The sequence below is a fragment of the Siphateles boraxobius genome, unplaced genomic scaffold, assembly GCF_051911475.1.
Source record: "Siphateles boraxobius isolate OS27281-9 unplaced genomic scaffold, OSU_SipBor_1 119, whole genome shotgun sequence".
In the NCBI taxonomy this organism is placed as follows: Eukaryota; Metazoa; Chordata; class Actinopteri; order Cypriniformes; family Leuciscidae; genus Siphateles; species Siphateles boraxobius.
Window position 1 is genome coordinate 3,807,832 of NW_027508721.1, and position 1,084,669 is coordinate 4,892,500.

Here is a 1,084,669-nt window from a genome sequence, read left to right on the forward strand (position 1 = left end):
CGGAGAGACAAATCTGTGGCTTTGCGCAACTCTGAAATATCTTCAGGAGTTGGCCCCTCCCCCTCGTCCAAATCTTTCAGGAGATCGGCCTGGTATGCCTGCAAGATAGCCATAGAGTGCAGACATGAACCAGCCCGACCTGCCGCCATGTAAGCCCTGCCTATTAAAGCAGATGTATCTCTGCAGGACTTACTAGGCAGCGCAGGGGTTTTAAGGGAAGATGCCGACTCAGGAGATAGATAACCGGCTAGAGCTTCTTCGACTTTAGGCATCTTCCCATAACCCATATCCCGTGCCCCCACAACATTGCTATAATCGACAACAGATGGACGGGAGACACGGGACGAATGCGGTTTATCCCACGATCTCGAGATCTCTTTGTGGAGATCGGGGAAAAACGGCAAACCCTGGCGCTGAGGCTGTGACCTGTGCCGCAGGAAACGCTCGTCTAACTTGCTTACGACTTGCGTTCCCTGCTCATCTTGTGGCCAGCTGATGTTAAGTCTGGCCACGGCACGAGTCACAACCTCCACCAGCTCCTCATAAGCTTGGCCGTGAACTGGCGCGCTCGACTCACGGTCATCCTCGATGCTGATCACCTCTGCCTCCTCGGAAGCAGAGAGCTCAAGCACCGGGACCTGGTCGTGGGCAGAAGAAGCCGCAGCGCGGGCTTCTGCACCACTCACAGGGGCTTCGGGATCTTCAGATGAAGAATGAGAAAGTGCCGCAGCAGTCTCATTCTCATCTGCAAGATCCCGCTGCGAACCCCATGATCTGAGTCGCCGCGCCGCCTCAACAGACGCGGGACCAGAACCGTGGGGAACGCGAGCCTGACCGAGCTTATCAAAGCACGCCAGCCGGGAGCGCAGCACCCTCATGGGTAGTGCTTCACAGTGTACGCAGGCAGCTCCCTCGAGAGCTGCCTGGGCGTGCTGCGCTCCCAAACAGTTCACACACAAAACATGCGTGTCCCCATCCGTAATAAAACGAGGACAGGGGTGCACACACATTCTGAACTGCTGGCTGGCCATAATATATATAGGGATAGACAAACAACACCAAATAAGACAGACAGTCGTAACATAGAGCGCTTGCTGAAGAGTGAAAAGCTAGTGTGTGTGTGTGCCGGCGTCGCTTTTATGCATCCGGTTATGCCGTCACATGTTACGTCATGACGCAACACCAATCAGGATTGGAATAGTTTCATTCATACTTCAGAGGCGCACGCTAAGGGAGCGTCCCCAAAGAGTCGATTCTCGACGCAGTGTTGCGTTCCCTCGAAAGGGAACTGGAGACCAGTATCTCTGTTGTGTCTGGAATATAAGATTGTTTCGAAGTGTTTAGCAAATAGACTCAAGCACTGTCTAGATTTGTTGATCAAAAATGATCAAACATATTGCATTCCTAAGAGATCTATTATAGATAGTATTTTCCTAGTAAGAGATATAATTGATTTCAAACAGAAAAATAAGAATGATTTAGGAGTGTTGTCATTGGATCAAGAAAAAGCGTTTGATCATGTTGATTATGAATATCTATTTAAAGTGTTAAAAGGTTATGGATTTGGTGATGTTTTTATTTCATATATTAAATTGTTGTATTCTAATGTTTTTGTGATGCTAAAAGTAGGGGGTGGTTTAAGTGCTCCAATACCAGTGACAATAGGCATAAGGCAAGGCTGTCCAATTTTTGGACAACTATATAGTCTAATTATTGAAACTTTATTATGTCGGTTGAGGAGGAATTTAAATGGAACTTTAATCCCTCATGTTAATGGTCATTCTAAGGTGGTTTTATCAGCCTATGCAGATGACATTACAGTTTTTATTACAGAAAAAGAAGATATTGAAATTTTAACAAAAAATATTGAATTATATCAAAAAGCCTCCTCTGCTAAGGTCAATTGGACAAAAAGTGAAGGTTTTATGATTGGTAATTTGGAAAAAATTCCACAACTTCCAGGAGGGTTGCAATGGAGAAAAGATGGACTAAAGATTTTAGGAGTTTTTTTAGGAAATTAACAATTTCAAAAAAAGAACTGGGAGGGTTTTATAGAAAAGGTGTCTGCCCGATTGTCGAAGTGGCGATGGCTATTACCACAGTTGTCATATCGAGGAAGGAGTTCTGGTAGTAAACAATCTGGCTGCTTCTATTCTGTAGCATAGGACTATGGTCATGGAGCCACCAGAGGAGTTGATCTCCAATATACAAAGGACAATAGTGAACTTTTTCTGGGATGGACAACATTGGTTGCGTGCTGCAGTATTATACCTACCAGCACAAGAAGGCGGGCAAGGACTGGTGGATTTGAGAAACAGAATCCGTGCTTTCAGGATACAAGCTGCACAGAGATTTCTGTATGATGAAGATGTGCTTTGGGGAAAAACTGCAAGAGCGATCATGAGGAGAGTTGGTGGCTTTGGACTTGATAAACAACTATTTTTAATGAAGCTTGAAGAGATGAACTTGTCTGAGCTCACTGTTTTTTATAAAGCTATGTTGTAAACATGGAAAACTGTTATAAGAACTGACTAACTAACTTTGGGCACCGGAGGAACCACTTTTTTTTAAATCCATTGATTCAAACTAGAATACTGTCTTCTGTGACTATACGACAATGTTTATTAAGGAATGGAATTGTAAAGCTGGATCATTTATTGAATTACAAAGGATGGAAATCGATTGATGAACTTCAAGAAGCAACGGGTTTGAGATCTTCACGTATGGTGTCAAAACTAAAGGAAGAAATTTACAACGCATTACCAAGTGGATACAGGACATTTATTGCACAAAGACATGCGAATATCCAGGACATGGGGAATAATGTGCAATTTCCAGAACTGGTAATTTCTCCAGCAATAAAGGAGAACGAAGAAGAAGTGGTGGACGCCATTTTATCCTTTGGGAATCCACAGTTTTGTTCTTTTAAAAGCACGTCAAAGAAGGAAATGTACAATATTACAGTAAAGGCAATCCACCAGGACTCTTTGAGAAAACAGAAGGCTTCAAAGTGGCCAGATTTGTCTCCTGATACGAGACAGGTGGAGAGCCCTATATAAGCCTCCTGTAGAGAAGCGGTCCGGCGATCTGCAGTGGAGGATTATTTATGGGGCGATAGCAACAGACGTACATGTGGCACACCTGAATACAGTGGTAAAGGGGGAATGTCGATTCTGTGGGGAAAAAGAGGATTTGGAGCATTTGTTTTTAAAGTGTGAGAGATTAAAAGGTGTTTTTAAACTGCTTGGGAGCTGGTTTAGGAAATTTGATGAGAAGTTTTCGGATAGGTTGTTTATTGGAGGAATCAAATATTTTCAAAGGAATACATTTTCAAAACGGAAAAAATATGTGTTTATTAAATTACCTGATTGGAACGGCTAAACTGGCAGTGTGGAAAACAAGAAAAAATAAAGGTTTACAATTGGCAACTATAGATCCTGAAGAAATTTGCAAGCGACTTGTAGCAGGGAAGCTTAAGATTGAATTTGCATATTATAGGTTGACAAATAATTTATTTGGTTTTTGTGATATATGGTGTTTTGATGAAGTGTTATGTATGTTACATGAGGATCAGTTTGTTTTAAAATTTTTAAAAAATTAAAGGAGGCTTTATAATAATAAGAGTACAAATGTATTTATAGTAGTGGTGATATTGTTCATAATTATGGAGTAAAAATGTATAAATAAAGGGATTGTTAAACCTCTCTCTCTCTCTCTCTCTCTCTCTCTCTCTCTGTTGCATGCCGGGAGCGAGTGAACGGAGTTTGGCGTGGGTGAGAGGTGTTGTTGAGTGTTTTTTCCTTAATATATATATTTTTTTCTCTTCCTCTCTTTCTTGAATTTAGTTTTATTAAGTGGTAGGATTATTTTGGCTGACTTCGGTCAGCGAGTGGGGAAAATGGGGACTAATGCGGGTGATTTCTCGCAACTGACTATCAGACATGGTTGCAAATGTATGCCTGATGCGTCTGTGTCAGTAGAGGATTGCCTGGTGGCCGTGAGTGCTGTAGTCGGCGGCGTAAACATCAGGTCTGCCTCTCGCATGAATAAGGCGATAGTCATTTTTTTGAGTCAAAGCCAAATGGTTAATGATTTAATAGAGAGCGGATTAACAATAAACGAAATGTTTGTGCCCGTTTTGCCTCGGTCGAGCCCATCAAAAAAGATCGTTTTGTCAAACGTACCTCCATTTGTCAAAAACGAGAAGCTAGAGGAAGTACTACTCCGATATGGTAAATTAGTGAGTCCCATTAAGATGATCACGCTGGGATGCAAAAATCCCCAACTTAAGCATGTAATGTCTTTTCAGCGCCAGGTTTTTATGATTTTGAATTCAAAGAGCGATCCTTTGAACTTGTCGGCGAAACTAACTGTCGAAGGGAGGATTACACTATTTTTATAAGTTCTGAGTCCATGAAGTGCTTCATTTGTGGCGAATTCGGACACGTTCGACAGACTTGCCCGAATCGTAATAGAAATGGCGTTAATGAAGTTTTGGCTGATAATATGGTTGATGCTGGTGGGCGCGAGGTTCTGACGTTGCGGACGCTGCACCGTTACTACTTCCACAAGCCGTCGCGGAGTCAGCACCGAGTGGCTCGCTCGAGGATAGTTGGGAAAGTTTCCTGTCGGCTAATTCCAGCAATAGTGCCGTGGAGATAGGTCAGGTTGCCCAGGTAGCTGATGTCATACCCATTGTCACACAGCCAGAGTTGAGTTCGGATCAGGCACATGTAAAAGATGCACATGAGCCCGAATCACTCGAGGATGAACAACAAATACAACCCGAAGTAACATTAAGTGATATTAAAATAAGTACTGATGAATCGATTGATCAGAGTCAAGGAGATAATGTTTCACAAGAAGTGGATTTCGATAAGGATGACGAGGAACTATATGATGGGAATGACATGATGGACTTGGAAAATATTTCTGAAGGTAGGACTAAACTTTACTCATTACAGCAGATAAATACCTTCCTTGACCATACAAAGGGGCTTCGCAAGCCCAGTATCGAGTCGCATTTTCCAGATTTGAAACTTTTCCTGATGTCTTGTACTGTAGCTATGCGGAAGGCAACCTTTGATGAGCTCGATAGACCAAAACGGTACCGCCTTAAGGAGATCCTTTGTAATGTAAGAAGTATACTGAATTTACCAGGCAAAAAGTGATATGGCTAGCATGCAATTTTTGGGGTATTTTTCTTTTTTTCTCTTTATGGCATCCATGAGAATTGGCACTTTAAATATTAATGGGTGTCGAGATGCTGTTAAAAGGTTTAGTCTTTTTGACTATATTATGATAAAGAGGACTAGTATAGTTTTTCTTCAGGAAACTCATACAGATCCAAATAATCAAGTACAATGGCAGAGTGAATGGAAGGGGCAGGCTATATTAAGTCATGGTTCTAGTGTTAGCGCAGGGGTTGCAATTCTCCTTGGGCCAGAGTATAAGGAGCATCCTGTGAGTGTTTTTGAATTGGTTCCTGGTCGAATGTTGCGTGTTGATATAAAGGTTCATGGACTCAATTTTTCGCTATTTAATGTGTACGCTCCAAAATTTGGTTCAGAGCAAATTTTCTTCTTTAAAAAATTGAAAACTGCGTTAAGTGATGTTTTGCAGGATAGAATGGTTGTTCTGGGTGGGGATTTTAATTGTACTATAAATCATACCTTAGAGAGGAACCATGAAGAACCACATAAGCAGTCGTCAGAAGAACTTAAAACTGTGTTAACTTATCATTGTCTTGTAGATGTTTGGAGAGAAGCTTTCCCTCAGACCAAACAATATACCTGGTTGAAAGTAAACTCTAATATGATATCTGGAGCCAGACTTGATAGAATCTATGTACAGAAAAGTGTTAGGGGTAGTTTTTTTAAGAGTTGTATTATGCCCACTGCTTTATCGGATCACCAGTACATGTCTGTTGAAGTTTCTACTGCACAGAGCACTTTTAAGCACTCACTTTGGAAGTTTAATAGTACACTTTTGCAAGATCACAACTTTGTGCACTCTTTCACCTTTTTTTGGGAGACGTGGAGAGAGAGTAAAATGCTATATAAGTCCCTAAGTCAATGGTGGGATATTGGCAAAACACAAATTAAACATTTTTGTCAGAACTATATTGCCTATAATAAAAGCATTCTGGAAAGTACATTGAAACAGCTTGAACAAGACATCCTTTACACTGATGATAAAGCGGATGGTGTGGACACTGCTGAAATCCTCGAACGGAATACATTTCTCTTACGGAATCTTTTAGAAGAAAGGGCCCAAGAGACACTTGTACGAGCAAGGTTTACCACCTTTAACAATATGGACGCTTCGACATCATCCTTTTTTAGTCTGGAGAAGAAGACTGTAAATAGGAAGATTTTATGTCATTTGAAACTTCCAGGGGGAGGAAAAGTGACTGATGATCGTGTAATCATGTCACATGCTTTATCTTTTTATGAAGAGCTTTACAAGGCTGAACCCTGTGATGAAATGGCTGACATTCTTCTTCAAGATTTACCTCAACTTACGGAAGAGGAGAAATCTAGACTTGATCTACCTTTGACTTTTGCTGAACTGACTGTAGCTGTTCAGGAACTCTCTTCTGGCAAAATTCCAGGATTGGATGGGTTGAATGCTGAATTTTACAAACAGTTTTGGTCGGTGATCGGAAAGGACCTGTTTTCTGTCTTCTTGGAGTGTCTGGAAAGAGGCACATTACCTGTGAGCCTTCGGAGGGCCGTGATTACTTTACTACCCAAGAAGGGTGATCTTGGAGACATTAAAAATTGGCGCCCTGTGTCATTGCTCGGAGTTGACTACAAAATATTTTCCAAAGCTTTGACTAATAGACTCAAACTTTGTATATCTGCAGTGATTCATGTAGATCAAGCTTATTGTATTCCGAATCGATCTATTTTTGATAATCTTTTTTGGGTTCGGGACTTGATTTCCTTTGCTAAAGTGCATAAACTTGATGTAGGTTTGGTTTCTTTGGACCAAGAGAAAGCCTTTGATCGAGTTGATCATGGCTTTCTTTTTAAATGTTTTAATGCCTTTGGTTTTGGTTCATCATTTATTTCTTATGTTAAGCTCCTGTACACGGATGTATATAGCATACTAAAAGTAAATGGCACCCTTTTAAGACCATTTTTAGTTGGCAGAGGTATACGACAAGGGTGTGGCCTCTCAGGTATTTTATATGCTATTGTTATTGAACCACTCTTGGCAGTTCTGAGACGTCAATTAAGTGGGATTTCTACAGTGTGTCCTTATAGTACAGATTTGGTAACGGCTAGATTAAGTGCATATGCTGATGACGTTACAGTGGTAATAAGGTCAGATGAGGATGTTAAGCATTTGGTATCATCTCTGGATGTATATCAAAGAGCATCTTCCTCAAGAATAAATTGGCAAAAGAGTGTATCCTTTTTGCTGGGCAAATGGGAGAACGGAGGCCCGCCAGTACTTCCTCAGCTCTGCTCTTGGAGCTTGGAAGGGTTCAAAGTGCTTGGGGTTTTTATGGGGCTAGATCAATTTATGGAGAATAATTGGGAAGGTATATTTGATAAAGTGTCTGGCCGTCTACAAAGGTGGAGGTGGATTCTCCCTAATTTGTCATATAGGGGTAGAGTACTTATAATTAATAACTTAGCTGCATCTATGTTGTGGCATCGTTTAAATGTACTTGATCCACCAAAATTTCTTTTGCAACGTTTGCAGAAAATTTTTGTAGATTTTTTTTGGGATGGTCACCATTGGCTTCCCCCTACAGTTCTTTATTTGCCAGTTACTGAAGGAGGTCAAGGGTTAATTGATGTGACCGCTAAAGTTAAAGCTATGAGGTTAAAAGTTGCTCAGACTTTGCTTTATTCTAAAGGTCATACAACATCATGGGTGTCATTTGGCCTGGCTTTGCTCAGAACTTTTGGCGGCTTTTCCCTTGATAAACAATTGTTTTTGATGTCTTCGTATAGTAGAAACGTTATAGGCCTATCTGATGTAAGATTCTATGCGTCAGTTTTAAATTCCTGGACTGTTTTAAAGGAATTTGGACGCGAAAATGACCATTTTGGCCTGAATGAGCCACTGTTTTATAACCCCTTTCTTGGTGGCAATGTTTGCATGTCTAATATCATTGCTAAAACATTTATAGATAAGGGTTTGACCACAGTTGCACATCTGATTGATATTGCTTCCAGAAAATGGAGACCAGCAGCCGAAATTTGTGAACAGGTGGGATTCAGGTCTGTGAGGATGGTGCAACTTTTCATAAACAGTCTGAAAGCTGATTTTCCCTCCCAATTCCTCCATTTTGTAAATTGTTTCCTGTCTGGTGATTCGATGCAATGTTCTTTCCCTAAGTTACTTGTGTCTCCAAGGGTTTGTACAGAGGATGACCAAGAGGGGAAGTTATAGAAATTTAAGGGGCTGCAGGAGCTTGATTTTCAAGCTGTTGGAAAAAGAGAGTTTTATCAGATATGTGTAAAGACTGACTATTTTGGGAATATTAATCAGAGATGTGATACAAAATGGAGAGAGTATCTTATGGACTCTGATGATCTTGCTCACTCTTGGAGACTGTTGTATAAAGGTCCCCTTCCAAAACGATATGGGGATTTACAGTGGAGAATATTGCACTGTGTATTACCTACAAATAGTTCCCTTTCGAGGGAACTCGCGATGCGTCACTTGACGCTTTGGGAACGCCCCCAGCGTGCATGCGTCTGAGCATCAATGTCAACTAGTCCAATGGAAAGAATGAGCGTCACGGGCGGGTGACGTCATGACCAGGAAGGGATAAAGGCTCACCCGGTGAAACGCGGCATTAGCTTCTGTGTCTCAGCAAGTGATCTGTGTCATTTTGTCTCTGTCTATTTACTGTTGTCTGTTGCGGAAAAGGATGGAAACTAAACAAGTGTACAAACAGTGTGCTTCTCCCTGCCCGCGTTATTTAACGGGTGGGGACACACACGAGCTTTGTGTCGTTTGTTTGGGAGTGGAGCATGCGGTCTCAGCCTTCGAGGGGGCTGAGTGCCAGCATTGTGAGATGTTACCGCTTCGCATGCTCCGCTCTCGCCTGTCACTCTTTGATAAAGTGAGTGGGCAGGCTCGCGATCCACAGGGATCAGGACCCGCGTCTGCTGAGGCGGCGCGGAGAATGCATTCCTGGGGATCGCAAAAGGATCTTTCGGAGGGGTTGGAGACGGGTCCGAGGGCTCTTTCTCCTTCCTTACCCGAGAGATCCAGTGCTCTCTCCCCGGTGTCGGAAGCACGCTCTGCGGTTTCTTTCGCCCGGGGAGAGAGCCCTCCATTACTTTGTTGCTCTTCCTCCGAGGAGGTTGATGTGATGAGTGTGGAGAGTGTAAGCACACACATGGGGGAAAGAGATTCACAATTTATTTCCCCAGCACATGATGAGCTGGTGGATGTTATGTCGCGGGCTGTAGAGAAATTAAATATTGAATGGCCATCTGAGAATAAGGGCGCTCGTCCCAAAAGCAAATTAGATGAGCGCTTTTTATCTTCCACCACATTATCTCCACCACGAGGGCTTCCATTTTTTCCCGATTTGCACAATGAGATTTCTAAATCGTGGAATAAACCATACTCATCACGTCTTTTCAGCCCTCATGTTAACACTTATTCGAGAATAAGAGGGCTGAAAGAGTATGGTTATGAGGCGATGCCCCAGGCGGAAGAGAATTTAGCCAGTTATCTTTCCCCTGGTCCCGCATCGTCTCTGAAAGCCTCGGCTTTGCCCACTAGACCGCTTAAAGCCACTTCGGTGTTAGTGGGCAAAGCTTATACGGCAGCAGGTCAAGCTGGAGCATGTCTGCATACTATGGCAGTGCTCCAGGCTTATCAAGCTGACCTGCTGGGGGATCTGGATAGTAGTGAGGGAGTCAGTCATGACGATATTCGTGAACTTCGTCGGGCTACCGATCTTTCTCTCAGGGCTACTAAGGAGACCGCCAGAGCAATTGGGCGGTCTATGGCAGCCTTGGTAGCTACTGAGAGACATTTATGGTTAAATCTGTCTGAAATTAAAGATAAGATCGAGCTTTTTTATTAGATGCTCCGCTTGAACCTTCTGGTCTCTTCGGCGACGCAGTCCACGCGGTCGTCGAGAGATTTCAGGAGTCAAGAAAACAAGCGGACGTTTTTAAAAAGTTTATCCCTCGCCGGGTCCAGCCCCCTGGGGCTGCTGGGCGTGAGCAGCCCCAGCCGTCGAGCTCATCATATCGTGTGCATCAGAAAGAGAGTGTTGTATCTCGTGCACCTCCACGTAGAGACTGGAGACAGACGCAACCCTCTCAACCGAAGTCTTCTAAGTCGAAGCCGGATCTGAGGACCGTTCTTCAGGCGAAGAAGACTTCGGTTAAAAAAAAAAAGGTCCTGATGTTCATGCATCAGGCCTGTGAGGACAGCCCCGACCGAAGTGGAGCGGTGTACACCTCATTTTACGGTGCCCGTTCCATTTCAGGGTCCTCACGAGACTGTTCTGCCAACCCTGCCACCCTCGGTGCTTCAGGGCGCAGCGGTCTCCAGCGAGTCGCTGATGCTATGCTGCGGCACAGCATCGGTTTCGCGCCCTCTGAGGGGGGCCTTAGAGCGGCCAGTTCAGGTAGTTCCTGCCATTATGTTTCAGGCTCCGGAATTGGCTGTCTCGATAACACCAGAGACCAGCCTCGAGAGGCTGGTTCCCTTAGTAAATTTTCTGGCAGCGTGGAAGCTTCTGCCGAATATTTCTCATTGGGTCCTGCAGATTGTAGAGAAAGGATACAGAATCCAGTTTGGTTCTCGTCCTCCTCGTTACAACGGGGTGCTGCCCACAGTGGTGCATCCCGAGCAGGCTCTGGTAATGGAGCAAGAGGTAAAGGCCCTGTTAGCAAAGGAAGCTATAGAACAGGTGTACTCACCCGACAGAGAGTCGGGTTTTTACAGCCGTTATTTCATTGTTCCAAAAAAGGATGGGGGGTTGCGTCCCATTTTAGATCTTCGTCTGTTGAATCGTTCAGTACAGAGACTCAAGTTCAAGATGCTGACACTCAAACAGATCGCGACTCAAATCAGATCCGAGGACTGGTTTGTCACGATAGATCTGAAGGACGCCTACTTCCATATCTCCATCCTCCCTCAGCACAGGAAGTTCCTAAGGTTTTCTTTCGGGGGCAAAGAATACCAATATCGGGTTCTTCCTTTCGGTCTAGCTTTATCACCCCGCACGTTCACGAAATGCGTGGATGCAGCTCTAGCCCCTCTCAGGCTTCAGGGCATACGTATTCTGAACTACATCGACGACTGGCTGATTCTGGCGGAATCAGAGCAGTCGGCGGTTCGGCACCGAGGTGTCGTTCTCGCTCATATGCAGATGTTGGGGTTGAGGCTCAACGCCAAGAAGAGTGTTCTTTCTCCAGTACAGAGAACCACTTTCCTTGGTGTGGTATGGGATTCAGTGACGATGCGGGCCACTCTATCGCCCGTTCGTGTAGCTGCTATCCTGACAGCCACCAAAGAGCTAAAGCTAGGCCAGTCACGCACTGTGAAACAGTTCGAGAGACTGTTGGGTCTCTTGGCGGCAGCGTCCAACGTGATTCCTTTTTGCCTGCTGTACATGAGACCTTTACAGTGGTGGCTAAGGACCAGAGGGTTCTCCCCGAGGGGAAACCCACTTCGTATGATCAAGGTCACGCGGCGGTGCCTTCGTGCCTTAATTATATGGAGGAAACATTGGTTCTTAACCCAGGGTCCGGTATTGGGAGCTCTTTGCCATCGTGTTACGATCTCGACAGATGCTTCCCTCACCGGCTGGGGAGCGGTAATGGAAGGCCGCTCGGTTCAGGGTCTGTGGAAAAGTCATCATCTTTCGTGGCACATCAATTGCCTGGAGATGATGGCTGTCTTCAATGCGTTGAGACAGTTTCTCCCAGACCTGAGGGGCCATCATGTGCTTGTACGAACAGACAACACATCAGTGGTCTCTTATCTGAACCGTCAGGGGGGTCTGCGGTCGCGTCCGCTCTGCAAACTGGCGCACCAGATCCTCCTGTGGTCTCTGGGGAAGGTACTCTCTCTGAGGGCAGTGTATATTCCTGGGGACCAGAATGTGGGGGCAGACATCCTGTCGAGGCAGGAGCTGAGGCCAGGGGACTGGAGACTCCACCCCGAGGCGGTGGAGAAAATTTGGGAGTTTTACGGCCAAGCAGAGGTGGATCTGTTTGCGTCTCAGCACACGACGCACTGTCCACTTTGGTTCTCCCTTACTCACCCAGCCCCCCTGGGGCTGGATGCTATGGTGCAGACGTGGCCGAGGCTACGTCTGTACGCATTTCCCCCTGTTGCTCTGCTCCCAGGAGTTCTGGAACGAGTCCGCCAGTACGGAATAAGCCTACTGCTTGTAGCACCACGCTGGCCGAGTCGGATCTGGTTTGCGGACCTGATCCATCTCTTAGACGGTCCTCCCTTGGAGATCCCGATCAGGAGAGACCTTCTGTCTCAGGCCGGGGGCACAATATTTCACCCTCGACCAGAGATTTGGAACCTGTGGGTTTGGCCTCTGAGGGGGCCCAACTCATAGAGAGTGGTCTCTCAGCTGAGGCTACTGAGACCATCCTAAGCTCCAGAGCTCCAGCTACTAGGAAACTATATGCGCTGAAATGGAAAGTTTTTTCTGCATGGTGTCACCGACATCAGTGGGATCCGGTTAACTGTTCTGTGAACACAGTACTCGAGTTCTTGCAGGAGCGTTTTACGTCAGGTTTATGTCCTTCCACACTTAAGGTTTACGTGGCGGCCATTGCGGCTTACCACGCCCTGGTTGGGGGTACATCGTTGGGTCGAGACCCCCTGATTACACGTTTCCTTCGTGGCACATTGAGGCTTTCTGTCCTCCTCCTTTTACATCTGCGGACCAGGAAAGGCTGAACCTCTTGTGTCCAGTGCGAGCACTGGATACTTATGTTCAACGGACATCTTCTATGAGGAAGTCCGACCAGTTATTTATTTGCTTTGGATCACCTAAGAAGGGTCTTCCTGCTTCTAGACAGACGGTTAGCAAGTGGATAGTCGAGGCTATTTCACTTGCATACGAGTACTCTGACCATCCGTGTCCCTTGGTGGTCAGAGCTCACTCAACGAGGGGTATGGCGGCCTCTAAAGCCTTGTTATTTGGGGTTTCCCTCCAAGACGTTTGTGATGCGGCAGGCTGGTCCTCACCGCTCACATTCGTCAGGTTTTACAGTTTGGACCTGGATGCTGCCCCAGGTTCTCAGGTGCTTAGTGCTTAGTTCCAACAGACTGACACTCAGGTACTTGGAATTCTGGCGTTTTGGGTATTCTCGTTCCCAAAGCGTCAAGTGACGCATCGCGAGTTCCCTCGAAAGGGAACGTCTCAGGTTACTACTGTAACCATAGTTCCCTGAGAAAGGGAACGAGACGATGCGTCACCCTGCCTTACTTCCTGCTTCCCTGTGATCGGCTTGCTTCGACTTTTTGAAGCTAATGCCGCGTTTCACCGGGTGAGCCTTTATCCCTTCCTGGTCATGACGTCACCCGCCCGTGACGCTCATTCTTTCCATTGGACTAGTTGACATTGATGCTCAGACGCATGCACGCTGGGGGCGTTCCCAAAGCGTCAAGTGACGCATCGTCTCGTTCCCTTTCTCAGGGAACTATGGTTACAGTAGTAACCTGAGACGTTTTGTTTCTAAGTTTAATATGGCTGTTTTATCATTCTGCAATTTTTGCACTAAACCAGAGACTGTGTTCCATGTCTTTGTTGAATGTCCTAGGCTAGTATCACTGTTTACCTTATTGGAAAGAATACTTGGAAGCCTAGGTTTTTGTTTTAACAAGACATTCTTTATTTATGGATGCAAGTATTCAAAAACACATAGAGAACATAGTGTACCTTGGCAAATTTTGCAGTTGGGCAAGCTAAACTAGCCATTTGGAAGACTTGCAGAATGGCTGCTGAGGGGAGAAATATGAGCGTGCTGAAAATGTTTACTGCCTTGGTTGAATCCAGAATCAGACTGGAACATAAATTTTATCAAATCACAAAAAACGTATTTGAATTTGAGTCTAAATGGTGTGTGAATGGTGCTTTATTGTCAATATGTGAAGATGAAACTATAGTGTTTAATTGGTGATGTTTAATGGTCATTTTAAATTGTATTTTCTTATTTTCTTTTATTTTTCTTTATTTTTTTTCTTTGTATGTGCAGATTGTAGCAGTACGTCTACAGGGGTGAAATACATTGTATTTTAGTGTTTTAGTACATGTTTTAATAAAGAGTTGTAAAGTCAAAGTCTCTCTCTCTCTCTCTCTCTCTCTCTCTCTCTCTCTCTCTCTCTCTCTCTCTCTCTCTCTCTCTCGTCTCTCTCTATACTAATCCTTTATGAACCCTGGTCTGTACCAGCCACTCTCTCCTCATTGAGTGAGTGAGGGGTAATTACTGTTAGATAAATGCCTGTGACCTGTTTTAATTAGATGCCCAGGGGAGTTCCGGAGTCCAGTCAGTCACTGCGGCTAAAATGACCAGACAAATAGGACACATGTACCGCTAAACTTTTAACACCACAGTATCAAAACAGACCTTTTCTACTGCTTCGTTGTTGTCATGTCGGAATTGTATTTATTGTGTTTATGGGATGAGCAAATGAACCGCAATACAAATGCCCTCCTCACAATTTGAGGCCGGACATTCCAAGTTGAGGCATTTAAAGATAGCATTTAAGATGCACAAGAAGACACAATTAAGATGTTATTGTGAATGTTAACTTGAATAAAATTAAAAAAAACATGTATACTGTTATTCAGCAAGGATACATTAAATTCATCAGAATTGATAGTAAAGACATTTAAAATGTTAAAAACATTTATTTTACAAATAATAACTTTTCTTCTGATCTTTTAATTATCAAAGAATCCTGAAGGTTTCCACAGAATTATTTAGCATCACAACGTTCAACATTGATAAAAAAATTATAATAATAATAAAAATGCACCAAAACAGTATATTAGATGATTTCTGAAGGATCATGTGACACTAATGGCTGCTGAAAATGCAGCTTTGCCATCACAGGAATAAAGTAAATTAATAAATGCATATAATTTATCAGTTAGGTCTTGTCCGGGGTTTTTTTTTTTTACACGTGATGTTTCGTTTTTTTTTTGTAATCTAAACAAAAAATGAAATTTAAATTTAAAACCCTTATTCAAACCACTTTTGTAGTTGGTTTGAAATCCAATTAAAATTATTTCAGAATTCAGTGTGCAACAAATCAATTATTGTTACAAGAAGACTTTATTGAAACTTTACATACTGTATGCTACTTATTCCCATGTGCAACAAAAAGGAACAGAAGGCAGGGGTCTCGCAATATACATTTGGCTTGCAAAGTTAACAGCTTTTAACATGGTGTTTTAAATGCATGTTTAAATGCATTGTTTAAAATGCAACTGTCATGGCACGGCATATTGAACAGCAATAAAAAAGAACATACTGTGTACAGTTTGCCATGTACAGATTGATAGCAGGAAAAAAAGTCTCAAAATACATGTTTTACTGGAAAACAAGTCTAAAATACTGATTAAGAAAATGTTTTTGCAGCATACAGAACAAGCTGTGTCACTAACAGTGCTGTCAAATCTCTGAAAGTAAAGGGCTTTTAGTGTTACCCACTGCAACATTTTCTATGATTTGGGCCCTAGAAGAATCAGCATTACTGGTGTAGCGTTTCTGCTTTTATTAACATAGCTGTATGCTGTTGTAAGCTTGTTAGTGAGAGGCAGTCGTGGCTAACTGCTGTGTTTTGACAGATTTAGCATCAGTTTTATGAGCATGTGAATAAATGTCAGTATGTTGCTGCAACTATAAATAATTATATTATTGAGTGTAAATGTGAAGATTTCAACAGTTCTAAATTGCATTTTGTAAAAAAGTTATGCTGTTGAGTAAGTTTTTAAAATCGAGATGCTGACATTTACGGCAGTGCAGGAGAGAGAAAAATACAAAAAGAGTCAAAGTAAGAGAGACTGCAGTATAATGTTCCTGTTGTTTTATTTAGAAGCTTCACTAATGGGTTTTAATGATTAGCAGTCAAGAGTAATGCTTTTATAGCCTCATTAACATGTCAGTTAGGCTAGCAATAGCTAACTGCTTTCCTGAGGCTGGTCACTTCATGAATCAAACTTAGTTCACATCGAGGGAGAGAATAATTTCCCCTCACTAACACATTTCACAGAAGTTCAAAATTTCAGTGCTTTATAAAAGATAATGCCAAACTTTTCAAATGTTTTCATTTTTTGAGAATTTCTTTTAATGTGGCTCTTTTTCTTCATTTTGATATCAGGACAGTTCCTGGCATTTTTTTGACAAAAAACAACAACAAAAGAATTTGACTTTAATTCAATTAAATGTACACGTATTTGTATAGTGCTGTTCACAATACACATCATTTCAAAGAAAATGCATAGAAAAAGTCCACATTACATTTTAGAGTGATCTGTTATCAGAGGTAACTTTCTAAGTTATGTATTTCAGAAATGTACATATACAAATTACAGTTAGCTAAAAATGTATTAATGTAAACAATGTTCTAATTTGTGGCAGAAACAATGAGCTCATTGAATTAATGAATACTTGTTTGTTAACAAATGATTGACAAAAAATTGTAGAATTGGATTTTATAAGTCATTGTTTGTATTCCAGTTTTTCTCAATTGCTTAAACACATTTCATGAAATTATGCCTTCTTTTCTTGAAACTATAAACACAAATCCATAACTTCTCAACGATTTCCCCAAACTTCCTATTTTCAGGTCACAATAAATCTCTCCACTCAAAACCATTCAATCTTGCAGAAAAAAACAAACTTTGCCCTCAAAAACACACACAAGTACACACTTGTAAGATAAATTCAAAACAATACTACAAAAAATGGTCATACTCAAGTTATGTTGCTTGTGGTTCTCCACCTCAAAAACCTTTTCACATAATGAACACAACAAAAGACACAACAAATGTATACATTTGCCATTTTTTTATTCCTTAATGTACTGTACAGTACAATAAACCAAAACGACAACAAAAAAATACTCTGCCCCAGCATCCCGTCTTTGGTCTGCACAGGCCAGAGAATCTTGTCAGCATCACAGGCTATTGGCCCTATATTGGTCCTCTTGCATGCCTGATCCACCCCTGGCATGCATCAACTGAAATATCTAGGCAGATATTCTTCTTCCATTTAATCGTCTCTGTGTCCTACAAAAATAGAAGTACTGATTATCGTAGCACATCCTTTTTTACAAAATGGAAGCATTCAGTAACTCTGTATGTGAGGCAATTTGATGCATTTCTTTTATTACAGTAGTATAATGAAACCGCTATAGTACATGTATGTGTTGTAACAGCACAGAGTGCTACGGTAGAGAGCAGTCTGAAATGCACCTATCTGTTTTCCTCCCTGAAGGTTCTTATGATCGAGGCGGCGGTGAATCGACTCAAGTTTTGCTTTACTTGTTGCCCAGCCTCCCTCATAGTCATACCATGGACAAGGACATGGTCAACTAGAGTGGCACGAATTTCATTTGAGACTGATTGTCTCCTTGCCCTTGCCCTTCCTCTTCCTCTTCCTTCACCTCTCCCTCCACTCTCTACTACTCTTCCTCCTCCTCCTCGCTGGTGTCCTCGACCTCTTCTATCATGTCTCTCTGGATCCATTGTTCCAAAACTATCTATTGAAGGTTCTGATTGGTGTATCAATTTTGACTCTTAGTGTTTCCACTTGGGTAATTGTGTGCTAACTGAGCTGAAGCTGTGCTGACTTGAGTGAACAATATTGAATGCTTTATAAATGACAACATGGTGTGTAGGCAATGAGAAATTAAGGACTTTGTGTGCAGAGTTTTGCAGTGACAGTTCAACAAATCTGACTCATGTGTCAAAACGGGAATAGTGTTTAAAATTTAGGGAAATGGTGTTATTGTTTTGAAATTTTAGTTCAAAAGCCTGGTTATAGTGTTTAAGCAATCAAGAAAAACGTCTCGGTTACATATGGTAACCCTCGTTCCCTGAGGGAGGGAACGGAGACGTAGGTCATGACTGACCAATAGGAATCTCGCTAGAGAGGCCAATCTACTTCGAGTGAAACTAAAACAAGCCAATACACATTGGCGTGCAATCATTTGTATCAGCTGCGCGCCCTCGTTAGCGCGGGTATAAACGAGCAGCTGGTGCGATTGCACACTAGCTTTTTGCTGAGGAGCCAAGCCTGAGAAAGCTGGCCGCCCCAGCGGGCGGCAGCGGATGTGGCGACGGGACCTACGTCTCCGTTCCCTCCCTCAGGGAACGAGGGTTACCATATGTAACCGAGACGTTCCCTATCGGTCAGTCACTACAACGTAGGTCATGACTGACCAATAGGAATCCCTACCAAAGCGCCACAGCCGCTGCACCCCATCCAGCGCCCCCGTGCAAGCCTCTACACCTTCTTGCCTGGAAGGACGATAGGCGGAGGCTTACACAGAGTGAGTCTGACACTGTTGTTCCGTAATAACCCATACAGTGAGATATTGGATAACACTGGGAAAGCGTGCCCTTTCTGATTAGGGAGGAACGCTGCGGAAGCCACTTCTTCAAAGAGTTATGTGGAAATGCATATGGACTAGCCGAAGGCTGTACTGCATATGAAATAAAGGGTGACTTAGCCCAAGGGAAAGACACGGGCTTCCGATAGGAGCAGCCGTGGAATATACACATATGGGATCCCCGTAGGGTCACACAAATGGAACCCAGCCCAGATCCGGTTCTCAAGGATTCAGCGGATAAGGGCCTGGCGCCGGACGCTCCGCCAAGTCCGGGCCGAGGGGTTTTGGAGGACTCAACAGGTTTTACTCTGGAGCAATAAGGGTGCACAGTAGGGTGCAGCAAGCCGACAGAGCCAGACCTCTCAGTGCTTCTACCCGTCTAGGGTGAGAACACGGGAGGACACCGGCTCTACACGTAGGCTATAGTATCTAGCGAACGTGTTAGGTGTCGCCCAGCCCGCAGCTCTACAGATATCTGTTAGCGAGGAGCCACGTGCCAGCGCCCAGGAGGATGCAACGCCTCTCGTGGAGTGTGCATGCAACCTGAGCGGGCAGGGCACGCCTTGTGCTTGGTAAGCCAAGGCGATGGCATCCACTATCCAGTGGGCCATCCTCTGCTTGGAGACAGCCTTTCCCTTCTGCTGGCCTCCGTAACAGACAAAGAGCTGGTCTGAGGTCCTGACGCTTTGAGTTCTGTCCACGTACATACGCAGAGCGCGAACGGGACAGAGCAAAGCCAGGGCTGGGTCTGCCTCCTCCAAAGGCAGCGCTTGCAGGTTCACTACCTGGTCTTTGAAGGGAGTGGTAGGAACCTTCGGCACATAGCCAGGCCGGGGTCTTAGTACCACGTGGCTGTCACCCGGCCCGAACTCTAGGCACGATTCGTCGACCGAAAAAGCGTGCAGGTCTCCTACCCTCTTGACAGAGGCCAGTGCAACCAGCAGCAAAGTCTTCATGGAAAGAAGCTTTAAGTCTACTGACTGCAGAGGCTCAAAGGGAACATCCTGAAGTGCTCGAAGCACCAGGGAAAGATCCCAAGAGGGTATGGAGGGGGGTCGAGGAGGATTTAATCGTCTCGCCCCCCTACGTTTCGACGAACAGGTTCCACTTCAGGGCGTAAACACGTCTCGTGGACGGCGCCCGTGCTGAAGTGATGGTGTTAAGTACCTCAGGGGGTAAGTCACCTAAACCCTCCGCGTCCCGTCCAGGGACCAGACATGGAGTTTCCAGAGGTCTGGACGCGGGTGCCATAGGGTGCCCCGTCTCTGAGTCAGAAGGTCCTTCCTCAGAGGAATGGGCCAGGGAGGGACTGTCACAAGGAGCATGAGTTCTGGGAACCAAGTCCGGGTGGGCCAATAGGGAGCCACCAGAAGGACCTGCTCCTCGTCCTCCCTGACTTTGCACAGTGTCTGCGCAAGTAGGCTCACTGGGGGAAACGCATATTTGCGAAGGCCCCGGGGCCAGCTGTGTGCCAGTGCGTCCGTGCCGAGTGTTCCCTCGGTCAGGGAGTAAAACAGCTGGCAGTGGGAGGTCTCTGAGGAGGCAAACAGGTCTACCTGAGCCTCCCCGAACTCTCTCCAGATCAGCTGAACCGCCTGGGGGTGGAGTCGCCATTCTCCCGGGAGCACAGCTCGTGATAGCTCGTCGGCCACACGGTTGAGCAAGCCGGGGACATACATGGCTCGAAGCGACCTCAGATGCTTCTGACTCCAGAGGAGGAGATGGCGGGCGAGTTGTGACATGCGACGGGAGCGTAGACCACCTTGTCGGTTGATGTACGCAACGGTCGCAGTGTTGTCCGTACGGACCAGCACGTCCCTGCCCTGTAGCCGTCTTTTCAAGCGGGTCAGGGCGAGATGTACTGCTAGCAACTCGAGGCAGTTGATGTGCCAATGCAGTTGAGGGTCCGTCCACACCCCTGACACTGCATGCCCGTTGTACGTGGCACCCCAGCCGGTGGCAGAGGCATCTGTGAATACCACAGCGTGCCTGGACACCTGTTCCAAGGGGACTCCTGCCCGCAGGAACGAGGGGTCTGACCACGGGCTGAAGGTCTGGCGGCACGCCGGTGTGATTGCCACCCGGTGAGTGCCATGATGCCACGCCCATCTCGGGACTCGGCCGTGAAGCCAGTGCTGAAGCGGTCTCATATGTAGCAGGCCGAGCGGGGTTACCGCTGATGCTGCTGCCATATGCCCCAGGAGCCTCTGAAAGAGTTTCAGTGGGACCGCTGTCCTGCCCTTGAACGTGTTCAAGCAGTTCAGCACCGACTGAGCACGCTGCTCTGTGAGGCGCGCTGTCTGGGCGACCGAATCCAACTCCATACCGAGAAAAGAGATCCTCTGCACAGGGGAGAGTTTGCTCTTTTCCCAGTTGACCTGAAGACCCAACTGGCTGAGGTGCCTGAGCACTAGGTCCCTGTGTTCGCATAGCTGATCTCGAGAGTGTGCTAGTATGAGCCAGTCGTCGAGATAGTTGAGGATGCGAACGCCCTGTTCTCTCATGGGAACAAGGGCCCCCTCCGTGACTTTCGTGAAGACACGGGGGGACAGGGACAGCCCGAAGGGTAGGACTTTGTACTGATATGCTCGACCCTCGAACGCAAAGCGCAGAAATGGCCTGTGTCGAGGAAGAATCGAGACATGAAAGTACGCGTCCTTCAGGTCGATCGCTGCAAACCAATCTTGGGGACGGATGCATTCGAAAATGCGTCTCTGCGTGAGCATTTTGAACGGTAGCTTGTGGAGGCTCCGATTCAAAACTCGCAGATCCAAGATCGGTCGTAACCCACCCCCTTTCTTGGGTACAATGAAGTAGGGACTGTAGTGCCCTGACCTCATATCGGCTGGAGGGACCGGCTCTATCGCATCCTTCGCCAGTAGGACTGCGATCTCCGCACGCAAGACATGGGCATCGGCTGCTCTCACTGTAGTGGAGTGGATGGCCCGAAACTTGGGGGGACGCCGGGCGAACTGAATCGCATAGCCGAGCCTGATGGTTCGAATGAGCCAGCGAGACGGCCTGGGGAGCGCTAACCAGGCTCGCAGAGACCGTACAAGCGGGACCAAAGGGACCGAAGGCGTACCCGGAGTGGGGCAGCGAGGTGGAACACAGGGACGCAGCTCGGGAGGCTCTCTCTGGGAGGCGGCCCGTAGCGGGGTCTGAGTGTGCTGTGCAGCACTTACCTGGTTCCACGGGGCAGGAGGTGCGGGAGGCGGCTCGATGGCGTTCTCGGACCGTACGCAGCTGCCGGCTGGCGATAGAGGAGGCGGATGAGAGTGGTGAGGATTCTGACCCCCCACTACTCTCCGGGCCCTCTTCGGACCCAGAGATGATAGAAACTGCTCTTTTATTGAAAATTTGGGTACCGCTGGTTTTAAGGCCAGCGGCGGAACATAAACAAAACGGAACAAAGGATTTTCCACCCGGCCCTCTTCCGGGGGAGGGAGCGATGCAGTCATCGTCTCCTGGAGAGCAGTCCCTTCCACCTCTGGGTCGCCCGTCCTAGGGCCGCTTACCCTTGGCTTTACCGCCCCTCTTGGCGGGGGCCTGGACGGGCGGGGCGCCCTGCCTGCGACTGGCTCCACGGTGCCGCTTGGATGGAGGCTGCTGCTGCGGCGCGGGAGCAGGGGCAGACGCAGGCGGACGCCCACGGCGACGAGCAGACCGAGGAGCCGCGGGCGGTGGGGTGGAGGCAGCAGCTGACCGCCGCGGCAGGATATGTTTAATGGCCTCAGTCTGCTTCTGTACAGCCGAGAACTGCTGGGCGAAGTTCTCGACCGCGTCGCCGAAGAGGCCGGTCTGGGACACGGGGGAGTTAAGGAACCTGATCTTGTCGGTCTCCCGCATGTCAGCCAGACACAGCCAGAGGTGGCGTTCCTGGACCACTAGTGTGGACATCGCACGACCCACTGACCGCGCAGTGACCTTCGTCGCACGGAGCGCGAGGTCAGTTGCGGCACGAAGTTCTTGGAGAACTTGTGGATCATGACCACCCTCGTGCAGGTCCTTCAGTGCCTTGGCCTGATGAACCTGCAACAACGCCATAGCGTGCATGGCAGAGGCAGCTTCCCCACAGGCCTTGTAAGCCTTGCCGGTCAGGTCCGACGAGTACTTACAGGCCCGGGAAGGAAGACACGGTTCTCCACGCCAAGTGGAGTTAGGGCACAGTTGCATAGCAACGGCCCGTTCCACTGGCGGGATACGCGCGTATCCCTTAGCTGCCCCGCCATCAAGGGTGGTGAGGGAGGAGGAGCCACCGAGACGGTTTCGGGCAGTAAAAGGTGCCGTCCACGTCCCTGTGAGCTCCTCATGCACTTCCGGGAAGAAAGGCACTGGGGTGGGTTGCTGAGAACCAGCGCGCGCCACCCCGAGATACCAATCGTCCAACCTCGAGGGCTCGGGACACGGTGGAGGGTTCCACACGAGCCCGATCCTGTTGGCGGCCCGGGAAAGCATGGCCATCATCTCCGGGTCCGACTCGGGCACCGCTGACACACCTGAAGGAGGCAGCGGCTCCGAGCCGTCGTCCGCAGAGAGGTCTGACCCACCCTCCGATGCAGCGATCGACATCTGGTCGTCGCAGGGAGCGCCGAACGAAACGACCGGTACACATCTCGAGGACGGTCCAGAACGTTCCGTTGGCAGCTCAACTGGTTGCGGAGCATGAGAGGAGTGAGGGTTCCTAGGGGATTGGTTCCCCGAAGGAAGCGCGCTCACTGTAATCCTCAGGTCACCCGTGTCACTGCCCGAAGCAACCCGCGAAGGGGGGTTGGAACGAGGTGCAGGCACGGGGACTCCGCCCCTTTGCAGGAACGTGAGTCTCGACCTCAGCTCCGAGATGGTCATCTTCCCACAATGGGTACATGACTCATCCACGAACGCTGCCTGTGCGTGTTCGAGGCCCAGACACACGAGGCAGCGATCGTGACCATCCCGCGACCCCAGGTAACGACCGCATCCAGAAACACACAGATAGAACGTCATCTTGAAAAAGACGCGAACTATCTGTGTGAGCTCTTTTAGGGACTACTCTCACTGGTGCTGAAGCACGCAGGGGAACAGCCACAGCGATCACAGACGGGAATGTGCACCCGTCTGTGCGCTGGATCTCTCTCGCTGGAGGTCTTACCAGCTGTTACAACAGCTTTTGAGCGCTTGCCAGGCGCACCTTACCAGCTGTTATAACAGCTTTTAAGCGCTCTGAAGCGCACCTCACCAGCTGTTAAAACAGCTCTTTTTCTTTGCTCAGTTTTTAAAATAAAAAAAAAGAAAGAGAGAGAAAGAGAAACTGCTCGCGCTGCCGTGCTGTCACGCCCGCACCGGGAAGGAGAGGTCCAGAAAGGCTCGTAGTAGTTGGTTTCAACTGAAAGCAGAGACATCGAAGTGTTTGGCTCCGAAGCAAAAAGCTAGTGTGCAATCGCACCAGCTGCTCGTTTATACCCGCGCTAACGAGGGCGCGCAGCTGATACAAATGATTGCACGCCAATGTGTATTGGCTTGTTTTAGTTTCACTCGAAGTAGATTGGCCTCTCTAGCGAGATTCCTATTGGTCAGTCATGACCTACGTTGTAGTGACTGACCGATAGGGAACTTTAATTGCCCCCCCCCCCCCCCCCCTTTTTGTATTTTTGCTTCAACCGCTTGTGCGTCCAACCCTCACCCTAGTAAACACATCATCAGAGAAGAGAGGAGCTGTTGCACGAGGGAGGGGAAGTTATTTTGATTAAAGATTATGAGGACACATTAATGGAAAAGATTATGTGCACTGATAAATCATTTATAATAAATAGTTTAATAATCGATTTTGATTTCATGGTGACTTTAAGCTAATTAAAATTATTATAGACTAACTTCAATCCTAAAAAGACAAGAAAAGTTTGTCCCTTTATGAAGCGGTTTATCTCATAGGGACCACAAGGTCCATACAGTATAATATTTTTTATGGTTTTGCTGTCTTTTTGGAGGTGAGAGGACACACAATGATTTACCACAATGTGCCCTGCACAGAGAAAATCGATTAAAACAGACTGTCACTGGTGGCAGACACATTTAAAAAGTCTAAAGGTCTAAAGGTTAAAGTGACAATTAAGTAGTGGATGTTTCACTGCCACTCCCCTTTAAGATGGAAAGATGTTTGGGTCATTGCATAAGAGGAATCGCACATGCACATGCTCACCCGACTTCAAACAAATATTACCGTCTCGTCATACACCAAAGCACATACAAGCAGCAGGCCTTACACAGTAGGGTACATACTATCACACACCCCCATGCGTATAGAAACTTGGCAACCCTGGCATTCAGCGAAGCCCATTACAGTCATTAGTTTGCTGTTTGTCTCTGTGCATTACACACAACAGTGACGTGCCATTTATTGAATGGCTTTTGCTGCTGGGTGAAAAAAGAGCACCAGGGAAAGAAAGCCATTACAAACAAGCGCGTGATTTATGAAATCAATCTCCTGCGCAGTCAGTGCCCCTCATTGTGTATGCGTGCTGCGAGATAGACACAAACTACACACCTTATGCAAAAGAAAAATACCCTTCGAGTTAAACAACGACATAGAGAAAGGGAAAAGACCCGCACGTAATCAGCTCCTGAAATTAAACATCAAAAATACCAAAATTATTGTGTGTGGCAAAGCGATTTGTCTGCAATTAGGTGAATTGCACATCAGTCAGAGTGCAGAGAAGGGGAACAGAACGTTAATGGAATGGCAGAGGCCATTAAGACATTTTAAAATACAGCCCGACCCAACGTTTAAAAAAACATGCCGAATTAATAAGCAGGTTGGCGTTAACAAGAGCCGCGGTAATTTGTCCCCTGCGACTTAACTTGCTAGTGAGCCATATTGAGGGTTTTTAAAGAGATTGTTGTTTTTGTTTATTGTCTCTACAGAGGCATTTATTGAGGGGAGAGGGAAATAGAGAGAGCGGGAAAGGAAAGACAATGAAACGCATTGAGAAAAGTGTGATCAAAGTGCCAAATTGAAAGACGCCGAGTGATTGAAGGTGGATAAATAGATGCATGACAAAGTCCTTTTAGGATCCCATAGAGGTGTGATGCTAGCATGTGACATAACATTTAGAAACAGAGAAGTAACGTGCAACAATCCCACTCTCTTTCAGGAGTTGATAACATTGTGCGTGTGTGTGTGTGTGTGTGTGTGTGTGTGTGTGTGTGTGTGTGTGTGTGTGTGTGTGTGTGTGTGTGTGTGTGTGTGTGTGTGTGTGTGTGTGTGTGTGTGTGTGTGTGTGTGTGTGTGTGTGTGTGTGTGTGTGTGTGTGTGTGTGTGTGTGAGCGAGAGGAGGGCCGGCCCTTTGCTTTGGCCTACAGCTCTTATTGGCGCTGTAATTTAGTGTGACGGACCTCAGCTCGGATGATAAAGTGTGACACGCAAAGTGTGTGCGCACGCGTGTGTGTGCTCTGGATTGCCGACGTTGCATAATTGCGCAGCACTGTGGATAATGAATTAGGCAGTGCTGTGAATGATATGTGCAGTATATTATAGAGATGGACTCAAATGTCTCCATCTATCTAGAACGTCTCAACTCTCTGGCAAACTGCCTTTCTCACCTTTTTCAACCTCTCTTTTCTCTCTCCTCTTTTCTTGTTTCCTCAAAAAACCCTAGAAAAGTTAGTTTAAATGTCAGTATGAAATGTCCCTTGGGTTCCATTAATTTATTGTCATGAAAGAATACCACTGCCATTACTCTTATATTTATAGCCAAAGCTCTCCTCACACACATCACAGGTTTGTTGGACTTATTATCACATCTCTGAACTTTTGAAAGTTAATTTGACATGCCCTTTAATGTCCTCTGCTCTGGTAGATTGCTGTACCTTTACATCCTTTCCCCATGTTTCTGTGTTGTATTTTTGCCAAGTCTCTACTCCTCTTCATTTCCTGCAGTGTTGTTCGAGTATCTTCCATGTTGTTCCAGAAGAGAGTGGGCGGCACTCAAGAAGATGACAGAAAGTTAACTGTGCCAGGCTTTAGTATGCTTTAAAGCATGTCATGTTTGATATGTTGCTGTAATTAACATAATACAGCTGAAATTGTGATGAATAAAACTTGTAAGTCTGTTGTTGTTTTTTTGTTGTTTTTTAAGAAATTCATACAGTTAGGATGTATTAAATTAATGTGACAGTGACAATACAAATTTTACGCAGCTACAAAAAAAAAACCTGCAGGTATTTTAAATTCCTCCTGTAGTCAATAATCGGATCCCTTAAAGTAAGTACAATATATTGCCAAAAGTTTTGGGACGTCTGCCTTTACATCCACATGAACTTTAATGGTATGCCATTCTTAATCCATAGGGTCTAATATGGAGTTGGCCCACCCTTTGCAGCTATAACAGCTTCGACTCTTCTGGGAAGGCTTTCCACAAGGTTTAGGGAGTGTGTTTATGGGAATTTTTGACCATTTCTTCTAGAAGCACATTTGTGAGGTCAGGCACTGATGTTGGACGAGAAGGCCTGGCTCGCAGTCTCCGCTCTAATTAATCCCAAAGGTGTTCTATCGGGTTAAGGTCAGGACGCTCATCCATGTCTTTATGGACCTTGCTTTGTGCACTGGTGCGCAGTCATGTTGGGCCATCCCCAAACTGTTAAGCATTAAGATTTCCTTTCACTGGAACTAAGGGGCCAAGCCCAAACCCTAAAAAACAACCCCACACCATAATCTCCCCTCCACCAAACTTTACACTTGGCACAATGCAGTCAGGCAAATACATTTCTCCTGGCAACCGCCAAAACCAGAATCGTACATCAGATTGCCAGACAGAGAAGCGTGATTCTTCACTCCAAAGATCATGTCTCCACTGCTAGAGTCCAGTGGCTGCATGTAAGGCTTGGATTCAGCTGCTCGGCCATGGAAACCCATTCCATGAAGCTCTCTACGCACTGTTCTTGAGCTAATCTGAAGGCCACACGAAGTTTGGAGGTCTGTAGCTATTGACTCTGCAGAAAGTTGGCGACTTCTGCGCACTGTGCATGCACTGACCCTGCTCTGTGATTTTACGTGGCCTACCACTTCGTTGCTGAGTTGCTGTTGTTCCCAATTGCTTCCACTTTGTTATAAAACCACTAACAGTTGACTGTGGAATATTTAGTATTGGTTGACAGGCACAGGTGGCAACCTATCACGGTATGACGCTTGAATTCACTGAGCTCCTGAGAACGACCCATTCTTTCACAAATGTTCATAGAAGCAGTCTGCATGCCTAGGTGCTTGATTTTATACAACTGTAGCCATGGAAGTGATTGGAACACCTGAATTCAATTATTTGGAGGGGTGTCCCAATACTTTTGCCAATATAGTATAAGTCAATTTTATATTGTAACGCACATTTAAAGGGGCATTCGGCAACTATTTAAACTTAATAAAAACGTTTAGAAATCATTTGGATGGTTTAATAACCTGTTCTGGTCAGAATGGTGACTTTCCCGGCTCCCCCCAACGTTCCCAGGCAGAAAACCAACCTTGCAACATGGGGACTGACGTCCCGGTAAGTTGGAAATAGGAAGTCTTGTGAGAAGCGAGAATGAGCGAGAAACAAACTGCTTTACGGCAATTCAACAAACTCAATGTGTATGATGTATTACCCACCTCGTTAGACATAGCTCAACACGATAAAGTTGGCCGGCTCCAATAATAACAATTGCACATGAGCAGCGGTAGAAAGGGGGAGGAGGGGGAGTTTTTTTATGACATTGTTGTGAAATATATGCCTCACAGCTGTAGGGGAAGCTCGTTGAGAAACATGCGACAACAAAAGTGAAAATCAGCGAAGAAATAGCTAGAGTTGCCGAATGCCCCTTTAAATTCAGCTTACACTAACCAAAGTGCTGTACAAAACAATCATAAAATACAATAAAATAAAAAGATAACAGTTACTAATACATAAATGAATAATCAGGAAAGGCTAAAGAGTAAAGATGTGTCTTAAAGGGTTAGTTCACCCAAAAATGAAAATTATGTCATTAATGACTCACCCTCATGTCGTTCCAAGCCCGTAAGACCTCCGTTCATCTTCGGAACACAGTTTAAGATATTTTAGATTCAGTCCGAGAGCTTTTTGTCCCTCCATTGAAAATCTATGTATGGTATACTGTCCTTGTCCAGAAAGGCAATAAAGACATCTTCAAAGTAGTCCACGTGACCTCAGGGGGTTAGTTAGAATTTTTTGAAGCATCGAAAATACATTTTGGTCCAAAAATAACAAAAACTATGACTTTATTCAGCATTGTATTGTCTTCCGGTTCTGTTGGGGATCTGCGTTCACGAGTCCGGAGGTCTTACGGGCTTGGAACGACATGAGGGTGAGTCATTAATGACATAATTTTCATTTTTGGGTGAACTAACCCTTTAAGTCTAGATTTAAAAACAGAAATAGAAGGAGCACTCTTAATGTCAGGTGGCAACTGATTCCATAACCGTGGAGCAGCAACTGCAAAGGCTCTGTCACCTTTCGATTTAAGACATGACCATGGGACATGTTGGAGAGCTTTATTGGCAGACCTGATGGACTTAGGAGCTTTAAGAGCTTAAAAACAATCAAGTCAAGTCAAGTCACCTTTATTTATATAGCGCTTTTTACAATACAGATTGTATCAAAGCAGCTTCACAGTGATAACATGAAAATAATATAACAGAGTTTGTTTCTAAAAGAAAATTGAGTCAACGTCCACCTTAAGTAAGGCAGATCAATAATATTATTGAATATTAAATGTCCCCAACTAGGCAAGCCAAAAGCCAAGGCAACAGTGGCAAGGAACCAAAACTCCATCAGGTGACAGAATGAAGAAAAAAACCTTGGGAGAAACCAGACTCAGTCGGAGGGCCAGTTCTCCTCTGGCCAACGAAGGAACAGTGCATGATTTATGATTCGGGCAGCATTACAAGTCAGATTGGATCGGAACATTTAGAATATTTATCCATTTCCATCTTTTGGAAGTCGATCACGCCGGTGTTGAGACGAGTTGTTGAGGATCAGTGCCGTCCACCATAGAGGGTCCATATCGCCGGTGTTGAGTCGTCTCTTCACAGGCTTTGTGATTGGCGTATCTGAAGTCTCTGTGAAAAGCTGGATACAAACTGGAGCTGACGAACGCCGTTTTTCTCGGGACTCGCGTCCCGAGATAACAGCAGAAAAGCAAAAAGGGAAAATAATTAGCGTAGCTGCTGTTCATAATGATTTCCATAACACGGGCGTAAATGATAAAAAACATGAAGACAGTGATTCTTGCGTCCCAGAGTCACCCCCCTCCGTCCCCCACTCAACTCAGCCCTGCTTACTGACCTCTACATCCCTCCAGCTGCTGAGACCCAACCACAATCTCTCCGCAACCCAACCATACGCGCCGACCCGTTTGACTAAGGCTGTCGAGCCCCACTGTCGTCGTTAATGCAGGTTCAGTGGCAACGGTTCCGTATGGCATACCAACTACCGCAAAACACAATATCTACCCAACCACCCGTCATTCACGCAATATACACAGGAACGTAATGACTGTAAATACTATGCAATTTATACAAATAACCTACAGACTCTTCAAGTTTTATAATATTAAATGCATTTGATCTGATTCAGCAGTGGTATAAAAGGTAAGCATTATGTAAATGCTTGGCTAAAGAGATGCGTCTTTAATCTAGTTTTAAACTGGGACAGCGAGTCAGAGCTTCGAACAATTTCAGGAAGGCTATTCCAGAGTTTTGGAGCTAAATGTGAGAACGCCCTTCCTCCTTTAGTGGACTTAGATATCCTAGGAATGACCAGAAGCCTCGAATTTAGTGATCTTAAAGAACGTGATGGATTGTAGGGCGATAGAAGGTCCATTAAATACACAGGAGCTAAACCATTTAGGGCTTTATAGGTCAGTAATAGTACTTTGTAATTGATACGGAACTTGATAAGTAACCAGTGTAGAGATGATAAAATTGGTGTTATATGATCATATTTTCTTGACCTAGTAAGAACTCTAGCAGCTGCATTTTGCACTAACTGTAGCTTGTTTATTGAGGATGCAGGACAGCCAGCTAATATAGCATTACAATAATCTAGTCTCGAGGTCATGAATGCATGAACTAACTTTTCTGCATCAGAAACAGATAGCATGTTACGTAGCTTTGTAATGTTTCTAAGGTGGAAAAAGGCTGTTCTTGTAACATATGAAATATGATTTTCGAAAGACAAGTTGCGGTCTAGTATAACACCCAGGTCTTTTACTGTAGTGGATAAAGTAACTGGACATCCTTCTATATTAAAGTTGTATTGTAAGTGAGTTTGTGGGTAGTTTTTTGGACCAATAAGTAATACCTCCGTTTTATCTGAATTTAGTAGCAGGAAATTACGCGTCATCCAGCATTTTATATCTTTGAGACACTCTGTCAAATTTGATAAGTTAGTGTTTTCATCTGGCCGTGATGAAATATATAATTGAGTGTCATCAGCATAACAGTGGAAATTAATTGCATGTTTTCTTATAATATTACCAAGTGGGAGCATATATATTGAGAATAGCAGAGGGCCTAACACCGATCCTTGCGGCACTCCATAGTCTACTGACGTTATCTTTGATTTTTCCCCATTTAAACAGACAAAATGATAACGGTCTGATAAGTACGATCTAAACCAGCTTAATGCCTGTCCCTGAACACCAGTGTAGTTTTGTAGACGATCCAGGAGTATTTTATGATCGATAGTGTCGAACGCAGCGCTTAGATCGAGTAGAACTAGTATTGAGATACAGCCTTGGTCAGAAGCTAAAAGTAAATAATTTGTAATTTTAACTAGCGCAGTTTCTGTGCTATGATGCGGTCTGAATCCTGACTGGAATTTTTCATATATCTCATTTTCTTGCAAGAAAGAGCACAATTGAGCGGACACAATTTTTTCTAGTATTTTAGACATAAATGGAAGATTTGAAATGGGTCTGTAATTTGCTAAGTTATTTGGGTCTAATTGCGGTTTCTTAATGAGAGGTTTTATTACTGCCAGCTTGAATATTCTTGGAACATGACCTAAAAATAAAGACGAGTTAATAATATTGAGAAGAGGCTCTTCCACTACAGATAACACTTCTTTCAGTAGTTTAGTGGGTATTGGATCTAATAAACATGTTGTTGGTTTCGATGCAATGATAAGTTTATTTAGCTCTTCCTGTCCTATAGTTGTAAAGCGGTGTAGTTGTTCCAGAGGGGCGATAATTGAGGCTGAATCATAAGACACCATAAAAGAGTGTACATTTACAATTGTGTTACGGATGCTTTCTATTTTCTCATTAAAGTAGTTCATAAAATCATTACTACTATACTGTAACGGAATATTTTGCTCTGGTGATGTCTGTATATTTGTTAGTCTAGCCACGGTGTTAAATAAAAACCTAGGATTATTTTGGTTATTTTCTATTAGTTTGTGGAGATGCTCAGCCCTGGCTGCTTTTAGAGCCTTTTTATAACGTGACATACTGTCTTTCCACGCGAATCTAAAGACCTCTAAATTAGTTTGTTTCCATTTACGCTCTAAGTTACGAGTTTCTCTCTTGATAACATGCGTAGCACTGTTGTACCAAGGTGCTTTAGTTTTCTCTCTAACCTTTTTTAATCTAATTGGTGCAACAATATCTAATGTACTAGAGAAAATGATGCTCAAACTGCTAGTCATTTCCTCTAGTTCATCTGTTTGTTTGGGTTCACTGAGCAGCTGAGATAGATCAGGTAAGCTATTTAAGAATCTATCTATAGTGGTTGGAACGATTGTTCTGCCTGGTCGATAACGTGGCGCAACATGACAAATTTCAGCAGTACGTATTATACAAGTTACCATGTGATGATCAGTGAGATCGTCACTTTGCGGTATAATATCTATATCAGTTGGATTGGTTCCATATGATATAATTAAGTCTAGTGTATGATTTAGACGATGAGTGGGACCACTGACGTTTTGCTTGACCCCAAAAGAGTTTAATAAATCTGTAAACGCAGTCCCTAACGCATCATTTGTGTTATCTATGTGTATGTTAAAATCTCCAACAATTATTGCTTTATCGGTATTGACCAATAGATCTGAGAGAAACTCTGCAAACTCTTTTAGGAAATCAGCATAGGGCCCTGGAGGTCTATATACAGTAGCCAAGGCTAGAGATAATAGGGATTTCTTTCTTACATCTAAGAGCGTAATATTTAGTACAAGTACTTAAAATGAATTAAACCTGTGACCTGTTTCCTGAATAACATTAAGAATATCTCTATAGATTGTTGCAACACCGCCGCCACGACCGATCAGACGGGGCTCATGCTTATAACAGTATCCTGGTGGAGTGGACTCATTTAGACCGAAATAATCATTTGGTTTAAGCCAGGTTTCAGTAAGGCAAAGTACATCGAAGCTATTATCTGTGACCATTTCATTTACAATAACCGCCTTAGGTGTGAGCGATCTAATGTTTAGAAGACCTAGTTTTAGAAATTGTTTTTGTTCACTGATATTTAGATTTTCAGGTTTAATTACAATAAGATTTTCCCTAGATCCTACAGTAGATTTATTATATGGCCTCACTAAACGAGGAATAGACACAGTTTCTATATAATGTTCTACACTACTTATTTCAATTAATTTGGCACAGCAAAGACTGTGATTTGGACTTTGATTTTCTAGTCATATGGTGTGTAACGTCTTGGAGATGTTGTCCGACAGAACAGCCGCTCCGATTCTGCTGGGGTGCAGGCCATCAGCACGGTAGAGCCTAGGTCGCTCCCAGAACAGATTCCAATTATTTACAAAGAGCAGTTTCTGTTCATTACACCATGACATTAACCATTCATTTAGTGCAAATAATCTACTGAACCTTTCCTGTCCTTGTCGGTACGTGGGAAGCGGTCCAGACACGATGATCGTTGCCTCAGGCGCTGTGCTGCGTACCGTCTCGATCAGGCTCTTGTAGTCCTTCTTCAGAACCTCCGTCTGCCGCAGCCTGATGTCATTCACTCCCGTATGCAGCACAACCGCTCCGACGCGCTCGTCACCGTTCAGGATCTCGGGAACCTGTGCGGCGACATCAAGAACACGAGCACCAGGAAAGCAGTGAGTGCGCACCGTACCCTTACCTGAGGTAGCGCGGACATGACGGACCATGGAACTGCCGATGATCACGGCGTCGTCGCGTTCCGACTCGCGAAGGGGGGAGAAGCGGTTCCGGGTGGAGATCTCGAAGACCGGGAGGGGCGGTGAGGTTCTTGCTCTGGTCCTGGCTCGTGTCTTTCGCTGTGGAATCACCCAGGGTCCATGGTGTTGTGTCGGTGCCGGAGTGAATGATGCCAGAGATGATCGCGTCCTCCTGGGCAGAGAAACGCACGGAGTAGACGAAGTCGGAGTCAAAAAGTTACTAACCACTGACTTATGAGCATCGGCGCGTGACGTTTCAAGCGCTGATCGCCGATCCCGCAGCTCGGCTTGTTTCTCCAGCAGACCACGGATCTGTTTCTCCACCGATTCCAGCTCCAATCGTACCGAAATCAGCTCGAATGTGTCCTCACCTGCACTCAGAGGTAACGTTAGACACACATCCGATATGTTCGCCATTATAACAGATGAACAGTAAATTAGTAGTGATACTATCAATATCACTACTAATTTAGGAGTGAAATGCTGGATATAACCTGTATCCTTTCAGTGAAACGGGTGTAAAATAAGACGGTCGGTAGGCGCGAGGCCACGCGTGAAATGCTAGCGGACTAAAGGCTAGTAGCCGAGATTCGCAAAGTTGGATCTAAGTAGCGATATCAAAGTAATCCGATTGTTTTTTATAAGGAATAGTAGCGAGGATAAGTTCCCATGATATAAAAAAAGAAAGTGCTTGTTTATAAATTAGTTGAAAAGAAGAAAAGCAAGGATTAATGAATCAATTCGACGGAGCTCCAAACACAAACACAAACCGCACGCGCATGCGCATTCATTTTCAATCAGCAACATTTTTAATTTAATTCTAAAAAAGACAGGAAGCCAGTGAAGGGAAGCTTAAATTGGAGTGATATCACTTTTTTTGCACTAGTTTTTTTGCATTAGTCTAGCTGCTGTGTCCTGAACCATTGGTAAACATGCCAATAAAGATTAAGGAAGAATGTGGCGAGGGGGGCTTGGTTTCGCAAAGTCTGTAGCGAGAGAGGAATCAGCGAGCTGTGCGGTGAGTAAGTAGGTCAAGTGGAGATGATGAACACCAGTGTCTGATTGCAGTGATTGGCATGGAGACCGCATATAAGCTGCTAAGAATGAGATAGCGGGGAAAGAGAAGGACTTGGGACTTGCACGCGACCCGCAGTGAACGCTGACATCGGAAGGAGTATTTGTTCAAGTGGAAAGAGTATTGCATCAAGTGGAAAGAGTATTGCTAAAATGGAAAGAGTGGTGGTCTGACTGAACTGTGAGAGCTGGAGACACACAGCGTGAGCTGGTACAGCGGGAAGAGTGTTTTGTTATCTGTTGCTGTAGTTACAAACTAGGACACAAGGCGCGACCCCCCTGCAAGGCGCGACCTCGCGCCGTATCACATCAATGGGGTGGGGGGTTGGGGGCGGCCAGGGCGGAGTAGGCGGCCAGGGAGGAGCAGGCTGTGCAGGGACCCAGGGCAGAGCTGGCTGTGCAGGTGGCCAGGGTGGAGCAGGTTGTGCAGGCTGCCAAGGGGGAGCTGGCTGTGCAGGTGGCCATGGTGGAGAAGACCCTTCAGCGGGCCATGGCGGAGAGGACCCTTTGGGCGACCGTGGCGGAGAGGACCCTTCGGGCAGCCATGGTAGAGAGAACCTTTTGGGCGACCATGGCAGAGAGGACCCTTCGGGCAACCATGGCGGAGAGAACCCTTTGGGCGGCCATGGCGGAGAGGACCCTTCGGGCAGCCATGGCAGAGAGGACCCTTTGGGCAGCCAAGGCGGAGATGATTTTTCAGGCGGTCGTGGGCCTTTGGGTGGCCACGGCGAGGACATATAGCCCCACCCAAAAAATTTTCTTGGGGGGAGTGACAGACTTAGGGACAGGCTCTGGAACAGGCTCTGGGACCGGGACAGGCTCAGGTACAGACTTAGGGACAGGCTCAAAGACAGGCTCAGGCTCGGGGATAGAAGGTTCAGGCTCGGGAAATATCATGTTACCAGTCACTGGCTCGGCGGGCATGACTTGAACAGTCTCTGGCTCAGCAGGCATGAAGTGAACAGTCTCTTGGGTTACGACCAATCTTAGACCTGCGCGTATTGAACCGGGCCCTACACACGCTCCCTTCTTGACGCAAAAACCCATTATCATATGCGACCGCAGTCAAGATTGGTTTGACAGGTAAGAGTGGCGACTCCATCCCCGAACAGTCCATCTGATATGGGACCACTTCAGACTCGTTCAAGTAGACCTGTTCGCGACTTAAGAGTCTACCCAGTGCCAGTTGTATTACTCTCTGCCCGAGGGGACCGTCAGCACAGACGCACTGGGACACAGTTGGCCATGGGCCACGATCAGATCCTTCCCCCGAGGATCTGCTTTCTCAGGGACGTGGATAGGGCACCCAGAGGGTTTAAGTGACCTACCCCCAGCGATAGTTCACACTATCACTTCAGCCAGAGCTTCCTCTACTAGGCAAGCCTACGGTTTGAAGTGAAACCTCTGTTGGTTGATTGGTGTTATTGATTGGACCCCCGTAGATGCCCCATCAATGTCTAGCTTTCTTTCCTGCAAGATGGGTTGGAGTGAAGGCTGTCTCCCTCCACCATGAAACTGTATACAACGAAGCATGCCTGGAATTCGGGCCAGCCGACTCTCATGTCTTCCTGAGACTCCGGCCTCGATTCGTTGCCCTGCCTCCACTCACTCACACCAGCTCACAGATCCACTAGCTGACATGATTGGTTACAATCATTTTTAACTACCTTTTTGAGACTGTCTTTGGTTCATTGCAGTTTTAAGGAGAAACTACTCAGCAATGATATTGACTTATGAATTCGCACATGGTTTGTCTTAAATCATATTAAAACACCAAATAGACATAATATTAAAGGTGCCATAGAATGCACTGATACAATATTTTAAATTGTTCTCTGATATCTACATAGGTATGGTATAGGTATGTTGCTTAGGTAAGGGCAAAAATTCTCCAGATACGGGTTTACATGTCCATTTACAACCCTAGGATTTGTCCCTAGAATGAAATGGGATGTTATTACCTTAAGTGGTGGAGAAGGTCACGTTAGCTAGAATGAGCTAGTAAGCTATCTGTAAGCAACCAAACTAACTTAGTTAGCTCCTATGTGTTGTTGATGAAATAAAGGCAAAATCATAATACTACCCAACAAAAGGGATTGACATAGATGTATCTACAGCTGTATTTTGTAGATTTATATGACGGATTTTATATTATTTAAATCCGATCGCTCAAACCACATCAGAAGGTGGTCTGGGTCGCATTCCAGACGAAACTGGACAAGTGTTAATGCATCTGGTTGTTGAAAACACATATATAAATTTTACTCCTCCCAACAATGCTAAAGAATAAACGTATGAGAGCGTGTTATAGGCTATATGTCATGTTATAGCCAGATATGACATCACTACTGCAACACGTACAACATCGCCGCAGATGAGTTGCTGAGCATATATTTATCAAGCGAACGTGCAAACTATTGCAAATCAAAGTGAAAGTAAGTCGCAGATGCACAACATACAATCATCTTCATTAAAAGTAAAGACACTAAATGATCTTACCAGTGCTGTTGCCGCTCTCTCCTATTGCGGTCTTTGATTTTTAAATTAGCTGATGATCAATAAAATGCAGCTCATATCTGTTGCTTTCAGTGACGTGAACTCCATTAAATCTGCATATAGCACAGGAATTGAAGATCGGATTTATATCCATTTTGGGAAAACACATTTATGTGACCAGGGGTAAATTGAATTTGTTTTGCCATAAGAAACTTTTTATTTAAACAGAAATGGCTTCAACAGTCAAGAAGTGGATGAAATCACTAACGTTACTTGCCGCCCCCTTCTTCAGTATCAAAAGCTGAGCGAAGTCTACTCGATATTGTCCCAGGTTAGAAAAACTGTCAGTGGTGAAATGGGCAGAGCAAACTAACAACTTTGAATTAAAAATGGGGCGGTATCCTGTTATAGATAAACATCAACCATGCCTGTTGACAGTTCTGTTCTGTGGGAAGGGTATGAAAAGTGCTCACATCCCCTGCACAGCCTGAAACATACCATTTATATCCATGATCTGCCATTTTCACTACTTGCTTCCTCACAATACCCGCAGAACGTCAGATAATTCGGCTGTGCAAGTCCAAGTTAATACTGCCTGGCCTAGAACATGGGCTGGTATATGTAAATTTGAGGCTCACTAATTTCATCGATACTGAATTAAAAAAATACAAGCCAAATAATTAGGCCTAAATGTAAAATAACACTATAGTGTTCACTGTAAAAATTAAATATAGATTAATCTTTGTTAAAGCTGTGTTTTGTTGTTTGATTAACATTAATGTCTTAGCAGCAGGTATAGGTTACTGTCATTTTAAGACCAAATGCATGACATAACCGACTGTGATTACAAGAATACTTCCAAGATTGGTATTTTAACATAATTGTGTGTATGTCCATTCAAGTGCACAGAGATGCAAAAGAGAAATCAATTGTGCACACCAAACTAATCTGTATGCGCGTCCTTCGTGTGTGTGTGAATGTGAGTTCCGAATTGATGGTGAAACACAATTAATCTGCAAAACACATGCATGCCGAACCATGGGGCCTGGTCCATACGGATCATGGATGAACTACAATTCGTTTAACCCCTATAGAGCGGAATATTGAGAGTGAAACCTGAGTGCTGAACACTGAGGGGCGGCATATATTTCCAGCTCATATTTTTCGTCCAATAAACGGAAATGCCATTTTCGGCCGATAATTTCCAGTGGCTGAAAATAATAATAAATGTTCTTGACCGCCATTTCTGAATGATTAGGCTATTTGACACCGAAGACTGATTGAAGATCGGATTTATATCCATTTTGGGAAAACACATTTATTTGACCAGGTGTAAATGGAAATGTTTTGATAAATCAGATAGCTATATGACCAGTAAAAACTAATGAACAGGCCATAAGAAACTTTTGATTTAAAGGAGCTGCATGTAAGAAATCTATTTAAATTAATCATAAAATGGCCCTGATATGTCACTAGACATTAAGAAATCATGTTCATTTCCAATACTTATATCACTGACAACAGTAGTCTGGCCAGGATATTGTCATTTAAAAAGTGAAGTTGCAGCCCTCAACTGATGTTGTTGTCATTTTGTGTTTTGGTCTGATGCGTCACCCTCCACCTATCTACCAATCACGAAGTCAGTAGTAATCAACAGGAACATCCAAGGCACTCTCTTTAGAAAAGTTAAAAAGCCTTTATTTCAATGGCTTGGTCATAATCAACACTATTAAATCACCCCAACGCGTTTCGGCATACAAGCCTTCGTCCGGGAGTCACTAAGTCAGTAGTGTTGCGGCATCCGGGTTGCCAGCTCTGCTAGTTACCACAGCTGCAGCTACAAACATGTCGGAATCGGATAAAACAAAAAGTCTAACGTTCCGAATCAGATAAACTCATAAACTCGTTATGAATCCGAAATACTTCGTTACAAAGTCCGAAATAAAACAAGGATCTGTATAGGAGATGCCTTTGAAAGATGGAGACGGCTGAAAACGGAGAAGAATTTCTGGACAGGTAAGATTCATCTATGTTTGGCTGACTTGTACTTGATGTAAATGGACATTTCAAATATTCATGACAGTCGAACAAAGTTATGCATGTTCGTGCAGTAACGTTACGTTAGCTAATATGGAGGAGGTGGGTCATCGAATTGGAAGCACTATAGGCGCAATTCCACGGTAAAATAACTTTTTCTAACGTCCATAACACCAATGAAAAGCACATTGTAGCCTATGATGTGAATAATGTGTCCCACTTGTAACGTTTTGTAGCCTACTTGTTTATCATGCAAGTTCTACAGCCAAAAATAATAGAATGACATGTAATCTTTCACATCACATATTTTAGCGTTATGGACGTGTACTGCAGGGTAAGTTAAAAAATACAGCTGGTCGCTTTCATTTATAGTGTCAGCTAAATTAATAGCTGCATCTTTGATATCGATTACACACAGCGAGGCTTGTGCTTGTACTTACGTTAATGACAGATACCTACCGTTAGTATACTAACAGCTACTGTTCTAGCAATGTACTGTCACATACGAGCGTATATCTTTACTATTATATTTGGCTAATCGCCATTAGTAAATTTTTGCGATATACTTTGCAATTACTTTGCAAAACATCTCTCATTTGAAGCATAAACATAATTAACAGAAAAAAAACTTAGCCTACTGTGTAGGACTCGTCACTTCCCATTGGAAGCTTCTGTTCAGCCTACGTTCCTGCTGTATCCTGCAGCCTATCTGGCAACCTCGAGTCAGGGAGGAGGGGAAGGGGATACACCGCTCTACAGTAATTTGAAGGTGATTGCAGTACCAGTTTTGGCCACAATCCTACATACTGCTCCTTTAAACAGAAATGGCTTCAACAGTCAAGAAGTGGATGAAATCACTAACGTTACTTGGATGAAATCACTAACATTACTAGGGGTGGTGACGGCGCAGTGGATAAGACACATGCCTTTGGTGTGAGAGACCCGGGTTCGAATCCACTGTGAGACACCAATGTGTCCCTGAGCAAGACACTTAACCCCTAGTTGCTCCAGAGGCGTGCGACCTCTGACATATATAGCAATTGTAAGTCGCTTTGGATAAAAGCATCAGCTAAATGTCAGAATCAGAATCAATTTTATTGCCAAGTAGTGTTGTGCACATACAAGGAATTTGCTTTGGTAATAAGGTGTTACAGAGGCTGCTATATTCAGCGCCAACTTGAGAAAAAATACAGCATGACATGAGGAGAGGTGAGGAGAAAAAAAAGGCAACCCCAAGACTATGCTCCTGTAAGGAGTACAGTCTGGGAACAGGAAAAAACACCTCAGCAACATTAGCACATAAACAGTACACTCTACAAAGAAGACATTGCAACATGGTTGGGAGTGGGGGATGGAGGTAGTCCAGCCCAGGCAAGCAGCACCCGGTCCTGCAGCCATTATGGCGCTGGTCACAGACCCGCCTGTCAGACTGGGGGTACGAAGCGGCGAAGGCGTGGGATGGGGTGTGGGGCAGGTGCATATCTGTGTATGTGTAAGTTCATGTGTGTTTAGGCCTGGAGAGAGTTGCTAAGCCGGCACCATATACTCCATATGGGGGGTTTTATATACCTAAGGTTTTATCTGCTAAAATACTGAATCTGTGCACATCTTTCTCATTTTATTATTGAAGCTTGAATTTTGTTGTCATACTTTATTGTATAGAATATTTATTTCTGTGGTCAGATTGATTAGCTTTCAGATTGGGTGTGAAGTCACTGTATGTTTTGTATTCATTATGAATATAAAGTATGAGCACTCATGTTCCCTTTCAAGGGAACTCGTGTTGCGCCGATTGACGCTAAGGGAACGCTTTGCGTGATGATGTATTGAAGCACATGTAAAATCAGTACAATGGTGTGACGGGACGTCAGAGGTGGGTGACGTCATGAAAAGGAAACTATATAAGCCTGTTCAAACCTAGCCACGCCAGCTTCTGTGTCTTCACAAGCGCTATATGTGAAACTGTCTGTTATATTTGGTATTGTTTGTTCAATATATATATATTTTTCAGTATGGCGAGCAAGCAGCAGTTCAGAGTGTGTGTGCACCGCTGCCCGCGTTATTTAACAGGTGGACACACACACGCTCTTTGTGTTGTTTGTTTGGGAGAGTAGCATGCATGGTCAGCGCTCGAGGGGGCTGACTGTGAGCACTGTGAAGTGCTTCCATTGCGTACGCTCCGATCCCGCCTGGCGTTCTTTAGCGAGGACGCCCAAGCTCGCTTTCCTAAAGGCTCAGGTCCCATTGCTGCTGAGGCACAGTGAAGGCTTCAGACTTGGGGCTCACAAATGGATCTGTCAGCGGGGTTAGAGACGGGCTCTGCCTTATCTCTGCCCTCACCTGACAGATCTAGTCCACTGTATCAGGGTCCAGAAGCACGCGCTGCAGTTTCTTCCGCCCAGATAAAGGCACCAACACTACAGCAATCCAGTTCTGAGGAACTGGATGTTGTAAGTATTGCTATTGTTGTAAGTATTCGCCACCTCAGTCTCACGCGTATGAGGAGCTTTTGAGGTTGTCACGAGAGCGGTCGAGAATTTAAATATAGATTGGCCGGCAGATAAGCAGGACGTTCGTTCGAAAAGTAAGCTCGGCGAATGCTTCCTGCCCTCTCGCGCACAACCTCAACACTGGGATCTTCCGTTTTTCGCTCTTTCCCTCTTCGGCGACGCCGTTAATTCTGTCATCGAGAGGTTTCAGGAGTCAACCAAACAGGCGGCGGCATTCCAAAATCTCCTCCCCCACAGAAAAACTGGGGACACGGAAAGCCCGCTCAGCAGCAGCCTTCTAGGGGTAAGACGGATCTGAGGACCATCATTATGTCCATTATGGCTGCGAAGAAAAGGTCCTGACGTCCGAAGGGGCAGGCCATCGAGGGCAGTTTCTCCCCGAAGCAGAGCGTAACACCTCATTATTTGTTGCCCGTCTTTCTTCTGAGCCCTCTGGGGCTAACGCTGCCACCCTGTGTGTTACAGGGTGCAGCGGTCTCTGGCGAGCACATATCTTAGGTTGCACCCGGAAACGTAGTGGCCCTGGGATGCCCGTCCCCTCTGAGGAGGGTCCTAGAGCAGTCAGGTCAGTCGTTCCCTGCCGGTTCGCCATTACAGGGCGACGGGCTGATTGCTCAACAACAACTAAATCCAGAAACCAGTCACGAGAGGCTGGTACCTCTAGTAGAATTCCACAGCGTGGAAGCTACTGCCAAATATTTCTCGTTGGGTCCTGCAGACCATCGAAAGGGGCTATCAAATACAGTTTGGGTCTCGCCCGCCCAGGTGTATGGGGGTCCTACCCAGGTTCTGGTAATGGAACAAGAAGTAAAAAACCTGTTGGACAAAGGGCCCTTAGAATATGTACCTCCCTCCAGCAGGGACACCGGGTTTTACAGCCGGTACTTCATCGTTCCGAAGAAGGATGGGGGGTTGCGTCCCATTTTGGATCTAAGAGTTCTGAACGAGTCAGTCATGCAACTACAATACAAAATGTTAACTTTGAGACAAATCGTGCCACAGATCAGATCCGAGGACTGGTTTGTCACGATAGATCTCAAGGACGCATACTTCCATATTTCCATCCTTCCATTTCACAGGAAGTTCCTGAGGTTTGCTTGCGTTCTTCCATTCAGCCTAGCACTATCACCCCGCACTTTCACGAAATGCGTAGATGCAGCTCTGGCGCCACTGCGCATGCAGGGTATTCGCATCTTGAACAACATCGACGGTTGGTTGATTTTAGCTCAGTCGCATCAGTTGGCGGTTGAGCATCGAGATGTCGTCCTCGCCCACATGAAAGAGCTGGTGTTATGGCTAAGCGCCAAGAGGAGTGTGCTATCTCCACTACAGAGGACCACTTTTCTAGGGGTAGCAGCATTTGTGGATAGTTCATGTTCTCATTGCGAGAACATGACTATCGCGGGGTTGAGATCGAGACTCACCTTCATGTGTGAAGGCTTGTTGCTAATCCTATCCGTGTTGCCTTGGCTTATCTAGTCGTTTTCATTAAAATACTCTTGCTAGGCTTATGCGATCATATTGGCAATGTGCGTTACTTACAGTATTTACTGTCATTGGCGACTGCTCGCGTTGCAAATGCTTGCTCTTAGCACTATGCAGCACAGATTCAAGCAGCTTATGGTGATAGTTAGGAAATTATCAGATAAATGTAAATGTAAATGTAAATAATCGATGGTGCAAACGAATAATTTCTGCTGTGGCACAGCTGTAACGCAATACATAGTAAACAGTCACTATTTATTTGAGTTATTTCAGCGTTGATTCTGTGGGATATTGGACATGCTCGGTCTATCTAGTTTTTGGAAACACGACATTCTTAAAGCTATAGTGTATTATATATCTGATTTTTTTAAGGCCATCTAACTATATGTTATTGAAACACTGCTCGTTCTAAGGCTATCTAGTGGCTATTGTAAACTGCTTGCTCTAAAAGCTGTAAGTTGTTATTCGGAAACATGGTTTTACTTTTGTACATTGGTTATTTAGCCGAGTCGTTATTTGGAACATGGCTGTGTTTTAGGCTTATATCTGGTGTAGTGTCACATGCTGTGCTAAGCTTATCAGGTGTCAGCAATATGCTGTCGTTTCAGCAACATTGATCTCAGTACTGTACTGATGGTTGCTAGTGCAAATGTTATAGAATATATGTTGGTTACTTACACTCAGAGAAACTGGAACTGGACAGTGGATATACATCCGCAAGCATCTGATTAATTTTGATATTTCAATTTTCACTTTTTCATTTCAGGAAGCATGTCATTCATGGCAATATGCCTGTTTACTGCTTAAGCATTTCGGGTATTGACAACATGCTTGTTGCTATGGCTCATGCGGGTATTGGCAACATACTCATTTAGGTCATCCAGGTAAGGGCAACATACTGTTGCTTAAGGCTTCCATACTGTTGGTAACATGCTGTTGCTCAAGCTTTTCAGGTATTGGCAACATGCTTGTTGCCTTGGCTCACTCAGGTAATTGCAAAAGCATCCGTAATTACGCTGTCAGTTGGGTTTGGGGGTTATTGACATATGGTTTTGTTTTGGGGGTTATTGCTGCTCTCCCTGCTATTATCCATGCTAGGCTGCATGGATGCGCAGGGAGTTCTCGCCCAGAACGGAACCATACCGCCAATCCAAAATGTATGCTAATTGTCAATCGTATTTGACGATAGTGGTCCTGACTGAACTAGCCTATATGTCGAACCGCTGCTTCCCGTGGGCTCCCTTTACATGAAGCCAGTTTCACTTTTAGCCCGGTTCGAAGTGTCGGCTTGCTGCGCCATTCCCTTCCTATGGACTGGATACGTGCACAATTCTTGCTCCAGTAGAGTTACCCTTATCGGCCGAACCCTGTCGAGTTCCTCCATACCCTTTGGCAACAGATGTGGCAGAAAGTCCGAAGTCAGGCCTATCACTCGTATGCACTGGTGGAACCTGTATTAGGCTGGGTCCATATGTTGTGATCCCTATGGCGATTCCATATGTGTATTCTTCCATGGTACGGCTCCCTGCTGCGAACCCGTTTCTTCCCTTGGCAGAGCCTGCTCTGCCGTCACTGTCCGCTTGAGTATTCCCCTTGTCATAGGCTGGAGCCACCCCAGTGACATTCCATATGTTGTACTGCCCGGTCATTCGCCCAGTCCATATCTGTATTCTCCATGTTACCTCCCTTCGGGAAGGATGTGGCTTCCGCAGCATATCCCTTTTCAACAAAAGAGAACGCTTTCCCAGTGAACTTGTGGAACAGCAGTGACTTCCCTGGCCTAAGCCCTGTCCCTTCTCCACCTCAAATAATGCGGCGGGGATCAGAAGGCTTTTGTCTAGGCACTGGAAGGTGGCAACACTAGTGGTGTTTTAATTGGGATCCCAATCAGTCGACTATGTCAAACGTGAGCAACTAAAACGGAAGGTCTCGTTACGTATGCAACCCTCGTTCCCTGAAAGAGGGAACTGAGAAGTAGGCCTGTTGCCACTATTGCTGGACGACCGCTGACTCCGAGTTACGCTCGGCTCCTCAGCGAAAAACAACTGCCCACGCCGCGGGGGCAGAGTGTGTGATGCATTTCACGAACGCCAATGTGCATTGGCTTGTTTTAACAGTACTCAAAGATGACAGGCTCCCTAAGCGTGATCCCAATCAGTCGACACGTCGACTACGTCTCCGTTCCCTCCTTCAGAGAACGAGGGTTACATACGTAACCTAGATGTTTTATATATTTAGTTTTATTCTGTTTTCTACGTTAACAGAAGCGCTTTCAGTGCGTGATGTGATGTTGTGTGAATCCATGTTCTACACTATCCTGCAATTTTCGCTGGTTTCAAAACACACAGCAAGCTGCATATTACCCGCTATTCATTTTCACTGAAATGTACAGTAGGCCTAATTGTTTTAAAGTTGGAGACATATACAGTATATCCTCGGAAAAACTAACAGCAGGGCATTGCCGTTGTGACTTACCTATGATGACTTGATCGCTGGGCGCGGGCATTTCACTCACGTTGGATAGGCTATGTGTCAATATCACATTTTCACAGCCTGTACTATTTGAATTCGTGATTGGTTGGTTGCCAAATTAAAATATTTAACAGAACGATAAAATAACGTTATTAATGTAATGTTTATATTTGGCATTTTATATAGCAATATTTTAAGTTGGGCCTGTAATCATTTGTTTTTGGAAATTGTTTTATATTTCATTCATATTTTATACTTCTACATTCTTGAAGTTCTACATTCATGCCCAGAAGTTCTAAATAAAGTGTGTGACTTGTGACTTCTCAAACAAGAAAAAATGTAGGGCATGACTTGATTTTGTCCATCGGGAATTGATTAGTTGGCTGTGGTTTGCTATTGCTGTGATCTCATGTGAGTAACAGGTTGACCCGCCCTCGCACCAGTAAACACGTCATCAGAGAAGAGATGTTGTTGCAAGAGGAAGTGGGGGAAAAAAAGTAAAAAAAAAAATCACAATGTGCACAGATATATAATTTTTAATCAATACGGCAATGTTCCATTTAAAAAATAGGAATTGTCCATTTTGATTTCATGGCGACTTTAAGACTGTATTAGCTCAGCCCTTTCAGCCATTGGCTGCTGGCCTGAAAGTGCTGGTACTGCTGGCCTGCAGATTGATACTTAAGAAAAATTCATCTTTGCCATCACGGGAATACATTACATTTTTAGATATTACTTCTTTTATTTATAATTTATTTTAAAAAATTACATTATTTTCTTTAGTTCATCCACAATTAAGCTGCATTAAAGGCAACGGGTTAATATGTGACCAGCATTCATATATATTATATATTATTTAAAATAAAAATAAGGTATTAATGGTGTAACAGTCTCTTAGTAAAACAATACAAGAGCTGCTGGAGTAAAGAATGATTTATTCTGCATTTAAACAGTACAATATAAAAGAAAATATTTTGCTTGTAATATGTGGATATCACATATGAATGCAGAATGCTCAGCCTGAAGCCAAGATCCAGCTGTATTTTTTTAACATTTTGCTCAATATGATGTGCTTATAAAATTTTCATGCAATGTTTTTTAAAGTCAATTTTATAAGCTCTGAGGATATTTTTAAAATAGCCAGATAGCTACATTGCAGCATCAAGTGCAGCAGGCTGGAATCGAATTCAGACATACTATCTTTTTCTTTTCTTTTCTTTTTTTTTTTTTTTTTTTTTTGCTGTGAGGAGAGAGTAGTGCAAAACTGCAAAATCAGCTCCAAGTCACACCAAGTAAAGAGTAAATTGAGCTTACTGGTTTACTGAAAATGAAACTCAAGCCTTCCTCTGGCTCTGTGTGGGATTCGGCCTTTAGTTTGATTCGAGGTCCACCATTTGCTTCTTCTTTTGGTCTTTTTTGGCATTTTCAAAACTGTTGACAATATAAATAACTTGACAACAGATATTGGGTTAAACACACCAATCTTTTATGGGAAGTATCCCTTGTAGAATTTATCTTTTTGTTAAGTGTTTTGATAGAGTTTGAGTACTGCATCATTCCTGCTATCCAATACATTTACAGTACAGTACAGTCCCCATCATATCTTCTTAATATACTTGGGGAAAATAACTGCAATGGCTAACGTAAGCTCTTTATTTCCATCCTGTTAGACATCATTTTCTTGTAATTGTGTAAATAATCAAGTTAATTCATAACATTTAAGAGTCTAAACTTTACCAGTCTGGTCTGGTGCAATTTTATAGAAATCATTATATAAATTACAACACAAACATTTTTAAATGTTAGACATTTCGACGATTTTTAATTTGATTATTTCTTGCAAAAGTGGAACAGATTCCCCACATTTGATATCTGTAACATACATTCTGTCCCACAATCCTTACAACGGAAGGTTTGACCTAAACCTGCTGTCGGACACTTTTAAAGGAGGTGGCTATGAGATTTTAACCATCATGCCAAGTGGTGGGTGGCTATGTTGTGATTGGTTTCTAAATGGAAGTTGTTTCAAGGCCAATTAAGCAGCTACTGAAATTAATCTCTTTACAGCAGTTATAAATTAAAGTCCATCACTCCTGGCCAAACACTGCTGCAGAGAATGAGGAAAAACTGGTGAAAATGAGGACAGTCTGGAGGACAGTGGAAATAAAGGCAAACTTAATATAAGGGTGGGCTAGATGAAAGGAGAAACAGAAAAGCCAAACTGAAAAGATGGAGAAAGTGTATGCGAAATTAGAGAAGAAATGCGTGAGTGTGACTCATTCATTATATTTTTAGGACAACATTTTTAACTCTTGATTTCTTAAATTTAAGGTTGGCGATGCCCTTATATATGCAGTGCTTAGCATAATTGAACACACCCATGTTAAAGTCGACTAAAAAGAGGAATAAAAAATCATCTTTTGGAAATTGATCTTAATACCTTAATTTAAATAACGAGGAAAAATCAAACCTTTAAGGACACCAATTTTCTTTGTGAATGATTAATGTATCGTAAATAAATAAATGTTCTTCCTTAAAATACAGGGTGCATAAGTCAGGACACCCCTATGTTAAAGGTCCCATATTATGCAAAATTCACTTTTGCATGCTGTTTGGACATAAATGTGTGTTGGCACTGTGTGTACATGACCACCCAATAGTGATAAAAATCCACTCACTCCTTTTGTATTAATCCCCATAAATCATCAGCAGTGTCTCCCAACGACCTGTTTTCAGAATGCTGTTTTAGTGACGTCACTAATTACAGGCCCCACCCACGAGTGTTGACAGACACTGATAGAGCTGCCAGCGCATTTAATTAATCATATCTCACTGAATACCGAACTGATTTTCACGCGGCTTTTTTTTTTTGCTGCAAAGGTCATACACGTAGCTACGATACAGGACACATTGAATATTTTGTTCACAAAACACAAACAATAGTACGGTAATGTTAAATGTTAAATCTTACTTGTGAAAAGTAATCCCCGAGTGATGGTCCGCCGATTTGAGCAGGAATATGCTGCACAGTGCTCTGGCATCTACTGCTGCTATGCAACGCAAATAGGAGTATGACCGGTTTAAGATGGCGGCCGCATTTCTTGCGCCACAGCGGCCAATAGGGCATCTAGTCTCTATATGATATCTATGGTTGTAGGTGTTGTGTGGCTGGATGTATTAATCCCAAGCGTGCCCCACATGCCCTGAAAAGTGAAGCCAAAGCATCTCGATCGCCCCCCGGTGACTGGTCCTAGTATAGCTCATAAACCCCGCCTCCCCGTGTTATTCAATGGGACGTGAGACCAACTAAACGTCTCGGGTTTTGACTATAACCCTTGTTCCCTGAGAGGGAACGAGACACTGCGCCGAGAATCGACTCTTTGGGGACGCTCCCTTAGTGTGCGCCTCTGAAGTATGAATGAAACTATTCCAATCCTGATTAGTGTTGCGTCATGACGTAACATGTGACGGCATAACCGGATGCATAAAAGCGACGCCGGCACACACACACACTAGCCTAGCGATGAAGCAAGACGCTCAAAGGCCTCGAGGGGCGTGGCAGGACGACGCAGTGTCTCGTTCCCTTCTCAGGGAACAAGGGTTATAGTCATAACCCGAGACGTTCCCTTTCGAGGGAACTCAACACTGCGTCGAGAATCGACTCTTTGGGGAACGAATGCCCACTAGGCCACGCACCGAAGACAGGCCTGCCCAGGAGTGAAACTGATTCAGGCACTCAGCAGGACGAGAGCACACGTGCGCCAGGCGTACTGGGGAGGTGCAGACTATAGAACCTAATAAAAGTGTGTGGGGTAGCCCAACCGGCTGCCTCACAGATCTCCTGGAGGGGAACTCCCGAGAGGAGGGCCCTAGAGGACGCCATGCCTCTAGTAGAATGAGCCCTTATGGCCAGAGGTGAAGGCAAATTGCGCACCTCATAAGCCAAGGCAATAGCCTGCACAATCCAATTACTAATGGTTTGCTTGGATGCCGGGAGCCCTCTCCTAGGTGACCCGAAACACACTAACAGTTGGTCCGACCTCCTCCAAGAAGAGGACCTCTCGAGATAAATACTCAAAGCTCTGACGGGGCAGAGCAAATGAAGCTTCTTCTGCCGACACATGAGGTGGAGGATGGAAAGCCTGAAGGGTCGTAGACCTAGCCGTATTAGCAGGCACTTTAGGCACATAGCCCGGTCTCGGGTGCAAAAAGGCCTTAACCTTGCCAGGGGCAAACTCCAAGCAAGCTGGTGTCACTGCCAGGGCTTGGAGATCTCCCACCCTCTTAAGAGAGGTGATGGCTAGGAGAAAGACCAATTTGTAGGTAAGATCTTTAGGCGAAGCCGACTGAAGAGGTTCGAAGGGGGCCAGGGATAACCCTTCCAGAACCACTGCCAGGTCCCAGGCAGGAACCCTGGACCTGGTTGTCGGTCTCATCCTCCAAGTACCACTGAGAAAACGAATGACCAGCTGGTGCCTCCCCAGAGGCCCATCACTTAATGGCGCATGGAAAGCCCTAATGGCAGCCACGTACACCTTAAGCGTGGAAGGGGAGAGACCCGCAGAGAAACGATCTTGAAGAAACTCCAGAACTGAAGCCACCGGGCAGTTAACTGGGTCTAAATTATGTTCTCTACACCAAGTAACGAAAACATTCCACTTGAGGCCATATAATCTCCTAGTAGACAGAGCCCTAGAGCTAAGTATGGTTTCAACCACCCCGGCTGATAGACCAGCGTTTAGGTACTGAACCCCCTCAGAGGCCAGGCCCACAGTTTCCACAGCTCTGGTTGAGGGTGGAAGATTGTGCCCTCCACCTGAGACAATAGATCCCTCCTCAGAGGAATCTGCCATGGCTGAGCTATCAGGAGCGAAATTATATTTGAAAACCATACCCGGGTCGGCCACATTGGGGCAACCAGAAGTAGACTGATGCCCTCCTGACGGACCCTCTCCAGGACTGCCGGAAGCAGAGCGATCGGGGGAAATGCGTACAGGCGAAGCCTCGGCCAGGCCTGTACCATGGCATCCAACCCCAGTGGGGCTGGATGTGAGAGGGAGAACCAAAGTGGGCAGTGGGACGTCTCTCGAGACGCGAATAAATCCACTTCCATGGGCCCAAACCTCTCCCATATCAACTTCACCACATCTGGATGAAGTCTCCATTCCCTGGGCCTCATCCCCTGCCTCGACAGGATGTCTGCTCCCTGATTCTGAACCCCCGGAATATACATAGCTCTGATAGACAGTATTTTCCCTTGGGACCAGAGAATAACCTGATGCGCCAGTCTGCACAGAGGGCGCGATCTGAGTCCCCCTTGTCAGTTTAGATAAGCTACCACTGATGTATTGTCCGATCGTACTAGGACATGGTAACCCTTGATGTCTGGAAGGAAGCTCCTCAGAGCCCTGAACACAGCCAACATCTCTAGACAATTTATGTGCCAAGAATGATGATGGTCCTGCCACAGACCCCTGGCAAAGCGGCCGTCCATGACCGCGCCCCAGCCAGTGAGGGAGGCGTCTGTCGAAACGGTTTTCCGCCGACATGACGCTCCTAACACTGGACCTTGGGACAGGAACCAAGGTTTCTTCCATATTATTAGAGAACGAAGGCATCTGCGCGTTACTCTGATCATACGAAATGGATTCCCCTTGGGGGAAAACCCCTTTGGCTTTCTGCCACCACTGAAGGGGCCTCATGTGTAGAAGGCCCAAAGGTATAATGTTGGATGCCGCTGCCATGAGGCCCAGCAGTCTTTGGAATTGCTTTACAGTAGTGGCCTGGCCTAGCTTTAACTTGGACACCATCGCCAGAATGGACTCGATACGCGCCAGAGACAAGCGTGCCTGCATCGTAGTCGAGTTCCACACAACGCCTAGAAACGTTGTGGACTGAGACGGTTCTAACACACTCTTCTTGGTGTTGAGTCTCAACCCCAATTTTTGAATGTGGCCAAGGATGACATCTCGATGCCGAACTGCCATTTCTCGAGACTGGGCCAGAATGAGCCAGTCGTCGATATAATTCAGTATGCGGATGCCCTGAAGTCTCAGTGGAGCAAGTGCTGCATCCATACATTTGGTGAATGTGCGGGGAGAGAGTGCTAGGCCGAACGGAAGAACCCGATATTGGTAAGCTTCGCCCCCGAAAGCGAACCTCAGGAACCTCCTGTGACATGGAAGGATGGATACGTGAAAATAGGCGTCTTTTAGATCTATCGTGACAAACCAGTCCTCGGATCTGATTTGACTCACGATGACAGGAATAGTGAGCATTTTGAACCTGAGCTTCATCAGAGACAGGTTCAAAACCCTGAGATCTAGAATTGGCCTCAACCCCCCATCCTTCTTTGGAACTATAAAGTACCGGCTGTAAAATCCGGACTCCCTGTCTGAATGAGGAACACGTTCTATGGCCTCCTTTAGCAGCAGAGATTGCACTTCTTGTTCCATCACCTGAGCCTGCTCTGGAACCACTGTAGTCTGCACCACCCCAGAAAATTTGGGGGGGCGGTGCCCGAACTGCAGTCTGTACCCTGACTTTATTATATGCGGGACCCATGCAGATATGTTGGGAAGATGATACCATGCCTCTACAAAATCTACTAAGGGAACCAGCCTCTCGAGACTGGCCTCTGGTGTTTTTCGAGCACCCTTCTCGACCCCCTGAAGCGGAAGACCGGCAGGGTGTAGTCGATACGGTTTTCGTGACCAAAACTGATGCTCGTTTTTTATTTTTCGAGAAAAACGACCCACAGTGCGTTCGCTGGAATATGATGCGGCCCGAAGCGTCACCGACGGCGGGCAACTCACATCGTTTCCCAGAGGGCTCCGCTGTGAGAACAACCTCGGTTGTTCTACAACGGAGGGGACAGCCCTCAGAGGTCCCACCACTCTGGCTAGGACCTCTTTCCTGAAGCCCTCCTAGCCTGAAGGACATCCCTTAAATCGCCCTTCTGGCTGGGGGGCTTCTGCTGGGAGCGTTTCCTCCGTTGCCAAGCTCCCGGAGGAGGGGCTCTAGAGGAAACGCTCTCCCTTTGCTCTGCCCGGTGTGAGGAGCTGGTTGATGGCTGGGGCTGATGTTCTTGCCCCACCCTACTCGATTTGGACTTCGATTTTCGGGGGAGGAACTGCTGGAACGCCGCAGATTGCTTCTTCGCCTCCTGAAACCTGTCGACGACCGATGTAACGGCTTCGCCGAACAGGCCAGAAGGCGAAAGCGGCGCATCCAGCAGCACAGATTTATCTTTCTCCTTTAGACCAGATAAATTGAGCCACAGATGCCTCTCCTCGGCCACCATAGCTGCCATAGAGCGGCCAATAGCGCGGGCCGTCTCTTTAGTGGCCCGGAGAGACAAATCTGTGGCTTTGCGCAACTCTGAAATATCTTCAGGAGTTGGCCCCTCCCCCTCGTCCAAATCTTTCAGGAGATCGGCCTGGTATGCCTGCAAGATAGCCATAGAGTGCAGACATGAACCAGCCCGACCTGCCGCCATGTAAGCCCTGCCTATTAAAGCAGATGTATCTCTGCAGGACTTACTAGGCAGCGCAGGGGTTTTAAGGGAAGATGCCGACTCAGGAGATAGATAACCGGCTAGAGCTTCTTCGACTTTAGGTATCTTCCCATAACCCATATCCCGTGCCCCCACAACATTGCTATAATCGACAACAGATGGACGGGAGACACGGGATGAATGCGGTTTATCCCACGATCTCGAGATCTCTTTGTGGAGATCGGGGAAAAACGGCAAACCCCGGCGCTGAGGCTGTGACCTGTGCCGCAGGAAACGCTCGTCTTACTTGCTTACGACTCGCGTTCCCTGCTCATCTTGTGGCCAGCTGATGTTAAGTCTGGCCACGGCACGAGTCACAACCTCCACCAGCTCCTCATAAGTTTGGCCGTGAACTGGCGCGCTCGACTCACGGTCATCCTCGATGCTGATCACCTCTGCCTCCTCGGAAGCAGAGAGCTCAAGCACCGGGACCTGGTCGTGGGCAGAAGAAGCCGCAGCGCGGGCTTCTGCACCACTCACAGGGGCTTCGGGATCTTCAGATGAAGAATGAGAAAGTGCCGCAGCAGTCTCATTCTCATCTGCAAGATCCCGCTGCGAACCCCACGATCTGAGTCGCCGCGCCGCCTCAACAGACGCGGGACCAGAACCGCGGGGAGCGCGAGACTGACCGAGCTTATCAAAGCACGCCAGCCGGGAGCGCAGCACCCTCATGGGTAGTGCTTCACAGTGTACGCAGGCAGCTCCCTCGAGAGCTGCCTGGGCGTGCTGCGCTCCCAAACAGTTCACACACAAAACATGCGTGTCCCCATCCGTAATAAAACGAGGACAGGGGTGCACACACATTCTGAACTACTGGCTGGCCATAATATATATAGGGATAGACAAACAACACCAAATAAGACAGACAGTCGTAACATAGAGCGCTTGCTGAAGAGCGAAAAGCTAGTGTGTGTGTGTGCCGGCGTCGCTTTTATGCATCCGGTTATGCCGTCACATGTTACGTCATGACGCAACACCAATCAGGATTGGAATAGTTTCATTCATACTTCAGAGGCGCACGCTAAGGGAGCGTCCCCAAAGAGTCGATTCTCGACGCAGTGTTGAGTTCCCTCGAAAGGGAACAATTAAATTACACTTTACATATCTTTTTTCCAAAGATAGTTTCTGTCATTTACTGTAGTTCTCATCACGTTAGTTATTTGATGCTATAAAAACGGTGCTGTGGCATACATGATTGACAGCACTGATTGACAGGTTCTCTGAGCAAAGTAGTCACTGAAGAAACAACTGACTTTTTTTCGGAATCTTTGGAGGACTGAGGAGATTGGAGCTTTAAATTTAATATCTAAATTTCTATAATTAATTATTTCACACCGACATAATGGTGTTAACCTTTCCTGCTTCTGTCTCCTAACCGTGGTTGGGAGACACAGGGGAGATTCGTCTTCTCCAGGGCCGGTTGTTCTGCTCCCGGGGTTAACTCCCTAAACTGCACGCTGTTTGGTGTGATGGTAGCATATATAAAAGGACAAAGAGGCCGTCTTGTAGAAGAGTTTAGGTGCATTATTTGACTGACTGCACTGAAATATACTGCACATAGCTAGCTACCTGCACGGATCACCGTATCACTCTCACACAAACTCATCCGCTGCTTCGCGGGGAACAACAAAGGAAGGCGCGAGCGTGCGCCTTCGACATGCGCACTCGCTCACTCTCGTTCACACACACACTGAGCTGTCCTGAACTGAACACATTAGAGACACATCTCACAACACTACCCCCACCATGGACTGGCAATTAACACTAATTCCATTCCATCTAAATATACTGAGCACACATTCTCTATATCCGTAGACCTAAAATGTGAAGAGATAGCTGTGTTCCAAATAGTATGTAAATCCAAACAGTTAGGTTATACCGATTTAACAAGTGTCTAAACAGTGTTAAAAGTTCTAAAGCTCATTCAACAGTGAACACAGGAGTGAAAAATAACAATTAACAGTAATGTAATAGTCTCTAATAAACATAAGAGTACATCACCCTTTAACTCCTATTCTTCAGTGACCAGAGGTAATACTGTCTGACTAATCTGGTAATAATCAGAACATACATTGGATCCAATAAAGTGCAAGTAGGTAAAAGCATTGAAAAAAAACTCCTCAGCCCCTTTTTTTTTTTTTTTACCGTGAACAGAAAAGTGCTTTTTGTAGAAAAAGTATAGAACAAACCAAACTGGAGTCTCTAGTGCAAATATGAACTGTCATAGGTGTCTCACTCGGTGACCCAGTCTCCTTACCGGGCCGGTCCTCGGCGCTCTCCAGGGCCGGTTGTTCTGCTCCCGGGGTTAACTCCCTAAACTGCACGCTGTTTGGTGTGATGGTAGCATATATAAAAGGACAAAGAGGCCGTCTTGAAGAAGAGTTTAGGTGCATTATTTGACTGACTGCACTGACATATACTGCACATAGCTAGCTACCTGCACGGATCACCGTATCACTCTCACACACACTCATCCGCTGCTTCGCGGGGAACAACAAAGGAAGGCGCGAGCGTGCGCCTTCGACATGCGCACTCGCTCACTCTCGTTCACACACACACTGAGCTGTCCTGAACTGAACACATTAGAGACACATCTCACAACACTACCCCCACCATGGACTGGCAATTAACACTAATTCCATTCCATCTAAATATACTGAGCACACATTCTCTATATCCGTAGACCTAAAATGTGAAGAGATAGCTGTGTCCCAAATAGTATGTAAATCCAAACAGTTAGGTTATACCGATTTAACAAGTGTCTAAACAGTGTTAAAAGTTCTAAAGCTCATTCAACAGTGAACACAGGAGTGAAAAATAACAATTAACAGTAATCTAATAGTCTCTAATAAACATAAGAGTACATCACCCTTTAACTCCTATTCTTCAGTGACCAGAGGTAATACTGTCTGACTAATCTGGTAATAATCAGAACATACATTGGATCCAATAAAGTGCAAGGAGGTAAAAGCATTGAAAAAAAACTCCTCAGCCCCTTTTTTTTTTTTTACCGTGAACAGAAAAGTGCTTTTTGTAGAAAAAGTATAGAACAAACCAAACTAGAGTCTCTAGTGCAAATATGAACTGTCATAGGTGACTCACTCGGTGACCCAGTCTCCTTACCGGGCCGGTCCTCGGCGCTGACGTTGGTGGTCGAGGGTCTCGCGGAGACTGATGGTGTGGCTCTCCTACCGCACCCCCACCATGGTCAAGTATCACATGGGTAGGAGTGGATAGAAGAGGCCCGACAATGTGAGAAGTAGTAGCAGGCAGAGTAGACGGCCCGGAGTCGCTGGAGCCATCACTCGAAGCGGTAGAGTAGAGGCTGTGCAGGCCGAGATCCTCACAGTCTGCTGGGTGCCCGTCAACAGCTGGTGGCAATATCTCAGAAGGCGTCCAGCTCTGGGATTGGTCTAGGACCCAGGTGTTGTATAGGGGCTCACGGCTGCGGTAGCATTTGAGTTGATCATGATGGACGACTTTGACCTTAGCTCTGGGGCCCTTTTGGATCCGATAGACTAGGTCGTCTAAATGTCCCATAACAAAGTAAGGTCCTTCGTAGGAGGGGAGGAACTTTTTGACTTTGTTTCTGACATGGCGTGTTCCTTTGATGAGATACCACACCACATCACCGACTTAGTACTGTGTGTGGCAAGCGTTTTTGTCGTATTGTTATTTTGCACGCGTGACTGACTCACTGAGGGCTTCTCGTGTGATATTATGAGCCAGTTCCAACCGCTCACGCATTTGTTGCACATACTCGGGGGCTGAGGTTGCATGGTCAGAATCCGGGGGCAAACCAGCCACAAGATCCACTGGCTCACTTATTTCACGGCCGAACATCATGAAGTTGGGGGTGAAACCAGTAGCGCTGTGCTTGGTCGCTCTGTAGGCCATAACTGCATACGGGATCATCAGGTCCCAATCCCAGTTCTGCAGTAGAGGCCAGGATCTTTTGTAGTGTTAAGTTAAAACGTTCAACTTGGCCGTTGGACTGCGGTCTGAATGGTGTAGTGTGGGTTTTGTCGATGCCCATTCAGTTGCAACAACATTTGCCACTGTCACAGCCTTTCCGTCAGGGATTGTGAAAGCTTCAGTCCATTTTGTGAAATACTCCTGTATTATTTTGAGGATAGAATTGTGTATCGTCTAAACAGTAAAAGCGGCGGACCAGTACTCCATCTCTGAAGTACAGTCTTCTCCATTGACTCAAGTACGTTTTAGTGGCTGGGCTGCATGGGGAGACTGTGACCCACGGGGGCCGCTCACTGCTGACTACTAACCAAGCTCTGATTGGTGCAATGTCTGTATCAGCAGCCTGAGCCTGACGGAACTCCTCCATAGTCCAGCCAGGAAACAGTCTGGTCTCGTTAGCGTTTGTCACATAAATAATCTCTGTTTGTTTTAAAGTGTCTGTGTTTGTAACACTAATAGCGCTTACCGCCACCGGACTCAGCAATAGGGAGCTAGTGTCAGAGTCCAAATCACACTGAATGGCTTGGTGACTTATGGTTCTGGGCTGCAAGGAAGGGTCCTGCAGATTACAAGGACAGGACTGGCTGCAGGGACTGCGGGAGAGACTGTCAGCATTGGTGTGCAAACGCCCTGGGCGATGGATAATTTCGAACTCGTACTCCGCTAGCTTCTCAAGCCACCGGGCTAACTGACCTTCCAGCTCTTTCATTCGCGTGAGCCAGCGCAGGCTGCTGTGATCAGTCCGTACCTTGAAAGGCCTCCCAAGTAGATACTGCCGAAAATGCGATGTGAAATTGACAATGGCCAGCAACTCCCGTCTCGTAGCACAATAGTTCTGTTCATCTTTGGCTAGTTTGCGGCTGCCGTATGCCAACACACGTTCTGTGCCACCCTGCATTTGCGACAGGACCGCACTGATACCGGTGTCGCTAGCATCGGTGTCCAGAATCATTTCGCCATGGTCCAGTGGATAGCCTAAGACAGGGGCTGTGGTAAGGCGGTGCTTGAGCGTGTCGCAGGCGGTTTGGTGTTCAGCGTGCCACTGGAAGTGTGCGTTCTTCTTAGTCAGGTTATGTAATGGTTCGGCAATGGAGGCAACGTCTTTCACAAACCTGCGATAGTAGGAAGCGAGGCCAATGAAACGTCTGACCTCTTAGACTGATGTGGGAGTGGGCCAGGCTTGGACTTTGCTGACCTTATTGGGGTCAGTGGCCACACCGTGCTCAGACACGACATGACCTAGATAGGTAACTTGGCGGCGGAACAGGCAGCATTTGGCTGGTTTTAGTTTAAGATTTGCCGGTTTAAGTCTCTGGAACACTTTGCTCAGTCGTTGCAGCATCTCAGGCACATCCTTGGCCAGCACAATGATGTCGTCCAGGTAGACGAGACAGGTCTCCCACTGCATGCCGGCAAGGAAGCGGGTCATAAGACGTTGGAACGTCGTCGGCGCATTACATTACCCGAACGGCATAACGTTCCATTCAAACAGTCCATTACGGGTGCAAAAGGCAGCTGCACGGCATGCTCTTGGTGTTAGCTCAACTTGCCAGTAACCCGCAGAAAGATCCAAAGTGCTGAACCATTTGGCGGTGGCGAGAGTGTCCAGCCTGGTCTCCACAATGGATGACTGAAGCGGTGGTCTCACGTCTTGGTGAATGGCGTTGTAGTGGTGAAGGGGCAGCACGCTCCTTCGCGCTCCACTGTCCAGGACTGCACATACGTCCAGCTCAGATATGCGCATGTGGATGTTCATTTCACGATTCTGGCTTTTAAGGTTGAACACAGTGGTCAGCTGGCTTTCTTTGGTGGCGTTTGAGCGGAAAGTCTCTGTATTCCTTTGAGGAGACGAGCACTGACTCTGTTTGTGACCCCAACCATTACAGTTATAGCAGCGAATGTCACCCCTTTTAAAGTTCCGGCGCGGCTTTAACGTTTTTGCAGATGTGCGTGGGACAAAATGATTGGGTGATGGATTAACTGCAGAGGTAGTGGTAATCACAGTCTCATGTTTGTCTTTTTCTCTGACAACAGCGGCCCGGGGCCTGCGTTCAGAGAGGTTGCGTGCCCCTGGCTGCATGATGCTAGTGACATAGGAAGCAGCTCTCTTGGTAGTGTCATGACGGTGGGCTATCTCATAAGCCTTAGCTAGAGTAGCTGGACGGTTTTCTAACAGTCTCTGAACTAGCTCTGCATCACCCAGGCCGTGAGTGAAAACTTCAACCGCTATAGCGTCTTGCTCAGTCTCTGACCAGTCACCATAAGCTATAGATACTTTTCCATAAATGTCATCCCTGAACACATGAAGCGCCTCACCTGGTTTACTTACTCTTTGCCTCAGCTCTATTGCCACAGCTGCTGCATGATCTGAAGAAGGTCCATAAGCAGTTTCGAGTTCCCCCAGCAGGCGGCCGTAGTCCCATTTGGATGAACGAGGGTTTCTGTGGACGATGGCGCCTGCAGCTCCGGTGAGGCAGAATTTCAGCTGAATGGCCATTGTTTTGACTGACCAGTTATTTGCCTCTGCGCAACTCTCAAACCTGTGTAGAAACTCTCTCCATGGTGGGCTGCCGTCATACTGGCCGGGACGTAGAGTGGGGACTCTCTCTTTGGGGTTATAGTCCTCATCACTGTCCGACAGAGGAGGCTGACGCGACGTAGAGCGGCTCTTACGTGTTGGAGATGAGAGCAATGGAAAATGTCCATGTTTTACAGTCATATCTGGATTAATAGAAGAATAGGGCATGGGAAACGTACTGGCTTCAGGTTTGGGTATAGCTAGTGTGCTATGTACAAAATTTCCCGTGTGTGCATTGGCAAGGGAATTGGTGACTTCATGGTGCCCTTTAAATGGCATGTCCGGCGCATGATATGTAAAATGTGACTGTCAGGTCTCCCCTCGGAGCCGTGGCTCTGTCTGTTGCTTCTGCAGAAAGGATTTGTGGACGAAAAACGGTCGAGGCTGTCGAACGGCGCGGGCAGATCTTCTCCATTAGCAAGTGCATTAGTACAGCCTTCATCACACAGGAATGGGTTATAATGGTCGCATTCTCTCTCAGCCTTGCGTTCGTAAGCTTTCACCGTAACGTTACCTTGACTGTTGTCCTCAACCTTGGTTAGCGACATGAACGGGTTTGAGTAGTTGGTTTCTTGTCCGTACACATCGGAGGGATGGCGAGCAACCACCATGTTGTAACGTTATTAGGTTAGCCCCGCCGCTATTACAGTTGTACTACAGTCACTCAAATTTACTTTTTATTGTCCTTCAATTTTTGATGCTCACCAGTGTTTTAACAACGAAATGTCCCTTCGTGGTCGCCAGTGTTAACCTTTCCTGCTTCTGTCTCCTAACCGTGGTTGGGAGATACAGGGGAGATTCGTCTTCTCCAGGGCCGGTTGTTCTCCTCCCGGGGTTAACTGCCTAAACTTCACGCTGTTTGGTGTGATGGTAGCATATATAAAAGGACAAAGAGGTCGTCTTGCAGAAGAGTTTAGGTGCTTTATTTGACTGACTGCACTGAAATATACTGCACATAGCTAGCTCCCTGCACAGATCACCGTATCACTCTCACACACACTCATCCGCTGCTTCGCGGGGAATAACAAAGGGAGTTCTTCGACATGCGCACTCGCTCACTCTCGTTCACACACACACTGAGCTGTCCTGAACTGAACACATTAGAGACACATCTCAGAACAATGGTTTGTTCTGCAGCAAGTCAAGTCAAGTCAAGTCAAGTCATCCTCATTTATATAGCGCTTTTAACAATGTAGATTGTTTCAAAGCAGTTTTACAGAGATAAACATATAATTTAAGGCAGGGGTTCCCAAACTTTTCCATTCCAGGACCCACCTAGACAAGAATAATCTATCTCAAGACCCACCAAAATGATTTTTAAAAAGCATGAATGTGGGGTGGGGTGGAAGGCGTTAGATCTCTTCAGAGCAGTTTTCTCCTTGTCATAGTATGAAAGACATACAAGTTTAATTGCAATACAAACTTATGGTACATTATCAAAATAATGTAGAATTAAAATAGCAGCCTAATTGCTGTTGAAATAAAGTGAAGAATACCGAGTAGTTCTTGTCTGCTGCCTCAACTAATTTACCCAGACACGAAGAAATTAAAGATTAAGTAATTTTAATCTTAACCAAAGTTTTGATATAACAACAAATAATTTTATTTTCTAAATTATTTTATTTGACAGTAGGCCCATGACCTAGAATTTCAATACTAATATTTCTGCTACAAGTGTTGTTAAACTCATCACGTTGTTCAGCGCAGAAAACACTTTCGTTCTCGTGTGTGTACATGTGAAATACGTTTTACATAAAAATTTTCCTTGTGTTGGTAGGTACAGCGCTGTGTTTAACAGACGACAGATTAAGGGCCTGTTCACATATCGCGTATTCAAATGTAGGCGCGCGGTATGCGCGCTCATAATGGAAGATCGCGGTGCCTCGCGCTCGTTTTTTTCCAAGCGCGTCCGCGCCGCATCGAGATAAAAACATCTCAACTTTTCAGAATGCCGAAAGCGTTTTCCTTGCTGTAACGGAGAGCGCAGCTGATGGTTGCGCTTAGCAACGACAGACGCCTCCGGAGCGCAACCGCCCTAGCGCTTTGGAAAAAGGAGAACGCCGCGCGTAAATTTCGCTGCAGCCAATAGTGACTGCGCGACCCACCTCTTCCCAATCTGCGACCCACAAATGGGTCTCGACCCACAGTTTGAAAACCCCTGATTTAAGGTAACAGAGATTGGTTTGGTTTTATAGTGGTTCTTGAAAAATGTTTTTTCCAGCTAAAGTTAGTTTTGATTGATTCACTTCAGTCTAAATGATCATTTGTTATTAAATTAGGGGCCGCTAAGACGACACCGTTCTCTCTAAACAGACTTTAAACGTGAGCCTGTGATAGACGCTGATGGCGTTCACATGCGCATTAAGAATTGATTCTATAGTTATGTGCGTTTGAATATATGTGTGCAGGTTTGTAATTCCTTACAAACCATGCCTAAACAAACTATTTGTCTTGTCTATAAATTTTGATGCAGAATTTTATCTTATCACTTTGGGTAGGTACGCGAACCGAAAAATTCCACAACGCTTTATCTGTAGAGTGGTATAGGGACCCTCCATAGGGAGAGGCTAGTTGTCACTTCAGCACTGCATTGTCATCAGGTCCAGGCGAAAGTCCTTCATCAGATCTGGAAACGGCCTGGATCCAGCAGGCTGCGGGAAAACCTCGGGATAAACAAAGACACTAAAATTAGCGTAGATTCCATTCTTCTTATGATGTAACGAGTACATCAGGATTTAAAGGAAGTGTTCCCAGTTCCGACTGACCTAATCTAAGCAGCCTATTATTGAATTATAGAAGTCTATAGAGTGTTATGTGAATGCTAGGTCAAAGAGATGTGTTTTTAGTCTAGCTTTGAACTGACAGACTGTGTCTGCTTCCCGGACAATGTTAGGAAGATTGTTCCAAAGTTTTGGTGCTAAATAGGAAAAGGATCTACCGCCAGCAGTCGATTTAGATATTCTAGGTATTATCAACTGGCCAGAACTTTGAGATCGCAATAGACGTGAAGGACTATAATGCGTTAAGAGCTCGCTCAAGTACTGGGGAGCTAAACCATTTAGTGCTTTGTAAGTAATCAGCAATATTTTAAAATGTATACGATGTTTAATAGGGAGCCAATGCAGTGTTGACAGAACCGGGCTAATATGGTTGTACTTCCTGGTTCTGGTAAGAACTCTAGCGGCTGCGTTTTGAAATAGCTGTAGTTTGTTTATTAAGCGTGCAGGGCAACCACCCAGTAGAGCATTACAATAATCTAGCCTTGATGTCATGAACACATGAACTAGTTGCAGAGGCAGCAGAGGCGCGTGCTTACGCTTGATTCAGTGAGAGTGAGGGCGGGACCAGAGCGGGACGTTGATTTCGCGGCTTTACTTCCTGCTCACTAATGCACATGTCTGGTCCCGAAATCGCAACTGCGCAGACTCAAGTCCCAAGATGTCAGCGCCATATCGGGAAAATGGCGGCTTCACTTCTCGCCAATGGAAGAGAACGAAGGGGCGTCGTCCATCTTTTTTTACAGTCTATGATTAATCCACATAGCTCTCTCTATTTACTCCCGAAATCTGAGGCAGCCACTGAAGACGAGGTGGAATTATTTTGTTTTTAAAGAAAATGCTCCCTCAACTCTACCGAAATTCGTTTATGTAGGCTACTTGCAGACTTCTTATATCTTACTGTTTACTCAGCTCTTACGGTGAGTTTCTGAAGTAAAACTGACACTGCGGTTTCATCTTTTGTGTTATGTACAATAAACTTTATGTAAACTCTTTGTAAACTCTTTGTAAACTCATCAGTTTGAACATCATTCGGGCCTGGTCCTATACAGCAGACTTGTAGGCTATTAAAAGTGGATACATGCAGATGACAAATATGTTATGACCGTAATTAAACTACTAAACTATACCTGTTCCATCTCTATACAGCACTCTGACTCTGTAGGCATTATTGTCCGACTCCGGGTCGAAATGAACACCATTACTGAGAGTTTCTGATATTATTATCATCATTCTGTGAGATGAAATTGTACTGAGACTGAGCGCAAGCTCTTGAAGCTCCGCCTCCTCTGCCGTGCTCATTTGGATTTAAAGGCCACACACTAAAACAGCGCATTTTTCTGAGCACCAAAAAATTAAAATTTTAATATGCTGTAAAAAATGATATGTTGGGTATTTTGAGCTAAAACTTCACATACACACTCTGGGGACATCAGAGACTTATTTTACATCTTGTGAAAAGGGGCATAATAGGGGACCTTTAAATTATAATAATGGTGTTAATAGGTATTAATAACGGTGTTATTAATTCTAGGTATTCTTATTTTTAAAGGCCAGTTGTTTCATGGATCCAGGATACTATGCTTCCTGATACAGTTCCCTTGGCCTTTGGAATTAAAAGAGCCCCATATCATCACATTCCCTTCACCATACCTAGAGATTGGCATGGAGTACTTTCCATAAGATCATCTCTCAATGCAAATCAAACCAGCTATTAGGCTAACTGAAATAAAACTGTGTGTGTGTGTGTGTGTGTGTGTGTGTGTTTGTTTGTTTGTTTCCCGGTGCTTCACTACTGAATTTTTCCACTTAAAATTAGTGTGGTGTGTAACATTAGTTCCCTTTCGTTGTCACTCCGAGTTATGTCGGATGACGACGAATGGGGTTTCGCTTAGAAAGCCTATCAACTTCGAGTATTACAAAACGAGCCAATGGCAAAAAATGCCATGGGTCTGCGGAATTTGCATGGCGTAAGTCCGCCCCACCTCGTGGGTATAAAAGGAGGAAGCCGGCAACATGCAGATATGTTTTCGCTTCGGAGACAAGTGTATTCTTCACAAGCCATCTCTGAATTGTCAGCTTCACAAACGAGTACCTCGAGTGTTGGTGTGACGGCGATCTACGGCGAGAGCGTGCTTCCTGCTGATCTGTTGCAGTGGTCTGCCAGTCGGTGCGTTTCTCCCCGGGTGCTTCAACACTTGAGTTTTCTCTCACTAAAAGAGCTTACACGTGGCACGTCTTTTTAAAGATGTCTCGCCCGTGTACTTCTGGTTGCGGCAGATTGGTATATTCTCTCTGTGGGAACATGACCATCGCGTCATTACGGTCGAGACTCCGTGAACTCGCAAGAGTGAGAGTCCCCTCATCCACCCCCCGTCCTGCGGCTGGTGGCCAGGGTGACCTGAGGGTAACGGTCTGGAACAAGGCGCCGACTATGTGTCCGCGACCCCAGCCCCCCTCTTCAATGACGGTGCCCGCTAGTGAACTGCTGATTCCCGCGGGTCTACCCTCTGGTGGCCCGCGTGTTTCAATTGAAGCTACAGAGGAAGATGCCATGTCTGTTGCAGCATCACTAGGTGGGTTTGAGTCTTCTGGAAGTGAGGGCTCGCCACAGCTGCCACCTTCCGGTGTGCATACGGCTGTGCTCGAGTCTGATCCGGAGATGACGGCCATGCTTTCCCGGGCAGCCGCGAGCATCGGACTTGAGTGGAGGCCTCCAACCTGTCCCGAGCGCTCGCGGCTGGACGATTGGTTTTTGGGTAAGGCCGCCGACCCTTGTCCTCGGCAAACCCCAATACCTATCTTCCCGGATGTGCATGATGAGATCTCGAAGTCCTGGAAGACCCCCCTGTCTTCTCGGGACCGCTCGCTGATCTCATCCGCCTTTCCTCCCCTCGATGAGGCAGCTGCCCGTGGGTACACTGGGCTTCCCCCGGTTGAACGCTCTGTTGCCATGCAACTATGTCCTCAGAGTCCTTCTTCTCGGGGCGAGCATAAGCACCCATCCAAAGCCTGTAGATTTTCGTCAACCCTGGTGGCGAAGTCTTACAGTGCGGCGGGACAGGCAGCTACCAGGCCCAGATGCTCAGAGACATGCACGAGGGTAGGACAAACCCAGGGCTCTTTGATGAGCTGCGCGCCGCGACCGACCTTGCTCTCCGGGCGACTAAGGTTACCGCGCGCTCCCTGGGTTTGGTGATGTCCACAGCTGTGGTCCAGGAGAGACATCTGTGGCTGAACCTGGCTGACATGCGGGACGCCGAGCGGACCCGTCTGCTTAACGCCCCCTTGTCCCAGGCCGGCCTCTTCGGCGGTGCAGTTGAAGACTTTGCCCAACAGTTTTCAACTGCCCAGAAACAGACCTCGACCTGTTTCCCGCTGAGGGCGCCCTCCTGCGGCTCCCGCCCCTCCCGCCAGGACCACGCAGCAGCCTCCACCCAGGGCCGGTCGCGGAGGAAGCCGTAAGAAGGCGCCACAGCCCTCTCCTGCCCCGCCCCCCGCTAAACGCCGGGTCAAGCGGCGCTCCTGAGACGGGCTGCTCAGGGATGATGGTTGTTTCTAAGGAGGTGGTAACAGGACCACTCCTTCCCCCGGTGGAGGGCCGGGGAAGAATCTTTTGTTCTCCACTCCCCGCTGCTCACCCACGGGTGGGCAGCACCCTAATGTGGTTAAAAACAGAAACAATCCCCTCTTCCCTGAGCTCACAGAGTTCTCGGGCGACACAGAGCGCCACCCACAAGCCGTGCTCTCCTCGCCCCCCTCTGTCCCTGAGGCGGTTGACACGGCGTGCCGTCCACGGACCTCTTCGCCCCTGTCCCCCTCTGTCGCCTGGTCCTCCCCTGGCCCCCTCTGCCATGGTGCGGTTGCTAACTGTTCCCCCTCACCGGGCCGCTATGCCGTCCACGTCTGGGCCAGTTACTCCGCTTCGCTGCCCCTCCGGGGGGACGCCTGTGGTTCGCATGATCCCGCTGGTTCAGTTCCTGGGAGCCTGGCTAGAGCTTCCCCGTCTGTCCCGCTGGATCGCGCGGACCATCAGGCTTGGCTATGCGATTCAGTTCGCACGGTCTCCTCCCCGCTTAAGGGGAGTCCGCTCCACTGGTCGGTGGCAATACCCCTATCATGAGAGCAGAGATTGCCACCCTGCTGGCGAAGGGTGCAATCGAGACTGTCCGTCCAGCCGAGATGAGGTCCAGCTTCTACAGCCCCTACTTCATTGTCCCCAAGAAAACCGGTGGGTTACGGCCAATCCTGGACTTGCGCGTGCTGAACCGCTCCCTTCACAGGATGTCGTTCAAGATGCTCACCGCCAAACGCGTTTTCGAATACATACGGCCCCAGGATTGGTTTGCAGCGATCGACCTGAAGGACGCCTACTTTCATGTCTCCATTCTTCCTCGACACAGACCGTTCCTCCGGTTTGCTTTCGAGGGGCAGGCATACCAGTACCCGGTTCTCCCTTTCGGGGTAGCCCTGTCTCCTCGCATCTTCACGAAGGTCATTTCAGAGGCTCATGGGGCATATGGTATCTGCAGCCGCGGTCACGCCGCTCGGATTGCTTCATATGAGACCGCTTCAGCTTTGGCTTCGCGACCGAGTCCCGAGTTGGGCATGGCAACACGGCACGCTCCGAGTACCAGTTACTCTGACCTGCCGTTAGTTCTTCACCCCGTGGTCGAACCTCAGTTTTCTCAGGCCAGGTGCCCCCTGAAACGAGCTTCTCGGCATGTTGTTGTCTCAACAGATGCCTCCACCACGGGCTGGGGCGCCATGTGCAATGGACATGCTGCTGCGGGCTCCTGGACAGGACCCCAGCTGCTATGGCATGTCAATTGCCTCGAGTTGTTGGCAGTACGCCTTGCCCTGCACCGCTTCCGGGCGTTGCTCAGGGGTCAACACGTACTAGTCTGTTCAGACAATACCGCCACTGTAGCGTACATCAACCGTCAAGGTGGTCTACTCTCCTGCCGTATGTCACAACTCGCTCGCCACCTCCTCATATGGAGTCAGAAGCATCTGAGGTCGCTTCGAGCCATCTTCATTCCCGGAGCGCTGAACTGTGCAGCCGACGAGCTCTCACGGCTTCAGCCACTCCCTGGAGAATGGCGACTCCATCCCCAGTCGGTTCAGCTGATTTGGGACCAGTTCGGGGACGCACAGATAGATCTGTTTGCCTCTCACGACTCGACCCATTGCGCCCAATTTTATTCCCTGACCGACGGCACGCTCGGCACGGATGCTCTGGCGCACAGCTGGCCGCAGGGCCGCAAGTATGCGTTTCCCCCAGTGAGACTTCTTGCGCAGACCTTGCACAGGGTCAGGGAGGACGAGGAGCAGGTCATTCTCGTTACCCCTTACTGGCCCAACCGGACCTGGTTCCCCGAACTAGTACTCCTCGCGACAGCACCTCCCTGGCCGATCCCTCTGAGGAAGAACCTTCTTTCTCAGGGACGGGGCACCCTATGGCACCCTCGTCCCGATCTCTGGAACCTCCACGAGTGGCTCCTGGATGGGACAAGGCAGGTTTGAGTACCCTACCACCAGCGGTGGTGGCTACCATCACTTCCGCTAGGGCGTCGTCCACGAGACACGTCTATGCGTTGAAGTGGAACCTCTTCGTCAGCTGGTGCTCTTCTCACCGAGAAGACCCCCGGAGATGCTCGATCAGCGTTGTGCTTTCCTTCCTTCAACAGGGGTTGGAGCGAAAGCTGTCTCTCTCCACCCTGAAGGTCTATATTGCCGCCATTGCCGCACACCATGACCTCATCGAAGTTAAGTCGGTGGGGAAGCACGACCTGGTCATCAGGTTCCTGATAGGAGCGAGGAGACTAAATCTGCCTCGCCCTCCTCTCGTTCCCTCTTGGGACCTCTCAGTGGTTCTAACTGCCCTGAAGAGTGCTCCATTTGAGCCGCTGCAATCAGTCGAGCTTAAATTCCTGTCTATGAAGACAGCGCTCCTGGTTGCACTGGCCTCCATCAAGAGGGTAGGGGACCTGCACGCATTCTCCGTTGACGAAGCATGCCTGGAATTCGCGCCGGCTTACTCTCACGTGATCCTGAGACCCTGGCCTGGATACGTGCCTAAGGTTCCTACCACTCCCTTCCGGGACCAGGTGGTGAACCTGCAAGCGCTGCCCCTGGAGGAGGCAGACCCAGCCTTGGCACTGCTCTGTCCAGTACGCGCTCTCCGCGCCAATGTAGACAGAACGCAGTGTTCCAGGACCTCAGACCAGCTCTTTGTCTGTTATGGTGGGAAGCTGAAGGGAAAGGCTCTCTCCAAGCAAAGGTTGTCTCACTGGATAGTGGACGCCATTGCTTTTGCATACCAGCATACCCTTGGTGTGACTGCCCACTCCACCCGGAGTGTGGCGTCCTCTTGGGCTCTAGCGCATGGCGCCTCGCTAACAGACATCTGCAGAGCTGCACGCTGGGCGACACCTAACACATTCGCCAGATTCTATAATCTCTGAGTGGAGCCTATGTCCTCTCATGTACTCGCCTCAACCAGCTAGTATCGGACCCGCTCAGGTGTCTTCGCTTGCTCGCCATTCCACTCCACGGACTGGATAAGTGTGATATTCTCCTCAGGTGAGCTTCCCCGAAAGCCCTGAGCTCCTCCAGCACTCCTGACGTCGGCGCCAGTGTCTATTGCCTGCGCGTCGGCTAGGTGCCTCCCGTGTGCATGGTCCCTCCTCTGAGCGACCCCCACATGTGTATTTCCACTGTAAGCCTCTCTGAGCATGTGTCTTTCCCTCGGCAAGCCACCTTGCCACCCCTGGGGTTGAAATATTCCACCTGCGGCTGTGTATTCCACCCCAGTGTTTTCCATATGCTTCCTTCGGGTCATATGTGTATTCTCTAAGTCCCCCCCCCCCCTTCGGGTTGGCATTAATTGCATACTTTCCCTAAGCTTGGGATATGCTTCCCAGTGTTCCTTGGTATTCCTGTGATAAATGGAGTCCTTCGTCCAGTCTAGAGAGGGATCTCGACGTAACTCGGAGTGACAACAAAAGGGAACGTCTATGGTTACGTATGTAACCCTCGTTCCCTGAGTAGGGAACGGAGACGTTACGTCTGCTTGCCACTTTCCGCTGTACCGCGGGGATCGCCCTAGCTCAGTCTTGGCTCCTCAGCGAAGAAACATATCTGCATGTTGCCGGCTTCCTCCTTTTATACCCACGAGGTGGGGCGGAGTTACGCCATGCAAATTCCGCAGACCCATGGCATTTCTTTGCCATTGGCTCGTTTTGTAATACTCGAAGTTGATAGGCTTTCTAAGCGAAACCCCATTCGTCGTCATCCGACGTAACGTCTCCGTTCCCTACTCAGGGAACAAGGGTTACATACGTAACCATAGACGTTTTGTGTGTTTCTGCTTTATTATAACGGCAAGTGCTATGGGAAAGTTTTGGCCTCTGAGGAAAATAAAAACTCTGCAGGGATCCTAGTGAGAGCTGTGTGTGTGTGCATCTATCAGGAGAGTGTGAAGGAGACTATTGTCTGTTAATTTTCAGTGGAGTGAATCTAATCTATGTGGCTGATTTTCTTTAAGATCCAGACACACTCCCGCAGTCACACAGCATGAGACAGGAGTCTAAACAATGCACATATGCTAATGTATGATAGTTAGTCAAAAACGTGTGGATGTCTTCCTGTGCATGAGTTTCACATGTATGTATGTGAGTGTGAGTGCAGCCCATTTTTCCTGAAAGGCTTTGCAAGCCTCTGAGCTGAATGCTAACTGCCTTGCCTGGGGCACAACAGGCTACTACAACCTACACACACAGACACACACTTGCAAGGTTAAGCACTGGTGAAGCTCTAGAGTCCCAGTTTCATATATTTTGCAAAAGAGGTTAGCTTCGGAGAAACTGTGTGTGTGCTTTCGTGTGTTGGAAAGAGATTTGTATCTGAGATTGAAACTGTTCACTTTGTATGCATTTGTTTAAATAGCATGTAAGGAACTCAGCTTTTTTGGAAATATTATAATATTATAATAACTTGTTATTATTAATTATGAATATTTGGGTAAGTTAATTGGATTAAATTGATGTGGCTGAATTAATATTAGAATCAATTAATCAGTTCATCCAACGAACTCTTTTGATTATTAATTTATTCTAAGAAAAGGGTATCTTCCATGGCCACAGAAGAATAATTATTTCTTAGCATGTACAGCACTTTGAACAAGTAGCAAAAAACGGGATCGTAAAAGTGACTTTGTATTGCAAACAAAACAGAACCAAATACATATTATGTACAAGTTTTATTAACTAAATATAGATATTTATATGAATATAAATAAACTAAACAACATACACACATGAATACATAAATAGGTGAGTGATAGAACGAAACCGAAAATGGAACTATTGAGAAGTTCCCTTTAACTATATGAGAAGAACATCAGCATTTCATTTTCAAAGCATCAAATCAAAAGTATACTTGCATTACCTGGGTAGCGTACACTATTATCAAAGTTGTTGAAAACTGAAGTTGTTGATGATTCTGCGAGTGTCAGATGTTGAAGTCTCAATCATTTTCTTCTTTGTTGGATGAAGAAGATATGATGAACTTGCATGGTGGGTTAGAGTCGTTGTTACAAACTCCTGAGATTGTCCTTGGTTCTTTGTGAGAGAGTGTCCTCTCTCTTCCATGAGGCCGGATCTGGTTGGGATCCAGGCCTGCTGGGAGGCCTCTGGGCCCCCATGGAGGGGGGAGGGGGTTCCCCCGTATCACCTGAAACAATGTTTGCGGCAGAATGAAAACTACCAAGAGAGAGCGGTCACTGTTGCTTGCCTCTGATATAGCCTGAGAAAGAACCAACCCCTAAGGTTTGAATGGACCAATGAGTAAGATGACATGTCCGTGAGGGGAACCGGCTCTTAGTTGATTTATGGTCTTTGTCCCCAGCTTGCTTAGACTGTTCATTTAAGCTCAAATAGACATAACAACTTCACATTGCATTCTAAGAGAAGGTGATGTACATTGGAAGTGTGTGTCATTAAATGAGGATTAATTAGGTAGGAAGCATGATACAGGTGAGGTTATATTGACCGTTGGGTGGTTGTGCAACCACATAAACCCCAATCAAACATACCATGTTGTTATAAATAATAGTACACAAGACAGTAAATAAGCACAGTTTCTGTGAGGCATGTTCCTTCATAGATCAGAGTAATGCCGCAAAGTTTATTTAATTAAAGATTGTCTCTCTCTCTTAAGCATGTGGCGCATGTGGCCACATTCCTTTGAGGTCGTAAAAGTCTGTTATCAGTCTTAAAGTGTTCTGTAACCGGACACCCGGCTGACAAAGTAACTTCATTTGTGAGGTTAGTTTTGGGGGAGAGTTTCATAGACCTTTATATTCATTAAATATAATGAATATGAATAATTAGTGTGTGTCTGATTGGTCCAGACCCTACAAGCAATAATGGATTATTTTATATTATTGTACTCAATTTTATTATTATGCTAAATTTAAATTACTTAGGTATTTCTTTCATTTTGTGAAGCCACATTGCGCAAACACATTTGAAACCAAACCCATTTGATTGCGACAAACCAAGTTTGATTAAGTGCAAATAAGTCTTCAGAGCTACAGAAGAGGACAAGATTTTTTTCAAATGCCTCTGAGGATTTGGAATATTATATAAGTCCTTTTCCATCTTTAATTTGAGATGAAGTAAAGGGGGAAAAAATATTTTTTTAGAATATAATGGACAAGTCATAAAGACTTGTTTTTTAAATGCATCATTTTGGGAAGTTCAAATTGTTTTAGTTGATCAGGACGTGAGAGAACGGCGCGAGGCCGGTGGCGTGAGTGTTAATGAATGACACCTGTGAGACGCACCGGTCTCGCATCTCTCACTGAGGAGCGGAAGCATTAAAGGAGGAGTGACGACACTGAAGATCGAGAGAGGAACAGGCCTGATTTTATGTTGTGTTTTGTTTCTGTTTTGTGTAGCCAGCAGTCATCCGCAAGGGGCTGCTGGCGGATCCTTTTGGGCTGAGAGCTCCACGACAAACTTGGACTTGACAGAGCTTCACGACTTGACAAAGAGATGCCGCTCTGGCATGTACTTTATCAGACAGGTGAGCAAATGTACATAAAACGAATCAATGTTATATTAATAGCTCAACATGATGAAATGTTAGAATATGATCAATGTTATTCTAATGTTGATCTAGCTTACTGCTAGTCTCATATAGCCAACAAACTAACACATAGAATAACATTATAACTTTCAACACACTGAAGTGCAGTTTAGTTTGATAGTGTAGACCAAGTGAAACAGCGCTGCATAACCTCACCAGTTTAATTCGTAAAATAAACTGACCTGTGTGAGTAGTAATTCAGCACTTGCGGGTAGTTTGGTAGAATGAAATGTCCTTATTCCTTTATATCCGCGGGACTCGCGTGTGGCGCTGATCTCTGACTCTCATTAGCAATCGCAACCTGATTCATACCACAGTCATGTTAAAAAACATTAATGTTTTCGCTCATCCATTAACATAATTAGATCCATCGGCATGACGGCAAGTTTCATGATTCCGCTTATCACTGCGTCATCAATCGACGCCTTTATTATTGTAAGAAGTTAGCGACCCCTAGCAGCGAAAAATATTACATATTGAATCTTTAAAAAGGCTTATAAATCATCAAAAACAAATATTATTTAAATCTAGTGTTTTGCACATGTTTCTGTGATTTAGGGGTAGGGGTTGGATTAGCCCATATGGAATATCATTAACCTGATATAAAATTACATCAGTGGAAGTCTTTGCAATGTCTATGCAATTTCACTAATAAAGTTTAAAAAAAAAGTGTGTAAATATATGTTCAATTTAATGCTTAATGCTAAAAACGTGTGTGTGTAAATGTATGTTCAACTTAATGCTACATGAGATTTTGTGTGATAAATACTTTTTTATAATTTATTATAATATTTTCGATAATTTTATAATTAACCAGATTTTACCCCCTTAAATAGAGTCAGTGTTTCTAGCTGCTTTTTATTATAAGCATGTATGCTAACTACTTATTTTAATTAACTGTATGCATTTTTTTTCTTTAAATCACGAGTTGCTTGTATCTTTGGAAGCTATTCAATGTAGCCTCCCCACACTTTCATTTCACTTTTTCAAGTTTTCATTTTAGGAAAAAAATTCAGCCTGGACATTTTGCTAAATTTCTCCTTTAAAAAGAGAATCACATGAGTTTGGAGCAACATAAGGGCAAGTAAATTATGGCCGAATTTTCATAAAGTACAAAAGTCAAGAGAGAAAGTGAAAGAGGGAGAGGTGGTGAAGAAGGGATGATCAAGATTTAAAAGAAAAAGTTATGTATTGTGTGTGTCGAACAGGTCGTGTGTGTCGGCAGTTATACGCCTACGTCCTCCTCATAAACATGGAGGAGGGGAGAGAGGGATGTGGTTCACCACAACAGCAACCGAGTTGACGATCTACCTTAACGCACAGAAATACTCACATGCATGCGTACACATACACACACACACACACCATGTTAAACTCCCACGCAGCTCCACATAACCCACAGACCCACGTGCTTTCTTCAACATGTTTACAGTTTAAGCCACAAGAACACTTGTGACTGACACACACTTTAACCATACGCTTATAACACAATAGCCCCAGACACACACACACACGTTTTAACACGTCTCCCACACATGCGTTTAAATTCTCAGCCCAGATTCTGTCATTTCTTTTACATGATATAATTACATTCTGCTCTCTTAATGGAATGCATTATAAAAAGATACAACTCATCAAATTGTCAGTCATGCCTGATTATTTTTCTCAGTACAATATGAGGTGAATATTATGTCCTCTGTCTCAGATAATGAATTAATGCTATAATAATAAGTGACTCTTTAAAAGTCATAATTACAATGAAGTGCATGACAGTTTTAGAGCTTTGGTGCTGTTTATATATTAAATATATTATTAGCATCATTGTGAGTGATTATTGCTGTTAGTAAAAAGCTGTATTTATGAAAGGTTGTTATTTGGGAAATGAAGCCCTTTGGTACAGCACTGGTGACAACACAACAGTCTCATGAGAACAGTGTTAATGTCATCGATGTAATTACTGATGAAAATGTTTGTTGACAAATGTGTGTTTAGATTTCATCAGTGATAACAAAGATGAGATCAAAAATGTACACTACCTTTCAAATGTGTGAGGTCAGTAAGTTTTTTAAAAAATACTTCTTTCTGTTCATCAAATAATCCTGAAAAACGAGCAGTTTTCACAAAAAGAAATTGTTTTCATCATAGATAATAAAAATAATTGTTTCTGAGCATCAAATCAGCATATTATAATGATTGATATCTGAAGGATCATGAGACTCTAAAAACTGGAATTCAACTTTGCCATCACAGGAATAAATTACATTTTAATGTATTTAAAAAGGATATCATTTATTTAAAATTGTATTAATATTTCACTATACTACGCTTTTACTCTATTTTGATCAAATAAATTTAGCCTTGGTAAGAATAAAAGTCTGCTTTCAAAAACATTAAAAAGTGTTTCTGAACCCAAACTTTTGAATGCTAGTATGTGTTTGATAATAAATGTACATTTTAAAATATAATAATATTTAGTTACAGTTTGACCCTCATCTTGCACTTTATTATCAACTGCTTTTTTTGTAGACTTAATAAAAATGGAATTTCAGTCAGGATTCAACGGACTAAAATGAATGAATATGACATGATGCAACTTTTGACTGTTTAAAGGATATTTTCATCAAAGATCTAACTGAGTAAAAATGTAAAAATTATCAGTGCATGAGACACTTTAACAAACTTACCATTAAACAATGGTGCTCTTATAAGCTTGAGAAACTAATAAATCACAGGTCGATTCCGATTTTACTGCTTTAGGTCTGTGAGATGAAACGTTTACTTTATGCTGAGAAAACATTTCGCTGTCATGGGTGCTTAATAAATCAGTTATCAGATCCCAAATATGCGATTACTGCCTGAGCCCTCCGTGTCATCATATTCATATTACTGCACTCAGCAAAAGAGCAGTTGCCAAAAGTAAAGTGGTTTGGCCAGTGTGATGGAAAGAGAGAGACAAGGAGGGAGGTGGAAGGGAGAAAAAAAGAAGTAAAACAGGAGATACAATGTGAGGTGGGAGAGACGGTTAGGAGGGAGGAAGGGAGAAAGAGAGATGCCTGTATTGGCAGTGAAAAACGTGTCCAGAATGATCATATCTCAGTGACAGGGAAGCTACTCAGCAGAAGGGGGAGTGTGTAAATGATCTGCCCCTGGACACATACACATGCACACACACACACACTGACCTTGCTCAGTCATGGGGAAAAAATGACGAAGAAAAAAACTTGAGTTACAGTGTGAAATTAAAGGCGATCTACTGCACCTCTCAGTTATAAATCACCATGTAATTACTAGAGTCGATCGATCCCTATCTCTCTCTGCTTCCTCTCTATGTCTCTCTTACCCTCGTTCCTTTTGTCATTCTCTCATTTTTGCCTCCCTTTGTCTCATCTCTTTCATTTAACCTTTTACAGTCGACCCATCTCTCTCTGTCTGGATGTATCTATCAGTGGGGCAGAAGTGAAGAGGTGGGTGTAGGCTGAGGGAAGATGAGCACTTCTCTTCCTCGAGTGATGTAGCTTTGCTTTGGTTGTCGAATAACGAATAAGGCCCTGAAGTTGCCAGGGGAAACCACTCTGTTATTATCAATAGCCTCGGCCACATCCTTTAACATTGTTACTATGACTCTATCAGAAATAATGCAGTAAATATAAACTCAACACTTCAAACTCAAAAGAATCACTGTGATTTTTATTAAATCTCATATAAATGCTGCACAATTAAAGGTTGTCACGGTCGGTTGCAGTAATGATGAGATAGCCGCGATCTAATCGCAGACAGTAACAGCTTATTTAACTCTAAACTCAGAAACCAAAACACGAAAAAGCAAACAGGAACAGAACAACCAATAACGTAATGAGAACGGACCAAGAACTGAAAGAAATACAAAGCTTAAATACACATGGAAAACCGTTCAACAAAATAGAGAACAGGTGCAAAACATAAACGATGAACAGCATGGAAACAAACTGAAACACAGGAAACCCGTATCAAATCCAGACTGAAAAAATTTACTGTAAAATTTACAGTAACTTACTGGCAGTTTTGGTTGCCAGCCAGACTGTAAATATAAGAGTACTGTAAATTATTTAATTACAATTAATAAACAATTAATAAATTGTTAATAAAAAACAGAATACTGCGGTTATTAAATTACAGTGGAAGTAGTATGTTTAGAATAAATATGTAACTGAAATTACATGTCCTTAATACATTTTACAGTGAATTAGAGCATTTCCTGTGAAATTCAGGTTGTATCACATACCGGAATAATATTTCCATTTGTCAATTTAATGTCATATGAACAATAAAACTCTAAATAACTACCTGATTATTTTCATAATATAACCAAATGTATTTATTTTACAATAATAGCACACTTAACACTAATATGCACATGTTTTCAAAAGATGCTCACTGGTCAAATAAATGACAGCGGAGATTTCACAATAAATCTTAAGTATGCTAAAGCTTTGCAAACACTTCCAATACAAAATAATACTATTATTAACAAAATAATAATACAAAAAAAGAACTTTTGCAACCTGTAACTTTCTGGACTGGGGAAGATAAGCAAAAAGTACAAACTAGGAATCTCTCTAAATAGACTTTAATGAGGAACACAGGAGTAACACATTTACATTAGACAATAGCCGACAAAGCACTAAACTGACCATGGAGTACTATATGTACAGGGTATGTACAGATAACAAGGAACTAATTAGAAACAGATGTTGATAATTAACCGTATAAACAAACAAGGATGTAAACAGAAACGTACTCGGTTACCTAATATAACCTCGGTTCCCTTTCGTTGTCACTCCGAGTTACGTTGGATGACGACGAATGGGGTTTCGCTTAGAAACGGAATTTGCATAGCGTATCTCCGCCCCACCTCGTGGGTATAAAAGGAGGACGCCGGCAACATGCAGATATGTTTTCGCTTCGGAGCCAAGTTAATTCTTCACTCCACAAGCCATCTCTGAACTGTCAGCTTCTTACATACGAGCGAGATTCTCTGGTGTTGGTGTGACGGCGATCTCCCGGTGAGTGCGCGCTTCCTGCTTATCTGTGCAGTGGTTTGCCAGTGAGTGTGTTTCTTCCCGGGCGCTTCAACAATTTCAGAGTTTCTTTTCTCTCACAAAAGAGCTTGCACGCGGCACGTCTTTTTAAAGACGGCTCGCCCGTGCATTTCTGGTGGCGGTTGACTCATTTCCAATTTTGATGGGCACATTCTCTGCTCTGCGTGCTTGGGCTTGATCACGCTAGAGCAGCGTTTGTGGATGACTCACGTTCTCCCCGTGGGATTACGGTCGATACTCAATGATCTCGTTTGAAAGAGAGTCCCCTCATCCACACCCCGATCTAACACTCTCCACGTGATGTGCTACTTCGGCTGGTGGCCAGGGTGACCTGAGGGTGTTGGTGTGGAACAAGGCGCCGACTATCCGTCCGTGCCCCACGCCCCCCTCTTCATTGACGCAACCCGTGAACGATCACGTGACGCCCCGGGGGCCAGTGAAGATTTGACAGTGCTGCCACTTTTGGGTGTGCATATGGCAATTGTCAAGTCAGATCCTGAGATGATGGCCATGCTTTCCCGGAACCCTCCACCCTGTCCTGAGCGCTCGCTGCTGTACGATTGGTTTTGGGGTGGCCGCTGACTCTCGTCGCCGTCTAAACCCAATACCTTTCTTCCCGGATGTGCATCAGGAGATCTCGAAATCCTCGAAGACCCCCATGTCTTCCAGCGATCCCTCGTCGATCTCCTCCGCCCTTCCTTCCCATGGCCGCTGCTCATGGGTATACTGGGGTCCCCCGGTTGAACGCTCTGTTGTGATACTAAAATAACTGTGTCCTCAGAATGCTTCTTCTCGGCGCGATCCTAAAAACCCGTCCGAAGCCTGTAGTTTTTCGTCTACACTTGCGGCGAAATCCTATAGCGCTCAGGACAGGCAGCCGCCTCACTGCATGCCATGGCCATTCTGCTGGTCTTCCTGGCCCAGGTGTTCATGGACATGCAGGAGGGCAGGACTGACCAAGGGCTCTACATTGAGCTGCGCGCCGCCACTGACCTTGCTCCCCGAGCGACAAAAGTGGCCGCACGCTCCCTGGGTCAGGTGATGTACACCATCCAAGCCTGTGGCTTAACCTGTCCGATGTGCAGGATGTTCGGCGGTCCCGTCCGCCCGACACCCTCATATCCCAGGTCATCCCTTCGGCGGTGAGGTTCAGGGCTGAACAACAGTTCTCAACCACCCATGAGCAGACTGAGGCATATTCTGCCCCGACGGCCCCGCCGTCCGCTCAGATCCCTCAGTCTGCCCACCACCGAAGGCGCCCTCCCGCGGCTTCCACCCCACACGTTCACCCGGGCTGGCTCTGGAGGCCGCAGGGGGACGCCACAGCCCTCTCCTGCCCCGCCCCCGCTAAACGCTGGGCCAAACGTCGCCTTTGAGACGGGCTGCTCAGGGATGATGGTCACTTCTCAGGAGATGGTAGCAGGACCACTCCTTCCCCCGGTGGAGGGCCGGGGGAGAATCCTTTGTTTTCCTCTCCCTGCTGCTCACCCCCGGGTGGGCAGCACCCTAATGTGGTTAAAGCAAGAAGTGACATGTTCTTACGGCCGCCCACGAGCCGTGCACCCCTCGTCCTCCTCTGTACCAGAGCCGGTTGACAGTGTGCGCCACCGTGCCGCTCTCATCCGCCTCTGTCGCCAGCCCCTTGGCAGAGCAGAGCCCCGTGGAACGTTCATCCTTCCCTGGTCTCCTCTGTCAGGGCGCGGTTAATGACTGTGCCCCCACACCGGGCCGCTATGCCGTCCAAGTCTGGGCCAGTCATTCCGCCTTGCTGCACCACCGATGGGAACTCTGTGGTTCGTATGACCCCGCTGGTACAGTTCTTGGGAGCCTGGCTAGAGCTTCCCAAACTGTGCCGCTGGGTCGCGCAGACGATCAGGCTCAGCTACGCGATTCAGTTCGCACGGTCTCCTCCCCGCTTCAGGGTAGTCCGCTCCACTATGGTCATTGGCAATGCCCCTATCATGAGAGCGGAGGTTGCTACCCTCCTGGTGAAGGGTGCGATCGAGACTGTCGCTCCAGCCGAAATGAGGTCCGGCTTCTACAGCTCTTACTTCATTGTCCCGAAGAAAACCGGTGGGTTACGGCCAATCCTGGACCTGCGTGTTCTGAATAGCTCCCTTCACAGGCTGCCGTTGAAGATGCTTACGGCCAAACGCATTTTCGAATGTGTGCGGCCCCAGGATTGGTTTGCAGCAATCGACCTGAAGGACGCCTACTTCCATGTCTCCATTCTCCCTCGACACAGACCGTTCCTACGGTTCGCTTTCGAGGGGCAGGCACACCAGTATGCAGTTCTCCCTTTCGGGCTAGCCCTGTCTCCTCGCGTCTTCACGAAGGTCGTCGAGGCAGCCCTTGTTCCCCTTCGGGAACACGGGGTTCGCATCCTGAAATATATCGACGACTGGCTGATCCTAGCTCACTCTCGAGACCAGGTTTGCGAACACAGGGACCTAGTGCTCCGGCACCTAGCTCGTCTGGGCCTTCGGGTCAACTGGGAAAAGAGCAAACTTTGCCCCGTGCAGAGGATCTCTTGTCTCGGTATGAATATCGACTCGGTCGGCATTTCCGCGCAGCTTACGAGCGAGCGCGCGCAGTCACTGCTGACTTGCCTGAGACAGTTCGAGGGCAAGAGTGCGGTTCCACTGAAACTTTTTCAGAGGCTCCTGGGGCATATGGCATCTGCGGCCGAGTATCAGTTACTCCGACCTGCCGTCAGACCTTCACCCCGTGGTCGAACCTCAGTTTTCTACTGGCCGGAGTTCCCCTGGAAACGAGCTTCGCGGCATGTTGTTGTAACGACAGATGCCTCCTCCACGGACTGGGGTGCCATGTGCAATGGACGTGCTGCCGCGGGCTCCTGGACAGGACCCCAACGCCTCTGGCATGTCAATTGCCTCGAGTTGCTGGCTGTACGTCTTGCTTTGCACCGCTTCCGGGCCGTGCTTAAGAACCAACACGTACTACTCCGTTCAGACAATACCGCCACTGTAGCGTACATCAACCATCAAGGTGGTCTACGCTCCCGCCGTATGTCGTATCTCGCCCGCCACCTCCTCATATGGAGTCAGAAGCATCTGAGGTCGCTTCCTGCCATTTATATCCCCGGAGCCCTGAACTGTGCAGCCGACGAGCTCTCACGGCTTCAGCCCCTCCCGGGAGATTGGCGACTCCATCCCCAGTCGGTCCAGCTGATTTGGGACCAGTTCGGGGACGCAGAGATAGATCTGTTTGCCTCTCACGACTCGACCCATTGCGCCCTGTTTTATTCCCTAACCGAGGGCACGCTCGGCACGGATGCAATGGCGCACAGCTGGCCACGGGGCCGCAAATATGCGTTTCCCCCATTGAGCCTTCTTGCGCAGACCCTGCGCAGGGTCAGGGAGGACGAGGAGCAGGTCATTCTGGTCGCGCCGTACTGGCCCGCCCGGACCTGGTTCTCCGAACTCATACTCCTCGTGACAGCACCTCCTTGGCCGATTCCCCTGAGGAAGGACCTCCTTTCTCAGGGACGGGGCACCCTATGGCACCCTCTTCCCGATCTTTGGAACCTCCACGTGTGGCTCCTGGACGGGACGAGGCAGGTTTGAGTACCCTACTGCCAGCGGTGGCGGCTACCATCACTTCCGCTAGAGCGTCGTCCACTAGACACGTCTATGCGTTGAAGTGGAACCTCTTCGTCAACTGGTGCTCTTCTCACCGAGAAGACCCCCGGAGATGTTCGATTAGTGTCGTGCTTTTCTTCCTTCAAGATGGGTTGGAGCGAAGGCTGTCTCCTTCCTCCCTGAAAGTCTATTTTGCCGCTATTGCCGCACACCATACCCTGGTCAAAGGTAAGTCTGTTGGGAAGCACGACCTGATCGTCAGGTTCCTGAGAGGAGCGAGGAGACTGAATCCTCCTCGCCCTCCTCTTATTCCCTCTTGGGACCTCTCAGTAGTTCTAACTGCCCTGCAGAGTGCGCCCTTTGAGCCTTTGCAATCAGTGGAGCTTAAGTTCCAGTCTATAAGACAGCGCTCCTGGTTGCATTGGCCTCCATCAAGAGGGTAGGGGACCTGCACGCATTCTCCGTTGACGAAGCGTGCCTGGAATTCGGACCGGCTTACTCTCATGTGATCCTGAGACCCCGGCTCGGATATGTGCCCAAGGTTCCTACCACTCCCTTCCGGGACCAGGTGGTGATCCTGCAAGCGCTGCCCCTGGAGGAGGCAGACCCAGCCTTGGCACTGCTCTGTCCAGTAGGCGCTCTCCGCGCCTATGTAGACAGGACGCAGTGTTTCTTATTGTTCATTTGTTATAAGACCAGCTCTTTGTCTGTTATGGTGGGAAGCTGAAGGGAAAGGCTCTCTCCAAGTAAAGGCTGTCTCACTGGTTAGTGGACGCCATTGCTTTGGCATACCAGCAGCAAGGTCGACCGTGCCCCCTTGGTGTGACTGCCCACTCCACCCGGAGTGTGGCGTCCTCTTGGGCTCTAGTGCATGGCGCCTGCTGGCTGGGCGACACCTAACACATTCGCCAGATTCTACAATCTCCGACTGGAGCCAGTGTCCTCTCATGTACTCGCTTCAACCAGCTAGTACTGGACCCGCTCAGGTGTCTTCGCTTGCGCGCCATTCCACTCCACGGATTGGACACGTGCGATATTCTCCTCAGGTGAGCTTCTCCAAAAGCCCTGAGTTCCTCCAGCACTCCTGACGTCGGCGCCAGTGTATATTGCCTGAGCGTCGGCTAGGTGCCTCCCATGTGCATGGTCCCTCCTCTGAGCGACCCCCACATGTGTATTCCACTGTAAGCCTCTCTGAGCATGTGTCTTTCCCTTGGCAAGCCACCTTGCCACCCCTGGGGTTGAAATATTCCACCTGCGGCTGGACAACCCAGTGTTCTCCACATGCATCCCTCTGGGTCATATGTGTATTCTCTATATACACATATGTACCCAACCCCCCCCCCCCCCCTCCTCTGGGTTGGCAATAATTGCATATTTCCTCTAAGCTATGGGATATGCTCCCCAGTGTACCTTGGTATTCCTGTGCTAAATAGGAGTCCTTCGTCCATGCCAGTCTCACGACAAGGATCTCAGATTTACGTAGGACACTGGAAGACAGCCGAGAAGGTGCTGTGATTAGACTGGTAACCCCATTCGTCGTCATCCGACGTAACTCGGAGTGACAACGAAAGGGAACGTCTCGGTTATGTATGTAACCCTCGTTCCCTGAGTAGGGAACGGAGACATTACGTCTGCCTGCCACTTTCCGCTGTACAGCGGGGATCGCCTGAGCTCAGTCTTGGCTCCTCAGCGAAGAAACATATCTGCATGTTGCCGGCGTCCTCCTTTTATACCCACGAGGTGGGGCGGAGATACGCTATGCAAATTCCGCAGACCCATGGCATTTTTTTGCCATTGGCTCGTTTTGTAATAGTCGAAGTTGATAGGCTTTCTAAGCGAAACCCCATTCGTCGTCATCCGACGTAACGTCTCCGTTCCCTACTCAGGGAACGAGGGTTACATACGTAACCGAGAAGTTCTCTCTAGAAGAGGGAACAAGTATTGCGTAAGTTGCTTACGCTACGGGTAAAGTCATCTTTTCTCGAGATATGAAGCCAAAAAATTATCCTTAATTTTGTATTTATTGTCAACGCAGTGCAGCAGCTAGCAGACCTAGAGCAGGCTGTCTAGCGTGCTCATTGGCTGCCCTGCGGCTACTGCAGCAGCCTACCACTGAGCCTCGCGTGGCTTCGCGCCCTCTACGCGTCACAGCCCGCCAGAATGGGTGTGGCTTAGCGTATAAAAGAGAGGCTCGGAGGCTGCTACCCTGGTTTTCATCGACTGAAGCGAAAATCGCTCGTGGCGCAACGACGGCAGGTTACGCAATACTCGTTCCCTCTTCTATAGAGAACCGAGGTTACATTAGGTAACCAAGTACGTTCTCTTACGAGAGGTTCTCTCGTATTGCGTAAGTTGCTTACGCTACGGGAACCCCTTGTCAACGCCGTGCGCACCAAGCATCCACTTCATGAGTCCCAGGGAATCCCGGGGAACACAGATAAGCGGAAAACAGGCGGCCAGCAACGCGGGCCGGCACATGTCCATAAGCACCCATAGGGAATACAGACCGTGCGTTCCCGGTCTATATAAAGTAGAGTTCTCAATGGGCCGGGTTCGGGTCAAAAATATAAGCAAATGACTTAACGGGCTTAATCTTTTCCGCTCAGTGAAAAAAAATTTTTTATTAATCATCGTTGCTGTTCACCGTAAAGAAAGTCTGGCTGTTGCGTGCAGCGTGCATCGCGGGGGCAGACCTGACGCCGCTGCATGCATGCCTTTAGCCTGGAGAAGAAGATGGAGTTGGTGAAAAGTAAACTTGCCGCAGGTGAATTGACCGTCGCTACTACAGGAGTGGGAAAATCAGAGGTCTGGAAAGTGTTTGGAGTGGTGCTGGATTCTGATGGAAATTCTACAGGTTATGTGCAATTCTCAAAATGCAAGGTGCTTATGAAATATGACAGCAAAAAAACAGGGTTGTCCAGAAGATTTTCATTTGAGGCATATTTAGTATATAGCCTATTTATATATTTAAAGTTTGTTTCAGTTGTTTGTATTGTTTGTAGGCTATTGTTAAAAGACGTGAACATTAAAGGTTGATTTGAATTCCCGTCTGCTGGTCATGATAATACGTGTATGAGAAAAAAAGAAAAAAAAAAGAAAACCGGCGTCGGGCCGCGGGCAGATAATTCATGTTGATGTGTCGGGTTACATCGGGTCCTGGCTTTAAAAGCCACGGGCCGGGTCGGGTCGGGTTGTAATTTTCAGGCCCGTTGAGAACTCTAATATAAAACATATTAACCCATATAGTGCAGCTCAACCAGGAGAGCTAAAGTCACGTGAGAGTAGTCTGCGCACTATCAGATCTGGGCCGAACATACACCCCACTCATACTGACAGAAGTCTAGCCTGCAAGGCGGGAACTTGCAGGTTATAAAACCTAACAAAGGTGGACGGGGAAGCCCAGCCTGCCGCCTCACAAATGTCATGAATGGATATCCCGCTGGACCAGGCCCACGACGAGGCCACGCCTCTAGTGGAATGAGCCCTGACACCCAAAGGACATTGCAGACCTTTAGACGCATAAGCAGTTGCTATAGCGTCCACTATCCATCTGGTCGGACTCTGTTTCGAGGCAGCGAGACCCTTGGTGCGCCCACCAAACGAAACAAAGAGCTGCTCCGAGTGCCCGAAAGGGGCGGAGCGCGTAATGTAAACACTCAGCGCCCTGACAGGGCAGAGGAGATTAACATCGCTCTCACTATCGGATGCTGGCAGAGCCGATAGAGAAATGACCTGCGCTCTGAAGGGAGTGCCAATCACCTTAGGGACATAGCCATGTCTTGGCTTGAGGATGACTTTAGAGTCATTTGTTCCAAACACAAGACACGCAGCGCCAACGGAAAGCGCGAGTAAATCCCCCACACGTTTGACTGATGACAGAGCTGTCAGAAAAACGGTTTTGAGCGAGAGGTACTTTAGATCCAGCGATTCAAAGGGGTATGCTTTTAAGGCCTCTAGGACCAAAGAAAGATCCCACATAGGAACCGACGGGGGTCGCGGGGGATATATCCTCCTGGCTCCTCTAAGGAAGCGGATGACAAGCTCATTCCTTCCTATTGACTGGCTGCGCGTCGACTCAGCGAATGCTGCAGCGGCCGCCACATGTACTTTAAGCTTGGAGGGGGACCTGCTCTTATCCAACAGCTCTTGAAGGAAGCCAAGCAACCACGAGGCACCACACGTTCGTGGGTCCAGATTTCTGTCGGCATACCATTTGGAGAACACAGACCATTTAGACGCGTAGAGCCGTCTCGTAGAGGGAGCTCTAAACTGCGTGATCGTGTTCATAAACCCTTCTGGTAGGACAACGGGTATCCGTTGATTAACCATAGTTGCAGAGACCAGCGCTCTGAATGGGGATGCCAGATTGAGCCGCGGGCTTGAGAGAGGAGATCTCTCCTCACCAGAATCGGCCAAGGGGCTGTGTGTGACAGCCGCGTCAGCTCCGGGAACCAGATTTGGTTCTCCCATCGCGGGGCTATAAGGAGCACCGAGTGGCGCGTTTCCCTGATTCTCTTGATTACTGTGGCAATAGTGAGACCGGAGGGAAAGCATAAAGTGGGCGGCTGGGCCAGATTTGGGCCAGCGCGTCCTTGTTCTTTAAAAAGAACATCGGCCAGTGAAAGTTGTCTTTTGGCGCAAAAAGGTCGACTTCTGCTTTGCCGAAAAGGCGCCATAGCAACTGGACTGTCTGGGAGAGCAGGGACCATTCCCCTGGGGGAATGATGTCCCTGGACAGTCTGTCCGGGCCGTCGTTCAGGTGACCTGGCACATGTGCAGCTCTCAGCGAGCGCAGTAAGTGCTGAGACCATACGAGGAGGCGTTCTGTCAGATCGCAGAGATTCCTGGATCTGACACCGCCCTGACGGTTCACTTAGGACACCACAGACAATTTGTCCGAGCGGACTAGAATGTGGTGGTCTCGTATGAATGGGAGGATGCGCTTCAGCGTGTTCTCGACCGCTATCATCTCGAGACAGTTTATATGAAGGCGTTTCTCTCGGTCTGACCACAGGCCAAAGACCAGTCTACCGTCGAAGAGGGCGCCCCAACCTAAGTTGGAGGCGTCCATCGAGATGACCTTTCAGTATGAGACAGCTCCCATTGTCACCCAGGCTCCCATCGTCACCCAGGCTTTCCAGATGACTGAGGAGTACTGTTCTGTGAGATAAGAGTTCTATCTCTGACTGTGCCATAATCAGCCAATCGTCCAAATAGTTCAGAATCCCCATGCCCTGATTTCTCAAGGGGGCAAGAGCCGCGTCCATACACTTCGTAAATGTATGGAGTGCTAAAGACAGGCCTAACGGGGGGACGGTGTATTGATATACCTGACCGTCGAAGGCGAATCTCAAGAATGGCCTGTGACGGGGTTATCTGAATCTGAAAGTAGGCATCTTTCAGATCGAGAGAGGTAAACCAGTCCCACGGGCTAAATGCGCGAAAATTTGTCTGGTCGCGGGCATTTTGAACGGTCTTCTCATGATAAGCTTTGTTCAAATATCTCAGATATAAAATAGGTCTGAGAGCTCCGTCCTTCTTGGGTACGAGAAAATAACGGCTGTAAAAGCCTGACTCGCTCAGAGGAGGTACCGGTTCTATGGCACAGAAGTTTCGCTATTTCTGCGCGGAGTAGATGTGCTACTTCCACTTTCACTTTCGTTGCGGTCAGTGCTATAAAGCGCGGGGTATGGACTCCAGAATGGACTCCGGGTTCCGACCACCGCACTTCTTGGGCTCGGGAAAATGAACCGGAGGTGTGGGCGCGGCGCGCTTGCCCTTGGTGCTTGAATACAGCGGCTCGCTGACACTGATGGCTGGCTGTTTCACGTGTGACGTCCCGATTGTTTTGAAGGGGAACGTTTTGTGATAACTTTGGATGCGAGAGCAGCACCGGGGGCGAATTGTTTATTAGTAAGCGTGAGCGGACACTCAACTTACATTCATAGCTAGGGGCAGAATGGACTCCGGGTTCCGACCACCGCACTTCTTGGGCTCGGGAAAATGAACCGGAGGTGTGGGCGCGGCGCGCTTGCCCTTGGTGCTTGAATACAGCGGCTCGCTGACAGCGATGGCTGGCTGTTTCATATATGACGTCCCGATTGCTTCGAATGGGGAACGTTTCGTGATAACTTTGTGATGCGCGAGCAGCGCCGGGCGTTTATTAGTATGCTTGAGCGCTCGTGAGCGGGCACGTAACTTACATTCGTAACCTGACCGATATGAGGCGGTTTTGGCCATGTGACAGAGCGGGCAGAGAGTAGGCGTGGGCACAGAGTTGTGGGCACAGTTCCTACATCTAACACTCAAGCGGGATTAGGCAGCTTTATGAGAGTGGGCTCTGTGAGTGTGAGAGACACGGGGGTTATCGTGCTTGCGCGTAGGGGTGAACACTGAGATGTGGGCACATTTTCTACACTTAGGGCACTAACGGCGTGAGCCGTATAACTAGACATTATACTCTTGAGATTTGTCTGGGTCGCCGTAGAAACGGCGGTTGTGTGCAGGCGAGCGGGTTGCATTACATGAGTCCGGTCGCGGCGGGACTCAACCATCTTTTCCTCCTTGCGGCCGCTAGGAGGACTTTGCGTGCTCGGTTTTCAGCGGATCTTAGGTCGAGGTCCCCACGGGGGAGGCGGCCTGTGATGGCTGGATGAGCGCGATCTAGGGCGGCCGCCCTGTCGTCACTGCGAAGACGGAGGCTGAGCTGGACGCTGGCTTGTGCTTCGCGCAGGAGGCTGATCACGTGAGCAGCCTGCAGCTGAGCTGGAGCGTCGCACCTCAAATCCGTGATGGCAGCTGGATCGGGCCTTTCTCGTCCCCTTCTCGGCGGCGCCATCCACTTGGGAGAGCGTCGAGGAGAGATGTGAGTGGAGTCTCGCAGAGAATGGTGCATTCCACGATTTAAAAAGCTCCATGTGGAGCTCCGGCAGAAAATGCCAGGATAGAGCAGCTGTCACCTGCGGCATCTCCTTCCGCCTCATACCCTGAAGTGACGGCAGTGACGGCAGTGCCAGGCAGAGAGCACAGATCAGGTGGCGGTCTCCGGCGCTGAGCGGGGTTCGGGACGAGCCACAGGAAGTGCGAGGCATTTTTATAAAAACGCCTCGCACTCTTTTAGGAGAATCTGAGTGTCATGGCGGTGAACACGCACAGCAAACCAAAAGAGCAAAAGGATACTAGTCGCCGGATAGTGTAGCAGGCACGGAAGGGTGAAGGCGGCGAAGACGACCCGCTTCCTCAGACGCTTTCCTCTTCTTGCTGGTCGCTGGTTTCAAACGACGGCGGCTTCTCTCAGCATCCAGCGATGCGTAGAGCTTCGCTGAAGAGATGAAAATCAGGGTAGCAGCCTCTGAGCCTCTCTTTTATACGCTAAGCCACACCCATTCTGGCGGGCTGTGACGCGTAGAGGGCGCGAAGTCACGCGAGGCTCAGTGGTAGGCTGCTGCAGCAGCCGCAGGGCAGCCAATGAGCACGCTAGACAGCCTGCTCTAGGTCTGCCAGCTGCTGCACTGCGTTGACAATAAATACAAAATTAAGGATAATTTTTTGGCTTCATATCTCGAGAAAAGATTACTTTACCCGTAGCGTAAGCAACTTAGGCAATACGAGAGAACCTCTCGTAAGAGAACCAAGGAAACCTGGACCAAACATAACAGAAACAGGAACTAAAGGAAATGGAACAAAAATCTAAATATAAGTCCATAATCATGACACAACCACTGATAGTAATGCATTCCATTCCCATACAGTGATACAATTTTATACATGGAGTTAAAGGCTGCATACCTACAGTGTGAATCAAGCATAGTGTCAGTTCTGGCAGGTCACGTAAGTCAAGTTCACATCAGCTGATCAACGTCTACCGAATACTACGCCTATCACTGTACATAGTGCTTATACACTATAAGCTCCTTCAGTATTATCAGCTCAGGAATCATGCAGTCGGGAATTTAGCGAGAGGAATTCGTTTCCCACAAGGATTTCTGAAAAGACATTGTAAACAGTCACCATTCAGTTAAGTCAGTTCAGCGTTGATTCTGTCGGGTATCAGACACATTTGGTCTATAGTTCTTGGAAACACAGCATTCTTAAAGCTATAGTGTATTGTAAATATGCTTGCTCTAAAGGGTATCTGTTGTTGTTGAAACATGCTTGTGCTTAAGGCTATCTGGTTGCTATTGGAAACATGCTTAGATTTTTTTTAAAGGGGGGCATGGCCCTTTAAAAAAAGTTTGAGAACCACTGCTCTAGAAGGTGGTAGTTGGTATTGGAAACATGGTTGTTTTAAAGTTATTTAGCCCAATCGTTATTTGGAACATGGCTGTGTTTTAGGCCTATATCTGGTGTCATTGTCACATGCTTATCCAGGTATCAGCAAAATGCTTGTCGTTGTTTCAGCAACATTGCTATCAGTACTGTACTGGTTGCTAATAATAATAAAAACAATTTGTTACATTTATAAAATGCTTTTCTGGGCAATCAAAGCGATTTACATATGGAAGAGGGAATCTCCTCAATCAACACCAATGTGCAGCATCCACCATTTGCAATGCAATGCAAATGTTATCGAATGCTCATTACTTAGGCTTCTAGTATTATTGAGCATACTGTACTAAGCTACATGCTGTGGTAATCAAAGCGTTGTTTTAGCCTAATCTGAGTGCATAGAATAAAGAATTAGCTTTTTTTTTCAATCCGATTATTGCACATGGTGTGTTAAAGTTTGCACATGCTTGTGGGTTACGCTTATCTAGATTATTGGTAACATACTGTGCAAATACACATTAGGTATGTTCAACACAGAGGTCTGTCATTCAACACAAAACAAAATCGTAACGTGATGATCCCGTGAGTGAGTGTGGAATCATGGGAGTCGTCATCTTCACCTCTTCAACAGAATTCAGTACGACGGCAGCAGAAATCATGTTCATGAATGAGGAAGCACACTGTACTTCATTTGCTTAGCTGCACACTGCATATGACTCCCCGACCGGACTACACTAGTTTGAATTGTATCAGTTTTGTTGCTGCTAGGGGTGTAAGCTTCCCCCAATAGATCCCATACACTGTGAAATTGGCTATAGCAACATGCTTGTTGCAATTTTTCCTTGCTTGCTCCAGCTTGGGGTGATGCTTACCCCATTATATTAGATCTATAGTGCCACTAACCTATATATATGCCACTAACATCAGGACGTATTAACCATTCTATCAGCATCAGTCGTGTTGGGGGTAGTTTGTAAAAGACATCCAGAATTTGCTGTCAGTTTGTGTTGGTGGATATTGGCATGTGGTTTTGTTTTGTTTTGGGAGGTTATTGATGCTCTCCTTGCTCTTATCCATGCTAGGAGAATGGATACACATGGAGTTCTTTCCCAAAACAGAACCATACCGCCAATCCTAACTGTTTGCTAATTGTCAATCGTATTTTCTATATTTGACTCTCAGCTGATCCACGTCTACCTATAGGAATACAACGCCTATCAATAAGCCCCTTCAGTATTATCAGCAGCTATCGTGTTTCTAAGGAGCTAATTACCCTCCTCCATCCCCAGCTCCTGCTCTCGTCAGTCAGGATTTGGCATTCTGACTACCACTGAATCAGACTAAAATTCTCTAATTATGTTGTACATTAAAATGAATTAATGATATCTGCAATTCATTTATCTTGGTTCTGTTCTGTTTACCCTAGGGTGGGTTATTGCTGCTCTCCCTGCTCTTATCCATGCTAGGCTGCATGGATGCGCAGGGAGTTCTTGCCCAGAACAGAACCATAATGCCAATCATAACTGTATGCTAATTGTCAATCGTAGTTGACGATAGTGGTCCTGACAGATCTGAACGGAACTAATCTTGAACTTGAAACAAACATAAAAGAAATGTTCATAACTTTAAATTGTCAATACATTATATAGGAATACATTCCATTACATTCTTGATCATTGAACATGAACTTTAAATATTGGTCAGAGCTGTTGTCTACCTTGTTGTAATCCTTTTCTTTTTTTTCTTTTTTTTAAACAGCAAGCCATTCGATTGCTCCTGTCTGCCTCGCTGCCTGCTGTGCTGTGAGTTTTGTCTGCTTCGAGGCTGTAAACTCCATCTAAGCCTTGTATTAGCTTCGTATTTCTTTCTGTTTTGAACCATCATTTCTAATTGCAGAATACTTAACATTTACTAGCTTCCGTTCTTCTTAGCACGACACACTAGTAACTCGTTAGTAACTCGCTAGTCTGTTAATGTGCCACCCGTGCGCTCGGTTTATTTATTTATATTTTTCTCTCGTGCGCCCGCACCTCTGAGGCCCAGGTGAATAAGAATCAGACAACAAACACCGTGAGTAATGTCTTGTCCTGTTATGGTCACCTGCACTTCATGCCACATGTTTAGTATAGCCTTCCCCGCCGGCAATATAGGATAGATGTGATAAATGCAAGGACACAGTCAGGCTGATGGAGAAGATTTCAGAACTAGAGACACGGATCCAAACTTTAACTGAAGATAGTAAGTGTGCAAGAGCTTTAGATACTATTTTGGATGCATGTAACCCATGTTAAAATATGACATAAATAAGAATAAATAGTTAAAAAAGCTGCATAATTAAGTTTGAAAGTTATGTGATTCATTTAATGTAAGTTAATTCATCAGAGTTAATTAAAAATGTTAATACAACAATTTAATGTTTAATATTAAAAGTATGTTGACAGAAAATGCATGTCACTGCCCCTTTAAGGGACTAGTGACGCTAGATGCAGCACCTCAGTGACGCTGCAGCAGAAATCTGAGGGAGAGAGCAAAGGAGAAATCGGAGGGAACGAGCTGTGTTTAAATAACAGAGAAAGGGGTGAAAAGTTGATTTTGCAGTTGAAAAACATAACTTACCTGGTCGGGAACTGACAGGGATTTTATGAGAACTAAGCCACACCGGTTTTGGTCAGGTTTTTTACTTGGTTTGAAGCTTGGTCAGAGCATATATTGGTCTGCAGTGTGCGGGCGCGCACGTGCGCAGACGGGATTCAAGATGGCGAGCCAGACCCAGATTTTCAACTCATCCTTTCCATCGCGTCAGAGAGGAAATCTCCTGCGTATGGTGACTTGCTGCCAGAGTGGTAGGAGTATCAGGAATTGGTTTTGAACTGAACTGGAAATTGATTGAACTATTATTTTTGGACTGATTTCAACTGAATCTCTCCATTAAACTGAATCTCTTCATTGAACTGAACAATTCACATTTGGCCTTGAACTTGAATTTAAAGTGTTATATTTTTATTTTCATATTGAGTTCATATGTTTGAATGTGATTTGAAATGTTGGGGTCCAATTTGATTGGTTGTGCAAGTTGAAGGTATTTTCTTACCTGTAAAAGAAATGAAAAGAGTTAACTCAGGGAGATAAATAGGAATCCTAAAATAGGTGCAACCTAGGAAAAGACGGGTCTAACTTAGATTAGTTAACTAAAATGAATTAGGTGAACTAAAGAACCAAAAGAGAGTGACATATCTTTTCATTTATTATACTTATCTCAATATTAAGAACCTGCAGGGAATATTTTTGTCTTGATTTGTTTCTTGAACTGTATTCTATGTGTGTTTTGCATTCAGTAAATTGCCGGCCTTTTATATTTAAAGCAACGGTCTTTGGTGTAATTATTTTTGCTCCCCACCCCTTAGAACCTAGAACTGGTCCAGTGGCGCAATAAGTGGTGTGACACCGGTGCTACAACTTGGCGAGCCAGCCAGGAGTGGCTTAAAGCATTTAAAACTAGAAACCAGAGACCGTATAGTATTGTTATCAGGGATTTATTATGGACGTTATTTAAGCGAGTAGTGTGAAAATACCTAACTCAGTCATAGTTAGTGGAATAGCCGGTACAGAAACTGACGAAGAACTGTATGACTTCCTGAAACAATATGGCTCCATTCAAAGGGTAATCCCAGTAGATTTCATTGAGCCAGCGTCAGACAAACAGGTTGTAGCAGAGTATGTGTATGGTACAGCTATACATTCTCTCTTACCTTCATTGCCACACAGACTCAACAGTAAGACTCAGACTGATGTCACTTATCACATTAGAACCTTAGCCAGTGTCTACACACCTGTAGCTAGTAAAACAGCTACACAGACTTACCTTTCAGAGTTAAAGGACATTGCAAGACTGACTGGCAAAGACTTTGCAGCTGTCCTCAGAGAAGAGCTCTCCGTCATCAGTGAGAAAGTCGATCTAGATCAATCAGAAACTCAAGATGAGGATTTGGAACAGAACTCACCTGATACCCCAGAGCAACATGACCCTGAAAATGCTGCACATGTAAGCCCCCTGCCCAGTACGGCCCCGGAGCAGCATGTTCAACATCATTGGTCTCCATCACCATCTAAAGAAAAGACACAGCCTGCTCTGAAACTTTCTGACGTTTAACCCACCTGACATCCAAAAAGTAATAGTCGAGCACATAGTGAGAAATGAAGATTCTGCTCTGCAGGTGCACACTTCTTTGAGACTCAGACCCTTCTCTGGGCGTTCCCCCAGATCCAACAATGAAGTGGATTATGAGACATGGCGTTCCAATGTGGAACTTCTCCTTAAAGACACAACACAGTCTGATCTTTACAAGTCACGAAAGCTTCTTGAAAGTCTCTTATCGCCTGCTATCGATATTGTGAAGCACATGACACCTGAATCTCCCCTTAATGTGTACTTGGAGATCTTGGACTCCGCTTTCGGCACTGTCAAGGACGGAGATGATCTTTTCACAAAGTATCTCAACACAATGCAGGATAACGGTGAGAAATCCTCAGTTTATCTACAAAGGCTGCAGGTGATGCTGAACACCACCCTCAGGAGGGGAGGCGTAACCGCAAGGGAACTTGACCGGCATCTTCTCAGACAGTTTGTCAGAGGTTGCTGTGACAACATCTTGATAGCTGAACTCCAGCTGGAACAAAAGAAACAGAACCCACCTACTTTTGCTAAACTTCTCCTGTTACTCCGCATAGCAGAAGATAAGCGTACTTCCAAAGCATCCCGCATGAAACGGCACTTCAATGTTTCAAAGCCAAGAGTGTCTTCTTATTATCAAGGTATTTATTTGCAGAGTGAAGAAGACTGCAACCTATCTCAAGCAGCTCTTGAGCACAGGTCCGAAACCAAGACCTAAAGAAACAAATAGCTGATTTACAGTCCCAGCTCACACGTATCACACAGAAAGACAGTAGAAAGGCTAAATCAGCTGCCAGACCAGTAGTTCCCCAAACAGCTATCACTCCAACATCTCAAAGGCTGCACCACAGCCGAGATGTAAACAACAACACAAGCAATAGACCAAAGCCCTGGTATTGCTTTAGATGTGGAGAGGACGGACACATTAAGCCTCAGTGTGAGAGTGAGCCAAACCCGTCTCTTGTAGCTGAGAAGAGGAAGCAACTAAAAGAAAAGCAGTTAACATGGGACATTGAAAATGGCGCTACAAAGCCTGATCATTTAAACTAGACCCAGTTCCGGTTGTGGGACAAACGGGTACTGGAACAGAGACAAAGTGTCCCAAAAATAAGCTGCACAGAGCCCGTGTGTACTCTCATACACAAACACAGACAGTGACCCTGCCAAAAGCGCTGATTGGAGCCAAGTGCACTGCACAAGTGACCATAGGTAACAAAGACTGCAGGTGCTTGTTGGATTCAGGCTCTCAAGTAACAACGATCCCCAACACTTTCTATTTAGAGAACCTGTCTCACTTACCTATGAATTGCTTGAAAAACAGACCAAAGTCCTTGAAGGATCAGTGAGCCGCAGGTCAACTGATGTTGGAAAGTGGGTGATGGTAGCGCCACCAATGTCTTCTTCCATGCCAGGTTGCATCCTGGTGACAGATAGCTTGGTAAGCCTACCACCGAAACTACCCCGCTGCATACCAGTCATGCTCAAGAATGAGTCACATCATGACATCACCCTATCTCCAAAGGCTGTAATAGCAGAGATACATGCTGTCAAGAGTGTTCAATCGGTTAAGACCCCTGACTCAGACCTTCCCATAAAACCTGACCGAAAATTAAGTCTCAACTTTGACTTCACTGACTCTCCTGTACCCAATGAGTGGAAAGAGAGGATAACCGAGAAATTAAGTTCCATGCCGGAGGTGTTTGCACTGCACGAGCTTGATTTTGGACGCACTGACAAAATAAAACACCACATAACCCTCAGTGATGAGACAACATTCAAACATAGACCAAGACCTATACATCCCCAGGATATAGAGGCTGTGCGTAACCATCTCCAGCAACTCCTTGATGCAGAAGTCATCCGTGAATCGGAGTCGCCTTCTCCTCGCCGCTTGTCGTTGTCAGGAAGAAGAATGGCGATGTCAGACTCTGCATAGACTACAGAAAATTGAACACCCAAACAGTAAAGGATTCATATGCCTTACCTAATCTTGAGGAGTCATTCTCGGCATTGACGGGGTCCAGGTGGTTCTCAGTGCTCGATCTTAAATCAGGCTTCTATCAAATAAAGATGGAGGACGCAGACAAACACAAAACCGCGTTCGTCTGTCCACTAGGATTCTTCGAGTTCAACAGGATGCCGCAGGGGATAACTAACGCCCCTAGCACGTTCCAGAGGCTAATGGAGCGCTATATGGGAGAGTTGAACTTGAAGCAAGCCCTAGTTTTTCTTGATGACCTCATTATCTTCTCCTCGACACTAGAGGAACACGAGGAAAGGTTGGTACGCGTGCTCAACCAATTGAAAGAGTTTGGCTTGAAACTGTCGCCAGGGAAGTGCAAGTTCTTCCAAACCTCTGTAAAATACCTCAGCCACATCATGTCTGAAAATGGCATAGAAACTGATCCAGACAAGGTAGCAGCATTAAAAACCTGGCCAAAACCAAATAACCTGAAAGAGCTAAGGACCTTCCTGGGTTTCTGCGGTTATTACCGCCGGTTCGTAAAAAACTACTCAAAGATTGTGAAGCCACTCAACAAGCTCACTGCTGGCTATCCACGGCTGAGAAAGCACACTAAAACCACAGTGAACCCTGAGAAATACTACAACCCAAAGGACCTCTTTGATGACAGATGGACGACTGCTTGCCAGGTAGCGTTCGACACCATAATCGAGAAACTTGCAACAGCACCCATCCTCGGATTCGCTGACCCCAAGCTTCCCTACATTTTGCACACAGACGCGAGCACCTTGGGACTTGGTGCTGCCCTGTACCAGGAGCAACAAGGACGGAAGTGAGTTGTTGCCTATGCGAGTCGAGGTCTGTCGAAATGCGAGTCCAGGTATCCTGCGCACAAATTAGAATGCCTTGCCCTTAAATGGGCAGTGACAGAGAAATTCCAGGACTATCTATACGGGAACACGTTCCTTGCTGTCACCGATAGCAATCCATTAACATACATTCTTACCTCTGCTAAGCTCGATGCCACGAGCTACAGATGGCTAGCCGCTCTGTCGACATTTGATTTCCAGCTACAATACAGAGCCGGTAAGCAAAATCAAGACGCAGACGGGCTGTCCCGGCGTCCCCACGGCAGATTACCTGATGATACATCATCACAAAAAGAGTAGGAGAGGATACAGCAATTCACAAAAAGACACTTGTCAGAGGCCGATTATCCACACCTGGATGAAAGCACCATCATAGCTATCTGTGAGAAGCATTTGGTTCACCAGGTGATCAACAACCACTCTGGAGAAACACCACCCAGCAACACCTTGGTTGTGTCACTTGCCCATCATCCAAAGGCTCTCCCACAAAGCTTTGAAGAAGAGGATCAGCATGGTGGCTTACCTGTGATTCCCTCATTAGCACCAGCTGAATTAAGAGACAAGCAAAATGCTGATCCTTGCATCCGTGAAGTACTCAGGCAAATGGAGTTCGAAGAAAAACCTCCACCATCCTTGAGGAAGGAACTTCCTGAGCTTGGTCTCTTATTAAGAGAGTGGAACAAACTTACGGTCTTAAATGGTGTCTTGTATCGCAAGCGGCAAGAGGGTGCTCAGACTCGCTACCATCTTGTACTCCCTGAAGCCCTGAGATCCTTAGTCCTCAAGAGCCTCCATGACGACATGGGGCACATGGGTGCAGAGCGCACCCTAGATCTCGTCCGGAAGCGTTTCTATTGGCCCAAAATGTCAGCCGAGGTGGAAAACAAGGTCAAAACCTGCAACCGCTGCATACGACGTAAGACTATGCCCGAGAAAGCCGCTCCACTCATCAATATCATCGCTACAAGGCCGCTAGAACTTGTATGCATGGATTTCCTTAGTGTGGAGCCGGACTCCAGTAAGACCAAGGACATTCTGGTCATTACCGACCATTTACGAAGTATGTAGTAGCCGTCCCCACCCCGAATTAGAAAGCCAAGACAGTGGCCAAGAGTCTGTGGGACCACTTTTCCATTATGGCATCCCTGAAAAACTCCACAGTGACCAAGGTCCTGACTTTGAGTCCCGAACAATAAAAGAACTGTGTGAGCTCATTGGCACTCGAAAGATAAGAACCACCCCTTACCATCCGAGAGTTAGGAACCCTGTAGAACGCTTCAACAGGACCCTGCTCAACATGTTGGGAACCCTCGAGAATCAGAAAAAGTGTCACTGGCGGGATCACGTCAAACCATTAGTACACGCTTATAATTGTACTAAAAACGAGACAACTGGTTTTACCCCTTACGAGTTAATGTTCGGGCGTCAGCCAAGATTGCCAGTTGACCTAGCCTTTGGCATACCAGTCAATCACCAGCCAGGCTCACACTCGCAATATGTTCGCAACCTGAAATCCCAACTCGAAGACAGTTACAAAGTAGCAACTGAGAACGCTAAAAGGACAGCCAGTCCTAACAAAGCGATGTTTGACAAGCATGTTGTTGACTCCACCTTGAAGGAAGGCGACACAGTCTTGGTTCGAAACGTCCGCCTTAGAGGCAAGCACAAGTTGGCCAATAAGTGGGAGTCCGATGTGTATGTTGTCCAGAGACAGTCTGGAGATATCCCGGTGTATGTTGTGAGGCCTGAGACAAGAGATGGTCCTCAGAGAACTCTAAATTCGTGACCTCCTGCTGCCATGCGGTTTCCTTCCTGTGACCTCAATCGAGAGTGAAACTAACCAGTCAAAGGCAGTGAGACGAACAAGAACTCGACAACATCCTAAAGATGACAGTTCGGAAGGAGCTGATGGAGATGAATTCCAATCTGACTCTGAGGAATATCACTATGATGGACAGAGAAACCTAAGAGTAATAATAATAGGGTTTGACCCGACTCCCGAACCCATAGAACACTTACCAGAAAGGATTGAACCGGAACCCTCCAAAGAGTTGGCTGCTGTTAAGCAATATCCTTCAGACGTAGCCAAAGCTTTCCCTGAGGATGTTCCAGTAGAGACTTGTGACCTGAACTTACCTGATCCTGCAGACAATGACTTATCTGACCCTGAAGAGAGCAGCTCATCCGCTGGACAGGAAACTGGAAACCTACCTGAGGAAGACCTGGATAATGCCCATCCTTCTACTCAACCTGCTCAGGAGGGCAAAGAAAACACAAGTGTTATGCATCAAACTGACATCCAGACAGAAGGTGACTGTTCTAGAAGACCTATAAGAGACAGAAAAGTGACTAAAAGACTGACTTACCCTGAGCTAGGGAACCCGTTGGTTACAATAGTTACCAATAGTTAATAGTTTACAAAAAAAGAGCCTAGCTTTCCAGAAACCCCTGGAGTTATGACAGTATAGATTCAGAATGCACAGGGACGTGCATTAGGTAAAGAGGGGAGGATGTAACCCATGTTAAAATATGACATTTAAGAATAAATAGTTTAAAAAGCTGCATAATTAAGTTTGAAAGTTAAGTGATTCATTTAATGTAAGTTAAATCATCAGAGTTAATTAAAAATGTTAATACAACAATTTAATGTTTAATATTAAAAGTATGTTGACAGAAAATGCAGGTCACTGCCCCTTTAAGGGACTAGACGCAGCACCTCAGTGACGCTGCAGCAGAAACCTGAGGGAGAGAGCATTGGAGAAATCGGAGGGAACGAACTGTGTTTAAAAAACAGAGAAAAGGGTGAAAAGTTGATTTTGCAGTTGAAAAACATAACTTACCTGGTTGGGAACTGACAGGGATTTAATGAGAACTAAGCCACACCGGTTTTGGTCAGGTTTTTTGCTTGGTTTGAATCTTGGTCGGAGCGAAGATTGGTCTGCAGTGTGCGGGCACGCACGTGCGCAGACGGGATCCAAATGGCGAGCCAGATGCAGATTTTCAACTCATCCTTTCCATCGCGTCAGTGAGGAAATCTCCTGCGTATGGTGACTTGCTGCCAGAGTGGTAGGAGTATCAGGAATTGGTTTTGAACTGAACTAGAAATTGATTGAACTATTATTTTTGGACTGATTTCAACTGAATCTCTTCATTGAACTGAACAATTGAACTCACATTTGGCCTTGAACTTGAATTTAAAGTGTTATATTTTTATTTTCATATTGAGTTCATATGTTTAAATGTGATTTGAAATGTTGTGGTCCACTTTGATTGGTTGTGCAAGTTGAAGGTATTTTCTTACCTGTAAAAGAAAGGAAAAGAGTTAACTCAGGGAGATAAATAGGAATCCTAAAATAGGTGCAACCTAGGAAAAGACTGGTCTAACTTAGATTAGTTAACTAAAATGAATTAGGTGAACTAAAGAACAAAAAGAGAGTGACATATCTTTTCATTTATTATACTTATCTCAATATTAAGAACCTGCAGGGAATATTTTTTTGTTTTGTTTTGTTTCTTGAACTGTATTCTATGTGTGTTTTGCATTCAGTAAATTGCTGGCCTTTTATATTTAAAGCAACGGTCTCTGGTGTAACTAGTTTTGCTCCCCACTCATTAGAACCTAGAACTGGTCCAGTGGCGCAATAAGTGGTGTGACACCTGTGCTACATGCGCCTAGCATAGTGAACCCTTTACATGATTCGGTTCCGGCTGAATTATTGCCTGTGCAGCAAGGCAAATGGGTGACAGTGAGAGATCGCTCTAGTCGCGGATCAAAAAACCACTCTTATGTTCCGATTACCATAACAAATCGATTTGCCCCACTCAGTGAAACACCGACTGAGAATTCTGTTGATTGTGCCCTGGTAATTGGCGATTCTATTACATGGAACGTGAAAATAGAGACACCAGCCAGGATAGTCACATGTTTGCCGGGAGCCAGAGCGCCTGACATCAAAGCAAATTTAAAAGTGCTGGCTAATGCTAATCGTAAATTCTCTAAGATTATTATTCACGTCGGCACTAATGATGTTCGACTCCGCCAGACGGAGATCACCAAAATTAACATTAAAGAGGTGTTTGAAATCGCAAGTACGATGTCAGACACTGTAATTTGCTCTGGCCCCCTTCCTGTTTGAAGGAGTGATGAGATAGTTAGTAGATTGTGTTCACTCAATGGCTGGCTGTCTAAGTGGCGTCCGCAAAATAATATAGAATTCGTAGAAAATTGGAAAAGTTTTTGGGGCAAACCTAATCTGTTGAAAAGAGATTGTAAGCATCCCTCCTGGGATGGTGCTGCTCTTCTCTCTAGTAATTTGCCTCATAGTCTTAGAGATAAAACATGACAATCTGGGGCTCAGGTCAGGAAGCAGACAGACTGGCTAAACCGACCGTCTGCTAGCGGCCTCGCGTCACCAAGGTCAGAAAAAATCCCATCACATAGAGGCTCTTTCACCTAGATATCATCATTTAGAGACTGTGTCTGTTCGCCGAATTTGGAAATACAAAAAACTTCCAAACCTATCCAAGGTTAACAATTTAATTGATGTTCAACAAATAAAAAACAGATATAATACAGATGAGCAAACGATAAAGCTTGGGTTGCTGAATATTCGATCCCTTACTTCAAAAGCACTCATAGTTAATCATATGATTTCAGATTATAACCTAGATGTGCTGTGTTTGACAGAAACCTGGCTAAAACCAAACGATTATATTACTTTAAATGAGTCCACCCCGCAAGATTACTGTTATAAACATGAACCACGTCCGAAAGGCAAAGGGGGAAGTGTTACTGTAATTTATAGTAATATTTTCAAAACCACTAAGAAATCTAGTTTTAAATATACTTCTTTTGAAGTGTTGGTGCTTAATGTAAAAATATATAGTGTAAACGATAAATCACATTTGAGAATTCTGCTGTCTACTGTATACAGGCCACCAGGGCACCATAAAGACTTTATCAAAGAATTTGCTGACTTTCTATCAGAATTAGTATTGGCTGCAGATAAAGTACTAATTGTTGCTGATTTTAATATACATGTAGATAATGAAAAGATGCATTGGGATTGGCATTTAAAGACATTGTAAACTCAATTGGAGTTAGACAACACGTGTCAGGACCTACTCATTGTCGTAATCATACTCTAGATCTAATATTATCACATGGAATAGATGTTGATGCCGTTGAAATACTGCAGCAGAGCGACGACATCTCAGATCATTATCTAGTCTCATGTAAATTACATTTAGCCAAGGCTGCAAAGTCGACTCCGTGTTATAAATATGTTAGACCTATCACTTCTGCCACAAAAGATTGCTTTATCAATAATCTGCCTGATCAGTTTGATCATCTCAGCAGCCCGGATAGCTTAGAAGAACTTGATATTGCAACTGAAACTTTTAACTCTCTCTTTTCCAGCACTTTAGACACAGTTGCTCCACTGTGCTTAAAGAAGATTAAAACAAATAGTCCAATGCGTGGTACAACGAGCACAGCCGGGCCCTTAAGAGAGCAGCCAGAAAAATGGAGTGCAACGGGAAGAAAACAAAACTAGAGGTCTTTCGGATTGCATGGAAGGAGAGCTCGATTGCTTACAGAGAGGCTTTAAAAGCTGCTAGATCTGCTTATTTTTCAACCCTATTAGAAGAAATTAAACATAATCCTAGGTATTTATTTGAAAAGGTGACTAAACTAACGAAAAAAAAAAGCTTCAAGCCCAGAAGTTTCCAAGAAACACAGCAGTAATGACTTTATGAACTTCTTCACTTATAAGATCGATAATATCAGGCACAAAATTATAACTATGCAACCGTCTACTACAGTATCGCATCAGGGAGTGCTTTGTAGTCTCCCTGAGGAAAAATTAGATTCATTTGTTGCTATAGGAAAAGAAGAATTTTGCAAAATCGTTAACTCATCTAAATCGACAACTTGTATGTTAGACCCTATACCGACTAAACAATTGAAAGAGATGCTTCCAGAGGTCATAGTTCATCTTCTCAATATCATTAATTCGTCTTTGTCTCTAGGATACGTACCAAAACCCTTTAAGCTGGCTATGATTAAACCACTTGTTAAAAAAACGCAACTTGATCCTACAGAATTAGTCAATTACAGGCCGATCTCGAATCTGCCTTTTCTGTCAAAGATAATAGAAAGGCAGTATCCTCACAACTGTGCTCCTTTTTTGAAGGAAATGATATCTGTGAGGATTTTCAGTCCGGATTTAGACCGTACCATAGTACTGAGACTGCTCTCATTAAAGTCACAAATGATTTGCTCTTATCATCCGATCGTGGTTGTATCTCTCTATTAGTGTTACTTGATCTAAGTGCTGCATTTGACACCATTGACCACAACATTCTATTAAATAGACTAGAAAACTATGTTGGTATTAGTGGAATTGCACTAGCATGGTTTAAATCATACTTATCTGACCGTTATCCGTTTTTAGCAGTAAATGAAGAGATGTCTTATAGATCAAAAGTTCAGTATGGCGTACCACAAGGCTCAGTACTAGGACTGCTGCTGTTCACTCTGTGCATGCTACCGTTAGGAGATATCATTAGGAAGCATGGAATTAGTTCCCTTTCGTTGTCACTCCGAGTTACGTCGGATGACGACGAATGGGGTTTCGCTTAGAAAGCCTATCAACTTCGAGTATTACAAAACGAGCCAATGGCAAAGAAATGCCATGGGTCTGCGGAATTTGCATGACGTAACTCCGCCCCACCTCGTGGGTATAAAAGGAGGACGCCGGCAACAGGCAGATATGTTTTCGCTTCGGAGCCAAGTGTAATTCTTCACTCCTTAAGCTATCTCTGATTGTCAGCTTCTTACGAGACGAGCAACTCTCCAGTGTATGTGTGACGGCGATCTCCCGGCGAGTGCACACTTCCTGCTTATCTGAGCGTGGTTTGCCAGCGAGTGTGTTCTCCGCGGTCGCTTCGGCACTGAGTTTCTCTCACAAAAAGAGCTTGCACGCGGCACGTCTTTTTAAAGATGCCTCGCCCGTGCACTTCTGGTTGCGGTCGGCTGGTGTCTGACTCTGATGGGCACGAGCGCTGCTTGGTGTATCTGGGCTTTAATCACGCTAGAGCAGCGCTCGTGGATGAGTCATGTTCTTTCTGTGGGAACATGACCATCACAACACTTAGATCGAGACTCAATGATCTCGCAAGAGTGAGAGTCCCCTCATCCACACCCCGATCTAGCGCCTCCTCGAGAGGCTCTACTTCGGCTGGTGGCCTGGGTGATCTGAGGGTGACTGTGTGGGACAAAGCGCCGACTATTCGTCCGTGCCCCGAAGCACCTTCTCCAGTGTTGCAACCCGCGAGCGTTCAGGGGATCCCCGCGGGACCATCCTTTGAGGTCTCACGGGTGTCCTTTGGCGCTCCAGAGGAAGATGCGATGTCAATCGCAGCATCACAAGGCGGGTCTGATTCGTCTGGAAGTGACGACTCGTCAGAGCTGCCAACCTCGGGTGTGGATACGGCTGTGGCTCAGTCCGATCCAGAGATGACGGCCATGCTTTCCCGGGCGGCCGCGAGCATTGGTTTTGAGTGGAACCCTCCACCCTGTCCTGAGCGCTCGCGGCTGAACGATTGGTTTTTGGGTGCAGCTGCGGCTCCCCGTCCTCAGCCTGCCCCAATACCTTTCTTCCCGGACGTGCATGATGAAATCTCGAAGTCCTGGAAGACTCCCATGTCTTCCCGCGACCGCTCGTTGGTTCCATCCGCCTTTCCTCCCCTCGATGGGGCAGCCGCCCGTGGGTACACTTGGCTCCCCCCGGTTGAGCGCTCTGTTGCGATGCAGCTGTGTCCTCAGAGTGCTTCTTCTCGCGGCGAGCCTAAGCACCCATCCAAAGCCTGTAGGTTCTCGTCTACCCTAGTGGCGAAGTCCTACAGAGCGGCGGGACAGGCGGCTGCCTCTTTGCATGCCATGGCCACTCTGCAGGTCTATCAGGCCCAGATGCTAAGGGACATGCACGAGGGTAGGACGGACGCAGGGCTCTTCGATGAGCTGCGCGCCACCACCGACCTCGCCCTCCGGGCGACGAAGGTGACCGCACGCTCCCTGGGTCTGGTGATGTCCACAGCTGTGGTCCAGGAGAGACACTTATGGCTGAACCTGGCTGACATGCGGGATGCTGAGCGTTCTCGCCTGCTCGACTCCCCCATGTCCCAGGCCGGCCTATTCGGCGGTGCGGTGGAGGACTTCGCCCAACAGTTCTCCACCACCCAGAAACAGAATGAGGCCATCAAGCACATTCTGCCCCGATGGCCCGCTGCTGCCTCCACCCAGCCGACCGGGCAGACCCCTCAGTCTGTTCGCCGCCGAGGGCGCCCTCCTGCGGCTCCCGCCCCTCCCGCCAGGCCCAAGCAGCAGCCTCCACCCAGGCCCGGTCGCAGAGGAAGCCGTAAGAAGGCGCCCCAGCCCTCTCCAGCCCCGCCCCCCGCTAAACACCGGGCCAAGAGGCGCTCCTGAGACGGGCTGCTCAGGGACGTTGAAGGTTACTTCTCAGGAGATGGTAGCAGGACCACTCCTTCCCCCGGTGGAGGGCCGGGGGAGAATCTTTTGTTCTCCACTCCCCGCTGCTCACCCACGGGTGGGAAGCACCCTAATGTGGTTAAAGAAAGAAGTAACATTTCCATCCCTGAGCACACAGAGTTCTCGGACGACACGGTGCGCCGCCCCCCAGCCGTGCACCCCTCGTCCCCCTCTGTCCCAGAGCCGGTTGACAGTGCGCGCCGTCCCCGGACCGTGCCGCTCTCTTCCGCCTCTGTCGCCAGCCCCCTGGCAGAGCAGACCCCCGTGGAACGTTCTTCCTTCCCTGGTCTCCTCTATCAGGGCGCGGTTAATGACTGTGCCCCCACACCGGGCCGCTATGCCGTCCACGTCCGGGCCAGTCATTCCGCCCTGCTGCACCATCGGTGGGAAGTCTGTGGTCGGTATGACCCCCCTGGTTCAGTTCTTGGGAGCCTGGCTAGAGCTTCCCCTCCTGTCCCGCTGGGTCGCACGGACGATCAGGCTCGGCTACACGATTCAGTTCGCGCGGTCTCCTCCCCGCTTCAGGGGAGTCCGCTCCACTTTGGTCGGTGGCAACGCCCCTATCATGAGAGCAGAGATCGCCACCCTGCTGGCGAAGGGTGCGATCGAGACCGTCCCTCCGGCTGAGATGAGGACCGGCTTCTACAGCCCGTACTTCATTGTCCCCAAGAAAACCGGTGGGTTACGGCCAATCCTGGACCTGCGCGTGCTGAACCGTTCCCTTCACAGGCTGCCGTTCAAGATGCTCACTGCCAAACGCATTTTCGAATGTGTGCGGCCCCAGGATTGGTTTGCAGCAATCGACCTGAAGGACGCCTACTTTCATGTCTCCATTCTCCCTCGACACAGACCGTTCCTTCGGTTTGCCTTCGAGGGGCAGGCATACCAGTACGCGGTTCTCCCTTTCGGGCTAGCCCTGTCTCCTCGCGTCTTCACGAAGGTCGTCGAGGCAGCCCTTGTTCCCCTTCGGGAACACGGGGTTCGCATCCTGAACTACATCGACGACTGGCTGATCCTAGCTCACTCTCGAGACCAGGTATGCGAACACAGGGACCTAGTGCTCCGGCACCTAGCTCGTCTGGGCCTTCGGGTCAACTGGGAAAAGAGCAAACTTTGCCCCGTGCAGAGGATCTATTGTCTCGGTATGGATATTGACTCGGTCGCCATGTCCGCGCAGCTTATGAGCGCGCACTGCTGACTTGCCTGAGACAGTTCGAGGGCAAGAGTACGGTTCCACTGAAACTCTTTCAGAGGCTCCTGGGGCATATGGCATCTGCACCCGCGGCAACGCCGCTCGAATTGCTTCATATGAGACCGCTTCAGCTTTGGCTTCGCGACCGAGTCCCAAGATGGGCATGGCAACACGGCACCTTCCGAGTAACAGTTACTCCGTCCTGCCGTCAGACCTTCACCCCGTGGTCGGACCTCAGTTTTCTACGGGCCGGAGTGCCCCTGGAATGAGTTGCGGCACGTTGTTGTAACGACAGATGCCTCCTCCACGGGCTGGGGTGCCATGTGCAATGGACGTGCTGCCGGACGTCCCCGCCACATATCTACTGGATAAGTAACACTTGCCTGTCTCCCGTCCGAAAACCAAAGACAATGTTCTCCGTGAGTCTTCCGGGTCCTCTGACTGCTACCCTAACTAATCTTAAACTAAATAACATGAAAACCCATCACCAGTTACCACCAGCTCTAAATAAAATCATAAACTGAAAACAGCAAACGTGGATTCCTCGTCAGAAACGTGCTTGTAAAAACACGATCATGAAGCCAACACCAGAAAACTCCATAAAGAGGCATAACGGGCCGAGCACACGAGACCGCTTGGAGCTGCGCTCCGTCTGCCACCCGAAGCGGCTCGGAAGTGGGAGTGACAGCGAGCAGATGTCAGCCAAGGCATCTTTAAAGTAGTTGCCCCCACCCACAATCAGCAATCAGCGGGACATCATGGGACCTATAGAGGAAACAGAACACAACCTCATAAAGCAACACAAACACAGTTCCCATTAGGCTAGACAACATAACAGATACCAATCTCTCATTTGAAAGTACGTGTCTAGTATCTGTAAAAGCGCATTTTTCCATCTTAAAAATATATCTAAATTACGCATATGCTCTCATTGACAAATGCGGAGCAATTAGTTAATGCGTTCATGACCTCTAGGCTAGATTATTGTTAATGCTCTCCTGGGTTGTTGCCCTGCACGCTTAATAACAAACTACAGCTAGTTCAAAACGCAGCCGCTAGAGTTCTTACCAGAACCAGGAAGTATGACCATATAAGCCCGGTTCTGTCAACACTGCATTGACTCCATATTAAACATCGTATACATTTTAAAATATTGCTGATTACTTACAAAGCACTAAATGGTTTAGCTCCGCAGTACTTGAGTGAGCTCTTAACCCACGTCAATTCTCATGCACGAGTAGTCCTTCACGTCTATTGCGATCTCAAAATTCTCGCCAGTTGATAATACCTAAAATCAACTGCTGGCGGTAGATCCTTTTTCCTACTTGCCACCAAAACTTTGGAACAATCTTCCTAACATGGTCCGGGAAGCAGACACAGACTGTCAGTTTAAATCTAGACTAAAAACACATCTCCTTGGCTTAGCATACACATAACACATTATAGATTGCTATAATTCAATGTTAGGCTGCATAGTTTAGATCAGCCGGAACCGGGAACACTTCCCATAAATCCTGATGTACTTTGTACATCATAAGAAGGATGGCGTCTACACTAATATTAGTCTCTCTGTTTATCCCGAGGTTTACCGCAAACCTAGGAATCCAGGCCATATCCAGATCACTATACAAGCTATAAAGCTTTATATTTCAGGTTGGTCTAGCTAATTTGCCTTTGCAGAGTGAGCAAATGCTGAGTGCGAGTTTCATGATGTTATCAAACAGCAAGAACTATCGTGAAGACTTAGCGATGAATTTGCTGTTTGGCAATTGGCTCTTTTTATTTGAAACTTCCTTTACTTTACATATTGGTGGTTACAATTTCTCTCATTTATAATACATATAGAATTCATTTGTAGCACAAGTGGCTTATCTTTGTGACCACTCTCCTTCCGCTCCACAACACGATATACATGCTTTGACATGGTACAGTATGCCATCAACCCACTCAGATACTCCTGGACACTTGAAACGCTGAATGTCAAGATTAACAAATGAAGTAATGTTGTGAATGGATGTTTCTGTTACACAATGACACCAACATTTACCAGTTACAAAAATGGTGCTTAAAACCAAGAATGTAAAACTGTGTGTGTGTGTGTGTGTGTGTGTGTGTGTGTGTGTGTGTGTGTGTGTGTGTGTGTGTGTGTGTGTGTGTGTGTGTGTGTGTGTGTGTGTGTGTGTGTGCGTGCGTGTGCGTGTGTGCGTGCGTGTGCGTGTGTGTGTGTGTGTGTGTGGCTCCTTACACCACTACAAACGAAACAACTGAAAAGTAATTAGGTGGATCTGAATCTTTTTGCTTTTAAAAAACATGACGCAATATTGAAATGTCTCACTAAAATCATTGATGAACACTTTTGTAATCAGAAGTTAAAAATTAGTTACAGTGAAAATCTGAGGAAGGACCATCACATGGACACGACGACAACGCATCCCTCAAGTGCCAGCCTCATCAACACTGTGAAGGCCTCATGGACACCTCAACAAACTCATCTCCATACCGGCGTGATGACTCCGACCCCTAACCAAATGAACTGGATAATTATTGTGAAAGTTCTGATCCAATGGGACTTCTGACCTATTATGCCGCCTAAAACATAATCATACACTGTTCGTTTGTTGGCCAAAGGAGGACTGGCCCCCTGACTGAGCCTGGGTTGTTCTCCCAAGGTTTTTTTCTCCATTCTGTCAACTGATGGAGTTTTGGTTCCTTGCCACTGTCACCTTTTTTTCGCCTTGATTCGCCATTGGCTTTTGGCTTGCTTAGTTGGGGACATTTAACATTTAATTTTTAATTTAACAATACTATTACAACTTTACTTTCCTGCTATCTCTGTGAAGCTGCTTTGAAACAATTTGTATTGTAAAAAGCGCTATATAAATAAAGGTGACTTGACTTGACTTTAAAGTCCATCAGCTGTCAAAACAGAGAGCATATGTCGGTTTATACTTTGCATTCTTTTCTCGTCTTCGATCCAGTTTCTGGAATAATGCCAAAAATTCCTCTGAATAAACACACACAACATGCAGATTTCAAAAAACAGCATACTCAACAAATATATAGTCCGAAATAGCTAAAGTGACATTTAAATCACTGATTTTAATGACCAATTGTAATCAGATTTAACCTCAGTAGACCACACAGACATAAATTTGAAGCAGTTGAATGATCTCCTTACAATATTGCTTTTGGAGAGAATTGTATTTTGCTGTTAACTTGGCATAAAAAGAAAAAAAATATATAAATCAAACATAAAGAAATCAGCTAAATAAAAATGTTCCACAACAATTCTAATCCTAATAAAAAATCTGCATTCTCAAAAATTCATAAAGTGTTAGTTCTCCCCAAAATGAAAATTGTCATTATTGTCAAAAAAGTATTGTGGGTTTGGAACGACATGAGGGTGAGTCAAGGGCATAGTTTTGGTTTGAACATTGGGGTGGTTGAAGTGTGAACCGTTTACTTGGGTCCCAGGGCATGCACCCTCATGAGATTTGTTTGTATGTTGTTTTTTTGCAAAATGGACTTCATTCACACATGCAAAGTTGGTTGGTAACATAACTGCAATAAAGTAATAGCATAGTTAAAAATTACTTGTTTACATAGGATATGTGATGTATTTTGTATTATTTAAGCACCAACAACATTATCAGTTTGGCAGAATTTTCTAAATCAAAGTGCCATGGTAGGTCAAACTAATTTTACTTAAAATTGTTCTTTAACTGAAAACTTTAATTTCCTGTCATCTCTCAGAATAGCTGAAAGACAGGTTAGGTTCCCTTTCGTTGTCACTCCGAGTTACGTCGGATGACGACGAATGGGGTTTCGCTTAGAAAGCCTATCAACTTCGAGTATTACAAAACGAGCCAATGGCAAAGAAATGCCATGGGTCTGCGGAATTTGCATGGCGTAACTCCGCCCCACCTCGTGGGTATAAAAGGAGGAAGCCGGCAGCAAGCAGATATGTTTTCGCTTCGGAGCCAAGTGTATTCTTCTCTCCACAAGCCATCTCTGAATTGTCAGCTTTACAAACGAGTACCTCGAGTGTTGGTGTGACGGCGATCTACGGCGAGAGCGTGCTTCCTGCTGATCTGTTGCAGTGGTCTGCCAGTCGGTGCGTTTCTCCCCGGGTGCTTCAACACTTGAGTTTTCTCTCACTAAAAGAGCTTACACGTGGCACGTCTTTTTAAAGATGTCTCGCCCGTGTACTTCTGGTTGCGGCAGATTGGTATCGGACTCTGATGGGCACGAGCGTTGCATAGTATGTTTGGGCATTGATCATGCTAGAGCAGCGCTCGTGGATGACTCATGTTCTCTCTGTGGGAACATGACCATCGCGTCATTACGGTCGAGACTCCGTGAACTCGCAAGAGTGAGAGTCCCCTCATCCACCCCCCGTCCTGCGGCTGGTGGCCAGGGTGACCTGAGGGTTACGGTCTGGAACAAGGCGCCGACTATGTGTCCGCGACCCCAGCCCCCCTCTTCAATGACGGTGCCCGCTAGTGAACTGCTGATTCCCGCGGATCTACCCATCTGGTGGCCCGCGTGTTTCAGTTGAAGCTACAGAGGAAGATGCCATGTCTGTTGCAGCATCACTAGGTGGGTTTGACTCTTCTGGATGTGAGGGCTCGTCACAGCTGCCACCTTCCGGTGTGCATACGGCTGTGCTCGAGTCTGATCCGGAGATGACGGCCATGCTTTCCCGGGCAGCCACGAGCATCGGACTTGAGTGGAGGCCTCCACCCTGTCCTGAGCGCTCGCGGCTGGACGATTGGTTTTTGGGTAAGGCTGCCGACCCTCGTCCTCGGCAAACCCCAATACCTTTCTTCCCGGATGTGCATGATGAGATCTCGAAGTCCTGGAAGACCCCCCTGTCTTCTCGGGGCCGCTCGCTGGTCTCATCCGCCTTTCCTCCCCTCGATGAGGCAGCTGCCCGTGGGTACACTGGGCTTCCCCCGGTTGAACGCTCTGTTGCCATGCAACTATGTCCTCAGAGTGCTTCTTCTCGGGGCGAGCCTAAGCACCCATCCAAAGCCTGTAGATTTTCGTCGACCCTGGTGGCGAAGTCTTACAGAGCGGCGGGACAGGCGGCTGCTTCACTGCATGCTATGGCCACTCTGCAGGTCTACCAGGCCCAGATGCTCAGAGACATGCACGAGGGTAGGACAAACCCAGGGCTCTTTGATGAGCTGCGCGCCGCGACCGACCTTGCTCTCCGGGCGACGAAGGTTACCGCGTGCTCCCTGGGTTTGGTGATGTCCAGAGCTGTGGTCCAGGAGCGACATCTGTGGCTGAACCTGGCTGACATACGGGACGCTGAGCGGACCCGTCTGCTTAACGCCCCCTTGTCCCAGGCCGGCCTCTTCGGCGGTGCAGTTGAAGACTTTGCCCAACAGTTTTCAACTGCCCAGAAACAGACCGAGGCCATCAGACATATTCTGCCCCGCCGGCCCGCTGCTGCCTCCACCTTGCCGGCCGGGCAGACGCCTCGACCTGTTTCCCGCCGAGGGCGCCCTCCTGCGGCTCCCGCCCCTCCCGCCCGGACCACGCAGCAGCCTCCACCCAGGGCCGGTCGCGGAGGAAGCCGTAAGAAGGCGGCACAGCCCTCTCCTGCCCCGCCCCCCGCTAAACGCCGGGCCAAGCGGCGCTCCTAAGACGGGCTGCTCAGGGATGATGGTTGTTTCTCAGGAGGTGGTAGCAGGACCACTCCTTCCCCCGGTGGAGGGCCGGGGGAGAATCTTTTGTTATCCACTCCCCGCTGCTCACCCACGGGTGGGCAGCACCCTAATGTGGTTAAAGTCAGAAACAATCCCCTCTTCCCTGAGCTCACAGATTTCTCGGGCGACACAGACCGCCGCCCACAAGCCGTGCTCTCCTCGCCCCCCTCTGTCCCAGAGGCGGTTGACACGGCGTGCCGTCCACGGACCGCTTCGCCCCTATCCCCCTCTGTCGCCGGACCCCTGGCAAAGCAGGCCCCCGCGGGACGACCAGCCTGGTCCTCCCCTGGCCCCCTCTGCCAGGGCGCGGTTGCTAACTGTGCCCCCTCTCCGGGCCGCTATGCCGTCCACATCTGGGCCAGTTACTCCGCTTCACTGCCCCTCCGGGGGGACGCCTGTGACTCGCATGATCCCGTTGGTTCAGTTCCTGGGAGCCTGGCTAGAGCTTCCCCGTCTGTCCCACTGGATCGTGCATAGCGTCAGGCTCGGCTATGCGATTCATTTCGCACGGTCTCCTCCCCGCTTCAGGGGAGTCCACTCCACTTTGGTCGGTGGCAATGCCCCTATCATGAGAGCAGAGATTGCCACCCTGCTGGCGAAGGGTGCAATCGAGACTGTCCCTCCAGCCGAGATGAGGTCCGGCTTCTACAGCCCCTACTTCATTGTCCCCAAGAAAACCGGTGGGTTACGGCCAATCCTGGACTTGCACGTGCTGAACCGCTCCCTTCACAGGATGCCGTTCAAGATGCTCACCGCCAAACGCGTTTTCGAATGCATACGGCCCCAGGATTGGTTTGCAGCGATCGACCTGAAGGACGCCTACTTTCATGTCTCCATTCTTCCTCAACACAGACCGTTCCTCCGGTTTGCTTTCGAGGGGCAGGCATACCAGTACGCGGTTCTCCCTTTCGGGCTAGCCCTGTCTCCTCGCATCTTCACGAAGGTCGTCGAGGCGGCCCTTGTTCCCCTTCGAGAACAAGGGGTTCGCATCCTGAGTTATATCGACGACTGGCTGATCCTAGCTCACTCTCGAGATCAGGTTTGCGAACACAGGGACCGAGTGCTTCGGCACCTAGCCCGTCTGGGCCTTCGGGTCAACTGGGAGAAGAGCAAACTTTGCCCCGTGCAGAGGATCTCTTTTCTCGGTATGGACATCGACTCGGTCGCCATGTCCGCGCAGCTTACGAGCGAGCGCGCGCAGTCACTGCTGACTTGCCTAAGACAATTCGAGGGCAAGAGTGCGGTTCCACTGAAACTTTTTCAGAGGCTCCTGGGGCATATGGCATCTGCAGCCGCGGTCACGCCGCTCGGATTGCTTCATATGAGACCGCTTCAGCTTTGGCTTCGCGACCGAGTCCCGAGGTGGGCATGGCAACACGGCACGTTCCGAGTACCAGTTACTCCGTCCTGCCGTCAGTTCTTCACCCCGTGGGCGAACCTCGGTTTTCTCAGGGCCGGTGTCCCCCTGGCACGAGCTTCCCGGCATGTTGTTGTCTCAACAGATGCCTCCACCACGGGCTGGGGCGCCATGTGCAATGGACATGCTGCTGCGGGCTCCTGGACAGGACCCCAGCGGCTGTGGCAAGTCAATTGCCTCGAGTTGTTGGCAGTACGCCTTGCCCTGCACCGCTTCCGGGCGTTGCTCAGGGGTCAACACGTACTAGTCCGTTCAGACAATACCGCCACTGTAGCGTACATCAACCATCAAGGTGGTCTACGCTCCCGCCGTATGTCACAACTCGCTCGCCACCTCCTCCTATGGAGTCAGAAGCATCTGAGGTCGCTTCGAGCCATCTTCATTCCCGGAGCGCTGAACTGTGCAGCCGACGAGCTCTCACGGCTTCAGCCCCTCCCTGGAGAATGGCGACTCCATCCCCAGTCGGTTCAGCTGATTTGGGACCAGTTCGGGGACGCGCAGATAGATCTGTTTGCCTCTCACGACTCGACCCATTGCGCCCAGTTCTATTCCCTGACCGAGGGCACGCTCGGCACGGATGCTCTGGCGCACAGCTGGCCGCAGGGCCGCAAGTATGAGTTTCCCCCAGTGAGCCTTCTTGCGCACACTTTGCGCAAGATCAGGGAGGACGAGGAGCAGGTCATTCTGGTTGCCCCTTATTGGCCCAACCGGACCTGGTTCCCCGAACTAGTACTCCTCGCGACAGCACCTCCCTGGCCGATCCCTCTGAGGAAGAACCTTCTTTCTCAGAGACGGGGCACCCTATGGCACCCTCGTCCCGATCTTTGGAACCTCCACGTGTGGCTCCTGGATGGGACGAGGCAGGTTTGAGTACCCTACCACCAGCGGTGGTGGCTACCATCACTTCCGCTAGAGCGTCGTCCACGAGACACGTCTATGTGTTGAAGTGGAACCTCTTCGTCAACTGGTGCTCTTCTCACCGAGAAGACCCCCGGAGATGCTCGATCAGTGTTGTGCTTTCCTTCCTTCAACAGGGGCTGGAGCGAAGGCTGTCTCCCTCCACCCTGAAGGTCTATGTTGCCGCCATTGCCGCACATCATGACCTCATCGAAGGTAAGTCGGTGGGGAAGCACGACCTGGTCATCAGGTTCCTGAGAGGAGCGAGGAGACTAAATCCTCCTCGTCCTCCTCTCGTTCCCTCTTGGGACCTCTCAGTGGTTCTAACTGCCCTGAAGAGTGCTCCCTTTGAGCCCCTGCAATCAGTCGAGCTTAAGTTCCTGTCTATGAAGACAGCGCTCCTAGTTGCACTGGCCTCCATCAAGAGGGTTGGGGACCTGCACGCATTCTCCGTTGACGAAGCGTGCCTGGAATTTGGGCCGGCTTCCTCTCACGTGATCCTGAGACCCCGGCCTGGATACGTGCCCAAGATTCCTACCACTCCCTTTCGGGACCAGGTGGTGAACCTGCAAGCGCTGCCCTCGGAGGAGGCAGACCCAGCCTTGGCACTGCTCTGTCCAGTACGCGCTCTCCGCGCCTATGTAGACAGAACGCAGTGTTTCAGGACCTCAGACTAGCTCTTTGTCTGTTATGGTGGGAAGCTGAAGGGAAAGGCTCTCTCCAAGCAGGTTGTCTCACTGGATAGTGGACACCATTGCTTTGGCTTACCAGCAGCAAGGTCGACCGTCCCCCCTTGGTGTGACTGCCCACTCCACCCGGAGTGTGGCGTCCTCTTGGGCTCTAGCGCATGGCGCCTCGCTAACAGACATCTGCAGAGCTGCAGGCTGGGCGACACCTAACACATTCGCCAGATTCTATAATCTCCGAGTGGAGCCTGTGTCCTCTCATGTACTCGCTTCAACCAGCTAGTACCGGACCCGCTCAGGTGTCTTCGCTTGCTCGCCATTCCACTCCACGGACTGGATACGTGCGATATTTTCCTCAGGTGAGCTTCTCCGAAAGCCCTGAGCTCCTCCAGCACTCCTGACGTCGGCGCCAATGTCTATTGCCTGCGCGTTGGCTAGGTGCCTCCCGTGTGCATGGTCCCTCCTCTGAGCGACCCCCACATGTGTATTTCCACTGTAAGCCTCTCTGAGCGTGTGTCTTTCCCTTGGCAAGCCACCTTGCCACCCCTGGGGTTGAAATATTCCACCTGCGGCTGGACACCCCAGTGTTTTCCATATGCTTCCTTCGGGTCATATGTGTATTCTCTAAGTCCCCCCCCTCCGGGCTGGCATTAATTGCATACTTCCCCTAAGCTTGGGATATGCTTCCCAGTGTACCTTGGTATTCCTGTGATAAATGGAGTCCTTTGTCCAGGCTGACAGGGATCTCGATTTACGCAGGGCACTGGAAGACAGCTGAGAAGGTGGCGTGATTAGACTGGTAACCCCATTCGTCGTCATCCAACGTAACTCGGAGTGACAAAGAAAGGGAACGTCTACGGTTACGTATGTAACCCTCGTTCCCTGAGTAGGGAACGGAGACGTTACGTCTGCCTGCCACTTTCCGCTGTACCGCGGGGATCGCCTGAGCTCAGTCTTGGCTCCTCAGCGAAGAAACATATCTGCTTGCTGCCGGCTTCCTCCTTTTATACCCACGAGGTGGGGCAGAGTTACGCCATGCAAATTCCGCAGACCCATGGCATTTCTTTGCCATTGGCTCGTTTTGTAATACTCGAAGTTGATAGGCTTTCTAAGCGAAACCCCATTCGTTGTCATCCGACGTAACGTCTCCGTTCCCTACTCAGGGAACGAGGGTTACATACGTAACCGTAGACGTTTTTCCTAATATCCATTATTAGCAGAACACATTTTATACATGGGATAAACAATTGTTTAGTCAGTAATTCAAGAAGGTCCATATTTAGACTAAAGTACTCTTGATTCTAGCTTTTAATTGGCCTTATGTAACAGTAACATAGTTCATGTAATGGTTTAACTATACCATTTGTTACAATAAGGATATGATTACAGGCAAGACCATTGATGGCTCCTCATTACCATGCTTAGACCAACTTTTTTCTTTCCTATAAGCATTTGTTATGAAACATTGTTTTTGAAGCTAACATTTTTAAATGATTTCTTACAAATTATAAATTAAAAATGTATTGCTTTAGTGTTATGAACTTATTCTAGAGAAGCACTATATACTATCCTGTACAGGAAGACTGGCATATTTTCTTTCATGTTTTTATTATTTTAATAGCAAAATATAATAACAGTAATTTAAAACTATCCAAAAAAAATCTTATTGTAATATGTACAATATATTATTTCCCCATACAATGAAAGTCAATATAAAAGTCACATTGGTTTGGAATCAAAATAAATAATTTATGACATTTTTTTTTATTTTGGGGTGATTATTATGTAATTATGATTACAAGGCAGATTATTGGTTGATAAAGACTTGTATTCACTTGGCTCATTGCACATATGATCTCAAAACAATTTTACCATAGTGCGTAAACTGATACACATAAGTTAATATGGTAGCCTGTGTTATTTTCAAATGCAATAGAAAATTTACCTCTTTGCATCACTCAAATAGAGACCAATATAATAAAATGTTGCCAGATTTAGGTTCTGGCAGAAAATGATTCTAATAAAATTAAAATCGCCACTCATTGGACATTTTTACTTTGAAAGTGTCACTAAACATGAAAGACGCAATGTAAGATCTTTGAATAAATGTCACCACAGACATCATTTTTCAATGAAAGAAAATTTAAAAAATCTTAAAAAATCTCTTGCCAAACTTGCATTTAAACTCAGCAAAAACATCTAACCTGCAAAGAACACTATAAAGCTGTATATTTCAGGTTGGTCTAGCTAATTTGCCTTTGCAGAGTGAGCAAATGCTGAGTGTGAGTTTCATGATGTTATCAAACAGCAAGAACTATCGCGAAGACTTAGCGATGAATTTGCTGTTTGGCAATTGGCTCTTTTTATTTGAAACTTCCTTTACTTTACATATTGGTGGTTACAATTTCTCTCATTTATAATACATATAGAATTCATTTGTAGCACAAGTGGCTTATCTTAGTTTGCGACCACTCTCCTTCCGCTCCACAACACGATATACATGCTTTGACATGGTACAGTATGCCATCAACCCACTCAGATACTCCTGGACACTTGAAACGCTGAATGTCAAGATTAACAAATGAAGTAATGTTGTGAATACAATGACACAATGACACCAACATTTACCAGTTACAAAAATGGTGCTTAAAACCAAGAATGTAAAACTGTGTGTGTGTGTGTGTGTGTGTGTGTGTGTGTGTGTGTGTGTGTGTGTGTGTGTGTGTGTGTGTGTGTGTGTGTGTGTGTGTGTGTGTGTGTGTGTGCATGTGCATGCGTGCTTGCGTGCGTGCGTGTGTGCGTGTGTGTGGCTCCTTACACCACTACAAACGAAACAACTGAAAAGTAATTAGGTGGATCTGAATCTTTCTGCTTTTAAAAAACATGACGCAATATTGAAATGTCTCACTAAAATCATTGATGAACACTTTTGTAATCAGAAGTTAAAAATGAGTTACAGTGAAATTTTCTTTACACAAAAGGTTATTACAGGTGACACTAATGTGCTTAGTTCATTCTTTTCCGTTACTTGGAGGAAATGCGCAATTTTGGTTACTTTGATTCAGTTAGACTGAAACTGATCAATAAAGAAAGTCATTTCAGGAGTCATTTCAGAAACTGTGTGTGTGTGTGTGTGTGTGTGTGTGTGTGTGTGTGTGTGTGTGTGTGTGTGTGTGTGTGTGTGTGTGTGTGTGTGTGCGTGTGCGTGTGCGTGCGCGTGTGCGTGCGCGTGCGCGTGCGCGTGCGCGTGCGCGTGCGTGTGCGTGTGTGTGTGTGTGTTTGTATTTGCTTTGGCCTGAAGGCAGGTTTATAAAATAAGATGTACTATGTGATGGATTACGAGTACTCTATAAGCAGGCTGCACAGCTTTTGACGACTGATTATTGAAGTATTGCCATATTTAGTATAATTTGGAGATGGATGCATGCATACATTATTAAGGATATAAAGTATCTTCCTTTGAAGATAAATTGTGACTTCCTGTCTGACTAACTCAGGCAGAAATGGAAAGTATAAACATGTTTGCTGTCAAAACTGAAATGGAAATGCACTTTGTCTTGAATGGTCGAAACTAGTTTTTCAAAAATGTTTTCAAAAACGTATATTCAAGTAGTCTTGAAGTGAACACTTTCATTTCTACTCCGCTAGATTCTGTTTGAATAAAATATTTCAGCCCTTTTTCTATTGGTGCAAAAACATGCAGCTCACAGCATCTTTACATCTCTAAATCCTATTTTAACCTCCCACTAAGCTTATACATTATGAAGTTTTAATACAACCTTCGCTTCCAATTAAACTGATCTGAAGTATAGAAAGCCTTACAGACTAGTTAAAAATAGCTATTCAATTCAGACATGCTACACACAGTACATAATCCTATGCGTTTCATTTGCATTGGTTTGACGTTCTCAGTGATGGGTAATGCTGGGGAAACCACGGTCTATTAGTCTCAGGCATAACCAGTTCAAACTTTGCATCATTAACCTTAATATTTAAAGATGTCTTGAATTGCCCCTATTATGCTTAATATTTTAAAGTTTCCTAATGTTGTTTTGGAGTCTCCTACAACAGGTTTACATGCATCAAAGGTCAAAAAACTGTTTAATTTCCTCATAATATACATTTGCATATCACCACAATTTCAATGATTCTCAAACGACTCGTCAGATGAATCAATCTCTCTAAATCTCTACCACTCACCTCAAGCTTATAGTGGCCAGCGATTCTAACAAGGTCATTACGTGTAACAGTTAACAACAACTCTTGCGAAGGTGCGAGAAAAAACGCATCTAAATCAAACATTATGAATGACACAATATTCCCTAAACGGACAAAAGAAATCAAGAAAATAAATAAATAAATGCACACACACACACACACAAAAAAAATATCACCGAAAATATACGGTACAAAGAGACCAAAAGGCGATCACAACATGCTGATGCGCACACACAGCGCGCAACGCGACCACCACGAAAAAAAGATTTTCACGAAGGGAAAAATCAGACTTAATAAATGCCAAATATGGTCCAAAACCCGGCTAGACGAGCCCCCATTTATATGTTACGTGCCCACCACATGGTTGGAAATGGGACATCATAGCATATAAAGACCACAAAGATTCAGTGACGATGCATAAATTATTTATTAATTAATCACTTAAATAGTGGACCGGAGCCTGGTGGTAAAAAAAATAATAATGATGTTATCAAACAGCAAGAACTAACGGGGAAGATTTAGCGATGAATTTGCTGTTTGGCAATTGGCTCTTTTTATTTGAAACTTCCTTTACTTTACATATTGGTGGTTACAATTTCTCTCATTTATAATACATATAGAATTCATTTGTAGCACAAGTGGCTTATCTTTGTGACCACTCTCCTTCCGCTCCACAACACGATGAACATGCTTTGACATGGTACAGTATGCCATCAACCCACTCAGATACTCCTGGACACTTGAAACGCTGAATGTCAAGATTAACAAATGAAGTAATGTTGTGAATGGATGTTTCTGTTACACAATGACACCAACATTTACCAGTTACAAAAATGGTGCTTAAAACCAAGAATGTAAAACTGTGTGTGTGTGTTTGTGTGTGTGTGTGTGTGTGTGTGTGTGTGTGTGTGTGTGTGTGTGTGTGTGTGTGTGTGTGTGTGTGTGTGTGTGTGTGTGTGTGTGTGTGTGTGTGTGTGTGTGTGTGTGTGGCTCCTTACACCACTACAAACGAAACAACTGAAAAGTAATTAGGTGGATCTGAATCTTTCTGCTTTTAAAAAACATGACGCAATATTGAAATGTCTCACTAAAATCATTGATGAACACTTTTGTAATCAGAAGTTAAAAATGAGTTACAGTGAAATTTTCTTTACACAAAAGGTTATTACAGGTGACACTAATGTGCTTAGTTCATTCTTTTCCGTTACTTGGAGGAAATGCGCAATTTTGGTTACTTTGATTCAGTTAGACTGAAACTGATCAATAAAGAAAGTGATTTCAGGAGTCATTTAGACATTGATCAACTGAAACTGTGTGTGTGTGTGTGTGTGAGTGTGTGAGTGTGAGTGTGAGTGTGAGTGTGAGTGTGTGAGTGTGAGTGTGAGTGTGAGTGTGTGTGTGTGTGTGTGTGTGTGTGTGTGTGTGTGTGTGTGTGTGTGTGTGTGTGTGTGTATTTGCTTTGGCCTGAAGGCAGGTTTATAAAATAAGATGTACTATGTGATGGATTACGAGTACTCTATAAGCAAGCTGCACAGCTTTTGACGACTGATTATTGAAGTATTGCCATATTTAGTATAATTTGGAGATGGATGCATGCATACATTATTAAGGATATAAAGTATCTTCCTTTGAAGATAAATTATGACTTCCTGTCTGACTAACTCAGGCAGAAATGGAAAGTATAAACATGTTTGCTGTCAAAACTGAAATGGAAATGCACTTTGTCTTGAATGGTCGAAACTAGTTTTTCAAAAATGTTTTCAAAAACGTATATTCAAGTAGTCTTGAAGTGAACACTTTCATTTCTACTCCACTAGATTCTGTTTGAATAAAATATTTCAGCCCTTTTTCTATTGGTGCAAAAACATGCAGCTCACAGCATCTTTACATCTCTAAATCCTATTTTAACCTCACACTAAGCTTATACATCATGAAGTTTTAATACAACCTTCGCTTCCAATTAAACTGATCTGATGTATAGAAAGCCTTACAGACTAGTTAAAAATAGCTATTCAATTCAGACATGCTAAACACAGTACATAATCCTATGCGTTTCATTTGCATTGGTTTGACGTTTCTCAGTGATGGGTAATGCTGGGGAAACCACGGTCTATTAGTCTCAGGCATAGCCAGTTCAAACTTTGCATCCTTAACCTTAATATTTAAAGATGTCTTGAATTGCCCCAATTATGCTTAATATTTTAAAGTTTCCTAATGTTGTTTTGGAGTGTCCTACAACAGGTTTACATGCATCAAAGGTCAAAAAACTGTTTAATTTCCTCATAATATACATTTGCATATCACCACAATTTCAATGATTCTCAAATGACTCGTCAGATGAATCAATCTCTCTAAATCCCTCCTTTCCGCGAGCTACTCTGCTCTGATTGGGCAGACAGCTCAGTCTGTTGTGATTGGTTTACTGCGTACAGCACACGTGTCAAAAACAAAAACGCCCATTGTCATGTCAGCTCTGCTTGTCCTGAGGCTTCCTACATCGCAAAACTAAACACAGTAGCGAACTATGATGTTGATTTTACGATATCAATCCTAGCACGAGTCCGTTTCTCAGTGATACACTACTCAGTTTGAGGTACATTATGAGATGTTGTAACTGTAATTCCTCAACATCAGCATTAACAAGTGCATGACCATCAACAAACCGATTATTTTACTAATTTATTTACTGAGTATTTTTCTAATATATTGCGGTGAACACATGGCAACTGTATCAATAACAATGCATGTATGCAATGTATACATTAGCCAAGCTCTAGCATGAATGACTGATGTAACATAAACGTTGGTAAAACAAATCTTGCTCCATGCTTAATCTTTCCTCAAAGTATAGTGAGAACGGCAGACAATCTGCATTAATTGGCAGAGTTTAAGGTAATGGTGCCCCACAACTGATTAGCAGAAGTATTTCAGTATGACAGTAATAATGTGAGTTTACCACTTAGCAGGAGACCAACACAATATAAAACTCAAAACTAAGTATTTTGTACACCATCTTTCAAGAGCAAGCGGTTTGTGAATCCTACAATGAACTCCGAGATTTGAAAAAAAAGTCAGAAGTAAAATAGAGGGGACACAGCACAAGTTTAGGATTATACTGCTGTGGAATCGTGGTAAAAGTGAATTTTAACCACTGATTCTTCACATGCTCACCCTAGGGCAGTGTAAAAAAAACTGGCTTTACCTTCACATTGTAGAGCACAGCGTCTTCTCGACATGATGATATCCAGCATCCACAGGAATCAGCTGCAGTGTTTGAGGTTCAAGTTCCCTATGAGTCGGTCACTCTCGTTGTACGCTGTGACCGACGAATAGGAATCTTGCTAGAGAGCCCAATCTACTTAGATTGAAACTAAATGAGCCAATGCACATTGGCGTGCAATCATTTGCACCGGCTGTTCAGCATTGCAGCACGGGTATATAATGAGCAGCAGGTGCGATTGCACTTCAGCTTTTTGCTTCAGAGCCAAGCGTTTCAATGCTGTTTAATCTACTGAGTGATCAAACAACGAGTAAGCTCTTCAGGAGGATCTCTCCTGTCTGGTGCTGTCGATACAGCACGGTAGCGGGATCGACTTTCTTTCACTCTCTTTTGTTTTTGTTTTTGTGTTACTGAGCAAAACAAAATGGCTGTTTTCACAGCTGGTAATGATGCGCCAAGGGCGCTGAATAGCCGTTCTTACGGCTGGTAAGACCGCTGGAAGAGACACAACGCACGACCGGTTGCACATTTCCTGTCTGTGTCAACTGCGACCTTTCCCCTGCGTGCTTCAGTACCAAGGAGAGCATTCCCCTGAAAGAGCTTGAAAGATGACATTCCACCCGTGTGTTTCTGGATGCGGTCGTTTCCTGTCCTCACTGACAGCCGTGATTACTGTCTCGCATGCCTGGGGGCCTGTGAGACTGTGTTTGTGGGTGGTTCATATTTTCGCACGGGAACATGACAACATCGGCACGCCGGTTGACTCTTCTTTCTCCGGAAAGCTTAAGTCCCCTCTGTTGTTGTCCAGCTGCTGCTTGTGTCTAAAAGCACAGCTGCAGGTCTGCTCGACACTCTGGGAGATCATGGAGATCAACAAGAGCTTCCGCTAGGCAAAACCCGACGGGTCTCTCGCTCCTAAGTGTGTCGTGTGCCGTCGAGCTGCTGGGCTGCAGCGTGGGTTGTCACGGCAACCCAGCACTCGCTCGGTGCTCTAGATGCGCGGTCCCTTTGTCTATTCTCCGTTGTAGCGCCCTCCCTGGTGGCCAACCAAGTAAAATAGCTTGGGTGATCTGAGAGCTGAGGGCTTCTCCTTTGGGGAACCAACCCCCTAGGTCCCCTCCCTCTCTAGCGCATCATAAGCTGTGCAGCTTCTGGAAGAGATTGCTCGTCCTTAAAAAAAAAATGGGGGAACCTAGTGTTTCATTCAGGGCTCCAGCTGAGGACAGATGTCGATTGCTGCATCAGAGAGAGGAACTGTTTTGTTCTGGAATGAGGATGATGCTGAGTTCCCACTCTAATACTGTGTGTGCTTATGCTGAATCAGATTCAGAGCTGACAGACATGCTTTCCTGGGACTTTCTACATAAAAGATTTTGGCGACACTGTTGAGAACTGGCCCAGCAGTTCTCTGCTGTCAGCAGCAGACTGAAGAGCCTCCCCCGACGTACCACCAGAGTACCTTGTGGGCCGCTCCTCAGTCTACTCATCGCCAAGGGTGTCCCCAGCAAAAAACAACCAAAAATAACTCCGGCACAGCCCGCTCTACTGTGTCCGCTGCAGGAGGATGTCACCACCCATCTCAGGCGCTGCTTAAGTTGTTGGTGAAACAATCACCCCTGAGATGGGTGACCCAGAGATGGGTGGAGCTGGTCTCTCCCGGTGGAGGGCCTGGAAACTAATTTTTTTAGTCAAAATTATGTTCCACCACTGGAGTCACAGTAGTGTCCAAATTCTCTCTCTCTCTCTCTCTCTCTCTCTCAAAAAAAAGAGCAGTTCCTCTAACCCTGGGTCTGAAGAGGGCCCGGAGGGTAGTGGGAGGAGAGAATCCTCACCACTATCATCCACCTCTTCTATCGCCAGCGGGCAGCAGTGTGCGCTTCGAAAATGCAACCAAGCCGCCTCCTGCACCTCTTTCCCCGTGGACTAGGTAAGTGTTGCACAGCACACTCAGACCCCACTACGGGTCGCCTCCCAGAGAGGGCCTCCCGAGCCACGTCCCTGTGTTCCACCTCGCTGCCCCACTCCGGGTACGCCTACGGTCCCTTTGGTCCCGCTTGTACGGTCTCTGCAAGCCCTGGTTAGCGCTCCCCAGTCCGTCTCGCTGGCTCATTCGGACCATCAGGCTCAGCTATGCGATTTAGTTCGCCCGGCGTCCCCCCAAGTTTCGGTCCATCCACTACACTACAGTGAGAGCAGTCAATACCCATGTCTTGCACACGGAGATCACAGTCCTACTGGCGAAGGACGCGATATAGCCGGTCCCTACAGCTGATATGAGGTCAGGGTACTACAATCCCTACTTCATTGTACCCAAGACAGGCGGTGGGTTACGACCGATCTTGGACCTGCGAGTTTTGAATCAGAGTCTCCACAAACTACAGTTCAAAATGCTCACGCAGAAACGCATTTTCAAACGCATCCGTCCCCGAGATTGGTTTACAGAAATCAACCTGAAAGACACGTACTTTCATGTCTCGATTCTTCCTCGACACAGGCCGTCTCTACGCTTTGCGTTCGAGGGTCGAGCATATCAGTAAAAAATCCTGCCGTTCGGACTGTCCCTGTCTCCCCGTTTCTTCACAAAAGTCACAGAGGGGGCCCTTGTTCCCATGAGAGAACAGGGCGTTCGCATCCTCAACTATCTCGACGACTGGCACATACTAGCACACTCTCGAGATCAGTTATGAGAACACAGGAACCTTGTGCTCAGGCACCTCAGCCAGTTGGGTCTTCAGGTCAACTGGGAAAAGAGCAAACTCTCCCCCGTAGCAGAGGATCTATTTTCTCAGTATGGAGTTGGATTCAGTCGCAAAGACACCACGCCTCACAGAGGAACACGCTCAGTCGGTGCTGAACTGCTTGAACACGTTCAAAAGCAGGACAGCGGTCCCACTGAAATTCTTTCAGAGGCTCCTGGGGCATATGGCAGCGGCAGCAGCGGTAACCCCGCTCGGACTGCTCCATATGAGACTGATTCAGCACTTGATTCACGGCCGAGTCCCGAGATGGGCGTGGCATAACGGCACTTAACGGGTGGCAATCACACCAGCTTGCCACCAGACCTTCAGCCCGTGGTCAGACCCCTCATTCCTGCGGTCAGGAGTCCCCTTGGAACAGGTGTCCAGGCATGCTGTGGTATTCACAGATGCCTCCGCCACCGGCTGGGGTGCCATGTACAACGGGCATGCAGTGTCGGGTGTGGACGGACCCCCAACTGCATTGGCACATCAACTGCCTCGAGTTGCCAGCAGTACACCTCGCTCTGAGCTGCTTGAAAAGGCCGCTACAAGGCAGGGATGTGCTGGTCCGTATGGAGAACATTGCGACCATTGCGTACATAAACAGACAAGGTGGTCTTCACTCCTGTCGCATGTCGCAACGCGCCCGCCATCTCCTGCTCTGGAGTCAGAAGCATCTGAGGTCGCTTCGAGCCATGTATGTCCCCAGTGTGCTCAACCATGTGGCCGACGAGCTATCATGAGCTGTGCTCCCGGGAGAATGGCGACTCCACCCCCTGGTGGTTCAGCTGAAATACCTGGAGGCTCAGGTAGAACTGTTTACCTCCTCAGAGACCTTCCACTGCCAGCTGTTTTACTCCCTGACCGAGGAAACACTCGGCATGGGCGCACTGGCACACAGCTGGCCCCGGGGCCTCCGCAAATATGCGTTTCCCCAAGTGAGCCTATTTGCACAGACCCTGTGCAAAGTCAGGGAGGACGAGGAGCAGGTCCTTCTGGTGGCTCCCCTATTGGCCCACCCAGACTTGGTTCCCAGAACTCATGATCCTTGTGACAGTCCATCCCTGGCCCATTCCTCTGAGGAAAGATCTTCTGACTCAGAGATGGGGCACCCTATGGCACCCACGTCCAGACCTCTGGAAACTCCATGTCTGGTCCCTGGACGGGACGTGGAGGTTCTAGGTGAATTACCCCCAGAGGTACTTAACACCATCACTTCTGCACGGGTGCTGTCCACGAGACGTGTGTACGCCTTGAAGTGGAACCGGTTTGTCGAATGGTGTTCTTCTCGCCAAGAAGATCCCCGAAGATGTCCGATAGGGTCCGTGCTTTCCTGCTTGCAGGAAGGGTTGGAGCGAAGACTTTCTCCCTCCACCCTCAAAAGTACATGCTGCCGCTATTTCAGCATATCACGACCACATAGATGGCAAAACAGTAGGAAGGCACACCCTAGTCGTCAGGTTCCTTATTAAGGGGGCGAGACGATATAATCTTCCTCGACCCCCCTCCATACCCTCTTGGGACCTTTCCCTGGTGCTTCGAGCACTTCAGGATGCTCCCTTTGAGCCCGTGCAATCAGCAATCCAAGCAACGAGAGGTCCGGCTCTGGAGAAGGAGTAGAGTCTTGCACAGAGTGCTGGATGGGGTGGAGCAGTTGTGGCACTTTGGTAGGGATTTTCCTATTCGTCGGTCACGGCGTACGTAGAGAGTGACCGACTGATAGGGAACGGTCTCAGTTACATATGGTAACCCTTGTTCCTTGAAGGAGGGAACGGAGACATACGGCCCGTCGCCACATCTGCTGCTGCTGCCCGCCGGGGCGGCCAGCTTTTCAGGCTTGGCTCCTCAGCAAAAAACTGAAATGCAATCGCACCTGCTGCTCATTATTTACCCGTTCTGCGAGGCTGAACAGCTGATGCAAATGATTGCACGCCGATGTGCATTGGCTCGTTTAGTTTCACTCGAAGTAGATTGGGCTCTCTAGTGAGATTCCTATTCGTCGGTCACAACGTAAGTATCTGTTCCCTCCTTCAGGGAACTAAGGTTACCATATGTAACCGTTTGTACATATGTACATTTTCCCTCGTGTCTGCACGCGCAATATGCTAATATTTCATCTTGAAGTCACAGCGAAACGGCTTATGACTCGTTTGAAAAACGATTCATTTCATTGACTCAGAGTTGACTCTTACTTTTGAAAGACAATAACTTTATATACAGTGCACTTTCAGATTTAAAACTTTGCAGGATGTTTTCATTCACTTCAGAGCTATGTTACACACTACATGAAAGGTAATTTTAAAAAATCCATAATAGAGGCCCTTTAAGTGTATTAGCAATGAAACGTAAAACTGCTGTGGAAAATTTCTGCTGCCCCAAAGAGAACTAAAAACATATTGACTGTTTCCTATAACATGCTTCCTTAACACCAATGCACCTGTTGGATGGATAAATCTATCTCTTAGCATTCTCAATGGCAGTTAATGGTGGATGATGGCAATGGCAGAAATAAATGAACAAGCATGTTTACAAAAATGAAAACATGAAAATTAATTAAAAAATTAATTACACATGAAATGACATAAAAAAGTTGATTTAAAGTCGAATGGCCAGTAAACCACCAAATGTTGCTTCCCATGCAAAAGCACACATCATATAATTTTATTTGTTACATTTTCTTTGAGAATCTTAACCTCAATTTAGGTGTCACTGTATGGAATTATATTTGTTTAAAAAAATGAATGTAACTTTTGGGTCATTCTTCAATTGGGGTGGCAAATGAGAGGCAGAAATTGTAAAAATGCTTGTTTGTTTTCTTTTAATAAAATGTATTGCTATGCATTTAAAATTAGTTTAATATTCTATATCAATTAAAATTGAAGCTTAATAACATTTAGATTTTTAAATAATTTGAATCAAACACTAGTGAAACAACCACTTATGTCTATGGTGTTACCAATATTTTAAGTAACATTTTGATTAATTCTAAATAAACAGGCATATGCAACTTTAGGTAATAATTAATAAATAAATAAATTACTTTAAGGACTCAGTTTCATTGATAATTTAAATATAATTTTTTGAAATAAATGTTTAATTGTTCATCTTCCCCTATTTTTACCATAGAAAAGTTTTTTTTTTTTTTTAAATTGTATATACATAAAAAAGGCAGGAAAATGGTCTGTGCTACATTCATAGTCTTTCTTCTAAAATATTAAAACCATTTTACAGTCTAAAAACATTAAATTATAAGATTAAATGGCTCTGAAGGAAAGAAATGTCGGATACGTTTTGAAGTAACACCACAGACGTAATATAACACCACAGACATATTGCATAAAAGGTTTAACAATTAAAAGTTTATTGAGCAAAATAATGAAATTAATCATGAGTAGGATTACAAGTAATTATATGATTACGGATGTCCTGTGTGTTGTATTAAAAATACAACATTATTGGTATATTGTCTGTGGAGTTACTATAGAGTCTGTGGTGTTACCAGGAAAGACAGTAACACCACAGACAGTAACACCACAGACAAATTAGCCTAAATCCAGACTTTTCTAAAATGGAGGCTGCCATCATGATGATTTCAAGATCAGAGGACATTCTAGAAATATTAATAAGTATGCATTTATCAAATTTTTTATTAAAATATGTAAAATCTGCAAGTTATCAACATAACACCACAGACACTAACAAAGTGCGACACATGAAATTGTCAGGAATTTAGCTAACTTTAAGAAAATGAATAAGAAAGAATGTACTCACCATGCACCCCTCAGATCAACCAGCACCTGCAATGACCTTTACACACAGGAAGTAGTCCAAACAGATTTCCCCCTTTTCTTAAAGGGGCGACATCCATTGATGTAACACCACAGACATGAATTTGGGGAACACTACTTTTTTCGTGAATATTGCAAAATATGTATTTTTTAAAACAATTTAATAAAATTGTACATGTTAAATAAAAACTATATTTATAATATAACCATTTTTTTTTTGTTAAAAATGTTATATTGTTGTAATTAAATTCCATGATATCTCTCTGAGATAGGGTGGGAACATACATATTTTGTTATAAATGCAATCTCTCAAACTCAATTAAATATGTATTTTAAAACTAAAAATTATTTATTAATAATGCACAAATTGTGTTTATCCTACAGAATACAAAAATGAAAACATTTTATAATTTATTGGTATTTAAAGTTCATTTCAACTGTTGTAAAGTAGAGGGACACCACTTGCCACCACAAATGAAGAATGACCCTTTTATCGTATTGCATACAAATGACCGCGAGAGCTTTCCAATATGCGCGTCACTGAGTGACGTCTGTACTTCCAGGTCAGACAGCACCTGTCCATCAAAAGCCACTATCCAATCAGAGTACTGTAGATCACTGTTAAGCCCACCCCCACTAGGTTAGTCCCAAAACAGCAAACGAAAAACTGCGAAGCATAAGTGAAATCTGTGGCAATCATAGACTGTAAAAAAAGATGGACGACGCCCCTTCCCTCTCTTCCATTGACGAGAAGTGAAGCCGCCATTGTCCTGATATGGCGCTGACATCTTGGGACTTGAGTCTGCGCAGTTGCCATTTCGGGGACCAAACATGCACAGTAGTGAACAGGAAGTAAAGCCGCGAAATCAACATCCCGCCCTCACTCTCGCTGGATCAATCACAAGCACACGCCTCTGCTGCAGAACAACCCATTATGTATGTGTGAAATAATTAATTATAGAAATTTAGATATTAAAGCTCCAATCTCATCAGTCCTCCAAAGATCCCGAAAAAAAGTCTGTTGTTGCTTCAGTGACTACTTCGCTCAGAGAATCTGTCAATCACAGCTGTCAATCATGACGCCACAGCGCCGTTTTTAAAGCATGCAATAACTAACTAAAAACAAACTTATTTTAAAAACAAACACTTGAAATTACATCGGTGTGATAAAAACTACAGTAAATGACAGAAACTATCTTTGGAAAAAAGATACGTGAAGTGTAATTTAATTGTTTAGTTGGTCTCACTTCCCATTGTATGAGCTATACTAGGAAACGCTTTGGCTTCACTTTTCAAGTCTTGTGCGGCACGCTTGGTGGCAATGCATTCAGAATCCACGATTTGCGAAAACGAAGCTTTGAAAAATATTAACAAAGAATAAAGCATATTTGAAGAGTCTGTTACATTTGTGTGACTGAGTTCATTTTTTTTTCTTTTTCATTGTGTTTTTCTTCTTTTATAATGGCATATTTTTGATAGTTTCTGAAAAAGTTGTTTTTTTAAAACAAATATAATTCCATATCACTGGTTGTACAAATGTTTTGAAAGTGGAAAGCATTTCACTTTCAGGAAATGTGTTTGAATGGTTTACTCGTCTTTGTACATCAAGCTGGGATAACAAAATATTTTAACTTCAGAAAGATTTCTTCTTCTTTTTTTAACCCCCCCCTTTTAAAATTTCCACCAACAAAAAAAGACTATCTGGGTTTTTTAAAAGCTAGGTTAATCTACATCTATTAAAGAACCATTTAAAGTGCTTGTCAAGGATGCCTGAAGAACACTCAAAAACGTTAAGAGAACGTTTCACAGATAAGCCTGGCTGATTTGCTGATGGAAAATGATGTGTGTCTGCTGACAGGCAGCTTGAAGTATAGTTGTTGGCTGTCATAGTGGTGCTATCTCTTCACCAATCAAAGCGCAGGTAGGGGATGACAAGGAATTTATCTCAGTGTTATAGAGCTCTATATCTCATGGCCTCAATTACAGCATAGAGTGTTAAGCCTTCTTTCAGAGTAGCGTGTATGTATGTGCGTTTTTTTGATGGTGTAAAAGAGGAAGAAAGACATGAATCAACAGCAATACCCTGACAGCAAGCAGGGGGTTTTGAAGCCTTGATAGCAAGATCACACAGTGGCGACGTGCTTGAGTAAGTGTGTCAGTGAAACAGAGACTGGAAAAGAAAGCTACAATATACTTGTCATAAAACGTGAGACTAAAATTTGACACTTTCAAATTATTGTTTGTATGCATAAAAATGAAGCATCATATTATCTGCATCATTTCATATGGAGGTCATCAGTGTCACGGATTGGCCAGGTTCTTCCACCACGATCACCCAACGATCACAGTCAGTCTGCTTCATAAGCACACACCACACACCTCTCATTGTCCGGGCTCGTTCATACGAAGCGGACTTATAGTGCTTCTCTCTACGAGTATCACTAACCTATCTACCCTGTGTTTACTTACCAGTTCTCTGTGCCGATCCCAGTCTGTCCAGATCATCTCTGCCGTGGTGTACGAGCCGTAAGCCTTTCAGTCCAGTCAAGGGGTGCGTGAGTGTGTGCCGTCAGCCTGTTAGCCTCTTCTCCACTCAGGATAACTCCATCCGACGTTCCTGCAAAGGAAATATCCATTATCCATCCACGGACCTCACTCAAGTATTATCCATATCTGAACTCTGTTACTCACCCATTTCTGCACGTTGAAGTATCCTGAAACTCTGCTGTTTGAATTAAACATTATCATCACTACCTACCTTGTTGTCCGTCTGCTTCCGTAACAATCAGGATGGGGAATTTTTCTTTTAAATTTTTTTTTTAATTTTTTAATTTGTTTATTTGTCTCGAACAATCAACAACACAAAATTTTAAAACCACAAAATACAACACAATTAATCAAGATTTAACAACAAAAACATCAAAAAATAAAATAAAAATATTAGCTTATTTAATCCTGCCCCTTATTTCAGAAAATAATATTAATACAATTTAAATAAATATGCAATTACCGCATATACTCTCTCAGGTCTTATAATAACTTACAACAATATACAACAATACTTTTAAATTACAATCCCATTCCTAAGTATAGGTCTATTCATTTCTGTATTGGTCCAATAATGATTTCTTTAATCTATTTTTGAATTGAATGATATTATGACTCTGTTTCATATTATCGTTCAGTCCATTCCATAAGGTGATCCCAAAACACGAAACACACATACTTTTAACAGTAGTTCGCACAATAGGTTGTTTGAACACACAATGTCCTCTTAAATCATATCCCCCGTCTCTTTCATGAAACATCACACGTATATTACAAGGTAAGTTATTTTCTTTAACTTAAAACATAAATTGCGCAGTTTTGAATGCAACAATGTCCATAAATTTCAACAGATGTGAACTGAAAACAGATGATTGGTATGCTCATAATACCCGGTGTGGTTTATTATCCTAATTGCTCTTTTTTGCAATGTGCAAATTTTTTGTAAATTGCTTTTATAGGTATTTCCCCAAACTTCCACGCAATACAAAATATGTGGTAAAATAAGTGTGCAGTATAGAGTATTTAATGTATGTCGGTTCAAGATATATCTGGTTTTGCTCAGTATACCAATACTCATGGCCATCTTCATGCACAGATGTTTTATATATGGCTTCCAGCAGAGTTTATGGTCAAGTACAACACCCAGAAAGGTATTTTCACAGACTCTTTCAATTGATTCATTATCAATTACTATTTTAACATCTATATTATAGTACGGATTCCAAATATCATGAATTTAGTTTTATTCAAATTACACATTAGTAATTAGTTTTATTAAATAAACTTATTTGTATCAAACCAGAATTTTTATTTATTCATTTCATTAGTGACCATTTCCACCATCTGCTGTAAGTTATTGCCACATCCAAAAATATTTGTATCATCTGTGAAAATAGTAAACTTCAGATCATTTGATAATTTACACATGTCATTTAAATATAGGATAAATGATTTTGGGCCTAAAACTGACCCCTGTGGAACACCACAGGAGTTACTAAGGCTCACTGACCGGTGATTGCTCATTTGAACAAACTGACTCCTGTTTTCAATTTAGGTTTTTATCCAATTGAAAGTCACATCTCTTATGCGATACCTTTTTAATTTTTTTAACATAATTTTGTGATCAACAGTATCAAAAGCTTTTTTCAGGTCAATGAAAATCCCCATTGCGAAGTTTTTATTTTCAATACAATTTGTTAATCTTTCAACTATGTCAATAAGTGCCATAGACGTTGATCTGCCACTTCTGAATCCATACTGGCTATCCATTAATATAATATTTCTATTAATGAAAATATCTAGCCTTTTGACAAATAGTTTTTCAAGTATTTCTAAGAATTGAGAAAGCAGAGATATTGGTCTAGTTATTAAAGACATGTGAGTCACGGGATTTGTACAATGGAATGACTTTTGTTATTTTCATCCTGTCAGGAAATACTCCTGTTTTAAATGATAAATTATATATATATATATATATATATATATATATATATATATATATATATATATATATGAAAGTGGATCAACTATCCCATATATTACTTTTTTTACTAGAGACATATTGTCACGGTTCACCGTCTATCTTTTGCTCTACATTCCTCAGAATCCTCTTTGACGCACCTGCAATCACTCTCCCCTGAATTATCACCTGCACCTGTTTACAATCAACAGCCTCATCAGCCAGCTCATAAAGACACTCACAACAGCCTCAGTCTTGGTCAAGCATCCAACAGGAATAGACCATAACCCATTGCCTCCCGAAGTCTTTGAATGATCCTGAAACCACCAAGTAAAGTATACTCACCTGTGAAATACTAACCTCTGTGTCCTTGTCCCGCTGTTCCCAGAAGTCCTGCCTGATTCCATGTTTCCCGTGATCCGATGTTCATCAGAGTGTCTGGTATTCCCGCTGAGGTCTACTTGTCCGTGGTTGCATCTGAAAGAGAAAAAGACAAGTATTAATGAACTGTGATTGCTTGAATTCAACTAACCTAAGGAGGATCTGCTCACCTGGAACCTGCCCTGCACGTAGCGATCATCTCCGAATCTTCACCTGAACTTTGCTTACTCACCTCTGCACTTGATTCACTGTAAATAAACTCACATTTGAATTCACTTACCTCTGTCTCTGTGCCAGTATCCTGACACATATCAATGTCATCACAATCTTTAGAAGTTTTATTACATTTATTTACAATCTCTATAATTTCCCCGCTCTCTACGGTTCCCAAAAAAAGTGAATATGGGTTATTTTCCACATGGTCCATCACAAAGTAATTCATCCCTGTGAAATGTATGTCTTTGTAGGCCCACATTAACAAAGTAATTGTTGAATCTGTCAACCACTTTGTTCATGTTTGTCCACGTCTTGTCATTACTAGTGAAGTTTTCCGGATAATAAAATTATTTTGACCTTTTGTAATAACATTATTTATTGTATTCCATGTTTATTTAACATTATCTTTGTTGTTTTTCTAATAATCTAATAATCCTTCTTACATGCCCTCATTATGGTAATTTATTTTTATGTTTCTTATATTTTAACTCAGAATCTTTTGTTCTATATTTTATGGAATTCCTATAAAGGGTGTTCTTTTTTTTTACAGGCATTTAGAATTCCTTTGGACATTCAGGGTGTTTCTGAATATTTCCTTTTATTACAATATTGTTTTATTTGGACAGTTTTTATTATATAAAGTTGAAAATATGTCTATAAATAATATGCCTTATTAATGTCAGCTTCATTCTTTACTTCATTCCAATTATACTTTATTAACTCATTTCTAAATGCAGAAATAGTTTGTTCTTATTCTCTGTAATTTTATATCATTGCACTCCTTTTTTTTCACTAAAATTACAGTCAGAGTCACAAAGATTGGTAGGTGGTCACTTATGTCATTAATTAATATTCCACTTAAAGAGTTGATTTCCATATTGTCTGTAAAAATATTATCAATCAGAGTGGCACCATTACTTGTTTTCTATATACAAAACTTACTATGACATTATTCGTTTTATATATATATATATATATATATATATATATATATATAAATTCAATTGAAATACACTCCATTATATCATCAATAACCACTGTCATATTTTCGACTACCTTATAAATTAGACCTTATAAATTAGACCCAACCCCTAGGAATTTGATCTATGCAGTTTCAGACTTATCAAGCTGCTCAATGCTTCAGATACACATAACTTTATCCTGCTCTGGTGAGCCATTCATTTTAACGAACATCTTGCAATTGAAGGACCAGGTTGCTTGACTCTTCTATTTTGTGTTGCTTTCCAGTAACAAAAAAACATCTAAACATCCTTGAAACCAGATAAATTTACCTGAGAAACAATTTAATAATAAGTCTTGTTTATATTCAATATATCCTGCTAGTAAATATTTATGTTTCTTACCCCACTGGAAAATAGTTTTAAGAATAAACTAAATTTTATTAGAAAAAAGAAAATATTTGCCCATGAGGTCAGAAAAATAAACTTATTTGAAGATACACTCTCTGAAAACATTATTTTCTTATACACATTTTGTTCTTCTTATAAGCAAGGCATTTTGGGCCACCTCAGAATAGGGCCCGGTGAGTAGAGGACCTTAGTGAGCACCCTCCTGTCAGGGTTCTGCCATGACAGCCTTGTCTGTGTTGTCTTTGTTTCATGTCTATATGTTTGTTTTGTGTGTCAGCACATGACACACAAAACAATGACATTAGCCGCATTTCCACCAGTGCGAGCCAGGGCTTTAAACAGGCTGTGCCGGGCTAAAAGCCCCAGGCCTGTAGCACCAGGCCCAAAATCTCCTGCGTTTCCACTGTCGGGACGGAAGCTCTGCAGCACTTCACTAAAACACGCCCGTAACACGCCTCTCTGGAACAACGTCACACTATCCCATCTGTTCACGAACAAATGGAAGTTTAATCAGAAAACGAATCACTGGAAACGTGAACGCAAAACAAACATGATAAAAGCGACAGTTTGCTGGCATTTAATTTGTGTCAAAATTGCACATTAGTCACACAGAAATTTTCTGTTTTACCGTTAGGTCTATTTCACAAAAGAAAGAGGACACACTTACTTATTCAGTCGAGGCTGTTTCTGTTTATTTGGTAGTTACATGACATATTTACATCACATTTAGAAAGAATGATAATTTCTACAAAAATATCACAAAAAATACGACCTTAAATAGGAGCTTTAGCATTCTCTCCCAGTAGGCTAGTTATATTTTCAGTCAGAGAAACAGAGGAAGCTCCCCAAAAAAATTTCTTTATTTTATGGTAGTCCGGTATAAAGAGACGAGACGTAGGCTACTGACAGATAAAATAAAAACATGAATGTGAGCCATTATGATTTGTCTGATTTCTTCAGGCGTTCATATTGCTATGTAATGGTTAGTGTGCATAGTCTTTTGCATCGGGTATAAATATTTCTACCTTATACGGTGATCAAAATTCACATCGGATCAGAAACAGAAGCCATTCAAACATGAAAGTGAGTTTTGAGGTAAATTATTTTAAAAGTCTTTAATGCTGACAGAATCATCCGGCGCTGCCGTATCCAGACTCAGGTAAACCCCGCCTCTGTTCATAACCACTCCTCTAGCTCGAGCTGGCCCTCGTTGGACCAAGGTATTCGGCGGGCCACAAAATCCTGGCCGTTGGCCCAGAGGAAGCCCTGACGAGCCCCGATCAAGCCCCAGAAGTGACAGTGGAAATGAGACTGTCCCTGGCACGCACTAGCATGCCCACTTTTGGCCCGACAGTGGAAACGCGGCTACTGACAGTGTCGGCTCCAGCTCCTGAGGAAGTTCCAGTGTTAGCTCCAGCCCATGAGTCTGTCCCAGAGCCCGCCACTTCAGAGGAAACTGTCCAGAGTAAAGTCCAGTGTCTGTCCTTGAAGCCCCGGAGGGTGCCTCAGCAGCCCCTGAGGACACCCTAGAGTCTAGTCCAGTATATATCCTTCCAGCCATGGAGGACGTTTCTGAGCCAATGTCGAGGACCCTTCATGAATCTCCGGAATCCATTCCCCTGTCACACACCCTTCCTACCAGGTCGGTCATGGCCCCAGAGTTCATCCCCAATCAAAAGTTCATCACTAAGACTGTTTCTGACACCAAGGTTCTGCCATGACAGCCTTGTCTGTGTTGTCTTTGTTTCATTTCTCTACGTTTGTTTTGTGTTTCACCACATGGCTTTGTCTTTGTTTGTGTTTGCCATGTCCTACTCTTGTTACGTCTCCTTGTTTCCTGTTACCACGCCCACTTTTTTAGTCCTTGTCTAGTCCTCGTTTGCTTGATTGTTTTCACCTGATCCTCATGTGCTGTTCCCTTTATATTGTGCCTCTTTCCTTCATGTCTTTGCTGGTTTTTTATGTGCAATCTTTGTGTGCGTGTTATCGCTCAGCTTGTCAGTCAGTGCTACTGTTGGTTCTAGCTTTGTATTTATTTTCGTTTGTGTTTTTTTTTAGTCTTTTCTTTGTTCCTGATTGTTAGTCTAGTCAAATCCTAGTCTTTATTTCGCTCTAGTTCTTCCAAGCTTTATTTTTGGTTTACCTCTTGTTTTTGCTTTTAATCTGGTGACGTGCCACAGAACTAATTTAAATATTATGCAGGAAATCCGATCGGTGATACAGAGGCTACTTAATGTGAACAAATGTAAACGCGCCATGTCCTGATTGGCTAATGATTTGATCTGCTTGATTGGATCACAGTGATCGCATGTTAATGCCAAGTGTAAACGCAGCGGGTCTCCCTTATCTGAATCCTGGCACCTCCCCCCATATAGGAAAATGCACCCCTCCCTAACTTTAATTGGCAGGCTAGCTTATAATGAAAAATTACAGAGACATTTCCCTGTTGAAAAATCAGCTGATCGCAGCATGAATTTCCATTCTAGTTTCTTTTTTAGTTCAGTGTCCGGTGTATGTTATGCTGTGTTACTTTGTTCTCTTTGATTTACCTGTGGATAATATGAAACCCTATATTTGAGCTCTGAACCTTCGTCTTCATGCACGTTAGACAACACTAATTGTAACAGCTAAAGTCTTTTTAGAGTATTATTCAATTGTAATTATAATGATGATCTTTGTGCACTGGTGTGACTGTCCAAATTAATATCCATTCATTTTAAATAATTTTATTAAAATGAATGTGTAATTTTATATATACATTTTGGCACTGTTTTGGACCAACTATGTAAATTTGCTTTGTGATTTTTGAGACTCTACATATGTTTGTACTTCTAAATAATTTTGCCACACCGTAGGACAATTTAAAATACTGTATTACTGAATGCAAAACATTTTTTTTTAAATACAAAATAAATGTTTTTGAAAAAAGGTAATGTCCATGTCATTTGTCAACTATATGCATGTGTATTGCATTTATATTCTGTATATTCATTTAGCACACTGGAAAAAAATTATTATAAACTAAAAATGCTAACATTATTCAACCTAAGTAAATTCATTTAGATTAATTTAAATTCATAAAATGAATGGGTTAAATCATGCAGTTAAATATATCTTTAAGACAGCAATTGCAGATCTATGCTTTTTACAGTATATATGATTGTTTGTCCAGATACTGCAATTTATAATGAGACAGAACTTAACATGCAAAAATTGCACTAAAGAAAAATTTAGCTTGAGAGGTTCACAAAACATTACATTTACATATTTTTTTAAGTTTAGAGATTAGTAGGAAATGTATTAAATGTGTTGATGTTTGAGGGGGGAAGTTCATAATTACCTTTACTTTTCTTTATGTGGGGGATGGTTTTGTTACTAAGATAAAGTGTTGGTCCTATTGGGTTTAAATCTAAACGGTTGACTTGAGTGCAACACAATGAATCCATAGACAACTGAGGAGCCTCAATTAGAATAACAAATACGAGCTGGGCTTCCCCTGTCACACACACAACACACACTCATTATACAATTACCCCCCCCCCCCCCCACACACACACACACACACACCCACACACACCCACACACACACAGACACACACACATTCTCAAACACAAAGTCTCTATCACTTATAATTTCCACACATATTCCCATCATTCTCTCACAAACATACACCACCTCTCTCTTTTTTACTTTCTTCTGGCTCTACAGGGCAGAAAACAATAGGTAGTAAATAATCAAATTAAACGCATGTTTTAGCAGAGAACTGCTGGAAGCTTTCAGCCCCATTAGCTCCAGAAAGGAAGGAGGGAGAGAGGAGAATGGGGAGGAATGGACAGGGAGGGAAACAGGAATGGAGAGGAATGGACGGAGAGCAAGAGGAAGGAGAGCTGAATGCTTGCCAGACCATCACATTTGGCCCAAATGAGGCATACACTAATGCTGCATCTAAGATGTGTGTGTGTGTGTGTGTGTGTGTGTGTGAGAGAGAGAGAGAGAGAGAGAGAGAGAGAAAGAGAGAGAGAGAGAGAGAGAGAGAGAGAGAGAGAGATTCTTTGGCTCCTGTCTGTATCAACTCATCAGACTTGCAGCAGGCCACCCAACAGAAGCTCTCATCCTGCTTTAAATAGCTGTTTAACTTTGAGCGTGTGTACGTTTGCATGCAGAGAGTGTTGGTTTGTTAATCAAATCACACTCACAGTGTTTTAAATGGTTGAGTGCATGTACTCATGTTTGAACGTGTCTCTGAAGAGCTCTTATGTTGTTTATGAGTACACAACCGTTTTCACTTCGTTATATTGTCCATTGTAAAATGACCTAATCATCAGCCAAATCTGCACCTCCCTTCATCCTGTGTCACATCAATATTTTTCATGCCAATTGTAGAATTCTGCAGAACAGTTTAGTTCACACTGCCTTAAGCATTTCTGCAGAGTTCAGCACTTTCCTGTTTCATTTTGAGTTAAACCCTCAAACCGTTTTGATTTACGAAAAGCAGAACAGAAAATCCCACTCATGGAGACCAGACTGGGCATTGGAATTAAATGAGAAGTATGATGTTATGGATTAAGTATCTACAACTGGGGATTTTCTTTTTCTTTTCTTCTACTTCTTCACCACTCTGGAATGAATCCACCCAGGGTCAACTATGCTATTTTCTACACATTTTCCATAATTTTATTTATGTTAAAAACCAGCAGCTGCAACAAGCATTACAGGATGCCATTTTTTTGTCATTAAATTAATGTTAATAAATCAACATCTTTGAGACATTAAAATATGTTGCTGCATTGAAAATAATAATGTAGGTTGTACAATAGAATATGATGCTTGAAATGAATCAAAATTGGCCTCTTCTGAAATGGCAGTTAATAATAAAATGACAAATCGCAATGTTACAAACACAAAATATTATCAGCCCTATACTGTAATACTGATTACAAAATTAGATTTTAAATGAAAAATCCTAACAGATGTGATTGTTCATGCAGGGAATTCTGAGAATGCCCACTTCTCCATATTATAAGTAAAAATACATTTTAGTGTCAAAAACCTAATTTTAACCATATTTTAGGTCATTTTTAACAATATTTAGAGTGCTTTTTACAATATTTTTTTTTTTTAAATTTACATGTATTGTCTTTTAAAGTATAGGCTACAATATAATTTTACATTATATGGTAAGGTAAATTAGTTAATCAGTTAGCAGGTTTTTACTGTATACCATTGTTAAAATTACTATTTTTACAAACACTGAGTAGGCCTACGCATATTTGTATAAAGTATGAGTATTATTTTGCAGAGCTGCTTGTATATTAATTTAAACATATGCCTACTACTATATTGTTATAAATATTATTAAGTGAATAAAATAATTAGTAATTAGAGATACTGTGATTAAAAAAGTATTAATCTAGTCACATCCATGTATTCGTATGTAGCTACTTGCCATACCATTACGTTTAATACGTTACGTACCGTAATATAAATTGCCAATCACTCTGATAATCTCTCTCTCTTTCACTCGCTCGCTCGCTCGCTCGCTCACTCACTGTGTTGGTGAGCTAAAGCGCAGAGAGCGGCAGCGACTCTATCCAGTCATTGCTGACAGTGGAGGGGAGTCCTGTGTCTCAGCGCTCTTCTCGGGATATTCTCTTCAGTTCGTCTTTTGAGCGCTTTTCCTGTCTCCAGACCTGTCTACCCATTCCCCCCGTCCCACCCCTTTAATCCGTGTCGCAGTGAGAGAAAGGGAGAAATGGGAAGAGGGCGCGGAGAGAATAGCGAGCCGGTCCCCGCATCATTCCAGATGGCTGCCTCTGAATCAGTTGATGAGATTGGGCGCTCGGGTTCAGAGCTGTAAGGAGCTGGTGTTCCGGAGAGAGGCGGCTCTGCTGTGACAGCTTCCCGCTCAGCTGTGCTTCAGGTTCGGCTCAAGGTAAGAAAGCTCGTCGTCGGAGATGGCGAAAGTGCGGCTAGTTTTGAGATACGTTTAGTAGCCTATTGTAACTTTGTGGTTGTTGGGGTGCTGCACGTCTTTGTGTGTGTGTAAGATTTAGAGATATGCTGTGCTGGAATGTCACATTATCGGACAGGAGATGCTGTGCGTTTAATTTCGCTCGCGTTGTATTTAACGGCTTTTATAGTCTTTTATTTTAATACACTTTCTCTTGAGCAAAATCAGTTCTTAAAGCGCGATTGACAACGGCCTCCGGTTTAGTTTGAAAAACAACCGTTAATGTGCAAAAACAATTGCACAATGTGCATGTTTGTCTCCATTGTAGCCTATATCCATATCGTCTTGGGCTAATTGAAAAGTATTTGAAAACATTTTCTAAAAGAATGTTCTAGCGTACAGAACATCGTAAACATTACAACTATCTTAGTGTTCTTTTTAGAATCCTTGCATGTGTTGAGGTTGCATTTACTTGTAGTTAGGCTACTTTATGTTTGTTTGTTTGTTTCTGAATATTCTACTTTCATTTTCTCTTTTTGTTTTAGACTTTTCCTCAGGTTATGTTTGACATAGCCTACATGTTTTAATCTTAAACAGAAACTGTAGTTTATTTAGTGTTTTTACCAAAATGTATTAATGTAGTCTTGTTAAACATAACAGGACTAAGCAAATATATGAATTATGTATTCATATTTATTATTAGTAGTATTAATGCAATTAATGTAGCGAAAAAATCTTATCTCTGGCGATGCTTCCCTTTTTAAAGAATGCGCCGCCTCGCGGGGAAACATGCACACGTGCGAGCGCAGTGTTTTTTATAAGAAGGTGACGATATTTACTGAAGCATACCCTCATAATACAAACCTGTTGACGTTAGATTTAAAACAAAAAAATGATTTGACCGATTTATGACCCTTTAAAATTGTGAGTAGCCTACCAATTTAAATGTCCACACAACTACTGTAAAGGTATTAGCAAGTATTAGCTAAATCTGCACACACAGTGCCGCAGACTACACTAAACTTGATGATTATGAAGTTTTCAGTAAACATGATAGAATAGTAAAATATTAAAATAGACGGAGACTGGAAAAATAAGCACATGTTTTCATATTGAATGTCTTGTAAATGCAATTTCTACTCCTTAAATAAACCTGTGCTCTTATGATGCACAACTAGGAACTCTTTTTTGGTAATCTAAGTTTTTCTCGCCTTATAAAATTCATCCTCCGACTTTCTTGAATTCCCCTGTGATGTTCCAGCGCAAAGTTTCAATCTATTATTTCAATCTTGTGTAATTCATGTTCCTTTAATTACGTATTCCGATATTACACCAATCATGACATGCACATAATCTCACACACACATAAACAGAGAGTGAACAAGTGCACTTGTTGGATGTACTGCATTTGCAGAGTGAGAAAATATCAAGCCGCCATCCCTTTTTCTGCAGTAGCAACATTTTGAAGACAAAATGTGGTCATGTACCTGATGTACATGGAGTATATGGGCGACACAGTCGATTCCTATTGGACAAATGATGAATTTCTCCCTTAGAGCCATCCTTAGGCTCCTACTGGCTCAGCCTCCAACTTCCTATTTATATACAGCCAATCACACACTCCTCCCGGGAAGTGTTGGCCACAGCTTGTGAAGTGTTGATTGAAAACAACCTGGAGGCTGACGGCTGAATTGCCCCTCAAGAGCATCCATACACCCCCCTGATGAACACTTCTGTGAGAGGAACACACACCTCAGAGATGCTTAAAGTTGTACTAAAACATGAATTTGCTTGTCATTTGTCATCTGTATTCTCTCCAGGTTTGTTGGGGGTCAGGAGAAATCTCAGGACATGGAGGGCTGCTAGTTGGGTGAAGGATTCATTTTGGTAACAGCTGGTGTCTTGGCTGAACATTGTGCCACATTATCAACCAAAAGCGGCCTGTCTTGGAAGCGAATTTGCCAGTTTTGTGAGATGGTCACATGACTGCAGCATGATCATCAAAAAAGCCGATTTGCAGCTTTAGCGTGCATCAGTGATCAATCAGAGACTCCCACCCACGCACACTCCCACACATGTGCGCCGTTTGCCATGAATCTGGCCACCAAGCTGCGGAGGAATCTGAGGAGGCTGGTCATCCTCCTTGCCACCTTCTGTATGGTCAGTGTTTTAGTTTCCGCCTATTACCTTTACACAGGCTCCACCCAAGAACTGGATCTCGCGGACCGTGCCATAGGTCCAGACTGTGCTGACCTCAGGGCCCTCCCTTTCCGACAGTCAGAGCCTCGGACGCCAAAACCAATCGATCCGTCACGTAAGGATCCGGTAGTGCTGGTATTTGTGGAAAGTCAGTATTCTCAACTAGGACAGGACATCATCGCCATTCTAGAATCCAACCAATTCCGTTACCATGCCGAAATTGCACCAGGGAAGGGTGATATCCCACCTTTAACACACAAAGGCCGTGGACGCTATGCACTAGTAATCTACGAGAACCATCTCAAGTATGTCGGAATGGATGCATGGAACCGCGACCTGCTGGATAAATACTGTGCCGAATATAGCGTTGGCATCATTGCATTTCACCGTGCAAGTGAAAACTCCCAGCCTGCACAGCAGCTGAGGGGTTTCCCTCTGACATTGCGAACACATGTTGCACTTCGGGACTGTTGCGTAAACCCACGCTCACCTCTGCTCTACGTAACACGAGCAGAAGTGGATCGAGGGCATTTACCTGGAGAAGACTGGACTGTGTTCCAGTTCAATCACTCCACGTATGAACCAGTCCTATTGGCTAAAGCTCGGCCCAGTGAGAGTGGGGCGGCCCAGGAGATCCCAGGTCCCCAGGGTCTCCATGCTACCGTCGTGCAGGACTTGGGTCTGTACGATGGGGTGCAGCGTGTGCTATTTGGACATGGGCTGAGCTACTGGTTACACAGACTCATACTGGTGGATGCCATCGCTTATCTCACAGGCAGGAAGCTGTCACGATCTCTGGAACGCTACATCCTGGTTGACATAGATGACATTTTTGTGGGGAAGAAAGGGACGAGAATGAATGTCAATGACGTGAAGGTAAGAGTATGTGTGTGGTGTGCTAATTTGAGTAAATTAAAAAAAAAAATTACAATAAATGATAAGATATATTTATAAAATGATTATTTGGCATTTAGATGGTGCCATGATAGGATGCATCACCAGAGACATTCTACATTTTACATACACATCTTCCACAAGATTATTTCCAACCTGTTCCAATTAATCACAAAAGACAGAACGAAGACTAGAATCTGAGCTCTAATTAGCTGTATGGGATTTTTAAATGCAGCATTTGGTGAAAATGGTGAAAAAAACATTTAGTAAATCAGACAAGAACACCTGTGACTAAATATAAACAAAATACACTAAATATCGAAGTCTATTTGGTTGATTTTTAGACGCAGGTGTTCACATCTGATATACTAAAAGTGAATGTTTTTGTGAGGACAAGAAGGGGATGTTGTGTGTGTGTGTCACTGAATTGGAGTGGGTGTTTGAGTTGGCCTCAGTCAGTATAAAGAGGCTATTTAGAGGGACAAGAGCAGTAAAATGGTGTTCATTCTCTCTTTCACATACTCATTCATAATCTCGTTCCCACGTTTGGCCCCTCTCTGAGATTGAAGAGCCGCTCACACTCCATTGTGAGATGACTTCATGACTTCCAGAGCTTTCAGTTTCAAGTGCATGCACATGAGTGTATATAAATTAATGTGGACATTATGCAATGATTAGAGATGGATACAATAGTAGAGAGTCAAATGTTTAAAGGAACAGTTCACCTATGAACATTTTGTCATTTATTTATTTTGTTCCAAAACATGCTGTTATTTTTTTGTGGAACTCAATGTTGAGTTTTTTGAAGGATCATTACGCAGCTCTTGCCAAATTTCATAATAAATTGTCAAAGCACAGAAAACACCATAGAAGTAGTCCATACAATTTGTGTGCTAAATTACAAGTCTTCTGAAGCTATTTGTTTTTGTGAAGAACAGTCTAAAATGAAATGAAATGAATGAAAATTCGATCATCATTTACTCACCCTCATGTATACTCATTTCTTCCTTCTGTAGAAATGAAAGGAGATAATTTAATGAATATCCAGTTGGGTGAATTCAGTACAGTTGCGGTACCATCTGACTCACTTTAATGCTTAACAAAGCACTTAAAGAGTGTCAACAAAAAAAGTAACTGCAGCTTGCTGATTGTTTTGCAAAAGGTTTTAGTGAAAAACAACCAGTAACATTACATGCAAAATTGTGTCGGTCGCGATTGATCTGCTGTGCGCCATGCAACACAAATCTCCTGTCCAGTAGGTAGGCCTAGTGGAAATGCAACATCATTCTTCTTCTTATGCTGTTTTAATGGTGGTTGTCAAATCAATGGCTGTGTCTGAAATCGCCCCCTATACTCTTAAATAGGGCACTATTTATGGGGACAGCCATTTGTAGTGGTGTCCGAAACCAAAGTGGACATTATCAAATGCACTCATTTAGTCCCACAATGCACTGCAATAATGAGTGTACACCCGATGAGAATACCTATGATGCACTGTGAAAGTCATGCGACAAATGTATTTTCATGACAACTGGAGCTGTCAGTTTGCTACGTTTCAAATGATGATGAGCACATACAATGCAAAATTGGATGAATGCACTCACTTGTTTTCATTCACTCATTCAAGTGAACTATATTAGTGGAGCAATGTAGGGAATAGTGAATGAGGGTATAGGGGGCAATTTTGAACACAGCAAATGCAAAAAGGTTAATTTCCGCCACCTACTGGCCAAAGTGTAAATTGCTTTATGGTACCCAGCAGAGCAATGGAGGCCTTCATGATTATTGTTAAAATGTTCCGTTGTGCTTTTTTAAATGTGAAATTACTACTTTTAAGGTGATAATACACGGGGCAAGTTTTTTGAGCAATGTTGCCGGGCAATCTTCCTTGGGCACTTTCCCATTGAGAATGGGCAACAAATTTATATCTGGATACTTTAGATCAGTTGTGGACCCTGTGTCTCACCTGGTTGCCCATTGACGGCAACAATTGCCCAGCAGCATTGCTCAAAAAAATTTTTTACCGATGACTACGAAGTGTTGTACAATGGAAAGAGTTGCTTGAAATTTCTATTTTCACAGAAAACAGCATCAAGGTTTAGAACAAATTTTCTATTCCTGTCTACAGACTTGCATGATAAAAACTAGGTAGGCTACTATTGGTAATAAGGCTACTAATTAGGTATAATCATATTTTTGTGGAGTTTCCATAAATATTTGTTAAGAGGGATTATAAATGAGGAACCTAACATTTACATGTCTTTGTCAGAAATCTAAGACTGACTGGCTTCAATTATTTTAAAATACTGAACCCCTTGGACACAGGAAGTGATGACACATTCTTTATGGTTGCTCCTCCTGGGTAATTTCCTTGTTAGCTGTCACTTGGTTTCAAACAAACTCTATAAACAGTGTGGTACCATTACCTAGCGTGGGTACACATTTAATTTCCGAATCTAATGTTCTGTGAGAAAGGTTACTGGCTAAGCACGTGACACCTCCCCAGATGTTGCTAGCTAAGAATTTGCACTGTCAAATTCTTCCCGATTGGTCTGAGCTAATTTAGACCTGGCAAATGAGCCAGTGGTAAGATGGAGATTCTGGAGGGGGTGCTCAGGGAGAGAATTAGTGCTAGTCGCTCTGGAGCGCGGCTGGAAATGTCAGCGGAAAATTCCCGAAGGATTCTGTGGAAAAACAAGGCATGCAGTGATGGGGGAGAGAAGTGGGAAGGCTTTGATCCACCAGCCATTGTTTTTAGCCAGTGTTACTGCTGGTTATAGAGAAGAATCTGCCTGTTTATTGCAGGCTATCAGAATCCAGAACAGGTGCATGTGTTTGTGCGTGTGTGAGAAAAGGCCAATACTAAGCCAGTGGAATGAAATGGCAGATAACAGCTAATCAATGGAAAACCCATGGTGCTCAACTGGTGGGACACAACTGTGTTCTGATATGGTCAGAATTGAAAAAAAAAACGATGCCAAATGGCTAAAATAAAATGCAACTAATCATATAGTCACACATTGTGCTATATATATATATATATATATATATATATATATATATTTGCTGTGTATTGAAAGTAGCCTGGGATGTCTTTATTCTCAAAAAGCAGGTAAAAAAAAATATATATTTTTAAAATACATCCCAGTCTTGGTTAAATATGTTCGCCTAAATTTAATATAAGCATGTTTTTTTGGAAATAATTTGATCATTATCCTAAAGCAAAAACAGTTGAGATCCACTGGTTTGTAAAATTTCACCAAAATTCTTGTTCTCCATTAGATTACTCAAACAATCATACAACAGATACTTTTTGACTCTTGTCATAAATAGGCTCATGTCATGTATTTGTTGAGAGTGTAAAGATGAGAAAGAGAGAAACCCTGTGTGCTCTAGATGTAGGTGTTGTAGATTAGAATGTCACTCTTAGTGACTGGTTGCCATATCTCCCATCAGCCCATGGGACAGGCTGAAAAAACAGGGGACACCAGTGATAAATGACTTGATGCACACTTGCACACACTCACAAACACAAATGGGATTTACCATCACTTTACTGTGTGTGTGTGTGTGTGTGTGTGTGTGTGTGTGTGTGTGTGTGTGTGTGTGTGTGTGTGTGTGTGGATTCCCCAAGCAGAGATTCTGCTGAAATTGCAGTTAAAGTGACCTTGTGTTGGTGGTTGTGGTTGTGTAACAGGGCATTTAGGCACAGATGTGTGTATGTGGAACTTTGCATTTATATGGTGGTGTGTAAGGCAATTGTGTAAATGACAGCATGTGTTGAACTGAACTCACCTAGCTTAAACTGCAGTATTGAAGTATTTATGATATTTTATTATGTACACTTGGGTAATATATTGCAGTAATATTTGCCTTCTGGCATGTCATTTTTAATATATGAATATTTTTAATATATTTATTAAATAAACTAATCATATTCACTACCATTCAAAAGTTTGGGGTCAGTAAGATTTTTAATGGTTTTGAAAGAAGTCCTTTATGCTCACAAAGGCTGCATTTATTTAATCAAATTAGAGTAAAAACATTTTGTAATATATTTACTTTATATTACTTTAAGTCTTCATTTTAAAATAATTGTTTTCTATTTTAATGTATTTTTGAAATGTAATTAATTCCAGTGATGGCAAAGTTATATTTTCATTAGCCATTACAGCAGTTTTCAGTGTCACACAATGCTTCATAAATCATTCTAATATACTGAATATACGAATTGTCTATTTTGATTTCATGGTGACTTTAAAGGTGCAAAACGCAAGTCTCTGAGTTTTTGCAGAACTACGCCCCCTCTGGCGACAAGCGAAACTGCAACCGAAGTTGTGCACGCTCATGGACCACACGCACGCATGCACGAGCACTTCATAACTGCATCTGCCGCACAGATCTTTGGTGTACAGCCAAAATGTCTTCAGTGGTAATAAAGTTATAAATCTGCAAGTCATTTCACATATATGGAAGGAAAGACATTTGAGTAAATTACTATTTTTAAGGAAAAATACAATATAGCCAATGCAACGGCGTTCTTCCTTGTTGGTCAATGACATGAACACCTTAGCATGTTAGCAATGGACACAAGGCTAACGTTACCGGTAGGCCATACACAAAAACATAGTTAGCATCTTTTATTGGATATGTTTTATGTTTCATTCTTCCGAACACAATTCCTAGTTTATGAAACTGTTCACTAACAATGGTAGTAAAACCAATTCTGATTGTACATGTATCTAGCTTACGCTAAAGCATTACACATTTTACGCATCGTCATTTGTGGTCATACATAAATTGGCCGTATCAAACATTAGAGACTGGGCTATATCTTACCGTTGTATCAAGAAAAAAGCCAACTGAGGATCCCGTTTGAGACCAAGAGCAGACCGCAGATCTCTCCATTTGTTGAATGCCTTCCCGAGGTTGACTCTCGTCTTACTCCGACGCCTGTCTGACTCCAATTTGGACCTTTTGGTGGCACTAGACAAAAAATTTCTTTTCTTTACTTTACGTGGAGTTTGTGTTGGGGTTTGGAACGGACTACAAGCCGGTCTCTTTGAATCCATCTTCTACCTTTGACGCACGAGTTGTCTTCGCTGATGCGGAGAATGGCGGCGCCGGCGAATACACAAACCTGCGAGACATAGCCTGGTGAGCGTGAATGCGCGTGACGTCACGCCCAGTCTCAAATTCGAACCCGAATCCCTCTTATTTATTTTACTGTACAGGATTATAGAGGCAATTGCAGTGATCAGAGAAGGGCTCATTCAGCCCATCAGGCAATTGTTTATGCGTGTATGGGTTAGAAAACGTGTATTTTTAACATGAATTGTTGCGCAATGCACCTTTAAAAAAAAGTTTAGTTATATTCTTTTTACTGTTTACTTCACTGTGGTTTAGGTCACTGCGTAGCATTTTTAATGTGTTAAAAAGTTATAGGAAAATGTGTATATAAATATATATTGCCGTTAATATGCTTATGGAAATGGATTGTGGAAAACCATGGAATGGCTTAATTATTTTTAACTGGATTTTGATTGCATTTGACATCTTGCATGAATTATTTTGAATCTTATTGGATACATAAGCTGTTTGGTCGAAATGATGGTTTCTCTGAAACAAATCACTATTTTGCCATTTCAAAGCAAATGCATAAATATTGAGAGATGTAGCTGTTAGCTATATCTCGTGGCCCTAGTACACTTACAGCAGGTCATCGTGTATGTCTGTGTGGTGAGTGAGTGTGTATGGTGAGAATGATTCTTGGCTTTGGAGCAGCATATAGATGAGGATTAAAGACAAAGCTGACACTTCTTCAGCTTCACTTCAACATGTACTGTTAAACACAATCACAGTGAATAATCACAATATCAAAGCTATACCTGCACACATTCAGCCAGAGACAGAAAGCAGAATCAAAGTGACTCCTGAAGCCTCCCACTCTCTCTCTCTCTCTCTCTCTCTCTCTCTCTCTCTCTCTCTCTCTCTCTCTCTCTCTCTCTCTCTCTCTCTCTCTCTCTCACACACACACACACACACACACACACACACACACACACACACACACACAGATATGGGTTAGAAAACAGGGGAAATGAGAAAGAAGAACAGTACTTAGCCATTAATTTCCGTTCCAGATACAGTACATCTTAAGAGAGGTAAAGTGATTTAAAGAGACCTGATAAACATAAATACATAATTGTGTCAAGAAGGTCAACAAGCAGAAAGATGGACAAAATAGAACAAAGATATTGAAAGAATTCAGACTTTGACATTATTTTATTTTTTTACAAGATCTCTTGAGGCCCACGGGACTTGTGTAGAAATGTATACAGAATAATTTCTTGTGAATTCTCATTTATTCTTCGTTATGGTGTGAATACCAGAGCAGTTTAAAGTTAAATTTGACATCCAAAATTCGGCCCTCAAGCGCTAATTGTATCAACCAGTTCCTTGTTAACATTACTTTTCTTCCCTGAGGACTGATAAACTACGTTGTGAGCCTTTACCCCCGGAAGTTGTCAGATTAGAGTTTGCCAGATTGAGCAAGTGGTTTCCAGTTTTGTGAGCAATACGCATCAGACTGTGGGTGGTTCATGCTGTTTGCTATTAAAATAGCTTAAATGTGGAACTAACTGTTTTTTTGTTATAATTTTGCTAAATATTAAATTGCATTCGTTCAGTGACACATTGTAAAATTTGGATACATTTTGATACCTTCATATTTGATATTATCAGTATGTAACTGAACAATGTACAGTATTATATTACTGTAGCTATGACTAGCCAATGACAAGGTTGAAGGTGAAGGAAGCAAGAATAATACTTTATTTTGCCTTTTTTTTTCTCTTTATTTTTGACTTTTCATTTTGAGTACACACATCACACATCACCCTTGCAGTCTGCGCTCCAACATTTGGCACAGTTGAACTTCGGTTTGAGTACCATCTTTTTGTACAATACCATCCTCCTCTCTTTCATATCAAATCTAAGTAAATCTAAAAAATAAAAAAAGAGTGCCACACCAACTTGGACAGCCACCTGCTCCTTAGACTGCATTTCTGGCAAGTCCCAAGTTCAGTGCCAATTTCGTATGTATTTTGGTAGGTAAACAGACTCTGCTTATCGGGAAAAGCTCCAGGTCCGAGATTTTGTAATTTGTGGACCTTGTCAGTGCTTGATTGTGTGTGCTCTGCTATGCTAGCAAGATGACAGATTTAAAGAATGCTGTATAATGTGATTGTGAACAGTGCAATAATTTTGGTAGTTTAAAAGTCACGTGAACCTGACACTTTTAGAGCAGATTGAAAGACGGAAGCATCAGTCTGATGTTAAATCTGAGATTCACAAGGTCAAATACAGACCAACCAGAGAAAAACTCATACACCAAACCTATTTTCAGAAAGTATTGATCCAATGATATTTCTGCTCTGAGTAAGATGGAGCTGGTGTGTGTGTGTGTGTGTGTGTGTGTGTGTGTGTGTGTGTGTGTGTGTGTGTGTGTGTGTGTGTGTGTGTGTGTGTGTGTGTGTGTGTGTGTGTGTGTGTGTGTGTGTGTGTGTGTGTGTGTGTGTGTGTCTGTGTGTGTGTGTGTGTGTGTGTGTGTTTCCGTTAAAAGGCTACGTAGGTTGCTAAGCAGCTGTCTTCATTTTCAGCCACACACTCACATCAACAACACACTCACATGTGTGTCCTCTCGCTCTTGACACATTATGAGCTTTATTGGGGAAGCTACATGCCAAGCTACAAGCTACGTATCATTTAAAGTTACCCTTAAGAAATAGTTAATAAAAATAGTTAATAAATAATGAAATGTATTTAACTACATTGAAAGACATGGTAACATTGTATGTTAAATTATATAATTACTGGATATGATTCAGTACTAAGGATAAAAAAGGATATCCATTTGGGCATCAACCTTAGATTATTAATATGCATAAAATTACACTAGACTAATAAAACTAAAAAACAGCATAATTTAAATAAATGAGTTTAATCATAGTGATGAACTGCAGTACCATAACTAAATTAATTATTTTATTTCGCTAAAGAAAATATGTAAATTGTAATTGAATCTGAATCTGAATCTGAAAGCAACTGACTTAATAAAATTATTCATACTCACTATTTGTGTGATTAATATTCTAATTTTAGGGGTGGGGGGTTACATCTCTTTTTTTTTACTTTTGCTATTTCCAAGACTAAAAATCGTTCTAAATATTCGATGAAACATTATCTAAGTTAGCCGGCTGACATATTTAAATCAGCATAATTTGTAATAACGATGTGAATTCATGGCAAAAATCATTTTTAAAAGTTTGCAAGGCATTTGCGCCTATACGTGGACTGAAAACAGAGTTCCAGGACCTCAGAACAGCTCTATGTCTGTTATGGAGGCCAGCAGAAAGAAAAGGTTGTCTCCAAGCAGAGATTGGCCCACTGGATAGTGGACACCATAGTCTTTGCATATCAGGCCCAAGACCAGCCGTGCCCCCTTGGGGTGAGGGCTCACTCCACTCGTGTTGCCTCCTCCTGGCCGTTGGCACACAGCGCCTCGCTAGCAGACATTTGTAGAGCTGCAGGCTGGGTGACACCTAAAATGTTTGAGAGGTTTTACAATCTCTGTGTAGAGCGAGTAGCCTCCTAAGACAGGATACGTGTAGGGCAGAGTTCGTGATGCAAATCTTGCACGCCAATGTCCATTGGCTCGTTTAGTTTACACTCGAAGGCGTATGTATATGAACACAGCTCTGGCCCAATAGAGTAGGTTATTGTTTCGTTAAATAAAGTTGTGCTATTTTGATAAGATGCCTGTGTAAATATACAACAGAACGCCGTGTTGCTGAGAAAGGAGTGTTGCTGTGACAACAATATGTTTGGCATTTGTGTGGGATTATTTCTTTTGCTAACCTTATTTTTCTTTTCACCTTTATTTTTGTCTTCTTCGCCCCCCCCCCCCCCCCCTTCTGCTGTTTGTTTATAAATAAAAATTTACAAGCTTTAGCAGTCGCCCTTGTTTTTTTTGTTTTTTCTGCATCTGTATCATAATTCATGCCCATTCTAATCCAGATCTTACCCAAAAAAATAGCTTGGAAGTGCTTTGTACATTTTGGGCAGATGTGTTAAAGTCTTGTCTCGATGCCCCGAGTCAGCAAGTTCACACGAAAACAAACACAAAGTGCATAGCTGTCATTTCCTGCTTCCCAGTTCAGATGGAGTTTTTTTGGTTGCAGCCATACATCTCCGTTTCTCAAAGTTTCTTTGCAAAGTTTGAAGTTTGTTTGAAAATTTGCACACCTACATCTGTGAACACGACATAATAGTAACAGCATCAGAAGAATCATGTCCATACAAACGGAGTATAGGCATGTGCCTCCTCAAATGTCTGAGCCAAGTGGATTTTGAATGCAACTTCCAAAGGAAAATAATATTTTATTTCTCTTTGCACACAAAAAAAAACTTACAACCAGAATAATTACACTTAATGACTTATCTCGTGTTTGGCATCAAGTGAGCTAATTTTGTCAATGGTGCTCCTTGAAACAAAGTGCATGCCATCCCTAAAATGTGCTTTTGCTGTGATTAGTAAATGTAAACTAAAAATGAATAATAAATAAATTACTGTTCAAACTGCTTATAAAAGAAATCGGCACGTAATATTTTACGGCCATGCGTTTTTATACCTCGGATACCAGATATTGAATAAAAAATCCAAAAAAAATCACAGCTTACAAGAATATTCAGCTTTCTGAGCCTCCATACGCCCCCTTGAGGCAAACCACTTCTGGTCCCAGGAACCATTGCAATGTCACACAGAACCCTACATAATTTAGATGGTTTCTTCTTCCCGTTGTATTCTTCTGCCTCTCAGGACATCAGTAAGATTTAACATGTTTTGTATATGAGCATATCAAATAAAGTGTTTCCAAGAATACAAAATGCACACACATAAAAAACTAAATGACAGACTTAACAGTTTTTTTTCTTTTCTTCAGTAATCTGAAGGGTTCACTGAGGTAGATTAATGGGCATGTATATGCGCATGGTCTTTTTTTCTTATGGCCTCAGGAATAAGCAATGATTTCATGTCCAATAAATATTACATGTGGAGCCTTTCTCTGTTCCCCTGGTGCACGTACACACATGTACACATATGCACACAGTCTGCCTTTGAAAAGCAGATTTAATCCACACATGAACTGAGGTAAACCAGATAGATAGATAGATAGATAGATAGATAGATAGATAGATAGATAGATGGTTTGTTAGTAGGTTTAGTATTTAAGAAACATGTTGCTAACAAAACTCTAGAAATGGCTTTCTCTTTCTTTCTCTGTCCCTCTCTCTCTGTCATTCTCTGGGGGCATGTTCATCTTCTTGCCTGCCCAGATGTCTTCAGCTATTTGTCAGCATTTCAACAGGTCCCCTCCTACTCCCCTCCACCACTCTCACTCTTTTCTCCCTCTTTCCCTCTCTCTCTATCTCTCCCAAGTGAGGAATCGATCAGTGCTCTCAGGTCATTAACATGCATCTCTGTCACTCTATCTTCTCCCTGATCGGGCCTCAATGTCAGCAGAGAGTCGCTAGAAGAAAGGAGTGAAATCAGAAAAACATTCAGATGAAACTGTGAAGGATAAGAAGAGGTAATGTAAGAACCCAAAAGAAGACAGTGAGTTTGAAGGGAGAAAGAAATAAAGAATGAGTGATAAACATACACTCGTCTTGTCATGGATGTGTGTTTTTATCCCTCGCCAGAGGGTCGTCTGCATCTGTGTATGTAATGAAATGAAGCACAGCTGTGGTTGCAATCCTTAAATATAATTTGCTCTCTCTGCAGTCTAATAAATCTGATTAACTCTGCTTATCAGTCCCTTTTTCCCCCTCACTGTTCTTTTATGAGGATCTAAACACCATGAACTTGGTGATACAGTACTGTTTTTTGGGGGAGAACGTTTGGAATTCTAACCTTCTGTTGCACAGTAACCCTCTGTTGATGAGTGTCAATCACATTTTCTTTACTTTGTAAACACATTATGCATAAGAGAATAATAATAGGCTCAATATAATTAACGTTTTAAAATGTTTAATGTTCTAAATTAAATGTGTTATGAGGCATTGTTTAAAAATCTTTGTTGCCTCGATGCAACATTGTGTTACAGTGTAATGGATATTAATCTAATGAAGAACGCTATGATTGTTAATCAGATGTTTTAAAATATCTACCTTTATAGTTACTTAACATTTAATAAAATAAAGGCCATTTTCATTTGGTTTCTGTCATGAAGCAGACAGGTTTTTTTATATTCATCATTGGCAAAGTCTTTGATAAATTTCTTTCCATTGTCACAGTGTTGCCTGCAGGAGAAGGAGCCGCTAAATATTACATTTAAAAAAAAATTATAATAAACTATCTAACTTTATATAAATGGGTAAATGGGCAAAAAAAATGTAACTTTTATTTAAACATTGCCTGCAGTTAAAGGCAATTCTGTAAAAAAGTCTTATGAATCTGTTTATACTGCACACCTGTACTGAGCAAGTGAATTATGCATCTCTCCATTACGTCTTAAGGGCACTGATTAAATTTCTGTTGAGGAAAAGTCAGTAGAATGCACTTTCCTTGAAGAAACCCTATCTTTCTACACTCTGATTACTTTGTCTGATTACTAGCTCGCTGGATCGGAGCGTATATGTGGTTACTTATTAGGCTGAAGTTGATTAATGAATTCAAATGAGTGATTCTATCACTTCAGTTCATCCTAGGCATTTTAGGTCAACCAAAGACAATAAGTTGATGATCTTAATTGTGTGCGATGCGATCTCTATTTGAAGATGGCAAAGACAGTTTGTAAGAGTGGCAATGAATCTTGTGTGTATGTGTGTGTTTTCTGGAATCTTCTAGTGCCACAAGTATCCAAGCACAGCATCTGGATTAGTACAGGCCACAGAACTGATGCCAATCCTAATCTTGGCAGAAATACCCATGGCTGATGTTGGCACCACAAGTTCTCAACCCTTGTGCGCTTTGTGTATGCTAGAAAATTGCCAAGAAAAATTATGCAGAAATATATATATATATATATATATATATATATATATATCATTCATAAAATAATTAGATTTAATAAAGCTTATCCAGTGTTGTGGAATAACAACAAATAAATATGTTAACCTGCCATTTATTGAAGCAGTATATATTTTTAAATGAATAATGCTAAAAACATAAAATCAAATGTTACATAAATATTAATTTACAAATATGAACTATTTGTTTTAATTCCTGTCTTTGGGGGTTGGTCTTGTGCTTCTGAAAGTTTGGTTTGTACATAACATTTGTGGTTAAATAAATAAAAAGTCATATTAAAAGCTAATGTTTTAATAAATACGCTGCCTCAATAAATGATAATGTTAGCCTATTTTAAAATCTTGTTTTAATTTATTCAGCAATACTCTTGATAGGCTTCAGTGTGGCAAATGCAACTTTCACATTTCAAATTAAGGTTTATTGTCTAGATTTGTTCCATGACAATTACGATCAATTCACATTTATATATTAGTTCAGGCAATATCAATAGTATGACTCATGATTGGGGTGGATGAAATTATATTGTATTGTTATAATGTAATATAAATTAATTATATTAAATTCAAACGAGATTCACATTTCACACCTTTTGCAAAACTTGTGATAAATGTAAACATTTTGCAGTGTGTCAGGTAGGACAGATTCCCAGATTGACATTGTTTGTTTGTCCTGGAACAACCTTCTTACCAACCTTCCAAGGCCAAACTTAGGCCAAACTTCATCAACACCCTGACCATAACCAACTACCTCTGGAGTGAGAGTCAAATGTCTGTTTGATAAAATGCTAAAAATTTACCCTCAAACCTAAAACCAAGAGTCAACAAGAATATCCTACTGGGTTAAAGCACATAGAGGATTTGGTCATAGTAAATTACAATAAAGCACAGATTCTTAAAAATAAACTGTTTTAGACTTTTATGACAGCGTACAATGAATCGACAAGCTGATGTGAAGCATCAGAACTATGATGCCATTATGAAGCTGCTTCTTTGGCTTATTAATGCATTAATGATTCATATGCACTCTTTTGAAGTGTGCTCAGTAAACGTAAGGAATCGATTTAAGACAGAGCTGTTTAAAACCTAACTTCTAAATAATTAATTTCGCTCAGTTTGTTGCATTTTAATCAAGAGGACCCTGGCAGTGGTGGGTAGTGCAGACTATAGAAATGAGCTGAGGAAGTTTCAGTGCAACTTTTCCGACATGTTTGTGAGATATCTTGATATTTTAGATTTGCGTTTTGGAAGACTTGTGCGATTTGTGCGTGTACCTGCTTGTGCGCATGTCACGGCTTGCTGAAAGAACGGGAAACTTTGTGTCTGTAAAAATATCCTAGAATAGCTCTGTCTCTCTCTCTCTCTCTTCCTTCTGTCATCCATTTCAGGTTCACTCTCTCCTCTCATCCTGTCATTCCCCACCCATCTCTCCAGCACTCTGGTTTGATGTTGTTATTTTATGATGTCAGATTCCCAAAATCCCAGATTCCCACATCAATATTAAATGTGTTGTCTCTCATTCTTTTATTTGCACTCTTCTCTCTCGCTCCTACAACCGTATTCGTCCCATCTATCTTTCGCTGTTGTCTCATATGTATTCTTTATATAAAGAGGAGAGAAGGGTAAGATGAGGTGAAGTTTGTTTGTCTCCTATACAAGGAAAACGTCTCGGTTACGTATGTAACCCTAGTTCCCTGATAGGGAACGAGACGCTGCGTCAAACGCTGCGGGAACGCCCCTGCGTTGTGCGTCATGAAGCACGTATGGAATCAGCCCAATGGAGAGATGAAACGTCATAGGCGGGTGACGTCATCGACCAGGAAACTATAAAGCACCCCAAAAACACAAGCGCATTAGCTTCTGATAGGCTTGAAGGAAGCGCTAACGGGAGTGCCGGGAGTATGGCGGAGCGACGCAGCGTCTCGTTCCCTATCAGGGAACTAGGGTTACATACGTAACCGAGACGTTCCCTTTCAAGGGAACTTCGAGCTGCGTCAAACGCTGCGGGAACGCGAATACCCACGTCGCCATAGGACCAAATGACCGTCATGTGAGACTAGCGCACAGAGGACGAGAGCACCTGTGCCCCAGGGGTAGAGCTTAAGTCTAGGTCATAGAACTTAATAAAAGTATGCGGTGAAGACCATCCAGCCGCATCACAAACATCACTCAGGGAAACCCCCGACAAAAGAGCTTTAGAAGCAGCCATACTCCTGGTAGAGTGAGCTCGGACAACCAAAGGTGAAGGCTGGCCAGCCGACTCATAAGCAAGTGAGATAGCCTCAACCACCCACTTGCTCATTCTCTGTTTAGACGCCGGACACCCTTTCCTGGGTGGCCCGAAACATACAAAAAGTTGTTCTGATTTCCTCCACAGGGCAGCTCTGTGGACATAAGCGTCTAATGCCCTAACAGGGCAGAGTGAATTAAGTTTCTCCTGGTCCGATGACATAAATGGAGGAGGACAGAAAGCCTGCAGAACCGTAGGTCTAACAATATTAGTAGGAACCTTAGGAACGTAACCTGGTCTAGGATGCAGAAAAGCTTTAACCATGCCAGGTGCAAATTCCAGGCACGAGGGTGAAACCGACAGAGCCTGCAAATCTCCGATTCTTTTTAGTGAAGAGATAGCAAGCAAAAAGATAGTCTTAAAAGTGAGAAACTTCTCGGGAACTTCTTCGATAGGTTCAAAAGGAGCTAGTATAAGACCTTCTAATACAATGGCCAGATCCCAAGTCGGCACCCTCGTACGAACTGCTGGCCTCAGCCTCAAAGTGCCACGGAGGAAACGAGTTATAAGCGGGTGTCTCCCAAGAGAAACTCCACTGAAAGGGACGTGGTAAGCAGCTAGTGCCGCCACATACACCTTTAGTGTGGAGGGGGATAACCCTGTGGAGAAGCGCTCCTGCAGGAATTCCAGCACTGCACCCACTGGGCAGTTAACTGGGTCCTGCAGGTGTTCTCCACACCAAGAAGTGAAAAGTTTCCACTTCAAGGCATAAAGCTTCCTCGTGGATGGAGCTCTGGAGTTAAGAATGGTCTCAACAACCTCGGTTGAGAGACCGGAGTCTATGAGCTGGGCCCCCTCAGAGGCCAAGCCCACAGTTTCCACAATTCTGGGCGGGGGTGAAGTATCGTGCCCCCCGCCTGGGAGAGTAGATCCCTCCTGACCGGGAGCTCCAAAGGAGAACCGTCCAGGAGAGAAATCAGGTCCGCAAACCATACTCGGGCCGGCCAGAACGGGGCTACTAGTAGTAGACTGACCCCGTCCCGGCGGACCCTCTCCAGAACTCCTGGTAACAGAGCAATCGGGGGAAAGGCGTACAGACGTGACCTCGGCCACGGCTGCACCATAGCATCCAACCCCAGGGGGGCTGGAAGAGTGATGGAGAACCACCGATGACAATGAGTGGTCTCCTTGGAAGCGAATAGGTCCACCTCGGCGCGACCGAAACTCAACCAAAGGAGCTCCACCACCTCGGGGTGGAGTCTCCATTCCCCTGGCCTCGGCCCCTGCCTCGACAGGGAGTCTGCTACCACATTCAAATACCCAGGGAGATACATTGCTCTCAGAGATAGTAGCTTCCCTTGGGACCACAGGAGGATCTGACGGGCCAACTTGTAAAGCCGGCGAGACCGCAGGCCCCCCTGATGATTTATATAAGAGACCACCGACGTGTTGTCTGATTGAACTAACACATGATGGCCTCTCAGGTCTGTTAGGAAGTGTTTCAGAGCCTGAAACACAGCCAACATCTCTAGACAATTTATGTGCCACGAAAGATGATGATCCTGCCACAGACCTTGGGCTGGGCGACCACTCATGACCGCCCCCCACCCTGTGAGGGAAGCATCCGTCGTTAGCGTTATGCGACGACAAAGAGCCCCCAGCACAGGACCTTTGGATAGGAACCAAGTTTCTCTCTACATGACCAGAGCACGAAGGCAGCGCCGCGTGACTTTGAACGTGCGGAGCGGATTTCCCCTCGGGGAGAATCCCTTGGTCCTGAGCCACCACTGTAGCGGTCTCATGTACAACAGGCCGCAAGGTATAACGTTGGACGCTGCTGCCATCAGACCCAACAGTCTCTGAAACTGCTTGACAGTGAGTAGCTGGCCTAGCTTCACTTGTTTCACAGCTGAGAGAATCGAAGCGATGCGGGTCGGAGAGAGTCGCGCCCGCATCGATACCGAATCCCAAACGACACCCAGAAAAGTGGTCTTCTGGGAAGGAGATAATACACTTTTCTTTGCGTTCAGCCTCAACCCCAACTTTCTGATATGAGCGAGGACGACATCTCGATGCCGAACCGCCATCTGCTCGGTCTGAGCTAAAATCAACCAATCGTCGATGTAATTGAGAATACGAATGCCCTGAAGCCTCAGAGGCACTAGTGCTGCATCCATGCATTTCGTGAAAGTGCGGGGAGATAAAGCTAGGCCAAAAGGAAGAACCCTGTACTGGTACGCCTCGCCCCCGAAGGCGAACCTCAGGAACTTCCTGTGTTGTGGAAGGATGGACACATGGAAATATGCGTCCTTCAGATCTATCGTGACAAACCAGTCCTCGGACCTGATTTGAGACACGATCTGCTTGATAGTGAGCATCTTGAATTTTAGCTTCCCTACCGAGCGATTCAATATGCGCAGGTCTAAAATTGGACGCAACCCCCCATCCTTCTTTGGAACGATGAAATATCGGCTGTAATAACCTGACTCCAAACTGGGAGGAGGAACCCGTTCTATAGCCTCTTTTTGAAGGAGCGTTTTCACCTCTTGTTCCAATACCAGAGCCTGCTCGGGGCCCACCACTGTGTGCAGAACCCCTCTGAATTTTGGTGGACGACACCTGAACTGGATAGCATAACCCTTTTCTACTGTCTGCAGGACCCAATGAGATATTTTTGGAAGGCTTTTCCACTCTGCCAGAAATTCTACTAAGGGTACCAGCCTCTCGAGACTGGCCTCTGGTGTAACTTGAGCAGCAGACGCAGCGCCCTGTAACGGCGCACCGGCAGGGAACAACTGGTCTGACCGCTCTGAGACCCTCCTCAGAGGGAGCGAGCGTCCCTCGGGAAAGCGCTCGCTGGGATCGTCTGTGCCCCGGCATAAAGGCGGGGATGGCAGAACGAGCCCCTGAGGGCACCGAGGAGGAATGGGCACCGTAAAAAGAGGTGAACACCTTTCCGCCTCGGTGGGGACCACCCTCAGCATCCTGAACGGCTTGGCGTCAGGACTTCTTCTTAGCCGAAGCCTTCTTAGCCAATATAACTGTCCTCAGATCAGTTCTACTGGGAGAAGGCTTCGGCTGAGAGTGTCGCGGCTGAGCCCACTGTCCAGCAGGGGGAGCACGAGACGCGACACTCTGCCTCTGCTGCGCTCTATGTGATGAGCTCGAAGACGGCCGGGGCTGCTCCCGCCCAGCAGCCCCAGGGACATGAACTTTAAGGGGAAGAAACTTTTTAAAAGCTGCAGTTTGTTTCTTTTCTTCTTGGAATTTATCGATAACTGAATTCACAGCATCACCAAACAACCCCATGGGAGAAAGAGGAGCATCTAAAAGAAAAGCTTTTTCTCTCTCTTTAATATTAGTCTGATTTAACCACAAATGTCTTTCTGCGGCCACCAGAGCTGCCATAGAACGACCCATTAATTTGGCCGATTCTCTGGTGGCACGCAGGGATAAATCAGCAGCCTGACGCAGTTCGCGAACTACGTCAGTACTGACCTCCTCACTCTCACTCATGTCCATTAGCAGATCAGCCTGGTATGCCTGCAAGATTGACATAGTATGCAGACATGACGCAGCCTGACCTGCTGCCGAATATGCTTTACCCACCAAAGCCGAAGTGTTTCTTAAAGGGTTGGTGGGTAATGCCGGTGCCTTAAAAGATGATGCTGCTTCGGGGGAGAGATGGCTCGCAAGCGTCTCTTCCACACGAGGCAAAGCACCATAACCATGAGCCTTGGCTCCCATAATATTAGCGTATGTTGAAGTCTGGGGACTAAACCCTCTATATGACACCGGTTTTCTCCATGATTTCGACACCTCGGTGTGGAGATCATGGAAAAACGGCAGGCACCGGCGTGGAGGCTGCACACGTGACGGCAAAAATCTCTCATCCAACTTTGATTTAGAAACAGACTCCTGTCTAGTCACTGGCCATTCAATATTAAGTTTTTCAACAGCTCTTGTTAACACCTCCATAAGCTCATCACTCTCAGGAGTGTGGGGTGGCGAATCCTCCACATCTCCCTCAACACTAACAACATCAAGTTCCTCAGAACTGGATAGCTGCAGCATTGGTGCCTCAGCCCGAGCGGAAGAAACCGCAGCGCGTGCTTCCGAACCCGGGACTGAGGCACTGGATCTCACAGGTGAAGGGAGAGATAAGGCAGAGCCCGTCTCAAACCCCGCTGTGAGATCCATCTGCGATCCCCACGATAAGCGCCGCCGCTCTGCCTCGGCAGAAGCGGGACCCGAACCGCGGGGAGCGCGCACCGAACCGCTCTCCTCAAAGAGCGATCGGCGGGAGCGGAGCGTCCTTAACGGCAAACGCTCGCAATGCTCACAGTCTGCTCCCTCGAGAGCAAACTGGGCATGCTGAACTCCCAAACAAACAACACAAAGATCATGTGTATCCCCGCTCGTTAAATAACGCGAGCAGGGAGGAACACACTTTCTAAACTGCTGTTCGTCCGCCATAATCTCTCAATATATATATATATATAGGGATAAATTGTTTGTGTGGTGCAGGGTATGTAAGACAGACAATATCACACAGGGACAGATTCACATGTAGCGCGACTGAAAGCACAGAAGCTAATGCGCTTGTGTTTTTGGGGTGCTTTATAGTTTCCTGGTCGATGACGTCACCCGCCTATGACGTTTCATCTCTCCATTGGGCTGATTCCATACGTGCTTCATGACGCACAACGCAGGGGCGTTCCCGCAGCGTTTGACGCAGCTCGAAGTTCCCTTGAAAGGGAACTTAGAGAGAGGAAAAGTATAGAGCTACTTTTTCCAGGCAACTGTATAATTGGATCAACAAATTAAAGCCACAAACTAATGTTTTCTTTGTTTGTTTTGAATGTGATTCACTGACTGTTGTGTTGTGGTGCATTCAAATCCTCCTGAAGTTCATAATAGTTACGAGTTGGAAAGTCGTGTTTACGACGTCAGGTACTTTCAAGTCACTTTCGTTGGAGCAAGATGGCGGAATATTTCTTAATTAAATACACAAAGATACAGAAAGGTTTCTCTTCTAAAATGAAGAACAAAGAATGTGCTTCAGATGTTTTTTGCTTTTTTATGTTTTTAATTGATTTATGAAGCCCCTGCTACATACGTAAGTATTCCGCCAGATTTCTTACTGACACGACCCCAAGATCAGGGCTTAAAGAAACTCCAGAGCTTCCCACTCGTATTTACAACATTGTGGTGGCGTTCATATGTGTTAAACTCGTAAATATACGATCTTTCCGACTTGACTTAAATTCACCATTGCTCATGGTCAGTATAGGTAAGATAAACTTAGGATGAACAGATCACATAATAAAATTCCACATAAATTATTTCTTATCTTTTATTTCTTAGCTGTAATCTATTTATTAATTACAATATAATAATTGTCATAATTTCCTATGTGCTTTCTTTTATTTTATTTACATTGTTATACCTTTATATTATTATAAAATAAACCACTCAGAGTTTGACACTGAGCATTTTTGTAACTTAAAGGATTAATTCACAGAAAATTTGAACTAAACTGCTTGATTTATATGGATTAGTTTTACAATGTCTTTATGAACCTTTTGAAGCGTCAAATTGGTAGTTGCGTCAATGGAGGGACAGAAATCTCTTTGATTCATTTAAAATATCTTCATTTGTGTTTCGAAGATGACTGAAAGTCTTACAGTTTGGCACGACATGAGGGTGAGTGATGACAAGTTTCATATACTCATAATTTATGATGAAAACATAATCAACCACATAAAATACCACTGCAAATGCCAAAAGTCAAAAATCTTTTAAATTCCAAACATTATAAAAAGAATTGTTTCAATAAAATCATAACTTGACTAAAATCTTTGCCAGAATAAAAGAAACACTCCTTTATGCAGTTCTAATAATTACAAATGTCATTAACAGAGCCATTATTGCAATGAAATGGTTTTAATTAAAATATATTGCTGGAACCAATCAAAAGTCATTAAATGTAAAATTTGAAATTACTTTGGCCAGTGTAAAAAAAACAACCTTTTTACCTTTTTTTCCTGCATGCTGAGCCATAAGCCATCAAACTCATAACATACTCCACTCATTATTCAGAAAGGCATCTCATCAAAAGCCTCAGTTTTAGTAATATCACATTACGACATGAACATTGAATTAGATGACAGTTGCTTGTGAGGCCAGATCATTTTAAATTAATGAGCGCTCGATCAAAATGCCACTTTATTGGGTTAAAATGCAAAACGCACATAGAGTGGTGCACCCTCACGTGGGGGAGCTGATTCGATTACCAAGATGCGAGTACCTGAGCAGATTTTTTTGCAGTTGTTTAGTTGAATGTAAATAGAATTAATTACCGAAATGTCATCAGGGATAACTTCCACACTCTCACTGGAGGATAATATCAAATATATTACACCTGTCTCCTGGGCCCTTCTGTGTGTGTCTGCCGTTGTGCCGGAGTGTGTGTCAGCATATCTTCCTGAGCTCTGTGAGTAATGACTTGATGACACCGTCTAAGTCAGCCAACACGCCCCTTCCTGCCTTCTGCAATATTACCATATATCCTACAAAACAGTGACACACACGCTCACACTCGCTGTCAGTTGTCAGACAGATATTGATTGTATTTGCATGGTGTCTTAGGCTAGAAATATATGAGACTGTTTTATTGGAACTGCTGCAATGAGGCACCTGCCAAACCCAAATGCCATTACTCATCCTTGAAAGATCGATCACATCCTTAGACGCATATACACAGACCACGCACACATATACCACTTCATAATGTTAATGCAAAATAGTTCAATATTGTGATGTGTATTATTGTTGATTGACATATGGACAAATCTAATGTTTGACATTTTTACTTTTTCAGGCTCTTCTGGAAACCCAGAACACGTTGAGGTCTTATGTCTCCAACTTCACCTTTAACCTGGGATTTTCTGGGAAATTCTTCCATACAGGTAACTGTGTAGCCTATGTGCGTAGGTGTTAAAACATAAAGACGAAAAACTAATTTAACATGCATGATTAGTTCTTTAATATTCTGATTGGCATGGTAACAGAACTCTGCCATAGCAACATTGAAGTTCCCTTTCAAGGGAACTCGAGCTGCGTTGAGACGCGGTGGGAACGCTCTGCGTGATTGCGTCGTGAAGCACGTGTATAATCAGTCCAATGGAAGAGCGAGACGTCATAGTCGGGTGACGTCATCGACCAGGAAACTATAAAACAACCCTGAAATCAGACCGCGACAGCTTCTGTGCCTTCAGCAAGCGATCTGTGTATTCTGTCCTTGTCATATTTATTGTTGTCTGTCAAGTTTCAATATATATATATATATATAATGGCAAAAGAGAGCAAGCAGCTTTGTGTTGTTCCCTGCCCACGTTATATCACGGGTGGGGACACACACATCAGCTTTTTGTTACTATTTGGAACTGGAGCATGCCACAGTCAGTTCTGAGGGGGCTGACTGTGAGCATTGCGAGAAGCTGTCCGTGAGGACGCTCCGCTCCCGCCGGGCGTTCTTCGAGGAGGACGGTTCGGTTCGCGCTCCCCGCGCGGGTCCCGCTATTGCCGATGCATGGCGGCAACTCGCATTTTGGGGTTCGCAAACGGATCTGACAGGGAGGAATTGGTATCGTTAGTGTTTTGTTTAGAAAAAGAGAACAAAACAAATAAAGATATTAAGAAAAAGGCAGATGTTTGAGTTTTCAATAAATGAATAAATTAGTCAGCTCATAACTTTAAAAGGAGGTTTATCTAGTGCTGTTGCTAGTTAAATATTTTCTGGCCAGCTGAAAATTATGAGAGTGAAAATAAAAAGAGTTTATTAGATGAAATATATCTAAAAACAGAAAAACTGTATCTCAGCCTCCTCGTCGGGGACTGCCGTTTTTTCCCTATCTCCACACCACACTGTGGGGTCGAGATCGTGGAATAAGCCGGTTTCTATTTTATGTGTTTATTGCCCAAACGTCTAACTATAGTAATGCTATGGGTATTAAGTATCATGGTATGACAGTGCCTCGGGTTAAAGAGACGCATGCTAGCTTTCTCTCTCCCGAGTCGGCGTCATCATTTTTAACCCCGACGTTACCCACCAGCCATCAAAATAAATAAAGAAAAATTTTATTAGGCAGCGCTGGTGGGTAAATTATAAAGACATGGATGAATGTGAGGTTGTCTGGGCGGAGCAGTCTCGGTCTACTAGGCTCCTCGCAGCACAGAGTGCAAAACGAGCATCGCCATTTGGGCTCCTCCACAATCGAGGGGAACTTGGGTGGCGGTAGCAGTCTAGCCAGTTAGAGATATGCAAGATCTGAGGACTATTTTATCTCTAAAAAAGCGTGGACAAATAGGAAGCCCTGACGCCGAGGCTATCAGGCTTCTAAAGGGTGGTCCCCTCCAGGGTAGGGATGGTTTTAAGAAATCGTTTCTCCTCTGAGTTATTTAGAGGTAGGCAAGATCTGAGGTCTGTCGTCATCTCTAATAAAGCTTAGACAGGAAGTCCTGTCGTAAAAAAAAAAAAAAAAAAAAAAAAAAAAACGAGGCTATCAGGCTTCTGAGGGCTCCTCCGGGGCAGGGACGGTTTTGAGAAATCGTTTCTCCTCGGTGCCATATGGGGTGCGACTCTCTGAGGAGGGTCGCAGCGCTGCCAGTTCGGTTGTTCCCTGCCGGTTCGCCGTTCAGGGCACCGAGGTGTCATCGTCCCCATACGATCCTCCGAGGATGGTTGTAGAACGGTCAGTTCGGTTGTTCCCTGCCGGTTCGCCGCTTCAGGGCACCGTAGTGACTGTTCAACCAAATCCAGAGGCCAGTCTTGAGAGACTGGTTCCCCTAGTAGAATTTCTGGCAGCGTGGAAACTACTGCCACATATTTCTCCGTGGGTCCTGCACACTATAGAAAAGGGTTCAGAATTCGGTTCTTGTTCGCCCAGATTTCTTGGGGTCCTCCCCACTGTGGTGGACCCCGAGCAGGCTTTGGTTATGGAGCAGGAAGTACTGACACTTCTGCAAAAGGAGCTGTAGAAGGGGTTCCTCCTCCCGGCAGACAGTCAGGGTTTTACTGCCATTACTTCATTGTTCCAAAAGAGAATGAGGGGTTGCGTCCTACTCTAGACCTGCGTCAATTAAACAGCAGGTTTCAGAATCTTAAGTTCAAAGTATGCTTACGCTAAATATTATTGTGTCACAGAGTCAGTCCGAGGACTGGTTTGTCACAATAGACTTAAAGGACGCTTACTTATCTATCCATCCTCATCACAGGAGGTTCCTGAGGTTTGCTTTCAGGGGCGAAGCATACCAGTATCAGGTTCTTCCATTCGGCCTAGGTAATCACCCCGCACCTTTTACAATATGCGTGGATGCAGCTCTGGCTCCTCTGAGATTCCAGGGTATTCGCGTATTAAATTATATCGACGATTGGTTGATTTTAGTTCAGTCCTAGCTTTTGGCAGTTCAACATCGAGATGTCGTTCTGTCCCACATAAGGAGGTTGGGGTTGCGGCTCAACACCAAAAAGAGTGTTCTCCTCCCAGCTCAGAAGACCACTTTTCTAGGTGTATTATGGGATTCGACAACAATGCAAGCACGTCTGTCTCCTGCACGTATTTCTGTGATTCTCACAGCCGTAAAGAATGTAAAACTAGTTCAGTCACTCACTGCAAAACAGTCTCTGAGACTGTTGGGGCTCATGGTAGTTGCGTCCAACGTAGTTACTTTTGGCCTTCTGTACATGAGACCCCTGCAGTGGTGACTCGGGACCAAGGGGGTTTTCTCCGAGGGGAAATCCGTTTTCGCATGATCAAGGACACGCGGCTATGCCTTCGTGCCTCGGTCATGTGGTAGAAACCTTGATTCCTCGCCCAGGGCCCAGTGCTGGGGGCTTCTTGTCGACGCGTCACGCTTTCGACGGATGCTTCCCTTACAGGATGGGGGGCGGTCATGAGTGGCCGCTTGGTGAAAGGTCTTTGGTTGGGGCTCATGGCAGTTGCGTCCAACGTAGTTACTTTTGGCCTTCTGTACATGAGACCCCTTCAGTGGTGGCTCAGGACCAAGGGGTTTTCTCCGAGGGGAAATCCGTTTTCGCATGATCAAGGTCACGCGGCTATGCCTTCGTGCCTGGGTCATGTTGAAGAACCTTGGTTCTTCGCCCAGGCCCAGTGTTGGGGGCTTCTTGTTGACGCATAATGCTATCGACGGATGCTTCCCTCACAAGTCGAGGGCAATCATGAGTGGTTGCTCGGCGAAGGGTCCGGACAACACACTGATGGTCTCGTATATCAGAGCAGATATCCTGTTGAGGCAGGGGCTATGGCTCTGGGAATGGTGACTTCACCCCTAGGTGGTGGAGCTTCTTAGGGAGAACTTCGGTCAAACTACAACTCAACCTTTCGCATCGTTTGTACAATGCATTGCCCTTGTGGTTCTCCCTCACGCATCCAGCTCCGCTTGGACTGGATGTGATGTAATAGGTGTGGTTGCCGCTACACCTATATGCTTTTCCCAAAATCTTTGCTCCTTGGAGCTCTGGAGTTGTGGATACTGTGGGCTCGGCCTCTGACGGGGCCCAGCTCATAGATTCAGGTTTCTCGACCGAGGTCGTGGAGACCTTACTCCAGTCTAGAGCTCCCTCCACGAGAAGACTAAATGCTGTTCTCTGCCTGGTGCAGAGAACGCATTCTGAATCTTGTTTCTGCCCTGTTGGTACAGTACTTGATTTCTGTAAGGAATGTTTCTTTGCTGGGTTATCTCTAAGGAGAGATCTTTAATTTCGTCTTCTCCGTGGTACATGAGGCCAGGCCTTCTGTCCTCCACCTTTAATACCCCAGATCAGGAAAATCTTAAATCTGTCATGCCCTGTCCGGGCTTTAGATGCGTATGTCCACAGAGCTGCTCAGTGGCGTTTATCAGAACAATTATTTGTCTGCTTCGGGTAACCTAAGATAGGTTGCCCTGCATCTAAACAGATAATGAGCAAGTGGGTAGTTGAGGCTATCTCACTTGCTTATGAAGCGGCCGGACAGCGTTCACCTGTGGCTGTTCAGGCCCATTCTTCAAGGAGTCTGGCTGCCTCTAGGCTTTAATTTCGGGTGTTTCCCTTCAGGATATTTGTAATGCGGCAGGCTGGTCCTCACCACATACATTTGTCAGATTTTATGACCTACACCTCTTCACTCCTGGGGCTAGGTTGTTTGCTTCTAGTGTGCGCAAGGACTTTACATAGAACGGGCATTTGTCATTATGGCGTAGTGGGTATGGGGTTCCCACCGCGTCTCAACGCAGCTCGAGTTCCCTTGAAAGGGAAAGCCTCAGGTTACGTATGTAACCCTGGTTCCCTGATAGGGAACGAGACGCTGCGTTTATCTGCCATACTTCCTGCATGCCCTGATCGACTTGCTTCAGGCCTTTCAGAAGCTGTCGCCGTCTGATTTCAGGGTTGCTTTATAGTTTCCTGGTCGATGACATCACCCGCCTATGGCGTCTTGCTCTTCCATTGGACTGATTATACACGCGCTTCACGACGCAATCACGCAGAGCGTTCCCACCGCGTCTCAACGCAGCGTCTCGTTCCCTATCAGGGAACCAGGGTTCCCTTTCAGTCGATAACGTCACACGTAGTCGACGGTCGACTGAATGGGGATCTCGCTAGAGAGCCTATCCTCTTCGAGTACTATTGAACGAGCCAATGTAATTGGCGTGCGTGATTCGCATCACACACTCCGCCCCCTCGGCGTGGGTATAAATACGGAAGTGGATGCACGCACTAGTTGCCTTTCGCTTCGGAGCCGATCGTTTGATGTCTCTGAGAGTGCTGTTGTCTACAACGAACGAGTGTGTTGGTGTTCTTCAGGAAGACTCTCCCAGCGGTTTCACTCGGGGCTCCCCTGGAGGACAGGACATCGATTGCATCATCGGAGGGTGAGCTGACTTCTAGAGATGATGACTCGGCTGCATTGTCTCCCTCCGGGAGTTTAATGTTGCCCAAGCCGGATCCAGAATTATCAGCTATGCTGAAACGGGCCACCGAGGCTGCCGGGCTCGAGTGGAACCTCCACCGTGTCCCGTTCAGTCTCGGTTGGAATCTGGAGTTTGGTGTCTTGGGGCGGGCCGCTCTGGTTCTCAGCTCGCCGCCCCAGTGCCTTTCTTTCCCGAAATGCATGGAGAGCTTATCAGGTGGTGAACAGCATCTTTCTCTGCCAGAAACTGCCTGAATAGCTTTCCCCCTCATTACCCTTGATTAGGAACGGTGAAGGGTTGCGAAGGGTCCCTCCATTGGAGCGGTCTGTCGACACAGGTGCACCTGTGTCCGGCGGCCGCTGCCTTTTGGGGGGATCCTCGTCTCCCCCCTAAGGCCTGTGAGTTTCGTCCGTTCCAACGGGCAGAGCTTACAAAGCCTGTGGGCAAGCCGTTTCCTCTTGAATGCCATGTCGTTGCTGCAGGCTAGGGCACCCATGGCATGGACGAGGGTAATCCAGACCGTGCGCTCATAGGTGAATACCGCACTGCATCCGACCTCACCCTCTGGGGCACGAGTGTCGTAGCGCGCGTGATTGTCTGGCGATGTCCAATGTGGTGGTCCAGTAGCGGCTTTGTTGGCTCAGCCTGGTCGGTATGGCGGATGCGGACAAGGTTCGGTTCCTGGTCTCCCCAATTTCCCAGGTTGGCCTGGTCGGCGACGCAGTGGAGAACTGCATCCAACAGTTCTCTGCCGCTCAAGCGCAGACGGAGGTCATCCGGCACATCTTGCCCCCGATGGCCAGCTGCTGCCTCCATCCGCCGCCGGTGGCAGCTCCTCCGCCTGCTCGTCGCCGTGGGCGTTCCCCGGCCGCCGCTCCCGCTGGGCCTCCGCAGCAGCCTCCACCCAGGCCTCAGCATGGAGCCGGCCGCAGTAGAGACGCCCAGCCCAGGAATGGATGAGATGCTCTTGGAGTGGCACGATCACTCCCTCCCCCCGGGTGAGGGCCGGGTGGAGCCTTTTGTTTGTGTGTGTGTCTGTTCCGCCGCTGGCTCCCTAAAAAAAAAAAATATAAATAAATAAAAGGAGCAAGCGGTACCCACACTTCAAAGAGAGAGCAATTTCATCTGTTCCTGGGTCCCAAGAGGGCCAGCCTGGCGGGTGTGACCCTGTATAGCCTTACACCCCTCAGCTCCCCCTTGGTCGGCAGCAGGCAGCTTGGTGCGTTCGAGGACCCGGTCATCCACCTTGTCACGCGCCCCCTGCCGCTAGTGGAGACAGGTAAGTGTTGCACAGCACACTAACACCACTCTATCTACTTTGCTGCCCCATCTCAGACTCGGCTACCCCTAATCGGATACTTGATTATCAAGTCAGTGATAATCATCACATTAGGTGTAGCAGACGTGCTCCTGAAAATTCAGTGATATTCATCACACCGAGTGTTGAGCAGTGCTCCTGACTTGTGTGTGCTTATCTTATCCTGCTGGCGAAGGATTTGATATAGCCGCTCCACCAGCCGGTACGAAGGCCAGTTGTAAACTCGTTCTTCGTGCTACTAGGTGGTGGGTCGTGACCATCTTGGCCCAAGATTGGTCTGCAGCTCCGACCTGAAAGACATGTGCTTCAGATATCTACCTTCCGCACCGCAGGCCATCCTGTGTGTTGCGTGTAAGGGTGGAGTATCAGTACAGTGTCCTTCCCCTTGAGTGCTCCAGAGCCCGTTGGGTCTTCAGGTCAACTGGAAGAGAGTAATCTCGCCCACGGACTGAGTATCTCTTTTTCAGTTTTGGAGATGGACTCGGTCTAACACGTCTCTCCAATGAGAATGTGTTCAGCTGGTGTTTGAAGTGAGAAAGGGTCCCACTGAAAGAACTTTCAGAGGCTCCTGGGGTATATGGTAGTTGCAGCCTTTGGCTTGCTCCATATGTGACCGCTTCAGCGCTAGCTTCATGATCGAGTCCCTTGGTGACCGTGGCAGAGCAGCTCACCCTGTGTGACTATAGTTCATCCCGGTCTGCTGTCAAACCCTCTTCAATAAAGGGGCCATGTACAAAAGGCGTGTTTTAACGGGGGCCTGGGCGACCCTCGACTACACGAGTTGTTAGACATTGCGACCGTTGCGCAAGCTTCCCTTGCATGTCACAACTCACCCATCACCTCCTCCTTGGAGTCAGAAGCTTCTGAGGACGCTTTGTTCCACTCCTTCCGCTCTACTCAATCGTGCCGCCATCGAGCCTCACGACAGTTATAGCCAGGGCAAGTGGAGACTCCATCCCATGGGTCCAGCTGAGTCATGACCATTCCGGGGCCGCTCAGTTGCCCCTCCGGTTTCGTCTTCCTGCCAGTGTTTGTATAAACCGAGCGGACTACCCTTGGACAAACACTGGCTCTCAGCTGCCCCAGGGGCCCGCAGAAATGCGTTTAACCCCATTGAGCCTTCTAAAAGCGACTGCGACTCATGGTCGCCTTACGCCTGCTCAAGTCAGTGAATTCATCACACTTCATGTCGAGCAGAAATGCTCCTGAAACTCAGTGAAGTTCATCGCACTCAGGTGTTGAGCAGCAATTCTCCTGTAGCTCAGTGAGTTCATCACTCTCAGGTGTTGAGCAGAAATGCTCCTGTAGCTCAGTGAATTCATCACACGCAGTGCTGAGCAGAAATGCTCCTGTTGCTCAGTGAAGTTCTTCGCACTCAAGTGTTGAGCAGAAATGCTCCTGAAGCTCAGTGAGTTTATCACACTCAGGTGTTGAGCAGGAATGCTCCTGAAGCTCAGTGAACTTATCACACTCAAGTGCTGAGCAGAAAATGCTCCTGAAGCCCAGTGATCTTTACATGTTGTGTTGAGCATTGCTCCTGTCTTTTTTCGCCCGTCGCTTGCACCTACGTGCCAAGTCAGGAGAGGAACAGGTCTTCATAGTTGCCCCTTATTGGCCCAACTAGACCTGGTTCCCATCGACAGCCTTCCTGACTTCCCCTGAAAACTCTTTCAGGGACGGGGCACGATTGGCACACGCGTTCTTCCCCCGGAGATTCCGGGCGGTCTTACATCTGAACGCGGAGGTTCAGGTGCTATCACAGGCATGTGATAGTTACCATCACTTCTGCGAGCACCCCCTAGAAATGTGTAGCGTGCTTACGCCTTTAGAAGTGGAACCTAGTGGTTGAGTGCTTCTTCTCTCCAGAGGAGATCCTGAAAGCTTTTCGATCACTTCAGTGCTCTCTTTCCTGCAAAATGGGTTGGAGTAGGCTGTTTTCCTTCACCCTCAAAATGATGTTGCCTCGGTGTTTAAACGACACTCATCGTGTTGCAGAAGTGTGCAGAAGCACGTTCTGATCGTCAGGTTCCTGAGGAGCAAGGTCTTGTAAATCCTTGCGTCCCTCTTTATCCTCTTGGGCCTTGTCCCTGGTGCGACTGCACTGCAGAGTCCGCCCCTGAGCCACTGCAGGCAGTGAGTTAAAAATTCTGTTATATCAGTTCTCCTGCTCGCGTGGTCTCTACTAGAGGGTAGGGACTTGCTCGCTTTCGGTCAACGTATTGTGCCTGGAGTCTGGGCCGGCTAACTCTCACAAGCTGAGACCCCGGCTCGGATTCTGCCCTAGGTTCCTACCTCTCCCGTAATAGGAGCAGGTGGTGAGCCTGCAAGCGCTGCCCTGGAGGAGGCAGATCTAGCCCTGGCTTCTCTGTCCGTTCGCTTGGACGTGTACAGAACGCAAGCCATAGACCTCAGACCAGATCTACAAATATCTGTTGGAATTCAGCAGAGAGGGAAGGCTTTTTCCATGCAAAGTCGCACTAGTGCTTGCCTTCATTTCGGTAAAAGTCCGAGATGCAACATGTCCACTTAGGTGTTGAGCTCCTCTATGATGAGTGTAAAGTGCTCCGCCTGGGCGTTGACGATATGCTTTGCTAAAACAGATTCTAGAGTTGGGGGTTGGACGACACCTAGTTGAACCGCTGCTTACCGTGGGCTCCCTTCTCATGAAGCCAGTTTCACCGTGAGCCCGGTTCAAGTGTCGGCTTGCTGCGCCATTCCCCTCCTATGGACTGGATACGTGCGCCTTTTGTACTCCAGTTGAGTTCCCTTAAAATTGAACCCTGTTGAGTTCCTCCACACCCCTCCGACGTCGGACGTGCGTAACGTCTGGTGTTAGGCCTACCACTCGTAAGCAGTGTGGAACCTGTGTTAGGCTAGGTCCATATGTCGCGGTCCCTACGGCGACCCCATATGTGTATTCTTCCACGATACAGCTCCCTGCGGTGAGCCCGTGTCTTCCCTCGGCAGAGTCTCTCTGCCGTCACTGTCCGGTGTGTCTCCCCCCGTCTTAGGCTGGAGCCACCCCAGTGACATTCCATATGTTAGACTGCCCGGTTTCCGCTCAGTTCATATGTGTATTTTCCACGTTACCTCCCTCTGGGTTGGATATGGCTTCCGCAGCGTCCCTTCCTTCCAATGTACGGGGAACACTTTCCCAGTGGTCCTGTAGGAACAGCAGTGACTTCCTTGGCCTAAGCCCTGTCCTTCCCCGCCTTAAATTTGCGGGGGCATCAGGAGGCTTTGGTTTAGGCACTGGAAGGTGGCAGCGTTAGTGGCGTTTTCAAAGGTTATCCCCATTCAGTCGGCCGTCGACTACGTCTGACGTTATCGACTGAAAGGGATAGTCCTGGTTGCGTATGCAGCGGTAGTGGAAAGGGGACGTAGTCCCCTTTCCACTACCGCTGGACCACCGCTGACCCCGGGTTACTCTCGGCTCCTCAGCGAAAAGCAACTAGTGCGTGCATCCACTTCCGTATTTATACCCGCGCCGCGGGGGCGGAGTGTGTGATGCGAATCACGCACGCCAATTACATTGGCTCGTTCAATAGTACTCGAAGAGGATAGGCTCTCTAGCGAGATCACCCATCAGTCGACCGTCGACTACGTCCTCCGTTCCCTCCTTCAGGGAACGGTGGGTTGCATATGCAACCAGGACGTTACATACGTAACCTGAGACGTTTCTCTAGTTCATCATGTTGGAGATTATGTTCAATTTGTGAACTGTGTATGTATGTTTGTGTGGATAACTGAATAATTAAAGTCTTTATTTTTGTTGCTGAATATCTTTGCAAATTGTAGCTTATTCTGGCCAAGACCCTCCCACTTTTTTGTAAATATGTCTATTAAGTCTTTCTTTTTTTAGGTTTAGTTTTCAGTTTTAATTTATTTAGTATTATTTAGTACTGTGTGTATAAATGTGTGTGTGTGTGTGTGTGTGTGTGTGTATATGGTTAATGAGGACACAAATGTGTATAATGACATAGGTATTACTTCCTGTGTCCAAAAGAAATACCCAATATGCTAATGAGCTAATGTTTGTTTGTGTAGGTACGCAGGAGGAAGATGATGGAGATGATCTGTTGTTGAAATATGTTGATGAGTTCTGGTGGTTTCCTCATATGTGGAGTCATATGCAGCCTCATCTCTTCCATAATGAATCCTCTCTGATGGAACAAATGATCCTGAACAAAGACTTTGCTTTGGTGAGAAAAACTACACTTTTTACTTGCCCTTACACAATCACTGAACAAAACCATCATCCAGGTATTATCATATCCAGTGAAAAATACTCATTCACCTAAGGAACCATTAGCCCGACAGCGACTCATGTGTCATTTACTGAGAGAAAATGAACACTAATTATGCATGTTTTACAGGTGCTTTGAGACTTCAGTTGTTCCTCAAATAGAGAAGTACCTCTCATGGTTTTGACAGAATCATTGAAACCTACAAATAAACGGGGAAGGGTGTGAGCGTGTATGTGCTCTTACTTAGTTATCTCTCAGTAACACTCCTGCATTTATTTGCCCCCCTTTTTCTGTGAAGCAGCACTCTCATGCCACACTCAAAGACACTTTTCCAGCAGAATGTAATACTCTGACACATATATTTACCCTTCATGTATTACAGAGTGACACACATACTGTAAATGGATGCAAGCAACTCATTCCATCTCCCATCTCATGATCCCGTCTACTATTCTGCTCTTTATCTTTCCCTGTATGACTTTCCCTGTCTATAAAACGGGCCAGATATATGTCCTAAAATGTATATATATATATATATATATATATATATATGTATATATATAAATGAGAAATGCCCTATAAGACATGACAGAAACATTAAGATTTCTAAGTGAATTTCAAAGAAAAAGAATCTAGCTGTAAGCTGGCACACTAAGGGGTGATCATTGGCATTCCTCATTATCACACAGCCTGTTTTATTTAGTTATGAGCTGTTTGGAAGCCAAACACTGCAGCTGAACCGTCAGAGAGGATATCTTCATGATCCAGCGAACAAGTAAACTGTCGTGCAAGTGAACTATCCATCCATTGTGCTGTGCAGTGCCACTCATGCATGTTTGATGCAATTTGGTCAGTTTTTTTGTTTGATTTTTGCTCTCAGAAGTACGCTTTGTATGTTACTGCAAGAAATGTTTTAAAACATGTATATTCACTATATGCTTAAAAGTATTGGGAAAATCCTCTTAATTATTTAATTCAGGTTTTCAATCAGAACCAATGCCACAGGTGTCACAGCCATACAATCTGCATTTGTAAACATTTGTGAAAAAAATGGGTCATTCTGAAGAGCTCAGTGAATTCAAGCATGGTACTGTGATAGGATGCCACCTTTGCAGTTCGTGAAATTTCATCCATGCTAGATAATCCGTGGTCAACTGTAAGTGGTATTATTGGAAAGTGGAAGCATTTAGGAACAAATTGGGGTCCTCGAGTGCTGAGGCGCATGGTGTGTAATAGCAGAGACTATTTATATAGAGACATGCCACTTCCTCGATCCTCAATACAACTATACAGTATACGGAAAACCTGTAACGCCAAAGATGGCGGTTGTATGCACATGTCCCGCCCCTCCCCCTGGAAAGCCAATCGTCTGCTTTTAACAGTCAAGCCGGGAAACATTTAAGCCTATCGTCTGGTTCCACTGACGCATGCGCACAGTTGAGGTTTGTGACAGCAGAAAATACGTTACTGTTTGAAAAGGCGGCAGATTTGATATGCAGTGTATGTGTGAGTTGTTTAAATATCAGACTTACCAAGTCTCCCGGAAGTTCCCGGAGTCTCCCCCATATTGATAGCGGCTCCCTGATGCCCACAAATTAGTTAAAATCTCCCGGAATCTAGAGCGAACGAGCAAGAGCTCGCACATACTGTGCTTCAAACCGTGTAGCGCGTGCACGACAGAGAGGGAGAGAACCCTTGCGTATGCGCAGTAAAAGCATAACTTGTGGGGGAAAAGGCGTTTTAAACCTTATTTTGGGGCAAAGTCATCAAACTTTTTCAGCGATTTTTATCATATTTTACTGCTGTTTTTATACATGCAGTTTTTATGTCCCGGTGACCAGTGAAAGTGCAGTTCTGACACTCTGCCCATTCATTTAGATAGGAGCCTGGTCTTGTTAGTCCGAAATAGCTGCCCGGAGGCGTTGCCAAGATGGCGGCCGAGTGGCATGACTTGCCTAAAACGACTTTGGTAATAGTTGCCAACACTGACAACGCTGAGCTGAAGAGTTCCAAACTTCCACTGGTATTAATATCAGCACAAAAATTGTCAGGCAGGAGCTTCATGGAATGGATTTCCATAGTTGAGCAGCTTCATGCAAGCCTCACATCACCAAATACAATGCCAAGCATCGAATGGGTTGTGGAAAGCACGCCGCCACTGGACTCTGGAGCAGTGAAAACGTGTTCTTGGCAAAAACTTGATTGAAGAATCACACTTCTCCGTTTGACAGTCTGATGGATGAATCTGAGTTTGGCGGATGCCAGGAGAACATTCATACATAACTGCATTGTGCCAACTGTAAAGTTTGGTGGAGAAGGGATAATGGTAAGGGCCTGTTCATTTTTGACAATGCTATGCTTCCAACTTTGTGGGAACAGTTTTCAGTGCCCCAGGGCACAAAGCAAGGCCCATAAAGACATGGCTGGAAGAGTTTGGTGTGGAAGAACTTGACTGGCCCACACAGAGCCCTGACCTTGACCCCTTTTGGATAAACCGAAACGGAAATTGCTAGCCAGGACTTCTCATCCAACATTAGTGCCTGATCCTACAAATGCTCTACTGCAGGGGTGTATAACTCAGTTCCTGGAGGGCCACAACCCTGCAGAGTTTAGCTTCAACCCTAATTAAACACACCTGATTCAGCTAATCAAGGTCTTCAGGATTACTAGAAACTTCCAGGCAGGTGTTTCTGGAGCTGGTTGGAGATAAACTCAGCAGGACAGTGGCCCTCCAGGAACTGAGTTTGACACCCCTGCTCTACTGGATGATTGGGGCACAAAATTCCCACAGAAACACTCCAAAATCTTGTGGAAAGCCTTCCCAGAAGAGTGGAAGCTGTTCTTGCTGAAATAGGGGGACCAACACCATATTAATGTCTATGTATTTAGAATGCAATACACTGTTGGTGTAATAGTCAGGTGTTCCAATACTTTCGTCCTTATAGTGTATATAAATGCCCAGCAAGGTATTGTAGATTGTTGTGTGCTCACTAGCTGTTAGGTGTCATCTGTACTGTTAGGCTGTATGTTAAAATCACTGTCATTTGGCAGTTTGAATATTAGAAAAACAGCCATGTGATGTGAACAGTGGAATGAATGATAAACAACAGAGCGTAAAGTGCCCCTGCTGGAAGTCACAAACAAGCACAGATTCTGTCTGAAAGCATAACCGCCAGCTAAATTATAATTTGAGTCATGCGCCACGGCTTGAGCAGTTTAGCTAATAGTTTTTTATGCAAATGCAGTCAGTAATGTTTTAACTAAGCTCTTTTGAAAACAATAGTCTGGTTTATCTATATTATTAATTGTTTGCTTTAGATCTGAGGCAATAATCTTTCACATTCTCCTGAAAGTTCTTCTACAATGCCGAATTACAGCTTTAGTGATTCGAAGGTGAACCAGATAAAAAAAAAAGATTGACGTATTTAAAAAAGTCTCTGGTGCTATTATGCATCTTTTTATATCAAAGTATTTAATTAAACAATGCTCGTCATCACTTTTTTGTTGTATTTAGTGTAGGTATTCTCATAATTTTTAATTGCAACGACATCTCTTCTCTTCTCTGATGATGTGTTTACTGGCACGGGGGTGGGACGTCCTGTCAATCACATGAGATCAGAGCAATAGCAAACCATAACCATCCAACGATCCAATCAATTCCTGATGGACAAAATCAAGTCCCACACTACAATTATTCTTGTTCATGAAGCCATTTCACTCACATATATATGTCACAATATGGAAGAAAAGACTTTCACATCTTCTGGTTCATGCCGACTTAAACGTGGTTCATTTATTCAAAAAGCATGATCGTTTTTGTCGCAGACCCTGATTTTCAATTTTAAAATAGGAAAATGCCTCAAAAATAATAATCAGTAAAATAATGATAATTCGTTTAAAAATTAACAGGAAACAGAGAAATACTGTTGTGATTGAAGGATTTATTTACTTCATCAGTATAGCTCATAGGATGCTACACTTAAAGCAGCTTCACCAACACTAGTTTTTGTGTTTCTATGTGTTTATGGTTCAGGTTTTGCCTACATTCTGAGGACCAATATTCCTAAAAGGATAATAAAACCTAAAATCAACTACATTATCGGGAGCAGCCAACAGTCCCTGCAAGGAAAAAAAGCTCAATAAATATACTAAATAATGCCTTAATTAAGATTTAAATATGCAGAAATTATGATGGTTTTGGCATAGAAAATATCATTAATAGATGCCAATGGAAATTCTCCAACATGATAGAAATATAAACATGTATTTGTGTGTGTTTTTTTACAATGTAATGGAAGTTTAGTGACAGATTATTTCTTTTGTATTGTGGCGCGCATTAGAGTGAAACAAACTATTGAAGAAAAGATGTAGGGTGGGGTCTTGGGGTCAATTCATTGGTGGTTGATGAAATGTAACATACAAATGAAACCATTACAAATTGATAAAATTTATTTAAATGAGTTTCCTTAATACAGTTTTAGAGCTGACATTAGGATCTGCTCAAAATCTGTTGCAATCAACAAATAGCAAACTTCAAAACTTTCTCATGAAAAATCTCCTACATGAGTGACCAAGGTCAAGCAGTTAGCATGCACTTGACTCTGGGCACTGAGTTAAACAGACTTGTGTCTGTCAGCTCATAGGGCAGAGACTGTGAGAGTCAAGCTGACAGAGAATTTCAATGGGCCACGAGCAGAAGTTTGATAATCTAGAGAAGACAGCTTTGATTTGTCTTTGTTGGTTTGGGGGCTTGATTAAAATCAGAGCTGTGCAGCTAAGCTAACAGATGAGTGTACATGAGAGGATGGAGGTTGTGGGTGGTTTTCTCTGTGTGTGTGTGTGTGTGTGTGTGTGTGTGTGTGTGTGTGTGTGTGTGTGTGTGTGTGTGTGTGTGTGTGTGTGTGTGTGTGTGTGTGTGTGTGTGTGTGTGTGTGTGTGTGTGTGTGTGTGTGTGTGTGTGTGCGTGTGTGTGTGTGTGTGTGTGTGTGTGAAAATCTCTTGAGGGAAATTCTATGGATTGCTGGATCCTCATGATGTGGAAGTTAAATCTGAAATTTCACCTCAAAATATAGTTATCGACTCATCTGTTCTTTAGATGTCTATTATCTCACCTATCTGATTTTAATTAGTAAGCCTAGAGAAATTTAAAAATGAAAATGGATTTTTCATAAAAATCATAAAGTCTTGAATCAATAGCTCGGAGGTAGCTCTGTCTAACTCTGAAGATAAGTGTGAATATGTGTGTTAAGGAGAGCGCCAGCTATATAAATGTGTGTGCGTCTGTTTCTAAAAAAAGGGATTTTTGGTTATTTTGTCTTCTCAAACACTCAACATGATTTCCATTACACGAGAGTAGATGTTAAAACTTCATGCTGATTTGTACTCGGCTTTCGCCAAGATAATCACCAACTAAGACGTAGCTTTACAGTAACCTATGCTTCTCCATCCATTTACGCTTCTTTCCATCTGGTGAGGTGAATCTTCTGTCTGGTGTTAATACAGTGTATTGCACGTCAGCACACACAATGGCTGCAACCACAGTGTGGTCCCCCATAACAACCCTCTGGATTGAGCGGAGTAGGGAACATCTCTAGGGTCTTCAAGTGGGCACCTTCCGTCCTCAGTGTTTCGTCGACTAGCCCACGACACCTCAAGAGGGCTCGACAGTGACTCTGGCGTCCCAGAGTCACCCCCCTCCGTCCCCCACTCAACTCAGCCCAGCTTACTGACCTCTACTTCCCTCTTGCTGCTGAGACCTAACCACAATCTCACAATCTCTCCGCAACCCAACCATACGCGCCAACCCGTTTGACTAAGGCTGTCGAGCCCCACTGGTGCGTTAATATGCAGTTTCAGTGGCAACGGTTCCGTATGGCATACCACCTACCACAAAACACAATATCTGCCCAACCACCCGTCATTCACGCAATATACACAGGAACGTAATGACTGTAAATACTATACAACCTATACAAATAAACCAACAGTTGCTGCTGAGACCTAACCACAATCTCACCGCAATCCAACCATACGCACCAACCCGTTTGACTAAGGCTGTCGAGCCCCACTGGTGCGTTAATATGCAGTTTCAGTGGCAACGTTTCCGTATGGCATACCACCTACAACAAAAACACAATATCTGCCCAACCACCCCTCATTCACGCAATATATACAGGAACGTAATGACTGTAAATACTATACAACCTATACAAATAAACCAACAGTTGCTGCTGAGACCTAACCACAATCTCACAATCTCTCCGCAACCCAACCATACGCGCCAACCCGTTTGACTAAGGCTGTTGAGCCCCACTGGTGCGTTAATATGCAGTTTCAGTGGCAACGGTTCCGTATGGCATACCACCTACCGCAAAACACAATATCTGCCCAACCACCCGTCATTTACGCAATATACACAGGAACGTAATGACTGTAAATACTATACAACCTATACAAATAAACCAACAGACCTTTCAAGTTTTCAAGAATTCTACGAAACCGTAGCATGGCGGCCTGTACACAGCCAGCTAGAATCTTTCCGTCTCAACCACAGCCAGTTGCTGCTCCTTTCTGCTGCTTCAGATAAGTTCTTTACTGTACGACGCAACTCTTGGCCACTGAATCCGACGTCTCTGAGGAACCGGGTTGTAGAGTGTGCCACAAAACCACGACAACCCACTTCCACTGGATAAACCTGGACTCTCCATCCTCGCTGTTCTGCTTCAGTGGCCAGATGAGCATACCGCAGTTTCTTCCTCTCATATGCCTCATCTACCGCATCCTCCCATGGCACTGTTAACTCTATCAGTTGAACAATGCGTGCTGATCCAGACCACAAAACAATATCTGGTCGTAGGTTAGTGGTGGCAATCTCAGGTGGAAAAATAAGCCATTGATCAAGATCAACCAGCATCTTCCAGTCCCTAGCAGCTTCCAGTTGTCCTGGGCGAGAATTGGTGTTAGCACCTTTTCTTGGTGGTTGCTCGCCTGGGCGGAGGAATATTGTCGTCTGCGTGTAATGTTTTGCTAGAACAGGCGGCAATTTATTGGTCATACTACGCTTGCCTTCCAATGCTAAAGCCAAACATCGCAATACTTGGTCATGGCGCCAAGTAAACCGACCCTGGCTAAGAGCCACCTTACATCCTGTCAAAATGTGCCTTAATGTGGCAGGTGATGAACACAAAGGACAAGATGGATCCTCTCCTACCCAGAGGTTTAGGTTCTGCGGTGATGGGAGAACATCATATGTTGACCTAATAAGGAAACTGATCCTACTCTCTTCCATTGACCAAAGGTCTTGCCAGCCCATTTTGCGTTGTTCCACACTCTCCCATCTCATCCACTCTCCCTGCTTGGCCTGGGAAATGGCCTTTATACATCTCATCCTCTCCTCCTGCTTTCGCACCTCGTTGACTACCAGCTTCCTCCTTTGGGCTGGGCCTGCCTTGTGCCATTTAGGAGGAGCTAAACTGAGCCCAAAACCCCCTCTTCCATGCTGTACCTGTCCCACGATATCCCCAATTTGAAGGTCAGCCTTTGCCTCTACTACAGATTTCTTTGCTGACCACTTTCTACCAGTTTTTACCACAGGGGCTGTCTCCCTTACACATTTGTCACGTGACTCTGCTAAAGTCGTTTCCAGTCTGACCTTGGCACACTTAAACTCCTCGGTTAAAGCAGAGACTGGCAGCTGCAATACTCCTTTACTATAAAGTCCCACTCTGCTGAGGCAGCGTGGAACTCCCAACCATTTCCTGATGTATGAACTTATTAACGCTTCCAGCTTATCCACTGTTGTCAAAGAAACCTCATACACAGTCAGTGGCCACAGCAACCTTGGCAGTAGACCAAACTGAAAGCACCAGAGTTTCAGTTTGCCTGGTAGAGCACAGCTGTTTATGCTCTTCAACCCTTCCACTGCTTGTCGTCTAACTTCTCCCACTCGAACTGTGTCCTTTAGATCCCCATCGTACCATCTCCCTAGACTCTTCACTGGCTTCTGAGAAACTGTTGGTATTGCCTCACCATTAATGAAGAATGTTTTATCTACTACCTTGCCTTTAATTATGGAGATGCTCCTTGATTTAGAGGGCTTAAATTGCATTCGTGCCCATTCAATATTATCTGTTAACTTCCCCAATAACCGATTAGTGCAGGCTACCGTTGTAGTCATGGTTGTCATGTCATCCATGTATGCTCTGATTGGTGGTAGTCGCATCCCAGAAGCCAAGCGCTCTCCTCCTACTACCCATTTTGATGCCCTAATGATTACTTCCATTGCCATGGTAAAAGCCAGTGGAGAAATGGTGCATCCTGCCATTATTCCAACCTCTAAGCATTGCCATGTAGTGCTGAATTCTGGAGTTGAGAAACTAAATTGCAAATCTCCAAAATAGGCTTTCACTAAATTTGTTATCGACATCGGTACCCTGAAAAAATCAAATGATGCCCAAAGAAGCTCATGTGGCACTGAACCATATGCATTAGCCAAATCCAGGAATGTCACGTGGAGCTCCTTCCTCTCCTTTTTAGCTGATTGAATTCGTTGCCAGATAACACTGATGTGTTCTAAGCATCCTGAGAATCCTGGAATGCCCGACAGATAATAATACTTATATATCGCAATGTGTTCTAACCAGACGTGACATGCAACAGTCTTTTTCATCAATCTAAATAATTTTTGTCATAACCTGCAGCAATAGATATTACATATTAGAATCATTTCTGAAGGATCATGTGATACTGAAGACTGGAGTTATGTCTACACTTGTGTATACACTTTAGTAATACACTTCTAAGTAGGCTACATCTGTACTCTGTTACTTGTGACCATCCCTGTGTATGTGTGTTTATGAAAGATTGTATTATGTTTGAGTATGCGCTTGACATCCAAATATAAAGTATTTATTGGTGTGTATTTCTCATTACAGGAGCATGGTATTCCAGTAGATCTGGGATATGCCGTGGCCCCTCATCATTCTGGTGTTTATCCAGTCCATATTCAGCTGTATGAGGCTTGGAAGAAAGCATGGGGGATACGAGTGACCAGTACTGAGGAATACCCACACCTCAAGCCTGCACGTCACCGCAAGGGATTCAGTCATAACAACATCATGGTACGGTTCATCACATAGAGGACACTTTTTTACACCACACACAGAAATCTTTCAAAGCGTACGACAAATAATTGATGTAGCATAAAATGCATTTTTCCTGGGATCAAAATCTCAGGAAACAATATATCACACACTTGAAAGTTTATATAAGAGAATATTAATATTAGAAAATGTAATAGTTTATTATTTAATATTCTATTTTCACATCCACAGGCAGTCATATAAGATCATATACCCTATTTCTCAATGTCTGAATAAACTGTAGTGTTATCATATTTTGTTCTACTGTAGCTTACCAAAATAACTCAGGTAGTGCCGTGAAAAATGCAGTAAAACTTCCCTGCTAGAGACTGCCAAAATACAAGCAACAGCTAGCATAGGAAATCAATGAAGCACACACACACTCCAAAAGAATTAATGATGACACACTGGGACTCAGATGAAATACCCCATAGTGCATTCACCACAGTCAAATCTATTAGTGGTACACACACACAGATTTTGACTAGATGTCCCTAACTGCAGCAATGAATCAATTTTTTAAATAGTTTTTTGCTGTCTCTGTCCCTCATTTCTGGTCCAAGGCTTTCTGGTTATCTGAAGATTCCTCCTAAAAGTGTCATGTTTCAATGTGTTTATGTTCTATTTTGTGATCTGGTTTCCCCCTGTCTTTGTGATTTTGGTTTAGTCCTGTTAGTTTTTCCCGCTCCTCGTTTGTGTTCAGTTTCTTCACCTGTGTTCAGTTAATTATCCCATTAGTCCCAGTTCTTTTAAGCCTTGTGTTTTCCCTTAGTGTTTGTTGGTTGTCGTCCTTGTATGGTTGTCTCTCTGAATTCCTGGAGTTTGTTATTTTGTTCCTGAAGTTTATTTTGTAAATAAATCAACTACTCTGAAGTTCCTGCATCCTCGTCTTCAGGTACTTGCACACAACCTGACAGAACGACCAACCGTACCGACAGAAGGCTTGACCATACCGACGGAAGAATTCACCACACAAGATCCAGCAGTATGTTCGCCAGTGTCTCTTCCCCAACCACCGAGCGGGAGAGAGGACATCCATTTGCGGAGACCCGGTTGGCCATATTTCGTGGCACCCGTGGAGGCCGCAGTAGAGGAGGTGGTCGAGAAGAAGCCCGACACCACTCTACATTCTGGCCTCTTTTCAACCCTGGGTTGGTAATGTCCAGCCAGGGCTCCATCCACCACCGTTTCCGTCTAGCCCAGAGCCCTCGCCGCTGGTCTCGTTAGACCTAGAACTTCCACCGCTGATCCCAACCAGCCCAGAGTTTCCTTCGCCACTGGTTCCGTCCAGCACCAAGCCCTCTTCGCCGCTGGTTCCGTCCAGCACCAAGCCCTCTTCGCCGCTGGTTCCGTCCAGCACGAAGCCCTCTTCGCCGCTGGTTCCGTCCAGCACCAAGCCCTCATCGTCGCTGGTCCCGTCCAGTTCCGAGTCCCATGATGTGCTGGTCCGGTCCAGTTCCGAGTCCCATGATGTGCTGGTCCGGTCCAGTTCCGAGTCCCATGATGTGCTGGTCCGGTCCAGTTCCGAGTCCCATGATGTGCTGGTCCGGTCCAGTTCCGAGTCCCATGATGAGCTGGCCCCGTCCAGTTCCGAGTCCCATGATGAGCTGGCCCCGTCCAGTTCCGAGTCCCATGATGAGCTGGCCCCGTCCAGTTCCGAGTCCCATGATGAGCTGGCCCCGTCCAGTTCCGAGTCCCATGATGAGCTGGCCCCGTCCAGTTCCGAGTCCCATGATGAGCTGGCCCCGTCCAGTTCCGAGTCCCATGATGAGCTGGCCCCGTCCAGTTCCGAGTCCCATGATGAGCTGGCCCCGTCCAGTTCCGAGTCCCATGATGAGCTGGCCCCGTCCAGTTCCGAGTCCCATGATGAGCTGGCCCCGTCCAGTTCCGAGTCCCATGATGAGCTGGCCCCGTCCAGTTCCGAGTCCCATGATGAGCTGGCCCCGTCCAGTTCCGAGTCCCATGATGAGCTGGCCCCGAGCTGGCCCCGTCCAGTTCCGAGTCCCATGATGAGCTGGCCCCGTCCAGTTCCGAGTCCCATGATGAGCTGGCCCCGTCCAGTTCCGAGTCCCATGATGAGCTGGCCCCGTCCAGTTCCGAGTCCCATGATGAGCTGGCCCCGTCCAGTTCCGAGTCCCATGATGAGCTGGCCCCGTCCAGTTCCGAGTCCCATGATGAGCTGGCCCCGTCCAGTTCCGAGTCCCATGATGAGCTGGCCCCGTCCAGTTCCGAGTCCCATGATGAGCTGGCCCCGTCCAGTTCCGAGTCCCATGATGAGCTGGCCCCGTCCAGTTCCGAGTCCCATGATGAGCTGGCCCCGTCCAGTTCCGAGTCCCATGATGTGCTGGCCCCGTCCAGTTCCGAGTTCCATGATGTGCTGTTCCACTCATTCCAAGGAATGAGTCCTGCGCCAGAGCCCGCTGATCCTGCGCCAGAGCCCGCTGATCCTGCGCCAGAGCCCGCTGATCCTGCGCCAGAGCCCGCTGATCCTGCGCCAGAGCCCGACAGCTCCGCCCTGCACGCCTGAGGGTCCGACAGCTCCACCGTGGCCACGCCCACAGCCTGCTCCGCCCTGGCCACGCCCACAGCCTGCTCCGCCGTGGCCTCTTCCACAGCCTGTTCCACCCCGGTTCCCTGAGCTACCAGCTCCGCCCTGGAGGCTTCCTGTTCCTGTACCACCACGCCCTCGTCAGCCTCCAGGGCGCCCACCCTCCCACCCCTTTGGGTATTATGCGGCACGAGGAGGCGTCTTCGGGGAGGGGGGAGGTACTGTCATGTTTCAATGTGTTTAAGTTCTATTTTGTGATCTGGTTTCCCCCTGTCTTTGTGATTTTGGTTTAGTCCTGTTAGTTTTTCCCGCTCCTCGTTTGTGTTCAGTTTCTTCACCTGTGTTCAGTTAATTATCCCATTAGTCCCAGTTCTTTTAAGCCTTGTGTTTTCCCTTAGTGTTTGTTGGTCGTCATCCTTGTATGGTTGTGTCTATGAATTCCTGGAGTTTGTTATTTTGTTCCTGAAGTTTATTTTGTAAATAAATCAACTACTTTGAAGTTCCTGCATCCTCGTCTTCAGCTACCTGCACACAACCTGACAAAAAGCACAGTTCACCCTAAAATAAAAGTTTTGTCATAATTTACCACCTGCACGTGGGCTGATACCCGACAGGTGAACCGCTAATATTCAGTGTAACGTGGTATAAAGTTGTGCACCATTGAGCATTATAGCCAATCACTCTGAATTGAAGTGATTGACAGCTTCAGTGATTATATAGGGATCATTCTTTGCTCGCTTTCTGTATATAGTCCATTCATATAGTCCAATACGTTTTATTTTTCATGCTGCTAAGAGGACCAACAGCAACGTTTTTAAGAGAGACAACTGCATTCTAATGCGGCTGCGGTTTGGGTTACAGTCTTTGTCAAACGGGTTGGGTATGGAATTAAATTAGCGTTACTGTCGGATAACGGGTCGGTTGTTCTGTTAAGTAATGTAGGAACAGATGCAGGTTTACCAAACAGGACCCGTGCAGGATTCTGCCCTCGTGTAATGTCCTAAACCTTTCTTCTGTGGAACACAAATGGAGATGTTGACATTATGCCTAAAATCTCCTTTTGTGTTCCACAGAAGAAAGAAAGTCTTACATATACATTTGGAACAAGGAATGAGGTACAGTACATGATAAAATACAGAAGTAAAATTTTGCATATATAATGATAGATAATAGATTATATATTACAAATTCTCTTGAATTCATTTTATTTGTCTTACCTAACTGGAAAATCTGGATTTTTTTAGGTCAAAGCATAAACTTTATTAAATTTAGTTAGATTAATGCTTGAAATTAGAAAAAGCTATTTGCCAATGGGGTAAAAAACAAAACAAAAAAAACTTGTAATTGTTTTTGCAATTTTAACCTGTTTAGATATTTTAATTAGGGGAAAAATACTGATTGCAATATCTTTTATAACTCTTATGAAGCAGCAAAAATAAATGCACCCGTTATTTGATTCTTATGAACACTTGGGATTTTTTTATTATTATTTCAGAACAAATTGAGAAATTAGAGTACTCTCTTTTGTTATAACACCAGCCCACTACAACATGTTCTATTCTTTGTTCTTTCTAGTGAATTGGAGATTTGTCACTTTCTCTCATTCACAATACAAAAGAACAAGCGTTGGCAGGCCTAACTCAAATCAGTGTTGTTTCACGTGTAATTTAGCTGTCATCATCTTTAGCTTTTTAAGAGTGTTTTGAATCTAGCCAAAGGCAGATATTTTAGAGCAGGTGTTAGTGAGCACAAATCCCTAGCTTTTTTATTTAGTAGATGCACCGAAACAGGTTTTGGGTCAGTTGTTCGGACACCTGCGGCCTAATTAATGGCCTCCTCTGTGTGAGCACGACAGGTCTCAGATCAGAGATCCAGAGCACTGAATCATGATGAGTGTGGATACATGGAGCTTAAACATGAGCTATGAAGCATCTCAGACTGTTACAGGCTCCGCAATACAGCAAGCCGTCAAATTGCCATGGAACTATTTGCTCCTTTCACAAACCACCACAATAATATACTGACAGGGCAAGTTACATTCAATGAGAAGAAAGAGCAGGGGAGGTGGGTAGCAGAAAAGTGAACGGGAAAGACAGAGCACATGAATAGAGTCTCATAAATTCCCCAGGCATTCTGGTGGGACAGGCAGTTTAGTGTGTTTGCACTGGAATTGAATTTTAGGAGATGGAGTAGATTAAAATATTAAATCAAGGCCACATGCGTGCAATACAATTGTGCTGCGCCCCTCAAGTGTGTGTGTGTAGTTTCAGCTACGGCACACCTTTAGTTGAGCACGCATGCCACACAATACTCTGCAATAAAACACAGAGAGAGATGTTAAAGCGGGAAAAGCAATTAAGTTTAAGTTAGATAGAAAGATTGGACAGAGTCCCAAGGATCTGTTCCAGCTCAATCAAGCGGTCCGAAAACAAGCATATGGGTGATGAAAGCTCTTATCAGTGCATTAGAGACCAGTGTGTTTGTGGGTGTGTTAATGTAATAGATTTAGCTGTTTTAGCAGTTTGCTGGAGGAGTCTAGATGCCTCTCTGATATTTACACACTGTTACAGTGTTGAGAAATGGAGTCTGTTGCTCCTTGCAAACTCTCAACCTGTCTGTTTGCCACACACAGAGCAAGGATGTTGGACATAGAGTACATTATACACTTCAAAAGATTGCTGTCTGTAAGATTTTAAAAATATATATGTTTTTGAAAGTGTCCTATGTAATACTGTGAAATATTGTTAATATTTAAGATAAACTTTGTTCTATTTTCATATATATTAAATATGCAGTATATTTTATGTACATTAAATGTAATTTACTCCTGATGGAAAAGCTGAATTTTCTGTAGCAATTACTAGCAATTACCGGTGTTTAGTGTCAGATGATCCCTCAGAAATCATTCTAGAATGTTGAGTTGTTGCTCAAGAAACATTTCTTATTATTATTATGTTGAAAACAGTTGAGGCATAATATTTTTTGGAAACCATGTTGCATTTTTAAGGATTCTTTGATGAATGTAATCTTCAAAAGTACAGCATTTATTTGAAATAGGAATCTTTCATAACATTATAAAAGCCTTTACTGTCACTTACGATCAATTGAATGCATCCTTGCTGAATAACTTTTTAAAAAAATATTACTTACCCCATACTAAACGTTAGTGTATACTAACTGAAAGTTTTTCTCTTGTTTATGCTTTGAGTATGAATTTTGACTCAGATATTAGATTTCCCATCAAATTGCTTAAACAAAAAAGAAATAAAATAGAATCAAGTGTCGGCATAATAATAATAATATAAAGCTATAAAATAATGACTATAGTTGGCGTACCTCAGATAATTTGTTCTTGGAAGAATCTAAAGACAAATAGTTAAGAAAAAAATCAATAATCTCATTGCTTTGAGGAAAAAGCTGAGATATTAAAGCAATAGTTGAATAAAAAGAAAATATATATATTTTTGTTGTCATTATTTAGTCACTCTCATGTTGTTCCAAACCATGTTATTTTCTTACTTAATTAAAATTTTTTTGAAGAATGTATTGGTCTCTTAATTACAATGAATGGCAACTAAAGCTTTCAAGACATACAACAGTGAATGACGACCTGAATTTCTCAATCAAAGCTATTTTATACATTCAGAACACTTCGAATATTAGGCACAACGAATCTCGTAGACTATATTTTTTGATACTTTGGTATCCTTATATTGAAACCTGAATGTCTCGGTCCACATTTTTTGTAATTACATGGAAGCTATTATTTTGTCAAAATACAAACATATAATATGTTTTACTGTAGTTGGAGAAGTACACTACAGAAAAAGAGACAGAGCTTTTCTTATGTTGTCAAGAAGTAATTTTGTCACATTGAGTCACAGTATATTTCTTCTTCTCTTTTCATCTTGTCTGTCTTTGCCTGTTTGGCACATATTTTATTGAAACATTCAGCTTTTTCCCACTGAGAAATTATTCTGTTTTCTTTGACTGATTCAGACAGGAAGTGAATGGATGAATATACTGTATATGATGATACTGTCTCCATGCAACACCTGAATACAGATACACTGACATGAGACCTAATAAAAAGTTATGTGTAAAACTGAGACTGGGAGTATTACATGATAAACGTCACAGAGGTTTATAAATTTACCATAAGAATATTATTTTTTTTCTAATACAAAGCAGGGTTTGAACTGTTTTGGCAACAAATCTTTGTAGTCTAAAACTCTGTCTGTGTGTGTGTGTGTGTGTGTGTGTGTGTGTGTGTGTGTGTGTGTGTGTGTGTGTGTGTGTGTGTGTGTGTGTGTGTGTGTGTGTGTGTGTGTGTGTGTGTGTGTGTGTGTGTGTGTGTGTGTGTGTGTGTGTGTGTGTGTGTGTGTGTGTGTGTGTGTGTGTGTGTGAGCAGGTGCTGCCCCGTCAGACATGCGGCTTATTCACACACACCATCTTCTATAAAGAATATCCGGGAGGCCCTAAAGAACTGGACAAAAGCATACGAGGAGGAGAGCTGTTTCTGACTGTCCTGCTCAACCCTGTAAGTGTAAAACACACAGGCACACACATACTGCTATTCCCTGTTGTCTCTGCTCATTTCATCCTATCAGCCTGCTGTATTGTTTTTCTCTGTCTTATTCTGTCCTCATGCCCCCCTCCTCTCTCTCGCTGGGTTTCCATGTTAGTGTTGCTTATAGATTTGTTCTCCCAGCATGAATCACTGTTCTTATGTTGAAACTCTGACCTGCTTAAATCAGCAGCGAAATGAAAAACAAGAGTGTGTATACTGTTGTGTACTATGTGTGCTGTGTGTTTATACATTAAATCAGTGCTTTTCAACTAGTGGGTTGCAACCCAAAATTGAGTCACAGGTCTGTCCTGATAGGGTCACAGACCGCAGGAACAAAATAATGTATCTAACCATATGGCAATACATAGTTTGGGTAGCAAAAAGGAGTTATTACATTTTAAAAGAAAATGCTTCCCATGGCAAAGGTCGTGCATGCAATTTTGGCTTATGTACTATGAACAGATTTGTTGTTGTGTTGAGTCTATTGTTGTTATTGTTAACCAAAATTATAACTTAAACTATTACACATAATTTTCAGTAATTGAAATTAAAATGAATTATAATAAAACAATTAAATGGAAAAAACTTTTTAAAAAACAAAAAAGTTATAAAAATAACACTGAAAAAAATACAGCTAAATAGAAAAAAGCTAATACAATTTTGAAAAAAGCACATACCAAAATGACTAAAATTAAACTATAATTCAAATTAAAGCTGAAAATATAAAAATGAAATTAAAAATATTAATAAATACTATAATAGTATATGCATACTACTAAAATAACACCTAGTTGAGTCGCCACTGGATGCCTAAAACCCTGAAGAACAGCTGTGGAGTATTAATGGATATTGTAGAGTAACTGATGGATGAATACTGTATTTTGAATGGGCTAACATCCTGTGCTGCCTTTATGTGTATGAAAGGTATGAAAATGTAATGTTTAAAAAGTCATACTCTGGATGTTTGTGTTTGTGAAGAAATCAACTAAGTGAATCTTCTCCTTTGGCTAAAGGCAATTTATAAGGGGTTGACTCATTGCCATGATACTGCACTGACCTGAAAAACAAGCTGAATGTAATCAGAAATTGTGTATTCTCATGTTCACAAAGATCTTGGTCATCTGCTTATACCAGCAATAATAAACAACCCACAGACACAAATAGAGAGAGGGTGGGTGAAATGAACATAAGGAGATATGGAGGTGTGAAAATGTAGTATATTGTATTCACTCTGTGTGGAAAAAGATTGTTCACTTCACACTTACCTTGCCAAAGCCTACAATGTGTGATAGTGTGTTAGTACTGTGGTAATGTGTTAGTTTGTGTGGTTTTCTGAATAAAAGAGAATCCATGGAGAAAGAGATACTGAGAATAATTTATCTTTTTGGTAGTATGGATCAGTGCACTATATTTATTTGTTTATTGAATTTATATTTTAAATTCAGCATCATAAGCCAGTTACTATCAAATTTTTGCTATCAAACTTTTTTGTCTAATTATTTTCTATTAGTGATTTTTTTTCTTCCAATTTGATTTAACATTGAAAAATATAGTCTTCACTTTTAATTATACAATCATTTTTATGAATATAATTTAAAATATATATATATATTTATTTTATATATTATATTGTATTATGTTTGTATTATTTTATTTTAATGGTGAATGTGGATTATTTTGTGAATGAGAAACAACTTAATTTTTAGAATGAGAGGCTTGTTGAATATCACAGGCCTGTTGCATGAAGCTCTGAGTTTATGAGTAAGTTTAGTGTTGACAAAAAAATACAAACGTTTGGTATGAATGTTCTCTGTCAAATCAGGGTTTGATCCAGAGTTTGCATTTAACTCTATAAATCTTAGTATATCAATGCATGTGATGCATCAACTGAACTTAAATAATAAGTTTTATATATTACAGTTTTTCTCAATCGATTTGACACATTTCTCCAAATGAATGTAGTTGCTCTCAAAACAATTAACACAGCTCTAAACACTCTTATGTTGGCCCAACAGCACTGCATTTTATTCTAGTAATGCATTCATTAAATAGTAAAATCAAAACTACAAGTGTGTTCTTTGTTTATTTGATGACAAATTCAGCTGTAGATAACAAATACATGAATGAAAATACATGTTCCTCTTCAGTCGGTCAGTTGACGCCACATCGAGACAAATAGGAATCTCGCTAGAGAGGCCAATCTACTTTGAGTGAAACTAAACAAGCCAATGCACATTGCCGTGCAATCATTTGCATCAGCTGCGCAGCCTCACAGTGCGGGTGTATATCGAGTGCGATTGCACTTCAGCTTTTTGCTTTGGAGCCAAGCACTTCGATGCCTCTACTGAATTTGCACGAGGGTGCATCTGATTACATTTGCACAAGTGTGATCACGATCCACAAGTTCTCCAGGAACTTCGTACGGCAACGGACCTTGCGCTTCACTACGAAGGTCACCGCGAGGTCAGTGGGTCGCGCAATGTCCACACTAGTGGTCCAGGAACGCCATCTCTGGCTGTGTCTGGCCGACATGCAGGAGACCGACAAGCTCCAGTTCCTTAACCGCCCCGTGTCCCAGACCGGCCTCCTCAGTCTGATCGTTGCTGGGGGCGTCCTCCTGCATCTGCCCCTGCTCCCGCGCCGCAGCAGCAGCCTCCACCTAAACAGCGTCGTGGAGCCAGTCGGAGGCAGGCCGCCCTACCCGTCCAGGCCCCCGCCAAGAGGGGCGGCAAAGCCAGAGGCAAGCGGCCCTAGGACAGGCGATCCAGAGATGGAAGGGACTGCTCTCCAGGAGACGATGACTGCATCACTACCTCCCCTGGAAGCACACTCAGACCCAGCTACAGCTCCCAGAGAGAGCCTCCCGAGCCGCGTCCCTGTGTTCCACCTCTCTGCCCCACTCCGGGTACGCCCACGGTCCCTTTGGTCCCGCTTGTACGGTCTCTGCTAGCCTGGTCTCTGCGAGCCTGGTACTGGTCCGCTCCCCAGTCCGTCTCGCTGGCTCATTTGGACCATCAGGCTCGGCTATGCGATTCAGTTTGCCCGGCGTCCCCCCAAGTTTCGGGCCATCCACTCCACTACAGTGAGAGCAGCCGATGCCCTTGTCTTGCGCGCGGAGATCGTAGTCCTACTGGCGAAAGACGCGATAGAGCCGTTCCCTCCAGCCAACATGATCTTGGATCTCCGAGTTTTGAACCGGAGTCTCCACAAACTACCGTTCAAAATGCTGAAGCAGAGACGCATATTTGAATGCATCTGTCCCCGAAAATGGTTTGCAGCGGTCGACCTGTAGGACGTGTACTTTCATGTCTAGATTCTTCCTCGACACATGCCAATTCTGCGCCTTGCGTTCGAGGGTCGAGCATGTCAGTACAAAGTCCTACCCTTCGGGCTGTCCCTGTGCCCCCGTCTCTTCACGAAAGTCACGGAGGGGGCCCTTGTTCCCATGAGAAAACAGGGCGTTCGCATCCTCAACTATCTCGACGACTGGCTCATACTAGCAAACTCTCGAGATCAGCTATGCAAACACAGGGACCTTGTGCTCAATCACCTCAGCCAGTTGGGTCTTCAGGTCGACTGGGAAAAGAGCAAACTCTCCCTTGTGCAGGGGATCTCTTTTCTCGGTATGGAGTTGGATTCGGTCGCACAGACAGCGCGCCTCACAGAGCAGCGCTCTCAGTCTGTGCTGAACTGCTTGAACACGCTCAAAGGCAGGACAGCGGCCCCACTGAAATTCTTTCAGAGGCTCCTGGGGCATATGGCAGCTGCAGCAGCGGTAACCTAGGCCTGCTGCATATGAGACCGCTTCAGTACTGGCTTCACGGCCAAGTCCCGAGATGGGCGTGGCATCACGGCAGTCACCGGGTAGCAATCACACCGGCGTGCCGCCAGACCTTCAGCCCATGGTCAGATCCCTCGTTCCTGCGGGCAGGAGTCCCCTTGGAACAGGTGTCCAGGCATGCTGTGGTATTCACAGATGCAACGTACAACGGGCATGCAGTGTCGGGTGTGGACGGACCCCAAACTGCATTGGCACATCCATAGCCTCGAGTTAGTAGCAGTACATCTCGCTCTGAGCTGTTTGAAAAAGCCACTACAGGGCAGGGATGTGCTGGTCCGTACGGACAACATTACGACTGTAGCGTATATCAACCGACAAGGTGGTCTATGCTCCCGTCGCATGTCACAACTCGCCCGCCATCTGCTCTGGAGTCAGAAGCATCTGAGGTCGCTTCGAACCATATATGTCCCCGGTGTGCTCAACCGTGTGGCCGACGAGCTATCACGAGCTGCATCGGAGGTTGGGTCAGACATCTCCGCGGACGACGGCTCGGAGCCGCTGCCTCCTTCGGTTGTGACAGCGGTGCCCGAGTCGGACCCAGAGATGATGGCCATGCTTTCCCAGGCCGCCAACAGGATCGGGCTCGAGTGGAACCCGCCTACTGGTCCCGAGCCCTCGAGGCTGGATGATTGGTATCTCGGGGTGGTGCGCGCTGGTTCTCAGTAACCCACCCCAGGGCCTTTCTTCCCGGAGGTGCATGAGGAGCTCACGGGGACGTGGACAGCACCTTTCACTGCCAGAAACCATCTCGGTGGCTCCTCCTCCCTCACCACCCTTGATGGCGGGGCAGCTAAGGGATACATGTGTATCCCGCCGTGTGTCCGACAAGCTATCACAAGCTGTGCTTCCGGGAGAATGGCGACTCCGATCTGGAGAGAGCTCGGGGAGGCTCAGGTAGAACTGTTTGCCTCCTCAGAGACCTCCCACTGCCAGCTGTTTTAGTCCCTGACCGAGGGAACACTTGGCATGGGTCAGAGGCTTGCACAGGGAGCTGGATGGGGTGCAGCAGCTATGGCCCTTTGGTAGGGATTCCTATTCGTCGGTCTCGACGTGGCGTCGACTGACCGACTGAAGAGGAACGTCTCGGTTACATATGGTAACCCTCGTTCCTGTCAAGGGGATACGAGGATACAAAAGCAGGTTGAGGTGATGTTTGTAAAATAATACAAAATAAAGACAAACTACAACTAAAACAAACCCGAGGGGGAAAACAAGAAAGGCTTCAAGCAAAAAACACAGGACTATAGACACAGAGAGGCTAAATAGGGGAACAAACAAAGGAGGATAACGAGCAGGACAGGTGGGACAAATTAACCAATAATCTGATAACAAGATGGGCGGGGTTAGACAATAGACAGGAGAGCACATGGCACAAGAAATAACAAGACAGTCATGTGCTCACAACAGACCAGAATAACACAAACACATGACAACGTGACAGTTCCTTGACGGAGGGAACGAAGATGCCACGTCCCATTTTCACATCTGCTGCTGCCCGCCAAGGCAGCCAGCTTATCAGGCTTGGCTCCTCAGCAAAAAACTGAAGTGCAATCGCACCTGCTGCTCGTTATATACATGTGCTGCGAGGCTGCGAAGCTGATGCAAATGATTGCACGCCAATGCGCATTGGCTTGTTGACCTTCAGGGAACGAGGGTTACCACATGTAACCGAAACGTTTTTCGTGTTCTTTAATCGCATTCTTCAAAGCTCTTTAATGACTAATTTAGGTTTATAAAGATGAATTTTAACCCCCCAAAAATAAAATAAAAATAAAAAGTAAATAAATAAATGTACTGCAATCATTGAATCAGAAGAATTTCATCAACATCATAGCATAACTTTTCACGAGTCGTGAGGGGGAAAAGCAGTGAATGCTGGATCCATCCTTGTGCCTCAACTTCTCCACAGACCTCTTCCATTGGTACAAGAAGACTTACTTGGTGGTAGGGGGTTGCGATCATATAATTTCCATCTTCAAGAGGAGAATAATGCTGGAAGGAACACCATCCTGAAATGTGGGTGATGCTCAAACCACTCTTGCAGCAGTGCTGAATCGTGAAATTGGAAATTGTCCCAAACAACTACAGAATTTCGCTCAATTTGCTCCTGATCACCCTGCGGAAAGTGGATTTCATTGAGGGAGTTTAAAAAATATAGAAGCCTTTCTGTGTTGTGCAGCCCCAAGACAGCGCTGTGTGCCACAACACAATTGGATTGCACCACTTGTTGTGCAGGGACATTGACTGTGGCACAATGTTAATATTCGGTTGAACTCTTTATCCAGCTCCCCTGAAGGAAAGACTATAATTTATGGCATGGTCAATTATGGGGGCTATGATTTAATTTGAAATCTGTCTGTACCCTATCCTTCTATCTTTCCTTCCTCCTCTTACACCTTGCTCTTCCCTTCCCCTCTGTCCATGTCTTCTTATATATTCTTCTCTTGCTCTTTGCACTAATACCATTGCCTTCCACTCTACCATCTCTTCTCCCTCTACCTGTCACGGTGTGGGTTTTGTCTTGTCTGTCACGTGATTCCCTGTTCGTCATGTGATCCTGCCATGTGTTTTGTCATTTTGTTAATTGTTTGCTCATTGTCCACAGGTGTTCCTTGTCTTGTTTATTAGTCTCCCCAGGTGTCTCGGATTAACCACGCACCCTTGTTATCTTGTTTAGCTTGTCTGCTTGTGTATTTATACCTCTGTGTTTCAGTATGTGTTTCAGTCTGTGGTTTGTCTGTCGTTGTAGTTGTTTGCTGTTTCTTGTTCCTGTCCTGAGTTCCATGTTCTGAGTTCCATGTACTGTTGTTCGCCCTGGATTACCTGTTAGTTTCATTAAAGTAGTGCAAGCCCATTGGGGAGTACATCTTAGACTTCATTGAACTGGCACATTTGTCATCTTTTGATGAGGTGTGCCTGATAAAAATTTCCCGGGGAGGGTTATCCGAACCGCTCAACTCCCTTATGCCACTCCATCACCCAAGTTGGAGTCTTGAAAAATATATTGTCCAGGCTCTTTTGCTGGCCGGTTCACCTCTTTCTGTGGGTTTAGCAGAGGAGGAGCACCACAAGCCCATAGTATCTCTTCAGTCTGATCTTCACGTCATGCCTGATTCACCTGATGTTCACGTCACGTCTGCCGATCCAGAGACTGTTCACGTCACGTCTGCCGGTCCATAGACTGTTCACGTCACGTCTGCCGATCCAGAGACTGTTCACGTCACGTCTGCCGTTCCAGAGACTGTTCACGTCACGTCTGCCGATCCAGAGACTGTTCACGTCACGTCTGCCGATCCAGAGACTGTTCACTTCACGTCTGCCGATCCAGAGACTGTTCATGTCACGTCTGCCGATCCAGAGACTGTTTACGTCACGTTTGCCGAGCCAGTGTCTTCAGACAAGATGGCCGCCACCGAGTGAGTGTCTCCGGACAAGATGGCCAGGGCCGAGCCAGTGTCTCTCGGACAAGATGCCATTCTGGTGTCTGTTCCTGAACCGGTGTCTGTTCCTGAGCCGGTGTCTGTTCCTGAGCCGGTGTCTGTTCTAGCCCTTAACCCCATAGTTGCTCCCAAGAAAAGTTTGAGAGGAGGCAGTAGGTCCTCTGATGAGACCATGGAGGCCACGCCACCAGGGCCACCTGAACTGTCTTCTCCACCCTGGTCGGCTGCACAGCCTCTGCTCCACCCTGGTCGCCTGCACAGCGTGCTCCACCCTGGTTGCCTGCTCCGCCCACGACCCAGGTCCGCCATTGCAATGCCCTGGTCCCGTTCCCCTGCACAGACTTCCCTCCTCCAAAATCACCTCCGCTTCACCACCCTCCTGAACTATTGTGGGTTTTTTTGTTTTGTACTAAGGGGCATCGGGAGCCACCCATAGAGGGGGGGCTATGTCACGGTGTGGGTTTTGTCTTGTCTGTCACGTGATTCCCTGTTCGTCATGTGATCATGCCATGTGTCTTGTCATTTAATTGTTTGCTCATTGTCCACAGGTGTTCCTTGTCTTGTTTATTAGTCTCCCCAGGTGTCTCGGATTAACCACGCACCCTTGTTATCTTGTTTAGATTGTCTGCTTGTGCATTTATACCCCTGTGTTTCAGTTGTGGTTTGTCGGTCGTTGTAGTTGTTTGCTGTTCCTTGTTCCTGTCCTGAGTTCCATGTTCTGAGTTCCATGTACTGTTGTTCGCCCTGGATTACCTGTTAGTTTCATTAAAGTAGTGCTTGCAATTGGATTTTCTCTCCGCTTCATTCCTGCCTCATCGTTACACTACCCCTCTTTTTACATGCTTGGCTCTACTTGCTTCACCTTAAATCCTCAACTCTTCTTGCTCCATCTCCTCTTCCTATACCATCTATTCCTTTCCCCTCTTCTCTTTCTACCTCTTCCACTGTTCATCTCCCTCTCAATATTACCCCTCCTCTATCCTCTCCAAAATCTCTCTCTTACATTTCTTCCTTTTCCCATTCTTTCTTTTTATTGTCATTTTTCTTTTCCCCTTTTATAGTTTTTGAAATTACATAGCTGTGTAAACAATTAGAAAATTAGCATTTCCTGTGTTGTGTTTATTACTAACTCAGCAGATTTTTATTTGGAGCTAATTGAGAACATTCCAAGTGCAACTGAGAATTTAACAAATAGCAGAGTTTTGTTTGTTGTGTTTGTAAAAATGGTGCACAAATGATTTTTGTAAAACCAATTAAAAGAGCTCCAATTGTTGTAATAAATACACTTACCGGCCACTTGGGCACACCGGTTTAACTGCTCGTTAACGCATCTATCTAATCAGCCAATCACATGGCAGCAACTCAGTGTATTCAAGTATGTAGTCATGGTAAAGAGTAAAGACCATCTGCTGAAGTTCAAAGTAAACCTCAGAATGGGGAAGAAAGGTGCTTTAAGTGACTTTGAACATGGCATGGTTGTTGGTGCCTGACAGGCTGGTCTGAGGAACTGATGGATCAAAATCTTGAGAAATTAATTAAAATGAACAATTATATGTTAATTTATATGATATTATAATTATATATAGTTGTAATCCACTTAATATAGATATATGATAAATAACTAGCAGCAACTGTCTGTGCTAAATGTTTAGTGTGGTAATTATTGAATGCGTTTAGTTTGCTTACTAATGTTTTGAGACTGGAATGCAGGTAATATGAGGAGGTGGTTGTGTGGTCATGACTTTAATGTCTGGATTCCATGTCTAGTAAATTAAACATGAGTCTTTCATCTCCAAGCAACACTTCCTGTCCAATCAGAACATCACACTGAATGAAAGAAGATAAAGCATATCTTAGATATCTTTGTATATCTTGTTTGAATATTCTTCTACAATAACCATCCAAACTACTATTGTGCTTAAAAAGTGCTGTGAGAGTTCTGTAGATGCACATTACTAGTAACATGGTCACACTTCTGACTTTCTACATTAAACTCAAACCCATCACATACATACATTAATCTGACCGTAGGCTTTTTGATTTATTCATCACAGCCACACTCTTTTGTGTTAAAATGAATCACTGTTAACATGAAGACACAGCACTACTTATTAATGACATGCATCACTCTTCTCTTCTCTTCGTTTAGTAGCATCGATTAAACATTTTATGGCAGTGATAAAAGTATTACATTGAAAAAAAAACATTGGTATAACATTGATTGAAAAAAGAAAAAATTATTCCGCCATGCCTTGTGCCTTCTTTGTCTCCTTGTCCAGAGGGCTTTAATGGAAACTCATTTATCTGCCCATTCATTATTGAGGTCCTCTCTGAAATGAGGTGTGTGTGTGTGTGTGTGTGTGTGTGTGTGTGTGTGTGTGTGTGTGTGTGTGTGTGTGTGTGTGTGTGTGTGTGTGTGTGTGTGTGTGTGTTGTGTGTGTGTGTGCGCACGCACGTGTGTGTGTGTATGTGTGCGTGCGTGCGTGCGTGCATCCGTGCTTGCATGTGTGTGAGGTTAATAGAGCATAACGTAAGGGGAGAACACTCCATTTTACCCTCGTTCATGCCCATTATTACCATCATCATCTATTGTAATACAATTGCACTGTAAAATAAAATTAAAGTATTTCACATTAACTATAGATTAGTAAAATTACAGTACTTATTTCTGTCTTAATTTCTTGACTTGCAAAAGTTGAAGATTTCATTTTGGTAGAAAACTGCAGGGAGACCTTTAAGCTTCTGTGGCAGCAGGTTTACAAACACTTCTCATCATAAATCTAGTAAAATGCTGCAATCATCTGTCCACAAAAATGTTGGAATTTATGTTAATGTTCAAATAAAGCGCAGCTGGCGTACGTTGCATTGCTCTGAACTTAGCTGCTCCGAGACACTGAAAACGTCTCGGTTACGTATGTAACCCTCGTTCCCTGAGTACAGGGAACGGAGACGTGTCGTCGGGGGAGTTCCCTGACGAATTGGGATCACGCTAGGGAGACCAATTGCCTTCGAGTGAATTAAAACGAGCCAATGAAAATTGGCATGCAAGATTTGCATTCCGCGACCCGCCTACCAGCGCGGGTATAAAAGGCGGAAGTAAACATTGCGCAATGCTTTTCGCTGAGGAGCCGAACAGTGTCCAGTCCTCCGCGAAGGTACAGCGACATGGCGAAGGGACGACACGTCTCCGTTCCCTGTACTCAGGGAACGAGGGTTACATACGTAACCGAGACGTTCCCTTTCGTCCTGGGAACTCCGACGTGTCGTCGGGGGAGTTCCCTGACGAATTGGGATCCCTAATAAAGCGCCATGGTGCTGGCCCCTTCCAGCGCCCGGCTAAGCTACCCTGCAGCAGTTTCTTGAAATAAGTTGCGGGAGCTAGCACGGGAACCACACTGCTGTTCCGCAAGACCCGCACAGTGGACATTGGATAACACTGGGAAAGCGTTCCCCAAGAGAGGGGGAAAGCTGCGGAAGGCCCAGCCTGACTGACCAGGAATACACATATGTACTAGCCCAATGGGGTAGTGAAACATATGGCAGTCCCTGAGGTGGTCCCAATCCAAGGGAAATGGGAGCGCACTCAACAGGGATGACGAACGAGTCCGTCAAGGGGAAGACACGGCTAAACTGCACGTGGCATGATGGTTCACAGTAGAGATCACTGGAGCACCCGGTCTACTAACAACTCCTCCCTAGAGGTAGCAGACCTGGCGCCGGGCGGTCCGCCACGCCCAGCACCGGAGGGGTGAAGGAGGAACTCACGAGGCTCACCAACGTAGGGCGCCATACGGAGCAAGAAAGCACGTATCCGCTGTTCGAGGCGGAGTGGCGTAGCAAGCCGACACAACTTATTCCCTCGACCCACTGGCCGTAGCCAGAACTCGGGAGGAAACAGGTTCCACACGAAGGCTATAGAACCTAGCGAACGTGTTCGGTGTCGCCCAGCCCGCAGCTCTACAGATGTCTGTCAGCGAGGCGCCTTGAGCCAAAGCCCAGGAAGCGGCAGCACCTCTAGAGGAGTGAGCGCGCAACCTGGGAGGACAAGGCTCACCCAGAGACTCATATGCTCGGGTGATAGCATCCACTAACCAGTGGGCTAACTTCTGCTTGGAGACGGCCTTCCCCTTCTGCCGGCCTCCGTAACAGACAAAGAGCTGATCTGAGGTTCTGAAGCTTTGCGTTCTGTCAATATAAACCCGCAGGGCGCGGACAGGACAGAGAAAAGCTAGGGCTGGGTCTGCCTCCTCCTGGGGCAGCGCTTGCAGGTTCACTACCTGGTCCACGAAGGGAGTGGTAGGAACCTTGGGCACATATCCGAGCCGGGGTCTCAACACAACGTGAGAAAGGCCTGGCCCGAACTCTAGGCACGATTCGTCGACCGAAAAAGCCTGCAGATCCCCGACCCTCTTGAAAGAGGCCAATGCCAACAGGAGCGCTGTCTTAATGGACAGGATATTAAGCTCTACCGTCAGCAAAGGCTCAAAGGGAGGACTTTGAAGAGCTCTAAGTACCAGAGCAAGGTCCCAAGAGGGTACCGAGTGCAAAACACGAGGTGGATTTAACCTCCTGGCACCCTTAAGGAATCTGATGACCAGGTCGTGCTTCCCCAAGGACTTACCTTCCAGTGCATTGTGATGCGCGGCTATTGCGGCGACATACACTTTGAGGGTGGAGGGAGACAGCCTTCGCTCCAACCCATCTTGCAGGAAGGAAAGCACGACTCCGATCGGGCAAGTTCGGGGGTCCTCCTGACGGGAGAAACACCAATCGACGAACAGGTTCCACTTCAACGCATAGAGGCGCCTCGTAGAGGGGGCTCTAGCGGAAGTGATGGTGTCTACCACTGCCTGTGGCAGACCACCTAGAACCTCCGCGTCCCGTCCAGGGACCAGACATGGAGTTTCCAGAGGTCTGGACGCGGGTGCCATAGAGTGCCCCGTCTCTGAGAAAGAAGGTCCTTCCTCAGAGGAATCGGCCAAGGAGGGGCTGTCGCGAGGAGCATGAATTCGGTGAACCAAGTCCTGGTGGGCCAATACGGCGCCACGAGAAGGACCTGCTGCTCGTCCTCCCTGACCTTGCACAGAGTCTGTGCAAGAAGGCTCACTGGGGGAAACGCATACTTGCGCAGGTCCCGGGGCCAGCTGTGAGCCAGGGCGTCCGTGCCGAGGGTCCCCTCGGACAGGGAATAAAACCACTGGCAATGGGTCGTGTCCGGAGAGGCAAACAGGTCTACCTGTGCGACTCCGAAGACACTCCAAATCAGCTGGACCGACTGGGGATGGAGTCGCCATTCTCCTGGCAGGGGAGGCAGCCGTGAGAGCTCGTCTGCCACACGGTTGAGCTCCCCTGGAATGTGAATGGCACGAAGCGACCTCAGATGCTTCTGACTCCATAGGAGGAGGTGGGAGGCGAGTCGCGACATACGACAGGAGCGTAGACCACCTTGATGGTTGATGTACGCAACGGTCGCAGTGCTGTCCGTACGGACCAGTACGTGCTTGTGTCTGAGAACCCCTTTGAGGCGACGCAAGGCTAAGCGTACTGCTTGCAACTCTAGGCAGTTGATATGCCAATGCAGTTGAGGCCCCGTCCACAGACCTGAAACTGCATGCCCGTTGTACGTGGCCCCCCATCCGGTGGCAGAGGCATCTGTGAAAACCACAGCATGCCTGGAAACCTGGACTAAGGGCACTCCGGCCCGTAGAAACGCAGGATCCGACCACGGGGAGAAGGTTTGGCGACAGTGCGGGGTCACTTTGACCCGGAACGTGCCGCTGTGCCACGCCCACCTCGGGACTCGATCGTGAAGCCAGCGCTGAAGCGGTCTCATATGTCCCCAGGAGCCTCTGAAATTGTTTCAGTGGAACCGCTGTCCTGCCTCGAAAAGACCTGAGGCAGGTGAGCACTGACTGGACGCGTTCCTCCGTGAGGCGCGCAGTCCGGGCGACCGAGACCAGCTCCATACCGAGATAAGAGATCCTCTGCACGGGGGAGAGTTTGCTCTTGTCCCAGTTGACCTGAAGCCCCAACCGGCTGAGGTGCCGAAGCACCATGTCCCTGTGATCGCACAACACATCTCGCGAGTGAGCTAAAATGAGCCAGTCGTCGAGGTAGTTGAGGATGCGAACGCCTTGTTCTGTCATGGGAACAAAGGCCGCCTCCGCGACTTTCGTGAAGACGCGGGGTGACAGGGCCAGCCCGAAGGGTAGGACTTTGTACTGATACGCCCGACCCTCGAAAGCAAACCGAAGAAACGGTCTGTGTCGAAGGAGAATCGAGACGTGAAAGTACGCGTCCTTCAGGTCGATCGCTGCAAACCAATCCTGGGGACGGATGCATTCGAAAATGCGCTTCTGCGTGAGCCTCTTGAACGGGAGTTTGTGCGGGGCCCGATTCAAGACCCGCAGGTCCAGGATTGGCCGTAACCCACCGCCTTTCTTGGGTACAATGAAGTAGGGGCTGTAAAACCCGGACCTCATCTCGGCAGGAGGGACCGGCTCGATCGCGTCCTTCGCCAGCAGGACATCGATCTCTTTCCGCAAGACAGGGGCGTCCACCGACCGCACACGGGTAAAGTGGACGCCCCTGAACTTGGGAGGCCGGCGTGCAAACTGAATTGCATAGCCGAACCGGATGGTGCGGATGAGCCATCGGGACGGACCCGGAAGCGCTTCTAGCCAGGCTTCCAGATACCGTCCCAATGAACCCACCCGAACCACCGGCGTACCCGCGGAGGGGCAGCGAGGTGGAAGACAGGGACCCGGCTCTGGTGGCGTTGTAGCGACCGAGAGCGGGGGTCTGGGTGCGCCTGACACCAACCTGCTTCCACCGAGGGGCAGACGGCAGAGAAGGCTCGTGGGCGTTCTGCTGCGGACTGCCCGGTGGCGAGGGGAGGGGGAGAGACGAGGAACGAGGCCCTGACTCCTCGTATGCTGGTCTCTGCGCCTCCGGGCCCAGCTGCAGACCGGAGCGACGCAGCTGAGGCTGCGTCACTGCTATCTGCAAGCTGGGGAGAGGGGAACGGGAGTGGTGCAGCTCGGGGGCGGCACGCACTGCCATTCTGACCCTCTCGGACGGAGGAAACTGGTCTTATTATACTGCCAGTCTCGACCGTGAGGGGAAACGAGGGACGAGGCCCGGGGGCATCGAGTCCTGGTTTCCCCTCACCCAGCGAGAGACGAGAGTGACAAGGCCGTAGCCCTCACTGCCATCTGAGCGCTGGGGCCCGTGAACGACTCAGAGGAAGTGGACTGCTCAAACTTTGGGTACCGCTGATTACTGGATAACCAGCGGCGGAACAGAAACTAAATTCTCCACCCGGCCCTCCCCCGGGGGAAGGAGTGGTGATGACACGCACTCCCAAAGAGCAGATCGTCACAACTCTGGGTCGCTCCTCTCAGGGTTGCTTCCCTTCCCTTGGGAAAAACAAACTCCGAGCGGGCTGGTTTTGAGGTGCTTCTGGACCACCAGTGTGGACATCGTCTAACCGAGGGCCAGCGCTGTGACTAATCACGGTCAGTCACTAAGCACAGCTCAACCCCGAGTTAGAACTACGCACGTGCAGTGGTAGTGAGAGAGGAAAAACTTCTGCAGATTTAGGCATGTTTGGCTTGCCATATTGGCACCAAAACGCTTCCATACTGCCAAAATTCTTCACACACATCCAGGCGCTTTAGAACAGCCCAGGAAAGTGTGGCTGTTAAGTCTGAATCTTCAGCATGAGAACACGACATTATAGTAGGAACTCAGCATCATTTTCAGAGTATAACAGCCCTCTCTCCGATGTAGCGATCGACATCTGTCCTCCCTGGGGCCCCGAATGAAATGCTTGGTCCCTCATGAGAAGGACCAGAATCCCATCCGAAAGCCTCGACGGCACACGGCACGCTGAGCGGCTCAAGCCTTTACGAGAAAGGGGAGACGAGCAGCACGCCGACGTGGTCATGCACTCCTGAGAGAACATGAACCACCCACGAACGCAGTCTCAACACACTGATTAGGAATGTGAAATAGTGATCGTGGCCGTCAACCAGGCATGCAAGATAGTGAACGTGGCCATCGCTTCGATGACACACGGCACGCTGGGCGCTCAAGCCTTCAGGCAAGGCGAACAACGTGCCGACGTGGTCATGCTCTCATAAGAAAGCATAAACCACCCACGAACACAGTCTCAGCATGTTTGCGATGCGCTAGAGGAGTGAGTGGTTCGTGCTCACTGAAACCCTCAGATCACCAATGTTATTCGCCAAAGTAGCCCTCCTCTGGTGCACCAGAAGAGAAACTAGATCGGGAAATAAGCAAAGGGACTCACCTCATAGAGGCACGCGAGTCTTGATCTTGACCACGCATCTTGAGCGCCGAATGACGCGCGCTGGGTTGCCGTGACAACCCGCGCTGTCAGCCGGCGCTCGACGGCACACGGCACGCTGAGCGGCTCAAGCCTTTACGAGAAAGGGGAGACGAACAACGTGCCGACGTGGTCATGCACCCCTGAGAGAACATGAACCACCCACGAACGTAGTCTCACACACGGATTAGGCATGTGAAACAATGAACGTGGCCGTCAAATAAGGACAGGGAACGATCGCATCCAGAAACACACGAGTGAAACGTCATCCTGAAAAGGACGCGATCTTCACTCGTGTTGCTCTTTCAGGAAGAAAGTACTCTCTCTATCGTGCTGAAGCACACAGGGACCCAACGCGGCAACACAGCGGGGAAACTGCAAGCCCGCTGTGCGCACTCAACCGTTTACCAGCTGTGAAAACAGCTTTTGAATTGACAGCATATAGACGCAGCCGGCAGACAGGAACCGCGCGGTCGCTGAAACGCCATCTCACCAACACAGAGAGATCCCCTCCCGAAACAGCAGACTCGTAGCAGTAAGAAAAATACAATCTTAAAGCTCACTCACTCAGAGAGGACACAATCGGTCGGCTCCGAAGCTAAAAGCATTGCGCAATGCTGGTAGGCGGGTCGCGGAATGCAAATCTTGCATGCCAATTTTCATTGGCTCGTTTTAATTCACTCGAAGGCAATTGGTCTCCCTAGCGTGATCCCAATTCGTCAGGGAACTCCCCCGACGACACGTCGGAGTTCCCAGGACGAAAGGGAACACCAGATTATGAGCTGCACGCATGTAAATATTGTATCATGAGCTTCTCACGTGTAAATGGAAACAGTGCCTTGCTTCACTCTTACCCCTTTTCCACCAAAAAAGAACTGGTTCGGAACTGGTGCTGGTTCAAAGTTAGTTCGGAGTTGGTTCAACTTGCGAACCTTCTCAGAACCGGTTTGTTTTCCCACTGACTAGAGCGCCCAGCGAACGACGTCGTTACGTCACTGTGTACGTCGCCATACAGAAATGCTAGCAAGTACATTATTTTGGGATTATCTCTAACTTGTGTACCATGAAGGCTTTAAAAACAATTGAAATAAGTAAGTCTTTTAATCTTTTCCTTTGATATGTAATCATTTCTGATTAGTTATGTACCTCTGTCTTGTGTCTTTTTTTCTTTCCATTTATTTGTTCTATATTTTGACTGTTTTCTTCTTTGCTTACATAATGTTTTCAATAAAAAAATAAAATTAAAAAAAAGCTAGAAACGCTTGCGCCAACTTCAAGCAAAATAATTACAATGGTGGACTACATCGTGTTTCTGCAAATGTTTCTCCTGGCTTTGCGGTCATAAAATATGTTTAGGACACATCTAAACCCGCCTCCAGCCCCGCCGTAAGCATGACACGGTGGTAAAAGAACGGTTCTCTGGTTCTAGTCCAGCAAAGAGTTGGTGCCGCTTTGGAACCAGTTTTCCTGGCCCAGAACCGGTTCTTTGGCTGTCGAAACACAAAGAACTGGTTCGCGAGTAGGCACCGGCTCCGAACCGGCTCTCAAAATGCTTTGGTGGAAAAGGGGTATCTGAAAGACGCAGCACAACAGACTATATACTTATTAAATCGCTCCGTTTGGATAAGCCCAATAAGACACATCATAATTTTGATTTTAGTTAGATTTATAGATGCTTTATGAAATCGAAGGCGATAGACATTGTGATCTTTGCGACTTCAGTGATCTTTTATGTTATTACGAGAAAGGTAAAAATATATTATTCTACTGTAGGTAATTAATTGGAAACACTGTGGTCTTTATAAACTTGCATAAAAATAATTCTTAAAAAAATGTATTTTTCTTTTTCACAGAAAAAATAATATTGGAGACTAAAACAACATGAGGGCGATGAATTAAAAAATGTTGGTGAGCTATTCCTTTAAGAGCAACACAGCAAATTCAGCTGACATCATTATGTATGTTGATGTCAACTTTCAATTATCCTGATAATGGATGATTCTTAAAGAACTTGTAACACTGAGAGAGAGAGAGAGAGAGAGAGAGAGAGAGAGAGAGAGAGAGAGAGAGAGAGAGAGAGAGAGAGAGAGAGAGAGAGACTACAGGTATAAGCGGAATTAAACGGTTTGTACAAGAAAAGGAAGGATGTCCAATCAGAAAAAATGAGAGAGGGAGTATATGTTTGTTTGTGTCTGAGTGAAAGAGAGACTGTTTAAAGGACAGAAAGAGAGAGAGGAATGATCCTTGAGGCTGAAATTTACTAGCTGGACTCTTAAATGAGCTGATGGTGTGTGTGTGTCTGATTTTGAGACTTATTAAGCTATGCTAGCTTAGAGAAAGTTAGAGTATGATACAAACACCAACATGGTTGTCCAGCACCACTGTTTTTGAATATATATTAAAAGTAGGCTATCATTCAATACATTTAGCAGTGAAAAATCAGCTGTAGGTTAGACATCAGAATATACAAACATGTAAATTCTCCCATTCTTGCATTCCTGAATTGTTAAACCTTTTTTGGGGGAAATACAAAATCATGCATTTTGTGGAGTTACACTGGACTGAAGCTTTCAAAAATAAAAAAGAGTACAAGTCTTTTGGGATAGCTTTCAGAGGGGAAGTGAATGTCAGATCTTAAAAAAAGAAGGGGAAAATAACAGGTTGATCCCCTAGTGAATTTAAAAAAAAAAGTATTTGAAATACATTGATTTTATGCTAAGTATGCTACAATTACATATTAATGTACTTAATATAAATACCCTGCAATTGTACTTTTGATATACTAAATTGGTATACTTGGATACTTTAATTAAGAACATTATACTAAATTATAACATTTCATTTAATGCACTTTAGTTATCCAGAAACAGAGGTCACACTAAAGCTATGCTGAAGTATACTGTATATGTTTGTGCTAAAATGAAACTATTGCAGGTATACTGTGTGTGTGTGTGTGTGTGTGTGTGTGTGTGTGTGTGTGTGTGTGTGTGTGTGTGTGTGTGTGTGTGTGTGTGTGTGTGTGTGTGTGTGTGTGTGTGTGTGTGTGTGTGTGTGTGTGTGTGGCCAGGCCGAGTCATTACACGTATACATGAGATAATCATGTTGCGCCAATCTGAACAAGTAGGTCAATATTAATACTACATAGAACAGGAAAAAGAGATCAAGTTGGATTTTGCAGGTGTACTGTATAGAATAGAATAGAACAGTAGAATAGACATTTATGTTGATAATACTAAAAGTATAATAAACTGGTTTATTATGGTGAGCTGGACTAGAATACACAATTAACAGTATAAAATTTTAGTTTTCTAATAAAATTGATTGTTGCTTATTGGGAAATTAAGAATAGTTTAACTTTACCTGCTCTTACAGTATGTTTGGGATTGTGTGTGTTTGTTAGTTTGAGTTTCCTAGGTCCTGTGCTCAAGCTTTGGTCCAACCTAGCCTGGTTACTGAGAAGTTCTGTGATGCACCGTTAAACTTTATCTTTTACAATCTCCAAAATGTGTCTCAGATAGCAAAATTGTGGACATAATTGTATAGTGTGAAACTGGCTTTTATTGAAAAATAACCTAAAATAAAAACCTAATTATCCTTGTACCAAAGTATGTATTATCCTTTGAAATAAAAGGATCAGTATTATAATAATTATATAATATTGATATTATATTAATTATTGAATAATTTAATTCACTGTGATTTAATTAAACACAAAAAATACTAATTAAATGTAATAAATTGTTTGTTAAATTGTTTATTACATACTGTTGTTTCCATTTTTATATTTTGCCACTTATTAATTTTTAGAGTTTAGAAGTTATTTAATATTTGCTATATTTAGATATTTAAATATATTATAATTATTATATTCCATGATTATTTATGTATTGTATTCACTGTTTTTCTGTTCAAATTCAATGGAAATGTAATTTTGTTGCTACTGACCGTTATGCAAGGCAAAATAAGTTTGAAACATCAAATACAACAAGATGAAATGAAATTGGAAGACTGTTTGTTGGTTTATAAAGGTAAACATCATGTTACATGACTACACATTATAGAGAGCTACGTCTTGCTTTAAGAATGAATGATGCAACCAAATATGTTCACACTAACTGTACTTACAAACAAACTACTATTTATTGTACGCTACAATACAATAAACGCTAGCTGCCAAGGTGCAAAAGTTAAGGGTGTGTGTGTGTGTGCGTGCGTGCGTTTGTGTGTGTGTGTGTGTGTGTGTGTGTGTGTTTGCTGGTTAAATTTTCATGTCTTTTCCAGGCTAGTGATTTATAATTCTGTCAGGTCCTGAACCTCTTCCAGAAGGAACATCTGTTTGGAACCCTTTAGATCCTCTTGCTGTGTGTGTGTGTGTGTGTGTGTGTGTGTGTGTGTGTGTGTGTGTGTGTGTGTGTGTGTGTGTGTGTGTGTGTGTGTGTGTGTGTGTGTGTGTGTGTGTGTGTGTGTGTGTGTGTGTGTGTGTTCAATAGGTAGTCCAAATTTAGCTGTTAAAATGGTAGCTTGTGCTGGCATTCTCAAGTGTGTGTTGGACAAGTAGGATAGATGCTTTTGGTTTTTCACTCACTTGCTCTCTTTTCCTCTTTTTTCTTGCTCTCTTTCTTTGCCCTGGCTGTTAGCGCTAGGTAAAATGATTCATACGACCTATGGCTGTGTGTGTGTAGGCGTTGTCGCTTTCTGGTGTCTATTTTACAAAGTCTATGTGTGTGTTTGTTATTGATTGCTGAAAGCGCAGCATAAATCATATCTTGATCAGTCTGTTTGTGGTACAGCAGAACTCGTTCAGTGGTCAGATTGATGTTGTACATATGGGAAAAGCCTGTGTTCTTATGTGTGTAGAGCAAAGGCGAACATTCACCACAATCCCACCAAAATACTTTATAATACTTGACATCTTTTTAATATCACGGGTCCCATTCGTTTTCCCGTGAGGGTTAAATTGAATTCAGCGGCTGCGAGTGTGTACATGAGAGTTTGTGTTACACCAGTCCGGCATAAAGCATGCCAGTGTGACAGAAGCTGCTAAACTTGTCTCATTATCCCATAAATATTCCCCGCCTTGCTCACGGTCACTTAGCATCCCATCCATCAATCAAAGCCTTCTGCCATTGCTGTGCGGCTACCACATCCACTGCAACCTTCTGAGGGAGCCGCACTTAGACCCTGATACAGAGTCCATTACACGCTCCAACCAGATCCTGGCTGATTATAAAACACTTTCAGCTTACAGGAGACAGCCAGTTCTAATGGATCACAGTCTTCTCTTTTACCTTCAATTTAATAAACATATATATATATATATATATATATATATATATATATATATATATATATAGCAGATCTCATTTCATGTGTTATGTGGAAAATGAATTGATGTCGGTGCTAAAGTTCTGCTAAAACTTGTGGATGCTTTGTTGGCTATAAAGTTTGTGCTGCTTCTGCTGTCTTTTGTTGTTTTGCTGGTTCATGTACTATGTGTTTATTAGAGATTGACTGTTATTATTTTTTATAATTGAAATGAACAACTGATTTTTTTAATTACTTTGTAATGTGTGAAAGAGTAGAAATAAAACAATCAAAGGTAAAAACAATGTCCATTATAAATATTTGTATTATTATTTTATTTATATACAGTATATAATAATAGTATTGTTTACATTATTGTATGTTTACAACTTTTCATTTATGCATATTACAATTTACAATAACTATTGTCTATTTTAAAATATTTTTAAAATATAATTTATTCTTGTGATAAAAAATCTTAAGCACCATTACTCCAGTCTTCGGTGTCACATGATCCTTCAGAAATCATGATATGCTGATTTGCTGCTCAAGAAACATTTCTTATTATTAGCAATGTTGATCATATTTCCATGTTTCCACAAATTTTACTTTTTTGTAATATTTGATGAATATTTAGAACCTTAAAAAAACGTATTTATTTGAAATACTTTAAATGCCTTTACTGTCAATTTTGATTAATTTAAGTGTTCTTGCTGAGTAAAAGTGTAAAGTATTAAAAATTTCACTGACACCAAACCTTTGAGTGGTAGTGTATATTTATTAGTAGTAGTTGTAGTAGTGTTTTATTTTTTTAATCCCATTACATTTATGTAGCGTTGTACACTATTGTTTCCAGTGTTAAATTCACAGTGTTTAATGGCATTCATTGTTTGGTACTATTACTTTACTTACTTTAAATGGGATAATCCAACATAATGGTGCGTTCACACCTGACGCGAATAGAGTGTCTAGCGCGAGTGATTTCAATGTTAAGTCAATGCAAAGACGCGTTATGCGCGTAAAAAAATCCTGCGGCGCGAAAGAGTCTTGAGCGCGGCGCGGTAGACGCGAATTTGCCCCATTCACGCGAAATGCACGGTACGCGCGAATTGAGCATTTGGCGCGGCACGTGCGAATGATTTATTTAGTGCTTTTTGTGCATTCACGCGTTTGACGCGAATTCGCGTCTGCCGCCCGAGTTGAAAAATCTGAACTTCTGCGTTAAATTCGCGCCGCGTTAACCAATCAGGAGGCAGCTTGCTGCTGTCACGTGGTGAAGTAAATGTTTTATCACATGAAAAACTTGATTTTAATATATGAGACATTAATTTTGTATGGTATTTATTCCATATCTAATCTAGATTATATGAAACATTATTATTATTCTAATGTAAAGAGAACCAACATAGCCTAGTGCAAGAACATAGTTCGTGTGTGGACAGTGTTGTGTGAGGGAAAAAAATCACAGGACAGTTTAATCACTTTTGTAGTAGCCTAGGCTGGCTCCATTGATCATCAAAACAGAAATAAATTAAATTAGGTGGGTGAGGGTGATCCTTGCGGGGATCAACAGGTCAACAGGTCCCATGCGGGACAACAGGTCATCAAACTAGGCGCGGGACAGGCGGAAGTACCGCTGAAAGCGGCCGTCATCCAGGTTCTGGTTGCTGTTCTGCTCTCCAGAGCAAATACAGAGCGGTGACTCTCTCGATGAATGCTCGATCAACATTAGCCGTCTTGTAAAAAGATGGCCGCCAACAGATTTCGCTCTTGACGCGCGAATGGATTCAAAGTGTACACGCGTATAACTAGACGCGGCAGGCGCGAATTTGACGCTCAATTCGTGTCTGGTGTGAACGCGCAGTAAAAGGACTGATTACGTATTAGTAGCTGTAAAAAAATATCAATCAAGTTGATTATCAGTATATGTAATTTTATGTGATTTTATTGTAGAAGTGAAGGATGCCTTGTTTCAGGGCCGTCATTGAGGAGGGGCAACTGGGAATGTTGTCCCGAACCCTGTGATGAGGGGTGCCCCTAAAAGGGCCTCTATCTCATTGCACCTGGGTGAGTAGGGGAACCACCCATAAAAACTTTGCCCTGGGTCGGGTGTATTTTAGCGACGGCCCTGCCTGGCATTACTGGGAGTGTGTGTTTTAAACTAGGCCACATATTCCCTCTCCTCTCCTCTTGCAACGCAACCTACTAAACCAGTCAAGCATAGAGACCCAATAAAACTTCTCCTCTCTTCCTTTTTCTCTTGTCTTTCCCCCCTGACTCCTCTCATCTTTTCTCTACTCTCAGCAGACCCTGGTTAATTGTATTGATCCTAATCTCCACAGACACTGTCCGCGAATGACCTTACTCTAGTGGATTACATCAGAATTACAGCTCCACTCCACATGAAGTGGACGCATCCGCTGGGCTTACCTCATATGAAAGACCGCTGATCAGCCTGCAGTAATTGAATGTGCCCCAGGGGTGCCATGAACCACCCCATAAAGGGGCTGACGCAGGAAATCAGCAGACCTTAGTGAAGTTTATAGGGTTGCTAGGCGACATTTTGCCTTTATCAAACAAAGTCAGCAAACCAAATGATCAGCATCACCTCAACGTCTGCTGGGCTGTTTATAACACATATTTGACAAATAAAATCATGCACTAATGTTACTAAAATGGACAAATGTGGGTTGGTTTGTATTTAAATGGTTTTCTCTCTCCTCTAATGTTGTTATGAGAAAAGGAGTTAGTATAATGGAGGAGCAAAGGTTTAAGACCTGAACATCAATATAGACAATACTGCAACCTACAGGAAACACTGGGATATTACAACTAAGGTCATCACATTCACATTTGTCACTATAGCTGAAATTAGCTTAAATGTTATAGTAGCAAAGGCTGCTGTTTACTAATGAAAATTTTAAGTATTTACTTATGATGGATGACTGAAAAGTTTCTCTCTTTGTTCCTCTCTGTAGATCAGTATATTTATGACTCATCTCTCCAACTATGGGAATGACCGCTTGGGATTATATACATTCAACAATTTGGCTAACTTCCTGAAATGCTGGACCAACCTGAGGCTGCACACACTTCCTCCCCTGCAGCTCGCACACAAGTACTTCACACTCTTCCCGGAGCAGGGGCACCCGCTATGGCAGGTCAGTCATAAAAAGACACAAACTGTTTTTTACTATATTAAAATATTTGAATTTACTTTTACTTTTAGTTACGATTAACACTTCATGAATTTGCCTAGTTTAATGAGAACTGGTTATAAATGATATTTGAATGTTAGATCAGAATATTAGAAGGATTTCTAAAGGATCATGTGAAACTGAAGACTGCAGAAAATTCAGCTTTGCCATCAATTAATTTTTTTTAAAATAAATTTAGAATAAATTGCATTTTCAATTGTAGGAATATTTCAAAATATTACTGTTTGTACTACATGTTTGTGTTTTTTGTTTTTGTTTAAATAAATGCAGCCTGGTTGAGCATAAGAGACTTATTTCAAAAACATTTAAAAATTTTATTTTATTTGTACATTTTTATTATTATTTTTAATTTTTTAGACCAGTTAACAATTTTTTTAGACTTCTTAAATACAGTATCTTTTACCTTACATAAAATGTCCTCAAGAAGTTACCACAGGGAAAAGCAGTCCTTTGCAAACTGACAAAACTGGTAAAAGCCTACTCTCTGCGGCCTGTTGGCTATGTAACTATCGCTGTACATCAAGCACTCCAAGTTTCAAGTCCACACTGACCAATGACAAGCCACCAGAAAACGAACAGTTGCACTTTACAACTTCTCACAGGGACAACGCTTGGATTTATGGGGGTTTTGCACAATTTTAGTATCTTTTTCTCAAGCACTTTTTCTGTGGTTGTTCAAATTTTGTTTTATATTTAAAAGATGCTGCATATAGGTGTGCAAAGCCTTGACTAGAACTACAAAAAAGATTTCAAGTGAATTTCATATGGTCCTTTTCTCGACATAAATTGCTTATTAAATTGCTGCAGTAACAATTACAGTACAGACATACTGTAGGTTTTTAGAATATCTATTAATATCATCATATGATAACTGAAGATGATCTCAAAGATGATCCATATTCTGTACAGGCATCGAGCTACAGACAATGACCTGTCCTCTTTCTCCGTGCTTCTGTTAACAGATAATATATTGATTTGATTGGACTTTATGCCAGATCCCATTTATGATGTTGTTTTTTTTTAGAACCCATGTGATGATAGACGCCATAAGGACATCTGGTCTAAAGAGAAGACCTGCGACAGGCTGCCCAAGTTCATGGTGGTCGGACCTCAGAAAACAGGTAATTCTGTACTTCTGTTACGAGAGCGTGTTTCTTCCGTCTTTTCTTTTGCAGGGCTTCAAAGCCGTGTGTGTGCACGTATCTCCTCGCTTCGCTGTTCCCCTTGATCCTGCTTCATATCTCACCTTGTACTGCTAGAAACGATGAAAGTGCAACCACGGGCGTTGAGCTCTAGAGGAGAACAACATAGATACATCCCCAGAGGGCTGAGGGTAGAACAAGGGAAAGACAGAGCGCTGTTTTGGGGCTGTAAGATTTTGATTGGTGTCAAGACACTGTCTTGTTAAACACTTCTCCTCTCTGCACTCATCTTCTTTCCTGCTGTATCACAAACTCGCAACACACTCTCAGAAAAAAAATCCATAAGGTAAATGGGGTATTGATCCCATGTCTCTTAGTTTCTTGGTCTGTGGGCTGAATCTCCTGGCCCGAAATGTTTCTCTTCAGCGCTATCAGCTGCACATATAATTTCATCATTAGCAGGGGAAGGGCATGTTGATTTACTTCCCCTCTTTTTTCTGTTCTCTTCTGCCCTCCTTTCTCCCTTCATCTCTTTCTCTCTCACCAGGTACGACAGCGCTCTACCTCTTCCTGATCATGCATCCCTTCATCTCCAGCAACTTCCCCAGTGTGAAAACATTCGAGGAAGTTCAGTTTTTCAACACTAACAACTATCACAAAGGCATCGACTGGTGGGTGTGAAACATGTACTTGTGCTCCAGACACTTCTGTGCATGGGTTTCACTTTATTAAATGTGTTTTTGGCTGAGTATGCAATGGTTATGATGTTACAAAATGGTGAAGACGTAGCTCATAAATATTATTGAGATAATACACAAATAATTTAACATGATTTAATTTTACATTTAATAATTTAACATTTTGATAAATATACATAATCTAGCAATTGTGAGTTAGAAAGTCTGAATTGCGAGATATAAACTTGCAATTGCGATAACTAAAGTCAGAGTTGCTAGATGTAAACTCGCATTTGCGAGTTTATAGCTCACAATTATGACTTTATGGCGGAACCAAGCTGCTCCTAACATGCAGAAAATAAAACAGAAAATTACATCATAAAATGGACCCTCTTTAGGGAAAGTCTTTTAGAATATCTCTTAAGATGATTTGACCTATTTATTACAGGGCAAAGCAAAGTTTAAAAAATGTTTAATTTACTTCAAAAAAATATTGAAAAACCTTTTGGAAATGATATATAAGATGATATGCGGGGGGTGGGGGGGGCAACTTATTAATTCGTGGCCATAGTAATAACCAATTAGTACAACATATCTAGAACAAATTAATAAGTTGTGGGAACAAATTCTTAATTAGTGGCTCCGTACATATCTATTCAATGTGTTAGGGATATATCTTCTTACTAGATTTATAGATATTAATAACTAAAAGACTTTTCCATTTTCTTTATCTAGGAAACTCTTATTTGTCATTGGCCCTGATATATTCTCGCCTCAAGCTATTTCAAAAAGTGGAGGGGAGAAAATCTGATATGGCCAAATGTCCCACCGTAAATGAAGCCTGTGTTTATGTGTCCATTTGTCTTTGTATGAGTATTCTCTAACTCAATACTCCTCTCTTCTTAAAGGTACATGGAGTTCTTTCCCATACCCTCTAATGTCAGCACAGATTTCCTGTTTGAGAAAAGTGCAAATTACTTTCCTTCTGAGGAGACGCCCAAACGAGCCGCTGCTCTCCTGCCTAAAGCCAAGATCCTTACTCTGCTGATCAACCCTTCAGATAGGGCATACAGCTGGTACCAGGTGCGACACTGACCAATAACACAGCAAAGACTAGTAGAATTGCCCAATCAGAGTCGTCTGGGTGGATTAAAGAGCCTGCTTGTGCAGTAAAAGAAAATCAATGCCATTGATCATGTTTACATGCACAAGAATTTGATTATGTACACTACCGTACAAAAGTTTTAGCTTTGTGTTTTTAAAGAAAAGAAACGTGAAATCAAACGTGATTGTAAAGACATTTATAATGGTAGAGAAGATTTTATTTTAAATACATGTTGTTCTTTCTATTCATCATAGAATCCCAAAACATTTATCACAGTTTCCACAAACATATTAAGCAACTGTTTTCAACATTGATGAAAATAATAATAAATGTTTTCTTGAGCATCACATCAGCATATTAGAAGGATTGATCATATGACACTGAAGACTGGAGTAATGATGCTTAAAAAATTCAGCTTTGCCATCATTTGAAAATATATTAATAGAAAATAGTAATTTTAAATTGTAATGATATTTCACAATATTACTATTTTTACTGTTTTGATCAGATAATTGCTGCCTTGGTGGGCATAAGAGACTTTCAAAAACATTTAAAAATCTTACCGACCCTAATATTATCAATAGTAGACAGACTTTTGGGGAATATCCAGAGTAATGGAGCAGTCATTTATGTCTGCGCACGTCAACGCTGCTTTGGGAACGCCCCCAGTGTGAATGTGTCTGAAGCATCTATCTCAACTAGTCCAATGGAAAGAATGATCGTCACGGGCGGGTGACATCATGACCAGGAAGAGATAAAAGCACATCCGGTACAACTGCCATTAGCTTCCTAAATTGCCGAAGCAGGTCGATCACAGGGATGCAGGAAGTATGGCAGGGCGACTCATCGTCTCGTTCCCTTTCTCAGGGAACTATGGTTATAGTCTTAACCTGAGACGTTCCCTTTCGAGGGAACTCATGGTGCGTCAACGACGCTTTGGGAACGAGAATATCCAAATTGCCAGACTTTCAAATGCCTGAGTGTTAGCCTGTTGTCATACTACACTAAGCACTAAGCACCTGAGACCCAGGGGCAGTGTCCAGGTTATAAAACCTGACGAATGTGAGCGGTGAGGACCAGCCTGCTGCATCACAAACGTCTTGGAGAGAAACTCCAGATAACAAAGCTTTAGAAGCCGCCACCAAAGGGCATGGCTGGTCAGAGGACTCATAAGCAAGAGAAATAGCCTCGACTATCTACTTGCTCACCGTCTGCTTAGAGGCAGGAAGACCTTTCTTGGGTGATCCAAAGCAGACCAATAATTGGTCAGATTTTCTCAACAGAGAAGTGCGATGAACATAAGTGTCCAGTGCTCCCACTGGGCACAAGAGGTTCAGATTTTCCTGGTCCAATGAAGTAAACGGGGTAGGACAGAAAGCCTTCAGCACAATAGGCCTTGGAATAATGGTAGGCACCTTAGGAACATATCCATGTTTAGGGTATAAAAATGCCTTGACCATCTTGAATGGGAATTCAAGCCAGGAGGGAGAAACCAAAAGGGCCTGAAGGTCTCCGACTCTTTAAAGGGACAAAATAGCTAGCAGAAAAACAGTCTTCAATGTGAGGAATTTCTCTGAGACTGAATCTAAGGGCTAGAAGGGAGCCCCAGATAGGCCTTCTAGAACTATTGCCAGGTCCCAAGCCGGCACCCTAGTGCGAGTTGAAGGCCTCAGCCTCAAGGTGATCAGGGGGTCTTGAACCAGAGATTGTACGACCCACCGGGGCATGGAAAGCCGCAATGGCCGCCAAGTATACCTTAAGCGTTGATGGACATAGACCTGATGTAAAACGCTCTTGCAGAAACTCGAGTACTGTGTTGACTGAAAAGTTAACCGGATCCCACTGGCGGTGGTGACACCAAGAAGTGAAAACTCTCCATTTTAGTGAATAAAATTTCCTCGTAGCGAGAGCTCTGGAGCTCAACAACCTCGGTTGAGAGACCGCTCTCTGTGAGTTGGGCCCCCTCAGAGGCCAAACCCACAGTTTCCAAATCTCTTGCCGGGGTGAAATATTGTGCCCCCTGCCTGAGACAGAAGGTCTCTCCTGATCGGGATCTCCAAGGGAGGGCTGTCGAGGAGATGAATGAGATCCGCAAACCAAATTCGGCTCGGCCAGCATGGTGCTACTAGCAGTAGGCTTATTCCGTCCTGGCGTATTCTCTCCAGAACTCCTGGGAGCAGAGCAATAGGGGGAAATGCGTACCAGCAGTAGCCTCGACCACGTCTGAACCATAGCATCCAGCCCCCAGGGGGCTGGTGGAGTGAGGGAGAACCAGAGTGGACAGTGCATCATGTGCTGAGACGCAAACAGATCCACTTCTGCCTGGCCATAAAACTCCCATATTTGCTCCATTGCCCTGGGGTGGAGTCTCCAGTCCGCTGGTCTCAGCCCCTGCCTCGACAGGGTGTCTGCTCCTATACTTTGGCCCCCTGGAATATACATTGCCCTCAGAGAGAGTTTTTTTCCCAGGGACCACAGGAGGATCTGGTGCGCCAGTTTGCAAAGCCGACGTGAACGCAGAGCCCCCTGACGATTTAAATAAGAGAGCACCTATGTGTTGTCTGTCTGGACAAGCACATGATGGCCCCTCAGGTCTGGGAGAAAATCTCTCAACGCATTGAAAACAGCCATCATCTTCAGGTAATTTATGTGCCAAGAGAGATGATGACTCCTCCAGAGCTCCTCCAGACCCTGAGCTGAGCGGCCTTCCATTACCGCTCCCCAGCCGGTGAGGGAAGCATCTGTCGAGATCGCAACTCGATGGCAAAGAGCTCCCAACACCAGACCCTGGGACAAGTATGGAAGTAAAATAATGCCAAATGTTTTTGAAACAAAAAGCCTGTTGAATTGTACTACTTGAAAAAAATATGCATTGCATTAACCCTGCTTGTATTTTAATGCATTGTATTTTTAGGGCTTGCATTTTTATGGGCTGAAATTTAGCATGGTTGAATATTTAAGCTTGTGAATATTTAAATTCAAAACATTTCAAACACATTTTCATTAGTAAAATTTAAATAATCCATATTCACCTTTCATATTTCACTTCCAAAATATTCAACCTGATTAAAAATACAACCTATAATATTCAACAGGCGGTTTTCAGTCCATTTTATTTCGCTTTGCAAATTCGCTTCCACAAATTCAGTGGTTCAAATTCGATAGTAAATTCAACGTTGACATCCAGGAACTGCAGGAAAAGCAGTAGATTACCGGTCATTATCTCCATCTGCTGTTAGTCAACCTCACCAGTAGGGGGTGCAAGCGCGTGTTGTTGATGAGGACCAGAGCAACAGTTGGGGCAAGCCATTCATTCATAAAAACTCATTTACAACAATGTAAGTGTATCTGTTATTATTGTTTTATGGGAAATTCAGTGTCTTCACGATTACTTTTCCTGTGTAGCCTACATGCATCTCTACCGTGAACGAGATTATAATGTTATTCCCCCGATGCGGATGTATAGGCCTACAGATCCAATGTTACATTTGAGTTTGACATATCTATTGGTTGTTTAGTAGCCTCAACCTTATATTGTGGCGATTGTGCTGCATGCAGTATAGTAGGGTTTCCCTCAATACATCAGGATTCCCCTTCTGGACATATAAAACGCTTAACGTAGCTTAATGGACTAATACAGTGATATAAAAGACCAAACTCGCAGGCAAGCAGAAGGACTCAGAATAAGGACTCAGAATATGAACTTAACGTGCAAAGTTTAAAGCTGAGCGTTTCTCAGTGATACTGGCATAAATTGGCATGACATTGGACATTCGCACATTTAGGGACCGTCTCTAAAGTTACATACGACATTGGTATACACGTTTCTAACTTCAATAGCATTTGGAGAGAACGACTTGCAGTCATAAAACCAACTATAAAGTGTTCATGTAGGTGATGTCAGGCATAATGCACAATTTATTCAAATAAATTGAAGTTAGAAACGTTTAGGCCTATCAATGTTACTTTAGAGACAGTCCCTAAATGTGCAAATGTCAAGCCAATTTTACATTTAGTCATTATCCAAAGCGACTTAAGTTACAATTAAACTAACAATATAGGACAACAATATGAAAGTGCTATGACCTTTCCCAGATTAATCATGTATGTAGTAGTATTAACATGTATGGAGGCATACTTCCCAATAAGGTGCGAGTTTGGTCTTTTATATCACTGTATTAGTCCATTAAGCTACGTTAAGCGTTTTGTCCTGATGGAAGGGGAATTCTTGAGTATGATGAGGTATTGAGGGAAACTGATTATAATCCAGTTCATGGTAGAAAAAGTTGATAACATGTAAGGCTACACAGGGAAAGTAACAATGAAGTTAATGAATGAAACATAAAAACAGCTTTTGTGCCTTTATCATCTTTTCCGCATATATACTGACCCAGATAATCATCACAAAAAACTTAAAGGAGCTGTATGTAAGAAATGTATTTAAATTAATCATAAAATGGCCCTGATATGTCACTAGACATTAAGAAATCATGTTCATTTCAAATACTTATATCACTGACAACAGTAGTCCGGCCAGGATATTGTCATTTAAAAAGTGAAGTTGCAGCCCTCAACTGATGTTGATGTTGTCATGTTGTGTTTTGGTCTGATGCGTCACCCTCCACCTATCTACCAATCACGAAGTCAGTAGTGTTGCGGCATCCGGGTTGCCAGCTCTGCTCTAGTAACCACAGCTGCAGCTACAAACGTGTCGGAATCGGATAAAAAAAAAAGTCTAACGTTGCGAATCAGATAAACTGATAAACTCATAAACTCGTTATGAATCCGAAATACTTCGTGACAAAGTCCGAAATAAAACAAGGATCTGTATAGGAGATGCCTTTGAAAGATGGAGACGGCTGAAAACGGAGAAGAATTTATGGACAGGTAAGATTCATCTATGTTTGGCTGACTTGTACTTGATATAAATGGACATTTCAAATATTCATGACAGTCGAACAAAGTTATGCATGTTAGTGCAAAGTAACATTACGTTAGCTCATATGGAGGAGGTGGATCATCGAATTGGAAGCACTATAGGCGCAATTCCACGGTAAAATAACTTTTTATAACGTCCATAACACCAATGAAAAGCACATTGTAGCCTATGATGTGAATAATGTGTCCCACTTGGAACGTTTTGTAGCCTACTTGTTTATCATGCAAGTTCTACAGCCAAAAATAATAGAATGACATGTAATCTTTCATATCACCTATTTAAGCGTTATGGACGTGTACTGCAGAGTAAGTTAAAAAATACAGCTGGTCGCTTTCACTTATAGTGTCAGCTAAATGAATAGCTGTATCTTTGATATCGATTACACACAGTGACCGAGGCTTGTGCTTGTACTTACGTTAATGACAGATACCTACCGTTAGTTTAATAACAGCTACTGTTCTAACAATGTACTGTCACATACGAGCGTACATCTTTACTATTATATTTGGCTAATCGCCATTAGTAAATTTTTGCGATATATAATTACTTTGCAAAACATCTCTCATTTGAAGCATAAACATAATTAACAGAAAAAAAAACTTAGCCTACTGTGTAGGACTCGTCACTTGCCATTGGAAGCTTCTGTAGCAGCCTACGTTCCTGCTGTATCCTGCAGCCTATCTGGCAACCTCGAGTCAGGGAGGAGGGAGAGGGGATACACCGCTCTACAGTAATTTGAAAGTGATTGCAGTACCAGTTTTGGCCACAATCCTATATACTGCTCCTTTAATGCATGCTCAATTGTTGTAAATTAGTTTTTATGAATGAATGGCTTGCTCTAACTGTTGCTCTGGTCTTCGTCAACAACACACGCTTGCACCCCCTGCTGGTGGGGTCGACTAAGCAAAATAAAATGCACCGAAAACCGCCTGTTGAATATTATAGGTTGTATTTTTAATCAGTTTGAATATTTTGGAAGTGAAATATGAAAGGTGAATATGAATTATTGAAATTTTAATAATTAAAATGTGTTTGAAATGTTTTGAATTTAAATATTCACAGCTTAAATATTCAACCATGCTAAATTTCTGCCCATAAAAATGCAAACCCTAAAAATACAATGCATTAAATACAAGCAGGGTTAATGAAATGCATGAGTAGTACAATTCAACAGGCTTTTTGTTTCAAAAACATTTGGCATTATTTTACTTCCATAGACAAGAACCAGTGTTTCCTCCATATAACCAAGGCGCGGAGACATCGCCGCGTGATCTTGATCATACGGAGTGGGTTTCCCCTCGGGGAGAACCCTCTGGTCCTAAGCCACTACTTCAAAGGTCTCATGTACAGCAGGCCAAAGGGTATCACATTGGACGCTGCTGCCATGAGGCCTAACAGTCTCTCGAACTGTTTCACAGTGCGTGACTGGCCTAGCTTTAGCTCTTTTGTGGCTGTAAGGATAGCACTTACACGAGCGGGCGATAGAACGGCTCGTATCGTGACTGAATCCCAGACCACACCTAGAAAAGTGGTCCTCTGTACTGGAGAAAGCACACTTTTCTTGGCATTGAGCCTCAACCGCTAACTGTTCTGATTCCGCTAGAATCAGCCAGTTGTCTATGTAGTTCAGAGTGCATATGCCCTACAGCCTGAGCGGGGCCAGAGCTGCATCTACGCACTTAGTGAAAGTGCGGGGTGATAAAGCTAGACCAAAAGGAAGTACCTGAACTGACTGTTTTTGAACCCCCTCAGAGGGCGCGAGTCTGATGCAATGTCGAGTTGATACTGTGCCAGAAGCTCGCCGGAGACTGCTGCGCCCCGAAGCACCAAGGGTGACGGGGTTGGTAGAACGGTCCCGTGAGGACACCGAGATGGAACTAGCACCGTATTCTGAGGTGTACACCGCTCTACCCTGGTTGGGGCTGCCCTCACAGGTCTGACGCCAGCGGCGTCAGGACATTTTCTTTTAGGCCGAAGCCTTCTTAGCCTCCTGGAATCTATCGGCGACAGCATTTACTGCGTCGCCGAAGAGACCAGAAGGATTGATCGGAGCATCAAGGAGAAAGGCTCTGTTCTTGTTCTTGATTTCAGCGAGATTCAACCAGAGGTGTCTCTCAGTGGCTACAAGGGCTGCCATAGACCACCCAATTGCTCTGGCGGTCTCCTTAGTAGCCCTGAGAGACAGATCTGTGGCCCGACGAAGTTCGCGAACCTCATCGGGCCCCACTCCCTCACTCCTGTCTAAATCCCCCGCCAAGTCAGCTTGATAAGCCTGAAGCACTGCCATCGTATGAAGGCAGGCTCCAGCTTGACCTGCTGTTGTATATGCTTTGCCCACTAAGTTAGATTTTGTCTTTAGTGGCTTAGTGGGCAAAGCCGAGGCCTTCAGAGACGATACTGGACCGGGCGAAAGATAACTTGCGAGTGTCTGTTCAGCCCGGGGCATCGACTCACAACCATACTTTTTCAACCCCTTTATTCCCAAATAAACATGAACTTGGGGGCTGAATAATCGAGAAGAGTATGGCTTATTCCACGATTTGGACAGCTCACTGAGCAGATCGGGGGGAAAAGGAAGGCCCCATGGTGGAGGTGAAATACTGGATGTAAGGAAGTGGTCGTCTAATTTGCTTTTGGGACGAGTGCCCCTTTTCTCGACTGGCCAATTAATATGTAATTTACCAACAGCTCGAGTGATCACCTCCACCAGCTCCTCATATGCTGGGGAAAGAGGTGGTGAATCTCCTTCCCCCAAGTATGTGCTTTCACTGCCAATGCTCAGCACATCTTCTTCCTCGGAGCTAGAGCACTGAAGCATTGGGCTCCCTCTACCTGGGCGGAAGAACCCGCAGAGCGGGCTTCCGACACCGGAGGGAGAGCGCTGGATCTTCCAGATAAGGAAGGAAATAAGGCCCTCGGACCCGGCTCCAACCCCTCTGAAAGATCCTTTTGCGATCCCCAGGAATGCATTCTCCGTGTTGCCTTGGCAACAGTGGGTCCTGCACCCTGAGGATCACGAGCCTAGCCACTTTCCTCGAAAAGTGACAGGCGGGAGCGGAGCATGCGAAGTGGAAGCTTCTCACAATGCTGGCAATCAGCCCCCACGAAGGCTAATACCGCATGCTCCACCCCCAAACAAATTACACAAAGCTTGTGTGTGTCCCCACCCGTTAAATAACCCGGGCAAGGAGAAGCACAGAGCTTGTAAATTTGTTTCGCCATATTTCCTATATATATATATATATATATATATATATATATATATATATATATATATACTGACAACAGTAAATAACAGAGACAGTGACACAGATCGCTTGCTGAGGCAACAGAAGCTAGGGGTGTCCCCGACTAAGGATTTTCATAGTCGAATCAGAATCGTCAAGTCTTCCCTATAGTCGACTAATAGTCGAATCGTGTGTGTGGGGTTAGGGAGGGGCCGGGCTTTAACATTTTAAAGCCTGGATGTACAGAACATCACACAAAGATATAGAAAAAATGTAGAAAAACAATTCGGATCAATTCAACTAAGAAATTACATAAATAACTGCAGAAAGGCCACACTGCAGACAGGATTTGCATTACACATGCAAATCAAATTAAATCGGCTAAATTGCCTAGAGGGCGCAATATCTATGCACCGAAAAATAATCAACAATTAATTTACAGGATTAAATTAGAACAGAATATACCTTTCTAAAAAAAAAAAAACAATGAAACAAGTCTGAATCAAGTCACAAGATGCAGAACAAATGTGTGCAAAGTGCCTAAATTGCAGGGGAACATATATTCAAAACACAAGCCACAGATAGTTAAATTAGATTACCCTGAGTGGTCAATAAATAAAATAAAAAATAAAGATATTATTAAAATATCGAAAGTATAGCCAGAATGGTCAACTTTGTCTTTTTAACTGCATAAACAACAATAAACGCTGAACTCGAGTGACAGTTTATCTAAACATGTTCACAGCATCCAAAAATCAAATTAGAACCGGCTGAAATGTTTTGAAATCACTTGTACCCTACCTGATCGAGAGAGAAAAAAATCTAGTCTTTCACTCTGCTGTGTCTCTGTGTCCATTTGAGTCTTTTCAAATTGTGTGCGCGGATAAAATACATTCTAAAACGCTTAACATGAAAAACGTTTAACGGCTTAATGTCCTAAGACAGTTATATTAAAAGATCAAATTCTATACACACCTTATTAATAAAGCATACTGTATAGCCTACAGAAAAGCAGATGAGCCCAGTAGCCTATATGAACGCAACGCGTTTAATTAAACGCTAATTTTCCTCCCATTGAAAACCGTTATTATAAAGAAAACCAACTTGTTAACGTTGGCCTGCAGAAGTGCGATCATGGTTTTCCTGATGCTAAATTCAGTCTGGGAAAATATCCTTTCTGATGGTGTGCATCCACTCTTTAGATTTTCTTATCCCAGACATTTTTAAAGATTTAAATCCCTGTCGCCAAAACGCTCCTCATCGGTCACGTATCGAAAGTGAAACTTAAATCTGTCACGGGGTGTTTGGATGTATTCATGCACGTTAAACATATTTATTTAAAGCTTCTTCCTTTGCACATTTGTATTTACAGCATTATCATAATAGGCTCCTATATTAACGTATTGACAGAAAACCAGTAGTTCTATGTGAAATCAAACATTCAGCACCCTTATGCGAAGATTCGACTGTGAGATTGGTAGTCGAATCAGGCTCCTCCTATCGATGCATCGAATCTTCGACTGTTCGGGGTCACCCCTAACAGAAGCTAATGCTGGTTGCACCCGATGTGCTTTCATCTCTTCCTGGTCATGACGTCACCCGCCCGTGACGATCATTCTTTCCATTGGACTAGTTGACACAGATGCTTCAGACGCATTCCCAAAGCGTCGTTGACGCATCGCGAGTTCCCTCGCAAGGGAACATTCTGCTTTACAACATCAGCAGCTGTGAAAAGTCAAGCTGTCAAACAAATACATCAGAATACATAAAACATTAATGTGATAGGTAAAGGAATAGGTAAATGAGAATGAGAATGAAAATACTGTAAAGAATTACTAAAATGCAGATTAATAAATGCATCAAAATAAAACCCATTTATTATTCCATAAAGGAATTACATAAAACATGTCTTATCTTACAGATCATATCCATCTTATTTTAAATATACTATTGTCATGTCATATTCATAGTAATATTCAAAAATATTAACGTAAATCGGAAAGTCATGTGCATGTAAACTTTAGGAGAACAAGATTTTTCCAATACAAACGTAACTTGAGTTGTAAAAAAAAAAAAAAAAAATACAAAAATCATCCATCCATTAAGTTGAGAAAAGGTGTTAAGCTTAACAAATACCTGTGCGGGTCCTTATGACATCTCCAGACCTATTGAGGTTTGATATTTTCTTATACTTTAATACACCCTTTTAGTGAAAAGTAGTATATATACAGTATAAATCAATGAAATCACTCAGGGTTTGTGTATCCGTGCTTGGTGGATGTACATAGGAACCAATCATACACATGTTCATGTGTGATATTGTGGAGAGATTGAATATGTGTGAGTGAGAACACCACCGGGTGTAAACTCGAGTTAGAGATTGTGTGAGGTAGAAATGTCATGAACAGCATGCACAGGAGGGCACAGCTTGAAGCTGCTATACTGCACACCACAAGCACATGAAAAGAAAAGCATTGCAAGCTCATATCCTGTATTAAAGAAACATTAATTCAGAGTAAATACCATTTAAGCCCTGCACATTATCTCGCTTATTACATGGGTACTTAACAAATAAATATTATTGAGTTCTTTGTATCAATGGATTATCTTAGTTGCAGATCATCTTCAGATGAGGAAAAAATAGACCATTAGCCATATAATTGGCCTAACAACAAGACAGAACACAATATTACAATTATTCAAAAGTATTTGACCAATTTGCAATTGACCAATCAGAATCAGAATAAATACTGATATTTAAGTAATTGTGTAGTTGGTTTTGGTTTTTAAAGTAGTTTTAATCTCACTGGCAGCATCAGAGGGCTCATGAAGACCCAGCAGCATTGCAGCTCAGTTTCTATGAGGTCATTTCAGCAGACCAGCTCGCTCCACCTGAGCTGCGCTCTCTCCAAAACCGCTGTCTCGTACCTGGACTCTACGCCACACACCTGGAGAGATGGCTCACATACTACCCTCCAAACCAGGTAAAACACATCTGTCAGTGGTCGACTCTGGACCAACCCTTGCTGAGTTCAGGACTTTTATTGGACATTTTTCTGAATCCTCTACTTCTGTCTGTCTCTCTCTATCTCTTCCTGTAGCTAATGATTATTGATGGACAGCAACTGAGGAATGACCCAGCTAAAGTGATGGACGAGCTTCAGAAATTTCTGGGTGTCACTCCTTATTACAACTACTCCCAGGCACTCACGTAAGGCTCACACACATAAACACACACCATATGTTTTATTTCAAGTGGGGACATCCCAGTGATTTTTTAATTTGCATAATTATAATTACTATATACTAACTTTAATCCCAAACCTGAACTTTTCTAATCGTAATCTTTTATTTTTATATTTAAAGGAAGTCTTTTATGCTTTCCAAAACTACATTTATTTGCTATATACAGTAAAAAACAATAAAATTGTAAATAATATTAGAATTTAAATGAACTTTTCTACTTTAATTTATTTATATTAAAATAATTTATTCCTGTGATGGTAAAGCTGAATTTTAAGCAGCAATTACACATGATCCTTCAGAAATCATGCAAATCTGCTGATTTGATGCTCAAGAAACTTATTATTTTCAATGTATATATATTTAAAAAAAAATACTGACCCCAAACTTTTGAATGGCAGTGGACAAAATCAAAATCTCAAACTGTATATTGTTGTGAGTCACCAGTCTGAGATAGATCCATTTGCAGCGAAGGTTTATTAGAAAACAATCAGAAATAAACAGAGGTAAACCAGAGCAAACACAGTGAACAGGCAGGGCTAAATCGTAGTCAGATACCAGGCAGTGGATCGGGGCAGGCAGATAACAGGCAAGGTCGGAACTCCAGGCAGAGGGTCGAGGCTGGCAGAAAACAGGCAGAAGACAGGGGCAAAAATAGGTCAGTAATCAGTCAGGCTATCCGGGGTTTATAATGCTCAGAAATGTTCACAAACGAAAAACAAAACTTCGCACTGAGAGCCGTTCGAGGTGCGGTTAAATAGTCTGGGTGATAGACTGCAGCTGGGCGAGGTGATGAGAGTCATTAGGAGTTGCAGCTGAGTGTGATTAGAGGGCTTCTGGGGAATGTAGTGCAACGGAGAAAATTAGAACTCGGGTGAAAGCGGTCTTGGTTGGCTAACAAGGGAGGTTGCAGAATCTGGGATCGTAACAGAGCCCCCTCCCTGCGAGCGACTCCCGGCGCGAGGAGCCCGATGGCGTCGAGGTCTTCCACGAGGTCGAGGGGCCGGTTTGGTGGGATGGGCCAGGTGGAAGTCCGTGATCAGATTGGGATCCAGGATGTCCGAAGCCTCAACCCATGAGCGTTCCTCAGGACCATAACCCTCCCAATGCACGAGGTACTGCAAGGACCTGCCCCGACGTCTGGAGTCCACGAGTTCTTGAACCTGATAGACCTCCTCGCCTTCCACTAGAATGGGCTGAGGAGTCTGGTCATGGGAACTTCCCTCCTCGCCCTCGTTAGGACCATCGGCAGGCTTGAGAAGTGAGACATGGAAGGTTGAGGCGATACGGTACTGTCTGGGCAGATCTAGACGGTAGGAGACAGGAGTGATCTGCTGAGTGATTCTGAATGGGCCTACGAATCTAGGGCTGAGCTTCTTGCTGGGGAGCCGAAGACGTAAGTCTCGGGTTGACAGCCAGACCCACTGGCCCGGTTGATACTCTGGCCCTGGCCGACGACGGCGGTTAGCCTGAACTCTCTGACGGTGGACCGCTCGTTGAAGGTGGGTGTGGGCCTGGTTCCAGGTCTCCTCGCTGCGCTGAAGCCAGTCGTTCACAGCGGGGACATCAGTGGGTTCGCCTGACCATGGGAAGAGAGGTGGCTGGAAGCCTAGGACGCACTGAAAGGGAGTCAGACCGGTGGAGTGCTTTCGAATGGAGTTCTGGGCGTACTCGGCCCAGAACAGGTAACGACTCCAATCTTCCTGGCGCTGGTGGCAGTAGGAGCGCAGAAAACGGATCACTTCCTGATTCAGGCGTTCAGCCTGACCGTTGGATTGCGGGTGATATCCTGAAGTGAGGCTGACATTAACCTGAAGGGTCCTGAAGAAGGCAGACCAAACCTGTGAGGTGAACTGGGGTCCTCGGTCGGAAACAATATCTTCAGGTAAGCCATAAAACCGGAATACCTGGTTGCAGAGGTGTTCGGCGGTCTGCAGAGCTGTGGGAAGCTTAGCGAGTGGAATTAGACGACAGGCCTTGGAGAAACGGTCAATGACGGTGAGGATGGTGGTGTGCCCCTCAGAAACTGGAAGATCAGTAATGAAGTCGATGGCTATGTGTGACCATGGACGTTGCGGAACAGGAAGTGGGTGGAGGAGGCCGGCAGGTAGTTGGCGCGAAGACTTCTGGGTGTTGCAGACCCGGCAGTGTTGGACGTGGGCTGTGGCCTCAGCGGCTAGGGAGGGCCACCAGTATCGGTTTTGGAGAAGCTGGATGGTGGCCGTGATTCCTGGATGTCCTGAACTTGGATGGGCGTGAACAAGTTCCAAGACTTGGTTCCGAAAAGTCTCGGGGACAAAGACACGATCAGGTGGACAGCCTGGTGGGACATCTGTGTGGGAGTTGACCTGTTCAATCTCTGTGTTGATGTCCCACTGAATGGGGGAGACAACGAGGTGGGGCGCCAACACAGTCGTGGGGTCTTGAGGCGTGAGTTCATGATCGTCCTGACGTGACAGGGCGTCGGCCTTTGCATTTTTGGAGCCTGGGCGGTAAGTGACGGTGAACTGAAACCGGGTAAAGAAGAGTGCCCAACGGGCCTGCCTGGGGTTTAGCCTCTTCGCAGTACGCAGATACTCCAGGTTCTTATGGTCGGTGAGTACTACGAAGGGATGGAGGGCGCCCTCGAGCCAGTGCCTCCACTCCTCGAAAGCGGCCTTCATAGCAAGGAGCTCCCAGTCACCCAGATCATAATTCTTCTCAGCGGTATTCAGTTTACGGGAGTAGAAAGCGCAGGGATACAGCTTGGGGGGCGAACCTTGACGTTGGGAGAGGATGGCCCCCAGGGCGGTGTTAGAGGCGTCCACCTCCACTACGAATGGTAGCCCGGGGTCAGGATGGTGCAGGATAGGCGCAGTGGTGAAACGTTGCTTGAGTAAGTTGAAGGCCTGGGTGGCCGAGTCGTTCCACGGGAGACGATGGGTTCCCTTCTTGACAAGGGAGGTGAGAGGGTTAGCCACAGCACTGAAATTCCTTATGAACCGTCGATAAAAGTTAGCAAACCCAAGGAAGCGCTGCAGCTCCTTCAGGGTCGTGGGGCGGGGCCAGTCACGGACCGCTTTGACCTTACTCTCATCCATAGCAACCCCATCTGGGCTGATGATATACCCCAAGAACGAAATGGAGGTTTGGTGGAACTCACACTTCTCCAGCTTGGCGTATAGGTGGTGTTGGAGGAGTCTTTGGAGCACGGCCCGAACGTGCTGAACATGGTCCGAGAGGGTGTCGGAGTAAATCAGGATGTCGTCGATGTACACTATGACAGTACGGTGGAGCATGTCTCTGAAGATGTTATTGATGAAAGATTGGAAAACGGAAGGACTGTTCGCCAGGCCAAACGGCATAACCAGATATTCGTAGTGCCCCGTGTTGGTGGAGAAGGCCGTCTTCCACTCGTCCCCCTCCCTGATGCGGATAAGGTTGTAGGCGCAGCGCAGGTCAAGCTTGGTGAAGTACTTTGCGGTACGAAGGAGTTCCAGGGCGGCAGGTACCAGAGGGAGCGGATAGCGGAACTTCACAGTGATATCATTCAGGGCCCGGTAATCGATACAGGGTCGGAGGCCTCCGTCCTTCTTCTGAACAAAGAAGAAGCCAGCAGATGCCGGAGAGGTGGAAGGGCGAATGAAACCTTTAGCAAGCTCCTCCTCAATATACTTCTTCATTGCTTCGGACTCTGGTTGGGAGAGAGGGAAGATACGGCCCTTGGGTGGTACCGAACCGGGTAAAAGATTGATGGCACAATCGCCGTCGCGGTGAGGAGGGAGCAGAGAGGCGCCAGCTTTGCTAAAGGCCTCCGCCAGATCATGGTATTCAAAGGGAAGACCGCTCAGTTTTGCCCCCTCCGCGGGCACGGCGATGACCTGGATGGTGGACGGAGTAACAGGAGTAAGGCACTTGGAGTGACAGGACGCATCCCAGCGGGTGATCTGGTTTGTTCTCCAGTGAATCTGGGGATTATGCTTGCGGAGCCAGGGCAGGCCGAGGATTACTGGAGTGCGTGGACCGTGGAAAATGTAGAATTGAATAGCTTCGGTGTGAAGGGCGCCTGTCTGGAGCTGGAGTTCCTGGGTGTGGTGTGTGATACGTCCGGTGCCTAATGGCCTTCCGTCGATGGCTTCGACTGCAAGGGGAGAAGAGCACTGGGTTAGAGGAATGTGGTGCAAACGGGCAAAGTCAGTTGAAAGAAAGTTGCCAGCGGCGCCAGAGTCCACCAGAGCTCTGGCAGGTATCCGCTTGCCGTCTGTCGTTATGACCACAGGCACGAACACAGACATGGTGAGGTTTGAGGTCTCTAGGCCTGAACTCACCGGGCGTGAGGCGGTCGGACGGGGTCTAGATGGGCAGGAGTTGCGCAGATGGCCAGCCTCGCCGCAGTACAGGCACAGATGGAGCCGGAACCGACGCTCTCTTTCCTCTGTAGACAAATGGTAGGCATTAACCTGCATGGGTTCCGGTTCGTCGGGGCGAGCGGGAGTCGAGGCCCGGGTGGTCTGAACGGTTCGAGCAGCGGGGACGGCGCGATGACCAGCACGGCGAGCTCTCATGAGATTGTCAATCTGGATGGTTAGGTTGATAAACTGGTCGAGGTCCCTGCCCTCGTCACGGCAGGCTAACTCAGATTGAAGATCGTGGTTCAGACCTCGGCGGAAAATAGTCTTGAGTGTGTCATCACTCCAGGCGGTCTGTGCGGCCAGGGTACGTAGCGCGAGAGCATACTCAGCAGCAGTAGATTTTCCCTGCGTGAGCTCCAGCAAGCGCTCACCAGCACTCTTTCCCTCCCTGGAATGCTCAAAGACCTCCCTGAAGCGTTGAAGAAACACAGAGAAAGAAGGAAAAGCTGAACCATCGGGTCTCCAAACTGCAGTTATCCACTCCAAGGCCTTTCCCGTCAGCAAAGAACACACGAATGCAATCTTCCCCGTGTCTGTCGAGTACAGGGCCGGTTGTTGTTCGATAAACAATGAGCACTGAAGAATAAAGCCCCTGCACTTATCGGGATCCCCGTCGAACTTCTCCGGGAGTGCGAGACGTGCAGTAGCAGTGGGCGGGGCTGGTGCAGGGTTGACAACGGCAGCAACGGCTTGTGGGGACGGTTGTTCAGCTGATGAGGCTTGGAGTCCGCGCACAGCCTTGACTAATTCATCCATCAGTGAGGTGAGATGACTCAGCTGGTGATGGTGAGCTGCAATCTGATCCGCTTGGGCTGAGTAGGCAGCTGACAAGGTTGACATCGCTGCTGGATCTGGTTGTGGCGAAGTTTTCTGTTGTGAGTCACCAGTCTGAGATAGATCCATTTGCAGCGAAGGTTTATTAGAAAACAATCAGAAATAAACAGAGGTAAACCAGAGCAAACACAGTGAACAGGCAGGGCTAAATCGTAGTCAGATACCAGGCAGTGGATCGGGGCAGGCAGATAACAGGCAAGGTCGGAACTCCAGGCAGAGGGTCGAGGCTGGCAGAAAACAGGCAGAAGACAGGGGCAAAAATAGGTCAGTAATCAGTCAGGCTATCCGGGGTTTATAATGCTCAGAAATGTTCACAAACGAAAAACAAAACTTCGCACTGAGAGCCGTTCGAGGTGCGGTTAAATAGTCTGGGTGATAGACTGCAGCTGGGCGAGGTGATGAGAGTCATTAGGAGTTGCAGCTGAGTGTGATTAGAGGGCTTCTGGGGAATGTAGTGCAACGGAGAAAATTAGAACTCGGGTGAAAGCGGTCTTGGTTGGCTAACAAGGGAGGTTGCAGAATCTGGGATCGTAACATATATAATGCACAGGAAATGCAAATGTGAAAATGTTAATCTCTAATAATTTAAGGATAAACTAAATTTCCCCACACTTTATGGATGTAATCTTAAATGTGTAAAGATATTTTAGCAACTGGCCTGCAGACCTCCACTGGTGGAAATCACACATTGATTTCAATCAATGACAATGGTTCACTCATTGTTAATATTACGCTTGTTGAATTTGTTGAACACTAAGCATTAATGAAACGGTAATAATGTCCAATTGAATAAATTAATTTGCATTGTTGTTGTTTTTTGATTGTTAAGTACAAAACCTATTGAATAAATTGCGATCATTACAAATAAACTATTACTTTATGCAGCTGTGTGATGTAGGTCCAGACAATGTAGTTTGTTTTATTATCTCTCTGGGAACATTTGGTCCCCACTTGGATATGCAAACGAGACCATACACATACTTACTGTACGCACACAGATGGACACAGGCTCATCCAGAGATACGATACAGGAGTAAGCCTGCCATCCATGCTGTCCCTAGTCCCATGTGTTTGAGAATCAGCTGATAAAATGAGTTGACAGATCCGTGTTCTCAGCAGTTGATGCCTGTATAATCTATACAGAGTCTGAATGAGATTAATTGTGATAATTTGGCTGTATTAGCACCGCATGAGAGGAAGAGGATTAACTTCATCTGGCCTCTCCAATTAAAAACAGCTCATTAGGCATCTGACACTTTCTCTGTGTTAAATTGCTCTTAAAGTGTCATGTACATTCTCACAATTCTGAAAACATAATAGGAGTAAGTGAGGAGAGGAGGGAATGGTGTGTATGGCACAATGCAACAATTTGTAAAAGTGTTATTCATTGTCAAACAATCCTTCTAAATGACTGAAAAAGCACTTGTCAGAGGATGAGACCACACCTTCTCATGAATAATATTTCATAATTCAAGCCAGATCCAACTCTTGCTGTGAACACACACTACAAGCCGTGGATACACTCATTTACTGTGGCACCTCAGTTGTTTTGTGCCAGTACTGAGAATCAAACCCGTGACCTTTGGGTTACAAGTCTGGCTCTTTAACCATTAGGCCACGACTGCCCTATATTTAAATGATTTATAAAATCTATAAAACAGAGGGAAATGAAGGCAAATATACTGTATATATATACTGTGTATATACTGTGTGTATATATATATATATAATTTTTTTTTTTTTTTTGTGAAATACATGGTTATAAAAAAGGTAGAACATGCAGGTAGAACAAAATAAATCTTTAAAAAAAGAAATACCTGACCAGTGAGAAATGTTTGTGGCAGATACATTTTCTTTCTCCACCCACCATTAGCAAGTGAGGTAAAATGTTAATTTTGAACCATGTGAATAAATCATATTGTATTTCAACATGTTTAATGAAATTCCATTAACTCATCTCAACTTTGGAAGAGAAAAATATGTCAGAAGTCCCTAAATAAAAAGCCTTTCCTTTTAAGTAATGATTACCATAATTGTCTTGAAGAATATTTGTTAGTGTGTCCTGAACCAATAAGATGAAAGAAAGAATGAAAAAAAGAAAGAAAAATAGTCGCTGCTTGTGATTACACATTGTGATCAATTGTATTATCAATACCATTGCTATATAAGAGGCCGAAAGATTAAACTATTACCTGAGTCATGTGTAGACCTTTTCATTCTCTCTCTCTCTCTCTCTCTCTCTCTCTCTCTCTCTCTCTCTCTCTCTCTCTCTCTCTCTCGTGTGTGTGTGTGTGTGTGTGTGTGTGTGTGTGTGTGTGTGTGTGTGTGTGTGTGTGTGTGTGTGTGTGTGTGTGTGTGTGTGTGTGTGTGTGTGTGTGTGTGTGTGTGTTAAATGCTCTGTGAATCTCTGCATGTGTTCTCTACCACAGACAGCTCCATCAATCTTTGGCTTTTATTAATAACCTCCCTGTGTTTGAGTCTCTCTCACTTCATCTCTCCACACATCTCCTTTCATTCTCTCTCTCATCATGCCTGCTCTACTTTTTCTTGTTTTCTGTCACTTTCATTTACTATCACTTCTTTCTGTGGCTTTGCTATCTCATTTCATATTTTGTTTCAGTCTCTGTCTTTCAACAATCACCCTCTGCTTTCCATTCGTCTCATATGTCATATATCACCCCCTCTGCCTCTCTGTTGCTTTCATCTCTTTTATGGGTGTTTTTTGGTTACTTTTGGCCTTGAATTTTTAAATAAACTCTCTTAAAACATACTCACATTTTCACACTCACTGGTTTAATTTGTCCACTAAGAATGTCCAACAGTTAATGTACAAGCATTACAGACCTAATGAATCTCCACCACATCTCATGATATGTATTGTGTTTCATAACATTCTTTGATGGAAATTAATATTTTAAACTTTTTTTGGGGGGGGGGGGGTGTAAAAGTGAAAATTTTATTTATCATAAATACACACAATTAAATAACATTTGCACAGTTTTGCATATCAAAATGCATGGGAAACAAACAATGGGTCTCATTCTCTAATAATTGTGTGGATTATTACGTAGTTGTACACACAGGAGAACTTCTCACGAAAAATATCTGCATAATTCACAACACGCGTTTAACCAAATGATTATTTTTTTTCTTAATCTCGTTCTAATGTTAGTGAATTTATAGTTGGCTATTTTAAATTAGCGACACATGGTTAGTTATTTGCATAAAACACGCCCAAACCATCTCCATATAAGGGTTTTGCAGACGCGCTATCGCCAGATCCTTGAGAGAGCAATGCCAGTTGTGTCATTCTAAAACCTGTTCAAACACCATAAACACCTTTATTCATACATTTTTTATAAAATAATAATATAATATAATTATAGTTGTGTTAAGATGAAATAGGACTTCTTAACACGATTATAAGGCAACACAGAGAAAGTGCTATTTTGTGCATATCATATCAGTTGTTCCTAAATTTTTTCACACATTTAGAATAAATTTTAGTACGCACATTTTTGGTGCATCATGATTTGTTCTTGAAAAACATTCATTTGCAGATTTCACGCACAAATTTGTGCATACACACATGCTTAGTGAATGAGACCCCAATGTTCCCAATACTTTGTTTATGTAATGATTAATGTGTAAAAATATTTTAGCCACTGGCCTGCAGTCCTCCACTGCTGATTGTTAATTCCATCACACAAAGAATCCAAATGATGTTTGTCTGGTTATTTTTAAATAAATTATCCATAAAGAATCTACATTTACTGAATAATGCATACTCTCCCAAATCAGCTCTGATTGCATAATTTGACAAAATTACAGATGATTTTATGTAGGTATTTAAATACCATGCTTTTAACTTGCTAAAAAATAGAGCATGGTAAAAAGTTTCATAAAGTGAAAAAAATCTCTTAGTTTTAAAATACATTAATCCCTGGGGATATAAAAGTGCCCAAAGTTGGGAGAAAAAGACTTATATTTTCTTTATTCTCTTTGTATTTTCTGGGACTGAAACTAAACAAAGAATATCTGAGCACATTTCTGAGCAACAAAAAAGGAAAATGAGTAAGTGAGATCAAAAAAAGAGAGAGAGAAAGACAGGCGAAGAGTGAGAGAGTGAAACAAAAATACATTGCGCCAAGTGTAATATGCAGTTCATGTTTTAAAGTAACACTCTGCTTACTGCTTTGCCAAAGAACCAATACACACACATATTTTATATCGCATTTTGCTGAGAGCTGTTAGAGATTGCTGATGTGTTTCTGAATGCTTATTAAACCAGACCATGTCGGTTACAGCAGACATGTGTCAGTCAGACCGCTGTTTGTGTGTGAGGGGACACACATTCTGGAGTTTTCCAGATTTGCTCCATTGCTGAGTGTTAGAAAGAAATAACACCAATATGCACTGTATATATTTCAATGAATATGCAAATTAAAAATATGTTTTTTTGAGGAAAGAAGTCTCTAAGATTGTAAAGAGTTCTCTAACTGTTGACAGGTTTGATCCTCAGAAGGGCTTTTGGTGTCAGCTGTTGGAAGGAGGCAGGACTAAGTGTTTGGGGAAGAGCAAAGGCCGCAAGTACCCACCCATGGACTCTGAGGTACCACCTAACAACAGTAAACTCTGAGCAAAATGGAGCCTTTAATTTTTTATGATTAGAGCTGCATTATAGAGGCATGCTATCGTTGAGTAATATGGGTCATAGAGAGAGAGAGAGAGAGAGAGAGAGAGAGAGAGAGAGAGAAGAACTCTCTCTGACCTCCATTCAATTTTGCAATAGCTAACATGTCTGAAGCGCATGTACTAAATAACTGAAACCAACAGAACAATTTTCACTCTCACACACACACACACACACACACACACACACACACACACACACACACACACACACACACACACAGAGTTACAAAACGTCTATGGTTAGACGCTGCGTGACAACGCTTTGGGAACGCCCCTGCGTGAGTGTGTCATGAAGCACGTATGAAATCAGTCCAATGGCGAGACGGAACGTCATAGGCGGGTGACGTCATCGACCAGGAAACTATATAAGCACCCCAAAACACAAGCGCGTCAGCTTCTGATAAGACTGAAGCAAGTGCTCACAGGCATGCTGGGAGTATGGCATAGACACGCAGCGTCTCGTTCCCTTCAGGGAACTAGGGTTACATACGTAACCAGAGACGTTCTCTATCAGGGAACTCGAGCTGCGTGACAACGCTTTGGGAATGCTAATACCAACGTCGCCATACGAGCAAGTGTCCGTCGTGTGAAGTCAGAGCGCACATTCGGACGAAAGCACCTGCGCCCCTGGAGTGGAGCTGAAGTCGAGATGATAAAACTTCACGAATGTGTGCGGTGAGGACCAGCCTGCCACATCACAAACATCCTGGATTGATACTCCTGACAGGATAGCCTTAGAGGCAGCCATACTCCTGGTTGAATGAGCCCGGACAGCCAAAGGAGAAGGCTGACCGGCAGACTCATAGGCAAGTGAGATGGCCTCGACCACCCACTTGCTCAACCTCTGCTTAGATACTGGACAGCCCTTCCAAAGCAAACGAATAGCTGTTCACTCTTTCTCCACAGGGCAGCTCTGTGGACGTACGCATCTAGGGCCCTAACAGGGCAAAGCAGATTAGTTTCTCTTGGTCCGACGTCAGAAATGGAGGAGGACAGAAAGCCTGCAGTACAATAGGCCTGACCACATTGGTTGGTACTTTGGGAACGTATCCCGGCCTAGGGAGGAGGAAAGCCTTCACCATGCCTGGTGCAAATTCCAAGCACGAGGGAGAGACCGACAGAGCTTAGATATTTCCTATTATTTTTAATGAAGATATAGCCAGAAGAAAGATAGTTTTAAGAGTGAGGAATTTCTCCGAAACTTCTTCAATGGGCTCGAACGGTGCTAGAGAGAGACCTTCTAGAACAACCGCCAGGTCCCAGGTCGGCACCCTCGTGCGAACTGCTGGCCTCAGCCTCAGAATGCCACGAAGGAAACGGGTTACAAGTGGGTGTCTCCCGAGAGAAGCACCACTCAAAGGGACGTGGTAAGCAGATAAGGCCGCCACATACACCTTCAGTGTGGAGTGGGATAACCCTGTGGAGAAACGCACCTGAAGGAATTCCAGCACTGCACCCACCGGGCAGTTAACTGGGTCCAGCTGGTGTTCTCCACACCAAGAGGTGAACATTTTCCACCTCAAGGCATATAATTTCCTAGTGGCCGGAGCTCTGGAGTGGAGGATGGTCTCCACGACCTCAGTCGAGAGACCAGATTCTATGAGATGAGAGTATGAGCTTGGCCTCTGAGGGGGCCCAGCCCACAACCTCCATAGATCTGGGCGGGGGTGAAGTATCGACCCGCTCGCCTGAGAGAGAAGGTCCCTCCTCATCGGAATCTCCAGAGGAGAGCTGTCGAGGAGAGAAATTAGGTCCGCAAACCAAACTCGGGCCGGCCAGTAGGGGGCTTCCAACAGAAGACTGACCCTGTCCCAGCGAACCCTCTCCAGAACTCCTGGGAGCAGAGCAATCGGGGGAAATGCGTACAGGCGTGACCTCGGCCACTCCTGTACCATCGCGTCCAACCCCAGAGGGGCTGGAGGACTTAGGGAAAACCACAGTTGGCAGTGTGATGTTTCCCTGGATGCAAATAGGTCTACCTCGGCACGACCGAAATGTTTCCATAGGAGCTCCACCACCTCGGGGTGGAGTCTCCTCTCCCCGGGCCTCAGCCCCTGCCTCGACAGGATGTCTGCCCCCTGATTCAAATACCCCGGGATATAAATCGCCCTCAGTGAGAGAAGCTTCCCCTGGGACCATAGAAGGATCTGGCGAGCCAGCTTGTATAACGGGCGCGAACCCAGACCCCCCTGATGGTTTATATAAGAGACCACCGATGTGTTGTCTGACCGGACAAGAACATGGTGACCTCTCAGGTCTGGGAGGAAGTGTTTCAGAGCCTGAAACACCGCCATCATTTCTAGACAATTTATGTGCCAATGAAGATGATGGTACTGCCACATACCCTGGGCCAAGCGACCACTCATGATCGCCCCCCAGCCTGTGAGAGAGGCGTCCGTCGTTAGTGTTACACGACGACACGGAGCCCCCAACACAGGACCTAGGAACCAAGGTTCTTTCCACATAGCCAGAGCACGGAGACACCGTCGCGTGACCCTGATCTTGCGGAGTGGGTTTCCCCTCGGTCCTGAGCCACCACTGCAGTGGTCTCATGTACAGCAGGCCGCAAGGTATAACGTTGGACGCTGCTGCCATCAGACCCAGAATCCTCTGATATTCTTTTACAGTGAGTGACTGGCCTAAATTTGCCTGTTTGACGGCTAAGAGAATCAAAGCTATACGAGCAGGAGACAGACGTGCCTGCATCGTCGTCGAATCTCAAACCACGCCCAGAAAAGTGGTCCTCTGTACTGGAGAAAATGTTGAGCCTCAACCCCAACTTTTTGATATGGGCGAGAACGACATCTCGATGCCGAATCGCCTGATGCTCCGATTGAGCCAGAATCAACCAATCGTCGATATAGTTTAAAATGCGGATGCCCTGGAGTCGCAGCGGAGCCAGAGCTGCATCCATACATTTCGTGAAAGTTCGGGGAGACAGTGCTAGGCCGAACGGAAGAACCCGATACTGGTACGCTTCGCCCCCGAAAGCGAACCTCAGGAACTTCCTGTGTTGTGGAAGGATGGAAATGTGGAAGTACGCGTCCTTTAGATCTATCGTGACTAACCAGTCCTCGGACCTGATCTGTGACACAATCTGCTTGAGAGTAAGCATTTTGAATTTGAGCTTCCCTACTGAGCGATTTAACAGGCACAGATCTAAAATTGGACGCAACCCCCCATCCTTCTTTGGAACGATGAAATATCGGCTTTAATAACCCAACTCTCTGCTGGGAGGAAGAACTCGTTCTATAGCCTCCTTCAGCAGGAGAGTTTTCACCTCCTGTTCCATAACCAGAGCCTGCTCGGGGCCCACCACTGTGGGCAGAACCCCTCTGAAGCGAAGCGGGCGTGATCTGAACTGAATCGCATACCCCTTCTCGATAGTCTGCAGGACCCAATGAGATACATTTGGAAGGCTTTTCCACTCTGCCAAAAATTCTACTAAGGGTACCAGTCTCTCGAGACTGGCCTCAGGAATATTTTGAGTGGCAGACACAGTGACCTGTAACGGCGCACCGGCAGGGAACAACTGGTCTGACCACTCTAAACCGCTGCTCAGAGCGGGCGAGCGTCCCTCGGAAAAGCGCTCGCTGGGACCGTCTACGCCCCGGCACGCAGGGGGGGTTTGCAGAACGGGCCCCTGAGGGCACCGAGAGAGAACGGGCGCTGTGTACTGCAGCGAACACCTTTCTCTCTTGGTGGGGACCACCCTCAGTACCCTGACGTTTCTGGCGTCAGGGCTTCTTCTTCGACGAAGCCTTCCTGGCGACAATAACCGTCCTCAGATCGGCCTTGCCCCTGAAAGACCCCTGCACGAGACGCAACACTCCTTTTCTGTTGCGCCCGGTCTGAGGAGCTATTCGACGGACATGAACACGGAGGGGGAGAAATTTCTGGAGCGCCGCCGCCTGCTTTTTCTCTTCCTGAAACCTCTCGATGACCGAATTCACTGAGTCACCGAAGAGGCCAGCAGTTGAAAGCGGGGCGTCCAGGAGAAAAGATTTTTCTTTTTCTTTCATGTTGGATAAATTCAACCATAAGTGTCTCTCCGTTGCCACCATGGCTGCCATAGAACGGCCCACTGATTTGGCCGTCTCCTTGGTGGCACGGAGAGATAGATCTGCTGCCTGACGTAATTCTCGTATTATGTCAGCACTAATTTCATCCCCCTCACTCATATCTTTTAATAGGTCTGCTTGATATGTTTGTAATATCGACATAGTATGTAAGCACGCTGCCGCTTGACCTGCCGCCGAGTAAGCTTTGCCCACCAAAGCCGAGGTATTTCTTAATGGCTTTGTGGGCAATGTCTTAAATGACGATGCCGTATCTGGAGATAGATGGCTCGCTAGCGTTTCTTCAGCCTTAGGCATCGCCCCATAACCATAATTCTTAGCCCCAGAAATATTTGAATAAACAGATGTTTGCTGGCTAAATATTCTGGATGACACTGGTCTTTTCCATGACCTCGACACCTCGGTGTGGAGGTCAGGAAAGAATGGAAGACACCGGCGTGGAGGTGCAGCACGATAATTTTTCTACAGCACGAGTGAGCACCTCCATAAGCTCCTCACTAGCAGGAGACTGAAGTGACGAGTCCCCAGTCTGTGCTGTATCAATACTTTCAACATCCAGATCCTCAGAACTGGATAATTGAATTGATGGTGCCTCAGCCTGGGGGGAAGAAACCGCAGCGCGTGCTTCCACACCCGGATCTGAGGCACTGGATCTACCAGGTAAAGGCTGAGATAAGGCAGAGCCCGTCTCAATCCCCCTGATAGATCCATTTGCGATCCCCACGATTGAAGCCTCCGCTGTGCCTCGGCAGCAGCAGTACCCGAACCGCGGGGAGCGCACACCGAACGACTCTCCTCGAAGAGGGCTCGGCGGGAGCGGAGCGTTTTCATTGACATACGCTCACAATGCTCGCAACCAGCTCCCTCGAGAGCTGACTGGGTATGCTGCACTCCCATACAAACAACACACAGATCGTGAGTGTCCCCACCAGTGATATAACGTGGGCAGGGATGAACACACTTTCTGAACTGCTGTTCGCTCGCCATATTATATATATATATATATGTATCATCTCTTTATAGTTTTTTTATATGTGAAAAACTCCAGCCTAGCAATTTCTAAGGACAGACAAAAACACTTTGAGACACAGACTGATATATTCACACACAGAGCGCTTGCTGAAGACTCAGAAGCTGACGCAATTGTGTTTTGGGGTGCTTATATAGTTTCCTGGTCGATGACGTCACCCGCCTATGACGTTCCGTCTCGCCATTGGACTGATTTCATACGTGCTTCGTGACGCACTCACGCAGAGGCGTTCCCAAAGCGTTGTCACGCAGCTCGAGTTCCCTGATAGGGAACTTACATTCACCCACCTCATCTCATTCCAAACCTGTACAACTTTCTGTCTTCTGCAGAACACAAAAGGAGATATTTTGAAGAATGTTTCGACTGTTTTTTTCCCTTACAGTGAAAGTCAGTAGAGTCCAAAACAACACTGGACTCCATTGACTTTAATTGTATGGACAAAACTTCTCAAAACATCTTTCTTTGTGTTTCACAGAAGTACAAAAGTCAAAGGTTTGGAATGAGGAGTAAATAACGACTATTTTAATTTTGTGATCTCTTTAAGAACATATTGTACATATTATTAGGGGTGTAACTGTACATAACAATTAAGTTACGGTATGTACTTTGGTTTTGAAGTCATGGTTCGGTACGTTTCTGTACAGCAGTGGGGGAAACAAAACAAAATTCTGCTTTTTCTTTTTTATTAAACTGGTTTACTGAACAGATATTTGAAGCAAAATAATGTATATTTTAGTCAGAATGACTCCATTCTGTCTGTTTGATGCATATGTGGCAATCCTTTGGAAATGTTGCTGCAGGGAAAACTCTTGAGTTTCAAATTAAAGCTACTGTATGTAACTTATGGGCTTCTTTTGGTTAAAAAATTAAACTGAATCTGTCTTGCGGAAGAACATTGTACTGGTTCTCCTCTGCATAGATGGTGCAGTTTGTTGCACCAATTTACACATGGAAATGGGGCCATGCCCCGATCTTGGGACGGCCCTGTTGGAAACATTAATGTTTTTAAATAAATGAAGTAACAAAAGTTTACATTATGTTAAGTTAAGTATTATGAACTCACACTACTGTTAGAAAGATTAAGCGTAGTGTCAGTTCTGGCAGGTCACGTTAGTCAAGCTCGCATCAGCTGACTCTCAGCTGATCCACGTCTACCTATAGGAATACGACGCCTATCACTGTATACATACAGTATATAAGCTCCTTCAGTATTATCAACAGCTATCGTGTTTCTCAGGAGCAAATTACCCTTGTCCATCCCCAGCTCCTCGTCCCGTCAGTCAGGATTGGACTCTTGATTCCCCTTTAATCAGAATAAATTCTCGTATTATGTAGTACTTTAAAATCTTGAATTAATTATATCTGAAATACATTCATGTTGGTTCTGTTCTGTTTACCTTAAGGGGGGTTATTGCTGCTCTCCCTGCTCTTATCCATGCTTGGCTGCATGGATGCACAGGGAGTTCTTACCCAGAACAGAACCATACCCCCAATCATAACTGTATGCAGTTGCTAATCATATTTGACGATAGTGGTCCTGACAAAACTACATTGCTATCTATCAATGCAATAAAACATCATATCAAATTTTATATATTATATCATATATTATATTTATCATATAAAATATATAATAAAATGTTGATTAAGAAAAAAGGCCAGAAATTTTAAGTGAGTATTGTTGAATAGGGTGGTCTTCAATTGTGTACCAGTGGCAGCCAAATATTTGGACTTGCCGAATTTATTTGTGCATGGAAACTCATGTAAATGGGACTGAGTAAGCAGGTGGTTCATCAAGTGTGGATAAATCAGCCGGTAGGTTGCTTTTCTGAAGGATGGGCACGGGTTGAGAGGAGTTGCTGGTGGACGGGAGATAAGACGTTGTGTGGGTAATCATTCGACGTTTTTGTACTGTCGACATCATCAAGTGTAGTTTCAGGCTCTATTCTTGTTTTTGTTTTTTTAATAAACTAGTAGCGAAAGTAAACTCATCTTCCTCTCCCCACAACAATCTGTGATTGGCTAAAAGAGTACTACTAGCCCATTGATTGGTTAAAACAATTTTCTGCACTAAAATAATTATTTATTTCTGAAATTTGATATTCAACAAAAAAATATAGCCTAAATTCATGTTTTTGAGCGATTATTATTGTCATGTAGCTTATGTGTGATTTTTTTTTTCTCCTTTTCTCACAAAAATACTTTGTGTCTTATTTGATTGGGTGGACCAGCCATCAGTCTGAGTAGGCGGAGCAACCTTACTTTTTTTATGAATATTACATGGCACACACAAGCGAAAAACATATATGTGCAATTTACCGGTAATTTGGAAAAGGTCCTGTTCACACATGATCTTTAAACGGTCATTTAGCAGTAATTTAACAGTAAAGATTGTGTGTGAAAGGTGCTATAGTGTATGATGCCAAACCATAAGACCCGTACTGAAAATGTGAAAAATGAAAATGTGTTTCACACCTATATTCTAAACCAAGTCTGTAGCTGCTCTGCTCACTAAAAAATTGTTTTCTGTTCACTCTTGTCTTTTCTTTTTTTTAGTCACGAGCGTTTCTCTCCAGATTCTACAGGGATCAGAACATTGAATTATCTAAGCTGCTGCACAGACTGGGTCAGCCGCTACCAGCCTGGCTCCGAGAGGAACTACAGAAGGTCAGGTAGCCCTAACCAAACCACCGCTCCTCAAGGTTCAACCCTCAAATGAAACCAGATACTTGAACAGTACTCAATGCCACCAACCTGAAATCTTGCAAAGCAAAGGTCAAAAATTCAACTCACCAATCATTGGTGCCTCTGGAAATCCAAACAAAGCAGTATGATGTGTCCATGGCAACATGACATTTTTGTTGCAAAAGGTCAGATTTTGTCAGTGAGATACGGTGATGTAACTGTGACCCTTGAACTTCAGATGCAGCCAAACAGAGACTGCATAAAGACTGTGTAACTGAAAACCTCCACAGACTTTCTCTTATATTTACTGTCCCCAAGGTATGTCTTTAGATTTTATACATCATCAAGAAATTTAGAACTGCACAACCACTGTTCATATCCTCACTCTTGCAAATATATCAGTCAATCAATCTATCATGCAATCAAAGAGAAGATGCAAAATGTTAAGAGTCAATATGGAAAATAAAGAGCACAGACAAGTTTGCTGCGTCAGCTTTAAACTGGTCAATGGAGTGATGTCATTGTGATGTCAATGTCTCAGTCCATGTCACAGTTACTGTTGTTATAAACAATGGCCTGAAGAGCGGATATCATTTCAGTCTTGTGTGTGTGTGTGTGTGTGTGTGTGTGTGTGTGTGTGTGTGTGTGTGTGTGTGTGTGTGTGTGTGTGTGTGTGTGTGTGTGAGGGTAAGTGTGTACGTGCATGTGTGTCTAGGCATATGTCTGTAGCCAGGTAGCCTTAGCCCTGCCCACTGGACTGCAACTGGTTGGCTGATGAATTTGAAGTGTGACTTTTATTTTTAAAAACAATTTGCCTCAATATGGAGAGAAAGTGCTTTGAGAAATATGTAAATAACTATATATATATATATTCAATAAACACTGGAGAGATTAATGTTTCCGTAAAACAGTCCTTGCAAAGTTCTGTCTCTATTTGTGCATGTTATACCTGGAAAACATAAATGAAATATATATATATATTAGATATTATTTATCTATTATTTTAGATATATTTTTATATATTACTTGACTGTGTCTACATGTCATCACATGGTTAGGAATACTCTTAATCATAAAGGTGCTCTTTCAAATAAACATTCTCTAGGGGCAAACAATTGTCTGAGACATCTTAGGCAATTCATTTTTGTTTGTTGTTATGTCTCTAATGACAAAACCTTTCGTGCTAGGCTATAGTTATCTTGTTTTTAATAAGATACCTCCCTCTAGTGGTCACATAAATAATGAGACCATCACAATCACTTTTAGGCCTGGTAAATCCAGACAACCAACGGATTAGGTAGGTCATGGCATTTATAACTGAGGTTACGGTTAAGATCTGATGTTGTGTAAAAAAAATCATTCTTAATGTCATATCAAAGTCTTCTTACTGTATTTTACTCGGGCAGACATACAGTAGCTGTTGCTACATTAGCATCTGTGTCCCTAAACTGGATCATCTACTCTCCGATCACATTATCGAAACGATTATACTAACCATGTTGAATGATATGGAAATTTATAGGCTATTTATATCATCTTTTTTACTCCGAGTCAGATACGTATAGCTACATTTAAAATAAAATGTAGCCTATCGGATTTTTTTTTTTTTAAATCTTTTGAATATTCACTTCGTGAATTAATCTTTTTTATCAATTCAGTCTCTTTAAATCTGTTATTTTTTTGTTAAGAATCCTTTCAATCTGTCAAACTGTTTCGCAAAAACGTCTGAACGATTCATTTCGTGAATCTAAATCTTAATCTCACCGAACAACTGGAGACGCAAAACGCGAACCCAACGGTCAAACGTAGGCTACCCGCCATGACGACCACTCCGGTTGCCTACTTCCGGTTCGTACTGTATTAGCAGTGAGAGAATGAGTTCAGGCTGTGCTGTTGTTGGTTGTTTTAACAATTCAAAGATGATGAAATTTTTTTTTAGAAACTGGGTGCTTTGAGCATAAGATAAAAAGGAGAGAATGCCCATGTCCCGTTCGTATCAGCTACATTCAATGCCAGAGAGGAGACGTGTTTGGTTAGCTGCGCTAAATCTGAAGCATCCAACGAAAAAGGTGTATGTATGTTCACACCATTTTGTTGACAAACGCCTAATGCATTACCAGTAGAGATGGGCATTTCAAGCAAAAATAATATTCGAAGATCGCGTTGGTAGGCTATTATTCAATTATTATTCGAAAATCGCACCCCTCCATCACATGCACGCACACATGCATGTAGGCTACACACCAGAGCATGTGAGCAAAGCTGAGCGTTGTGACGCTTAAATAGAAGTAGGAAAAAAAACTAAAACATACGTTTTATATTTAAGTTTCACAATATAATGTTTTTTATTTATTTCATCTATGCTGATTATATGTAAAGGGAACCGCATGAGATGAGTCAGATAGGATCATAATATGCCCAATATATCGGAAAACATATGGAATGGCTAAGACATGATTTTGACCACTTATTAAGTTTTGTTTTGTAGAAAGCCTTTCTTTAAAGTGAATTTCGTTTAGTATAAATTATATCTTCATTTTAATCAATGATTAATCAACAAATTGCCTGGAATAATAAATAAGAAGCAAATATAGTAGATATACAGGACACGGAGGCGCCGGCACGTGAACTGGAGCGCGTCCCAATCAACGAAAATCAGCTTACAAGTCACTTGCCTCACATACCTGAGAAGTATATCTATAGAAAGCTTGAAATGTATACGTTTAAACAAAATAATTAAAAACGTACAGAAATGGGCTGCATGCTCTCTGCTTATGTATGGGTTAATTTGTATGAAGTGTGCATTTCTCTCTAGGCTCGTTCACTACTGCGAAGATGGCGAGTCAGACTCAGCATCATCAAATTTATCTTTGTAGTCCACACTTACAGAAAGCACTAGTTTTTTAATAAACAATTCAAATGTTTCATGCATAATCATTACTTTTGCCGATTTTTTTTTTTTTTTTGTGGCAGGCTTATGCGTGCGTTGAGATGCATAATACTGAAACGCTCATTATGGTTTAGCATTCTCTCCCATATAGTGGGCCTAGCCTATACATAACTTCCAACCCAACTTCAGTCGTGCACGGGCAGGGGCAGCCCTGCTTATTTCACATATTTTCTAACTAGCACATCAGGCGTTCTGAGCGAGCGGCGCTTAATCTTCATAAAGCTTCCAACCGGAAAAGGACAACCGGCTTCCGGTTCAAACCCGCTATGAATCATGGGTAAATTCGCTAACCAGGAAAAAGGTGGATAGGGGCCCGCCCATATACTTTAGTTTAGATTAGTACTGGGCGGACTTAGCATTAGGGACCCCCAGGGGACCTCGTGAAGCTGGAAGTAGGGCACCGCCTGCAAAGCTGGTGGGTGGGCAGCAGGGGGTGCCCTAGATCCTAACCATTTTTCCCGTTTCCAAAAATAGACTCACTTTACATCACCTACACCAGGGGTCTCCAACCCTGCTCCTACAGATCTACAGTCCTTTATCGTAGCTCTCCAGGAGCAGGGTTGGAGAGCCCTGACCTACACTCTTCGCACTTTACATTATTATACATGTCACATACAACAAAGTAACCTTGGTATTACCAAGGTGTTTTGTAGGCTACATGAAACAGAGTACCATGCAAATATCATAATACACGAATTCCAGTATCATTATGTCCCATGGTATTACCCTATATGATGCAATGCACTATAGCCTAGTACTACCACAGTATTTTTTGTGAGGGGTATTAAACAATCTCCATCATATAGTTGCAGCTTATGTTTATATTAGTGTATTTCTTTGTTGTTGTGTCAGAGGTAGTGAAACCCCTATAGACATTGTCATATATTAAATGATTATTAATATAGTCAAGAACTGATTTTGCCTAATGAGAAGTTTAACTGGCTATTAGGCTACTACGAGTTTATATAGGCCTAGTGGTATGACACTACTACTTCAGAAAGGGAAAAGGTCTCAATTACATTTGTTATTCCTGATTGGTTATTGAATAATACTGTGAATTACTGGAGATATTATGTAGGCTACGTATGCTTGGAAGATCAGGCTATACGTTTATGACATTATAAAACTGTGGAATATAGGCTCTACATAAAACGTTGTAAGACAGGCTGCGTTTCATTTAGAGAATTCCAATTTGGCCACAGGATAGCGCTGTAACACTGCTCTCAATGTCAATCACTGAACCAGAGCTCTCTCTCTCTCTCTCTCTCATTGAGTTGTCTGGATTGTCACATGCCGGAACAATGTCACTGGATAAAGAGTCATAGAGAAACAACTCTCCCTCCTGCCTATTACTGCAGAAGTCTCATACGTATCAAAATTACATTTACTTACTGTATTTGTACTTCTGGCAGGACTCTTGAATTTAATTTTCATTCAGTGAATCCATATGAATGAATACTAACAAATAATCTACATTTCTGAAAATTCATTTCAGAATTTCCCATCATACAGTAAACTTGTCTCCATAGAGATTAGTTTAAAGGAAGAGTGTATTAGAAATGCAGTGTCAACACGCGCGCGCGCGCACACACACACACACACACACTCACACAGGGATCCTGTAGGTACATTGTAACTCATGTAAACAAAGGGCTTTCTGAATAGACTTTCCTAACACTGCACTGTCAGGTCTGTACACACTGATTTAGACCACTGTGTGAACAAAAACACTGAAAGCTGGACTTGCTAAAAGTGTAGGTTGACTGTGTATTTAGAAAACCGAAAGCCAACGATTGTTAGAAACGTCCTCAAATACAAGATATGGATGTGTGTTCACACAAACACACACAGAACTGTATGTTGGCAGTGGCACACAATTTTTTTTTTCCATACTTGTCCTAAAATCTCAGTCAAACCATTTTAGATTTCCCTCAAACTAAATTTTCCAGTTTAAGAAGCTGACAGTTCTTTGACAGTAAGATACTATATTCCATCAAGTATTCCAACAACAAATGTTTAATGCTCCAAACTGAGGTTGTCAGACAAATGTATATCTAAAGTTTTTTTTTAAGATTTTAAGTTGACACATGACTTGATATACTATTTTTAGGCAAGAATAAGCACCATGCCACAAGTTCCAAAATATTTTAACACATATAATGGATATACTAAGCACTACTGTGTTATTGACCCTGTGTGAACAATTAACACTTTTTACAGTTATCATAGCATAGTTAATTATCACAATATTACAATATGACTGACTCATGTATAAGAAAAACATGAAATTTACAAAAGTCTAAACTGCAACATCATATTTTGTGCAAAATAACAGAGCGTGTGGTTGATCAGAGGTTTTCTCTTTTTTTAACAATAACAACAACAATAATGGATTGCGTTAAAAAAGTGGCGTAGTCTGTAGCAAGACTACTTTCATAAATCATGCTCATTGAAGTCACAGAAAATGAATGCTAACATGAATTGCTCCTCATCACAACACTAAAACAAGGAGGTATAAACAGCTTTGCATTGCACATAATTCCCATAGCCCACAGATCTCTGGCTTCTGGAAGTGAGTGTGGCACTGCAAAAATATTAGGCAAATGATGATGTCCTCATTGTGAAATATGTCAAGCCTCAGTCCAATTATCATGAACATCTGATCTATAACACATGAAGTCATGTGGAGGATTATGATGTCATCTAATGTGCTGATTAGGTGATGTGGTCGGTTACTTAGCAATGTCATGGTAACCGTATCCCAGGAGTTTAGAATTACCATACATTTCTTGGCAGGAAATCCATAATCTTCTCATTTCAGCATTAAAGCTTGATGTGATTTCAAGCCATTGGAACGTTCTTCAGTCCACAATGTATCAAATTGGAACATTACTTGTCCCATTTTACATGTTCAAATAGTATCTGTTTCTCAATGGCATAGAGAATACAGTCACATAGATACAGTTTAATTTCTCAATAATTTCATACTCACAATTGTGGTCCCTTCAACCTAGAAGTGCTTTCATTTTTTTTTAAAAAGAAGAAAAAAAAGACCTGAAATTATGTTAATTTAAGACCACCAAATGCATCGCTATCTAGACAGGCCTTAAAACTTCTGCAAATACAGATTTTTTTTTTTAAATCTGTTTTTCTTAAAAATATCTATCCATCCTTAAAACAAGATACATTTAGTGTTAATTAACAAATTTAAAAAGTTTTTGTCTTGTTTTAACCCTTAAAACGCATACCTTGGGTCTTTAGCGAGCCTGGACGTCACTCACTACCCTCCCCCTCATTAATTTTTTCCAGTTAGACATCAACCTTCTTGGTATTCCCCAATCAATTCATTATAAACAATATAACAAGAAAAAATACAATGATAAAAAAGTGTCTGTTTTCTTGTACATTTTTTGTAAAAAGTTTATAGGTTCGCTAGCGACCCGAGGAATGTAGTACTAGTGAAAGTATTTTTTTCTGAGCAACAATCAATTCTGATGACTCTGTAAGTGCAATTCACCTTTATTCATCAAGGTGGCAATGTCTGACACAATAATGGTGTGAGCGATCAAAATATTGATTTTGAAGACGTTAATGAGCACTGTAGTTTTGAGGATATGGTTGAGATGGCGAATAAGAGACAGATGTTGAATGTATTGGGGAAATTAGCTCTTACGATGACAGCGATGATGGTAAAAAGCATCTGCTCAAATTAAACCCTTCCAAGATCCAAAAGGTAATGAAATAGGCTATATTTTATTCTTTTGTAATTGCTATTAAAATGTCAAGAGTTTTATACCATTGCAGCAAGTAGAGATCCATCCATGTGAGATATAGATCAGGGTCACTAAAGCCCCGAATATGTAATAATGATTGGCGAAACATTCACGCATTTAAGGGTTAAACAAACCTCACAAACTTTAAGATTTAAGCCTAAAGTACAAAAAAAATAGCAATGTTGTAAGAAAACAATTCAGGATGTATTCTCTGAAAACAAGTCTTAATCTAATATTTTTTTAATATTAAAAATAAAAATGTATAGATAAATTGTTTCTCTAGATTCATTCGGGATGTTTAGATATTTTTACTGGAAAGCAAAAATACTAATTAAGAAAATGGTTGTTTTTGTTTTTTGCAGGGTAATTTCAGAGCAAAGTTCAAGTTTTGTTATGACTATACTGACGCCAGGCACTACATAATTGACATTTAAGACTTATTTGGAATACTGGACTTAATTTCAGCTAGTTATCTTCAACAAGTTATAAAATAGTTTTCGACTATTATCTAAAAATGTGCTTAATTTTTCTGCCCTCATAGTCAGAACGTCTGTTATTAGTTGATTGAAATTTCCATTGGGTCCTACTGGCCAATGACCTTCTTAATCCAGGGCATGAAGGCGGAGACTTTGGTGTAGACGCCAGGTGTGTCTTGCAGCCGACAGGCGTGACCCCATGATGTGACCCCATACACAACCCAACTTCCACTCGGCCTCTCACACACCAACGGTCCTCCGCTATCTCCACGACAACTGTCCACGCGGCGGTCGTCTTGAGAGGAGCCGGCACACAGCATGCGATTGGTGAACTGGTCCGAATAGCGCTGCTCACACTGACGCTTGCTCAGAACAGAAATCGAGGCCTGCTGAAGAGTTTTTGAATAAGCACGGCCTGAAAAAAGAAAAGAGGGGTTATCCAACAGGTCAGAAAGTCCTCCATTCTTTAAACTTGAAATCTGGAAGTGATCAGACTTAACTATTCACGTATGCAATGGAGTTTGAAGTCATTTTTCTGATCACACACTTCATTCATCCCACTTTAGAATTCTGTTAAGTCCAGTTACTGAGAGAAGACAATGAAGCCCCTCATTACAATGAAGCCCCACCATCAGCATGTCACATGATCATCTGTAGATGCTTGACACTGACATTATAATTACACACTGTAGTTCCTTGATGACTTCCTCATGTTCTGTGTCAGCCTCTGATTACAGCTCTGTCATGTCTGTCTTTTTTGATGAGACTAGACAGCTGGAAAGGTGTGGCCAGAAAAGAAATGCACTTAATTGTATTGAATGTGCACTTAAATAAAAGGCCACTTTTAAGTGTAGTTCACCCCAAAATGAAAATTATCCCATAATTTACTCACCCTTAAGCCATCCTAGACGTATATGATTTTCTTTTTTCAGACAAACACAATCAGAGTAATGAAAAAAAATATCCTGGCTCTTCCAAGCTTTATAATGGGAGTGAATGGTAACTTGGATTTTGAAGCCCAAAGAAGCGCATCCATCTATCATTAAAGTAATCCATTCGGCTCCAGGGGGTCAATGAAGGCCTTCTGAAGCAAAGTGGTGCATTTTTAAAAGAAAAATATCCATATTTATAACTTTATCAGAATCAGAAAGAGCTTTATTGCCAAGTGTGCTTGCACACACAAGGAATTTGTTTTGGTGCTGAGGCTTCCAGTAGACTATACAAATACAACAAGAAACATGAAACATAATACTACAAATTATAAGAATAAAAATATAAATATATGAGAATAAAAGTATCACAGTTGGGTTTAGTCAGAATAGACATTTCCAGATTTACAGATTATGAACATATTTACAGTGTTTTGAATAATAAATAAATCTAAATTATAAGTATAAGTATCACCTGAGTTGTAGGATATTGCACTAAATAATGGGAGTATTGCACTTAAAGGCATATGCCTTGGGAGGTGTGTTAACTGTTCAGAAGGGAAAGAAACTGTGGGAAGAAACTGTTCCTGTGCCGAGATGTTCTTGTGGCCAGTGATCTAAGTCTCCGTCTTGACGGTAACAGTTCAAACAGGTGGTGTCCAGGGTGAGTGGAGTCTGTGATGATTTTACCTGCTCTCTTCCTCACTCTGGAAGAGTACAGGTCCTGGAGGTATGGCAGGGGGGCACCAATGATCCTCTCCGCAGTCCGGACTGTCCGTTGTAGTCTCCTGATGTCTGATTTGGTAGCTGAACCAAACCAGACAGTGGTGGATGTGCATAAGACAGACTCAATGACGGCTGAGTAGAACTGAATCAGCAGCTCCTGTGGCAAGTTGAACTTCCTCAGCTGGCGAAGGAAGTACAGTCTCTGCTGGGCTTTTTTTACAATGGAGTCAATGTGATTGTCCCACTTCAGATCCTGAGAGATGGTAGTGCCCAGGAACCTGAATGACTCCACTGCTTCCACAGTGCTGTTCATGATGGTGAGTGTGGGGAGTGCTGAGCTGTTCCTCCTGAAGTCCACGATCATCTCCACTGTTTTGAGCGTGTTCAGCTCAAGGTTGTTGTAACTGCACCAGACAGCCAGCTGTTCAACCTCCAGTCTGTAAGCAGTTTTTTTTCTCGTTTAAGACTTCTAATTCATGACCGGTGTTTTGTTTTGCTCTCTGCGCTTTCGAGTTTGTCAATTCGTCATGCGTCGGGTCAGAGGTCACTCTTCGGCCGGAACTCCGAAAGCCAATAAAATATGGATATTTTTCTTACAAAAACGCATCGATTTTCTTCAGAAGGCCTTCATTAATCCTCTGGAGCTGGATTAATTACTTTTATGATGGATGGATGCGCTTGTTTGGGCTTCAAAATCCATTCACCAGTCACTCCCATTATAAAGCTTGGAAGAGCAAGGATATTTTTTAATTTAATTGTGTTTGGCAGTAATTTAATTGCCAACTAATTCCATTTAATATAAATTTAAACTATAATACACTTTACTTTAACTGCAATTATCATGCAATTAAGTGCTCAAAAACATTAAATTGCGTTCAAACCTACTGTACAGTAAATAAATTATTTTAAAGTATATAATGTCCATAGTAAAAGTATGCAAAAGAGGACATATTTTTAACAAGAGTATAGCCTATTTACTATTTATTATTTATTATTGTGTAGGTATCTGCAACTGATTCTATTTGCTAATATTTTTGTTATCTCTGTCTCACTCGACATCTGTTTGGAGAAATTTACAAATGACATTTCACAGCCACATAATCCCACAGAACACTAATGCAGACTGATTTTGTGATTATGAACATGTTAAAATGGCACTCACGTCATGTGCTCATTCATAAACCAGTGCTTACAAATACCCTCACGCAAATATGCAACCTTGTTTTCAAATACCACCAAGGATACAAATATTTACTAAATGTTTGAGATGGATGATGCCTGATTGTTGCCGAAAAACAGATGTTATACTGATAAAACAATCTACATGTTCAGCAAACAGAAAATCAGAAACACAAAAACAATTTTATCATGTATTAGCAAATTCCTACAAATGTCGATAAATGTTTAATTGTTTAAAAATTCCACGCTTGTTGTATTGTTCAAGTTCAAGTGAAACAAGCTGTTCCCTTTCAAGGGAACTCAAGCTGCGTTTGAGACGCGATGGGAACGCTCTGCGTGATTACGTCGTGAAGCACGTGTAAAATCAGTCCAATGGAAGCCCACTACGACATAGGTGACGTTATAGACCAGGAAACTATAAAGCAGCCCTGAAATCAGACCGCGACAGCTTCTGTACCTTCAGCAAGCGCTCTCTGTATATCTGTCCTTGTCTATTTATTGTTGTCTGTCAAGCCCAATATATCTATCATTATTATGGCGTGCAAGCAAGATTATAGACGGTGTATTGTTCCCTGCCCTCGTTATATACGGGTGGGGACACACACATCAGCTTTGTGTTGTTTGTTTGGGAGTGGAGCATGCTCAGTCAGTCCTCGAGGGGGCTGATTGCGAGCATTGTATGAGTCTATCTATGAAGACGCTCCGCTCTCGCCGATCGTTCTTTGAGGAGGACGGTACGGTTCGCGCTCCCCGCGCGGGTCCCGCTGTTGCCTAGACACGGCGGTGACTCGCATTTTGGGGTTCGAAAACGGATCTGACAGCGTGGGTTGGGACGGGCCCCGCCCTATCTCTGCTTTCACCTGCAGATCCAGTCTGCTGCGATTTCCAGTTCTGAGGAATTGGTATCGTTAGTGTTTTGTTAAGAAAAAGTGAACAAAACAAATAAAAATATTAAGAAAAAGGCAGATGTTTGATTTTTCAATAAATAGGCAGCTCATAACTCTGTTGAATAAAGAAGAGCTTTTAAAAGGAGGTTTTTCTAATGCTGTTGCTAGTTAAATATTTACTGGACAGCTGAACATTATGAGAGTGAAAATAAAAAGAGTTTATTAGATGAAATATATCTAAAAAAAAAAAAAAAAGAACAGGAAAACGTCTACGGTTACGTATGTAACCCTCGTTCCCTGAGTAGGGAACGGAGACGTTACGTCGGATGACGACGAATGGGGTTTCGCTTAGAAAGCCTATCAACTTCGAGTATTACAAAACGAGCCAATGGCAAAGAAATGCCATGGGTCTGCGGAATTTGCATGGCGTAACTCCGCCCCACCTCGTGGGTATAAAAGGAGGAAGCCGGCAGCAAGCAGATATGTTTCTTCGCTGAGGAGCCAAGACTGAGCTCAGGCGATCCCCGCGGTACAGCGGAAAGTGGCAGGCAGACGTAACGTCTCCGTTCCCTACTCAGGGAACGAGGGTTACATACGTAACCGTAGACGTTCCCTTTCGTTGTCACTCCGAGTTACGTCGGATGACGACGAATGGGGTTACCAGTCTAATCACGCCACCTTCTCAGCTGTCTTCCAGTGCCCTGCGTAAATCGAGATCCCTGTCAGCCTGGACAAAGGACTCCATATAACACAGGAATACCAAGGTACACTGGGAAGCATATCCCAAGCTTAGGGGAAGTATGCAATTAATGCCAGCCCGGAGGGGGGGGACTTAGAGAATACACATATGACCCGAAGGAAGCATATGGAAAACACTGGGGTGTCCAGCCGCAGGTGGAATATTTCAACCCCAGGGGTGGCAAGGTGGCTTGCCAAGGGAAAGACACACGCTCAGAGAGGCTTACAGTGGAAATACACATGTGGGGGTCGCTCAGAGGAGGGACCATGCACACGGGAGGCACCTAGCCGACGCACAGGCAATAGACACTGGCGCCGACGTCAGGAGTGCTGGAGGAGCTCAGGGCTTTCGGAGAAGCTCACCTGAGGAAAATATCGCACGTATCCAGTCCGTGGAGTGGAATGGCGAGCAAGCGAAGACACCTGAGCGGGTCCGGTACTAGCTGGTTGAAGCGAGTACACGAGAGGACACAGGCTCCACTCGGAGATTATAGAATCTGGCGAATGTGTTAGGTGTCGCCCAGCCTGCAGCTCTGCAGATGTCTGTTAGCGAGGCGCCATGCGCTAGAGCCCAAGAGGACGCCACACTCCGGGTGGAGTGGGCAGTCACACCAAGGGGGCACGGTCGACCTTGCTGCTGGTAAGCCAAAGCAATGGTGTCCACTATCCAGTGAGACAACCTTTGCTTGGAGAGAGCCTTTCCCTTCAGCTTCCCACCATAACAGACAAAGAGCTGGTCTGAGGTCCTGAAACACTGCGTTCTGTCTACATAGGCGCGGAGAGCGCGTACTGGACAGAGCAGTGCCAAGGCTGGGTCTGCCTCCTCCGAGGGCAGCGCTTGCAGGTTCACCACCTGGTCCCGAAAGGGAGTGGTAGGAACCTTGGGCACATATCCAGGCCGGGGTCTCAGGATCACGTGAGAGTAAGCCGGCCCAAATTCCATGCACGCTTCGTCAACGGAGAACCGCATACTGGTATGCCTGCCCCTCGAAAGCAAACCGGAGGAACGGTCTGTGTCGAGGAAGAATGGAGACATGAAAGTAGGCGTCCTTCAGGTCGATCGCTGCAAACCAATCCTGGGGCCGTATGCATTCGAAAACGCGTTTGGCGGTGAGGCATCTTGAACGGCATCCGGTGAAGGGAGCGGTTCAGCACGCGCAAGTCCAGGATTGGCCGTAACCCACCGGTTTTCTTGGGGACAATGAAGTAGGGGCTGTAGAAGCCGGACCTCATCTCGGCTGGAGGGACAGTCTCGATTGCACCCTTCGCCAGCAGGGTGGCAATCTCTGCTCTCATGATAGGGGCATTGCCACCGACCAAAGTGGAGCGGACTCCCCTGAAGCGGGGAGGAGACCGTGCGAACTGAATCGCATAGCCGAGCCTGACGGTACGCGCGATCCAGTGGGACAGACGGGGAAGCTCTAGCCAGGCTCCCAGGAACTGAACCAACGGGATCATGCGAGCCACAGGCGTCCCCCCGGAGGGGCAGCGAAGCGGAGTAACTGGCCCAGATGTGGACGGCATAGCGGCCCGGAGAGGGGGCACAGTTAGCAACCGCGCCCTGGCAGAGGGGGCCAGGGGAGGACCAGGCTGGTCGTCCCGCGGGGGCCTGCTCTGCCAGGGGTCTGGCGACAGAGGGGGACAGGGGCAAAGCGGTCCGTGGACGGCACGCCGTGTCAACCGCCTCTGGGACAGAGGGGGGCGAGGAGAGCACGGCTTGTGGGCGGCGCTCTGTGTCGCCCGAGAACTCTGTGAGCTCAGGGAAGAGGGGATTGTTTCTGACTTTAACCACATTAGGGTGCTGCCCACCCGTGGGTGAGCAGCGGGGAGTGGAGAACAAAAGATTCTCCCCCGGCCCTCCACCGGGGGAAGGAGTGGTCCTGCTACCACCTCCTGTGAAACAATCATCATCCCTGAGCAGCCCGTCTCAGGAGCGCCGCTTGGCCCGGCGTTTAGCGGGGGGCGGGGCAGGTGAGGGCTGTGGCGCCTTCTTACGGCTTCCTCCGCGACCGGCCCTGGGTGGAGGCTGCTGCGTGGTCCGGGCGGGAGGGGCGGGAGCCGCAGGAGGGCGCCCTCGGCGGGAAACAGGTCGAGGCGTCTGCCCGGCCGGCAAGGTGGAGGCAGCAGCGGGCCGGCGGGGCAGAATGTGTCTGATGGCCTCGGTCTGTTTCTGGGCAGTTGAAAACTGTTGGGCAAAGTCTTCAACTGCACCGCCGAAGAGGCCGGCCTGGGACAAGGGGGCGTTAAGCAGACGGGTCCGCTCAGCGTCCCGCATGTCAGCCAGGTTCAGCCACAGATGTCGCTCCTGGACCACAGCTGTGGACATCACCAAACCCAGGGAGCGCGCGGTAACCTTCGTCGCCCGGAGAGCAAGGTCGGTCGCGGCGCGCAGCTCATCAAAGAGCCCTGGGTTTGTCCTACCCTCGTGCATGTCTCTGAGCATCTGGGCCTGGTAGACCTGCAGAGTGGCCATAGCATGCAGTGAAGCAGCCGCCTGTCCCGCCGCTCTGTAAGACTTCGCCACCAGGGTCGACGAAAATCTACAGGCTTTGGATGGGTGCTTAGGCTCGCCCCGAGAAGAAGCACTCTGAGGACATAGTTGCATGGCAACAGAGCGTTCAACCGGGGGAAGCCCAGTGTACCCACCGGCAGCTGCCTCATCGAGGGGAGGAAAGGCGGATGAGACCAGCGAGCGGTCCCGAGAAGACAGGGGGGTCTTCCAGGACTTCGAGATCTCATCATGCACATCCGGGAAGAAAGGTATTGGGGTTTGCCGAGGACGAGGGTCGGCGGCCTTACCCAAAAACCAATCGTCCAGCCGCGAGCGCTCAGGACAGGGTGGAGGCCTCCACTCAAGTCCGATGCTCGCGGCTGCCCGGGAAAGCATGGCCGTCATCTCCAGATCAGACTCGAGCACAGCCGTATGCACACCGGAAGGTGGCAGCTGTGACGAGCCCTCACTTCCAGAAGAGTCAAACCCGCCTAGTGATGCTGCAACAGACATGGCATCTTCCTCTGTAGCTTCAACTGAAGCACGCGGGCCACCAGAGGGTAGACCCGCGGGAATCAGCAGTTCACTAGCGGGCACCGTCATTGAAGAGGGGGGCTGGGGTCGCGGACACATAGTCGGCGCCTTGTTCCAGACCGTAACCCTCAGATCACCCTGGCCACCAGCCGCAGGACGGGGGGTGGATGAGGGGACTCGCACTCTTGCGAGTTCACCGAGTCTCGACCGTAATGACGCGATGGTCATGTTCCCACAGAGAGAACATGAGTCATCCACGAGCGCTGCTCTAGCATGATCAATGCCCAAACATACTATGCAACGCTCGTGCCCATCAGAGTCCGATACCAATCTGCCGCAACCAGAAGTACACGGGCGAGACATCTTTAAAAAGACGTGCCACGTGTAAGCTCTTTTAGTGAGAGAAAACTCAAGTGTTGAAGCACCCGGGGAGAAACGCACCGACTGGCAGACCACTGCAACAGATCAGCAGGAAGCACGCTCTCGCCGTAGATCGCCGTCACACCAACACTCGAGGTACTCGTTTGTAAAGCTGACAATTCAGAGATGGCTTGTGGAGAGAAGAATACACTTGGCTCCGAAGCGAAAACATATCTGCTTGCTGCCGGCTTCCTCCTTTTATACCCACGAGGTGGGGCGGAGTTACGCCATGCAAATTCCGCAGACCCATGGCATTTCTTTGCCATTGGCTCGTTTTGTAATACTCGAAGTTGATAGGCTTTCTAAGCGAAACCCCATTCGTCGTCATCCGACGTAACTCGGAGTGACAACGAAAGGGAACTCTGTATCTCAGCCTCCTCGTCGGGGACTACTGGTTTTTCCCTATCTCCACACTGAGGTGTCGAGATCGTGGAATAAACCGGTTTCTATTTTATGTGTTTAATACCCAAACGTCTAACTAGAGTAATGTTATGGGTATTAAGTATCATGGTATGACAGTGCCTTGGATTATAGAGACACTTGCGAGCTTTCTCTCTCCTGAGTCGGCGTCATCATTTTTAACCCCGACGTTACCCACCAGCCATATTTAATAATAAATAAATTTTATTAGGCAGTACTGGTGGGTAAAGTATTTAAGGACATAGATGAATGTGAGGATGTCAGCATTTATATGTATACGTTTTTCTAATATAAAAATAAAGAAAAAGAAAGATAAAAATGTATGTTCTTCTGGACGCTCCGCTTTCAAGAAAACTAAACCTTTCAGCGGCGTTCCAGAGGTTTCTTCCTCACCAATCTATGTTCCTGAAACTGGCATAGAGTGCAAAGAAGAAGACCTGATGCCGAGGCTATGAGGCTTCTAAGGGTGGTCCCCTCCGGGGTAGGGACGGTTTTGAGAAATCGTTTCTCCTCGGCGCCCTCTGGGGTGCGACTCTCTGAGGAGGGTCGCAGCGCTGCCAGTTCGGTTGTTCCCTGCCGGTTCGCCGTTCAGGGCACCGAGGTGTGAGCGTCCCCATACGATCCTCCGAGGAGGGTCGTAGAGCAGTCAGTTCGGTCTCCCTGCCGGTACGCCGTTTCAGGGTGCCGAGGTGCCTGCTTTTTCCTAGGATCCTCCGAGGAGGGTCGTAGGAACTAAGCTAGTTAGAGGTAGGCAAGATCTGAGGAATGTCGTCATCTCTAATAAAGCTTAGACAAGAAGTCCTGTCGAATGAAAAAAAAAAAAGAAAAAGAGGGACGGTTTTGAGAAATCGTTTCTCCTAACGGCGCCCTCTGGGGTGCGACTCTCTGAGGAGCGCTGCCAGTTCGGTTGTTCCCTGCCGGTTCGCCGCTTCAGGGCGCCGAGGTGTCAGCGTCCCCGTGCAATCCTCTGAGGAGGGTTGTAGAATGGTCAGTTCGGTTGTTCCCTGCCGGTTCGCCGCTTCAGGGCACCGAAATGATAGTTCAATCAAATCCAGAGGCCAGTCTCGAGAGACTGGTTCCCTTATCGGAATTTCTGGCAGCGTGGAAACTTCTGCCAAATATTTCTCTATGGGTCCTGCACATAATAGAAAAGGGTTACAGAATTCAGCTCGGTTCTCGTCCGCCCAGATTTCAGGGGGTCCTCCCTACGGTAGTGGACTCACAGCAGGCTCTGGTTATGGAGCATGAAGTACTGACACTTCTTCAAAAAGGAGCTATAGAAAGGGTTTCTCCTCCCAGCAGAGAGTCGGGGTTTACAGCCGTAACTTCATTGTTCCAAAGAAGGATGGAGGGTTGCGTCCTATTCTAGATCTGCGCCATTTAAACAGCAGAGTTCAGAAACTCAAGTTCAGGTTGTATCACAGATTCAGTCCAAGGACTGGTTTGTCACAATAGACTTACGCGTACTTCCAAGTATCCATCCATCCTCATCACAGGAAGTTCCTGAGGTTCGCTTTAAAAACGGGGGCCAAGCATACCAGTATCGGGTTCTTCCATTTGGCCTAGGTTTATCACCCCGCACCTTTACAAAATGCGTGGATGCAGCCCTGGCTCCTTTGAGACTCCAGGGCATTCGCGTATTATATTATATCGACGATTGGTTGATCCTAGCTCAATTTGAGCATATGGCAGTTCGGCATCGAGATGTCGTTCTGTCTCATTTAAAGATGTTGGGGTTGCCACTCAACGCCAAGAAGAGTGTGATCCTCCCAGCTCAGAGGACCACTTTTCTAGGTGTATTATGGGTTTATCTAGGCCAGTCACTCACTGTGAAACAGTTTCAGACTGTGGGTCTCATGGCAGCTGTGTCCAACGTAATTACTTTTGGCCTTCTGTACATGAGACCCCTGCAGTGGTGGCTCAGGACCAAGGGGTTTTCTCCGAGGGGAAATCCGTTTTCGCATGATCAAGGTCACGCGGCTATGCCTACGTGCCTCGGTCATGTGGAAGAACCTTGGTTCCTTGCCCAGGCCCAGTGTTGGGGGTTTCTTGTCGACGCATAATGCTATCGACGGATGCTTCCCTCACAAGTCGGGAGTGATCATGAGTGGTCGCTCGACGGAGGGTCCGGACAACACACTGACGATCTCGTATATCAGAGCAGATATCCTGTTGAGGCAGGGGCTGAGGCCCGGGGAATGGAGACTTCACCCCGAGGTGGTGGAGCTCCTATGGGAGATCTTTGGTCAAGCTCGGGTCGATCTTTTCACATCATACGATACAACCCATTGTCCGCTATGGTTTTCCCTCACATATCCAGCTCCTCTCGGACTGGACGCTATGGTGCAGGTGTGACCGAGGCTGCACCTGTACACATTCCCCCCGATATCAATGCTCCCGGGAGTTCTGCTGGGGTGCGACTCTCTGAGGAGGGTCGCAGCGCTGCCAGTTCGGTTGTTCCCTGCCGGTTCGACGCTTCAGGGCGCCGAGGTGTCAGCGTCCCCGTGCAATCCTCTGAGGAGGGTTGTAGAACGGTCAGTTCGGTTGTTCCCTGCCGGTTCGCCGCTTCAGGGCACCGAAATGATAGTTCAATCAAATCCAGAGGCCAGTCTCGAGAGACTGGTTCCCTTATCGGAATTTCTGGCAGCGTGGAAACTTCTGCCAAATATTTCTCTATGGGTCCTGCACATAATAGAAAAGGGTTAAACGGAGTTGTGGAAACGGTGGGCCTGGCCTCTGAGGGGGCCCAGCTCATAGAATCCGGTCTCTCGACTGAGGTCGTTGAGACCGTCCTTCAATCCAGAGCTCCTTCCATGAGAAAACTATGTACATTGAAATGGAAACTGTTCTCTACATGGCGTGGAGAACGTTTTTTAATCTTGTTAACTGCCCGGTTGGTACAGTTCTCGATTTCCTACAAGACCGTTTCTCTGCTGGATTATCTCCCTCCACCTTAAAGGTGTACGTAGCGGCTATATCTGCTTATCACCCCTCTCGGGGCTTCTTCTATTGGGAGAGATCCTCTTATTATTTGTTTTCTCCGTGGTACATTGAGGCTCAGGCCTGCACTGCAATCTAGAGCACCGGCTTGGGATTTGGTCATTGTACTTGAGGGTCTGGCCTTGGCTCCCTTCAAGCTCATCTAGGAGGTTTTAGAAAAATTCCTCACTCTAAAGACTATATTTCTCCTTGCTATTTCATCTATCAAGAGAATTGGTGATTTACATGCTCTGTCGGTTGCTCCTTCATGTCTGGAATTTGCACCTGGTATGGTGAAAGCATTCCTCTACCCTAGACCGGGTTATATTCCTAGGTCCCACTAAATGTTGGGGGCCCAATAGTGCGGCAGGCCTTTTATCCTCCACCCTTCAATACCCCAGATCAGGAACAGCTTAACCTGTTATGTCCAGTCCGGGCTTTAGATGCCTACGTTCACAGAGCTGCTCTGTGGCGTAAATCTGAGCAATTATTTGTTTGTTTTGGGTCACTCAAGAGAGGATGCCCTGCATCTAAACAGGTGATGAGTAAATGGATAGTCGAGGCTATTTCATTGGCTTATGAAGCGGCTGGACAGCCTTCACCTATGGCTGTGCGGGCCCATTCTACTCGGAGTATGGCGGCCTCTATGGCCTTTATTTCCGGGAGTTTCCCTTCTTGACGTGTGTAATGCGGCAGGATGGTCCTCTCCGCATACATTTGTCAGGTTTTATGACCTTGACCTCTCCACTCCTGGGGCGAGGTTGCTTGCTTCTTAGTGTGCGCAGGACTTCACACAGAACGGGCATTTGTCACTATGGCGTAGTCGGTATGGGGTTCCCATCGCGTCTCAAACGCAGCTCGAGTTCCCTTGAAAGGGAACGTCTCAGGCTACGTATGTAACCCTGGTTCCCTGATAGGGAACGAGACGCTGCGTTTGCCTGCCATACTTCCTGCATGCCCTGATCGACTTGCTTCAGGTTTTTCAGAAGCTGTCGCGGTCTGATTTTAGGGCTGCTTTATAGTTTCCTGGTCTATAACGTCACCTATGTCGTAGTGGGCTTCCATTGGACTGATTTTACACGTGCTTCACGACGTAATCACGCAGAGCATTCCCATCGCGTCTCAAACGCAGCGTGTCGTTCCCTATCAGGGAACCAGGGTTACATACGTAACCTGAGACGTTTTCCATTCAAATCAGTGAACTTTTCACACCAAACAACTTTATAACATATGTTAGTTATCCTTTAAGTAGACATTCTACTGTAAAACGAATAATTCAGAATCTAAATTCTGAACAGATGAGCCACGAACAAGAACACACCTATGGCCTTAAAGGAATAGTTCACCCGAAATTGAAAATTCTGTGTTTAAGACCCCCATTGACTTTCATTGTACGGACAGTAACAGTTGAAAAATGTTTCAAAATATATTTTGTATGCTGCACATTAAAGAAGAAAACACGAGTTCGGAACGGCATGTAAATAATGACACAATAAATGCATTTACATTTTTTGGGTGAATTATTCCTTAAAGTAAGTTTATGGAAAAAGGAGTGCGCTTTCATTGAATGTGCACATGTAGTGTACTTCAAACTTTAGTATATAGTAGTAACTATATATATATATAGTTTTTGTACTACTCTGATTTACTCTTTTTTACTCGTTTTTCCTCATTTGTACATCCGTTGAATAAAGCATCTGTTAAATTCACCATTTTACTTAAAACTTTTACTTGTATTCTGTCCAGGAGTTTGTACATGCCTGTCAGTTGGTGAGAATTACACCGTGAGAGAGTGATCGTTTCACACGGAACAAAGACTGAATATCTTTAGTTTTTAAGGAAATATGTAGGGAGAGTGTGTAAATGCATAAATGTGTGTGTGTGTGTGTGTGTGTGTGTGTGTGTGTGTGTGTGTGTGTGTGTGTGTGTGTGTGTGTGTGTGTGTGTGTGTGTGTGTGTGTGTGTGTGTGTGTGTGTGTGTGTGTGTTTTATGGAATCTCCGACCTGTGTCTCCCCAGCCTGTGATGTAGCAGTTGCCAATTTCCTTTGGCACTTTTTCCCTCCGCACTGGCAGGCACGCGGGCAACACGAAACGGTTCAGCATGATGCACTCGCCTGTGACACCCCTATGAGCTCTGTGGCCAGACACACGCACCAGTGCCAGGTCATAGTCATTACTGTCAGCATGGTAGCGCGGGTGAAGGACGATCTTCTCCACGGCGTATTCTTCCTCGTACTCTTCAGGAACCAGAGAGTGATAATCACCCACACGAACTTTATACAGCCCAGTGCTGTTACCATATCTAAGAAAGAACACACAGAAGACCCGTAACTTAGATATTGGTCAGACATCACTAATCAGCCAATAACCATGACCACTTGGTGATTAACAGAACTGAATCTATGCACAATATTTTGGTGAAAATATATATTTGTGATCGGTGAAAACACACTGGTAATCGGCTGATATTAGAGACTTTTTAATTAAGGTTACATACACTACCATTCAATGTTTATTTTACAAAAGATTTCTATTTCAAATATATATGTTGTTCTTTTCCATTTTTCCATTTTCTCTTTATCAAAGAATCCTGAACAAAAAAAAAGTGTATCATAGTTTCCACAAAAAATATTAAGCAGTACTCTTTTCAACATTGACAATAATAAGAAATATTTCTTGAGCCCCAGATCAGCACCTTAGTACAATTTCTGAAGGATCATGTGACATTGAAAATTCAGCTGTGTCATCACAGGAATAAATTACATTTTAAAATATATTAAATAAGAAAAGTGTTATTTTAAATTGTAATAATAATTGTTTCTGTTTATTGTATTATTTATCCAAACAAAATCCAGCCTCAGTGAGCATAACTTATGCTCAACAAGGCTGCATTTAAAAAAATCTGGAAAAATGATTTGTGCATGCTCATTCTCCATTTTTATATTTAGAATACCTTTGGCATCATCTAATGATCACTTAAAGTTAATCTTTAAAAACACTAAAAACTTAACAACACTCCTAAATCTACTTTTTAAATCTTAAAAATTATTTTTCATTTTTCATGATGTACATTATACAATTGTAATGCCTAAATGCACTTAAAATTATGGATATTGGGTTTAAGTGTTTTATTTTTAATTTATTTAGGTAATTTTATTTAGTATAGGCCATTAACATTGGCTATACTATCATAACTTCAGGCAAAAATTTAGTAATAAAATGACTAAAAAAGAGACAGAGAGGGTATACAGACAGGACACATTCAGCAAGACTGGACAACACAACTGAACAGAACACAGTGAATCATCAAACAAGTATACGGGACAGCACAGGAGCGTAATACACTATCACAGGATGATTTGTGACTTCTCTATGTGCCACTCAAATGGGTCCTCAAATGACAAATCCGGTTCCGCTCCTGCAGGAACTTCATGTCAACCGATCTTATGGTCCCAAAGCCAAACCATGTGCACTCACAAACACACACTTGCAAAACCACAGTCACGGTCGGTTGGTGAAAACAGATACATACAGGAAGTTTTCTTTTTCCATAAACCCAACACCATGACATCACACTCAAAAAGGTATTTGCATGAAACAGAAAGTGTCCTGTGCTTGCCAGTCTTTAATATACTGTAAGGTTAGTTGTTTTGTTTTTTGTTTTTTAAATATATAATAATTACATATATAAAACAAAATAAGAAAAGTGTGAGATTAATTACAATTATTGTATTCTATTGGCAGCCACAGTTGCATTTTTCTCCTCAGGTTTATATATATAACATAAGGGTGGGTAGAAAAAACATACAATGCCTATTACTTTTATAGTACATAAATATTTCCTTATAATGTATAGGGAATAAACAGAATCAAGATCTGTTGTTTGCACCGCAGTGACTCTGTGTGTGTGTGCGCGTGTGTATGTGTGTGTTTGTGTGTGTGTGTGTGTGTGTGTGTGTGTGTGTGTGTGTGTGTGCCCTCCTGTCTGCTTGTTAGTGATTTAAACCATTGGTGTGTAACGGAAATATATATGTGGTGCCAGAGAGAGAGACAGCAGTGTCCCGTTACACGGTCAGGTCTTTTCTGGAAAAAGGATCTGCCCTGTCCGGAATGACACTCTTGGTCTGGTTGGATCAGCACCACATTCTCAAAGTCTCTTCATGAGAGACACTCTGGAAAGGGCATCTCTGAGCCTGACACTGTATATATTAAGCTTCTAATACTCACAATCAACATTAATCCTAACTGTAGTAATGATCTCAATTAGGTTATTATAAGGTTATTCTGTCTGAGACATGGCCAAGTGGGTAGTGCTCTGACATATTGCACTTGAACCCAACTTTGAATCTGGATAATTTCTCAGTAACAACCCCCACCATCTCTCCCTATAGTTTGTGGTCACATCTCCAGCGTCTTACCGTATTAAACCTATAAATGGTAGTCTATTCTAAAATTTATTTATATAAATGTTAGGGTGTGGGGGGGGGGGGGGGGGGTGATAAATTAAATCATTCTAATATGCTGATTTGCTGCTTAAGAAGCATCTCTGATTATTATCAATATTGAAAACAGACATGCTGTTGTGTTTAATGCTTCCTTGCTGAATACATTTTTAAAGTTTAATTGTAATTTGAATATTCTAGCCCTTGAAATTACAACTTGAACTTTTAATATAGTATGGTTAAACTATTATTTTTTCAAGGACTTTAAGTGAGTGTTAACTGAAAGGAAAAGTCACTATAAATGTAGAAACGGGAAATGGCTGTTCCCAAGCCCTGTATCCAGTCTTGTTCGTTGCAATTAAATATCCAATTTCAGCTGCTACCAAATTAAAAGATCTCTATAAATGGCCGATAACTGATAAAGTTCAGTACTCTATTAATTGGTAACTCACATTTGCTCACTAGTTTAAGACTCTGTTGCATGTATTTTCAGAAGCCGGAAGCTGGATCTGTTGACAGCTATCAAACTCTAAGGTTGTACATTATGGCAGTTCTGACATTAGGGCTTTAATACAGTACCACGTCGGTTGTAAACCCAGAGTTTAATTAAGGTTTGCTAACAACTGGGCACACAGCATTAAAATAGTTTAGAGCTAATGTGTGTGTGTGTGTGTGTGTGTGTGTGTGTGTGTGTGTGTGTGTGTGTGTGTGTGTGTGTGTGTGTGTGTGTGTGTGTGTGTGTGTGTGTGTGTGTGTGTGTGTGTGTGTGTGTGTGTGTGTGTGTGTGTGTGTGTGTGTGTGTGTGTGTGTGTGTGTGTGTGTGTGTGTGTGTGTGTGTGTGCATGCTATTTTTGCACAAATGTCATGTTACCCTCTGTAAACTCGGAAGTGAGAGACTAACTTAAGTCCAATCGAGCTTAATGATCTCAAATGATTTAAAACAACTGTTATGCTGTTCTGCATGCTATTAATTGCATTCTTGAAAAAGTGTGTGTACATGTCTGAGAAAAAAGAGGGAGGGGGCTGCAAAGGTATCTAGATTTATAGCTCTGTGTAGGACAGCGTGTAACTAAAGGAAACTTTAGCAGTAGTCTGATGTCATGGATCATATTCTGAGGACTCAGTGCTTGGACTAGTTGATAAAAAACAGATTCAATCTTACTTAAACCACTCACACGGCCAACGTATTTCTACTGAGACCCTTTTTTAAAAAATGTAACCCTAAATGGTTCAGGAAACTGCCACTAACGTACATTCTTCACAGTAATGTGGAAATGCAGCACAGTCTCAGACCTGTACTGAAGACAGATCATTTACTAGACCGATCCTTATGGGAAGCAGAAAGTGTTTGTGTGGACATGTTTTTTATCGCTTTTCCTCTGGAATACTATTATTATTCTTCCTTAATGTGAACAGCTAAAATGTTTTATCCCTTTGGTGAAAATTCATCAAATGTAGCATGAAGGGTCTGTTGCTAATTGCAGTGTCATTTTAAGATAGATAGGATGTATCATTGCTTAGTAACAAGCCATTGAGTTAGCAATATTCAAAACAACAGCCCTGCTACCCCGTTTGGGCTAGAGAAATTCTTATTTCAAATGAGAGTAACTATCTTTATGAGGAACAAATTGCCTTAAAGGCTCAGTTTTGCAAAGATTTGTATTTTTAAGTATTGCTTTATTTTAAATTATTACTTTAGGAATTAATTTTACATTTGATGTTTTTTGCAGTGTGAGGTCTTTACTGAATGGTGAATATTTTGATTTGGTTGCTCTGTCTTTGTTATTGTTACGATGTGGTTTTGTGCCTTGTCTTGTTCTATGGTTCCCTGTCTTGTCTATTTCCCACGCCCCCTTGTTTAGCTCGTTTGTCCCTGATTATTTAAGCCCTGTGTTTCAGTCTTGTCTTTGTGAGTTCTTGTCTATTGTTTAACGTGATGTTGGTTGTTCCTGTTCCCGAGCCCTGTATCCAGTCTTGCTTGTTGTAAAGTTTGTAGTTTGTTAATTAAAGCGTGTGCTGCAGTTGGATCCTGCCTCATCTTTACTTCAACCGCATCGCGTTACAGAAGCACTCACCAGATCGTGATCCAGCAGCCATGCCTTTCTGGAGTCCAGTGGACGTCCAGATTCTCCGTCTTCGCCAGGAGAATCGCGCCATCGAGGATTATGTCACAGAATTCCTCGAGCTGGCGCATCTCGCGCAAATGAGCACACAGTGCTTGAAGATCTTCTTCCGCGGGGGATTATCGGAACCTCTCGGGTCTCAGATGCCCGAACGTGATCCGCACGGGTCTTTAGAGTGGTATATCGACTTGGCCCTGTTGTGGAGCGGCTCTTCGTTTACCATGGGCGTGGAGGACAAGTTGCGAGAGCCTGCGCTTCACGTCAGCACGGTCTCGCCCGCGCCCGCGCTTCACTTCAGCTCTGCCGAGACCACGCTCCACAAGCCCGCGCTTCATGTCTGCTCAGCCGAACCCGCACTTCACTTCAGCTCTGCCGAGACCACGCTCCACAAGCCCGCGCTTCACGTCTGCTCAGCCGAATCAAGTCCCGAGTCAAGTGCCGAGTCAAGTGAATCAAGTGCCAAGTCAAGTGCCGAGTCAAGTGCCGAATTAAGTGAGACAAGTGCGTCCAGTGCTGAATCAAACCAAGTGAGTGAATCTAACCAAGTTAGGGTATCTAGCCCAGTGACTCGCCGTCGCAGGAAGAGGAGAAGGAAGACTCGTTCGGCTTGCCAGGCTTCGGTGAGCGTAACCAGACTCCTCGCCCTGCCGGCCCCGCCTCTGTGCCTCGCCTTACCTATGTCCTTCAAGCTCTGGGAGGTCACTCTTGAACCCAGTTACAGCCCGGAGGTTCCTCCCGTGGATTTCCCCAAGTATTTTTTGGGAGGGGGGGCAGTAGGTACCCTGAGAGGGCCATGGAGGCAGCGCTGACATGGACCTTGTCGGTGCTATCTTCACCTGAGCCTCCTATGCCCTCGTCCCCTGCCAAGTGTGCTCCGCCCTGGTCCCCTGCCGAGTGTGCTCCGCCCTGGTCTCCTGCCAAGTGTGCTCCGCCCTGGTCTCCTGCCAAGTGTGCTCCGCCCTGGTCCCCTGCCAAGCAGGCTCCGCCCTGGCCGCCGTCACGTCCTGCTTCGCCCTGTCCGCCGGCATGCCCTCCTCCGCCCTGGTCACCCATGCTCCACGGCCCAGGCTCGCCTTGCCCGTGTCCTGGTCCCGGTTCCCAGTGTGGGCCTGGCCCCCCGTTCCTCCAGGACCGCCCTCCTGAACTTTTTTGCTTGTTTTGATGGGCGTCGGGAGCCGCCCATAGGGAGGGGGCTATGTTACGATGTGGTTTTGTGCCCTGTCTTGATCTATGGTTCCCTGTCTTGTCTATTTGTTATCCCAGGTGTTTCTGATTTCCCACGCCCCCTTGTTTAGCTCGTTTGTCCCTGATTATTTTAAGCCCTGTGTTTCAGTCTTGTCTTTGTGAGTTCTTGTCTATTGTTTAACGTGATGTTGGTTGTTCCTGTTCCCGAGCCCTGTATCCAGTCTTGCTTGTTGTAAAGTTTGTAGTTTGTTAAAGCGTGTGCTGCAGTTGGATCCTGCCTCATCTTTACTTCAACCGCATCGCGATACAGTTATGTAATTTGAATTATTGGAACTATTTAACTATGTTTGTTTTGCAGCTAGAATGATTAAGAGTGTTTATTTGCAAGTCAATACATAATTGGGCACAGGTTACAGAGGAAGTGTGGGAACGAATATTGTTTAAAATAGACAATTAGAAATGTGTTTTGTTTGTATTCCAGCTATTTGTGTTATCTAGCTGTGTGAGTCACAGTGGAAAATTGGAAACAAAAGAAAGAAGTGTGTCTACATGTTGTGTGTGTGGGTGGACTTTATTTATGCCTTGCAGATGTGATACAGAATGAAGATATACCTGCCCATATGTATGTGTGTAAGTACCTCTTAAAGCAGTGAGCAGAGGTGAGGATCCAGCAGCTGTTTATCAAAGTGGCTCCACATACCAACCTTCCATCTGCCTGAGACCCCCGCATACGCACAGCTGCCTGCCACGGCCAGCCCCCACTACACCACACACACACAAACACTATAAATTTCCATTTTAACCGCTCTAGACATTCATCTTCTCATTTCGACCACATTAACAATTATTTTCAAATGTGTCATTTGTTATGTCAAAGATGGGGACAGTTTGACCCTCTCTGCTTACCGTATAGAGTTTTCCCCTCCTATTATTCTCTTCTGACGGGTATGAGAGGGTCTTAGACCACACATGGAGCCTACTGCCTCTGTAATGTAAAGCAATCACATGTTTCTATAAAGCATGTATGGTTGAATCTCATGAAACCTGCTAGGAACATCTGCCTTGGTTCTATTTTACAGCAAATAAGAATACATAAAAATATATATTTTGAATATGGAAAATGAAGCCAAGGAATCTTCTTCTCATTACTGTACTGTTTATATAATATTGATAATTTAGGTATTAAATGATTTATATAAATAACATAAACAGTATTATTTACATCATGTTAGTGTTTATTGGTCTGCCACTATGCTTATTTAAAGAAAAATGGGTAACACTTTAGTTTAGGGTTCAATTCTCATTATTAACTAGTTGCTTATTAGCATACATATTACTACCCAATACCTAAATTTTACAACTACCTTACTAACTATTAATAAGCAGAAATTAGGAGTTTGAGACAAAAGTCATAGTTAATAGATAGTTAATCGTGAGAATTGGACCCTAATCTAATGTGTGACCAAAAAATGTATTAGAGTATTTTTTACTATACATATAAGATTATATTGAAAAGTACCACTGAAAATACCACAGCAGCCATTATGGTTATGAGATGCACAATATAAATTGTGTAGCTTCAGGGTTTAATAGAGAAAGCACTGCAGGCCGGGTAAACTAGCAAGTTATTAGATTGATAAGAATAATAAAGCATAAATGAAGTCTCAGTGCCAGTGATATTGAGATGGCGAGCCAAACCACATCCTTTAGAGCAGACATAACACACACTCCACTCCAGCCCAAACTAGAGATCTGATCTGATAGGTTTCATCTTTCACTCTTGCTTATTAATGTATTAAGTATTTTTACAGGTGTGAGGATCTCTAAATCTATCCTTCAAAACCACTCTCCAGGACACCACATTTACCTGTGCTTCAAAATGTACATTTTCCCTGAATTGTAAAGACCACCAATTACAATGAAGTCAGATACTTTTGTAAAGTCCAAGAATGTCTGTTTATTCAATTGCAGTTCATTCAATGTGCCTAAATGAAATCCTAACATGAAAATTCTGCCATACTTTACTACAGTTCCTGTCTTTCCCAAAACATGCAATAATAATTTGTTTTTTTTGTTTTGTTTTTTTTTTACCAGTAAGAACACGAAAGGAGATGTTAGGGCGAATGTTCACACTGCTCTTTTTAATTCAGTTAAAGTAAACACTACTTTTCTTGTACTATTAGGGATTTATGTCATTTTTGAATCTTGAAACTTTTATTGTATAGAAAAGAGTTGCTTCAACATTCTGGTAAAATACTCCTATAATGTTCCATGAAAGAGAGAAATTCATACATGTTTGGGAAATATTTCTTTAAACCTTGCCAGTATCACATACAGTACGTGAATGCTGTAGCTATGAGAGGATCAAGAAGAATGTCCCACCTTTGACCCCAGTAGAATCCTTCTGTAACCCATAGTCACAAATTACGCCGGCATCTTCGCTATGGCGACAGTTGTGTGTCCCAAACTGCTGTTTGATACAGTCAGTCAGAGAATGTTCCCCACCCGTACATTTTACGTTGTCAATGTGAATAGGCCCCTCGCCTTCACCAAAATACGCCATTACACGAGCTTTAGCCAACCCACTGCAAAAGAATGACAGTAAAAGATACATTTTGTTACTTTTTTCAAAACTGTTGTTATTGTTAAGTACACTAAATCTAAAACTTTTAAAAAATGTTCATTAAAATTGCTCAGAGTCATTAATTGAAATAAAGCTGAAATAAAATATAAATATTATTTAAATAAATTAAACTTTTAAAATTAGAAATGTTTCAACAAAACAAAACCACATAACAAAACGACTATATCCTAAACTAAAATTAAAATAAAAACATAAAATATTAAAATAAATGTTAATTAAAAATATTATTAAATACTATAATAGTACATAAATAATACTAAGATACCACTGCTGTTGTGTAAAAGCTTGAGATGTGTGCTGATTGATCAGAATCCTTTAGCAAGGGTCAGTTCCCTTGCTCAATCTGAAGTGTGAATGTTACCTACTACAAGTATAGTCAAACACTGAACAATGAAAGACCTGTGTGGGTTTCAAATGTATTCACTTAAGAGAAACATATAGTATACTGTAACACACATACACAGGCAAGCACCGAATATCAATCTTAACACAAGAGAGAAGCGTCGCCAACTCCAGCTGAGAGAACTGAGCTCATTAGACATGAGCATCAGTTACAATGTAATAACTTGACCTCTGAACTCCTCAACCCCCCCCCCCCCCCCCCCCCCCCCCCCCCCTTAGGAGGTGAGCATGAGGGAAGGTGTTGATCACATTAGTGTGTGTAAATCTGACAGTCTTCTAAGTTTTGTAATCGGAGCTAAACAATAACACATATGCATGATTCATAACTGAACTTATAAAATCTTATTATCACTTCCAAACAAGAAAAACAAACCATTGATGAAATGGACCAGAACCTATTGCTAAATAAATCTATTGTGAAATTAATTTTCTATTGGGATAGACATTTTTCTCTCTGTTCTTCTGAGCACATTTGACTATGTGCGTTTCATTTGGCAACATTACAACACAAGGTTTTAGAGTCTTTATCTTAATGCTTTAGCAATATGTCATAAAAATAGTGATTAGAATAGTCAGGTTATAATTAAAACACATTTTACTAGATAATAATGTGTCAAAACATGCAAGCAACATGCTAAAACATGTTAGTGACATGTTTTAAACAAAAATCTAACAAATCTAACAAACATTCTAAATCATGCTAATAACACCAAGTAACATGCTAACAATGCCTAACATCAGCCTAACCATCAGTGCCTAGATGGTCTGATGTGATTTCTTAGTGATCTTGTGGTCTAATTGGGTCTGTAAAGGTTTATTGGAGACTGAACTGGTTTAATAAGGTTAATAATAACAGTCAATGTAGCATGGCTCTTGTAGTCAAAAAAGACCGTTGGATCCAAATGCAGCATGTAACTAACAACTGTTTGTGATATACAGCGTATCAGTTGCACAAAGCACATGAAGGCATGCTGCTCCTGGATCACATACGAACTGCAACAATCACCGCATACACGCTGCAAACGGAATATGAGTGAAACAGTCGTTAAACACAGGAAGTGAACAGAAACAATAGGAACTCACTTTAAACTAAGAGTCACTAAAACACAAGACAGAATCATGACAAATAGGTCTAATATGGTTTTCCTTTCATCATTTGAATTTTTATCATGACTATAAAACCTTCACACTTAAAATTTCTCAAAGTTTACCATCAAACCTGACTTATCTAGTTTGAGTTTACTGCTTTAGTTTGTGTATTTGAGTGTGGGTGCAACAAAATCCACATTAGTAGCATTTAGATTTGCTTACACATTGTCTATGTCATGATTAAATTATTATACATTTATTTTACCATGTCATCTCTGAATGACATGAAATTACTGAACATACAAGGCTGTTCAGATGACCCTAACATGTTGATTTCACCTGTAACCTAGCTGTCTGCACACCACCTCTGCATCACAATCCGTCCATCCGTCATCACAAACCGTCCCCCACTGGCCACCCACCAGGATCTCGACACGCCCCTCTCTCTCATTCTCTCCACCCACCAGTCTCACAGGTAGACCTGACAGATAAAACAAAATATATGAATGCATACATGCTGTATTTCGCTTTGATCCACAGGTTGTAGTATAGTGGTTAAGCATCTAGACGGATCTGATTGGCTGTAGGTTCAAGCTAGCAGTTGACTGCTAATATACATATACTTTATATGTTAATGAAGTTTAAAGTGATTGTTCACCCAAAAATTACAATGTAGGGTCACTTACTTTCATGTCTTTGCAAATCTGGATGCATTCACATAGGAATATATTTTGAATAATGTTGGTAAATAAACAGTTCCCTTTCGTTGTCACTCCGAGTTACGTCGGATGACGACAAATTGGGTTTCGCTTAGAAAGCCTATCAACTTCGAGTATTACAAAACGAGCCAATGGCAAAGAAATATCATGGGTCTGTGGAATTTGCATAGCGTAACACCGCCCTACCTCGTGAGTATAAAAGGAGGACGCTGGCAACATGAAGATATGCTTTCGCTTCGGAGCCAAGTTTAATTCTTCACTCCTTTAGCCTCTGATTTCGTCAGCTTCTTACGAGACGAGCAAACTCTCCAGTGTTGGTGTGACGGCGATCTCCCGGCGAGTGCACACTTCCTGCTTATCTGTGCGTGGTTTGCCAGTGGTTTGGCGCGGGCGCTTCAGCACTCGAGTTTTTCTCTCACAAAAGAGCTTGCACCCGGCACGTCTTTTTAAAGATGCCTCGCCCGTGCACTTCTAGTTGCGGTCGACTTGTGTCTAACTCTGATGGGCACGAGCGCTGTCTAATGTGTTTGGGCATTGATCACGCTAGAGCAGCGCTTGTGGATGACTCATGTTCTCTCTGTGGAAACATGACCATCGCAACACTACGATCGAGACTCAATGACCTCGCAAAAGTGAGAGCCCCCTAATCCACACCCCGATCTAGCACCTCCACAAGAGGCTCTATTTCGGCTGGTGGCCAGGGTGATCTGAGGGTGACTGTGTGGAACAAAGCGCCGAATATCTGTCCGTGCCCCATAGCACCTTCTTCAGTGTTGCAACCCGCAAGTGTTCAGGGGATTGCCGCGGGACCATCTTCGGGTGCCCCGTGGGTTTCCTTTGGCGCTCCAGAGGAAGACGCAATGTCAATCGCAGCATCACAAGGCGGGTCTGATTCGCCTGGAAGTGACGACTCGTCACAGCTGCCACCTTCGGGTGTGAATACGGCTGTGTCTCAGTCTGATCCAGAGATGACGGCCATGCTTTCCCGGGCGGCCGCGAGCATCGGTTTAGAGTGGACCCCTCCGCCCTGTCCCGAGCGCTCGCGGCTGGACGATTAGTTTTGGGTGCAGCTGCTGGTTCCCGTCCGCAGCCTGCCCCAATATCTTTCTTCCCGGACTTGCAAGTTGAAGTCTCGAAGACCTGGAAGACTCCCATGTCTTCACGCAACCGCACGTTGATTTCATCCGCCTTTCCTCCCCTCGATGCCACAGCTGCCCATGGGTACACTGGGCTCCCCCCGGTTGAACACTCTGTTGCAATGCAACTGTGTCAACAGAGTGCTTCTTCTCGTGGCGAGCCTAAGCCCCCATCCAAAGCCTGTAGGTTTTTGTCTACGTTAGTGGCGGAGTCCTACAGAGCGGCGGGACAGGCAGCTGCTTCTCTGCATGCCATGGCCACTCTGCAGGTCTACCAGGCCCAGATGCTAAGGGGCACGAGGGTAGGACAGACCCAGGGCTCTTCGATGAGCTGCACGCCGCCACCGACCTCGCTCTCCGGGCGACGAAGGTGACCGCACGCTCCCTCGATCTGGTGATGTCCACAGCCGTTGTCCAGGAGAGACATCTATGGCTGAACCTGGCAGACATGCGGGATGCTGAGCGGTCCCGGCTGCTCGACACCCCCCATGTCCCAGGCCGGCCTATTTGGCGGTGCAGTCGAGGATTTCGCCCAACAGTTCTCGACCGCCCAGAAAAAGACTGAGGCAATCAAGCATATTCTGCCCCGACGGCCTGCTACTGCCTCCACCCAGCCGACCGGGCAGAGTACTCAGTCTGTTCGCCGCCGAGGGCGCCCTCCTACGGCTCCCGCCCCTCCCGCCCGGCCCAAGCAGCAGCCTCCACCTGGGCCCGATCGCGGAGGAAGCCATAAGAAGGCGCCCAAGCCCTCTCCAGCCCCGCCCCCCGGGCCAAGCGGGCCGCTCCTGAGACGGGCTGCTCAGGGATGTTGAGTGTTACTTCTCAGGAGATGGTAGCAGGACCACTCCTTCCCCCGGTGGAGGGCCGGGGGAGAATCTTTTGTTCTCCACTCCCCGCTGCTCGCCCCCGGATGGGCCAATCCTGGACCTGCGCGTTCTGAACTGCTCCCTTCACAGACTTTCGTTCAAGATGCTCACCGCCAAACGCATTTTCAAATGTGTGCGGCCCCAGGATTGGTTTGCAGCGATCGACCTGAATGACGCCTACTTCCATGTCTCCATTCTCCCTTGACACAGACCGTTCCTACGGTTTGCTTTGAAACTTTTTCTGAAACTTTTTTAGAGGCTCCTGGGGCATATGGCATCTGCAACCGCGGCAACGCTGATCGGATTGCTTCATATGAGACCGCTTCAGCTTTGGCTTCACGACCGAGTCCCGAGGTGGGCATGGCAACACGGCACCCTCCGATTACCAGCTTCCCGGCATGTTGTTGTAACAACAGATGCCTCTACCATGGGCTGGGGCGCCATGTGCAATGGACGTGCTGCCGCGGGCTCCTAGACAGGACCCCAGCACCTATGGCATGTCAATTGCCTCGAGTTGCTGGCTGTACATCTTGCTCTGTGCCGCTTCCGGGCCGTGCTCAAGGGTCAACGCGTACTAGTCTGATCAGACAATACCGTCACTGTAGCGTAAATCAACCGTCAAGGGGGTCTACGCTCCCGCCGTATGTCGCAACCCGCCCGCCACCTCCTCATATGCAGTCAGAAGCATCTGATGTCGCTTAATGCCATTTATATCCCTGAGCCCTGAACTGTGCAGCCGATGAGCTCTCACGGCTTCAGCCCCTCCCCTAGGAGATTGGCGACTCCATCCTCAGTCGTTCACAGATAGATCTGTTTGCCTTTTACGACTCGAGCCATTGATGCACTGGCGTAAAGCTGGCCGCGGGGCCGCAAATATGCGTTTCCCCCAGTGAGCCTTGTTGCGCAGACCCTGCACAAGGTCAGGGAGGACGAGGAGCAGGTCATTCTGGCCGCGCCGTACTGGCCCACCGGACCTGGTTCTCCGAACTTGTACTCCTCGCGACAGCACCTCCTTGGACGATTCCCCTGAGGAAAGACCTCCTTTCTCAGGGACGGGGCACCCTATGGCACCCTCGTCCCGATCTTTGGAACCTCCACGTGTGGCTCCTGGACGGGATTAGGTAGGTTTGAGTACCCTACCACAAGCGGTGGTGACTACCATCACTTCTGCTAGAGCGTCTTCCACAAGACACGTCTATGAGTTGAAGTGGAACCTCTTCGTCAACTGGTGCTCTTCTCACCGAGAAGACCCCCGGAGATGTTCGATCAGTGTCGTGCTTTCCTTCCTTCAAGAAGGGTTGGAGCAAAGGCTGCTTCCCTCCACCCTGAAAGTTAAGTTGCCGCTATTGCCGCACACCATGTACCAATTGAAGGTAAGACTGTGGGGAAGCACGACATGATCGTCAGGTTCCTGAGAGGATACGAGGAGATACTTGGGACCTCTCAGTGGTTTTAACTGCCCTGCAGAGCGCTCCTTTTGAGCCTTTGCAATCAGTGGAGCTTAAGTTCCTGTCAATGAAGACAGCGCTCCTGGTTGCATTGGCCTCCATCAAGAGGGTAGGGGACCTGCACGCATTCTCCGTTGACGAAGCGTGCCTGGAATTCGGGCCGGCCTACTCTCACGTTATCCTGAGACCCTGGCTTGGATATGTGCCCAAGGTTCCCACCACTCCCTTCCGGGACCAGGTGGTGAGCCTGCAAGCGCTGCCCCTGGAGAAGGCAGACCCAGCCTTGGCACTGCTCTGTCCAGTACGCGCTCTCTGCGCCTATGTAGAGCTAAAGGAAAAGGCTCTCTCCAAGCAAAGTTTGTCTCACTGTATAGTGGACGCCATTGTTTTGGCTTACCAGCAGCAAGGTCGACTGTGCCCCCTTGGTGTGACTGCCCACTCCACCCGGAGTGTGGCATCCTCTTGGGCTCTAGTGCATGGCGGCTTGCTAACAGACATCTGCAGAGCTGCAGGCTGGGTGACACCGAACACATTCGCCAGATTCTACAATCTCCGAGTGGAGCCAATGTCCTCTCATGCACTCGCTTCAACCAGCTAGTACTGGACCCGCTCAGGTGTCTTCGCTTGCTCGCCATTCCACTCCACGGACTGGATACGTGCGATATTCTCCTCAGGTGAGCTTCTCCGAAAGCCCTGAGTTCCTCCAGCACTCCTGACGTCGGCACCAGTGTCTATTGCCTGCACGTAGGCTAGGTGCCTCGCGTGTGCATGGTCCCTCCTCTGAGTGACCCCCACATGTGTATTTCCACTGTAAGCCTCTCTGAGAATGTGTCTTTCCCTTGGCAAGCCACCTTGCCACCCCTGGGCTTGAAATATTCCACCTGCGGCTGGACACCCCAGTGTTCTCCATATGCATCCCTCCGGGTCATATGTGTATTCTCTAAGCCCCCCCCCCCCCCCCCCCCCCCAACCCTCTGGGTTGGCAATAATTGCATAATTCCTTTAAGCTATGGGATATGCTCCCTAGTGTACCTTGGTATTCCTGTGCTAAATAGGAGTCCTTCGTCCGTGCCAGTATCACGACAGGGATCTAAGATTTACGCAGGACACTGAAAGACAGCCGAGAAGGTGGCGTGATTAGTCTGGTAACCCCATTCATCGTCATCCGACGTAACTCAGAGTGACAACGAAAGGGAACGTCTCGGTTACGTATGTAACCCTCGTTCCCTGAGTAGGGAATGGAGAAGTTACGTCTGCCTGCCACTTTCCGCTGTACCGCGGGGATCGCATGAGCTCAGTCTTGGCTCCCCAGCGAAGAAACATAGCTGCATGTTGCCAGCGTCCTCCTTTTATACCCACGAGGTAGGGCTGTGTTACGCTATGCAAATTCCGCAGACCCATGGCATTTTTTTGCCATTGGCTCGTTTTGTAATACTCGAAGTTGATAGGCTTTCTAAGTGAAACCCCATTCGTCGTCATCCGACATAACGTCTCCGTTCCCTACTCAGGTAATGAGGGTTACATACGTAACCGAGACGTTTTGGTTATTGACTTCCAATGTATGGACAAAAAAATTGACATTTGTTGGACTTTCAGACATGACTTTCTTCTGTGGAACACAAAAGATGAGAGGAAGAATAGAGGAAATGAGGGAGGCTATGGAAAGACATCTTATGTCCACATATATGAGTGTGTGTGTGTGTGTCACAGAAAGAGACATAAAAAAAAACTGGTGTTGAAGGGAGTTTTAGATTTCCATTCCTGGAACATCTGCTTCCACTTACACATTACACAAATGCAGACACAAACGCAATCAATCATCAGCTACTGGCCCATCAGCAATATCAGCGGCACTCTCCGTTCAAGAAAAAGAAAAAAATACTTACTAACCATACATTCATACACATTTGCACCCAAAATTAATATGAATTTAAAAGCAAATTTGTTTGTAAAGCTATAATTTCTGACTCAAAAGTCTGATTGGACAATTACGCATACTTATGACTGCTCAATAGCTGAATTCCATATTAATGTGCCAATTTGCTTTATTGTGTGACAACCATACACAGCCTACAGGCTTGGATTATTTTGGATTTAGTGTTTGATTATTATTTTTATCACTTGAGTCACTTTACAATAACTTGCAAGTTCTTATGGTTTGTCGCTCTACTACATATTCTATGTCTGTGTAACATTCTATACATTACAAGAACATACTGTCATGTTTCAATGTGTTTAAGTTCTGTTTTGTGATCTGGTTTCCCCCTGTCTTTGTGATTTTGGTTTAGTCCTGTTAGTTTTTCCCGCTCCTCGTTTCTGTTCAGTTTCTTCACCTGTGTTCAGTTAATTAATGTGCCATATTAATGTACCAATTTGCTTTATTGTGTGACAACCATACACAGCCTACAGGCTTGGATTATTTTGGATTTAGTGTTTGATTATTATTTTTATCACTTGAGTCACTTTATAATAACTTGCAAGTTCTTATGGTTTGTCGCTCTACTACATATTCTATGTCTGTGTAACATTCTATACATTACAAGAACATACTGTCATGTTTCAATGTGTTTAAGTTCTGTTTTGTGATCTGGTTTCCCCCTGTCTTTGTGATTTTGGTTTAGTCCTGTTAGTTTTTCCCGCTCCTCGTTTGTGTTCAGTTTCTTCACCTGTGTTCAGTTAATTAGCCCATTAGTCCCAGTTCTTTTAAGCCTTGTGTTTTCCCTTAGTGTTTGTTTGTCGTTGTCCTTGTATGGTTGTGTTTTCTGAAGTCCTGGAGTTTTGTTCTTTTGTTCCTGTATGTTGCAGAAAGTTAAGTTTGTAAATAAATCAAACTATACTGCTATTCTCGTGTCCTCGTCTTCGGCAACCTGCACACATCCTGACACATACAGCTTTATGAACATCTGCATTACTAATCATTCCTAAAACATGAAGTTCATTTCACACAGTCATGTTTCATTTGTCAGCCGCTATTCAAGTACCATTTTTTATTAAATCAAATGTACTTCATAAAGCCTTCAGCACCAGCAGCATGCATACACATACAATAACAAACGATAATGATCCCAGCTAAAACTGTTTTTTCAGATGGTCTCTACTTTTCATCAGCTCTGTCAAAACTAAAAAAAAAAAATTTTAAAACCACAAAGGCACACTCAAGGGGTTTTATTTATTTGGACACATACAAATACCGTGTTTAATCTGAGTGCATGTCGAGAGTGAGAACTTGAGTGTTCGTATATATTGGTCACCTTTAATCAGTATAGAAGGTTTTCTGGTGTGTGAGTAAGACAGATAGAAACATAGATGTAGAGTAATAATGTTAAAATGAATCACAATAGCAGCAAAACCGACATCACTGTGCTGATATGGGGGGTAAATCTGTTGCTTTCTGCAGAATGCACTTAAGAATGTGTTAAACGGAGCTGAGAGTATTACTATTGAGATTAATGACTTAACCCTCTGGGGTCCTTCATTTCAGGGTCACACTCAGGGTCTTCGGGACCAAATGGTCCGGAAGGGTTTGATTCATATTTATTAAAAGAAAATCATATTTTTATTTTTTTTACTTGTTTTTTATAATATTTTTTCTTTTCTTTTTTGGTGTTTTGAGATAATTTAAGATTTATAATTAATATTTATGCAATAAATATGACCCATTTTCCCCCCATTGAATATAATAGAAAATAAAAAAATAAAAAAATATTTTTTTACATTTTTTTTAAAGCTTTATTTCATTTTAGAGTCAAGCCTAGACCTCATAAAAGCAGTTTTTGAAATTAGATGGATGCCATCTGGTGGACAAACTGAGCATTTTAAAAATGCAAAACCCATATGTAATCTGAATTTATTCGTTTGTTTATCTATAAAAGTGTGTTTGTGTGTGTGTGTGTGTGTGTGTGTGTGTGTGTGTGTGTGTGTGTGTGTGTGTGTGTGTGTGTGTGTGTGTGTGTGTGTGTGTGTGTGTGTGTGTGTGTGTGTGTGTGTGTGTGTGTGTGTGTGTGTGTGTGTGTGTGTGTGTGTGTGTGTGTGGATGTGTCTGTTTTGCACTCTTGATGTTTTATAGATTCACCCCTTCACTGTTGTGTGCTTTTTTTCTGGATCGTGGCTGATTTGTAGATTGTACGCACAAAAAAACTCTGTATTGTCACATTTTTGCCAATTTCCCATTCATTTCCTATGGCGGGACCATTTGGTCCCGAAGGCCCTGAGTGTGACCATTTTTTTTACAACCACTTAGACTATTCAAATCCTGTCCCCAATTTTTTGGGGTGTTCATATACCAAGTACCAACAAAGTCACCAAATTTCGGACCATTCCGATGAAGCTATGATTTAAAAAAAAAAATTATTTAAATTCTTCGGGACCATTTGGTCCGATTAAAAAAGACGGGTGTTCCGGTTCTCTGGAAATCTGCAGAAATGCTGTCTTGTGAGCACAGATTCCATGTGTACCCTTATGGATTCCATGTGGCTCAAAGGCAAATGGGAACTAAATTTAAGTTCATTCAGAGAGAAAGAGACATTATTCAAGCCCTGAGAGTTTCCCAGTCAGTCTCACCACATTTTCATAGAGCCATCAACTTGACTGAGGAAGCCGTGTGTGTGTGTGTGTGTGTGTGTGTGTTTGTGTGTGTGTGTGTGTGTGTGTGTGTGTGTGTGTGTGTGTGTGTGTGTGTGTGTGTGTGTGTGTGTGTGTGTGTGTGTGTGTGTGTGTGTGTGTGTGTGTGTATGATGTAAGATGAATTCATGAAAAAAATGAGTAAGCAATGCTTAGGGTACTAGTACTACAAAAAAGTTAATCTTTCAAAAACTCTTTTACTTTTATTTTAATTATCTTTGTGTTGGTCTATAGTAATTCAAATTAACGCAAACACAAAAGAAGTATATCGCATGCGCCCTTTTAGAAGCACGTGTCTGAAGCGTCTGAAGCACGTGTCAACTAGTTCAATGACGAGACAGAATGACAAGGGCGGGTGACGTCACAACCAGGAAAGCATAAAAGCACATCCGGAATAACCGGCGTTATCTTCTGTGCCTCAGCAAGCACTCTGTGTTCATACTGTTTGTCTTATTTATTTTTGTCTGTCCCGAAATAGTACAACTCAATATATATAAAAGAATGGTGAGCAAACAAACATTTCAATCGAGTGCTTCTCCCTGCCCTCGTTTCATTATGGCTGGGCACTAGATGCGTGTCATTTGTTTGGGAGCGGAGCATGCTCTGTCAGCCTTCGAGGGGCCTGACTGTGAGCATTGTGAGAGGCTGCCGCTTCACACGCTCCACTCTCGCCTGTCACTCTGTCACTTTGAGAAGAGTCTTCAGGTTCGCATTCCCTGCGGTTCTGGCACCGAAGATGAGATTGTGGGGTTCGCAAATGGATTTCTCGGAGGGGTTTGAGACGGGCCATGCCCTTTCTCAGCCTTTACCCGGGGGATCCAGTGCTCTCTCTCCGGGATCGGAAGCCCATGTTGCGGCTTCTCCCGCCCAGGGGGAGACCCCGGCTCTTCAGCTGTCCAGTTCTGTGGAAGTGGATGTGCTGAGCATCGAGACAGGGATAGAGGATTCACCATCTCTTTTCCCTGCATACGAGGAGCTGGTGTAGGTAGTTTCTCGCACTGTGTCTGACTTAAACATTGATTGGCCAGCTGAGAAACAGGGCGCTCGACCTAAACCAAATTGGACGAGTGCTTTCTAACTCCAAACAAAATACCTCCACCATGGGGCCTTCGGTTTTTTCCCGACCTCCACAAAGAAATATCGAGGTTGTGGAATAAATCATACTCTGCACGCTTCTTTAGTCCTCAAGTACATGTCTACTCTGATATCAAGGGGTTAAAAGAGTATGGTTACAGGGTGATGCCGAAGGTGGAACAGACGCTTGCAAACCACCTGTCCCCTAGTTCGGCATCGTCCCTGAAGGCCACGACGCAACCCACTAAGCCTCTAAAAACAACATCTGCGCAACTTGGGTAAAGCGTACAAGGTAGCAGGCCAGGCTGGTACATGTCTGCAAACCATGTCTATACTAGTGGCATACCAGGCTTACCTGTTGAGGCAACTGGACGATAGTGAGGGGGTAGGAGCTGACGCGGTTCGAGAACCCTGATCTGGTGACCCTCTTTGACGGCTCTTCCCTGGAGATCTGGTCAGGAGGGACCAGTGATCCTTCACCCCCGTCCAGAGATATGGAACCTGTGGGTTTGCCCTCCAGTTACCTGCCCAATTGATTCAGTGCTAGAGTTCCTGTAAGTTGTTTTTCTGCAGGGCTATCCCCGTCCACACTAAAGGTGTACGTGGTGGTCATAGCTGCTTACCACGTAACTTTGGGTGGTGTATCTGTGGGGAGAAACGCTTTGATAAAACATTTCCTTCATGGCACTTCGAGGCTGAAGCCTGTAATACATACCAGTGCTCAAGCTTGGGACCTGGCTGTTGTACTAGAAGGCTTATCTGCGGCTCCCTTCGAGCCCTTTGATGCGGTTCCAGAAAAGTTTCTGACCTTAAAAACAGTGTTCATTTTAGCCATCTCTTTACTACAGAGAGTAGGATATCTACTCCTTGAGTTTGCACCATCGATGGTCAAGGCATTCCTTTTCCCTAAGACGGGCTATTTTCCAAAGGTGCAATGTACCGTGGCCTATCGTTTTGCAGGCATTCTGTCCTCCTTTTAGAAATCATGTCCAGCAAAAGCTAAACCTTGTTTGTCCAGTTGGAGCGCTGGATACTTATGTCCACAGAGCTGCCCTGTGGAGGAAATCTGATCAGCTGTTTGTCTGCTTTGGATCACCTAAAAAGGGTTCAAACAGACAGTCAGCAAGTAGTTGAGGCTATTTCTCTTGCTTATGAAGCATCTGGTCAGCCGTCACCTTTGGCGGTCAAAGCTCATTCTACCACAAGTATAGTGGCCACCAAGGCCTTAATTTCGGGGGTTTCCATTCAAGACGTCTGTGATGCGGCGGGCTGGCCCTCTCCGCTCACTTTCGTAAAGTTTTACATATTGGACCTGGATGCTGCTCCAGGTCCACAGGTGCTTCTGTCGTAGTTGTGCTCTCACACGACAGGTACTTGTGAGCATGGCGTCTGGGCATTATCGTTCCTAGAGCGTCATCGACACAGTGCAAGTTCCCTTCTCAGGGAAGTATGGTTACAGTTGTAACCTGAGACGATTTGGCTTGTATGTACTGTAAAAAAAATGTATGTACTGTTTTTCTACACTTCCCAAATGATGAGACAACTTTTTTAAATTTGTCAATTCAAATACATTGGCCAAAATAAACAATAATTAACATTTAATTATTACAGGTTTGCGTAATATGCTGAGTTTGCATTTCACTGTTTTTATACATTTTGAGGAATACTGAAACCTGTTTTTGTGCAAGTGAGATGAATAAACACATGCTCCCACTATTGTAGTCTAGAACTACAATAACCATCATGTTTACAAAGCACACAACACCTCTGCACCTCACTCCAGATTTATCTCACCATGAGGACAGGAGAGGAGTCAGTCAATAAATGAGAAAGCAAAGTACCTTGCATTACTTACTTGAAAAAGTAATTTAGATATTTTGTTGTAAATTTAAAAGTAATGAGTTACTTAGTTACTAATTTACTAGTTACTTGAAAAATTCATCTGATTACGCAACTCACGTTACATGTAATGCGTTACCCCAACACTATATATATATGAATGCTGAAATGTGTTTAATAAGAATACAAAAAAACAGAGACTTCTTATACACAAAAAAAACACACTCATCTGAATTCCTTAGTGAGTAAGATGAATTAAACAGGAGATCTCATCTATAGTGAGTCTCTTAAAAGCATCAGCTGCTCTGCCCAAAGTCAATAAAGTTAAATCAGCCCGAGAGTCCAGGAAAAAGGACCGCAGCAGGCATTTACACAAACAATAGTATCTACTGTGTGTATGTGTGCGTGTGTGTGTGTGTAAGTGACGCACACCTCACCGTTTCCCAATTCCAGTGTTGTCACTCATTCTGTTATTCACACTCAGACTGGCCTGCTGCCCATAAAGATCTATTACACACACATTCTCTTTCTCTCTCTGCTGCATTTTACAAAAGGGCCCTGGGATAGAGGGGAAAAGTTGGAATCAAACTGAGATAGAAAAAAGCAGTAAAATAATGTGAACGTAACGTTACGTCTGGATATTTTATTCACAGTGATATTTTATTCATGTGAATGGTGAACTCTCTGCAAAATAAAAATTTAGTTACCCTGTGTTTTAAATGAATGTAAATTAAGGCAGGAAAAATGTGGTCTTGCAGTGTAAATGTAGACATTTGCAGTCACTATAGATCTGTCCCAATCTGTTATTTTGTAAATATTAATCAAACAACAAATTGACGAGACAAAGAGCTGTTGTGCTCCTAAAAAAATGTCAACTATTCAAATGTATTTATGTCCTTGTGATTAAAATTTCTTAAATCATTTCTTGAAAAAATGTTTTAATTAATTAAAATCCCCCAAAAATATTTTATTAAATACAATTGTTTTAATTTAATTTGTTTACTAAATTAACTTTAGTTATTTTTTTTAACCTAGAGTTATAATCATGAAAATGAAGTGAATTCTGACATCTGGAAGTGAAGGAGTGTTCCCTTTCAAGGGAACTCGAGCTGCGTCAAACGCTGTGGGAACGCCCCTGCGTTCTGTGTCATGAAGCACGTATGGAATCAGCCCAATGGAGAGATGGAACGTCATAGGCGGGTGACGTCATCGACCAGGAAACTATTAAGCACCCCATAAACACAAGCGCAACAGATTTTGTGCCTTCAGTCGCGCTATATGTGAATCTGTCCCTGTTTGAATATTGTCTGTCTTTACATACTCTGCACCACACAAACAATTTATATATATATATATATATATATTAAGAGAGATATGGCGAACGAACAGCAGTTTAGGAAGTGTGTCCCTCCCTGCTCGCGTTATTTTATGAGTGGGGATACACACGTTCTTTGTGTTGTTTGTTTGGGAGTGCAGCATGCCCAGTCAGCTCTCGAGGGAGCTGATTGTGAGCATTGCGAGCGTCTGCCATTAAGGACGCTCCGCTCCCGCCGGGTGCTCTTCTAGGAGAGCGGTTCGGTGCGCGCTCCCCGCGGTTCGGGTCCCGCTCTTGCCGAGGCAGAGCGACGACGCGTATCGTGGGGATCGCATATGGATCTCTCAGCGGGGTTAGAGAAAGGCTCTGCCTTATCTCTCCCTTCACCTGTGAGATCCAGTGCCTAAGTCCCGTGTTCGGAAGCACGCGCTGCGGTTTCTTCCGCTCGGGCTGAGGCATCAGTTATAAATGAGGGAGATGTGGAGGATTCGCCACCTTACACTCCCGAAAGTGATGAGCTAGTGGAGGTATTAACAAGAGCTGTAGAAAAACTCAGCATTGTATGGCCAGTGACAAGACAGGAGTCTATTTCTAAACCAAAATTAGATGAGAGATTTTTGCCGTCACGAGTGCAACCTCCACGCCAGTGCTTGCCGTTTTTTCCCGATCTCCACACTGAGGTGTCGAAATCGTGGAAAAAAACGGTGTCATATAGAGTGTTTAGTCCCCAGACTTCAACATATTCTAATATTGTGGGGGCAAAATCATATGGTTATTCGGCTATGCTCATCGTATAGGGCGCTGAAGCAGAGTGTCGCGTCTCCTGCTCCCCCTGCTGGACAGTGGGCTCAGCCGCGGCACTCTCAGCCGAAATCTCCCAGTAATAGAACTGATCTGAGGACAGTTATATTAGCTGCAGACAATAGAAAGGTATTATGCTATCCAATTCAGGTGTCGTCCACCAGAGGGGTTCTGCCTACAGTGGTGGGCCCCGAGCAGGCTCTGGTTATGGAACAAGAGGTGAAAGCACTCCTTCAAAAGGAGACTATAGAACAGGTCCCTCCTCCCAGTGTGGAGTCAGGCTATTACAGCCGATATTTCATCGTTCCAAAATAGGATGGGGGGTTGCGTCCAATTTTAGACCTGCGCCTATTGAATTGCTCGGTAGGGAAGCCAAAATTCAAGATGCTCACTATCAAGCAGATCGTGTCACAAATCAGATCCGAGGACTGGTCTGTCACGATAGATCTAAGGGACGCGTACTTCCACATTTCCATCCTTCCACAACACAGGAAGTTCCTGAGGTTCACCTTCGGGGGCGAGGTGTACCAGCACAGGGTTCCTCCGTTTGGCCTAGCTTTATCTCCAAGCACTTTCACGAAATGCATGGACGCAGCACTAGTGCCCCTGAGGCTTCAGGGTGTTCGTGTCCTCAATTACATCAACGATTGGTTGATTTAAGCTCAGACAGAGCAGATGGCGGGTCGACATTGAGATGTCATTCTCGTTCATATCAGGAAGTTGGGGTATAGGCTGAACGCAAAGAAAAGTGTATTATCTCCTCAGAAGACCACTTTTCTGGGTGTCGTTTGGGTTTCGGTTTCGATGCAGGCACGACTTGCTCCGACCCGCATCGTTTTGATTCTCTCAGCTGTGAAACAAGTAAAGCTAGGCCAGCTATTTACTGTAAAACAGTTTTAGAGACTGTCGGGTTTGATGGCAGCAGCGTCCGACGTTATACCTTGCGGCCTGTTGTACATGAGATCGCTACAGTGGTGGCCCAGGACCAAGGGATTCTCCTCGAGGGGAAATCCGCTCCGCACGGTCAAAGTCACGCGGCTCTGCCTTCGTGCTCTGGTCATGTGGAAAGAAACTTGGTTCCTATTAGGGGTGGTGAAAAAAATCGATTATTGATTAATCGCGAATATGTTATGGACGAGTATGAATCGATTATTAAATCTTCAAAAATCGATTTTTTATTTATTTTTAAAAAAAATTGCATTATTTTATTTTGTAAAAAAATGTATACCGGAAGTTGAACGTCACGAACGCGCCCAGTTCCAGTTAGCAAGCGCGTGTAACGCACTGTCTATGGTGTAACCAGCCAGAGCGAGTTAGAGCAGGTGTGTAAAAGCCTGTTTGAGCCTATTTACAATCGTATTTGATTGCAGAGCGCCGTAGCGCAAGCACTACCTCTCGCTCGTTCCTCTCTCTCTCTCGCGCGCGCTCTCTTACCCTCATATGAGGCGCCGTTTAGGGCTTATATCAAACTTGATTCACGCACACATATATGAAACACTTGCATACACATATATTAAGTAGTCAAACATACATGTATACTGCTGAATGCTCAAACAAATACATATGAAATGCACAACGACACACCTAAAGTCTTAATGATTAAATTGGACAATTTTCTTCTAGAAAGGTGTTCAGGTGGAGAGAAAACCTTTTCTTTACCTTGATATGTTTCGACTGCAACCTACAGTCTTCCTCCACCTGAACAACACCTTGTCTTTCTAGAAGAAAATTGTCCAATTTCTACAGTATGTTGGTTCTGATCTACTTCCTAAAGGAAATAAGCCTTTCATTTATTTGTTATTGTTTAGTTCAACTTGATGAGTCACAACACAATGTGATGTATTCATTTCTGTGTTCTACAGAACATAAGCTACATACAAATAATTCAGAAGTTATAACTACACGACACAGAAAGTGCTTTGAGTTGTTGTTACTCAATAAAAGAGTTAAGTAATTCAGCAGCTGACTTTTTTTAATACTGCAATCACTTTGTAGTGTATTTTCGTTTACTGTTGTGAAATGGAAAATCAGTAATCGCTAATCGAGAATCGTTAATAATCGAAAATTGACTGTAATCGAATCGGGATTAACCACCCCTAGTTCCTATTCAAAGGGCCTGTGTTGGGGGCTCTTTGTCGTCGTGTAACGCTAACGACGGATGCTTCCCTCACAGGGTGGGGGGCGGTCACGAGTGGTCGTCCAGCACAAGGGCTGTCGCAGGACCATCATCTATCACGGCTTATAAATTGTCTAGAGATGTTGGCGGTGTTCCAGGCTCTGAAACACTTCCTAGCAGACCTGAGAGGTCATCATGTGTTAGTTCAGTCAGACAACACGTCGGTGGTCTCTTATATAAATCATCAGGGGGGCCTGCGGTTTCGCCGGCTTTACAAGTTGGCCCGTCAGATCCTCCTGTGGTCCCAAGGGAGGTTACTATTTCTGAGAGCAATGTATCTTCCTGGGTATTTGAATGTGGTAGCAGACTCCCTGTCGAGACAGGGGCCGAGGCCGGGGGATTGGAGACTCCATCCCGAGGTGGTGGAGCTCCTTTGGTTGAGTTTCGGTCGCGCCGAGGTGGACCTATGCGCTTCCAAGGAGACCACGCATTGTCATCTGTGGTTTTCCATCAGCCATCCAGCCCCTCTGTTCGCCTTCCCCCGATTGCTCTGCTACCTGGAGTTCTGGAGAGGGTTTGCCGGGACGGGGTCAGCCTACTATTAATAGCCCCGTTCTGGCCGGCCCGAGTATGGTTTGCGGACCTGATTTCTCTCCTGGACGGCTCTCCCTTGGAGCTCCCGGTCAGGAGGGATCTACCCTCTCAGGCGGGCAGCATGATATTTCACCCCCGCCCAGTATTGTGGGCTTGGCCTCTGAGGGGGCCCAGCTCATGAACTCTGGTCTCTCAACAGAGGTTGTTGAAACTATTCTTCACTCCAGAGCTCCATCCACGAGGAAGCTTTATGCCTTGAAGTGGAAACTCTTCACCTCTTGGTGTGGAGAGCACCTGCAGGACCCAGTTAACTGCCCAGTGGGTGCAGTGCTGGAATTTCTGCAGGAGCGCTTCTCCACAGGGCTATCCCCCTCCACACTAAAGGTGTATGTGTCGGCACTGGCTGCTTACCACGTCCCTTTCAGTGGAGTTTCTCTTGGGAGACACCCGCTTATAACTCGTTTCCTTCGTGGCACACTGAGGCTGAGGCCAGCAGTTCGTACGAGGGTGCCGGCCTGGGATCTGGCCATCGTATTAGAAGGTCTTTCCCTAGCTCCTCTTGAACCTATCGAAGAAGTTCCTGAGAAGTTTCTCACGTTTAAGACTATCTTTCTTCTTGCTACCTCCTCACTAAAGAGAATCGGAGATTTGCAGGCTCTGTCGGTTTCACCCTCGTGCCTGGAATTTTCGCCTGGCATGGTTAAGGCTTTTCTGCATCCTAGACCAGGTTACGTTCCCAAGGTCCCTACTAATGTTGTTAGACCTACAGTTCTGCAGGCCTTTTGTCCTCCTCCATTTCTGTCGTCTGACCAGGAGAAACTTAATTTACTCTGCCCTGCTAGGGCGTTAGACGCCTATGTCCACAGAACTTCACTTTGGAGGAAGTCAGAACAACTATTTGTGTGCTTTGGGCCACCCAAGAAGGGGTGTCCCGCGTCTAAACAGAGAATGAGCAAGTGGGTGGTCGAGGCTATCTCACTTGCCTATGAGTCGGCTGGTCAGCCTTCACCTTTGGCTGTACGAGCCCACTCTATCAGGAGTATGGCGGCTTCTAAAGCCTTACTGTCAGGAGTTTCCCTCAGTGACGTTTGTGCTGCGGCTGGATGGTCTTCACCGCATACTTTCATTAAGTTCTACGACCTAGACTTAAGTTCTACCCCTGAGGCACAGGTGCTCTCGTCCTCTGTGCGCTAGTTCTCACATGGCGGTCACTTGGTCCAATGTCGACGTGGGTAGTAGCGTTCCCACAGCGTTTGACGCAGCTCGAGTCCCCTTGAAAGGGAACGTCTCGGTTACGTATGTAACCCTAGTTCCCTGATAGGGAACTAGACGCTGCGTCATTCCACCATACTCCCGGCATTCCCGCTAGCGCTTCCTTCAGGCCTATCAGAAGCTGTTGCGCTTGTGTTTATGGGGTGCTTTATAGTTTCCTGGTCGATGTCACCCGCCTATGACATTCCATCTCTCCATTGGGCTGATTCCATACGTGCTTCATGACGCACAACGCAGGGGCGTTCCCACAGCGTTTGAAGCAGCGTCTCGTTCCCTATCAGGGAACTAGGGTTACATACGTAACCGAGAGGTTTTCCATATGTATGTGTAATTGTGTCACTCTGGATCAGGTAAAATCATCAGCTCTTTATGAAGCTCAGCAGGAGTCAGACATGATAAGTCTAGTGGCAGCTGTACTTGTTAGACGTCTGACTTCATGTCCTCTGACCATTAGCAATACTCGTTCAATCTGTCTTGAGCTGCTAATACATTATGCTGAATCAAAGAGTTAAGATGTTAGAGAGACACTAAAGATCTTTCAGATCATAACTTTCTGTGTGGATTTTGCAGACATATACTGTATATTCAGTAGTGCGTGTAATGTAACATTCACTGTAAAAAGTAACACAGGGAACCTGTTATCACAACTTAAATGCATGGTTGCAAGCTAAACATTCTAATTTATTGATTTAGTTTACCCTTTTAAGTTGCAAACATTATACATTTATTGAGTTATGTTGACATAATGTTGATCATTACATTATCTTAACATTGTGTGTAATTAAAACTCAAATTTCTGCATTAATTGATTTTTTTTAAACGTAAGTTGTAGTTACTTAAGGAAATTGTCTTGATAACTGCAATTTGGGTAGTAGATTTATAGTTCCCAGCATGCTTTGCATAGGACTGGATAAGGAGAATAAATGTTGAGATTAAGGTTTTTTGGGGGTTTTTTTGTAAAGGGAAAGTCTTTAATGCTGTTATGTTTGACATTTAAAAGAGTTTCTGTAATATTGAAATTTTTGTGGTTACCATAGTGCTGATGAATAGACTGCATTAACTCTATAAGCATTGACTGTGTTAATGCCAGGAACAATTTACATTAAGCATGTGCTATAATGGCTGTGGATTTGAAATTAAATAGATTCAAAATTAATTGGTTCCAGGGCTACAACTCAAGTAGATGGAGCGACTTAATTTTTTTTTAATGTAACAAATTATTAAGTTCATTTAACACAATATAATTTGTTAGTTAAACATAATTTAATTTGTAGCTGTCATAACTCATGAAAAAAATTACTCAAACAACCTGTTGCAAACTGCGGCATTCATTTTTAATTTTGAGGCAAACACATAATTTTTTAGAGTGTTCTGCTGAAAGACAGATCGACTTCCTCAAGGGGGAATTCAGGAAAACGTCTTGGTTACGTATGGTAACCCTCGTTCCCCAAGGAGTGAACGGAGACATGAGTCAGAAGTGATTCTGATGAATGGGGATCGCTTGCGAGAGCCTATCTACTTCGAGTGTAACTAAACGAGCCAATGCACATTGGCATGCGATAATTGCACCAGCTGCTGTGCATCGCGAGCATATAATGAGCAGCAGGTGCATCGCGTCCTTGTTTTTCCGCTGAGGAGCTGGACCTGTGACTGTGGTCACAGCAACTGTGGCGAAGGGACTCACGTCTCTGTTCCCTCCTCAGGAAACGAGGGTTACCATACGTAACGGAGACGTTCCCCTTCGTCAGCTCACTATGACGTGAGTCAGAAGTGATTCTGACGAATGGGGATATCTACCAAAAGGCCACGGCTGCTGGCCCTTCCAGCGCTCAGCTTGAGCCTCCTGGCCTAACCGCAGTGTTGGGAAGAAAGTAGGAGGTCTAATCAGAGAAGGTCAGTCAGTACTGTTCCGCAAGACCCACTCAGTGTGACTTATTGGATAACGCTGGGAAAGCGTGCCCTTGGGGAAGGAAACGCTGCGGAAGCTACATTCTACCCCGGAGGGAGGCTCTACACGGAGGCTATAGAATCTAGCGAACGTGTTAGGTGTCGCCCAGCCCGCAGCTCTACATATATCTGTCAGCGAGGCGTCTTGAGCCAACGCCCAGGAGGAAGCAACACTTCTAGTTGAGTATGCTCGCAACCCGAACGAGCAAGGGCATGCCTTGGCTTACGAAGCATCCACTATCCAGTGGGCCATCCTCTGCTTGGAGACAGCCTTTCCCTTCTGCTGGCCTCCATAACAGATGAAGAGCTGATCTGAGGTCCTGAAGCTTTGCGTTCTGTCCACGTATAACCACAAAGAGCGGACGGGACAGAGAAAAGCTAGGGCTGGGTCTGCCTCCTCCGAAGACAGCGCTTGCAGGATCACAGGTCCCTGAAGGGAGTGATAGGAATCTTGGGCACGTATCCGAGCCGGGGTCTCAGGACAACGTGAGAGTTGGCCGGCCCGAATTCTAGGCATGATTCGTCGACCGAAAATGTATGCAGGTCCCCTACCCTCTTGATGGAAGCCAGAGCAGTCAGGAGCACTGTCATTAGTGACAGGATCTTTAACTCAGCTGACTGCAGTGGTTCAAGGGGAGGTCTCCAAGTGCGCTGAGCACCAGAGACTGGTCCCAAGAGGGTAAAGAGGGGGGGGGGGGGGGGGGGTAGGTGGATTTAGACCCCTCGCTCCCCTCAGGAACCTGATGATCAGGTCATTCTATCCCAATAACTTACCTTCAACTGCATCGTGATGTGCGGCGAAAGCGGCAACATACACTTTTAGGGTGGAGGGAGACAGCCTTCGCTCCAACCCATCTTGCAGGAAAGAAAGCACGACTCTGATCAGACATCTTCAGGGGTCTTCCCAGTTGGAAGAACACCATTCAAAGAACAGGTTTCACTTCATAGCACAGAGGAGCCTCATTGAGGGGGTGGACCTCCTCACTGAGAGGTCTGGACGCGGGTGCCATAGAGTGCCCCGTCTCTGAGAAAGTAGGTCCTTCCTCAGAGGAATGGGTCAAGGAGGTGCTGTCACGAGGAGCATGAGTTCTGAGAACTAGGTCCGGTTGGCTCAACTAACAAGACCTGCTCCTCGTCCTCCCTGACTTTGCAAAGTGTTTGTGCAAGAAGGCTCAATGGGGGAAACGCATACTTGCATAGGCCCCAAGGTCAGCTGTGTGCCAGTCCATCCGTGCCGAGGGTCCCCTCGGTCAGGGAATAAAACAACTGGCAATGGGTCGAGTCCGGAGAGGCAAACAGATCTATCTGAGCGGCTATGAAGAAGTCCCATATCAGCTGGACTGCCTGGGGATGGAGATGCCACTCTCCCGGAAACGTAGGCTGTCGTGAGAGCTCGTCGGCTGCACGATTGAGCACGCCAGGGATGTAAATGGCAGGAAGCGACCTCAGATGCTTCTGATCCCATAGGAGATGGCGGGTGAGTTGTGACATGCTGCTGGAGCGTATATAGACCACCTTGATGGTTGATGTAAGCAACGGTCGCAGTGCTGTCCGTACGGACCAGTACATGCCTGCCATGTAGCGGCCCTTTGAGGTGGCCCAGCGCAAGGTGTACTTTGAGCTACTCGAGGCAATTGATGCACCAATGCAGTTGAGGCCCCGTCCACAGACCTGAAACTGCATGCCCGTTGTACATGGCCCCCCAGCCGGTGGCAGTGGCATCCGTGAAGAGCACAGCATGCCTGGACACTTATTCTAGGGGAACACCTGCCTGTAGAAATTAAGGGTCTGACCACGGCCTGAAAGTTGGAGGCAGTGCGGGGCGACGTGCACCCGGTACTTGCCACTCTGCCACGCCCATCTTGGGACTCGGCTGTGAAGCCAGTGCTGAAGTGGTCTCATATGAAGCAATCCGAGCGCCATTACTGCGGCTGCAGATGCCATATGCCCCAGTAGCCTCTGAAAGAGTTTCAGTGGGACCACTTTCCTGCTCTTGATTGTACTCAAGCAGTTCAACACTGACCGAACTCGCTCCTCTGTGAGTCGGGCTGTCTGGTTGACCGAGTCCAACTCCATACCGAGATAAGAGATCCTCTGCACAGGGGAGAGTTTGCTCGTCCCAGTTGACCCGAAGCCTCAACAGGCTGAGGTGACGGAGCACCATGTCCCTGTGTTTGCAAAACTGATCCCGAGACTGAGCCAAAATCAGCCAGTCGTCGAGATAGTTGAGAATACGAACGCCACGTTCTCAGAGTGGAACAATGGCTGCCTCCGTGACCTTCGTAAAGACGGGGGCAACAGGGACTGTCCGAAGGGAAGGACTTTGTACTGATATGCCTATCCCTTGAACGCAAACCACAATAGCGGTCCGTGTCGAGGAAGAATCGAGACATGAAAGTACGCGTCCTTCAGGTCGATCGCTGCAAACCAATCTTGGGGACAGATGCATTCGAAAATGCGTTTCTGCGTAAACATCTTGAATGGGAGCTTGTGCAGGGCCCGATACAAGGTTCGTAGGTCCAAGATCGGCTGTAACCCACCGCCTTTCTTGGGTACAATGAAGTAGAGGCTGGGAGGGTGCTGAGCGAACTGAATCGCATAGCCGAGTCTGATGGTATGGATGAGTCAGCGAGACGGGCTGGGGGGACTAGCCAGGCTCCCAGACAGCGTGCAAGCAATACCAACGGGACCACGGACGTACCCGGGATGGAGCAGCGAGGTGGAACACAGGGACTCGACTCGGGAGGCACTGAGGCAGCTCAAAGTGGGGTCTGAGTGTGCTGTGCAACACTACCTGGTTCCAGGGTGGGGCAGAGGGTGCGTGGGAAGGCCTGGTAGCGTCCCCGAACCGCACACTGCTGCCCACTGGCGATAGAGGCGAACGGGAGTGGCAAGACATTTAAGTGTCGCTCACTGCCATCCACAGCCTCTTGAGACCCAGAGATAGAGAAGCTGCTCTTACTGAGAATATGGGTACCGCTGACAGAGACGCTAGCGGAGGAACAGAATTTGAATAAACAAAAGATTCTCCGTCCGGTCCTCCACCAGGGAAGAGCAGCTGACTCTGGGTCACCCGTCTGAGGGCTGCTGAGAACAGGTGGCGCAGTCTTCCTGCGAAAGCCTACCCTCACAGTAGAGCTGGCTGTGACAGTTTTTTTTTTTTTTTTTGCAGGGGTATGCCACCCTTGGCGACAAACAGACTGAAGGGTAGCCCACGAGTGACTATGGTAGCACATCGGGACAAGCTCTTGGTTACCTCAGCCTGCTTCTGAACTGTGAAGAACCGCTGGGCACATTCTCCAACAGTGTCGCCAAAATAGGCCACCTCATGAGATGGGAGCATCGAGAAAGCGAGCTTTGGTGATGTCTTGCACTTCTGCAAGGTTTAGCCCTGGAGCCCTTCTAGACCTAGAGCGTGGACATTGTCTGACCGAGGGCCAGTGCTGTGACTTAAACCACAGTCAGTCACTATGCACAGCTCAACCCCGACTCAGAACTACCCTCGTGCATTGCGTGTTTTGGCCTTCCACAGACTTGTAGGGTGGTCATCACATGCAGGGAAGTGGCGGTCTGCCATTAGCAAAGCCACCCCACCACAAGGGTAGTGAGAGAGTAAAAACTTTTTCTGCAGATTTTGGCATGTTTGGCTTGCCATATTGGCGTCAATATGCTTCCATACTGCCAAAGTTTTTCACACACATCCGGGCAGGCACGGAGGCGGGCCAAGGCGATTACGCGTCACACTGTACCCCCAGAGTAGCCCGAGAAAGTGTGGCTGTCAAGTCTGAATCTGATTCAGCTTGAGCACACATACCATTACAGTGGGAAGTCAGCATCATCTTCATTTCCAGAGTGTAACATCTGATCCTCCCCTGGAGCCCCAAATTAAATCCTTGGTCCCTCATGAGAAGGACCAGTAATCCCATCCGAAAGCTGCCAGGCATGCGAGACCGTGAACGTGGCCATCAACCTTGATGGCACACAGCACGCTGAGCACTCAAGCCCTCGTGAGAAAGGCAAGACGAACAACGTGCCGACGTAGTCATGCTCTCATGAGAGAGTATAAACCACCCACGAACACAGTCTCAGCATGTTTGCGATGCGCCCTTTTCTGGTGGCCACCAAAAGAGGAACTAGATCGGGGAATAGGCAAAGGGACTCCACCTAGTTTGAGACCACTTGAGTCTCGACCGCGCATCTAGAGCGCCGAACGACGCGCGCTGGGTTGCCGTGACAACCCGCGCTGTCAGCCGGCAGTTCGACGGCACATGGCACGCTGAGCGGCTCAAACACTTACGAGAAAGGGGAGATGAACAACGTGCAGACGTGATCATGTTCTCATGAGAGAACATGAACCACCCACGAACGCAGTCTCAACACGCTTAAAACACTCTCAGATAAGATTGCAGAAGCAGGAACAGCATTCACCGCCTGGCTCAGAAGCGAAAAACAAGGATGCGAGGCAATTATCGCATGCCAATGTGCATTGGCTCGTTTAGTTACACTCGAAGTAGATAGGCTCTCCCAAGCGACCCCCATTCATCAGAATTAGGGCTGCAAGAATAATCGAAATTTACATGAAATCGCACATAAACCGATTTGGCTTATCGCGATTATGAAATCGCAAATGCTGCGATAATTTTTTATGTGCAGCTTGTCATTGATGTACGGCTCTGTAAACGCTGCTCCATCTGATGTACGGCTCTGTAAACGCTGCTCCATCTGAAAGTACTATGAGTTTGAGACGCTTATATGGCATTTGAAAAAGCAACACGCGTCAAACATCTTTCCAAACATGAGAAGGATTTATGAGCCTCTTTTCTAACTAAAGACAACATTTAATAACATGCTTTTACTCCAAACTCACTTTATCACGACAGTTGAGCATCCTTCTGTGAGATGATGTGGCTTCTTACACAGAATAAGGCAGTTGTGTTTATAAGTCATGTTTAATCAAAGCGTTTCAATATTCTGTTTATTCAGCTACAGCGATAGGGATTTCCTGCAATGATGTGCGTTATTGTATTTCTGCAACAGCGTATTTGGTGTGTCTGCGTTAGAGCGACCTCTGGTGTTCAGATGGAGCAGCGTTTACTACCGATCAGGCCCACTACTCTGAAAAGCTGTGCATAAAATAATCGCAGCCTTTGCCAAATCGCATGTGGTTTCATTGCGATTAATCATGCAGCCCTAATCAGAATCACTTTTGACTCACGTCATAGTGAGCTGACAAAGGGGAACAAAGAGGAACTTAAATATACAAAGATAATGATTTCATGGGCAAACAGGTGTAACATTTTATATATATATATATATATATATATATATACACACACTTACCTAAAGGATTATTATCTAATCAACCAATCACATGGCAGTTGCTTCAATGCATTTAGGGGTGTGGTCCTGGTCAAGACTATCTCCTGAACTCCAAACTGAATGTCAGAAAGAGAAAGAAAGGTGATTTAAGCAATTTTGAGCGTGGCATGGTTGTTGGTGCCAGACGGGCCGGTCTGAGTATTTCACAATCTGCTCAGTTACTGGGATTTTCACGCACAACCATTTCTAGGGTTTACAAAGAATGGTGTGAAAACTAGTTGATGCTAGTGGTCAGAGGAGAATGGGCCGACTGATTCAAGCTGATAGAAGAGCAACTTTGACTGAAATAACCACTTGTTACAACCGAGGTATACAGCAAAGCATTTGTGAAGCCACAATACGCACAACCTTGAGGCGGATGGGCTACAACAGCAGAAGACCCCACCGGGTACCACTCATCTCCACTACAAATAGAAAAAAGAGGCTACAATTTCCAAGAGCTCACCAAAATTGGACAGTTGAAGACTGGAAAAATGCTGCCTGGTCTGATGAGTCTTGATTTCTGTTGAGACATTCAGATGGTAGAGTTCTGACTCTACCATCTGAATGTTTGGCGTAAACAGAATGAGAACATGGATCCATCATGCCTTGTTACCACTGTGCAGGCTGGTGGTGCTGGTGTAATGGTGGGGGGGATGTTTTCTTGGCACACTTTAGGCCCCTTAGTGCCAATTGGGCATTGTTTAAATGCCACAGCCTACCTGAGCATTGTTTCTGACCATGTCCATCCCTTTATGGCCACCATGTACCCATCCTCTGATAGCTACTTCCAGCAGGATAATTCACCATGTCACAAAGCTCGAATCATTTCAAAATTGGTTTCTTGAACATGAGTCACAGTCACCAGATCTCAACTCAATAGAGCATCTTTGGGATGTGGTGGAACGGGAGGACTGTAAACCCTAGAAATGGTTGTGCTGAAAATCCCAGTAACTGAGCAGATTGTGAAATACTCAGACCGGCCCGTCTGGCACCAACAACCATGCCACTCTCAAAATTAAATCACCTTTCTTTCCCATTCTGACATTCAGTTTGGAGTTCAGGAAATTTTCTTGACCTGGACCACACCCCTAAATGCATTGAAGCAACTGCCATGTGATTGGTTGATTAGATAATTGCATTAATGAGAAATTGAACAGGTGTTCCTAATAATCCTTTAGATGAGTGTGTATATATATATATATATATATATTATAATGTTATATCTGTATGTTAAATTGTATTAAAAATGATGATAACTATCGAAGCTTAGTTTAAATAACATTAATCTATCTGTACACTCCTAGTCAGAAGTTTGAAATAATAACAAATGTTTTTGAAAGAAGTGTCCTCTGTTCATCAAGGCTGCATATATTATATTTGATTTAACATACAGTAAAAACAGTAATATTGTGAAATATTACTACAATTTAAAATAACTGTTCTCTATTTTAATATATTTTAAAAATGTATTTTATTCCTGTAATGGCAATGCTGCATTTCAAGCAGCCATTACTCAAGTCTTCATTGTCACATGCTGATTTAGCCACTGAAATTAAAAAACTTCTGTCAGAGAAGACAAGAAACATAGTTGTTGTAACAAAGTTTGAATGACTAGAATACTAGAATGACTGACATTTCTGCAAGTTTAGGTTTCTGTATTCTGTAGGAGAATGTATAAGGTGGTGTTAAAGTGTGTGAGTATGTGAGTGTCAGAGCTCTTACTGGTGGGCACTCCATGTCTGGAGCGTTGGGAGTTGCACACAATGGCTACATCTTGGTTGTGAGTACAGTCGTGTTTGAGCCAACCCCTACGGGTGCAGTGTGAGACGCTGGGCTCTTTTCCTGTGCACCTGACATCATCCAGGATAATAGGACCTGCCGCCATCCCAAACCGCCCTGGTGACACACTCTCCCCTGACCTGCATCAACACAACAGCATTAACAAAGCTGTAAATGATAAACACACCAGTAATAAAATCAAATAACTTAATGTTGCATGTGTGTGTGCTACCTGAAGCCCAGCTGCCTGCAGACGACCTGCGTGTTAGTCTGTGTCCAGCCATCATCACACACGGTCCCCCACCGACCTCTGTAATGAACCTCCAGTCTCCCTTCATAACCCTTCAAACCACCCACCAGACGCACTGCACCATCTCAAAAAGAGAGAGAGGGACTCCTTTTACATCTGGTATTAACATCGACCTCAAGTAAACAAAAATTTAAAACAATCCTGGCAAAATATGTTTTAAAAAATAAGTTCAACATTAAGTTGTAAAGTGTATGCATTTGATTAACTAAATAGAACTGGCTCATAAGAGTCATTCATTCCAAAATTAGCTGGAGTACACTGTTAGCCGCGTATGGTTTGATTCACTGAAAAAAATCCATTTATAAGAGTTGCTCATTCACTAAACTAGTTCTGAAAAGAAGTGCACTTGTAATGTACTTCAAATCTTAAAAGTGTTTTTTTAAACTGTACTTGCAGATAATATAATATTAATTAAATATAGGTCCACTTATGTGTACTTATGTCACAGTCATGTTCTATTTAGTTTCATTGCCATGATCTGTTTGGTTTTCCCTGTCACTTGTTTTGCCTTCCCTGTCACTTGTTTTGCCTGTGATCTAATTTATTCATTAGTTGTCATGCTTTCTAATTACTTCTCACCTGTTTCCTGTTCCGTTAATGATGTTCCCCTGTGTATTTAAGCCCTCTGTTCCTTCTTTTCTTTGTCTCACGTTAAAGTTTTTACTACTTAAAGTAACTTTTTTTCTTAAATTTTATTGCACAGAAAAAAACAACAACAGACAAACATGAAAGAGAAAACATTGTCTGCCTTTTCTTCTTTTTACACTTTATTTTCCCCACATGTAACTGAATGATGGAAGAAAAAGAGAGGAAAAACAACAACAACAAAAAACACCAACAAAGAGTAACCACCCCCACCTCGTAGGATTAGCAAATATCAGCAGTATATATAAACAATAATACTAATAAAATGGAATATAATATTACATATAATAATTTAAAGCAAATGTTTAGTACCTGATCATAAATATGATATTGATATTAGATTGAATTGTTTTCAATGTATAATGGTAACCAAACAGTTGATGGGCCCCAATGACTTCCATAGTATGGGGAAGAAAATACTATAGAAGTCAATGGGGCCCATCAATTGTTTGGTTAAATCTTCTTTTGTGTTCAGCAGAAGCAAGAAAATCAACAAATTGAGGGTGAGTAAATGATGACAGAATTTTCATTTTTAGGTGAACAAGTCCTACAAAAGTGTCAAAAATCACTCTAAAGTGCAGCTAATTGCATTTAATATAAATTTAAACTATAATTTTTCAGCTACTCACAATTACCATTTAAGTGTTCAAAAACTTCTTGGTTACGTATGTAACCGTCCTTCCCTGAAGGAGGGAACGGAGACGTAGTCGTCATGTCGACTGATTGGGATCACGCCAGGGAGCCTGTCATCTTCGAGTACTGTTAAAACGAGCCAATGCACATTGGCGTGTGTGAAATGCATCACACACTCTGAATACACATATGGGATCGCCGTAAGGATCACAACATATGGACACAGACTAACACAGGTTCCACCAGTGCATACGAGTGACAGGCCTGGCTACGTAAGTTCCGCCACGTCCGTTGCCGAAGGGTATGGAGGACCTCGACAGGGTTCGGCTAATAAGGAGAACTAACTGGAGCAAGAATTGCGCCGTATCCCGTCCATAGGGGGGGAATGGCACAGCAAGCCGACACTTCGAACCGGGCTTACAGTGAAACTGTTTTCATGTGAAGGGAGCCCACGGGAACCAGCAGGATCGACACATAGGCTAGTTTTTCTCTAGCGAACGTGATAGGTGTCGCCCAGCCCCCAACTCTATTTGTCATCTGTTCAGCGAGGCACTCTGTGTCAACGCCTAGGAGGGAGCAATACGCTCACTTAGGAGGAGCTCACCACCCAGGTGGGCACGTGCATCTTGGGAAAACTTTCTTCTCCAAGATGAAGGCAACTAAATTTAGTGGGCCAACCCCTGCTTTGAAACACCCTTCCCTTCTGCTGGTCTCCGTAACAGTTAAGAGCTGATCTGAGGTCCAGGCTTTGCATTCTGACCACGTATAACCTCAATAGAGCGGACGGACAGAGAAAAGCCAGGGCTGGGTCTGGCTCAGCAGTCGCCATGTTGTCTTTTCAGACCAGTACATGCTCGCTGAGCAGCGGTGTCTCAAAGCAAGGTGAACTGCAAGCAACTCGATGCAATGGATGCCAATGCAGTCGGAGGGCCGCCCAGACCTCCGTTACTGTATGCCCTCTGTACATGGCCCCTCAGCCGGTATTGATGAACACTTGTTCTAGGAGCCACTGGCCAGGAGAAAACAAAAGGTCTGTTACGGACTGAGGGTTTGGCGGTAGGCCAGGGTGCTTTCACACATGCCGCTCTGCCACGGCCACCTCGGGATTCGTCTGTAAAGTCAAAGCTGAAGCGGTCTTCATATAGAGGAAGCTCAAGTGGCTGCGTCTACCAAATGCCCCAGGAGCCTCTGAAGAGTTTCAGTGGGACCCTTTCTCACTTCTATACAGCACTAACCATCCATATACTCTTTGTCAGAGATGCGGTGGACCAAATCCATCTCCAAACTAGAAAAGAGATCCTCAGCCCGTGGATGAGGATACTCTTTCCCAGTTGACCTGAGGACCCAACTGGCTATGAGCACTTGAAGGGTAGGACTTTGTACTGATACTTCACACCTTTTTAAACGCATGAACACAGGATGGCCGGTGGTGCGGAAGGATAGAGATCTGAAGTACATGTCTCTCAGGTCGAACGCTGCAGACCAACCTTGGGGACGGAGCATTTGTAAATGCATCTCTGTCTACACCTTGTACCAGCATAAAAAAAAGTAGTATCATCCGCAAACAAAATACATTTTAGTAACTTAGAAACATTTACTATATCATTCACATAAAGAAGAAAAAGTACTGGACCTAGTACCGATCCCTGGGCTACACCACAATTTATTGGACAATTTCTTGATTTTATGCGATTGATTTAAAAAAACTGCTCTCTGTCTTTTAAATAACTTTTGACCCACTGATGAGCTATACCTCTTATACCATATTTATATAATTTAATCAATAATATTTTGTGGTCTAAAGTGTCGAACGCTTTTTGCAAGTCCACGAAAATACTTACAGTAACATGTTTATTATCCATAGCATTGGTTATTTCTTCTACAAGTTCCAAAATTGCTGTTGCAGTTGAATGATTTAAACGAAATCCATATTGACTATTTGTTAACAATTCGTTTTTATCCAAAAAAAATTGTAATCTATTCACAAATAATTTTTCTAAGATTTTAGATAACTGTGGTAACAGAGATATGGGTCTATAATTCGAAACATCATTTTTATTTCCTTTTTTAAAAAGTGGAACCACTTTAGCTATCTTCATACTTTCTGGAAATTTCCCAGTAGTGAATGACAAGTTACAAATATACAAGTAAAAGGCTCAACAATAGCGTCTATAATTTGCTTAATCAGTGACATATTCATATCTATATAATCATTTGACTTTTTATTTGCTAATCCATACACAATTTCCAAAATTTCACTCGCTTGTACCCTCTCAAGAAAAATGCTGTTTACACTATGTGGAATAATACTACCATCAATATTTTCATCTGGGATGTATTGTACTAAATTTGAGCCTCTATTTGAAAAATAATTATTAAAGAGTTAGGAGGCAGCAGCAGGCCGCCGGGGCAGGATGTTCCGGATGGCCTCCGTCTGCTTCTGGGCAGCAGAGAACTGCTGTACAAAGTTCTCTACCACATCGCTGAATAGCTCAACCTTTGAAATGGGAGAATACAGGATCCGAACCTTGTCCGCTTCTCTCATGTCAGCCAGGTTGAGCCAGAGATGGCATTCCTGGACCACCAGGGTAGACATCGCCAGACCGATCGCGTGAGCTTCAACCTTAGTGCCCCGGATGGGGAGGGCGGTTGCAGTGTGGAGTTCACATGAGCTCACGGTCTGGGCTTCCCTCGTGCATGTTCATGAGTGCCTGGGCCTGATGGACCTGAAGCAACGCCATTGCATGCAGAGAGGAAGCGGTTTGCCCACAGGCTTTGTAAGCCTTGCCCATCAGAACGGACAAAATCTTACAGGCCTTAGAGGGGAGACGAGGATCCCCCTTCCACGAGGTAGCGGTCGCAGGACACAGTTGCATTTCAACAGACCGCTCCACTGGAGGGATAGCCTCGTAACCCTCCACCAAGGGTAGTGAGGGGGGAGGAGCTACTCAGGCGATTTCTGGCAGAGAAAGGTGCCGCCCATGCTCTTGTCAACTCCTCATGCACTTCAGGAAAGAAAGGTACCAGAGCGGCGGGCTGAGAACCAGACCGACCCACTCCGAGAAACCAATCATCCAACTGAGACTAGCTGTCATCTCTGGATACGGCTCGGGCAATGCTTGTCTTCCAGAGGGAGGCAGCGCAGCCGAGTCGTCATCTCCAGAGCCCAGCTCCCTTTCCGATGCTTAGATAGACATCCTGTCCTCTGGAGGGGCCCCAAATGAAACAGTTGGTCGGTCCACCACAGAGGAACCAGCACGCTCATCGGGGAACTCCACCGGCTGCAGTGTGAAAGAGGAGTGAGGGATTTACAGGCGGATTACCCGTCACTGTAATCCTCAGGTCACCCAGACTAGACGGCACTCCAGGCTTCTTCTGGGAAGGTAACCCAGAAGAAACACCAGAGCGGGGGGCCTGGGGATGGGGACTCCACCCTCGCGACCGAAGGCGAGTCTCGACCTCAACACCGAGACGGTCATATTCCCGCAATGGGAACATGACTAATCCACAAGAGCTGCCGCAGCGTGCTTTAAGCCCAGACTTAAGCCCAGACACGTGATACAACTCTCGTGACCGTCAGAGTGGGACAAAGCCCTACCGCACCCAGAAGCGCACGGATGGAATGGCATCTTGAAAAAGACTCAAACTCAGCCGTGTTGCCCTTCTAGAGGTGGGACCCGTCACCAGTGCCGGAGCACACAGGGAATGACCGCGGCAACACTAAATCAGCTAACTGAAATAGTGAAGCACTCACTTTTCCACCCTCAACAAGCCATCAGCACACATAAACACAGAAATCTGCTTGCTGTAAAAACAGCAGTTGAGAGGTTCAAAGCTCGCGATCACCGCTGCACTGCACTGTAGAACCACCAGCACCGGGAGAGTCTTTCCAGAAGAACACCGACACACTCGCTCGTTGTATAACTATAGCACTCTTCAGAGACATCAGAACGATCAGCTCCGAAGCGAAAGGCAACTAGTGCGTGCATCCACTTCCGTATTTATACCTGCAGGGGCGGAGTGTGTGATGCATTTCAAGCACACCAATGTGCATTGGCTCGTTTTAACAGCATTCGAAGATGACAGGCTCCCTGGCGTGATCCCAATCAGTCGACATGTTGACTACATCGAACGTGAGCGACTGAAAGGGAACATTACATTCAGTTCAGTTTTTTTTACGGTATTATTTGCATAATGAACACTATTTGTAAAAGTATGCTAAAGTATTCTTCTTTCTCACAAGTGTTGTGGTGCTGTAGTGCTGCTGAATAGTACTGCAGGAAACACTGTCAGTGGAACTAAATGTCACATGATTCCGTTATTGTGTGACAAATGGCCCTCAGTTCCCAAACCTATACATATACCGTGCAATTTAATAGAGCTGTAGTCTGTTTCTCACATAAGTTTTGTCCATACTTGTATATGTGTATGAGTATACCTGTAAGTGGCATACAAGAAACTCCAGCATCCTCTGTGTGGTCACAGTTGTGCTCCCCCCAGGCGTTTTTTGGACACTGTTCTATGGAAAGCTCATTTCCTGTGCAGCTCACCTCGTCCAACAATACACGTCCTGAGCCTGCACCAAAATATGCTCCCACCCAAGCCTTAGCGATGCCACTGTACACATACATCAAAAAATACAAAAAACACAACACTTCAGTGGAAAATTCAAATCACTGAAATTCATAACGACTCAAACAAAGTGAAACGATCACTGTGTAGATTAAGATTAAAGCTGGCATCCCACTAGGTAATTTTTCCCGCTGATATTCAGTTGATCATATACAGTACATAGTCATTGTGAAATCAGAAGAAGTTGTTTGTGCGTGCGGTGCGGCATGCATTATATTATGATTCAGATGAGCTTCTTCAAATGAGATTATTCTTGCACTGAAGAACTGATAAGCCATTGTGAAAAATAAGTGCATTCAATTCTATTGACTGCGCTTTTAGTGTACTTCAAATCTTAAAAGTATTTAAAAAAACTCTACTGCAGATAATATAGAATTAATGAAATAAAAAAACACGAATGTAATCTTAACACCCTTAAGTACACTTTTAAAACCACTCTAAAGCTCAGTGCTTTGCATTTATTATACATTTAAACTATAATGCATTTTCATTCAATTGACTGAAAACATGGCATTCAGTATATTAATTTAAGTATATTATTTACGTACTCTTAAAGTACTCTTTTTTTGAAGGGCCTGATTACATCTAATTCATTTTTTTCCTTAGCAAACACAAAAATAGTGTCCATTTCACAAACGCTGAATGTTAAACATGGTGATTGTGTAATCGAGTGTTTTTGGCGTTCTTGTACACTTAAATTACTAACAAATTTAGGAAGGTGGAGGGAGAATTGTCTGTTGTTTAATCAATGTGATTTTTTTTCTCACTAAAATTAAGCAGGAATATATATTACAGCCCTGAAGGATAAAACCACTCCATGATTTAGTCTATTGCAATTGTTTATGTTAGCATGGAATCTCTTTTTAATTTCACATTGATTTGCTGGAAAAATGGGCCACAGTTATACATAACAGGTAATGGGAGAGAAATGTCAGAGGCAGCCATTCAGTCTGTTACCCTCGGCCTCTTCCCTTCTAAATCGGTGAGGATGGCAGAGCTCCAACAAGGAGAGATTTCTGTAACAACAGACTGTTGATGCAACACTGACATTTAAAATCAAATTGTTTCAAGCAGACTTGTGGGTCACATAAGAGTGTGTTATGAGATTATATATTTTTTATTCTTTCTGTGATTAATCATTAGGCAATCAAGCACAAAGTTCAGCAGTCAATAATCACAGAAAGTTGAGAGGAAAATTAAGTGGAACTGTGGTCTCAGACATGTGCACGAACCCACGCATTTTATTCTACAGGAGTTTTTTCAGCTCAATAAAGAGCCATTCACATGAGTGATTATTATACAAACACACACACCTGCAAAGCTCACTTTTGGGCACCATTTGTTACATCCGTTGTTACAAAAGCTTGAAAAGCTTGAAACAATCAACCTGATTCACATCTTGATCTTTCCATTCCCTGTTTCTCTTCCTCTCTAATTCCTTTCCTCCCACAAAATCACCCTTTACGCCTCTTTGCCTTCTCGATCTGTCTTCCTCTGGCTCTCATCCTTTCATTATCTCCATTTTCTGTCCGTGTAACACACTCACTTTCTTACTGAGAACACTTTGGCTTTGTGTGTCAGGGACCTCCCAAGAAAATATTTCACATTTTTATGCAGAGAAGACACTCGACTCCTCTCTTTCTCTATGCCTATTTATCACTCCTTCCTCCTCTCGGTCTTCCTTCTATTTTCACACATCTCAGCTGAAAAGAACGCCCTGGTGTTCCTCTAAATAGACACTGTGTTCCCAAAAAAAACAGGTCATATGGTTATGCTCAGACAGGCTGATTTCTTTGGCATACATGTCTAGTTTTTTAAAGGTCTGTAAATTAATGAATTATTAATAATTAATTTATTTAGAACAATTAAATCTAAAAAATAAAATTAATAATAATAAATGTAAAGGAATACAAATATAAATATTTGTTAAGAATATTGTGATACAATTAATGAATTAATCAGCATATCAATAGTATTTCTTTTAAAACAAATCCAATCCAATTCACATAATAAATATGTGGTGTAAAATGTATTCAACTAATTCCAGTCAGATCAGATTTCAAGTATGTTTCATAATATGTGACAAAACATGAATGTAATATTATACACAAAGCGCAGTAGTGTCTAGAGATGTATCTGAATCCATTCATTCATTCATTCATTCTCATAAGTGGCATTCACTATGTACTGAATGACAACTAAGCATATGCATGAATGTTGTGTTGTCTGTTGCGCCTACTGATTTCAGTACCACAGCTGTATGATATGATTCTTTTCTTTTCTCTTATCTCTCAGCCAACCAATGTAGATATACCAGATATGTTCTACACCAGGGGTGCCCAATCCTGTTCCTGGAGATCTAGGCAGCGTCTGAAAGCTTAGGCAGCTGACTTTTTGCCTCACTGCCTTATCAGGCAATGACTTTGCAGGCAATGACTTTGCAGGCAGCGTTTGGCAACAAAGGTAACTGATTTCGAACAGACATCTGAGGCATCATAACAGTTCACTTCAATTCATACTTTGCAGTCACGTGACTACCATGGATACCTGGCGGGCAACAAACGCTGAAAAAACGGCAAATTTCCAATACTAGCCTACAATCAATTATATAGTGAGGCTATTTTGTTTCCATAGCACATTAACAAAACGTTTAATGACACTAATAACACTAAAAACAATACAATTACTAAATATTAATAATATCACTAATATGACGAAACGATCCCGAGCTCTATATAATTTTTAGTGATATTATTAATATTAAACTCTGCCATCTGTGAAAATAAAAAGCAGCTTCAAAAACTTGTTTAAAAAGAAATATTCTTCTAATTTTTTACTGTCATTAATGTAGGTACACAAGAGAAATATTAATCCAGTAAATTAAGATAGTCACTATACCGTTATATCCATCATCGTCTCTGAGAGAACGCGGCGTTAATGCAGCGATAGATGCTGAAAACTCAGTCCGTTTCTACTTTCACTTTAAGGGAATGAGCGCGTTTACATGCACGGTCTTAACCCGATTATGCTGAATAATAGTGCATCCAATCGTACAACAACTATCTGGCATGTCGTTTACACCTCAAAACACCAACTTTTGTATATTAAAACTGGCGACGTCCTGGCAAGATCCTTGATTAGTTTACTGGGTTTCCTTGCTAGAGAACGATGTTCTTGCCCGCCAGTCAGCACTTGTGACGTCACGTGCAAAGTATGAATAGTAATGTTTTTACTAGAAATGACATCAAACGTGGAAAAAGTTGCTCAAAAACGAACAATTACACAGAAACTGACCACCAACCTCAACGTTCAGAAGCCATCCTTAATTTTTTAGCTGTCACGGAATGGTACACACGGAGCATTTTTAAGCTTTTTCACGCAGCCCTAACTACCTGCAGAGTTCAGATCCAACCCTGATCCAACACACCTCTCAGTAGTTATCCTGAAGATCTTAACAAGCTGGTTTAGTTGCGTTTGATCAGGGCTGGAGCTGAACTTTGCAGGAAGGTAGATCTCCAGGGAAAGGATTGGGTACTATCTGACTGACTCTTACTATCTGAATGGACCTGATTTTACCTAATTGGATTTGTAACACAAAAGATCGGATTTTAAAACTAAAATCAAAACCGTGTGTGTGTGTATGTGGCCAGATAAACCCTACATTATGGGGACAAAATGTCCCCACAAAGATGGCAATATCCAAAATCCTTGTCCTCGTATAGATAATTTTGGTCCCCATGAGGAAAACAGCTTATAAATCATACTAAGTGATGTTTTTGGAAAATGTAAAAAAAAAAAGTAAAAATATGCAAAAAAGTTTTCTGTGATGAGTAGGTTTAGGTGTTGGGTTAGTGTAAGGTGATAGAATATACAGTTTGTACAGCATAAAAATCATTATGTCTACGGAAAGTCCCCATAAATCATAAAACACAACGTGTGTGGTGTGTGTGTCTTACCCCAATCCCAGCTGTCTGCAGACCACCTCAGCGTCATTATCGTCCCACTGGTCATCACACACTGTGCCCCACTGTCCTGCATGATGCACCTCTACTCTGCCCTCATACGCTGATGGACCACCAGAGAGACGTACCGGGACAAACACTGAAGGTATACATACACACACAAGCTTCAAGATATTTTCACTTTATTTGAGAGTATATTTGTGATTGCGTCTGTGTTTATGTATCTGTGAGCGCGTGCATACCCTCCACTGGTGTGCAAGAGACGGCAGCCGCCTGGCGGTTAACACACTCTCCCCCGTTCCATACGGTGCGATTGCACTGCAGTAAATCCTCTTCCTGTCCCTTACAGCCCACAGTCTGCCAGTGAACTACAGACACCACCAGACGTGACAGAGGACTCAGACGCGCACGTGCCCTGTAACTGAGACAAAGTGAGATTTTTTTCATTTTTGTCTAATTTATCTCACTTCAGTCATTTAATCCATTTATTTTTATGATATTTCAACTATTCATGAACCTTTGTCAACATTTGTAAATGATAAACAGTATACCACATGTTCTGAACCCTGGAAGAAACATTTCTTATGATCATCAATGTTGGAAACAATTGTACTGCTTGATATTTTTGTGGAAACGTCTCAGGTTACGTATGTAACCCTGGTTCCCTGAGAGGGAACGAGACGCTGCGTTGAGACGCGGTGGGAACGCTCTGCGTGATTGCATCGTGAAGCACGTGTATAATCAGTCCAATGGAAGAACGAGACGTCACCGGCGGTGACGTCATAGACCAGGAAGCTATAAAGCACACCAGAAATCAGACCGCGACAGCTTCTGAAAAGGCCTGAAGCAAGTCGATCAGGGCATGCAGGAAGTATGGCAGGAGAACGCAGCGTCTCGTTCCCTCTCAGGGAACCAGGGTTACATACGTAACCTGAGACGTTCCCTTTCAAGGGAACTCGAGCTGCGTTGAGACGCGGTGGGAACCCCATGTCCACTACGCCATAATGAGAAATGCCCGTTCTGTGTGGAGTCCTTGCGCACACTAAGAAACAAGCAGCCTAGCCCCGGGAGTGGAGAGGTCTAGGTCGTAGAATCTGACTAATGTATGCGGTGAGAACCAGCCTGCCGCATTACAAACGTCCTGCAGGGAAACCCCTGAAATTAAAGCCTTAGAGGCAGCCATACTCCTAGTAGAATGGGCGCGGACAGCCATAGGTGAGAGCTGTCCGGCCGCTTCATAAGCAAGTGCGATAGCCTCAACTACCCACTTGCTCATTACCTGTCTAGATGCAGGGCAACCTTTCTTGGTTGAACCGAAGCAGACAAATAACTGCTCTGATCTACGCCACAGGGCAGCTCTGTGAACGTAGGCATCCAAAGCCCTAACGGGACATAACAGATTGAGACCTTCCTGATCTGGGGTAACGAAAGGTGGAGGGCAAAAAGCCTGCAGCACAATAGGGCCCGCCACATTAGTGGGGACCTTAGGAATGTAACCCGGCCTAGGGTTTAAAAATGCTTTCACCATACCAGGTGCAAATTCCAAACATGAAGGAGCCACCGACAGGGCTTGCAGATCTCCAATTCTCTTGATAGAAGAAATAGCGAGAAGAAATAGAGTTTTTAGTGTAAGGAACTTCTCTGAAACCTCTTCAATAGGCTCGAAGGGAGCCAGGGCCAGACCCTCAAGTACAATGGCCAAATCCCAAGCCGGTGCTCTAGAGTGCAATGCAGGCCTAAGCCTCAGTGTACCACGGAGAAAACGAGTAATAAGAGGATCTCTCCCAAGAGAAGAAGCCCCCAAAGGGGAGCGATAAGCAGATATAGCCGCTACGTACACCTTTAAGGTGGAGGGAGATAATCCAGCAGAGAAACGGTCTTGAAGGAAATCGAGAACTGTACCAACCGGGCAGTTAGCAGGATTTAAAAAACGTTCTCCACACCATGTAGAGAACAATTTCCATTTCAATGAATATAGTTTTCTCGTGGAAGGAGCTCTGGATTGAAGGATGGTCTCAACGACCTCAGTCGAGAGACCGGATTCTAAGAGCTGGGCCCCCTCAGAGGCCAAGCCCACAGTTTCCACAACTCCGGGCGAGGGTGAAATATCGTGCCCCCTGCTTGAGATAACAAGTCCCCCCTGACAGGAATCTCCATGGGAGAGCCGTGCAGAAGGGACACTAGGTCCGAGAACCACACTCGGGTCGGCCAGTGCGGGGCTACTAATAATAGATGAGCCCCCTCCCGGCGAACCCTCTCCAGAACTCCCGGAAGCAATGATATCGGGGGGAATGCGTACAGGTGCAGCCTCGGCCACTCCTGTACCATAGCGTCCAGTCCGAGAGGAGCTGGATATGTGAGGGAGAACCAAAGCGGACAATGGGTTGTATCGTAAGATGCGAAAAGATCTATCTGAGCTTGACCATAGTTCTCCCATAGGAGCTCCACCACCTCGGGGTGAAGTCTCCACTCCCCGGGCCTCAGCCCCTGTCTTGACAGGATATCTGCTCCCACATTCAAATACCCTGGAATATAAACTGCCCTGAGTGACAGTAATTTTCCCTGGGCCCATAGGAGGATCTGATGAGCCAGTTTGCATAATAATAGGGACCTCAGACCCCCCTGATGGTTGATGTAAGAGACCACCGATGTGTTGTCTGTGCGGACGAGCACATGATGGCCTCTCAGGTCTGGCAGGAAGTATTTGAGAGCCTGAAAATGCCATCATCTCTAGTCGGTTTATATGCCACGAAAGCTGATGGTCCTGCCAGACACCTGTCGCCGAGCGGCCACTCATGACCGCCCCCCAGCCTGTGAGGGAAGCATCCGTCGATAGCGTTACGCGTCGACAAGAAGCCCCCAATACCGGGCCTTGGGCGAGGAACCAAGGTTTCTTCCACATGACCAAGGCACGTAGAGATAGCCGCGTGACCTTGATCGTGCGAAACGGATTTCCCCTCGGAGAAAACCCCTTGGTCCTGAGCCACCACTGCAGGGGTCTCATGTGCAGAAGGCCAAAAGTAACTACGTTGGACGCAGCTGCCATGAGACCGACCAGTCTCTGGAACTGTTTCACAGTGAGTGACTGGCCTAGTTTTACCATATTTACGGCTGTGAGAATCGCAGAAATACGAGCTGGAGACAATCGTGCTTGCATAGTTGTCGAATCCCACATCACCCCTAAAAAAGTGGTCCTCTGGGCTGGGAGGAGCACACTCTTCTTGGTGTTTAGCCGCAACCCCAACCTTTTTAAGTGAGACAGAACGACATCTCGATGCCGAACTGCCAACTGCTCGGAACGAGCCAGGATCAACCAGTCGTCGATATAGTTTAATACGCGAATGCCCTGGAGTCTCAGAGGAGCCAGCGCTGCATCCACGCATTTCGTAAAGGTGCGGGGTGATAAACCTAGGCCGAATGGAAGGACCCGATATTGGTATGCTGCGCCCCCGAAAGCAAACCTCAGGAACTTCCTGTGATGAGGATGAATGGATACATGAAAGTAAGCGTCCTTCAAGTCTATTGTGACAAACCAGTCCTCGGACTGAATCTGTGATACAATATGTTTGAGTGTATCCTTCTTGGGAACGATGAAGTAACGGCTGTAAAACCCTGACTCTCTGCTGGGAGGAGAAACCCTTTCTATAGCCCCTTTTTGCAGAAGCGTCAGTACTTCTAGTTCCATGACCCGAGCCTGCCTTGGGTCCACCACTGTGGGAAGGACCCCTTGAAATCTGGGCGTACGAGAACCGAACTGAATTCTGTAACCCTTTTCTATTATATGCAGGACCCACTGAGAAATATTTGGCAGTAGTTTCCACGCTGCCAGAAATTCTACTAAGGGGACCAGTCTCTCGAGACTGGCCTCGGGATTCGGTTGTACGGACATTTCGGTGCCCTGAAGCGGCGAACCGGCAGGGAACAACCGAACTGACCGTTCTACGATCCTCCTCGGAGAATCGTATGGGGACGCTGACACCTCGGTGCCCTGAAGCGGCGAACCGGCAGGGAACAACCGATGTGGCAGCGCTGCGACTCTCCTCAGAGAATCGCCCCCCAGAGGGTGCCGAGGATGAACGATTTCTCGAAATCGTCCCTCGGAGGGGACCACCCTCAGAAGCCTGACGCCTTGGGCGTCACGACTTCTTCTTAGCCCAAGCCTTCTTAGAGATGACAGTCCTCAGATCTTGCCTACCCCTAGCTGGCCTGGACTGCGACCGCCACCCAGATTCCCCAGATTGTGGAGGAGCCCGAGTGGCGACGCTCTGTTTTTGATGCACTCTGTGCTGTGAGGAGCTTGTACTCGGATGAGACTGCTCGGATTTAATAATCATTTTTCGCCCAGCAGTCTCGGGGATATTGAAACGTCGAGGAAGAAACCTCTGGAACGCAGCCGATTGTTTTTTCGTTTCTTGAAACCTATCGACGACACAGTTGATAGCGTCGCCGAACAAACTTGAAGGTGACAGTGGCGCGTCCAGAAGAACAGACCTATCTTTATCCTTTATATCAGACAGATTTACCAAAGATGCCGCTCTGTGGCCACCAGGGCTGCCATAGAACGGCCCACTGATTTAGCCGTCTCCTTGGTGGCCCGGAGAGACAGGTCTGTTGCGCGACGCAATTCTCGAATTGCGTCAGCGCTGACTTCCTCACGTTCATCGATATCCTTCAGCAGATCAGCCTGGTATGCCTGCAGTATAGACATAGTGTGCAGACATGACGCAGCCTGACCTGCTGCCGAATAAGCTTTACCCACCAGCGAAGATGTAGATTTTAATGGCTTGGTGGGTAACGTCGGGGTTTTTAATGATGACGATGACTCGGGAGAGAGATAGCTCGCGAGCGTCTCTTCAGCCCGAGGCACCTTAACATAACCATAATCAGATGCACCCAAAACATTACTGTAACAGGAAGTTTGTGGGTTAAATACTCTGAATGACGCCGGTTTATTCCACGATCTCGAAACCTCATTGTGGAGATCGGGAAAAAACGGGAGTCCCCGACGTGGAGGCTGTGTTTTAGATGGTAAAAATCTTTCATCTAATAAACTTTTTCTAGTAACACTCAAAGAATCATCGGCTGGCCATTCAATATTTAATCTAGCTACAGCACGAGATAAAACCTCCATAAGCTCCTCATCATTATCGGAGGCATGAGCTGGCGAAAACTCAACATCCCCCATATCAACACTGACGACATCCAGATCCTCAGAACTGGATAGCCGCAACAATGGTGCCCCAACCTGGGAAGGAGAAGCCGCAGCGCGGGCTCCTTCCTGGGCAGAGGCACCGGATCCAGCAGGTAAGGGTTGAGAAAGGGCTGGGCCCGTCTCAAGCCCCGCTACTAGATTCATATGCGAACCCCAAGATGAAAGCCTTCGCTGTGCCTCGGCAGCAGCGGGACCCGCACCCCGGGGAGCGCGAACCGAACCGTCCTCCTCAAAGAACGCCCGGCGAGAGCGGAGCGTCCTCACGGACAGCTTCTCGCAATGCTCACAGTCAGCTCCCTCGAGAACTGACTGGGCATGCTCCACTCCCAAACAAGCAACACAAAGCTGATGTGTGTCCCCACCCGTGATGAAACGAGGGCAAGGGACAACACAACGCTTGAATTCTTGTTTCGCCATAATATATATATATATATAGATAGATAATGTGCTTGTGACAGACAACAATAAATAGACAAGGACAGTATACAGAGAGCGCTTGCTGAAGGCAACAGAAGCTATCGCGGTCTGATTTCTGGTGTGCTTTATAGCTTCCTGGTCTATGACGTCACCGCCGGTGACGTCTCGTTCTTCCATTGGACTGATTATACACGTGCTTCACGACGCAATCACGCAGAGCGTTCCCACCGCGTCTCAACGCAGCTCGAGTTCCCTTGAAAGGGAACCATAATAATTTTTTCCGGATTTGTTGATGAATACAAAGTTCAAAAGAATAGCATTTATTTGAAATATAAATCTTTTGAAGCATTATATATGTCTTTACTGTCACTTTAGATAAATTTAATGCACCCTTGCTGAATAAAAGTTTTTTTTCCCCAAAGAAAGTCTTACTAAATCTAAACCTTTGACTGATAATGTATAACATTAGAATCTCTGTATGTTTTATGTATTTATATACTATTATATAAACATTGGCAATATACAAACAAGGGAAGTACAAGCAAAAGAATGGAGCACAGAGCTTTCAAGACAAATTTCTCAAATCTGAACTACTTTAAAACAACATCTTAAAACTTTGGTGCTGAAAAACTGTGACAATGAGTCAATGATAATGAAACTGGCACAATATTGAAATGTTTTTATTCTTAAGAATGTAATTTGCTACTTATAAGCTACTGCTATACAAAGCTTGAAAGCCCCTGTGGTAGACAGACAGATAGAAAACATAAATCAAAGTCAGTAAAGTCTATCTGTCTCTCTAGCTTTTAAATAATTCAAGTCTGTTCATCTATCAAAGCTGAGACACCCAATGAATTATTCACAAATTGCATATGGACTCTAAGCTCCCGAGGTCAAATGATGACGGTTCCATGCATATGTATGCATCTGTTTGTTTTTTAATGGTAAAATAATACTTTTTTCAGATTTATCACTGTCATTGTTGTGTCATGTGATCTACGAGACCCTGCGGTCACCTCTTCCTAAGCACACTCAGTAATGACCTCAGACGAATGCTCTCAGATAGACGTGTGTGACCGTGATAGACACAAACCACATGGGTATGTTCGAGATAGAGATTAGAACTCTCTAGGGAAATCAGTGATCTTTTAAAACACCCGCACACACATATTCACCGCCTGACAACTCACTAAGCATATGCTGTGTTTAAAGGTGAAAGATTGACCTTTGCCCCACTGGGGTCAGATACCAAAGGATTCCATGTACAACCATACAAAGGTGTTTGTGGTTAGGGAATAAACGAACGGGCAGCATATGATTGTCGGAACACAGCAACTATCCCTTTGACAGGAGAGTTGTGGCGGCATTGACAATGTGGCTTCAAAAACTAACTACAAACACATCTCTTACCGTCCACCATGGACAGACATAATATGCTGAATATTTCAGCAGTACATAGTATGTCTAGTTTGTGTTCATGTATCGGGAAAAATAAAATAACATTCTAAGTCTGTTCTTACTATCCATACTACCTACTCAATGCAACCTTTGTGAAACCATATGCATTATTCAAGTAACATTAGTAGAATGCAACATTGTTGCCACATGACCTCACCACATTGCATGTTTAAGTCAGAGAATTGCATCCAGGAAGTATCTGAGGGCCAGGGATGGTTATTTTGCATTTTTTATCAAATTGTTATAATAAAATTGCTTTTTGAAGCTTGTGCAGTAGAGAGAAAGTGAAACCATTTGGAATGACGTTAGAGTGAGTAATGATGAAATGTAAATTTTTGGTTGAACTATTGAAAGTCCAGTATCAAGTATCAAGTCAAGCACAATTATTTCTGCATTTTGGGCCAGATTTACTAAACAGGGTGGTAACACTTTATTTTAAGGTGACATAGTTACACGTTACTACATGTACTTACTAAAGTAATAATAGTAAATTATGCATAATTACAAGTAACTAACCCTAAACCAAACCTTACCGCAACTCTATTGTAAGTACATACTTATATACATACAGTACATACAGTGCTTATTTGAGTAAGTATAATGTAACTGTCACATTAAAATAAAGTGTAACCAAAAGGGCAAAAAAGCATGAGACCAAAACCCTTTGAAAGCGCCGATGGAAGTGGAAAGCTCTGTGGGTGATCTTCTAAATGTGCAAATTAAACAACACAGACACAGCCATGTCAAATGCAAAACGGGTTACAACATGAATTTTTTTCAGAATTAAATAATGCAGCAAATACCAGTAAATTCACAACCGCAAACCTTAGTAAATCACGTTGCCTGATTTATTTCAATACTATCCTCTCATAAATTATGTGTCCGAAAGGGAAACTAATTTTGCACCGCGTATATTTAGTAAATCCTGACAGTAGTTTTTTAATGCCAAGTTATTGCTCTGGCACACGCTGTTAGTAAATCTGGCCCTTAGACTCAGTAGACACTCAGTAGCCATTGCAACGTCAGGTGCAGCACAGTGTATGGAAATTGTGAGAAAATTAAGCACAAAATAAAATCTTGAGAAAGTCTTACACAACAAGACAAAGCAATTTTATTAAGATGCACCTTCACATTAAACACACTAAAGCTTCAAGAACTGTGGTGTAATAGATACTGAATGTTTAGTTTACTATAGTTAATAATATATATAATATAATATATACAAAACAATATAATCATTTTTGATCATCAACACATTAGAAATATGACAGTTAGAGTTTGCTATAATCCTTTAAGTCATTCATCATCACACTAGAAATGGATGTCAAGTCCAATGCATTGCAAGAGGGGGGTCGCCATTTAATACTGCATATTTTGATAAATACAGTAAGTCTTTCAGATATTGCAAACAGCCTACGTACTGCAAAAATAGTACAAGTGGTATGACAGTGTGTTTTACATACTGTGTGTGTACTGTACAGTTTATGCGTGTATGTGTTACCCCTGTCCCAGCTGTCGACACACCACAGCAGCATCTCGGTCATCCCAGTCATTACTGCAGATGGTTCCCCACACACCATTCAAATACACTTCTACTGTACCATCTAACTTGGATCTGCCTCCCTGCAGTCGCAAAGAGCCTGCAAATACACACAAAAAGTGAGTTAAACTTGAGTGTTGTTGTTGACCTTCACTGCTCAGGCAGGTGATGAAAGTCAAATGTTCTGCAAACAATTGGTTCCGCTGGTCTCCTTAATTCTGATAAATGTGCGCACTACAAATGTTCCCACAGTTACGCAGCACGAAAACATTAATCCATGACTTGCTATATGTGATGACAGAGGAAAGCTTTAACCTCCACATGAGTTTCACTTGTCAGTTCTATAATAAATGTGTGTGTTTGTGCATGTGATGCTGAAAATTACTCATAGCTATAAGGTACGTCATGAAAACAATGTAAGCTATTGAGTACAGCAGTACAAAAACGTCTATTATAAAACCACTGAGAGCAGATGAGTTTACCAATTCTTTACTATTAAAATCCATCCCTGCATTCTAACTGGACATAATATTCACAGATTTACAGTATATTAATTTATAGTTGAGAACTAAAAATTGCTCTATAAGCCACATGTACAGTCTGTAGGTATTTCTTTAAGTTTTGGATACGACTTAACTTGGTAATTCAGAGATACTGATGATAAAAATACAGTAAAATATTGCAAACAATGCAATAATTGGTATTTTTATTATATAATATAGATTATAAGTTGTATTAATTTAACAGATACTCCAAACTGAAAACACTACCTATAAAATGTAGATTTTAAACATAAAATAGATCAATAATGTAACTTACATGAAAAAATATTTTTAAGATTACTATTTTTATATTCACTTGCTACTGGAACAGGTGTGTGTGTGTGTGTGTGTGTGTGTGTGTGTGTGTGTGTGTGTGTGTGTGTGTGTGTGTGTGTGTGTGTGTGTGTGTGTGTGTGTGTGTGTGTGTGTGTGTGTGTGTGAGAGAGAGAGAGATAGAGAGAGAGAGAGAGAGAGAGAGAGAGAGAGAGAGAGAGAGAGAGAGAGACAGACAGAGAGCACCTTTATGCTTCTAGTATTTACAGTATGAGCCGCCCAGCTGTTGCATTCAGTTATAAATCACACAGTGCACAACCAAACATGATGGCAGCACATGTTCTTCAAACATTTCAGACAGAGCTTCAAAACTTTTATAGAATGTTTGGAAAATGTGAGGCGGCGGATGCATGCTGGAAATGTAAACTAATAGAATACCAAAATATTTAAATACACTCATCCGTTTCCCATTTCATACACTGATAAGTTGTCCACATTCAAATTGATTTTTAACTAATAATAATACTATTGGAAAGATTGTAAACAAATGTCACAAATAATAAATATGGGAAGATTATGGAGGAACTTAACCTAAAACTTTATACCTATGGTTCTCAAAATCATACAGTCACTGCTGGAAAAGGGTTCAAATCAGTTCAAATATGCAAAAGATGCAGGAAAACTGAATAATTTGCAGGACCTAAAGGATTATTCTGAAGAACATTAAGCAGTTTAACTGCTTTAGACAAACAAGGGACTCAAGAACAACCATCACAAAACTAAACTAAACTAACCAAAAAACATTCGACACAAAAGGTAACGACACACAGTAAGAATCAATATGTAAACTTTTGAACAGGTTCATTTTTATAAATTCAGCTATTTTTTGTCTTGTGGATATGTAAACATCTTTTATGTAAAAAATCTTATTCAGGACAGAACTAAATAAAACATGCATTTTTTTTATGATCCCTCTAATTTTGTAAAAAAAAATAATATATATATATATATATATATATATATATATACACATAATATATATATATATATATATATATATATATATATATATATATATATATATATATATATATTACAATACAGTTCGTTGTTCTTGGTAACACGTGGGACTAGTTGTCACAAGTGGAGTTTGCTTATATCACATCACACTCACAACATTGGGTCATGTTGTCACAAAAGGTCAACGTGTGTTCCATTAACATTTTTTCCCCAGGGAAAAGTGGAAATGTTTAGCTTTTTATAGCCAAGAATGTATCTTATTTAATTACTCAGAAATGTGCTTTTTTTTTTAAATACCTTAAAAGGTGTGGGGGGGGGGGGTGAACCTGTCTTGAAAGGTCTCCTATAGCCTACAGTACATTATCTACGTCTCGCTCTCGATACTATACTCTCACGTTTGTCACAAAAGTCAAACTTTAAAAAAGTGATTGCCAAATTAAACCTTACTGAATGATTTCCTAACAGCGCACTGACTCCAGATCTCGCGGTCAATGAGAGCGAACGACGCATGCAAGCCTGTGTCAGCATGTGAAACTCTGAGCAGCTCAAGACCTGAACGAGACACGCTCGTGCAAATTTACTAATTTCTATACAGCTTCTGTTGCAACAGAAATAACTTAAATTGCGAAATTTCTGTTAGAGATCGTTGTCTCAAAGTAAGACCCAAATGATCGAATGACCTCGTGCGCCGGATGAGAGTGGCTGCTTTATTCTCATTATATGTGCTACCTGAGGCGCGCATACCTTTCCCACGCGTGGATGCAGTAAAGTTTGGACATGTCTAAGCTTGCTTGCGTGGTGCGTTGCACTGTTTTGCATCTGAATTACTGAATATGCTTAACTATCAATCTTAAGTAAAGCAAAACATTTAAGAATGAACATTAAACTAATCGTTTAAGATTAAAAAGAAAGAATCTTAAAATAAATCTTGAACGACTCTGCGCGTGGAGGTCTTTTGTCTAGGAAAAAAAGTGTTTCACTCGACGCAAGTGTTTCACTTGACGCGCATTTTTCCATCGCATAAGTTAATATAAAATACTGCTCTTGCGAATTCATTTTGTTTATGTAACGTTCGCCTATATATACCTTGTTTGCAATCGCAGTACCCCCAGTCAATGCGTCCTCTGCTGTTTGGGAAGAAACACCAGGGCCGAATTCTCCCGTCCGGGTTCCGACAGAAACTGTGATCTCCAAGACCTTTCCCCGGATATCGCTCTTTAACACCGGGCACGTCGTTCCAGTTCATGCATTTCACGCCTGATTCGGTGGCGTCTATAGATCCCACGTAAAAGCCGGCTTTCCCTTTGCTTTGAATACAGTCGGTGAACGGAGACCCGTGACTGCGGGCGATGAGCAGCAGCGTGCCGAGGGTGAAGAGAAACCCACATCTCACATCCATCACGATCAACCTGTCTGCCACTGTCACCATAACCATAACAATAACACTTCCTCCTCCAGTCTATACGGAGACATGGTCCTTAAATTGTCTCATCTGGTCTTTTGACTGCTATCGGAGCATCAGAGTCAGACGCTGATCAATAAAAGAGAAACCGCGCGGGGAAGCCCGGAGCTTATAATGACTCATGCATATTGATGATTGCGTCACCAGACATTTGAAGTTTAAAAAAAATCAATAATAATGTCCTTCACTAAAGAGCGTGAATGTGCAGAAAAACAAAAATAGCGAGGCAAATGAATTCCACTACAAAATTGTCAGGACAGCACACATGCTTCTGGGAGATGAGATGGTCCACGATAAATGTACGCGCGCCGAACCGATCCTCCCAGAATCTGAACTCAAACGAGTCTGCCACGTCCAGTTAACTCATTATAAGTGTAGCCTATGGTCTGGTCTGCTCATCACTGTTGTTTTCTCCGAGGCTTCGGTGTGAAATATTCTGTTCAAGCATTCAGGCATGGTTGCAATGACCAACGGACAAGACAATTACGTTCATGTCTGCCCTCTTGTGTCAGCAAAATAGTCACTGCTCTGAAACAGACATATACATAGCCTACTACATATGTGTTCTGTTTTAATATATTTTCAAATGTAATTTAGATGGCGAAGGTGATTTTTAGCAGCCATAGGCCTACTCCAGTCTTCAGTGTCACATGTTGGTTCAGAAATCATTCTAATGCTGATTTGCTGCTCAAAAACATTATCAAGAAACCCGGTTTTGCTGCTTAATATTTTTGTGGAAACCATGACACATGCCATTTAAATTCTTGTGATAAGTAATAGAAGAAGAAAGAAATAAGTCAATTTATTTACAGCAAGGACCTATTAAATTGTTCAAAAGTGACAGTGGATACATGTATAGCCTAGTGTTACAAAAGATTTCTATTTTTCAAATAAATGCTGTTCGTTGATTTTATTCTTCTTCTTTGTGGTAAGCTCTTTTAGAGATTGAAGGTGTTTGTTTTCTAATGTTTTCCGGAAACAAGAGCACATTAAAATGTTCAGTGTGATTTAAAACATTCTATCACACCATTATACTTCTTTACATTTTTAAAATAATTTCTAGAGAATAATATTTTCAAAATCTAAGAGGAAAAGTAAATGTAGGATTAAAAAATTATTATTATTATTATTATTATTATTATTATTATTATTATTATTATTATTATTAGACCCATAAATAAGAAAGTAGTAAAATAAACAAAATCGAAGGACCAAATAAACATATTTCCCCTTACAAACATCCAAAAATGGCATAAAATATACCATTCTAAAACAACGTGATGGAAGCCTCTGTACAATAAATGCATCAATAAAACAAGTGAATTAAAATAAAGTTATTCTAGCTTCGCGCTACGATATGTGGAAGAAAAAAAATAATTTGATAAAAGTCATTAATAAATGTAAGAAATGGGGATTAAAAAAATTAAGGATAAATTATGATCGCAACATAATAATATTATTAAGCAGAAAATGTAATAAATCTTAATAAATCAATACGCAATGTTTTAACTTAAAAAGAAAGTATCAGCCGATTACTGACGTCACAGTATGCGTCTGATGATGTAAAATACTTGCGACTGCTTCTCACGTTGAGGTTTTCGATGAATTTTTTGCCTCACTTTTGTTTTAATCAAATAATTGTATGAGAAGTTTTTTCCCTGTAAAATATTATTGCCATGAACAGCCGGCTGCAAGAAATACGTGAAAGGCAGAAGCTAAGACGGCAGCTTCTTGCACAACAGGTGAACCTTTTAGCTTAACGTTATTCATAAAGGCAGTGTAAGCGAGTATTGGCAAACCAATGCTTTTAGACTTATGAATAAATATAGATAGCTTTGTTGATGTTAAGGATTTGTTTTGCAGCTCGGGGCAGAGAGTCCCGATAGCATCGGTGCTGTTCTCAATAGTAAGGATGAACAAAAGGAGATCGAAGAGACCAGAGAGACATGCAGGTACTGAAATATGTTTGTTTGATCGTTTTGATCAACTGTATTGATAGGGAAACATTTACACTAAGCACAAGTCAGATCCGTGACAATAAGGATGGGGTAATGATTGGTCTGTGTTATGTTTACTGTAGGGCATCATTTGACACATCAGTTCCTGGTGGAAAAAGAAAGTGTCTAAATGAGGGTGAAGATCCAGAGGAGGATGTGGAGGAGCAGAGGGTGAGTGAACACTGATCTGGAATCAGCTGTAATTTCTAAATTCTGTTTAGAGCAGGGCTGTAGGTAACTGATCCTGAATCTGCTGTATGGTGTTACAGGAAGATGTTGAGCCCCAGCAGCAGGAGGAGAGCGGCCCGTATGAAGAGGTGTACAAAGACTCCAGCACTTTCCTAAAGGTAGAGTTAAACACTATAATATATTATTAATTTACTTAACAATTACATGCTAGCACAAAGGGACTTTGTGCAAAATCTTACATTATGTTGGTAATCGATTTTGAAGTCTCTGTGAAATCAAAGTTGACAATTCCTATTTTCTTATGGTATACTAAAGGTTTGTTTTTGTTTTTTTACAATCGCTAGCACACATTTCGGTTACTTTTTCAAAACTCTTCATACAGTTCTCCTAACCAACTTCTAGCTTGGTACAGCAGTTCATTTCACATCCGAAATGCACTAAAACAACCAAAACACTCCATGCATGTCTCCAATCAAGCCATTCTTCCATAGCACAACACTACTAACAGGCAATGTGACACAATGATTTATTTTATAAAAATGTTTTACAAAACAAAACAGCTCTCTACCAGTGACGTGCGGTCTGGGTAGGCAAACTAGGCACTGCCTACCCTGCCAAAATTCAAAAATAAAAATGTTTATTAAATAATAAACTTGTATTTGTATTTTTACTGTTTATTCTTGTGATTTATATATGCAATATGGGTGTTATTCAAATTGTCTAGACGTTACGATGACAAATGTATCAGTTACGCATAATCAAATAACAAAATGGTAGAATAAGCAGTGCTTTTACGGTCCATTCATTGCAGACGACAAGCGAAAAACCCATGTTGCGCATGCGCACTTCGATCCTGTATTCTTTAACATGTACGGCAAAAAGCATATATGATATCCATGGCAAAAAGCACAACTCTGCTGTGCCTTTGGACGTAAATATGCTATGCCCGTACCCATCTACGTTACATATCAGACATGGACCAATTAAAATCGAGATATTACTGGACACATTTGCGTAGCTAACGTTATTACACCACAGCTAGCCTATGCCTAATCAAATTCAAAGTCAAAATGACAGCACCGGCCGTGATCACAGAGTTAAGAAATTTTTTCAAGCTCGATTTTAATTCAAAATCTGAGTTAATAGCAACAGGGAGGTCTACGCCAGCCTTAGATAGACTAGTGCAGCAACTGAAGGCGTAAAGACGAGTTTTACAAAGTTGTGATCGACGTCTTTACGAGGAAAGAGCTGGATGGATGAATGGATTTTATGTAGGCTACAAATAATCTACCGATTGGTGAGTCAAAAACTACTTTGGGCTTAATATTGAATTGATAAATGTGGTTGAATTAATGCAAGCCATTTGCCGTCATATTCAATTGAGCAGTGTGTGATTTTAATTTTGCTGACAGACATAATTGGCCGCTGTGCAAAAATTAAGGATTAAGAATGGTTGTATTGATGGTGGAGTGGACATTAACTACCGGTGTGTGCCTGTGCCGCGCTTGCGTGAGTGAGTGAGTGAGTGAGTGAGTGAGAGTGAGTGAGTGAGAGTGAGTGAGTGAGAGTGAGTGTGAGTGAGTGTGAGTGAGTGAGAGTGAGTGAGTGAGAGTGAGTGAGAGTGAGTGTGAGTGAGAGTGAGTGAGTGAGAGTGAGTGAGTGAGAGTGAGTGAGAGTGAGTGAGAGTGAGAGTGAGTGAGAGTGAGAGTGAGTGAGAGTGAGAGTGAGTGAGTGAGAGTGAGTGAGTGAGAGTGAGTGAGAGTGAGTGAGAGTGAGTGAGAGTGAGAGTGAGTGAGAGTGAGTGAGAGTGAGTGAGAGTGAGTGAGTGAGAGTGAGTGAGTGAGAGTGAGTGTGAGTGAGTGTGAGTGAGTGAGAGTGAGTGAGTGAGAGTGAGTGTGAGTGAGTGTGAGTGAGTGAGAGTGAGTGAGTGAGAGTGAGTGAGAGTGAGTGTGAGTGAGAGTGAGTGAGAGTGAGTGAGAGTGAGTGAGTGAGTGAGAGTGAGTGAGAGTGAGTGAGAGTGAGTGAGAGTGAGAGTGAGTGAGAGTGAGAGTGAGTGTGAGTGAGTGAGAGTGAGAGTGAGTGAGAGTGAGTGAGAGTGAGTGAGAGTGAGAGTGAGTGTGAGTGAGAGTGAGTGAGTGAGAGTGAGTGAGTGAGAGTGAGTGAGAGTGAGTGAGAGTGAGTGAGAGTGAGAGTGAGTGTGAGTGAGTGTGAGTGAGTGAGAGTGAGTGAGTGAGAGTGAGTGAGAGTGAGTGTGAGTGAGAGTGAGTGAGTGAGAGTGAGTGAGTGAGAGTGAGTGAGAGTGAGTGTGAGTGAGAGTGAGTGAGAGTGAGTGAGAGTGAGTGAGTGAGTGAGAGTGAGTGAGAGTGAGTGAGAGTGAGTGAGAGTGAGAGTGAGTGAGAGTGAGAGTGAGTGAGAGTGAGTGAGAGTGAGAGTGAGTGAGAGTGAGTGAGAGTGAGAGTGAGTGTGAGTGAGAGTGAGTGAGTGAGAGTGAGTGAGTGAGAGTGAGTGAGAGTGAGTGAGAGTGAGTGAGAGTGAGAGTGAGTGAGAGTGAGTGAGAGTGAGTGAGAGTGAGTGAGTGAGAGTGAGTGAGTGAGAGTGAGTGTGAGTGAGTGAGAGTGAGTGAGTGAGAGTGAGTGAGAGTGAGTGTGAGTGAGAGTGAGTGAGTGAGAGTGAGTGAGTGAGAGTGAGTGAGAGTGAGTGTGAGTGAGAGTGAGTGAGAGTGAGTGAGAGTGAGTGAGAGTGAGTGAGAGTGAGTGAGAGTGAGTGAGAGTGAGAGTGAGTGAGAGTGAGAGTGAGTGTGAGTGAGTGAGTGAGTGAGTGAGTGAGTGAGTGAGTACACGGTATACATTCTGATTTGTACATTTCTTGTTATGCTGCGTTTGTGCGTAACGTTTACTGTTATTACGTATTATTAGCCTAAACAATAAATCAGGTAATCTGGCTTTCATAACTCAGTGCCTAGCCTATTTAAGACATCACCGCACGTCACTGCTCTCTACTGTTTAGAATTCCCTGCATGGTTCATGGTTCATGTTTACATTAGAAAACAAATTTATTGCTAAATTAGTTATAGTCCCCCTTTGTATAGATAGATGGTTATGGAATTGAAAGACTAACTAGATGTTCAGTTACATAAATTGCTTTGATGGTAGATTTATAATATATTCTGTATGGTTTTACTGTAGAAAAGTAGCAAAATACTGTCTTTTCAGTTTTGTATTGTGTTCAGTTTTGAACTTAAGTTTAGCAGTTTTGAAACGAGTATGTAAATGTGCAAATTGGCCTGTATGCGAACAGAGTTTTGGCGGTGGTTGTGTCTGAGTGAGAAAATAATTTATGTAATTTGAGAGTGGTAGTCACTGAATTCATTTTGTGAATAAAGCAACGATAGGTGATCCAAAGATTTGACCACATAGACTATTGTTGGGCTTTGTTGAGTTTTGAAAAAGTGACTTCTGTTTCTTGCCAACTTCAACAATAATGAAGTCATTACAAGCTGTTTTTATTATAAAGATCAAGATATCATCACTTTCTGTTTTACAGGGCACTCAGAGCTTAAATCCCCACAATGATTACTGCCAGCACTTTGTGGACACAGGTCATAGACCTCAGAACTTTATCCGAGATGGAGGTAAATGGTCCGATCTCTTTCTATTTTTCTTTTTTCAAGCCCAGCTGTTAGATCTTGTTAACCTATGTTCTGTTGTGCTATAGGTTTGGCTGACAGGTTTGAGGAGTACCCCAAACAAAGAGAGCTCATCCGACTAAAAGATGAGCTCATCTCTGCCACCAACACCCCACCCATGTGAGAAAGCCTGCTGTCAGTCAATGCAAAATAGAGCAGATGTCTAATTGGCCTTTTTAAAAAATTTCACTTATATATTCTTATTGTATGTTTAAGGAAAATGGGGTCCAAAAGTTTGAGACTACATTGTAAATCTAAATCTAATTTTTTTTTTAAACATGGATTAAAAACAAATGATTTTCAATATGGAAAGCAAATAAATAAATAAATTAGAAGAATTTCACTAGGAGACTTTTGGATCCCATTGTATGTCTCATTTGTATGTATATACTATGAATATATGTATGTTTTTTGTGTCTCAGGTATCTGCAGGCAGATCCAGACACATTTGATCTGAGAGATTTGAAGTGCAAGTTTGATGTGATTCTGATAGAGCCTCCATTAGAGGAGTATTACAGAGAGTCGGGCATCATTGCCAACGAGCGCTTTTGGAACTGGGACGACGTGAGTTATTCCAAATGTCTCTCAAATTCTCTAAAAAATATATGTATGTATATTTATTCATTTATTTTATGTCTAATATAGATCATGAAGCTGGACATAGAGGAAATCTCATGTATTCGCTCTTTTGTATTCCTCTGGTGTGGCTCAGGAGAAGGCCTCGATCTCGGCCGAATGGTACAAATCTCACAATCACACACAGAGTGGCATATTTCTGTTTGTTGCACATAATCAGCTGCGTTAATCATGATCTTAAGCTTAACTCCAAATCTGATATATCTGCAATCTCAAGAAAAATCTTAATATGAGTTGTGTTGTGAAGTAATTCTCAGTAAATTTAACTGATTTAAATGCTGCATGATGATGTAAATTACATGCTTTACTACATGACAAATGTAACAAATATGCCCACAAACAAATATGCTGCATTACAGTCATTGTCTGAGTCTTGCTAACTATATTTTAACATATTTCTCTCTTCTCTCTCAGTGTCTGAGGAAATGGGGCTTCAGGCGATGTGAAGACATTTGTTGGATTAAGACCAACAAAAACAACCCTGGTAAGACCAAAACGCTGGACCCCAAAGCAGTGTTCCAGAGAACTAAGGTAAGAGCTGTGGCAAGCCACAACATTGTTGGCACTAACAATTGATTCCAGTTGGAAATGCTTTTATTTTTTCTTCTCTGATGTCACTCAGGAACACTGTCTGATGGGTATCAAAGGCACAGTTAGACGCAGCACAGATGGTGATTTCATTCATGCTAATGTGGATATAGACCTGATCATAACAGAGGAGCCAGAGATGGGCAATATTGAGAAGCCAGTGGAGATTTTCCACATCATTGAACATTTCTGCTTGGGCCGTCGACGGCTGCACCTGTTTGGCAGGGACAGCACCATCAGGCCAGGTTAGATATTAGCCTATGGTTCATCCATTAATTTTTTACTAAAAAATCTTACTGACTCCACATTTTTAAATGGTAGTGTATGTTTATTCTGATCTTTTTCCAGGATGGCTGACTTTGGGCCCTACCCTGACCAATAGCAACTTCAATGTGGAATCTTACTCCACCCACTTCAGTGAGCCCAACTCTTACTTGTCTGGTTGTACTGAAGAAATTGAGAGACTCCGCCCCAAATCCCCACCTCCTAAATCTATGGCAGAGAGAGGTGGGGGAGCACAACGAGGAGGACGGGGCGGTCCTTCCGGACGAGGGGATCGAGGTCGAGAGAGAAACCGACCAAACTTCCGTGGAGATCGAGGGGGATTCAGAGGCCGTGGCGGCCCACATCGTGGATTCCCACCCCGATAGTGCACGACATGCCAACTTTGAGACTGAAAACAGAAAATGTGATGTTTCTGATATTTTTGTACCTGACATTTGAAAAGGTATTGTTCCCCTTTGTATTGTTTTTTTAGTTTATTATGTAAGAGGTTAAGAGCGGGAATTAATTTTATTGTCATACTAACTCAATTCCTTCTGAATGTCTTCTGTTAAGTCACATTTGTAAGAATTGTATTCAACCTCAATAAAACAGTTTTTTAATGAAAAGTTTAAAGGGTTTAACATTCATTTTTGTTTGTTTTTACATTTACAAATTACTTGTATCATCTTATGTGTGTTTTGTGCATCTCATCTGATCATCAGAGAGCCTCTCCTGCCATGTGCAAACTTCCTGTGTGTCCTGTGGAGGGCAGCAAGGCTAAGTTTTATGATCTGTGTCAAAGAAGCTCATTGATTCTGTCAGTAGGAACATGTAGAATTACTGGTTTGCAGTAAACCCATTTTTTATGTTTTTACTTTACAGGTCGTTGGTTTGTGGTGGGGAACTGCTCATCATAAGAAACATAACATGGCAATATTTAGAATTGATTAAGGCTAGTTGTAGCTTCAGACTGCTTTGCATTCATTTATACTTGGTATTATGACTGTTAGGTTGCCACTATGGTGCATACTGGATGACAAGCTTGAAATTCGTCATGAAACAGAAGTTGAATTTTTATTTTTTTTTGTGATGTATATCCAAGTGAAATGGCTTACGAACAAGAAAAAATGTATGGTGAGACTTAATTTTGGCCATCAGGAATTGATTGCTTTACTTTGAGCACGATCTCTAAGTGGAAGGGTATGTCATTGTTTTATTAAAGATTACGAGGGCGCATGTATTAAATAAAAAAGATGTGCACAGATAAATCATTTATAAGAACTACTTTAATATTCCATTTAAAAAACAAGAATTTTAAAATTAGATTTCACTAAAAATGAGAAGATTCAAAATGTAAGGCAATATTCTTCTCAATGAACAAAATAAGAACATAAGTCTGAAACAGTGGTTCTCATCCAGGGGCCACACACCCAATAGGGGGCCTCAAGAAGATTAAAAATAAGACAAAACAAGCAATAATTTAGGGAAAAACGTATAAAAGTTATTTCATATTTTAATTCACCCCTTCCAAAATTTTTTTTCTTTGAAGAACCAGGGTTCCCACTAGATATATTTAAATTTATTTGTTTTATTTAAAGGTGTGGTTTATAACCTTTTAATTGTTAAAAAAAAGTCATGTAAATTAATAAAATCTAGCTATATCTTTATTATAATGAATATACATTTTTCTTGTTATGCCAAGCTCTACCCAATATTTTATTGGGTAGAAATTGAGTAAGTAAGAGTAAAAATCCTTTTCCTTATCCTGTAAATCACAAACAACTAAAAAAAAATCATGGGACCTTTGAATATTGTTGTGGACAATATAGGCCTTGACAAAAAGGTTGAAAAAACAATGAGTTTGAATCTTTATGAAATATCTTCACAAAGAGCTTAGATAGAGTCTCAATATAGAGACCTTTCAAATGTATTAATCTATTTAATAAATAAACCTTACCTTCACATACAGTGGCAGAATATGATTGTACTTTTATTTACAATTGATCAAATATATAATAACTAGTTATCTAAGCTTTAGCATTGGCTTCTGGCCTGATTTAGTTGCAACGTTACGTGAATGAATGAAACAGCATCTTTTAGGCCAGCGGAAATGTGGGTCAGGTGCATATTATCATGTAATTAGCACATGAAGAATACATACATTTGCATACATTTGCCACGTCTCGGTTACGTATGTAACTATCATTCCCTGAGTAGGGAACGGAGACGTTACGTTGAGTGACGATGAAATGGGGGTTTTGCTTAGAAGCCTATCACCTTCGAGTATTAAAAAACGAGCCAATGGCAAAGAAATGCCATGAGTCTGCAGAATTTGCATAGCGTAGCTCCGCCCCACCTCGTGGGTATATAAGGAAGGACGCTGGCAACATGCATATATGTTTCCTTCTGAGGAGCCAAGACTGAACTTGGCGTTCCAGCGGAAGTGGCAGGAAGACGTAACGTCTCCATTCCCTACTCAGGGAACGAGGGTTACATACATAACCGAGACATTCCCTTTCATAGTCACTCCGAGTTACATCGAGTGACGATGAAATGGGGGTACCAGTCTAATCACGCCACCTCTCGGCTGTCTTCCTGTGCCCTGCGTAAGTGTGAGCTCCCTGTCGTGAGACTGGCACGGACGAAGGACTCCAACTTAACACAGGAATACCAAGGTACACTGGGGAGCATATCTCAGTGGAAATATGCAAACCATGCCCGCCCGAAGGGAGGTCTTAAAGGACAAGTTCGGTATATTACACTTAAAGCCCTGTTTTAAGATCTTTTCTGATGAAATAGAATGGTTAAGATTGAAATTTGGACTCATGCTGCTGGCCCGAGAATTTTCGGTTTCTGTGGTAGCACAGCCGGGGGCATAACCTTGGCGTTGACATCAACAAGGTTGGAAGAACTCAAGGCTTCACAGGGAAACTCACCTGAGGAGAATATCGCACATATCCAGTCCATGGAGGGGAATGGCGAGCAAGCGAAGACACCTGAGCGGTTCCTAGTTACCGGCTAGTTGAAGTGAGTACACGAGAGGACACTGGCTTTATTTGGAGATTATAGAATCTCGCAAATGTGTTAGGTGTCGCCCCGCCTGCAGCTCTGAAGATGTCTGTTAGCGAGGCGCCATGCACTAGAGCCCAAGAAGGCCAGACTCCGAGTGGAGTGGGCCTTCACACTAAGGGGGCACGGTCGACCTTGCTGCTGGTATGCCAAAGCAATGGTGTCCACTATCCAGTGAGACAACCGTTACTTGCAGAGAGCCTTTCCCTTCAGCTTCCCACCATGACGGACAAAGAGCTGGTCTGAGGCCCTGAAACTCTGCGTCCTGTCTACGTAGACACGGAGAGCGCGTACTGGACAGAGCAGTGCCAAGATTGGGTCTGCCTCCTCTCAGGGCAGCGCTTGCAGGTTCACCACCTGATCCCGAAAGGGGTTGGTAGGAACCTTGGGCACATATCCAGGCTGGGGTCTCAGGATCACATGAGAGTTAGCCGGCCCGAATTCCAGGCATGCTTTGTCAATGGAAATGCCTGCGGGTCCCCTACCCTTTTGATGGAGGCCAATGCAACCAGGAGCGCTGTCTTCATCGACAGGAACTTAAGCTCCACTGATTGCAAGGGCTCGAAGGGAGCACTCTGCAGGGCAGTTAAAACCACTGAGAGGTCCCAAGAGGGTACGAGAGGAGGGCGAGGAGGATTCAGTCTCCTCGCTCCTCTCAGGAACCTGATGATCAGGTCATGTTTCCCAATGGACTTACCTTCAACTGCATCATGATGTGTGGCAATAGCAGCAACATATACTTTCAGGGTGGAGGGAGACAGCCTTCGCTCCAACCCATCTTGCAGGAAGGAAAGCACGACACTAACTCGGTGAGAAGAGCACCAGTTGACGAAGAGGTTCCACTTCAACGCATAGGCATGTCTCGTGGACAATGCTCTAGCGGAAGTGATGGTAGCCACCACCGCTGGTGGTAGGGTACTCAAACCTTCCCGTCCAAGAGCCACACGTGGAGGTTCCAAAGGTCCGGGTGGGCCAATGAGGCGCAACCAAAATGACCTACTCCTCGTCCTCCGTGATCTTGCACAGGGTCTGTGTGAGAAGGCTCACTGGGGGAAACGCATACTTGCGGAGGCCCCACAACCAGCTGTGTGCCAGTGCATCCGTGCCGAGCGTGCCCTCGGTCCGGGAATAAAACAGGCGAAAACAGAATATATATAAATATAATAAAACAGAAGAGTCGTGGGAGGCAAACAGATCTACCTGAGGGTCCCCGAACTGTTCCCAAATCAGCTGAACCGACTGTACTCCGGTCTGGACTCCGCAGGGCAGTTAAAACCACTGAGAGGTCCCAAGAGGATACGAGAGGAGGGCGAGGAGGATTCAGTCTCCTCGCTCCTCTCAGGAACCTGATGATCAGGACATGTTTCCCAATGGACTTACCTTCAACTGCGTCATGATGTGTGGCAATAACAGCAACATATACTTTCAGGGTGGAGGGAGACAGCCTTCGCTCCAACCCATCTTGCAGGAAGGAAAGCACAACACTAACTCCGTGAGAAGAGCACCAGTTGACGAAGAGGTTCCACTTCAACGCATAGGCATGTCTCGTGGACAATGCTCTAGCGGAAGTGATGGTAGCCACCACCGCTGGTGGGTAGGGTACTCAAACCTTCCCATCCAAGAGCCACACGTGGAGGTTCGAAAGATCGGTAGGAGGTTGCCATAGGGTGCCCCTTCCCTGAGAAAGGAGGTCCTTCCTCAGAGGAATTGGCCAGGGTGTTGCTGTTGCGAGGAGTACGGAGGTCCGGGTGGGCCAATGAGGCGCAACCAAAATGACCTACTCCTCGTCCTCCCTGATCTTGCACAAGGTCTGTGTGAGAAGGCTCACTGGGGGAAACGTATACTTGCGGAGGCCCCACAGCCAGCTGTGTGCCAGTGCATCCGTGCCGAGCGTGCCCTCGGTCCGGGACTAAAACAGGCGAAAACAGAATATATATAAATATAATAAAACAGAAGAGTCATGGGAGGCAAACAGATCTACCTGAGCGTCCCCGAACTGTTCCCAAATCAGCTGAACCGACTGTACTCGGAGCGTGCCCTGTTGCCATGCCCACCTTGGGACTCGATCACGGAGCCAGTGCTGAAGCGGTCTCATATGAAGCAACCCGAGCGGTGTGGCTGCCGCTGCGGATGCCATATGCCCCAGGAGCCTCTGAAATAGTTTCAGTGGAACCGTACTCTTGCTCTGGATTTGATGCAGACAAGTCAGCAGTGACTGCGCGCCCTCACTCGTAAGCTGCGCGGACATGGCGACTGAGTCGATTTCCATACCGAGAAAAGAGATCCTCTGCACGGGGCAAAGTTTGCTCTTCTCCCAGTTGACCCGAAAGCCCAGACGAGCTAGGTGCCAGAGCGCTAGGCCCCTGTGTTCGCAAATCAGGTCTCGAGAGTGAGCTAGGATTAGCCAGTTGTCGAGATAGTTCTGGACGCAAACCCCGTGAAGCCTAAGCGATACAAGGGCTGCCTCGGCGACCTTCCTAAAAAGACACAAGGAGACAGGGCTTGCCCGAAAGGGGAGAACCGCGTACTGATATGCCGTCCCCTCGAAAGCAAACCGAAGAAACGGTCTGTGTCGAGGAAGAATGGAGACATGAAAGTAGGCGTCCTTCAGGTCAATTGCTGCAAACCGGTTGGCCTTAACCCACAGGATTTCTTCGGAACAATGAAGTCGGGGCTGTAGAACCCGGACTTCATTTCGGCTGGAGGGACAATCTCGATTGCACCTTTCGCCAGCAAGGTTGCGTCTTCCGCATGCATGACAGGGGCATTGCCACCGACCATAGTGTAGCGGACTCCCCGAAAGCGGGGAGGAGATCGTGCGAGCTGAATCGCATGGCCGGCCGGCCAGCAGCAGGAGAACAAAGTTTTCTTCAATCCGGGGGAAGGAGTGGCCCTGCTACCACCTCCTCGACAGAACTGTAGCCCATCTCTGAGCTGCTACCTCCACCCAGCCGCCAGCTCAGTCCACTCAGTCTGTTCGCCGCCGAGGACGCCCTCCTACAACTCCTGCCCCTTCGCTCGGCCCCAGCAGCAGCCTTCACCCAGGCCCCGCTGTGGAGGTGGTCGCAGGAAGGCGCCCCAGTCTGCTCAAGCCCCGCCGCCCGCTAAACGCCAGGCCAAGCAGCGCTCCTGATGCGGACAGCTCAGAGATGGTCTACAGTTCTGTCGAGGAGGTGGTAGCAGAGCAGTAAATGCTTGATAGTCTCAGTCTGTTTCTGGGCAGCCGAGAACTTTTGGGCGAAAGTCCTCGACTGCACTGCGGAATAGGCCTGCCTGGGATATGGGGGGGTTGAGCACACGGGTCCACTCAGCATCCCGCATATCAGCCAGGTTAAGCCACAGGTGTTGTTCCTGGACCACAGCTGTGGACATCACCTGACAAAGGGAGCGTGCGGTCACCTGCGTTGCTCGGAGAGCAAGGTCAGTGGCGGCACGCAGCTCATCAAAGAGCCCTTGGTCAGCTCTGCCCTCGTGCATGTCCTTGAGCATCATGGCCTGATAGACCTGGAGGATGGCCATGGCATGCAGTGAGGCGGCGGCGCTCCCCCCAACTCTGTAGGATTTCGCCACCAGGGTAGACAGAACCTACAGGCTTTGGAGGGGTGCTTTGGGTCACCACGGCCTTTTGAAGGAGGACACAACATGCTCTGAGGACACAACTGTATCGCAACAGAGCGCTCAACAGGGGGAACCCCAGTGTACCCTTTCACCGCTGCCTCATCGAGGCAAGAGAAGGCGGAGGAGGCCTCCGAACGATCACGGGAAGACAACTGGGCCTTCCAGGATCTCGTGACCTCCTCATGCACCTCCGGGTAGAATGGAACTGGGGGGGTGCACCCCCAAGAACCAGTCATTCAACCGCGAGCGCTCAGGGCAGGGTGGAGGGTTCCACGCTAACCCGATGCTTGCGGCGACCCGGCAGAGCATAGCTGTCAGTTCTGGGTCAGACTCGGACAATGCTGGGACCCCGGAGGGCAGCAGCACAGCCAAACCTTCATCCCCAGAAGAATCCAGCTCGCCTTGTGATCTGGCTATCAACATCACATCATCCTCTGGAACCCCTAATGAGACACGAGGCACATCCGGAGACGGCCCCACGGCTGCACCCAAGGCACTTGCTGCGCTGGTGAGGGGGGTGTGGCCCGAGGAAGCATCATCGGGGCAGAATTCCACACCGTCACACTCAGATCACCCTGGCCACCAGCCGAAGTACCAGCTCTCGATGAGGGGGTAGATCGGGGTGTGGCAGTGGGGACTCTACCTTTTGTAAGGTCACAGAGTCTCGATCTCAGCGCAGCGATGGTCATGTTCCCGCAATGAGAACATGACTCATCCATGAAAGCTGTCTTTGCCTGTTCTAAACCCAAACACGCAAGACATCTATCATGCCTATCAGAGGAAGAAATGGAACGACCGCACCCAGAAATACACCGGCGAGACATCTTGAAAAAGACGTGTCCGTGCAAGCTCTTTTGTGAGAGGACGCTCAGCAGCCTGCGCTGAAGCGGCCAGGGAGAAGCATACACGCTGGATGCAGACCACTGCACAGATCAGCAGGCAGGAATGTGAATGTCGCTGGAAAATCGCCTTTGCACCAACACAGACTGGAGAGCTGCTCGTCTCGAAGATACTCTATGACAGTCAGAGAATTCAGGCTTACAGGAGTGAAGAGGACCTCTTGGCTCCGAAGCAAAAACATATCTGCATGTTGCCAGCGTCCTTCCTTATATATATACCCACGAGGTGGGGCGGAGCTACGCTATGCAAATTCCGCAGACCCATGTCGTTTCTTTGCCGTTGGCTCGTTTTTTAATAGTCGAAGGTGATAGGCTTCTAAGCGAAACCCCCATTTCGTGGTCACTCGATGTAACTCGGAGTGACTTCGAAAGGGAACTGTTATTACAGCGTGCATGGGAGGTATTTTAAACTGGAATTGTATTCCACAACCATTACGTAAGCGTCTCTTTTTGTCTTGTTTGAACAAACCCCTAACTCTAAGTATTCAATTTTGAGTGGTACATCAATTAGTGCAACTTGATAAGAAGTGGGATTTTAGTTTTCTACGCAATCATGCTTAAAATGTTCACCTGGCGGATTATATCTAGGTATTAAAATATCAGAGACTCTGAGGTGGGTTATTTTGACTTGTCCCAGTTAGCAATCAGTGATTACCCAGGATAGAGGTTTTTAAACTTGGGTCTGAGGACACCCAGTAGGCCTCAAAGGGGTGCTAGGGGGACCACATGAAGTGTAGGATTTTATTTTTATTTTTTATTATTAATGTGAAAAATATCACACAACCTACATATACACACTGATCAGATAAGACCTATGAGAGACAAATCCTAAATCGAAGAAATCCTTACAATGTAAGAACACTGTTGAAGCTGAAACAGCAGTAAAGCTGATGTAGTGTCACTGGACATATTGGTCTGCTCCTTGAGATGTGGGTTAATGAGGAAAAAGAAGCTGTATATTTCTTTACATTACTAATTCAGCACACAGACACACATGGAAGTGTACACACCCCACACACAGCATTATTAATTAAGCAGTCTCAATGTGTTTGTTCCACTAATCTGAAGTTAAAGCAACAAAGGATTATTTTCAATGAGATTGACAGATCTCATCACTAATTAAAAGTTCAACTGATGACAGTTGTGACCAATCAGATGCTGCATGGGTGGAGCTTAATTAGACTCAGCAGCTGATTGGCTGTCAAAGTTTGGAATAAAACCATCAGTTCTTCAAAAGAAGTGACTGGTCTGGAAACTTCTGACAAAGACCGGTGTAGTGTGTTTCAGTGCTTAAAATGTGGGGGTAACTGAGGGAGACTGGGCTTAGAAAGGATTTGAGACGAAAGCAATAAATCATTCAGCATGATGAATGCAAACGTCAGGCTAATTGTGTCTCATTGGAGCCGACGTGCGTCAGGCATGAGAGGGTTTCAAATGAGCAGAAATTAAGCGTTACTCTGAAGTCTGTTTACCCTTAAAGCCAGCAGTCTGTTCTTTAACTAAACTCCAGTGAATAACAGAATCATAGAAATTTAAAGAAGTGGGTAAATAGATGCAACAAACACACTTCCAAATGACATATATGACACTCTATGACTATGTGCTATTTTACACACCTCTTTCTTATCTCAAACCTGTCAGTGTACTAATCACTGTAGGCTATTCAGTGTGTGTGTGTGTGTGTGTGAGAGAGAGAGAGAGAGAGAGAGAGAGAGAGAGAGAGAGAGAGAGAGAGAGAGAGAGTGTGTGTGTAATGATGAGCTGCTGATAGCTAGCTGATTATATATGTAGACAGAAGATTCCCACTCTGTTGACAAGAACAAATGTTTGTTGTTGTAGTGACACAAGATCTAGAGAGAGAGAGAGAGCGAGAGTATGTGAGACAAGGGGGACAGACCGATAGAGAGAGGGCTCCTAATTCTCACATTCTGCTCTCACCTGTTGCTGAACTGACTGCGCTTACGTTATGAGAGGTACGTATTAAAATTTAATTTTGACTAATTCGATTTTATTTAGAATTAGATTTGTTTCTAATTTAAACCTGGTAAGCAAACAGTAACAAGATTTTGATATTTAAAAACAAAAGTTTTCTATTTAAATTTTTTTTTTTATGGCAAAGCTGAATTATCAGCAGCCATTACTCAAATCTTCAGTTTCACTTGATCCTTCAGAAATTATTTTAAGCTGATTCGTTGCTCAAGACAAATTACTTTCTACAGTTGAAAATGGTTGTGGAAGCTGAGATAAATTTTTGAGGATTACTTAGTGAATAGAAATTTCAAAAGGACAGCATTAACTTAACTATAAGTGTGTGTGTGTGTGTGTGTGTGTGTGTGTGTGTGTGTGTGTGTGTGTGTGTGTGTGTGTGTGTGTGTGTGTGTGTGTGTGTGTGTGTGTGTGTGTGTGTGTGTGTGTGTGTGTGTGTGTGTGTGTGTGTGTGTGTGTGTGTGTGTGTGGACCACAGTCACATGGGTCAATTTTTTTAAATAAATGCTAAATAAATAGCTTTCCATTGATGTATGGTTTGTTAGGATATGACAATATTTGGCTGAGATACAACTATTTGAAAATCTGGAATCTGAGGGTGCAAACAAATTGAAACATTGAGAAAATCACCTTTAAAGTTGTCCATTTATGTTCACGATTGTGCTGCATTCACTCACAAAAATAAATATTTTATATATTTACGGTTGGAAATTTACAAAATATCTTCATGGAATATGATCTTTACTTTATATCCTAATGAATTTTGGCATAAAAGAAAAATAGATAATTCTAACCCATAAAATGTATTGTTGGCTATTGCCACAAATTTACCCATACTTGTGATTGGTTTTGTGATCCATATATATATATATATATATATATATATATATATATATATATATATAAATGTTTATAGCAATGTAGAAGTTTTAACTGTCACTTTTGATCAATTTAATGCATCCTTGCTGAATAAAAGTATTATATTTTTCAGAAGAAAACCCCAAACCTCGAAATTTTAGACAGTACAGTGGAGTTCAAAACTCCACATTGAAAATCAGTTAAAATTCTCGAAATTCCACTTAATATGATGATCCCTATTTTATCATGTAGGCTATGCAAAGACCGAATTACCGGTATACTGTGTGAGAAACCCTATTCAGTGTGAAATTAACACAGCATGTTATTTACAAAGTTAAATAATTGGCTTTTATATTGTCACAGCTGAAAACTCCTGGATTAAATAATATGTGTAAAATAATAATAAATGATTTATGATACTCACTAATTCAGTATTTTTTCACAGAACTTGGCTCTATAAGAATGGTTAAACAGACTCTCAACTCCACACTGGACTCAGATCTGCCTGATGTCACATCACTGAACTTACTGGATCAAGAATCCACTCCCAAGAATAAAGCACACACTCCAGAGTCTCCCAAGGACCCTATGAGAAAAGTATGTGTTCAGTCCCTTAAAAAGAGGGTCACTGCAGTGTCTGCTGAAAGGAACAGAGTCAGGATGGAGAGAGGGGGGACTCCTTTGGGATTCCCTGACTCTGTGTACTTTCATGCTGCAGCTATTTTCCAGAAAACTCATGTGGAGAAAGACCTCGCACACAGACTCATTCGCTATGGGCATATCAGTCCTGGTGGAGATGATAATGATGATTCTGGGATTGTCGATGACAGTGATGCCAACACCAAGCAGAATGAGCACTGGGCATATGAGCTGGCATTTAACACCCTGAAATGTAAGTGAAAAATAAAGCCAGGCCAAAAAAACAAAATGAAGTTTGTATGATTATTAGGAAGGAAATTGCTTTTCCTTTAAAATGTCATATTTCAGTATTCTCCTTCAGCTTAAAACTAGGCTGCCTTTATCTGCCTGATCTTGTATGAGAAACAACAATATAAGTAATTATTTGGTAGGAATGTAAATATCATATAGTGATGAGATGTAGACAGCACAAGAATCTAACGTGTCCAGTTTATCTTGATTGTTTTTGGAGTGTGCAGTTAATGTCCCTGTGGTCACTGATGTCATGCTATTTGTGGCCCAAAAATCTTTAACATCAATTATTCAGTTCCTCAGATACAGGACTCAAAGGTGCAGTTGGAAACAGATGAAGAGTCATAAACGTATAATACTGTTACCCAGAATTCCACAGTTATTTCCTATCCTGTCCAACAGTACTGCAGAGGAGAGTGTTTCATTTTCCAAATGTTCTAGAAGAGACTGGAGTTTTTATTATTTGGTGGTTTCTGAATAAAACTTGTAAATAGTCAGTGTTGCAGAATATTTCCAAAATATTGTTAAAAATCTTAATTTATATTGACCTAAAATGTATTACTTTTTCTCTTTTTTTTATTGCCGGCTTTAAACATTATTGCATGATCCACACGTTTATGATTTGGGGGGAAATGTAATTAAAAATTGCCCCCTGGGGGTCTACAAATATAAAATATGGACAATTTTAAAATCTAGAAATAAGAAAGTTTCATTATGTATTGCTTCTAATGTTTTACAGTGTATCAGAAAATGTAGATTTGAAGATAATAGACTAACTTCCAGGGTGTGGTTCAGTGCCTGAAAAAAAGAACTCTCACACTCTCCATAGAAGTAATTTATTTTCCTCTGACCTCATCTTTCCATGCCTTTCCCCTCTTCTTTCATTATTATTGAAGTCCTGAATCAATAATTTGGGGATATCTGGTCACATTCTGGTTGGGCTTCTCCTTGTAGCATAACTTCCCTACACATGTCTGACTCATTCGTCTCTCTCTCTCTCTCTCTCTCTCTCTCTCTCTCTCTCTCTCTCTCTCTCTCTCTCTCTCTCTCTCTCTTCCTTGCTCTGCTTTGCCCTCACCTTCTCAAACTTTTTGCTTAGGGGAGGCTTTTTTTAAGGACATCTATTTGCTTTTAGTGCAGTCAGGTCAGACATCAGTTCACTGACTGCTGTAGCACTTGAATGGCTGCTCTGAGCTGTGTGCATGAGGTCAGTTCATATTCGCAGTCATCCAGAAACGCAGACAACAAACTATTTAAATTTATATATTCAGATAGGATTAGACATGAGCTTATCAGTCTTGTTTATTATACAATATGTTAAAGTGGCAAAAAATATTTTTAAATTTTTTATATATATTTATTTGTTCGCAATTTTTTTTAAATGTATTTTTTTTTCTTGTTCCGAGCTTAAATCTAAGAAAGATAAAAATGCATTTTCCTCCTAAAACTTTTTTAGAATAAGGAATATTTTACAAGACGACATAAATTCTGATTATTTTTATTTTAAAATATTCTCGATTCAAATCCATTTTAAATTCAGCTCACATTCATTTTTTTTTTATTCAGTCCGCCATGTCTCAGTGGGAATCCAGCTATTTTTAAATTACTTTCTCAGCAAAACTAATGTAACTCACACATTAGTTTTGCTGTTGGGTATTTTAGGATCTCTGGAGTGTATTGCTGGGTTTTTTGCTCCCCGCTACATGTCATGGTGTTGAATTCCAGCTAGTGTAGTAAAGCAGCGATATCATAGCATAGGGATGTTTTCCTTCATCTTCTACAGCTAAATATTCCAAACTCTCTCCTCCTACCATCACAGACCAAGATCTACTGGAGGAGATCCTGACTGACAGCTACTTTTACCGTTCTCAGCAAATGGTGGGTCTGTTGACTGACATCTGCCCTTTTGTGTTGGTAACAGGATTGAAATTGATGTGTGAGTTTGTGTTTCTCTTCAGCCAGATGACCTCATGGCTCTTGTGGTGGTCGTACTCTATGACCTCCTGGACAGGAAGTTCGAGCCCAGAGAGCCAATCAAAAGAGTAGAGGAAGGACTTATAAAAGAAGTGAGACAGGTGGAGGACAGCCTTTATAGGTCAGTATGAGCAGGTCTGCCCTGTGAAAATTCATCCTTTATAAAGTTAGACTGAATCACTGTGAATCCCATGTATGGAGTGAAAAATCTCAACGGTGAGCAGCAAGGAGTATTTTCTGAGAAAATGTGTCCACAAAATTGCGATTTCTCATGATTTCGACTTTCTGTCCTCTAATTGTGACTTTGTATAATGTGACCTCATATATAGCATTCGTGACTATTTTTTACTCTGACATAGAATTTCCATAGATTAGAACTCATACTTTATTAATCAAGTTTTTAAAGGACTAAATTACCTGGTTTGTTGTAAACATTAATTTTATAGAAATAAATTTCCCATTTTTATCGCTCCTAAAATAGAGTTTTGGGAAGAAAGTCTGAGGCTAAGATAATACTTAAATTTCGCACATCTGAGAACCCCATTAAATGTCCTGAACTTCAAATAAAATAAAATAAAAACCTCAACCTCTGGTGATATGTCACAGGTCTTTAAAGACATTGGACGTTATAAATGGTGCTTGTATATTTGTGTGTATCAGGTTCAAGACCAAACTGGAAGCCTCACTGGCTCAGTGCAGAATAAAGCAGAATTTGCTGACAATTGACAGTTACCTGCCTCCAGCTGTGAGGGCTAAACAACAAAGATCACAAACAGTGCCACTCTATGCCTGGGTCAACACCCTCAAATCCAGGTATTGTGTGTCTGTGTGTATGAACACAAATGTATTCTTCTTATTTAATACAACACCTGATATATATTGGGTTTGTATACCAATTCATCCAGCATTGAAAACGTGTGTGAGACTCTGAAGACATCGGGCTTCACTCAGGTCGATTCACACATGCAGCTGGTGGGAAATGTGTTCTGTAAGGACAAACACTGTTCTAATGTCCTGCTGTTTCCCAGAAGGCTTACAAAACAACTGGAGATAACCAAACTAGTGACAGAACATCTACTCATAATACAGGTAATAAAGACACACAAGCATCATTCTATGAAAGCATTCGTTTAGAATAAAAAAAAAAACTTTTTTATCTTGCAATTCTGACTTTAAACTCGCGAGTTTATATCGCAATTCTGACTTTATTTCTCCCAATTGCGAGATTATAACTCGCAATTCTGTTTTCTTTTCTCTCAGAATTGTGAGATATTATCATGGTGAAACAAGCTTCCATGTCATTCTGATGGTGCAAACACATATCCAGGATTAATGTGTGTGTGTATGACTTTAGGATAAATCTCGCAGTCTAGCTGCATGTGCGGTTGCCCCGCTATTGGTAGAGGGTGGTGATGTTCTGATGGTGGGGTCTTTCTCTGCTTGGACTGTGGCTCATGTGGCTCTCCAGGCCACTGCCTGTTCTGGTTGTGTACATGTATGTGGGGTCCTTAATGTCTCCACCTTCAACAAGGAATTACAAACTATCCTCACCTCTACTGGCTGCAAAAGTAAGTGTTACTCTGCCTAACCTTATAATGATTAAATGTCTACATACCATAGTATAGTGCCTTTCCTGTTTAGCCAGTAGTGAAGCATTGCTACTCGGGTGTTTTCTATCTTTTTGCATAGATGTGAAACTGATGTCTGAGTACTTCAATGAGCTTAATGAATGGGATATGCGTATTCAGAAGGTTCGGGTGATTGTGTTGCTCCCACGGTGTTCTGCCTCAGCGCTCTGTAACCCTGTTGAGTTTATCCTCAATGAGAATGGAGGTACAGCAACAAATATGCATGGTCTAATCATTTGAAACATTCTCTTTTTGTGGCCAGGTTAGAGGTAAATTAACCAAAACAAACTGAAACAACATTTCGAGATAACACACTGCTCTTTATCAGACAGAGGGCTGTTGCATGACCTATCTAAAGGAACCATCTCTGACAGTAAACTGAAGCCACTAGTTGCTAAGCAGACACAAGACCTCAGCCATGCACTTAACTGTGAGTCACTCTCTCTCTCTCTCACACACACACACACACACACACACACACGTTGGGTTTCTATGTTTTATGGGGACGTTTCATAGACATAATGATTTTTATACTGTACAAACTGTATATTCTATCCCCCACACACTAACACTACCCCTAAACACAACCTCAACAACACTACTTTCTGCATTTTTACATTTTCAGAATATTTAGAATGATAACGTTTTTTCTCATGGGACCTAAAAATGTCGCCACAGTCAAAGATTTCTGGAATTACCATCTTTATTGGGGACATTTTTTCTCCACAATGTAGAGTTTACTGGGACCAGACTCACTCTCACACACATTCATTTAGGCCTACTACCTGAATTTTTTTTTGTGACACTGGAAAGTTCCATGTCTAAAGCTTTTTATATTCATTTGTTTTACTGAACCTAATTTTTATCTGTGTTCGTGTGTTTCTCTCCCCACACTACAAAAATAATTGACTAATAATAATGAATTCATAACAATTAAAAACAATTATTCAGTAATTGTGTTATTTTTCAGTAAAAAGCTAAAAAAATAATAATAATAATCATGTAAACAATATATAGATTATTTCTTGATGAGCACAGTTTATGCATTAACTTGATAAAATTGTTTTCTGCATACATTTTGCAGTATAATTAGGAAGACTTATAATATTACAAAAGATTTTGCTTACAATTCATTTTAAGTTGGTCTTGTTACAGTGTAATTATACAATTAAGTACTGAGTAAAAATAAAAGTACACTACATGTACTTACTAAAGCATAGGGTTAGTTGCTTGTAATTGTATTTAATTTACTGTTACTATTTAATTACTGTAGTAAGTACATGTACCAATGTAACTAAAATAAAATGATTTAAAATATATGCTCTTTTTCAAATAAATGTTTTAAATTTTCTATTCATCAAAGAATCTTGAAAAAAAATTCATTGTTTTCACAAAAATATTAAGCAGGCTAAGACTTCCTTCAAAAACTTGAAAAAAAATATTACTACCCCATTTTTTTTGTAGTGTTTGTTTATTTAATAATCATACATTGACTAAATCACATCATGTGGGTTAACCTGACTTTCTTAACTGCAGTTCCTAAAGTGAAAGGCGTAGTGTACTGCACGTGCTCAGTATATCCGGAGGAGAATGAACAACTTGTGAAGAGAGTGCTTGAAAACGCAGAAAGCAAAGCAAAAGCTTTGCCCTTCAGGTAACACACACACACACACACACACACACACACATTTAAACACACACACACACACATTTAAACACACACACACACACACACACACACACACACACACACACACACACACACACACACATTTAAACACACACACACATATACACACACAAACACACACACACACACATACAAACACACACACACACACACACACACACACAAACACACACACATACACACACACACACACACACACACACACAAACACACACACAAACACACACACACACAAACACACAAACACACACACACACTGTCCAAGCATTAAGTCCTCCCTGTCACACGCCACTAACTATATGGATTTAAAGTTGCTGTATCCATGGAAACAGCAGTTAATCCATGGACAAGCAAGTGGGGAAGGATTATGAATGTTTGAGTAATGAGAAAATGGATATAAGTTGGATTGAATTTACTGAATTTACAACACAAAACATCTCTTTTTCTTTCTACATGTTTCTCACAGGCTGGTCAGTGCAGGATGGGATGATGAGAAAGAGAAGTTTTTCAGAACTGAATCATCTGACGTCACAAATGGCTGTTTCCTTTGTGTGATGAAAAGAGAGGTATGATTCGCTGTGATTCATATATGTTGAAATGTTTATGTGTGTGAGTATGAGAGCTCGCGCGCACGACACACACACACACACACACCACCCTAATCCAGAGCTTGATGCATTGCTGTCCTAAATACTGGCAGTGTAGCTCCGGTTCACACTAAATAATGAACACTTGTGTCTGATCACATTAGCATCCACACAAGACCACACACAGCAAGAGAAACAAGCCCTATGTGTGAAAGCTTGCATGTGCACTAGACAGTATATAGACTGGGGCTAGTTTTTGTACTACATTGAATATGTTTCGGGGTAGTTTTTTATTATTATTATTTTATTATACATTGCCCCCAAATGTTGTAATTATGGGAATCTGCCATTAATCATTGATAGTAAAACAGTTGTGAAACACACAACAATAATGAAAATATTTAAACTATATTATGGATGGATTGATGGATGGAATGAATATAAAATTAAAAAGTTTGGGGTTAGTAATTATTATTTAGCAAGGATGCATTAAATTTATCTAAAGGGACAATAAATATATTTATAATATGTAATATTTCTATTATTTCTTTTTAAAGAAATGAATGCTTGAATTCAGCAAATTGAATTTATCAAAAGTGAATTAAAGACATCTATAAGATTTCTATTTCAAATAAATACTGTTCTTTTAAACTTTCTATTAATAAAAAATCATGGTTTCCATATTAAGCAGCACAACTGTTTTCAACATTGATAAATAATGTTAATCATATTATTATAATAATAAATGTTTCTTGAGCACCAAATCAACATAATGATTTCTGAAGGATCATGTGACATTGATTAGAGTAAGGATGCTGAAAATTCAGCTTTGCCATCACTGGAATAAATCACATTTTAAAATATATTAAAATAGAAAACAGTTATTTCAAATTGTAATAATATTTCACAATATGTAATTTTTTCTATATGTTTGACCTAATAAAGGCTGGTGAGCATGCAATTACTAAATCTTACCGATCCCAAACAATAGTGTATGTTAAATAAATGCATTAATTTTATTGAATTCGATGAAAACACGTGACAACTTGCCCCAACCTTCATTTTAAAGTTGACAAAAGTTGTGTAAAATCTGTCTATCAGATTAGAACATCTCTGTACTTTCCAGGTTTGTGAGCAAAATGTGAACGGACTATCGAAAGACCTTGGATGTGCCGTCTATGGCTGAGACTATTGCGATTACACCCTTGTGATAACTAGCCCTGGTCTCACAATACATAATAACATTGCACTATGTACATGTGTGTGTTTTCTTTCTAACAGCATGACCCAGCAGAGGCAGAAACTGTCCAGGACATTTTGGCTCGAGCTCTTGCTAAAGGTTTGTTGGGGGGGCTGACGCCTCCTGACCCCCTGAATGGAGAGAAAACGAAAAAGAGGAAAAAACAAAAGGGATCAACATCAGTTGTTCCGCCTTCCTCTCTGATTGAGCCTCCTGCATCAGTGATGATCAGTCTGAGTCCTCCAGCTGTCAGTCAGACAGCAGCCGCTCCAAAACACACTTCTAGAGTCCTGACTGACAGTTCCACAATCCTAGATCACACTTCCCTCACTAAAAGTCAAACTTCCACATTTATGGATGCCACATTTAGCATTCCAAATCATTTGAGTGTTCTAGACCCATCGGACAACCAGTCTTCCGTTGTGCGAAAGAAGCGACCAAAAGGTCATAAGCCTCCAGCTAAAGTTGCAAAGCAGTCTGGGAGAAAAAAGAGGTCTAAATCCCACACTCGTACAGAACGCCAGAGCAGGTCTCGACCTCCACGCAAGAGACCCCTGCACCTTCGGCCGTCTCAACACGCCACTGTTAACTCCATTAAACCAACTCCACCTCAGACCAAACCTGCTGCCATCAGAACCCCAGCGTCCCCGTATAGATCCAGACATCTGCACAGCAGAGCCACGTCTCAACGAGAATCTGTTAAACCGAAAAAGGAAATGATCAAATCAGAGTCCTGCGAGCCTTACAGGGAGGAAACCCGGTCAAGAGAGCTCAGTCTCCCTCCCGTTTATCCGCTCAGTCCTTCACACCTCTCTTCGTTCCCATACTCCTCCAACTCTTCCAATTTCTCCAGCAGTCTTTCCTCTTCCAGCAGCATTGCCAAAGGCAGAGGCTCTATCATTTTACGTTCACAGACATGGCGCTGAGTTACAACCTGTTGTTCATACATACACATCCTGTGTGCTTCCAAACTAAAGTAGAATTGTTGGAAACAATGTGTGCAGATTAAGGCAAGGTAGCCTACTGATCTCATGACTATAACAGTCTTGTTGATTTATTCATGTTGATATATGCGGTTTGTTCGCATTCCTGTAACTGTTTGTATCATGTATGCTATGTTGAATAAATTATTTTATTTGTGATATTTAACCGGCAGAGGAAAGTCCTAATTGTATTGAGTGTTAGATGGTTTGGTATCAAAAATCTGTGGTGGTCATGTATTACTTTTAAATTAAACCATTTGTATCTTATTTTTAAAGCTGCAGTAGGGAGTTTTGAGAAAATGTTGACTTAGCCTGAAAATTTGAACAAGCACAACTTACAGGTCCAACCCCCTTGCTCTCTGCTGCGCTACAGCCCTCCCTCCACAGCTCCTCCCCCACAGCGGAGTCTGCCGTGAACGCATAGGCTAGTAAGCAGGACCACCGATGACGGCGGATTATAAACAGTTATGGAACATTCACTAATAGGGACGAAACATCAACAATATGCTTTACATTGACTATGGCCTGCCCATACTTTGACTACAAACTTGGTCCTCAATTCATTATGTATTTTGCAATACATGTAACTTTATAACGTTGCACTCTTTCTATAAGTTATAAATAGCTAGTAAGATAACGTTAAAGGATTAGTTCACTTTTAAAAAAACTTTTACTGATAATTTACTTTCTTTCTTCAGTCGAAAAGAAATTAAGGTTTTTGATGAAATAATTCCAGGCTTTTTCTACATATAATTGACTTCAACAGGACACAAATGTTCCATGGACCAAATGACAGTTTCAGTGCAGCTTCAAAGGGCTTTAAACGATACCAGGCGATGAATAGGGGTCTTATCTAGCGAAACGATCGTCATTTAAAAAATAAATAAAAAACGTTAAATTTTACAAGCACAAATGCTCGCCTTGCTCTGTTCTGTGATGCACGTTCGTGATCCTGTTCGAACTCATTCATCAAAATGAACAAATCTTTTTTCGAGTCATTTGTTCGTTGAATGAACAAAATGACTCAGAAAAAGACTCGTTCAAAATGAAAAAATCTTTTTTCGAGTCATTTCGTTCGTTGAATGAACGAAATGACTCGAAAAAAGATTCGTTCATTTGGATGAACGAGTTCGAACAGAAGAGTCACGAACGACGGTACGAGCTCGAGCTGTGCAAGAGAGGGGTGATCAGCGCGTACATGAGCATGATTGACACTGCTAAGACATTCCTCCTGGCTCTGATTGGTTGTTTCTGACCGGGAGCGGTGTATTTCTGCAAATGGCAATAGGACCACAGGGAGGAGCCAGAGGAGCTTGATTTTTTTCACAGATTATCTGTTTCATATTCTACTTTCAGGACATAATGACAGTTTTAGCAAATATTTGTTTACAAAAGTTACCTACCGGAGCTTTAATGTAAACAATCTCATTTAATTATGCATTTAAATTAATTCATTATTCGTTTAATTTAAACCAGATTTTATATCCCTATAAAATGTTTATCATCTTTATTTTGCCCACTATTATTTTATCCACCATATGTTCTTTGTTTGTTTTGACCTTGTTCTTAATCAAAATGTCACAACTCATCAACCAATGGACAGAACCAAAAACTATTTCACTTGGATGTACGTAATAATATAAAAGAAAATATCTGTTTAATTGTGGCTTTACAATTATGCCACTAAAGCTTTTTTGACCCATATTTCGTAAAATATGAATATCCGGTAACACTTTTATTTTGATGGTCCGCTTTAGACATTCTACTACCTATAAGTAACTTTGAAACTACATGTCAACTAACTCTTAGTATATACTGTTAGGTTTCTAAGCATGAAGGTCCACCCATAAACAAAACCTCAGTGGGATCATAGGAAAACACAAATCCGACAAAACCTACATTATTTACGGGCTGCCATGAGATGAATATCATTAGGACAATTATTTCTACTAACGTATGAGATCAATTAACAGTCAGAAACATTTAGATGTATTTTGTGATATGCTATTTATTTTCACAACAGTTTACATTTATATGGTGTACAAATTAGTGTAGAGCAGAAAAAGCCAATGTTTCCACAAAAACGTATTTGAGTTTACTTCACCAATAGAGTGTTCATTCTTAGCTTGTTAATTCTTGTGATGAGATTTCCCCTGATAGTCGTCAATCACCATTCAAAAACACTAGAGTCAATCAAACACACTACTTTTGGCTAACATGAGAATGATGATTCTATGCTGAATTATTGTACTGGACTACATTACCCATAAGCCCCCTTTCTCTAGCATGCAACAGCTGACTTTGCTAGTTGCCAGGGAATTAATTTCTAAACAAAGTGTGATTAATTCTTATTCACTGTAACCCCCCCCCCCCCCCCACCCATAAAAAAAATAACCCAAAAGAAACATTTCATTTTATAAGACCCAACATCACAGAGTGAAATTCACATGAAAGAACTGAACAAAAACCAACGTGCACTTCTTCAAAACTGCAAAAGAGATAAAAAGAGGGGATGCAGTACGCAGACAGATTGACAAATCTATAAAGACGACGCTTATTTCTGATTATCTGCAGGGTGAAAGCAGAACACGATGGTCCTTGTGTGTCAAGATACAAGAGTTATAGTGGAGCTAGCTGAACATCTACATGCTGCCCAAACAAATGCATTCTAATTTTGGTTATTGTGAAAAATATGATTGTGACAATCTTGACGAATGTGTCTGTTGACGAAATTGTTTAAATTGACATTTTGGAACATACACTAAATGACCAAAATGGTGTGTAATATAAGTTATCATTATTAGGGTGCTAGACCTTTTTAATAGAACAAAAGTCCCTTTGCTGCTATAACAGGTTTCCCTGCTTCCGGTTTTGCTACAAAATTGCTGTTGAATAGCAATACGCATTATTAGAAGGACCTCTTTTATCGTTGTGTCGTGTCTCAGAGCTTTTTCAGTGTCTTGCACATGGGCGTCCCATCTTTAAAACTCATCGTTAAAACTTTTAAAGTCACCATGAGACCAAACCTGACAATACATTCTTTTTAATGGAATATTGTTTATTATAATTTATGTGTGCACATCATGTATATCTTTTTTAATTCATGTGCCCTCGTAATCTCTGATGACGTGTTTACTGGGGTGAGGGCAGGACAACCTGGCACTCACATGATGAGATCACAGCAATACATTTTTTTCTTGTCTGAGAAGCTGTTTTATTTGGATATTCATCACAATAGGGAAGAAAAAAATATTGAGACCCTGCGTTTGTTGCCAATTTCCTGCATTGTTTCTCAAATTGTCACAAAATGCATTTTGTGTAAATGTCCCAAAATGTGATTTGTTTGGCTGTACGATTGATTGTATGCCTGTTATTATCTGTTGCTATCTAAAATGGCAACTTGTTAGGTTCAACAAACTTTTGGTCATATAAGGCCAGATTTACTAACAGCTTGCGCCAGTGCAAACTCTCTTTTTGCGTTAAAATACTACTGATTTACTAAAGACATGCAGTGAAACATTAGTGCGGAAAAGGCGTAGACAGGGTTATTTTTGCAGCTGACCTTATTGCATATGCATTTGTTGGAGTTTCCCTTTCAGACGGAAAAATTATGGGACGAGAACCTTTAAATGAATACTGTTTTTTGCGCCATTATTTACCGCCCAAAACAGCATGTCTTCAACCAGACACTAATTGGTAGATTGCGTTGGTCATTATGGAAATTATCTGACTGCGTCCGTGTTCTTTAATTTGCACGTAGTCAGTAAATCACATAGATATTTCCACTCCCATGCTTTTTTTGGAATTGTGCTCTCATGCTAACTTGCCCTGTTTAGTAAATCTGGCCCTTAGTATATTCTAAAGCAGTATCAAATGTTGGTTTGGGCAGAACGTGAAGGTCCTACAAGGCCTTTCAAATGTTATGTTACCATGGCAGGGAGCGTCTGGGCACACACAGCTCTTTGAGAGTCACCAGAGTACAGTTCAATGTGTTGATTGACATTTCTTGTTTGATTTGTTGTCCGAGATAGGGTAAAGAATGCCTAAGCATATGATACATCACAATAAAACCAGTATATACCGATATAAAATAGAATAAATAAAATAAAAAATATCATTTCTGTTCAGTACAGTTATTCTTCTTAAATTGTCCCAGGACATGCAAGGCAAAGTGTCTTTTTTTTTCTCTCTCTCAAATCTTCCGAGCTAAAAGAATGCATAGATAGACACTTACAGTTCACATCTCCTCCCCTAGAGCTAGCTCTCCTAAAAAGGACCATAAAATAAATTCATATTCACAATTTCTACCATCATTCACTCTTCTTCTTTTCTTTGTTTTGTCAGTTGATTTATCTACAACACATACATGAGTTTTTTTTGTTGTTGTTTTTTACAGTATGGCCAGAACAAATGGGATCACAAGACATGCCAAGGCAAGTACAACCAAAATAAAACCGAAAACATGACAAAATAAAAGTATCTGAAATTTGAAAAATAAAGCCTTATGATATGATGTTTGCTATATATAGATACTGTATGTACACACATAAGTGATTCGTCAAAACCCCTGTGAAAGAAAGGGTAAGTCTAGGAATACAGGTGGCACGCCAGAGCACAGCAAAGCCACGTGGGTAAAGCGTGCGGGTCAAAAAAATAAAAAAAACATTTGTGAAGCGCAACCAGGACATGTAGAGCCACTAATGACATCCGAACGTGAGGAACGGATGCTGGAACTGAAATAGCTCTTTAGTTTTTTCACTAACTTGGATGTGCTGCAGATATTTTTGAGTTTCAAGCCTCTCGAGGAAGTAAGCACTACGCTGGGGTTCAAAGCAGAAGTGACACCATTGAACTGTTTGGCTCTAAGCAAAGTTCTTCTCGCCTCCTGTATTTCGCTCCATGAGTAATTCAGTTCTCTTCTGCAACATTCTCTCTTTCAAAAGAAAAAAAAGGCAATTTCACTTAGGAAATATAAAAAGCATTCATACTTTACATCTACACACTGAAATGAAGAGGTCATGTCCTTCCTACTGTGTTAATGCGGGGCAAGTCAGTGGGGATGTTTGATTTATCAATGTTGTTCATTTTATGTCCGCATCTTTTACAAGCCTCCTCATCGACTTCCAGTGAAGACAAGCGTGTCAAGCAGAGCTTCTTGAAGAAGAAAAAAATAATTTGGTGAAAGCTTTGATGTGTTTTGACATTGTTCGACTAAAATTCCACTTCCTACTTGGACAAGTGCAAAGGAACTTCACTTGAAGTCGAACTCCCATCTTGCGCATTGTTGACGTTGAACAAAAGCAATGCAAAGTTAGCATTGTTGTTTTGTTGTCTTGAGGTGCAGTCACATTCACTGTATTTTGGCCGATTTTTGAGGTTGAAATCAAGCCATTTCAATAGGAATCCGTGTGACTGGTATTTCTCCACTTGCAACAGGCAAATTCGTTGCATTCACCAACAGAAAGCTGCTTGCTATGAAAGTGACTTTTGTGTGGACTGTGCTTCATACATCACTACACTATTGACAATGGACATTTTTGCCTGCAAAATTTCAGTAAAATATCACTGACGATTTACACAATCTTTTGAACATTGGAGCACCTTGGTCAGAAGATGTCAAGTAGGAATATTCAACATCTGACTTTAAATGGAACAGACTAAAACCCTTCATAATCTTCTGAGTTTCATGACATTACTTCCTCTCAGCCATCCATTCTTCTTCTTTTGTGTTAGTCAGTATAACAAAGAATGCAAAAAAAAAACAGCTTGTTTTTATGACACTTGCGAACATCCTTTAGCAAATGAAGCAGCATCAAGCTCTTCTACACACCCGCACACATGAACTGTGACGATTTGAAGAACTGCGTGTCATATTTGTTCTTTCTGAATTACACAAACTTTCTTCGGTTTAAGTTATCTCTTTCAGTAGGCTTTGTCCAGGTGGAGTGGTGTTTATCGATGGGCGGAGCCTGTTGGTTATTGTCATGCTGGAGAAGCGTGTCATCCCATGCAGATATACACATGACTGACATATGTGTGACGGAAGAGAGAGGCTTGATCAGGTGTATGTGTTTACGAGAGTATTTTCTTGGCATTTTTATAATTATATGTAGTTTTTCTTTCAGATTTCTTTTCTTTCAGCTTTCCTCGAGTTCCTCTTCATCTCCATCATGTGACTGGACAGATTATTTACAGGACATTCTGATAGTTATAAGCATGCAGAGCGTGACGGTGAGTATGCGTGCTTGTGTGTCAGATCACTGGGGCAGCTCAGTAACAGGTCTCTTCTGTTTGAGCGTGTCGATGAGGGACAGAACTCCACGTTTGACGCTGGTGGAGACGCGGCGTGTGACTGAGTCAGCAGGGGGCGCCTGTGAGCAGGCTTTCTGAGATGGAGGGCGTGCCACCAGACACTTCTGATACCTCAACTGCAGAGACAAAGAAGAAAACAAGAAGAACGAGTGAGTGGATGAATTCATGTGTCGAATGCACTGCATCAGGCTGGGCTGGAAAAGATCTTCTTTTAACCTTGATCTTGTTAAATTATGAAAAGTTTGGGTGGTAGTTTGGACACTACACCTACAGTGTTGACTAAGGCTACGTTCACACTGCAGGCTGAAACGACCCAATTCCGATTTTTTTGCCCCTATGCGACCTGTATCTGATCTTTTCATGACAGTCTCCGATCTTTTCAAATGCGACCCAGGCCACTTGGGTATGTGGTCCAAATCCGATATGTATCCAATCTTTTGAAATGCAACTTCAATCTGAACGGCCAGGTCACATGTATCCGACCCGCACGTCATTGATATGCGACAAACGTCATAATTCTGCGTTGAAGTAGGCGGGAATGAGAAGATAAACAATAACTATGGCGGACGATGCTGAGACCAGTCAATGGAAGGGAAGCGAGGTTTCTGATTTAATTAAGATTTGGGGGGACAGCTCTATTCAGGCCATGTTTAGCTACTTCCGCAAACACTTCCGGTCGTTGACCGTTGAGTACTCTTCTGCGCATGCGGGTCACTTCTGGGTCATTTCACGTTCACGTTCACGTTCACACAGGAGATCACAAAAGGTCGCATTTAATTCGAAATGTGAACGGCCTTGCAAAAAAATCAGATTTTTTTTTGAGCATTAAGCCCCTGCAGTGTGAACGAGGCCTAAGTAATGTTTACAACGATTAAGCAATATTGTGAATACTGCAATGATTTTAACATTATTATTTTTTATGTGGCCATGAAGTTTCATTCACAGAAGTCTCAATGGGGCATTTTTCATAAAAAAATATTTTGTGCTAAATTTTAGTAGGAAGCTGTTTATGGCCCTATATTTTTATGGCCCTGTTTATGGCCCTGTAATATATATATTAGGGCAGTCGATGTTAACACAAATAAATTACTGAAGCACGTGGAATTGCGTCATTAACGTAGCGTCATGCAGTTAGATGATCTTGAGTCGGGAGTTTATTACACTAAGCATCTACAATGGCACAAGTAACCCTGTAACCCTGGTAGGTCAAAATTTATATTCTAACCATTTAACTCGATTTCGCTTCTCTGTTTGCGATCAGATCATTTTAAAGGGATACTCCACTTTTTTTGGAAATAGGCTAATTTTACAACTCCCCCAGAGTTAAACTGTTGAGTTTTACCGTTTTTGAATCCATTCAGCCGATCTCCGGTTCTGGCGGTACCAGTTCTAGCATAGCTTAGAATACATCATTGAAGTGGACAAGACCATTAGCATTTCTCCACAAAAAAAATGACCAAAGTGTTTCAATATTTTTCCTATTTAAAATTTGACTCTTCTGTAGTTACATCGTGCACTAAGACCGACGGAAAATGTAAAGTTGCGATTTTCTAGGCTGATAAGGCTAGGAACTATACTCTCATTCCTGCGTAATAATCAAGAAACTTTACTGCCGTACCATGAGTGCAGCAGGCGCAATGATATGACGCAGCTCCTGAAAATAGGCTAGCTTCCGTCAACTGCGCTGCGTCATATCATTACGCCTGCTGCACTCATGGTCAGGCCCGGATTAAGGATTCAGAGGCCCCTGGGCACAATGTCTTGTAGACCCATTTAGGGAGGCCAAATGTATAGTTTGTCCAATTTTATTTTGGCATTAACAGTTTTACTGACTTAAAAGGAACTTTGTTGTACTATGCTGGAGTAAAGTTCATAAATGATCACTCTTTCCCATAGGATTTGTAAAACTGTTGGGTGGAGCACTGTCCCTCTTTGAGGACATGCTCCCCCGCAAGAAAATTTATACATTTTAAGGTTAAAAGCATCAATCTGGAGCACTTTGAGAGCTCAAAATTAAGAGCTTCAACCCGCTTCAATCCATGAACTGTGCACATTGAACAAAGAAAAAGCATTGACTTGTACCTGGGCATTAAAGAGGGCTCAAACATCTTTTTAGTTATGATATAGAGTCTCAGTCTACATCACATTATCACTGGTGTTTTAGGATGCCAAACAATTATTATAATAATGTAATAATGATTTATATAATTATTCCTATGAGTAAAAATCCATATAGCCTATAAATGACCTGTATAATCGAAAATGAATATTTCAAAAGTATATTTTACATTACAGTATAGGAAAATTACAATACTTTTGTCCTAATTTCTTCACTTGCAAGAAATAAACCCTTGAGCTTTTATTTTGGAGAAAACACCAGATCACCATGCTGATCGCGTGAGCAAAGTCTGCACTTTCCTTTAAATCACGCAGCACAAACTGAATGCCTATATAGGCTACTTAATTAAAGTCTTGTGCTGTTTTATAAAGGCACAAAGCCATATCACGGTTTTGATTTTAGTTCGTTGGCACTATGACACTAGAGACCTTTATGTTAGGCTATACATTTTACATCTCATATGTGTTGGGAAAAGGGAGAAGAGCGAGTTCGGCAAAAGGCGGATTCGACCTCGAACGCGTCAAAAGCTGCTTTCAAGCACCCCACGCCCTACGACCTACACCACTGTAGATATTGAGTGGCAGGCATCTTTTTGCTAAAAAGACAGGCACTTAGTGCAAATATACGATCCGTTTTCGGAAATGTAAAAAAAATAGGTTTTTTTCCCCTTCCCCTCGCTAGGGCCCCAAGTGCGCATGGGCCCCTGGGCACGTGCCCATAATGCCCGTTGGGTAATCCGGGCTTGCTCATGGTACGGCAGTAAAGTTTCTTGATTATTATGCAGGAATGAGAGTATAGTTCCTAGCCATATCAGCCTAGAAAATTGCAACTTTACATTTGAAAGGAGTTGTAAAATGAGCCTATTTCCCAAAAGAGTGGAGCATCCCTTTAAGCCGTCAAACAAAAGTTCAGTCCAATGATCCAGTAAGCGAATTCATTCAAACAATCAGTCCAAAACAGCAATAATGTAAATAAAACCATGCTGATTAGAGATGGCAGAGAGAATAGAGACTCACGTTGCATTCTCAGTGAATTATTCATTGCAGTGTCTGATTCACTTTAAAACACGAGCTCTGTCATATTCTGTGATCATTTCTGAAGAGCGCGAGCCCTCACACTGTATTTATGCACATTTCAGTATATTCACATTGTCTCCACACGTTCAGAAATATGTTTTGATTTGTCATGATTCATGTTTTGCTGTGTTTAGTAATTCTGAATGGATCTGAGTACACTCAGATCCAGTTTCATTATTTATTTATTTTTGGACTCTCCATGTGGTCCTGTTCGCTATCGTAACTTGACTTGTCTAAAATGTAAACAAGCTCTTTGCTGTTGCACTGAACATATACTATACACTGTGAATTCTGAAAAGTTTTTTTTAAATGGGTGCTTTGGTTTCCAAAAATGTATGAATTATGGACTAATTAAGCACACTTAAAAATGTTAATCTATTGAACTGCGCTTCTATATATTAAAAAGTTTGGGATAAGTACTTTTTTGATAAATGAAAAATGAATGCTTTTGTTCAGCAAAGACGGATTCATTTGTTCAAAAGTCACAGTAAATCTTTTGACATTTATAATGTTACAAAGGTTTCAAATTTCAAATAAATTCAAATACAAGCTTTTGAATGTTCAATTCATCCAAAAATAAGAATAAAATTAAATTTTAAAATATATTAAAATAATTATCTTTTTTCAAAAAGGGCTCTTTTAAATTGCAAAAATATTTCACAATAATATTACAGTTTTACTATATTTCTCAATAAATAAATGTAGCCTAAGTGAGCATGAGAGACATAATTCAAAAACATTTAAAAAAAATCTTACCATTTGAATGCCAGTTTGTATTCAATAAGCTGAAAAATATTAATATATAATTTTTGTAGCTACATTGTATTGTCCAGCTCTGGTCTTGATAATGATTGTGTTTAGTTATAAAGCTTCGCTATAGTGCCCATAGAGTAAGACTGCTGCAGTAAGTTTGTAACTCATTTGACGAGGTGTAAAACCGTTGTTCCGGTGTTATAACTCACCATGCACGCTGCCTGAACAGCTTCTGATACACTGCCAGCATTGGGATCACACCAAAATACATGACACTCAAAGTGCTGGTTCCCAGAGTCCATGACGAACGCGAATGAATGCACATCTTTTCCTACTCCCATGAAGGACAGGAAACGCACACGACACTCCACTAGGACCTCCTCTTCCTCCTAATATAGGTTATGACACCAAGAATCATACACAAATCAACATTTCAAAGTTGATAAGCACACCTGAATTAGTAGTACTTTAGCAAAACACACAGCTATTTTGGCAATGATGTTATTGGGTTTAGCAGGTGAAAAGATCTGTAATTGCCTTCTCTTTGATGACTGTGACTGTTGCATCGGCTACATTCAACATCACTGGGATCCAGTCGTCTCGGATTGACGATGTTATCAAACTGTCTATTGCACCGTTGAGAATATCCATGCCTAGAAAACAGGGACATCTGACCTTGTAATAGCATGCACAGTTCCAAGAAAAAGTAAGAGAGGCTTTATCTGAATAAATTAGCCATAGTTTACAACAGTCGCAAAAAATAAACAAATGCAGTCTACTTAAATAACAAACAATGATGCGTTCTCATGTCTTTTTTAAACACTCAGGGCCAGATTTACTAAATGCCAATTAGCATCTGGTTAAAGACGGTAAATAATTGCACGAATACCAGTTAATTGAGTAGCGCAAACCTTAGTAAATCACCTTGCGTAATTCATTTAAATACTCTCAGATAAATTTGCATCTGAAAGGGAAACATCTTCAAATGCATATGCAATAAGGTCAGTTGCAAAAATAACCCTGTCTACGCCTTTTCAGCGCTAATTTTTCATTGCGTGTCTTTAGTAAATGCTGACAGTAGTTTTTTAAAGCCAAAAGAGGGTTTGCGCCGGTGCAAGTTGTTAGTAAATCTGGCCCCAAGTAGGGTGAAAATGATTTCTTCAAAAGCTAACTGGAGTCAGGAGTCATCTAACCTGGAGTCTTAAGACGAGAATGGAGGTCAGAGCCAGCCTGACCTATAAAACAACACTCACAAAGTTTGCTATTTGCAAGGCAATCACTGTCAAACAAAAGATATCTCAAACACCTAAGATGAAGAATTTGCATAAAGCTGAAAAGGGTTACAAAAGCGTGACCTTAAGAATGTGATGCACACCAGACAGCTCAAAAGTGAACTGAAAAAGTTTTGCAAGTAAGAAAGCTGCCAAATGTCTGACAGATGTGCATGGCTGATTCGGAAAATAATAACTACCCATTAAATAAGGATTTACATACTTTTTCCACACTGCACTGTAAATATTTACACGATGTTTACAATAAACACATAAAAAAGAATGATTGTTTGTCAGTTTAAGCAGACTGTGTTTATATTTTGTTAAGGATTAGGATTGCAAATTTTATGACCAATTCATTTACATTTATGCATCCAAAGTGACTCACCTGCATTGAAAGTATAAATATTATCAGTTCATGCATTCCCTGGAAATCAAACCCATTACGGTATTGCTAGTGCCATGCTCTACTGTTTGAGCTACAGTAATGTATCCAAACATATATTACACATTATATAAGTGTATGTGAGAAAAAGAGAAAGAACATGTAAACTATGAGTGCAAGACAACGAGTGAGAGTGATTGCTCACCTATAGGTCTGGCAACCGGCATCATGCCAACGTATAACACCTGGAATTTCTGCACCAGTTCAGTCTTTGGTGTGGGGAACTCTGCTAAGGGTAACACACAAATTACACATTAACACACACCTATTATTTAACAGGGAAGAAATACACATTCACCCTTCAAAAGTTTGGAATAATTCATTTTTTTATGTTTTTGAACAACAAGGCTGGTTACATTTTAAAATGTATTCAAATAGAAACCAGTTCTTTTAAAAAATGTAATAACATTTTATCATCTTACTGTTTTTACTGTATTTTCTTTGTAAATGTAGCCTTGGTGAGCATAAGAGACTTCTTTCAAAAACATGAAACAAACCTTTTGACCAGTAGTGTATAAGCACGTTGTGTTACCTTGTAGTGGGACGTCGAGCCCAGCATGTGTTCTGTCCTGTAGGGATCCTCCAGCCATAGCTTTGGCATTTTTGCGCTCTGCCATGATCTATTAGACAGAGATCGAACTCATTAGACTCGCTGCCCTAAATCAGCAGCCTAAACAGAATGTGAACTCTGTTTCTTCCTTCTCAGCTGTGTTCTATCCTTTCGCACATACTTGAGACTGTCAGTGGTTTTCTCTGCAATTTTTGTGTTAAACTGTTTTGAACGGGCCATTGAGGATAATTGTGTTGGATGTTGTTTGTATAGTGTGTAGTTCTCACCCTGGAGCAGATTTCGTGCAGACTGGTGGCGATGGCTTTGGCAGGGGTGTCACAGCGGAACACATGACATTTTAATATCCTGGTGTCCTTATCTCGCGCTACATATGCAAAATCCCTGTTTGCACACAATTAAAATGAAAGACGATTAAACTTATATGTAAACAGCTGTTTAAAGTCACATTTCACAACCCATTTAAATCACATAATCTGTTGTGTTACCAAACAGAATACTGAACTAGAAAAATGTAGAGGGTCACTATTTTATCCATAGGAAAATGATTGGGCCACAAAAAGGTACTATTGATTTACTACATTTTTACAAAATATTTACAAAGAAAAATATTTTCTTGTAAATAAAGTGCTCATTAAGTCTAGGAATGTGCATTAAGGAAGTAAATATAACAGTGGAGAAAAAACACAAACCTCATATACTATATGCAGCCAGGTGCACGTGGATATCTAAGATGAATGAGTATCTCTATACTTACACCTCCAGCTGTATCATATACAGTATTATTCTATAACATTTCAGCTAAAAATAAACCATTATGAACAAAATGACCAGCAACAGACTACAGCCGGGCAATGGGAAGAATACAAATAAAAAAAATAACAAAAGAGTAAATCAATTTACCTCTCTCTGAGTCCCGGAAAGCAGTAGAGTAAAAGATTGAAAAAATAAACATGATGAGAAAATACACACAATGATGCCCATTAATGAAACATGAGTAAAACAAATTTCTGCATAAATCATTCACAAAACAAAACTGTCACATTCAATTCAATGCAACAAAAGATGTATTATGAAGGATTTGCACAGAAACACTGTTTTTGTTTCAGGAATAAGTTCCAATGTGTGCAAGTATTTCAATGCATTCATAACAAATAGACCATAAAAAAAATTGCTAGGACAAGAATTGCATCTTAACAACTGCTAGAACTTGCTGTGGACAGAATATATTGTCATTTCAAGAAAAGATAAATTTTCTAGCAGTCTTGCATTTTCCAAACCTCCATAATAAGTCATATCTCTGTGTGTGCATGTATGAATGTATGAAAGAAAGAGAGAAGAGAGAGAAAACGAGACCACCAGGTGTGACAAGAGAATTTAGACATTTATCAAGATGTATGTGATACCTCAAAACATGAGGCTCTCTGTGCGCAGCCAGAAGAAAACATGAATATGTAACAGTGTGGTAATTAGAGATTTAACAGGCAGAGAGAGAATAAAACCAGATGAAATCAGTGCACTCAATAATGTCCAGAATGAACCCCAGGCTGGTAAACCTGTTCAAACTGGGCTATGTTACAGCACCTCAGCAGGATTTGACAGAAAAATGTGCTGGAGGGTCAAGGAGAATCTACAAGGAGGTACAGGGAACAAAGCAAATGGACCGAGAACAGAACCCTGAGGTTCCCCTGAGGAATTTGAAAAAAGGCATGTGTTCTAGTTTGCGTGGATGTGTGGGATGGTATCAGAGGGAAGGCCTGATCTGAGGGAACACACAAGGAAGTTGCAGTCTCTTTCAAATGTGAACATCTCGCAGTGACCTAATTTAATAACGGCACACAGTACTCCACAATGCTATCCTCACCACAGTCCACAGTAGATGACAACAACACGTAGAGTACGTCTATAATTCTCTCCTGAAATCTCCACCTACTCATCCACACCATCTGGAGCAATTCCACCCACTCCACCTTCTAACTGCTCTACTATTCCTCCTTTCTCACTTCAATACATACTTCCACTGAAAACAACTCAACAACAAATGTCATGCTGTAGAAAAAAATGCATTACATTTTTTCATGGGTATTGTCTCAAGTTATAAAATAAAGTGACAGAAAGAGAGAAAAATACTCACATCTTTTCAAGTAATGTGTTTTTCCTGCTATAGCATTGCCGTGCCCTGTTCTACAGATTTTCACCTCCTCGTCTCATCCCCTGCTCTGTTAAAAACATGCAGCTCACCTCTCTATGCTGGATCTCTCTCTTTTTTTACCCCCTTCTCATTTTCGCTCTCTCTCTTTCCATCCAATCCCAGCGTTCCTTCTACCCTCCCCCTCCTGCTTTGCTTGTCGCTACGGTAACCTCCTCCAGGGTCTTGGGAGGAAAATGTTACTGATGGGCTTAGTGCAATATTAGCATAGGAGGACACAATGATCACACACAAGCACATACTTACACATGCAGACTACACAAAAAGTCTGAAAAAGCCCAGCCTAAAGCATGGTTGCTGTTGAGTGAACATATGAAGTATGCCATCTGCTGGTCAGAGTGTGGTACTGCTTACTAAACTGTGATTCAGCATCCCTGATGAAGTATGCTGCATTCCACCCCTGCATCATTCACACACACACACACACACACACACACACACACACACACACACACACACACACACACACACACACACACACACACACACACACACACACACACACACACACACACATATCCACACACCAATCAGCTCTTCTGGGACTTGAGCAGGAAAAGTGCAGCTCTTCAGAGTGTGTAAGAGATTCATATGAAACATTTGGATGAAGGCACACACTCACAGCTACACATACGGGCAAGCCCCTATAACACTGGATTAAACTTTCATTAGTCTCTCAATCATCAATCTTTTATTTCTGTCCTCCATTCACTGGCATGATTTCTTCAATCCAGAATCATTATAATGACCTTTAGCGTGAAGGGACTGGAGGAGTATCTCAATATCAGAATACATTAACACAGACATTTTACGTGAATCTCTTACAGAGTGTAATAAGTAATGAACGCATGAGGAAAGGCACAGGTGCAGAGATGCTGACGTTTGCAGATATAAATCACTAATTAAAATGAAATGTGAAGAATTCACAGCACATGCATCAGCCACTAGAACTGGACAATAGGTTATATTGAATAGTCACAATATTTGTTCAAATTTTGCTAGAGATATAAAATTAAGCATTATACTACAGGGCTGTTGAATGCTTGATTCTGATTGGTTGAGACGTCTAAGGTGTGCAATTATTTTCAAGGAAACGCACGGCTAAAGTAGTTCCAGGCAGGGCTTGGCCGCATTACACTTCCATATCACTTCACCGTTATTTCAAAGGTCCTTACAGACTAAAACGACAAAAGAACCAAAACCCACAACGACACTGACTGAGTAAATAAATATAGTAAACAATAGGATAAAACCAACAAATTATTTCCCAAGTTTTCTGTCACAAAATTATGTTTTATTATTTATGCATTTATTAGTTATTATGGAAATCACTTATATTTCTCGTGCTCTCTCGCTCTCCCACTTAAACGCACACACGGTCTCGTGTTGTCACTGCTCTGATGATTTTATCAGTAAAATAGTTTACCAACTCAAAATCTACAAGACGTTTCTCACAAGGTCCAGATAAACGTAGTTTCACTATCGCTATTAGTTTACACTGGTAGAGACGCACAGACTGAGGTAAAATTCACACACACTTAATCTCTGTCTCTCTCTCTCTATAACTGCATTAGTCTGCTATCAGGTGCCGAAGTCTCCGTTTACTAGCTCTAAAATTACGTTTTGGAATTAGCAATGGAGGCTTGGGATGAGATGCGTAAGCAAATAGTCCTACACACAAGAGCGTTTTAAGGACAAAAACTTGACAAACATCTTGAAATACATCATCTGAACCATTTTTGAGGTTAACCGTAGTATAAGCAGAATAATTGACTCAGGGCCTTTGAATTATTAGAAAAAGAATGCACACCCAAGGTGTAACGGCCACGTTTTATTTTTCTAATAATTCAACGGTTCGTCGTCAATTATTCCTTACATATTCTGTGAATGAGACAAACTGTCAGTTTCAAGTCTTTGTCTTGTCAAATTATTTATTTATTTTTCACATTTAAAATGACTTAGCAAAACATATTTAGTTAAGATAGGTTAAAAAAATAAATGATGACTATTGCGTATTGTTATATCGGTTCATAATAGCCTACAGGAAGTCATTAAATATCAAAATCACTGACTGATTGAAAATATTGATATATCTCAATTAGAATCAATTGGCTGAAAAACACTTATTTATTTTAATTATTATTTATATATAGTATTTCCTTTTCCCAGCAATAAAGTATTGTAATGGTGAAATGTAAATTTACTTCACCTACATTCAATAGCTTTTGTAGGACATTTCGGTGATTGAAATGGCCTTTATCTGATTTAACTAGGCAGAGAAAGTACTTACTCGAAAAGATTGAGCCAACATTCAGTGTGTCACAGAGATTAAACATTATTAGTGTTGGTAGATGACCAGTCAGCAGAACAAGTGCAGCAAAGTAGAAAATTAGCTCCTCGTGAATAAGACCCTGATGAGGTCTGTGGCAGCTGCAATGTTTAAACTGATATAAAATCCATTTTTGCCCCATCTGTGCGGTTTCAAAAACTCTGATATTTATGAACTAAGAGATTTTTAGAAACACCTTCCATATTTTCATAAATACAGAGTTATTAAACATTCAGTTTTGTTCAGTTTATCTCTTTCATTTATTAAACATTTTATAAACCCTTAATCATTTAACATGTTTTCCTTAACTAACCCATAAAAATACCCGTTGCCATGACAACCAGCGTTTACCTTCCATTGTCGCGGCCGACACCCCACACACGGATGCTTGCGATTGGCTGAGAGTGTAGAACGCTACGATCCATCGGGTCAACCAGATTCAGCATGTTATTCTCCAGAATGAGGTACATATCCTTCCCCTGGAAACACACGCACAACACCAGAGAACAAGATGAGAGTTCAGTTTCAAAACCTAGTGAGCTTTATTGCTGTCTAATGCCTACATAGGCAGCTACCTTCTAAGTAGGGGTGGGTTTAGCATTTAGGGGGCCCCAAGCAAAGTCAGGATCTCAGGCCCCCCCGACACCCCAACATTACATAACATTTCACTCTGAATTGCACAACAGTAATATTGAATAGAATTAAGTGAGACATTTAAAAACATAAATTTATTAAACTGTATACCAAAAATTTTCTACACTTTTGTACTTGCTCCCTTAAGCATTAAGATATCAAGAGTCTTCATTTTGTCCATTGTCTTCAATATTCAAAATTACACTGTATCCATTCAGCTATGAGAAAATAAACCTCTTCGTTTTTAGCTTGAGCGATTGTCTTCTTATTGTGAAATATGGCTGATATTCCGATTCTCAAATATGTGTTAGTGTCTGTATTTTGTCTTTTAAACACTGATTATGTTAGATGATAACGGGTGGTAGGTGCCGCCATGTAATAGTTTCCTCTTCAACGCAGAGAATCAGAGTTGTCAGATTTACAACACGTAAATTCATTCACATCTCCCGAAAGACATGAAAGTAAGTGGCCGGTGAACTGGGAGAAGGATAAAAAATAAAAATAAAAATAAACTATTTAGTTACCTACACAATGTATTTCTGACGTGACTAAAACAATGCCGATTTGGTTAGTGTTAGTTCACCCAAAGATGAAAATGCCATCATTTACTCAACCTCGTGTCGTTCCAAACCCATATGACTTTCGTGCATTTACGGGACACAAATATTTATTTTTATTTTAACCCTTCGGAGTCCTGGGCTATTTTGGCCGTTTTTGAGTACTTTTATTTTTTTTAAATTTTGCAACATAAAAAAATGTTTACCATACCAATGTTTGGTATAATTTTTTTCAGCACAACATCACCTATATGATCAGACAATTAGTTTTTCACTTTGATGTACTCTATCAATATACTGGACCCAAAATCACACAAAAAACACAAAATCCGAATAGAAAAATTATAGCTTTTCTACTACAAAAAACACAAACATGCTCAATGAAGCATTTTAAAAGGTTTAAAATGTAAACACAAGTTGTAAATGTCAACATATACAGGTACAATTCAGATATAATCAACCTATATACAAAAAAAATATGATTTACAAAAAAAAAGCGTGTGTAGCCATAGGCTTTTCTTTTTCTTTTTAGCTCAGCCACTTTTTAAAAAATGTTGTGCACACAATTATTCAGAGAGCTATATTTAAGGCCTTGCATTCCCAGAGTATGAGGGTTCGCAAATAGTGCAAATACAACATAAAAAATTTAAAATTGAGATAAAATTAAACTATATGCAGCAAAAAGCAGGTGTGGCAATAGGCGTTTTTTCTTTTCTTTTTTGCTTAGAAACTCTACAAAACAATTCATGTACAATTACACAGATAGCTACATTACAGGGCTTTCATTCCTTGAGTAAGAGAGGTTCCTCAAAAGTGCAAATATACCATACAATAGGTAAAATGAACACAAAATCAAATTATACATACAACTATTTACAGCAAATATCAGGTGTTTTTTTATTTTTATTTTTTATCTGTGCCTCTCCTCAAAACAGTTTAGCTAAATCTACTCCTAAACTACCTAAACTACTCCTAAACTACCTAAACTATCTACACTACTCCTAAACTACTCTCAAAATCTACTCAAACTCTTCCAAAAACTAGCAATAATCTCTCTATATATAACGTATATATGTCTCTCTTTATCAACTCCGTAAATCCTCTGCCTTTCAATTTTGCGTCTTAGCTCAGTTGGCTCCTCCTCCATTCCCTAAAATGTGCAGCCTGAAGAGCAGAGTCAGCAGATTCACACATTTTTCTCCGTTTTGTTTTATGACAAAAACCGACGAAGTTATTAGAATAAATGCAACGCCTGTCGCATCCCATCTTGCGTTCTTTTACGAACGCGTCAGTATTTTTTTATATAAAGTTTAAATGATCATATCTCCGTTTTTACTTGGTCTATCAACACAAAACAAAAAGTAAAATAGAATTTCAAGCCAGCACTTTCGACAGAAGTGGACGGCAGCGCTCAACGTGACTTTGTTTGTATGCTTCAACGTCTTAAACTGGTCATGTAACTTGATCACGCCGGCGTGATCGGCAACCCCGAAGAGTTAAAGAAATTTTGGAGATTTCTGTCCCTCCATTGAAACTCTGACGCTTCAAGACGTCAGAGAATCATGAATCGAGCAGATTAATCAAAGAAGAGACATGATTGCTTTAAATGAGCAGATTTAATTTAGGCTTGTTCACATATAAACATTCATGAACAATGTTTGCAGCATTCTAAATTTGGTTACGGAAGCAATGTTTATATTTAATAAATGAAGTCAACAGTGCTGCTGTAACAGCGGTCATCAATTGATAGAATTGCTTGGTCAGCAGGGGTACTCAAACTTGCGGAGCCATACACATTTGCGTGGGTTGCGTGGTGGTTAACAACGCTAATGTTACTAAGGCGCCATACAAGTAGCACGCCTCTCACAAAATGTACACTAGGCTCGGCTTTGGTGTTAGCACATTTTTTAAGCTAAAAACATGATACTATAATAAGCATAAAATGTAACATGCAAATAATGGGTAAAAAAGTAACATTTTCTATGGGCTGAAAAAAGCTGAGGGATGCCGGGCGAACTGAATCGCATAGCCGAGTCTGATGGTACGGATGAGTCAGCGAGACGGGCTGGGAAGTGCTAGCCAGGTCCCCAGACACCGTACAAGCGGAACCAACGGCACAATAGACGTACCTGATGTGGGGCAGCATGGCAAAATGCAGGGACTCGGCTCGGACGGCATAGCGGCCGAAGTGTGGTCTGAGTGTTCAACACTAACCTGACTCCACCAATCGGTAGGGGATGAGTGAGACGGCATAGGCGCGGCCTGAACACATCAGGCTACTGCTGACGACGCAAGAGTGGGCAGCGGGTGGCTAGGCATAGCATCGCACACTGCCAACGTCGCTCTTTGGACCCAGAAATAGAGAAGCTGCTTTTGCTGAGAATTTGGTACCGCTGGCTGAGACGCCAGAGGCGGAACAGAATGATTCAACAAAAGTTCTCCACCCAGCCCTCCTCCGGGGAAAGAGCAGCTGAGGGGCAGCACACGAGTGACTCAGGGAGCACATTGTGGCAAGTTTTTGGTTTACCTCAGCCTGCTTTTGAACTGCGGAGAACCGCTGGGCACAGTCTCCAACAGTGTCGCCAAAACGCCACCTCGTAAGATGGGAGCATCGAGAAAGCGAACTTTGGCGATGTCTCACAACTCTGCAAGGTTTAGCCAGGAAGGAAGCCAGGCTGGTTTTCTGGACATCATCTGGTCGAGGGCCAGCGCTGTGACTTTAAACTGGTCAGTCACCAGGCACAGCTCACCTCCAACTCAGAACTACCCTCATGCATTGTGACAGTTTTGGCCTTCCACAATTTTTTTTGTTTTTGTTTGCAGCAGCAGGGTGGCTGTCACATGCAGGGAAGAAGCGGTCTGCAGTAGCACTGCCGCCCCAACATTGAGGGTAGTGAGAGAGGAAAAACTTTTTGCAGCTTTTGGCACGTTTGGCTTGCCAAATTGGCACCAAAATGATTCCATACTGCCAAAAGTTTTTCACACACATCCGGGAAGGCACAGGGCCGGGGCAAGGCAATTACGCGTTGCACTGCGCCCCCAGTGTAACCCGGGAAAGCATGGCTGTCAAGTCTGAATCTGATTGAGCATGAGAATGCACACACCATTATAGTGGGAGCTCAGCATCATCTTCATTTCCAGTGCGTAACAACCCTCTCTCTGATGCAACGATCGACATCTAATCCTCCCCTGGAGCCCCAAATGAAATGCTAGGTCCATCATGAGAATGACCAGCATCCCATTCAGAAGCTGCCAGGCATGCAAGAAAGTGAATGTGGCCGTCAACTCGACAGCACGCTGATCGCTTAACCTTAATGAAAAAGGCAAGACTAACAACGTGCTGACGTGGTCACGTTCTCATAAGAATATAACCACCCACAAACAGAGTCTCAACATGTTTGCGATGCGATAGAGGAGTGAGGGGCCCACACCGATTGGTTACCGGCCGGGGAAGCCTTCACTATAATCCTCTGGTCACCCTGGTTATACGCAGAAGTAGCCCTTTTCTGGAGCACCAGAAGAAGAACTAGATCGGGGCATACGTGAGGGGACTCCACCTCGTTTGAGGCACTTGAGTCTCGACCGCGCATCTAGAGCGCCGAACGACGCATGCTGGGTTGCCAACCCGCGCTGTCAGCGGGCAGCTCAACGGCACACGGCACGCTGAACACTTAAACCTTAATAAGAAAGGCAAGACGAACAACTTGCCGACGTGGTCATGCTCTCAGAGAGAACATTAACCACCCACAAGCACAGTTTCAGCACACTTAAGACCAGGCATGTGAAACAGTGATCGTGGCCATCAGATGAGGATAGGAAACGACCGAATCCAGGCAGAAACACGCGGTTTGAATGACGTCTTGAAAAAAACGCAGTGTCAAACCGTCTATGCTCTATCAGAAACACTGCTCTCTCTGGTGCTGAAGCACCCAGGGATGACTGCGGCTACACAACAGGACAATAGTGCAAGCCTGATGTGAGCACTCACATTCTCAGTGAAGGCGCAACATTCTGAGCTGTGAAAACAGCTGTTTTGCCAGCTCTCTGTGAGATCGCGGCCAGTGCTGTCTGCGCTGTAATACCAACACCAGCTTTGAAGGCATTCTCCTGAAGAGCAGACTCGTTTTCTTCTTTTGAAGTTTAACAGTGTCAGAAGATTGAACAGCAGAAACAATAGAACCGTTCGGCTCTGAAGCGAAAGACAATATGCGATGCGCCTGCTGCTCGTTATATGCTCACGCTGCAAGCAGAGCAGCTGATGCAATTATCGCATGCCAATGTACATTGGCTCGTTTTAATACTCTCGAAGGCGATTGGTCTCTCAAGGCGATCCCAATTATGTCGTCACGTCGACATTACGTCGAACATGAGCGACAAAAGGGGAACAATGGGTAAAACAGTGAATTTTGTTAATTCGACTGACGTGTTTAAATTTTGCTTTTTTGTATTGAATGAAATGTATTCTATTTTGGAATCGATGTCACAAGCTACTATAAGGTCTAAGGATGCAAGTGCTTGTATGTGTGTTGAAAGTAATGAATAAAATATCAGACCAGAAAATAAAAGGCAGAAGGAGAACAGAGGCTCTCTTCCTGTGTCCTGTCACAACACATTAAACTCTCTTTCTCTTCTAAGCTTTTTTTCTGCATGACATTTTCAGCTTTCCCTCTTTTCATTACTTCTATTCTTTCTTGTATTGTCTCATTTTGTCCCTCTCTTTTTATCATCTCTTTTTTAAAGATGATCCAAGACACATATTTAGAAACATTGTGTGTATTTTTAATGAATATGTGTGTGCCCTGCTAAAAAGATTGGCACTAAAGATGGTTTAGTGCTGGTCTAGCTGCCAAAAGAACCATATAAATCTTAGCGTGGTTGGTCAACCAGCATGGGTTCTTATAAATCTGGTTGACAGAGGAAGTCTTGGTAGTTGTGCATTTATTAGTGTGTGTGTGTGTGTGTGTGTGTGTGTGTGTGTGTGTGTGTGTGTGTGTGTGTGTGTGTGTGTGTGTGTGTGTGTGTGTGTGTGTGTGTGTGTGTGTGTGTGTGTGTGTGTGTGTGTGTGTGTGCGTGTGTGTGTGTGTGTGTGTGCGTGTGTGTGTGTGTGTGTGTGTGTGTGTGTGTGTGTGTGTGTGTCTCACCTCTCCCCAGATGCCCACAGTGTCTCGTATGTCATTCTTGCAGTAGGACAGTTGACGGATGCAGTTGTTAACAGCGACACTGCTTTTACCTGGAGCCAAGTCCTCTTCTGCCATCTCTACCCAGCCGAGAGAGCGCACAGCAAAACACTGTAATAATCACAAACCCACTGATTAAGCACAAACACTGTAACATAACTACTGCGCTACAACAACACACTTTATGCAAATGAAGAGTACACCAAAAATATACGTGTACATATACATATATATATATATATATATATATATATATATATATATATATATATATATATTATGCTGTATCTATCTATATACTGTATCTATATATATTTCTTAGCGTTATTCCTGCGGTGCCAGGATGCCCTAAGAATTTTGGATATGAAGCATGTTATATATATATATACATACATACATATATGATGCTATAACATTATGCTTCATATCCAAAATTCTCCTTCTCTATAGTGGAAGATATCTAGAGACTAAACTGAGGAAACACCTCTTTAAATTTTCACATGGCATCTTCTAAGAATAGCTGCTGTTAAAACAAGTGAGAAAGAGACAGCATTCCTACACGTATGATAATTTACACACACACACAGACACACACACACACACACACACACACACACACACACACACACACACACACACACACACACACACACACACACACACACACACACACACACACTGAGATCAAACAAGAAGACCCTTTTTACTGGAAGATATTTTCTTTCATCTTCCACTTGTTCCCCTCCTCCTTACTCATCTGTATCTCATACCCAACACTCCAAGAGCAAATTCATCCATCATTCAGTCTCTCTTCTTTTCTAACAATCTGTGATGATGAGGCACCTCCATTATGAAAGTGTTTGTGTGAGAGAGAGAATGATTAATAATAGGCAGAATGTTGCCGTGCTCTTTCAGTTTAAAATCTCTTTTGATTTTAACTGCTGCTGAAAGAACAGATCCTTAAGAGGAAGAGTGTGAAACACACAGAAAGGGAGAAAGAAAGGAAGATAGCAAGAGAGAAATAGCACAACTTGGGGGGGGGGGTAACCTAGATATTACAGGTAAAATTGAGAGACAATGGGATGCTTGAAATGCATCCTCTTATTCTGCAAGGACTCAATTGATCAAGAGTTACAGTACGACATTTATAATGTAGCAAATTATATCTATTGCATATAAATGTCATTTAAATGAAATAAATGTCGTTTTATTTTCCCCAAAATGTCTTTTCATCAAAGAATCTTAACATTTGACTTAACAGTTGATGCAACTTAACATTGATAATAACAAGAAATGTTACTTCATAATCAGCATATTAAAATGATTACTAAAGGATCATGAGACTCCAACACATGTGTAGGCTTGTCACAATCATAAATGTTGTGCTGACAATTAATAATGATACAGCTAATTGATTAATGATTTCATTCTGTTTTGTTTTTCACTTACAGTGTATGCTTAATATGTTATTTTTTACTTGGAACCGTATAATAAAACAATAAAAATGATAATAAAATAGGCCCAAATGATAAACTATAACAACTAAATGAGCATATTAGAATGATTTCTGAAGGATCATGTGACACTGAAGACTGAAGTAATGAAGCTGAAAATTCCAGTTTGCCATCACAGGAATAAATTACATTTGAAAATATATTAAAATAGAAAACAGTTCTTTTAATAATATTTCAAAATATTACTGTTTTTATTGTATCTTTGATTAAATAAAGCCAGCCTTAATGAGCATAAAGGAATGCTTTCAGAAACATTAAAAATCTTACCGACACCAAGCTTTTAAATAGTGGTGTATGTGACACAAGGCATAACTGAAGGATTCAATTCACGTGGAGCAAGTGCACAACAATGAGATCAAAGGTAACAATTGCACACACAAAAAAGGAATTGGCAGAATTCGAAGGATTGGACTGGAATGTGGAACACTTTTGTCAAAGCGATAGTTTACCTCAAAAGTCAAATAGGTTCTTTTACTATACTTTTTTGACCATTTTGTAGCTTGATGCCCCCCCATCAACATTAATTCCAAAGTAAAAAGCAATATGGACATTTATGTATTGTATAATTTTCTTTTTAATAAGTGTAGTACATTACAATTGTGTAATTTTGTACTGATTTGTGTCACATTTTGTGTTTTGTTACACAAATGCATGTGTATTTATGGCATAGTCTTTTGACAGAAGGGATGTTGTTTAGTGCTTTAAAAAACAGCAGGGCTCCACTAAGGATTTAACTCACTCTTATTTGTGTGTATATATATGTTTTTGCATTGTCTTGTTTACCCTACTACTATATTTCTCAAGCATGACATGCATGTGCATTTCTTTGAGCAGCCAGCAGATGGCACTGTATATCTACCAGTTGAAATCTCCTGACAGAACCACCAAATTTCCACTAATATACAAACAGCAATAAACAATGCTTGTAAATGAATTTGTGCCAATCCTGCTTCATGGTTAAACCGTACATTTATCATGCTTATTTCAGACAAACAATCTCACTAGCAGCAAATACACAGTAATGTTACAGTAATAGAGAACATCAATGCATTATGTACTCTTAAACAGGGCTTACAATTTTTATTTTTAGCTAGCTATTCTATTTCTATTTGCATTTCTATCAAGACAAGTCTTAGAAGAGTTTAGGATGGTAATGGATATGACAATATTAATCTATTTGGTCTTGGCAGAATAGATCTGCTACGCTGCCGCTGAGCAAGTACAGAGACTGCAAAAATAGCATATGAAATTACTCATAGCAGATCTGTACAGATGAAGCTGGGGATGGTGGAAGTTTTCAGAGAAACTGCTACAGCAAACACTGACCAACTATTTAAATGTTTAGCAACCAGCTCATTGACTGCAGATGCAACATGAAAAAATCAGCTTGAGCCATGTAGTTAACAATGTAATTGTCAGCAGATTGCGTTAAGGACCCATTAGCCTACGGCATCTAGAGTTTCGTGATATAACTTAGTATATATGTGACAAACAAGTAGTCACTTCACTGGCAGAATCATACTTGAAATCGGTCTCTTGCATCTGTCCAATAAAATGCAAATTTGACATTTTGGTGTCTTAATGTAAGGAACACTACACATTTGTGTCTACTAATAAAATTTACATTGAGGGAAATTGTGTTATATGATATAACAGTATCGACAAAGTTTTTCTTTTGTACATCTTTGTATGTCTTTGATTTGATTTTTGTCAAAAAAAATTTGAGTTTGACTATCGTTCTTACAATTTGACTTAAACCATATAATGTTGCAGTGCCTAAAAAAAGAAACACCAAAGAATTGGTAACACCAGCTCCATTATACAGTATATTATACACATTTATTGCAGAGCTTGGTGACTGTTAAGTTGGATCCTGTCCTCAGGGCTAAAATAAGTTCCCTGTACAGTTGTTTTCTTTGAATAGCTGCAGTATGTGCAGAACAAACTCGGTTGCTCTCACCTTGGCTTCAGGGTCACTGTTAATGCTGCTGGAATCTTCATCTTCCACAGGAGCAGGGTTTCTAAACACAGATGACACGCAGTCAGAAGAGACATTTTACATCTCACTTTACCGTAATTTTATCATTTGTATTTATTTATTCTCTTCCACACACCGTAGCTTGAGGGAGGCATAGCGGAGAGTTGCGCCTTCAAACTCTTTCAGACTGGGGTCAGGGTTTATTGTGGCCGCCTGTAGATCCTGAAGCAGAGATAAAGCAGAGATGCTTTAACACGAAAACACAACCATACAGCAAAATATACAAATATACAGCATGGAGCCAGTGGGCTGAGCGGTTTTAAATCAGACAAAGGTTGAACCCTACACATTTTACAATAGGAATATATTAGGAGGGTGAGGAGAAATGAAAAGTGATTGAGCAAAAGGCATTTTCTTAATAAATTATCTGCATAAACCTCAGTAAATTTTGTTATATAAATTTTTTTAAACTATATATATATATGTAAAAACTTTTCACCCAATTTGGCAATTTATGTTTGTTTTATGCATAATAAAAAAATGTAGACGTTTATCTTAAATAAAATAAAAAACATTTGAAAAAAGGGGAATGTTTTTTTTTATTTTTTTTATAGATAAATGATTTTTGCATTGCATGCAGACAAAAGACGAAATCCATGCTTAGAAGAAAGGTTAAAGGTCAAAAGGTGAGGAAGGTATGAAGCAGTACAGGATCTCAGAGCACAACTACACCAGTAGAACATCTACAGGTACAGACTTTTCTTTGAATTCTTTTTATAATATAAAATACAGTTGCAAAATATGGGCTCAAATCACCTGCCATTGGCCAGATAAAAATATATCTTGGACCCTGTGAAGAGCAGAACCAAGTGTTGTTCTAAGTGCAGTTCCCTGTGACACTCTACTGTGTATTTGGTTCAATAAAAAACTGCCTGAGATACTAACCTTCCAGACCTCACTGTCAATCTTTCCCACTGCAAAATCACTCCATGGCTGTTTCTGCACCATTATTCACACACAAACATGGAGGACAAGGTTGAGGAGTCAAGGGCGGGAGGGTGGAGAGAGACAAGACAGGGTTGTTAGATCACTCAACAAGAATGTGTGTGTGTGTGTGTGTGTGTGTGTTTGTGTGTGTGTGTGTGTGTGTGTGTGTGTGTGTGTGTGTGTGTGTGTGTGTGTGTGTGTGTGTGTGTGTGTGTGTGTGTGTGTGTGTGTGTGTGTGTGTGTGTGTGTGTGTGTGTGTGTGTGTGTACAGTATCTGGCTGTTGGGTGTTTGGTTATTTGATTAGATGCAATATGGATGTTGATATCTCACTCTCTGTTGCAAGAATCAGAGGAGACCAAAAAATGTTTCCCCACAACATTCTGAGAGTGAAGGAGTTGTTGTTACCTTGTCCTCTTGCCGATAGCGTGTCTCAGAGTGTCTGTCCTTTCCTGGCATTATCTGGAGGGATGAGGACCGAGGCTATATACACAAACATACAATACACATAGGTTTAGCTTTATTATGTATGACCAATAACCAAGACACTAATACTTTTATTCAGCAAGGACGCATTAAATTAATCAAAAGTGTCTTTTAAACTGTTACAAAAAATTTAATTTCATATACAAGCTGTTCCGTTAAACTTTCAAATCATCAAAGATACAGTAAATACAGTCATGGCAACCTGTAACTATATTAAACATTTACTCCGCTCTATTTAATCCATGGCAACTGTAGTACTGTCACAAATGGCAATTCTCTGAATTCTAATTCTTTCATGAACTATAATTTGTGTTAAGTTAAGGTATTATCTATTAATTCTCCACAACTAAATCATACTCATTATGAAAGCTAAATAACCCAAAGAATGGCAGGATACATCCATAGACTATTGTTCTTACTGTAAAATGTAACATTGATGAAAATACGTACAAAGTAACAGCTGTTGACAAATCCACAGGAAGGAACATTGCCGTCAGAGGATGAGGAAGAGTTTGAGGACAGGATAGGGGTAGGTTCCAGGCATGAAGAAGACGGGACGGGGGCGGGGTCAGACGAGCTGTCGGAAGTGGTGCTGCCTGAACGACTTGACGACCCGAAAAACACGTCGGCATGAGACATCAGCTAGAGGAAAACAAAGAGATACATTAGTCAATGTGGATAAATTAACAATTAATTTGCTTAAGTTGAGTTAACACGTCCAGTTTTTGTAACCACAGGATTTCAAAGGGTTACCTCGTGATCTGGAGTGGGCGAAGGCGACAGGGAGCCCAGGGAGTGTTTGCGGCTGGCATGGCTGGGTCCAGTTGGCACCGGATGGCATGGGGCGGGTCTCTCCCACTGTGTGGTGCCCGTTGGAATGTGCCAGTAATAAATACCAGCCATGTCTGTCATCATCTTCCATCCTGGAGGCAAATCAGGGTCTGTCTGAAATGACTGCTCCCCCCAGATATCTGTAAATGCAAATACACAAGGTCAGGTGTGATCCACACACCCGTCAACCAAGATATCCAAGACTCCTATGAGTGGTACGGCCAAAATCTCTCCATACAACTTTTAGTTCCAGAACTGGGAAAAAAATGCTGGAAAAGAAGATAACGATGCTACTACTGCCACACCAAAAAAATCAAGTTGGTGAAGATGTACTTCTTACAATATTTGGAATCTGATGAATGTAAACCAAAAGATAATATTATTCATCATAAATTAATAAGTCTATAAATCTAATATTATAAAAGATCAAATCAAAATTCTGAAACTACTTCACATTGTGCCTAATGACACACCTTACATTTTTTTTGTATTACGTCATGATGTGTTTGAGATACATCAATCTCTGTATTTTTGCATTTCTCCATGTTTCTTTGTCGCTCTCATGTGTAAATGGTGTGAAGTAGTCCTGCCTTGCAAAAATATTTTTTTAACCAAATATCTACCATGGTATAAACAGTACAAAAAAATCTCCATTGGTTAACACATTTCTAGTGTAGCATGGTACCGTCATACTGCTTTCCCAACACATGGACACTGTTTATATGGACATTTCCATGTCAACCAATTAATTAAAACTGCTGAAGCCTAAATAATGAGTCACCTTATCTCAGTGTGTTTCTGTGGGATATGAGAGCACTTTAATATACATTATTATGTCGACATTATTAAGATTTTGTTTTAACTGTTCATTGTTTATGGCACAAAAATAAAAAATAAAACTTAAACACTTAAGTCTTCATGAAACAGATTTTTTTCCTTCCCTATTCTGATATATATCTGAGCGAAACAGCTTCTTTAATAAGAAAAAATGTAGGATGGGACTTGATTTTGTTCACCACATACGTTGCTTTTTGTTTGTTATTGCTGGCATGTGAGTAACAGGTTTTTAAGGAGGAGAAGTTATTTTATTTTATTTTGATTAAAGAATATATACAATTTTTATTTGATTAAAGAATATGAGGGCACAAGAATTAAAAATAAAATAATCATGTGCACAAATTAATCATTTATAAATTTATACTGCAATATTCCATCCCAACATTGAAGACACGACACCAAAAACTAAAATCATTTTGTGTAATACTGCCTTGTTACTACCAAGAATATCTGTCTTTTTCTGTGCAACTGGAAGACTATCATACTGTAAAATCTGTCTCTCTCACACAGGAACTTGCTACTGTTCTGTCTGTCTTCGCTCAGCAGCTGGGAATGTTTGTTTCATGTTTAAGATGTTAGTAAGAGCATTATTCACACAATGCAATCTGGGTGAGGAAAACCACACATACACACAGTAAACCACTGCAGTCTGCTACTCACACATATGCTGAACAGATTGAAGCCAGGAAACACGTCCTCACCAAAACCATGAAGCTGTGACATTCAGTGTGTGTTTAAAACTCTAAAGAGATTTTCAAAGGACCTTTTGTTAATCTACACATAATCTACGAAATCTACCACCACAAAATGAATATAGAAAATGACTAACAACTAAAGAAACATTAACTGCCACATGGAAATAAACAGCTGAGAGCCTGAGACACAAATGATAAAATCTCTTTCATGTTCCAAGTTGATGTACAGTTGTTTCTAGGCTTTCCTACTTATTCCCAGCCACATAGCATGAAAAAAACATTAGGCCTATGTCAAATAAGTAGGATGTCCAAATACTCAGTATTAATGATACTGTAGACTAGGGCTGGGTGATATGGCCAAAAATATTATCACAATATTTTTTTAATATCATACGATATCGATTTTTATTATATTTAAATATTCATAAACCATTAATGTGGAAGGAAATGCTTTCTACATATTTGTTAGACCTTGAAAATGAATGTAAACATGTAAACTTGTTTGTTCACAATCAAACTCCACAGAGTAGCTCCCTTTTAATTTAGGGCCCCATCCATTTTAATTTTGGGGGATTCTTTATTTTATGATTTAATACAAATTTATATAAACTTAAAAAATGTAATCAAGCTTTTAAAATGTAATCAAATGAAAATATAAAAATTAACATAACAAAATATTGCATTTTTATTTTTAACTTTTTCACTTATTTGCAACATGCACTGACTGGATGTTGTTGCATTTATTTCTGTTAGATTAATCCATATCGAGGAAAAATGTCCAGAGCTTATCCTCGTTATCAACGTTAATTTTATTGCGATCACGATATGATATATTTTATCGCCCAGGCCTACTGTAGACATAAGCAGATTTTCCACCATTGGGCCAAACCTTTCCCATTGCTTAACCGTTCCATTCCGTGCCAATCAGGCACAGCCGATACGGATATGGTTTCATTTTACACTGTAGGGCTGATAACAGAGCTCTTTGGAATTTAATAAAAATGCATCATGAAAATGGCAGCCAGACAAAAGACAAGTGACCAATCTTGAGTGGCGACGTCACTACACACATTCTATGACCCGGGACACGAAAGGTTTGCAATCGTGCTGTGCACTAACCAAAGTGGAAATATAACTGTAACCGTTCCTTTCTATTCTTAAAACCGTTCGGCCCGGCAGTGGAAATGTGGTTAAACAAAACCCAGATGTGTACTGGATTTGTTCTGAAGAGTTACTGACAGTGGACACTTTGCTATCCCATTTGGTCACAGTAGCCATTTGATTTGAAAAGGTAAACCAATGGCGGGGAAATGTAAGTTTACATGCTATAAGTACCAAGAAAGTTGTTCTTCATTCATAAATTGTTCTTAACAACAACAAAGTAATTTGTTGACGTGTTGAAGGTCACATAGGTCAAAGTGGAGAGCCAACATGGTAGATGTAGTACCACCCTGGTCCAAAATCCTGCTCCACATAGCTGCATTAAATATGGGTGTTGAATTCACTCTCACTGTTTACATAAAAATAACTTGTTGCATTACTGCTGGTTAAACATTCTGTCAAGTGAATGTGAGTGATAAGAATTCGCTTTAAAAAAAAAAAGCTTTAAAACAGCATTTTAGTAATTGAAGCTCTGAGACTGGCAAGAGCAGATTCCAAATCCACAGTTCTTATCCTGCTGGGTTAGTCTGCCTGTCTGTCTGTCTGTCTGCTGCTTTTAACACAGTTAACCACCAGATCCTCCTGTTAATCCTAAAGATGAAGGGCATCTCTGGAACCGCACTTCAATGGTTCAAGTCTTACCTCTCAGGTAGGTCCTTTAAGGAGCCGTGGAGGGGTGAGGTGTCTAAGACCCAACATCTAGATACTGGGGTGCCTCAGGGCTCAGTGCTTGGACCACTTCTCTCCTCCATCTACATCACTAGGATGTGTGATTCAGAAACATGGCTTTTCTGATCACTGCTACGCTGATGACACACAACTCTACCTCTCATTCCAGCCTGATGATCCGACGGTAGCTGCTCACATCTCAGCATGCCTGACAGACATTTCTGGCTGGATGAAGGACCACCACCTTCAACTAAACCTCACGAAGATAGAGCTACTTGTGGTCCCGGCCAACCCAACACTTCATCACAACTTCGCCATTCAGCTAGGCTCATCATCCATAACTGAATCAAGGTCAGCCAGGAACCTTGGAGTTGTAATTGATGATCAATTGAACTTCACAGAGCACATTGCTAGAACTGCCCGGTCCTGCAGATTTGCCTTGTACAACATTAGGAGGATCAGGCCCTTCCTATCAGAGCATGCTACACAACTCCTTGTCCAAGCACTTGTTCTCTCCAGACTGGACTACTGTAATGCTCTCCTGGCTGGTCTTCCAGCCTGCACTGTCAAACCTCTGCATCTGATCCAAAATGCTGCAGCTAATGTGGTGTTTAACGAGCCGAAGAGAGCACACGTCACTCCTCTGCTCACAAAACTGCACTGGTTGCCAGTTGCCGCTCGCATCGAATTCAAGTCACTGACATTTGTCAACAAAACAACCACTGGCTCTGCTCCCTTTGACCTAAACTCATTACTTGAGACTTATGTGCCATCCAGAAACTTGCGCTCTGCAAGTGAACGTCGTCTTGTGGTGCCATCTCAAAGAGGAACAAAATCTCTTTCTCAGACCTTTACCATGACTGTTCCCTGCTGGTGGAATGATCTGCCTAACTCAACCAGAGATGCTGAGTCCGTAGCCACTTTCAAGAAACGGCTGAAGACGCATCTTTTTCGGCAGCACTTGATCCAGAAAATAAAAAAATGACATGTAGTGCGTTAGATTAAACGCTTTTTAATGTTTAATGTTTCATACTTCGTTACATTCTTGAAAATGACCCTTTTTTGGCCACAAAATTCTTTTTTGCTAATTTTACTGTGATCTAAAACAGACATTTTACCATACAGGTTTCTTCCCTCATCTTTATTTTCAAGGTATACGACATATTACTATTTTGATACAATACTATTTTGATTTTTATTCATATTTTAAGTAGATTTTATTTTTATTTTTTCCATTTCCATTTCAATTTATTTTAGTATTTTTTGTGTTTTGTCATTTTTATTATTTTATTTGTCATTTTATTATTGTTTTGAATGTCTATATTCATTTTTATTTTATTTCAGTTCAGTTTTTAAGTTATTTTAGTAGCCTAAATTAAGTTAAACTAAATTAACCTTGACAACTAGCTGAAATAAAATGTGTTTTAATTTTTACATTGATTTTCTTTCAAATAACGAAAATGTTTTTATGGATTTAGTTTTAGTTAACTATGATAAATAGTATCACTGTGAGTAACATGTTGAGGAAGAAAGCTTGAGTTGAGTCGCCTCACTGTTGCTCTCCGGAATGTTTCACTTTAATGAGACTTAATAATTAGCCAACAGAACTGACTAACTGAGTGAAACAGCTGTAAGCCAGCACTAGTCATGTATGCTAGGTGAACACGAGTGCTTATTAGAAATGTCTCCTGTACCGAAGTTCCCTTTTAGTAAGACGACAAGGCACTGCAGTACAGGAGCTGTAGTGTTCTTTTAATACTGAGTATTATGCCAAGGTGCATTATGGGACTTGTAGTCCCTGATATATAAGTGGGTCACTACAGCTGCCTAAAAACCTCATCGCAGAGACAACAAAACCTTCATGCAGAATCAAATACAAAGAAATACAGACAATAATCAAGTTGACATTTAATGATTTTGTGGGTTTTTCAGCAAAAAAAACAACAACAGCTAGTTAATTTTAAACACAGGTAAACAGTGTGCCAGCTTATACTGTAATTACTATCTTAAGCCTAGTTTTCTATGCTAGATCTAACATTTGACCCACTTTCGATAATGTCTCTCTCTTTCTGCATTTTATAAAGCATGTGGCGGGCAGAGGGGGAGGGGAGGACAGCTGTAAAATTCATGCCCACACGCACACAAGAACGGACTGAGTTGCCATGAACATATGCACAAACTTTAGTATTCACCACACAGCTCGTGACACCCTTCACTGCATCCTCCCTCCTTCCTTATCTCTCTTCTCCGCCTGCATTTATGAGCATGCACGCAACAGAGACACGTAGCTACATGCGCAGCACTGACTCACAACCAGACACACCGACACAAAGTACCTACCCTCGTAATTCACTATAACAATGGCCAACATGTAGTCTTTACCCAGCATCATGACTGAGCAGCCGCAAGAAGAGAGGATGACATGAGAAGAGAGAGGAAAACAGAGGTAGAGGCGGAGAGAGACAGAGGGGGCGAGCGACTGATGGAGAAAGGGAGAGGGAGAGACGGGGTGGGTGAGAATGCGAGAGCAACAGACTCTGTTTATATGCTGTATATTTTTTATCTAAATCTTGCAGGAAGAGATATATCAGCTCCCTGTCAGTCCGGCACACGCAATTAGTCACCAGGCCAATCAAACCCACCTCTTTTCAGATCACTGAACGATCTTTCACCCCGGCAACCCCAAGATCATTTTTCCTAAAGTGTCACCCAAAGCGTGGTCATGTGACCTTGGTATGACAAGATACAGAAATGGTGGGAGAGGGATGAATGTGCAGGAATTGTGCATAATAGCCTGCTCCGGTGATGCCAGCTAACATCTGGGTGTAAAACCAGTTCGTATCTGTCCATTACCCACCATGCTGGCTGAACAGACCTGTCACACACCTGTGAGGTTTTCCTGTCTACTGAGAGAGATATTGACAGACCCTGTGTCAATGGTAGACTGGTTTGATTGACGGTCGGATGACAGAGAGGAGACTCCTTACCACAGAAACAGCCATTTTGACTCACCCCAGTTGTACTACAAGAAATTCAGCACAATTTATTACCATTGTCAAAAACATGTACTACATGGGTTGTATGTATAGTTCACCCGAAAATAAAAATGATTTATACAACCTCATGTTGTTCCAAACCAGAGCATGTTAGCGGCTCCGCTCAATATTCCACTCTATGCCATTGCGCTTTATTTAATCGCTCGTAGCCCAAGCGAACGCTCCACTCATGTACTGCTCACATTTCTATGTACAGTACTTAATGTCTTTCTGTTTGTAATGAACTTGAATAAAGGTCTCAATTACAATAAGCCTACTGATAACATTTATAAATATAGTGAGATATAGATAACAGATAGTGGTATAAATAAAGTGACGTGACTTGACTGGATACTGCCAATTGCAGAGCTGGTGCAAACATATCTACATCACTACATCATATCTACACTTTCTATACTGTTTTTTTCTCACAGCTGTTATTTTTGTTGATTTTGTTATTGAAAGGAAAGCATGCAGCACATATTTACATAATGATCTAAACTACGCTCTCATCAGCGAGGGCAGGCGGTGTTGGGATGTTCGTTAACAGTATATCACTGCAAAGGTATTTCAAACTTCTTTTTACCCCTAAGAAAATAATAAAAAAAACTAATTTTTGCTAGTCCACATTTTCTTTCAATTACTTATTTTCCATACTTCTTAACTTTGATGTTTACTGTGCATTTATGAATAAGGTTCGCAACTTCATTAAAACAATATTTGAACTCAATAACCTTAGCAGAATGAGCGAGCGGAGAGTTACATGCTGTTCCAAACCTGTGTGATTTTTCTTCTCTGTAATACAATAGTGTCTACTTCAAATGAATGGGAAAAAAATCAGCATTAACATTTTTATTTTATTCTATTTTCAGTCACCTCGGCCACCTGGAGTGTAATTAACTTCTATACACGTTGAACAACTCCGCGTTTTCTAGGTCTGTTAGTCCACTTCTCAAAAATAGTGTTGTTTACAAAACGTTGGAAGATTAATTATTATTTTAATCCAACTGAAATCAGACACTTACCAATAACCGGTGCATGTCAAACTTCACAAAGCACTGAAAATCCCTCACTTAAACACTCAAATCTCACTTGTGAGCTATTTTGTACTTTTTTGAGCTTGATAGCCAATGGTCACTGTCCACATTATATGGAATTATATGGAAAAGAGCAGCATAAAGATTCTGTTTAACTTCTTATTTTGTGGTTCACATCTTACAGGTTTGGAATGACATGAGAGAGAGTAAACAGTGAAAAAATTTACATAAAAACACACACACAAAATAGTAAACTTCCTTTTGACAAGTTTTCATTCACAGCCTCAAACCAGACAGACACTGTGCTGCATTTACCTAGATCACAGTCCAGTGAAGTGAAAAGTACAAACACACAAAAACCTCTCAGCCAACGCACTTAATTCAAATTGAAAACCACACATACCACATGAGTGCACCATATCCACTACACTAGGCCAAAACACACACACCAAACCACACTGAGGAGACCAGCAAGCTACAGACGTAACGCTTTAAATGTGTACTACTGACCGCTCTCTTCTGGTGAGCCCAGTGATGCACTGTCCTGTGACAACGTGGTCCAGCTGGACTCCTCGTCACTGTGTGGAAGGTTCTGGATGCGGTTTAGTGCCCGGTCTGTCTTGGCTCCCGTCCGTGGTCTGTCTTTTTTTGTCTCCGGTGAGGAAGAGGAAGATGAAGAGCCGACAGACAGGAGGGGTGTGTCCTCAGGACTGTGTGGTTTCTGTGTAGATGAGGGGCAGGGATTCTTCTCTTTCTCCAGCAAAGGCTTAGTGACATCATCATCCTGCACATCAGTCAGTTCATATGACAGGCCATCCAGACATGACTCCAGGAAACTTTTGGTCTTAAGGAGCTCAGGGGACTTCCTGTCTGAAACAATCTCAGTTTTCTCAGACAGAATGAGCAAGTCGTCACAATACTCCACATGATCCTCCTCATTAGATTCATCATCAACCAACTCATTTACATCCTCGTCAACAAGCTCGTTGTTGGTGTCAAAGTCACTGTGAACGTCGTCAACAATAGACTCACTGTCGAGGCTTAATTCCTCAACGTTCCTCAACTCATCATTGATGTTGAGCTCTGATTCGCCAGTTGTGTTTCCATCTTCGTCTTCTTCTGTGGTGTTCTTGTTGTGATCCTCTCGCTCCGCAGCTTTACGTAGCTGATTTGCACCATTTTTGGCCAGTTTAGGGTTGGCAGTAGTTGCTGTAGATGACGATGGTGGGGTCACGCCTTCGCCGAGTCCCATTGCACTCTGAATGCTTGTGAGTGCGTACTTCTTCCGGCACTTCGGAGGCGTGGCCTGGCCCTGTTTGATGACATCACCGCTTAGCAGTTGATTGTGTGAGGAACGTAGGCTGAGGGAAGTGGGCGGAGTTGCAGAGGGGCCGTTGCGATTGGCTACGTCCACAGAGGGGGAGGGGTTACGTGGTGAGGGCACGCAGACTGACATCATGGCTAAAGTGGTAAAAAGTGAAAAAGCAGTCAAAATCACACTTAAACATTTAACATTGCATTCAACAATAGAAAGGCAAATGCAAAAGGTAAAAAAAATCTACAATATTTTTAGATTTTTTCAATCTAAGCAGAATTCTCCATGATTTTTAGGTCAAGTACCTCTATTAATTGAACTAAAGCTGCATTTTGGAAAAGTTTAAAGCCCTTGTTTTTGTCCCGTGGTTCTTTGACAGATGAGTAGGTTGCCCTTCGATGTTGGTCAGGACGTGTCATATCAAGATAGATTATAAAAATAAAGCAATTCAAAAACAATTTAAATGTGGATCATACACACCTTCTTTCATTAAATGTGACGGAATATAAAAAGATAATAATACTGCAGATAGATTCGACACTATGGGCCCTATTTTAACGATCTAAAACGCAAGTGTCAAGCGCAAAGCGCAAGTAACTTTGTGGGCGGATCTCGGCGCTGTTGCTATTTAACCGGCGGGATAAATGACTCTTGCGCTCGACGCAAATCTAAAAGGGGTTGGTCTGAAGTAGCTTCATTATTCATAGGTGTGGTTTGGGCGTAACTGGAAACAAACCAATACGAGCTTTATATCACATTCCCTTTAAGAGCATGATGAACGAGGTGCGCTTGTTCCATGGCGCAATACTATTATAACGGTGCATTTACCAGGCGCGCTTCAGAATCGGTTCACAGCCGAGGAGATCAATGTTCTCGTCAGGGCCGTAAAAGAAAGAGAAGTGACATTGGGGATTGGACAACCCCACCCAAATTAGCTTCGGTTAAACATGCATATAATAATTTGGGTAAATGTGTAAGCTTTATGCCTATTTTTCCCATCGTCATGGACACAACAATGATTTCCCTCGTGTTTTAATATTTTTCCTTGAAAATAATAAAAATAATGTATCATTTGCAAAAAGGAAGATGTATCTGTGTAGATGAGAGAATCATCTACAGTGTATGTGCGTTGTTCACACTCTGTATTATGGCCAAGCATGCACGCTTAAAATATTATCCGAATGTACGCACAACGCGCCACTGACTTTAGACTAGGTTTTTTCTGGTCAGTGGTGCAATTGTTTTCTGGAACTGCAAAATAGCACCAGGGATTCTTGCGCCGGATCACGCCTCCTTTTTTGCGCTGAACCACCCAGGGAGCGCAAGTTCATTCCCTAGTTTGCCGGCGTGCGTCTGTGGAGGGAAAAGTCCGCTTTGCGCGGGTGCAAAATTCGAATGATACATGCGTCGGTGTACAAAGTCAATTGCGCTGGGTGCAAGATAGGGCCCTATGACTCAATCTGCATTGACGTTCATGAAAAGCTTATTTGTCTTTGCTCAAGCAGTTCTGCACACTGTGCTGCTTCTGTGCTACCAAACTGAATAACCACATTTAAAATCAACTAAATCTGGAAGGAATTGAATGTGATTTTAGCTGATTTACATCTCAGTGCTTCATACTATGATGCGATTGGGTGGGAAATTAAATCAGTTTCATGCCAAAAGATGAGATGATTTGTAATGCTCAAAGAGCAGATTCAGAGGCAGCACATAAGACAGATGAACACAAACAGGGCTCCAGACTGAGTAAAATAAAATTGAGATTTAATTTAAATTTAAAATCAAGTCACCATTGGCAACAGTATGCCTCCAAATAATGTAATCAAATAACATCTTGTGATGAGTCAGGAATCATACTTATTCAGTGAATTATTTAGAGCTGTTACAGAATTAACAACTGATTTCCTCACTGAACTGTTTGTCATTTTTGGTTGTGTTCAATATTCAATCAACTGAGAAGAACTGGGAGAGTATACTTTAAGTTTGTCTGTCCATTTACTGAAATGGTAATATAAAAACATTTAAAGATACAGATTCACAATAGTAATAAAATAATAAATTGAATTCTATAAACATTTAAAATTGCAGCTGAATATTTTGGTTGTTGTCGAGCATAGTGAAACAAAAAATTTAAGGTTGAATTTACGTTGTTTGGGAATAACGCTGTTAGACAATGTTGGATCAATGCAACATTCATTTTTTTTAAAGCAGGCAAAAATATTCAACCATCTATACAGCGGTTCTTTAAAATTGCAATTGACAAAAGCAATTAGTCTCCTTAAAGATTCAATTTAATAGCAATTTGCTCCCTAATTGATGCACAAAATCATGTCCTGAAAAAGAGGGCTGTCTGACCTTGTACGGGATTTCTTGTTGAGCCAGAGAAGGTGCCAATGTAAATCTGCCACAACAACAAAAATAATAATACAATAATCTTCTTTTATCATCCGCAGACCGTCCACAAACACAAATGCATACAGATGCAAAGGTATCACAGTATGATTTCAATATATGCTGTAACTTTTATGCATTTATTCACAATTAAAAATGTGCAGCTTCAATGTTAGTTTTTGTAAAGCACAACACATAATATCCGTATAAAATCAAAGGTTAATACAAACATTCAATGAGCAGGCAGTCATACTCACCAGGGAGCTGAGGATTGTGGGTATTTCCACAGAGCCTCCTGGGCCATGGTGTAGAATCAGCGCATCATCAAGGTTTTGGCCAATCAGCACCAACTGAGTATATCACCATGGAAGCACTCAAGAAATATGTTCTGAACACAGTAATAAAAAATATGATCAGAAATTAGATAGTATATGTACATTTTTACTTAATGCATTTTCACTACACCCATCCCTCATCTAAGGTTAGTAATGTGTGAGTGTGTGTATCCTCTGGGACATCTCCTACTGTGCATGTAAACAGCATGGGGTGGAAATATGCATCTGGATCACAATGACAAAAATAACTGTCAGGGTGGAGACACAAACAGAAACACACACTCAATCTCAAGGGGAATCACCTAACCGGCTGGTGAATATGAATTAACTAATTTTACACTGCACAGATCAAAGGACATACATGTCTAAACATTATAACCAAAAATAACTAGGGCTGGGCGATTTATCAAGTATTTGTGATGATTTCGGTAAAAAATACAACGATTTTAATCTAGATATGGGCAGGGGTGGGCTGAACCCACCCAATCAGAATTTAGGCACAGATAGTGTTAATCTGTTTTTTTTTTTTTTTTAATTATGATTTGAGGATTGATGAAAAACAATCTGAGGCAAGCTGTATGTTGAGAAGTTTGATGAAGGGCTGTAGAATTCCACAACAATTCAAAAAATAACACCAGGAAATGACTGTATTTTTGAAATGGCTGGCGATCACACGAGCGAAAACGGGCAGAAATATTTGTGTGCTATCAAGGTAGGTATAACAGGGAGTTTAATGAATATTTATGAACATGCATATTAATATTTACTTGTAAATATGAATATAAATTTTTATAGCTCTGACTGATTTTAAAGTGTCATTTGGCCGGCGGGATAACCTGGCTTCTCTTGAGACTCCTCTGCTTCACAGTTACTGTAATAATATGCTAAATCCCGCCTGCCTGGTAATTGGTTGGTTACAAGGTAATTTGTGATGTAAGAAACACCATTGATAACAATAGAAAATAATTTGCACATGATTTGTCTTAAAGCATATTAAAAACACCACATAGACATAAAAACAACATTAAAAACTTGTTTTTTTCACACAGGGGGGTTTTAGGTTTCCTAAAGAGTGTTTTACAGGGTTCCCCAGTGTCCTAGAAATCCTTGAAAGTTTGTGAATCTGCAAAAAAATCCAAGGCCCTGGAAAGTTTTTGAAAATGAACATGCATAGATACAGGTCCTTGAAAGTGCTTAAATTTATTTTGTGCGTGAAGTTTTCTGGAAAAAAATCCATATTAATACCTCAAGTCCGCTAATGTGTTATTTCGCTAACACTTCATGGCCTATGCATACTACTGTAGCTTTGCTTGATTTACGTTAGTTAAGCACATTTACGCATTACGTTAAGTGTTTCCCGTTAAGTGTTTTCGCACGAAACTACTACGATGGTACCCTAAGCATTTCATGGTTTCATGCAAAAGTTCATTTCAGATCATTTTAGAATACAGTATAGGATGTACCGAATATTCTATAGTTTTATGCAAAACAGAAATACGACAAATAGAATATCAGATCTTTGTCATATGGCCATAAATCAATGCAAAAAAATACACTTTTTTGCATAGTTGTGTTTGACATAAAAAAAACGGTAACAATGTATCTTACAGGGTAACACGATGTAACCTTGCTCTCACTTGAAATGAGTACCCATATTAAGTCCTTGAAGTTGAGGTTATTGGAACTGGTAAGTCCTTGAAAGGTCCTTGAATTTGAAGTTAACAAAGGTGTGGGAACCCTGGTTTTATAGCTTCACGATCCTTCCCTGTCTCATGATTAGTGTGTATACACTCACCTAAAGGATTATTAGGAACACCATACTAATACTGTGTTTCACCCCCTTTCGCCTTCAGAACTGCCTCAATTCTACGTGCCATTGATTCAACAAGGTGCTGAAAGCATTCTTTAGAAATGTTGCCCATATTGATAGGATAGCATCTTGCAGTTGATGGAGATTTGTGGGATGCACATACAGGGCACGAAGATCTGGTGACTGTGGGGGCCATTTTAGCACAGTGAACTCATTGTCATGTTCAAGAAACCAATTTGAAATGATTCGAGCTTTGTGACAGGGTGCATTATCCTGCTGGAAGTAGCCCTCAGAGGATGGGTACATGGTGGCCATAAAGGGATGGACATGGTCAGAAACAATGCTCAAGTAGGTCGAGGCATTTAAACGATGCTCAATTGGCTCTAAGGGGCCTAAAGTGTGCCAAGAAAACGTCCTCCACACCATTAGACCACCACCACCAGCCTGCACAGTGGTAACAAGGCATGATGGATCCATGTTCTCATTCTTTTTACACCAAATTCTGACTCTACCATCTGAATGTCTCAACAGAAATCGAGACTCATCAGACCAGGCAACATTTTTCCAGTCTTCAACTGTCCAATTTTGGTGAGCTCTTGCAAATTGTAGCCTCTTTTTCCTATTTGTAGTGGAGATGAGTGGTACCCGGTGGGGTCTTCTGCTGTTGTAGCCCATCCGCCTCAAGGTTGTGCGTGTTGTGGCTTCACAAATGCTTTGCTGCATACCTCGGTTGTAACGAGTGGTTATTTCAGTCAAAGTTGCTCTTCTATCAGCTTGAATCAGTCGGCCCATTCTCCTCTGACCTCTAGCATCAACAAGGCATTTTCGCCCACAGGACTGCCGCATACTGGATGTTTTTCCCTTTTCACACCATTCTTTGTAAACCCTAGAAATGGTTGTGTGTGAAAATCCTAGTAACTGAGCAGATTGTGAAATCACAACAATCATGCCATGCTCAAAATTGCTTTAATCACCTTTCTTTCCCATTCTGACATTCAGTTTGGAGTTCAGGAAGTTGTCTTGACCAGGACCACACCCCTAAATGCATTGAAGCAACTGCCATGTGATTGGTTGATTAGATAATTGCATTAATGAGAAATTGAACAGGTGTTCCTAATAATCCTTTAGGTGAGTGTAGGTGCTGTGACATTAGCAAAATTTCTGTGAAATCTCAAAGACAGAAAGCAGCTTTCTGTTGGTCTGTTGCAAAGTCTGTGTCTGAAAGTCTTTCGCCCTCATGTGACATTTGCAATTGAGTGGATTCCTATTGAAAAGGTTATTGTCCACAAAAATTCACAAAACAATGCTAAATGTGACTGCAACTTATAAGTGATAAGATAGATATTTTAATATCTTGAGCACTTAAATATCATGAAAATACGCATTTCAATTATTCCACCCATTAACTCTGATTCATTCAACAGTTAGTTTGAGGCATTACTCAAATGTCTTTGGATGCCATTTGGATTCAGATGTTTTAGCAAAAGCATGTGTAAAAACGTTTTGCTATTTATTACTACACGTTTTAATGCTGCATATAAATGATTCAATTTAGTTCTTCTTTGTGTTCCTTAATAAAAAACAGTGAAAAATCTGCCTAGAATATATTTTGGAAAAAAATTTAATTACTGTATTCACTTTGTTGATATGGTTTCTCAAACTGAAATAAATACATTTTAAGTAATTTCAGAGCAAATACATAAATAATAAGACATACTGCTATTGCATGTCATCAAATACAGATACAGAGTGAAAGAAAGACAGATAAGCGCTGATATTTTGATTTGGTTTGCCATTTTGTATCCATGCATAACCAAGAACCGAAAACAAACAGAACAGAGCAGAGCAGTTCAGTGTGTGTGAGAGTGTGGTGAGCTTTAATTAGAGATGTCAAAGTGGTGGCTAACCTCAATGAGATCCCGCTTTCATAATCATGCATCTCTCTCTCATTCAGGAGGCTGCCGCACTTATGACCTTAAAGAAAGGGTGTGTGTGTGTATGTTTAAGTACATGAATTGAACCTGACCACAGTAATTGACCCTTCGGCTAAACTCTGCGCTCCTTGTTTACTGTTGTACGCTGCAGGCAAGCTTTACAGAACTACCCATAAGAATCAAGTGAAGATTTCAGTGAACACTAGTGTTGTTTTCAGTAAAATACGCTCATAAAGCATTTGGGCTGGAATGAAGTGTGATATTGCAAAGCAATTTTTATCTGATTCTAATATGTTTACATCAGATTTCAAAAATGAAAATTATGCCATCATTTACTCATCCTAATCCATAAGACTTTTGAATATTCTGTCATCATTTTTGTCCCTCAATTGAAAGTATATGTACACATATCAAGTACAAAAAAGACATCAAAAAAGTAATTATGTGAATTGAGCAGTTTAATCGAATTCGGCATGCTGAAAAACATTAGTCATATAAAAACATTGATCAATGCATATGCATAGAGCTTATGCGATATCTTTTTGTACTTGCATGAACTTCCAATGGATGGAATATTCAAAACACAGAGTCTGTTTCTCTGTTTCCAAATGTTGACTATTTTCATAGCAGGCCTACTTCTATAGTGCTTTTTTTTTGTCTTTTTTGAGGTTGGGATAAATAAATTAACACCACTTTCCTTCTATAGAAAATATCAGCTCTGGTATTTTGCTTAACATTTTGTGCTAACAAAGAAAATAATGACATCTGGGTGATGGTGATGACAGTTTTAATTGTGTGTCAATGATTCCTTTCAAAACAATAATGCAATTCGCAATCTATAAAATAAAACCTTTCAAAGCTCTATTGTTTGGAAAATTGTTCCCGCTATTGTTCCCTGGAATGTGTGAAACGGAATACTATTGCAGCAACTGACAATTCAGGGAGGACAGACTCCATCTTCACAGAACTGCAGCCAGATTACACACACACACACACACAAAACAAAAGAATGAAATACACTTTATAGCTCAGTTCTTTTCCACCCCTAACTTCACTTAAAGAAATTAATTCTGCAGCAACCTAGAACAGACAGAGTTTGGCGTCTGGACACAACAGCTATAATCATAACACACACACACACCCTCAAATCCAGTTTTTACAAGGAGTTTAAAAAAAGGAATGTGAGGGAAAACTGAAGAATTCTAGGCATGTCATTTTCAGAAGTCTTTAATTACCCATCTGTGAAAAATACATCACACCCCTTTCTCTTACACACACACACACACACACACACACACACACACACACACACACACACACACACACACACACACACACACACACCTGTATATCTGCAGGTAGAGGTGATTCTCACATTCAGTTGAGGTTCTTACCTGCATAACAGAGAAAAAGTTAGTTTTAGAATTCAGTTAGTTTGAGAATTCACATTAAGTCAATATAAATAATATTAGACAGAAATGCCAACATTCACAACACAAACTCTGACTGACAGTTTTAGCAGCTGAAAATAAAATGTTAAACAAAACACACAGAACAGAAGTAAATATGACCTGCTAAATAATCCAACTGTATAAATCAAAAACAGAGAGCACAGTTCTGTGAAGCACATCCCGCTGAGGGCGAGAGAAAGCGAGAGAGACGCTTGTGCTCACAAACAGACAGACTGGTTAGATTAAAGCCTTTTATTTAGCTGCAGAAACAGGGAGGAACATGTAGAGTCAGAGTAAACTGCTGCTCATAACTGCATCCAAAAGTGCCATAAAAGAGCATCCAATCAGTGACATGGAAAAAACAAGCAAACATAAAACACTATTAAATGTACAAAAAACATATACACATAAACGCAGACGAATGCTGGGAAAGAGGCATTTCGAGATCACAGTTCAGAGGGGAGAAATCTTACACACACACACACACACACACACACCCACACACACACACACACACACACACACACACACACACACACACACACACAAAGGCTTCATATCAAAGACTTGCTTTCCAGCACATTGCACTGTGAAAATAGCTGCCAAATGACAGAGAAGAAAAGAGGGAGGAAAAGAGAGCAAGATAGTGAGAACGAGTGCAAAAGGCAACAGAGAGAAAAAGAAGAAAGAGAAAACCACAGCACTATGGGTTTCCATCAACATCTGTATACACAATCTGTGTGCAAACTAGAAGCTTTGAGACGCACTTATTAGTTGGTCAGTTTGCACTTCCTTCAACAACACACGTTTACCTTGCTACCTGATTTACCTTTCTTTTTTCCCCCATGTACTCTTAAGCTTGCCAATAGGGTTACAGCTTATTGCCATTGAAGTACCTAAACGAACCTAGAACAAATACGCTGATCACTGATCAGATGAACTTATGAAGAAACATCAAGAACATTTTTGGATCTGAGTTCTGAATATGGAGAGGGGTTTTTAAAAATGACCCACCAGAAAAGGAAAATTACAAATGAGATTATTTAATAAGCCGATTGTCTCTCTTAGACAGCAATGAGATTAAACGGAGAATAACTGGAGACTTTTGCTTAAGTCTTCTGCTGCTTAGAGATGAAGACCCAAGTAATCCTAAATGTGATTTCATCAGTTACAAAATAGATTTACCAAAATAATAATTTCTGCAATCAAAAGTCAGAGATTTCAATATCACATCTCAAACATTTCTCATTAAAGTCTCCCAGAATAGCTATGCTATTCACATACATTTTATAACTAGGTAATACTTTACTATAAGATATCATTCATTAACATTAGATAACGCTTTATGAAATGAAGTTCCAAACGTAGGTTCGGGAGGAGCCTAAACATTCAGTCCCGTCAATCATCATTACGAGCATACTATATAAGCAGCAGACTCTGCGTCATCCCATTGAGAAATACTCCTCCTCCCTGCTTCCTCCTCTAATTGTTTTTTTCCTCCTATAGGGGGGTTTTAAACTCGGAGTTCGAGCCGAGCCTCAGGTTCGAGCGTCCTCCAAGGACAGCAAACCAAGTTAGTTTACAATTAACCTTTAAGGCTGAATGGGCAGGTGATTGGTGATTAGTGAATATACATTACACTAGATTACATGAATACATTTGACAGCTGCTTTTATCTGAAGCTATTTAAATTATTAACTGTACTGTATTGTATTATTCTGTATATTTTATCAGTTCATGCATTCCCTGGGAATCAAACCCACTGACGTCACTATTGCTTCTTTACTGTTCGAGCAGGACTGATATGGACTAACAATGATCAACACATTTCTTCAGCATTTATTAATCATTGTTCATGTTGGTTAATAGAAACACAATTGTTCATTGTTTTTTGATGTTAGTTCAAAGTGCATTAATTAATATTAACAGATACGACCTTCAATATCAATAAATTCAGAAGTATTGTTTATTGTTAGGTCATTTTAACATAGTTAACAAATGTTAACAAATGGAACCTTACAGAGTGTTATCTGTAACTCTTTACTCTTACTCTTTAATCAACAATTATCTAATTTGGGTCTGTTTTTACTTCTATTTTAGGAGACACATCTGACACAAATTTGATGAATAAAACAGGCAATCACTGAAGTCTCATGAGACCCCAAAAGGCCTGGTTGAGATGCCTTAGTAGTGTGCTGAAACTTTGATTATGGTAATGGACATGACATTTCCAAAACCCACTCAAAGCAATTGACCAATCAGAGCACATTGCGCTTTTCGGAAGGAGGGGCTTCATAGAGACCGGAACTAAACCGGCCGTGTTTCCCAAAAGCATAGTAAGCCTATGTTGATCGTAGAGACTATTGGTGGCAATTGTTCTACGATCAACTTAAGCTAATGATGCTTTTGGGGAATGTAGCCCAGAGCGTTACTGACAGACTGGGAAGAGAGGTGCTGCAACAATGTAAAATATGTGAAAAATAATGTATATTTTGAATTTGAACATTCAAGCATGATAACCTATTCTAGCAGACCCCAAAAACAAAATCAAGACTTTGTAAAAGGGCATAATAGGTCATCTTGAAGCTAGCTAATTATAATGACTACAAGAAATGTTGTTGTAGGAAAGTTTCAGAAATTTGTCCCCAATAGTACAGCTACAGTAGATCAGAAATGCACATACAGCACTTCAGCTAATAGTCCATATCTTCTGTGCCGCTGCTGATCAGAGAAGAAAATGCTGACATACGTCAAACACAGCTCAGATGAAGGCTGCTCTTATACTGCTCATATACAGAGTGACAAGTATGCATAGATTATATCATTCCCTAATAACCACCACAAGATTAAACATGATGAAACAACACAAATCAATGCTGTCACGCCACACAAACACACAGCTAAAGGTTGTGAGAATATGATGACGAATATTCCTGACTGACTTTGTTGTGAAAAATGTGGAGGAAATACTATTTACATTAAACATTCCAGCAATTTTATTTTAAGGAAAAGTTTACCTAAAATAATAATAATACTGATAATAATAATAATTCATAATTTACTCACCCACAAGGCCACAACTTATTGTTAATGTTGTTTAAGTGTTCTATGAATGTCCAACATCCAATTTTTTTTTTTCATTAAAAACATTTTGCCTTGTTTATATAAATGTTCTAGTAAACGTACACAGAATGTTATAGGACATGAGTCAAATGGATTACTTTATTAAACTTTTTATACAGCTATTACATCCTTTTTGAAACTTGAAAGCCTCAGTCCCTATTTGTTGAAACTGAATAAAAAAATAGCAACCACGGTGAACCACCACATTTTTTACAACAATAATTTAAACCATAAGACAATAATTTAAATAATAATGACATCATTTTCATAAGTAAATAATGGCATCATTTTCATTATTGGGTGAACTATCCCTTTAAGTGTATGAGAAATGTCTAAGATTTAGGGCAAGAAAGCAATGCATAAGAAAAAAGGCACGTAGCCTGGCTCAGGAACACACACGGAGGAGCATTCTTGTCCCTCTCGTTGTGTGAGAGCCAGAGGCACAGCACAAGAACTGAAAAGAGCCCCAAACTAATTTCCTGTTCCAGCAGCAGACAGGAATTGAGGGAGGGAGATGGTGGGCATCACTAAAAAACAGTCCATCCTCCTCAAACATGATTGCCAATGCCAAACATCTGGAGTGGGCTTTCTCTCTCTCTAGCTCTCTCTCTCTCACACACACACACACACAAACACTCGCGCACACACACACACACACACACACACACACACACACACACACACACACACACACACACACACACACACACACACACACACACACACAGAGCATGAAGACATGCAACTCATTATGGTTGTAGAGACATTCCACAGCCCTGGTTCAGTGATGCCATAATCTGTGTGTGTTACATTCAAAGACACCCCAATTTAATAGATACTAAATATCGTCTCTGTTACTTAAGGTAACCCTCGGGGAGTGAACAGATACGTAAGTCAGAAGTGATTCTGACGAATGGGGATCTCGCTCGAGAGCCTATCTACTTCGAGTGTAATTAAATGAGCCAATGCACATTGGTATGCGATAACTGCACCAGCTGCTGTGCATCGTGGCGCGAGCATATAATGAGCCGCAGGTGCATCGCATCATTGTTTTTCCTCTGAGGAGCCGGACTTGTGACTCGGCCGTACAGCGGAAGCTCAGCAACTGTGGCGAGGGGACGTACGTCTCCGAGAGTTACCATACATAACCGAAATGTTCCCCTTCGTCGGCTCACCATGACGTACCTCAGAAGTGACGAATGGGGATATCTATCAAAACGCCACTGCTGCTGGCCCTTCCAGCGCTCCGCTTGAGCCTCCTGGCCTGACCGTAGTGTTGGGCAGAAAGTAGGAGCTCTAAGCAGAGAAGGTCAGTCACTGCTGTTCCGCAAGACCAACTCAGTGTGACTTATTGGATAACGCTGGGAAAGTGTGCCCTTGGGGAAGGAAAGCTGCGGAAGTCACATCATTCCACGGAGGGAGGCACTGTGACGGTCACACATATGGACTAGCCAAGCAGGGTAGTACAACATATGGTAGTCTGTGGGGTGGTTCCAGGCTAGTTATAGGGGGGAAGAACACCAGCAGAGACTACAGAGCGGGCTCTGTTGACGAAAAAACACGGGCTCGTCTGCAGAGGAGCTGATCATGGAGAAATAGACATATGAGGTTGCCGCAGGGACCTCTACATATGGACACCCAGCCTAGCACAGGTTCCACAATGCATACGAGTTTAGGCCTGGCGTCAAACGCTCCGCAACTTCTGACTGCCGCAGGGGTGACGGAGGAACTCACAGGGTTAGCTATTTCTGGGGAACACTACAGGAGCAAATAAACGCACATATCCGGCCCAGCGGGGCGGGAGAGGAGTTGCAAGCTGACACTAAGAACGGGTCCTTCGCGCAACTGGCCACCGGGGGCGAGTATACGGTAAGATACCGGCTCTACACGGAGGCTATAGAATCTAGCGAACGTGTTAGGTGTCGCCCAGCCTGCATCTCTACAAATATCTGTCAGCGAGGTGCCTTGAGCCAGCGCCCAGGAGTGTGCTCGCAATCCGAACGGGCAAGGCATGCCTTGGGCTTCATAAGACAAGGCGATGGCATCCATTATCCAGTGGGCCATCCTCTGCTTGGACACAGCATTTCCAATCTGCTGGCCTCCATAACAGACGAAGAGCTGATCTGAGGTCCTGAAGCTTTGCTTTCTGTCTACATATAACCGCGAGGAGCGGACGGTACAGAGAAAAGTCAGGGCTGGTCTGCCTCCTCCTAAGGCAGCGCTTGCAGGTTCACTACCTGGTCCCTGAAGGGAGTGGTAGGAACCTTGGGCACGTATCCAAGCCGGGGTCTCAGGAAAACGAGAGAGTTGGCCGGCCCAAATTATAGGCATGGTTCATCGACCGAAAATGCTTGCAGGTCCCTTACTCTCGTCAGCCAGAACAGTCAGGAGCATAGCGGCGATAGCGGCAACATACACTTGAGGGTGGAGGGAGACAGCCTTCGCTCCGACCCATCGTGCAGGAAAGAAAGCATGACTCTGACCAGGCATCATTGGGGGTCTTCCCGATGGGAAGAACACCATTCAACGGACAGGTTCCACTTCAGTGCATAGAGGAGCCTCGTTGAGGGGGCTCTAGCAGAAGTGATGGTGTCTACCACTGCCTGGGGTAGGTCACCTAGAACCTCCCCGTACCGTCCATGGACCAGACATGGAGTTTCCAGAGGTCTGGATGCGGGTACCATAGAGTGCCCCATCTCTGAGAAAGCAGGATGTTCCTCAGAGGAATGGGCCAAGGAGAAGCTGTCACGAGGAGCATAAGTTCTGGGAACCAGGTCCGGTTGGGCCAATACGGCGCAACTAACAAGACCTGCTCCCCGTCCTCGCTGACTATGCACGGTGTCTGTGTGAGAAGGCTCACTGGGGGAAACGCATACTTGCGTATAGACCAGTACGTGTTTGCCATGTAGCAGCCCTTTGAGGCGGCCCAGCGCAAGGCATACTGTGAGCAACTCAAGGCAATTGATGTGCCTGGATGCCCGTTGTACGTGGCACCCCAGCCAGTGGCAGAGGCATCCGTGAAGACCAAATCATGCCTGGATACTTGTTCTAGGGGAACACCTGCCCGTAGAAACGAAGGGTCCGACCATGGGCTGAAGGTTTGGACGCAGTGTGGGGTGATGTGCACCCGGTATGTGCCGCTCTGCCACGCCCATCTCAGGACTCTGCCGTGAAGCTAGTGCAAAGCAGTCTCATATAAAGCAATCCGAGAGGCGTTACTGTGTCTGCGGATAACATATGCCCCAGGAGCCTCTGAAAAAGTTTCAGTGGGACCGCTATCCTGCTCTTGATTGTACTCAAGCAGTTCAACAGTGACCGGACGCGCTCCTCATTGAGTCTAGCTGAACAAGTCCAACTCCATACCGAGCTAAGAAATCCTCTGCACAGGGGAGAGTTTGCTCTTGAGAGAGAACGGTCTGTATCAAGGAATAATCGAGACATGAAAGTGCGCATCCTTCAGGTCGATCGCTGCAAACCACTCTCGGGGACGAATGCATTCGAAAATGCATTTCTGCGTTAAAATCTTGAATGGGAGCTTGTGCAGGGCCCGATTCAAGGTTCGCAGGTCTAAGATCGGTCGTAACCTACCGCCTTTCTTGGGTACAATGAAGTAGGGGCTGTAGAACCCTGTCCTCATATCGGCTAGAAGGACGGGCTCAATCGTGTCCTTCGCCAGTAGGACATCGATCTCTGCCCGCAAGACAGGAGCATCGCAACTCCGCACAGAGGTGAAGTGGATGGCGCTGAACTTGGCTGGGCGTCGGGCAAACTGAATCGCATAGCCAAGTCTGATGGTACAGATGAACCAGCGAGACGGGCTGGGAATCGCTAGCCAGGCTCCCAGACACCGTGCAAGCGGGACCAACGGAACCACAAATGTACCCTGGGTGGGACAGCAAGGTAGAACACAGGGACACAGCTTGGGAGGCACTGAGGTGGCCTGAAGCAGAGTCTGAGTGTGCCATGCAAGACTTACCTGGTTCCAGGGTGGGGCAGAGGGTGCGTGGGAAGGCCTGGTGGCATCCCCGAACCGCACACTACTGCCCACTGGCAACAGAGGGGGATGGGAGTGGCAAGGCATGGAAGTGTCGCTCACTGCCATCTGCGCCCTCGACACCCAGAGAAGCTGCTTTGACTGAGAATGACTGAGACACCAGCAGCGGAACAGAATTGGAATAAACAAAATATTCTCCATCCGGCCCTCCACCCGAGAAGAGCAGCTGACTCTGGGTCGCCCGTCTCAGGGCTGCTGAGACACGTGGCGCCATCTTCCTGCGAAAGCTCGACGTCACAGAGCTGGCTGTGACAGTTTATCTTATTATTTTTTCTCTTAGGGGACTGACATTCTTGCCGACAAACAGACTTAGGGGAAGCCCAAAAGTGACTACGGTAGCACATTGGGACAAGCTCTTGGTTTCATCATCCTGCTTCTGAACTGTGGAGAACCACTGGGCACACTATCCAACAGTGTCGACGAAAAAGGCCACCTCGTGAGATTGGAGCATCGAGAAAGTGAACTTTGGCGATGTCTCGTACTTCTTCAAGGTTTAGCCCTGGGGCGCTTCTGGACCACCAGCGTGGACATCGTCTGACAGAGGGCCAGAGCTGTGACTTAAACCAAGGTCAGTCACTATGCGCAGCTTAACCCTGTTTCAGAAATACCCTCGTGCATTGCGTGTTTTGGCCTCAGACTTGTTCAGACTTGTAGGGTGGCCAACACATGCAGGGAGGAGGCGGTCTGAAATTAGCAAAGCTACCCCACCACCAAGGGTAGTGAGAGAGGAAAAACATTTTCTGCAGATTTTGGCATGTTTGGCTTGCCATATTGGTGCACAAAATGCTTTCATACTGCCAAAGTTTTTCACACACATCCGGGCAGGCACGGGGGTGGGGCAAGGCGATTACGCGTTGCATTGCACCCCCAGAGTAGCCCGAGAAAGTGTGGCTGTCAAGTCTGAATCTGATTCAGCATGAGCACAGACACCATTACAGTAGGAACTCAGCATCATCTTCATTTCCAGAGCGTAACAGCCCTCTCTCCGATGCAGCGATCGACATCTAATCCTCCCCTGGAGCCCCGAATGAAATGCTTGGTCCCTCATGAGAAGGTCCAGTAATCCCATCCGAAAGCTGCCAGGCATGCGAGACAGTGAACGTGGCCGTCAAAATCGATGGCACATGGCACGCTGAGCGCTTAAGCCCTCATGAGAAATAAAAAGGTGAAGGCCATGCCGACGTAGTCATGCTATCGTGAGAGAGCATAAACCACCCACGAATGCAGTTTCAGCATGTTTGAGATGCGCTAGAGGAGTGAGGGGCCCGAGGAGGTGGTGCCGTCGGGGAAGGCTCACTGTAATCCTCACATCACCACTGCTATTAGCCAAAGTAGCCCTTTTCAGGGGCCGCCAGAAGAGGAACTAGATCGGGGAATAGGCAAGGGGACTCCACCTAGTTTGAGGCACTTGAGTCTTGACCGCGCATCTAGGGTGCCGAATGACGCACACTGGGTTGCCATGACAACCCACGCTGTCAGCCGACAGCTCGACGGCACACTGAGTGGCCTTTACGAGAAAGGGGAGACGAACAACGTGCCGACGTGGTCATGCTCTCATGAGAGAACATGAACCACCCACGAACGCAGTCTCAACACGCTTAAGCCCAGGCATGTAAAACAGTGATCGTGGCCGTCATATGAGGACAGGAAACGACCGCATCCAGAAACACACGTGTGTTTGCTTTTTCAGGAAACTGCTCTCTCTGGTGCTGAAGCACCCAGGGATGACTGCGGCTACACAAACAGGACGATAGTGCAAGCCTGATGTGAGCACTCACGTTCTCATTGAAGGCGCAACATTCTGAGCTGTGAAAACAGCTGTTTTGCTCTTTGTGAGATTGTGGCCAGCGCTGTCTGCGCTGTAACACCAACACCAGCTTGAAGAGGTGTTCTCCTGAAGAAGCAGATTCGTCTTTTGAAGTTAAAACACTCTCAGATAAGATTTGCAAGAACAGCATTCACCACCTGACTGCAAAGCAAAAGACAAGGATGCGATGCACCTGCCACTCACTATATGCTCGCGCCGCGATGCTCAGCAGCTGGTGCAATCAGCGCATGCCGATGTGCATTGACTCGTTTAGTTACACTCGAAGTAGATAGGCTCTCGAGCGAGATACCCATTCATCAGAATCACATCTCACGTCACTAACGAAGGGGAACCCAAAGTGTCACTTTGTGTGGGAACTGACTGGCTCAAGCTAAAGCAGGGCTCAACATTTTTTTCGGCTGGTTTAGACAACATTTTCATTAGCCAGAATAGCCACAATAAGAAAATTATAAAAAAAAATTGTAACATGCACTAAAAATATATATAATATTATATATATATTTATATATATATATACAGGGCTCGCAAAATCGCTAGCCCGACGCCCCGGGGTTATTGTGTTTTCAAGTCGGGCTACCAAAATGCATAACCGGACTGCCCGACGGGCTATCTGGAATAGTGTAATCAAATTCCCCTAAACTTCTGAATCGCCCCCCTAAAAATGTGTGATTAAGTGTAATTTACACAAATTCGTGTTCGCTTCAGTCTTGTTATAATCAGATTCAGCGCGTTCATCTTCAATCCGCAGCGGCACGCGAGCAGAGTGCACCTCAGAAAAAGAGGACAGGGGGTGTGTGAGTGTGTGTGTGTGTGTGTGTGTGTGTGTGTGTGTGTGTGTGTGTGTGTGTGTGTGTGTGTGTGTGTGTGTGTGTGTGTGTGTGTGTGTGTGTGTGTGTGTGTGTGTGTGTGTGTGTGTGTGTGTGTGTGTGTGTGTGTTCATCTTAGCCTCATTGGTCTGTCACTGCTCGTCAATGTCAGAATATTTGAGATGACCAATCAAATAGGCGGGCTTTATGTCACAGAAGCTGCGGAGCGCGAATTTTAGCAGAGTGACTGAGTGCGAGATAAGATGTAAGTGGCTAAACTAAACATTTCATATTTGACAGTTTTTTTAGGCCATAAATGTTAAACGATTGACAAAAATAATCAGGCAAACTAATAGGCTTATGTAACGTGATTCATGTAAAGTAATAATTAGTTTACTGTCATTGTGAGGTGACAAGAAACATTAACAAAGCCGTTTGCATCATGTTGGGCACAAGATTAATAATGAATGTGTACATGTTGAGAATTAATATAATACAATTTGTAGCCTTCAGTAAATTAAAAAAGTTCATTTTTCGGAGGGGCAGAGACAGGGCAAAATGAAAAGACTGAGAGAAAAAGAAAGAGTGATGGAGATGAGAGAGCAGGTATTGACAATCTACTGCCACTGACATGGTTTTAAAGCTATTTCTTATCCTTCGTGAAAAATTATTACTGTTAAAAATTTCAGGGTTCTTTGATAAATAGAAAGTTAAAAAATAAACATTTTGTAACAATTTAAAATTCACAAGTCCACACTTTCAAATAAGTTAGACAGAATAAATGGTATGCATATTTGGCGTGCTGTCCGGGGAGAGGGCCCGAACCCAGAGTACTCCCCCCGTATTGCTGGTTTAAGAAGTAACCAGGCGAGTGTGAGGAGACGGGGTGGTGGAGGGATGCTGAAAAACTGTCTAAGAACATTGGTGAGTCAAATGAGTGTATATATAGGTCTCCCACTCAAGCTGATTGGATAGACATGTTGATTACTGACTGTCGACAGCTGGTTGGAATGTGATAATTGGATCAATTATTTGAACGTGCTCCTCCCGAACTTTGTTTAGTGAAACATCATGTATTCACTGTCACTTTTGATCAATCAATAAAAATAAAAGATTAAAAGATTATTTCAGAAAAAACTACTAAACCCAAACAAACATATATTTATCTCACTAGGCATAACAACAAGCAGTAAAATGTACAGTATTGAAGATTTAAACTATATATTTTGTACACATAGCCTTTAAAAAAATATAGGTGCAGGATTCTTCAACATAGATCCCAGAACAATGAATAGAGCGGATGGGCCACAATAAACATGACTTAGAAGCCATGAGAGCTTGACACACACACACGCACACACACACACACACAAACACACACACACACACAAACACACACACACACACACACACACAACAAGGAAGTTGATAGCTAGACACAACAAAGAGCTGGCCAGAAACATTGGGTGTTTATGTGTGTGTATAGAAATAAGTATGTTCTATAACAGCCAGCAGGATGAGTCCATTGTTCCCAGTCTTTCCTCTGAAAAACAGTTTTGCAAAATGCAAAAATTTGTGTGTTGACCTGTGGACATACATTTTAAACTAAGCATTACCAAATCACAGCAAAGTCTCGATATTACATAAAACAGCTTATACAGGGCTTATCTCTCCCTCTCTGTATTTCATTTCTGTGAAACTCTGTATCTCCTGATCAGATTGTGTAGCAATATATTTGCACTAATACCCATTAAAACCAGCAATCTGCAATTTAACAGGGCTTTGGCCAACAGATTTTTAGACCAGTCTGTAGGATATTCAAAGTGGGACGGTCGTACAATACATTTAACTACCCAGAGGCATGTTTCCCAAAAGTATTGTTAGCCAAGTATGGTTGCGAGTTCTGTCAATAGCAACATAGTTCAACAATTGAGTATTTCCCGAAACCATAGTTCCAATGAACTAGGGATGGGAATCACAGGGTACGATCACAATACGATATGATACACGATACATGGCTCACAATACTGATATTGTCACGATACAGCAATTCTGCGATAATCAATATATTGCTAGATAATCCTATGATACATCACGATATCTGCCTGAATGTGAAAACAAAATGCTTGTGAAATGGTTTTCTTTCTTTATTCAAGTCCAAACTGTTAGAAAACCGCATAAAAAGTTTTTCAGTCCGTAAATTAAATTGAACATTTTCAATGAGATCAGGGTGATGGTGTTGCAAGTTGGCTTTGCATGTTTGTGGTATTACCCATGCACTTTACTTTTACCAGGCAGTTCTTATATATCGCGTACTCTTTGTCGATTTTGTTTGTCTCATCAATAGTTTAAAAACCGAAGTGGGTCCAGACTTTGGACTTTAACTCACACTGCTGTCCGCCCTTCCTGTTAAAAAACTATTTTTCTTAGGGTACATTGTAAACCCGAATAAGTTGGCAAAACTAAAAAAATTTAAGGCAATCAGTTGCCTCAAAATATTTAAGTTAAGAAATTAAAAGTTTAAGTAAGCAGAACTTGCAGACTTTTATTTTGTACTCATACATTTTACTTCTTAACTTTAAATGTTTGAGTACACTAATCCATACATTTAACTTAAAATGTTCATGTAATCTCAATGTGAACATTTTTGTTATTATAAACTTAGCTAGTTATAACAAGCTAGTTCAATAAATACTAACTTGCTAATTTGCTATCATGCTTACAATAGAATGGTATACCACTTGTATGAGTACAGCAATATAAAGCATTAACATTGCCAAGGCTACTTGCTGCTCTCAAACCAAACTACATGCACCACTTGTCACCAGGACGGTAACTCTCCTAAAATCAACATTAACAGAAATTCTTCTAAATTAGCATAACAAAAATCACTACTAAATCTCTCACTTAAAGGGACTATAAGTAACTTTTTAGGTAATTTATAATGCTTATTCTTAAGGAGATTGGTTAACGGAGAGGTGATGGAGATGTAGTTGTGAATGAACCGGCGATAGAAATTAGCAAATTCGAGAAAACGCTGAAGTTCCTTGATGGTAGAAGGGGTTTGCCAGTTCCGAACAGCTTCCACCTTCCTCTTGTCCATCTGGATGCCGTGTTCACTGATGTTGTAGCTGAGAAATTGGGCAGTAGACTGATGAGCATTTCTCGGCTTTAAGGAAGAGCTGATGTTCACGGAGGCGTTGGAGGACCTCCACAACGTGGTGGCGATGTTCGGCCAGGTTATTTATCCTTATAGATCCAGGAATAACATATCAGATATATCTATTACGTACTCCTCCATGGCCTGTGCAGGAAGATGTGGAGAGCAGCTATTGCCCCACTTCAGGATTTCTCCCGTTACCCAGGAGAGAACGGGATCGTGTTGCACTGACCACAGGTGCCCTAGGATGATACCAGTGATGGAATTCTCCAGAACCAGTAGAGAGATGGATTCAGTATGCAGCTGTCCCACTTGCAGTTGGAGAGGTCCCACGGAGAAACGTACACTCTTCTTATTGAGAGGTTTAGCGATTATCTAGTGAACCTAATGGGTTTCAGTGGGCCTTGTTTGGAGATTGAGCTGGCAGCAGAGGGAATCGGAGATGAAGATTCCAGTTGACCCAGAGTCAAGGAGGGCGTGTACTGGAAGAGAGACATGTGAGACAGTAAGGGTAACTTCAGTGGTGAGGGGTTTCATGTTGACTGAGGAAGAATGGATGACACTCACCATAGGTTGTGGTGGAATGATGGGTCATGCTGTAATATGTCCACCAGCACCACAGTACAAAACAAAGACCCTGGGTCAGCCTCCTCTGCCGCTCAGTGATTGTGAGACGTGTTATACACTTGCATGGGGACTGGTTTTGGAGTGCTGGTATACTCTGGTTGGCAAGGTGGGAAATTCGATGGCTGGCCCTGTAGGTCTTCCAAGCATGGCTGCATACGACAATCGGTGTGGATGGTGAGCTGAATGAACCGTTCTAAACCCATGGAGTAAACCAGTGAGATGCAGACGCGGATTTAGTCCCTGCCGATAGATGGTGAGGAGTGAGCGCTCATTCCATCCACTGGCGGCCGAAAGGGTCCGGAACTTGATGATATAATCAGAATTCATGATGAAGATAGTATAACTGCTCACCAACTGATGAATCGCCATCCGGACTCCCAAAAACGTGAAGGAAGTGAGAGGTGAAGTTACTCAGAGACTGTGTAACGGCAGGATTTTGGTTCCAGATAGTCTGGGCCCAATGGAGCGCTTGCCCTGTCAGCAGGGAAATAATAAATGCCACCTTCGCTCTCCCGGTGAGGAAGCGGGGCGACTGCATCTCCAGGGCCAGCAAACACTGAAGGAGAAATCCGTCTCAATCCTCCGCCGAACCAGAGTAGTGCACTAGATTGGCCACGAGACTGGAGGCCACTGGTGGTGAAGGAGAGGAGGTGACGGGTGATGCGGAAGTGGATCCGGTGAGTGCTCGGTTGAGTACATCCACAATCTCCTGGAATGGATCAGGGGAACTCATTCTCAATGGTGTTGGTCTGATCTTCTGTTACGGAACAGAGACTCCAAACAATAATGGCAGAGGTGAGAAACAGGTTTATTGATAATATGAAACAAATAGCAATAGCGGGAACTCATGTACGTGACCAGACAAAGTGCCAGAGTGAGGTGTGTGCTTATAAGGGTTTGTGGCGATGAGCAGATGGCGTGCAAGTGCTGGTGATTAATACACAGGTGATAGTGATCGTTGTGATTGGATGGTGATGGAGCCTGGCTGATCCCTGACAGAAGTAGTCCTCCACGTGTCATGTTTGTTATTTAAAATCTGACATTCATTCAATCTCGAGTTATATTTTAATCTCGCAGAAGTTATTAAACTTTTTAGATTAATAAAAAGATTACTGGAGTACATTTTACAAGAAAATACTATTTCAATCTTTCTACTTCAAATTTTTCTATTTAAATCAATGTGTTTCTTTGTGTAATTATTTGTGAAATTTACTGGCAATTTCTGAGTGAAAACTGTATCAAAGTAAATTGTAGTATATCAAATTTTTTTCAGTGTACTCCACCACCTCCACACCACATCATTAACAAAACTTCTATCAATGAAACAAAATGGTCCAAACATTGGATGTGTGACATAGTTATGGTTTCGGGAAACAGTCGTTACTAGCTAGTTGACATTTAATTCAGTGGGATTTTTTTCTTCAAGACCTATTAAACTGTCTACCACATTCAAATAGGAAAAGTAACACAAAACAGTTAACTATAATCAAATCTCTGCATATATCAAACTGAAATTTGACTCAAAACCGAGAATTGATTTTTAATCGAGTTGTGAACTCAAGAATCAATTTGATTAGAACCGTGAGGTAACAAAAGATTCCCAACCCTATGGTATAGTAAAGCAGCTAGTTATGAAGTTGATTGGAAAAAGGCACCTCAGATTGCAGTCATTATTTGAACAAATCCCTGTTTTAGCCTGATAATTTAGGATCTTTTGACTAAAGTAACCACCAGAAACTAATCAACAAACAAACTAAAGATAGCATAGCGTCACCCTGGCAACCACCCAGAACACTCTAGCATTAATAAAACATCTTGATATTTCAGTGATCCTCTTGCTTTTGGCTTGTGATAGGTGAATATGAATTTACAGCAGCAGACATGACCGATGAGAAACATCTACGCACACCAATCGCACCTTTGGACATGTCAGGTTTGAGAGCGCATTGCTTTGAGGCATGAAAATTAGCATAAAAATTACCATCTGCTCCTGACAGCCTTGACAAAACATACGCTTGACAACACACACGCACTAAAAAAAATTGGAAATGCAGATTTACTTTCATGTGCCTATGTAACCTGCATCTCACCTCATCATTCTGTCAAAAAAAAAGAAACAACATGGACGTTGACAGAGCTTACAGACGGGAGAAGATTGGCTAGGCAGAGGAACTTTCTAGAAAATGTATGTGCAGTGTTCTGCATTTGTCTCAGAGCGAGACAAGACTGACACGATTTAATTTCAGTGCAGCACAGAACGAAGGTCGAGCAAGGAAAGGCAGACATACAAATTCATTCCGAAAATGTCCGTTTGCATTTCTCAGAAAAGCATGAAGAAACATAAGCCTGGCCTGCTCTCGACAGACATGCCAACACACAATCACTCTGAACAAACACACAGAGGAATGTGAGAGAGTGTGTACTCAGGCTCTGTGAAAACATCCACAGGAAATAGGAAGTGATGTCAGGCTTGTCAATAATTGTGACCATTCATTTCAAGGGGCCAGTGAATTATCAGGCAAATCAGTGTTTTTCATTTAATGTCAAGCAAATACTGCAACCCAACTCAATCACACATACAAACTTTTTTCACCATTTATATCTTCACCCACGTAAATGACAGACATCTGTCATCATCTTTCTTTATGAAAACAGACCACATGGTTGTCTGCTTTCAACAGCAACATAGAGTAAGAAAGAAAGGGGAGAGAGAGATGGAGAGAACAGGGAGCAAGAAATAACAATACAAGCCTCCTATTGTTAGGCCGGGATAGAAAACAGGCATAGGGACACACATGCACACACAGCGGGAATGAAACAGCACTTTCACAATCCTGAGTCAACCCCGAGGCAACTGTTGGTCAGATGAGAGGAGTGTGATAATGTTACACACACACACACACACACACACACACACACACACACACACACACACACACACACACACACACACACACACACACACACACACACACACACACACACACACACTAAGAATGACAGTGGGATTGTGGCATGACTTTACACCCCCTTTCTGTGGAAAGCAGGACTGATTTGGATGAATGATGAGTCTGGCTGCTCCCTCCTCAGTTCTCTGAAGTTAGTCTAAGGCCAACGTCCCACTAGACAATTTTTAAGCCGATTTTCAGTCGTAAGCTTTATTTACACAGCCATTTGAGAATCAGAGGGAGCCGCATCTCTCGGATACGATCCAAACTTTTATTCAGCAAACGCAAAGCCACAAATAGAAAATGTTTTGATGAGCAGAAGGGAAATACACAACCACACACATCAAAAGGGTAAATTTACTCCATATTACATTGTGTATGTTAACATGGTACTCCTGCTTTAACTTCCCTGAGCTTCCCGTTCATTTGATGCTCAATTGAACAACTGAAATATGACAACCTGATAGGTATTTGGTAGGGCTGTAACGATACACCAAACCCACGATTCGATTCGTATCACGATTTTTGACCCACGATTCGATTCGTATCGCGATTCTATCACGGGGGCGGGGCTTGAGGGGGCGGGGCTTGTGGTGAAAAAAAAGAGATTTTGAGAGAAGAAAAAAAATACCGGTATTTTTATTAAATAACATTAGGAAAAACCTGTATAATCTAAACACCAAAGAACAATAATAACTATGCAAATTATTATACTATACGGCAGTGTAGGCTGCTGCTTTTGGGCTGTGTTCTGTACTCCAACTAAATTGATTTCGGGATGGTGCCGTAATATGCATCTGCATGTTGGACGTGTTGCCGGTCAATTGAGGATTAATTTAATGCACTTTCTGAGAATTTATATTTCAAGTTTTGGCTGCAAATTTCACGTCCATAATGCTGAAATTGCCAAATTTTAAATAATTTATCCTCAACTAGTTTTGTGGTGTAGGTCTAAGTAGGCTATTTTATAATGTTAACTTCAAATAATACTAATAGTAATTTAAAGATGTGGTAGTTCTCATGGGCCTGAGGGGAGGGGAGGGGGGGAGGAGGGGGATCCCCCCTTTAGATGATTCTCATGGGGGGGATTTTTTTTGTTTGAGGGGAGAAAGGGGGGGCATTTTTTCCAAACAAAATTATTACATTTATCTTGCCTAAATGTTTGCGCTCGTTGCATTTTTACAATGGGGTAATAGCCTATTGTTGTTAAGAATTTACACATCACAAGGAAGCTTGATTTAAATTGTTTAATTAAATTGAAAAAAGTAGCACAAATAAATACAATAGAATAAAGATACAAATAAAGACAATTAAAGAGAAAAGTTTTTGAATAGGTCTAACACTAGTATTTATATACAGATACTGAATAAAGTAATCAAATGGAATATAACACTGGGTAGTATTTTAGTCCTGAATAAATTAAATACATAGGCTATTAATCCTGATTCCTTTAACTTAAAGCCATCTTTTGTTGTTTTGACAACAAAATTAATGACAGACACATATGGCTGCCGTCACTTTAAGAGCTAGTGCACGGATCCTGTGTTCATTATACTGGCATGCGTTTTATGTTTATTAAAGACAAAACCGACTATAGCCTATTTAGAGTATAGCCTACTCACAAAGACCGAAATTGACAATTTTGCGTGTTAAAGCAATATAATCCGCGAAAAATAGTTACTAGCCAGCTGTTTTTGAGGCGGATTTTCTATGAATGTGCGTATAGAAAATAATCTCAGAGAGCGCGCGAGCACTGATTAGTTTAAAATCGCTTGAATGTTTAAACTGGTAAGACTTAAAAAGACTTCAGTCACGATGCACTGCTGGCCCGATTGTGCAAGTGAATATTCCGTCATGTCCCGACCTTACAGTCTATGGTCCCGACTCCAAAACGCGAGTGTGTATTATCGCCGCAGCGCTTGATGCCTGCCTTGCACAAAACATTATGAGAAGAGATAGAAGACGCGCGGCACCGCTGAACACTCACGCGGTTTTTGAAATTGCGTCTGGAAGATAGTTGTTAAAAGAATGATTTTATTTTATTATCTGTGTGGATTACGATTGCGGGAATTTCCCACATTATAAATGGGAGACCTGCGGGAATGATTAGAATTATGCGCAATACCCGCGCCGAAATTCGAGCCCTGGTTCTGGACAGGAAGGATAACTCTGGGAGTTGGAAGGGGTGTGATCGCGATTCTGCCTTCTCACATCGCGATACAGGATCGTGGACCTGAGTATCGCGATTTCGATTTTATATCGCGTATCGTTACAGCCCTAGTATTTGGAGAGAAATGACAGAGTCAGTTTGTCTAAAATTTGGTCTAAAATGGTCACAAATGAAAACAAAAATTTAAAATGTGTGACATAGTCATTTAAAATCTAAACACTGATGGTGACATTTGGGAAACAGTTGTGTGCATTCATACAGTCATACACAGTTTCGTCAAATAACATCCCAAACTAATGATATTTATTATTTTCAACTGACTCTCTCTGTCCTGACCTCATGAGAAAATACTACTATTTTACGTTTACCTCACCCCTAAACCAAACCATCAGTGGAGAGTAAGTATATCATTTAAAAATGTAAATGAGATCGTACGAGTTCATACAAACCACAAGTGCAAAAAATAAATAAATAAATAATCAGGATCGCTACAATGACAGCATCAAAGGAGAACTAGCCTAAACCAATTCTGAATAGCAATCTTTTTTCAAACTATTATGAAACTTGTCAACTAAAAAAAAAGAAATTTGGCTCCTAAATATTAAATTTGACCAAAATTAAGTTATTTCAAAGTAGCCTGTGGCTACTTTAGATTCACAAAATCAAAGTACCCTGCAAACTTATTTAAGTTTACAACCTTCATTCAATTCCCGTAATAATGTAATCCTAAATGAACACTTCACTAGGTTGCAGTAAAACCACTATCCTGTAAAACAATATAACAGAGCAATAAACCAACAGTGCAGATGTACCCCTGCACTACATGCCCCCCACCCCCCTTCAGCTGCAGTCTCTCCACAGCACCTCCCTCTCGGCCCCCTTCTCTCTCTCTCTCTCTCCCTATCCCCCTCTGACTCACATTTTCCTCAGTCAGCAACTCCAGGCCCTTAAAGAGGGAGACAGAGACATAGTGCACCAGCCTGCTGGAAAATAAACCAACACACACACACACAGAGAGAGAGAGAGAGAGAGAGAGAGAGAGAGTATGCCCAGAGGAAGCTGCTATTAGCAATGACATCACATCGCTTACCTAAAAAAATAACACAGGCTGCGATAAGGATACCAGATCCTGTGTGAAGATGGTTACCACCAATACACTGACAAAGTAATATCACTCCAGTCTGATGCTAAAGATTTTTGTGTCTGTGTGTAAAAAAAAGAAAGACAGAGAAAGAAAGAGCAATGGAATAACAGAGCATGAGGAATAATTTAAAAAGGCTGATGAGTAGGATATTGTCTCATCTGATATTTACAATTTATACATTTTTTATGGAGCAGTTTATGGAGAAGAAATATACAATACACATATAGCATTTACAAACACAGAACAAGCAAATTCTGGGTTAATTCTTGCACATTTCAAAGCTCAACAATAAGCCTGTGCTTTTAGGCCTTATCCACCTTATTTTTCAAAGCGGAAGTAAGCTATTTTCTGTGAGTGTTCAAGATTTTCAATTTATTTTTTCCTATAGATTAATAACTTAAAGAATAACAAAGAGCAGAAGGGATGTCATAGTTAGGAAATGTTCACACCAGTAAATAAACTTGCGACAACACTGCTATTACTGGAGGGGGAGGGGGAAGGGGTACTGATGGGGTACGTGAAGGGTTCTTCACTTTTGTGAATTTGTGATCATGTGTATTATGTGTATAGGGAGTATCAGTACTGACTGCACATGTTACAAGATAAGACATTTGTCAATAATGCTCAGGATCTGTTGCGCACCAAATCAGTCAGTCATCTGATAAGTGAATTTTTGTCACGTCACGTGGTAAGTGAAATCTGACTTCTGCTGCACTGTGCTGTGTACAGCCAAACAGAGGCGGCCTTTGCAATTCCGAGGCCTGTTTCAAACAAATAGCTGATGCAAGTGCGGACAGAATTTAATGCAGCTGCACCGCAGGTATGATTTTATCAACTGCAGGCGTGACATATAAAATGAAACGATGGAAAAAATGTATTGAAACTAAAACTGCCAGTAGGTGGCGGCAAGTCATTATCTTAACTAGAGACTCATTCAATTCCTTCTGATTCCTTCAACTTGCGAACTCATTCAGTTGCACTGAGATGCACAATTGCTCTATTGTGGATTTGTTGAGAAGTAGAACAAAAACAGATGAGGTTCTAAGTCTAAAATGAAAGTCACCTAACATTCACTTTTTTTATTGAACTGTTGTTTAAAATCAGTAGGCTGCAGTAGGCTGCATTTGCAATTGTGCTGATATTCAGGAAAACAGCACTCTACTGTATATCCTGTTATAAGTAAAAAAAACAGAACTCATACAGGGACATTTTTGCCCCATATATCTTGATTTTTTTAGGGGGCGTTTTAAAGACCCAATTAATTTCCGTGATAGCTGAGGGGCGGAGCTTTTTTCCGAGTGCAAGCAGATGGAGAACCCTTCTGTTGCGAGGCCCGTTTCAAGTGAGACACCGGTAAAAGACTACTGTAGCAAGCCTAAAGTGATGTAAACAGTAAAACTATTTGCGCTACAAACCAGTGTGTTTATGATAATAAATTAAAACAATATGATAAGTACCAGTTTGCAATAATAACTAGAAGCGGATGACACCCGAAGCCTTACAAATTTAGTTTACAAATGGCCATAAACATTTTCTGTAGACATAAACATTTACTGTAATAAATTGAATGTTGTTGAGATTCGAAGGATTTAAACAGGTAGATTGCAGGCTTACAAATATGCCAGTCAAAACTGAATTGTAAGAAATTATTGAAAGCATTAGTTAAACAACATAAACAAATTAAATAATTATTATGTTTATTAAGGAGTTAATAGCTGTGTAATTTCCAGCTAAGTAATTAAAACAAACAATTAAACAAGGGATGCTCCGAATACCATTTTTTCAGAACTGATACTTCATTATAAAGATAAACAACAAATGAAAAAATATATATTCATAATCTATGACAAAGATATATTATAAACTAGGTTAGTGGATAATTCAGCAGCAAAAAAATCATGTCGAGTGCACAATAATTTTATGAAATCTAAACATTTAGTGAAAAAAATTATTTAGTGGGGAACAAATCAAAGTGAACAAGCGTAGCACGAAACCTGGTGCAATGTTACACATTGCTATATGTATTGTTATAAAATACATTAATGAAAAACAAATTCTATAGAAGTAAATATATTTAAATTAAAAGACTTTTCTTTTAAAAAAGGACAAAACAAGAAAGGCTGTGAATTTGTGCAAAAGTATTACAATATGAAAGGCTCCAATAAAGAGCGCCACAAATCGCTTATGCACATTCCGTGCGCAGGATGATATGCTTGAATCAACGAATCACAGCTCTTCAAATTGAAAAAGTGCAAAGCACAAAGGGACGATATATTGATGCGTAGTGTATTATATCTATGCAAAAGTTAGTAAGCCTTTTCTTTTAACAGTTTTATATTTCAATTAGGAAGTGTTTATGTGAACTTTAATTTAAAGACTTAAATATTCATCTGTACATCACATTAAAGCTTTGCTTTTTTTAAAGAATTGCTTCAAAAGACTTGGAATACAGTGCACAAAAACTTTATGGTGCTTTATAATGTGTTTATGGTTTTTGTGGGGCTTAACAATAACACAGAATAGTACGCACAATATCGGATTAGGATCGATTCTGTCCGACCGATACCCGATTTGTAGATGGCCAGCAAAGAATGGCAGTATCAGAGCCGATACCAATACTAAATTAAAACCCTTCTTTATTAAAGAAAATGCAACAGATTTTTCCCTGGCACATAAAAAAGATTTTAAAAGAAAAAGAAATTGTGGTGGGGCAGGTGAAAATATTGGCAGGGTAAATTTTCATATTGCAATGTGTCTCATTAGAAAAACAGAAATATCCAGACAGAGCAGTATGAAAATGAAAGCAGCTGCTGCATCATAGGGATAAATGTTCTGGGTTAAGCTTTATCTACAGCATCTGTGCTAACAGAAAAACATTTGCCCCTCAGTTTGCAAAATGGCCAAAAATCATTTACAGTAATGCACTTGCAATGGGAGTTCATAGAGCTTTGAAACTGGAACAGACTAATCTTTTTGTCTCAAAATCAGCAGGACTTACTTCTGAAAGTCTGGAAAAGACAGAAATCATTCATCTGTAAAATGCCAGGATTTGGCACCGCTACGGTCTACTCAGTACAGTGAGACAGTGATTTGTAGCATTTATCTAGCACTAAATGTATTTCTTCTTTTCACACATTTTATTTTTTTAAATGTAAGAGATGAGATGAATTAAATGTTTAGGTCTCCATCCAAATTGTAAAATGGGTCATACTGCCATGACAAACCTTGGGGGTTCTTCCATCTTAGCTGTGTATGACAATTTTAGGCCACATAATACCATAAAATGCTAGTTAATGAACTTCCAATGAGGTAGTCGTCAAATACCCTAAATATATCACTCTTAAGCCTTCAATAATGTCTGACTACCACCAGTCTAAATATCCTGTGATAACAAGCACATTTACACCCCAACAAAATCCTGTTACTACATAGGCTGGCAGACATAGCATTATTTACTGTTTTTTTTTAAATATATACACTCACCATGGGATATATTTTGGTTAACTGCTGCAGCAGTTAACCAAAATATATCCTGTGATGAGTGTTATAACAAACATTGCATCATACAAACATTTTTGAGGACCACAGGCTCTGGAAATAAGACTTTATGACCACAACAGCCTTCAGAAAAACATTCCAGAAGACTCTCAATCCCAAAGCAGAGACCTTATCCCAGCCAGAGCACATGGAAATCTGAATCCTTAACAAGTATTTTCACTATAGCAGACTGAACTGAGCTGCTGTTGCACAACAAACAGACAAGGAGTGAAGGGATAAAAGTCAAGTTTAGGAGATCAAGAAGAAGAGAAAGAGCCACTGAAAAGGTTTTATTTACACTGAGATTAACTGCATTATGCATACTGAATGTGTCCTTACAGTTTTCACAGAAACAATGGTTCAAAATGCCTGCACTCAGTATCCGCTACTCAGATCTGAAAGTTTGTATATTGTTTATAGGAAATAAACAAAAATTCTGCACTATTAATATGTCACTTATTAATATAAAATTTAAATTTGTGATACTGATCATGTGAATCCCTTTGTACAAAATGTCAAATTGTCTTGCTTCTACTGAAACTTTAAAAGATTATGCTATTCTGAACATATTCAAATCAAGTTCTAACCAACCAGTAACACATAAATGAGTCGATCATATAGGCTAAATCAGGATCACTTGCAAGGGACCACCTTCCTAAAATTCAATTGCAGCTAGCTATATATTTGTAAGTCCTATTGTGAAAAATATGAAGTGTGACATAAAGACAAACAACATATTGTTTCCAAATTTAAACAACTGGCTTTAATGTTGTCATCATGGTACTAAATCAAAAGAATATAAATATGAAGAATAAGTTTGAAAACCCCTTTTACATTCACAAAATATTTTACACTCATATTATTATGCTGGCCTGACAATATAAATTTTGTCAGAAAAAAAAAATATTAAAGGGTTAGTTCACCAAAAACTGAAAGTTTTTAAGGTTCGCATAAAGAACAAGGTTGACACACAAGAACAAACCTTCTTGAATATTAAGCATGCATGTTTGAGCTGCATTCATCAATGTTTATATGTGAATAAAACTATAAATGAAAAACTTAATCACATAAAATGATTCTTTTCAGAAGACTTAAATTACTATTAAATTACTATTAAAATTACTATTAAATTTACGTATTTAATTACTAGATTCTGTAATTAAGGACAAAAAAATAGGAAAGAATATTAAAAATATTTTCTTTTGTGTTCCAAAGATGAAGGAAAGTTGTGGGTTTGGAAGGACACGAGGATGAGTAAATAATGACAGAATCTTCCATTTTTTGACGAACCCTTTGATTAAAAAGATAGGTCTACAGCATTTTCACTGGTAGTCTTAGAATTTTGGAACACAACCACATATATAGGATTTCTATTATGGATTGTTAATTATAATAATATTTATAAATGTATGCCCCAAGCTACAGTTAGCTTACAAACAGTGCAGTAATTAGAGGTAAGACAAACCCATGAAGCAATCACAACCAACATCTATTGTGGACATCTGTACATCTGTAGAAGGCCCAGGGACCCAACTCAGTGGAAATGACCTCTTGTCATTTACAAACACATTTGCAAGATCATAAACAAAACGAATACCCACTAGCCACCAAAACCATTTCATCTGACAAACATTGCTTTCCAGAAATGTAGCAACAAGCTTTGAAGTACCAACAATTCCCAGACCTGCTCTCAATGTTACATTTGGCTTTCTACATTTCAACCCAATTATACGACGGCTCGGAAAGGCCTTACTGTGTGAAGGTTTTATGCCGGTGACTGGTGTACAGTATAATTGGCTATTGTACTTCTGTAAGAGGACCGGAGAATGTGAAATGGTCTTTAGAGAACATGTCTGCTGTTGGAGCTGCCTGTGCCTGCCGCAGAACGGGCGTCATAAAACGGGACTAGAGTCTCGCCACTGCGACGCGCGCACCTACAGCAGCGAGTACGCACACACGGGCCTACGGGCGCGCTCACACTAATGATTATTTCAAACACACAAGTTGGTGCTTTAACTTAACAAACAAGCGCGTTTGCCACAGCCCCGTATAATACGCTATGGATTCCCGCTGCTTTGACTTTTCCATTGGCCTGGCCTTGAACGGGGGGCTGGAGCCTGCCATGGACCTGAGAGGGGGAGAGGCGAGGCGAGGCGCGTAAAAATAACCGTGGCGAAATAAACGGCAAAAATGGCACTTATTTAATAATATACAGCCTAATGTTGAAGCGACATTAGTTATAAACGTGAAGAATCAAACGCGAAACACAAAGTGACCCGTTAAGTCAAGCGATATTCAGGAGGGCTGTGACCACACGCACGACCCCCGTTTACACCATTCCAACGCAACTAAAACGAACATAATATAACAATATCAAAGACGCGTCAAAATAGTTACAATATATCAAGCCACAGCTTGTTTGTTACTGTAGCATAATATCCGATACTGTTAGTCAGAAGCCCATTGCCGAGGCGTTTATCCGCCGTCTGCAAACGCTGTTAGGGCGAAGCACGTCCACAAATATTTCCAGCCTTTCAAACTTATTACCAAAAAAAGTGGCAAATAATTAAATGTTCTCAAATCATAAATTCACCTGCCCTTATGTCCAGGTTAATAATTTTGGCATAGCACATCACTCACCTCAGATGTCACCACCCTCTCCTGTTCTCCTCCTTTTTTTCTGGTTTACCTCTCGTATATTCTTCTCCTCTAACGATGTCCGATTCGCGAACGAGTCGATCGTTTGAGTCGGACCTTTTCAATGAATCAGTTGAACCGGTTCACAAAACCATTCTGAACAGCTTGTTCACGGAACCGCGTTCGGTTCTCGAGTCAACAAATGATTAATTGGACTGAGAGCCTTCTCATCTCATTTAGACCTCCCCAATTCGTAGGGTTGAAAAACAATGAGCGAACATTTTATTAAAACTTTAAAAACTTTTTTCATACGAATGATGACAATTGATATTCACTGTTATTTAAATGTAGCCTAAATTTAGTGTAGATTCAAAAATATTTATGTTTTTATTAACTAAAAAATATCTGCAAAAACAATTCAACAACTGGGGCACTTGACTTACAACTTACAACTTCCTTTAAAAAGGCATGTTTTGTTGTAACAAAGAGTAGCCTACGTAGGAAAAAGACAAAAAAACTAAACATTCTACTGAGGGTAACACGAAATTCTGAAGTGAGCTAAATATTATCTTGTAATTTTTACACCATAGAATAGTAAAATAACACAATAATTTTTGTTTTTATAATAATTCAAATATGCAAGCTTGTAATAAATAGTGATACATTTAAATGCAGTGTGTTTTAACTTAAACATTTTTTTATTCAAATTTCCAGTTAATTGAATGAATCACGCACTTAATTTTGTAGTACATAAGCAACAGTCACATTTCTGTTTGAATACCGTCAACTTCCTGTTTGTTTTGGTATTCTTTAGATGCCTTACAACAACAAGTGATGGCTGAGAAAAAGGAAGCCTCAAATTTTGTATTTGCTGTTACTGCAAAAATGGCTGCGTTATGCCCCTGACCTGCTTGGGGACATTGCTCGTGGTGGAAACCCCTGAGTTCATCAGAGTATCAATTCAATAAGGACATCCTTTTTGCATCAGAAGAGTAGCTTCAATCCTTGAAAAGCTTCAAGTCCTGAACAGTGAACTGTGGTAGTGTTTCAGTCTGTAGGACTGTTTTTGTCTTTTTTGGTGAGTTTCAATTTGCATTTTCTTCAATTTTACAAATGCACATTGCATTTATGTTGTCATCGTCTTCCAGGGTCTTCTCCTGGTATTTACTCAATAAATTCAGAATCAACAATTCCATGTAATTGTTTTATCTACTTAAAATATGTCAGTGTCATTGTCTTGTCTCAATATGCACAACAGTAATGTTTTGTTTTTTTACCAAGGCACGTTTATAAAAGCTACTTAAATGTCCTAATTGCCTAATCCTGGCTTAATCTAAGTCCTGTCTGTGAAACCAGGCCATAATGTTTTATTTGTATAAAATGTGGTTTTAGTCACATTTTTAGAGCCACTTGTTTTTCTTGAATGTGAAGTTAATTCATGTTCAAACAGTGTAGGGTCATAAATAAAAACATTTGCATGTAAACTGAATGTTTAAAGTTGTTTACTTTGAGAGACGTTTTGATTCAACGCCATATTAATTACATCCCTACGTTGGTTTTGATTAGAATGAGTAAAAATAGACAATTAACTGGCATAGAATCCTGCTGTACATAAAGCAAGATTGATTTGATATTGTTTCTATGTTGATTCAATCTTAAATAAATGATTTAACTAAGGTTTAAAAAACATTGATTTTATGTCCATCTTGATTGATTTTATTGATGTTAAATTTCAACATTGATTCAATGATCTTTTGGTTAATGCATTAACATTGATTCAATGTTGATTCAGTGTTGGTCTGCTATCTGGGAAGGTAGAATAATACAATAATTACAAACTTCAAATAAAAAGGGTCTATTTTCAAAGAGCCACCAAAAAAAGTCTACTACAGATGTTTGGAGATACATTCATTTAACAAAATGAAGGAGAGTCAAAGCAAAACACACTGCAACATAATTTCTAAATAAGTGGGTTCTTCGACGACATTACAAAATGAGCAATTGGATGAAATGTGATTCTACTCTCATTACAGTTCGCGTGTTTATATATTGTACTGGAAACATCACCCTATAGGCTATGCCATTATGGCTAATTTATAGCACATAATACTGTACATGCCATGCTGGGATGTCAGGTACTAGGCAATGGCGTAACAGAACCAATGGATCGTTATCAACTAGTTCATTGCAAAACACAGCTTGAAAGAACCGATTCGCAGAACTGAGTCGGACTTCGCATCACTACTCTCCTCCCTTCCAGATGTCGAGCTCCGTCTTCCAATCCGCGTCTCCCCGGAAGGCAACGGACCAATCACACAGCGGACCACAGGAAACACATTCCCGGAGAGAAGAGAGAGAGCGTGACGGAAAGTTTGGAGAATGGGAGAGAGAACCTTACACAATTTCAGAGATGACACATTTTAAACTGGAGCAAATGTACCGCTGAAAACCGGAAACTGTCCGAAATAATAATTCAGTTCTGATAATGAATATCGTGTCAACCTGCACTTTAAAGTGCATTTAAGTCGAACACTTAAATCAGTGTTTATGTCTAACGTTACTTATCATAGCCTATTTGTAAATTAAGCTGTAATAAAATAAAGATCCTATTACGTTAATAGGGTCGTTGTTGAAATTAATTAATAGAGCTAGTTTGTAGTTAGTCTAACTAAATTAATTAATTAATGGATTTCAGCAAAGATCCTGTTACCCCCATTTTAATGAGTTTGCATGATGATCTTTCAAGCTGCTGTCCAGTGTCTAGACTGCTATATCAGCTATTCTGTTACATCATCTTCCTCGGGAAAAGAAGTCACAGGAGGAGAACGAGAAGCTTGTAGCTATGCATGTTCAACAAGATAGCCATTAACCATCTGTGCTCTTACATGTCTTTGACTGTGTGTGTGGGAAAGGGGGAGGGTGCAGACTTTTGGTGTGATCTTTGACCCGCCAGACTGTGGACGGCAGTTCATTTGACACTGCAGGGTAAATTGAATTCCTGAGGCCTCCTCTGTCTGAACTAGTGTATGTGTGCTTTTTTTACACTCAGAATTATAAACAAAACAAAAAAAAAAATTAGTTTAGATGTTATGAAACATTTAAACTAACATGGTTTTATTGTGTTGTAGTGAATAGGTAGGTAAAGGAATTATTATTGATTCAACCCATCCAATGTAAGATTTATTTTTGAAGTGGTTGCATGAAGTTGCAGAAACAACAAAAGGCATATGTGTCCTGAAAGCACACGCTCAGACATGCTGTCCCAAGTGACCCAGAGGTCAAACTCCACTCCTTAAAGCAGCACCCGTGCTAAGAACAGAGACAGAGCCGAGTTGTTTGCGTTCTAAAGAGTAGAGGCGTGAATCAAACATTTCAGAGTCAATCACAAACCTCCGTGCATGCAGACTCACTTTTATGCTCCAAGTCACAAAGTAGCATAGAAGTGTTTCATGACATGTACACAATATGAAACACAATAAAAAAGAGACTATTAGCATTTATTAGCTTAAACATTGCTAAAACAATTCAAAGGTTTGGTGTCTATAAGATTTTTTTAATTTATTTTGAAAGAAGTTTTTTTTGCTCACCAAGGCTGCAATAATTTCATCAAAAATACAGTGCAATATTGTGAAAAATTATTACAATTTAAAATAGGTTTTCTAATTTAATATACCTTAAACTTTGAAATATATTTTTTTCCTGAATATAGCAAAGCTGAACTTTCAGCAGCCAATTAATTCAGTCCTGAAATCAATATGCTGAGTTGACTCTGTCAAACATTCATATTGCTTAACATTTTTATGGACTTTTTTCAAGATTCTTTAAAGAATAGAAAGTTCAAAAGAACAGCATTTGTATGCAATAGAAGTCTTTTATTACATTATAAAAGTCTTTACTTTTAGCCTTTCTTCACTTTTGATCAATTAAATGCATCATTGCTGAATAAAAGTAATGTCTTCCTGACCCTAAAAATGTAAACAGTATATTTTATAATATAACAGTAGCTATATTATTACTATAGTACCATATACACTCGGCACAACGCAAACCTCCAGTGGTCTATGAGATCTTGTCATAGATCAAATGGAGATCCATGTTACTTTTCAGATTTTTTCCACACACTACCACAAGTTAAGTTGTTAGAAGAGTTAGGAACATACATGAAAGCAGGAAAAAAGGGAAATGCATTTAGACCTTTTTTGACTTGATTTATTTAACTTTCTGTTGAATACTGTAGTCACAATGACATCATATTTACCAATCACTGGTTTAGCTCCTTTAGATATCATTTTCTTATAAATTGGAAATGCTGGACATCATGGCAGGGAATTCTGTGCAACTGAAGGTTTAATTTAAAGGGATCAAACTAGAAACATTGTCCATGTTTTTCCTGTTCTTTGTGCATTCGAACATATCCACTGTAAGCTCAAAGTGGAATGTTGGGTCAGGTGTGTCTATGCAAGTGTGTGATTTCTGATCACTACTGCCAATCACATGTGCGCTAAGCAACAGCCAACTGCCTAAAGGACTCTTTAAGATTCACTTTAGGAGTCAATGACATCAACAAGACTGTAAATGCAGCGAGGAACTTGTGAAAAGCCTGTTTTAGATGTCAACATGCAGGTTGGACTTAAAGTGATACGAATATACCTTCACATACAGGATGATGTCTATATCAGTGTCGATTACGTAGAGTCTCATCCTTTAAGCCTTGTCGCTCAAGTAGAAGCGGTTGATTGTAGCAAATGGGTACAAGGATACTATCAACTATAGCACCCTCTAGTGGAACTACAGAATGCATTTTGCATTGTAGGTGTAACATCAGAAGCAATTATCTTTACCTCAATCTGTTTTTGCAAAAAGCTAAGATCATGAAGAACCTGACAGCCACATTCAGGGGAAACCAGTTGTGAAGCATCGCTGAATGCCAATGATAAACATTTTAAACCAGAGGTGAAATCTTTGGTGTTTATGTTGCTTACAGTGACCGACCAACTTCTTAAACCCCAATATCCTCCTAAAACATGTGCAAATAAATTACAGCTGATTCATGATGAATGTTCTTCTTTTACAAGCCCTCTATTGATTTTTTACAGAGTCCTCTTCTAGTTTAAGAGACTAACATAGAATAATAAGCCCTGGGGAAGTTGTGTAAACATTTTCTTTTTTGTTTTACTCTTCAGAGCATTCATATAATAATAACCATTATTATTGTCACTTTGAAGCACAATATAATTATCTTAAGGCATCTGCACAGACAATGCTGTGCAATAAAATAATAAATCAGTAGAAAACAAAAAGTCACTATGTACATTGAGTCAGATCAAGTGCTACTCCACTTGTGGTCCACAGAGCAAGAGGGAGGAGGGTGTGTGAGAGTGTGTGTATGTGTTAGGCGGTCTCGCCACTCTCAGTTTCTCGACTGAAGTAATAGCGCACTGGGGGACCGGGCAGATCTTCGTCACCATCCACCTCAGGGGCAAATGATACGGTAAGGTCAACATACTTCCTGCCTGCTGAAGGTTTTATCAGTTTATGCATTCTGCAAGGACAAGACAAATAGAGATATTGTTATGGTAATGCAAAAGAAAACCACAAAGCATTGTGCATCATTTTTCGAATTGCATTTGATGATAGTCATCGCACAGAAATTACATTAGCTGAAACACGTAAGATTTTACAGGCTAAGATTATTTTTTTAATCAAAAGTAAAATAGGCTATTTTACAGTTGGGTCTTACGTCAGTTTGAGTCTTTTGTTATGGCCCGGCATAACCGGCACATACAGCATCTTCACTCCGTGAACAACCATAGTGGGCTCAATTCCGTACTTCTCCTGAAATGAAGCATAAAACCTGTTTGTTACTATGTACTAAGCAATAATTAATTAATTCTTAACAAATTAATTACATATCTTAAATGCAATTTTAGGAGACTATTGTAAAAAAATAAATAATCATGTTCATGTATATTTTAGATTCACCAAGGCTGCATTTATTTGATCAAAACAGTTCTGTATTAACATACTACAATTTTAAAAAACAGTTTTCTATTTTAACATTTTTTTATTTATTCCTGTGATTGATGCTGAATTTTCAGCAAAGATGAACTGAACTGAAATTTGAAAAAATGTGATATAACAGATGCATTTTATTTATTCTCATTGGTACAATTATTAAAATGGCAGAATTTGTTAAAAGGGATAAAATGGTACGTTGAAAATGCTGTTGTTGTTACACGGGCGCCGCCATGTTGGATTTCAACATTCGACTACGTCACTGGCATGGTAGGCTATATAGATCAGTGGGTAGGCTACTCCGTTACTAACCAACACTAGCAGAGCTAGCTTCTCTCTACCCCCTGCCTTGTCAACAAAATTATTCTAGTCGTGATTTCTAGTGTTTAATCCTAGGTACGAGAGACAGATGTGTTGAAAACGTCAATGAGTACATGAAGCGTCTGATATCAAATGTTTTATTTAGCTACAAGTCCAACGCATACTAGAATCCTTGATATTCGGCTGAGGGGAAAAGATGTAACGTTAACGTTAGTTCACTGCACAGGATGGGAACGGAATCTTATTCATCCTTCCCAAATGCCCTCTCGCCCAAAGAGTGAACTGCCGGTACGCTGTTAACCTAAGCAGCCTTAGAAAGGGATATAAGTTAGCCTAGTCAGCCCAGTCGCCAATTCGTAAAATACACTGTTACATACTAGCTACTTATAGGGGTAGACGCTCCAGCGTCTCAGCTCGGACATCTCTTAGAGATAGCATAGCCACCCTCAACACGTCTCTCTCATCGCACAGCATCTGAAATGAACGGTGCATGGAGATGCATTTTCAACAATCAATAAATGTTCCAGGTTGCCCTCTCTGCAACAGATCGACTCCGGTGCAGTGTCCATGCTCCGGCAGCGCCCGCGCCCACACCCGCACCAGTCACTTCCCCAAAACGATCCTGTACTGTATGTGGAGCCTGAAACTGGTCGTCCTCCATGTGGTGGTAGTCAGATACTACTGGCCTGTCCCTCACATGCTCAAATGCGTAACTCATGCCATTAATATTACTGATTTTCGTGTATGTATATAGGACCTGCAGCTGTTGCCTATATACCTTCGCAGGTCCTACCATGCCAGTGACGTCATCGAGATTGCCAGCGTAACAAACGCAATTTTTGTGCTGCTTAAAAAAAGCTATATTGATATTTTAGTTAAATTTTTTAATGTAAATTACTTTTAATTGTCATAAACAACATGTTATTAACGTTGATTTTTTTCAGTTCAGTTCATCTTTAAGTGTCACATGATCCCTCAGAAATCATGCTGATTTGCTACTCAAGAAACATTTCTTACTGTGTGCTGCTTAATATTTTTGTGGAAACCATGATTCATATTTTCATGGATCATCATTTTTGATGAAGAGATGGTTCATCATTTTTGATGAAAAATAGATTTTTTTGTAACAATGTAAAAGTCCCTTTACTGTCACTTTTGTTCAGTTGAATGCATCCTTTCTAAATAAAAGTATCAATTTCTTGAATAAATTAAAAAAATCTTATCAACCCCAAAATTTGAACAGTAGAGTAAATTTTATTTTAGGTGAAAAAATTGCAGTTACATTGCTGATTCAATGAAGTTCAGGTTTAGAAAATATATATATATTTTTTTAAATATACTGTATTATTTCTATCACATTAAGAATTATGAAAAAGTGGTTAAAATGCTTATAAAAGACTGCTATATTTGTAAGCAGACAATGATATTGTGACAGTCTGGGAGATTTTTATATTTTTAAAATTTTTTATATTTTAATATTCACTCCCATATTACATTTCAGAGTGTAATCAGTTGTTTAATCCATAATTGGTGACAATCATGATTAAATTGGTGGTATTATCTACTTTCAAAAAGTAAAATTTGGTACAGTTGGTCTCTGTGAAAAAATGGATTACTTACTCGCCCTCAAGTTGTTCCAAACCTGTATGAGATTCTTTCTTCCGTTGAACACAAAAGAAGATATTTTAAAGATTGTCGGTAACTAAACAGTTGATTGACTCCATTGACTTCCATAGTAGAAAAAGAAAATACTGTGGAAGTCAATGGGTGCCATCAAATGTCTGGCTACCAACATTCCTTAAAATATCTTCTTTTGTGTTCAACAGAAGAAAGAAACTCATACAGGTTTGGAACAACTTGCAGGTGAGTAAATAATGACAAAAAAAAGTAGTTTCCTGGTGAACTATCCCTTTAAAGTGCCCTTGACATTATTGACCTTCAGGCTCAAAAGTGGTACTCACCCTTACTGCGCTGATGAAATCAGACAAGGTAAAGACCTCGTGACCGAAGATAGTCCAACGGTCCCAGATAGAAAAGGAGATATCATCTCTGGTGAAAACAAAAAGATCAAATTATACGAAGATAAGAAACACATATCTATTCATTTTTACAAGTGCCAATCTGTGCCTGAGTGTTACTGTTACTTGATCTGGGTTCTCTTGACCGGAGCGGTTTCTGTGAGCACCATGACTGGAATTGCCAGGTTGAAGAAACAGTTTTTAAACAACTCAAATCCATAACCACCAGCAACTTTTACCAACTCAACTGACACCTACACAGAATGAATATTAACACAATCATAAAAAAAGACTAAACACAACAGGAATCATCATAGAAAACAATAGTTGTTTGTTTTTATCTCTCACCAGTCCTGCGACAGCAGCTGTAGATGTGGCAATAGCAGGGATGATTTTGCCAGCAATTCGTTTGGTTTGTAGTCTGTCAGCGGCCTCGATGGCATACATATGAGCTCGCAGAGCCGATGCTGACGCTACGAAATCCATGTGTCCGTTTGAGTCATCATCCTTTTCAAAGAACAGCGGAGTCATACATAGCCTCTCTAAGACATAAACAGAAAGGAAAAGATACAAAATAAGAGGGGAAAAAAAGTTTATGGAAATTTTGGGTATCTTGGTTTAGAATCAACAAACCAGGAGTTATAAAGCTGGAGCTGATGGCCTCCTGTAGCTGTGAGATCGCATCTCTCTCCTCTTCACTGCTCACTGTCATTTTCAAATGATCAGGCTTCTTAACAGACTCATCTGTCTCTATATGCTGATACAAATACAGACACTTAATAGTTATTTTCTTAAAGGGGAGGATAGCAGTTTCTGGATTTCTGTCTAGCAATTTTTTTAATTGTTTGTTTATTAATATATGCATCAAATAGATGTCTTTGTTTGTTGCATTTTTCACCATAAGTGATACTTATTTTATGAGGCCATTGCAACTATAAGGGGAAGAAATTAGCAAAGACCTAGCAATTTGATTTTAAATCAATATTAAGGTCAAAATAAAAAAATAACACGATTCTAAACTTTTTTTATTCAGGCAAACCTCTTTTACCTAAAATATTTACTTGAAGTACCTCCTGAAATTCAACACATTTGCATAAAACATACCTGTTATGGCAAAGCTTCATGTTACATGATCCTTAAGAAATCATTCTATGTGCTGATTTGGAGCTAAATAAACATTTCAGATTATTATTAATGTTGAAAACAGTTGCACTGCTATTTTTGTGGAAACCATGATACATTTTTCAACAACTTTCATAAATGGAAAGTTCAAAAGAACAGCACTTTTTTGAAATATATATCTTCGAGAACATTTTAAATGCCTTAAATATCAATGCTGTACTGACCGTTGTGTACAGTTTGAAGAATAGGAAATGTTTCTTGGTAAGAAAAAAAATCTCAATAGTTCACCTTTAAACAACTCAAAATTGGGTTGTTTAATTGATACATCACAGACATACATTTTCAATAGTGATTGAATACTAAATACATAAATAACTGGTGAAAGAACACATACCTTTTCAGCTGGTTTGTATTCGGGAACGTCCACTTCAGCTAAAACACTTTGAACAGCCTCATAGGAAAGTTTCTATAAATCATTCAACAGCACGTAAGACAAAACATTAAAGAAATTAATTCAAGATAACACAAAAGTAAAAGAAAGAAAAAAAGAAAACAGACCCACATTGAGATGTTGAAATGTAAAAAAAAAATATTACCTCTTCTGAATATGGAATTTTATAAATTCCAGCAAAAAGGCGAGCTGCGCTGACAACAAAACCAAAATGCCTGATGTAGGAGAAAGAAATTTTTTCATGACCTTCCACACATTACATCTTGTTATTTTTTTTTTATCTCATTTCTCTCCTTCACTGTGAATAACAGTCTATAAACAGAATATTTACTCTGATACTCACAGCGGGTCACTGAGATCAAACTCTATAGGAGAAGGTGGCCGTTTGGGAGACTGCCAGAACAGACCTGAAAAAAAGAGGAAAAACACTTATCGTGACTCTGTTGGCTATTAATACAGCTCCTCTGCACAAGTGAGCAAATCATGAGACTTACTGCCGTCTTTTAGCCGTGTGTCCAGTGGAAATGAGTGAAGTAGTTGTAATGCCTGAAATATTAAAGTAGAAATGAGTTATGTCGTGCAAACATTGCACATACACGCTTTATTTCAATGAGAAATATACTACTATAATATAAAGCATTTATAACTGTTTTATAAATACCTTTACATGCCAAAAATAATAGCGGTCATTAGTACAAGATAAACACTATTAACTTCTGCAGGACAGTTACCTTTCTTTTGAAGTACTTGTCGAATTTGAGTCGAGCAAGAGCTATACAGTGATTCCATTGAGTAGGTCTCCGACTCAACAACTTAATGACCTGAAATGATCCTTCCATACTCTCCCCAGCCATCATCCTCTGCACACACAAGCAATGAAATTAAACTACAACAAGGCTAAATTATTCTGTTTAGGTAAGCATGTAGTATATATCCTCACCTGTAACACATCCTGAGGTGATGAATGACTCTGCCAGAACATGTTGTAAATGGAGGGTTTGTGGGAGTAAGAGCTCTCAAACTATACACAACAAAAACAAGACCACATATCAGATCACTCGCAGTATTTCCAAGCACTGATAGGAGTTCTAAGGAGATCCGGTCGAACTGATTGCATCTAAGCTTTTTTTTAGTTGTTTTTGACCAACTATTAGAAATGATTTCCTCTGAGTTGTTCAAATCTTGGTGACCTCCTTAAATGTACAATCTGAACAATCAAAAAATGGATTTCATTTAACAAGTCTAAGTTTTCATAAAAGTAGCTGTTTGTGGTGAAAACTGACCAACCATTATAAATGAAAGTAAATTATGCTGTTTTTTTTATATTTAATGTGTGTTGAATAAGATCACATAGAAATTAAGAAGTGAGCCATCAAGAGTGCAAAAGATTCACAAAGGAGGGTTAATGAGGGATTCTTTAATTAAGGATTCTTTAAAAATAAACTTATTTTAACTATGTCTATATTAAAACATTTATCACATGTCCTAGAATAAAAATATGTCCCTGATCATCCTTCATGTGGATTTTGGTATTGGTGATGGTAATGACATTTTTCACTTTTTAAAAACCTAATATTTACGCCTGGTAATGTCTGTAAGAGTGTGTGTCACTGACCTTGTCTCTGGCCCACTGTATGGTGTGCTCAATGACAGCGGGAAAAGACTTCAGAGTGCAAAACGGAATCTCCTCCTCCGGTGGGTCTCTCTAAGAAACACAACCACAGTTGAGAAACAAACATGGGACAATGGATACACAGACTGGCACACAGCCTATATAAACACATAATATACACACTCACATGGCTGTTGTAGGACTCAGTGAGGTTTGGGATGATGATCTCAGTGTGCCCTTTCGTACCCATGGTACCCGAGTCTAACAGAGCTTTCTGATTGGATACGCTCCGACTGCGAGTTCACAAAAGAACCATTAAAGAATTTGCAAAGCAGCACACTTTTTACATTGAAAAAAAATGAATTCTGCTGTTCAATCATGGATTACCTATCCACATATCTCCGAGCCTCCACGTTGTCCAGTGCGGTGACCACCAGGTTGAGGCGGGAGAAGAAAGCATCACTATAAATGTCCTCTGTTGCAGGATATACTTTATTCAGATGAGCATCTATTTGGAGCTCTGGGTTTATTTCTAATGTAGCTGCTGCTGCTGTAGTGCTCTTTGGCTTCTACAGAGAGGGAGGAAAATGGGCAAAAAAGGAATGAGAAGTAATTCATGAATGAAAGAGCGAAAAAAACTATCAAATTATTAAGATACCTGTATATGGTGTGGTCTGAAGAGAAACTGCCGGTTGAGGTTGGATTTCTCAATCAAATCTGGATCAGTAACGCAAATCTAGGAATTAAAAAAATGCATTTGAGGAATTGTACCAACTTTCCATTTATTTAAGTGAGAAGGGAAAAAAATTAATAGTCCTGTATGATGTATATCCCCACCTCTCCTGAGCATCTGTTCAATCCCACACCCAAAAGTGCCAAATTCTTCAGCATCTCACAGCCAATAGCACCACAGCCCACCATAAAGACTCGAAAACTGTGCAGTTTCAAACACAGCGACTCGCCGATACACGCCCTCAATGCATCGTACCGATCACCCCTATAAGCATACGTCAAAAACAACATTTAAAACAGTGATCCTTAACCTTTTTGACTCCAAACTCCTCATTGTCCACAACAATATTTGAAGGCTCCATGATTTTTCCAGTTGTTTAAGATTTATTGTTTAAAAATTAAGGATAATTATTATTATTTTATTTTTTTTAAGTATTTAAAAGTAAGGAAAAAAAAGTATATTAATTTTTAAAAAATGCCCATGGAGGTAAAAAAAAAAAAGTATTAATTAAAAATGACTTTTCCAGGTCTAGAAGTAACACAAAATTAGGCTACCTCGTTTTTCAAGTGAGAACCATGGTACTTCAACTCCAAAACCTTAATCCTGAACTAATCCTTTTAATACAATTTCTGAATTAAAATGTAAATGTTTGTAGGTCAGAAAGTACAAAAGTACATTAAGAGATATTACCATTCTCAAAATGCTGTAGAAACATACAAACTAACAAAACAAGATTGCTTCACACTCACCTTGGGACAAATTCATCAGCAGGAAGAGATTGGAGGGGCTGAACCACCTCAACTGCATCGAGATAAAACTGTATAAACACACATATCAGAAAGAATAAATACCCTTCATATTAATGCCATACACACACTACCATTTAAAAGTTTGGAGCCAGTAAGATATTTTTTATTGTTTTTAAATAAAAAAATAAATACTTTTATTTAGCAAAGATACATTAAACTGATCAAAAGTGACAGCAAAGACATTTAAATTGTTACTTTGGTTCTTTTGAACTTTCTATTCATCAAAGAATCTTTTAAAAAAAGCATCACGGTTTTCACTAAAATATTAAGCATTAACTGCCATCAACATTGATAATAATAAGAAATGTTTTGTGAGCACAAAAATCGGCATATTAGAATTACTTTGTGGTTTAATATTTTAAATTGTACTGAAATTAATTGAAAATATTATAAAAATAGAAAAAATTTAATTGCAATAATATTTAACAACATTATTGTTTTTCTGTATTTTTGTTCAAATAAATGCAGTCTTGGTGAGTATAAGAGACTTCTTTCAAAAACCTTCAAAATCTTTCAGACACACTTTTAAATGGTAGTGTACTTGAAAGACAAAAGAGCGTCTGACCTTTGACTTACCCATTGCTGAAGAGGGGAAAACTTTCCAGTGAGAGCCTTTAAAACCTCCTGACTAGCGATACCACCCACCGCTGCCGCTAGAGGAGAGAGACATCCCCTCGCACAGCGCGACACACACCTCACCAGATCCTGGTTTATGCATATCTGACAACACACATTTTAAATTAAAAGATGGTAGTGTGAAGATGTGCAAAACAGGATGGGACTGAGTGTTTTTAGAAACACTGACTTTGTTTTTAAGTGTTTTGCTGATCTCCTCTGTGAACTTCAGGAGCAGCTCAGCATCCTGCAAACAACTACACACAGAACAGAAAAAAAACACATCACAATTTTAATTATCCATGTCAATCATAATCAGAGAGAATTTAAAAATGCAACAAGCAATTTGTCAGTCCACAATGAATGAGAAATGACACAGCCAATTAGAAAATATTTGATGTTTAATGTACAGTTATTATATGTGGAACCACAATTTTTACCAGTTTTGGGCAGGTCTATTCAGCAAAATGTTGCATAAATAGTAACTAGTGATGCACCGAAACACTAAACCAAAATTTAAGATTCCATTTAGCCAGAAAACTAAAACTGAAAAAAGTTTTGGTAATTGAATAATTCAATTTGGGTAGTTGAACACTGTATGCTGTTCAGGGTTTTATTCTTAACTCATAAATACAGAAAAGTTAAAACAGACAACACAGAATTCCAGAAAAATTAAAACATTTCATAGGGCCCTATTATTAAAACATTTCATAGGGCCCTATTATTAAAACATTTCATAGGGCCCTATTATTAAAACATTTCATAGGTCCCTATCAAATTTGTATTATTGTTTTATTTTTTAACTTTATATTTTTTATTTATTAAAAGGTTTCATGGATTCAATTGACTATACTGCTTTTGACTATTAAAACGGGGGAAAAAATAGAATTTTGAAAAAAATTAAATAGATTTCATTGGGTTCTGTATAAAATACACGTTGGGTCTCATTCATGAAACATTCGTAAATATACGAGTAAATATGTGAGTGATTTGCGCGTAAAGAGACCTTTCCGAAAACTCTTCTCCTGATTCACAAATACTTCGTAAACGTCAGATGTGATAGTGAAATGTGTGTGTGTTAATGAACTCCAAACAGTCGTAAATGGGACACGCGTGCACGCTCATTCGCAATTACCATAAATCCCGCCCATTAAATCCGACTGACAACTACCGGTATATATGGGCATCATACTATGACACAAAACGAACGATTTCAACATGTCTTCTCAAAAACGAATGAAAAAGAAAAATTTCTCAGATGCAGAAATTGTCAGTTTTAGGTTTAGGTGTATGTAAGGTGGGAGGAGTTGGATCTGGATCCGACTCCTCCCCGTGGATTTCATGTTCCGCAGTGAGAACCATCTCGAAAATACGCCTTTTGCGCAGCGCTCTATCTGCCAAATCTAGCAGAAGCGCTATATCAGCCATCGTAAATGTTCTTGTTATGCCTGATTTTGGCCATTTTATAGGAAACAATTTCCGTAACAATTAAGGGGCTATTAGTTTGCCCAGCCCTATTGAAAGCAATTAATTATTTGATTAAAGTGTTCCGTTTGCAGATGCTATTACTGGCTCTCATAATAAAAGTAAAAAGAAAAACCGTATGTATTTACTATATATAATATTTTTTCAAAATGCTGTGTAAATATGTACCCGATTAAGGTGAATTAAAATGCAGCCTTATTAATGAGCAAAACGTTCGGATGTTAAGAGCACTATTTACGCGTGGCTAGGAGCAGGTGTAGATTTCTTTCGCACCAACTAACATTTGGAAAATACGAACATTTTAATGAATCCGAAAATTTACGGCAGAACCACTTTACACACGATTTACACAGAAATTCGTTCTGCTCGTGTTTCATGAATGAGACCCATTGTGTGTACGAAAATGACGCTGAAACAGTCGAAACGCATCATCGGAAAGACGCTGACTGTTTCGGTCAATGATTTTGGCCCTTCCAAAACAATTTCGGTTGCTGAAATTTTGGTGCATCACTACTATAAACCAAACCCTCTTGCTCTGTTTGCTTTATCATTCTCTCTAGGTTTCTTAGGCACAGCTTGAAAGAGGAAAACAGTTATTTACCCGATGCTGGGGAGTCTAGCATGCTGTTCCAGGAAAGCATCCAAAGCTAACATGACAGTATGGAGCTGCAGAGGGACCTGAATGGATAGGGTACCATTTTTAAAGAAAAAAAGTGACTGATTCTCATGTCAATAACAATAACTGGACTCCAACAATGAGAGAGCCTGTGTTTCTGACCTCGGGTTTACTGAAGTCTGCAGTGAGGAGCCGAGGATCAGATAACTGCTGCTCCATTGTCTCCTAAACAGACCATAAATAAAGAAAAGAGTTACTCATTATACTTTACCACTATTAAACAGACCAACTGAAGTTGGTGTTAACATACAAAGCTGAAGGTTTTGGGAATCTTGACCAGGCGGAAGATTCCTCCATGGGCATATGGCTGGAATGATGATGTATCTCCAATTGCAAAACTGTAAGGAGACAGAACTAAATACACACACATAGACAAGAGCGTTAAGTACGTTAGCAGAGTACATCATTGCGCATGATGAAGGTAGAGTTTGTGTTCATACCTGTAACTTGGTGTGTGGAATTATTGAGTTCACTCATGCCATTGATCTCTTTAAAACACACACTCTGCCCTGTCTGGAGGCCGTGTGTTCGGCTGTCCATACACGTCACAACACCAGGGCTCCCCTGTGATTGAAGCAGGAAGTTAAAAAGCGACCCATATCACAGAATTGAGCGTTTCATATTAAGTTCAGCATTCAGGCTAAGCATCTGTTCACACTTGGCAGGTTTGGTTAGATTGAAACAAATGCGCTCGTTGTATGTGCGCAGACTACATATGATTGTATCATTTTAATCGAACCCAACATGCCAAGTGTGAACACACCCTAAATGTGACAAAAGAAAGTATAACATTCCAAAAGTAATGTGAAGGTGAGACAGTGAGGTGCTTTCATTACCTGGCTGATGTTTTGGATGAAGACTTCTTTTGGTTCTTCTCCAGTAGGGTCAGACACCTCAAACGTCTCCCCAAAATCACAGAACACTCGTGAGCAGATCCCAAAAATATCACAGCCAATGAACTGCACCAAAAAACAAATTTTTACAGCATCCAAACAGAGAGTTATAGCTATGTGCAAATATGTCTGGGAATATCTGTACCTTAATCGGAGGCTGCAGAGAGTGGCAGAAATGGTTGATTCGTTTCTGTAAGCTCAGCTTTGTTTCTGTTAGTACTACACACTAAAGAAATAAATACAAGAATAGAAACATTAAGTATGATATGAACATACAGAATAATCTAATTGGAATAATGATAAATGTAAAACTATTGTTGCACTTTGAACTTAAAGGGTTAGTTCACCCAAAAATGAAAATTATGTCATTAATGACTCACCCTCATGTCGTTCCAAGCCCATAAGACCTCCGTTCATCTTCGGAACACAGTTTAAGATATTTTAGATTTAGTCCGAGAGTTTTCTGTCCCTCCATTGAAAATCTATGTACGGTATACTGTCCTTGTCCAGAAAGGCAATAAAGACATCATCAAAGTAGTCCACGTGACCTCAGGGGGTTAGTTAGAATTTTTTGAAGCATTGAAAATACATTTTGTTCCAAAAATAACAAAAACGATGACTTTATTCAGCATTGTATTCTCTTCCGGTTCTGTTGTCTATCCGCGTTCACGAGGCCAGTGACCCTGCTGACGTAAGACGCTGCTGACGTGTTATCTGGTGCGTCCGTGTATTCGGGTTCAAATAAATATGTCTGGTTAAAAAAATATACCAGTCTTCACCTGTGTCGAAATCCTTAGACATGTTTGCAAAGATTGTTTTGTTTACAGCGTGTGAGAATACAATGCTGAATAAAGTGGTCGTTTTTGTTATTTTTGGAACAAAATGTATTTTCAATGCTTCTAAAAATTCTAACTAACCCACTGAGGTCACATGGACTACTTTGATGATGTCTTTATTGCCTTTCTGGACAAGGACAGTATACCGTACATAGATTTTCAGTGGAGGGACAGAAACTCTCGGACTGAATCTAAAATATCTTAAACTGTGTTCTGAAGATGAACGGAGGTCTTACAGGCTTGGAACAACATGAGGGTGAGTCATTAATGACATAATTTTCATTTTTGGGTGAACTAACCCTTTAAGAGTTTTCATGGAGACTGACCTGGTATCTCTTCAGGAAGCTGAGGTCAGTGCTTTCATCCAGGACATCAGTAGACACACTGACCTGAACATATGGGTTTAGCTCAGCCACTCGCGAATGGACAGCCTCCACCCTGAGAGAGAGAGAAAATCATTGTGGTCACTGTGCAGCTTCATTGAAAAAGAAACAAAGAAAACTAACAACCTAGAGTTGGATAAGGCCACAGAGACACTTAGGTAGGGTCTTAACTTCATTAAGGGTGGATATGACCAAAATCTTCTGAAAAATTTTACATCATGGGAAATATATATATATAAATACATTTTTAAAAAAATCCCAATTTAGTTATTTTCTTCTGGAAATACAATCCAAAAAAAGGGATTGAATTAAGTTTTGTGAATTAAGGGATTGTTAAATTAAATTGTAACAAAAGTAGCTTTTAACAAAAGTACACTACCTTTTCTTCTGGCTTTGCACATCTTCCTCTCTGATGAAGAAGTTGGTGCCCAGATCCCAAACTTCACATTGCTTACTGTCATGAAGGGTGACTGCCTACAAACACACATGTGCAAACCTCATAAAACAGTCATAACACTACTGAAAAGTAACTGCTCAGCAAATAGTCCAAGTAGCCTATAACAGTAAAAAGAGAATACACAATATACTATAGATAATAGGTGTTCAAAATTAATATAAATCACTATAACTTCAATAACAACTTTTAAGTTTTAACTTTTAAGTTTTTTTTAGAAAGAAATTATTCTAATTCAGCATAGATGTTAGTAATGTCTTTACTGTCACTTTTGAACAATTTAATATTTTCATTTCAATAATATTAAAATATTTTTATTTCAATAATATACAGTAAGGGTTCAATCTTCAGCTGGCTGGCAGGAGCCGCCACTGGCATGTCACGTGACCTGTCAGTGGCTGGCTGGCAGTCTGCCTTGGCAAGTTTCAGAAACCATTTTATTTTTGGCAGTTTTTGTGCTTCGTGTTCCTCCCTCTCTAGCTCATTTAATATGCATCTGTTGATATGATTAAGTTATTTTGTATGATTGATGTTTTGGGACCGGTTATCCCAATTAAAGCAGTCAAATGGCCGTGATCACGACAGGTTTGATTACTGACGCTCGCTGGACGCTTAATCCAGCCAGCCGCGGTTGAACTGCGAGTATAACTCTTTGATTTTACGGTTTAATTTGTCTTTCTTTTATTGAATTATTAAAAAGCATTGCTGTAGTATATATTGTCCTGTTGTTGCAGAAAATGCTCAAAGCAATGACAAAGATTCATGTCATTGTGATTAATTCACGTTTTAATAGGCTACTCTGCATCTACATTATCTAATTTAATATACATTATCACACAACTTTTTACACAACGATTAAAATCGTCACAACTAGCGGTATCCATACAAATTAGATTAATTTCCTTAGAATGAGAGGCAGGCAACAGTAACGTCAGTAAGCAACCAGTCGAGAGTGACAGACAACGCGTTATACTCGCAGTTCAACCGCGAGTGGCTGGATTGAGCTTCCAGCGAGCGTCAGTAAGCAACCAGTCGTGATCACAGCCATTTGACTGCTTTAATTGGGATAACCGGCCCCAAAACATCAATCATACAAAAGAACATAATCATATCAACAGATACTTATATTAAATGAGCTAGAGAGGGAGGAACACAAAGCACAAAAACAGCCAAAAATAAATGGTTTCTCATTGTGAAACTTGCCAAAATCAGACTGCCAGCCAGCCACTGACAGGTCACGTGACATGCCAGTGGCGGCTCCGGCCAGCCAGCTGAAGACTGAACTCATAATAGGTAAATTCACGATTCATCAAAAAATCCTGAAAAAAATATATCAATGTTTTCACTGAAATATTAAGCAGATATTAACCAACCATTTTCAACATTGATAATCATAATAAATTGTTCCTGAGAACCAAATCAGCATATTAGAATGATTTCTGAAGGATCATTTGACACTGAATACTGGAGTGATAATGACTGCTAAAAATAAGGAATAAATAACATTTTAAAATACATTACAATAGCAAACAGTTATTTTATATTGTATTAATATTTACCATTAATGTTTTTACTGTATTTATATTAAAAAAATTCAGCCTTTGTAAGCATAAGAGACTTCTTTCAAAGTATTAATAAATAACATTTTTGAACAGTAGTGTATAAAGAAAATAAAAAAAATATATCCATGATATTTTTTGTATGCCAAAGAAAAAAACTGTATAATTTTCTGTATATATATATATTTTTCTGTATATAGAAAAACCAAGAAGAAAATTACATCTAGACATGCATCTTACCTTCACTCCTGCCAGAACAATGTTTTTTGCTGCACAAGATGAGAGATTTTTGATTAGAAATTAAGTGGTGTGAATTACACTAAACACAAAAAAATGGTTAAACTGTAGATGGGGTACATGGTATGAAACTCATAGGATAATGAAGCAATGACCTTATTGGAGGAAAAACTAAAAAAATACACATACATGAATCCTTGACATCTCAGATCATGATATACTAGAAATTAGATCATTTTAACACCCTTGTACCAAGTATAGCCATTAACAATTTCTTTAAAAGAAAAAAAAATCTTTAAAAGATTTTAAAGTCGGCAAGAAACGGAAGCTGTGATAATCGTTTCTTCCATTTTGTGACGTATATCCGAGTGAAAGCTTCTCAATCAAGAAAAAAAATTTAGGGCGGGACTCCTTTGTCCAAGGAGAATTTATTGGATTGTTGTGGTTTGCGAGTAAACACGTCATCAGAGAAGAGAACTCATTGATAGTGGAAGTTATTTTGATAAAAAAAATTACCAGAGCACATGCATTTAAACAAATAAAAAATATATTTGCATGGTTGGATAAATCATTTATAATAAATACTGAAATAAAAAATAAAAAATAATAATAATAATTATATATATATATATATACCACTCACCTATTTCCACTCCAAGAGCTCCCATTCCACTGACAAGCACAGAGGATTGAGCCATCTGCTGCATAGCACTGTCCCCCAGCACATACCGCTGCCGACTGCGCGCACACACACACACACACACACACACAAACACACACGCACGCACAATTAAGAGCAGCAAAGTTGGATTGAATCTGATTCTTAAAGTACCCCTATTATGCTAATTTAAAGTCTCCTAATTTGGCTTTGGAGGTCTCCTAATACAGGTTTACATGCATCAAAGGTCAAAAAACTGTTTCTTTTTCTCATAATAAACACTCCACATCAACCACATTTTTCCATGATTTTCAAAGACTCCATGGATGAATCAATCTCTCTAAATCGCTCCTTTCCGAGAGCTAATCTGCTCTGATTGGCCAGACAGCTCAGTCTGTTGTGACTGGTCTACCGCGTTCAGCGCGCATCGAAAAACAAAAACGCCCATTGCCATAACTAAACTTCAGCTCCATCCGGAGGCTTCCTACAGCTCATCGATTGTACACAGTAAACTAAAGACAGTAACGAACAATGACGTCGATTTTACCATATCAATCCGAGCACGAATCCGATGATGAAACATTGGAAGAACATTTATCATTCAACCTGAACCTCCATCGCAAGGACGTCTTAAGTCCCGTTCAGACCCAGGGCCAGAATTTCGTTTTGGAAAATAGGGGGTAAATTCTTATGGGGGGGATTTTTTAATTTGAGGGGGGAGTTTTTTTTTAAGACAATTTTTAAAAAATGCGTTTAGCTAAATGTTTGCTCACTCAATGTATTTGTGTTTTTACAATGGGGTCATTTTTTTTAGTTTACACAACAAAAGGAAGCTTGATTTCAATCTTTGAATTAAATTGAAAAAAGTAGCACAAATAAATACATGAAATAAAGAGAAAAGTTTAGGTCTAACACTAGAATTCAGAAATGCAAGAAATGGAAAAAAGTAATCAAATGTAAAATAACACGGAATAGTCTTTTAGTCCTGTATAATTTGAATACATAGGCTATTAATCCTGATTCCTTACAATGCTATCTTTTGTTGTTTTATATACAATAATGACAGACCCATTTAGGCTACTCTCAGTTTAAGAGCTAGTGAACGGATCCACGTTCACATGTTGCGTGTAAAGCGCAGTCCGCGCCACTTTCTCTTTTAAAAAGGGCTCCCTGTTGCTAAGCAATCATGAGCCACGTTCTCCATGAAGACGAAGACGTTTCAGCAAAGGATGAACGCGCAAAAGACGTAACGTGAACGGCCCATACTGTTTTCATTATAGTGTCACATGCATTTTCTTTTTGTATTATTTTTTTAAGACATAACCGATTGTGTTTGAGAGGATACTCCCCAAGACTGGAATTTAGACAATGTTGTGTGCTTTTGACCGTTAAAGCGCTATAATTCAAGAAAAATAACTCAAGTTTTGTTACTCACGAGCTGTTTGTTATGCGGGGTTAAAATCACTTGAATGTTTAAATAGGTAAGACTTAAAAAGACGCACAAATTATAAACAGTAGTGACGATGCAATGGCACCATTGTGCAAGTGACATTTCCATCAAACGTCCCGACTCCTGAAACGCTAGTCTAGAATCACCGCCTGCAGCTGCAGCGCGATTGGCTTGCCTTGTGTAACCTATTTTCAGAGACAGAGAAGAGGCGGCATTGGCAGAATCACTCACGCTGTTTGTGAAATTGCGTCTCGCAGAAAGTTTTAAAATGACTGATTTGATCATTATAATCTGTTAGGTTAAATTTACTCATAGGCCTACATGCTAGATTGAATGAATGTTTGCGGGAATTTCCCGCATTATAAACGCAAGACCTGCGGGAATGATTAAAATGATGCGCAATACCCGCACCGAAATTCGAGCCCTGCAGACCGCCAGCGACTTTGTCGCTGTATGTCGCTAGTCTCTGTACTGCGAGTCGCTTGTGGGCAGTCGTAGTGCTGTACCTCTAATATTATTGGTAGACTGCACGTCTGGCCATATCTATACAAAATACCATCAAAAGTGATATATACAACTATATAATTTTAATTTGACTAGGAATTAGGCTCAAAAGAATTAAAAGTAACAGTATGCTGTTGGGAAAGTGTTTTTATATTACCACAGCAGTGTTCAGTGGATTAAATCATTTACTAGATTAACGATCGATCAATCAACAAATTAAACTCACTCATACTGTCATAAATTACTAAAACATCATTCGAATTTGACAAATAATAAATATTCTTGTCCCTAATAGTCAACATAATGCTGGGGAAACTGAAAAAATGAACTGCAGCAGTGCTAAAATTGCATCATAAAATTACAACACTCGAACTATAAATGTATGAATTAAACTCACTGAGACTTTCGTCAGTTTCTTTTCCATGCATCATTTTATTATATTCATGTATGTGGTTACAGCCAAATCATACAAAACAGTGAAATCGCCCTCGAGGCGGTGACGTGAGCTCCACTGAAAGTATTCTATCCTTTTGGTTGTCGCTCACGAAAATCTCTTCTCATTTGCATAAAGTTTAAATTTCTGAACTTTTGTCGCGCATCTCACATCGCTTGACACGCCAACTTTCTGTCGCCAACAGTTACTTTCTCTCGTGTCGCTGGAAGTCGCCAGCGCTCCATTGAAATGAATGGAATCGTGTCGCTGGCGGTGTGAACGGGGCCTTAAGCAGGATGTTCTCAGTGATGCACTACTCAGTTTGAGGTACATTATAAGATGTTGCAACTTTAATTCCTCACCATCAGCTGATCAGCATTAACCAGTGTAGGACCATCAACAAACCGATGTGTATTTTTCTAATTTATTGCGGTGAACATGTTGAAACTGTATCAATAACAGGCTAGAGCATACATTAGCCGACCTCTAACGTGAATGGCTGATGTAACATAAACGTTGGTAAAACACATATTGCTCCATCCTTTATCTTTACTCAAAGTAGTAAGAACGACAGACGATCTGCATTAATATTCAATTCAATTCAATTCAAATTTATTTGTATAGCGCTTTTCACAATACACATTGTCTCAAAGCAGCTTTACAGAAAGTGCATAGACAGTTTTAGGTAATAGTGGCCCACATCTGATTAGCAGAAGTTAGGGTTGGGCCGATAAGACAATGCCATTGTCCATTGCGATGGCTGACAAACATCACGATGTTGAGCCGGCATCGCGATCCCCCCGATGAATTTTAACCACTGATTCTTCACAGCCTCATCCTTTGGAAGGGAAAATAAACCCAATTTATTTTCACAGCGGAGAGCATAGAGTCTTGGTCACATGATATCCACACGAACGAGCAAGATATCCTGTCCACGCAGAACGTAGGCGGGCATTATGCAAATGTAATAAGTTGTGACGTGTGAACTTCCAGAAATAGATTCAAACTCTAAACGACTCGTTTGAGCGGTTCAGTGTCAACTTTTTTTTTTAGATAAACTAACTTTATTTAAGATGCACTTTCAGCTTTACAACTTTGCAGACTGTTTACATTCACGTACAGCTACATTACACACTGCATGAAAGGTAATTTTCAAAGAACCATAACAGGGGCACTTTAACTAATCAGACTCTATACATGACAGAAAGCAAAGCATGTCTCAGTGGTCCGGTTTACACCTGGTATTAAGATGCTTTTTTCCAATAGGATCTCAATTAGATGTGGGAGACACAATCCCATTTACACCTGGTGTTTTAATCGGTCTCTTTTGTTTACTTTCAACCACTTCTGTCCTGCTTTCTGGAAGTGGAGGGTTTATGAGCGTAAATGTATGGGGCTTTTCAGATGTTTCTAATGTATGAAATAACCTCGCACAATTTACATATGAAAGCACCTAGAGACCACTGAAAAATATACGGAGAGCATTGGCTTTCGTTTCTGCTCTGATAGCTGCAAGACCAAGCAAAACACAGAGAGTGCGTGTTAGAAATCACTTCAAATCATGAATGGTGAGAGAACTTGGTACTTTTTTTTGTCTTCAAACCAAACTTGTTTGTTCAGTCGACAAACTTTAAATCCCGTCTGGCTAGACCGTTTCCCATAATTTTTACACATTAGGTCAGTAGGCGTAGAGTAGGTGGTCTTTTGTGGCTGTTCAAACACATTCAACCACATGAGCGTTTACACTACGAAAGCAATCCGGTCGAATGCATTTTCGACTACCTCTGGAAGTGGTCGAAAGTGGACAAGCTCAAAATGTTTTAGACCCCAATTACACCTGTATTTAACGTCTTCCACTTGTGATCCGATCGACCAAAACGCATTTTAAAGGGGTCCCAAATGAAATAAAACCTTACCAATCTGATACGATCTGGTCCAGTTGTTCTGGCAAAGTGGTTCGATCAGCTTGGTCATCTGCATTTTCCGGTTCAAATTCAGGCTCAAATTGATAAGGTAGTGCCGACATTATCACCTGTCATTATTGATTTGGCAGCTGATGTTCCACATATGGTAAGGGGCGTGACATTTCCGTCACACGCTTAAGTTTTTTTTTTTGGGCTAATCAAAGCACACCACGCTTTTCAGAACAATGAGCTTTGTAAAAAACGAGGCATTTCAGAAAGGCAGGGGATAGAGGAGCAACAATAATGTATATTGTGTGTAAAATAATGACTTTTTTTAACCTAAAACCACGTAAACACATTGCATTAAACCAAATACACAAAATAATTCAGACCCATTTGATACCAGGTGTAAACAGGGCCAGAGTGTTTCAGCTTCAGTATTTACAGTGTACCTGTACAGAGAATCATCTATATCCATGGAGTCAGCCATAGTGGGAAGGGGAGAGGGGGTGTCCAGGTGTTCCTCTGTAAGATTCTGTAGGAGAGATAAAGAGAATCTATTCAGCGCTGACAAGCTGCAGTGTTTACAGCTGCAAACTTCCTTTAGTCAAAGATCCGGGTATGTCACGCATGTTACTTTTCAGACGCTTTTGACAGATATTATCTACAGTAGCCCTACATCAACATGACCTGCTCACGAGCACCTCAGGAGAACTGTCAAACCAATCTGTAAAACGGTTCGACTGATTCATTCAAAAGAACCGACTCAAAAGAACGATTCATGGGCAAATCTCTGTGGCTTAATGAAACATTTTAGAAAAAAATATACTCAGAACAAAAACAATGCCTTTTAAAACTGTACTCATTTACATAATTTTTCCAGCCGTTAGATGACACCATTTTAAAATCCCCTGATATGTCTCGGTTTTCCTGAGCATTTAAGCCCTGAATGACTTGACAATTAATTCTGCCTGCAGTGCCAGTTCGGTTTTATGCATCGTCATGCTTCACATAACTTACATATACTTATGAAATAATCAACACATTATGACTTTCTAAAAAGCAAACTGTTTGAGCACTGGCACACGAAATTACAGATATAACAAGTATAATATCCTCCATAGAAAGACGACAGGCTCTAAATTAAGATCTGAAAACAATATAAAATCACATCATCACAAAATATCTCATATTTTAATTGTAGATCGTTAAACATGTAATAAAATCATTAGTTTATTATTGCTTACTCATATATATGTATCATTAGCACATCGGCTAACTAAGCTGTTCACAAAATTAGCTTATCCGTTTAACTATAAACAAATCAATCAAATCTGCAGGCACGACTCAGCCAAATGCGCCTTTACGGCTGTGATTGCTTGATTTCAGTGAGTAGTGGTTTAAAGTAAGGTCTGTAGCATAGAAAGAAAGCTGTGTATTAGCTACCTGTCAATGTGCGCTAGGAACGGGAGCAGCACACTTCTTCTACTGCGCGTGCGCGCTGGGGTTTCGTGAGGGGAGACTATCTACCGCCACCTAGTAGAAAGAATGGGTTACTCTGAATCATTTATTGACAAGTATAAACACCAGATACACCCATAAAAAGAATTTGTATAGGATACAAAATATGCTTTCAGTGCACAGAAACAACAATAATACACATTAATTTAAGGACTATAGATAGTAAGAAAAAAAAAGATAAGTGAATAAAGACTTTTTGTATATAATAGGCCTGTTTATCTCAGCTTTTGATTCGCCATGACATGGTTGCCTTTTAAAGTGTGTTTATTTTTCACACACATATATATATATATATATATATATTATACATTTTGCAATAAACCTCTTTAAATATCTAGTTGGTCAGAGAGGATTTTGTGAAACAGGACAATAGGCCTATTTGCTGTTTAATAGTTGGCATGTTTGATGTGAATTCATTTATACTCAGGATCCATTGTTTCAGAACGAGACAAAAAAAAGTTGTTTGTGCTGACCTATCAAACCTGAACCAAACATTCACTCTCTCACACACACAGACACACACAGACAGACACACACAGACACACACACACACACACACACACACACACACACTTACACACACACACACACACACACACACACACACACACACACACACACATTTGAACTCACATTTCATCGAAGTGGAGTAGCCTTGAACTGCTACCCCAACAAATAATATTTAAACTCGTATGGTTTTAACACATACAGAAACACACATTCCTAAAACACACCACAGTCCTAAATTTGTTTGTTTTCTTTCTCTTTTGTCATTTTTGATTGATGTGCATTAATGTGAAGTTAATGTCTTTCGATAAATTTCTTTTCCAAGTTCAAATAAAGTGTTTCTATTTCTTTATATAGTTGTTTAAAGTGTTTTTCAACATTCTTCATGGGCCAACATTTGCCTATTATTTGAGACCCTGATTAATGATTGACTGAAACAAAATCAATAGCCTACAGTTGATACCAGAAATTGAGACACATTCAATGTGCTAGTGATTAGTTATGGTACTTTGGAATGTAAAACAAATAAACAAACAAAAAACATATCTTACATATTGGCTCCCCGGCTCATGTTGTGATGACCCATTGGTTCCCTCCCCCTAAACTGTTCACAGCTTGTCACACACTGCACTTGCTGCCGCTTCCAGCTTTTGTCATCCTTTACCAAAGATCTCTGCATTGATTGCCATTGTTCGTAATGTGGTGCAGTAGAACAGCGCTCGGGAGACTGCAGAAGATCGCCCCGTGTACCGTCACCGGATTTCATCGCGCGATGTCCATGTTACCCAAAGTTTATGTGACGCGCAAGGTGCCGCCGGAAGGATTGGACATTCTCCGCAAATCCGGACAGTAGGTTGAAGCAGTCATCCACCACAATCTGTTTTTAACTCCACTGTTATTATTTGCGTAAAAACTGGCCCCAAATTTGATAAATAGCCTAATACAATATTTTAAATAGCCTATTGATTGAGCAAAACAACGTAAAAAATGGACTTATTAAAATGGGTAGCCTAACACAACACTTTCGTTTAGGAAACTACATTAGTGGACATAAGCTAACAATAAGCCTAAAGTATAGCCTACTTATACAGCATGTATTAATCTTAGTTAATGTTAAATTCAACATTTACTAATACATTTCAATTTAGATCAAAAGTGGGCCTATTCGAACTTTTAATTAACATTCACAGAGGTTAATATATGGTAGGCTATGTAAATATTGCTCATTGCTAGATATGTTACTTAATGTATTGACAAATGTTATCAAATTAGACCTTATTGTAACGTGTTTCCAATAGCTATATCAAAAAATAAAGGTGCGGGTCACACTTCAACATTGTTTTTCGTGGTTGAAATCGAGTTCCCTTAACAAGCGCTTGCCCGATTTAAGTTGGTCCAACAGAAATCTACTTCTTTTGATAGTGACTTTTGTGTGAGCTGCGTTTCTTATCTCGCTAAACTATTAAAAATCGAAAATGGACCTTTTTGCCCATGAAATCTCAACTTTTTGAGAGGATCTTTGGCCCCAACATCAAGGTGCTTTTCACACCCAAAACCTACTATTCATTAACGTATTCGGAATTACTAAAAAACTAGTGATCCTCTTGAATAAAAAAATGTACCCTAATAATTTCATTCATTATACTGCATGTATAGTAGGCCTATGTAACATGGACACAGCCAAGTTTAGCCTACTAAAGCAGTAATAAGGTACATATTTTCCAAACCAAAGGCTTGTTCAACATGTGCCAACTGGAACCTCTGCTCAGTTGAAGATAACCGAGGGAGAAAAAGTTAATAAAAAACTTTTGACCAACCGACTGAGCATTCTCATTCCAAACATTAGTCATCTGGGTCTCACAGATTTTAAAACAAGAAGATAAGAAAACAAATATCAAGAGTCAAGAAAACAAAAAAAGTGTCTTTTGACAATCTGTAATTTCAGTCTGTTTAACTTTGATTTGAGAATTTGTGGGCAGCTACAATGATATTACCTGTTTTGGTCAATTTATGGAGATTTAATCGAGCCAAATATGCAAATCATTGAACTGCTCTCTTCTTACTTTCTCACTGATCATAACCTTCTCTAAACTCTACCCACACAATATAGGGTGCAGTTTGAGATGTGGGACTCTGATGACCCTGTGCCTCGAGTGGAGCTGCTGAAAAAGGTCAAAGGTTGCGACGGAATACTGTGTGTACTCACAGAGAAGATTGACGCACAGCTATTGGACGCTGCAGGTTAGCTTCCAATGCATGATCATTAGGTTGAAACAAAAGCAGACGAATTCAGTGACGTGTGTGTCTCAATAATGCAGGCCCAAATCTAAAAGTCCTCAGCACCATGTCAGTGGGGTTTGATCATCTTTCTCTGGATGAACTCAAGAAAAGGTCAGTTGTGCAGGTCAAATTTAGAGATGAATTTCTTGAAGTGTGCATTGTTTACGTGAGCTTGTGTGTTTCCAGGGGAATCCGTGTGGGATATACTCCTGAGGTACTGACTGACGCTGTGGCTGAACTGACTGTTGCCCTGTTACTCGCTACATCCAGAAGACTCATCGAGGCCACACATGAGGCTAAAACGTACTAAAACTAACAGCACTCACACATTTGCTTATCAATCATGCTCTGATCCATACTGATTCATACTTGTGTTTAGGGGCGGCTGGGGAACTTGGAGAACTTTATGGCTGTGCGGTCATGAGCTAGCAAACAGCACAGTCGGCATATTGGGACTTGGGAGGATTGGTAAGGAATAGGGTGGCCTGATGACTATATACAATTTTCACTTATTAGTTGAGGGTGTTGGTTAAATTGAGGTTGTGTGGTGTGTATATGTGTGTAGGTGTGGCTATCGCCGAGCGTCTGAAGCCGTTTAAGGTGAAGAAGTTCATCTACACAGATGTGGAGCCGAGACCTGAGCTCGCAAATATGATAGAGGCAGAATATGGTGGGAAGATCTCCGAACCTTCACAGAACCTTCATGAGAGTTTGGGTTACTAGGTAGCAAACAAATGAACTGTGTGTGTGTGATCAGTCTCTTTAGATGAGCTGGCCAAGGAGTCTGATTTCCTAGCCATATGCTGTGCTCTGACTCCAGAGACTCATGGAATTTGCAATTGGAATCTCTTCTCCAAGATGAAGAAAAACGCCATCTTCATCAACACAAGCAGGTAATCCTAATGCATCCTTTCTAGTGATGGGTCATTGATGAACGATCCGTTCATTAAAGGATAACTAAACCCCTGGTCAGAGCCTGACTCGACCCACTGGCAATATTTATAAAATGCTGGAAAAGTGGGCAGAGCCCAGCGGAGGGGGGCGTGCACCTGAGACGCATCTCTTTGTATTGAACCTGCCTACGTCACCAACAACCGTTGCGTCAAGAACCACCGCAAACATCCAATAGGAAAATTCAACTGCAGTAGCCACCGTTCAACCTGAAGAGGGCAGCACTCAGACGTTTTTACACCATATACTGTATTGTAGAATTAAAACACTTTAAACCAAAATGTCAAAAAATTTACTGGAATCAATGAACAGCATTTATGAAGCTCCATTCTTACAGATCATTAACTTAAAAAAGTTGTTTTAGTGTTTAGTTACCCTTTAAGACTTGGATGTTCACGAAAGACTCACGAAAGAGTAATTATTTATGGTCCCTGTAAATTATTTTTTAATGCATTATAATGATTTCGTTATTCAGAATATTATCAAGATTGCGTAGGTGGATGTGTTCGGGGAATTTGGCTGTTAAAAGTATAATATTTAAAGCCACTTAAATGAACGAAATGACTCGAATAAAGATTCGTTCATTTTGATGGACAAGATCGAACAAAAGAGTCAGTAAAATGACCCGAACTTCCAATCACTAATCCTTTCCAGTGTTATTTTCATATTATTTATATACTATCATTAGTATGTATTATTATTGAATTACATTTTATTGTTATATTTTCAGAATAGCGCTAAAAAGTGAGCAGTTGAATGGCCTACTATACAATAGAGAAGACAACACTATCGCAACTTCCGTGTCATGCGGACTTTAAATTGAGCAAATGTGCAGGACATACATTGTGCATCTGTATGTAGACATACATCACTTTCACTTTTGGAATACTAACCTAAAACAATAAGTATCAAAATTCATGTTTATAGAAATTTTAAGCATTCACTTCAAAACAACACCCATGGCTCTCAGCAACATACTGTCAACAAGGCCCTTGACTGCATGACTCTGATTGTTGTTATTGTGAAGAGGGGGAGTGGTCAATCAGGAGGATCTGTATGAAGCCCTGTCTACTGGTCTGATTGCTGGAGCCGGCCTGGATGTGACCACACCTGAACCGCTGCCCACACACCATCCTCTTTTCACACTCAAAAACTGTGGTAAGCATGCATGTATGTATTTTATTGAAGTGTTTGATGCAGGCCTTCTCTGAAATTATTCTGTGTTTATGTTTGTATTTGCAGTCATTCTTCCCCACATTGCCAGTGCTTCCTATACGACACGAAACTCCATGTCTGCTCTTGCTGCCAATAACCTGCTGGCTGGACTCAGAGGAGAACCCATGCCTAAAGAACTTAAACTGTAGAATGAGACGCTATAGAACTAGTTAAGGTAATAGTCCTTTTCACAATGAAAATTATGTCTTTATTTACTCACCTTCCTGTTGTTCCAAACCTGTATGCTGTCATTTTTTTGTCACAGTGACCACAGCTCCAAAAAAAGACAAATTAATTACTTTCATATTAAGGCCAAGAACTGATAAATGGCCTATATTGAGATTCTATATTATTTTGTCTAAGTGAATTAAAAAATGAAATAAATTTAATTATTTTAAATGCTTGAGTGAATTTTTGGCATCACAACTTAAAGGTACAGTACAAAAAAATGCACATTCATTTTGAGATTAGTTGAAGACTAGGTTTAACTGCTATTGAATATTAGTGTTGATCTATTGCCTTAAGTGGAAAAAAAATCAAAATTAAATATAAAACATTTACCTACATATATACACACACGTGTATACACACATCATATATACAGTATGTCTATATACACAATCTAAATCTTCACAGCTCTTTTCTATACTAGAATATATATATATATATATATATATATATATATATATATATATATATATATATATATATATATATATATATATACATACACTGTACATGCACACACATCATTGTGGTTGAACTATTCCTTTAAAAGAACAACAATGCTGGAGCAACGTTTGTTTTCTAACATCAAAAGCCCAGTGTTTGTGAGTACACAGACAAGGTTCACAGTCTGAGATCAATGATCTACAAAGAGCAAACTCAGAAGTTCCATGCAAGTCTTTAGGTCCTTGAATATGTTGCTAGTTTAGAACAAGTTTAGAACTCTAAGTCTTCCCTTTTCAAATTGGACAAAAACAAACACATGAATAAAAAGAGGTCTAGCATTCTTTATGATTTTCTTTATTTAATTCTTTCTTTTTTAAACAGTAGAAAAAAAGGAGTGCTCTAACAACTTGTGATTAATAGACATTTCACGAACTCACATAAATTGCTTCACTTTTGGCATTTCTAGATCAGATTTTTTTTAAAAAATAAATAAAAATCACACAAGGCAGTTGTTTTACCTCCATTATGATTCAATTAATTTAAAGAAACAGTCCTCCATGACTTATGTAACAGTTAACACATATGTAGATACATTTAAGGTAATTTTCATTGTGACGAATGTGTAAATTGAGTTTATTTTAAACAGGCTTTGAATTTCTGATATCCCACGTATATTTTGTCGAGTATACTAGAAATTTACTAACAGAACTGTTTCATAAAAACACGTTTTAACCTTCATGTAAAAAAAAAAATAAAGTACAATAATTTATAGACTTAAACGTCTCCATTTTGTTTTAGATTAATGTGCTTTCTTCGATAAAGGGTTAGGTTATGATTTTCCATATTCAGAACTTTTGAGTTAATCCAATTAAACAATTTTATATACGTAGGTGCAATATTTACCATGAAAGCAAAGGCATCACTATTGTCAAATAACAGATGGCTTAAATAAAATGCAAAAAATCTACAGTAAGATAGCTTATTTACAGGTTGGAATGTTTATAAAAGCAGCTTTTAAATCTTAACGGTTATACCTAGTTTGAGTATTTAAGGACTCCTCTCAGTACAGTATCAAACACATGACAGAAGACAACACTTCGCACAAAATACTAAGACAAGACCATCATATAATATTAACTCTAACAGTATCCATTAACAACCACTAATACAATGACTGAACATCTATTTTCATTTACAGCAAATTACGGATTACTTTTAAAATTCTATGATTACTTACTCCACAAACCATAAAACATTAAAGCCTTAAAGACTGAAGGTGCAATTATTACATAAAAGTTGTATTTTCTTTCACTAACATTCTCTCTTCTGCACTGGACGGTCAAAAGAGGCACATGAATGTATTAGTATCCTTTTTGTGACACCCTGACTAATAGCTACCACTTGATTTTGCTCAAATTCTTCAATATGAATTTAATCACCAAGCATGTGATCGAGCGAATATGGAAAGTGTGTACCCATAAACATTGTAGTCTACTATTCTCTCAGTACTAATAGTAGTTTCTGCCACAGAGGCATCAATGTAAGCTTTACCAGAAGCAAAGTCCAGGCTGAAAGTCTATCTGTGCAATGCACAGCCTTTATCAATATAAGAACATCCAAATACAACAGAAAAAGGCACATATACACAGTGCTAGAAGTCAAAACGTTTCTACGCACAATGACTGTGGTCCATAGAAAACACCAGATAGTGTTTAATCATTAGGTATTAGTTAGGTGTTTATTAGTTTAGGGAGGCTCACAAGGCTCACAATCAATTTTGCTTTTTTTCCACCTATGGTCATCCTTACTTGTTTCAGCTTCTTAAAGCTTTACTTTTTACAGCTTACTTGTTGTTGCCTTATAATAGAAGGCATTTTTTTTAACCTTTTAACAGTAAAAGTGTACCAGTAGTGTTTCTGGTAGGCTACTCAGCTTACAACCCAGACAGCATTGTAAGGCTGTATAGGCAGTTTCTCAGTGTGAAGGCTGATGATTTTGGCCAAATTCCAAAGCCGAATCGCACATATCCCGCACAACGAAGGCAATACCAGAATGCAGTGCACCAAGCATACAGTGGTGTGAATAAGTTAGGCCCCCCATGCTAAAGTTGCCTACAAAGAGGAATAAAAAATCATCTTTTGGAAATTGATCTTAATGGCTTAATTGGAAAAATGAGGAAAAATCCAACCTTTAAGGACACCAATTTTCTTTGTGTATGAATAATGTATCATAAATAAATAAATGTTCTTCCTTAAAATACAGGGTGCATAAGTCATTGTTGAATTATGTTAAATAATTAACTTTATTTAATTTATGTTAAATTCCCATACAGGCAGGCAGATTTGTATTTTTAAAGGCCAGTTATTTCATGGATCCAGGATACTATGCATCCTGATAAAGTTCCCTTGGCCTTTGGAATTAAAATATCCCCACATCATCACATACCCTTCACCATATCTAGAGATTGGCATGGTTTTATTTCAGTTAGCCTAATAGCTGGTTTGATTTGCATTGAAAGATGATCTTATGCCCCATGCCAATCTCTAGATATGGTGAAGGGTATGTGATGATGTGGGGATATTTTAATTCCAAAGGCCAAGGGAACTTTATCAGGATGCATATTATCCTGGATCCATGAAATAACTGGCCTTTAAAAATAAAAATCTGCCTGCCTGTATGGGAATTTAACATAAATTAAATAAAGTTAATTATTTAACATAATTCAACAATGACTTATGCACCCTGTATTTTAAGGAAGAACATTTATTTATTTATGATACATTATTCATACACAAAGAAAATTGGTGTCCTTAAAGGTTGGATTTTTCCTCATTTTTCCAATTAAGCCATTAAGATCAATTTCCAAAAGATGATTTTTTTATTCCTCTTTTTAGGCAACTTTAGCATGGGGGGCCTAACTTATTCACACCACTGTACAAGGGGAGACAATGCACCCAAAAATGGTTGCATGATTTTAAATATAATTAAAGTACTGATTAAAATATTTTAAAAATACTATTTAGCAACATTTAAATATCAAACCAAGATGATGCACTATACTATGAATAGGAGAAAGTGCAAAGCAAATTATGATGGAAGAAGTCCTGGCCAATCAGCATTTGGTAAAGTCATCGCATCACTGGAACTGCTGTTAGAAGTCCACTGCTTAAGACAGCACATGTGCACTGCTTAGACTAACCTGACATTTTTTTTTAGCACTAATATTTAAGAATAAGATAAAACATTTGGACAGCTCATAAGAGATTTGAATTATGTTATTTAAATCTGAGAGGGTCAAGCAGTTTTGAGGTTCCAGGATTTCTCCATTCAAGTAGAGCTTGCCTTGGATACCCAAAATAGCTGCCAAATATAGCCGCCGAGTGAATGACTTTTCTTAAAAGGGACTTTACGTCAAACTCCATAGGAATCAACTGTAAGCTACACAGGCCCCTAATGTGGAAATTGAAATGAAAGGAGAAATTATATTTCAGTGCTTTTGTGTTAGCCCATGCAAGTCTTAAGTTCTAAAACTTTGCATTTTCTTGCAAAACTTTCACATTCTCTTGCAAAAGGTTTTTGTTCGCCTGAGAAACTTTGCGTTAGTGGATACAAAAGCATTGAAATGTAAGTTTAAAAGCAAGATCCAAACGGTTTACAAGAAAATTAGTTTCATGAGCAACAAAACATTTTTCCCTCCCATCTCAAATTTTTTCCCGTCACCATATCAATTACTGCAGGGATGGGCAACTCCGGACCTTAAAGGCCAGTTCCCTGTAGAGTTTAGCTCCTTCATCCCAATCAAACATACCTTAAAAAAATCGAACCAAAGTCTTCAGGATTACTAGAAAATTACAGGCAGGTTTGTTTGATCAGTGATCCTGGACAGTGGCCCTCCAGGACCGGAGCCGCACATCACTAACTTAGGAGCTCCGCAATATTAAGCATTATGTGTGGCGCACAAAGCAACTGCCTATGTTCCAATGTGAGCTTCCATTTCAGTTAGGATACTGCCTTAGAAGGCAGTGGAAAGCCAGGCAGCTCGCTTGGTTTTGGAACAGAGCTTAAGCAGCAGTCATCATCTTTTTACCAATTTTCAACAGGGCCACCTATTAAAGCTGATATGTACTTCTAAAGTAATACAATAAAGTCAAAAATATGATGAAGTTTAATGCTTATTTTAATTATCTTTAGCATTTAAGTCAATATTATGTTGATGTAACTCAATTTAAATAATTTTAAGACTTTGGGTTCCCCGGAAGTTTGGGAATTCACCTATACCCCTTTTCCACCAAAAAAGAACTGGTTCGGAACTGGTGCTGGTTCAAAGTTGGTTCGGAGTTGGTTCAACTTGCGAACCTTCTCAGAACCGGTTTGTTTTTCCACTGACTAGAGCGCCCAGCAAACGACGTCGTTACTTCACTGTGTACGTCGCTATACGTCTTAGCTAGAAACGCTTGCAAGTACAACATTACTTTGGGATTATCTCTAACTCGTGTACCAAGAAGGCTTCAAAACCATTGAAATATGTAAGTCTTTTAATCTTTTCCTTTGATATGCAATATTTTCTGTTTAGTTATGTACCCCTGTCTTGTGTCTTTTTTTTTCTTTCCGTTTATTTGTTCTATATTGTGACTGTTTTCTTCTTTGCTTACACAATGTTTTCAAAAAAAAAAAAAAAAAAAAAAAAAAGCTAGAAACGCTTGCGCCAACTTCAAGCATAACAATTACAATGGCGGACTACATCGTGTTTCTGCAAATGTTTCTCCTGGCTTTGCGGTCAGAAAAGATGTTTAGAACACATCTAAACCTGCCCCCAGCCCTCCACGTAAGCATGACGTGGTAAAAGAACGGTTCTCTGGTTCTAGTCCAGCAAAGAGTTGGTGCCGCTTTGGAACCAGTTTTCCTGGCCGAGAACCGGTTCTTTGGCTGTCGAAACACAAAGAACTGGTTCGCGAGTAGGCACCGGCTCCGAACCGGTTCTCAAAATGGTTTGGTGGAAAAGGGGTACTAGTGGGCCCCCGGCTCCCTGGTTGAGAACCACTGGCCTAAAGGTACACTGAAGCAAAAATACCTCAACAAGACAGCTGACAACAACCCGAACTTCCATAGAGGGACTGAAACTCAAAAAGCTTCTGATCATCATGATCCAGGATTCAGCTATAAGGTTCTGTCTGACATCTGCTTGCAATGCTTGATGCGGACCTCTCCATCACCATTCTTTAAAATACATTTCACAGTGAAAGTAAAAAGGGATAGTACACACACAAAAACTTAAATTCTCAAGTTGTTCCAAACCTGTATGACTTGCTTTCTTTTGCTGAACACAAAAGATGAGATTTTGAAAAACAATTCAACTGTATTTGTCCATAAAATTAAAACATTACACCACACTGACGTTTATTGTATGCTATGGAGCAAAAAGAAAAACTCATAAACACTACCTTTAAAAAAATAATAATAATCTGTGTTCTGCAGAAGAAAGTCAGGTTAGAAACAACATTTTTGGGTGAGCCATCCATTTAATTGCCAATACCATCAATGGCATGTTAATTGGAAGCATGTTAAGAACATGCAAGTGTTAAAAAACACTTTTAAAAAAAGTTACTAAAGCTACTATAATGGTGGATGTAAGATTATGGTGTACAGGTCTGCCCATACAGTAGAGAAACTGACTGGTGGCCGGTCATCCTTGTTTGGCGTCTTAGGAGTGCGTGCGAATGTGAAGAATTAGAGCAGGGCATTAGACATTTCACTGCTCTGCCATCGTAAGCAGGTTGTTTTAGAGTGCTTGTACAAGTGACTGGACTGACTAAAGCGTTTGCCGCATTTCAGACAGGCATACGGCCGCTCTCCCGTATGAACTCTGATGTGTTTCTTGCAGTCCGTCAGAGTGAGGAACGTCTTACAGCAGATCTTGCAGGCATACTTCCTGGCGCCTTCCACCACTAGCACGTTGTGCTCGGAAAGTGCCTTTTTACACTTTGACAGAACATCTGCAGAGGCTCTTGTCAACTGGGGTAGAGGGTTCAAATTGGAGCTGCCACCATTTTGACCTACATTGACAGATCCCTCAAAGTTTACTCCATTGAGAAGCATTGAGGAGGAAGAGGACGAGGAAGCAACGTCAAGTTGCTGAGGACCATCCGTAAGCGTTAAAGCACCTCCTGGCGGTACTTTGGGAGCGATGCGCCGGTATGAGTGGTTCCCTGCAGCGCCACCCCTGGATGAACGAGGGAAGGTCTGTAATCCCAAAATGTTACGCTGGAACTCGAGTGCAAGCTGGTCCACCGATCCACCACGGGACGCAGTTAATGAAGTGGATGATGCTATTCCATCATGCAGTGGCCGCAAAAAGAGGGACTCTGGCTGCAAGTCAGAGCAGACCTGAGCCTCGCCTGGAAGAAGATGCAGAGAGGAAGAAGCAGTGTTGATGGAATCAGTAGGGAGGAAGTAGCGAGCAGAATCGTGGTCTGCTTGAAACTCCCCGGTTGTAGTGTTGGGAACATTGTCAACACTATGGGTAAGGTTAGATGACGCCCCTCTGCCAGCAAAGGTCTTTGTGCTGAGGAAACTGGAGATATGCAATCCGGATGAGGACTCCAGAGCTTCACTGCAGGTAAGCTCCTGTCTTCTTCCTCTGTCTTCTTCTGCTCCTAATCCCTTGTTTCCTTTAATCAGTAGCTCAGAGCTGGGATGGGGATCAGAGAAGCTGCGCTCACTGCCCTCCGGACTCAGCTCCAGCTTTTCTCCAACTGGTTCCACCTGAGGAAACATCACATTCTAACTAAGTACTAACTACTTAGTAATACTAAGTATTTACAAAGCAAGTACTAGTAGTTACAAAATATTTACAAAGTCCATCTTGGTAACACCCCCTACTAGCAACTATTTGTTTTATGTTGGCAATATGCATAGAAGCTCATATCTACTAAAATGGCTATAAACTGTCAATAACAATAATTGTTTCAATAATATATTTTGAAGCAGGAATAAAATGGAACAAGTGATTAATTACCTGGTCACTCCCTTCAGCCTGAGAGGTAACATCGCTAGTCTCATCAGCAGCCTCGGGAGAACTCAGTGGCTCACTCTTCACCACAACTTGCATGTGCTGCTGCTCTTCTTCTTCCTCACCTCCATTCTTTATCTTTATCCCCTCGCTATGGTGATGGCTCGCATCAGGGTACTCCTCTTTACGTGGCAGCAGCAACGTTTTTTCCGGTCCTGCTCCCCTGCCTCCATCTGACTGGCTGGGAAGTTGCATGTCCTCATGGTTCAGTCCCCTTCTGTACTCATCTTGCTCTAGTAAACCTCCACCATCCCCAGGAATGATCCCAGTGACGACCTCATCCACCATCTTACTGTGGGAATCTGGAGACAGAAGCTCCTCTCCACCCTCTCGGCCCTCCGATGCCTGTGAGGAGATGCGCGGCCTCCCCCGCTCAGGAGTGGTCAGGGTCATGGGCTGTTTGCGCTTCAGGAAACGGCGTGTTGGGTGAGAACCATGCTGATCCACCAATCCGCTACCGCACCCTGATCCCGTTCTCCTCCCGGTCCCTGTTCCCCCATCTTCAGCCCCACTCAGGGCAGAACTGACCAAGCTCAAACCGAGCTGTTGCAGCAGAAATGAGCGCTGGAGATGAGAGTTTGCAGCCGCTGCTGCTTGTTGCTGCTCAGCGTGATGCTGCCCACCACGGTCTGCCGGAGGAGACATGGGCAGTGTGCGAGTCGTAAGGTAGTGTTTACAGGCTTTCACGACAGCGTTAAGATGCAGATGAGAAGCAGCCAACAAGACATCCATAACGTTACTCTCTCCTAGCATCAGCGTGGATGTGTACATCATGTCCATGAGAGCAGCAAATGCTTCAGCTGTCACCACCTCGGAGTCCAGGTGGATCATCCTCGTGCTGGCGTCTCCCTCGGCAGCAGTAAACAGGGCTCTGAAATGGGTACTGCAGGCGGAAAGCACTGCGCGGTGGGCCTTGAAATGACGGCTGCCTACCATGATTACACAGTCACACAGCTGTCCATGCAGCCGCTGGTAGTTCAACTGCTGGAAGATCTGCTCAAAGTGCCCTGGGAAATCCATGACCTGAGGACAAATAAGGAATAGATAAGGAAGAGGAACATTAAGATGAGGAACTATTTAATGCTCAAACAATACAGACTAGGGATGTGACAGTGAGGAAATTTCCCACAGGTTAATTGACGTGTGACAACACTGGTAACACCGGTATCACTGGGAGGGAGGGGAAAGTTGGAGATTTTCCCTCTTTTCCACCTCACTTTTAAAACGCTTACGAATGCTCGTGTGTCCATTTGCCATTGTCTTTTCAGGCAGCTTGGCTCACTCTCGTCATGTAATTAACACTCAGGTGCTCCTCAATTTGGGTGTAGCACCGGTTATCTTCCCGGTCAGAAGTGACTGGACACTAGGGCTGCACGTTTTCAAGTTTTTCATTAACCGTTAACCGAGGCCCTTAGCGGTTAATACTCGGTTAACCATAGTGTACGCGCCGCAACCCCGAGATACAGACACACGAGAAAGGGGTAGTTCATTTTTAACACCTTTAATAACTGCACAAAACATCTTTAACTTTTAGGTGGCAAAATATTGTTTTAGGCTACCTAATTCTGTGAATTACACTGCACAAACCAAAAGTACTACTGCCGAATGAAGAAGGGTCAGTTCTCCCCAGAACATAAAATATTCATTTTATTTTATTTTTCGTGTTCGCATTTATATAGAACAAACAATTGGACGTAGCAGTTCTGGAAGCGGCACTAAAACTTTCACAGAGACCTCAAACAGAATGCACAAAGCCTTTCTTTAAAGTGAATTTCGTTTTGTATTAATTGTATCTTAATTTTAATCAATGTTTCATCAACCAATTACCTGGAAATAAGAAGTAAATATAGCAGACATTAGATAATACGGAGCCGCCGGCGCGTGAACTGGAGCTCATCTCATAAACGAATTCCGAAACTCAGCGTAGGCTATAAGGTAGCCTAGTTGTCACACAGACCTGATAAATAAATCTATATTGAAATGTCTACTTTTAAACACAACAATTCAAAACGAAAGAAAACAGACTGCTCTCTGCTTATGTAATCCGTATGAAAAGTGCATTTCTCTCTGGCGCGTTCACTGCGAAGATCGCGAATCAGCATTGTCAACTTCATCTTTCCAGCTGAGTGAGCCTGGAAACAATTAAAATGTCTCCTTGCTATATTTGACATATTCATAATCATTACTTTTGCCTGTTCTTTTTGACAGCTTTTAGGTTATTGGAAGCGCAACCCAGGCTACATTACCTGAACACGTCAGAACCGAAAACATGGAGATGGAGATTTTTTTTAAATAATCGCACAACCTATTTGATATTCCAATTAAATAGGCTACTCAGTTAGGCTACTCATCCCAACCAACTATTAAAAAAATGTTTACTTGTAAGCGGTCTTTTTACATGTTAGTTTTTTTCTGTGAGAGGGAATTGAAAACCAGCAGTGGACTGTTAGCGAAGTGATTACAGAATGCTTAGAGTGGAGAGAGGAACGTGCTTTCGCTCCACTCCAGGCTTTGATCACATCCCACTCAGCAAGGTGAATACACCTCGTCTTTCCTTAATTTAAGACCTATTCAAACTAAAATTAAGTCATTACACTATTTGAGAAATGAAAGCCTATTTACGGCCTTAAAATTATGAAAAGTGAACTTCTTGTGGACAATTCAAATGTCTGGGAGCGCTCTGGCGGTGCAAAAATGTATTACAACTAAATTCAATGCACGCCATTGACGCCACTTAACCGAGCAAAATGTTTCACTCGGTTACGCAATTTTTAACGGTTAATCGGTTAACCATGGACACCCCTACTGGACACCTAAAAATGAAACTTCCTCCACCCCAATAAAACCAATGTAATTTATTTTTGTTCAATAATATTTTTTCTTTTGTATTTTGAGAGGATTTGATAGCACTTAGTAACATTTATTCAATAATTATGGCTATTTTTTAAAATTAATGCAGTATTTCAGATTAACAGAGACTAGGCCTTTTAAATTAAAATTTTGAAGTCAGATTAGCGCCATCTGTTGTTAGAAAATAAAATAAAACATGTAATTTCATGGTGTTACCACTAGATGCCTGTATAGCTCTCTATGGAGAGGCTTGTGAATTCTCTAGTTGTTTTTGGAAAAAAATTACTTTTGAGATGTGGATTAAATTGTATTTTTTAGAAATTCTCAAATAATACTTTTTGTCAAGGTTTATAAAAAAAATAAAAATAAATTTTGATGATAAATGTACACATTTTTGCATTATTATTACTACAGTCAAACCTGAATACAGATAAAGCATTTTGTTACAGGTAACATTAAAATTCAATAAAAACAATTACAAAAATAAACAGGCATGCTTTATCATAGCTTATATAATATATATATATAATTATATTAATAATTATTAATATATATATACAGTATATATTCTCTAATTATTATTATTATTATAATAATTATTATTTATATATTATTATTATAACAATTACAGCTTAATTACAGCTTATCTCATTTCAACCTCTTATTTCAGTCTTCTGACTCATTTATGCTGAATTGTAATATCCCTAGCTTCCCTACCAGTTAATTTGTGTTTATAATTGTGTAGCCTGTGTGTGTGTGTGGGAGTGGGTGGGTCTGTTTTTCACTATTGATATTTTAGAGTTTCACCCCTTCATTGCTGAGCACTATTTTTTCTGCATCGTGGCCGATTTGTAGAGAATGTTTGTGTTTTTGTCCATTTCCCATTCATTTCCTATTGTCGGTCATTTTTGACCGAAGAGCAAAAGTGTAACTTTTTTTTTTTTTACAACCACTTAGCCTGCTCAAATCATGCCCTCAATGTTTGTGTGTTCACATCCCAAATGCCATAAAAGTCACCAAATTTCGTAACATTCGAATGAAGCTGTGATTTGAAAAAATTCAAAAGAGAAATTTTTCCGAAGAGAACATGAAATCTGACTACTGTTGATCTGAATTGAGCAGATGCGTTCAGTTTTTAATGATGTTATCAGTGTGCCGCTGAACATAATTTAACACCGGCAACACCGATTATCGCAACAAGCCCAATACAGACTACACTGCAATACAGTACATTTTGAAGTTGTAAATAAAACAGGACAATTGTAGTGCTTCACAAGTGCTATTTTAGACTTTTTGTGTCAAAATGTCACGTTTAATTGAATGTGTTACTTGCCATTTCTTTTTAATTATTTGTGAAATATTACTAGCAATTTCTGAGTGAAAATTGTTTCTACACTTCAATTTTTCTGTGTAGATGTAATCCATCATACAGAATCAAACTTTTAAGGGTTTGTGGACTAAAACAAATAGTGAGTAGGGAAAAAAAACATTAACATGGAATCCTTTTGATTTGGTTTATAATTGGTGTTCTACAGACATCTCTACAGATAATATAACATGACAATGGTAATTGTTAACAAGCAAGGAAACAGATACTTAAAAAAAACATTACATAAAGATTTAAATTTAAAATCAATATAGTATAAAAACGACATTAGACAATAAATCAAATAATCGTATATTTTATACATGCAACAACACCAACTCATTTCCTGTCTTGTGGTAGCAAACACACTAAATCTGATCAAACCACATCATACAGTAAATAGCCTACCAAATGACTCAAAACAACAAATGGTTTACTGCAAAATTATTTGGATTTCCTTATTCTCCTAAAAAGGAGAAGGGAAAAACCACAACCCCAACAGTCTAGATTAGTTTCCTACAGTAAATGATAACGAGTTCTAAAAGGAATGTATAAGGGATGCGGATGATGGTGTACAACAGATACCAGATACGTTTGGTTATGTAAAAGTGTCTGATGCAGATTAAGCAATCACTTAATTTAACAATTTGTCACAACTACTAATTAAGTGAGACAGTCTCACCTGGCTGCATGTGCTTTTTTGGTTATTCTTTATAAAAAAAAAAAAAATAAACAATGTCAATCTACATAAAACCCATCATACATTATAATGGGACCACCTTATTAATCACATTAACAATCAACGTAAGACTCTTTAAGAATTGGACTGCTATCTTGTTTAATTTCCACGTTTTAAAGCTGGTAGTTCCCAACACCGTTATGGCAGTAACAATAACTTTAAGTTACAGCGGAAGCTATGGTGACCATGGTAAATTCTGTAACGTTAAGTGCTAAACTTATCTGTTCATTGTTGACCATAATCAGTTTCCGTTCAACTAAATCAGAGAAGAGCAAAACATTTGCGTCAAAACTCTAGTCTGATGCAAAAAATTTAATTTACAAGTCTGGTTAACACAAGATATCCGCATGCAAGTTAACATTACTGCAAAATAAAACAAAGAACGACTTTTATGTAAAGCTTGACTGGGTGTCCAATTAACACACATTTTATGTGCTAACAGAAAAAAAGGAAACCGCTTCAGATGCGATCAAATTGATAGCAGCTGACTGTTTAAAAGGCGCAATTAATAAATTAAGCTAGTTATGTTGGAGGATAGATGCTACTCTGTTAGCTGCTAGCTCAATTACCTCACATAGTCCTGAAACACACTTACTTTTCACGTCTATCTCATGCGTTTTCAGAGAGTCCGGGTTTTTCCTCTGTTACCATCCAAAAATACATGCAAAAACTGCCCATGATAGTAAGGCGAGGCATTGGCCTATGGAGTTAGACATACAATAAAGACAGGTCAGGGGAGACCGCATCAGCTGCCCAGGCGCGTCTTCATATCTGGGAATGCGAACACGAAATCTCATTGCGCCACCTACTGTACTGGAGAGTGTATGAGTAGCGCGCGTGTGAATTTTGAAAGTGATAGTTTACCGAAAATGAAAAATTCTGTCACCATTTACTCACCCTCATGCAGTTTCATACCTGTATGACTTTCTGCTTTCTTCAAGAAGATATTTTGAAGAATGTTGGTAACCAGTTTTGGTTACCACCTGTTGATAGCCTTCACAAAAACACATTTCTAAAAATATCTTTGTTCCACAGAAATCAGTCAGTCATATACTACATATTGAAGTGCCTGATTCAGTCATAAACTCCTAATTCGCACTGTCATTATTTATGATGTTGAAATTTCATATATGAATCTTTTTAGGCTATTGTAACATGCAAAAATGTATTGTTTACATAAAGAATAACTAATATCAAGCTAAACTTTGTCGGCTGCACATACATGATGTGAATCTCCTGTTCCACCACATCCCAAAGGATCCTCTATTCTTGGATTGACATCTGGTGTGGAAGCTGTTTGGTATAGCCTATAGTGAAGTCATTTTTATGTTCAAGAAACCAGTTTGAGACGATTTGAGCTTTGTGACCTGGCATGTTATCCTGCTGGATGTAGCCATCAGAATATGGGTATTCTGTGGTCATAAAAGGATGGACATGGTCAGCAACAATACTCAGGTAGGATGTGGTGTTAAACGATGCTCAAATGGTAGGCTATAGGGGCCCAAAGTATGCCAAGAAAATACCACTCACACCCTTTCATCACCAGCCAGCATGAACGGTTTATATAAAGCAAGATGGATTCATGCTTTCATGTTGTTTAAGCCAAATGCTGACCCTATAATCTGAACGTTGCAGCAGAAATCGATACTCATCAGACCAGGCAACTTTTTTCCAGTCTTCTATTGTCCCGTTTTGGTGAGCCCATGTGAATTGTAGCCTCATTTTCCTGTTCTTGGGTGTATATGCAGTGTTTATTTCCTAGTCATGTGAAAAAGAAAGGACACCCTATTAAATTCTATGGTTTAATGTATCAGGACATAAAAAATCCTTGGCAGTTCTTAAATTATGTAAATACGACCTCATGAACAACAACACATGACATATTACATTGTGTCACTATTTATTTAACAAAAACTAGGTCAAAATGGAAAAGCCATGGGTGACAAACTAAGTACACCCTTACTGCTCCCATGGGAATTAAGAGGGTAGTAGCAGTCAAGTGCTGCTAATAAAATACCTTTGATTAACTAATCATCATCAAGTGTAATCACCTCTATAAAAGCAGAAGTTTTGGCAGTTTGCTGGTCAGGAGCATTAGGTGTGTGTTAACACAATGCCAAGAGGAAATACATCAACGTCCTTAGATGAGCAATTGTTGCTGCCATCATTCTGAGAAGGGTTATACAGCCATTTGCAAACAATTTGTAGTCCATTATTCTACAGTAAGATTACAGTACGACAGTATTCTAGAGTCAAAATGTAAGGCCATCTGTCCGACAGCTAAAGCTCGGCTGAAATTGGGTCAAGCAACAAGACAATGATCCCAAGCACACCAGCAAATCCACAACAGAATGGCTAAAAATGTAAAGAATCAAGGTGTTGCACTGACCAAGTCAAAGACCAGAGACTTCAACCTGACTGAAATTCTGTGGTGGGACCTTACGAGAGCTGCGCATAAATAAAGGCCGGCTGCAAACCTCAATGAACTGAAGCAACTTTGTAAAGAAGAGTGGGCCAAAATTCCTCCAACAATGCGAGAGATACTGTAGTGTAGTCATACAGAAAACGAATCCTTCAGCTTATTGATGTTAAAAGTAGCTTTACAAACAATTGAGTCATAGAGTGTTCTTAGTTTGTTACTCATGGCTCTTCTATTTTGGCTTTATTGTTGTTTAATAAACAATGACACGGGTGTAATATGTCATTTGTTGTTGTTGTTCATCCAAGGTTGTATTTACCTTTTAAGACCTGCTAAAGACCAGATGATTTTTATGTTCTGATACGCAAAACCATAAGGGTGTCCTTTCATTTTCACATGACTGTATATGCAAATATATATAGATACAGATACATAAATGTTTTAAAAATTAACCAAATTGTCTGTTTGGTTAATGTGATGGTATGATTAGTAATATGATTAGTGCACAAGTGAAGTTAACGAGAACAAAACACTGATCAAAAATATCAAGAAAACTTAAATATTTCTATATAAATTCATAGGCTGCTATCATACACAATTTTAAACTGGACCATGCAAAAGAAGATACATAACTACAAAATGCAGAGTTGTTCAATTTCTGGCAATTTGTTTATTCACTAATTCAGTTCTTATCAACATCATATTGTCACAGACAAAATACTCAACCACATTCAACCTGGAGTATAAACACCATGCAGGGAACAGACCAAAAGTAAAACAAGAGACCACTGAAAGTGTAGTAAAACCTTAGTGTTCAAAGTTCCAACCTCAACAAAACTATTGTAAACAAAGCAAGACAAATTTACATTTACTTTTTCAGTACAGAAATTCACTAAAGACGTTTGCACATGTAATGTTTTAATCCAAAATGCAGCTTTTAAGTGTATACTCACTGAAGATATAAACACACTGCATTCTTGATGATACTGACTGATCAAACTCATTAATTCAGATCAGGACACTTTCAGATCTTTTATTTGAGGTAGAGTATTTTGTGAAAATATAAAAAATAATCATCTTTCTCTAGCTCTTTAAAATGGAACAATGAACAACGATAAAAAAAGAAGTATTTTTTCAATTTCTTGTGTCACAAACTACTATTGAGGTTCTATTGCTATGACATTTATGTCTTTAAGTGCAAAACACCACTGAAAGAAATATAAAGCATTCTCAAGGACAGAGCGTAAACGTGCTTTAGTAAGCCTTTGACACAATAGTAGCACCAGATTAATACTGTAATCCACAATTGGTGGACTGTCCAGTAATTAACATAAACACAGTTTAATATCACACCCACTTTTTCCATTATGTAAACATTCTCTCATCTTTCAAAGATTGAGGCACACACACAGTTTTCTGGAGATATGGACTATGAAAAATACTTCAATTGCAGATTAAACGAAACATAATAGTAGAAAACTATGAAAACTGATTGATTTGATCAAATTCCAACACAAGGAACTAAACGCTGCTATGACTTACATTGTCAATAATTAATCAGGAACAAACTAATGCTTTTCTTGAATGAAATTTCAGATTAATTTAAAATGTCCTTTTTATGTACTTTTTCAGAGTTGTGTGCTTGGTTGGAATTTAAGGGTTTAAAAGGACAGCTCACCCAAAACTGAAAATCCTGCAATTTTATATTCATCCTCATGTTGTTCCAAACCTATATGGCTGACTGACTTTTTTCTGTAAAAAAAAAAAAAAACAAAGATTATCCTGGCTATTCTTTTACATGTGTTGACAGTCTTTTAGGACTGTCAAGCTCTAAAAAGTAAAAAAGTTCAGAAAATGAGAGCATAGAATATAATATAATTGTATGGACCACATTTTAATTATATTTTTATTGTATTTTTAAGATTTTGTAAGTCCCCATCTTATTTCACTTTTATTATATGGAAAAGAATTATTCTTCAAAAATAAAAAAAAGTCTGTCCTGCAAATTTGGAATGACATGAGGGTAAGTAAATTGACAGATTCTTTTTTTTTAGGTGAACTATTTCTTTCAAGAATAGCCGTGTCTTAGAAATGCTACCAAATGTGGCTTCTGATGTAAACTAATGTGACTATATATTTTATAGTTATGCTTTCATCCTTAGAGGGATATTCTACCAAAATAAATTAAATTCTATCATCATTTACTCACTTTCATGTTGTTTAAAACCTGTATGACTTCTCGTCTTCTGCTGAACACAAAAGAATATATTTTGAAGAACATTGACGGATAACCAAACAGTTTTGGTTTTCGGTGACTTCCATTGTACTTTAAAATATCTTGCATACAGGTTTGGAATGATATGAAAGTGAGAAAATAATGACAATTTTCCTTTTTGAGAGGACTATCCCTAAATACACTATTGTGCAATCAGATATACTGTAGCGCTAGCAATCATAGTATATCATATTCTTGCTCTTAGAGATGTTTTCCATAAATAATCTTTGCGGTATCCAGTCTTTCCTTTCATATAAGACTTAAAAAGACACCAGATAAAAAAACCGGAAAGCATTACTAAGTGTCCCTGTGTGGTGCCCGTTTCAGTCTATAGATAGTTAGTTGGATTCACACTCGTACGTACATACATACACAGACTGTCAGCTGGACAAACAAGGCATTCTGATTGGTGTTTTAAGGCTAGGTGTAGGCTCCGAATGGTTGTCGAACACAGTGCATCTTGATTGGTGTGGTCATCTCATCTTATAATGATCAGAACCTTACTGGTCCTTGCAGAACAGGAGCACATTCTGATTGGTCCTTTATGTGAAATAAATCTTGCTTGGTCTATTTAAAGGAGGATCTGAGCCACGTACGGCGAGTGTGTGCTGGCCACTGCTGCAAGCAATGGAATGTCACTGGAGTCAATTCTGGGGGAATAATAATAATAAATTCATACATTTGACATTATGCAGTTTTATTCTCACACTGTCTGCATTTAGAATATCATAATGCATGACTTAAGTGAAGGATTAGTGACAATTGCTGTGTTCACGCCATGTCGTAATTGCCGTAGTCTCCAGATGACAACACGTGATGTTCTATTCGGAGCTGTTCACGTCCTCGGACTGGAAATAATGCGTTTGTATGGCAACACTATCAACGCCTAAATGAATCTGCAGCAGTCAGGTGGTACAGCGTTCACATGGAACATGTAGGAGCTCTCCGAAAATTACTATCTTCCAAGCTGTAATTCCGAGCTATACAAGGACGTAAACGCGTTTTACACGCGTTTACGAAATGTCGTAATTATGGTAATTACAACATGGCATGAAAAAACCTAATAAGTAGTAGGTAAGTGTGCTCTTACCCCAGTGCCAGCCCCAGTTCTTTTACATGGACCCTTGTTTGTCCTCTCAGATATTCTGCTAAGGATCGACTCTTAAAATACACCTCCTGTAACCGGTCCTCCAGATGCATCACGCACTGAGACATTTGAACAGTAGTGCAGATAAACATACTGAACACTGTAGGTAATAAACTGTAAATATGTGTGTATGTGTGTGTGTTGAGGAGACTTACAAAATCGGTTGCGATGTTGAGTGCATATAGCTGCAGAACTGATGTGATGAGAGTGTGTATGAGGTTAGACACCATCACGTCCCTGCCCATCCGCCCGCCCTCACACACGCGCCTTTGACTCGTCACAACCTGCACACTCAGTCGGTCTGTATCTGCCACAATGCACAAAGCCTCGGCCACGGGTTCATCCAGCGCTGGATGCTGCACATACACAAAAGGTACACACTTTTTCCTAATGTACGGTATAGACCTTAGTCAGGTTAGACACCATATTAAATTCAACGTGGATGAAAATGAGGCTGGGAGGGATAGCCTAAAAAACAGTTCACACCAAGGACGATAACTATAACATTAATTATTTATATATAGTTCTAAAAGTTGTTCTAAATATTGTTGTGGTGTGGACTCAGTTATTCTTTTATAATGATAAAAGCAGAGAGAAACGATATCGTTGGAATCACATTCGGAATGTTTTTTTCCAGCTGATGAACGATAAAAACAGCCAAATTGACAGCCAATCAGAATCCATCCTGCTTTAAAGAGCTTTTGCGTTATTTGTCGAACGAAAACTGCAACGCGTGCTTATAATAAAAAGAACGTTATTGCCCACTGGTGTGGACGCTAATATAGATATCATTATAGTTATCTGTACAGTTACCGTTCTTGGCGTGAACAGGCATTTACAAGCAACTTTTAAAACTGTTTTATGGAGTTTTTAAAAAAAAATTCGAAAGAATTTTAGTCAGCTGAACAATCGGTCATTTTCCTCCTTTTCACTTCTGTCAAAAAATAAAAATGGCATTACCCTGGTCAAGCTAAAATTCAAACCTTAAACAAGAAACCAAATTAACTGACACATGCTAAACATTAAAACGTACAGACATAAAACACTGGAGCAAAAATTGTCAAATGAATGATTGTGAACATACATGAATCATTTACTGTATGCAGTAATAACTGTAAATGTAACTGTACTTACAAGAACAGTATGTTCCAGGTCAGCCATAAGGCACTGTTTGAGCCTGAGATCAGAACTGATGCCATGCAAGGCAAAGTCAGGCATGTACTGAGGACAGTAACCACCCAGCAAAGAATGTCCAAAATTATTAATACTGGCTCGACTCTCTACCTGATAACTATACAGAAACAAACACAAATGGTTATTGCAGCCATCCTTGCAGATGTGCTAAAACATTCACTACGAAGAGCTAAAAATCTAACTTGATTGATAGCTGTGGGCCAAAAATAAATGTTACATTAAATACAACTATATTAGATTAAATTTTACTTAAAAAATAAAACATTCCCTTTTCTACATTTCAATACAAACATTTTTTTGTAATGTAAAAAAAAAAAAAAAAAAAATCAAAAGTCATCTGGTTTCAGGAGGTGTAAAGCCAACATGTTAGAACAAGAATTTTGTGATAATATTTTTGATTTGCAATGTCCCTACTTTTAAAGAGCTCATCATTCATTTAATTTCCACTAAAAATGTTGTTTCTGTAAAAAAACTGTAAAAATACACTTTAGGTTTTTAACACTATTTTCCTTCTTTCTTCTTTTTTTAGCTGCCTTTAAGACTCCCATCTATGCATGTAAAATGATACAGCACTGTGCTGCACTTGCAAGCTGTGGGGTTCATGCCAGGTCCAGTAAAAAAAATGATCAGAAAGGTGTCACAGACACTATTAAGATAATATTGAACTAATGACTTTGTTAATAATAAACTTAATGGGATAGTTCACCCAAAATTACCTACACCACTACAATTACCTCATGATTTACTCACCCTCAAGCCATCCTAGGTGTATATGACTTTCTTCTTTCAGATGAATACAATCAGAGATATATTATACATATAAAAATGTCCTGGCTGTCCTTTATGATAACAGTGAATGGAGGATGAGATTTTGAAGCCCAAAAAAGGGCATCCATCCATCATAAAAGATATCCACATGGCTCTGGGGATTAATAAAGACCTTCTGAAACTAAGTGATGCGTTTTTGTAAGAAAAATATCCATATTTAACATTATAAACTAAAACATCTAGCTTCCGACAAATGGCCGTACACATCATTTTACGGCGAAAGAGTAACCCCTGACCTGAGGCATGATGTATTGATGAACGCTGAAGTGCAGAGGATAGAGCAGAACAAAACACCGGTCATTATTTAGAAGTCTAAAATGTGAATTTTTAAAGAGAAATGTTGGAGGATTTTGTATAAGAGAAGAGGAGCTTGAGTTTGTTGTCCAGCTCTATTTTTTTGAATTGCGAGAAGCGTCGAAACTTATGCTACTCCAACATCGCGTCATGAATTGCTCTATTGGCTTAAATCGACTTGCGAATGGCGTCTGCCAGAAGCTAGATATTTTAGTTTTCAAAGTGTTAAATATGGATATTTTTCTTACACAAACGCATCACTTAGCTTCAGAAGGCCTTTGTTAACCCCCTGGAGCCATGTGGAGAACGTTTATGACGGATGGATGCAATTTTTTGGGCTTCAAAATTTCATCCACCATTCACTGCCATTATAAAGCCTGGAAGAGCCAGGAAATTTTTAATATAATTCCGATTGTATTCATCTGAAATAAGAAAGTCATTTACACCTAGGATGGCTTGAGGGTGAGTAAATCAAGAGGTCATTTTTCACTTTTGGGTGAACTATCCCTTTAAAATGCTGATATTCTTGTTGGTATTCTTCAGATGTTTATGCAGAGCTGCAGGTGCTACATTATCACTAGTTTTTCTGGAGTTAATAATAGTTTTTTTATCCTACTTCCTCATCATGGGTGGGCCATGTTTCTGAACACTGAATAGGCAACACTGATATGTAGACGAGAACCGTCATGTGTTCAAATGCATTTATCCGTCTGACATCAAAAAAATTGCAGAAGTTTGCAAAAAACCTACTACGGTGTGTTTTCGTAGTACAACAAATGTCAAAAGGTCAAATACAATTTTATGGTAAATGGTAAATGGACTGCATTTATATAGCGCTTTCACAGATTCAATGGCCACCAAAGCGCTTTACATATTGCCTCACATTCACCCATTCACTCACTCACACATACACCGCATCATGACAAGACCCCTTTAAATTAAGAGAGTGAGATTAGTTTGCACTTACTTTGGCAGTGGTAACTCACACTCCTTTTGTTCTGTAGCCACGTACAGTTCTTGCGGTGATGTTTCCTCATCATCACTGTCACCTAGAGCACTATCTGAGCTCTCGTTCCTTTGTATGTCACTCAAAATCCTTTGATGCAACTTCCTGTCCAATCCCCGCCCACACCCCGCCCCAGTAAGAACGCCGGCTTGTCCGTCATTATCTGCCTCCCTGGGGCTGCCAATGTGAAACTGCACCCTATGCAGAAGAGGACTCTGATTGGCCAAAATGTGCTCTAATCCACCCCCAACAGAGTCACTGTCTTCTCCAAAACATTCCTGTCCCATTTCTGTACAATCAGGCCTGACAGTGGTCGATTCCATACTGGGGGATGGATTAGTTGATTTTGTATCAGTCAAAAGCGCTTCATCATTTTGTTCTACAAAGGTGTCTGGAATGGCATCGCTCAAGCCAGAGTTCAGTGCTTTTTCACTGGTTCCAATAACACTAAGAGAGGGCTTTAAGGGGTCTGTTTTTTCATCGATCCCTTCACTTCCAGAGGTGGGATCAGTGGTGTGAGAGGTGCAGGGATTGGTCAGATCGTTCATCTGTCCTTGAGGTTGTACATGCTCCTGCAGGTCTGAGCAGCGAATGAAGTAGGACAGAACATACAAGACTCGCTGTACCAGCTCCCTTCTGCGTCCCACGACCACCGTTCGACACACTCTCACTGGAGAGCCCAATGCACCATACAGATCACCTAAACAACAAACAATATAATACAGTAACAAAACGTACTCGGTTACATACGTAACCTCGGTTCTCTCTAGAAGAGGGAACGAGTATTGCGTAAGCTAGCTTACGCTACGGGTAAAGTCATCTTTTCTCGAGATACTGAAGCCAAAAATTATCCTTAATTTTGCATTTATTGTCAACGCAGTGCAGCAGCCAGCAGACCTAGAGCAGGCAGTCTTGCGTCCAGCCTACCACTGAGCCTCGCGCGTGACGTCGCGCCCTCTACGCGTCACAACCCGCCAAAATGGGGGTGGCTTAGCCTATAAAAGCCAGACTCAGAGGCTGCGTCACTGGTTTCATCAGCTGAAGCGAAAATCGCTCGTGGCGCCTGCACGGTCAGGTTACGCAATACTCGTTCCCTCTTCTAGAGAGAACCGAGGTTACGTATGTAACCGAGTACGTTCTCTTACGAGAGGTTCTCTCGTATTGCGTAAACTAGCTTACACTACGGGAACCCATTGTCAACGCCGTGCGTGCCCAGCCTCCACTTCATGAGTCCCAGGGATTCCCGGGGAACATAGATAAGTCGGAAACAGGTGGCCAGCAATGCGGGCCAGCACATGTTATAAGCACATACAGGGTATACAGAGCGGCGTCGCCGGTACATATATCAATTCACCATATAGTGCAGCTAATGAGAGAGCTACCAGGAGAGCTAACGCCGCGTGAGAGTAGTCTGCGCATGATAATTTGGGCAGGACAAACACACCGCTCACACTGACAGAAGTCTAGCCTCCAAGGTGGGAACTTCCACGTTATAAAATCTAACAAATGAGGACGGAGAGGCCCAGCCTGCCGCCTCACAGATGTCTTGAATGGAAATTCTGCTGGCCCAAGCCCAAGACGAGGCCACGCCTCTGGTGGAATGCGCCCTGATGCCAAAGGGGCATTGCAGACCTTTACACTCATAAGCAGATGTGATAGCTTCCACTATCCATCTGGACAGGCTCTGTTTCGAGGCGGCGAGATCCTTGGTGCGCTCACCAAACGAGACAAAGAGCTGTTCCGAACGCCTGAAAGAGGCGGAGCGCGTAATGTAAGCCCTCAGCGCCCTGACGGGGCAGAGGGGATTAACATCACTCTCACTATCGGATGCTGGTAGAGCCGAAAGAGAAATGACCTGTGCTCTGAAGGGGGTGCCCAACACTTTAGGGACATAACCATGTCTTGGCTTAAGGATGACTTTAGAGTCATTTGGCCCGAACTGAAGACACGCAGCGCTAACAGATAGCGGGTGTAAATCCCCCACACGTTTAACTGATGACAGAGCTGTCAGAAAAACGGTTTTGAGCGAGAGGTACTTTAGGTCCACGGAGTCTAACGGTTTTGAGGGGAAAGCTTTCAGGGCCTCTAGGACCAATGAAAGAGGAGCTAGACTGATGAATCCCCCACGACCCCCCTTGGTTCCCATGTGGGATCTAAGGAAGCGGATGACAAGCTCGTTTCTTCATACTGACTGGCCGTGCGTCGACTCAGCGAACGCTGCAACGGCCGCCACATAAACTTTAAGCGTGGATGGGGACCTGCCCTTATCCAACAGCTCTGGAAGGAAGCCAAGCAATCCCGGGACCCCACATGTTCGTGGGTCTAGATCTCTATCAGCGCACCATTTGGAGAACACCGACCATTTAGACGAATAAAGCCGCCTCGTAGAGGGAGCCCTGGATTGCGTAATCGTGTTCATCACTCCTTCTGGCAAGACAACGGGTATCCGTTGATTGGCCATACGTGCAGAGACCAGCGCTCTGGATGAGGATGCCAGATTGAGCCGCGGGCTTGAGAGAGGAGATCTCTCCTCACCGGAATCAGCCAAGGGGCTGTGTGAGACAGCCGCATCAGCTCCGGGAACCAGGTTTGGTTCTCCCAGCGCGGGGCTATAAGGAGAACCAAGTGGCGCGTTTCCCTGATCCTCTTGATTACCTGTGGTAACAGAGAGACCGGAGGGAAAGCATAAAGGTTTGGGCCAGCGCATCCTCATTCTTTGAAAAGAACATCGGTCAGTGAGCATTGTCTTTTGACGCAAACAGGTTGACTTTCGCTTTGCCGAAAAGGCGCCACAGTAACTGGACTGTCTGGGGGTGCAGGGACCATTCCCCTGGGGGAACGTGGTTCCTGGAAAGTTTGTCTGGACCGTCGTTCAAGTGGCCTGGCACATGCGCAACTCTCAGCGAGCGCAGAAGGAACTGAGACCATACAAGAAGGCGTTCTGTCAGATGGCTGAGGCTTCTGGATCTGAAAACCGCCCTGACGGTTTATGTAGGACACCACAGACATGTTGTCCGAGCGGACTAACACATGGTGGTCCGGAATGAACGGGAGGAAGCGTTTGAGCGCGTTCTCGACCGCTATCATTTCCAGACAGTTTATATGGAAGCGTCTCTCCACAGTGGTCTGACCACAGGCCAAAGACCGGTCTGCCCTCGAAGACGGCGCCCCAACCTGAGTTGGAGGCGTCCATCGAGATGACCTTTCGGTGTGAGACAGTCCCCATTGTCACTCCCCGCTGGTACCAGTCGGCCGCTAATCAGGGCTGCAGAGCCAAAACGCAGCTCTGAGTCACTCTGATTCGTCTGTAGCCTGAAACCCAAGCCTGGTGAGGCACTTGGGCGTTCAGCCAGCGTTGTAGCGGGCGCATGCGCAGCAAGCCCAGCTGAAGCACAGCCGCACCTGATGCCATACAGCCTAGCATCCTCTGGAATGTCTTCAGAGGTGTGATGCTGCCTTCCTGGAAAGACGCGGCCAGGTGTCGAACACGGCGCGGGCGCTGTGTCGATAGGCGGGCCGTCATAGCCAGAGAGTCCAGATCTATTCCTAGAAAGGAAACTGACTGACTGGACATAAATGAGGTCTTGGTCCAGTTGACCGTGAGGCCCAAGCTTTCCAGATGGCTGAGAAGCACTGTTCTGTGAGATAAAAGTTCTATCTCTGACTGTGCTAAAATCAGCCAATCGTCCAAATAGTTCAGAATTCGCAGCCCTTTCACTCTCAGGGGGGCGAGAGCCGCATCCATGCACTTCGTAAATGTACGGGGTGCCAAGGACAGGCCGAACAGGAGGACGGTGTATTGATATGCCCGACCGTCGAAGGCGAATCTCAAGAATGGCCTGTGACGGGGGACTATCGGGATCTGAAAGTATGCATCTTTCAGATCGAGAGATAAACCAGTCCCTCGGGCAAATTTGTGCGAGGATTTGTCTGGTCGTGAGCATTTTGAACGGCCGTCTCATGAGAGCTTTGTTCAAATATCTCAGATCTAAGATAGGTCTTAGAGCTCCGTCCTTCTTGGGTACGAGAAAATAACGGCTGTAAAAACCTGACTCGTTCAGAGAAGGAGGCACTGGTTCTATGGCCCCTTTGCACAGCAGTTTGGCTATTTCTGCGAGGAGTAGATGAGCTACATCCGCTTTTACTTTCGTCTCGGTCCGTGCTCAAAAGCGAGGGGGATGGCGAGCGAACGGAAGCGAATAGCCCTGTCTTATTGTGCTCAGCACCCATTCTGACACACCTGGAATAGCCTTCCATGCTTCTTCATGTATAGCTAGGGGCAGAATGGACTCCGGGTTCCGATCGCCGCACTTCGCGGGCTCGGGAAACTGAACCGGAGGTGTGTGCGAGGCGCACGCGCCCTCTGATCTCAGGAACGGCGGCTCGCTGACAGCTGTAACTGTCTGTATCACTTGAGATGGCCCAATTACTGGGAATGGGGAATATTTTGTGACGATATTTGGTGCGAGCGGAGCCTGGGGCGAAGTGTTTGTCAGTAAGCGTGAGCGCTCGTGAGCGGGCACGTGACTTACATTCATAACTTGGCCGCTGTGAGGCTGTTGCCGTGTAACAGAGTGGACAGTGAGTAGGTGTGAGCACAGGTTTTTGGGCACATTCTCTACATCTAGCACTCGAGCGGCATTTGCCAGCTTTATGAGAGTGGGCTCTGTGAGAGACACGTGGGGCATTGTGTTTATGTGTAGGGGTAAGCACTGACTTGTGGGCACTTTTTCTACACCTAAAACACCCTCGGCGTGAGCCGGATAACCAGAATTTATACTCTTTTTGAGATTTCTCTGGGTCGCCATAAAAACGGCGTTTGTGTGCAGGCGAGCGGGCTGTGTTGCCAACTCGTTGGCTGCTAAATGTGAGTCTGCAGTAGCCTTCTCTGAGGGGACTGACAGGACGAGATATTTTGACGCTGGTCCGGCCGCAGCAAGACCCACCCGTCTTTTCCTCTCTGGTGTTGCTTGGAGGACTTTCCCTGCTCGGGTTTCAGCGCAATCCTGGACCGGGGTCCCTGGGGGGGGAGGCGACCTGCGTCCAGACGATCGTGATCTAGGGCGGCTGCCCTGTCGACACTGCGGAGGCTGTGGCTGAGCTGGGCGCTGGCTAGCATGTCGTGCAGACGGCTCACGTGGGCGGCTTGCACAGGAGCTAGAGCGTCGCGGCAGGAAGAGATTCATGGCCTGCGTGGTCTTCTGTACTTCGGAGAAACGGTCGACAATCCCGTTCACCGCTGGGCCGAAGAGACCAGTGGGGGAGAGCGGCGCGACGAGAAACGCGGAGCGCTCCGACTCCCTCATATCCGCAAGCGTCAGCCAGAGATGCCTCTCTGTGACTGTGAGCGGGGCTGGCGGGATACGATCCGGCGAGCGCTTCACTGTGGCCACAGGCTCCGGCATCATCTGCGCACGGCGCTTCTTTTTGCGCGGTCCAGAGGGTGGAGTGACAGCGTCCGGGGTGAAGGCTTTGAGTCGAGCCCACAGGGTCGACAACGGAAGCACTTCACAGTGCACGCAGACGCCCGATTCCAGGGTCCTGCGCTGAGCGGGGCTCTGCACGAGCCGCAGGAAAGGCGAGGCATTTTGATACAAACGCTCGCGCTCTTTTAGTGAGAGAGTTTTAGTTTGTGCTTGCATTCTGTGAGTGTTCGCCGCTGCTACACTCACAGAATGCAAGCACAAAAAGGATACTCAACGCCGGATGGCGTAGCAGGCACGGAAGGCTGAAGGTGGCGAAGCAGGCCGGCTTCCTCAGGCGCTTTCCTCTGCGTGCTGGTCGCTAGTTTTGACGGCGGACGGCTTTCTCTCAAGATCCAGCGATGTGGAGAGCTTCGCTGAAGATGATGAAATCAGTGACGCACCCTCTGAGCCTGGCTTTTATACACTAAGCCACCCCCATTTTGGCGGGCTGTGACGCGTATAGGGCGCGACGTCACGCGCGAGGCTCAGTGGTAGGCTGCAGCAGTTGCCGCACGGCAGCCAATGAGCACGCAAGACTGCCTGCTCTAGGTCTGCTGGCTGCTGCACTGCGTTGACAATAAATGCAAAATTAAGGATAATTTTTGGCTTCAATATCTAGAGAAAAGATGACTTTACCCATAGCGTAAGCTAGCTTACGGAATACGAGAGAACCTCTCGTAAGAGAACTGGTTTATAGTTGCAAATGAAAACAAATGCTGGACTAGCAAAGTTACTTTTTTTATACAAAGTTCTTTTGTATATGACAGCTCAAATAAGTCGAGTTCTTTGAAGTAAAAAATCACCATGAAAATGAGAATGCAAGACCAGTCTTCAACAGAGGATCAGCGAATTATTGAATTGAATTATTGCTTGATCTCAAACTAATTTTTGTGGGGGAAAAAACAAATATATACTAAAAGAAAAAAATACAATATTATATAAACGAACCTCAACAAATAAAGAAATTATAGCCCAGCTAAATGATTCATGTTTCTCCCACGGTAAAGTGAATATTTAGCAGTAATAGTATTTAAATAGTAAAAATTAATATTTAACATTTAAGTATATGACTCTGTACATAATAATTGTTTTAATGATGTATAAGAATAAAAAAAATATGTATATTTTGTTTATATAGAATTATATCAAATTATACAGAAATCAACTGATGCGCAGAGACAGATCTAAATTGAAATTGCTTCAAACTTGGCTCAGAAATCCAATCAGAATTTTATAAATATGTTTTATAATACGTGACCCTGGATCACAAAACCAGCCTTAAGTAGCACGGGTATATTTGTGGGAATAGCCAACAATACATTGTATGGGTCAAAATTATCAATTTTTCTTTTATGCCAAAAATGATCAGGATATTAAGTAAAGATCATGTTCCATGAAGGTATTTTGTAAATTTCCTACCGTAAATGTATAAAACAATTATTTTTGTGAGTGAATGCAGCACAATCACAAACATAAATGGACAACTTTAAAGGCAATTTTCTCAATGTTTCGATTTTTCTGCACCCTCAGATTCCAGATTTTCAAATAGTTGTATCTCAGCCAAATATTGTCCTATCCTAACAAACCATACATCAATGGAAAGCTTATTTATTCAGCTTTCATGTGATGTATAAATCTTAATTTCAAAAAAATGACCCATAAGACTGGTTTTGTCATCCAGGGTCACATATTATTTTTATTGTTTGAGTATTTTTAACTCAAGTGCTAAATAATATGAAGCTGTTTTTGCACTGCTGCCACACTTATGCTTCATAATGTTAATGTGAACAATATTATATTTTCATTCACATCCATCATCGTTATATAAAGAGGCCATTTTATGCTTTTTTTTGTTTTTTACAAAGTCTTGATTTAGTTTTTTAGTCTACTAGAATAGTTTTTCATGCTTGAATGTTAAAAAACACATTACTTTTTTTACATATTTTATGTTGTTGCTGCACCTCTCTTCCCAGTCTGTCAGTAACACTCGGTTAAATGTGTTACTTTTAACTTAAATGTAACTTAAATACTTAAATGTGTTAAATATTCATTTTTATTATTTGATTACTATTACTACTAAATATTCACTTTAACGTGAATGCTGCACCTCTCTTCCCAGTCTGTCAGTAACACTCTTTTAGTTTCAGTCTCTATGAAGACCTTTTTAAAAAAGCTATATGTTCTCTTGATTGGTCAACTGCTTTGAGTGCGTTTCGGAAATTTCATGCTCCTTACCCGCGAGTTTCAAAACACTATGCAACTCAACCAGGCATCACCCCTTTATTTTGCGTATGCAGGAATTATTTAAATGAGCAATCTTCAAAAGAAGAAACTCAAGACTACAATCGAGTGGTTTCAGAGAGATCAGAAAGTATTTACTGATGTAGAGAATAACTCTTTTTGGATTGACTTTGTGCTTTGTAACGTTTTCATACTCAAACAGCAACATTACACACTAAAGATAAAAAAAACATAATAGGTCCTCTTTCATTCATAAAACATTTTTATTTTGCTGAAACTCTAGTTAAAATAACTATGTTGTGATATATATGGTTACTGAGATAAATAACTATTTGCTTATGGCATGAGTTTTTGAAGATTTTCAAAACTACTTGTGTGATGTCCAGAGTGCAGTAGACTCAACATTTCTGCTTGAATATTGTATGAATGTTTGTAGGAGTATATACTTATACATTTATATTATACAGGGCCGGCCCTGGCCAATTTGCTCCCCTAGGCAAGATTTTACCTGGTGCCCCATGCATCACAGCCCATTTCACCCTGTCATTGTGTTCATGATTATTTATCCTATATATATATATATATATATATATATATATATATATATACACACACATTACAGCTAGCAAGAGCATTACACCTAGCATTCAAGTCAAGACCCATTTATTTTTATAGCGCTTTTTACAATATAGATTATTTCAAGGCAGATTTACAGCTTTACAGTTTTGTTGCGTTTATAATTTTGTTCAGTATATATAGCCGCTCTGGATAAAACAGTGATGTCATCATCCAAATGTCATTCATGCACAAACTATTCATTGAGCGCTAGCAAAAGTGTTTGTTTTGCAGTTGATGGCAGCAATCTTCCACTAAACTATGGCACGTTTCATGTTTTCACCATGAATGAAACTCCGAAATGTCTTCTTTAATGTTAATTTCACATAAAACGTTGCTACTTTTAATAAACCTGTAGCCTATATAAATATCATTAATAATTTTGGCAAATAAATTTAAAAAATGCCATATATCCCCCTCAAAACTGCACAACTGTAGAGTAAAACATTAATTAATAAAAGTGATAGTGAATGCGTCTAAAAAAACGTGATTGTTACAAATCACACTGTCTGGGGGCTCTGGAGAACTCAGAACAATTGTTAGCTTAAAGTTTAAGGTAAAAATGACTGCCATTAAATTATATATCTTACTACTATGCAATTAGATAAACTGTTCATTCATTACATTAGCATGTTACCTCTGTCTTTATTCCCTTTTATCCTCTTCTCTTCCGTTAGGCACTGTATCTATTGCAGACTATAATGCTAATCTAAAATATGTCATGTAAATTTGGCCATCCGTCACAATCAGGTAACTTTCACCATGTCTAGACCTGGCACGAGCTACCAGGCCCGTTTCTACAGGGTGCTTGAGTGTGTTAAGTGCCCTCAAACGAAAGCAATGCTGTCTACATTGGATGCAGCGAGGGGCGACGCTACACAACAAATTACCAACAGTAAACTGATCGCGCGCTCTGTTTCTGACGCACTTCAAGCACTCGCCGGACGGGGGAAGATTGATGCGCCGGACCGGAGTCGGGGGACTTAGTTAAGTTTTTGTGGAGTTTTTTTGCTTTATTTTGTAGTATTTTGAATTAATGTTTTTAAAATAGTATTAGGAAAAAAAATTAAAAAAAAAAATTCACTCGTTCACTCATTTTGGCGCCCCTATTGAGTGGCGCTCCTAGCATTTGCCTAATCCGCCTATGCCACGGGCCGGCCCTGATAGTATACATTTAAATATTTAGTCTTGTGTGCATTTTTTGTTTTACCTAATTGAGCCCACAGTGGGTTGTATGGGTGAGATTTTGCCAACAGATCCACTGTCTGTGAGGCAGGTTTCTGGCAGGCAGGTGTGATTGGCGGCAAGCTGCTGGGCATCACTGTGGGAACCCAGCCTAAGTGACGCGTAAGAACAGCAGTAAGGAGAGCTGAGAGAAACCTAGACAAAAATGAAAGGAATAGTTCACAAAGTTCCCACCAGAACTCAATACAATAAGGCAATCAAGAGGAAATCACTCATGACTGACTGCCACAGTGACACACCTTGCCAATTGTGTTTCCTGACACGAATAGGATCAGTGATGGTGATGGAAACAAATAATTGATTTTCCAAATATCCCTTTGATTACACAGTACTAGTAAAAGAACAGGGTTAAAGATTTTAAGTAATATGTTTAGTAGAAAGGTTAAAGACCACTGACTGGCTCTTGGCTCCGTGTTCCATCAGAAAACTCATCTCCTTCAGAAAGCGATGACACAGTAGGTTTCGCTCGGTACTTTGGGATATCATGGAAAGCCAGACTGGCTCGCTGATGCGTGGAGCCATGTACAGGTTCCACACTGTCATCCTATAAACCAATAGAGAACCAGATGAGACTAATGCAGATCAATGTTCAAATTGACTTGATCTCAAACTTGAGGGCTTCTGTAACAATATCCTCTGCACCAAGTTGGTCATGAAACAAAGGATGTTTAATACAGTAGGGGCCTAGGGGGGCATGAAAATTCATATTTGTTCTGTAATTTTAGAGGCAGAACAAGAAGGCTGAAAATACATTAAAACATTACTGTAAATATTTAATTCCAGTGCTATGATCACTGCCTTGCTGAATTAATGTGTCATTTTGTTCACTGCAGAAATAGTACATTGTACATGAACTGTACATAAAGAATATAATGCCAAAAATATACTGTAAGAAATGTGATGCACCACATCCCTCTCACTTTCACCTGAATTCTCCCAGTGCTTCCATCACTCGACACAGATAGACCTGCACTCGCTGACTGGACTCAGCTATCCTTCTGCACAGAATCATTGCCTGAAAAACAATCACACACAGTTTGAACTTTGAAGTAAAGTTTAAATGTTATGCAAATAGAAATACTATATAAAGTATATACAATATTTTTTTTAAGAAATTAATACTTTTATCAGCAAGGATGCTTTACATTATCATTATTTAAAGTGGCAGTAAAAAACATTTATCTTGCTAAAGGGGTCCTATTATGCCCTTTTATGAATTCTTGATTTTGTTTTTGGGGTGTACTAGAATATGCTTTCATGCTTGAAACATTATTTTACACATATTTTACATTATTACAGCACCTCTGTCCCCAGTCTGGTTCGAACACTCCGATTTCGATGAAGCCCCTCCTTCCGAAATATGCTGTGATTGATTAGCTTGCCCAGTGTTTTGTGATTGGCAGCGTTTAGCGCGTGTTCGGGAAATGTCACGGCCCTTACCATAACCGTGAGCTCTACTCAGATGTAAATATTAAGGATGACATCAATTTCAAACCAATTCAAGCCTGATTCAGAGAATGTTAACAAACAAGATGATCGCCCAGAACGGATTTCATGGGACGTTTCAGAGTGGTATACTTTTTGTCATTTTCTTATACATTTTAGATACGATGTTATACACCAATTTAATCATGAAATTTATCGGTAATCGATCACAAAACCATGGTTAATTTTCCTAAGGGAGCTTACAAACGCTACAGTAAACACTACATCAATACAGTAATGTAAGCTAGCAGGCTAGTGGAGGCAAAGCTTTGCATTTTTTTTACATTGTTGCAACATAAAACTTAATAATTGGAACTGTTAATAGAATAATATGACACAACTGCGAATTATAAGACATAGTTACAAATTGTGATCCATTAACAACAGATTGTCCTGACAAAACGGGAACTGCTTCATTTAAGGAGAGCTTTTGTGCATATAGCCTGCCTTGTGCTCTTTAAGTTTCTGGAAGCTGTTTTCCGTAAAATGTGCAGCACACAGAAAAACGTTGGGGTTATAATGTTCAGGAAATCTAAGTTTGTCAGCCTTAAGAAGTCAAACAAATGAGTTTGTTAATACGTGCGTAAAAAAACAGCGTCTATTTGACATAGCAGCAGCTCAACCAGGCCAGCACCTTTTTTGCATATTCTATGGGCGGAAATTATTTAAATAAGTAACATTATCTTCACAAAATCTGGAAAAAGTCCAATTTCCAATTCCAAAATTTTGTTTTAGTCCAATTAAGTCTTGGAAAGTGGATTCTGTTAAATCTCTCCCTTTGTAGTGGACTTTTAGCTTTGAACCTTGCAGATAATTTTTATGCACAAACAGCAACATTACACACTAATTAAAGTTGAAAAAGTGAAAAAGCATAGTAGGACCCCTTTATAACTTTATACTAACTTTAAAACTTTATACTAATTTTTTTCTACACTGCAAGACTGAAGTAATGCCTGCTGAAAAGCCTACAACTTTACCAAAGCGGATGAATTGCATTTTAATATATAGAAGTTATTTTAAATAGTAAAAATAATTCAAAATATTAGTTTTACTGTATTTTTGATAAAATAAATCTTGGGAAGCAAATTATAAAATATAAAACTAGGCACCTTGCGGTTAAATTTTTATTCACAATCCTATTTAGAATATATTCTCCATGTATCTCAATTTTAAAGCAACACCATTAGATTGATAAAGGTTATACTAAAATTAGTTTGCTCTGACCCACCCATCAAAACCAACCAGTATCAGACTTGCTGGTTGTTTTCTTTGGTCTGTAAAATAAGATTGTTTGGCCTTTTGCCCTGTTTGCTGTTTCTGTAATGTTTTTTCTAAAAAACAGAATTTAAACAGACATTTTAAATTCTGATAATAGCCGTTTATGAAATAAACATATTGCTTTAGATGGATACTAGAACATTTGCCTAAAATAGATATAACTATGACGCCTGCACTATCACACTGACCCTCTCGATGGCAGTCTTGAGTTTGTTCATGTGAGACTCAAACAGAGGAAAGTGGGAGAAGAAAAACTCCTGAAAATTGTGGTTTTCCTCCTCTCTCTCTGGCAGGCTTATAATGATGCTGATGGCAATCTTCTTCCTCCGGATCATCGCAGGGTTGGAGCTGCAGCTCTCGTCAGACAGGTTGAACATTTCTTCAGTGCTCCTGATGCACAGACATACACACATACATCCAACTTATCTGCCCACTGTAACTTCTGATATCTTACTTGTGGAATCTGAATTGATTCACACTTACCAGCGAGGCATGGGGCCATGTTGAAGACTGGTGGCCTGGCTACGGAGCCATCGCCGCTGGTAACTGCTGGCACAGCCACTGCTGAAGGAGGAGCCAGGTGAGGGTAGGGGAGTGGCCAATAAACTGCTCAGAGATGCTGCAGAATGGGAAAGTGGAGTTCACAGGCACATTTACCTTATTATGTTTGTCTGTAAATCGGCGAGTAAGACAAATAAGACCCGTCAACTGATGTTTTCTTTTTTTTTTAACAGACGATGATATCGAATATTGCAGTGTTTCTTAGTAAATGATTTATCTGTTTAGTGTGCACATTATTATTTATTTTTAATTCATTTACCCTCATAACCTATAATTAAAATAACTTCCCCTCCCTTTAGCAGCGACATCTCTTCTCTTCTCTGATGGCGTGAGGGCGAAACGACCTGTCACTCACATGAGATCACAGCGATAGCAAACCACAACTATCCAATAAATTCCCGATGGACAAAATTAAATCCATACATTTTTTCTTGATATCCGAGCCGTCACTCGGATATGTGTTACAATACGGAAAGAAAATACATGATAAAAAAGAAATAAAAAAAAATATGGAAAGGAAAGACAATCACAACTTCCATTTCATGTCGACTTTACTGATAGCAAATAAAATGTACACTAAATTACTTTAAGCCAAAGAAATTACTTTCATGTCATGGCGGATAACTGATAAATGGCAAATATTAACATTCTATGCTATTTTTGTCTAAATAAGTAACAAATAAAACACTAAAAACTAAAAGCAATCATTTTAAATGCTACATACGAATGTAGACATTACAACATTATAATGTCTACATTAATGTCTAAATATAATGTCTAATTATAACATTGAAACTGGGTAAGGATTACATTTAACTAGAATTTTTAATTCCTTTTTTAAATAATTGTTATTTTTAATAACAACATTTATTATATTAATATTATTTAAAAAAATCTTAAAATACAATCAACATAAAAGTAGAGAAAATGAGCATGCACCATTAAATATCCACTATCAACCGACAACAATAAATACAAATATATATATATGTCTAACACCGGCCGATAACTGGTATGATACAGTGATAATGCTTTTGTCAAGGATGTTCTGACTTTATTAATGTGTACATACCGGAGCGAGCAATGCCACTGTCTCCATCCTCACTGTGTCCTCTGCTTGGCATGTCCACTGGATTACTGTGGGCTGGAAAATGAGAGTCATTACACATTCCCTCACATTCAGCTGCATTCTGAAGAATGTAAAGTGTTTCCGCATTGCTTAACATTGTGGGTGATTTGGTGGAGGTTTTGGGTTCCCAAGCACTTTTCAAGAGAGCATGCAGGTTAGTATCCCCCCTGCACACACACACACACACCCTCACACAACATCTACAAAAGTGTGGACCCATCGGAAAGCGTGAAGATAAAGCCTGTAACCTAGAAACCTTGCAGTTTCATTCGTAACAACGTTGCTGACCCACAATAACTCTGTTCACACTTGGTATTTACATCCATTTCAGTGATCCAATCACAAGTGTACAGCTGTAAATACAGATGTAAACAGGGTGAAAAATATTTGTGATCTGATCACAAACCACATTGTGGTAATAAGATGCAGATGCATCTTAGTATCAGGTGTAAATAGCATTCTGTCTCCGCTGTTGTGATCGTATCACCCAAGTATGCTAATACCAGGTGTAACACAGGGCCAAAGGCAGAGGAAGTGCATTATGTGAGGGGCCTAAAATCAATCAAAGGCTAAATGGTCAGAGAGGACACAGTAGAAAATGAAACATAGCTAAAGTGTTTGTGCATGTGAGATCAACACATGCTCACACTGCTTTAGCATTCAACACAAACCTGCAAAGAAAGATGCGCTCCGAGCCAGGTAGAGCAGAGGAGCGCTAGGTACACGGCAAACTCCTAAAAAGAGTGGTATATGGCCATGTTGTGAAACGGTATGTTTTGGTTTTAAGAAAGAATTAAGAAAATAAACAGATGAAAGTGCTGTTCCGAAACAGTGAGCTGTCATGCTGACTACATATGCAGTTGATCCTAGCATCCCCAATGAAATAGAACCTCATTTTTGTTCAGAAAGTCAAAACTTTCATTTTCTCCATAGGGAAATTGATTTTTAACAATTTATAAACCTTTAAACAGACCAATTGTACATGTATATGTACGGGTATATGCTTTTGTTGAAACCATTTGTTCGCATTATTTCAATAATCATGATTAAGAGCTGAATTCATGGTTAAAAACTATATTACCCAATGATGCTGTAAATATAGATATATTCTGTGTGTATATATATATTTTTGAAATCCAACTGCTCAAAACTCTAAGCATAAAAAACACAACACATAAATATTTGGTAAAATTAATCCTTCTTAACTACATTTAACTGTTTTCAATCATTATTTTTCAGAATTGAATCAAATAAAATTGAATGATTTCAACATTTCTCTCTCATCTGTCATCCTGGTTGTTGTTGATTTTTTCATCGAGCTTCCTGCAGTGTATTCTGGGATTGTTACTTGTGAAAGATACATGGAATGCTGCCTTAAAACTCGGGAAACAGCGTAAATAAGATACCTACCTTTTGGAACAGCCTTTTGTGACAGGAGTGAACCTATAAATTGCTGCCTATGTAGGCACTCGGTAGCTCAATAGGTTTTGGAAGAGATTGTGACAAATTAACAAATAAAGAAGAAATGTTTGTACTTATCTTACCTATGCTGCTGGAGTGAAAAGTTTGGCTCATTGACTCAAAACTGTCTTGCAGCCTTTAGAAAATAGAGACAATGAGTGATCGAGAGCAGAGTCAAGAAGCAGCAGATTACAGGTGAGAGGAGACAGACATACGTATTTGTACTTCCAGAGGTGCTGCTTCCAAACAGGGTAGAAAAAACCTTACTGACCATCAGCTGTGGTGGAGACCTGTCACATACACAATATTACAGTGTTATTTAATACACACCGCTAAGGCCCTTAATCCTGTGAAATATATTACATTTACATAAAATACTCACCGAATGTGGTGAATTTTAAGAGTTGAACCCTTATAGCTCATGGAAACTGAGCCAAACATCATCTCTCCAAGCATATTCACGTCTGAAGCTGGTTTGGTATACTGAACATACATACATACATAAGTCAAATGTGGCAAAGTATTCTATGTCACCATAAACACACAGGTTATGCTGGAATGTTATGATTAGTATTTATAAAAGAATTTTGACTAATGAATTTCCATGATACTGACTAAATGCCTCAGCATAAATGTTTTTCTGCACAAACCTGATATGTAGGTGGCTTGTCTTTCTCATTTGCTTGGTCTCCGATATGGCAAGCACCACTTCGATTGGGGGGAGTTTTGTTTTCATCAGCAGTCTGTAAGATGTTCGAAACAATCAGCCACATCACACTGTGCCTCTCAATCTTTAAGGTCATCACAGAATCAAGGGGATATTTGCAACAAAATATGGGTATCCATATTAAGGACTAATGAGCACTACCGTTCAAAAGTTTAGGGTCACTACGTTTTTTTTTCTTTTTAGAGATTAATACTTTTGTATTCATTTGCATTAAATTAAATTAAATGCATTAAATTGGTTACAAGTGACTGTAAAAGTAAACAGTAAAACATTGTTGCTAAACATTCCATTTATAAATCTTATCACCAGGAAATAAAACTTTCTATTCCTCAAAGAATAGAGTAATGAAACTCACGCCTTATTGGGGATGTAGGCTATACTACACTGAACAAAATTATAAACGCAACACTTTTGTTTTTGCCCATATTTTTCATGTGCTGAACTCTTAAGATCTAGGACTTTTTCTATGTACACAAAAGGCGTATTTCTCTCAAATATTGTTCACAAATCTGTCTAAATCTGTGTTATTGAGCACTTCTCCTTTGTCGAGATAATCCATCCACCTCACAGGTGTGTAGGGTTGGGTATCGGTCGGGTTTTATCCGATACCAGTACCTACTCTGTATTTTTTAAACGGTTCCGGTGCTTAAACGGTTCTTGAAACGGTTCTTAAGAAAACAAAACCGCACACACTTTTTCAAAAAATAATACCCTTTTATTTACAGGGCAAAACTGGACACAATATTAACAAGTAACATATGGTAATAATAAATAAACCAATATAAAATAAAAATTCACATTTACATAATATCAAATAAAACAATATTGTATCAAACAATGTAATAATACTGGAGATTAATAGAGATTACTACCAGGGTAATCTAATCTCAACATGGCTCCAGATTCCCATGTTTTGTCTGCTTGAACCAGTCATGTGAGTTATCTGGTCGTTGTCCTAGTTACGGGCAGCGCTTAGCTTGGCGAGTTTGGTATTTCGTTCCCACTGCGTCTTAGCTACGCAGCGTTGAGTGAACCTATGAAAGAGAATCTCTGGTTACTGGTGTAACCTATGTTCTCTGAATAGGGAACGAGACGCTGCGTTCGCTGCCAAGCTCCTCGCACTGCCGACAAGCTTCCTTTTTCGCTAGAGAAATTTGAGGAGCAGATGATGCGCGTCTAATATAATATGATGACGTAAGAGCGTCGAGGCGGCGCCCGCGCCATCAGCGATTGGCGTGATTCTATATGGCTTCAGACAATCGGCACACCCAGAGGGCGTTCTGATGCGTAATTTTACACGTGAAATGCAGCCAAACCTTGGAGCGTTTTTTCTTCGGCATCTTCATTAATCCCCTCGCTATCAGCAGACGTTCTGGGAGTCTCCCGCATATTGATAACGGCTCCCTGATGCCCGCAAATTAGTTAAAATCTCCCGCAATCTAGATAGAGTGAGCAAGAGCGCGCATGCGAGACAGAACAGGCTGTCCTCCAAACCATATAGTGCGCGCACGGCGGTTGGAGCGAGAGACCTTGCGTGTGTGCGCCTCATGACACAGAGAGTCAGGCACCGAAATTTCGTTCTTATTCAGTCTGGTTACTATCGTTTACGTTGGAACCGGTTCCCTATTGGCACCGCGTTTCAGTACCCAACCCTACAGGTGTGGCATATCAAGATGCTGATTAGACAGCATGATTATTGCACAGGTGTGCCTTAGGCTGGCCACAATAAAAGGCCACTCTAAAATGTGCAGTTTTACTGTATTGGGGGGTTCTGTGGGGTCCGAAAACACATCTCCTTCGCATAGAGTTGATCAGGTTGTTGATTGTGGCCAGTGAAATGTTGTCCACTCCTCTTTAATGGCAGAGCAAAGTTGCTGGATATTGGCCGGACCTGGAACATGCTGTCATATACGCCGATCCAGAGCATCCCAAACATGCTCAATACGTGACGTGTCTGGTGAGTATGCTGGCCATGCAAGTACTGGGATTTTTTCAGCTTCCAGGAATTGTGTACAGATCCTTGCATCATAGGGATGTGCATTATCATGCTGCAACATGAGGTGATGGTCGTGGATGAATGGCAGAACAATGGGCCTCAGGATCTCGTCACGGTATCTCGGTGCATTCAAAATGCCATCAATAAAATGCACCTGTGTTCGTTGTCCGTAACATACGGCTGCCCATAGCATAACTGGCACCATGGGCCACCCGATCCACAACGTTGACCACTCACCCACACGACGCCATACAGGCTGTCTGCCATCTGCCCTGTATAGTGAGAACGGGGATTTATCCGTGAAGAGAACACATCTCCAAAGTGCCAGACGCCATCGAATGTGAGCAGTTGCCCACTCAAGTCGGTTACGATGACGAACTGCAGTCAGGTCGAGACCCCGATGAGGACGACAAGCATGCAGATTAGCTTCCCTGAGATGGTTTCTGACAGTTTGTGCAGAAATTCTTTGGTTATGCAAACCGATTGTTGCAGCAGCTGTCCGGGTGGCTGGTCTCAGACGATCTTGGAGGTGAAGATGCTGGATGTGGAGGTCCTGGGCTGGTGTGGTTACACGTGATCTGCGGGTGTGAGGCCAGTTGGATATACCGCCAAATTCTCTGAAATGCCTTTGGAGACGGCGTATGGTAGAGAAATGAACATTCAATTCACGGGCAACAGCTCTGGTAGACATTCCTGCAGTCAGCGTGCCAATTGCACGCTCCCTCAAAATTTGCGACATCTATGGCATTGTGCTGTGTGATAAAACTGCACATTTTAGAGTGACCTTTTATTGTGGCCAGCCTAAGGCACACCTGTCCAATAATCATGCTGTCTAATAAGCATCTTGATATGCCACACCAATGAGGTGGATGGATTATCTCGGCAAAGGAGAAGTGCTCACTAACACAGATTTGTGAACAATATTTGAAAGAAATAGTAAACAGAAATAGTCTTAGATCTTCGAGTTCAGCTCATGAAAAATTGGGCAAAAACAAAAGTGTTGCGTTTATAATTTTGTTCAGTGTATATAGGCTAGACACAGGCAAGCAGATAGACTCAGAATATGAATGTAACGCGCAAAGTTTCACGCTAAGCATTTCCCATACTGGCATTAAAGTTGGCTTGATATTGGACGTTCGAGATTCGCAAATTTAGGGACCGCCTCTAAAGTTGCATACAACATTGGTATACACGTTTCTAACTTCAATAGTATTTTGAAGAGAAAGACTTACAGTCATAAAACCAATGGTAAAGTATTCATGTAGGTGTCGGGTATGATGTGCACCTTTTAGATTTTTTGAAATGTAATAAAATAAACTGTAAAATCATGTGTAGTAAAAATTGCAATTTTTTCCACTACCTATTTTTGTTTTGGAGGTCTCCTACAACAGGTTTACATGCATCAAAGGTCAAAAAACGCTTTCATTTTCTCATAATATACGTTGCACGTTGTAGACGTTGTTCGTGGGCAGCCAATTAAGACCATAGGGGGGCATTATGCAAATGTGTTACCCAGTGACATGAAGCCAGAACGAAATGAGATTTGAATTACTGGCGACTCGTTTAGGTGGTTCAGAGTCGATTCTTTCTTTTAAGAGACGATAATTTATTATCCACTTTTGGCTTCACAACTTTGCAGCTTGTTTACATTACATTGTTTACACAGACACTACACTACGCTACACATTGTATGAAAGGTAATATTTATAGGTAAACATTAGGGGCTCTTTAACTTCAAGAAAGTCACAAGTTAGTAACAGTCGCATGCCCAGTCTATTCTTTGCAATATGCGTCAGCCTAAAACTTTGACTTTTCGCAACTTTTTGTAGTAACATTCAGATATCGCAAGGCATTGCAATATGTATATCGGGATATGCATTTGCGATATTTCAATAATTTCACTATCGTGCAGCCCTATTCACCAGTAATGAAACAAGTGAAGTCTTTTATGAGGGAGTCATAGAATCATTCATTCAAACCGATAAAAAAAAGTTAATTCCAATTAATGATATACATTTTTTAATAGACTGCAGCAATTAACATTTTATCAGAATCTCTTGTAAATTACATGTTATATTGTCTATTCAAAATCTTGGGAGAAACTCCATTTATCCAGAATTGTGCAGCTCTACTAGAAAATATATTTAATTCAGAAATGATGTTGTGCAATATGTGGAGATAAATAATAGAATAATAATAATAATAAAAAATAATAAAAAACAAGGAAATCAATGATATGGAAATCTGCCAGTGCAATATTCCACCATGAGACACCATTCTATAGCAATACACTCGCACACACACTGTTATTCTGTCTCTCCTTGTGACAAAAGCTGAAGAGCTGAATAAACAGACCAATCATGTGACAACTTACTGACAATAAATCACACTCTGTTCAGAGAGAGTCAGAGACATTCAATAACAACTGTCTAGATGCATGAGTATAGATGGGTTGACATGAAAAATACAGATTTGATTTAAGACTATGTATAAGCAATAGGACAATTCAACTCAATATTACAACAGTGAAAATAAAGTATGCATATTGTGATGAAAAATCAGTTTACACATCAGTTTAAACTTTTGCAGTCAATAATTAAGGTCTACTTAAGGTTTTTTTCACTTTTTGCTAAAAAATCTTAACTTTTATAATTTCTGACAAATTTTATTTGCATGTGAATTAAGAATCTTTTCCTTCCTTAATAGCCTCTTTGCAAATTACATTGTAACACTAATCTAAATCAATCTGTGCAGAAAAGTGCTGCACAGACTGTTAAGGTCAGAGTAAGACCGATGTGTTTAGGAACAGTGTTTTACTTTCATGTATTGAGTATAATTAAAAAAAAATTCAGCATTAGATACTAACTTACCTTTTGCCTTTTAAAAAAAAAAAGATTTGGGTTGCTTTCTTTTTTGTTTTTTTCCCTCTTACCCTAAGTGTATCATAAAAATTATAAATAAATCATTAAGAAAAAGTTCAGCGGTACTTTCCTAAAGATTGGATCCTTCAGAAGGACATGCAGAGCGGCAGGTGTTACAGTCAGGAATAATCCCAAGTTTCCCACATTTTATTAATATAGTATGGTTCTTTTTTTCTTTTCTTTTTACGAGCAGCATCTATTCTGTCCTTCTTTAATCTCATCATGACTAGATGTCCAGGTTTACGAACACTGAATATACACTGACATTTTTATTAACATTAACAGTTACAGTATGGTTGCATAGTACTTTTATTTTTTTTACTTTTAATGATAATGAAAAGTCTGAATTCTCATGACATGACACCATTAAAACATTCTTGATGTGAAAAGTGTATAATTTACATTCTAAAAAAATTATACCAAAACTTTTTTCATTTAAAATCAAAAGTCAGTAAACAGCCATACTAATCCAAGATCCAACCCATACACACACTCTCATAAGCAACACTTTGACCCAGTTAGCCAAGCAGTCACACCTGTCATGAGATCCAAGCACGCTGGATTACAGAGCATGTGACTACTCCCAAAACAATGCTCATAGACACCCCCACATACACACACACCACATTAGCAACTTACCGGCTTGGATGCGTCCAGTTTATGTACTGCTTTGGAGTCAAAGAGAACCTGTCGCCCTCTTCTCTCACAATCTTGATACACTATTAACCTGATCTGAGCTAGATCAAACTCTGCAGATGCCCAACTAAAAAAAGAGAGAAACAGAAGTAATTGTGGTCAAAACATTCAAAAACAGAAAATAATACTTACTGTACAACTTTTACAGTCTATTGCAAAAGGCAAAAAAAAAAAAAAAACGATTTTAACTAAGTTATTTAACGAATAACTGGAAATATTACACTGGACATAGTTATTCAAACAGTTCCAGTTCATTTTAAGCGAATAACAATTTACAATTCTGTTTAAAAGCTTGGGGTAGTTAAGATGTATTGTTTTTATAATAAGTCTCGAAATACTCACAAGGCTGAATTTATTTGATTAAAGAATACAGTAAAAACAGAAAAATTATGAAAATTATATTTTTATTGTAATATATATATAAAAATATAATTTATTGCTGTGATGCAATGCTGAATTTTCAGCATCATTACTCCATCTTCAGTGTCACATGATCCTTCAGAAGTCATTCTGATTTGGTGCTCATGAAACATTTCTTCTTATTATCAATGTTGTAAACAGTTTTACTGCCTAATATGTTTGCGGTAACAGTGATCATTTCTTTAGGATTCTTTGATTATTTGACAATACTTGGAATATACCAAATCAGTCATTTGGTTTACTTGTATAGTTCTATATAGATCCCTGTTCACTGAATCATTCCCTGAATTCACATAGGGAAACAGAAGCTTGAACATTCTTCAACATTTCTCCTTTTACGTTATTTTGGAAGTAAATAACTATTCCTTTCATTTAAACCATAAAACTGCAAGAACTTTCAATAAAGCATTTAATTGCACCATACCTAAACGAGCAAAAATACATTTTCTTTACACAAATACAAACATCCTACCTGCTTTCCATCCTGGTGTATGATAAGTGATCAGACACTCATTTCAAGCCTCTAAGCACTACATATACATCCAAAATAGATATGAATAACAACCACAAGAAGCCCGAAACTGGCCAAGAGAGTAGCTGAAGGCACGGAAAGTGGACCATTCACACAGTTGCATGTTTCTTCTATTAAACATCAAAAGATCACCACAGTCTACCAACAGAAAACACAGGCACACCGTCTCCATCTCCGCTTGTCCGGGCTCTGAGTGCACAAGTCACACACACACACACACACACACACACATGGTGTCGGCAGCGCCCCCTCTCTCTGGTTGCGTTGGTGATGTAGTGATGATGTTTATTATATCATTGTCCATGTGTGAGTTGGCAATCACTATGTGTCTGTTTGCGTTGAGCTTACGGACTTTGTATATGGACTGCTTAGTGTTAATGTGAGTGTGTATGTGTGTGTTAGAAGATATGTTGGTCAGTCCTTTCTAACCCAGCTGCTGAACAATACACTGCTATGCACAGGCCCCCTTTATCCCTCACACACACACACACACTTTGGGAGGGCACAGGCTCTCTTTATCCTCTCCTACTAAGACTTTGCCTGAGTGTGTGTGCCAGTATATAAGAGAGAGACAGAAGGAAGGAGGGAGAGAAAAACACTTGCTTGGGGTGGTACTGCCACTACACATTCACACAAACACACACACAGAGCCTAGAAGTTATATTAGTAACACTCCTCAAATATACAATGGTTTTCATAATACCATATACAAAACCCAACTCTCACAGAAAGCTGTTTACATTATTAGATTTAAAGCAAAAATGATTTCTGATATATTCAAATGTCGTGACAAGTCTGTATCGACAAGTTTCACTATGCTTGTGAGGACAATTTCAACCATTTGGCCTTCACAAGTGTAGCTAAACCCATACACACACAAACAACTAACTCTACTGACAGTGATTCACTTTTAAAAAGCAAAAAATAATAATAAATTAGCCTTGACATCCCTTTTGGGATTTTCCTGATACTTCAGATCACATGATCAGCAACCGCTAGCTGTGTCACATGATCACTGCAAGTACACACAAACAGACACTGAGATCTCACTGATTGACCATTACAGAACCATTCCAGATTGGCTGACTGAAATCTGCTGTGTAGAAAGCTGAACTGGAACATTCATTCACAAATTCTATAAATCCGCAATCCCTTGCGTGTTTGTTAATTCAATATTTTGACTAATTTGATCATGCTTCCACCTAGCACTAACAGTCCAGTATTCACATTACATATTTACCGTTTTTATATTGCTACCAAAAAAAAGTCCAGCAAGCCTCATCAACAAGATGTCACACATCAAGCAGCTTCAGCAGCAGTGAAGAAAGCAGTAAGAGATACCTGTTCACTAATACACAGATTTACACTAAAATGTGCATAGTTTATACAAATATATACAATAAACATTGCTGCCATGTTTCACGCATCAACATTACAGCTTCAAGATCAAGCATAAGGATTAACACAGCACATAAGCTGCATGTATCTCAAGTGGCTTATATACCACAAAAAGATCCATTTACACAGACAGTTTAATGCTGCAGAGTCAATGCAAGGTATTACAGTTCAAAAACATGTTAATCAAATTAATGTTTTATGTGAAATATGAATTTAGATATAACTACAAATTACAATATATAAACATGAAAATGGATATGAAAATAAAATAAGCACGAGGAAAATCACATGATTAAATAAAAAATATGTATACATTAGATAGCAAATAATTTAAATATATGCTAATTTGTACTCAGTTTAAGGCTGCTCTGATGCTGCATTTCATTTAGACAGAAGCAAAGCAGCATCAGAACAGACTCTGATATTAGGGGCTGAGGTAGGTCAAAGATGCATATTTTGCATGTTGTGTGTTGGTTTATTTTTAACATAGAAGTTGAGAAGCCACAGAGTCTACTTAAAACAGCCTTAACTCGGCGCCGTAACAATGCCTTAAGAATACATGTTTCACAAATGCAGATGCAACCACATACTGGCCAGGTGTCGACCGAAGGTAAAAACAAAAAGATTTGGATCAGATCCCTCTCATTCGCAAACAAAGATGTTTTACAATATTTGTATAGTGGCCGAAAAAACACACACACACACACACACACACACGGTGTACCTGTTCCGTGAAGCATCCTCTGGAATGAACAACCACCTTGTGGTGGTTTTCTTGAGACTCTTAATCTTCATTTTCAAAGGTATTCCACTCGATTCACTACAGAGAGTGTGTGTGTGTGTGTGTGTGTGCATACAGGCATGCGTAGACTCATCCGGTTCTCCTAAAAAAAAATAGTTCTTACTTTGTCTAGAAGCAAGTTCACCAAATCAAACGGCATTTATGAAATTAAAAGAAGATGAATTTGAATAATGGGAAGATTCAGATGGAGAGACAAAGAAAAGAGAGAGAGATGTTTTTGGGTGGCATGTGTTCAGAGACTGAGGGGTTTCTACCCTTATCTATACAGCTTAACTTAACTGAATGCAGCTCTAACGTCACATGACTGTCATACACACACTCACACACCCTCTCACAAAGCATGTGATCCAAACACAGTCATAGGACACTCACTGGCCAAAGTTGCAAACCTCAGCAAACAAACTAACATGTACCCTTTTCTTACACTAAGAATGCATGTTGCAACACATATTCGGTCAGTCATATGCTTTACCCCCACACAAACAGTGAACATTTTCAAAAAGATCCAATATCAGAGCGTTATGGAGATACTTTCACTCGCAGAATAAACTGACTGACTGCAAACAGTGCATTTCTACAATGGCATCAGTTATTAAAAACGTTTGCACTATGCTGCATCAACGCCACTAGGTGAACTGTTGTATGTATTAACGATTAAAAACAAAATGATTGAAATGAAGCTGAAATAAATAAATATAAATCTTAGATGAAAAACAGCAACTAACTGAAGCTAAAATTATAAGTACTAAAATTAGTACTAAAGTACTAGTAATTAGTACTAGTACTAAAGTACTAAAATTACAAAAACAAAAACTAAAAATAATTTAAAGCTAAATTTAAATATTAAAAAAACAAACTAAGACAATATGAACAAAAACATTAAACTAAAAATTAAAAGGTAGTCTGTGTAATATTTTTTTTCAAAATTAATTAAATTTAAATAATGTGTAAATACGTCATCATTTCTATTTTTTTCTTACCCTAATCTTGAGCAGTGGCTGTGGAAGTAAATGGAAGATGATTACATTAATGGGAGATTCCTTCACAGTTCTTTTCTGTTGTTTTAGACCTTCAAATTAACACTGGGATCAATGTTTTATATATTATCAGTGGGTACCTAAGGAATGCTGCTGAAATAATAAATTAATACATACAAAGAAATGTAAAAAATAAATAAATATATAAATAAATATACAAAGAAATGTAAAAATAAATAAATAAATGCATATTTATACTTTTTTTCTATTTATTTATGCATGTACACTTTTTTGCCCGTATGCTAATGAGGGGGTTTGTTTTACCTCAGACATAGCAATCGAGCTCAGAGTGGCAAGAGCAAAGCTTTGAGGACACAGTGACACCTTGTGGTGTGACCAAATTAAATGCAAGAGGTGTGTGGAGTGGTTGGACACCTTTTTGAACGCCCCTTCCATCTGATTTGTCAACCCTTCGTCCTGTCCTCTGTACTCCAACATGGCACGCGGCAACCGCGTATTTACAATTCATTTTCAAGAATTCGCTTACAGCCCAAGATAAAAAAATCTATCTTTTTGCTTGTCAATAACAAATCAGTGATTACTTTATTCATAGCCAATAAAACTGCAGTTGGCATGTGATCTAAAAACTATTTTGTAGGTTATTCATTTTATCCTCATGTGGCTTAATGTACCAAGACAGTGATATTGGAGGACCAAATTCAGTATACGCCTTACTAATAAAGAATGTACAGACAAGCAAATCTAGTCCAGAATATGAACGCAATGCACAAAGTTTCACGTTAAGCGTTTTCCTCCTATAGAAAACCGTTGTGAAGAAAACGTTTAAAGTGACTTAATGCATTAAGACAGTATTAAAAGACCAAATTCTTTTAAGGTGTATAGCTACACCTTTTTGATGATGCAAACTACAGGCAAGCAGATGAGACAAAAAAGTGCTTGGTGCTCATATTCTGCGACCATCTACTTTCCTGTACATAGTCTTATTAACAAACTGTAAACTGAATTTGGTACTTCATAGGGCAGCACGATTTAGTGAAAAAAAATCTAATTGCGCCTTTTCTGGTTCAAATTGCAATTTAAATGCGATTTTTCAAATAAATGTAAACAAAAATTGTAAAGAACACCAGGTTTGTTGTGCTTGCTTGTAGGGCTACACAATTTGGACAAAATTTTTGTGCTTATATATCAAATGACTAATAATATTTATGATTATTATTACTCCTACTAAATAAAAATATTAAACAAAATGAGAATTAAAATTAGGAATTATTAAAATTGAGAAATGAGAATTAAAGAAATTAAATTTCTTATTAGATCGAAGGGTTTGTGATGAAGAACTTAAAGTCGCCATGAAATGGAAATTGCAATAGTCTTTTCTTTCATATTGTGATATGATAACAAAAGTTAGGCGGGACTTGATTTTGTCCATCGGGAATTGGATGGTTGTGGTTTGCTATTGCTGATCTCATGTGAGTGACAGGTTGTTCCGCCCTCACGCCAGTAAACATCATCAAAGAAGAGATTAGAATGATGTCACAGTCCTTAAAGGGATATTTCACCCCAAAATTAAAATTAGCCCATGATTTACTCACCCTCAAGCCATCCTAGGTGTATATACAATCGGAGTTATATTAAAAAATGTCCTGGCTCTTCAAAGCTTTATAACGGCAGTGAATTGCTTTTTCTGTTTGAAGTCCATAAAAGTGCATCTATCCATCATAAAAGTGCTCCACACGGCTCTGGGGGGTTAATAAAGGCCTTCTGAAGAAAAGCGATGCGTTTGTGTAAAAAAAATATCCATATTAAAAACTTTATAAAGTAACATAACTAGCTCTAAAATAACTAGCGTCCGGCCAAACGAACCTACGGATTCCACTTAAGTGTAAAGTGCAACTTATGCGAGTAATGCAAAGTACTGCTGATATTTAGGCTACGGCATGACACACTATGCTACTTCTGACATCACAAATGTTGCTTAAGGGCACATTAGGCGCATATAGCGCCGTATATATTTTATATATAGACTGTGTATGGCCATTTGGCTGGAGGCTAGAATTTTTCTTTGTAACGTATTAAATATGAATAGTTTTCTTACACAAACGCATCGCTATGCTTCAGAAGGCCTTTATTAATCCCCTGGAGCCGTGTGGAGCACTTTTATGATGGTGGATAGATGCACTTTTATGATGGATAGATGCACTTTTTTGGACTTCAAAGGCGAAACAACAATTCACTGCCATTATAAAGCTTGGAAGAGCCAGGACATTCTTTAATACAACTCTGTTTGTATTCGTCTGAAAGAAGAATGTCATATACACTTAGGATGACTTGAGGGTGAGTAAATCATTGGCTAATTTTAATTTGATTTAATTTGATTAAAGATTACAAGGGCACATTCTTTTTTATAAAATAATGATGTGAACAGTTAGTCGATAATAATAAATATTGCAATATTCCATAAAAAAATATTTTGATTTCATAGCCTGATTTATTTCATGATTTTAACCTTTTTCTAAAATGAATCAAAACATGATTATTGCAATTTATCATAATAGTTTGCAAATTGCGCTCATTTACACTATTTACAACATGTAGGCTTATTTATGTCCTGATAATTATGTGAGATATTGACAACTGTTCTCATGATAATCGCAGGAATCAACTTTAACAGTGAAAGCCTGAGCGAGTGGGACTCTTGTCCGGTTCCTCGTGCTGCCCGCCGGCCCAAAGTTGCAAGGGTGGTTTTGCGGCTCACAGGCACCAGGGGGGTGCGAGACGACCACCATTCATCAAGAAATCAGTAATATAAACATTACAATGACTCCAAAGCTGTTCGGTTAAGGTAAAAAAGTTACTTATTTCTGCTTTAATTATTAATGACATATATCGTAAATTAAATCGGGAGAACAGACCACAAATGTGTACATGTTGACCTTTTTCATACTATTACAGAGGAATGCAAAAGGGAAAAAAGAAAATAACCATGAGGAAAAGAATGCAGTGACAGAACTCTTGCCATAGATATTCTTGTTATAACATGTCACGTGTTACGTTATTCTCATGTTATTCTTAAATAAAACATGAAAGAAAACTGATAGCTCATCCAGTCAAACTGGATAAGCTTTATTTGTAGGGCAACCTTGTGATTTGAAATGATTCGTTTCAGTCTTTTTGAATGGAAGTTCCCTAAACCGGAAGTGCCACCCATAATTCAAAACGCAGTAACCTCGTCAAGAATAAGGTGGACAGCTCTTTGATATAGACGTCTTTTCCCTCTAATTTCAGTTTATAGCAGACACCCAGAAATATGACAGATTTACCTGCATACTTTTCTTACTTTCTACCCAATAAAACCTCTTTTATTGTCAAAAGGTATATTATTGAATTATGTAATATATAATGAAAAGTGCAAAAGGAATATAAAATAGTCATTTGGATCAAAAGCAAAATACGACCATACATTTGTAAAATTATACAAATAAACATTTCAACTTTCTACCCATAAAACCCCTGTCCACCCACTCTGACTAGAATAAAGGAACCAACAGAAAACACACAGCAGAAGCCATAAATGTACGTGTCAAAACTAGCAAGAATTGTGCAAGCAAAAATGCTTCGGACGAGTTACATAACGCGTGGACTCGGGATCAGCTGACATGGACGCGCGCTACACAGAAATCGTGGGTGACTCCGTCCACAACAGCATTAACACATAGATCAACACTACGGCCTGGAAAGGATTCACAATTATGGTGACCATAAACTCGTATATATTTGCACAAACCTCTACTCTTTATTGCAGAAGAAACTGCTGCCTGCCACAGAGAGGGCAGCTGACAGTCAGCGTCATTTAAAGCGCTCAGACTGGCACGCGCTGCGTGCACAGAGCGCGTGCAGGTGCGAGAAGCTCGTGACTCAGACTGTATATCAATAGAGATAGCTGTGTGGTATATTTGCGTGCTAATGGTCTTACCATTGCTCCGCTCCCCTCGAGCAGTCCCGGGCGCTGCCGTTACCGACGGCTTTCTTGCTGAAGAGCTTCTGCAGCAGCGTCGGCATACTCGCGCTCTATTTTTCACAATCACAACACACTCTGGGATTCCCTTTTCCCCATCATGCTGGAGTCATGTGACATGCAGCAGCTCAGCTGAGACACCAAGAACAGAAGACTGACAAAAACCCACGCGCGCTCTCTGCTGAGTGGACACGGATTCACAGGCGGCACGTGCAGAACGTGCTTAACGTGCCTAAGTGTTTCCCTCTCTTTCTTACTTTATTTTTGGTCATTTGCACATACATTTGTTATTTACATTAAAATATAGCATTCAAATTTTAAATTAAAGTTTAAATTAAATGGATGATATCAATATAGAATATGGTACAAAAAGACAACATCTATTCAATACATATAATATTGCTCTCTCTCTCTCTCTCTCTCTCTCTCTCTCTCTCTCTCTCTCTCTCTCTCTCTCTCTCTCTCTCTCTTCTCTCTCTCTATGAAAAAGTATGGAATTATAGCCTCTTTAACGAGAAAAAAAAGAATGAAAGGAAATTAAAATAATAAAGAAAAATTACGAAATAAAAAAAGAGAAAGGTGAAATAGAAAAAATGAGCAGATTATAAAGCTAAAGTGTTTTTAATGACAACAGGGATATACAATTAATATAAAATCATTTGAATCCAAAGCAAAAGACGACCATACAGTTGGAAAATTTACATACATTTTGATAACAGAGTTCCACCATCTTAAAATAATTTCGCAAGGTTGTAAGAAATAAATAGCCAAATAAAATATTATACAAAATTGACCATTTTCATTGTGTGAATAAAGAATCTTGATGCATGAAAATTATATTAGCGGAACTCGTGACAAATGTATGTAACTTACACGGAACAAAAAATACTGTCGAACCGTTTCAGTGGTCCGTCCCTTAAACCTCCCCCCATACGTCACACGTGGGATAAACATTCATACAATAGTTAATATGGTACGTGTTTAGTTAAACCCTTTGTTGAAATAAGAACTACTTTTTAGAATTGTATGTTTAACAATTGGTATTCTCATTTCAGCCGAAGGCAGCGAAAGGTAAGGGGCAGGTGGAGAAGAAGGCAATTCACCCATACAGCAGGAAAGCTGCATATCTGGCAAGAGCTGCCATCAAACAAGTGAGGAAAGAAAAGTACGTGTATTTCATTTTAAGGGGAAAATATATATTTTACATTGCCACGGTAAATTTTATATTTGTTTTACCACTTCTAGGTCAAAGGGTGAGAAGGCACAGCGTCTAAATTTGATTGGTAAGTAGTTTTTTTTTTACTGCCTGTGTGTAACGTTAAGCAAGGGATTTGAAAGCTTGTTTCGCGAAAGTACATTGAAAATTGTCAGTATACCGCAATGTTACCCCGTTCTAAGAACGTTTTGCTAACGTTCCCATTAAGCTATTACATTATTTCTGAAATTTCTGATTAGTTCTTGGTCTAGGAACTTTCAAAACATCCGGCTTTTTTTCCCTTGGTCGTGTGAACGTCAGAGAAAACGTAATTTTGCAAACATTTTATAACCGTTACTTTTAAATGTCCCATGAATGATGAATAAATAACGTTTTGTGCTAACGTTCAGCGTAATCAGAGCTCTGAGCGTAATTAAAGACCAGATAACTTTGAACGGACGTTCTATTAACGTTACTGGAAGAACGTTTGTTCATAACTTTGAGAGACGTTAGCCAAAGTTCTGTGATCGTACCTTTAGATGCTTACATGTCTTCACTCATTTTCTACAGGTGAAAAACTTGTGTGGTTCCAAAGCCAACTGGACCCTGACAAGTTAGATTACACCAAACGTGATGCTTGTGAAATAATTGAGAGGTACAACTTCTCCCAAGCAAACATGCTGTTATAACCTGTAACGTACATTAACAGCACTGTCTTCGGTTTAGAAATGTTAGCTGTACAGTGATAATCTTGGTTTATATAAGAGTTCATCCTCCTCAGGTACCTTCACCGGTTTGATGGAGAGTTGGAGCAGATTGAGTTAGCGAACAGTATTAAAGGACGACAGGGTCGTCAGCATGGATCTAGAGAAGCTATCATCAATCAAACAGTAGAGCGAGAGAGAGCTCAGTATGAAGGAAGTGGCTTTGGTGAGTTTTCTACAATCTCCTGGGCCCGTATCCCTTAAGAATCTGAGAATCCTCTCAGAGAGCTCCTAACTTAACCTAAAAATTCCTTGCCAGGAGTTTTAGCTTAGAAGTGATTCCAGAACATTTTCAGTGAACTCTGACTCTGAGCAAGGAATGGATGGAAAATCCTATCTTAGTGAGGAGGTGTGGTTGACCCCGTTGCTAGGTATGAGTCATCACTTCAAAAGCCGTGATTGGTTGATCCTACAAGTTTGATGAAAATGAACTTTTGCTGATAATGAGCAAAGGATGTACCCTCAAATCAATAAACATATGTATACACTCTAATCTTATGCAGACTGTAATTGTAAATAATATTTCACATTCAAGAAAATATCTGGAAAATGAACAGTAAGCTGTAGGGGTTATAGCCTAACATTAGAATCTAAAATATGTGAAAACTTAAGCTCATTACACCCTGTTCAAATAATGATTTGTGTATTATTTGCTCATATTAATATTTTAGCTGGCATATTTTGTACTTTCACTCCCATATGGACCCCATTGTAAAACAAGACGGCCTATCTCAAGGGGCTGTCCTTAATGAAGTAGAAATTGCAACTCAGTGTGGTCTTAACGAGGGTAACACGGCTCAGCTTTTATCAATGTCTGTAGCGTCTCAATAATTCCCTGTCATCCAGTGTTTGCAGGACATCTCTCCTGCCTCCTCTGTTGTCCATTTTGTGCAGCTGCTTAGGGGAACTCCTAAGCCACTAAAAGTCCTCTTCCCTGCTCTTAGCAGATCTCGCCTTAGAAGCTCTTTTAAGCGCTAGGAATCTTGAGGAATAGCTTTTATATTAACTGGGATTTTCGTGTCACTTTTAGGGGAAATTCTAGGAAAACGTCATGACTCTGAGAATTTTCTTAGAATTTGGCCGCTAGGAGCCACCTTTTGCACAAAAATTCTTTGTCTGCATTGATCTGCATTGATAAATTATAATAAATGCTGTAATATTCCATATAAAAGTAAGAATTGTGAATGTTGATTCAAACTAACTTTTATTGCCATCCTGTATGCATCTTGTGCTTGTAACATAAAACAAAATCTTTATTAACCTTTGGCAACATCATGTTCTAGTCTAGTGGTTTAATAGCAGGTCTTTTCTCCCTTTACAGAAATCCCTGACATTATCAATTCTAAGCATCTGAAAATATTCAGGTAATTATTACTTAAAACATTCTTTTTGTTAAACACTTTTATAGCAAGTCATCAGATTTAAAGAATTTCTGGCACAAAGCTATCTATGTAAAGTACCATCCACACTGTAACCGTGTCAAATTTGTCTAACTGTGAGCCCATTTGTTTAACAGAGAGTGGAGCGGTGACCTCAAGAAACTTCCCAACATTAAGATGAGAAAGGTTTCAGCCAAACGCTCAGACAACACATCGTCTGCAGTTTCACAAGATAAACACATGGAGGAAGAGAATGAGGAAGAAGCATCTCCGAATTCCATAGTACCGTGAAATCCTTCATCTCTATTACAGTACGGATTACTGTAGAGTAATGGACAACTTGCTGTGTGCAAGGACAGAAAGAGCAAGCCCTTGCGTTTTGTGCTGCTAGTGCTTTTTACTAGTACCCATAGTGTCTTGGCTCTCTTGCAAAAATGTCTTCTTGTGAGGAAGGGATTTACTCAAGTAACACAATACTATTAAAACAAAAATAAACAGACTTTGAAACAGTTTGATACATTCACTGGTTTATTGCACTGACTGATTTTTCCATGTTTTTTTTATAATGTGCATTTGAGTTGTGAACACTGATGTTGAATACCAAATCTTACTTGATCCTGACATGCCCCGGGGGTCGTTTAATTATATATATTTTTACTTTAATACATAAAGATGATCACTGCAGAAAAACACAAAATACAAAAATGTAAAATTTGTTGAATTCTTTCTCAGCAAAATATGATCACCTCTAAACCTGCATATTAACAAATCTCTTTCTTGCAAATAAACTACAGCTATTCTTCTCCATACGCTTCAAAACACATCCCCCCAAAAGCTGCATACGTTTTTAAAAAGAACAAAGTTAACAAAAAAAACATATATAGATCCAGTTGCTCAGTAAATGATGCATGGAGGAAAACAAATCCTAGTTTCTATAAGTAACCATTCATTTCTCATAGATTGAGCTATTTTTAGACAGAAAAACATGTAAAAAAAATGCACACAATGACTTTTTTTGGCAAGTCAGATAAAGCAAGAATGAGTAACACTTTATTTTCAGTGTCTTTGTTACATATACTTACTATAGTAATAACAGTCAATGTATTGATAATTACATGCAACTAACCCAAAACTAAATCATACTCTTAAGCCTAATCCTATAGTTTATTTAATCTTACTTAATGTATTAAGCGAGACTATAAACCTTGAACTAATGTGTAACCTAAGAATGTGTCTCATGTCATCTTGTCCCTGAATTGCTTGTACCCACTGCATTCTTATATTTTATTCAATTGACTGCAGTAAAATACATTTAATTTTCTAGTTTTTTAGAAGATAAAAAAAAAGTACAATTTGCTTTATATAATCAAAAATGTATCTTACTTTCACACATAGAATTGAAAGGAAACTGTTAGGTAAATGAATGGATGGTCCCTCCCTTGCCAACTAAACAAACTATAAACAAAACAATATATCTAGAAAAAATAATACACATATGTCTCAGAATTGCTCAATAATTTACAACTGGTCTTTACACAGATCACTGAAAACAAAGTAAATGTGATAACATGATACAAGAATACAAGCTATTTATCAATGCATCTCTGTTTCCTAGTTTGTAACACATCTTTGGTTCATTTAGGTTCTTGAATTTAACTCTATTCCTCTGTAAGGTGACTCACTGATCCGAGAATTCAACAGCTGGAGGAAAGACAACTGAGGTGAGAGCCAAAGTTAAAGAGGATTGGTTTAAGACCGGTTCCTTGACTTGAATAATCACTGCTGTAACTGCCATGTTCACCTCTGGTTCTCTGTCACATTTAGAAGTCACAGAGTTCTCGCTAATCGACGGAATTTCTTCCTTATTTTGATTGAATCTAACCAGTAATCGTATATGTAGGTTATAGGACAGGGCTTTTTATTCAGCTTTGGACACATTTCTCAATACTTAAGTCACTTTTTCAAAAGTCTTCACACCTTACAGCATCTATGTGGGCTTAACATTGGATTGTTTATCATTGCTTGTAGAAAGCCTTTTAAACAGTCGAATGTTAAACAGTAGATACCTGTCATTCTTGTATTTAAAATTTTTACAAGAGAAAACATATTTTTTAGGTTGTTGTTTTATGAGTGACCAAGTTTGTTTGAAGAGTGCCTTGATTGAGACGTGTATGAAGTGCTTTGGTAGTTTTAGTGCAGTTTGAACGTGAAATGAAATGCTGTGCCGAGCTGAAAGTTGGTAAGGAGAACTGTGAAGAGTTTTGAAAAAGAGACCAAAGTATTGAGAAACTGTCCTAGCATTTGTAAAAAAAAAAACTTTAAAAAAAACTGTAATTACAAATGACTCCGGACTCGCAAAAAACATGAGGGTTGTTCTAGCTTAAATGGCTCAGATGGTATACTAATTAATTATGGTATGATTATATGTGATAATGTTTTACACCTTGTCATAACAAATGACATCATTGCACACCATTAATGTTTTAATTTCATATACATCTATGAAATCTTATATAAGGTTATCCACCTACAGGGAAAATAAAAAAAGTGCTTTTGTTATTTTTATGTAAATCACATCACTTTGGTCAAATACACCTAGAGGAGCCCTTTACTAGACTTTTCTGAGGTTTCAGGGCACCAAGCATCCATGATCAAACAGGAGCCACCTCCGCATCCCCTGTGTTTGTTTGTGTCTGAGGTACGGGAACCTCCACTGCCCCGTGCGTGCCGTTGCTCTGGGTGACCGGGGGCGGCCTGTTCTCTCCGTTGCGGACGGTTTCGGGGCAGTTCTGTACAAAGATGATCCTGTTGAAAGCCTTTAGCTTCCTCCAGAGCTGCAGATAGACTTTGCACTGAATGTACAAAAAGATGAGTCCTCCAAAAAAGCCAACCGCCACCACGATGAGCTTAGTCCAGAACGGCCACTCCAGCACCCCTACGGCATTGAGAGGGGACAAACGCACCAACGCTGTGTGTGCAATGAGAGTATGAGCATGGCATTACAGCACTATATCACTATATTACCATCTAGCTACTCTAAAGTAGAATCACATGCCATACTTATACACTGGGATTTCCACTGACACATTCAAGCATTGCAGCACTATATCATTGCATTAACAGGGACACTAAGTCATTTAGGTCTTTATGATTCCTTGGCTCTTAGGCTACGGTAAGACTGTCCAAATTCGTTTTTTGTGCATATCTGATGCATATCAGATTTAGCAAGTGTGAACGGCACAAATCGCATTTCGAAACCCGTTTCAGTCTGAATGCTCTGATCGGATTTCGAGTGGTTTGTGTGACTTTCTTACGCCACGTAAAATGTAAACGTCAGACGTTGCTAAAGAAAACATGCTGAAAGTTGCAGCAGAAACAAGGTTGTGTTGTTGCAAAGTGCCGGACGAGAAGAAAATGGCAATATAACGGAGATATGTTCAGAGACCTACGGCTTTGCTGCTGCCTCAGACGACGCAGTAGTCGGCTACACATTGTCATGTTGTAAACAAGACAACATCTGTTTTGATAACCCCTCCATGTTGCGATTGTTGTTGCTGTTTTTGGCGTGTACCTACCAACGCAACGTAAAATTCAATTGAAACCAATTCAGAAATTTCGGAGAACGAAAGAGTGGCATGGGCACACAAATCAGATCTGCGATATACAATGAGGACGTCAATTATTTTAGATCCGATTCCATTGGGATACACAAATAGTCAAATTTGGACTGACAGTGTAAACGTAGGCTTAGTCGCCCCAGTTGTTTTGACCTTTAAACATAAACTTTGGCCCAGATTAATTAATTTTTTGTTTATACATCACTGCTGCTTCACATTCAATAGATGTTCAGTTTTTTTTATGTTATGCATTTATAAAGTTTTTTTTAAATGCATAATTTAGTCCACATTTCAGCCATTTTGGTGCTCTAGAAAGGCGATATGCAAATTACATATTATTATAGTAGTAATATCCCATGTTTTTTTGTATTTAAATACTATTATGGTATTTATTCATATTTTAATTAGCTTTTATTTTAAGTTTTCATTTTTAGTTTTAGTTTAAATCTCCAGTCCGTATTTTTTCCTGTTTCGCCATATCTGTGCGAAATCTCTAATTGCAGTTACTCACGGAATTATCAACTTTGCGTGGGTTGTGCCTCGGCACGGCACAGCGCGGATGAATCCAATGCTTTGAGGAGAAAGTGCGGCTGTGATACTGTCATTCGGAATCACAGATTCTACTTTTTGGAAGTATGACCAACATAGAATTTTTACCAGAAAATGTCATGAAGTACAAAAGTTTGTAATGTTGGGTTATGTCACCAGTCACAACTGGTGAATCTCCAGTTGTCACTGGTGATTGTCGTTTGAACCTTTCTGGATCCGCCATCAAATTGATGTTTAACTATATCAAGTGCTGTGAGAAAAGGCTATAAATCTCCACCTCCAACATCCTCACACACAATATAGCCTACTAGCCGAGACACCTTCTTTATGTGTACAGATGTGAAGTAATGACGCAATGACATGCTTGAATTTCCCGTGGAAATCTACCAGTACCAGTGGAATTAAAAATATTATTACATGCTTACCATTTTGAATCGAGCTAAGGCAAGCAGATAGTTTTGAACACTGGCTGGTAACGTACTAGCTCAATTTATTTGGGATAATTTTTAACCCATAAAGTTACGGACTGTAGCTTTAAGTTAGAGATGCACGATATATCTGCCACCATATCGGTATTGGACGATATATGTTAATTAAGTTGGCTTGTGAAAGCCAACTTACTGAAATCCTATTTAAACTTATTATTATTCTTTTTCTTCTTCTTTTTCTTAACCAAAATTTTCTGACTGCTACTCCTCCTAGAGCTTTAACTCTACAAACTCCAAACTCGGGTCAGACCTTCAGACTGTTCTGACTTAGTGTGCTATATCTTTTCAGACTGATTTGACTTTCAGATTTCTTAAAAATTAATATTAAAAATCATAAAAATCCCATTGACTTTCATTGCAACAGTTCAAATTGAGCCAAGGCTACGGTGGCCCAGCAGTGTACAACACAAAAACTCAAATCTAAACTCCCTGAAGCCCAAGACTCAATTAAACTACCATTCTATATGTACTAATGAACTTATCTATCTATCTATCTATCTATCTATCTATCTATCTATCTATCTATCTATCTATCTATCTCTTTCTATCTATCTATCTATCTCTTTTTATCTATCTATCTATCTATCTATCTATCTATCTATCTATCTATCTATCTATCTATCTAATCTATCTTTCTTTCTTACTAACTAATCTATCTTTCTTTCTTTCTTTCTAACTAATCTTTCTTCTTTCTTTCTTTATTTCTTTCTTTCTTTCTAACTAATCTTTCTTCTTTCTTTCTTTCTTTCTAACTAATCTTTCTTCTTTCTTTCTAACTAATCTTTCTTCTTTCTTTCTGTCTTTCTTTCTTTCTAACTAATATTTCTTTTTTCTTTTTTTCTTACTAACTAATCTATCTTTCTTTCTTTCTAACTAATCTTTCTTCTTTCTTTCTAACTAATCTTTCTTCTTTCTTTCTTTCTTTCTTTCTTTCTAACTAATATTTCTTCTTTCTTTCTTTCTAACTAATATTTCTTCTTTCTAACTAATCTTTCTTCTTTCTTTCTAACTAATCTTTCTTTCTTTCTTTCTAACTAATCTTTCTTTCTTTCTAACTAATCTTTCTTCTTTCTTTCTTTCTTTCTTTCTAACTAATCTTTCTTCTTTCTTTCTTTCTTTCTTTTTCTTTCTTTCTTTCTAACTAATCTTTCTTCTTTCTTTCTTTCTTTCTAACTAATCTTTCTTCTTTCTTTCTTTCTTTCTAACTAATCTTTCTTTCCTTCTTTCTTTCTTTCTTTCTTTCTTCTTTCTTTCTTTCTTTCTAACTAATCTTTCTTCTTTCTTTCTTTCTTTCTTTCTTTCTAACTAATCTTTCTTTCTTTCTTTCTAACTAATCTTTCTTTCTTTCTTTCTTTTTTTCTTTCTTTCTTTTTTTCTTTCTTTCTTTCTTTCTTTCTTTCTTTCTAACTAATCTTTCTTCTTTCTTTCTAACTAATCTTTCTTCTTTCTTTCTTTCTTTCTTTATTTCTTTCTAACTAATCTTTCTTCTTTCTTTCTTTCTTTCTTTCTTTCTTTCTTTCTTTCTTTCTTTCTTACTAATCTTTCTTCTTTCTTTCTTTCTTTCTAACTAATCTTTCTTCTTTCTTTCTTTCTTTCTAACTAATCTTTCTTTTTTCTTTCTTTATTTCTTTCTTTCTTTCTTTCTTTCTTTCTTTCTTTCTTTCTAACTAATATTTCTTCTTTCTTTCTAACTAATATTTCTTCTTTCTAACTAATCTTTCTTCTTTCTTTCTAACTAATCTTTCTTTCTTTCTAACTAATCTTTCTTTCTTTCTAACTAATCTATCTTCTTTCTTTCTTTCTTTCTTTCTTTCTAACTAATCTTTCTTCTTTCTTTCTTTCTTTCTTTCTTTCTTTCTTTCTTTCTAACTAATCTTTCTTCTTTCTTTCTTTCTTTCTTTCTTTCTTTCTTTCTTTCTTTCTTTCTTTTTCTTTCTTTCTTTCTAACTAATCTTTCTTCTTTCTTTCTTTCTTTCTAACTAATCTTTCTTCTTTCTTTCTTTCTTTCTAACTAATCTTTCTTTCTTTCTTTCTTTCTAACTAATCTTTCTTTCTTTCTTTCTTTCTTTCTTTCTTTCTAACTAATCTTTCTTCTTTCTTTCTAACTAATCTTTCTTCTTTCTTTCTTTCTTTCTTTCTTTCTTTCTTTCTTACTAATCTTTCTTCTTTCTTTCTTTCTTTCTTTCTTTCTAACTAATCTTTCTTCTTTCTTTCTTTCTTTCTTTCTTTCTTTCTTTCTAACTAATCTTTCTTCTTTCTTTCTTTCTTTCTAACTAATCTTTCTTTTTTCTTTCTTTCTTTCTTTCTTTCTTTCTTTCTTTCTTTCTTTCTTTCTTTCTTTCTTTCTTTCTTTCTTTCTTTCTTTCTAACTAATCTTTCTTCTTTCTTTCTTTCTTTCTTTCTTTCTTTCTTTCTTTCTTTCTTTCTTTTTCTTTCTTTCTTTCTAACTAATCTTTCTTCTTTCTTTCTTTCTTTCTTTCTTTCTAACTAATCTTTCTTCTTTCTTTCTTTCTTTCTAACTATTCTTTCTTCTTTCTTTCTTTCTTTCTTTCTAACTAATCTTTCTTCTTTCTTTCTTTCTAACTAATCTTTCTTCTTTCTTTCTTTCTTTCTTTCTTTCTAACTAATCTTTCTTTCTTTCTTTCTTTCTAACTAATCTTTCTTCTTTCTTTCTTTCTTTCTAACTAATCTTTCTTCTTTCTTTCTTTCTTTCTTTCTTTCTTTCTTTCTTTCTTTTTCTTTCTTTCTAACAAATCTTTCTTCTTTCTTTCTTTCTTTCTTTCTTTCTAACTAATCTTTCTTCTTTCTTTCTTTCTTTCTTTCTAACTAATCTTTCTTCTTTCTTTCTTTCTTTCTAACTAATCTTTCTTCTTTCTTTCTAACTAATCTTTCTTTCTTTCTTTCTTTCTTTTTCTTTCTTTCTTTTTCTTTCTTTCTAACTAATCTTTCTTCTTTCTTTCTTTCTTTCTTTCTTTCTTTCTAACTAATCTTTCTTCTTTCTTTCTTTCTTTCTTTCTTTCTTTCTAACTAATCTTTCTTCTTTCTTTCTTTCTTTCTAACTAATCTTTCTTTCTTTCTTTCTAACTAATCTTTCTTCTTTCTTTCTTTCTAACTAATCTTTCTTCTTTCTTTCTTTCTTTCTTTCTTTCTTTCTTTCTTTCTAACTAATCTTTCTTCTTTCTTTCTAACTAATCTTTCTTCTTTCTTTCTTTCTAACTAATCTTTCTTCTTTCTTTCTTTCTTTCTTTCTTTCTTTCTTTCTAACTAATCTTTCTTCTTTCTTTCTTTCTTTCTTTCTTTCTTTTTCTTTCTTTCTTTCTAACTAATCTTTCTTCTTTCTTTCTTTCTTTCTTTCTTTCTTTCTTTCTTTCTTTCTTTCTTTTTCTTTCTTTCTAACTAATCTTTCTTCTTTCTTTCTTTCTAACTAATCTTTCTTCTTTCTTTCTTTCTTTCTAACTAATCTTTCTTCTTTCTTTCTTTCTTTCTAACTAATCTTTCTTTCTTTCTTTCTTTCTAACTAATCTTTCTTTCTTTCTTTCTAACTAATCTTTCTTCTTTCTTTCTTTCTAACTAATCTTTCTTCTTTCTTTCTTTCTTTCTTTCTTTCTAACTAATCTTTCTTCTTTCTTTCTAACTAATCTTTCTTCTTTCTTTCTAACTAATCTTTCTTCTTTCTTTCTTTCTTTCTTTCTTTCTTTCTAACTAATCTTTCTTCTTTCTTTCTTTCTTTCTAACTAATATTTCTTCTTTCTTTCTTTCTTTCTTTCTTTCTTTCTTTCTTTCTTTCTTTCTTTCTTTCTAACTAATCTTTCTTTCTAACTAATTCTTTCTTTCTTTCTTTCTAACTAATCTTTCTTCTTTCTTTCTTTCTTTCTAACTAATATTTCTTCTTTCTTTCTTTCTTTCTTTCTTTCTAACTAATCTTTCTTTCTTTCTTTCTTTCTTTCTTTCTTTCTAACTAATATTTCTTCTTTCTTTCTTTCTTTCTAACTAATATTTCTTCTTTCTTTATTTCTTTCTTTCTTTCTAACTAATCTCTCTTCTTTCTTTCTTTCTTTCTTTCTTTCTTTCTTTCTTTCTAACTAATCTTTCTTTCTTTCTTTCTAACTAATCTTTCTTTCTAACTAATTCTTTCTTTCTTTCTTTCTAACTAATCTTTCTTCTTTCTTTCTTTCTTTCTTTCTTTCTAACTAATCTTTCTTCTTTCTTTCTTTCTAACTAATTCTTTCTTTCTTTCTTTCTAACTAATCTTTCTTCTTTCTTTCTTTCTTTCTTTCTTTCTTTCTTTCTTTCTTTATTTCTTTCTTTCTTTCTAACTAATCTTTCTTTCTTATTTAATTCTTTCTTTCTTTCTTTCTAACTAATCTTTCTTCTTTCTTTCTTTCTTTCTAGCTAATCTTTCTTCTTTCTTTCTAACTAATCTTTCTTCTTTCTTTCTTTCTTTCTAACTAATCTTTCTTCTTTCTTTCTTTCTTTCTTTCTTTCTAACTCATCTTTCTTTCTTTCTTTCTTTCTTTTTCTTTCTTTCTTTCTAACTAATCTTTCTTCTTTCTTTCTTTCTTTCTAACTAATCTTTCTTTCTTTCTTTCTAACTAATCTTTCTTCTTTCTTTCTTTCTAACTAATCTTTCTTCTTTCTTTCTTTCTTTCTTTCTTTCTTTCTTTCTTTCTAACTAATCTTTCTTCTTTCTTTCTAACTAATCTTTCTTCTTTCTTTCTTTCTAACTAATCTTTCTTCTTTCTTTCTTTCTTTCTTTCTTTCTTTCTAACTAATCTTTCTTCTTTCTTTCTTTCTTTCTTTCTTTTTCTTTCTTTCTTTCTAACTAATCTTTCTTCTTTCTTTCTTTCTTTCTTTCTTTCTTTCTTTCTTTCTTTCTTTCTTTTTCTTTCTTTCTTTCTAACTAATCTTTCTTCTTTCTTTCTTTCTAACTAATCTTTCTTCTTTCTTTCTTTCTTTCTAACTAATCTTTCTTCTTTCTTTCTTTCTTTCTAACTAATCTTTCTTTCTTTCTTTCTTTCTAACTAATCTTTCTTTCTTTCTTTCTAACTAATCTTTCTTCTTTCTTTCTTTCTAACTAATCTTTCTTCTTTCTTTCTTTCTTTCTTTCTTTCTAACTAATCTTTCTTCTTTCTTTCTAACTAATCTTTCTTCTTTCTTTCTAACTAATCTTTCTTCTTTCTTTCTTTCTTTCTTTCTTTCTTTCTAACTAATCTTTCTTCTTTCTTTCTTTCTTTCTAACTAATATTTCTTCTTTCTTTCTTTCTTTCTTTCTTTCTTTCTTTCTTTCTTTCTTTCTTTCTAACTAATCTTTCTTTCTAACTAATTCTTTCTTTCTTTCTTTCTAACTAATCTTTCTTCTTTCTTTCTTTCTTTCTAACTAATATTTCTTCTTTCTTTCTTTCTTTCTTTCTTTCTAACTAATCTTTCTTTCTTTCTTTCTTTCTTTCTTTCTTTCTAACTAATATTTCTTCTTTCTTTCTTTCTTTCTAACTAATATTTCTTCTTTCTTTATTTCTTTCTTTCTTTCTAACTAATCTCTCTTCTTTCTTTCTTTCTTTCTTTCTTTCTTTCTTTCTTTCTAACTAATCTTTCTTTCTTTCTTTCTAACTAATCTTTCTTTCTAACTAATTCTTTCTTTCTTTCTTTCTAACTAATCTTTCTTCTTTCTTTCTTTCTTTCTTTCTTTCTAACTAATCTTTCTTCTTTCTTTCTTTCTAACTAATTCTTTCTTTCTTTCTTTCTAACTAATCTTTCTTCTTTCTTTCTTTCTTTCTTTCTTTCTTTCTTTCTTTATTTCTTTCTTTCTTTCTAACTAATCTTTCTTTCTTATTTAATTCTTTCTTTCTTTCTTTCTAACTAATCTTTCTTCTTTCTTTCTTTCTTTCTAGCTAATCTTTCTTCTTTCTTTCTAACTAATCTTTCTTCTTTCTTTCTTTCTTTCTAACTAATCTTTCTTCTTTCTTTCTTTCTTTCTTTCTTTCTAACTCATCTTTCTTTCTTTCTTTCTTTCTTTTTCTTTCTTTCTTTCTAACTAATCTTTCTTCTTTCTTTCTTTCTTTCTTTCTAACTAATCTTTCTTCTTTCTTTCTTTCTTTCTTTCTAAGTAATCTTTCTTTCTAACTAATTATTTCTTTCTTTCTAACTAATCTTTCTTCTTTCTTCTTTCTTTCTTTCTTTCTTTCTAACTAATCTTTCTTTCTTTCTTTCTAACTAATCTTTCTTATTTCTTTCTTTCTTTCTAGCTAATCTTTCTTCTTTCTTTCTAACTAATCTTTCTTCTTTCTTTCTTCTTTCTTTCTTTCTAACTAATCTTTCTTTCTAACTAATTCTTTCTTTCTTTCTTTCTTTCTAACTAATCTTTCTTCTTTCTTTCTTTCTTTCTTTCTTTCTAACTAATCTTTCTTTCTTTCTAACTAATCTTTCTTCTTTCTTTCTTTCTTTCTTTCTAGCTAATCTTTCTTCTTTCTTTCTAACTAATCTTTCTTCTTTCTTTCTTTCTTTCTAACTAATCTTTCTTATTTCTTTCTTTCTTTCTTTCTAACTAATCTTTCTTCTTTCTTTCTTTCTTTCTTTCTAACTAATCTTTCTTCTTTCTTTCTTTCTTTCTTTCTTTTTCTTTCTTTCTTTCTAACTAATCTTTCTTCTTTCTTTCTTTCTTTCTAACTAATCTTTCTTCTTTCTTTCTTTCTTTCTAACTAATCTTTCTTCTTTCTTTCTTTCTTTCTTTCTTTCTTTCTAACTAATCTTTCTTCTTTCTTTCTTTCTTTCTTTCTTTCTAACTAATCTTTCTTTCTAACTAATTCTTTCTTTCTTTCTTTCTAACTAATCTTTCTTCTTTCTTTCTTTCTTTCTAGCTAATCTTTCTTCTTTCTTTCTAACTAATCTTTCTTCTTTCTTTCTTTCTTTCTTTCTTTCTTTCTTTCTTTCTTTCTTTCTAACTAATATTTCTTTCTTTCTTTATTTCTTTCTAACTGATATTTCTTCTTTCTTTCTTTCTAAAAGTGAAAGCCAACTTACTGAAATCCTATTTAAACTTATTATTATTCTTTTTCTTCTTCTTTTTCTTAACCAAAATTTTCTGACTGCTACTCCTCCTAGAGCTTTAACTCTACAAACTCCAAACTCGGGTCAGACCTTCAGACTGTTCTGACTTAGTGTGCTATATCTTTTCAGACTGATTTGACTTTCAGATTTCTTAAAAATTAATATTAAAAATCATAAAAATCCCATTGACTTTCATTGCAACAGTTCAAATTGAGCCAAGGCTACGGTGGCCCAGCAGTGTACAACACAAAAACTCAAATCTAAACTCCCTGAAGCCCAAGACTCAATTAAACTACCATTCTATATGTACTAATGAACTTATCTATCTATCTATCTATCTATCTATCTATCTATCTATCTATCTCTTTCTATCTATCTATCTATCTCTTTTTATCTATCTATCTATCTATCTATCTATCTATCTATCTATCTATCTAATCTATCTTTCTTTCTTACTAACTAATCTATCTTTCTTTCTTTCTTTCTAACTAATCTTTCTTCTTTCTTTCTTTATTTCTTTCTTTCTTTCTAACTAATCTTTCTTCTTTCTTTCTTTCTTTCTAACTAATCTTTCTTCTTTCTTTCTAACTAATCTTTCTTCTTTCTTTCTGTCTTTCTTTCTTTCTAACTAATATTTCTTTTTTCTTTTTTTCTTACTAACTAATCTATCTTTCTTTCTTTCTAACTAATCTTTCTTCTTTCTTTCTAACTAATCTTTCTTCTTTCTTTCTTTCTTTCTTTCTTTCTAACTAATATTTCTTCTTTCTTTCTTTCTAACTAATATTTCTTCTTTCTAACTAATCTTTCTTCTTTCTTTCTAACTAATCTTTCTTTCTTTCTTTCTAACTAATCTTTCTTTCTTTCTAACTAATCTTTCTTCTTTCTTTCTTTCTTTCTTTCTAACTAATCTTTCTTCTTTCTTTCTTTCTTTCTTTTTCTTTCTTTCTTTCTAACTAATCTTTCTTCTTTCTTTCTTTCTTTCTAACTAATCTTTCTTCTTTCTTTCTTTCTTTCTAACTAATCTTTCTTTCCTTCTTTCTTTCTTTCTTTCTTTCTTCTTTCTTTCTTTCTTTCTAACTAATCTTTCTTCTTTCTTTCTTTCTTTCTTTCTTTCTAACTAATCTTTCTTTCTTTCTTTCTAACTAATCTTTCTTTCTTTCTTTCTTTTTTTCTTTCTTTCTTTTTTTCTTTCTTTCTTTCTTTCTTTCTTTCTTTCTAACTAATCTTTCTTCTTTCTTTCTAACTAATCTTTCTTCTTTCTTTCTTTCTTTCTTTATTTCTTTCTAACTAATCTTTCTTCTTTCTTTCTTTCTTTCTTTCTTTCTTTCTTTCTTTCTTTCTTACTAATCTTTCTTCTTTCTTTCTTTCTTTCTAACTAATCTTTCTTCTTTCTTTCTTTCTTTCTAACTAATCTTTCTTTTTTCTTTCTTTATTTCTTTCTTTCTTTCTTTCTTTCTTTCTTTCTTTCTTTCTTTCTTTCTAACTAATATTTCTTCTTTCTTTCTAACTAATATTTCTTCTTTCTAACTAATCTTTCTTCTTTCTTTCTAACTAATCTTTCTTTCTTTCTAACTAATCTTTCTTTCTTTCTAACTAATCTATCTTCTTTCTTTCTTTCTTTCTTTCTTTCTAACTAATCTTTCTTCTTTCTTTCTTTCTTTCTTTCTTTCTTTCTTTCTTTCTAACTAATCTTTCTTCTTTCTTTCTTTCTTTCTTTCTTTCTTTCTTTCTTTCTTTCTTTCTTTCTTTTTCTTTCTTTCTTTCTAACTAATCTTTCTTCTTTCTTTCTTTCTTTCTAACTAATCTTTCTTCTTTCTTTCTTTCTTTCTAACTAATCTTTCTTTCTTTCTTTCTTTCTAACTAATCTTTCTTTCTTTCTTTCTTTCTTTCTTTCTTTCTAACTAATCTTTCTTCTTTCTTTCTAACTAATCTTTCTTCTTTCTTTCTTTCTTTCTTTCTTTCTTTCTTTCTTTCTTACTAATCTTTCTTCTTTCTTTCTTTCTTTCTTTCTTTCTAACTAATCTTTCTTCTTTCTTTCTTTCTTTCTTTCTTTCTTTCTAACTAATCTTTCTTCTTTCTTTCTTTCTTTCTAACTAATCTTTCTTTTTTCTTTCTTTCTTTCTTTCTTTCTTTCTTTCTTTCTTTCTTTCTTTCTTTCTTTCTTTCTTTCTTTCTTTCTAACTAATCTTTCTTCTTTCTTTCTTTCTTTCTTTCTTTCTTTCTTTCTTTCTTTCTTTCTTTCTTTCTTTTTCTTTCTTTCTTTCTAACTAATCTTTCTTCTTTCTTTCTTTCTTTCTTTCTTTCTAACTAATCTTTCTTCTTTCTTTCTTTCTTTCTAACTATTCTTTCTTCTTTCTTTCTTTCTTTCTTTCTAACTAATCTTTCTTCTTTCTTTCTTTCTAACTAATCTTTCTTCTTTCTTTCTTTCTTTCTTTCTTTCTAACTAATCTTTCTTTCTTTCTTTCTAACTAATCTTTCTTCTTTCTTTCTTTCTTTCTAACTAATCTTTCTTCTTTCTTTCTTTCTTTCTTTCTTTCTTTCTTTCTTTCTTTCTTTCTTTTTCTTTCTTTCTAACAAATCTTTCTTCTTTCTTTCTTTCTTTCTTTCTTTCTAACTAATCTTTCTTCTTTCTTTCTTTCTTTCTTTCTAACTAATCTTTCTTCTTTCTTTCTTTCTTTCTAACTAATCTTTCTTCTTTCTTTCTAACTAATCTTTCTTTCTTTCTTTCTTTCTTTTTCTTTCTTTCTTTTTCTTTCTTTCTAACTAATCTTTCTTCTTTCTTTCTTTCTTTCTTTCTTTCTTTCTAACTAATCTTTCTTCTTTCTTTCTTTCTTTCTTTCTTTCTTTCTAACTAATCTTTCTTCTTTCTTTCTTTCTTTCTAACTAATCTTTCTTTCTTTCTTTCTAACTAATCTTTCTTCTTTCTTTCTTTCTAACTAATCTTTCTTCTTTCTTTCTTTCTTTCTTTCTTTCTTTCTTTCTAACTAATCTTTCTTCTTTCTTTCTAACTAATCTTTCTTCTTTCTTTCTTTCTAACTAATCTTTCTTCTTTCTTTCTTTCTTTCTTTCTTTCTTTCTTTCTTTCTAACTAATCTTTCTTCTTTCTTTCTTTCTTTCTTTCTTTTTCTTTCTTTCTTTCTAACTAATCTTTCTTCTTTCTTTCTTTCTTTCTTTCTTTCTTTCTTTCTTTCTTTCTTTTTCTTTCTTTCTTTCTAACTAATCTTTCTTCTTTCTTTCTTTCTAACTAATCTTTCTTCTTTCTTTCTTTCTTTCTAACTAATCTTTCTTCTTTCTTTCTTTCTTTCTAACTAATCTTTCTTTCTTTCTTTCTTTCTAACTAATCTTTCTTTCTTTCTTTCTAACTAATCTTTCTTCTTTCTTTCTTTCTAACTAATCTTTCTTCTTTCTTTCTTTCTTTCTTTCTTTCTAACTAATCTTTCTTCTTTCTTTCTAACTAATCTTTCTTCTTTCTTTCTAACTAATCTTTCTTCTTTCTTTCTTTCTTTCTTTCTTTCTTTCTAACTAATCTTTCTTCTTTCTTTCTTTCTTTCTAACTAATATTTCTTCTTTCTTTCTTTCTTTCTTTCTTTCTTTCTTTCTTTCTTTCTTTCTTTCTTTCTAACTAATCTTTCTTTCTAACTAATTCTTTCTTTCTTTCTTTCTAACTAATCTTTCTTCTTTCTTTCTTTCTTTCTAACTAATATTTCTTCTTTCTTTCTTTCTTTCTTTCTTTCTAACTAATCTTTCTTTCTTTCTTTCTTTCTTTCTTTCTTTCTTTCTAACTAATATTTCTTCTTTCTTTCTTTCTTTCTAACTAATATTTCTTCTTTCTTTATTTCTTTCTTTCTTTCTAACTAATCTCTCTTCTTTCTTTCTTTCTTTCTTTCTTTCTTTCTTTCTTTCTAACTAATCTTTCTTTCTTTCTTTCTAACTAATCTTTCTTTCTAACTAATTCTTTCTTTCTTTCTTTCTAACTAATCTTTCTTCTTTCTTTCTTTCTTTCTTTCTTTCTAACTAATCTTTCTTCTTTCTTTCTTTCTAACTAATTCTTTCTTTCTTTCTTTCTAACTAATCTTTCTTCTTTCTTTCTTTCTTTCTTTCTTTCTTTCTTTATTTCTTTCTTTCTTTCTAACTAATCTTTCTTTCTTATTTAATTCTTTCTTTCTTTCTTTCTAACTAATCTTTCTTCTTTCTTTCTTTCTTTCTAGCTAATCTTTCTTCTTTCTTTCTAACTAATCTTTCTTCTTTCTTTCTTTCTTTCTAACTAATCTTTCTTCTTTCTTTCTTTCTTTCTTTCTAACTCATCTTTCTTTCTTTCTTTCTTTCTTTTTCTTTCTTTCTTTCTAACTAATCTTTCTTCTTTCTTTCTTTCTTTCTTTCTAACTAATCTTTCTTCTTTCTTTCTTTCTTTCTTTCTAAGTAATCTTTCTTTCTAACTAATTATTTCTTTCTTTCTAACTAATCTTTCTTCTTTCTTCTTTCTTTCTTTCTTTCTTTCTAACTAATCTTTCTTTCTTTCTTTCTAACTAATCTTTCTTATTTCTTTCTTTCTTTCTAGCTAATCTTTCTTCTTTCTTTCTAACTAATCTTTCTTCTTTCTTTCTTCTTTCTTTCTTTCTAACTAATCTTTCTTTCTAACTAATTCTTTCTTTCTTTCTTTCTTTCTAACTAATCTTTCTTCTTTCTTTCTTTCTTTCTTTCTTTCTAACTAATCTTTCTTTCTTTCTAACTAATCTTTCTTCTTTCTTTCTTTCTTTCTTTCTAGCTAATCTTTCTTCTTTCTTTCTAACTAATCTTTCTTCTTTCTTTCTTTCTAACTAATCTTTCTTATTTCTTTCTTTCTTTCTTTCTAACTAATCTTTCTTCTTTCTTTCTTTCTTTCTTTCTAACTAATCTTTCTTCTTTCTTTCTTTCTTTCTTTCTTTTTCTTTCTTTCTTTCTAACTAATCTTTCTTCTTTCTTTCTTTCTTTCTAACTAATCTTTCTTCTTTCTTTCTTTCTTTCTAACTAATCTTTCTTCTTTCTTTCTTTCTTTCTTTCTTTCTTTCTAACTAATCTTTCTTCTTTCTTTCTTTCTTTCTTTCTTTCTAACTAATCTTTCTTTCTAACTAATTCTTTCTTTCTTTCTTTCTAACTAATCTTTCTTCTTTCTTTCTTTCTTTCTAGCTAATCTTTCTTCTTTCTTTCTAACTAATCTTTCTTCTTTCTTTCTTTCTTTCTTTCTTTCTTTCTTTCTTTCTTTCTAACTAATATTTCTTTCTTTCTTTATTTCTTTCTAACTGATATTTCTTCTTTCTTTCTTTCTAAAAGTGAAAGCCAACTTACTGAAATCCTATTTAAACTTATTATTATTCTTTTTCTTCTTCTTTTTCTTAACCAAAATTTTCTGACTGCTACTCCTCCTAGAGCTTTAACTCTACAAACTCCAAACTCGGGTCAGACCTTCAGACTGTTCTGACTTAGTGTGCTATATCTTTTCAGACTGATTTGACTTACAGATTTCTTAAAAATTAATATTAAAAATCATAAAAATCCCATTGACTTTCATTGCAACAGTTCAAATTGAGCCAAGGCTACGGTGGCCCAGCAGTGTACAACACAAAAACTCAAATCTAAACTCCCTGAAGCCCAAGACTCAATTAAACTACCATTCTATATGTACTAATGAACTTATCTATCTATCTATCTATCTATCTATCTATCTATCTATCTATCTATCTATCTATCTATCTATCTATCTATCTATCTATCTATCCATCTATCTATCTATCTATCTATCTATCTATCTATCTATCTATCCATCTATCCATCTATCTATTCTATTCTATCTATTCTTTCTTTCTAACTAATCTTTCTTTCTTTCTAACTAATCTTTCTATCTTTCTTTCTATCTCTCTTTCTAATCTTTCTTTCTAACTAATCTTTCTTTCTTTCTTTCTTTCTTTCTTTTCTAACTAATCTATTTATTTCTAACTAATCTTTCTTTCTTTCTTTCTAACTAATCTTTCTATCTTTCTTTCTTTCTTTCTTTCTTTCTTTCTTTCTAATCTTTCTTTCAATCTTTCTTTTTTTCTTTCTTTCTAACTAATCTTACTTTCTAACTTCCTTTCATTCTAACTAATCTTTCTTTCTAACTAATCTTTCTTTCTTTCTAACTAATCTTTCTATCTCTCTTTCTTTCTTTCTCTCTTTCTTTCTAACTAATCTTTCTATCTATCTTTATTTCTTTCTAATCTTTCTTTCAATCTTTCTTTCTTTTTAGCAACCACCCAAAATACCTTAAAACACCCTAGCAACACCATAGCAACCACCCAAAATGCTCTAGAACACCCTAGCAACCACCCAGAACACCCTAGCAACCACCCAAAATACCTTAAATCACCCTAGCAACACCATAGCAACCACCCAAAATACCCTAGAACACCCTAGCAACACCCTAGCAACCACCAGAACACCCTAGCAACTGCATAGCAACCACCCAGAACACCCTAGCAACCACCCAAAATACCTTAAATCACCCTAGCAACACCATAGCAACCACCCAAAATACCCTAGAACACCCTAGCAACACCCTAGCAACCACCAGAACACCCTAGCAACTGCCTAGCAACCACCCAGAACACCCTAGCAACCACCCAAAATACCTTAAATCACCCTAGCAACACCATAGCAACCACCCAAAATACCCTAGAACACCTTAGCAACACCCTAGCAACCACCAGAACACCCTAGCAACTGCCTAGCAACCCCAGAACACCCTAGCAACTGCCTAGCAACCACCCAGAACACCATAGCAACCACCCAAAATACCTTACAACACCTTAGCAACACCATAGCAACCACCCAGAACACCATGGCAACCATCCAAAATACCTTAAAACACCCTAGCAACACCATAGCAACCACCCAAAATAACGTAGAACACCCAAGCAACACCATAGCAACCACCTAAAATACCTTAGCAACCACCAGGCAACCACCCAGAACACCTTAGCAACCCACTAGAAACACCCTAGCAACTTTAAATTACTTCAAACTATACTTCAAACTTTAAACTACTTTAAACTTTAAACCATTAAAACTTTAAACTTTAAACTTTAAACTACTTTAAACTTTAAACTAATTTCAACTTCAAACTACTTTAAAATTTAAACTAATTTAAACTTTAAACTAATTTAAACTTCTTCAAACTTATTGGTCCAAACTTTCACAAGCCAACTTAAAGTTTGTCTCGACGAACTTTTTCTAGTTTTTAATGTTATCATTATCGTCCCAATGAGAAAATTTGGCCGATATATTAAAGCCGATACATAATGGGTTATTTCCTTCAGCTGAGACACTTGAGATGTGCACTGTTTGCCATGATGGTTTTGAATTGCTTAAAATATGATTGGAATCACTTCAAAAAAGGAAAATACAGAGAAAAATGTGCAACACAAGTCTGTCATATAGGCTACAATAAATTATAATGAGAACATTATAATTGTGTGCTTGGGACATGGCTTTTAATGGTGAGACTTTTGTTTTTGTAATCAGTCTTTCAAAAAATTATATATAAATTTGAAATTACATTTATTGGTTAATATATAGGTTATTGGCTTTCAAATATAGAGAATTATCGGTGCATCCCTAGTTTAAGTAAATATTTATATAGCTTTAGTTTAAGTAAGTTTTGTACTTCAACTTCTTTCAGTTAGTTGCCAAGGCAAAGTTTTTTTGTTTTTTTAAAAGTTTTTTTCAACTTATTTTAACTACCTTTTCAACTTGTATTTATATTTTATTTTACTAAAAATTTTCAATTTCAATTACCCGAAAACATTTATTTTTATATTTTTATTTTTATAATTACCAATATTTTTTTCCCCATTTCATGTGAGTTTACATAATTTTAAGCCTATTTTGTCAAAGTATTGATCATTCTTTAAGAGTAAAATAAAAAATAAAAAGCTTAATCGAAGCTACTTTACAACACTGCATTTCACCACTATATTTTCACTAGTAACTAGATGCTGATTGTTCAATACAACATTCCAGCTGTACTAAGCTAAAATACATAGTAACCTGAATAACACTGCATTGCACCTCATTTCCTCAGGCAAACATTTATACATCTGCATAAAAATATGAACTATTGTGTATTTTCATATTTTATAAAAAAAATATTGTTTCTGTCACCAAGACAGATTCCTCATATGTGTAAACACATGGCATTAGAGCTCATTCTGATTCTGATTCTATTGTGTAAGTTGTGCGTGTGACGGTGTCTACCATTGTTCTTGCCTTGTCGGATCTCTTCAGCCGTGCGGTCAATCAGAACGTAGAGTGACCAGATGACACAAACCACAGCCGCCAGGTGAAAGGCCACAGAGCAGAAGATCTTCCGTCGCTCGCTCTTAGGCATCTGTAGCTTCTCCCACTAAAGAAGATTACAGAGAACAAGGGAGCATCACTTCAATTAATGTTAATCTTCTTTCCTTCCCGTAATAATTTTTTTTAGCCACCATGTGGCAGCACTAGGAAATGTGTGTGTTCTGACCTTCACAATATTTAAACATTCAGACAAACCTGCACAATAACCCTTGAGTTTATTTTGTTAGCAGTGTTTGCTAAGGCAAGAATCACTATTATTACTGCTTATACTAAGGGAATTTTTTTAAATAAACCCCCTAACCTTTAAACGTTGGTGAGTAACTCGCTCATCATTTGTGCTTTAGCCATAAATGAGTTAGTTTTCTTTTTTAAATTATTGCTTTTTGTTCCATAAATATGCTTAAAAATTATGAGTCACTGAAAGAGATTGTACTGCCACACACTATATACTACGTACATACAGTGATGTGAATAAGATAGGACACCCATGCTAAAGTTGCTTAAAAAGAGGAATAAAAAAAATTGATCTTAATGCCTTAATTAGAAAAATGAGGAAAAATCCAACCTTTAAGGGCACCAATTTTCTTTGTGTATGAATAATTTATCATAAATAAATAAATGTTCTTCCTTAAAATACAGGGTGCATAAGTCAGGACACCCCTATGTTAAATTCCCATTGAGTCAGGCAGATTTTTATTTTTAAAGGCCAGTTATTTCATGGATCCAGGATAATATGCATCCTGATAAAGTTCCCTTGGCCTTTGGAATTAAAATAGACCCACATCATCACATTCCCTTCACCATATGTAGAGATTGGCATGGGGTACTTTCCATAAGATCATCTTTCAATGCAAATCAAACCAGCTATTAGGATAACTGAAATAAAACCATGCCAATCTCTAAGTATGGTGAAGGGAATGTGACGATGTGGGGATATTTTAATTCCAAGGGCCAAGGGAACTTTATCAGGATGCATATTATCCTGGATCCATGAAATAACTGGCCTTTAAAAATAAAAATCTGCCTGACTCTATGCGAATTTAAAGGAGCTGTATGTAAGAAATGTATTTCAATTAATCATAAAATGGCCCTGATATGTCACTAGACATTAAGAAATCATGTTCATTTCAAATACTTATATCACTGACAACAGTAGTCCAGCTAGGATATTGTCATTTAAAAAGTGAAATTGCAGCCCTCAACTGATGTTGATGTTGTCATGTTGTGTTTTGGTCTGATGTGTCACCCTCCACCTAATTACCAATCACAAAGTCAGTAGTGTTGCGGCATCCGGGTTGCCAGCTCTGCTAGTTACCACAGCTGCAGCTACAAACGTGTCGGAATTGGATAAAAAAAAATTCTAACGTTGCGAAACCAAAAAAAAACTCGTTATGAATCCGAAAAACTTCGTGACAAAGTCCGAAATAAAACAATGATTTGCATAACAAAGTTATGCATGTTCGTGCAAAGTAACGTTACGTTAGCTCATATGGAGGAGGTGGGTCATCAAATTGAAAAGGTAAGGAATTGTTTGGGTAATAAAAACGGCGAGTCGTCATTACTAACATTAGCAATGCATTATCAGAGCCCGTTTCTCTGTTATTATGCTGAGACGCTTAGGAAAACTACATTAGCACGCCCATTATTGTTTATCATGCAAGTTCTACAGCCAAAAATAATAGAATGACATATAATCTTTCATATCACCTATTTTAGCATTATGGACGTGTACTGCAGGGTAAGTTAAAAAATACAGCTGGTTGCTTTCACTTATAGCGTCACCTTAATGAATAGCTGTATCTTTGATATCGGTTACACACCGTGACAGAGGCTTGTGCTTGTACTTACGTTAATGACAGATACCTACCGTTATAAGTTAGACTAACAGCTATTGTTCTAACAATGTACTGTCACATACGAGCGTACATCTTTACGATTATATTTGGCTAATCGCCATTAGTAAATTTTTGCGATATATAATTACTTTGCAAAACATCTCTCATTTGAAGCATAAACATAATTAACAGAAAAAGCTTCTTGTAGCAGCCTACGTTCCAGCTGGATCCTGCAGCCTATCTGGCAACCTCGAGTCAGGAAGGAGGGAGAGGGCATACACCGCTCTACAGTATTTTGAAAGTGATTGCAGTACCAGTTTTGGCCACATTCTACATACGGCTCCTTTAACATAGGGGTGTCCTGACTTATGCAACCTGTATTTTAAGGAAGAACATTTATTTATTTATGATACATTATTCATACACAAAGAAAATTGGTGCCCTTAAAGGTTGGATTTTTCCTCATTTTTCTAATTAAGGCATTAAAATCAATTTCCAAAAGATGATTTTTTATTCCTCTTTTTAGGCAACTTTAGCATGGGTGTCCTAACTTATTCACATCACTGTATGCACTATACACTCAACCGTGTAGTGTATGAATTTTTAAGATTATTTTGTCCTTAAACATTGGAGTCTGATAGCACATGTCGCAATGGAAACAGCACAGTATGGTGTGATGATGATCAAGCTTGGGAAGCAGGCATGAAAGTGTAAATTATATGTGCTTTTCGATTATATTTGTTCAAAATACAATGATATTTTGTAGTTCTGAAATGTCAACTGGAAGAGGTCTTTAACATTTTTCAAGCCAAAGACCATTTGGTGCGGGAGACAGGACTATTACATATTGCGTTAAGTTTGAAATTTAAGCCTGGCCTATAATAACATGCTTATATTATCATATTCATTTATTTATATATTATGATGCTTACATGATACACCATTAAAATGATCATTAATGATGTACAGAATCAATCCGCTTGTCAAGTCGTGATGTAAAGAATACTGTTTACGGGTTCAAGCTTCTACTCGTTTCACTTGAGAATACTATTGCAACAGCTGTTTATGAGCACTATTTATTCATATTACAAATTTAAGCTAAGCATTTAAAAATTTGCGGTGTACACTACAGTCTCTGTGCTCACAGCATCCCGAACACAAATATTTTAATTCATAAAAGATGAATCACAGTCTGGCTATCTGGGATTTTGGTATGGAAATAAATGTTAGGATCATGATTTTTCTGTGGTATTATATCACAACTTGAATGTATATTAGCACCATTCTTTGTTTTCTTTTGGAATCTCAATATATATGCTGCCACTTGGTAATATTATAAGAAAACATGGAATTAATTTCCACTGTTATGCTGATGACACTCAATTATATATCTCATCACGACCAGATGAAAACACTAACTTATCTAAATTGACAGAGTGTCTAAATTATATAAAATGCTGGATGACGTGTAATTTCCTGCTACTAAATTCAGATAAAACGGAGGTACTACTTATTGGTCCAAAAAAACTACCCACAAAATCCCTTACAATACAACTTTAATTTAGAAGGATGTCCTGTTACTTTATCCACTACAGTAAAAGACCTGGGTGTTATACTAGACCGCAACTTGACTTTCGAAAATCATATTTCATATATTACAAGAACAGCCTTTTTCCACCTTAGAAACATTGCTAAGCTACGTAACATGCTATCTGTTTCTGATGCAGAAAAGTTAGTTCATTTTCTATGTACATTTCCGAAATGCACTTTTTGTAAAGCTGCTTTGAGACAATGTGTATTGTGAAAAGCGCTATACAAATAAATTTGAATTGAATTGAATTGAATTGAATCTGAATGAGAGTGTGGATCTAGAAACGATGACACACGACCAAAGACTTATTTCTTGTATATCTGAATTTTGTGTAGTATACACTACCATTGTATACTATACTGTATAGTATGTTCACCAAGGCTGCATTTATTTGATTAAAAATACAGTAAAACAGTACTATTATGAAACCGTTTTCTATTGGAAAATATTCTAAAATCTATTTTCAACATCATTACTCTTCAGTGTCACAAGATCCTTCAGAAATAATTCTGACATGCTGATTTGATGCTCAAGAAACATTTCTTATTATCAATGTCGAAAAATGTTGAATATTATGGATTTTTTAGGATTATTTGATAAACAAAAAGTTAAAAGCAAATTTTTAAGCATTTATTTTAAAATAGAAATCTTTTGTAACATTATAAATGTCTCTACTGTCAATTGTGATTCATTTAATGTGTCTTTTTTGAAAAAAAGTATTAATTTCTTTAAAAACACAAACTTTTAAACGGTAGTGTATTTTAACATGGGAGGGAATTTTGCTGAATTTTGCTTGACTTTAGCTTCGGTTACGGTTAACATAACACTGTATTTTTGATTAATCCATACTATTTATTTTGCAACCGGAAGCCAGGCTTCTCTATTTGATGATTGGATGATCTCTCAAAGGGGATGGACTTTACAACCAAGGCAATAATTGAAATTCAAAGGCAGTCACACAGCTAATTGAAATAAGCTAATCTTGTTTCTTGTGTATTGTAATTTGTAAAATATATGAAAAAGTACACTTCTGAACAATTAATTTCACTGTTTAGTAGTATGTATATATTCTCCACTCTTTAAAAACATCACATGTGTTCAGTAAAACAGGTTCTGAGCTGTATTCATAGACTTGCGTATGTGTGTGTTACCTTGCGCAAAGGTTTGAGGTGTGTCTCCATGATGAAGTCATATTTGCACAGCTCGCAGCAGCGTGTATCTGAACTTTTGATCCACTGGTGCAGGCAGGTCTGGTGCACAAAACGCAAACTTCCAGTACAGTGGCAGGGGGTGATGAGCGGACACTCTTCATCACCTTCACAGTGACAGATCCTGCACAAGCAAAAACAGATCAACCTCTCGCACCTTCAACCTCTCTTTTACATCCATCTCAATTTCATTTCAATCTTTCAGTTTAGAAATACTTGACTAGCATGATTGTGTTTACATATTGCCAAAGCATTATACACAGAACAAGTAATGGCAAGAAAAAGAAATATATACAACAATAATAAATAACAAACAAATTAAAAAATAAGAATGGTATTAAAATAAAGTGCTAAGTAATGAATGGAAATAAGATAAAACACCCAGATATGATCATCCTCACCCTAAAATTGTAAAATGGATCCATTCTTTTTATAAACGTATATAAAAATATATATAATTAATCTAAAATTAATTTCTATTAAGTTACATTATTATAGATTTTTCTTCTCAATATAGTAATTTACTGTTATATTATTTATGTAATAGAGGGAATGCGCGTGACGTCACCGTCAGCTGGTGTGATTGAGGCCACGCGAACTGAGTGGCAAAAAGACTGAGCGACAGCATTGGTTTTCAGCGTGAATGCCTTGAAAAACACAAAAAACACATCTAAAACGGGAACGAGCTTTGCGAATGACTGTACAACTACATTTGACAAGAAATCTGAGGTATATTTTTACAGATTGCCGAAAGCTACAGAACAGAGAAGCAAATAGATCGCTGCAATTCATAGAAACAACTGGACTCCAGGCAGCGAAAGGTGGATTTGCAGTTATCATTTTTGTGTCAATATGCTGAATTTAGTGGTAAAATCATTCCCTATATATTGTATCGTTATATATTACAGTGACAATTCATCAATCAAATATTTACCACTGTATATTCTGTATAATTTGACATTTTTAAATAAACACTGACAAAAAACGATACAAGTTTTAAGTCTAGACGATATGATGATATATATAACATTGATATAAGTGATAACCTGGATTTAGACCTGCCTATATTGTATTTATATAAAGCGTTCACAGGCAAATTTGCTGTAACGTTATGTATTTCCCCGGTGTCAAAATCAGGCACATATAAATGTCAGGAAACACGATTCCTGGCTGCATATCAATATCCATGGATCACTGGATCTTTAGTAAGTTGTAAGGAACACTATATTGAGTCCAATCTTTAGTTTAAATTGATAATCGTTTGTTTTACTTGCGTTTTCGCAGTTTCTCTTATTAAATCCAGTCACGCAGCTGCTCTTCTGCCACTCAGTCCGGCGGGAAAGTGACGTTAATGCATTCCCTCTATTTCAAACTATTTTTATTTTATTTATATTAATCAAAATTTATATTTATTTTAATTTAATTTAATCTATTTAATAGATTAATAACTAACTACTTTTTTATTTTAAATCACATTTTTATTAATTTAATCTAATTAATTAATTTACTTATTTCTTTTTTTACAGTTTTTCCTCTGGACTTTTCCACGGACCCCCTGTCACTCCCTTGAAAACCCCTGCTGTAATATATGTACATGGATAGCCTTTGATTGTATTGATCAAGGCAGTCGTTTTCTGACAGTGTGCAGCTTTCTCTTCCTCTTTCTCACCTGCACACCTCTTGTTCATCATCAGTGGATGCTTGTTGCGTGGCGCCATTTTGATTGGTGGGAATAGTGCATTTACAGGGGGATGGGACAGACATATCTGGATCTCCTGAATCTCGCTCCTCATATGTCTTTGTAATAGGCTCCTCCTCCTCCTCACTTCCACTCCTACTAGTAGCATGCTCACTCCCTTTCTTGTGATTGGCTGCCTGGCTTTGGCCCCCACGCTCCTCCCTTTTTGACAACAACTTTTTGTGGGCGTTGGTGTCGGGATCCTTGCACAGAGGCGGCTGGTTCTCTTTCTGTCCCTCGTCAGAGTTGACAGACATGAGCTCAATGCCGTCCCGTTCCTCACGGGGATGCGTTTGCGTGTGTCGGCTGCCACTGCGTCTCCGTCTTGCTTTCTCGCGGCTCCAAGAACGAGCTTCTCTACAGCATTGCTCGTCTTCTGAGGATGAGTCAGAGTGTGTGTGCACTTGCTTATGCGATCGGGAATGTCTCGTCTGGCCCACACACTCCTTGGCACACCCAACAGACCTGGTCCTCTCCCGTCGCCGTCGAATACGACGCTTGACTTGCCGCTTCGTGGTGGGGGCGGGATCGGAGGTCGGGTTTATGGGCATGACGGGTGTAGTCTGATCTGAGCCATTTACATCGAGTTTAGCGCAACCACTAGAGCTGCACAACACACACACCCACAAACACACACATCCATACATAAATATAAAAACAAAAGGGATGAAGAAGACACAACAGAGCATGAAATGATTGACATGAAAACATAATGGACAAATAAAAAGTGAATTTCTAAATCTGTGGATTTTTGTTCCTCTCATTGGCCTAATTTCTCCTTGCAACTCACTCTTCAATAAATATTTTTAATACAGAACCCCAGAAAAAAATGTGGCATTCCAAACACAATGTAATTTCTTTAACATACCTTCACAGGTATGCATTCATACTTACAAAGTCCGAGACTACAAGACTACAATATCTTTCTATTTTGCATTCTTAATGTAATATAATACTAAATGTTTTATAAACTATATCATTCCATTTTGTATTCTTAATTTAATTTACTTCACAACTTTACAATTGAATAAAAAATGCTTCATAAATTATATTATTCGATTTTGTATTCTTAATTTAATACAAAATGTTTGATAAATTATATTATTCTATTTTGTATTTATAATTTAATTTAATACAAAATGTTTGATAAATATTATTCTATTTTTAATTTTATTTAATTAATTTATAAGTAATGAAATTACAATCTTTTATTAGAAATTAAATTATCACAGAAAACATTTGCTTACAAATAACAAATTTGATTAGTGACCAAGAAATATTGCAGAATGCTAAATATTTCTATTCGGTTCAAAATCATCTTTCTGTCTGCTTATTTTATGGTTTAAATAGAAAAAAGATTAATTAAAAACTTGTGGTTTCAGACTTTTTGGACTACACTACATTTACATCCTAAAACACTGACATTCCAGAACTTCTTTCATAAAATCACATGGTGTGCAGACATGTAGGTGAGCAAAGCACCAATCATCAACATCTCACGGCAACGGTCTATGACCACACACACCTGCATATGTCCTGGGAGGAGGCAGCAACTGATGTTTGAGAGACGCTGTTCAGAGCGGCTCCTTGGGTGGAGTTGCTGGCCTGAAACAGATGGTGACAAAAGTGCAAACAAATGGAAATAAAAAGGATTATTCGTATGCGCTCTCTCTCACTCTCATCCACATTGAGGCCATACCTTTAAAGTCGTACTACAAAATACTTTCTCCTATCTCAACTTAAAGTGTACAATCAACTATGACCCCTGTGGCACTTTCACATTTATCTTATTTGCAGATGCTTTTATACAAAGCAACTTACAAATGAGTTATGAAAACTGAGCATTCTGCCACAACAACACAGGCTCAACCAATGCCATGAGTTTGTCTGTTGGTCTGTTTAAACAAATGGCAGACGGGGGAAATATATGCAAAACCAGTTAACTACTTTTGCAATTCAGTTTGGTGAAGCAAGCTAGAAGAGCAGAAATTACAAGCGCTCTCACACAAACAAAAAAAGATGGCTTTTAAAGCAGGGTTTCTGTCACATGTTTGAACAGATCTTTAATGTGACTGCAGCTTTAAGGACAAACCAATCCTATTACTAAAAATAACAGTGGCATGGTAAGACCATTTGTGTGCACACATATATGTGTGTGTTCATGGAACCTAACAACCACAACAACTATTTTTAGTAATGTTACAGTTTTTCCACAATTGCCAAGGCACATTCCTTGAAACCTTCACCCATTTTCTGAACTTTAAACACAAAACCAAATCTTCAAACTACATTCACAAAACCATTGACTCTTCTCTTTTCTCGGAAACCATTTCACCTGTTCTCAAAATCAAACAAAGCATTCAGAACATACACACATCAGTCAATATATACGTAAACACTACATCAAAAAATGTAGAATAGAGCATGTAGTTACAGGAAAAAATGATGTATACAGTAAACTAATTTTGCAAATACTTAAAAAAAGTATTGTAATCCCAATTTAGTAAGGAGAATACATTGTATACTCTATGTACTGCAAGTATAGTATTTTTGTATTGAATATTGTATAGTATTGAATTTCTGTAAATTCAGCACTTGCTTACTGAAAAAATGCAGTAGTCCAAAAGGTCAAAGAAAACTCTAAATGAAAAGCATGTTACAGTACACACACAAAAAGCTGTGCAACTGCAAAATCAAAATCAATGAGAAATTCATTCTGCATCAGCATCACGTCTTGGTGTTGTGTCCAGCCTGAGAACCTTGTCCAAATCACAGACAGTGTTGTCTCTTGACAACACTCTCCACACCTTGCTCTTTCTCGTTCTCATCCTCTTCCTCCTCGTCCACCACCTCTTACACATAGGCTGCATCCGAAATCGCATATTTATTTTAAATAAGTAATTACTTCACGACCGCTAAAAAAGTATGTTCTATATAGTATGAATATAATCTGGATGTACTACATTCGCCATGTTGTCATTATCATGTGACCCAAAAGCGTCAGATACGTCGCTTCACTGCCATTCACAAATCCTCTCCTGTGGCCTCATGGGACAGCAAAGTGTCCATCTAATGCACTCTTCAGATTCTTGCCGGAAGAAGTAGGTCATGCAGGTAATTTTTGCCTACTCTTATATGAGAAACTGTGAATTCGGACTTTTGTCACATACTGTTTTTCGCCTACTATATAGTAGGGAAGTATACGATTTCAGATACAACCAAACTCTTCCTCCTCTCACAATTGGTTTGATAACATCATTAGAAACAAGTGTGAACAATTTTGAGTCGTTTTGTGTAAACGATGACAACCGTGTTGTAGCTCTGTTTAACTTTTGCCACTTAAGTGCATCACAGTGCAAAATGTGTTTTAGCGAGTGAGAATGTGTTTTCCAAAAAGTGTGTATAACTGCCTGAACTTGTTCAAAGTTTTGCAGAAAGAGTGAATTATTCGACAAATGGGTTTAGGCCTTTGAGAATTTGGTTCAAGTGTGGTAGCAATCGAGAAAAACAGTAAGAAAAAAGAAGAGGGAATCATTCAGGTCTTCATTCATTCAATTGTATAGATTGTTTAAAGTCAACATGGAAACTTATTTAAGTCTTTCTTAAGGCACATTCCTGGTCTGATTGTGGACGATTAATCAAAGCATGTTATTCCCAAAAAATGTGTTTTTAATCTTCAATCAAAATTAAATAACTTGCTCATCCTCTGAACTGGCCGTACACGCTGTTATATTACAGCGTATTTGATCAAAAATACACTAAAAATAAATGTAAACTAAATGTCTTGAAAATAAAAATATTGTAAGATATTACAATTTAAAATGTATTTTCAGTGTTGAAAACAGTTTGTAACATTATAAATGTCTTTACTGTCACTTTTGATCAATTTAATGCATCCGTAAAAATGGTCATTTAAAAATTTCTTTAAAAAAAAAAAAAGAAATCTTACTGACCCCAAACTGGTATGGCAGTGTATAAACAAATACCTTCTTCTGCACAGTTCTGGAGTTTAGAAATCAATATAAAACACAAAGGGCACAAAGGGAATTGTTGACCTTTGATTTTGATTTTTAAAAATGCTGAATACTTTGTTTTGCCAGGCATTTTTGAAAACCAAGCTTTATTAGCGTTTATTGCCTCGATGTGCCTCAGGCAGAGCTGACTCCTCATGGGCTTTTGGTGTGTCCACCTTTGTCTCTAGTCCACACCTGGCCCATTATTTTATTTTACATATCAGGCTATTTTTACACAATAGACCTAGCTGATAAATATAACTTTAAATGTGTTATCAAGCAAAAAGTTCCAGTACTTTGCTCTCTTCTTGTATATAAAAAGAAAACTTATGTGTTGTTTAGCTGATGTTAGTAAGGCTAGTATTGAGCTCTGTTCTCTCTCGACACTATATCGCTCTGAATTATTGATGTGAAAGTCAACAGACACCAACATTTGATCAGCTCATAAATATTGAATTCACCCGCAGGGTTATTTTTTAGCGCGCATGCAGGTTCCAATGCATCCTTTTAAGGAAAATTATAGTATAGACATGTTCTCTGATTGTTTGACATCAGTCAAACATGATGATCATGTTTGCGTTCACACCTTAACTCCAACCACGGCATTCCCAGAGGCCCCTAGAGTTCACCCAGAATGCACCACTCAACCAAACAGAAGTCTGTGATCGAAAGTCAGAGATTTCAACAAAAACACAAACATTTCTCATCAAAGTGCACATTCATTTTTAATGCTCTATATTGCTACTCCTTCAACAGTTGTCCCTTATGTGTCTGTTTTTATTTTTTCTAAGACTTTTATGGATAACCATCTAAACTAAAGCTGACACTTAAATAAAACACAACAAAAAATTCCATTACACCCCCTGAGTTTTGAAAGAGCAACATCTAAGGAAATAAAATTACTACTCTGGATGCTTTCCACGGGCTTTAGAATTAGATTCAAGTGGTGTGTAATGCACATAATGGATTAACATAAAAGCCTTAGCTTCTGTTCTGAATGATGACACTACTTCCTCGCTGGAAAAATAGTGCTCATTCATCCAGTCTAGAATTTCTATACTCTTGACCACACGTGTAATATGACCTTTTTATTGATAGTTTCTCCTTATCTATGCAGTCTGCTAATATATAATACACTCTTAAAATGCTGGGTTGTTTCAACCCACGTTTGGGTCAAATATGGACAAACCCAACCGTTGGGTTTAAAAATCAAAGTAAAAAAATTGAACAGTTGGGTTTGTCCATATTTGACCCAACAAACAACGTAGCATTTTAGTATCTCAGTTCTTCTGACTGTTTGAATTCATAAATTACAATATGAATTACAGTATGAAACATAGAAAGCCCTAATATTTTTTAGCATTGACCCTTAAATACTACTTAGGCTTAAAGATCAAGTCAATGTTCTAAGATCAAGGTTCATAGGTCATTACTACTGTTTGTCTCTCCAGTCACTTCTCAAATTTAAATTGAAAGGCAAGGTATATCATTGCTTAAACAAAACAACAACATAAAATAAACAAAGAGTAATTTTGATCATGTGGAAGACACAAGCAAATGCTGCAACACTTTCCATGTATAGGGTACAAATTGGTATTTGGTGTCCCATACGATTAGAGGCCCAAATTTTTTTTGAAATAGATATAGATATTAATAGAAATAGATATTTCAAACAATACACTACAGTTCGGGATCAGTAAGACTTAATTTTTTTCAAAGAAATTAATATTTATTCAGCAAGAAATTCATCAAAAGTGACAGTAAAGACTTTACATTGTTACAAACATTTTTATTTCAAATAAATGCTCTTTCAAACTTATATGTTCAAACTTAGAAAAATTAATTTGTTTAAAAAATATGGATCACGGTTTCCACAAAAATTAAGCAGAATAAACTATCAGCAGCCATTATTCCAGTTTTTCTGCATCACAGAAATCAGGATTATTATTATCAATCAGTTGTGCTGACTGATTTCCATTACACGAGAGTAGATGTTAAAACGTCATGCTGATTTGTACTCGGCTTTCGCCAAGATAAGCACCAACTAAGACGTAGCTTTACAGTAACCTATGCTTCTCCATCCATTTACGCTTCTTTCCAAATGGTGATGTGAATCTCCTTCTGTCTGGTGTTAATAGCTGCAGTGTATTGCGCGTCAGCACACACAACGGCTTCAACCACAGTGCGGTCCCCTCATGACAACCGTCTGGATTGAGCAGAGTAGGGGACATCTCTAGGGTCTTCAAGTGGGCACCTTCCGTCCTCAGTGTTTCGTCGACTAGCCCACGACACCTCAAGAGGGCTCGACATTGACTCTGGCGTCCCAGAGTCACCCCCCTTCGTCCCCCACTCAAATCAGCCCAGCTTACTGACCTTTACATCCCTCCTGCTGCTGAGGCTGCTCCTTTGACCTAACCACAATCTCTCACAACCTCTCCACAACCCAACCATACGCGCCAACCCGTTTGACTAAGGCTGTTGAGCCCCACTGCGGACGTTAAAGCGGTCAGTGGCAACGGTTCAGTATGGCATACTACCGCAAAGCACAACATCTGTCCAAACACCAATCCTCATTCACGCAAAATACACAGGAATGTAATAACTGTAATTGCTATGCAAACTATACAAATAAACCAACAGACTCATCAAATGTTCAAGAATTTTTCGAAACCGTAGCATGGCGGCATGTACACAGCCAGCCAGACTCTTTCCGTCTCAACCACAGCCAGTTGCTGCTCCTCTCTGCTGCTTCAGATAAGTTCTTTACTGTGCGACGCAACTCTTGGCCACTGAATCCGACGTCTCTGAGGAACCGGGTTGTGGAGTGTGCCACAAATCCTCGACAACCCACTTCCACTGGATAAACCCGGACTCTCCATCCTCGCTGTTCTGCTTCAGCGGCCAGCTGAGCATACCGCAGTTTCTTCCTCTCATATGCCTCATCTACCGCATCCTCCCATGGCACTGTTAACTCTATCAGTTGAACAATGCGTGCTGATCCAGACCACAAAACAATATCTGGTTGTAGGTTAGTGGTGGCAATCTCAGGTGGAAAAATAAGCCGTTGATCAAGATCAGCCAGCATTTTCCAGTCCCTAGCAGCTTCCAGTTGTCCTGAGCGAGAATTGGTTTAAACACCTTTTCTTGGTGGTTGCTCGCCTGGGCGGAGGAATATTAACTAATATTTTTGAGTAAACCGCAATGCATTTTTTCTGGATTTTTCAATGAATAGAACGTTTTTAATGAACAGCATTTCATTTCATTGCAATATCAATTTCTTTGCTGTCACTTTTGATTAATGTGTTAATGTTTGATTAAAGTCAAACTTTTAAATGGTAGATGGCCTATATACAAGTTACCAACTTTATCTGTATATATATCGCTTTGAGTACATGTATGCAGATAAAGTCGGATATACAGTTAGTAGTTGTCAAATGCAGTTAGTCACTTGTTTTGCAAACTGCAAGGATCAAAATGCATAACAGGATTTAAAATTTCAGTAATACCACACAACCTAAGCAGTTTAACTGAAAAGTTAATTGAAAGCCATGCCATAATACTTTTATCATTAGAGCCCTAGTGTGCAAGCCAAAGGCAAGTATAATAAGGTATATCATTTCTTAAAACTCATCTCCATTACATGTACACTTATGAAACAACAATCTAGAATCATACAACCAGAAACATCCAAACTGACATTCACTTACCCATAAATTCACCCCTGTATGTTCTATAAGCTACCAAACTGCCGATCAACTCTGCTTGCTCCAAAGGCCGATGCATGTAAGAGCTCACACATGACAGGGCTGGATTAGCTCGAGCTGCTTCTCTGAGGTATAACCTGTAAGTGGTTTGTCTCTGGCCGTGCATTCATTTAAATACACACGAAAATGGGCTAACACACGGTTTCAGAGTTAGATCCACTTATATTTTTCTGAAGTCTGAGGTGATTTTCTAGCTATTTCATCTGATGTTCTGCCTTTCGGCTTCAGAACAGCTGTTATTTTAGATAAACCTGTCAGTGTTGGATCCATACACACTGATGTATGCAGTTGCATATACAACTGTGACCATCCCTAGTGATTTGTGTTTGTTTAAGAGGCTCTGGCTGGCATTCAAAACCTAACTATAGACACAGGTGCATTATGGGATAATGAGCTGATGGGATTCACCTGTTCACAAACTACTACTCGCACAGAATCACAAGCAAGAAAGTAGCACAAAGATGCAATATTTTGCTGGTCCAGATACAAGCCTCTTTAAATTACAGTTAATGGAGCAGAGGCCTCAGTGTGTTGAGTTAACTCTTTCTGTAGTCATCATGTAATAAACAATCACACGCTATCATGATCAATACTGCCAACAAAACAGTTTTACCAATAATCTTTATAATCCTTAATTTATAATCACCTGCAAAATGCAGAGGTGCCATAAGACAAACTAATGCAGAATTGATGTAGTAATATATTTGCATCAATCACATTACAAACCAACAGCTGCCAATAAGCATGTCAGGGGCAATGCTGACACAATATAAATAGAGCCACAACACTGAACCTATTAAGACATTCCAATAGCATACATATTCAGAGCAGGTTAACAGCCACTTTACATAATCTGCTAATTTGCTCTACATATACACTGCCAACAGCATCGGATACACACCTGATCAAAGTTATAAAATACACCTCAAACACAAAAAAAATCAAGCAACAATGACAGTGACAGATGACACATAGGACCTACAATAAAAACACAATGATATATTTTTACACTGTGTAAACATTCACACTATGAGATGGAAAAACGTGATTTAATAACACGTAATAAAGGTATCTTCCACCATACCTTTTTACAAAAGGGCAGTTCAGAAATATTTTTGGGGCACTCTAGTCTAGTGTACATTACCAGTGAAAAGTTTTGAAACACTACGATTGTTTAATGTTTTTGTCTCTTATGCTCACAAAGGCTACATTTATTTGATCCAAATTACAGAAAAAACAGTAATACTGTGAAATAGTATTACAATTTAAAAGAACTGTTTTCTATTTTAATACATTTTATTGCTGTATATATATATGTATATATGTCTTTACTGTTACTTTTGATCAATTTAATGCATCCTGAAGTAATGGCTGAAAAAAAAAAATTTGGTTTGTCTTCACAGGAATTATTTGCATTAAAATACAGTAAACTAAAATAAAGTTTCACAATATTACTGTTTTAACCAGTAATCTAATTTATCATAACTAGTGGATAGAATTGTGTCGATGTGTCGAACTATGTGGAATCTAGTTTTAAAAGAAAAGGTTGAGACAAGCCGCCAGGTACCCATCATGGTGCCAAGAGAATGTGCTTGTGAATGTGTGTTAGTGAGTGATCATAGGTGACATCTCCAGCAGAGAGCACAGTGGATTAGACGCCTGCTAAAGAGAGAAAGAGCAGCTAATTCACAGAAATGGAACACGTGAAATGCACATCACACGCAACAGTACACCTACAACATATGGAAGCTCTGAGAGTCTCCATATTAAGTAAAACCTTATTATAAAGAAAGTAATAACTAATGTGTTAGCTCAGTGCTCATTTCTTGGTAGGTGATAATGCTTTCAAGAATTCATCTAATGTATCTTGATCTAATTTAAGTACAGGTTGTCCTGCCCTCACCCCAGCAAACACATCATCAGAGAAGAGAAGAGAAGAGAAGAGAAGAGAAGAGAAGAGAAGAGAAGAGAAGAGAAGAGAAGAGAAGAGAAGAGAAGAGAAGAGTTGTTGCAAATTATTTTGATTACAGAATACGAGGGCACATGAATTTTAAAAATATATATATACTGTGCATGGATAAATCATTTATAATAAATACTCCAATATTCCAACATTCCTAATAATTTTATTCCAAATTAAAATTCCAATTCAAATCCCTGTGGGGCACGGTTAATTTAAATCCAAACTCATTATTAAAAGGGAGACTATTCTAATTTTAGGATTTTGTGCAATTTTAGGCATTGTATTTCATTCAAGACATGTACATCCTTTATGTATTATATTTATATTTTATATTTATATGTCTTTCTTTTCAGCCAAACGATTCAAAGGCACATTTCTAAACTCAGTAATTTCAAGTTATATGAAATATCAAAACTGTTACATTCACTTTAAAACTGCATTCTTTCATTGGGATGAAAAAATGATTTGTTCAAATGTTTTCACAGTATCATCCATTCATGAATATTTTGGTAATTGGTTCTGAGTACAGCAAAGCAATGTCCAACACACCAACAACACACAAGTGTTCAAGTCAATAGGACAAGAGCATGTTATTTAGTACATCTGATGGCGAAAGACCGCTGGGTGACCACATGATTACTCAAGATACAAAGAAATTTGCATAGGACTGTTCAACTAGTGCACTCTCTAGGGCTAGGCCATCCAACAATATATTCTGATGTTTGCAACAAATCTATCCAAAAAGTGTTCATTCAATGGCTAAATAATTTCTGGATAATGCAGCCAAAACATACTGAAGATAGCTTTAGCCAAACATTTACACACAACCAATGAGTTTGCTTTACTTTTTCATGCTGTTAAGGGGGCAAGTTTATCTAAAATACATAATTGAACAGCAGTGTCAGTCATAATTAGGTGTGCAGAAAACAAAACAAAAATCTAATAATATTTATAATTTATGTACATGCAAAATTTATACATACAGGTTATTTCACAGATATAACATACAATTCTGCTTGTGGACTAAGTGAACTACTAAGTGTCTAAAACAAAATTCTGATTATTTTTCGGATTTGATGCCACAATCCTGAAAATATTTGGCAAATCTAGTGTCTCAAAAGGATTAGAGCTGGTGATTTTAGGCAGCACTTCCTATTTTTCTATGTGTTTTGCATCAGGCGATCAGGATGTGCATCATACATCTTAAAAATGTCCTGGATATTAAAACTCACAAACCAAATACAAATACATACATGCTGAAGCAATGTGATTTAAGAGCATGTGTGATTTACAATATACTTGAAAGAAATGTCAATGACTCTGAATAGGCTGAAATATATGTAACATTTTACATATATGCTTTGTTTAACATCTTACAGTTCTATTTATAGCAGCAATTTCTTTTCCAATACAACAGTGTCCAGCTCCTGCTCTAGGCTATATTACTGTTTACATAAGATTGAGTCTTTTTTTTATCCTCACATCCGAAAATTAAAGCAGAAGGATTTGCTTGCTTTTGGCATTTAAATGTCACAGATTAATGCAAACAAAGTATCATATATCTTATTACAGAAAAATACTTTCAATTTACAACTTGATCCCAATCTAAACAATAACCCTAATGAAAATGCACCATTGCTCTACATAATCCATTAAAATACCAACTAGTATTTCAGACTATAGTAACCACATGGAAAACCATGGATGACTATACCTATACCTTTAACATAACTAATTGCTATGAAACAAACCATGGTATTTGTTATGATCACTCCACATACATTACATATTCACGTAATGGGTACTTGCCTCATTCTCTTTACTCTTGTCTCTATTCCGGCTGGAGCTGTTGCCGTTCTCCTTAGTGATGGGTACAACCGATATCTGATGCACAGGCATGCTAGCAGTGCTCAGGACTGCGGGATACCTCGCTACCTTCAGCCCACCAAAGACAACAAACTCACATCATCCAGTGGGTCGGCATGGAAACAAAGAATATGACCCGCTCCAGAGCTCGTATCCACGCTCCTACAGACACATGCATGAAATCAGGTATCCTGGTTGAGATCTCAGACTTCAGCTGCAACAGAGGGAAACATCCAGAGAGCTGGTCGTCACATCCCCCCAAAAAAGCTTAAGCCAACCTCTCTCGTTCTACCTGTGTGATCTTTGACACGGAGAGAGAGAGAGAGAGAGAGAGACAGACAGAAAGAGCTCATTTAAAATTTACTCTACCTGAGAGCTGCAGTGATGCCTCAGTTTGTGGATGTGTGTGTGTGTGCGTCTGTTAACCTGACCTGTAAACATGCTGCTGAGAGGACTTAGGGGTTATTTTAGCTCCAAATCTCCTCCCTCCAGGAGCAGCGTGGGATGGAGCAGCAAGCTAATCAGCTTACAACCCCAGGGGCTTCACACAACCTCGGCTACTGTAACACACAAACACACGAACATGGGAAGACACACTGGACCGAGCAAACTAGCTGGTAACATTTGAACTGTTAAATGTTTCATTTTAAACAGTTGAGGAGAGCTTACATAGACTCATTATGCAACAAAACTAAATTATACTGGAAGGACTAGTTTAACCTCCTGAGACCCTGCGACCTCATATGAGGACATCACATTTTTGGTTGTGTGCAGCATAATACTTAATCCTGTGTAACTGAAACATGTTTTTCACAAACGAGGACACTTACACTGCCATCTGGTGGGGTCAGAAGAGAAAAAAATTTAACATAAATAATTTAAAGATGGCGGAGAACACAGGTCACATGTCACGCAGCCACTCCAGACCAAAACGTCCACAAGATGAAAAATCTAAAAACATTTCATTGTTGATTCTTGTTAAGTTATGCATAGAAGAGTTGTATGATTAAAATGGCATGCACATTTGACAAACTTTTGTAACAATAAAGATTTACTATGCTGCTAAAGTTGATGTCCACATATTGTCACGGTAGACGTTTCTCTGTTTCCTTCTAGTCTCGTGTTTATGTTGTTGTATGAATGCACGTGTGTGAGGGGTGTGTCTGTATGACATCACTTGATCCGCTCCAGCTGCTCATCATCACATCACCAGCTGCAGTTGATCATCACCACACTATTTATACTCACCGTTGTTCTCTCATCCTTGTCAGATCGTTGTTTCATGTGGTTCGTGTTGGTGTTCCGGTGTCCAGTTCCTGCCTTGTGTTCCTGTTTCTTCGTCTGGATTCGAGTTTCTACGTTTGTCTCACCATCGTCTCTTCATCGCACCACTTCACGGATCCTGACCATCTTGTCCCTGCGTCACCGTTACCATCTGTTTGCACTGCCGATTCTGTGATTCTCTAATAAACTGTTTACTTGAAATTGCTTCCTGTCATTCGTCCGAGCGCGTGACAGAACGATCTGACCTAAAGATGGAAGCAGCGAGTTCACCGCAGAGCCCCGTGGACGAGTTTATTCATCATAGCACCAGGAGAATGGATGCCCAGCAGAGAGAGATCAGCGATACAGGTCGCGCAGTGCAAGCCTTGGTGACGCAGGTGTCTGAGCTCACCCAGCATATCCAACGGCTTCAGATTCCCACTGCGCCGCTCACACCGACCGTTCCCCCACCACTTCCAGAGAGACCCGCGATGTCGGAGCCCCGCCTGCCGGTACCTGAGCATTATTCCGGGGAACCAGACTTTTGTAGAGCATTCCTGACCCGTTGCACGATGCATTTCGCTCTGCAACCACGCACGTTCGAGACTGAACAGGCTAAAGTGGCTTTTGTACTAACTTTGCTTACAGGAAAGGCAGCGCTCTGGGAAACGGCGGTGTGGGAGAATCAGAATCCATGCTGCGCCTTGTTCCAGACCCTCACCGCCGAGATGAAGAAGGGAAGGGAAGCAGCCAGAACATTGACGGAACTACGTCAAGGAGAAAGATCGGTCTCAGACTTTTCTATAGAGTTCCGGACCTTGGCGGCAGAGTGCGGCTGGAACGAGGAGGCGCAGTGGGATATGTTCCTGCATGGGCTGGCTGACCACGTCCAGAGAGAGATCTACGCCCTGGATCTTCCTACCACACTGAACGGGTTGATTGATCTTGCTCTGCGGGTGGACGCTCAGCTATCTAGGATCGAGCGACGAGTTCCGTCCACCCGTACCTTCGGAGGAGTCGACGTTCCCAGATCCAGCGGCAGGGACGTGGTCAGCCCCGTCTTCGATTCCGAGCCCATGCAGGTGGGTCGAGCTCGGCTTTCCCGGGAGGAGAGGGAGAGGCGGAGGTCCCAGGACCTGTGCCTGTATTGTGGTGGAGCGGGACATTATGCTTACAACTGCCCGGTAAAAGGCCAAGCCCGATAGTAAACTTGAGGCTACTATCGGGTGGGATCTCCGCCAGGAAGACCTCATCGACTACATCTACCTCCACGCTCCTCCCGGTTAGACTAAGATGGTCAGTCCACCAGCACGATTGTCTTGCACTGTTGAACTCCGGGGCGGAAGGTAATTTTATGGACTATAATTTCGCTCTTACATTCCAGATTCCCCTCCGACCCCTCACTCACCGGATTTCAGTTCACGCATTAAATGGTCAAGAGCTTCCCATCATTTCCCACACCACTGAAGACATCACACTTATTACCTCTGGCAACCACACCGAGACTATTTCTTTTCTTATTTTGGAATCACCCCTGGCACCCGTTGTTCTCGGACATCCCTGGCTGATCAAACACAACCCTCGTGTGGACTGGATTAATAAAGCTGTGCTGGAGTGGAACAAGGAATGTCATAAGTCTTGTCTTGTGTCTGCTTGTTCGTCTGTACCTGTTTCTGTGTTGCAGGGAAGAAGCAGGGGATTTGTCTAACGTGCCCGTGGAGTATCTGGACCTGAAGGAAGTCTTCAGTAAGTCTCGTGCAGCTTCTCTCCCTCCGCATCGTCCCTATGACTGTGCTATAGATTTACTGCCAGGTAAGTCTCCGCCTAAAGGCAAGTTATATTCACTTTCGATTCCTGAAAGAGAGGCTATGGAGAAATATATTTCTGATTCTCTGGCAACCAAGTTCATTCGCCCTTCCTCTTCTCCAGCGGGGGCGGGGTTCTTTTTTGTGGGGAAGAAAGATGGATCGTTGCGACCTTGACTTGATTACCGAGGGTTGAATAACATCACGGTAAAGAATACTTATCCTTTGCCGTTGATGTCTTCAGCCTTCGAGAGGTTGCAGGGAGCATCTATCTTCACAAAATTGGACTTACGTAACGCTTATCATTTGGTTCGCATTAGGGAGGGAGATGAGTGGAAAACAGCTTTTAACACCCCTAGGGGGCACTTTGAATATTTGGTTATGCCGTTCGGGCTGTCCAACTCCCCAGCAGTTTTCAAGGCATTGATCAATGACGTGTTGCGAGATATGATCGATCAGTTCATATATGTCTACCTGGATGACATATTGATTTTTTCTTCGTCTCTCCAGGAACATGTGCAACACGTCCGACGAGTGCTTCAGAGGTTGCTAGAGAATGGGCTTTTTGTCAAGGCGGAGAAATGCGTTTTTCATGCACAGTCTTTTCCTTTTCTAGGGTACATCGTGTCGTCCGAGGGAATGCGGATGGACCCTGAGAAGATCAAGGCTGTGGTTGATTGGCCAAGTCCAGATTCACGCAAGGCCCTGTTGAGGTTTCTGGGGTTCGCCAATTTTTACCGGCGTTTCATTCGCAATTTCAGCCAGCTAGTCGCGCCTCTGACTGCCTTGACCTCCCCCCGAACTGCGTTCAGGTGGTCTGACTCAGCCGAGGTAGTGTTCTCTAAACTGAAAAGCCGCTTTGTTTCAGCTCCTATTCTCATAGCCCCTGATTCATCACGTCAGTTCGTGGTGGAGGTCGACGCGTCAGAGGTGGGAGTAGGAGCAGTGTTATCCCAGCGTTCACCTGTGGACGACAAGGTGCACCCTTGCGCGTTTTTTTCACATCGATTATCCCCAGCCGAACGTAATTATGACATTGGTAACAGAGATTTGTTGGCAGTCAAGTTGGCGTTGGAGGAGTGGCGTCACTGGTTAGAAGGGTCGGGGGTACCTTTTATCGTCTGGACTGATCATAAGAATCTTGAATACATCAGAACTGCTAAAAGATTGAACTCCAGGCAGGCTCGGTGGGCACTTTTTTTCGGTCGTTTTGATTTTACTCTCTCTTACCGTCCGGGTTCCAAGAACATCAAACCCGACTCATTATCTCGCATATTTGATTTTTCCGAACGCCCGTCTACTCCCGAGTGTATTTTACCCGAAACCATATTTGTTTCAACACTCACATGGGAGATCGAAGCGAAGGTCAAGAGAGCCTTAGAAGGGGTAACGCCTCCCGGATGCCCACCAAACCGTTTGTTTGTGCCAGAGGGATTACGGTCTGACGTTATCCAGTGGGGTCACAGTTCCAACGTAGCTTGTCATCCAGGAGTTAATCGCACTGGGTTTTCTGTCAAGCAACGATTTTGGTGGCCACGTATGGCTCGCGACATTCACGATTTTGTTTTGGCTTGCTCAGTTTGTGCTGAGGAATTCTGGACCGATTCTCGAAGGCAGCACATTTCATTCCCCTACCCAAATTGCCTTCAGCTAAGGAGACAGCGGCAACGATCGTAGATCACGTCTTTCGGTTACATGGCCTCCCGATAGACGTGGTTTCCGACAGGGGTCCCCAATTTGTGTCCAAATTTTGGCGAGAATTTTGTAGATTACTGGGGGCGACTGTTAGTCTGTCCTCTGGGTTTCATCCCCAGAGCAATGGTCAAACTGAGAGAGCCAACCAGGATTTGGAAAGAACGTTGTGATGTTTGGTTTCCAAGAATCCTTCCTCATGGGTCAGCAACTGTCAATGGTGGAGTACGCCCACAATACGTTACCAGTGTCATCTACGGGCCTATCTCCGTTTGAGTGTAGCGTAGGTTACCAGCCACCAATTTTTCCTGGTCTGGAGTCCGAAGTCGCGGTCCCCTCTGCCCACGCCTTCATCCAGAGGTGTCATCGCACTTGGACTAGAGTCCGCGAGACTCTACTCCAAGTGGGAGCACTCACCAAGGTCAAAGCCGATCGCCACCGGCGGAGACCTCCCGTATACGTCGTCGGTTCTAAAGTGTGGCATTCTACCAAGAACATTCCCCTCCGATCCGTCTCGAATAAACTTGCTCCCAAATTTATTGGCCCGTTTGCTGTCACCAAGATCGTTAGTCCGGTGGTAATCCGCCTCAAACTTCCTCCTGCGTACAGGAGAATTCATCCCGTGTTCCATGTATCCAAAGTCAAGCCCGTGTTTTATGCTTGCATTAATCCGCTAGTCCCGGTTCCCCCACCGCCGCGACTCGTAGATGGGGAACCATCCTATTCGGTCAATCGTATTCTGGATTCTAGACGGAGGGGACGCGGATTTCAGTCCTTGGTGGATTGGGAAGGTTACGGTCCGGAGGAGAGAAGTTGGGTTCCTGCTAGAGACATTCTGGATCACTCTCTTATCGATGATTACAATCGACAGGTAAGGGAGTCTGAGAACGCCAGGAGGCGTTCTTAAGAGGAGGGGTACTGTCACGGTAGACGTTTCTCTGTTTCCTTCTAGTCTCGTGTTTATGTTGTTGTATGAATGCACGTGTGTGAGGGGTGTGTCTGTATGACATCACTTGATCCGCTCCAGCTGCTCATCATCACATCACCAGCTGCAGTTGATCATCACCACACTATTTATACTCACCGTTGTTCTCTCATCCTTGTCAGATCGTTGTTTAATGTGGTTCGTGTTGGTGTTCCGGTGTCCAGTTCCTGCCTTGTGTTCCTGTTTCTTCGTCTGGATTCGAGTTTCTACGTTTGTCTCACCATCGTCTCTTCATCGCACCACTTCACGGATCCTGACCATCTTGTCCCTGCGTCACCGTTACCATCTGTTTGCACTGCCGATTCTGTGATTCTCTAATAAACTGTTTACTTGCAATTGCTTCCTGTCATTCGTCCGAGCGCGTGACAAATATGAGGACAATGGGACTTAGCTTTGTTGAAATTGTATAAGATGTTAGCAAAAAAAAAAATAATTGTAGTTGCATTGAGCTTCGTGACGCACACTGGCTCACTCACTCGAGCGCGCACACACACACACACTCAACGGGGCTTCAGTTCACTCACGATCGCGCGCGCACACACACAGACAGACACATACACACACACACACACACACACACACACTCTCTCTGTCTCTCTCTCTCTCTTGCTCGTCGCTCGCTCGCGACACACACACACACACACACTCACTTTGCTCACTCACTCGCACACACACACACATACACACACACACACTCTCTCTCTCTCCCTCTCTCTCTCTCTCTCTCTCTCTCTTGCTCACTCACTCGCGTTCGCGCGCGCACACACACACTCTCTCTTGCTCGATCGTGATCACACACACACACACACAGGATATGAATTGTTGATATCAAGAATTGATTTCTTACTAGTAGAAATATAATTTTTGATATCAATAATTACATTGTTAGGCTACTAGTAAAAATGCGAATTCCTGATTTCAATAATTCAATCGTCACTACTTGAAATGTCTATTGTTGATATCAACCATTAAATGCTACTAGTAAAAATGTTAATTTTTGATATCTGAAAATGTATTTCTGATATCAATATAATTTCAGATATCTAAAATGGCTTTCTTACTAGTAACAATTACATTCATGATATCAGAAATCAACATTGTCACTAGTGAAAATGGAATTATTGATATCATAAATGAATATTGTTACTAGTAGCAATTCAATTGTTGATATCAAGAATAGACATTTCAACTAGTGACAATTGAATTCTTGATATCAAAAATAAAGGTTTTCACTATAAGAATTGTATTTCTGATATTTGAAATTGGAATTTCAACTAGTAAAAAATCAATTCTTGATATCAACAATTAATTTTGAATGGCAGCCTATGGAGACTTTTCACAAGTGAAAATACAATTACAGATATCAAGAATTATAGTTTTTACTAGTTGAAATTCAGTTGCTGATATCAAGAATTATAATTTTAACCAGTGAAAATTTAATTGTGGATATCAAGAATTAGCATTGTTACTAGTGGAAATGTAATTTCTGATATCAAAAATTGCCATTGTTACTAGTAGAAATCTAATTCCTGATATCAATAACTATTATTTTAACTAGTGAAAATTGAATTGTTGATATCAAGAATTCATATCCTGAAAATGAATAAAAGTTAAAACGGCTTGCCATAAACCCCAAAAAGCTAGAATAAATCTAAAATGTACGCCAAACCAAAACTCAGGTCTCAGGAGGATAAAGTTAAGAAAGACCCACAGTCCTTGCATGAGGACATCATTTTATGCAAAAACTACTTCCTGTACAAAAACAAATTTTAGTTATTATACTTATTAGGTCCTACTTATACCAAATAGCAAGAAAAATTATAAAATGCACACCAGGCAAACTCTCGGGTCTCAGGAGGATATGAAAAAGCTGACCAATAGTAAATGAAATATTCTCCTCAGCCTCGTTAAATATTCATGAGCTGCAGAAACTCACTTACAGTATATACAACCATTCGTCATTTTGGACACCTACTCCTTTTACTTAGAATTAGAATTTAGAAGTCATTATTCCTAAATAGCTATGGGAATTGTGTAGAGGTTAAAACAATTTTAACAGACAAAAAAGACTTTAGGAATTTTACTTATGCAAATGAGAATATTAATCTTTGCTTTACAAATGTACAATGTGAAATCTCAGAACCGGACTATGACTGATCAGTCCTAACCTAAAGCACAAACAGTGAAACATAAACAAATAACCCATGATTATGCTAACCCAGGGTAAAAAACTGACCAAATTTTCAAGGTCAAAAGCCCATGTGAATAATTAAAGCTAGTTTTTAAATGATTAGTACACTACACTACTCACATTCAGAAGACGAAATGCTGTGAGATACTATATTGAATAACGCCACTCGGTTGAATGTCATAGAAACCTAAAATTTCCAATTTTTAAAGAATGAGAAATTGACTACTTCACCTGAATAAAAAGTACTTTCTCTCACTAAGAAAACAACATTATTTGACTCAAAGGTGTACTATGATTACAAAAAAAAAGAAGAAAAATTTGATTCAAGATGTGGGACTATTTTCATGCATTTCACATTGGAGGGAGCCATTTTTTTTTTTTTTTGCTCAAGTAAACAAACCCTTTCTCTCCTATTGGAGTAAAGTATTGTTGTAATTTACTGTCTTTCTCTTCAGGCCCTCAAAGTTGTTTGCTTATGTCCGATTTTCATTGGCTTGTGACATTGAATGACCTCAAGAGGGCCTTAAAAACAAGTTGCATCCATATTGGTTCCCCTTTAAATTGGTAGGCTATACAATTTTATATCAGCATACTATTTTCCCTCATAACCGATAGTATAACAAGCTTATAAGCAAGCCTTATTGTTATATGCTTGACATGACATTGCTGTCAAACTTTCATTGTGTTTGGTTTTCATGATTCAAGGACTTTTAGTTTACATCCTGTTTCCTTTGTCCTTAGTTTCCCGCCACCATTAGTTTCCATGTTTATTCATTAATTATTTCACCTGTTTTGTATTCAGATTGTTATCACATGTGCATTTATACCCTTCAGTTCCTTTTGTTCACTTGTCTGGTGTTGACTGAGTTTTAGTACTCACTGTTATTTTGCTTTATCGTGCTGGGATATCTGCTTTCGTTTATTTTGATTAAAGTATTACCTTGTTCTGTACTTTCATCGTTTCTCATCTTCCTCTTTGGACTCTATACATGTTACAATAGCCTACACAAAACTTTTGTTTTCTTCTAAAGTCAAAACACTCCCTCGCCTTGCTCGTCTTCTGAGTGGACATATCTCTGAGCCCTACGTGAGTGACAAGGACAAAAGCGTGCAAAATCAGAGCTCTGAGGTAAAAATAAAACGATTTTGTTTTCTGCAGATATAAAATGTATTATACTGTAGCATTAGCATGACAGTACTTTGATGGTCGCCTTATATATAGAAAGATATAAAGAAAAGCATAAATGTGCTAAAAAGAGTTAATGTAAACTACGAATTGCAATGTCGACTAGTCTCGCACATCGCTATTTGATGTCAAATGCACATCACTGCATTGACTGTTTGGTCAGATAAAAAAAGGAAAAATTAAAGGGAAAAAAAAACCATTAAATAATCAATAAAAGACTATGTTTTATTCAAAAAGAGTCAATGGCATGTGAATTCTGTGAAAGAGATAATCATTTTATTATTTATTAAAAAACATTGTTTTAATGTTTTTTGATAAATCTCTAATTGTTTAGTTTTTTTTTTTTTGCACAACATACTTTATTAATATAGGCCTACAGTAATATACTGAAAAAAAGAGAAGCCAGATCCATTCACAGACTATTTTCAAGTTCTAAATAAGGGGTGTTCACTCTTTCTCCTGGGAACTCAGAAGAGTCAAGGTCTTCAGGTTCAATTGAAAGTTACAGGCAGGTGTGAGAGCAAGGACTGTGCACCCCTGTGTAGATAATAGCGTATGTGTGCTATAACTCTATAAACTTCTAGTAGAACAAGGACTCTTAATCACTTATCAGGCATCTGAAGGTATTTACCACCACAAAAGCTCATAAGTAAAACGAGACAAGACGTTCATCCAAAATAAACAAACCCAACTACTTCCAAAAAAAAATAATGTAATAAATATTTAATAAATAATCAAGATGAGAGTGAGAATCCAGATTTTCTTGTATAAGATTTGGAACATGGATATACTGCAATCATTTATGAAAGGTGGGGATTAGTTGGCACATGAAGACTAGCCAGCATAAACCAGCATCGACCAACAAGATATTTTGTATTCTCACCAAGGAAATATTTGTTTGGTCAAAAAGTATATTTATGGGAGACAAGTGGACTTGACTACGTTGTTTGTACAGCAGAACAATAAGAAGGTGATTAAATGTTCGGGTTTGTTAAATTATATATGCTCCATTAAATTAAGATTGCTAAATTACTAGTCTAAAAAGAACAAAAGCCCATAAAGACAAGGTTGCAATATACATTCATTCATTCATCCATCCATGAATTTATTCATTCATTCATCCAAAATATGCACTGACATACAAGCACACATAGGCACAGCAGGAAAGTCAGGCTGGGATTTCATGACAGTTTAACCTCTACTTTCATTTGTATCTGGTATCTAGGGTAGAACCTTATTTAGTTAATATCACCATGCAATATGAGCCACTCGTTGTGGTTACCCCCTCATCATATTACATACAGTATCGACTGTATACAAACAGGTGCACACGCACGCACAACCTAATAAAAAACAATATACAGAGACTTCAAAGTGGATGCCTTTATGTGCGGCAGTCCATGTAAGTAAGGAGTTTTATAACTAAATGTCTGTGTTTTGCATCCCTGGTCATTTGTACAAGTGCTGGAGCGTTTTGATTGTAGTGTTGTTAATTTAGATTTGTGCAGTTTGAGCTCAGATGCACAAGATGATGTCAGTGGAGTTATTTTGATAATGTACCAGTATTGCTATAGTATTTCTGCCACAGTGGTGCTGAGGTATCAGTGATGCCCTGATTTTGCAACGAGTTTGTGTTTGCTCGTTCAGCCGGAGCAGATGGCCTCTCCCTTCACTGAGATGGAGTTTTACACTATTCTCTTCTCTCTGGTAGTGTTCAGTCTCTTTACCCTGCATGGCCTAATACAAGAGAGATGTGTGCACACTACAGGTATGACCAACACACATAAACAATGCTATTTTATATGGTTCATTAATCCTAACACGGTGTAAAAAAAAATGGGTACAACTTTTGTGTTGTGGATCAAACAGACCTGCATTGGTTTCCATGCAATTGGCCAAAACAAGACTAACACTAGTGTTAGAAAAACGCTAAGGACAGAAAGCCTCTATTGTAGCTTGCCAGAAACTAAAAATATAAAATATGCGAGGAATTTGATAATTCCCATCTATTTGTTTATATTGCGTTATTTACATTGTGTTAGAGGTATTATATTTTTGTTCAAAATTAGCTGCACAGACAAAACAATATTTTTTTGTCATGACTACTTGTGACAATTTGCACACTCTATAGATAGTACTAAGTATAAATGTTTCTACACTTTGTACGTAGTGTAGTATTTATTGCTATCTGTACTTAAAATAGCCTATAAATAGCCTCTGCCTTATTGTTATGTCTCAAACCCAAGTGAGAGTTGACTCTGCTTCATGGAAACCAATGGGGGTTGGGGGGTGGAGGATTTAACACCAAAAAGTTATAGCAAAATTTGTACAGCTTTTCCAAACAAATGTGTCCAACTTTGCATAAACATTCATGACCCTACATAAAGTGAATATTATAAGTTAGTTACAACATTTTTAGTTTAACCAGTTTTTAAACCATTTAGAAAATAAAATGCGGGTCAAGCTGATTCCCAACACAACAGCAATAGTTCACCTGTAAATGAAAGTGGTTTCATTCTGTATTGAGAACTTGGGCTGGGATTCAAACATTGTCCATATCACTTACTAGCCAAGTCACACAATAGCTTTTTGTCAGAATTAGAGCAACATTTAAGTGTTTTTTACAGAAAATCAGTAGTAATGATCAATTTTTTAATCAATCAATCGTCTTTTCAGTTAGTTGACTCATTAATCTGACTGATTTGGTTTCCATGATTTGGTTGCCATTGGAGGAGAAGATTTACAGTGAACAGTTATCATTTAATAACTAATAACTCTGTTAATCACAAAACATTATAGAACCAAAAATGACGTGAAATATAACGAGTCAAATGGATCATTTTTATGATGGCGCGCTTTACTTTTTGAAGTTTAAAAGCTTTAAATGTATTCTTTTTTAAATATAGATATGGTACAACAGGCTGAGTAAAAGATGTCAGAATATAACCTAAATATTCAATAGTCCTGTGGGTTTTTCTGTGTAAGCCTATACAGAAATAATAAGATCTATATTCTGCATTCTGTTTGATGTTAATTGTCTTTGTTATATTTTGTATATTTGTATACAAATTTCTCTGTAGTGTGATGCAGCTCACTCACTGTCACTGATTGATTATGTAAAACTCCAAACAAGTCTTTCTTGTATATGTCTGTTCCCTTTCAGAACGTTCACTTCATATTGAGTAGCTATATGCAGTGGCAAAACTCCTTTTCTCGAGAATATTGAAGCCATTGTTTTAAAACGCACTGCAGCTGTAGAGCGAGCACAGACCAGAGCATCTAGCTCGGTCAATGGCTGTGCTGCGGCAACTGCAAGAACCAATGAGATTGGGCATGGCTTATGCCTTGCCTATATAAGCAGACCATTTCACCATAGAATCAGATTTAATCTCCATCGCCGTCGACGAGCCTCTGCAGTGGAACGAGCGACCTGAATCAGCGGACGCGGCACCTTCAACTCGACACCGCCTTCCCCGGAATCGCCGTTAACCTGCGACAATCCGGCTAAAGAAGCCATATATCCTTTTTGCTTACTTCTGTGTGGTCGCCGTCACGACACACTAGAAGCTAAAAGAAAGACCTCATTTCTACCACGGCGTTGTTGCAAATGCCGCGTTCCGGATGTACGGACACAGCGATTGCGCCCCATGTCTGGGACTCACCCACGCAGAGACTGCACTCAACAAGGGCGGCTGCCTGCACTGTGAGAGCTTGCCCATATCCATCCTGCACTTGCGGCTAGCTCTCCTTTCGGACGGCGACCCCACCCCTCGTGCTCCCCCGCTTCCTGCCCTCCCGCCACCCTGCTTCCCGGAGGAAGAGCTGACTAAGTGCCCCTTACTCGGCTCGCCTAAAGACATCAACCTCCGCAACGCTCTCCACTATTGGCCATTTCGGTTGTGCTGGAGCGCCACCTCTGGCTGAACTTGACGGAGATCAAGTACGTGGACAGAACCGCTTTCCTCGATGCCCCAATCTCCAACACTGGCCTCTTCGGTCCAGCGGTGAAGGGATTTTCTGAGCGCTTCACTGAGGCGCAGAAATCTTCGCAGGCCATGCAACACTTTTTGACCAAGCATTCAAGCTCGGCTTCAGGGCACCCTAAGAAAATGCCGCCCCCTCAGCCAGCCAAGCCCGCGCCGTCGGCCTCTCAGCCTTGCTCAGCTGCTGAAGGCCACTGACGCCTAAAGCCTGCAAAGCGCTACCCATTCTCAGAATGTCACGGCCCCCGACCCAAGTATGTGTTGGACCCTGAGCCTCAGAAGCCCTCCTAGTCGAATGACAGGGGGAAAAAGAGAGGCTTCAAGTCCTGCTGCGGCCAGAACTCCCTCGAAGAAAGCTTGTGCTCTTCTCCCAGTCCCCTCTTCAGTTAAGGTGACTGGAGATGTTCTTCTAACTGCAGTAAGTGGGCCCGTTACAAAACACGTACCCCTGCAAAACAATGCTGTTTTAACAGCGACCCAAATAAAGCACAAAAAGATCACTTTTCAACCCCCCCCTATAACTGAAGTCAATGGGCCTGCTGTAAGGCACGCACAACTGCAGAAAAAAGCTGTTTTTACAGCTGCTCAAACAGAGCGAGAACTGAGTGTTTTCCTAACAGCCCCCCTTACAGTTTGGGCGGCTGGAAATGTTCAAAAATCAAACACCAGGGGCCTCATGTACAAAGACTTGCGTTGATTTCATACTAAAACACTGCGTACAGACAAAGCTGTAAATGTGCGTACGCACAAAAAAAAACAGATGTATGAATCTCTGCGTACGAAGGATTCCACGCATATTCTCTTTGTACATCCCAATTAACGTAAAAATGAGCGCACATGCACGAGCACAACGCCCCACCCAGTCTCCTCCCTTAATTAAATACATTTAAATATGGTAATGAGTCAACTTTGGCAAAAGAAAGGAGTAAGAAAATGGCTAAAGCAAGCGGCAAGAAACAAAACTTTACAGAAAGTGAATTGGAGGTGCTACTATCGGAGGTAGAAACGAGAAAAAAAAATATTTGGAACTTTGTACTCCGGAATTAATAACAAAAGGAAAAAATATGAGTGGGAGAGTTTGGCTGATGCCGTCAATGCGGTGGGATCTGAAAGTCGCACTGTAAATGACCTTAAAAAGAAATGGTCTGATATAAAGGTGGACGTTAAATGGAGAACTGCTGCGCACTGACAGAGTGTGGGCAGAACAGGCAGTGGTAAAGGGGTCGATGAACTTACACCCTTTGAGCAGAGAGTTGCCTCAATTATGGGTGACACTTTACTCTCTGGAGTAGTATCTGCTGCTGTGGGAGACTCGGATTTACTACAGGACTGCCACGAATGTAACCAATATTATCTGCACATTTATTGAATGGAAATGTTTCCGATTCACATATGCAAATTCTTCTTCAGATTGCGCCTTTATAGCAATGTGTGTGCAGTCAATCGCTCCGATTACATTAGGAAAACCGGCTATCGCTGCAAATTGCGTTTTAATGTTTGGCTGGTCAACTGCATCATATGGGAACCTTATATACCTGGTAGACATGCGGATGATCCCGACCCATAGGTAGCACTGGCATTGCGCGGCTCAAAGACGACTGGCTTATTCCTGAGCGGTCTGCCAGTTCCCTTTGGAAAGAACCAGTTGCCAGGAAAGCAAGTGTTGTCAGCACCTGCAAGGGAACGGGTATTGCGTGGCTCCTCGCTGTCTCTCTCTCTCTAGATTCGGACGCAACTCAACACAGAGCTCCAAGAGGATAGTCCTTGGAAATCTGAACCGGCTGATAAGCCAGTCATCATCCTGGGCCAGAAAATCATTGTGGTCCCTAAAAACTCATTCTCTTCGGATTCTGCCATTAGCAATGTCCTCTAATAAGGCCAAAGCTGCCATTGCCATATACTGAGGGTTGTATCAATTTGCATATGCTTTTATATGTTCTTACTTAATTCCATAATTGATAGAATATTCCCATAATGCTCGTGTGACAATATATGTGAAGTATTTTACGAATTGCAAATTAATAGCAATGCTTCCCAAAGGTGGTATTGCGATAGACTTGTAGAACAATTCGCTGTGTAATGTTTGCAACTTCACTTCATTGTCTGTTAGAGTCGCCAACGGACAAAAACTATGAGAAATGTACGTACGCCAGACATGAAATTGGTGCGGAGGAACGCACATTCTCACGTTAATTTCACTGTTAGTACATCCGACCGTGAGCGTGAAAGCTGGCGTACGCAAAGTTTTTTTGCGTACGCAAGATTGATACATGAGGCCCCAGGCCCGTTACAAAGCATGCGCCACTGATAATAAAAGCTGTCTCTATAGCAAACCCAAAATAATACTTTTTTAGCTCTCAAAGTTCGGGGGGTCGGATCCCTGTCACACAGAGGCCCGCCCCCAGATTTCATTCAACCCACGGTGGCCGGCTATTCCATGGGGAAAAGCGACTTAGCCCCAGCTAATGGTTCAGGGCGAAGTCGCCAGCCAATAGCACAGTGTTTTAAAATGGGTTCCCACTGTGTATAGCTACGCAATACGAAGTGAACGTTTTTGAAAGGGAATGTACTTGGTTACTAATGTAACCTCGGTTCCCTGAGAGTAGGGAAAGAGTATTGCGTAGCCTGGCGTGCTATTACGCTTGGCTCAGGTGCTGTCGTTTCGGTCGATTTAACCTGATTCTATGGCGAAATGGTCTTCTTTTATAGGCGTAAGATAAGCCACGTCCATTCTGCCGGTTCTGACGTGCCCTGGGTGCGAAGCGACCCGATTGGTTCGCGCATCTCAGCCGCTTCGCCATAGGTTTGTGGAGTTGCCGCAGTACAGCCATTGCGCAATCTAGACGCTCGGCTCGGTGCTCGCTGTGCAGCTGCACTGCGTTTTAAAATAATGGCTTTAATATTCTCGAGAAAAGGAGTTTTCCCACTGCATATAGCTACGCAATACTCGTTCCCTACTCTCGGGGAACCAGGGTTACATGAGTAGCCTACTACTACTACTACTACGAAGTCGAAGACATTCCCTTTTGAGTTCGGTTCACTCGACTAGGGCTGTCAAAATGGCTAAGAAACTTTAAACACTGATATTCGAAATTATATTCGAATTTAAATGGCATGATTTCAGTTAGGGGGAAAAGGGCTTTTGGCTTGTCTCCTGAAGCCACAAGAGGGCGCAATGAGCAAAATAATTTATTTTTATTTATCCTTTACTTTAACAGGATAGTCCCATTGAGATAAAAATCTCTTCTTCCAGGGAGTGGCCAAAATGGCGGCACAAAAAGTTTCACGTATACAATACAAACATAAAACTCAAAATCTTACATAAAATTTGACTCATAAAATGCCAACAAAAGTTACTTTACAAAACATGCACAAGTTTCCTTTAACTTGGTCGATAAGAGATTTTTAAAAACGTTTAAAGAGGGGAGAAACTCTGCAGCTCATTCCATAACCAGGGAGCATAGGAAGAAAAGGCAGTTTTACCAAGCTCTGAACGTACTCTAGGAACCCTTAAAAGCAGTTTTGCACTAGATCTAGTGCTATGATTACAGATGCAATAAAATAATAGACGACAGATATAAATTGGTATTTTGCCTAACAATGCCTTAGCAATAAACATCAACATGTGTATTTTTCTCCTTTGAAACAAAGAAGTCCAACCCACCAATTCATACAAGGTACAATGATGAGTGCGTGAAGAGGCACTAGTCACAAAGCGTAAGGCAGCAAGGTATACACAATCAATTTTTTTTTGCGAAGATGAACCTGCATGCATATTAAATCACATCACCGTAATCCAATACTGAGAGGAAACAGCTTTGAATAATTCTCTTTCTTCCTTCAAAAGGAAAACATTTCTATAAACGAAAGAGGAACCCCAGTTTTGGTCTAAGCTTTTTCAAGAGATTTTCAATATGTACATTAAAACCTAATTTTTCATCTAACCATATGTCTAAATATTTATAACAATTTACTCTTTCTATACAGTCCCCCTCTAAACTTAAAATCGGGCGATCTGTGTTGATGGAACAACAGGTGGAAAGCATATAATTAGTTTTTTTCATGTTTAAAACCAGTTTCAAACTTGACAATGACAGTTGTAAAGACCGAAAAGAATCTTGCAAAAGCTCTATGGCTTGATTCAGAGAGTGTGCTACTGTATAAATGATTGTGTCAGCAGCATACAGATGAATTCTAGCTGGAGTTATCCCACAACTTAGGTCATTGATATAAATAGAAAATAAAATTGGTGCTAAAACCGAGCCCTGTGGGACACCTTGTTTGTTCTGCTGAAGTAAAATTTTCAACTGAGACACACTGAGTTCTTTCTGATAAGTAATTATTAAACCATAATAATGCACCGCATTAAATTGTTTATTCAAGGCAATGAAATAACATGACTGTCTGTAAAAAGTGATTTATAACGTTTATAAATCAAATATAATTTCGTAAATTGCATAAAACTATTATAAACCATCATCTATTTATGCTTTGTTTAATACAAAGAGCCAAAGCACCAATCACACAGAGTACTTTTTTGCATTTAAAAACATGAGATGCTGTAGAATGGAAAAAGAAAAACCCCACTAAGTCTTTTAGTTTTTTAAAAGTTGAACTTCTTTTAAATTCACATTGATTTCTAAACATGCGGCTCTCTTGTGCGAGACGCAAGTGCAATGATCAAAGATCTCCGTCTAGCACGTTTACATTTAACAAAAAAACTATTGTACCAACCATGCAGGGGAAGGGCCATACTGATGTCAAGTGCAACGTCACGGGTGCTCTGCTCACCAAACCTAGTTGAGAAAAACTAGTCAAGCTAAGTAGTATAAGCATGAAGGTTTCGGAAGCGACAAACAAGCAACACTTAATACTCTCATGAATATATGCTGGTAAACAGAATAAAGGTGGTTGCCAGCGACTACCATAGTTTGAAACAGCAACAACAAAAGCATAACACTGTGCAAAACACACCACAGCATCAGCCAAAAGCAGTGGTGCCTGAACTGCTTTGAGCGCTCAATAGCCGCATTTCCACTGTTGGGCCAGTGCGAGCTAGGGCTTTCAAAAGGCCGAATTACTAGCCTCGGACCTGTAGCACCGAGCCCAAAACCACACTGCGTTTTACCGTCAGGCCTGAAGCTCCGCAGCGATTCACTAAAATACACCTCTCTGGAACAACGTCACACAAACCAATAATTTCACCAACAAATGGAAGTTTTATCAGAAAACTAATCAGAAAGAAATCACTGGAAACTAGCGAGATCGCAAAACAAACATGATGAAGCAACCGTTTGTTGCCATTTTTGTTGTTTACTTAAAGATTTATAACCCAAACAATCAATGTTATTTCAAACACTCGCTGCTGTCTGAGAGTGAGGTTTGAGCTAAAATGATTTTAAAAGGTCTTTAATGCTGATGGTAGCTGGTATATGAAAATATCAGGCACTGCCGTCTCCAGACTCACGTAAACTTCACCTTTGTTCATGACCACTCCTCAAGCCCGAGCTGGCGTGCTTTGGACCAAGGTATTCGGCGGGCCAAAAAACCCTGGCCGTTGGCCCCGAGGAAGCCCAGACGAGGCCCGATCCAGCACCGGAACAGACAGTGGAAACGTGACTGGCCCTGGCATGAACTAGCACGCCCACTTTTTGCCCGACAAATGGAAACGTGGCTAATTTATATTCATAGTGCTCGAACTGGGCAAAGAGAGAGTGCAAGTCAGCTGACTGAAGTGGCTCAAAGGGGGGACCCGCCAGAGCTCTCAAAACCGGTAATCGGTCCCAGGTCGGTTCAGTGGATGTCGCCAAGGGGGATTCATCCGCCTTGCCCCTTTCAGGAACCATATAACCAAAATACATTTACCAACTAGTTTGTCGAGAACCCACTGGTGATACGCTGTAATCGCCGCCACGTACACTTTGAGCATGGAAGGTAGGAAAGAGCTACTGTAGGAAAGACAGGAAAACCAGCAAAAGGGCAAGATCTAGGTTCCTCACACTGCACCAGGTTGTGAAGACCTTCCATTTACTCGCAAAGAGACATCATCCGGAAGGGGCTCTCGCCACCGATATGGTAAAAAGCATATTCTCTGTTGCGCTGAGGGGTCAGACATGTAAATCTATACAAGGACAACAAAATTGGGATGCCAATTTGCCGGAATTGGTCAGGGGGGAGCAGTCAGCAGTTCTACCATGTTCGAGAACCATGGCTGGTTAGGCCACGTCGGCGACTCCCGACTCTTGTTCCTCCCTGATTTTGCTCACTACCAGATGCATAATCTTTACTGATGGGAAGTAAAGAGGTCCACCTCCATCTGGTCCATCTCCATTCTCCGTGGACTACTCTGCCCCCGACAGCAAGTCTGAGCCCTGGTTTAATCAGCCGGGAAAATGTACTGCTCGGATCGACAAGAGGCCGGAACCATAACAGGAGGCTCTACGCCAACCTGTACAGCGGTCTGGACTGGACACGACCCTGGTGGTTTATGTATGAAACCACTGTTGTATTGTCTGACCGAATCAGCACGCTTTTCTATTTATTCACTGTCAGCCAGGGACGTTTGTGTTCCTGTAACAGTCTCTGACTGTGCCATGGCAAGCCAGTTATCTAAATAATTCAGCACGCACATTCCCTTTGCTTATAGTAAGGACATAGCAGCATCAACACATTTTGTGAATGTTTTTGGGGCCAGAGACAGAATGAAGGGGAGGACAGTGAACTAACAAGCCACGCCTTTGAATGAAAATGCTGTGGGGCTGTCTGAATATGAAAATAAGCATCTTTCAGGTCCACTGAAATAAATCAATCTCCCAGAGGCATCTGCTGGAGAATCAGCTTCTTGTTTGATCATTTTGAACAGGAACTTTACCAACAGGATGCAAGCCACCATCCTTCTTTGACGCTAAAAAGTAACAGCTGTAGAATGGCTGTAACGGCTCTCACGCTCTGCCAGCAGGACCAGTCCTATTAGGGGCTCTACTAGCCGACTAGAAATCTCTGACCTCAGCAGCTGAGCACTCTCATAAATGATTACTTGTGTTACCACTACAATTTTAAACCCAGTAAATATATATATAACATTTTAGAAAAATGTGCATTTGATTTAGAATTCAGAATTTAGAATGATTGGGAATTCTCTCCTGCTGTTTGACGCGGATGTGCCCACTTGCGCTCATTCATTGAAGTCTGGACTGGACATGAAGTGGACTGACATGCTAGACTGAAATACTAGCATACTGACTGAAATAGCATGTTCTGTTGTCAGAACATCCTAAACTGAAATACTCACGCGACTTTCTAACATTTACAAATAAAGATGTAAGCAGTTATTTGCTGAGGAAAACACGTGGCAGAAGCATATAAACAGCACACGCATGGCCGACAGGACATGACGGTAAACGCTATGATTTAGTTTGAGGCGCTAATAAATATAAACCATTTTCATGTTTCGGAGAACTCTTGGATCATGTAGGCTACCTTACCTTTCCCGCAACCGCCCAATCTGTGCCCTCCGCAATTTTCCATGCATTTTGTCCATAGATGGGTAATTCACTGTAAAGCGACGCGACTGGCTGAATTCCGAACACTGCGCGCAGATATGCGACTAATCTATTCGTAACTGGATTATTTTCAACAATGTGATAATAATCGATTTTACCTATTAGTATTGGAGACAGTCATGTTCATTTTAGATGTTTCTTTTTCAAAATCATTGATGATATTATTATCCAGCGGTTTTTCACGTCATATTTTTTCAATATTTAGATTGTTTCTTTCAGCTTCACTGGCAGCAGTTATTCCCAGCCGGCACATGACCGACCTTCAACGTTGAAATATGGTTGAAATAATGTCAGTTGTCGTTTCAACGTTGAAACAACGTTGAAATACCGTTTAATGTTAACCAACCGGTACATGACCAACCTTCAACGTTGAAATATGGTTGAAATAATGACAGTTGTTGTTTCAATGTTGAAACTACGTTGAAATAATGTTTAATGCTAAATGGTTGAAAAAGGGTAAAAAAAACACTTATAAATCAACTTTGATTTTTTTTTTACAAGATATATGTTGAATCAATGTATGTACAGAATAAATAATTTCTGCCTTTTAAGTTATTATTAAGATCATTATTATTTTATTATATTATCATTTTACATTTTTATCTGATATAAATATTATAAAACATTGCGCCGCTTTACCATACTGAAACAATTCCTATTGGTTATTTAACCTTATTTGCTTTGATCATTATTGGTTAATCTGTCTGTCATTCATGAAACTGGCCAATGAAACTGTGCGCGCCATTTTAAGTTTGAAAATATGACCGTTATCCTGACCGTCCTTTAGATCGCGAGACTATGGAGCTAGAAATGTGTCTTTATTACATGCGAGAAAATAAATGATCTGAGAGAAGAAAAAAAAAGTTTGAGAGAAAAAGTTATCACACTGATAGCAAAAAAGCATTTCATGAGAGAAAAAAGAATATTTGAGAAAAAAAGTTTTCATACCAATAGCAAAAAATAAAATTTGAGACTAAAAAAGTTTTGAGAGAAAGTATTTTCTCATAGAACATAAAAAAATATAAATTTGAAATTTTTAAAATTATTTCTGAGAAAAAAAATCTCTGTCAAAATACTTTGAAAAAAATCTCGAATATATATTTTTTGCTATCAGTGTGAAAACATTTTCTCTAAAAATAAAAAGTGTTTCTCTCAAAACGCTTTTCTTTGCTCTCGATGCAATTTTTTGCTCTCGTGTCAGGATTTTGCTTTAGCTGTGAAAATTGTGTCATGGGCGGGGCCACGTTCTTTTTTTTCCTATTGGAACGTTCCTATTGGCCAGTCGGGTGAGCATCGTCTTGTCTTAGGAGTCGAACTGAATCATTACACCATTGTTCGCGTTCGGTTCACCTAGATAGATGCCGTCTCTGCAGATGATGACACACACACAACTCGATGGGTAGCTGGCTGAGCAAGTTCAGCATCACTGAAGATTACACATTAAACAATAGCACTCATGCAAGTTTACCTAGCATGATGGCTAATTAATATTTAGCTTTACTAGCGATTAGCAAGCTAATAATATAATACACATTCATTCATGAATATGAGTGCTATTTTTAATGTTTAATCTTCAGTGATGCTGAACTTGCTTAGCCAGCTAACATCCAGTTGTGTGTGTCATCATCTTACCCAAACATTGGAGTGTCCGTGCTCGACTTAAAGCTTAGATCAGGCCCAAAAAATCAAGCCCGATCCTACCCGAGCCCGTGCACGTTGTGTCCGAGCCCAGCCCGACGCATTAACAATAATTATGAGCCCGAGCCCGATTTAAACCCGAGTCCCGACCATTTTAATACGTGGGTCGTTATAACTGACGTTCTCAACTACTTTCTATGTTACTTTCTCCTCCTCCTCTGTTCTGCACCTCCAAATACTTTCAAGTTAGCCTACGTGTCGCCATCATACACATCAGCATAAATGCTCCTGATAAATTATGTGTTATTAAAGCATTAACACACAAACCACTGTTATAACATAAAATCAAGCAGCTACTGAGTGCATGGTTTGGCATGACTGAATGCGCGCAAAGTGCGCTCCCTGAAAAATCCCTAAAGCTGACATCAGTTCATCGCGATCTCACACATCTCTGTTATTATCAATGACGCTGACTGCACAATGAATCTTTCATAATATATACACTTTGTTTGTTATAATTAGAGGATTTGCCAGCATACAGAATTCAGCTCTGAACAAAAAGTCCGTTTTGAGCAGTGAGGGGAGACTATCTTAAATGCTTCTGATTGGCCATTGCGTTCAAGAAATCAACACATATGTCTGTGATTGGCTACATCGCTCAACGCTGCAAACATGTTATAAAACAAAACTCTGGCCTGTAAATCATTTGTATTTTGTTTTAGTTGTTCTTGTTGTTTTTCTGCAACAGATGAATAAAAATGTATTAGTTTTTATGTTTTATTCATAGATATTTCTAGTTTGCGGGAGTCCCACAAATCGTTTTATTCTCCCGGAACCCACACACACAGAGTGAGTGCATTACAGCCCGCGCCCGCACTCGGCCATCAAACCTAGTCCCGCGCCACACTCTCTTGCGTTGGGAGTGCACGTCTCTAGATCAAAAGCCCGGCCTGGCCCGAGGATGGTGACGGGAAATATCGGCCCGAGGTCGGGCCTGGGCTCGGGCAGAGAATCTAAACTCTAAGGCAGAGACTGCATCTATCTAGGTGAACCGAACGCGAACAATGGTGTAATGATTCAGTTCGACTCCTAAGACAAGACGATGCTCACCCGACTGGCCAATAGGAACGTTCCAATAGGAAAAAAAGAACGTGGCCCCGCCCATGACACAATTTTCACAGCTAAAGCAAAATCCTGACACGAGAGCAAAAAATTGCATCGAGAGCAAAGAAAAGCGTTTTGAGAGAAACACTTTTTATTTTTAGAGAAAATGTTTTCACACTGATAGCAAAAAATATATATTTGAGATTTTTTTTCCAAGTATTTTAAGAGAGATTTTTTTTCTCAGAAATAATTTTAAAAATTTCAAATTTATATTTTTTTATGTTCTATGAGAAAATACTTTCTCTCAAAACTTTTTTTAGTCTCAAATATTATTTTTTGCTATTGGTATGAAAACTTTTTCTCTCAAATATTCTTTTTTCTCTCATGAAATGCTTTTTTGCTATCAGTGTGATAACTTTTTCTCTCAAACTTTTTTTTTTCTCTCAGATCATTTATTTTCTCACATGTAATAAAGACACATTTCTAGCTCCATACGAGACTGGCCAAGGGAAGAGCACGAAACTGCGAGGGCGCGGGATCAAAAAGGTCTGATTTCACAAATATACGCAAGGTCATGAGTTAAACGCATATGTCAGTGCTTGGAGAATTGTAAATGCACAGTTTGTTGAATGAATTTACTAACTCGATATTCAGGGAATGCTTTTCCACATTTGTGTCGCGGAGGCCTACTTTTACAGATGTCGATTGAGGTCTAACGTTACTCGTGCCGCTTCAGTGTCGTTTAGTGCTTTTGTGGTTATCTAAATATCGATAAATCTATCAATATATCCCTGAATTGTATCAGAATTTGTTGAGGTGTCGACAGATATCGTATTGCTGGCTGAGAGAATCGATATCGTATCGTGATGAACTGTCCAATTTACACCCCAGTTAGAAATTATGCTAACCCAGGGTGAAGGGGTAGACCCTTTTATTTAGTCAGATTTCTATTGTCAAGTTCATCTTACAGACAAGTAATTTTTGTTGTTCTGTTTTACTCCTTTACAGCAAGCATATTTGAAAAGACTGGGAGGTGTTGATGAGGTAGACATGGTGAAAAAATCAATGTCTGCGTAAGTACCATTTATGCCACACATTGCTGCATTTATTTAAAATAAATAATTACGCCACACATTAAGCTCTAGTTTCTTGCTGTCGTTGCAATGTCTCTGCTCTATGCAAAAGACGTTGCAAATGTATTGTCATGTATTTAACATGGAAAAGATACCTTTTATAAATGAGTACTTAATATATATTTACATGGATGTTTGTTTTTTAGAACTCTCTCAAATGCCTTGATGGCACAGATGAATTTAAAGGGGAAACGTGGGAAGCTGCCATTTTCTCAGTCTCTGCTATGTCAGATCATCTGTGGTAAGTAAAAAAAGAAAAAGAAAACGGATGCAGAACAACTCATTTGTGGGACATTTGTTTGATTGTTTTGGTTTTTTTGTGATCATTTTGGTTGTGCTTATCCAAATGTAATTAAATTAAATTAGTTACAGTAGTTACAAATTGTAATTCTTATCGATCATTTAACAAGTTAATGGCAGTCTTTTAATTGTTTGTGCCTCTTTTACTTCCAATAGTCAAAAGTTAGCACCAACAAAGTGGTTTTCTGGCTTCACGCATAAAGAATGTTTGCAAATATTTCTTAACATGCACCTACATGTGATTCTATCTTTGTGAAAAAGTAAAACACAGGATGTTTCATGGGCTGAAATATACAGCAGTTATGTTGATCTAAACTGTCTTTATTTTTCTCTTTAGACGCTGTCATCAGTGCATACAACACAACATGTACACAAATATTGGAGACGATGTCAAAATACTTAAAATATGCACCAGAGAGGATGGGTGGTGGTGGCCGTAAGACGATGAAGACTCAATTCACTTAAAAAAAAAAAAGGTTTAATTATTGTTTCTAGATCAATATATAATTCAAGAATGAATAAAATGTTTTTGGTTCATTAGTGATTTACTGATGTTGAAAGATGTTACTTGATGATAATTCTGGCATGTAGTTTTATAAGAACTTACTTGAAACCCACATAAAAAAAAGTTTGAATGATAATGGGTTTAATGAGGCTTCTAAAATGATAGTTTCATTATAGTTTTGCTGTTGAACAATATTACTCTAGTTTATTATTATTCTGGCTTGTACTGTAATGCCTTTTTTAAAGATCTGTTGATGTTACTTGAAATTATATATTTATTATTATTATTCTGGCTTGTACTGTAAGACCGTTTTTAAAGACCTGTTGAACTCAATGAAATTATATGTATTATTATTCTGGCTTGTAGTGCTGTAAGAACCTTTTTAAAGACCAAATTTTTGATGTTTAATGATGCTTTTAATTGATGAATTCAATTTATTTCATTATAGTTTTGCTGTTGAACAAGACAAATAAAAAAGCATATATAAATATATGTATTCTAACAAAATGGTTTTTTTATTTTAAAATCTGGCATAGTGCCAACATTTTTTCCCCCTATACAATGTGTAAAATCTCACCCCTGAACTACCGATCTGTACACCGTTTGAACCAAATTGCAAATTATGCATAGCAAGTTACATTGATTTTCTGTACAAATGTCATGTCTTCAGAGAGTACAGTGAAAAGGAAACTCAATCTATAGTTTATTCAATGTTAAAAAATAAGATATAAGGTTGCATTTTCAACGTTGTTTCGTTTTGCAAAATCATTTTTCAACCTCGACGTCGCTGCAAGACGGTGAAACAATGTCACGAAATCAACGGTGAAACAACGTCACGATTTCAACGTTGAATCGTTTTGCAAAATCGAATCATAATCCAACGTTGATTCAACTTTGGTCCCTGACGTTGATTCACCGGTGAATCAACGTTGAAATACCGGCTGGGTTCGTTCGAAAACATTGCATTACATTACATTATCGATAATCTAGCAATGTTATTTCGCTAGTCATATTTTGATGTGACTATATTTTCATGTCATATTCTTATTTGTCAAGACTAATTTTCGTAAGTGTTTTAATTATAATGGGCTATTTTAATTATCGTCAAGGCGGACACGCCACAACCCGAGAAAGTTTTATTTTTTGAGATCCCTAACAAGAAGCCCATTGCAGTAGGCCTATTTGCCTTTAGCAAATAGCACTTGACTAGCAAAAACGGGTTCAACTAGTTTCAGATGTGACGTGGCATTCTTGTTCTCTTCTTATAACTAAGGCAGTGAAGATAACAAACATAAGGAGCCACTCATCGTCTAAGTCCACGTGCAGGCCTCTCAAGACTGATTTCATGCAACGTGGGCAATCCAGATACGGATCAAATATGATGAGTGGTGCTGTGCACATAACTTGACAAGTATGCTGCTATACCTTTATTGCGCTTGAAACCTCCTCACCTGGCCTGGATCCGGCTGCTAACTCAGGTAAACAATAAAGACATATGTATACCTTAAGTATGAGTGGGTTTAACGTTGACACGGTTTATAGCCAGCAGTAAGGAAGCAGGAAGAAGTGGAGTGGACTTTGATTGCTCTGTCTGAGAAGCTTGTAAAAGTCTCTAACGCACAAGCATGTTTCATACTGTGTGTGTGGTATAAATGGAATGAGTTGGTATTGATGGGTTGAATCCTGTTGAAAGCAAGAAAGACAAGGTATTTAAATCCATTTTCTCCCTCTACACAATGTTAAGGCCCTATAAAAGAAAATGCTGACTTCAAAATAATACATTTTGCTACTTTGCAATAACTAATTAAAAGTCTATGAAATAGATGTTTTTTTGATGATGACACCATTTTTATTAGTGATGTCATAGAGATACTGTTACAGATAATATTTTTAATTAGTTTTTAGTTTTATATTTTCAGTTTTATTTTTATTTAGTTTGAGTAATTTTGTTGTGCTTTTCAAATTTGTATTATATTTTGTTTTTTTAATTTCCATATAGTTATTTTTAAATTAATTTTTACTTCCGTTTTAGTTATTTTAATACATCAAGTTAACTAAATGAAAATGATGCCTTGGCAATTAGATGAAATAAAATAAATAGATTTTATTTTATATTATATTACGGTGTAATTACAGATTCGATGGTTTTATTAATAACCCTGGATAAAACTGTAATTTAAGTTTGTGGATGTTTCATATCAAAAAGTTATGATCTTCATGTAATAGGCTATTTTTGAGCATATTTGGAAAATTTACTAATCATGGCCCTGCAACATCAACAACCATTATCTCTTTGCATTAATTGGTAGTTTTTTTTAGCTCTATCTTTAAGGCTCTTCTACAGTCCTTTGCTTTATTCATCAACACAACTCCACATCTAATTGTAGTTTATTGATTCTGAGTACATGCAGCTTGTTGATGGATTTTCTCTGTTCAATCATTCTTGCATTTAAGTCTTAAGGGCCCTGCATATCGCATCCGCTTCAGATTTTCACACTTATTGTTGTTTTTCTACATTTACTTTTAAAACCTTTTTGAGAGAAATTAACTGCTTAATGTTCTGTAATCATATTTTATATAATGCCTTCGTCTCTCTCTTTCTCTGTGTGTGTAGGGGTGGAAGTGTGTGTGTGTGTTATGGATCTTCTATTTACAGGGTTTGAGTTGGTCTTTATCGTCATTGCTTTTACTATTATGTGCTTATTTGGCTTGGCTGCAGTCTACACACATAATACATACCATCAAGGTAAACACACTTTATTTATCCACTCACCCAAACACTGAAAGAATGACTAAATCAAAATGACACCTAAAGTCTATACGTGTGTCCCATAGATGACTACACTCAGACAGAGCAGAAGATAACACAACAAAAGAACAACTCAAAGAAAAAAAGAGTTGTCACCAAAGCCAATCAAGAGATACCATGAACACACTTCATAGACATACAGAATCTCTCTGTTGGTGCTTATTGGATAAAAGGCCTGGCTCACGAAATGCAGTTAAATCAATTGACAAACTGTGTCGGAAGATCTCTGAGTCTGAAAATAGACTTCAGTTCACCCTCAAGACACATGCGATTTCTCTCAGCTATTTCTGATTGGCTTGAATGTATGACCCCAGTAAGCAATTAACCAGTAAAGAAAGGTAAAGAGGATTTACTGAAATCGAAACCCCTCCCCTTTCCCAACCTAAATCTGCTTAACATTTGTAATTAATTAAAAACTTTCTGGTGGAGTCTTAATTATTTCTTAATTTTTTTTAAGCATTATGCATTTTGGGCAAACTGCATCTAAAATCTTTGGGTGGAGGTGGCTTATGGCAGTTAAAATAGGAAAATATATTGCTGAATGTTTTTTGTGAAAAAATATGCATTATATTATATATTTTTATTTAATGCCTTTTTAGTTGTTATATATTTATTTTTCCACAAAATTTGTATACATCTTTTAAAATAAAAATGAGAATATTGTCTCATACACATGTTGGGTTTTCCATGTTTTATGGGGACTTTCCATAGACATAATGATTTTTATACTGTACTAACTGTATATTGTATCAAACCCTAAACCTACCCCTAAACACAACCGCACAGAAAACTTCTGGATATTTATATTTTTAAAACATCATTATTTAGTTTTATTTATAAGCTGTCCTAGTGTTTTGAACAGTTTTATTACTCCTTGTAGAACATTTTATAATGTGTTTTAAAATATATTTGAACCATACCATAGTGTAAATATAATTAGCTAATTTTCTGTAGTCAACCTTGCTGTTATTTTATATACTTATATATAGCTACTCCATGTTTCAAATGTATTTTGGCCAGTAATAAAATATCATTTTCAGTATGAAAGAGTTGCACTAAAAATTTCTACAAAATTGTTGGTTCAGGTAATATGAGCCATTACTGTGCCCTTAAGCAAGGCAGTTAACACCACTGTGCTGCAGGACATCTACCCCTTGGATATAAAGATCACTTTGGATATAAAGATCTGCTAACTAACTGCTAACTCTGGATTATGGCCATTGAAAGATCTTGAAAATGACAGTGCATTAGATGCACTCAGTACATTCCTATATGCACTTAATCTTAAAATGTTTACATGGCATTAAAATCCACTCATATAGATTACATTGTCTCAAATGATAGGCCTATATGGAAAGTGAGGTTACATGGTGTCCAGTTTCATGACCATGTGCTCTTGTTACTGCTACAAGATGCTGCAGGTCAATTTCAAGTGTAACACTTGAGAACAGTTTGAAAGGAAATAAAGTTCACAATATATAGTTCTGATATTTAAATCCAACTGTGTTGAGTTCCATACCATTTATTAACATTACTGATAAAACTGACATGCTGCATAAAATCAAAACTTTCATTGTCATTTCGGTTGTGAAATGAAAACAGAATACGGGGCGCCCTCTATTGGTAAAGCACCCTAATACATAGAGGAAAAAAAATTGGTTAACATTTTTTTTTAAATTCTCTGTACACATTGACTATTTACTTGAATAAGCGCAATAACCATGCAGGCACTGATTCTCAAGCCTTTCTTAAAAATTATTTGTATTCTTACTTTTCCTTAACAGTGGTATTCTTTCATGCAACAACATACAAACATATTCTAAGATTCAGTGACCAATTTAAGACAAAATGTGAAGAGGGCCTACTACAACCTACTTACCAAAAGAGGCATTTTCCCTTCTTTGGTGTACAGCTTTTTAAAATGTTTGTATTTTTTTAAAAAGGCAACTGTATATAGTCTATATTCTATATTATTTCATAATATAGCTGTATTTGTATATGTATACACACACACACACACACACACACATATATATATATATATATATATATATATATACACATGAGGAGCCTATATGGGTACGTTGGAGGAAGGGAGTATGTTGGGGGAGTAGTTTGGGTATGCGCTTCCTGGCAGTAACTACTTGGAGTTGTAAACTTCAGAGGGGGGTATTGTCTGTGTGTGTCTGTGTGTGTGTGTGTGTGTGTGTGTGTGTGTGTGTGTGTGTGTGTGTGTGTGTGTGTGTGTGTGTGTGTGTGTGTGTGTGTGTGTGTGTGTGTGTGTGTGTGTGTGTGTGTTGTAAAGGGAGGGTAGTAATCTAGTTTTGGAGGAAGAAAGGTTATGGGGAATGCCACTCTTATCTGCTATTGCAACAGTCAACAAAGCCCCACACTGATAACACTTCCTGTTACACTGAACCAATATCATACAAACGCACTTGGCACAAACAATCACACTCTCACTTTGAACTGGGCCAAAAAAAACTAATTTCTATTCAGTTAAAGAATCTTAACTACTTTTCAAATATCCTGATTATAATCTAACCATATAATACATTTATAAATAGAATTAGACACATTGACACCTTAACTTTCTCTGAAAAAAAATGATTTTTAGATCAAGTAAATGATGTACTACAAGTACCACATTTTATTAGTTCAAATAGGTCTGCTTTCATTCAATTTCATTCATTCATTCATTCATTTTTTGAAGTACCCAACCCCCCTTTTTTTGTTTGTTTTTTTACAGTGTTGTTCAGTGGCGCATCAGTATTTTCATCACAATTTTAAAAGACACAAAAGTCTCTCACTGCCCTTCCAGACTTTTTTATGTGTGTCTATCTGCTGATTGACACATCATGTGCTCTTGCTCCTGAAAGATGGACTCGACCTCTGCCTGCTGGGACAGGGGTGTTTTTAAGGTCAGTGTGTGTGTGTGTGTGTGTGTGTGTGTGTGTGTGTGTGTGTGTGTGTGTGTGTGTGTGTGTGTGTGTGTGTGTGTAAAGATCAAGCAGCACGTTCCATATGAAAATTATTCCTCTGTTCTGCAGAGATTCAACAGTCAACATTTACAAGTTTACATGTAACATGTCTCTACCTTTTTATATGCTACTTGTTGCTATGTCTTGGAACTTTTTTTTATTACACTTTAAGGCATCTAAATTTCTTCCTCAGGATTGTGTGTGTGTGTGTGTGTGTGTCGGTACAGCGGGTGGAGTCAGTAACACACGTCTCTAAGCAGAGGGATTATTTGAGGAGGCAGGTTAATCCAAGTAATGACATCTAATCCCCAATAAAGCAAACGTTACGACACATACGCACACACACAGTCACAGACATACACCCACCTAGACCATGCTGCGTCTGTGATTTTATTACGAGTCAACGAGCAAACTGACCCCAACATCTTCGCCAAGCCTGTGTTTTCATGCATGCGCTCTATTCTATAGGTATCAGTCTACTTGGATGCCAGGTGGCTCCGAATAAGAATGCTACTTCATTAGCATATTTAAACTGAGGGAATAAGTGGCAGGGGGCAATGTGAATCACCGGGGAGAATTAAAATACATACACACAGAATGCATGGCACTGGTGAGGAACATAAACACTGGTGCAAATGCTATAAAGGAATAAGGGTATCTGCACACCCATCAACAGACATGCACACACACACTCGCATGGGGTCAAATAAAGCTGGTCTTTGGACTGAAGTACCGGGCTGTCCACCTCGTCCGTTAGTTACATGCTGGGTTCTAATCCTAATTGACATGAAAAAAAGCTCAGAGGATGTGTAGTCACACACACACAGTTGGCACAAATGGATTTTTAATAAGGATGGCCAGCATCTGTGACAGCTGCACTATATCAGACCAGCCTAAAACGCACACTAAAACTCCACGACAGGCCCAGTATATCAAAGAAGAATTGAGATAAATGATCACACTCATGAGAAAGGTCAAAGAGTGGACAAGCATATGGCTCACACACTCTGTTTGCACACATATGCACTTCATTATGGACACAAACACACACTTACACTCCAAGAGGTCAACTAAGGCACACTCACACCCTTCTAACCTCTAAATCTCTCTACACACAATTTATTAAGTGGAGTTTTAGTATTACTTATGTGCTATTAGCTTTATTTTCAATTTTAGTGTAATTTTTAATAATTTTGCTGTATGATTTTTTTCACGCACACATACACTGCCCGGCCAAAAAAAAAAAAAAGGTCCCTGTTTGGATTTAGTCAAATGCTTAAGAGTCTATGATTGGATCATTATTGCAGTGTTGCAATGGTTGTGAGGGAGCAATAAGAATCATTTTCACACATGAATTGGCATCTCTGAGTCCAGACCTTGAAATAATTGAAAGTCTTTTGGATGTGCTGAAGGAGACTTTACAGAGTGCTTGACTCTTGCATTGTCAGTACAAGATCTTGACCAAAAATGTATACACCTCTTGATGGAAAAACATTTATTTCCATCAAAAGGTGCATATATTTTTGGTCAAGATCTTGTATTGACAATGCAAAAGTCAAGCACATTGCATTTTCCAGTTACATGCAAAGGCAACATTTCCAATTTTCATTTACTTTAAGTTTTTCATCTAATATTTATATTTTATTTCAGCTTCATTTCAATTAGCATTTTTTTTTAAATATAGTAATAACTCTGCTTAAATCACATAAATACTCCCACAAATGATCTGATTTACTGTCGTTTGTTTGCTTGATGGGGCTGCTATGTTATTTGCATAGTGTACTAGTTTTACGCATTGTCTTGCACAGTCAAACCATTCGCGACTCCGGCTCATTATAACTCACATGAGCAACATGGGGTATCTGTAAATCTAATAACATTACCATACTGGACCCATAACACATTAGGGTATCTGTCCAGATTTGTATCACATCACTGAACAATAGCATGGACACAAAGAAAAGCCATTCTGAGCTAAAACTCACTCTTTCTGTCTATTAGAAAGTTCCATTATTCAGTCTGTTTTAGGGTAAATAGTCTTTGCAACATTGTCTCCAACAAAAAATTTCCACATTTTTACCTGATCTCAAATGAGCATATTGACATCATTCAATGCGACTTTTACATTCAAATGACACACAGAGGTGTTCCTGAATTAACACTGGCTCCATTTATATCTTAACCTAATGTAAACTATATTTATGGTTTGTGTGATGAATTCTAATTCTAATGCTCTGCCAAAATGAGTTGTCTTTTTGCTCCATTACTTTATGGTGATTTACTAGCATTTTATGCCTGCAAAAGTCAAGCCGATAAGTATTAGACCATGTAAATCTATACTTTTGATGAAGAAGGTGAACATTAGCTCTAACAGACTTTGGCCAGTGTGCAAGTGTGTGTCAGGCTGGCTCTCCTGTTGTGAGGTTTTGTTCAAGGTAGTGAAGTACAATAGTAGCTCATTAGTAAAGAGAGAGCTCATAGATCCAACAGCCACACTATAATCAGCACTTCACAGCTCGTTCACACACGCGCACGCACACACTCACACACACACACACACGCACACACACACACACACACACACACACACACACACACACACACACACACACACACACACACACACACACACACACACACACACATACATACACACACACACGCACACGCACACACACACCTAACTGACCAGGCCAGCCAATAATTCACACACCTCTTTGACCAGTGCTAATCTCTAACCAAAAACAGACACACTCAACTGCACATTATCACCATGTAAATATATATAAATCTATATTTTTTTATCCACATACACAATGGGTTCCAAAAGCCTAACATCACACTAAAAATCTGTCCGCAGTTAAAGCTGAAAATAAATATACTGCTGTGTACTTATTTGTACTTTTGTACGTTTTTGTTGGCATAATGTGTAAATTTGATGTAAAAATAGCATTGTTTTCTATACTGAAATCTAATATCTATATAAATGTTTAAACAATGCTTAAATAATGATTATAAAATATTATTAAAATATAAATTTTATAAAATAATTAAAATACAAACTTTTCCTAATTTATTTACTTATTAATGTGTACTATTCTATCTATCTATCTATCTATCTATCTATCTATCTATCTATCTATCTATCTATCTATCTATCTATCTATCTATCCATCTATCCTGAATATTATTTAGGCAAAAGACTTTTCAAAATTCATGCAAAAAAAGAAGCAAACCAGAGATTTTTGGACTCTTGTACACCACAAATACATTTTAAGTATAATTTCACACACTTATTTCAACACTTATTTCAAACTTATTGTGTTTTGGGGGGTCCTTTCAGCTGCCAGCTTTCTTACCTAATTCATGTGGAGTCAATATGTGCAATGCGAAGTATGTGTGCAAAGTATGTGTGATGTCCAATGTCCCCACCCAGTTTTAGGTCTTCCATACCCCTCCTTCTGTTGTGCCCTCTCCTCCCCCCTTTCTCTTGTCTGTATAAAGAGGGGGTGAAGCTACATTGTATCGACTGGACATTCCCACTCATCGGGTCATCCATCTATCTATCTAGCCTATCCATCCCTCTGAGGAGAGAGAAGAAAGTGAATATCGCTATCTGAAACTTTGGAAAGTTGGAGAGCGTGATAACTGACTGCAGCTGCGCATCCACTATAAAACTGAATCTTGTATGAGCTCCGAGAAAAAAATACTGAGACCGAAAGACACATAAAAGGATTTCTACAGTCCGTTATCGGCATATTCACAGAATTTGCCCTCGAAGGTACCAGGGCACATCTGAGTAGACTCGGGTCTGCGCAGCGGAGCGGACCAAACCTCACACAGCATCACCATGAGATTCTTCCATCCTCTGTATCTTCTTCTGCTGCTGCTGCTGACAGTTCTGATCATCACCAGCGCCGAGAAACAAGGTATCACAAGACCTGGTTTTTGGGGTAAAGAAAATATTAATTCAGCTAATTAAAATATTGTACTATCGACAAAAGTGATGTTATGCAAAAAGTCAAGTCTGTTTGTGTGGTGTAGCACTGGATCAAAACACGTGCAAATTAAGAAAAAAGTAACAAGTGTAAGGACTTTTGAAGTGCTGTTTCTTGCTGGTGTAGCCTACCTGCAGTTTTAAGTTTCTTACTTATAGGATTTTTGCTCAACATATCAAGTCAACTTTATTTAATTAGATCCCTATAATTACAGAAAGTTATATTTAGTATTGAATCACACGTGATTCTGTTGAATCGGTTTGATGGACTAAATTGGTATGAGTTTTTTTTTCGCGCTATAAAACAAGCGCTAATAACTTCGCACTGAATGAATTTAAATCACCGCACCCGACTGAAGCCACAGCAAAATAATACCCTAAACAATTTACCCGAGCTGTGAGATCGTGGTCTGAACTAGGCATATATGCTTTAAGATAAAAAAGAAAGAAAAAAGTTTATAGTAAAACAGTGGCAATTTTTTTTTATTAAATTGCGGACATCACGCAAACAAATAAAATAATAATTGTGATTCACAGTTTCACAAACAAATGACTCTTATGAACAGGTTCTTTTAATGGTTTGAATCATTCTGACGAATGGCTCCCCCTCAGAGCGGTTACTGAATCAACATCTGACTGATTCGGCCTATATAAACTGAGTTATCGTGTCGAAATAAAGTTTTGTGTACTGAAGGTTTGTAAAACAAATAGCCCTATCGTTAGTGACTTGTTGTTCACGGGGAGTAGTATCAGACAAATGCCTTTTTAAAATATTTTTAATCTAAATTGTTCGTATTAGCTATAGGCTGTAACCTAGACCTATTCGGGTAGGCTGTATAGCCTATACCTGAAAGTTTGTAGTAAACCTCACTAACAGTTTACCCATTCACCTATCCAACTACCGTGAGTCACTATGGATAAACGTCATCTAATTAGTAAAACAAGATCATGTTGGCATATTTAGGTCTGTCCTGGTTAGTGGTCTGTGCGCAGTCATGGCTGATTTAGGTTCACCGCTTTGAGTGGATTTTAAGTGGCGCTTGACGCTTCTGAAAAGTTCAGTCTTAACTCCAGAAATTAGCTTGGGTTTCACTAAGCCCACACTTGACCCTTGACTTGAAAATAAAGTTTTTTTTTTTTTTTACAGTTCTATAGGACTATATGAATAGCCTATATTGTCTACGCTTATATAGCAAAGTTGTAAATAAACCGCAATTACGCGCTAGACCAATTTATTTTTCCACTATTTTGGTAGATTTGCGATTATCTAAACGCTGAGGCATAGCTATTCTTATACTGTAAATAAATGTAATTTAGCCTACGTGTATAGTAGCTACACTCTAATCTCCCGCTGCTGTGGCGGCTATGCGCAATTAATCTGGTGCCCGTGGGCGATCAAGCACCGGCGTTCATTGTTAGTCATGATGTTGAGCACAATAGGTATAATGCATTAGCATAGGGTGACTGCGGTGAAAGAGAGAAAGAGAGGGAGGTACATGGAGTTCGCATAGCTTTAGTCAAAGGCAGATATAAAAGCGCCCGGTTCTCCTCCCGTGCGCACCGTGCCATTGTCCTTGCGCTTCTGGGAGAGAATCTAATGGCTGCTTATGGAGGGAAGTGACATGAGCGTTATCACAAGACCTCTGATTGTTATATTACCTTCCAGATTGTTTGTTACCAACTGGGGAGACCATTCATTTTGATTTTATTTCAGGTAACACCCCAATCTGGGGAGAGTGGGGTGGGGTGGAGTGGGGGAGGTGGGGGGTGGGGAGTAGCCTACAGCTCCCCAACCCCCCAAAATATCAAATTGTCATTATTACAACCAATGTTGAAAAGAAAACTGTTGATCTCTCTTGAACTGATCTTCACAGTAGATAGTAGGAGATTCACAGAGAACTAAATTCAACAACAACAAAAAAAAAAATCTACATTGAACTAACCCAGCTAACAAAATATGTTCTAAGAACATTTTTTACGTTCCCGTTAAGTTATGAAAACGTTATTTCTGAATGTTCAAAACGTCTTTTTTTTATATTTAATTATTTATTTCTTTGTTATGTGAACATATAGAGAACATTCCATTTTGCAAACATTACGGGAGTGTTACTTTGAAATGTTTTCTCAACATTCTGAAACAATTAGGTAGGCCTAGGAACATAAAGAAAAAATGTTAGACGAAAATCCAACTAATATGTTTCAGAAAAAAACGGTTCATGAATGATAGATGTTTTTGTGCTAAAGTTTCGAGAACATTATTAAAGGCCAGATAACTTTGAACGAATAAGGCCTCGTTCTGCATTGTATATAGCCCTATATAAATAAATACAGTAACTTAAGGTAGTTCATAGCCCTGAGAAGTGTTTTATTTTCCTCCCTTTCCAGATTTTCTCCACCTGAGGCGGAAATATCGCAGACACCACTGTCCAAAGAAGCGATGTCTACCTCTTCACTCCAGAGTACCATTCCCTTGAGGTGAGACTTTAGTTCACATGCAGGCTATTTATTCCCTTTTATTACTCTGAGGAATGGGCAAATATTGAAAAAGAGTTATCAAAGGGGAGCATCATTAGCAAATCCAAATTCTGACATTCCTAGCATGTATTTGCTGACAAATAATCGTGAAATACCTTGAATTTACTTTTGTGACTCCTTGACAACACAAACTGATTCTTGACAAACAAGTGCGTGCACTTCATTTGAGAATGGTGTTTACCACTCCATTGTGATCTGTTGGTTTGTGTTCTGGAGAAAAGACGGCCAGATTAATTAACAAACCGCCTGTCGGATCTCTAGCGGCCCTAAGCCACAACAGAAACAGACGGAGGTACGCTGGGTTAAATACCCTGCACTAAATGAGCTGGCACATTATTGGATCTTTATAGCTGTGTGACTTTCTCTTGGACAGGGAGTAAACACAAACACTCCACACCCACACACACACACACACACCCACACACACCCCCACACACACACACACACGCACACACACACACACACACACACACACACACACACACACACACACACACACACACACACACACACACACACACACACACACACACACACACACACAAAGAGTGGAAACCTACATAGCCACATAGAGACACACAGACAGACGAGAAAAGCCCTACCCCCATAAATTCAACCCATTTTAACTATCTGCCACACACACTGTAAAACTTGGGTGGGACGCCTAGTAATGCCAGTCTTCAGAAACACCTGGTGGCCTTTTCAGTGAAGGGAGTACAGTTATGAAATGGTTTAGCAGTAGAATTTAAAAGACATAATTGAAGAAAAAAATGAATATAGCGTTAAAAAACAGGCTTAAACTGTTTTTGTGATCATCAATTGTGTGATCATTACTTAATTCAATATTTTTTTCAATGTTTTAAATTTTAGATTGTTTGTTGGTTGTTGTATTTCTTAGGTTTTTAGTAAAAGCCTAAGCAAGGACAGAAGCTAATTAGTTCAAATTAGATATCGGCTAGAAGCATATATAGAACATCTGAGGCTCAGTACTGTGAAGTACTGTGTTATTCTATATTGACCCTGTTAAAACGTCAGATAAAATAAAATTAATACAATAAAAGTAGTCAGACTAAAGAGAAAATACTAAACGAGGATGTATGTGAGTTTTTTGGCTGCTAAAGGCTTTTTGTTACTTAAAGAGCAACTTAGAGTCGGTTCTTTCATAAAAATTCACCTGACCCCTCAAAATTATTTCGAATTTTAAATAAACCAATTATTTATAACTCTTACAAATACTTGTAACAAAATATCTTGATATTACGTATTACCTTTCACCATCATAAAATATTTAAAATAACTTAAAATAATACACTTTTTAAAATGACTTTTTAACACCACACAGGTCGTTAAATTAAAACTTTTGTTGAACAATGCAAATATGTTTCCCAAAACCATTTGTGACCAACATAAATAAATAGTGTGCATAGGAACTTGAGAAGTGTATTTAAAGTACATTTTTATCTAGTAAATTGTATTGTATTATAATATGAATTATAATGTGTATATATTACAGTACATTCGTTTTCTTTATCTTGACCCGATCATTGAACCATGAGCACATGTTGTTAATGGTGATATGCGTGACACTGTATCTGCGAGGACACACATTCACTGTGACAGCCTAGCGGAGCCGCCTACTGTTTTCAGACACTCTGGAGAGGTTGTCACCTTTAACCTTTACTCTGTGACCCCCACACAATGAGCCAGAGCTAGTCTGGAGTTAACAAAACACACAAACAGACACACACACATATATAGAATCAATGTCTAAAAGAAAAGCTGCACAAAGATCACATAAAGATCCATTCCATAGCCGTGCATTGTGGATTTAAACTATTTGTTTTATTCTCCATCAGGTTTTACAACTCTAGAGGAACCTCTACGCAGCTATCCTTATGATGCTTCTTCAAGCATTAGGAAACCCAAAGACCAGCAATGGATGGAAAAAGTTTCATGTCAGACTCCCTGATGGCTGTTCATTCGCCCATATATTGTAACCAAGCCATGTTTGTCACTTCTGTATAGAGGGAGTGTATTGTTTTATGAATGTTAGTGAACAAGTTATGGGGAGATCCACTGCAATAGAACACGCTAAAACTCATCGCTCAATCAGTTTGAGTTTGCCAGCATCATTGTAAATAGCAAGGACTGAATGAAATGTTTATAAGTAAGTTATGCACTTCAAATGTTTTATTATTATCCTGATTAAATAAAAAGTGTATTGTCTTTTCACCTGGGCTCAAAGTGTCTTATAATCCATACGGCTTGTCAAAGTCTTTCAAATTCACAAGCTGCTACTGTATGGAGTGTTAAAAAGAGAGTGTTATACTGGGATCACTAGACTGTATTGTTCCATTTTTGATTGACAGCTTCCAAAAGGAAAAGCCCCCAATCCAAGATGGAGATTTATTTTAGCCTCTTTTAACATGGATCCATAGACGATTTCCAAAAAACAGATTTTCATGTTCAGTTGCAACTTGTTTAACACTTTTATCCCAAGTTGCATGTCACCAAAATTGACCCCTGCAGACCCTCATGACAGTATGTCATTAAGTCTTTTAAATAAGAGAAGTTTACCTTTTCTTTAAACCATAAAATGGCATATGGTGCAACTCATCAAAAAATAATTCATAATTAGAGTAAGGAATTTTAAATTTGTACTAATACTTGTAACAAAATATCTGGATATTACATGGAAAAGTTTACCTTTAACCATCATATAATGTCTAAAAACATTTATGCTCACAGTGTAAAGAAAATAATTTATTACACCACACGTCATTAAATGTAAACTTTTATTAAACATGGCACAAAAAACTCCAAATCCATTTGCAACCAACAAAAATACAAAGTGCATTTCTAAGAAGTTGATGTGTGTTTTAAACTACATTTTCTATATATTATTATCTCATCCCTTTCTTTATCTAGACATGCACATCACCTACTGGACTGTCAATAAATTAAATGTGTTAATTTTATCCCCAAAAAGTTTCAATCAATTTCATCCACATTATTTTACATAAAAAGACAGCAGTTCAAACCATCTGTGAGATTAAGCAACAGGATAAAAAGGTCAGTGTTTAACAACGTTTTCTGAATGGCTCCTACACACCACCAGAAACATCCTTCCAAAACCATTCTTACACACAAAACCAGCACAGACCCACAAAGCAAAAATACAAATTATGAACAATATAAGTCAAATTAAGTACACAATTAACTCTTGATCATGCTCTCACATGCATGCACACAGAGAAACGGAAGTCCCACGATAAAGCTCTTGGTATGATAAGATCACGCTATCCCACAAACTCATAATGAGCATCTTTATTGAACATTTCTGCAGGAGAGGGTTTTTGACTTCCCAATTGCGGCTATTGTCTACTCAGACATGTCACCATGGAAACACGAGAGCGTCGTTAGAGAGGTTACCAAGGATCGTTTCCCACAAAAAGTCTTCTGATCAGTGAGCCATGGCTGCCGATGCCAGTCAAGATAGACGCGCTCAAACACACACTCACACGAAATGCTTCAGACCCCATCATAAGCACAAGCAGCCCTGAATCCCTCTCTCTGTTTGCACGTGTCAGGCTCTGATCTACTGGCTGGTCAGGGTGAGGATCCTCCTGCTCAGAACGCTGTTGTGTTGTTTCAGATAATCAATCAGGTCCGCCTGCTTTTCCACCACATCCTCCAGACTGGAGCCGTCCCTGTGAAATAAACCACAGAACACATGTGCACCTGTGTGACCTGTCCACAGCACAGGGGCTTGAAATGTGAGTGTGTGTGTGCGCGCGTCTATGAAAACACTAGTCACACACAAAAAAAACAGTTAATTTAGGGATGCCCCAATATGGTCTGTTTTGGCCGACACGGATAACTTTATACTGTTCAGTATGAGAGATCAATCTGCATTTTGTTCAATCTGTGGAAAACTGCTCTCATTTTAAAACGTGTGAAAGTGCATTGAACAATCTTTCTTATACTACAAGCGTTTAATTAATTTAGGCCTACTACGAACCACTGGAATAAAGAAATGATACATGCCTACAGCCCAACTTTTTTTTTTTTTTTACAAGTTAAACTGAAAATATCAGGGTTTCTGCAGGTTTTATGAAAGTACATTACATTTAAGACTTTTTAAAGACCTTTTGAAGACCAAGTCAAGAAAATTTAAGGAGTATATTGAAGGGAACACAATAAGTAAAATACTGTATATTCTCTAAATGTAAATGTCTAGGGAGAAACACAGTAGCTTCTATTATACAACAGATATTCGTTACTTTTTAGTTCATCTTACAAAAAAGTAGCTTGAATTGCTCTGCTCTCAAACACTAGAACGTAGAAATATATTTTATTGTGCCTTCTGATCACACTGCAAAAAAGCGTATTTTCCTCAGTATTTTTGTTTTGGTTTCCAGTGCAATTGTCAAAAGATTCTTAAAGGCAGGGTAGGCGATTTGTTGCAGAATTTTGTTTTGTTATGCAGGTTGAAAGTCTCTTCACATCCTGATAGCAATCACTAAGGAATGTGTTCTAAATGTATTTATATGTAAATATCTCATCGTAGGACCATAAAATCCGAATGTAATGAGATGTCCTGTCTGCCTGTCAGCATATGCATTTTCATACCTCCGCGCATCCTGTCTCTCGTGACGCTTTTGTTTGTTCCCTGCTGTATGCGTTCATGTGTTTTGAAGGAGACTTGGCATTGGAGACACTTTGAAGAGAGGGTGGGATCTTATTAGACTGGTAAACCCAGCCTGATCTGCCGGCGATTTGATTTCGCCCTGCAGCTCAGGCTGGAAACCTGTATATTCTTTTATCCTGCTTCCGTTACAATTTTGCAGGGACCAATCACAAACTGGCTTCTCCACCTGGCGCGCTATTGGCGGGTTTAATCCAATCCAATTACTTTTAACCTCTGGACGATGCTCAAAGGCTTCTTTTTGATTTAGCAAACAAATCGTTCGAGTGGGTGTAAATACCACTCACTTTCATGCTTTTTTTTGCACAACCTGCAAAAATCGCTCGATGTCATTGATGCTTCTGCAAACCGCTGATCAATGCTCCAAAACAAACACGTTTGTTGACACGTTTCCTGCCTGGAGTTTTCGCTGCAAAGTATGTCACCCGGATCGTTGGTCTGATTGGTTGAAGGACTATCCAATTGCGTACAGTGTCATTTGAACTATGCCCGTTGATCACGCCTCTTGTGCAGTGGAAAATACAGGACAGACTACCCAGACTAATGTTCAATCTTAAAAGATTGAGCTTGGTCTGGTGATAGCCAGACTAGGATCTTATGCTTTCAAAACTAGCTCGCTATAGCTAGCCTATCTGAAAATTGCCTGTCCTACCTTTAAATAATGATGCATCTACTGGATATGCAAAATTACCATACATATGAAGTCTAAAATTAATCAAAGTAAAGTTTATTCTTAAAACAACATCAAATATCCGCCCATAGGCTCAGAAAAATCTTATTTTTTTATAACATGAACCTAAAAGTCTACAAAGTTTCGGTCTATGTAATGTGCCCTTGATGAATATTTAAAAAAATTAAAAAAATAATAATAATATATATATATATATATATATATATATGATCCCAAACGATTAATTTTATTATCAATGTTACTGAAGTTTTACTTACCAGACCGATATAATTAAAAAGTTAAATTTATAAAATGTACAATTTGTATGTGTACTACTGGTCGACCAATATGGGTTTTTCTATAGCCAATATGGAGACACAAATGCTGAAATTAAATACTTATTTACTCCAAATAAAAATAAAATTTAATGGACAAAAATGATCTACTTCGAAAGGCTGTTGGTTTATTTAAACGAATACTTCTGCTAAACGGCTTCTTAAAATGGTCCAATATCAGCTGATTAATATGTCTTTCCAATATATATATATATATATATATATATATATATATATATATATATTGGTCTATCACCAATGTTTGTTACCTGAAGCCTGTCTCGGTATGCGCTTCGCTGGAGCAGCCATGAGATCGCTCCTGTTCAGTCACATCAGGATGGGGCTTCTTGCTATTAAACTTCCTCACATGTGCTGAAACACACAAAATACAAAGAGATAAATGTACAAAAAAAAATTACAGTTAAGGTTTTTTTCCACCCCCCTCTCATTCTTCTTTCCTTCCAATAACACTGAATATACAGCAGGATCCAAATGTCTAAGACCACCCTGGCAACTCCTTTAACATGATAAACAGGGAGACTATTTACCATTACCAAAATGAGACAAGTAAAATTGAGCCAGACAGAAATGTTGATAGCTGTAGTGTGCGTCTGACGGCACAATGTAAGCTAGGTGTGTGAAGACACACGTACAGTGTGTGTGAGCAGGAGTCACGTTCAGCATGGATACTCTTCACCACAAGGTGTACTAGTAGACGCGTGGCTAGTGTGTGTTTTGGGAGCGTGAGAACGCAGGGCAACTGTGGGATTTCTCACGTCACTTCCCTCCTCTCTCACACCTTTAATGTATCTCTCAATCAGCAAACTTTCACTTCCTACACTGGGAAGAACAGCGAGTTCAAGCAGATTCGATCAGAATACGAAGCAAATATCCTAGAGTTCACAATATGTGCATGATGACAAAAGAGGGTAGACTGGGACGGAGAAAGAAAAATAATTGTAAAGCGAGTAAATCTCAAATATATTGACAATTATTTGGATAGCTGGAAACAATATAACCATCAAAACGTGTAGGTTCAGCAATATTTTTGAATGAAATTTATACTTTTATAAGGATTCATTGTAATAAATAGAATAAAAGACTAGACTATTGAAACAGAATTTTTTTGTCTGACAATGTCTATTTCAAATAAGTACTACTCTTTTAAACGTTCTATACATTAAAGAATTCTGGGGGGAAATATCATGCTTTACCCAACAATATTATGCAGAAGAAGAAGAAAGGGCGGGAAAAAAAATTGAGCACCAAATCAGCATATTAGAATGATTTCTGAAGGATCATGTGACACTGAAGTCTGGAGTTTAGATTTGCCATCACATTTTAAAATAGTTCAATTGTAACAATATGACAGGTTTTACTGTTTTTATTTTTTAAATTAAATACAGCCTTGGTGAGCTGGAATAGACTTCTTTCAACATTTTTAAAAATGTCACCGACCCAAACTTTTGAACGGTAGTGTAAGTGTATTATTGGCAGTGATGTACAACATGATAAAAGTTTGTTTCCAGGTGGAATTGTTCAGTTGTCTTGGCCATGTTGCAGACATCCCCAGACAACCATTTTCTACTGAAACTAATTTTTCAGGCACATACCAATGCCAGTTCGCCAGTCAGTCAAAACAGGTACTATAATAACACCACTTGCGGTTTTACAAAATGCACAGAAGACTTACAAGTTTGCTAGCGATCGGCAGAAGATGCCTTATATCTTGAGCGACAATGATGTCAGACGGAGCAATGTTTGAGATGTTAATGGTACTTTGTGATATTTGTCTCTGCATTTTAATATTGAAATAATAACATACTTGTCCTCTAATGCAAATAATCTTAAAGGCGGTGCTATAGGATCAAACAAATCTGTCTAAATGTAATCTACAAATCAAAGTGGAAAATGTCTCAGGGTCTCTGAATACACTCTAATTACACCATAATCACCTAAAACATTAACACACACATACACAAACCTCAGCGTTGTTCCTGACCCACACCTGGCCAACCCATCACAAACACACCAATCAGATAAAACTGCTCTTTCTTCAATCACCTGCAGGAAATGGGGGCCAACAGGCCATTGAGTTGGGCAGGAAGGAGATCAGGGATTCCCTCTTTAGAGATAATGCACACCTTTTCTCTCGCTCTGAAGTGTCATATAAGTGCAATATATAATAGTAAATGGAGCTTAAGCATTTATTTGAGACAAATACAGTGTGTATGCGAGTTCAGATATGTAATGTTGAAAGGTTATTAGGGTAGTTTGTCAGATCTGTCACCATACATCAAGAATAGCCTTTAAAGAATGTTTTTAAAGAGAAAGAGTGACAGTCTTTCTGATATACGTGTCACATTCCTTATATCTTTGCTAAACAGTAGTGCTTCCCTCCTCAAAAGACACCGTAAAAATAAACACCATTACAATAAACCAAACCCAGCGGTTAATAATTCATGACATTTGCATTCTGACACAATGTTGCATAGAAGTCCAATCCATAGAACAATGTTAGCGCTTTTGTGCGACACACACGTGCTCTTAGAACTGAGAAGCATTTCATTCTAGAGCTCGGAATGAAAAACACGGTCAACTTTAAATCAGTATGTTCCCTCAAGCATCATATTTCATTCCAATGGCATCTTTGAGCACATTTGAACATGACGGTGGCCGAGCGCATGTTCTCCGTGCATCGCGGTAAATACAATAGCGGTCCCAATCACCTCCCTCGCCCCCTTTGAAGGGCCCTAAACTTCCTTTGAAGTGCAGAGGCGGCATACGGCCCATACAGAACGCTGCATTCATGTTCAAATGAAGAGAGAGAGGCAGAGATACAACATCACAGAGGACACTTCAAAGACCCTGGAGCATGACTCTGACCTAACTGCACCTTCCTTTAGGAAAGGGACAGAGAGATGGATATATGGATAGGAGGAGATAAACGGTGGTTAAATGGATAGAGATCACTCGTTAGCATAATAAATGTAAAGAAAATAATCGTTTTTTGATCGAGACTAGGGTTCATTTTTTTTGGAATCATCTCAAGTGCGAGTGACCAAAAAACAAGTTTCCTAAATTTGTCAATCTAGCTACATCCATGTAATGTATACAGACACTTTTTTATTTTTTTAAACTCAATATATATAGTTTTTTTTAAATTATATTATCAGCAAAACAATTTTAGTGAAAAGTTGAAATAAAAAATGAATATGAATTTCAAATTCCCTGCAGCACTCAAACTTAATGAGATCCAGTTTGTGCGACCCCTGATGATCATGTTATTTTATCCACAAGGTTTTAAAATGCTCCAAAGCGCATTCTGTGCGTCAATGGAAGCAAAAATACAACTATAAAAGACGCAGAATCCTACATATTTAATATCAATTTTACATCAGAATTTGAAAAAAAATAAAATAATAAATACATAAAACATTGTGAAAACTTTATTTCCAGATTTTTAGTCAAAGATTTTTAATGTGGACTTTTGAACCTCACTGAACCTATACATTAAAAAAAAATTGGCTTTGGTAATGTTTTTGAAACACTTATACTCACCAAGACTACATTTATTTGATATTATTATGATTATGGTTACAATTTATAAAAACTGTAAAATAACTTGTATTTAAAATAACAAATGTAATTTATTCCTGTGATGGAAAAGCTAAATTTTAGCATCATTACTCCAGTCTTCAGTGTCACATGATCCTACAGAAATCCTTCTTATAAGTTGATTTGATGCTAAAGTAGCATTTATTATTGTACTATCAATATTGAAAATAGTTGTGCTTAATATTGTGCTCTTAATATTTTTGTGTAAACCATGAAAAACCTTTTTTCTTTGATGAATGGAAAGTTTAAAATCACAGCATTAATTCAAAACAGAAATCATTTGTATCATTATAAATATCCTTACTGTCACTATTGATCAATGTAATGCATTCTTGCAAAATAAAAATATAACTTTTTTTTTCTTAATGACCACAAACTATTGAAAAGTAGTCTATAAGCAAACACATACAAAATAAAACACATCTAAAAGCTTTTCCTCTCGAATACTTCATAGAGTGATATATGAGACCCAAGGTGATATCTACTGATAGACCTCATTGAGAATGAAGTGAGCGAGTGAGGGTGTGTCTCTATAGATAACATGTGGTCAAGCTTCACTTCACTAATCATCTCTGGAATCCAGGCACTGATACGAGAATGTGTGTAAGTGTGTGTGTGTGTCAACAGTAAAGACAATGCCATGGTGTATTAGGGTGGGGTGGATTCAGGTTGCCTTTGGCAAAGATGAGCCATGTATCCATAACAACTCTTCCCCCCACTTATGGTCTTTCTCTTTGACATTCTCTCAAATATCCCCCATCTTCTCCATCCCTTTCCACAGGTGAGCAAAGAGTTATTTGTTATTTTATTATAAGGAGCACAAAATGCGAGAAAAAGAGGCTGAGAGGGACAACAGCTGCCTGGTGTGTTTCTAAAGGGGATAAGGACAGAAGCTTGGGTATTGTAATGCATGCTGGGGGAGGTGTGCATGTACAGTCCTTGTGGCAACTACTACTCGCAATTAGCCACCAAAACAAGTGTATTTTTGTGAGCGGTAGCATTGCAGAGAATAGCTAATGTATGATGATGTGAGCTACACAATAACCAATTTTTTCTACAGATAAACTAAAACTACATTTACATTTAGCTGACGCTTTTATCCAAAGGGACTTACAATTGCTATGTATGTCAGAGGTCGCACACCTCTGGAGCAACTAGGGGTTAAGTGTCTTGCTCAGGGACACATTGGTGTCGCACAGTGGATTCGAACCCCGGTCTCTCACGCCACAGGCATGTGTCTTATCCACTGCGCCATCACCACCACAAACTAGGGTTGTAACGATCACGATATCGCGATACTGAACTCACGATACGATATTATTGCGATACTCCAAGACATTTGGTAAAAGGTTAACAAAAAATATAAAAAAAAAATATTATTGTGGGTGTAAATGAATAGGCTTTGAAGCAATGCACAGGAAAATGATGACACCAGAATAAAAATATTCATGATTCTGAAGCTGAAAACAGAATTAATTTAGACGAATATGCTTCCACTCTGTCACTGACTCGATATATTTAAAATAATATAGGTCACTGGTAACATAATAAATTTGGCATTATCAGGACCCATAAATATTCCCACATTGTATTATTATACATATATATATATATTCATATATATATTATATATTCAACATTATTTAGATTAATGTAGTACTTACACTAAAACTCTGTAAACTTTTTAATTTGAGTGAAATATCCACAATACATTCTGTCACCATCCACGATACATATTGTTGCATTTTTGTATTGCGATATATTGTGACACGATATATTGCTACACCCCTAACTAAAACTGCATAATTCAACTGTCAGAAGGACAACAAATACAGCTTTATAGCCAGTGAGATATACTGTACTTATTGCTATTGGCAGGCAGGTGTAGCAAAACGTCAATTTTGGACACTGTGGAAAATATAGGAGGTTTGGGGTATGATTCCGTATTAGAATAAACCATGAAGAAATTTTGTGCGAATGTAACCAGTGTGTGGGAGTACCTGTATATCTAATCAAGCATATAAGTGACAGCAGTAGTTCCAGACAGATGATGGACAAGAGAAGATATACAGACAGATTCTTCACACGTGCATCCAGCAGAGCGGATGGAGCAATTACAGTCAGGATCAATGCATTACCTACATAAGAGAGAAGAGAGAGCGGTTCTGCATCATATCAGACACAAATATCTGTATTAGCAATTAAAAAAAAACTGGTGATCACTGGTAAGGAGTGGTCATTGATTATGGCATATTAACTAGATAATACACTGCAAAAAAATCTGTGATTCAGTCGTGGTTCAGTTCGAATCAATTGGATTCATTTGATATGATTCACGATTATTTGCCCAAAACATACACTACTGTTAAAAAGTTTGGGATCTGTGAGATTTTTTTTATATTTATTTGAAAAGATGTCTATTATGCTCACGAAGGCTGCATTTATTTGATAAAAAATATAGTAATATTGTGACATTTTATTACAATTCAAATGAACTGTTTTCTATTTTGATGCATTTTAAAATGGAATTCATTCCTGTGACGGCAAAGCTGAATTTTCAGCATCATTACTCCAGCTCGTCAGTGTCACATGATCCTTCAGAAACCATTCTAATATGCTGATTTGCTGTTTAACCCACGATTAATGTTGAAAACAGTTGTGCTGCTTAATATATTTCTCATATTTTTTACATTTTGTGGAAAATGTTAAACATTTTTTTCAGAATACTTTGATCAATAGAAAGTTTATAAGAACATAATTTATTTAAAATATATTTTTTTCTAACATTTTAAAAGTCTTTACTGTCGCATTTGATCATTTTAATGATTCCTTGCTAAATAAAAGTTTGTTTGTTTTTTGGAATGGTAGTGTAAATGTTATCATATTAGAATATTGACCAAAAAAAAATACACCAGGATTTAGATTGTATTAAGGATAATAAATGAAAGCAACTAAAACATGTCACAAGTCTGATCCTTGAGGTCCTGCATGGTTTTGCTCCAAATTGAACACACACAAACAAGCTAATCAAGGTCTTCAGGATTACATGAAAGATATATGCAGGTGAGCTTTATCAGGTTTGGAGCTAAACTCTGCAGGAAAAAAGTTGAGAACCCCTGATCTAAACATTCAATAATTAATGTACACTCCCAATGATAGCTTATGTGCTGCCATCTAGTGGTCATTTGTGAACTATAAAATGTGAACTTAAATTAGCATTAGCAAGTTATTTATGGAGATTCCCTTTATCAAGTGGCAAAGAAACAGAGGGGGGAAATGTGACATTAAGATGGTGTGAAAAATCTTTTCACCTGCAGAGTGAATGAGCAGAGGAAGGTTTTTTATTCCTCGGGTCAACCTGTAGAAGTCCAGGTAACCTCTCCGTCTGACAGCGCTATGTTGACGCTGAACAAATCTGTCAAATATAAAGACCATCACCCAGAGTGCAACTTTCCCCAGTAACACCACAGTCTTGGAGTCGATCCCCTGCAGTGCTGCAGTGCACTCAGGAGTGTGCTCTTTAGATATCCAGCAAAATATTGTGATTGCAATACACAGCGCCACATATACCACCTGCAAAACACAAACAGAGAAATTACTCAAAAAGTACATAGCGAGTGTGTCTGCAACAGGTTTATCATTATAACTGAAAGCAAAATTTCCAATCAAGTCTGGAACAACATGAAGGTGAGTAAATAACAGATTTGCCATACTTTAAGTAACTTTTCTGAGTTGGGCAACAGTGTATGTTTTTGCAATGGTCTGTTTCTACTCACATGGAAAAACGAGAGGACACTCAATGACCAATGAGTGTGTAATTTCTGAAACTCTCTCTTGATGACTGACTCAAGTGCATCTTGGGATACAAGTAGTCCATCAATGAGAGGGTCGTCTTCAGTGCTTTGTGTAAAATCTACATTTGTGTTATTCTAGTCACCAAAACAAAAGAGACACATACAGGTTAGGTCGTGCGTTGCAACTACAGCAATTTGCTGAAAGCTGCTTTGCTAACAATAATTGTTACTTTGAAGTCATGCATTTCAAAGAGTTAATGCATGAACTGCCTTAGAGTCCAATAATGACTCTCTATTCCACACAAAAATGTAAAAGGCTCCAGTCACCAGCTGAACGACCTAGAGAATAGCGCCATTATAAAAACATCGGTGACACGAATAGCAGCGTCATTATAAATAGAGACCAAAGAGACACTGAAAGTAGGCGTAACTCCTATAAAAAGTACATTGTATATTATTATTATTCTACTACTACATAGAAACAAACATACAACCAAAAGCAACAGCACAGAGAAACACATGTGTTAGGCTACTTAAATATGCACATAAACCAATTACTTTAAAGCAATCTGTCATTACCAAGGACATTAATATAGGAACAACTGCATTTCAACTGCTCTCGTGAACCTGCTTTCCTACACGTTTTTACTACAAGCAGTAAGAACAAGAAGATAAAATGTTTATACACACGCGATAAGCCGATGTTCGCTCGGACTCCATGCCTGATCATCACAAACAAAGCCAAACCTCCTCTAGATTTAAGCAAAAACTTCCGACATAAACATTTCTAAATTGGATTTCCGGGTGGCTGGCAAAGGCATGGCATATTAATATTAATTTCGTTACGTAGCGGTCGCTCGTCCTTTACTCTTAGGTGATTGGCTTAGAATAGAACGTTAGTATCCGGAACCAGAGCATGACACCGGATGTTTGCAGCTGACACCGAAAAAGTCCGCCATATTGGTCCGGGCAAGACTTCTGCTTTTTTGGGCAAAAAGCACAATTACCTTTACATTTCTCAACCGATTTCAACGGTTTATAAACAACGTGGAGTATGAAAAAGGTTCTGTCTCCAATCACTTAGAATCTCACTAGTTATAACTTGAAAGTTATTTATTGTCATAAGGAATTGAACAAAATAAATATCGCTTGTCAAGCATAGATTTGTTTTTTCCCCTTGGTTAATAATTCTGGAGGCGTACCTAATGTAAAATCATTTAATGTACATGAAATACGATAACGTTTTCACTGTGGAAATATTTTATTTTTCTGTCTTCATCACCGGCATTTTAGCTTTTTCACTTGAATCACGTCAAAGGATGTCACAGGAAAATTTCAAATAAATATGAAGATAATTGTGAAGATTTTCATGCTTTGTCCTAAAACCAGATCCGTTGAAAGAGTTTAAAACCCTAAGACTTTCAATCTTATGACATTTAAAAAAAAGTATTAAATGTTCAAAAAATATATATTATCTAAATCAAGCATAGAAGCAATAATACAGTGTGTCACAGTTATTTATGACTGTACCTTTTTACACTAATTACGATTGATCTTTAGTTGTTTTATTTCCATAACGTGAAACAGTTTTGACCCAAATTAAGTTTTGACAAAAGTTGCTGTAGCCTACGTTTTATTAGATGGATGTATAAAGAACTTGAAAACAAAGAAAAGGTACATTTGTGAATATTTGGAGATCACAAAAAATGTATCTGATTAATTTTCAAGGACACTAGTGCTTCCTCATAGTTAAAAGGATAGTTCACCCAAAAATGAAAATTCTGTCATTTACTCACTCTTGAGTTGTTCCAAACCTGTATGAATGTATTTCTTTTGCTGAACACAAAAGAATACATTTTGAAGAATATGAGTAACAAGTAACAAAACAGTTGATGGGCCCCATTGACTTCTATATAGTATGAAAAAAAATACTATGGAAGTCAATGGGTTCCATCAACTGTTTTGTTACTTACATTCTTCGAAATATCTTCTTTTGTGTTCAGTAGAAGAAAGAAATTCATACAGGTTTGGAAAAACTTGAGGGTGAGTAAATGATGACAGAATTTTCATTTTTGTGGACTATCCCTTTAAAGTCAAGTTTTGGTCCTGCAGGATGTTTCTCCCCATGACGCTGCGATCTCCAGCATCCACGACCCTAAAGCTGTTAAAGGCCAACTGTAGTGCCTTGAAATGCACAGCATTTAATGTGTTGACGTAATTTCAACTGAAATAACAGCTCCTCTCTTTTTAAAAAATAGCCAATAGCATTTAGTTTGTATCACAGCTCAAGCCGTTGAGCTCGGTAAAGCTGCAGTTTCCTCCTAATCTCTAACCGTTTCTCCTCCTAATCTCCTCCATATTGCTTTAAAATATAGCATTCTGTGCAGAATTCAAATGGGTCCGATACCTTTTCTGGCATATGATCCGCTCTGTGTTATCGTGTCTCTGGACCGGAGCAGACTGTGTGTGCGCTGCTGCGGTTCGCGTGATACTAACGTGAAACCAAACTTCATTTGCCTCAATACACCGTCTGAATCGTTCCCAATCCCCTATATAGTGCACTATGTGCCATTCACTGTGTAGAAAATAGTAAATGTGTGAACAAATGACCGATTTTAGCTGTAGCTACAGCGTGTATTTATAATGTAGGGGGCGGGGCACTTTAGATTCTAGAGCATTAGATTGGACAGAAAATCTGATGAGAAGCTGAAGTGCAGAGTGATGTCATCCAAATCATTGATCCATTTAGAGGACATGCATTGACTTCACTTTCCCGCCGGAACACACCTCCCTCAGCCGGACTGAGTGGCAAAAGAGCTGCTTCGTGACTGGATTTAATAAAAAAAATAAACCAAATTTGCCTGTGAACGCTTTAAATGTAGGTCTAAATCCAGGTGATCACTCATATCAATGTTTATATCGTCCAGCCCTAAAATTTTTATAATTTTTTGTCCGTGTTTATTTAAAAACAATCCGATTATGCTTAATAAGCCGGCAACGCATGTGGTCATGTAAACACGGAAAACCGTTTTCTTTTCTCGGAGTACGGTCATAAACGGCTTAAACATAAACCAGTCGACACATATAGTTTTTTGCCTCTTACTCCGATTTCGTGCGGCATGTAGACAAATTAACCTGCTTTGTCGTCTTATTTAATTGCACATGTGTGAAATGTGACAGGACGCATCCTTAGTAAAAATTGAAACACATCCAGACAGAGCGAGCGTTTTGCAGGAAAGGAAGAAGGAAATATATCACAAACGCAGGCTCTTTCATGGACCAGAAAATTATGAAAATGTGCTCTCATTTCTTGCAGCAGAAGTAGAAGTGGTTCAGTCAAAACACTGCATCTGTAACTGCATGAGAAGATAATATACGAGCTGTAAGTTTCCCGCTGACATGTTGCAAGCTTTATTTAACATCACAACTGACAATTTTAAATGCTTATATCTTCTAAATGCGAATTTTGTAATTGTTTTGGATCACGCTATCTTATAGATAACAGTAAGGCTAACATATTCATACCAAAGGCCCAAAAAATTCCATTTTGATTTCATGGGGACTTTAAGAAAACGGATGGATAAATGGAGTTTTCTTAACCGCTGGATGTCGCTGTTTGAGCAGATACGCGTGTGAATTTCAGCCGAAGAAACCTTAAAAATGGCGGAGACCTGTACATGGAAATCCTGTGAAGAAACGGGAAAGGATGCGTATATTGGTAACTTTTTAATATCCGAATCATCATAGGTGTACTAAAATATATTGTTGGCGTTTTTTGTTGGCCCTGCTTTATTAAAAATACACTTCCATCTTTGTGTTTAATGAACCCACGTGGAAACGCACAATGCTCGTGTCTAAATCAAACAATGTATTAACGTACGCAGTTGGATAGTTTGTTGGCTAAAATAGTCATAAAATATTGCTAGATGTTTGTTGTTAAGTCGTTTCCATATTTTTAAGTCACAGTCTTTTCATTGTAGTTAAATTCTCTAATGGACTCGTGAGAAAAGCAAAACATCTGGACTTCAAACTCTTCAAACACGAAGATGGAGTCAACCCCAGAAAGAAAAACAGACGGATTGTGGTAAAACTACCCATGCATATAGAAAACATTTTTTATTTTAGGTCTTGAAGTAATTATGGCGTATGTGGTGTAAAGATATATTTTCTGTTCCCATGTTAGGTTGCGGAATCAAACAGACTCCCCTATGTTGGGAGCAACTTTGGGCCTGGATCATCGCAATGTAATAATCTGTGCAGGTGAGGTGATCTGTATAAAAACTGATTAGTTGAATGACAAATTGGATCTCTGAATAATGGGATTGTAATGGTCGTTAACAGGTATTTTGTGGGAGTTCTGGACAAGAGCACTATGCAAATGAATGTTCACAATGCTCAGCTGTTCAATATGCTGCCTGTTATACCAGGTAAATATGGCACATTTGTAATGTATGATATTAATGGCATAATTTTTTTCAGGGCTCTTCATGGTCATGGAAAATTATTAGAGGTTTTAAAATGATTGTTTTCAAGATTCAAAGTCATTAATTATAATAAAGTCTATTGATATTATTGTTCAGTGTAAGTTATAATATTATTGTTGTATAAGTAGTGAATAATACTGAAATATCTTATCACCTTGAGATTGCTTCCTGTGAGTGTAATTTCTGTCAAATTAAATCTTTAATGATTGGTAAAGTAATTTATTGGTCATAAGGTTTGCAAATTTTTTTTTTGTCATGGCTCCTTTGTAATTCTTTAATGTTCAACAGTGATGTTGTTGTCTACAATCGAGATAGGAGCCATGTGCTTTTTTGTTAGACAGGATGTCAGTGAAAGAGAAGTTTATTGTTGAGTGTGTGTCTTCAGGTGAATCCACAGAAGATGACAACACAAAGCAAGCTGAGACCTACAGAGAGAAGGCGAGTAACTGAATATGTGCCTATTTCTTAGAAATTAATTTTTTATATTCACTTGGTTTTGAAAAATGTTTATACCATTGTCAAGTCAAAAGCACTTTTACAAAGTTGATTATTTATATTGAATATTATAATATTTTGGGGACTAAAAACAACTAACCTTGCCTTATTATAAAATTATACATAAGACAGAAGTTTCTATCATAATTTTCTTCTCTATTGTGACGGATCCGAGGGAAATGGCTTTTCAAATGAGGAAAACATTTTGTTCAGTGGGGATTGATTGGATCGTTGTTGTCCCACCCTTGCGCCAGTGCTCATGTCATCAGTTTTAAAAATGCTTTTATGTTGATTAAAAATTATGAGGACACATTAATAAAAAAATATGCACAGATAAATCATTTATTATGAACACTGCAATTTTCCATAAAAATCAGAATTGATAATTTTGATTTCATGCATACTTTAAGAGACTTGTTCGCCTTAACACTAAATCTTGAGAGTTGGCAGGATATCATTTCCTGTTTTTTTTTCTCCTGCCAATGGTTAGACATATAAAAACATGCAGTTAACTTTTGTGTCAAAGTCATGTGGTCTAAGAAATTACCAAATATTATTCCAAACTACCTATTATTAAAGCTTTATTTTGAAGAATTTCATCTTTTTGCTTTTCAGCTTTTTACTTTATTATGAAATAAGGACAGTTGAATCCCCCTTAGACACATGTCTTTGAGCCCGCCAAAAAATATCCAAATGTACTTCAATTAATAAAATGAAAAACATGTGCGTCATTGAAGAAGTCATAAACCGTACGTGTGTTTTCTCTGTCTGGGCACAGGTGGATGCTCTCATTGAAGCATTCGGGACGACTAAACAGAAGCGTGCTCTGAGCTCCAGGAGACTCAACGAGGTGGGCAACGAAATGCTTCAGCAGGCTGTGGCACTGGCTGCCAACAACGTCATAGATCGGAAAGGAGTGGAAGGTAAGTAACAGTATGGGTTTTCACAATTCATGACTAAACTGCGCATTGAAAAGGATTAACAGCAATGTCTCTTCAATTCTGTCTCTCAGCTCTGCGTAATGAAGTTAATGAAAGTGAGGCAAAGACAGAGGCCCTCCTCTTCCTCCCCCCGTGCAACACTGCAGCAGAAAAACCAGAAGATGTTTACCCCTTTGACAAATGTATCCTTTTTAGTTCTATGTATGGTTCTCCACGTCAAATTTTTTTTTTTCTGTGTCAAGATCCCTAACTTTGTTCTAGTGTTGTCTCCAATTGAGTTCGATGCACTGAAGGATGTTGGAATGAAGATGGCAGCGCTGACCCCTGAAGACCTGCAGAAGATGAGAGCTGAGCTTGGGTATGGAGAACATCATGCCGTTGATAAGTGTTTTTTATGATAACAAACACATACCAATTAAAAGTTTTGAAAGAATTCTCTTATAACCACCAAGGCTGGATTTGTTTGTAAAATGGTAGAGTTGTAAAACATTAAAATTATTACTATTTTAAAGGCACAATATGTAAGGCTTTGAACTAAAACATGCAAAAACCATTAGAACAATGTTATACATTTTGTTGACTTGTGTAGTTGCATTATCCCAAATGTTTCCAATGTTTAAATCCAGAGAAATCAGCCATTTTAACCAGTGTAACAGCCAGTGTTATTGCGTCGCCGGTCAAAGACGGCATATCCGCCTTACCTTCTATTTCCAAAGGTTGTAAAAATCTGCCACTTTTGATCAATTTATTGCATCCTTGCTGGATAAAAGTATAAATTTCTTCAAAGAAATGACTGACCCCAAACTGAATTTTGAATGATCTTGAAATATCAGAGATTAAAATTGTGATTCCAACACGGCATAAGTTTTGAAAATAATTTTACACCATAATCTCGAAAATGGCTGGAGAAGTTGTTGTTTTTTTTGGCTAATTTTTTTAGCTCCAGATTAATGATAGAAATGCTTGTTTTTATTCATAAAAATGTATTCTCTAGTCCGCAGACTGTTCTTACACATCTTGAATCACTTCCCAATGAGGATGCAGCTCGTGACAGACAGTCTCGTTGTGCCTGGTACCTGTCCTTCCTCATCAAAGTCTCACTACAGAAACGTAGCGTATCCTTCAAATGTGAGTGTTAAAGAAACAAAGTTAAATTCTTTAGTTTGTCTGTGCCAGTAGATGATATGGTGGTAATGTATTGATTTCAAGAATACTGGTTGTAAGGTTGTTGTCAGAATTATTGGCACCCCTGTTAAATATGATCAAAGATGGGTCTAAAGGGTTCAGGTCAGGGAACTGGGTGGTCATAGCAGAAGCTTCATTTTGTACTCCGTGACACATTTTTGGCTTGATTTTGATGTTTGTTTTGGATCGTTGTCCTGATGGAAGATCCAACCCCGGCCCATTATAAGAATTCAAGCAGAAGCGGCTAGGTTTTGATTTTTTTTTATCTGCTGGTATTTGCTAGAATCCATGATACCATGTAAAATCTTTTTTCATTTTCATTTTCATTTTTTATCCTTGTTTGCACCCAACCCATCTGTTGGGTTTGCTGCCAAAAAGCTTTTTTTTACAGTTTTATCTGACCATAGAATCCGGTCCCTATAGAAATATGCAGGAGTTTGTTTCTGGATGAGCGAGGAGCATTTGGCCTTTGTGTCTCCTATTTATTCCATAGCTAGACACTTTCATGTTCCTAGTCACCCTGTTGTGCTAAAAACTGTAAATATTAATGGGAATATACTAAAGAGATATTTTACTCATAAAATATTATAGGGGTACCCATACTTGTGGCCAAAATGTTTTTCTCAAAAACACATATTTCATAATGTGCCCCCACACACTTTTAATTATTTTACTTCAAAGGTTAGTTAAAAAAAAAAATCAAAAGGATAAACAATGCAGATTATATATATATATATTTTTTACAGCCATCTCTGATCATATTTATCAGGGGTGCCCATAAATCTGACCTAAACTTTGTTCATCTTTCTTTTCTTTTTTTACGTTTAAATAACCTTAGAATTTTCACTCTCTTTTGCAAGTTGGCACTGAGAATGGATGTCCCAAAATCATCAACAACAAAGTGCTGAAGAATTTCACAGTGGAGAGTTTCCACAACGGCCGGTGTGTGTGTATACTAACTAGGCACAGTCCTGCAGCCTGTTCTGACTTATTTTTGCCTTTATTTATACAAAACCTCAGAAATTTCAGACAATGGCCATTAAATTCAAGTTATGTTTCCCTCTACAGACTCAGGAACACAGTGTCGACATCCATGCGTTTGAAACTGGTTTCTCACTGTTTGGCTTTACTGTTGCACATGGGTGATCAGACGGCTAACCTCACACTCTTACACAGAGACATGGACATCAGCGATAAAAAGTCAGTCAAATGTAGTATTCTACACATTATCCCTGTAAAGCCTGACATATGAGTGAATTCTCAGATTTTTAAAGTGAAATAGTTTATTGAACCTTACGACAAAAGTTTACATGTTCTTTTTTTTAATTTCTGAGTATCATGTTTGATACTTCAAGCTTTTATGGCTCATATAGTATGATATACTGTAGGAGAATATATCCAGAGGCTCAAACTCAACAGCAATATGCAATTTGGTGCAATTGCTGATATTTATGTGCAAAAACTTCATAGCATTATAGTAACCACAAATGTCAATTGTCAATTTATATCTCACAGTAATATATGTCTTAGGATTTTATTTAAATGCTTAGTTTTTTGGTCAAAGCTCTGTAGTTATTTGTGACAAAATACAATGCAATACAACGATGATTGAGTGACAAACTTTACTCAGTAGCCAGATGTATCATATTTGAAACTCAAATTTTAAATGGTTAGTTTACCCAGAAATTTAAATTCTGTCATTAATTACTTACCCTCATGTCGTTCCAAACCTGTAAGACTTTCGTTCATCTTCAGAACAAAAATGAAGATCTTATTAATAAAATGTGAGCAATTTCTGTTGTTAGTCTACACAACTACCACTTTGATGCTTAAAAAAATTCATAAAGATATCGTAAAACTAAACCACATGAATTGAGTGGTTTAGTCCAAATTTTCTGAAGAGACTCGATCGCTTTATTTGATGTTTCTTTATATGATGAAAACGATTTAATTTTGCGTAACTCACGAGAATGAACCTCATTGGTTTTTCGCACATCAAGCGATCATGCTTGAGCTTCTGTTTACCTCAAATGATGTGTGAGTTGATATGAATGTTTACATGTGAATAAAAGCCGAAATCCAATCTGTTCATCATGTAAATCAATTCATATGGATTAGTTTATGATCTCTTTATGAACTTTTTGTAGCGTCAGAGTGGTAGTTGTGTAGCTGTCAATGGAGGGACAGAAATCACTCAGATTTCATTAAAAATATCTTAATTTGTGTTCCAAAGATGAATGAAATTTGTAGAGAGTCGACCAGAGTAATTTAATGACAAAATTTTAGTTCGATTGCTTTATTTTTGGGTTAACTTAACCCTTAAAGATGAATTTTCTAAAATGATGCATTATGTATTGATAATCAAGTAAACCTGTTACTTCAGTCCAGTGTCTTATGTTTACTTTATAAAACATTATTTTACTGAAAGGCCTTTTACATGCTAAAAAGTATAAACTATCAATCAGACGATAGAAGGCATGTAGTAGATTGTGTACGATATTTTTTTCTACAAAGTTTTGATCATACAGAGCCCCTAAAGGGACATAAAGGAAAAAAAATATAGCTGCAAGCAGTGATGACTGGCTCCAGCGCCACCCCGGTGGCTTTAGGGGCAACTGTGCACAACGGGCAATATGCATTTAAACTGGGTAAATGTAAAATGATTGTTAATCTATGAGGCTCTTCCTGTTTCTCTTTTTGTCATTACTTTAATCTCTTGGCAACACAGTTTAAGATATCCAATATCCGTTCACAATTTAACAACATCTAAATGGCTTGCCACCATGTTCACAAAAGTCTGGTGTGAATCATATGAATCCCCTAGAAAGAGTAGTTAAAAATTCAGAGCAGCCTGATTATCAATAAAAAAAATGCACATTCAAATCAAAATATCTGACTTCATGTTGGTCGGTGCTAAATTAGAAAATTGTCCAGCTTGATGAGAACAAAAGTATATGTACAGAGTTTGGTGACTGGGTAAAACTAACCCCCAACTTTAGTCAAATGGTGGAGCTATAGAGCCCCTTCTCCATGCCCATTTCTAAGGCTTTGCCCATGTCTTCTGGTTGACTATGATGTGTATGCCAAGTTTCAAAAACACCCAAAAAGAATATAAAGTTTGATGTTGCCATGCCAACAGTATTCTAGATATCAAGAATCCTTTCACGGGTGTAAATCTGCTGTATCTTGAAATTATTCTGATGAAGATTGAAGCAAATCGTCAAAAATAAGAGGGTGGTTTTACAGCATTTTGAAAGTGACACTCTTCCTGCGGCTAGTTGGTGGCGCTATAACCATGAACACACCGCTGAAGTTTCATCAGAAACAGGAAGTATGTTATAACTTCTGACTGATTTGATCATAAATTCGTTGCCTCGCCACGCCAAACCATTCGAGACATCAAAAATCCGCTCGCAATTTAGCATCCTCAATGTCTGGACTTCATGGCGAGTTGCCGACTGAGTTTGGTTGCAATCGGATGAATCCCCTAAGAGGAGTATATCAAATTCCAGAGGATGCTTTTTTTTCAAACAACTCATAATAGTCAACTTCCTGTTGGGCTGGCGTATAACTAGAGTGCGAAAGTTGTTTGGCCCGATTAGATCTATAACTGTATGAAGTTTGGTTACTATATGAGAAAAGCAATGCGCCCAAGAGCGCCCCATGACAACCTGATGGCAGACGATTCCAACGTTTGTGCAAAGTTTTTGAGCATTTTAAGGCCCCGAAAGGTTGAACAAATATTTTGTACTTGGGCCCTAAATATGATTTTTTTATATTTTTATTATTTGTCAATTCTCTAACGAATGTTTAACATTCCCCTGAGAAACTGCATTTGCTCGCAAAATGTTTGCGTTCGCTTGCAAAGAACAAAAGTTTTGCAAGTGAATGCAAAGTTTCTCGGGGAAACGCAAAAGTTTTGCAAGCAAAACTCAAATATATATTAAAATGTTTCCCATCACCATGTCTCTTTTAGGGGCTCCGTATGATCATGTTGATAATTTAGAGGCCTTATCTAGGCTCAAACTAGATATGCACAATTTGTTTTTTCTTTCTTGTGATGGTCTAAGACAGTGGTTCTCAACCAGAGGTCCAGGTCTCACTAGAGGTCCTCAGCAAACATCCAGGGTTGCTTCAATAAATTATAAAATTATTTAATTTCAGTTTCAGGAATTCAGTCTTAAGTAATCTTAATTATAATGCTAAAAAACAAAGTTACAAAAAATGTTGAGAAACACTATAATCTTTATTTTGACATGGTTTCAAATGTTTGTTTGCAGAATGATAGAGTTGGCCAAGGCCATGGGACTGACCCTGTCCCGTCAGACTGTCTCCAATAGAGAAGGGATGCAGGATGAGCACAGGATGGCCTCTCTGGTGCTTCCACTGGTGCATTATGATCGACGGGTGGAACGCAAGAAACGCAAGAGGATGAACTGAGCCATGGACAGTAGTGCGTTTCTAAGCTGTGTAGGAACCGGCCATAACTGCATTTCATTTAGCAGTTTCACAAATGTGCTCAATTTAGTGTTCTTGTAAGATTGAATTGGAAAATAAACTATTCTGTAAATGGAAATCAGAGTTAGCTGTGTTCTGATTAGTTTTACAACAACCTGATGCAAAATCGGTCCATATTGAGTTTAATTTGCGTATACTTGAGATGACTGTAACTACACCTGTGTTGATTGGCTGTTAATGTCTAGCTTGTGAGCACAAGGATTGCAATGCTTTTCCTGTGAAAAATGTCTTAGGGGTTTTTGGAATCAAATCTATATCTATGCAGTGACTAAAGACAAAAAAAACCTACAGAAAATAGTCAGTTTTCAATGATAGCGATTATATTTTATACTGCTCAGTAAGAATAAAAACCATACTGTAAAAATAGGCACATTTTAGTAGATACATATTGCACTTTACAAATCAAACCAGCAATTGGTATGAAAACATTACTAAAATAATAACAGCCTGTTGTAAATCTAACAAAGATGGCTACCTTTCGATAAATAAGGTCTAGTGTTCTGGAAGGAAATCCCATCACAAAATCCTTTTAGTTATGGGCTATGTTTGAAATGGCATACTTCCATACTATTCCTGTATAGCATGTATACTGTACACAGTGTGCAAAAATTCAGGATATCCAACCATCTACCACGTTTTACAAGCAATGCAAAGGCCATGGAGTAAACTTTCATTTCCAGTATAATGAATAAACTGAAATTACTGATAAAACACTGTCATTTAATCAGACTGCCAAAGGTTTTACTCTATTAATTTTTAAATGGCAATTTGACAACTGGATGCCACTCGCAAGCAATGATGTCATCTGATGTTTACTTGGATTCAGAATAAAACCTACTTTAAATAAATCGTAAGCTAGGATTCCATTCCGAACAAAGCCATGGTCTCTTAAAAAAAAAAAAACTGTTTCAAGCCCTTTGATAGATAATCCATTCAAAAATGAAAATTCTGTCATCATTTGCTTACAGGTTTGGAACAACATGAGAGTATGACATTAATCTACAGAACAAAAAATATTTTATATAATGTTGCTAATTAAACAGTTTTGGTTTCTATTGACTTCCATAGTATTGTTTGAGTATAGTATGGAGATAATTGGGAACAAAGCTATTTTTTCACCAACATTATTCAAAATATCTTCTTTTGTGTCCGTTTTCATTTTTGGGTGGACAGACCCTTTAAATTACAATTCATCAGTCTCTTTTTATTCTCATACCTATTAAGGTTTCTGACATCACAACGTCTCAAAAGGGATTTCATACATATCCACTATTTAGCTGGAGCGACATATGATAGTCTTGCTTACAGTCTTCAAAATAGCAAAACAGCTATCATAGCAGTTTTTGCATATCTCAATATTTAGTAAAGTTCAATGCTATTCAGATTCATGGAAAGGCATATTGAATCAGTGACTATAAAATCACATTTAAGATCTTTAAATTGTCTGTCTTCTGATAAGTTCTTGCAAATTCTCCAAGGGTTGCCAGGTCATTCGAGAACTAAACTCTTCAGTAATGTCCACAGGTGCATAAAACTAGAGGGTTTTAAAAGGAGAGTTAAATATTGCCAGTTTGCCACTTGTTTGGCAGCAGTACTCAGTGCGTGCATATTTGTTTTTGTCCATTAAAGAATCTCAGCAGAAGCCAGCAGGACTACAATTCCCAAGGTGCACTGACATTGTTTATCTTCTATTTTCAGCACTGGTTCTGGTCTTTTGGGAAGAGAGGGGGAAAGCCACGTGATATGTGTCTCTTCTACTTGGGTCCCTCCTGACTTTGTGTGAATGGCTGAAATGATAACAACAGGCTGTAGGTTCACTGGACAATGAAAATAATGTGAATTACTGAATCATATAGGATTTCTTTTTAAATAAAAAAAATTGCTATCTTGATTTGCTTCCAACAATTCTTAGTTTTGTTTCTGAAAAACAAAAAAGCAAGCTTTCCCGAGACAAATTTATTCTGTATTGGACATGGCGGCAGGTTTCAGCTGGTTTGCTAGCCAAACAGAATTAAGAAACAGGATAAAATACAAACTCCAGTAAGTGTTCCAGTAAATTGCTCATGAACACTGATCCCAGACCAGCTTCATTTCCTTTCCGAGAGAATGAAAAACAAAAATAAAAGGTCTTAAAGGGATAGTTCCCCTAAAAAAGAAAATTCTGTTATTAATTACTCACTCTCATGTCCTTCCAAACACGAGACTTTTGTTGATCTTCGGAACGAGAGCTTTCTCTCCATCCATTCACAGTCTACACAACTACCACTTTCAAGCCCCCTAGAAAGGTAGCAAAGACATCATTAAAGTAATCCATGTGACTCCAGTGGTTTAAGTAATCTCCAACATGTTGCTACGTAACAATGTCTGCTCTCGTGTCAACATCACGTGTGCATTGTGGTGCTTTTGTGAACGTTTGTTGGAGATTAATAATTTGTCAATAAAGTGGTAAATTGTTTCATATGCATAAAATTGAGGTTAAACCACTGAAGTCACATGGATTACTTTAATGATGTCTTTACTAGCTTTCTGGGCTTGAAAGGGGTGGTTGTGTAGACTGTCAATGGAGGGACAGAAAGCTCTCAGATTTCATTAAAAAGATCTTCATTTGTGTTCCGAAGATGAGCGAAAGTCTTACGGGTTTGGAACGACATTTGGGTGAGTAATTGATGACAGAATTTAAATTTTTGGGTGAACCTTTAATCCATAATAGTTTGATTCTCGGACTCAAAACAAGCTAACATTGGTTAATCATCTTAAAAAGTGCTTTTAGGTCATTTGGATGTCAAAGTGTTTGAGGCTTAATCCAATTGTCCATCATCCAACCTAGAATGTTGAAGCAGTGCCTTAACCTCCTCTATGTTCTTCATGTTGAGGGGAACATGTTTATGAATTTCAATCTGATCCATCGTTGAGCTATAAAGCCAGGAATTATGTACCTCATAAAATTGAGCAGAAGATGCTGCCGTTGTTATGGCAACCGCTTTCTACAGAGGCAGAGATTCTGTTTGTCACGGTGATGGCAAGGTGAGCAGGGAGTGTGGCAGGGGTGACACTAGAGGAGTTAGTATTGTGGGGACGAGGAGATGGATTTTCCAGGGCCCAAATGGCTTTTGATCTACAACAGAAAGAGTAGTAGAGGTCAAATATAGTATGCCATATATTATTAGTAATCCAGTGAATTTTAAGCAACCATTTAATCAATTTTTGGCTTTGGCTGAGACAGAGGGCAGAAATCATTGACCGAAATGGTGACGTTTAATTGGCACTTCTCCAGTGGCGTGTTTGACCGTGTCAGTGTCTTATTTCATGCACACAATGTAGATAAGCTACAATAGATAAACATGTAGACACAATAGGGCTGGGTTGTCTTCATTTCCATGAACCAAGATATTTTAGTCTATGCTATTTTCAGTTGATGCATGAACAAAACAACTCTCTTTAAAGGGTTAGTTCACCCAAAAATGACTCACCCTCATGTCGTTCTAAACCCGTAAGACTTTTGTGCAATCTTCAAACCAAATGAAGATATTTTGAAAAAATCTGAGCCAGTACTGTCCTCTCCATTGGCAACTACGCAACTACCGCTTTGATGCTTCAAAAAATAATTAAGAGATTACAAAACTAATCCATATGAATTGAGCGGTTTAGTCCAAATTTTCTGAAGGGACCGGATTGCTTTATATGATGAACAGACTAAATGTAGGCATTATTCACATATAAACACTGATCAGTGAACATAAACAGAAGCTCAACCAAACCTGCTTGACGCACAAGAACAAACCTCATTGGTTCATGTGCTGCGTAACTCACGAGAATGAACCTCATTGGTTTTTCGCATCAACAGAACATGCTTGATCTTCTGTTAATCATAACTAATGTGTGTGTTGATGAATGTTTATATGTGAATAAAAACCTAAATTCAATCTGTTCATCATATAAAGCGATCGTGTCTCTTCAGAAATTTTGGACTAACGGCTCAATTCATATGGATTAGTTTTACAATCTTTTTATGAACTTTTTAAAGTGCCAAAGTTGTAGTTGTGTAGCTGTCAATGAAGGGACAGAAATCTCTCTGATTTAATTATAAAGAACTTAATTTGTGTTCCGAAGATGAATGAACGTCTTACGGGTTTGGAACGACATGAGGGTGAGTAATTGATGAATTGAACAGAATTATCATTTTTAGGTGAACTAACCGAATTGGGTGAATTGAACCAATCATCTCTTCCTCTTTACTATTAGTTACAGCTTGTGGATATATATTATATAAGTTTTTATTTGAAGTTGATTATCAAATAAATTTGATTAATTAACTGATATAAACTTTATTTTCAGTTTGAGCTTTCAGCAAAATTACTTTCGTTTTTTGTGTTTTGTTCAATCATTTTTGGAGCATCACTATATATTTTGATATATATTGTAGACATGTGAAACTTGCCTTTTATTTCTTATAGACTACTTTTATAGAGTTTTGTGTCTGTTACGTGTGTGTTCTACCTGGGTCTGAGCAGAGTGTTGTTAAGTACAACACACTCCATGTTCTGTGTGTTTGTCCGTATGGGGGTTTTAGTACTCGTAGGGTGGCCCTGATAAACCAGGTTTTCCTGAACCACACCTCGGACCCGCTCCTTTACGGAAATCCCATAACCCCGCAATGCCTGAACGCGATTCCGTAAGACCTGCAGAACAGATATCAAATGTCAACATCTGATAGCAGGAGCCCTTTCAGAACTGCAGATCAAACAGTATATGGGCAGCGTCAGAAACCTAAGGATTTGCTACACAGCCAATGCTTTGGTATGAATGTAGGCTTTAGTAATAACCATATACATATTTAATGATTAGCTTATTTCTCATTAAAAACAAAAGTTGATAAAAATGAAAAAGAAAAAAAATGCACATTTATCAATAAGTTTCCCACTTCAACTGCTCCATCCGACACAATGTTCTTTCAACCAACCACCAATTTGTGCGCTCAGGATTGCGTGATATAATAGTCAGGAAGAGACACAGATGATGACTTAAAAAAGTATAATATAATTGTATAAAATAATATATTTTTTAATTAGTTAAATGTTTTAAAAGAGAGAAATTTTTGAGGAAAAGCAAGAACTTTTAAAGGCTAATTATGATTTAAATAACAACAACAATACATGTATTAATATTATTGAGATAAATAAATATTAATAATAATAATAAAATCATTATATATAGTGTATTAAGTGTATATAATAAAAAGTTCTATCCGCATTTTTTATTGCAGTCTAATAATTATTTTAGTTTAATTATTAATGTCAAAAATCATTTTTGAAAATAGTTGTCTTTTTGTGGATACTTACACAAAAATAATCAGTATCAATATTGGCCATTAAAATAACAGTATCTGTTGTTCGGTTGTGACGCAAACACACAATCTACCTCTGTATATTGGTTTCAGACACAGCCTCTGTATGAAGCAAACTCACTTTAACATCTGCATTGTCCATCACTCGTATTCCAACAGCATTATTTCCGACCACATCATTTTCCACAATGAGCCCATCGCCTCGGAAGCAGACACCGTGACATCCATTGCCATAAACCCCATTGCCGCGCAGCTCTACTCGACACTCTCTCTCCACGGCCACTCCCGTCCAGCCATTACAGAGGACACAGTTTCCAACTAAACGTGTCAGCTGAGCGCTCTGAATGATAGACATGCCGGCTCTTCTGTTATTGTTCACCATGTTGGACACCACGTTCAGAGGCTCACTGCTCTTCACATACACTCCGACAGCTGGAGAGACAGAGAAGAGAAGAATGAACACAGAAGTGAGTGAGATGTCAATCTAATTTGAACATGTATGACAGAGATACTCAGGTGAAGCCGACTAGGGGTTTTTAGAACTTTTTGATGGCAAAAGGGCAACCAGATATGATGATATAGTACATTTTATATAGCAAATCTCAGCTGCATGGTTATTTATATCGTCACAAAATTGTAAACTCTATAAGCTCTAAAGTTTGTATATGTATATATATATATATATATATATATATATATAGCAAATGCCTGATCTTTTTATTTCATTACAAAATGTAACTTCATTATTGCCCAGATCTTTATATAAAGTTAGACATATAAGTATGTTCAACTCAAGGAAGATATTAACATCTGTAAAGCTGCTTTGATACCATGCTTATGAAAAACGCTATACAAATAGCTGGACTTGACCTGATCCCCCTATGAAGGACCCCATTACTAAAATATAAAGGCAACTATATATTTCATGTTTAAAGACATTGAAGCATGATTATTAAGCATGATATTGTAAAAACAACATGTTTCCAAAATTAAATAATTGGCTTAATATTAAAGTATTATCTGAAAATTTAAGTAAACAAAATATTTGTATTCACTATTAGAGTTATATATAAAGTAACCAAAGAGAAACATTTTCAAATTTTAATATAGTTGAATAACACTTTCCATTAAAAATATAATTCCAAAGTAGCTTCAGAGAATATTGCGTCACAAAGGCGGTCGCAAAAGGTGAAAGTGGCAAGAATAAACTCTGTAGAAAGTCAAAAGCATAAAATAAATGTGATTCATTTTGCGATTTAAACAAGACTTCAGAAAGTCAGAATGAAACGTCATCATCAAATTAATTCGTTAAAAAATTGTGTACAGCATATTTAATAAATTTAACAGCCCTGAAATAAAAATACATTTCTCTCAAAAGAGAAAAATGTACATTTAAAATATTAAACAACATTTAAATTGTAATCTATGGAGCCCTGCACATGACATGCACAAAAAATCCCAATATTGTAGCAACAAATTTTAGCCACGTTTTATGTGTGAATAGTGACAGACTACTCACATTAAAAAATGCATGTGTTCCAATTATCAGCAAAATTAAAACAACTTCTAAAAGTAGCTGTGTAATTTGAATATCCCAGATGCGGCAAAAGAGTCATGATATTTAACAGCAACTAACCTCCATTGTGGCTAATGCAGTTGTTTTCGACTAGGGCAACTGTGATTGGCCGTCGAGTGGAAAAGCGCTCATCTTCACTATCGATATCACTTTCCCATGCCATCAGTTCTCCTTCCTCATTGAAGTTCTCCGGGCCTCCTCTGTCCCTTTCTCCAACACCGACGACTCTCTCCCTGTCCTGTAAAGATCGATAGCCCTCTCGGCTCACTGCAGACTCTGTGTCCTTCCGGCAGAACACAGCCAGCCCATACATGCGGTTATGGGTAATATGGTTTCCAATGAGCTGAGGTAAACTAGATGACATAACCCATACTCCACAGCCTCTGTTGCCTACAAAACACAAGGGAATGCAAGTCATTTATGATGTAAAAAAAAAAAAATCTTTATTCTGATTTGTTTCATCTTAATCTTCAACAAAATCCTTTTAAAATCAGTTGGTATTGGGCTGCGACTGCATCCAAAATAGCATACTCTCTTTAAAAAGGTACTTATTTTGAATAAGTAATTACTTCAGGACCACTAAAAAAGAACAATCTATATAGTATGAATGTGTATAGTATGAATGCAATCCGGACATACTACAGTACATTCTCCATGATGCCATTATCATGTGACCTCCAAGCATCAGTTGAGTCCCTTCACTGCCATTCATAAATCTTCTTCTGTGGCCTCATGGGAAAGTAGTGTGTCCATAATATTCGCTCTTCAGAATCTCACCAGAAGTAGTAGGTCATCCTGGTACTTTTTGCCTACCCTTTTTTGAGAAACAGTGAATCCGGACATACTTTTTTTTCACATACTGTTTTTCGCCTATTGTAGGGAAGTATATGATTTTGGATGCAGCCTTTGTGTCAGGGCACACATTTTTGTGTTGCATGGCACTCAATCACGCACAAAATTAATTTCTATCACACATATTTGCAACAGAATGAACAATTTCTGGATAACATCTGCCAAATGCTTTAAATGCAAAAAGCTGAAATATTCACACCGTAAATGTGGTTGCCTTCAATGAGACCCCTCCCTCTCTCTCCCACCACCACTCCGTCCGAGAAGCCATAACAGATGAAGTTATTGCGCAGGACTGGATCGCCTCCTCGACGGATATCAGCGCCACCCCACTGATTCTGCCTAATAACATTCTCTATCAGAGACGGGAATAGTAAAGCAGCAGTTAAAATTGATTTAGCCATTTCAGGAGCATGAGGAAACACTTAAAATGGAAAGGTCTACAGTGCTTAAAAAACCTATAAACAATTAAATGGAAAATGGTACTGCAGTCAAACAGACCAGAGATCAGTCCTCTTCCGTTCTCATTGACAGCAACGCCTGCTGCAAGACCCTGGAAAATGTGATTTCCACTATCATGAAGACAGAAAGAAACAGGAAATCAGATCTTTAGTTTTATTAGTTTCATGTTAACAAACAAATATATCGAATGGTTTTTGTTATCCCATTTGATCTGCATTAAAACACAAGATCCCAGGCCTGCACTGCATACCTGACAACAGGATTGCCATTAAAGAGAATATACACGCCAGCTTCCTTGTTGCCGTAGATCTGGTTGCTGCGAATGGAACCTCTCCCGTTGCCTAGTACAACGATCCCTGAACGCAAGCCACTGTGAATTCTATTACACTGCAGCCAGGAAAAGAGAAATGAAAAAAAAAAAAAAAAACAGTTTATATGTATAGATAGAACATTTTATGGGATAGTGGAAATTCCAAAATATCTTATAGACTTCTTTCCACTTCACTAGTTCTAATTTGATTACACTACACAAAATGTTTTAAATTAGTATTTTTCTTGTTTACCTTTAAATATACACAAACTTCTTAAAAACTTAATATATATATAATAATATATATATTAAACTCCCTTCAAATTTGTTTTTAAAGCATTTTCATTTCTAATTTATTTAAAAGCAGAATCATGTAAAATATTAAAATTGGTGGTAATTTGGTTAGATTGATGATTAAGGTGAGATTTTCTTTTGCGATTGGGCAAAGGAAAATAAGATTCAAGAGATATTGACTCTTATAATCTAATGCAAATTTGGATGTTTTTTGGTTTTTTTGCAGTGTATTAAAAGAAATGTGTACCAGTATGATAGGATTAGCCCCTTTGCGGATGTCTAGTCCCGCTTCTCCATTGGAGTGAATGTTGTTGTCGGCAATGAGACCTTGAGCAGAGAGTCGCAGGAACACACCAGACGCCTTGCACCCACACACTTCATTACGCAACATCACCATCTAAACAGGAGAGAGAGAGAGAGAGAGAGAGAGAGAGTGAGAGAGAGAGAGAGAGAGAGAGAGAGAGAGAGAGAGAGAGAGAGAGAGAGATTTGTGAAAGAGAACATGAAAGAAAGATAAAAAAGAGAGAAGATGATGTCATGAAATATTTTCTATGATTACAGATATTATTAAAGGGATAGTTCACCCAAAAATGAAAATTCTGTCAGTATTTCCTCACCCTCATGTTGTTCCAACCCCGTAAGACCTTCGTTCATCTTCGGAACACGAATTAAGATATTTTTGATGAAATCTGAGAGCTGGCTCACTCCTCCATACTAGTCCATAGGCTTCTTCAGGGATTGAAACTGGCCAGCCCCAAAAAGTTATTAAAGACATCGTTAAAATAGTCCAAGTGACTACAGTGGCTCAATCTTAAGTTTATCAAATGACGAGAATACTTTTTGTGCGCAAAAAACAATAATAACGACTTTATTTCAACTATTCATTCCCTTCTCTGTGGGCCTCGAGTCAGTTCACAAGTATAATAGCGCAGCGCTTCTGTGTTGTACGTCACACGCATCACACACATGACCAGCGTCGGCCAATAGTGAGCCACGTGTGACGTAGCTCTACGCAACCATACCACCTTAACTGACAAGAGGCCCACAGAGAAGGAAATGAATAGTTGAAATAAAGTAGTTATTATTGTTTTTTTTGCGCACAAAAAGTATTCTCGTCGCTTGATAAACTTAAGATTGAGCCACTGTAGTCACTTGGACTATTTTAACAATGTCTTTAATAACTTTTCGGGGCTGGGCAGTTTCAATCCCTGAAGAAGCCTATGGTGAAGTGAGCCAGCTCTCAGATTTAATCAAAAATATCTTAATTTGTGTTCTGAAAATGAACGAAGGTCTTACGGGGTTGGAACAACATGAGGGAGAGTAAATACTGACAGAATTTTCATTTTTGGGTGAACTAACCCTTTAAATCTGCTGGTTTTAATTGTTGCGCTTCTTGCAAGCATAAAATAGAATGAAAAAAATCTCTTCAGAAAATGTAGCTGGTGCTTGCCTGTGCAGAAGGCTCTGACATGATACTAGGGTGTTATGGATAGTTGTCAGGAAGGTGCTATGCCATTACTAAGGTGTTTTGACTGGTTGCTGAGTATTACTATGCAGTTGCTAGGGTGTTCTAAGTGCTTGCTTTTTTGCCATTTTAACATCTGCCAAGTAAAAATTGGAATTCTGATCGCTGGTGCCCAAACAACCTGCATAAACTGAGATAACATTCATATCTGTAGTACGAACTGTGCAGGACGGGATAAGGCCGGAATACACAACACAAACGAGGATCACACTACCAGTTTTTTAAGTCTTTTTCGAACACAACAACTTACACAACTGCAATAATATGCGTCTCGTTGCATCCAAGATGCATGACATGACATGTGAAATTTATGTGTTCTAAAATAGTTTCAAAATATCAAACATGTTGTATATCCTCCGACTGGATGGAATCATAGTTTGTGCCCATCATACACTGCGTGTCATTCTGTGAAATCTCTTTCGGCAACTAGCATTGACTCCTCCAAACTGTAATTCAGGGCAAATATATGGGCATTTAGTGTATTCCATACTTTATTTAATTATGCAAATCCAGGCACAAATAGCAAGAATGAGCTAATTATTTTCAAACTTTGGCCAACACCAATAAGCCGATAATTTTTTTAATGTTATAGCCGAAAACTGGTCGATTTTACAATTCTATATTATTTTGTATAAATAAATTACAAATTAAATAAAAATAAAAAACAAGTTACAATTTTAAATGCTACAAGTGAACTTAGGCATCACAATATTATAATGTACAGGTTGAAAATGGATATTGATTTTAAGATGTGCGGAAGTGGCAACAGATTTTTTTTTCTGTATCGTGACCTGATTGTGGTGACATCCGAATGTAACAGATTATAGAAAAAAGAAAAAATGTAGTACGGGGACTTGAAGAAGGGGTTTAAGAAGATGAAATGATTGGAGAAGTCCTGCATACGTGACCAGAGAGAAGTATGTCGCTTTCACCGGAAGGTCCAGTAATGACATTCTGATCCCACTTATATGAAGTGTATTTAACTACTATGAACTAACATTTCAATTGATCATTTGATACAAAGCAACTACTGTGTACATACAGTACATGTTTTTACATTGTACTTATATATATATATATATATGCTTAAAAAAAACTTAATTACAAGCTGTAATTAATTTCTGTAATTATATCTACAATTACACTGTTCACCCTTCCCACACCCTTAAACCCAACTACACTATAAAGCCTGCTGCGCCACAGAGCTGGAAGAGGGAAATCGGCCAACTAAATGTCATCTCTGCACATTAAACTTGGAGAAGGAATTTTAACGTTGACAAAATTACATACTTCATCTTTAAAGGGCATGAAGATACATGTTTTACACACTTTGGCATTCTGGATGCAGCGCACTGCATAGTTGAGCCCCCTGAACACATTGGCCTCCAGTCGAGCTTGACCATGATTGCACAGATGCACACCACCTTTTCCATCCCGCAGCAGACAGCGGCGCAGCAGGCAGCCTTGAACTGATGCGACCAACTCCCGCGCCTCTGCGTCCCTCTGCAGCTCTGCAGACAGGCTCAACAGTGCAGGAAAAGCAGAAGAATCAGGCATATCCACTTTGGAGAGATGCGCTAGTCCATGCTGGTCATATGAAAGCTTTAAGGCTGTGCTTTTCTCCCCATCTAGCTCATCATCTTCCTCACTTGACTCACTTGATGTTTCCATGCCATCCTCCTCAATCATTGTACCATCCTGGCCTGGAAGGAGACTATCTCCACCTTTCTGTTTTGCCCAGTTTGTTTCCCAATCTACTTCCTGCTTACTCCAGTCCTTCATTGTGTTTACTCCTTCCAAGGGTGTGTTTCCATGACTACCAGCATCCATGCTTTCTTTTCCACCCTGGTTAGATATTTCAGTTGACCCATTACTAGTAATCATGGTGAAGGTCTTGGCCAAGGCGACCAGGTGTTTGAAGGCCCAGTTGCGTTCAGAGACCGGACCACCTTCCACAGTGACAGAGGCGGAATCGCCCCCTGAGAATTCACAGCTGTCCATTAAACTGATGGCTACTCCCAGAAAATGGGCAGAGCTGCCTTGGGCAAAAGAGCAGAAACGAGCTTGGCACGTCCCTGGACCCCGGATATGCAGCTGACAGCCCTCAAAGTTGCAGTTGTCCAACTGGACATGTCCAGAAGATGTCTAAGAATGAAAAAAATATGTAATTATTGCACTATAGGAAAACTAGCAGGGTTTTCTGTGTAAAGCTTGTTACAGAGTGGCAGGGACACATGGAACCAATATTAATCAATCTTCAGATAGAACAGTTGATGACAAATAATGTTAGATAGACAGTCTTAGCGCTGCGTTCGACACTATCGATCATAAAATACTCCTGGATCGACTACAAAACTACACTGGTGTTCAGGGACAGGCATTAAGCTGGTTCAGATCGTACTTATCGGACCGTTACCATTTTGTTTGTTTAAAAGGGGAAAAATCGAAGATAACGTCAGTAGACTATGGAGTGCCGCAAGGATCGGTGTTAGGCCCTCTGCTATTCTCAATATATATGCTGCCACTTGGTAATATTATAAGAAAACATGGAATTAATTTCCACTGTTATGCTGATGACACTCAATTATATATTTCATCACGGCCAGATGAAAACACTAACTTATCTAATTTGACAGAGTGTCTCAAAGATATAAAATCCTGGATGACGCGTAATTTCCTGCTACTAAATTCAGATAAAACTGAGGTATTACTTATTGGTCCAAAAAACTACCCACAAAATCACTTACAATACAACTTTAATATAGAAGGATGTCCTGTTACTTTATCAACTTCAGTAAAAGGGAGTTATACTAGACCGCAACTTGTCTTTCGAAAATCATATTTCATATGTTACAAGAACAGCCTTTTTCCACCTTAGAAACATTACAAAGCTACGTAACATGCTATCTGTTTCTGATGCAGAAAAGTTAGTTCATGCATTCATGACCTCGAGACTAGATTACTGTAATGCTTTATTAGCTGTCTGTCCTGCATCCTCAATAAACAAGCTACAGTTAGTGCAAAATGCAGCTGCTAGAGTTCTTACTAGGTCAAGAAAATATGATCATATAACACCAATTTTATCATCTCTACACTGGTTACCTATCAAGTTCCGTATCAATTAAAAAGTAGTATTACTGACTGATTTACATAATGCTTACCTTTTATACCACTGCTGAATCAGATCAAACGCATTTAATATAATAAAACTTGAAGAGTCTGTAGGTTATTTGTATAGGTTGCATAGTATTTACAGTCATTACGATCCTGTGTATATTGCGTGAATGACGGGTGTTTGGGCAGATATTGTGTTTTGCGGTAGGTGGTATGCCATACGGAACCGTTGCCACTGAAACTGCATATTAACGCACCAGTGGGGCTCGACAGCCTTAGTCAAACGGGTCGGCGCGTATGGTTGGGTTGCAGAGAGATTGTGGTTAGGTCTCAGCAGCAGGAGGGATGTAGAGGTCAGTAAGCACGGCTGAGTTGAGTGGGGGACGGAGGGGGGTGACTCTGGGACGCAAGAATCACTGTCTTCATGTTTTTTATCATTTACGCCCGTGTTATGGAAATCATTATGAACAGCAGCTACGCTAATTATTTTTCCCTTTTTGCTTTTCTGCCTTTATCTCGGGACGCGAGTCCCCAGAAAAACGGCGTTCGTCAGCTCCAGTTTGTATCCAGCCTCTCACGGAGACTTCAGATGCCCCAATCACAAAGCCTGTGAAGAGACGACTCAACACCAGCGATATGGACCCTCTATGGTGGACGGCACTGATCCTCAACAACTCGTCTCAACACCGGCGTGATTACTTGGACTTCCAAAAGATGGAAATGGATAAATATTCTAAATGTCCAATCTGACTTGTAATGCTGCCCGAATCATGAATCATGCACTGTTCCTTCGTTGGCCAGAGGAGAACTGGCCCTCCGACTGAGTCTGGTTTCTCCCAAGGTTTTTTTCTCCATTCTGTCAACTGATGGAGTTTTGGTTCCTTGCCACTGTTGCCTTGGCTTTTGGCTTGCTTAGTTGGGGATATTTAATATTCAATAATATTATTGATCTGCCTTACTTAAGGTGGACGTTGACGCAATTTTCTTTTAGAAACAAACTTTGTTATATTATTTTCATGTTATCACTGTGAAGCTGCTTTGATACAATCTGTATTGTAAAAAGCGCTATATAAATAAAGGTGACTTGACTTGACTTGACAGTCGGACAGACGAAGTGATTGGCTGGCTGTCAGGCAGACAGACAGATGTGATCTGATTGATGTGTGAAATTGTTTTGAATCACTGGATACAGCTATATTCCAAATTGTTTTCAGTAAACATGGAGAAAAGAAACACCAACACTGATGTTTAAAGGCAGGGTAGGTGATTTGTTCAAGAAATATTTTTGTTATACTTGTTGATCTCTTCACATCCTGATAGCAATCACAAAGGTAAGTGTTCTAAATGTATTTATATGTTTGCAACGAAACCATGTACTACCTGCCTGTCAACATATATATTTTCACACCTCTGCGCACCCTGCTCATGCTGACATCACACGTCATCAGCACGTTTCATGCTATGCAGAGTTAGACAGACGTCAGTCACCGAGCACCGCAAACGAAACAGGAGCCACTTTTTACAGTTTCTCCTAAACCAAAAAAACAAGCTATGCTACGTTCACGCCATAACTACTATAATTTGGAAGAGATGAAACCCGTGACGTTATACTCAAGAGCGGTTTGTGACTCGAATTTATATGTTTTAATGGCAACACTATCAACATCTAAATGAATCTGCAGCTGTCAGGTGATACAGGTCAGTGCTCTTTAAGTTATGTTCATTATTATTGTAATGTTATGTGCTTTGAGACATGAGGTAGTTTAACGCCGTCTCTCGTGACGCTTTTGTTTGCTCCCTGCTGTACGCATACATGCGTTTTGAAGGACTTGTGGCTTTGGAGACACTCTGAAGGGAGGGTGGGATCTTATGCTTTCAAAAGCTAGCCCGCCATTCCTTGCGTCTTTGAAAATTGCCTGCCCTACCTTTAAAGGCCTGAAGTAATTAAATATAAAAATGTATGGATGTATGACTAGCTGTTTTCACTTTTTGTAAATGAATATGCACAGCACAGATGTTACAATTTGCATGCTTTTGATGTGGATGTATGGGCTTGTGAAAGAATCAAGGCTCACCTTATAAACCACAGGTGAAAACCACGCTGGCATGAATACCAGATTGCACAGTCTCGCCGTCGGGCACTGTTGATCAAAGCTCACCAACAACGATACATCCCCCAACTTGCCCATTCCAACAATCTCCACAGGCACCTTGAGGGACACCTCCACCTGTTCCTCGTATACACCAGCATGGAGCACCACCTTATCGTACGGCCCTGCTGCAGCCAGCGCCCCCCTAAAAGTCTCATACCCACGCCCTGCCACTGTGCCAACATGCCAAACCCTGCGGTCTTTCCTCCGGCGGAAAAGGTGGAGGCAGGCAGACGAGTGGAGGTCCGAGCCATTCTGGGTCCAGGTTCGGCTGGCAAGAGCATGCTGACGGAGAGCCTCTCTCCAGGACACCGGGGGCAGATGGGGGCGACGGGGCCAATTTGGGTGGCGACATTCAGGGCATCCTAGACAGAGCTGCCGCCAACGTGTGCTGTCCAAGCTCAAAATGAGTTCCCGCCAAGCCCTGCACACCAGACAGCATCGACCCAGATCTGGCAGAGGCAGGTATGCCAGGATGAGCCGCCAAAGCTCGACAGGCAGACTTCCCACCTCCATATCTGTCAGTACCAAACCACCTCACCTGGGAAGATCACCTTAGAGTAAACAGGGCAAATGCATTTGTTCATTAAAATTATAAATATCATTGTAATTAGTTTGCTTTCTTGTTTTGACATATTTGTTCTTAAAAAAATATGTAACACTTTATTTTAGTGTCATTGTTACATATGTTACATGCAGTAAACTATAGTATAAATTATGCATAATTACACGCAACTAACCCCAAACAAAACCAAACCCTAACCCTACATGTGGTTACTTAATATTACTCAGTACTTAAAAGTATGATTACAGTGTAACAAGGACACCTTAAAAAAATATATAACCAAAAATTATTTAAACATGAATTACAAATTACTACTTGGAATTATGGGATGCTTATAGGATACTCTCATTTTTTGGTCTGTTCCCAAGAGAAAGAGATTTTTAAATGTGTATACACCGCCGCTCCAAAGATTGAGGTCTGTAAGATATTTTTCTGTTTTTATTGAAATAAATTTTATAGAATTTTTATAGAAGGCTGGATTTATTTGATCAAAAATACAGTACATTATATAAAATTAAAAAAACTCTTTTTTATTTTAATATTTTTTAGATGTAATTTATTCCAGTAATGGCACAGATGAATTTTGAGCAGTCAGACTGGAGTAATTCCAGTCTTCAGTGTAACATGATCCATCAGAACAACTTTTCTTATTATCAATGTTGGAAACCACTGTGCATTTTTTTTTATGAATATAAAGTTTAAAAGAACAGCATGTACACTCCTGGGCAAAAAAAAAGTGCCAAGCCAAATATAGCTAAATATTTAGTGGTCTTTTATGGTCTTAACCATTTTAGAAATTATCAAGAATTGCACAAGTACTGTAGATAAAGTGACTCCCTAAATGTTTAAACCGTGTAGGTACACTTGCAGACAACTTTTACAGGAAGAGGAGTCAGTGTTGTTCCACTCAATGTTGATAGCTTCAAACGGATCGTGAGTATTTGAAAAATGTCCAAAGAACAATGACCACATATTCACTACAGGGTTCAAATCTGCACTCTGACCAGCCCAAAAAATGAGCCCGATGGACTTGCTCTCAAGCCACTTCTTGGTTGTCTTTGCAACTTGGGCAGAAGCCCTTGTTAAAAATAACATCTGATCATTTCTCTTTAGATGTGGAAAGCAAGCCTTTCTGCATCCTGTACTCCAAAACATTAAATGATTTTCCACAGTGAAGCAGTTCACCAATACCAGCAGCTGAAAAGGCTCCCCACACAATGACAGAGTCTCTTTTTTCTATGCTTCAATGTGGTAGAGATGCATTTATTGTTATATTTCTCACCAGATTTTTGAATATGACGCTCTGGAACATCACCATGCAAGTCACGCTTCATTGTGATTTATCAAATCCACACACAACTTCCCATATTCTGCCAAAAACATCATCTTGTCTTTGATGTTTTTCTGAGGCAGCATTTGTATAAATTTTGCTAATTTCCTGACCAAAATTTTGTGGTTGAGACAATTAAAAGCTAGCGTTTAGCCATTTGGGGCTTATTTAGGCTTCATTTTTTTCCCACAGGACTGTATTTGAAATCTTACTGACCCAAATTTTTGAATGGTAATGTACACAAGAATAGCTATCTCCAATTTTAAATTCATGGGACGTGATAAAATATTTTTTAAACATGCTTTATAAAAAGCTAATTAGGGCTGCATGACATGCTGAAAGGTTCTTTCACTAAAGGATCACAGATAGAACATTAAAATATTATTAAAACTAATTAATTTTCTACATTATTTATGTTTGCTTATATTCAGTGTCACAAAGCCTGTTGCCAATCGCCGAAAATAACATGGCATTATTTACAAAAAACATTTGGAAGGGTTCAATGAAATTTATAATAAAGACATTCTGTGAGATATATTCTGTGCATATAATATCTTTTTGCAACAAAATGTATATGCAAGGCTAACATATTTATTATTGGCAAAGAGACAGTATAGCATCACAATGCCCTGACCAGCATGGAATAACAAAGCAACACAGGAAGCAAAAAAGAGCACACAAATGAAAACAGACATGAATGCATTCGACTTAAGTTCAAATGAAAGGGGGAATGGCAAACGAAAATAACACATCCTCCGTTTCTGCAGCATAACTTCATATCTGCGTGACAACGACATGTTACGATGCTGCCATCTGTGATTAAGCGCAATGAAAAACAAACGAGCCTACCTCTGACAATACTGTTTCCAACAAGCATTTTATCAGACGTATAGCTTATCGCGGCCGGTTTTCTCTTAGGTTACGACTACGAGGTAGAAACCAAACACCCATCCGGTGAAAATCTCGTATTTCTTGGCGTATTTTCCTTGTTTTTTAAAGGCGTGGAAAACAGGGCTCGCGTCTGTTCAATCAGAAGGCGGGGGGATGTTCTCTCTTACGAAGGACAACAACTTTTCCCTCTAGTCTGACACAGTTGTTAAGCAACATGGCTTTTACTGTGCAACAATACACGTGATATTTAGCTTTCGACCCCCCAACTCCCCCCTCTCTATGCCTCCTTGCACGCGCATCATGTTGTTGGCCAAGCAGATGATCAAAATCACGCATCGCTTTGTTGTGGGAATTCGTGTGCCTTTTTCGACTAGACTTGCAGACCACCCTCTATTTAATAATTTATCAGCAAACTATGGTAATCTTGTAAGTGGTTCTTATATGATTTATGTAAAAATTACGATTTCACTATCATCTATATGTTCCATGTTTACAAAAAAAAAAAACCAACAACATTGACCTAAATTAGTAAAATTTTCTTAAATATCTCAATTACTGCCTGCACAGGAAATGACACACGTTTCTCATTCAAATTAAAAGTCCTTGCCAGTAAGTAGTAATCTGGCTGAGACAAAGGCATTTTTAAATAAATTGTAATGCAAAAAGTTTTGACATAATTTATTTTATGAGTAGCTATGATTAAGAAAGTTACAGAAGTGAAATACGTGAGAAAAACCCTTAACAAAACTGAACAGACTTTAATGGTTACACAAGCAGTGGAAAACCTCTTCAATTTGGAGAACACTGTAAAACGTACTCGGTTACTAACGTAACCTCGGTTCTCTCTAGAGAGGGAACGAGTACTGCGTAATATCTTACGCTATGGGGAAAACCTCTTTTCCACGAGATATTGAAGCCAAAAATTATCCTTTAATTTTGATTAATGTAAAACGCTGTGCGGCAGCGTGCAGACATAGGCAAGACGGCTCGCGCGCCTATTGGCTGCCCTGCGGCAACAGCAGCAAGCCTATCGAGAAAGGCCCTGCATGACGCGACATCCAATGGGGGTGCTTCGCGCCCATTTTGTCGCGTCCCGCCAGAATAGGCGTGGCCTTGGCCTATAAATACGCTCGACAGGCTGATACAAACTGGTTTTCAACGCTGAAGCGAACCAGCGCTGTTGTATGCACGGCAAGATACGCAGTACTCGTTCCCTCTCTAGAGAGAACCGAGGTTACGTTAGTAACCGAGTACGTTCTCTTACGAGAGTATCTCTCGTACTGCGTAATATCTTACGCTATGGGGAACACAATGTAAGACGCCGTGCGTACTGGGATCCGACACCAAAGTCCCAAGGGCAGTAGCCCGGGGCTCATATAGTGCATAATCACCATAGACTCACAGAGAGTCGGAGAAGAGAGGCTACCAGCATCATTCCCCACGAAATAGCATCCCATAGGAGCTATTTGCAACAGTTATGTCAACAGTATATCCCGCAGACAGGGTGAACGCGTTCAGCCTGAACTGGGCAAAAATACGGGCTATTCAACACCCATGGAGCTGTTCCATCGATCAGCGAGCGATACTCAATCAAAACTCAGCATTCTGCGCCGGCGCAGCGGGACAGATTGTACTGAATTCTAGACCGACAGCAGCTTGGCCTGTAAGGCGGGAACTTCTAGGTTATAGAACTTTATAAATGTAGACGGCGAGGCCCAACCCGCCGCCATACAGATATCATGCAAGGAAATCCCACTAGACCACGCCCACGAAGAGGCCACGCCTCTCGTGGAGTGCGCTGTGACACCCAAAGGACACTGCAGGCCCTTAGAAGTGTAAGCCAGCGCTATGGCATCGACTATCCATCTGGATAGGCTCTGTTTTGATGCGGCCAGTCCCTTGGAGCGTCCGCCAAACAAAACAAAGAGCTGCTCGGTCTGCCTGAAGACAGACGAGCGGGACACATAAGCTCTCAGCGCCCTGACGGGGCAAAGGAGATTAGCATCCGCTTCCTCATTGTTCACCGGGAGGGCGCACAGGGAAATAACCTGGGCCCTGAACGGTGTGTTGATGGATTTTGGCACGTACCCGTGCCTTGGTTTGAGCATACTCCACTTTTGAGTCATTAGGCCCAAACTCAATACAGGACGCGCTTACTGAAAGCGCTTGTAAGTCCCCCACGCGCTTCATTGAAGCAAGAGCCACAAGAAATACCGTTTTGAAAGACAGGTGCTTCATGTCTGACAAATGGATTGGCTCGAATGGGGCACCTTTCAGGGCTTCTAGAACCGTAGAAAGGTCCCACATAGGGACTGAGGGAGGTCTGGAAGGATTCAGCCTCCGAGCTCCCCTGAGGAATTGCACGACGAGGTCGTTCTTCCCCAGTGACTGGCCAGACGTCGGTTTTGCAAACGCCGCTATGGCCCCCACGTATACTTTGAGCGTGGACGGGGTTCTACCCTTATCCAGCAGCTTCTGAAGGTAGGAGAGCACTTCCATAACCCCGCAGTCTAGGGGTGAAAAGCCCTGAGCTTGACACCAGGTAGAGAACACTGACCATTTCGAGGAGTAGAGCCGTCTAGTAGACGGGGCCCTAGCCTGCGTGATCGTGTTTAACACTCCCTCCGGGAGGTTAGCGGGTACCCGTTGATGGCCCACACATGTAGGGACCATAACTCCGGGCGAGGATGCCAAATCGAGCCCTTTGCCTGAGAGAGGAGGTCTCTCCTCACCGGTATCGGCCACGGGGCAGTGCTGGTCAGCTGCATCAGGACTGGGAACCAGGTTTGGTTCGTCCATAGCGGAGCCACGAGCAGCACTGGGCATCCATTTTCCCTGATTCGTTCCAGCACTTGAGGCAGGAGCGAGACGGGGGGAAAAGCATAGAGGGGGCGTCGGGGCCATACGTGGGCCAGCGCGTCCCTGCTCTTGGAGAAAAAGTTCGGACAGTGAGCGTTTTCCTGGGACGCGAACAGGTCCACCTGCGCTCTGCCGAATATCTCCCACAGCAGTTGGATCGTCTGCGGGTGCAGCGACCATTCCCCTGCTGGGACATTGTTTCTGGACAGTCTGTCTGGTCCTAGATTCAGGTGACCAGGCACATGCGCTGCTTTCAGTGAAAGCAGGTTGTGCTGAGCCCAGTCCAGGAGGCGTTTCGTCAGGAGCGCTCCCCATCCCGAGGTAGAGGCATCCGTGGACACCACCATCACACTCGAGGGAGTCCCCAGACTCACGCCTGACTGGTACCAGTCGGCTTTTTTCCAAGGTTTCAGAGCCGAGACGCATTTCCTGTCGACCCTGAGGCGAAACAGACCACCGGCCCAAGCCCCGGGCGGAACTCGTGCTTTCAGCCATAACTGCAGTGGGCGCAAGCGAAGCAGGCCCAGCTGAAGTACTGAAGATGCTGAGGCCATGAGGCCCAGCATTTTCTGAAACCGTTTGAGCGGGACTATGGAGCCGCGGCGGAAGGATTTCACGGCGCGCTGAAATGTTCAGTCCTCGCTCCGGCGACAGACGTGCTGTCATAGACAGCGAGTCCATCACTGTTCCCAGAAAGGAGATTTTCTGGCTGGGAGACAGCGAACTCTTCGCCCAATTGACTGCGAGACCCAAATTCTCGAGATGCTCGAGTAATGCGGTCTTGTGTTCTATGAGCTCTGATAGTGATCGAGCTAGAATCAACCAGTCGTCCAAGTAGTTCAAAATTCGCATGCCTTGAAGTCTCAGGGGTGCGAGAGCCGCGTCCATGCACTTCGTGAATATACGGGGTGCTGGAGACAGGCCGAACGGTAGGACTGTGTATTGATATGCCTGGCCCTCGAAGGCGAATCTCAAGAATCGCCTGTGACGTGACGCAATCTGTATTTGGAAATAGGCGTCTTTCAGATCTATTGACATGAACCAGTCTCCCTGGCGCACATGCGCGAGGATTTTGCTGGTTGTCAGCATTTTGAACTTGCGTTTCTGAAGCGCTTTGTTCAATTGTCGCAGATCTAGAATGGGTCTGAGACCCCCGTCTTTTTTCGGTAGCAGAAAATATCTGCTGTATACACCACCTTCGCTCTGAGCCTGAGATAAAGGTTCTATGGCCCCTTTGCTCAGTAGTTTCGCTATTTCGGTTCGAAGTAGATGAGATACTTCGTTGTCCACTGTGGTTTCGGCACGCGCCGTGCAACGGCGGGGACGTCGAGCGAACTGTAGCGAATAGCCTCTCTTTATAGTGTTCAACACCCATTCTGATACCCCGGGAAGCATTGCCCATGCATTCGCGTGGATAGCTAGAGGCAGAATGATATCCGGGCTCTGGCCGCGGCACAGCGGCGGCTGCAGAGCTTCGGTGTGCTGAGACATGAACACTGTGTTTAAAGTGTGCGAGGCGGGGGGCGCGCCGATCACGGCGGGCAGCCTGTTCGCACTCGCTTTCTCTATGACAAATTGTGGAGAGAGAACGAGCGGGACAAACCCCGTAGGGTTCAGCGTGTCTGTGAGTGAATGTGGGCGCGGGACAGTGGGCACATTTACTGCACTGAAAACACCGTCGGCTTGCGCTGACTGAATATGTGTTGGTTTCGTTTTTACAGAAACCGTGGGACACGCACTGAGTAGGGTTTGTGGGCACTGTGTCGTGGGCACATTCACTACATTTGCACAATCGACATGAGTCGATTTTATTTGTGCTAGCCCTGAACTGTGGCGGGCTGTGTCTGTGTGTGGGAATGGGCACTGTGACGTGGGCATTCTTACAACACTCATAACACCATCGGCTATGGCCGGGACACCAGAAAATACACTCTTTATTGGATTTATCTGGGTAGCCGTAAAAACGGCTGTTGTATGCAGGCAAGCGGGCAAATGAACCGACTTGTTGACTGCTAAATACACTGGAACAGTCACATCGCATGGAAGTGGACGAGCAAAATGTTTCGGTGAAAATCCGGCCGCAGCGAGATTTGAACACCGTCGCTTTCCTAGGATGGCTAGGAAGGCTTTGAGACCTCGGGCTTGATCTCAATCCTCGGCCGGGGCCCGCGCTGAGGGGGGCGGCGTCCAGCAGAGCGAGAGCGCGGTCTCTGTTCTCGGGGCCTGGCGGCGCTGAGAAGCGGCGGCGGGTGGTGCAGGCTGTGGCTGTGAGCTACGGGCAGACGGCTGTTTCGAGCGACCTGCTGCGGAGCTAGAGCGCTTCGGGAGGAAGTGCTTCATAGCCTGCGATGTCTTCTGAACCTCCTGGAATCTGTCCGCGAAATCTTTGACGGCAGATCCGAAGAGGCCCACTGGCGAAATGGGTGCATCGAGAAACACAGAGCGCTCCGAATCCTTCATTTCAGACAGCGTTAGCCATAGGTGTCTCTCAGCCACGGTGAGAGAGGCCATGTTCCGCCCAACGGCCTGTGCAGCAGATTTAGCGGCGCGAAGAGCCAGGTCTGTAGCGCTCCTTAAATCCGCAACGCTGATCGATCCCACGCCTTCCTCGTCCATTTTTCGGAGAAGGTCGGCCTGGAAGATCTGCAGGATGGCCATTGTGTGTAGCGCCGACACAGCTTGCCCGGCGGCGGTGTAAGCTCGACCGTGCATGGCTGACGTCACTCGGCAGGCTTTAGATGGCAACACCGTCTGTGCTCGCCGTCCAGCAGAGGGCGGGCAGAGATGTGATGCTACCGCTGCTTCCACAGGAGGAAGAGAAAGGTACCCTCTGTCTTTCCCACCGTCCACAGTGGAGAATGCAGCAGAGACAGATGTACGCATTCTGGCCGAGAAGAGGGCGTTCCAAGACCTTGCGACTTCTTCGTGAAGCTCAGGAAGAAAAGGCACGGGTCTGGACTGTGATGGGGCGTGGTCCTTCTTGAGGAAACATCCATCCAGTAGGTTGCGCGGGGGTTGCGCGGGCGGCTCCCAGTCGAGGACGAGGTTGTCGACGGCTTGAGAGAGCAGACGCATCAACTCAGACTCAATGCCCGCTCTTTTCTGGAAGGCTCGCGAACAGCGGAGGGGAGGTCCACAGAGCTCGCCCAATCTTCGCTGTCCGACGCCAGGATAGAACAAGCCTCGGCTGTTTCGTCGATCTCAATGGCGGAAGCGGTGGCAGACGGCGGCCGCTGTCCATCGGTGAGTGACTCGAGCGATGCCGGCGAAGCTAGCGGGCGAACCGGCGAGCTTAGGCGGGCAGGAGAGGGCTCGGGAACGCGCTGAGCGCGGCGCTTTTTACGGCGCGGCGTCGCAGCAGGTTGAAGTGCAGGCTCTGAGAAGGATGCCAGGCGAGTCCTCAGAGTCAGCATAGGCATTAGCTCGCAATGAGGGCATCTGCCCTCGACGAGAGCGAGAGCCGCATGATCCTCACCCAGGCAGGAAACGCAGATGACATGACGGTCCCCGTCGCTGAGTGTGGCTCGGCACGAGCCGCAGGATCTTTGCATCTTTAAAAAGACGCTTGCTCTTTTAGAACAGATAGAAACAGAGATAGAGTGTGAGTCGCAGCGGCGAACACACACTCAGCAGTGAAAAGGATATGAACGCCGGAAAGCGTAGCAGGTACGACGGCTGAAGGCGGTGAGCTGCAGGCCAGCGACTTCAGGCTCGAAGGCTCGTCCCGCAGAAGGCTTACAATCAGACGGCGCGGCTTCTCACTCCGGATCCAGCGATGCAGTAGTGCTTCGCTGAAGAGTTGAAAATCAGTTATTATCAGCCTGTCGAGCGTATTTATAGGCCAAGGCCACGCCTATTCTGGGGGACGCGACGAAATGGGCGCGAAGCACCCCCATTGGATGTCGCGTCACGCAGGGCCTCTCTCAAAAAAAAGTTTCCATAGGCCTATGTATCATGTTTGATACATAAGGCTTTTGTGGTTCATGATATAGGGAAAATATGGCGCTCACACTTGAGGAGTAAAACATCTCAGGTTCATTCAGAGTCACATATATATACAGTATATATATATAAAAATGTATACTCCATATATATATATATATATATATAGAGAGAGAGAGAGAGAGAGAGAGTCAGATATATAGCCTATATTTGAATGCAGATGTTTTTATTTGGGCAAAAATTTGACATTTTGATAGCTTTTTATAACAAACAGTATTGCAGACTTATAAAATTAATAAATATCCGTTGTCACTACTTCCAATATTATGTTTGGTAAAGTGAAACTTAAAAGCTAGTTTTGTCAAAACTCTGTATAAATACAATGCAATACAATGATGACTGAGAGATGTAAATACATTTTACTCAAAAGCCTGTTGTAACATGAACTTTTTGGATAATCATGTTTCAAAGCTGTTCAACTTCTGTAAAAGCTCATCTTGAAATATTAACAACAATATTGCAAGTTATTATTTTTGTCGGCAAAAAGACATGGTTAGAGTTAGGCATGTTTAACCTGAATAAACACTTTTAGAATTATACCAAAAGGCATTTTACTTAGGCTGCTTACTAAAAGTATGAACTATCAATCATACGACAGAAGGCATGAGAGTAGACCTACAGCAGTTTTTCTTAGCAAATATTTTGATAATTTGATAGAGGCCTTAGAAATTCACAAATCAAATATGACACAGTTTTATTAAATAAACGTCGTTATTAATTTAAAAAAGTATCCTAACATATTGCTTAATTCATGTACTGTATGTCCTTGTTCAATGTGTCAGTCAATTTTTATTTTTATTTATACAGCAATTTTATTAGCTTTGTAGCATTTTACACTGTATGAACCTTGTCTGGATTGTAATACAATAAAAATAAGTACAACTACATTGAAAATGAGAGAGAGAGAGAGAGATATGTTGTCTCTATAGGAGTGGCAGACAGTGCTGGTGGTGGTGAGTCTGACTTCACTTCAAACATGGCTGCACAGGACGAGCTCAGTAAGTTTAACTCATTCTACATGTTTTACTACTTCATTACTGCATACTTGTTTTCAACACTCTCTTCATTATTGCTCACTTAAATTAAGATTGAGCTCATCTTGTTGTCGATTTGCTTACCGGTAGTTGCATAAATAATATTTGTAAAGTGAATATCAGTTTGGCAGCTAGTCGGCTAGTATGTGCTTACAGAGGCCCAATGCTCAGTCATGCTCCAAAATGAAAGTAATTCTATTGGGTTTGTCTAAGTAAGAGGATTCTTCAACCTGTATTTTTCGCGCAGTTAGCGTTATCTGAATGTCATAGTGGTCCAGGGCTGGTTGTCATTTATTGACAGCGTGAGAAATAGATAATAAACGGTAACGTTGGTTAGCAGTGAGGCTATGCAGCTCGCACGCTAACCAACTAGCGAATTTGAACTTCTGTATTTACTATTTTTCTATGTTTACAGTCAGTCTTATTGTCTGTTGTTCATTTGCAAGCTTGTTGGATGACTTTATTGTAAGTTGATTCGTTTATTCATTCATAGAGAGTCGGTGAAAGACACTAATGTCATGGATATAGATTTCTTTGCATTCATTCTCAGTCTCATTTTAATAAATGAGGTTATTATAATTAACCTGTCATCTTACAGGAATTATATGAGAAAGTCTTTCAATTCAAATACATTTGAAAATAGCGGAGTTGGTCTTTTTTAATTTTGAACACTCTATATGTTGCTTACTTTCTTTCTCTTTGTTTCCTTATCATAGACCAGTTGGAGCGTGTGTTTATGCGCTTGGGTCATGCAGAAACAGATGAGCAGTTACAGGATATTATATCCAAATTCCTGCCCCCTGTCCTTCTCAAACTATCCAGCGTTCAAGAAGGGGTTCGCAAGAAAGTAAGTGTGTGTGTGTGTGTGTGTGTGTGTGTGTGTGTGTGTGTGTGTGTGAGAAAACTGTTTGTAGTGCAGTACCAGGATTTGCAAAGGGGTCAGTGGAAAAAATCCATAAACATTTTTTCTTGCGTATCTGACATATCTAATTATTAACTGGTTTCTTTTAAATTATGATCGTACAATATTTTGTGTATTATTATACAGTATGTCAAAATGTTAATAACTCTTGTTCTAATGAAAGTTATAAAGTGTTACTGCAAAAAATCTATATTTTCTGGGTTGGCTGATTTTATATGGGAAGTCCCTGTGTTGGCTCATAGTCTGCATTGGGATCCTTGGGTCTGTAATAGTAGAAAACCATTTAAAGGATAATAGAAAAAAATTAATGCTTTGTACACGTGATTGTGTATTTATATGCTGAGAGATACAAGTTTAAAACATATTTCCCTTTATTGCTAAAGTTGCTTTTCTTGAGCAGGTGTTTTCAGTCTTTTAGGCCCTGTTTACACCTGGTATTATGCGTTTTGGTCGATCACAAGACAAGGGAGACACATACCCCTTTGCATCGTGTTTTAATTTGTCTCCTTTGTCCAATTTTAAACCACTTCGGTCCTGATTTCTTCGAGGGGAGGGTCTAAATGTATGTTTTGTTTCCCCCAGATCTTTTGATCTAATGGAAAAATAAGCTATCGCAATTTACATATGAATGTGCACGGAGACAATGGAAAAACATTCGGAGAGCAGCAGCTCAGTGAGAGAACATTGTACCTGTTTTTTAAACCAAACTTGAGTCTTCAGCCGACAAAGTTTAAATCCTGTCTGGTTAGCGCGCTTCCAATAATGTTCATGCATTAAGTCAGTAGGTGGAGAGCAGGTGGTCATTTGTGGCTGTTCGACCACATGAGCGTTTACACTACGAAAGCAATCCGGTAAAATGCGTTTTCAACTACCTCTGGAAGTGGACAAGCTCAACTTTTTAGACTTTTTTTACTCTGACACCTGTATTTACTGTCGTCCACTGTTGATCCGATCGACCAAAATGCATCATAATACCAGATGTAAACAGGGCCTTAGATCCCACGGACCCCCAAATATGATCATCCTTGTTCAAGGACCCCCATCCCAAAATGTGTGTGAATTTTTATTTGGAGATTATTATGTTTATTACATTATATGTCGTTAAATTTTTTTCCTATCAACAATAGTATTGTACTGTTAGATTATTTATTAATTTATTTGTTTATTTTAATAATTTATTTAGTTTACTCTTATTTTTGGACTACATTTTTCCATGGACCCCCAAGTGTTCCGTAGCAGACTTAATTAATATTCTGGAAAAAAAAAAAAATGTTTAAAAATGTGTTAAATATTATTTAATATTTTATTTTATATTATGTTACATTATTTAAAAAGAAATTTGACTCACTAATATAGTACTATACTGTTAGATTGTATTTATTTATTTAATAGTAATAATTTATTTTAGTTTGAATTTATTTTTTTACTTTCCACGGCTCCCCTATAATCGCCTTGCGGTCCCCCCGGACCCCAGATTGAAAACCCCTGCTCTAGTAATTGATAGTTAGTAAATAAGTAGCACCCATGAGAAGGATCTCAAAGAAGATCTATTAAAGAGCTGGATTTTGTTACTGCTGTCTCCAGGTTATGGAATTGCTGGTTCACCTGAACAAAAGGATAAAGAGTCGACCCAAGATTCAGCTGCCTGTAGAGACACTGTTGGTTCAGTATCAGGATCCTGCTGCTGCATCTTTTGTCACGGTATGATGGCATACCCACATGTCCCTTTTCACCACGGTCAATAATACGCCTTGTGACTACCCTTGAAATGGGTCATGTTTTTTTTATTTATCCAAAGGTTGTATATTCCCATATGATTTAGGGAGAACTTCATTGTCACGGCTGACTGTGTTTGTGTTTGCAGAACTTCACTATCATCTACATAAAGATGGGCTATCCCAGGCTGGAGGTGTCCAAACAGTGTGAGCTTGCACCTACTCTACTCACAGCAATGGAGGGCAAACCTCAGCCCCAGCAGGATAGGTAAGTTTAAACTCTATTTGAAAAGAAACAATGTTGTTTTTATTATTAAGGTATATTTTATTTTATATATTATTATACACACGCACTAATTTCCATTATGCTCAAAAATACAGATACAGGCAAAAACGGCAATATCGTTGAATATTATTACAATTTAAAATAATTATATATTGTAATATATTTTAAAATGTAATTTGTTCCTGTGATGGCAAAGCTGATTTTTTCAGCACATGATCCTTCCAAAATCATTCTAAATTGCTGATTTGGTGATGCGCTTTTTTCAGGAAAGTTCAAAAGAACAGCTTTTGTTTGAAATATGAATTAATTAATTTTTGTAACCATGCAAGAGTATTATATAATATACATGCATATATATATTTTAATTAGCCATTGTTATTGCAAATATGTCAGAACTGAACAGTATAGATAATGTAGTTTGTTTCTTCTCTCTGTCTAGTCTGATGCACCTGCTGATCCCTACACTGTATCATATGAAATATCCATCAGAGCCATCTAAAGCTTCCCCATTTGTCCTGACGGAGAGGCCCAAAACTGTACAACTGCTCTTAGAGTTCATGCTTGATGTTCTTCTGATGCCTTATGGGTATGTCAGTTAAATGTATAAAATAGGTTTGAGTTGGTAATGGTAATACTGTTTTCTTGAATCTCATTAACTCTCTTTGATATTACATAAAGGTTTGTATTAAACGAGCCTCCAATTCGTCCGGCCCCCTCGTCTCCGCAAGGGGGATCTGGAGCAGGAGCCGCAGCAGCACAAGGTCTCCCTCAGCCTCCTCCAGGAATGAGCGTTTATGCAGTTAAAAGAGTCATTGGAGAAGCTCAGTGGAGCCCAGAACAACTGGAGCAGGTGAGGATGCTCAGAAAAAGTGTTGGTGGATATTTTTAATGTGAGATTTCGAGATGTCTCTGTAAACTCGCGCTCGATCGGCCCAAGGTCCGGCATCCGACCAGCACGGAAGGTCTTCTCTCGCGCAAAGTATTTTTGATTAAATTCAATACATTTTCTCATATGTATTAACTCGTTATTTCATCTGACTCCATAAATGAAAAAGGTTTTAATGATATCTGTGCATCAATAAATGTGTGCGAATGTTTGACTATTCATTTTAACTATAATGTAAATGATGTCAAAGTCAGTTAGAATAATCAAATGTAACAATTTATTATGTCAGGTAAATGTATCATAACAATTTCATAATCAGTTCAAAGATAATCAATACAAAACTTCAAATGCCCTTGTTTAAAGAGGAGAAATGTTAACCCGACATTTAAGAAATACACGAAGCTGAGAGTTTCGGCAACTCTCAGCCTCGCGGCTGATCTGAGGTACAGAAAAAGGCCCTGATCTTTTTGCTGCATTCCATTATATAGCCAGAACTCATTTCAAATGTAAACATGAGTTCACAGTTACCCCTTTTCCACCAAAGCATTTTGAGAGCCGGTTCGGAGCCGGTGCCTACTTGCGAACCGGTTCTTTGTGTTTCGACAGCCAAAGAACCGGTTCTCGGCCAGGAAAACTGGTTCCAAAGCGGCACCAACTCTTTGCTGGACTAGAACAAGAGAACCGTTCTTTTACCACGTCATGCTTACGGCGGGGCTGGAGGCGGGTTTAGATGTGTCCTAAACAAGCATTTCTAGCTTTTTGTAAATTTTATTTTTTTATTGAAAACATTATGTAAGCAAAGAAGAAAACAGTCAAAATATAGAACAAATAAACGGAAAGAAAAAAAGACACAAGACAGAGGTACATAACTAATCAGAAATGATTACATATCAAAGGAAAAGATTAAAAGACTTACTTATTTCAATTGTTTTTAAAGCCTTCATGGTACACAAGTTAGACATAATCCCAAAATAATGTACTTGCTAGCGTTTCTGTATGACGACGTACACAGTGACGTAACGATGTCGTTCGCTGGGCGCTCTAGTCAGTGGGAAAACAAACAGGTTCTGAGAAGGTTCGCAAGTTGAACCAACTCCGAACTAACTTTGAACCAGCACCAGTTCCGAACCAGTTCTTTTTTGGTGGAAAAGGGGTAAGTGAGAATTCACCTTAATCACTGTCCCAGACTTACTGGGGCAGAAGTTGATTTACATGGAACCATTTGCTTAACAGTGGAAATTTGCATTGAGTTAACACCTTCTGACCATTTGTCTGTTAGACACACCCTTCTGTGTGCAAGATATTTCTAAACTATTTAGAACTTAATTACCTTTTGGTTTACTTATTTGGGAATGAGACATTTGTGCCAGTTGCACTGAGACATTTCAAATGATACTAAACATGTATAAAACTGCGTGATAATTGTTCAGATTAAAACCATATATATTTTGGATGAATTTCAGATGATTTCAACATGTGGGGGGAGAATGGGGGGTCAAGGTAAAAGTGGGGTGAGACTTGCGTCTCGAATGGTGCACGGGAGTGAGTTCAAATGGTAATTTTCAGCAGGCTCTTTTGTCCACTCAAGGAGTGATCGTTCCTCAACTAGTTTTCCAGTCTTACATCTCCGTTCTGTCTATACCAAAAATCATTTAAAGAATGAATGGATTGACCTCTTTCTGTGGTGTTTTCTTTCTAATTCTTCATTGAGTAACCTTTTTAGCATTCTGTTTGCAGTGTAAGCTGGGGATTGTGAAGTTCATAGAGGCAGAGCAGGTACCTGAGGTTGAAACAGTCATTCACTTAGTTGTGGCCTCGAGTGACACCAGACACGGTGTTGCCACAGCAGCTGATCTGGAACTGAAGAGCAAGCAGAGGTGAGCCTCTCTGTGATGAAATGTCAAATGAAAGCATGAGGTCTTGAAATAATATTGAAACTCATCTCTGGCATCCTGTTTTGTACTGCAGCATTATTGACTGGAACAATCCACTCATTATCAACAAAATGTATAAAGTTTACCTGGGTGATATTCCACTCAAAACTAAAGTAAGTACATGCATTACACATGGTCGGTCTAATAACGTTAATACTTTTATATTCAGTGAGGTGGTTTTTAAAAAAAAAAAAATTATTTTACCCAGGGTGCCACAGTGAAGCAGGAGCTGAAGCATGAGCCGGTCAGCACCAGAGTCAAGATGAAGATTCTGCCTCATCTTCTTCGCTCCAGACTGGCTGCTGAATGCTTTCCTGCTAATATACAGGTCGAAGAGACAATGTTTGACAAAGAAATTGAATAAGTAAAGAACTTGTTCAAAGGATTTCCTGGTAACCGTGATTGTCTGTTCGTTCAGGTTGTCTATGACGGACTTTTCGGAGCAAACACCAACAACAAACTCCTGTCCCTCACTCTGCAGTTTGTACATCACATCTGTATGGTGTAAGTATAAATAGAAGTCACATAGAAATTCACATTTACTACAATACAAAACATTTGATAGGTTGATATATTATAGCCATGAATACAACCAATATTTTTTTACTGATATTTTACTAAGTGCTCTTTTTTTGTTTTGTTTTGAGTGCCTTTGATGTGCATCAGATGGTCTGTTTTGTCGGCCACTGTCATTGTGATCATGATAATAATTGTGTTTTAATCTGAAGGTGCCCTGATACCAACAAACCTTTGGGTTTGATGCTACTCAATGGACTTACCAAGCTTATTAATGAGTATAAAGAGGTATGAAGGCATGCTGAACAATTTAGGTTATCATTTATGGCTTTTCTGAAGTTTCTTTTAAAGTGACTATAATTTATTGTATTATTATAAGGACCCCAAGCTACTATGTATGGCTTACTCAGCTGTTGGAAAACTTTCAAGGTAATAAAATCCTTTTATAACAAAACTACAATGTATAAATAATTAAACCCATATAATTGCATTAAATAATGCATTGTATTTATTTGAATAAATATGTGTAATATTTAATTTTCACTTTTTCCTTTTTTATAATAGTCGAATGCCTCAGCTTTTCACGAAAGACATTGCATTGGTACAGCAGTTTTTTGAGTCCATGTGCAAGGTTTGTTTGGAACACGTTTTATACATGAGTTATCCAGTTATTACTGAATGATTTGTTTTATGATTTCAAACCTTGCTTCTCTCAATGTAAACAGGAGGAATCTGATGTGCGACTGGCCATACAGGAGGCCTTGTCAATGATGGTGGGAGCGTATGCTAATCTTCAGGGTGCTCTTCTGAACCTAATGGAAGCGCTTGTGGCTGCATATATCACAAAGGTTTGTTATTTAACTGTTATTACAAGCACCTTGAAATAATAAATACAAATGTCAAAACTGAAAATGGAATAAGACATTTCAACTTGAATGATATAATATATAATTATTTAACCCAAATTTGAGTATGATAAAATATTAAAATAACATGCAGTGTGTAATGTCCTGTTGCTTATGGTTTTGTGTTAGCCGGAGGTACAGGTGCGTCAGGTAGCGATGAAGTTTGCCAGCACAGTGTTTGGTCCTGATCACGTAGCCTCTAGATATCTCTTACTGCTGGCTGCAGGAGATCCGTGAGTACATACTTGCACTTCCTGGGGTTCTTTTAAGTTTTCAATTAAGCTTTGTCATGAAGGCTATACAATACATCATATGGCCTGTATTCGTATTCGTAGTCGTGAAGAGGTGTCTGGGGAGGCTCAGCGAGCTCTAAGGTCTCTCCCCTCTACGAAGACAGAGAAAGAGGGATCAAGGCCCATGCCGTCATTCCCTGAGATGGTCAGCTACATCCACGAAAAGGTGTGGTGTTTTGATTTGTTATTTCTATGGACATCTACTCCACTGATGTGTCATGACCCAAAATGGGTCCCAGGCCTGTTCTGATGCTAAATGCTATATAATTTATAACTGATCATATAATCATGCATCTTTAAGCACCTCGTTTTACAAAGTCTTGACCTTAACAGTTTTTTCCCATGTCTCTGTAGTTCTCTTTTTAGTTCCTCTCTCTATGAAGCCCCTCATTCTAAAAAGCGCAATGTGCTCTTATTGGTTGGCAGGATCAGTGTATTGTGATTGGTCAAGTGCTTTGAGTGTGTTTTGGAAATGTCACGCTGCTTATCATAACCTTTTTAGATCTGGGGTGGGAAAAACGGCTTTTCTTTTGTACACAGCGACAACACACTACTAACGCAACTCAGCCAGGCCTCGCCTCCTTTTTATTGCGGATGCCTTTGGTGGGAATTATGTAAATTAGGGATATTGTGATGTGTATATTCCCGGAAGAAAACTTAGGGAGTTCAGAAACCGTGCTTACTGATATAGAGAATAAATCCCTTTGGAGTGGAGTTTGTGCTTTGTAACCTTGCAGACCTTTTTCATGCTCAAACAGCAACATGACACACTAAAGAAAGTTAAAAAGAATTATTGGTCCTTTTTAGATACGGTTTCACTTGCATTAACATGGTTTTTGCAGATCCCAGTGTGTTTTGTGCAGTCATTTATTGGCACAACCAGGTAAAAGCTACCAGCTTAAGTAATGAATAGAGGCTGACCTTTATGTATGTGTCATAGGCTGCACAGAGATTGAAGACTCCTGCGAAATACATTGTTGGTACTTCCACACTGCCTTTTAATCCTGCCACATTTGGAGAGGTAAATTGACAGTCTTTAGACTTCAGTCTTTAGAATTTTTCAAATATTTTATTTAATTAATGAATGGCCTTCTATAATTTAAATTGAACAAATGCTATTCTTTACTCGTTTGTTTCCACAGATAGTTCTTTATCTTAGGACGTGTCTATCTTATAGTGCTGGAGCCACACCCACAACTCAGAACCTGATGGACATGCAGGATGATGCTCCTCTTATTGGATGCTATGTTCAGTCATTACTGTCCAATGATGCTTCTCCTTCCTCTGCCAATAAAGGAGGAGAGGTCAATCCAGTTCATGTATACATTGACTTACTGCAACAGCTGCTCTCAGCTGTAGGAGGTGAGGAAGATTACAAATTGTGGTTTCTAATAGGAGTGGGCCGTATGAAAATATATATACTGTGGGAATATATATCGGGTGGTGGGTATTTTTACACAGTGTATTCACCAGAACAGAAAACTATAGTTCCAAACAAAATAATTAAATCTAATTTATTGAAAATTGGCTTTACTACATACCTATAATATATTGAATATGTAAAACATAATCTATAAGAAAATAAAGTGGATTATCATACATTTATTTTGTGTGATCTGATGTTGTGATCTCATAAAATTAATTCATTAATACAGGTATTCCAGTGATGTACTGTCTTTTGGAAGTGGTCTCTGTGTGCCCAGAGAAACTTACTCCCAAGTTTGTAGACAAAATCGACTGGATTAAAGTAATTTTTTATTTTATTTTTAATCTTACATACTATTACTGTTCAAAGGTTTGGGGTAAGTCATTAAAAAAAAAAAATAATAATACTTTTATTTAGCAAGAATGCATTAAATTGATTGGAAATTGACAAAAATTACTAACAGTATTGCATTACAAAAAAGTTCTTTATCAAATAAATGTTTTTCATTCAATCTTTTTTATACATTAAAGAATCCTGAACAAAATGGTCAGTTTACACAAAAATATTAAGCAGCACAACTCTTTTCACCTATTAATGATAATTTTTTTTAGCACCAAATTAACATATTAGAATGATTTCTAAAGAATCATGTGACACTGAAGGAGTAATGGTTGCTGAATATTCAGCACTGACATCACAGAAATAAGTTACGTTTTAAAATAATTTCTTAATTTAAAATAAAATCTTACCGACCCCAAACTTTTGAAAGGTATGTGTATATTATATTATATCGTATCCTTTGGAATGGAGACTTTTACTTTAAGTATGTCTGACTATAAAAATGAAATTTGTTCATTATATATGTTAATTTTGCAGGGTCTCATGAACACTAATAAAGAAGACCTGCGTGAGTTGGCAGCACAACTGTATGCCATGGTTGTCTCTACTATGTCTGGAAATGAACTTAGAACTGCTGTACAAAACCTGATCAAGACAACTAAAGACATGCATGTATGGAAAAAATATGATTTTATTATTATATTAAAAAATTTTTTTTAAATAATTTTATAACATTTTCACTATTATTATTATTTTTTACATTTAGAGTCCTGAGACTCAGCATGGTGCCATCTTGGCTATGGGCTACATGGTGGGCAGATACATGAATAAGAGGCGGAGCTTAATGCCTACTGAAGCCACTCCCAAAGAAAATGAGGAACAAATTGCCATGGCCACAAAAATCATCGGTATGTGCGTCTTCACAGAGTTTTACATTCGACACTTGATATTGGGATGCTCTTAAATAACATTTCATAAGTTAACATATTTCATTAGTTACAGGTGAAGTATGTAAGTTTGGGACACTAGGGGCACCTAGCGGAATTACAAAAATACAGCATATTTAGCAAACGCCCCTTTCCCACATCTGCACCTCCCTCAACTCAAACTTCACAAATACTGCTTTTTACGGGTCTCTCAACAGGTAAAATTAGGCTACTTTTAATAAAAGGTGCAAAATATTAGGGATACTTTTAGCTGTTACTGTGAGTAAGCATTTGAGTTGACACTGTCTAGAGTGAGTGCATGTTTTTGTCATTGACATTTCCAGTAGGGATGGGCATTTTTCAAAAATACTGCATTTGAATATTAGGGCTCATAAAAATAAAAATATTTAAATAAATATATTTTTATAATATAAAAATATTTGAATATTCTTTTATTTAAATGATGTTTAACGAAAAAGCTCAAGCAACGCGGACGAAAATAAAACGCCTAAAAAAGCATATTGCGCCAGATATCGTACAGAACGTACACATACACTCGAGTATATTATTATCGAGTTTATATTGTTTCACGTTTATGTTGAGAAAACAATATCTACATGCCGGTGCGCCGCCAGAAATTGCTAGTAGTAATCATCTTCAAGTAATTCCAAACTTCGCGATTATGTGATCAAATACACACAACTTGTTAACACGTTCCACAGCGCCACCCAGTGCATTTAATTATAACTGCGAGTTAGTGCTTGGGACTTATGGATTCACAGCAATTACAGCCAGCAAAGCAACATAGTAAAATTCGAATAGTATTTTATTTTTCTAATAATAATAATAATAATTACAGATCTAATGTTCAAAAATTTGAATATTCGTGCACACTCCTAATATCCAGTGTAGATGGCATCAAATTGTTGTTGCATGTGAAGTAAATAATAAAAACTCGAACATTTGTCTTTCTGAATGGTTGCCATGATGGTGTTGTATTAAAGCGTCTGTTGTAGCGCGTTGCATCTCAATGCCCCCGTTCACTTTGATGCGTTTATGACCTGTTTAATCTTTGAAGGTGCAGCGAAATTTGGCTTTCACCTCTGTAACTGGAGCTGAATGGATTTTCACATGTAACGCATCAGTCATGGTCCCACATGGCTAAACAACCTCTGGCTCAGCCCGCGACAGTAGCCCTGCCCCACAATCAGGCTATTGGTTGAGCTGGAAAGAGACAGACCTGAGCGGATGTTTAGATGGAACCTGGGGGGCACAATGTTTAAACTTTTGGGGGAGATAAACCCATGAATGGCATACTAATTGTCAATGCACAATAAACTGGCTTTAGAGAATGTATTTTAATAAAAAAATCTTGCTACACATGCTACACCTTTAACTATTGTAGCAAAAAAAATCCAATTATATGAATTGAACAAAAGCTACCAATGTGTTTGTCTACAGGTTCATTTTTAGATAGCGAGTCTCCTCTGTTGACTGTTGCTGCTGTGACAGCATTGGGTGAGATTGCCCGTAACAGCGCGTTGCTGATACCAGCGGATGGTAATGGTTTCACTAAACTCAGTCTAGTGGATAATCTGCTCGCCAGGATCCCATCTGGCAAAGAGACTGGCAAGGTAAAACAAAACACTCAGAGAGAGAATAAGTGTGACTGTATTATTGATGTGTGCATTCTAAATTTAACTAAGTGCTTCTGTGTTTATCAATTTCCACTCTTGTTTCCACACTGAAATTAAGGTTATTATTATTTGGTATTTATGGTACTGATCAGATGCTGTTTGTGTTATCAGATGAAAGAACGTGCCATCCAGACTCTTGGGTTCCTGCCGGTGGGAGATGGAGAATTCCCACACCAGAAGAAAATCCTGCAGGGTCTCATGGATTCCGTAGAGGTGATATTATGACCCTCTTCATGACACATCACCATTGAAGCCAATAAAAATGTTGTTGTTGTTATTGTAACTTCCATTCATGCGAAATAAAATCCTGACAAATTAGACTGTTTATTATATAGAAGTAACATTTTATTTATTATGTTAATGACCAATGTGTTTTGTTAGCATAGTGCAGTGAATTCATATTAAATAAATATTACGAAAAAAACAATGTTGCTTTTTCTTCATATTGTTAGATGTTTGTCTATTGTTTCTTTAGGCCAAGCAAGTGGAGCTGCAGTTTACAGTGGGAGAGGCTTTAACTAATGCTGCTGTAGGAAGCTGCTCTGGAGCTGCCCGAGATGTGTGGACTTGCACTGAAGACCAGTACTGCCCTCCTCTCAGTAAGTATGTCTGGGAGAGACAGAGAGAGGAAGCTATGCATGTTCAGACAGGGCTCAACCACATAAGGGAAAGCTTTTTCAGATACTTGTCTTTTGGACAAGTATAACTGTTTGTTTACTTGCCTAAAAACCTAAAATTATTGGCAACATGGAACGAGGCATCAGGAATATAAATTAACTGCACTTTGTTCAGTGGGTGTTATTTATTTAAAATGTACTTAAATTATTGGTTACATTTTATTTGAGGTGTCCTGGTTACAGTGTAATTATACATTTAAGATTTATACTTATTGTAGGGTTTAGTTTAGGATTAGTTTGTTGCATGTAGTTATGCATTATTTATAGTTATTACTATAGTAATTACATGTAACAAGGACACTGTGAAATAAAGTGTTACCACATTATTTTATCTTATTTTTTGTTGAAAAGCATGTTGAGCCCTGATTCAGAGTTGTGCACTTAAATTATTGATCTCTTCCTCTAACAGATATGAAGAATAATGATATAGTGCCCTGGGTGTTAAACTCTGTCTTGTCTAAATCCATACCAAGTCCAAACCCTCATGTTCGGCAGGCTGCCTGTATTTGGCTCTTGTCTCTAGTCAAGAAACTCAGCCATCACAAAGAAATACAGGTAAATACACATAGAAAAACACACACTGTCTTATTTATACACACAAAGAAACATTGAAGTTACAAAATGTCTGTCTTCTCTTTGTCTATTATAGTCTCATCTGAAGGAGATTCAGACAGCCTTTATCTCTATCTTGTCTGATCCAGATGGTGAGTCACGTTCTGCTCTTTTAAAGATCACATTACATTTTGACAGAGTATCTAAAGTCTGGGACCTTGTGGGCAAGATTGATAGTGATGATCTGTGTGTGTAGAACTCAGTCAAGATGTGGCGTCTAAAGGACTGGGGTTGGTTTATGAGCTCGGAGGGGAACAGGATCAACAGGAACTGGTATCAACCCTTGTGGAAACTCTCATGACTGGTAAAAGGTATTATTAAACCAGCTTATTTCTGGTTCCTTTCATTATTATTCACTTTTAGAGTACGATTTGTCATATAGCATTACACAGATTTACCAAGCCCCTGAACATAGTGCAAACACTACTAACCAGATCCACATTGAACATAATCTACATTTTCGATAAGTTATATCACAGAATAATATATCTTGGACACATTGCCAGGTGCATTTTGGCTCCTGACTCTTTTGAGAGCTGTGGGATTTTGTTTTCAGAGTCAAGCATGCCGTCTCAGAGGACACTGAAGTATTCCAGGGAGAGGCTCTTGGTAAAGCACCTGATGGGTATGTCCTCCTTTTAGTTCACTTCCGTTTCAGATTGTTTAGGAACATTTTAGGGAGGAGGACTTCTAGACTTCTCATTCTTAATGAGATTTCCAGACTAGATGTTTTCTTTCATTGTATATTGAAAGATCTTTTACTTTGGTAGACAAGGACTCTCCACCTACAAAGAGCTCTGCTCATTGGCTAGTGATCTAAACCAACCAGATCTTGTTTACAAGTTCATGAATCTTGCTAATCATCATGCCATGTGGAATTCCAGGAAGGTGAGCTATATTTACCACAATGTGATTGTTTATAACTTTAATCGTTTTTTAGAGCCTCATTAAATAGCATGCAATGATTAACTCTTCCTGTGCTGTAGGGGGCCGCATTTGGATTTAACATCATTGCAGCCAAGGCGGGTGAGCAGATGGCTCCTTTCCTGCCTCAGTTGGTTCCCCGCCTCTATCGATACCAGTTTGACCCCAACCTGGCCATCAGGCAGGCCATGACTAGCATCTGGGATGCTCTCGTCACTGATAAATCCATTGTAAGAGATTATTATTATTACTCGGCCATAAATTACATTGCTTAAAAGGATTTGGGACACTGTAGTTTTAATGATTTGTTATTTTAATTATATTTGTTTTTGGCAGGTGGAGAAATATTTTAAGGAAATTCTTCAAGATGTCATATCCAACCTCACTAGTAACATGTGGAGGGTGCGGGAGTCAAGGTAATGTGTCTAGATAGGCTTGGAAGAATGTTGATTTCCACCCATGCTAGATCAGGTTTATATCATCAGGGCCCTTTGTTTTTTGTTTAGCTGCTTGGCTTTGAACGATCTCGTACGTGGAAGGCAGGCAAGTGATATTATCGACCGCCTGTCAGAAATCTGGGAGACTCTGTTTCGGGTCCTGGATGATATTAAGGTGAGAAATAAAAGGCTGTTGTATTCTTTTTTTGCTTTGCTTCTGATATTCAGCTATTTTTATTTGACCATCTTATTTGTTTCCGGTTGTAGGAGTCTGTTCGTAAGGCAGCAGATCTGACTCTGAAGACTCTCAGTAAAGTGAGTTGCAGCACTGAATGCTGGTTAACCCATTGATTTTCCACTCAGGGACACCACCGATGACTGACATATATGTGTGTGTATGTTTCTCCAATAGGTGTGTGTGCGCATGTGCGAATCGACAGGTGCTACTGCTCAAAGGACAGTGGCTGTGTTGTTGCCAACTTTACTGGATAAAGGCATCGTCAGCAACGTATCCGAAGTGCGGGCTCTCAGGTAGAACACAATCATTTACCAACCACACGCACAAAAAAACTCTAAGTATTCAGAGTATTAAGTGAGAGTATTTTTGTGTATTAGTATCCAAACTCTAGTGAAGATCAGTAAGACAGCAGGCAGCCGTCTGAAACCCCATGCTCCTCGACTCATCCCGGCTCTGTTGGAGGCCCTGAGTGTGCTGGAACCACAGGTGCTCAACTACCTCAGTCTGAGAGCCACAGAGCAGGAGAAGGTGAGCAAAGCAAAACAAACTAAATATTAGTACTGTTAGGTGTCAGGCTCAGTTCCTGCTCCCCTTCATAAACAATTGAGACCAGTTTTACCATGCTCCAGCGATAACAATAATATTGTTTAATATAACTCAACCTTATATACACATTTATCCACTCCTACTAATTAGAACCTACCATTTCTTATTCCATTCAATAGATATGATCAAGAACAAGAGTTAAAACAAAATGTCAATAAATACAATAAATGGGACAGATTAAACAAAAAGTACACTTGCTTATAAACATTTCTATAAATAGCTAAAATTAACTTTCAGGTGTGATTCCGTGAAGGCCACTCTGCTAAAATAGGAAACATTAATAAAACATTTTATTTTTTACTTTGTGGTTCTCCTAATCCTCTTGACAGTACTGCTCTACAGTAAATCACCAAACAATAAAACTTGACACTCTTTGTTTAAAGGTATTTTTGGCCCAGTGAATGATGTCAGTTTGATTTTTTTTATAATATGTTAATTTTAATTTTTTTTGTATAATATGACTTGCTGTTTTTGTTTGTTTGAATTTTATTGTATTTAAATGATATTTGTATTTTTGTAATTGCATTTTTTTTGCCATGAAAATAGCCTTGGATGCTGACATGGCACTAAATAAAACAATCTGAATCTGAATCTGATGTGAGTTTGAGGCGGGACAAACAATGGCCAAAGGAGGGAGTTTGAAAAATTTATTATTTCTGCAATTTCTTTTGGTGATAGTGGGATTATAACAGACCACATTTGTTTTAAATATATTGTACTCATTATTTTCTTTTCTTTTTCTGGCAGAGTGCCATGGATGCTGCTAGGTTAAGTGCAGCCAAGTCCTCTCCTATGATGGAAACCATTAATATGGTAAGACACCATTATTATACACCATCCATATGAAGAATAAGGATTAAACAGCATTCTTATTAAGAGGGTCCCTTAACAGTGTCCACTGCTCTCCTCAACATCTCTAGAAGTTAATTTCACTTTACAAATTGAAACCTAGTTATTTATCCCATATAGGGAATTACATGAGCATTTAATTACATAAAACAACTGTATGTAGCCACATTTACAGGATGTTTAAAAGTGTGTTTTGGATAATGATGTTTATGTGCACTGTGTTTGTTTTTAGTGTCTGCAGCACTTGGATGTGTCTGTGTTAGGAGAGCTTGTTCCCAAACTTTGTGATCTGCTAAAGAGTGGAATTGGACTTGGTACAAAGGTAAACATCCTGCTTGATTTTTGTTAGTAATATGCCTTTTCCTAACAAGCTAAGGGCCTGTTTATATGGAGCCCCTAAAGGTACATGGTGGAGGAAAAATTAATTTTCAATGTCTTTCATTCCCTCCCTCACAAAAACGTTTGTCTTCCGCCAAGAAACTTTGCGTTCGTTCACAAAGAGCTCAAAAGGAGCTAATGCTAATTTTCCCAGGGGAACGCAAAACGTTTTGCAACCGAACGCTAAGGTTTTGCAAGCGAACGCAAAGTTTTTGGGGAGAACGTAAAAGCATTAACTTATTTTTCCTCCAAGCTCTTTTTTTTTTCAGCGCCATGTCCATCCAGGGACTCTGTAGGTTCACACAGAACGCTTTTTTCAAAGCAAAAAAACAACAACAAGAGACATGGGGCAGTGGAATGGGAGGAACAAATCATGGTCTCAGGTCGTTTTTTAAAAGTTGAAACGTATTTTAACTTAAGTGCCACATTTTTAGAACACTGTGTCATGCTGCAAAAGATGCGAGAATCAAGCACACGGGTCAAACACGTCCATCTAGTGCGTTTACATAGAAAAACAATGAAAAGTAGCGCAGTGGAATGGAAAAACGTGTTCCGTGTGAACCTTTCCTAACAGTTGTGTGTGTTTTTATAGGGAGGATGTGCCAGTGTGATTGTGTCATTGACAGTGCAGTGCCCTCAAGATCTCGCACCATATTCAGGTAATGCAGATCTTAAATCAGAAGTGTTATACTCTATGCAAGTTTAGAAAGTATTTAAATCTTATACGGGTGTTTGGGTGTCTTTTATCCCACAGGAAAACTCATGAGTGCACTCCTAAACGGGATCAATGACCGTAGTAGTGTCATTCAGAAGTCGTTTGCCTTTGCCATTGGACATCTGGTTAGGGTAGGGAAACTCAGGTTCAATTGAAATACTGTATGTATTCAGGTAAGGCAACTACAGAGATACAAAACAATACTCTGCTTTCCCCATCAGACAGCCAAAGACGGCAGTGTTGAGAAGCTTCTGCAGAAACTGAACACCTGGTACCTGGAAAAAGAGGGTATGAGGACTTTGACTGTAAAGTAATAGAAAAATAAAGTTCAGCTGTCATAAACTCACCCTCATGCCCATCCAAAACCAACTGACTTGACTTCCTTCCAGTGAACACAAAAGAAAAAAATCTGCCCCTGCTCCTTATGGCAAAAGGCAACAGCCAACATGGACTGTCGAGCTTTTAACAGAGCTGTTAAGAGCAGCTTCAAAACATGGAAGAGAGAAAGTTATATGGCTTTGGGAAGACATGAAAATGGTGTCATCAATGAATCACCTTTATTAAAGAAGAGAATATCTCTTAAGAAATAAGAATTGTATAAACCCTCTTGCTGTGTAGATTTGTGAAGTGCTTTTCTGTGATTCTCAGAGGTGCTGTATAAGTCCACATGTTGTCTGGTGGTTCATGCCATCAGTCACTACAGTCCAGATGTGTTGAAAGCTCATGCTGGAGTGGGTTTGCCGCTGGCGTTTCTAGGCATGCACCAGGAGGCTGAGGAAGAGAAAGGAGAGAGCGCTGAGGCCAACCTGTGGGCTGAGGTCTGGCAGGATCATGTGCCTGGTAGGTTAAGATGCACAACCCTTGGAGAAGAAAATAATCATTTATAACCCGAGGTTTTAATTTTAAACAAACTAAAATCCCCACATTTTCATTTAACCTGTTTGCTTTTTTCTTCCAATGTTTAAAGATTTTATTTTAGGTCAGGCTATTTATGCTATTATTTTTAAAGAAATAATAGCACTTAAGTGAGTTCACTTAATGATGTGTCGACACATGAATAATTGAATGTAAGTGTTCGAATCGTCCATTTCAATGAATCAATTCACAAGTTGCATATAAATAAGTGATGGGGACATCAGTGTATATTCAGGTTGTTTCAATATATTTTGTAGGGACATTTTAAAGTTATCTGGATAGCAGTTACTGTCAGGCAAATGAGACAGAGTTCATGAACCTATTTAAGAACTCCTTTATGCTCCTATCTATTTATTTATCTAATTTTGCTTTGTAAGGAAAACTGGGTTTGTCTAACATTATCTAACCATCCCCGTTTGTAGAACACAAGATGTCATAATGGTTGTTTTTTTAATACACGCTGACAGAAACTTTACAGTTATGCACAATGGTAAATATTTAATTGATGAATTGTCAATACAATAAATAACCTAGGGTATGATTTTACCCAAAATTCAACATATCTGATGGTAACTACAAATCCATCTTTCACTGCCTGTATTCCAGTTTCTTCTCCAGATCCATTTGCTTCTTTTTATCTGTAGCTTTTGGCATACTGTAAAAAACAGAGCTCAGATTTCTTGTTAAATCTGTGTACAGTCAACCGCACAGCTCTTTCCCATTTTAGATGCGTTTTTCTCAGCATTTACGCTGGACCCAATGATTTTTTTCCACTCTGTGACTCCCGCCTACTGTGACCTCATGTGCATACCCTCCATAGTCTAAAAGGTTTAAAAGCCTCCGATATATACGCTACCTTTCAAATGTTTGAGGTTGGTAAGATTTTAAAATGTTTGAGGTTGGTAAGATTTTTTAAATATTTTTGTAAGAAGTCTCGTGTGCTCATCAAGGCATATATATATAATGCATATGTGTGTCTGTGTGTGTATATACTTTTTTTTTTTACTTTTTTTTTATATTTTACAATATAATTTATTCCTGTGATGGCAAAGCTGAATTTTCAGCATCATCACTCCAGTCTTCTGTGTCATATGATTCTTCAGAAATCATTCTAATATGATGATTTAGTGCTCAAGAAACATTTCTTCTGTTGAAAACTGTTGTGCGGCTTAATATTTTTGATAGTTTTTTTCAGGATTCTTTACAGCATTTATGTGAAATGGAAATCTTTTGTAAAATTGTAGGTGTTAACGTGAATTTCTTCTTCAAAAAAGAAAAGAAAATTGACCCCTAACAGTAGTCTGATATCATGAGAGAATGAATTATTGAATGAATAATGAAAATTCTGTTATTAATTACCCTAATGTTGTTCCAAACCCGTAAGACTTTCGTTCATCTTCGGAACACAAATGAAGATCTTTTTAATCTGAGAGCTTTCTGTCCCTCCATTGACAGTCTACACAACTACCCCTTTCAAGCCCCAGAAAGGTAGCAAAGGCATCATTAAAGTAATCCATCTTGAAAGTGGTAGTTGTGTAGACTGTCAATGGAGGGACAGAAAGCTCTCAGATTTCATCAAAAAGATCTTCATTTGTGTTCCGAAGATGAACGAAAGTCTTACGGTTTCAGAACAACATGAGGGTGAGTAATTGGTGACAATTTTCACTTTAACTCAAAATCATGAATGAATCCTTTTCATCTCACTTTTTTAAACTTTTTATGCATTCTGTATCTTTAGGCAGCTTTGGTGGAATCAGGTTGTACATGACCGAGCTCATAGCCATTACTCAGAGGGCTCTGCAGTCTCAGTCCTGGAAGATGAAGGCTCAGGGTGCCGCTGCCATGGCAACTATCGCTAAGCAACAAACGGGCTCACTGGTGGCACCTCACCTGGGCATGGTGTTAAGTGCACTACTACAGGGGCTTGCAGGACGTACCTGGGCAGGGAAGGTAATATATTCTCTCAAACAAACTCTGTGCTGAGGGACAGACTTTATGCACCTGGGAAAAGGACACTTTAATAAGACAGGAAAAGCATGATCTCAGTGGTTTGAAACTGATTTCTCCCTTGCTGTATTTGTGGCCACTGAAGTATTGATGGCTTGTGTCTCCACAGGAAGAGCTGCTGAAAGCTGTTGGATCTGTAGTGTCTAAATGCAGGTTAGATTCTTTAAAACACATATACAGTAGTTGTGCTAAATTTTACAGGGTATGTATGATGTTTAGCATAAAACATTAGAAAATCTTAAATATGTGATCTTAAGTGGATAGTTCTCTAAAAAAAAAAATGAAAATTGTTCCATCCCTGATGTATTCAACTTTCTTTCTTCAGATAAACACAGAGGATCATTTTTAGGTAAATACCGGTAGTGGCTTTCGCACCAGGTAGTTCTAGGAACTAGCCACCAGGGTGGTTCACAGAAAACTAAATATTCCCAGAGGGCCATTTTTCTTGTTTCATTCGCAGCATCAGTAGGAACTCTGAAGTGACATTAGCGCTTGTTGTTGTGACTTTTATTTTGACGGTTCAGTGGACATTTATTTTGATGGCACTGAGAACGCCAGAGCCTGAGCACACAGCGTTCTCATTCTCCGTCTTCATTAGTTTACGATCTGTTTAACAGTCCAGTCTAACATGTTATTAGATAGAACTGTTATACAAAGAAAGTAGACAGTATATGAAAAGTATTAGCGTTTGCCGTGTGATTAATGTCAAATGTCGTTAGCTGAGCAGAAATACATAATTATATTTCGCTTAGTCCGTTTAAAGTTACGTTGGATTTCTCCTTGGCATAAAGGTTGAGAGGTCCAGGTTTTCCATGGTCGTAGAGTTAGTTTGTGGAGTAAATATATAGGCTATAATCTTCGTGTGTGCACTGCTTATTTAAAATGGCGGGTGCTAGTGTTTCGCATACGAATATATTAGTATTTTTAAATATTAGTATTTTTCTTACAGTCTATGGAGTCACAGAGATGGATTATTTTCCTAAAAATCTGTTTTTGTTTATCTGGAGAAAGTAAGTCATATATATCGAGGAACTCGTGAGAATTTTATTTTTGGGCGAACTATCCCTTTAAGGGAAGTGCTACATTTAAAAAAAAGTTGTATAGAAATTTACTTAATTTACATCAATCATCTACAATTTACATAAATTACCCTGTTCAGACCTTGGATTCTTAATTTTGTTGTGCAAACCTCAGTTGTCCTGACAACATCATTGAGCCACAGTGGGAAAATGTGCAGAGCATGTTGGGAAAACATAACTCACAGTAAAAAGAAATATTAGCATCTTGCTGATTCAGGGTTAGTAAACCTATGAGCAGAACTGTACATTCAATATCTTTTCATAGCATTTGATTTATATCTGTAGTGTTGAGCTACAGAAGCCTGCAGTAGGTCAGCCAACGGTGAGCGAGGTGCTGGATCTGGTGCTGAAGGAATGTAAGAAGGAGAGTCTGGTTTATAAGATGGCGGCTTTACGCAGTGCAGCAGACATCTTGGAGTCGACGCAGGTGGATCGTTTTCAGGAAATCACTGACATTGTTCTTCCTCTCATTAAAAAGGTGCAGTAAACCTTAAATGATTATTGTAAATATCTCTCTTTTTTTTAAACCCACTCAGCTTTGGCATTCAGTCCAACTGTGAGTGATAGTGCAACAATATCCCTCAATGTTTTTAATGTTTTTGGGAGCTCCACATCCAGTATCGAATTTAAAAACATAAAATTTTGTGGGGGTTTTTCTGTTTAGAATCAGCCAGCAAGGGCCGGCTCCCCGAGGCATAATGATGATGATGAGGATGATGATGTTAAAGCTCGTGAATTACAGACAGAAGTTCTACTGTGTGCATTTGAGACGCTTGGAAAGGCCTGGCCTAAAACCATTCAGACACAGAGTAAGTCTCAGCTACAAGTCTTAAAAGAAAAAAACGAACAGAGGGGCGTGGGTGATGTATAATGAGTGCGTTTTGTTTTGCAGATCAGTTCCAGAATGAGGTTTGTAGATTAATGTGTGATAGATTGAAGCTGAGCACATGGAGGGTTCAACTGGGAGTCCTGCGCGCCATGAAGGTCTTCTATCAGGGGTATAGTGTACTCACTACAAATCTTGAACGTTTTCTAACAGATGCCTTGTTGTCTGTGGAAAATGTACTTGCACTGATTTTTACACTGATGTTATTTTTTTTGGTGGAAATAGCAGTGCTTACAAGTTGGTGAAATGCTTTACAGCATTCAAAATCTTATTTAACTGTCTGGTGTTTTGGTGTGTTCTAGGCTGTTGCTGTTGGATAAGGAACATCAGAACGCTGCTGTTCTGACTGAGATGTTGTCAGAAACCTGCCCTGCTCTGGCAGCACCACTAGGTGGAGTTTCTCATGAACTTCTAAACATTAAAGGGATGGTTCATCCAAAAATCAGAATGTATCCCCAATCATGTTTTTCCAAACCTTTATGACTTAATTCTTTCTTCAGAACAAAACCAATACTTTTTCAATAATGTTGGTAATCAAATAGTTTTGACTTCCGACAGAAATTTCTTACAATATCTTTAGTTCCACAGAAGAATTTTCATTTTTGGGTGAACTATCCCTTTAAATATCACCTTTTTATTCAGACTTGGCTCATGAGAATCATTCTTTTCCTCCCACAGAAAACAAAAGCTATTCATCAGTAAGAACAGACGGCTTGGTGGTAGTTGAACTTCTTTTGAAGAGGATTGAAGGTAGTGTTTATTTGCTCTGACATTCCAAAAAATAACTGATTAGTGTGTTATTACAGGAATGTAATTTAATCTAGAAACCGAATGTAATCATGCTGCAAATGTTCCAAGTGTGAATCTAAATACATTTCTGTAGTGATAGACATTTCAGAAAAATCTGATAATAGAATAGAACTACATGTTTATGTAACAATGTTGTTTTGAAACAACACCAATGTTGGTTACATCCTAAACTGTAAGAACTACAATTTAAACAACTTTTCAAGTTTTCACAAAAATTTGTTTTATAAAGTGATAGATTTCTCATTTCAGCCTAACAAAGGATTAAGTATAATTGGTCTCTTTAACAGTACAGTAGATGGTGGTTATGAAAAAGCAGAAATGCAGTGATGCGCTTATGAACACTACTTTATTAGGCATCAAACTGAGGTGCTCTAACTTGCACGATTCACTTGAATGGCCTATTTCAGTGTCAGAAAGGTGAATTAAAAAGCTACAAAAATGCAGGTATGAAAGTGGGATAGAAACCTTCTCACTATTAAGATTCGTGCTACTTTATGTTTATAGAAAGTGATCAGTGGGAGTGTCTGTCTGAGAGGAGCCGGCAACAGCTTCAGCGTTCTTTAGCCACCATGGAAACAGACAGCCGTCCAGACCTGAAGGACAAAGCCCAGACAATGAGAAGAAAAATACAAGCCTTGCCATGAATAATTTGCCCATACACACACTCAGTCACACCGTTCTGAGGGTTGATTTGAGAATCTCAATTGTACATTTCAGTAATAATCCTCACGGCCATGTCATATACACCTGAGTTCACATATTTTGCCATAATCTCTACACCAGCTCTCTTTGTAGGCCATACACCTTTTTTCCCATTTATAAAGGCTTTGACCTAATGCTTTAACCAATGTGCAAAGACTACAATTAGCCATTTTCACTGACCTTGTTAACCTTGTTAAAGTCTCAAGTGTGAGAATACATTTTTGTTCAAGATACTAAAAATCATAGATTGTGAAGCAAAAGGCTTACTGCAGTTATACACATGAAACTGCTTGTTTTGTCAAGATCAGGGTGCACATACATTGCACTCAAAGGGGTTGAGACACTACGCAGTTTTTTATGGAAATGCCCCAGTTTAAAGAAATTTTCCCATGCAGAACTGTACTGTGTAACTGTACAAAAGTCAGACTTTTGCTTGCTTTCATTCATTCATTCCTGTTAAAAAAGGAGGTAAGACAAAAGTCAAGCAGAAGAGACAAAGATTTATCCAAAAATGAACTTTTTTTTAAATGAGGGTTGGTGCAAAGGCATTATGTGTGAATTAAAGGGAAGTTTGTAACAAATAAAACTGAAACCTCAAACCTGCCTTTGCCCATTTTTGCATGTGTGAAAATACATTTTCCATAATGGATAAATAAAATCTTTGGAAGGCGGCATGTTATGCTGGGTCTCATCTCAGCGTTTGTATTTTGTACCCATTAAGTTAAAAATAAAGTTGTGCAATTTTTTTGGAGCATATTTGTACAAATCAGCATGAAATGCATGTTATTGATCCTATTTTGTTGAAAGGACATACTTCACTCTTGCAACAGTTTATCCCACTTAATCGCCAAGCAATATCTGGCTGATAATTTCATATTATATATTTATTTATTCAGAGGCCTCAAGATAAAAGACAATACTTGTGTAAATTAGACCACTATTATGACATCAAATACACTAAAATATCTAGGTGTGACTTTGCTAAGTAATGGCAATCAAACTGTAATCAATTATTTTAAAATGTACAATTAGCCAGAATGACATCAAATACACTACTTCGCAAAGATACACCTAATTATTTTTAGTGGCAATCAAAATAATCAATTATCTTAAGTGTACAATTAGGCACGATGTCATTTGGGCTTAATTTTCTGAAACCACAACTCTTTTTTTGGACGAATTTATTTATACAAAACTAGCTGTAAAGTTTGAAAAGTCAAGTCATCTTACAAACAAATATACTGTAAGTATATAGTGTACAGAGAGAAAACAGACTCAGTAAAAAACAGCAGGATTAAAAAGCAGCATAGCAACTACACTCCACAATGTAAATAATAATGTGAAAAGATTTGTACGTGAATACAACAGCGTTTTAAAATAAGTAATGGAAAGAGGTGATTTACAGAGCTATTTCTCATGCATTAGATGCACAAATCGGAGGTTTCCAAAAAGCTTTTAGTACTGACAATTTTAAATATTCCATTTCATTTTCGCAACTGGAAGTAATAAAAGCTTAACGTTTGTCCAACAGAGAAAGTGTGTTTAGCTGGCCAGTATCTGTCGCTGGCGCTTGTCCTTAGCCCTCTCCTGGGTGCGCTGGGCCAAAACTTTTCCCTCATGCGTTTGAGCTGTGCGCGTGACCGCGGAGATGCCGTCCACAAACTTGGTCTTGAAGAGCACGTTTGCATTGGTGAACATTCCATCTTTCAGAGACACCACCACAAACTGCAAAGAACAAAAATGTCTCATTCAGTTTCTGTTCAAATACAGTCGTGTTATAGCTGATTATTACCGATTCGCTTAACGTATAGCTCATTTCGACATTAATTTTGAGCATGTGTATTACCTGTGAGTGTGTAAAGTGTGTCCTCAGCATCTGTCCGATGTTTTGCGTGTGTGAGAGATCAAGAGCGGCATCCACTTCATCCAGGATGTAAATGGGAGCGGGTTTGAACAGCAACATAGCTAAAATTAGAGAGAGCGCCACCAGAGACCTGAAACAAATGCATCAGGTGATCAATGGGCAGCACATGTACTGGGAAATATGCAGTAATTGTTTGTCCACGATCTGATGCTCTAATGGATCTGTGGCTGAGAAATGGTGACCTGGAGAGCCATAACCAAAATGGCTATTGATTCCAGGAGCGATATGCCACTTTTAGCAAAAGTGTTATGCAAAGGCTGACCTTTGACCCCCGCTGAGCTCTGTTAAGTTCTCTTTCCAGGTTTTCCCTAGAGCCACTTTAAACTCCAACCCATCCAGGACACCACATCCCTCGGGTGGAGCCAAACGGGCATTTGCCCCAGGCAACAATGTGGAGAATATAGAGCCAAAATCCTTGTTCACCTGCAATTACACAGACTGTACTGAACCAGATGCAATGCAACATGATTCTTTTATCTTTTTTCTTACTAGTTGTGACTAATTACTTTGTCAGATTTGTATTTTACCTTCTGCCATGCCACATTGAGTGCCTCATTCTTCTTCTGGTCCAACTCTTCAATCGTTTCCAGGATTTTGGCTTTATCATTCTCAACAATTCTCTTTTTCTTCTTCAGATCATTGTACTAAAAGAAGTCAGACAAAAAAAAAAGTGTAATAAATAATAATTGCAATTATTATTAATAATTATATTAGTTAATACTATTACTAATAATAATATAATAAAATACCAGAGCTGTACATCAATGAACAACACCATAAAATAATAATAAAAAAATGACTGCCATCAAAGGAATAGTTTACATTTAAAATATACTGAAATATATTTTTTTTAAATATTTCACAGGATACACAAATAAATTCGGCCTTAGTGAGCATATGAGACTTCTTTCAAAAAATGTGTTACATAAAATACACACACACCAAACATTATAGTGAATATACAAGATATATGCTTTAGTTGTATTAGTACTAAAACATATAATTTGTTATTATTTTTTTGAGTCTGGAGACCCAGGCATGTTCTTTAGATTTACTTCTGCACTTTTACTTTCATCTGTTTAATGTATTCTTGTACATCTTTTACAGCAGTCACTAAAGAGGACAAAGGTCGTACCCTCTCCTCAGCCTCACTGAGCATGTTCATGGCTCTGCGGTTGACGTTTCTCTCAAGCTTGTCTTTAGTCTCCTCGAGTCTCTTCAGCCTCTGTCCAGCCTCTTTGGGATTGTTGGTCTTGAAATCGTAGGCAGTGTTAGGTTGACCGAAGAGATGCTTCTCAGAGGAAATCCAGTCATTCTCAGCTAACATGCGGGCCACCTGAACACAAGCAAACATTACATACAGTCTAATCAACAACACTCTAGTCTCTAATGGGCATCATTCACTTCCTCTGACCTTTGCTGTGGCATCTGCGCTGTCTTTCTTGTGTTTGCTGATGTTGTGTTCCAGCTCTTTGATTTTGAGCTGGGCGTCATTGTTTTGTTCTCTAAGGCGGTTTGCTTCTCCGGTCTTTCCTTTAATCTCTCTCTCCTGTCCAAGAATCACCTCTTTCTGCTGGGACAGCTGCTCCTGCGCAACACGCACTGCTTCCTAAACACAAAGTGTGAGTTAACATATATGGCACAGAAATGAAACACAACCTTTAAGGGACATCTTTGTAAGGCAACTGTAGTTCTTTACCTTACTGGCCAAAACTTCAGTGGACATGGTGTCGATCTGCTCCTGTATGGCTTTGAGAGCTTCATCTACAGCTTGAATCTGCTGCTCATATCCAGCCTGTTCTCTCTTTAGCTCCTCCAACTCCAGAGCTACAGCATCTGCCTCCTACAGAAAGAAAGAAAATAAAAAGTTTCAACACCTAAAACACTATGGCCTGGTTTCACAGACAGGGCTTAGATTAAGCCAGGAGTTTAATAATGACATTCAAGTAGCTTAAAAACGCTCATTACTGGTGTGCACCTTGAGACAAAACAATGGCTCTGACATATTATAAGATATGCCAGTGCAAGTTGCATCTACCTTGTCTGTGGAACCGGGGAAAAGAGTCTGTTTAAACCACAGAATTCCCACACCTTTTGTCCAATGAATCCTTACAACTTTTGCAGTCATTCATGATTACTGAATAAGGGCTTTTTAGAGACTGAACTTACAAAGAGCAACTTCAAATATTTCATGGGCTAGAGAGAGAAAAAAAAAATCCCCTGATGATTCTGTTTTCCATGACTATCAGAACCCTAATGCAAGATAATTAAAATAAACCCAGATTGGATCCAAAAAATTAATTTCAGTAATCAAAAGTATAGAAATATGTCACAATCCCTAATAAGATGGTAATCGTTTCTTAAAGGTCCCATATTATGCCGCTTTTCACAAGATGTAAAACAAGTCTCTGATGTCCTCAGAGTGTGTATGTGAAGTTTTAGCTCAAAATACCCAACAGATCATGTTTTACAGCATGTTTGAATTGTCATTTTTTGGTGCTCAGAAAAATGCGCTGTTTTAGTGTGTGCCCTTTAAATGCAAATGAGCACGGCACAGGGGGCGGAGCTTCAAGAGCTCACGCTCAGTCTCAGGACAATTTCATCTCACAGAATGATGATAATAATATCAGAAACTCTCAGTAATGGTGTTCATTTCGACCCGGAGTCGGACAATAATGCCTACAGAGTCAGAGTGCTGTATAGAGATGGAACAGGTATAGTTTAGTAGTTTAATTACGGTTATAGCGTATTTGTCATCTGCTTGTATGTATCCACTATTAATAGCCTACAAGTCTGCTGTTTCAGACCAGGTCCGAATGATGATCAAACATATACTGATGAGTTTAATAAAGTTTATTGTACATAACACAAAAGATAAAGCGTCAGTTTTACTTCAGAAACTCACCGTAAGAGCCGAGTAAGCAGTAATAGTTAAGATATAAGAAGTGCGGAAGTACATAAACGAATTTCGGTAGAGTTGAGGGAGCATTTTCTTTAAAAACAAAATAATTCCACCTCGTCTTCAGCGGCTGCCTCAGATTTCGGGAGTAAATAGAGAGAGCTATGTGGATTAATACATCCAGCCACACAACACCTAAAACGCTGGGAGACATTCTCGTCAGTGCAGCAGCTGTGAACTCGATCAGGGCGGGTCTATGTTAGAACGGCAGTGTCTGTCAACACTCGTGGGCGGGGCCTGTACATCGTGACGTCACTAAAACAGCGTTCTGAAAACAGGTCGTTGGGAGACACTGCTGATGATTTATGGGGATTAATAAAAAAGGAGTGAAGGGATTTTTATCACTATTGGGTGGTTGTGTACACACACTGCCAACACACATTTATGTCCTAACAGCATGCAAAAGTGAATTTTGCATAATATGGGACCTTTAAGGGGATGTCTATTTAAAAATTATTCAGTGATAAAAGTTGTGCGTTCAAATTTGATCAGTGGAGGAACGAGTTCTGTGGTCCTACAAACTTGAAAATGCACTTCTCACGTGGTTAGTGACATGTACAACAATATCATTTCCTTGACTACTCTGACACTATTGGATGAGAACTGAAAAGAGCTTTGGAGAGTTTTCTCCAGAGCTGAATTGAACTCGTTCCATAATTGATGACCTTTACACAGTTATTGAACCAAAATTAATCAACACTGAAGTGATTTCACCTAAATAATGACTTTTTACTATTGTCTTTTTAGAGCTGCTTTACAGCAGAATTTAAGTCTGTTTGCATCATTTCCTGTTTACCACTGTAAAGCTGCTTTGAAATAATCTGTATTGTATAAAGCGCTATATAAATAAAGGTGACTTGACAAATTTATATGTATAATAAATAATATGTATTATTTATTCATTTAAATATCCTATTTAATAATAAAAAGGACACTATAGTTTACTTTAAATGTTTTTTATCTTGCTTTTTTTTTAATCTCTCCTATACTATGGAAGTCATTTTAAAAAGGTGGAAGTTAGCAAAAACATCTCTCATTTACATAAAATATTGCAAATACCCATAAAAAAATTGGCAACTTTGTCAACTAGTGAAACGATTTGTTGTGCAAGCCCCAATTTATATCAATTGTATATAATGCATATTTTAAAATTGTATAGCATATCTGTTGTTACCATAATAATGGCCCATTTCAAAAGTTTGCATAAGTTTGGTTCTTTTTTAAGCTCCCACTCGCAGTAGTTGAGTGTTGATTTAATATTATTCTTGTAAACGGTTTCCAGAATTTGAATAATAAAAGTCTCTATATATACAATGCATGTACATTAGAATAGAACACAACAGTTACCGTATGGTTCTTGTGAAAATGATTTACAAAAAGTCTTTTAGATTGATCCCTTCATGTAAACTTAGAGATGTTGTTTCAGACTGCAATTAAATGCACAAAAAAACAAAAAAAAACACAAAGTAATTTGGCTAGGAATTTTCAATGTTTCCTAATCATTTAACAACATGTATTCTTTACTTCATTGAGCTCATTGTTTCTGCCTAAACTTAATGCATTGTTTTACAATGAAACAATGCATTTCAATTAATTTTCATTCAGTCACCTCTGATAACAGATCACTCTAAATTGTAATTTAGACATGCATTTTCTGTAAAGCTGCTTTGAAACGATATGTATTGTGAAAAATGCTATACAAATAAATGTGAGTGAATTGAATTAAATATAGGCTACTGGGGTGCGAGATATATGCCTCGCGGTCAGCACACATGAAGCTTGCCACAAAGCACTGGCAAAAGTAGCCTAATGATTATGGATGTGTCGGGAAACGATAGCAAGGAGATATTTTAATTGTTTATTAATGAACAAGTGTTTACTAAGTGTTTTGGCTGCAAAGATGATTATGGCGATGCTGACTCGTCAATACTGCAGTAGTGGACGCGCGTGCGCCTATATGGCTTAGGTAATCAAACTATTTATTTCTAATCGTTTTGTTTAAAAGTAGACATATTTTGACCGTCTATATGACTATTTCTCATGTCTGCGAGGCAAGTATCCTATACGCTGAGTTTCGGTTCATATGTGACGCGCTCCAGTTCTTGCAGTCAAAGACAGATAAACTTTTCAAGTGTATTCTGTGACCTTTTAAGTGCCTTATCAGATTTACCGTGTTGCTGGTCTTGGCAGCAATTATCTTGTCGAAAATATTGCATCACGTGCTTCTGGCATCGAGTCTGGTACATAGGTAGACTTTTGATAATTTCCACATATTTTCTAACTAACTGGGTTGGGACACACACACACACACACACACACACACACACACACACACACACACACACACACACACACACACACACACACACACACACACACACACACACACACACACACACACACACACACTACAGCCTCGCGTGCGACGAGCCACGTCTCTGGGCAGCCGCGTAAACTAGTGTTTTTCCGCCACAGCCAATCATGCTGCGGCCAAAGTAGCCACTTAAGTACCGAAATTCGGTACCGAAAAACAAGACATGTTTCAATACTCGGTAGTATCGAGGCAATTCGGTCGGTACCTAAAAAGTACCGAACTCGGTACCCAGCCCTAATTCAGACAGCGATGAAATCACAGACTGGTCCCTGTAAACATTGAAAATACCTTGCGTCCCCATGAAAAAACAATTGCCATGCGAATAGGTCTATAGTAAACGCAAAGTACCTGCTGTTTCTCTTTCAGTCTCTTGTTGAAGGCATCTGCCTTACTCTTGGCCTGATTGAGCTTCTGCTGGGCTGCTTTAAGTTCTTTCTCTCTCTCAGCCCCAGCGTTTTTCATCTTGTTCTCCAGAACTTTGTACTTCTCCTCCGCCTTCCTCTGAACCTCTTTTGTCGTCTGTAGTGTTTCCTCACACTCCTCTACAGAAACGGAGTACCAGGATGGTTAACGAACAGTGAAACCAACAGTTAATTCTATTGTGTAGCTAATACAGAGCCCTGACTTCAGCATGAGAACTGGCGCCAATTTGACCAAGAGGGGTATTTGTGTGTACCGATGGTCTTGCGCAGGTTCTCCAGCTCCTCCTGTTGTTTATGGAAAGAGCTCTGCTGAAGTTTGGTCTCTAGGATCCGAGCCTCCTCAGTCTTCAGGTCTAACTGCTGCTTGAGCTGACGATATCTGAAGGGAAAAAAAAAAATTTTAGTCTTCCACCTTGTACTTTTGTTCTGATTGGTCAGTGAGGATTTTTAACAGGTTGTCTATTGGACAGAGGCTCACTTCTCAGCTGTGGCCTTGAGGCTGCTGAGCTCAGACTCCACTGCGGTGAGTTCTGCTTCTTTAGTCCTCAGACTGTCCTGAATGTCCTTCACTTCAGCCAGTTTAGACAGGACAGAGGCCGTCTGAGCACGTGCACCTACACACACACACACACACACACACACACACACACACACACACACACACACACACACACACACACACACACACACACACACACACACACACACACACACACACACACACACAGTTATTAGAGAACATCATGTTCTACTTTACCTTGGAAATGTTTGCAGACTGTAATCTAATCTGTCTCTGGATAAAATCCCCACAGGTTTCACTATAATAATGGTCGATCAATATACATTTCTTTATTGGCTGATGCCGAAAGTAATAACTAGAAAGAATGGGGGACCAGTGTAATGGTGACATTTACACTGTACAATTTAATGAGAAATCATTATCATCTTTGAGCAATCCTGTAAATGTAAGATTAGCTAATAATGTGATAAATCATCTAAAAAAATAAAATAAAAAAAGAACAAAGCAGAGCCAAACTGCCACCTCTCATGGGTGAATCTCACAAAATCCATTAAGAAACAGGTCAGAATCAGTGTTGATGTGAACTAAAACTATTAAAAATCATTTTGGTAATTGAAATTATAAAATATAAATATTTCATTTATTTACCAAGGCAACAATTAGTACCAAGTACTAAAAATAAATTATAGCTTTAATTTAAAAATAATCATAAAAATGACAAAAGCAAATAAAATTTGTAAAATTGAAATTATTAATAATAGTATATAAAATACAGTTCATAATTGCCTTCATAATCAAAAGAAAAAAATATTCAAGAAGCTTATATTTTTTAAGAATTTCGTAAAAAAATATTTTACATTCATTCTCATCAAAATCAAGAGAGAAAAAAGGTCAGATTTATAGTAATTTGGAATTTTGTTGAAATGATATTCCAGAACAAATAGTTAGAGTTATAACTTTGTAATTAATAACAGCTCTGAATACTTTTGTGAGCGTCTGTGATGAATCTCATGCAGTTTCACACATACAAACCTCCTGTTAATGTTCCCTGAGGATCAAACACGTCTCCTCCAAGCGTAACTGTTTTGGTGCTCACACCTTTGTCAAAGGCAACTCTTTTAGCATTATCCAAACTGTCACAAACCAGCGTAGTGCCAAAAACATACTCCATGGCCTTCCTCAACTCCGATTCATAACCTACCAATGACAAAGCCGTATGCACATTATCTGGCCCAACCTGCAACACAGAACAAATGGGTTTCCTTTTATTAAACAAAATCCTGCGGAGAATATTTCAAACAAATCATAATCAAATCAACAACAGCTCAAAAGCAGAGCTCTTACCAAGTTTTTGGCAGCGCGCACTACGTTGTCATTGAGGGTACGTGCAGAGATTTTGTTTAGAGGAATGATGGTGTATCTGCGTCTCAGTTCACCCTTTTCCAGAAGCTTTTTTCCAGTAACCTACAAATAGACAAGTTTAAAATCAAAATATAATATTGCTAGATAATGACAAACTACCATTCAGAAGTCTGCAGTCTGTAGGATTTTTAAAGCTCTCTTGAAAGAAGCCTCTTAATGCTCACCAAAGCAACATTTATTTAATTAAATATACAGTAAAAAGAAACTGTAATATGTGAAATATTATTATAATTTAAAATAACCGTTTTCCACTTTAATATTTTAAACTGTAATATATTCCGGTGATGGCAAAACTGAATTTTCAGCAGCCATTACTGCAGTCTTCAGTGTCACATGATCCTTCAAAAATCATTGTAATGTACTTATATGGTGCTCAAGAAACATTTCTTATTATTATCAATATTGAGAACAGTTGTACTGCTTATTGTTTGTGGAAACCAAGATACATTTTCAGGATAAATGTAATAATGTTCAAACAGCATTTATATAAATTTTGTTCAAATCACTGACACCGATGAATTGAATGCATCCTCGCCGAATAAAATTATTAATTTCTTTCCAATATTATATGGACATTATATAGAACCCAATATTTTAAATGGTAGTTTATGACAAATAAATCGAATCAATAACTATGCTTGTGTGTTTCTTAAAGGAAGACTTACCTCGTTGTCGACCACTACGTTATAGAGCCGACCACCTGCGACCACCTCCAGGGCTGTAGCGTTTGACACATCAGTTACAGTGAAAAGATTTGCCACCAAACCCTTCACCTTACTGCGGTCCCAGCTCCTCTCTGGGTCCCTACAGACACACACACACACACACAGACACCATTAGATTCACTGTTGTAATTGTTTGCTAAATGAAGTGTATAAATGACACTTAAGCCATGAGTCTAGATGAAAATGGCCTGCATGTTCTCACGTGTATTCGAAGCGCAGGTTGGGAAATTGCCCCATAAGAGACTCGTAGGTTTCCCTGAGCTGATTGACGTCCCGTGAAAACTGCCTCTTCTGCTCCAACAGACGCTCCTCTCGTCCATCTTAACATACAAGTCAATCTACTTTTAGACATAAAAAAGGACTCATCTAATACTTAAATTCTGAATTAGATTGAATCTGAATTGAATCTGAGTTCACATTCAGCTCCCCACCCCCATTTATTTATCAGTTAAAGATTAGGCTTAAATTAACAGCACCTAATTCAACTACAATCACATTCAATGTTTTTAGTACCCTCATAGTTGAGTTTCTTCATTTCAGCCTGTAGTTTTTCTATGCATTTGTTCACAGCCTCAAATGTGTCCTGGTCTTTTTTGTAGCCACTGTCCATCTTCTTGACCTGAGCCTGCTTAGACTTCAGTTCCTGCTGAGTGTGTTTCAGTTTCATCTGAGCCTAAAACACAGAACAGAGACATCAACAATCACTTTTAAATATATATATATATATATATACACAACTGATTCAGCTTTGCCATCACAGGAATACATAACATTGTAAAATATATAAAAAAATTGAATAATTAATTTGAACTGTAACAATATTACTGTTTTATTGTATTTTGTTCAAATAAACGCAGCCTCAGTGAGCACATTATTTTATCACAATAAATATAGACTCCTCCCCACAGGATAAATTAATTTATTTTATTTATGTTATTAGTTCTGTTTCATTTTATTTGAGTATTTAAAACGGACCTATTATTCAAAAAAAATTAAAAGGTGTTTGAACACAGATGTGTGTCTACAGTGGGTGTAAAAACCAGCCTATAATTGTAATAATCCACCCAATACTTTTTTTTTTACAATCACCATAAATAAAGAACAATCTCTCCAAATGCGTGGTTTCAGATTTCCCCCATTAAAAGACTTTTTAAAAATATTAAAACATCTTATTAACCCCACATTTTTTCTTGGGACAAAATATTAATGAGAGTAATAATACAGCATGCACAGTGAATGAAGTTTTTGAAGTATATAGTGTGGACAAACATTCCCACATCACTGTGACTTGTTGACAGTTTTTATAAGTCAAATAGGTCACCTGTTTGGCCTCTGTCTCAGCTTTACTTATGTCATTCTTGCAGGTCATCATCTGGCCACTAAGTGTGGCTTCAGCTCCATCCTCATTGGCAGAGAGACCAGCTGACACTGCCTTAAAATGCTGCTGAGCCGCCTCCAGCGCTTCTGCATCCTTCTGCCCATCCTCCTGCACGGCCTTCAGCCGCTCCATCGCTTTGGCAACCTCCACTTCCTTAGCTGACATCATCTTTTTATCCTATTTCAAACAAAGTTAACATTTAAATAATTTATTTACATAAACATAAAAAAAACACATTGTTTTCTGACAATATCTTCATTTTTTATCACAATACTTTAAAATATAGACCCCTCCCCCACCCCACAGGATAAATTAATCTATTTTATTTATGTTCTTTTTCATATTATTTGAATATTTAAAGTAGACCTTTTATGCAAAACAAAAAAAAATTAAAAGGTGTTTGAACAGATGTGTGTCTACAGTGTGTGTAAAAAAACAGCCTATAATTGTAAAAATCCACCCAATACTTTTTTATAATCCCCATAAATAATGAACAATCTCTCCAAAAGAGTGGTTTCAGATTTCCCCCTACTCTTACGTAAGAGTAGGGAAGCCCCAGCCATGAATGGTGACAATCTGCCCTTTTCGGATAGATCCCGCCCTGAGTTAGTCACAGTGACAGCAGTCGCCATTTTGGTTTACTCGCTGTAGCAGCTGGGGATATACAATGTCTGTGCCAAAAAACATTACGTTCTGTTGTTAGTTGTACCAACGAACACAAGAGTCTCCATAGACTCCAGGCATTCACTGAGGACACCGTGGTTGAAGTTGTTACAAGAGGATGGATCAACTGTTTGTGATCCAGTCTCCGGAGCGATACTGGTCACGGCAGTAATGAAAGGGAGAGCACGCACTTTGTTACAGTTCATCAGAGTTGTTTCACGGATATAAAGTTTACCAGTTTATTAAGCACTCCCTGAAAAGGCATAAAGTCTGTATATATTTGTTTACTGTTAGTTCTAACGAGTGGTTTTGTGTAATTTGCTGTGTTATTTGATGATAATGAAAGGGAGAGAGAGAGTTTATGGATAAGTATTAATGTGCACTTTTCTTGTACTGTTTTATTCAGATCTTAAGGTGATTTTCTGGAGTAAAACGGACGCTTCATGTTTTGTGTGAAGTACAATAAACGTCATAAAACTCATCAGTACAGTTTTGGTCGTCACTCGAACGGGGTCTACTACAACAGGCTTGTACTAACAGTGGATAAAAGCAAAATAACAGCATAAGTTATAACTGTGATTAAACTAAACTATACCTGCTCTATCTCCATGCAGCATATACTGTATTATCTGGCTCTGTATGCATAATCGTTCCAGTTGACTCCAGTTCATACTGAACACCGCTAGTACAGTTTCTGACATTTTATTGCGTGAGATCTGTTTTGTTGCCACCAGAGCAAGAGCTCTTGAAGCGTCGCCCTCTTCTTGAAAGGGGGCTGGGAGCAAGCAACAGCTAATCTTTTTATATTTAAAAGGACATACACATAAACGGCTAATTTTTGCTCACCCCCAAAAAGTGGCCATTTTAACATGCTATAAAAAATTATCTGTTAGGGCTCCAGACTGCGACCATTTTTCCTACCAGTGCGACCAAATTTTGTTATAGGTCGTGCTGGCGGCAGCGAATGGCAAACAAAATGAAAGCGGAACGAAACTGCACTACTCGTTTGTGCTTCACGGACCGTTTATTAGTCCGGACCAATAAGAGAAAGCGTAGCGCCGCGAGCTACTTGCCAGTCACGGGCCGATCTCGAGACACCGTTACTACACAGCACCATTGAAATCCATTGAATTGACCAGAGAATTAATAATATCGCTGCGAGATCCAGCGAAAAACATTCAGATTCGAAGTTGACGAGCTCTGTTATAAACAATAGATATCAGATCAAGCAGCTCTGGCTTTGGAAACCAGGGAAAACATTGTGCCATGAATTAACAAGTTAAAGAAGGCTTTAAGTCCACAAATCACCAACATTCACCATGGATTTAATGTAGTAACACTAACCTTAACTACACATCTTTTTCCAGCACTTCAAAACTATAATATCGTATTTGTTATTTTTATGTGATGACTAAAACATATTTAGTTCATCCTTCAAAGATAGTCCCCATTTATATATATAAAAAAATATATATATAGGAAAACTCACTTGTTTAAAAAAAAAAAAAAGATTAAATTACATTGTAAACAGTAGGTAACTGCAGAGGACGCTTATTGGATATGTTCAGTCCCTAATATCTATTTTTTCCCTAGTTTTGCTTTTGAATTAAGACATTATGAATGATAAAAATGAAAGTTAGTAAGGTCAGTGCTTTACTGTCATCCCCGCATTGCTACCAAATACTTTCTGTAGAACTCAGTGGCTCTGGTGTTGCTGCCCTCAAATGTTAGTCTGGAGCCCCTGTGAACTTAAAATAAAACTGCATATTGTAATTTCTGTACGTTAACTCTATTTACTATCAAAGCATTTGTCAGTGTATAATGTTTTAGTAATTAGTAAAGTAATATTTTGGGGGAAAATGTGAATAATTGCATAGCAAGCTGATTTAAGGTGTGCCCCTAAATTTTCTGCTTGCGCTCCTAAAATTTTTAGTCAGGGGCTACAGCGCTTCTAGGAAAAAAAGTTAGTCTGGAGCCCTGATTTTATAATTTTTTTTACCTCCTCCATGTTTTTGACCAGCTCTTTTCTCTTCTTGGTCTCATCTTTCAGATTTTGCTTCTTCAGGTCAAGAGCGCTTTGGGCCTTTGTGTCCACTCTCTGTGCTTCAGACAGGGTCTCTTCCAAAGTCTTCAACACACCCCCAACCTCCTAGAGAGACAGACAAAGATATGAGACATACTAATGGAATATAACAGGAGACAGAAATATTCAATCAATCAACCGCACACGTTTCTAACAGGTATCAATTTGCATCATAAAATATTCAAAAATCTTTTCCCGTACAAATAATTTAATACTTTTTGCCAGTCCATTACCCACTATCCAAACTTCTATTACAGACCTTCAGTCTCCACAGGACAAATAACTCTGTTCAGGTAAACGAATGCCAACCTGTTTAGATCATAGGTAACCACACCATTTAGCAGACTGCGGTCCAAATCTGGACTGTGAATGGGTTTCATTAGGACCACAAATCATTTCTAATAAATTAATGACAGTTTTCCTCTCCACCTAGAACATTTAAGCCATCTTTACTCTGCAAAAGCTACATTTTAATAGTATGATTATTCAAAGCATTTTAAACGGTTTATTCTTATATGTATTGTACATTAATAGCGGGAGAGGAGAGACATGAGCACCGGGAGTCTGTGTGTGTGCGGATTGTCTGTGTAGCGCGAGTACTGTGTGAGGAAAAAAAAAAGAACGTTTACGGAGTTTCAGTGACATTATTACTACATTAAACTACTATATAATGTATAACAATGCAATGGGGGAATATTTGTGGGCCCTAATAATAACAACAACAATTTTGATAATTTATTACTAATTCTGTGTAATATAATTACATATTAAAAAATGTTCTATTGTAATGCACTTTAAAATGTAATTTATTCCAGTTATAGAATTTCAGCAACTTTTTTTCTAGTCTTTAATAACATGATCCTTCAAAGATCTTCTTATCAAAACATTTTAAATAAATAAATATTAAAAATATTTTTATGGAGACAGAACTTTTTCAGTATTCTTTGATGAATAGAAAGTTCTAAACTAATTTCTTCCAAAAACAAAAAATATGACCTAATCCATACTTCTGAACGGTAGTGTATTTCTAATATGCCATTCAAAAATGTCAATATTAAAGACCACACTTACAGTTCTAACAGTATTATAGTTAATATATAATGTGGCTTCAGATTAGATCAGATTAACTGATCTAGATGAATAACTTAAGTGACCCATTTTGGGTTCAAAACAGCTTATTTTGATGATAACCGAGCAGTTCACATCCCTGAATAAATCATAAGCAATTCAAGTTTCACCTGCCCCATCTTAAACTCTTTGATTGACTCTTGTAGCACACAAATCAGAACACAGGAGTCACTTCTCCATCACTCATCCGTGGATCTCTTTCCATTTCTCAAGATCACAGCATCTAATATAGTTTGGGTGTGAGCCCCCAAAGACTGAAATAGTCCCTGTTGCTCCTGTTCTCAGATCAGTGTAACCCAGACTGTCTGCTCTGCTGCTCACCTTGTCCCTGTTGCGCTCCAACTCTCGTATCTCCGCGCTCAGCTCCTTCACTTTGGCCTCGTTCTGTCTCATGTTCTCCTGCAGCTGCGCGATGGAGCTCTGCATCTCTTGCAGTTCTTCAGTAGACTTCAGCTTGGTTTCCTCGGCGCACACAAACAGATACGCCACATATAGTCGACTCAAGTGCTCGATCTCTCGCATGAGCTTCTGGTACTCCAGGTAGGACGCACGTTCCTAAGAAGCAAGGGAGAAGGATAGGATATAACAAAAAGATAAGAATATATTGCACAAGTAATATCAACTTTGTCCACAGTAAGGAACTGAAACTGGTAGAAAACTTCAATGATAAACAAAATAATGTTCAGCAGCACAAAGAAACAGAGGCACACAGTAATGTATAGCCTTTATATTATTTATAGATTCAATTATTTATTATTAATAGCACATTTAATTTATTTATATAATAAATATGTGAATAATACATTATTTGTAACTGAATATAAACAATAAATTATAGAGTTATTATTCATTAACTATTATTCCGTTTAAAATGTCTTGTGGGTTTTACAGAACAAAAAAATAGGATTTTTTAAAACAAAATTGATTTTTAATTTTAGATTTTCTTTTTTTAAAAATGCATACCTCCTTCAGTTTCTCCATAGCGGGCGTGATCTCCTCATCCAGGATCTATCTCACACACACACACACACACACACACACACACACACACACACACACACACACACACACACACACACACACACACAATATCAGAGATGAAATTGACATCATTCCAAATGTTGGGTAATTTAAATAAAAAATTATATTTATATAAATTTACATACAGTCTGAATCTCTTTGAGCTTGGCATCTTTCTTCTCAATAGTTTTCTGAGCACTGATCTTCTTGCACTCATACATTCTGGTACCTGCCGCTTCCTCAATCATGGCCAGAATCTATAGATAAAAACATGGCATAATAAAATTTAAAAAAATCAAATAAGAAACTATACACTTGGATCTAAGACACTGTATGTTTGTGTCACTTCATCTATCAATCTCACCTCAGGAGGTTTCATGTTTAAAACCTTGGTGATTCTCCCCTGAAATAAACATAAAATTAGAGTTACTGGGAATGTGAACCCTAACTACAACTGAATCAGGAAATCCAAATAAAAACTGGTCTTAAAATCAACATGAAATCAAAATTGACACTATTTACTTATGTATTTCAGACGGAAAATTGTCACATTACACAAGTAAAATAAGTTGCAAACAGCCATTCACATTAATTTTTAAATGAAAGTCCTGTGGTTAAGAATATGAATATTCAATACATTTACAAAATCTTTTTAGGCCACATAAATTCCTAGATGGGTATATTATGGTTGTTACCTGCATGATCAGAAAGTGAGGGTTGTTGACATTCAAGCCAACTGAACAAAACAGATCCTGGACTCGCAGGTTGTTTGCGTTCACGCCGTTGATGAGGTACTTGTTTCGTCCACCTATGACCACCTGCACAAAACAGAGTCACAAGCTTTATCATTACTGTCTCTTTGATGCCATCTCTAAAAATCAGTGATCTCCTGTCGAATACCTGTCGTGTGATGGTAATCTCATCATGGGTCTCAAAACCAAGGGGACTCTGTTTCTTGTTGGAGTTGTCGAAAGTAATGGACACAGTTGCCTTGGTGATTCCAGCCAGGCCATTTTTATACACTAGATCTTGGAGATTAGTGGCACGAACCTACAATGTTTGACAAACCAAAACAATCAGTATTACAGCTTTTGAACCTTGCAACTCACATCTATTCATTTATTAAACAGTCACACTATATATATATATATATATATATATATATATATATATATATATATATATATATAAAAACATATTCTGTTTAACTTTTATTTAAGGTTATCGTTGTCATACAAGAGTTTTATAACATAGAGCAATCAGAAATATTGTTTTTTGTTTTGTTTGATAAAATAAATAAATAAACAAAAACTGCGCAGCCACAGAAAAACGTCCATCACAGCACTGATTTATACATATGGCTATGTGTTAATAACAAATTAGTTGAATGCATTAAAACGCACCTGTGATAAGTTAGTTATTCCCAGCAGAAAGCAGATGGAATCGAGGATGTTTGACTTTCCACTGCCGTTTAGTCCAGTGATGGCGTTAAAAAACGGATCAAATCCGTTTATCTCCGTCCTTTCGGCGTAGGACTTGAAGCCCTCTAGTACAATAGACTTTATGTACATTTCGATCAATCACAGTACGAGTAAAATATAATAACAACGCTATATTATACGCGATAACAACTTCAAAGAACCTCTGCGTTGCTTTCAGTTCAACCATCCAAACTTGAAATTTGGCGCCAGGCGCATTTCCGCTCCGCCGTTCAAAAAAAGGGAGAGATGTCAGTTACTAGTAAAACAACAAACAAAGAAATTCACTCGAATCCTTCATATGTTTAGACGAAATGTTGATTTTATTTTGATAAAATGCATGGTCATTACAATCAATGGCATTGTTATTAAAATTGAATTCATTTTATTATTTTGATTCAGGCTACATTTTAGCCACCCAATTGATGGACCCAAAACATTGAAGCGTGTATGACGTCGACAGGGCGGTTTTGGCCCAAGTGTCATTTCGTTCAAAAGGAGTGTGGTACAGTGGAGTGCACATTGAAACTATATGATGTTATCATATTTTGATACGCGACTCTATGGGATACACCCTGACTGGTCAATTGAGGCATTCTGCAGTTGCATTCTGTAATATTTATGTGTGATGATCGGTAAACTATATATTTTCTATATAGCCCAGTTTTTATTTTCACGTAATAAAATACCAATTAATTTAGTAAGTAGCAGTGTATGTACTCAGGGTTTATTTTTCATAAATGCCCGCTTACATGCTATTAAAATGTCAGGTTTTAGTGGCCCATAATATTTGAGAGTCCTGGAGACCAAGCATATGCATGCAGAGAATGAAAGCTATTGTGCAGTTTCAAATATTCTGCGAATTCTCCTAATGTTTAATTTGTTAAAAGCGAGGCATAAATATTTTTTAGGAATGCTTCGCAATGGTGCTGCAATGTCATAATATTTTATTTTTCAAAACGTAAAGCGCACAGCCCAGTAGAAATGTGACAAACTGACGTTTCACCAGATGAGCTCGCATAAGATTATTAAAAGTGTATGCGCCGTAATATCCACAAGTTTGTCTGCAAAAATATGTCAAATGTAGCATTTATAACAGTTAACAAATAAATATAAATTCAAGTCACAGCATTGCTCATTTGCACAAGCACAAATTGGATTTCACCCTCACTGTGGAGTTATGTTACAGTTAGTGTAGGTCTAAGTGCTCAAAGCATAGCTAAGTGCTCAAAACTAAATGCATGGTCTTTGTGCACTCCCAAAGGTTTACAGGTTACACTGAAATTAACTTTTTTTTGGGTCAACATCAAGAATTTAGTTTTTGTCTGCTTGCTCTACAGAGGCACAGGACACAAGGAAAGACACACCAGATTAAAGGCATAGAAACAGATCTGCGCAAGGACAACACAGTCACCACGATCTGAATACATTGCAGTGGGTTGAATGTACGTCAAGTCAAAGTTCTTAAGTTTTAGCGCAGTGTGTTGATGCTTCCTGCTCAGGGACAGCAGACAACGGGCCAGCGTGTATTTCGCAGCACAGCTCACTGCTCTGACGGACCGCACAGAGTCGAAATGCATCAAGAAATAGGGATCATCCTAACACAGCAGATAAATGCAAATTGAACATCTTTCAATGGAAAGAAATAGACAACACTTCCTAATATAATATAGCACATCAAAACTGTTATTTTGAAGTCTATTCAACTATAAAATATGTTTTTCAAGCAGTTACGTAGCAGGTATAATCATAAATGAAAGGGGGATGAATGCTTGAACTCAACTCACTATATCTGGATCTCTACCGTCCAGAATCAGCAGGTCTTCCAGGGCCCAGATCTCTGTTCTCTCATAGCTGTCCTCCAGCCCACAGTGCTGCAGCTTCTTGGTCCGTGAATGCTTAACTTTCCGACACAAGACCACTGAGATCTGAGCTTCTTTATCCTTAGATACTAAACACACATTGGTTCTAGTTTTTATTCTACCCCTTCATCAAACAAAGTAATATATTTTACAATTCTTACTCCTTCACAAACAATATCTGATCGTGTCCCCAGATGACCCCACTGTTTTTTTTCTCAGTATCTCAACCGTTATCTGATGGAAAATAGCGCCTGCCACATCAAATAATTATGCACAAAAGAATGTGAATTTTCTTACTAGAAACACAGAGAAAATGCCGTCCCTGATGTTGCTCCTCTATTTCTATAAACTCCACCATCTTCTGTCCCTCCGGTCGGAACAAGACTCTGTCCATCTCCTCCCTCAGCAGAGATGACATCTCAGGCAGAAAAAGTGAATTTAAGTGTGAGAGAGAGCAAGAGCAGAGTGAGGGATAATATGTTTTCTGGAGGTGGACCTGGTTTGTGGGGTTTATTGCCCTCCTTTCAAACTCTCTCTCTCTCTCTCTCTCTCTCTCTCTCTCTCTCTCTCTCTCTCTCTCTCTCTCTCTCTCTCTCTCTCTCTCTCTCTCTCCATATCTGTGCATTTTCAATTGAACAATGAATTGTACCATCATTTCAAATGTTCTATTTATTTATTTTTGGTTCTCATAAGCTGATTTGAAATGAATCCATTATGGAAATATGCTTTTTTTTAAAGCCTATTGATATTGATATTTTGAAATTATAACATTTATATATTTCATAGATAATATATCAATTATTTATATATTTTAATTATAACATTAGTCAGGTTATGTCTAATAATATCAAATATGTTTTTGGATTACACAATGGATTCAAAAACAAATAAATTAGCAAATATTCATACATTGTAGTAATATTTGATATATATACATTGGAATTCCTGCTTATAAATAGACATAATATTTGAGCAGTTTCACTCATAACATAATATTTTTTATTTCTTTTGTTTGCTTTTTCTCTGTTATTACAAATATTATACAGCAGTCCACCCGTACAAGCCTGAAATATTGGGTGCAGTGCACACATCTTCCTTCCTCTACATTTCATCTCTGTTATTTGTTGAATTTGCTCGCCCTTTATTCTTAACCTATATGTGAAAGCTTTTAGTGTTTTATAACCTGATCACACACACACACACACAAACACACAAACAAACACACACACACACACAGGGGCGTCGGACTGGGGGGGTAAAGGGTACCGAGTACCCAGGGCCCGAGGCGGGGGGGGGCCCTTAGAAGTCAGTTTTCTATACATGCATATAAATGCACTAACATTTGTATAGCATTAATGTACAAATAAATAAGTTCCTGTGGAAAACTAAACTTGAAGTCAGGCACTGGTGTGGTACAAAAAAAAGTCTTTTTCATGCTGTGCTGGGCCCCACCACCCCTCTCGAATCAATGTAAATGGTACGACCCGCAGGTCAGGTGCTTCTGCTGCGGACCCGCGGTGAATCAGTTGATGAGACAGGAGCTGGAGTGAGCCGTGTTAGGAACTACAGGGGATGTCTTTCCTTAAGAAAGGAAAATCAGGGGCTCAAAAACGAAAAGAAAATAAGATTAAAGAGAGAAAGGCAAATGAGGGCAAGCAGTTGCTCTCTCAGTTTTTTGAAAAGAAAGGTGAGCTCCAAATGCATCATCGAGCATTGACATTGTTGTTTTAACATAAATATCTACTCCAGGTAGAATAGCATACATTTATGTTCGTACTCTATTTGAATAATATACCAATACTTTATAGTATCACACCCCTACATAGCGAGCAAACAATGTTTCTGGGTAAATAACAGGGAGTGAGAAGCAGACGGAGGCGGAGCTGGGAGCTCAACACACTGCCACTCCAGGCAGCGGCGCAGCTTGTCTCCTCTTCTGCTGCAGTTGTCCCAGTTGCATATTTCCCTCCGTTGTCAAAATCTAACACCCGCGAAAACACAGATCGTTAGCGCCTATTTTACCGCATTGTTATGCAAATTAGCTCGCCCACGCTCTTACATTAAAGTACAGGATTGTTCTCAGTTTAATGCACATCTTAATGATTGAAAATGACTTATTTTAAAACGTAACTGACTGAATGTCTAGTTTGGCGGTTAGTGTACCCTGTGATTCTATAGTCTGCATTTATTTTAAACAGACAAATAATCATCAATTAACTTGTACTTAGCCTACACTTTAAAAAAAGGTATTGTTTGAATACCTTGTTGAATCCATATATTTCAGTTGCAGACCCTGCTGCAGCAGCAGGCCCCTCATCATGGCCAGGTGAAAGCAGTGACAGTGAGGTGAATGTGACAGTGAGACAAGGTGAGCTTTTAGCGGAATTGCCTGTTTTAACACTTAGTAATTATTAATTAAGTGTTATAAGAGGAAATAAGCAAAATGGGTACATTGTTATTGTACACATTGAAACTTTAAACTGTAATTATTTCCTCTTGTAGCAGAGGCAGAAATAGAAGATGAGGTTGATATTCATATAAGTGATGAGAGGGAAAGTGAAGATTGTGATGAAGGTAGTCAGGAGCAGGAGGACAGAGCTGAAGAGGAAAGAGAAGAGAATGAGAGACTTAGGGATACTGGTGAGGGATTGTCAGAGGACCCAGGATTATGGCCAACAACTCTTACTGATAAGCACAGGAAAACTATTGTTCAAATGCTAGCCAGTGAAGGTGGAGCAAAACCTGGTATTGGAAATATCACACCTAAAGATATGGAGGGCAAACCATTCCCAACTTACCTTCAGTATGCAAAGTCCGCTAATGGCCGTGAGAAAATCAGAAGAGATTGGCTTATATATAGTGAAAGTGCAAAAGCTCTATACTGCATCCCATGGCTGCTCTTCTCTCATGAGCAGAAAGCACCACCAAAAAGTGCACTAAATAGCAAAGATGGGCTTAAAACAGCAAACAACAGATGGAAAAAAATGTATGAAAAGTTTCCAAAACATGAGACACATGCCCCCCATAATAGCATAATAGCAGTGCTATTTGAAATGGAAAAGTTTTTCTCATTTGGTATGGTCATTGTTCAGAACTGCTTTACAGTATATTTGATTTAGTCCAGGTTTGGACCTGCTAGACCTTTTGTCATCTCAGTAAGTAGTACTTTTGACAATAAAACAAAAAAATATTAATCAGAGTGTGGCTTATTTTGTTTACATTTTAAGTGTTTTTATGATAAAAATGCAATACCCCAACCCACTGGTATCACTATGATATTTGGTATGGGGGCCCAGCAAGATGGTTTGTACCCAGGGCCCAAAATTTGGTGCTACGGCCCTGCACACACACACACACACACACACACACACACACACACACACACACACACACACACACACACACACACACACACACACACACACACACACACACACACACACACACACACACACAAACAAAATGAAAACACATTTCCCTCTTAAATCTTCATCGTAAGAGGTGCAGTTAGAAACCATTATAATTATAACCTCTACAGGGATAGCCCACATATTGACTGTGGTCCCATCAACCTCTTAAGATTCGATATCCAGCGGATCTACAGATGCATAATTTATTGCCACAAAACACATTCATACAAACAAGTGTTCTGATTGCACCTGATAAAGACTTTTTGGTAGCTTTATAGGCCTTCTCGATATCCATCTGTGTTTTCAGAAGGCTAACTAATTAATCATTAACAAAATACAGCTACCTGACACTATACACTTAGCTACTATTTACCCAAATGAAGGAAATTACCTATGCTTTTAGTCTTCAGAGTAGCTTTTAGTTGGTCTTTGAGGCTTTACTTGTGGCCGCTGTTAAAGTCAGTTCTGAATGATGGTCATGAGTTAGATTTTTTTAATTCTCCCATGTGCAGTTCCTTAGGTAATGGGGTAGTAAAGGATTAAAGGGATAGGGTAAAAGTACCTATTAAACCCATCCAAATCTAAGTTTAGCAGTTTTTCATAGATATTGACATTATTTGTAAGAAAAATCGTTTGTTAAAAAATGCAAGATTAATCTCTCATTTGAAAATGTATTAATTAGTTGATGTAAATTTTACAATATAAAATTAAGATATTTGTCTGGCATGGGCTTAACTGGTATTTTGGGACCATTTAAGTGTTTCAAAATAAGCCCACATCATGATTTATTCACAAAATGTGAAAAAATAATAGATTTTTAAGATATAAAAGATCAATATATGTATTCAGTGACAGGGAAGTATTTAAAAAAAATCCTTTTACAAATGTTTGATTTGAGCCCTGGGTGGGATGGGTAGCTGTTAGTGGCTGGGGGTCCAGACCGGTGGTTGGTTTGACTCTGGAGTTGTAGCTGGAAGTTTGACTGGGTGTATCTCGGGAGCCAAGCCGAGTTGGGGCTCCATACTCTGGGCTTAGGGGGGTCTCCTAGTGGGCCCCCCATGCCCGAAGTATGGAGCCTTAAGTTGGCTTGGTTCCCGACTTGTCATTTCTCAGTCCAGACTTTCTGGCATCCGCCTTACAGTAAACATATCTTACATTTTTAAAGGAAAACATTGTCTTTTTTCACCATTACTCATTGTGGAATGATTTAAGCCCACCTTATGTATTTCAGTGAGAAATCCCTCTAATTACAAACTTTGATTAACTTCGAGTGAAAGTGTTTAATGATAACATTTCTTTGTGTGCTTTTACCTTACTAACATCTTACTTTACCTTACTTACTACCTTAATTTACAACTATATTTAGATAGGCCTACAAATTACACACATTCATTCAAATGAGATCCTACTTTCCCCACAGTCCCGAGCCCCTGGGACCTACTGGTTCTGAGATATCGCCATTTCCTGTCCATCTTTGACCAGGCATAATTCTGGGCAGTTCCTTAGGTAATGGAGTATTAATGGATTAAAGGGTTAGGCCAAGTTCGCCCAAAATGAAAATTCTGTCATTATTAACTAACCCTCATGTCGTTCCAAACCTCTGTGCTTTACCTGTAGGCTGCAGGTGATGAGCAGGAGGAATGCTGGAATTGTAGCTTAGAATGTGAGTGAGAGAATGTAGCAGCGAGTATTTGTCAAAGAACATGATTGTACAATCCATTCCAGAAGAGCACCAGGGCACCAGATGGGAGAGCTTAAGGAACTCCTCCACATTATCCTCCAGCCGTCGGGAATCTTGGGAAAGGGAGAGGAGCATTACAGCAGGGTGAACTGGATACACTGCTGCGAAGTGGAGCTTGTTGGATTAATTCTGTGATTCTGAATTCTGTCACAAATAGAAAAGAACGGACAACAGAAGTGGATTCAACACAGAGTTTTAATGAGGAACTTCAGGAAAACACAACACAGGAACCGAAGGCAATGCTTGATAATCCAAACTTGTAAATTAGCTGAATTTAAAGTCTTTGTATCTTTTCCACAGGTAATCGGGCTGGAGAGGACTCCGAGGACTGCTGCGGGAGCTGGGTGAACAGATGGCGGATGAATAGTGAGTGAACAGGCAGGCCGTCAGGTAAGTCCTTCTTATGGGTGAGTGACAAGACCAGACCATCTGCGTGACTGAGGTGTGTGCTTAAATGTGGTGATGGCTGAGTAAGTGCATGCAGGTAATGAGCTGGAGGAATGCTGGGAATTGTAGTTTAGAGTGTGAGTGAGGAAGTTCAGCAGTAATGGAGGAATGGTGGACTCCTGACACATACGGGATTGGAATGATAGGACCCATACAGAAATGAAACATATATCAATATATGTAAATTACATATATAATGTCAGTGCCCATGTATGTCTGCTGCCTATATGAGAATATATGCACAATTCATATATATATATATAAAACACATAGACATATATGAAACATATATTTCAAAATATAGCAAAAATGGCCGTTTTCATGTAAGTGCTATATATTTTCCCGTATATGCACATAAATATATGTAAGACGCATATATGTATATATGCATATATGTACTTATTTCAATACATCAGTATCACATGCATGTATGTTTACATACATTTATTGAATATGGGGGAAACAAATATGTATGTCACATATTTATACTTAATGTTGTCCATATATGCAAGAAAGCAATACTATACTGTAATATATACAGATATATGGTATAATATATGGATGAACTCAAATATTTTCTTCACATGTTTCAGGCATATATTGTGTTCTCAGATAAGTAAAATATATGTATAGATATATGTCATGCTATTTAAAATAGAAGTACATATATGGCCATATATTACATTTTTGTATGGGAGGGTGAGTAAACAATGAAAGAATTTGATATTGAAGTGATCAAAAATATATTAAAAGTGAAAGTAAAGACATTTATACTGTTGCAAAAGGGCAAATAAATTAAAATAACATGAATAAATTACATTTTAAAATATATTGAAATAGAAAACCGTTTTAATGCGCAAAACAGAAAATAATATAAAAGTCCACACATGACAAGGGGAACACAAGACAGGAATCATGACGTTAACTTTGGTAGGTTGATTGTCTAAAGGTTTATGAACTAAAATTTGCATAAAAGATTGAGGTATATTAAATTGTATAAATGTCACTATGTTTTTCAATAAATTAAGAAGGGTGGGCAAATTTGATGAAATCTTTGCTTCATTATCATTTACACCTATTTCTGTATGTAAATCAGGTAATAATTGTAACATTCTTCAAAGCTTAATTATTCAGTTTGAGACTAAAACACAACACTTGAGTCCGTCAGTCTTGTAGTGTGTGGTAGTGGATCTGGTAACCAAAACATTATAAGCTGTTGAACTGTCACCTTTGAATTGTCAAGACCTCCAATTGACTTTCCCTGTAAAAAGTGTGAAAAGTCACTTTAGATAAAAGCTCAGCTAAATGGTTGTTTACATCCTGTCCATAGTGCTTTTATATCAGCATTATAGTCACTCAGAACACCAAAGCACAGATAAACCTCTTTCCAGTATTTCATCTTCACTATATTTTGTGGATGTATCTATCTATGATCCTGGTATATCTATAAATATTGCAGTGAATTGGAATAGTGAAGTGGCAGAGTGGACAGAACTATGGAGACTTACCTACTATTTCTAGTGATGTGGAATCTTTTTTTTATTCTGCCAAGGAGTCTGAATCCGGGGAAAGACAATGGGATGCCCTGAAGTGCTCCAATATACACTGTATTGATTTTACCACATCCAATAAACTGTGCCTGGAATAAGTCCAAGTATTTTCAAATGAACTCTGAGACAATGGACTAAAACAAAATAAGGTTCCTTCAGGAAACTAAAGCATTTACGCTCCAAAATATGCATATTATGGCCATAAATTCATAACAATATATATTATATTTTTAACAATATTGTCACGTGTCTGTCCTGTCTCGTATTGCACATGGGTGTCTTTGTTATGTTGGGCCATGTGCTCTTGTCATTGTTTGATCCCTCCCCCTCGTTACCTGATTAGTGTTTGAGTTCTTCCACCTGTTCCCTCTTGATTTGTTCCCTATTTAAGTCTCTTCTTGTTTGCTGTCTTGGTCGGATCTTTGTCTTATGTTACCCCTGTTCCTTGTGATGGTCTTCGTGTTCTTGGTCAGTGTTTGTCATTCTAGTTCAGTTCTGTTTTATGTTTCATTGATTATGTTTTCCCCCTTGTGGGTTTTTGCTTTGTGTTTTTGTTTTCATTTGTTAATAAATATCCTTTTACTGCACTTGAGTCCTCTTCTCCACTTTTTGTAAATTGTATCGTGACAGAAAGATCCGACCACTTGTGGACTCAGCAGCATGGAGGACGAGGAGTTTAACTGGGTGAATTTGGATAATTATATGGACGACGATTACTTGGATTGCCCGGACTACACCATCGCCACATTTGGGTCAACCCAATTTTCGTCCATCTGTAGGGACAGCTCAGGACCTACTTCTCGCCGTCAGGGACGGAGAAGGAGGAGGAAATGCCCGTCTGCCCAGCGAGAGACTGTTCACGTCCCGTCTGCCCAGCGAGAGACTGTTCACGTCCCGTCTGCCCAGCGAGAGACTGTTCACGTCCCGTCTGCCCAGCGAGAGACTGTTCACGTCCCGTCTGCCCAGCGAGAGACTGTTCACGTCCCGTCTGCCCAGCGAGAGACTGTTCACGTCCCGTCTGCCCAGCGAGAGACTGTTCACGTCCCGTCTGCCCAGCGAGAGACTGTTCTCGTCCCGTCTGCCCAGCGAGAGGCTGTTCACGTCCCGTCTGCCCAGCGAGAGACTGATCACGTTACGTCTGCCCAGCGAGAGACTGATCACGTTCCGTCTGCCCAGCGAGAGACTGTTCACGTCCCGTCTGCCCAGCGAGAGACTGTTCACGTCCCGTCTGCCCAGCGAGAGACTGTTCACGTCCCGTCTGCCCAGCGAGAGACTGTTCACGTCCCGTCTGCCCAGCGAGAGACTGTTCACGTCCCGTCTGCCCAGCGAGAGACTGTTCACGTCCCGTCTGCCCAGCGAGAGACTGTTCACGTCCCGTCTGCCCAGCGAGAGACTGTTCACGTCCCGTCTGCCCAGCGAGAGACTGTTCACGTCCCGTCTGCCCAGCGAGAGACTGGTCACGTCCCGTCTGCCCAGCGAGAGACTGGTTCACGTCCCGTCTGCCCAGCGAGAGACTGATCACGTTCCGTCTGTTCAGTCTGGGACAGAGCCAGAGATCCACTTTGGCGTGGCCGCCAAGGTTGTGACGGACTATCTGGAGCGTCTGGCTCGGATCTTGGAGATGCCAGTCCCTGCTGTTCCGGTCCCAGAGGCAGAGCCAGTGCCTGTCCCAGAGGCAGAGCCAGTGCCTGTCCCAGAGCCGGAGGCAGAGCCAGTGCCTGTCCCAGAGCCGGAGGCAGAGCCAGTGCCTGTCCCAGAGCCGGAGGCAGAGCCAGTGCCTGTCCCAGAGCCGGAGGCAGAGCCAGTGCCTGTCCCAGAGCCGGAGGCAGAGCCAGTGCCTGTCCCAGAGCCGGAGGCAGAGCCAGTGCCTGTCCCAGAGCCGGAGGCAGAGCCAGTGCCTGTCCCAGAGCCGGAGGCAGAGCCAGTGCCTGTCCCAGAGCCGGAGGCAGAGCCAGTGCCTGTCCCAGAGCCGGAGGCAGAGCCAGTGCCTGTCCCAGAGCCGGAGGCAGAGCCAGTGCCTGTCCCAGAGCCGGAGGCAGAGCCAGTGCCTGTCCCAGAGCCGGAGGCAGAGCCAGTGCCTGTCCCAGAGCCGGAGGCAGAGCCAGTGCCTGTCCCAGAGCCGGAGGCAGAGCCAGTGCCTGTCCCAGAGCCGGAGGCAGAGCCAGTGCCTGTCCCAGAGCCGGAGGCAGAGCCAGTGCCTGTCCCAGAGCCGGAGGCAGAGCCAGTGCCTGTCCCAGAGCCGGAGGCAGAGCCAGTGCCTGTCCCAGAGCCGGAGGCAGAGCCAGTGCCTGTCCCAGAGCCGGAGGCAGAGCCAGTGCCTGTCCCAGAGCCGGAGGCAGAGCCAGTGCCTGTCCCTGAGCCGGAGGCAGAGCCAGTGCCTGTTTCAGAGCTGGAGCCCATGTCGGTTCCGGACCCAGTGTTTGTGTCTGTATTTGTGTCTGTTCTTGTAACTGTTTCAGTTCTTGTGGCTGTTCCTGAGCCGGTGTCCGCTGTTCCTGAGCCGGTGTCCGCTGTTCCTGAGCCGGTGTCCGCTGTTCCTGAGCCGGTGTCCGCTGTTCCTGAGCCGGTGTCCGCTGTTCCTGAGCCGGTGTCCGCTGTTCCTGAGCCGGTGTCCGCTGTTCCTGAGCCGGTGTCCGCGGTTCCTGAGCCGGAGTCACCGCCATGGCCGCCCGAAGGGTTCTCACCGCCACGGCCGCCCGAAGGGTTCTCACCGCCACGGCCGCCCGAAGGGTTCTCACCGCCACGGCCGCCCGAAGGGTTCTCACCGCCACGGCCGCCCGAAGGGTTCTCACCGCCCTGGCCGCCCGAGGGGTCTGCTCCGCCCTGGCCGCCCGAGGGGTCTGCTCCGCCCTGGCCGCCCGAGGGGTCTGCTCCGCCATGGCCGCCCGAGGGGTCTGCTCCGCCCTGGCCGCCCGAGGGGTCTGCTCCGCCCTGGCCGCCCGAGGGGTCTGCTCCGCCCTGGCCGCCCGAGGGGTCTTCACCGCCCTGGCCGCCCGAGGGGTCTTCACCGCCCTGGCCGCCCGAGGGGTCTTCACCGCCCTGGCCGCCCGAGGTGTCTTCACCGCCCTGGCCGCCCGAGGTGTCTTCACCGCCCTGGCCGCCCGAGGTGTCTTCACCGCCCTGGCCGCCCGAGGGGTCTTCACCGCCCTGGCCGCCCGAGGGGTCTTCACCGCCCTGGCCGCCCGAGGGGTCTTCACCGCCCTGGCCGCCCGAGGGGTCTTCACCGCCCTGGCCGCCCGAGGGGTCTTCACCGCCCTGGCCGCCCGAGGGGTCTTCACCGCCCTGGCCGCCCGAGGGGTCTTCACCGCCCTGGCCCCTCGAGGGGTCTTCACCGCCCTGGCCGCCCGAGGGGTCTTCACCGCCCTGGCCGCCCGAGGGGTCTTCACCGCCCTGGCCGCCCGAGGGGTCTTCTGGTTTGCCCTGGGTGCCCGATGGACTGTCTGCTTCGCCCTGGGTGCCCGATGGACTGTCTGCTTCGCCCTGGGATGCCCGATGGACTGTCTGTTTCGCCCTGGCCGCCCGATGGACTGTCTGCTTCGCCCTGGCCGCCCGATGGACTGTCTGCTTCGCCCTGGCCGCCCGATGGACTGTCTGCTTCGCCCTGGCCGCCCGATGGACGGTCTGCTTCGCCCTGGCCGCCCGATGGACGGTCTGCTTCGCCCTGGCCGCCCGATGGACTGTCTGCTTCGCCCTGGCCGCCCGATGGACTGTCTGCTTCGCCCTGGCCGCCCGATGGACTGTCTGCTTCGCCCTGGCCGCCCGATGGACTGTCTGCTTCGCCCTGGCCGCCCGATGGACTGTCTGCTTCGCCCTGGCCTCCCAGGAGTAAGCGGTCTGTTCCTCCCGTCCCGCCCTGGTCTGTCCCTCCCGTCCCGCCCTGGTCTGTCCCGCCCTGGTCTGTCCCTCCCGTCCCGTCCTGGTCTGTCCCGCCCTGGTCTGTCCCTCCCGTCCCGCCCTGGTCTGTCCCGCCCTGGTCTGTCCCTCCCGTCCCGCCCTGGTCTGTCCCTCCCGTCCCGCCCTGGTCTGTCCCTCCCGTCCCGCCCTGGTCTGTCCCTCCCGTCCCGCCCTGGTCTGTCCCTCCCGTCCCGCCCTGGTCTGTCCCTCCCGTCCCGCCCTGGTCTGTCCCTCCCGTCCCGCCCTGGTCTGTCCCTCCCGTCCCGCCCTGGTCTGTCCCTCCCGTCCCGCCTGATGGAGCGTCTGGTAGCCGCTCCGTAGGGAGGGGGTAATGTCACGTGTCTGTCCTGTCTCGTATTGCACATGGGTGTCTTTGTTATGTTGGGCCATGTGCTCTTGTCATTGTTTGATCCCTCCCCCTCGTTACCTGATTAGTGTTTGAGTTCTTCCACCTGTTCCCTCTTGATTTGTTCCCTATTTAAGTCTCTTCTTGTTTGCTGTCTTGGTCGGATCTTTGTCTTATGTTACCCCTGTTCCTTGTGATGGTCTTCGTGTTCTTGGTCAGTGTTTGTCATTCTAGTTCAGTTCTGTTTTATGTTTCATTGATTATGTTTTCCCCCTTGTGGGTTTTTGCTTTGTGTTTTTGTTTTCATTTGTTAATAAATATCCTTTTACTGCACTTGAGTCCTCTTCTCCACTTTTTGTAAATTGTATCGTGACAAATATGTATTTTTTTTTCATAAACATAAGATGTGAAAACATTAACATGCAAACCTTACATTCTTGTGTTTTTTCCTTATTATAATATGTAAATCAGGTGTATATTAAAACAGTAGTGCAGATATTATTTTACTTCAAAACAATAATTGTCACTTCAAACTATTTCCAATCACCAATTATTTCCAAACTAGCCATTTTAGCCATTATTCAGTCAAGTGTTAGGTACAAAGTCAAGAGTAGATATGGACTTTAATATACTGTAAATTACTAAATTCTAAATACCTTTAAATTTCTGTAAAAACATGAATGACAGATATTATCAATTTCTTAAAAAAAGCAACAGGTTGCAAAGAGAATCATAAAGATACTGTAGTTATGAGGATTTATTTCTCCTCTAAATCTCTAGAGTCTTTTTGACCACTTGAGAAACACTGCTCACAAATGTATAGGGATTCATAAAACAAGCCACAGTTTTGATCTAATATTCATAATGTCTGTGTGTGGAATTTGCTCACACACAGATTTACTCTGTCTGTCTTTCTGAAGAAAGGATGTGGAAATTGATCAATTATTTCCAATGAGCAGAAGTCAATAACTGACACAAAGGGACGAAGTGCTCAGGGACCAGTTTTATTAGATTTTTTCCTACTTTTGTGGGTATGATGCTAATGGCTGAGTGCTGTGGGATATCCTGTGTTTCGCCCACACACACATACTGAGGTTTCCAATTGCTTCTCCCCACAGAAATGCATCCAAACGTCTAAGAACATGCTGTATTTATAATTTACCAACTGTACTTTCCGGGAAACTTAAGCTAAAACCAGTGTCACTTACTGTTTTCTTTTCACTTTTTGGTTTTTTCAATTTTTTTATGACAGTGGTGGTAAAGACCAACTTACTAACTTTATTGTAGTACAAAAACTAGTTTGGGACTGCTATTTAATAGCCTTCCCTTATAACACTTACTTCATCATCATCATTTGGTCGAGTCCCCTGGTATGGTGCTTGACAACATGTTTCCACAATCCTCGATTCTTGGCGATGCTGATGATCACTTTTGTTTCCTTTTCCCTTTCGACAGGGGTGAGTGACTGACTGCTCTTCGCTGCGGTGAGAGCTATTTGATTTCGGGCTTTTTGACTTTTGTTGTACTTGTCGATATACCTCCGGATTTTGTGTCTGAAGGTTAGGTGAGGGGCTCCTCGCTTGTTCTTATCACTGACTTCTGAGTGATAGATGGCGTAGATGTGTGCTGGTTTGTTCAGTTCAATGCGAAGACAGTGGCCCACGGACTCTAGCTGTATCTTGCGGATGGTCACGCTGACTGGACGTTGTTTGAGCACTTACTTATTCATCAGTGTTAGTGATATTTTTACAATGTGTAAAAAAAAATTGTTCAATAATGCATGATTTTTTAAATTGCCCATGGAATCATTAAATCTCATTTTAATTTGATCATTTGTTTTATTTAATAGCAAGAATAGGTATACAATACATAGGTAAGAGGTGCAGAGACCCTCATGCATTGCTGACCTCGCCTTAGGGCATAATAATGTGAGTCAGGACCGCTTCAATGATGCTCTCTGTTGGTCAAAACATGAAGTTCACAAATGGACAACAAACTGCTGTATGGTGGAGGGCTTATCATGGTTTGCCGACTTAAAGGGATAGTTCACCCAAAAATGAAAATTCTGTCATTAATTACTCTCCCTCATGTTGTTCCAACCCCATAAGACCTTCGGTCATCTTCGGAACACGAATTAAGATATTTTTGATTAAATATCATAGCTGAGAGCTTGATCACTCCTCCATAGGCTTCTTAAGGGATTGACACTGGCCAGCCCCGAAAAGTTATTAAAGACATCGTTAAAATAGTCCAAGTGACTACAGTGGCTCAATCTTAAGTTTATCAAGTAGGGATGGGCATGATTAATCGACGATCGATTATTGATCATTAAGAATTTCGTCGATCAGGTTAATTTGTTATCGATTATCATTAAACTAATGCTGTTGCGTTGCGTAGTGTGAGTGGAAAGTGAACGTGTTCCCCGGGCTGGTCAAGTTAGTGCGGAGGTACCTGTGCATCCGGCAACGTCAGTCCCCTCAGACCGGGTGTTTTCAGCGGCTGGACTGAAGCCTTGTTTACACTCGACGCGTCCGCACGAGCGCGAATGTGAGCGCGGCAAAAATGACGTCATTGCGGTATTCGGTGTTTCACAGACGAGCGCGTCGAGTATAAACGCCTCGTCTGTTTGGGGAGGTGCGCGAGCAGTCTGCGGAGACTCGCGCTGCAGAGCCAGGCGAAAGTGTAAACGAGGCTTGACGGTCAGGTTGCGGTCGCGTCTGACCCCAGATCATGTCATCAATGATGCAATGCAATGATCTTTCTCAACAAAAATCAGTAGACTGGTGTAGAAGTTGTATGTGAGTTACTAGTTATTTTTTATGAGGCTTTGTTAAGTAGCCTAGCCTAATTGATTGTTACTGTAGGTAGGCTAATCTCTCACCCTCTTTCTCGACTCCGTTCTCGGATAGTTTTGAGTTACATTTTGACAAAACCTGTCAGATCTAAGAATTATTATGTTTTTGGTTAAGTTATTGTTTAACATGATTTTTTATTATTATTTATTATTTTGGAACAAACGAGGGTCTCTGTTTAAGAACGCCAACTCGCAGCTGCAGGTTCCGTTGCTTTCGAGCACCGCCGCGCATATATCTTCAAGTTTAGCCTAACCGAACGTCCAGTTTTACTGCCACAAGTTGATCATCTTGTAATAAAGATCTAATCGAGGAAAAACAAACTGTATGTTTGTATTTTCATTGCATTTTTTAATTTATAAAAAGTTAAATAAATAATGAATTTGAATATAAAAATATTAATGATTAATCGATAGTCGATCGTTAATTCTCCCGACGATCGACTAAGAAAATTTAATCGAATGCCCATCCCTATTATCAAGCGACGAGAATACTTTTTGTGCGCAAAAACAAACAAAAATATGACTTTATTTCAACTATTCATTTCCTTCTCTGTGGGCCTTGAGTCAGTTCACTAGTGTTATAGCGTAAGCTTCTGTTGATATACGTCACCGATATGCAGTAAACAAGTCTGTTTTAAAACATGCACACCTGCAAACAAACACCGTTTTTATGGCGACCAAAATAAAGCACGAAAAGAGATATTTTCTGTCTGTAATAAATGTAGGCTGTGTGCCCACTATGAAGTACACACCCCTGCACATAAGCACTGTCCCCACAGTATCAGTTTTCCCTCCGGCTCACGCTGGAGATGTAATAAATGTAGATTGTGTGCCCACTATGAAGTATGCACCCCTACACATAAACACTGTTCCCACAGTGTCAGTTTTCCCCCCAGCTCACGCTGGAAATGTAATGAATGTAGGTCGTGTGCCCACTATTAAGTACGCACCCCTGCACGTAAGCACTGTTCACACAGTATCACAAACTCTAAACAACTGGGCAGCCGGGTTCCAATCACAAAGCGGCCCATCCCCAGACTTCATTCAACCCCTAGCTATGCGGGCCAAGGCCTGGGAAGCTATCCCCGGAAAATCAAAATGGGTGTTGAACTTAATTAAACGAGGCCACTCGCTACAGTTTGCTCGCAGACCCCCGTGCTTTCTAGCTGTGGTCGAGACATCGGTGAGAAGCGACACAGCTCACATCCTTCGCACCGAAGTGTCAAAACTGTTAATGAAGGGGGCTGTAGAGCCATTTCCACGTTCCAAACAGAGATGGTGGCCTCAGGCCCATCTTAGACCTCAGACACCTGAACAAAGCGCTTATGACACGCCCGTTCAGAATGCTGACAACCAAACAAATCATTGTGCAGATTCGCGAGGGGGATTGGTTTTTATCAGTGGATCTAAAAGATGCTTACTTTCACATTCAGATAGCACACCATCACAGGCCATTCTTGAGATTCGCCTTCGAGGGGCAGATCTGGCATCCCCGTTCCGACTTGTGGGCCCTCCATGTATGGCCCCTCAACGGTATCCGGGAACCTTCTGGATAAGGTGCTAAATACCATTAATGAAGCAAGAGCTCTAAAATGTTCAGTGTTCTCCAGTTGGTGCACAGTCCTGGTGCACAGAACCTGGACTCCCACTCATGTGGAGTGACAAGGGTTCTCTTCTTTCTACAGGAGCTTTTGGACGGGGGTCCCGCCCCCTCCACGCTCAAAGTATATGTGGCGGCCATAGCAGAATTTCACGCTCACGTGGCCGGGCAATCACTGGGAAGAAACCAGTCGTGTGGTTCCTCAAGGGGGCCAGAAGGCTAAACCTGCCTCGACCCCCCTCTATACCTATTTGGGACCTTTCCTCGGTCCTGGAGGCCATGAAAGGGGCCCCTTTCGAGCCACTTCAGTCTGCTGACCTGAAGCCGCTTTCACTCAAAACTGCTCTCTTGCTAGCACTGGCATCAGTCAAGCAAGTGGGTGATTTGCAAGCACTCTCAGTGAGCGCTTCCTGCCTTGAATTCGGGCCCAACGACTCCAGAGTCGTCCTTAAGCCAAGGCACGGATATGTTCCTAAAGTGCTCTCGACTCCGTTAAGAGCGCAGGTCATTTCGCTGTCAGCTCTTCCTTCGACAGAAGACGAAAGAGACGCGAACCTACTCTGCCCTGTGAGGGCTATTAGAGTCTATTTGGAGCGTTCTGCCCCCTTCAGGCAGTCAGAACAGAGGCAGGCTGGGCCTCAACGTCCACATTTATGAGGTTTTATAATATGAAAGTTCCTACTTTTCAAGTGAGAGTTCTTTCCATATGAATAAAGTTTCAAGCACATTTTCACAATTATAAGCCCCAACATCTGTCTGGTCCTGGGTAGACATGGACTACGGTTCTTTTGCCATAGGTTCGTGGAGTTGCCGCAGCACAGCCAATGAGCTAAGGAGCTCAGATGTATGTCTGCTGTGCAGCTGCACTGCATTTTAAACTGCGTTTTCCCATAGCGTGAGCTACTCACGCAATACTCGTTCCCTACTATCAGGGAACGTCCTGGTTGCGTATGCAACCCACCGTTCCCTGAAGGAGGGAACGGAGGACGTAGTTGACGGTCGACTGAATGGGGATCTCGCTAGAGAGCCTATCCTCTTCGAGTACTATTGAACGAGCCAATGTAATTGGCGTGCGTGATTCGCATCACACACTCCGCCCCTGCGGCGCGGGTATAAATACGGAAGTGGATGCACGCACTAGTTGCTTTTCGCTGAGGAGCCGAGAGTAACCCGGGGTCAGCGGTGGTCCAGCGGTAGTGGCAAGGGGACTACGTCCACCGTTCCCTCCTTCAGGGAACGGTGGGTTGCATACGCAACCAGGACGTTCCCTTTCAGTCGATAACGTCAGACGTAGTCGACGGTCGACTGAATGGGGATAACCTTTGAAAACGCCACTAACGCTGCCACCTTCCAGTGCCTAAACCAAAGCCTCCTGATGCCCCCACAAATTTAAGGCGGGGAAGGACAGGGCTTAGGCCAGGGAAGTCACTGCTGTTCCTACAGGACCACTGGGAAAGCGTTCCCCGTACATTGGAAGGAAGGGATGCTGCGGAAGCCACATCCAACCCAGAGGGAGGTAACGTGGAGAATACACATATGAACTGGGCGGAAACCAGGCAGTCTAACATATGGAATGTCACTGGGGTGGCTCCAGCCTAAGACGGGGGGAGACACACCGGACAGTGACGGCAGAGAGACTCTGCCGAGGGAAGACACGGGCTCGCCGCAGGGAGCCGTATCGTGGAAGAATACACATATGGGGTCGCCGTAGGGACCGCAACATATGGACCCAGCCTAACACAGGTTCCACACTGCTTGCGAGTGGTAGGCCTAACACCAGACGTTCCGCACGTCCGACGTCGGAGGGGTGTGGAGGAACTCAACAGGGTTCAATTTTAAGGGAACTCAACTGGAGTAGAAAGGCGCACGTATCCAGTCCATAGGAGGGGAATGGTGCAGCAAGCCGACACTTGAACCGGGCTCACGGTGAAACTGGCTTCATGAGAAGGGAGCCCACGGGAAGCAGCGGTTCAACTAGGTGTCGTCCAGCCCCCAACTCTAGAATCTGTTTAGCAAAGCATATCGTCAACGCCCAGGCGGAGCACTTTACACTCATCATAGAGGAGCTCAACACCTAAGTGGACATGTTGCATCTCGGATTTTTACCGAAATGAAGGCAAGCACTAAGTGCAACTTTGCAGGGAAACAGCCTTCCCTCTCTGCTGAGTTCCAACAGATATTTGTAGAGCTGGTCTGAGGTCTATGGCTTGCATTCTGTACAAGTCCAAGCGAACGGACAGAGAAGCCAGGGCTGGATCTGCCTGCTCCAGGGCAGCGCTTGCAGGCTCACCACCTGCTCCTATTACGGGAGAGGTAGGAACCTTGGGCACAATCCGAGCCGGGGTCTCAGCTTGTGAGAGTTAGCCGGCCCAGACTCCAGGCACAATATGTTGACCGAAAGCGAGCAAGTCCCTACCCTCTAGTAGAGACCACGCGAGCAGGAGAACTGATATAACAGAATTTTTAACTCACTGCCTGCAGTGGCTCAGGGGCGGTCTCTGCAGTGCAGTCGCACCAGGGACAAGGCCCAAGAGGATAAAGAGGGACGCAAGGATTTACAAGACCTTGCTCCTCAGGAACCTGACGATCAGAACGTGCTTCTGCACACTTCTGCAACATGATGAGCGTCGTTTAAACACCGAGGCAACATCATTTTGAGGGTGAAGGAAAACAGCCTACTCCAACCCATTTTGCAGGAAAGAGAGCACTGAAGTGATCGAAAACTTTCAGGATCTCCTCTGGAGAGAAGACGCACTCAACGACTAGGTTCCACTTCTAAAGGCGTAAGCACGCTACCCATTTCTAGGGGGTGCTCGCAGAAGTGATGGTAACTATCACATGTCCCTGTGATAGCCACCTAAACCTCCGCGTTCAGATGTAAGACCGCCCGGAATCTCCGGGGGAAGAACGCGGGTGCCATCGTGCCCCGTCCCTGAAAGAGTTTTCAGGGGATGTCAGGAAGGCTGTCGATGGGAACCAGGTCTAGTTGGGCCAATAAGGGGCAACTATGAAGACCTGTTCCTCTCCTGACTTGGCACGTAGGTGCAAGCGACGGGCGCAAAAAGACAGGAGCATTGCCCAACACAACATGTGAAGATCACTGGGCTTCAGGAGCATTTTCTGCTCAGCACTTGAGTGTGATAAGTTCACTGAGCTTCAGGAGCATTCCTGCTCAACACCTGAGTGTGATAAACTCACTGAGCTTCAGGAGCATTTCTGCTCAACAGTTGAGTGCGAAGAACTTCACTGAGCAAAAGGAGCATTTCTGCTCAGCACTGCGTGTGTTGAATTCACTGAGCTACAGGAGCATTTCTGCTCAACACCTGAGTGTGATGAACTCACTGAGCTACAGGAGCATTGCTGCTCAACACCTGAGTGCGATGAACTTCACTGAGTTTCAGGAGCATTTCTGCTCAACATGAAGTGTGATGAATTCACTGACTTGAGCAGGCGCAAGGCGACCATGAGTCGCAGTCGCTTTTAGAAGGCTCACTGGGGTTAAACGCATTTCTGCGGGCCCCTGGGGCAGCTGAGAGCCAGTGTTTGTCCAAGGGTAGTCCGCTCGGTTTGTACAAACACTGGCAGGAAGACGAAACCGGAGGGGCAACTGAGCGGCCCCGGAATGGTCATGACCCAGCTGGACCCAGGGGATGGAGTCTCCACTTGCCCTGGCTATAACTGTCGTGAGGCTCGATGGCGGCACGATTGAGTAGAGCGGGAAGAGTGGAACAAAGCGTCCTCAGAAGCTTCTGACTCCAAGGAGGAGGTGACGGGTGAGTTGTGACATGCAAGGGAAGCTTGCGCAACGGTCGCAATGTCTAACAACTCGAGGTACGAATGCCCGTGTAGTCGAGGGTCGAGGGTTAAAAAATGCCCTTTGTACATGGTCCCTCTGTTGAAGAGGGTTTGGCAGCAGACCGGGATGAACTATAGTCACACAGGGTGAGCTGCTCTGCCACGGTCACCTCGGGACTCGATCGTGAAGCTAGCGCTGAAGCGGTTACATATGGAAGAAGCCAATGGCTGCAACTACCATATACCCCAGGAGCCTCTGAAAGTTATTTCAGTGGGACCCTTTCTCACTTCAAACACCAGCTGAACACATTCTCATTGGAGAGACGTGTTAGACCGAGTCCATCTCCAAAACTGAAAAAGAGATACTCAGCCCGTGGGCGAGATTACTCTCTTCCAGTTGACCTGAAGACCCAACGGGCTCTGGAGCACTCGAAGGGAAGGACACTGTACTGATACTCCACCCTTACACGCAACCCACAGGATGGCCTGCGGTACGGAAGGTAGAGATCTGTTTTTAAGCACATGTCTTTCAGGTCGGAGCTGCAGACCAATCTTAGGCCAAGATGGTCACGACCCACCACCTAGTAGCACGAAGAACGATTTTACAACTGGCTTTCGTACCGGCTGGAGGAGCGGCTATATCAAATCCTTCGCCAGCAGGATAAGATAAGCACGCACAAGTCAGGAGCACTGCTCAACACTCGGTGTGATGAATATCACTGAATTTTCAGGAGCACGTCTGCTCAACACCTAATGTGATGATTATCACTGACTTGAGCGGGGTAGCCGAGCCTGAGGTGGGGCAGCAAAGTAGAGAGAGGTGTGTTAGTGTGCTGTGCAACACTTACCTGTCTCCACTAGCGGCAGGGGGCGCGTGAGAAGGCGGATGACCGGGTCCTCGAACGCACCAAGCTGCCTGCTGGCGACCAAGGGGGAGCTGAGGGGTGTAAGGCTATACAGGGTCACCCCCGCCAGACTGGCCCTCTTGGGACCCAGGAACAGATGAAATTGCTCTCTCTTTGAAGTGTGGGTACCGCTTGTTCCGCTTTCTTTTTTTTTTTTGGGAGCCAGCGGCGGAACAGACACACACACAAACAAAGGCTCCACCCGGCCCTCACCCGGGGGGAGGGAGTGATCGTGCCACTCCAAGAGCATCTCATCCATTCCTAGGCGGCCCGCTCCGGAAAGCTTCCGCTGTCGCTTGACACCTGGCTTGGCAGCGCCTGGAGCGGGCTGGGCGTCTCTACTGCGGCCGGCTCCATGCTGAGGCCTGGGTGGAGGCTGCTGCGGAGGGCCAGCAGGAGCGGCGGCCGGGGAACGCCCACGGCGACGAGCAGGCGGAGGAGCTTCCACCGGCGGCGGGTGGAGGCAGCAGCTGGCCACCGGGGCAGGATGTGCCGGATGACCTCCGTCTGCGCTTGAGCGACAGAGAACTGTTGGATGCAGTTCTCCACCGCGTCGCCGACCAACCCAACCTGGGAAATTGGGGAGACCAGGAACCGAACCTTGTCCACATCCGCCATACCAACCAGGCTGAGCCAACGAAGGCGCTACTGGACCACCAAGGTGGACATCGCCAGACCGATCACACACGCTACGACACTCATGCCCCGGAGGGTGAGGTCGGATGCAGTGCGGTGCTCACCTATGAGCGCACAGTCTGGATTACCCTCGTGCATGCCATGGGTGCCCTAGCCTGCAGCAACGCCATGGCACGCAAGAGGAAGCGGCTTGCCCACAGGCTTTGTAAGCTCTGCCCGTTGGAACGGACGAAAACTCACAGGCCTTAGGGGGGAGACGAGGATCCCCCCAAAAGGCAGCGGCCGCCGGACACAGGTGCACCTGTGTCGACAGACCGCTCCAATGGAGGGACACCTCGCAACCCTTCACCGTTCCTCCATCAAGGGTAATGAGGGGGAAAAGCTATTCAGGCAGTTTCTGGCAGAGAAAGATGCTGTTCACCACCTGATAAGCTCTCCATGCATTTCGGGAAAGAAAGGCACTGGGGCGGCGAGCTGAGAACCAGCGCGGCCCGCCCCAAGATACCAAACTCCAGATTCCAACCGAGACTGAATGCAGCCGAGTCATCATCTCTAGAAGTCAGCTCACCCTCCGATGCTGCAATCGGCGTCCTGTCCTCCAGGGGAGCCCCGAGTGAAACCGCTGGCCCACCCATTACAGATGGACCAGCAGACAACACAGGAGGCTCCAGTGGTTGCAGTGGAAGGGAGGAGTGAGGAGCCCACAGGGAATGGTTACCGGGCGGGACATCCAACACTATCCTCTGGTCACCCATCCCACACAGCACCCGAGGGTGGGGCATGGTAATGGGGACTCGCTCTCCGCGAACGAAGGCGAGTCTCGCCCTCAACACTGCGACAGTCATGTTCCCACAGTGAAAACATAAGCTGTCCACAAAAGCTGTCTCAGCGTCCTGTAAGCCCAAACACGTGACACAACAGTTGTGACCATCAGAGAGAGACAGGGAACGACCGCACCCAGAAATGCACGGGCGGAATGACATATTGAAAAAGACGCAAACGCACCCGTGTTGCTCTTTCAGAAAATAGGACCGTCACCAGTGCCGGAGCACACAGGGGAATGACCGCGGCAACACTGAACAGAGAACTGAAACAGTGAAGCACTCACTTTTCCGCCCTCTAACCAGCCATCAACACACACAAACATTTAGAAATTTGTTGCTGTTAAAACAGCAGTTGAGAGCTCAAAGCTCGCGATCACTGCTGCACTCGCGCTGTAGAACACCAGCACTGGGAGAGTCTTCCTGAAGAACACCGACACACTCGCTCGTTGTAGACAACAGCACTCTCAGAGACATCAAACGATCGGCTCCGAAGCGAAAGGCAACTAGTGCGTGCATCCCCTTCCGTATTTATACCCGCGCCGTGGGGGCGGAGTGTGTGATGCGAATCACGCACGCCAATTACATTGGCTCGTTCAATAGTACTCGAAGAGGATAGACTCTCTGGCGAGATCCCCATTCAGTCGACCGTCGACTACGTCTGACGTTATCGACTGAAAGGGAACCGAGGTTACGTTAGTAACCGAGACATTTTGCTCGGAGAGGCAACGTTTTTGCTGTTTGTTCTTTTTTTCTTTGACGGAGCAAAAACAAACAGAATGTGTCTATCAAAGTTTAGTAATTTGTTGTTTATTGAATTGTTGTATTAAATCAATGCCACATTTGTGCTGCAGACGTAAAAATGGCACTCTTGGTTGTGTAATAACTCATATATCATAGACTTATATGTTATAAATATAGCCTAAAAACAGGAACTCATTAAATTGATTTTTTATTCATTATGATGACATTTCTTCCCCGCTAATGGTGTAATGTACGGAGCCCCTAAAGGGACGTGGTGGTGGATTTTAAAAAATATATATTTTGCGTTCCCTTCCAAAACTTTTGCGTTCCCCCGAGAAACATTGCGTTCCCACGTAAAACCTGTTGTGAGCTCGAAAAGGCACTTCATGTTTAATGTCCCGCTGGCAGTGCTTCTGAGATTCGTACGTTAATGGAGCGTTTCATAGTGTTTGAATTTGGTTGGACTCAAATATAAAGAAATGCGGTCAGTGCTTAATTCAATTAGTTTAGTGAATTTGGCAATATATTCACATAGGCTATTCGAAGTTTCCGGATATCCGTAAACTAAACGTTAAAACACAAACGACACCTATTTACAATCACAGTAACCAACGAGCTACAACCCAATTTTCCTCAAAACAAGCTTTATAATATAAATTTGTCTCTAAACAGCCGATTGAGGTACAAGTCCGAATAAGATGCCGTCTGCAAAGTGCAAATCCCAAGACCTTTCTGCACATTTTATATTATTAAACATATTCAATAGCTTCACTGTTACACACTGTACTGTCACCAAATTCAGTTCACACATCACTGCTCTCCTGCTGGTTATACTACAATACCTAGTTTGATAAAAATGCACAATTTTTATGATTATTTATTATGAAACAAAATCAACAACTTCACCCTTTTTAGAAAAAATCTTCAATAACTTCACACTGTTATACAGTGTAATGCCATCAAATTCAGTAAGCAAATATAATTCAAAAGCTATGGTTGTAACTATTATGTTAGCTGTGTACGGTACCAATATAATTTGTGTAAAGAATAGTCCTACTTATTTTTTATGTGCAATTACTTCCCAAACTAAGTGTTTTATAACCAACATAAGAGCAGTGATGTGTGAACTAAATTTGGTGTGTTATAGTGAAGTTATTGAATATTTTTCATAATATAAAATGTGCAAAAGCACTCTCAGAAAAAAAGGTACAAAAGCTGTCACTGGGACAGTACCCTTCAAAAGGGTTCTAATATGTACCATTTAGATACTAATATGTACACTTTTGGTACCAATATGTACCTTTGAGGGACCAATATGCACTCTTTAGGTACAAAGGTGTACCTTTTGAAAAGGTACAGCCACAGTGACAGCTTTTGTACCTTTTTTTCTGAGACGAGTGGACACCATTGATGTGTAAACTGAATTATTCTTTAACCAGATTGATGCATTTAACCTTAAAATGTACAAACTTTTCTTGCGGGGGAGCATGCCCCCGAACCCCCCTAGATGGACAGAGGTCCACCCAACATAGTTTTACAAAACCCTATGGTTAAGAGCGATCATTTATGAACTTTACTCCAGCATAGTTCAACAAAGTTACTTTTAAGTCAGTAAAACTTTTGATGCCAAATTAAAATTGGACAAACTATATTTGGCCTGTCTAAGGGGGGCCTACAAGACATTGTGCCCAGGCCTCTGAATTCTTAATCCGGCCCTGCTTCTACGTCTCTTTACTACTCTTAGTTCCATCCTGCTGTCCATTTCCTTTCTGTTTATGTCTTATTACAATTTCTCCTCTTATTCTTTCCACTATGCCCTCCCATCTATTCTCCCATCTCATTTTCCCCATTTTACTCTTCCTATGGGCTCCCCTTTACTTAAACTATCCCTTCCTCTCCCCCCATCTTTTTCTACCTGTTCCACTCTTCCAGACTATTCAGCGTGAAGAGTGTGTGGTTATGGTTAGGGTTGGTTACGATCTAGGGCGCCCTCTGCTGCCCTACTTCCAGCTTCACAAAGTCACCTGGGAATCCCTAATGCTAAGCATCCCAGTAGCATACTAATCTAAACTGAAGTAAATGGTCCCACTTTTTACTTTTTAAGTGATTTTAAATAATCACTTCATTAAATGCATCAATCACCATCATATAAGCTTATATCTGTAAATTGAACTCTAAATAAGTTTAAAACAGAATGTCATTAAAGACTTCATTTTGTCCACAGAATTATATATAGGGCCAGGTTTACTAAATTAATATTTGAGAAACGAAGGCATCAACAGCACTGAAAGAGAAAAACAATGTTGTTGAAGAAATTGTATTATTTCTTATTTTATTATAAGCATTGTCCATTTATTGTTTATTTAATACATTGTGTGTTTAGAGATTCGCATTATTTAAAAGCACACTAAAATAATTCTGACATGGAGTGACATGACTGTGCAGTGCTGTCTAGGAACACTCAACCACTGCACTAGATGTATATAGAAAGTAAACTGGAAAATAAATTTACTATCAATTAGTTTAGATTTTGATAAAGAGCACTTGCAAAACTTTCATTGCTATCTGACTACGTGGAACCACTGCACGTTAGTATCATTCTGTTTGAACAGAAAAAAAAATCTTTCGTGCACATAAGTTGGTGAAAACTTTCAATGTTTATTAAGAGACAGCTTATTTAAATAATTTACAAAAAGTATCAAATCAAAATGGCCAGAAACGGCCCTGCTGTTTGTTACATATCTGTTGTGATAATTGGTTGTTTAGAGCTTGTCTGCCAAAAAGGAAAGATTTTAAACATGAAGTTTATTGTCTTGTTATATCTTCATATGCATTATCACATCTTTCTCAGTAAAGCTCTAAAATAAAATAAAAATAAAAATTCAATTCAGATAACATTAATATTTATCTTGCTTGGTGGTAAAGACATACACAATGTCACATTTCAGTCTGGAAGCCCTGCAGTCGTCCATAACTTGTCAGTCAAACAAGATTTTGAAAAAACAGCATTTTAAAGTGATTTTCTTTTTACTTATTTGCTCCAAAATAAAACTGTCTCAAAAGGTCACATGAGCATTTGGTTTGGTTCTCTGACCCTGCAGTCAAACCTTTCAGCTCGTTCTTGTTCTTTAGTAGAGGAAGTCTTCTCCAGTGGCCGAGGGTTCTTCAGGTTTCTTAGTCTGTATTTTAGGCAGATGTATTTTACTGGAGGCTACTACAAGAATGTTAGCTCCATGTGTTACAGCACTGGCAACGCACAACCAGAAGGAGAAGCCAAGATTTTCCTCAAGGATCACAAGGGTAAAAAGACTCTCACGGTAGTTAGCCACATGTTTCGTGAGCTGATGGCACTGAATTGCTGCAAGGAAACACGCAAAGCCCATTGCACTGAACAGAGCTGAGAGAAGAGATTGAAAAAGATTGGACAAGTGTGTGATTAGAAACTGAAAAAGGTAGTGATTTATTCACAATTTGTTATGGTTGATATTGTTGATTTAGGGTTTATTATCCATGTACAACATTGTATCTTCGATTTTGTGATATGTTGACTTACCTGCAATGAAATTCCAGAGGTAGATGCCAAAAGGTCCTTTGATAGATTGATAGGGAACTTTTCTGGCATTATATATACAGAAAGCTAAACTGAGCACTGCAAAGCTGATAGCAATGAAAAGGAAGAATATAATGATCATGTGAAGACCACTGTTAATAGTTTTGATGAGCTTTGGGAAAACTGCAGAATTTGTGAGAAAGAGAGAGAAAGAGATCAGGATTCACAAAATTGGACTTTTACTTGAAAAAGCATTTGTACAGTTACTGCGTAACAGTAGGCTCTATCTATCTATCTATCTATCTATCTATCTATCTATCTATCTATCTATCTATCTATCTATCTATCTATCTATCTATCAATCAAATATTGCATTTATTCAATCAAAAGTAAAAGTGTAGATGTGTAATATAAAATTACAGAAAAATCTGTAATATTGTAAAATATTATTACAATTTTAAATGATTTTATTGTAATATATTTTCAAATGTAATTTATTTCTTTGATGGCAAAGCTGAATTTTTTTTAGCATCCATACTTCTGTCTCACATGATGCTTCAGAAATCTTTCTAATATGCTGATTTCCTATTATGTTGAAAACAGTTGTGTGGCTTAATATTTTTTATGTAAACTGTGATACATTTTTATAATTTTTTTTTTGGAATATTCCATTATATTATATTTATATTTTCACACATACACAAGTTTTCAAGATTCTTAGTTCAAAAGAACAGCATTTATTGTAAATAGTTTGTGACATAAATGTATTTTCTATTATTTAAATCAATTAAAAAATTTAATACATCAATAATTTGTAAATAAAAGTATTAATTAAACATTTATTTAAAAAAGACAATAATATCAACAAAACAACAAGATAAAAACAAAATTCAAAGACCTTTTCTAATAATAAGCTATGCATTAAATAAATGTGATTCGTTACAATATATGTGTACATTGCTTGAATGTTTAATCAAAAGTGAATCTATCTAATCAATCAACACGTTAGTGCTCTTACTGTATATTTTGGAGCGGCGAATTCCGAGCCCACATCTCCGTGTTTTCCCGCCCTGAAAGAGGCCGTAGTAAATGTGTCCCGTGAACTGCTCGAGCTCTAGACTGGACGCGTTCACCAGATCTACTCCTGTCTGACACAATGTGGTTCCGGTGACCCAGCGCTCGGTGGACAGTGCCACGACCAGAAGTACCACAGAACCGATGCTGAGTATTGAAGCGAAGGAGAACACTATCTGTTTCCAGAGAGTTGGCATTTCACTAACCCCATTCCTCCTATAAAAAGCAAGACGCAAAGTAACACGACTCCGCAAGGCGTCCACCTCTCTTCGCTACTGCGCGAGCCAACTCTGCTCTAACGTAAGGAGTTTAAAACCTTGCGCAAATAGCCTACCGATTTGCAACATGTTTACGGTAAGTTTGCAACACTAAAAACTAAAACACAATGGTACTAAACTGAAGTAACGCGAGATAGACTGTGATAGGGAAAGAGCAAGAAACCAGAAATAAAGCGGTCAGATGGATCTCCTTTACCACCTAACGAAACCTTATACAGTTTACTTGCCTTCGCTTGGTTTGGTTGCCAGAGCGCGCGAGAGCGCGCGTGCACACACACACACACACACACACACACACACAGAGTGTTAAGCTCATCTAGTGCAAACGAACTGTCAAGTCATTGTAGTCACACACGTAAATCAACCTGCTGTAACAAGGATTTCTTATTGGATGTCCTTTGCTATTACAATGAATCAAATAGCGATGGCTCATTTACATTAAAATCTATAGGTCATAGAGATGGGCGATTCAAAACATTAAATGTCAGTTTAACCAAGACTCTACTGAGTCACTGAGCACTAAAAGAAAGAAAGAAAGGGGAGGGTTTGATAGGAAAGTCACTGCAATTGGACAGCAATACATGGACTAATGACTTGAAATATGAACCTGAAATAGGAACATGCAATTTGTTTCATTTGGTGCATTCGGGATCCCATAAAAGAACCAAACCTTTACTTTTAGTTGGAACAGTCATAAATAGACTTCAGCACCATGGACAGCAGTCTTGCCAGGCCTCTTTGGTTCAGGACCATGGACAGCACATCTCGTTCAAGAGCTTTGAGGTGCCCTGTAAACAGTGCGGATCTCCGCCACTAGAGGGGGATACCTTACCGTTTCATTGAGGTGAGCTCTGTGCCATTTAATTAAAGGGTTCCTATTATGCTTTTCCACTTTAGTTAGTGTGTAATGTTGATATTTGTGCATAAAAAGATCTGCAAGGTTACAAAGCTCAAAGTCCATTCCAAAGGGAGATATTTTATTTAAGAGAATCCCCTTTTCAAGAACTAAAACTTATTTTCAAACACTGTTCCTGAACATTATAACCCAAACGTTTATCTGTGTGCTGCACATTTTATGGAGAACAGCTTGTGTAAGCCCTCACTTTTGTAAGATGGTTCTCTGCTCCCTAGGAAAATTAACCATGGTTTAGTGATCGATTACTGTTTGTATTACCTTAGTTTTCCGACAAATATCACGATTAAATATATCGATATGCTTGTGACAAAAACAGCATTTCTATAAAAAATTTACATAAATGTACTATAACTATCTCCTCTCCACCAATAAACTGGTGTGTGTTGGGCGTTCTAGCGCAATATGGCTGCCGTTGCATCATCACATTGGTGGTGGTTGAGGAGATTCCCCCTTTCATATGTAAAAAGCAATTTGAGTACCTAGAAAAGCGCTATATAAATGTAACAAATTATTATTATTATTATCATATAAAACACAATATTTACAACACGTATGATATAAAGTTGATTAAACACCAATTAGTTCTTGTCCTCAAATTTGACTGTCCGAGTGGCGTTTAAAGATTGTTGATATTTATGTTTATGTTTCACTGTCTGGATCACTCCACTTATCAGTGTTCATGTCACGGCAATATTAAGTTATCTCAAATATGAGACATAAAGTTGCAAATTTGCAAAAGACACAGTATAATGTGACTAGTATGCATATCAATCTTCCTATTAAATCTTATGTGATCATTGGTTTTAGTATTTCTAATCTTCATGCAATTTTGTCTGCCCAACCCTCATTTTTATCTTTTAAATGAAAAGATAAAAAAAATATTCCCATAAACAAACACAAAACAAAACTGAGTAAACATGCTTGATTTATTTTGTTGATCAGTCTTTTAAATTTAAATATGTTAACATTTTTATCTGATGTTATTACTATTTCTATTCAATATGGCTGATGCTGAGAGAAAGAAAGGTTACAGGGTTCTTGACGCATGTCTCAAAACGTCTTCAATCTATATTGAAATGTATTGATGAAAACTGCTTGTGAAGAACAACAATTGGCTGTATAAACAAAATGTTAGCTTTAGTGTCAGGCGCATATACAATATATGTTCCCTGTGGTTAAAGAGTCTTGTCATATTGATTGAAGAATGGAGGCATATTGACCAGCTAAATTGCAGCGATGCTCATTGAGGGAACTGTGAATATCAAATGACTACTGTTGTGGTTTTGGACAGGCTTACAGACTTAATGCATTCTGGAATGTTTTAAATGTTTATAATGCAGTTATGATTGGACATGAGTTATGACAGGTGCCTTTATTAATGTAAAATATATTTTTCTGCTCTTAATATATAATGTTCCACCTTTATGGAACATTACGGAACTCAATGTTCCATTTTTTAAAACATTTTTTATTTATAATTTTCTGCTCAATCTAACTTCATTCATATAGATCTAACTCTCTACTTCCTGTTTTACTAAATTTACTCTTTCTCGTTAGTTCTTAGTTTCACATTATCCTCTTTCTTCTTTATCATTCTATTTTTGCCTTCTTCCCAACACCAATAAGCTTAATGAGATTCAAAGTGCTCTGTAACCCAGTTAATCAGATTCATCGTTTTGATTACACTCTCAGTTTAGCATCTTAACATTTCTTAATCTCTTTGTTTTTCTGCAAAACAGTCAGACGTATTGCATAGATTTCAGATTAACTCTGTTGCTGTCCGCATTAGAATTCTCAGTTAAAATTGCATTTCCTGTCATGTCTGACTACAGCATGAAATTGCCCTCTTAAAGATACCATGAGATTTTATGCATCATAAGACATTAAGATGTTCAACTGATTAACAGATTGTGAACATGGTGTTTTGGAAGAGATGCCATGAATCTGTGAACAGATCAGGGAGGGGCAACTCCTGTCCTGGAGAGCCACTGTCCTGGAGAATTTAGCACCATTAGTCAAATTTTAATGACAGTGTTCCTCCAGGACCGGAGTTGACAGTATATTTTGTAACTTACAGTGTAGTGGTTTGCTCTGCTGTACTCTATGTGGCCAAAAAAAAAAAAAACTGTACTCTGTGGACAAAACAAAAGAAAACCAAAGAAATCCACTGCACTCTGTGGACAAAAAACAAAACAAATCTTCTTGCACTTTGTGTACAAAGCTGAACAAAACATAACAAATCCACTGCACTCTGTGGACACAACAAAACCAAAATATTCACTTTACTCTGTGAACAAAACAGAACAAAAATAAAAAAATCCAGTAGAACAAAACAAATCCACTGCACTCTCTGGACAAAATAAAACCCAAACAAATCAACTGCACTATGTGGAAAAACCAATAGTAAACAAATCCACTGCACTCTGTGGACAAAACAAATCCACTGCACTCTGTGGACAAAACAAAACAAAACAAACAAATCCACATCACTCAGTGGACAAAACAAAACCACTGCACTCTGTGGACAAAAAACAAACAAACAAATCCACTGCACTCTGTGGACAGAGCCGGCGCCATCACTTGGATTTGTTCCTCAGCTGGGGAAATAACTTAATACTCTGTCGTTTAATAATCTGTCATTTGTAACAGTAAAATGTATATTTTCATTTGTGTACATTCAAAATGACTACAAAATGTAATCCCATTGAAAAATAAAGAAAATGTCTCGGTTACATATGGTAACCCTTGTTTCCTGAGGGAGGGAACGGAGACGTAGGTCATGACTGACCGATAGGAATCTCGCTAGAGAGGCCAATCTACTTCAAGTGAAACTAAACAAGCCAATACACATTGGCGTGCAATCAATTGCATCAGCTGTGCGGCCTCGCAGCGCAGGTATATAACGAGCAGCTGCTGCGATTGCACTTCAGTTTTTTGCTGAGGAGCCAAATCTGATAAGCCGGCCGCCCCGGCGGGTGGGAGCAGATGTGGCGACGGGACCCACGTCTCCGTTCCGTCCCTCAGGGAACGAGGGTTACTATATGTAACCGAGACGTTCCCTATTGGTCAGTCACTTTGACGTACGTCATGACTGACCAATAGGAATCCCTACCAAAGCGCCACAGCTGCTGCACCCCATCCAGCGCCCCGTGCAAGCCTCTACACTTTCTTGCCTAGAAGGACGATAGGAGGAGGCTTACACAGGGTGTACCTGTTGTTCCATGATAACCCATACAGTATGATATTGGATAACACTGGGAAAGAGTGCCCTTTCTGTTTAGGAAGGAGAACGCTGCGGAAGCCACTTCTTTAAGGAATTATGTGGAAAATACATAGGGACTAGCCCGAAGGTTGTACTACATATGAAATAATGGGTGACTTAGCCCAAGGGAAAGACACAGGCTTCCAATAGGAGCAGCCATGGAAAAATATACACATATGGGATTCCTGTAGGGTCAAACATATGGAACCCAGCCCTAATCCGGTTCTCAAGAATTCAGTGGATAAGGGCCTGGTGCCGGACGTTCCGCCATGGGGTTTGAGGGGTTTTGGAGGACTCAACAGGTTTTTACTCTGGAGCAATAAGGGTGCACAGTAGGGTGAAGCGAGCCGACAGAGCTGGACCTCTCGGTGCTTCTACCCGTTTAGGGTGAGAACACAGGAGGAGACCGGCTCTACACGTAGGCTATAATATCTAGCGAACGTGTTAGGTGTCGCCCAGCCCGCAGCTCTACAAATATCTGTTAGCGAGGAGCCACGTGCCAGCGCCCAGGAAGATGCAACGCCTCTCGTGGAGTGTGCATGCAACCTGAGCGGGCAGGGCACGCCTTGTGCTTGGTAAGCCAAGGTGATGGCATCCACTATCCAGTGGGCCATCCTCTGCTTGTAGACAGCCTTTCCCTTCTGCTGGCCTCCGTAACAGACAAAGAGCTGGTCTGAGGTCCTGACTTCCTGACAGACTTTGAGATCTGTCCATGTACAAACGCAGAGCGCGAACGGGACAGAGCAAAGTCAGGGCTGGGTCTGCCTCCTCCAAGGGCAGCGCTTGCAGGTTCACTACCTGGTCCCTGAAGGGAGTGGTAGGAACCTTGGGCACATAGCCAGGCCGGGGTCTTAGAACTACATGGTTGTCTCCCGGCCCGAACTCTAGGCACGATTCGTCGACCGAATATGCCTGCAGGTCCCCTACCCTCTTGACAGAGGCCAGTGCAACCAGTAGCAAAATCTTCATGGAACAAAGCTTTAAGTCTACTGATTGCAAAGGCTCAAAGGGAGCATCCTGTAGTGCTCCAAGGACCAGGGAAAGGTCCCAAGAGGGTATGGAGGGGGGTCGGGTTGGATTTAATCGTCTCGCCTCCCTAAGAAACCTGACAACCAGGTCGTACTTTCCAACTATTTTGCCATCTATGTGGTCATGATATACTGAAAGAGCTGCAGCATGTACTTTGAGGGTGCAGGGGGTAAGCCTACGCTCCAACCCTTGCTGCAAGAAGGAAAGCACAGACCCTATCGAACATCTTCGGGGGTCTTCTCAGCGAGAAGAACACCATTCGACGAACAGGTTCCACTTCAGGGCGTATACACGTCTCGTGGACGGCGCCCATGCTGAAGTGATGGTGTTAAGTACCTTTGGGGGTAAGGCACCTAGAACCTCCACGTCCCGTCCAGGGACCAGACATGGAGTTTCCAGAGGTCTGGACGTGGGTGCCATAGGGTGCCCCGTCTCTGATTAAGAAGATCCTTCCTCAGAGGAATGGACCAGGGAGGGATTGTCACAAGGAGCATAAGTTCTGGGAACCAAGTCTGGGTGGCCCAATAGGGAACCACCAGAACGACCTGCTCCTCGTCCTCCCTGACTTTTCACAGTGTCTGCACAATTAGGCTCACTGGGGGAAATGCATATTTGTGGAGGCCCCAGGGCCAGCTGTATGCCAGTGCGTCCGTGCCGAGTGTTCCCTCTCTCAAGGAGTAAAACAGCTGGCAGTGGGAGGTCTCTGAGGAGGCAAACAGGTCTACCTGAGCTTCCCTGAACTCTCTCCAGATCAAATGAACCGCCTGGGAGTGGAGTCACCATTCTCCTGGAAGCACAGCTCGTGATAGCTCGTCGGCCACACGGTTGAGGACGCAGGGGACATACATGGGTCAAAGCGACCTCAGATGTTTCTGACTCCAGAGGAGGTGATGACGGGCGAGTTGCGACATACGGCGGAAGCTTAGACCACCTTGTCGGTTGATGTACACAACTGTCGCAGTGTTGTCCGTACAGACCAGCATGTCCCTGCCCTGTGGGGCCTTTTCAAGTGGCTCAGAGCGAGATGTACTGCTAGCAACTCGAGGCAATTGATGTGCCAATGCAGTTGGGGGTCCGTCCACACCCCTGACACTGCATGCGCATTGTACATAGCACCCCAGCCGGTGGCAGAGGCATCTGTGAATACCACAGTATGCCTGGATACCTGTTCCAAGGGGACTCCAGCCCGCAAGAACGAGGGATCTGACCACGGGCTGAAGGTCTGGCGGCACGCCGGTGTGATTGCCACCCGGGGAGTGCGGTGATGCCACGCCCATCTCGGGACTCAGCCGTGAAGTCAGTGCTGAAGCGGTCTCATATGAAGCAGGCCGAGCGGGGTTACCACTGCTGCTGTTGCCATATGCCCCAGGAGCCTCTATAAGAATTTCAGTGGTACCGCCGTCCTGCCTTTGAACGTGTTCAAGCAGTTCAGCATCGACTGAGCGCGCTGCTCTGTGAGGCGCGCTGTCTGTGCGACCGAATCCAACTCCATACCGAGAAAAGAGATTCTTTGCACAGGGGAGAGTTTACTCTTTTCCCAGTTGACCTGAAGACCCAACTGGCTGAGGTGCCTGAGCACAAGGTCCCTGTGTTCGCATAGCTGATCTCGAGAGTGTGCAAGTATGACCCAGTCGTCGAGATAGTTGAGGATGCGAACGCCCTGTACTCTCATGGGAACAAGGTCCCCCTCCGTGACTTTCGTGCAGCAATGAGGGGACAGGGACAGCCCGAAGGGTAGGACTTTGAACTGATATGCTCGACCCTCAAACGCAAAGTGCAGAAACGGCCTGTGTCGAGCAAGAATCGAGACATGAAAGTACACGTACTTCAGGTCGATCGCTGCAAACCAATCTTGCGGACGGATGCATTCGAAAATGTGTCTCTGCGTGAGCATTTTGAACAGTTGCTTGTGGAGGCTCCGATTCAAAACTCGCAGGTCCAAGATCGGTTGTAACCCACCACCTTTCTTGGGTACAATGAAGTAGGGACTGTAGTGCCCTGACCTCATATTGGCTGGAGGGACCGGCTCCATCGCATCCTTGGCCAGTAGGACTGTGATCTCCGCACGCAAGTCATGGGCATCGGCTGCTCTCATTGTAGTGGAGTGGATGGCCCAAAACTTGGGGGGACACCAGGCGAACTGAATCGCATAGCCGAGCCTGATGGTCTGAATGAGCCAGCGAGACGTACTGGGGAGCGCTAACCAGGTTCTCAGAGGCCGTACAAGCGGGACCAAAGGGACCGTAGGCGTACCCGTAGTGGGGCAGCGAGGTGGACCACAGGGACACGGCTCGGGAGGCTCTCTCTGGGAGGCGGCCCGTAGCGGTGTCTGAGTGTGCTGTGCAACACTTACCTGATTCCACAGGGCAGGTGGTGCAGGAGGCGGCTCGGTGGCGTTCTTCTACTGGTGATAGAAGAGGCGGATGAGAGTGGAGAGGATTCTCTTCCCCCACTGAATCTCCAGTCCCTTTTTGGACCCAGAGTTGAAGAAACTGCTCTTTTATTGATAATTTGGGTACCGCTGGTTTTGAGGCCAGCGGCGTAAAACAAATATAAAGAAGCAAGATTTTCCACCAGGCCCTCTTCCGGTGGAGGGAGCGATGCAGTCATCGTCTCCTGGAGAGCAGTCCCTTCCATCTCTGGGTCACCCATCCTAGGGCCGCTTGCTTCTCGCTTTGCCGCCCTTCTTGGCGGGGGCCTGGACAGGCGGGTTGGCCTGCCTGTGACTGGCTCCACAACGTCGTGTAGATGGAGGCTGCTGCTGCGGCGCGGGACCAGGGGCAGACGCAGTAGGACGCCCCCGGCGACGAGCAGACTGAGGAGCTGCAGGCGGTGGGGTGGAGGCAGCAGCTGGCCGCCACGGCAGGATGTGTCTGATGGCCTCAGTCTGCTTCTGTAAAGCCGAGAACTGCTGGGTGAAGTTCTCGACAGCGTCACCGAAGATGCCGGTCTGGGACATGGGATAGTTGAGGAACCGGAGCTTGTCGTTCTCCCGCATGTCAGCCAGACACAGCCAGAGATGGGGTTCCTGGACCACTAGTGTGGACATCGCACAACCCACTGACCGGGAGGTAACCTTCATTACCTCCCGGTAATGAAGCGCGAGGTCTGTCGCAGCACGTAGTTCCTGCAGAACTTGTGGATCATGACCACCCTCGTGCAGGTCCTTCATTGCACTCCAACAACAACAAAAATCATGCTTTCCCGGGCCGCCAACAGGATCGGTCTGGATGATTGGTATCTCGGGGTGGCACGCGCTGGTTCTCAGCAACTCACACCAGTGCCCTTCTTCCCGGAGGTGCATGAGGAGCTCACGGGGACGGGGACGTGGACGGCATCTTTTCACTGCCAAAAACCGAACAACATAATGCGCTGCTTTAGCGCGTCTCTGTCTCCTTAAACATCTTTCTGGCGAACATCGAAAATGAACCAAAATACAGCGAATAGCTTCTTGGCGCACATACTTTTGAAAGTCAACATTTAGATTATTTGTAAAATGTAAAATGCATTATACAGGTCTAAGTTACTTAGGAATAATTTGCAGCGTGGTTTATGATAAAAAACGTGACTTTACAGTCCGGAAAATATAGGAAAATAGCAATTCAAGGACCCCCTGGCACTTGAGAACTGCTGGTCTACACAGAAGCAAGCCCCGTCCAGGCTCTTCCCCGGTACGGGTTGTGTCAAGCCATTCGTTATTCTGGTTATTTGATAAGAAAAAGATGAAATGTAGTTGCAATGAACGAGATATGAATCCGCACATCAGCTGCAGCAGCGGAGGACTCTTATTCTGCTGTGCGGAGCTGAGGAAGAACTGATGATGACACAGTTTGATCTTCGGCTGACACATCAGTGGAAATGGGCATTTCATTGAAAAACAAAAGATGTGTGGGCACGTGTAGGAATCGAATATTCAAGCTGTCTATTAATTTTTCTACCTCAGAACGAAAAAGCTGAATTCTTGTTTTCAAAAAGGAACTGTTTTCAAATGTTTCTACTTTAAATATTAAATCAAAAAACGACTGAACGAATGATACATGGATTAAAACAAATCCACTACACTCTATAGGAAAAACAAAACAAAACAAAACTAACTCAAACAAATCCACTGAACTCTTTGGACAAAAGAAAACCAAACAAGTCCACTGCACTCTGTGAACAAAACCAAACAAATCCACTGCACACTTTTTTCTCCATTCTGTCACCAGATGGAGTTTTGGTTCCTTGCCACTGTCGCCTTTTTCACCTTTCTTCACCTTTTTCGCCATTGGCCCTCGGCTTGCTTTGTTGGGGACATTTCATTTTATATTTAACAATATTATTACAATATTATTTTCCTGTTATCGCTGTAAAGCTGCTTTGAAACAATCTGTATTGTAAAAAGCGCTATATAAATAGAGATGACTTGACTTGACTTGACTTGACTTGACAAAACAAAACAAAACAAAACAAAACAAAAAAACCCCCAAAAGAATCACTTTACTCAGTGAACAGAACGAAAACAAAAAATCCAGTCGAACAAAACAAAACAAATCTCTGTGGACATAACAAAACAAATCTACTGCACTCTGTGGACAAAACAAAATCAAACAAATCCACTGCATTCTCTGGACAAAGCTAAACAAAACAAAACAAATCCACTGCACTCTGTGGACACAACAAAACCAAAACAGTCACTTTACTCTGTGAAGAAAACAGAACAAAAACAAAAAAATCCAGTAGAACAAAACAAATTGACTGCACTCTGTGGACAAAATAAAAACCAAACAAATCGACTGCACTCTGTGGACAAAACCAAACAAATCGACTGCACTCTGTGGAAAAAAACAAACAAATTTACTGCACTCTCTGGACAAAACCAAACAAATCCACTGCACTCTGTGGACAAAACAAAACAAAAATAATCACTTTACACAGTGAACAAAACGGAACAAAAAAATCCAGTAGAACAAAACAAAAGAAATCCACTGTTCTCTGTGGACAAAACAAAACACATCTACTGCACTCTGTAGACAAAACAAACCAAACAAATCCACTGCACTCTGTGGACAAAACAAAACCAAAAGAATCACTTTACTCAGGGAACAAAACAGAACAAAAACAAAAAGTCCAGTAAAACAAAACAAATCCAAAGTTCACTATGGACAAAGCAAAACAAATCTACTGCACTCTGTGGACAAAACAAAACAAAACAAATCCACTACACTCTGTGGACAAAACAAATCCAACGCACTCTGTGGACAAAACAAAACAAATCCACCGCACTCTGTGGACAAAACAAATCCACTGCACTCATTGGACAAAACAAAACAAATCCAATACACTCTGTGGACAAAACAAAACAAATCCACCGCACTCTGTGGACAAAACAAAACAAATCCACCGCACTCTGTGAACAAAACAAATCCACTGCACTCTGTGGACAAAAGAAAACAAATCCACTACACTCTGTGGACAAAACAAAACAAATCCACCGCACTCTGTGGACAAAACAAAACAAATCCACCGCACTCTGTGGACAAAAAAAATCCACTGCACTCCGTGGACAAACAAAACAAATCCACCGCACTCTGTCGACAAAACAAAACAAATCCACTGCACTCTGTGGACAAAAAAACAAACAAACAAATCCACTGCACTCTGTGGACAAAAAAAAACCCCAAAAAAAAAATTCCAGTAGAACAGATAACAGCAACAACAAAAAAATCATTTTTTATCATTTCCTTATTTGCTTATAGTTCAACTTTCATACACAAAATAGTCATATATGGGTTTATATCCATATGGGTATATGGACTGACCTATTCCTTTTTGTCAGGCTCAAGTCAGTTTAGGGTATGCACTTATACAATATTAAAAAGGACAAAGTTAAAATGGTCCACAAAAGCAAAGTACTCTCAATGTGTAGACATACAGCAACACTTAAAAAGCACCACAAAACCCACCCTACCACACACCAATCATACTATTATGGATTGAAGACCCTAATGGTCACTTGGTTGAGTAGATGAGGTTCTCTGTACGGTCAGCAAAAATCCAGTGGACAAACTTCATTAGGTTGGCATCTTAGTCCATTAGACTACTCTCGATTTCAGTCTGCGTTGTTCTGAAAGGCCTTTTTAATACTGATAAATCTTATTCTAGAATGGTGCAGTAAAGCATTTGAGCTTAAAACTAGTCTATCTATCTATCTATCTATCTATCTATCTATCTATCTATCTATCTATCTATCTATCTATCTATCTATCTATCTATCTATCTATCTATCTATCTATCTATCTATATATTGGGAAAACAAACAGAATATAAAAGGACACTGTTTCTGTTTAAAATGGCAACGTGATCATATGTCCATAATAAAAGAAGGAATGAGTCACTTCTGAAAAGAAATACCAGTGAGTCAGCATCTCTCTCTCTCTCACAAACAGCCTGCAGATGATGAGTAAGGACCTATCGGTATCAAAAACCTGCTTTGATTCATGAATAATTGATCAAACACAAAGTAGCTACACTCACACAACATACATGCCCACTGCATAACAAGCATCAGCCTACAGGTGTCGTATGGAAGTTTCTCACTATAAAATGAGAAAGCAAAAGTACTTGAAAGTTTGAAAAGCCAACATATCCACCAGGTTGCCATAATTATGTTAGAAGAAAAACAATATCGGAAACAGAGTATGCGTGTGTCTGTTTCACACATGCGCATGCGCACTCCTGTCCTGTTAAGATTTCTGATGCAGCAGACAGCACGTCATCATTGAAGAGCTGCAACATTTTAAACTCTATCGATTAACATGTGCATGAGAGGGCAGGCAGAGCAATAAGTTTTAAATTCATGTCAGTGGTCTCTGGCAACACAGAGATGACTGAGCTGCTGAACTGCAGCAAGAGACGTGACACCGTCCAAATTCCTCCACTTAAGATAATGAAAATTGCAATTTGTCCTCTTAACAAGGGCAGTTCTAATTCAAAATCTGTTTGGATTTCCTGTAAGCACACGTCAGCTGGACTGGGTGATGTCGAGCACCGGTATACCAAAAACCTTTGGTCAAAACAACCTTCATATTGGCAGCTGGGAAACATAGTCAGAGAGAGAGAGAGAGTATGGCAAGCCATTTTAACATTATCACATTTTTTTTGCCACTGACTTCTATGATTTCTGTAGATCAGATATCACTTATTCACTTCTGAAAAGTATGTATTACAACTGTTACTGGCACCTATTCAGGTTTACTAAGTATTCATTAAGTATTATTAAAGCTACAAACTGAATTTTTTTCACCTCAAGGGGTCGCTAACCTCTTACAATAACAAAGGCGTAGATTTATGATGCAGTAAATGAGCCTGGAATCATGTTTTTTAACATGACTGTGGTATGAAGCAGGGCGCAATTGCTAATGAGAGACAGATATCAGCACCAAACGCAAGTCCCGCAGATATAAGGGAATAAGGACATTTCATTCTACCGAACTAACTTACCCGCAAGTGCTGAATTACTACTCACACAGGTCAGTTTATTTGACAAATTAAACTTGTGAGGTAACGCAACGCTGTTTCACTTAGTCTTACGTTACACTATCATACTAAACACTTGAGTGAGTTGAAAGTTATAATGTTATTCTATGTGTTACAGTAGTTTGTTGTCTGTATGAGACTAGAGACAGTATGAGACAGTAAGCTAGATCAACATTACAATAACATACGGATCAAATTCTAACATTTCATCATGTTGAGCTTAGGGGTGTCGCAATATACCGGTGTTGACGATAATCGTGATATTCAAAGCATGAAATATCGACATCGTTTAAATTTAGAGTGTGGCGATATACTGGTATTGGCGATAACCACGATGTTTAAAATGAATAGGACTGTTATGAGAACATGACACGTAAATACTCCAGCTCGAGTACCTGGTTGATGTCTCAGCTGTATTGCACCTGCTGACACCAATTAAAGAAGACGCAGCCCGGGCCGCGCAGCTACTCTGAGGAGAACGTCGTCTGAGCGAGAGAGTGAAACTCTCTGTCTACACCTGAAAAAAGTAGACATTTTCTAATCATTTTCTCTTTTTCACACCGGTTGTGCCATTCGGCGTCTGTCCGCGGCACCCAGCAACGGCTCTTGTTCAAAATCCTGCCTTGACACAGAGCGCCATTTACATAGTTTTTTATTAAATTTACATTATATTTGTCGCAAATCATCGTAAATGACTTCACCCTGTGCTGCAATGTACATTTAGTTTTACATTAATTTACAGAAATCAGCTGCTTGAATGAAAATTGCTGATGTTATCGGATTTTCAGGTGATATTCTCGGTTCATTCAGTTAATGGATGCTCTGAGGTAAAGTGTTCAGCTCACATACTCAGCAACTACTGTATTGTATTTAATTGTACAATCATAACATAGTAGGCCTACAGACATTATCTTAATTTCATAATCTCCTTAAACATAATAATACTGCTGGCCATAAACCGAGAAAGTGCGCGTCCGGTGTGCGATACCTCGAGTTGTCCTACACGCGACACGGCGCTGCAGAATGTGTAGCCACCAACCTTTTTACCCGTCTCCGTGTCCATCACCCTGCGGATTACGCATTTTTACAGAGAATACATTGCGATTATTTTATTAGTCATGGAATGGGAAACGTGACATTAACCTGTTAACAATGGGTTTCTGTGTTCATACATTTAATAAATGGTGATTATTAAGAACCATCTTATTTTTGTTTCAAAATGAGAAGGAAGGCTTGCTGCGCTACTGTGATTCCCAAACAATCCGGTGCAACCAGGGCAGGACAAGACAAGGCAGAAAAGGAAAATCGCCGGTGCAACACATAAATCTTCTTAGTAATCCATTTAGTTGAGGTACAAACCAGTGACTAACGTTTCGATGTAAAGTTACATCTTCATCAGAGTCCTTGGGAGTCCCTAGGACTCTGATGAAGATGTAACTTTACATCTTATTTTTGTATTTGCACTTGATTTTTTTGTTTGTACCCTTATGTTTGCTGGGTAAAAAAGAAAAACTATATAAACAAAGTAAAAATTAATTTGACTGATAACTACTAACCCCCCCCCCACCCCCCCTCCTATAGATTCCATAGATATCGCGATATATCGATATCGTGAATTATTTTGGCCACAATAACCGTGGTGTGAAAAATCTAACATCGTGACAGCCCTGAGCTAAATAACATTGATTTGTTTTATGTACATTTGCTCACCTGTCTGATAAAGTACATGCAGGAGTGGCGTCTCTGTAAAGTTAGTCGTGGACGTTGAGCTCTCGGCATCTCGAAAACGCCACGGCGATATTTATCCTCGTTTTATTTCTCCCTTTGTCCCAAAGTCTGCTTGCCATGGTCCGTAATGTTTAAACGAAACAACAACAGCGTGAGCGTGCCGCTAGTGAAAGCCGCATTCTACAACCAAATTAACTCCCGAAAAATGCAGGTAGTGGCAACCGCATTTACAATACCTCTACACAGTGTAGGCTACATGGAAGTGAACTAAACAAAGTTGTTAATGACGTATTTAAACGTGCATCGGAAATGTGTCTTTCTTCTGTATGTGTGCGGTCCAACAAATGAGGGGTCCAGAGTGATTTTGCCAGCCCTTTTACTCACTCTGGATGAGTACAGTTCTTGTAGAGTGGGCAGGGGTGTACCGATGATTTTCTCAGCAGTAAAGGGGTTTAGTTAAAATTGCAGAACATAATGATTATTTTGGTCGCTGTAATATACTCAAAAATAGCGGATACCAAACACGTGAGACGCCAGAACTTTGCAATGCTTACCATGCTGTCAATCATGCAATTTCGGGAGTGAGTCCCATACACACAGAACAATAATTTAGGGGATTCACTCCTGTATTTAAATGAGGTTGTCACTCCTGAAATTTAACAGTGTGTAGGCTACGTGGCCTAAGTGAAGTTGGAGCATTCCTGATTATCCCCCTTGACAGCAGTGAACAGTTAATAGTGAAACTAAATAACACCTTGTCCTAACCAGACTCGATGCGATAAGACAATTCTGTCCACCACACTAGACGCGACGCAACTGCCAGATGCGTCAAAATCACTCAAAACCCACAGCCAATCGGAACAGCGTGTTGGCGGGCTCTCGCGGCAAGTGCACAGCACCAGAGAGTCATCTTGACCGCACCCGCAAGTAATGATAGGCTACATAATCAATGATATTTTAATGATATTTTATTGATACTTTAAATTATATTTAAGGTCACATTACTGGCTTTTAACATTAAAAATATAGCACATAAACAGTAGCTAACTGATTATCATTGCCACACTTTCTGTACATTCACACCGCCGCAGACTTGAACTTCCAACCCAGCAAACAAATTTAGGTTCTGGGAACGTTCTGGGAACGTTAGTTTTTGGTTCCCAGAACGTTCCTAGAACTTTCCCTTAACGTTAGGGGAACGTTCCCGGAACGTTTTCCTTACGTTATAAAAATGGAACCTAAAAATAACCTACATGGAACGTTCCTATAACGTTCTTGTTTGGTTCCCAAAAAAATAACCTCATGGGACCATTCGGGAACGTTAGGGGAACGTTCTGTGTTTGCTGGGAAAGCTGCCGGAAGTCTTTCATTTTCAATGGAAGCTGGCTTCTCTCAGCTGCAAGGAGCGTCAAATCCATCGGCGTCACATTTTGGGCGTTTTGAGTGTCAATCAGTAAGTTGAAAGGAGCTCAACTTTATGGTAATAAGCTATGACGCAGTTCAGCGGCAAGCAGTGGCAACGGCAGCAACCAATCGGAATATAGACGTACTTCGCGCAGGCTGATTCTGGAGAAACATACGATATAAACTTTCGTTCCTACCAAAACATTAGTTCCGAGAAAATGGAGGAGAAGCTAATCATCACCGTTGCTGGGTTTCCTATCATTTATGATATGACGTTGTTTGCATATAGATAACGGTCCTGGAGGGTGTCATGAACCCAAAATCTCAGAGTCCGACGTCTTCTCCGCAAATACAATACAGCAGCACCAAACACAACAACTTCGCAATGACCCATAATGATCCAGTGATACACATTTGAGGATGAGCACAAGTTTTATTGGAAATATTTACGAACGCTCGTTACATTTTTTTTTCCAAATGTGACCAAAACGGTTATAAAAATGCTATCATTATAAAAGGTTTCTAGTTTCAATGTATTGCTTGTTTTTTCTGTTAACATTTCATGTTGTGACACTTCTCGTCTCTGGAACATAGAATGCTGCTATGTCAGGGCGGCCAAAGCGTCAACAAGCTTCCCTGTAGGCCTACTTTTTGACAAGCGTCCTTGACAGGGCGGCCAGAGCTTCTTTGCCGCTCTAGTCGGCGGCGGTGTAGCTACATACAGCTTGTGTTTGTTGTTCCAGCCACCATGTCTCAGAAAAATTGAAACCATTTCTAAAAGGACAAAAACTCTGATTAACATGGAAAAGATAGCCTACCTTTTATCACGCGTCGTGGCTTCGCGTCTCCGTGTCTCGTGTAGTTAGGACACGGTGTAATACTAATGCCTATTGGATTCATCAATTAAAAATATAGCTTCTAGTAACACAAATAGATCTATTTAAAGGATTAAATGTTAAAATGGCTTGCCATACAGAGTGGGGGCTGGGGGTAGAGATAGAGAGAGAAAGAGAGAGACACTTGAAGACGCACTGTCAGTTGTGGATCAGTCATATTAATGTACGGACACACGCACACTCTCAGACAGAATGGATCACGCTTGGTTTCTATATACAGTCCTGCTTTTATTCGCCTTACCTGGAGGTAAGAACTTACATTTTCAGTTAAGATAGGCTATAAAATGGCGTTTTAATAACCGATTTTTTTACTTTTCAAAATATGTTGCATTCCCCCCAAAAAAAATGTTGGCTCCGCAATTCCTATTTGTAGGCTATGAGTTAATTATGAGTAGATTATTAGGCTGATAACAGGGAATTATCCAATTGTTTTGACAACAGACGATGACCGTTAAGAGTTATGTTTTTGTCCATCTGTTAATGTAGGCTAGCTACTGTCGATACTTACAGTTACGCGCTATCAATTGAATTATTGATTTATTTAGGCTGTCTAGATAGCTATTGATTCATTTAATTAGTCAATTATTAATTTATTAAGACATTAAAGGACAAGTTCGGTATTTTACACTTAAAGCCCTGTTTTAAGATCGTTTCTGGTGAAATAGAATGGTTACGATTGAAATTTGGACAAATGCTGATGTCCCGAGAATTTTCAGTTTCTGTGTTAGCATGCCCCCCCCCCCCACACCTACAAAATGGTTTCATAGGGGGCACTGGAGCAATCATTCATAAACGCATTAAAGTTCAGTTTACAAAGACGTGTTTTGTTTACAAATTACTTTGTGCTAATAAAGAAACTCGGGACAGCAGCATTTGTCCAAATTTCAATCTTAACCATTCTATTTCATCAACGATCTTAAAACAGGGCTTTAAGTGTAAAATATCGAACTTGTCCTTTAAGTTATGTCAAGTTAACTCGCACAAAGGGCGAATCCTCAAGTGTTGTAAATAGTATCAATAATAGTGTCAATAATTAATTAGCGTGTAATTAGAGTCGCGTAGCTACTTTAAATAAAGTAGCGCAAAAGCAATCGGTTACTAATAAAACTAGCTACTGTCAACGTAATGACCAAAACTGAGTTATTAAGTTACAGGCCTAGTCACAAACTGTTCTCAACTAACGGTCGGTTTGCTCTTTCCTGGTCGAGATAATCGGATAGATTATAGCTGCAAGCAACAATATGAGAAGAAGGTTCACGTACAGGTGTCTAGTGTTTTTATATAGGAGCCTATAGGTGAGCCTATTTTTCATTTTAATTGAAAATAGTAAACATGGCAATAATTTTAAAAACTGTTCCAGTGTTTAGTTACAGTTCTTTATTTGTACACAAAGACGTAGGCCTACTGTTATTGTCTGTATATGTGTGCATATTTCTATTGCATATTTTTTTATATTAGGCTACTTTTAACTCAATCCCCTATTTCAGTAATAGCCTAATTTTCTCAGGCTGCCAACCCTCGAACACCAGTAAAAAATAACATTCATTGTCATTAGGACACTTTGTAAACACATGGTCAATGTAATTTAAAGTATTAGGCTATAGGCCTATTACTCAGAAAACATGCCCAGACCATTTAAGAATCTTCAGAATGCCGTTGCCGTGCATGTTAATGTTGCTTTGATAAATTCTGTTAGCCTTGTCTTCTGGTTTGTTGTCATAGTCGCACTTCTGTGTGTGTGTGTATGTGCGCGCGCGCGTGCGCGCGTGTGCCTGTGTCCCGCGTGGTGATTAATGTTCTAATCTAGCGGGAAAGCTTTGTAGGCTACTGTATCTTCGGCTATCCTGAGAAAATTGCATACCTTAGTCACTAATGCACCCGTACTTGTTTCGTATAACGTTTGATTCATCTGGACAGTAGCCTACATGGTGAAGTAACAGATTGATCATCATGATGAAGTAACAGATTAGTCATCGTGTTGCGGATAATGGGGAGAAGGCAGCGCTTAAATGTTTAATGTGAGGGCATCAAAAATAAGAATGTTTGGATAGCCTATATCTCAAAAATGTAAAAAAAAAAATGTCAATTAATTAAATATATTAAATTAAAATTGTATGCTTGCATGAAGAAAACGCCTATTTTTATTAGCAAAAATCATTCTCACTGAAATTCAAAATATTATTTACAATGTAGGTCTAAGTATTTAAAGATCAAATTCTTTGTTGACATAAATTACCATTTAAAGTTTGGGGTTAGATTTTTCAGTGAGATTTTGTTTTTAAAGAAATTAATACTTTTATTCAGCAAGCACACAATAAATTGTTCAAAAGTGCTAGCAAAGACATTTGTAATATTACATAAGATTTTTATTTCAAATAAATACTGTTTCTTTAAAACTTTACACTTTGCACTTTTTTGGGGTACTTTGCACAAACTTACATTTGAAATTAAGGAATAAATTAAAAATATAGGCCTATTTAGAATAGCCTATATATTTAAATAGAAAACGGTCATTTTAAATTCTAAACAAATTTCACAATATTACTGTTTTTACTATATTTTGATCAAATAGATACAGCCTTGGTGAGCATGAGGCTTCTTTCATTAAAAAAATTAATAAATAAACTTTTGAACCATAGTGTAGGCTAAATTAGAAATAATCATTGGTAATATTTTTTTTAGATAATGAAGTTATTGCACAGAGGAATGTGTACATAATTGACATAAAAAAACATGTATTAAAATATATATTTTTAAATGTTAATAATCTAAACATTTACTTAATGCTAAATATAATTTCTTCTCTCTTAGTTTGTTTTTTCATGGCACAGATCCAGGAGTTTTTTTTTATTCTGTTTGTCATAATGAAAATGTTCAGAGCAGATAAATCAGCTGTGGGTTTAAGCTTTTAAAGAATTATCACAGTGCACCATGTCTACCATAGAGACCTTCTCACCTTCCTAAGGTTTGTTGACTGCCAACAAAGTGATGTATTAACTGATTGCAGGATGCTGCTGTTGATTAGACCTGACTTGGTATGCACAGTGAACATAATGATGTGTGTTTGTATTCCAGGATGGTTTAAACCTGTTATCACTCCCGATGCCCCTCATCTGGTGATACTTAAAGGTGGACAACTGGAACTCCGTTGTCATGACGATGCAGAGGCAAGCATGGGCATGGTGCAATGGCTGCGGGAAAAAGGTCGGAAAATCGATGGAGAGCTAAAGGAAGACGGATACAGTGTCATCCTTCTCACCTCCACACAGATACAGCATATGGGCCGTTACACCTGTGAGAACACACAAACCGGAGAGAACAGCTCTATCTATGTCTACGTGAAAGGTCTGAATATGCATGTTTACTCAGTTCTTTTTGATTCCTAGGGGGTTTATTTGTTCTTTTGGCCTCAATTCCCACACTTCGCTGTTGAAGGAGTATTAAAACTTGAATAGGTCTTTTGTAAAAGCACAAATGCATGTCCTTAAGCTGTGTACTCAAACCCCACCTTAGTGTGGATGTGGTTTAATTTCTTTTAATTGTATTATTGTTAACTGCTATTGAAGGATGTAGGTATTTCAAAAGCCGAATTGTGTGATAATCCTCTTGCACACACTCATTTTTTTTTTTTTACTATTTCCTCATAGACAAGTCCTTCCAGTGTTTAATGTAACGCCCCTTGTTTTGCATTCACTTTTTTTCTTCACTTTTCTTCCTTATGTTTACTTTTGTTTTTTTCATATCTTTTGTGCCCTTTCTCATCACTCTCTGTTTTCTATCTAAAATGTCTCACTTTTTTGGCAGATTTGAGGAACGCTTTTGTGCAATCCATGGTGACTGGGCTTCTGGTGAGGGAAGGAGGGGATTGCACTATTCCTTGTTTAGTAACCGATCCAGCTGTCAATCACCTGTCCCTGTTGACCTGTGCTGGCACAGCCTTACCAGCTGGTCTCACCTACATCACACACCCTCAGAGAGGGATCACCATAAGAAACGTCTCCAAAGCCTTTGATGGCTGCTACATCTGTGCAGGGGAGATGGATGAAAAACCTGTGAAATCAAGCCATTATAACTTGGATGTGCGGCTAGGTGTGTGTGTGTATGTCTGTGTTAGAGCAGTGGTTCTTAAAGGGGTAGCTTTCATTTAATCACCCAAATCATTCTAAATCTGTATGCATGTATTTTTTCCCTGTGGAACAGGTAGAATATATTCTGAAAAAGTCTATCTTTTTTTGTCTATAAAATGAAAGTGAATGGAGCCCAATGTTATTATAAGGCCGGGACACGCCAAGCCAATTGGCAGCCGGGCAATGTCGGGCCATTTTTGAGCATCCGTCGGCTTAGTTTTTTTTGGTGTGTTCTGCATCGTCAGTGTTTGGGGTAACTCATTGCAAGTAGCTTGAGTTACTTAATCAGATTACTTTTTTCAAATAACAAGCATTTTATTGCTGAAGTAAGCGTGTTGAACTGTTGAACAGCTGAAAAGTGCTTTTGAACTGCATCCTCTACTGTACAGGCGTGAATTTGTATGTCTTTCAGCCTGAAGCTTATTCAGTTCACTTTTAGTGTAAAAGGGCCATTACATATGCCAAAAATAGAGCTTTTTATTGTTATTAAAAAACAAACAAATAAGCCCAGCCCATGTTAGAAAAAAGTAAAGGAAAAGTAATGTAACGCATTACTTTCCATAAAAAGTTAGGTAACGCAAGTAGTTACTTTTTTAGGGAGTAACTCAATATTGTAATGCATTACTTTTAAAAGTAACTTTCCCCAACACTGCACACCGTTGGCTCTAGTCGGACGCCGTTTGGGTTTTTTTCGGCCGATTCAGCATGTTGATTGGGCGTCAGTGAGAGAGAGAACTCTGATTGGCTGTTCAGCTCAGCAACCAATCAGTGCACAAGAATAACAACGCAAAGTGATGAAAGCGAGCAAAGAAGTCAAGATGGTACAGACAGAAGGCTGTTATAATTTTACGTAATCTTACCTGATCATTCAGATGCACGCATATTTTCATAATAACATGAGATCAGCGTGATTGATATTCACAATGGTAAGCAAGCACTGCTTTCTTTACGGTTTGTAATTGTATATCTGCAGTCCTAGTTTCGGTTTCGGTTCCACATCTTTAATGTCGGCTTGGTGTATTTATTAAAATATCTTCTTTTGTGTTCTTTGTGAGGAAAGTTATATATGTTTGAAATGATGTGAGTGTAAGCAAACGATGATAGGATTTTTATTTTTGGGTGAACTATCCCTATAACTAGTTTTGCTTGTTGATTTTACATTGGACATTAAAAAGCGACCAATTAAAGTTCTAAAATTGTTTATTGTACAAAAGTAAACGAAAATGTGGGAAATATGGGAAATGTTTTCTCTCTTCTATATTATGCTTATCTAATTAGACGTGATTATATGATTATGTGCCTTTTCCCCTTTGCAATTCGATATGTGAGAACCACTTTGTTAGATGGAAAGAGTTTGAGAGAGTTGATAAAGAGAATGATTAACTTTCAGCAGTGGACACACATGAATGTGAAAGTTTGGAATTATTAAGATTTTTGAAATGTTTTTGAAAAAAGTCTTAAATGCTCACCAAGTCTACATTTGTTTAATCTAAAATACAGTAAAACAGTAATATTTAAAAAAAAATCAAAATGTAATTTTTACTGTGATGTAAAGCTGAATTTTATGAAAACCAGATATCATTCTAATATGCTGATTTGGTGTTCAAGAAAGATTTCTTATTTTCATCAATCATTTTTCAAGATTTTTGAATAAGAAATAAATAAAATAATTCAGCAAGAACACATACAATTGATCAAAAGTGACAGTAAAGACATTTATAATGTTACAAAGGATTTATATTCAAAGAAATGCTGTTCATTGTACTTTCTATTCTTCAAAGTATAGAAAATTATAAAAAAAAAAAAGTATAATTAAATGTTGTAAATTGTAATAATATTTCACAGTATTACTGTTTTACTGTATTTTTGATCAAATACTGTACATGCAAGCCTTGGTGAACATAAAAGATGTCTTTCAAAAACATAAAACTTCTGACAGTAGTGTATCATTGTCATATTATATAATTACATATATCTCAATATGTCTATGCTTTATTGCATATTTATTGTTTTTGTGATACAGTCCCGGAGACAGTGCCAGTGATCAGCCTATCCAGAATGGAAAATGTGATTCTGATCCAGGATCAGAAGTTTGAGCTCACCTGTAGCAGCATCAACATCAACCATGATTTCCACCTGAACTGGAGTATCCCTTCGGAATCGGTTAGATCCACACACCTGTTGCATATCTTAGATTGCTTACTGTAAGCACAGTACTTAACCTGGTATAATGTTGTCAATAATGATTTAGACCGCAAAGGAAAAAACTAACTCTAACGTCCAGCCTGGTTCTCGAGGATATCTGCGCTCAGCAACACTGAAGTTCAATTCTGTGAAGATGAATGACTCAGGAGTCTATCAATGTAATGCGAAGAATGAGAAGGGTGTCTCCATGGCAACTGTCAATTTGGAGGTTTACGGTAAGAAATGTGACATTAAGCTGTATCTTCTAAATAATATTGACTTTACCCAGAGAGCAAAAAGGGCAAGACTTGTAGTAACACGAAAGGGCTAAATTGTAACACTCAATACGACGATTTTTCAATGTTGATATAGAAGTCTCGCCTTTAAGTTGATAGATGCATGGGTTTTATTTTGACCCAGCATCTTTAAATCTTGGCCTTTTCAGCAAAAGACACGACCCTGGCTAAACAACGGATCATCTGTTTATGTGTGTATTTGTGGCAGAGCGTGGTTTCATTAACCTTACAGAGGGAGAGGACAGTGTGGTGGAGGTGCGAGAGGGAGAGAGTCTGACCCTCAGCGTGGAGATGACTTCATACCCCAAACCCTCTGAAATATACTGGTCGTATAACAACCAACAGCTCAAAAACACATCCGAGCACGTCATTACACTACACAACCAACAGTACAGGTACACATACCTGCACATATACACACACACAGTACAATTCTGTGGTAACTCCACCAGTGTTTTTATACACAAAACTTTGATCCTATCTTATTGCTACTGGTTATTTAAAGCTACTATATTAAAAGCCAAAACCATTATATGAGCACTTGACAAGACATTTATTTTTATTTTTCCTCACAGAAAACACCAATAATTTTATCTTAAATTTTAATAATTCGGATAGGCGGCAAATAACAGATTTCGTCAATAAACATAAAATTATCTATTACAATTATATTGTGGTATTATATTATTATTATTACTATTTTTATCAAAATTGTCCTACCTCATCACGAACTGTGGAATAGATACAAAAAAATGTATCACTGAAATTATTATTATTTCAAATATTATGATTATATTTATTATATTATTATAATTATTATTATATATATTTTTAAATATTATTGGCATTATTTAATTGGGGCCTACTTTCAAATATGACTGGCCATACAAATATACATATTACCCCCATTTTTATTTTTTAAAACAACTTGTGAAGTGACTCAATAAATTAATATCTAATTGACCAAACTCTTGGAAATATTTGAAAATGTTCCAACAAAAAGTAAATACATTTTTACGCTTGTAAGTTAGGAGAATTGTACCTCCAAATATTAATAAAATTTGTGTTATTTGTATAAACTATTAAATACAACTTTTTAACCACAATTTAAAAAAGTTCCTGTCCATTGGTTAACTACGTGTGTCCATTAATTTTACAATTAGCATTAGTGACCTAATTTCAAACATTCATATGTGAATCTTTAACAGACATTGAGTGTCGTTCGTCTGAATTTTGCAGGTTCATCAGTGAACTGAGGCTGGTTCGAATTCATGGATCAGAGGGCGGGATCTACACTTTCTCAGCCAATCACAAATATGCATCTGTCAATCAGTCATTCGTCGTCCATGTTATGTGTGAGTTCAGAGGATTGAGAGGATTTTAGTCATCAAATTTGCCAGATTACCTCAATTTCTCGATTTTAATAGAGTCTTTATATAAACACAGTAAATCTCTCATTCAGGTAAACCAGTGATAGTTTCCCAGGAGGGGCCGGTTGATGGACAGGTGCGGTGTGTTGCTTCAGGATATCCTGTCCCCAAAATATCTTGGTATTACTGCGAGCAGCCACATACACGGTATGACACACACACACACACATAAGCCACTCGCACTCAACAACCATGCAATAGCACACATGCTAACACTTTATGTTGATGGTCCATTTTAGACATTCTACTATCTATAGGTAACTATAAGTAACTACATGTCAACCAGCTCTCATTAGATTATTAGTAGACTGTCTGCTTAATATCTGCTAACACTTTATTTTGATGGTCCTCCAACAGACATTCTACTGACTATAAGTAACTTTGCAACTGCAGGTTAACTTGTTCTACTAACACCTAACCCTAACAGTCTACTACAGTCTACTAATACTCTAATGAGAATTAGTTGACATGTAGTTGCAAAGTCACTTATAGTTAATAGAATGTCTAAAGTGGACCATTGAAATAAAATGTAACCACACGCATCTCTAACTTATGTTATGTAAGTACTAAGTAGTAAATAAACCATTGAGATTGCAGTGTCAAAAAGCCATTTAGAATAGAAAAGTGTTTCTTAGATGATAATTTGTGGTAAACAATGTTATATAGATATAATAGCTGTTTGTCATATTCTTTTGGCTCTTTATATATTATCTGACAGGTGCTCCCTTCTGTTGAATGCGACGCAAGCCGATGAGGAAGTTGCTGTTGTAACAGTGTCAGGGTCAGAGTTTGGACGAAGCGAGGTGGAGAGTCGACTTAATATCAGCAAAGGAAAATTTCACACTCTTGAGTGTGTAGCAAAAACCCAGAGCGAGCATGCCTACACCCTCTTTTCCATCAGAGGTGAGATTCATTCATGTTTATCTAAATGAGGATATTCCTTAGACTTCTATTGTTTATATAAAGCTAATCACAAATATAGCAGTAAACACCAATTATCAGGCTCCAAAAAGAGAATACATGTTGTGTAATACAATGCAGTTGTTACAGCAGTGTCAGTGTGGCATAGTCGTTCAATCTTAAGGCCAGAGAGAAGAAGCTCTCTACAGACTGTCATTTACCCAAACCCTAATGCTGCTTTCAGCTTTTGTTTACAAGTTCAGAAATCATAATTACTATGTGATGTGCGTTCAAGTGATTTTAGTAGGAAAAAATGGAGGCAATTTCATATTTATTTTCCTTTTTTTTTCACTTACTGATAAGACAGGAAGCTTTTTTCACACTAATGTAACAAAATGAAACGCAAAGGATACGCATTAGGTCTGTAATAGATGCTTTGTCTTGGTGTTTTATTATGACATAGAAAATGGTGGGAAATGCAGTTTGGTCACACATGAAAAAAAACAAACAAACAAAAAACAAACCAAAGTAGTGTTTTATTAGATAAAAAAAAGATAAAAAAGATATTGATACTTTTATTCAGCAAGGATGCATTAAATTCATCACAACTGACAGTAATAATAATTTATTTCAAGTATTTTTTTTACACTATTCATCAAAGAACCTTGAAAATAATAGGATTTTTTTTAAGCACCAAATCAGAAAATTATATTGATTTCTGAGGGATCATGTGACACTGAAGACCGGAGTAATGATACTGAAAACTCAGCTTTGCCATCACAGAAAGTACATTTCAATTTAAAATATATTAAAATAGAATTAAATATTTAGATACCAGATATAGAATTAATCAGATATTTCAAACTGTAATATTTTTATTTTTTATTTTTACAAAATTAATGTTTTTTTACTTTATTTCTAGTCAGATAAATGCAGGCTTGGTGAGCAAAATAGACTTCTTTCAAAAACATAAGCGGTAGTGTATGTAATGTATATTAAATTATACTGTCAACATTTAAAATTAAACTTTATTTACCTAATTTATGAATCTTTTTTTTTACCTTCAAGGACATCCCCCAAATGGAGGTTTTGTCAGATTAAACTAACTTCATTTAGTTAATTAGCCCTTTGCAAATTATTAGCTAATTTCTCCAGACACAACAAACAAACATTCTATTTTTGTTGAAGTGGGCAATTCTTTACAATTAAGATACAATTAAACTTTATTTACCAATTTTTTTTTACCTTCAAGGATATCAAATGGAGGCTTTGTCAGATTAAGCTAACTGAATTTAGCTCTTATAGCTAATTATCAGCTAATTTCCCCACACACACACCAAAACGTTCTATTTTGGTTGAGGTGGGCTATTCTTGCCATATAGTGTTATTGAGATCAGTAGAGAGACGCAAACCCGTTAATGCCCAAATACACACACACACACACACACACACACACACACACACACACACACACACACACACACACACACACACACACACACACACACACACACACACACACACACACACTCACACACACACACACGACTGTTAATGTCTCGGTTACGTATGGTAACCCTCGTTCCCTGAGGAAGGGAACGGATACGTACGTCATTGCTGACGAATGGGAAACGCTTGCGAGCCTATCTAATTTGAGTGAAATCTAAACGAGCCAATGAACATTGGCATGCGGTAATTGCATCGCATCCTTGTTTTTCCGCTGAGGAGCCGGACATGTGACTCGGCCGTCCAGTGGAAGCTCAGCAACTGTGGCGAAGGGACGTACGTCTTTGTTCCCTTCCTCAGGGAACGAGGGTTACCATACGTAACCGAGACGTTCCCCTTCGTCTATTACATACGTCATTCGTTCCCCTTCACTATTACATACGTCATTGCTGACGAATGGGGATATCTACCAAAACGCCACTGCTGCTGGCCCTTCCAGCGCTCCGCTTGATTCTCCTGGCCTGCAGTGTTGGGCAGTGCTGTTCTGCAAGACTCACTCAGTGTGACTTATTGGATAATGCTGGGAATGCGTGCCCTTGTGGAAGGGAACGCTGTGGAAGCCACATCCTACCCCGGAGGAAGCACTGTGACGGTTACACATACGGACTAGCCAAGCAGTACAACATATGGCAGTCTCGTGGGTGGTTCCAGCCTAGTTATAGGGGGGCAGAATACCAGCAGAGACGAGCTCGTCCGCAGAGGAGCTAGTCATGGAGGAATAAACATATGGGGTCGCCACAGGGACCGCAACATATGGACACCCAGCCTAACACAGGTTCCACAATGCATAGAAGTGTAGCCCTGGCGTCAGACGCTCCGCAACGTCTGACTGCCACAGGGGTGACGGAGGAACTCACAGTGTTAGCCATTTCTGGGGAACACAACTGGAGCAAATAGACACACGTATCCGGCCCATGGGGGCGGGAGTGACGTTGCAAGCCGACACTAAGAACGGGCCCTTCGCGCTACTGGCCATTGGGGGGCGAGTATACGAGAAGATACAGGCTCTAGACGGAGGCTCTCTCGCTCTCTCCCTCTCTGCCGTGCGCGCGCTACGCGGTTTAGAGCACATACAGTAGACCATGTTCTGTCTCGCATGCGCGGCTCTAGATTCCAAGAGATTGGAACTAATTTACGGGCATCAGAGAGCCGCTATCAATATGCGGGATTTTTATAGGTACATTTTTTTTAAACAATTCAGCGCAACTCCAAAAAGGAGGACAAATGAGTGTCCGGCTTGAGGTTGCGCCGGGGTTTAAAATCCGGACTGTCCGGCCAAAATCCGGATGTATGGCCACCCTATGTGTGCGCACTCACTCTCGGGGATCGCCCACCCCGAAACCAACAAGCTGAATGAACAGCTTTTCTCATTGAAGGCGCTCATTGTATGTCATAGTGAAGCTGATGAAGGGGAACAGATAATCCCTGAATGTTCTCAGACACACACTGAGCTTGTTGACAGATATGAGGGATTATTATATTGTGCAGCATGTGCACATTAGGATTCGATAAAGATGCTAAGATCTTAAAATCCTCTGAACAACAGATTTAAAACACTCACCTCATTAATATGGTTCTGTGAATTAAGAAGTATTATTGTTTAAATGCAGATGTGGTGTTTATATTTGTGTTTGTATATTCATGGATGTGTGGGCATGTTTTACACCAGTTACCCCCTAAGCAGCTTTGTTATGGTCAACTGATTAACAGTCGAATCAAAATGCATACAACACGATATTTAGACGATGATTATTAGTTCTGTACATTTTAATGTTCGCAGATTATCTTAATAAACGTTGAAAGATGATGAATTTTAACAAAATATAGTAACATCACTTACCTTGCAATAAAAGCTTTCTCCCACGAACATCTGTTTGTCTTGTATTCCGGACTAATCCCTCCACACGTTCAAACGTCTTGACCCCGCCTTTGCTTCAGTTTCATTGGTTGAATCTGTAAACCAATCATTTTCCTTTCTGCCCTCAGAACATGTTTGAGTCATTAAAACTCCCATCTGCGTTTGTCTCCCCAGAAAGAACTGTGCCCCATAAACTCTTCACACCTCTGTTGTCTGGTGTCGTCTCCACTGCTGTTCTGCTTAGCTTACTTGTGGTGGTTCTGCTCTTCAAATACATGCAGGTACACAAAACTCACACTACACGCTATGACGTAGCTTAAATTGTTAGCAATAATTCTGGTTTTATTTATTTCACTTTTATTTCCTGCTTGCCATTTTGTACACTGCCACAGAAACCCAAATATGAGATCCACTGGAAGGTGATTGACAGTTTTGATGGCAACAGTTATACTTACATAGACCCGACGCAGCTGCCTTATGACCCCAAATGGGAGTTTCCACGGGAAAGACTCCGCTTTGGTAAAGGCATTACATTACACATAAATCTAAACGCTATGATTACACAATAGCTCATTATTTAATCTGACTAAAAGTGTATATTATACATATAGGACTCTTCGGTGAATAGAAAGAACATCAGAATATTTGAATAAAATTCTGCTTTGCCACCACAGGAATAAATTACATTTTACAATATATTAAAACAGAAAACATTTATTTTAAATTGTAATAATATTTCACAATATTATTGTTTGTACTGTATTTTTGAATCAAATAAATGCAGCCTTAGTGAGGATAAGAGAAAAAATACTGACCACAAACTTTTTAATAGTAATAATTAGAAGTCATATAATACTATATAACCATAATAATCATCTAGTAAAATTCTTATTGAAATGGTATGAATTTGAACCTAATAATGGTAAGTAAGAGCTAAATGTTTGTTGTTTGTCATTATGAAGGTAGAATCCTTGGCTCTGGAGCGTTTGGTAAAGTGGTGGCAGCTACTGCATATGGGCTCCTATCAGCTGACACAGTGACCACTGTTGCTGTAAAAATGCTAAAACGTGAGTATATGTCTGGATGTATCTTAACATATGTAAATTACACTTCCCTGGATGTATGACTTAACATGTGTAAAGTACACTTTCCTGGATGTATCTTAACGTGTGTAAAGTACACTTTCCTGGATGTATCTTAACGTGTGTAAAGTACACTTCCCTTGATGTATGACTGAATGTGTTTAAAGTACACTTCCCTGAATGTATCTTAAAATGTGTAAAGTACACTTCCCTGGATGTATGACTTAATGTGTGTAAAGTACACTTCCTTGGATGTATGACTTAACGTGTAAAGTACACTGCCCGGCCAAAAAGTTACTTTTTGGATTTTTAAGGCAAATGCTTAAGAGTCTATGATTATTTCAGTGATATTATGTTTGAGAAATATTATGTTTCTAGCATGTACCAAGTCTTTAGGGTGTGCTGAAGGAGACTTTACAGAGTGCTTGACTCTTGCATTATCAATACAAGATCTTGACCAATAATTGATGCACCTCTTGATGGAAATAAATGTTGTGATGTTATTTCCATCAAGAGGTGCATCAATTACGGTTAAAAGAACTATTGCCAAACATTTAGTATGCTAGAAACATAATAATCACTGCAATATTGATCCAATCATAGACTATCCAATCATAACCATAATCATAGACAATCATAAACATTTGCCTTATTTTTGCAGGGCAATATATGTTCATAAAGACTCCAATCATTGGTTTTCAAAATCTTTAATGTCTATATAATGTATCTGTGTATGTTTGTGTTTGTGTTTGTGTGTGTGTGTATCTGGATTTTTCCCAAAGCGAGTGCTCACTCCACTGAGAAAGAGGCTCTAATGTCAGAGTTGAAAGTTCTGAGCTACATTGGCAACCACATGAACATTGTCAACTTGCTTGGCGCCTGTACAGTAGGAGGTACGTGGTTAATATTGATTCAATCACTTTAACAGTGGTGACAGGTTAAAGAAAAATACCTATAAGTTTAGTATAAGATATAATGTATGTTCCTAATGTCATTCCAATCCCATATTGTTTTCTTTCTTCTGGTTGAAACACAACAGGAAATGTTAGGAAATTACTGCACTTTTCCAAATAAGGAAAGTAGAAAACAGTAGTATTTGTCTTTTGAAATGATGGTCTGTTCTTCACACAAATCTTTTATATAGCTTTTTATAGGGTAATACTGTATAGCTTTGTACTGTATGTAGCTTATTGTATAGGCTTTGTAAGACTTCGATTATAACTCTCATTTATGGTGCCTTTTGTCATACTTAGAGCTTACCAAATGATAAAAAAATTATATTATGGAAAAGAGCAGTCTTGACCATTCTACCTAATCTTTTGAAGTTTCACGGAAAAAAAGTCACACAATTATGAGAATGAGATATTTTGGCAAAATGTACATTTTTGGGAGACTTTGTCCTTGAGGAGACATTTGATAATTGTTAAAGTGACATTTTTTTTCAACAGGCCCTATTCTGGTGATCACAGAATACTGTTGCTATGGCGACATGTTGAACTTCCTGAGAAGAAAGCGGGATGCGTTTTTCAGTTCCAAAACAGGCGATGGATATTACAAAAATCTGCTCAGCCAAATACAGCCTTCAAGGTAAGATGTGTGTATGAGAAATGTGGTGCAACATTTATAAGAGTATAGATGTCCTTTGTTAGGTTTTTGTAATGTAATACACCATCTATTATATGCATGTATGCACACACAGAGAGGGCACTGATAATGGTTACATGCCCATGAGGTCGTATCAGAAGAGATCGAATCAGACAGGTAAGGCCCATCCCAAGAAAATACAGCCACTTTTACCACCAATTTTCATTATTTTCCACTTTTCAATCTGTATTATCTCTCTTAGAATGGTGTGATGATAAAGATGATCTCTCTTTGGATACTGAGGATTTACTCAGCTTCTCATATCAAGTGGCTAAAGGCATGGACTTCCTCACATCCAAAAATGTGAGTGTAATTACATTTATTCACCTCTCAAGTTTCAGAGTGAGTTGAACATACAGTACATACTTTCTAATGTTATCTCATTTTACATGTACAGTTCTATAGTGAATACATACGTTTTTGACTAATAAATGTCCATTTATGTGTGTTGCCATGTATATTTAGTGTATCCACAGAGATCTGGCCGCTAGGAATGTTTTACTGACTCAGGGTCGGGTAGCAAAGATATGTGATTTCGGTCTGGCACGTGACATCACTAGAGATTCCAGCTACGTCCTGAGAGGAAATGTAAGGAAGTGTTGTATAACCACACTCACACCTACTGTCAGGCTCTATATTAATATCCAGCATATTCAGAATTATATTGGAGATATTATACAGTAAAAACACCATTGATTTAAAGGGATAGTTCACCCAAAATGATTTACTCGCCCTCATGTTGTTTCAAACCTAATGAAAGTCAGTGGAGTACAAAGCAACATTGGACCCCATTAACATTATATTGGCAAAAGACTGAAAGAAATGTATGTATTTGGAGAAATCCGCACAGGTTTGGAACAACATGAAGGTGAGTAAATGATGACCAAATGTTCGTTTCTAAATGAACTATCACTTTTCTTTTTTTTAAAGCATTGTTCATTATCATGAATGACGTGTTTCCTGTTTAGGCACGTCTACCAGTGAAATGGATGTCCCCAGAGAGCTTGTTTGCTTGTGTGTACACTTTTGAGAGTGACGTCTGGTCCTATGGCATCTTACTGTGGGAGATCTTCTCTCTGGGTCTGTATGAGCTGGTATCAGGCCTATTAAATATCACACATACCAATAATACATCTACTAAACCAAGGCCTAAAAGTGACTCATTATAAAGGTCTTATGAGGTGAAAATCTGCCTGTAGGTAACACTCCTTATCCAGGGATTCAAGTTGGTTCCACATTCTATAAGATGATACAAGATGGATACAGAATGACTGAGCCTGAGTTTGCCCCAATTGAAATGTAAGAGAATTATAATTGTCTTTAAACAGCCTGCAGTCACTATTTTACATTTATGGCGTGCACACTTCCATTCAAAAGTTTAGGGTTGGTGAGATTATTAAATCTCAAATTTAATCTTAATTTTTATGCTCACCAATAAACAATAACAATGAGAAATATTATTACAATTTAAATGAACCGTTTTCTATTTTAAAAGATAATTTATTCCCGTGAAGGCAAAGCTTTTTCGGCATCATTTACTCCAGTCTTCAGTTGCACATGATCCTTCAGAAATCATTCTGATTTGATAACATTTCTTATTATCAAGGTTGAAAACAGTTATTTTTGTGGAAATCATGGTGCATTTTTAAGGATTCTTTGTTGGAAGTGTTTGTGGAAGTTTTGTTCGTTTGTAACATTATAAATTATCAGTTTAATGCATTCTTGCTTAATAAAAATGTAAAAAAATTTTTTTAAATATTACCTCAAACATTTGTCTGATGTGCATTATAATGAGGCTTGTGTGTATGCATTATCAGTTACGAGGTAATGAGATGGTGTTGGAGTGCTGACCCTCTGAAGAGACCAACCTTTAAAAAACTGGTGGAAAGGACTGAACTCCTGCTGTCGGAAACCACCAAACATGTACGTTCTGACTCAGCTCAGCTCAAAAACTGCTGACATTGAACCAGTTTCTTCAGTTAGGTTTGTATTTGTGTCTTGCAGGATTACTTGAACCTCAGCACTAGTGGCAGCTGTGAGGCGTTTGCTCCTCCAGACCTGCAGAGGGCACAACGGCTGAGTTCTGTGGGCAGCTCAACAGCCTCCTCAACTCAACCCCTGTTGCAGGCAACAAATGAAGTTTTTCTGGAACATCTGAGCATATAAATGACATCACGATCTTTGCTTTGCCTCAAAATTATTTTCTCAATGGGTTTGACATAAAAGCCTTAACCTCCATTTAAATACGGACTTTGTGGCATTTAAGGGCATCTCCTAAGATTCCCTGCACTCTGCTGGCTCAATGCAACTCCATTAGCCTTGTCTTCCATTATATTTCAAATTACTCAAGACACAGCATGTCCAGCCATATAACATATTTTTTCTAAATGCAGCTGGGCTCCATTTTATTGAATCGATTATAGTATTTTGAGTGCATGAGCAGCTACCATGGCCAGGCAAGCATTTAGATATAGAACCTAATGTTACCTCACCAGATAAATAACCAGCTCTACTGATGACATCATCGTGTCGTGAGTGTCTCTGTGATGATGTCATGTTGTGCATTCTTTTTTCTTTGTGTTTGACTGGGTGAACAACTGCGATTATGTCTTAGTGGAAGTAACAGTAAGGTGGTAAGGATGATGAACCCAAAGTGAATCTTGTTTAATGTGTCTCTATCTGAAGCACTTCATACCAACGAATGGAGGTTCTCGTTCCTGCATACTGTTTTCAGCATGTCATTACTCTCAGGTGAGTATTATAATGCATTATCGGTTTGTAATGCTATATAGTATCTTTGAGATCCCTCTCTTAACTAAAATGGTTATATTTATTGATGAAAAGAAAACTAGGATGTTTACTTTTTTTTTTTTAGTTTTGAATTGAACGTGTGAGCTGTTGAATGTGTATATATAAATAAAATTTGTTGCAGTGTTAAACTGAGAATCATATTTGAAATGTACATTGTTTGTTGTAATAACTGACTAGGTTCTATTCTTCAAAAGTGGCTAATTTGGCTGCAGTAGCTAGAGTAAACCATAAGTTTTTGTTCTCGAAGCATGCTTAAAAGATGAAGCATATCAGGTGTCTGCTCATTGCTAATTATTCCAGTAGATCCAAGGTTTATGCTAAATTATTCAGCCAACTAAACCACGTTCGAAGGATGGGATGTTGGTTTTAAAAAAAAGATTCAAATTCATTGTTTTTGAAGGTTGACTTGTGACAAATAACTTGAATTGCTATGAGATTTGACTTTGTAAATATCTGATGTGTCAAGCTATTTTTTCAACTTGTAGAGTGTTATGTCAGAAATAAAAGAGCAGGAAGGAATAATGTAACTGTTTTTATACAGAATAAATGAAAAGTGAAAAGAAGCCATTGCATGAATTGTGTATTTTTAAAATACAGAAAATGTGTGCAATTCCTTAAAAGTTACAGTTGGTGTAAAAATACATTGATGTTTGTTTTAATATCCTGACCAATGACAGACAATAGGAGTATTCAAAAAACCTGTTTGCAAAGGGTCATTATTTTGGCAATTCCATTTGGTACCGCATTTTGCAGTACAGATGTCACTTAAAAAAGCAAGTCTTGAAGAGATCTACATAGACAATGTGAATAACATTGTTTGCTTTATTTCAAGATTTAACATTGTGGAGGGAAAATTATCTTTTTTTTTTTTTGGTAAAACCAACAGAGGACAATTCCAACAAATTCAGTCACATTGAAGGTGATATGACCTGGTGACATGGTTTTGGTGCACAGCAATTCAATATGAAAAACATAATAAAAAAGGTTATGGTAACACCTTAAGACTTTTACATTTACTCCTTTAATGATTTATTATTTTATCATTCACTCAACTCTTTTTGATTTTTTTACTCAGAAATCAGAAGCACTAATCAAATTTCTGGGGCTACAACCAATAACCATCATATTCTGGAAGCACACATTCTTTTGGTTGCATATAGGAATACAAACAGTGTAAAAAATAAAAGTTAATTTTGGATACAGACGGTTGAAATATCCAGGAATGGCATCTAAAGTTCTAATCAATTATCCCTTCAACCAGTCAGTAACTTTTTTGGGGGTAATTTATGATTGTACACACAATGAAACATCATTTCCAACAGTAACAACTGACACACTTAGGGGTTTCAATGCACAACAAAATGAAACGCACAACACAACTATGAAAGAAAATAGGACAAATTAGAGGAAAGTGGACATCTACTTTAGGGGCATCTCCACTTTCGGAATTCCAGAAGTCAACAATATCAAAATCTGTTCAGTTTCCATATACCTTTCAGCTCTAACAAGTCTTCTAACAGTGTTACCGGTCTATACACAGCAATACTGTTTAACACGAATGTCTTCTGCGATATGAAAATAAAATTGCTTTGAATACTTCTTATATAAATCCATTTCCGAGGTATATAGCTATGGGGAAACATCTAGAATACTGAGATACTGCAACGCAAGAACTGATTGGTCATCGCTGTGGTTAATACACACTGTAGCAAACCACACAGCGATACTGGAAGAGTCACAAACTGTTATTGATATAATAGCCTGCACTTTAAATTCTCTCTCTCACTCACACACACGGACATTCAACCAGTTAAAAGGAAAATGACTTAACTTTAAGACTCTACAGCTGCACGATAACCCAGCTTCGGTTTAAATTACAACTTTGGAAATAAAACGAGGAAGAGGACAATATAATAATTATTTTCCTGAACATGGGAATTAAAAGGTCCACATCATTCCGTCCTCAATAACACATTTAGAAACGCTCTGCCTTGGATGTGGCTTCTTGCATAGTTCCCAAAGCCATACGGGAGAACATTTATGAAAGAGGATTTGAAAGCTTATTTATGGCGTTACTCTCTGAAAAATACAAGTACCATCCATGCACACAAAAACTAAACCATTAGGTCACAATTACTAGAAGGATGGACTATTTTAGTGTGTATAAACACAATAAGTGCTATATGTAAAGGGGAAAAGGTGCACAAAAACTTTTTAGTGGACTCCTATGACTCGGCTAAAAAGCAAATTAACATTCAAAAACTGGAAGTAGTTTTTTTTTTTACAAATTAAATAAATGTTGGCACTTAAAAACTATCAAATGTGATTGTTCTGCATCAAATGTCTTTGATAATTAGAAATAAATTGAAACTGGGCCTTTTTTTGTATGTCAGAGACATGGGGTATAATAATTTCCCCCAAAAAGATTCTAAAACAATTCTGGTTCCTCAAAAAAACCTCAAGGAAAATCTATTATAAACCCTAACTATACGTGAAGAGACTATTGTAAGGGAAGGGTTAAAAGGAGAAAGCATCACTATATGCATAATATAAAAACGTTAAAGTTTAAGTAATACTTTAAAAAACAGAACTGGAAGTACAAATGAAAGTTTACACTTCATGCAGCATATAAAATATTCAATATCTTGTTTTGTTCCTTTACGGTTGTGTATTTACACTGTATGGTACACGAGACTGTACAGATAGACTCAGTTCTTTGGGCTGTTTACAATGAAAGCCTGAGAACGAGGTTTGCTGTTTGGCAAAGACGAAGCAAAGGCTAGCAATCCTATACTTTCTGTTGTTGAAATAAATAATGAGTTTGGCAACCACCTGTTGGTGTGGTGTTCCTCGCAGCTGCCATGTTGAGGGAGTTCCTTGTCTGAAAAGCATTCAAGATGCTGGCAGGAAGGGCCATTTTGTCATAGAGCCTTCAAATGAGTTCAGCACCAATAAACATCCAGAAGAGATGATGTGAGCAGCCTCCTCCATCTAGCTTTTGTGTTTATCCATGTTACTGAGACTGGGCACTAGTGCTGTCAGTCTGGTGAGAGGGGGTTGTTTTCTGCTGTTTTTGAGTGTGTGGTTTCAGTTGCTGCTGCTGTGATGGAGTAAATGTGCCTTGCTGCTGAATAGGGAAAGCCTGCAGGATCAGTTGTGTAGACTGGTTACCATGGAGAAGGCGTGTGTTCTGACAAATACACAGCAGAAATTTAGATATGCGTCAAAAACTTTTATCTAAAAATTCAAGTCGACAGAAATGTTTCACATGCAACTGAAATAAACAAAACAAAATAAATGGATGGAAGTGGTTTTACATGGTTTCTATATGAACTGCTTGTTCAGATCAGTGGTTCTCTATAATATATATACACTGAACAAATTATAAACGCAACACTTGTTTTTGTCCCCATTTTTCATGAGCTTAACTCAAAGATCTAAGATTTTTTCTATGTACACAAAGGGCCTATTTCTCTCAAATGTTGTTCACAAATCTGTCTAAATCGGTGTTAGTGAGCACTTCTCCTAAGGGTCAAATGGTTTTCGGACCCCCCAATACAGTAAAACTGCACATTTTAGAGTGGCCTTTTATTGTAGCCAGCCTAAGGCACACCTGTGCAATAATCATGTTGTCTAATCATCACCTTGATATGCCACACCTGTGAGGTGGATGGATTATCTTGGCAAAGGAGAAGTGCTCACTAACAGATTTAGACAGATTTGTGAACAATATTTGAGAGAAATGGGCATTTTGTGTACCGTATTTTCCGGACTATAAGTCGCACTTTTTTTCATACCTTGGCTGGTCCTGCGACTTATAGTAAGGTGCGACTTATATATCAAAATTACCAAGATTTACTCGTCACAGGATCGCTGACGGCCCCAGATTATTATTTGCGAGTTTTTGATGTATTTGTGGTATGACGTGAATGCATCATTTGACGAAATTGGGGGTGACATTACCGTCTACAGCCACGAGAGAGCGCTCTATGCGCTCTAGACTACAGCTACTTTTACCGCTGAAAAAATCTCTCTTCAGTGATGTGGAATAAGATTGCGGGAGCTTGGTGAAATTGCTTTACCGATAACTGTTGGACTCGCTGTCTTGTTATGTTTTTTTTATTTTATTTGATCCTATTCAGCCTCTCAGGTATGTTCTTTATGCTATTGTGTAGCTAACTGTTGATGTGTTACGTTAACAACATACCGGACACATATTCAGCCTGTTGTTCTTTGTGCTATTGTGTGTAGATGAATAACTTAAATGCCTTCTGTTTTAATGAATTAAAGTCTGTTTAAATAACTTTTTCTTGGTCTTGGATTTTGTTAAATAAATTTCTAAATAAATGCGACTTATAGTCCAGTGCGACTTATATATGTTTTTTCCTTCGTCATGACGCATTTTTGGGCTGGTGCGACTTATACTCCGGAGCAACTTATAGTCCTGAAAATACGGTACATAGGAAAAGTCTTACACCTTTAAGTTCAGCTCATGAAAAATGGGGGCAAAAACAAAAGTGTTGCGTTTATAATTTTGTTCAGTGTATATATAAAAACACACACACACACACACACACACACACACACACACACACACACACACACACACACACACACACACACACACACACACACACACACACACACACACACACACACACACTCAAAAGTTTTGGAACGGTAAGATGTTTTTAAAAGAAGTCTCTTCTGCTCACCAAGGCTGCATTTACTTGATTAAAACTACAAAACTGTGAAATATTATTACAATTTAAAACAGCCGTTTTCTATGCGAATATATAGTAAAGTGTAATTTACTCCTGTGATCAAAGCTGAATTTTCAGCATCATTACTCCAGTCTTCAGTGCCACATGATTCTTCAGAAATCATTCTACAGTAATATGCTGATTTGATGCTCAAGACACATTTCTGATTACTATCAATGTTGAAAACAGTTATTTGTTTACATTTTTATTTCAGGATTCTTTGATGAATAGAAAGTTCAAAAGACAGCATTTATTTGAAATAGAAAGCTTTTATAACATTAAACACTACCATTCAAAAGTTTGGGGTCAGTAAGAATTAAATTTTTTGGGGAAAGAAATAAAAGAAATCAATACTTTTATTCATCAAGGATGAAATAAATTGATCAAAAGTGACAGTAAAGACATTTATAATGTTACAAAATATTCTATTTCAAATAAATGCTGTTCTTTTTCAACTTTCTATTCATCAAAGATGAAAAAAAAAAAAATTAGAGTACACAACTGTTTTCAACATTGATAATAATGAATCATTTTTGAGCATCAAATCAGCATATTAGAATGATTTTTAAAGGATCATGTGAGACTGAAGACTGGAGTAATGATGCTGAAAATTCAGCTTTGATCACAGGAATAAATTACATTTATTAAAATAGAAAACAGTTATTTTAAATTGTCATCATATTTAACAATATTGCTTTTTTGTTAAATCTATATATAGAATTTGTAGTGCTGAATCACTGAATCAAGTTCTGAAAAGATTAAAAATGAAACTCTGCATGCTTTGTTACCTGTAAAAATGGTTGCTGCTGTTTTGTTGGCTGCTGCATCGCCCCCTGCTGTTGACTTGTTTGTAATGAGGTAGCTTGAGCCTGTTGTTCTACAGGCGCAGCTGACTGAGTCTGCAGTGCTATGGTCTGTGTCTGACCTTGTTGCTGTGGAAACGGGCTGTAAGCTGTCACCACCTGACCCATAAGCATTGTTGTGGGTACCATGACAGCATTACAGGCCATTGGAGCGGTCACAATCTTGGTGACCAACTGCTGCCCAGAAGGAAACCTGAGAGTGACAGGGTCAGGCAAAGAAAGAAATAATTAATATTAGTTTTATCACTAATAATGATAATAAGCATATATTTTAGAAAGTGTCCTGTAAAAGAGAAAGGAGAAAAAAGACATGTACTGTACCGGTTTATTGCATTGCCCTGATTGATTTTTGAAGCCAGATTGCTTGGTATCTGCACAACATTAGCAGGGGCAGGCTGGCTGATCATCATGGTATTATATACAGGACCAGGCTGAGAAAAAGAATGAGAGACAGAAAAATTACATCATCTATTCAGATGATGTCACCACATGAAGTGGAAGACGAGACATCATGTCATTGTTAATGGGCTTTTTAAAAACTTCTAGGTAATAAACAGCTAAAGATACTGTTTATACAGTCAATTTTTTTATTAACTAATTGCAACAGAGTTGTGATAGCTAGGCTATATATTTAAGGTATATACCCTAGTGTTAAATCATGATTATTTACATGATTATAAACAGTTATTTACATTTTTATTTCAGGATTCTTTTTTGAATAGAAAGTTCAAAAGAACAGCATTTATCTGGAATAAAATCTTTTGTAACATTAAACACTACCGTTCAAAACTTTGGGGTCAGTAAGAATTTTTATTTTATTTTTTGGGGCAAATAAATAAAATAAATCAATACTTTTATTCATCAAGGAGGAATTAAATTGATCAAAAGTGACAGTAAAGACATTTATAATGTTGCAAAAGATTCCATTTAAAGTAAATGCTGTTGTTTTTAACTTTCTGTTCATCAAAGAATCCCCCCCCCCCCCAAAAAAAAGGTACACAACAGTTTTCAACATTGATAATCAAATGTTTCTTGAGCATCAAATCATCATATTATACTGATTTCTGAAGGATCATGTGACACTGAAGACTGGAGTAATGATGCTGAAAATTCAGCTTTGATCACAGGAATAAATTACACTTTACTATTCACATAGTGAACAGCTGTTTTACATTGAAATAATATTTCGCAATATAACTGGGTTTGTTTTGTATTTATAATCAAACAAATGCAGCCTTGGTGAGCAGAAGAGACTTTTTAAAAACATTAAAAATCTTACCGACCCTTAACTTTTGAATGGCAGTGTATATATATTTTTAGTTTAAATAAATGCTGTTCTTTTGACCTTTCTATTAAAATAATCCTAATATTAAGCAGCAGAACCATTTTTAACATTGATAAGATGTTTCTTGAGCACCAAATCATCATTTTAGCTCGATTTCTGAAGTTCTTTTAAATTGTAATATTTCACAATAGTTTTTAATAAAATAAATGCAGCTTTGTTGAGCATAAGACACTTACTTCAAAAACACAAACACAAAAAATATTACAGACCCTTAACTTTTAAATGGTAGTGTACATATATAATATATATTAAAAAGATATGAATTGACCAAATCTGAAACACTGAATAGTGACCAAAATTCAGATTATCATCATACATGGAATCTTTTAATAAAGAATCATATTCAAATCATTGCCAGAGCAAACCATTATACCACTAAGTGACACACTCACCTGTGTAACAGAAGAACCCTGTAGATTCTGCTGAAGGGAACGAGGAGCCTGTTGCTGTGGATGTGCTTGTTGCTGTGGAACAGTCCCACTGTGTGCTGTACTCGTCACATTTTGGCCCTGTATAGCTATGACCCCAGTCTGTGCTCCTCCAACTTGAGGCAACTGTACGCTGAGTCCACCACCCGACTGCTGCAATATCATCTGAAAGACACCATTTGAATCACATGCCTATGTTACCATGACAACAAAACGGTCAATAAGAACATTCACACAACTATGAGTGTGTACCTGAGTGCCCGGACCCTGCACTCTCTGCAGCTGCTCATGAATCTGTCTCAGTTCCTCCTGCTGTTTCTGAATGTTGGCCTCTATCATGCGTGTCCTCTGCTCCAGTTGATCCTTTAGGTGCTGCATCGCATTCAACTGAGTAGAGAACTACATTCAGAAAGATAAACATTATGGTGTCATTGAAGAAAAGCAAGAAAATTAAGAAAAAATATTCTAGCTGAGCCCCCACCATGAGTTTAAGGCGACTTATTTTAGAACGCATCACCTTATTTCCATGACGATGTGTCATGCTTGTCACGTGACGCATCGCCAGCCACAGTAGTGCTGTGAAAAATTTTGTTTTACCTTTTTTATTCAAAATATTCACTTGTATATACCTTAACTTGTTAAGTATATCATGAACTATCTGATATTCTGATTCTCAAATATGTAAATGTTTTGTTGTTTAAAAAAAAAAAAAAAACTGTATGGTCACCACGTTAGTTGTTTTATTATGCGTGAATAAAACAAGTTGTCAAATTATAATTGATAGGATTATTATAGCCGTTTCAATAGACACGAGTGTGTATTTCACAAACTTTAAATGTATTTTTTTGCACGACATTATGTGCATTTAAATGTCTGAAACCTAATATAAACATTATGTGGTTGAAAACACTGAATAATTGTGATATGTGACAAATGCTGAGCGTGTCCAAAAAGCGCGAAATCACATTTGAATAATCAGTTGATCACGTGATGCACTGAACATTCTAAATCACACCGGTGTGATCGTACGTAAGTGTCAAAGGTTTAATTGCGGGTTATCTGATTTATTGATAAAAATAAAGCAAAAAACAAATCAAAGTTGAACAAAACAAAACAAAATTCTCAGCACGGCATTAAGCAGAAACTTCTCAACAAAAAACTATTCTCACCAGGGCATTAGGTTGAACCTGCTGCTGTGGTTGAGGTTGTTGTGGTTGATGTTGGCTGATTTGGACCGAAGATCCAGTTTGATTGGTGTACTGAGAACTCATGGACTATCAAAACAAATAAGATATGCTCATAGCTGGTGAGTAATTAAAGTTAAGTTAGAAGTGTTTTGTAAGATAATTAAATACTTTGTTGATGAAGAGGCAAGTCTCACCTGTGTGCTGAAAGAGGAACGACGTTGGGGTGTCATTTCAACAGCGAGCTGAGGTGAAGTGCTCACATCAGTCTGTAGCTTGGAGGGAGTTGCTGAGGAAATCAAACAGATACAAGCGTTTTCAAACATGCACAAAATCAGGAAAACCCAATAGAACAGCACACTTTTGGTTTTAATCAGGGCTTGACTTTAACACCAAACGCGGGTGGATTTCAGCAGTGATGTGTAACAGTCACACCCACTAGCCACTTTAACGGGTTGAATTTTAAATACATTTCAATTGTAGTCTACTCAAAAGGCATCTGAAATAACTAGAGGCTAAAATTTGTGAACAAACTTTGATGTTGGCTTGAGAAGCCTGAACCTTGAACCGGGACTCGAACTCGCATCGCCTGAAGCACAGCTGCGGGATATGTCAGAGCACTATGACATAACAGCTAATTTTCATCAGATAAATGTCTATGGTTCATTATATTTCGTACAGATTTCTCCTTGTCCTAAATCAGATGCAGTTAAAGTAGCACAGTGAGATTACATTTATTTGAATGCATTAGTGAGAGACGACTGCGTGTGAATCAATATTACCTGTCTGCACAGTGTTTCTCTACTAACAGTGAAGCTGTGGGTTTTCATTAGTGTTGTCACGATACCAGAATTTCTAACTTCGATACGATACCTTGAAAAATATCGATATTCGATACCATTTTCGATACCACAGAGAAAAAAACTGCCACAATATTAAGGGGGTCTTTTTTTTATTTAAAGCTAAATATTACAAGTCTAGAACATGACAATGAGGTATATTTTACATGAACAAAAATGTCCTGAGTTCTATCTGTTAATATTTTTTCATTGGACCAGAGCTAACATGATCCGTTGTGTTTTTATTACCTACTGTTATCAAAGATTAAAATATACTGTAACAAATGCATTGTTCATCGGTCATAAATGCTGGTTAATACATTAACTTAATTTGATGAACAGATTTAAACGCAAACGTGTGTGCATCACACGCGGAAACAATGCTCACTGGATCAGCATCTAGTCAAGTTACCTTTATTTATATATTGCTTTTAATAATACAGATTGTGTCGAAGCACTTAACTGTATCAAATTGGAGGATAGAGTGTCAGTAATGTATAATAATAAGGTTAAACATTCAATTTTCAGTTAAAGGCATTTCATTATTGAATTCAGAGATGCCATTGTCTAGCTCAGTTTAGTTTAATTAGTATATGTGTAATCAAATTGATGATAATCGCTAATGAAGGCAAATTGCAGAATTAAATAATAATTTTTGAATAAAGTTAAACAGACACAAGTTAATTTACATCTGACCACAGTTACAATATTTACTTGTCTACGATTCCTCAGTCAGATTATGTTAACTTTAAGAATTACAGTGAAAAACGAAACACAGACTCATATCAACAACAATACTAGGCCATCTTGGTTAATGTTTCAGAAAAGTTAAAATGAGAAGAGTTACAGTGTTTTAGGATGTTTTTAGCAGTGGTGCAGGTCTGTCCAAAAAACAAACACCCCTGATGCTGAGCATATGCTGCTAAATGGTACCCCTGGAGCCAATTCCTTAAGTCTGTTTTCATCTATAAAATAATTTTACAAAATGAGTGATGAGAGGGATATTGATAGTCAAACAATCTTTTGGGTGCCCGCAGCCCGCTCGCAGTGTGAAGCGCGTGTCCGCGCTATTCTCCGACATGCCCGCTCGCGGTGTGTAGCGCGTGTCCTGTCCACGCCATTCTCCGACTCCGACATGCCCGCTCGCGGTGTTCTTTATCAATCAACCAAAGCCGGTCGCGGGGACGCCGCACTCGCCATCTTTCCATTCACTTTTGCTATTTAACCAGAGCGAATGAGACGAGTGCGTCACGTGTGGTGTTTGTCAACGCGCCTTTGGAGAGAAGTGAAAGTGACTGCTCGGCTAGTATTGGTGTATCGATACTTCGGGAAATTAGTATTGGTACCGTTCAGATATTTCAGTATCGATATTTATCGAAATATCGATATTTTTGACAACACTAGTTTTCATTACTTCAAAAACAGAAAGAAATGCTATAACTTTTCAGTTTATCATACATTTTATTGATACTGTAAATCACAGGACAGCATTGACAAATTTCTGTGCGAGTGTGATCTGTACAAGACGTGCGAGCTACTGTCTGTATGTTTGTGTGCGTGTGTGCTACAAAGTAGCAGCGCATTAGTTTAGAACAGTGATTAACTTAGGAGTATAATAAACTGCTTAAACGTGCATTCACCGGATCAATATTGAGTAGGCTACACAGATGGTACAAACAAACATTACTTTGTGGAGCGCTTGGAATACGCATTTAATTGTCATTTTAACTGGACAAAGATTTCTTATCCTGTGCCCCCCTCAATAGGACAGCATTAGTATCACAGCCAATGTAAGTCTATGGGATTCCTTGTAAAGGGGGTCTGTAGAGTGAAGGAGGTGTGTGTACACTAGGGATGCACCGATACCAAAAATTCTGAGTATCGACCAATACCAGTGCAGTTTTAAAAAAAAAAATCAAGTAGAATTTCTATAACTCTGTGTTGAACTGATAATCACTCTTTTGTGTGTTAAAGACAAAGCGCTTATGCGCATCCCGTGCACAGAATGATGCTCTTGAAGCAACATGGAGTCACAACGCGCAGCACTTCGAGTCCGCATTGAAAAGTTCAAAGCACAAAGGAAAGACATATTGATGCATAGTGTATTATACAGTATCTATGTATGAAATAGTTTATTGAGCCTTTTCTTTCAAAAGTTTTAATTTTCAGTTACTGTGAACGTCAAGAACATTTATAGTGCTCTCTACTCTAGTGTTGTGATCTACAAAACCCTAAAATCTAAAAAAAAAAATTAGAAAGGTACAGCAATAAAGTCCAGCAAGATAAAGTTGTTTTATGTGAACCCATCGCCCTTTATCTACAGATCAAGTACAATAATAGTAACACTGAATTATCTTGGAGAGTTTCGTGTTGACTGAGCGCGATGCGCTGTTTGAATGCTTAATGGAGAATGACTGACAGCAACCGCGGAGGGAAAAGTTTATGTGAACTTGAATTTAACGACTTAAACATTCATTACAACCTCACATTATACTATAGAATGACTTCAGAACACTTATAACAATAAGACGGAATAGTATACGCACAATATCGGATTTGGATCTGGATCGGTCTCGTCTGACCGACACCCGATCCGGCAAAGATTGGCAGAATCGGAGCCGATACCATCCCTAGTGTACAATGGTCATTTACATTTAAAAGGGTTGTAAATCTAGCTCAAGTACATTTTAGCATGCCATTGTCAACTTTAATCATATACAATTTCCCAACTACAAAATTTTGGCCAATAAAAATGACCTAAATGCCGCACGCTAATAACTTTTGAAAACCTCTAGACACAGTGGCTGGTGAGCAAAAAAAGTTAATGCCAAGCTCCAGATTTAATGCTTACAGGTGCAGGTGTTGTCAGAGACTGCAGTGTGTGCGGACTTGCGGGAGCTCCTTGAGGAGGTGGAGGGTGAGCAGCTGTTACTGAAACGCTCCAGCACCTCCTTCAGACGGGAGGTGTTCAACTGCGATTCACGGCCAGAAATCTGAGACAGATGCAGAGAGAGAGAGGAAAATCTTGACTAAAATATAAATACTTGTATATTTATGTCTTTGAAAGTCTCTTATGATCACCCAGGTGGAATTCATTTGATCAAAATAAAGTTAAAACATGCTCAAGAAACTTTTATAATTATCATCAATGTTGAAAACAGTTGTGCTGCTTTATATTTTTGTGGACATTTTCAGGATTCTTTGATGAATACAATGTTCAAAAGAACAAATAACTGACTTTACTTTTGATCAATTTAATGCATGCTTGCTCATAAATAAATTTATACTTCATTTTAATTAATTAAAACTTTTGAAAAATAGGGTATATAATAAAGATTCCTTTTTATAATATCATTTATTGCAAATGAGACACACATGAATGTTAATCATTCAAGAAGCAGCCACAGTTAACCGCCATTGCGAAAACCTCAAAATGATTAATGGCCTGGTCATTTACACTAATGTTGTGTAAAATACTTAATCACAATCTGCCTAAGATAAGCCGTTTAAAAAGCATGTCCATTATACCACATTAATGGACTATTTCAGAGAGGTTTCTGTATCAAGCATCTCACCTTGTCTCCAGTCAGCTCAGGGGGAGACTCCTCTATACCAATCTCTCTTCTCCGCTCCGCTCGCACCTCGGCATAACTATAGACAAAAAGAACTGAGAATAAGAGCAGAACTGCAGTAAAGAGTGTAAAAAAGAAAAGAGGTTCAACTCCAGCCCCAAAAACGTGCTGATCTTGAACAGAGCTGGGTAGCGGAGAAATGCTGTCACTGTCTATGGCAGTCTCATTGAGCAGTGTAATAATGTTGCACAACATTGCTCTTTTTATTTAAATATGTAAAACTGTACATGCGAGAGCACGAATGACTCAACGGCTTCAGTTTCAATATATCACCAAAAAGGACATAAGAGTACTGGGAGTTTATGCGAGCTGCCGGTATGCTAGAATCACTCCCGGTACTGTGAACAGGAAAACAGAAGTGCCACATTGCCTGCATTATAAACACCTTAATGCACAATGTTTGATTTTAGACTGGTTATAGTCAGGGGAACAACACATATCTGCATTACGTCACCGTCCGTTCCTCAAGTCTGTGGAAACACATGGCTGGTTTGCAACAGGCTCTAGTTTGCCAGGCTGAGAACAGGCTCTGGCTCCAGAACGCAAACCATTCTGGTGGAAAAGGGGTATGTGGGTATCTGGTTGGATGGTGTAGACATTTATGTGCCTCTGCGTACCTCACAACAGTGTGCGTGCACACAATGAACTCTGGTCGTGAATTCCACTGGTGATATGTGATGTAGTAGTTAGTCTGGAGCCAAATCCATTGCTGCCCTTTAGTTAAAAAGCGATAATAGCACGATTTCCCTTTTCCAAACTGCATTACTGCAAGCAGACAAATAAAGAGAAAGACAAAGAATATGGTACCTAATGAAAGTCTCAAATGTATTTTTGTGCATGTTATACTCACAATGCTCATGGCATTTGGCCAGCGAATGCAGGTCATCTACATGATAATAGTCATAGCCTGACGTTCCCAAAACCTCAAATGGCATATAGCCAATGATAGGTGGTGCTCTGTAACACATGGACATACACAGATCTCATTGAAGAAAAAACTGGACGATGAGTTACAAACATGGAGAAAGTGATATTGTGAGTAAGTGTGAAAACCTGTGATCTAATAGGAGGAATTTCCACTCCAGACTATGTCGAGATGTGAATTCCTCATAGGGCTCCTCCACCATGCACATCTCCTGGACACAATCAATTGTGTCAATATTAGGGTGTTTACACCAGTAATATCTTATTACGATGCATGACTATGGTTATCTGCTTTCAGAGAGAGCATTTGTAAATGCAAAATCTCTGGATTTTATGATGATTATCTGCTCACTTTGATGAATTGGGGTTTGGTGAGCCTCACAGTAGCAATAAAACAGACTGGATCATCGAAGGCCGGCTGCAAAGAACGCTGCAAAACCCCCTCAAGGCCATTCCGGGTTACATTAGGCACTGAGAATAAAGAAGAATAGAAGAGGAATAAAGTGGAGATTTGTGTTAAGGGAAATTGTCAGTACAAACGTGTTGTGGGCAGTAATGAAAGCAGTTAACATATGGTTTCGTATTCAGTGAGTCTAGATCAAGAGGAAAAACAAACACTCACTGTTGGCAAGTGACTTAAAGTTGCCAATAAACTTGACATATTCATATACAGGCTGTTTCGTGGGAACCACAGATCCTCTGAGGATGTGACAACAAAACTCCATCTGGTTCTTGGCTAAGAAAAACAAACACACAAACAAACCAAAAAACACTTTAGGTGCATGACAATCTAAATTGAGATCACTGAGTTACAGTGAAAATAGGCAGAGGTAGATCACATTTGCACAGAGTATTTTAAAAATACCACAGCAGAACAGATATCTGGAAGTGCTGCAGGTTGGACACTCACACTTGTGGTAATCAGAGTTGAGTTTCTCAATATCTGGGTGTGAGGCAAGCGCTTTATACACTTCTTCATGCTCCCCCAATGGAAGAAAGTTCAAAAGGTTCTGATCCACCAGGTCCGACTGAAACAAATACGATTATATATTAGAGGTCGACCGATAGTGGATTTTACCAATACCGATATTTAGGTTTGACCGTAAATTCCGATAACCCATAATTCAACAGATATTTTTTTTAAATGGATACTGGATTAAAAACAAACATAACACTCCAAGTAAAACGGTGCTGAACTGAAATGTGCTAAATTAAATAAATATATAAATATGAATATATTAAAATGAGAAGTTCTACAGAACGAATTCTATTCAGAAAATGATTTAAACATTAAAATATTACAGGTTTCGTTAGCTATAACCTAGAAACATAGGTAAATTTCATAGGTAACACTTTGCAAGTCCCATTTGTTAACAAGGATGTATTAACTAGCTTTCATGAACTATGCATTATGCAATATACAATATACGTTTTACTGCATGTATTAATATGAGCAATACAATTGTACCTTTATCATTCAGTTAGTTCATAGTACATTAACTAAGGTAATAACAGATAGAATAAGAATTAAAACTCAATTTCAAATGCATTAGTAAATGTTGAAATCAACAAACTAACAATGAATAATACTTCTATAACTTTTATTAACCTTAACCATTTCATATAATTCCAAAGAGTCATGCTTAAAGATGGCCATTTAAATTTAATAAAGACCTATATTACGTATATACGTATATAGCCTATGTATAGTCTCTCACTTTATTTGCTTCTATTTTAGAACACTTGATTATCAATTCAAAATAAGATGCATTTTAGTGATAAAAAAAGAACTTAAATCGAATGTTTTTCTGATTTGTTTATGTTTTTGTCGGCTGCATGAACATATCAATATTGAGAAAGCAATCACGTCACTAGCTTTAAATATGCAACTTTGTCGGCTAATGAATGCATAAAAGTGAATGCACTAATGTATATAATGAATAAACTAATGCAAATAGATGGTACAAATTGCACCATAAAACATTTGGGTCAGGTCTTTGTGTGTTTTGGTCACATTGTTTTAACCGCTTGAGGTACTAATGGTACCTCACAGTCTCTACAGCAAACTGCTCTTATTACTATGTTGCAGCTAGTCAACAAATTAATTACTTTATAATGATATGGCAATATGTACTTTAGTGTTCTGTATTCATACCGTTTCGCTGTCGGTGTTTTAAATGCACGTCTGAAGTGTCAGCGCTCTCAGTATGTGTGATCTCCGTGCTGCGCGCAGCCTCACGTGTTAACGTAAACAACTCAACCAGTGATAGTTTGTTATTTGTCCTCTAGAGGCCGCTCTCGCTCTGTATAATGCAAGCAGTCTCTTCTCAACGCTCTCGTACTGACATTGCACCTTCACAGTCGCTCCAGCAACGGACACAACCTGGAAAAACGATCGGTGTGGATTTTTGCCAATAACGATAGTTCCACCCATCAATTATCGGCACCGATATAGCTGCAAAACCGATGAATCAGTCGACCTCCATTATATATGAACATATGACTGATACAAAAATCTAACAATTCCAGGACAATATTTAAATAGACTTCACACAACTAAACACACACACATACTCTCTCACTTACAGGCAGATGCTCAAGCAGAGAGGTTACACCTTCCGAGACGTAAATTATGTTGCCGTCTGTCAGCATCACCAGGAAAAATCCATCCAGCGCCTTAAAAAAAAAAAAGAAGCACACTACTTAAGACAGCTCCAAATCTAAACTACAAATTTAAACTAGAAGTGATATATAAAAAATGGTAAATATTAAACATGAATGAGAATGCACTCATATTCTATTAGTGGAACTATCTTTCACATCAGGGCAAAACAAAGAACACAAACACACATTTTTCCCAAAGCAGGGTCTCACCTCTAGCATCAGCTGTGTAAACTCCTCATTGCTAAGAAATGGGGGTTTCCAATCCTGCTTGATCTCACTCGACTCAGATTGTGCAGCATTTTCTGTATGTGAACACAAACACTTCCTTGTAACCAGTTTTACTAGGATATGTACGTCTAAGTTGATTGAAGACTACGCAACCTTTAAAAAGATTTGGGTCGGAAATATTTTAAATGAAAATTTTTCTCGCCAAAGTTGCATTTTATCAATGAAAAATACAGTAAAACAGTAATATAGCTAAATATTATTACAATGGCAAAGATACATTTTCAGCAGCCATTACTCAATTTTTAATTTAGACAATCCTTCAGAAATCATTCTATTATGCTGATTTGCTGCTTAAGAAAAATTCTGTTGGGTTCCCTTTCGAGAGGTCTCTCGTATTGCGCAAGTAGCTTACGCTAAAGGAAAACTCTTTTTCTCGTGAATATTGAAGCCAAATTTTTAAAATGCAGTGCCGCTGTACAGCAAACATACAGCTGAGCGCCTTAGCTTGCTCATTGGCTGTGCTGCGGCAACTGCACGAACCTATGGCAAGTCGGCTAGGATGCGTGAACCAATCAGGACGCTTCGAGCCCGTGTGCGCGTCAGAGCCCGCCAGAATGGCCGTGGCTTATAGCTATATAAGCCCCAATTTTGCCATAGAATTCAGATTTAATCTCCTTCAAGTTTTCACCCCCTGACCTCTGGATGAGAAGCCTTGGCGCCGTCGAAAAGCCTTCAGCGGAACTTCTGGCCACCTTCGCCCACGACGACCCCGCACCTCCTGCTCCACCGTTTCCTCTGATCGAGCTGCGCAAGAAAAAGCGGCGCACACAGACGACGCCAGAGCGGATGAACACGAGTATGCACACGCCGGCCCAGTCCCTGTGTGCCTCGCTCTCTCCCAGAGAAACGCCCTCGCCGGTCCTGTTTACTCAGCGTTTCCTTCCCTCAAAGAGGCGGTGGCCGCACACCTTTGTTCACCCACCGCTGTGGGATGGAAAGCTAAGGCGTTGAAGCCTTGCAGCACCACTTCAGCTCTTGCTGGCCGAGCCTATGCCTCCGCTGGCCAAACTGCGTCGGTGCATCACACCATGGCTGTCCTCAAGGTTTATCAGGCCAAACTTCTGGACCTGAACTGGAAGCTTTTATACCCCTTTTCCACCAAAAAAGAACGGGTTCGGAACTGGTGCTGGTTCAAAGTTGGTTCGGAGTTGGTTCAACTTGCGAACCTCCTCAGAACCTGTTTGTTTTTCCACTTCTAGAGCGCCCAACGAACGACGTCGTTACGTCACTGTGTACGTCGCTTTACGTCTCAGCTAGAAACGCTTGCAAGTACAACATTACTTTGGGATTATCTCTAACTCGTGAACCAAGAAGGCTTTAAAAACAATTGAAATATGTAAGTCTTTTAATCTTTTCCTTTGATATGTAATCGTTTCTGATTAGTTATGTACACCTGCCTTGTCTTTTTTTTCTCTCCGTTTATTTGTTCTATTTTGTGACTGTTTTCTTCTTTGCTTACATAATGTTTTCAATCAATTTTTTTTAAAAAAAGCTAGAAACGCTTGCGCCAACTTCAAGCATAACAATTACAATGGCGGACTACATCGTGTTTCTGCAAATGTTTCTCCTGGCTTTGCGGTCAGAAAAGATGTTTAGGACACATCTAAACCCGCCCCCAGCCCCCGACGTAAGCATGACGTGGTAAAAGAACGGTTCTCTGGTTCTAGTCCAGCAAAGAGTTGGTGCCGCTTTGGAACCAGTTTTCCTGGCCGAGAACCGGTTCTTTGGCTGTCGAAACACAAAGAACTGGTTCGCGCGCAGGCACCGGCTCCGAACCGGCTCTCAAAACGCTTTGGTGGAAAAGGGGTATTAGAGACCTGCACAGCACCACAGACGAGGCTCAGAAAGCATCGCAGGCTATGCGTCACTTCCTCTATAAACGATCCAGCTCTGCTTCGGGCCGCCACAAGAGGGCGCCGCCGGTCTCCCAGTCCCGCCCAGCGACTGAGGTCCGCTACCGCTCTCGCTCAACGAAGCGTTCCCAGAGCAACGGGGACCCTGACCCAAGATTGTGTTGGACCTGGAGCATCGGAAGCCTTCCTAGCCACGGTGACAGGAAGGAAAAGAGAGTGTTTGAGTCCCGCCGAGGCCGGAACAACCTCCAAAAAGCTTTTCACACATCTCAGAGTCCCCTCTTTAGTTCAGGCAGCTGGGAATGTCAATATTGCAGTAAACGAGTCTGTTATAAAACATGCACACCTGTAAACAAACGCTGTTTTTACAGGGACCAAAATAAAGCACGAAAAGAGATCTTTCTGTCTGTAATAAATAGGGATGGGACGGTATGAAAATTTCATATCACGATTATAGTGACCGAAATAGATTATCAATATTATCACGGTTTTGTTAAAACAAGATGAAAGTGTTAAAAAAGAACTGATGCTCACACTGAAAACATTTCAACAAGTTTTATATTTGAGAATCAACAAACAACAAATAAAACTAGCAGCTCTTTGCACTTTTTAAAGCAAGATTCTATTCTGTGGCATTTCCTTCCTTATAATGACCGTCGTCAATAGCAACGCATTATAACTCAGCCCACATCCATGTATATCACAACGGACGCGCTCTCATTTCATTCAAATACAACTTGTCATCCTGCGTCTCTGTTTTTGATTGTATTAAAAATGAAATCAGAGTTTATTTATTGTTTACAGAACTTGATAATATTGTTGTGATCATCTTGTCTGGACGAGTTTTTTACGCTGTACAAAATGGATTTAACAGGTAAGAATCGAGACATTCATCTCTATTCAATATGTCCCCGTAATTATGTGGTAAAAAAAAAAAATCGGTGTTATAAGTGTACAATGAATATACATTATTATCTCTTAAATGTCACTCTTAATAGTCTTGATTGAACTTGTTCGTTCGTCTTTGGCTCAAAGCCACTTATTGCTGCAAACTTTTCTTCGTGGAAGCTACAAGTTTATCTCAAGTGAGTGAGATAAAATATTTAAACTCAAAACAACATTGTGTGCCCAATTATTTCCCAGACGTAGTTTTAGTATTGAGATCAAAGTTAACTTGCCTTGCGTTCGCTACAACAGTGGATGATGGTCACACAGGACGGCTCGGCAGATTTTAAGTGTTTACCCCTATTGCAGCGACTTTTTTTGTGCATGTTCTGCAGAGAGAGTGACCATCCTCGATTAAGTTTCCCTCAGGATTTTTGTAAATGCCAAAATATGACCCCACCTCAGATTTGGTCCTATTAAAAGGCTGAAAAATCTCCCGAACACGGTCACCGCCTTCCGCCATTCCTTCTCGAATAAAAAGAAAAACCCCAACATTGCGCCTGCGTCAGACAGTTGCTGGCTGGACAGGATTTATAGAGAGTTATTAAAATCGCGATAATCAAACACGGTTTTAATGATAATTGAATTTAACGATATTACTAACCGTCAGTACAGTTTATCGTGATTTATAGTGAAACCGGTAATCGTCCAATCCCTAGTAATAAATGTAGGCTGTGTGCCCACTATAAAGTACGCACCCCTGCACATAAGCACTGTCCCCACAGTATCAGTTTTCCCTCCTGCTCACGCTGGAGATGTAATAAATGTGGATGGTGTGCCCACTATGAAGTATGCTCCCCTACACATAAACAATGTTCCCACAGTGTCAGTTTTCCCCCAGCTCGCGCTGGAAATGTAATGAATGTAGGTCGTGTGCCCACTAGGAAGTACGCACCGCTGCACGCAAGCACTGTTCACACAGTATCACAAAACAACTGGGCGGCCGGGTCCCTATCACAAAGCGGCCCATCCCCAGACTTTATTTAACCCCTAGCTATGTGGGCCAGTGTTGCGAGTGCAAGTGTTGCACTACCTCGACTATTGGCTGGTTATAGCCCAATCGGAGGCGCAGTTAATAACTCACAGATCCTGGCTCCTCAGCCATCTAGAATGCCTAGGTCTCAGGATCAATGCTTCAAAAAACGCTACCAGCCAGAGTATACCATTTCTGGGAACAGCGAGTGGGTGATTTGCAAGGACTCTCAGTAAGCGCTTCCTGCCTTGAATTCGGGCCCAATGACTTCAGATTCATCCTTAAGCCAATCCTTATGTTCCTAAAGTGCTCTCGACTCCGTTCAGAGAGCAGGTCATTTCGCTGTCAGCTCTTCCTTCATCAGAAGGCGAAAGAGACGCGAACCTACTCTGCCCTGTGAGGGCTCTCAGAGTCTGTTTGGAGCGTTCTGCCCCCTTCAGGCAGTCAGAACAGCTCTTCGTATGTTTCGGAGGCCGCACCAGAGGTTTTGCGGTCACGAAGCAAAGACTGTCAAGCTGAATAGTTGATGCTATCTCGCTGGCTTATGAGTCTAAGGGCCTGCGTTGTCCCATAGACATCAAAGCTCATTCCAGGATAGGCACGGTCGAGTGGAATTACAATTGAAGATATTTGTGCGGCGGCAGGCTGGGCCTCACGTCCAGATTTATGTGGTTTTATAATATTGAAGTTCACGCTTTGCAAGCGAGGGTTCTTTTTTGTATGAATAAAGTGTTAAGCACATTTGCACAATTATAAGGCCCGACGTCTGTCTGGTCCTGGGTAAACATGAACTACGGTTCTATAAACCATATAAGAAGGAGAATGGCCCTTTATAAGGCCCATTCCTATTCTTTTCCTATATGTGGCTCATTACTGATCTGGCCGATATTAGGACTCATAACTTTACTCTTTACTCTACTCTTCGGGCGCTTGGCCCTAGGCTATAGTATGGGGCAATGTTTTTTTAAAGCACGCACTACGTTTTGAAAGGGGTTCCCATAGCGTAAGCTACTTACGCAATACGTGAGACCTCACGAAAGGGAACGTCTCGGTTACTAACGTAACCTCGGTTCCCTGAGAGTAGGGAACGAGTATTCCGCAACTCGCCATGCTACTGTGCTTTGATGAGGGGATCGCTTCAGTCAATTTAACCTGAATGGCGAAATGGGGTTTTTTATAGCTATAAGCCACGCCCATTCTGACAGGCTCTGACGCACGAGGGCGCGAATCGTCCTGATTGGTTCGCCAGCCTAGCCGACTCCCCATAGGTTTGTGCAGTTGCTGCAGCACAGCCAATGAGCAAGCTAAGGTTCTCAGCTGTATGTCTGCTGTACAGCTGCACTGCGTTTTAAAAATGTGGCTTCAATATTCACGAGAAAAGGAGTTCTCTCATAGCATAAGCTACTTATGAAATACTCGTTCCCTACTCTCAGGGAAACGAGGTTACGTCAGTAACCGAGACGTTTTTGTGGAAACACTGATTTTCTTTCAGGATGCTTTATTTGAAAAGAACAGCATATTTGAAATAAAAATCTTTTGTAAAATAATAAAATGTATTAAATTGACCAATTTAATGCACCCTTGCTGAATAAAAGTATTAATTTCTAAAAAAATAAAATAAAATAAAAATAAAAAAAATCGCACTGACCCCAAAATTTTTAAAGGTAGTGTATTAGTGTTTTTCATTACAGTTCTAGGTGGAATTCTAGTATAGCAAAATAGCTTTAGCGAACTATATATTATGTACTAAATAATAAAAAGTAAAGCGCTTCCTACAGTAAGTTATGCCTTTTTGTCAAATTTCCATTGAATATAATTTCCATTTTATTTGCACAATAGATAGAGCAGTGGTGCAGAAAACACTATAGTAGTATGCAGCTTTGTTGTCACAGGACCTTATTACACTGCATATTGTTATTATTATTATTCACGATTAAAGTCCAGTTATCACAAAAATTAAAAAGAATATTTAACTGTAGTGTGGAAGATGTTAAAAATCAGTGGTGATATAACTGTGAATCTAGAATGGAAGGTTAAAGGGGAACTTGGCAACTATTTCAAACTAATAAAACCGTTTAGAAATCATTTGGATGGTTAAATAACCAGTTTCAGTGAAAATGGTAACTTTCCCCGCTCCCCTTAGTGTTCCCAGGTGGAAAACCAAACTTGCAACATGGGGACTAACGTCCTGGAAAGTTGGAAATAGGAAGTCTTGTGAGAAGTGAGAACCACAGACTGTTTAACGGCAATTCGACATTAACACACGCCTCCCTCAATGTGTATACATGTATTACCCACCTCGGTAGACATAGCTCCACACGATTAATTTGTCCTGCTCCGATAATAACAAATGCACATAAGCAACGGTAGAAAAGGGGGGGGAGGGTGCCGCAAGTGAGTTTTTTTTTACGAGAGTTTTGTGAAATATACGCCCCACAGCTGTAGCGGGAGCTCGTTGATAAAACATGCGACAACAAAAGTGAAAATCAGCGGAGAAACTGCTAGAGTTGCCAAGTTCCCCTTTGGGATTCTGTGCAGTATGATCTGTTTTATACTGAACCCTTTTGGCATTTTTGTAGGTCATCCAAGTATTCCATGCATACAGAACATTTGCATAAAGCTCACAACACACAATCTTCAGAAATTGAATGAATAGTATAGTAGTAGAATTGTATTGATTATTAATTAATCAATTAATTATGAATAAATTATGGCTGTGATAAACGTGATAAAGCATTCCACTTAGATGTAAATCAAATGGCATTATGTATTTGTCTATTTTTTAGTTGTTGTTTTTTTGCAGCAGTTGAACACTATAACCGATTACACACACATCTGTAATGCGCATGTCAAAACAATAACACAGATCTGTAATAAGTCCAGAGCACTGCAAACAACAAATCCCCATGTTGTTCTGTCTAGAACTTGAATTCCTTTTTTTTGCCTCACCTTTTTGCTTGCACAGGTAGTCTATGCTTTTCTGCAATATTGTAGATTTGTCCATCTTGCGTGTGATTCCAGGCAACATGGTGCCAAGTTCTTTAATGAGAACATTGAACTGGTCTCGCCTTTTCTTCTCTGACTTATTTCTCGAAACTCTGTGACAGTAGAGATATAATAAAGATAATAAAGCAACAAAGCATAAGACAAGGCTGTGAAATGGTTAAGAACCACCCAACCCAGTAAAAAATGATTCACTTCAGACTAGAGATGATGATTAATTATCAATCGATTAAGCAAGGTCATCATTAGTGCGCGTAGTTTTGAGTTGCCTGCGGCTCATGCGCAAAACATGTGCAGCAGACACACGAGGAAAAAATGAAGGGAGCGTGTTGTAGTTACATATTCTAAGCGTATTAATGTCTTCAAGCCATGCAATGGATTAAATAGGCTAGCCATTTATTTCTAAACATAATTAACCAAAGGTCACAAAAACCTTCCAAACAAGTGATTTTACTGAACATAAGACCTATTTACTTGTGTAACACCACAATAAAATTACATAGAATAAGTAACAAGTAATGAGATCCTGGATCCAGAAATACACTGCGTCATGATCCCGACGCGATCAGATCCCGGAAGTCCTATAGCTTTAGCAAAGAAACAAGTCATGTCACTCTGTGATCTACGTATTGTCTTATGTTGAATTCGGGCTCGTTCGAAACCACCTGCCCAAAATAAACATATGCAATCTACTATGGTATACTAATATTTCACTAAGTTACAAACCAAAACATGGCGCAAAAGCGTCATGTGTTTACACGGTGGTGATTTTTCATACAAATACTTGATAAATTTTGGCCTCTAACTGAATCAAATATGCTGCTTGTATTCTGCTAGTTGGGACCTTTTCAAAGATATATGACAAGACTATCTGTTATGTAGGCTACTATGATTTTACAGATTATTTATTCACTATGAAAATAAAAGCACTTTTAATATCATCAAGTTTAAAAGCACTTGTTTAGTGATGGTTATATTTAGAGGTTGACCGATAGTGTATTTTACCGATACCGATAAGTGGGTTTTACCATACTTGCCAATAACCGATTAATCAACCGATATTTTTTTAAATGGATACTGGATAAAAATAAAAAAAACATAACACTCCAAGTAAAACAGTGCTGAACTGAAATGTGCTAAATTAAATAAATATATAAATAGGAATATATTCAAATGAGAAGTTCTACAGAATGAATTCTACAGAAAATAATTTAAACATTAAAATATTACAAGCCAATTATGTGTGTCTTTAACTATAACCTAGAAACATATGGAAATTTCATAGGTAACACTGTGCAAGTCCCATTTGTTAACAAGGATGTATTAGCTAGCTTTCATGAACTATTATGCGATATACATTTCTTCAGCATGTATTAATATCTGAGCAATACAATCGTACCTTTAAATGTAGGCTATTAGTAAATGTTGAAATTAACAAACTAACAATGAACAATACTTCTACCCCTAGGAGACAAATAAAGTGTTTTGAAATGTAATTATTTTTTACATTTATTAACCATCAGTTAATGTTAAAAATGGAATCTTACTGTAAAGTGTCACCACTTCATATAAATCCAAAGAGTCATGCTTAAAAATGGCAATCTTTAAATATCTGCAAAGGCCAGAGCATTAAAATGACATAAATGTAGACCTATATTACATGTATAGTCTCTCACTTTATTTGCTTCTATTTTAGAACACTTGATGATATAAAAATAACAATATGTATTGTAGTGATAAAAAAAAAAAAACTGAAATCGAATACGTTTCTGATTTATGTTTCTTCAGCTACATGAACATATCAATGTTGAGAAAGCAATCACGTCAGTAGCTTCAAATATTGAACTTCGCTGACTAATTAAACGTTAGGATCAGGTTTGCGTGTGTTTTTGTCACATTGTTTTAACCGTTTGAGGTTGCCGCTACTAATGTTAGTCCTCTCAGCCTCGATGGCAATCACACTGCTGTTCTTTCTCTGCTAATGCAGAGTCAATCAATTAATTACTTAATAATGATATGGCAATATGTACTTCAGTGTTCTGTATTCATACTGTTTCACTGTCTGTGTTTTAAATGCGCGTCTGAAGTGTCAGCGCTCTTCGAGCAGCCTCACGTGTTAAAATAAACAACTCGAATCGCCAGTGATAGTTTGTTATTTGTCCTCTAGAGGCCGCTCTCGCTCTGTATAATGCCAGCAGTCTCTTCTCAGCACTCTTGTACTGTGTAATGACAGCATAGTCTTAGCCGCTCCAGCAACGGACGCAACCCGGAAAAACTATCGGTATGGATTTTTGCCGTTCCACCAATCAACTATCGGTACCGATATATATCGGCAAAACCAATGAATCGGTCGACCTCTAGTCATATTCCATTTATTCATTGTAAAGCCAAGCTTCTAAGCTTTAAAACGACACCTATTTTGTGTTGGTTAAGCAAGTGGTTGTTAACAACTTAGTAGTGCTTAATAGTAGTCCATCAACATGACAACTATTTGATGTACATGATGTTTATACCCATTTCTATTATGATAATATTTCAAGTTATAAAACAGAAGAACAACCAAAATCTGCAATTAAACTCACCGTTTCGCCTTATCTTTCTCATCATCATCCATCAGCCCATCAAAAACACTGGCATCATCCCTAAAACAGGGAAAAATAAACATTTATTCTCTGTCTGATAGAAAACCATTTTTATTTTCTGTAAATCTCAATTTAAAGCCTCCATCGAGATATGATTGGTTCTTGCGATAAATACCACCTCTTGTTTTTGTGCGCGTTCACAAATTGGTCTGCATGAAGACTAGTTAAAAAGTAAACAACTCAGCCACTTAGATATCATTGCTTTATGTCACATCAAAATGAATGTTGAAATGGCCTGAAAACATGTTGACTGTAAGTTTACTATTAAAAAGAACCACTGAACATTAGTTCACAAATAAAATTAGGGGTTCAAGTACGAAGTGCTGAAACCCTATTGTAATTGTAAGGATTTTTATTTTAAATTGTTAGTGCTCTTAGATATTATTTTGGAATAGATGTGGAAAATGCTTAAAGGGACTATAAGTAAATTTTTAGGTAATTTATAATCAATATTTTTATTCATAAATATGTCCCCAATGGTGTACAAATACCTCTGCCAATTATCTGATTTATCCTCATAAACGAAGAATTTATGATATTTATATACATGGGACGGGTAAGTCCACGGAGGCTTCCATGTAGTTCCGCCATCTTGAAAAACTATAATACCAGAGAGGGACAAAAAGTACACCAACGCGTTTCCACAACGCGTTTTCGTTCAGAGCCAGCGTCACGTAACTGAAAGCAGCAGAAACGGAGGAGCAGAGCAGTGAGAGTCGCTTGTCACTTTTATTTTTAATGGCGGACCATACCTATGCCGAGCCACTGGATAAGAAATCCTCTACGCCAAAACAGACCAAAAATGATCGTAAAAGGAAACGTGACTGGAAGATACAAAAAACACGAGTGAATGTCGGGATTGCTTTTTCCCGGTGGAAAGAGCTAATGCAGGAGAAAGAATACAAAAGAGACGCTGAAGTCCTGCTTTCTCCTCGCCAGGTAACTCAATGTTACGGTCTTAATTACAAGTTTTTTTTGTTTGTTTACTTTATTAACTTATATAGACAGAAGAACATTTACAGTTAAAAGTTAAACAGGCTCTTTGATGAATAGCAGCTATTGAGTAAAGAAGAGAAGGAGCTAAAAAAAGTTTGTAAGTTTACTTTTGTAAGCTAGAAATTCGATACAAATATATTTTAATAGAGCATATGATTGTTCTTGCATTGTTTGCATAGCTAAGTCAACTTCAAGTTTTATGTTATCTGACATTTTCTGTTATTTATCATTTATACTGTGACCTCACATTGAATAATACAGACGCATAAATTCTGTATGTAGCTCTTGTAGCTGCCGGGCATCTTTGTCGTCGTTGTATTGACTCTCACTCTCCTCCTCTTCCTCGTCGTCCACCTCCTCGCCTATATCCCACTGATCCGCTGCCTCTCTGTCCTCTTCCTCTACCTCTACTTCTTCCTCTCCCTACTGTTGAATCATCTGATGATGATATCTAACAATGCACATACTTCAGAAAAATATAACGAGTAAACAAGGCATAACTACTAATTACAATAGTTCATGTCTTTGACACTCATTACTTCATACTGTAACATTTGTTTGTTCGTTGTGTCAATTTGAAGTTTGTTTGAAGAAATAAACCTGTTCACCCGAAGGAAAACTCAACGAAGTGCTATTAGAAGACATCCTGTCATAGCTTTTTGGTACATAACGGCTACCGTAGATGCAACACGCATTTGAAAACTTGAGGCGCTGGAGAGCACAATTCGTTTGAATGCAAAATACAATTTCACTGCTAGATGGGAGTAATTCATACTTAATGTCCCTTTAAAAATAGATAGATAGATAGATAATAAATAGAACATTACATATTTAATGTAAAAAAAATACTATCAAATAATTTCAGAACACCACTAGACTCCACAGATGTCTATGTTATAAAATGGAGAGAATAGACTAAAAATAGACTTTTGAGGATGGACTCAAGAATACAAATTAGTCAAGCCAAACATACAGTACTTTCTTTAAAATGTAAGCGCAGAACGCAGACGCTGAAAATTCAAGTGTGAATAAAATGTGTTAAATTACTATATTTTAATAAGCAGGATGTCAACATATGCATACATGAATTTATACAAATAAAAATCCAAACATATTTTCTGTTGTACTATATTAAAGAGTTCATATTTTTGAAGAAGTACGCTACGGTTCAAAAGTTTGGGATTGTATTACTGTTTTTATTGTGCGGAGCACATACAGCCTTGGTGAGTAGAGACTTCTTTCAAAGGTCTTTCAAAAGTCCAAACTTTTGAAAGGCAGTGTACGTAAGTGAATACGGTTTCTGCTTTACCTGTCTCTGGAACTCATGATAACGCCGTCTCATGGATCAGTCTGGGATTAAAAACACCCTGACGCGTTGGGAAGACATTGAAGAAGAGGGCCTGCCAATGTGAAAGTCTGTGGCAGACACACAAATCAGAAGATAACTGAATGACAAATTAACAGTTTAGTTTAATAGCCTACTGTTTCTCCCTGTGAATCTGTTTGGTCACTCAGAGGTGAAATGTTAATTGATGGACATGGCACTGGAGGTCACACGACTGCTTACTCAACATTAAAAACATGTTAGAGAGGATATAATCATACTTGTTAGTAGTACATTTTCGATTGCTATTCAAAAGTCACACAATTTATTACATAGTTTAAAAGCGTCTAATGAAGTGGATTTTAAAGCATGCAGTTATGAAAGGCATCTCAAACCTCTAACATTCAGCTCATCATTCCGGTTCAACCCAATAATTATGTAAATTGCAAAAGCTGTTATAATAAACATGTCAATCATTCATACATCACTCAAACCTTCATAACAAGGACACTGACTTTGAGAGAAAACATCCAAACGAAACCAAACGTTGAAAAATTAAATGGCACGTCAGTGTATTTTAAAGTGACATACACTTAGATAAGAGATAGTGCTACTTTTTAAGACTTTTTTTAACAAAATATTATACTTTGTCTGGGTTTTCCTGCACAACAGTGTATGCACCACGGAACTACCGTCTTCATCAACAACATAAGTACATTTGGTACCTACCGAAAAACACACTCGCACATCCACACAGGTGCCTGGTCAGATCTAAGCTCCTTCGGTCCCGAGATCACAATGCAGCGCTGCGATGAATAATCACGGTGCAATAATAATGTAGTGTAAAAATACAATGCTTAATTTCATACGCGCACTTCCTCGAGCGGTCTCGCGAATGTGGGTCAGCGGGCCTAGTGGTACGCAAGGCGTAACGGAAGCTCCTCCTGAGTCCTGATGACCACAAAATAAGCACACTTTCAAAGTGCAAGTTAAGTTCGAGCTCGTAACGCTATATACATTCGCAGTTTAGACTTCGTACCTCTTTACTTTTTCTTTTACCTTCGATCGGCGGTGACAAGAGCCCGATATCGGTAGCGAACAGAATGAAAACATTTAAAGCCAGGCCTACGCGCAGTCAATGACATGCGCAGTAGCCTACGCCAGAAGCGCACGCGGGCCTTAGTTCACTTGCAAAATCAAGTGCAAGGAATACGCGCAGAACAGGGGCTTTGCCAAGCTACTAGTGCAAATACTTATCCTTTGACAGTGTGCATTACGTTGGTACCTTTGATACCTTTTGACAGCATTGTATTTGCCATTACCTATATTTAAAAGGTTCAGTAAAGTGGAATAAAATGCAATGTTTGATAAGATCTAATGTGTTAGTGTTTTTGCATTGTATTGTCAATGATTTTTTTTTTTTACATTTTACTGTGCTCTTTGATAATTAATATTGATTATTTCGGCCTTATACAGCTGTTTCCCAACAACCCCGACTTTTTAACTCAAAATTCTGCCTTTCCCCCCTCAATTTGGAGTTTATATCTCGCAATTCTGAGGGAAAAAATAATTCACAAAATTGCGAGTTTATATCTCACTGTCGAGAAAAAAAGAGAGAGTCAGATTTGCGAGATGTAAACTCCCAATTGCGTTAAAAAAAACTTATTTTAATTTTTATTTAGTGGCGACAACAAGCTTCCATAGATATTGCAGACCCTTAAATTAAGGCCAATTAATAGGACTTATATTTTTGTAATAAAACGTCGTCTTTTGTTGACGTCATTAGCTGCGACTATGCGCGATTCTCAACCTTCCAATGTCACGTGTAAAGCTTTCGAAGAATTACCTCTTGAAAAACGGTTGAGTCCGTTTTTATCCATTTAGAGACGATGTTGATACCATTCAGAAGGGTGTTGCTTACTGCAATCCGAAGACACAACTGTAGACTGTTTTCGGACTCTAATATCACTTCCAGCACAAGAAAAGTAAGTTTCATAACTTGGCTTGTCAGCTAAATGTCTCTTTCTGTATGGAGGTCACTAACAAGCGATTTGTTTTGCTTTTATTGTTGTGTGTGAATGGGTTTATTCAGGGCTTAGTTCTAGGCGTGTATGAGAAACAGTCAGACAATGACGGGGTACATTTCACGGAGGCTGCAGCGTCATTTGACAGGACCGTCTCAGGAAAACTGTCAGAAATGCTGTCGGTGTAAGTTACTCATTTGATTTTTGCGTTCCTACTGGACCGTCCATTCGCTTTTCTGCACGATCCATTATTTCACATGCTCACTCATTTCTCCCTCTCGGCTCTGTAGATCTGGACCTCCTCTGAAGAAAGGGAAGAGTCGGATTTTCTATGGTTTACATCAGGTGTGAACTCACTTCTACATGTTTTTGGCTGCCTTTTCAGATGCGTAATGTCAAGATTAATTTATCAGTCAATTCTCACACAAGTCTTTTTATTTTAAAGGACTTCCCAAGTGTAGTTGTAGTTGGCCTGGGTAAAAGCGGAACAGGTGTGTGTGGAAACGAAAACTGGGACAACTGTAAGGAAAGCATTCGTGCAGCTGTGTCAGGTAAGTGCCATTGATGTGTTTGGGTGAATGGTCTCAGTAATATTTCCTCCCAAAATAACAAGAAAAAAATAATAATTTAAGCTTAATGAAAATTAAGAATGAATGATTTTTGAAGAATGCTCATCTTGCTCTCCATTTTTGCAGCAAAAAAAATCTTATTTTTCGTTACTGAAATCTAATGTATAAATGCATATTTTACAATTAAATGGTACGTCATGGCAGTATTTGTTGTACTGCCTTTAATACTTGAGGAAATTGGAATTTACAAGAAGCAATCAATTGTAAAATGTTTGGATACACTGAGGTTAATGCATATATTTAAATGGTCCCAAATAGGCTTAAGTTTCTTACGAAATTATAATTTCTTAATATTGTGATCACAGCATGTTTTTTTTTTTGTGTGTGTGTTCAGATCTCCACAATGCATGTGTTGTAAAGTGAGAACATGGCTTTTAATGCCCTATTTAAAATGTTCCTAATATGTCTGCCTGTGTTTGTACAGTGGGCTGCAGGCAGCTTCAGGATCTGGAGGTAGCTCATGTCGAGGTGGACACTTGTGGAGACGGACAGTCAGCTGCAGAGGGCGCTGTGCTCGGGCTTTTTGAGTATGATGAGCTGAAGACCAAGAAGAAGGTCCGTGTCACAACCCAACCACATGGGAGGTATACTAAACAGATTAATGTATTCTGTTTCTAGGGAAATTTATTACATTTTAATAAATCCTCACACAGAGTGCACCTTACACTCATAATAAGAAATCTGACACTTTATCTTCCTTCTTGTAAGTTCATTTCTGTCTTGTTCCTTAGCAGTGTGGATTCAGCATGGAAGAAAGGTGTCCTGTATGGGGATGGGCAGAACCTGGCCAGACAGCTGATGGAAGCTCCAGCCAATCACATCACTCCCACGGTGTTCGCAAACACTATAGAGCAGAAACTGTCACCTTTTGCTCATAGAGTCACTGTCCACAAGAGGTAGATGTCAAAGTTCATTTAAGGGGACCTATTTTTCCCTTTAACAAAGTATTTATTTTTATTTTTGGGGTCTACTAGAATAGGTTTTTCGTGCTTCAATGTTCAAAAACACCTTATCTTTCGCATTTATATATATTTTTGTAGCGCACAACTTTGCAATGCTGTTTGTGAATACTCATTGGAACTATGTGTAACTGTCATAGGCCAGTAAGAGCTGTAAGTGTAAATCTGACTCCCCTGGCCTCAAGAGGCCTGCTAGCGACTGACGCTAGCAGCTGCAGTCTTTAGCATCCTTGTTAGCGTGCCCACGTCCCATGCCGGAGACTGCCGTTTGAATCCCGCTCTGAGCAGGTTGAATTGGACCGGTTACATTTGGTGCCGTGACCCGGATGGGAGTGAGGTTTAGGACCAGTGTGTTGTAGGGATGCTAACCGATGACTGTTTGACCGATGGTTGACCGTATCAACGTTAACCGATCAAAGTTGTCGGTAGTCGGTTAAAAAAAAAAAGTGATCTCTAAATTAGGCTATTAAGACAGTGGACTAAATGCTACTACAGTTAGCCTTCTCATTCCAATATATTTTTATGTGAAGTGAACAAATCCCTCACACTAAATTTTTCATAACTCGCCTGTTTGTACTTAATAAACCAATAAAAACATTTGGCGTGAGGTCACAGCGTTTGGGTTCGGCACTCACAAGGTTTGCGAAAAGTAAAGGCTACAGGCTAAAACACTCGAGGTTAGAGCCAGGGCAGATGACAGGATGAAGCTTGCAAAGAAAAGTAGTGTGTGGGACCATTTCACCAAAAAGAATGACACAGATGTAAGTTGCAACTTGTGTGATACAGTGCTTAAATACAGTAGTAATACATCATCTATGTATCACCTGAAAACGCGACTTGTTCTGTCCGTTATTAGAAGGCACACAGTGAGTTAGACCTGCCTTGGCCGGTGCGTCTTTTACGCATTCTGAAGGTGCCTGTTTTATCCATTGGTTTTATAGTGTTGCAGTCTATTACGCAAAAGATTCCGCATAAGATGGGCTTAGATTTGGAAATACATTACATCTACATTTCAGTGGTAGCAGATAATAATTTCTTTATTATTGTTAGCACTACCTCAAACTAAAGCAGGGTCTCTTCGGAACTGTCATTTTCTTAAATGAGCTGCAGCAATGTTTCAAATGAGCTTCTAACGCTAGACTAACGCCTTTATTTTCAACGCGATCACCTTGTAACGTTACCCAAACCATTTAGAAACTTAAGGAGCCAATTGTCCTCCGATTACATACAAACTAGAGCCCGACCGATATGGATTTTTGGGGGCCGATGCCGATACCGATATTAGGGAGTAAAAAAAGCCCGATACCGATATATCGGCCGATATTATTTATGTGTATATTATAATACAGTATAGCAATATTATTTATGTGTATTATAGTACAGTATACCAGTCAAAAGTTTGGACACTTTCCTATTGGTGTGTACAAACTTTTGATGGGTACTTTACACAGTAGCTATAAACAGAATAAATATATTTTATAAACACGTTTTGCAATGATCACTCAAATGTGGTAATCAAACACTTGTGTCACACAGATATGTAATGGAGGCAGGGGGAATGATAGAATGAGAATTATACAGCTGAGCTGTAACCAAACTAGTTTGCATTGCATGTTATATTATATTATATTATATTATATTATATTCTAAATACTGTTGCATAATCTTCACTAACGACGACTTTGTCTTTTAATTTAGTCATAACTTATATAAAAAGTGTCACTGACAAAACCTTATTATCTTCTATTTTTACTCTTAATTCCTCTAATCTCTACCAGTGGAGGAAGAACTCAGATCTTTTTACTAAAGTAAAATTAATAATATCATAATGAAAACGTTTTTAATTACATATGTACAGTACTTTTATACTATTTTAAATAAATAGTAAGCAAAATGTACTAAACGTGAAACTAGGCTACTCTTAAAGCAAAATGGCCCTATATAAAGTGTTATAATTATATACATTTTTGGAATATTGCTTGATGTTGTAACGTAGCGTTATCAGGCAGAATGAGCTTTAACACTGTGTCTACACCGGACGCGGCCGTTACGGCTCGCGTCGCAACAGCTGTTTACCCTAGACAAAGCAGAATCAGTTTACTGTCGGAGATCGCTCGCGCCACGCATTTTAATCAATGTTTCATCAACCAATTGCCTTAATAAATAAGAAGGCGGCCTAAATATAGCAGACAATATAATCAGGACTTCTCAGCTGCGCGCTTGCAATAGTCACAAGCTCACACAATACGTGACAGAGGCTTGTAGCAGAGAAATCAATTCTGTGAATTACACTGCGCAAATCACAAGTAGGCTACTAACCACCGGATGAAGAAGGGTTGGCTCTCAGTCTCCACAGGCTACATAAAATATTCATTTTATTTTATTTTATTTTATTTTTCGTGTTTGCATTTATGAGGAAAAAACAATGTTACAGACGCGACAGTTCAGCACTACGGACGTGAGCGCTCTGAAAGCGGCACTAATGCTTTGAAACTTTCACATAGACATCAAACAGAAAGCACAAAACCTTTCGTTTCAAAGTGAATTTCGTTTTGTATTAATTGTATCTTAATTTTAATCAATGTTTCATCAGCCATTTGCCTGGATTTAATTTATAAGAAGTAAATTTAGCAGATGATAGATAATCTCGACACGGAGGCGCCTGCGGGTGAACTGGAGCTCGTCTCATGAACCGAAACTCAGCGTATAGACCTGAGAATTGAAATATATCTATATTGAAATGTCTACTTTTAAACAGAACAATTCAAAACGAAAGATAGACAGACTCATGTAATCGTATGAAATTTGCATTTCTCTCTGGCGCGCGCTCACTGAAGATCGCGAGTCAGCATCGTCAACTTCATCTTTGGCTGACACTGACTGAAAACACTTGTTTATTAATAAACAATTAAAATGTCTCCTTGCTATATTTGTTGTATTCATAATCATTATTTTTGCCAGTTCTTGTGACAGTTTTAGGTGCTTTATTGGCAGCGCCACCCTTACATGAATCACCGTACCCGCATTTTTTAAAATATTCATTTATCGGCCATTATAAATGCCGATACCGATTGTTAGGAAAATGCCTAAAATCGGCCGATAATATCGGCCCGCCGATATATCGGTCGGGCTCTAATACAAACTCCTCGGCGCCGCGTTTGCGGGACTAATGTTTTGCGCTGTAGGGGATTTAAAAAGTGACGTGAGTGGAAGGGCGGCCCCGGGTGTGTGTGTGTGAGTGTGTGAGTGTGAGTGTGTGAGTGTGAGTGTGTGAGAGGCAGAGGGGCAGAGAGATGTACCATAACTGTGAGTTTCAACACACTACTAATGCAACTCAACCAGGCCCTTTTTATTTTGCGTATGCCTTGGGGAGTAATTATTTAAATGAGAGATATTGTGATGTGTATGTTCCCGAAAGAAAACTCAAGACTACAGTCGCGGCATTTTAGGAAGTTCAGAAACGGTGCTTACTGATATACAGAATATATCCCTTTGGAGTGGAGTTTGTGCTTTTGTAACTTTGCAGACCTTTTTCATACTCAAACAGCAACATGACCCCCTAAAGAAAGTTGTACATGTGAAAAAGCATAATAGGTCCTCTTAAAGTCAATCACCCTATTCATTACTGATGATTCTATTATTTGTGCAATATATGTAATTAATAATGACATTAATTGATTCCAGTTCACATGGATATGCGGAATTGACAAATTCTGTATTATGAATTAAGGCCAGACAATAATTTGTTGAGGTCAATTTGTAAAGAAAGACAACATGCCTGCACGCACACACACACACACGCATATATATATATATATATATTGAAACGCGCCTACCTATAGACTAAACGCGTAATACGCATGTGCACGCCGTCAGCGGTAACACGGTGGTGATAACGTTTTAAAAAAAAATTACGCTTGCACCTTGGAACCTATTGCAAGGTTTGCGTTCTCGAGCCACCAGGCACTGTTTTCCGGGTAAGCGAGCCGGAGCGCATTAAGGGTTTTCTAAAAGAACGGTGTCCTGTAAGCAGCCCCTAAGATAATAACTAATGATCTTTGCAATGGAAGTGAATCAATCAAAACTAACTTTACCTGGACAATAACATTATTGTTAAAAGCTGCTGTAAAGTCAAAACAATCTCTGTTACTTTAATTTCCTGTTATCACTGTAAAGCTGCAAAGCTGCTTTGAAACAATTTTAAGCGCTTTATAAATGAAGGTGACTTGACCTAACACATCACTTTTCTGTGTATATTTCTCTCACCTTTTAAGGCCTCAGTCTTGGATTGAGAGTGAGCATATGGGGGCTTTTCTCAGTGTGTCTAAAGGCTCAGAGGAGCCCCCCATCTTTCTCGAGCTGCATTACAAAGGCACTTTAGACTCTGCACAGCCTCCTCTTGTGCTGGTGGGAAAAGGAATCACCTTTGACAGGTAACTGCACCTGGACAGAACCTGAAAACATCAGTAGCATCTGTCAAAACACCAACACAACTTGTGTGTCCATACATTTCCAGTGGTGGAATCTCTCTGAAGCCTTCGTCAGGCATGGATGCCATGAGAGCAGATATGGGTGGAGCAGCCACTGTGTGTTCTGCTATTGTGACTGCAGCCGCTCTGAATCTTCCGATCAATATCATCGGTCTGTCCACTGCACGAGACACTATGCTTTAGCATCTGCTTTTTCATAACTGTTCACACACAAACTAATCTCGCCTTCCCTGTTTCAGGTTTGGCACCACTCTGTGAAAACATGCCTAGTGGAAAAGCAAACAAACCTGGTGATGTTGTCCGTGCCAAAAATGGCAAAACCATTCAGGTATTCTCCACTCACACATGCACTTCAACAGTGTGTCTGCTAAATGTTGTATTATTTCAATCAAATTAAACAAAAATACAATATTGAGTTTATGATCAAATTAATAAAGAATTAGATAAGATAAAGAATTAAGGTCGGTAAGAATAAAAAAAAATTGTTTTGAAAGAAGTCTCTAGTGCTCAACAAGGCTGCATTTATTTGATCAAAAAAACATAAATACTGTGAAATATTATTATTACAGTTTAAAACAACTGTTTTCCATTTTAATTGATTTATTTTAAATGTAATGTATTCCTGTGATGGCTAAATTTTTGAAGTAGAATTTGAAATGATCCTTCAGAAATCAATCTAAAAGATTTTTTTAAATTTTATTATCGATGTTGAAAACAGAGTTTGTTGAAAAATCTTGAAATATATTTCAATGAATCGCAAATTCAAAATAACTTTTTTTTTTTATATATATATATTTGTAACATTGCAAGTGAAGAGTTTACAGTGACTTTTGTTCAATTTAATCCATCCTTGCTGAATAACATTTTGGGGTCATTAAGATTTTATTTTTTAGTAGTACTTATGTAGAAAACAAAGGTTTATATTAAATGGCAATAATCTTGGCATACTTTGCCTAAATATTTACAGTAAATTGTTGTTTTTTTAGTTTATTAACTTTGTAAAATGAAATGCCATCAAAGAGCATTTCTGCTAAAATTTATCTGTAATAAATAGCCTAATCATTTTTAACAAAAAGCCTAACTGTCTTACATTAGATGGTGTTTCTGCTCAAATGCCCAAAGAAATGCTGAGCAAGAAATGTATTTCTTTGGTAGGTTGACAACACCGATGCAGAGGGCAGACTGATTTTAGCTGATGCTCTGTGTTATGCTCATAGTTTCAATCCTAGAGCAATCATCAATGCGGCTACACTTACAGGTACAGACATGCACACTGTATTCACATTTGTGCTTTTTTAAGTACACATGTAATCGTATTAAGGATTTCTCTCTGTCTTCGTTCCTCTGGCAGGTGCTATGGATGTGGCCTTAGGTTCTGCTGCTACAGGTGTCTTTACCAACTCTGATTGGCTGTGGGAGCGGCTGCATAAGGTAATGAGCGACGTCACTCGAATGTGATTGTCAAAATGATTTGAATAAAACTTCAATAATCACTGCCATAATTTCTTTCAGTTTGTAAGGCTTTGGGTAAACTGATGTGTTCATATAATGTAATCTTTGTGTCCTCCCAGGCAAGCATTGTTACTGGTGACAGGGTGTGGAGGATGCCACTGTTTCAGCACTACACCAGACAAATAACAGACAGTGCCCTGGCAGATCTGAATAACGTTGGAAAATACAGCCGGTACATATGCACTCATGCACACTCATTAATGCTACTTCACACGGTTTCAATCTTTTTCATATGTTCCCTCCCTCTAATTCCACCGGCCATCAGCTAGCAATAGCAAGTAGGAGATCATGGTTTTACTGGGGTGTAATGTGAACTAAAGGTTTTGGATATTTAAAAAAAAGTCCAAACATCCAAATGTTTACCAACATGGTAAATAAAGCATGTCCATATTGTATTCATATTACACATACATACTTTGTAGCGCATATAATTAATTTATAATGGTCGAGAAATTCTTATCAAATGCTGTACATACTCAGACCATATATGCTTTTGGATGCACTAAAGTTCTTCGATATGACCCAACTTCCTGCTTACATGTCTACATTACATTTACGTATTAAATTATTTTCGTTATTACATGTGCTATTAAGAAATTAATAGTTTTATTCAGCAAGGATGCATTAAATTGATCAAAAGAGACTTTAAAAATATATTATTTCAAATAATTACTGTTCTTTTGAACTTCAAAGAATCCTGAAAAATCATGGGTTCCACAAAAATAATAGCACAACTATTTTCAATTGTTATAATAACATAAAATATTTTCTTGAGCAACAAATATTAGAATGATTTCTGAAGGATCATGTTACATTGAAGACTAGGGGTGGCACGACCTGCCTTTTTTGCCTCCGATACCTGGGACTCAGTATTGGCCGATTCCGATCCAATGCTAAAATAATAATTAAAAAAACAAATTACCTAATAAACTGTATCTGTATGCCTCACTGTGGGGAAGAGACTGTGATTATTTTTTTGTTAAAGGCATCAAAGTTTGACTTAAACATTATTTTCCTTACTTTGTAAAACAATACAGATAAAATGTATACTATATAATTAAAAGACATTTATTTTAAAATTTTAAGCGCAACTTTTTTTTTTAAGCGCAACAAATAAGGCTATCAATAAACTGCCATTGCGCAAAAGTATTGTAATATGAAAGGCCCAATTAAGAGCGGCACGAAACCTTATGCGCATCCCGTGCGCAGAATGATGTGTTTGAAGCAACATGGAGTCACGGCGCGCAGCACTTCGCATTGAAAAGTTCAAAGCACAAAAGTAAGATATAAATATATTTCTTTATTTATTCATTAGTTTGAGGCTTTTAACAGTTTTAAATTTCATTTAATGTGCGCGTGAAGAGCAATTATATCGCTCTATACTCCAGTGTTGTGATCACTGTTGTGTTGTGATCTAACAGACACCCGGTAGAAAGTAACATGTGAAACTCCAGCACGTTAAAGTCCTTTTATGCAAACCATAGACCTTTATCTACAGATCTACAGTATAATAATAGGAACATTGACTCATCTTGGAGAGAGTTTCATCGTGTTGACTGTTTTACCCGAGCGCGACGACGCGCTCTTTGAGTGCTGAATGGAGAATGAATGACAGTCGCAGCGGAGGGAAGCACTAACGATTTAAATCTGTACCTCACATTAAACTATACGTAATGGCTTCAGAAAACTTGGAATATAGTACACGAAAACATTATAGTGCTTTATAATGTTTTTGTGCCTTTTGTGTTGTATAACAATAACATTAGTAGGCTACAATATCGGATTGGATTTGGATGGTCTCGTCTGGCGATACCCGATCCGGCAAATATTGGTAGTATCGGAGCAATACTGAGTATCGGATCGGCGCACCCCTATTGAAGACTGGAGTAATGATGCTGAAAATTCCGCTTTGCCATCACAGGAATTAAATTAATTTAAAACACATCTTTACATTATAATTTCACAATATCACTGTATTTACAATCAAATAAATGCACCCTTGGTAGGCATAAGAGACTTTTAAAAAGATTATAAAATCTTACCCAACCCCAAGCTTATGATTAGCACTGTATTTGTTATCTGTAATCTGTAGTGTTTACCATGCTTGTTTTTGGTTGCCATGACACTGAACTGGTCTGTGACCTCACAGTTCAGGTGGCGCCTGCACCGCTGCAGCCTTTCTGAGAGAGTTTGTGACAGCTGATCATTGGGCTCATCTCGACATTGCCGGGGTCATGAGCAATAAGGATGAAGTCCCATACCTGAGAAAAGGAATGTCTGGAAGACCTACACGTACTTTGGTGGAGTTTGCTGCTGGTTTGTCCTCTGAAACGTAACGTGAACTTTATAAACTTTGACTGCCTCAAAAGTATAACCATGATGATTACTGTTCAGAACGATAGCCTATGGTTATAAATACTTTTGCTGCTGAAATTTGCAAACACTTACCTACAAGTGATCAACACAGGGAAAGAAGGAACTTTTAGTGCCATGAACAGAAAATAATATTTAATGGAAACTGCTGACAAGCACTGTTAAAAGCTGGCATGTTGTAGCTAACGTCTAGTTACATTGTAACTAGCAACAAATAAAATTGTCGAATGAAGGACCTGTTTGGTGGACTGCCTTTTTAAATGGTATTGTATTAAGAAGTGGCACAAGGTTCAGGGAACTTTTCAGATTTTCATAGTTGTGTAATAAGATTACGTGGTACCAGTATTATGCTACGTATAAATGCACAAAATACAAGGTCAATAAAGTCATGTGGCAAAGAAGAGTGTGATAAATGTCGCAGTGGAAAGTGTGTTGGCATTGAGTCAGGATGGGCTGTCCAGATTATTTTTATCTTAAACAAGTTTAATTATCTAAAGAAATGAAAAATCTTCATTCTATCTTTCATTTATACTTAAAGACTCCCTGTGTTGAAAATCAAGTTTTTAATGTAGTTCATGTATATGTGGTGTTTTTATGCTTTAAGACAACCATGTGCTAATTCATAAGTCATTTACTCACCATTGCTGAGTATTTCCTCATTAAAACTGCAGTGTCAAAAACACGGTTCAAAGTTTGTCACAAATTACCTTGTAACCAATCACATCAAGGTATGGGTGGGCTTTAGCATATCATTAACTGCTGCAAACTTGGGGAGTCTCAAGAGAAGCTAGCTATCTTGGTATAATTTTCTGTTCAGATAAAAAGAATTATGTATGATGTATGTTACAATGTTATGATGAATTATATGCCTTTCTCCACTGACTATCTATGATGTTTAAAGCTTTTGTAAGGATGCTGATTTTTTGGAAGGCAGCTGTCTGACTCTGAGATGGCGAACGGGAACATGTTTGTGTAACATTAGCAACACATTATTAGCAGTTTGATAACATAGTCAAGCCAAAAGCTAATCATATTTTCCGTTATGTGTCCGAGGTTGTAGAGAGCGATACATAAAATGCATTACAATTCTGATACATCGACTTGTAGACAAGTCTGTATGAGTGAGTGGAGACGGGGCTCATTTGCATATTCATATTTCCTTGTACCCTAAATGAAGCAGAGGTGTAGAGTTACATTCAAGCTATTTGAAGGCATGACTCATTTTTTTCACAGGTTTTTTTTTTTTAATATGCCATCTTGGTGATCAAAGATTAGTTTGATCAATTATTGACTACAGGGTGACTTTTTAAGATTAATATGGCAGTATAAGGTGCCAAATGAATTTAAAGGAACTTGAAATGATAGTTCATCAAAAAAGAAAATTCTGTCATTATGTACTCATGTTGTTCCAAACCTTTATGAGTTTCCGCTGCGGAACATACAATATTTTGAAGAATGTTGGTAACCGAAAAGTTTTGGTTACCATTGACTTCCATAATGTGGATTAAAAAAAAACACTTGAGATATTTCTCTGAATATCTTCTAGAAGAAAGTAGGCCTAAATCAGATTTAAAGAGTTTACATGTTTGGATATCTTTAAATGGTGCTTGTTAGTATATTCCCTAACCATGTTTTAAGGTCACTGTATGTGCCCTATACACAGGTAATGTCTGAGGGGGGAAAAAAAACATCTATACAAAGACTATTCATTGTGATTCAACTCAATAACTTTTAAAGAAAAGTATGAAACGTGAGTAGCTCTTTACACCACTAGATGGCTTTTTGAAAGTGAATGGAGGAAGAAGAGAAGGCTCGTGTTATCTCAAAAAGTTGAGTGTTGTGTCAGCTGGGCCTGCACACTCATTTACACACATAACAGAGGACAATTTACTGGAATGAAACCCTCTCACACCATGCCTTTGTGTGTGTTTCTTGAGGAACATTCTAACTATCCTCTGGGGACATAGTTGCTAAAATACGTCTCCAGAAGTTTTCAAAATCGTATTAAAACTAATTTTATCACATCCTCTCAAGATAAAAGTGCATCACAAATAAATGTAAAATGGTGTTTTTATTCTTAAAATGAAAACGTTTTTCTTTTAGGTCTTTGGTTAGGATTTGTCAGTAGGCCTAGTAATTCTGATTTATTACTAGGTTAAACGGCAGTGTGTTTTGAAGACGCTAAATCGGACGTTGTGCTGTAAGCTGATGTGGAATTTTGTGCAATAAACTGGTAATCTGAAAAGCGGGTCGAGTTGGAGAGGAGAACGATTGTTCTAACAGTGCAGAGGTTTAAGCACGCGCGCCATGCTTTCATCCCACAATCCCTCTACACACGCACAGCCCAAATATCCACTTTGCACACACTTTTTAGCATACTATTACTGATATTTCACGCAAGTCTGTGCTTGTGCATTCTACAGCCATGTGAGCCATCTTTTCGGCAGTAGTGATAAGTGATTGTATTTGTGTGCATCGTGACTGAGTAATTGAATTGATTACGCAAGGGAAACTGATTGTTTCAGGATTTAAACATCACATTTTTATTGCTCGGTGACTCTCCATGGTTGCTTTATCTTAATTGGGAACTATTTTTATTGGCAGACTAAAATAGTCGTAACATAATTGTAACAAGGTTAGATGTTACGGGAAGGAGGAGGCGGGAACCGGCAAACATTCAAAGACTTTAATAATAAAATAAACAAATACAAAGCGAAAGTAAAAGACAGCAAACCCTCACGGACGACTGCTGTCACATAACAAAAAAAAAAAAAAAAAAAATCCAGGCCTGGCCTCTCTCGATCTTCACGATCGTCGCTCCTCCTTTATGCTACTGCTCAAACCGTGAGAGATATGAGACCGGTGAGTCGCGCAGTTGTCACTCATCAGCAATCACGCCACCGGCCTATTGCCAATTGTTGTTTATTTTACTACAAATTTACTTGCAATTTTACTTTTTAGACACAGTATTGTCGAATTTTAATGCAAGTATTTGTTCAAAACTGTGATTGAAATTAAACAACGAACAATGTGAAATGCAACGCTTGTTTTAGCTTCATTTGGAAATATTTTCAATTGCATTGTTATTGTCATTAACTTAATCGGCAATACTGTATATAAAAAGTAAACTTAGATGTAACGTAATCGGTAGTAATGTCTAAAAAGTAAACTTGTAGATTTAACGTAATCTGTAGTATGCCTAATGTCTAAAAAGTTAACTTGTAGATTTAACATAATCTGTAGTAGGCCTAATGTCTAAAAAGTTAACTTGTAGATTTAACGTAATCTGTAGTAGGCCTAATGTCTAAAAAGTAAACTTGTAGATTTAATGTAATCTGTAGTAGGCCTAATGTCTAAAAAGTAAACTTGTATGTAACGTATCGGCAGTAGGCTAATTTCTAAAAAAGTAAACTTACAAGTAAACTTGCAGATGTAACGTAATTGGTAGTAATGTCTAAAAAGTAAACTTGTAGATGTACCGTATCAGCAGTAATGTCTAAAAAGAAAACTTACCAGTAAACTTGTAGATGTTCCATAATCGGCAGTAATGTCTAAAAAGAAAACTTACAAGTAAACTTGTAGATGTTCCATAATCGGCAGTAATGTCTAAAAAGAAAACTTACAAGTAAACTTGTAGATGTTACATAATCGGCAGTAATGTCTAAAAAGAAAACTTACAAGTAAACTTGTAGATGTAGGTAGTAATGTCTAAAAAGTAATCTTACAAAGTAAAATTGTAGTAAAATAGACCTAATGTAATCTGCAAGTCTGTGTCTAAAAAGTAACCTTACTTTTTAGGCACAGTATTTCTTATTATATTAGGTTTATTTTATTCCAATTAAAATAGTTCCAAATGATTCAATGCTTTGACTTTGAATAAAGCTACCGTGTGTCGCTGAGCAATAAATCACTGTTTTTAACGAATCACTTGCATGATTGATTCATTTACTCTCAATGCACAAATTTAAATCACTTATTGCTATATGGTGAATAATTAACTGATATCAGCTGCAGCATTAGTGTCTATTTATAATGTAGGGGCCGTGATATTTCACGCTTCAGATTCTAGAGAGAATTTGATTGGACAGAAAATCTGATAAAAAGAAGTGCAGAGTGATATCATCAAAATTGTTTATCCTTATTGGCCGAAAAGAGAGACTGTAAGATTTGAATCCTTATATCTTCTAAATGTGAATTTTGTAATTGTTTTGGAGCACACTAGCTTATAGATAACAGTAAGGCTAACATTCGTACTAAAAGCCCCCAAAAAATACATTTTGATTTCATGGGGACTTTAATGGAAAATTTGCTAAATTTTCATGAAAATAATGTCACTATGTAAAAACTCCTAATGTCTAAATTAGTTATTTGCTTTTGGGGTGTCATATGAACACTTCTAATACTTTAAAGTTCCAGAGACTTCTGGAATGGACAAACATACAAACGGAGTGATCCAAAAATTAAAGTCCCAGTAGTGCTCGTGCTTGGCCAATCAAATTCAACAACCAAAACTAACTATTTTGTTTAATATAGCAAATAGCTATGAATGACATAAAAAGTTAACTGTGTAATTGAATAATAGGTCTGGTGGACAAAATCGAAATTCATTGTCGTTTGTAGATGGGGATGAATCTTTATAGGAGATTTTTTTTGTGTAAGAATTAAGACTTACTGTGATGCTCGCGTCTCAGATGAACAAAGTTATAAGTATGAGCTTTTTGTGAGGCCGAGACAAAGAGGGAACGAGTATTGTACAGAAGTGCAGCCAGAGGACAAGGTCACCCTCATACAGTCAAAATATCCTTTTTACCACTTTTTTGTGTGTCTTTTGTTAAAGTGGGAAAGTTTGTTGTAAACGTAGTGCTGATATCAACTGAATAAATCATTGGAAACTTGTTAATTTGCCTTGAACAATCAGTAACGTTTATTCATTTAGAAGACAATTTTTATCCAAAATATCTCAAATTTATGTATTTATACATTTATTAAGTATCTTAATAGTTTTTTTCTAAACAACGTTTCAGAATTTTGCTAATGTCTCCGGCTTTTTAGATTTATCGCTGGAGAACAATACCCTATAACAAGATGTCATAAACTTGCTCACTTAGACCAAAGATACAAATTTCTGCAATTAAAAGTTAGAGAACTCAGTATGAACTCTTGATTTCAGTATGAACATTTCTCATCAAATCCTTCCAAAGCCAAATTCTAATAATTTTACATATGTCTCATTTAATTTTCATTTCTCCTAAGGAATTTTAGGAGAAAAATCAAAGACAAAGTTGACACTAACAGTCAAAAGTTCCTTTTAAAGAAATTAATACTTTTATTCAGCAAGGATGCATTAGTTTATCAAAACGGACCATAAACACATTTATATTGGTCATCAATGCAGTTCATGTGAACCTTGTTCATCAAAGATTCATGAATAAAATGTATCACGGTTTCCACATAAATATCAAGCAACACAAGCCTTTTTCAACTGTGATCAGAAAAACAAATGTTTCTTGAGCACCAAATCCGCATATTAGAATATTACTGTTTGTACTGTATTTTTAAGCAAATGAATGCAGCCTTGGTTAGAACTTCTTTCAGAAACATTGAAACATTTTACCAACCTCATGTTTGAATGGTATGTGTAAATTAAACTTAAATGAAAGCTTCATAGAGGTTGAGCTTTAACGCACAAATAAATGTTTCCTCTGGGTGTGTAAGTGTTTTGGGTTGAGGGGGTAGTGTATGTATGTTTTGGGCCTGCAAATGACCTATTGTGTGTATGTTTTCGAGCTTCATGTTAATGAGTGTGTGTGTGGGAGAAAGTGTGTGATTGTATCCCCCCTCTTCAGGCAGGAGTGTGATTGGTTTTAAACAGATTAACATTCTAACGTTCAGAGTCTCAAATCCACCCAGTAACTCAGAACAAAAACTACTCATTAAAACATACTGACCCTACCGCATGGTTTCATTTACCTTTTAATTAAAAGCTTAGCAATTTATGTCACTATAGTGCCCCCCAAAAATAAATATACTAAAATACAAAAAAAAAGGCTCCCCAGGTCTAGTTCATGTTGAATTTGCTGTGTCACCGTAGTGCAGTGACTCTGCAACCAGAGATGAGGAATGTAATTTTGTCCACTCCTACTGCTTTTGCTTATGTGTAATTCACCTGTAAGCCTTTGTCATGTCCAGCATTGAGGAAGTGTTTCCGATCTCTCTCTCTCTCTCTCTCTCTGTCTCTTGTTTTCTCTCTGCATTGTCTGTCTATTGAGAGAGAAGAAGGTGTGTTGAATGCATTGATTGTATGAAAGGCTTTTTCTCTGTGTGAGAATAAATAGAACTCTTCTCAGAGACTTGTATTTCACACATGGGGGTTGGTTCATTCATTTCTGTTTTCAGCCAAGTTAAGGAATCAATGATTTGGTGAAACGTTCCAATCAGTGACTATCAGTAGATGAACCATTTGTTTGCCTGGGAAGACAATTAATGACACACAAAAGGGTTAATGTTAGGGTATGATTTGGGGTTAGTGATGCATAATTTATAGTTATTACTATAGTAAGTATAGGCCCTACAAGTAATGTGCAACTACGTCACGTTAAAATAAAATGTTACCTGCGAGTTTGTAATGAGAAACGTAAGTGTAATTTTCTTAAGTGTAATTTATTCATAGCAAATGTATTTATTAATACGTGTACGTGAATTGTTGTCTGTATGACCGCATTTCATGAAGTCATAATTTGAAATCTACACACAAGCTAGATGTCAGTGAACTAGGTGAAATGGTTATTTGGGAGATGGAGATTTTTTTTTCAAACATTCCCAGAGGTCTATGAGAAACAGAGTGTGTATTCATCTTTGTGTCATTTTGAGGCCTTTATTGCATAAATCAGAGAAACTAAATGGTATGGTGAGCTCTTATAGTTGTAAGGTGTGTGTGTCTTGTGTGTGTGTGTGTGGAATGCTGATCTGGCCTGTCTCCAGGTTGAGGGAGGATAGCGTTTCCAATCCGAGAGCCTGGAAGCATTCTGGTTTGGTGAGTTTCTGAGACACACACACACAGAAAGGAACAGGTTGCTTGGACCAGCCCCGGTGAGAAACATTTCCCGGTACTTATTGCTCTAGACACAAACACACTCACACACAAACAAACAAACAAACACACACACACTCTCTCTCTCTCTCTTTCATTTGATCAGTGTCTGAAGATTTCATATTCCTTATATACAGTATATAAATTTTTTTTGCGAAAAGTTGTTTTTTTGACCTTCTGGATTTCAGACTGGGCCAGTATTCCTACAAATTATTTTGTTCATTTTTTTCCCTCCTCACAGCAGAGGAATGTGAAGATTATGTCAGTGAGAGGCAGGTACAGAGACTAGCGCTAATTACTCTCTCTCTCTCTCTCTCTCTCTCTCTCTCTCTCTCTCTCTCTCCACCCGCTCTCTCTCGTTCTCCCTCCCTCCTCCTTCTCCTCGCCAGTGAAGGAGAGACACAGGGGAACGAACAGCAGGGACGGGGAAGTGAAACAGTTTGGAGACAGAAACTAAAAGAGAAAAAACAAGAAACTTCAAGTTTTTTCATCACTCTGGACTGTCAAAACCTACAAGAACAGACACGATAAAGGGTGAAATACTGAGAAACATAGATGATTGTGGCTGATCTGCTTGATTAATGCAACACGTAGATTCTCTTTGACAGCTATTAAAAGCGCAGGTAAGTTCGTACGTTGTCTGTCATTCTCTCCTTCAGTGTCTCATGTTTTTCTTCCTTGTTCTCTCTGTGTCATCTTCTCACAGATGGTCCAGCGATCATGTTCTCCCCTCTGACCTTATTTATTTTCATAAAGTTAAATTGACATCTCTCTCTCACTCTCTTTCCCTCCCTCCCTCCCTTTTTTGTTCTCTTTTCCATCTTACAGTTGTAAGGTTAGAATGTCCTTGTGTTGCGAAAACTGTGTTGAAAGTTGCTCTGCGGGTCTTTTGTGTGTGTATGTGTGTTGTGTAACTGCACTCAGGGGGTGTGCTATAATTTAGTGTGTGTGAGAGAATCAGGTTTCTGACAGAGAGATGGCTCTATCTAAGAGAAAAAACTACTAATGAAAAAAATTGAAAGAAGTTAAGGCCCATTCAAGCCAACGTAAGAGTTTGCATAGTCAATATAATGAGCGTAGACGTGTACTTATTATTTAAAAGGGAAAGGCACAACATGAACAGACAAGACACAGATCTTAATTAAGGATTAATTCACTGATTAATCACTGTTTCTTAAGCAAAAATTGTTTCTAGAGCCGCATTATCTTGTTTTTCTGTCAATAATGTGGAGATTACCTCCTGATGCATATAATAGTGAAGTGCTTTAATGTGGGTTTTAGTTGCTACATCTGATAAAAACTTACTTAAGGGATGCCCAAAAGTTTCCTCAAAAGTAAAACTGACTCATACTGTATATCATACACAAATAGTTTAATCTTAAAATGAAAGGTTTCTTGTAGATTTAGGGTTAGTTTGTAGCAATTATAATTAGACTTATATGAGAACAATAGCTAGATAACTGTTAAACGTGTGTGTGTGGGTGGGTGTTTACTTTGCTGTACAAGAGGTACAATTTTGTCTGCAGAAGAGAGCTAAATCATACAAAACCTTCCTCAGGGAAATCCAGACTTTTTAAACTGGAAAAACGAATCATAAGTAAATCAAATTATTTATTTAATAAAAAACTATATTACTTGTAGTAGTCAGTTGTGATTACAATTATCTTTATATAAAAACCATAGAAGTCTAAGTCTCTATTTGGATATCTCGGTAAGTGTGTGTGTGTGTGTGTGGTCCTGGTAAACCCTACGTTATGGGAACAAAATGTCCCATTATGGGGACAAAAAAAATCCTTGTCCTTGTGTGGACAGTTTTTGGTGCCTATGAGCAAAACTGTTTATAAAAAATACTAAATTATGTTTTTTGAAAATGTAAAAATGCAGAGATTTTTTTTTGTGATTGGTAGGTATATACAGTTTGTACAGTAGAAAAACCATTATGTCTATGGAATGTCCCCATAAAAAATGAAAACCCAGCTTGTGTGTGTGTCTGCGAGTGCCTATGAATGGCTTATTTCACGTAGGGGGTAAAGAGGTCAGTGGTCTTGAGAGCTGACATGCTGTGGCTTTGCATTGTGGGGATGTAGTTTAAAAGAAATGAAGTGAACTAGAAAAGAATTAACACTGAGGTGAAGTACAAAGAAAAGACAACTTGTCACTGTGTACACGTCTCACTGGTCAGGTGACTCTGTTATTACTCTAAATACTGCATCAGTTAAATGTGTAGGTGTAGGCATGTTTATTTGGTGACAGACCTTTGGGGGCCCAGTAGTGCGTGCAGTGTGTGTGTGTGTGTGTGTGTGTGTGTGTGTGTGTGTGTGTGTGTGTGTGTGTGTGTGTGTTTGAAATCTAATTGGCTGATTTGACTTGAACCAGTTCTCTCTGTCTCCATTCAGATGCTTATCTGATTATCAGAAGGCAAGCATAATCAGGTGCATGTGTGTTTTTAGAATTTATATACACTTTTATTATTTTTGTGAATATAGCAATGAATTTAATTTTCTTTTTATTTGGCCATTAATTTTCCTAAAGACGTAAAAATTTGTCTCGCAAATCAAGTATGAACTTTGAGACAGATATGCTTTAATTGTGCCTCTGGCTTATACTTCGGAAATGCGGTTAGAATTTCTGAGAATAAATTAATTAACATAAATCAGTTCAAACTGTCCTTTTTGATTAATTTATTTAAAATTTCGATCAAACAATTAGCAGGTAGAGTTTTGACCGATTTAAATCTTAGGTCAGACACAAAAAATACATTTAGAGTTGTTGAGTTATCCATGAATCAGTTCAAACTCTCCCTTTTAATGAATCGATTCACAACCCTGATTCAATGGCTTGTTTGCGCCTTCACTCAAAGTAATTTCTGGATAAGTATATAAATATTGAGATGTTTTTCAAAAAACTGATTTTAGTTTTTATATTGCCCAGTCCTATTGTCCAACTTTCTTTATTTCTGAAGAAAAGAAAAAAAACTCTTCCAAATCAGTCAAACGCTTTCATTTCTTTATCCCCACTGTTACGAGCCTGGCTCAAAGCAAGCAACAGAGTAGGGAAAGGCCACACACACGGAATAGGAATATAGTATATTTATTAAATTAATAGAATGTTAACAGAATAAACTTTGCTCAGCCAGTACTGAAGTTGGCTTTGAAAAAGAAATAAAAATATAAGCAATAGGAAATAAATAAACAAAACAAAATCATAAACGGTGCGGGAGAAATGCAACGGAGGCTGGTTCTCCTCCCGGTCTCATCTGAAGCATCTTTAAAGGCCCAGACCAGGAACTGATTAGCACAAACTCCAAACACCTGTGCCCAGCTCACCTGTAGGAGACAGACACAGCCAGGAGGAGGAGCCAGGCAAGGCCATGACACCCCCCTCCTTACGACAGAGGCCTCTCAAAGAGAGACTCTGGAAAAATTTCACACTCCTTTTCTTTCCCCCATAGAAGAATAAACATCAGATATAAACAAAAAAAATACTCAACTTTGTCTAGGGGTTATGGCTTGGACACTCCTCCCAAGGCGGCAAAGCAGATGCAAAATGGTCACTTGAGTCCAACAGGCCCCCCCACCCCTCCACTCAATCCCTCCCTCAAACCCAAGGCTCCAGCAAGTCCCGGTACCTGGAAAGCCAAATTTAAGGAGACTAGGCAGAGAAAGAGATAAGAGATACAAGAGAGAGACAGCCAGGACAAGACACTGACTTACTCCGGCTCACACGGGGCACGGGACAAGGCGTCAGCCATGACGTTGTCCACACCCCGAATGTGCCGGACCAGTAAGCTATACGGTTGTAAAAATAAAACCCAGCGCATAAGGCGCTGACTTGGGCTCTTTAGAGAGTATAAGAACGTTAATGGGTTGTGATCAGAATAAATGGTAACCGGAACAGCACCCCCACTTAAATAAACATCAAAGTGTTGTAATCCCCATATTAAAGCCAGTGTTTCTTTTTCGATGGTCGAGTAATTTAACTGGTGACGGTTAAACTTTTTTGAAAAGAAACACACTGGCCGGTCTACCCCTTGCTCATCTCCCTGCAGGAGTACGGCCCCAGCACCCACGTGGCTAGCGTCGACCTGCATCTGGAATGACTGGTCCATGCGGGGAGCCCTTAACACAGGAGCAGATGTTAACAACAACTTCACATTATCAAATGCGGCCTGACAAATCGCAGTCCAATCAAATTTAATACGGCCCTTCAAAAGGTCAGTCAATGGGGCAACAACAGTGGAAAAGTTAGCACAAAACCCACGATAATACCCCACCATTCCTAAAAAGCGTCGGAGCTCAGGTTTGGTAGCTGGAATAGGGAAATTATCGATAGCCACCACCTTAGCGTGCACAGGCCTCACCTGGCCCTGCCCCACCACCTTCCCCAAATAAACAACTGTCGCCTGGGCAAACTCGCATTTAGCGAGGTTTACAGTGAGGCGAGCTTCAACTAACCGTTTAAAAAGAGCCTGGATACGCTCAAGATGTTCAGACCACCCGTCACTATACACAACTACATCGTCCAAATAAACAGCACAGCCCTGTAAACCAGAGACTACGCGGTTCATTAGTCTCTGAAATGTGGCGGGCGCATTTCGTAACCCAAAGCTCATCACAGAGTACGAATACAGGCCAGACGGCGTTATGAAGGCTGAAACCTCCTGAGCCCGAGGTGTCAAAGGAACCTGATAGTAGCCTTTAAGTAAATCAAACTTACTTACAAACCTGGCCGAACCTACCCTGTCAACACAGTCTTCAACCCTTGGGAGCGGAAAAGAATCTGGCTTTGTGATGTTATTTAACTTCCGATAATCGGTACAAAATCTATACGTCCCGTCAGGTTTACTAACTAGAATGCAAGGCGAAGCCCAACTAGAATAAGAGGGTTCTGCCAAACCATTATTCAGAAGATACTTCACCTCTGCCTCTAGGTGCTGCTGTTTCTCGAGTGACACCCGATAGAACCTCTGCCTTATCGGCTCAGAATCACCCACATCGATGTCGTGCTTGATCAAATGAGTACACGACGGTGTGTCTGAAAATAAAGCAGGAAAGTTAAAAATCAACGACTCAACTGCTAATGCCCTCTCCTTGGACAAATGCCCAAGTATCGTGTCCAAATCAGACAACTTCTCTGAGTTCTTCAACCGAGGCTGGAGCACACAGTCGTCTGGGCTAACCACATCCTCATCACCACACGCTGCCACCATGTGGGGAGAGACGCTAGATATCCCAGCAACTGCAGCCACAGCAACTGACTTAACCTGATCACCAGTCTCGGCTGCCCCAGAAACCGAAGACCTACTGTAATAGGGTTTCAAAAGATTAATGTGACAGAGTTGCGTATTACGCCTACGGTCAGGAGTTGAAACTAGATAATTCAGGTCCGAAACCTGCCGAACTACCGTATAGGGACCTGAGTATCTAGCAAGAAAGGGAGAACCGGCTATCGGCAACAGCGCCAGAACCTGATCTCCAGGACTGAACACTCTCGGCTCAGCCCGGCGGTCATACCAACTCTTCATTTTCTTCTGAGCCTTAGTCAGATTTTCTACAGCCATCTCACAAGCTAAGAACAATTTCCGGCGGAAGCCGTTCACATACTCCAACAAGTTAGGATGACTTTCAGGACACTTCAGCTTATCCTGCAGGACAGCTAAAGGCCCACGAACTCTATGGCCGAACACCAAATCATTAGGTGAGAAACCTGTACTTTCCTGTGTTACCTCACGTGCTGCAAGCAACAGCCACGGAAGCCCTTCCTCCCAGTCTTTACTGAGCTGAACACAATAACCTCTTAGCAGTGACTTGAGCGTCTGGTGAAAACGCTCCAGAGCGCCTTGGCTCTGGGCGTGATAAGCGCTACTTAGCTGATGTTTAATACGCAGCTGCTCAAGCACTTCTGAAAACATACGTGATGTAAAATTAGAGCCTCTGTCACTCTGAATAATCTGAGGGATGCCGAAGATGGAAATAAACTGAGAGAGCGCCTTCACCACCGACTTGGTAGAAATTGTACGTAACGCATAGGCAGCGGGGTAACGGGTGGCCTGACACATCACAGTCAAAAGGTAAACACACCCCGACTTCGATGGAGGCAATGGTCCAACACAGTCGATTAGCAAATGCTCAAATGGGTTCCCTAAAGCCGGAATAGGGTAAAGTGGAGCTGGCTTGATCACCTGATTAGGCTTTCCCGTTATCTGACATGTATGACAGGTCTTAATGAAGCATGCCACATCCTTCTTTAGGCAAGGCCAATAGAAGTACTTCATAAGTCTGTCATACGTTTTCCGCACACCCAAATGGCCCGCTATATCACCATGAGCCGTCTGTAGTATCAAGTCTCTAAACTTCACCGGCACTACTATCTGGAAAACAGGATCCTCAAACATCTCTTTAGTCTGAGGCATCCACTTACGAACCAACAGCCCATCTTGAACAAAATAACCCCTCGCTGCACTCTCGCTCCTCAAGAGGCAAAACCCCAGCAAACAGTTCACTCAATGTTGAATCCTCCTTCTGAGCTACAACAAAATCACTAAATGACAGGGAAGATGGCACATTGGGCAAAACAATAGGCTGTAATTCAGGCTTACAAATTTTCTCTAGAACCTCAGTTCCAGAGGCACGATTCATGGCACGTGTTACTGCACAGGCAGTAAACACCTCAGGTAAGCTCTGCAGGCTACAATCAGTACCTGATGGGATAGATGGAACACTCTTAACCACCACAGGAGGTGGTACATCACGCCAAACACGCTCTCCAGCCAAGTTATTTCCCAAGATGAGATGTACACCATCTATAGGCAACGAATGGCGCACGGCAATGACAACTTCACCCCGAACCAGGTCTGACTGTAGCTCAATCCTATGCAGAGGAACAGTTACAACCTGCAACCCAATTCCCCTCACCAAAACATTACCCATGCTGGACTCACTAGAAAGAGGCAAAACAGACTCTAGAAGAAAAGATTCACAAGCCCCCGTATCTCTAAGAATTTTAACTGGCACCTTTGCAGAACTGCCCACCAATGATACTAAACCATCTGTAATGAAAGGAGAGTAATCATTAACATTGGCTTCAATTACATCAGACCCGCTATACGGGCTAGATCCCACAAGGCTGTCCGCGGACAAGTTAGAGGAGGCCACACCCCTTTCAGGTTTGGACCTAATCTCTGTGGGGATGAACTCAGACCGTGCGCGCACATCCGAAACGGCAAGAGCAACAGGTCTTGCCGCGCCAGATTTGCTCCTCTGGCCCCTTGCTCTCAAGACCGGACACTCGTTCTTCCAATGCCCCTTCTCTGAGCAGTAATGACAAGCATCCGGATCTGCCTTACCACGAGACTGTTCTTTGGCAACAGACTGACTAGCTGGAGTATTAGAAAATACTGAACGTTCACTGTAACGTCCAAAGCGCTGCTCGCGGTAACCCCTTCCTGAATTGTGTTCTTTAAAATTTTGCCTGTGCGTTAAAACGTATTCATCAGATAAAACTGCCGCATCTGCTGCTGTTTTTACCTTCCGCTCATTAATATATACCGCAATTCGATCAGGGAGGATGTTTCTAAATTGCTCTAAGACAATTAAATTACACAACTCTTCAAAGGTAGAAACGCCTACTGCAGCACACCAACGATTGAAATGACAATTCAGCTCTCTTACTACCTCTGTATAAGTCTGCTTTTCTCCCTTCTTCCAATTACGAAATCGCAGTCTATATGCTTCTGGAACTAACTCATATACTTTAAGCACAGCATCTTTCACACTTTTATAAATCCTTCTTTCAGGCACCGATAAAGCAATAAATGCCTCCTGCGCTTTTCCAACTAGAACGCTCTGGAGTAACAATGTTCGTTCAGGATCACTCCAACCACAATCATCTGCCACACTTTCAAACAGTGAAAAAAACACATCCGGATCTTTCTCACTAAACCTTGGAAGCAATCTGGCCATATTAGAGATATCAGGAGTGCGCGCTGGTCCAGTCGGAACATCGCCACCGGTATCACCCGTAATTTTCCCTTCTGCAATCAACCTAAGCCGTTCTAAGGCAATTTCTCTATCACTTTTGATTTTATCAAATTCTAGTTGACGTTCAGCTTCTCTCTCTCTACGTTCGGCTTCACGTTCAGCTTCTTTCTCTCTACGTTCGGCTTCACGTTCAGCTTCTTTCTCTCTACGTTCGGCTTCACGTTCAGCTTCTCTCTCTCTACGTTCGGCTTCACGTTCAGCTTCTCTCTCTCTACGTTCAGCTTCTCTCTCTCTTTGTTGCATTTCTAACAACTCTTTTTGTTGTTCAAAGGTAAGACCAAAATTACTGCGAGACTCACCCAATGTTGCCAAAGGCGTTGAAGCACCTTCAGGATCCAACTCATCCATTGAAGCTATTGATGGGAGAATTTTTCTTTCAGCCAATTTAGTTCTGACAGCCTGCCTTATCTGCACCAATTTCGCATTTTTCTTCAAGCCCAATTCAAAATTATAATGTTCACTAACGTCGCACAACTGCTCCTTAGTCAACGTATCTAAAACCTGATCTGATGGAGCAGCGAAAAATGTATCCAAAGTATCCATTTATTTACTCTGCCCTTTTCTTTAACCCCTAAACAAAAAAAACAAAAAAGTATTATTTTTTTAAGCACATTTATCAATGTAAGTGCGGCCACCACACTGCAGCTACGAGACAAAATAAACGGAGCTGCCCTGCACACTTCGATCCACTTCATGCATACCCCAAGAACAGAGATTTTTAATACACGATATCAGCGGGACCTAACTTCCCCGACAAAATGTCGTTAAAGCAGGCATCCACGACTGTGTCCTCCGCCCAGGGTATAGCACAAAAACAAAAAACAAAAATAACAAACAAGCGTTAAGCACTTTGCAGGGGTTCGTAAAGCTCCAATGACTACACCAATTAATTATTAATTATTTTTGTCTCGCAAACACAGCGCAGCCCGCACCCACCCAACAATGAACCACCTCCTAATACTATAACCTGGCTGTATTTAAACAAGCCCAGGCACAAACGAACCAAATTTTGTCTCCCGCACCGACGTACTGCAAAAAAAATTCAAAACCTAATTAACTGATCCGCGTGTCTTTCCCAATAACCATGCGTTAAATGCCCAATCAACCTTACTGCGCCGGATCAGCGTAGGATCCAAATACAGTTTACAAATTTGGCACACTAATCAAAACGACCTACAATTCAACTACTCAAACCCAATTGAGAAATGCAAAAAAACGCATATTTACCGATCGATGGTTCAAAATCCCGGACGAAATCCCCAAATCTGTTACGAGCCTGGCTCAAAGCAAGCAACAGAGTAGGGAAAGGCCACACACACGGAATAGGAATATAGTATATTTATTAAATTAATAGAATGTTAACAGAATAAACTTTGCTCAGCCAGTACTGAAGTTGGCTTTGAAAAAGAAATAAAAATATAAGCAATAGGAAATAAATAAACAAAACAAAATCATAAACGGTGCGGGAGAAATGCAACGGAGGCTGGTTCTCCTCCCGGTCTCATCTGAAGCATCTTTAAAGGCCCAGACCAGGAACTGATTAGCACAAACTCCAAACACCTGTGCCCAGCTCACCTGTAGGAGACAGACACAGCCAGGAGGAGGAGCCAGGCAAGGCCATGACACCACAAACTCAAGTGATAAGATTTAGGGACATTTCTCAATTCTACATTCTTTATTGACTCAGTACTTTTGTTTCCTCTTTGCGGGAAACACACACATTTCTTATTCATCCACCTTCAGTACTTCAGTCAGTCTTTCTTGACTCTTGTAGATGTACTATTAGATATAAAGAAGGAAACAGAGAGAGAGCAAGACAGGTCACCTCTCTTTCTGAGTTCTTAAAGTCATATGACTGATCATGTGACCTCCTCAGCATGACTTTAACCCTGACAGACATCTGGACAAGCGTGTGTGAGTTGTGTGTGAGTGAGTGAAACAGGATCTCCTCTCTCTCCCTTCTGCTTTTCTTCCCATCTCTCTCCCTAATACACACCAAATACCTGCACTTCACAATGAATGCATTCTTACACTGTCTCTATAGACAGACTAGAAAAGATGTGTGTGTGTGTGTGTGTTCAGCATGGTTCTCCTCCAGGTAGTTTGATTAATAGTGACTTCTGAGGGGTGGAGCTCTTTGAGTCCAAAGACTTAATTTGGGATATCCCACCGTGCGACACACACAGACACACACACACACACACACACACACACACACACACACACACACACACACACACACACACACACACACACACACACACACACACACACACACACACACACACACTGGTCTCCTTAGTGACACAAGTTCTGCATGTCCAAATCAAGTCGCTCAATTTCTCTCTGTCTTGCTAATGCTTTTATGCCGCTTCATTTCACACTGCTCTCTCTCCCCTTTCTTCTTTACTTTGTTGTAGTGAGTAATAATAGGCCCTGTCTATTGAACCCAACAAACCGCACAAAAGCAGCATTGGTGTGTGAGTACTGTTATATAGCGTGCACATCGTAATTGCATTACCAATGTACCACTCACATTTTGATGTACAAATCTGCTGTAGTGTGTGTACGTGTGAAATGAAGGGTTGAGAGAACGCAATGGTCCCTAGCAGCTTGCCTTCTTTTAAATGTAACTATTTAAAATATCTCATCCCTCTTGCATTGATACTGGAGACTCACACATTTACAAGTGTTTCCTTTTCTGTAAGAACACCCTGTCCTTCAGCTAAGACGTCGAAAAAGAGAATAGTACAAAAAGTAACCACTTTTCTCTTAACATTAAAAATAGCACACGGCATCACTGATTTACATTAAGTGTTAACCTCTCAAAAAAAACTGTTTTTGTTTCGTATGACCCTTTAGTCAGTGTTCTATGGGAAAACTTGAAGAGTAAGTGCATTTGAAGTGATTTGAATCAACAAAGTGACAGAAAGTCAATTATTTTCAATGAGAGTTGGCATTAGTGACAGACTGTCCGCAAATAGTTTTTTGAAGCGTGAGACTGAAAGGAATTGAGAGACAGAAAAGGTTTCATTAAAAATATCTTAATTTGTGTTTCGAACATGAACAAAAGTCTTTGGGAATGACAGAATTTTGTTTTTGGGCGAACTATCTTTAACTTTAAACAGAGTTCAGTGTCATGCAAATGAGCAGTGACACGATGCGGTCACAACCAAGGGATTACATTAGTTATCCTCCATGATTACTACGCATTGAGCATGCCAAATTGCTTCGATACGCAACAAAATGATTCAACATGATATGACGTCACATTCCTAGGGCATCTATTTTTTCAAATAAATTACAAAACACAACTAATAATCATAATAATCAATAATTTGGCATTGCACTTCAAAAGTCAATCTATGATGTTTGGATCATGTTTGTAATCATGTTTGGATCCTCTATTGTTCAAATATATTTGCATTACGGTGATTCACAGGTCAAAGTTCACTGAAATTCTTCTAAATAAATCAGAGTTTTTGTCCTTTATTTCTATTAGGGTGCCATTGCGCTTTGTAGCCTTGCCTACAGTGAAATCTCATTGGTCTAAAATCACACTGTGTTTTGCAATGTCTAAAATATGGCTCTTCCATGTCTGGTGATATTTAAAGCTCTCGAGTGGTTGAGCCATCAGCGCAGTCACCATCAGATGACCTTGACTCAGATATCTACTGTAGGTTAGAAGTATTACTAGCAAAGACAGTCTGTTTGCGTGCCTATGTGTGTGTGTGTGTGTGTGTGTGTCTTTAGTCTATTCATGTATTCGTACAGTGTTGAAGTTTAAGTTAAACCTGATTTTCCAGTAACCTCTACCGGCAATGTGTGACGCAATGTGTGCAAAACTAAAACACACTTACACAATCTATCTTTATCCCCCACAATACACACACAAACACACACGTACGTCTTATATCCCCGTCCTTTGAGAATACAGTTAATATGTTTCATTTATATTTATCTAATACTCTGTCCCTTTTTCTGTAACAAACAAACTCTCTCATCCCTCCATCCTGAGGAAGAACAGAAGGAAAGATTTTACATGTTTATAATGGGCATTGATAAGGCTAAAGGCAGACTTTGCACCCTCTCAAGGCATGTTGACTTTCAACACAGCCTCACCCTGCTTTATAGCCTACCCACAATGCATCATGTGCTCAGGTTTTATAATGTTGGCAATGATTAAAAAGATAATCACTGAAGGTGCTATTTTACATTTCAAGGTTGCATTTTGATCGAGTGTGGAAAAACTTCTGAAATGTTTCCTTGTGAATTAATGTGTGTGCACTAGCGTTTTGAGCTCGGGACTGTTGTAGACAGTTCAGCTGGAGATCCATCCAACTGGTTTCCCACACCTTTGTGTGTGTGCGTGCGTGCGTGCGTGCGTGTGTGTGTGCGTGTGTTTAGTGTGTCTACTAGGGATTTTTGTGATCAGCCAGCCGCCTAGAACCAAAACTGTTTCGGCTCTTAAGCACAACGTCATTTCCTGTATATGCACACCCCCTGTTGCACTTCTCTCATCCCCCTCCCTCTTTCCAACCCCAGGATTTTTAGTAGTTACAGCTGAATGTGTAACAAGTGACCATCATATGACATCTTACTGACTCCGCAGAAAAATATAATCGGGTAGTTGCTAAATAACATGTCCATGAACTAAAGGAAAGTGTTAAAGGTATACACCACCATTCAAATGTTTGTGTTTGGTAGGTTATTCGTGTTTTAAACTATCTTATGCTCACCAAGGCTGCATTTATTTGATCAAAAATACAGTAAAAACAGTAATGTTGTGAAATATTATTAGAATTTAAAATAACAATTTTCTATTTTAATGTTATTTTAAAGGTAATTTATTCCTGTGATGGTAAAGCTGAATTTTCATCATCATTACTCCAGTCTTCTGTGTCACATGATCCTTCAGAAATCAGTATAATATGCTGATTTGCTGCTCAAGAAACATACTTTATTAGCAAAGTTTAAAAAAAACAATTGTGCCGCTTAATATTTTTTTGTGGAAACCGTGATTTGTCATTTTTTTGGATTCTTTGATGAATAGAAAGTTTAAAAGAACAGCATTCATTTCAAAGAAAATTGTTTTATTAGACTTTAACTGTCTTTATGATCAGTTTAATGCATCCTTGTTGAATACAAATTTTAATTTATTTAAAAAAAAACTTTCAGTCTGACTGAATAAATGAATAATATATAAAATAATTTAAATAATAAAATAAAATAAGAGATTTATTTATAAATCTCAAATCTGTCATTATATTATAGTAGATGTTTTGCAGGTGGCAATTTTTTGAAGGGATCTTAAAAGCATGAAATATATTTTTCCCATAGCATATATTTACCCGTCTACTGCATTTCATGTCACAACTCATGATAGTCGCTAGAGAATCAGTGTTTCCAGTCCATAATTGTCATGTGATCTCAAAATGTATAAGTATAGTCTGTGTTTCTATTTCAGATTATGTTTGGGGTGCACAATTGTTTTTCATAATTGTTTTCATTTGGCTAGTGCTGGTTATCAGGCAAACACTCAACCATTTGCGAAATCAATGATTTCTACCTTATCTAAGTAACTAAAGCAACACAAGACACACTGTAACGTGTGAGTACCTGTTTCGTAGGAACAGGAATGAAAAGATTTCACAGACCTTTCCAGGTTCGAATGAGCATGAGGGCTGCTGCACTTTAAACTTTTTGTCTTTAAATGTTTTTGAACGCAGGAATTCAGGAAATTGATTCCAGGTCAAGCTGAAGAGTTTTCAGTCATTTGCCACCTGTAATGAACCTTTGCTTAGTCAGTGGACAACCTCATTCACAGCCCACTACACACAGTCACGCACCCGCACAGACATCTCGTTTGCTTCCAGAATAACTGGAGAGAAAGGTTCTTGGGTGTGACAAGGAAAAGGAAGAAAGAAAGAAATATAGGAGAGAGGTGTAGGAGGGGGCACCTTTGCTCTGCCCCACCCCTAACATGCACTGAGTAAACACTCTTTTACCAACTGCACCTCCAATCACACACTCCGCCTCTCTACCCCACAGACTGTGTGTGTGAGAGCGAGAGATTGACCGAGAGAGGGAGAAGAGGGTAACCGCTGACACCAGACAAACAGAAGGCCTGAGTGTGTGTGTGTGTGACTGTGTGTGAGTGAAACAACATCACAGTATACACACATCAGCTTTACCCGGACACACAATCATTCACCTGAAAAGACAGGTAACGTCTGTGTTTTTTTTTATTTTTTTTTTTTAATGCCTGTGTGTCTGTGACCGCTGGGATTCTAAAGTATGTGTGTGTTTGAGCACTTTTTTAGTTCTGGCTTATGTCTTAATTAAACAGTTGATCTTTACTTAGGCGTCCATGTTGTAATGACATTATGACCTTCAGGGGAACTTTATAAAGGAAAACTATATTTGCTCGCTAAGGATATTTAGTGACATTTTACAATAAGGTCACATTTGTTAACATTGATTAATGCATTAGCAACATGAACTAACATATAGCAACATATTTTTAAAGCATTTGTTAATCTTTGCTAATGTTAGTTTGTAAAAATGTAATTGTTCATGGTAGTTCACAGTGCATTTACTAATATGGTTTCAATCTATTTTAGATATACATTTAAGTATTGAGTAATAATAATTTAAATACATGTACGCCAATAATTTAAATCCATGTAATTATGGTTAGGATTGGGGTTTGGTTTAGGTAAATGTAGTTATGCATAATTTATAGTTTTATTTTATTACTACATGTAACGTGTGACACTGTAGAATAAAGTGTTACCATGCACTAATGTTAACATTGATTTTAATAATGTATTAGTATATCTTGAAATTAACATTAAGATTAATAAATGTGGTCACACTTTAGATTAGGGCCCAATTTTCACTGTTAACTGACTTTTGCCTCAATAAACTCTTAATTACTGCTTATTAATAGTTAGTACGGTATATGTTAGGTATGTTTAGGTATTGGGAAGAATAAGGGAGGTAGAATATGGTCATGCAGATCTAGGCATTAATATGTGCTTTATAAGTACTAATAAACAGCCAAAAATCCTAGTAATATGCATGCTAATAGTGACAATTGGACCATAAACTAAAGTGTTACCATAAATGCTGTAGAAGTGTTGTTCATTTTAGTTCATGTTAACTAATGTTGACAAATTAAACCTTATTGTTACCAGATATTCTAGAGTAATTGTATTAAAATGAAATGAAAATAGCATCATTTGACTAGCAGTATTGTGTGTTAATGCAAGTGAGCGTAAAATAGTGTAAAATGTTACTGTGCGTCACAGTGTTGGTTGTTGGTCTTTGGACTTCTTCAGTCTTATGTTTGCTGTTGGGGTGGGCCCAGACCTGTGCGTGTTACTGTTATCAGAAAGGTTCCTGTATCTCTTTAGTCAGTGGCAGAGGTATCTTGATTCGCCATGTGCAGATTTCTCACAGAAACATCATCAGGAGAAAGTGATGAGACATCAGAAATGTGCTCACAGGAGGCATTTTGAGCAGATCATCAGCTGCATGTGTCTGAATCAGCGGACTGTGTTTGATCAGGACTCGTCACATTGTGTTGCAGTAAGTAGATTAACCGCAGGAGTGAAGAGTTCAAACTACAAGATAAGAAACCTCAAGATGTCATCAGTGTGCGTGTGGTTCATCCCAATACTAATTTATGTGCAGTGTAGTGAAATGAAGTGCTTCAGTTTATAGTCGGGCATGTGTGCGTTTGGGATTTGTCCACTTGCTGTGTGTGTGTGTGTGTGTGTGTGTGTGTGTGTGTGTGTGTGTGTGTGTGTGTGTGTGTGTGTGTGTGTGTGTGTGTGTGTGTGTGTGTGTGTGTGTGTGTGTGTGTGTGTGTGTGTGTGTGTGTGTGTGTGTGTGTGTGTGTGTGCGCAAAAACAAAATGATTAATATGTGATGATTTGTTTGCTTGTGTATTCACTTAAACTTAATCATTTTAAGTTTTCTACTTCCTCCTTCCTGTTTTGTTTTTGATTGTAAGCAGTGTTGCTATGTGAACTAAAATGTAAACAATTGAATATCGTAAAGCTGAAATGAATATTAGATGAACAACTTAAATGAAAATTAGAGATGTTGTCTTGGCACCTAAAATAAAAATAGTTTACGATTACAAGAATATAACTAAATGAGTGATATTCATAAAAGACTAAAATATTACATATATAAAATAATAATTTAATAAGAAGTGTTAATAAAATACTATAATAGCATATGATGCTTGGGCATTTTTGACTATAGTTTTTGTAGTCATGTGAACAAAAATCATTGAGTGTGTTCTAAATGAATGACTGGATAAATGTTTTACTGTAGCCTGTTTTCATAGAGAATTGAAACTGAGGACTACAGGAATTGAGATTTGTGTTGTGGGTAGGATTGTCACCGTGTTCAGATGTCTTCCACTCTGTCTGGCATCTTTTGACGCGACGCCAGTGTTCTGTTTTAAAAGGAACCATAATGTGTTCTTTATGTAATATTGTTAAGTGGCCTCCTCTGATCCAGATGCTCATTTACAATGCACATAGCTTAATTATAGAACCAGCAAGTGACATACTAGACATGTTCTTGATAGGTTTCAAGAATTCACCCATATAAATATATATATATATATATATATATATATATATATATATATATATATTTAAATGCTGTTAATTTTAGTGTATCAGATTGATTGTTATTGTGACATGGAGGTTTATTCTCTGTCTACATGAAGACATAAAGTCCATAAGCTTTTGGGATCCCATCATGAATTGCACATTTGGCCATTTCACCCTAACCGCTTGATTAACGGAAGTGGTAGTTTCCTCATGTGTCAGGTTCAAAATCAATCAGCAGCTTTTTTTGCTGGATAACTAATTTTATGCTTAATATGAAAGTTACATTTAGGGAACTTTAAGTTGAAGTTGTCTAAATATTAAGTGTCCATTTGATTTCACTATAATTAAATGATATTTGGCTGGTTTCACAGACGAGGCTTAAGTCTAGTCCCAGACTAAAATGTATGTTTGAGCTGTCTGAACTGAAAGCAACTTGCACTGGCATATCTTAAAATATGTCAGCGCCATTGTTTTGTCTCAAGATGCACACCAGTAATGTTTTTTTCTAAGGCACGTTTATAAAAGCTACCTAAATATCCTAATTAAACTGAGGCCTAATCCTGGCTTAATCTAGACCCTGCCTGAAACCAGGCCTTTATGTATATATATATATATATATATATATATATATATATATCGCCATTTGATCCACTACCGGCCACCTTGATCACTGGCCATTTAAAAACCTCTATTGTTTTCCCACTAGGGTTTACCTAGTCATTATGTTTTGGTTAAGTAAAGTCTGTTAAATTAAAGTGAATTGTGGATTCTCGTTTAAGCAGAGTTAATGTTAATGATCTGCACATTGATTATGAAGTGTTGCAAAGGTCAACGTTTGTCAGAGATGAGGTTTAATTATTATTGAGAGTTTTTGCTTAGTCACTGAGAAGAACACAAAGTTCTGCACTTTTCTGTTCATCATGTGAGAGGTTTCTTAAAGTGTGGCGTTTTAAGAGTCACTTCAGCAATAAACATTAACTTCCAAGATTATGTGTTGGCTAGTCAACACCCTTTGAGTCCTAATGCAATGGTCACCTTGTATGGAGGCTGAGTTAATCTAAACCTTGCTGACACCGTAACATTCAGCCACGGTTATAAAAAAAACACAAACACTCTCACTCATGTCTTGTAGCCGCCTTTTATCACTGAGAGTCCTTCATGACACTCAGACCAGAGCTTTTGTGTCTCTGTGAGGGCTTTTATTTGCTCTCTTGGTTGCTCTATGGAGTGTATATTGTCTGAAGAGCCCTTGTCGTGACTAAAGACCTGCCAAGCATCTACACATAAACAGAAAGACAGACACAAATGGGTCAATGACGTGACACTCATCTATTAATTAAAATGCAATTCTTACATGCTTTAACTTGAATATGCATTTTCTATGATCGTGTTTTAAATTCTCAATTTAAAGTGATTTTGATAGTTTTTACGGGAATAAAGTAAAAAATGTTACTGATATAACTGTCTTGGTTGCAGCATTTTGAAAAAGTCTCATTAAAATAATTTAATTGTTACTTATTAATAATCTTGAGTATTCTCAAATCATATATCAATAAAAACTGCTACACTGCTTATTATTCGAAAAACTTTTGTCTGTTAAATCAAAGTCACCTGGTGTGAACAACATGCACAAACATGCAGAAAACATGAAACAGGAAGTGATATCATAGATAAAACCCCTGCTCACGGTTTTATGAAAAACGCAATGTTAGAAGAGGTAGTAAAATGTCATGTGATGCAGGTCCCCAAAAACAGATATGTATTAACTATTCTGGATTATTGTAAACGATACTTTTTTATCCTAAAAATCATATTTTAAAATAATGATTCAGTTGTGTACACCCACATTTATTCAAGGTCTGAAGGAAATATGTTACTTTGTACTTGATGGTTGCACCGGTTTTTTGATTATTATTTTTTTTCAAAACCATATGAAACCATCCTGGTTAAATATAAATAATACATTTCTAAGAACTTGGCACATGTGTTTTAAACTAGATTATTTCCCTTTTCTTTATTATGATTCCTTGACATGCTTATTTGTCATTGACCCATGCTTCTTCATTATCTTTTGTATTTGAGAGTGTGTATTTGAATGCGCACTAATGTATTCTTGCAACTGAGTAAAAATTACAACCTTGTTATTCATTCACGCCATAGCCGCATAACCGCACTACTTTCTGCAATTTTTCAAACTGTAATACAAACACATGTGTGATATGTAAGCAAGAATTTGAGTTAAATCTCGGTTAATGACTCTTCTCTACGCTATTTCCCCATACTTTTTCCCATCATGCAAATTGTCAGTGTTGATCCATTTTCCAAGCCACAGACACCCAACTCAGTAAAGCAGGTGTGTGTGTGTGTGTGTGTGTGTGTGTGTGTGTGTGTGTGTGTGTGTGTGTGTGTGTGTGTGTGTGTGTGTGTGTGTGTGTGTGTGTGTGTGTGTGTGTGTGTGTCTGTGTCTGTGTCTGTGTCTGTGTCTGTGTCTGTGTGTGTGTGTGTGTGTTTTCTATCCGTACAGCTTTCTTTGGGAGGCCAGCATGTGCATTGTTCTACCCTTCTACATTTCACACTTTGCTTACACTGAGATCGAAGGAGTTTCACCCAAGAGATAGTAATTTATCTGTCTGTGCAAGCCTTGTGCGTGTACCTGTGTGCGTGAGTTTATTTGTGCTGATTGTCAAGTATTGTCCTGTGTGTTAAAGAAGTCAAAGATCAGATATTTCTGTCAATCAGTATCTTAGATAATAACAAACCATTATCTTGTGGTCACATACACATAAACCCTCACACTTTCCAAGAATGGCCCTTCTTCATTTACACACTTAGCCATCATTTGTTGTTTAGATCACTTTTATTTAGTAACAAGCCATTTATTTAAGAACTTTATAAGCTTAAATGACATATTTTAATCAAAATTAAAACACGCTTTAAGGAAATGATGGCGTATTTGAATTTAAAAATCAAGCATACTTATACCATTGGCTCATTCTCAAACGTAGTTTGTGTGACAACACTTTTCAGTAGGTCCCATTAGTTAACCTTAATTCATGCATTAACTTACATTACATAAGAATGAGCAATACGATTGTACATTATTCATTGATGTTTGTTAATCCTTGTTAATTCACATGTAAATTAGCTTATGTAAGCTCAGGTATTTTTAAATATTCAAGTTAACCAAGATAAAATATATGCTTTAGGTGTATTTCCATTGTTAGTTCATGGTAACTAATGAAGTTAAATAATGTTAAAAAATAGAAACTCATTGTAAAGTATTACTTGTTTTGTTTTGTTGTAAAATGGTAGAGAAGATTTAAAGTTTAAAAAATATTATGATTATTAGTCCATGGGCCCTATTTTAACGATCAAAGCGCATGATCAAAACCGCAGGGGGCAAGTGCACTTAAGGCGTGTCCGAATCCACTTTTGCTAGTTTAACGACGGGAAAAATGGTTGGCGCGCGATTACATTTTATTAAAATTTTGATTTTAATAAAAAAATAATTGTATTTTTAATATTTGGCATGTTTGTATTCTGCTCCGCGTAATAAGCACAGTGTACGCGCGTTGTGGACCCGTCTATAGGCACATATTACTAACGCGCTCTTTAAATAACAAAAAAAATATATTGCGCCATTGACTTTAGACCCGGTTTCAGTTGGTCAATGGTGCAGTCGCTGCCAAAATAGCAACACACCAACAAAGTGCCCGAACACACCTCGTTTTCAGACCAGCACGCCCATGGGTGCACAGATGAGCAAATGCATGTGCTATTTAAACAACGTGGCGCAGGAACGTGAAAATGATAACTGCGTCAGGCTGAAACTAGCAAAAAACACTTGCTTCGTGCCGCATTGCGTCAGGTTTGTGAAAGGGCCCTATGTCTTGTTAAAATAAGAGCACTCTGTATTTGTGTGTAAATGCGTTTGTCTGTGTGTGCAGCTAGTGATTTGTGTTGGTTAATCATCCACCTGCTGCTGCCTCAGGTTTCCTTGGACCAAGTGCAGACACACACACACACACACACACACACACACACACACACACACACACACACACACACACACACACACACATATATAAAGGTCAACCATTGCCAGGCAGGTACAATGAGATATGGAGACGTAATGTTGGCTGGAAAATGAGTAATCTTTTTCTACCCTCTCAATCGTTCATTTTCTCTCTTTTGCCACTGATTCTCACTTCCTGCTGTTTTCAGTACATCTGTACGGAACAAGGAAACATCCACAAAGTCTCACTTCCAGAAACACATGAGGGCCTAAAAAATGCTTCTTCGTGTCTTTTGTTGTCCCTATTGATTTACCTTAAAATGATATACTGTTTAATGATAGGTTTTATTGTACATTTTGTTTTCAGCAGACATTATTATAAAAAACAACATTTGTATGGCTTCCTGGGCAATTGAACCCAAGACCTTGCCATTGTTAGTGCCATGCTCTACTGTTTTACAGAATTGATAACTCATATACTGTACTGTGTCAATGTGAACTGCTATTGGGACAGCACACCTATATGAAGTGTTTCTCTTTGTTTCATCCTGGGCAATATTGTAAATGTTTAAAACATTTATAAAATTAAAATATATTATCAAGATTTTAAGGTATGTACAAATACAGAAATTGACTTTAAAATATAGACCTAAAAAGTGTGACAACTTGCCCCTATATCCCCGATTTGCTGAACAAAGCCCCAAATGAAAAGCCTATAAATGCACTCCATTTTGCAGTCAAGCTGATGCATAAGCGCCGTGTTGTTAAGATAGCGTGTAAAGGTAAAAACAGCCCAGTTTTCATGAGAACATAAACGTGTCACACGTGAATTCCCCAGCTAAAAAAACTATTTCTAAGAACGTTTTGCTAACATTCTTATCAAGCTAGGAAACATTATTTCTGAATGTTCTCTGAACAATCAAAATGTCAAGGTTTTTTTTTTTCTTCCTTTCTTTTTTTTCCCTTGGTTTTGTGAACATTAGAGAAAACTTGATCAATCTGATCATTTTGCAAATACTTTGGGAATATGTCTTTTGAATGTTATCTAAACCATCTCAAACTAGGAAGTAGTAACGTTTAAAAAAAGTTAGATGAACATCCAACTAAAATATTTTAGAATAATGTTGCATGAATGATGTATAAATAATGATTTTGTGCTCGTTTCGAGAAAGTTATTAAAGACTAAATAACTTTGAGCGGACATTCTGTTATTGTTGCTGGAAGAACGTTTGTTCATAACGTTCTGAGAACATTCCCTGTTCTGGCTGGGAACTCATTCTGTGCTGCCTGCTCTCTGTTAGAGTTTTTGGAGAGGCACACATATGTTAGGCACACACCAATGCTTTTCCAATGTTTTATGCGACTGACGTCTTTAGACAAGTTTCACTCACATCTCTTATCTTTTGTAGAGTCTCGCTCATGAACAGGTTTTTAAACGCGGTGTCAAGTTAAAAACAGTTAAACTTTTTATAAAGTGTCTTGAGATCAGCGTTTTTGAATAGCCTTTAAAACGTGGCCTGTAACTGCGCAGGGGGCATAATTAATAGCTTTTTTTATCACACAATTTTTGTCATATTTACTCGCATAAAATCAATGAACTAAATTGACAGCTATTATTGCTCCTCTTGCTGAATCTCATTTTTTTTAATGCATTCTTTCTTTACTTGTTCAGTGTCTGGCAGAAATCCATTTTTTCCTTATCTCTCTTGACCTCTCCTTCCTCCCGATTTCTGCTGAATCGTCTTTCATTGTCGTTTGCACACTTCCATTGACCCCACTTCCTTCAGTCTATCCCCAATTTAATACAAACTGACAACCAGTGGGTCATTCAGAGGCAGTATGTTTTATGGATTTTTTTTAATTTGTCCTGCAGAATTTGCATTTTTTTTATTGTTCATATTCTTGACATGTTTTTTGTACTATTATTTAAGTTGATTATAACAAACCCTTTAATTTCAGGTTATAATAGCTGTTGGACTCCCTCTTGGTGTTGCTGTCTCCTCATTTAAAGTGATCACTGAAACGTTACATCTACAGATGTATTATTTAAATATCTGTTATTGGTTGGTTTTCCCGGTCCTCTTGGCTTTTGATTAGTCAGTGTGCTTTTCTTCCTGTTTCTGCTTGGCCTTGAGCCACACATGTACTGATTTTCAGTATATGTGTGTGTAAGCATGTGAATGAGGAAGTGTTTCTGGATGTGTGTGAGAGAGAGAGCTTTGGTTTAGTACTGCTGAGTTGCCTGTTATTCCAACCTCAGTCACAGTCACAGTCACATGCTCCTTCAGCGAGCCTCTTGAACTCATCATGAAAACACCAGGTACAAACTTAAGCACGGTGCGTGTTGTAATTGTTAATTTATTTTAACTTTATTCCTGGAGTAAATGACTAATTAATAACCTTTACACCTTTGTTGTAGCTTTATGTCCTCTTAGTTGTGTTTGCATGCATTTGTGTGTTGTGTGAGTTGTGTGAACTTAGTTGTGTGCAGATAAGCTGTGTGTGGGTCAGCATGCTCTGCGTGTGTTACCATGGTTTCATTGCTAAGCAACCTAACTACCTTACTCTCTAAACGGCATCAAGGTCCGGCTAACCAGAGCCAACTAACAGCTAAACAGTGTGATTGAATATACAGTATATAATGTTGTATTATGCAAGAAACATACTAATTTCCTTAAAAAAACAACTTAGTTTCTTTATATCAAACACAATTTCTTTGTCTAAGATTTTGTAGTTTACTTCCATGCGTCTGTGTTCTGCTTATGGAAAATTTTGGACTGTAGGATTTGGGCATTCTGGAGATTTATTCCATGCTGAAGAATGTAGATGTGGCGTAGTGAGGTTTATTAGGCAGCTTTAGGTGTAGAAGAGGATTTATGTTTTATGTGTGTGTGTGTTTTATACAGAAAATAGGACTTATACACTGTAAAAAAATATTATTGGTTTAACTTTAAGTAAATAACCTGGTTGCCTTAAAATTTTGAGTTCATTGATTTTGAAAATTTGAGTTAATGCAATAGAGATTGGTTTAATCAACAGAAACTCAAAACAAAATGTTATCTGAACCACATAACTTATTGAAGTAACTTATCTATCTAAACTTATCTAAAAAATAATGTTATGAAAAATGTATATAAATAATAAAATCATGAAAATATGTTTACAGTAATAATTATAGTAATATTTTACAGTAATTTCTACAGTAATTAACAATAAAATATATTCATGAGAGATTTTCTTTAATTTATTGAGTGATATTTGACATTTAATTATAGATGCTTATTTCTTTCTGTTACCTTTGCCATCATCTAATGCTCACTTGAAGTTAATCTTAAAAAACATTCATGGTTTATAAGAATGTTGTTAAATGCAATGGCAAATCTCAAAATTAATATCAAATTAATATCAAATTTTCATATGGTACAACATCCACCAGTAGCATTTCAAATTATCTTTTGGTATTATAATATAATCTTTTGGTATTTCGTTTAAAAAATGTTTTTAGTCCAAAACATTTCAATTTTAATACTGGCTATATATCAGCCGTAACATGGAAATATTTATTGACCATAATTTTAATATTGGAACCTACCTAGTTAATATCAGGCACTGGGATTCCAGTGTCAATATAAATATCTACTTAAATTAAAAGTTATTGAAATTGTATTGTTTATGGATTTATAAAATATTTATTTAGTGATGCTCATTGTTTGTTTTCAGTACAAAATACACTAACCGGATGAATTTTCCATCTCTTTTTAGACTCCAATCCTGATTGGATGCTTATTTCAGAATGACAGCAGAAGACTCCGCCTCTGCCGTTGCCATGAGTAACCCTAGCCCTCCCTCCTCTTCTAATGCCTCCTCTGGACATCCACAGCATCACTGCTCTGTCCCAGAAGGAGTGGCCGGGGCCCCAAATGAAGCTGCACTTGTGGCCTTGATGGAGCGGTCAGGCTACGGAATGGTGCAAGAAAACGGACAGCGCAAATACGGCCCACCACCTGGCTGGCAAGGTCCCTCGCCCCCACGTGGCTGTGAAATCTTTGTAGGTAAAATCCCACGTGACGTCTACGAAGACGAACTGGTGCCAGTATTTGAGACTGTTGGACGGATCTACGAGATGCGCCTTATGATGGACTTTGATGGGAAGAACCGTGGTTACGCATTCGTCATGTACACGCAGAAGCATGAGGCCAAGCGAGCGGTTCGTGATCTCAATAACTTCGAAATTCGTCCAGGAAGGTTGCTAGGTGTGTGCTGTAGTGTAGATAACTGCCGCCTCTTCATTGGCGGAATCCCAAAAACCAAGAAACGTGAGGAGATCCTGGAGGAAGTTTCCAAGGTGACAGAGGGGGTGCTGGATGTGATCGTGTACGCGAGTGCTGCGGATAAGATGAAGAATCGTGGCTTTGCCTTTGTAGAGTATGAGTCTCACCGTGCTGCTGCTATGGCCAGAAGAAAGCTCATGCCAGGACGAATTCAGGTTAATACCATTTTCCATTGGGATCAAAGGAATTGATCAGCTGTTTTCCATACAACAAAAGTCATAGACCACATCTGCTAAGCTCTAAGGTTGATGATACACAGGGGAACTTTTTGAGCAATGTTGCTGGGCAATCTTGCCGAGCGATTGTTGCTTGGGCACTTTCCCATTGAAAATGGGCAATAAATTTCCATCTGGATAATTTAGATCGGTCGTGGGCCCTGTGTCTCATCTGGTTGCCTGTTGATGGCAACATTGCCCAGCAACATTGCTCAAAAAGTTGCTCTGTGTATCATCACCATAAAACAAGACATAAAGCATTATAAAAGTATTTCATATGACTCGTGTGCTCTATTCTACGTCTTCTGAAGCCATATGATAAATTTTATTTCTTTTCCACTAATAATTCTCTTACCCAGTGAGCTGTTGACTTAAGACCGAATCAATGAGTCTTTGAGTTTAGACTCAGTCAAATCCATTACAATTTTTTTTTATTTTGAGACAATTCTTTTCAATAACAAACATGACTGATCCGATTCTGAGTTAACTGACTCACTACTTCACTGATTGGATTCAGTGATTTGGTCGCATTGTTTTGGTAGAAGAGATTTTTATTAGTGGCTTTAGTTTTCCTTTGTTCATCACATGGCTTCAGAAGACTTTGCTCACAAGTCGTATCTACTGCTTTTATTGTGCTTTTATCATGTTGTGCTATTTGAAGCTTTACTGATATTCTGTTGTTGCATTGGAAAACAGATGTGTGAAGATCTTTTAAAAGTGTGTTCCTTTGGGTTGAGGGGAGGGGGGGTATAACAGCATGGGGGTTTGGAATGACATGAGGATAAATAAACAATGGCAGAAATTTGGGGGCAAACTACTCATTAAATCTTTCTATGACATTTAGTGTGTACTCCTGCCTTACTTATATGTGTGTGTATCCAGCTGTGGGGTCATCAGATTGCAGTTGACTGGGCAGAACCTGAGATTGACGTTGACGAGGACGTCATGGAAACAGTAAAAATTCTGTATGTGCGGAACCTGATGATAGAGACCAGTGAGGAGACTCTACGCCAAACCTTTGGCCAGTACAACCCTGGCTGCGTGGAACGTGTCAAAAAAATCCGAGACTACGCCTTTGTTCACTTCGCCAGTCGAGAAGATGCTGTGGTTGCAATGGACAACCTGAACGGCACAGAGATCGAAGGTTCCCGTATCGAAGTGACCCTGGCCAAACCTGTGGATAAGGAGCAGTACACTCGCTATCAGAAAGCATCGAAGGGAACAGCGCCTGCGACAACAACTCCCGACAACACCCAACAAAGTTTTGTGTACCAGTGTGATCCATATACACTCGCCTATTACAGCTATCCATACAGCACACTCATTGGACCCAATCGAGACTACTTCATCAAAGGTTGGAGAACTCATTCTCTCTATTCTCTAAGACCAATAACTTTATGAACTGCAATACCATTTGATGAAATTACCTGAAAACATTGCTAACAATTGCTTTTTCTTGACGACCTTAAGTGTCATGCTATTAAATATATTTGGGAAACTAGATTGTTTTCCAACTCTCTCTTGCATAACAGTCCATATTCACACAAGTAACCAGACTTGATCTGTACAAACAAATGTAGGGGATGCATTACAATGAATGCGAAAATGATGTCCCCTTTAACCCAGAGCTATCGTAAGTCTAATCCTTTAAAATAGTGGTTCTCAACGGGTTGGAAGAAAAACAATGATAGAAACCATAAAAATCAAAACCCATGAACTACCCAAGGTAAAAATAAAATCAAAAAACTGAATGCATTCAGGGTTTTAAAGTACTTAAATAATAATACTTAATTACCATTTACATATTTTGGGGGGAATTTGTGACAGTGATTACATTTGTATGTTTTGACTCAATACAGTATTCATACTTTAACTTAAATTTAATGAAGATGAAAAATGGTTTGGTTTGACAAAAATTTTGAGCTGTCAGTTATTGACTTTCAAGTGATTGTCATGTTAATAATGTTCCGTATTAGTTCATGGTGATATGAGGAAATTTGTTTACTTTTCTACAATAAACAAGTTTGGTACTGTAACTGCTATTTGACATCCAATGTAAAATCCAGAAGCAAAACCAGTTGAGAACGACTTCTTTAAAAGACAATTTTCCAAACAAAAAGCTCTCCCCTGTTTGTTGCTAATCACATATTTAGTATGGCCACTAGATGGCATGCACTTTGTGATTGTTTTGGGCTGAAGAGCTGAGATCCACAATAAGTATGATACTGAAACTAATGATGGGAATCTGGTATTGTTACATTTCCTAACCCATAATCATCAATTATAAATGCTTGTGGTTGTGGGTTCGGTTGCAATAGAGAATTGTGATTGCATATTCAATCCGAGACATATTTGCTCATCCATTATCTGATTACCGGTATATGAAAACAAAAAGTTATCTTTACTTTTCATTTCAACTTTACTCAAGCACCACTCCCATCTCAAAGAACAGAAGGAAATTTGAAAGAGGTGTTCACACTAACAGCAATTTGAATTAGAATGCTGAAAAGTGATGGTGCTTAATCTACGCCTTATGTGTAGCCGCACCCATATCTTGATAATGAAGTCACCCCATGCGAGCAAACCTTTAAGCAAATATTTAGAAATTGAATAGAAAGCTAATTACTTTATTTTAAATGTCTGCTCAACATTAAGCACTGGGGTTACCAGTAATTGTATATAGGTATGTGCCTCCTTATGGCTCTGTACCTGAACAGCACCTCCTTTCATTTGTATCTCAAGCAGGTACTGTAAGAGGTCGTGGTCGTGCTGGGGCCGGTAATAGGGGCCCAGGGCCCCGCGGCTCATACCTTGGTGGCTATTCAGCTGGCCGAGGCATATACAGCCGCTACCATGAAGGAAAACCCAAATTGATGGACAAACCTTACGAGATCATGCCCAATCTAGAGCTGACAGCTGTGAACCAAGTGGGCATGAAGCCTGGCACAAGTCAGTGTGAAATTAAACCACATGCATACAGAATTTAACTCAGTTGTGCTCGTGTCCATCCAGTGGAGGCAGAATCTGAAACAATCTGGAAACAAAATCTATAAACTGTTTTCATTTAGAAAAAAGGTTTCTGGATCATTTATAAATGCTATTACTGAAATTGAGCCACCAGTAAGTTTCACATTCAGCTCTTACGTTTAAAAAAATCACAATCAATTAAATTGGAGTTATTCAACAACATTTAGAGATACATTTGTAAGACACATTACTGCCCCTACTGGTCTGGAGAGGAACACCAACTTCCTTTTATTTTGACAGCTGCCATAGCTGTCACTGCTTACCCCAGTAAGCAGGCTTTTGATTTTTTTTATTGCTTAAAAGCTTCACTTTTTCAATTATATACACAATGTTCAAACAATGCATAAAAACTCTCAAAATGTTATATACCTCCTGATAAAAATCAATGTACAGTCATTTGAAAAGACAATTATTAAGGACAATAGGATCAAACAGTCCAAAGAACTAAGCAATCAATAAAAATACTTTGAGAGTATTTGAGTTTGTTTGTTTGGGCATTGAGTTGAAGGTTCTTTATCTTCTTACTAATCAGCTGCTCTGTCGAAATTAACTGATCCTGCGGAATTCTGATCTGAGATCAGTAAACTCCTGACTCGAGTGTTCTGACATCACGTAAATCTACTGATCCTAAGACTGAATTAACGTGGGGAATGAAAAGAGTTTTTGTGCATGGAAACAATGTGTGAGTGTGTGAAAGACAATGTGTACGTGGCTGTGTGTGGGTGTGTTGTTTTTTTGTCGCTAATCTTAAGCTGAGTCATACACTTGTTGTAAATGAGGACAGGTTGTGCAAGTCTCAGTCTTTTTTCTGCATTTACCCTTTATCATTCTTGCACTTTCTGACTTATCTTTCACTTACCTGCATTTTTACATATGTTACACAGTGATTTATAATATGTGCTAATTTAAACTATACATTCTCCTTATTTTGCCATTGTTCTAATTGAACGTGCGTGTGTGTGTGTGTGTGTGTGTGTGTGTGTAGTGGCTCTTCCAGCACTTGGTGCCCAGTACCCTACTGTGTTTTCTGCTGCTCCAGCAAATAAGTTAATGGATGAAGGAAAGATGCACGCAGTGGAGCACCTGATAAACCCTTTGGCCCTCCAGCATGACCCCACAGCTGCCTCGGCCAGTGCAGCCGTCATGCCTGCAGTCTCCACACCACCCCCTTTCCAGGTACTGACCTGCACCTCACCAGATGCGACTTTTCGCAGTTATTATAACTTTTGGATAACTCTAATACCATGAGCACATTTGTTTGTCCACATCTAAAGTGAAAATGCTATGCTACATGGCACATTAACAGCCAATGAAAACATATTTGATGTTTATTGTACAACTATGTGGAGCGTGATTATGCCTGGAGCGTTGGTGTTTTCTTGCACCTCAAGATTCCTCTGATACTTCTTTCATGAGACTTGAATTTAAATTGCACAATAAGAAATATTAATTAAAGGAAGTAGAATTCAAATGACCTGTAATTCAAGGAAAATGATGAAACTAACCTTTTTTTGTTTTGGTTTATTTCGATGGTCCCTTTAACACATTCTGTTGACAATAAGAAACGTTGCACCGACATGTGGGTTAGGTTTAGGATAAGTTGACATGTACTGTACTTGCAAAGTTACTTAAAGTCAGTAGAATGTCTGTTAGGGGACACAATAAACATCACAATAAAGAATTAGCAGATATTAACCGGACAGTCAACTAATACTGTAATCAGAGAGATTAATTGGCATGTAGTTACAAAGCGACTTATAGTCAACAGAATGTTCAAAAGGGACCATCAAAATAAAGTGTTAGCTAATTTTTAACTAGAAAAGGAAGTCTCTTGTCAAAAGAACTTTGAAAGCCTTGTCTGAAAGCAAAATGCGTTTTCAATTTTAAAGGTTTTAAAGGCCTTTATATTCTACTTACTTTAATTCCTATTCAAATTCCAATTTAACTCCCTGTTCAATTAAAGTTCCGACTCATTAATTAAAGGGACCCCAATTCTTAAAATATGAACCCAGACATGCATAAAATGTTATAGCCTGTAATGCAAGAATTAACATGACCATGTTAAAAGACTATTATAAGTCTAAAGCAAAGAAAAGGGTATTTGTAAAATATCAGAAAAATAATGACAATACAGATCAAAAATGCACAATGCCTAGTAAAACTCTTCACATCTGTATGGAAATCTGAATGGATCTTGTGCTCATACATGTGTGAGCAAACATATAATATATAAGAACTTTAATAAGACTGTTAATGTGGGGGAAAAAAACAACAACCTGTGATTATAGCCTTTATTGTTGCTTTATCGCGTATAGTTAGGACTCTGTGTAAAGCATGGTCAGTGTGGCAAATTTGCATGGCCAACAAGAGTTAAATCTACATGGTGAACTTTTTCACCCCAATCAGATTCCTATTGGAATTTCTGGATTTTGTCTGCAAAATACCTCCAACCAATTGTAAATGTAACCACACCTTAACTCTTTCCCCGCCATTGATGAGATTTTTCATCATAACACAACGCTTCCCTGACATTGACAAGTTTTTCAGGCAATCCGTGTTTTCACTGTTATTCTGTAGGGGGCAATATTATGCATCTTCTGAAATAGTATAGCATCTCCGGATCCAAAAACAAAGTGAAGATCTGCGTAAACCAGGAGCGGATAGAAGTTGCTTACACACATTGGAAGCTAACAAGATCATCAAACATTTAAACATTTACCGAGAAAAGTGACAAACCCACAAAGAAGTATATGTCTTTGCAAGCTTTGTGGTGTTGATGGGCTCAATCTACAAGATCTATGTTTTGATCATGGTTCTGAATCTGATCCAGACGAAGCGTTGACGAAAACATGATTTTCACTTCTTTTTGTAATAATAAAAAATTTTTTAAGAACTTTACCAAGTTCAAGTGTTGATAAAAAAGAATAAAAGGTAGAATCATATTTTGTTGTTGTTGAAGAGCAGAGGCTTTGTTCTTTCTTTTGATATATTGTACACAAGATTTTTGTAAAAATGACCAAAAATGTTGACGCTGACTGGCAACTTTTTCAGTAAATGCTGGCTGGGAAAGAGTTAACAATCTATCTCTCTCTATCTTATAGGGGCGACCTATAACACCCATCTATGCTATGGCTCATAATGTCCAGAGGATCCCGGCTACAGCTGCCAGTCTGTACGGGGCTGGGTACATGCCTTTCGCCACCCACGCCAACACTGCCACGCTGGCAGCGCTGCAGAAGAACGCTGCGATGGCCGCCGCAACCTATGGAGGGTACGCTGGGTACATGCCTCAGGCCTTCCCTGCCACTGCCACCTTCCAGATGCCCATCCATGATATATACCAGACCTACTGAGACACCCGCAGCACCAATCACAACGACTTACAATTATACACACCACATCACCACAGGCCATCAGACATTTACGCTGCATCTATGAAGTCTGCTGATTAACTGAACCACGCAGAGTGAAACTGACATACTCACAACAAAACTAACACCTTATGACTCGTGTGAAGCTTCCTGGAAGCCTTTAGATTTGTGTACAAGTTAACGCTGGCAGCAAGGATGTACATTTCTGCTAGATTTACTCACAGCTTCATCAGACCCTCTGGCCCACATTTATTAATCCAGACGTATGACCTAGACCAAAACCACTTTTATATGCTACTGATTAGCTAACTAGGATAGGTAGACATTTGTGTTTTATGTTGTGGACTCAAACCCCTGCAATGTGACCAAAACCTTGCCCACTTTTCCTTTAGACCAATAGGAATCAGTCTGTCAGTTCGACTTCTTAAAGGACTTGACCACACTTGCTGATTTCCAAAGCCATCACACGACTGAATGAATGACAACATGATCATTTGCATATTTTATCATTCTGCAAAGGTGTTGTTTATTAGTTGATCACCAGTACAACCGGCGGACTGACTCCGTGTGATATGTTCATATGAAGAAATTCAAAACCGAGCATTTAAGACTTGCAGAAGCACACCTACTGACAAATCACCTGACATATCTTCCCCAAACACTCCAGCTGAGAATCGTGAGCCAGAGCGGTTATGTCATCGCACAATCCTAATACCACTCCTCTGCGTTCACGGCCACAAGAATACCGAAGGAGCGTTGTAGTATTAGTGGATTTTTAAAAGAGTTTATTTAATGCCTCACTATGCTTTAGTGCATTTACTTTTGTTTTGTGAAGAAAAACGAAATTGACAAAAAAACTGTAAATGAACAAAAAAACCTGCTGAGCAGAAACTTCAACAACCACAGAAGTAGAAGATTTAAAGTGTTTCATGAAAATGCTGTATTTTGAGTATAACATATATTTGCGAAATGTTTTGAAGATGTCGGAATCTTCCGTCCACTGGGTTTTTTCTGCACGCGAGTCCTGCATTCATTTTTCCTCCTTTACTGTTTATTGCTTATGCATTTTTATATTTAGATTATTTTAAGTTTGTACTATTTAGTTGGCTTGAAGACTTTTCAGATGTTGTTTTTATTGTCTAGAGGTTATTTTTTTCTTTTCTAAACTGGAAGATAGACAAACACTGTTTTCCTTCTCAGAGGCAAAATAAGTTTGAGTGTTCAAGAAAAAGCAAACTGGAAAAAGAGAAAAAAAAGTCAGTTGAATCTATGCTGGATAACATTTGTTCTCTTTTAAAGGAACAGATCACCCAAAAATGAAATTTCTGTCATCATTTATTCACCATGTTATTCCAACACTGAATGACTTTCTCTTTTTCTGTGGAACATAAGAGAAGATATTTTGAGAAATACAGCATTCCTGTCTAAAACTGTAGAGTGTGATGGAAGCAATGCCAAGGTTATTGGTTCGATTTCCTGGAATCCATGAATTAATGGATGCAGATTGAATGCAGTGCAAGTCGCTTTGGACAAAAGCGTCTGGCGGTGTTTTTTGTTTTGTTTTGTTTTGTTTTTTTCATACAATGGAAGTGGGAACCAAAAACATTTTGGTACAGGTTTGGAAAGACATGAGGGTGAGTAAATGATTTGCAATGATTATCAGAATTTTCATTTTTGTTTAAACTATGCCTTTAAAATGTTTTAAAAGCACAAACTGGACTGACAAAAAAGTAACTGGGTTGAGGATACAGCACCATTTATGATGACTTAAGGTCCGTTCACACCAAGAACAATAACTATATTGGCGTCCACAACAATGCACAATATCGTTCTGTTTATTCTAAGTTTGAGCGCTGTTATGTCGTCCGCCACTTTAAGTGCTCAAGCTCTTTAATGAAGGATGGATTCTGATTGGCTGTCAATGTTTTCATCAGCTGGAAAAAAAACATTCCTTTGTGTTGTGGTGTGGACAGCTATTCTTTTAAATTTAGAACAATTTTTAAAACTCCATCCGTTTTGAAATCGATTTAGCTATCGTCCTTCGTGAGAACTTGACCTTTAGTTCTGCTTACTTGTGCTTGTTGTGTTTTAGTTAATAGTTGATGACCAACTGTGAGCAGCCCTTATTTTTCAGACCACTACTGTGATTCCCAGCATCCAGTCCTGTGCATCATTAGGAGAACACAGGCTCCCTTATATCCGCTTTTGTGCCATTAATATAAACTGCACCTGAAGTACTGTTCCATTTACCGCTTAACCAAATATGTTGATGTTGTTTATTAACGGTCTCGAGTTGCAGGATAAAATCAGGTTAATGGCGTGATTCTCTCATTCTCCCGGTCATAATTCTTCCTATAGATGCGTGTAGATACAGCTGACAGGCCATAGAGTTTTATATAGTTTTTTTTTCTTTAGTAGTTTTAACCCTGCAGTTTTGTAGATCACACTCCATATTGTGTAGCTACTGTAGTAAAGATGACTGTTCTGAGGTGCACTTAAACATTTTTGAGGGTTTAGAAGTTCTTGTGTATGTACTGTATGTGCTTCATAATATGTGTTTGAGCAGGCACTTTTGTTTTTTTAGGGGTATTGCGATACTCCTAGAACTGGAATAAACTGGACCAAACTGAAACCAGGGAGCTCAGAGAACCGGTTAATATCGTCATTGCCTTTTCAATGACTGCTGTATGTAATATGTCCTCTTGAAGAATGTTGTATGCCACCATGCCTTCTGTAGGACTGCGTATGTCACGTGCCTTTATACAGACTGCTGTCTGTCAAGTGACCTCTTAAACACTGTTTGTAATACCACGGTGCCTCTTCTCTCCTATTTTCTTTCAGAAAGTCAAGTTTTTGTTTTTTTTTGTTTTTGTTTTGTACTGTTGTGTCTATGGGGGCTCTGAGTGTTAGAGTGCTGCTTTATGTTGTATTATGCTTTCATGTTCTAACAGAGTTGATGTTTTATTAAGTATAGCCTGTTTTTCTTTTTAGACGGGGATAACTTCACAATATACAACCAAACAAAGAACGACAATCCACGCAGTTCACATCACGTAAGCTAGAGACACATTTCTGCACACTGCTGCCATCATCGAGGACAATATCTCTCGGTTATGGCATGTCTGTGTGTTTTTGAGAAAAGTGAACTATCCCCAGTAGTCGGTTATCTAATCTTTTATTATGAGCGAAGCAGTCAGGATATTTAATATATACAGTACATTGTTTTTGTGTATGAAGTAAGAGGAAATGCTATAATATATTTTAAGAAGACTTTTCCATCTCTTTGTATGTGCTCTAGAGAGTTTAACAACAACAAAAACTTTTCCTTTTTGCCAATGTGTTCAATGCAAGTAAACTCATGCAAATGTGTGCATGTTTGTGGATATATCAAAGTGGCAATAAGTTGCCAGTATGGTGTCAATACTGGCCCAAATTGATCATGCATTCATTGGCAAAACGTGCTTTCTTTTGCGACCATTTCATAAAACACTACATGTGTAGCGTTTTTTTTTTCTTTTCCTTTTTTTTAGACTTGTTTTTTGTTACTAAAAAACAAATGAACAAGACAAGGTGACCTCGGCTGAGGACATTTAGATAATGTAGAATGCTATTGCCAAAATATTCTTATCTTTCCTTTTTTTTAAGATCTACTAGAACTGTTTTCTTTCTTGCATTGTTTGTTTAAGGCTTTTTGGCATTGTTGTATTTATAGAGGTAGTTTAATAAAGCATTTTCAAAAGAGGAGTATGATCTGTGCTTGCCTTTCCTACATGTGTTCTTTGCTCTCCATTCAAACAAAATGATTTCACTAAAATTATTAGCAATTTTACTAATTTTTAAACATTTTAAACAATAATATTTTTAACTTTACTGTTTTATTTCTGTTTTTTTTTTTTAAATGATCTGATCAGATAATGTGTAAAGTTCATTAGATTAAATTTTACAGACAATGAGGGTCTTTCTCAATTGAAGATGTCTTTTGGTGATGAACAATGTCCTCAAGTGTACCAAATGGTTTTAGCTAGAGCACGGATGCCCAATCCTGTTACTGAAGAGCTACATTCCTGCAAGGTTTGGTTCCAACTCTATTCCAACACTTAACTGTCTGGTTTCATAAACAGGGCTTAGATTAAGCCAGGATTATGTCTTAATTCAATTAGGACATATAAGTAGCTTTTATAAATGTGCCTTAGACAAAAAATATTACTGGTGTGCCCCCTGAGACAAAACAATGGCACTGACATATTTGAAGATAAGTCAGTGCACGTTGCTTTCAGTTAAAACAGCTCAATCATGCATTTTAGTCTGAACCGGTTCCTGAAGATCTTAATTAGTTGGTTAAGGTGTGAACTTTGTAAGACGTTTGGTTTGTCCTAGAAAAGGATTAAGCACCTATGAACTAAAGTGCCATTTAAAGGGATAGTTCACACAAAAATTTAAATTCTGTCATTAATTACTCACCCTCATGTAGCTCCAAATATGTGAATAAAAGCCTGAATTAAATCTGTTCATCATATAAAGTGATCGTGTCTCTTTTGAAAATTCAGACTAAACTGCTCAATTCATATAGGTCCTTCTCAAAAAATTAGCATATTGTGATAAAGTTAATTATTTTCCATAATGTTATGATAAAAATTTAACTTTCATATATTTTAGATTCATTGCACACCAGCTGAAATATCTCAGGTCTTTTATTGTTTTAATACTGATGATTTTGGCATACAGCTCATGAAAACCCAAAATTAGCATATCATGAAAAGGGTTTCTAAACGAGCTATTAACCTAATCATCTGAATCAACTAATTAACTCTAAACACCTGCAAAAGATTCCTGAGGCTTTTAAAAACTCCCAGCCTGTTTCATTACTCAAAACCGCAATCATGGGTAAGACTGCCGACCTGACTGCTGTCCAGAAGGCCATCATTGACACCCTCAAGCAAGAGAGTAAGACACAGAAAGAAATTCTGAACAAATAGGCTGTTCCCAGAGTGCTGTATCAAGGCACCTCAGTGGGAAGTCTGTGGGAAGGAAAAAGTGTGGCAAAAAACGCTGCACAACGAGAAGAGGTGACCGGACCCTGAGGAAGATTGTGGAGAAGGACCGATTCCAGACCTTGGGGGACCTGCGGAAGCAGTGGACTGAGTCAGGAGTAGAAACATCCAGAGCCACCGTTCACAAGCGTGTGCAGGAAATGGGCTACAGGTGCCGCATTCCCCAGGTCAAGCCACTTTTGAACCAGAAGCAGCGGCAGAAGCGCCTGACTGGGCTACAGAGAAGCAGCACTGGACTGGTGCTCAGTGGTCCAAAGTACTTTTTTCGGATGAAAGCAAATTTTGCATGTCATTAGGAAATCAAGGTGCCAGAGTCTGGAGGAAGACTGGGGAGAAGGAAATGCCAAAATGCCTGAAGTCCAGTGTCAAGTACCCACAGTCAGTGATGGTCTGGGGTGCCATGTCAGCTGCTGGTGTTGGTCCACTGTGTTTTATCAAGGGCAGGGTCAATGCAGCTAGCTATCAGGAGATTTTGGAGCACTTCATGCTTCCATCTGCTGAAAAGCTTTATGGAGATGAAGATTTCATTTTTCAGCACGACCTGGCACCTGCTCACAGTGCCAAAACCACTGGTAAATGGTTTACTGACCATGGTATTACTGTGCTCAATTGGCCTGCCAACTCTCCTGACCTGAACCCCATAGAGAATCTTTGGGATATTGTGAAGAGAAAGTTGAGAGACGCAAGATCCAACACTCTGGATGAGCTTAAGGCCGCTATCGAAGCATCCTGGGCCTCTATAACACCTCAGCAGTGCCACAGGCTGATTGCCTCCATGCCACGCCGCATTGAAACAGTCATTTCTGCAAAAGGATTCCCGACCAAGTATTGAGTGCATAACTGAACATAATTATTTGCAGGTTGACTTTTTTGTATTAAAAACACTTCTTTTATTGGTCGGATGAAATATGCAAATTTTTTGAGATAGGAATTTTGGGTTTTCATGAGCTGTATGCCAACATCATCAGTATTAAAACAATAAAAGACCTGAAATATTTCAGTTGGTGTGCAATGAATCTAAAATATATGAAAGTTTAATTTTTATCATTACATTATGGAAAATAAGGAACTTTATCACAATATGCTAATTTTGTGAGAAGGAACTGTAGTTTTAAGATCTCTATGAACTTTTTGAAGTGTTAAAATGGCTGTTGCATAGCTGTCAACGGAGGGACAGAAAACATATTTCATCAAAAATATCTTCATTTGTGTTCCGATGATGAACGAAAGACTTACGGGTTTTGAACAACATGAGGGTGAGTAATTAATGACAGAATTTTCATTTTTATGTGAACTACCCCTTTAAGATTCAAACATGCAGTACTGTTTGTACCACTAGGGGGCAGCAGTGCAGAGGGACCAGATGAAATGGCATCTGATGACCTGTGTTATTGTAATATGGCTGAAACGGTTAGGTTTTTCTTAACATGGCCATTATCTTCAACGAGGTTGTTCTTTTGTCTTTGTCTCGAGAAGCTACTAAGTGGAAGTGTCATACTTGACATGATATGGCTTGCTGAATTGGTTAATATTGCCACTCCTCAGTGGTATAAATATGTGCAAGGTCAGCCAGGAGGAAACAGGCTTTATTTAATGTGTTTTTCTTTGTAAATAGGGTGACATAAGGTGAAGTGGTATGAATGTTTAATGATTGATTGCCCTTTAAATATCAGCAGAAAATCAAATGTTAATAGTTGCCACAAGGGTTGTCATTTCAAATGTTTTCATTTTCATCACAATCATGCTTCACAGTGGATATAATCAAGTTTCAAGCAAATAAAAACGCTCCTCCTAAACATAAGCCACCATACAGAATACAAATCACTTACACATGAAATTTATGGTAGTTTTTAATTATTATTTTAATTTTTGAATGAAAATTACAATATGTATTGTACCAAAATTGCAAAAATTGTCATCCCATTTTATATTACCACAAGATGCTTTTTATTCTGGACACTTTTGTTGTGATGGATTATGATTATTAATATCATGACACTATTATGGCATCACACGAACCATAGTTTGGGTCTGTGTATAGGGATGAGGATATTATCAAGAATTTTATATTTATGGTAACTTGGAGGAGTTATTTTCTTGGAAAAAATGATTTACGTACAATATATATATAAAATGTACTTAAGACTTATGTAATGTTGGCACTCTTGGAAAGTTGGTTGTTGCTGCAGAATCGTCTGCGCTGAAATGAAACTTTTTTTTTTTAAACTTTTATCAGAGTAATATAAAAGAGGTCACACTGTACAATACGTGTTCGAATGGCATTCATAAGCACTCTATAAACTCAAGGTGACACATTAAACAAGGGCACATATGACAGTATTTCTCGCTGGACATGAAAAATATGATAATAGTCATACATTTAGCACCTGTGTCCACAAAACTTTTACAATGCTTTTGAACGCTAATGATTCATAACTCAAACTCCTCCAGTACAGGGTGGATGCACAGTGAAATAATAAATGTGCTTAAGATGTGTGTGTTTTTAGTTCCTCAGTCACACCACAGACTGAGAAGCATGGCGCTGGTCCTCTGAGTAACGCCTGAACTGTTCCCCTAGCAACGGCTCCAGGCCCTCAGCTGAGCGGTAAGAGCGTGCCCGAACAGCACACCCGATGACTCCGCCCATCACAGCCACAACAAGCACCACGGCTACAATCGCTATGGTGATGATCTCTGAAATAGTGTATGACCGAGCTGGGGAGGGAGAAAGAGAGAGATGTTTTGGTTATGTATCTATATGTACTGTTTACAGTGTGTGCGTGTACTCCTTATGTGTGTGCAATAACTTGTATTGGTGAAATGCAGAGGACAGATTCCGAGTGAGAGTTACCATACTTGGCCTTCACATGTCACTTTCACCATAAAAATATAAAAAGATGAACTAAATTTTTAATTAAGTGTGGCGGCTGCAATTGCTCTCATGTTGGTTTGCTAACGGCCTTTAAACTGGTGTCGTGACAAATCGGGTCTTCCCTCGAAATTAGGTCTCCATTAGGACCCCAAGAGATCACATTGACTTTGAGTGAGTACTCTCTTTACTGTGATTCCTGCAATCTCAAGCCCGATCTCATGAGAAAGCGTATTTTACAAGGTGGTGATTTAGTATGAATTCATACGATGTGATTTGTACAAAAATGTACGATTTATGGGAAAAAAGTAAACATGAAGGTCCACCTCTAAACCTAACCATCAGTGGGACAGGTTGTCGCCTACAAAATCATATAAACAATAATGTTCAATTTTGCCACCAATTCGGCAAAACGTAAAATAGTTATAAATTTCCATGAAATTGTGTTAGCAAAATCGCGCTATGATCCATGTTGTTTGAACTATGTTATAATGAGTATTAAAGGAATAGTTCACCCAAAAATGAAAATTATCCCATTATTTACTCCCCCTTAAGCCATTTTAGGTGTATATGACTTTCTTCTTTCAGCTGAACACAATCTGAGTTATATTCTGGCTCTTATGTCCTGGATTTTCCATGTGACTCCAGGGTTAATAAAGGCCTTAAAGCAAAAAATATCCATATTTAAAACTTTATAAACTATAATCACTGGCTTATGGCAAATGCGCTCGTTAATAAGAGTTACGTGGCTTTTGCAAGAGGTGTCTATTGGCCCTGTCCCAAATGGCACACTATTAACCCTTTGGACTACTTTTATGATAAATGGATGCGCTTTTTGGAGCTTCAAAAACTCAGGCACTATTCAATGCCATTCCTGGGAAGAGCCAGGATATTATTTAATATTAGTCTGATTGTGTTCGGCTGAAAGAAGAAAGACATACTCCTAGGATGGCTTGAGGATGAGTAAATTGAACTATTCCTTTAAAGGCTATTTTAGTTATCTTACGTACAGTACTAGTATATTTCAAATTCATATTATTTGTGTACTTGGTATAACTCTTAACTTTATGGATGACCCAAATCGCCTGACCCGACTCGATGTTTTATGCAACAAAAAATAAATAAAATAAAATGCAAGCAAATGATGACAATTTTCTTTTTTTTGGGTGAACTATTCTTTTAAGTAAGCCTAACTTAAAGCAACACTATGTCGTTTTTGCGGTTTTTGCTCTCGGGGTCCCCCTATAGTTGGGAAACAGTATTGTCTTCTACTACTGTCGTAAAATCCGTCATGGTTACACCAGGCCATACACGTGTGCATTTGTTGACAAGCCGATACCGTCTTGAGTTCTCGTGGGCAGACTGCCAGCGTTGCGTGTGAAATGTCTTCATCCCAGGTACATTGGCATATATTTCAGCATGTCATATGAATATAATTTCATGGGTTTTATTTTTTTCAAACGTCAAAAGATCGCGTAGCTCACGTTTACAAGACAGCGTCATTATAGTAGCCTATTGTCTACTGTTTTACATAATGGATATGCTAATTCAATTTAATGTTTGTGCGGTAGGTAATAGCCATATATCGTCAATATTATAATATCAAGCTACCATAGATGAATCTGCAAATTTGAAAATCGATTTGCATTATAGCCAGAGGCAAGACACTTTCACCAGAAAAATAAATACACAAACATATCAGCCTGCAGACATTAGGATAGTTATCCTGAAAGATTATTTATTATAAACATCGTAAACTAGCATGTTAGTGTAGAAACCAGATTGATAATTCGCTACTCTACTAGTATTACTCATGAAGATAAATGGAGGACCAGATAGATTCCGTAACATGGCCAGGCCATGTTATTCAGCCTTTTACATTTCGCGCGATAGTCAGCTCCCTGACTCCCTGATTTATTTATAAATGTATAATCACTTTACAGATGACTGACTGCTGCGCTTGTGACAGGGTGCATGTTACTGAAAGAACGAGCAGAGAGAGACGGTCGCGCGCGCGCACACTCTCACCGTCTTCAAACTGTCTTGCTCTCCCTCCAATAGTGATCCTCGTCCAGTCTTTTAATATGTCACTCTCCCTTTTTCTTCTTTTAGTCTCCTCTGACAAAACCTTTGCCTTCTTCCTTTTAGTTGTTGGTTCGGTCATGACAACAACATACAGACGGGTCTCAAACGCTAGTTGGGCTCTCACATCAGAATTTCTGAGGAAATGGGGGGAAGTGACGTATGCCGTAAAGGAGTTGAATTTTGTAGTGTTTTTTGTGCTCCTGTTCCTACCCGAAACCCAAAGTTACATAGTGCCAGTAAAAGTGATACAGACAATGTCAGGCTATGGCAGACGTGTCATTAAACCTTGTAAGTCGATGTACCATCACAAGGGTCTTGGAAATATTTAATGAAGGTTGAAAAACTACATAGTGTTACTTTAAAGTTATCCTAATGAAGCTTTCCAGAAATGAAAGTTCACAAGGTTTATGGGTTTATTATGCTCTTTTTTTTTTTTTTTTTTTTGCCGTGCATGCTATCACCAGTCACTTACTTGGCCACTGAACCTCATAGGTGTAGCCCAGGTTGTCTGGGGCGGTGACAAACATTTCAGCATTTCTGATTGGTGGCCAGAAAGGGACCATGTTGAACTCTCTGTTGTGACCAATCGGAGCATTTTCCTCAGGATAGGCCACTGTTCCTGCTGCATAAGCGCAGAGAACACTGGTTAGGATGCAGCTGAAACATGAAATTCTTTTTGGTTAGTTATGTATATCCTGTATGTTGTGTGTGTGTGTGTGTGTGTGTGTGTGTGTGTGTGTGTGTGTGTGTGTGTGTGTGTGTGTGTGTGTGTATGTGTGTGTGCGTGTGCGTGTGTGTGTGCGCGTGTGTGCGTGTGATTTACCAGCAGTGTGCCGCTGAAGCCATTCATCAAAAATGGCATCGGTGAACGTGTGAAGCAGGACAAAGATGGGGTCGTTTGGTGACAGGTGAGTCTGTCCACCTGTGCCATTTAGAAACAAGTGAGCCAAGTTGTGCAGACTCCTCACTACTGGGTCATAGTTTCCCTGAGGAGCGCTGTAACCTAGTGACACAACAGAACACCAATTAAAAGTCCCCTCATTTCTCCAAAAGGCTGCAAAGAGTTTATACAGGTGGTTGTTTGTTTGTTTGTTTGTTATGCTAGTCTCTTTGTCTGTGGTGGCTCCAAACATATTTATCTTAGAAATACTGCAGCTGTGTGTGTATCATACCCTCAATAGTGTTCCTGAAGCTCTGAGAAGAAGTTGAGTAATACGGTGGCGTGTCGAAAGTGTTCAGCTCGAGACAGTCAATGACATCCTGTGGTTGTGGTAATCTCTGAACCATGGGTCGAGCCACATTACCAGCAGGGTTTCTTCTGATTGGACTTGACTCTGAATCTACACACCAAAGCAGAGAAGGTACATTTTAATTTTGAGCTTCTGATAAATTTTGATGAAGGTCATTTTTTCCCCCCCAGAATCTATTAATTTGTTTTGAAAATACATTAAAAATGCAATTTAAACAGACTGACTTGAAAAGGATTTTTCTATAATGGGTATGTTTTAAATTTCTGAATCAAAATTATTTTTTTATATTTAATTTGGAGCCATTTCATAAAGTAAAAAAATGTCTGGGTGCTACAACTGTCCTGATATCATACTAAGAAAAAAACTTCTCATTAAGTGTCATATACATTTTATATATGAACAACTTTTTTTCTTATAGGAAAAATATTTTAATATTGTAACAAAGCTGCTTAACTGCTTATTAATATTTGAAAAACTTTTGTCAGCCAAATCATGTGGTTTGACCAACACAGTCAAATGGTCTAACAACTAACAAGGAATAGTAATAATAATAATAGTAATAATAACAACAATATTTTAATAATGAAAATGACACCTAAAAGATCACCATGACTGTATGTCAAGGTCAATAAGTCTTTAAAATATAAAATAACCTTTTTATGATAATGCATGATTTGTTCAGGCTGTAAAATGTCATGTGGTGCAACTCCCCCAAAATAAAATGATGTATATTAATTATTAATTCATTTTTGTAAAAACTATGATTATCTCAAAAAATATATTTAAAAACTTTGTTAAAGAAAATAATAATAATTATTATTATGTATTGACACATATATCCAAGGAAAATATGTTATTACTTTTTACTTTATAGTTGCACCTCATGACATATTTTGAGTAATTCAGTTTAAAGTTTTCATGAAAATGGTATGAACATTTTTCAAAACCACAATGAATAAAACAATATTGTTTTTATAAGAAGCTTGGCAGTTTTTTTTTTTTCATTGTGCTCCGTCATTAGTATTTGACCCATGAGCCAAATCTCTTCATGAGCTCTCGCAGACTGTGAGAAAGAAGCATCATAAGATTGAATATTCTACTATTCCGTTTGTCTGCAATCGTGAGTCACATACTTGCAAATACTATCACATGATCCTAATCGTTCTGCCCATATAAGGTTTGATCTTTCTTCTGAGCTCTCGAAATGCCTCAAAGGATTAGTTCAAACAGCATGTGAGCAGTCTTAGGTCTTGGAATGCATGAGTGTGTGTGTCTTACTGTTGCAGATGGTCTCCAATGTCTCACACTCCCCCACACTCTCACAGATCTCCCACCGGGGAGAGGACACAAAATTAAACGTGTGTTCCTGCAGAATTCTGTGTATATGTGTTTGAGTGATGTGTGTGTTACTGGTATGTTGTGCGAGTGTGTCGTACTGTTGCAGATGGTCCCCAGTGTCTCATACTCCTCCACACTCTCACAGATGACTCTCCACTGAGAGAACACAGAGTTGGAACTGATGCCATTGGTGTCAAAGCTGCTTCTGGCTCCCAGCAGGTCATCAGTGCAGATATCACACTCGTTGCCTCCTATAGCAAAGTTCCAGTACGGCAGGGCAAACGACGGGTCCCCCAGCATGTCCTGCACGCACACACACGCGCACGCGCACGCGCACGCACACGCACACGCACACACACACACACACACACACACACACACACACACACACACACACACACACACACGCATACACACACGCATACACACACATCCCCAACATGTCCACTTAGCTGATTTTGCTATCACTAGGGAATTGTTGATATTTCTGCTCACTGCACAAGATAATAAGACTTGCCAAATTGATTTTTGAGTAAAGCATAAATCCAACAAAACTTTAGACGTTTATGCTTAAAACAAGAAAAATTTACAAATGACAGGGGAAAAATCATTTAATTCAAGATAAATTCTCTGAAAAAAGTCTTATTATCTTACATAGCTTTAGTTCTGAAGAAAATCTGTTTTAAGGATATTTATTTTTATTGGAAAACAACAAAAAAACACTGATTAAAGATGAAATTCTTTTAAATTATTTTTTTCTGCCACATAAGACAAAAAGGCTTTTCATAATTATGATATAAAAAGTCTTCATTATCTGAAAAGTCAAAATTATAGCATTGAAAGTCCTCATTTTGAAAAACTCTAAATCAAAGTTTTTATCTATAAAATAACTTAATCTTTATCATTTAATGTATAAGTGTATGTCTTAATTTGAACTTTCTATGACATATGATGTGCAAGGCACAACTTTTTTCCTATGTGGCATAAATGGCCTTCCAAAGGGAAGTTTCACCCAAAAATGACATATTTTGATTACTCACCTTCATCTCATTCCAAACCAGTATGACTGACTTTCTTCCACTGAATACAAATTAAATTTGAAAGAAGTTTTAAAGAATGCATTCTTCTCACTTTTCAACTTGATCTTTCACGCTTTAAAAAGAATATCAAACCATCGTAAAAGTGCGCCAAATAACTTCTGTGCCCTATTCCAAGTTCCTGAAGTAATACGATATCTTTGTATAATAAATAGATTAATCCTAAATCATAATCCACAACAAATAAAAATTTGCCTGTTTCTCGCCAATAGTTATAATCTGAGAAAACTTAAGATACAGGGCACGAGAAAGATCCAGTACGCATTCATTACATTTGGATGGAAAAGAAAGACCAGTGCATTCCTTAAAATATCTCCTTTTGTGTTCCATGAAATAAAATCATACAGTTTTGGAATGACGGGACATTATTTAATAGGTTTTGTAATTCAATTTCCTGTTGTATAATTATCATTATCATGATTTGTGTCACCTGCATGTCTCTCTCCAGTTGCAACAGGTGGTACCGGTGCCAAGTGACAAATCCTGGTCCTTCGTGAGAGAAATCCACACCTCCGAAGCTCTGCTGGCCTGGACCCATGTAAGTCTTACTGACCGAATAGTAGTGAGTCCAGACAAAGTAATTATAAATGGTGATGTTCTCAAATTGATCAGGCCCGAAAATCTCCTGATAGCGGCGGGTGCAGATGACCAGGTCAGGATGGACGGTTCTTTTAGCCTGGTCCAAAGCGTTCACAAAGGCTCTTTTCTCATCTGTAGACATCTGCATGACGTTACGTCGCACTGGGAACACAAACAGACTCAGGTGAGAAAGAAAGCAAAGCATTTGTACACATGTATGTATTTGCAGTGTATATTTGTATGTGTTGTATTTGGGATGTTTATCCTCACCCACAGTGACTCTTTGATCACAGTTTGGCCCTGTCAGACCATGTCGGCATTGCCCACAGTTAAATCCACTGAAGTTTCCGTTGCATTGGCAGGTTCTGTTAAAGAACCGCAGTGGCCATCGTTCTCTATCATCCCGGCCGTCGTGAGGATACTGAGGCCCGTGTTTGTGACGGTCAGCAGTAATTGACACGCATTGACCTCTGCCAGTACTGGATCCACACTCATCATTGGGCAGTCCAGTAGGTGATGGGCAGCAGGTGCCACTCTGCAGACCTTCTGGTGTCACACACTGACGTGGGAACTGAGCGTGCGTCAGCACAACGCACATTAGCACTAAACACACACTCTTCCACATCCTGGAAAGACAAATATGGACCCGCATGTATTAGGCTATGCTTAAACGGTTAGTTCTAGGGCTGTCACTTTTGTGAAAAAATTCTGTTCGATTTTTGAGACGTAAGTGTTCATTGAATCGATTGTAAAAATCGATTTTCCATGTCTAAAAACGTTTCCATTTTAAACGCCAAATATGGGCAAATCCACGGACAACTAACAGGCATTAGGACGAACGTAAAGACGGCGCTTGAGACACGCTCAAGTCAGCAATATTCCTGATGATTTATTGGCTTGAAGTTTCGTGCACAATGACAAACAGGAGTGCAACATTCTCGAAAAACAATAAGCAGAGTGGACTTCCATAACATCAGTGAAAAACATTCTTCAACAGTCTTCAACATGGCTGTGTTTAACGTTACGATTAGAACTGTCAAACAAATGTTGCCTACGTAGGCGATTGTAGTCCGAATCTGTATCTGTATGCATGAGACTGTCTGAATACCGGCAGAATTCACACTTTTGTAGTAAAAAGAGAAACAGTATGCATTAGTATAATTTGTTGTTATTTGTGTTTGTCAGAGCCTGCAGTTGTGTGATGCGCATCCGCTGCGGGCGTATCGTGACGAGCTGGACGCGCTCAAAGACCGTTAAAACCGATTCCCTATTTTCGTTTTCAAAACTTGTGTTGGTTGGTCCGATCGATTGTGCAATCGATTTTCGAACGTAAAGTGACAGCCCTAGTTAGTTCACCCAAAAATGTATGAAAATCATCTCATAATTTACTCACCCTCAAGCCATTTTTGGTGCATATATAAGTTATATATATTGGTCTGAAGTGAAGCGATGTGTTTTTTAATATTCATATTTGTAACTTTATAAACTATAATCACTGGCTTCCGGTAACAGCCGTATGCGAGTCGTGTTCTGGCCAATGGCCAACAGTCTGCAGCCAGACCCTTCTCGTTCTGGCGGAAGAGTGGCCTCTGACCTGGCATATGACGTATTGACGAACAAGGAAGCGCAGAGGATAGAGCAAAACAAAACATCGGTCACGAATTAGAAGTCTAAAACAAGAATTTTTAAAGAGAAATGTCGGAGAAGCTCGAGTCCTATTTGTTTGAACCACGAGAGGCGTCTACTCTCACCTAAGCTTGCGTTACTCCTACATCCTACGTCACGCGTCGGGTCAGAGGTCACTTTTCCGCCAGAACTAGACTCCCGTACGGCCGTTACCGGAAGCCACTGATTATAGTTTTTAAAGTTATAAATATGGAGATATTTTTTTTTTTACAAAAATGCGTCGATTCGCTTCAGAAGGCCTTTATGAACGCTCTGGAGCTGGATGGATTACTTTTAACATGGATGGATGCACTTTTTTGGGCTTCAAAATCTATGGTACTATTCACTCCCATTATAAACCTTGTAAAATACAGGATATTTTTTAATACAACTCCTATTTTGTTTGGCAGAAAGCAGAAAGTCCTATACACCTAGAATGGTTTGAGGGTGAGTAAATTATGGGATATTTACCCTTTAAAGAATAGTTCACTCAAAAATTACAATTTTGTCGCAGTTACTAAACCTCCTGCCATTACAAACATGTAATACTTTCTTTATTTTATGGAGAGGAATGAGGGTATGCCAGTTACTTTTGGGGGATGAAATATCCCTGTAAAATGGCACAGATTGTGCAAGTTAAGTTAATTAAAATGGGCAAAATCTAACGATCGTAAAAAAGCTGCCTTTAGTACTTGTAAAATTTGCAAACTATTTCAAAAATGGTTACACTTTATTTTGATGGTCCACTTTAAACATTCTACTGAATGACTTTCCAACAACATGTCAACTTACTCATTAGATTATTAGTAGATTATCAGGTTAGGTTTAGGTGTTAGGGTTAGGGGTTAGTAGAATAAGTTGACACGTAGTTGGAAAGTCATTTAGTAGAATGTCTAAAGTGGACCATCATAAAACAAGTGTTACCAAAAAAAAAAACATTTAAAAAAAAAAATCGGTATCAGTATTTTTGTCTCATCTCCGAGAAAATATACAGTACCTTAACATAAGATAATATGATAAATGTATAAGAAAAATTGCATGAGATTTTAAGAATTGATTTCAGAAAATATGTATTGAATTACGAATTAATGACAAAAAATGTTAAGATGTTTTGAACTCATTATTTTCCTTACCCTTGTTGACATTTTTCTTGTTTTAAGCATAAAACTTACAAAAATATTATTAGATATGCTTGTTTTAAGCATTTTTACTTTATTTATTTATTTATTTATTTATTTATTTATTTTATTTTGTAATTAAATCGGAAAAATTACATGTGAAGAGAAAATTATTTCATCAAAAAGCATTATGGTTTTGCTTCAGGAAAAAGAGTAACCCACTCATTATCTGCAAAAGAAATGGTACCTAAGGAAGCTGGTAAAGCTTTTGAGATCAGTGCAAAAATGTGCACAGTAAAGATCCATTCTTACTGCAGAAGATCTGAAAAAATGTAAGAAATGTATTACCCTGTCAAAGAGAAACAATGGAAAGCAACAGTTGATTTTTTTTCTCTCCCATTTTTTTTTTTGAAGTAGTAGCCTTGCAGTTGTATAACAGCCTTCCAGAAACATCTAAGTTATAGACTGTTCAAACTTCACAAACTCAAACTGTCTAACTTGCGGACTAGTTATGTCCTCAGAGTAAACCCACACACAGATCGCATTAATAGTTCTTACAAAATAAATTCAATTATTTCCTTCATCGATTTGTCATCTCAACTCTTATGATAGCAAAAAGAACCTGACAATAAATCCCATGCATTTAACTCACCCTGTTATGCTCATCATTAATTCTGAACTGATTTATTAAACAACAATTCATCCATGTCATGCCCTATAGTGGGCCATAATGGCAGTCTTTAAACAATGCAGTGATATAAAGTCGAGTAAAAAAAGATAAAAGTATAAGTACCTTATATCATCTGTTCTCTCTTTTCTGCCCCACTCTTTCTCTCACACACACTAGTGCCCCCCTGTGCTGCCCCCTGTCCAACTCTTTTATACTTACACCCCTCCTGACTGCACTCATCTCTCTGATCCCTCCGTCCCGTGATCAGCAGCCGGTAGAGGGAGGGAGAGGAGAGAGAGAACGGGTAAAGACAGAGTCCACAACTTTCTTACCTCTTTAATGAATGTGGTTCTTCATTTGCGTATATTGGTTTGACATTTTCAAAGGTCTGATAGATCAGTGATCGTTGCTTTCATAACAGGCAAAAAAGTGGACTGAAACAAACCATTTATGTAAGAAAAGACACGTGTCTCATGTCTGTTACGATAGGGTTGTGGAGGAAAGATAGGAAGACATAACATTTGAATCGTTTTTAATTCTGGGCACTTTTAAAATAATACATTTGGATTAGTTCATGCCAATTTTAAACAAGTTTTCTATGGAATTGGACATACATTTACAAGTATATGGAAATATTTTAATGTAAGAAATTGATGTGAATTGCAACTATGTTCAGCTTCATCTAGACAAAAGAAGAAAACCAGAACAGTACCTATGGATTCAATTCCAATTTACTCTACTGGAAAATATTTTTTTTTGTCTTGTTTTTTTCCGTGAAATATCTGAACAGCCTTAAAACAAGATAAATATACTTAAGAAGCATCACATGATAAGATTTTCACAAAATAAATATTGAATTAGTTTTTTTTTTATCTCACCCCAAGGGCAAATTGTTTTTAGATGTTTTGAGCAAGAAAAAAGCTCAATAAAAATTCAATTCTAAACATATTTTCGGAAAACAAGTCTTACTATTTTATGCAGGTTTGCTAAATGTATCTTTTTCCCCCCAGAATATAGATATTTTATCTGAGAATCCAGCCCAAAAATGTATACTTTTTATCCTTGTGTACATGCAATAGCTAGATGTTATTATAGAATGATCTCTGCAACAAAAAAAAAAGCTTAATATTTTTGTCTTGTTTTCAGTACATACATTATTTCTAAAATCAAGATACATTTACTTGAGAAGGAAAATAGTTACCAAGTCTTGTTTTCTAGGCAAGTTTATTTTTAATACATGAACAAATATCTGCCAATGGGGTCAGAAAAATAATCTTAAACTTAATTCAAAGGGTAAACGAGATCTTTGGCAGATACTTATCTTATTTTAAAGAGTAAAGATAAAGAGTTTTTCAGAAAACAAGACCTGATTCCTTATATAATTTTGCTTGTCAAATAAATGATTCTTGACTTAAGAATGTTTCGATATTTTGTACTGTAAGACAAGACAAAAATACTGGGTAAGAAGTTTTTTTTTTTCTGCAGTGCAAATAATATGTCATTCTTCTGTACAGGGAATAACACATGAGTGACGTCAAGGTTAACCAGACCGTTCAATACACATATAGACACACACACACACATGTTCATACTGTACAGTCAGACACTCAATCATTTACACACACACTTGAACATCTACTCCTTAAGGTCAGCAATGCTAAACAGCAGAGGTTCTGGGGTCATAGGATGAATTCTTCTCTGTGGAATCCAGTGGGATAGTTGTCATAGCAACGTCCTCTTGCTGGACCTGCGAGTACTCTGGAAGGTCGTCTACAGCAGTTCTGTTAGCAAAAACAATCAGTCACAATGCATGTGTGTGTGTGTTTATGGTCCTCATAATCAGGATGAGTATGTGTGTGGTGGTCGGATACTCACTGTTCATCGATTGGAATGGTGGTGTCTGTGTTGTTTGCTTCACATTCTATACCCCCGTTTCCTCCTGCACACGGGTTCTTTGGGGCCACACTGTTGCTAACAAATATATAGGAATATTATCCTTTAAGTATGTAGTATAAAATAAATGCAGCCTTGGTGAGCATAAGACTTCTTTCAAAAACCCCCAAAAATCTCACTGACCCCAAACATTTGAACGGTATAGACAACGCTATCGCATGACTAATTCGTACGAATTCGTACGACCTCACTCGTACCATTTGTCTAAACCCCAGTAATGGGTAGGTTTAGGGACGGGGTCAGGGGTATAGGTAATTCATACGAATTCATACGAATTGGGCAATTCGTAAAATATGTACGATTTAGCAAAAAACGTTCAAATTCTTACGAGTGGGGTCGTATAAATTTGTACGAATTAGCCACCTCGTGATATTCCTGTTGCTCACTCATGGGTTTGAGTCCTATAGGGATCTTGTACTGTAAGTCACTTTTGATAATGGATTTGCCGAATAGCATTTTTGTGCATGTGTGTAATGTATACTTATACTGTAACACACTGTTTAGATATCTATATTATACATATATTTTCACACATCTCATCTGTTATTATATTGAAGTTCCAATAACTACTTCTCTTTCAAAGAGCCTATAAATCTTACAAAGCACACACAAACCTGTTTGGCTTTCTCCTGCACTTCAGAATGTAAACTATGGTGACAGCAGTTTGCAGGATGAGAAAGAAAGCTGCTGCTATGGCTCCTATCTTCCAAGCATCCTGCCCTATGGCTTTGGTCTCTGAAGCGTGAAAGAGAGAGAGAAAGTACTGTCAAATATAGAAAGTTAAATAAATCAAAAAAGAGAAATGAGCAGGTGAGCAGACTACCATCTGGCACTTTCCAGTACAAAATAGAGAAACGAATTATTTGTTTATATATATATATATATATATATATATATATATATATATGGTTCCACTTTATTTCGATAGTCCACTTTAGACATTCTACTAACTATAAACTAACTTTTCAACAACATCTCAACTAACTCTCATTAGAGTATTAGTAGACTGTCAGTAGACTGTTAGGTTATGGTTAGGTGTTAGGGTTCGTGTTAGTAGAATAAGTTGACTGGTAGTTGCCAAGTTACTTATAGTCAGTAGAATGTCTGTTGGGGAACCATCAAAATAAAGTGTTAGCAGATATTAAGCAGACAGTCTACTAATAATCTAATGACAGTTAATTACATGTAGTTGCAAAATTACAATAGTTAGTAAAATGTCTGAAGTGGACTATCGAAAAAAAGTGTTGCCTTATATATATTTATATAATTTATTTGAATTGTTTTACAAGTGGGCAGTGACAGGTGCATGACCTTCAGAAAACATCAACATCATGAGCTCAAACTGTTTTATTTTCTAGTCATTTTATATATTATATAATTATATTATATTATATAAAATTAGCACATAGATAGATAGATAGATAGATATATAGATAGATAGATAGATAGATAGATAGATAGATAGATAGATAGATAGATAGATAGATAGATAGATAGATAGATAGATAGATAGATAGATAGATAGATAGATGGTAATGGGGTTGAGTTCAAAATATCACATTTGTGGTCATTAAAGTGGATAATTCTAAATTGTTTTTGCAAATGTGTTTACTTATTATTTCTGTTTTACTTTGTGTTTAGATATTTGTCATGATGTTGTCTTACGTGTAGATTCAACGTGTTCCTCCATTGGTGCGTCAGTGTCTCCGAGCCTCAGTTTGAGAACTGGTGTTGGTGGGAGCTCCTCAATAGTGTTCATCAACACCGGTTCACCTGGATTTTTCTCATTCAGGTCCCTGGAGTTGATAATCTCATTTACATCACTGGCCTCATGTGTTTTACCTGTAGAATATGAAGAAGTTTCCACACATTCATTGCGTTACTTTCATAGACAGCAGGCGACTGAAGGTTTGAGAGAGAATTGTGTCATTAACAGCCTCACCACCTGTTGCTTTAGACTTGGTGATAAGAGGATCCTGCAACTTAATTGGTCCCTTAGTATCCACGGTGACCTCTGTTGTGAAATGAGGGAGACATTTAACATAGTGGTGAAAATTTCAGCGTAAAGATGAGATGAGACCTGGAGGATGCGTATGGAATTTAAAATGACGCTCTAACAGTACAGTATATATTTGTGTGACACAGGAGTTCAGCAGTGTTAGGGGTAACGCATTAGGCTACAAGTAACATGAGTAACGTAATCAGATTACTTTTTCAAGTAAAGGGTAAAGTATCACATTACTTTTTAAATTCACAACAAAATATCTGAGTTACTTTTCTTTTTAAATAATGCAAGTTGCTTTGTTTTCCCATTGATTGACGGACACCTTTGAGAGAAATCGGGAGTACTAATGGCAGCACAGCTGAGCTGAGCTGCGCCCTCTACAGGCAAGAATTTGCATTTCCTTCAGCCTGAGGCTCATTTATTTCACCATACAGTTGCTGAAAATATAACCTTTTTTATGTTATTAAAAAACAAACAAACAAGCAAGCCCAGCCCAGGTGACAAAGAGTAACGCAAAAGTAATGTAACGCATTACTTTCCATAAAAAGTAACCAAGTAACACAATTGGTTACTTTTTAGGGGGTAACACGATATTGTAATGCATTAGTTTTATAAGTAACTTTCCACAACACTGGAGTTCAGTATATTAAGGAACCAAGAAACCTTTGCAAAAAGAGATCTGTGTTTGTCAGAAGACAAAATGACTTTGTACGTGAGGGGAAGTCGATATTTGAAATTTTCCTCTAGACTTTTGGCCAAAATGGTCAAATATATTGGTAAGCAACTAATTATTGGTCTTCATGAAGACAAAGGTGAGATTCTTACTTCCTCAAATTATTAAATCAATCATTACAGATGCATATCTTATACACATATTTACCCAATGCACAGAAATGAAGAAAGTCTGATTTATCTGAATACCACCAACTGTGACAGAGGCAATTTGACTCAGTGGAGCATTTAGTGCTTTTAGGAGGATTGAAGGGTAAAGTCCATGCTGTATGGGAATTAAGGTTTAAGGGTTTCTTAGTTTCAGCAGGATAAATGTGTTTCTGTATGTAGGTCACAGGAGCAGCAAGAGCAGAAACATATAGAACATTGGTTCATCATAAATGGACTTGTACTAAAACAGACCACGCTCACACTGGTTGATATGATGTTTAGACAGATGTTAAAATCCAACATGATCTTATTAGTCCTCGAAGATATTTGTTCATATAGTGTGGTTCTAACACACTGACGTTTTTGTATATTTGTATAGACTGAATGTATTAACATATTTTGTCAGCATCTAATACGTATAAACAACTTTACGGATGTTTTTTGAATTCTTTTAATGTCTTAAATTAATTAATGGGTTGATTTTGTTGTATTTAATCAGTGAGACTTATTAAATGTTTAATGCATAATATAATATAATATAATAAAGATAATAAAATAAAGCTGTGCATACATAAATACTTTTATGTTTTAAATATTGTCAATACATCCATATTGTATGTTTCAGCATATATTGAAACATACTAAATGTATGTGTATTGTATATGACTACTAAATGACATCAGACTATGAAATGACACTGAAGGGAGATTGTATTTCTTTTAGCACTTCTTTCAATTGGTTTCAGTCACCTTTTTCTCAAGTAGAGGGAGATATTGTTAGTGTTTGCAGGTGTTTGTGTGGGCTTTATTACTCTCCATACTCCCAAATGTACTGCAACAAGATACATATACTTTGATTAAAGAAAACAACTGCTGTTCCACAGCACTATTCTATTGCATTGCATTCTATTCAAATCTTTTTAGGAAGATTCTACTACACTCTATTCAATCTATAAAACTGAAATGAAGTGATGCTATGTGAATCCCCAGTGTGCACAATCTGATTAAGCAGTGTATTTCAGTGTATTTCAGCGTGACTGTGTAATTAATGGTGGATAGATGACTTGGAGTGCACCCAGGAGCCAGTCATCTCCAGAGATACATGTTACGAGTCTTTTCGCTGTTATAAACTGAAGGGAAGCCCTTAGGCGGCTTCGTTCCTTTGCTGTATATTGTAAGTGCAAAGATCAGACAGTGAAAGTCTAATTGCATTAGGTTTGGAGGGGAAAACTCCATAACAATTGGGAAACCATAGCTAACAAAATAATTTGCCGCTATGGTGTACAACTAGAAAATGTCACGCCTCTAACTTAACAGAAAATATGTAATTTAATGGTTTGAGGTTGAAATGTATCACCATTTTTGGTTTGAAGTTATCTTGGGTGGTGAATGCACTTTAATTACCTGGTTCCTGTTGAGTTTTCTCTGGTACTCTTTTTTCAGTTGGAAGAACATCCTCCTCTCTAGAAACTTTATGAAGTTGTACCTCAGATCCAGCCTTTACCTCCTCTCTACTTGTTTCAACTTCAATCACACTTTCTTCAGTCTTTGCTGCTCCCTGCTCTTCCTGTGCGACTTCATCCATATCAACCACACCACCATCTGTACCCATCTGTGCTGTTACTGCCTGCCATTCCTCTTCACTAGGCTCTGATTCTGCATCTTTTTCTTGCCTTTCCACAGATTCTTCTTCCTGTGGTTCTTCTACTTTAACTTCACCACCACCAATTGTCACCTCTACTTCTATTTTCCCTTTGTCCTCAATAAATCCCTGTCCTGGCTCTTCTGCACCCTCTTCAACCTCTTTGCCTCCCTTATCCATTTCCGCAGCTCCTCTTCCTGATTCATTTTCCTTTTCTGTGACAGTATAAGTCTGGACCGGTGATATCTCTGACTGGTTTTCCTCTGTCATTGGTTCAACCACTCCAACAATCTCAGGGTCTTTCAAAAATGATTCTACTGGTTCCTGAATTGAATCTGTTGCCTCAAGGTCCAATGGTTTTATAACTGATTTCTGTTCTGGCTCTGAAATTGATGACTCCTCCTGAGCTATCAGTCCTTGAATCCCCTCTGAAGGCTCTATATCTTGGGCCAGCCCTTTTTGAGCTGTTTTCTCGTATGTCTGTTCATTTGATTCTGACATATGCACATCTGGTTCTCCTTCATTGAGATGCACTTCTTCAGCTGCTTCTTCTATTGTATGATCTGCTGTGTTCTCTACTGATGGTGACTCCTGCTCTGGCGTGATTTCCCCTACAACATGCTCCAAGGCTTCGCGTATGGCGCCGGTTGTCGAGATCTGTACTGCATGCTCGAATGCTGCCTTTACTGCATCAATCACATCACCCAGGCTTGGTGGGGCCGGCTGGGGGTCAGGGGACGGGAGAGCATCATCTGTGCAAAGCAGCAAAGAGAACTAGAGACTTTAGAGAAGATTTGACTGGGTCAACATTGTCAAGCTGCTAATGTGCAGCAGGTTCACATCTCATCGCTCTTTTTGTGAGTTTAAATATATATATGAGCAGCAGGGATGGACATAATTCAGAATTGAAGTACTGGCTTCGGTTTTATGAGTTGGAATTTGAACTGAATTGGTCAAAGGAAATTGAATTGGATTATTATCTATCTGTCTGTCGGTCTGTCTGTCTATCTGTCTGTCTGTCTGTCTGTCTATCTATCTATCTATCTATCTATCTATCTATCTATCTATCTATCTATCTGTCTGTCTGTCTGTCTGTCTGTCTGTCTGTCTGTCTGTCTGTCTGTCTGTCTGTCTGTCTGTCTGTCTGTCTGCCTGTCTGTCTGTCTGTCCTGTAAGGCCCTTTAAATTTGTAATGAAACGTAAGTACTGACAAATCTTTTCCTCCTTTTGTGGAGCATATTTGAGTGTAACGGATTATTGAAAAAAATTTAGGGCAGGGACCTGGTTGTATCCAACAGTTGTTGATTGGATTTTGGGATGTGCCCATTGCATTCAGAAATGAATGTGAGCTTGCAGTCAAATGGGTGGGGTTTGATCAATAAATCATTGAACATTCCAAGGCCAAAAAAAAGTATTGGTTCACAAAGAGATCTATAACATGCAGTTACAAAACAAATAGGATGAATTTTCATTTCATGCCAACTTTAAACTTGTTTCACAACTTTTCACAAGCCAACATTCAAGGTGTGACTTTGCAAATTTTTGTTAATCAGAATATTCCTTTTAAAAGTTTAAAAGTCTACCTTTTTGGTTTCCAACATACAGTACACAAGTTCAGTAGCTTTTATTTTCTGATGGAGTATTCATTGTATATACAGAGCTCAAAATGCGTGTTGAGTCACAATGGTCAATCACTATTTTAAGAAGCTGTAAGATTAAAAGTGAGAGCAATTGTTACCTCGGAGAAAGTGTAAAGGGGAGTCTGACTGTCATCACAAATATGAATCTTATGTCATGTATCTTAGTCATTCTTATTAGAAAAAAACTAACTGAATGTAAGGAAGTAGAATAATAATTAATTGATATTCAAAGAAATTCAAATACGGTAATTTTTAAACTCAAAATCTTTACCCAATTTTCTGAACAACCGAATCAAACTATATATTTAGTTTCAGTAGAACTTATTTTGTCAAAGACTTCTTCAATGTAGTCTTTGGTTTTCACAGCAATTTTCAAAGGAAAGTGAAATAGATTTGTGTGAATTCCTGTGGAATGTGAGATCTCACAGTTGATCAGCATGAAGGTGTTGCGGTGCTGGGAAATAGCGATTGAATAACTTTTACAGGCCTGAAATGAAGAAGCTAATGGGATCTCAGTTTGGAGTCTAGAGATATTAGTTTGCTTGTACTACAGCCAAACACAAGCTGAGGCTGCCAGTGCTGTGGTTACTGTCAGCCTTGGAGAACTGATTTGAAGTTGTTATTGGTTTTAGATCTAGTTGACATTTTGAAAAGTGGGTTTTCAGACAATCATCAGCAAAAGTGCCTTTGGAATGACCAGGAAAATTGATTATGCAGATTGCACGTCAGAAATTGATTTCAGCCTTAGATGCAGTCCATGAATCAGTGAAACACACTGGCATCTAATGCTGACTCAACATGGATCAAGCTATTTTGCCCTGAGGGTAATTCCCTAAGAATATAATATCCTTCCTCCCAGTCTTTATATAGACTTTGTAATCCGATTCCTTAACATATGCTTTCAAGCACAAATTCAGTGTTATTGAAAAAAAAATGTTACTATACCTTGTCCCTGGCAAAGATGAAAAAGCAACATCACTAACAATCCATTATGAGAATACAGTCCCATGGTGGAAAACAGATGTCCAAAGTGGCCTTCTTTCTGTAGGGTCTATTAGTTGTTGTTTTTTTTAGTTTTTTTTAGTGTGTTTGAGATGGATGAGGGAATTAGCTGGCTCCAGGTGTGTTGAACTCAAAAGCGGAGGTCTCTGGACTGGGATGCTTGATCTCCCTTTGGGATGGCGTCGGGTGCATCGAGGATTTGCCCTCGTCTGGAAAAGTCGCAAGGCTCTGCGGAATGCCGAGTTGAATCCTCGGAGTGGCGGCACCAAGCCATGATGACATGTCTCACTCGTGTAGTAATTAAGGCCTACCTGTGAATTCGTTCGGGCAGTACATCAGAGCAATAGGCCCATTCAAGTGTATTCAAGCTCTCAGCCTTTTGTGCCACAGTTTTGATTAGGATCTTCACATTTTTTTTAATACTTTTATTAAGGTAAACATGATTAAGGTAAACATTGTGTAAAGTGACCAATACCTTAATTCATAAATTCATTTTAAAACTTATTATCTATTGCTTTGTTAAATTGGTGATAAGCATTTATATATATGTAGATCATAAGTTCAGTATGTATTGTAATTCAGTGTAATGTATTCATTTGCTATTTTTGCTTATTGTTGCCATTGAATTTTTTGGTACCATATACCTCCATATATGTATTGTATGATAAATTTATGACTTCAGGCATGATTTCAGGTGAAAAGTTTTTCCGTGAGATGTGATGGCCATGACATAGCCATAATTATAGCTCTGTAAAAGCAAGTTACATAGACTTTTTTAATTATTATTTTTGGAAAGAGAACAAATGAAGATTATTTGAACCATTTAACCATTTGTGTACAATCAAATAACCATTTGTGTACAATCTTAAATGATTTCATTACACTGAGAAAAAAAAAACCAGCATGCCAAGAAATCCATTGAATGCTGTTTTCATCCCCTTTATGCATTCATGCACGTCGTGGGTTCTTGAGTTATTAACAGTTGTTTGGATCGTCTATTACACTAAGCAAAGATCCTATTGATTTTCATAATTTTCATTCCATAATTTTATAAAAATGACATATGTTCAGTTAAAATAGTTTTGGTGATTAGGTCCAGCACCTGAAATTTCTTCTCACTAATGAACAAGCTTGAATGCCTCATGTGTTCAGTCGGCTGGCCTTTACTTCTTCAATTCAAAGAATTCTTGGAATGCTCTTGCCCTCAGTTCACTGTTCTGAATGAGACCCAAAAGCAGTCATGATTGTAGTCATTCAGTTAGCAATTCACATCATAACTAGTTCACATGACCATCATAGTTTCTAGCACATTGCCCCAGCCCTGAAACCCTTAATTTTTTGTAAGAAGTTTTGTTCCTGCACTTTTTACAGTGTTTTGTATAAGAGTCGCTTTGTGTTTGATAACGCTCGCTCATTTGCTCATATGACAAAACCACGCTTATAAAACAGTTTTATGAAGACTTAATGTATTCCTAAAGGGAAACCGAATAAGGTGAGAGGGGTCAGACCCCAATAAATGGCTCTGGGTGAGATCAATGATGTCACAAAGGGCACAAATGAATTTTGAATGGGAAATAAAATAGTGTTTCATTCTATCCTAAATAACAAAATCAGTTTGAAACCCACCGCTGTGGACAGATACTTCTTTTTCAGGAATTTCCTCCTGTTTTATTATTCTCTCAGGCTTTGCTGGTGCTGTGATTCGTGACTGTACAGAGATTAGACCAGTGTAGTCTGACAGTGAGCTATGCTAATGCAGTCACATGCCGCTCACATTGTGTGCGCTCAGTCCCGGCAGGAGAGAGGCACTGTTAGCTTGTGACTGCACTGGGATTACTGAGCCACTCAACGCAAGACCTAAACACACTCCAACAGCGGGAGGGCCCTACTCACACACACACACACACACACACACACACACACACACACACACACACACACACACACACACACACACACACACACACACACACACACACACACACACACACACACACACACTCACTCGCTTGAGGCCCTGAAATTCACAAGTATAAACAATTCCTTTATTTCAGTTTCAAAAGGGAATATTACTGTTACGCTCACTTTTTTAAGATGTTGTCATATATGCATGGACAGCGTGACTTGAGATAAGAGATCACTAGTAAGAAACACCACAGGGAATGGTTTCGGGACAGTGGCATGATACTCATTTTTTGTCTTGTATTTTTTGTCCTTGTAGTCATTCAAAAGTACTACACAAGTATCAAGTTTCTATGATTTTTAATTTCTAAACTAAAAATATGATATGTCCTTATATGACAATAAAGAAAAAGTCTTAATAAAGGAATTCAATTATTCAAAAGAAAACCTTATTTATCAGCTAACCCAATCTAGTTGTCTAATTCCTAATCCAGTTGTCTAATAAATCTGGCATTGCACAGGTATATTACGAATATTGTTGGCTCTTTGACAAATTGCTTTTGTTCTCCTCAAAAGAAGTCATTCTTTTGTAAAATGTAATGTTAGGTTAAACTTTTGTCCACCAAATCAAAATCATGTGGTGCAACCAAAATACAAAAACATGAAAAAACGTAATGCTATTTATGAATGCCACACTGAGCAGATCCACCAAAGAGCTCTCTGAGGAAGCTGAGAAAGCAAGCCACTGGCTCTGGCTGAAACGACGAGACAAGTCGTGGGGAGTAACATCAAGTTAGGTTTTGCTGCAGGGGGTGTCAGGGAGACGTCCCTGTTCACTGCCCCGCCACCATGAGACGTTCTGGGTTAAGGGGCGAAACGTCAATGAGCGGTGGTCCCCAGCTGAAGACCCTGCAGCAAAACCGTGTGGTATGCAGTCAGGTTTTTTAAGCCTGCCTCAGAGAAAAGGACGCCTCTGCCATGCATAGTCCACAAAAGGCACCGTTGGAGGTGCGACAGGCCTAAGGCCCAGCAGAAAGACCATCTCGCTGTAATGAGTAATGCATTTCTGGAGACAGTGGCTACTGTGAATAGAGCAGTTGGAGTCCAGGGAAGACTGGAGGACAACCAGGAGAGACTGGTGGCAGCAGGATAGACTGCACCGGGAGAGGCGGGCTAGTAACCCTACCCTCTAGTTTTTCAAGAGGAAGACACCCAAAGTCTACTACGAAGAAGAAACAAAGAAAACAACCCGACGGCCCTCCGAGAGGCGGGATGAAAGAAGGGCCAACAAGGACGGACCACACGGTAACGAACGCAAGGATATCGGCAAAAGAGAAGATCCCAAGGAAGTGTGGGTGCGGCTGGGAAAAAACAACAACTCTGAGGGGACTTCACATCCACATGGGAAAGAAGAAGTGTGGTGGTGGTAGCCTAATGCAACCTTGCACTGCCCTGGTAAGGGCAGGTCAGACAAATGGGATCCAAGGCCGGGTTGACAACCATAGTGCCAATGGGCCCAATGTTGCAGAGGCAGGGCAGGTTGAAAGGGAAGAGGAAGAAAGGGATGTTGATGAACCCCAAGAAGTGAACCCAGTAGCACCCCCGAGTGACTCAAGAACGGAGTTGAGCCAAAGGGCCAGGAACCTGAAGAATCCACTCCGAAGGAATAAGATCAAGTGGCCAAAGGCCAACAAAGCTGAGGAGTGGAGAAAGTTGGACGAACATCTGAGTGGGCTGCTGCAAAAAGCTCTGCGCGGGTCAGTGGTAGCCAAGCTAAATCTGTTCGGGGAAATCCTGTATGAAGAATGCAGCAACAGGTATGGCGAGGTGACCATCAGAGAAGACGCAATAAGATCAAAGGGAAGGAGGGAAAAAGAGATTGATGACCTGGTGGCAAGTAGAAGGCAGGTTCGCAAGCGTTGGAGGAAGGCAGAGGAGTCTGAGAAGGAGGGCCTGAAAGCTCTCTGGGATGAGATCAGAAGACGCCTTGCTAACCTGCGGAGGGCAGAACGCATTAGAAGACGGAGGAAAAGGAAAGAGAAGGAAAGATCAAACTTCTTCAGGAATCCATTTCGGCATGCACGTGGACTCCTTGAGGAGAAGACAAGTGGAACCTTGGATATCTCCAAAAAAGAACTACAGGAGCACATCCGCACTCAGTACAGTGACCCAGCAAGGAACAACCCCCTAGGTTCGCCAGGGTATGTGCCTAGACCCTCAGAACCATCAGCCCTGTTTGACGTATCACCACCCAAGCTCAGCGAGGTCAGGCAGGTGATCCAGCGGGCAAGATCTGCTTCAGCACCAGGCCCGAACGGAATACCGTACAAGCTGTATAAGAACTGTCCAGGAGTGCTGAAGCTGTTATGGACCCTGATGAGAATCACCTGGTCTAAGCAGACCATACCATCTGAGTGGCAGAGGGCAGTGGCAGTCTCTATTCCCAAGCAACAGAACGCCAAGACCATCGAGCAGTTCAGGAGCATAGCTCTACTGAATGTGGAGGGGAAAATCTTCTTCTCCGTGATGGCAAGAAGAATGTCCACCTACTTCACGGAGAACAACTACATTGATACCAGCTGCCAGAAAGCCGGGATTCCAGGTTTTCCTGGCTGTGTAGAGCATGCTTCCATGATTTGGGAACAGATCCAGACCACTAAGAGGGAGAAGAAAGATCTGCATGTCATATGGTTAGACCTAGCCAATGCCTATGGCTCAGTGCCGCACCTGCTCATAGCCTACGCTTTGGAATTCTTCTACATCCCAGACAACATCAGGACCATGATCATGAACTACTTCCAGGATATGCACATGTGCTTTGCACTGAAGAAGTTCACCACCGGCTGGCAACAACTGGAAGTAGGGATTGCAATGGGATGCTCCATTTCCCCCATCCTCTTCGTGGCAGCGTTTGAGGTCATCTTGATCGGGGCAAGGCAAGTGGTGGGTGGGGTCCGGTTGCCTTCAGGCCAGAGGCTCCCGCCCCTAAGGAGCTATATGGATGACATCACCTGCCTCCTACGAACTGCCCCATGCACAGCTAGGCTGCTTAAGAGGCTGGAGGAGCTGATCACCTGGGCCAGGATGAAGTTCAAGCCGCAGAAGTCAAGGAGCCTCTCATTGCGAAAGGGGGAGAGAAATGACAGACTTACCTTCACCATCAGCGGGGAAGACATCCCCCGCATCGTGGATCAGCCCATCCGAAGCCTAGGAAGACTTTATACATCTGGTCTCTCAGACAAGGAGATGGGGAAAATCATCCTTCTGCAGCTGTCAGAAGGCCTATCCAAGATTGATGCAAGCCAGCTACCTGGAAAGTACAAGGTGTGGTGTTATCACTTCACCCTGTACCCAAGGGTGATGTGGCCTTTGAAGCTGTGCGAAGTCACCTCATCAGCCGTAAGCCGGATGGAGGCAAAAGCCAACTCCTTCATCCGTAAATGGCTTGGCCTACCACGGTGCTTCTCAGCTGCTGGCCTGTATGGATGGAACTCACTCCAGCTACCCTTGAAATCCATCACCCTGGGCTATAGGCAGGAGAAGGCAAGGCTGGTGATGGAATTAAGGGACTCCTCCGACAGGACAGTGGCTGATGCAAATGCCAGAGTTGAGACTGGAAGGAAGTGGAGGGCCAAGGAGGAGGTGGAGAAGGTGATGGGAAGACTGCAACATCAACAAGTCGTGGGCATGGTCCAGACAGGACGGGCAGGTCTGGGATGGAGCAAGCCACCCATCCCATGGTCCAAGGCAAGCAGGAAGGAGAGGAAGGACCTTGTTGTTGCAGAGGTCACCAGGATTGAGCAGGAGGAGATCAGAGTGAGGTCTGTAGTACAGGGGCAGCAGGGGCGGTGGACAACTTGGGAGGGTGTCACGAGCCGAGCAATCAGCTGGCCAGAGCTCTGGAAACTGCCGCAGGCTCGGCTCAGTTTCCTCATTAGGGCAACGTACGACACCCTCCCGAGCCCTAAAAACCTCCACCAATGGCTTGGAACAGAGCAATCCTGTGACCTCTGCGGGACCATCAATGCCTCACTCCAGCATATTCTGTCTTGCTGTAAAACAGCACTGACACAAGGGCGGCTCAGATGGCGGCAGAGGTGCTGGAGAAAAGTCGACAGGAGGCAAACAACCAGAGTCCATCAGAGAGCCGATGCAGGATCCACTTCATTAGGCAGGGGGAAGACGTAATTCATACCAGCAAGAGACAACCTGCCAAGCTTTTAACACCAGGGGCGGTGTGGAAAATGGAAGTGGACTTGGGAAGGCAGCTCCAGTTCCCACAGGAGATATGCAGCACCACCTTAAGACCAGATGTGGTGCTGTGGTCTGTAGCTGTGAAGTCAGTAATACTAATCGAGCTGACAGTGCCATGGGAGGAGGGTCTGGAAGCTGCCTACGAGAGAAAGAGGCGAAGTATGCAGACCTGGTTGCGGAGTGCAGGGAAAGTGGATGGAATGTGAGGCTGTACCCGGTGGAGGTGGGAGCCAGAGGCTTTGTGGGCAGATCAATATCACGTTTGCTCAAGGACCTGGGACTACGGGGAGCCACACTGAGCAGATCCACCAAAGAGCTCTCTGAGGAAGCTGAGAAAGCAAGCCACTGGCTCTGGCTGAAACGACGAGACAAGTCGTGGGGAGTAACATCAAGTTAGGTTTTGCTGCAGGGGGTGTCAGGGAGACGTCCCTGTTCACTGCCCCGCCACCATGAGACGTTCTGGGTTAAGGGGCGAAACGTCAATGAGCGGTGGTCCCCAGCTGAAGACCCTGCAGCAAAACCGTGTGGTATGCAGTCAGGTTTTTTAAGCCTGCCTCAGAGAAAAGGACGCCTCTGCCATGCATAGTCCACAAAAGGCACCGTTGGAGGTGCGACAGGCCTAAGGCCCAGCAGAAAGACCATCTCGCTGTAATGAGTAAATGAATTGATGTACTTTTTAAACTTGTATTTAAAAACTTTAATATGTACACTCACATATTTAAGGTATTATCTATCTATCTATCTATCTATCTATCTATCTATCTATCTATCTATCTATCTATCTATATATATATATATATATATATATATATATATATATATAAATTGTATTACTCTTTGGTTACCAACATTCTCAAAATATATTGTATTATGTTTCACAGAAGAAAGAAAAAGTCACACTGGTTTGGAATGACATGAGGGTGAATAAATGATCACAGCATTTTCATTTTAGGGTGGACTATTCCTTTAATGATGACAACATAATGGGTTTTTAGAGGACAGCTCTGTCAAACTTTTAAAAGTTTCTTTGGATCAAAGTGCAGACTCTCCTTTAGCCTTCACAGATTAATGTCAGCATGCACGACACTCTGCCCAAAATTGAGAGTTACATAGAGGATCCACTTAAACACATCCCTAATACCATAATTGCAGCAGGTATCAAAATAGTTTATTCGTCATACATCTTATTACAGCAGAATCCCTGTGCAAGTTGTGAACAATTCGGTTTGCGTATTCTCTAGTAAGATTATGTAGTTGCAGGCATTTTCAAAGAGACAAGCAAAAATAGTATCAAAAGCAGATCATTAAAAAAATCACGGCTGATATAAACACTCCAATCGTCAGTGAGTAGGGGGTGTGATCAAAGTCTCTCATTTGAATCATTATGACAGCTTCAGTTAAAAAAATTATTCACTATAGCATATGCCAGCCATGAAAAAAGCATCTAATTATTTTGAAAATCTGACAAAGATGATGTCATGGTACCTAAAAATGGTGGCTTAGCTTGTGTCCCTACATGTGAGCGTGTATGTGTGGAACAGGGAGAGAGGGAAAGAGAGGGAGAGGAGCATGTTTGATGTGGATTTCGAGGTATCTAGGACATCTTTTTAGGTCAAAAACTTCAGAAATTCTGTTTTCAGAAAGCTTACATTTTTCATATGTAAATCAGCTTCATGGAAGCAACAGAAACAACAGCTCCAATGATATATGCGTTATTAATATTCAGAGAGAAACTTCTAATTTATGCAGCCTTCGTTAGGAAACTTATCAAAGGAGAGAGCCAGTAACCGTGGCAATACCAGTCGACAGGCAAGCTGATTGTGTGGTGTGTTTGTTGGCATGTATACGTCTAAGAAAGAGATTGTTCCCAACAAAATGGATATTTTGTTGAAAGCTTTCTCTAATTTTCTGTTCACTTTCAATTAGGAGATAAGGTCTGCAATAGAAAGAGTACCTATATAAAGGTTTATGTTACTTCCTCCTATCTCAGCTGATGCTTGGGTGGTTAATGTGGCCCTGTGATCCCCTGCTGGTAGATGCTCTAACTACACACACACACACACACACACACACACACACACACACACACACACACACACACACACACACACACACACACTTCTTCATTTGTCCTATCGAAGGAAGATGGGGAAACCTGTCTGAAAACGGTGGTTATTTGTACAGATACATTTGGTGACCACAGTGACGCCGAAATTACAATCTTCAAATAATGCAGCCCCTCAACAATAGAAATATATATGCACATCTTAAAGGGATAGTTCACCAAAAAATATCTATTCTGTCATTAATTACTCACTCTCATGTCAATTCAAACCCGTAAGACTTTCCTTTATCTCCGGAACACAAATGAAGATCTTTTTGATGAAATCTGAGAGTTTTCTGTCCCTCCATTGACAGCTATTCAACTGAAATTTGGACAGTTCAAAAAGTACATCGTAAAACTAATCCATATGAATTGAGCGGTTTAGTCCACATTTTCTGAAGAGACACGATCGCTTTATATGATGAACAGATTGAATTTAGGCTTCTATTCACAAAATAACATTCATAATCTGTAAAATATAAAATATACATCAGTTATGATAAACGGAAGCTCAAGCATGATCGCTTGATGTGTACAAGAACCAATGAGGTTTGTTCTCATGTTACGCAGCACGTTTGAGCTTTTGCGGGAACCAATGAGGTTTGTTCTCGTACGTCAAGCAGGTTTGGTTGAACTTTTGATGTTTGCTGATCAGTGATATAGTTTATATGTGAATAAAAGCCTAAAATAAATCTGTTCATCATTTAACCTGATCGAGTCTCTTCAGAAAATGTGAACTAAACTGCTCAATTCACATGGATTAGTTTTACGAACTCTTTATGAACTTTTTGAAGCGTCAAAGTGGTAGTTGTGTAGCTGTCAATGGAGAGTACAGAAATTGCTCAGATTTCATCAAAAAGATCATCATTTGTGTTCCCGAAGATGAACGAAGGTCTTACGGGTTTGGAATGACATGAGGGTGAATAATAAACGACAACATTTTTGGGTGAACTAACCCTTTAATGTAATTACTATTACTAATGCTAAATGTATAATTAATCCACGAGGGCACCAAGGTGACTCTTAAAATAGAATATCTATAGTTTAAGTATGACATTCTGCCATAGTGACTTATTGACATATGGCTTGTAAGGTCTTAAATGTATTGATTATTATGTCATCCAAGTGGAATATCATTAACTTGATACCATTTAATTATACCTTCAGACTGAAAGTAAACAGATAGAAATCCACTCTCACTTGATTCTGGTCCAAAAAAAGAGTCATGGTTTAAGTATGGACCACTTAATATGGTATATGCTGTAACTAATTAATTATTTTTATTTATTTATTTACTTACTTTCAGTTTTCATTTACATTTTAGTGTTTTTGTCATTTCATTACTTTTTTTCCCCTTTATATTTCTGTTTATATTATTTTTTTGGTTTTAGTTGCTTGGTGTAGAGCTAACTGAATAACAATAACTGTCTCCTGATGATAACGATATCATTTGGGTTATATATTCCATTAATTCACCTTTTGACCTCAGCATCATTCTTAAATAAAAAAGCATATCTAACAATATGAGTTTTTAGAGCTTTTAGGACCCAACGATATCATGATATTGTTATCATCAAGAGATTGATGCAGAGCTATTATTATTCAGTTAGCACCAAGCAAGCTACTAAAACCAAAATAAATAGAATTAAAGCTGCAAGCAGCATTTAGCGGTGTTCAAGCAGTTAAGGCCTTTAAGGCCGTTAAGCACAAAAGCATCAAAAGACATTAAGTTTTATTTAGCATACATTTAAACACTGGCATAATAGATGGAAAAGACCATTTACAGCCAATACAGGCAATTTACCATATAGGAAATATATGTTTTTAAAGCTTTTTAACAGTTATAGCGCCACCTATGGTCCAATCTCGATGAAACTTTGCATGCTTCTTCACCATGTTATGACATATATGCTCATCAATTTTTGTGAAGTTTTGACTTTTCGTTTAGGATTTATAGGCTTTTGAGAGTATTTTGCCCCGCCCCTTTTTAAATGACCCTGTTACAGCCACCCAAATGCAAAATTTCAACTTTTTTTCGATAATTATTGATCTAGAGAGTCCAGAGAATAGGCCTAGACTGGTTTGGTGTCGATCGGGCGAAAAACCAGGGACTAGTTCGCAAAAGTAGGTTTTGGACAAAATTCGACATAGCGGAAATTTTTTCTTGGCTAAATCGAAATTGGATATATATATTTTGTCCGTCTTGAGCCAAGGATCACAGTGGTGTAAAAAACTTGAGGCTAGGACCAACGGTCGAGGAGTTAACAGCAATTTAGTACTTTTGGTTGCTGTAGCGCCACCTATGGGCCAATCGGGGTCATACTCTGATAGGTTGTCCCCAAATTGAGGCCTACCATCTGGCTGAGTTTCAAGTCTCTGGGCCTTACGGTTTGGGCTGCACGATGCGTTTTAGGGGATTTTTTTTTCAAATAGCAATTACAATAGGTTTTCAGCACTTCGTGCTTGAACACTTAAATATTAAGGAAACAAAAACTACTACAACTACTATTTAAGAATACTGGTGAGGTCAAAAGGTAAAGTAATGAAATCTGCTTAGGCTATATGAAAGTAGCTATAGCCTATGCAAACCTGTCCCACCTGCAGCAAAGTCTAAACAATAGCATAGCCTTCATCATTTTTTTCCTCAGACTCAGTTTACTCACTAGTCGATGTGGGACAGCTTGCTCAAATTCATGGGTCTCTGTCCAAAATTCTGTTGCTTCATTACCAAACTGATGTCATATTAGTTACTGAGCCGTATGTAATCAATGGGACCGACACATAGGGTTCCTCCCTTTTTCGAGAGATCATTAGACAATATCCTGTGCTTAAATGGAGCGCTTATATAAGCATTGTACATTATGTAAGTGGTATGCCTTTATTAATATTCCATAAATGTGGGGTGGGTGGTCGTCTGTGTTTGATGTCACTCTTGAATTATCTGCGTCCCTTGAGCATTCTCGGTGGTCCACAATCACGCCGAGAGCGCGCGCGTGCGCCCGTGAGTCTGTGCGCTTCTACCGTGGGAGGGCGAGGGTGTTTTCGCGATCATTATTTAATACAGACAAAGTGTAGAGACAGAAATAGACTACTGAGTCAAAGAGGTAGATATCTTTCGTCATTCCTACACGCACACCCTCTTTAAACAAGGGGATTAAAAAGAGACACGAACGGTGAGATAAAACTGGGTGGGTGCTGAAAAGGGAAAGCAATATCTGTGTCTTGTCGGCAGAGGGCGCATGCGTCTTTATAGAAACCCCTCATGTCATCGATGTGAAACCTAAAACCTTACATCAGCATGTCCTTTCTCACACATCCCCCTCCGCTCTCCATAATTTACACACTTTCTCACACAAACACCCCTGTTTCTTTATTCGTAATATTATTGTTTTAAACTGCCACTATCGCATGCATAATTTGCAGTGAGAGTGAAAAACAGAAGGAGAGAGAAAAGGGAGGAAAGAGAGGGGAAAAGATTCCTCACAGCATCTTCTCTGAGGCAGAATTGGGTCAGGCTGCCTCCAGGGTGTAAGAGCATCTACCTACCAGTCAAAAAACCTGTGTGTGTGTGTGTGTGTGTGTATATTTCTATACCAGAGCTGCACTTGAGTGTATAACAGTATTACATTTTCCAGTGATGTCTTAAGGTCTGATGTGTCTCAGATTTACTTTAATTACTTATAACTTTAATGCCAGCTATCCCAGCTTCCTGAGTCTTAATGGATTTGAGTGTGTGCGTGAGTATGTGAGATGGATGGATCATGGATGTTAAAGTAAACGACTGACTGAAGGTTATAGCGTCAGAAAGAATGATTGTCCTGAGCGTAATAACAGCACGTTCTCAGGCTCTTTGTGTGTGTAGGTCACATTTTGCCTACATTGTTGGGGGTCCAAATGTCCCCACAAGGATAGTTAAACCTGAAATCAGCTATAGGACATTGTGGGGACCAGCTAACAGTTTGCACAAGGATATGTATAATATCCCACAAGGAAAATGCCTAAATCAACTTACTAAATTGTTTTTTAATTACGTAACACAATCTGACACTTAATTTTACTGTATACTCAAAAAAAGTAGACTACCGGTCAAAAGATACATTGATAACTGATAATAATAACAACAACCATTATTAATAATTGAGCAACAATCATAATCGATCACAATTGAGCACCAAATCAGCATAATGATTTCTGAAGAATCATGTCACGCTGCGACTGAAGTAATGGCTGCTGAAAATTCTGCTTTGACATAACAGGAATAAAACACATTTTAAAATAAATGACATAGAACACAGTTCTTTTAATTTGCAATCATATTTCACAATATTACTGTTCTTTTTAAAGTATTTTGATCAAATAAAAGCAGATTTGGTGAGCATAAGAGACTTTCAAACGATTAAAAAAAAGTGTAATTATTCCAAACTTTAACTACTTGTGTATATATAAAGTTTAATATTAACACAAACAAATGTACATCTGTGTAAGCCTACTGTGGTCTGGCCGTGTCGTCGATTGTACAAAATGAAAGAACAGGTGTCTACATCCCGCCATTTGGATGTGGCCACAATTTCATCAACATGACAACTGAATCTGGTTCCTTGGCCAAACAGCGGGGGAAGTAGTGCCTTGAATGACAGGCCTCTGGTGTGATGTCATTACACTCAATGTGGATTGCCTCAAGAAAAGTTGATATGGGTTTCAATAATTCATTACCATTGCCAGATTGAAAAAAAAAAAGCTCCAGTCGGGTCTAGAAATGAGGGGAATGGTGAACTAATGCCATCTGAGAGGACAGATGAGTGAACCCTTCTTGTATATGCACTATTGTAAAAGGTGGGCACTGGCTTTGTCCTATTATAACATAGCTCATGTGGTCTGGGCTCCTGTGCCATTTATTCGGGGGTAGGAATAGATACAAGACATTGTTACATTCCAAAAGCAGAGTGGTGTAGTGTGGTCTAGTTGTGAGATGCGTGAGCATCATGACCAAGGGCACGACACATACAGTATTTTTCGGTTTGATACACTGTACATGTTTCACGTAATAACCACCATTAAAAAATGCAGATTTTGTTTTTATTTTGAACCAAATTAATACTTTTATTCAGCAAGGACACATTACATTGTTTAAAAGTGACAGAAATATTCATAATGTTACACAAGATTTCTATTCTAAATAAATATGATGTTCTTCTGAACTTTCTATTAATCAAAAAAGTGTGCTGACAGTTGACAGAATTCACAGTGATGATAAGAATGGTCATTTGTCGTGGTTGCTGAAAAATTGAGCTTTGCTATGATGGCATCACGGGTATAAACTACATTTTAAAATAAATTAAAATAGAAAACAGCTATTTAATAAAAATCACAGTATTATTGTTTTTACTGTATTTTTAATCAAATAAATGCAGCCTTGGTGAACATAAGTGAAACGTATCCACTGATGGCGAGTCGAGTTGAAGATCACGTGCAGTTTATTGAACAAAATACAAAAACAAAACTAAAGTACTAGGACTTCACTAGTACGCTTTCAAATCACTCTCACGGTACATTGATGTCATACACCGATTGGTCTGCACAGCTATTGGCTGCATCCAAAATCGTATACTTCCCTACAATATAGTACGTGAAAAAACGTATGTGACAAAAGAAGTATGTCGGAATTCACAGAACTCGTAAAAGAGTAAAATGGCCTACTTCTTCTGGCGAGATTTTGAATACGATGGACACTTTACTATCCCATTCGGCCGCGGGAGAGGATTTATGAATGTCAGTGAAGCGGTGCAACTGGCGCCGTAGGTCACATGATAATGACAATTGATCGTCATTTTTTTAGCGATCGCAAAGTAATTATTTATTCAAAATAAGTGCCTACTCAAAAGAGTATGGGATTTCGGACACAGACATGAAAATTATCCAATAAACAAAACCCAAACAGATGTGACATATCCCCCCTCAATGTCTTTGTGAAGGATGCATGACACAAACCCCTTCCCTATCCTGGAAGAAAACTTGCTTCCTTTTTCTCTGACAAATTTTCCCAACTTGAAGGGCTAGGGAACAGGAAATCACAAGACATGAACATTAACCAATAAACAGGAATTAAGACCCAAACAGACGTGACAAAAAGAGGCTTTCTTTCTTTCAAATGTTTTTGGTTTTCTTTCAAAAACCTAAAAAAATTATAAACAGTATTTTTTTAATGACAAAATATTGTTAATGTCGCATTTCTTTTTATTTTTAGAATAACATTCATGTAAAAATAAGTTTGTATTGATTTAAAAAAAGATCATGTGAATTTAAAGGGGTAAAATGGATTTTATTATGGGTTTTTGTGGGCGCAAAACAATCTGACATTACAAATTTGGTGCATCCTATTGAAAAATGCTCCGACGCCCATCCCCGTATCTGTCTTCTTCTCCAAGATATTCCCATGTGATCTAATGAACAGATGATCAAAGCTGTTTCTGGGACTCTGCTATACGTCTAATGGTCCCTCTACTGTTTTAGCTCGAGAAGGAGGAGAATATGAGACAAAGAAGACAGAGGAACATGAAACTGAGGCTGTGTGCGAGAGAAAAAAGGAAAAAAGAGATTGATAAAGATGTAATGTTGATATAGCGACGATTGGATATAAGACAGGAACAAAATGCAGTGAAAATACCCAGTGCATTGAGCAGTGTGTGTGTGGCCTGGTAAACCCTACATTATGGGGACAAAATGTCCGCATAAATATGGCAATATCCGAAATCCTTGTCCTTGTGGGGACATTTTGTGGTCCCCATGAGGAAAACAGCTTATAAATCACAAAGTGATGTTTCTTGAAAATGTAAAAATGCTGAAAGTTTTCTGTGATGGATAGGTTTAGGGTTAGTGTAGGGGGATAGAATATACAGTTTGTACAGGATCAAAATCATTATGATTATTGAAAGTCACTTGCGCGCGTGCGTGCGTGCGCTAGTGTGTGTGTGTGTGTGTGTGTGTGTGTGTGTGTGAGCGTTAGTGTTCAGACCCTAATTAATCTCTGCACTGTCTCTCTGGAGGGCGAACACATTAAACACCCAAGATGGGTTGAATTTTTTTAATGATCAATAGTGGATCCCATAATTCATATTTCATTGTTTTTAATTGTGTACATAGCTGAGGCTGCTTTATAGGATTAATTGATACATATTGTATTGTTATTTAGAGAATTATAAACAATAGACATTTAATACATTCTAAAACATCTGTTTAGGAGATCCGCATTGTAACCGTGTTTAATGTGTCCAACATGCTTTATAATGAAGCTTGATTATTTCTTCATTTTCAGTGGTGTGTGTATGCGTGTGCGATAAACAGTGGCTCCTGTGTTTGTTATCTGGCAGTGATTCTTATTAGAAATGTGAGACAGTCTTTCACTGAAAGATCCAGCACCTGCAGTCTCAGCTGTATGGTGATGAGACACACACACAACCACACATACTCACACATAAGCTCTCTCTCACACATGTACACAATCAACACACATTCTCCTTCCTCACATGCATTGTCTCCTTATCTCACACTCAGACAAAGCGAGACAAGAAGTGAGAAGAAAGGTGTTTCTTCTTAATTAGGCTTGCATACACAATCTTATATTTTGTCTATTTCGAATGCTCTTTACTTTTGAGTGTCTTTAATACATTCCTTGACATAGTGGCCTACACACACACACACACACACACACACACACACACACACACACACACACACACACACACACACACACACACACACACACACACACACACACACACACACACAGAAACACACACACACACACACACACACACACACACACACACACACACACACACACACACACACACACACACACACACACACACACACACACACACACACACACACACACACACACACACTATCCCAGGGGATTGATTCAATGAGAGTTATGGCTGTGCTTCTTTGACCTCTCATCTATTAGAGCAAGGTGCTGAGTTGCAAGTGTGTACAATATATGTGTTTTTCGGACTTTAATAAAGGTGTAGACTCGACCTCTGAGTGTGAAGTCAAAGGAGCTAAAGGGATAGCCCACCCAAAAATGTCATTCCAAATCTGTATTTTCTTTTGTTTTTTGTCCATATAAAAAATGAATGGCTAACTTTGCAGATATTCATAAACAGCTATAGGCCTATGTACAGCTAATATCTGAAAAAGCATAATAGGGACACTTTAAATATTATTTAAAATATATTCCTTTGTGTTCCACAGAAGAAAGAAAGGTTTAGAACGACATGTGGGTGAGTAAATTATGACAGAATGTTTATTTTTATACATTTTATTTATGTGAATCCAAACACATTTTCAACAATAATTGTTTTTACTCTTGCCATCATTCACAGGTTTTTGCATGTTCTCCTTCCCTTTCATTTATTAAATATTTCAGCTCATTTGATAACGCTTCCAGCTTCTAATAAAAGTGTACAGTACTCACAGCTCCCTTTATGTAATATATCATATTTTAACTATTATTATATTTCCATTCCACAGATTTCCCCCCAAAATCTGTGCAGAAAATGTGAGAAAAAAACAGGTAAGGATTCTGTCTGGGCCTGCTCATTATTCACCTTCTCTCATCATCTGTTTCTTATATACTCAAGATATAAAACAAGAGATGAAGATAGGATGAAGGCTGGTATTAGGTCATATAGTGTGGTTTACATGTTGTGTAAATGACTGTTTGATGTGTTTGTGTGTGTTTTCCTTACACAGCCCCCATAAGCACAGGAAGCACTGGGTGGGCTATACGACCTAGTTTTTATTTTCACACAAACACATCCACACTCAAAATATCATACATCGGCACAGTGATGCTCATGGAATATACTTGAATATGTATGCTGCTATAAAGCATTGTGTTGTGTTGTTTTTGAGCTCACACTCAATCTAATGAAGCCATGGGATGTCCTGGAATAGATGCACTATGTGTGTGTGTCTGTTTGTGTGTGTGTGTGTGTGTGTGTGTGTGTTGTCTTTTGATGAGTTAATGAATGATGATGAGATTTCTATTGCTCTGAGCTGAGCTCCCCTTTGGGCTTGTATTAACATGAAGTTGTTAATTCGGCCCTCTTTTCTTTGTTACATCTCCCACACAAAAAGAAGTGGATTTCCTGCTAAAATGCAGTTTAAATGTAATTGAAATTTTGTCTGCAAAAAAATCTATTCTAAATCGTCACCCCCCTTTACGCGCGCGCGCACGCACGCGTGTATGTGTGTGTATGGGCTGCATCCTGCATATCTTTGTTCGTGTCTTCATCAGATATGCGTTGAGAATCAACTTGCGCTTCGACTCTTCTGCCTTTGCGCGACCCCGAAGTCCACCTGAGAGTCTGGAGAGTATTTTTAAAAGCAGGGTGCGAGCGCGTCGCTTGAAGCTCAGCACTTCAAAAGCTTCTAAAGCTATTCTTGGGCTGTGCGCGTGGACTCGGGTTTTTGAGAACCGTGCAGATTGCACTCGTCTTTTGTCGGAGTTAGCGGATCTTGGACTCTCACTTGGGCGGATAGAGAGACTGATCTCCACCGGAATCTCCTCGCACCGCGACTGTACCTGGAGAATCCGGTAAGAGCTCGCGCAGCTTCAAGATGTTGCGAGGTCGTCCGGTCCTTTGGTCAAGTGTGTGTGTGTGTGTGTGTGTGTGTGTAGGTGTGTATGTGTGAGAGCTGTGATATTCGTTGAAAGATAAACTATTGTTAGGCAGTCAGTTCAGAAAAAAATGTCCAGGATGTGCTTTCACAGAACATGTCGTTATTCAGCCACAATGTGCAGAACGCTCTTAAATGGAATTATTTATTCGATTTGGACGGGCTGTCGAACATTTTAGGACAGGATGAACTCATTAAAAGTCTTGAAGTTTTGTTGGTTTTCAAACTTGCACTGACTGCGGACTATTACATACAAACCACACTGTAAAAATGTCCGTGATGTTAACTGGAGTAATGCCAAAGTGCTTCAGCAAAACTGTAAGTTACATTAGCATATAGGCCTACTGTACAAAATGCATTACATTTTAAAATACAATACATGTAAAGGCCTGCATGTAATACATTTTACATTAAAAGTAAAAAATAAATAAATAAATAAATATCCTAAAATTGAGTGAATTGATAAATTATAATTTTCGCATTAAATGTTGTATTTAACAATAAAGCTAAAAGGTCTACGTTATGGATTATTATTTGTTAAAATAATATTATTTATTTTAAGTAGGCTATGGATCCCAATCACCTCATAAATACTTGAAGTGGAATTCCCAGAATTCACATAATATCAATTTTAAGTTAGATTCACAATGGGGTGCTTTAAGGTAAGCTATATTTTATGTTTTTTGTTAATGTTTATATGGTTATTTTAGTCATATTTGTTACACGTGGTGTTTCTGTGGTGTAGCACACTCACCAAAGAGCCCAATTAAACTTATCTCTGGGTAATCATGTGACAATTATGTCATTGTACAGAAAATGATCACGTTTTACAGAAACAAATAGATTTAATACTGAAATGTATTATACTAATATTATACAGTTTAATGATATATACATTCACTAAAATGCATCTTGTGACACAACTGTCACTGTATTTTTACAGTTAGGCTCTTTACAATTAAGTCCCCTCCCCCTAAATGTAAAGAATGAATAAAAATGTGGTGTGATTATTTTTGCTTACATTGTCTGTATTTTGCAGTCTATACTTTTAAATGACATTAAATAATGTTTACATATTTGCCTGTGAATATGAATGCTCTTGAGAAGAGGTCACTTTATTCTAGAGATTCTCTGATAGACAAGATTCTTGCATAAGCAGTTTTTTTTATTTCTATTCAGTCCTGTCATATTTTGACACCCTCACAAGACTTTATAAAGTGCTGACTTCTTCCCGCTGCTCTAATGTGTACTGAAGAGACAGCCCAGTTTGAATATCCACGTCCTCCCTTCTATAACTCAGACTCATGACCATATTATTTAAAAAGTAAGAATAAAATCAAATGGAAAACATCATTGTCTTAGAATAGAAGCTCTATAGGCGCTTTTCCTCCTATTTTAGCGCCTTTAGATTTAGGCGAAGTGAAAATGAGAGAGAGCTAGAAATGAGCTGTTTCTCCCTCGTGCTGTGAGGATGACTTAGTGTCTCTCACCTTCATCCTGACACCTCATCTATTATCATTAGGCACACAGTCAAACAACTCTCTCAAGATGTGGGTGTGAAAGTGTGTGTACGAATGTGTGGGAGTAGATGAGTGTGAAAAAAAAGAGAGAAACAGAAAAGGAACTTCAAATCTTCTCTTTGTGAGTTCATGATTGACAGGCCTGGGTCACAGTCTTGACCTGCTCAATTTTCACTCAAACATACATACTCGACTATTTGGTGGTCAGTGGATTTACTTGATGTGACCCTTGACCTGTCAAGGCAGTTGATCCCGAAATTATTTTACATACCCGTAGCAGTTCTGCATGGGGATAGAGAGACATTGGACCAGTTGTTCCCGACCTTTTTTTTTGTCTTAAGTAAGACACCGAGCACTGTAAATAGAGCACAGTAAAGCACTGGGCAGAAAATGTATCCTTTAAAGAAAGGATTTGGGGGATTTATTCTCTTGACATCTGGCAACCCCAAGCAGGAAAGGCAGTGGAGGCTTGTTGCCAATGCAAGACAAAGGAAATGTCTTAATAGATTACAAATAATCAGAAGGACAAATATCATGACGATTATTTTTAAGTAATCGAGAGAAGCATAAATAGTTATCACGATTTACTGTAAACACGATACAGCCCTAAGTTGTGCTGTTTAATATTTTTGCGAAAGCGTGATAATGTTTATTTTGGAATTCTTGAATGAATACAAAAGCAGAAAAAAAACGGCATTTATTTGAAATGGAAATTTTAACAATGTAAATATCTTTATTGTCATTTTTGATTAATTTAATATGACGGGTGGAAACCTCAAATGTCCAAAACCGCTATTTTTCAGGAAATGGAAAAAAGTCACTGTTTTTTTTAAAATAATTAAACATTGTGTAGTCAAAGTTAATACTGTGGCTTTATTTGGTCAGACACTTGCATGTGTCATTATACAATTAACATTACTAAAATCAAGCTCAAATGGAGAATAGCTAGCCAATGTGTTTTGTCCGCCATTTGAATGGTCCAACCTAAGGCAGGAAGGGCATCGCATTACATTGTCATCAACTTACAGGTTATAAAGTTTATTGTAATTTGCCCAAAATCTCATGTAATAACAAGCCGAGACGGTCCAAACTGCATGCGGTATAAGAGTGGTGCAGGTACGACGTCACACGGGCTAGCATCACAGGTTCCCTCGACAAAAACCCAATAGGTTTTTAGAATTTTATTTAACCAATAGGATACTTACATCCTTACATCCTCATCCATCAAGATAATTTTTTACAGATGAACACAACTTTTATGAATTTTGAAGCCTAATTGCAGTCGCCAGAAGTAAAAAGCTAAATGTAGGCTATAAACGAACTACACCACGGTCCCATGAATTCAACGTCTCCACCAATAAGCTTCCGTCAACTCTTTCAGTTTTTATTTAAAAACATTTTCCCAGAACGAGTTAGAATAGTTTATAGAGTTAACAATTATTAGCATAATGAAGCTGTGATAGCGAATTGAGTTAACCTGTGTTCAGCATGATGACGTTTAATCTCTTCGACAGCCTCTGTAGTCCAATTTAGCCTCTTGTTAGTAACCGCCTTTTTCAAGACACGTAACAGCTTCAAAAAATCTGACGTAATACTGATGTATTTTATGCTGTGTTCACCACAGACCTTATTTCAGCCATTTAATCAAAACCCCATTCAAAAAACCCATTGACTTCGGGACGATGAACCAGACGTGCTAAAATGCTAACTCGCTAACTCGCTTTAGCCTACAAAGTGATGTCATACACACGTCACACTCTATAGAGGCGGGTGAAGTTATGAGGTTTGATCGACAGTTTGAGAATCCAACGAAGATATGAAGTTCACTCACAAGCTCTTTTTAATACGTTTAATTGGTTAAATATTTGCACAAACCCATAAACAGATGTAAAGGGTGACCGATACTAATGATTTATGAAAAAAAAAAAAAGCGAAATACGGAGATACGAGCTTTCTGCCGGATATTTAAAATTTAGTTAATTTAGATAGTAATTATCATAAATAATTTTACCATTAGATTGAAATTATGTCACAAATTAACCAAACTGATACACGATTTTTTTTTTTAAACAACTGAAAATTTTATCTGCAAAAATTGTTTAACATTATTTTAACAATTTGATTGCCCTAATATATTTTATTTCAAAGTCGTGATTCCTGTTTTAACAGGTTTAAAAAAGCAAAAGCAAAATCTTTCCAAGTATCCTCTTGGGTATTTGTGACCCTGGTTGGGAATCACTACGTTACATCAACTTTGACAGAGCATCTGATATTGCCACAGTTCATGGAGACTGCATTTTTGATCTTTTGTCTGGAAAACAGTTGCATGATAATGAAGTGTTGGTGTAATGCTGTCATTTTGGATGACTGTATTCAGCTAACTCGCTTTTCTCTCTTTCTCTCTCTCTTCCAGATTGACTCAAATAGAACACAGAGGTAAGAGATCTTCACGTTGTTGTTTTTTTACAGCTTGAAAAACTAACAAGCAGGGTGACTGAGTGGGAATGAGCGGTGAAATGTGGCACGACAAAGATCAATCTTTACATTTCTTAAACCAGAAACTGTTTTAATTACAAGATATTTGAACAGTCACGAATGGAATCAGCGCAGAACTCCACAGAATTGGAACACCCCTCTGCACTTATGCCACTTCTTGTGTGTTTGTTTAGGAAATACTTTGCATAATTTGAAAATGCTTTCAGCTATCACTGAAGACGTAGTACTATCAGCTCCATTTAACACATTTTACTATTTAAATCCACTAAAATCAGCACAGAAAATGCAAAAAAGTAAGTAGATTCCTTCTGGGCCTGGCATGAAAATGATGGTATTCAGTTCAGTTATTTCATCTACAGTACTTGTATTCTGTAAATATGAAGAATGCCTATCCATGTAGCCAGTAGATAAGGCTTGTCTTGTCTCATATTCAATGCTCTAACACTGTTTAGACATTTTAATGTGCCTTTCTGTACAAGGCCATGCTGGAAGGCGCTGATGTCCACTGAGATCAATAAAACCTCCATTCAGTGAGGGGTTGAAATGTCTTTTTCTCACTAAACCCTTTTTGTCTTTCTCTCTCTCTCTCTCTCTCTCTCTCTCACTCTATCTCTCTCTCTCACACACACACACACACACACACACACACACACACACACACACACACACACACACACACACACACACACACACACACACACACACACACACACACACACACACACACAAAGAGCTGACTGTTCAGTCACATCTTCAGTCTGCTGTCTCACTCACGAACGCACATTTTGCATATTAGACCCTACGGATCATGTATTGTATAAACATATTATGTAATTAAATATCCAATGCTGAATTTATGTTCCCAGCATTTCTCAGGTAATATTTACTACCTGTTCACAATCAATATTGTGATCAATGAATGAAAGTGAACAGCACAACCTAGTGGCCACATGTTCTTACTGCTTTCACACCTTTCTTCACTTAAAACCAAAAATACACCCAATCTGTCATAGTAATCTCACACAAGAGCATGATCTCTCTCATTGGTGTCCTATCCAGATGTTTGCAAGTACAGTATGAAGTGGGGTCCATAATTCTGAGACTGTCAGTACATAATGACATATTTTCGGCATTATTTCCAGGTCACTAATCGAATGTAAACCGATTTTGTAGCAAAGGTCAGATGTTCTTGCTTCCATTGAAGCACATGAAATGCTCAATGGAATTTTCTCAAATCATGCTGCAAGCACGCTGGAAGCTTTTGTCAGCTCTAATAATTCTAAATTACATGCCGATTTTATAGAGAAAAAATGCCAAACAGAAGCATTTTCACTTGAACATTTGGGTTCCAATATACAAAAATAATTTTCTTCCACAGTATTTTTTTCTTGCTTTCCAGTTCAAATGTCTAAACATTCTTAAATCAAGATACACTTACTTGAGAAGCAAAATAACTTAAAATATTAGTTTAAGCTTAAAAAAATAACAAATATCTGCAGACGGGGTCAGAAAAATAAACTTAATTCAAAGGGAAAAGAAGATTATTTTCCGACCCCATTGGCAGATTATTGTTCTTGTTTTAAGCTTAAACTCCCTAATTTTGATGTTTTTTTTTAATATAGTAATTTTGCTTCTCAATTAAATATATCTTGATTTAAAATGTTTAGACATTTGTAATGGAAAACAGGACAATATATATATATATATATATATATATATATATATATATATATATATATATATATATATATATATATATATATATATATATATATATATATATATATATAGGGTGAATTGACCTAATGTGGGACACTGCCTAATGTGGGACACCTAGTCTAGTGTTTGTAGGTCCCCCATAAATACATGAATGACAGTGAAACTATGGGTTAGACAAAGCTGTGGTGTCATGTGATCAAAATCACATGACCTCTCAAATGTCCAATCATATTTGAGGGTGGAGCAATCATCAGACAGGAGACACCTTATGTGAAAACCATATGAAGGTTAATGACATAGAGTTTTAACAAATTTGATGTTAAGGAGTTAAATAGATTTTAAACAAAGCAATCCTGCTACTTTTTAGCCTAATATGCTTATGAAATGTTTTTCCATCAAAAAATAGTGTAACTTTATGTGTATAAACTATATATTTTATATTTTTATCAAATTTCCTATTGTCCCACTTTAGGAAATGTGGTTTCCAAATCCGGGACAGCATGATCAGCCTAATGTGGGACAGTACTTCAATGAGTCAAAAGTGTGTGGTGGTGGGGCATGGTTTAATTTTTGTTGTTGTTTTAATTTTAATACAAATATTAATAATGTTTATATTAGACAAATCTTAACTAAAGAAAAAAATGTTTCACCTAAGGCATTGATGAAATGGAAACAGGATTTTCCATGACCTTTTTTCAGATTGTGTGGTCAGATATGAATAAATGTGTAATTCATAATAAATAAGTCAAAGAAACTCACTTTAAAATAATAAATAGATATTATCCATGTAATTATTTTATCAGTAAGTTTAAAGAAGTTTCTCCATTATGCTGTTTTTGTAAAGAGGAAACAGAAACAATTGTACATTTATTTTTTAGTTGTAATTATACCAAATTATTTTGGTCCAAAGTTTCTCTGTTTATTTGTTAGGTGTTTTAGAAGTTCATCACTATAACTGATATAATGGTCTTGTTTATGGATTGTGATACTGGTTTACTGGAAATGGATAATATAACTAAAAAATTTGTTATTTTACATGTTTCATCCATTCATAACCAAGACAATTACTAACTAAGATTTAAAAAAGAATCTAAAATAAAATAAGATTATACTATTCTACATGTATCAATGTGATTTTTGGTGTTTTATCATAGATTTTTCAGTGTCCCATATTGGGAACACAACTGTCCCACATTAGGAAGCTGCAGATTTTCTCAGACAACATGCAATAAGAGCACTAATATGTATATAATTTCTCTTATGAATGGGTTATCTGAATTTTCTCTTTTGATTTGATTAGGACACATACTGGGAGTTTTAAAAAGGTATTGGGTGTGGATATAATGTTTTGGTTACACATCGCAATATGTCACAGAAGTCTGAAGTGCAAAAAATGTCCCACATAAGGGCAATTCACCCTATATATTTTGCAGTGTACCATATGCACAAACACGTTAAAAATACAGATACACTATTGTTCAAACATTTGGGGTCAGAAAGATTTTTTTGTGTTTTTTAAAAAAGTCTCTTATGCTCACCAAGGCTACATTTATTTGTAGTAATAAATAATTAAATATCATTACAATGCTAAATAATTTTTTTCTATTTTAATATATGTTAAAATATAAATAATATGTTGAACGGCAAAGCTGAATTTTCAGCAGCAATTGTCACCTGTCACATGATCCTTCAAAAACCATTTTATCATGCTGATTTGGTGCTTAAGAAACATTTATTATTTTATTTAAAAAAAAAAAAAATTTAAATGCATGTTTTCAGGATTCAAAAGAACAGCATTTGTTTAAAATAGAAATGTTTTGTATCCTTATAAATGATTTTTTTACTGCCACTTTTGACCAATTTAATGCATTCTTGCTGAATAAAAGTATTAATTTCTTTAAAAAAAAATCTTACTGACTCAAAACTTTTAAATGGTACATATACACTGGATTATATAGGTCCATTTTCTGTCATGCAGAGTATCTTAATACAAAAAGTCTAATAATAGGCAAATTTTCATTCCATCTGGCTAAAGTGCCAAGCTCACAGTAAGATCCTCATATTCTGACAGATGTCTGTTGATCTCAGAGCTTTAATGCTAGAACACCTGTGTCAGCTGTTTCCAATCTAGACTGAAAAAATCATAAAACAGTCAAATCCCAACGTGTGCTTTTAGTGAGTGTGTGGATGTTTGAGAGAGAAGGATTTAAAAGGGCTGCGTGTTGTGTGTTTAATGAGTTTTTCATCTTTCAGGAGAGTCCTGTGGAGTCTGTCCTTCTTTCACCCAGCGAGAGACATCTGAGTTTAGACTCAGTTTAAACTCATTTTAGCTCATGTAAGTTGTTTGCATTCTCACACACACACGCACGCACACACTGGCTCTGTCCAAAACCCAGTGAGCTTATAGCCTTCTAAGTCATAAGCGACGGATTGGAACTCTTTACATAGGTAGCAGCAGCTGACCCGTGACCCGATCTACAAATGTTTTATATATTGTAAGCCTGATGCGGGACTGTCTGGACCGAGAGAGGGCTACTCTCTGTAAAGGTTTTAAGAGTTTACAGATAATTTGCTTACTATAGTGGTTGTGCTCCTTTCACAGGGTCTTTCATTCAAATTGTCTTCTGTCATCAGTTAGGTGCAAACTACCCAGATCTGGGACCCTGATAAATGCAAATTCATATTGTAAATGTCCGTCTCACTTTGGGCGATGTTTTGTCTTGGTCCGAATATTTAAAGAAATGCTTTTGTAGTCAGACTAGCCCATAATGCTGGGTGTCCTCCACACACTCTGCATTATGTATTTTTTTAATGTCAGGTATGCATCTTATACTCATTAATTTTGAGCATTTGATGTTATTGTATTGATTTTCTTTGAATTGATTATGTCACTGGCATGACACATTTACCTGAGTAATAATAAACCGTTACATTTGATTTCAAGATAGACTTACTCTGAAATTATTAACTCTAGATTAGATTGCATCCATTGTTACCGCAAATCTGCGGACAAAAGTCCAGTTTTGAGTGGATCATAGGGCATGCCAACTGAGGTTTCAGTGATCCAGCAAAAATTTGGCACTGGTTCAAGTGAACTTCGACTGTAAAGGCTAATAAAGGGGATTTCTGTTTAGGACAACAACACGTTGCTCGACCAACCTAAATAGGGTAAGCCTTACCTCTGTTTATTGTAAAATTACTCTAGCTATCAGGAAAAAGTAATATTGGTCGGCTTATATCTGTAGTAGTGGTCATGACCTCGAACTAAAGAAACACTTTCTTTATTCAAAGTTTATAAAGATCAATGGGGTTTAAACAAAATACTTTAAGAGAGAGCAAGCATGGGAATGGCCCTCTAAACAGTATAGTCACCTCTGTCCAGAGACCAAGAGTGGCGAGTTTGTGATCATGGGATCCGCGTTAAATGGCCGGCGCGAGACCCTAAGCGACATTGGTATCCAAATGAACAGTACAATAAGAGTTAAATAAAATAATCAAATGTCTAGATAAATAATTATTTAAATGACCAATAACTAATTGCCAATCCAACCTAAATTTGAGGTCTCGATAAAATGGAGTGAGATAAAAGTAAATTGGAATTAATGCCACACTGAAAAGACAGAACGTGCAGTAACCCTTCACCCGCTCTTTCGGAAACAGTTGTTGGGCCGATTGGGCGGGCCTTCAATATTTAAACAGTTTGACATTAGTATTGCTAAGCTAACAACATTGTCCTATGCCCACACAAATAGTAGATAAAATGGTAAATAAAAATTTAAGCTAAAGTATACAAAAAAATAAAAAAATAAATTAGTGTTTGCCGACAATCTGCTATAGCCTATTGGTCGGTTAAAAAGATAACTCTGCCCCGAATCAATCTACAAATTTCTTAATTATAATGATCTGTATAACTATCTTATAAGCTTATTAAAGTATTTTAACACTGATTTAACACTGTTTGGATTTAAATAGGCAAATATTATGGTTTATTATTGCCGTGATTATTATGTTTCCAGCATGTTATATGTTGGGCAATAGTTCTTCTAACCCTAATTGATGAAGTGTGTGGCTTTTCATTTCTTAAACAACCATGTAGGAACACACATCGTCGCCATATTCCATATTCCAGGATGACAAAGCCAAGATTCTTCAGGCTCAAATTAAATGTTGTGATGTCATTTCCATCAAGAGGTGCATCAATTTTTGGTCAAGATCTTGTATAGACAACGCAAGTGTAACGTTTAGGGATCCACAGAAGACGAAGATGCAAGAAACAGAGTTTAATTAACAAAAAAGCCAACATGCTATACAGTGTGCATTATACACAAACAATAACTGACACAGAACAGAGAGGAACTTAAATACACACCAACAGATTAACAGAGCCCAGGTGACAGATGATAATGGGTTGCAGGTTTCGGTAATGGGGAATGGGGTGCAGGTGTGGACCGAGGAGGATGTTGGGAGCTGTAGTGCAGACAGGGATAAACGCTAGACAGTGATGATGACAGTGATGATGACAATGACGAAGACAACTAGGTGGTGAATGTGACAGCAAGAGTCAAGCACTCTTGACTGTAAAGTCTCCTTCAGCACATCCCAAAGACTTTCAATGAATTTAAGGTCTGGACTCAGAGGTGCCAATTCATGTGTGAAAATTATTATTCATGCTCCCTCACAACCATTCTTTCACAATTTGAATCTTGACATTGTCATCCTGGAATATGGTCATGATGCGTTTTCCTATGTGGCTGTTTAAGAAATGGAAAGCTACACGCTCCATCAATTAGTGTTAGAAGAACTGTTGCCAAACATATAACATGCTAGAAACATAATAATCACTGCAATAATGATCCAGTATAGACTCTTAAATATTTGCCTATTTAAATTTAAATAAAAAAATAAAAGAATAAAAATAGTCAGACTGGCAGTGTAATAAGTAAAAAAAAAAAAAAGACAAAAAATAAATGAATACTTTTAATAAGAAAAGATGCATTAAATTGATCAAAAGTGAAAATAAAGACATAATTTAACAAAAGTTTTCTATTTCAAATAAAAAATGTTTATTTGAGGTTTCTACTCATCAGATAACCTGGATAAAATGTATCACGATTTACACAACAACAAAAAATTAAGCATATAACAACTGTTTCAACACAATGATAAAAATATATCACCGCACCAGCATATTAGAATGATTTCTGAAGGATCGTGTGGCACTGAAGACTGGAGTAATGATGCTGAAAATTCAGCATTTTAGTAATTATTTTAAATGGAGCTTATAAATCAACATTTATCTTTCTTCATTCACCAACTTGGATGTATTTGCAGCTAAGCTCTTCGCAGTGCATTGTGTGGTACCATTCTCTGTGAATGATACACGCTTTACAATTTAGCCTAAACTAGCTATATCAGAAGGAGCACAGCCATTTGGAACAACCTTGACATTTTTTGTAAGATGTCTTAAAATGCGGCCTTAGAAGGCAGCTCATTAGGATTTGGAACAGAGCCAGTCTTAGGAGCTTTAGACTGCTCCCCTTTTTACATGTGCAAGTACAAATGCCTCTCTGTATTCCCCACATCCCTGTTTCGCCTCTTCCTGTGTTCTCACACAGTTGTTCCTGAAGTAGCTTCTCTCTGACCAGCTGCTGTCAAGCCTTGCAGCAAATAACGCGCACATGAATACTGTATACGACCATAAAACCTCAGCGGATTTAGCGCGTTAAGAGTGCGTGTGTGTTTTATAGTGCGTACACTGCTGCATTATTGAGAGCTACTCACAGATGCATCCAACTCTTTTTGACACTCTTCAGTGTAATCCACTAAAAATACTTGCTTACCTCATCTCTCACTCTCTGTCTCTCCCTCTTCCTGTGTTGGTTTTCTTTCTCGCTCTTGTCTCTCTCTCTTCCTTGTTCCTCTCTTTCTTTCAATCTTACTCCCTCTCTCCAATTATTTTCTTTCACTTCTTGTTTCACTCCTCATCTCTCTCTTTCTGGCCCTTTCTAGTGTGTGTGTGTGTGTGTGTTCGCGTCTGACTGTTTTAATGTGCTAAACTGGAGCTGCATTAGATGCATTAGATCGTTTTCCCCCTCTCCTTTCAGTCGCTCAATAACTATCCCTTTCTTTTTCTCACTCTCCTTTCTCTCTATCTCTTTATTAGAGGTGGTACTTATGAACCTGGTAGTGCATTAAAGTGATAGATGAATATAGTATATTCCACATTGCTCATCTATAAATAGACGGTGCAAATAAACCATTAGAGAAGGCAGACACAGCACCTCGTTGTCTTGTTTATTGGCACAACTTTTACTGTTGATTTTAAGGCATTATCGCATACTGTGAGACTGCTGCTGCCCTCCTCTGGAGGCTGATATTTTAACATTTTAAAAGCCAAAAGAAATAAAAATATGTTTCTTCTTTTTGTCTATCAGCTTCCGTAACTCTGACCAGCAGCATGTGGGATATTAAAAGGTAAGGACACCTCAAGCTCAACACAACACCATTTAATCCAGGCTTGTATTATGTATCCAACCATGTCTCCCTCAGCCAGTTTTGTGCCTGATTTCTTGGTAGGAAGTGGAACTGTTCTGCCATGTTGTGTCAAAGGATGAAGTAGACTGGCTAGATCATTTTTGCCTCATAGGCATAAATAGCACTGGCCACATAGTTCAGTGACAGTACATGCACCCCAATAGACTGGAGTCAGAAACAAACCTACAACAAAACTGGAATTAGTATGAGATTTGACTTGAAAAGTAATGCACATACTCTAAAATCTTGCACAGGTGAGAAAGGTAAAATATGGCTGCATATTATATTATATTATTGATTGCAAGTGTGATATTGATTTAACAAAACAGTTAAACAAAAGAAATTAAAATTTAGTCTACATTCTAGATTTTTTTTTTAGCAAGGACACATTAAATTGGTATCAAAAGTGACAGTAAAGAAATTTATAATGTTGGAAAAGGTTTCTATTTTAACCAAAGAATACTTTTTTATATATTTATATAATATGAATAATACTTATTTCTATATTTATCAAAGAATACTGAAAAAAATGTTTCACGGTTTGTGCTGTATTTCACGTATCACCACAAAAATATTAATCAGCACAACTGTTTTCAAAATGTATAATAAAAGGAATTATTCTTGAGCACCAAATCAGCAGATTAGAATGATTTCTGAAGGATCATGTGACACTGAAGACTGGTGGCTGCTAAAGATATGGCTGCTTTGTCTTTGCATTATTACAGTATGAAGATATATTAAAGTAGCATTTATTTTAAAGAAATACACTGTAGTCATATGGAGGACCAGCTATACCATATTTAAAAATAAATACAGAAATAAATAAATGCTCAATAAATAAATAAGCATACAATTAATTGCCCCAAAAAATACAATAAACAAATAAATGTAGGTAGAAATTAAATTATACAGTGAGACATAAATGTATATATATCTTTTAATTAGCTTCTTTATTTATTCATCTTTGTTATAATTGCAGTAAAATGCTAACCAACCAATGGGCAGAAGTTGACCCCCTAAGACAGCCCCTCCTCATTTGCATAATGAGGCAGAAATGCATACAGAAATGTAAAAACGACAGGCAGAAATAAATAGTATTGAAGAAATAAATAGGGTAAAAAAATACAAAGGAAGAATAAAACAGACAAAAATATTATAACATGCACATAAATAAATAAGGTAATTATTACAAAGGTGAATAAATAAAGAAGCTAATTAAAAGATATATATATACATTTATGTCTCACTGTATAATTTAATTTCTACCTAAATTTATTTGTTTATTGTATTTTTGGGGCAATTATTTGTATGCTTATTTATTTATTGAGCATTTATTTATTTCTGTATTTATTTTTAAATATGGTAGAGCTGGTCCTCCATAGTAGTCAAGCAGTCAATTCAATCAAAACATTTCACAAAAACGTGTTTGTTAGTTTTCAGTAATAAATATTTAGTTCAAAATGAAGAGTAACAAGTCGTAGACGCTTTCTGGTTGACAAATGTTGTGGAACATGTTTATAGTGTGTAGTTTAATATGATATGTTTAACTTGAGGGGAACTGACTTCATATATCCATATAAAATGACCAGTGTGACTAAATTGCATAAATAAATGTAGTTCAGTGTATGACTGGAGAAATTGGAGAGAATGTGTGTTTATTTTAGGTGTGCAATAGTGTGGACATAAGTAAATTATCTGATTATTGTCATTTCAGCTGAACATGAAAATAGATTAGGCTCAAACATAGATGAACTGTGACTAACAGCCATTTGTGTGTGTGTGTGTGTGTGTGTGTGTGCGTTTCTTTGTGTTTCTTTTGCAAGTCTGTTCAATTAGTTGTTTTTTAATTTGAATTAAATGGATACAGTACAGTATAAGGTCAGCTGGAGTTGATCAGTATGAGAATGACTCATAATTCGGCTCAGAAAAAAAAGAACACACGTGTCTTTGTGTTTGTACGAGTGTGTTTGTGTGTGTGTTAGAGAGATATAGGAGGGATGAATATCTGGGGGATGGGTTGGGTTGTTTTTTTCTCTTTCTTTTTTCACGTGCTCACACTCACACAAGAAATCAGATTAGTGTTTTGCAGATTAGGATTACAGAGCACCAACCATTTTAGAGAAATCGTATGAGTATCTAATACACAAAATCAGTGATGGAGAACGCTGAATAATCTATAATCAACAGTTCACCAGAGAATACAGATCACATATGATAGTAGTTTCTGTTACACATTCTTCTCTTTCATTTTCAAAGGCCAGATCGTGATTAATTAAATGTCAGCGCACTGATGTCGTGTGCGTGCGAGTGCATGCGTTTGGTGTCTCGCTGGGTGTTAATTTGGTGCGAAATGTCGAGTGTCTTCTGCTCTCACGATGATATTCTGATTAAAAGCATTGAATACTTCCAACTTTTTCATCTGTATGATGCATTATACATAACCTTACATTTGTATGGTCGATGAACAGTGTTTCTAGAAATAACTCTTCTTTATGTGCGTGCTAGTGTTTGTATGCAAGGGCTGCCAGGTCTGTGGTTACCTGGGCACTTTCTGCAACTTAAGCAAATTAATGCCTTCATTTACATATCGTTGTGGGAACTAGGGTACTGATGAGGCATACATCTCTTTGTGTGTGTGTGTGTGTGTGTGTGTGTGTGTGTGTGTGTGTGTGTGTGTGTGTGTGTGTGTGTGTGTGTGTGTGTGTGTGTGTGTGTGTGTGTGTGTGTGTGTGAGAGAGAGAGAAAGAGACAGTGAGCATGAGAGAGACAAATTTCATTCTGCATTTATTTTTTGTATTGTTCAAATTCAGCCCACTAGAAAAATTGGCACCGTAATTTGCATATAATTGGAATTCTGCTGCAGCAAACAGTTAATTAAAACAGTTCATCAGAAGTGTCCCCGTTATTTCTCGCTTCCGCCTGAGACTGCAAAAAAATATTTTTTTTCATGCATTTAAATTTTTTATTTTGTGTTGTACATAAAGAGACAATATAACAATATGTAATAAAAAAAATATATATTATAAAATATGTCCTTATAACATATTTGTATTACAACTTGAATAAGTAAGCCATTCATAAGATGAAATAATATTCACCATTTGTGAATATTATTTCAACAAAATCCAACATAACATTAATCCAACATGGCGTGAGTTTGGGGGTGAGGCTATATATTTGTTTGACCAATGACAGATGGGTTAATGTTTGGGGGAAACATGTTTGAAAACAGTGCTTTAAAAAAAATCCATTTGATGATGCATCCAAACCCTTTAGTCTCCAGTGCCACCATTTTCCCGAACTGCATCCTACCTGGAGTCTCCAGAAGTATGAGGTGTCTGAATCTCAGAGACTTTGCTAAGGGAAAGAATCCTGAAATATGACCCACACTTAATAAGAATCACAAGTGTTGTGAAATACATGAAGACTGTTCATAGACAACCTGAAGGCTTTATAGACAGATAGGATGAGAGTGACTTTTAGTCAGACAACAGCAGCACTGGCGAGGGAGTCGTGCTGTGAGCGGCTACTAACAATGAGCAAGACGGACCTTTCAGGGTAGGAGATGGACTTAAAATCAACCCCCAAAACTTACTGCCAGATTCTGGAAGATGAATTCTTGTCGTGCTGGTCCTTCAAGAGTCACTCTGTCTCTAAATGTGTCTATATGAAAAAAACACTCTTCATGTATTTCACAACACTTCAGCTTGTGATTCTTATTAGGAGTGCGTCATATTTCCGGATTCTTTACTAAAGTCTCTGAGATCCGGACACCTTACTTCTGGAGACTCCAGGTAGGTTGCAGTTCTGGAAAATGGTGGCACTGAAGACTAAATGGTTCCTAATGGTTTCCCACAATTCTTCACCTTAATTCCTTCTCTTTCTTTTTTTCCATGTTGCAGTTAACATGTGTCTTTTCTTGTTGGCCTGTTTTTGTCTGACCCTGCTAAAGCAATGAGCATCTTGCTGTCCATTGGTCATGCCTTAATTTAGCAATTTCTATTATTGCATTAGTATTGCATCCTTCTCATGAGCACTTCATATTTTTTTTTTAATTTTCAGTGCGAGTTACAGTAAATCTCTTTTTGCCCACTTTACATGTAAAAGAAAACCTGCTTAATAATTATGCACACCTGAATATACGGCGTTTTTCACTTCCAGCCTTCCTTAACAATTATATATCAATTATAAATGATTAAATACAAAATTAATAGTAGTTATTAAGATTGATGTGGTTTGGAATTGGTAAAATGAGCTTGGAGAAAAAATATGATTAAAATATTAACTTGCATAATAGTTATGCACGCACTATGTCAGTGTGTGTGTGTATATGTATGTAAGTATATATATATATATATATATATATATATATATATATATAAAGAATTTACAGTTTTTTTACAGAAATTTTTATAAATTCTACTTTATATTAATGTTATTACATCAACATTTTAGTTGAGCCAAGTGCTAGATGTCATGCTGCATTATAAAGTTGTCACAAGGCCTATAAGTTTTGAGCTTGTTTTAACAGTGCTGGTTGGTATAGGCTGTCAAATGTGTTTTAAATTTACACAAAATATTTTGTGTTTTAAATTTTTTTTACTTTTATATTTTCCTGAAAAGCCTGTAATAGGCCATTTCATGCAGAGAGGATCCATTGTGACAACTTACCCCTTCTTATTTTGGTAGCCATATGCCTTAACAGAACTTAATAAACTTAAATTTAAATTTAAATATTGACTGGAGTAAAAAATGACAACTTACCCCAGTCTCCCAATTCAAATTATTATCCTACATTAGCATACAGGTTACTTTAGGCTTGTGTCATACATATTAGGCTGTATATCATATAGGCTACCTTTCAAAAAGATGAATAATACCTCTTTAATATAGGCCAACCCTGTGAATTTAAACAGTGTCATGTATGGTCTCAGTACATCATACAAAAAAAAAAAAAAAAAAAAATTCAATAAAAAACAATAAAGGAAGTTAAAGATGAATATAGGGATCCTGACCGGTCACTATATACAAACTGTCAAATTTGACTGACCTGGTTTCTGGACGCTTACCTTAATTGTCTCCGATTTGCAAATGCATTTCCTCCAAATTATTTATTTTCCCTGAACCGGAGATTCATTCCGGGGCACCTGACGTCACTCCGCCGTCGCCGCTCTGTCCTGCCTCGAGCCCGTCCCTCATATTCCGCTGTGCGTGTGCGTGAGTGTGTGCGCGAGCGCTTTTGTATGCTCGCGCGCTCGGCTGCACACACAGCATCAGCACCATCAAAAAGAGAGACCTGCGAGCTCTTTATGAGCGCTGGAAACACGCATTGCTTCTGCTGCTGTTGTGCTTTTTATAGTTCAGCCCTGCACCCGTGAACATCGGAAAGGAGAGGACGGGCTTCTGGATTATATCTCTGCTGCTTATAGATGATTTCACGAAGGTACCGAGCCGGTGAGACCCGAATGAAAACCTGAACCCGACAGCGATGTTGATCAGGTAGGCGAGGAGTAAAACCTCACCCGCTCCCTGGTTATTATAGAGGAAATGACAAAATAATTTCATTGTTATGATCAGTCATCCACTCGAATCGATTGTCAATCCTTTTTAAAAAAAATCATTGACAGACTACAGAAGACCATATTGCATGCGCATTCCCACTTTTTTTGGGTGCTTTGCAACATTATGATAAGGAGTATGCATCATGTTCCTAATATTTCTATTTGTCTTTTTTTTTTTACAAAATCACACAAATATATATATATATATATATGTATATATGTATATATATATATATATATGTATATGTATGTATGTAGATATATATGTCTGTATATATATATATATGTACACACACACACACACACACACACAAGCACACACACAGTATACAGTAATACAAGCATATGTTTTTAAGTGATAATTTAGGCAATTGCAATTGGCTTTATTGTCTTAAATGGCATGCATTTTTATGGTGGTTTCCCCACTCTACTGCTTTTTAGATCATTCAGTGATGTTCGGGGGAACCCAGTGCTCGGGGGCATTTTGCTAAGCTTAAAGTATTACTGTTTATGACGGAACGTTCTCCACGGATCATTAAAAGCATATTCTTAATGGACCAATAAACTGAATGACTCTACATTTGAACAAAGTTCACATTGAAGGGGATTATGTGTGATGACTTTTGCTATACCTCGTAATGCTCTTAGTGTGTGTGAGAGAGACTGAAGGGGGAGGGAGGGAGAGAGTGAGGGATATTATGATGTTAGGGTATTAAGTTTTGCATTTGAAAGAGAAAGGAAAGGAGCGGAGAGTTTGGTGGTTGGTCTGAGGTGTAAATGTTTGACCTGTAATGCCCAGAGCATGAGTAGTGAGAAAATGACAGATGGACGAAGGGAGAGAGAGAGAGAGAGAGAGAGAGAGAGAGAGAGAGAGAGAGATTTTCTGACTTTTGAATAATTTATTTCATTCCATACCTGCAGACTATGGGTTGCTCAGAGCACACTTGAAAACCTGCACTATTTGAAAAGCAGGTTTCCTCAGCTTCAGTGGCATATGGTTTATATTAATAATGTAGATATCACAGAGGCACAATCCCTGTGCTTATTGCCCAGACGTGTGTCTTTGATACCATTTATAGGTGTGGGTCTTAAGTGCTTCTGCTAGTGAAAGTTGTGCTTATGACACTGAGCTGAAAGCGAGCTGTAAAATCTCTTCCTGAAACTGGAGAAGAGTTTAATAGCACTGATGTGCTTAAAGCTTGATCAGCTCAAGTTTTCTGCATGTGCATTACTGTCAAAACCATATGGTTCAAGTACTGTTTGTATGATTTCTAACCTTCTTGAGAACAGCTTGTACTCAGTAACCATTATATAGTGGTAAAGCTGGCCTGATGGACCAGGGCAAGTATGATTGAGTTTAATACAACTTGATGGGACTGTGACTGGCTCAATTGGTGCAATACTGTATGCATGCCATAAGTTATGTTTGGGTGTGCTATTGTGTTTGAAGCTGCTTTTGAGCAATAGAGATACAAAAAAAGTGAGGAGTAGTCAACGTGTGATGCATTCCTGCTGTTGAATACAGCTAGACGAAGCACAATGGAATAGAACAGAACTTCTGCATACTTTTTGTGCCTGACAGTAGAGTTTTAAAAACTGAACGCTTATGGCGCTAGATGCTAAAAAACAGTGAAATGAATTGCAAAGATGCATGTCTAATGTAGACAACAATTAAAAAGTAGAGAACAGGAGCACGTCTTGTCTGTTGTTCACCATCTTAAAGTCAACATTACTTTTGCAAACTTGCTTGTGGAATGGAATATTCAGTCAGAAAATTCTATATTTGTTTCTTTTCTGTTATTTGACATACATTTGTAAATCTTGAAGAAGCCATAATGTTTAATATAAAACTTTTTTTTGTTGTTGAAAAAAAATATTTTTTTCATCAGTGCCTCAGGGCCGGAAAAATGTTGCCTGTCTGGATTTGTTAAATCATTTTTGTCCTGTTTTGACTGTGACTATATTATTGTAATATTTAAGCATACACAATCAGGTCACTCAAAGCATGATGAGGATTACTGACAGGAGACAAGATTGTTGCTTACAGATAAGAGGTAAGATAAAGCATGGCTCTATGGTATATTTCATTGCATTCTGTATTTTTTAAAGGTGCAATGTGTAAAAATTTTGAGTATCTATTAACAGAAATGCAATACGACATCCATAACTATGTTTTCAGTGGTGTATAAAGAACTTACTTAATAAACCGTAATGTTTTTATTACCTTAGAATGAGACATTTATATCTACATAACCGCGTGCACCCCCTTCTATGAAGGTCGACATATTGTGACGTCATGTTTCTACCGTAGCCGACAGCGAACAAACAGCGCTACAGAGCGCATTTCGTCACTACCATGAAAGAGAAGCAGCAGAAAGCTAGAAGCTAGCCATAAACACTGTGAGTAGTGACTTTTCCCTTGTCAGTGGTGTAAAATATGTAGTTGGATTGTTTCATGTAACTTAGTTCTTCTCCCTCGCTGTGTTATGGCTTTGCTATTTGGGGATAAATGTGCTGGTTACGTTCGTGAGACAGCTGATTAGTACTCTTGTCATTGACCGTAAAACAACGTTATAGGAATCACCAACCCGTCGATCGCGGTCGACAAGTCGATCTTGGAAGCATTTTAAGTCGATCGCGAAGAGTTTTCAAAATCAGAGAAAAAAAGCCTATTGTGTGTAGTAAATGGTGTCTAGGGGATGCGGAGGCGCGCGCGCTGTTACAATCATGCCATTTTTGCCGTGCGCACCTTTGGGCTCATGCGAATGGGTCGAGTTTAAACTGGGCTTTACGCTTTAACCGTAACAGCACGTATTTAACCAACTAAACTTTTACTACCCTGTTAAAAAAAATGTATAGTTGCATATAGTTTCAGTGGTTCTTCTCCCTCGCTGTATTATGGGTTTGCTATGTGGGGGGAAATGTGCTGGTTACGTTTGTGAGACAATCAGCTGATTACTATTATTATATTATATATTATGACCCTTGATCCTCACCTGACTATGGCTTTGTAAATTTTATCCATGGTGTGGTTTATAATAAACTGTGGTACAGAAACAGTGACAATGTTACACACTCTTCGCTTACTCTGGCTATTCTCTGCTGTCTCAGACGACGATATGTTTGTCCCATGTTAGACGCCGTAGGTTCTTCGAAAGGGAGGGGTGAGCAGTGGGCTGAGTCCTCAGTGCAACTCGCAGTCGAACCGGTAGATGTCGCTAAAAATCACACACTGCACCTTTAAAAAGACTGCTAAACTGTTCAATTGACATCTGATTTCCTACATACTACATAGCTGTGCTAGTTTCTTGTTTAGCTCTTTTGACTTTTGGTTCTTACATGACAAAATAATTTAAAATCAAATAAATTTTTCATGTTCAGTTTTTTATTTATATTGCAAGTAGCTGTGTAATAAGTGGGATAATGTACAGTTGGATCATTTACAGAGACGATCATTATTGCAAAGTAAACCTCAACAGGGTGATCCTTTATTTTCCAGTAATGACTGACTGTACATCATCACTTACTTGTAGTCTACGTTTTGAACATTAACATACAGTAAGTATCTAGGCTATATTTTCACTTCACTCATGTGTTCACTCATCTGTTTTCAGTCATTATGCTTACCAGTCTAACATTTTTGAAGTGACGCATGTCATTTCAATGTCTCCAAATGGCACCGCAGAATTTTGTCTTTAAACAAGTTTTCCAAACATCAGCCATTGTTCGGAAAAACATAATTTCGCCCCAAATATATGCCATTAACAGCCATTGTTGGTATTTCGGGCTTGTCAGGAAGTAAACAGAGCAATGTTTCGAAACCGACACAGTAAATTAACATATAAATAGCTTCTAGTTGTTTGTACATTAACATTGAACAATTTACCACTTTACCTTTAAAAAAGCTCATAGTATGTGAGTTTCCATGAACTTAAAGGGAGATCTTGCAGGATGCAAGCATTTTCTAGCTTAATTTCCATAAGCTAAACATCAAAGAGAGGTGATCAAGGAGACCTTGTAGTGAATTCATCTTTTTTTTAAAGTATTTTTGCCTATTTTTGGATAGTGGAGCTAACTGTTACATAATCACCATGGCTAAATGTGGTAGGCAATACAAGTTATTCTGACATGTTGTTTTAATGAAACATTGCACCTGATTCACGAAACACACTGAATCGGTCTAAATCACTCATGAGTTAATGCTCAATTCAACAACTCTCAGTTCTTTCAAACTGGTTGTTTCATGAATCAGTTTGATTCAGTGATTTGTTTACGTATTTCAACATGATGTAGGAAATATATATATATATATATATATATATATATATATATAACAATATGTTTCAGCTGTATATTTTGGTATATGTTCAAGCAGTTAACCCTTGTGTTGTGTTGCGGGTCAATTTGACCCATTTTGATTTTCAAGTTGTTGGAAATACTGGTTAACCTTTGTTTTTTTTTCTTGATATTTTGTGACTTTTCCTCATTTATCATGTTATCAAAGTTTCAACATGCTGATGTGTTTTGACATATACAAACAAAATTACTATTACGTTCGTGATGTTCGCGGGTCAATTTGACCCATCTTAGACAGCCATTCAAAAGCAACTGTACAGAACACAAAATAAAAACATTTATTTTCTGTATGTCAGGGCACTTAACTCCAGTTCTAACGTGCAAGTGTATCTAAAAGTGCTCTAACCCTAACCAAACACACTTGAAAAAGCTAAAATCACAGTGTTCAGAATTATTTGCAAATTACAGATGAAATATGTAATTACTATCTGTGTCAGACAATGTATGATAATAATAATTTCAATATTCAAGATATCTAAAATACCTAGCTTTTAACCAAAACTTTTATGTAGGATTTTCAAAGGCAGGTTACACAGAGCCAAAATAAACAAATAAAAACATTTATTTGATGTATGTTTTTGTTATGTTTGGTTTCTCATTTCCCTGTGAGTGAATAATGAAACTAGTGAACTAGGTCTTAGGAAACTAGGGAAAGTTGACTTAGGAAAATATTTTTTTTTCATTATATAGCAAAATTGTATTGTTCGTTTACGATGTTCAAAGCATAAAATGAAAAAAAAAGGTTAAAAAAATTTATATGCAAAAAAATCAGTATACTGTTTATTTTCCAATTTTGTCAAAACAAAACTGTTTTTAAAAAATTGTTTAAAACATTTTCATAAATCATATTTTCAGATATAATGTTTTTGTAATGTTTGACAAATGTTGATATTAAAAGTTTACAGTTTGTATCTAAATCTTTGTTGTTTTTCATAGTGTGATTTTTGAGGAATTGTATTGAATCCAATCTGGGTCAATTTGACCCGTTCCATAAGGGGAGTACACAGAAATCGAACAGAACACGAGGTTTAAAGAGTATTTATCGTATTGACTGTAATTGTGTGTGTTTCAGTTCAGTCTGTTCAGTTACATTACACCCTAATAGTTATTGTCTTCATGCCACATAAAGGAACACACTGTTACTGTACTTACAGCACTGTTCCTGCTGAGTGGAGAAGTCTGATTCAAGGCCGGCCCATTTCTCTTTGGAACCTATTTAGAACTATCCATGAGTGGTTTATAGTTTTATTTCTAGTTTTACTGCCCACTATTTGAAGATGGAAACTACCCTATGTATTATGCTTTGCATTCCATGTTCCACTGAATTCTGAAATAAAGGGACTTGACAAATATAGGAGTATAAAAAGAAGTATAAAAAGAATAATCCTCAGGCCCTTTAAAATGACTTGTTATTGATTATGGTTTGTTTTAACTTGGTGCTGCAAATCCCATTTGTTGGATATACAACATGAAATTATGGGAATCCATTTATACAAGCTGTTTGTCTTCTCAAGCATGTTTTTTTTCCAAATATCTAAGAATATTTTGATCTATTCTCAAAATATGTATTTCGGGGATATTCAGATCTTTCTTTCCTTTTTGAATCATTTAGCAATAATTAAAAGCAATAATTGCATAAAAACTGAACTGAAGTTTTAAAATAAACAAAGTCTTGTTTTTCAAAAAAAATCTTACATTTTTAAGATTCATTTTCCTTCTCAAGTAAATGTATCTTGATTTAAGAATGTTTAGATATTTATAATGGAAAACAGGAAAAAAATACTGAGGAAGGACATTTTTTTGTGTATATTTGTGACTTACAGTATGTAAGGGATAATCTACGGCTAGCTGTGCATTAAATGATTTTAATGTGACATGGAGGCAAGGAATCGCCTGACGTGAAGTATTCATATTGTCATTTTCCAGCATTAATAAGTTAAAGCTTATTTATGTTTACGGCGCAATATTTGACTGGAAGGATAAAAATGACAGATATTTTCGTCAGTTATGACTCGTTAGATCTAGCATTCTGCCCGCTTTAAATCAGACAGAGATATACTAGTGTGGTAAGATTACATTAATTTGAATTAATGAATTATTGCAATTATTTGAATTAATCATTGATCGAGAGAGAGAGAGAGATAGACGAGACGTGAATTACCTGCGTCTGTGCAGCATCTCTCTCCTTCAAAAACAACGATGTTACCCTCTCGTTGCTGAGAAATAGAATGTAGCGATTATGATTGGGTATCGTTTGAAAATTTAGCAGTTCTGATTCTGCTTATCGATCCCGATTCTTAGCGATTTTTTATTCCAGTATAAAAAAAAGTCAAACATTTAGATATCAAGCATATTTATCTGTCTTTTTGCATAACTTTTTGTTGCAGCTGAATACCATTAAAAAAAATAATATAAATTTCAAACATTATGAAAGTTCAGTAAGAACAAAAGAACAAATTAGCAACTGCACAAATAAATAAAACTGAAAAAGTTCAAGTTCAGAAATTGAAATCAAATGTAAAATAACGCCGTATATTTTAATTTTTATAAATAAAATATGAATTAAAGTTACAAAAGTTATTCATTCTAGATCAGTGAGTGACTTTGTTGTGGAAAAATAAACTTTAATTATGAAGAGGCAGATTTGGAAAAACAAACAAAGTGTCTTTATAAGGTTTTTATTCTTGCAAGAAGGACCCTCTGACTACTGAGAAGAGACCAAAAGGGAATTCACATTAAAACATTTAAGGCCACCCATCCCATGTGGTCGGTGGATGTGTGAGGGCTTCCAGTCAGGTAACAGTTATCTGCACATATGGCACTTTCAAAAAAAAAACAAAGCTGCAGTGTGAGTGCACAGAAAACAGCACGTGGGTGGGTTACAGTCTTCTTGTGCTCAATGTTTAAACTGACAGGACTTAAAAACGTGCAAATGATAAACTTTTACTATATGATGGATAAAGTTTGCAATTAATCCGTGAATCACATGTGTTCCGAACTGGGGGGCAGTTAGCCTGTACGTATCATGGATCAGCTACGATCACTATACTTGACATTGCACATCCTGCGATGTGACACATTGTGATATCGGTTTAAATGGACACCTTCCAGCCAATCAGAATCGAGTATTAAGAGTCTAGTGAGACAGACCATGGTATAAAGTTATTTAGACATACATTTTATTTGAAATGATTTGTAAGTTCTGCACAACCAGGCAAGTAGTTCTTTTTGTTTGTTTTGTTGGGGGGAAAAAGTGGAATGTGAAGTATAACAATAGCCACTTGAAATACGCAGAGGACCCATATGATTGTGTCATATGATTGTGTCACGCAGGACGTTCCATACGTAGAAGCTTTGGGTCACTTTTCGCCAGGGTGAGACAGATGTATGTACCTGTTAACTGTCACAGCTGCTCCATGTCAAAGTAGCTCTAATTGGAGTTCTGCATTATCAAGGCAATGAGTGCCTGCCAGCAAGACTGTCCCACATCTACATGTCATTTTGTCCTCATCTGTCTCTTGCCCTGACAGCTGCATCTGTTGTACAGAGACTTAATGAGGGGTTTTGTAGAGTTTGTGTTTGTAACAGACTTATATGTTCTTGTGTTGAGTTACAGTGGCCATATGGCCAAATAATTGTTTTCCCTTGCTGTTATATGTTTGAGTGCTGTGATGGGATGCATATTAGAGAAGCTGTTTGAAAATGAGAAAACTTGGATTTGATTCCAATGTACTTGGTACCTAGTACACGGTGGTAATCTCTCTTTCCAGTTAGTGATTATATCCGATTCAGCGTGCGTTTTTTGTATGTTAGAGAACAAACATTAGGAAACACACAGCAATTTTCCTCCCCAATACTGCAAATCACCTTATGTAACTGCCGTTATTACCATGTCCTCATCTGAGGCATACACACACACACTACACTCTATATGCACAAACAAGTTTCACTAGTCTTCTACATGAATACACAGATTTGATAAGGTACGAGAATGAAGAAGGTCGTTGACTAGGTGATTTCACAGTTAATTTATAAATTATTTTTTTGCATTGTTTATTAATTATGGTGGATATAAATATAGGTCAATATGTTTGTTATTTATGTATTCCTCGGTGTGTTTGGAGAAAAATAGATTAAGATGATCGGCCACCGGAGGATTGTTGATAAGCAGTGAGAAGGGGTAGGATTAAATAAGCTCATGCTTCTTCCTACTCCTTTTCGGACATATATAAGTTAATATTATTTTCATTTTTTTTTTACATTTTTTTTTGTTTTTGCTTTCTGTTTTGATGAGTATTTGTTTGTTATTAGGTTTTTGTCATTAAGCTTTTATTTGTTATTATTGTTTAATTTACATGTTCTAAATAAAAAAAAAAAAAAAAATTTGCTTGGAAGATCAGCAGGGGTCTTTAACCTTTTTCAGGCCAAGGACCCCCTGGTGGATAAAAGACAGGGCAGGGACCTACTGTTACATTTGAAGTCTGGCCCTCAATAATATGCGTATAGTATCAATTGAATGTATATGTTATAATGCTTACATTACAAAACCATTCAAATGATCATTTACTATGTACAGAGAGTTTTAATTTCTAAGTTTTACTTAATGCATTCTAGTGTGGAAGAGGCAGTAAATAATTAGCTGAGCTTCGTTTTATTAACTTTAGTTTAATTGTATTGTTTACTCCCCTTTTTTTTTTCTTATTTTTTACAAAAACTACTGCAGTACTGTCACAAACTTCCTGTTGAAGACCCGTGCTGTACAGCATTAATAGATCAGCAGTTGTATGTATTATTGGCATTGCAGCTCCATTTATAGTTAATAAGCTACATTTTAAATTGCCGCTCATGTCCATGGACCTTGGAGCACAAATTGATTTAATAGTTAAAAACTGACGTGGTTCAGAAAATAAGAGTGCATCGCTCAGTCAGGGTTTGCGAGGGAGTTTAGTGGCTCGTCTATTGAGCTTTAACTGTAGTCATTCAGAGCCTACATAATTCTGGTTCCCTTTTTCACTTGAAATAGAGGGGACATGGTTTAACACAGTATAAAAGTTGTATAGACTTTAAAGGAATAGTTCATCTAAGTTCTCATGAAATTCCAAACCCATATGACTTTCTTTCTTATGTGACGCACAAAAGGTGAATTTTTAAAGCATATCCTGGTCAATCATTTCTATAATGAAACTGCTCCATATTGACAAAAAAAACCCCCGCTATAAAAGCATCATCAAATGTGGCAGATTTAGAATGTATTTAGATTTAGAAAAAGTAGATTTATTTTTAATGTAGACCCATGGTTAGGTTTGATTTAGATGTTTTGCTAGGTTTGACGTCAATGACATCAAGCAGCATTGCTTCTCGCATATCTTGTGATTGAACGCCGTTGAGAGTGTTTACATACCAAACTGACTAAAAGCACCATCATTATCAAATTTGGCAGATTTAGATGTCATGTTAGGTTAAATGTCAATGGCATCAAACAGCTTAAACTTAAACCGAATATGCTTAATAAGCTGAAACACCTATGGTCATGCTAACGCATTAAACCATTTTCCTTTATTGACGTAAAACTGCTTAACAATAAACCAATCGTCACTGCTATATTTTTGCATGTAAGCTCATCCAACCAGAGTGGGTGTTTCTGGTTGTATATATATCAAAGAAATATATATATATAAATATACCCAAGAAATTCTAAAAATGTGTTCCCATCTTGTGTAGGCGAATGAGAAGTAGTACAGTCATAGAAACTGCAAACATGAGAGGAGAATATGAGTGTACAAGTTTCCTCCTGACATTTAACATCACAACTCACACCATCGAAAACTGAATGGAATACATAGATTGGAATACATAAATGCTTACATTTTGGTATAACCACTGTGAAATAACCTGATCTTGCATTATGTGGTTATTGTTTTGCATGTATGATGGATTTTGTTTTACAGTTATTAAACAGAACTAACAATTATATGCTTTTGAAACCTGAAATGTCCCCAAACACTCAGTCAGTCAGCGTGTCTGGATCATGTTGGAAGATAACAAAAGGGGAAATGAAACTAGACAGATATCTAAATTTATAAACTCATGACTTCGAGTAACATAGTGAAGTAAATCAAGAAGTCAGAGTTTGCTTCTACCTAGTAACAGAAAGGTTTGCTGAATTATGCAAATGAAGAACCAATCTTATTTTAGGAAAACTATGTGATGTATCATGTCACCTTTGCCATGCTCCTATTCTATAAAAACTGTTGTGTTCTTTTTGCTGGTGGGATTTTGGTAGTTATTGCTGTGCAGCAGGTAGAGACCCAAGTGACAATGTTCAAAAAGGAACGAAACGTCGTTCGACTCAGTGTGAGACTCTTAGGTGTTTTTAATGCGTTCAGAATAGCTATCTTAGGAGTCAACCAATGCGATCAGAGGTGAATTTACCTGAGTATAATTTTGCAAGTGTCGACTGTAGACTCTTGGGGTTCGCCTGGAAAATCTACCACACATGTAAACTGGTCAAAACGGGGGACAGCCAGGATATTCTTCAGAATATCTCAATTTGTGTTCGATGCAAGAAAGGATGCTGTACGAGTTTGGAATGACATGAGGGTGAATAAATACTGAAATAAGTAATTTCTGTTAAAAAAAACTGTAATTTTTTGTTAACTATCCCTTTAACAATGGATGACGAGGGTCTTTCAAAAGCAAGCTCATCATTCACTGTTGTTTGATATGCTGTTATCCCTCTCATCACCTAATTGCAGGCTAATTGTGTCGGTGCATGTTAACATGATTGGTGCCTTAGTAATAAATATCAATTATTTGACTCGTTGCATCTGAATAAGTAATTAAGATGCAGATTTGTTTAGTCAGCATCTCTGTCTCGCTGTTCCACAAATACACATATATACCCGCTTGCTGATGGCTTACTTTCATAGTCTATTATGTTTCTCTCTCTCTATCTCTCTCATATGCACACAGACGTAGCCACAAAGCTTAGCTATCGACTACTGACACAAATGGAGTTGAAGCAGGAAATATCAGGTTATCATAATGATCTCTGTTCTTTTCAGATTAGGCAGGGTAGCATATGGCTCTAACACAGGGGAGAGGAATATAATCCACACACAACACACACACACACACACACACACACACACACACACACACACACACACACACACACACACACACACACACACACACACACACACACACACACACACACACGTCTGGTTTACTATCTTTGTGGGGACTCTCCATAGACGTAATGGTTTTTATACTGTACAAGCTATATATTCTCTCCCCTTACACTAACCCTATCACAGAAAACTTTCTGCATTTTTACATTGTCAGAAAAACTCTTTCTGTATGATTTAGAAGCTTGTTTCATCATGGGGGCCTCAATTGTGTGACACGAGTCCCCATGAGTCTGAGGGCCCGTCCACACGAAGACGCGTTTCGCTGTATACGTATAAAATTTTTATCGTATTGGCGTTTCGTCCACACGGATCCGGCGTTTTGGGAGAGTGAAACCGCTATTTTTTTAAACCGGGTCCCAAAGTGGATAAATCTGAAAACGACGCCCTTGCGATTTCGTGTGTACGGCCAATCCGTATATTTTGTGAAACGATGATGTCATCACCCCACGTGTCGACTAGTCAGACACGCTAAATCAGTAGCCATAACAGCAACAACTGCGACTACTTGCTTGAGTTCATGCTTCAGAAGCTACTGAGCCTCTTTTATTTATTTATTTATTATTTAGGCCTACTTTAATGTATTTTTATTTTATTTATTTATAGTTCGTTCTTATGCTATGATGCTTGTATTTTGTCTGATTAAGACTTTTCTTATTTTGTAGAGATGGGCATGTCAAGCAAACATAATATTCGACGATCGCTGGGAATTATTTGATTATTATTCAAAAAACGCACCTCTGCCCCTCATGCTCACCGGTAACACGGCGTTCGCTCCGACATTAAATTTCTCTGTACTGTAGGCCTATATGTTGTAGCCATTAAAGAAAAGTTAGTTTCATATTTATGTTTTAATGGTATTTTTTCCATTTCATATATGTTGATTCAGCCCTATATGAAAAGTGAACAGCGTGAGTAAGATGCGCAATATCGAGACACATCATTTTGACCACTTCATTAAGTTTTGTTTTGTATAAAGCCTTTCTTTAAAGTGAATTTCGTTTTGTATAAATTGTATCTTAATTTTAATCAATGTTTCATTAACAAATTACCTGGAAATATAGCAGACAAAAGCCTATAATCAGGACATGGAGGCGCAAACGCGATATAACTTGCATCGCACGAGAACTGGAGCTTGTCTCATAAATGAACATAAACTCAGAAATATATCTAAGCTTGAAATGTCTACTTTTAAACAAAACAATTCAAAACGAAAAGAAACAGACAACTCTAATAATCCATATGAAGTGTGCATTTCTCTCTATAGGCACCTTCACAATACTGCGAAGGTGGCGAGTCAGCATCGTCACACAAAACACTAGTTTATTAATAAACAATTAAAATTTCTCCTTGCTATATTTGACACATTCATAATGATTAGGGTATTTGCCGGTTCTTTGTGGCAAGCTTTATGCGTCTGCTAAACTAATCGACTATCGTGACTCATCCCTATTTTGTACCATTTATAGTTTTTCATATTGTTCAATAAAGTTCTTGATAAAAAAGAAAAGAAAAGAAAAGAAGCTACTGTGCCTAATATTACTGTATATTATTGTATACAGCGCGCAAGGTTTATGCGCAAGTCGAATTACATCGTCTCGTACTGGTCTGGCATGTATACTACACCGTTTTCAGTCGGTTTCAGTGGTTTCGTGTGTACGCAGATATTTCTTGAGACGACGCCGTGTTTACGGAATTTTTTTTTTGAACGAGGAAAAAAAAAGATCGGATAGGGAACGCACCGGCTTCGTGTGGACGTGGCCTGAGTGGATTCAGGTTGAAGTCCCCACCGGGATAGAAAAACATATACACACACACACAAACACACACTTGTTATGTTATTTTTTATGTTTTATGGGGACTTTCCATAGACAATGATTTTTATACCGTACAAACTGTATATTGTATCCCCTTACACTAACCCTACCCCTAAACCTAGCATTTTTGTAGGGTTTACCAGGACACACACACACACACACACACACACACACACACACACACACACACACACACACACACACACACACACACACACACACACACACACACACACACACACACACACACAATATCCACATTGTCCAAATCGAAAATAAATTCTTATTTAAACCTGTAAATAAACAGTTAGTTTACTCAGCACTATTGTGACCTTTGTGCAAAAAGTCAGATTTTCTTTCAAATAATGATGCTCTTTCAAATAATGCTGAATATGGATCATCAGACTTGTGAAGTATATTCCAGCTTGAGTGCATGCTGTAAAAAAAGTAAAAAAAAATGAAGATGAAAAAAAGTAATTTATATCTGACTGTGAATTTTATTTATTTATTGTTAAATAATTTAAATTTTTTTTTACTGAAACTGTTATACTCATTAAATTAGAGATATATAAATTAGAAGAAAATATAAGCATTTTCATTAGTGGTCTTAGACTTTTAGATGTGACGCATCTTTGGTGGATATACTCAGTGTATTTGTGCGTTTGCGTATCCCTTGCGTGCATCTACGTATTTTCCTGATAATAATGTGTATTAGGGATTGCGTTAAGCTGCTGTGGAGTGTTTTCCAAATGAGGCAGATGGTGTGTGTGTGTGTGTGTGTGTGTGTGTGTGTGTGTGTGTGTGTGTGTGTGTGTGTGTGTGTGTGTGTGTGTGTGTGTGTGTGTGTGTGTGTGTGTGTGTGTGTGTGTGTGTGTGTGTGTGTGTGTGTGTGTGTGTGTGTGTGTGTGTAGGTTTAGGGGTTGAAGGGCTTCAGTTTTACACGAGTCAGAGATCAGATTGACCCATTTCCTCCACAGTCGAATCCAGACATGTGGAAACACACACTCATTTGGGGTTTGTATGTGTCACCGTTCCCCTCCTTCACTCCCCGTTTCCTACATCATCATGATTCCCTGCAGGAAGTGACATGTGTGGTCTTTTCTCTCTCAGCACTGTAAAAGTAAAGGAAGCCTCAGAGTGCAGGGGAGGAATTAAATATGGATAGGAGACGGGGGAGGCAGCACGGATGAGGGGGTCTGCAACCACTCTCTCTCCTAATGATGTGATGTGATGTGACAAGCGTGGTGCTCATGGGGACAGATTTACCATAGCGATTCCCAACACACCCCCCATCTGTGGCAATCTCCAATGCACAGCATCCATATTTAATGCAACTTTTACTTAGTGCAACTGCCCAACGCTTTCTCTCTTTCTCATTCTCTTTTTTTATATTTTCAGAAGTAAGATACATTATACATTTATGCGCTCTAGGTTATAATTATTGAGTTTATGATAAAGTTTTCAAGCCTGCTGGGGAGAGAGAGAGAGAGGCCTTTAGGAGCTGTCATGTATTATCAAATATTCCATGCTGATTTTTTTTTTACTTAAAGTTTTACAGAGTTTGTATATCTTCCCAGTTATTTTTTGTCCCACTTTTGTTATAACCAGAACAGATGTTAACAGTTTTTGTTCGTCCAACTATCAGCTATTTCTGACAGCTTTGAAGTTTGAGAAATGTCAAACGCGCTGGAGGACAATTACTGTCAGTTTTCTCTGAACTAAATTAAAGGAATAGTTCATCCAAAAAGGAACATCATTAATTCACCCTCATGCCATTCCGAACACATATAGCACTGTTCAAAAGATTCTTATGCTCCAAAAGCCTGCATTTACTAGATCTAAAATACAGTAAAAACAGTACTATTGTCTAAAATAACTCTTGTCTATTTTAAAGTTTAATTTATTCCTGTGATGACAGCTGAAATTTCAGCAACATTACTGCAGTTTTCAGTGTCACGTGATCCTTCAGAAATAATTCTGATATGCTGATTTACTTCTCAATAACATTTCTTCTTATTATTCTCAATATTGAAAGAGTTGTGCTGCTTAATATTTTTGTGGAAACCTTAATTCATATTGTTCAGGATTCTCTAGTGAACAGAAGGTTCAAAAGAACTGCATTTATGGTCTTTTGTAACATTATAAATATCTTTACTGTCACTTTTGATCAATTTAATGTACAGTATCCTTGCCAAATAGAAGTATTTATTTCTTTTAAATAAAATGGATTTTTCCTTGGAACACTGAAGAGATCTATTGCAGAATGTCTTCATTGAACTTTTCTGTAAACTAAATTAATTGGGGACTAGGGCTGTCAAGCTTAAAAAACACTATAATTTTAAATAAATATTTAAAAATCATAAAAATATGTGCCAGTTTTGATGTCAACGAGAATCGGCCTTGATACACCATTTTTGAATATACCTAAACATGAATGACAGAACTTATGTAAAGATTTTCATTAAGTTGTATAGCTTCAGAAGATTTATTTATATTCATTCATTAATTTTGGAGCTCAACAGCCCCCATTCGGTTTGGAACAACATTAGGGTGTGTAAATGGGTGAACTATTCCTTTAATGCAAGCTAGACTACTCTCTGCCTGTGAAGGCTCTATGTTAAATGATATGTTCATTGTTCAGGAATTGATTGACCACTCAGTCATTTGTTATCTGATCCTCAGAGAAAGTCTTACACACAGAGTACTAATTGATTAATGCGATCGATTCATGTCATGCGCTGCGGCCTACACATGTGACTGACAGATATGGTTGCTTGTTCACATGTGTATTTTAGGTTATGAGTGCATTTACAGCTTGGTGATCCACATAAACAGACCAGCCAATGAGAGGATGGCCAGAGGTCACATGATCTGCAGAAGAGCCTACCAGCCGGTACTACTGATTCTACTGAGCGTGCTCCAGCTGGTGCATACGCAAGGTGAGTACACAGGCATCAAAAACATATCAAACAGTGGCAGAATCCTCTGAAACTCAGAATAATTGCTGTCTCTTTTCATGAAATGCTCTAGTTCCACAATCCCCACCAGTATAAAGGATAAAGGCACACTTTAATGCAGCTTACAACGTAGTATGTAATTAAAAAATAAGGTTTGCGAACATGCTAAGCAATTTCATAATGCTAAACCAGTTGGATGGATTATAATACTATCCTCCATTTGTTTCTTTCACTGCACCAAATGTCCGGATCAGTGCACAATACAACTGTGCCCTTCGCTGTCTACGTAAAGAAATGACGTCAACATTTAATACATGGATGTAATACATCTTTTCATTTGATGACCATGGCAAAACATTTCAGCAGATAATCAGGCCTGCATTTTGTTATACTAGTAGAAGAGGGAAAAAAATACCATTGTGTTTTTAGTTGTTAAGAATTTAAATGCAGAAGAAATTATTACATTTCATTAAAATATAGTTAATTGTATTCATTTAATTTATTAAATAGATTTATTATGTGGGTGTAAAAAAATACATATTTTATGAATTATTTTCATTTAATTATTTTATAATAATAATAATTATAAACATTGTATTGTTCTCTCTATGGTCTTTGTAATTGAATATAAATATGAAAATAAAGAGTAGTTGCACTCAAGGGCTTTGTTTTGCAAATGTTATCTGCGCCTGTGTAGATTAAAGCATGTAAAGTTAAGATGAAGAGATTTCATTGCACATCATCTGGGGTGATGACATGAACATTCAGCCACGCTCTTACATTGTTCTGTTTGAACCGGAGCTGAACCTTTGGTTAGTTACACATGCCATTAGTTTAGAGCTGCTGGTCAGTGGGTTATAGAGCAGATTAATGTGACATCATCCGTAGCCCGAGTGGATTAGCAAGCGCTCCAGGCTTTGTCAATTACACTGCTGATCCGCACTTTTCCTCATCTACAAGTTAATTCACTCTGTCTTTCGTATTAACTGTAATGCACTTTTAATGCACGCATGAAGTCACTGCCTGATTTTTAAAGAGGTTTAATGACTTTAAGTCAAAGTCAGGTTTATTTTCATTTTCAACAATGGCGATCAATGTGGTGATTATTTTAAAGGGGTTTTCACATATGATTCTTTTTTTTGCATCTAATTGCATCCAATTCATTTTATTTTATTTTAAACAGCATTTATTTTTAATTTAATTGACACAATAGTATAGAATTTTATTATTTGGTAAAATGTAAAAATAATTATTCGGCCTACATGTAGGGTTACATGCTGGGTTTAAAATTAACAAGCACCAAATGCAGGTAAAACTTTCTTGCCAATTGGTCCATAATGTTTTAGTAACTTAAATGCAAAATTCTATATTTTATTTAGTTTTATTTAAACTAATAGCATTTAAAACATGAAAATAATGATTGGCTTAACTGTGCATGTCATGACATATGTATATATGCAGTACACTTATTCTACTGTTATATTAATTGCATTTGTCGCTTGTTCATTTTAAACCCTGCCGTTAACCTTTACGTTATACTGCTCTATATGAGAACTATAACTTAAAAATGTATGGATGCATTCATATTCATTCTGGAGATTTTAAATACTAGAAGAGAGTTTCCCCATCCTCAAGACTCTTTTGCACTTGAAGGGATAGCTCACCCAAAAATGGATTTTACTCATTTTACTCACCTTCAAGTTGTTCCAGACCTGTATGAATTTCAATACTCTGCTGAACACAAAAGATATATAATCTGTTGTATCGATATGTTCGTAACAAAACAGTTGATTGGCCCCATTGACTTCCATAGTATTAAAAAAAACTATGGAACTCAATGGGGCCCATTAAGTGTTTGGTCACCCATATTCTTTAAAATATCTTTGTGTTCAGTAGAAAATAAAAATAAATCATACAGGTTTGGAAAAATTGAAGAGTGAGTATATGTTGACAGAATTTTCATTTTTGGGTAACTATCCCTTTAACTGGGCTTGTGTTGACCCAGTCATAGTTAATTATGGGTCACCTTGTACAAACCACCAATCTCTGTCCTTCTTGTCAGGTGCTCCTCGGTTCACTCGTATGCCCACTGATCAGATAGGTGTTCAGGGGGGCGTGGCCTCCTTCGTATGTCAAGCCACAGGAGATCCACTGCCCAAAATCACATGGAGCAGAAAAGGCAAAAAAGTCACCAACCAGAGATTTGAGGTAAACTCCCGACCCCCGACTGCACAAACACAAACTGTACAGACAGCTTGCTTACACATTTGCTGCAAGCAGCGAACTAAGGTTGTAACACTACTAAAGTGAGATTCCCATAGTACACTTCCTGTAATTTCACACATTTGTCCTGGCTCAGTGGATTCTATACACATGGCCTTTAAAGACACAGAAGCTATTCAGGGAGTTACTAACACATTTTTCTCTGTCTGTCTGTAGGTGATAGAGTTTGAGGATGGTTCAGGGTCTGTGTTGCGAGTGCAGCCGCTTCGGACTCCGCGAGATGAGGCTATATATGAATGTGTGGCATCTAATGATAGGGGGGAGATCAGCGCCTCCACACGTCTCAGTGTTCTCCGAGGTACAGGATCTGACTGGAAGCTTCTTCAAAAATTTGCTTTAGCTTGGAGTTTCGCTCCTGTCCGCTTCTGTCAAGCTTGCCTGATACATGGCATTTCTGCTATTTTTAGAGAAGTAACACAGAATTTTTGGAAATACCAATTATAAGTAATCATTCAGTGACCAATAATCAATATAATGGCCAAAATACAGCTTTAGGCCAACACTGAATGTACACTTTTTACACATTTTCTATGCTGATTTTGGAGTAAATTTTGCAGATATTATGCATTAAACCAGTTTTTTTAATGAAAAGGATCCCAAAATATGATGATCCCCTTACCCCCTTCCTGAAACATAATAGTAGCTGTATATTTCATGTATAAAGCACACAATTAGAGCATGTCCCAAGCACACAATTATAATGATTATAGCGTTATAATTGTGTACTTGGGAAATGGCTTTTAATGGTGAGACTTTTGTTTTTGTAATCAGGCTCTCAAAAATTATATAAAATTATATTATATAAAATATATTAATGAAATGATTTACACATATTTTTAATTATGTACCCTATATGACAGAACATGTTGCACTTAACTGTATTTTCAAGCAATTCAAAACCATCATGTCGAACAGTGTCTCAGCATCTGAAGTGTCTCAGCTCAAGAAAATAATCAATTTATTATTTATCAGCTTTAATATATTGACAAATTTTTCATATTGGGCTGATAACGATAACATTAAAAATGAACATGTATCAGCCGATAACCGATATGGTGGACGATATATTGTGCATCCCTACTATATTTCAATTATTATCTTAAATTGAGATGTTAACTTTGATAAACCCCAAACATATTTTTTTTTGTAATGAGTAAACAACTTCTTGTACAAAATTTGAAAATAATTATCGGCTTATGTTACATACAAGACTTAAAATGAGCAAGCGTTGTTCTTTTATAAAATGAAAAATGGTCTCAGTTACTGTATATTGTGCATCACTAGTTATATTGTAGTTTGTGGTCTATAATAGTACAGGCTGTTTACGGTCTACAGGAATGGGTCTTTAAGGTGCAGCAAGTGATTTCTGTGAAACACTGTTAAAAAAAGTGAATCAGACCGAGAACCAAAACACACTTGTAGGCAATCAGCAGGAGCATATACACTCATGATGGGGAAGGTGCCTGTGTTGCATAGTGTTTGTTTTGGTGATTTCCAATATCAACAGAGGTGTGAGTGTAATGTTTGTTTGTATTTATTTATTTCAGAGGACCAGCTTCCCGCTGGTTTCCCTAATATTGATATGGGTCCTCAGCTGAAGGTGGTGGAGCGTTCTCGCACCGCTACCATGCTGTGTGCAGCCAGCGGAACACCTGACCCAGAGATCACCTGGTTTAAAGATTTCCTCCCCATAGATACACACACTCATGGTCGGATCAAACAACTACGCTCAGGTGTGTGTGCTCTGAAGGATTTACAGTCTTTGTTCTCTTATTCTCGTTATTTGTTTAAAGGTGCACTTAGCTAATTTTCCTCATTGAAAAATAAATAGTACATTTTATAAATACTTTTTAAATTATGGACACTCGCATGAGATGACGAGTCATATCAGTAGCTTTATAAAAAAAATGGTTCAGTCTACATGGAGCTCGTCTCCTCATGGGGACAGCCATGTTGATATCACATGACCAGCTGTGTTTTGCTGAGCTTGAAACAAGTTACAAATAATAATGTTTACTTCATATATATATATATATATATATATATATAGGTATGGACCAATATTAAAATTATGGCCGATACGATACCGGAAAGCCTATAATTTTTCATGTTGTGCCCAATTTTAAAATTATATACTAAATAAATTAAAATCAATCATCTAAATAAATCATATTAAATGCTAAAAAAAGAAAAATGTAGGCATCACAACATTATTATGTATTGTACAGTATGAAAACCGATATTTATTTTAAAATTTGTTAAAGATTTAACAGCATGTTAAATTGTAAGTGCTTTTAAAGAGTAACTTTAAGTGAGTGTAAAATGCTGGTAGATATAATCTAAATGTAACCAAAAAATTGCATTCACAATTAAAATATCGTCTGATACCGATAAATTAAGAAATTCTATAATTGGATGATAATCAATGTGGTACCGACACACACACACACACACACACACATATATATATATATATATATATATATATATATATATATATATATATATTTCTACATTCTTTAAAAAAACATAATTATAAAAGTACCTGTAAACAAGGAAACCAGACAATACAATAGACATATAAAAGACACAACATAACAGTGGGAAAAATTAAATGTCCTGACACGCAGTCACTGCAAGACCAATGAAACAATCCATGAGATCCCATGCCGCAAACTTGCACGCATAACCTCTCTGAGTGCATCTTTAAAGAAATCCTGTAGCCTAATGTCCTTTCACTCACACACAGTCTCAAACACACTGTTTTTGCTGTGTGACGACCTTAAGTGATAAATGTGCTGTCTCTCTTTCTGTGTTTTAATCTACAGAGTCCTTTGGTAAGTGTGTTATTCTGAGGCACAACACACACTCACTCATGTTCAACCACACAACACACAAACATGTCGTTATTGGTAAAGCGCATGATATATCTACAGTATATATTGAATTTCCCCTAACAATATAGTCACCCTCCCTCCACACACATATTGTCAGAACATTTAACACACAGTATTCACGTACAGTAGATAGTTCTCCTTACCTGAGCGCTGCCCCTCTAACGTGTGGTACTGAGCCTCTCGCTTCCACTCTCACTTACGTTTTCTTGCTCCCTCCTTCACTGGCTCACTCTTTCACTTCTCCAAACACTCACTGCCCTTGGCATTGGATTTCCTGCATCACTACCCCCTTCTCACTCTTTCAGATCTCTCTCTTTCTCTCTTTCTTTCTCTTACTTTGTTGCCTAGATAGGTTTGAATGTCCTAATGCTGAATGTTACAGTGGCTTTTCACCCAAAACCGTAGCCTTTTTTGGCTTTCCTCTTTCTCTGGGCTCGAGTCTGCCTGTCTTAAGTCTCTGTGTTCTTTTCCATGAATTTTATGATCAACTTTTTTAGAAAACAGGTGTCATCCAGAGGTTGTGCTACGAATACTCATTATCCGTCACTTAGAGGATTGTACATTTTTCCGTCATGAAGCCCGCCTGTTAGATTTCACAGGGGTTCTTTAAGGGTGTTCACACTTGTCAGGTTTGGTTCATTTAAAAGCAAACTCTGGTGCGATTGCTCTTAGTGTGGTTCATTTGAATAAGTGTGAGCTTATTCAACGTTTTCATATGAACACGGACCAAATACATTTAAATGAACCCAAAATAGTATGTGATGATGTCACAAGATGCAAGCCTAAAAAGGAAAGAATTCTCAAGCATACCTGTTTTTTCTCATTATAGGAGCTATGTTGTTTATCAGTTCGGCAGAGGCATCAGAAACAGCGTCTCCTTGCAGCATTTTTCTGTGTGTGCGCAACGGAGCAATTTCTGGCGCTCTTTTGATTCCTTTACACATTTTATGAGCTCTTTGTGAGTTCCCAGCTGGTAAAAATACCATTATATGTATGCACATACAAGGAGCACATTTAGTACACAGCATTGTTTTGGATGTTCGAAAAGTTCCGTCTCAAGATATACATGTATGTCATAAAAGCTGTTTTTTTTTCTTTGTTTTGTATCTTTAGGTTTGGTGTTAAAAATGACAGTTTGAACGCTAAGTGAAACAGGACTGAATTTATAATTTTCTTTTTTTGGTTCGGAGACTCCAAAGTGTGAAGTAAACTACAAGTGTGAACTGAGCGTTATTGACAAATATCTTATCTTGTGAAATATGAAACTAAATAATTAAGAGAGAACGCAAAAGCATTTAAATATATATTTTTTCCTCCCATTTCGTATTTTTTTACATCACCGTGTCCCTTTAGAAGCTCCGTAGAATGCATCATTTCTTTTCCAAACAAATTCGGCTTTGGGCACATCTCTACTTCTAATTCCTATTTGCATACTAGAAGTAACTTTACAACTACATGTCAACTAACTCTCATTAATTTGCAACTACATGCCAACTATTAATGTATTAGTAGACTGGGTTAGGTTTAGGGTTAGTAGAATAAGTTTACATGCACATGTAAAGTTACTTATATTAAGTAGAAGGTCTGTTAGGAAACCATAAAAATAAAATGTTAGCAGATATTAAGCAGACAGTCTACTAATACTCTAAGACTGGTACTTGACATGTTGTTGCAAAGGAACTTATAGTGGAATGTCTACAGTGAAGTATCGAAATAAAGTGTTACCACATATTTACTATGGGAATGGCTAAAAATGTTTCTGAAATAGGGATACACAATAGACCAGATGCTTTTTTTTTATTAAAGCATTTTTTTAATTATTTGTGAAATTGTAATCATATTTGAAAATATTTATAAAGTATAATCTTTAAAACGTGCTAAATGACGGAAAAATTTCAGTTCTTTTTGGTTAAGACAACCTCTGTTGCCATCTCATAGAATCCCAACATACACTTTGCACTTAAGACATGAAGAGTCTCCCTCCTCCCCTCTTTCTCTTTCTTGCACACTTTATTTTTGCTGTTTCTATTTGATCCCACTATCTTTCTGTTTTCTTTCTCTGTATCTACTTTTCACTCTCTCTCTCTCTGTCACTTTTTTTTTCTCATTCTCCCTCGCTGCACTAACTCGTCTTCTCTTTAATCTCCCATCTGCTTTCATTCTCACACATCCAGGGGGTACGCCTATCCGAGGTAAGAGACAAAAGCAACCCACCACATCTATCCTCACCTTATCGCTCTCTTTCTTTCTTCCCTTTCCCCTCTCCCTCCTCTTTCCTCTTCTCTCTTTCCATATCTCTCTCTCTCTCTCTCTCTCTGATTGTTTGACTAACAGTGTCATTTTCAGAGACTGTGTTTATCATGATTAATGTTTGGGTTCTGTTGCCATGATAAAACTACCTCCCCTTTATGCAGAGCTTATCTGAATGTGTTATTTTCATGGTGAATTAAAATCAAATAGACATTAATTTTGTGAGTTGATAAAAATAATTTGAAATCTCTACTTTAGGGGAGAAAAATGAAGGAGGATTTACTTTAGTGGTTGTTCAATATGTTTTTTAAAGGCCCCCTGATGCAGTTTTCTTTCTTGTGGTGATGTATTACCCATTGAAAAAGGAAGCATGGGCAGCTCATATTGAAAGGCTCATCCCTAAAACATACGTACGAGGTATTAAAAGGAGGGTTGTTCTTATTCTAGATAGCATATTCTTTAACCCAAAATTTATAAATGAGTCATCTTTTGTTTTTGGCCTGTTGTCTTAAAAGGCTATACATTTAAAATGTGTATATCCTCTAAAAGTGCATAGCATTTAAAGAAATTCAAAGCTAACTGCCATGGACTAAATTTTTGGGATCTTTCAACTTTTATGTTTAGTCCCCTTTTCCAACCTTTGAATGGTTGCATCATTGCTTGAAACTGAAAAAAAATTGATATGCTATAATTTTTTAGTAGAGTAGCAGATATCAGAGATGACTTAAGGCCCCGATATATTTCAAGTGAAATCGAAGTACGAACTGATGTGATGAGATGAAGTTTATTTGGAGTTCGTTTTGGGAGATCAAAACAGCTTGCCAAAGCGAACTTTCCGGAAAAGTTTGCTACAGCTGGCAAACACCTTTATACTACCATTGGTCCGTGGCGATTATGTAATAGGTGGGTGTGCACTGAGGCTCCGCCTTCTTTCTTGTGGAAATCTTTTCTGGTTCATTTCTCCTGCTCAGTCTGTTGAGGTCAGACGTCCGGGAGAAAAACATGAACACACTGGAGAGCTGCTTTATAGTATAAAATGAAGTTATATTTCTTGATTTTAAGCAATTTATTGTATGAAGTGCTATTTAAATAAAAGTGACGTAACTTTACTAGAGTGCCGAATTGCAGAGCTTGTGCAAACATATCCATGTTGCTATGATCAGATACTTTTCTTATGCTTTGTTAAAATGCTTGCTGTCTCAATTTCATTGTGTGTTTGTTTTATTATTGAGAGGAAAGCGCACAGCATGTATTTACATACTCATCTAAACTTTGCTCTCAGCAGTATGGGCGGCATCAGATGTTCACTAACAGTATATCGCTGGTCACATATTTTGAATTTTGTTTTACGCCTAAACTTCGCCGTGAGTATATCGGGGCCTTTATGCGTTTGAATGATGGGAAAAGATAAGCGATTAGCTAAATTAACTTATAATATATTGTGAAAATATAGACCAAATCTGATTTTTCATTTCTGTAATTTCTCTGAATATTGAAAATATTGATATTTTTCTGAAATGCTGTTAATTTATTCCAATTAAAATATTTTTCCTGTTTTTAGTGTTTTTCTCACGCTCTTCTGATCCCTGTGCGGATCTTTTCACTTCTTTCTCTCTCTAATTAAACATCACTTCATTTTTCAGCTAGAAATTTCTACTTGGATGATAAATCAGGCTTTTTATTATTTTTATCTTGTCTTTTTAATGAAGGCTTTATAGAATCTGCTCTACATACTGTGCAACAGCCTGTGTCTCTTTTTGGAGTCTTTTCTTTCTGTCTGTGTTTATATCTAAATATTAATATTAAAAAAAAAAATGATTGAAAGAGACTTGCTTTGTTTCTCTTTGGTAAGAACATTTGCTTGATTGCTTTGTTTTTGAGATATCAAGGCAATATTTTGTTTATTTTATTCTTGCCAGACTTGTTCCAGGAGTTTTTTTCTAAATACTCTGATGATTTATATGTTGTTTTAACTCTCTTGGCCACTGTAATTTTGTCTGATATTTACATGTAAACCCGTTTGTGTGGTGTTGGCATGTCTGAGTTTCAGTTAACAAAATTGTTGAGCTTTATGGACAGCATCTGTGACGTACTTTCGATTTTCCATGGAAAATAATTTTTACTCATCCCTTAGTTTGTGCAAACAAACAGAAATTGTGTACAGTAATGCACTCATAATAGATGTCAATAGAGCAAGCCTGAGAAAGGTCAACTGAACGAAACGCTGCAAATACATTTTTTAATAGTGTGCAGGATTTATAATTTTCTCTTGATAACTTAGTTTAAAATTATAAATTAATTATTTTTTTTTTCATTAGTTTATATTGGACTTTTTTCCAACACATGATCCGACTAATAATTTGGTTGTGCAAGACACTGTATTTTTCTACTGGGAAAAAAAATTTAACATGTACTTAGAAAGTATTGCTATGGCATTACACTAGCGTTATAGAATCTCTTACTAACTTTGTGAAAAGAATGTGAAATTTCAGTAAGTATATTCACTTAAATAAAACAATATACAGTATATAAAATGCTTTTGTTTGACGAGTTAAACTTATTTTCTGTGATGATCAACAGCAGGCCACAGATATTGTTGTATAGAGCTTAACTTGTACAGTACATGGAACTTTCCATCCAAAGGACTTGGCTGGTGACAAAGTATGTGCATGTGTCGTTGTGTTGTAAATGTTTTGCCTTTATATGTGCATATGTATCCAGGTGCACTTCAGATTGATCAGAGTGAAGAAACTGATCAGGGTAAATACGAGTGTGTCGCAACCAACAGTGAAGGAACGCGCTACTCGACACCAGCTAACCTTTACGTCAGAGGTACAGCTTTGAGTTACTTATTTGAGAGCTGTAGAATTAAAAAAATGTAACCTGTAACTACACATCCTTATGAATAGATACGTGTCAAAGCAAATCTCTGTAGTCTGATCTGTCTGATTCTTCTTAGATCATCTCCTCTTATCAAGGTCGTAACCATGTCTTGAACACTGGGGGGGACCAACGTTTTTTTCTTTTTTTTTTGGTCTTTTTATTTAAAGAAATAATAATAATTAATGGATTAAAGTTAATTTAAGGGAATAAAGAAGAAATAAGAAAGCTAAAAGAAGTTCCAGGTCTAATTGTAGCCTAAAACAGTAGGTAGTCAACCAGAATACCTATTACCGCCGTCCCAGCCGCCGCGGCAAAACCACCGCGGCAAAAATAAACCAGTCGTAATAAATAAAAGAAAAATAATTTAAAAAGAAATGACCGCCAGGTGGCGCGAATGGATATTGTGCAAAACAGCAGAAATTGCCGCATTTTAAAATGTAAGTGGGGTAAATGTCAATTAATAGTAAGGATGAAATACTACAACTATGGTAAAAAGAATAGAAAGTTTTTTTAGGACAGAAAATGTAGGCCTAGACGTTGGTGGGCGACTTAAGTCTATTCCCTAGGGGAGCAGCGCGATAACAAAAAAAACAAAAACAAATTAATAACAAAAATAAATTAGGTGCAATGAAGTACTATTCTATTGAGGAATGAGACGAACGAAGAGCGTTTCTCGTTCATGTGCGCGAACACAGGAGAAACGAACACTCGAGAAATGAACGTTTGGGAATATTTCAGTGAGCAAATTCATGGCCGAGTGATAGAACTTACGTTTCGATCATTTAGATGACACGGGTTCAAATCCCGAACACTACTCTAAATTTTATATTAGCCTATTAATGCATTTTTATAGTTATTAATAGAGATTTGTTTATATTTATAAAATAAAATTACCATGCATTTCCATTTTACACTAAGGAACAAATATTATCCAACAGAATGATTTTACATCTTATTACGCACACACTCTTTCACTGTAAAAACTAAAAATGTCGCGTTGGAATTCACACTCGTCTTCAGTGAATAGTAAGCCCCGCCTTCTTTAATCTGATTGGCCATCATTTTGACATTGACAAGCGTTGAGGCAGACCAGCCTAAAAATGTAACTTTTTAAACTTTCTGTCTTCCTAACAACAAACGGAGCAGTGCGTATTGGAGAGCAGCATTAAGAAATATCGTATATTGTGGGGGGTGGGAGGGGGAGGGCAATTTGTCCATTTCTAATTAAATACTTGTCCCCCTCAATGCCTATGGTGGTTACGGCCCTGCCTCTTACGTACCTTAGACACGTTGACATTGTTTGTTTGTTTCTCCCTGTTGTCTCACGTCTCACTGCTGGACTCCTGTGTAGAATTAAGAGATGGTAAGTGCTCTTCAAACCAGTGCTCAATTTCTTACTCTAATCTGAGTTTCAGACCCTCACATTTACATAATCCTTCCCCTCCACTGGGATTCCCTCCCTCCGGACAGTCTAACTCACTTTCCAGATCCTAATACTGCATATGTCATTTGACACTAATCCGCCACATTTTACCTGATCCTTCTTAACTGCATTCCATAACATTATGCTGATAGCAAATTATATCATAGTAATGTCATGTACCCATTTGAACTTCTGTCCATTTACAATTTACAAAATTACAATTTATTTCATACATTCATCCTAGCTTATTTGTGTGTTTGTAATAGTATACTGTTACTGCTCCATTTTCACAAATTATTTTCACAATTTGTAAGCAGGGAGAAGTGTGGGAATTTTATTTTGAAAGGAAAATAAGATAAGGTAAAATTTATAATATATAATATATTTCTTGACTCAATGAAATTACAAGAAATAATCTATAACCATGATTTAAAAAATATTACTAAAAAAGGGTTTACACTTCACAATAAGGTTCCATTTATTAACATGAACTAACAATAAAAAATGCTTAACCAGCTAAATAAGTTAATTTCAGCATTTACTGTTACATTATAAAAATCTAAAGTTGTATCTGTTAAAATGATTTAATGGTCATTGGCTAACATAAACTAACAATGAACAGTTTAATTTTTATTAAATTATGTTAACAAAGATGAATAAATACTGTAACAAATGCACAGAGAATACGGTTTCATTTCAAATAAAAGTTTTTACATACAAATTTACAGTTTTGTTATCCGCATTTTCATAAACCAGCCAGTAAAGGTCAGTATTTTAAAAACTTTTTTTCAACATTTAAAAGACAAACTCACTAACATTATCTGGCACACTTTACCCCACAGATACCAGTTTGAGAGATAATTTTTACTCAAATCTTGGCTAATCCGTGGCAAAATGTAGTTGTATTTGTACTCCAGCAATTAACCTAAATATGTCACCTTTTATTATATTTATGAAATATATGATATTTTTAGACTTTGATAAATTTGCTTTGATAAAAAAAATGATTAAAAAAAACTGTAGAATATGTACTTTGAAATGTCAAATACAGTTCTTTAGCATAAAAAAATGCATATCACTTTTTAATGTGCATCTCTCGATCACAGGCAGCTGTATTTGATGGCTTATTTTCTTTATATAACATTTATATACATATTTGATGGCTTCTTCTAGTATATATGAGTACCTGATAACAATTATGCATAGTTTGATCCATTAAAGTGGTGATACAGCCACATCTCTTCTCTACAAAACACATTAATAACCTGCAGTGTACAACACCCTGAGGGCGTATCTTATTAGAAGCGGTGCTCTCTGTAGCATTAATAATGTCTTTAGCATGACTTAGTAAATGGCTCACTGTCTTTTACACCCTCAGTGCGTCGCATCCCTCCTCGGTTCTCAGTGCCACCGATGGATTATGAGATCATGCCGGGAGGAAGTGTGAATATCTCCTGTCAGGCAGTGGGCGTTCCCATGCCATATGTCAAGTGGATGCTGGGAGCCGAGGATCTGACACCAGAAGATGACATGCCTATTGGGCGAAATGTTTTGGAGCTCACAGATGTACGCCAGTCTGCCAACTACACGTGTGTGGCAATGTCTACACTTGGAGTTATTGAAACTGTTGCCCAGATCACAGTTAAAGGTACACAGGAGTGATGTTTAAACACTCTCAAAGAAAATGCTTATTCTTATTGAAGAAAAAAACAACATCATTTAGTTAAACAATAAAGTTCCATAGGAGGAGCCAATATTAAAGAAGCATGGGAGCTGATGGTGGTTCAAAAACCTAGTGAGCTGCCTTGCTGTCTCTTGCCTGGCTAACTAAAATGTAACCTCATATAAGTCAATGACTTGGAACACTCTTCATAGGCTACGACTCACTCTGAGTACACATCAAACACATTTGATTTCAAAAGGCTTGTTCATTTTTTTAAAGAAAACAAGCTGAAATAAGCATAAAAATGAGTTTCAGAATTTGGCAAGTATTAGCTATTATGTAGGAGGCAGTATAACGGCTGTCTATCTTTTTTTACAACCTTTGCATTATGAGCGTCTGTAATGCCTTTAAATGCTATCATATGTCATGTAATTTCATGATACTAAATGAAAATAAGTTTAGTAGTATTTAAATTTTTCTGAAAGTAAGCCATTTTATTTTTCACTACCATTCTTAAGTTTGGGGTCGGTATGATTTTTTAAAATGTTTTAAAAAGAATTATCTTATGCTCACCAAGATTGCAATTATATGAACATACATTATAACGGTAACATTTTGAAATAATATTACAATTAAAAATAAATGTTTTTTATTTAAAAATATCTTAAAATGTAATTTATTCCTGTTAAATCAGAGCTGAATTTTTATCAGCCATTACTTCTGTCTTCAGTGTCATTTTATTATATTATATTATATTATATTATATTATATTATATTATATTATATTATATTATGTTATGTTAAAATACAGTACATTTGTGCTGCTTAATATTTTGTGGAAATCATGATACCTTTTTTCATGATTCTTTGATGAATATAAAGTTTTAAAAAAATAGCATTTATTGTAAATAGATTTTTTTTGTAGAATTCATTTGTAGAAATGTTCCCTAATTTATTTCTCTCCTTCTTCAACTCAATAGCCCTCCCCAATCCTCCAGGAGCTCCAGTTGTCATGGAGCGATCTGCCACCAGCATTACTCTGATGTGGGACAGTGGAAATCCACTTGCTGTTTCTTATTACATCATTCAGTATCGTCCCGCCTCCTCCACCGACACCTTTAAAGAAATTGATGCCATAGCAACAACTCGTTACAGCGTGGGTGGACTCAGCCCCTACTCGCACTACCATTTCCGGGTCATGGCGGTGAATTCGATTGGCCGCGGCCCAGCAAGTCAGACCGTGGAAGCTCGCACAGCCGAACAGGCGCCTAGTTCCCCTCCTCGTCGTGTCAGAGGTCGCATGCTGAGTGGTTCCACAGCGATGGTGCAGTGGGAGGAGCCAGAGGAAGCCAACGGTCAGGTGGTTGGGTACAGGGTGTATTACACGTCGGATTCGTCTCTGTCTGTGAGCCAATGGGAAAAGGAAATGGTTCGAGGGGCTAATTTTTTAAACGTACGAGACCTGACACCCAACAAAACATATTATATTAGAGTGCTTGCCTTTACCGCAGTCGGAGATGGACCTCTTTCCAGCGATCTGCACATCATTGCCAAGACAGGAGGTGAGCAGTTTGTGAAGTTGGGATTATTCTAATATTGCAGGTTATTTTGTTTCGGCTGCATCATTCTCTAAGCATTGTCTTTCTGCTTCCACTCATTTTTAGTCCCATCCCAGCCCACAGAACCGAAGGCAGAGGTGAAATCAGAGACCAGCATTCTTCTGTCGTGGATCCCTCCTGCTCACAGTGGCACAGATGCCATCACTGGCTATGAGCTCATTTACAGGCTTGGAGACCAGCCAGAGCAGGTACGCACACACATACACACAAACACACACACACACATACTTTTTCATTTTGCAGTGTCTGGTTTAATGCTAATTCCTTTAAACCTCTCACTTCCAGAAAATATCATTTGATCCAAGCTCCAGTTATCTGCTGAAGAATCTGAAGCCGTTTTCCAGCTACGTATTTCAACTAGCAGCGCGCAGTAAACACGGCCTGGGGGCATTCACCAGTGAAATCACCGTTCAGACTCCACAGACACGTATGAGTGATTCTATAATTGGAGTTACATTTTGCATTTCAAAAAGTTAAGGAAAATAATTGTTCAGTAAAAGAAATTCTTTCCAGTATCTTATTGAAAATGTATTCAATTTTAATAATTCACTGCTTGCCAAACATAAGTTACTTCCTTTTCTTACCTTTAATAAAAATACAGATTTTTTTTAGTATTGTTTGTCAACTCTGTTACTTTCAATTCTGTTGCACACTATCAGCATTGTTCTACCTTGGTAACAGAATTGGATGGTAACAGAACGGACAATCTTAAGCTTTTTAGCCAAAAACTCTACTTGCTAGCACAAATGCTAAGAGCACATTGCACTATTGAAATCATGGTTAAAAGACCTTTAAACAACCCACTGTATGATCATTTTTCCTTTTGATATTCTGGTACAATTTTTTATGTTTTACAAAATAACTTTGTGTAAGAACTTTTTATATTAAAATATATTCTCAGAGAGCACACATACCTTTCAGTGCTTCAGATCTTATTAGTGGGAAAGTGACATAATTTCCAGTATCTTACATAGTTTTGGGAGATAATTCCACCAATTTAAATGCAACGTTTGGTGCAGTAACATAATTGACGCAAGATTTATTAACACATTTTCATAAGATAAAAGTTATTTTTAAATAATTTAACGTTGTAGAATTAGGAAAATTACTATTTAGGACTTATATAAATAAAAAAAAATGAAATATTACCAAAAGAAAATTAAAATAAATAATTTTGATTGCACAATGATACATTATGGAATAAATACTCTAACTTATTCAAACAACAAGAAATCATTATTATAAGCTATGTAAGACATTTTTTACAGAAAATATTATTTTGTTATGGCCTGTAATATCGTGTGATCCATGACAATAGGTACAAAAGTTATAGGAATAAACATTTTAAAACATATTCAAATAGAAAACTGTTATTTTAAATTGCTCAATATTACTGTATTGTTGATTAAATAAATGCAGCACAAGAGGCTTCTTTCAAAGACATTAAAAAGTCTCACCGATCCCAAACTTTTGAATGGAAGTGTATCTTTAAAAAAAAACAAGGACTTCAAATGGGGTGACAGCATTAAACTTGAACAGAATCTTTCAATATAATTAAAGAGATTAATACAGCAAAAAAAAAAAAAAGATCAATTTTATTTATTTTTATTTATATTTATATAAATTATAACTGTATCAGAAACATAGTGATAATCAGCTGCATTAACTAAATTACATGTCATGAATATTGCGTACTCACTGAATCCATCAGTATGAACTGATTCTTTAAATGTATCAGATTTTTTCATGCTGGACATAGAGAGTACAGTTTAAGAGAGCATGTTTTTCATTGCCTTTGTTCACTCGGATGTAAAGACTTGGATTCTGACATGACACAACGCTACTGGATAGAAGTTGTTTGGGAAAGATACAGTAAGCTGTCAGGCCATTGAACATTTAGTGAAGTGTAAAGAGCAGGTAAGAATATGAGACACTCAATGAAAGGATCTGGAAAGAGGGAGTCAAACAAGTAAGTTTCACGTTGAATGTATTCGTTTTTCATTTCAGTTCACCATATGTGTGGACGATCATTTGCAGTTTGATGTCTTGCTTTATTTGACCTGTGTGTGACAACACCACATTTTACGTGTCAATTTTGTCCTTTTATGTCTTTTTTTATCTTTCTCTGATTTCATTTCATTTCCACACATTATCATCCACAACAACACTTAAACTAACCACCGCTGCCTCAACACACACAATTAAACCCACCCAATTCTTTAACCACCCAATCAGAGACCACACCCCCTCCCCAGGAAGTCACATGCATAAGCCCCTCCTCCACAAGTCTACTTCTCAGCTGGGCTCCACCCCTCACAGAGGAAAACGGAATCATAACAGGATACTCCATCCGATATGTGGCAGTGGAACGGGAGAATGACCCCGTGCAGAGGATCCCGAACATCCCATCTAACTGTTTCCGGTACCGGATAGAGGGGCTGAAGAAAGGGACCCTGTACTCTGTGACAGTTGCTGCCCACACTGACACAGGTCAAGGGCCTGAGAGCCTACCGATATTGGTCCGCACAGAGGAAGACGGTATGTGACAGTGCCTTAATTTGACCCCATGACCTGAAGCTGAGCCTCTCCCAAAAGTCCTTCAACATTTGCCTTGGAGACTAGTGGTTGCAATTTTTCTGACTTCTCCCAAGTTCCGCTTTGGATTTCCTTCTTTCAGAATTTTTCCATCTGCATAAATAATTGCATTTGTGCCTTATTCACCCTGGTGGTAACATGCTCATATCCCGTTCCATGGCTAAAGCTTTTTCCCAAAGGATTTATCAAGATAATTGAACCCCAGTACCATACCTCTTTTCCTGACCTTTCCTTGTCCTTCTCCTTTGAGCTGAAAGGAATGTTCAGCTGTGACTATATGTCCTTTACTCAAATGCCCCTTTAGTGCCCAGCGCACCGCCGCGGGGTGTGGATGTGGTGGTCTTAAACGCCACCTCTGCTAGAGTGTCATGGAAACCTCCAGTTGCTGAGCGACAGCATGGAAAGATCCGTGGTTACCAGGTGACATACGCCAGACGAACAGCAGGGGAGAGAACAGTCTCTCCCAGAATTAGGGAACACCTACTGAGAGAGCCACAGGTAGGAGACTTCACCTCATGGACACACACACACACACACACAAATACACTTCTGAAGTCAGTATGTGTTCTTTAGAAATGTGGTGTTTATTTTTGAGTTGTTCTCAGTTTGAAAATAATGAATTCTTGATCTCAAAAATTAAGGACTCTCAAAATTCAAAGACACGCAACTTCACTCTTTTGACACCAAGATGTTCCAAAAAAAAAAAAATATATATATATATTCACACATTTCACAGGTGAAGTTTTTTTCTGGTTGCGTAGAAAATCTTAAAATAATGTTTTATGGTAATTTCTTATTCAAACCTTTAAACAAGTCTTCAGTAAATCTATAAAAAATGTTGAAGTAGGTAAATTTGACTTTTCATAAGAAATAAGATCTCATATTAAAGTTTTTGGTAAACTTTACTTTTGGTAAAAATAAATCTTAAAAATGGTGTTAGTAACACTAGCCTGGGAAAACCCAGACGAACTTCCGGCAAATTTAGATTTGCTCTGCAAGTTAGTCTGGCGAAGAGCCCATTCAAGTTCATTATCAATCTTTCCAAATCGAGGCGCCAATCACAAACGTTGAGGCGGGCTTTACAAAATGACGATCGATCTTATCCGGTTTTAAGGTCTATCCAATTGCTTACAGAGGCATTTGAATGACATCCGTTGGTGACGCCCCTTTGGAAATGAGCCGTCAATGAACCTTCCCCAGACCCTAACTCCGTTACGACTGAGAAAGGTCTGGTTTTAACCAGGCTATAGTAACACTACTTTGCTTTGTCCATTTATATTAGAGCTTAGATTCTCTGCCCGAGCCCGAGCCCGACCCGACCCGCGGGGCGGGCCGGGCCGATATTTCCCGCCACTATGCTCGGGTCGGGTCGGGCCCTTGATCAAGCACGTCACGTGTCACGCGCAGCGTCTCCTCCACTCGCACGCTGTGCTGTATTGTGTAGCTTAAGTGCAACATGGAGCTTGAAGAAGTAAAGAAAAAAATTAAAACAGGAGAATTAACTTTGAGCAAGTATGAAGGAAAGTCGGAGGTATGGAAATATGTTAAACTCGTGGGCAGTGACAACATATGTGTTGGCTTTGTTGAGTCCAAGTGCGGCGCGCTGCTAGAGAGTCTGTATGTGTTGTAGCCATTAAATAAGCGCATTTAGTTTCATATTTATTAAAATATTATAATGTTATTTTTTTCCATCTATGTTGATTATGAAAGTGAACAGAGTTGATAGGAGGATGCGCAATATCAGGAGACATGGAGTGGTTCAGGCATGATTTTGACCACTTCATTATGTTTTGTTTTGTAGAAAGCCTTTCTTTAAAGTGAATTTCGTTCTGTATAAATTGTATCTTAATTTTAATACATTTTTCATCAACCAATTGCCTGAAGAAGAAGAAGCATTAATAAGAAGCAAATATAGCAGGCAATATTCATGACATGGAGGCGCCGGCGAGCCGTGTTCACCATAGCACGTGAACTGGAGCATCTCATCATAAAATTAAATCAATTCTCGGCACGCTTGTCACCGAATTTACTAATTGTTCAATTTGATAAAATTAAAACTATCATTGTGATAATTAATATAATTGAATATTAAATATTAAGTGGCCAATTTTTGCACATTTATTAATAGTATATATATATATATATATATATATATATATATATATATATATATATACAATTGCGCAGCTCCACACTGTCAATGGTCTAGCACCCATTCAGCACCTGCGTTAAAAAATGATCTGGCGTCGCCCCTGGTTATAACGGCCCACATATTAAAAATGGTCGGGTTTAAATCGGGCTCGGGCTCATAATTACAGTTAATGTGTCGGGCCGGGCCGGGCTCGGACACAACGTGCACGGGCTCGGGTCGGGTCGGGCTTGATTTTTTGGGCCCGATCTAAGCTCTAATTTATATTTGTTAAATGTAAAATGCATCATTCAACCAATAAATTCATCAAAGTAACTATACAGTTTTCTTGTTCAACACATAAAAACATAATTTTGTTAGCCGTATATATAGTTCTATAGGACACTAAATATGTGGAGTGAACTTTAATTCTAAAGGTACAATTACTTTACAAAGCAAAGATGTCTAGAATATGATACATAGACCTCAATACTTGACACAATAACAGTCACAATCAACATGACAACACAACAAATATCTAACAATAATACTGACAAAACAAAAGTTTAAATAAAGAGTCAGCAAACAACAAAACATTAATTCTATAACAGTAACCACGTAATTTATTCATGCTGCAGTGTATGCTGTGAACTCACAAACCCTTAACATTTCAGCATTTTTTACCCAGACAACTGTGCTGGACCAGTTGGTACTACATTTGGGTAGATTTTCTTTATTTTATAAACTCATACTGTAATTTACTGCGATCTAATTGTTGTGTTAATAAGTACAAGGTTTATCCAACTTTTTCTAGGTAATTTCCATCGCACAAAATATACAAATTTACACATACCAAAATCAACTTGATCAAAGGCATGTAAAAAACGTTTTCATTAAGTTTCAAAATGTTTACTTTTTTAAGATTTAAAGCAGTGCCACAAATTGAAGAATCACTCACATACTGTACACTAGAACATGATGTCGATCCTAACTATCACTTGATCTGGATGAGCTGTTTGTTTGTCAGTAATTAGGCTTTTTAGCTCAGCTAATGCTCTCTAAATGGACTTTCATTTTGCTTTAATCATCAGATAACATCAGTATCTGCTTATTATCCGCATGCTTAAACAGAACCTCCGATAACTATCTTAGAATCTAAGAGCCTTAAAACCGCTATGTAATTGTTCCAGTGAACCTTTCACACTATTTATTCTCAGTAGACCTTTATTCATTGTGTTGTTGGAAATAATCATATTACATCTTGGCATTCAAATTCATTTTACTTCTTTTTGTGTGTGTGTGTAAACAGCCACAGAATGACTCGAAACAATATGTGAGTATAACTATTTTGAACATGACCCAGAATTTTAACACATTTACTTGAACCAAAGTCCCTTTAAGGCACATCAGTTCACTCTGCAGCCATCTTGGTAATGTTCCAATCCAGACAGCTATATTTTATCTAGGCAATAGGCATGTACAGCTCCTATACTTGAATTGGGGAAAAATGGAATCTGTATGTCAAGATGATTTTTCAATAATGAATTTCAAATAAAATGGACATTTAGTTTCTTTGAATTTTTTTTTTTTTTGATGTATTGTTTTAGTAACTGTATGTGTTTATTAGGACCTGATTTTGACCGATTTATGGCCAAACACTGAATACTCTGTGACCGTGGCTGCGTTCACCTCAAAAGGTGATGGAGCACGCAGCAAGCCTATCGTCATCAGAACTAAACCATCATGTGTGTACACCCTACCACATACATACACATTCATGTTTTGGTATACACACTTATGTTTATCTGCGTGTTAAATAGATAGTTCACCGAAAAATGAAAAGCATTTACTTATCATCATATCATTCCAAATCCAAACCCATATGAATTTATTTTTTCCACCGAACACTAAAGGAGAAAATTTGAAAATAGTTTTATGCTCTTTTCAATGACAATTCCTCTTTCCCCTCTTGTGAGCTGTTGGACATTTCAAATTGTAAGGTGTGAGCTCAACTTTTTTGATTCATAAACGAATCATTGAGACAAATTCTGTGAACCAGATCAATTGATTTACTGAAAAGATCTGCCTCAATAATTATTTGCTAACAAATCTACTTTTATTAACTTAAAAATGCTTGAAAGAAAGCTATGGCAGATGTCAAGATTTTTTGTGAATAACTCTGGATTTTGAGTCAGTTAAAATTTTCGAATTCATAAATCATTCACACAATTTATGAACCTGATCAAACGATTCACTGACTTAAAAATTATTACATAGTGTGTTGTCAATATTTGTTGTGATTTATCTATATTGGATATTGAGTCTGTGATTTCAACTTTTCAAATTGTAAGGCATGAGTTCAACTTTTCAGTTCATAAACGAATCATTCAGACCAATTTTGTGAACTGGATCAAACAATTCTGATTCAAAAGACTTATCTGTTAACAAACTGGACTACTCTTATTCTCTCTTAAAAATATACCAAGGAAAGCTATGGTAAATGTCGAGATTTTCAGTGAATTAATTTTGTTAAAGTCTTTTCATTTTAAAGGGGTCCTATTATGCCCTTCTTGATTTTCTTTTTGGGGTGTACTAGAATATGTTTTCATGCTTGATTGCTAAAAAACGCATTCTTTTTCACATAATTTACATTATTACAGCACTTCTCTCCCCATTCTGCCTCGAACACGTGTAAATATTGACGATGGCGTCAATTTCAAACCAATTGGAGCCTGATTCAGACCCTGACAATGTAACACAAAAAAGAAAATCATGCAGAATGAATATCATGCACAGACTTTGCAAGCGTGAATTTCACAGGACGTTTCAGAGTGCTATGTTTTTTGTAATTTTCTACATTATAGATACGATGTTATCCACCATTTAATCGTGCTATTTGTCGGAAAACTTTACAAACCGTAATCGATCACTAAACCATGGTTCATTTTCCTAAGGAGCAGTGAACCATCTTACAAAAGCGAGAGCTTACATCTTACACAAGATGCTCTCCATAAAATATGCAGCGCACAGATAAACGTTAAGCCTTAGGAAGGTCAAACAAATGAGCTTTGGAAAAGGGGTGGACAAAACAGCATCTCTTTGACATAGCGTCAACACCGTCTTCTCTAATGCAGCTCAACCAGGCCTCGTCCCCTTTTTAAGGTATTCAGTGGGCGGAGATCATTTTAATGAGGAACATTATGACTTAATGATCATTACAGGAACATTATAACATTATGATAAGATCCAGAAAATCGCGTTGTAGTTTAAACGAGCCGTTCGTTGTAGTTCTTGAAAAGTTGATTCTGAGAAAAATAAAATATCTCCCTTTGGAAGGGACTTTGAGCTTTGTAACCGCTGCAGATACTGCAGATCTTTTTTATGCACAAACAAAGTGGAAAAGCACAATCAGTTTGATTATGTTCGCTCCCTGTTCATTGTAATTCAGTTGAAAAGAGCACTGTCTTCTTTTGTGAATTGCGCAAGAAAGTATTTTTTGGAGCTGTGAAGAAAATAAAGACAGAATTTTCATTTTTGAGTGAACTATTGTAATAACCAGAAAGTCAAGTATTTCACTCAACCTAACACATCATGACTTCACTACAGCGCTACATATTTAGTGTTGATCTAAAGTATTGTTCTCTACTCCACAGTGCCAGGTTTGCCCCTGCTTACAGTCTTGCCATCAGAGGATGGCACGGCCCTGCTAAAATGGCAGCCTCCCCCTGCTGGTCTGTCTCCTGTGCTGGGCTACAGGCTCTCATATGGCCAGGCTGACCCGACCTCAGACTCCTTCATGGTGCTGGAGCTAGACGCTAAGGAACGCACCTACACCGTCTCCTCTTTGAGTGCAGGGGTGCTGTATGTTTTTCGGCTCGCGGCCCGTACCATATGGGGTTATGGTTCAAGCGCTCAGGTCACATTTTTAACACCAAACGTGGTGCAAACAACCACAGATGACATGGTAACAATCCCGGGGACAACAGACGGTCAAAAAGTGAGCATACAGGAAACCTTGCCGCTTTTGGCTAACTTGACGGCTGAAAACATCAACTCCTCGTCTGTGATCCTGAAATGGGAGCGACCAAGAAGCTATGACCGGATCCAAGGTTACCGCGTGTGGTTCGCTGTCACCTATAGTAATGGCACGGATATTGCCATGGAATCAGACGTTTCGGAGGCTATAGTGGTTCTTAATGGCCTTCGGGCAAATACTGAGTATGTGGCGAGAGTGTGCATGCTTAGCAAACACGGCCCTGGGGCCTATAGTCTCCCCGTATCCATCAAAACACAACCAGCACAGGAAGGTATGACACTTGTATATCCTCACATACAAACATTTAATGTCAGGCAACCCTTCCTAATCAAGACCACGACATTTTCTTTATTGTGGAAGAATATTTTCTGTTTATGTCTGGTCATTTTTGTCTGTGTTTGTTGGTCTGAGTCTCTTGTTTGGTGCCGTTCACTAAGTGCAGATAAAAGGTGAGAATCTTTCTGAAAATGGGTCTAGGTATACGTGGAGTGCTCCATAATCTCATAAACAACTATGGTGAAGGTGAACCCTTGGAAAAGAGTGGCAAATTCTTATCAGCACTACTGTATGAGAAAAGAGTGACTAGCTCTTTTTTCTCCTTTCGGGTCTGTGCTCTTTGTAGATAACAACCTGATGTGGTAAATGTTTTTAGTAGAAACGGTTGAAAAGATTCTTTGATGTTCTGCTCATGCTGGAGGCCAGAGGTTCTGCTCAGGTGAGCTGAAGAATTGAAGTGTGTTGTGATGATCTTTTGTTTTATTTCTCTTTAATAGTGTTTGCCGTGAACTTCAGAGTGAAAGCTGCTATGAAGAGTTCTGTGCTGCTGACCTGGGAGCCACGAACCGCCAGTAATAAAGCACAATCTCTCATTGTAAGTACTGGAAAAAACTGCGTGTGTGTCTGCACGAGTCAGGTTTAGCCTATTTTTGGCTCTACATGAAGAAAACAGCTTAATAAACATGAAATAATTTGATATTGAAAATCTAAATGTGTGAAAGCTGTAGGGCAGTGGTTCTCAACCTTTTCTCCAAGGCCTTTCATTATCCAAGACAATATTCAAAAGCCTCTCATATAGACAAAGATATTTCAGCTTGTTTTCAAACTTCTGTATTGACTGACGAAGGCAGAACAGCCAAAAAGTTTGTGTTTCTATCTCCTGTTTTAATTCAATACATTCATTTTAAAGTGCAGACCTTTTGTATTATAAAACGTCTGTATTAACACAAACTAGTAGTGACAATATATTAACATAATACAATAATTATTAATAATCCACATTAAAATTATTAAATTTGGTAATTCTAGAAGTTTCAAGAACTGAATATTTTTTCAGGGTTTACAATCTTTATAAGCAATATGTTTACATTACTTTTCCTGTCATTTGTTTAATATTTTTTAAATGTATGTTTTACTCAAAATAGCAATTTCTCAGTAGTTTCTTGGTGCTAAAATATTTAGAGCTTGACTTAACTAGAAAAATGTACATTCAGAATAGACATTTCGGTAACACAATAGTTTAGGGTCCAATGCTCACTATTAACTAGTTGCTTATTAGCATGCATATTACTAGGATATTGGCTGTTTATTAGTACTTATAAAGCACATATTAATGTCTTATTCTGCATGACCATATTCTTCATGCCTTAACCCAATACCTTAACTTAACAAATATCTTACCAACTATTATTTAGGAGTTAGCAATTAGGAGTTTATTGAGGCTAAATTTTGTCGTTAATAGTTAGTAAATAGTGATAACTGGACCCTAATCTTAAGTGTGACCACATTTTTATGACAGTAAGATTTTAATCAATTCTTTTCCAGGTCTAGAAATCCCGTCCAGGTCCCGTTTTTCCAATACCATGGGAACTCCGTTCTTTTTATAAAAGTGGTTAATTAAAATAAGAAACAGGATGTCAGTTTGCTTTTTGCTTTTTAGCTGTGTTATCTTATTTTAAAACAGTTTTTTCACATTTTAAATCATTTAAAGTCATATTGTGGTGCCCATAACGGCTGGGTTATGTGATAGACAGTATTATTAGCTCAGTATAAAAACAAACATTGTGAGTGTGTGTGTGTGTGTGTGTTGTTCCTCCGTTTCTACCCTTCATGCAACATATTGAGGTGGAATTGTGTATGACAGTGTTGGTATAAACGTGCGAGCGTGTGCATGTTAGCAAGTGTCTGAGGTGTCAGTCTTAATCTCACTCTGCCTTCCTCGAGAGTGTGTGTGTCACAACATGCTCATAGTCTTTGCTGGTTAATTGTGCTTTTTAGTGAATTAAATGCTTTTCTCTCTTTTTCCCCTCAGATCTCATATGGTGATGGTGAAAGTGTGGAGGTGGATGGGCGGCTCGGACAGAAGTTAGTGACTAAGCTGAAGCCCCAGTCTCTATACACCTTCTTGTTAACCAGTAAAGCTGATGGCACTGGAGGCCTGCAGCACCGCACAGACGCCATGACCGCTCCAAACCTGCTGACCAAGAAACCCCAGCTCCTGGACAAGACTAGCTCTCAGAGCATCGCTACACTCCAGCTGCCCACTGTCCAGGGACAGGCTAATGTCAGGTCAGCAAACACCAAAGAATGATTCAAATTTTCAGAACCATTTCTGACATTTCCAGCTTTAAATAAGATATTAGATTTCAGATTTCCAGTGTGGTTTCAGAATTTTAAACTCAACTGAATAATTTATATTATTATATATAAAATATACACTACTGTTTAAAAGTTTGGGGTCAGTAAGATTTTCTCTCTTATGCTCAAGGCTGCATTTGATCAAAGATACAGTAAATAGAATTTAAAAGTTTTAATATATTATACATTATCATATATATTACATTTTTATATATTTTAAAATATATTTATTCCTTTGATGGCAACGCTGAATTTTCAGCAGCCCTTACTCCAGTATTTAATGCCATGTTATTCTTCAGAAATCAATCTAATGTAGGCTACGGATTTGGTTTGCAAAATATATATATTTTATTTTATCTTATTATTATTCATGTTAAAAACAGTTGTGCTGCGTAATATTTTTGTGGAAACTCTAAACACTTTTTTTCAGAATTCTGATTAATAGAAAGTTCAGAACAGCATGTATTTGAAAAATAATAATAAAAATAATATATATATATATATATATATACACTTAGTTTTTTCAATTGTACTGTATTCAGTTTATGCCAATTTTAAACAAAAAAAATATTTTCATCATTAATTACTGTAATCAGAAAGATATTTTTTCATATTTTCACAATGCAAAAAATATTTAACTGCCTTCATTTTATTTTTGGGCGGGAACATAAACAGACTTTTCTTCATGAGATTCTAATGTAATATGTTTTTAATTGAAGGGGTTTCTACATTGTGGTTATCCCTCTGAAGAGGCAGAGAGGAGGAAACTTCCAGAATTTATGGAGTGATCCAGATGAGATGAACATTGATGAGGTACAATTTTTGTAATGAAACTTTAAAATTGAAATATTTTTTACAGTTTTGATCAAGTCGTTCACTCCCTTTGCTGATAGTTTTAAACACATGTTGGTTCAGCATAAGGCAGTTGCAGTGTCTGTTGTGGTTAACTTGGCTCATGTCATGTGCTTGTCTTGTTTTCTGGTTTCTCCAGCTACTGAGGGAGATTAATGGCACCGGTCGCTCTGTGCGTCTGCGGAGGCAGGCGGAGGCAAAAGCGTACATCAGTTCTCATTTCCAGAATCTTCCAGCTGAGTTTAAACTAGGAGACGGCCGTGTGTATGGAGCATTCATGAACCGACCGCTTGTGAACGGACAGGAGTATGTGTGCTTCGTGCTGGCTATTCTTGAACTGGGCCAGAACGTAAGTCCTTCTTTTCTCTCTCATGTTGGTGATTTTTAAGGTCCACAATTCAATATTTAAGCAATAATTTATAAAAAACAATGTTATATTTTGAGTAGTGCCTGCAACCCTTCAGCTGTCTCTGTATTCACAGCTATTTATTTTTTTATATGTGACCCTGGATCACAAAACCAGTCTTAAGTAGCACGGGTATATTTGTGGGAATAGCCAACAATACATTGTATGGGTCAAAATTATCAATTTTTCTTTTATGCCAAAAATCATTAGGATATTAAATAAAGATCATGTTCCACGAAGATATTTTGTAAATTTCCTACCGTAAATGTATAAAACATTTTATTTGTTTCATTTTTATTTGTTTCACTCACATGTTATTTTTGTGAGTGAATGCAGCACAATCGCGAACATAAATGGACAACTTTAAAGGCGATTTTCTCAATGTTTCGATTTTTTTGCACCCTCAGATTCCAGATTTTCAAATAGTTGTATCTCGGCCAAATATTGTCCAATTATAACAAACCATACAACAATGGAAAGCTTATTTATTCAGCTTTCATGTGATGTATAAACCTCAATTTTAAAAAAATGATCCATATGACTGGTTTTGTCATCCAGGGTCACATATATAAAAATGTTGTATATATTTTTATCCTAATATTCTAAGTGTCTGTTTGATCCATTATTGACAGACTGTGTACTCCACAAGTCCATTCTCTGATGCCGTGCTGTTCTCCGATGTTGAGCCGCAGCCGATCGTAGACGAGGAGGAGGGGCTTCTGTGGGTGGTTGGGCCAGTGCTGGCTGTCATCTTCATCATCAGCATTGTCATCCTCATCCTCCTCTTTAAAAGGTGAGTTTGCAGGAGGAAAGGAAAGAGATTTAGAATTTGAAATTGTGAATGTAGGTAAAATGACATCAATGGGAGTTCCCACAGTGGAAATAGTAGAGAATTTTCTAATTTAAAATGGAAAAATAATAGTAAACATGCATTGTTCTAATTATGGTCCGCTCTAAAATGTTCTAAAATCTAAAATTTTAACCTGCTAGATATTGCTATTGTGTAGAGTAAAACTTAAAACCAGCAATTCAGTCAATCCTTTTCAATGAATCTATTCAATGATTCACTAATTGGCATGAATTATTCATTAATTTGAATGATTAAAAAAAAAAGGATGATAAGCAAAGGAATAAAAAATGCTAGATGTTTTATATTTTACTTACGCAGAAGCTGATTTTATTCAACCCTATTTCTTTTGTCTTCCCTTGCTTTATCGGTGCACAAACCAGCAAACCAGACAGGTCTGTGTATTATGTTTCTCTGTAAATCTAATTATGCTCGAAATGCAATATAAACTATTTCCTACTAAGTGAGTGTTGCTTTAATGCTCCTACGCGTGTGATGTTACAGGAAGCGGGCAGAGCTGGAGGGCAGGAAGTGCAGCTTTCCCAGCAGCAGTAAAGCCATGAGTTCCCAGCATCCATCTGATCCAGTGGAGCTGCGTAGAATCAACTTCCCAACGGCTGGTAATATACTGATGAAAAGATATGTCACTAACACACACACACAGGTACAGAGTGCTGAAGAATCAATTTTCCAGTCCCTATTTAATGCTCACACACTGTCGGTATCAACACAGTGTTGTCTCTTTTCTAGGTTTGCGTGCATCTATCATCGGTTATCGACGGTTATCAAGTTAGTTATGTGTCTTGTAGTCTATATTGACTGATTAACCCCCATATGCTCGCACATATGCAGTAACTGGTTTGGCTTTTTTCATCCTCTTAACTCATTTGAGTCATAACAGGGGTGTATGTGAACACCTGCTGCAGCGTGTAAAGCTTTTCTCTCTGCTCTGACTGACGTCACAACACCTTACAAACACCAGCAAACACACACTTTCCACATGGTTGAACTTTGCTTTTTTATTTTTATATTTTAGCTAATGATATTTTCTATCCCCTAACCCTTCCTCTACATTCTACATTTTTTGACATTATTTATTGTTTGTTATGGATTGTATTATGTTATTTAGTCCCCACAATGATAGTGGAAATTGATCTAAATACACACACACATCACTAGTTATCTACAGGAGGACATGCTAGAGACATTTTTAAATAAAACTATCTATAATAAAGATTACAGTAATCATAAGTTTGGTGTTGAATCAATGTTGATCTATGACTTTGTTCTTTGTTAAACAGACAACTATTGCATTAACTCTTCTCCATTATATTCTAAATGCGGCAATATTGATTTTTTGCTTTAAGTTCAATTTGATCTGATTCAGCAATTTCAATGCTAATTCCATCTTGCTTAATACTTCTGACTGTATTGTAATCTATACCCTCCACCACACCATTATTCAGTAATGTTCAGACTTTATTTTTAGAGATTTTATAGTGGGATGTGAATATGAGGCCCTGCCCACAGCCACCAAAAAAAGTTGTACATCATGAAATAATATTAATCAAGTTTTCTGAGGCTGTTTACTTCACTAAGTAAAACATTTGTGTATATTCTTTCCTACAGTATTATTGAACAGTATTATTTAAAAAATTATTTTATATGTCTTATCATATAACTTTACAGCATTTGTCATTAAAAAACATTTTTTTACTTAGTTTTGGTCTATCTTTTATGTGGAATTACCTGTTTTATAACTGCTCATTGCACATTAAATGTATTAAAACAGGAAATATTTACAAATGTCCCCCTAAAACTACAAATAACCCAAACTGACCACTCCATTTAACTTGGTCTAAACCATCAGTGTTATTACATTTAGAAAATGAATCTCTGGGTAAAAACAACTAGTCTACGACACAAATCGATTTACATTCTTTTAGCAATTTCTTTCCTCAAAACACACACACTCGTGAACCCTAGTGTTAAAATATAGATGATATCACTAACATTCTCTCACACTGCTCAGAGCACTTAATCCAGTAGCATGTCATGTTCTCAGAGTGTGAACTGATCTTTGTGTTTGTGTGATGTGATTGGCAGGCATGACCAGTCACCCTCCAGTATCTGTCTCAGAACTGCCAGCTCACATAGAGAGGATGAAAGCCAATGACAACCTGAGGTTCTCTCAAGAGTATGAGGTCAGATCTTACACACACACACACACATACACACGCACATACATTCGCACCCTGCCAATGTACATTAAAAACATATTGGCCAATGAATGATGTACATTAGCACCACATTTCTGCATGCTATAGTGTGCTTTAATTTCTTTTTCATGTACTTTTTTTGTGTGTGTGAGCACTAACTTCATTGCATAGGCCATGTGATGTTTGTAACGTGTGAATTACAGTATGGGGCATGTCCAGCGTGATGTGTAATTCATGGCGTGCTTCTGTCTTGTAGTCTATTGATCCAGGGCAACAGTTCTCATGGGAACAGTCTAACCTTGAGATTAACAAGTCAAAGAACAGATATGCCAACGTCATCGCCTACGACCACACCAGAGTATCACTCTCCAACAATGATGGTGAGAGCGTGTGTGTTCAATATTGCTGTTTCTGTGTGTATTCATTAGAAATAACACATGTTCTAATGGTACAGGAGTATTAACATGGGAAATCTACTTAAAGCTATTACCCGTTCACATGACATCTAGCACCATTGCTGTTTGTTATCTCTATATGGTTACATACTGCACCAGTGTTGGTACAGTACAAGCCAGTTTCAGTAAACTAAATGAAGCTGAAGTCAAATAAAATATAAATATTAGAGAAGAAAATTTAATTAGAAATTGACGATTTTGCCAACTTATATAGACATAAATAAATATATTCAAGTACTAAAATTGCTAAAAATTTTAATAAAAAAGAATGAAAACTAAATAGAAATATACAAAAACGAATTAAAAGTAAAAAAAAGCACATAACAAACTTAACAAAACTTAAACTACAAAGAATATAACTGAAAATATAAAAATTAAGGCTAATTTAAAATATTAATAAATACTATGATTGTACATAAATAATAGTAAAATAACGCTGATGCATATGATTTTGTCCATGATCTAAATCATCTCTGACACATTGATATATATTTTTTTAAATCCTGTTGTTATTTTCCAGTTAATATCCCATGTACTGTGGATTTCTAAGCTTGATATGTGCTGCTAATTAATTTTTAAAAATTAGATCTGACACACCACTAATGGAATTTAATTACCGGTATATTTCTCATTTACACCTATTAAAATTTATGAACGGCATTTTAGATTTTTTTTTTCTCTTGTTAGGTTGAATGTGATTTAGTTTTTTCCCCATTCAATCTTGTTATGCAGGTGTTCCTGGCGGGGACTACATCAATGCCAACTTCATAGACGGGTACCGCCGACAGGGCGCTTACATCGCCACCCAGGGCCCCATGCCAGACACGTTTAGTGATTTCTGGAGAATGGTGTGGGAACAACACACAGCAAATATCATCATGATCACCAAACTTGAGGAGAAATCCAGGGTGAGAGCACTAAATTATACATACACAGACCACACCATGTGTGGAGTCACACAAGCTCTGTTCCAAAACCTAGTATAAATCCTTGCTGTCTACTACCTACATAGGTAGAATCTTGACTTTAAAAAAAGCACACTTACTTCATGATTGAATAATTTGAAAGACATTAGCAGCAGCTCCTCAAAGCATGCTTTTCTTCTTAGCATGTTGCTAAGCTAACAACAACATAGTCTAATAAGCACAAAAATACCCTGCACACATATTTATCAATAATTTTCTTTATTTAATAAAATAAAGCTTATTCTAATCACTTCTCAACTTCACCTTTTTGATTTTTTCACTGACCTTGTTGCAATGGATTCTGTGAAGGATATCTGCAACGCTGTATTAAGCTCTGTTCACAATGATTACTTATATATTACAGAACAATGTACAGTATCATTCATATGTTTGGGGTAAGTGTGATTTTACCCAGCTGTTATTATTACAATTACAAATATATATTTTCTAATTTAATAGTTTTTTAAATGCAATTTATTCCTGAGATGGCAAAGCTGGATTTTCAGCATCATTACTCCAGTCTTCAGTTCAGAAATCATTCTAATATGGCGATTTGGTGCTCATGAAACATTTCTTGTTATTATTATTAATGTTTATTATTATTTATTATTATTAACAGTTGTAATGCTTATTATTAGGTGTTCAAGCACGAAGTGCTGAAAATCTATTGTAATTGCTATTTGAAAAAAAAAAAAAAAACTAAAACGCATCGTGCAGCCCAAACCGTTAGGCCTAGAGACTTGAAACTCGGCCAGATGGTAGGCCACACTTTTGGGGAGAACCTATCAGAGTATGACCCCAATTGGCCCATAGGTGGCGCTACAGCAACCAAAAGTACTAAATTGCTCATAACTCCTAGGCCGTTGGTCCTAGCCTCAAGCTTTTTACACCACTGTGATCCTTGGCTTAAGACGGACAATATGTATATCTCCGATTTCGATTTAGGTTTTTCGCCCGATCGGAACCAAACCAGTCTAGGCCTATTCTCTGGACTCTCTAGATCAATAATTACCGAAAAAAAAGTTGAAATTTTGCAATTGGGTGGCTGTAACAGGGTAATTTAGAAAAGGGGCGTGGCAAAATACAGTCAAAAGCCTATAAATCATAAATAAAAAATCAGAACTTCACGTGTGTGTGTGTGCGCGCGTGCGCGTGTGTGTGTGTGTGTGTGTGTGTGTGTGTGTGTGTGTAAGCATGCATTATGGAGTTAACATGAAAAAAATGGTTTGCTTTAGTGCAGGATCCTAGTGAAACCAAGTTGTTTAAAATGAAAGTGAGCCAATAAGTGGTCTCCTACTGCCCTCTGCTGGACATTTTACTTCTTAAAGCTATTTTTTTTTTATTATGATGGACTGGAAATATAGTTTTATATTATTAAACTATATTACCTAAATATTCAACTAAACTACATTAGATTTTATCAACTATATTAAACTAAATTAGATTTTCACAATAACATCCCAAAAGTGTGTGTGTGTGTGTGTAAGCATGCATTGAGTAAACATGAAAATTTGAGACATTTTTTTCAATAAAGTTATGATTAAAATGAAAACTAAAAATTGCGTTTTAAATGGGAAACCTGCAATAAGCATTTTTTTACCTACCATTAATTTCAAATATCTATAGCTATAACAAAATGTGTTTAAGCATTTTTATTAGAGTTAATATGAAAAACGTGCCATTAAAAAATACATGGAATCAAACCAAGTCATAGAAAACAAAACTGTATTTTATTGCCAGAATAATACAATGTTTTTTTAAAAACAATGTATATGAAAATAAGTAACATTAACAATCAATTAATTTATTCAAGTTCAATCGTTTGCATATTGAAGAATGTCTCTGTGGTATCATTTCATTCATTTCAATTTTTTGCACATATGAAAGAAGAAAAGTATTTGCATTAATAAATGTTCAAAACTACATTGCATATATATATATATATATATATATATATATATATATATATATATATATATAATCCGTGAGACCTCCGGCTTGGAACAGCTGTAACTCCCTACCTAGACCACCTAGATTCTTGTGGGATAGCTTGTTTGAAAGGTCCCGTCCTCATTAAGCTTCACAAAGAAATATGTGAAATGCTTAAAGACCATTCAAGTATATTTTCATAGTGACACATCCCAATAGCATTGAAAAAAATAACAACAACATTTGTGTGTGTGTGTGTGTAAGCATATGTCTACATATGAGTGCAAAAGCACCTGTGAAAACTTTTTATTAATAAGTATAATGGCCAGCAGAGGGCAGTAGAAGACCACTTATTGGCTCACTTTCATTTTTACAGACTTGATTTTCACCAGTATTCTGCACTAAAGCAAACTGTTTTTTCCTTATTAACTATTATAAAACAATCATATTTTGTCAGAGTTTATCACTTAAGTTGTTCTGATGCTTCACATAATTGCTAGCAACGTGGTAAATCATGGTAAATCACGATAGAAACATGGTAAATCACAGTAAATAATATTATTACATGGTGTATCATGGTAAATCATGCTAGCAATGTGATTAATCATGGTAAAGCATGTTACAATCCTGGTAAATCATCCTATAACATGGTAAATCAAGGTAAACTAAGACAAATCAAGGTAAACTATGATAAAGCATGCTAGAATCATATTACATCATAGGCTACTAGAATGTGTTCAATTGTGGTAAATCATGCAAGAACAGGGTAAACCATGGTGAATCATAGCCTACTAGAACTCGTTAGAGGTTCAAGCACGAAGTGCTGAAACCCTATTGTAATTGTACTGATTTTTATTAGGTGTTCAAGCACGAAGTGCTGAAAACCTATTGTAATTGCTATTTGAAAAAAAAATTCCCCTAAAACGCATCGTGCAGCCCAAACCGTAAGACCTAGAGACTTGTAACTCGGTCAGATGGTAGGCCACACTTTTGGGGAGAACCTATCAGAGTATGACCCCGATTGGCCCATAGGTGGCGCTACAGCAACCAAAAGTACTGAATTGCTCATAACTCATAGACCTTTGGTCTTTGGTCATAGACCTTTTTACACCACTGTGATCCTTGGCTCAAGACGGTCAAGATGTAATCTCAGATTTCGAGATATACATTTTAAGCAAAAAACAAAAAAGTTATGTCGGATTTTGTCCAAAACCTACTTTTGCGAACTAGTCCCTGGTTTTTCGCCCGATCGACACCAAACCAGTCTAAGCCTATTCTCTGGACTCTCTAGATCAATAATTATCGAAAAAAAGTTGAAATTTTGCAATTGGGTGGCTGTAACAGGCTCATTTAGAAAAAGGGGTGTGGCAAAATACACTCAAAAGCCTATAAATCATAAATAAAAACTCAGAACTTCACAAAAATTTATGAGCATATGTGCCATAACATGGTGAAGAAGCATGCAAAGTTTCATGGAGATCAGACCATAGGTGGCGCTATAACTGTCAAAAAGGTCTCATTATTATTAGGTGTTCAAGCACGAAGTGCTGAAAACCTATTGTAATTGCTATTTGAAAAAAAAAAATTCCCCTAAAACGCATCGTGCAGCCCAAACCGTAAAACCTAGAGACTTGAAACTCGGTCAGATGGTAGGCCACACTTTTGGGGAGAACCTATCAGAGTATGACCCCAATTGGCCCATAGGTGGCGCTACAGCAACCAAAACTACTAAATTGCTCATAACTAATAGACCGTTGGTCCTAGCCCCAAGCTTTTTACACCACTGTGATCCTTGGCTCAAGACGGACAATATGTATATATCTGATTTCGATTTAAGCAAAAATTGATGAGCATATGTGCCATAACATGGTGAAGAAGCATGCAAAGTTTCATGGAGATCAGACCATAGGTGGCGCTATAACTTCAAAACCATGTATTTCCTATGGTAAATTGCCTGTATTAGCTGTAAATGGTCTATTCCATCTACGATCATTTAATGTTCATATCATAATGTTCAAAACCATCATAAATCATTCTAGAATATGGTATATCATGGTAAATCATCCTATAACATGGTAAATCATGCTAGAATCATATTAAATCATACTAGAATGTGTTCAATTGTGGTAAACCATGCTAGAGCAGGGTAAATCATGGTGAATCATACTAGAACTTGGTATATCATGGTAAACTATGGTAAATAATGCTAGATTCATGGTAAATCATACTGGAACATGGCAAATCATGAAAAATCACACTAAAATTTGGTATATCATGGTAAATCATGCTAAAACAAGGTCTATTCCATCTATTATGTCAGTGGTTAAATGCTTGCTACAAGAAACTTAATGTATTTTGATGCTTTTGAGCTTAACTGCCTTAACTGCCTTAACTGCTTGAACACCGATTAATGCTGCTTGCAGCTTTAATTTTTATAGTTATTTGAAATATAAAACATTATAAATGTCTTTACTGTCACTTTTGATCAATTTAATGCATTCCTCCTGAATAAAAGTATTAATTTATTTTTAAAATAAATCTTTTCAACCCAAAACTACTGGTAGTGTATTTGCAAACACTAACTGCAGAACGTAAAGTTTTAACAGCAAGAAAGCTAAATGCTTGTTAAAATCACATTTTTATTAGAAATGTAACATTTTCAGAAGCTATGGCCATTTATGCAGCACACCAAAACATTAAACTAACTAAAAGCTCTTTGACTAAAATCTGAAATAGTCTTTGCATCAGGATGCCTAAAAGGCTGCCAAGATAGGCAGCTGACTAGATTTTGGAACAGAACAACTGAGACACTGAACACTTAATCAAACTCACACACACACACACACACACACACACACACACACACACACACACACACACACACACACACACACACACACACACACACACACACACACACACACACACACAAATACATACTAACTTGACTAACCTTGTGTTAATCAAACACAGCATTAATATTTTGCGTATTTCTCAGTGAGTCTGTTTTGTGGTGTTACGGAGCAGAGTAAGTCTTATGATGTTTGTCTGTTACTCTCCAGATGCCTTCGTATTTCTTCTCAAAGGCAAGACGTCTCACTTGGCTAATTAGACCACTCTCACTTTTCACTTGAATGGTTGATATTTCGTGTCTCACCTCTTACTCCTTTTTATCTCTGCCTCATCCTTTATTTACACCTACTCTCTCTTCTTCTGATCTGTCTCTTCTCGCTTCCACTTTCCCACTGACTTCAGAGACACATTTTGCAACAAGTCACAAAGTGTAACTTGATATTTTTGGCTGATTATCACACTATCACTGCATGCCAAAATGTACTCTCAAAGGGTGTGTCTCAGTCCATTCCCTAGTTCCCATTGATGGGAATTAATAAAAAGGAGATGAGTTAAAAAGGCATTCTGTTCATTTCTAGGGAGTGAACTGTTCAATGCACTGGAATGATTTTAATAATGAGGCAACCCACTCCCTGGGTTACCTACTATTGAGCTAGTGAGCAGACTGACACATAGCCATAGTGAGTACTGTTATTGATGGAAAGCAGCCAGGCTGAAGAGCAGCTGACTGTTTATCTCAGCTGGTTCTTCAGCTCTATTCTAATGTTTCCTTTAACACTGAGACATATGCAGCTGTGAGAGGTTAACTAAGTGTCTGCTGAACTGTGTGCAGAATAAGTGTGATCAGTATTGGCCCAGCAGAGGCACAGAGACATACGGACTCATGCAAGTCTCTTTACTGGACACGGTGGAGCTTGCGACCTACTGCGTCAGGACTTTTGCCCTATTTAAGGTAACAAAACAGCAGTGATCAGCGCATAAACACAGTATACCAACAATTCATTGCTCTCACAAATGTAACCTTATGGCAGGGTTGACCTGTAGGTCTGTGGAACCCTGTTTTTACCTTGGAATGTTTGAATGAGTTTTTTTTAATACTTTTTAAACTATTTGTCACACTGCATAACTATGTAGTGACATTACTATGTATTTAAATGCAACAAAGAATTATCGTAAAAAACAAAACTGAAAATGCTCTAAACTATGTTCAGTTAATACATTAGTAAATCCATTCAGGTACAGCCACTGTAAGTGAGGAAAAAATACATATGAAATAATGAATAAATAATTAAACAAAACGCCCTGGTTGCGTATGCAACCCACCGTTCCCTGATGGAGGGAACGGAGGACGTAGTCGACGGTCGACTGAATGGGGATCTCGCTAGAGAGCCTATCCACTTCGAGTACTATTGAACGAGCCAATGTAATTGGCGTGCATGATTCGCATCACACACTCCGCCCCCGCGGCGCGGGTATAAATACGGAAGTGGATGCACGCACTAGTTGCTTTTCGCTGAGGAGCCGAGAGTAACCCGGGTTCCCTCCTTCAGGGAACGATGGGTTGCATACGCAACCAGGACGTTCCCTTTCAGTCGATAACGTCAGACGTAGTCGACGGTCGACTGAATGGGGATAACCTTTGAAAACGCCACTAACGCTGCCACCTTCCAGTGCCTAAACCAAAGCCTCCTAATGCCCCTGCAAATTTAAGGCGGGGAAGGACAGGGGTTAGGCCAGGGAAGTCAGTGCTGTTCCTACAGGACCACTGGGAAAGCGTTCCCCGTACATTGGAAGGAAGGGACGCTGCGGAAGCCATATCCAACCCAGAGGGAGGTAACGTGGAAAATACACATATGAACTGGGCGGAAACCGGGCAGTCTAACATATGGAATGTCACTGGGGTGGCTCCAGCCTAAGACGGGGGGAGACACACCGGTCAGTGACGGCAGAGAGACTCTGCCAAGGGAAGACACGGGCTCACCGCAGGGAGCCGTATCGTGGAAGAATACACATTTGGGGTCGCCGTAGGGACCGCAACATATGGACCCAGCCTAACACAGGTTCCACACTGCTTACGAGTGGTAGGCCTAACACCAGACGTTCCGCACGTCCGACGTCGGAGGGGTGTGGAGGAACTCAACAGGGTTAAATTTTAAGGGAACTCAACTGGAGTAGAAAGGCGCACGTATCCAGTCCATAGGAGGGGAATAGCGCAGCAAGCCGACACTTGAACCGGGCTCACGGTGAAACTCGCTTCATGAGAAGGGAGCCCACGGGAAGCAGCGGATCAACTAGTTGTCGTCCAGCCCCCAACTCTAGAATCTGTTTTAGCAAAGCATATCGTCAACACCCAGGCGGAGCTCTTTACACTCATCATAGAGGAGCTCAACACCTAAGTGGACATGTTGCATCTCGGATTTTTACCAAAATGAAGGCAAGCACTAGTGCGACTTTGCATGGAAACAGCCTTCCCTCTCTGCTGAATTCCAACAGATATTTGTACGAACGGACAGAGAAGCCAGGGCTGGATCTTCCTCCTCCAGGGCAGCGCTTGCAGGCTCACCACCTGCTCCTATTACGGGAGAGGTAGGAACCTTGGGCACAATCCGAGCCGGGGTCTCAGCTTGTGAGAGTTAGCCGGCCCAGACTCCAGGCACAATACGTTGACCGAAAGCGAGCAAGTCCCTACCCTCTAGTAGAGACCACGCGAGCAGGAGAACTGATATAACAGAATTTTTAACTCACTGCCTGCAGTGGCTCAGGGGCGGTCTCTGCAGTGCATCGCACCAGGGACAAGGCCCAAGAGGATAAAGAGGGACGCAAGGATTTACAAGACCTTGCTCCTCAGGAACCTGACGATCAGAACGTGCTTCTGCACACTTCTGCAACACGATGAGCGTTGTTTAAACATCGAGGCAACATAATTTTGAGGGTGAAGGAAAACAGCCTACTCCAACCCATTTTGCAGGAAAGAGAGCACTGAAGTGATCGAAATGCTTTCAGGATCTCCTCTGGAGAGAAGACGCACTCAACGACTAGGTTCCACTTCTAAAGGCGTAAGCACGCTACCCATTTCTAGGGGGTGCTCGCAGAAGTGATGGTAACTATCACATGCCTGTGATAGCCACCTGAACCTCCGCGTTCAGATGTAAGACCGCCCAGAATCTCCGGGGGAAGAACGCGTGTGCCATCGTGCCCCGTCCCTGAAAGAGTTTTCAGGGGAAGACAGGAAGGCTGTCGATGGGAACCAGGTCTAGTTGGGCCAATAAGGGGCAACTATGAAGACCTGTTCCTCTCCTGACTTGGCACGTAGGTGCAAGCGACGGGCGCAAAAAGACAGGAGCATTGCTCAACACAACATGTAAAGATCACTGGGCTTCAGGAGCATTTTCTGCTCAGCACTTGAGTGTGATAAGTTCACTGAGCTTCAGGAGCATTCCTGCTCAACAACTGAGTGTGATAAACTCACTGAGCTTCAGGAGCATTTCTGCTCAACACTTGAGTGCGAAGAACTTCACTGAGCAAAAGGAGCATTTCTGCTCAGCACAGCGTGTGATGAATTCACTGAGCTACAGGAGCATTTCCACTCAACACCTGAGTGTGATGAACTCACTGAGCTACAGGAGCATTGCTGCTCAACACCTGAGTGCGATGAACTTCACTGAGTTTCAGGAGCATTTCTGCTCAACATGAAGTGTGATGAATTCACTGACTTGAGCAGGCGCAAGGCGACCATGAGTCGCAGTCGCTTTTAGAAGGCTCACTGGGGTTAAACGCATTTCTGCGGGCCCCTGGGGCAGCTGAGAGCCAGTGTTTGTCCAAGGGTAGTCCGCTTGGTTTATACGAACACTGGCAGGAAGACGAAACCGGAGGGGCAACTGAGCGGCCCCGGAATGGTCATGACCCAGCTGGATCCAGGGGATGGAGTCTCCACTTGCCCTGGCTATAACTGTCGTGAGGCTCGATGGCGGCACGATTTAGCAGAGCGGGAAGAGTGGAACAAAGTGTCCTCAGAAGCTTCTGACTCCAAGGAGGAGGTGATGGGTGAGTTGTGACATGCAGGGGAAGCTTGCGCAACGGTCGCAATGTCTAACAACTCGAGGCACGAATGCCCGGCCCCCGTTAAAACACGCCCTTTGTACATGGCCCCTCTGTTGAAGAGGGTTTGGCAGCAGACCGGGATGAACTATAATCACACAGGGTGAGCTGCTCTGCCACGATCACCTCGGGACTCGATCATGAAGCTCGCGCTGAAGCGGTCACATATGGAGGAAGCCAAAGGCTGCAACTACCATATACCCCAGGAGCCTCTGAAAGTTCTTTCAGTGGGACCCTTTCTCACTTCAAACACCAGCTGAACACATTCTCATTGGAGAGACGTGTTAGACCGAGTCCATCTCCAAAACTGAAAAAGAGATACTCAGCCTGTGGGCGAGATTACTCTCTTCCAGTTGACCTGAAGACCCAACGGGCTCTGGAGCACTCGAGGGGAAGGACACTGTACTGATACTCCACCCTTACACGCAACACACAGGATGGCCTGCGGTGCGGAAGGTAGAGATCTGAAGCACATGTCTTTCAGGTCGGAGCTGCAGACCGATCTTGGGCCAAGATGGTCACGACCCACCACCTAGTAGCACGAAGAACGAGTTTACAACTGGCCTTCGTACCGGCTGGAGGAGCGGCTATATCAAATCCTTCGCCAGCAGGATAAGATAAGCACGCACAAGTCAGGAGCACTGCTCAACACTCGGTGTGATGAATATCACTGAATTTTCAGGAGCATGTCTGCTCAACACCTAATGTGATGATTATCACTGACTTGAGCGCGGTAGCCGAGCCTGAGGTGGGGCAGCAAAGTAGAGAGAGTGGTGTTAGTGTGCTGTGCAACACTTACCTGTCTCCACTAGCGGCAGGGGGCGCGTGAGAAGGCGGATGACCGGGTCCTCGAACGCACCAAGCTGCCTGCTGGCGACCAATGGGGAGCTGAGGGGTGTAAGGCTATACAGGGTCACACCCGCCAGACTGGCCCTCTTGGGACCCAGGAACAGATGAAATTGCTCTCTCTTTGAAGTGTGGGTACCGCTTGCTCCGCTTTTTTTTTTTTTTTTTTTTTTTTTTTGGGAGCCAGCGGCGGAACAGACACACACACAAACAAAAGGCTCCACCCAGCCCTCACCCGGGGGGGGGGAGTGATCGTGCCACTCCAAGAGCATCTCATCCATTCCCGGGCTGGGCGTCTCTACTGTGGCCGGCTCCATGCTGAGGCCTGGGTGGAGGCTGCTGCGGAGGCCCAGCAGGAGCGGCGGCCAGGGAACGCCCACGGCGACGAGCAGGCGGAGGAGCTGCCACCGGCGGCGGGTGGAGGCAGCAGCTGGCAACCGGGCAGGATGTGCCGGATGACCTCCGTCTGCGCTTGAGCGGCAGAGAACTGTTGGATGCAGTTCTCCACTGCGTCGCCGACCAGCCCAACCTGGGAAATTGGGGAGACCAGGAACCGAACCTTGTCCGCATCCGCCATACCAACCAGGCTGAGCCAACGAAGGCGCTACTGGACCACCTAGGTGGACATCGCCAGACCGATCACGCACGCTACGACACTCGTGCCCCGGAGCGTGAGGTCGGATGCAGTGCGGTGCTCACCTATGAGCGCACGGTCTGGATTACCCTCGTGCATGCCATGGGTGCCCTAGCCTGCAGCAACGCCATGGCATGCAAGAGGAAGCGGCTTGCCCACAGGCTTTGTAAGCTCTGCCTGTTGGAACGGACGAAACTCACAGGCCTTAGGGGGGAGACGAGGATCCCCCCAAAAGGCAGCGGCCGCCGGACACAGGTGCACCTGTGTCGACAGACCGCTCCAATGGAGGGACCCTTCACAACCCTTCACCGTTCCTCCATCAAGAGTAATGAGGGGGAAAAGCTATTCAGGCAGTTTCTGGCAGAGAAAGATGCTGTTCACCACCTGATAAACTCTCCATGCATTTCGGGGAAAGAAAGGCACTGGGGCAGCGAGCTGAGAACCAGCGCGGCCGGCCCCAAGACACCAAACTCCAGATTCCAACCGAGACTGAACGGGACACGGTGGAGGTTCCATTCGAGCCCGGCAGCCTTGGCGGCCCGTTTCAGCATAGCTGATAATTCTGGATCCGGCTCGGGCAACATTGAACTCCCGGAGGGAGACAGTGCAGCCAAGTCATCATCTCTAGAAGTCAGCTCACCCTCCGATGCTGCAATCGACGTCCTGTCCTCCAGGGGAGCCCCGAGTGAAACCGCTGGCCCACCCATTACAGATGGACCAGCAGACAACACAGGAGGCTCCAGTGGTTGCAGTGGAAGGGAGGAGTGAGGAGCCCACAGGGAATGGTTACAGGGTGGGACATCCAACACTATCCTCCGGTCACCCATCCCACACAGCACCCGTGCAGGGTGGGGCATGGTAATGGGGACTCGCTCTCAGCGTTTAACGAAGGCGAGTCTCGCCCTCAACACTGCGACAGTCATGTTCCCACAGTGAAAACATGAGCTGTCCACAAAAGCTGTCTCAGCGTGCTGTAAGCCCAAACACGTGACACAACAGTTGTGACCATCAGAGAGAGACAGGGAACGACCGCACCCAGAAACGCACGGGCGGAATGACATCTTGAAAAAGACGCAAACACACCCGTGTTGCTCTTTCAGAAAATAGGACCGTCACCAGTGCCGGAGCACACGGGAATGACCGCGGCAACACTGAACAGAGAACTGAAACAGTGAAGCACTCACTTTTCCGCCCTCTAACCAGCCATCAACACACACAAACATTTAGAAATTTGTTGCTGTTAAAACAGCAGTTGAGAGCTCAAAGCTCGCAATCACTGCTGCACTCGCGCTGTAGACACCAGCACTGGGAGAGCCTTCCTGAAGAACATCGACACACTCGCTCGTTGTAGACAACAGCACTCTCAGAGACTATCAAACGATCGGCTCCGAAGCGAAAAGCAACTAGTGCGTGCATCCACTTCCGTATTTATACCCGCGCCGCGGGGGTGGAGTATGTGATGCGAATCACGCACGCCAATTACATTGGATCGTTCAATAGTACTCGAAGAGGATAGGCTCTCTAGCGAGATCCCCATTCAGTCGACCGTCTACTACGTCTGACGTTATCGACTGAAAGGGAACCTATGTATTGTATAGAAACACAACACCTCAAAAATATATAAAAAATTAACATTTTGCAGATGAAATGCTCTCTGATATCATCATCTCTTCGGCAATGTCTGATTTTCTTCTCCATATTGTTCTCGATAAAATCTTGCAAAAGTACTTTCAACATTAAGCAGGGAGTTCATCAAACACTAGCTTATTTTTCTGCTAAGCTAAGGAATTTTTTATCAAGCTGTGGAATCAGGGGATAAAACATGTGATAAAACAGTATTCAAATTCACAGCAATGGATGAATAAATTATGCAGATTACTGTGTTACTGTTTGCTGTTTTTTTATTTGCAGCTTTTATTTATCCTCTTGTTGTATTTGTCAACCGTTTCAATTATTTGTCACGTGTTGATTATTCAGAAGTCATCCTGTAAAGTTTTTTTTTAGTTTGTCAATGCATTATTCTATTCTAGAAGTATATGGTGCTGTACTGAATTGTGTTGTTTCTATGTGCAGAGTGGGAGTGCTGAGAAAAGGGAGGTTCGTCAGTTCCAGTTTACAGCATGGCCAGATCAGGGGGTTCCTGAACATCCCACTCCCTTCCTGGCCTTTCTCAGACGGGTAAAAGCCTGCAACCCCCCAGACGCCGGACCCATTGCGGTCCACTGCAGGTACTGAATTAAACAAACATATCTATATCCAGTCAGACATGCAGGGTACGATTCAGAGAAACTATTGGTATGTCTTTTTTTCAAATCATTGGCCTAAATCTTATTGATTATTTACAAAATGCTGCAGCTCAGTTGTTTGTCTCTGTCGATGCACTCGATGCTTTTTGTGGAGTATGAGTTTTTATTTTTATTTTTCTTGAACAAAACAAAGCAACATTACTATATGCATTGCTAAGGTTTTTACAAATGAACTGACACAGGAAAAATGATAACATGAAATTACATGTCAGAATACCAAGTACAAGATTTACTAACAGCTTGCGCCAGCTCAAACTCTCTTTTGGCGTTAAAAACTACTGTTAGGATTTATTAAAGACACGCAGTGACACAATTAGTGCTGAAAAGGTGTGGACAGGGTTATTTTTGCAGCTGACCTATTACATATGCATTTTCAGGAGTTTCTTTTTCAGCCGCAAAATTTATGGGAGGAGAGTATTTACATGAATCACTCAAGATGATTTACTAAGGTTTGCGCTAGTCAACTTACTGGAATTTGCGCCATTATTTACCACCCCCAAAAAAGCATGTCTTAAACCAGACGCTAATTTGCGTTGCTCTTAGTATATTGCGTTGGTCAATATGGAAATGTAAATAAACATAAATAAAATAATTATTTTTGTTGCATCTTTTTTATATACATTTTAACCACTGACAACATAAACAAAACTGAATGAACAAAGCAGGCACTTACAACAATAGAGGGGGAAAATACATGGGAAAAGAAGAGAGCAAGGAGAAAAATTATAATAATTAAATAATGATTTTAAAATATTATATATATTTATTAAAAAATATGATTTAAAAAGTTTTTCAGGCTTCCCTTGTCTAATATGAATGTTTTTATCATATGAAACTATTAAGCGAGAGAAAATCACAAATACTTTTTCATACAACCTTTAAATCAGAATGCGCTATTGTGAGTGCTTGTGACAGAAGCATTTTCTCTCTCTCTCTTTCTCAGTGCTGGTGTGGGCCGAACAGGCTGCTTCATTGTGATTGATGCCATGTTGGAACGTGTGAAGCAGGAAAAGGCGATAGATGTTTATGGTCATGTGACTCTGATGCGATCTCAGCGAAACTACATGGTGCAGACAGAGGAGCAATACATCTTTATTTATGATGCGCTGCTGGAGGCCGTTTCCTGCGGCAACACAGAGGTTCCGGCTAGAAACCTTTACGCCTACATCCAGAGACTGTCACAGACAGAACCGCCAGAGCACATCAGCGGAATGGAGCAGGAGTTTAAAGTGAGTTCATCCCACCAATGTAATTCGTGAATTTGAAGGGAACAGTGACATAATGGGATTGGCGTTGCATTTCATTATATATACAGACCAAGGCAGAAAACTCTTTTCAAATGTAAACATGAGTTCACAGTGGGAACTTACATTAATCTCCGTCCCAGACTTACTGGGGGCAGAAGTTGATTTACATGGAATCATTTGCTAACAATGGGAATTTGAATTGAGTTTACGCCTTTTTTTATTTTTTATTATACCTTTATTTAACCAGGAGGTCCCATTGAGATTCAGAATCTCTTTTACAAGAGAGACCTGGCCAAGGTAGCAGCCAAATCACAACAAATACATACACAACAAACACCAAATTACATTTTCATGATAAAAGAAGTACAAAAAGAACACAATGAGACTCCTAAGAAAAACAAGAACATGTCTCCATCACAGTACTCTTTACAGTAGTTTTAAATTCATTAATGGACATAAGGGTGTCTAGCCTTAGCTCTTTTTGTAGATTATTCCACCCCCAAGGTGCTAAATAAGAGAAAGCAGTTCTTCCCAATTCGGTTGTAACTCGTGGCACGTTAAAAAGCAACCACTTTGAAGAGCGTAGCTGATAAGTACCAGAGCAGACAGAGAGGAGGTTACAGAGGTACAGTGGAAGTTTGCCAAGTATAGCTTTATAAATAAAGATATACCAGTGCTGTTGTCTACGAATTTTAAGTGATGTCCAACCAACTAAATCATAAAGAATGCAGTGATGGGTAAGGGACTTTGTATTTGTTATAAATCGTAGTGATGCATGGTAAACTGAATCAACATGACGCAAGATGGAAGATGCAGCATGCATGTACAATATATCTCCATAATCAATTACAGACAGAAAAGTAGCTTCCACAAGTTTCTTCTTAGCACTAAAAGTAAAACAAGATTTGTTTCTAAAATAAAAGCCGAGCTTAACTTTAAGTTTCTTGACTAAAACAATAATGTGTTCATTGAAGGTGAGCTTATCATCTATCCATATCCCCAAGTACTTGTATGAAGACACTCTCTCAATTGATTTCCCATCCAAGGACAAGAGGCCACAGTTGTCAAGTATCTCTGCTCGAGCTTTTGAGAAAACCATAAACTTTGTTTTCTGTGTATTTAAAACCAGTTTTAGACTCAGTAATGTGTTTTGCAATGCCTGAAATGCAGTCTGAAGTTCCTGCACTGCTACAGAAATGGTGGAAGCCTGAGTATAGACCACTGTATCATCAGCGTATAAATGTAATTTGGCTTGAACATCTCTATCCAAATCATTTATAAAAATTTAAAACAGAATGGGTCCTAAGATTGATCCTTGAGGGACACCTTTAGTTATCTCAAGAAAATCAGATTTATAACCTTCAGCATAAACAAGCCTTTAAATAAATAAGCCTTCAGCATAAATAAGCCTTCTGAGAGCAGGAGACCATTTACCTGAAAGACACCCTCTTATGTGCGTGAATTTTCTCTAAACTCTTAAATACCTTATTACCTTTTGGTTTACTTCTTTGAGAATGAGACCTTTGTACCAGTGAGACATTGAGACATTTCAAATGATATCAAACATGTGTAATACGGTATGATAATTATTCACATTAACCCATATAGATTTTTAGGTGAATTTCAGGTGATCTCAGCATGATAGGACAAGAGAGAAATTCAAATGTTGATTTCCTTTGTTCTCTCAGAGAGTTGCGCTATCTTCCAGTCTTACACTAATACATTATTAAAATCAAAAGTTGTATTTTTTAACATTAGTTCATGCACTGTGAACTAAATGAAACAATAAAGAAACAACTGAAAACATTTAAAAACAACTGAAAAAAATAGGTAACACTTTACATTAAGGTCTCTGTTGTTAACAGTAGTTATGTTATTAACTAACATGAACTAAACATGAGTAATACATTTGTTACTGTGTTAATCTTTTTTAATAAAAAAGCTGTTCATTGTTTGTTCATTTTAGTTCACAGTGCATGAACTAATGTTAAAAAATACAACTTTTGATTTTAATAATGTATTAGTGTAAGACTGGAAGATAGCGCAACTCTCTGAGAGAACAAAGGAAATCAACATTTGAATTTCTCTCTTGTGCTATCATGCTGAGATCACCTGAAATTCACCTAAAAATCTATATGGGTTAATGTGAATAATTATCATACCGTATTACACATGTTTGATATCATTTGAAATGTCTCAATGTCTCACTGGTACAAAGGTCTCATTCTCAAAGAAGTAAACCAAAAGGTAATAAGGTATTTAAGAGTTTAGAGATAATTCACGCACATAAGAGGGTGTCTTTCAGGCAAATGGTCTCCTGCTCTCAGAAGGCGTAAACTCAATTCAAATTCCCATTGTTAGCAAATGATTCCATGTAAATCAACTTCTGCCCCCAGTAAGTCTGGGACGGAGATTAATGTAAATTCCCACTGTGAACTCATGTTTACATTTGAAAAGAGGTTTCTGCCTTGGTCTGTATATATAATGAAATGCAACGAGACGTGGGGCGATTCTGTAACCCAGACTAGCCCGTGATGCGAAGTGTAAAAAACACTTCGTATCATGTATTTTATAATGTCAAGTATTGCATCTTCTCTCTTTATTTCAGAGCATTTGATGTTTGTATCTATTATCTTTGAACTGATTATGCAATTGGCGTGATGCATTTACCTGACATAATAAATTGTAAACATTTGATTTTATTCTAATCGACTCTGACATTGTTTTCAGTAAATAGTTAAAAAGAATAGTCAAACATTCGTTAACACTATTGATGCACAGATATCATTAAAACCTTTTTCATTTATGAGTCAGATGAAATAACGAGTTAATATGAGAAAATGTATTTCATTTAATCGAATCACTTTGCCACGCGGAAAGACGGTAACGCGCAGAGACCTTCACCCGCTGACCTGAAAACCTTCTTCAGGCCAAAGAATTGTTCATTTTTTATTGTTCATAAAATTTAAAAAATTGTTTGCTTATTTCTTTTTTCTGTATCTCCCTTTCAGCGGTTAGCTAATGCCAAAGCGCATAACTCCAGATTCGTCAGTGCCAGCCTTCCATGCAATAAGTTCAAAAACCGACTGGTCAATATCATGCCATATGAAACCACACGTGTGTGTCTGCAGCCAATCAGAGGAGTGGAGGGCTCAGACTATGTCAATGGCAGTTTTATAGATGGCTACAGGTACATTGTGATCTATTTATATTTAATAGAAAAAATAAAACAACACAACTACAAAATAAACCACTGACACATCAAGATTTGCTTGTGAAATTCTCCATTTTTGAAGCTTTAATTTCTTTCTCATCACTCTCTAGGCAACAGAGGGCGTATATTGGGACTCAGGGGCCGCTGGCAGAGACTGTTGAAGATTACTGGCGGATGCTTTGGGAACACAATTCTACTATAGTAGTTATGCTTACTAAACTCAGAGAAATGGGAAGGGTTAGTTGACACATACACACACATCAATAGTGTTTAGATGCTGTTGTTCACATCAAGAACGATAACTATAATATAACTATAATGATAACTAAATTAGTGTCCACACCAGCGGGCCATATCGTTCTGTTATTCTGTTTTGTCGTCTGTCCCTTTATCTTTTCGAGCTCTTTAAAGCAGGATGGATTCTGATTGGCTGTCAATGTTTTTATCATTCATCAGCTGGAAAAAATCGTTTTTCCAACAAAAAAAAGTGAAAAAGTGAAAAAAAGTGATTCCAACTATATCGTTTCTCTCTGCATTTATTGTTATATTGGTGGTGTGGACGATTTTTAGAACTATATCTTTATCGTTATCATTATAGTTATCTTTGTAGAGGTGGTATTAGCATCCCTGTTGATGCTAATCTGTGTTATTTTAGTATTGTTTATTCATATATATTGAATTAGCATTTATTTTTATAGGTTTTGATTTTGTGCTTTTGTCATTTTTATTAGTTTTTATTCTTTTTAAAAAATTACTATTTAGGTTTAATACATTTTTCAGTTTTCAGATTTCATTAGTACTTTTTATTTAGATCCAGTTATTAATTTTTGTGCTTCAACTTAAATTAATTCCAGTTAGGCAACATATCTAATTATTCATCTAATATTTATAATTTTGTTTTAGAATTTCAATTGACAAAAAATGTTTTTAATAGATTTAGTTTTAGGCAACAGTAATGGAAGCTAATGTTTGAACTTCTTTCTTATGCAGGAGAAATGTCATCAGTATTGGCCATCTGACAGGTCAGCACGGTATCAGTACTTTGTGGTGGATCCCATGGCAGAGTACAACATGCCTCAGTATATACTCAGAGAGTTTAAAGTCACAGACGCAAGGGTAGGTCAAACACTCATTAAAACATCATGGAAACTTATAGAGTGAATATACATTTGCCTATCTACTGAGATGATACCTGGCCATTAAAATATTCTCAACTCTTTCCCCACCAGCGTTTACTAAAAAAGTTGCCAGTTAGCACCATAATGTTTTATCATATTCACACAATCTCATGGCCCCCAGAATATTTTGTTGTGTATGAATATGTAAAAACTTAATATATCAAAATAAAGAACTGAGCCTCGGCTTTAAAACAAAAAGCTAGCTTAATTTATTCTTTTTCTTATCAAGACAACAAAACAAATAGCTGAGAAAATCTTGACTTCGCCCAGATCAGATTCAGAACGATGATCTTAACATAGATAGAGTAGATCATTCAACACCCCCAAAGATTCACAGTGCTATACCTCTTTGTGGGATCAATTTTTCTCTGTAACTTTTGGCAGTTTTGATTTTATATGCTGTTGAATATTTGATGATCATATTAGCTTACTTGTGCATAAGCAACTTCTATCCGATTCTTCTGGGCTGTGTCTGAAATCGCCCCCTATACCCTCATTTACTATTCACTACAGTAGTCCACAATACAGTCCACTTGAGGAAGTAAATGAAAACGAGTGAGTGAATTCGGACACAGAGTGTGCCGGAAGGGCTGCAGCTTTTGCGTAGTTTGTGCTTGCTGTTTAATAATTATTTGAAACTTAGCAAACTGGCAGCTCCAGTAGTAAGATGAAAAGATATGTATAAACCTTAATTAAACAATTAAATACTTAATTAAAAAAGAATTTATACCTGTATGATATTACGCTGTAGCCACTTTGGACCAGCGGTTTAGAAAATGGATGGATGGATGATTTGGCTGCAGGTGCCATCTTCTGGTCAGACGCGGAAACTCATTCGGCACGCGGCTCTCACAGTGCATTATCGGTATTCTCTAGAGTTGAGTGTACATTGGTTGTACACTTGTTATTGTGGGGCTCCAGACTAACTTTTTTCACCTCCGTCCTAGAATGGTCCTGAAAAACAATTTGAACCGTCCTAAAGTGAATGTCAACCGTCCCAAAATCAAAATGTTGTTTCTGTACTTTGTTATTATCATCTATAGTTGTTAGTTACATCATATAAACACCATTAAAATGTTTATGATATATATTATAATATTTATTTAGCTCCATTCAAAGTAGTTATCTGTAAACAGGTAAAAAAAAGATTTAATGAAAAATATCAGGAGTTAAATGCTTTTTTGTATTCATGCAGAACAAATCTTTTTTTTTCCTTTTTCTTTTTTTACATATAAGAAAATAAAGAGAAAAACACATACAGCTCAAAACGTTATTGAGTTGGTTGGATTAAACAATAACAAATAAATACTGGTGACTACCACCCGCGGCGATACCATTGATTACCATTGACGGCGCCAGTATTTATTTATTTTTTAATCCAACCAACTCAAAAAAGTTTTAAGCTGTATGTGTTTTTCTCTTAATTTTCGTATATGTAAAAAAAGAAAAAGGAATCGTCCATTTTGACCCAGGCCTATGGTGAGTAGCTAGTGAGTGATTTTCATTTTAGCAGTTCATCCAATAAGCAGCCCGAAGAAAGCTTTGAGTGAAAGCTTCTCAGCCAATCAGCGGCTTCTACCCCACGTGTGGACTCTTAAAGGGATAATTCACCCAAAAATGAAAATTCTGTCAGTATTTACTCACCCTCATGTTGTTCCAACCCCATAAGACCTTCGTTCATCTTCGGAACACGAATTAAGATATTTTTGATGAAATCTGAGAGCTGGATCACTCCTCCATACGAGTCCATAGGCTTCTTGAGGGATTGAAACTTGCCAGCCTCAAAGTTATTAAAGATATCTTTAAAATAGTCCAAGTGACTACAGTGGCTCAATATTAAGTTTATCAAGCGACGAGAATACTTTTTGTGCGCAAAAATCAAACATAAATAACGACTTTATTTCAACTATTCATTTCATTCTCTTTGGGCCTCTAGTCAGACTAATAAAGTCGTTATTTTTGTTTTGTTTTTTGTGCACAAAAAGTGTTCTCGTCGTTTGATAAACTTAAGATTGAGCCACTGTAGTCACTTGGACTATTTTAACGATGTCTTTAATAACTTTTCGAGGCCGGCAAGTTCAATCCCTCAAGAAGCCTATGGACTAGTATGGAGGAGTGATCCAGCTCTCAGATTTCATCAAAAATATCTTAATTCGTGTTCCGAAGATGAACGAAGGTCTTACGGGGTTGGAACAACATGAGGGTGAATAATTACTGACAGAATTTTTATTTTTGGGTGAACTATCCCTTTAAGCCTGCTCACAGGCTGCATCGTCACCAGCAAGTGATCCAATGAAATGAATGACGTTGGCGCGCAAGCTTTTCCAAAGCAAGCTCTATGGGGCTCTATCGTGAAAAAAGACCAGGTGTAAATGCCCTCCGAAATGCATTCGAGACGGATTTATATCTGATCACTCAAACCACTTCAGGTCTGGGCCGCATTCCAGACGAAACTGGACAAGTGTAAATGCATCTGGTTTTTGAAACCACATATGTAGATTTAACTCCTCCCAACAATGCTTAAAAATAATGTGTAAATGTGTGAGAGCGTGTGAAAGGTTAAATGTCATGTGATAGCCAGATATGACGGCGCTACTGCAGCATCACCGCAGATGAGAAGCTGAGCGATCTATTCATCAAACCAATGTGCAAACTACTGCAAAACAAAGTCGCAGACGCTTAAGACACAATCATCTTCATTAAAAGTAAAGAAACGGAATGATCTCCCCAGTGCTGTTGCCGCTCTCTTATTGCGGTCTTTGATTTTGAAATTAGCTGATGATCAATAAAATGTAGCTCATATCTGTTGCTTTCAGTGACGTGAACTTCATTAAATCTGCCTATAGCGCGGGAATTGAAGATCGGATTTAAATCCGTTTTGCGAAAACCACATTTATGTGTCCAGGTGTAAATGGAATCCTTTTTAATAAATCAGATAACTATCCGATCTGAGAAAGCGCATGAAGTGGCCAGGTGTAAACAGCCCCATTGAGGCAAATATGAAAAGCAAAGCAATCTGTTTTACGTTACCGTTGTTTAACCAGCGCAACATATTTGCGATGTCAAATATGTTTGACTTGTTCACATATTTTACTTGTTCCCGGTACCGCGGAACAAGTCTCCGGGTGAGTAGCTGGCCAGTGATAGTAACTATAGTAACAGCATGAGAAGACACGCTCCGTTGTAGTCAGCGCTTGGTCGGTTAATTTTGGTATTTTCTAAGTAAGTTAGCCTAATAGGCTAGTAATAAATGAACACACACAAAAATGTCTTTCGTCCTGTTAGCGTCCTGGAGAATATTTCTGTTCGTCCTAAACACATTTTCGACGCCGTTAGTCTCGAGCCCTGTGTGGTGCATTGAGGGATTGAATGAATGTACTCGTTAATGTCCACTATGCTTTCGTACACCACTACAAATGGCTGTATTTAAGAGTATATGGGGCGATTTCAGACAGCCCTGGTTTACACAGATCTTCTTAACTTGTTTTTGGATCCTGAGATGCTGTACTATTTCAGAAAATCTGTAACAGTGCCCCCTATCATATAACAGTGAAAACGTCTCGGTTATGTATGGTACCCCTCGTTCCCCGAGGAGGGAACGGAGACGTAAGTCTAGACTGACAAATGAGGATCGCTTGCGAGAGCCTATCTACTTTGTGTGTAACTAAACGATGCGATAATTGCACCAGCTGCTGTGCATCGCGGTGCGAGCATATAATGAGCCGCAGGTGTATCGCATCCTTGTTTTTCCGCTGAAGAGCCGGACAGCGGAAGCTCCGCCGTACAGCGGAAGCTCAGAAACTGTGGCGAGGGGACATACATCTCCGTTCCCTCCTCGTCTCCATTCCCTCCTTGGGGAACGAGGGTTACCATACGTAACCGAGACAATCCCCTTCGTCAGTCACTATGAATAAGTCTAGACTGACTAATGGGAATATCTACCAAAACCCCACGGCTGCTGGCCCTTCCAGCGCTCCGCTTGAGCCTTTTTGCCTGACTGCAGTGTTGCCAGAAGTAGGAGCTCTAAGCAGAGAAGGTCAGTCAATGCTGTTCCGCAAGACCCAGTCAGTGTGACTTATTGGATAACACTTGGAAAGCGTGCCCTTGTGGAAGGGAACGCTGCGGAAGCCACATCCTTCCCCGGAGGGAGGCACTGTGACGAATATACATATGGACTAGCCAAGCAGGGTAGTACAATATATGGCAGTCTTGTTGTAGGGGAACACCTGCCCATAGAAACGAAGGGTCCGACCACAGGCTGAAGGTTGGAGGCAGTGCGGGGGGTCGTGCACCCGGTACGTGCCGCTCTGCCATGCCCATGTCGGGACTCGGCCCTGAAGCCAGTGCTGAAGCGGTCTCATATGAAGCAATCCGAGTGGCGTTACTGCGGATGCCATTTGCCCCGGGAGCCTCTGAAAAAGTTTCAGTGGGACCGCTGTTCTGCTCTTGATTGCACTCAAGCAGTTCAACACTGACCGGACACGCTCCTCTGTGAGTCGGGCTGTCTGGTTGACCGCGTCCAACTCCATACCGAGATAAGAGATCCTCTGCACAGGGGAGAGTTTGCTCGTCCCAGTTGACCCGAAGCCCCAACAGGCTGAGGTGACGGAGCACCATGTCCCTGTTTTCACACAACTGATCCAAAGACAGAGGCAGAATCAGCCAGTCAACGAGATAGTTGAGAATACAAACGCCGCGTTCTCTGAGTGGAACAATGGCTGCCTCCGCGACCTTTGTATAGATGCGGGGCAACAGGGACAGCCCGAAGGGTAGGACTTTGTACTGATATGCCCGTCCCTCAAACGCAAACCGCAAGAACGGTCTGTGTTGAGGAAGAATCGAGACATGAAAGTACGCGTCCTTCAGGTCGATCGCTGCAAAACAATCTTGGGGACGGATGCATTCGAAAATGCGTTTCTGCTTGAGCATCTTGAACGAGAGCTTGTGCAGGGCCCGATTCAAAGTTCGCAGGTCCAAGATCGTCCGTAACACACCACCTTTCTTAGGTACAATGAAGTAGGGTCTGTAGAACCCTGTCTTCATATCGGCTGGAGGGAGCGACTCGATCACGTCCTTCGCTAGTAGGACAGATCTCTGCCCAAAGACAGGGGCATCGCTGCTCAACACGGAGGTGAAGTGGATGCCCCTGAACTTGGGTGGGGCACCGGGCGAACTGAATCGCATAGCCAAGTTTGATGGTACGAATGAGCCAGCGAGACAGACTGGGAAGCGCTAGCCAGGCTCCCAGATACCATGCAAGCGGGACCAACGGTACGCCGGACGTACCCGGGGTTGAGCAGCGAGGTGGAACACAGGGACTCGACTCGGGAGGCACCTCGTTGGAGGCACTTGAGTCTTGACCGTGCATCTAGAGCACTGAACGACGCGCGCTGGGTTGCCGTGACAACCCGCGCTGTCAGCCGGCAGCTCAAGCATTCTGGCACGCTGAGCGGCTCAAGCCTTTACGAGAAATGGGAGATGAACAACGCCGACCGCAGCTACACAAACAGGATGGTAGTGCAAGCCTGCTGTGAGCACTCACATTCTCATCGAAGTTGCAACATTCTGAAGTGTGAAAACAGCGTTTTACTCTTTGTGAGATCGTGGCCAGCGCTGTAACACCAACACCAGCTTGAAGAGGCGTTCTCATGAAGAAGCAGACTCGTCTTTTGAAGTTAAAACACTCTCAGATAAGATTGGAGAGCAGGAACAGCATTCACCATCTGGCTCTGAAGCGAAAGATAAGGATGCGATGTACCTGCTCATTATATGCTCGCGTCGCGATGCACAGCAGCTGGTGCAATTATCGCATGCCAAAGTGTATTGCCTCATCACAAGTGATCCCCATTCGTCAGTTTAGACTTACTCGTAGTGACTGACGAAGGGGAACAGCACAGATTACTGGAAAAATTTAGGGTGGGGAAATGGTGGGGAAGCGTTATATCATAAATAATGGAAAATCTCTTCAATGGTGGAGAAAGTTAATTGGCTTTTAATGCTTTAGTGCAGTCTGATGCTTTGAGTTGGTTCTTTATATATATATATATGTGTGTGTGTGTGTGTGTGTGTGTGTGTGTGTGTGTGTGTGTGTGTGTGTGTGTGTGTATTATTTAAATGTTTTAAGTTGTGTGAGTTGGTTCTTTTTAATGATTCAGTCAGATTGATTGATCTGCTTAAATCATTAGCATTGGGATTTCCAACTTTTACAGGCCAGAGGCTCCCAGCTTAAAAAAGATAGGTTTTCACGATTACACTATGAAACGTCTCGGTTACGTATGTAACCCTCGTTCCCTGAGTAGGGAACGGAGACGTTACGTCGGATGACGACGAATGGGGTTTCGCTTAGAACACCTATCGACTTCGAGTATTACAAAACGAGCCAATGGCAAAGAAATGCCATGGGTCTGCGGAATTTGCATAGCGTATCTCCGCCTTACCTCGTGGGTATAAAAGGAGGACGCCGGCAACAGGCAGATATGTTTCTTCGCTGAGGAGCCAAGACTGAGCTCAGGCGATCCCCGCGGTACAGCGGAAAGTGGCAGGCAGACGTAACGTCTCCGTTCCCTACTCAGGGAACGAGGGTTACATACGTAACCGAGACGTTCCCTTTCGTTGTCACTCCGAGTTACGTCGGATGACGACGAATGGGGTTACCAGTCTAATCACGCCACCTTCTCAGCTGTCTTCCAGTGCCCTGCGTAAATCTGAGATCCCTGTCGTGAGACTGGCACGGACGAAGGACTCCTATTTAGCACAGGAATACCAAGGTACACTGGGGGCATATCCCAAAGTTTAGGGGAAATATGCAATTACTGCCAACCCAGAGGGGGGGGACTTAGAGAATACACATATGACCCGAAGGAGACATATGGAGAACACTGGGGTGTCCAGCCGCAGGTGGAATATTTCAACCCCAGGGGTGGCAAGGTGGCTTGCCAAGGGAAAGACACACGCTCAGAGAGGCTTACAGTGGAAATACACATGTGGGGGTCGCTCAGAGGAGGGACCATGCACACGGGAGGCACCTAGCCGACGCACAGGCAATAGACACTGGCGCCAACGTCAGGAGTGCTGGAGGAACTCAGGGCTTTTTGGGGAAGCTCACCTGAGGAGAATATCGCACGTATCCAGTCCGTGGAGTGGAATGGCGAGCAAGCGAAGACACCTGAGCGGGTCCAGTACTAGCTGGTTGAAGCGAGTACATGAGAGGACACTGGCTCCACTCGGAGATTGTAGAATCTGGCGAATGTGTTAGGTGTCGCCCAGCCTGCAGCTCTGCAAATGTCTGTTAGCGAGGCGCCATGCGCTAGAGCCCAAGAGGATGCCACACTCCGGGTGGAGTGGGCGGTCACACCAAGGGGGCACGGTCGACCTTGCTGCTGGTATGCCAAGGCAATGGCGTCCACTATCCAGTGAGACAACCTTTGCTTGGAGAGAGCCTTTCCCTTCAGCTTCCCACCATAACAGACAAAGAGCTGGTCTGAGGTCCTGAAACACTGCGTCCTGTCTACATAGGCGCGGAGGGCGCGTACTGGACAGAGCAGTGCCAAGGCTGGGTCTGCCTCCTCCGGGGGCAGCGCTTGCAGGTTCACCACCTGGTCCCGGAAGGGAGTGGTAGGAACCTTGGGCACATATCCAGGCCGGGGTCTCAGGATCACGTGAGAGTAAGCCGGCCCAAATTCCAGGCACGCTTCGTCAACGGAGAATGCATGCAAGTCCCCCACCCTCTTGATGGAGGCCAATGCAACCAGGAGCGCTGTCTTCATAGACAGGAACTTAAGCTCCACTGATTGCAAAGGCTCAAAGGGAGCACTCCGCAGGGCAGTTAGAACCACTGAGAGGTCCCAAGAGGGAACGAGAGGAGGACGAGGAGGATTCAGTCTCCTCGCTCCTCTCAGGAACCTGATGATCAGGTCGTGCCTTCCAACAGACTTACCTTCGACTGGGTCATGGTGTGCGGCAATGGCGGCAACATAGACTTTCAGGGTGGAGGGAGACAGCCTTCGCTCCAGCCTATCTTGAAGGAAGGAAAGCACGACACTAATCGAACATCTCCGGGGGTCTTCTTGAAGAGAAGAGCACCAGTTGACGAAGAGGTTCCACTTCAACGCGTAGACGTGTCTCGTGGACGACGCTCTAGCGGAAGTGATGGTAGCCGCCACCGTAGGTGGAAGGGTACTCAAACCTGCTTCGTCCCGTCCAGGAGCCACACGTGGAGGTTCCAAAGATCGGGACGAGGGTGCCATAGGGTGCCCCGTCCCTGAGAAAGGAGGTCCTCCCTCAGGGGAATCGGCCAGGGAGGTGCTGTCGCGAGGAGTACTAGTTCGGAGAACCAGGTCCGGGCGGGCCAGTATGGCGCGACCAGAATGACCTGCTCCTCGTCCTCCCTGACCTTGCGCAGGGTCTGCGCAAGAAGGCTCACTGGGGGAAACGCATATTTGCGGCCCCGCGGCCAGCTGTGCGCCAGTGCATCCGTGCCGAGCGTGCCCTCGGTCAGGGAATAGTACAGGGCGCAATGGGTCGAGTCGTGAGAGGCAAACAGATCTATCTGTGCGTCCCCGAACTGGTCCCAAATCAGCTGAACCGACTGGGGATGGAGTCGCCAATCTCCCGGGAGGGGCTGAAGCCGTGCGCTGCACAGTTCAGGGCTCCGGGGATGTAAATGGCATGAAGCGACCTCAGATGCTTCTGACTCCATATGAGGAGGTGGCGGGCGAGTTGCGACATACGGCGGGAGCGTAGACCACCTTGATGGTTGATGTACGCTACAGTGGCGGTATAGTCTGAGCGGACTAGTACGTGTTGGTTCTTGAGCACGGCCCGGAAGCGGCGCAAAGCAAGACGTACGGCCAGCAACTCGAGGCAATTGACATGCCAGAGGCGACGGGGTCCTGTCCAGGAGCCCGCGGCAGCACGTCCATTGCACATGGCACCCCAGCCCGTGGAGGAGGCATCTGTCGTTACAACAACATGCCGCGAAGCTCGTTCCAGGGGCACTCCGGCCCGTAGAAAACTGAGGTTCGACCACGGGGTGAAGGTCTGACGGCAGGTCGGAGTAACTGTTACTCGGAGGGTGCCGTGTTGCCATGCCCACCTCGGGACTCGGTCGCGAAGCCAAAGCTGAAGCGGTCTCATATGAAGCAATCCGAGCGGCGTTGCCGCGGCTGCAGAAGCCATATGCCCAGGAGCCTCTGAAAAAGTTTCAGTGGAACCGCACTCTTGCCCTCGAACTGTCTCAGGCAAGTCAGCAGTGACTGCGTGCGCGCTAGCTCGTAAGCTGCGCGGACATGGCGACCGAGTCGATATCCATACCGAGAAAAGAGATCCTCTGCACGGGGCAAAGTTTGCTCTTCTCCCAGTTGACCCGAAGGCCCAAACGAGCTAGGTGCCGAAGCACTAGGTCCCTGTGTTCGCAACCTGAACTCGAGAGTGAGCTATGACCAGCCAGTCGTCGATATAACTCAGGATGCGAACCCCGTGTTCCCGAAGGGGAACAAGGGCAGCCTCGACGACCTTCGTGAAGATGCGAGGAGACAGGGCTAGCCCGAAAGGGAAAACCGCGTACTGGATGCCTGCCCCTGAAAGAAAACCGAAGGAACGGTCTGTGTCAAGGAGAATAGAGACATGAAGTAGGCGTCCTTCAGGTCGATCGCTGCAAACCAATCCTAGGCCGTATGCATTCGAAAACGCGTTTGAGCATCTTGAACGGCATCCTGTGAAGGGAGCGGTTCAGCACGCGCAAGTCCAGGATTGGCCGTAACCCACCGGTTTTATTGGGGACAATGAAGTAGGGGCTGAGAAGCCGGCTGACCTCATTTCGGCTGGAGGGACAGTCTCGATTGCGCCCTTCGCCAGCAGGGTGGCAATCTCTGCTCTCCTGATGGGGGCATAGCCACCGACAAAAGTGGAGCGGACTCCCCAAGTGGGGAGGAGACCGTGCGAACTGAATCGCATAGCCGAGCCTGATGGTCCGCGCGACCCAGCGGGACAGACGGGGAAGCTCTAACCAGGCTCCCAGGAACTGAACCAGCGGGATCATGCGACCACAGGCGTCCCCCCGGAGGGGCAGCGAAGCGGAGTAACTGGCCCAGGCGTGGACGGCATAGCGGCCCGATGTGGGGGCACAGTTAGCAACCGCGCCCTGGCAGAGGGGCCAGGGGAGGACCAGGCTGGTCGTCCCGCGGGGGCCTGCTCTGCCAGGGGTCTGGCGACAGAGGGGGACAGGGGCGAAGCGGTCCGTGGACGGCACACCATGTCAACCACCTCTGGGACAGAGGGGGACGAGGAGAGCACGGCTTGTGGGCGGCGCTCTGAGACGTCCGAGAACTCTGTGCTCAGAGATGGGAGAATCAGCTCTTTGGAGAATAAGGATTCTTCCCCGGCCCTCCCCGGGGAAAGGAGTGGTCCTGCTACCAACTCCTGGAAAGAACTGAGTCCCATCTCTGAGGAGACCAACTCAAGAGCGCCGCTTAACCCGGCGTGTAGCGGGGTGCGGGGCTGGAGAGGACTGTGGCGTCCGACCGCGGCCTCCAGAGCCGACCCGGGTGAACGGGCGGGGTGGGAGCCGCGGGGGGGCGCCCTCGGCAGTGGGCAGACCGAGGGATCTGAGCGGACGGCGGGGCCGTCGGGACAGAATCAACCTCATCCTGCTCCATCGCCGAGGTGCCCGTCTCACGAGCGCCGCTTAACCCGGCGTGTAGCGGGGGGCGGGGCTGGAGAGGGCTGTGGCGTCCGCCCGCGGCCCCCAGAGCCGGCCCGTGAACGGGCGGGGTGGGAGCCGTGGGAGGGCGCCTTCGGCGGTGGGCAGACGAGGGATCTGAGCGGACGGCGGGGCCGTCGGGACAGAATCAACCTCACTCTGCTCATGGGCGGCTGAGAGCTGTTGGGCAAGCCCTCAACCGCACCGCCGAAGAGGCCGACCTGGGATATGGGAATGTCGGACAGACGGGTCCGCGCGACATCCAGCACATCAGACAGGTTCAGCCACAGACTGGTGAGCATCACCTGACCCAGGGAGCGTACGGCCACTTTCGTCGCTCAGAGAGCAAGGTCAGTGGCGGCGCGCAGCTCAGTGAAGAGCCCTGGGTCAGTCCCGCCCTCGTGCAGGTCCATGAGCATCTGGGTCAGGTGGACCAGCAGAATGACCATGGCATGCAGTGAGGCGGCTGCCAGTCCCGTGGCGCTATAGGATCTCGCCACAAGCGTAGACGAAAAACTACAGGCCACGGGCGGGTGCTTAGGATTGCGCCGAGAAGAAGCACTCTGAGGACACATAGCATCGCAACAGAGCGTTCAGCCGGGGGAACCCCAGTGTACCCAAGGGCAGCGGCCCCATCGAGGGGAGGAAAGGCGGATGAGATCAGCGAGCGGTCCTAAGAAGACAAGGGGGTCTTCTAGGACTTCGAGATCTCATCATGCACGTCCGGGAAGAGAGGTATTGGGGTTTGCCACGGACGAGGGTCGGCGGCCTTACCCAAAACCAATCGTCCCAGGAAAGCATGGCCGTCATCTCCGGATCAGACTCAGGCACAGCCGTATGCACACCGGAAGGTGGCAGCTGTGACGAGCCCTCACTTCCAGAAGACTCAAGCCCACCTAGTGATGCTGCAACAGACATGGCATCTTCCTCTGTAGCTTCAACTGAAACACGCGGGCCACCAGAGGGTAGACTCGCGGGAATCAGCAGTTCACTAGCGGGCACCGTCATCGAAGAGGGGGGCTGGGGTCACGGACACATAGTCGGCGCCTTGTTCCAGACCCTAACCCTCAGGTCACCCTGGCCACCCGCCGAAGATCGGGGGGTGGATGAGGGGACTCTCACTCTTGCGAGTTCACCGAGTCTCGACCTATTTATGACGCGATGATCACGTTCCCTTGCGAGAACATGAGTCACCCACGAGCGCTGTTCAAGCATGATCAAACACACTAGACAGCGCTCGTGCCCATCAGAGTCCGATACCAGTCCGCTGCAACCAGAAATGCACGGGCGAGCCGTCTTTAAAAAGACGTGCCGCGTGCGAGCTCTTTTATGAGAGGAGAGAAAAAACTCCGCGATGTTGAAGCGCACAGGGAGACACACACACACTGGCAGATTACTGCACAGATCAGCAGGCACTGTGAGCTCGCTGCAGATCGCCGTCACACCAACACCGGAGAGAGAAGCTCGTCTCGTAGAGCGAAGTCAGAGATGACTGTGGAGTGAAGAAATGCTCTTGGCTCCGAAGCGAAAACATATCTGCCTGTTGCCGGCGTCCTCCTTTTATACCCACGAGGTAAGGCGGAGATACGCTATGCAAATTCCGCAGACCCATGGCATTTCTTTGCCATTGGCTCGTTTTGTAATACTCGAAGTCGATAGGTGTTCTAAGCGAAACCCCATTCGTCGTCATCCGACGTAACTCGGAGTGACAACGAAAGGGAACTTTCATTTGTAACATTAACTAACATTACTCCAATATATAATGATTAAAAGTCAGCTGGCAAATTATTAATTAGAAATGTCATGAAAATTTTATATGATTCCATGTTTTATGTAACTTCATACAGAACCCTGGTTGAAATGCTGCTGCTGTCTGTCTCTCACTGGTGTGTCTCTCTTCTAGGACGGTCAATCCAGAACGGTCCGGCAGTTTCAGTTCACGGATTGGCCAGAGCAGGGCGTGCCAAAATCTGGTGAAGGCTTCATTGATTTTATTGGTCAAGTGCACAAAACAAAAGAGCAGTTCGGTCAGGATGGGCCGATCTCAGTACATTGCAGGTGAGGAAAATAAGTGCTAAATAATTTATGATGTACCGGTATTTAATTCCTTTTTTTCTATTATGTGTTCAGCGTAGTAGTCCGTGTTCAGGGGTTATTTCGGCTGACTTAAATTTTTTTTATCTTTTTGCAAAATTACCTACCGAATAAAAAAAAGGAAATTACATATATACAGTAGATTTGAGGCAAATTACTTCATTATGTGCTTACAGTTCAGGTCAACATTGTACAAAAATATTTAACCGCAAAATGTCATGATTCAAAATGCCAATCAAGTCTTACCAAGAGCTGTGAAATAAAATGAATTCTCACATGTATTACGGGAAGTAATATTTTCTGGGATGTGCGTGTGCAGTGCTGGCGTTGGCAGGACAGGTGTATTTATCACTCTGAGTATAGTATTGGAGAGGATGCGTTATGAGGGAGTGGTCGACATCTTCCAGACTGTCAAAATGTTGCGTACTCAAAGACCAGCCATGGTTCAGACAGAGGTAAGATTGCATACTGCAACCCACATCATGCAGTACTGATGTCTTTCTACCCATAATTCCATGGAACTACTTGTAGATCCATCATTTCTTTTGACTAGCAAGAGTTAATCACTTTTAAAACCGCTGAGAAATTCTGTTGATGTTGAAGTACTTTTTCCTATCGTAGCTTAACATGCAGTTGTTGATTGATTCTCCCTAAAAGCTATATTTGCTCTATTTTGAAACATTGGCTCAAGCAATGACATGTCAGGTGTTTTTTTTTTTTCATTATTGTGACTTTCTATGCCATAATTTATTTTATTTTTTACTATTGCGACTTTATGTTTCACACACTACTTTTCTCATAATTTTGACTTAATGTATCATAAATACAACTTTCTTACAATTTACTTTATTTTTCATTATTGTGATTTTTTTCCTATTGCTCCTATTTCTCATAATCACCTAATTTATTTAATAGTTGACTTTAGTTCTTACAGTTGTGACTTTATTTCTCACTATTTTGCTTTATAACTTGTCATTGAGACTTTATATCTCATAATTTGCTTCATTTCTTGCAATTGTTTGTGACTATTTTTAGTTTTATTGTGACTAATTATTAGACAGTCACAATTGTAAGAAATAAAACCAATTATGAGATGTTTTATTATTGTGACTTTATAGCTCATAATACTATTTCTTACAATTGTGACTGTCTAATAAATACAATATTTTTTATGACTTTATTTCTCATTGTGACTTAACTATTTATTACAACTGTAACTTTATCACTCATTAGTATGACTTTATATCCCTCAACTGTGACTTTCTAGTAACTGATTTTTATATCTCATAATAACAACATTATTTCTTATAATTATGACTTTATTTCTCATTGTGACTTCATGAGATGATTGATTATTTTTTACAATTGTGTCTTTATCACTCATAATTATGACTTCATATCTCACAATTGTTACTTGTGACTATTTCTCATAATTGTCTATTCGTATCTCGAAATTGCTTTTCACAAAAAGTATACAAAGTTTATATCCCTTTAAATTTGACTTTTACCCTGAGGTGTACACTAATTTCAGTAGTATACTGATCAGCTCTGAGATTCGGATCAAATGATGTGTGTGTGTGTGTGTGTGTGTGTGTGTGTGTGTGTGTGTGTGTGTGTGTGTGTGTGTGTGTGTGTGTGTGTGTGTGTGTGTGTGTGTGTGTGTGTGTGTGTGTGTGTGTGTGTGTTTGTGTGTGTCCTTTCCCTCCACAGGAGCAGTACCAGTTCTGCTATCGAGCAGCGCTGGAATACCTGGGCAGTTTTGATCACTATGCAACCTAAAACCTTCCCCTGGACCAAGGGCCACATCATCACACAACGAGACCTGCGTCTGATCAATCTGACTGCCTCTTTGTGTTGCCCACAGCTCCAGAGTCTGTTTGATTTCTCTAGACAGCACAATTTAACAGCCAGACAGGGAGGGCAGCTGAGATACAGAATTGTCACAACAAATTGTAGCTGCAATCATATAGCTGAAAGTTGTCAAGTCATATTTAGGGTTGAGTACAGATTTGGCATTACAGCTAGCAGGCCAACAGTTCCAATGAAATCTCCTGAAACCAACCATGTGCCGTCTGGATCAATTTAACAGACCAATGAGACTCTGAAATTGTGGGAGACGACAACAATCAAACAATCTGATGGTACTTCTTATGTGTCATAATTTGTTTAACAAAAAAAAAAAAGGTAAGAGGATGCAGTTCGGGTTTAGAGTTTCCACTGTTTTTTGTCACCAGTTGTATAGTGGATCCACCAACTCACTTGTTTAAGTGATGCATACAAAATGAAATAAAAAAAGCCCTAAGTATTGGTGCTTATGCCAGTATCCTGTTCGTTTATCTGTAGCACACACACATAGATATACGTATATATCTATCACAGATTTAAGACAAGGAAAAATAACAAGCTGAAAATGGAGATTTGTCTCAGAAACTGTGCAATATTGAATGTGACGGCACCTTCAAGTTTTAAACCACTCAAGTATTAGAGATATTCTCACTGTAATTATATTGTCTCATTAATCCTATATGATATAAAGTATAAAACAAATGTGTTATTATGCATATAGCTATATATATATATATATATATAAAAACTGTCAATGTATTAAGTGATATTTATACTATGTGAGTGAGGTTCTTGTCAATGCACATAAGAAGAGTACTGATTGCAGTAAAATTAAAGAGGTTTTTTTTCCCACTAAACTATTACCCAAACAACTATTTAGATGCTTTCGATCAGGTTTGGAAGTTCAAATGTTGAAGCTAAACCCTCTAAACATGAGTTGATGTGTTCAAAACAATAACATAATGGATCATTTGACACTGGTAGTGCCTTATCATAGTCACATGTTTAAAATGGTTATATGTTCAATATTTATGGATATGAACCTGCTTTTATCTTTTAAAAAAACACATATAAAACAATATAAATATATATAAAATATGTAATAAAACAGAATGAAATACAGTTATATCCGCCTGATTGAATTTTAATATATAATATATTTCACACACAGACCAATTTTAAGTACCAGTGCGGTTCGTTCAAGTGAAGTACTGCCAAGAAGACTAGACAATTATTGAATTGAAAGCCAATATGTGTCCATTTTTGAGAGGGCACACGTTTATTGCGTCTATATTGGGCCAAGAGAACTGCATATTCCATTACATATAATAGCCATTACATTATAAATGATTTGTATTTGAAATTATAATTCAGTAAAGTTTTTCGCAGTTTCAGTCCATACCGCTGCAGGAAACTTTCATTTCTAACGGTTAATGTCTCCTTTCTTGTTTATCAGCGTTGTGAGGTGTCATCTTCACATATGTTTGAAAGCATCAATGATGTTGGTGTGTCAAAATCAACAAAAAGACAGACAATATCACTTGTTCTAGCTTTGAGGAAGCATTTGAAGGTGAGATTAAAAAAGCCAGAGCTAGTTGCTTCAAACTAATTTAAATTGAAAACTGTTCACTGTAAATTTGATGTCTAAAATTTGATTAATAAAACATCAATGCATGACAAATTAGACCTACGACATAAAAATGACCCTGACGTGTCTATATGAGTATCATGGCCCCATGACAGTCTGGTTATGGTTTGGGAAATGACTGCACTCTTGTTCTATGCACTAACCCTTACTATTTCTTCAACACAGAATGTTATTTGTATTGAATGAAATTAATTTCACAGTGTTGCTCACAGTGTGTGCATGTTAAGAGAAAAAATAAGTTTTGGTTACAAAGCTTAAGACAATATGCGCATAATGTTATTGTTGAATACTTTAGATGACAGGCTGGTATAAAATGAGTGATTTTCCTTCCTTCATCATTCAGTAATTCCCAAGGAAGTCTGGTCACTGCGAACTTCAGCTCATTTTACTTTCGGTGTAAGGAAATGTTTCTTTCTTTGCAACATCTTTGTCTTTGAGTACTTTTTTTTAACCAGAGTTGAGTTAGTTTTGTATTTGAAAATCTATCTTGCAAATCTCCATATTATTACACCTTACAACATATTAATATCACATCCAAGTTTCAGGGTTTTTCAAATTTCAACTTTTGTTGAAACTAGCTATAAATTCATCTATTTTCCAGTGCATGACAGTCCATTTGTACAATACGAAGGCACCATCTGATTTTGATGAATCATGACATTGTTTCATGTGAAAAATAAACTAGCACAATCTATATCATGTAATCTGACCAAATATGCATTGTATCACAATTTTCATATTGTCAAATGTTGTGAGTGGTTTTACAATTTCACCCATCAAGTAATGTGAAACACAAAAGGGAAATCTTTTACCTCTGATTTTGTAGTAAATGTAAATATTTCAGAGGACGTTTTCTTTTTTAATTTTCCTACTTTATGTTGTAAGGACAGCTGTGTGAGAATACAATTGTACTGGAAAAGTTTTATTTGTTACAAATAAAATGGTAAGAATAGTCCAGGGAGTCATTATTTCCTCTTGGTAATGGTTTGTGGGGCTTTCCATTATTCAGGATAAGTGATTGGTTATATTGACCAGTGATATTGGCGTGACAAGCAAAATAAATTCTGTTTTTATCAACTTACAGGTTATAAAGTTTACTTATAGAAAGGTGTCGTGCCAACTGCCAAGGTAGGCTACTTACCCCTGAAAGCGCGCTCGCATTCAGCAGAAGGTGATAAAAATCTGTAGGCCTATCCCACTAAAACTTTTGTCAGGAAACAAGAAATTTGTCCATATTCACTGCTGTTATTAGACATGATGTTAAGTATTCACAAAATAAAACACTTGATGATAGGCCATCATCTGCAATCGCTCTTTGTGTATGACATTGACCAGCCTACTATTTAAGTGCAATGCATTATTAAATCATTTTGATAATAATTCACCATGGAAGGAAGAGGGGGGATTCAGAAAAATGTAATATCTAAAGGCTGTTTGCTTTATGAGTGAAACGTTATGGTCGTCTTGATTTTTCAGTAACTTTAGACATTCTTAATTCAGTGCAATGATCCTTATAGCCTATACAGAAGAATAAAATAATTTATTTTGATAGATGGGCCACCTGATAGCTGAATTTGCTAAACCTCGTTGATAAAACAACAATATTAAAACGATCATTTCAACAATTTACGTGTTATAGTTTAATTTACCTTAGTCAAACCAATGGCCCACCTTCTGCTGAATGCGAGCGCGCTCCCGCGACCGGGGATACACTTCAGGGGTACCTTGGCACGACACCTGTCCTCACTTTTTTCTGTAATTTAGGCCAAGATCTCATGTTATAAAAGATGAAGTGCTACGCAAGGACTCTACTACGACAAATACTAGAGGCGCGGCGCGAATTGACGCCAAAGTTACGATTTTTCAACTCGGGCGGCAGACGCAAATTCCCGTCAAACGCTTGAATGCACAAAATGCACCATTTGCGCGAAATGCGCCAGACGCTCAATTGCGCCATACGTATTCGCGTCTACCGCGCCGCGCTCTACGCCTCATTCGCGCGGCAGGAATTTTTTACGCGCGTAACGCGTCTTTGCATTGACCATCGGCCAGCTTTTTGACGCGCAGCATTTTTCCAAATGAAGCGCCGCCTTCCCGGGATGCTTTGCGGGCGCGTTAAAGTCGCGTGACGTCACCCATAGGAATAAAGTGGAGTGCGCCGCGACTGAAGTGTCGCACGGACAAGTGGATCAGCACCGTTAACATTGAAATCACTCGCGCCTGTCGCGCTATTCGCGTCCGGTGTGAACGCAGCATTATAGCCTAATTTTTACAGTCTATGATAAAAACCTGATGTAAATGTGAAAGAAAAACAGGACTATTATTTTATGTCAGTGTTAAAATAAACTCCAGCACTGTTATCCAGCACTGATATGCTCCTAGTTCTGATTTGACCATTTTGAGATTATTGCCATCAGCGAATAAACTTGTTCGATTAACAGATGTTAGCGCCCCTAGTGTCAGTTCAACCATTTACCTACAGTCAGTCTTCACAATGCCTATATTAGTGTTAATGTTTGAGTACATTTGGATTAAATATTGTGTAAACATATACACAATCCATTGTGTATATCAGCAGAGGAGTTATACACAATGTTATCTCCTTTGCTTTTAAAGGGCACCTATTATGCACTTTTACATGGTGTTTGAACATAAATGTACGTGTGTTGGCAGTGTGTGAGCAAAACCACCCTAGAATGATAAAAATCCACCCAGTGTTTTTTTTACAATCTCAATAAATCATAAGCACGGTCTCAGAACGAGCTGTTCTAAGGGCGTTTTCACACCTGAAAGTCCGCACCAAGGTCCGAACCAAAGTTCACATTTTGATATATTTTATCCACAGTATTCCTGCGCCCCATGACGCTTTGCGCGAATTATGGGTGTAACTTCCGTTAAGCTGTAAACAATCAGTGAAAGACTAGCTCTGGACGCAATAATATATTTTTAAACCGTGTACGATGACATTACATTATTCTACTTACCCTTCAACCACTGAACATTAAAAGGACATTTAAAAGTGTAAAAGCGTAAACAAGGTAACGTTACTTTCAACAGACCATGAATAATCTATGAAAAAGTATCTTTCCACAGCAACATCGGCGGTAATCTGTATCGTTGCCTTAATAATAAAAAAATGTTTTACTTCAGCATTGCGTGATACTATTTTAAAGTGATTTCAGTCATTTTGACAGATAATAAATTGTAAATTTACCTGTGAAACCAAACCTGGAAAGAGACGTGCAGGATTTGGGGAGTATTCCAGTGAATTGGTATAGGCTACATCGTAAATTAAATCGGGAGAACAGACCACAAATGTGCAGTATATGTTGACCTTTATCATACTATTACAGCGAAATTCAAAAGTAAAAAAGAAAATAATCATGAGGAAAAGAATGCAGAGCTCCTACTATAGATATTCTTGTTATAACATGTCACGTTAAAATACCAAGTGTTACGTTATTCTGATGTTATTCTTAGATAAAACGTGAAAGAAAACTGATAGCTCATTGAGTCAAACTGACGGATCAGCTAGGGCAACCTTATGATTTGAAATGATTCGTTTCAGTCTTTTTGAATGGGAGTTCCCCAAACCGGAAGTGCCACCCAAAATTCAAAACGCAGTAAGCTCGTCAGGAATAAGGTGGATACTTTCAGAAAGTTTTGGTTTGGTTTCACACTGCAATTATGCGAGCGCACTAAAGAACTTTACGTGACATACTTGCGTCCTGTCGTCATCATCTATGTGGGCTGCATCTCGACATTGATTGGTTTGTAAATGGACGTGCGTCTGACGTCAGCGTGTTGTCAATGCGGCGGGTAACTTTGACATTATGAATGAACAGACGCATATCGTTGCAACTGTATTGTTATTTTTATGGCATAATTACCTGCAGCACCAACTATACACAAGGCTAGTTCAAATTCGCCAAATGAACGTCCTCGTCGTGCGAACATTTTATCGTCGCCAGCAGGAAAGGAGGAGAAGACTGCAAGCAATCATGCAAGCTCTTGTGTGAATTTTTTCCAGTTGACTTCTAATTATGTCATCAGACCATACTTCAATTAAAAACCTCGTCTCCTCCTCTCCCCATGTGCGTACGGCTCATTTTTCCTGCCATCTTCTGTTTTTTCGGCTATGCGGGAACCACCGGAACTTCCTGTAAAAGGTCTAAGTCCGAACCATACAGAAATGCTTTCACACTTGAAACGAACCAACCCTTTGTTCAGTTTGATCCGGACCGAGACTACCTCTTTTCGTCGGACCAAATTTAATCTTTTTGGTCCGGACCGTGGTCCAAGGGAGGTTTCACACCTGCAATTTTGATTCGGACCAAACTGAAAAGTCCGAAAGTCCGGACCAAACAAGGTAGGTGTGAAAGGGCCCTAAGATTCGGCTCAATGTGACGTAGAATTGAGCAAGCCCCACCTACGTGGTTTGATTGACACTGTGGTTTTGGCATAGACCCCGCCCTCGGTGATCTGTACGCCATCCTGCATTGTTTCAACGACATCCGGTGTTCAGAAACACAAGTGTTCTGTTGTGGGATGTAATAATGTAAATGATTTCCATTACACGAGAGTAGATGTTAAAACTTCATGCTGATTTGTACTCGGCTTTCGCCAAGATAATCACCAACTAAGACGTAGCTTTACAGTAACCTATGCTTCTCCATCCATTTACGCTTCTTTCCATCTAGTGACGTGAATCTTCTGTCTGGTGTTAATACAGTGTATTGCGCGTCAGCACACACAACGGCTGCAACCACAGTGCGGTCCCCCATAACAACCCTCTGGATTGAGCGGAGTAGGGAACATCTCTAGGGTCTTCAAGTGGGCACCTTCCGTCCTCAGTGTTTCGTCGACTAGCCCACGACACCTTAAGAGGGCTCGACAGTGACTCTGGCGTCCCAGAGTCACCCCCCTCCGTCCCCCACTCAACTCAGCCCAGCTTACTGACCTCTACTTCCCTCTTGCTGCTGAGACCTAACCACAATCTCACAATCTCTCCGCAACCCAACCATACGCGCCAACCCGTTTGACTAAGGCTGTCGAGCCCCACTGGTGCGTTAATATGCAGTTTCAGTGGCAACGGTTCCGTATGGCATACCACCTACCACAAAACACAATATCTGCCCAACCACCCGTCATTCACGCAATATACACAGGAACGTAATGACTGTAAATACTATACAACCTATACAAATAAACCAACAGTTGCTGCTGAGACCTAACCACAATCTCACCGCAACCCAACCATACGCGCCAACCCGTTTGACTAAGGCTGTCGAGCCCCACTGGTGCGTTAATATGCAGTTTCAGTGGCAACGGTTCCGTATGGCATACGACCTACCACAAAACACAATATCTGCCCAACCACCCGTCATTCACGCAATATATACAGGAACGTAATGACTGTAAATACTATACAACCTATACAAATAAACCAACAGTTGCTGCTGAGACCTAACCACAAACTCACAATCTCTCCGCAACCCAACCATACGCGCCAACCCGTTTGACTAAGGCTGTCAAGCCCCACTGGTGCGTTAATATGCAGTTTCAGTGGCAACGGTTCCGTATGGCATACCACCTACCGCAAAACACAATATCTGCCCAACCACCCGTCATTCACGCAATATACACAGGAACGTAATGACTGTAAATACTATACAACCTATACAAATAAACCAACAGACCTTTCAAGTTTCAAGAATTCTACGAAACCGTAGCATGGCGGCCTGTACACAGCCAGCTAGAATCTTTCCGTCTCAACCACAGCCAGTTGCTGCTCCTTTCTGCTGCTTCAGATAAGTTCTTTACTGTACGACGCAACTCTTGGCCACTGAATCCGACGTCTCTGAGGAACCGGGTTGTAGTGTGTGACACAAAACCACGACAACCCACTTCCACTGGATAAACCTGGACCCTCCATCCTCGCTGTTCTGCTTCAGTGGCCAGATGAGCATACCGCAGTTTCTTCCTCTCATATGCCTCATCTACCGCATCCTCCCATGGGACTGTTAACTCTATCAGTTGAACAATGCGTGCTGATCCAGACCACAAAACAATATCTGGCCGTAGGTTAGTGGTGGCAATCTCAGGTGGAAAAATAAGCCGTTGATCAAGATCAACCAGCATCTTCCAGTCCCAAGCAGCTTCCAGTTGTCCTGGGCGAGAATTGGTGTTAGCACCTTTTCTTGGTGGTTGCTCGCCTGGGCGGAGGAATATTGTCTTCTGCGTGTAATGTTTTGCTAGAACAGGCGGCAATTTATTGGTCATACTACGCTTGCCTTCCAATGCTAAAGCCAAACATCGCAATACTTGGTCATGGCGCCAAGTAAACCGACCCTGGCTAAGAGCCACCTTACATCCTGTCAAAATGTGCCTTAATGTGGCAGGTGATGAACACAAAGGACAAGATGGATCCTCTCCTACCCAGAGGTTTAGGTTCTGCGGTGATGGGAGAACATCATATGTTGACCTAATAAGGAAACTGATCCTACTCTCTTCCATTGACCAAAGGTCTTGCCAGCCCATTTTGCGTTGTTCCACACTCTCCCATCTCATCCACTCTCCCTGCTTGGCCTGGGAAATGGCCTTTATACATCTCATCCTCTCCTCCTGCTTTCGCACCTCGTTGACTACCAGCTTCCTCCTTTGGGCTGGGCCTGCCTTGTGCCATTTAGGAGGAGCTAAACTGAGCCCAAAACCCCCTCTTCCATGCTGTACCTGTCCCACGATATCCCCAATTTGAAGGTCAGCCTTTGCCTCTACTACAGATTTCTTTGCTGACCACTTTCTACCAGTTTTTACCACAGGGGCTGTCTCCCTTACACATTTGTCACGTGACTCTGCTAAAGTCATTTCCAGTCTGACCTAGGCACACTTAAACTCCTCGGTTAAAGCAGAGACTGGCAGCTGCAATACTCCTTTACTATAAAGTCCCACTCTGCTGAGGCAGCGTGGAACTCCCAACCATTTCCTGATGTATGAACTTATTAACGCTTCCAGCTTATCCACTGTTGACAAAGAAACCTCATACACAGTCAGTGGCCACAGCAACCTTGGCAGTAGACCAAACTGAAAGCACCAGAGTTTCAGTTTGCATGGTAGAGCACAGCTGTTTATGCTCTTCAACCCTTCCACTGCTTGTCGTCTAACTTCTCCCACTCGAACTGTGTCCTTTAGATCCCCATCGTACCATCTCCCTAGACTCTTCACTGGCTTCTGAGAAACTGTTGGTATTGCCTCACCATTAATGAAGAATGTTTTATCTACTACCTTGCCTTTAATTATGGAGATGCTCCTTGATTTAGAGGGCTTAAATTGCATTCGTGCCCATTCAATATTATCTGTTAACTTCCCCAATAACCGATTAGTGCAGGCTACCGTTGTAGTCATGGTTGTCATGTCATCCATGTATGCTCTGATTGGTGGTAGTCGCATCCCAGAAGCCAAGCGCTCTCCTCCTACTACCCATTTTGATGCCCTAATGATTACTTCCATTGCCATGGTAAAAGCCAGTGGAGAAATGGTGCATCTCATTATTCCAACCTCTAAGCATTGCCATGTAGTGCTGAATTCTGGAGTTGAGAAACTAAATTGCAAATCTCCAAAATAGGCTTTCACTAAATTTGTTATCGACATCGGTACCCTGAAAAAATCAAATGATGCCCAAAGAAGCTCATGTGGCACTGAACCATATGCATTAGCCAAATCCAGGAATGTCACGTGGAGCTCCTTCCTCTCCTTTTTAGCTGATTGAATTCGTTGCCAGATAACACTGATGTGTTCTAAGCATCCTGAGAATCCTGGAATGCCCGCTTTTTGAACTGAAGTGTCAATGAAGCCATTCTTTAATAGGTAGGTTGACAATCTCTGAGCAATAATGCTGAAGAAAATCTTTCCTTCGACGTTTAATAGTGAAATAGGGCGAAACTGACTGATGCTTGTAGCATCTTTTTCTTTGGGTATAAAGACTCCCCCTGCTCTGCGCCATGCTCTAGGTACAACCTGCTTTTCCCAAGCCACTTTTATCAATTTCCACAGAATTCGTAGAACTCCTGAAGCACTCTTGTACACTCTGTACGGAACTCCATTAGGCCCTGGAGATGATGAAGCCCTTGCCTTTCTCACAACCTGCTCTATCTCTTTCCACTTAGGTGCACAGACCTCCATTTGGTATTCTGGTGGATTGACAGGTGGGATGTCTGACGGAATAGACATAGGCTTATCCCTTTTTGCATCTGTATGTGTTTCCTCCAAATATCTCTCTAGCTCAACCCTAGATGCTTTTAAAGTGCCATTCTTCTCACTGGTGAATAACTTCTTTGCGAATTTGAATGGATCTTTATAGAAATTAGCCCTCGCACGCTCCTTCTTTTTGTAGCGTTTCCGTAGGCTGCTCAGCTCTGCGTAATGTTGCAAGCTTATCTTTTATGGCCCTTTGTAAGAGATTGAGTCCCTCCTTCTGACTTTGTTCCGCTCTTTTCCATTGCTTCCTCAGCTGTCTCCTTTCTCTAACTAACCCTTCAATTTTCTGCTGCCGTCTAGACAATCCAGGAGTAGTTTGTACTTTTTCCTTCCTTTTTTCCACACCAAACCTCTCACTTCCATATGCGTAAATGATGTCCCCAAATTTATCCAGCTTCTTTTCAACTGTACCAGTTAATATTTCTAATGCAAAGCATAGATCTGTGTTTACCGTGTCCCATGCAGTTTTCTCACAAGCTCTTGGCCATCTAACTCCAGGCCTATGCCCGTTGAGGTTCTTTTCTCTCTTATGCTGGTTAGTCTGACCGGGTTCACAAGAATCAATGTGTTCATCACTAACTGTGCAAACCCTCCTCTCCTCTATGACAGGGGTGCTGATATCCTGCGAACTGTGGTTTGCTTCCTGTCGCTGGATTTCATTCGACTGACTTGACTGACTTCGTAAGAAGTACTGATCAATGCGAGGCCCTTGTCCCTTCTCCCTCAAGCATTTCATTTTCCCTTGATGAATCTTCAAACCCCTGACCGTTGTCGCCTTGCTCCAGCCACAGACACAAGCTTGGAGTTCAATGGCTTTGCTAACTGCAGAACCTGAACTAGTCTTTTGTGAAGTACTCTCTATACTCATATCCGTTTCCATTCCAAAGTCGTTAACCATGTTGTCCACCATTGAGTCATCTTCCGCCCCTGCTCTCGCAGACTCTAGGGGTATTTTCCTCTTTAATTTTTCAGAAGCCTTGGGCGGGTGTCTCCAGCATCCTGTAAACACAGAGCTGGATACTGCCGACAAGGGTAGCTAACCCTTACCAGCCCCATTGGGGTCTCTTTCCTCCTGTCAGCTGTCTCTCCAGGCTGTCACAAGGTCTTTCCCTTGTTGCCAGCAGCACTATTCACCGCAGTCACTGGACGTATCCAGATCTTCATGATTTCCATTACACGAGAGTAGATGTTAAAACTTCATGCTGATTTGTACTCGGCTTTCGCCAAGATAATCACCAACTAAGACGTAGCTTTACAGTAACCTATGCTTCTCCATCCATTTACGCTTCTTTCCATCTAGTGACGTGAATCTTCTGTCTGGTGTTAATACAGTGTATTGCGCGTCAGCACACACAACGGCTGCAACCACAGTGCGGTCCCCCATAACAACCCTCTGGATTGAGCGGAGTAGGGAACATCTCTAGGGTCTTCAAGTGGGCACCTTCCGTCCTCAGTGTTTCGTCATACATAGTAGTTTTCACTTACTTCCGACATCAGAGCCACTCAAAATGCAGTGGATGGATTTTATTTAGGAAGGAAAGGCGCCACTTAAACTTCCAAAGTACGATTGTTTGCTCGAATCATTTTCTGACTGACTGTTTTGTGAACGAGGGTCAATTCAAAGCAGGTCTTGCTTCAAAGTTAATCCTCAACTATGGATCGTTGCCTACTGTTCGAGATCCAACGTCACCTCCAGTAGAAGTAAGTGTATTTTATGATTTTTGAGCAAATAGTCATTTCAGTCGATGTCAGCCAATTCAACAACAAATGCGTCTAAAGTTGTTGTCGTCGTCGTCGTAGGATGTCTGTGTATATAATTCAAACCTTGTTTGTATAGTGTGTAACCACACGTTTATAAATATATATATATTTAAAGATATTGTATTAAAAACTGTGCATGTTTTCTGTAAAGACAAGACATCAAAATTGCTAACGTTATGTTTATATACAAGGCCAGCACATCGACACGAAGCTGTAGAACGAGGGATATTGGCGTGCAGACAGAAACATCACATAAATGTAATTTCGTTTGTAGCAAACGTTATCACAGTATTTGTATTTTCAAAAAATTGCGCCAACGTTATCACTGTTTGTGTGTCGCACATCCATAATTGCAAAGGGGGCGCGATCACAACTCTATAAGTACATATATGTATCAAATAACCAATCCGAGACGTCCTGGTCCATTCTCATTTGTGTTTCTTCTGCCAGAGTCTCTTCATCATCTGGGTCTGATTCCGGTACAAACATGTACGGCTGAATGCCATACAAAACAGCAGGTCTCGTCTCTCACTTTCAGCCATTCTGCTTCTAACGACTGTTGTGTTCATTGTCATAGGTATGCAAGTTACGCCCTCATCCAAAGGCAGGCCAGGGCCGGGATATGCAGCTCATTTACATTTAAGGTGGTACACACCAAAACAGCTCTTTTTAAAACAGGCCCCAAAAATGACATTTTCAAATGGTTATAATAAATTAACTGTGGGGTATTTTGTGCTGAAACTTCAAAATACATTCTGGGGACACCCGAGACCAATGTTACATCTTTTAAAAAGGGGCATAATAGGTGCCCTTTAAAACTGTAGAATATGCTATCAGCATTATAGGAGTCACCCAATAATTTTTCAATGTTTTGTATAAACAAGGTAGCTAATTTTAGTTTATATCAATAGTGGGAACAATGTAGAGTGCTGGTAAGCTTTTTATATGTATATCTAATTCCAGGGTTTACAGAAGCTGAGAATAACATCCACCTTCTGTTATGAACAAGTACAAATCCATATTATAATTCCTGTGCAGCTTTCTGTTGGAATTGCACACGAGCCAATGTATTTAGTCACAGGCATCAATTTGATTATTTCATTACTACTTTTGTGTGTGAAGCTTTCAAACCAGCAATCAATCATATCAAAAGTAAGTCAAAGCAATATGCTATTTGGCTCAAAAAATTAAACCAAACTGTAGCAGATTCCAAAATAAATCACTCCTTTCTGAAAACAAAACGGCTATATTTTTCTATGCAGTCAGTGTTTCAAGTTTCAATCCTCATCAACATTTAACACACAAACACACGTTCATTTTCCGAATAATATTCGTGTTTACGTAAAAAAAAAGGCCATTACTCAATCACAAGAACTTTGGGCACCAAATGAAAAAAGACACACATTGCATTCCCGACTGCTTTAATAAATCAGAGCCAAGTGTCTTCCACTTAGTCTCATTCAAGCAGGAATCCACTGTATAAAACAGTGAATCATGTTCTGCACACCTGCATTGGACAAGTCAGTCAACAAGTAAACATTAGATGAGAGGGATGTTTCACACATTCACTACCATGTGTCATCATACAAGCATTGATATTCAAGGAGAAAGCATTCCAAAGTTCTCCCAAAGATAACGTGGTTTTTATCTAATCATAACATTCAAGTTCATATCTTGTTTTTTTTTTCTTCTTTTTGGTTTTCTTACATGTAAAACCTCTTTCTGTCTTGTTGATTGGCAAATAGTTAAAAACTGTTAGTGGCAGCCGTGCTGATGGGTCACGTGTCTGTTTCAGTCTTGGCCCTTTAACAGTTCACAGACTATGAAAAAGGTTCTGCTACAGGCATCTGGAAAAATAACTGAGTTTTTTTTCTCCCGAAACACAATGCTGAGTAACATAATTCCATACGGAACTTAAAACGACTTAAAAAAAACAAAAAAACTGATCAGTCTTTTGTTTTACGGTTTGATTTCTTTAGCTTATCTGTTTAAAATAGTATGACTGTTCATTTTTTCGTACCAACATTCAAATTTCAATACTGCTGAAGTTCTACAAAGGCATAAATAAAAACAGAATATAATACATGATGCTGTATAAAATTCAAAATAAAATTTGTATAGTTTTTTTTTTTTTGTGGAAATAATTACCAGAGAGGCAAATGACGTTTTTGAGAGCAGGAAAACACCAAGTATACCCCTGAGATTAAAATAAATTCCCTATATGCATGTGAGACCAGTTGTTCTGCTCGTTGCCTGAAACTACACATTGCGCTGCGGAAAACTTGAAGGCACAACAACTGAGGCTTTTTGACCCCAGGACTCCACACACCGCACAGCTGAAGACCCCAGCTCACTCGTAACAAATGACTCCAACACTTCACATCAGAACGGAACACTTCAGATAATCGTGGTAACAGAATTAGTGTCCGCGCGGCTCAGGATACTTCAACTTGGGGCTCATAGTTTTTGTTTTGTTTTTTTTTAGGTAGAAAAACAAAAAAACAGCTGAGTCAAAATTCATACTTTAGAGGGAGCAAGGCAGTGATTGAAGGTTAAGGGCAGATAGAATCTAACAGTTGAGACGCTCTGTGAATGATAGACGCCCTGCATTAAGGCTGGATAATCATGGACAACGGGAAGTTAAAAAATTAAAACTGCAGGACCTCCAGAACAGTCACCAAGATACACCATATATAACATAGTTGTGTTCCTCCTCCTCTTTTCCTTTTGTTTTAACCCAACATATACTTATATTCATAATTCTGAAGAAAGTTAAGAGTATTATATTAAAACAAGGCTTTTCAAAGGTTGTTATGCACAATATATAAATGTATGTTACAAGATATACAAGGGTTTAAGTCACAACGATCATTACGGATACATCCAAGCATTCAACACCATACCTTTGGCTTGAAGATTAGTTTAACTGGGAAGTACAGAAATATCAACAAAAAAAGGAAAGAAAACTGTTAAAACCTGTTCAGACACAAATGAATTGCTATTTAAATGTGACAGAGAAGGGAAAAAAGAGAGAATATTCAAGTTTTATGTTCTTACACTTTGATAAAAAGTGTGATTTTAACCCCAAGTTGAGTGATATTGAATTTCGACAACACTTTGAGCAACAAAAAAAAGAGCAGGTAATACGATAAACTGCATTTTTTTCAAGTTTGTCATTCCACATGTGCAAGTCAGTATTTATATTTAGATGTATAAAAAAAATGCTACAACTCGTACACCAAGCCACAGTCTCTGATCTCGTCCAGATCAGAGTGAAAAGAAGGGCTTGAAAAGTGGCAGGATAAAAGCATCCTCCGCTCCTCGTTTCTGTATCTCTGCATCTTCCTCGGAAGAAAAGAGGTGGCAGTGGAATCTACCTGTAGCCCCGGGAGGGGAAAAATCCACTTCTTCTCCTTCTGTGTCTCTTGCGCCCTCTCGTGCGAGTTCTGTTTGTCCTGATTCACTCGCTGTCGGTCTCCAGCTCTGTGTCGGACCACTCCACGGGTTGCAGCAGGCCGCTCTGTTGGGCGTACTCGATCACTGCTTTGTAGCAGAAGTAGTACTGGTCCCAGGTTTGGATGCTGAAGGCACGCTGCGTCCGCATGCGACGCACCGTCTGCTTAATGTCCACTGTCCCGATGTCCTCCAGACGGGAGAGACAAATGTCTAAAGTACAAAACGTGCCTGAGGGAGAAGAATAAAGAAAGCTTGTAAGACACGCTATAGTGCAGTTAAGAAATTCAAAAAAATGTTGACTCACCTGTTCTGCCGATGCCTGCACTGCAGTGCACCACCACTGGGGGGCCTCCTGGGGGGCCCGTCCAATCAGGATACAGTGTTCGTAATGAAGACTCTTGTCTCCGTTTCACGTGTGCCTGGAAATCCAACATGGCTGACGCGGACTTCGGAACACCAAAATCTGGCCAGCTCATGTAGAGGTACTGAGACACTTCCCTACATTCCCCTGTCTGAAAGAGAAGCTTGTGCTGTCATTTACATTATTATAGACATTAACATACATATAAAAGGCCTCAACACATCCCTTGTAACTACACAAGTGTGTGATCTAAGGGTGTGTTCACTCTTAGCAGGTTTGGTTCAATTGAAACAAACTCTGGCGCCATTTCTCTGTTAGTGCAGTTCATTTAAATAAGTGTGAACGCTGTCAACCAAACCTTGGTGTGGTCTGAATGAAATATGAACGCAAGGGCATCTAAACAAATCAAAAATAGTATGCGATGTCACAAGATGCAATCCTAAAAAGGACAGAATGCTCAAGCAAACCTTCTCATTCCTTTCTCGTCATAGGAGCTACATTGCCCATTACGGTTCGACACATGCATCGGAAACACCGTCTTCCTTACGACAGATCTTTATTTGTGTGCGTAATGATTCCTGGTGCTGTTTTCACTCCTTTACACATTAAGCACTTCATAAGTTATCAGCTGGTAAATAGGGTTGAAACAATTAGTCGAAAGTTATTTTTGTTGTTGAATAGTATATCTCAAATGTCCTAATTTAAAGGCCTGCGATAACGCGTTTTGACCAGTGGGGCGGTGTAGCACTTCAACAGAAGAGACGGAGTGCAAACGAAGCCAAACCAGTAGAGCAGGGCTCCAGACTAACTTTTTGCCTTGGTTGCACTGGTGTGCCTACATTTTTTATTTAGGTGCACCCAAATGTTTCCTCTGCTCGCGTCGCCTTTAAAGTGTTAGTTCACCCAAAAATGAAAATTCTGTCAGTATTTACTCACCCTCATGTTGTTCCTACCCCGTAAGACCTTCGTTCATCTTCGGAACACGAATTAAGATATTTTTGATAAAATCTGAGTGCTGGATCACTCCTCCATAGGGTTCTAAGGGATTGAACTTGCCAGCCCCGAAAAGTTATTAAAGACATCGTTAAAATAGTCCAAGTGACTACAGTGGCTCAATCTTAAGTTTATCAAACGACGAGAATACTTTTTGTGCGCAAAAACCCTCAAAAATAACAACTTTATTTCAACTATTCATTTCCTTCTCTGTGTGCCTCGAGTCTGTTCACTAGTGTAATATCGTAAGCTTCTGTTGTTGTACGTCACACGCATCACATACATGAACAGCGTCGGCCAATAGTGAGCCTACGTGTGACGTAGCTCTACACAATCACACTACGTTAACTGACTAGAGGCCCACAGAGAAGGAAATAAATAGTTGAAATAAAGTCGCTATTTTTGTTTGTTTTTGCGCACAAAAAGTATTCTCGTCGCTTGATAAACTTAAGATTGAGCCACTGTAGTCACTTGGACTATTTTAACAATGTCTTTAATAACTTTTCGGGGCTGGCAAGTTTCAATCCCTGAAGAAGCCTATGGAGGAGTGATCAAGCACTCAGACTTCATCAAAAATATCTTAATTCGTGTTCCGAAGATGAACGAAGGTCTTACGGGGTTGGAACAACATGAGGGTGAGCTAATACTGACAGAATTTTCATTTTTGGGTGAACTATCCCTTTAACGCCCCAATTTCAAGGTCACCTTTTTATAACGTTCCATATACATTCATATATATTATGTAAATGATTTTAAACAAGAATAAGGTGTAGGTAAATACTTTTTTTTAATTTGAAGCAGAATTATACTCCATATAAAAATAACAATCTTTTTTTTTATTTTATAAAAAAATGTTTAAAGTGCTTCACTAAGCTGCCAAACTAAAACAATTTTGAGCAAAATAAAACATAGAAATAGAAATAGCTACTGTTTAAAAGTGTTTCCCTGAACTGATGGCTGAAGTAACTCCATGTCTGGGCTGTTGTCGGAGCATTGACCGAGGAGAGTGTTGGGGGAAACAGGCCTACTTTATTTTTTTTAAACTCTCTATGGGTCTATTTCTTTTTATTGCTCGTCGTCTGTTTACTTGTGTTTATTTTGCTCATGCTGATTGCCGTGGCCTCGTTTACACTGCAGGCCTTGATTTGATGCCTAATTCTGATTTGATGCCTATATCCGATTAGTTTGACCGTTCGTTTACACGTTCTTTAAATTGTGACCCATATCTGATTCATGTGTTTACACTTGACATTAATCTGAAACATTGCGCATGTTTAAAGGGTGTTATTCTTGCACAGATGGACGAACGCACAGCGAGAGAGATCTCAGGACTGGTGCCAAAAATAGTTTTTGCGTGCATATGAAACGCACTGTAAACGTGCGTATTACACACCATACAGTCTATATCATATGCACGCAAAAAATATTTTTGCCGTATATGACACGATAAATAAAATTCGTGCTATAGACGCACTTTCATGAGATCATGGCGGGCTTTAACGAGGAGCAGAGGGTCTAAAATTTTAGGATGAGCAAGCCAACCTTTGATATGCTGTGTCAACATTTGTCCACATTCCTCTCCTACGACGACACTGTTTGGTTGGCCATTACGTCCCTTTCCAGATGCGAGTTGGGCTTGCTCTCGTCATTGAACCGCAGAGCCTAATGCCTCAGAAAATCCAATCGGCCTGTTTACATAGTCGCATTGGCACATATCTGATTTATATCCGATTTATTTCCACATATGAACGAGGCATGAAACCCATTTTGAAATATCCGAATGCATGCGTTTTTTTCTTGTTTATATTGTCATAGAACACATCCGATCTGTGTCACATATGAGCAAAAAATCGGAATTGGGTCACATTTCACTGACAGTGTAAACGAGGCCTGATTCTCTGGTGCTCAGGTCGCAATTTCAATCACACAGCACGAACCACGAGCAGTGTAGGCCAACAGGAATATCTGGACCACAGCCAATCAGAGGCAAAGACCCGCCCCATCTCTGTCTCTGACTGGTTTAGACCACGATATGATCCAACCATGAGTGGAGTTCCGTCAAAGGAGAACAAGCGCTTCATTAGTGGAGAGGCAGCGGATGCGAGGACGTTAGGTGCACCGGTTCGACTTAGGAAAAAATTTAGTCGTACCCTTACAAATTTTGGTCCCACTCTAGAGCCCTGTAGAGTAAGGGAAATTTTACAAACCTACAAAGAAAAAAAAAGAAAAAAAAACAGTTCTCACGCTACACACCCAAATACATCGCAGAGTAATGAGGACACTGTCAACGCACCGGCAGAGCAGGTTACTTTTGATGTGAAAGTCTCAATTCTTTCAATTTTACGACTAAATTCAAACAATAAATGTGGTTTTGGAACTCTTTCATATGACAAATCGCTGTAGCGCCTCAGTTGAAGTGGCACGTGGTCTGATCATCTCTTCCTCTTTACTACTAGTTACAGCACAAAATAAACATGAATGAAAATCAGAAAGTATGTTGAAATTTACAGTATGACTTACTGAAATGCATCATGTCTTGTGTAATCGCTCAGTCAGTGTTTCAACCAGGGACAGACGTCAATAAAACAGCTTGAGAACAATGTTTTGTAACATTACATTTACTGCAGGAAAGCCATTCATAGACCATAAACAATTAGCAAGAAAAATGTACTCTATAGAGGAGAGGAACTTTTTTTTTTAAAACACACTATATTACATATTCATATTTGTACTCTTATTAAAAGTTACATTATTATACTAATTATATTTTTTATAATAATATTTATATTATTATACTATATTAATATAAAGTTATTATAAAAATGCATTATATGCAATTGTATACAAATCAGTTGTTAATTTTAACCTTTATTATTATAGTTATGTAACAGCTAAGAGAGAAAAAATAACAAATGAATCAAATATATCGGAATCAAATCACAAGCTTATGAACAGAAATCGTGAAATTTGTCAATGCCCAGTCCTAATTAAACAATATATAGGCAACAAAAGATAAAAACAGAGATTGAGGGACTGACCTGAGTGTTGAAGAGCTCCAAGTGTGATAGCTTAAAGTCCTGAAACATCTCAATATGGACATTTCTCACCAAAAAGTACCCATAATCCTCAGTGCGGCCAGCCTCTAATGGCCAGTACTGTCCGCATTTTACTCGGCCTCGCTCTACAACTCTGAGATGGACAAAGATAAAATTGTCAAGAATTATACTGGTCTTCTTTACCAGTCATTAATCCTAATGATAATATGATGAAGACAAAAGATAAATAAATGGAATAAAAGGACAAACATTCTATGATCAATTCATATTGTTTAAATTACTCTATAATATTATAATATTTCTCTCATTCAACTGCATAAAATGTAAATAACCATCATAGGGCTGCAACAATATAATTCTACCCCAATTTCAATTGCATGTCAAAGAAAATGGACAGCATGAAGAAATTGTGCCTGTCAAATTTCTTTTTAGAGCTGATTTGGAATATGTTTGATTAAATTAAAAAACAACAAAGCTTTTTATTTTATTTTAATTAAGTATTTGAAAAAACAGTACAATACCATTTAAAAGTTTTGAAATATTATTAAACTGTTTTACATTTTAATATTTTAAAAGGTAATTTATTTCTGTGATGGCAAAGCTGAGTTTTCAGCAGCCATTACTTCAATTTTTAGTCACATGATCCTTCAGTAATCATTCTAATATGCTGATTGGTGCTCAAGAAACATTTCTTATTACTACCAATGTTGAAAACAACTGTGCTGCTTAATATGTTTGTAGAAATCATGATGCTTTCAGGATTTGATGATGAATAGTAAGTTCAAAAGAACAGCATTTATTTGAAATAGAAATCTTTTGTAAAAATGTTTAAGTCTTTACTGTCACTTTTGATCAATTTCTTGCATCCTTGCAAACACCTTATTGACCCCAAACTTTTAACGGTATAGTATTTGTTAGTTTCAGCCCTTTATTATTGTGGCCAAAATCCTGTTAAATCATCATTAAAAAAAAATCTTAAAGGAAAAGCATTAAAGCATTACTTTTTATAGAAGGAAACTAACCTCGTAGTCATAACGATGATTAAAACCATTTGCTCCCACACCATTCGCCAAAAGTCTCCAAACGTTTTTGGCAAAGGCCCTGAAACAAGCCAAAATTAAAAAATTTACTGTATGTGTCACAAAGAAATGCTTAGTTGTGAAAAACAAAGAGTCTCACCCTGAGTAGCGATGTAAGCATTACTCCTCTTGTAACCATCCATGAAACTAGCGTTGATGTAGTCAGACGTCTAAATAAAATAACATATTCATCAAATGTAATGTGTTATTATCGGTAGCTAAAACTAGTACTATTAAAAATAGTTTTCAGTAATTGATATAAATACATAAACATCAGAAGGGATGCACCGAAATTTTGCCCACCAAAAATGTATGGTTTTTGGCCGAAAGAGGAAAAAGGCCGATAATATATGCCCCAGCAATAATATAATATGCCCCTGTATCAAAAATATATGCCCCTGTGACTAAATAAGACAAAATGTAGTTAAAAAAACTAAAACTTGGCCAAATTCTCACTGTTTTTGTCAAAAAACAACAAAACAAAAAAAACAGGGGAAAAAATTTAAATCTGCGATGAAACCTTCTCAATGATGAACTGCAATAAATCCAAACATGGATCTTGACTATAGCCTATTGATTGTGGTTGTTGAATGACTGCACTTATGCAGCTCTGTATGACAAAAAGTGTTTTTTGCAGTTGTTTTAATAATGGGCACACTGCATCTGCTAGACCACAAGGTAGTGGAGGGGTCTAAAATTAAAGGCATGTTGTACTCCTTCAATTTAGAGTGTGTGCTATTGAGAATATTGAGCTGAAACTTGACTTTACAAAATTAAATTGCAATTCAAATCGCAATTACATATTTCCCCCAAATTGCACTGCCCTACAGAACATTTAAGTCAAAGCACTTTGGTGTGTTACTTTAAATAAAAAAAAAGTATGGCCATTTTTATTTTATTGGCTTGTATTTTTTTAATCCAGATTCAATATAATTATTGAATTTAATTAAAAAGTCCAATATTAATACAACTATGCAAAATAGATTAATTTAAAATAAGAAATTAATAATTATTTTAAAGTCCTTCTCGGTTTTGGTTTTCGGCCAGTGCATCCAGAATATTCGGTTTCAACCCAGAATTTTCATTTCAGTGCATCCCTAACATTACACAGATACATTTACTAAGATTAAAAGTAAAAAAAGAAAGTATATATATAAATAATTATATAATACTATAATATGACTGCAATGAACAATGACAACCATGAAGATCGTCATAAGGGGAAATGGGCATTACTCTGACCTCGTCGTCCTCATCATCGAGCGGACAGAGTCGAACACGTGATTGGTCAAGGCAAAGGACGTCACTGTAGCGATTCTTTATCTGGTTAGAGGCTTTCCTGTCAGAATAAATATCATATTTATACAAGCAAACACTTCTTGGTCTGTAAATGTATCGTCAAATACATTTACAGACAAAGAAGTTTATAATATGTCAAATACCCAAATGCAAACGTCACTTACTTCGAGTAGTCAAAGGTTCCAGCAGGAGGTTCCTTGCGGATCTCCTCGTATTCCTGATAAATGCCCTTCTTCTTTTTGCGTTTCACGTGCTGCACCAGATCCTGCAGGCTCATTCCGCCTGGCTCAGCCACATGCACCGACAAAGCAGCCGCTGCCGTCGTCGTTCCCGGAAACCAGCTCATATCTGGAGTGGGGCTGTGATGGAGGGGTGGCGGCCTTGATTTCAGTGGGAGGGGTGGAATGCCATCTCCATCCACATCCTCTTCCAGAAACTCCATTTCCTGTTGGCTGTCCTCAGCACCGTTGCCATCCTGCCTACTGTTGTCAAAACATGCTCCTTCCACACCCATAGTCACTCCTCCTCCTGGTAATATAGCACCGGCTGTGTGTTTGTGATGTAGGGGCGTGTCGGGTGGCGTGTCTGACTGTGGGGGCGGCTGACGGCCACGGCCATTGACGGCATTGGCGTTGGACCCCGAAATGACCCCGGAACCTGGCAGCACAGAGCCATTCCAATGCACGTGCCCTGCTGCCCTGTGGTTCTGCAGGTTGGCATTGCCATCATCTAGTAAGGTGCAGTTAGAGTTCAGGCCGTCCCCCAGGAGGGTGGCCCCTGAAGTATTGGCAGTAAAGGGATCAGCTGAGGTGTTCTGCCCATGCTCCATGGAGTAGGAGCGGAGCAGGCTGCCCAAGCAGTCCGCAGTGACGTAGGAAGAGTTATTGGGGTGATTGGGGTTGGAGTTGACACAGGACTGAATCCAGGCAATGTGACTATACTGTGACGAGCCACCCAAATGTTCTGGAAGGGAGCTGACCGGGATGTGATTAACCAGTTCGTGGGCTCTTACAGTGCACACCTGCAGAGGTAGAGAGAAAAAAAATTCACATGAATATAAATAAGCAATCACATTCAAATTATTGAAACCTTTCAAGAGTTTCAAAGAGTTTAATGTTTGTATATTCATATACAATAGAAGTCATACAGAGCTCTAGACATACCCTCTCTCTCAGTTTCTCTCTCACAAACAGACGGAGTACCGCAAATGGTGCTCGGAACCACAGCGGAGAAGACACAATGAAGACGCATTTCAGACGAGCAGGGAAAGCCCCCTAAATCACAAAACAGACAGACAGTAAGCACAATGGACTGTGGTATTTCCATTCACATTTCCACCCATTAAACAAAACATCTAAAAAAAAATCAGGAACATACACAATGGTTCAAAAGTTTGAGGTCAGTAAGACTTTTAAATGTTTTTAAAATAAGTCTCTTATGCTCATGAAGGCTGCATTTATTTGATCGAATACACCGTAAAAAATGTATATTGTGTGAAAAATTGTTACCATTTAAAATAACTTTTCTGGTTAATTTATTTCAGTGATAGCAAAGCTGAATTTGTATCAGCCATTAATGCCCATTCACACGATGATAGTTATCCTTGGTGTTAACGGCCTTTAATTTACTGATCTCACATGACCCTTCAGATATCACTTTAAAATCCTGATTTGCTGCTCAGGAAATATCTGTTTTGAAAACAGTTGTGTTGCTTAATATTTTCTGGAAACTGTGATAAAAAAAAAATCACTACACTATACGCCCTAAAGTGTGTAGGCATATAGCGTATGCCTACAAACTCATGTGCTTGCTAAACCATCAGCATTAATAGGCGGTTCATCCCCTTTGCTTCAGCTTCCACTATTCTGGGAAGGCATTATGTTGGGGACTTGCTCCCATTCAGAAACTACAGCATCAGCGACGCCAGGAAGTAAAGATGAGTGATGAGTTCTGGGTTGCAGTCTGTGTTCCAATTCATCCCAAAGGTGTTCAGTGAAGTTCAGATCCAGGTTTTGTGCCGGCCAGTCAAGTTCTTTCACACAAAACTCATTAAATAATCTTTTAATGGATCTTGCTATGTACACAGGGGCATTGTAATGCTTGAACAACAAAAGGCTCGTCTCTTTCTACTTAAATGTTTGCCTATGGAGGCTGTGCGACTGCGTGCTTTATTTTGTACACCTGTTCTGGGTGAATTAAAAGGGAATGTCTACATACTTTTCACCATTTCTGGACAAAGCAAAGAGACTGTCTCATGTTGCACTCTCAGAATAATCCTTCTAAAGGTCAACATTCTCCCTAAATAGCAGGACTCAACGACTTGAACAATTACATTTTTCAAAAACTTTCTAAAGATCTGGTCATTTCCTCCATTGCCACTTTTTTCAACCAGAGGAACCAAACAAACCACTGTTTCCAAGTAGAAGATTCAAAATGCAAGAACCAAAACACTGGAAATCGTTAAATGAGCACAAGAAGTACTAAAAATGCTTAATCATTTTAATTTACAGTACTTCAAATGAAGGTCAGTATGTTTTTGTTTGATTCTGAAAGGACTGTAAATTTGTATCCAGCAAAGTAGCATTAAATTAGTCAAAGTGACAGACAAGGCCTTTACATTGTTACTAAAGAGATCTATTTCAAAGAATCCTGAAAAAATGTATCACGTTTTTCACAAAAACGTTAAGCGGCACAACTGTTTTTAACATTTATAATAATAAAAGTTTCTTGAGCAGCAAATCAACATATTTCTGAGAAATCTGAAGGATCATGTGCCACTGAAGACTGGAGTTATGATACTGAAAATTCAGCTTTGCCATCAGAGGAATATTACATTTTAAAATATATTAAAAATGAAATCAATTACTTAAGTTGTACAAAATATTACTGTTTACTGTATTTCTATTCAAATAAATGCAGCCTTGGTGAATACAAGAGACTTCTTTGAAAAACTAGTGATCCCAAACTTTTGAATGTTACATATAAACAAAAGTAACATAGCAAACAGCAATATTGTCAACCTTTTGTTCACTAAAATATTCAGTAGCTTTTGCAACTGAACTCAGACACTATTACAAACCCTTTGACACCTTTGCCAGTTGCAAGAAAACCAAGGAAGTAGCAAGGAAGTAAATAAAGTCTACTTATGTAAATTTACTTATTGTACAATATGTAAAATGCTGTTACATGATATATTGTAAAAATGCAGTATATCACCAGCCCTTCTTGTATGTTATCGAATATTAATAAAGCTCCAGTTCTCCAATAATTATGAGTATAACAGTTAGGGCTGTCCTGGTAAAGGAAATTCCCTTGTGGTGATTTTGAGTGGCTCAATATCACGGTTACATTTATTATTATTCTTTTTTTTTTTTTTTTTTTTTTTTTCGCTATATGAATAAGTGTTACAATGTGGTCAGCAGGCACCAAGATGAAGGAGATTCAAAAACAAACCAGGCTTTATTAATAATCCAAACACTCTGAAAGAACATGCAGGACAATAATGCAAAACACAATGCATAAACGAGAGCTGACCAAGAACAACTGAAACACAGGACTATGTAAACGGGAAGAAAAGGAAATAAAACTATACATACTGTCTTTATACAAATCACATACTGTCTAGTATGTCTAATACGTAACTTTAGAAACATACAAAGACATAATCAGTAACCAATGAAACCAAAACTAAACAGATCTGGGAAACAGGAACTAAAGGAAACGGAACAGAATGCCAAAATAAGGGTCTACATAACAGAATAGATACCTGACAAATAGCTTGTTAGGCTATTGGCATATGCATGTATAACAGTTCCGATCCTCATATCTAAATGGATGAGAGGATTTCTAAGATTGCTGATATTTCACCAGGATCAGCACTGTTAGTCTCTGCGTTTTCAGTCAGTCAGTGCAGCTTACATTGTTACACCACTAGGTGGCGGCCAGGGACGGTCTTTGGGTGACGCTTCACTTCATAGAGACCAATGGCATTGATTCAATGGATAGACCAGCGCTGATGCCATTCATGGGAAATATACTTAAACATTGACAGGATGCAACGACAAAGATTTAACTTTCCTCTTTAGACATGGCAAACTTTGTTTTTTCTTTCACAAATATAAGCCTTGACCTGAAGGACAGACGCAGGTAATCGCAACTGCTCAGTCGATCTCTCATGCTCTGTCTGTTTAGACTTGTTTAGTACAAATTTACGGATCCTCTGTACAAATCACAATTGTACACGGACTCTTAAGTAAAAAAGAGCCAGTTGGCCGGAAAAAAAAACATTCTTCACTTTTGTTATCATTAACTTATTTAAAATTCAGTACACATGCATGAAGTGTAAAACAAGAATGGCATAGCCTTATAGAATTTTTTTTTAAAAAATGCACAACGTGGTTACTCCAGTTGCTTGCATTACAGTAATTCCGTTATCACGGCAGCCCTAATAACAGTAAATACAGATGACGAATTGAAAAGCTTAATAGATCTCAAAAGAGCAAATCCAAACCCCATTGAGTTCTACTGATGAACACACTGTGAAACAGACAGATGGTCTTGACAGCATAACAACACTTACTTTAAGTAGATTCAAAATCTTGACGCAAAGCTCATAGTCAAAGTTGGCATATGTAGAGTTTGTCATATCATAGATGAAAATGAGCCCATCTCTCTGTGTCTGAACACTAAGGGGGAGAGAAAGATGTTTTAGATGAAGATGCAGAGCAGTTAACCACATTCAATTTGATCAGATTTATAGATGTGGTCTATTTTACCTCTCAATGGCCTTGTCCAGCTGATATATAATGGCTTGAAGAACAGCCTTATGGGTAGTGAGTTCTGGCCGATGGAGACGTGCTGTAAAAAGTGCCAAAGCTGCACCTTTCGCGTCACGGCCGGGCTATACACAAAGAAGCCAAATTAATGCATATACAACTTACATACATACACAACATACTTGCAGTTAATGCATACACAACATACTTGTAACTAATACATACACACATTACCAGCAAGTGCATGTGAAACAAAGATTGAGATAAACATTCCAGAGCAATTCAAGATGTATTTTAAAGTAAATTCACAGGTTCACTGTCACTTAACTCATCCAAAATTTCTCACTTGTAGAGGTCAATACTCAATATGATTTAGGAGTATTAAATTATGGAATTGTTTATCCCATCTAGCAAGAAAATGATCATCTTTAATATATTATAAAGGATCATTTCATTGTTGCTTTTTAATTGTGTCTTGTATATTTTCAGTTGTTGTTGTTTATGTATTTATGAGCCCTACCAGGTTTGTTTTTGGTATGTATATTTTTGGGGGGTTTCGATATATGCTGTAATTCATTTGATTCAGTCATATACATTTATATATTTGCTATTATAGTTTAGCTCTTTCTTTAATTTTAAAGTTTCTTTTTTTCCTTGTTGTTTAAGGGGAGGCTTTAAATAAGCCTTTTGGGGTTTTCTGCCTCTCCCTGCACAGTATTTGTATTGTATTTTCTTGCTCTTATTAAACTAAACCAGTCAATGTAGCCAACCAGTTTAAAGTAGTAGAAGTTGCATCAAAAATGATTATTCCTTACATCATTGGAACAGTTCTCGTGCATGCTCAGTGCTCTGAAAACTGTTTAAGATGTGATGAATACATCAGACCTGCCTACACAAACACTTGAGCAAACTCTGTATACAGCATGAGCCTGAATGAAAAACAGCTGAAACAAACAGTATAACGACCAGAATAAACAAAGATCATGGAACTGCTCTGTGTGTGATATCAGAGATTAAATTGCCTTCGCTGTCACTTTAGCAATGATGGTGGCCTTTATGTTCTGCTTTATTTACGGGAACAGTAAATATGAATGATTGCGACTTGCGCAGTTTTTCTTTCACATAATCTGAAAGTGATTCAAAATTCTTGTGTCCAAATTCTTCTTGTCGTAGCAGTTGGCCAAAGTTTGGGTTTCTTACTGAGTGCCTTTCGTTCATCAGTCTTTCACAAAGTGCAAATGCAGATATACACCACCGTTAAAAAGTTTGCGAATTTTTTATGTTTTTGAAAAAAGTCTTATGCTCACCAAAGCTGAATTTATTTGATCAAAAACACAGTAAAACAGCAATATTGTGAAATATTATTGCAATTTAAAATGCCTGTTTAGCTATTTTAGTGTATTTTAAAATGTAATTTATTCCTTATTTTCACCATCTTCAGTGTCACACGATCCTTCAGAAATCATTCTAATATGCTGAAAGATGTTGTGCTTAAGAAACATTTCTTATTATTATCAATGTTGGAAACATTGTGCTGCTTAATATTTTGTGGAAACCATGATAATTTTTTCAGGATTCTTTGATGAATAGAAAGTTCAAAGGAACAGTATTTATTTGAGATACAAATAATTTGTAACATTTTAAGAGTATTTACTTTTGATCAATTTAATGTGTCCTTGCAGATATAATAAAAGTATATATATATATATATATATATATATATATTGTACCCACAGCATTTTTATAAAATTTATTAGAAAGTTCATTACATTACTGTAAATGTAAGTGATGTACTATTTGATCAGATCGGAACTGAAATCAGATCAGAACTGAAAATGTCCAAAATCTGAAATAGTTTTTAACATCTGACAATGAAAGCTGATCTGACCCCAAAAAACACCAATGACTTGAGTTTATAAATCATCCCATCTCCAATCTGTACAACTAAAAAGTTCCTTCAGTAGAGAAGGAACAGCAAACTGGCAACAGCATCCAAAAAGCTGATCTGTTCAATAGTAATGTTCACACATCATGTTCATCTGAAATCACACTCACCAGAACTGTGAATTTCCCACTGAGTAACTCGCTCCTTAAAGGCTCCTCGTTTGGGTTAATATTGTAGATGCCTTCCCTTATTCTGGTGTTCTGCAGACACACACGAGTTAGAATGTAAATGGACTTTCTCACACAGTTTGTAACAGGATGTTATCATATGAGCAACCACACACAAACACTTTTTGTGTAAGGTTACTGTACCTTGTAAGCTTGGAAGAGGTCAATGGCTCTGGAAACATCAAACTTTCTTGCCATGAGGAACTTAACCGCTGTCATCTGACTGACAAGATCTGCATTCTGAGACTGTTCCTGACATCTCAGCTCAGCCAGAAACTCCTCCACCGCCTGGCGCACACACAAACACAAATTTCATCTAAAAAACATATTAATGACAGTTACACATCCTATTCACAGCATCTATTTTTTACTCTATTTCATTTTTGTATATTTATTATTATACATGTTTTCCCATATAGTGTTAATTTTGTCTGGCCGCTATTACTAGTGATAAAAATATATAAACCTTGTTGATAAATCAGTTGATATTTGGCATTCTGAGATTATCGTAATGGCCAATAACCGTGCTGCTTGGCCAGGTTTAACACCATCTGGCTGCAAACAGGAGCCTTTTCATTGACTGCCATTCAAAAGTCGCTGTTTATTCTGGCAAATTACACTGAGATGAACGGGAATGCTAACGGATGGCTTTCTTCAGGTATTATTCAAGTAATATTAACCCTCCCATGTCAAACCAACAAACTCAAAATCTACCAACAGCCTAGTCAATGAATAATGCATCTGTTTTTAGATAGTTTTAGTAAATTTTGACAATCTTTGTGTCATAATTTCAGTGTACATTCAAAAAATTAGGGTCAGTAAAATACTTTTTCAAAGAAATTAAATTAATACTTATATTCAGCATGAATGGACAGAATAGATGTGTCAAATAAATTGTGTTCTTTGGAACTTTGTATTAATCAAAATATCCTGAATATAAATAGTCTTTGTTTCCACAAAAATGTTTTCAACATTGCTATGAGAAATGTTTCTATAGCAGCAAATCAGCATATAAGAAGGATTTCTGAAGGATCATGTGACACGGAAGACTGGAGTAATGAAGCTGAAAATTCAGTTTTGCCATAACAGCAATAAAATTGCATTAAAACAGAAAAAAGTTATTTTACATTGTAATAATATTTTAGATTATTGTTGTTCTTACTGTATGTTCGTCAAATAAATGCAGCATTATTGAGCATAAGAGACTCACAAATCTTACTGACCCCAAACTTTATAAGAAAGGTAGTTTATATATTAACTAGGCTAAAATAACATCACTGTACATCCCACCCTCTAGTTATCCATATGACCAGACATTGAATGCCACTAGTTAATGCACCAATAACTTTCCAGTCTATCTACCTCACAGTACCTGCTTTTCCAAAAATGAACCAGTTTTGCCAATGCAAAAAAAAAACTTTTACTTCTGCACTGCCCAAAGATGATACTACTCAATCAAATGCATGTGCAGAAGCAGGAGGATGATATGAAATCTGTAAAGAGAGACGGATCGTGTTGACAGACGTTATGCTACACTCATATTACACCGTTTCCTCAACGAGTCAGAACAAATGGCACCTCCAGCACTATATACGAGTGTTCACACGGTGATGAGACAGGTTAACGTTACCTGTCTTAAAATTTCCAACACTGGAGCACATCACACACCCGGTTCGCTGTTATTTACCAACAGCGACATGGGCATTCATATATCCACACATTTGACAGGATAGCGACGCAGAACTGTGTTATAATAGCTTTTATTTAATGCAGTCATGCTGGAATAAGACTGAACAGACTGGAATAGTCTGGCCATATAACGCGAGTCACATTCACGTTGTATGCTAAACTAATTTTACTTGGTGCTGGACAGCTGGTGTTCAGTCCAACACATGAAAGGGTCGTTATACAAGAAACCAGTTCTCCAAAAATCTACAATCATAAGCGCTCAAAATTCTCTTAAGCGTCGCTAGCTCTCGGCTAGCATTAACCTCAGCTAACGTTACCTTAAAAAATAGCCACAGGGCCGCGATTCGCGTTAATAAATAAACAACAAACTGTATTATCAGACATATATTACCATAATACATGCTAAAATGAGCTTGTGGCGGCTCAGCGGGAAACGCCACGGAATCGACAAAGGACTAGAGAAAATATTTAGGTATCTTACCACCTCCTCTTGAGTTGTCAGGGCTTCCGCCATCTTGAAGCCTGAGCAGCAACGTCTACGGGCGCGCCCTCTCTGCTGACGGGAACGCGCCGCTGGTGCCTGTCAAGCGTGCATCAGGATGGACGCGCATGCGCGGTAATGTGGTGAAACCATGCTTGAAAGTTAGGTTAGCACACAATATATTTATACAAAGTAATTAAGTAGGCACAAGGAGAAAACACTGGGAGCAGTGTATTTTTCAAGATAGATGTTCTAAATCTGTGGCACTCTATCTGTACAACAGTTATCTGCTGGTCTAATTTAAGTTTGATATTTTATGTGGTTTCCAGTAATGCCAGTTGGCCGGTTAGCTCAGTTGGTTAGAGCGTGGTGCTAATAACGCCAAGGTCGCGGGTTCGATCCCCGTACTGGCCAGATATACTGTTTTATTATAAAGGTAATGATAACTCTTGTGATAGATCTTAAAAATCTTAAGTTAAAACATTTGTTATTCGGTTCATTAACATGACTGGAAGCAATGTTTATTTTACTTTCACTTTCATAACTCAAAAACAAAATTTTTTTAAAATTTTATTTTGTAATACAAAAAATATCAAATAGTGTCCAGTGGTATGGGAGTCTGACATATGATCATTTATTTTCTCTGCAGTACCGAAGTTCATTTTCGATTCTTCTTGGATTTCCTTAAAAAAAAGAATATTTTTGGTTATATGACACTGTATGAAGGTATGAATTCATTATGTGGGTATGTTGTACTTTTATGAGTGAGGTTACGAAGATAACAGATGTATTAACTTTACTCACTGGGCTTCTTCATTAAGAATGACAACTTCATCCTCTTCACTGTCTGAGATTACCATCACTTCATCTGCACACACACACACACACACGTGTTTTTGGGCAGGCAATTTTTCTTCTCAGATTTTAGAACAAATATAGTGTTTATAACTCCACAGCACAAAAACACACAAGTCTCTCACACAATGTACCTGTATTTCTGTCCTCTGTCTGAGGTTCATCCTCTTCATCCTCATCGAGTCCCCATGAGTTTACAATACCCTCACCTACGTGTGCAGTTCCCGTAGCAACAAGAACAGGAGAGGGAACACTGGCACTGGGGTTAAGGAGTAATATTAGGGTAAAGAAATTACCTTGCACAGCAATACAATATTCCTTAAACATTTCATGCCTCTCTAATGAGACATCAAACCATCACTGCTTTTTCTGCAATCCTAAACAAGATATTAAAACATTCTCAATCAATATGAGTTATTGGCTATTCCACATGTCCCCATGCTGTATGCATTCAGATACGCTTCTGTGGAAGTTTCTGTTCTGTTCACAATGTCATTGGCTGTTTCTTTGACATCTGTCATTTCCACCGGGGCTTCGTCTCTCTTAAGAGTTGTGATTCGCTCTTTGGGCATGGACTCAGCAAAGCCAAACTTTCCACCCTCCTTTCTAAAAACAAAAAAACAAGAGGGTGAAAAAAAAATAATAATGGTAAATCAATTTAATATAAATGTATAATATGAATTTTAATTATTCCATTGCTTATTATTTGCATATATATTATATGTGTCTTGCATGAATTGGAAGATCAAATTCTAACTTAATCTTAAACTGCACACATACCTGCTTTTTTTGTCATTCTCTAAGGCTTTGTTGATGAGCTGTGTAATTTCAGAAACTTTTACACTTGCTATTTTGCTGCATCTCAAAACCTGTGGGAAAACAAAATGTTTATGGTTCTACATTTCAGATTAATAGTGAAAAACAGTTTTGAAAGTTCAGTATGTGATAAATCAATGACATTACCTAAAAATAAGTCAATTTACTATTTGACTTGAATTTACTGTTACTACAAAGAAATTATAAATAACACACACTCTTACCTGGTCTTTCAATAGCATGATCCCACCACTGGACTGAATGGAGCAAATCTCCTGATGTTTGTTCATGGCTATCACCAACAATCCATCCTTCACTCGCTCTTCTCGTTCACAAGGGTCCACAAGCAAATACGAGCTTGGGAAGGAATAAGTAAACAAAGATTGTAAAAAAAATCTCCTATGTCAAATGAAAACATAGCAATTACTGTAATAGAATAGAAGAGAAAGGCAAGTTTGAAATGCAACTCAATACATAGTAGTATTTGCAATAAGTAAATTGCGGTGAATTCTATGGAAGCTTGTTTCCACCCCTAAATAATATGTAATTGCGACTTTTTATCTCACAGTTCTGACTTTTTCTTTTCCTTTTCCCCAGAATTGCATGATATAGTGTCTCAATTGCGTTTTATAAAGTCATTATTTTTTCTTATAATTGGACTTTATAACTCGCAATTAATTTGCGAATTTAAATCTCAAAATTCTGACTTTTTTTCTCGCAATTCACACCATTGCAAGTTATAAAGTCAGAATTGTGAGATATAAACTGGCAAATTATAGCTCGCAATTATGAGTTTATATCTCACAATTCTGAGAACAGCAATCAGAATTGCAAGATATAATCTCGCAATTGCGAGCAAAAAGTAGTCAAAATTGCGAGTTTATAATCACGCAATTGGGACATTATAACTCTTTTTGAAAATTGTTTGAAAATTTTCTCAAACAAAAAAATGTTCTTCTTGACATTTTTTTTATTGCATTTACAGCAAAATCATATCAGTAAAGAGATTGTTGTACGAGATTGTGTGCATGTGATGTTTCTTACCCCTGCAGGAAGAAAGCAAAGCTGACACATATGGGCATGTGATAAATACTCAGAGGAATCGGATCTCTCTCCTCTGGACTGAACTGCCCAAAACACCAACAAAAAAAATGATGGAATAAAGCACCAATACAAAGATATCAACAAAGATATCAAATGCATCCATTCTGGGGTTTAAGGACTCACCACAGTAACATCTCGTCCCTGAATAGCGACGTCTGGTCGCCTAAAGTGTGAGAGTGCAGATATGGCAGCAATGCTTGCTGCATCCATCAAGTTTCCATCATGATTTAACACATGGACATCAACCCGTATCTGCCAAACCTGTCGATAACAGAGGTACGGTAAGTGAAGGGACATTTCATGTGGCATATAGGATGAATTATTTGCTCTGGATTTACTATGAGAATAAGAAATTATGCTACCATTTAAAAGTTCCGGGTCGGTAAGTTTTTTTCCCCTCATGTCTCAAGTCTGCATTTATTTGATCAAACACAGTAAAAACTGAAATATTATTAAAATGACTTTATTTAATATGAATTTCATCATCAGCCATTACTTCAGTCTTAAGTGTCATGTTATCCTTCAGAAATCATTCTAATGTGCTGATTTGGTGCTCAAGAAACATTTTATTATTAATAATATTAATATTATTATATCAACGTTGAAAATAGTTGTGCTGCTTACTATGCTTGTGGAAACAGTGATACATTTTTTAGGATTCTTTGATCAATTCAGTTAAAAAGAACAATATTTAATAGATTTTTTTTTGTAACAATTTCTTTACTGTCACTTTAATTTAATGCATCCTTGCCCAATAAAAGTATCAATTTTATTAAAAAATGTTTTACTGACCCCAAACTTTTGAATGATATTGTATATATGCTATCATATGACAGGTATGTATATCACCTTTTCTCCTGAAACTACACATAGAGACTCCGTGTCTATGCATTTAGAATTCCGTAGACACCTCTCAAGCTGTCTGTTTAACAACACCAACAACTCTGACTGCCTATAGAACACACACACACAAACACACAGGGATTAGGAGGTAAGAAAACACACAAGAGAATAATTTACATGATTGTGTGTGGCTGATAGTCAACCTGTTGGGCTCAAATGTTGGCGATGCCATGGGAGACAATTCCAAATTAAAAAACACGATGCCTTCTGTCGGACGTGAATCTTTTGGAGGAACCAATTCACAAGTGACCTGACACAACACCCTGAAAGAAAAAACACAGTTCAAAATGGGATTTTCGAGGAAGTACCCAAACAAAGTAGACTAAGGCCTGGTTTCACAGACAGGGCTTAGATTTAAGCCGGGATTTGGCCTCAGTTAAATTAGGACACTTAAATAGGACATGCCTTAAAAAACATTACTGGTGTGCATCATAAGACAAAACAATGGCACTGACATATTTTAAGATATATCAGTGCTAATGTCTTTCCACTCAATGATGCATTTTAGTCTGGACTAGAATAGGCTTAAACGTTGTCTGTGAAACCGGGGGTACATTTTCATAGATAGTAAACAAGAGATTGTTATGACTTCATAATCGGTAGTTTGTCATTTTTAAAGCAACTATAACTGATACCTTGTTTTCCCAAGTTCCACGATGCAACAGCCATAATCGGTTCCAAAAGTGATTTTAATATTCCGGTAATCGTATGTCTGTCTCCCATCTAAGCGCTACAGAAAACAGAACATCACTAAGTTAGTCTGCTAGAGATGTGAAATGTAGAATGACAATAATCACCTTTCATTACTAATGACGTCACAAAATATATTCACAAGGTGCAACTTACTTTTTTCTCTTCGATAGCTTTAAGAAGAAAATGCTTCTCGCAGTTTGACAGCGGAGTATCCCTCATTTTGACAGCTTGAATATCACATAAACAACTCGATCCACCACTGCATCCCCTCACACGCTTCTTTTAACGTAGAACCTGCGCGATGTCATGACGTATGTGTCACATTGGCGCACGGCATTTGCGTATGCACCAGAGGCGCTTGGTGAACGGCGGCTCAGTTTTAGAATTGATAAAACATTAAACGCAGTCGTTCCATTTGTTTGACATTCCTTGTTCCAACAAATAAAAAAAAACTGATTAACTGAAGAAAAAAAACTGAAAAAATATTAAATATATATTTATATAATTCACCATTGAAACTTATAAGGAGATGGAGTTGTAGCCATGGAAGAATTGTATTTTCTTATTTAGTAAGACATTTTGTATAATAGCCTATTAACCCGATAAAGTTTTTAAAAAATCCAAGGAATTCAGTTTTCCGAACCTTGCCAGAATATGAAAATAGTTGTTTGTTATAAACTGTGTTGTAAAAGGCTATAATTCGTTGTTGAAGTGGCTATACTTGTGGATAAACAAAAAGGTCCAGATCAGCGCCACGTCAATACAAGCACACGTGGACCTATCAGGAACTATAGTTTCAGTCGAATTTTGTCGAATTGTTGTAGCCTATTCGAAAATCTTGGTGATTTTGTGCGTGAGAAACTCATAATCTTATTCTGAAATTTTGTATGGAATTTATTTTGTAGCCCTGTAGGCCTATCATTTTAAAATTCATTATCTAGGCTATCCACCTGTGAAACTGATTACAGTGACCAGCAATAGGCTATTTTACGTGTTTTAACAATGGGTTTAACTGATAGATTAATCACTTTGTTGTAAGAAACGTCATGGTCCTACACAATGTTCTGTAGCCTACATGTGAAAAAAAAAATGAATTATTAAGAATTTAAGCGTTTATTAAAAATTAGACTGATTTATTAACCAGTCCCCCCTTTCAGTGCAGCAATTAGGATCGTTTGATGGGTCATAATCTCGCGCAATCTATAACATAATTATGTGATTTATCATTTAATATCATTAGAAAGCTTTTGTTGCCCAAATGTGCCTGTGGCAAATTCACACGTACGCAGATGTCCCTTTTAAAAACGCTGTTAATGGTACCAGCCGAACACGACTAATCATGGCAGCATTGATATTGTTCAGCTGGTGCTCTTGTGTAGGACTGTTGCTCTCATAACGTTATGATGGATGGACTGCACACTCGCCAATCTTTTGAGCAGCTCAACGTGATACCCGCTTGTTCAGCACAAAGAAAGACGTGTGGATATTTGCATCAAAACCCACTCTATCATCTCCCGTCTCTCTTCTCCACCTACATATAAACTTACACGACACAATAACTATTTGACCTAGTTCATGTCAAATGTCATGCAAGGTTCAAACTAAGTAAGATCAAATAAATGTGAATAGCTAAAGGCCTACAAAGCCTACAAAGAAACTTTGTACAACATTTTTTGTTTTGAAAAATTGCTGCATATTTTCACCAGCACTACATACTGCACATGCAAAAAGCTTACAACCTAGTTATCTTAGTTCTATTTAAATTTTAATTACATGCAAAGTATGTAATATGGACCATATAAAAGACTACATTGTTGTAATGAAAAGAAATCTGTCCTTTTGCACAAATATTTTTGCACAAATGCACAAATATTTTTGGTAAAGGCAATATAAAAAAACACCTTCAGAGGTGTGGAGCGTTCTTATTTCATTTTTAAGCTGACTAAATGAATGAATTAATAAATATAAATACATCAATACATAAATAAATAGTCTATTAAATGACATCAATATGTTTTGAGTTGTGTAAAAACTCTCGGGTATTATAATATTCACACAGTGTAATGGGAAACAGCATAGATTTGCTTTATAACTTTTAACTCAAACTAATTTTATGGACAGGCACTGTAAAAAAAATACATAGGCCCAATATAATAGGATCAATATAGTCAAGTTATGACTACATATGCTTTTACATTGTTTTAACTCATCGAAATAAGTTAAGCAATTTTCAACTTATATTTCAACTTTCAAGTTATTATGATTCAACTAATTTTTTAAGTCAGTTTAATGTAGTTTAAGTTGAAATTACTTAAGCATCCAAGTTGATTGTATTGTTTTGTGTGTGTGTGTGTGTGTGTGTGTGTGTGTGTGTGTGTGTGTGTGTGTGTGTGTGTGTGTGTGTGTGTGTGTGTGTGTGTGTGTGTGTGTGTGTGTGTGTGTGTTTACAGTGGGAAAATGTTGTATGCAATATATAGATATAAATGTAGAGACTATAGTAACGAATCATTATTGGCTGCTGAATGATATGATGCAGGTGGAGGCAGAGATGATGGAGAGACATGTCAAAAGAATAATACAATGAGACCCACTGCCACGTGTCAGTAACCGACTTAATCAGCTGAGTTCGGGGATAATAAAAGCCACAGAGCCCTTCTGTAAGAACAGTTCGGATTGCACCAGAGAGACTTCAATACTGCAATACTTTATGATGGAGTACAGCTACCTAACGTCTACATACGAGTCTGGGATGGACACTGGCCGAACTTCTGTCAGCTCCTGCAGTCAGCCCTTCAGCTTTCAATATAACAGGTGCAATTTAGGTAACACAACCAGTTGCCCTTTCATGCCGCCCGGTTCTCATCAACCCTCACATTACATAACAGGTTGGTCTGTGCTTTAATCATTTTAAATAATTAGTATATTACATTCATTAAGAATGAAATTATTTGCATTTGAGATTTGACTAAGATTTAAAAATTGAAAGAGCTAACCTTTAACTATACAGAAAAAAGCATTAATACTTTTTCATAGTCTATAGCCTATTTATAACATACCCCTCAAAAGTTTGGGGTTAGTAAGGTTATTTCTATTATTATTATTATTATTTAAAGAAATTAATAATTTTATTCAACAATAAAGCATTAATAAATTCAATGTGTTACGTAACATAGTTACGTGCCACAACAGGAATGTCACATTTTAAAATATATTTAAACAGAAAAAGATATTTGAAATTGTAAAAAAAAAATCACAAAATTACTGTAGCCTATAATGTATTTTGATCTAATAAATGCAACGTTTGTGAGCGTAAGACTCTTTTTTCAACAAAATCATTAAAAAAATCTTACCGACCACACATTTTTAGTGTAGATAAAGTCCATTTACTAATTGTATAACATTTATTTTTGTGTTCAATTAAAATTTCATTTAATTTACAGTCCATCACAATCTTTTGAGTTATGAACGAGGCATCCAGGAGAGACGCAAACAAAGACGCGTCCGCACCATCTTCACCAGCGCGCAGTTGAAAGCGCTCGAGCGCGTGTTCTCACAGACTCAGTATCCAGACATCTACACGCGAGAAGAGCTCGCGCAGGAGATCCATCTTACTGAAGCTCGAGTTCAGGTAGCTTATGTTTTCTTCTCTTCTTATCTTACATTCCGTTTAGGCGAGAGTTTAAGAGTCGTAAAACCGAAAACATATCTAGTGTTGGCTGTGAATGCCTGTTGTTTCAATTAACACTATTAGCCTACAAAAACTGAACCCCTATGAAAAATGTATAGGCTTTAAAACGGTTATTAGGCTTTAGAAGGTAAGGCGAATTTAAAGTATATTTGTTAAAAAGGTTATTTATTTTATTTTATTTTATTCAGGTCTGGTTCCAGAACAGACGAGCTAAATTTCGTAAACAGGAGCGTGCGGCCACATGGATTGAGTCATCATCGAAAGTGCACAGTTTGCCTTCTCATGCCAGCTCCAAAAGAATGACAGTTCCTGACCCAGACAGCACACAGCCCTCTCTTACCCTAACTGAAGACCAGAAACAGGACACCAGAGAGGGCCAAGCTCCAGAAGAACTGCCCTTGTTAGGCATAACTTCTCTTGAAGCACAGAGGTCAAACGGTCACCTAACTCACTGTTCTACTACTGTGTGCATTTGCTGAACAGTAAAAGACATGGTGTGCCATTTCAAACATCACTGTTTAGAGCTCAGCTAGTGCCATTTCCTAACCTTATTTATGTTATTTATCGGTTAAGATCTTCTTTGATGACCAACAATGCTAAAAAGAAGTTTGTAGGCCTACACATATGAGAAATGCATGCTACATTTATCTTATTTTATTGCATTGAATTCATGCAGTTGGATACGAAAATCATTCCACATACTTTGATCGTTTACTGCTCTAAAAGAGAGAGCTTTGCTCTAGTGATTTATAACAACTTGTATTGTGACAAAACTGCAAAAATCTTCCCCTTAAAATTATATTCATATTACAGAACGCTGTTACAAAATAAATCTTCAACACATCATTATTCAGTCATCTACAGTCACAGACACAAGGTGGAGGTGCATTTAAAATAGTTTATTATAGTTTATTTAAAAACATACACTTGCTATAAAAGCCATTGCATTTCAGCGTCTTGTAGGTTGTCTTATATCGCTCATTTTTAAAAGGGTATAATAAATACAGAATATGAAGTTATTTGTCACACACTTCTCACTCATCCTTGGCTAATCTTTCCAGTAATTATTGCCTTACTTTACTTCGTATTCTTACAATGTCACAAAATAAAACAAATGATACACAAGCAACAGTCAAAACCCCCTGTGTCTAAATGATGATGTGTTTTAATCAAATTTCAAATATTAACAGAAAGCAAAAGAAGTTATAAAAGCAGGAATTATATGCTATTTTTGCTGAATATAATCGGTCGTTGTTGTATTTGATATTTTGGTGACGTTCAACAGAATATGAAATCCATTCCAGCTGATTTAGATTAATATAAATATGGATATTTAACAATTTTACATCTCTAAATGGACATGAAAAGCTTACAAAGGGTGTGCTTTTCATTTTTTAATCTCTTGCTCACACATTCATAGTGTTTGAATAAAGTACAAGGGTAAAAGCAGAGTGCTCAGTGCATATGCATAATACTCCCACCAATACACATTGGTAACTTGAAGCTTTGGATGCAAGGGTGGCCGACACTAGACATTATCTGGATCACATTTCTAAGGCACAACATTGCAGAAAAGAGAAAGGCAACAGAACACATAAAACCGATTTTAACGAAAAAATTTCAAAAGCTAAAAAAGGGTTACACTTTACATTACAGTGCTTCAGTTATTACATAAAGTGTTTGATTATAGAGCTGCTTTGCACACTGTTAATGTTATTACTTCAGTAATTTATTTTAGTAGCATGTTGTGTTTGTGTAACATGGGCATTGTAATGCAAAGCGTCAACAAGGAAAGTTACTGGGATCATGCAATTGTCTTACCATTCAAATGCAGAGCAAAACGTAAATGTTAATAACATAAATGTGGGGAAAAAAAAATCAAATGGAAATGTAAGATCTACCTGCTAGCAACATGCTGTCTACATGGGTTGTTAAACAATACTGCACAAATAAAGTATCAACCCCCTCACTTATCAAACAGGATAAAACAGGCAATGCAAAATGGAGGAAGGAACACTTAAATCAAATCCACTCCAGTTCATGAAGACATGAAGAAGGTTTTTTCAAACCATAAATAAGGACAATTTTATCAGTATTCATTTCATGTTGTCAGTTAAGGCATCAGGACAAATCAGCTAGGCCTAAGAGTCGCACATCATGCGTTCGTCAACAACAGTTGCCTAACATTTATTAATAATGTGAGAGACCTGCAAGACCATTACAAAAACTGAGATTATTTATTATTAATAAAATAACAGATGCAAAATTTTCTTGGATGAAAACTGGACGTTTGTGCTACCTAACAATAGAAATGGATTCAGTCACACTCTACATTACAGTGCCCATGTTACAGTGTATTTGAGTAATACTCAAAGAACAACATGTAGTCATGTTTTTAATTCCATGTCATTATTGTAAACTAAATAAGTACAACCTCGTTTCCAGGAAAGGTGAGACATTTTGAAAAATGTTATAAAATCAAGAATCTGTGATTTGTTAATACTCTTTAACCTTTAAAATGACAAGGAAAAGATTTCAAATGTTGTCACTGACCAATCAATTGTATTTTCTAAATATAAACACATTTTGAAGTTGGTGGCTGCAACACACTCCAAAAAAGTTGCAGCAGAGGCTAAAAATAAGTTAAACTGTTTTGTAATAAGCAAGTGAATTGGTAATAGATGAGGGTGTCATGATTGGGAATAGGAGTACAATCCAGCAAAGGCTCAGTCTTTGTGAATAAATATGGGTCATGGCTCACCACTTTGTGCCAAATTTGATAGAGAGAATTGCCAAACATTTCAAAAATCACATTTCTCAAAGCAAGATTGCAAAGAATTCAGCTCTTTCACCATTTACCATTGTGAAAAGATTCAGGGAATCCAGAGAAATCTCACTCCTTGTCGGGCAAGGCAGGAAACCTCTGAAATCTGTCTGCAGTCCAGATCTCTCTTATTGAAAATGTACGGCCCATCATAAAATAGAGAATCAGACAACGACGACCACTGAGCAGCTGGACAGTATCAGGTAAGATTGGGCAAAAATTTCACTTTGCAACAATTAGTATCCTTCATTTCCCAAACTATTTAAAAGTGTAATTAAAAGGAAAGGTGATGTGACACAGTGGAAAACATATTTTCTTTGTACTTTTGTCAGTTAAGTAAAGGTTAAAGATAAAATGTCCCAACTTTTCCTGAAATGGGGTTGTATTTGGGTTAATGGCACAGGCATTTGACATGATCTCTATCACCCCATTAAGTACTCAGGGTTTGTTACTGATGCATTTAAACAAGAATGCACATCTGCATTTGCGTAAAGTATGTTTCTGGCCTCATTCATATTGAACAGTGTGTAACATGGCCACTGTGAGGTAAAGTGCCACCAGCACTCATTCTAAAGTGTAAAACTAACAGTATTAACAGACTCGCTGTAATATATTTTATGAACTCTTTATCATGTCATATTTCAGAAAGCACAAAAACAGTCAAAGTCCAGAGGAAAACCCATGATTCCAGTTCTGATGTTGATGTATATGTGCTTGATTGTGCTGTAAGGAAAATAGTTGGAAATGTTGTAGAAACATAAAATCCGTTCTTCTTGGGTCTGGTCCTGGCTTGGTTTAACCTGATTCCGGTTCCATTTCTTTGTGGCCTCACAATGTTGTCGGCTGGCCAGCAGCTGCAAGGAAGGAGGAGCGCATTAAAACTGGCCTAAAAATTGTCTTGACAACATGTATTGTACTGTTTTACCCTTGTCCCAGACCCAGGGGACCTTAAAATACGGAAGAAGAAAAAAATCCAATTTCCAATCCAATTTTTTCAAGAAAAAAATTCCATCACGAACACCAATTTTACTAAAAAAAAAGTTATAAAAAAATAAATTAATAAATAATTAACAAATAGAGAACTACCAAGGAGAATGTCAATGAAGAGTTTGCTATGAAATATGGGATATGTGATGTATAAAAAAAAGCAATGCAATTATCACTTGACTGAATTATTTGTATTGTGCATAATTTCCAGTCAAACTGTCAAATTATGTAAAAAGTGTGAAAATATTATAATTAGATATATTAGATAAATTACCTATGTAATTATATTATAAAAATGTAATTTTACTTGTTTTATATTTAGGACACATAAAATGTTAGTTTATTCTGTTAAAAAAATCATTCATTACAGAATGTTATTAAACACTGTACATCATTTTAATTGTGGTTTGTCAGAAAATGATATTATACTGTATAAATAAATAAATAACTATAGATTATTTTCTAATATTATTAAAATGAATTAAAAGCTAATGTTATTTAGAACATGTTTTTGATCACAGATTATCTTACAAAATGCAGAAAAACTACAATCACAATAACCTGCACATTTAGGATCATACACATTGACTCACCCCTTGATTTTATGTAGCATTCTTGACAATTAAGAAGTCCATTTCGAATTCGGACGTCGGTCCCAGCACTTGTGTCGCCAAGTAACCCTTTACACACGCCACACTAGAACACATCAGATATTTATATAAGAAGACGTAGACGTGACTCACGTATACACAGAGACCAACACAAACGAGAATTACCTTAAAACACTGAATATGGAAGTACAGCCCCAAGGTTTCAATGATCATAGCTGCTCCTTTACCCAACGGAAGTGCACAGCTGGAGCAAAGTTTCTTTCCACTTACTGACCTGCAGAGGGCGCCACACAAAGCCATATATTATTGGGTGGGTCTCAATCTCAAGCTCCCTAGCGTCCCAAGGGTGTGAGAGGCTGTGAGAGGCTGCATCTGAAATCTCATACTCTTTTGAGTAGGTACTTATTTTGAATAAGTAATGACTCCACGACCGCAAAAAAAATACGTTCTATATAGTATGAATGTGTGTAGTATGAATGTAATCAGGACATACTACATTTGCCATGTTATCATTATCATGTGACTTTCCAGTGCCAGTTGCGTCACTTCTCTGCCATTCATAAATCTTCTCCCGTGGCCTCATGGGATATTAAAGTGTCCATCGTATGCACACTTCAGTATTCTCGGCGGAAGAAGTAGGTCACCCAGGTACTTTTTGCCTACTACATATGAGTACTGTGAATTTGGACATTGTGACATACTGTTTTTCATCTACTATATAGTAGGGAAGAATGCGATTTTGGATGCAGCCATTGTGAGCATTGATGCTCCCTGGTTTTTGCAGTGCATTGACTTTTTAGGTGCACTGGAAGGATTTTGCGATTGAGACAACCCTTATAATGGCAGACTCCCTGATCAGTGGCCTGAATACTGAACTAGAGCTGATTGAGACGCACCCATTGTAAAACTTTAACACTGACTTTTTGACAGATTACAATATCGGTAACACTTTACAATAAGGTTTCATTAGTTAACAATATTTAACATGAACTAACAATGAAAAACACTTCTAAATCATTAATTAATCTTAGTTTCAACATTTAATTTCAACATTTACTAAAACATTATTCAAAACAAAAGTGTATGTTAATATTATTCAATGGACATGAGCAAACATGAACTAACAATGAACAGTTGCATTTATATTAACTAACATTAATATACTGCAACAAATGTATTTTGTAGGTATACGGGACCTTATTGTAAAGTGTTAAGGTGCGTTCAAGCCACGCCCTAATTACCGTAATTACGAGATTTCAACTTGTAAAGAGTGTTCACATCGTTGTAATTACAACTTGTAACTTGCAAATTTTCGGAGAGCTTCTACTTGTACCACGTGACTGCTGCAGATTAATTTAGGCATTGATAATTTTGCCATAGAAACGCATAATTCCGAACAGCTCAGAGTAGAATGTTGCGTGTTGTCATCTCGAAATTACGGTAATTACAACATGCCATGAATGCAGCTTTACCATAATATCTGTGTAACTATAATAGTATAAATAGGTTTATGCACAGTGGGGACCAAAAGTCTTAAAAGACCATTATTGTCTATTTTAATAAAATAGTTTTCAAGTTTTAAATTTCTTTCAAATCCTGAAACTTTATTTCCAGGTTTAAATGATTTTAAGAAACAAAAACGATATGGTCCCACACTTTTGGACCCCCAATACTTTAAAGTGGTAACAAAAGCAAAATGCAATGCAAATATGCAATTTAAATGAATGGGATTGTGTGCACATAAGCACTTGGCATGATTATGTAACTCCTGAAGTGACAGCATTTGTTATGCCTTATACGTATGGTGACCATACACCAAATTGAAACCAATACTTCAGCATTTTAAGAAGATGCATTAAATCTTATAGGCCAGTTCAACAGCATGACCCAGTCACTGTTTCTGGCTGAAGCGCACAAATGCATTTGAAGCCTATTACTGAAATGCTCCACATAAACACACGCATATGCGATCGAGTATGTGTTGGAGGGAAAGCTCGTACCTGCTGGGTGATGGAGGTGGCGTGTCTTGTGATGGTGTGGGTGATTTTGATGGGTGTGTCCCTAAAACATTTTCACACGACCCAGTCCTGCCATCAGCCACACACACACACACACACACACACACACACACACACACACACACACACACACACACACACACACACACACACACACACACACACACACACACACACACACACACACACACACACACACACACACACAAAAACGTGTGAAAGCAAGTCATATGCAGAAATGTCATGTGCCAGAAAAAAAAAAATATTGATCTTTTAAACACCCTTCACTCATAGCAAAGCCAAGCAGCATTTTGGCAGACGTGTGTAAGCAAGCCAGCATGCATCCCTAAACATACACACACACACACACCTCCTCATCCCCGTGGTCTGGCTCTGAGCTGGACTCTGTTTACGATCAAGTGAGGCAGTTTTCTTCAAATCCTCTTGCCCACCTTTAGACTTACAGCTCCAAGAGCCATCTGTAATAACACAGAAAAAAGTGTGTCTGCTAATTTGCTGGTTTAATTGAATATGCATTGTGATTTATATATAGAAACATTATTGTGGCAGATGAGTAAGGCATTAAAAAAAGATGTTCTTGCATTAAGTCTGGGCTATTTTTATTTTTATTATTTAAAAGATTTCTGAAATGTTGATATAATATGTTTGGCTATTTCTAAAAACCTTTCGTCAAAAGTAGTGTGGTGTAACCACCATGCAGGAAGAGATTGTGACAAGAAATCAATAGAGGATCTCTTTTAGATTCTTATGAATGTGTGTCAAGGTTGTTAATTTTTGTTTAAAAACAATATCAGATATTTTTTTTTTGTTCAGGTCAAATGTATTAACCCTAAGAGAACCACTTGATATTCATGACTCAAAAAAGTATATTTTAGAAAACATATAATAATATAACATATGTAGTGTTACAATAATAATAATAATGTATTACAATAATAATAATAATAATTGATAATGAAACAACAATAATAATTTGTATTATTACAATTATTTTAAATAATATATTTGTTAAAAATGGCCTGAGGACAAGCTTTCTTGCTCTTCCTTCCCACATTATGCACAGCACAGGTGTGGCAATATTATTACTAATAAAAGGGGGGGGGGGGGGGGGGTCTCCTCAACCACCACCAATGTGCAGCATCCACATTTTTAGTGTGTTTTTTGTAGAAACAATTTTTAAAAAAAAAATTGAATAAAACCAACAAACATCACATTTACCTAGATTTTCAAGAGAATCGACCCAGATTGACCCAAGGTTAGTGTGTGTATCTTACCTTGTATAAACTGCAGTTGTGGTGTAGCAGTTTGGCTCTCCTGAGGTTCAATCCTCTGACCATTCCGCTGAGCTGGTGCGATTACTTGATCAGGGCTAGAGAGGTTAAATTGAACATTGAAAAAACATTTGACATTGTCAAGATTTGAATTTTTTTTTTTTTGTTACACCTTTTACAATGACAGGTTGCCAGAGTACATCAAAGCCAGCTCAACATGGCACAATGACACTGAATTAAATTACGTTGAATTTTAGTTTTTTTTTTTTTTGCGGACAGGTTACAGTAATCACATAGTCAATCACATTATCGCTCTGCTCAGTGGAAACGCAAGCCATTCTGAGAGAGGTTTGCAGATCGCCTGGCTAAATACCAGCATCGGCACTATTTCGGTGGAAAAGGGTATATGGATTTTGCATATATTCCACCTGTGTGTCAGTCTGTTACTCTGGTTCGTCTGTTCCTGTTTCTCCAGCATTTCCTGTTTCTTCTCCCAGTCAGCCAAGGAGAGGACAATAGTGTCCTGTGGGACTGAGGGCTGGGGGAGGGACGGAGCCTCGGTCACGATACTGGATGATAAAACTAAGGTGCGAGGGGTCAGTGGGGTCACAGTTTCCTCAAGTATCCGCCTCTCCTATTATAGATTAAGAACTAATTAGTCGTCATTAAGAACTAATTAGTTGACATGTAAAACAATTTGAAGACGCACCTCTTCATGGTGTCTCCTCTCCTCCTCTTCCACCTCTCTCTGCGCTTTCTCCCACTCCTCCTTTAGTTTCTCCTGCTCTCTCTGATATTTCTCCTACAGAGAAAGAAAAGATGGATTAAAGAAATATTTCACACCAAAAGATTCATTTGTGCAACTTTCTTTTTTCCATGGAACACAAAAGAAGAAATTTTGAAGAATGAGCTGGACGCTCTTTTCCTTGCAATTACAATTAATAACAATGTTTATAAACGCTTTGTTCAGGTCTAATGGAGGAACTTGGTAACTCTTTATTTTACTATACTCCTGTTACACATCTTACATGTACTAGTAACACCAGTAAATTAGGCATAGTTACAAGCAACTAACCCTAATTATATAGTAAGCACATTTTGCTAATTAATATTACTCAGTACATATATATGAATTAAACTATAACAAAAGCACCTTAAAATAAAGTGTAACCAGGAACTCTGAGAAAACTGGGAAAACTAAGAAAAAAGTTTTTTGTTAATGTTTTCGAAAGATGTTATCAAGGCTGCATTTATTTGATCAAAAATACAGTGAAAACAGTAATATTGTCAAATATTATTACCATTTAAAATAACTGTTTAATATATATTTGTAACGTGTACGCTCTGTTTTGGTTTAGTTTGTGTTTTGGTTCTGTTTTCCCTGTTCCTGTTGGCCCTGTCATTGTAAATTTACCTAGTTTCCTAGTGAGTGCCAGTTTATTCCCTTAGTTACTGATTATTCCCTTATTTACCTCTGTGTATTTAAGCCCTCAGTTTGCTTTGATCAGTTGTCTGTACTCTGTTGCGTTATGTTGAGTTGTTCTGTTTTTATGTTTCTTAAGTTCTATGTTAAAAAAAAAACCTTTACTGCTTCCTACAGATCCTGCTTTCAACTTTATGTGCAAGCCATCAGTGAAATCATTACATATATGTATATATATATATATATATATATATATATATATATATATATATATATATATATATATATATATATATATATCACCACTGATATTTTTGTGGAAACTGATACTTTTTTTCAGGATTCTTTGATGAATAGAAAGTTCAAAAGAACAGTATTTGAAATATATTTTTTGTAATAATGTAAAAGTCTTTCGTGTCACTTTTTGAATGAAACCTCAACAAACACACAAGTGATTTCTTCAAAATTTGTTCCTCAAATTTTCTTTTTCTTCGAAATTTGTCCTTTTATATTCCACAGAAGTAAAGAAGTCATACAAGCTTGGGTCTGGTTATAGAGAAAGTCAACAAACAGTGTCATAAATTGGAGAGAAGGTGAAGGGTAGAGAGCACAGATAGGAAAATCTCACGCTGACAAGAATACTGACACCTACACCAATAGCAGTTTTGAGTTGCGCACTTCTCTCAGACAAACCCCAAGCTGGCTATTGTATACCTGCAGCAGGCGTTCCTGCTCCTGTTGCCATCTCTCCTGCCGTCTACGCTCTTCATTAGGATCCCACGTCCAGTGATCAACCCTTTTTGCAAGATTCAGCATTGGGGTTTCAATCTGATTCACGCAGAGACACATACAGAAGAAGAAAGGAGGAAAAGGAAAGGAATGTAAGAAGACAGGGTGCACCTACACTGTATCAACAGCTATAAGCACGAGCACTTGAAAGTTGAAAGTCTGAGACGCTGAAACACCAGTGAGAAGCAATGCAACGGCAAAAGACATTAAACACAATCTGCTCCACTCAAGCCATCTTGAGTACTCCAGCAGCCAAAATGACTAAAATGCACATCAAATGAGTGACTACCAAGGGAAAAAGACTGAAAAGAGGTGCAAGAAGAGGAAATAAGGATAGATTCTGGAAGAATGGGTGTGAGTTAGGCACGCCTGAAGTACTTACACATTCAGTTGAGTAGTCAATCCCCTCTGTGGAGGAAAGGAGAGGGAAACTGGCTTTAGAAACTCATCATATACTCAATAATATCGTCTTACACTAATGAAAGCGATAGCACCACAGGAGTTTAAACTGGTGCACAGATACACAGAGCATAAAACACTAAAATGACACAAACAAAGAGACTGTTGAGGCATAATGGCTCTGTTAACACCCGATACTCACATCCATCTCATGGTCCTCTTTCAAGACAGATCTCTCTTTACACTTATTACATTATTATTATTTACATGCACCTCAAATGCATCTCCTGTTTCCACTTATGACTTTGAGGGTCTCTGATTTTGTGGCTACTTCACACTACAAATGCAGTGTGGTCGAGTGTATTTGACCACTTTGGATCACAGATTGTGATTGTATCACCTGAGATGGATATGAATACTAGGTATACATGGGGCCAAAACAAGAAGGGTGTATTCTCTGAGAGTTGTTCAAATACAGACATGAAAACAACAGTAAAAGCAATATAAAACAGAACATCCTAATTTCTACATAATTAATTTCTGAGCACAACTGCGCAATGATCAGATTAAATAAATCATAAAATAAATCTATTATATGCCTATGGAGTGCTAACATATGTCCATGCTACAGATGCCTGATGAGGACAAAATGACGCACAAATCTATGTTTAGAAGGAAAGGTCTTTAGTTGAAGAGAGAGTGGGTAAACTCAATCACCTCAGTTTACACCTCAAGAAGAAACGGCAAGACTTTTGTCATGTGACTATACTAGTAAATATATACTATATACTGGTAAATCAAAGTCAAAGGGAATTTTCTACATCTCTACAATGTTCTACATTCTGCAAGTAAAATACATTTTATGTCAAAGCACATTTTTTCCAGGTCTAAAAATATATATCATACATATTGGTACATTTTCAGTGCATAACTTTTATTTTGTATATATAATATAATATAATATAATATAATATAATATAATATAATATAATATAATATAATATAATATAATATAATATAATATAATCGGTAATATTTTTTATATTTTTGATTACTGAAAGAACTCTCTTATACACACCTGCATTTAACACTGTAAAATGTGTACCAGTAATCACAGTAAAATCAGTAATAGTGTGAACTATTTTTACAATATAAAATATAACTGATTTTAAAATGTAATTTATTCCTGTGATGGCAAAGCTGAATTGTCAGCATCATTTCTCCAGTCTTCAGTGTCACATGATCCTCAAGAAACTATTTTTTATTATCAATGTTGAAAACAGTTGTGCTGTTTAATATTTGTGTGGAAACATGATACATGTATGATACATGTTTCTTTGATGAATATAAAGTTACAAAAGAACTGCATTTAAGTTAAATATAATTATAAATATAAAAGTATTTACTGTCAGTTTTGATCAATTTAATGTGTCCTTGCTGAATTAAATTTAATAATTTATTTCCAAAAAACGTTATTACTTTATTTTAAGGTACTACATGTATTTACTAAAGTAATAACAGTAAATTATGCATAATGACAAGTAACTAACCCTAAACCAAACCCTAAATGTAACTCTATAGTAAGTACATGTAGTTAATAAATATTACTTAGTTAAATTGTACTTACTCAAATAAGTACCATGTCACCTTAACATAAAGTGTAACCAAACCTCCTAGACAGCAACATAGTGTCGGCCCAGATTCGGCTCTGATCTGGTACGTGTTGAATCCACGTGTGCAAGATGTGGGCTGGATCACTGGGTTACTGACCCCAAACTTTTGAACGTTAGTGTGTAATATATGTTTCACATCTGTCTCCTTTGTCCTTAACTATAGGACAAATAAAATTAAAGTGGCACTGTTTACCCCACTTTCCTCTACTTTTAAATACAATTTAAAAAGTATTGCCTCATAGTGCCCTCAGCATACAAGCGTTTACTCTACAATGCACCTCCACAGGAGAAGTCAAAGGAGGTTGACAAACGAGAGATGGATTATCTGCTGTTCATGGAGAAGGAAGCCCTGTGCTATTAGCTCATCTATCAGTTTTACCTGTTGGAGCGAAGAACTCCCAGCGTAACCTAGAGCAACTAGAGGTATGTGAGGACTCTAACAGACCCACACGCACATCAAATGACACCAGCCAGAAAAGATGGATAGTCAATGAAAGAGACAAAAAGCAAGAGAAAAAGATCGAAAAAGATAAACCAGAAAGAAAGGTAACGCAAAAGAAGATTCAGTGCAGGCAAATGGAGCACTAAAAAGTGGGAAAGTTGGAGTAAGGATTCATTTGTTCATCACATTATGAGAGATTAAGGACGTGGCAAGTGGAGTTGTACAGTATTACCTGTCAGTGAGAGTGAGTATGACGTCTGGTCAGCCTTGCTGGTCTCGGCAGTTGAGCTCAAATCACATGAGTTATGGACTGAACCAAGCTGATGGGAATGAGAGGAAATCATTAAAGAATCTCACGTTCACAAAGTCAATGGAAATAAAAGCAGGTTTCCAATCAGTACATAGTATACAGTAGCACATTCACCGTATTCATCAAGGTATGATACGCAAAAAGATGAACCCTAACAGGGTGATCAGGACCCCATCCTGAACTTAATTTGTGTCTATTTTGTGAAAATGACCAGCTGACTGTACATTATCCTGCTTATTAAATGGCAACTTGTAATCTTAAATATTGGTTTATTTATTTGGAATTATTTTATTACTTGTGAAGACAAAAAACTAGTGCAGCTCTATTGGAAATTAAACAGTTTAGAAGTCGTGAATGCAACGACTGACCAATCAGAAGTACCAAAGTTTAAAGATGCACCCTATTAAACAGAAGTCACCTTAAAGGGTTAGTTCACCCAAAAATGAAAATTAAGTCATTAATTACTCACCCCCATGCTGTACCAACCCCGTAAGACCTTCGTTCATCTTCGGAACACAAATGAAGATATTTTTGATTAAATCTGAGAGGTGGATCACTGCTACATAGGCTGCCAGAGGGAATGAAACTTGACAGCCCAGAAAGTCATTAAAGAACATGTTTAAATATTCCATGTGCCGACAGTGGCTCAACTATAAGTTTATCAAGCGACGAGAATACTTTTTTTCCGAAAAAAAACACATAAATAACGACTTTATTCGACTACTCCTTTTCTTCCTTGTGGGCCTGAGACGAGAGTTCAAGAGATTTCCACGACGCATGCGCGAGAACTGAGAAGAGGACGTTCTTCTTCTAATACTTCTTGTTCAGTTCTCGCGCATGCGTCGTGGAAATCTCTTGAACTCTCGTCTCAGGCCCACAAGGAATGAAAAGGAATAGTCGAATAAAGTCGTTATTATGTTTTTTTTTTCGGGAAAAAAGTAGTCTCGTCGCTTGATAAACTTATAGTTGAGCCACTGTAGGCACATGGATTATTTAAACATGTTCTTTAATGACTTTCTGGGCCGTCAAGTTTCATTCCCTCTGGCAGCCTATGTAGCAGTGATCCACCTCTCAGATTTAATCAAAAATATCTTCATTTGTGTTCCGAAGATGAACGAAGGTCTTACGGGGTTGGTACAGCATGGGGGTGAGTAATTAATGACTTAATTTTCATTTTTGGGTGAACTAACCCTTTAACAAGATCCGGTCTAGTCCCAAACTAATCATTTGCTTTCCGCCAACATTAGGCTTTATATTTAGGAATCAGTGGATGTGTTTCAAAAACCATTGAAAAGAACCATTGAAAAGAGCGAAATCAAGGCCCACCTGCTCTGTGCAGGACGTGTCATTTGGTGGGATTAGGTGTGTCTGAGTGAGTTCTGTCACTATGGTTGTTGTGACGACACAGCTGAGCTTCATCATTGTGTCTGGCACTGGCTGCTTTCCTGATAAAATAGGAAACTATAAGTTAATATTAAAATGATTCAGTATACCTTTCCTTTAAAGGGGTCACATCATATTGCTTTATATTATAACTTTATATGTGCTTGATTAGAAGTTTGCATGTAAACACACTTAGTGTGAAGTTGCTGAACACAATTGGCATTGTTGATGTGAAATGTGAGCAGTCAAGTATCAATGTATTAATCTAGCTGACATCAGAAAGTACGAAAGTTGGAAGTACTTAAAGAGATAGTCCACTTAAATTCTGTTATTATTTACTCACCCTTTTGTCACTCTAAACGTGTATGCATTTTTTTATATGTTTTATTTTGTGGAAAACAAAAGATATTTTGAAGAACATTGGCACCCAAACAACATTGGAGCCCATTGACTTCCATTGCAAGGACAAAAAAAGACATTTCTCAAAACAGAAGAACAAGTCATACCGTTTACAGTGGGTGAGTAAATTATTTCATTTTCATTTTACGGTGAACTATCCCTTTAATTTCAATAAATTGTCTTTGTGGACCGGAGATTAAGTTTATTTCACATTATATTACCCCTAAAAAAAAGAAAACTTTGGATCATATTATATTCTTCAACCTGCTGGGTCTGACAACGATAGTGCAGTTGAGTTGTCTTCTTTGATATTCTCTTCTTGAGAAATAAGAGAGCATTCCTTTTCCATCTTTACGACTTCTTTCTCTTGTTCAGGAATGGAAATCTGTAAGTTTTGCTGGTGGTCTGAGGCTTCTAACACAATTAGCTCCTCATTTTGAAGACTTTGAGTGGCTGGCTTTGGAGGTGAGGGAGAGAAGTTGATAGGACGATGCATAGAATTTCTATCGTCCCTCTCTCTGCTCTCCTGCTGAGTGCTCTCACCATTCACACGTATCAGCCCATCACTCTGTATTGAAAACAAAGAACACACATTTATTCAAACTAATTATGTACCCAAATATTTGAGATTATTTACTCACCTACATGCCATTCTTGTATGGAACACAAAAGGAGTCTAGCAAAATGTCTAGGTTGGTATTTTTCAGACAAAGGAAGCGAATGGTGACCTCGACTGGTCCCATTCACTTTCATTATGTGGAAGAAAGCAACATGGACATTCATACCCCTTTTCCACCAAGGCAGAGCTGGTGCTGGTTCGGAGCCAGAGCCTAGTTTCAATTCGGTTCTTTGGTTTTCCACACGCAAAGCACCAGCTCCGAACCAGGAAAAGTGGTTCTTAAGTAGCACCAAATCATTGCTGGTCTAGAACAGAGCCAAGTAAGAACCACTTGCGTCAGGGGCTGGGGGCGGGGTTACCGTGACCAACAAGACGAATAGAAACTTGTGACCGCCATTTTTAAATAGCAGCTAGTCGAGCTAATAGCAGCTCGATTATAAATATCCGTCTATGTAAGTTACGGCGAGCTGCACAAACGCGTTGGACTCCGATGTATTTTGTAAACCCATGAGCATCCATAGTATTGCAACGTCCGTTATTGTTGATGGCTTGTTCGAGATGCATCGGAGCGGCGCGGACCGATCGGAGCTGCGGGAGTGTTTGGAGAACATACGACTCCTTGTGCTTTTAGATCGCTATCGCAGCGCTTTGATGTCATGCGGAGATCGATCTGCGAGAAGCCGATGCATCTCGAACAAGCCTGGCGTACTGTTTGGCGCTACCGCACTAGCGTTGCTGGGCAACATGAGACGTATACAGTGACGTAAGATTTGGCTCTGTTGTGGCTCTCTAGCCGGTGGAAAGGCAAATCGGTTCTTATTAAGCTCGTCAGTCGAACCCACTCTGAACCAGCTTTGGCTCTGGCTCTGAACCAGCACCCGGTTCTTGTTGGTGGAAAAGGGGTATCTGATAGATAACTTCTGTTGTGTTTTACGCAAGAAAGAAAGACATACAGGTTTTGATCAACAAGAGGGTGAACATGTTTGGGTGAACTAACCCAAGAAAACATTGTCTCATTAAGTTTCAAACAGGGGTCTGGGGACCACATAAAATTTGAGGGGAAGAAAGTATTTTATTTTTCTAATTAATTTATTTTTTAATAATTCTGCTTTGGCTTCATGTGTAGTAATGATATTTTCAAAGATGATATATTCATTAAAAGCCAACTATTTAATTTATGAATATAATACGCCTTTTCTCATATTGTTTAAATGGGTCTATAACTGTCTTTATATTTCAGTAAGAGTGTCTTTTGCAGGGAAATGATCATATTTGGGTGTCCTTGGTATCCATAAGTTTGAAAATCCCAATATTGTCCTTCCTAGTTAATTTTTAAATGAATTGGTTATTGAGCTTAATTTCCAGGATAAAATATCCTTGCCTTTATTGATTTGCGGAGGCCTTGGCTGAATTTTGGCTGGCTGTAGGGTTTTGGGGTGATGAGGGGTACAGGCTTTGATGGAGCAGGAGGAACTCGCGTAGGGGCTGACAGGACTTCTGGAGCTTTGATGGACTTGGCAGGTGATGGTTCAGTGGTTTTGGGCAGCGCCGGTGCCTGTTTTTGTGCAGTCTTCTGGTCTACATGGATCACAGGGTGTGTTTGGGTAGTTTGTGCAGGCTCTGGAAGCTTTGCTTCTACTAGGGCGGTACATGTTGGCGGCTTCTCAGGCTGATGGAGAGGTGACATGTGCATCGGTGAGGCAGCAGAAGGCAGTTTGGGGAGCTGGAGTTTCTCCAATATGGCATCGCTGATGGTGAAACGGAGAGCGTAACGTTGAAGCACAGCTGCTTTCTCTTCTGAAGTGGAGGCTTTACAGTATTGTTCATGTAGTTCCTGCTCCCTACGCTCTCTGAAAGAGAGAGAGAGAGTGAGATCAATAGAATGTCACTTACATCTTAGTGTCTACGACAAAGAAAACTAAAAATCTTACTTTAAGACGCATGTGCAAAGTTCTTAGAAATGTACTAAAAGTAAAAAGTAAAAACAAATATATTCTATTTTAATATATTTTAAAATGTAATTCATTCCTGTGATGGTGAAGCTGAATAGCATCATTTTTTAGCATCAATACTCCAGTCTTCAGTGTCACACGATCCTTCAGAAATCATTCTAATATGCTGATTTGGTGCTTTTCTTATAATTATCAATATTTAAAACCTTTTTGGTACTTGATATTTCTGTGGAAACTGTGATACATCTTTTCAGGATTCTTTGATTAATATAAAGTTCAAAAGAACAGCATGTATTTGAAATATACTTTTTTGTTACAATGTAAAAGTCTTTACAATCCCTTTTTAAATAAAAATGTTTATTTATATTTATTCTTATATTACTGATACCAAACTTTTGAATAGTGTACTTTTCAATAATTTCATTTTTTGACATCACTGACATCTAAATGAATTTAAATCCAAAGATTAAAAACATGCTCATTCTAGAATCTATTTAAGAATGACTTGATTGTATTTTTTAATACATTAATAAATCAGACAAAAAAAAGGAGCATCATGTCATTGACCCTAAAGGCTGATTTATACTTCTGCGTCGGACCTACGCTGGAGCCTCTACGCTATAGACAACGCGTTGGTTTTCATTTATACTTCTGCGTCGTTGTCTGCGTTGACGCGCAATTACACATGCAGAAGGAGCATGTGAAACCCGAGGGAGGGGTACTACCAGACCAATCACAGCTCTTGCAGACCAATCACAGCTCTTGCTGACCAATCACAGCTCTTGCAGACCAATCACAGCTCTTGCAGACCAATCACAGCTCTTGCTGACCAATCACAGCTCTTGCAGACCAATCACAGCTCTTGCAGATCAATCACAGCTCTTGCTGACCAATCAGAGCTCTTGCAGACCAATCACAGCTCTTGCAGATCAATCACAGCTCTTGCTGACCAATCAGAGCTCTTGCTGACCAATCACAGCTCTTGCAGATCAATCACAGCTCTTGCTGACCAATCAGAGCTCTTGCAGACCAATCACAGCTCTTGCAGACCAATCACAGCTCTTGCTGACCAATCACAGCTCTTGCAGACCAATCACAGCTCTTGCGTCTGTGTAGAATTGACGAGTTGTTACATTTTTGGAGAGGTGCACATCAGGTACGCTGACGCTACACACAGTCTACGACGTAGCTAGGGCGTGAGTTTGACGCAGAAGTATAAATTGGGCTTAAGACAGTCCTCATAAATTCTGAAACACAAATTCACTAAACAGTTCACAGTTGCCTTGTCACTGCACTTCAATGCCAAAACGTGCATCAAACCCACAATCTGCTAAATCTACAGGGTGTAAAGATTTCAAATTGTCTCACTTCTCTTCTACTATTTCTTTGTATGTTTTGATGCTCTTTCTGCGATAGGCGGATCCTCCATCCGTTGTCATTAGTTTCTCCATCATCTTCCTCTCTTCTTCTTTTTTGATCAGATCTTGAGAAGCACTTCGTCTACGACTCTTCCAGCGAGCCAAGTCCTACACACAGAAGCCAGAAAACGTACATGTATACACTTGTGAGCTTGTTAAATATGTGTTTGTGTGTGGGTTTGTACTGTATGACTCACGTCCTGCCAGTGGTCCTCCTCCTCTTTGAGTTTGTTGTACTGGTTGTGTAGGTGCTCATGCCGTGATTGGCTGTGCGCCCGAAGGTAGGCTAGCTCATCCTCTTCATCACGCATGTCAATCAAACTCACACTCCTTTGAATAACAAACAAAAACAAAGGCACATTTATAAGTGCTATAATGCTTTTAGATGAAGAAAAACGTAATTAAAGTCAGATCCAAAATAGTATTATCTCTTCCTCTGAGATCTGAAAGCACAAAGACAGGACATTCTTGATAAAAGATATGAAATGTCAGTATGATGTTAACTAGGAATGTTGAAGAAGAAATGTAAGTAGAAGAACAGCATATGGTTATCAAGACCATGTACAATACAAACAGAACAACTACAGGAAAGGTAGATCTACATATATTTGACAATTAAATTTCTTTATTGTATCAGAAACAATCATGTTGTTCAAAACCCATATTATCATAATACCATTTAATAAACTATCGACCTACTAATTTTCTTTTCCGATATATATACAGGTACATACTGGTACATACATTACCAATCTTTTGGTTGTAATTGGTTATATATATATATATATATATATATATATATATATATATATAGACTACGACTTATTTTATGAAGCCATACAATAGCTTTGTGTAAGAAACAAAGTGAAATCTGAGGAACTTGAGAACTGAAAGCTTGAAATGTCCAATTTATAAAAAATGCGTGCATGGAAAAGAGTGACTATCACATTCTTATTTTTCCCGCCTCATATAGTCATATAGATTTAGAACAGCATGAAGGCGAGTAAATTCATTTGAACTTTTTCACTATCCCTTTAATGCAACTGGGTATGCTGTAGTGGATTGAGGTTATAAAAGTGTGTAGCATGTGTAACCACTTACAGGGAAAATAAGTATCCACAACAGAAAACCATGATAAAGGTTCAAACATATGGCATTACATGCATGTGTAGGGGCAGGCTTGACTACATAGCTTTTGAATATGCATGCATAAAGAGTAAGAGAGAGTATGTCAGTTTAGAAAATGGTTGTATCTGCATGTGGATAGAGACACTGTTGAACACATGTGTTTATAGTACATGCAACTGCTCAGTTCTGCAGCAACAGCATGAAAGAAAAGGAATGAAAGACGGAAAGATAGAGAGGGAATAAAAGAAACTTACTCTGTTTCATCAGAAACACTAGTAGCTCTGAATCTAGAACATTAATGAATAAAAAAAGTAAATAAATGAAGTTCAAAACAAAACAAAACAAAACAGCTGAACATAATATAACACTAAGCACAGACCTTTATAAATATAAAATAGTGATTATTACCCATCACAATAAAAGCTTAATTCACTATATTACAATTACACACACACACACACACACACACACACACACACACACACACACACACACACACACACACACACACACACACACACACACACACACACACACACACACACACACACACACACACACACACACACACACACACACACAATATTGGAAATACCTATTTCCAGAAAAGCTGGGACATTTTGTAAAATGCACAGCCTGAGATTTCTCTGGATTCCCAGAATCTTTTCACAATATTACTAATGGTAGATGGTGAAAGAGCTAAATTTCTTTGCAATTCCACATTGAGAAATATGATTTTTGAATTGTGTGAAATTTGGCATAAAGTGGTGAGGCATGATCCAGTATTCGGTGGATGGTACTATTATTCCAGAACACAATACCCTCATCTAATTGTGGACTATTTTAAAACAGTTGGATATTCTATAATCTTTTCACTTTTATTTTGCCTCTGTCCCAACTTTTTTGGAGTGTGCTGCAGCTTTCAAAATCTGTTTATATTTACAAATTTAAATTAAGTTGGTCAGTGAAAACAGGAATCTTTTCTTTGCACTTTTGTCAGTTAAATAAAGGTTCAAGAGAAATAACAAATCACAAATTCTTGATTTTATTGCATTTTACAAAACGCAAATGAGGTTTGAGGAAATGAGGCTGAATTATTACATACACACACAGTATATAAATATTAGCTTCTGTGCAATATATTTTTTTTAAACTTAATTTTAGATATAATTTAAAAGGGTTTTGACACTTTATGCAGGAAAATTACTCCACTGACCTTTTTTTTATTGTTTTAATCATCATTTAATTAATCAATATGAAATAAAAATACAACCTATTTATTTTCTTAGTGTACTTTCCTGATTTCATTGTGTACGATTACACATAGTGAACTTTATTACAAAATAAAAAAATAGCTAGCAAAATATTCACACAGTATCTCAGTGGGTTCTGGACAGCATTTATGTTGACTTTAAATGTGCCATAAGTGATGTTAGCCATAACAGAATAGATTACCTGCTCTATCCAAAATGCTTTATAGCACCTTTAAAGGTAACCATTGCCCCAGTGAGTGAAGTAAAGAAAAACAATGATAAACTGCAGAAATACAGGCATGAGACACTCTTTCCATGCAAAAATACATTTCAGTAAGAGCTCTTTTCAAAAGTATAAATTGGTCCTGAAAGTGCTTTCTCACATTGGGGGGAGATCATCATCTTCCTGCCAAAGGGGCCGGCGTGAGGGTTGGTCAGGTATAGGGGAGGGGCTTTTGGTAATGGTCTCATCTTTAATAAGACTTTCATGTCCCACCACACCCACAGAGCCCGCCTCCTGCCTGTCCATCATGTGATGACACTTCTTACGCATGTCCTCAGCATCTCTTGGGGGCGGGGCCACAGAGCTAAGGGTGAAGCTGAGAAAGTTGCCATGGTTACTAAAGCAAAGCAGGGCAGTGAAAGGGAGGCTGAGGCTCTCTGTTCTCTGACTACAAAACAGACCAGCCAGACAAAACTGAGAAAACAAGTGCAAAAAAACATTGAACAGAAAAGCCAAAAGACCTATTAATACTAATAACGAATAAATATTATATATATATATTATCTGAGAAAACCCCCCAAATGAAAGAAAGAATATGCAATTGTAATTTCCACACTAAACGCATCTGGGTTTTTTTCACATTCTTTGAAAGAATCTCAATAAATGAACAGGATAAAATAGTAAAAATAAAATAAAATTTAAATCAGAGTTATACATCAAACAACGCCTAGCTAGAGACAAGAATAATAGTTTTCCGAATGAATGCCAAACCAGTCACAGATATTAGTAAACAGACAATAGCCACCAAAAATCATTGTTGGACAAGACATCTCTTTTCTGTACTCTGAAAATCAACTGCACACAGCAAGCTCAAACCCACATCTAAAAAATCTGTTAATAATTGAATGGAAATTTAAGCATTTTTCTTTTGCACGGGCACCACAAATGCAACATTCCTTGCACTCCTAGATAAACACTTCATTCCCAGGCAGTCCTAACCTGTCCAGAGACGGGGCTGTCTCTTGCTCTCTAGTCTTGAAGAATGACTGCGATCCACTGGCAGGGATGGTTTTGTGTTTGACCGAACCAGGTCTTGGCAGAAATGCATTAAAAGCCTGTCCTGCCCCTGCACTGGGCTTTTGAAAAGATCCAGTTCTTCGTGCTAACATGTCATCCTTCTCAAAATCTGGCAGATGACCGTCATCCCCACATTCATCATCATTATCATAACCGCCAGAGCAATCGACGTTAGTTCCAGATGAGAGCACAATGTCAGGGCTCTTTTGGGTCACTACAGCAACTGGAACAGGAGTCTTTGGTACTTGATCGACTGGTTCATTTCTGTTAAAATAGCATATGCTGATAACTAACTCACACAATTAAACTTAGTTTGATATAGCAAGTGTAAATTTTCCACAAAGCACAACTTAAAGCAAACCGGTTAAGTTTTTGCCTATTTTATTATTGAATCTAGTGATGCATGATAATAATACCATATCAGTAATTGGCTAACATTCTATTTTTTTTAATTATCCCATTCGTATTGATCAATATTGGATATTTAATTTGCTGGTAATTTTACTCAATTTTTTTATTTATTTAATTATTTTCCCCTATGTTTATTTTTAGATCGGTGTCTCGCTTCAAAGTGTAATTTTTAGCAAATCCCAAAATATCAATTTTCCATACTGTACATATTAGTGTTATTATTTTTTTAATTAATTTGTAAAATTGATTTTAGTTTTTAGTGTTTTATTTATTTAGACAAAAAAGTGCAGAATTTTAATATCAGCCATTTATTGGTAATTACTTAGGCTTATCGTATCACCAGAATTTTAACAGTGCAAACAGTTCAGTAAATTCTTAGCCAAGTATGAGAAAAGCTCAAAGTCATTCTTAGTGCAAAGCCATAAATAGTGCACTTAAAAGACAGGGAATAAATCTTTTCCACCACAGCATATTAGCATGTTAGACTCATGCATAATGAACAAAGAAAGGTCTGTGATTTCTAGTTAGTTTTGTCCCACCTCTGTCCAATCTTAGTTCTCTTTGTCTTTATGTTTCTTTCCAGGTACTGGAGGTCTCTGTCTCCACTCATGCCCATTTGGATACTTCCTTTCTGGGCTATGGAAGCCCCCGCAGTGCCTTCTCTCTTGGAATTCGGCTGCGGGAGGAATCTGTTATATGACGTCCCGCTTGCTGGCTTCAGAAATGCTCCTGTTCTACGAGCTAGCATGTCATCCTTTTCTATATCCGGTTGACTCTCCTCTTTTTCGTCCTCTTCATCATCCTCCCTCTCATCCTTAGCTTTCTTATCCAGTTCCTCCTCTAGCACCCTGCGCTCAGTGGAGGTCAAAGTCTGTTTAAGGTCAAACATGGCCGGGTTCGGAGGTTCAGGGGGCATGATGGGAGCAGGCTCAGTGTTTGCATCTCCACTAAGTTAGTTAGTTCATGATGTATGAGACGTGGAAGAAAATAGAGAAAAAATGAGTCAGAAACAGAAAAGGAAAAAAATGAGGGTAAAGGATAGAGAATGCAGATACAGGCAATGAAAGATGCAGTCCAGTGGGAACCATAGCAACTGCATTGCAGTTACTCAAAACTACAGAATCACACTTTATAACTCTCTTACACAAGCACAAATGCATATTATTTCATCTTTTTTCTTGTTCTTTCACAGTCAGACTATTTCAGTCCACACCACCACAGTAAGCCATTCACTGCTAATTTCTCACCTAAACAGACCAATGCAAAATTCATGGTTGCTACAGTTGTTAGCATCATGCTAACAGCCTCACTGTAGGCCACTCAACTAAATTCTCATCTAAACAGCCCAAATAAGAGCAGTTTTATCGTCATTCAGGGATGCTACAGTTGTTAAAATCATACTAACAGCATTAATTTCTCTCCTAAACAGCCCAAATCAGCCCAAATATAAGCATTTTTAAGTATCATTCAGGGGTACTACAGTTGTTAGCATCATGCTAACAATCTCTCAAGGCACGAGTCCACCAGCTTTATAAACCCCACTGAGATGAAACCAACATGCCCTTTGAATGCAGCATCAATGCTAAGATTACTACACACATTCACAAACTCCAACACACTCTGAGGGTGAGTATATGCATCCAGATCCTTCGGTAAACATAACTGAGAGCAGGCAGTCAACAAGCAGTGTTTGTAATAGTGTGTTGGTATACTTCACATCACTGGACCAACAATTACTGCCCCTGACAAGATTCTAAGATGGCAATGAGCACCGACTAAAGGGGTCATATTGTGAAGTAATAACAACGAAACAGGAAATTAATGTTGCGTTCACACTATGCCGTAATTAATTACCATAATTGCTAATGACAACCAGGACAATCTACTCAAAGCTGTTCACGTCCTCAGACTCTGAACTGTGCGTTTCCATGGCAACACTATTAAATGCCAAAATGAATGTAATTTGAATAATCATTAACCATAATACAACAAATAACAGTCATTATGCAAATCCATTATTAATAAACTTTATTTAGCAAGACATTAGCCAGCTATTCAACTCTGTGTTAGCGACATTAACATTAATAAAATTTACCCAAAAGTGACAGGCATGTATAATTCAGATTGTTCTGAAGCCACTGCCATTTTGAGTGTTTCTTTACGACATTGTGGTCATACGAGTACGAGTCAGAGAGCTCTCAGAAAGTTCAGTTTTCAAGTTGTAATTATCTCGTAATCACTGTAATTCTGACATTGCGCCTTAAAGAGTTAGTTTACTCAAAAATGAAAATTCTCATTAATTAATCACCCGACTTTCATTCATCTTCGGAACACAAATGATGAAATCTGGGAACTTTCTGTCCCTGCATTGACAGCTATAGAACTATCACTTTCAAGCCCCAGAAAGGTAGTAAAGACATCATAAAAGTAATCCATGTGACCCAAGTTGTTTAAATCTATTTTATAAAGCGTTTGTTTGTACAGAAAACAGAATTTACCAGTTTACAAAATATTAATCTCCAATGCACAGTCATGCAACAACGTGACAACACAACACGAATGCGTCATTATGCTCTGTTGAACACACGTTGGAGATTCAGATTTTTTAAATAAAGTGGTAAATTATGTTTTTTGCGCAAACAAAGCACTCGCGTCGCTTCATAAAATTGAGGTTAAACCACTTGGGTCACATGGATTACTTTTATGATGTCTTTACTACCTTTCTGGGCTTGAAAGAGGTACAGTGGTGTAGTTGCATAGCTGCCAATGGAGGGACAGAAAGTTCTCAGATTTCATCAAAAAGATCTTCATTTGTGTTCCGAAGAAGAATGAAAAGTCTTACAGGTTTGGAACGACATGAGGGTGATTAATTAATGACACCATTTCATTTTTGGGTGAACTAACCAAAGGCACAGCAGCAAAAAAAGAGAAAAGTTTGTTTACCTCTTAGGCTTGGAATTCATTATTTCTAATAGAATGGCAAATAGTCATAAGAAGCTATATTAACTGTTCTAGTTTCAAAACAACTTTTGAACCTCATAAAAAAATAATGCTAAAAAAACATAACGTGGCTCCTTTATGAGTGTGCCACTTTTTGGTCTGTTGTGCATGAATGTGCATGTATTTATGCATCTATCCTTCTCTCCTGTCTTTCTTTCTCTCCCTACCTGCCCACCGCTCTCTTTGTCAGTCTGGAGCCCAGCCCTATGGTGGGCACAGCAACAGTTGCCATCGAGAGAAGATACCGAAGCTTCTCTGCCTCGTCCCCCTGTCCCTCTTCCCTTTCCTCATCCTCCTCCTCTTTCCAGGAAGTACTCTCCATCTCTGTCACACCCCCAAATGTCACAAAACGCCGCCGTTCACCGGACGAACGTTCCTGGCAACCGGCCAGGTCGTTCTTGGCAACCTTCGTCTTGGAGGAGACAGAGAGGCAGCCTTTCTCAAGACACGTCTGACACAGAGGGACAATAGGGTCATCACTGTTCACACGCACACACATACATGAGACATGTGAGTAAAGAAGAGAAAGAGAGAAGAATTAGAGGAGCAGAGGGAATTATGAACACTAAAACTAATGAAGAAAGACCATGTCAGTCCGACAGTCAAGTCAATGATATAGAGAGGATTGTCATGGATGTCTGGATAGGAATCTGTGTGATATCCAAATAAACCCATTGATGCTGATGTAAGCATGGCATTTGGACTTATATAAAGGGAAATTACTATACTCAAGGAATGATAAACAGCCTTGGCTCCACTACAACAGTTTAGTATGTGGTCTTACACTCACATGCTCCCCTCCCTTTCTCTATAAGCATCTCTTGGTTTCAATAGTTGCCTTGGTGACGTCTGTTTGCTCGAGTGGGGCTTCCCCTCTGCAAACAGAATTTGGAGTCTCACAAAGGCCCACTTTAACAAACATCTCCACAACAGCGTAACAAGACACAGAGCCCTCTTACGCAGCACTCACACCAATGGCAGACAGAGCTTTTTGGCTCTAAGCCGTGACTGATTTAAATATATTCTATGCTCGCACTGGGTCTTAACCAGCCGCAGTACTTTTTCATCGACAAGTGATTTGTCCGTCTACACTGACAGCAAAAATGTGAGATGGCACACAATCACATCCAATCAGAAGATATTTTAAGACCATACACTTCCTAAAATATAAAAGCAGCAAAATATTTGTATGCAGACTCATTTACGCTGCGTGTGGAAAATATTACGTGTGATATTAATAAGATAACATTATTTGTTTTATTTGTCCTTGTACTAAAGCCTCAACAAATTAATAAAATATTATGTGGAAAATATTGACTTAAATACTTAGAAGCTGACAGTATGGTTTTTATACATCACAATATAACTTAAACATCCATTCAAAAGTTTGGGTTCAGAAATCATTCTAATATGCTGATTTGGTGCTCAATATTTTTTTATTATTATTATCAATGTTGAAAACAATTGTGCTGCTTATTTTTGTGAAAACTGAGGCTTTTTTTTAGGATACTTTGATGAGAAAGTTCAGAAGAACAATAAAATAAAATAAAATAGGAATCTTTTGTAACATTATGCATGCATGTCATTTTTTGGTCAATTTTATTTGTCCTTGCTGAATAATGACACAAAATAAATCCCCCAAAAATCATGCAGACCCCAAACTTTTGAACGTTAGTGTATTTTGAATAGCATTTTTCTCTTACAACTAGTGAACAAGTTAAGGGCAATGACACAGTGGGGAAAAATGTTGTTCTGCAACATATGTTCTGCAAAAAAAGAATTAAAAAAACAAAACAATAAAATAACTTATAATTTACTTATAAAATATAATTTACATGGAAACGATTATATTGCCTGTTCCTTTATTGCACCATGTTTGGTTAGCACACAGTGCTAGACACAAGCCGGAAAAAAACCCAATAAGGCTACTTGCTTGGATCAGTGACTGAATATTAGAAACTGGAGTGGTGTCATCTGTTTTATGTGTGAAAAAACACACAATAAAACATACAATTAGAGTATAAGAGTTTCAGCTGTGTGAAACTTCTAAAAGGTCTTTGAAGTGTGTTGTTAAGTCAAGTTAGGTCAGGGGTCAGACGTAAAAGTCACATGTCAGGCACCTGCTGTCTGTATTCATCTTGAGCCTTTGCCATTTCTCCAGGTCTGACTGAGTGATGGTTGTTTGAGCCAATGACTGCCGGGGGTCTCTCTGTGGGACGGACCCACTTTGGGCCCGCCTTCTGGCCAGGTCATCTGTCTTTACATCAGGCATCACCACCCACCCCACTTTCTCTCTGACTGTCCCTTCCTCATTCTCCTGCTCACTCCCACTTTCTTTCTCAGGGGTCAGGAAGGGGTTGTCCTTGCGAGTTATGATTGACACTTCAGCAGGGGTGGAGTCAGACTCACTGTAGATCAGTATGAAGGATAAACTAAGCTTAGCAAGAGGACTGACCAGAATACTCAGAGAGAGAGAGAGAGAGAGAGAGAGAGAGAGAGAGAGAGAGAGAGAGAGAGAGAGAGAGAGAGAGAGAGAGAGAGAGAGAGAGAGAATGGATATATGGGTCCAGAATTAACTTTCTGCCACACATGAAAATACAGTAGCAAGTGAATTAAAATATTTTCTTTACATTGGATATAAATATAACATTTTTAATATTTAAATACATTTATTGTTACCAGAATTTTTTAATTTTCTATTTATTTATTTATTGACAAAATATTTCTTTGTCCCAACAACAATGCAATTATTTAGTGTTTTTTTCTCCTTGCATAATTTCAGTCACTTCCAGCATCATATTCAAAACAGTCTTCATGTAAAATTTAAACCATGTATAAGGTTACAGTTCCTAATGAAGTTACCAGCAAACTAACCAGTAACCGCCAGTTTATTTACTCAAGGGGCTCACCAATAGTTAATTTTGGACACTGTGGTCAATGTATGAAAAGCAGAAAAATGTATCAGAAAAAAGTGTGTGTGTTTGTTTCGAGGCACCTGTTCTCTGTATTCATCTTGAGTCTCTGCCATGTTTCCAGGTCTGATTGAGTGATGGAAGTCTGGACCAATGACTGATGAGGATCTTTGGGAGGGCGTGGCCTTCCCTCAGTCCGCCTCCGTGCTAGATCATCTTTGTGTGGGTTTGGGACAACTATCTTCCCTTCTACCTCTTTCATATCTTCCTCATCTTCTTTTGTCCTTTCTTTTTCAAGATTCAGGAAAGGATTGTCCTTACGAGTAATGATTGGTATCTCAAGGGGGGCGGAGTCAGTCTGACTGTGGTAGAAATTTAACATTATAAGAAGTGCAAGAAAATGGATGCTTAAATCCCACAGAAAACAGAAACCACACCAATAATGACATCCAGAATGATCATAGTCAGTTAGCTATTATAATAGCACACACCTAAGTATAGGGCGAAACTCTGTAATCATAAAAGATATTAGAGCTGCATAAGCGAATAGAACAACACCATACTACAAAAGAAAAATTAGTGAAGACAAATTTGTCGGCTTGACAAAGTCTAACTTGGAAGTTTAAAACTAACAGTTAGTTTGAAGGTTATGTAGGCCTTTTGTTCTTTAAATATTTGGGCAGTCTGAAGAGTGAAGTAAAATTTTAAATCAGCCTTGTATACTTTAAAAATTTCGATATTTTGAAGAGAGATTTGAAGTTTGAAGAGCTGTAAGCCATTTAAGGTTGTTGCCCAAATGCATGTTCGTTATTTACAGCAATAATCTGACATTGATTCGATCTAAAACCGATTAATTAACAGAAGTTATACTTCACCACCTGCATGACAGCATTAACGATGGTTGTTGTTGAACCAACATGGTTCGAACGACGGATCTGCGACAAAGTTACTATGGTTTCATGCAGGAAACAGTCGTGACTAGCTAGTTAATTTCTCCAAAGATGCATCATACTATGGAAGCAAGTTACAACGTTGTACAGGAAACTGAAACGCATCCCTGGCTGGTTGCTTAAAGTCCCCATGAAATCAAAATGGAAGTTTTTTGCCTTTAAGTATGAATATGTTAGCTTTACTGTTATCTATAAGGTAGTGTGATACAAAACAATGACAACATTTGCATTTAGAAGATTTAAGCATTTAAAACCTACAGTCTCTCACTTCCGCCAATATTGATGATTTTGATGACATCACTCTTCAGCTTCAGCTTCTCATCAGATTTTCTGTCCAATCAAACGCTCTCTAGAATCTAAAGCGTCCCGCCCCCAACATTATAAATAGACGCTGATGCTGCAGCCAAAATCAGTCACTTTTAAAATCAATCACATTTACTATTTTCTACATGGTGTGATGGATTTTTTAATGAATAAAATAGTAAACTGTATATCAAACTAATCATAACTCTAACATCTCACCTTACTTCTCCTTTAGGCCTAACGTTCTAACACTTGAACAAAATGTACTCTGAAGATTGTTTCGAAACCAGTGGAAAATTCTGAGATGCTGGCTAGACAATATCAAAAACATACTGTCTAGAATAGTCTCATGACATATTGAGTAATCAAATGAACTTCTAACCCTTTTCTATTTTTCGAATCATTTGAGATCTAAGTTGCTTCTACCTAGCAACAGAAGGGTTTGCATATGAAGAACCAATCAAATTGTAGGAAAATTATGAAATGTTTCACGTCATTTTTGCCATGCTCCTATTCTATAAAAACTGTTGTATTCCTTTTGCTGGTGGGATTCTCTCTGAAATTTGTCTGAGATCCTCCGGCCGTGATTAAAACATATTCGAAGGCATTGTCTGGAGTCTGTCTTTAAGTAGTCAATGCTGCACAGCAAGTTAGTTAGGGGAACAAGTTAGGGATTGTGAACTCAAAGCCATTTATCGACTGTAGACGTAGAGCTAGAGTATAAAGATATTATTAAGTGTCGACAGGCGCAGTGTCGATTGGAGACGGCCCAGGTAATTAGAAGCCAGGTACGTAAAGAATAATCTACCACAATGGTGAATGGCACATAGTGCACTAGGGGACTGGGAATGATTCAGACCGTGTAAATATGCTCTACATTGGGGCAAATTAAATCTGGATTCACGTTAGTGTCACGCGTACCGACGCAGCATGCACACAGTCTGCCCCGGTCCAGAGACACGATAACACAGAGCAATCATATGCGTGAGTCGGCACATACCAAAAAACATATCGGCGCATTTGAATTCTGCACAGAATGCTATATTTTAAAGCGATATGGAGGAGAATAGGAGGAGACTGCGCTTTACCAAGCTCCACAGCTCTTGCCGAGCTGTGATATTAACTAAATGCTATTGGCTATTCTAAAAAGGGGGAGGAGCTGTTCAATATGTCCCACCCAAGCGGCAACCTTCCGATCTCTCTCTTGAAACCAACACGGAAGTGATTTAAACTGCAATTCACCGACTGGCCTTTAGAGACAGGCTGCAAAGAGAGTCAATCCCATTTACTCCTAAAATGCCCATCTTTACAGCAGAAAAACAGTGTTTACAGCTTGGTGCAAAAATTGGTTTTGGTCTGTAAAGCTAATTCTGCCTTTCATGACAACTGTGAGGGGGGTGAAACTCATCCGTTAAAATTTTATTAAGCCTTAAAGTTCTGCATAATTAAGGGCATGGCCACTTGAGTGACAGGTGGATTGCCGCTATTATCACTACTAGCCGTTTGTCTGCTGTCTGTTAGCCGCCACGTCAACTGAGCTAGTCTCACCTTTTTGCCCATTTTCGTTTATCAGGGAGTGATGCACCTTGACGCTCTACCAAGATGGTGACGGCCGGCTCCGCCCACTTTGGGCTTCAAAAATGCTCTTCAGAAACCTTTGGGTGACGTCACGGACACTACTTCCATATGTTTTTAATATGCATTAATGTTTTTAATGCACTTCCAATGCACTTCAGTGGGCCTTTAAGGGCTTGCTATGGGGTACTTATGTGGTTATTAGGGTGTTCTAAGTGGTTGCTAGTCAGTTGCTGAGGTGTTCTGGTTGGAAGGGCATTGGGGGAAAGCGGGGAAAAGATGTACTGAAACTGCACTAATTTTTGATCATGCACTAGGAGAAATTCAAACAGATATAGGGAAGATAAAATCAGTCAGAACAGACTAAGGACTGTGCAGAGTTTAGTGGCTGTAACTTGAAAGCTCAATGAGATAAAGAGTTTGAAAAAACCCTGACTCAAAGCAGTGTGCAAGCATTGTGTTGGATCTGTCAAGCTAACATAACTAGTCCCTGAGCATATGACCCCATCACTCTCGGTCACAAGCACACCTCTTTTTCTCCAGTTCCATCTTCTCCATTCTCTCCAACACAGCATGCTGGGATGCCAGCCTAATTCCCTCCCATTTCTCTCGGTCCTTCCAACTACAAGAGCCTGGCAGGAAGTTATGGGCAACACTCGGTTTGAATTGATTCATGCGTGCTCTGCGAGAAGCAAGATCATCCTTTTGAACATCTGGAACCTTCTGCTCTGTTTCTGCATCTTCATCTTCCTCATTCGAGTCCCACTGATGTGGGGCCGCAGCCCGCATGAAGTCATTGTCACGCCGAAGAATGATGTCAGGTGAAGGTGGTTTTGCTTTATTGTCCTCCACAGGATTCTCTATAGGACTAAGGAGAAAATTCGCCATAACAACATTTGAAAATATTTTAGAAAAATAGAGTGCAAAACTGCCCATCCACTATTTCAATGGTCTTGGTTCCAGAAGTACTTTTCCCATTCATTTTCCCCATATAAACATAATGACATAGAATACTTTTTGAGCGTAAAAACAAACAAAAATAATGACTTTATTTCAACTATTCATTTCCTTCTCTGTGGGCCTCTAGTCAGTTAACATAGTGTGATTGCGTAGTGCTACGTCACACGTAGGCTCACTATTGGCCGACGCTGGTCATGTGGGTGATGCGTGTGACGTACAACAACAGAAGCTTGCGCTATTGCACTAGTGAACTGACTCTCATATTTTTTGGGTTTTTTTGCGCACAAAAAGTATTCTCGTCGTTTGATAAACTTAGGATTGAGCCACTGTAGTCTCTTGGACTATTTTGACGATGTCTTTAATAACTTTTTGGGGAACAAGTTTCAATCTCTTAGAAGCCTATGGAGGAGTGATCCAGCTCTCAGATTTCATCAAAAATATCGGGGTTGGAACAACATGAGGGTGAGTAAATACTGACAGAATTTTCATTTTTGGGTGAACTATCCATTTAAAGATGTTGATTATATATAGAAAAAATATATTCTACATTTATTGCAAAATATGATTATTAGGCATATATTTAAGGAGTATGACCGTGTATGTCATTCGTAGTACTTCAAGGGAGTCGGTGGACGCTAAAGAGTTCTTTTAACATGATTTGCTGGTTGTGATTATTCGATTTCCCTGCAGAATCATGGTGGGTAATGTCGTTTTTCACCAGGAATTCCACTGTTGAACATGAATATTTAAAAATAAGTTGCAGACTTATGCAACTTAGTTGCAGACAGTGCAGACTGATTGCTCCAACAAAAGCTTTTACCATCGATTAACAACCTTGTAGTACAAAAGTGGGTCAATCGTTGAAAATAAATTCATTAGAAAAATGAATGGGACTTAACTTGACTAACCAACTTTTACACTCGATAACGTAGAGATATTAGTGCTTCCATATCAAGAGTTGATGCAGACATCAGGCCTTTAAAATAAGTCAAATTAGCATAACTAGCATAATCTGCTCAACCCAATAAAAAAACAACCAATATACACACATAACACACGCACACACTTCATTACAACCTAGCATAAACAGATTCAGACTAGTCAAAGGGTCACATCCAATTAATTCACAAGCTGACAGAACAAGCCAGCATAACTTTGCACTACACAGCTGATTTCAACTCAAAACATTAGCCAAGCTACAAAGGTTAAAGCCAATTGACAACTGTATCACTCCATGCTATAAAGCAGCACAAATAAATCAGCAGCATGAATCAAAAGCAAAAGTACATAGTGTCACTCCCCACACAGAAACCTAAGGTTACATGACAACTCATGGCTTTGAACACACAAGTTTTGTGGTTACCACCAGCACAAATTTTTAACAACTAGTAAGCAGTTTTAGTCGTTGCATACACATGCCGAAAGATCTCATTTTGACCGCTGACCTGTTATATCGCACAGAGGCGGGTAATACTTTAATTCCCGCCTTTTCAAGCTTCCTTATTTTCTTAAGCTCTGCCTCCTCAAGTTCTGCCCCTTTCTCATCAGCCCAGGAGAAATTTTTCTTCAATGCAAGACTTCGAGACCCGCCAGCCCCTTTTACCACTTCTACGCACTCTTGTCTGTGGGGAGCAATGGGGAATTTCACAGCTCTCACAAACACACGTGGATAAAACAGGATGAACCAAACAAACTCGGACACATTAAACAGATGATGCTTGTGTACTGATTTTTGTGCAGCCAGAAGAGGAATTTCCAGCCAATTCCCTGAGAAATCAAACAAACCAAACACTTACTTTCAATCCCAGCGGCTGTGATTACCTGAGAGGTCTTTCTCCGCCTACAGGAGATGTTGAGATGCTTGGACTCCTTCTGTCTTCCTCTCTCTCGCTCCTCCTCTTCCTCAGGGGGGCGGGAAGGTAGTTGGTCTGGTTGCTCTTGTTCGGCAGATACTGGTTGAAGGGTAGAGGGGCACGAGGCTCTTTGTAGGACACGCGGCGGGCAGACATGTCATCCTTACGCACGTCTGGTAACTTCCTTAAACCACCGTCACCTTCAGAGTCTTTGAGAAGGTCATATTGAAAGCAAGTGCCATTTGGTATTAGTATTTCATATTTATATGGGTTTTCAGATCAAACTTCTAGAGAGACAGAACCAGCATTATGAGGTGAGATGTCACCATCTGACCATCATCCAGATCAGGGCCAACATTAATGAAAGGCTCAGTGCATGTATTTGAGTGCAAAATATTTACAAGCTTAAACATCTTACACCATATTTGCCATATTGAATGAGTTTATTTAGTCATTTTCACAAACATCGACATGCCAAAAAGCTTCTTGCTGTAATACTTCCACAGCCACGCAGCCTGTCTTATTTAGTTATTAGATATCAAGTAAAATACTTAATACTTAAAAAATAAATCAATAAATAAAATACTTAAAACAAATAAAGTTATTTTTATAAAACATTTTATAAAATATTTTTTCTATTTTTTCACTGTAATCTTAATTAAACTTGTAACTTTTAACAAAAATCAAACAATCAGAATAAGAGTGCTGGTTTATCTTTAAACTGAAAATGTTGGGTTTTCATGTTTTATTCCATAGACAAAATTATTTTTATATTGTAGAAATTGTATATACTATCTCTTAACTCTAACCCTACCCTTAAACCCATCAAGAAAAACTTTCTGTATTTTTACTTTTTCAAAAAAACACATCACTTAGCATGATTTATAAGTTGTTTTCCTCATAAGGGACCAATAAATGTCCCCACAAGGTCAAGGATTTCGCCATCTTTTTGTGGACATTTTGTCCCCGTAACGTAGGGTATACCTGAACCCCACACACACACACACACACACACACACACACACACACACACACACACACACACACACACACACACACACACACACACACACACACACACACACACACACAGTTTCTTGGGCTTTTATGTTCTTTCAGTCCCTATTTTCCCTGTTGTCCATTTCTGGATTCACTAATAAAATGCAGTTCATGTGAACCCTCTCACACTCTGAGCGCACAGATGAGTGTGTGAATGTCTGTCCAGCACAACAGCTGCACTCTCACACCCACACTGCACATATGTAGGAATGTATGATTCTTCTATTTGAGTCCAGAGTTTTTACCCTCAGCTACTTTTGCATTAATGTTTGGACGTTGTGGACAGTCTACATGCTCAATTGCTGCTCAACAAACATTTCGTATTACTATGAATGTTGAAAACAGTTGTACAATGATACATTTATTTATGAATTTTTCAGGACTTCTTGAGAAATAGGAAGTACATAAGAACAGTATATAACATTTTTTACCATATATCTTTCTCATGAATTGCAAGACACTTAAAAAAAGGTATTTATATAACAATGTTGTCTACTTCTGCATCACCACCAAAATCATTGTGAATGTATCATTACTGCTGAAAATATTGCCTAGCATAATGTAATAAAATATAAATAAAAGAGAAAGTCATACCATCACTGTTGCAGCGGATAACAGTGTCTGGAGAGGGTGTGTTCTGCGATCGAGAGCCAAATGAGTCGAGACTGTCGAACGAATCATCTCGGCCGTGCCTCGGAGGAGACAGCGAATCAGAGCGCTCCGATTCCCAGCTGTCAATGTAACCGCTGTCCCTTATACTGCGCTTAGGGGACTCCAACTCTTCGTTTGCACACTCCTGCACACAAACACAAAAAATGTAGAGAACGAAAAATATTATAGCATACATTTAATTAATCAGGCTGTTTCACAGGTTTAGTGTCCTTGACTAGATTTAATTTACCTTTCGCATCATAGAAAGGAGCCCCTCAAACTCTTTCAGGTCGAGTGTGGGGCCGTTATACGTTGCACAGCTGTTAGCAGCTTTACCAAGCCAGTATATAGTTATGAGCACCTAATCATTCAAAAAACACAGAGAAGAATAACATTAAATAAAATGTAAATTCAACAACAAAAATTCACTTGTAAAGATTAAGCAAACAGTTCAGTGTACTTACATTCTTCAGCTTTCTACTGCAGTCAGAGCCTCTACAGCAGAAAAAGAGAGAAAATAGCATAAGACGACTGTCAGTCCTTTCAAGCTATAAATGAGCCACATCAAAGTGCCTTTAAGGCAAGTCAGTGACTCACACCATGGCCATCTTGGCTACTTTAGACAGCTGTTTGCTATATGAATGAAACCATATTTTTGGCCTGATGTCATGATATACACTACCGTACAAAATATTTTTTAATGTTTCTGAAAGACATCTCTTATGCTCACCAAGGCTGCATTCATTTTCTCAAAAATGCAGTAAACATTAATATTGAGAAACTTTTTTATTCTATTTTAATATATTTTAAAAAGTAATTTATTCCTGAGACGGTAAAGCTGAACTTTCAGCATCATTACTCCAGTCTTCAGTGTCACATGATCTTTCAGAAATTATTCTGATATGCTGCTTTGGTGCTCAAGAAACATTTCTTATGACAGTTTTTCTGAATTGCTAAAACACATTTCTTGAAACCATCATTCATTTTCTCAAAACCTTAAACACAAAAACACATTTTCAAACCACATTCACAGAACCTCTGACTCTTCTGGCAAAATCAAACAATTGCCTCAAAACCATTTTATCTTTACTCAAAATCAAACAATGCTCTCAGGTCATACACACAGCGAGTCAAAATTATAAACACTACAGATCATTCATTAGACACTACATCAAAAAATGGAGGACACAGAATCCAAAGCAGGCAGTTACAGAAAAAAAGTATTTTGTAACAAAGTAAACTAATTTTGCAATAACGTAAAAAAGTATAGTAATGACAACTTACAAGGTGAATAAATTGTATACTGTATCCACTGCAAGTATATTATTGTACTGAATATTGAATAGTAGGCATATCGAATGTCTGAATATTCACCACTTGGATACTGTGAAAATACAGTGACCCAACTGCAAAAGCCAAAAAGGTTTCAGTAAAAAACGTCTCAGTTACGTAAGGTAACCCTCGTTCCCCAAGGAGGAAATGGAGACATGAGTCAGAAGTGATTCTGACGAATGGGGATCGCTTGCGAGATCCTATCTACTTCAAGTGTAACTAAACGAGCCAATGCACATTGCGATAATTGCACCAGCTGCTGTGCATCATGGCGCGAGCATATAATGAGCTGCAGGTGCCTTGCATCCTTGTTTTTCCGCTGAGGAGCAGGACCTGTGACTCGGCCGTACAGCGGAAGCTCAGCAACTGTGGCGAGGAGACTTACGTCTCCGTTCCCTCCTCGTCTCCATTCCCTCCTCGGGGAACGATGGTTACCATACGTAACCGAGATGTTCTCCTTCGTCAGCTCACTATGACGGGAGTCAGAAGTGATTCTGAAAAATGGGAATATCTAACGAAACGCCACGGCTGCTGGCCCTTCCAGCGCTCCGGTTGAGCCTCCTGGCCTGACCGTAGTGTTGGGCAGAAAGTAGGAGCTCTAAGCAGAGAAGGTCAGTCACTGCTGTTCCGCAAGACCCACTTAGTGTGACTTATCGGATAACGCTGGGAAAGTGTGCCCTTGTGGAAGGGAAAGCTGCGGAAGCCACATCCTTCCCCGGAGGGAGGCACTGTGACGGTTACACATATGGACTAGCCAAGCAGGGTAGTACAACATATGGCAGTCTCTGGGGTGGTTCCAGCCTAGTTATAGGGGGGAAAGAACATCAGCAGAGACGAAAGACACAGGCTCGTCCGCAGAGGAGCTGATCGTGGAGGAATACACAGGTATACGGGAAGATATACACTGCTCTACACTGAGGCTATAGAATCTAGCGAACATGTTAGGTGTCGCCCAGCCCGCAGCTCTACATATATCTGTCAGCGAGGCACCTTGAGCCAGCGCCCAGGAGGAAGCAACACTTCTAGTTGAGTGTACTCGCAACCTGAACGGGCAAGACACGCCTTGGGCTTTGTAAGCCAAAGCGATGGCATCCACTATCCAGTGGGCCATCCTCTGCTTGGAGACAGCCTTTCCCTTCTGCTGGCCTCCGTAACAGCCTCCTTGCAGGAAGGCAGCGCTTGCAGGTTCACTACCTGGTCCCTGAAGAAAGTGGTAGGAACCTTGGGCACGTATCTGAGTCATACTGTGTCCCCAGAGTAGCCCGGGAAAGTGTTGCTGTCAAGTCTGAATCTGATTCAGCATGAGCACACACCATTACAGTGGGACCTCGCCATCATCTTCATTTCCAGAGTGTAACAGCCCTCAATCTGATGCAGCGATCGACATCTGATCCTCCCGTGGAGCCCCGAATGAAATGCTTGGTCCCTCATGAGAAGGACCAGTAATCCCATCCGAAAGCTGCCAGGCATGCGAGACAGTGAACGTGGCCATCAACCTCGATGGCACACTGCACGCTGAGCGCTGAAGCCCTCATGAGAAAGTCAAGACGAACAACATGCCAACGTTAAACCACCCACAAACACAGTCTCAGCATGTTTGCGATGCGCTTAGAGGAGTGAGGGGCCCGAGGAGGTGGTCTGCAGCACCCAGGGATGACCGCGGCTACACAAACAGGACGATAGTGCAAGCCTGATGTGAGCACTCACGTTCTCATTGAAGTCTCAACATTCTGAGCTGTGAAAACAGCTGTTTTGCTCTTTGTGAGATCGTGGCCAGCGCTGTCTGTGCTGTAACACCAACACCAGCTTGAAGAGGCGTTCTCCTGAAGAAGCAGACTCATCTTTTGAAGTTACAACACCACCGACTGCCTCAAGTGGAAGACAAGGACAATTCTGACTCACGTCATAGTGAGCTGAACGAAGGAGAACTCTAAATGAAAAGCATATTACAGTAAAGTACACTCAGAAGAGTTGTGCAACTGCAAAATCAAAATCAGTGAGAGAGATTCTATTCTGCTTCAGCATTATGTCCACATGTTGGTGCGGCCGAAGGAGTTCCTCCACATCTCAGACAATAGCCGTGTTTCCATTACTCTTCAAATTGCGCAAATTACTATTGTGAATTGAAAATACGCCCAATGGAAACACGTCAATTTTGCAAAAACTCAAATTTATCGCAAAATAGTTTTTACGCTCACATGAGGTGATATTTCAGGCAATTCGAAAAAGAAATATTTTGCACAACTGCAATGGAAACAGTTTTTGCACATTTACAGGTCAACTGACGTAGATGACGCGGCATGTTTGGACATAATCCGAGAACAGAGTTCTTTATTAAATTCATAAAAGACAAAAGAATTACAGGAATACTGGATTCTAAACCTCAAAGAAAGACCTCAAAGCAGATATGAGGGAGAAACACCCAGAAACACCTCATATGTGCCGCTCTCAAGAATAAGGGTCTTTCCTTGTCATTCATGATTGGATAACACACATACGTCTCCTATGATTATTAATAATGGCCAGTGCTGAGATATACATAAACCTACCAACGTCCGTTGCCATGACTTTTGGAATGACTTATTGCGAGAGGAAAAAATGAAATTTTAGTCGCTTAACATCAGTTAAATGAAACGTCATTTTTTTGTCGACATTTAGAAAAAAATCGCAAAACTTTTGCGCAGATCTGTAATGGAAACGCGCCTAATGTCATCTCTGCAGGCAAAGGGAAAAACCCTAAAGCAGATCCACCCTTGACAACATTATCCACACCTTGCTCTTCCTCGTCCTCATCCTCTTCCTGCTAGTTCACCTCCTCCATTTTGAGTAAATTTTGGGACTCTGAACTGACTTGTATTATGTCCAGTTGGTTTGGTCACATCATTAGAAATAAGTGTGAACAATTTTGAGTCGTTGTGTGTAAACGATGACAACTGTGTTGCAGTTGTGTTTAACTTTCGCCTACCTGTGTTTAGCATTTTGAAACATTGCATCACAATGCAAAATATATTTTAGTAAGTGAGAATGTGTTTAAAGATTTAGAAAAAAGAGTAAATGAGAACAGTGTTTTAACTACCTGAACTTGTTTATTGTTTTACAGAAAGAGTGATTTATTCGACAAATTGGTTTAGACTATTGATAATTTGGTTCAGAGAATGGGGTTTAGTGTTTAAGCAATTCAAAAAAAATGTATTATTAATGTTAAAATCGATTGTGCTACATAATATTTCCAAAAGGAGAGTGTGATGTTTATTTTCAGAATTCTTTGATAAATAGAAAATATTATTAATTTGAAATAGATTTTTTTGTAACAATCTAAAAGTCATTGCCATTCTAAAAATGTCACTTTTGCACAATTTAATGAATCCTTGCTGAGTAAAAGGATAATTCTTTAAAAAAATCATCTTGAATCCTTAGAACAGATGTATAAGATCAGCTCTCTTATCTACTTGAATAGAGATGAACCAAAATCTCCAAAATCTGTTGGCTAAGCTTAGGTTTCAATAGCTTCTTTAGCTAAACCCATTTTTTTGTATTGGTTAGCTAATATGAATATATTACGTTCTAGAGCAAAAATATGAGCTACTGTGAATGACTGAAATGTAAGATGTTCTATAGCTGCCAAACTGATTATGATTTATCTCATTCATTTTTCTGCACATAATCAGTTTCCTCCTCCTTATACCATCTATGGTCACACAAGCACAAACATACGTTAAGTTCGCACGTATCGATGTATCTTGCAGGTCTCCAGGATCGAACAGCTGTGATCCCTTCAATCCCAGTTCTTCACATCCTCTCAGAAACATGGTCAGATTATCCTGATAAGAGAAAATACACATATTATGCAATTACAGGCAAAACCTCACAGTTTGTGTTTGTGTGTGTGTGTGTGTGTGTGTGTGTGTGTGTGTGTGTGTGTGTGTGTGTGTGTGTGTGTGTGTGTGTGTGTGTGTGTGTGTGTGTGTGTTAAAACACTGTGGTATACTCGCATGTTCTAATTTGTTACACTGTTTATTTAAATTTAAATTATGCTATAATATGTTCTTCTATAATCTTACAAAGTGACACTTACAATACCAGTACCATTGTAATTCCAGAATAAATTTCAGTTAATTATCTAATTAGGGTATTTATTTATCTGATATCTTGATCTGATATCTTGATCATTGATCTGCAAAGGGGGTGGCCCGGTTGCTTAAGCCAATGTCCCTCTACCCTTATCATCTGAAGTGCCCCTCGCAACCAGTTTGGGTCACTGCCCCTAAAAATGTCTGTGCACGTCCCTGAAATGTAAAATAACTGCCACAGACACAGACAGAGACATATTTGTTCTGAGACAGCAGTGCAGAGACTGGCCTGACACAAATAGGCACAAACAAAAGAACACAAGCGAATGAGCAAACAAACACACAATAACCACACTCACCAGTCCTGCAATGGGAGTTGGGAGTCTGTTGATCTTTTTCACAAGCCCTGGTTTGATTGAACTCAGCAACCTAATGAGTCATATAATAAGAGAGAGAGAGAGACAGAGAGAGAGAGAGAGAGAGAGAGAGAGAGAGAGAGAGAGAGAGAGAGAGAGAGAGAGAGAGAATAACATGATAGAACAATTATAGGTGGGTTGAATCATACCATCATCAAAATGACTCTTGACACTGCAACAAAAAAAAATTCTTCCTTTCTTTTTAGACATTATTATAGTTTGGACCACAAAGCATTTTTTTAAACAATTGTTTTAAATTTGATGCTTATGCAAACATGTTTATGTTTATTTTGCATATACACACGCATATTAATTAATTTGCAGTGCCTGCATTTAGTTAAATAATAAATCAATAAATCAATAAATAAATAAAATAAATAAAAAGTAACTACAGAAATGACAACTTCCACTAAACATTTTAAATTTACATATAAAGTATGCGTGTAAAACTCACTCGCAGAGCAGAATGCCGTTCTCCAGTCCACTTCTGAAATCCTTATCACCAAAACTTCTTCCTGTCACTGCCTGTCAAGCAGACAAAGAGCAAAATCATCATCAGATGTTTCAATGTAGATGTAAGAGAGTGCTAATGTGACCGAAGCAGTTTAAATAGTCAAAAGAATTGTCCACTGTCACTGTACTCTTCTAAATCTATAGTTTTAGAGTATAATTTAGGTCTAAATGCCAACCAAAAAGATGCTTTCTATTTCTTTAGGGAGGAACGATAGTATCCCAAAGTTTAAATCTGCATGTTTTAATATGTTATGATATTGCCATTTTATTGTGTGTGTGTGTGTGTGTCTGTGTGTGTGTGTGCTATCACACACCCATAGCTCTTTCTAAGTTTAAAAAACAAAATTGTTTTTTACAAAGAACAGTTGCTTTTTGCCAGAAAATCATAACTGGTAGTTATTAGGGCAATTCTTCACACATTCTGTCTAGATGCACAATATGTGTTTAGATCGGTCGGAGTGTATAAATATGTATGTATGTGTATGTTTTTCTGTGTGCGAGTGATTATATAAACTGTGTGGAGTATGTGTGCATTTAAAGCGGCACTATGCAGGATTTCTGTTTTTGTCAAACAGCGATCCCTAGAGTCGCTGTAGAGTACTTGTATTTAACGTTACTGTCGTAAACACCACTCACGCAGAGCGTATCTGCACTCACGGCCTCTGCACTTCATAATAATAAAGTAGTCTACCGCGTTAGGCTTACCTGAGCCTAAATGCCAGATGACACCAATAAAGTGTATCATGTACGTCGCATTATTTCGCACGGCTCTCAAGTTTTGAAGACAGGCAAGAGTGACATCCAGCCGACAGTTACATTTTTGTCATTGGTTGTTGCGTTAAATCTTACCCAGATACAATAGTGGTATTTTCTGATTGGCTATTGTGTAGCTCGACGAACAACACCAGAGGAGACGTGCTTGATTCCTGCTGGTTCCACAGTGAGAGCGGCGCGGCCAGAGTTTTGGCATATTAAATATATTACAAATAGTTTTTCAGCGTGAGAAATACAATGTGTGGCGGGAGATCATGACAAAAGACCGAAATGAGACCGAAATGAGTGACTGTCACACTCAATGCGTGACACTTGAGAGCCCTGATTTCGTAACAATGTCCGTTATGATATTGTTAGACATGATTATTGCAATTTATCATAATAGTTTGCAAATTGCGCTCATTTACACTATTTACAACATGTAGGCTTATTTATGTCCTGATAATTATGTGAGATATTGACAACTGTTCTCATGATAATCGCAGGAATCAACTTTAACAGTGAAAGCCTGAGCGAGTGGGACTCTTGTCCGGTTCCTCGTGCTGCTGTCAGATTCTCGTTACCTTTTTCTAGACTCTTCTGACCGCGCTTTCTTCGTTTTTTTTCGCCATTCTGAAAACGCAGGTCCGATGTTTACTCGTGTCTGACTCCTCGCTCGGTCAGTCTGCCATTTCCTCTTTCTCTGTTCCTCCGACAATGCTTTCCTAGCTTTCTGCTTCTTATATGCCAGCTTTGCCATAGGGACGATAGTTTTTCTTATAGCTAGCCGTATCCTGGATGGGGGCGTGTACGCGTGCAGTGCCGTAAAGCAATTCGTTACCTCGCGAGACCTGATATCACACGATACTTCCTAACACTGAGGCCGGCGGCCCACCGGCCCAAAGTTGCAAGGGTGGTTTTGCGGCTCACAGGCACCAGGGGGGTGCGAGACGACCACCATTCAACAAGAAATCAATAATATAAACATTACAATGACTCCAAAGCTGTTCGGTTAAGGTAAAAAAGTTACTTAGTTCTGCTTTAATGAGCACAAGTAAACCACTAAACTAGATAACCTGTCCTTACTTAGCACATTCACACACACCAAACGTGTATGTAAAAAGAGAGAGAAAAGAACATTAATTTGCTCTATATTGCCAAGAGGCCAAGTATATGACCAAGTAGTTGAGATTAGTAAAGATTATTTTCAATGATGCAAAGCACGTTGGAATGAAGGCAAAAACCTGCAAGCACACACACAATTACCCCTAAACCTTTACACAGTTTCTCTTGGAGCAGGAAACAGCTGACCTGTAAATCAGTACGAGGTCACTCATTGTCCATTGTCCTTCAGCTGTTAAGAAGGGAAGCCACAGCATCACACAGGACTATTAACATGAACACTGTATCCTCTGAATTACCCAATATCTGCTAACCTGATGCATCACTCCTCACATTCATTCCTTTCTCTCTATCTATCTGCTCTCTTCATTCCAAATATCATTATACATTAATATGTTCCATATTAGATCATGACTGAACTGCAGAGTTGATTATGATTTTCATTATGAAGATATTATGATGATGGAGTTGAGGTAATGAGGAGTGTAGCACATGTTGCTCTGCATGCTTTCAAAGTTTATTTTTTTATGCAGATCATAAAGTCGGCATAAAACTGAACTGCAATTTTCTTTTCTTTTTTCACTATTATGACGTGTATCCGAGTGAAACGGCTTCTCAAACAAGAAAAAATGTAGGCAGGGACTTCATATCCATCTGCTGTGATCAAATATGTCATCAAGGAAGAGAAGAGTTGTTGCAAGAGGGAGATGGAGTTTTGATTACAGATTACGAGGGCACATGAATAAAGACTTTTATTGCAAAAATACTGCAATATTCTGTAAAAATAAAAATTGTCAGTTTGGATTTTCAACAGATATTTTGCTTTGCAAAGAGGCTGTTATTTACGGATAAGGTTAACAAAGATATTAAGCTTAACAGCAACACTATAGTCTGTGTGGTGTTGCTCATTTCACATGGGAAAGAGGGATTTTTTAAAAGAGCCCATTTAATTTAAAATGTCAGCAAGAGAGTGGAAACGGGTCATGAAAAAACTAAAATATGCACAAAATGGCACAAAGAATTAATCTAAAAAATTTATTTTAAAAAAGCAAGAAATTATCCCAAAATTGTGCAAACTTTTGATAACTATTTGTCTTAAGTATTAGTTAATTAGGCTACATTGATATCATACACATGTCATTTATGTTCCTCAATAATCTTTTATTGTATCCTATTGATTTTATTGTATCTTTCTCTGTAGTTAAATAAAAAACATGTCTTCTGATGGTGTTCTGTGAATGATTGGTTGGTTTATTTTTGTACCTGTTGCTAACTGTGCTAAGGACTAATGACACTAGCAATGACATTTGGGTCACTGAATTACCCAACAACACACATGTTGTGTCTGAAATTACTCACTCATTCACCTCATATATAGCAAATGCCTTATTGCTCACTATAAAGGGAAAGAGTGAATGAAAATGAGCGACTTAATTCAGACAATGAATAGGGCTCTGAAGCTGTCACAAATACTGGGGTCAGATGTTTTTGAATTTTAGATTAATACTTTAATTCAGCAAGGATGCATTACAATTGATCAACTGATCAGTGACAATACAGACATTTATAATGTTACACAATTCCTGTTTATTTAACATTCAATGTGTCAGAGTTTTAAAAATATGTTTCAGTTTTCATAAAAACATTAAGAGAACATAACATTAAAACAGTTATAATAATATTTAACAATATCACTGTTTTTATGGTATTTTTGATAAAGAAAAATAAAAGTAGCCTTGGTGTGTATAAGAGAGTTCTTTCAAAAGCATTACAAAATGCTTTTGAACAGTGTCAAAAAGAATGTTTGAACAATATATACCACGTAGTTCACGCAGTTAAATTGAATTATATAGCGAATTAAATCATCTCTAAAAATTACACTACAAAACAGAAGTGCAATGGTAGTGCACTGCATTATATAGGGAATAAGAAGTGATTCAGGACACAATCACAGACACATGAACCAATTTTCACACATGGAGACATATCAAAATCACACACAGATCTTTGAGAAATCCTCTGCACCTGTCTTTAACTGTCAGAAAGACTTGCTCATCTTCTGCCTTGTCTTTACTCTCACCATGACACACACACACACACACACACACACACACACACACACACACACACACACACACACACACACACACACTCACACTCACACTCACACTCACACTCACACACATACACATACACATACACATACACATACACATACACACACACACACAGTCTGGTTCGCTATCTTTGTGGGAACTCTCCATAGGCGTAATGGTTTTTCTACTGTCCAAACTGTATATTCTGTCTCCTTACACTAACCCGACCCCTAAACCTACCTATCACAGAAAAACTAATTCTGTATGATTTATCAGCTTTTGTACCTTTGTACTTGTGACACAAGTCCCCATGAGTATGTGCGCTTTCAGGTTTAAGTCCCAACCCACACACACACACACTGGCCTTATTCCTTCATAGGTTATAGACCTTATGTAGCCCCACCCCTTTTCAGGTCGTTGTGTTCTGTCTTCCAGTTTGTATTTCCACAGAATGAAGATAAGCTCTTACAGATTTATGAATGAATTGCTCGTTTACAAATCCTCCCAGGCCTAGGTCTACTGACATTTGTAATAACACAGCCATTAAACATTACAATGCTCATCAGCTAATTAGGCTACTCTTCGACAGGAATTCCACAGAAATATACAGTAAAAGCGGAAGATCAAAGACAAAATTCAAAAGAAAGGCTATGTGCTTGTTTCTCTGCCTACATGCCGAGAGAGACAGCTGATTGATAACAACATTTTAGGAAGAACCAAAAAAGCTTCTGGTGGCAGACAAGCAGTTCCGTTACCTTGACGCCAGGCTCACACACACACACACACACACACACACACACACACACACACACACACACACACACACACACACACACACACACACACACACACACACACACACACACCTGCTGGTGACAGTCCAGTCAAAATACCCACAGGAACAGCTCCCCTACAGTGCAGTTGTGTAAGAGGCCACATTTCACCATAATGGCCAAGATGCATACACTAGAGCCAAGAAAACAGTGAGCTACTCAAGGCAGCGTCCCGTTAGCTGACTCAAAGCAATTTGGTTTTGGAATAGAGGATATCCGACTTACCACCAATAGTTTTTACTAAGATCCTGCTCTCTCTTGTCTATCGGTCACAGTCACATATTACAAAGCCTTATTTTGGTAGCAAGTCAATATAAAACTCTCTGAAATAAGAACAGGAGTAGGCTACCAACATAAACTATTGTACTGAATTAGGACGTAATTCATGGACTAGCTGTGAATGTGTGATTGTGTTTTTGTCCCTTTGTCATTTAAGTTTAGAAAAACCTGCCTTTAACTGAAATAAATACGTTAAGTTCTAAGGTAAACACCAAAACTATTAAAAGTAAAACTGAAATACAAAAATTGAAGCTATATAGAAATATTACATTAAAATAATAAAAGCTCATAACAAAATGAATAAAACAAACTGAAACTAAAACTTTAAAAATAAAAGCTAATCCAAAACATCAATAAATACAATAACAGTGTATAAACACTAAAATAACACTGGTTCTGAACCAAACAATGTAAATCACTTGGGTATGACAATAAATAAATAAAAATTATTGGCTGGTCGACATTGGTGTCATGCAAGATCCTGTCCACAAACCCAAATTCCTATCCAAAATCTTTAATACCTAAAATATTTTAGTTATATCATGATATTGCTAATCAAAACAGATTTTCCTTTCCAGTTAGTTTAAAGCTAAACTTGCAGTCTAAGTTGTTAGCTAGCTAAACGAAGGCTAGCTAACTAACTAAAAGGGAAATGTAATATAATGTGATTTGCAATGCAAATATAATTGTAACATTTTAGCTCCAAAGTAGATGAAGAAGAAGATTCCCAAGAAGTACAAATAACAATAGGATTTATAAAATAAAACGAACTAGAGAAGAACAAACATAACAGCATATATGAAACAACAATACCAGAGAATGAGGGAGAAGTGGTGAGGAACTTAGATACACAATGGGAATGAACTAAATGATGAACAGCTGTGATGATTGAGTTAGTGTCCATGGAAACAGATGAGTGGCGGAAAACTAAGACAGAGGTTATGCTTGTTCGACTTGAACCGGCGCTGCACAGACCGATCGGTGAATGACATCAAAATACCGCGAGAGCGATTAAAGAGCAGACGGCTCCTTATGCTTTTCAATCACTCTCGCGGTACTTTGATGTCATAAACCGATCGGTCTGTGCAGCGCCGGTTCAAGTCGAACAAACCTATATATTCTTATTAGGGAGATGAGAGAGTCTGTATCTCTTACCATTGGAGAAAGCGTAACGGCTAACTTGGATCATGTGAGATCATAGACATCATAAATACATAGACGTCCTATACGCTGATTTCACGCAGCCGCCATTTTGAAATCGAAAGCGAGGCTCCGGTGGGAAGAATCCCAGAACAACAATGCCTTGGACTACCAACCTGAAGCTGCTGCTGTGATTTACACTGTTGGATGTAAATATCCGATATAGGATATGTATATAGTTCATTCCTGCTTCTTTTTTTTACTTTCTGAATTATATATATTTTTAAATTATTTATAAATGAATTTCACTGTATATAGTCTAAAGTATGAAAGAAATGCATGTACATTTTTAGAATAGCTAATTTCTACAATAAACACAACAATACGCCATTGCATTCGCGACTCTCCTATGATTAAAAACGACACTTCCGGTTTTCTTCCCACCGGAGCCTCGCTTTCAATTTCTAAATAACTGCTGCGTGAAATCAGCGTATTGGCCGCTGGAGCGTACGTCAACGGCGCCGCCATATTGCGGAGGGCAACTTTCCCATACATCTCATTATGGGAATTGAGAAAAATGCCTGCTTCGTGTGCTGCTTGGGGCTGTACAAATCGCCACACAATTGAAAACAGGTCTAGGGGAATTACCTTTCACAAACAAGACTGAAAAAATTTTTCTGGTTGTATTTGGTCATTATATAATTAGTAATAGTAATGTACACCACGTACAAACCACTGAAATCAGTTGATAAATGTAAACGTTATTATTGTTTTTATACAGGAAAACCGCAGCTCACCCGTTTACTTGCATTTGTTTACAGCGCAGTCTTGCCCTCAGCAAAATGGCGGACGCGTTGACGTATCGCAGCAACGCTCCAAAGTGGCCAATAGGGCGTCTATGTATTCATTATGTCTATGTCTGAGACACCTCAGCCTATCGTGTAATGGCAGTGACGTCAGAGCCTGCCGTTCAAAGTTATGACAGTCAGTTACAGTTTATGTTAATCATTTTCTTGTGGATTAGCCCTTTGGTCTTGTGAATAAATGTTCTATATTTGTGTTATATTGCTAGTAAAGGTACAGTAGGACTTTTTGTGGAATGTGCTTTACTGCGGAAAAAAGAGCATGAATATCTCTACTAGCTGCAAAGTAGTCACTGCAGGTTGCATACAACTACATTTAAGATTACACTAAAACTTAATTGTAATTTGACACATTTAATGTTTTACCCTTGTTCATTAAAAAGCGTTATATCCTAATCAATAGGCACACAGCAGTCATAAATCATTACAGTACAAGACTAACCTGGCAGCAATAGAAAGAACACCTTATTTTTTATTTTACTTAAACAACATACAATATTACACCATATTTATAAATAAATTATTAATTTTCTCTTTTTTCATTAAAATGCATAATATCAGCATTACATGCATACATGCAGTTATACTGGTCATTAGTATTAATAGTCATTACAGTTCAAGTCTTATCATAACTGGTAAAGCCTAAGAGCCAACAAAAGAAAACATGGGAATTTTTTACTTTCTTTAAACAATATACAATTTCAGGTATTCAGGTATGACGTCACTTTATAGGCCAACCGGCAGTTAGTATCACACTGGTTCCCTTGAGAAAAACCCAATAGGATGTTTCCATACTTTTGGAATATTGTTAAAAACAAGCTCTGTGATCAACAAAAGTTTATGATACTTGCATGTTTTGTCCATCGAGATAATTATCACAACTTTTATGAATTTTGAAGCATAAATGCAGTTGCCAGAAGTAAAAAGCTAAAGATAGGCTATAAATGAACTACACTGTCCCAAAACTTCAACGTCACCACCACTAAGGTTCCAACAACTCTTTTCGTTTTTATCTAAAAACATTTTCCTGTTTTACATGTTACAGCTTCAAAAAAATCACGAGTGGGGTCAAATTGATGTATTTTATATCGTAGAATAAAACGTGAAAGTGTTCTTGAGCTTGTGTTCCACAGACCATATTTCTGCCATTTAATCAAAACCCAATTCAAAAAACCCATTGACTTCGGGACGATGGAACCGGAAGACCTAAAATGCTAACTCGCTTCCGCGTTTTGGCCTACAAAGTGATGTCATACCTGCACCACTCTATTACATACTATGGTAATGCCGTAAAGGAGTCCTACTTGTCGCTACAGTCCCTTCTCTGCCTTCTCTTATAAAATTACCTTTTTATCATCGTAAAATCTACATGTCATTCCCAACAAAAGTATTATTTAGCGTAAAACATGTTGAAGATTAGTGGGTAGGCAGTTGATTTGTTAAATGATGAGCTATTTCCTCACAAAAGCGGTTTATTAGGTGCTGTGAAGCCTCTTCTCCATTGACATCCATAATTTTTTTTTTTTTAAACAGCATCTGGTCTCCTTCCCTGTGTACCGCCACAGCCGAGCGTTAGCATAAGCCGTTACGCTTTTTTTCTAAAGGTTGCAGGCTTACCTCCTAGTGGCTTTGACTGAGACAAAGGAAACAGGAACCTAACAGTGAACAAACTAAAATTAACATGATTAAGAGACTAATACCCACAAAAAGTTTGCTTGAGAATCTGCTCCATGACATCATCATTAAAGGCCTCATTATGCTTCTGCGTCAACTCCACGGCGTAGCTACGCCGTCACTCCTACGGCGTCGTTGCCGTTTTATGGTTCTGCATCAGGTTGAGTTGCATCGCGGTGCATCTGACCAATCACAGCCCTTGTGGTCTGCGTCGCCTCGATGCGTAGTTAAAATTTTTTGGAGGTGCACGTCGAGCTACGGCGGAGGGGTTCGCGGCGACGCAGAGGGGTCTGCGGGGGTACGCCGTCTATTCGATGCAGAAGCATGAAACAGGCTTAAGGCCCAACACACCAAAATAGCAGTGTACAGGCTTAGGTATAATCACCTAAGCAACAGCCTCAGCAGCAGAAAGCAGGGCTACTCTCACTGAGGCAGAAACAGACAAGGGATGATGTCTCCCAGGACATACTGTCTTAAAATACATCTGCAAATAGGCCACCTGACTAGGGCTGTTTGAAATAGACAACTCCAACTCATCCGTCCAGACAAAGACACAAACAGGATTAACAAGCACTCTCTCTTTCTCTCTCTCGCCACCACTCTGGCAAAATTAAAAGCTGTAAAAGAACAACGGATAATATGTGGGCAAAAGCGGATTTTAAAATGTTATGCTCTTCTATCCATTTGCTCGTTGGAATCTGACCCTCACCAGAATTTGCGTGTGAAAATTACTGTTTGCCAATGCGGAAAAGTATTGATCAAAACTTAAACTATCAGAATTATTGCTTTCCATCAAGCTGTATGAAACTGTATGTACTGTCCGTGTGGCGGTCAAAAATAACAAAAATATTTTAATTATTATTTCAATGAAATTAATATACTAGTCTATTTTAGTATGATAAAAAAAAATGATAGAGATTTAAGTTTATTATTATGAAAGATGCATAAACTTTAAAAAAATAATAAAAATTGTGACAAAATCAAAGCCATGAATCTAAACATATCTCAAAGATTTTGCATCAGTAAGATTTTGTTTGGGCGCAGTACCAAACGTTTCCACTAAAATTCGTCTCTCATTCATTTCCAACACGGTCATTTTTGACCACGAACAATACAAGAGTGCCTATTTTTTTCAGGACCATTTCACTTTTTTGAAACGTCCATAATGTTTGTGTGTGTTCACACAGCAAATGCCAAAACCTTTACCAAGTCTCGTACCATTCCGAAAAACAAACTGTAAAATCTACAAAAAAACTAATTTTTCGGTAAAAAATGACTGAACAGCACCAGAGGGTTAACTGGGTCATAAATACATTGCACAGGAATCTTCCCTTCATCTCCATTAAGTCAGTTAACTTATAGTCATAATATATATGTATCAGCTATACTAGAATTAGTTAATTCACCATCTTATTAACACACAGTTAACAACACTTTTTTCAGCTTTTTTTCAGCCAATAACCTTCTGCTACTGGGTGAATGTCACACAATGTAATTAATATTCATGAGCAGGGTTAACTGAAAATATTAAACTGTTTCACAAACATTTTGTACTAACTAAAGAACTAAGAACTAAACAGCTGTTGGTAGCCTATATTTAAATAGACAGAATGTGGGTGACTGGAGCATTTTAAAATAACCAAGCAAATGATATGTGTATATGTGGGACAGGGGCAGAGGCACCTAACACCCACAGATCAGCACAATGCTGTAATGTGAATATGAGAAAATACATAACAATACATGCATGCATTATGTTCTATAAGACCTACTTTTCACAAAAGTATGTGTTGGGACTGTTTAGTCAGAATAAATGTTTTCTATCATCCATCCCACAACCACATGGCAACCATAGTTTCTACAAAAATACCACAGATACTGCAATTATTGTTACAAGGTCTACAGAAAAAAACATTACATTCATTTAGCGGTGTTAAAACCTTCCAGAATACTTTTTCAATGACAGTTGTTGTGAATACCAGGTTACCACAGTTTTATTGTAGGAGCAATAACTGTAGCAACCATGGTATTTTTGGCAGAAAATATGGTTAGCTGAGTGCAATTTTGTATGGGTAAAAGGAAACCGTTCAAAACATCACATTAAACAATATTTCATTCCAGTGCAAGCTGGATGTATCATCAGTTTTAACATTTTTTTATATAACTACTATCAGTGTTCATGTTTTAATTAAAATGTTACATTTTAAATCTGTGAAAGAACAACAGTGGTTCCTTTAAGTATTTATTTCATGATACAGAGTAAAGAAATGATCTGATACCATTTTGGACAGTTTAAGTAAAGACAAAATATCTTATTTGGGTTGTGGGCCAAGAAAGTTTAATAACTCCTGATTTATAGCAGCTACCGGCAGAAACTTTCAGTGTAAGATATTTTCCACCGCTCTACCTTATTCTCAGAGTATCTTTCCCTCAGATCCTAGAAGTGTCTGTGTGTGTGTGTGTGTGTGTGTGTGTGTGTGTGTGTGTGTGTGTGTGTGTGTGTGTGTGTGTGTGTGTGTGTGTGTGTGTGTGTGTGTGTGTGTGTGTGTGTGTGTGCGCACATGTTTTTCTATGTCAACAAATCTCTCACTGTTTGTGAGTTCATTCGCATGTTAATAATCGCTCGGCAAATCGGTTGCTTAGACACTATGCGATAACTCCACATCAGTCAAGACTTGCTGAAGTGCTTGAAAATGCACATCAATATACACACACTTCTTTCATTAGACTCGTTCCTCTCTGGAGGACTGAAGGGTTTTGATTCATTTCTCTATTAATCCATCTCAATGCAGTTTTGTTGTTGAGTCGTAATGTAGACGTAGGGTTCAGGGGTTGGGGAGTGCTTTAAAATGAAAAAAAAAAAAAAAAATATATATATATATATATATATATATATATATATACACACACACACACACACACATATATATATATATATATACATACATACGGTATATAATCTGTGTATATATATATATATATATATATATATATATATATATATATATATACACAAATCCACTGTGAGACACCTATGTGTTCCTGAGCAAGACACTTAACCCCTAGTTGCTCCAGAGGCGTGTGAAATGAATAAATGTAAATGTAAATATATATACACAGTACATATACAGTATGTATACACACACAGTATGTGTGTGTGTGTGTATATATATATATATATATATATATATATATATATATATATAAATAAAAACAATAATAGTGATATTATTCTACAAGGACCAATAAGTCCAATAATATTGCATATTTTTCTGTCATAAAGATGATTTTTGACAGTAAAACATGACTTTACATTGGGATGTGGATATACATTTACTGATATTGAACAAAACATAAGTAAAATTATTTTTGTTCAGCTGGGAGAAAAATATTCTGGGACTGAGTTTTCCTTGCATAAACTCTTGCAAACAAATACAGTTTGTGTACAGCTACAGTAAATGTGTGGATTAAAAAGCCTTAGGTCTGCACATGGTACAGCTTTCTCCTGTTGTACTTGTTTACAATGTTTAATCTTGTTAAAGCAATTTCGAGTTTGCACCGAGGCCTGAAATAAAGAATTCTGTGTTGAATTCAAATGGACCATGCAGTGCATTACTCTGATTCACGAAGCGTTGGTCAATCTGGTAAACAAACCCACTTTGTGATATTACAGTGTCTTGTGCCACACAGTCCAGAAAGCCCAGTTTTGTTTTGTTTGGCATTGGTGTTTCCCATATACTAACTAAATATATAACTAAAAAGTTCATGTCATAAAAGAGCTGGACCAATACAACTACTAACAAAATGTAGCCACACCAGCAGAAAAAAAAAAAAAGTTTGCATGCAGCATTTTTGAGTTCAGAAGCCAAAACTACCACACAAACATACAGTGCTCACACACAAATACAGACAGACGCAGCCAACCATACTGTCTGTGGCTGAAACCAGAATAGCATACAACTCATACTATTTCCTCCATATCTTTATATATCTCTTCTCCTCTACTATATAGCGCAGCAGTGAATTATGGGAGTTATGCTAAATGTTCCATGGACTCTTGCAGATTATTCCCCGACCAGGAAGACTGCATTTTCCAAGATGAGTAAAATCAGCGTTATATAACACTGCGTTTGAATGATTGCAAAATACATGAGGATTGTGTTTGCTCTCAAGGGTGGGTGGTGGAGCTGTTGAGCTTTTGATGCTGGAAAGAATTGAATTTCTTTACATAAGCTAGAAGACTCATTTACACAACATGAACATTGTGTTGGAGATGAGATAGAAGACAAGAAAATTGGATTAATTTTGTCTTCATCAAAAGCTAATCAGAGACCAGTAGAAACCAGAAACTGTCCTGGTAAGGTACTGTAACACAAGTATCACTACATTACCCCCGAGTTGAGACTAAAATGTCTGTATATGCATGAAAAAGTTAGAGTCATCATGTTGTTAGAGTCAGTGTTTCTAGCAGACAGCATGAACAGCGCAAGCTATGATGTAAAATTCAAATAAAATAATTTATTTATAATGAGCCACAAAGATTCATGAAACAGACTGTTTATATATATATATATATATATATATATATAATTGAATCGATATCTAAATGAATCGATGTCAAACTGAAATCGAATCGCAAGCTTATGAATCAAATCATGAAGTTTGTGTCAATAACCAAACCCCCCACACTAATTCTTACTCCAAGCTGAACTTTGTTGCTGAACAAAAGTTGGCAACCCTGATTTTACACAGAAACAGTTGGACTGAAGGTAATTTGGCTTATAGTGTCTCTTAGTGTGCTGATCCTGAATACTTGAAAGCAAACCATAGCCAATGGAATAATGGAGAGCTCCTATTTAGTCTGTGATGTCAGTCCCTGTGTTCCTGAGAGGACTGTAATGATGTAAATGAATGTGAATAGTGTAGACAGCCTGTGTCTGTCTCCCAAATCTCTCTCACGGTGTAAGCTGTATCATTTAATCCGTATGTCTGTGTGTGTGTGTGACTGCACAGCTGTGACAGCTGGCTTTATGAGGTCATATGACAGAGCCATCTGTACATCAAATGTAGCAGCTCTTTCACTCACACACACACACACTTGACCTCAAACTCTTGATCTGCCAGAAAGATGCACTCAAAGTTGACCAAAAGTTGAAAAGCATTCAACGAGACACGGACTATACCGTATGGTCTCCGTGGTGACTCTATGACAGTGGCGGTCAAATGGTAGGATGGAAAGAAACAGGCAGAGAAAGAGAGAAGTGCTCTGAAACCTGATAGTCAATGGGAGAGGAACTCTATGGCACTTGAAATATGATAGGCCAAGGCAGAGAAGGACTTTCTGTAATGTGATGTGGTTGCTGCTGTCCGTCTCTAGCGACTGACAGGTGCGCTGGGAGGGTTTCCTCATACAGTTTCCGTACAGTGTCACATGGCCCATCCAGCACTCGCCTATGAGAGGTTTTGAAGTCTCCGCAAAACAAAGACTGCAGCACATACAAAACTCTGTCTGAAAACACTCCTTACATACAGATAAGAAGTGTCAGACCGATATATGGGTAGATCAATTAAGCTGTTGATTATTGGCAAATTATTATAAATTATTTAATAATAATAAACTATTATGGAAAACGTTTAGCCACCAAATCAAAGTCATGTGGTACAACCAACCTAAAGAAAAAAAAAACAGGTAATTATATCATTGAGAGGAACACACTGAAAAAAACTCTCGACTGTTTGTCATGGTCATAAAGTTTTTTTTTTAATTATTTATAAATCAGATATTTTAACCATTTTATGGCATGGCCAGATTAGAACAGGCTTTGAACCTATTGAATTATTCATTCATTAATAGAAAAATAATAATAATATTAAATAGCACAACACTTTCAGTTTGAAAATAATCAATAATAATTAAATTACTTTTTATACACATTTGAAGGAACACATACATAATATGTTACAAATATATAATAATTCAATTCACTTTTATTACTTGTTACACAGCATGACATTAGAGTTTAATTAAATAATACAAAGATTACATTTCTAAGAACTTGGCAAATGCATTTTAAACTTAAATTTTACAATATTTAATTTTCTTAGACTTTCTTATTTCTTACTGATCATCAATGTTTTTGTGAATTTTGAGCAAATATTGTGCGAAATAAGGGTTTGCTTGATTTCAGCCATTTTTGTCACGTTATGCAGCTTATATATCAATATTGTATTGTCCATCGGCCAACATGCTTTCTAAATATTGACATCGACCATCAAGAACCCAATTTCAGTTGACCAATAAATAGAGGCTCACTCTATGAATGTGCCTCAAGAGAGCAATGTCTATTTGTACCGCAGTCTACTGTTCATGTTTCAGTCTACCATATGCTTTGGTCAGTAATTTTCTAGCTCTTTCAGTGACTCACTAAGGAAAAAGCATTTTTAGCAGGAGACAGAAGCATGTCTCTCTCTGTGCCAATTCAGTTAAAACTATTTGCGAGCAGCAGGGTGCTAGGCTATTTCAGCCTGTCTATTTATACTGAACGTCCTAAAACGTGTGACTGACACAGGCCTACCAGTGAAACACATGAACAAAAAAGACAGATAAACCAACACATAGCTAGCAAAGCAGACCGAAGAAAGCGTGAACGGGTTATGGCATGGTATACAACTTTTGGTGGGATTTGTGAAATGTAATCACACACACCTAACAAAAAACCACATACGTTCCAATATCATGAGGAAATACTCATGGTCCCCATTTATCTGCAAAAAAATAAACGGATGCCGCAAGGAAGAAGAAATTTAGAGAATAAATAGGTATTAAAAACAAGATTAAAATAAATAATAAAAAAAACATTTTATTAAAATAATTACATAATACATCCAACAATACAGTAGTATAATGAGTAGAAAAAAAACATAATAATGTAACCTAAAAAAACGAAATATTTCCAAAATATTATGTTATACATATTTACATAATTTAGACATTCATATTTAATAAAATATAAATATTTATAATAATTGTTCACAGTATAAATAGGATGGGTCCTACACATGAGGTGAGGATGATCATATCTGGAGGTCAATCTAAAAAGATTGAAAACCCCTGATCTAAATGCACACGACTCAAACTCAAATCTAGATCAGTGACGTGAGGATGTTCCCTATCCAATCCTCGACCCCTAAAATAGGTCATAATATTAATACCAAGACCTACATCTAAAACCTTTAACGTCTCTGGGGATGAAGTAGTTCTCCATTCACATGTTACACTTGACAGTTAATCAGGTCAAATAAAACGAAGGCCAAGTAAATAGTGCATATGCCACAAATGCTCCGTAAACAAACTGTTTGATTGAGCCTGTGCGCTGCCATGACGACTGCGCTCGCTTAGAAAAGGGGCGTGGTCTGTAGAGGACAAGTGGGCGTATCTTTGGCTTCCACAACAACTGGAATCGCTTAGCAAACGGGGGCGTGTCCGTTCGCAGAATATGAGTGCATCCTTCTGTTTCTGCACATTTTTAAAATGTGTCCTGTTTTGTTTGGAAAAGTGTCCATTCATTGATAGGTGACCTACAGTATAAAATCTGGCAACAAATTTAAACAGCCTGATGGTTGTCATGTGAGTGAAAAATTCGGTGAGCCATCAAAGCCTCGCTAGTCCGATTACAGCACCCGAATCCCGCGCACATGATCCGCGCGCTGTTGGGCTCCAATGCCCGCTGTTGTAACCAAACACGATACACACGCTCGCGCACTCACAACAGGTAACGGTGCAATATTTATAAGCTGTTCAGAGCGTAATGTAACCTCTATATATGAGTGTCGAAGCAAATATTAAAATGATGCGAAAGAAATGTTTACTTTTACTTCTGTGCGCATATATGTGCAGCAGACTCACCTCGATCCATTTCTGAGCTTCTTGAAACGCTTGTTCAGGGGTAGCGTCTGCAGATTCACCCTGATCCAGCTGGGCATTTGAAGCCGAATCGTTTACAGGACTGGCCATTTCACCCCAAAAAAAGCGTCTTAGCAAGAGGCCACTGAAAGACTAGATGCGATATCCAGCGCTCCACAAACAGACCTGTGTGTTTACTTCAGATCATTCGCCGTAATAGCGGACACGTTCTTCAGTAATTATGCTGAGCTCGAGCGTTCACGGCGCAACACACTGCGGTTCTCCAGCGCTCAGCAGCACTGCAGATGAACTGCACGAACTACCACGCTCGATGCAATACGAGTCCGACCTCGCTGCTAAAAATATCAACTAAAAAAACACCAGAGGTCTACGTTCAGCCAATGCGTTAGGGGCAAGGCGAGCGCATCAGCCTCCCTGTCTCTTCTCCTGGAGAACGGGAGACTGGCATGCGCGAGGGCGCGGGGGAACGGAATTTAACGAGAACAATAGAGTTCCGTTACCGCTCCAGTTACGGCCAGATATCTCTCCCGCTCTCTCTCTCTCTCTCTCTCTCTTTATATTATATTATATTATATTATATCAACAACTCTCTCTCTCTCGTGTCCCTGTCTCTCAAAGTATTATATTAATAGTTAAGTAAACCTACAGTTGCATTTCCTGAAGAAAATACCAGTGCTTAAATGCCTGCGCACGAGTTTTAGGTAAATTCACAATTCTAGGAGTGCAAGTTTTATGGGGAAAAGTTTTCTAAAAGTTTCCCATGTAGGCTATAGGCCTATAGAGGTAAAGAGACAACGACTGATAGCAATATACAACTGAAATATGCAATTGCTATTTGTCCCCTAGAATATCAGAGTGATTTTTTTTTTTACCTTAATGAGGATTTATCTAACCATATAAATCTGTCAAATACTTGACCCTTGAATCATTTAACTGAAATAAATACATCTGAAGAGTTAGGACTGTTTCCTAAAAACTAAAATCACCTCACCAGTCATAAATAATTTATGTATCATTAGACAATAAACACTGCTAGAATAGGCATTCATTTAATACATTAGCATATCTAATTTGGCCTAGAAAGGATTATGAAATAAACTTTATTATATAGCAAGTTTAAAAAAAAAATCTACAGAATGCAGTTATATTTGGTATTTTCCTCCCCCCACATTATAAATGTCTTTGGTATTTTTGCTCCAAGCACTGGTTCATTTCTGACCCTGGTCCCATGTGCCACTTTTGTCAGACAAAAAATATCCTGTCTATTGTTAATATTGATATAAGAGGCAGCTCACACTGAAGCCACATTCAAACCAAGCAGCTTTCTGTTAGTTAACACGTCAAATCCTAAACCCCGCTATACGAAATTGCATGTGTAAATCTTTCGAAAATTCCTGATTGTGCAGATTCATATTAAGACTGAACAATAGTAAATGTGAATGCAGCTTTAGGCTTATATATATATATATATATATTTACTATTGTTCAGTCTTAATATGGATCTGCACAATCAGGAATTTTCGAAAGATTTACATGCAATTTCGTATAGCGGGGTTTAGGATGGTTAAGGATTTCTGTATAGGATAATATATATATATACAGTATATATATATATATATATATATATATATATATATATATATATAGGCTAATAAATGTAAGAAAATATATAATTTGCAAACCCCAAAGATTTATTGAATTTCTAATTCTGAAATTATAAGTCTATAAATCATTGTTCATGCAGAATTTATTTCAGATGTTTAATATTTTACGTTAGGGGTTTGTTCAGAATGTTTGATAAATAGTACAGCTCATCTGCAGCCTTGCAGCCCAATAAACATTAGAACAAAAATTAGATTTTAGGCCAAGAAGTTCAAAGGTCTATTTAATGATTTTTTTTTACAACAATGAGTCATGGTGCTGATCAATCAACTCAAAATGGGGAAGCAGAAGAAATAAGGCTAGACACCAGGGTTCAAGCGTTTTTAAACAGAATAAAAGTTGCCACAGGCTGACATATAAATCCACCCCTATATTGAGCTTGTAGAGCACATCAGCTTTTCAGGCAAATTGGGAACGAGAAGTCAATTGTTTTTGAGCTGATGTTGGTCAAGACGGTTTAAAACCCTCTGCTACCAATTCTTATGTTACATTATTGTTGAAAGACCCCATCAAATCGGTTGGCCAGCACAGATTTATTTCTAATGTTGACATAATTCTTGAATCAGTGAGAACAAAAGAGGTTTAAAAAGTGGATCCCTTTCCAGCTAATATTGCCCTTCTGCAATATAGATTGTGATGGTTTACTTTCCAATTTTCAAGAGTTTAAAAATAACAACAAATGTGAGGCCTTTTAAATATAAATGAGCTTAAATGGTAGGCCTATATACATTTTAATATTGTAATGAACTTAAGTTGCTAAGTCAACAGCACCCTTTAGCATATGCCTATAAACAGTACGCCTTTTCTAGTGATTTATTTGTTTTGCTGTTTTCTATTTATTTATTTATTAGGATGAACCATATGAAGCAACTGCCATTGAGGTGAATAGGACTGCTGACGGATATCTTTTGTTCAGGTAGGCTATTAATAGAAAAGTGTTTTTCAGTCGTCTTGTGGTCCCACAGCAGCACTGCATATTTTCCCTTATTTAAAAACACATCTGATTCAGATAATGCTTCTCCATGAACTGAACCGAGTGTGTCAGATAGGAGAGGCGTACAAAATGTGCAGTGCTGTGTGTCCTCAGGACCAGGACAGAAAATATGATGTTCTTATATTGCATGACCAATAGGTGTCATTGCACTCCAGCTTTGCCTGATCTGAGTCACCTTTTTTTCTCTTAGTTGCCATACGCCCCCTGCTGGAAGGACAATCTACTGTACCTATTTACTGTATGTCATGAATATTGTATTGCCTAATGATATACCCATTGTTATGATATACCATACACCAAAAAAAATAAAGTTAAACTTTCCCTTAATGTTTCCTCTTATGTTCACATAACCAAGAAAAAAAAGTTTTAAAACAATTAAAACATAAAAACTGAATATTCTGAACTTTCAGAGAACATTCAGAAATAAGTTCTAACTTAAAGGTATAGGGTAGGCAAATTCGGATAGGCTAGCAATAGCAAGCTAGCTTTGAAAGCATAAGATCCCACCCTCCCTTCAGAGCTCTCCCCAAAGCTTCCTTCAGAACACATGAACTCGGACAGCAGCCTCTGCAAAGCGCCACGAAACAGCGTTAAATTACCTCATGTCTTAAAGCACATTACATCATAATAATAATGAACCTAAACAACTTTATGCTCTAGTTGAACCACTTGACTGCTACAGATTAACTTCCGCATTGATGGCATTGCCAGAGAAACGCATAAAAGTCTGAGGACGAACAGCTATGGCAAGCCGTTTTAGCTTAAATTGTACCCAGCCTTACTCATCGTAACTGCATTTCTACTGGTAACAATTCAATTAGAGAGCTTTACAATTCAATTCTTACTAGTAGCAATTACAATTAGAGAGCTCTTTAATGCAATTATTACTAGTAAAAACTGATTTAGAGAGCTCTCTAATTCAGTTCTTACTAGTAAGAATCCAATTGCAGAGCTCTTTAATTCAATTATAGAGCTCTTTAATGCAATTCCTACTAGTAGGAATTCAATTAGAGAGCTCTACAATTCAATTCTTACTAGTAGCAATTACAATTAGAGAGCTCTATGAATTCAATTCTTGCTAGTAAAAATACAATTAGAGAGCTCTACAAATGAATTTTTACTAGTCATATGTCTCCATTGACTTCCATTCATTTTTAATTACGGAGCTCTCTAATTTAATTCTTACTAGTAAGAATTACAATTAGAGAGCTCTACAACTGAATTGTTACTAGTAAGAATTAAATTAGAAAGCTCTCTAATTCAATTCTTTCTAGCAACAATTACAATTAGAGAGCTCTCTAATTCAGTTGTTACTATAGAATGCAATTGCAGAGCTCTCTAATTCAATTACAGAGCTCTGCAATTATACATATCTTTAATTCATTTTTTTACTAGTAAGAATTGAATTAGAGAGCTCTCCAATTGAATTCTTACTAGTAAAAATGCAATTACGACGAGTAAGGCTGGGTACAATTTAAGCTAAAATGGCTTGCCATAAACAGCTGGTTCAAGCAGGGTGCGTGGAGGTGTGGAAATCATTATGTTGACAGGTAGGTTGTAAGCATTCGGACCGTAGTAGTCATTCTATTTTCCACTATTTCATACGTTTTAAAGCCAAAGGTTACCTGGGTCAATATCACCATAGAGTGCCTTTCAATCCTCACAATACTCACACATTTTGATTTTAATTTTAACCATTCGCTTTATGTCATGTCATAATAGTAGACACTTAAATACTATAATAAATATATTATCTGAGCTCCCACAATTTTTTTTTGTAATTATGGGCCATTTTTTAGAGCATAAAGCATAGATATGTCCACCCTGTCGTGGACATATAAATTACTGTTAAATGTGTTTTCATTGCATTATTAAGATACAAATTATACTTTCTGAAAGGTATGATGTCCCTTTCCTAAACAGGGTTATTTGTTTGCTTTATATTATAAATACATAAAAGATTTTATGTAAATCATGTGTTTTTAAAGAAACTCATACAATTCGCACATGTATTTTTTCTTATTTGGAGAAATATTTGATTATTTGGAGTCAGTTTTTTGTTTGCATGTTATTGCCCCCACACCAGCACAATGGATTATATAGGTAATAAATTATTATTTTAAATATTATTTAAAAATACCAAGATGACAGGGTGGACAAGCACACGATGGAGTGGACACATAAAGCAGTACACAAAAAGCATGACAAAATATGACAATGAAACATTTATTCAACTTGAAAAAATAAATATATATAATTAAATTCTCAATCACATGGATATAACTGAGAATTAACAATGGCCTCTCCAGTTGAGATGAAAAAGGCAGGGAGTTCAAAAACCTGCCCGTCTTTTCAGCAAAATGTAAACATAAGGAAAATTATAGTAACAAAACATGAGAAGGCAAGTACATTAAATGTAACAATTAGTTTTTTATTTGTGGTCAAGAAATATTGTAGTAAATAAATTCTGTCAATTTGTAACATTTACAACATGTGGAACAACTTGCCCCAAACTGGTATTGCCGGGCACTTTCTGCCGCAATTTCTGCCGAACTCAGAGGCATGTCCTGAGAACAGCAATGATTTTATGTTTTTTATATAACAAAACATTATCTTGTTATATTATATTATATGTTTCCATAAAATGCAATATAACATTTTCTATAAATTGCAATATTAACTACAAATGTCTTCAACTTCAACTACAAAATCTTCTTTTTTATTAAATAAAAATATTGTTTTTAGTATAAACTGATCAATACACTTAATTTGAGTAATATCTTATTAAACAAAATATTAATAGGAAAAAATAAATTAAAAATAAATATTATTTGACTATTTTACTCTCATTCAAATTTGATGAGCACTGCCTGGGACATAGCAAAATAACATACATCCTCTTATACAAAACTATAGAAAATCTTGGAAATGTATCTGAAGAGCCAAATAATGCTACTGCTATGAATAAAACAACTTAGCCTTATATAACACATCCTTTCATAGTCATTTGTATATTAAGTTATAATGGAAAATTAGTTATTCAGGACACCAAAAGGCACAGTGATATTGACCCACCTGCTAGTGCCTCCAACAAAACCCTGATACCAATAACCTTTCAAACTTTAGGCAATCCAGCGAAAATTCTTCCACAAAAGTAATCATTGTTTCAAATCTCGTGACATAGGTTACTCTGACGAACGTCAATATTCAAAGTTTAGCGCAATAGTGCAGTATAGTGAGTGTGACACTAATAAACAGCGGTTGGCTTGGGGGCTTTGCTTTGGCATCACTGCTACCACAAAGATTAAACTGTTGCAAATATCAAATTGTTGTGCAAATTTGTTGATATATGTATATATATATCAATCACTAATGGATTGCATTGCACTCTATACCCTGACATTTCAAGGTTTGACCAACTGTTAAGACTTCCCTTAAAGTTTTCAATAGCAAGATTGCAGACATAACCAGAGATACTTTGGTTTGGTGTAAATGAAATGCTGCAAAGCTACCTTTAATGAGATTGCAACCTTTTGGAATCTTCTCTTCTGCATACATTATGCAGGATTAAAATATTGGTATACATTGGTAGCTATAAATATTGGTATTCACTTAATTGTATGGAAAACAGCAGACATACTGCTATAAATGTTTCTTTTGTGTTCCACAGTATAAATTCATACAGGATATGGAAAAATATGATGAGAGTAAATGACAATTTTAATTGTGGGGGTGAAATATTCATTTAACCCATAAGATTTTAACAATGAGAATGAAGACAACAGAGATAAAGAGATGAGATAAGAATGGAAAAACAGAAAAGTTCAAGGAAGAGAAAAGTATACATTTATTACTGAGCCACCCTTTGCAATCCAAAAGACTGGGAATTGGGGTCAGAGACGAAGAAAAAAAATTTGCAGTATACTAAGTAAAGCATTACTAGTAATATCTCATAAAAAAATGTACAAATGTTTGTTAAATTTTTTTTATATCAAGCCTTCAAATGATTTTGGTTACAGATATTATACATATGAAACTACAACATGTTAAATGATACAATTGTATTTTTAATGGTAAGAATTAAAACAACCAATAAACAAACACAAGAGAATTCATAAGCTCTCTTATTGGTTTTTGCAAAAGAATAAGAAAAAAAAAAACCATAAATAGTAAAACTGAGGTAACTGCTATTGTACCAAGCAGGGGAGAAATAAAACTCCTATAACACAGAATGACAATAGTTAAGTAAGGTAATGCACATTTGTTGTTTGAAAAGAATAAAGGATTCATAATTTTCTGGTCGCCATGATTTCGACTTATGACACTAAAGCGGACAACACTGGAGAATGTTTTAAAGGCATCTCTCATTAAGACACTGCAGGCTCTGAGACTACATTACAGAATTCATATGACACTTTCTACACCAGTCATAGAGCCTACATAATGCACAACAGAGGCAGTTATATCCATTCATAATGATAGTGCATGACAATCATACACATACAAACACCCATCTAGGTCATGATGCATCTCAGGCATACATTATAAAGTAACGCACATGGCTATGAATGGCTATAACAGGCTTATGGAGGCTGCATGAGTGGGTGCACTGGAAGGCTGTTTTAAAAAAGAACAGCTAACTTTATAGAGAGGGCAGTGAGAGAGCAAAACAACAACTGAAAAGAAAAGAATTAAACCATTTACTAAGACCAGGAGAGCCTTTTGGGAATGAAGGGAAGGTACTTAAAACGCCACAATTCATAAGGGGTCTGTATGTGTGTTGCCCTCCCCTTTGTCCTGCAGAATCGGTGCAATTTATTTTTTAAAGAAGCCAAAATTATACGATATAGCCTCGGTACTCTTCGCAAAGGCATGTATACACATACCCTTGAGTCCCCGATTATTAAATGAAAGGTATACGAAATCAAATGACCCAAATTCAAAATTTGAGCTAATTTTGCTAAACTCATGAGTACTGTGGGCAACAATGCTACAGGGTTCACTGGCATACAACTAATTTCCTAGGCAAAAATTTAAATTCAGCTTAGGCTTAAAAAGATGGTGAATCGCTGTTTTAAGAGATGTTAGACTTAAGGTAAATACCAGGATTTAATCGGTGTCTACGCAGCCATCAAAATGAGGCCTTAAGTGCTAAATGAGAAAAGTGGTGATTTGTCAACACAATCATTCTGCAGGACTGGATATGGATTTAGGAATACATCTTTAAATGGTTAAGTTTTTTAAATTGCAATAATATTGAAAAATGTGGCAGGTGGCAAAAAAAACAAAACAAAACAAACTTAAGAAAACAAATTGCAGCAGGATACATCTAAGAACTTTGAGAATATTCCACTGCCTCTCCAAAACCAATCACGTCATGTCAGTGCACATCCTCAGCCAATCCCAGACGAGAATAAAAGTGAGAGTGACAAGCCAGTGTTCTGTACCACACATATGGGATAAATAACAAACAACTGATTCTTTAATACACACACTCTTTCACACAAAAGCACACACACCTCACAGTTTTCCAATTCTAAAAAGACTGCTAAATCATAATTGAGCAAGACCCACCCAAAAGCCCCACTTTATGTATAGATATAATTTGAATCTTATGCAATCTTTTGTTACGTTTTTTGAAGACAATTTTTTTCCTATTAAAAAAAAAAGTATGAATTTTGTAATTTGTCCCTCTATATTGATACATACATATTTATATATAGCTATATTTGTTGGTAAAATATAAAAGCCCATGCTCACAACATTAACCTTCGTAAAGACCACCACACCGCGGTGTGCTCACATAGCCGGGAATGTTAGTGCACATACACACACTCATTCACACAAGACTGCAACATACCAACACCCACTCCCAAAGGGGAGAACTAAACTATATATATTTATATATTTAAAAAAAACAACAACAAAAAATATCAGACCCAGAACATAACCAGAATGATAATATGAACCATAATCTTTGGACTTCCACTCAAAAGAATTAGTGATCAAACAACCAACGGGACGTGTGTGTGTGTGTGTGTGTGTCTCAGCTAGTTGGATATTCATAGATGAATATCAAACAATGTTTTTGATTCAAAGTTCTTGCAAATCGTTTGCAGGAGTCATCTGTGCGTGAGGAGTAATTTAGCATTTGGAAGTTAATTGAATGTAACGGGGTAGGAGAGTGACAGAAGTGTATAGTGGTGTGCATGTATGCATGTGTGTGGATGTGTGTGTGTTCGGTGAGCAGCGTCACTCGGAATCCCGCTGGACTTCAGAGGCATCTGCTCGGCAAATAGGACAGGTTCTGTTAGCCTAGAAGACAGAGGAGGACGGATTGTCAAATTGGTCTAAGAAACATATAGATCATATCAAGTCTATATCAAGTCACACGAGCAGCTTTCTGTTGGTCAATGCGGCAAATTCGTGTGACCAACTTGAATCAGTTGTAAAATCAGCATGGGGAAATCTTTTGCTCGCAGATGAAATTCACTATTTTGTGGATTCCTATTGAAATGACAACAATAAATGTGTCCACACGCTAAGACAGTGTCCTCAAACAGTCAAACAGGGGGTCTCAGCAAACCTCCGAGGACGCTTAGACACGACTAAAAAGGATTTAAAAATGATCAATATATTAAAACAATCTAACTCTCGATCTTAATTTCAACGCTAAAAAATTAACTTTAAAATTAAAATTACCCCCCCCCAAACAACTAATGTTTTTTTTGAATGAAAGTTCTTGAAGGTTCTTAAAAAAATGCGTAATGTTTAAATAATTGAATTTATCAATACTCCTTGTTTCCATTAATAGAATAAGCAGCTTTGTCATAATAGCAGAAGAAATATTGGAAATAGTCTACATCGGGGAGCCTTTGAATATTGTGCTGGATGCAGGCATTTCAGTTAAAAGTTGAGATCCACTGAAATATTTGATCCTTTACATCATTTAAGGATATAATACCAATGACGCCATTATTGTTATTATTAATATTATAACATGAATAAATAAAGTTAATTAATTTAGCATGCTTGCTTACCTTGAGCCATTTATCGACACACTTGGCATGGAATTCATGATTACAGGGCAGTACTCTCAACAGCTGACGAGACTCGAAATCACACATGCACACTACACACCTGCAGAGAAAGAGGGAGGACATAATGTTTTTAATTAACCTGTTCCAACATTACGATTTTGTTCATGTATTTTTAAAAACAAATCTAAGAAAAAGTGTCTATTTTAGGTATTTTAAAAGGCTTTTTTTCTTCTTTTTAGAAGTACAAATATTCCATGTAGGTCACAAAGTAGTTAAATAACAGTCCGTAAGTTTTAAAGTTGTATATTGTACTCACAAAGTCTGCTCAGACTGATGGTTGCTGGGATTGAATCTGTAGGAAGGCAGCTGTTCGATATCGGCTTTCGTCAAACCTCTAGGCTTCGCTTCTCCGAGACGCTCGGCAAGGTTTAACAGAGCCTAGTCAAGCATAAGAACAAATACACATGTAAAATAGAATAAAGTATTCTTAAAACGTATTCCTAAAGTGTTTCCTGAGATAATAATAGACTCGCACCTCATAATTCTCAACCTCTCCATCATCTACATCCAGCTCTAAGCTAATGGCGGGACCCACTGCTGTTGGCTGGACTGGAAGAACAGATCTGAACCACCAAAAAAAACAAATAGAAAAACAGTGACATTTTCTACAGCTCATTGCTTCTCTAAAGCAATACTCCGATGTCTGTTTGTATGTGTAACTCACAGGAAGTAGGGCAGCAGACTCGGGTGGTACGGAGGTGGAGGTACGGCCTGCTGAGAGCGGTAGCGTCTGCCTGTGATTCTCCGAGGCATAAAGTGGGGATACGGCTGGAAAGAACACAAAACCATTTTTAGATTGTTTAGATTGCATTAGCCGCTTTTCCACTGTCGGGCCAAAACCAAGCGACAGTGCGTGCTATAGTGAGTGCCAGGTCCAGTCGCATTACCACTGTCAATATCGGGGCTTCCTCTGGGCCAACGGCCAAGGTTTTTTGGCCCGCCGAATACCTCTTGTCCAAAGCGGGCCAACTGGGGCTTGAGGAGTGTTTATGAACAAAGGCGGAGTTTGTATGAATTAGGAGAGGGTCAACACTGTTGCTCATTTTCACATGCTTTCATTTTAGGCTACCAGCTATTTGTGAGAAAAAAATATATATTTTAAAAATAGGCAGAAATATATTTATGGTGCTAAAGGATACTTATGCTAACCACTGTCATAATAAATACAAATATGGAAATTACCAGAGACTGCTTGAAGAAATTATACAAAGCATATATTGGCTGTGCATTTGTTGATACCGTACTTACGCATCCGCAAATGTTATAGATTAAATATGCACCGGTTAACTCATTTAACTTTGTTCTCGTGAGCTCTCTCTGTTGCTCTGGCTGATAGGATAACCGTATCTGTGAGATGGGAGAGATTGATCAAATCTCCTCGGATTGCATCATTTAGTGGAAAATTTGTAGAAATTCTCATTTTATTCATGAGTAAACATGATCAATATTTTTCTAAATGTTTTAACTTTTGGACTTAAAAAGCCTTAATGGAGTTGTTTTATGCATTCATTTGATCACACAAATGGAAGCTGGTGCGACTTAATAAGTAGGAACGTTTCTCTTTTTGTGTGCAATAATAATAAATATGGTATAATGATTAATGTGCACTCCTAACAGAAATTAATAAATGACTGTCCCTGTAACATTTTTATCATAAATCATTGGTTGCTGCTGGAGTCTTAAGCCTTTAATTAAAGACCAAACGTTTGCTTCTGTCATGCTTGGTTGTCAGTCAGCTGGTGAAATGGTGGGGTTGTGTGACGTAGTTCTTACGGAGTGTTAAGGGCAAGATTTATGGCAGTGCTGTGGCCCGACAGTGGATACATAGTTTGATTTTGGCCTCGAGGTCTGAGGCTATTGGCCCCCGCTCGGCATGTTGTTGTTAGCCCAGGTTCGCACTGGCCTGACAGTTTTAAAGCAGCTATTGATCTGAGATGATAAAGCTTGAAGATCACTCACCACACCAAAGAGCTCCTGGTGCAGGGGTTCATGGGAGAGGAACTGTAGTGGGGTGGAAGGGGGCAGAGGACTAGGATGGCCAGAATGAGGATAGTTAAACCCTCCACCTACCGACAGGTGATCCCCCAACAACTCCACCTCATTCTCTATCCTTTGCAGCGGCTATTCACCAAAACAGACAGGATTTATTCATTTTCTGATTGTCGGCATGTGTACTTTAAACATCACCAATAATATTTTATATACTTTGAAATGTATCTTTTTTAGCGTAGCAGAACTATAGTAAAAAAACAAGTATAAATATTTGCACATTTTTTTGAGGTCAGTCATTTTTTTAAAGGAAATTGGTAGTTTTATTCAGCAAGGATGCATTAAAAAGAAAAACACACACTTAAGACATGTATAACTAAAAAAAATGTTATATTTTAAATAAATACTGTTCTTTGATTGATCAAAGAATCCTAGAAAAAATTAATTATCACAGTTTCCACACAGTTTTAGGCAGCGCAACCATTTTCAACATTTATAATAATAAAAAAAATGTTTCTTGAGCACCAAATCATTGTATACTCACAGATCGAGACTGTTGTGTCTGGAAGGGTAAGAACTGTCCAGGAGTGGGGAGGCCCGGATGATGTGACAGATGCGGAGGATGAAGCAGGAAGGGTGGATCACTGGAGAGAAGAGAAGGAAATGCGTACGGCACTGGCAAATGCTGCACCGAACATGCCGGCAACATCTGCAAGTCAAACAAACAAACAGACAAATTATTTTTGTGACCATTCCAAATGGAGATTGCACCCTCAGAGATTAAAATAGGAATGTAACAACTTCCTACCACTGGGAGGCAGCATATCCAAACAAATCAAATGAGCTCAAAAAAATTGATGTGTCTTTACACACCCTGATATGTACTTACTGGAGGTGGTACGCTACAGATTGGATAGTGTTGCTGTCCGCTGAAGACCACAGAACAGGCAGGCACCTGCTGCTGAGAAGAGCATGCTGGGAGATGCTGTCCTGTGCAGAGGGGAGCGGGTAGACCATGGGGCGGCACTGGAGAAACTGTATATGATACCGGCACCGTACCCTGAGGGAGCTAAAAACGCATGCAAAAACAATACAAATAAATATATATCCATACAAAGAGTCATTACTTTTGTTAAACGTCCCAAATAAGTTTGAATTCTAAATCAACCATCATAAAAATGGCCACTTCAATAATGATAATGCTAAATGATATCAGTACCTGCTTGTTAATTCGGGTCCAAGCCACTACTTGTTTCAATTGAGAATCTTAACAGCTGTTTATGAGCACCATTTATTCACATCATACATTTAAGCTAAGATTTTAAAAACTCAGTGTACACTACAGACTCTGGGCTCACGGTGACCCAGCCGCCAATATTTTAACGATTCATAGAAGATGAAGCACTGTCTGGCCATCTGAGATTTCGGTATGGAGATAAAGGTTATGATAATAATTTTTCGGTCGTACTACAGCATAGCGGGAGTGTTTATTAGCACCGTTTGTTGTTTGTTGTTTGCTTTTGACATCTGACATCGTTTGGACCTGGAAACTGAGACAAGTGGCGTCAGACGTGAGATTTGAAAAAACAACACACATTTCCACTAGAGATGTGGCGGTACGCATCACACACACAAAAAAGTTATGATATAGGCAGTGTTGGGGGTAACTCATTACAAGTAACTTGAGTTACGTAATCAGATTACTTTTTCAAGTAACTAGTAAAGTAACATTAATTTAAAGTAACAAAGATATTTTGTTGTAAATTTTAACTTTAAATAAGTAATGCAAGTTTTCCCATTTATTGACTGACAGCTCTCTCGTCCCCATGTTGAGACAAATCGAAGTGCAGAGGCGTTGTGTGTAACATGATGGTTATTGTAGTTCTAGACTAAATGTGAGCATGCATTTAATCATCTCCCTTGCACACAAAAAATATTCAATATTCCTCAATGAATGAAATCAGTGAAATGCAGAAACAGAATACTATGCAAACCTCCAATAACTATAGGCTATATGTTAAAACATACATTATTTTTTACGCATTTAATCTCACTTTATTGACCAATGTAGTTGCTTATGCCAGGGCTCGACATTAACGCTTGTCCGCTTGTCCGGGACAAGTGTATTTTTTGAAGGGACAAGTAAAAGAGAATTTTACTTGCCCGACCGGACAAGTAGCCTGAATAGAACATCAATAACAAAAATAAACAAATAACTAGGGCATCACTAAACCGAGAGAATGATTCTGATTTTATTACATTTATTGTAAGTTGCGATCGATTGTGGATAATGTAGGCTATTACTGACGGTAAGGTTGCGCTGTTGACGCTCGCGCAGCCTCTCGAGGAGAAATCTGCGTAGCACACACACAGCACACACAGCAAATGAGCGTAGCACACACACACACTCAGTTAACAACATACTGCCTATAAAAAATCTAAATGTGGAGTTTTTATATTTTTAACATATGTTAAGCAACCTCAATTATTTTTCCTGAATACCATCACGACTGAAAATGTGACATTGATTTCCTACAACAGTTCAATAAACAGTTAAAATTAAGTCACTTACATTTTAGATGCAATATTGCATGTTTTTGTTCTGTTTCAGCAGCGAAAATAGTTCCAAACAAAAATCACAGCAGAACCACGGCACATCTCACAGGAACACTTAACCTGTTTTCATCACTGAATGATTCAGCATTTTGAACGAATCGGTTGAGTCAAAGATTCAATGACCCATTCATAAACATCTGTCTCATACTTGAATGAATCAGCCGTTTGAACGAATCGTTTGATTGAATGAATCAATGACTCACTCATTAAGACGGTCGCCTGCCACCACCTACTGGCGGTTTAGTGTTATGTATTTGTATATTTAAATCAATTTCATAACATGATTCTATGCAATTGTAATTTTTCAGTGTAAATGGTTTAATTTGATGAGCCCTACCTAGGGTAACAGAGCTATAGTGTCTTATTATTCTAAATAATTGAATTTATTGATCAAATTTAGGAATTTAAAATGAAATATGAAGCATACATTTAATAAGATAGGGGGAGGAGATGCCCTTTAAAGGTGCAGATATTACAATATGCCGATTTAAATATCAAAGCTGATTGAACACTGATGAGAATATTGCTTCAGAATAAAATAACACACAAAGAAAAAAAAAATCCGGACAAGCTACTTTTTACTCGGACAAGTGAATGACAAATGTACTTGTCCGAAGGACAAGCACATGAAAAGGCTTAATGTCGAGCCCTGGCTTATGCCCTTCGATGATTCAGTGAAACCATACGCAAAAATTACTAGATTTTTTAGTTTTTATTGGTAAAGTAATACCAATAAATATTATTTTTCTCCTGCATCGTATTCTTCCGTTATCCAGAATGGCAGCAGCTGAAATGTTTGCTTGAGCAGCGCCCTCTACTATACACCTGTGAATTTGCATTTCCTTCAACCTGAGGCTTATTATTTAAATTTTGGTGTGAAAGGGTCATGACATTTGTCCTAAAATATATCTTTTGTTGTAAAAAAAAAATAATAATGTTACGCAAAAGTAACGTAATGCATTACTTTTCTAAAAAAGTAACTAAGTAGTGCAATTAGTTACTTTTTAAGGGAGTAACGCAATATTTTAATGGATTACTTTTCAAAGTAACTTTCCCCAACACTGGATATAGGACATCATAGTCTGCCTAATATTCTCAGTTAGAAACCACATTAGGGCACCTCTAAGCCCCGTTATGATCTCACTGAAACACTGAAACACTGAGCTCCTGCCCCAGCCCTCTAACCTGCTCATGGAGGTCCATCACCATGGCGCCCTGCTGCGGCGGGTGCAATAACCGTGGCGAGAGCGTGGGTGGGTGAAAGGCCCGGGGCTCATCGAGGCCGGGTGGAGGGTGGGATGGAGGCTGTCCGTAGGGATGAAGAGAATGTGGGTGAGGAGGGTGGCGGTAGTTTTCATCCTGCCCCCCACCCGGGGAACCATGAGGGGGATGGTGCCGTGACAGGCGCTCTCGTCGGCCACGCTGACGCCGCACTGGAGGACTGCACAGAAAGAGTCACATTTATTTATAATGTCTGCCCTGAATGCTTATATAAAAAGGGTTATTTTTTAAATAAAATAAAAACAGTAACTTTTACTAAATGTAATAGGTTTATATTATAATATATCCATTGGCTGCACTAAATGTTTATTTATATAAAAATTGTGTTTTAAAACAACAGCCTTAATTAACATTCATATCATATAGATCATATATCATATCAGGTTTTTTTTCCCCTTATTTCTTTTTACATTTAGTGAATGTTAAAGAAGGTTATTTTTGTAGAGATAGTTTTTATTAAACAAATAAACATTCAATACAGCCAGTGGATACAGTGTTTAATATAATATATCCACTGGCTGTATTTAATGTTTATTTATGCATTTAATAACTATTTGCACAAAAATTGCTTTCTTTAACATTCACTAGATGTGAAAAAAATATAGATATAATATTATATCAATATATCCACTGGCTGTATTAAATGTTTATTTATACATCTAATAATATTTATTTGTACAAAAATAGCCTTCTTTAACATTCACTAAATACTTAATTTAAAAATTATTATTATATTATTCAGTTCTAATAACTCTAGTATTTATATTGCTCAATGAGGGACTAAAGAAAAGACAAGAATTATGGGCTTTCACACCAGAATTAGAAATTTTCCAGCACAGTAATTTATATAATTCAAAATACAGTATAACGCATTGTTTGAAAGCAGTTTCAAAACGGATTACAGACAAACCAGACAAATGTCACAGCACAGCATGAGCTGACAGCAATTAGCATTAGCAGTCAACTAACACACAACATAC

At 40.4% G+C, this 1,084,669-nt stretch overlaps 31 protein-coding genes, 2 long non-coding RNA genes and 1 other non-coding gene across 97 annotated transcripts in view; 16 read left to right on the plus strand and 18 right to left on the minus strand.

The window, feature by feature from the left end:
- The first annotated feature begins 141,264 nt into the window (after nucleotides 1-141,264).
- Nucleotides 141,265-249,992, plus strand: ndst3 (N-deacetylase/N-sulfotransferase (heparan glucosaminyl) 3). 2 transcript variants are annotated; one of them, XM_077204571.1, is made up of 14 exons: nucleotides 141,265-141,657; nucleotides 143,496-144,750; nucleotides 165,972-166,059; nucleotides 176,427-176,581; nucleotides 185,560-185,745; nucleotides 192,726-192,854; nucleotides 216,798-216,980; nucleotides 218,062-218,158; nucleotides 218,727-218,850; nucleotides 219,765-219,939; nucleotides 230,941-231,111; nucleotides 231,229-231,338; nucleotides 241,105-241,207; nucleotides 248,956-249,992. In XM_077204571.1, the coding sequence occupies exons 2-14, from the start codon at nucleotides 143,767-143,769 to the stop codon at nucleotides 249,073-249,075; spliced, it is 2,625 nt and encodes an 874-aa protein (XP_077060686.1). In that variant the 5' UTR covers nucleotides 141,265-141,657; nucleotides 143,496-143,766; the 3' UTR covers nucleotides 249,076-249,992. The 2 variants fall into 2 exon arrangements, with proteins under 2 accessions (XP_077060686.1, XP_077060687.1); XM_077204572.1 differs by lacking the exon at nucleotides 141,265-141,657 and adding an exon at nucleotides 143,126-143,410.
- Nucleotides 249,993-254,030: 4,038 nt separating this feature from the next.
- Nucleotides 254,031-328,930, minus strand: prss12 (serine protease 12). Its single transcript, XM_077204575.1, has 13 exons — nucleotides 328,090-328,930; nucleotides 325,130-325,268; nucleotides 316,784-316,962; nucleotides 316,536-316,680; nucleotides 312,386-312,564; nucleotides 306,592-306,733; nucleotides 306,303-306,499; nucleotides 279,812-279,953; nucleotides 277,720-277,922; nucleotides 276,244-276,322; nucleotides 275,976-276,098; nucleotides 269,591-269,889; nucleotides 254,031-256,698 (listed from the first exon to the last, which is right to left on the minus strand). The coding sequence occupies exons 1-13, from the start codon at nucleotides 328,436-328,438 to the stop codon at nucleotides 256,391-256,393; spliced, it is 2,484 nt and encodes an 827-aa protein (XP_077060690.1). The 5' UTR covers nucleotides 328,439-328,930; the 3' UTR covers nucleotides 254,031-256,390.
- Nucleotides 328,931-330,005: 1,075 nt separating this feature from the next.
- mettl14 (methyltransferase 14, N6-adenosine-methyltransferase non-catalytic subunit) lies at nucleotides 330,006-336,450 on the plus strand. The gene is made up of 11 exons (XM_077204578.1): nucleotides 330,006-330,207; nucleotides 330,329-330,417; nucleotides 330,546-330,633; nucleotides 330,732-330,809; nucleotides 334,195-334,282; nucleotides 334,366-334,456; nucleotides 334,759-334,900; nucleotides 334,982-335,074; nucleotides 335,387-335,503; nucleotides 335,595-335,805; nucleotides 335,909-336,450. The coding sequence occupies exons 1-11, from the start codon at nucleotides 330,142-330,144 to the stop codon at nucleotides 336,208-336,210; spliced, it is 1,365 nt and encodes a 454-aa protein (XP_077060693.1). The 5' UTR covers nucleotides 330,006-330,141; the 3' UTR covers nucleotides 336,211-336,450.
- An 8,696-nt stretch (nucleotides 336,451-345,146) lies between these two features.
- On the plus strand, nucleotides 345,147-356,988 carry LOC143712361 (putative methyltransferase NSUN7). The gene is made up of 12 exons (XM_077204574.1): nucleotides 345,147-345,383; nucleotides 346,700-347,146; nucleotides 349,004-349,062; nucleotides 349,143-349,279; nucleotides 349,819-349,971; nucleotides 350,064-350,247; nucleotides 350,513-350,726; nucleotides 350,848-350,991; nucleotides 351,115-351,216; nucleotides 352,323-352,440; nucleotides 352,943-353,042; nucleotides 354,345-356,988. The coding sequence occupies exons 1-12, from the start codon at nucleotides 345,377-345,379 to the stop codon at nucleotides 355,227-355,229; spliced, it is 2,550 nt and encodes an 849-aa protein (XP_077060689.1). The 5' UTR covers nucleotides 345,147-345,376; the 3' UTR covers nucleotides 355,230-356,988.
- A 286-nt stretch (nucleotides 356,989-357,274) lies between these two features.
- apbb2b (amyloid beta (A4) precursor protein-binding, family B, member 2b) lies at nucleotides 357,275-427,328 on the minus strand. 14 transcript variants are annotated; one of them, XM_077204487.1, is made up of 20 exons: nucleotides 427,237-427,317; nucleotides 401,093-401,142; nucleotides 395,927-396,057; nucleotides 395,634-395,679; nucleotides 392,474-393,424; nucleotides 384,452-384,669; nucleotides 384,149-384,340; nucleotides 383,621-383,695; nucleotides 383,173-383,226; nucleotides 382,364-382,449; nucleotides 382,210-382,270; nucleotides 378,700-378,846; nucleotides 372,720-372,847; nucleotides 368,100-368,214; nucleotides 367,795-367,882; nucleotides 367,408-367,488; nucleotides 366,740-366,781; nucleotides 366,084-366,199; nucleotides 365,756-365,935; nucleotides 357,275-361,714 (listed from the first exon to the last, which is right to left on the minus strand). In XM_077204487.1, the coding sequence occupies exons 5-20, from the start codon at nucleotides 393,420-393,422 to the stop codon at nucleotides 361,544-361,546; spliced, it is 2,703 nt and encodes a 900-aa protein (XP_077060602.1). In that variant the 5' UTR covers nucleotides 393,423-393,424; nucleotides 395,634-395,679; nucleotides 395,927-396,057; nucleotides 401,093-401,142; nucleotides 427,237-427,317; the 3' UTR covers nucleotides 357,275-361,543. The 14 variants fall into 14 exon arrangements, with proteins under 14 accessions (XP_077060602.1, XP_077060592.1, XP_077060612.1 ...); XM_077204477.1 differs by having other exon boundaries at nucleotides 367,408-367,491; XM_077204497.1 differs by lacking the exon at nucleotides 401,093-401,142 and having other exon boundaries at nucleotides 367,408-367,491; nucleotides 427,237-427,328.
- A 4,123-nt stretch (nucleotides 427,329-431,451) lies between these two features.
- On the minus strand, nucleotides 431,452-455,023 carry uba6 (ubiquitin like modifier activating enzyme 6). Of its 2 annotated transcripts, XM_077204361.1 has the most exons (33): nucleotides 454,981-455,023; nucleotides 453,848-453,937; nucleotides 452,854-452,936; nucleotides 448,096-448,190; nucleotides 447,456-447,484; nucleotides 445,582-445,676; nucleotides 445,146-445,257; nucleotides 444,129-444,209; nucleotides 443,927-444,049; nucleotides 443,531-443,654; nucleotides 443,341-443,444; nucleotides 443,193-443,255; nucleotides 443,016-443,092; nucleotides 441,120-441,186; nucleotides 440,891-441,034; nucleotides 440,255-440,322; nucleotides 439,610-439,769; nucleotides 439,431-439,508; nucleotides 439,160-439,341; nucleotides 438,960-439,065; nucleotides 438,776-438,865; nucleotides 438,101-438,181; nucleotides 437,892-438,020; nucleotides 437,655-437,706; nucleotides 437,504-437,567; nucleotides 437,306-437,375; nucleotides 437,104-437,175; nucleotides 436,221-436,344; nucleotides 435,936-436,129; nucleotides 435,714-435,841; nucleotides 435,531-435,618; nucleotides 432,974-433,068; nucleotides 431,452-432,775 (listed from the first exon to the last, which is right to left on the minus strand). In XM_077204361.1, the coding sequence occupies exons 3-33, from the start codon at nucleotides 452,889-452,891 to the stop codon at nucleotides 432,625-432,627; spliced, it is 3,084 nt and encodes a 1,027-aa protein (XP_077060476.1). In that variant the 5' UTR covers nucleotides 452,892-452,936; nucleotides 453,848-453,937; nucleotides 454,981-455,023; the 3' UTR covers nucleotides 431,452-432,624. The 2 variants fall into 2 exon arrangements, with proteins under 2 accessions (XP_077060476.1, XP_077060483.1); XM_077204368.1 differs by lacking the exon at nucleotides 454,981-455,023 and having other exon boundaries at nucleotides 453,649-453,857.
- grhprb (glyoxylate reductase/hydroxypyruvate reductase b) lies at nucleotides 455,010-459,125 on the plus strand. The gene is made up of 9 exons (XM_077204382.1): nucleotides 455,010-455,278; nucleotides 456,540-456,670; nucleotides 456,748-456,820; nucleotides 456,896-457,012; nucleotides 457,089-457,177; nucleotides 457,275-457,379; nucleotides 457,467-457,602; nucleotides 458,688-458,818; nucleotides 458,903-459,125. Exons 1-9 carry the CDS (start codon nucleotides 455,127-455,129, stop codon nucleotides 459,022-459,024), a joined length of 1,056 nt encoding a protein of 351 aa, XP_077060497.1. The 5' UTR covers nucleotides 455,010-455,126; the 3' UTR covers nucleotides 459,025-459,125.
- Nucleotides 459,126-464,108: 4,983 nt separating this feature from the next.
- Nucleotides 464,109-472,350, minus strand: zbtb5 (zinc finger and BTB domain containing 5). Its single transcript, XM_077204395.1, has 3 exons — nucleotides 472,167-472,350; nucleotides 466,563-467,639; nucleotides 464,109-466,309 (listed from the first exon to the last, which is right to left on the minus strand). The coding sequence occupies exons 2-3, from the start codon at nucleotides 467,634-467,636 to the stop codon at nucleotides 465,275-465,277; spliced, it is 2,109 nt and encodes a 702-aa protein (XP_077060510.1). The 5' UTR covers nucleotides 467,637-467,639; nucleotides 472,167-472,350; the 3' UTR covers nucleotides 464,109-465,274.
- Nucleotides 472,351-474,632: 2,282 nt separating this feature from the next.
- On the minus strand, nucleotides 474,633-510,892 carry fnip2 (folliculin interacting protein 2). 5 transcript variants are annotated; one of them, XR_013195025.1, is made up of 19 exons: nucleotides 510,678-510,885; nucleotides 502,498-502,621; nucleotides 496,865-496,957; nucleotides 496,597-496,697; nucleotides 496,430-496,504; nucleotides 496,298-496,350; nucleotides 495,425-495,487; nucleotides 494,697-494,768; nucleotides 493,547-493,682; nucleotides 493,252-493,453; nucleotides 491,227-491,315; nucleotides 490,698-490,844; nucleotides 490,266-490,435; nucleotides 480,696-481,434; nucleotides 478,547-478,703; nucleotides 477,568-477,768; nucleotides 477,356-477,471; nucleotides 476,630-476,915; nucleotides 474,633-475,742 (listed from the first exon to the last, which is right to left on the minus strand). XR_013195025.1 is itself a non-coding variant. In XM_077204434.1 (18 exons), exons 1-18 carry the CDS (start codon nucleotides 510,761-510,763, stop codon nucleotides 476,837-476,839), a joined length of 2,703 nt encoding a protein of 900 aa, XP_077060549.1. In that variant the 5' UTR covers nucleotides 510,764-510,892; the 3' UTR covers nucleotides 474,633-476,836. The 5 variants fall into 5 exon arrangements, 4 of the variants coding, with proteins under 4 accessions (XP_077060549.1, XP_077060542.1, XP_077060576.1 ...); XM_077204434.1 differs by having other exon boundaries at nucleotides 474,633-476,915; nucleotides 510,678-510,892; XM_077204427.1 differs by lacking the exon at nucleotides 510,678-510,885 and adding an exon at nucleotides 505,629-505,866 and having other exon boundaries at nucleotides 474,633-476,915.
- A 658-nt stretch (nucleotides 510,893-511,550) lies between these two features.
- On the plus strand, nucleotides 511,551-514,566 carry tma16 (translation machinery associated 16 homolog). Its single transcript, XM_077204592.1, has 7 exons — nucleotides 511,551-511,692; nucleotides 511,775-511,884; nucleotides 511,965-512,002; nucleotides 512,485-512,569; nucleotides 512,696-512,844; nucleotides 514,000-514,042; nucleotides 514,195-514,566. The coding sequence occupies exons 1-7, from the start codon at nucleotides 511,690-511,692 to the stop codon at nucleotides 514,346-514,348; spliced, it is 582 nt and encodes a 193-aa protein (XP_077060707.1). The 5' UTR covers nucleotides 511,551-511,689; the 3' UTR covers nucleotides 514,349-514,566.
- Nucleotide 514,567: 1 nt separating this feature from the next.
- Nucleotides 514,568-579,095, minus strand: marchf1 (membrane-associated ring finger (C3HC4) 1). Of its 8 annotated transcripts, XM_077204587.1 has the most exons (8): nucleotides 578,954-579,095; nucleotides 552,535-552,663; nucleotides 552,047-552,404; nucleotides 542,023-542,102; nucleotides 540,429-541,103; nucleotides 538,703-538,883; nucleotides 534,036-534,171; nucleotides 514,568-517,025 (listed from the first exon to the last, which is right to left on the minus strand). In XM_077204587.1, exons 3-8 carry the CDS (start codon nucleotides 552,134-552,136, stop codon nucleotides 516,709-516,711), a joined length of 1,479 nt encoding a protein of 492 aa, XP_077060702.1. In that variant the 5' UTR covers nucleotides 552,137-552,404; nucleotides 552,535-552,663; nucleotides 578,954-579,095; the 3' UTR covers nucleotides 514,568-516,708. The 8 variants fall into 8 exon arrangements, with proteins under 8 accessions (XP_077060702.1, XP_077060698.1, XP_077060703.1 ...); XM_077204583.1 differs by lacking the exon at nucleotides 578,954-579,095 and having other exon boundaries at nucleotides 534,024-534,171; nucleotides 552,535-552,666; XM_077204588.1 differs by lacking the exon at nucleotides 578,954-579,095 and having other exon boundaries at nucleotides 552,047-552,317; nucleotides 552,473-552,556.
- LOC143711543 (uncharacterized) lies at nucleotides 576,471-577,380 on the plus strand. Its single transcript, XR_013194873.1, has 3 exons — nucleotides 576,471-576,585; nucleotides 576,792-576,886; nucleotides 577,283-577,380. It is a non-coding gene; the product is annotated as an uncharacterized LOC143711543 (long non-coding RNA).
- On the plus strand, nucleotides 578,684-580,929 carry LOC143712608 (uncharacterized). The gene is made up of 3 exons (XR_013195042.1): nucleotides 578,684-578,928; nucleotides 580,065-580,196; nucleotides 580,286-580,929. It is a non-coding gene; the product is annotated as an uncharacterized LOC143712608 (long non-coding RNA).
- A 1,992-nt stretch (nucleotides 580,930-582,921) lies between these two features.
- apela (apelin receptor early endogenous ligand) lies at nucleotides 582,922-591,998 on the plus strand. The gene is made up of 4 exons (XM_077203139.1): nucleotides 582,922-583,180; nucleotides 586,812-587,169; nucleotides 589,623-589,712; nucleotides 591,629-591,998. Exons 2-3 carry the CDS (start codon nucleotides 587,091-587,093, stop codon nucleotides 589,709-589,711), a joined length of 168 nt encoding a protein of 55 aa, XP_077059254.1. The 5' UTR covers nucleotides 582,922-583,180; nucleotides 586,812-587,090; the 3' UTR covers nucleotide 589,712; nucleotides 591,629-591,998.
- A 555-nt stretch (nucleotides 591,999-592,553) lies between these two features.
- On the minus strand, nucleotides 592,554-603,729 carry tmem192 (transmembrane protein 192). 2 transcript variants are annotated; one of them, XM_077204594.1, is made up of 6 exons: nucleotides 603,588-603,729; nucleotides 602,880-603,032; nucleotides 602,415-602,676; nucleotides 601,104-601,241; nucleotides 595,755-595,857; nucleotides 592,554-593,482 (listed from the first exon to the last, which is right to left on the minus strand). In XM_077204594.1, exons 1-6 carry the CDS (start codon nucleotides 603,615-603,617, stop codon nucleotides 593,371-593,373), a joined length of 798 nt encoding a protein of 265 aa, XP_077060709.1. In that variant the 5' UTR covers nucleotides 603,618-603,729; the 3' UTR covers nucleotides 592,554-593,370. The 2 variants fall into 2 exon arrangements, with proteins under 2 accessions (XP_077060709.1, XP_077060710.1); XM_077204595.1 differs by lacking the exon at nucleotides 601,104-601,241 and having other exon boundaries at nucleotides 603,588-603,704.
- Nucleotides 603,730-606,502: 2,773 nt separating this feature from the next.
- polr1e (RNA polymerase I subunit E) lies at nucleotides 606,503-616,411 on the plus strand. 2 transcript variants are annotated; one of them, XM_077204614.1, is made up of 13 exons: nucleotides 606,503-606,615; nucleotides 606,878-606,981; nucleotides 607,081-607,157; nucleotides 607,239-607,324; nucleotides 607,767-607,819; nucleotides 608,655-608,799; nucleotides 608,889-608,999; nucleotides 609,079-609,175; nucleotides 609,812-609,945; nucleotides 610,863-610,944; nucleotides 611,071-611,202; nucleotides 614,283-614,455; nucleotides 616,219-616,411. In XM_077204614.1, the coding sequence occupies exons 1-12, from the start codon at nucleotides 606,558-606,560 to the stop codon at nucleotides 614,440-614,442; spliced, it is 1,239 nt and encodes a 412-aa protein (XP_077060729.1). In that variant the 5' UTR covers nucleotides 606,503-606,557; the 3' UTR covers nucleotides 614,443-614,455; nucleotides 616,219-616,411. The 2 variants fall into 2 exon arrangements, with proteins under 2 accessions (XP_077060729.1, XP_077060722.1); XM_077204607.1 differs by lacking the exon at nucleotides 616,219-616,411 and having other exon boundaries at nucleotides 614,283-614,578.
- Nucleotides 614,819-633,200, minus strand: fbxo10 (F-box protein 10). 2 transcript variants are annotated; one of them, XM_077204596.1, is made up of 12 exons: nucleotides 632,889-633,200; nucleotides 630,070-630,698; nucleotides 626,210-627,025; nucleotides 623,603-623,752; nucleotides 623,002-623,138; nucleotides 622,791-622,861; nucleotides 622,492-622,644; nucleotides 621,501-621,830; nucleotides 619,986-620,296; nucleotides 619,018-619,199; nucleotides 617,457-617,635; nucleotides 614,819-616,307 (listed from the first exon to the last, which is right to left on the minus strand). In XM_077204596.1, the coding sequence occupies exons 2-11, from the start codon at nucleotides 630,658-630,660 to the stop codon at nucleotides 617,458-617,460; spliced, it is 2,919 nt and encodes a 972-aa protein (XP_077060711.1). In that variant the 5' UTR covers nucleotides 630,661-630,698; nucleotides 632,889-633,200; the 3' UTR covers nucleotides 614,819-616,307; nucleotide 617,457. The 2 variants fall into 2 exon arrangements, with proteins under 2 accessions (XP_077060711.1, XP_077060712.1); XM_077204597.1 differs by having other exon boundaries at nucleotides 614,819-617,635; nucleotides 630,070-630,685; nucleotides 632,889-632,966.
- Nucleotides 633,201-640,704: 7,504 nt separating this feature from the next.
- Nucleotides 640,705-665,104, plus strand: ecpas (Ecm29 proteasome adaptor and scaffold). The gene is made up of 49 exons (XM_077204626.1): nucleotides 640,705-640,789; nucleotides 641,542-641,672; nucleotides 643,332-643,448; nucleotides 643,612-643,730; nucleotides 644,188-644,334; nucleotides 644,427-644,598; nucleotides 646,372-646,511; nucleotides 646,603-646,681; nucleotides 646,777-646,896; nucleotides 646,987-647,072; nucleotides 647,297-647,372; nucleotides 647,464-647,513; nucleotides 647,649-647,715; nucleotides 647,810-647,932; nucleotides 648,119-648,222; nucleotides 648,325-648,448; nucleotides 649,223-649,303; nucleotides 649,425-649,644; nucleotides 649,938-650,029; nucleotides 650,585-650,719; nucleotides 650,814-650,955; nucleotides 652,435-652,607; nucleotides 652,782-652,883; nucleotides 653,146-653,269; nucleotides 653,757-653,902; nucleotides 653,997-654,051; nucleotides 654,156-654,270; nucleotides 654,516-654,584; nucleotides 654,730-654,847; nucleotides 654,946-655,113; nucleotides 655,220-655,299; nucleotides 655,390-655,495; nucleotides 655,588-655,635; nucleotides 655,733-655,851; nucleotides 655,936-656,086; nucleotides 656,912-656,977; nucleotides 657,246-657,335; nucleotides 657,984-658,050; nucleotides 658,146-658,237; nucleotides 658,328-658,394; nucleotides 658,755-658,946; nucleotides 660,760-660,971; nucleotides 661,138-661,181; nucleotides 662,393-662,585; nucleotides 662,772-662,916; nucleotides 663,000-663,105; nucleotides 663,296-663,384; nucleotides 663,672-663,743; nucleotides 664,308-665,104. The coding sequence occupies exons 1-49, from the start codon at nucleotides 640,768-640,770 to the stop codon at nucleotides 664,445-664,447; spliced, it is 5,496 nt and encodes a 1,831-aa protein (XP_077060741.1). The 5' UTR covers nucleotides 640,705-640,767; the 3' UTR covers nucleotides 664,448-665,104.
- Nucleotides 665,105-665,374: 270 nt separating this feature from the next.
- Nucleotides 665,375-682,818, minus strand: smc2 (structural maintenance of chromosomes 2). The gene is made up of 24 exons (XM_077204638.1): nucleotides 682,527-682,818; nucleotides 682,024-682,173; nucleotides 681,819-681,941; nucleotides 681,488-681,526; nucleotides 681,270-681,380; nucleotides 681,067-681,111; nucleotides 680,425-680,658; nucleotides 678,892-679,041; nucleotides 676,173-676,406; nucleotides 675,365-675,524; nucleotides 675,054-675,171; nucleotides 674,792-674,930; nucleotides 674,049-674,168; nucleotides 673,737-673,941; nucleotides 672,663-672,798; nucleotides 672,439-672,563; nucleotides 672,111-672,304; nucleotides 668,129-668,272; nucleotides 667,844-668,038; nucleotides 667,565-667,765; nucleotides 666,957-667,073; nucleotides 666,692-666,852; nucleotides 666,352-666,499; nucleotides 665,375-666,230 (listed from the first exon to the last, which is right to left on the minus strand). The coding sequence occupies exons 1-24, from the start codon at nucleotides 682,692-682,694 to the stop codon at nucleotides 666,048-666,050; spliced, it is 3,600 nt and encodes a 1,199-aa protein (XP_077060753.1). The 5' UTR covers nucleotides 682,695-682,818; the 3' UTR covers nucleotides 665,375-666,047.
- Nucleotides 682,819-682,901: 83 nt separating this feature from the next.
- exoc1l (exocyst complex component 1 like) lies at nucleotides 682,902-684,995 on the minus strand. The gene is made up of 3 exons (XM_077204720.1): nucleotides 684,761-684,995; nucleotides 684,389-684,552; nucleotides 682,902-684,199 (listed from the first exon to the last, which is right to left on the minus strand). The coding sequence occupies exons 1-3, from the start codon at nucleotides 684,879-684,881 to the stop codon at nucleotides 683,936-683,938; spliced, it is 549 nt and encodes a 182-aa protein (XP_077060835.1). The 5' UTR covers nucleotides 684,882-684,995; the 3' UTR covers nucleotides 682,902-683,935.
- A 4,886-nt stretch (nucleotides 684,996-689,881) lies between these two features.
- kitb (KIT proto-oncogene, receptor tyrosine kinase b) lies at nucleotides 689,882-747,262 on the plus strand. Of its 2 annotated transcripts, none has more exons than XM_077204663.1 (21): nucleotides 689,882-690,004; nucleotides 731,937-732,206; nucleotides 732,666-732,950; nucleotides 735,012-735,151; nucleotides 735,240-735,408; nucleotides 735,677-735,863; nucleotides 736,708-736,823; nucleotides 736,931-737,045; nucleotides 737,617-737,801; nucleotides 741,337-741,443; nucleotides 741,555-741,681; nucleotides 742,125-742,229; nucleotides 743,027-743,137; nucleotides 743,693-743,831; nucleotides 743,944-744,005; nucleotides 744,091-744,191; nucleotides 744,354-744,476; nucleotides 744,857-744,968; nucleotides 745,088-745,187; nucleotides 745,706-745,811; nucleotides 745,893-747,262. In XM_077204663.1, the coding sequence occupies exons 2-21, from the start codon at nucleotides 732,035-732,037 to the stop codon at nucleotides 746,052-746,054; spliced, it is 2,724 nt and encodes a 907-aa protein (XP_077060778.1). In that variant the 5' UTR covers nucleotides 689,882-690,004; nucleotides 731,937-732,034; the 3' UTR covers nucleotides 746,055-747,262. The 2 variants fall into 2 exon arrangements, with proteins under 2 accessions (XP_077060778.1, XP_077060767.1); XM_077204652.1 differs by lacking the exon at nucleotides 689,882-690,004 and adding an exon at nucleotides 728,933-729,108.
- clrn2 (clarin 2) lies at nucleotides 709,525-712,603 on the minus strand. Its single transcript, XM_077204708.1, has 3 exons — nucleotides 711,775-712,603; nucleotides 710,760-710,939; nucleotides 709,525-710,603 (listed from the first exon to the last, which is right to left on the minus strand). Exons 1-3 carry the CDS (start codon nucleotides 712,025-712,027, stop codon nucleotides 710,335-710,337), a joined length of 702 nt encoding a protein of 233 aa, XP_077060823.1. The 5' UTR covers nucleotides 712,028-712,603; the 3' UTR covers nucleotides 709,525-710,334.
- Nucleotides 747,263-747,503: 241 nt separating the features above from the next.
- Nucleotides 747,504-776,569, minus strand: clockb (clock circadian regulator b). 3 transcript variants are annotated; one of them, XM_077204678.1, is made up of 21 exons: nucleotides 776,095-776,569; nucleotides 775,351-775,457; nucleotides 772,986-773,045; nucleotides 770,350-770,498; nucleotides 763,552-763,643; nucleotides 763,264-763,353; nucleotides 761,588-761,705; nucleotides 761,300-761,413; nucleotides 761,030-761,148; nucleotides 760,807-760,889; nucleotides 760,604-760,710; nucleotides 760,371-760,518; nucleotides 759,697-759,772; nucleotides 758,973-759,114; nucleotides 755,480-755,571; nucleotides 755,268-755,372; nucleotides 754,351-754,497; nucleotides 754,063-754,263; nucleotides 752,647-752,756; nucleotides 752,251-752,518; nucleotides 747,504-749,889 (listed from the first exon to the last, which is right to left on the minus strand). In XM_077204678.1, the coding sequence occupies exons 2-21, from the start codon at nucleotides 775,365-775,367 to the stop codon at nucleotides 749,713-749,715; spliced, it is 2,415 nt and encodes an 804-aa protein (XP_077060793.1). In that variant the 5' UTR covers nucleotides 775,368-775,457; nucleotides 776,095-776,569; the 3' UTR covers nucleotides 747,504-749,712. The 3 variants fall into 3 exon arrangements, with proteins under 3 accessions (XP_077060793.1, XP_077060812.1, XP_077060803.1); XM_077204697.1 differs by having other exon boundaries at nucleotides 754,351-754,485; nucleotides 776,095-776,563; XM_077204688.1 differs by having other exon boundaries at nucleotides 776,405-776,466.
- A 498-nt stretch (nucleotides 776,570-777,067) lies between these two features.
- On the plus strand, nucleotides 777,068-788,032 carry lap3 (leucine aminopeptidase 3). 2 transcript variants are annotated; one of them, XM_077204728.1, is made up of 13 exons: nucleotides 777,068-777,350; nucleotides 777,458-777,573; nucleotides 777,680-777,734; nucleotides 777,835-777,940; nucleotides 778,443-778,602; nucleotides 778,750-778,914; nucleotides 783,252-783,410; nucleotides 783,494-783,618; nucleotides 783,707-783,795; nucleotides 784,623-784,725; nucleotides 784,819-784,898; nucleotides 785,039-785,151; nucleotides 787,129-788,032. In XM_077204728.1, exons 1-13 carry the CDS (start codon nucleotides 777,255-777,257, stop codon nucleotides 787,313-787,315), a joined length of 1,554 nt encoding a protein of 517 aa, XP_077060843.1. In that variant the 5' UTR covers nucleotides 777,068-777,254; the 3' UTR covers nucleotides 787,316-788,032. The 2 variants fall into 2 exon arrangements, with proteins under 2 accessions (XP_077060843.1, XP_077060852.1); XM_077204737.1 differs by having other exon boundaries at nucleotides 777,144-777,350; nucleotides 778,753-778,914.
- Nucleotides 788,033-794,482: 6,450 nt separating this feature from the next.
- Nucleotides 794,483-829,815, plus strand: rbm47 (RNA binding motif protein 47). 10 transcript variants are annotated; one of them, XM_077204761.1, is made up of 7 exons: nucleotides 794,815-795,065; nucleotides 808,533-808,707; nucleotides 818,895-819,618; nucleotides 820,561-821,032; nucleotides 822,421-822,627; nucleotides 823,691-823,881; nucleotides 825,807-829,815. In XM_077204761.1, the coding sequence occupies exons 3-7, from the start codon at nucleotides 818,926-818,928 to the stop codon at nucleotides 826,056-826,058; spliced, it is 1,815 nt and encodes a 604-aa protein (XP_077060876.1). In that variant the 5' UTR covers nucleotides 794,815-795,065; nucleotides 808,533-808,707; nucleotides 818,895-818,925; the 3' UTR covers nucleotides 826,059-829,815. The 10 variants fall into 10 exon arrangements, with proteins under 10 accessions (XP_077060866.1, XP_077060901.1, XP_077060876.1 ...); XM_077204780.1 differs by having other exon boundaries at nucleotides 794,827-795,065; nucleotides 822,424-822,627; XM_077204751.1 differs by lacking the exon at nucleotides 808,533-808,707 and having other exon boundaries at nucleotides 794,483-795,065.
- A 3,144-nt stretch (nucleotides 829,816-832,959) lies between these two features.
- Nucleotides 832,960-843,999, minus strand: tyrp1b (tyrosinase-related protein 1b). The gene is made up of 8 exons (XM_077204801.1): nucleotides 843,922-843,999; nucleotides 840,616-840,971; nucleotides 840,197-840,507; nucleotides 838,768-838,972; nucleotides 837,254-837,421; nucleotides 836,905-837,084; nucleotides 836,554-836,703; nucleotides 832,960-833,842 (listed from the first exon to the last, which is right to left on the minus strand). Exons 2-8 carry the CDS (start codon nucleotides 840,968-840,970, stop codon nucleotides 833,643-833,645), a joined length of 1,569 nt encoding a protein of 522 aa, XP_077060916.1. The 5' UTR covers nucleotide 840,971; nucleotides 843,922-843,999; the 3' UTR covers nucleotides 832,960-833,642.
- Nucleotides 844,000-844,313: 314 nt separating this feature from the next.
- LOC143712938 (uncharacterized) lies at nucleotides 844,314-882,618 on the minus strand. The gene is made up of 7 exons (XM_077204815.1): nucleotides 882,441-882,618; nucleotides 850,042-851,031; nucleotides 847,697-847,765; nucleotides 847,417-847,593; nucleotides 846,366-846,486; nucleotides 845,674-845,769; nucleotides 844,314-845,579 (listed from the first exon to the last, which is right to left on the minus strand). The coding sequence occupies exons 2-7, from the start codon at nucleotides 850,778-850,780 to the stop codon at nucleotides 845,456-845,458; spliced, it is 1,326 nt and encodes a 441-aa protein (XP_077060930.1). The 5' UTR covers nucleotides 850,781-851,031; nucleotides 882,441-882,618; the 3' UTR covers nucleotides 844,314-845,455.
- On the plus strand, nucleotides 870,432-970,589 carry ptprdb (protein tyrosine phosphatase receptor type Db). 12 transcript variants are annotated; one of them, XM_077204814.1, is made up of 37 exons: nucleotides 870,657-870,782; nucleotides 874,799-874,821; nucleotides 878,854-878,935; nucleotides 883,035-883,074; nucleotides 904,854-904,997; nucleotides 907,078-907,223; nucleotides 907,455-907,596; nucleotides 908,846-909,031; nucleotides 915,167-915,277; nucleotides 918,130-918,399; nucleotides 919,395-919,976; nucleotides 920,079-920,221; nucleotides 920,319-920,460; nucleotides 922,269-922,571; nucleotides 922,933-923,126; nucleotides 926,066-926,089; nucleotides 926,384-926,501; nucleotides 928,410-929,063; nucleotides 929,566-929,663; nucleotides 931,101-931,357; nucleotides 932,146-932,239; nucleotides 932,418-932,627; nucleotides 933,317-933,477; nucleotides 933,915-933,926; nucleotides 934,036-934,151; nucleotides 935,638-935,735; nucleotides 936,007-936,130; nucleotides 936,938-937,113; nucleotides 942,785-942,904; nucleotides 949,604-949,758; nucleotides 950,780-951,065; nucleotides 954,095-954,273; nucleotides 954,408-954,534; nucleotides 955,288-955,413; nucleotides 968,078-968,232; nucleotides 968,588-968,723; nucleotides 969,979-970,589. In XM_077204814.1, the coding sequence occupies exons 5-37, from the start codon at nucleotides 904,910-904,912 to the stop codon at nucleotides 970,045-970,047; spliced, it is 5,802 nt and encodes a 1,933-aa protein (XP_077060929.1). In that variant the 5' UTR covers nucleotides 870,657-870,782; nucleotides 874,799-874,821; nucleotides 878,854-878,935; nucleotides 883,035-883,074; nucleotides 904,854-904,909; the 3' UTR covers nucleotides 970,048-970,589. The 12 variants fall into 12 exon arrangements, with proteins under 12 accessions (XP_077060926.1, XP_077060924.1, XP_077060929.1 ...); XM_077204802.1 differs by lacking the exons at nucleotides 922,269-922,571; nucleotides 922,933-923,126; nucleotides 926,066-926,089; nucleotides 926,384-926,501; nucleotides 928,410-929,063 and adding exons at nucleotides 910,127-910,135; nucleotides 934,282-934,320; nucleotides 942,162-942,185 and having other exon boundaries at nucleotides 915,167-915,283; nucleotides 918,124-918,399; XM_077204805.1 differs by lacking the exons at nucleotides 922,269-922,571; nucleotides 922,933-923,126; nucleotides 926,066-926,089; nucleotides 926,384-926,501; nucleotides 928,410-929,063 and adding exons at nucleotides 910,127-910,135; nucleotides 934,282-934,320; nucleotides 942,162-942,185.
- Nucleotides 970,590-983,182: 12,593 nt separating this feature from the next.
- ptpn9b (protein tyrosine phosphatase non-receptor type 9b) lies at nucleotides 983,183-1,001,199 on the minus strand. Of its 4 annotated transcripts, none has more exons than XM_077204817.1 (13): nucleotides 1,001,080-1,001,199; nucleotides 999,054-999,197; nucleotides 998,853-998,942; nucleotides 996,798-996,922; nucleotides 996,602-996,707; nucleotides 993,186-993,296; nucleotides 992,187-993,043; nucleotides 991,966-992,062; nucleotides 990,824-990,893; nucleotides 990,667-990,745; nucleotides 989,627-989,777; nucleotides 985,539-985,746; nucleotides 983,183-985,462 (listed from the first exon to the last, which is right to left on the minus strand). In XM_077204817.1, the coding sequence occupies exons 1-13, from the start codon at nucleotides 1,001,110-1,001,112 to the stop codon at nucleotides 985,239-985,241; spliced, it is 2,295 nt and encodes a 764-aa protein (XP_077060932.1). In that variant the 5' UTR covers nucleotides 1,001,113-1,001,199; the 3' UTR covers nucleotides 983,183-985,238. The 4 variants fall into 4 exon arrangements, with proteins under 4 accessions (XP_077060932.1, XP_077060934.1, XP_077060931.1 ...); XM_077204819.1 differs by having other exon boundaries at nucleotides 999,054-999,225; nucleotides 1,001,080-1,001,117; XM_077204816.1 differs by lacking the exon at nucleotides 1,001,080-1,001,199 and adding an exon at nucleotides 1,000,916-1,001,073.
- Nucleotides 1,001,200-1,001,419: 220 nt separating this feature from the next.
- On the plus strand, nucleotides 1,001,420-1,001,493 carry trnai-aau (transfer RNA isoleucine (anticodon AAU)). Its single transcript has one exon. It is a non-coding gene; the product is annotated as a tRNA-Ile (tRNA).
- A 69-nt stretch (nucleotides 1,001,494-1,001,562) lies between these two features.
- Nucleotides 1,001,563-1,005,770, minus strand: exosc9 (exosome component 9). The gene is made up of 12 exons (XM_077204820.1): nucleotides 1,005,604-1,005,770; nucleotides 1,005,393-1,005,487; nucleotides 1,004,901-1,005,020; nucleotides 1,004,704-1,004,806; nucleotides 1,003,978-1,004,115; nucleotides 1,003,795-1,003,877; nucleotides 1,002,975-1,003,107; nucleotides 1,002,715-1,002,803; nucleotides 1,002,394-1,002,540; nucleotides 1,002,069-1,002,187; nucleotides 1,001,884-1,001,947; nucleotides 1,001,563-1,001,762 (listed from the first exon to the last, which is right to left on the minus strand). The coding sequence occupies exons 1-12, from the start codon at nucleotides 1,005,667-1,005,669 to the stop codon at nucleotides 1,001,738-1,001,740; spliced, it is 1,182 nt and encodes a 393-aa protein (XP_077060935.1). The 5' UTR covers nucleotides 1,005,670-1,005,770; the 3' UTR covers nucleotides 1,001,563-1,001,737.
- Nucleotides 1,005,771-1,008,160: 2,390 nt separating this feature from the next.
- phox2ba (paired like homeobox 2Ba) lies at nucleotides 1,008,161-1,009,617 on the plus strand. The gene is made up of 3 exons (XM_077202975.1): nucleotides 1,008,161-1,008,335; nucleotides 1,008,891-1,009,078; nucleotides 1,009,327-1,009,617. The coding sequence occupies exons 1-3, from the start codon at nucleotides 1,008,161-1,008,163 to the stop codon at nucleotides 1,009,615-1,009,617; spliced, it is 654 nt and encodes a 217-aa protein (XP_077059090.1).
- A 405-nt stretch (nucleotides 1,009,618-1,010,022) lies between these two features.
- On the minus strand, nucleotides 1,010,023-1,068,582 carry limch1a (LIM and calponin homology domains 1a). 7 transcript variants are annotated; one of them, XM_077204821.1, is made up of 33 exons: nucleotides 1,068,030-1,068,582; nucleotides 1,051,305-1,051,375; nucleotides 1,050,794-1,050,863; nucleotides 1,050,079-1,050,185; nucleotides 1,045,497-1,045,527; nucleotides 1,045,283-1,045,393; nucleotides 1,044,976-1,045,177; nucleotides 1,043,291-1,043,531; nucleotides 1,042,915-1,043,091; nucleotides 1,041,039-1,041,377; nucleotides 1,037,765-1,038,043; nucleotides 1,036,890-1,037,177; nucleotides 1,034,937-1,035,248; nucleotides 1,032,309-1,032,716; nucleotides 1,031,281-1,031,622; nucleotides 1,030,442-1,030,657; nucleotides 1,029,060-1,029,092; nucleotides 1,027,875-1,028,007; nucleotides 1,027,628-1,027,785; nucleotides 1,025,689-1,026,157; nucleotides 1,023,953-1,024,256; nucleotides 1,023,233-1,023,351; nucleotides 1,021,829-1,021,916; nucleotides 1,019,465-1,019,490; nucleotides 1,019,008-1,019,121; nucleotides 1,017,580-1,017,672; nucleotides 1,017,299-1,017,504; nucleotides 1,016,874-1,016,968; nucleotides 1,015,949-1,016,057; nucleotides 1,015,561-1,015,647; nucleotides 1,013,726-1,013,834; nucleotides 1,013,543-1,013,645; nucleotides 1,010,023-1,012,816 (listed from the first exon to the last, which is right to left on the minus strand). In XM_077204821.1, the coding sequence occupies exons 1-33, from the start codon at nucleotides 1,068,135-1,068,137 to the stop codon at nucleotides 1,012,791-1,012,793; spliced, it is 5,574 nt and encodes a 1,857-aa protein (XP_077060936.1). In that variant the 5' UTR covers nucleotides 1,068,138-1,068,582; the 3' UTR covers nucleotides 1,010,023-1,012,790. The 7 variants fall into 7 exon arrangements, with proteins under 7 accessions (XP_077060936.1, XP_077060940.1, XP_077060938.1 ...); XM_077204825.1 differs by lacking the exon at nucleotides 1,034,937-1,035,248 and having other exon boundaries at nucleotides 1,068,030-1,068,495; XM_077204823.1 differs by lacking the exon at nucleotides 1,019,008-1,019,121 and having other exon boundaries at nucleotides 1,068,030-1,068,495.
- A 6,092-nt stretch (nucleotides 1,068,583-1,074,674) lies between these two features.
- Nucleotides 1,074,675-1,084,669, minus strand: part of rnf38 (ring finger protein 38) — a 10,339-nt gene continuing 344 nt past the window's right edge. Inside the window, exons 2-10 of one of the 2 annotated variants that reach the window (XM_077204829.1) lie at nucleotides 1,083,594-1,083,849; nucleotides 1,080,682-1,080,861; nucleotides 1,080,337-1,080,501; nucleotides 1,079,763-1,079,924; nucleotides 1,078,465-1,078,571; nucleotides 1,078,279-1,078,372; nucleotides 1,078,060-1,078,181; nucleotides 1,077,744-1,077,843; nucleotides 1,074,675-1,077,018 (exon numbers count right to left, since the gene is read on the minus strand). In XM_077204829.1, the coding sequence (XP_077060944.1) occupies nucleotides 1,076,956-1,077,018; nucleotides 1,077,744-1,077,843; nucleotides 1,078,060-1,078,181; nucleotides 1,078,279-1,078,372; nucleotides 1,078,465-1,078,571; nucleotides 1,079,763-1,079,924; nucleotides 1,080,337-1,080,501; nucleotides 1,080,682-1,080,861; nucleotides 1,083,594-1,083,849 (1,249 nt within the window). In that variant the 3' untranslated portion in view covers nucleotides 1,074,675-1,076,955. The remainder of the gene's footprint in view (nucleotides 1,077,019-1,077,743; nucleotides 1,077,844-1,078,059; nucleotides 1,078,182-1,078,278; nucleotides 1,078,373-1,078,464; nucleotides 1,078,572-1,079,762; nucleotides 1,079,925-1,080,336; nucleotides 1,080,502-1,080,681; nucleotides 1,080,862-1,083,593; nucleotides 1,083,850-1,084,669) is intronic. The other variant, XM_077204830.1, reaches the window with a different exon arrangement.

Coding starts and splice junctions, on each gene's coding strand:
- ptpn9b (XM_077204816.1), bottom strand. CDS start 1,000,999: ATGTATTATGGTAATATATGTCTGATAATACAGTTTGTTGTTTATTTA. Junction 999,198..1,000,915: donor CCCTGTGGCTATTTTTTAAG/GTAACGTTAGCT, acceptor TGTGTGCGCCAG/GCGGTGGAGGAGTTTCTGGC. Junction 993,044..993,185: donor GAGAGAAACTGAGAGAGAGG/GTATGTCTAGAG, acceptor CTACCTCTGCAG/GTGTGCACTGTAAGAGCCCA.
- ptprdb (XM_077204814.1), top strand. CDS start 904,910: ATGGCCAGAGGTCACATGATCTGCAGAAGAGCCTACCAGCCGGTACTA. Junction 904,998..907,077: donor CCAGCTGGTGCATACGCAAG/GTGAGTACACAG, acceptor CCTTCTTGTCAG/GTGCTCCTCGGTTCACTCGT. Junction 926,090..926,383: donor AGAATGACTCGAAACAATAT/GTGAGTATAACT, acceptor TGTGTTTATTAG/GACCTGATTTTGACCGATTT.
- rbm47 (XM_077204751.1), top strand. CDS start 818,926: ATGACAGCAGAAGACTCCGCCTCTGCCGTTGCCATGAGTAACCCTAGC. Junction 819,619..820,560: donor TCATGCCAGGACGAATTCAG/GTTAATACCATT, acceptor GTGTGTATCCAG/CTGTGGGGTCATCAGATTGC. Junction 823,882..825,806: donor CCACACCACCCCCTTTCCAG/GTACTGACCTGC, acceptor TCTATCTTATAG/GGGCGACCTATAACACCCAT.
- tma16 (XM_077204592.1), top strand. Junction 511,885..511,964: donor AAACAAGTGAGGAAAGAAAA/GTACGTGTATTT, acceptor TACCACTTCTAG/GTCAAAGGGTGAGAAGGCAC. Junction 512,845..513,999: donor GTATGAAGGAAGTGGCTTTG/GTGAGTTTTCTA, acceptor CTCCCTTTACAG/AAATCCCTGACATTATCAAT.
- ecpas (XM_077204626.1), top strand. CDS start 640,768: ATGGCTGCACAGGACGAGCTCA. Junction 646,512..646,602: donor GAACTGAAGAGCAAGCAGAG/GTGAGCCTCTCT, acceptor TTTGTACTGCAG/CATTATTGACTGGAACAATC. Junction 662,586..662,771: donor TTCTTCCTCTCATTAAAAAG/GTGCAGTAAACC, acceptor TTTTCTGTTTAG/AATCAGCCAGCAAGGGCCGG.
- exosc9 (XM_077204820.1), bottom strand. CDS start 1,005,669: ATGAGGGATACTCCGCTGTCAAACTGCGAGAAGCATTTTCTTCTTAAA. Junction 1,003,878..1,003,977: donor AGGGACGAGATGTTACTGTG/GTGAGTCCTTAA, acceptor TGTTTTGGGCAG/TTCAGTCCAGAGGAGAGAGA. Junction 1,002,541..1,002,714: donor GAGAATGACAAAAAAAGCAG/GTATGTGTGCAG, acceptor TTTTGTTTTTAG/AAAGGAGGGTGGAAAGTTTG.
- fnip2 (XM_077204427.1), bottom strand. CDS start 505,759: ATGCACACACACACACACACACACACTCTCTGTAGTGAATCGAGTGGA. Junction 496,958..502,497: donor AACTGGACGCATCCAAGCCG/GTAAGTTGCTAA, acceptor AACATCTTACAG/ACTGCTGATGAAAACAAAAC. Junction 491,316..493,251: donor TCAAGACTGCCATCGAGAGG/GTCAGTGTGATA, acceptor ATTGTTTTTCAG/GCAATGATTCTGTGCAGAAG.
- polr1e (XM_077204614.1), top strand. CDS start 606,558: ATGGCGGAGACCTGTACATGGAAATCCTGTGAAGAAACGGGAAAGGAT. Junction 606,982..607,080: donor AGAAAAACAGACGGATTGTG/GTAAAACTACCC, acceptor TTCCCATGTTAG/GTTGCGGAATCAAACAGACT. Junction 607,325..607,766: donor TATGCTGCCTGTTATACCAG/GTAAATATGGCA, acceptor GTGTGTCTTCAG/GTGAATCCACAGAAGATGAC.
- grhprb (XM_077204382.1), top strand. CDS start 455,127: ATGTGGTGCAGTAGAACAGCGCTCGGGAGACTGCAGAAGATCGCCCCG. Junction 455,279..456,539: donor ATTCTCCGCAAATCCGGACA/GTAGGTTGAAGC, acceptor CACACAATATAG/GGTGCAGTTTGAGATGTGGG. Junction 457,178..457,274: donor ATTGGGACTTGGGAGGATTG/GTAAGGAATAGG, acceptor ATATGTGTGTAG/GTGTGGCTATCGCCGAGCGT.
- exoc1l (XM_077204720.1), bottom strand. CDS start 684,881: ATGTCATCTCTGCTGAGGGAGGAGATGGACAGAGTCTTGTTCCGACCG. Junction 684,553..684,760: donor GCATTTTCTCTGTGTTTCTA/GTAAGAAAATTC, acceptor ATGTGTGTTTAG/TATCTAAGGATAAAGAAGCT. Junction 684,200..684,388: donor ACGGTAGAGATCCAGATATA/GTGAGTTGAGTT, acceptor CTGCTGTGTTAG/GATGATCCCTATTTCTTGAT.
- clrn2 (XM_077204708.1), bottom strand. CDS start 712,027: ATGCCAACTCTCTGGAAACAGATAGTGTTCTCCTTCGCTTCAATACTC. Junction 710,940..711,774: donor TCGCCGCTCCAAAATATACA/GTAAGAGCACTA, acceptor CAAATTCTGCAG/TTTTCCCAAAGCTCATCAAA. Junction 710,604..710,759: donor CCTCTGGAATTTCATTGCAG/GTAAGTCAACAT, acceptor CTCTTCTCTCAG/CTCTGTTCAGTGCAATGGGC.
- prss12 (XM_077204575.1), bottom strand. CDS start 328,438: ATGGTTATGGTGACAGTGGCAGACAGGTTGATCGTGATGGATGTGAGA. Junction 325,269..328,089: donor GTACTGCGATTGCAAACAAG/GTATATATAGGC, acceptor GTGTATTTGCAG/GCTCTTTGCGACTGCAGGGA. Junction 256,699..269,590: donor CACAGGCTGGGGAGACACAG/GTCGGAGATTCC, acceptor TTCTTTTTTCAG/GCCGTGCTTATTCAAAAACT.
- limch1a (XM_077204821.1), bottom strand. CDS start 1,068,137: ATGGCCAGTCCTGTAAACGATTCGGCTTCAAATGCCCAGCTGGATCAG. Junction 1,051,376..1,068,029: donor AAGCTCAGAAATGGATCGAG/GTGAGTCTGCTG, acceptor TCTGCTTGACAG/GCAGTGACAGGAAGAAGTTT. Junction 1,045,178..1,045,282: donor TCCTTTCTATGATGCGAAAG/GTAAATTAAATC, acceptor GTTTGTGTGCAG/GAGTGTGCAAACGAAGAGTT.
- apela (XM_077203139.1), top strand. CDS start 587,091: ATGAGATTCTTCCATCCTCTGTATCTTCTTCTGCTGCTGCTGCTGACA. Junction 587,170..589,622: donor CACCAGCGCCGAGAAACAAG/GTATCACAAGAC, acceptor CTCCCTTTCCAG/ATTTTCTCCACCTGAGGCGG.
- uba6 (XM_077204361.1), bottom strand. CDS start 452,891: ATGGCTGACTCCATGGATATAGATGATTCTCTGTACAG. Junction 443,093..443,192: donor CAGACTTCAGTAAACCCGAG/GTCAGAAACACA, acceptor CTATCCATTCAG/GTCCCTCTGCAGCTCCATAC. Junction 436,130..436,220: donor CTCCAGCTTTATAACTCCTG/GTTTGTTGATTC, acceptor TTTATGTCTTAG/AGAGGCTATGTATGACTCCG.
- smc2 (XM_077204638.1), bottom strand. CDS start 682,694: ATGTACATAAAGTCTATTGTACTAGAGGGCTTCAAGTCCTACGCCGAA. Junction 679,042..680,424: donor TGGAGCGCAACAGGGACAAG/GTGAGCAGCAGA, acceptor CTGTCTCTCTAG/GAGGTTGGGGGTGTGTTGAA. Junction 674,169..674,791: donor ACGTAGTGGTCGACAACGAG/GTAAGTCTTCCT, acceptor GTCTATTTGTAG/GTTACTGGAAAAAAGCTTCT.
- lap3 (XM_077204728.1), top strand. CDS start 777,255: ATGTTGATACCATTCAGAAGGGTGTTGCTTACTGCAATCCGAAGACAC. Junction 777,941..778,442: donor CATTCGTGCAGCTGTGTCAG/GTAAGTGCCATT, acceptor GTGTTTGTACAG/TGGGCTGCAGGCAGCTTCAG. Junction 783,619..783,706: donor TCTTCCGATCAATATCATCG/GTCTGTCCACTG, acceptor TCCCTGTTTCAG/GTTTGGCACCACTCTGTGAA.
- clockb (XM_077204678.1), bottom strand. Junction 763,644..770,349: donor CTACCTGTGCAAGCAAAAAG/GTGAGGCAAAAA, acceptor GTTCACATACAG/AAAATGCTGCACAATCTGAG. Junction 754,264..754,350: donor TGCAGGGTCCGGGCACTCAG/GTACACACTCAT, acceptor GGTGTCTTTCAG/ATGATATTGCAGCAGTCGGG.
- tyrp1b (XM_077204801.1), bottom strand. CDS start 840,970: ATGTGGAAGAGTGTGTGTTTAGTGCTAATGTGCGTTGTGCTGACGCAC. Junction 837,085..837,253: donor CTTCAGGAACACTATTGAGG/GTATGATACACA, acceptor TTGTGTCACTAG/GTTACAGCGCTCCTCAGGGA. Junction 833,843..836,553: donor CTATGAGGTTCAGTGGCCAA/GTAAGTGACTGG, acceptor CTCCCTCCCCAG/CTCGGTCATACACTATTTCA.
- LOC143712938 (XM_077204815.1), bottom strand. CDS start 850,780: ATGTCAGAATCAAATGAACAGACATACGAGAAAACAGCTCAAAAAGGG. Junction 847,766..850,041: donor GAAAACTCAACAGGAACCAG/GTAATTAAAGTG, acceptor ATTTCACAACAG/AGGTCACCGTGGATACTAAG. Junction 845,770..846,365: donor TGCAGGAGAAAGCCAAACAG/GTTTGTGTGTGC, acceptor TATATTTGTTAG/CAACAGTGTGGCCCCAAAGA.
- marchf1 (XM_077204583.1), bottom strand. CDS start 552,136: ATGCCTGTGCATCAGATATCGGTTGTACCCATCACTAAGGAGAACGGC. Junction 534,172..538,702: donor ACCTCAAACCTTTGCGCAAG/GTAACACACACA, acceptor AATCTTCTTTAG/TGGGAGAAGCTACAGATGCC. Junction 517,026..534,023: donor CCGACAAGGCAAGAACAATG/GTAGACACCGTC, acceptor TTGCACACACAG/CGTTGGTGCGTTTGTCCCCT.
- apbb2b (XM_077204497.1), bottom strand. CDS start 393,422: ATGATGTCAGTCTGCGTGCCCTCACCACGTAACCCCTCCCCCTCTGTG. Junction 382,271..382,363: donor TATGCCTCCCTCAAGCTACG/GTGTGTGGAAGA, acceptor ATCTGTGTTTAG/AAACCCTGCTCCTGTGGAAG. Junction 361,715..365,755: donor CTGTTCAGGCAGCGTGCATG/GTGAGTTATAAC, acceptor TTGTCTCTGCAG/TTGAGGTATCAGAAGTGTCT.
- kitb (XM_077204652.1), top strand. CDS start 729,054: ATGGATCACGCTTGGTTTCTATATACAGTCCTGCTTTTATTCGCCTTA. Junction 729,109..731,936: donor TTTATTCGCCTTACCTGGAG/GTAAGAACTTAC, acceptor TTTGTATTCCAG/GATGGTTTAAACCTGTTATC. Junction 732,951..735,011: donor TAACTTGGATGTGCGGCTAG/GTGTGTGTGTGT, acceptor TTTGTGATACAG/TCCCGGAGACAGTGCCAGTG.
- LOC143712361 (XM_077204574.1), top strand. Junction 350,992..351,114: donor TATCCTCAATGAGAATGGAG/GTACAGCAACAA, acceptor GCTCTTTATCAG/ACAGAGGGCTGTTGCATGAC. Junction 351,217..352,322: donor CCTCAGCCATGCACTTAACT/GTGAGTCACTCT, acceptor TCTTAACTGCAG/TTCCTAAAGTGAAAGGCGTA.
- phox2ba (XM_077202975.1), top strand. CDS start 1,008,161: ATGGAGTACAGCTACCTAACGTCTACATACGAGTCTGGGATGGACACT. Junction 1,008,336..1,008,890: donor ACCCTCACATTACATAACAG/GTTGGTCTGTGC, acceptor TTTAATTTACAG/TCCATCACAATCTTTTGAGT. Junction 1,009,079..1,009,326: donor TTACTGAAGCTCGAGTTCAG/GTAGCTTATGTT, acceptor TATTTTATTCAG/GTCTGGTTCCAGAACAGACG.
- mettl14 (XM_077204578.1), top strand. CDS start 330,142: ATGAACAGCCGGCTGCAAGAAATACGTGAAAGGCAGAAGCTAAGACGG. Junction 335,504..335,594: donor CAGTGTTCCAGAGAACTAAG/GTAAGAGCTGTG, acceptor GATGTCACTCAG/GAACACTGTCTGATGGGTAT. Junction 335,806..335,908: donor GGACAGCACCATCAGGCCAG/GTTAGATATTAG, acceptor ATCTTTTTCCAG/GATGGCTGACTTTGGGCCCT.
- fbxo10 (XM_077204596.1), bottom strand. CDS start 630,660: ATGGAGGTGGGAAGTCTGCCTGTCGAGCTTTGGCGGCTCATCCTGGCA. Junction 621,831..622,491: donor TGAAGGCAACCACATTTACG/GTGTGAATATTT, acceptor TGTGTTTTGTAG/GCAACAGAGGCTGTGGAGTA. Junction 620,297..621,500: donor CTGCATTAGCCACAATGGAG/GTTAGTTGCTGT, acceptor CTGTCTCTCCAG/CTGTCGGAGTGTATGTGAAG.
- tmem192 (XM_077204594.1), bottom strand. CDS start 603,617: ATGGAGTCCGAGCGAACATCGGCTTATCGC. Junction 602,677..602,879: donor GTGTCCTCTCGTTTTTCCAT/GTGAGTAGAAAC, acceptor TGTGTTTTGCAG/GTGGTATATGTGGCGCTGTG. Junction 595,858..601,103: donor ATGCTTGATTAGATATACAG/GTACTCCCACAC, acceptor TGTGTGTTTCAG/CACATGTGAGGAAGTTTAAT.
- ndst3 (XM_077204571.1), top strand. CDS start 143,767: ATGAATCTGGCCACCAAGCTGCGGAGGAATCTGAGGAGGCTGGTCATC. Junction 176,582..185,559: donor TGAACAAAGACTTTGCTTTG/GTGAGAAAAACT, acceptor TTCTCATTACAG/GAGCATGGTATTCCAGTAGA. Junction 185,746..192,725: donor TCAGTCATAACAACATCATG/GTACGGTTCATC, acceptor GTGTGTGAGCAG/GTGCTGCCCCGTCAGACATG.
- zbtb5 (XM_077204395.1), bottom strand. CDS start 467,636: ATGGATTTCCCAGGGCACTTTGAGCAGATCTTCCAGCAGTTGAACTAC. Junction 466,310..466,562: donor AGGCTGAAGGGAGTGACCAG/GTAATTAATCAC, acceptor ATGTTTCCTCAG/GTGGAACCAGTTGGAGAAAA.